The 1,153,433-nt window shown below is 40.3% G+C and overlaps 11 protein-coding genes, 1 non-coding gene and 1 pseudogene across 34 annotated transcripts; 4 read left to right on the top strand and 9 right to left on the bottom strand.

The window, feature by feature from the left end:
* Window positions 1-31,418: 31,418 nt before the first annotated feature.
* Window positions 31,419-43,860, bottom strand: LOC149319056 (snaclec bitiscetin subunit beta-like). The gene is made up of 5 exons (XM_089507950.1): window positions 43,800-43,860; window positions 38,158-38,396; window positions 35,909-36,046; window positions 33,442-33,583; window positions 31,419-31,593 (listed from the first exon to the last, which is right to left on the bottom strand). Exons 1-5 carry the CDS (start codon window positions 43,858-43,860, stop codon window positions 31,511-31,513), a joined length of 663 nt encoding a protein of 220 aa, XP_089364076.1. The 3' UTR covers window positions 31,419-31,510.
* Window positions 43,861-101,397: 57,537 nt separating this feature from the next.
* EPSTI1 (epithelial stromal interaction 1) lies at window positions 101,398-149,482 on the bottom strand. 3 transcript variants are annotated; one of them, XM_089511013.1, is made up of 12 exons: window positions 149,274-149,482; window positions 137,670-137,728; window positions 135,965-136,048; window positions 133,329-133,402; window positions 131,330-131,413; window positions 128,886-128,959; window positions 115,102-115,195; window positions 114,054-114,137; window positions 110,409-110,482; window positions 109,046-109,148; window positions 105,782-105,835; window positions 101,398-101,518 (listed from the first exon to the last, which is right to left on the bottom strand). In XM_089511013.1, exons 1-11 carry the CDS (start codon window positions 149,393-149,395, stop codon window positions 105,815-105,817), a joined length of 873 nt encoding a protein of 290 aa, XP_089367139.1. In that variant the 5' UTR covers window positions 149,396-149,482; the 3' UTR covers window positions 101,398-101,518; window positions 105,782-105,814. The 3 variants fall into 3 exon arrangements, with proteins under 3 accessions (XP_089367139.1, XP_089367140.1, XP_089367138.1); XM_089511014.1 differs by lacking the exon at window positions 149,274-149,482 and adding an exon at window positions 148,915-149,009; XM_089511012.1 differs by lacking the exon at window positions 149,274-149,482 and adding an exon at window positions 144,424-144,674.
* A 1,843-nt stretch (window positions 149,483-151,325) lies between these two features.
* On the top strand, window positions 151,326-175,547 carry DNAJC15 (DnaJ heat shock protein family (Hsp40) member C15). Its single transcript, XM_089511015.1, has 6 exons — window positions 151,326-151,504; window positions 161,206-161,257; window positions 166,546-166,619; window positions 169,485-169,561; window positions 171,129-171,199; window positions 175,314-175,547. The coding sequence occupies exons 1-6, from the start codon at window positions 151,430-151,432 to the stop codon at window positions 175,382-175,384; spliced, it is 420 nt and encodes a 139-aa protein (XP_089367141.1). The 5' UTR covers window positions 151,326-151,429; the 3' UTR covers window positions 175,385-175,547.
* A 48,680-nt stretch (window positions 175,548-224,227) lies between these two features.
* Window positions 224,228-721,665, bottom strand: ENOX1 (ecto-NOX disulfide-thiol exchanger 1). Of its 5 annotated transcripts, none has more exons than XM_089511006.1 (18): window positions 721,581-721,665; window positions 676,123-676,194; window positions 592,060-592,149; window positions 465,344-465,444; window positions 421,027-421,181; window positions 420,253-420,390; window positions 395,035-395,208; window positions 392,923-393,129; window positions 388,810-389,043; window positions 362,626-362,838; window positions 333,935-334,041; window positions 328,889-329,009; window positions 286,373-286,557; window positions 269,081-269,188; window positions 262,934-262,993; window positions 235,844-235,946; window positions 230,501-230,586; window positions 224,228-225,149 (listed from the first exon to the last, which is right to left on the bottom strand). In XM_089511006.1, the coding sequence occupies exons 5-18, from the start codon at window positions 421,034-421,036 to the stop codon at window positions 225,018-225,020; spliced, it is 1,878 nt and encodes a 625-aa protein (XP_089367132.1). In that variant the 5' UTR covers window positions 421,037-421,181; window positions 465,344-465,444; window positions 592,060-592,149; window positions 676,123-676,194; window positions 721,581-721,665; the 3' UTR covers window positions 224,228-225,017. The 5 variants fall into 5 exon arrangements, with proteins under 5 accessions (XP_089367132.1, XP_089367137.1, XP_089367134.1 ...); XM_089511011.1 differs by having other exon boundaries at window positions 420,253-420,387; XM_089511008.1 differs by having other exon boundaries at window positions 676,127-676,194.
* On the bottom strand, window positions 497,410-497,566 carry LOC149319053 (U1 spliceosomal RNA). Its single transcript, XR_016280341.1, has one exon. It is a non-coding gene; the product is annotated as a U1 spliceosomal RNA (small nuclear RNA).
* Window positions 721,666-765,621: 43,956 nt separating the features above from the next.
* CCDC122 (coiled-coil domain containing 122) lies at window positions 765,622-788,471 on the bottom strand. 9 transcript variants are annotated; one of them, XM_089510999.1, is made up of 6 exons: window positions 782,849-782,878; window positions 779,807-780,022; window positions 779,559-779,695; window positions 772,777-773,175; window positions 770,662-770,778; window positions 765,622-768,231 (listed from the first exon to the last, which is right to left on the bottom strand). In XM_089510999.1, exons 3-6 carry the CDS (start codon window positions 779,673-779,675, stop codon window positions 768,082-768,084), a joined length of 783 nt encoding a protein of 260 aa, XP_089367125.1. In that variant the 5' UTR covers window positions 779,676-779,695; window positions 779,807-780,022; window positions 782,849-782,878; the 3' UTR covers window positions 765,622-768,081. The 9 variants fall into 9 exon arrangements, with proteins under 9 accessions (XP_089367125.1, XP_089367123.1, XP_089367126.1 ...); XM_089510997.1 differs by lacking the exons at window positions 779,807-780,022; window positions 782,849-782,878 and adding an exon at window positions 788,391-788,471; XM_089511000.1 differs by lacking the exons at window positions 779,807-780,022; window positions 782,849-782,878 and adding an exon at window positions 783,566-783,687.
* LACC1 (laccase domain multifunctional purine nucleosidase 1) lies at window positions 785,810-802,825 on the top strand. Its single transcript, XM_089510996.1, has 7 exons — window positions 785,810-785,872; window positions 788,624-788,749; window positions 790,927-791,541; window positions 792,880-793,061; window positions 795,930-796,095; window positions 799,007-799,232; window positions 801,369-802,825. Exons 3-7 carry the CDS (start codon window positions 790,974-790,976, stop codon window positions 801,541-801,543), a joined length of 1,317 nt encoding a protein of 438 aa, XP_089367122.1. The 5' UTR covers window positions 785,810-785,872; window positions 788,624-788,749; window positions 790,927-790,973; the 3' UTR covers window positions 801,544-802,825.
* Window positions 802,826-857,567: 54,742 nt separating this feature from the next.
* Window positions 857,568-857,730, bottom strand: LOC149319049 (U2 spliceosomal RNA; annotated as a pseudogene).
* A 37,808-nt stretch (window positions 857,731-895,538) lies between these two features.
* On the bottom strand, window positions 895,539-980,129 carry TSC22D1 (TSC22 domain family member 1). 7 transcript variants are annotated; one of them, XM_089510993.1, is made up of 4 exons: window positions 976,149-980,103; window positions 972,061-972,156; window positions 899,999-900,050; window positions 895,539-896,959 (listed from the first exon to the last, which is right to left on the bottom strand). In XM_089510993.1, exons 1-4 carry the CDS (start codon window positions 979,037-979,039, stop codon window positions 896,690-896,692), a joined length of 3,309 nt encoding a protein of 1,102 aa, XP_089367119.1. In that variant the 5' UTR covers window positions 979,040-980,103; the 3' UTR covers window positions 895,539-896,689. The 7 variants fall into 7 exon arrangements, 3 of the variants coding, with proteins under 3 accessions (XP_089367119.1, XP_089367120.1, XP_089367121.1); XR_016280122.1 differs by lacking the exons at window positions 895,539-896,959; window positions 972,061-972,156 and adding exons at window positions 954,351-954,459; window positions 958,092-958,260 and having other exon boundaries at window positions 900,014-900,050; window positions 976,149-980,129; XR_016280120.1 differs by lacking the exons at window positions 895,539-896,959; window positions 899,999-900,050; window positions 972,061-972,156 and adding exons at window positions 951,477-953,271; window positions 954,351-954,459; window positions 958,092-958,260 and having other exon boundaries at window positions 976,149-980,129.
* A 22,637-nt stretch (window positions 980,130-1,002,766) lies between these two features.
* NUFIP1 (nuclear FMR1 interacting protein 1) lies at window positions 1,002,767-1,022,439 on the bottom strand. Its single transcript, XM_089508376.1, has 10 exons — window positions 1,022,295-1,022,439; window positions 1,019,135-1,019,238; window positions 1,014,406-1,014,510; window positions 1,013,311-1,013,373; window positions 1,012,643-1,012,719; window positions 1,009,987-1,010,079; window positions 1,009,315-1,009,568; window positions 1,007,120-1,007,254; window positions 1,005,018-1,005,253; window positions 1,002,767-1,003,344 (listed from the first exon to the last, which is right to left on the bottom strand). Exons 1-10 carry the CDS (start codon window positions 1,022,437-1,022,439, stop codon window positions 1,003,015-1,003,017), a joined length of 1,542 nt encoding a protein of 513 aa, XP_089364502.1. The 3' UTR covers window positions 1,002,767-1,003,014.
* Window positions 1,022,440-1,022,572: 133 nt separating this feature from the next.
* On the top strand, window positions 1,022,573-1,040,218 carry GPALPP1 (GPALPP motifs containing 1). 2 transcript variants are annotated; one of them, XM_089510992.1, is made up of 8 exons: window positions 1,022,573-1,022,718; window positions 1,023,282-1,023,414; window positions 1,026,148-1,026,240; window positions 1,030,596-1,030,677; window positions 1,034,449-1,034,580; window positions 1,034,716-1,034,880; window positions 1,035,903-1,036,001; window positions 1,038,390-1,040,218. In XM_089510992.1, exons 1-8 carry the CDS (start codon window positions 1,022,616-1,022,618, stop codon window positions 1,038,606-1,038,608), a joined length of 1,026 nt encoding a protein of 341 aa, XP_089367118.1. In that variant the 5' UTR covers window positions 1,022,573-1,022,615; the 3' UTR covers window positions 1,038,609-1,040,218. The 2 variants fall into 2 exon arrangements, with proteins under 2 accessions (XP_089367118.1, XP_089367117.1); XM_089510991.1 differs by having other exon boundaries at window positions 1,023,276-1,023,414.
* Window positions 1,040,219-1,058,979: 18,761 nt separating this feature from the next.
* Window positions 1,058,980-1,150,448, top strand: GTF2F2 (general transcription factor IIF subunit 2). Of its 2 annotated transcripts, XM_089510989.1 has the most exons (9): window positions 1,058,982-1,059,255; window positions 1,066,009-1,066,082; window positions 1,067,489-1,067,507; window positions 1,070,867-1,071,011; window positions 1,090,478-1,090,516; window positions 1,107,607-1,107,688; window positions 1,130,338-1,130,437; window positions 1,131,980-1,132,123; window positions 1,149,677-1,150,448. In XM_089510989.1, the coding sequence occupies exons 1-9, from the start codon at window positions 1,059,190-1,059,192 to the stop codon at window positions 1,149,794-1,149,796; spliced, it is 789 nt and encodes a 262-aa protein (XP_089367115.1). In that variant the 5' UTR covers window positions 1,058,982-1,059,189; the 3' UTR covers window positions 1,149,797-1,150,448. The 2 variants fall into 2 exon arrangements, with proteins under 2 accessions (XP_089367116.1, XP_089367115.1); XM_089510990.1 differs by lacking the exon at window positions 1,090,478-1,090,516 and having other exon boundaries at window positions 1,058,980-1,059,255.
* On the bottom strand, window positions 1,103,673-1,104,954 carry LOC149319045 (BTB/POZ domain-containing protein KCTD4-like). The gene has a single exon (XM_089510988.1). The coding sequence runs from the start codon at window positions 1,104,899-1,104,901 to the stop codon at window positions 1,104,011-1,104,013; it is 891 nt and encodes a 296-aa protein (XP_089367114.1). The 5' UTR covers window positions 1,104,902-1,104,954; the 3' UTR covers window positions 1,103,673-1,104,010.
* Window positions 1,150,449-1,153,433: the final 2,985 nt, after the last annotated feature.

Below are 1,153,433 nucleotides of genomic sequence, written 5' to 3'. Positions count from 1 at the left end.
CAAAGTTGAGAGAGCAGGGAGATGGGAGCAGCTCAGTTGAAAATCTTTTTGAGAGAATTAGGCTTATCGCACAGGTCCTGGGGAACGCAACCGGAGCAGAATGGAAGGGAGCTGGAAGTGAATAAAATGGGGAAATACTGTAATGCATATTATCGCAAGAGAGAACACCACTGATGCTGCCAGAAGTGCTCGATCCATTCTCCATCCCCATCCCCATGACAGATGGGGAACGGATCAGGGACCTCCAGCAGCATTGGTGGTATACTCCTGGGTGGTAATATGCATTATTTCCCCATTGCGTTTCCTTCCCATTCCCTTCCGTTCCACTTAGGTCGCGTTCCCCAGGGCCTGTTAGTCCCAAAGGGGGAGTGACTCCCCCAAAGGAGAAGTGACCTAAATCACATGAAGGAGGAGGGAAATGCAGGAAATCCCTATCTATCTAAGGAGAGGGAAAGAGAATGCAAAAATCTTCCAACATTATTCTAGATTTAAGATTTCTTTATCAGACCTGCTCAAAATTATGGCTTTCTCACAGATCTCCTGTATGAACTCAGTGTCAATACCTATCCCCTCTGCACATTATAGAAAAATAAAGCAAAATCAGAAATGCTTCTCTGCAAAGTTGATCCAATTTTAGAGAGATTAGAGCTGGAGGGGGAATCTATGTCTTTATGTTTTTTATATATATATATATATATATATATATATATATATATATATATATGGAGAGAGCACAGTTCTGGGGTTGCTACCATTCAAAAGTGATGTCCTCAAGGATAGCTTTTCTTAACTGGCAGTGGTCTCTCTTTTTCCTGCTTTTTACAATGTGTGTTCATTTCGTTTGCTTGCCTCAAGAAGCAATTCATCAGAGGATATTATATTCCAAAGCTAGGAGAGACTAGTTTCCTTTTGCTTGACCCCACTGGGAAAAACAAGACTCTGTCCATTCCTTTCCCCTCCTGCCTTCTGAGTTAGTTGAGCTCAAGCAACTTTTGCACTTGGAACTCAGGTTGCAGCCAAGTTGAAGAGGGAAAGCAAGAAGAGAGAGAGGAATTGAGATGCTGTAAGAGCAGCTCAGATAGTTAGACCGCAGAGAATTACCCCACACTGTGCCAAAAGGGGGAATTGGAGGTTATGGGTTTGCAGTCCTAGGTTTTGCTTAGAATAGAATCTAATTGAGATGAAAGAATGATGAGTTAATATTAGAAGGAACTGTAAAAACATTCTAGGATTCTCCCTGGGAAGAAATAGTTGCTTAGATATCTATTATCTATTTATTGCTTAGGTCAGTCATTCTTGCCACAAACTGCAGGAAACAAATACAGATTAATGTTGCCACTGCTAATATTAACAGCCAGAGACAAATCACAATGTAAAACAGTAGCAAAGAAACGATAATTGTTTCATCACCCCTTCCTATTTGGAAACAAAATTGATTTATCGAGAGGGGGAGTCATAAATTATCTGATAAATTATGTGTTTGTGTTGTGAAGCAAACGGGGAGCAAAACCAAATGGAAAAGACTGTAACAACTCTGTGTCAGTGCACATTCTTAGGCAGCATCTTGTGCAAATTAGGTTCACTCTTATTTCACCGACTTCACTTTAATTGAAGTGCAGTTAACAGTGTCCTGAAGTCACAAGCCATCTTCATATCAGTTTCATAATATTCATAATATTTAAAAAGCATTCAGTAGTCGACACCATTCCCTGTATTGATATGCATCTTCTGAGATGATTAGTCAAAGCAAAAAAACAAAAACATAACCCGACTCAAGCTCAGAATTGAGTTCATTATTGTATATCTCTTGTGTGCCATGTATTCATAACTACACAATTGTCAACTGTGATCATTACTCTCTCTCGCTTTGTGCTCACGACTCAAGCTACATTATTATTGTGTTTATTGTAGTTTGAAACCTGACCAAAGCAGAAATTCAAGTGTTTGCTATTATTATTAGACCAAATTACTACACATAGGTTAAGCGTTAGCACAGCTGCTCCCCCCATCACAGGAAGCGGAATTGAATCCACCTCCCTGGTTCCCACTTGCACTGGGGGGGTGGATTCGAATCTACCTGGTTCCCACATGGGCTGAATCGATTTATTTTTAAATAAATCAATTCAGCCCCCCAAACATCCCAGTTTACCAGTGTCTTTTTGACGCAGGTTAAATGGGCAAAAATCATAGCCCCACTTTCCAAATCGCTTCAGCGATTTGAATTAAGTGTGAACCATGGTGGTTTAAACCAAATTATTTGGAATCACGATCCGGTATAAACCATAGTGGGAACAAGGCCTATGTTAGTAGTTGCAAGCCAACAGATGGGGTCCCCCTTCCTTTGGCTTCTTCAAAAACACAGTGGGAACATTGCATCTTGAGAGGCTACATGTGCCATGAACAATAGTGGCAACAAGGGAGAAACTTCCCAAAGAAACTCATATGTTAGGATTTGTAATGGCTCCTCCTATGGGAATGATGCACACTGTGACAGTGGCCATAAAATTTGAAAGGGTTGTATAAAATGTGACAGATTGCTGAAACAGCTGGCCTGTTAGTCTTGCATAGACTGTGGGGTCTGTATGTTCACATCTCACGTTTCTTCATATGTAGAAGGGAAGGGAAATGTTATGTTACACATCTGATAAGATTTACAGGCAGCACAAAGTCTCTGCATTGGTCAGTCAGTGTTATATATACAAGGAGCCTGTCCATGAATGTGGTCAATTTCAGGCTTCAGCTCTAACCTTAGGAATCCACCACTAGATATACAGTTGGCCCTTTACAGTTGCAGCTTTGACTTCTGTGGATTTGATTAATTATGATTTTGATAAATATGTTCTCTCTAGAAATCTCTAGATCCTCCTGCGCAACTTTGCCAGAGTTTGACCATAAAGTTGTGCTGGAGAACCTAGAAGTTCCTAGAGAAAGCACTTCTCTAGGCATTTATAGGTCTTCCAGCATGATTCTATGATCAACCTCTGGCTGATGTTAATAATAATATAATAAAAAAGATTTATTTCTAGCCCGCCCAATCACGAAGAATCCGGGCGGGTTACAACAATAAAATACATCAGATTACAATAGAGTTAAAAATCAAACCCTAGACCTACCCCCCCCCCCCAATTCCCAGTACTAAAACAGAATTAAACAGTAATAGTATAAAAAACAATTAAAAACATTAAAAACATTAAACAACCAAAAATTAGGCAGAAACATAGGCGGGGAAGAATAGACAGGTGAGGGGACAAATATCTCTACATCTGGGGAGGGTAACTAATTTGGAAAGGCCTTCCGGAAGAGATCCGTCTTGAGTGCTTTCTTAAAAGCTGTCAGAGTGGGAATGTGATGGATCTCCTCCGGCAGGTCATTCCATAGTTTAGGAGCAGTAGTAGAAAAGGCCCTCTGGGAGACAGATGTTAGCCTAGATTTTTTTGGCTGTAGTAGATGTCTTCCAGAGGACCTTAGTGTGCAGGGCGGACAATAGGGAAGAAGGCGTTCCCTCAAGTACTCTGGGCCCAAGCCATGTAGGGCTTTAAAGGTAATCACCAACACCTTGTACTTTGCCCGGAAACTAATAGGCAGCCAGTGCAGGGACTTCAAGACCGGTGTTATATGGTCATTCCTAGAAGTTTCCGTGATCAATCTGGCTGCCATATTTTGTACCAACTGAAGTTTCCGAACTTGGCACAAGGGTAGCCCCAAGTAGAGCACATTACAGAAGTCCAATTGAGAGGTTACCAGTGCATGTACTACTGTTTCCAGGTCCCTCGGCTCCAGGAAGGGGCGCAGTTGGCATATCAGATGAAGCTGATAGCAGGTGCTCATGACGGTCGCATCCACCTGAGCTGTCAGTTGGAGCGACGAGTCAAGGAGCACCCCCAAGCTGCGAACAGAGTTCTCCCACCCGGCGAGCCGAGGTAATGGCCACCAAGAATTACTGCCCCAAGACCATAAAGTTGCAGTGGAGGACCTGGAGATTCCTAGAGAAGTGTTATCTCCTGGTGGCGCAGAGCCCTGGTGGCACAGTGGTTAAATGTCTGTACTGCAGCCACTCACTCAAAACCACAAGGTTGCGAGTTCAAGACCAGCAAAAGGGCTCAAGCTTGACTCAGGCTTGCATCCTTCCGAGGTCGCTAAAATGAGTACCCAGACTGTTGGGGGTAAATGAGCTTACAGTTGTAAACTGGTTAGACATTGCTTAGGTGGTATGAAGCGGTATATAAATGAAGCTTGTTTGTTTTGTTTTGTTTAAAAATAATAGTGTTTTTTTATTTGTGTTTTTTCCACATTCACTGGGGTCCTTCACCCCTAACCCCAACAAATGTGGAGGGATCACTGTAGTGCTCTCCAGGTCTGGATTAAATTATGGCTGCCTACAACCTTGTCATAACAGCGGACAATTAAAAATAAAATTTAAAAAATCTCTGAAATCTGTATGCTCTCTCATTAGAAAGAGGAGATATTATCATTCAATATGTTGGTGGTAGAAGAGCCCCCCTCCTCCAGCCAATCTGAAAGGGTGATCATTTATCACGCAGTTGTAGAGGGCTTCCTCTCGCTTGTGAATATTCAGGAAGAAATTAGTCATCAACTCCAGCTGAAGCCAGATGAAAGGAAGGAGGGAGTCAAAGCTATGAAAGAGCATTCATAGTTCAAAGTGAACGACAGAGTGCAGGCAGAGGACTACACTAAGGAATTGCTGACTCACGGAAACTTGACTTTTATGTTGTTTCATCAGAATTGAAATGTCAAGCCACATAACCATTTTAAAGCTGAAAACATTTTAATATAGGAAATACTGAAGGCGAGGAGAAATAAAAAGAAAGCTTCATTCTGGTTCTTGAGTCATACTCTGTTTATGCACTCTGCACTCTCTTCTAAAGGGTGGCTTTTCATTAATTCTTGGCTATCCAAATACTGTTGCCTCAGCAACAACTCCTTTTTTGGGGGGGTAATACTAGTAGTAGCTGCTCTGGTGATGTGTTAATTTGAATGGATCAGCTCAGATTTTGCTTATATATAATGTGAATTTCTCTGTGTTGTAGCAGCATTAAACGGCGCTGTCACTGAGCCTTAATGTTTTAGTGTTGTTGTTTTAATTCTTTAAAAAAGGACATCTGGCAGCTCAACAATATGTTTGGGAACTGTAAGATTGCCCTTTCATCTTTGTAGCTGACTAATACCGTTGTATTAAAAAGCCTATGTCACATTTTGCTTATAAGGATTCTCACAACGGTATATGCTATAATTTGCCTCATCACCCTCTGTGTGACCTTTATTTCCTTTGTAGGCTAAATAGACTGCCAGCAATTTGAAATTCACTTTCATAGGGATCCAACAATAGCAGTATATGTGCTGAAAAAGCCATCTTGAGTGCAGGTTATTACTTTGGATCCAGTGTACATATAAAAATGTACATCAACCCACATCAGAACACAGTCCTTGGGCAACTATTGCTTTCTTCTTACTGAAAAAGTAAACATCTGTGTCTGGGAAATAACAGTTCAGACAGTAGGTAGAGGATGGCAAGTCTGCATTATGTTCAGTAATATCTCTTAGTTCCCATTGAGGTGGTACGCATGTGATTTTTCTGTACCACTAAACACGTGTCTACATGATTTACAGCAATCTGATACTATTTTAAATGTTATTGTTCCATCTTATGAAAACTCAGGATTTGTAGTTGAAGTGAGGTGTAGTTGGGGTGAAGTGCTTAAAGTTCTGATTTCCTAGGGAGCTGTAGTGCTCTCACCTGAACTGTTGTTGTTGTTGTTGTTGTTGTTGTGTGCCTTCAAATCACTTCTGACTTATGGTAACCCTAAGGTGAACCTAGAACTAGCATGGCGTAGTGGTTCAATTCCCAGCTCCGCCATGAAAACCACTAGATGACCTTGGCCAAGTCACACGCTCCCAGCTTCCTCAAAGGAAGGCAATGGCAAATCTTCTCTGAGCAAATCTTGTCAAGAAAATCCTGTGATAGCTTTGCCTTAGGGTCACCATAAGTAAAAAATAATTTGAAGGCACACAACACACACTCAAGGTGAACCTATTGTGATGTTTTTGGGTGCTTAGAATGTGTGGCTTGCCTAAGGTTACCCATTAGGTTTCCATGGCTGATCAAGGAATTAAACTTTGATCTCTAGAGTTGTAGTCCAATGCTCAAACCACTACACCACACTGGGCTCTCACCTAACTGCAGCACTACATCTCTCTAGCAGCGAATTCTCCATGCCTCACCAAAATGCAAAACCCATGATTCTGTAGAATGGAGCCATGACAGTTAAAGTAGTATCAAACAGCTGTAATGGTATAGTGTAGATACACTCTTAGGCTGCAGGGTCATAGGACTATCAGTTGCTGCGCTTCCCCTGGAAGCCTTGGGTTGGGGACACGGCAACCGCACACCAAGCCCCCAACCTGGCACAAAAAGAAGCTGCAAAAAGCGGCTTCTTATTTGCACTGCAGAAACAGCACCCTTTCCAGTGACACTGTGGCTTTTCTGTAGCTTTTTGGTGCAGTGTGTCTACATGCTGCACCAAAGATGAGGTGTGATGCCGCCCGGCATGCTATTGGTTGGGTGGTGTGACACCAGCATGACACCAGCGTGGGAGCAGACAGCAGGCAGTCACCCCACTCTACTGTCATGCCGGCATCACATGCTCCTCCATATATTAAAAAATGAACAAGAAATAAAAACCCAGCATTGCAGTGAGAGATTTTAGCCTTATATGTTTTCTAAATGCATTTTGTTTTGGTTATGGATTTGGGTTGTTTTTGATGGGAAAGCATTTAATCCTGTGACCTTTTAATTGAGTAGTATTGGTCCAATTTGTCACCTTAGTACAGGGGCAAAAAACCTTATTCCCTCCAGATGTTTGTGATTACATCTCTCACAGTGGCATCACTAGGGGCTCTGTGTGTGTGTGGACTGCACGGTGTGACACTGCAGAAGAGGGGTGATACCCGGTTGGGTTCTCTTCCCATTGCACCCTTCCTAGGTTCACCAGGATGGTGGCCTCCATAGCCATGGTGAAGGAGAGGCCTGAGCACACCTCTCTTGGTTTTGCCACAGCGGCAGGGGCCTCTTCATGAGGAAACGTTCACTGTTGAGACAAAGGAGAGGGTCAAATGCAACGGCCTCCTCTGGCAGTCCCCCACCACACTGGGTGACACAGGGGTGGGGATGTCACTGTACTCTCACAAGCCAGCATGACCTCTAAATCGTGACAGAGGCTCCATCCACATGGCAAAAATAACCCAGTTTGACACGGCTTTAACTGCCCTGGCTCAATGCTACGGAATTCTGGGAATTGGAGTTTGTTGTGACCCCAGAGCAGAGCTGCCTTGTGGATGGGGCCAGAGTTGTCAGTTGTCTGTCTTCCCTAGTATGTTCCTCTGCTTCTCAGGCCGGAGAAGAATCTTCATCACAGCAATGTGTACGTAGCGCATTAAAGTCTCTTAGCCTGTAATCCTGTACATAAATTCCAAGTAAAATGGGTTTACTTCAGAGTAGTTATGCCTAAGATTGTGCTACAAACATTCAGAACCACTTTCTGAATGAAGTATGTTATCACCTACAGTAACTGGAGGTAGATCATGAGTTAAATGTTGTTTTGGTTCTACACAGCTGTAAGAAATACTTTAGGATACAACTATGTGTGAATACAGATGACCAAACCAAATTACCATGGGGGAAATATGAGCATATTTGTCTCCTTAAATGTATGTTAAAAGTGTGGTTGATGACAGCAACCCCATTGACTCTGGTTGGATTTGACATACTGCAGCATCTCCACCATAATTTATGTTGTTATGGTGCAAAGAAGACCTGTTCCTCCTTGCAGTGCTACAGTGTTTTGTCATCACTTGCTATTTTACTTATTTATTTCATTTCATTTCGGTGCTGCCTTTCTCCCAAAATGTTACCCAAGGCAGCTCCCAGAAAGAGACACTTAGAAAACAAACAACAACAAAACCAAAATAATATTTTTTTTAAAAAATTAATTGCATGCTATCTCTTTGTTCATTGCTGTAGACAGTTGAATAAATTTTCACAGATTCAGACTACAATCCTATGGACCTCTGGGATGTTGCACCAGGGTTCAGAGGGTAGACAAGACCTTTCCCTCTGAGCTCATATTTTCCTTCCCTCACATTGTCTCTTCTCTAAGCCCTCCAGCACTGGCAGAGATAAAAAGAAGAGGGATCAGGGTTGTGGTATGGTGTGTATGGACTTTGGGTCTGTATTATTCAAAGCCCACCTGGTCTCATGCAATTTAAGGCAAAAAGTTTTACAAACAAACAAGCAAGCTAGGATAGAAGGGAGAGGAATACGGATCCTCTCTCGCTTCTGCTTTGCTAGCAGAAACCTGGCAGGGCTTTGGATTGATTGGCTGCTTTGGTTAAGGAGCACTGCAATGACACCGTGCAGGTTTTCCTCTGATAAACATTTATACATGGCACTGTTGTTTCAAACAGGTCAATCAATCATTTCCTCCTCTCTTTGGGGATTTTCTCTTTGTGTTAGGAAAATGTTGAGTTTTTTTAAAAGATCACATTGCTTTTAACTTTTCTATTTTTTTCTCAATAAAGCCATCAGTTCCTTATTTTAGTTTAACCTTATATGATTTGTGCTTAATTCTTTTTTAAAATTTGATTTAAATCTGATGATGAGGTGTACATGAAAAGAACAGCAGCTTGATAAATCACCCGAGTCTACATTTTGTTACTTGGACTTTGTTTCCATCTCAAATTTGAGGCTAACAACTTCAAAAATGTTTTCCCCATATGAGGATTTAGCAGTTGGCAACCCATTTTCCTCACTTGTCTAAAGACGTATGTTAAATGCAGCAGCTACTCAAAACAATCCAAGATCTTTTTGAAAGAGCAATTACTTCCCACATACAAAAGGGAGTAAAATCATGTCAATAATTTTAAGTAATATCCAGAAATCATCAACAACATAACAGTGAATAACAAAAAAAATCTTATTGTAATCCATGACTAGAAAATACTGGTGGGGAACACGTGCTCATGTGCACACATCACTTTTATAAAAAGAGAAAAAACTGAAGTTGTTTCACCTTGGCATCAAGCTCAGTTATATAAACACACCCTCCCACCAGCTTCTGCAACAAGTAACACACACACACACCTCAGAGATATGAATATGGTTTCAAGCAAAGAAAAAAAAGGAAATGAATTCAGATTATGAGATCTAAAATAGGTGTGTGTGTGTGTGTTTTTGTGCATGCATGTGCCTTCAACTCACTTATGGTGATCCTGCGAAATTCATGGGGACTGCAGCCAAAAGATACCACCGGGAGCAAAAGAGATATTAGTATACTTGGTGGAAGCACAGGATTTGCAGAAATGCAATTAAGTAATGCAAGCAAGTAACCCTAACTTTAAATGTTCTGTTTTACTCTTCTCCCCAGAACTACCCAGTGAAGACTGAGCACACTCATTTTGTTGTTGTTTGTTGTTGTGTCCTTTGAAAATGATTTCCAGCTGATGGTGACTCTAAGGTAGCCCTATCATGGGTTTTCTTGGCAAGATTTGTTCAGGGGAGGGCTTACCTTTGCCGCCTTCTGAGGCTGAGAGTGTGAAGCGCCCAAGGTCACCCAGTGGGTTTCCATGGACAAGCAGGGATTTGAATCTTGGTTTCCACATAGTCATAGTCCCAATATATGTATCCATTAAGCATTTCATGTGGTACATACATTCTTTGTACAGTATCTGCAGATAGTCCAACTCTCAAACCACATACTGATTCTCCAGCATAGTCAGTAACCACAACATTTCGACGGTCATCTGAAAAGTAACAATAGAGAATGTGCGAATCCCCTCAGTGAGACAATGTCTGCAAGCTGCCCCAAAGTTTCCCCGTTTTCTGGGCACTCCAGAACAAAACTGGTCAGTTGTTTGCACATGCATCCCACTGTGCCACTGCCGCCACCACTGCTGCGAGTTGCACCATCTGAGGCAGAAAACTAGGTGTCTAGCATTAATCTCATGACTTGGGACTTTGTTCTGACTTCAGAAGGAGTGACTTGTACCACCCCCAGTGGCAGTGATAGCAGGCAGCACAGCAGCACATGTTGTAAACAGTCTCCTGGCATCACTCTGCAGGACTCCAGATCTTCTGGAAGATCCAGAGCAAAATGTGACCTTTAAAAATCCATGTTAAGGGTAGTATATCATGGATCTACTGCTGGCCATGCATAATCCAAACAGTTTGCACCAGAATTGGGGATTGGGCACCTTCACCATTGGGACGGATTGCCATTAGGATGGGGGGCAAGGGGACACACAACATATTATTTGGCCTGTGTAGACATGGCCCAAGTCTCCAACAATATAGAGGGACGAAGGGGACAAGGCACAGTGCTTTTGTTGTGTGAACAATTTATTGCACTTCCAACTTGCTCCTTTTAACAAAGTCATTTTACAGGGGTCCAGCCAACCCCCCCCCCCCTTTCTTGTTCTCTGTCTAGCTGAAAAGTTATTTGTTTGTTTTCTTTTTGCACCCTTGGCCTTGGAAGGATGGTGAAGGCCATCTGAAGAAAGACATAGTTTAAGTACTGGGTTGCAACATGTATCTACAGCAAACAGTCCAATTAAACCTGATCTGGGAAAGGATGAGATTCTACTGCAGGTAATCCTACCTAGCTGTGTATGCTTACATACAACAAGGAAGATAAACAGCTGCACCCAGAATCCCTTACTGAGCACATGTGAAGAGCAAACAGAAAGAAAGGGGGAAAGCAGATTAGCCTGCCTCACCAGTTACCCTAGCTTTTTGAAAAAGCAATCAGTAAGTTTTGCTACCCAAATGGAAAGCTTAAGAAAAGTGGAAGCTAGTGAAATAAAGCAACAACAACCCATCTGGGGATGCATTGTACATGGAGCTTTCAAGGGTCGCTAGTAGATAAAAACATTTTTGTTTACTTATGCAAAGCTTACTTGATGTGGTTGTTTCACTTCACATGTACATAATGTTAGTTTTGAAGAAAACATTTGTTGAAACACGTTGAACTGCTTTTCTTTTTTGTGGTGTAAGCACAAGAACCTATCCCTATTTTTTCCATGTTATTTCTATCTCTGGTACCAAAGCTTCCACTGAAGAATAAATGCCCAGAAGCACATCAACCTTGTTAACAGAAGTATACCTGTATACTGAAATCCTGTGCATGGAATTTATATCCCATTGTGTTGTGTGGGTCTTATGCACCACTAAGTAGTATATTGGTTTAAGTGTTGGACTAGAACTCTGGGAAACCAGGGTTTGAATCCATGTTGAGCCATGGAAACCTCCTTGGATCATCTTACTCTCTCACACTCTCTCAGCCTCAGAGAAAGCAGTGGCAGATCCCCCTGAATAATTTTTTCAAAGAAAATCCCGTAACAGGATCTCCATAAGTCAGAAATCACTTGAAGGTAACAACAAAGACAAGGACAAAATATGCACACGATTGCACTCACAGTTTATCTTAACTGGCATGTGATGTTACCAATGACCTCTCAGACCTCTGCTTTGAACCATAGCTTAGGATCAACAAGGCTACTTGAAGATGAAGCACCCATCTTGTTAAATGAAAGCAAACAGCTTTAGAAATGAACGTTATTTATTTATTTATTTATTCAAATATTTATATCTACATCCAATGATCTCAGGACACTGTACATAAAAATCAATTTAGTATAACAAATAACATATACACACATATATAAACCAGTATATATATATTAAATTATTTATCAGTTAAAAACAGATATTTTAAAACCAGTTAAAATAATTTAAAATAATGGTAACAATAGTACATGTGCTAACTGGGCGAGATCAATTTGTCACCAAAGTCTTGAATTAAAAATAAATACAAATAATTTGACTTGGTCCTGGAATGGCACTGTCACTGGTGCCAACTGGGTTTTCACAGGGAAGGTATTCTATAACTGGGGTGCCACTGTAAAGAAGGCCCACTCCCGTGCCCTGCCCTCCCATAATGTATTTTCCTTACTGGTGGGATACAAAGAAAGGCTTCTTCAACAAACCTCATTTCTCAAGTTTTTGAAATTTAAATAATTCTTTAGATATACAAAAATTGACCAAAAAAGCTGGATACCTATGTGTAGAACTGTAGATATGTTTCAGTACATGGCAAGAGATTTCTCTATAAGCAACTCACACTGTCCAATCATATCTAGATTGCTCACATCCTGTGAAACAGAAGACAGAGCAAAAATAGTAACAATCCAACCAAGAATAATGTCCCCAAATATTGGATTTTTATGTCAAGGTTTTGGGATCAAAATTCGTGTTTTAATATGCTCTTGCTGTTAAAAGAAAGTGTGGGAAGAGAATGAATTAAGAGGCCAACTAAACTTCAAATTAGCTATTTCCGATACTTTTCTTTAAATACCTAGAATTTAAAACCCTGCGGCTTTTAATCTATTTAATTTTTCAATATATGTGCTAAGCTTAACACAAGCCTTTATTACTGCTCTTAAAACGTACAAGTTATGGGAGACAAAAAAGGCCACTGAAGTGTGGTGACCTCAGCTTAACATGTTCTATAAAAAGTTCCTGCCTACCACTTTCACTTCCATTGAGAACAGCATTACTTCAGTACAGTTAAAGGTTCCTTCCTCCCTTCTTCTAAAACTCTCTGCTCCTCCTATGTTTCAGTTTTTAAGTTGCCTCCTGCAGATTCCCTAGGAGATAAGGACATAGTGATTAGGATTTCTTTACCACAGAGCCACAGACGTTCCTTGCTCACATTGGTAATTATATCTAAAAGGCCAGACTAATACATTTTAACAGACAAGAGAAGATGGTCCATTACAGGACCTTGTGGAAATAAAAGGCAAACACAGCCAAGAAATGCAAGCAGGCAATGATCTGTAGCTCACTTGGCAGAGTTTGTTATTATTTTTAAATTAAGAACAGTTCCTGGTATGTCCATTTAAACAAATTCCGGGTATCAGCATACAGCCCAATTTATGCAGTTCAGTCAACCCTCCATAGCCATGGATTTTTTTATCCATGGATTCAAGCATCCACAGTGTCAAAATATTTTAAAAATATATACCTTCCAGAAAACAAAACTTGATTTTGCCGTTTCATATATGGTACACCATTTGACTATGCCACTGGATTTAACAGAACTTGAGCAAACCTTTTGGTCTACAGGGATGAGTCCTATCTTAACTGGAGTCCATCTCTCTGGCCCTGCTTACTCTTTCAGAATTCCTGTGAGCCTTTGGACATTCATATACCAATCTAAAAAAGAAAAAAAGAAAAGAAAAAAGAAAGTCGACATCACATTTGCTGGGCCTGGATGTCAGGAGAGACCCCTTTGGGATACTTCCCACCATGAATGTTGCCCACCTCCCACTCATGCATACACTGAATGTTAATTCTGAAAGGGATTCATCCATTTCAGAAACCCTGTAAGCTACTGTGTATACTCATGTGTGAGTCTAGAAATTTAGGCTAAAAATTGACTCCAAAAATCTGAGTCGACCTATCCACAGGTTGATGTAAGTACTGTATCTTAATACATATATCTGTATATATATACACAGTGAACCCTTCTTATCCACATATTTTTTATCCACAGATTCAAGCATCTATGGCTTGAAAATATGTGCAAATAGCAAACCTTGACTTTCCATTATATATACACCATTTTGTTATGCCATTGGGTTGAATGGAACTTGAGCATACACGGATTTTGTTATCCATGGAGGTTCCTGGAACCAAACCCCAGCGGATAACAACTCTGTGTGTGTGTGTGTGTGTGTGTGTGTGTGTGTGTGTGTGTATATATATATGCTGAAAGTTAAGAGTTTAATCTGCCTTGGAAGCACTGACCCCCTTCTATTTTCTCATCCATCCAGCCTTTAGTATCTGCACAAATAGTTATGCCTGCTGGAATCTTGTACATTCTTTGGCATTGTTTCCATTTACTTCATCCTTTACATCCTTCACTACATGCCCCTAAGTTTTACCCTCAACTTATCCACAGGTCATATCAAAATTCATAATTTTGGCCCCAAAACTTGCCCTAAACTTATATATGAGGTCAACTTATAGTTGAGTATATATGGTAGTTTATTTGAATATGGAGATAACCGCATACATACACCGAATGTAAAAAAAATAAATACATGGTGACACCACGCTTGTCAGGCCAATGTGTCTCACCATCCAACCACTCCATTCCCAGATTCCACCTTGATCCAGAGCTGGAGCACAGTGCACAACTTCTTTTTTAAAATCATTTTTCCTGCAAACTGCAGAGTACAAAGAGTTTCTTAAAGAATCACATTTAAGCCCTCAAAAAGAAGTACTTCCACTTTTATTCACTTGTATATTCAAACAGGATCAGGTTCGAGGTAAGGGTGAATTATTTCACAGGTGTAGATTCAGTGTCCAAAACAAAAATTGAGATCCAGATCAGTGAGTCATGGACAATCTGGCAAACCCCCTGCTGAGCTGCTGGTGGGTTGAGAAAGAGGTCTGCAAGTAAATTGCCAAAATGGGTTGTCTCTGCAGGTGTCACAGGCAGACATATTAAAGTTTGAAGGACCTTATCTCAACTTCCAGGGGGGGAAAAAAAAAAGTGTAAATGTCCGGCAAAATGAAAGTAAAAAGTTTCCTAACATTAAAAAAAATGGCCTTTCCCCCAGTGTGAGTTGCTTATAGAGAAATCTCTTTTTGTGTATTGAAACGTGGCTAAATAGTGTGTCCCAGTTATTTTGCTGAAAATGTTAATCTTGAAATATTCAGCTTTGATTCATAATGCCACCCATACGAAGGAAAGTAAGACAAGTAGCTTATCTTTACTAATGGTGGCATTTTCATAAAAATTTCCCTTTAGGATCTTGTGAAATTGAATTTAGTTTGATAATTTTGCTTGTTTTTCATAGCCTTAATCCCCACAGAGCAAAAAGAAAGGAAGTTTAATAAAATATAATAATACCAATGCAATACAAAGGCATGAAGACAAAGATAAGAGGGAAAGAGATGTAAACTGTTGTGTATTTTATTTAACATGCCTTATACATGTGGTTGTACTAATGTTCTGGGAAGGTATAATTACAAAATTGGAATGGGGTGTTTCTGAGTTACACAATGCCTTTTCCTCTTGACATTTGTCAGTTTAGCAGGAAACCTCAGTCTCATACATAAATACAGAAATCTGATTTATTATCCTAGCAACACAAACCAAACAGAAAGTCAAATTATATTTCCATGTGGAAGAAAACAAAATCTTTTACAGACAGAAGCACTGTCCAGAACATCTGAGTTGGACGAAGGAAAACCTGGGTTTATATTCTAGCAGTAACAGAAGCTCAGTGGATGGTTTTAAGTAAGCCACATTCTTTGGTGTCATTTTTTGATGACAGTATGACAACAAAGCACTTTCCATAAATCTATAAAGCTGTGAAAAATACAATTCATGATGCATTGCAATTCACTGCACATTTAAAGGTTCAGTTTCTCCATTTTTTGTGGAACACATTGGCTGTAGCACTTTCTGCAGGCATTTCAAATGTTATCTTAATCACAGTCATGTAGAATCACAAAGGGCCTTGATCAATGCAGGATCTGTGGTTAATCCTGTGGAACATACCTTACAGAGATACCTTAAATATCTCCATATCTTCAGAGGTTTGCCACTGGCAAACCTGTTCAGCTGTTCCCAAAAGTAAAAAGTGGCTGATTTTGACCATTTTTGCACTGTTAATGCCAGGTTAATGCTCAATTAGTCCGACATCGCCTGAAAACAATCCTGCTTTTGTGGGATGTTCCTGGATTTAAATCCTGCTTATACATGGGATTTGAGTGCTTCTCTCCCATGTAATAAGGTCCATAGACGTAGAAGGACTAGGGATCATTTTGTGAGTTTGGCCAGTGCCAGTCCTCATAGAACATGCAGATGGTCTTCGAAGATCCAGCACATGGAATGGCTGCGGCCAATTTTCGGAAGAGACATATGGTAGTAGGGGACTTCCTACTGTGGGGAACAGAAGCAGTGGTTTGCGGGGCTGACAAGATGACTCATGAGGTGTGCTGTCTCTCTGTGGCAAAAATCCACAATGTAACAACACTGACAACACTCATGAAGCTCACTGTCTGTTACTCATTCCTTTTGGGCCATGTGGGAACCAATTACACTGCAAGACACAGAATATGTAGAATATCATAAGGAATTACAAGGTTCTAGTTAGAAAGCTGAAAGGCCTTGATGCACAAGTTGTCCTTTCATCATTCCCCCCACTTGAAAGACATGGCCCAGGAAGGGAGGGAAGAATAGTGGAGGTAAACAAGTGGCCCTGCAGATGGTGCCTCCAGGAAGAATTGGGCTTCTTAGACCATGGTCTATGCTTTCAGGAAGACAGATTTTTGGCAAGGGATGGGTTGCAACTTACAGCAGTTGGCAGGAGCATCTGAAAAATCTGATCAGGAGGGCTTTAAACTCAGTTATGTGGAGGAGGGAGATGGTATTCTTGAGGGCTGCAGTTCATCAAGCATTTGAGATAATATCCTGACTCTTAGACAGAGAACAGGGCAAACAGTCCAAGAATCCAACAGGAGGGGGGGAATTAAATAGGAAGCTAGGAGGAATAGCCCATGTTTTTAGATGTCTCTACACTATTGATCAGAACGTGGGAAATATACAAGATGAACCCTTAACACAGCAAAGCTAGTATGATATAAAAGGCATCACTGACACCTGGTAGGATGAGTCTCATGACTGGCATGTAGTAATAGTGGGGTGTAATCTATTTCAGAGAAATAGACCAAATAAAGAGATGTTGTCCCTATCTTCAAAAAAGGGAAAAAAGAGGATCCAAACAATTACTGTCCAGTCAAACTGACATCAGAATCAGGAAAGATTCTACAGCAGATCATGGAACAGATCATGTAAGCACTTAGAATTGAATGCTGTGATCCCTAAAAGTCATCATGGGTTTCTCAAAAATAAGACATGCTGGACTAATCTTACCTTTATAATATATAGTTCCTAATAACTAATGTGAAGTATTCAGTGGTTTCTGTTTTCTGACCTGCACTTGAACCTTTTGCACTATTTGTTTGGAGGCCTCTTGCCTTACATTTGCTCATGATTTCACTATGAGTAACTCCTGTATCCACCACCAAAACCCACTCTGAAATGAAAATCATCTAAACCCATGTTTTGCTTATTTCCAGATGGAAAGCCATACAAAAACCAGTGAATTGGCCTAGGCTTCCACCTCAAATCATCTATATACATCTTATAATCCAAACTCACTGTCTTGATAGCTCTAACCACATTTCTGGCTTGCCTAAACATTAGTGAATGGTTTTGGTAACTACTTTGGAGACTCTTGTCTGAGTTCGGTATGTTTAGTGAAACCAGAATCCAACCAAATTGGCTCATTTGGTTTGCTTACTTTCCAACCTTTGTCAGAAATAAAGAGACATCTTTTTGTAAACTAGGGAACAGAATCTCTTCTTTTTGTGAGACATGGCACAAGTGGCAAGAGTGTTGCTACGTTTGAGGGTCCCTGAGCAAGATGCCACTCAGTCCCCCATTCCCAAGCTTTCCTGCCTAGCTTACCAGATAATGCCAGGAAGGATGCCCTTATCTTCTTTCTTTCTTTCTTTCTTTCTTTCTTTCTTTCTTTCTTGGCTGTGTAGCAACAGATGTGCCTGTTTTACTCAGCAAATTGGATAGATGGACCTGAGTGGATGGGCACGTAACTGATATTTAATGTTTTGCTTTAGAAAACAGGTGGCAATCCCTTTTCAGTATCAAATGGTAAGGTAGAAAGAAGAGTAAAGTGCAACAATAGTGTTCCCCAGAACTTGTCCTGCCTCTCTTTGTTGAACATTATGAGGAAAGGGTTTTCTTTCTCAATTTTGAACTGTTGCAGAGTGGTAGGCATGCCATTCAGGAGTTTATCGCATTGTAAAAAAATGGGACCTCCTCCAAATTGAAGGGATGCAGCTGGGTTCTATCACACACATTTTGGTGCCAATGCCACCTCCCGGCTGCATCTCATCTAAAACCCAGCTAGAATCCACGCTCAGATGACCCTCAGCTGGCTGATTTGCAAAGCCGGGAGCTTTGCAACTTTGCATATCGGCCAGCTGAGCGTGGATTCTAGCCAGATTTTAGGTGGGATGGTGCTGGAAGGCGGCATTGGTGGCAAAGTGCATGAGATAGAATCTGGCTGCATCCCGGAAGAGGCTTCAATTCGGAGAAGGTAAGTCCTGTTTTTTTTACAATGCGGTAAACTCCTGAATGGCATGCCTCTGTTGAGAAAGAAAACCCTTTCCCCATAATATTCAACAAGACAAGCTTTGGGTAACACTGTTGTTGCACTTTTCTCTTCTCTCTAGTTTACCATCTGGTATTGAAAAGGGATCCCCACCCCCCTGTTTTCTAAAACAAAACATTAAATATCTCAGTAGACATGCTTCTGCCCACCCATGTGCTGGGGCTATTTCAGCTAATGCTTGGCTAGAAAGTCTATGTGCATAGATATCCCTCCACAGTGTCTCAACACACCAACAACCTTGACAAAATGCAGGCCTGTGACTAACATTGTCATTTAAAAAAATTTATCCTCTATGATTTTAACACCTTTGCCTAATGAAGCCAGTGGAGCTTTGAAAGTTTGCATCATGTATGTTTTGCATTTTGGTTGGCTGAATAAAGATGTTACTGTTTTGTGAATTTTGGATTTTGTTTTACTTTACTATATGGTCAACACAGTTACCCTTGAATATGTTATGTGAGAAAAAGAGACTGCTTCTCTGTCACCACAGTGACTGGGGATAAGGTTGGGGAAGGGAGGGAGTGAATGCAGGGGCCATCCTGGTTATTCTACTCTTCTGTCACCGGCCGCAGCTTTTCAGGCAGCATCTGATATGGAAAAGGGGTCTTTTCTCTTCTTAATAAAGACACATCAGATGAATAGCAGCAAGTCAACCACTCATCATAATGCCTACAAGTTGGCTCTTGCCATGTTAACTCACCACAATGTTTCTTTCCTGGAGTTGTTGTCTGGATACAAACTTGTAAAATGGCTCTCATAACCATCTGTCATTTTTGAAAAATGGACAAGGAAGGGCTTGTCTGTGCTGACAGAATGAAGGGCTGAATGGCACTCATTGCCTCTCTCTAGTGTCTTCTGCTTCTGATGTTTGTGGTTGCTTGATTTGAATTTATAACCAGACATGACAGCTTGGCATGTATGAATATTAATTATACACAAGTGACAAATTCCATTTTGATATGTTTTCTTATTCCTGGGTAGGTAGTGTGAGCAACTCCATGCTGCCTGGAGGCTAGATGCCTAGGTTATTTACTTATGTATGTTCTTCAGCCTATAAATTGTATTAGCAGCACTGGCTTCTAATGTTTCTGGGCTCTCTACATTCTTGATTAATGGGCACGTCTCCTACCCTTCTGCCAATTGTTTCTGTAACTTGTTGCCTTCTCTTATGTATACATATAGTTCTCTCTGGACTGTGTACTTCTTCTTAGGCCATGCTACATAGATATGTATATTTTTCTCTTTCTATCAAACTACAAACATTTCCTGTGTAATAGTTTGTTCATTAAAATGGCCCATAAGGAAAGATTCATCTCACCCAGAACATTGATCTCCAGACTGTGTGTTTCTTAGTGCAGACAATCAGTTAAAATGTTGGAAGATGCAGCAGCTTCTACACCTGTTCTTGCTATTATCTTGTCCACTAGGGATAAAATGGATTAGACAGAGATTGGAACTTGATCTTTCTTTTCCTGCCTTCTTGCTTTTTTTTGTCTGCCATCTATCCCAAAGCATTATGAGAAGATTTTATCAGACAGGGTTACTCAGATCACCGCCTTTTGTTGTACCAAGAGAACTAACCCAGGCTGACACTCCCTCTTGTTTTTGCCCTTTGCCATGTACTCTTTTTCTCTTCATGGAGGAGAAGAGGTAAGGCATGTCTGTCTATTACAATGCAGGTGGTGCAGGCAACACCGGGTGACACCCCAGAAGGGGAGTGATAGTCAGTCAGGTCCTCCCCCTGTGCTCCCCATGCCATCTCCATGTATAGTTCCTGTGCATGCTCCCTATCATACACTGTCCCCATGCTTCACCAATCCATCCCCATGTGTGCTCCTCCTGCATGCTATCTTTGTGTTCCCCCTGCACTGAGTGGCACAAGGAAATGGAGTGCACACACACACCCCAGAAGCCACCCCTCCCATGCTGGGTGACACCAGGTGCAAGGATGCCACTATTATCATTACCCTTTTAGAACAGTTCAGTGAGGATCAAGACATTCTATCTAAATACAGCAATAGATTTCTTTAATAAATATTTCTCCTTTTGTGATCCTAAAACCCATTTTCTGCCTTCACTTTTTTCTTGCAAACTCATCCTCCTAAAGTGGGCACTTCCACTGTTGCTGGAGAAAAGGCTCTAACTGGTCTTTCTTTCCAATGAGGTTTCTCCACATCTAACTCATCAAACATAAAACTCTCTCTCTCTCTCTCTCTCTCTCTCTCTCTGTGTGTGTGTGTGTGTGTGTATCTCTGTGAGTACTGATGCTAAAAAGTTAAAAAGTGCTTTCAAATGCTTTAGTTGAAATTAAACTAATTTCCTCTGTTCACGTACTGTTCATGACTGGTTTGGATTTTCCTAACCACAACTACCCCTAAGATACCCAAAGGTACAACAAAGAATAGACCACCTGAATAGATCCAACCATCATCCACCACAATGCTAAATCCAGTCTTTGTTTGCATAGAGAAGCTTTCTGCTCCATTGATTTGCATGCAAATGTTGCATTTTTGCTCATAGCAAAGTGTCATATGAAAATTTCCACTCAAACCCAAACAAGTGGTTTATGCCACAGTGCAAAATTCTAGCAATTTGATTCCACTTTAACTGCCATGAGTCTATTTTGCTATATAGTCCCCTGAACTCTCTGGCAGAATTGTAAGTTCCATATGAAACTAGAAATCTCAGGATTCCATAAAATGGGGCCATAGCCATTAAAGTGCCCTGAAACTGATATAGTTGTGCAATGCAGATACACCCCAGGGCAGGGTGTGTAACAATATTTTTACTATTCTTGCTGGTTCTGGCAAATCCCTACAAGATCTAAAATCTCTCGGGAGATCTCTTATAGATACACAAATGCCTTTGCAGGCTTATATTCACTAATTGCTAATTTGCATATTGTTCTTTAAGAGTTCAGACACACCACATATTTATGGTAGCTTCCTGTTTGTTAGGTTTCTCATCTCCTTTCTGACTTTATTCTAATCTGCAGCTGTTTTCTCTTCTCTCTCCTCCATTAATGCATGCATGTGATTATGTGCAAGTATTATAAGTAAAACTACTTTAAAGTATTTTATAAAGGACAAAGGGGCTAAATAGACGGGCATAAAACACTGGTATCGGGGTGGAGAGGGGGTGTGGCGATTGCACACCACATGTCCCAACTGCGCCCCGTGCCAGACTCATACCACCCGCCTGACCATACCACTTCTTTGGGACAGCATTTAGATGCACTGCGCCAAAGAAACACAGAAAAGCTGCTGCCGCTGTGGCAAAGGCACCCTCTTGCTGCTCTCAAAAGGAGTGTCATTTTAACGGTTCCTTTTTGGCACGGCAAAGCGCTGGATTGGGCCTGCAGCATGCTGTTGCTGCAGGCCCAATTCGACACTAAAAGGGGCAGCATCAAACCACTGCTTTGGAGCCATTTGTTTTGCCCCTAAGTGTGTTTCTTTTCTTTGCTAGACCTTACATGAGTGTGAGTGGGTGTGGGACTAATGGTTGTTCATCAATGACTTTGCCAATTTGATTACTCTGTGTGAGATCCCTACTAGCATTTTCACATTTCCCAAAGGTACTATTGGCCAAATGAGAGCCAGCGTAGAAAAGTGGTTTGAGCACTGAACCCTGGAGACCAAGGTTTGATTCTCTGCTCAGTCCAGGAAACCTTGGGCGAGTCATATAATGTCAGCCCCAGAAAACCCCATGATAGATTCACCTTAGGGTCACCAGAAGTCAGAAACAACATGAAGGTACAGAACAACAACATAAATGGTCAAGCCCTTTTATGCCTCAAGGTCTTTGTAAAGAATGCACTACAGTTTGTTCTGTTTCAGCTCTGCCTCCTTCTCTCATCTGAAGCATAAATTAATAACAACAGCAACAACAACTGCTACTAAAACAGTAAAGCCATTTTACAATACAGTGGTGCCTCGGGATACGAAATGACCGCGTTACGAAATTTCCGGGATACGAAAAAGTTGGATTGGAAAAAACTGTTCCGGGTTACGAAATATTTTTCGGGTTACGAAATTAATTTCGGCGCGAAATTCAAATGCTATAGGCTTCCAGCGCTAACGGAAAGCCTTTTCGGGTTGCGAAATGTATCGGGTTATGAACGGCGCCGCGGAACGAATTAATTTCGTAACCCGAGGCACCACTGTACTCCAGTGAGAATACAGGTCTCTGTTTTATTTCATACAATAAGTGTTAGCATTTCCAGATTTCCAGGATCAATTTGGGATGAATCTCTGTTATTCACATGCATCCCAAGTGCACTCAATTAAGTTTTCAGGGGGCTGTAAAAAAAACCCTACTTGCTCTGAGATAATCGATATCGGGCTTTTCCCTGGGGTTTTACAAAAGATTCACATCATTGGCAGTGTGAACAATGATGCAAATAGACTCAGAATGACTCGGGATAAAATTCTCCATGCCTTTAATAGGTTTTGAATGCATTCACATCATCAACACCCCACATGGTTGAGAAAGCACCCCTCCTTCCTCAGTAGAACAGCCACTGCTGGGAAAAACAAACAAACAAACTTACAGAGATGCAGAGCAATACAGTTCCTGGAAAGATGTGGTTCCATGGTGTGAATAACACACCTTGAATCCGTGAGTGAGATTATTTGTATCATTCTGGGGGGGGGGGGGGGGGATGACATTTGAATGAGGCCTTAGAGTCCTACAGTTTGCTTTATCTGGGTAAGACAAGCCTTTGCGACTGAATCAGAAAGCAGAAAACGTGCCAGAACAAGATTGATAAGAATGTACATCTGGAAAGACAAGTATGGCATTTGCAAATGAGGCAGGAACGAAAGATCATCACAAAAATAAATGGGAACCCCATGCCTAGATAACAGTCAACTGGCCTTGTTTGCCTGGGTGTTTGCTTAATGTGTGAAGGAGTCTAATTTGAGTTCTAATGTTTGAAGGGAGAGGGAAAAGACTTCCCTGTCTACTGCATCTTTGCCTAACTTGTCCACTGGGACCCCAACCTCCCTGTTTTGAGCAGGGAGGCCTGGAGGGACAACCTGACATGGGTGCAATGCTCCACATGATCAGGGACACTGGCAGAGACCCAATTCCACACCATACTTCAACTCGAGAACTCAGAGCATGTCTGCTTGTCATGCTTTCATGACATAGAAGTTTCAACTTTCATCCATCTAGCAGAAATATTACATCAATATTGAATGTCCCTACGTGAAGCCATATTTACAGACCAAGAACTGTGAGTTGCATGAGGACCACTTATTCTTGAATATGAAACACAAGCATCTGATCTTAGAAAATCAGCATGCCCTAGAGGCCTTGTGGAAGACTGAACAATGTTGAAGAAAAGTGTGCTTTTCTGCATTTTAGATTCGTACACACTTGCAGTTCTCTTGAAAAAAAAAATTAAAATTCAAAAGCCATCTACCCGTACTGCCGAAATCCAAGGCATCAAAATAAGTGAGCTACCAATTAATTTTGTTCTTTCTACCCTCAAGCTGAGGGCACCTCTTGTAAAATAATTTATCTTTGTCTGCTTTCATTCCCCATTTCGTTAATAAAGAATGAATAGTGCTATGGAATGACATCATATCACAAATGGCCTTTATCAAGGACATTTCATGTGGCAGAAGCACTCGACTTTTCAAAACATTTGCCAGAAATAAAAACGTTAATCATGTCTTTGTGGGAAGAGGCTGTCATAGCTCATTTGGCTAGTCAGCCTTTACATCTAAAGCTTCCAAGGTTCCAGCTCAAAGCCATCGTTGGAACTTGATAAAATACTAGTAGTGCTTGTATGGCTCTAAATTTTAAAAACGATCTCTCTCTGGACATGTGTTTTTTAAATTTAGAAACTACAATTTATATTGCAAAATCTGAAGAGTTTAAAGTTGATGCTGTGGTGTGGGTTTGAAAAGAGAACTGCTCATGTTTGTGAGGATGTGGAGGGCAAAAACAATAGAAACCCTCCCAGCAATGTTCTGTGTGTCCTGATACAGTTGGGCTGCAGTTCCCACCAAGGGTGTAGCTGTGTGTGTGTCTGTTGGCGGGGTGAGTGCATTGCTCCAAATAAGAAATATGCCCTGCAAATGACATTTTCCTTCAGTAACAAAGTTCTGCACAGCATTTAGAAATACTGTTCAGGCATCCAAAGAAAAGGAGCAGGCAAAGGTGTTTATCACATGGAGCTTTTTGCAGCTCAGACCCGATGTGACTGCGGGTCCAACGATGGGAATTCACGCAACAACATGATGTGTTATCACACGTGATTCCTTTCTATGGGAGCTCCTTCTGTGGCGCTTCCTCAGTGATTCCAAAGTGACTCCTCATTTTGGCGAAATCGGAAAAAAGTGAATTCACAGAATCCGCTTTCAAGCTCACTTCGATTTCACTCCGAATTGGTCTGGTGTGGAATGCAACTTTGCTTCTGCTCTGGTAAACCAACGCAAACCCCCCGGATTGCAAATTTCCCATGATGCAGCGCTGCAATTTTCCCCCATTTCCTTTCGGTGGTCCTTTCACTTTCAGGGCAACTCATTTTTATTTTTTTTTTGGAATATATACATGTGTGTATGTGCATATATGTGAATATACAGATATGCCTGTCTGTCTGTCTGTCTATCTATCTATGTGTGTGTTGAAATTGCTGAAATGGAAGTGAAAATAAAAAAAGGGGATGAAGAAGACACAGAAATATTCACAAGGCAAATATTCACACAATCACGCAATTATGTGAAACAGGGAATAAGAACTTGCACCCTTTTTCACCCTGGAATCGTTGCGCAAGGGTGCTGATTCGAATAGTTGAATCCCACCGGTGTGGTAATACAATTTGCACTCACTCCACTTTGCTTGAATCTGCATCACGTGACTTGCCTTGGATTCGATTCCCCCTTGATTCGGAAGGGCAACCAGGTGTGATAAAACATTCACGTTACGATATGAATTGGCATCATTGGACCTGCTGTCACGTCGGATCTGAACTGCAAAACGCTCTGTGTGATTACCAAGGGAGCACAAACACAGCAAATATAATGGCACTAGGTCACTGAGCCATAGAATCACACAGTTGAAAGAGGCCCTTGGACCACTAAGCCCAACCCATTGCTCAGTGCAGGATTTCCAGCTAAAATATCCCCAGCAGGTAGCTGCCCAGCCTTGTTTTGGAGATGTCCAGAGAAGGAGACCCAACCATCTCTCCAGGCAATTGGTTCCATTGCTGAACCAAAAACCATTAGACCTGGTCCTACTCTCTGGGACAGTGAAGAACAGGCCTGTCCCTTCCTCTCTGTGGCAGCACTTGAATTATTTAAAAAGTGCCATCATGTCACCACCATCTTCTCTTCCACAAGCTGAACATGCCCAGTTCTTTCAACCTCTCCCCATATGTTTTGTTTTCCATACCTCTTATAATCCTTGTTGCCCTTCTCTGAATTTGCTCCAGCTTCTCTATATCCATCTTAAAAGGAGGCTCCTAGAACTGAAGGCAGTACTCCAGATGAGATCTGACCAGTACAGAACGTAGTGGAATTCTTACTTCACTCGAATCGAAAACTATGCATCTATTAATGCAGGCTAAAATAGCATTTGCCTTCTTTGCGGCAGCATCACACTGACAGCTCATGTTTAATTTATGATCACTAATAATCCCAAGGTCCTTTATCCTATAGGTGTACATATATCCTTTATCCTATAGGTGTACATTTTTTTCTTGTGGCCTAAAAATGTAGAACTTTGCATTAGTCTTTATTTATTTCCATTCCATTAATTTTTACTCAATTTTCTAGTTTATCTAGGTCATTTTGAACTTTGTTCATAGCCTCTAACGTGTTAGCCACCCCTACCAGTTTTGTATCAACAATTTGTGACAAGGTGTAACTTTTTACTATCTCATCCTCTATTATGTTAGAAATTTGAAGACTGAAGGAAAAATCATGGTGGGAGGAGGCAGAATTATTATCTGAAAGGGCAATGTCTTCATTTTACTCCTCTCCTATAGACACATCCCTGATTCTCACCAATACTAGCAAGTATAATTAAACATTAGGGATGATAGGGGTGACAGTCCACTATTTAAAAAGCCACATACAGTATATCTCATCTGTAATCTAACTCCTAGATATGCAATAAATAATGACAGACAGTACAGTATAGCGAGGTTGATAACCCAGTCGGGTTGCAAGTCCTGAGGGACCCAGCCCAGAGAGCAGTTCACATTATTATGAGTGGAAAATAAGTATAGATGTATAGATGATGCTCAGAGATCAGAGATTGTGCTCAGGGAAGTTTACTGAAAATTATTTCATTGTATCCATAGATCTGTCTAGACTTTGTGAGATATGTTGGAGCCATATCTTTTGTATGAAATGCTAGGATTTGTAGTTTGGTGATGGACGTAGAATTCCATTTTACAGAGTTCTGGTAAATTCTCCTGAACTACAGCACTAGAGCTCTCTAAGTGTGTGTGGATATCCCTTCAAGTCACCACTAGACTAAATATCTCAAGATACCACAGGAGCCCTGACTGTTAAAAGTGTTACCAAGCTGCTGTAACTGTGCAGAACATATACACTTTAGGACGGTGTAAGACTTTATAGGAGCTTATCGCACAGGGCTTGGGGAACAGAAATGGCGCGGAACAGAACATGGAAATCACCCATATTACCGCACAGGGGAATGCCGCCGATGCCACCAGAAGTCTCCCATGTGTCGCACAGGAAGCGATTTTCAAGAACTGTTCAGAATCGTCCTTGAAAATCACCTCCTGTGGGACAGATGGGGAACGGACTGGGGACTTCCAGCGGCATCAGGAGCATTCCTCTGTGCTGTAATATAGGTGATTTCCCCGTTCCCTTCCCTGTTTAAATATTTGATATGATAGCCCTGTTTAAATATTTGAAAGGATGTCATATTGAGGAGGGAGCAAGCTTGTTTTCTGCTGCTCCAGAGAACAGGACCCGGAACAATGGATGCAAGCTACAGGAAAAGAGATTCCACCTCAACATTAGGAAGAACTTCCTGGCAATAAGGGCTGTCCGACAGTGGAACACACTCCCTCGAAGTGTAGTGGCATCTCCTTCCTTGGAGGTCTTCAAGCAGAGGCTAGATGGCCATCTGTCGGGAATGCTTTGATTTGGATTTCTTGCATGGCAGGGGGTTGGACTGGATGGCCCGTGCGGTCTCTTCCAACTCTATGATTCTATGATTCCCGCTCCCTTCCATTCTGAGCCATTTTCATTCCCCAAGCCCCGTTTGATAAGCTCCCTTGTCTCTTTCCATTTGTATTCTTCTTCTTCTATTTGCAATGAATGATGTAGCATATGAAGAACTACAAGTATTCCCAGCATTTCTAGTGCAGAAGCAGGAAAGAGGAATGCAAACCAAATCACCTTCGACAGAGAGAACAAATGTGAAGCTAATTCTTCTGTTAGGATTTGCAGTCTCCTGAGCAACTGTCTAATCCAGCCAAGAAAAACTCACATTTTTCTGAAATGCAGAATATATTAGAATGATTTCAGAATGAAAACTCCCCCCCACCCCCCCCCCACACACACAGCTGTTGAGATCCTAAGCATGGGGTGAGAGATTGTGGTGTAGCTGTGGAAAGGGCTCTTGTAATGCAACTTTGTTCCAGCTGGCCTCTGTGGTTGGCTGTGTTTCATGGTGGAAGAGGCCAATTAAATTGTTGTGCGTTCTATTTTTATTCTGTAGTCTGCCAATAAAAGAGTGGCCAGTAAGAATCAAATTCAATATTTTATAATAGTTTATAATAGTTAGGGGGATTTTTAAATTTGTGGTTCATTCACTTTCCCCCCTCTTCTCTCCTGCTTTCTTATTTAATGGCAACTTGTGAAAATGTATTTGTGATACCTCTCTGTAATTGTGGGAAACCAGAGCTTCCAACTTTTGAATACATATTATGCATTAGTTCTTCTTTTGATTCAAGGTAAAACATTTTAATTTATTTAACTGAGAAATGCTTACAGAAATGAGGATTTTCTGACATTATGAATCCACCAAAGCTGAGACCCTGTATATTTCATTGATTTTGGTGGGAGATCTCTGCAGGGCTTAATGAAGTTGGTTGAGCTATGCCTCTAACTCTGTAAAATAGTAATATATCACAGTATCCAATATTTATTATTCCTTTGGTCCAAATATGACCAACAATGTTAACTTGAGGATTACCAACTCTATCATATCCCTCTGAAATGGTACAATTAGGGATGAAATGTTGAGCCAGCAGCTGCTGGAGATCCCATTCCATGTCATGTTTTCAAGCTGGGAAAACCCAGGAAAGGGTTCAGGTCGCTGCCTGTTTTCTACTAAGCCAGAACTACAGCGAATGAATAGCAGGATAATACTTACTGTTGGTCATGGTAACACAAAGAACCTTTACCACATTTGCCACTCATGGAAAACAGCTGGATTTGTTTGTTTAGAAATGGAGACCAAGGCCTTTGGCCGCAGAATAATTGTCTGGGAAGCTTTATGGAGCTTAGCTGACAACAAATTTCAAAGTCAACCTGAATTAAATTATACGCACATTCTAAATCTGGTGCTTAAAGATTTTTGCAGGTTTCTGGGGTTGAGTTTTTGTTTTCCTCTTGCTGTTGCTCTCATTCCCACCACTCTCATAGGTAAGTTTGGTGCTGGCACAAGACAAGACTTTATTGTTGTTTGTTCTTCCTCAGTGGCTATTCCAAAGCTGTGGAATTCCCTTCTACAGGAGGCTAGGCTCTCAACTTTCCTTCTGTTGGTAAGCAAAATTGTTTTGATGCAGACAGTGATATGGCCACTAAATTACTGCTATGGAAGGATCTTGGGACGAAAAAATCAAATGAACAGATATAGGATGGGTGACACCTGGCTGAAAGAGACTACATGTTAAAGGGATCTGGGAGTCCAAGTAGACCACAAGTTGAACATGAGTCAACAGTGTGATGCAGCAGCTAACAAGGCCAATGCGATTTTAGGCTGCATCAAAAGAAGTATAGTGTCTAGATCAAGGGAAGTAATAGCTCCACTCTATTCTGCCCTGGTCAGGCCACACCTGGAATATTGTGTCCAGGTCCGGGCCCCACAATTTAAAAAGGATGTTGAGAAACTGGAGCGTGTCCAAAGGAGGGCGACAAAAATGGTGAAGGTCTGGAAACCATGTCCTATGAGGAATGACTTAAGGAGCTGGGGATGTTTAGCCTGGAGAAAAGAAGGTTAAAGAGGTGATATGATAGCCCTGTTTAAATACTTGAAGGGATGTCATACTGAGGAGGGAGCTAACTTGTTTTCTGCTGCTCCAGAGACTAGAACACTGAGCAATGGTTGCAAGAACCAGGAAAAGAGATTCCACCTCAACATTTGGAGGAACTTCCTGACAGTAAGGGCTGTTCAACAGTGGAACACACTCCCTCGGAGTGTAGTGGATTCGCCTTCCTTGGAGGTCTTTAAGCAGAGGCTGGATGGCCATCTGTTGGGGATGCTTTGTTTGAGAGTTCCTGCATGGCAGGGGGTTGGACTGGATGGCCCTTGCGGTCTCTTCCAACTCTATAATTCTATGCATGGGTCCACAGGTAAAAGGAAGGGTCGAGAGGGGAGATGTAGCACAGTTATGCATGTGGTTAACGCTATGTCTTCACAGCACAGGACCCTGGCCATATTTTCACTCACTGGCTGGGGTCTTCTCTGCTTGAGTCCCATGATCGGTGCATATTCATATAGGTGATGATAACCTCCTACTCTTTAGTGATTTCCTGAACTTCAGCATACAGTTTAGGGGACTGCAGTAATGGAAGTAAAAGGTAAAGATAAAGGTTCCCTCTTGAAATGAATGTCTAGTCGTGTTTGATTGGGGGTGTGTGTGTGCTCGTCTCCATTACTAAACCAAAGAGTCAGCGTTATCAGAAGGCTACTCCGGTGGTCATGTGCCCAACGTGACTTCATGGAATGCTGTTACCTTCTCACCCAAGTGGTAGCTATTTACCTACTTGCACTTTTACATGCTTTCTAACTGCTAGGTGGGCAGAAGCTGGGACTAGTGATGGGAGCTCACCCCATCATGCGGCACTTGGGACTTGAACTGCTAACCTTCTGATCCTCAGAAATGGTGTTTTAACCACTAAGCCACCATATCCCTTAAATGGATAGGTACATATTGTGAACAGATTGGTATCTGCCACTGGTAGCCACCAAAACTCTGATCATCTTTGAGCACCATTATTTCTTTCATGTTTCAGTCTTGTCTAGTTTCAACAACGGAGCAGTTGTTGATTGCAAGCTTACTCCGATCAGATTTTCTCTGTGTGATCTATTGGAACAAATGGAAACTGAACAAAGAGATGGGTCTGCTCTTGCATCACTCCTATTACTTTTACTTCAGATGTTGGTCAGGACAGTTTCCTCAAAGATTGTCTCCATTCTGCTAGACATATCTGTGTTGTGTTGAACATTTGAGCTTGTGAGATACAAATTATAATTAAGGGGTAGAAAGGAAACTTGTCTGTTTACAGAAAATACATTGATGTATAATGCATAGCAATTTAACATACATAACCATAATAACAAGTTTGCCTTCTGCAATGTTATTGACAAATTACGGTTACAATGATATACTCATGATTTCCCTTTTTGCATTGCATCTCCTTTTAATGTTGTGTGTCTTTTCTTTGAGCTGATGTTAATCTACAGCAATATGTTTTTCTTTTCTTTTCCTTCATATACCTGACCCCAAAATAAGAACATTCAATTAACTTCTCATGGATTTATCTGACACTAGTAAGGAGAGTCTCCAGTATTTAAAATATATGACTTGACCATTAAATGGTAAAATAAGTAATGCTTTAATGACTGATTTGTAATTATTTTTAAGTTAAAGGTTTCTCATCAATATTCTTTAAATCCGTGTAGGGCATAAGTAGCACATAATCTTGTTAAGCGCTCAAATCAAGCCCCATTTTGTTTAAATAATAGGCTTTCTGTGGTGTTCTAAATAACCACATAATATCTGATTCTGTCAATATCTGATTCACATTAGTAAATGATGCTTTGGCTTTTAAAAAATAAGAACTTAAGTGACTGGGTCTAGTAAAGAAAGTAATAATTTGTGGATTATCTACATTCGATGAGTAACACAGTTAGGCAAGAGGAACAAGTTGTATTGTCTTCCCACTGTAGATTAGGGGGGTGTAAGATTAGGTCTGTAGCTGCAGATGAAGGGTAATTTCTTTTTGCAGTCGGAGCCATCCCAATTACCCTGGCCTGTAAGGAAAACAAGTAACTTTAAGTACAAAATAAATTCCAAGAACTCTTAAAACAACCTCTTCACGTCAGAGAATCTTGCAGCACCTTAAAAAGTACTAGATTTATTATGGCATAAGTGCTTGTGCCACCAAAATTTATCTTGCAATGGATTTGTGATAGTGTTTTATAAACACACCTAGACAGGGATGTGTAATTTCTTTTTCTGTCAGTTGGGTGAGCTTGGCTTCTCTTACCCACTGGCTTCTGCTCCTTGGAGGTTACAGTTTGTCTCCAATTCTAAACACACACACACACACACACACACTTTATTTCTATTTTCCCGCCTCTCCCAGATGGATTGAGGCGGGATTACAGTCTGCTAAAACATGGTTCCTACCTCTTCTCCCCACCCCACACAAATGCTGGAAGACAGTTGTCTATATTTTAAAAATATAAGTCAAGCACTTCATACATCTATGCAAGTAAACCTTTCCTACAAATACAGTACAGTAAAAAAAAAAACAAACTTGACACACTACACTGGGAGAGTGATTATGGCCAGAACAGACAGGCCAAAATAAAGCTGCTTTGGGTCACTTTGGAGGTATGCTGTTTACATGATGCATGCGTCCCAGAAACTGTGCCAAAGCTGCCTAGGACTGAATCGTGCCTTTGGTGCAGCTTCTGGACACTTAGGACGTATGCATCATTTAAACAGCATACCTCCAAAGTGACCCGAAGCAGCTTTATTTTGGCCTGTCTGTTCAGGCCTATAAGTAACATAGAGGTAAAATGACAATCCCACAGTTGTTGTTTTTTTTTTTAAGGGCAGCCATTCATTGCTGGCCTACTATGTTCAGACTTCTAATCTGTGAAAAGGAAGAACAATCTTCCTCTGAGTATAGTTATGACAACAGAACCCAAACTAATGTTGATAAACTTTCCATGTATTTTTTTTCCAAGGCACTGATGCCACTAAAAATCTAAAGTGAAAATTCAAGGTGAATGTGGCAACTGACCTTAAAAATCTAGCTCCTAGGGAAGCTAAAACAATTTGGAATGGAATTAACACATTTCTTAGGAGTTTACTCACATACATTGTTCTACTATTCTGTCTATAATTCAGTAGCTGCTGCTTTTTGCAATGACTTCCATATACACCTAGATTTTAAGTGCTATGTAAGAGTCAATCATATTGATATTTTGCTCAGTAGGGCATGCTACTCTGGCATGTATCTATGGGCCCGAACAGACAGGCCAAAATAAAGCTGCTTCAGGTCACTTTGGAGATATGCTGTTTAAATGATACACATATCTTAAGAGGCCAGAAGCTGTGCCAGAGCTGCACTCTAGTCCTTAGGACTGGAGCGTGGCTTTGGCATGGCTTCTGGCCTCTTAGGATGCATGCAGCATTTAAAAAGCATACCTCCAAATTGACCAGAAGGAGCTTTATTTTGGCCTGTCTGTTCAGGCCCTATATGTTTTAAAGTCTAGTCCAATTTGAAATAAGGTGTCACATTGCATGAATCAGCTCTAATCCTCCTCTGGGTACCCACCACTTTACAATCCAACCTCAGGAGTGCAATTACATTGACAATAACCTAAAATTAATCTTTGCAGCCTGCTATACTCTAAATCTATTTCAGTGTCACAGAATAAAAAACACACAACAAAATGTATAGTGTTGATGTTTGCTTATTATCCAAAGTATCAATTATTTGGAAAGCTGCTGAGGCACAGAGTAATACTTAATAGCTAGGACTTTGAAAAAGCCATGGGGGGGGGGGGGGCTATCTTTTAAAGTTTGCGATAAATGATAGAAATACTAGTTAGGAACACATAATATATTTGTGGACTATACTGTACCTCCTATATTTATATTTAACTTCAAGCAGATGCGAATGTTCAGAATAGTGTTAATTGTTTCTCCAACAACATGAAGAAGTGAGCTCAGAGGACGCTGAATGAAATTTGCCACAGAACCATCAGTCCATCTTAGGGACGACCCCTGAAGAAAAATAAAACTGGAATTTAATGAGGGGCAGTATATCAGCTGGTCAGGTATTTTCATATTCCAAAGGATCAAACTTAAATAAGCAAAGGGAAATTTCACAGCAGTGTGCGCAGAAGTCTACTGCCTGCAGTAAGGTTTCTGTACTTTAGAGTGGCATGAATAATATGTGGTGCATAATTTATTAGAAAAATGAGATTGTCTGCAAACAGATTGAGGTTCTCTGGAATATGTTACTCAGCACTGTTCTGCAGGCATACTTTATTCCAAGAATCTAAACTGAGCCTTTTAATTAGATGTAGGCTAAAGCTCTATTCTGTTACTGAGTGTGCTAGACAGCTTCCCCTTCAAATATTAATGACAGCAACCGTGGTTTTTTTTTCCTTGAGCATGCTACTTTTTTAGCTGAAAAACTAATCACTGACATGAGAGAACAAAGCAGAAGGGTTGGTTTGCACATTCATCTAGCCAGAATCCATTATGCATGATGGAGGAGTAGGCACATACACTCCCTATAGGGTGTACGAGGAAATGTGTAATGTTGGCACCATCTGCCTAAAGCTGTAAGCATACTGGATCAATTTGTATAACCAAAATTTGTTTTTGAGTGGAAATAGCCATTGCCCATGAAATGGTGGTTCTGGAAAATCAGTGGATACCAGGGCTAACATAAAGGTGACCTGTGGCCCAGTACATACTGGCAGGAAATGGCATCCTGGCAAAGAATAGGGAGCACACACCTACCGCATGCATTATAAACCTAGCACGTCATGGCGGGGGGTAATGGTGGCCTCCGTATAGATGCCGCTGCACATCGCTTATGTCACAAGTGTGCCAATGGCGCACTCGTGACATGTGCAGGGTGTCCCAAGAAGAACCTGGTTTTTCTGGGTTCTTTTTGAGGCAGGGGGACACCATGCAGTTCAGCTGCTGCAGCGTCCCTCCGGAGGAAAAATGGCTGCCTCCAGCCCACCCTTTTGGGGCAGGAAGACTGGTGGGTTAAAATTTCAATGTGTAATATCTGGAAAGCATATAACAGTCTAATCCTACACATTTCTATTCAGATGCAACCCTCCTTGAGTTCAGGGGAGCTTACTCCTCTTAAGTGTGTATGGTATTGCGGCCTTAGGCCTGTTACAGACAGCCAAAATAAAGCTGCTTCGAGTAGGGTTGCCATTAGTCCGGACCTCCAAACCGGGACAAATGTAGGACAAAATTTTCAAATGTAGGACAAAATTTTCAAATGTAGGACCTTTTTTGGGGGGGGTCCTACATTTGAAAAAGAGCCTCACTGAGGGGAGGATTCCTTCTTCGCCTGGGCTCCATTGGACGCAGCCCAGGCGGAGAAGGAATCCGCCCCCAGGGAGGCTTTCTTTTCCCCCTGGGCTCCGTTTTTGCCAATGGAGCCCAGGGAGAAAAGAATCCTCGCTGAGGGAAGGATTCCTTCTCCGCTTGGGCTCTGTTCTCACCAAGGACGGAGCACAGGTGGAGAAGGAATCCTCCCCTCAGGGAGGCTTTTTTTCCCCCGCCTGGGCTCCGTTTTTGCCGGCAGAGCTCAGGCGGGGAAAGAAGTCTGGCCTCGGCAGGCGAGGCTTCTTTCCCTCCCTCAGCTCCAGGGGAGCCAAAGAGGGGAGGGAAGCCCCCCCCGCCAAAGGAGAGAGGCCTACAGAGGCCTCTCTCTCTTTCCCCGCCACCGCTGTTGCACACTTTGCAACAAAGCCCGGGGGCGGGGGAAATCCCGGGGGCAGGGCCAACCCGGGGCGGGACCGTGCGGACCCGCCCAAAACCGGGAAAGTCCCGCCCACAGGCGGGATATGGCAAGCCTAGCTTCGAGTCACAGTGGAGGTATGGTATTTCAATGATGCATGCGTCCTAAGAGTACAGAAGCTGCACCAAAGCCACGCTCCAGTCCTTAGGGCTGGAGCGTGGCTTTGGTGCGACTTCTGGACTCTTAGGACGCATGCATCATTGAAACACCATACCTCCACTGTGACTCGAAGCAGCTTTATTTTGGCTGTCTGTAACAGGCCTCTGTCATACATTTGGTGTTACAACATCATCATTTTTTAAATGGTAATTGGCTTGGCCATGAAAACCACTGGGTGACTTTAGGCAAGTCACATTTTCTCAGCCTCAGAGGGAAATAAAAGCAACACCCCCCACAACAAATCTTCCCAAGAAAACCTGGTGATAGGTTCACCTTAGGGTCATCATAAGTTGAAAATTACTTGGAGGCATACAACAACAAACTCTCTAGCATTTTCCTCATTCCATTGAAAATGAAGATCACAACTGTCAGTGAGTCTTTAATGTTGGACTCACCCTCCGATGGCTTCCTCCTGTCCAGAACTGAGCTGTTCTTTGTCCCTGATAACTGGCCAGGTTTACAAGGAATTCATTATGTTCTGCACTTGAGATGCTGGTCAGGTGTCCCCCTGTGGCCTGACTTTGGCAGGTCCACTGGAAAGTAAAGGGAGATGGAAATGACAAAATAAAGAATATGGGGAAAGATGGAGTGATTGTGTGGTTGGATGTAGATTTTGGACCCAATTGACAAGGCAAACGTGGAAAGAAAAGATTTAAAGAGGAGAGTGCTGTGTTGTTGTTTTTTAAAAGAAAGATCCAGTAGGAGAAAGAAGTCATACAAATGTAGGGTGAGTTAAATAAGGAAAGACATAAGGAATGTAGTCAAGCAACATACAGAAAGTATTAACTAATGCAATATAGAAATATTAAATAAAATAATGCACTATAAATAAAATGACATATTATAAAATGGCACATTATAAATGAGGAACAGGGCAGGCGATTAGATGGAACCATGCTGTATTGTATTCTGCATACTGTATAATGCATTAAATGTTCTGCCCACATACTGGAAGTGTAATGCAGCCCAGCTATATCAGTACACACTATTCTTGCTCCCTCCTTACTTGCTTACTCGCTATATATACCAATGGGATCTTAATAATCTTTGCTTGTGTATATGAGTGTAACATGAATATTCTAGTCACCCATACTTCCTTGGGAAGTAGTTAAGAAGAGACTTCTGAGTTTTCCCAGAAGGATTCTACATGTACCCAGCAAGAGTCCAAATATCATTTTAGTGCCATCTATAGACTTGTAAAATGGGCTGTCTTCCTGCACCAACAGCACAGTCTTTCATCCCATATATAGCAATCTCATATATCAGGAAAAAAAGTTAATTTTCTGAAATTACAGTTACATATTCTCAATTTCTGAATAATGCTTGCCCTTTGCTACCTTTGTTTAGTAATAACACCAGATTAAGAGTCCCGCAATTTTGCTAATTATTATGTAATCTTTTGTTCATTAATAAAGGGATCATTCTGTCAATGTCTTGGTCTTTTAAACATTCTAATGGGTGTAAACATTAGGTCAATTCATTTTAAAGCTTTATTTTCCCCCAGCCTTTTGTAATTACAAATCATGAATTAGTCCTGCACACATACTCTACCAATTTCTCTTGCAGTTTCACACTCATTAGGCAAAGATGGCTGGGCAGCTTAAACATTCTTGCTCCACTGCAGAATACCTGGGTTTTTTTTAATCAGTGCTAACTTTATTTTTATTTTTTCAGCTTCTGACAGTCATTGGCAGTGTGCAAAAAAACCACAGGATGATATACATCACAGAAAATTAGGTGTAGTAATTTCTTATTAATCTCATTTAATAATATAGTTCATATTTCTTTCCAAAAGAATACTGATTATTTTTCCCCAGATGCAATACTTTGTAGATAAAATTCGCAAAAGCCTTGTGGGATAGTTGTGGATGCCCAGTTGCTTAGGTTCAAGTCTCATGATTTAGGATTGAACAGAATATAAAATAAAGTTTATTGGTTGCTCTGATTTGGGCAGTGAGCAAATGACTCTGTCTAAAGTTGCACTTAACTGTGATTGAGAGAAAATATGTGTCCAGTGCAGCTGTTGAAATGCTGTTTCAGAAAATACTGTCATGGTAGCATAAGCCTAGACCTGCAGATCTCAGTTACTAAAGCCACCATTTTATTGAGTACAAAATTGCCAAATGGCAGAACCTGGGAGCAGTGAATGAGAGGGATACAAACTCTGTCTTCCAAGGATAATTTAACTGACTGAGAGTGCTACTCTTACACCTCCTTCAAGTCTCTTAAAAACGTGTCTATCTTTAGACCAAAAGAGGTGGCTGTGCTGCAAATCTGGGGGCCTTTCATGGTATATAGTTATAACACTCTGTTCCATTTTAACTGCCATGGCAACATCCCATGGAATCCTGGGATCTGTTTTTAGGGAGGGGTGTTTAGGACTCTAGTGCCTCACCAAGCTACAGACCTCCAGATTCCATAGCATGCAGCCATGGCAGTTAAAGCAGAATGTAGTGCTATAACTGTATAGTAGGAATAGGTCGCAGGATAACTGATTTGTTGCAATTCAGTTCTGTTCAGGATTATCATTTTTTCCAGCACTCAGGAGGATTCTTTGTCTAAGACAAAACAAGTACAAAGTTTAAGTAAGGAAGAAAGGAAGTGAGGAAAGATGTTCAAGAAAGAAAATATTCCTGATCAGTACCTCAGCTTGTTCCCATGTCATCGGATTCTGAACAAATATGTAGCACTGGCCCATGTAACTTATCCAGCCATCGCGGCAACCACCTTGGCAAAAGGATTCTGCGTCTACCAGAGAGGACCCAGGGAAAACTGGGGGCTCAATATTCACAGGTGGAGGAGGAGGAGGGGGGTTATTCCCACCAAAAATCTTTCCCAACAAGAACCGGCGGTCACGCTTTTTGGTTTCTGGAAGTTCATTGCCTAAAAACAAATTAGTAGAATAATGATACACAACCAGAGTCCTAGTGGAAAAAGCCCACTTCAAATATTCATAAATCCTTGGTAGAAAATACAAACACCCTGCAGAGAAGAGAAATGTAATTAAAGGATGGTCACCAGAATTGTTGCATTGAAAAGAATGGCAATAGGGTCTTCAAGTACTTAATGGAAACCCTGGTTACTGTCAAGAATTGCATAAGACTCCATCCTTGACTCCTGGGATTGCCAGTTCTGTATCATCCCAGGCCTGGAGGCTGCCAGACAAAAGCCTGGACCTAAGGACAGATCCTGATGTTGACATTAACTGTTGTGCATTAAAGAACCAACAATTTAGCATGTCATTCAAACACACGCAGATGAATAAAGAGGCAATACAGACCAGCACTTTGTAAGGGCACAGTGTCTGCATGCTGCGTGCCCTAACCCTGCCCTCAGGGCACCATTTTGATGCATGCTGGTTCACACATTGTGTGCCATGATGACACCCCTCCAGTGCTGCATCCAAATGTGGCTATGGCACTTCTTGGAGGGCACAAAAAGGAGCCGCTTTTGGGATTGCTGTGTCTCCAATCTGGCCAGGAAAGGGGCGGCTGCATGCCACCTATCTGTTACAGCCCCTAAAACAGAAACTATGTGTGAAATGAGCAGATTATGCTTTCTTCCAATTTAGGGAGATGGGTCAAGGAACATCTAATCTAGCCTATGTGCTTCTAACCAGGTGGGTGGAGAGCAGAGCAGAAGGTGAGCCCTGGCGCCACACAGACTCGGAGAGAAGACAGAGGCTACTAAATGAATAAACAGACCCCTTGAGAGACTTTTCACATTGCAGCAACAAATTAATTAAACCTTGGAAGTTGTAGCAAGCTGTTGCTGTAAAAGTTGAGCTGGAGATTTGCACTCCCGTCATTTGTTCTTGCCTGGAGCTGATCATCCCCAAACAAAATAATGTCTGCCCTCATCTCATGGCTGGAGATGGCTCAGAAAAAACAGAGACTTAGGGCCACGGCCAGAGATCTAGCAACCCTACAACTCCCGAAATCTTTCAATAACACTTGGGGCTTAGGAGGCCACATGTGGCCTATGGGCTGCACTTTTCTGGCTTCTGACTAGACTACAGGATCATCAGGTTGTTTCAAGGGATCTCATTTTGTAGTGAAGCAGCCAAGGCTGAAAAATAGTTCCCTCAGCAAAACCAATAGGTCAACTGCATTTCCATGAAGGGGAAATGAAATGAAAATATTTTGAACAAACAGCATAAATAAACATGGAAAGACAAAGAGCAAGGAAAGTAAGTGTATAGCTTTACAATTTGTGATATGACAGACAGTTCCGAAATTAGTTTCATATATTCATACTTCAACAGATCCTGTGAGAGAATGGAGGCCAGGCCTTTCTGCTTAGAAAGACAAAGGTGCAAATGGGCTCAAGGCCAATACAAATCAGAAGTAGCTTTAAGAGAAAGACCAGAGAATACACACACACACTTGCCATATGTAGGGATTTCTGATTTTCAATAGGATTGCAGTATGTGCAGAAGGGGTGTGTTATTTCTTCCCTCCTTTGTGATATTTTTTAAAAAAAAACTATAAATATAATTTTTAAAATTAATTTATTACTGGCAAAATGAATATACAGACTATACAGAGAAACTACAACAGCCACAGCAAAAAGTACAACAACTGGGGATGAGTAGTCCATGTCATACTTGCTTGAATAACATATTATTCCATAAGTTAGTATGATACTGACATGGGCAGACACTTCCTATATTTGCTATATTTCTGTTAGCATATTCAATAAACAACAATCATAAAAGTACAATGAACATTATGAGCTGCATCAATGTTTGTCTGTGACTATTTCAATACTAAGTTTTTCCATGAGTGCAAAATTCCAAAAATCGAATACCAAACATCGCATGTTACTGTATATTATGGAGATCTTTCTATTTTAACACAGGAGATTATCAAATGGGTGGGGAAGCTGGGAGTAAAAGCCATACTCCCGGCAAAGTCACGTGATTGCGCTGAAGATTTTGAGACACATCATGGTTATCCAGGGCTTAACCCATAAAGATCCAGGAATGTTCCAACAACAAACCATTCATGAGGAAGTGCTGGGAATGGTTTTGCTGGAGCATTCCTAGAACTTCTTGGGTTAAGTCCTGGATAACATCATCTGAAAATCTTCTGTGTGATCGTGCAACTTTGCTGGGAGTATGCCTTTTTCTTCCTTGTTTCCCCCCTGTCTGATAATTTCCACAATCTCTAGATGTGCAGCAATGCACATAAAAATTATAAAATTATTTTTTCTCAATTGTTTTAGGTTATTAATGAATACTGATTACCAATTTTCAGGGTAGCTGTGATACACTGTCCAGTAATCATACTAATTTCTTCAAAAAGCTTGACTAAAACTTATCAACTTTTGGCCAAACCCCTCAAATATGTGTAGAGATACCAGAACTCTTGCATCCTTGCCAACAGTACTAAAGATTGTTATTAAGGTATTTCAGTCAGGTGAGAGTAAGGTATCATCTATAGATTATTTTTAAATAGTTTTCATGAATGGCAGAGGTAGGGTGACCAGACACCCTCCTTTCCTAGAAACTGTACTATATTTCAGATCTCTGTCCAGGAGGAATTCCAAAATGTCCTCCATTTAGAGCATGACTAAGAAGCATAAATTTATATTAGGGTTTTTTGGCTTTCATTTTGTAATGTCGTACATTTCCTTGAATGTCCTACATTTTGCAGAAACTTGTCTTCCTTTGCAGTTATGACATCTGGTCACCTAGGGTAGAGACGACTGATCTGTATTGTGGCTTGGATCAAAGTGAATTCCACAGCCCCCATAATGACCCAAAAGAGTCATCCAAAAATAAATAAATAAATAAATAAATAAATAAATAAATAAACAGAACTGAGCAACTATGCCCTTTTTAAATTTAAAGAGCAGTTCTTTGATCCCTCTAAGGTCTTCATAGTTGTACCTTCGCTGGAGAAAGAGCAGAAAATGAAGCAGTTCATACATTTGTAGCCAGGAAGTTCACAATGAAACAAGATGCCCTTTAAGTGATATCCTGTCTTTGGGACAATATGAATCTCTTACTTAGTAAAGTTTTTTTTCCTCTTCCTGTCCTCTAAAATGTACAAATGTATCTATATTTTTAAAAAAGTGGATGATGCAAAAGAAGCAGAGCTCAGGTAGCAAGTGAGAGACATTTTTGCCACTTAGACTTTATTGTTTGGATGATGTGCAAGAGGATGTTCCTCCCTAGTTGCAGTCCCAGTGGCACCAACAGGATCTTCCTCCCCAAAATTAGTTCCTCCCCAGGTGGTTAGGGTTTAACCTCCCAGCCTGCTGTGGTTCTGGGGGAAATGGCAAGGATGATAGCCTGTGTAAAGTTGAAGGCTTTCATGGCTGGCATACGTAGGTTTTTGTGGGTTTTTTGGGCTATGTGGCCATGTTCTAGCAGAGTTTCTTTCTGACGTTTTGCCAGCATCTTCAGAGAATGCTTTGCCTGGAAAAATTGGGTGTATATATACTGTGTGAGCCTGTATTAACTCCTGCATTCCCAGGCTCACACATTATATATACACCCAATTTTTCCAGGCAAAGCATTCTCTGAAGATGCCAGCCACAGATGCTGGCAAAACGTCAGAAAGAAATTCTGCTAGAACATGGCCACATTGCCCGAAAAACCCACAAAAAACTATGATGACAGCCTGGCTCATATTTACTATTTTTAAACCCAACATCTTGTTAAAGTAATGGATGATTTTACTCCAGACAAAGTATGTGAGAATTTTAAAGGAGTCCCCCTCCCTCCCCGCAATTCACAATACACATGTGAAGAAGAAGATTCGAAATGTATTGTGGAGGATGAGGAATTTTCTTAGAAGTTGCTTATAATCAGTTAGCATTTGTCCTATCTCAGTAACTGCCTTGTGATAACAACCTACCAAGGCATAATCCCAACTGCAAGGACAAGTGGGGAAGACAATATAGGAGATTAGCGCACAGCTAAAAAAAACGCAATTTACCACTGCCGAATTCATTTCAAATTCGGGAAACATCCAGATACTATGGCATGCATTTTTGCTATCCATGCCACCGGGCGGGTGCATCCCAGGTAACATCCGTCTAAAATCTGAGTTCAGCTGGCCTCTTTTCAAAGCCGGGAGCTTTCTGGCTTTGCAAATCGGCCAGCCGAGTTTGGATTCTAGCTGGATGTTAACCGGGATTCACCTGCCCAGCGGTGGAGGTGGCAAAAACGTGTGTGATCGTATCCGGATGTATCCCGAATTCAAATTGAATTCAGCAGTGGTAAATTGCTTTTTTTAAGCTGTGCACTAAATATATTCTCACACCCAGCTACCTTCCCTGTTTGTGTCAATCTGCTCTTAGTAGACATTGCGTAATCCCATGGAAATCCAGGAACCTATGTATGAAAGATCTACAAGGGATCCCAAAGACCCTGGCATAGTTTCCAGCTGTATGTATACCTTGGAATATGCTGACTCACACTATAGAATAAGTGGGGTTCAGGCTCTGGCAACAAGTGGGAATTGACCCTTCCCCACTGGAAGGTATGCTTCAATTCAACCTCAATTGCACACCAGAAGGAGAAAACCAATTGCATCAAGAATCCTGTTGGAATACTATGTCAGGCTAAAAATAGTTGTGCAAGCAATTGTGCTTTCTTAGAGGTTGTGTAGCTAATAATTTCTAAAGCACACACAATCCTTTCTCTCTCTGATGCTAATCAGTTGTGCACCACAGTGGCCTTAGCAGCCATTGAACAATTGGTTAAGCAGGCATGGGACACAGAATAAGTGCACTGATGTATATTTACACAACACCAAAAATGTATAACATTTTGGCCATACGTTTGCTGTTTTATTCCCTCCTTCCAGATTGCAGTCCCAGAAACCTTTTATGAAATGACTTTACAGAACAGCACATCAGCCTGGAAAGGTGGCGACTATCTTCCTTTTCTTTCTCTAGATTTTTTGGGAGCACACTAATCTACCACTGTCCTGTAATGAGTAATGATGGCACTTAATAATAATAATAATAATAATAATTTGTTTTATTTATATACCGCTATTCCAAAGATCATAGCGGTGAACAGCAAGTAAGCTAATTAGCAAGTAAGCTAATTTGCCCCCAACAGTCTGGGTACTCATTTTAGCTCCCTCCTCGGAAGGATGCAAGCCTGAGTCGAGCTTGGGCCCTTTTGCTGGTCTTGAACTCGCAACCTTGTGGTTTCAAGTAAATGGCTGCAGTACAGGCATTTAACCACTGCGCCACCAGGGCTCCTTAAGTAACAAAGAAGGTGCTTTCAAGAGATGAGCTTTACATAAGATGGTTTACTCTCACCTTCAGAAACAGGAAGAGCCAACATTCCCAGGCACAGCAATAGAACTATGTGTGGCTTCATTGTTAGCTTAGAACTTTCACCTAAAATCAAGTAAAGATCATTGATGTCACAACTGTGTTGACATGTGAAAATGAAGTTAACATCTACTTTCATTTTAACAAGTGCTTTAAAATGAACTTGCACTATTTGATGTTTATAAATTAAATTAATCAATTAATTTCTCATTAACATCCACAGCTGTTCGATAATACAAACCTCCCAAACCAATGCAAACAATTAATCAAAATTAGCATGAATATGAAAATTAAAAAGGTGGTCGCCACTCCAGGCCAATATGGAACATTGATTCCGCCAACCATTTGCAGTGGTTTACTTGCCTGGAGAGCCATTTATTTGGATCTATAATGCTGCTGTCTTCTGAGACAGTTTGTTGGTCATCTAGCACAGTACTGTGTAGTACTGACCAGCTCTTTAAGGCCCAAGAGAGAAGTTGTTTCCTAATCTTGCTACCAAAGATACCTTTTGTATTCAAAGTATGTGTACTGTCACAGAACTATGGTCCTTTCTTAACAGGATATGTCACATTAGCATAAATCTGAATAAATAAATTCTGGCATACTTAGGACATCTCCCAAGTACTCCTGTGGATGAAAAATGCTCCTTTACATGATCAGACCAATTACATCTCTCAAGGTCTAAAGCAGCACTTTGAAATGGACCTGAACTACAGTGGTATTGCTATTGCATAAACTGGACGTAGCATAGTCATACCACCTTATGGCTGTCAGTTTAATTCTTTATGAGCAGACGTTTATGAACTTCAGGCCAAAGACATTCCCATATTTACTGCATTACAGTAATCGAAGAAGCAAGGCATAGAATCATAGAGCTGGAAGAGACCACAAGGGCCACCCAGTCCAACCCCTTTCCAGGCAGGAATATACCATCAAAGCACCCACAACAGATGGCCATCCAACCTCTGTTTAAAGGCCTCCACAGAAGGAGATTCTACCACTCTCCAAGGCAGCATGTTCCACTACTGAACATCTCTTACCATCAGAAAGTTCTTCCTAATATTTAGGTGGAATTTCTTTTCCTGTAGCTTGAATCCATTGCTCCATGTCTAGAGCAGCAGAAAAAAACCTTGCTCCTTCTTCCATATGATGTCTTTTTGAATATTTAAACAGGACCGACTCTTCTTCAGGTTCAACATACACAGCTCCATAAGCTGCTCTTCCTAGGGCATGATTTCCAAACCTTTTACAATTGTGGTCCTCTTCTTCTGGACACACTCCAGCTTGTCAATGCCCTTCTTGAATTGTGGTGCCCAGAACTGGACACAATATTCCAAGTGAGGGCTGACTATAGCAGAATAAATTGGTACTGTTACTTCCCTCGATCTAGACAGTATACTCTTACTTGATACAGCCTAGAATTGCATTGGCTTTCTTAGCTACCATATCATATTGCTGACTCATGTTCAGCCTGTGGTCCACCCAGACTCAAAGTGCCTGAGCAGATGGGCCATTTCCATGCTTTCCTGGCTCCAGTGCTCACCCAGGTTCATCTCTAGGTCAGCATGGGGATGGATGGGTGCTCACACTCCCATCCTCACATGGCGCTCCTTATCTTTTTTTAACACTTATCTTGTTTTATTGTTGTAATCCGCTTGGATTCCAAGTGATTAAGCGGAATATAAATTATTATTATTATCATCATCATCATCATCTTGCTGGCTGTTGATCCAACTGAGAAGCCCCCCCCCCCCAGTCACTGTGTCTGACACAGAAATGGTGCACCTGGACAATGGTGTACATGGTGTACATGGACCAAAGAAAGACAGAGAGGAGAAAACAAAGAACAGGCATTTTCTAGATTCCCTTCTCTCAATAATCACTTTACATAAGTCTTGATAGCTCTTTGATTGCAATAGAGTGTTTCCTGGAACTATTTGTCTGGTCACTGCTCATGGCCTGATCAAGCACCTTACTAGCCTCTTGTATTTCTTTTTCTCTCCCTTCTTCCTCCATGACCTTGACTTACAACTTTTTTTTTTTAAAAAAAATCTGAACTGCATCTTTATTTTCAATTACAGAATTGCATAATTTCGGAGTTTCAGAAACCCACTCTTAAGAATTCAGAACCCTAAGTATTATGTAGAAGATTCATGGTACTTATGGCAGAGAGAGGAATTGTTCTAAATCTCAGTGGAAGTTTCCAAAGTAAAAAGGAATGCTACCAGAAGCAAAACATTTAAATTAAACACCTATTTAAAAAAATACCTTTTCTGTAGATCTTTTCCTTCTTTATTTTCACACTGGACAAGGCAGCAGCAGCAGCTGGGATTGGTATTTATGGTCCCTCCTTAGGTGACTGAAGCTTTCCTCTTTCTCCAACAGTGCATGCCTTCATTTCTATATAAGCTCTACTTCTTAAACAAAGGAGGGTGGGTGCCTTTGACACCATTGTTTATTTTGCTGTTCATCCCTAAAACCTTTTACAAACACAAATCTGAACCTTACTAAGCCATAGAGAGCAGGAACATGGAGGATGGATCTATCCATGCAAAGGCCCAGACCTATTATTAGGCAGAATGATTTGGGCCGTTTTAAGGGTAACAAAAGGTTGGTTCAATCAAAAATCCACCAAACAGTGATACTTTTATTGGCCAACCAAAATGCACAATATATACATTGCAAGCTTTTGAAGCTTCACTGGTTTCTTCATCAGACAAGGTGTTACAAACCAAACAGGAGGAAAAAAAACTGAAGATGTTAGTCACAGGCCTGCATTTTGCTGTTTTTCTTCTTAGTTAAGATGGTATGGAGGGGTATATCTTGCAGGCTGGCGCCTCCTCCTTCTGGCCACGTGGCAACTGGGAGATTCTCAAAGTGCAGGAAATTTAACATCCATTTGTGTCGCAACAAAGACACTTCCTTATATCTCCATCCTTGCGAGGCCACAGGCCTCTTTGTTAGGCAGAGGACACTGGATTGCTCAACAAGCCTTCATCCTTTTGCATCAGGAAAACTTTAGGTGGTGTTGAAGTAAAACATGCCAATCCAGTCCAAACTTAAGAAGAAAAAATGTTTTACCTTTGTTGGAAGTTGAAACCTCAAATAGCAACATGTACATTTGTTTGTGCATTTTGGTTGGCCAATAAAGGTATCACTGTTTGGTGGGGTTGTTTTTTTTTATTGGTTTTGCTATATGGCCCACATGGCTACCCCTGGATGTTAAATGATTGGTTTTTAATATATTGGTCCTAATGCCCAGAAGAGAAAGAGATGTTCATGACACCCCTTAACTGACTCCAAATTATATGTTCTGAGAGATATCCACGATAAAAAATGTTTGTTTCATTTTAAAGCAGTGCTGGAGTTTCTAAACTGGAGTTCAACTATAATGGTGGGCAAGGTTAACACTTTTCATTATACTATTGTCCATATTAAAATCTCCCACAAAGCTCCTATTTTCTACTCAGACACAAAGCTTAAATTACTCGTAGTGCTTTCTGACCCTATTTATCAATGTCTAATTAGTATGAAAACATATTTCCAGGAGGAAAGATATACATTTATAATACAAAGAGGTCATTTTATAGAGAGATTGAATCAAACCATCATTTAAGGGTCATGTATGTTCTGGGAGAACATGGACAGAATTATTTTGTGAGGTACAAATATAATGTGTTGAAAATCTAGTTTTGGCTATCCTGGGCAAAATTTCTTTCTCAGTTTATGATGTCCTCCAGGAATAGGATAGCATGCAATCTTGCTGCTTGTGAATTTTCAGACTGCATCACCATGCTGTCTTTCCAGTTACAAAGCACTATAATTATTTCATGGGGAAGCGGAGTAGTGGATCCTTCCATTTTAGCTACCTTCTTCTCATTGAGGATCTTAACAAAGTCTTCTTTTGTTGATATTGAAGGTATCTATTTGCTAACATTCATAGTAACTAAAGTCATACAGAATGTGCAGAGATTTTCCATTGGTTTTGAAACTGTGGAAACACAGATTACCAGGGCATTATGATAAATGTGTTCTCACAGAGGTTGCAAACTCATGTCTGAGCTGTAGTGCTTCAGACTTCACATGATTTAATACTCCTCCGTACAGAGAAAGGAGAAGATCTTATACATGGAAAGCTATCATGTTAAAGAGAAGGCTAGGCTAGTTTGTTTGTTAGTTTGTTTCCTACATAGAGAGTGCTTTCTTGAATGAAATATATTAAATCACATGAGTTACTCACTTGCAGTGCAGACATATAATGTTTACCTGTGTAAGAAATAAGCCTAAAAGACAGAGGAAAAAGATCAGGTCAGTATTTACTCTTGCCTTCTGGAACACTTTTCCTTTCAGGATATTTAAGAGTGGTGAGAAGTGATAAGTTCAAGCTCCATTAAACACACAATTTCTTCTTTCTTACATCCCTTTGCTAAACCCACTTCTATTATGGTCATTAAATAGTCTTGGGTGGCATCTATTAAACACACAAATTCATTGCACCCTTTTCCCACCCATGGAGAAAAGGGGGATAAAACTAAAGTGATTGATCAATCAAATATATGTTTGAGCTGGCAAGTTTTGTTGTGAGTCAAATATTTATCAAGAAGGAGGAAGCAGATCCTTATTCTCTTCCTTTCTTTACACTCAAACATGATTTGTGTGCATGCGTACCTTCAAGTAACCTCCCACAAAATTTGAAAAATCCAAACCTTAAAACAACCACCATGCTTCTAAAGGATTTCAAGTGACCGATGGATTCAAATTATAGGGAAAGCGATTCCAGCACAACAAGAACTTCCTGACAGCAAGAGCTGTTCAACAACAGAACACACTCCTTCGCAGTGTGGTGGAATCTCCTTCTTTGGAGGTTATTAAACAGAGGCTGGATGGACATCTGTTGGGGTTGCTTTGATTGGGAGTTCCTGCATGGCAGAATGGGGTTGAACTGGATAGTCCTCAGGGTCTCTTCCAACTCTCTGATTCTTTGAGTGCAATTAAGACCTTGCACTTGAAATGGAAACAAACACAAGGGGGGAAAATTTGAAAAAAAAAGGAAAGTGCCAAGGTTGGATTAATGCTGAACATTAAAAAAATAATAATAATGACCAGAGATGAATTACAAGAATTCGCTTTAGACAATGAGATAATTTTGAAAAGTTAAATAGTTCCCATATCCTGAGTCAAATATTGATCAGAACAGAGACTGCAGTCAAGAAATCAGAAGGACTGGGAAGAGCAGCTATGAAAGAAATGAACAGGAACATAAAGTGTAAAAACATAACTCTGAACACTAAAGTGAGGGTATGTGTATGGATGAAAGAATGGAAGATCCCATGCCATATGGCTAGACTCTATCAGGGAAGACATGGGCCTGGGATGAATTCCACTGAGTTCCTGTACAGTAAAAAACAACAGCAACATGCTGCTCTGTTGCATGGCTCTGCCCCCTGCCCATGCTTTTCTAAACAGTTTCAGAAGATATGATCAAGAGAACCTTTCCTCTGTCAGATGTATGTAGGTTGACAGGAACACAGTGTCTGAGGCCAGTGAGCATGGCCCTGTTTTCTCTTCCCCTCCACAAGATTAATCAGAAAGGGCTATGCAGGAATTCTTTCGCAAGAAGGCTGCATCTGCTTCCATACAATCAGCCCTCCAGCTGAACGTATGGTGGGAAAGTCTTGGCTGAATGACGGATGCCTGTCTAGCTGGAGGATTATGCTGTTATGTTGTACAAGAATGGTAAACAACTGCTCTGGGTATTTGGCTCTCTCCCAATTCTCACTGCCACATGTTGACAATCATATCTGGTTGCACATATGGGCAGCATATCATCAGTTACACAAATACCTTTCTGTTGCAGCAATTAAATTACAAGGAGGAAAAGAAAACACCTTGCCAAATATTGTCACTTATGAACACAGATAGGAAATAGTATTTTCAAATGAAACTGCTATTTGGTCCCAGTAATCAGATGAATTGTGTTTGTTCCATGTTTTCTCCAAAAAGGACTCAGTGCATAATGGAGTGAAGCAGTAATGTTACTTGGTAGTGTGAGGGATGTGGACCACACCGGGTGGCACCCCAGAAAGGGGGTGACACCTGGTGGGGACCTCCAGGCTTGCCGCAGCAGAGGACGCCTCCTCATGAGGAGACTTCCATCATGGCAGCAAAGGAAAAGGCCAAGCGCTCCTCTCCTGGATTTACCATTACGGTGCAGGCCTCCTCATAAAGAGAATGTCACCACCACAGCAAAAGAGAGGGCCAAGTGTACCCTTTTGGCTGTCCCCCCAGCAGGGGTGACTTCAGGGGTGGGAACATCACTGGGATCAAGACCAAATATGCTACCAATTTTATTCATTTTATTTATTTTGGACCATTTCTTAGCTATGATATGCTCCCATAGTTATGCAGCAAGGGTTCCTCAGTCAACACCTCCTGGGACCAAGATGGCTTCTACCCACTGATGTTTCCAGTTCTTCAGAATTCCAAACTTTTACCTGAATTTGTTAGGTAGATATTCCAAATTTGGACAGATATGTTTTGAAAAAAAATAGAAAACCTTCCACCATGCCTATATTTGGCAGCACAAGGTAGAAGAAAGAACCCCTAACAGCCAAATTATTGTGATCTCCCTCACTTTTAAAAGGAAAAACACCCTTAGAAGTTTATCGCATGGGGGAAAAAAACGTTCCCCGATGCGTTCGAATGAGCATGAGTGCGGGCGCACACGGAGCGTGATGGGAACCCAATGGGTCCCAGAATGCTAGTTTACCGCACGGCGGAACGCCGCCGTCACCGCCGGGCGTTCCCATCGGGTTCCCGATGTGTTCCAGGAGGCGCCATTTCTGGGGACGCTTTTGAAACTGTCATGAAAATTGGGAAGAAAGGCCAGGGGAATGGGGAAAGGCAGGGCTGCTTAAAAATTTTTTTCCCTCTATTTTTTGTTCCAGCCTTGCACATATGTCAGCGAAGAAATACTGGGCCCGTCGTAGCTTTTCCCCAGTAAGTGGGAAAAGCTGCTTGAACGGTGATTTGAACAGGACAAATGGCCAGAAGCTACAAGTTAAGCATCTCTTTCTCTATCTACATTTCACTTTTAATTTTTTCAAAAAACATGATGTTGGGTTGTATAATGGTACCCCTGAGCATCATGTGTGATTTGGCCCTAAAAATGCTTTCTGTAAGCAGCTATTAGAGCTGAAGAGAACTAGGGTGTTGCAACTGCTAGTGTGCTGAGTTCAAACTTTGGATGTGGCAGGAAATCCATGATCACATCTCAACTTGGCTCTGGAGGTCACTGATGTCTGGGCAATTTTTCAGTAGAGCAGATCTGGGTCAGGGAGGATGTATACTAGGAATAACTTTAGATTTAATTGGGGGAAGATATCAGATTCAGCTATCAGGCATGCATTCTTTATCAGGTAAATTCTAGTTTTCTGTTCATACATTAGCTTAGGTCTACAATACGTCCTCAATAAAGGCCAGGCAATTGTTAAGTTTCACCATTTAGGAAAATCAAACTAATAATGATCAAATCAGTGCCAGGAAGAAACATTTTAACAATCTGAATAAAGCAACCAGCAAGCTGACAGCCAGTCAGCAATTCCTTCAGGCACTCCTCCAGCTCAGAGCTCTTTCTCTCTCTTTCTCTCTGTTGCTAGGTTATTTGTCAACAGAACAGAAGGTATTGTGGTTCTTGGGAAATTAAATTGTAATATTAATAATTATCTTGTGAAGAAACCGTGTTGCTATCTTCCACAGGTGAGTTAGAGATCGGTGAATTTTGTTTGATATAGGATCTTTCAAATTCCAGCTATGCAGAAGAAGTGACTAAAAATCTGCAAGTCAGTAACTGGGTTATTGAATGCTTTTCGCTCACAAATATATATTTTTGCATTAGAATCATAGAATCATAGAATCGTAGAGTTGGAAGAGACCACTAGGGCCATCCAGTCCAACCCCCTGCCATGCAGGAAATCCAAATCAAAATTAACTGTCATAGATGTTGAAAACAATCAGAGTTGGGCTGTTTGCACAGCACTGGGCTGAGCAAGCAATAACTGAAAAATGTCATGATGTTTCCAGTATTGTTTCAGCCAGAAATAAATGGGAATCTTGGGCAGTCATCTAGGTGGAAAATATTATATAGCTCCATTACTTAATGGTGTTATTTGTTGATTATTCTTTTCCTGCCTTTCCTTCAATATTTTCACATGCCCTGGTTATTTTTCATTTTGATAGCCAACCTGCAAAGCAGATTAGGATGTAAGGGATTCACTAAAGTAAGGCCACCCACTGGGCTTTGTAGCAGAGCAGAGATTTGAATCTAATTCACTCCAATCTCCAGGCACTCCAGTATCCAATGCTAAACAATTGCAGCTAATGTGAAGAATATGGAATCAGCTGCAGGAAGCTTCTTCCTACATAGTTCCTGTTCTTTAGAACACTAACTATACCTGTACTTGTAACCAATGTTCTCTAACAAGTTTATCACACTAGTGAGATCTCGTGGGAAAACGGGAGTTAAACATGATCTAACGCGAAGATAACCTGGAAATGCCCAAAGTTTATCACATGATGTTGCAGTTAACGTGAAATAATGCAAAGTTAATCCACAGTTAAAGCGAAGGAAACCAGTGTCTTTTTAAATTCGGAAGAAACAAACTTTTAAAAGCTACTGGTTTTCTCCGCTTTAACTGCAGATTAACTTCACGTTATTTCGTTTTAGCAGCAATTAGTGTGATAAACTTTCCGAATGTGCAAGTTCTGTTTAAATTCAAATTTAACATATCTCTCATTTAACTCCCATTTTCTTGCAGGATTTCACTAGTGTGATAAAGCTGTAAGTATGCATGGCATCACAAGTGCCACTGATAAAGATCTGTATCGCACTACACTGTTACAGTGTGATATTCTACTTTAACTGCCAGGACAACATTGTGTGTAATTCTGGTTGTTGCAGTTTTGGAATGTCCCAAGAGCTCTCTGGCTGAGAATTGTAAATGCCCATCCCTAAACTGCTAAACCCAGGATTCCATAGGATGTCTCCATTGCAGTTAAAGTGGAATATAGCGCTATAACACTGTAGTGCTGAAAGACTATGTAAAGTGTATTCCTCCAAGGAACCAACCCCCCCCCCCCCCAAAAAAAACCCTCTGCAAATCCAACGCCCTCCTGTTTGTCTTAGTTTTCTGAAGTCTAACATTTCAAACTAGAGCAAGATGGCACAGTTTTAAAATGTATTTGACTGTGTCACTCTTTGTAGGTAGAACAGATTTTAACCCAAAGGGTACAGAGTAATTTGTAATCCCTACTTGTGAAATAGCCCATTTTGTGCAGGTGGACTTTGTTTGGGCTGCGCTATAAGTCTATATAAAGCAAGGATGGGTGATCATGACAGGTCTAGGGGGCAATTCCTGTTCCTGTGTCCCTCTGGGGCCATGTGGACTACTTCCAAAAGATCAAAACCCAAATAAACTGAACCTCCTGAAGTGGCCAGAGGTCTAATTCAGGTTTAGAGAAACATGATTTTGTTTGTGTGTGTGTTAAATGAAACTGTGAAAGCTCCACCGTATTACTTCTTTCAAATGTGAACTATTTAAAAGGTTGTACATTCCCTGGTGGTGATAATTAAATGCTTTAAATCAGTCAGTCAGTTATGTGGGAGTTCCCATTACCAAAGTCTTTTGGAGCACCAATTCCTCCCCTTTCTTGGCCAGGAGAAGGGTAACCCTGCAATACTGGAGGGTTTGAGAGCCACATAAAAAAATGTCCTTATGGCTCCATCTGTATAGCACATAGCTAAGCAGTGGTACAAAGAAGCAGCAGCATTTCAGTAAGGAGGAGCAAAGAGATCCAGAGAGTGTCAAAATATTTGTCATGGGGCATTCCAAAGCCTGGGGACAGCCACTGAGAAGGTCCTCTCTTGTGTTCCCATCAGATGTACCTATCAGGGAGGTGGGACAGTGAGAATGGCCTCCCTAGTATTAAAGCACGGGCTGGTTTGTCAGGGAGAAATATGGTCCTTCGAATAACCTGGATCTGAGCCAGGTTATCCACCTCAGAATAAAAGTCCTGAGATATTCAAGTTGCATCCTGACTGCTGTTTGGGGGTGTACTTGGGCTCCTGTTTTTGCTTAACAACACATCCCCTGGCTGTCAGCCAACCTGCCATACAGAGCTGCCATAAAGGTCAAATTGAAAAGAATAAGCACCTTGTACACCACCTTGATGTTGTCAGCGCAAGGATGGAGAAAAGTGAAGAAATAACTTCTAAAAAATTAATCTCATTATTAGTTCTAAAGAAAAGTTGTCAGTAGAGGGCAAGCAGCCCCCCTTTTAAAAGGAAGGCAATTTGTGCCTTTAGCTGCCCACCTAACATATAAGCCTTTTTAACTGCTTATAACCATAATCCCTCTTTGTAGATCCAATTATCTGCCCAGAGATATAGTTGTTTCTGACGTATAGCCACACGGGGCCTGCAAATGGTTAGTTATTTAATTTGTCTTCGTCACATTTTTACTACCAGGGATGAGGAGATATGTTTATTGGATTTTCTGCCTCATGTGGCAAAATAAGTCAGCTAGTTTTGAGCAGTATCCATGTTGACTTGTGTGTGTTTGTGTCTATGGTGCCATTAGCTACTCCACTTCAGGCAGCAAAATGTCTTGGACAGATTCTGCTAAAAATAAATACTCACCCTCATTACGGTTACATACAGTTGCATTTGTTTTCAGGGAATGAAACCATTATTTTTTGCCCAACAGAGAGCTATGTTGACTTGCTTTTCTTTTATTATCACAGCTGGTTTGCTTCCTGCATTTTAGAAACAGCATAAGGATGGGAGAATACTGGAAAAGAAATCACAGCACTTGCTCTGATCCCAAACTTCTGTGCATACAAGTGCCTTCATCTGCTCAGGACTCCCCTTTAATGAAGGTATTGAGGTTCATTTTTTATGGGTAGTGCCAATCTCTGTATTCAGTTATCTGTTCAACTGATACCCTGCCTTTCCTTTAATGAACTCAGTGTGGCATATATGGCTCTCATCCTCCTTGCTCTCTTTTAGCACTGCATCTCAGGGATAGAGCACATCCTGTGGGAGAGGCGGGATACAAATAAATTATTATTATTATTATTTGTGCCAAAGGTCTCACATTCAATCTCTGCTGTCTTCAGATAGGGTGCTTGAAACCCTGGAAAGCAGCTGCCAATCTGGTGGACCAGTGCTATTTAAACTGGTAGTCTATGGGCCAGTGCAAGTTACCAAGCCACCAGCTGCCAGTCCCTGGTGACTTTCCAGAAAGGAAAGAAATAATTTTTACCAATTTTGACAAACATAGGAAACTGGTTTACGGCACACTGGAAAAAGTAGCTGCCAATTTCCCCATCAGATAGTTTGGGAAGTAGGTTTATTTTCAGAAAACAATGAAAAACAGAATATATTGCATTAAAAGAACAACAATAAGAACACCTAAGGATGATGAGGATGATAAAAAAAACTACCAATCTGACTAGCATGAAAGCAGTGGCAAAATAAAAAATGAAATGTTACAGAGATGAGTAAATACAAATAAACCAATAAACACAATTGATATATCAAGCAAAGGGAAAACTATATAAAGCCCTATTAAGTGAATGCAAAGATGCCTATAATGTCTCCTGGTTTTACACTGATAGAACATCAGCTGGCAGCCACAGACCAAGAAAATTTTCTCTATAAATCAGACTTTAAAGCCCAGCCAGCATGGTATAGTGCTTAAGTAGGATTCTGTGAGACTATGGTTTGAATCCCTACCTGGCCATAGAAATCTACTGGGTGACTTTGAGCAAGTCACAGTCTCTCAGCTAGAGAGTAGTGGCAATTGCAATTGCAAACCCCCACTGAAGAAAAGTCTTGCCAAATAAACCCCATGATTTGGTCACCTTAGAGTTTCCCTAAATTGCAAATGACTTGAAAACACACAGCAACAAATATCCTATGGAGCAGTGATTCCCAAATTTTGGACCTCCAAAAAGTTTTGCACTTCCAGGAGTTTTGCACTTTGGCCAACAGGAATTCTGGGAGCTGAAGTCCAAAACAACTGGAGGACCAAAGTTTGACAAGGCTCAAGATGGCTGGTTGTTATAAAAGGCACACTGAGAGATGGACTTTCAGGTTGTGGGAAAATTTATGAACCACCTGCTTGGCAAGAAGAGCAAATAAAGTGTTATCACTCACCATCAGTCATAATCATCACCTCAATGGAAGAATCAACAGAACTGGAAACGATACCTGGATTACTTTATTTGTTTTTATTTGAAGATTCATCCTGGTTGCCAGCTGGAGCTCTTGGGGCACTGTGCAGTTAAAAATAAGTTGTCAGCAGAGTGCTAACTTGTCTATCAAAACACAATAAAACAAGCCATCAAACAAGTTTGCCCCATTGCTCCCTGTGAATCTCACCCATGCTGCTGCTCAACTGGAAAGTACTCAGATTTCCCAAATAAGTAAATGGAAACTTTCCTGGTGAATAATAATAATAATAATAATAATAATAATAATAATAATAGCAGCCTCTCCTGCAGATCGAGGCTGGTTACAACAAACAAAATAACAATAAAATACAATCTACAATTAAAATTCACATTTCTAATTAATCCCCTACCCCACCCCCTTCCCAATCATAAAAAGTAATAAACTTAAAACACTAACAATATAAAATAAACAACAATATAAAACACTAATTACAAGTCACAATTGCTCTTGCTGCATCATAGTCCATCTGCAAGAGTTTTTCAGGCCAGTGCTCATGCCAGTCCCTCTACTCAATGAACCTTTCCCAGTTGAAGAACAATTTGAGGAGAGGACTACAAACAAACAAACCACAAACAAACAAACGAAAACTTTGTTCAACCTGCTTCTTCCAAGCCAACATATTTGCTTATTCTTGCATATGTATTGATTAAAGTGGGAACAAAGGCAGTCCAATGTGACCCTAAATTTAAACATTTTCGTTTTGGTTAGTTTTGTTGTGTGGGTGGCTGACGTGGGATGTTTGCCTCTTTGCCATCTATAACTAGTTCAGGCCTTGTTCTGACAGGACTTGAAGAGAGGACAGAAAGGCTACTTTTACAGCATTATGAGAATATATGACAGCAAAGCGCCGAGGGAAATGTTGTACCGTCGCTATGCGATCAATCTCCAGTGCCAGAACGTGCTGGGTGAGTGTCAGCCAATGCAGCTTCTTGCATCAGCAGCCCAGAGAAATTGGAGAGCAATGGAGAAAAGCCAGGGACTTGAGGGGATTATGAGGCGAGGTTTATGGGCCATGAAGGTACATCAGACACACAGCCGGAGCACAGGGTGGTTTATAGACAGAGTTCACACAGCCTTCAGCCAAGAAGCTTTGCCATTCTCAGCAGGGGCAATGGGAACAACAGGCAGTGAAATGATGTGGGTCTGCAGTTATTTATGCTACATCCATCTACTGTGCAGTTTGTCTTTAGATCCTACCCACAGAAATGATACAAACACGCACACAGACAGCCGAAAGATAAATGCTTTAGAATAAATGTTTCATTCTCACAGCTGCCTCTGAAAGAAAAAGAAAAACACTCATCATATTTCTCCTAAATACATGGAACACAGGGGCTTTCCTCCACATATAGCCAATCTCTAGATGTTACAGTTTGAAACATGAACTTTCTTCAGTATAGGAGAGCTGTTATGGAAGAAATATCCAGGGTTAGCCTTGTGATGAAGATCACTATGGTGAGCAGTGCCTTTGGCACTCCAAACAGTTTTGCAGTATTCCCAAATGTTATTTATTGAACACCCACCATTTTGTCCCCCCCTCAAAGGTTCTGCAAAGCAGCTCGTAGTACAAACAGCATCATTTATATAATGCTTCGTACTGAACCAACAGTGTCTAAACGGTTTACAACTGTAAGCTCATTGTTCCCAACAAGCTGGGTAGTCATTTTAGTGATCTTGGAAGGATGCAAGCCTGAGTCACGCTTGAGCCCCCTTAGCTGGGATTGAACTTGCAACCTTATAGTTTTGAGTGAGTGGCTGCAGTACAGGCATTTAACCACTGCACCACCAGTATTAAAATATGGAATCATAAAACTAAATCTTAATTTAAAATAATATAAAAAATCATTATTTAAGAACACATAATGGGAGATAGAGCCAGTATGAAAGCAGTTAAATACCCTTCAGCTATAGACCAGTTTACACACCAAAGACCTGCCTGAAGGAAGAAAACAGTATTTTTCTATCAGAATAACAGAACCAAGTTAGCCTCCCCCAGGAGTAGCTACCTAGAAGGCCCTTGCCTGCTAATTTTGTTTATAATTTTTATAGTGGGAAATTGTAGAGCTTATAATGCCTGGTTATGTTGGCTTAAAGTGTTGTGCTGTTTTACATCAACAACAAGACATCAAACTAGAAGCTGAAAAAGAAAATTCTTTAGCATTCCCAGTTCTCAGGGCCTGGACTTCCTTCTCTAGTCCACAGGGCAGTGGCAGGGATCTCAGGACAAGAGAAGTGCCTTAAACAGTGTGCATACATTTTGTCCTGTGTGTTAGACCTGGTACTTCTTCCATTTTATTTGCATGGCATACCCTTTTGTTGATGCTTAATGTATCTTGTTTAATGGCATGACACAGTTGATCCTTAGAAATTCAACAAGGCCCCCCTCCTGTGACACAACAAGGGAGCATCCCTAGGTCTTGCATTGTGGCCCTGAAATGTCGGGGCCTGGGATAATTCTAATTTAAAGCAAGTTAATGGAAGTTTATTTTGTAGCAAACAGGATAGTGCTGGTGCTGGTGGGGAATAAAGACTTATCCGAGATGTACTTTGGTCTACTTCTAGCCACTGAATGGCTGTGAGAGTGTCTTCATATGCTGACTGGCTGCTTTTGTACACTCCATAAAGGAGAAACAAGGGTGACTGCTGCTGCTTCTTCACTGACAGCCAAGCAGTAGATGGGAAGGGACAAAGCTGCTTCTGGGAACCTCTGACTTCCCTTGCATACCCAGGAGAAAGGTGTTGTATAAGAAGGAACTGGATGCCTCCTTGTGCGACACCTAAAAAGGACTGATGCTGGTGTAACTGAGGGTTAAGCCAGTGTAAGTAACCAACAGTCATTTTTTTTTTAAAGCTAACCTACCAAACTCATTTGGGCTCCCCTTATATCCTTATGCGCAGGGCAGCTGCCCAGCTTGCTCATATTTTTTAGCCTAGTATTGGAAATACTTTGAAATGGATGAGAATTAAAGAGATACAGTGATGGGTGTTGTAATCTAGAATAAATGTGTTTCTCCCAGACTTTTTATAAGCAAATTGGTGTGTTAGCACCTTGATACAGCTATCCAGAATGTGTCTGGTTGCATGCAAAAGGCCCCAGGTTCAGCCTCTGGGCAGGGAAAAGGAAGGGGAAGATTCTTGTTTGAAACCCTGGATAGTCACTGCCAGACAATGTTGGCAAGCTGTCCCCACGTCTTCCTCTTCATGGGGCAAATGACTATGCTGGCAGAAGAGGATGGAGGCTTCAGTCCAACACATCTGGACAGTGCTGGATTGGTAGGGATGGTATAACTGATACCGAACTAAGTGTACTGCCTGTATATGTCCTACAGCGATTATATATGTAAAAAAGGGATAGGAACCCACTGGCAGTTCTTTTTGTGGGATGACAGCTATGGGGAGAAATGGTTGGGCTTCAAAGCCTGATTTATAGAATAGCCTTAGGCAAGTCACTGATCTCCAGGATAGCCTTGGGCAAGCCACTAATATCCCTCCCTCATTTCCTCCCTCTGTTATATAAATGAATTATTCAGTCTACTTTTTCCATTTTTCCTTTTTTCTTAAGTCAAAGGCTAAGAAAAATAGGAAGCTGCTTTTACTCAGCCAAACAATTGCTGTCATACACTTAGTATCATCTGCCTTAACTGACAGTAGTTATTTCTGGGGTTTCATGCAGAATTCTTTCTTAGTTCTAATTCAGAAGGCCAGAGATTCAGTCTGGGACCTTCTTCTTGCAAACCATGTGCTCTCCTTGGTGAAATATAGCTACTTATAGAAACTGGTCTCAACGTAAACCTTGTATATGACCCAGAATATCTTTTTCCCCCTCTCTGACTGAGAAGGAATGAAAATGCATGGAAAACAGTAGCATGGGTTTTTTTTTTTTGTGAGCTTTTCGGGCTCTTTGGGCATGTTCGGGAAGCGTTTATCCTCCTTGCATCTCCACCCACCATGAGACCTTGCCATTCAACAACAGACCAACACATAGATTTACATGTACTGGTAAATCACCCCCTCTTAACCAAGGGTCACATAGTATATATACCCCACTCACTCCCATGCCAGCATTCTCTGAAGATGCCAGCCAGAGATATTGGTGAAATGTCAGGAATAAACTCTTCCAGAAACAGCCACAGAACCTGAAAAGTCCACAAAAAACAATGGATGCCAGCTGTGAAAGCATTCGACTTCACATAAAACAGAAGGAGTTAGCTGGGGGGAGGGACCAGATGGAAAGTTATTCTGGGAAATGATAATCTTTTTCTCTGCTGGACTCTGATTAATTAAATTAGAGGCACCTTTCAAATTAAGACTGGTTTATTACAGGATAAATGCCATTCGATCGCTTTACTTTCTCCTACATTCAAGAACTGGTTCTGTGTTGTTGCATGAACCTTTTAAAAAGGACACAGGGGGCTCTCCCTTTAGATGGAGGCAGGGTTTTTTTTGAGTGTCAAGAGGAACAGCATATTGTTAGTTATATTGTTGTTGAGGTTTTACTGCCAAGGATGGGCAGAAATGCTTGCGGAAGTTTTCTGCCTCATTTGTATTACCTCTGATTTCTATATGATATATCGGCTGTTTGGAGGGGATTACACACACTTTGACCTCAGTGGGGCACCATGTTTATTCTTTGGCCCCAAGTAGCAAAATGTTTTGGGCTGACCTTGACGAGATGGTTTACTTTCCCAACAGTTTGGAAAACAGACCTCTCTCTTCCTCTGTCTTTCTTTTTCTTGGGTACTTGATTACTTCTAATATAGTGTCAAGATGGTTGTTTGTGTAAATTACAGAGCAAGGAAACAAAGGCGCAGAGAGCAGCGCTCATCTCACAATTAAGGCAGTACAAAGTAGGTCTCCCTCATCTTTCACTCCAGCAATCATTGAAAAGCATGTCACATCACCACAGGACAACAGCCGCCAGCAGAAGGCTCACAAACTCCTCTTGCAATTACCGTGGTTATTTTCTGACTCCACAGTCCATGCATGGCAGGGAGCCCTTTTCATTCCATCAGCTTTTATGGCCTCCTCCTGCACATGCTGACTAATGTGATGACACGATATCAGCCATTCAGCTGCCCTAGGCACTTTTTTCTTTCCAGCCCAGAACAGGAGCTGGCTATCAGGATAACACATCAGTTTCACCTCTCCCTGCTGCTCCAGTGTATTTATGTATGTATGTTCTCTTTTGCCAGTTCTTGACCTCTTTTAAAAACATTCTTTAAGGGCTCATCACAAAGCAGCAAGTTGAATGTTACGCCTCCTACCTGAAAGATTCACAATCCTACAGAAGGTCAAGGCTGGGGACAGCGCCTCCTGGGAAGGCAAACTTCAGGAAGGCACAGCTGGGGCTTTTTAATCAAATATGACTCAAAGAAACCAAAAGGACTCACACTCAGTGGAAAGAAGAGCGAAGGTAGGGGGGAAGAGGATGAATAACCTTTCTTCATTTGTGAGAACTGGACACTAAACCTTATTTCTCATCTGTCACACTCTGCAAGAACTAACATCCAGATGCCTACAAAGGAGGTTGAATGGCTCTTCGTTCTTTTTTTTTTAAATGCATATCTATTTCTTTCTTTTTAAAAAGTGATCAGAATTTGCATCATTTTATATACCTTATGTGCACCTGGATATTTCAAATCTTTTAGAATTTGCCATGCACAGGAAAGAAAAAAACAAAACCCTGATCAGGGAAGGGAAAGTGTAATACCAGAAACTCAGGATGGATAAGTGTGGGACACTAAGGACATATAGATATGGGAGCCTGACCAGAAGCAGTGAAGGGGGTTCTGGCAGTCACTAAGAACACAGAAGTTCTCACCAATGGAGTTTTTCCACGTTTTTTGAAACCTTTATACATAAGCATGAAGGCTAGAAGTGTGCTTAAATAAAATGGAAGCTGTGCAATTTTTATGAAAATGAATTCTGTCCCAGACTTACTCTGAGATTTTGCATGAGCAAGAAGCTGTGTAAATACATCTGTTACCACAGCCTGAAAACTTGATAAACATGTACTTAATAGGAAGACTATCTTAGAGAGAGAAAACAGTACAAAGCAAGAACTTTGGCTGGTGATGTAGCACAGATTGATTAATACAGTTCCAGTCTAAATGGACATTGTATATATTATGGACATTATATAGGATTTCATATTAGTTCATTGTAACACATGCATTACAGTTATTACTGGAATTGTCAAAATATTATCTCTCTCTCTCTCTGATTTCTTGATACCATATTTAAATATGAGATGACTAATATTACAAACAAAATACTTGTGTTATATTGATAGTTTTAAAAATCCATTTTTCATTCTTGGCAAGTGATATTTTCCTGGGAAAAGTTTGCCCCATGCCTTTCTTGAGACCTTTGTGAAGGGTACAAGTGAACAAAGTACTCTCACTAGCTTGTTGTTCCTTTACCGTAAATTAGGACAACCCAGCCTTTTTGGCTTGTTACATCCAAATGCTTCCATTGTCTCCAACCACCCACAGAAGTCCTATGATTTGTTAAAGGAAAGGTTTAATTTCCAAGTCCACTTCACTTTTATTGCTTTCCCAACTGCATTCTTATAGCCAAATCCATACTAGTTATGTGTCACTTCTCCCCCAGTGCAATGCTTTGCTGATTTCACAAGGTGATGCTATAAAATTTTGCAAGAGATTGGTTGTCAACAGAAAAAAAATATATGACTGCTTCGGCAGCAGTAGTCCCAATTTCCTGAAACTTCTGAAAAAGGAAGACGTGTGAAGGTTCTGGCCATAATGTGCCTCATTCCAGAGTTCCTTGTTCTCTCATACCCTTTTGTTTGCCCTTTTGTGAACTTCATTAGTTTGCCCCTTGTTCCTTTGTTCTCCTTCTGATCCAAGAGAGATCTATTAAATGTGGCGTCAAAAGCTTTCATGGCCAGCATCCATAGTTTTGGGTGGGTTTTTTGGGCTATATGGCCATGTTCTTGAAGAATTTCTTCCTGACATTTCACCAGCATCTGTGGCTGGCATCTTCAGAGAATGCCAGCCACAGATGCTGGCGAAACATCAGGAAGAAACTCTTCTAGAACTTGGCCACATAGCCCGAAAACCCCACAAAAAACTAAAGATCTATTAACGTTCCTGCCCAAGTATCTGGTTGGGTCTAGGAAAGATTAGAAGCAATATTGCCTAGACATTACTGTGCCATAGATATCAGTATTCTACTTTCCCATTCTTGCCTGTTGATCAAATTAGGGTTGTTTTAGAATGCTTTAATAAGCAAACAACAAGGACCACCACCAATAAACAAGCAAACAAGAAAGAAAAAAAAAAAAAAGAGAGAAGGCCTAAGCAAAATTGCGAATCAATTTTGGATACCTCAGCAGTGATCTTACTGGTCTTGTTTTGCACACTGAATGCATGGTCTTTCTGGATGGAATCATGCCCATTGGCTCTGTTCCCTCATCTTGGTTGATGTCTATGTGTCCAGTCTTCCATTTGCACCTGGGCATATGCTCATGGCACATGCTTAATAAATAGATGGACCAGGTGTGATCTGTACTATTCATTTTCATGGGGGAACTTGTGGATGTAGAGCCCCAATACTTACTGCTCCCATATGTATTAGGAAGAAATAGTACCTCACAGCAGGCAGTTTTGGCTAACATTCATGCTAATGTACTATGGTAATCTGCACAACATTATTGCCTTTTGCTTCAACAAAAATAGATGAAAATAAATGCAAACTGTATCTCACTGTTGCATCTTGCAGAAACATTTTCAAGTACTGCACTTTGTTTTTACAATGTGTTTTATCTCTTTTGTTATAGCATGCTATTGAATATGGATCCACTAACCATTACAAAAGCAACTGGTATATTGCAAATTGACGTAACAATTTAGTGGCATGTCTCTGTGCTTGTGGTAAGCAGGTCTTGAAGAAAACTGCTTGGTGTATACAGCAACAAAGAAGGATCCTTAGGCCTAAACAGACAGGCAAAAATAAAGCTGCTTCAAGTCACTTTGGAGGTATGCTATTTAAATGATGTGCCAAAGCTGTGCTTTAGTCCTTAGGACTAGAGCACAGCTTTGGCGTGGCTTCTGGCCTCTTAGGACACATGCAGCATTTAAAAAGCATATTTCCAAAGTGACCCAAAGCAGCTTTATTTTGGCCTGTCTGTTCGGGCCACTTGTTGCAAAGAACTCAATCATACTGGCTTTCTCTGCCTGTACAGCATGTGTTTTAGTCATTGTATTGCATCACCCTACCAAGTGAGGTTCTGCAAAGAATTGAAGAGAAGACTGGGTAGGTAGAATCCAGAAAACAGAAAAGAGGAGAACCAAGGAAGGAAGTGAGTCAGAGTTCAATTGACTGGAGGACACAAGACTGAGGAGGGTCTCTACAGAAGAATGGAGAGGAAGACCCCATTGGCAATAGCCTTAAATATAGCTGAAAGCCATTTTGTTAGCCATTCATAAGCCTATGCCTATGAATACTTATTGTACTTAAGGTAAAATAAGATTAAGGAATATCATTATGGTGACCATGATATAGTGGTTGTCAAGGACCCAGGAATGGGGAAGAGACCAGTATAATTGGTGGTCCCAGTGTCAGAACCCTGGTCCTATTCAGGTAGCTTTAAATTAACAGACTTCTGCTGTTATTGAGCAACTCTGAGCCTTGGTGGGAAATGGGTCACTTCTGAAACTGCCCCCTCCAAGACAGATCAAGTGACTAAAATATCACCCAGGCACTCCTTGTGACACCTTTTGTTGCATTTATCTGATACACGGGTCTTGTAATGCCCAAACAGTTCTAATTCAGTCAAGGACTAAGGAGGCTCCTTGAGGTATCTGTTTTCATTCCTCAGGTCAGAATATTGATTCTTTCATTCTATCCCTTCCTGAGTCCAGCTACAAAGCCATTCATCTCTTTGCATTCTTTGCTTAGATGGTAAACAAAGCTTAATAGCATATTTACAGTCACTTATATTCCATCCTGGAAATGGAACACACTTAGGATATCGTCTTCATAAATCTTTTGGCATATTATATTTAATATTATATTACAAATTGTATGTGGTATAATAACTCTGAATCTTTGACTGTTCATGTTCAGCGGAACAAAATTGACTTTACCAAGAATTAAAAACTGAGTTTAACAAGGTTATTGGTATCAAATGTATAAACTGCTGTTAAAATAATCTGGGTGAAACAGTGGGGGGGGGGGGGAGAGTTGAAAATATTACAAGAAAATGACTGTTTAGATTTGTCTGAAATTGATATTTAACTGAAATGTTCGCAAGCAGGATGGATCTTGAGTAATTAATCTAGTGCATAAACTGATATTTTTTGTTATACCCCAGAATTATTTGTATAAATCAAATTAGAGGGGACTTTTATTTGTGTTATATTGTCCATTTCTAGTTTTTACTTTGTTTCTTCTACTGATTGATTTGTATACTTTCTTGTATATGATTTGCATAAAATAAAACTTTATTCCAAGCATGAAATAAGTTAGATCAGCCTGGTTATGAAAAATTAAAAAAAAATGTGTAGGTTGCAAATCTATAATACCTGGAAGGTTATCAAAGGGCAAAGAAAGAGGTCAAGCCTCCAGCATAGATATGTCTTCCTGGTCCCATCAGATATGATAGCATCACTTACCTATGCAATTTGAAAGCTCCAGTGTCAGAAGAGGTAAGGGAGGGTGAGGGATGTGGCCTCAACACAGAGAGAAATTTAGGCCTGTACTAAATTTGGCATATGTAATCTCTGCCCCATTTCTTGCCATGGGAGGGAAACAGGCTGGAGAAGAGAGTGGGGGAGAATGCCCACTCTTCTCTCACTTTTGTGCTGCAAGCACGAGGCCAGCAGAGCTTAGGGAAATTCAGAGTATTCTAGCATGGGAGTCCTCTGAAACAAGAGGCAGGATTTCTCTGTTGGGATAGAATCTTTTGCTAGGGGTAAGTTCACAGAACCAGTGAAAAATACTTCTGAACAGACATGTATAAGACTGCTCTTTTAGGCTATAGTCTTAAATACACTTAGGGCTGGTGAGTAAGGGGCTGTGCAGACTGCCCTTGAGGGGCGACCTGCAGCCGCCTTTAGGTGTGCTGGATTAGGGCTGCAGCAACCACATGCTGCAGCCCTGATCCAGCCTTTCCAGGGCACAACAGCTATACTGCCAGAATTTGAAAGTGCTCCTTTGGGGCTGCACCATGCAGACCCAGTGCCAGAGTAGTGCCATGCCACCATGCGCCATACAATGTGGCGTGCAGCATCATGGTGCCTTGGGGGTGGAGCTGGGACATGCATTGTGTAGCTGCTATATCTCGACTCCGTCCCCAGGCCAGCCCAAACGGCCGGTCTGCACTGGTGAGGGAAACTAGTTCAGGTTACCAGGGCCAGCAATCTAAGCCCTGATTATGTTGTAGAATCATAGAGTTGGAAGAGATCACAAGAGCCATCCAGTCCAACTCCATTCTGCCATGCAGGAATTCTCAATCACAGCATCCCTGACAGATGGCTGTCCAGCTTTTGTTTAAGGACTTCCAAGGAAGGAGACTCCACTACACTCTAAGGGAGTGTGTTCCACTGTCGAACACTCTGAGGGAGTGTGTTCCTTACTGTCAGGATGTTCCTCCTAATGTTTAGGTGGAATCTCTTTTCCTAGAATTTGCATCCATTGTTCTGTTCCAGGTCCTGTTCTCTGGAGCAGCAGAAAACAAGCTTGTTCCCTCCCCAGTATGACATCCCTTCAAATATTTAAACAGGGCTGTCATGTCACCTCTTGACCTTCTCTTGTCCTCTTCTCCTTTTAAATTTTGCCTCTTTTAGTAGTATAATTATATGCCATTTGTTTCTGACATCTATTGTAAAATTGACCATTTTCAAAGATAATAATAATGCTATAAAAATGTGGAAATGGCTAAAGAGTTTTAGCTGGTCCACCAGAGGATTAAATGTGCCACCCGGTGAGCCAGAAAAGAAAGATGGATTCCTTAGGAGTTGCTCACACAGCTGCTGCCAGCAAACCTGCCTGATTGAGGGAGCAAAGCATGAAAACCCTCTTATCTGATCTAGGCTCCAGGCTGCTCCAGGCACCAGAAACTGTCTCCTGTGTCCCTGCACCCACCACACCAAATGCACACCTGCATCTGCTTTCCGGTTTTCCAAGCTGCAGGAACACTGCAAGCCTAGCCACTAGATGCACCTCCAAAAACAGGACTTTTAAGTCTCTTTTAAGTGAACTGCAGGGAGGTAGGGTGGCAGGGAAGGAAGCAGGACAAGAACCGCATCCTCAGATCCCTCTCCTTCATGCACAAACAGTAGTCCTTCACCATTTGGGCCAAAGCAGGAAGCACTTACCCGGCTGGCCATCAAGCCTACAATCACCCACCAGTGGCCTCTACCCATCATAGTGCTGCTGAAGAGTTGGGGGCAGGAGAGTGTCTTGGTTTGTTGTTGTTGTTTGTTTTGTTTTTTCCCATTATGGTGCAAACTTACTCTCCGTGGCATTGACATACATGCTTGAAAGTAAGCCACACTGAACATTTTTCTTCTGAATAAACATTCATAGCATTGTGCTGTTACATATTTTAAATGCTGTCTGCTCTTCAAGCACAATCAACCCTCTGTATCCACAGATTCTTCATCCATGGCTTCAAGCATCCATGGCATAATATTCACCACATATATAAATTCCAAAACACAAATCTTTATTTTGCTCTTTATACAAGGGACACCATTTTACTGTGCCATTGGATTTAATAGGACTTGAACATCCATGGATTTTGGTATCCATAGGGGTCTTGGGACCAAACCCCAATGGAAACCAAGGGCCTACTGTATCTTAATTCTCAAAAGTGGATAACACAAAGTAACAAATAAAATAAACCAGTTCATAAATGTTAAACATTAAGCAATGACAGCCTACAGAAATACAAGAGGGGTAAAACCAAATCAAATAAAGGTTAGAATAATTGAATTACATTATAGTTGGTTTATATGTAAGACCCTGCTGCAACAATTTTTGATGTGACGTTTAAAAATCAGTGGAAATAGGTAAACAGAAAGGAATATGGCATTTAATTATTTCACTTGATTATGACAAATATATTTTTAGCTGCTTTACTGAATGACATTTCCCCCCCAGGCTTATGAAGTACAAAAACAGAGAAGAATGGAGCAGTAGAAATCCTAGAGCTTCGATCTAATTATGCAAAAATAATATGACAAGTTCTAAATGTTGTTGTTGATGTGTGCCTTCACTTATGGTGAACCTACGATGGGTTTTTTAAGAAAGATTTGTTCAGGGGAAGTTTGCCACTGTCTTCCTCTGAGGTTTGAGAAAATGAGATTTAACAGGATCACAGGATCATCCATGGCTGAGCGACGATTCAAGCTCTTATCTAATGGAATCCCAGTCCAGCACCCAAACAACTACACCATGCTGGCTCTCGGTTCTACATGCCTAAGGAAATCTGGAATTGAATTTTCTAAACAGAGGCTTTTCTTTCCAGATGGCAAGCCCTTTCCGAAATGGAATGAGACTTCCTGAGCAGTTTGTGATACGGTTTGAGACTGCCTGTCATTCAAAGGGAGAAGCAATTTTAAAAATCCACAGTGTATACACACCCCTTTGGTTCTCCTAATGTAGCTCTTTAGTTCTTAGCCAGGTCAAGAATGAGTCTGTTCAAATAATGTGATAATAGAAACACAAACAACAAGACCAAAACCAACAAGTGTTACACATCCTACAATGGTGCTTGGGACTAAACTGGTCAGAAAGAAATACAAAATAGACTGTGCTAAATTGGCCATTTTACAACCTGATTCATATATGAGTCAGTTAAAACAAAGTACCTAGATCAAGGCCTAATTGTTCATATTTGCACGAACTGCAAACCAAGTGTGCTGTCCAGCTTGGCTTGGGAATGAGTCTGTTTATTAATATGAGAAAAATCACTGAGAGAAATAAAGGAAGCTGGCTGAACGGGATGAGACTGTAGACATAGATTGTGCATGGTTCAAATGAGAACAGTAATGAGAGAAGCATCTAATTTAACAAGATGATATTCCAGAACAAAGGCAAGAATAAAACATTGTTCCTAATTACATTAGCATCTAAATGCCTCTATGAATGAACTTCCTTTGTTTTCAAGTGTGTTTGAAGTGCTAACTATCCAAGCCAGCTTTACACAGTTCATCCTTTCTTTACTTTAAAAAAAGGGGGGGTGAGGGGGCTAGGAGCTTCACATTTTGCTCTTTCCTCTTCGACCTGAATATTATTTCTGTAAAACTCAAAAGCTAACTTAATTCCAGTCTTAAATTTGTTACATGGAAACATTTCATACTAATATCTGAAAATTGCCAAAAAAATCATTCTTAAAAGGCAGTACCCACGAGCCTTTTTTCCTCTAACTGAGTGAATGTAGAAATGTAGCCCAATATGTTTAACCTACAAATTTAAACTAATAAAATGATAGTGACGGACGCAAAATCTTTAAGCCTTATTAGACAGGCCAAAATAAAGCTGCTTTGGGTCACTTTGGAGGTATGCTGTTTAAATGATGCATGCGTCCTAAAAGACCGGAAGCCATGCCAAAGCCACACTCCAGTCCAAAGGACTGGAGCACAGCTTTGGCACAGCTTCTGGCCTCTTAAGATGTGTGTGCCATTTAAAAAGCATACCTCCAAAGTGACCCGAAGCAGCTTTATTTTGGCCTGTCTGTTTAGGCCCATAGATGGCTTTTAGCCATCCAAATGTGAACATATAAAGGAGATCTGGAACTGGTGGTACCTCTCCTTCTGACCTGAATGCAGTTCCACAAAGACCTACATGTGTATAATACACAATCCATGTATTCTCCATTTGTGTAGGGCACAAGTTGAATAAACAGAATCAATGTGCTCCAAGATATATGCATGTTTAGGAACCTGAAGTGTGGATTGGAGAAGCGCTTCCCTCTGCATGGTCATTTGTTTGGGAAAAGAAGTCTTCTTCTTGATATTGTGTGTCTTTGAATCAATTCCAATTTATGAGGACCCTAGCATAGGGTCCCCAAATCCTCAACAAGGTTTTTGAGATTTCCCATTGTCTTCCTCTTAGGCTGACTTACCCAAGATTGGGCTTCAGTGGTTGAGTGATGATTTGAACTCTGGTCTTCCAGAGCCCTAGTCCAACATTCAAAGCATTATGCCATGGTCGTTCTCAGTCTGCAAGTTTTACAACAAGCAGATCAAGCACAGTCTCAGGGAAAGTTAAATCAACTGTTACTAGCCATTCTAGCTAAAGATACCTCTGAAAACCAATACCAGGGGCAAAGAAGAGAGGCTGACTACTTCCATCTTTCTCTGCCTGTCAGCTTCTCATTGCTTGTGACTGGATGCCCAGAGCTGAAGAGGAAAAAATGCTGGGCTTTGTTAAGTGTGTTCTGACTGAAAAGAAGCAGTTCTTATGTCTTCATATCTTCTGTCTCCCATCAGATTCTTATCACATCTCAGAACATACATTTGAGCTGAGCTAATTTAACAAAGTAAAAGCTTTCAGTGTACTGCCAACTGTTCTATCCAGAGAACAGAAGGAAATCATTTTATTTTGAACTCCTTATATTTGCTTAGTAGAAAACAGGGACATTACAAACACATAACATTCTGCCTGATTGCGCAGGGGAAGTCTCTAGTCAGCACTCAGCAAATGAGAAAATGAATGATTTAAGATGCTGCATGGATAAACTTCATCTTCTTAGAAGTTATCAAAAGCAGCAAAAGATCTGAAGAAAAATGGAGACAATTAAAAGAAATGTTGGAAAAGGCAAAGACATGTGAACTCACACAGAGTTCAAAACATGATAGCTTTGTTCACTTGCACACGTTTACACAGAATAATCCTCTTAGGTCAATTTAAATATAACAGTGGTTGGAACATGTATTGGCAAAGGCGTTGTCAGGCCCCAGGAGGCTTCTTTGAAGTAGACCTTCATTTACACAATTCGTTTTAGTAATGGTCCATAGTCTTCTGAATTAGCATATGACTCTTCAGTGGAAACTCATAACACATTGAATGTGGGGTTAAACTGAAGGAAATAGAGTATATTTAAACAAATGTCATAGTCTGTTTTTGTTTAGTAAAGGAGAGAGTTAATAATACTGCACTGGTTGCAATTGCTTGGATTATTTTGGGAAATCTGTGACAGCTAAAGGGGTATAAACACATATAATTGTATAACGTCATTGTCTCCTTGATATACAGTAGTACAAGTTGAGTAAATAATAATAATAAATAAAACTTTTTATTTTTATCCCGCTTTTCTGTAACAAAAACAATCAAAGCGGCTAACAACAAGTTAAACCGCCCACATACAATATTACATCACAAAATCAGTACAGCAAAACTACTTTGGTGACTGTGGATAAGATGTGGGATATGAGATCACGGCTGCCAAGCAAAGTGGTACCTGGAAAAATAATGAAAAAGAGATCAGAAAACCAGTATTTTCAATTGGAGGCTTTTCTCAGTGGTTGCTCTATGGTGCTGGAATTCCATCCCAAAGGAAACTAAGGTGGTTATCGCATTGTATTTATAACAACTTATCCCCAACAGGATGCAGTCATGTTTAATTTTAAAATGGTTGTTATCGCACACAGCCGTGGCCAGGCGAGTATAACCCATATGCAGCCCAGATCCCAGCTGTGCTTATCCAGCGGCTTTTCAAAAGCGAGATTTTGCCGTGTTTGAAAAACTGCAGGATAAGTGTGGCTGGGATCCTGGCTGCATGTGGGTCGAACCTGCCCAGCCACGGCTGCATGTGATAACACCCGTTTTAAAATTAAATACAACTGTATCCCATTAGGGATAAGTTGCTTTAAATACAATGTAATAGGCGGGATACAGACCACCCAAAAAGGGAGGTCTGCCACCGCCCTGGTTGGCTGTGCGAGGGAGCCGCAGGGGACAAACCGCGCGGCTTCCTCACGCAGCAAAAAGAACTCACAAAAAGTGGGTTCTTTCTGTGGCGCCGTTATAATGCCGCAAGGGACCAATGGTGCACTTGCGGCATCACAAAGGCGCCAGGACATATGGGTGCTACGCATCCATCACGTCAAAATGGCGGCACCCATATGTACATGGCGCCGCCATTTTGACGCCCTCGTCAGGTGCAAGGGGCGAGTCCTGTTTGGAAGTGCTCCCCCTTGCATGTCATGACGGTGCCGCGTACGGCCCGTCTATCCAGCGCCATTATCTCCTAAAATTCCCCCTTCCTGTTGTCCTTCTACTAGCAGATAAAACCTTTATTTAGGTGGATTGTTGGCCATTAACAGCCTGATGAGGGCTTGGTTTATTATCATTTGGATCCTGTACTTTCCTTACTGATTCACTTAGAAATTATGTTTTGATGTTTTGATGTTTTGATATGGCTCCATCATGTCTTGTTATTCTCTGGTACATGCTCTGCTACTTTGTGCAACAAAATTTGTATTACTCTGGGCTTTTCTTTAAAAAAAAAATTGGCCTGAGGAGGTTTGGAGGAGGAAGGAGAGAAGTAAATGATATTCTTAGCCTTGTCTGTGACAGACAGAACATCTGAGGGAAGAGAAAAAAGAGAAAAGTCAGTTTTGATACAAACCTTCCTAAAAAGTAGCCCTGATCTATAATCAGAAAGCTGATTGTTTAGGATCAAAGTACAAACTATTTTGGATCAGAGTAAAGGTCGTTTCATGTTGGTTCAAGCATCATTAAATCAGGAAAGTGAAAGGAAAGGACCCTTTAGCAGAACTGTACTGTGAACAGAAATTGTGTTGTGAAATGTCACAAACTGTGTTTGCCTGCATCTTATCCTTCACATACCCCTGCTTTGCTTTGGTCTTTTAGGCCCAAATCCAGATGTTATCATCTGGGATCAGTGTTATCCTAGTCTTCTATTATCTTACGACAATCTGAGGATCACTTTATTGAGAGGGATCTCCCTAAGAGTTGGCATATTTCCTGAGTGTCAGCAAGTTTTGTCAGAAAATCACCGTCTTTTCTTATTTTCATAACTTCTCCGCTATAACCAACACAAGCCCTCTTTCGTCAGTCAGTGCTTCTAAGCCCTTTTCCTTGAGTGTTTGATAAGAATGTGTATCTGCCCTTCATACTTTGCTGTTCACACTTTCCCACACTGTGGGGAACACAAATATAACACAGGAGCAACTGCAGCAAACACAACAGCTGCCTGTTTCATAAATTTTACAGCACAGCAACAAGCACCATGTAATGGAGACTTTTGGAAAGTGACAGCCTATGTCACACCCATAGCCTCAGTATACTCAAAGGCTACAATGATGGAACCAGGTACACATCTGTTTGGAGAGTAACAGAATATGTTTATATGCTGTTGTAGTCAAGAGTAAAGAAAGATATTAAACAAGACAAGTAAAGAGGGTCATGTTTTAGAAATCACCTATGACAACAAATACTTCAGAATGTAAGATGCAAGTTAAAGATTTATCCTCCTGGAAACAGTAGCAAAAAGAATTAGGAATGCATTGAATCCATAAATGCATTATAGATTAGCCTGAGGATTTGTCTCTCAGGCAGTGTTAAAGCTGGAGCCTTAAAGTTCTTCCATTAATGCAATAACCATAATGGGTCTCTTGTGTTTAAAATATGCCAGCTTTCCCTCACTTGGTAAGCTCATGATGTATAGACTCTATTCACAGCTGTGCACACCTGCCAGCATGTCAATGGAAGTGTAGAAGGTACCAGTTTATCCCTCAAACATTCTGGTTAGAGAATTATGAGAGCAATACTCCAAAATACCAACATTTCCAAGTTCTGGATAAAATGAGTAGTGGCTCACAAGGAAAGATTTTGGAAGGAAAGCTGATCTGAGACATTTTGCCTGAGATAATGGGCAAAAGATGAACTCTCTCATTTCCCTGTTCCATGTATAGAAACAGGCTGTCTTGGTATTTGAATCTTACTTTAACACTACCAAAGGGACAGCATCTTCCACATGCAAAATGAGCCTTGTTGCATTACAAAACAAACCTGACGTGCAGTGACAGAGAAATGTCTTTCTGCTTGCTTCTCTGCATGACATCAAAGCACTTTCATCCTCTTCCAGTTGTAAAACTGTGCCTTTTGTCACGCTGGAAAAATCAGTTTGGCAAAAGGAACAGTTTTACAGCCCTCTTCCATGCTTTTATGACCTGAAGAGTATGAAGTACTTTAAAGTAGAGAACATGCAGAAAGATACTCCTCTGTCACTGCACACCAGGTTTGTTTGGTAATGTGATAAGGCTCTAAGAGAATGAAACTAGCTTAGCGGGTGTGCTGGAGGGTAAGCTGCAAATCTCATTCTGCTCTGTCCTCCAGCATTTTGACTCTGCACTCCTCGATATCTTTTGCCTCATTCTGCCTAATGGTTAGACTGGCCCTGCATGGAAACTGAGCAAACTCTCGACCAATCTTAGAGATCTGTGACAACAAACCTGTCAAAATAAATACAAAGTAAAGCAAGGTAAAGTAAATAAATACAAGCTAAATACTAACAATCTAAAATATGCAGATGACATCATAATACTAGCAGAAAACCTCCCAGATCTGGAACAACTACTAAGGAAGATCAAGGAAGAAAGTGTAGAAGCAGGCTTACTGTTGACCATGGAGAATCTACACAAATTCAACCTAGACAATGAAGAAATAGAAATGGTAAAAGAGTTCTCATACCTGGCATCAAACATTGATAGAAATGAGGACTGCAGCCAGGAAATCAAAAGAAGATTAAGAATGGGGATGGTGGCTATGAAAGAACTGGGGAAAAAATCCTAAAATGCAAAGATGTACAACTGAGCACAAATGTTAGAATCATACAAGCCATTGTATTCCCTGTTACCATCTATGGATGTGAGAGCTGGACAGTTAAGAAACAAGATAGGAAGAAAATCAATTCATTTGAGATGTGATGCTGTAGAAGAGTGTTGAGGCTGGCGTGGATGGCCAAAAAGACAAACAAATGGGTCCTAGAGCAGATCAAGCCAGAAATTTCCATGGAAGCACAGAGGACAAAACTTAGACACATCATGAGAAGGCATGACTCACTGGAAAAAGCAATAATGATAGGAAAGGTGGAACTCAGGGTCAGAATACTCTGGCAAATGTAGATGAGCCCTAAGAGAGCAGGACAGAGGGAAAGGTGTGTGAGAGGTAGTGGAATCAAACTCAAGAGCAGTAGCAGCTAGAAAATTCCATGTTCGTGGGGCAGTGAATCTGCTCTGGGTTTTGGGATGCACTTTACACAAGCTAGCCAAGCACCTTTAAAGTTCAGACTAAAACCAGGAGAGATTTCACAGTCCCACTGACACCCAAGTCATTCCCTGAGAGCATCAGCTTCCAGTGAGGAAAGCAATGGAAGAGAATCAGGGGAACACAGAAAGAAAACTCCACTACCCTTCTCTACTTTTATTGCCTGCTGTAGGCACATAGTTACTTGGTGGTCTGTTGGTATATTTGACCACTTCTAAACCCCTTGTGTGCTAGTTGACATTGTGGTGAGCTGGCAGGTATCCACATAAATCCACATATTTGTACATATCTGCCTAAAAGTAACAATTTAATCCATGGAGTAAATGTGTAGACAATTAGAATCGGCAGCCATCTGGAGCTCTTACCTCATTCCTGGCAGCCTTGAAGCCACTGACTCTACTAGTTTTTCAGGAACGGAAAAGATTCTTCAGTCAAGGTGAGATTGAGGTGGCCAATAAGTGAATACAAGCTACTATTGCTGAACGTTTTTGTAACAATACATACTCAATAATCTGTGAAAAGCATACCAAGGTTTGAGTGAGAAATGTACATGGGGGGGGGGATGTAAATATTAAATACATGTGTATCCCTTGTGATATTACTGCTCAAAGTCAGGGTTGCAGCAATTGTTATTTTCCTGTGTATTTTTACTGCTTTGAGCTATATGTAAAAGAGGGGAAGGTTTATAGAACAATTATTTCAGCAGGGGAACCCACACCTTCTCCTATCACAGATGAAGAAAAAGAAATCAAGGATAAAGAAAGATATTGTCAGAGGATAAAAAGAAAGCAATTACCAGGGGGAAAAACAGTCATTATTAAAACATAATATGAGGCCTATTCGGCCCCTTTATTAGACAGTCTAGACAAATTGACTGTGCTGAGTATAAAAGATGGTTGCCTTTTACTATAATTGACTATTGTCATAAACAAAATGTGCCATAGAATAAGATTTCCCTGTGTTGGTAGGAAGAGAAAGAAAACAAACATGTTTACCCCCGAGTACAAATGTGTTGTTTACATATCCATCTTCATTTTCTTTCTACCCACAAAAGTCTAGATCCATGGAATTTCAGCTTAGTTTTTCGCACTGGAGGGTGTGAGAGCGGTGAGGAGAAGGCACTCATAGGGCCAAATAGCTCAGCAAAGTCCAGCCCAACCTGATTTTAACTCTCCAAGTCTATCACTCCAGTTATTTTTCTTTCAGACTAGCTTTGATGGGGAGTGCAAGCAAGGCAATAAGGACCTGAGAAGTGGGAAGGGTCAGCATCCATTACCTGTATGCCCCCTTCTGTAATTTTGGCTGAGAATGGTCATGCAGAGAAACGTTGTTATTCTTGTCCTGCCTGGCTTAACTTGCAGATGAGCTACACACACTTTCAAATGTTTTACAGACAAGGGTTTGGAAGAATACAGGTGGGCAACCCTTGGCACAGCCAATGAAACCACATGGAGTCATATCCACTTTGCCCTGCCATCCCTCTGGCCAGCTGTCAAGTGATGTTTCTCAGTCCCTCCCCCCATCTCCAGAAGCCATTACTAGAAGACAGCAGACAGGGAGGGGAAATTAAACCTCTCCAACCCTGCATGCTGTGATGTGATGGTGGTGGTGCATGTTCACAAGCCTTCCATTGTTACATGTACTGAATATCTTCCCTGACTTTGGGCATGCATGCTTTTCCTCCATGGCCCTAGACAGAATTGTAGTTTGAGTTACCATGGACCTAAAAGCAGGCAGACTACATACACAGTGCTTGAAATAGAGATCTATCTATCTAGAGAGTTTAGGAGTCGCAATCAGGAAAAGATTGACAGCTTCACAATGGCAAGAAGGCTAGGTAATTTATGGCCCAGGATGTTTTCAATCCTAGCTGGAGAAGACCCTTTGCCACCTCCAGATTCTACCTGTATCAAGTGATCTTTACCATGCAAATTTGGCATCTTTGAAGTGTAGTAAACAACCTTTGCCAGAGGCTGTTTTTGGCCTATATAAGTACCCAAATTCCTTTGTTCTGTCTGCTAGTCAATAATCCATGGTGACTCCATTTCACTCTGAATTTTGACTTAGCTCCAACTCATCATCACTGATCCCTGTCCCACCACACAGCCAAGTCCAACTCTTCACTGAGTCATCCAGAACAACCACATCTTTGGTAATTATCACTGTTAGAAAGCCTCTTGTCTATTCCAACACTAACTCCTTTATTCCTGAGTTCTTGTGAGTGTGTGTGAGTGTATGCCTGTCTTAGTGTGTGTGTGTTTTCAATAAAGATTCTATGAAGTTACATTCATTTGAAGAGAATTGGCCTCTGTCAAATTAATGCCCTTAGTCACCTTCGAATAAATTGGGATGCATCCCGGGCTGCTGTAATCCAGCCAAATTAATTGAACTAATTAAGATTCCCCTGGGTACCAGGTTACGTAATACCATATATCTGGCACCACATGTAGCCCTCATCACCCAAATGATTGCCACCCCAACTCTAAAGCATGTTATAAAGTATTAGGTGTGTGTGCGTGTGTGCGTGTGTGTGCATGTGTGTGCGTGTCTGTGTGAGCGTGCAGGAATTAGTAGTTATGGGGGACTTCATTTACTCTGATAACTGCTAGGAAACTAACTCTGCTAAGCATCTGCTTGCCAACAGTTTCCTGATGTAGAATTTTTTATTCCTTGCAGATAATTTCTTATTCCAAAAGGCAGAAGAAGGAACCAGGGGATCTTGGATTTTAGCCAATAGGAAGGATCTGGTTACTGGAATCAAAATAGTCAGTAATTTGGGGCAACTGACCATGTAATGCTAGAGTTTGTAACTGTGGGACTGGGCGAATTATATTCAAACACGGAACTTGGATTTCAGGAAAGCTTATTTTAACAAGTTCAGGGAAATACTGGTTGGAAATCCATGGCTAGATATACTAAAGGGAAAAGACATCCAACAAAGGTGTGAGCTCTTGAAGAAGGAGTTGCAAAAAGCACTATCACAAACAATCTCCATGGAAGAAAGAAGAAAAGGGAAATATATGAAAAATCCAATGTGGCTGCACAGCAAACGCAAGGAAGAAATAAAAAGAAATGTATAAAGAATGAAAGGAAGGGAGAACCACTGAAGACGCATACAGATTTGTGCCCAAGCCTGAAGAAATAGTATAAAGCAAACTTAGTCCCAATCTAGACAGGCCTGTGCGCTCCCCCCGTCATGTGCTGGGGGTTGGCCGAGGACCTAGCGTCCATACCAGCCTCACCCCTAGCACGTGATGGGGGTGTAAAAATGGCAGTGCCCTATACACACCAGCGCTGCCATTTTTACGTGCCTGATGCTTAGCGTCCACACGTCCCCCTTGCCTTGCGACACGCGTGCGTTGCAAGCGTGGCGCAAAAAGAAGCCTCCTCGTTTGGAGGCTGAGGCTTCCTGGTGGCGGAAATGGAGGTGTGGCAGACCGCCATTTTCAGGTGGTCTGTAAAGCGCCAATAGATCCAAAATGAGGTGAGACTGGCTTGGCAATAAAGGAGCAACAAAAAGGGCATTTCAGATGCATTCGAGGCATGAGAATGGCCAGGGAGGCAGTGGGGCCTCTCTCTCTCTCTCTCTCTCTCTCTCTCTCACACACACACACACACACACACGACAGGAAGGACTACTCAATACCTATTTTGCTTCTGTTTTCTTCCCAAGAGAGAACTGTTCCATACTTCTATGCAGCAGAAGAGACTTTAGCAAGCAATCTGTGCTGCAAATCGAGATTGATAAGGAGTGAGTCAGGAATCACATAGTTAACCGCACTGAGTTCAGATCTGCAGAGCTGGATTAATGCCATCTTAGAGTATTGTAGGAACTTCCTCATGTACTTTTTGAACCACTTGTCATCATTTTTGAGGAATCTTGGAGAACAGATGAGGTGCCAGAGAACTGGAGAAGGGTAAACGTTGTCCCTCTCTCTTTTTAAAAAATTATTTGAATTGAAAAAAGAGAGAATAATTAACAATTTACAAATCAATTATATAAACCTAGTGCAAGCAGATATATATTGTCAAATTCTAAAATAAAATAGAAGAAAGAAAAAGGAAAGAAGAGGAAGAAAAAAGAAAGAAAAGAGAAAGGGGAAAAAGGAAGAAAGCAAAGAGAAGAAAAACATAAAAATCTTCCTTAATCCAATAGAATCCTAGAATCCTAGAATATCTTCATGTTTACTATAATCACAGATAATCAAATAGATAAATCAAAATAATAATACATCCTCACTTAAATTGTCCCTCTCTCTTTGGAAAAGGAGGTTCTGATCTCAATACCAGGAAACAGATTAGAATGGATCATACAGGAATCTGTCTGTCATTTTGATGATGATGCAGTGATCAGTTGGAGCCAGCATGGACTTGTCAAGAATAAATCCTGCCAAATTAACCCTATATCTTTTTTCATTCAGTTCACTAGTTTAGTAGATGGTGTGAATAGTGTAGATGTCATTTATTGGGATTTCAGCAAAACATTTGATTAGAAAACTGATTAAATGTAGAATAGATTGGGGACACTGTTAGATGGATCCATAACTGGCTGGAAAACTGCGCTCAAAGAACCATCTTCAATGGCTGCACTTCGAACTGGAAGGAGGTTTCAGCATTCTGTGCTGGCCTGGGGGCTATTACTTTTCAACATTTTTATCAGTGATTTGAAAGATGGGATAGAAGGAATTTTTATCAGGTTTTCAGATGAAACAAAACTGTGGTGGTTGCAAACTGAAAGAAATGAACAGAATTCAACAGGACCTAGATAAATCAGAAATTTGGACAGAAATGGATAAAATTGAATTGAGTAGAGACAAATGCCAATTTCTACATTTAGCTTACAAAAAACAAATGCCAGGTATAGGGTGAAAGCTACATGGCCGATCAGTACTGTGGGATTATTGTTGATCATGAACTGAATGTAATCCAGCAGTGTGATGCTGCAGCAAAGAAGGCAAATGCTACTTCAGTCTGTATTAATAGAAGCATAGTTTTCGAGTTGAGGAAAGTAATAGTCCAACTATACTCTGCGCTGGCCAGGCCTTATCTGGAGAACTGCCTTGATTTTTTTGGCACCTCATTTTAAGAAAAATATAGAGAAATTGGAGCAAATTAAGAGAAGGGCAACAAGGATGATAAGAGATATGAAGAAAAAAACTTATGAGGAAATGTTGAAGGAGGTGGGTTTGTTCACCTTGGCAAAGAGGAGACTGAGGGGTGTCATGATTACACTCTTTACCTCAAGGGCTAACACAGAGAGTAGGATCAGGTCTAATGGTTTGCAGTTACAAGAGGATAGATTTCCATTGAACATTAGAAGGAACATCTAGATATTAAAATCTGTTTGACAATGGAACCAATTAATTAGAGAGACGGTAGGGTTTCCTGTGAACATCTTGAAAAAAAGAGGCTGGACAGCTATCTGCTGGGGTTGCTTTACTGGAGACCCAGCATTTTGCATAGGGTTGCGTCTCCAGTAAAGCCCATGAGGTCCTGTCCAACTCTGTGATTCTATACAGAGATTTTAAAATGTGAATCTAAGGACCTACTTTCCAAACCTGTGGTTGAAAGCTGAAAAATACATAACAAATGTGCAAATCGTTTTTATTTATTTATGCATCCATCCCTTATAGTAAACTACCACAACAATTTGAGTGTGTTTCATTAAATTGTCAAAGATACACTGCCACCTGTTGGACATCACTGCCTTCTGTTAGATGAGGGATACAGCTATATAAATGAAAGGGAGAAAAAACAACCCTAAATAACACTGAGAGAGGAAGAGTTGGTTTGAACTCTGCTACCAAATACCATACAGGCCTCTATTCGTGACTGGCTCTTGGTTTCTGTTCAATAACTAATGCACAATACAGAGATGTATGTGTGCATGCCCATGTCCATGCCCCATCAGACAATCTTAAAATGGTAGTTTTATAAGTTCAGTGTGTAAATGTCTGATCACTTATTCACCTCTAGTACACTTCATTTACCTGCTTAGAGAAATTTGTTTTTGAGTGTGTTCAGAAATAAATGATTGGTGCTCAGCCGGAATGGAGTAGGATGGCTATGAGTGTGTATGTATATATGAATAGGAGGACCAAATGACATGTTCTTTGAATGTCCATGCAACTTTCCCCATTTGAGTGAATGTGTGGGGAAATTCCATGTGCAGGCATTTCTGAAGTCTTCCAGAGGTACTGCAGCTCTTAGTTTGACCAGATTCTTTGCTAGCTTTTGTTTCCATATCCAGAGATCTTTAGGACCAGTTCCTCCACAGAGAGGTCACATTATTTTTTAATGACACCTGCCAGGATAGAGATAGCTGAACACTGGGAAAACCCAGTGTGTGTGTGTGTGTGTGCGTGTGTGTGTGTGTGCATGCGCGCGTGTGTGCGTGTGTGTTCGTGTGTGTGCGTGTGTGTGTGTGTGTGTATAGGTCATGGATGGTTTTAAAGATGTGGCAAATATGTGACATCGAAGGCTTTCATGGCCGACAGCCATAGTTTTTTGTGGGTTTTTCGGGCTATGTGACCATATTCTAGAAGAGTTTATTCCTGATGTTTCGCCAGCATCTGTGGCTGGCATCTTCAGAGAACGATGCCAGCCACAGATGCTGGCGAAATGTCAGGAATAAACTCTTTTAGAACATGGCCACATAGCCCAAAAAACCCACAAAAAATTATGCGGTAAATAGCTTTGGCACAAAAAGAAGCATGTCAAAGTATAGGCTGCTTAAGTTCTCCTCTTCATGAGCAACAATAGTCTCCCAAAGCAGCTCCTATTCAAATTATACTTCCTTTAGCACATCATGAACTAGTTGTTACTTTTGATGCAGCCTTGAGGAAATACAAATTCAACCACAATATTAGTTTAATGTTTATTGTTTGTTCTCTATCCCCCATTTATCGGTGCAGTAACATTTCATTTTAATGTTTGTTAAAGGGGAGGCAGCTGCTCGAATTTCCAGCCTGAAGAGCAGGAAAATGAAGAGTTTATGCTTCCCCCAAGAAGCTGTTTTCTTCAATCCACCCTTCTCCAGGCATATTTTTATTCCTGCAAAGAAGAGGAGGTTCCTCTGTTTTATTCTCCCATAAGGAAAAAAAAAGCAAAGGACCTTTCACACTACACAACTACAGGGCTCTATTCCATTTTAATTACCATGGCAACACCCTACAGAATCCTGGGATTTCCAGTTTCGGGAGGGATATGTAGACTTCTGAGCCAGAGAACTCCTCTGGTGCCTCCCCAGATTACAAACCCCAGAATTCCCCAGCATATTTCCATTGCAGTTAAAGCAGAATCAGAGTGTACTAAAATTATGTGACGTAAAAGGAGACCTTTTAATTGTGCTTTAACCTTTGTATCTTGTGGATTTTCAGCAATTATAAAAAAAAATGTGTGTGTGTGTTTTTTTAAATGATTGAGTCCCAATCTGGGGAAAGGGCAGATAATGGGGAGAAGGACAACAACAACAACAACAACAATAACAATACATGTTTGACTATCAGGCCAATTTGCATGCTAAATAGGCTCTGAAATATCTGTAGAGTTTTCATTTGCTGTGATTTGTAACAAAAAGAACAAGACACATGAAATACTCTGTGTGTGTGTGTGTGTGTGTGTAGATATGCATAGAAATGAAGGCATAGAAATGTTCTTTGACAGCAGTGGCTCAATACTCCCTTAGTTTCAGGGTCTTCAGCAATTCTAACTATAATTTACATTGTTCTCTTCAGTCATAAGGACTAGAAATAGAACTGTATTAAACTGGTTAAGAAGTAATAATTATCCATAGATTGTTTATCCACAGATTAAAGCATCCATGGCTTGAAAATATTCAGTGTCTCTGTGTGTGTGTTCCAAAAAGTGAACCTAAACTTGCCATTTTATATAAGGGGCATCATTTTACTATGTCATTGTATACAATGGGACTTGAGCTTCCATGGATTTTGGTATCTACAGGGGGTCCTGGAACCAAACCTCAGTGGATACCAATAGCCCACTGTAGTAGTATTAGTAGTAGTAGTAGTAGTAGTGGTGGTGGTGGTGGTGGTGGTGGTTTTTGTTGTGGTGTACTTTCACATAGTTTCTGTTTCATGGCAGAAGATTTATTCAGATTTATCATTCCCTTCTTCATAGGTTGAGAGACTGCAACTTGCCTAAGGCCATTCAATGGGTTTCCAGGATGAGTGGTGATTCCAACCCTTATCTCACAGAATCTTAGTCCAACACTCAAACTGCTATGCTGGCTCGCTAAATTAACCAAGACACTCATACAATTTGAATAATCTGCTTCTTTTTGTTGCTATCTTTATACTTCCCTATTTTGGCCTCATGCTTCTATATGGTTATTTGGGTGTTGCACAAGAGAGCAGACAGGAAGCATGGTGTAGTGGTTTGAGTGTTGGATTATGACTCTAGAGACCAGGGTTCAAATCCCTACTCAGCCATGGAAGCCTACTGGGTGACTTTTGGCAAATCACATCTTCTCAGCCTTAGAGGAAAGGAAAGATAAATCTCTTCTGACTAAATATCTTCAAGAAAACCCTATGGTAGATTGTCGTAACTCACAGTTGAAGGCAAATAAGAACAACAAAGAGAGAAAGACAGTTTCTCTAAAGTGCATGACCAGGAATATCTGAATGTGGGAATCTCTTCTTAAGAAGACTGGTACTCACATCCCCTAGACACTTCAAGACAGGAGGCTAACCTTGTGGATTACAAAAACCATATGAATCATTAGGTAGTGCCCATCAATTAAATAGATTAGTAGAGGCCTGAAGAAGATTGAGATTGACCCTGTCTGAGTGCAGCAACTGGATGTTCCATTTGCATTCAATATTCTCAGGAAAGGTAGCCTTATCTCCCCACAGGCACTGGAATTGAATTGTATTTTATTGTTCAAACAGACACCTTCAGCTGAGTACTCAGGCTTCATGAATTATAAAACTGACACCATTCAGCAAAAAGGGCGTCACAGTTATGGAGTAAGCAGAGCTAGATTTTTCTCAGCAATGATGAGAAAATGCTGATGCTGGATAGCCGGTTCTATGACTGAGACCATGCAGGTTCCTGGATTCACTGCCGATTGTTGTTGTTTCTGTCACAGAATATCTTCTGCCTAATTACCTCTACACTCAATGCCACACTAGGAGATGAAAATCTACTCCTGCCTTTTGGTAGCCACCTAACATATTGCTAGCGTTAGCATGCCCTACACCCCCACACTGTATATGGGGTTTCATATTTTCATACTTTGATGTCTAGAGTCAGGCATGTTAAGAGATCATTATAACCTTTGGAACACTAGGAAGCTTCCCATTGATCTGAAGACATGTGGAGGATTTAGATAATATCATAATAAATCAGAAGGGGTTGCTGATCATTTCATGCTCCCCCCAGGCTTTTTGCACTGAAGACAAAGGTGGTCCTATTGCACTAAGGCAAGTAAGACTATATATCTTACCTACCCCCTTCCATGTTCCCAGACAACTTCCCTATTGAACTATCTTGGGGTTGTCCCGTATCCAATCAATATTTTGTTAATCTAGACTTAAGATCATCTACTAAAACTACCCTTTTTGTGAATTCTATGGGAAAGCAATCTAAGGCTTGTTACAGACTGCCAAAATAAAGTTGCTTCGGGTCTCTTTGGAGGTATGCTATTTAAATGATGCATGGGCTCTAAGAGTCCGAAGGTTGCGCCAAAGCCACACTCCATTCCTAAGCACTGGAGTGCAGCTTTGGTGCAGCTTCCGGATTCTTAGGATGCGTGCATCATTTAAACAGCATATCTCCAAAGAGACCCGAAGCAGCTTTATTTTGGCAGTCTGTAACAGGCCCCTGTCTTTGTACTTTGTGTGGGCACATTAAGTACCCCTCAAAGGAGCCAAACAGGATATAAATATTTAGTCCACACATGGTCACTCTGTGCATACAGCTGCCACCTACTGGAGCTCTGTCTCACCATTTGGAGCTTCCTTTTCCTATATCAGCCTCAGATGCCATCTGAACTGCACTCCACCCTTCTGTGGTTCCTCTCCAGGACTGGTATCACCCTCTCTAAACTCTGCCTCTGATATCCAGTTTTCCAAGCCTCTTCTTTGGTTAGCCATGTATGGTGTTTCAGATTGAATTGGTGCTGTATATTTGTGTGCTCTTTTGCATATTTCTTTTTAAAAACACTTTTCCCCCACCAAACTTGGAGTCCTCCTGCAGTTAGTCCTAGTATACACAGGTGAAATGATCCCCCAGTTATCCACCTTTTGCAGGCCTCCTTTGAACTAAGAAATTCCCCCAACATTTAAGGAGCCACTAATACAATTTGGTGGCCTTGGTGGCCTCGCCTGCTGATAGAGTTGCACTGATAGATAAGCGGTGGTCTGTCAAGGTTCCATCTCCCTTACTAGATGCACTGTCCCACAGTCTACTGGGTATGTAGTGGCTACTTAAAGATGGGTGGTTGGGACAGATTAGGGATTCTGTTGGTGTACTGCCCACCCCACTGCAGTCTTCCTGCCTGAGATGGCTGAGTTGGTCTCTGCAGTAGAATTGGAGTCCCCTAGGCTTGATGTCCTGGGGGACTTCAAGATCCACATGGAGACCACTCTGTAAATAGCAGCTCAGGACTTCATATCTGCTATGACAACCATGGGGCTATCCCAAGTAATATCTGGTGCCACTCATGCTGCAGGACACACTCTGGATCTGGGTTTGTTTGTTTGTTTGTTTGTTTTGCTCTGGGAAGGATGACAGTGATCTGGGAGTGGAAGATCTCTCTGTAGTTCCATTGTCATGAACTGATCACTACCTGGTAGGGTTTAGACTCACTGAGACTCAGAGCCTCTGCAGGGGTGAGAGGCCGATTAAGATGATTCACCCCAGGAGGCTTATGGATCTGGATTGATTCCTGATGGCTCTTGGGGAGTTTTCTGTTGCCTTGGCAGGTGATCCTGTCAAAGCCCTGGCTAATTTCTGGAACAGGGAAATGGCCAGAGCAGTGGACATGATTGCCCCTGAGCATCCCCTCCCATGAAGTGGAGCCAAACATAGTCCGCGGTTCACTAGTAAGCTGGTGGTGATGAAATGAGTGGGACGAAGACTAGAGTGATGATGGCGGAAGATTCAGAAGGAGTCTGATCAAACACAGGCTAGAGTTTCTCTGCCACCACTGCATCTGCCCAATGTTCCAAGTGGTCAGGGCCTTTTACATTCTGGCCCCCAAGAAGAAAACAAAGACCACTCGACAGCTCACTGTGAATAATATGCAAGACACTTTGCAGTCAAAATCACTCAGAAATTACTCCAGTTTGGATGCTATGGTTGAAACAGGTCTAGTGGATGTAATCTTGGCACCTGCTTGTCCTGTATTATTGGATAGGTTTCAATTTGTGCAGCCTGAGGATGTAGACAGGATCCATGGAGAAAGGAGGGTACCACATGCATTTTGGATCCTTGCCCTTCCTGGCTTCTGAAAGCAGCGAGAGGAGGACTGGCTGAGTGGGTGAAGGGAACGGCAAATGCTTCAATGCAACAAGCAGATTTCAATCCCGCCGAAAGGAGGCTGTAGTAAGGCCATTGCTGAAAAAGACCTCCCTGGGTCCTACCATTTTGGATAACTATTAGCCAGTCTCTAATATTCCATTCTTGATCAAGGTTCTGGAGCGAGTGGTGGCCTCCCAAATCCAGGGGTTTCTGGTTGAAACAGATTATCTAGATCCATTTCAATCTGGCTTCATACTTGGCTATGGGACAGAGACAGCTTTAATCACATTGGTGGATGACCGACATAGGGAGCTGAACAGGGGGAGTGTGTCCCTATTGGTCCTTCTGGATCTCTCATCAGCTTTCAGTACCATTCAACATGGTATCCTTCTGGACCGTCTCTCTGAGATGGGACTTGGGGGCACTGTTATGCAATGGTTCCAGTCTTTCTTGGAGGATGAACTCAGAAGGTGGTGCTGGGGGACTTCTTTTCAAACCACTGGCTGTTGGACTGTGGGGTTCCTCGGGGTTCTTTTTTGTTCCCCATGTTATTTAACATCTATATGACACCTCTGGGAGAGGTCATCTAATGTCATCAGTATGCAGATAATACCCAACTCTATCTCTCCTTCCTTTGGAAACTGTTCAGAAACTTCAGTGGGTCCAGAATGCTGATGACACCAGATAACCTCTCCCAGAGGTTTCATATAGATGACATGGAGACAGATTATGATAGATAGATAGATAGATAGATAGATAGATAGATAGATAGATAGATAGATAGATAGATAGAAGCACAGTCTGCTTTTCAGGCTGTTGCCTGCTTTCTGAAGAAAGTGACAATAGAGAGTGTATGGGTGTGTGTGTGTGTGTGTGTGTGTGTGTGTATTTTAACCATTTTTAAAAATACCTGAATAGTGTTATTGTGACTGGCCCAAGGTCTTCTAGTGAATTAGTTGGCCAAATTGGAATTTAAATCTGGATCTCCCAAATCTCAGTCCAGCACTCCAACCATTACACCGCACTGGCTCTCAATTTTTCACCCATTTTTATACCTTTCTAAACAAGTCAGAGAGTGAATCCCAAACAACTTTGTGTGTGTTTAATTTATGTGCACCATAATACTTTGTGTATTTATTTCAGTTTCTCAAGGCTGAGTTTACTATTACATTTCACAGAGCCAAAAACACGCTTCTCTTTTCTTCACACAAGTGAGATGTTTCAAAGCAAAATTTTGATACTTCATGTTCCAAACATATAACAAACATTATTCTGTTTGGGATTTAACTAAGCTTTCGCAGCCACTGAGAACCTGGTAATATAGATTTCAATTTGGCATTGCTAGGAGGCCTGTTAATATACCTTTTTGAGGGACTTAAAACAAATCCTGCTTTTTCTTATTTGATACACATATCTAACATGTTTGCATTTTCTCACTTTACATAAGAGCGTTTGACATATAAATAATACTTTAAGTTGCACAACCACTCTAGCATATCTTTTCTTCTGTACTGGACAAATGTTCAGATTTGGGATTTCTGAATCCTAATTTTGATCAACAATTGAAATTGCCACTTTGATATATTAGTAGAAGCATAGAATCATAGAATCATAGAGTTGTAAGAGGCCGCAAGGGCCATCCAGTCTAATCCCATTCTGCCATGCAGGAAATCTAAATCAAAGCATCCCCAACAGATGACCATCAAGCCACTGATTAAAGACCTCCAAGGAGGGAGACTCCATCACTTTCTGAGGGAGTGAGTTCCACTGTCGAACAGCCCTTACTGTCAGGAAGTTCCTCCTAATGTTGAGGTGGAATCTCTTTTCCTGCAGTTTGCATCCATTGTTCTGGGTCCTAGTCTCTGGAGCAGCAGAAAACAAGCTTGTTCCCTCCTCAATATTACATCCCTTCAAGTATTTAAACATGACTATCATATCACCTCTTAACCTTCCCTTCTCCATGCTAAACATTCCCAGCTCCCTAAGTCTTTCCTCATAGGACATGGTTTCCAGACCCTTCACCATTTTAGTCGCCCTCCTTTGGACACGCTCCAGTTTCTCAATGTCCTTTTGAATACACAAAGTATTATGGTACACAGTATTCCAGGTGGGGCCTGACCAAAGCAGATTAGAGTGGCACAATTATTTCCGTGGATCTTGACACTATACTTCTATTGATGGAGCCTAAAATTGCTTTGGCCTTTTTAGCTGCAGCATCACACAGTTGACTCATGTTCAGCTTGTGGTCTACTTGGACTCCCAGATCCCTTTCACATGTAATCTCATTCAGCCAGGTGTTCCCCATCCTTTATCTGTGCATTTATTTTTCTGCCCTAAGTGCAGTACCTTACATTTCTCTGTACTGAATTTCATTTTGTTAGCTTTGGCCTAGCTTTCTAGTCTATTCAGGTCATTTTGAATTTTGGTCCTGTCCTCTGGGGGTATTAGCTACTCCTCCTAATTTGGTGTCATCTGCAAATTTGATGCCCCCAATTCTGTAGTAGTACTTTGTATCATATCGGGAGATACTAACACAGCTTCTGGTTGGCGGCTGTGGCTTGTGGCTTCCCTGCCAGTGGGGCAGTGATTCTTGTCTGAAGTTTTTGTCCAAGCTATCCTAGGTGCCTGCCCCTACCCCTAAAACAGGTTCAGTGTCTTGGACAGCTCTTCTGAAATTCAGAATGGATTGAAACCCTGCTGACACATAGGCCACCAGCTGTGACTGACAATGCACCGACATTAATCCCCGTGGTGTTAGTGCTCTCTCCAACAGCTATTGCTAGGGTTTTATAAACACAGTTTATAATCTGGAAGAGAAAGAGAGCACTGGCTGGGGAATTATTATGTAACAGCGACAATCATTTTGTAAACTGAATTCTGGATGTAAAATTATCTAACATAAAATGGCCCTGAGCTGCTCATTGCATCCCGATTTTCTACTAAAGCACAGGGATTTGCATTTTATACCTCTCCTAATCCCAGACTCGCAGGTCAGGACTTTGTGCTGCTATAAATAGCTCAGCATAGCACTTGCTTTTCTGGGTGGTGACCTCCCTCAGAGTTTTAATTCTCTGATACAGAAATCAGAGCAGCTTCTTCTGAGCATTTAAAAAGCATTTGCTTCAAATAGAGCATAGCCCAACATGTCTGCTGACTGGTTTGTGCTAATTTCCTTCTCCATAGGGAGTTGGAGTCTGTTCCCATCCAGATCCACCTGGTCACATTTGATTCTGCCTCATTTCAGAAGTTATCTGTTATTTAGGAAGGTAATTATGCTTCTCGGCAGTATCTGTGAATTTTAAAATTCCGTGTTACAACCTTCAGTCTAAATAGTTGGTGGATTATATACTTCCCAGTGACCCTGCTCAGAAATGGGGGTCTTACTGACAATGACCAGTCTAGACACCAGGGAACACTGTCTAGCAAATGCCCTTTGTGCACACTCTTGTAGCAAAAGGTCTTCATCGTTGCATGGGTATAAGATCAAGCCCTGCATAGGGATAAGCATCCGTTCCTATCATGCAAGAAATCTCTTTCTTTCTCTCTTTCCTTCCTATCTCTGCATTGTTTTTATTAGCAAGGGGGCCACAAACATGAGCTTGAAGAGGTGGCGTGAAGAATATAGTCCACAATGCTCATAAGGGAGCAGAAGTAGCTTAAGATGTTGGTTAACATCAAGTGAGAATTGTAAGCAGAGGACGTATTGCTGAACTTTTGTGAACTCATTGGTTAGGGGCCATCCACTACTTTACTTAACTTGCTGGGTTGGTTCATTGATCCCACTGGATTACTTTCCTGACATCTCAGCATTGTTTGGATTATGTCGCTGTAGCAGAATGCCACAGAGTGCCTTTTGTTTCTGTGTGCCGACTTTGTTGAAAAGAATATAAAAAGAACAACTAATCATTATCTGAGAACTCTGCTAATGCAATTAGTTCTGTTTGGGTTAATTTAGGATAAGATCATGTTTAGACTTTGGTAGAGGACTCCTGGTCAATAAACCTCAGGACAGTCTGCCTGCTCTTTCACTGATACATGCCTTCCACTGACCAAAATTATTTTAAAAAATTCAGGACTCACATTTTAGGTTTAAGGGAACCTAATTAGCCTAATTGTTTAGTAATTAGATTCCCTACTGTGGCTGAAGCCCCAAATTGAGGGTAAACCTTAGGGGCCAGTACATACTTAATAAAACTGAAGTCTATCCTCTCCTGTTTGAATAATCTGGGAACCACTGCCTGATTATATAGGCTATTAGGAGCCTACACTCTCCTTTGCATGTGTTAGAACATATAGATTTATTAAATTTTGGAGGGTGTGTGGACTTCACTCTGGCCTCAAACTGATCTCCTAGGGGCACTGCCATTTCTCTAAAGTGAGGAGGTCAGGTAGACAGCTTGCAAAGGAGCGGGCAGGAGCCCTAGAAGATAATAAACTGTAAAAACCCCACAGGAAGTTTGGGAGTTGCTAAAAAGCCATCACCTCCAAAACCAACACAATGCTGTTTGTTTTCAGCCTCACATTCAATGGGCCGGTGATCAAATCAATGACCCACCCATATATCTGTTTGTCTTCCCTGATTGTGTTGAGCCCCAAGTGCATTGACTAGATTATTCTTCATGGTTAACAAAGCCCAGGTCTTTGCACCCTTTGTTTCGGCTTCTGCTAAACCATTAAGCTAAGCTGGTGGCGCAGTGGTTAAATGCCTGTACTGCAGCCATTCACTCAAAACCACAAGGTTGCGAGTTCAAGACCAGCAAAAGGGCCCAAGCTCAACTCAGGCTTGCATCCTTCCGAGGAGGGAGCTAAAATGAGTACCCAGACTGTTGGGGGCAAATTAGCTTACTTGCTAATTAGCTTACTCGCTGTTCACCGCTATGATCTTTGGAATAGCAGTATATAAATTTTTAAAAAAAGAACCAGAGGCTAGATTTCGCCTATAAATACTTGTAGATGTATCCACCCAGTGTGCTATTACCAGAATACAGCCCGGTTCACGCCAGACTTGGCTCTGATTTTAGCTCCCTCAGCCATTTTCCCCATGTTCTGGCAGCCATGTCTTTTTCATCATCCATACCTGCATCGGACTCCCTGAGAAGCCTTCGGAAGTAAGTATCTCCTGGAGTTTTGCCTCTCTCAACTCTCTCCCAAATTTCCCTCCTTTGCTTTTGTTGAGCATTGATTGTGTGTATGTGTGTGTGTGTGTGTGTGTGTGTGTGTGTGTGTGATTTTTGCTGTGTGTTTGTTTCCCCCTTTAATAAATATCTGGACATTAATTGGGGTCATCTGTCTCCATGTCATCTCTTAAGGGATTGTTAGGTCCTCTAGTATACACTAAGGGACAAAATCTTGTGAGGGTGTTGTTAACCCTCCCTCTCAGCAATTTGAGTTAAGAAATTCCCCTAATTAGAGACTTCCTAACACACACACCCTAAAAGGTTGCAATTATTCTGAATTTATGCTGGGGAAACAGAAGCTGGGGACACTTTCCTATATTGGCAAGTACTACAAGATTTGAAATGACAGCCTCAGCACTCCATCAACTGCTCCATGATGACTTGCTTGACCATAACTAGCTTCTTTCATCACACAGAACACTTTTCAACAACAGCGGTTACTGGCCTTCAGGTAGAATGTGTGCACACCTAAGCCAGTCCTCAGATTTATCTGTGACAAAAAAGATTGGTGTAAGGATAAAGTAAGGACTGAACAGCACTTTGTACCTGAAAGATGCGGTGTAAATAATAATTGTTGCCATCTATAAGTAAAGGGCAGTGATGGGTATCTGATAGTAATTGCATGATTGTGAACTACACAGCTGTTGAACAAGCTGTTGATGGAAGCTAGGAGCTTCTTTTTTTGGTCGCTTTCTCTTTTTTTAAAGGTTGGATAGATGTCTGTCAAGGGTGCTTCAGGTGAACTATCCTCCTGCCCTGTGCTATAAGGCAAATGAATGAGAGCTGGGTCAGAGTTGTAATAATCACTTATGGTGCCAAATCCCACTGCAGTGATCTCTGAAACCATAAACCTTTTTCTACAAGTAAATGAGTCCCTTCATCTTGTAAATGTGAGCTGTGACACAATGCTAAGGTCAAGCAGCATTTGAGAATTTATTTCTTTGCTGAACAAATGAGCTGGTGCTGCTAGCAAACCTGGTTTGTTTTCTTTCCACTTTTGTAAATTCATTTTGACATGAGAAAAAGAAAGTGCTTTATACCTGCCTAATAAGTAATTGAACATTTGACAGTCAAGATTACTAGCTTCTGAGAAATACCTGTGCGACCAACAAGAGTTTTGTGAAGCACACAAGCTTCTGTTCTGTTCAGACACACACAGGTCTCTCCCTCTCTCCCTGCAAATTCTGTTTGCTTCCCCTCTCCCCCATTTGCTAACAGTTTTGATGGGTGAGTTTTAAAAAGCTCCTTTTAAAAGTCTGCTTTATTGTGCTGCCTCATTCATGAAACAAACACCATACAAGGATCATCAAGCTGAAGCTAGTAATCTCTGATTTTGAGGAGACTTAGGGCTCAGACAGGCCAAAATAAAGCTGCTCCAGGTCACTTTGGAGGTATACTATTTAAATACTGCATGCGTCCTAAGAGGCCAGAAGCCATGCCAAAGCCACACTCCAGTCCTAAGGACTAAAACACAGCTTTGGTGCGGCTTCTGGCTTCTTAAGATGTGTGTGTCATTTAAACAGCATACCTCCAAAGTGACCTGAAGCAGCTTTATTTTGGCCTGTCTGTCTGGGTGCTTATTTATAGAGACTATTGTAAGTAAATAAATATGAAACAACTCTCATACATCTCAAGAAGCAGAATAATAGATTTCCCCATTAATCAGCCACAAAGCCAACTTCAACAATGTAGGTAACTTAAATGTGACCTTTCTTTTCCCAAACGTCCCACCATTATCCATATGTTGAAGAATGACTAGTTCAGGGGCAGGAATGAGCAGCAGACCCTCCTCCTGGGAGAGAGAAAGAACATCACTTCAGTTATAATAAGTTAGAATGTAAAGAATATATTCAGCTTTCAGTTGTGCATAGAAAGCCCTCGACTGCAGGAGGAGTTTGTCACCCAGAAAGCAAAGGCGTTTATTACTTAATGCATTTTTGTTCCCCTTTTAATTGTAGAAACTGTGACCGTACACAAAGAGGACCTTGCTGATATGGCAAGGACTGCGTGAATGAGAATGCTCTTAATGAAAAGAGGGGAAATAGTTTTCAAAAAGTTAAGCAAGCGAATCCCTCTGTTTTTGTTCATAAGAAAAGTATATATTTCTTTTCTAAAGAAGTTGCCAAAGGGCTGAATGAGAATGAATTGAACCATTTGCAGTATCCATTTGAGCTTTCCTTCTTTTTAATGTATTGGCACTTCCTGCTGTGGTCAGTTCAACTCCAGCTGAAAATCTATTAAGAGAAAAACCCTTTATAGATAAACAGACATGCAGAGGCTTTCTGAATGAGAAATAAAATATGGCAAAGGCTCCTAGAAAGAAAGCCAAGACTCCAGCTGAGGGCAGAATGTGTATGCACTGCACTGTGTGGTCTTGAAGTCACAAACGCAGAGAGGAATCATCTTTTTATTTTCTTTACAACAGTGTTTTGCTGACAATTCCTGGCAAAGCAGACATGCAACACACAAGGGGAGACAATGAACACAGGTTGCTATCTCCTCTTAAGGGCAAGTAGGTCAAACATGCAGAATGGTTTGGAAATGAAGGCGACCCCTTTTTATTAGAGGTTGAAAGATGCTGACAATCTGCAACTTCTCTGTTCACCTGCGGCTATAAAGAAACCATACATGCCAGCTGCTGCCACAACATTTTGCAAGGTTTTCATAGACTTCCAAGGCTAAGTTACCTTTGTAGCCAAAACAGCACCATCTATGCACAAAAGAAAAGTATAAGCAGGAATGAACACTTAAAAAAAAATCTCCTTCAGTAGTTTCAAAATCACCCCCACCCCTAATTCAGCTGTCTTAATGGATATTATTGCATGGAGAAGAATGGGGATGAGCATACAATACTAGCTCTGATGGTTAATAGTGGGGTTTTATCTTAAACTCAAAGCGGCTATCCAAGGTGCTGAAACCTATTTCCCTAAACCCATAGCTTCAGCATCTTGGATAGTTCCTTTTAAATGAGAACTGAAGCCCAGAGCAGAGCCATTGCCTCATTGACATGGAAACCTTTAGAAACACCCAAAGGAGCAGTCTGCAGATGAGATCCTCTCTTAGATGCTTCCATTGAATACATAGAGCCCCTCCCTGTATATCTGAAAGGGATATGGAATTAGGAAGAAATAAGCAGTGTGGCCAGGAGGCAACCAATGAAGTACTTCTACACCTCTGTCCCTCAAACATTTAAATTTAGGACATTGTAAGCCTACATGTAGAACCTCCTTGGATGGAAGTAGTCTATCTGTAATTGGTTCGGGGAAACACTCAACCTGGCAATGAGAGAGAGGACAACAGATATTTTGGAGGATCTAGCACCAGATATATCAATATTCATTATGGAGACCCATTCAAAGTGCAGCATATATCAGTTTATTGAGAAACAAAGAAAGTAGCATACATGCAGAGAAAACTCATACAAATATACAGAGCTAACTACATATGGAGACTTGAAAGTGTGCAGCTTAGACTTAAGGTTGGATGAGGCGATAGATACCTGTTCCTGAACACAAAGATTCATGGAAAGCTGGGAAGCAAAATAATAATAATAAAATAAAAAGCAAGCCAAAAGGCTTGGGGTGGCAAAATAATAATATATATATTATTTTTAAACTGTAGATGCTTGAATATTTGGATAAAAAAAATCTGTGGAGATGGAAGACTGACTATAATATCTCTTCTTTGCTGAAAAGGGCATCTCAAAATACAGGAGCAAACAGCATTACATATAATGACTGGAATCCTATCAGTGACAAACATGTATGTACATCTTGTTCTGGACAGGCCACAAAGAGTTACTCACTAGCTGTTTGTGCCCTGCCCCAAACCACCAGTCCCTGGCAGTCACCAAGCTCTGGAAGGTGCTTCTAGGGCACAACTGTGAGATGTGCAGGGTGACTATGCAGCAGGGATTGACTTGCATTAAAACAATTGTTGGCAATTATTGATGAAGATATTTGAGAATATTATTAGATCTGTGTGTGTGTGTGTGTGCAAAAGACAGAGAGAGAGAGAGAGAGAGAAGCATGCTGATCAAGCATGTACTTAAAAGATCCACCAGTTTTTTCCCCCAGCAAAATGTTGTGTATAGAAAATGCATAAATGTTGACATCTTCACATTTCTCACTGTCTCTTTTTCCCACGCTGATTAAAGTCAAATTATAGAGATGGTGCAGTGCAAATGTTAAAAGGATAGTAGAGCTCAAGTGGGCTAGACAAATCAATATTCAGTTCATGCAATAGACCTAACCTAACTTGCTCTCCTCCTCTTCACACGCAAGGTCAAATAATGTAGAGTTGAAGTCTGATACTGCTATAAATATCTGAATCAAAAGCATTTTTTTCCTCTGGGACTTGCAGACAAGGTGAGGATTCTTAGGACAGACCTTTACTGAAAATTCAACACTCAATTTCATTACCTTTTCAAACTAAATGAATACACAAAAATAAAAATGCGGTAACTGTATGTTGGGGAGGGTCAACCATGCAATTTTAGACTGTGGATGTAATGATCATATGGAGGGGTATTTTTAGGGTACCTGTAGATGAATAATCTTGCTGCTGAGTGGTTCCCTAGCCCCTATGATGCCACTGGGAAAAAGATGTTGACTATTCTCTGTTAGATCCTTTGACTTCTTCCCAGAATGAATATTTTCAGTGTTCTAAAGAAAGAGGTCCCTAGCATTCTGTAGCCATCTTCATATGTTTAGTAACAAGCTACACAGTAAGCAAGAAACAACAAAGAGATCAGAAAAGAAAGGTGTAAACATGGGCAAAAAATGAGCACGGAAAAAAATGTGTTCTAGTTTTGTTTCATTAAAAAGGGGGCTCCCTGACATGGATGCAAATGCTTCAAAACTATGGAATCACTTTCAACATCTGATGAAATCAGTTATGGCCTTCAGACATGCAGAGACTTTCCTTCATTTTACCTTAACGGCAGCATAAGCTTCCAAAGTGTCATAAGCATCCCAGGGGTTTGTCTACATGGCTGATTTACCCCAAATTTTCTCTGGATTCACTGTGTCCTGTTTAAATGATACAGGCCCCAAGCCTCAAGTTGGATCCAGACTGTCTTCATGGCACATGCAGACAATTTGGGGCTTCTTCCCCCTGCCCCGCATTTGAATAAATCGCCTTTTACTGTGGGTTTATGGCTCTTTTCGCAGTGAGAACAGTGACTGCCTTTTCATTCACTGTCTCTGTGAACTGTTTGGAGTTATCGCTGTGGACAACAAGTTGCTCTGACATCAGCAGGAGCTCAGCATCTATAGAATGGCTGGGTGCCTTGTTTTGACCTCAGCAGTGGTGTCAAATAACCAACATGGGCCATGTAAGAAAGCGGGAGCCTGTTTTTCACTGCAAGAGTTGAAAACCTGCAGCAAGAATGCACAGGGCAATTTGGGGCCAGAATACTCCAGGGATGGCTCAAAGTATTTGGGCAAGTGTAGACCTACCCCAAGAAACACTGAGGTACATGTGTGCCTACTGAAAAAATTAGGGTCATTTAAAAGAATAGGTTGGATATGTTAAACAGGGAAGCATTTCTATTTCAGCTTTCCTTCTCATCTGCCTCCTATGCAAGGAACAAAGGAAAGAGCAATATAATTCAAATGTATTGCACCAGATGAGATACTTAAAAGAAAATGAATCAGTTTCACACTTTTCAAAAGGCAAAGTCAGAAGACAGACTTTGCTTTTTAAAAAGTCAGTTGTAATTGGCACTTGTGCAATTTTGTACCCATGCAATTAAAGAGCACAAAGAAATATCTAAGAATCACCATGACAGGGCATCATGCAACACCTGAACGAATGAAAGGAAGGGTGCATAAAGAATAAAAAGCATGTTTTAAACCCTACCACTTTATGAATTTTGGAAAGAATGTGACTATCACAATCTGGAAAACAGGAATTTGCAAAAGGTGTATTCAACTCTTGCTGTTTTATAAGTCATCCAAATGTCTTGATCCAAAGATCAGAAACAAGACTACAGTGGACCCTTCCCATCTGGGGGGAAGGGTTGATTCTGCCTTCATCATGAATGGCAAAAAACATGGATGGCTGTTCCCCATATGATTCAATACGAGGTGCACCTGCAGCCATTTAATAATATGGGGCACAGCAATGTGCAGATGGCCAACCTGCTGATATGAGGAGTCCGTTGCACATAGAGATTTTGCAAGGTTGGCAGGTCAGCAGTTTGAGACCCAAGTGCTGCATGATGGAGTGTGTGTCAATCACTAGTCCCAGCTTTTTGCCAACTTAGCAGTTCAAAAGCCTGCAAAAGTCAAGGAGATACATAGGTACCACTTTGATGGGAAGGTAACAGTGTTCTGTGCAGTCATGCTGGCCACACGATCGGAATCCTCTTTGACAACGCTGGCTCCCTCGGCTTAGTAACAGAAATGAGCACTGCCCCCTATAGTTGGACATGACTTGACAACGTTATCAAAGGGGAAACCTTTACCTTTTTAAGCCTTTTAAATACTAAGATCTATGTTTTCATATTCTTCTCAGCTGGAGTTAAAATGGAAAGACGGTTCTGGGTTTGTTCCCCATTTTATTTTCAGAAACAGCAAAATATATATATGTTTTAGGAATGTTTAATTCAGATGATCCAGTTAAGTGGGGAAAATGACACACCCAGACACAAACTACAAACATTTTGTAACTCTTTATGCTTCACATTAGAAAGTAAGAAAATTAACATCTTTCATATTCGCTATCCTGTGGAAATGGGCAGACATAGAGGAATGTGGACTAGAAACACTCTGATCAATTCATTTTCAATTTGATTGTGTGAAGTTGTCCTAGCTGATTATAAACTTTGCAACAAGTTCATTGTCTCCCAGTTCATTTCTGGGCCCAATCTAAAATAGCCTTCACAATATTAAATTGTGATGGGGAAAGCGTACAGCCTAACTGTAGGGAATACAAAGCTGTTTTTGCATTTACAGGTCATCCCCAGCACTCTCCTGACTGTATTTAGCCCAAACAAGTCTGGTTTTTTCAACCAGGAAGTTAACCAGCTGTTGACTTCAATTGACTGGTGCCTTTTCACTGGTTTTTTAAAATTTATTTGGGCTGCATCCCTCTACGGTCCCGTGGGAAGGGGCAATGTGGTCCCTCAACTCCTGGCACTCGGTTTATCCTGGACTAAATGGTCTACAGTCAAGATACCTTAAATCATGGCTGCACCATCTCTCCCTCATGGGTAACATATGGCCTTAGGCAATCTGTCATCTGACCTGGAGTTTTCACCTCCATTTGCTGTTATCTCTAATCAGTGACAACAGGTGATTTTAAGGCCAAGAAACAAGGGATGGAAATGAACTCTGCTTTGCAACCCAGTGCAATAATGCACTGGAGCTTACTCTTGAGCTTTGCTTTGGCCAATTTAGCAAAAATGATAGGGCTGGGGATGCAACTATTTGTTAATTTTACTCTCAAAGGAAGTAACAAGTAATTTTAGCAATGTTCTTCCTATGAGAAGTCTTCAGGATCTATTCTGCACAAATTTAGCATACTGTAGCTTCACTCAGAAAATAGTATTTTTTGGGCAGAAAATATTGCCATAGAGAAATATTTTATGCATATAAAATTGTTTCCTGCATGCCTACTCATGTGTGTATGCACACAGAGAATATTTTGCACAGAATAAATCCCTAATTGCTTAGCTTAATCTCATCAGGGTTTTCCAACACTTGAGTAACACATATTTTGGCCGTTTCTCAAATATTCTTTTCATCCCTATAGAGCACTCCCTATTGATTTTGGTGTGGCTTCAGTTAGTATTACCCATTCCTTGTGACCCTTTCCAAATTAAGATGTTACTACCAGTTCAAAAGTGTTTCCTCATCCCTCCATTTAAGATTTCATGCTTCTATATGAAGATATCCACAAAATTCCTCCTGCAAGATACTGCTCCATGGTGCCTCTGCATCTGCAACAAGACCTTTCATGCAATGGTACTTTAGTAATGGAACTCTTTCTTTAGTAACATTCAGTGCTGACCTTTAGTTGTCAGATAAATTAAGCTCTGAAGCAGAATATATGCAAATCTCAAAGAGAAGGCACAAGAAACTAGACTATGCTTTAGCCTTTCATTTGCTGGTACACTGCAAGCCTTTATTTTTCAAATGATGAAGCAAGGATTATGCTATTGACTGATCCATATTACTCAGCCCTCTCAAATTTGTTTAGCTATTCAGGATAATCCTCAGGTTCTGTTTAAACAAGATACCAGATTTATAACACTGATATCCATATGAGATTCCACATTCAGTAACATCATGTTTAAACTGGGTGTTGTTATGGTACCTCAGCATGATGCCACCAGAGATATAGTATCCATTTGTTTCTAGTGCCACACAAATACTAGAGGAGGGACGAACTAATTCCAGCCTCCCCAGTCTCTGGTCAAAGTGTTGCTTGTTTGCCTGACTGGGATGTTTGTGACACCTCAATTTAAAAAAAGATTGCATGCCTATGACTAGGTCCATCAGCAGTTTGTCAGTGATGTTGCTTTGTTTTCTCGGCACAACTTCACAAGAGAAGGTCTGACATCAATATATAGCTAGAGAAATATAGCCATTATCAGCATGGCAAATGTGATCTTGGTGCTCAATATTCTGACAGCCCCTTTATACATTGTACTAAGCTCCTCAGATTCACAGAGCTATGCTAGCCAGCTACCAATCACTCCTACCCTCATTAGAGCAGGAAAGACTACTTCCTATTACTTGTTAAGAATGAGAAACACTCCATGGTTTCCTGGACTCCTGCTTCTTTTCATAGATCTCTCTCACCTAGCCCTTATATCTCTTTCACTAGTTCTATGCTGCCTCTGCCAGCAGAATCAGATTCATTTGAAGGAAACACTGTGAACTACTACAGCAAATAAATGGTTCTTCAAGCAGCATACATACTGGTAGTAATGCAAATGGCCCTGCCAATGATTTTATTACATCCAGGATGATTTAAAACTTTTATTCATTTGATATTTTGCATGCTTTTCCACACAAGAAAATTGAATTAAAACCAGTTAAAGTCCACAGTATAAGAGTTCTTTTCTGTCTCAGCAACATTTTAAAAACGAGAATTCACAAACAGACAAACTGTCCAGTGTCTACAACTCAGATGGCTTTGTTAGGGGAGTAATGACGTATTACTGCTATTCCCATAGAATATTTTTTTTTAAAAAGCCATCTCTAGTGGTACAAGACTGGGACACAGAAACTGTGAGACAGAGAGAGAAAGAGAGAAAGAGATAGAGAGGGAGGGGGGGGAGGGGGGGGAGAGAGAGATTTTCTTTCAGATTTAATACCAGAACCATAATCAATAGCTTGAAACACTTCTGAATAACAGAAGAGACAACAGGTCAAACAAACATGGCTGAATAAAAGGATGTGAGATAGGAAGGAAAAATAATCCCTGAAGCTTTTTGTAAGGTAACTTTTCCAACTGCTGTGTCAGGAATCCTGTAAAATAAAATCAAAATTAGTGTTGTTGTATCAGAAAAAAAAGCCATTGAGTAGCATGAAAAAAGATCGAAGCATTACAGTTAAATACAACTAGCATATTTCTAGTTTTCTAAATATTTGAGATGTTTTATGATACAGCGGACAGATAATATACGGATACTGAGAATACAAAACAGATCCTGATACAAAACAAATCCTGTAGCAAAGCATATTTCATACTAAATACCGTACAGTAAAGTCACAAGAATGAACAGAGCAGAATACAAATGCATATTCACAATTATGATAAAACACAGAATGACTAACAGCTAACTGAAGCAAAATCTAGTTTGATGATTAATTTTGAAAATCAGAAGTATACCCTGATGTAGCTAAGCTCCAGCAATGCTTTTGAAATGGTTTCGTGGTATTTTCAGGTAGAATATTGATTATCAAATACTTTGTAAAGTGGGAGTACAATTGGCCTTGGATAGGATACACTATTCATAAAGATCAAATCAGTAGCATGTGGGTCCTCTTACACAATGCTCTCTGTGGATATGTAGGTGGTGCTGATGCCTGGATGGGGGTGGGTTAACTGCTTCAGCTGGAATTTTATCAAAACTAACTAAACCTTGATGCAGTTATCCATGCACAAATTATATCTAGGCTAAGCTAATATAACATGCTTTATATGGGGCTAGCTAACAATGTGGTCTAGAAACATCAACTGGTGCAGAATGCAGTTTATGAGACTGTTGGTCAGCACTGGATGCAGGTGAGTATAAAATTGAAGATGGAAGTTCTGATGTTCAGCTCTGGCCACACTGGTTCACATCTTATGTGTCTCCCAATTAGACTACTGGGGCTGTCCTTGAAAAGTGTTCAGAAACTACATGTGATGCAAAATGTGGTGGCCAGAAAGATCCAAGAATATGTTGTATATGATCCAATAAAACTGATTCTGTAAAGGCTCTCCCACAGTAAATACACTGACGGTTGTAGCCAAAGTCCAATCAGACATACGAATCACTAAATATGAAAGATGTAGGTGAAGATTGTAGATTTAAACTAGGATACTAGTGGTACAGCAGGAAGAATGAGTGGCAGCATCCAGTCATGGCTCCCACAGACTGACTCCCCAGCATTTGGTATACCAAACAGTGGAAGCCAATGTGATTCTAGACTGTATCAATAGAAATGTAGTTTCTATATCAAGGGAAGTAACAGTGTCACTCTATTCTGCTTCAGTCAGACCTCACCTTTAAGACACTGTCCAGTTCTGGGCACCAAAATTCAAAAAAGAATATGGACAAGTTGGAGCAAGTCCAGAGGAAGGCAATCAAAATGGTGAAAGGTCTGGAAACCCTGCCCTGTGAGGAGTGACTTAAGGAGCTGGAAATATTTAGCTTGTAGAAGAGAAAGCTAAGAGGTGATATGATAGTCCCATTTAAATATTTGAAGATGTCATACTGAAGATTGAGCAAGTTTTGTTTTCTGCAGCTCCAGAGAATAGGATCCAGAGCAATAGATACAAACTACAGGGGAAAAAAGATTCGACCTCAACATTAGGAATAACCTCCTCACAGTAAAAGCTGTTTGACAGTGGAATATGCTGTCTTGGAGTGTGGTGGAGTCTCCTTCTTTGGAAGTTTTAAACAGAAGCTGGATGGTCATCTGTCAGGGGTGTTTTGATTGTGTATTCCTGCATGGCAGCGGGTTGGACTTGATGACCTTTGAAGTCTCTTCCAATTCAATGATTCTAACTGTTTGTGTTGAATTCCACCCTTTGTTTTTGTTTTGAGCATATTAGGATATTATTTTAGTATTTTATAGTGTTGTGTTTTATTGTTCACTTTTTATTGTATATGTTTTGATGTACCACCCTTTGGTGGAAAGAGCATTATAAATATTTACTCCTCTTACTCACATTGTGACTTAAATATAGGATTTGGGGTATACCATATGACCCCAATATGGGACAGTATTTGGGCGTACAAATAAGGGATTTCTTATATGAAACAGACACTTGGCACCCAAAACATTTTGGCACCAGGTTATTAGAAGGTCTGCCTGCATGATAAGACTGTAATCATTGGTTCAACTCTAACATCTATTTAGTTGGTGAGTGTGAAATCATGTTGCATAATTTCATGTTTTCTCTGGGATAATTTTGGTTTAACATTTCGATCTCCCTCGTGTGATAAACTCCCAAGAGAGACATGACCATTTCAAGGTTTGTACTCTCTATCCATTTATGCATGGCTTCATCTGTGATTGTTTTTTAAGAATGTTATAAAAGTTTCATGTTTTCATCCTATTTTTCCATAAGTCTGAACTGCTTAACGTAACTGAACAAGTTAAAAATTGTATTTACCATATATACTTGTCTATAAGTCTAAAAATTTCTGCCCAAAAATTGACCCCAAAATCCCAGGTCAACTTATTTATGGGTCATTATGGTAATGTGACAGCAGCTCTTTCAGATTTCCCCATGCAGTTGGCAGAGCAGTTTATTTCTCCTGAACGATTGATATTGCTGTTTAAGAGTCCTCTCCCGCCCGCCCACCCGTCTGAAAGGAAAGTTGAAACGATGAAGCAAAAAGCCTCAATGATAGTCTCTCTTGCCATACGCACACATACACACACCGAAGGAGACTCCGGCAAATCCATAATTTTGGCCCCAAAACATAGCCTTGACTTATACATGAGGTCAACTTATAGCTGAGTATATACGGTAGCCTTAATTGCTTTTATAGACATTTTAAAAAACCTAGCCAGATTTTTTTCTACTTTTTTATTCAGTGAAAGATACTGCTACATGTCTGATTATATATTTCATTTACCAATAATTTTATTATGTGAGGGACCTTATGAGGATGTGATCCTAGGAGGTGGCATACAAATGATTACACAAATAAATAATAATTAATATACATTTGTGTTGGGACACACAAGGACTTTGCTAGAGGGGTTATGTCTGTTCTGTCTGAAGGTAGAAAGATCACTGATTGATATGAGATATGGGGATTCTGTATGATTATCAATCAATTTGTCTAGATTTTTTCTCTGAGCAAGAAAAGCTGGCAATGAGATTTGACAGACATTTCAAGGGAGAGTAGCTGTGTTAGTTTGCTGCAGAGAAAAGAACAGTCTTGTGGCACCTTAAAGACTAAAGAAGATTTATTTGGCAGCAAAGGCATCTGATGAAGAGGGATGGAGTCTACAAAAGGTTATACCAAACCTTGCTACCCACAAGACTCTTTACAGGATTTAACCATATTTAAATGATGTACTGAAAGCATTCCCACAATGTTTTAGGGATGGAAAATTCCCAGCATTCAACTATGCAGGCTAGGGCTGCTGGGAGTTGCAGTCCAACAACATCTTGAGGACCTCTTGCTTCCCGTCCTTGCAACTCTTTGAACTACCAAAATAAATCGCTCCCATTATTGTGGGAGAATGAATGGAATGTGAATGACATAGGTTCAGGGGAAATGACACACATGGTTAACGATGAAGTCAGTTAACCAAAGTTCAGAAAGTTACATTTTAAAAGCAATCCTAGTTATAATTACAGGCCCAATGAGTAGGTAGTTGCAGTTACTTGCACTTTTTAAAAGAAACATTCCTTTCTAGTTTCTCAAAAGTTATTTTTACATATTTTTTTAAAAATCTGAACGCTACAAGCAGCTGCCCTGTGGGGGAAAAGATCCTTCTTCTATTGACAGCATTGCTAGCTTAACACCCACAGCAAACCATTAGACAGCAGAATGAAATCCAATACAAACTACCATTAGGACTGTATCATATTTATAAGTTACAGCCACACAACAAATGAAACAAACCCCTCTATTTAAGTTAGAACTGTCATTAGTGGGTGGAGGAATTAACTGCAAATAACTTGTTACAGGTAGCTAGTTAGTTCCAAGCTCTGGTTGTATAGCCCCTAATACATGAAAGGATTAAGAATATGAATAATACATTTTAAAAATAAATGTGTGTGACAGACCATCTCTAAGTATTAAGAAAAAACCGAGTTTCTCACAGCAATACAGAGTGATGATTACCGAACAATTTTTATGTGTTGACTGAGCCCCCTGGGATTTTCAGATAGCTTCCTTGCATTAAGAGCAGAGACATTATTCATTCCCAAGAGCCCCTCTCATTCCCATTTCTGGGCTTATAGTTGTCAAAGCATTTTTTTTAAAAAAATGGTCAAGTCAGATTCCCAAATCCGTATTTCAACACAAGTATAATTCTATGTTTTGGAAAATTTACCTGTCTAATTGTTTTTGTATAATAGCTCACATTTTACTGGAAATATCGAGATTCCTGTAGGAATGAGAATTGGTATTAGCATATTTGTGGTTGATTTTCAGGGTTTACATTCAATATAAAATATGATTTAAAGTCGTACATCAGAAAAATAAAATTGATAAGAGACCCAATAACACTGATCAACCCAATAAGAACAGTAAAATCAAACAACTGCAAGCACAGCAGCACCAAGATGATCTTCATTCAAATTAATGGTGTTTAAAAAAAACAACAACTTAGATACAGTGAAATTGTTAAGATTTGTGAGAGAAAATTTCCTGCACTTCTGATCAGAGGGAAAAGGCCCCTGTCTGAGCATCCTCTCAGACACATAAAGTATCAAGCGGAAAACGCTTGTCCAATCATATTCTCATGTGCTGGTCAGGAAAAAACGAGTTGAGTGGAGCACACTAGCTCTCATGAATATATGAAGTAGGCTTACAAAAGATCAGACTACAGCTACACTGTGGTAGGTATGTTCCTTGGCATCATATCTTGAATAGAAAACATTGATACTAGAGACAGTAATAACATGGGAACGAATATAGGGACAGATTCATACACAGCCACCAAAGTATGGCAATTAAACATGTTTTAGAAAAAATTTATTCAAAACTAACAATATGAACATGTGAAGTAAAGAACATGGATCAGGGAAGACTTGCATAAATAAGGAGACCAAAACATTTTGAACCTTCTGGAGACAATGCAAAGGCTTGTTCCAAAATTCATATAGGGATGACTTTTTCACCAGCCTCTACCTTTCTTATGATTTCTATTTTGGTGGCCACAAACTCTGCTGATGCAGAGTTTTCTTCCTTTTGCTATTGCTATTTGTAAGTGCTTGGTAAAGGGTTTTGGAGGCAGCTGCTGTTTATCTTGTCTGTTGCAGGCAGTCCCAGATAGTTGCAGCAGGATAGGCTAAGACAGAATCCTGCTCTCTCTCAGCTCAAGCTTTGTTTATAGCATTGTTTACTGCAGACATACTGCTCCCAGTACTAATGCTGCTAAAAAACTTTCACCTAGGCAGAGTATGAGATGAAAATGGAGGCTCCATGGGCAAAAAAACTTTGCAAAAAAGAAATGTTGTTGCCAAGAGGCTTTGATCATTGATGTCTGTCTGTATTGGCCAGTCTACTACCATCTGCTACTAAAGCGGTAGAGGTTCTCAGACAAAGGTCTTTTCCAAGATTTTAGATACACTGGAATTGAACTGAATTGTGGCCTTCTTGCATATTAGCAACATGTATGCTATGTTATGGAGTCAGAACCCCTTTCACAGGTCCAACCTATGGTCTGAGTAGGTAAGACACAATGAGGGACTCTAAAGAGACCATAATGAAAGGACTGGCACAATGGTAATTTTTGTTTTGTTTATCCAGCTATGATGATAATGTGTGCTTCAATGCTAGACGTTTTGTTTGGAATAGTCACTCTTAATTTTGTATATACCCTCCCAAAAAAACATGGTGGAAGGAAAAATAAAACAAGCCATTCTTTCTCACACAATCCTTCAGAAATTTAGGACTAGCCTAGATGTTTTACAAGTTTGTTGCTTATGGCCAGCTCTAAGACTTCTGTTACTTTCATTGCAGTGGTCCTGAATGAACACAGGGACCTAAATCCAACTGTTGGTCTCACCTAGAATGGATCCAGTGAATCAATGGAGATTTGTTAAGTCAACACTTAGGTAGAACCGTAGTAGGGAGCAACAACTGAATTTAACTCAGGAAGATTAAATATATCCATTTTTGGTATACCCTCTGAATGGAAAGCCTGCTCTTGGACAAATTCCTTGTAGTGAAAGGTGTATAATCACTTTCATAGACACTGCTTTTCCTGTAGAGTTTCATCCAACTGTGATGAAAACAGCAAAAGCAATAGCCATTTCTCTATCTTCCATTATAGTCAATGGCAGGCACAAACCTCCAGATTTTGGAGTCAGATTGGTGTCTGAAGAAAAAAAGAGAGAGGTTGTAGTCATCTCTATGGGGCATCTATTAATTACCAACTCCTGCCCCATAACTTTATTTTTTTGGGGAAAACACATGTAATACTGTCCCTCAATTCTAGCTTTCACATATGTATGTGAACATATGCCTCACTGAATGCTGCAGGATGTTCTTCCAAAGAACTTATCACACTACATTATTGTGGCACTATACTGCACTTTAACTGCCATATCAACTTTCTGGAATGGAATTCTGGGGTTTGTAGTTTTAGTGATGTCCAAGAGCTCTCTGACTGAGAATTCCTAATGCCCCTCCCTAAACTAAGAACCCCAGAATTCCACAGGATGCTTTTATGACAGTTAAAGTGGGAGTATAGTACTATAACAGTGTAGTGTGATAAGGACCCAACTTCTATGTAAACGGAATAAAACTACAAATGGGGCTATCCTGAAAAGGAAACAATTTCAGGATGGGATTAAAGAGCAGGAGCCATTTTAAGTCACACCAAATTGGAAAAACTTTGCTGAATTATGCAACTGAGAAAAAGAGACTTCTATTTTGTCAATGATATCTCTGTTTGGATCCTCTGGTGCTCTGCAATGTTATAACTAAATAGCAGTGGCAACAACCCACTCTTACCTTGCCATGGCAATACAGCATTTTAGATTGCAAGTGAAGATAAAACAGTTTCTTAGGTCTGGTGTGCAAACCCAGCATTCATCTTAGGCATGGCTATGCAAATGCTGTGGCTCCATGTAGAACCCACCAGTACCAATACACTTCTACAAATATTGTGTAAAGTGCTCTAGACTAGAAATATACAATTACTTGATCCCTAGAAATGAAGGTCCTTTAAGCAACATTTAAAGTCTGCCCAACCACCAATCTTCTAAACATTTCATATTCACTTTGGGACATACTGTGTATTGTTTGCCATGCTTATAGAGCAGCTATTATTTCTGCCTCCGCAGATAAACACATTTTATCCAAGATTTCTTTCTGTTGTACTATACAGAAGGAGTGATAAAAGCAGCATATTCAAGGCAATCTAAATCCTGCAGAAGCAGGCAGCTGTCATTTTGTGTTTAGATAAAGTCTCGGTTTCTTCCTCCTCCAAAGTGATCGCTGAATTTTTATTCATCACCTTGGCTTCATGCCGACCCCAGACAATGAATATTACAAGCAGACTATTCAGGTGGTGTGCCATTTAAAAAACAACAACTCCTCGTTGTTTTATTCTTCAGGACTTTGAAAGATGAGGTTTGTTACTCACCCAGCTGTCAGCAGTAAAACCCATATTCCCAAGATATCCAGACTGGTAAATGCCACCTGGCTGGTTATTGTTTTGTAGCCTGTCCAGAAATGCATTATTCACCCTTAGAAATAGAAGTCAGGAAATGAATGTTAACAGAATTCCACCAAAAGGCACAGTTTATGGAAGTGAATGCAATGTACAAACTTGAATTGGTTTTTGTGACAAGAAAAACAGACTGTGTAAGTGTGAAGGCCAGTTTCAAGTCAAAACTATAAATCTTCTATTTAAATATTCTAGATTTCCTACTTTGTTGAGCCAGCTTTGACAATGATGACAATGTTTTCCAAAATACCCAATTCTACACTGCAAAACCCTGTTAATAAATATTCAATCTCACTATGTTACTAAAAATCAGCAACTGTACCATGCAGTTGCTAGAATTGGCTCTCATAGATAAACTGACAGGATTGATGCATACAAGAAAAGAGAAAATACCTTTAATAGATTTCCCTCCATAAAAGGCAATCATGTTTTAGAACAGCTTTCCTGGGTTAACACTGAACCCAGCACTGGGTTCTATATATTTATATTCAAGATAGTATATGAAATGGTACCGTACTGATGCAAATGCTAGACATGTCCAAGTCATTTTGTATTTTCACTTATAAATAATAAAGATGTTACAGTCTGCCCTCTATATCAACAAATTCTTTATCCACAGATTCAAGCATCCACTGCTTGAAAATATTTTAAAAATATATAAATTTCCAAAGCAAACCTTGACTTTGCCATTTTATATAAAGGTCACCATTTTACTATCCACTGTATTTAATGAGATTTGAATATCTACAGATTTTGGTATCCAGGATGGTCCTGGAATCAAACCACAGCAAATTCCAAGGGTCCACTGAAAATAATAAATGTTCAATCTGGAACTAGCAGTGCACAAGTAACTTCAGAAGACTGTCTGAGTCACTCACTTAATGGAAATCAGTACATCATTATCAATATTCCCTTTCAAATCAAAACATGTAGTTGGAATGTAGTACACTGTTTATAAGTTTGGAAGATAGCACTGAACATTTCCCCACCTAAAAGTCAACTAGATTTCACACAGAAAGTTAAGGAACCACTACCATTTGACTGGTAGTGACCAGGAGAATGAATTTGAGAAGAATAGGAAGGGGCACCAATCTCACTAGCATTTGTGTCGCATTATCCACAAATTACAGTCCAATGCACCAACTACCATGTTAAAAGAAAAGCACATAGAATCCTACAGCACAACTTACCAGTTTTCCTACATTTAAACTTAACACTACTGCCATGTCTGACATGAGGAATTTAAATGTGTCCCAACAATTCCTTCCATTAATGTTACCTCTGCTGTTCATTCTGATGTGTTCTTATTCTCATTTTCTCCTCTTGCTTTTGTTTGAGTTCCAATAATTCAGCCTGGAAATAATAAAAAAACCCTGAATATTAATGTTTAGCATAATTAAGTATGAGGCAACAATTAATTTTGTCTTGTAATAAACTGGTGTAATACTTCATCTTTAAGACCTGCTTACCCTTGTACCTGTGAGAAGTACTTTTTAAAATGCGCACTACAGTTAAAACACAGTGATTCCTCATTTCCTCTTTGAGACAAAGTACTTTCCCTTACAAGTTACATTTTGAACCATGTCAAAAAAAATATAAAACAGCACCCTGAAAGGCTGCGGTATCAGGAAACTATTACTGTGCTATGTTATGCTATTTTCCTGTTCGTCCTTACAGTGGATCAGCATGCCAGGCACATGGATACTGATTTAATATCCATGGAGAGAGAGATACAAAAAGAGAGACAGTGGGGCTAGTGTGATTCATTTGGTATGAAACTTCTATGTAAGGCCAGGCTAACTTCTATGGATAAGACTGGATCACATTTGGGATTCTGGTATGTAGGTGTTTTTTGTTTGTTTGTATGTTTTAGCAGAATGCAAACTAGAGTTTGGAAAAACATTATTTTTTAGACTACTGCTCTCACAGTCTCCTAGCCAGAATGACTACTATTTATGACTGGGAGATTATGGGATTTTTAAACAAAAAAGTAGTATTTCCAAACTAAGTGCAAATCAAAAGATAAAATTAATCTGCCTCAAAGACCAACATTATGATGTTGTGTATTCATTTTGCACTTCTCCCTCTAAAGGCTCAGACAGATCTTAGCTATTCAGGAGTGCCTTTAGTTATCATAGTTTGTCACTAAATAGCTCCCTAAATGCTACAGAAACAGTTTTATACTGAGATGTTCTAGGAAGCTTATAGCTCAGCTTTCCTGGTAATGCTGACTGTATTCAAGAAAAGAATACTTACAAATGCTTCTAAGTCCATTTATGTTTTGTTATGCTTAATCTCTTATTTCATCAATACTTGGTGGGCAGTGCTTCATATACTACTAGGGTAACATCTGTCAAAACCTTTGTATGTTTTCCTGTAATGTTACTCTGAGGGTGCTACCAAAATAACCACAGCCAAACCAACTTACATCAGCAAGATAGCATGCATACATTTGTGTATGTCAGTAAACACGAATTCAGGTTATGCCAGTGCCCAATGCATTTTTCACTCATAAGCATTCACAAAGTTATGTGTTTGGATCCTCTGGTACTTCTGCTACACCCTTGTACTGTGTGGCATTCAGATTTGTTAAAAACGTTAACTAAACAAATCTATTTTAGTTACTTTCAGGACACGAAGAAAAAAGTATTACCTTAAAAAATTCTAAGTGGTAAATAGTAAATAACTATCATAGAGTTGGAACAGACTACAAGTGCCATCCAGTCCAACCCCTGCCATGCAGGAACTCACAATCAAAGCACCCATGACAGATGGCCATCCAGCCTCTGTTTAAAGTCCTCCAAAGAAGGAGACTCCACCACAATCCAAGGGAGTGTGTTCCACTGTCAAATAGCCATCACTGCCAGGAAGTTCCTCCTAATGTTGAGGGGGAATCTCTTTTCCTGTAGCTTGCATCCATTGTTCCAGGTCCTATTCTCTGCAAAAAAAGCTTTCTCCATCCTCAATACAACATCACTTCAAATATTTAAAGAGGGCTACCATACCCCTTAACGTCTCTTCTCTGGGCTAAACATACCCAGCTCCCTAAGCCTTTCCTTCACCATTTTGGTCACCCTCCTCTGGACACGTTCCAGCTTGTCAACATCCTTTTTGAACTGTGGTGCCCAGAACTGGACACAGTATTCCAGGTGAGGCCTGACCAAAGCAGAATAGAGTGGCAATATTACTACCCTTGATCTAGACCTTATGCTTCTATTGATGTAGCCTAGAATCCCACTGACCTTTTTAGCTGCTGCATTGTACTGTTGACTCATGTTCAACTTGTGGTCTACTTGGACTCCTAAATCCCTTTCACATATAGTCTCATTAAGCAAGTGTCCCCCATTCTATATCTATCCATTACATTTTTTTAACCTAAGTGCAGTATCTTACAATTCTCTGTGTTGAAATTCATCTTGTTAGCTTTGGCCCAGATTTTTAACCTATTAAGGTCATTTTGAATTTTGATTCTGTCCTCTGGGACATTAGCTGTTTACTTCTAATTTGGTGTCATCTGCAAATTTGATAAGCATGCCCCCTATTCTTTCATCTAAGTCATTGATACAGATGTTGAATAGCACTGGCCCAGGACAGAATCCTGTGGTACACCACTGGTCACTTCTCTCCAGGATGAGAGGAGCCATTGCTCAGCACCTTTTGGGTTTGATCGGTCAACCAATTACAAATCCATTTAACAGTTGCCTTGGCTAACCCACATTTTACTATCTTGTTTGCAAGAATGTCATGGGGGACTTTGTCAAAAGCCTTACTGAAATCAAGATATGCAATATCCACAGCATTCCCTTCATCTATCAAGCTGGTAATTTTATCAAAAAAGGAGATCAGATTAGTCTAGCATGACTTGTTTTTTAGAAACCCATTTTGACTTTTTGTGATTATGGCATTACTCTCTAGATGTTCACAGACTCTCTGTTTAATGATCTGCTCTAGAATCTTTCCTGGTATAGATGTCAGACTAACTGGATGATAATTGTTAGGATCCTCTTTTTTCCCCTTTTGAAGATGGGAACAACGTTTGCCCTCCTCCGGTCTGCTGGGACTTCTCCTGTTCCCCAGGAGTTCTCAAAGATTATTGCCAATGGCTCTGAGATTACATTTGCCAGTTCTTTTAATATCCTTGGATGTAGTTCATCTGGTCCCAGAGATTTACATTTATTTAGATTAACAAGGTATTCCTGTACTACCTCTTTACTTATTCTGTGCTGCATTTCCCCTATTGTGTCATCTGTTCCATTCTTCTATGGGATTATAACTGTAATAAATTATTTTTAAAGTAGATATGCAAGCTCTGACTTTGCATAAGAAATTCAGAAAAATCTTTCAGGAAAATGTCTCCAATTAGCATTTATCCTCCAAACAAGAAACAAAAATTCAGTTTTAAAGTGGTGAACACATACAAATTAAGGTGTTCTTTAAGAAACAAATTTGAGAAACAAAGGTGTTCTTTAAGAAACAAATGTACATTACCTTCAGGCTATATGTTTAAGGTGTACATGAAACATTCATGAATTTCATATGTAGACTTGAGTCCTGTCACCAAGATATTTCATTATGCACATGCAAATATTCCAAAATCTGAAAAAATCCAAAATCCAAAACACTTGTGGACCCCAAGCATTTCAGATAAAGGCAACTCAACCTACACTGCTTCCAAGAATAGCTTAACAAGTATGGACATAAATTAACTCAGACTTTGAGAAATGAAAGACAAATACTTAAGAAAAAGTAAATAAAGGTGTTCAAGCAATATTAATACCGGGAAACAGCTGTAGTGTAGTCCAGCCTTGAAGTTGTGGCTTATTCAGTGTGATTATTAAAACTGTATAGCTAAGGTTGCACAACAAAAGAAGTTCCCAGTTCAAAGGAGAAGCCACAGATACCAGTATTGACTGAAATTTTTCACCTTTCTTCGCTGTTCTTCCTTCATCTCCTGCAGCTTTCTATTTTCCTCTTGCCTTTGGAGTTGCCTGTATGTGTGGCTTCTGGCCTATTGCAAAACAAAACAAAAATTGGTGTAAAAATAAGCTTGAGATAATATGTTTAAATTATCTTAGACATCTTGCAGCTAAGTGAAATGCCACATTTGCAAAGATATAGTCAGGTAAGCCAAGCAATAAGGTGCGAACAGCAGAAGAGACTTGACATTCAAGGATGGTTTTGTTTAATAGTCTAGTATCCCACAGCTGCTGACAACAACTTTTTTTTTCCAGGAGATGTTCAGAAATCCATCAGTATTCATAGTTCCTGAAGGAGAATGGAAGGGTAGCATATACAGCCCCCAAATGGAATGTGTCATTTTGAAGTATGGATATTTTGAATTCTGGAGCTTAGATTTGGAAGAGTTCCAAGAAGCACAAGACACAAGATTTATGTTTCAATACCAGAAATGATTTACTTTCTGCCCACTGATATGCTGTCTTTAAGTACTAATACTTGGTAGTGCTGATGATTTCATCTGGAAATATAGAGATTTCAACAGATTGTTGGAATATGTTTCATAAAAGTGCATGTATCTGGGAATAACAAGCTCTAAATTCAAACTAACACCTGAAAATGCCTGGTTCAAAGTTATTGTTATCTCCAGGGCTGCACTTTCATATCCACTATCTAAATAGAAGCATAGAGTACATATATAAAATCTATTGTCTAATGAATTACATTTTAAAAAGAGAGATTATGCATGCTTTGCATACTAATGATTTCCATACTCATGAAATAAAGGTAAATTCGTTCTTGGTCACATTTTATACTGCTCCTCATCTATACAAGTGGCTTTCACCCTTTGACTCTCCATATGGGACTTCAGTTCTCAGATGCCCCAGTTCAGAGACTGGGCACAAAAGTCCAAAATAATTTGAAAGCAAAGGCTGAGAACTAACTGTCTTGACTATAGCAAAACACACAAAAGTGAGAAACCAGTCAAAACATACACAAATTACAGACAAACATACCCAGGCAGTGGATTCCAGGCTAGAGCAGTCTGTTTGACAGGTTCTTTGGTTGGATGAGCCAAAATCTAATTTATTTAAAAATTCAGTGGTTTTTCTGTAGAAAGAATACAAACACAGAAAAAAAATTATGCTTTTATATGACTACATTCTATTCTAGAATTATGAAATGAATAAATACAAGCAAATGTAATGAAAGTTTAGCAGGACAGATGTCCAAGGAAGAGGCATGCCACAGAAAGACTGATACTGACAGCAGTTGTCTTTCCACAACCTGGCCACCTGAAGTTATGTTGCTGTACAGGTTCAATTATTCCCAATCTCCCAAACTATGAATGCAGTAGTAGTAGATCCTCTGGAAATTAGTAATGGCCAGTGCCTAGCAGTTCTGAACTCAGTCTGATCCCACCAAACTCTTCATCAATGAAACAGAAACTAGTCTCTCCCTCCCAAAGAATGGCATTATAGTTGCACTTTTGGATCCATGGGGTTTCAGTTCTGGGACACCCCATAGATGCAAAAAAGAAAAAATGAGTAATTGTGCCTCATATCATTCAATGGTGGTGATATGAATGTGCACACTTCAGTGTGTCTGCATTTGTGTCACCGCCATTTAATAATATGGGTCATGTTGATCTGTGATTTACTGCATTCGTGGATCTGAAGTGCGCAGATCCAAAGAGCCAATAATACTTAGAAATATAGCCTGTCCTACCCAAAACAGTGTATTTCCTTCATCTACACTCTAATATTAGCCAGACTTTATTCTTCTTGGTAAACACAGCAAGTATCAGGTAATCTAACCTTATTCTCTGTGATAGCAATGGCTAGAATGAGATCAATAGGAATTTTCACAGCATCATCTTATTTCAGTTCTCATTAACTTTTCCAATCACCCATTTTTATTCCTAGTACCTTGATGTTATTTCATGTCTCTTTCTTAGCTGGCTGGCATGGTTTCTCTGCTGGCCCACCTTCCTTTTATTCTAACCTATTAGTCTGTTGCTGGAGGCAATTTCAGGCATCAAGATTTCATTTATTATTGTGAAATAGTTGACATAAATCCCATAGTCTAAGAAAATTACAGCAGTCAGTACACTGTGGAGGTCTTGCCTTGTAAGCCATCCTAGGCTCCCCATCTGTATGGTCAAGCTGCTCCTATATTTTCAGCCAGCTTGAATGGGCAGATTAATGGGCACAATTAAAAGGTGCCCTCACAGGCATTCAAACTGGCTTCATTACTACACTCAAGGGGGGGGGGGGATCTATAGAAGCCTAGTTTTCTGCCAGTTAGCAAAGTACTGGACAATGGCCAAATAATCAGTTGCAAGAACAAAACTAAATACAGCAGTGTAAAGAGCAATTCCAATATAGATGCAAATTCTTGTTTGTCTTCATTTTCATTTGTGACAACAAGAAACCACAAAACATTTCCCATCACCTACAATATGATTTTCTGCTGACAAGAATTTTTGCATTTGTGAGAAGTATTTTTGTATAGCTGAGTTATGATAGTTACTGTTTTGCTAGATTGACTTTTATTTATCATTTATTTTAGTTATTTCAGTTTTATGCCGACTTTCTCCCAGAAAGGGATCCAAGGCAGTTCACAAGATAAAAACATGTTAAAAACTTTATGGTAAGAATTTTAAAACAGTTAGAATCATCTAATTAAAACAGTTTAAAATTAAAATAAAAACATACAAAAAATTAAAACATAACTAAAACCCACACCCCATATAAAAACCACCCTATCATGTTAAAAAGCATGCCTAAATAAAAATGTTTTTGCTTGCCAGTGAAAGGCAAATAGGTAGAGGGCCAGCCTAGCCTCCCATGGAAGGGCATTCCAGCGGGTGGGAGCAGCCACCGAGAAGGCTCACTCTTGTGACCTCACCAAGCGAATCTGTGATGTTGGCGGACCAAGAGAAAGCCTTCTTGAGAAGATCTTAGGACTCTGGAAGGTTCATATGGAGCGATGCAGTCTTTCAGTCTGGACATAAGTGATATAAAATCATTACACTGGCTGCCGATCAGCTTCCGGGCCCAATACAAAGTGATCGTTATCACCTTTAAAGCCCTACATGGCTTGGGCCTGAGTCACTTGAGGGAACGCCTCTCCCTACACAATCCGCCCCGCACTCTAAGAACATCTGGGAAGAATTTATTGTAATATGCAAAGACCAGACTAATTACAACTTTCCGTAAAGCGTTCACAGCCACGGCCCCCACACTCTGGAACAACTTACCGGAAGAGACCCGTCTCATCACCACTTTAGAAGCCTTTAAGAAGACACTTAAGATGGATCTCTTCCGGCGGGCCTATCCACCTGAACTTTTATAGTGGGTCTTATAGAATTTTTTTACACCTGATTCAACAATACAGAAACAGACGAAGATTTGGCTTCATTGATGATTGTATTGCATCTTGGCGTGGTTTAATTGATTATTTTATGTAGTATGGATTGTGCAATTGTATAGTTTGATTTTATCGGTTGTAATCCCGCCTCGATTTGCAGGGAGAGGTGGGAAATAATAATAATAATAATTATTATTATTATTATTATAATTATTATTATAATTATTATATAAGGCTTTATAAATCATAACCAGCCATTTGAATTGTGCCTGGAAATGAACCAGTAGCCAGTGAAGCTGTTTCAACAAGTGAGTTACATGCTCCCCATAACTGGCCCCGGTTAGCTTGGCGTTTTGAACCGGCTGAAGTTTCTGAACAGTTTCCAAAGGCAACCTGCATAGTGTGTGTTACAGTAGTCCAAACTGGATGTAATCAAGACATGTGCCACCATAGACAGATCTGATGTGTCAAGGAACAGGCGCGCAGGTGGCACACTAGTTTTAGCTGTGCAAATGCACAGCTGGCCACTGCTGAAACCTGGGCACCAAGGCTCAGAGTGGGGTCCAGATCCAAGAGTACACCCAAGATCCTGCCATATTTTATGCATTTCTAATATGTATAGGGGAAGGATATGGGGCATGCTGTATACATGTATCATTGGGTAGTGGTCTTTTGCAAGGGATGGCTATGTAGCAGGGGTAGGAGGTGATGTAATGGTTAAACTGTTTGCCACAGCACTTAATGCTCAGACCAATCTGAGGAATGTGTAGGAGAGTTCATCCTGGCAAGCCTAAGCTTATCACTAGGCTGGTATGAAAACAAACAGGCTGTAGATTCAGAGGAAAGCAGGGGTGATGTGGGACATCTAGTCACTGTCCTGAGAGCAAAGGATAAAAGGGCACCAAACTGGTAGGGTTGAATAAAGAACTTTAAATGTCTTGAAAGTGGGCCCTCAGTATCCGGGGGAATCCGTTCTGGATCCCCCTGTGGATACAAACATCAGTGGATGCTCAAGTCCGATAGTACAACATTTTGCCCCCATGCCCCCCTGAAACCAGCTTTGCCGTTCTCATGGCTGCAGCAGCAGGGGTACCTCTATTTCCTCCTCTTCCCTGCCTCCTCCTTTTCTCCTCCTCCCTCCTTTCATTACTGCTGCAGCAGCTCTTGCTCTTTTTCCTCCTCCCTGTTCTTCCTTCTCCTCCTCCTGCTCTTAACTACCTCAGTCGCTGCCACTCTACCTCCTCCTTGTCCTTTCTCTTCCTCCTCCGCCCCCCCCCCCCCGGCTTGCTATGCGCGGGTATTCAAATCCGCGCATGGCAAGTCCGCAGATATGGAGGGCAGACTGTATACTGCTTTGATATATCCTAGTGCCCTCAGTTCTAACTGGAAAGCCTATCAGGAATGTCTGTCTCCACTGGCTGTAGCAATGTGGCGCCCCGTCACTTGCTAGGGGTTGGCCGAGGACGCAGTGTACATACTGGCCTCACCCCTAGCACGTGACAGGGGCGTCAAAATGGAACCACCCTGTACACATGGGCACCGCAATTTTGACGTAACGGCCACGTCGCGTCCAAATGGCGCAGCACAGCTGTTACGTCCTGGCGCCACTGAAGGGCACTTGTGGTTCCCTTTACATAGCTGCGCCAGCGATACTGAAGAGAAAGGGGCCGAGTGGCCCCTTTCTCTGTCTCCCTGCCGCTGTCAGTGTGTCCTTGGGGCATGAAGCCCCAAGGACACCCCTTTCCAGGCTGCAGGGAAGCGACGGATCGGGGCCTCCGGGGCTGCCGCTGTGGCAGCTGAGGTCCCAATCCATCAGGGAAAGGGGCGGGTGCAGGCCGCCCCAAAGGGGCGGTTTGTATCCCGCCTGTGTTTTGGAGTAAGAATTTCCCCTGGTTCTGACAGAGCCAATGGTTAAGGAAGATGGGTCTGCAATCTGAAAACATTTGGAGTACAGAATGGTTGTCCATGCCTACACTGAAAGCAATATTTTCATTAAAGACTGCTACATTGCTAATCGCAAGAAATTATTGGAATATATAACAGTTTAAGAAATACAAAAGCTCTAGAAAAACTGAAGACAATGGTTTTTAGGCCAGCCCAAGGAATGTTCCTCCCTCAGGAAAAGCAGCAAGCCCTCATAATTCCAGATGCATAGTACCCAAGGCCATCACAAAACCTACACGTGTCCCTCCCTGACAAGAAAATACAACAACAATATTAAGCAATTGGCAGATTGCTTGCCTTTACATATCAGTCAAAAATCAGCTAACTGAGACACCCACCATAACAAATAAACAGTGCTTGAGGTGAACTGCTTATCCTCTACAAGACTGCAGAATTCACTACAATAATATAAGAAAAGTTTAACCGTTTAAGAAATTTGTTGGCAGCTCTGACCTAATTCCATCGTTACCTATCTAGTACATAAGACCTTGAACTCAGATTGGTGAACGACTGCTGAAAAGAAATGACTTTATTCTGAAGAACAAAGTAGTGACAATTTTCAGAGAACATCATTTCAAGGTATTAAAAGGGAATCTCATCACTCTTAAAAGAGAATAAAAACAACCTAACAATTGGAATTCATGCTGACGATGTGAAGAGATAAGTTACTTTCACACGTAATGAAATTGGAAAAAAAATACAGTCACCTTGAAAGAAGGTTTTGATGATTAAAGATATAACTTTAACTTATTAATGATCCACTCTAAGTGTCCGTTTGGAAAATTCAGAAAGGAGACTCAAGTACATCTAGAGAAGGCTTTTATTATAAAACCACCCTGCCCATTTAAATAATTTTCTGTACATCCAAATGTCATCTTCCATTTACAATTTTCCTGAGCTTTTCCACTATTCCTTCAATCTTCCTTCCTCCCACAGAAGATTTGTTAAATTTTGCCATCTTATGTGTGCAAAATGACACAGCAGATGTTCTAGCCTGAAGACTTCCAAGAAACATTTGCTTAACAGACTGTATGAGTGAATGTGTTTGGGCTCCTCCAGATGCAGCAAATGTGCTGGGAGGTTCTGGTATTTATTGCTATTGCTATTGTTCTTGTTTTGTTTTGTAATATCCAAACAATGATTTTGTTGATCTGGACTATTTTCTTGCAATTTACTAGAAGAAGAGTCCAGATCATCTGGCAGCCCATTGTGAAAAACATGCTCAGCACTGTGCAGATAACATCACTCAGATCCACTCTGACTTGGATGCCATAATCAGTACACATTATCTAGCTTTGGTGCCTACTTGATCACTGATAATGGGTACTTTTTAGTTTGTACAGCCACAGGATGTGGAAAAGATTCTTGGAGAGATGAGGGTAACCACAGATGTGTTACTCTTCCCTTCCTGACTTACTAAAAATTCAAAAAGGATTGGCTCAGTGTGTAGACGGTAGGTCTTGCTTGGGACATCCAGGAGTGACCATGTTACACCAGTTTTAAAAACACTCCACTAGCTGACTCCACGAGTCAAAAAGGCTGGAAAATCCTGGTCTATATTGTGAGAACTCACACCTCTAACACAATCTGGAAAAGTCCTACATTTTGAAAATCCTGCCACTTTCACAACTTTAACCTAAACCTTATTGGTAGTCCCATCTAGAGTTCACTAGGTCAATAATCTGTGAGTTGGTAAATCAACATTTACATGCCAGAGATTCCATGAATGTGCTCTTGCAGGGTCTAAAAAGATGATTCAGCCTTGACACTTTACAAACTACTTGAAACGAGACAAGATTATACAGGAGTTGGTTTGAAGCTAGTACAGGATGATTCAAAGCCAGCTATGGATTTTTTGACACTTTTCTTCTTCAACTTCATGAACAGGATTTCCTTCCTTTTCCCCCTTTCCTTTATACTACCTTCTCTTAGCAACTGTTCTAGCAGACACAATCTCTGGCAGCAACTATTTGTAGCCCACAGAAGAAAAGAGTACCCAACAGCAGAATCTACTCTCAACATTGCTCCCTTTCCAAAGTGCTTAAAGGAAGCACATTTCCTGTCTTCTTTGTTGTCAGCACAGGTAATAGCTCTCAAGCCGATTTTCGGATATGTACAATATTCCTATATAGGCAGAAAGTTACTCAAGTATAACATGTTAAGGAAAAAGCCACATGGGATATACAGTAAGTGAAATAAAACATGTATGTGAGAGTCAAAGTGACTCAGCAGAAGCCAATGGAGAACCACACAGGTGTACATGGTAATAGAATTAACAAGTCCTGAGTGCCAAGGACAAGAAATGCATAGTGAATAATTTGACACACCTGACAATTGTAAAGTGGTCAAGGATGAGATGATGAAATCATCTAATCTGGATAGAAACAAGAGAACCAATGGGAATGATGTATACGCCTACTGGGTGGAAACAGACAACAGTAGGTGGTACCTTGATTTGACTATAATAATGACTATGAATCCCAGTATGTTTTGTGGGTAGTAGCAGTGAGTAGTAGTTGTGGGTAGTAGCAGTGGGTAGTAGTAGTGGATTGGAGAGTGAGGAGTTGAGTATTGTTGGATAGTTTGGAGCTGTGTATATAGTAGAATAAAGTAGATCTTTTATATAAGACTACTGAGTTGTCTGGTGTCTTGGGTGAAGCTACAAGAACCAGCAGGACCCTGGAGAAGAAGGGTGAAGACTTCTGTGGAAGCAAGAGTGAGAAGGCTTGGAGAGTTTGTCAGGGTCTTCAGCCTATTCTCTGCAACTCTTGTAAAGCTTTAACAACTGGCCAAAACTGGTCAGCGTGGTGCACAACCAGGTGGTGAGTTCCAGGCCAGAGGTGAAGAGCCACAACTCCCATCATCCCTGACAAGGGTTATGGGCCCAGTCGCTGCAGCACCCAGCATCCACAGAAGCTGAAAGTTCCAGAGAGTGGAAGACAGATCAGAGCAAGCTGTTACGCTGCACTGAAAAGCTCCGTGAGTAACTCCTCCTGTATTTTGATTAAGCCCGAAAGGGGTCAGCTGTGCAAACTCAGAAGGACTGTGTCAATTGAGTCACTGCACAAATTAAAATGGAGATTTTGAAGTTTAGCAAATTGAATAGAAGCAACTACTCCACCTGGAAGATTTATGCCCAGTCTCTGCTTGTAAAAGAAAGTTTGTGGGCCACTGTTGAAGCCGGGCTGCCAGCAGACCCTACTGCAGCCATAAAAGAGAGAGATAACAAAGCCAAGGCTTGTCTTTTCCTAATGCTGGAAGAAGACTTGATTAACGACGTTAGAGATAAGGAAACCGCCAAAGATGTGTGGGACACTCTGCAAAGATTACACACTCCTTCCACTGCCTTTGCAAAAATGCTATGGTCAAAAAGAATTTATAGGCAGAAGATGGAGAAGGGCCAGTGTGTCGTGGAGCATTTGAAAAAGATGCAAGATTTATTTGTGCAGGCTGAGCTAAGAGGTGTGGAAATTAATAGACAACAACAGTGTTATATCTTGATTGAGTCCCTAGACCCTTCTTGGGGCAACATCACAAATGCTCTGCAAAACTTACCAACTGAAGAATTAACGAGAGACTTAGTTGTGGCCAGGATTCTGGAAGAGAATCAAAGGAGACAGTCTGAGAGGAATGACGCAGCAACTTCCAAGACTGTGCCAAGTGAGCAAGCCAAGCCAGATGTGCGTGGGCTGGACCAAGCAGTTTCTTCAAGGGAGCAACGGAAATGTTTCTCCTGTAAGAAGAAAGGACACCTGCAGAGGCACTGTAATCTTTTGGCTGCTGATAGAAGCAAGCAACAGAGCAGGTGGCAACCTCGACATGACCAGAGGCAGAAGCAGTCCAAGCCGCCATTTTTGAAGGACAATAGAAATAATAATAAGGTGTTTGCCACCATGATAAAGGAAAAACAAAAGGCAAACTCTAAATGGCTTGTAGATTCAGGAGCTTCGTCCTCTATGTGTAACAACATTAACTTAATTAGTGATAGAAAGCCAGCCAATGTAAATGCAGTAGTTTTGGCAGATGGAAATGAGCTTAATATTGTGAATCAAATGGGAACAGTTTACATTCCAGGGCTGAAAGAAAACTTTAATGATGTTTTGCATGTTAAGGAATTAGAAAACAATTTGTTATCAGTAAGCAAATTAACAGACAGAGACTATATAGTAACATTTGAAAAGAACTTGTGTAAAATAACTTTGAATGGGGAACTGCGTGGCATAGGCTTAAAGAAAGATAAGCTTTATTTTCTGGAAGAGAATGTTGATAAGTACAAAGTAGAGAATGCTAATACCATTGACAATGTTCCGTTACACAAAGATTGCATACATGAGCTGCACAGAAAATTTGGCCATGCAAGTTTTAAGTGCTTGAAGAATTTAATAAGAATGTGTCCAGATTTGAAAGTGGCAGAATGTAAAAATCATTTAGACTGTACAGTTTGTAACCAAGTGAAGGTCAGAGCGTATCCAGTTGCTAAGAAGTCTAAAAGGATTGCTCAGAGGCCATTTCAATATGTACATGCGGATGTGGCCCAAGCCAATTGTTTGTCACTAGGGGGAAGCAAATATTTTCTGGTAATTGTTGATAGATTTTCAAGATTTGCATATGTAAGAATACTGAAAAATAAGTCAGAAGCTGGACAAAGTTTAAAAGCATGGGTCAGGATGATAGAAAGAAGGTTTGATAGTCAAGTTGGGACTATTGTCACAGATAGAGGTGGCGAATTTTTAAATAACCAACTGTACAATTGGTTCCAGAAAGTGGGGATAAGACATGAAACCACCAATCCTGCTTGTCCAAGTGAGGATGGCCTAGCAGAAAGAAAAATCCAGGACATCAAAAGGATTTCTGCTTGCATGATGGCAGATGCAGGAGTAAATGAAAGCTTCTGGGGTGAAGCTACGCTAACTGCAATACATATAAGTAATAGGATGTACCACTCTGAGATTGAAGACATTCCCTACAGGGTTTTGTATGGGAGAGTGCCAAATTTCAAATATCTAAGAGTGTTTGGTCAATTTGCACATGTGTACATACCTGCCTGTTCCAGAAGGAAAGGAGAACCTAAAAGCAAAAGGCTAATGTTCCTAGGTTATTCAGGGAACAGCTACAAGTTTCTAATGAGAGGAAAAGAGATACAGTACTCCAGGTCTGCAAATTTTGAGAGACATGCTGGCTGGGACAAGCTGCATGCCAATAAGGAAGTGTTCTTGAGATTAGGTAACTCAAGTGAGCAGCAAGCACAGACTGAACCAACTTCAGGAAACGGAGGGGTATCAGTCAAGCCAGAAGCCTCAACTAGCAGTAGTGGTAGTACCTCAGATGGAGAGTCACAAACAAGACCAGTAACCACTAGGATGACAGAGGACAAAAGATTTAGCAAAAAGACAACATCCACTAGTGCAGACAGTGATGAGGAAAGAGGCAGAACTACAGAATTCGTACCCAGGCGAAGTCACAGAGTTAGAAAGTCACCAGATAGGTTTGTTGTGACACAGGCAAGAGCTTGTACAGTTATAGAAGAGCCTGAGAGTTTTGAAGAGATAGAAACCTATTCTAGGGAAGAACAGGAAAAATGGTGTGAAGCAATGGATAGTGAATTTAGTTGTTTGGTGAACAAAAATGTTTTTGAAGTTGTGGATAGACCCAAAGATAAGAAAGTGATTGGCTGCAAATGGGTATATAAGAGAAAGGAAATGCCTGATGGTAGCATTAAATACAAAGCAAGATTAGTAGCTAAGGGTTTTGCACAACAACAGCATGAGAATTATGACAAGACTTATTCTCCAACAGCAAAGCCAGAAAGTTTGAGAATGGTGTTAGCTGTAGCAGCAAGAAGGAATTTAGTTGTGGAACATTTTGATTTTGAGACAGCGTATTTAAATGCAAATTTGGATGAAGAAATTTTTATGGAACAGCCACAAGGTTTTGAGGAGAATGGAAGTCAGAAAGTTTATAGATTGAAGAAGGCATTGTATGGTTTGAAACAAAGTGCCAGAGCATGGAATTTGTGCATCAATGATGAGTTAGTGAAGTTAGGATACAAGAGAAGCGTGGCAGATGCATGTGTTTATACAAAAGGAGACATAGTGCTTGTGATTTATGTTGATGACTTGTGCGTGGCAGCAAAGTCAAAACAGGACATAGAGTCAGTCAAGAGAGAATTGTCAGAAAAGTTTGTTTTGAAGGATTTAGGTTTGTTGAAGTCATATTTAGGCATTAATGTTGAGTGGACACAAGAAGGACATTGTTTGTTAAGCCAGAGAAAGAAGATAGAAAACTTGATAGAAAAGTGTGGATTACAGAATGCTAAGACAGTTAGAGCTCCAATGACAACTGGTTTCGTTTCTGAGCCAACAACCAGAGATTTTGAGGACAAGACATTTTTCAGGAGCATCATAGGATCACTTCAGTTTATTTCTTGCCACACTAGACCAGACATTGCGTTTTCTGTGAACATTTTATCTAGAAGAGTTTCTAATCCTAAAATTGAGGATTGGACAGCTGTGAAACACTTGTTGAGATATTTGAAGGGGACCCTAGACAGAAAGTTGATCATTAGAAGCAGCAATGCTGATCTAGATTGTTTTGTAGATAGTTCGTTTGCTTCAGAGTTAGGAGACAAGAAGTCAGTTACAGGAATGATCATCAAATATAGTGAAAGTCCCATAGTTTGGAGAAGTAGAAAACAAACAAACGTAGCGTTAAGTACAACTGAGGCAGAATTTGCAGCACTGAACGAAATAGTGAACGAGGTACAGTGGATTGAACAATTGTTAATTGACCTGAATGAAAATTTCAGAGTACCAGTGGAAATTCAAGAAGATTCACAATCATGCATAGCAATGGCTGAAACAGAAAGTTTGAAAAACAGAACCAAATATGTGGGTGTAAGATACCAAAATGTAAGAGACATGGTACAAAAAGGAGAAATAGAGTTAAGGTACATAGAGACACAATATAACATTGCAGATTTGTTCACGAAAGCACTAACAGTGAAGAAACATGAAAGGTTAACACAAATGGTTGGAATGACATTTTAAGTCACATACAATATTTTATTTCGGAGGGGATTGTTAAGGAAAAAGCCACATGGGATATACAGTAAGTGAAATAAAACATGTATGTGAGAGTCAAAGTGACTCAGCAGAAGCCAATGGAGAACCACACAGGTGTACATGGTAATAGAATTAACAAGTCCTGAGTGCCAAGGACAAGAAATGCATAGTGAATAATTGGACACACCTGACAATTGTAAAGTGGTCAAGGATGAGATGATGAAATCATCTAATCTGGATAGAAACAAGAGAACCAATGGGAATGATGTATACGCCTACTGGGTGGAAACAGACAACAGTAGGTGGTACCTTGATTTGACTATAATAATGACTATGAATCCCAGTATGTTTTGTGGGTAGTAGCAGTGAGTAGTAGTTGTGGGTAGTAGCAGTGGGTAGTAGTAGTGGATTGGAGAGTGAGGAGTTGAGTATTGTTGGATAGTTTGGAGCTGTGTATATAGTAGAATAAAGTAGATCTTTTATATAAGACTACTGAGTTGTCTGGTGTCTTGGGTGAAGCTACAAGAACCAGCAGGACCCTGGAGAAGAAGGGTGAAGACTTCTGTGGAAGCAAGAGTGAGAAGGCTTGGAGAGTTTGTCAGGGTCTTCAGCCTATTCTCTGCAACTCTTGTAAAGCTTTAACAACTGGCCAAAACTGGTCAGCGTGGTGCACAACCAGGTGGTGAGTTCCAGGCCAGAGGTGAAGAGCCACAACTCCCATCATCCCTGACATAACAAAGGCTCTGACTGATTTATTTGCCATTAGTTTATTAGTTTTTTCAGACTAGATGGTGCTATTGCTTCACCACTTGTAGGATGTACTAATTGCTGCCTTGCCAGTCTCTCCTTGTGAAAACCTTTTTGCAACTATTGTAATGTTCCACCCTGCGCCCTGTAAAAGCTTGAAAGTAGACCTCAGACACATGATTTCTTTGAAAGGTGCTTATTAATTTTGGAAAAATACACACACTGACACACATCTCAAACAGCCTGGTAGCTTATTTTTAAAAAATACGTATCTAATGATGATTTTAAGTTTCATGAAAGGGTTCATATTGTTAGACATTCAGTTTATTATCCTTGTATTCTGATTGTTGGAGACAAGGAAGATGGGATTATGAGGTTTTCTGCCTCAGGTGGCAGTATCACTTAACTATATGGGAGTGGGGCATCTTTTGTTATTCTATTCTGCCTCAGGCAGCAAATGTCTTGTGTTGGGTCTAACAGAGAGGCTTCTTGCAAGTCAAGCATTTCTTCTTTTATTTATTTTTATTTTTTAAAAAAATTAAAATATTTCTTCCATACCAAACAATTTCTAATTTGCTGTCCTAATGAGGCAGACAAGAGATTAAAATAATTTTATGACTGGATGGGGTTTCTTATGTTGGTTTTCATAGAATTTTAAAGAGAAATCATTGTTCCCCCATCAAGTTTTATATAGTGGAAAAAAGGTTTGATTACTGTGAGGTATGGATTTTCCATTTTGAGACTGCCCTAGATTGTTTATTTTGTCGGGCAATCTTATGTTCAGGCCATCTCTCTCTAAACTTTCCTGATTTTTCAATGAAAACAATCTATTTTTATTGTTTTTGCATGTAAGGAGGTTGAATTTCATAAGCAGAACACAGTTTTTCTGGAGGCTATTTCAGTATGGGCTCTTGGGTACTGGAAGAATTTGATTTGAAGGGCAAGAAGATATGAAGTCCAAGGCTTTCATGGCTGACATCCATAGTTTTTTGTGGGTTTTCTGGGCTATATTGCCATGTTCTAGAAGAGTTTCTTCTTCACAATTCTCTGAAGATGCCAGCCACAGATGCTGGTGAAACGTCGGGAACAAAGTCTTCTAGAACATGGCCACATAGCCCAAAAAACCCACAAAAACTAGGCAAGAAGATAGATTAGTTATTGACTTTAAAATCCTGAAAAATAATGAATAGGATCCACGCCCATTCCTGTTCGTATAACTGAAGAACCCAAATAGTAATTGTCTAATCATGTCTACCTCATTAGAAAAATGTAGTACTTTGTCCATCCTAAAAATGTTGAGTTACTTGCATTCACTTCTAGGCTTTAAGCAAGATCACATGCATTTTCAATGTGACAATTTAGTTTGCAACTACTTCTTAGGAGTAGCAGACCCAAGACTTCACAAATTCTCATTCGTACTATCTTACACATGATCAGGCAATAGGAACAGGGGACAGCTGTCGAATGATAGGAGGCCATAAGGCCATACCCAAGAACTGAATAATATTTATGAGGAACAGATGGTAAGAACTTGCACTAAGGAAACAGAACACCATCTTTCCCTGTATGTGTGGTATGTATGTGCCTTCAAGTAGCCTGTGGATTTAGGACAATCCCATGAATTTCATAGGGTTTTCTTAGGCAAGGAATACTACTGAACCTCAAACACAACTTACAAAAGGTAGTCTTCATCAAGCATCTGATGCCTTCGCCATTCTTGTTGTCTTTGTTTTTCTTCAAGTTTCTTGGCCTAGAATATTACAACATCAGAGCTGTACAATGAATTATTGATGCAGTACTATAAACAGAGACAGTCAGCTAGAAGTGAAGCACATGTATCCTAGGACAGACAAAGATAAAGTCATCACTTAAGGCTGATTCTATATAACCATAAGTTTTAGACAATGAGTACAGCTTGCTTGAGTTCTTTATTACTGATAGATTTCATTTCATATATTTATCTTCCCCTTCCCTTCAAGGGATTCAGTGTGGCACACATGGTTTATTCTCCCTTCATTTTCTCCCACAAACCACCTTATGATAAAAATCCATTTCCCAAGACCTAGTGTAATAATAATTATGCTACACTGGTCCTCATTTAAGAATTATTTCCGATCAGTATTGACTCATGATAACAATCAGATACATTTTTGGTCCAACACTAAGATATACACATAGTCCTCTAGAAATCAGATGGAGGTAGCCATTAGAAACAGTACTTAAGAAAGACTAGTGCAACTCAAACAAAAACATTAAACCATAGTTTAATGCAATATACATGCCTTAGGGTAGTGCACACCTTTGTTCCCTTTCCTTTACATATAGGTGCAAGCTTTTGGAAACCTGATGAAACTTTTCCTTCCATCTTCAACTGCACTATTATTTATCATCATATCCAAATCCAAAATTAGAGCTGCAGTTAACTTTAATTATAGTTCAGGAAATAAACTAGACCATTCACCATGGTTTAGGATAACTACAGTTTGAGGTAATTACAGCAATCTGGTGTAGTGGTGTGAGTGTTGGGACTATGAGCCTGGAAATCAGAGTTCGAATCCCAATTCAGCCACAGAAACCCATTGGGTGACCTTGGGCAAGTCACACTCTTTCAGCTTTAGAAGCAGGCAAAGGCAAGCCCCATCTGACCAAATCTTGTCAAGAAAACCCTGTGATAGGTTTGCCTTAGGGTCGCCATATGTAAAAAATGATTGAAAGACACACAACAGCAACATAGTGGTCTGGGTAAACAAGCTAAGATCACATATTTGCTGAAGTTCAGACACCTGTAATAACCATGATTGGTTTAACACAGAATCCAGAGTTTATTTATTTTGTTCTTGTAACACACTAATAGGCATGGAAGAAAAGGCATATTTATGTTTATGTGCATAATTCTGAATTATAATTTTAAATCAGAAAAGAGCTACTCTCATAAATTAGAGAAATGTCCTGAAGAGGGCAAGGTATTTTTTCATTAAAATAATCATGTTAATTTAAAAAACCATCAGATAGTACTAGTTTGATCTTGGAAGCACTTTGTGTGTATTTACCTGTCAACTTATAGTGACCTCATTTATTTCATATGGTTTTCTTATGGAATCCTCAGAGATGGTTTTGCCAGCTCTGAAATATAGTCCATAGCACCTGGTATTTGTTGGTGGTATCCCATCCAAGTACTAAGCATTACTGAAAATATATTAGTCGGCCCTCCATTTTTGCAGGGAATCCATTCCAGACCGACCCACGTAAATAGAGACTCACCAATATTCAAGCCCCATAGGCTTGTATGGGGCGGAGTGCTTGTATGGGGCGCCCCACTGAAATTAATGGAGGTCACTCCTCCATGAATATTCAAGACCACGGCTCTCAAAAGAGAGAGAGAAGAAAAGCCCATGATAGAGTCTTTATGTCAGAGCTGACTTGAAAGCACATAACAATCAGTCAAGCAGAGTTACTTATTAGCAACATGTTATTTAGTGCCACTTTTATTTTATTATTAAAAGTAAGAAATGCATTTAAAAATAGAAAAAAATCCCCTAAGTACCCAAAATAACCTCAACACAAGTAAGAAATAGTAATGGGTTGTTGTGGTGGTTGTATTTATTTATATTCCTCCTTCTTCCCACTTTGGGGATCAAGGCAACAGGTAAATGCTATTTGTTACAGAAATGAACCCTAACACTTACCTTATATACTAGACTACAAGTTGACCGAATGTATATGTTGTGGTCAATTTTTGGGGCCAAAATTGTTGATTTTCATATGACCCATGGATAAGTCGAGGGTCAGAATTAAGGAGCAACCCAGCTGGAAAGAGGCTCCAGCAGCGATCTATCACCTGGCCTCTTCCTAGCTGGATTGCCCACTCTGGAGGCAGCCCAGCTGGGATCAGACTCAGGGGACATTCATATGTCAATGCTATGTGTAAGTCAACCCAAGCTTTTGGGATCGATTTTTAACCTAATTTTTTTGACCTATACACGAGTATATATGGTACCTCATTCTTATTAAAATATTTAAAAGTAATGATGTTGTTCCTTATTCCCAAAAAAACTTCAAGCTCCTCCATATGCACCTGTGGGGACGTAAAACAACCCTGGCCAGATTATGTCTGTTTTACCTTTTCTCTCTGAATAGCTTTCTTTTTCAGAATGTCTGCTTCTTCTGCCTCCCTCTTGATTATTTCATATTTTTCTTTCTTCAGCTATCGTGAGAAAAAGCAGTGCTTATTGAAGAGACTGCATTTACTCCAACTAACATTTAGATTAGCATGTCAAGGAAGAAAAGGACAAACTGGGTTTCCAGTACACTGGGGTCTTCACTCAAATACTATGATTAACAGGGATCATGGGAAACCAGAAGTCCCAACAGTATTTGAGAGGCACGGTATGTTTACACTTAAATATTCTTACTGGGAACAAGGGTGTCATGGGAGAATCAAAAAAGATAAGGACCTGCTCCCTCCTCCTTTGAACCTGATGCAGACAGAGTCCTATCCATCACTGCATCCTTTCATGAACAGGGAGGCAGTCACACATGTTCTTCAGCTGTCATAGACCGCATCCACACTGCAGAAATAATTCAGTTTGACATCACTTTAACTGCCATGGCTCAGTGCAATGAAATTTTGCGAATTGTAGTTTGTTGTGGCACTACAGCACTCTGACAAAGAAGGCTAACTATCCTACAAAAACTACAATTCCCCAAATTCCATTGCACTGAACCATGGAAGTTAAACTTGACTCAAACTGGATTATTTCTGCAGTGCAGATGCAACCACAGCCCTCAGGTTTGTTGTTGTTAATTGCCATCAGGTTGATCCTGGCAATCCTATGAATGACCAAACTCCAAGGCCTCTGTCCTCAACTGCCTTCCTTGTTCAGGTCTTCCAGACTCATAGCTGTGGCTTCCTTGATTGAGTCTATCCATCTAGAATATGGTCTTCCTCTTTTTCTGCCACCTTCCGCTTATTAAGTGTTATTCCTTTGTTTTTGTTTTAGTGAATTATGTCTTCTGATTATATGGCCAAAGTACTATAGCCTTATTTTAGACATCACGACTTCTACAGAAAGTTCAGGTTTGATTTGCTCCAGGAACCATTTATTTGTCTTTTTAGCAGTCCGCAATATCTGCAGAACTCTTCTTAGCATCACATGTTAAATGAGTTGATTTGATTCCTATCAGCTTCCTTCACTGTCCAGTTTTTGCAATCATATATAGAAGTGGGAAATATGATGCAACAGCTAAAAAGCCAATGTGATTCTAGGTTGCATTAACAGAAGTATAGTGTCTAGATTGAGGGAAGTAATAGTAACACTCTACCCTGCTTTGGTCAGGCCTCACCTCAAATATTGGATCAAATTCTGGGCACATTTCAAAAAAGGTGTGTCCAGAGGAGGGTGACCAAAATGGTGAAAGGTCTGGAAACCATGCTGCACGAGAAGCAACTTAGGGAGCTGAGTATGTTTAGCTTGGAGAAGAGAAATTTAAGAAGTGATATGATAGCCCTGTATAAATATTTGAAGCGATGACATACTGAAGATTGAGCTAGTTTTGTTTTCTGCAGCTCCAGAGAATAGGACCCAGAGCAATGAATACAAACTAGAGGAAAAGAGCTTCCACTTCAACATTAGGAAGAACTTCCTGACAGTACGAGCTGTTTGACAATTAAACACACTCCTTCGGAGTGTGATGGATTCTCCTGGAAGTTTTTAAAGAGATATAGGGTGTCCATCTGTCAGAGGTGCTTTTATATGGTGTTCCTGCATGGCAGAGGGTTGGACTGGATAGCTATTGTGGTCTCTTCCAACTCTATGATTATATACACACACACATTCACACACTGAATAATTTCTAATATAGAAATATTATCTGTGGTAAACCCTATTTCCTTATATAAAACCGATGAGATCAAAAGGATCCTTCAGTTTACATTATTGATAACTTGGGAGCGCTATCCAAAAGGAAAAATGGTGTCTGGCTGCTCACTGAAATTATTTGTATTCTTCATATTTATTTTGTTTTACAAAGAAGAAAAGAAACCAAGTCAGACAACACAAAACACTTTTGTTCTTATTCCATGCAGTGGTTAAGGAACAGAAAGATACATTCTAGCTGACCTTTTGCTGGTATTTAGACTGCTTGTGTTCAAATAGCTGCTTCTGCCTCACTTCAGCCTCTGATGCCTTCCCACCTAGAAATGTAACACATATCAAATAAGGAGCATACTAAATTCATTCTACACAACATAATATTCAAGCAGCAGCGTTACAATATATTGTATATTAACTGATGTAGGGAGATGTCTCATCTTAAATGACCTACAAATCAGACTGAGAAATCGGATGATGCCTTTCTAGAACAGATGATCACACACTCAGAAAGGAGAGATGTAGTAGTGATAGGTGACTTCAACTATACTGATATTTGCTGGAAGCCAAACTCAGCCAAAACTTTAAAATTTAGCAAACTCCTCACTTGCCTGGAAGACAATTTCATTGTTGAAAAGGTGGAAAAGACAAGCTATTTTAGATCTGATCCAAGCCAGCAGGGAGGACCCAATAAATGGGGTGCAAGTGATGGGACCCTTAGAAAGGAGTAATCATGTTCTCCTTGTTATACAGTGGAAAGGAGAACCCAAGCATAGTCAGACACTCATTCCAGACTTTAGGAAAGGTGATTTCAGCAAACTTAGGGAAATATTCGGAGTGATCCTATGGTCAAGAATATAAAAAAAAAGGAGTTCAGAACAGATGGGAGTTTCTCAAAAGGGAGATGCTGCTTTGATTCTGTGTTCCTGCATGACAGGGAGTTGGATTGGATTGCCTTTGTGGTCTCTTCCAACTCTATGATGCTATGAAATACAAGAGTTTTCCTTCCTATCTCATTAAAATGGGTGGAGTGGCTTTTGAAACCTGAACTACAGAATGGTGTCTTTGCCAAAAAAATGTCAAGTTCTATATCTAGTTTTGTATTTGAGAATGTTAAACAAGTACATGAGATTAAATAGAGGCTTCATTTTAGTCTTTTAAACAAAACTAGAAATCTGCATTGGTTCACCTTATGCGCTCTCTGTCCTCCCCAATGGTGTTCTTACCATTTTCTGAAGACAGGGGTTTTATTGAGGCCCATGCTCTCTTATCAGAATCACCAAAACCTGCCAGATCTCACAGAGGTCCAAAGTACACGATAGGAAAATGGGCAAGTTGCACCATTGCAACTGGTAGCTTTTATTTTTCAAAAATTGAACTGCAGTGAATTCATAAAAATAAGTCTGGCTCCCTTAAAAAAACTAATTTAAGTATTTGTTTGTATCAGTGCCTCCCCGATGAGTTTTTTTTAAATTTTCCAGGAGATCATTGGCTCTTTTGTCATATTAATTTAGCTCCCTGCCTTAAGTTAATGCTGCTCCATCAAGACTGATTTATGGCCTGAAGTACATGCTTTTATATTTTATAAGACCTTTTATTAATATTGTAAGCTGATTTGAGTTCATTTGGGGCACAAGCTTTAAATAAGCACAGCAAGGAAACCAATAATTAATTCTCACAACAAATTTTGGAAAATAAAGCTGATACAGGAACAATTTATAGAAGCTGATCAAATACCAAATGGAAGGCTATTCACTACTAAGCTCCTAATAAAACAAATAAAAATTGTGCACAGGAAACCTTTCATTAGCAAAGAGCATTGCTGAAAGATGTGCTTGGGATACTGTTGTTGTTGTTATGCTGTGTGGGCCCAACGTTCCAGCTAATTCCAGCTAATTATTGGCCTGTTACAGACTGCCAAAATAAAGCTGCTTCGGGTCTCTTTGGAGGTATGCTGTTTAAATGATGCATGCATCCTAAGAATCCGGAAGCTGCACCAAAGCTGCCCTCCAGTGCTTAGGAATGGAGTGTGGCTTTGGCGCGACCTCCAGACTCTTAGGACCCATGCATCATTTAAATAGCATAGCTCCAAAGAGACCCGAAGCAGCTTTATTTTGGCAGTTTGGAACAGGCCATTGAAAAGGAATGCTCCAACAGCACCCCAATATGGAAAACCCAGGTTTCTGTTATGTTAAAAGATGTACTATAAATCACCCCCCCCCAAATACTGCTGAATCAGCTCTTGAGGCCAATATTCATCCCTGGTTCCATATTTCATTATTGGTTGCCATCAGAAGGAATGGCAACCAAAAATGAAGTATGGAGCTGAGGAAATACTTCACTCTACCTGTACTACAATTCTGAACTTTCAGGTAAGAGTTTATGAAACACAATATATGATTGACTCAGTACAAAAATGACCTATTGCCTCCACAATCACTTGATGCAATTTGATCAAGAAATCTCATCAGGTGTTTCTCAAATTATTTACAGTATGAGCCTCCAGTACTTATTGCCTAGGCTACATCACTGAAGTAACAACGGATTCTGTATTCTTATTTGCTTTTATGCTTGGTTCCATAGATTAGCTAGAGAATAAACCTGGCTCACTACCTGCTATAGACGGACAGTACTTCAATACTTAAGGGAACTCCCATAGTATTTATTCAAGGTTATCTAGCATGCCATATAAGGCTTCAGCAAAGAAGAGTTCTGATTATTTATCCAGCAACATTTCCATTTCCTCAAGTACAGCAAGTTTTAATTCTCACAAAATTTAAGCACTGAAACATGATTTACATTTTTAGCTCAGTATGCTAAGAGAAAGCAGCATCTTACTGGCATTTTGGATGTCTTTAAGAAATGCCTCAGGGATGGCTACTTACCCAGTTTCTGGGGCGGCAATCTAATCACTCCTGGCCTGTGCTGTTCCTTCCACTTTGCTAGGTCCTCCAGCTCTTTATTAGCAACTGAAATATAGTAAGTAAAGCAAGGAGGAAAAAGTACCAATGAGAACATTATTTTATGACAGGCATGAAAACAGAGGAAGAAAAAAAATGGCTCCTGAAGGATCAGGAAGAATCCAAAGCGCCATCAACAGTAGGCTCTTCCACCCACAGGTTCCCACCAATTCATCTACATAATCCAGGCTAGTGTGACAACTCATAGATAAAGGATATAGCACAGGATACATACAAAGAAAAGTAGTTCTGGGTGTCTCATGCAAACAAGTGGTCTATTCTGAGGTCAACTGGCTTAACACATTTGGACTGTACTTCTTAAAAAAAAGTATGATGGCAGGAACCCTGTTGGTGTGCTACATTGCACTTTTGAAGACATTATTAATGGTTCTCCTATTTAAAAGGTTTATGACTGGAAGCATCGGCACTACATACAATCTTGACACTCAGACCATGCTGCAATTTTTTAAAGGGGGGAATCAATAGCGAGCTGCAAAAATATTTACAGACATAAATATCCTAACATTTTTTATTATCTTGTCCACTACCAGAAAGAATTTCAATTAAAAATAAGGAACAACCCTAAAAATGTTATCAAAGCTTAGAAAAATTGGTTTAAAAGTGTAACTCGTCAAAGGATTATTTTTTTTATTTTTGGTTGACATTTTGCAGTACTTGCAGAGGGCACTGAAACAGGAGTGAGAAGCACTCAGTTTATTTATTGAATTGTATATGTCTATTTGTTTCCACTAAGTGTCCAAAAGCCAAGCTTTGGCATCTATTTGCACAGAAAGCTACTACTTAAAAATGCCTTGGTGTGCTATGCTGGCATTAACTACACCAGCCTAGGCAATGGTACTAAGAAGAAAAAGGCTGCAGCAGGCACAGAGGATGTGAAGGAAGGAAGACATCAGAGAAACTGACAAGATCTGCTGACCCACAACAGCCTATCATTCCATCTGGAAAAATATGCACCCATTAATGTAATGCTCCCACAAGATTCCAACCTATCATCTAAATGAAAAAGTGAACTTTTCAATCAATTTTTGTAACAGGAGCTTATATTAGGGAATAATTTATGAAATCAATGGAACTCATTTTAAAGTGGACATGTTCCCTGTTAATCACCATGAGAATTTTACAGATCCATCATGAGAATCTGTAAGATTTTAAGAAAAGCAACAGACATATCTGATTTACTACATCAGTGTTTTGATATAAATATCAGATGCAGAAGTGAGGTTCAACTTCACATGATGCTTTTAAGGATGGAATGGAATCACCTTTAAAGCTACACCTACATGCAAGTGAATCAAAGGGCTACCTACATATACCTACCAGTGGTGCAGTTTGTTAAAAGCTAACCTAGGCCTGCTCACAGATCTAAAAATGATATAATTTTGGTGTATTAAACCATTAATTCACTGATCCATCTAGGTCTGGATTAATGAAACATAATCCAGATGGTATGTAAATAGACTGCCTTTTTGGGGAGGAAGAACCTGCCAGTATGACAGAGTATTAAATATCAGGGAAGCTTCTCCTCATGGCCAGACACTATATGTAGCACCTAAGTGCTATACACTATACAGAATTCAATTAGCAGACCAATATCAAACTATGTACTTACTTTTCTGTAACTGATCCCTCCTTGTTGGATTTGGGGCTATCACAACATATGCACCCGCACTACAGAGACAAAGAGGGGGAGGAAGAACATTATTACATACCTAAATAACCTTATGTAAGTTACCTTAAAACTCACTATATATGTTACTTGTATGGTTTAAAACAGGGACATTATGGCTTAGCAGTAAAGATGCTAACTCTGGCGATCGCAAGGTCAGCAGTTCGAGACCCAGGCACTGCATGACAGAGTGAGCTCCCATCACTAGTCTCAGCTTCTGCCAACCTAGCAGTTCGAAAGGATGTAAAAGTACAAGTAGATAAATAGGTACCACTCCAGTGGGAAGGTAACAGCATTCTGTGCAGTCATGCTGGCCACATTATCACAGAGTTATTTTTCATGACGCTGACTCATTGGCTTAGTAATGCAGATGAGCACCACCTACAGTCAGACACAACTAGATAAACTTGTCAGTGGGGAAACCCTTTATCTTTAACCTTTATAGTTTAAAACAGAATTTCATTATAAAGACCTACGACTTTATATAGAGATTTGGATAACAACTCTAGATTAAGGCATGGTCACCAAGATTTTGGGGATGTGGTGTAGAATGATGCAATGCTCTACATGTTTTATGAATGTAACTGTCATCCTCCTTAGCCAACATAGCCAGTAGTAAGGAATGCTGAGAGTTGCAGTCCTATCACCTCTGACTCCCACTTCTGCTTTAGGCACTGAATTAATTCTTTTGAAAGAATTAGTGAACTGTCATCTCTTGCTTGCCAATTTAATTGGTTCTTGTTCCTCAAGCTCAAATGAACAGCTTACATGTTTAAGTTAAAATTTATGTGCTGATATGGAAAAAAACTGACTTGCCAAAAACCTATAGAATCCTAGGCTTCTAAAATTAATCTGGAGCAGTATTCTTGTTACTCTGCATCTCACGTATGTTAGCCAAATGTATATAAAGGTTAAAAATATGACAGGTTGGTTTTGACAAAACCTATGGTTATGTACAGTTTTATAAAGATTTTTTTTGTAATGAAATATTTGTATTTTTAACCCAGTGTATAAATAAATGAACCTGTCATGTAACTTTTCTGTAAAAAGAAAGAAAAAAAAAGAAAGACAACCAGTTTGATAAGACTTTGAGACCTGAAGAGAAGAAACTGGCCTAACCTTTTCTGTTTCAGACTGGTTACCAGAAAAATTCCTTCTATGAGTTGGCAAACTTGAGCAGGGCAGGTGGTAACAGGGAGACTAGAGATCTGTCATTTGTAGAATCATCATAAATTGTTGACTTGAAGGCTATTAATAGCAACCACAACTTTTACAACAAGCATATCTCATTTTAGGTCAGGTGTTATTGCTAGACTATAACTCTTAACATCACAAAGCTATGGAATCCATGCTAGCTGGAGTTGCCAGGAGCCTGCTTTTTTATTATGATATGGGCTCCATCCTCTCACCAGCCAAAATCTGGGCTTTCTCCTTGGCTTTACTCAGATACCTGACTGTTTTATTTAAAGATTTGACAGCTGTATATCAATACATAATTATGCCATATAGTTATGACATTCAGTATTAGGAGCCAAGGACACATATGAGGTGATAATTTTAGCTTAGTCTTCCTTCACTTAAACTCACCTCTAGTAGTTTGGACTGACAGAACTGAACATGGATGTTCCATCTCCAACAACCTTACCTAGGTTGTTGTCTGTCTTCAAGTTATTTCCAACTTATGGCAATCCTAAAACAAACTTAACATGGGGTTTTCTGAAGCAGAGAGTGTGCAACTTGCCCATGGTCACCTCGTGGGTTTCCATGGGTGAACAGGGATTTGAACCTTGCTCACCAGAGTCACAGGAAGGTCCCATGAATAAAAAGCCATGGGATAATTCCTCTTTATTCATGGAATAATGACATGATTATTGCATGGAATAATGACGTGATTATCAGATGATATGACATCATCTGATAATCTTTGAATAATTGCGCAATAGTGATAGGTGCATACCACGATGCTCCCATCACTTTTGCCCATGTGAACATCTCCATAGTCCACCACTAAAATCCCTATGCCACGCTGGCTTTATATCTGTAGTTGTAACTCCTGACAAGTCTCCAAAATGGCAACAGAAATGCCATACCACAAGGAGAGGAAAAGAAGTGGTTAAAGTACCAGTACAAACACTTCTGCTGTAGGAAATAATGCACTTTTATTTCCCAGAACAAAACTTACAGCTAGATGATAATAATCTGTCTCCTGCTACCTACTTCCAGCAGCAGAGCTCCCTCTCAGAATGGGTAAATTCTCATTATATTTTCATGGCAGCAAAGTTAAAGATAAAGACTTGTGTAGTTTTGGGTAATAGAAAAAGATAGATTCTAGTTTTCTTAGATACTAGAAAGCTATGGCATTCACAAGAATTGTCAGCACACTGGGTAAATGCCATAAATCTTATTTTATTATGCATACAGAGGATTCTAGACATAGTTCAGTCCACAGAACTTTATTTAACACAACGGCCTTTTTGCAAAATTTACCAAAACAAGGAGCAAATACATTTAACCCTTTGCAGAACATCCTTTTAGTCACAACGACAGAGCTGGGCTGTAGCAGTATCTTCTATTGTAAATACTGTCACAATTTTTTTCACTGTAAAAGACGGCACATCTGCAATTTTAAGAGGCAGGCTTAAAGTTCTTTATAGTGTTTATATTATCTTAACCGGATTTCCAGAAAATACTTACAGTATCAATATTTAAGGGGAAATGCAAAGCAATGGTACGTACAGGCATGGAAACCACTGGGTGACAAGTCACACTCTCTCAGCCTCAGAGGGGAGCAAAGGCAACCTACCCCCGAACAAATCTTGTGAAGAAAACCCTGTGATAGGTTCACTTTAGGATCACCATAAATCAGAAATGACTTGAAGGCATGCAACAGCAGCAATCAAAATGATCCATGAATAGGCACACAGAAAGAAGACATTTATAAGACCAGTAAAGGTAAAGGAGATAGAAAAGGATGTTCTGTTTTGGTGGTACTTCTTGTTTATATAATGTGAATACCAGTACATTAAGTTCGGCTCTGAATGCAACTATGTGCTAAAGTTATTAAAGCACATGTTATATATAAAAGCATGAAAGACAGTTTAACCAAGTTTACCTATGCTTAGTTATCTGCTGCACTGTACATTTCTTTTCTCTTCCTATCTCTTTTCAGTATGATTTAGTTGCATCACTGAAACATTTCTAGATTCATTATGTACTATTTCATTAAAACAGAGATCTCTCTGATCTCATAGTTCATCAACAAGGTGTGACTGTGCGACAGTCTCTAAAGTCTTTATTATGGGCATAGTCAACCTTGGGATTTCCGACGTTGTACAAGTCCTCAACCTACTTTCAAGTGAGATCTCTGAAGGCAAGCCCTTAACTCCAACAGGAGTAATGAGTCCCTCCGTCAGCGTCTGCTCAGCAGGAAGAAAGAAAATGGGTGGCCTCACCTACTTTTGACTCTGGCCCTGCCATGCAGCCCTGGACATTTCAACAGAGGCAGTATGGGTCTCAACAGGGGGGAAAAAGTTTCATTTCTCTGACAGAGAGTTGTTTTCAATGATTAACAATCTCATTCCAGATCACAGTACATGGTGTGGTGACCCCTCCCTAACTTTCAATATGGAAAGGTATAGACTATATTACTCAGTCCCTGTAACCAGTCCTTAGCTCCTGCCCACATTAATTCTCATGGACTAATTCTCATTGTCACAATAAGACATTTAGGCCCAGTCCTTCTCTTCCCCTTCCAGAAGTCACAAATTGTGCTAGAATGGGATTGTCTCATTACTTTTGTTTCTTTTCATTGTTAGAGAAGTAAAAAAAAAATAACAAGACCATTTTCAGTCGAAGGATTCATTTAAGTATACTTCATGTTTATGGATTGTTGAGATACAGGGAACAGTATTCATTTTGAGCACAGTTATATAGCAAGAGTGCTATTGTGTTAAATACGTGTTGTTCCCTAATTCACTTAAAGGGATAGTTTTGTGGCTGCTACAGGAACAAATGTTAAAATACTTATGGTCAGGACTAACCCAGGCCCTGAGATTTCAGGCCAAAATCTGAGACTTCAGCTGCTTCCGCACTGCAGAAATAATCCAGTTAGACACAGCTTTAAGTGCTATGAAATTCTGCGAACTGTAGTTTTCTGAGATATTTGGCTTCTCTGCCAGAGTCCTCTGGTGCAACAACAAACTACAATTCCCAGAATTCCCTCGCATTGAGCCAAGGCAGTTAAAGGGTTACAATGACTCTTTTAATATGGGGGAATACATCATTAGCAGAGCTTGGAAAAATTGCATGGCCTGCAATAGAAATCCCTACAAACTACAAGCTCCAGAATTCCATAGCATTAAACCATGGCAGTTAAAGTGGCGTCAAACCAGATTATTTCTGCAGTGCAGATGCAGCCTGCAGTTACTGAAGGTGAAACCATCAGAAAAACAGCGATTTATTATCCAGAGGCCTATTGAGCTCTTTCTTCTGAAATACAGCCTACAGCACCTGGTATTCATTTCTGTAATGCCTAAAGGCTCCAGATGCTGCCTGATCTTGGAAGCTAAGCAGGGTCAGCCCTGGTTAGCACTTGGATGGCAGACCGCCAAGGAATCCCAGGTTTTGTAGGCGGTATTTCAGAGGAAAGAACTGGCAAAAACACCTCTTGAGTATTCCTCGCCTAGGAAAACCCTTTGCAATCCCCACTTAACCTTTCCTGAGTTTTCCACCTGTTCCTCTTCTCAACTAACCTCCCATTTCTGCCCCACAGTGAGAACTTCAGGATCAGAATTCAAAACGACTATAAGAAAGAATTGGGCTAGAACTAACAAAACGTGATGTTTTAAATAATACTTTTTAAAGTGCTTTTATCTTTTTTAATTGTATTTTTTTTTTTTTTGCAAAAAAGCAAGTAATCAGTTTTAATATTGCAATAGTTGAGTTCTACTTGACAGGTATGTTTTTAATTGTACCGTGTTTTTAAAACTATAAGCCCCTTTGACTCCCAATGTTGGGGGGAAAGTGGGATATAAGAGAAGACTATTTGAGAGACCGTATCTCCCCATATGAACCTGCCAGAGTCCTAAGATCTTCAGGAGAAGGCTTTCTTTCACTCCTACCACCATCACAGTCTGGCTTGGTGAGGATATGAGAGGGCCTTTTTGGTGGCTGCTCCCAACTCCTACAATGCACTTCCATGGGAGGCTAAACTGGCCTCCTCTTTGCTTTCCTTTCAAAGACGTTCTTATTCAGGCAGGCTTTTAATACACAATTATGAAGTGCCTTTTATATGATGTGTGTGTGTGTGTTATATGGGGTATGCATTGTAACTTTTAATGTATGTAATTCTATACTGCTCTTAAGCTTCAATGTTTTGGAAACGCTGACTCTAAATTCTTTTTAAAAGCTTCTATATTGTGAGCAGCCTTGGGTCCCTTTCTGAGAGAAAGGCGGCATAACAGTGACGTAAATTAAATGCATAACAACAACATCATGGGAGTTTCACGTGAAGGATTTCTAGAGTTCATCCCATGAGTATCCTGGAAAAAACGCATCATTACGCGAAACGAGTTCACACGACGTTGCACAAAACCGGCCATTAAAGTGGTCACACAGAAGCATTAACAAGCATCTTTTTACTTTCAGGATTTCAGCAACATTGCATTTCCGATATCACTATCTGCACCATCGCATGCGATAATCATTCGTGCAATTCCTCGCCATTTTCGCTTTATTTGCGGGATTGCTTGAAATGCGCTTTAATCTCTCTTTAATGCTGAAATTGGCCCTAGTGTGATAAAGTCCATAGAGTCTATAGTGCCCCGGGGTTGATGCCATATTGCAAAGGAATTACCCTGTCCGCACTGGAGAAATAATCCGTTTTGACACCACTTTAACTGCCCTGGCTCCAGGCTACGGCATTTGGGGGATGTCAGTTTGTTGGGAAGCGTTCCCAGGCATTGCGTGACTATTATTTGTTACTTGATGTTTTTAATTTGTTGCGTGCTTTACTTTATTGTACCCTTTCCTATATTGTTATGTATTACTTATATGTATTATGCTATTATTTCTTAGATTGTATGCCATGGGCAGGTTTACTTTATTTTATTGTTTGTATGCATAGCGCTGTGTAAATCTACAGCGCTATATAAATAAAGCATAATAATAATAATAATAATAATAATAATAATAATAATAATAATGGGGCACCAGAAGACTCTAACAGAGAAGGCTAAAGATCTCACAAAACTACACATAACTCACAAAACTACACCTAGCTTGCAAAACTACAAATCCCAACATTGCATAGCACTGAGCTATGGTTAAAAGTGATGTCAAGCCGGATTATTTCTGCCTCCTGGACCACACAACCAACTCCAACTCCCAGAATCCCATAGCCTTGAGTCAGGAAGAGTTTAAAAGTGGTGCCAAACCGGATGATGTCTCCAGTGTGGATGCAGCCTATTATTATTTATTGTTATTATTATTGTTGTTGTTGTTGTTATTATTATTATTATTATCCAGAGACCTATTGCTTGTTATCCAGAGACCAGGATCCAGTCTGGTGCCCCAGCAAATGACCATGCCCAAAACTCCAGTTTGCTGGAGCCAGGGCAGTTAAAGCGGTGCCAAACCGGTTCATTTCTGCAGTGTGGATGCCTCTGACTGGCAAAAGCTCCCTGGAAATGTGACTTACGGCTGCTCCCCGGGCGGGGCTTGGTCCCTGGTGTCCTCCTGGTCATAAACCCGGGGCTCCTGGGACTCTTCGCCTGGACAGGGGCAATCCCTGGCCCCAGAGCCCCGGGGTCCCCAGGGGGAAGCAGCCCCTTCCCTGCTGATGCTGCTGCTGGTTCTGCTTCTAGCCCAGCTCATGGCTCCTGCCTTGGTCTCCACTCAGCAAGAATGAACCAGGCTCAGGCTGCTGGCAACTTTGTTCCCTCTCTTTCCTTTTGGAAACGAAACTGCAACTGGACAGCTTTGGCTTGGAGTTAGTTTCAGTTCTTTGGCGGGAAGCTGGGCCTTTTCACACTGTTTATTATTACTGGCCCCACCTGCCTCAGTTCTGCTCCTGGAAGCCATTTGTTTGCTCTCCATTAAAGGAGCAGGAGACATGTGAAACCACTCTAGTAATAATAATACTATTATTATTATTTTTTATTATTACTTTATTATAGAACCACCAAAAACAAGACATAAAATATATAGCTTAGCATAACAACCACAAAACGATGCAGAAAACAAGGACCACAACATAACAATATGCTCAAGTTCACTCACTTCCAAGACAAAATCCCATATGACCCAGTTCCCTAGTTTACCTGCGTTCCTCCAAAATGTCATTGATAAACCTCTTGGCACACAAAACGATGCTTTTTTAGATTTAATACACAATATCAGGATTTAATGTTACAAAAAAAAAATGATCAAAGCAAAACCAACCTTCTTTTAATTAATAACCACATTTATTTTTATCCCGCTTCTCCAGACAGATCGAAGCAGATAACAATAAAAACGTTATAAAACCGTAGTAACTTTGGCTGCATCCACACGGTGGACACAATCCACTTTGACACCTCTTTAATTGCCATGGCTCAATAGTATTGAATTCTGGAAAAGTGTAGTTTGTTGGGGCACCAGAGCTCTCTAACAGAGAAGGTTGAACATCTCATGAAACTACGGGAAGTTACAGACTGCCAAAATAAAGCTGCTTCGGGTCTCTTTGGAGGTATGCTGTTTAAATGATGCATGGGTCCTAAGAGTCCGGAGGTTGCGCCAAAGCCACACTCCATTCCTAAGCACTGGAGTGCAGCTTTGGTGCAGCTTCCAGATTCTTAGGATGCATACATCATTTAAACAGCATACCTCCAAAGAGACCCAAAGCAGCTTTATTTTGGCAGTCTGTAACAGGCCTACGAATCCCAAACTTCCATACTACTGAGCCAGGGTGGTTAAAAGCGATGTCAAACCAGGTTGTTTCTGTCAGTGTGGATGCAGCCCCAAGTTACTGAGGCTGACATTGAAACCATCAGCCAAACTGATTTGTTATCCAGAGACCTATTGTTTATTATGAAGAGACGAGGTCCCAACAAACTACACTTTCCAGTAACCCATACCATTGAGCCATGGCAACTGAAGCAATGCTATAGAATCATATTAGAGCTGGAAGAGACCCCCCCTGCCACACAGGAACTCAGAATCAAAGTGTCAAACTGGATTGTGTCCACAGTGTGGATATGGTTTCTTGTTAAGTCTTAAATATAACACAAAGCTGTGGAGTTTGGGGGTGCATAGACTGTCTCTCCTGAAAGAGAACACCTTACTTTGATTTACCTGCATATGGGATCACTCTGGCCTAGAGCTGATAGGTTCAACCATAAGGCCAGAACTTGGGGAGCATAGGGTTCAAATCCTCCCTCACCAGTGTGACCCTGGAAAAGTTTCTCAGCCTCAGGGGGAAACAATGGCAAACCCTTCCAAAATAAAGCTTGCTAAGAAACCCTTCTGATAGGATAGCTGCAACTTGGAGTCAATTTGAAGACACAGAAGAACAGTAGGGTTGGCAACTTCTTTTGTTTCCTTTTCCTTTTTTAATCTCTTTTCTTTCTTACTTTTTGCTCAGATGCCTGATGTTTTTAGTAATCATTAACAGGTGGAAGAAGTTCAAGTGGGGATTTTCCTGACAAGCAGGCAGTGAAATGGGCTCAGTTTTATTTCTGCAGCCTGTGCAGCTCTTAAGAAGACTGCTCTTCTTCCATTTCCTAGCACATCTACATTCCTATTCAAGAACCTTCAAGTACATACTCTTCAGCTGTCCTGATCTGGCAGGGACAGTACCAATTACGCCTTTATCATCCCACTTTTTCAGCTGCTTTTAAAAGGTCCCAGTTTCTCTCTCCTCTTCTTACTTGTCCCTTTTGTTCTCAGCTTACTTCAGTTGCTGAAAACTGAATTGTGCATTGTTTGAGGAACCTAATGGTCAGAAAACCATTTTTAAAATGTACAAAATGTTTCTTTCACATGGAGCTGCTCAAAGAATGTAGCTAGGGCTGGAATGGTCCGTAGCTGGTATTGGCTGTGACAGCATCCTTTTATTTAGAAAGCAATTAGGCATTAGCCACTACTGAGTCCCTATGTTGGGACAAAGGTGGGATATATAAGAAAATAATAATAATAATAATAATAATAATAATAATAAGACATGTATATAGTTGTACATGTTCATTTTTAAATATTTGACTTCATAAAAATTTGTGACAAAACAGAAGTATGGTAGAAAAAAAAGAATTGTGTGCTTAACATATGACCATTAAAAGGATGGAGGACATGTAGGGTCTAAAATTACCTAGCTGCTAGTTTGGCAACATGAGCTTTCATAAACTTCAGTCTATTTCCTCAGATGCAAAACTGTTGATGCTAACAAGAGGAAAAACACTAATCTGTACTCCTTGGAGGAAGGCTGGAGATGGTAATAAATAAATAAAATGTTGAAATAGCAATGCTGAAAGTCATGCAAAACAACAACACATTTTCTTCTTCCAGGGGAATACATCTTAGTTCTTTCCATTTCAAGTTAACCTTGCCAAAATTTGGTCCAGAATATTAATATTTTATCTTGTTGTGCTTGGCATATTACAAACTGGGTATCGTTTCCACTGAAACTTCTTCTGGAGCTTGTACTATTAAATATGATTCTTCACATGCAGTCAGTTTTCAGGCTGAGGAGGTTGCCTTGTAGGTGCGTGAACAAAATCAATTAAATTTAATTTAATTAAATTTAAAAAGTGAAAGAAAATGACCACTGAACTACCTGTATATGCTTTTTTGGGTTTTCTTTTGCAATTTCTACATGAAAGAGGTGACATTTGCACGTTTTGAAAATTAGTTTTATTTTTCTGTTAGAAATATAGTACAGTTGGCCCGTCTTATACACTGATTTTTTATATACATGGATTCAAACATCCACAATTTGAAAATGTTAAAAAAAAAGTATAAATGTCAAATATCAAACCTTGATTTTTCATTTTTTATAAGGGACACCATTTTGCTATGTCATTATATTTAATCGGACTTGAGCATCCACGGATTTTGTTATCCACGGGGGATCTTGGAATCAAACCCCAGCAGATAACAAGGGTCCACTGTAGAAGTATATATCTTGTTTTGGGGGGGAAATTAATGTAATTAATAATAATAACTTTATTACGGCCATTTGGCCAGCACATTTAAGCCATTGGTAAGAAGCAGGGCAGTTAACTTATAGCATTTCTGTATGTGTTTTAATGTAGTTTAGTGTTTAGCTTAATAGCTTTCTAGATGCGTAATATGTGTCTTATGTCCTATGTTTTGTTTGTTTATGTGTATTTTATTATATACTAATTCAGTAGAAATTTTAAAGGAAAAAGAAGAAATATGTTCATTTTGGTGGGACATATGAATTTAGCTCCTTATTCTATGAACTGTTTTCTTTTATGATTGTCTCCTCTATTTGGTGTGTTGTGTGCCTTGAAGTTGTTTCCAACTTACGGCAACCCAAATGAGGTTTCCTTGGCAAGATTTGTTCAGAGGAGGTTTGCCATTGCCATTGCTTTCTCCTAAGGCTGGGAGCATGTGACTTGCCCATGATCAGCCAGTGAGTTTCATGGCCAAACTGGGGATCGAACCCTGGTCTCCAGAGCTGTAGTCCAACACTAAAACTACTATACCACACTGGCTCTAGTGAATCATTCCTCCCTCCAAAAATATTTTACTTGTCCAACCTTGTTGTTGGCCTCTTGTTCCTGAGATGTGTTTCAATCTCCCAGATCCACTATATAATATGACCGGGTGCTATGGATGTGTGCAAGACAAATGAAACTAATTCAGTATTTATCATGGGAAATATGATAGTGCACACATATTATGAAATTGGTAAGCTTTCAGGGTTCCTAAACCCAGGTTGGAAAAGAATTCCCCCAGAGCTCATCTTCTTCTTCTCTATATAAAATGTAAATGTTCGTTTGTTCAATATCTTAAATCTCCTAAAGTTCTTTACCGATTGCTTTGAAATGTTGACACAATGTTCCATTCAAATACATTGATGTTTTTTAATATACATATACCTACTATTATAAAGATGTCACACCTGTGATTGGTACAAATGTTTTTTAAAAAAACAGTGCTATCTGTCAGACATAACAGCAACACACACCATACTAAATATTCTGTTGGCATTTGCAGTCACCATCAACAAAGCTCAGAATTGTGCGGTTTAGATCTAAACACGGATTGCTTCTCACATGGACAATTGTATGTTGAGTGTTCTAGAGTCGGCAAACCAGACAATCTCTACAGACAATGGAACAACAAAAAATATTCTATGCCCACAAGCATTGTAAAATTAAGTATTTCAGAAACATACACTTTCTCTTTTCTTTCTTTTTCATTTAACCAGACTGAGCCACAGCAATGCGTGGATGGGTACAGCTAGTAAATAATACTAAGGAGAGCTGATGAAGAGGGGAATACACAGAGGGATTCCTAAGTCTTTAAGAGGGACCAAAGACTCACGTTTTCTTTGATGCATTGCCATTTGCATGGTAAGCTAACACCCCCTTAACTTTGTGGCCTTTCTTCACTTTATGATCTTTTCTTGCCTCTAGGTTTAATGGTGCCAGAAAAACCTGGGGCATTTTAGCAGAAATTGGTTATACTCAAACAACAATCTAAATTTCTGACAGGTTTGGTGGACATCATGGAGTTTGCTTCCTTGCCTTCCAACTGCCTGGATTTTAAAATAATATTTGCCTGAATTCCTAGAAGTGAACATTCTGTTTGGAAGCTTCAAGAAGATGGGCAGCTCCTAGTACTATTGGGCCCAAACAGACAGGCCAAAATAAAGCTGCTTCGGGTCACTTTGGAGGTATGCTGTTTAAATGATGCATGCATCCTAAGAGTCCAGAAGCCACACCAAAGACATGCTCCAGTCCTAAGGACTAGAGTGCACCTTTGGCACAGCTTCTGGCCTCTTAAGATGTGTGTGTCATTTAAACAGCATACCTCCAAAATGACCCAAAGCAACTTTATTTTGGCCTGACTATTCAGGCCCATTAACTATTATAATACTACCTAGTAATTGCTCTTCTCTTCTCCCCTAAACTACTAACAGAATAGTGTCATCCCTGCTATTATTTAGAGGTATTGTTCATGTTTCATGGATGCATCTCTCACCACAATCCAAGTAATGGACACAAGAAAGCTTTTATGAGTGAGACAAAAGTCCAATTGTCACCGCACCTAAGCTATCTTTTTCTTAAGCATTGTAAAAATATATTATTTAATTAAAAAAACCCACTTATTAAAAGACAATGACTCAGGCCTGTTACAGACTGCCAAAATAAAGCTGTATCGGGTCTCTTTGGAGCTATGCTATTTAAATGATGCATGGGTCCTAAGAGTCCGGAGGTCGCGCCAAAGCCCCACTCCATTCCTTAGCACTGGAGTGCAGCTTTGGTGCAGCTTCCGGATTCTTAGGATGCATGCATCATTTAAACTGCATACCTCCAAAGAGACCTGAAGCAGCTTTATTTTGGCAGTCTGTAACAGGCCTCAGTTTCTGTCCTTGGACGAAGGGAGCATCTGTCCAGGAAAACATGCTGAAAATTGACGGATGCATTCACATTGGAGAAATAACATGGTTTGGCACCACTTTAACTGCCCTGGCTCAAGACTATGGAATTCTGGGAGTTGGAGTTGGTTGTGGGTCCAGGGCAGAGCCTTGAGACAGGGCATTTAATGCAATGCCAAACCGGGTTATTTCTCATGTGGATGCAGCCAAAGATGGATATTGTTGGATATCTGTGTTAAGACTGGTCTGAGAACTGCATGGGTTATTTTTAATGCCTTTTCAAATGTTTATGTCCATGTTTATTTGTTAGATTTGTTAACACAAATATTTCAAAAGAAAAAGAAGCTGGAGAAGCGTCTTTTCTAAACAGTTCCCCCGAAACACACTGCAGAAATAATCCAGTCTGAGACTGCTTTGACTGCCCTGGCTTAGTGCTAGGGAATCCTGGGAACTGTAGTTTGTTGTGGCACCACAGCTCTCTTTGACAGAGAAGGCTAAATGTCTCACCAAACTACAGCTCCCAGGATTCCCTAGCACTGAGCCAGGGAGATTAAAGTGGTGTCAAACTGGGTTATTTCTGTAGTGTGTTAAGGCGAATCTCTCATAGGGCCGTCTTGACAATTATTTCCTCTGAGGCTGAGAGAGTGTGACTTAGTGGGATTTCATGACAGAGTGGGAATCGAGAGTGATACTCCAGCGCTCAAACCACTAGGCCACAGTGTTGTTGTTGTTGTTGAAGACTACAAAAATCTTGCCCTATTGCCTTTCTCTACAGTCACAGTGGTTTTCTGTTGTGGCCTCAGATGTTGTTGGACTTCAATACCCAGAAGCCCCAGCCACTACGTATTGTACTGAGGCATCATGGGAATTGTAGTGTAATAACAGCTTCAACTACAGCCTTCAAAGAGAGAAAACTACCACTGAAGGGCAGCGGCTTCACTTTCTCCTCCTGCGCATGCTCCGACTAGTTCGGCGCATGCGCGTTAGAACTCAGCCGGCCTCTTGCCATTTCCGGAGCGCGATGACTTTGGGAGCAGCCGCGGTTCCTTGTGGGCGAGTGTAATTTTGTCCCTCGCGGGCTTCCTTTGGAAAGGAAAGGATGGGGAGCGCCTCGGAGTCCCTTCGCTACGCCGAATACGCCGCGAGCAAAAGGGCGGACGTAGACAAAGGGCCGGTGCGTAGTGAAGAAGCAAAATTGGGGGGGGGGCGTGGCGTGGCTGTCGGTTAGAACTCTCCGAGGCAGGCGTGCGCATGCGCGTTTGTGGCGGTCGGCGCTGTTGCCATGACGATGCTCTCGCGCAGTTTGGCCCCGCTTTAGCTCTTTCTGCGGCTCAAGGCTGTGGAATTCTGGGAGTTGTAGTCTGTTGTTCTGACTTATGGTGACCCTAACCCTGAACCTATGATGAAGTTTTCTTAAGGAGGTTTGTTCAGAGGGGGTTTGTCCTTGCTTGCCTCTGAGGCTGAGAGAGTGTGAATTGCCCAGAGCCATCTAGTGATGGGACATTTTGATTGGCACTGTCACTATCATGATCTTGTTTTCTTTACCCACAGCCAAAGTCAAGGGCTTAGCTGTATCCCTCCTTTACATACTTATGGCTGCTTCCCCTTGAGCTTCTTTGGATCGCCCCATGAAACAATGTTTAACTGACATTGCGCATGGTTGATTGAACTGAGGTGAGAGTAGGTTTAATCATGCCAAACAGATGATTGACAGTTCTGGGGTGTATCTGATCAGATTCTGATGGTCTTCTGATTTATGTTCAGTAGGGTTGTGAAATGATCATTGCAGACGATTGCTATGTCATGTCTGTGGTGACATGCAGCCCTGGCTGTGCTTAATGACTCACCTTTCTTATGTGAGCCATGAGCATCTCTTCATTCTTCAGAATCTGCACTGAACCAGGCTTCATCTTCCAGCCCATGTTCAGGACCAGTTATCTCTAAAGTCCCAGTAAGGCCTTTGACAGCGTTCCCCATGACATTCTCACAAACAAGCTTGTAAAATGTGGGCTAGACAAGGCAGCTGTTAAGTGGATTTGTAACTGGTTGACCGGACAAACCCAAAGGGTGCTCAACAATGGCTCCTTTTCATCCTGGAGAGAAGTGACCAGTGGGGTCCCACAGGGCTCTGTTCTGGGCCCAGTGCTATTCAACATCTTTATCAATGACCTGGATGACAGAATTGGGAGCATACTTATCAAATTTGCAGATGACATCAAATTAGGGGGAATAGCTAATACCCCAGAGGAAAGGATCAAGATTCAAAATGACCTGAATAGACTAGAAAGCTGGGCCAAAGCTAACAAAATGAAATTCAACACAGAGAAATGTAAGGTATTGCACTTAGGACGGAAAAATGAAATGCACAGATATAGGATGGGTGACACCTGGCTGAACAAGATTACATGTGAAAGGGATCTGGGAGTCCAAGTAGACCACAAGCTGAACATGAGTCAACAGTGCGACGCGGCAGCTAACAAGGCCAATGCGATTTTAGGCTGCATCAATAGAAGTATAGTGTCTAGATCAAGGGAAGTAATAGTGCCACTGTATTCTGCTCTGGTCAGGCCCCACCTGGAATATTGTGTCTAGTTCTGGGCACCACAATTTAAAAAGGACAATGAGAAACTGGAGCCATGTGTCCAAAGGAGGGAGACTAAAATGGTGAAAGGTCTGGAAACCTTGCCCTATGAGGAATGCCTTAGGGAGCTGGGTAGAAAAGAAGGTTAAGAGGTGATATGATAGCCCTATTTAAATATTTGAAGGGATGTCATATTGAGGAGGGAGCAAGCTTGTTTTCTGCTGCTCCAGAGACTAGGACCCGGAGCAATGGATGCAAGCTCCAGGAAAAGAGATTCCACCTCAACATTAGGAGGAATTTCCTGACAGTAAGGGCTGTTTGACAGTGGAACACATTTCTTCCTCGGAGTGTAGTGGAGTCTCCCTCCTTGGAGGTCTTCAAACAGAGGCTGGATGGCCATCTGTCGGGGATGCTTTGATCTGGATTTCCTGCATGGCGGGGGGTTGGACTGGATGGCCCTAGTGGTCTCTTCCAACTCTACGATTCTATGATTCTAAGTGTGTGGTTTTCCTTTGATTTTGCATAGCATGCTTCATGCATTTATTGTTATGCTCTTGTTCCTCAAGAGTGGTGGTGTGTTGCCAGAACAGCAGTTTTCCTTACTTGTCATTGCCATAAGACAATAAGATGGTAACTATGGTATCATAATTCTAAGAGATAACTTGAATGCTTGCTATTTGCAGGTTCTCACACCGCCTCACCAGAGCATCTGCTCTTTGTACAAATCACAGGCAATGAATTCCTTGCTGTAAAGCTGTCTAATGTTGCCACAGGATCCAAAGGAAAATACCAAACTCCGTATTTCTCTATTGTTCAAGTTAAGCCCTTCAGCTCTTGTGTTGTTATTGCTTGGCATATCACAAAGGATGATCCCAATCCCAAATCCTCCCTTTTGGTTCAGAGCATCAGATTGGCAGTTGGTTCCCCAACAGGGTATAGTATACATACAACATGCATACTGTACTAAGAGAATATTGACATACCTCCCAACTCATCGGCCCTGTTGCCCCATACAAACTCAAGGTTAGCCAATCCACAATTGTGGATTTATCCACAATCCACAAATAGTGGGATTAATTCACCCACAATTAAATGGTAGATGACAGCTGATCTATTATGGACTGATTTGGGATTTACAAGAAACATCTCCAGACTAGAGAAAAAGTTAATGTGGAAAACAAAGGCCTGTTACTGACTGCCAAAATAAAGCTGCTTCGGGTCTCTTTGGAGGTATGCTGTTTAAATGATGCATGCATCCTAAGAATCCGGAAGCTGCACCAAAGCTGCACTCCAGTGCTTAGGAATGGAGTGTGGCTTTGGCGCGACCTCCGGACTCTTAGGACCCATGCATCATTTAAACAGCATACCTCCAAAGAGACCTGAAGCAGCTTTATTTTGGCAGTCTGTAACAGGCCAAAATTGTGTTGCCTGGAGTAGGTTGGGTGGAGGTGAGGACCATATCAAGGGATAGTTCTGTGTCAGTTCTCTCCTGTCTTCTCTCAACTGGCTAATACAATCCCCAAATCTTCTCTTCCTCTGGCTACTATAATAAGTATATCCACCCTTTATCCTTTTACTATCTGCAGGTGCATAATAAAACCAACTCCACCTGTTAGGGCAGAAAACAGTTGAATATAGAATAGGTGAAAGGCAGAAATGAAAATAATGCAATCAGATTGAAGTGATCATGGTGAAGAATAGTCACTCAATCATACTAATAAGATGCAGTCAGTTTAATACTAAACAGCTATCCTGTGAGACATGAGACTTTATTATCCACCTCAAATAACAGTAAAGGAAGCTCTCTGTTATCTGCTGTTCTGTTTCTCCGTTGGCTGAGCATCCTTTCTTCAGCGACTCACCTGATTTAGGAATACATCCAAAATATAGCTGAACTTAAAAGCTGGGAAATTCAAGATAAAGGAAGTATTTCATCACCATCATCACATTTTATTTAAATTAGTCAGTAGACCACACTAAAAGTCATTTGAAATGTGTCTTAAAAGAATCTGCAATAAAATATGCATTAAAACTACATTTAAAACTTTTGAACCTTACTCATGTGGCTAAATAAAAATAAAGAGCAATGTAGATATAGGAGATGCTTACTAGGCTAAATCTACATCCTCACCAGTCCATCTCCCTCACAGGGCCTAAATACTCTAAACACACCAGATCTCATCTGATCTTGGAAGCTAAGCAGGGTCAGCTCTGGTTAGTACTTGGATGAGAGACCACCAATGAACAATAGGACCTATCGGTTATATTTCAGAAGAAGGAACTAGCAAACCGCCTCTGGATATTGCTTATTTAAGAAAACCCTATGAAATTCATGGGCTTACCAAACTGTCTCCCTCACAATTGACAGCAATTGCATCCAGAAACCTTTTCTTGCTTTCAAAAGCCTTAGCTGCAAAAGTGACACTCCTTTGAGCAACATGTTATTTGTTCCATCTAACAATAACAAAAAAACTTAGATTCTTATTTGTTTGCCAGTGCTTTGCTTTCTTTAGTGAGGACACAATATTGATTTCTGTTGTGCTTATCTGATCATCTGGGGGAAATTCCTTGTGGTGCAGTCTCCATTGCACAGTGTAGATGGCTCAGTATATCCCCAGATCTGTCCTGTTAAACCATTGGCTCTAGGTGTTCCAAATGGAGACAGATAAGAAGATTCCACTACAGTGGGCCCTTCCCTTATGTGTAAGAGGAATTCTGCATGTGCTCAAGCCCCATTCAAAAGGATGGGGCTCATGCCCACGGCATGCACTCCATTACCATTTCCAGGGTGCACCAAGCCTTCTTCCGGCATGGCTTTCAGTATTTCACTGTATTTCATTTCATAGGAAATCTTAATATTTTTCATACTGATGGTGACATGCTGCACTTTCCAGATATCCCACTGGAATTAATAAGGAAAGAGCTGTTGTCTCTGCATTCCTGTATGTGTTTAGTTATGTCTTTAGATGGATTTTTTAAATGAATTTAATTACCTGTACTGAAAAACCCTGCAATGATAGATTTCAGTATTTCTGAAACTAGAAATTATGTGATGCTGGTGCCACTTGTTCCCCAAGGTGGATCTTAAGTAGTTTATCTTTTATGTCTGGGTTATTTTTCATCAGTAGTTAAAATATTCTTAACAGGAACTTGACCAAAGGTTAACTCTGGTTGAATGGCATCAGTGAGTTAAGATCTTAACTTCCTTAAAATTACATGCAAAAAAATAGCTTTGTACCCTTAAAATTATTGTAAAGTTTGCAAACTACCAAATTTCTTTCCCAGAGGTTAGTACAGGAACCACCATGGCCCTAAAAACATGTACGATTGCATATCTTTTTTATGGATGTCTAAGATTTAGTAATCTTGTTTAAACCTGTACAAAAGATGGTGATGTGAACACAATTTTCTGCTTATAACTAGATTATTTTCTATGCAGAGGGAACAGAGATATCTCAGTAATCTTTGGATGCTGAAAATAAAACCATATCATCTGTGTAGAGTAATATGTTTACAAATCTATCATCAATCTTTAAATAAACTTTGTTTATGAAATAATGCAGTTTGACATCACTTTGGTATCTGCAGTGCAGAAATAATTCAGTTTGCAACCACTTTATCTGCCATGACTTGATGCTGTGGAATTCTGGAAACTATAGTTTGTTGTGGCACAAGAGCTCTTAGACAGAGAAGGCTAAATGTCTCACAAAACTACAATTCCCAGTATGCCATAGCATTGAGCCATGGCAGTTAAGTTGGTGTCAAACTGTATTATTTCTACAGTGCAGATTAGATCAGTGTCTTTTATATAAAAGTTTAAAGTGGTTATAATGCAGCCTCATCCACTTTCTTTACACTGTGTAGGATTCTAAGCAATAAGAACATGATTTGAATCCTTCCAGACCTTCTGTTGCTTCTACACAGAGTGCCCTAAAATAATAATCTCAGTTCAGTATTTGGTTTTAGCTGGTGGTCCCAAAGGCAGCTTTTGTTTATAGGATCAAAAGTTGCACTTAAACCACTTGCGTGCGAATGCAGCGCAAGGATACCCACCTGACAAAAGGAAACACTTTTTTAGACTGCAGATAGTTAAACTCTGGAATTCATTTCCACTAGATGTGTTGATGACCACAACGTTGAAGTCTTTAAAGGGGTTTTAATAAATGTATGGGGCATAAAGCTATACATGTCTATTAGTCATTATGGCAATACACAGCCTGCAGCATTATAGGGCAGTACATCTCTCAGTACTAGTGAGAGTACTAAGTGAGAGAGTGGCATCGGCATTCATGGCCTGGAGATTTCTTAATAATTCAGCCTGAAAACACAGTCACATCCTGATGATGAATAAAAACAGAAATGCCAGAGCTATAATCATCACAATAATCTCCAATGTCCTTAAGTGTGAGATTTCTGAGCCATGTTATAAATATATGGAGCTGGTGACTAGGTTCTCTAGGGTTTTCTAATTGTTCAGTACTTGCTGGCCAAATTCTTCAGTCAGGCATTTGTGTAGACCATTGTCATTGATACCCCAGAAGTAGATTGTTGTTGTTTCAGCATGATTTCAATATGCTGATTCTTTTTCTGGAAGCAGTTATGTGACCTTTAGCATGGCTAATCTTTACCCTAAATGTTCACAGCCAAAGTCTGCAAAAAAGGAGGAAGATATTCTTAGTTTGTTTAGCTCAGCCACTGTGATATCAGTGTTCACGGTTTTTGCAATCAATGTTTTCAGAAGGTACATCCCCCTAGAAACTTTGGTCATGGTGATGTATCAGTGAAATATATTTCTTCCAGCAAAAGGAAAAATACTAAATTTAATCAGCAAAAATATAAGTTGGAATACTGATTATGGCAAAGATTTTGTCATGCATTGCATTATTTCTACTGTGTGTATTTTAAATGTCATGTACTTGTCACTTGAAACAGACACCACTTGTAACACTCTGAGTTTATTCTGTTCTAATTTCATGCATTATGCCCAAAAGATCTTTATTATGCGTATGCCAGAGCTTGTTTTTCATTATTTAGGATTCGGCTGGGATTGTCCAGAGGATTTTCCAGGGTATGTTTAGCTGGAGAAGAGAAGGATAAGAGGTGATATGATAACCCTCTTTAAATATTTGAAAGGATGTCATATTGAGGAGGGAGCAAGGTTGTTTTCTGCTGCTCCAAAGGACAGAACATGGAGCAGTGGATGTAAGTTCCTGCATGTCAGGGGGGTTGGACTTGATAGCACTTGAGGTCTCTTCCAACTCTATGATTCTAGCACCAAGATGTGCTTATATTATGCCTATGCTTGAAAAATTTGGCTGGCTGCTTGCTGCCCACTTTCCAGGTTCAAGCTTGTGTAATCTGCAGGCTGACTCCACTCCAGGAACACATGCCTTTAGTAGATTCAGAAAAACTTTATTCAGTAAGCAGAGTTGATCACAGCACATAGTTGTTAGGACTAAAAGGGTTTTTTCCAGTTACACAGTATGCTTAGAATCCAAACAATTCACCCGTTACAAAAGCCTTCATCTTATTTCTCAGCAACGTAAAATGTATTGTCTACCTAGATCATACCTCCCCACCTCCACCAAGCTACGGCTTCCCACAAGAATGACTTTGGTAATTTTCAGTTCATACTTCCTCCCTACACATCACCAATAGGATAGCATATTCATCATCCCATATTACCAGCCATATGCCTAAACACAAGTATGGCAGGACTATGTCTGTACCATGATCCTGACACTTCATTGTGGAGGCCAAGATAGCTTGCAGACCCCTTTTTCCCTATACATGCACAGTCAGCTCCTAAAATCTTCACTGAAGGCCTTATTTGTTGCTCATAACAACAGAATACTGCAAATACTTTTCAGTGATCTCTCTCACTTTTTGGAACATTCCACCCTGAATAATTAAAGAGGCAGAAAGGGACACTTCAAAAAAAAAAATTGTTTATGCTTGCCTTTCCTTGTTTACTTGTATACTAACTGTATGTCTTTACATTTTTAATCAATTATTTTTAAACTGCTTTTGTTTTCTACTTTATTATGTATGTTTTTTAACTGTATTCATTTAGACATCTTATTTGGAGGAGACTCCTAAGTCTGGTATATTCTCAGTTGAATTGTCACACTCTTGTCTCCACAAAATGTTCTTGGAATCATGGAATCACAAAGATGGAAGGAACCCCAAGAGCCATCTAGACTGACTTCCTTGCATGCATGAATTCATTGTTCTAGCACCCCTGAAGAATCTTGCCTTTACTATTTTTCTATTTAAATTATGATATACTATATTTAAGGTCCATGCAGCTTTTTTGAGCAGGGGTGTGTGTGTCACACAGTTACAGTCCGCCCCTCCCCATATGCAGGGGATCTGTTCCGGACCCCTCTGCATGTGGGGAAAAGAGTGTATGCTCAAACCCCATAGAAAATAACGGGACGCGTGCTCACAGTGGCACATGGGGCGCACGGCATGAGTACGCGCCTCATTTCTGCTGGCGCTTGCCTTCTGCGTAAGCGCAAAGCCGTGGAAGGCAAGCCCACCTATAATCATATAAACATACTGTAAAATCCAAAAATACGATGAAAACCACAAAACAATAAAAGTATCTGTACCAGTATAACAATAACCAATAAAAGCAGATGTAGACCGCAAGGTCTTTGTATGTCTTTGCTAGGGCTATTTTTCTCTTTTATTGTTATGTTCTATGACACACTGTTTATGTTGATGGTGCCATTTAAATAGATGAAAATAATAAACATATAAGGAGCCAGGCCAATTTGCCTTGGTAGGGAGTTCACCACTGAAAAGGCTAAGTGTCTTGTGCCTGCCATATTGATGGATACATGCTGGGCTTTAACAGCTGATCTTAATGTTTGGACATGTTCCTATGTATGTCCATATTTCCCCAAATATTTTACTTCAGATTGTGGTGTTTATATGGCAGTGTGCTATGTTGTCATTTCTTGTGCATGTCACTCATTTTAGAAAATAGTACAACTTGACAGAAGGAACAGTAGGCCATCTGCCTGAGTGGCTTGCCACTAGAGCGAGCTATTCTGTCATCAATCTCTTCCCGATCAACATTTGTGATGATCTGTCTACTAATATACAATGAACGTTCTTGATCACGTAGCTTAAAGTACCTATTTTCCTTTGTCATACCTTCAAGGGCAGGGGCAACAAACATTGCCTTTTTCCATTAGTGAAATGAGCACCCTAATTACCTTGTGTCTCATATTGTAAGAATTAATGTTTGTAAACTCTTTCAAGAGGCTTAGATTAAAGATGCTATACAAGTGGAAAGAATTATTCTTGAAAATGATGGGTTGGGTTTTTGTAACAAGGCAAAACATGACAAGAATTCCAACAGTGAACTGTAATCACTTGAAGTGGTGCATCTGCTGGGGTGTTAAAGAATATTAATGTGATTTCTTAGGGAATGAAGGCAAGCTCTGAATCAGTATAGTGCATTAGCTTTCCCTTCGCACTGTTCAAAACAATAAAATCTAGTTGCCTTTAAAAGTGTGATGAATTTTAAGTTAGAATTCTTACATTTGTGCATGTTCTTTTCATGATGAGCTCGGAGAGAGAATTTCATTTCATTAAAATATGGTGTAGAATCTATACAGAGATCTTTATTTAGAAGAAAATAAAATAGAAGCTAGATATATAGTTGGAAAATACATATTGACAAAAAGAATTTGACAAAGTTTGTGCCCACCCATGCTGTACTTCCAGTCTCTTCTCTCCACTTTACAATCAATCTATTGAAAGCAGACACAATTTATTTAGTTGAATCTTAAATTAGTACTCTCTTGCTTGGTTTTTATAATTATAATATTCTAAATTTGTTCTAAATGTGACTTTGCACTGCAAGCACAATACATGTCTAGAGCAAGGTTTGAGGGGATGGGGATAAAACTTCATTGGGGAGCTATAAATTACTTTTAAAACTCTCTTATTGATAATAGGCCTTATGGTTCATTTTATATACATTGTGATTTCCATGTGCTAAAAATAGCTATTGTACCGAGCTCGAGCCTGGTAATACTGGACCTTTTTTGTTTGTTTAAGGAGTCCTCACCCCCTTAAAAAGCCCAAGGTCCTGCAAATTGTGTGACTGGGTTGCATTTTATTCGACTGGAATTAGGAGTATTTTAATTGTATAGACAAGGCTCAATAATAATTAAAATTAGGAAGTTGGTGAAAGTAGTGATTATGTATTTGTTGCTGAGCCATTTACACCAGATAAAACAATGTAATACCTACTTTCTTTCACCCTTTTTAAATAGGCCAATTCTTTGATAGCTGTTGGTCTTGGTGTTGCTGCTGTTGCTTTTGCAGGTAAGTATTAGGAATATATGTATTGTATGTTTCAAAACAGATAAGCTGTATGCAGTGCAATTTAATGGGAAAAGATCTCTAACTGTGAGGGGTTGGCATGCAAAATATCTGTTCTGACATTGAGCTATAGCATAAGACAAAGCTCTATGCAGAGTGCATTATGATACAATAAAGTGTAATTTTTCAGACTAGCTTCTTTTGAATAATCTGATCCTGACTTTTCGGGGCAACTACTTGTCATGCCTCCCCACCTCCCAATCTCGTTCTGGTCTATAATCTAGCCCTGTTGAGCATTGATTGTTGTACAGGCTAGACCTCTTATGGCAAAAAGGGTATTTGATGGAGAAGCACTGGCATGGTTCTGGGGTAGATCTTTCTGCTAGAGCTAGACTATACTGGGCTGGTGCTTCTCCCTATATCTCAATGCTGTTGGTACCATTCAATTTGGAAAACATCCAAGCTTGCCAGTGCTATCTCAGCTGCTGTTTTGAGGATGATGTTCTTGCATTGGGTTGTGCCCACTACATGCTTTGCCTTAATGGACAATTCTTCTTTCTATGCAATTTGCAGTATCAGATTTTCACCGATCCCCCTGTCCATCTATTACAGCCCTTTGCTCTGTATCCAAATCTGTTCTGGAGGAGCTGCACAGATAGCTTTTCAATGAGGGCAGGAGACTTATATGAGGCAGGAGAAACTGTTAAACATGTAGGGTTTCCACTTTGGCATGTGGACCTGCTTTCTACAAAGGCAAGCTCACCATTGGAAACAACTTTTACTACACTTACTGGTCCACTTCTTAGAGATTCATCTGGGCACAGAGCTGCAGGTATGGCTGGTTTAAACCAAATCACATTTTAAAAAAACTCCTGTTTTTTAAAATTGGTTATTCGTATTTTTTAAAAAAGTCTGGCTGTTATCACTATTTTTCACCCCTCTAATTGGAACAGCAATGACTGTTTGAAATTAAACATTTTAACTTATTGGCAGTGGTTCGTTGTTAGACCATATCAGTTGCTTCTTTTTTAATCACTTTATTTTATAGTGTAAGAAATGCCATTCAGAAACAAATCCTTCAATTAACCTACGTTCAACCAAAATAACTCTGAGAGTATTTTGTATATATTTTATGTATCGTCTTACATAAATTCAGATTTAAAAGGAATAATAAGCAGTAGAAAATGTTTTATTTAAAGATGTTAATCATATCAAAGCCTAATAACTCTGGATTGTTAGAAGGTATTAAAACATGGTTGATCAAGCTTTCTAATACATAAAACAACATTTTACAGTATTAATATAATAAGCAGGATTAATTGTTTTTCATTAAAACATCAAACCCAAAAACTGGTTTAAAGAAACAACAGCAACAAAAAAAAACACATTTTGGGTTTGGCTTTTTTGAAAAAATTGTTTCCCCCCCAACCCTTTAGAGCTTTGGCCTTTTGCAAGTACAGCAATGATTCCGAAAGTGGACCGTAATTGCCCTCTTGTGGACAATGGAAAGATCCAGGGGGTCATGAGGGAAAAGGAGGCGCAAGGAGTCTTCAGTCAAAGTATTGGGGAAACCGTGACCTTTTAAGACCATGGTGGGGATGAGGAGTTAGGGCACATGTAAGCTGGGGAGAAATGGTGGCAAAAAGGAGCTTTCACATTTGGAACCCTGCTTAAGCTTTGTGAGCTTTGTGTCTGGCAGGTTGGAGCTGCTCTGCTGCTCCTGTCTTCTTTTGTCAGACAGGCCACGAGAAGAAGAAGTAGCAGAGGAAACCATTTTTGTATGGGGAGGGATGACTTGAAGCTGTGTGGGCAAGACACATCTCTAGGGAAGGAGGAGGAAGAGTGTCCATGGCCGATTCATTGAGAGTCCTTTGCCTCTCTCAGATTGAGAGTCTTGCTTCAGCAGAGAGAAGAGTGGGAAACTGGCTACGGCTCTCTCTGCCCTGGGAAAGAAGGGTTGAGAATCCTTCTTCACCAGGGAGAAGGTTCTCCTTTTGTACCCGGCCACCATGGGAGCACCAGCTGAGCAGCTAGTCAAACAGTGACCTCAAAGCTTCTCGCCTGTGCCAGCCTTTACTGCAAGGCTGGCATGGGCGACAGTCTTCCCAGTCGCTGCTCAACTGGCTGCTCGGTTGCTGCTACCAGGGTGACTGAGTGCAAAGGGAGCAGTGACCGAACAGCCAGTTCAGTAGTGCCCAAGAATCCTCTTGCCTATGCCAGCCTTGCAGCAAAAGCTGGCACAAGTGAGAGAGAAGAGCAGGCCTGGCCCGCAGTCACTGCTGTGTTCGCACATGAGAGGTGGAGGAGGAGGCAGTGGTGAACTGGACGCAGTCGAGGTAGACACCCCTCACCAGCTGGCTGTTCACAAATAATAGAGCTAAAATCAAGAAATAGGTGTTGAGTTGTCACCATAGAGGAAAGGGGCTGGTTACCTGAAAAAGTGTGGGGATCAGTGGAGTAGAGTGTGGTCTTCTGCTTCTTCTAGAACTCTGTCTACAAATGTTGCTCAGAGGTGATTTGGCTAATAGTTTAAAGAACAGCTGCCATTTCTGTTGATTATGACTGCTTGAGGGGGAAGGTGAGTGAGAAGGATGATTTAAATATAGATTTTAATTGCTCTTTGCTTATATGTTTTGAATAAGCCCTTTGCTTATGTGAATTTGAGCACCTCACTTCTTTCTCATTTTACACCTTTCTGTTTCCTCTGGGTCCACTTGTTAAAAATAAAATGAAAGCTGGCAACAGAAGTAAAATGTCCATGACAGACAGGATAAATGTAGATTTGGTTGATTCTAGGCAAACTAGTGCATTTACATTTCATGAGATGAAAATGAAATGCATATGTTTGGTAGGAAGAGTGCTAATATGCATATTTGGAAAAGGATGACATTGGGCTGTCATTTACATAGGAATGCCATGTATAACTGACAGAAGATATTGATCCATTTCAGAGGTTAGCTGTAGGGCTGATATTCTTGTATTCAGACAGTTTAATATTACCCAAGTTAGTCTGGGTCTCATGCATAGCCAGTCTCATTAAAGTGTTTAAATGTGAACGCCCAGGAAAAAAAAGCACAAGCTCAGGAAAAAATTGGAAGCAATTTTTTCCTGTTTTCCCCACAAACATTGTTTTTCTGGAAACACTGAAAAAATGAATTAATGAATATTTTCTTTTAGAATGATGAATAAAATACGTAAGGCAAAATATTTCTAAATTTATTCACAGACCTTATTTTTAAAAACTAAGTAGCAGGTAGATTTTAAATTAAGATTGTAAACATTATCTCATACTATCTCACACCATACAAATGCATCTGAGGAAGTAGACTGAAGTCTACAAAAGCTCATACTGCCAATTTCTTTCTTTCAGTTAGTCTCAAAGGTGCTACAAGACCTCTTTATGTACTGATTCTACAGACTATTACGGCTATATCTTTTAATTGCTAAAAAAGTGTATGCGATATTATAACTATTGTGTGGAGATATTTAATAACAATATTTAAAAAATAAAGTTATCTCTGTTTTGTGGATTTTTGGATGTTATTTACCAATCTTTTTACAAGATACCCAGACAGCAATGGACTCTTAAGAACGTCCACCAGAAACTGGCCATCATTCCACTGTCTTCTGCCAACCACAACCTTTAATATCTCAGGAACCGTCATTTATGGTGTTGTCTTGCTCCCTTGTATCTACCGTCTATGAGGATACTTTCTGGTAGCATTAATTGGCTATATTAGGATGTAACAATTACTTGTGAGTTAGTGTTGATGCAAGAGCTGGAAGGAGCCCAAGAAAGGCTTGGGTCATACTCTGCCCCTTCCCAAAAATCTGGAGAAGGTAGTGATTACTTTTCGCTTCCAGGAATCTCAGTTTATTACAGGAGTGTTGGCAGTTGGAGTCTATAATAAACTCTGGTCAGTTTCGCTCAGCTTCAAACTGTCATGTCACTGTTTTCAAAGACAGAAAGGTAATAGCGTGGGAAGTTAATAGCATTCTCAATGATAAGGTTCTCCTTCACTTCTGAAGCTTTTTTGAAACTTCAGTCATGGCTATATTCATTGCAGGCAATTCAAAACTGCTTGCGGTGCTTTGTTTAAACCTAGATTTTAGTGTTCTCTAATGGAAAGGCTAACTGAAAACTTTTTATTGTGTCCCTTTGTCATTTGTGTTTATATTCATTTTGGGTATTTTAATTTTTGTGTACTGCTTTGAGCCATTCCATTGGAAATCAATTAAAAAGAATAAAAAAATATAGGCCCCATACAGACTGCCAAAATAATGCTGCTTCGGGTCACTTTGGAGGTATGCTGTTTAAATGATGCAAACGTCCTAAGAGTCTGGAAGCCATGCCAAAGCCACATTCCGTTCCTTAGGACTGGATTGTGGCTTTGGTGCGGCTTCGAGACTCTTAGGACGCATGCAACATTTAAACAGCATACCTCCAAAGTGACCTGAAGCAGCATTATTTTGGCCTGTCTGTATGGGGCCATAAATTGGTCTTTCCCCTGCCTCAGTCCCAGATTTTTTAAAAAATACTTCATAGGCCTCAATGGCAGCTGTAATCCAGCAACCAATCCTAAACATGCTTACTTGGAAATAAATTAATTGGAACTTGCTTCATTTTTATACTACCCCACTTCCATGCATGTTTTTTTCAGATGTTAAGGCTTACTAGTTCCAGTGGCACTTATTCCAAGTAAATGCTCATTTGATAAATTCTATCAGTTCTTGTCATACCCTTATAACTGTTCCATTGGGTGTCTTGGGAGAGTGTTCCATTTAACATTTCTAGACAAAAGCAGCTACCATTCTGTTGACTATTTAGTGTTTAGTCACAGTGAACATTCAGTTAAATGTCACGATAAACATTCAGTTATGAGCTCCTTATAAATAAAACAATCAGTCAAAAATCTAAATGCTTAGCGTATTTTTTCCTGAACTTCAAAATATGGGATTACAATAGAACACACAAGTAAATAGGCTAGAGTTATTGCCACATGATTTCTGCAATTTGCAAATATATATATTCCCCTTATAATGCTGTAACCAGTGAAGACTGTGCGCTTGCCAACTCATCTTGGTGCTGTACTGGGTTTGCATCCAAAATCAGCCACTCAGAGAACAGTTTGAACCAGGAGAAGGGCAACAGTTTGCACCTTTGGAGAAACGAGATGAAATCACATGCTTCCCTGTTTTTTTGTTTTGGTTTCTTACAGAAATTACTGTTACTGCATGCTTTCTTAGCCAATGAACAGATGTTAAGTTGCCTTTTGTTTCAATATTTATAGGTCGTTATGCTTTCCAGCTCTTGAAACCACTAGAACAAGTTTTCACAGGAACAGCAAGAAAAATCTTGACTGGTGTAAGTTTAGCACAGAGATCTCTTTTATGGGGTTTTTAAAAGTCGTTAGACAACACTTGGGTGTAACTATCTGTCTATCTATATGGTATATGTGATATTTTAAAACTGATTTTTGCAATACAGGAACATTTTCTGAGTTTCTTAGTATTTTATGTGCTGTAAACTAGGGAGAGAATCTGGCACTGTAAGTCCAAGCTAGGGTCTTTACCATTCAGGTGTCCAATAGCTTCTTTCATTATGGTTTAATACCATGGGACGTGTCACCAAGGGCATCATTTTTAGAATGATGCATTTTTAGATAATGGATTGAAATAATAAAATATTGTAACATCACAAGGCTCTTTTTTAAAAATAAAATTTTATTGATTAAAACCAAAATTGTGTTTTACGTATTTTCTCTCATACATTCCATACATCCATCAATCATTCATAATTCTGAATACAAATCATCATAGTTCTTTACATATCTTAATATTATCTTTAAAAAGCATAACAGTATCCAAATACATAATCAGCATCAATATATATTTTTATCTGGTAACATCACAAGGATTTCTTACAAATTCCTGTATCGGAAGAATGAGCTAAATGCAATGGGTTGTCCCAAGTAGAGTAAGACAATTGAATCCGCAGAATGTACAAAAGTGTTGCTTTAACATATCCCATTCATTCAGTGGGTCTGTTTCAGTTGGAATTAATAATTGGATTTAGTTCACATGCATGACTTCATTTTTAGTTTAGTTAGATTAGCTGTGGTAAATTCAAGATCAACTATTTTGCTAAGAGGAAACCTCTGTTCATTCCCTGCAGAGGTATATGAAATTCTGTTATGCACAGATTCTCTAAGAGTATTTACTGGTAACTTACTGTAGAATTTTATTGGTGTTGCATACCTGCACAAAACAAATACTGTTTTCAGATGCAATTCCTTGTGTCTGGCTGAGCTTGAAATATGAGAGCTTCTTATCCAAAGGGCTTCTCGGTGCTTCAATTCTATTAATCAAAAATTATTGATCCATATATGTACTTGGTTGTTATTTGTATGCCAATAACAGCCAACTGTTATTTGAATCATACCTTTTAAGACTTCAGAGTTAAAATGATTTTTGGAAACTGCAAAAAGATCATAAAGCTCTTTTTGCTCTCAGCTATTGTGTCAAATATGACTCAGTTTTAAAAGATAAAAGTTGGCTTTATCTCCTCTAGCAATGAAATCTCTTCAACAAAAGACAAAAAAAAGTTGTTCCATTGATCATGTTTCAAGATCAAATCTGAACCTTTTGTGTTCTATATTACACCTTCAACCATACTACCGACCAAAGGCAGTATTTCTGATTTGAAGTCTTTTCAGTTTTGGAATAGCAGTAAAATCCTTAATGTCAATTACCCTCTCTGTTTTCCCCCCCTGAATTTTCCCATGAAGATATTTTTGAAAGATTGCTATAACATACCTGGATTTTCAACATTTTCTAGTTCAGCCTTTCTCAATGTGATTTCTTCCAGATGTGTTAGTTTACAATTTGTGTTATCTTCAGCCAGTATGATTTTTGGCTGATAAGCTTTTGTAGTTCAGCACATCTAAAGGAAGCTGGCCCAATGAGACTGAAATTTCCCCTGTTAACTTTTATAATTGGCTAAACCATAAAATCAGCTCCAAAACCATCCCATCACACCATAGTAAACACATTGTGGTCCCAGTACTTATATACCACTAATTTCAGTGGGATAGCTGGGTACTTGTTTAAAATATCCCCTTTATTTAGATCTTAATGGCTACATCATAGAGACATTTAGATTTCTAGGCTTTATATATTCCTAGACTAACTATAATATTCTTTCACATCCTTTTGTGCCATGCTCTACTATGTAAACTGATACATTTTGAATTTAAAAAGCAGGTTTTAAATAATGTATGTTTTGAATATATCAAATACTGAAACCTTTTTCATATCACAAAATTTTGGCACTTTAAGAAACTTTGGGGTGAAAGAGATGGCCCTGAAGGGGCAGCATGACGCTGTCCCTAAAAAGTCAGATTGGGTCCAAGGCAACCGCACACCACAGCCCCAATCCAGCCAGCCTCTACCCCAAATAGGAGCACAAAAAATCTGCTCCCATTTGGGGCGGAAAAAAGGCACTCCTTCACCTCTAGAGCCAGCTTTTTGCTGGCTCTGGGGCAAGTGGCGTCAGGGTGCCATGTCGCAAGTCACCTGGGAGCTGGCCGGCGTGTAACCACCAGCACGGCTTCCGGGAAACTCGGGGGCATGGTGTGTCTAAATGCCATGCCCCCAAGCTGGCTATAAGCTGGCTTTACCAGGCCATCTGTTTTGGCCCTTTGTTTACAAAAATCTATATGGACATTCCTGATTTTATAACAGTAACTATGAAACAAATCAAAAGTTAATCTTGTGCCTCTTTCCATGAATTCCACTCACCTTGATTTATCAAAGACATGCACTAACAATTGATTTCTGGAATCTAAACTTCAGTGTCTAAAAGAATGGCAGTTTTTCCTAGATAATATTTATTAATGACATCCTCGGTGCCATGGTTGTGTATGGCACTTGACATTTTTTGATTTTTAACAAAAGGAAACAAAGATAAGAGGTGTGTAGCGGGAAGGTCAAACTGAGATGCTAAAACTAAATTATCAGGCTAATGTGACTTTTCAGTGAATTGCAGAAATGGTGGTCTAGGAAGGAGCACCTCCCAAGCTCATTCCAGTTTGAAGCCCTTTTCCCTTGCAGATAAAGAAAAAAAAGGCGTAGACCTGTCTTTTAGAGCAGAGGCTATTTAGCCATAGTTTTATGACTTCAGACAGAATGTTCATAGATCTAATTACTTTATCTTGCCTGTCTCATACAGAGTCTTTCTTCCTATTATAAAGGCGGATTTGAGCAGAAAATGAATAAGCGTGAAGCTAGTCTTATTTTAGGCATAAGGTAAGTATTATGTATAGAAACAGAATCTATTCATTGCTTTCATTTGAAATAAAAATTGTATAAAATGTGGGACAGATATATTCCACTCAATAATTTTAGTTGTGTTTAAGCATCTTAAAATACAGGTTGTCAAAAATATTCATAATTCAGCATATAAATCTAACTGTAAGATAGAAAATTGTAAGATAGTTAAATAGCATAAGAAAATTTCTTAGAAATGTCACAATCAAATAAATGATTACTATGTTGTTTGTAGACTACATAATGAACATGCCTCCTTAATGAGACAGTATAGGTATGAAATGATGTATAGACTGTAGATCACTAAGATGTGAAATAAGAAAAATAGGATGGTAATGACACCAATTTAATAAGACAAGTAACCTAATAAATTATATGAGTGATCTTTACAACAACTGAATTGAGATTACAATAATTTAAGCAGGTATGATTTGCAATAGGTATTAGTGATAGAAAGTCAACAAAAGAGGGAAAGACAAATTGGCAGATGATGGAAAGGAAGTAATGTATGAATGTAGAGAATATAAGAAAGTGATTGAAGGTCAGGATAAGTGAATTGGGAAGAGTAAGAGAGTTGAAGAGTTAATGAATTGAGGGTGAATGAGAGGATTTGGAAATTAAATAAAGGCAAAGAGAATAGAGAGGAAGAAGAGAGAAGAGAAAGAGAGAAGGAAGGAAGGAAGGAAGGAAGGAAGGAAGGAAGGAAGGAAGGAAGGAAGGAAAAGGGAAGAGTGGGTATTTAAGGAGGAAGGGAATAGAGAAAGGGAATAAGGTATCGAGTTGATGGAATAGAAAGAGGGAAATAGTGGATGGCCGTCATCGCCAAATAGATCAATAGATTCAATAATGATAGAATGTTAATGTAAAGTAGGAGATGATGTATGTTGTGGTGGAAATTCCTTTGGTAATGTATGTTATGATATTTTGTGATTGTGTAGTATTTTTAAAATTTAATTAAAAATGAAAAAAAGAAAAAGAAAGGTTGTGTGATTTTTATCCCTGTTAGGAAATGGTTCACTTTTGAATTAAACAGTTGTACTCATTGACCTTTTTATACTGCCAGTGTGTGACGTAACATTATTTTGGCATACAAAATAAAACAATGCAGAAAGAATGGAAATGAAAGAGGAAAATGAGCAGATTTGAGTGCCAAAGTATAGACTTAAAAGACACATTCAGCTGTTAGCCTCCTGCAGTTCTACACACACATAATTCTAACAGAATTTGCAAGAGATACCTGTTTGAGGAATCTCAGATCACAGATCTTTAAGGAAAACAAGCTCTTGCCCAAGGAGGGCTTCTACACAGCTTTTGGCACTGTCTGCTGGTGTTTAGACCAGTGCCCCAGCCATGTACATGGATGGAGCGCAGAACATCTAAACTATGGAAGACCTTGGAATTATTTCTTCAGAGATGTAGTATCATCTTTTAACCACCAGATGGCAAGGACCCCTAGATTTTATGTCTTTCAGATGTAAACAAATGGCTGTTTTACAGTTTGCAAGAATAATTATTTATGGAAAGCATTCTAAATTTATCTTTATAGTCCATCTGCTGGCAAAGACAAGATTAGAACTGCTCACCGGCGAATCATGATTTTGAATCATCCTGATAAAGGTATGTTTTTGTATTTCTTAAATATCCATTGGTAGGTAGCGTGCTGCCAGACCCTCTCTCATTACTCAATTACTAGGCTGACACTTAGTTGCTAACTTCACCGTTTCTCTGTGCAACATATTTCAAAGTAAAACATAGAGTGTTACCTGAAGTATGTTCAGCTTGTACCAAGCAGTTTAACATCCAGCCTCCATGAACCCTAGCAGAAAATGCAATGGCTGCCTTTGGGGTCATTCACTAGATCACAAACCTAACTAGCTGTCAAGAGAGTGTTTCTGGAACTGATAAATCAAGCTGTTAGCTTTGGAAGAAGAGAAAATATTAGCTATGAAGCTGTGAAAAGAAATCCAGGTCTACTAGTATAGAATCTTTGCAACTATAAATAGACAAAACACATACATTCGTAACGAAATGTGACAGAAATGACAAATATATGTACTAGATTTTAGTGCTCTTAAAAACGATAAAGCCAAACACAGATGTTTTAACTAGCCAGGTTTTTAATGTAAACGTATCTCCCAAAAAAGCTCTTATTATAACTTTAACTACACTACAGCTGGTTGAGAAGGAAAGCCCATATGTTCATTGCTGTTTGTACTTTGATACAACAGATGGCTGAGAGTTGCACAGTATTTAAAAAGCCAGAAAGGGGAAAGTCAAGATTTTTATATTTGGTTGACAGATTTGTAGTTTATTCCTTCTTATTTCAAGAGTATAAAATTAATTCTGACCTCATTAAGGTGAAAGGTATGGATCACACAGAAGTTTTGTTTTTCAGTTGCTATTTTTAACTTAATTGTCTGTTGGGACTTAATGTATATATCCAGATTGAGATAGTCATAGAATAAAACATTTATGGACATGAAGAATTGTCATTGTGATGAAACAGTGATCAGAATACTAGCAGTCTACATTTAATTCTGTATTATTATGTTGCTACTTAGCTCCTGGGAGAGTTGTGGGTAGTAAAAGTAGCTTACACCATTATTATTATTATTATTATTATTATTATTATTATTATTATTATTATTACACCTGATTCCATTTTCAAAAGGTCTTTCTCTTAATTTAAACATATAGCTGTTGTGACTCCTCAGCAACAAACTTAAGTGATCATTTGGCACAAGTTTTCTTTGCTCTTTTTCCACCTCCACTGGTACTTTCTAAGCATTCTCAGGCAGCAAATATATTTTATATTTTTAGGCCCAGGGTCAGAGTTTTAGCTGTCCAAGGGTACGTCTGCACATGCCATTTGCAGCAGTTCCCTCTTTGCTCTCACGTCACCCTGTCCAAACGATGCATGACCAAAGACTTAATTCAACTGTGGACTTCAGCCCATGGGAAGGGCAGTCCTGGAGCAGATCCAGGCCACCCCTGCTTTAAAGGAAATTTAAAAGACTCACCATCTGCTCTGGATCTTCCCAGAAAACCTAGAGCACTCCAAAGTGATGCAGGGTGGCTGGTATACAGGGTGGTATACAGTGGTCAGTCCCACTGTGCTGACTACTGCTGGTGCTCCTAGCATGAGTCACTCCTCTGAGGTTACAATGAGGGCCTAGCCATGTAATCGATGCTGGGCACCTTATTTCTACCCACAAAGGGAGCAACTTGCACCAGCGGCAGTGGTAAGCAGCACAGCAGCATGCTGTGTACACAGCTGCCAAGTGTCGCTTCAGAATGTGCAGGTAATGTGGAGACATCGGGGCAGCTTTGGGGCCAGAATATTCTGTGAACAGATCCGCCCCAAGTGACAGGACTTTTCCCAACCCTGGCCTTCACAGATGGATAGGCATATTCAGGCAATTTTTAGAAGTTAGACCTTCACTAAGACACTAGTACTGGCATATGTCAGTGCTAAGAACATTCAGTGTAATCACCAGAAGATTTGGTATTTATCCAAGGGCACCTATGTCAGCAACAATGGAACTACTAGAGTTGCATTGTCAGATACAGTGTCCACACCTTTTTTTGGATATTTGAACTGAAGATTAAAAAGGAGTATGCAAAGTAACATTAAATTCAAATATTGTAGTAGAGAATTCAAAAATATTCAGCAGTTACATATAGTTAGTGGTACCACTTCTGTGTCACACCCGCCATGTTTGTTCTTATAATACAATTTGCATTATTATCAAACCATGTAATATATATTACTTGGAAAATTTCTTCATATATTTTTTCATGGGACATTGTGCAGGTCTGTAGTTTATTGTTTTAAATGTATCTAATCTGGATCAATGTGTTTGCAGTACCAGTACTGAGAATACAATATTCTTTGTTGTGGCTGTATGTCTAGTGAAGGGTACACTCACTACCCTTTGAGGGGCAGGATCTGCTTAGGATTCTCTCACTTAACACTCTCATTTAGCACTGTTTTTGTCTTTTCAGTGCTTACCCTAATTATTTTGCAGAAGGGTTTTAGTGGAGTCTGACTGTTGGACTAACAGACATACTGTATTATACAGCTAAATAAATTATAAACTAGTTTATGTTTCCTGTTGTTTACCTATGTTGGTCTGGTCCTAAGACTTCTGAGGAATGGTAAAACATGTGAAGGTGTTATAAATCTAGATGTGGCCTGGCATTTGATATGCAGCAGTGTCTTGCATCTTGCCCCATCAATCCTCCTGTTTCTCTGATGTTAAGATATTTTATGGACCACATCATGCTATACAGCCTACCACATTTACAGGGTTACACATACACACACCATCTTTTCATACTGTATTTTAATGCCTTATACCGACTGTGGAATATGCAAAATGTATTTACCCATGCTTCATGTGGTCCATCCAGCATGGTGTTTCAAAGAGTTCTTTATCTGTGCATTGGTCTATTTTTGCAAAGTTTGCACTCCTATGTTTCTTTTCTCCCAATCTCAAACAATTGATGCGCTGGTGGCTGGATACAGAGGGTTCAGCACACAAATTAATGACAGCATTTTTTAAAAAAGTAATCATGTATTTTACATAGACTCACAAATACTTTTCATATACCATGTATTTTATATAAATCACCTCTAACACTGATTGCGCACTGGTGCCTTCACATTCTGTTATTCTTCTGAACAGATGTTTGGAAAAGGTTGTGCACAATGCTGTGTTGCAGAAAGTACATCTTCACAGGCCAGCGTCTAGGTGTGTGCTGTTGCATGGTGACCTCGTGACAGCAGCCCGTTCGATGTTTTCAGCAGCAGGAGGCAGATGGTTGGCACTCAAGGGGAGAGTAAAAAAACAAACAAACACCAAGACTGCTGAACTGTAATCAGATTGTTAGATGGGCTGGAAAGCAATGACAGTGTTGAGAACTGGAAAGAGGAAAGCATTCTGTGTTTTAAATAGCTTTAACGTGACACTCTTGGCTGGTGCCTATGCCTTCAATGAAGAATGAGATACTTAATGATTCTGTATTAAAAATATTCTTACTGGCATTTTATTCAAGGAATGTTATCAAAAATGAAATAAAACCTACTAGAGGAATTTAAAATACCTCTGCTTTTTAAAGCTATTAACTGCATACCCCTACGACTATTTTTGTAAAATGGGTTGTGGGAAAGAGAGTCTAAGTTTTCACACTGTAGATGGCAGCTTTCCTTGCCTTATGATATCTGTTGAGTCCTCTGCATTAGACCAAAAAGATCTGAAAGAATTCATTAGTGCTTCACTCTGATTTGACACTAGAGAGTACATGATTTCCAAGTCCTGTGGGTTGGTTTTTTTTTTTTAAATAACTGGATGATTCCCACAAGCAGCTCCTGGGTGTGCATATGCCAATAAATGTCTTGTAATATTATGCAGGGAGCTTACAGAGAAATGTAGCACTTCAAAGTTTTGCCTGTGGATCTTCCAGAGATCCCATTCTTCAGTCAGACAAGACATGAGTCTTTTAATGGAAGCACAGGCAGAGCTATGGAAGCCATCCTGTGCCTTTGGAAAAGTAATAATTGGCTCCAAAATTGTGGTGCCTTAGGGTTTTTATATATATCAAATTCTTGCATGAAACTTAATTTGTGAAATGATGTGTAAAATCTATTTCCCAGAACAAGAGCTCGTGCTGTTTTTAAGGTAAATCCAGGATGATTTTGATGATAATTTATTTATTTCTTTTCCTTTAGGTGGCTCTCCCTACTTAGCAACAAAAATCAATGAAGCAAAAGACTTATTGGAATCCAGCAGTAAACATTAAGACACCAGGATTTACCTTAATAAATGCAGACCTGATTATTTGTGGAAAACGTGAAATGTACCACACAGTGGCTTACAGTATATCTCATTCCTGTTGATTGTGGGACAAAATTGTTAGAGGTCTGCAGCTGTAATTTTAATAAAGTTCCACAAACTCTTGACAATGTCATTTCAAGATTTAATAATAGAAGCCAACTCTGCATTTTGAATTTCACTTGTGCCATTCTGGTAGGAAAAGTGCATTACATACTACATTTGAAGCATGGTACTCTCATGCAGAGAAGATTTTAGAGTTCCACCATCACTTTTCATAATTCCACCAGGCAAAACTACACAACATCTCATCTCTCACCCTTCCAAATCAATTTCTTACTACTGCATTCCTCCCACTACATGGCCATGTACTGGCTGATGAAGATGATGATGGCAGAGAAGAAGCATCCATTTCTTTTGCAGTGGCAGGATGGGTAACACTGACATTACCCCTTCTCTCTCCAGTCTACACCAGTCAGGCTGTTTGTGCAGGTGGAGGGGGGAACAACAGTTAAAAGGCAGGTTGGGGAAAAGGAGACATTGCCTAGTTCTTCCTGACAGATTTCTAGGCTGCATCTTTCTGATCCATGATCCGTTAACTACTATAGATACAGGAGCCCTGTACCCTATTCAACCTGTCAGCCTTAAGGCTACCCCGAATTTACAATAATGATATGGAGAGAAGGGTATGTTGGGAGTATATATTTCTTTACTAGTTGTTTCAAAAAAAGGTGATTCACCATGGCAAAAAACCATTTGCTTCTCAGCCTGAGGATTTTTGAGTACACCCAGCTCTACCCAGTATCTGTCACTCTAATTATGGAGAATAGCTGACCTGGAGTATTATGAAACACTGAACATTTGTTGATCTCTTCTAATTACCATTCTGTTTTTAAGCTGATGGTTTTATACCGTTTTAGTGCTATTGTAACTGTTAAATTCCTCTTTCTCATTTCCCAGTGTCTTGACACAGACTTTACACAGAGCTTTTTCAAGTACTCTTCCCTACACACTGAGAACCTTTACAGGCAGTAACATGTCTACCTTTTAAAGTGACTCTGTAATCTATCTTTAATATAATTATTTTTGAAATATGCAGGCAATGTCTTGATAATGCATATTCCACTGAATGTATTTTTCATAGGGTTTACAGTCTTTTATTATTTAAAAAAAACGATGTATCTTATCCTAATAAAAAGTCAATTTATTATTTTACTTTTTTCTACTATTTGATATATTTTTGTGACTGTGTCTACAGCAGACTGATTTAAAATGTACCTTTAAATGAGTGTCTTGAGTATCTTGCCTGCACACTGAAAACTTAATTTACCTTTCACTAATAAGGCAGGTGTGAGAAGGAATGCAAAAGTTTCTCCTATTGCAATCTGCATGTGGTCTGGCATGTTGCCTAGAAGCACAATTGCTCTGCTAGGAAAAGAAAATGTTCTTTCAGCCATTTTATGATCTGACAAGTGCTGCTGTTCCCATCTGAATGTCCTCTTTTGTTGCCGCAGAAAATAATTTATTGAAAATTCACATAAAAATTTAATGGAAACATAAATACGCGTAAAACTGTTAATATTGCTTTGTGCTTTAAATTAACCATCCCTTTGCTTGTGTTATTATCTCTTGTCTTTTCTTCAGCCTTTTTCATCTTACATCCATATTAAATATGTCCTCCCTGCTGCATGAGTGCAGTATTTTTGTCTTCCTCGTGAAGACTGGGAAAGGGCTTTGTCTCTTCCTACCATATCTACTTTCTAAATTAGATTTCTATCATATTAGTTTACATTTTAAATCGAAAAGTCTTCACATATCCTAAGAATTAATTTAACACCTAATACCATCAGCAGTAGGACAGAGGGAATGGGAACTAAGCACCAGTCAAAATTCCCAAGTACATTTCAATATCACTGCTTGGAGCTGAGGAAAAAGCATAAAATGGAAATGAATAAAATAGTAACATGTTATGGGAGTTTTGTACGAAACAGAACATTTAGTTATTACATTCATCACCACAAATGAAAGTAGCTTACAATGGCATAAACCAGAAGTGACACCTAAGGGCAATTTTTAATTTAAAAAAAAAATATTTTTGCAATATTCAGTACAATACAATACATAACATTTTCCTTCGTAAATATATACTTTGCATTCTAATATCTTATATCTAAATATCTTTAACATACCACCTCAGTGTTCCCCTTCTTCGGAGCCATTTCTATCCTTATACTCCACCCAAAATTTTAATTCATCTTGTGAAGGTAATTTTCTATCTTCTTTTCTTAATACTTTTTCAATAATTTTTTCCATATCTCATCAAAATAATTTCTTTTACACAATCCTTTTTTTTGTTTGTTGTTACTTTCAATTTACATCCAAGACCAATCTAAAGCACTAAAACAATGCTCTCCTGGTAAAACGTATTTCAAAAACTGGACAAGTCAGCATAAAAGCCAAAAGCCTGGCTAAACTAGCAAGTCTTTGCCTGTAGATAGCAGGCCACCGCAGATGGAACTAGATTGGCCTCTCTTGGCAGCCCCAAGAAACCCTTTCCCTTGCATTCTGCCGCCTACGGTTGTGGGACAGAATTAAAAGACCTCTCGCCAAGATGTCAAAACATGGGCCTGTTCCCAAATTATGAAGTTTCTGTAGCCTCTTCCTAAGCCATGAAGGGCTCTATAGGTTATATCCAATGTTTTAATTACCCCCAGAAATAGACTATTGCCAGAGCCAATGAAACTCTGGTTCAGAAGAAGTCTTGTGCCCTTTTGCTGCCCCTGGTCTGGCTGTAACAATTTGAATCAGCTGATGCTTTTGAATGCTTTCTCCATGTAGAGTGCCTTGTTTAGAGTAGTCTAAATAAGAGGTATGCTATGGCATGTGTCACTTTGACCCGTTCAAGCTGACAGCCCCTGGAATGGACGTGGTTGCCATCCTGCTTGTGAAGGATGCTTTTGGCCACAACTGAAATCTAGCCATCCAGGGTGGAATCTGAGGACACTGAGTCAGTGATCCTCAGCAAGAAGACCCAAAACGCACTGAACTCCTGCTCTGCTCCTCTACTAACAAGGACTAACTTGTCTGGATTAAACTTCAGTTTCTTCAATATATTACAGGCGCTGAACAGTGATTTAGAACTAGAAAAGTATTCTTGGTTATATATGGAAAGGGAAAACAGAGTTGTCTGTCATCAACATAGCAGTGCCACTGTGTTCCAAAACTCAATTATATCAATGTGTCAAGCAGCATGAAGGACGTAATGGTCTAGGGCATGATAGGCCAATGCCTAATGGCAGTTCACAGCTTGCCAGTGTATTTCCATACCACTCCCTCTGGAGGAGGTTATCTTTTAGATAAGATCAGAACCACCAATAACAGTGCCTCTGTTCCATTGTGGTCCAGGATACCATTGCCGATGATATTGAAAGTTGGCTTAGAAGAACCAAGTGGGTCACAGTCACACTGTCCAATTTCAAGAATACATAATCCACCAAGATGACTGCCTCAAGTGATCCTTTCTATAACTAGGCCAAAAGCCAGATGGAAGAGGATCTAGATAATCTGCCTCATCCAGAAATACCTGAAACTGATATGCCAGCACACATTCACAACTTGCCAACTGTGCTCCATGTAACTAAATAAATCTTTTAACACCTAAAGTGTAACCCATAAACCCCACAAAGTTAGGCACATAGACTTCAACTATGTGAGTGGAGGTGGGGTGTGATTTAACACTTAGTACATTTAGCAAATGTTATTGCTTCCCCCTGCAAAGATAAAATTCTCACTTCATGGATATTGAAGGTACTGCACCTTCTCCACCTGTGTGTTGAAAATCAGTTCTGGAACCAACTGGAATCAGTACCTGGAATTTTTATTTCATTGTTCTAACACTTGCATTGGTTATTATTTTCCAAGCTATTAAAAAAGATGCAGCTTTGATCCATACAATTGTAAGAATTAATCTTACATCTTAATCTGTTCTCCTACAATTTCTGCTAGTTTCACAATTTCTAAAAATACCTGGTTCCTCCAAGAATCAGCTTAGAAACTATGCTTCTATTAATGCAGGAGGAAATAGCATTTGCCTTTTTCGCTGCACCATCACACTGCTGGCTCATGTTCAATTTATGAGCAACAATAATCCCAAGGTCCTTATCTCATGTAGCACTGCTGAAACGATGTGTGCTCATACTATACCTGTGGATTTTGGGTTTGTGGCCTAAAGGTAGAATTTTGCTTGTGTCATTAATGAGTTTCATTTTATTAACGATGATAATTGAAATAGTTCAACTCCCTGGGTTATTGCTAATTAACTTGTTGACTGAAATATTTACGTGGGGCCAGACCAAGGGGTTTACTGAGAACAGCGTGGAGCTTGTTATACTGTTGACCTTAGAGGAACACATTTTGTTATTGGTTCCTTGAAAGGCCTCTTTTTGTGAAATCCCCCCTCCATGGGTTACAAAACCAATAATAAGTCTGTTGCTTGTGAATGGTAGGAGTTCAGCATGTCTGAGAACTGCCAGGTTGGAGAAGTACCTACCAACCTTTACCAGGGATGGACAAAATGTGGTCTGCAGGCTGCACAAGGCTCCTGGACCCCATGTTTCCAGTTGCTGAAGCTCCCTGCCAGTCCCTCAAAGCCCCACAACCCCCACCATTTTTTTAAAATGATGCCATTTGTGCGTGTTTTGTCTGAAAATTGTGTAGGCATTCCCACAAAAGGGCAACCCCCCAAACTCCCAGCCCTACACAGAAAGCCCCCCCAAAATTTCCAAATACCTCTGCTTTACCTTCTTAAAATGGTGACTTGAAGCATCACAGCTACTCTTAGCCTTTGCTGCCATGCATAGTGGGGATAGTAAAACTGCTGGTATGCATGTTTTGTTGATATGAAAATGTTGGTGAAATACTTTGAAGTCTCCGGGGTGCTATATAAATAATGGTGGTGGCAATGATTCACGTTATGCTGCTTTTAATTATAGCTGGTTTCTGACTCTATGGATAACACCAGAAACTAGAAATATGGTTCAGTACCATCCACCAAGTACACAACCAAATATATAACATCATCAGCAAATTTACCAAGCCATAAGGATAAAATAGAACATAAAAACATCCTTCCAAAGGAAATATATTTTGATGCAGGGTCTCTAGTTTCCTGTGTGGGGAATCATCACATGTAGTTGGTTGCATTATAATTGGATGGAGGACCTTTATTTAGTTGATCTTATTGATATTTGAGATGAATTCCAGTTTGAAGTCTTGTTGTTTTCTACTCTTTAAAAGTTCTGGGTGAAAAATCTAGCATTTGAGGTTTTATTCTCAGATGATGTGGATGAGAAGCATAGAACAGTGTTCCTCTCCTGGCCACCATGAACCCATACAAAAGAAAGGAATGAAATAAATGTATTGGGAAGATCAGTTAAGGAAGCAGCTCTTGAGATTCTAACACACTCCGGACAATTGTCCCTAAGAATGATGAAAGTGAGACAGGGAATCCTGCGGCTGAAAATCCAGCAGGCTTATGATAGTATAGATAAAGGGAATCAGTTTCTCTTGAAAGTACCTTCAAGTAGTCACAATGTATGCATGGAATGGAATGGAAGAATAAGAGGAATGGGAAGTGAATGATGGTTTGAGTAGGTGAGTAAAGGTATAGAGGATGTTGGATAGGTGGAGATGAGGAAAGAAGTGAAGAGAAGAGGTAAAATGAAAAATGGGTAGGAGGTAATGAGAGTATGGATAAGAGAAGAATGCAGGAATAAATGAACATAGGGCAAAAGGGAGGAGAAGGAATTTAGGAGAGAAGAAGACTAAATTATCTAATTATTGTTTATTTCAGGATTGGGACGGGGGTGTGAAGGAATTAATTTGCATTTTAATTACTTTGTTATGTTACTTGCTATGTATTTTGTATTGTATTTGATATACATTTGTATTGCTATTTTTATTGAAACTGGTATTTGTTATGAATTTTATTGTAACCTACCCAGATTCTATGTGATTGGGTGGGCTATAAATAAATCCTTATTATTATTATTATTAGAAGAAGAAGAAGAAGAAGAAGAAGAAGAAGAAGAAGAAGAAGAAGAAGAAGAAGAAAGAAAGAAAGAAAGAAAGAAAGAAAGAAAGAAGAGGAGGGTATAGGGAAAGAAGTGGTAGGTGAGAATGTGGCCAAATGAAATTGGTCAGTAATACTGGGCCTGAACAGACAGGCCAAAATAAAGCTGCTTTGGGTCACTTTGGAGGTATGCTGTTTAAATGACCATAAGACTGGAGCGTGGCTTTGGTGCAGCTTCTGGCCTCTTAGAACGTGTGCATAATTTAAACAGCATACCTCCCAAAGTGACCCGAAGCAGCTTTATTTTGGCCTGTCCGGGCTCACTGTGTGATAGAGCTTTGAAGCTATTTTTATAAGTGAGTAAGATGAGTTTTGAATGATAGGAGGAGTATGTTTAAAGGGATATGTTAGATGAAAAAAATCATTTGGTTTGATGTAAGTTTACTTAGAATGCTTAACTGATTGTATCAATGTGTTAAGTTGAAGTATGTTGAATTGGAATAAAGATACATTTTTTAAAAAAGGAAGCAAAAAAGAAAGTACTTTCAAGCCACAGTTGCACACTGACCCTGTGTATTTTAGAAGGACGTGTGATCCATAAAGAAGCCATTGGGCTGAAATGAGAGAAAAATACCTGTTGGGTTCCCGAACGTGAGCAACCTAGTTAGCAGAGCCCAGCAGCAGGCTAGTCAGTAAACACTCCATCCTTCCTTCATTGGCATCAGTGGGAGGCACTGTAGTGTAAATTGCTTTAGGGGACAAATTGATCCAGTAAGTGAAGTGTGAAGGTTTGAGTCCTAAGGTTACTGACTGTGGTCCAAGTCCCTGCATTTAAATGATGGAATACAACTTTTCCCCTTCAGGCACAATTGGAGGCAACATTAGATTTATTTGTTCTAGACATGAGTTCATACAGGGCAAGAAATACTGTGAGCTAATAAGCCGACACGTTTCTATTGATTTCCCTGTTTTCTTAGTTATAAATTAATCTTTTGGAGAAGATGGTGCATCTCATCTCTCCTCTAGATGATTCCTGTCAACTAGGGGTCTCCCGGGGCAAACCTTAAAAATTTTAAAGTCCAAAACTAAGCAGATTAGAGTGAATTAAGATCTTGAGATTGCTTATAGGAAGTTTATTTGCCTTCTAGCACATGTGCCTTTTGACTTAAATACCTAACTGCATCAGATCCTGCCTGATCTTGGAAGCTAAGCAGGGTCAGCCCTGGTTAGTACTTGGATGGGAGACTACCAACAAATGCCAGGTGCTGTAGGGTATACTTCAGAGGAAGGAATTGGCTGGCTTTAAACTACCTTTCAGTATTCCTTGCTTTAAAAACTCTTTGAAATTCATGGGGTCACCATATGTTTACAGATCACTTGACGGCATGAACATACACACACCTTTCAGAATGTCGTACTGGTAGTTTCCCCAGTTGTTAATGTTTCCTTTAGGACTCCTTATTGCAAACTTTTTTTTTTCCATATTCAAATTTCGTACATGTTTTGTATACTTGAGATGTCTCTGCTACTGCCAGGAGAGAGGACAACGTTCTTTTGGCACAACGGTTTTTGAAGAATTGTTGACAACTGTCTTGTTTCTTTTACATCAAGGGATGAGGCAGCATTCATTTATATGGTTCTGTAGAAAGGAAAATGTAGGGGAGATTTCTGGAGCTGCTTAAAGAGCTTATAGCCGCGAGGCAGATCAATAGTTTTCAGATTTCTTGCACTCAAGGCAACACTTCGACATCAGCTTGTCTGCAAAGTGTTCTTGGGTATCCTAAGATGCACATTAATTTTATGCAGAACATTGGCTAGGCCTCCTGGTCTTTGCTGGTACTCTTTCTGAAGAAAGTATAGTACAGTGTGTCCTTATCCAGAGTCACACAGTGTGTGTGTGTGTGTGTGTGTGTGTGTATACACACACACATATATATATACCCACTCTCTTACTTGCCAGTATTCTCTGAAGATGCCAGCCACAGATGCTGGTGAAACATTAGGAATAAACTCTTCTGGAACATGGCCACATAGCCTGAAAAACCCACAAAAAACTATATATGACAGCCATGAAAGCCTTTGACTTCACATTTAAGAGGTTCTTCCTAATCTTTTTTTTTCCTATTCCAAATGATACTTATGTCTCCTTCAACCTTGAGAATTAAAAAGTGGCAAAGATTGATTAATATATATATATTTGATAATAAAAAACCTTGTTTCTCTCAATCTATCAGATTCCTCCCCTCAAAAATGGGGGGGGGGGTAGCCATACCAGATCTTCAATTATATTTTATAGCTTTTCAATTGTCTTAGGCGATCCCTTTAATGAAAAAAAAAGTAGTCATATCTCATGGGTAAAAATGGAACTCAATACAGATGTACACACTTTCCACAGTAAAAATTTTTTAAAGTATCAGGAAAGGAGATTAAAGGGCTAAATAATCCTTGGTTTATAACTAGCATTGAGATCTGGCAAAAATGGAGATATTCTCTCTCCAGATTTGTCACCTAATTGTCTGTTTTTACATCATCCAAATTTTTTTTCATGTGGATAAATTTTGGCAATATAAAGGTTGGGAAGAAAAAGGAATTTATCAAATTAAAGACCTCTTTAAGAATAATAAACTTAAATCATCAATTGAAGATTTAGCATCAACTCTAGACCCATTACCAATCTCATGGTTTCAATTTAAGCAAATAAAAACTTTTTCCTCTAGTTTACTTAAGAAAGGGGAAAGATTGAGATCTATGACTCCCTTTGAAATTTTATGCAATGATCCTGTTGGAAATAGTAAAGGTTCAGTCTCCCAAATATATCATCTCATTTTGTTGAATTCATATCAAGATACCATATGTATCAAAACATTGTGGGAAAGTGAACTAAATATACCAATTCCAGAATCAGACTGGTGTGCTATTTGGTCATCTTCTGTGTTGAAGTCAAGATCAGTTTTAACCAGAGAGAACTTTCTAAAGCTAGTACATAAATGGTATCTGACCCCTGTTAGGAAATCACGGATGATAAAATCTATATCACCTTTGTGTTGCAGAGATTGTCCAGTCTTAGGGACTTATATCCATATGTGGTTATACTGTTCCAAAATTACCCACTTCTGGCACGATGTGATCAACCAAACGGCTTCAATTACAAAACAAAACAAAAAACTTTTTGCCCAGCTCTTTTGTTACTTTCAATATCCACAAAAGGTAATAAATCTTTAAAAAAAAGAAAGTTGATATCTTTTTTGCTGACAGCATCTCGTCTAGAAGTGGCTAATAACTGGAAAACAGGTCGTGTATCCCTGGATAGCTTGTGGAAAGGAGTTTGGGACCAATGGCTTATGGAGAAATTAGTATATAATATGAAATATAACTCAAAACAACAAAATCAAAATCCTGTTCAGGAAAAATTGTCTCCTCTTATAGATTACATTAATACAAATTTTACATCCCTTTCTCCTCCATCTAGCCACTGTTCTTTATGGTCAGATTTATTTTAAATGAATTGAATTGTGTAAAATTTTAATAAGGAAAGTTTTTAATGACATGAAACTTTTTTATACCATTGTTTTATGACTGCAAGATTTTGTATTTTGTATTATGAATAAAGTATATTATTTTTTTTAAAAGGAAGAATCTCTTTTCTTGTAATTCCACTGGCAGTGGCATCACACTAGGGTTGGTGTCACCAATGCAGTAACTCATGGTGTCATCCCACACACACATATTGTCCCACTATCACCATACTACACCATACAGAATCCTTAGTAATGTTTTTTGTACTAATGTACTTATAAATTGTAATTCCCATATATCACTGAATGTAATTGCAATAGTTGTGACATAAACAACTAGCAAATTCAAAATTATGTCTTTAAATTATAATATGTGCACAGTCTAAATATATTTACATCTACATCATTTCATGTGGTTAAAATGAAAATTTGGTAAGATGTGATGCTTTTAAAGAATTTTTTTTGAACTTTTAATTTTTTAAAACAAAATAAAATCTATAGTTTTAAAATTTATTTTAAAAGAAACCCCTAAGGCCTCTCCTTTCACTTCTCATTGAGTCTCACCTCACTCACACCATCGCCAGCATTTTAAAGAGATGCAGGCAAATGCCACAGCTAATTTCTTGGGAAGAAATGGTGTCCCCCCCCCCTCCTTTTAGGGTATCACCTGGTGTGGTCCACAACCCCCAGTGATTGCTTTGTCCACTGGTTCATGTTCTAGTCTCTGGAGCACCAGAAAGCAAGCTTACTCCATCTTCTACATGACATTCCATCTGATAGGTAAAGATGACTGTCATATCAGGACATTTTTAAAAAATGAGACCAGCTAGTACGTCTGCTCAGTGTCCAACATATATTTTCAGTAATCCTTACAAACAATTCTGCAAGGAAGACTAGTAATCTCCTAGGATAACAGACGGCTAATATTTTTTTCCACATTACAGCTGGAGGGACAAAGCTGAAAGCTAGTTGCTTGCCTAAAGTTATTTAGCAAGGTCACAGTTGTCACACTAGCTTTCAAATTCACCCTTCTATGCATAGAACAATTCAATGTCCTGGACCACCATGCCATAGCAGTTCAGATTCTGTATGCACCAGATTTAACATACTCAACTACCATTATTACATTCTACCCAAGTGAATTTTAGGGCTGTAGATGGGTCAGATCAGGTTTTGGAAAACTGTGGCCCTCCAGAATTTGTTGGACAGTAACTTCTTGCATTCTTGACCGCTGGCCCTGCTGATTATGATTAATAGGAATTGGAGTCCAACTGGAAAATTATATCTGTTTCCCGAAATGGGTGCAGCAAGGACCGATATACACAACGCATCAAGTTCTAGAACTGAAATTGTCATGCCCATTTTCCTGAGGGCAGAGAAATATCTAGCTCCAAATCTGGTGTAGTGCTTTTCTGTTGATGCTGTCCAAGCCACCCTTCATATTTATTTATATTGTGACAAGTAAGAATTTTGAAAAAGTTCCAGAAAATTTGTTGTTGTTGTTGTTGTTGTTGTGTGCCTTCAAGTCACCTCTGACTTATGGCAACCTGAAGGCAAACCTATTACAGGACTTCTTCAGAGGGGTCTACCATTGCCATCATGTTAGGCTCAAGGAGTATGACTTGCCCAAGGTCACCCAGTGGGTTTACATGGCCAAATTAGGATTCAAACCCTGGTCTCCAAGTTACAGTCCAAGACTCAAACCACTACATCATGCTGGCTCTATAAGAGGTTTCCTAATTATATGATTTTTAATACATTAATATATTGGCAATAATATTTTTACTGAGGGAGGAATAAATAAAATGTTATTTCTTTAGCCACCGTGAAATGTATGCTAGGATGAATCCATCACTTGCCCAAGTACACCACCCAAAAGTCGCTTAATAACAGGTGTGTATATAAATCCAGGGGTCTTCTCTGCTTCCCCTCAACCCATCCAAACCTTGTGGAAGAACATGAAGTAGTAAGATGGTGGTGGATCTGTAGATACAGATAGGAAGTTGTGGAACTTTCTCCACAAGCACTAAACTGGCTTGAGGTTAGTAGGTAAGCCAGGTTTTAAAAGAAAGAAATGGTTCAATACAGCAACTGGTTTTCTGATGCCATACCCGGCTAATGGGATAATTCTTGCAGTGATTCATTACAGCAGAGATAACAGAAGCCATAATTTTCAAGAATAGAAATTACATATACATTGCATTCAATATATGGCTAGTACGTACATTTATCCACACATTTATCCACACTTCATATCCCAAAGGTCTGGAACATGAGAAATCAAAGTTAACGGTCCTGTCTTACCTGAACTACTTGCACTGGATGAAGGAGATTGAGTCAAATGTAAGAAAGAGCTTGGACAGATGGTTCTTCCGGTGAAGGAACAACATCATGATCAATACCATCATTATTCATGCTCTGCTGTAAGCAGTGGATGAGAAGTTCAATGCATTAGGGAAATAAGAGCTTTTTCCCTAGTGTACTCTTATGCGCTGGCTCAAGTGGTTAAGACACTATTGATAGCAAGATCAGCAGGTTGGCAGTTTGAGGCCCAAGTGCCATATAATGGGGTGATCTCCCATCACTAGTCCCAGCGTCTGGCAACCTAGCAGGTCGAAAGCATGCAAATGCAAATAGATATTTATAGACAACTTTAGTGGGAATGTAAACAGTGTTCTGGCCACAAGACTCACAGAGTCGTCTTTGACTCTTCGGCTTAGTAATGGAGATGAGCACCTCCTCCTGCAGTTGGACACGAATTGACAACCTTGTCAAAGGGGAATATCTTTACCTTTACTCTCACAAACATAATTTGAAAACCCCTGAAGTGGCAAACAAACAGACAAAACTGGCAACCATGGGAAAGTATTTCACCAATCTTTATCAAAATACCCTTTCCACACCTTTTGGGGTTTATTGTGAGGAAAAAATAGGCCTTCCCTCCAAAACGACTACATTGAGAAGGTTTATGGGGAATCTGGAGAAATAAAGTGCACACAAAACAATGTACATATTTTAAAATGTGAACAGTTAAAACCATCCTAAAAAACCTAAAAAAATACTACAAGCACATGCTGGTCATGGAGGGTTATAAATTAAGAAACATAGATGTACTAGAAAAATGCTAATTGGGGAAAATACATTCATATCCACAAAAATTTGTGCATGAAAAAACCCACAGAGCCTTACAACCTGAAGAGGAAGAAAATGGAGGTGAGATTCAAAGAAATGCAAAAAAATTGAGACCAAAGGATTTCCATATTGGTAATGAAAGCAGGAGTCCAGTGGGACAATGGCAAATGAGTATGCTTAGCTCCTTATCTTCTGTATTCTCAGAGACAAATTGCTTAGTTTGTTCTGATATCCTATAGGCCTGGAGTAGGCATACTGCATCTTATAGGTAGCATGCAGACCCCAAAGCCATTTTACCATCCTCCAAGGCCAGGTGTGCATGGGCCAGAATACTCCAGGGGCAGCCTGGAGCACCTACTCCCACACACCCCTGTTACCTGGAGCCCTCTGTTGTAATGCTGGGCAGTTGTGTCACTAGTGCTAGCGATACCCGGTGTAGTAACTTATGATGTCACACCACTCCCATTGATATCCTCCCGTACCACACCATACAGAATCCTTAGTAATGTTCTGTGTTCTAATATTACCCATAAATCATAATCCCCATATATCACTGAATGTAAAGGTAATAGTTGTGACATAAACAACCAGCAAAATTAAAATTATATATTTAAATTACAATATCATATGTACAGCCTTTTTGCATGCACATAGTGTCATGTGGTTAGAAAAGAAACCTGGGGCCCCGTTTTTCTGCTCCCATTGAACCTTGCCCCACTCACACCATCTCCAGTGTTTTAATGGGATGCAGGTGAATGGCACAGCTGGTTTCTGCCAAAAGGAAGATGTTTGGGGACCAATGGTGTCACCCTCCCTTGCAGTGTCATCTGATGTGGTCCCCATCCCCTGTACCCCCTCCCAAGTGATGCCTCTGATGCCGTTCGCACGTGCATCCCGCTGTACTGTCCGCCACTGCAAGTCACTCTGAAGTCAGAACAAGATGTCCAGCATTGATCACAATGGCTGGATGCCTTGTTCTGACCTCAAAGTGAGTGACTTGCATCAGCAGCGGTGGCGGCAGGTGGCACAGTCGGACATGTTGTAAACAGCCAACTCCCCCCCCCTCCAATTGTAACAGAGGACTCCAGTTCTTCTGGAAAGATTTAGAGCAAAAGGTCACTTAAAAAAAACATTTGCAGGGGGATATATGATGGGTTTGATGCTGAACTAGCTAGATGTTGTCTGGCTACTTTACAACAGAACTGCTTCTTAAATGTCCCAGTTACTTTTTTGGCTTGCCACTTTGCTCCTTCATCCTCGGTTTATTTCACATACTGCAAAATTGCTGAAAATTGAGTTCAAAGTGCACTCAGTTATTTCAAGGGAGAAAACTGGAGAAGTGGAATCTTGCTCTTCCCAGGAAGCTCAGCTAAAAACAATTTGCTTCACTCCTTCCTAGATTGTATGCCTTTCCTCATGAATAACTTTTGCCTTCTTGACCACAGTTTGATGTTGCTTAGCCATTAAATACCTCTCTACTTAGCCATATGTGTCCCAGTTTTGATCTGTGAAATGCTGGAGGGTGTGTGCTTGCACACACAGAAGGGTCCACACTTTGCTCTCCACTTTCTTTGCCCTTAATTTGTTTTGTACAGTGGAAGAATTTGAGAGGTTTAAATGCAGAATTCCAAACCTTTATTTTGCCTCTGTTTGAAATGATCGTCTATGTGAAGGACCCAGTCAGTCTAACAAGTCCCCTTTAAAAATACAGAATTATAAGAAGAGAGAGCAAAAAAGGGTCTGGAATTTCTCCATCAAATAGTTGGAATCTGGATTGCCAAAGGAGCAGGTACATGGCTATTCTACACTATGTTGAAATATACCGAATATAATATTACACTACTTTTCACTGTATATTTATACATATAAATTAGCCTATGTAAAGTTTAAGTACTCTTTTATCCTCTTCTCTGGCCATAAAAACATGTCCACGTTGCACATTTGACATGTGCTGATGTGTTCAAAGAACAGCTCCCACAAGCCCAATTAAACCATTTCACTGATAATATAACTTTCCCGAATGCACAAGTGTGAATCAGCCCAAGGATGCCTTAGATCAGGGGACAGAGCCATGCAGACTATTGCTTTGCATTGTTTGTATTCTCAGAGGAATGCTGAAGCACTATTTCTAGCATGAAAAAAGCACTCAACAAAGGCCTAGGGAATGTGTAGGCTGCAAACCAGGTGTGAAGGCAAGATGTAACATCTGCAAGTTGCTTTCATGCTCAACTGGAACCTACATATGTTGATGATACACAATTAAGCCTTTTCACACTACAAGAAGCTAGTTTAGGTCACATACCCCACCAACATGATAATATGTATGATTCTGCAGATGTTACTAGAGCACCAGTCTCTCCTTCAGGCTAGATTTCATTTGAAAGCAAAGCAGCAAAGAGAGGAGGTTATGCCATTTCCATGAGATAATAACACCACATTATGGACAGAGGATTATGTGCATAGCTTAAGGGCCTTCACATATTGACTATATATATATGTGTGTGTGTAAGTGTGTGTATATATATATGTGTGTGGGTATATATATATATTAGTTCCTCTACAGTTATTTGCATGAGTGTTAATTTCAACTAATTTGTAGATGTATACTATACATGTAATGATATATAAAGGGCAATACTGTTACTATTTCCACTACTCTTGGGATCAATTCCCCTAAATATATACCTGTTCTTGTGGGATTTGTGCTTATCTGAGCAAGTCTGAGTAAGTTGAGACCATAAGAATTATTATGTGCCTCCGGCCTTCTACTAGATTTTGTTCAAACATAAGCATTGCTGCCTCTGGAAGTCTCCTGTAGAATGAACACAGGGCTATGGTTCCCTGTAGGGATGGGCAAAAGTGTGACCCTTGGTCCTTAAAAATTCCCCAGGGCCATTTTATGGCTTCAAATGCATTTCAGGGATTATTATTACTATTATTATTTGCTTCCAAATGGTCTCTAAGAGGCATAGTGTTGCCACTTTCCCCCTCCTCTGGGCCATTTTAGGACCAGGAAAGCCCCCCCCCCCCCCCACACACACACTGTATATATGGGAAGTGAATATGAATTGTAGCTTTTAAAATGAGCCTTTAAGGCCCATACATACACACACACACTGTATATATGGGAAGTGAATATGAATTATTGCTTTTAAGATGAGCCTTTCCTAGTCCACAAACAGGATAGGAGGCCACAGCACCACGGTCCTCTGTAGTGGCCACTACTGGGGGCTAGGGTTGCCATCCCTGAGGACCTCCAAACCGGGAAAAATGTAGGACAAGGTTTTAAAATGTAGGGCCTTTTTAAAAAATTCCCTGGCCAGGAAATTAAAAAAAAATAAAGTCCTACATTTTAAAACCTTGTCCAAGGCCTCCCTGGGGCCTGGGAGACAGCGTCTCCCAAGCCCCAGGGAGGCCTTGGAGGACTCTGCGATCGTGGAGCCGCCTCCAGGGCCTCGCTGGGGGGGGAATCCCGGGGGCGGGGCCAAACCGGGGTGGGACCGTGCGGACCTACCCCAAACCGGGAAAGTCCCGCCCCCAGGCGGGATATGGCAAGCCTACTGGGGGCAAGCCTTTAAGAATTGATATTTCAGGAGAAACAGGCCTTATATAATGTGCTGTATTTTTATTTGTTGTTTTAATTTGGTTTAACTGGTTTTAATTTTATAATGGTTTAATCGCTGTTTAATTTTTGAATGCTGTTAATTTTCAACTATGTTTGGTTTAACTGTTGTAAACTGCCTTCAGTCTGAATCTAGGGGAAAGGCAGAATATAAATAAATATGGCAATAGCAATAACAGGAACAACAAGAACATATTTGCTTTGTTGCATTCAGGAATTCATAAAGGGAATGGAGTTAACAGAGGTTCTACCAGAACATTTCCATATGTGCCTTTGAAAAGTATTTGAAAGCTCCACTTGATTCAAAATACAGTTGCTGGATTGTTGATAGATGTTCACTGGAATTAGTGGATCATGCTGACATGAAAAGATTATCATTCTCTGGCAGTTTGTTTACTCTGAGTAGCTATTTTTATATTAAGTCCTGGGAAGGTTTGGGGCCAGAATACCTTCTTCTCATGCAAGCTTGTTTTACAACTGGTTGACACATGTACATGCATCACTTGATTTCTCATAACTTCATTTGTGTATGTATGTGCCTTCAAAACCTGTCAACATATGGTGACTGCAAGAATTTTATAGGGTTTTCTTAGACAAGGAATTTTATAGGGTTTTCTTAGACAAGTTGGTTTTGCTAGTTCCTTCCTCTGAAATATAGCCTACATCACCTGGTATTTATTGGTGGTCTCTCATCGAAGTGCTAATGAGGGCTGACCCTGCTTAGCTTCCAAGATCAGGTGAGATCTGGTGTGTTTAGAGTATTTAGGCCCTGTGAGGGAGACGGACTGGTGAGGATGTAGTTTAGCCTAGTAAGCATCTCCTATATCTACATTGCTCTTTATTTTTATTTAGCCACATGAGTTGAAAAGGCATTTAGGCCCTTTGCTTTCTGCTTAATCATTGGCAGCAAAATAGGTGAAGAGGCTCCATTGAAAATAGTGGTGGCAATAGGCTTTGTGTCACATGGTGCAGTACCTTTGGGAGGGGACAACAGCTACGATGCCCCTGCCAAACGCCTCCCAAAGCTTGGACACTGGTTTTCAAAAGTGGACAAGCATTCTGTAAAGGTAAACAAGACTGTTAAGCCCTGAGTGCTTTGATCAATGCAACCATTTCTTTACCAGCAGGACGGCGGATACTTTGGAGTTCAACTTCTAGTTAGCAGTTTAGAATAAGGCTTGGTTTTTTCCAAGATGGACAAAAACTTCTGGGCCGCCATCAGCAGCCCTACCTTTCCAATATGCTTTCTTAACAATTTGTGCAGATTTTGGCAATGTTTCTGTCTTATGCATCAAAGTCTAATATTTATATGTATTGAGCTTAATGTGTAACACCAGCATGCCTTTTTAAAAATTCATAATGCAGTTCTAGAGTTATGGGAATGCAAATTAGTGGGGAAAAACAAAAACGGGGCGGGGGGGAGACAGGCTGCTTCAGAATAGCAAAGGAGAAGGGGGAAAGGGGGAAAGGAGGAGTCTCATACCACATGACTGTCCAATATTGGGACTGCCATTGGATAAATTTATTGCACCAGTGAAATAATGGGGTGGCAACATGATTGGCTGCTTATTAGGGTTGAGGTTATTCATTCCTGTTAATGAAAAGATGATATCTACCAATGCTTCCTCTACTAAGGCTTACTGTTGAACATAAAGAAAACAAAAATAATGACCATGGAAAATCTACACAAATTCAACCTAGACCATGAGGAAATAGAAACAGTAAAAGAGTTCTCATACCTGGGATCAAACATTGATAGGAATGGAGATTGCAGTCAAGAAATCAGAAGAAGACTAAGAATGGGGAGGGCAGCTACGGGATACAGACCGCCCAAAAAGGGCACGGCTCCCTGGCGCAGCAAAAAGAACCCGCAAAAAGTGGGTTCTTGTGGTGTGATTGTGATGGCGCACCCGTGGCATCACAATGACGCTGGGATGTGCGGACGCTAGGCGCCTATCATGTCAAAATGGTGGCGCCCATCTGTACAGGGCACCACCATTTTGATGCCCTCATCACATGCTAGGGGTGAGGGCTGTCTGGAAGCACCGCCCCTCGCACATCATGACGGCACCGCATAGCGCCCATCTGTAGAGTGCCTAAAGATCCTATATAATTGACCATGAAAGTCAGAATCATGCAAGCCATTTTATTCCCTTTTACCATGTATGGATGTGAGTGCTTGACCTTTAAAAAAGTAGATGGGAAGAAAATCAATTCATTTGAGATGTGGTGCTGGAGAAGAGTGCTAAGGATTCTGTGGGCGAACAAAAAAGACAAACAAATAGGTTGTAGAACAGATCAAGCCAGTAATCTCCCTGGAAGCCAAGATGACTAAACTGAGGCTATCATACTTTGGTTATATCAAGGCATGACTCAATGAAAAAACAACAACAATAACTTTAGGAAAGGTGGAAGAAAGTAAAAGGAGAGGAAGGCCGCATGCTAGATGGATGGACTTTATTATGGCGCTCTCGGGTATGAATTTACAGGACCTAAGCTGAGCAGTGGAGGTTAGGGAGTCTTGGAGATGTCTCCTCCATAGGGTTGCCATGGGTCGAGATCGACTCAAGGGTGGTTAACAACAGCAAATCAATGCTTCAGAAGCACAGCAACAACAGATCAGAGGTGATGTTGTGCACTAGATATTACCAAAGACATTATTCTCTTGCTAAAATTGCGGTTTACAACCCGCGTGTGATAAAGTCTTTGGACAGAGGCAGTACTGCCTTGGCAATTTCTGTAGCCATTAAACCACACTCAACACTCTGACATACAGACCCCTATACACAACTCACTTAATGATAAGGAAATCACAGGAAACTCCCCCAATTAACTGGCCTCCTGTATGCAAAAGATCAAGAACACATGTGCGCATGTGCAGGTAAGAAACAACCAGCATTCAGCCACCCACTCATCCCTATTTCTGTACACAATGGAAAAGCATGAGAAGCATTTTGATAACACATGATAAAGGATAGCCTCCTAGGTATACACACCTACTGTTTTTGTACATCATAGTGAGAGTTTTTCTTTTTTTAGCATCCCAGAGGCACAGGATAAGGGACTAATGAAGACTTTGCAGATTCAGCAAATCCCTCCCAGCATGACTAAGAGAAGATTTTTCTCAGCTCCTGGCTACTTTTATCCAGGTTTTACTTTAGATGTTGAGACTATCTCAAAATTCCTTCCAACTGATTTCCCAGGGGACTTCTAGAACTTGTAATCCTCTTTATCTAGCTCTAGTCTAATTACTTGAGTTACATATTAAAAATTGGGTTGTGATTTAAAATGGATATATTTTGGCAATTGGAGTGAATTAAATCGGAAGAAAATATGGCTGCACTTTTACTCTCCTGGAGATCACTGGGAGGCACAAAAACCTAAGATTATATGCACACTTTCTTGCTGAGAGTTGATAAGATGTAAACCCCCCTAAATGAGAGATATGACAGCATGGTTTAAGCTTGTGTAAATACCACAGAAATCAAAGTCTGCTAACTTTATAGAAGTCAACTTCTCCTCTTCCTGTGTTCCTGTCAATTTGGAAAATAACTCTAGTTTGCAAAATAACCAACCATTATAAAGGCTACAAAATTGTACTTCTTTATCCAGGTTGAATAGAATTAGCCAAATACTTGTGCATGTAGAAAGGCTGGAGCAATCATGATGCTCTAAGAATGCAAGAAGAGCCTTGATGGATTGGCCTAAAGTCCTAGTCTACCTAGTCCTGCATACTGTTCCCATCGTGGTCAACTAGATGTTGCAATAGGAAGCTCATAAACAAGGTATAAGTGCAACTGCACTTTCCACCCCATTCCAAAAACAAAAAACAAAACACACACACACACACACAAAAACCTGATTTACAGAGATGCATTGACTCTGATACTGAATACATAGCCACTATAAATAGTAGCCATCAGTAGCACCAGAGTTCATGGATATGACTAATTCCATGATGCCATCCAAGCTGATATTTTGTAACAGTGACTTCCACAATTTAACTATGTGGAAGTGTGAAGGAACACACTTTAACTATGTGCTTTTTGAAGGAACACTTATTTTCATCAATCCTGATTCTTCAAAAAGTACTGGTCTCGGTACAGATATTTGGGGGACTCCATTGGTTTCGTCCTCCTATTGTGAAAACTGAACATTTATTCCTACTGCCTGTTTCCTTCTCTTAGTCCCATGACAACCAGGATTTCTGAGGAGCCTTTGGTGATGAACTTGTCAGAAGGCTTTTGGAAGTCTGGGTATACATCTCCTAAAAGATCATCTCTTCCATATACTTATACACATTAACATTATTGAGGCAGAACTTACCTTTGCAGAAGGTGTGTCGACTCTTTCCCAGTATAATTTGCCTGGGTCTTGATCATTTTGTCACTAATAATACCTTCCACCTATTTGCCATTTTAAAGCTTTAATAATGCTTTCTACCAATTACCTGGAACAAAGTTGAAGCTAACCAACCTGTAATTTCTTGAATCACCCCTGGATCAATTTTTTAAAAATGGACTTACATTATCCACTTTTTAGTTTCATAGTGCAGAAGCTGATGAGTTAATTACAAGTGATGTTACATATTTTTTGTTAGAAAAGCAGTGATTTCTCATTTGAGTTCTGAATGAATACTTGGATTAATATCCTCTGAATGTGGTAATCTGTTTCTGGCCCTTTATGTTATTTAAATAATTGTTCATTTTTGGTCTTGACACTACAAGAAATATGATCCTCAAAATCCTTTTTTGCATATCTGTCTACTTGTCTTTCTTTTGTAAAACCTTTTGCTCCTTTGTATGAACAAGACTTCCAATTTCTCAAGGACCTTTTTTCTCCAGTAGCTTGACATTTAACTATATTTGGACTTTTTACTACATTTTCTTCCCAGTGGTAAACATTCTAGCTCAGCCTGTGCCATTGTGTATTCCAGTAGTTGGACAAACTACCTCCCATCAAACTCCTAAACCTCTGTTTAAATATTTGAAGGGACGTCATATTGAGGAGGGAGCAAGCTTGTTTTCTGCTGCTCCAGAGAACAGGACCCGGAGCAATGGATGCAAGCTATAGGAAAAGAGATTCCACCTCAACATTAGGAGGCACTTCCTGACAGTAAGGGCTGTTCGACAGTGGAACACACTTCCTCAGAGTGTAGCGGAGTCTCCTTCCTTGGAGATCTTTAATCAGAAGCTGGATGACCATCTGTCGGGGATGCTTTGATTGAGAGTTCCTGCATGGCAGGGGGTTGGACTGGATGGCCCTTGTGGTCTCTTCCAACTCTACGATTCTATGATTCTATGATTCATGGATGGGTACCATGCCCCAGAAGGTCCTGCCCAAAGCCACAAGTTCTCCCCTCAAGTTGGGACATCCAGTGATGTATGTGACTGCTTTACAAGCATGGGAGACCCTTGTGAGCTAGTTAATGGAGGTTTTAGAGCCCTGTGACCCATGTGGGAGGAAATGGCCAGTGGCGGCATTCTTCCCCATCCCCAGATTGGCCCAACAGGTCTATCAACATATGATACTATCACGGATCAATAAGTAAGGATTTTACATCCATGCCACTCATGTGTGTAGAAATGGCTCCATGGGGCTCAATTTCTGGGTTTTCCTCTGTAGGGACGTGGGACCTTGTCTAGAGGTTCACTTAGGACAAAGCATCAGCAAGAGTTTGACTGAGTCTGCTGGTGTTGGTAGAAACGTACATTTTGCTTGCCTGAACACATTCAGAGAAAAGAATACAGAGGCACCAGATCCCATCGGATCTTAAATAATAATAATAATAAAATTTTTATTTGTATACCGCCCTTCCGTCAGATCAGGGCGGTTCACAGCAATTAAAAATACAAACAATAAACATTAAAAACATGCAACAATTACATAAAACATAAAAATAAAAGGCCCCAGCCGTGGTTAATACTGTACTTGGACTTGAGACCACCAATGAATACCAGGTGCTGTAAGCTATATTTTAGAAGAGGAAACTGGCAAGAGCACCTTTGAGTATTTCTTGCCTATGAAATTCATGGGTTTGCCATACGTTGGCAGGAGAACTGAAGGCACACACATACAACCACTCCTTCTGACTTGCAGGATTACTCTTACCACTTTCACCCTAGGAAGAGAGGGTGGGAGAGAGAGAGAGAGAGAGAGAGAGAAGACTATACTTTTTTCCATTCCCCTCAAAAAATATAAATATTGTAAGTATTCCCATGCCCCTTTATCTTTGAATATGTATAAAAAGGAAGAAAGGGCCTGGATAAAACCTCAAATCTTTATCTTACCCCAGCAGTTTTACTGGTTGTGAATCTGTGTCTCTGTGTTTTTATGTCTTTGATTTGGCCTGTTCTGGCTTCAATATTTCATAGGAAACCGCCTTGTCTCAACAGGTGAGTTATTTAGAAAGATGGTAAATACAAAAGTAAAATTGCAATAACTCTGCAGTAAGCTGCCTTTCTTGGACAGACGCTGTGCTAAAACCCTGTGCAACCCACTGATGTGTTAATTGCTCCCATGCCTCTCTTTTTTACATACTTCTTCTTGAAAAGGAACGGGTATGATAAAAGATTAGCGAGCAGTTTCTTTAAGTAAAATTGACCTTTAAGATGAAAAATCTTTAGTCATAATCTTCAGAGTAAATATTTCTAGCTGTTAAATATTTCTGCCATGCAACTGGTCATTTGTATCCCCCCCTTTTAAAAAGAGTAGTACTGATACAAATGCTTGATTATCATTTACAACAGCAACAAACCTTTCGAAATTGGTTGTTCACAAAACAAATTGCTGTTCTGTCCAGTGTTAAATAAGATGTCATAAACTGCTGAAAATCACCAATTTCTTGTGGATTATTGCTTGAATAAATTTCAGCAGGAAGTGCAGAAGATCACAGTGGAAAAGAACAAGATCAGGCCTAATGAAATTTAACAGAAATGAACCTAACTAAACCAAATGATTTCTACTGTGGTGCACATTCTGAACACGGGGCTGTTTATTACAAATGCTACATTTACAATATCTCATGTGAAAAAACATATTTTTAAAAATAATAATAAAAAAATAGGATGGTTTAGATTGCTTTTGAAGGGATTGTTATTAAATGCCTGTTTTTAAAACCAACAGTGGACTCCCAGCCACTTTGGTTAGTGTGTCTGTATGTGCATTTTTGGTGGTCTATGTGGCCATGGAGGGATCCATGAGAGAAAATTGCCCTCCCCTCCTTAACCCACAGAACAAAACTCTCCCTTGGATAATCTACATGGTAGAAATAATGCATTTTGACACCACTTTAAGTGCTGTAGAGCCGTCCTATGGTATCCTTTGATTTGTAGTTTTACAAGGTCTTTAGTCTTCTCTGCCAAAGAGTGCTGGTGCCTCACAAAATGACAAATCACAGAATTCTGAATTATAGAGCCATGGAAGTTAAAGTGGTGTCAAACTGCATTATTTCTACTGTGTAGACACACTCCTTGACTGCCTTGACATACAGTGCTCCTATCTATTTCTACTGAGGTTGGAGCTCCGATCTTTCCATGGTAAGAGTCACATAAATATCCATGGCAGCTGGGAAGAGGATTATGAGGTCGGATCTCCCTCTTTGAGGTTGGCCCCCTTTCTCTCTGAGCTTAGAATAAATTCAGAACAACAGGATTACAGTCTTAAAGATCATAGTTATTTATAAAAAAATATACTGCAATGCCTTCCTGTCTTTTTCTTCTGTCTCAACCTTTACCATAACCATTACTCATTTTATTAAAAACTGTCATCCAGATGCTATGACACTATATATATATATATGCATACATTTTTGCAATATGAAGTAGTCTAATGACTACAACAACTAGTTTCAATAGCAAAAATATCTTCAGATGGATCATGGCATAAAGGCCATCTTTCCCTTAGTGAGTGACAGCAAACTTCCTCGCCATAGCAACCATGGTTATCTCTGAAGAACAACATTAGCCTCCTATAGTTGCAATTTTACGTCCTTAAGTATGAAAAGCAGCTGTGTGACATTTGGCTTGATTATATATTTTCATTATTTATTTCTAGGTCCTCCGCCCTTTTCAGCACTTATTAACAAAAAGTAGAATAATATGGTGAAATAATTGAAGATTTCGGTGCATACAAATTACACATTTCAGTCATTAATGAGGAGGAAAGGAGGGATTCTTTGGCTCTTGTGATCCTTCTGAACATTCAAACTCCCTGTTGAGAACCTCTGGTAAGTGACAGGCTTTTTAAAAAGGCTGTGAGTGGGAAGAAAAGAAAAAGCAGGAGCGGAAAAGGTGAAGGACACTGCAGAATTTCCTCTGGTTGGCATCACACCTCATTTCGCATAACTTCCACGCTTGCACACAGATAACATTGCACCCATTATTGAATAGCTGAGATTAAACTCTTCTGGGTTTTTGGCATAAATGGAAATTGGACAACTTGATTTGACTTTGGTTTATCCTGCTCCTTTTGTAGATCTTTATTTTACATTTCATTGTATTCTTGTATTGCCTTAAGCTTTGTTTTATGCACCTCCCCGAGACCTTCATCTGGTGAGCAATTGAGAAATTTAATAACTAACTCTTATCTTAAACGTTTACACCAAGCGGAGAGATTTGCACCTGACAATATGGCTGGTTAGTAATTTCAGATCACTGTAAACTCCAGTCTTGATTAAAAATAAAATAAAATGTATCCTACCTAGTCCTGCACACATTCCATTCATTCCTTAGCTTTCCTTTTGTCCTTATACTCCTCTTCAGAAATAGTCTCTCTCTGTTGTAGCATTCATCCCATAGCCCCTTGCTTGCTTTTTTTATTTAAACTTTTTATTTCTTTTTTAAAATACAAGAAAACTAGCCTCTATCCCCAACCCATTCATACCTCCTTATCATGAGCTTCCTCTGATATATAAAATGACAACTAGGATGGATCTCACAACATATCATTGAGCTACATGTACAGATGTTCAAGAATGGAGGAAGATACCAAAGACTAGGCTCTTGTTCTTTATAATCTTCCTCATGGCATCTGGGGCCATTTAAAATACTCCCTCTCACGGCTACTCCACCTGTGAGTAACTTGTGGACAGTGCTGTTGTGTGACAGCAGAGAACAATTTAACTGAATTAAGTTAACAAGTTAACTGAATGCCACAGAAGATGTTCTCACTCATTCCTACTCAGTTCTGGAACGCTGTGTCCCATGGAGCTCTTGGATTACACTCAAGTATCATCCTACTGAATATCATCTGTTATTTTCTTTAATTATGAAGATTAAACTGTTTCTTCAATAACTAAATAAAAGATCTCAATTCTAGGAGCGTCTAGTGTTTCATCTTGCAAAGCCTTTTGGTCTAATAGCTCCTTGATAAAAGTCATGCTCAGTGTAATACACTCTTTACCCAAATTTGCATCTCCTGTACTCATGGGCAATACCCAGATGGCCTAAAGCTAATGGCCAAGATCCAGTGCTGTCAGTTGTAAATGCAATGATGTAAATACAACCTCTACTGTTTCAGCCTGGCACCTGCCAGTACCTCGACCAAAGGCTTTCGGAGGCATTGCAGATCAGAACACTGCACTTTAAGTGCTGTAGAGCCATCCTATGATTTCTACAGAACTCAGCCTTGAAGCAAGAAGTGCCAGCAGTTCCAGCTGCCTGTTCTCAAAGCGCCCCACAATTGGGAAAGCATTGTAGGCATTGCTGCCCAGTGTCCTAATATGCAGTGCCCGCAGTTGAGATTCTGCCATCAGTAGTCATTAATGACTGTAAACATGAATCTTCAGCACTTACAACATCTTAAGTACAACTTACAATCTAGCAACAGGGCGTCAGCCATTATCTTTCATTTTCTTTATAAATAGGTATAACTTTGGAGACAAATAAATGGGCCCTACAGCAAATTAAGCCTGGATCCAAGATGACTAAGCTGAGACTGTTATACTTTGGACATACTATGAGAAGACAAGACTCACTAGAAAAGACAATAATGCTTGGCAAGGCAGTAGGAAAAGAGGAAGATGGCATTGCAGTCAAGGAAGCCACAACCCAGAGTTTGCAAGACCTGGCCATGGCTGTTGGTGAGCAGGACCGGCTCATCCGTATAGGCGAACTAGGCAGCCGTCTAGGGTGGCAATATTTAGGGGTGGCTTGGTGGCTTTTTTGTATATTTTTTTTGCGTAACTGGCTTTTTGACTGATTCTCAATACTATGGTAAGAGATTGGAACCTAAGTTTTATGTCATGTTTAGCTTTAACAAATGAAACAGCAGAAATCAAAGGGTGAAAATAATTATGACGGGTGACAGGGGGTGCCAAAATATTTCTCGCCTAGGGTGACCAAATACCTAGAGCCGGCCGTGGGTGACAGGGTGACTTGGAGGTCTCTCATTCATAAGGTTACCATAAGTCAAATCAACTTGATGGCAGTTAACAACAATAACTTTGGAACAGACCTGATCATGTTCACAGCTTATTCTCTTTCTCTCTCTTTGTATTTTTCCCCACCATTTCTCTTTGATAGAGAATATAGAAGCTAAATACACTGCCACTTTGGAGTGTCCTGTGCCGCCCCTTTCAGTGCCAGATTGAGGCTGTGGCAACTACATGCCACTGTCCCAATCCAGCCTTTCTGCAATGCTAAAAGGAATGGCAAAATGCTTCTCCTTTTCATGCTGGGGAAAAGGTGCCTTTGCCACTGCAGTGGCACTTTCTGGCACTCCTTTCGGAACTGTGTCATCTGGATGCAGTGCCAAAGGAGTGCCATAACATTGCCCACCATGCAGTCGGGCACACGGCGTGACAGCGGTGTCAGGGCAGCATTGGGGCATGTGTCATGTAGACATCATGCTCTCACTCTGCCCCAAGGCCGACATATGACACCAGTCTGTACAGCCTCTTCCTCCAGTTCTTGCTGAACAGATGAAAACTCCATATAGGAAACCACACCCATTCTATGTTAAATATAGTAGCAGGGTAGCATATGCAATCTGAATTCAGGTGGGCCACATCACATACCATACGTCGCTCTCTTGTCTGACAATCTGATGGAATGTAAATTATTTTCTCACTCCCTAATATTTCAATCAGTAATACCTGCTGAAGCAAAACCTATCTGATGAGCTTTTGCACACAGTTTTTTCCTTGGGTTGTCAGTAGTGATCCACCCCCACCTCTGGTCTGATATTTAGAAGAGGAAGAAGAAAATACATTCTCAAAATAGAAAACAGGATCAGTGTGTTGAAAAACATGATAGAAATATATGTAGATAAGAGGGCAGCTAAGGACCATTTGAAAGGGGCTATCAGTGATACAATCACAGAATTGTAAAGTTGGAAGAGACCACAAGGACCATCCAGTCCAACCCCCTGCCATGCAGGAAATCTCAATCAAAGCATACCTGACAGGTGGCCATCCAGCCTCTGCTTAAAGACCTCCAAAGAAGGAGACTCCACCACACTCAGTAGTAGTGTGTTCCACTGTCAGCCCTTACTGTCAGGAAGTTCCTCCTTTTATTGATGCAGCCTAAAATTGCATTGGTCTTTTTAGCTGCTGCATCACACTGTTGACTCATGTTCAACTTGTGGTCTGCTTGGACTTCTAGATCCCTTTCACATGTAGTCTCATTCAGCCAGGTGTCCTTCATCCTATATCTGTGCATATTATTTTTCTGCCCCAAGCTTCTTCGTGTTGAATTTCATTTTGTTAGCTTTGGACCAGCTTTCTAGTCTATTCAGGTCATTTTGAATTTTGATTCTGTCCTCTGGAGTATCAGCTATTCCTCCTAATTTGGTGTCATCCTCAAATTTGATGTGATGAAAGGGATCTAGGAGTCCAAGTAGATATCAATGGAATGTAGAAACAACAGGACCAATGTGCTTGTTCAGGTCATTGTGAGTACAATAATTTCCCGACTGTTATGGATGGGGGGGAAAATGGCCATGTTGTGCCACAGACCACTTTTATTTGAAAATGTGGCAAAATTGTATTCTTTACAGTGTGGAACAGGGTTATGCTTTGAGAGTTCCTGCATGACAGGGGGTTGGATTGGATGGCCTTTGTGGACTCTTTCAACTCTATGATTCTACAATTCTATGATTAATGTTTGTGGTGTTCCCAACCATAGATTTAATGGAGGAGATGGGTGGACATTTCCTGCTCTACTGTTTTCAGACTCCACCTGTGGAAGTTCCTGAAGATATTTAGAGGAAATTTAAACTGCAACATGCATATTTATTAAGGGTACTTGAAACAGCTCAAATAGTAAAGAACATATACACCGTACTGAAGTTACTAAATAGTAATTTAGAAAAAATAGAAACACTGGAAAGTTATGAGTTCAATCGTCACACAAACCAAGGAGCCTGTGTCTTCTCATCATCTAGATCCACATCTGGTTCCCGGAGAAGCCTTCGGAAGTAAGTATGTCCCGTATATTTGCCTCTCTCAACTCTCTCCTGAATTTCCCTCCTTTACTTTCATTGAGAATTGCGTGTATGTGTGAGACCTTTGCTGTGTGTTTGTTTCCCCCTTTTAATAAATATTTGGACTTAATTGGAGCAGTCTGTCTCAGCATCGTCTCTCAAGGGATTCTTGTGAACTTCTTGTATACATCATGGGACACGGTCTCGTGAGGGTGTTGTTACGACCCTCCCTCTCAGCAATTGAGCTAAATTCAGAAATTCTCCTAATTAGATCCTTCCTAACACTAGTGTGGAGGCAGTGGTATATATACCCAAAATCATGTTCTGGGGCAAAAGTCAAGGACCAAATGGATTAGATTCCTGATAAATTGTTTTCCAGGAGGATAAGTAAGGTCCAGAGCTGTAGTAAATGTTTGGATGATTGGTGTGGATACCTAAGACAAAGGAAATCTTGCACTCCTTGCCAGAGTGTCCTTTGTGTATATACAGTCAGTCACCTTCTTTGACCATGACCCCATCATCACTCTCCGTAGACAAAATGGATTATGCTGATGCCATGGGTGATCTAATTGTAGTGCTTGCTCCCTTGCTAGAGCCAGCTGGAATTCCAAATATGGTATACCTTGGAGTTGCCTTTTCAGGTCACTTACTGGTCACTCACTCTGGTGTCCCTTTTAATATTAAATTGATGTCGAAGAAGAGGGCTGATCAGGGACCTGGTCTTGGGTAACAGGATGCTATTTTAGCCTGCATTGATAGAAGCATAGCTTCCAAATCAAGGAAAGTAATTGTCCCACTATATTCTGGGGTGGTCAGGCCTCATCTGAAGTACAGTTCTGGGTGCCTCATTTTAAGAAGGATATAGAGCAGTTGGAGTAAGCTAAGAGAAAGACAACAAGGATGATAAAGGATATGGAGAAGAAACCATATGAGGAAAGGATGAAGGAGCTGTTTATGTCCAGCTTGGTGAAGAGTGTCATGAATGCACTCTTTAAATACCTTGAGGACTGTCACTCTGCTGGCCCAGAGGCTTGGACCATGTCTAATGGTTTGAAGTTACAGGAGAGTAGATTTTGATTGAACATTAGAAAGAACATCTTGACAGCAAGAGTGGTTCGTCAATAGAACCAACTGCCTAGAGAGGTGGTAGGATCTCCTTCTCTGGATGTCTTCAGGAAGAAGTCTGACAGCTACCTAGTGGGGATGCTTTACCTGGAGATCCTGAGTAGAGCAGAATATTGGACCTGATGGTCCCTGAGCTCCCTTTCAACTCTACAATCCTATTTTTTAAAATGGCTATGCAATTAATGCCAACAAGCATTTATTGGGTTAAAATAATTCATAAAAGCTAATTATTTAATAAATGCAGAAAAACAGAAATAATGTGTGTGACTACTGTGGGGGAGTAGTTGTTGACAAAAAGAAATAAAAACAGAATCAGAGGCAGAGAGACACATGGTCTTATAAAAGTAATGGAGGGAAGTATTCCTCATAAAGAGAAATATGAGGGAAAAAGGAGAATCTAGGTGGCATTTTAAGAGAGCTGTAGGGTGTTTTGTGAGCTAATACTGCTGTAAGAAAGAGAGTGAGGATTCTCTGTACAGAATGGAGGGAACACAGAGATAATCATTGAGCTCTTAGGCTGTAGGTTTTGCAATTTAAAGCAGTTAACACTTATTTTAAGAGTTTTCAACTTTTTTAGCATTAAAGTAAGGGGAGTGTTATTTAGTAAGTGTTGGTAGCTTCCCTCTTGCTTCATCCTTAGAAATGAACAATTTCTTCAGAAGGTGATGAAGGGAAAGGAAAGACGGTCAGGCAGTGAGTTCTCAGATCCAGGAACAATTTGGTGAACAGAAATACTAATGGAAATTCTTATTACATCAGCTCAGTGAAAAAGGTAATGAGTTGTTTTAGACTGATACAACAGTTGGCAGCAAAATGTCTGTCCTTTAAATCTATGGACCTGCTAGACAACATAGTGGAAGCTATCGCCTTATAACAGCATCAGTTTATAGTTACCTTGGCATCTAGTGTGAGTTCAAGCTTGATTTGCAATAAGACCCATTCACTCATTCTTTTTTGATGTGGGGAGTGCAATCCATGGTATCCATAGAACTCTTCTCCAGCACCACGTTTCGAATAGTTGATTTTCTTCACCGTCCAGTTTTCATACCCTTCACAGAAATGGGAGATATTAAGGTCTGGATTTGTCTTGTGACAAACTTGCCCCCATTTCTTCTGGAGTTGCTGCTAGGTCAAGCATCTCAGCAAACCACATGTTCGGTGTCATAAACAGTTTTCTCCCTTGCCTCCCTCTCTCTAGTGCCATTGTTCAATAGTGTGCATTTCAAAGATATAGCCATTTTAGTCCATAGAGTCAGTATGTAGAGAGATCTTGTAACACCTTTGAGACTAACTGTAAGAAAGAAGTTGGTGCTGCCAACTTCTTTCTTTCAGTTAGTCTCAAAGGTGCCACAAGATCTCTCTACAGTGTGAATTTAATTCATTTTGCCATCATGTGCCCTTCTTTCCATTTGCCCCCAATATTTCTGTCCTTCATTCTCTATCCGAATGGGGTAGGCCTTAATGCAGCCAACTTGTTTACCTGTAGATGGTTTTAGTGAATATACTGAATGTGAACCTCAGCTACAAGAGGTGGGGTCGAGGACACACAAAGTGGCTCCTCAAACGAATTGTCAAGGCCATTACATCTCTCATGCATCAGAGAATGCGCTAAAATGAAGCAAGGTCAGACGAGCTCAGTCAGAAGCGATTGTCAGCGACAGCTCGTTCATACAAATTAATGTGCACTTTGGGAGGGAGAACAGCTTTGCCATTTAGATTAGGAAGAGCATTTGCTATGGGTCTAATCAAGAAAGGCAGGGAGAGTGGTAGGAGGTAAATTAGACTATGGTGGATGTGCCAGGGCTGGGCATTAGACTGTGGGTTTTTTTGTCCTTCCTGAGAAAGTGGAAGAAAACAAGTTATTCACGTCAGCTCCTACAAACACAGAAGTTGATAGAAAGCTGGTGTAACACATGGCTACCATTGGAACTAGATCTTATAGGAGAAACGAAGCCAATGCTACTCTATGGTTTTTTCTTCCATTTCCTTAAACTGTACTGTTTCACACAATGCATAATGTGTTTATGCTGTACATGGCTCATCTGAGGAAGTAGACTAAAGTATACGAAATCTCATGCTGCCAACTTCTTTCTTTCAGTTAGTCTCAAAGGTGCTACAAGATCTCTCTACATAATGGCTCTGTCCCATCCATGCAGCATTGGCTGTTGGCATTGCACAGTTATCACACTTTCTGTTCAGCTAGAATCAAGATGTTGCGAGGAAGAGCCAGGGAACAAGGTGAGCTCTGTTCCTCTTATATTGCCTATTTCTATCCTTGGACACTGAAGTGGGAACTTGGATGTCTGTGTCTCACACAATCTCACCTCATCCACACATGCAGTAAGTGGCTGCTCCTTTAGGCTATCCCTAATGATGCTTACCGTGTGGTCATTTTTCTCTCTTCCCAATAGTAAGTTAAAGCATTTTTCTTTGGTCAAGCATGTTGGAAGACAGAGGTATGAAGTACTGTATATACTTGACTATAAGTACACTCCATGTATAAATCGAGGGCAGGTTTTGGGGCCAAAATTATGGGTTTTGATATGACTCATAGATAAGTTGAGGAGTAAAACTTTGGGACATGTAACGAAGCAAGGTTTCCAGGAGAAAAGCAAAGGAAAACAATGCCAGTGAACTTAACAAAATTTCAGCAGGGCCAACTGTTAGTACTTATGCTAAAGGCAGGATAGATGAGAGACTAGAGAAGGAGTTAGTGCTTCCAGGACAGATTACGCTCTTGGCTTTCACCAAGGGATGGTTCCTTTTTTATATATATAAGAGTTAAAATACAGAATTTACACTGACACATGGATAAGTCAACTCAAGTTTTTGAGGTCAATTTTTTACTAAAGTTTCTAGACCTATACATGAGTATATACAGTAGTTCAGGTTGCTGCTTTGTTGCAGTCTTATATCATATTTGTGAGAGCTCTGAGCATACAGAGTGAAGGTGGAGTAAGGATATTTGTTACGTCACAGTCCACTCTTGGTGCTGCTTTCTAGAGGGATAAAACCACAAAGTGCACTTTGGTTTTCTCAAGGAGCAACTGAAAGTAAACAACCAATAGCCAAATTGATCAGGAATTGATGTGTGATGTGTGATATCTAAGGCCTAATTCTTACTGATGACTTTTATTTATTTTTAACCTGGGCTACACAACTCCGTATTGCAAATGAGAGAATTGTATGATTGCAGCACCTTCTATACAACATAATCTTCAGCATCTCATAAAAAGAAATAAGGGCACATGTGGCCGAGCAGCATGTGAGTGTGCTAAAAAAGGAGCGGCCAGGCAACTCAACTAGCGCATGGTCAGGCGTAAAAGTTATTAATGAGAAAGAACACACAAAACTGCTGTTTTAAGCAGAGAAGCCTTGAAATTAACACAGTGAGCTTATGAAAACTTGAAAAACAAAACAAAAGCTAGATCAATAAATACAGTACTCTGTGTGCATGCAGCCTTGTGTAACATGATTCATAATGAATACATAGTGCATTGTTGTAAAATAAAAATGCATTCATCAGACTGCCGGGTCCTATCACAGCTTCCTATCACCAAGCGCCACACTGCTGGGAGAGAGTTAGAGGCATTATCAGATATTCCTCTGCCTTGGAAATGCCTCTGTGGGCATGGGGAGGGGGCTGCACCACTGAAAAGATAGGTTTTGAGGATGTACATTGGGAGATGTAGCTATGACAACACAGTTCCATTGTCACAGCTATGTCTCCCAAAGCAAGATCTCGGCCTATACATTTAGCTCCAGGAGATACAGTATATGGAATGAAATTAGTTGAGGAAGTTATAGCTGGAAAAAAACATGATTATCCTAAACAAATCCATGCATTCTAAATGGCGTTTTAGAATGTCTCCGTTATACTACAGTCTTGTATACATTTACCTAGAAGCAAGATCAGAGCAATTTCTTGGTGCTGACTTCTGAGTAAATATGTGTTTGATTGCTTTGTAATGTAAATACAATATGGCTTTGCAGAAGAAGACTCTGAAAGTAAGAAGCTAGTATATCTCTCCAAATTTCAAATTGCACCACTACAAATTTCTTTCCTATGGCACTACATACATACATCCAAACAAATGTTTGCACACACACAAACACAGGATTGAAAGTAATGGGGTAGAGAGAAGAAAGCTTCCATTCACCTCTCATTCATTGAAGCTCAGACATAAAACTATAAAGTTTATGCCTATCTCAAAAATATATAAATCCATAGAGAAATGAAGGGGTAGGGAGAAAAAAATATTTTCAAAGCAGGAATGATTCTCTGTAATATAGATCCTACTTTAGGGAAATTAGAGATGTAGGAAAAATGTAAACTCCATTAAAGGGATCAAATATCTGTTTCTATGGAAGAGAGAGATTATGTAAAAGTCTGGGGTACAATTCTGGGGTGCTGTAATTCAAATAAGGATCCCTTCAAGGAAAACGTGTCTTAGTTCACAGGTTCTTCACATCTTCTATGTGTGATGTATTTATTATTTTTCTTAGTGAAAGAAGAGTCACATTGTCTCTTGAAGGGAAACATTGCAAACTGGATTCCAAAGCAGGAGTGGATGCAAAGTTCTTCATTTGGAAGGAGCAAGACTCTACCCTCTCCTCTCTTTTCCTTGTTGCATGTACTCCCCTGTTGAGTTATTGCAAATTACATAGTTGTAGAAACCTTGAAGCTTGCAAACTGCTGCTATTAGGGAGACTCTAAAATAAACTGAGATTCTGGGCATGTGGAGGATTAGCCATGGCTGTGCTGGTCATTCCATGGGAATCTGAGGAAATTTCTGCTCAAACACACACAAGAAGAATGGTTCTAGCTGTGAGCAGTCCTTGCAGCCTTGGTCAGCTTTATGGTACAGCAGCAACTGCTTTCAGTGAGAGTAAGGTTACAGACCGTCATTTTCACATATTAGTTATTTAAGAGTGTACTTCACTTTACTTGGACACATAAGATTTTAAATCCACTGTTTGATTATGGGGGGAGCTTTTGATGCACACTTCTTCAGGTTGTAATCCACTGAATTATATCAGGGATGGGAGTACCCCACCCATCAGCAAGCTTCTTCTGCTTTTATATCCAATCATTCATTTGTGACAAGAAGGCATTTAATGTATTAGAACTGCCTATTCAGAATCACTGACTTTAATAAATTTTACACTGTTCATCAAATTGTAGTTATTAACAGAACCAAACTAACAATATTTGCATGTTGTCTATTGGCTTCTTCCCTATGAATATCCTCTCCAGATCAGGCTGGGATGGCCTTTACTCATAGCCAGCCATTATAGATACTGTAAAGTAATTATTTCCTAGGAATTGGCAGCATGGAAGAGCGCCCATCTCACTGCAAATGAGTCTTTGATGACCTTTCATTAAGCCAGAACAGCCTTCTCCTTTAAGCCTGATCAATATTAGATCCATTTATTGTACTTTTTGATACACAGAGACATCCACTTTTAAATGGAAGAATTTATGACTGCCAAGCCTTTTGCATCTACAGGCACCCTAATTGATCACTTACAGGATTCTTGTAATCTTAATTAAGTCTTGCGGCCTTTGTGCCTCAGGATGTTCATGTCCTTGCCAACTAGTTACAATAACTCAGAAATGCTGTTTGCGGGTGGTGGTGGTGGTGGGGTGTTGCCACTGAAATGAAGTAAGAAGCTGTAAAGGAAGGAAACAAGCAAGCAGAATTTTCCTTAGTCTCATGTCATTTTCCTAGGGTATTCTGCCCATCTGTATATGGCTTTGATAGGCTGGATGGGGAGAGAAGCTGTGGTCTGGGGATCACCCACCTCTCTCCAGTACGCAATGTTTGCTTGGGAGTCTGGGATGCCCAGTGGATAAGCTTTGTAAGAGTTGAGGCTGGAGTTTCTGTATATTTCTGTATATTTTGCATACAAGTCTGGAGAAATACTGAAGGACGTTTGAGGGAAACCACAAATTTAGTTCCACTAGGAGCATCCAAATACAATGGGTAGCCCCAACTAGAGTAGGCTCAGTGAATCAATGGGATTTATGTACCATATATATTCGATTATAAGTCAACCTCATGTATAAGATTAAAGCAGGTTTTGAGGCCAACATTATGGATTTTGATACAATCCATGGATAAGTTGAGGGTAAAACTTAGGGACATGTAACAAAGGATGCCAGAGAACATACAAATCCCAGCAGGCATAACTGTTTCTGTCCACCTTAAAGGCTGGATGGATGAGAGGGGGTTCAGTGATTCCAGGACAGATTACACACTTGCCTTTCACCAGGAGATAGTTCCTTTTTGGATAAGAGTTAAAGTTTAGTACTTACATTGACCCGTGGATAAGTCAACTCAGGTTTTTTGTGTCAATTTTTGACTAAAATTTCTAGACTTATGCATGAGTATATCCAGTAGGTTTTGATTTGTAGTTCAGCAGCTCATCAACTACTCAACTGTAGTTGTGTCTAGTGATTTAGACCAGGGTCTTTGCAGCACTTTAAGATTGACAGGTGGAATCCTGTTGAGCAGTTATGAAGTAATAACCTAGAGTTATGCACTTTTGACTGTTTTGTATTCACAACTCCCATATAGCCATTTATTTGTTGTATTCATGATCCCTATGTAACCCAAATCCCCACCTACCAGTAAGCAGCCACTGTGATCTTTGAGGGTCTGTTCCCCGTTGGGAAGCAGCTGGCTGACGGTCCTACTTGCCTTGTGTGAGTAATCTGCAGTACAAAAAGGAATTGCTTCTGCCTGACGCAACAGAGATTGTTTATGGGGGGGGGGGGGGGGACATCAGCCAGCAGCTTCCTGAGTGACAGAGGAACAGATCTCTGTTGACTGCAATGGCTGCTTCCTGATAAGTGGGGATTGGAGGGGGTTGGGACAGGATTCACTGCATGGCAGTACAACTATAGTATTTATACATACAGTCGGCCCTTCTTATACATGGATTTTTTATACATGGATTCAATCATCCACAGTTTGAAAATGTTCAAAAAAAGTATAATTTTTAAATATCAGACCTTGATTATCCATTTTTTTTATAAGGGACACCATTTTGCTATGTCATTATATTTAATGGGACTTGAGCATCCATGGATTTTGTTATCCACGGGGGATCTTGGAACCAAACCCCAGCGGATAACAAGGGTCCACTGTACATAAATCCCCAACAGGATTCTGGCCAACACTTTTATTGTGGCCTATGCTTTCAAGGATTAGAGCCCAACCTGATTTTCCATTTGTTGGAAAAGACTAACATGGCTACTTCTTGGATTTCTAAACGTAAGTCTTGTGATGTTTCTCCAAAGGCTTCTGCACTTTCTTAGCCCATTGACCTCTACAGCCCTGAATGAAGGAGTCATTCAGCCTGCTTTTGATGTAGGTTCCCTGCCTGCTTTTGGAAATTCAGGTTTTCAGCATGGTCATGCGCCTGGATCCAGCATAGCCACTTGAAGTACAGGTGTCCTCAAGGACATGGAATGCTTTCTTTTCTTTTCTTTTTTTAAAGCTTAGGCTGATATACCTTGCTTCCCCAGAGACAATAAAGCACAGTGTTCTGTGCTATAGTAACATTCTTTTTAGATTATGGTAATGCACTGTACATGAACCTGTCCCTGAAGATGCTTCAGAATTGCCTGTGAATTGAAAATACAATGTTTGGTACACAACTCGGGCATTCTTCAAAAATACATGTTTTTGTTGTACAACATAGAATGCTAGAATTATAGAGTAGCCCCCGTGGGCCATTGAGTCCATCCCCCAGGTCATTGCAGTATCTCCAGCTAAAGCATCCCCAGCAGGTAACTGTCCAGCTTCTTTTTTTAAGATGTCCAAAGGAGACCCCACTACCTCTCTAGGCAATTGATTCCTTTGATGAACCACTGTTACCGTCAAGAAGTTTCTTCTAATGTTCTGTTCAAATCTACTCTCCAGTAACTTTGAACCATTAGACCTGGACCTACCCTCTGCAGCAGCAGATAACAGACCTGTTTCCTCTCTTTGTGATATCTGTTAAAGTATTTAAAGAGTGCAGTCATCTCACCCCCAAAGTCTTCTCTTCACTAAGTTGAACATACCCAGCCAGCTCCTTCAACCATTTCTCATACGATTTAATTCAAACATATATAGCCCTGTTACATCTACTTTTTAATGTGTAACTTTTTAACATCTACTCTTTAATGACCAAAAAACAAAAAACAAACAAACAAAATCCCACCCTTGTAAATATTGTAAAGTTGAAGGCTTTCATGGCTGGCATCCATAGTTTTCTGTGGGTTTTTTGGGCCATGTGGCCATGTTCTAGAAGAGTTTATTCCTGATGTTTCGCCAGCATCTGTGGCTGGCACCTTCAGGGAAGATGTGAATATTCTTCACTCTCCTTCTGGCAACTTGGCTATACAAATCCCTTTCTAGTCAAGCCTTTATTCATACATGCATTTCTACAGAATGAATTATGTTCTGTGGAGTCTCCTTCCTTGGAGGTCTTCAAGCAGAGGCTGGATGGCCATCTGTCGAGGATGCTTTGATTGTGATTTCCTGCATGGCAGGGGGTCGGACTGGATGGCCCTTGTGGTCTCTTCCAACTCTACGATTCTATGATTCTATGATTCTACTGTTGATAGAGCTACTTTGTTGTTGATTTGGTTTATCAATTACTTTAGTTGTGATGGCTTACTGAATTACTCTGGAATAAAAACTGGAGAATCCCTCACGCCACTGCAGTTATTATGCCTTTATATATAAAATTATCTTTGTCTTCTCTGCCCCAAAGTCTGCCCATGGATATCTTGGTCATCTAGTTTTAGGGACCAATTTTTCAGCTTTTGCCTCATATTCTTTTCCACACTTCCTTCTCCTGTCCTTTTCACGTTAACCATTAAGACTGATAATGCCCTCACACTGCTATTTTACAGAGCCTATTTTTCATAGTTTGAGAAGCGTGCTTGCGAAACGGCATTTCCACTCAATGCTGACAGCAATATAGTAGTCAATATAAGAGTATACCTCTTAGAGGTACATCTTTCTGTCTGTGGACAAAATGAAGTAAAAGTCATAGTTCATTAAATTTTGTATTGTCCCTCATACGAGGTTCTCAGAAAAAGATCTCTGGAGCCTGATTTGTTGCAGTTTTTTGGTTATCCATCTCTGCTAAGATTTGTTGTTGGCTGATTCAGCCACATGTCTAGATGATCACAATTTCTGCAGTAGCTACTGAAAAGGATCTGATAGTTATATGCATTAATGTACACTGCTGTATCATCTTAGGGCAACCTTAAGTGTGTATTGATTTGTTTCCCTTACTATTTTTATTTGCACCAGCTGGATTTTCATGGTTCTGTGATGACCTTTGGTTTTAAACCAATAAATGATTGATTGACTATCATCCATGCCTTCTGAAAGGTCATGCGGATAGTCGTAAAGGTCCTGTCAGAATTCAGAGCAGATCTAAAATAAGGTGGGGTGACTCATTTTAAGAGGCAAAGGTGTATGTGAAGTTTTGAGTTACACAGAATGCTAGCCTGTATAAAAACAAATATTTGTTTCACACTCCAGACAGCCTAGTTTGAACATTTCAAAACAGACTGGCTAAGACATAGACCTCTGTGAACTCAGAAGACATCTGCTCAACATGGTGATGTGGCCATATTCCAGGAATGGACCAATCTTTATTGCATTGGCGGGAATGCTCATTCACAGTTATTCTTGTTCATTAGCACTTTTTTATAATGTTCATTCAATTCAAAAGTTGCTGAGTTACCTAGACACACTCATAGTCTACAAACTACATTGCTTGGGAAACAGGCCTTTCCCATCTCAAGGAAGAAAAGCAGAACACCGAATTTGCTGGATGTAAGCCACTTCACGGGATTTGGCATTTTGGTAGCCCTTTGCAAAGAGTGAGGCTGGCAGGATGGAAAGTACAGGTGTATATTTAACAGAAAAGGCTGTGCTAAGGCAATAACTGAGAAATTCCAGCATCTATCTTGGGAGACTAAGGATGTTTACTGCCACAGTTTATCTGGCATCAGAATGAAACTCCCATCTATTGGGCTCAGCTCCCATCCTTCACATATGAGAAATCTGGACGTAAATCTACATGCCAGTCATCTGGTAGCCTTTCATCTCTCAGGAGTTAAATAACCGTCAGTGAGTTGACTTTCATCTTTCTGTGCTAATTCATGTTGTGCATTTATAACAATGTTTATGGGTTTCTCATAGTAATTGCTAGCTTCTCACTTTCTTTGTAAATTGTATGGGTGGCTATTTACATGCAAATTTGTCCTATGTGGAACATTGTCATTATACATATTTTATTACGTGGATTGATAAGATGATTCCTCCTTTTGCATTTTTTTTAATCACAAGGCTTACAGTAAAACAAATACAATTCACATAATGAACTAATTAAAGGCACTGTGCACAGATGAGAACAAGGAGCCAAAAGATAGTAGAGCAGTTCTTGCCAGACTGGGCATAAGAACAGATTTCGAGATTTGGGTCAGGAGCTTCCAGAATAGATGGCAGATGTTTTGCTTCTGATGAAACAATCTGAAAATTATGCTCACATTTTCCTTCTTTGAGTATCTTTTTTTTTGGGTGTATGAAACTGGGAAAAATTAAAACTGAGCAGAATAAGCACTCTTATGAGTGAATACTAGCAAAGTCAAATTATTAACACCTCCATATGTTCAGTACCTCTGTATACCAGTTGCTGAGGGATAAACAGCCAAGGATAAGGGGTTGCTTTCATATTCTGGTTATGGGGTTCCTAGGAGTATCTAGCTGGCCACTGTTGGAAAAATTATGAATTAGATAAAGTCATGGTCTGATCCAATGGAGCTTCCACATCTTCTCTTCCCGACAGGTCCTAGTGAGCAAAAATTTAATTTGTTTTTTAGAAATGCAATTATGAGAAAGGATACTTTGACCAGACACACCTGGGCTAGAAGGAAAAATAGACTGAGTTAGTAGAAAACAGAAGATAAAGGAGTTGGGTGCATGCTCAAAATGCTATCTTGGATGCAGGGTTCAATATCAGAGCAAAGACTTCGACTTCACAAAGAATTTGAAAATCTTTACTGTGCATTGGGAGTATTGGGATATAAATTTTACAAGCCATGACACATGAGACAATCTCTCACTCACATATATGGTAGATACAGAACAAGACAAGACAAAGCAGAGCCCAAGCAATCATGGAAAGTGCACAATGGAAAAGCCCAATAGGAGCTTCTCTCATCAAAGAATCCAACTAAGTAACAACTTGAGTTGACTTACCAGAAGAAGAAAGGTAGTCTGTCAGACACAATCACACTGTGACTGAATGAGCTACACAGCTGTCTCCTATAGCCTGCCTTGGTTGCAGTGGTGCATATTACATAGGTAACCTTAGTCATTTTAGAAAGTAATCGTTTTGGACTCCTGTTTTAGACAGGTATGTTCTGTGAAGCACACGAGTAATATCCCTTTTCCCTCTTTACTCCTTTCTGTGCTTTACAGCTGCTTCTAGAACCTTAATGTTGTTGAGCAAAAATGAAAACATTAAAAAAAACAACAACACTATTTGCCAACTATGGGAGGAAAAAACCCAAACACAGGCAGTTTCACACTGCAAGCTCACTTAAATCAGCCCTGTAATAACTACAGAAATAAAAGGGAGTTTGCTTCTGCTGTCTTGATACTAAACACATTTACTTGGGAATAAGCACCATTTATTGCAAAAAGGGAAAGAAGACAATAATAATGAAATGAGCATTTATAGCCATGTAGGTGCCTGGATGTCTGCCGCTGACTCTCTCTCTCTCTCTCTCTCTCTCTCTCTCTCAAATTAAGAAGGTGACTATTGAGCCTTAGAATGCCTCGCCTGTAATAGTGGACAATTATGGCAACCCTAGACCTGTTTGGCATTGGCACCAGCTCTGAGTTGTCATTTTTTCCATGACTAGCATTCTGTTGGTGACATAACACTGGCATATATCTTTGTCATTGTTGTAGAGAAGAGAGGAATTCAATGCTTCCTTCATGCAACAACCTCTAATTACCTCAAAACTTAGCCCTCTCTTATATTGTTATTTAGCTATCAGTGTTGAGCTGGAGTGGCAGAGGGCCCAGCTATGTCCCTATAACTGGATGCACAATGATGATGGTATCATCCATTACATCCACCCCAGGGATGTCTTTGTCATTGTGTGTTTGGCAACTGAGACATAACCATCCATTCTACCATTGCCCTTTGCTCTCCCTGGCCACTTTTTTTTGGTGGGGGCATCCTGTAGGTAGTAAGAGGGGAAGAGCTGGCCATAGCAAGGAGGTTAAAGGGCTAACTGCAGATGGAAGGCTGAGCAGAGGCAAAGCCTTTTCCCTAGAAACAATGTACAATTTCCAATAGTTTAAAGGAGGAGGAGTCTAAATAATGTTTGTTCTTTGTCAGGGTGCTATGTAAAAATTTGAAAAGGTGGGCTGGCTGTCTACCCTGGTTGCTACTAGTGTTCACTGTACAAATTGTGGGTAAGTTCCTGCATCCTAAGGAATGCTGTTGTTCATTCGTTACGTCTAGTGCACAGCTTTTTACATGTTGCTAATGCTGAAATATAATGGTGTGCCTAAAATGATTTAGGAACTCCATGTCAGGTATGTCAGGGATGATGGGAGTTGTAGCTCTTCACCTCTGGCTCGAACTCACCACCTTGTTACGCACCGGCGCTGACCAGTTTTGGTCAGTGGTTAAAGCTTTGCTTCAAAAGCAGCAGAGTTACAGAGAATAGGCTGAAGACCCTGACAAACTCTCCAAGCCTTCTCACTCTTGCTTCCACAGAAGTCTTCACACTTCTTCAGGATCCAGCTGGCTCTTGTATCTTCACTCAAGACACCAGACAACTCAGTAGTCTTATATAAAAGATCTACTTTATTCTACTATATACAGCTCCAAAACTATCCAATACAACTCCTCACTACTACCCACTGCTACTACCCAGAATTAATGATTTCATCATCTCAGCCTTGACCACTTAACAATTCTCAGGTGTGTTCAATTATCCACTTTGCATTTCTGTCCTTGGCATTTAGTACTTTTTAATTCCATTACCTTCTACACCTGTGTGGCTCTTAATTGCTTCTGCTGAGTCACCCTGACTCTCACATACATGTTTTATTTCATTCACTGTATATCCCATGTTGCTTTTTCCTTAACAAGGTATTGGTGTATATTAACAGTTCTTACACCTCTTTAAATACTGAGTAGAAGTACAAAGGATGCAGTGGCTCAAGTGGTTAAGACGCTGACTCTGTTGAGCAGGTTGGCAGTTCGAGGCCCAAGTGCTGCATGAAGGGGTGAGCTCCTGTCACTAGTACCAGCTTCTGCCAACCTAGCAGTTCAAATGCAAGTAGATAGATAGGTACCACTTCTCAGTGGGAAGGTAACAGCGTTCGGTGGAGTCATGCTGTCCAGATGGCCACCAGAGCAGTTCTCGGACAATGCTGGCTCTTCGGCTTAGAAATGGAGATGAGCACCACCCCCTACATTGTTTATGGCTAGACATTCATGTCAAGGGACTATCTTTACCTTTTTACCTTTACAAGACTTTAGGTACTGAATGCAGGAGGATGAAGCTAGATGATACATGAAACACCTTTTGGAGGCGCTCCTCCAAATGTTGAAAGTTGTCTGTGATTTGCCACACCTGTGCAATGCTAGTAAACATTTAATGTGGTTTGTTTTGTGGTTGATCTTGGAAGGTAAATGTGTGTTTAATTTGCAAGCCTGATTGCCAAGGCATGTGTCTGTGGAGAGATCCTATTTGGAATGGAAAATGGCTCAATCGCAGAGATATACATACCACTTGATAGTTTCACCAAAGTTGCGGGCCAAAGTTACCTGAGTAAATACTGTATAGCAGTCAAGGAGTTAAAAGGAAGGGCTTTCCTATCTGTAAGCAGAGAGAAGGAAACAAAGAACAACATACATGGTGCCATGTTCTTCCAGTGGAGAGATGTAAGAAGTAGCTTCCCCCTAAAATCTGTACTGGGATCTATGTTTTTTAATTTGTTCATAAATGATTGAGGGATGGTGTAGTAAGGTGATAAAATTTGTTAATGACACCAAATGGCCGAGGGTGGTTTAAACTGAGGAAGTGATAAGCTTCAAAAAGTTCTCTGTAAAGTGTATGGGTAACAAATATGGAAGCTGGAGGGAAGAATTCATGGCTCAAACCAAGTGCAAAGTCATGTACATTGGAGCAAAATTCAAAATCAAAATATTTCCCCCCTAAAAAGCTGCATATAGCCACTGGTGGAAGTCTGAACTAACAGTGATTGACCACAACAAAAATCTTGGCATCATGCTGGGATGGCTCAATGAAAATGTCAACCCAGTGTGCAGCAGCTGTGCAAAAGGCGAATTCCATGTTAGGGATCATTAGGAAAAGGATCAAAAGTAGAACTGCCAATATTGTTATGCCTTTATACAAATCTACGATGGGAGCGCAGTTGGAATACTGTTTACAGTTTTGGCTGTTGCATCTCAAATAGGATATTGTGCATCTAACAAAGGTGCAGAGAAGGACTGGTGGGTTGTCACCATGATAGGGATTTTAAAACCATTTTAGGTATTTTATCTGAGGGGGAAAAAGGCAAGAACAAGGCTTAATAAAGGTTTATACAATTAAGCATGGTGTGTGTGTGTGTGTGTGTGTGTGTGTGTGAGAGAGAGAGAGAGAGAGAGAGAGAGAGAGAATGAAATTATTCACTCTCATTCATGATTCTAGAACCTGGGGTCATCCACTAAAGGTGAATGGTGGGAGATTCAGGACTGACAAAGGGAAGAACTTTGAATAGTTGAACTCTCTAACTAGTGCTTTATCTGGGGTTGTGTCTTTGCATCCCTTTCCCTCTCCTTATGTGGCTGACTCAACCAGTCCTTCCAAAAGTTGGAAGCACTCAATTTTAGGACTCGGCCTTTTTCAGGAACCTCCAGTGGACATCTGAAGCCTGTTTTGCCCGCTAGTTACCAATGCATGTGGGTGGGTGAGTGGCACAGGAATGCCTAGTGTTTTCTCTAATGGTTTCTTTCCAGCTTTCTGGGCCAGGGGAGGGACTTGACTGGGAGTCTCTGTGCGTTGGAGGTTCTGCGTATTGACCTTTGGTCTGATCCATCATGGTGCCTCATGTGGTGGAATTCTTGTCCCCCTCCCCTTGGTTACCATATGGGAATATTTGGCATATCCCCAGCTCTCTGGGGAAAACAACGGTGTTTTAAAAAGGAACAAGGTGCATTTATATGTCGTGTGATAGAAATTAAGTCCTAATTAGCATGCCTATGAGTATTTACATCCTTATGCTATGATGACAACATAACTATTTGTTTACTTTATGAATAAGAAGAAAAGGCTTGGGAGCCTATGCAGAACCTTGTGTTGGTGTCATATGGTGCTTAGCAACAAAGGAGATGGTTAGCGCCGTTAACAGGATCCATCAAAGCAGCTCAGTCTTCGTGCCAATACAAATTCAATTTCCGCACCCAAAGCAGATTGTTTTTCTGCTCAGTAAGTTATGAAGAGCCTAAAAATTAATGCAAGTTGTCTGATTTTGCATAACTTGCTCGCTTTGTTATTCTGAACCCAGTACAGTTGGGTGCACTGCAAATGTGATGACAGAAGGAGAGGTGTAGATGAGTGTATAGCAGAATTGATGTGACTCAAAAGATAGATCTGGAGCTTGGAAAGATGACATATTGCAGAATCCCCCATCAGCAGGTCTACTGGATATGTTGGCTGACGATCCTAGCATTTGTAGTCCCAAAATAACTAGGTAAATCTTTGGGGTGACATTAAAGATGTAAAAGTACTACTTATATGTAGATGCTGCTGCTTGTATTGATTTGCTACTCATTGAAGTTGGGAGATCTGTTGGGCTTCTTTCTTGGTGGCAAGCACTCTGGCAATGTCCCACTCACCTCATGGCCCCTTGTAACAAATGATTCTCCAATGAGCCAATAAGAAGCTTCATTCATTGTTTTCATGTCCGCTAATCCATGATGACCATGAGCTTTGTTCTTCTTTCTCTATCCAACAAACAAAACAGAGGTATGTGGCTGATAGCAGACATCTCCCACGGACAGATGACCATTGCACAAAGTTAGACTGTCACTAAATACATGTGCATAATCCCCACTGAACAGAGTTTAGTTTATTTCCTAGTAAATTCACAGGTCAATACAACAGTTAATGTACAATTCATTGGTATTTTATTGGTAAATACTTAGCCCAGCCCCTATACATATTAACCTAAAAATCCCAGTGAAATAAACTGAATGTACTCTCTATCAAGTGGCAGTTGGGAACAGCCACCTTAATACATTACCGTGGGCCCTTGATATCCTCTGGGGTTTGCTTCCTGGTTCCCCCATAGATACCAAAATCTGTGGATGCTCAAGTCCCATTAAATACAGTGGTATCGTAAAATGGTGTAACCTATATAAGATGGCAAAATTGAGGTTTATTTTTTGGAATTTACATATATATTTGAATATTTTCAAGCCATGGATGGTTGGATCCATGGATAAAAAAAAAATCTGTGGATATGGAGGGCTGTAATTTAGTGTTTGAGCCAGCATGATGTAGTGGTTTGAGCACTGGACTATGACTCTGGAGATCAGGATTTGATTCCTCACTTGAGCATAACCAACTTACTGGGTGACCTTGGACAAATCACGCTCTCTCAACTTCAGAGGACGCCCCTTCCCAAGCTGGATTGGGGCCGTGGCAACTGTACACCACGGACCCAATCTGCCTTGAAGCTGCCCGTAAAAGGAGTACAAGTAGCCACACCTTTCTTGGGTAGCAAAAAGCTGTGGCTTCATGCTACTCTGGCAGCATGCGGCGTGTAAATGCTGCACTGCTGGAGCATCATGAAGCTCCCCCATGTAAATAGCCAGGGGGCTTCTGGATGGCTTAGGAGTATGCTGTGTGTAAATGCCACACTTCCGAGCTGCCCAGAATGCAGGGCAAAGGGGCAGTATATTTTGCCCCAGTAACCTATTTCCTTTTTTCCATTCCCTAAATTCTGGATTATTTGGTTTTGTTTTGAATGAGTTTCATGTTTAATTTGCATTTATTGTGATTTTGGGGGGTGTTTGGGGTTTTGTTTCTGAACAGCCTTGAGATCCTGAGTATTGAGTGGTCTGTTACAAATCAAACAAATAATAATAATTTCTTCAGTCTAAGAGAAGGGTGAGCAAATGCTCCTCAGATGTACATTTATGCAAAATATATCTGATAAGTAGTTTAGAACTAATTTGACCATTTTGTGGGCCACTAAATGTTTTATGTGAGAGCAGTAGAGCAATGAAAAGTTTCAGATGGATTTTTACAGGGTGGAATGCTGACAACAGATTAAAATCTCTCTCAAGCCCTCTCAGGTAGAAATATTTTTTTGAAAATGGGTGGCTCCCATGGTGCCAAGGCAACAGGAATTCATTAAAGTAGACCCATGTGATTATAGCAGATGGTAGAGGAAGGCTGAGGATACAAAATGCTTCTGGACCCCTTAAACTGCATGGCACACATTCTGCAGATAAATGGATTTCAGCTTCCAAATTGCACATTGCAAAATAAAAATGAAAACTCTGCCTCCAACTACTGGTTCTCAGCTACCATCTGGCTTCATTTAATCAAATATGTCTTACTGTGTAAAAGATTTTGTTGTTTCTCATCACAGAAACTGAGTCCCACCTCTTTGGTTGTTAATGTGAGGAATAATGAGCAGAGTCCAGCAGCGAGGCGGGTATCACGTTCCTTTATTTGTGAGGGCTACACAATTTCCCAATTTTTACCAAAATAATCCCTTTCCTTATAAAATATCAGAAAGGAATGAGGAACAATCAGTGCAGATTCAGCTGTTGGGATCTAGTTAATTTCATTTGAAAGTGAGATTTATAGAAACCTCCAAAGCATGGGGAAGGAATATATGCTGGCAGAAAGTTCTGTGTTTATTCATTTTTCAGCAGAAGGAACTGACCAGTGCTTTCTACAACTGTGTAGGGTAGCTCCATATTCTCAGTTTTGTGAGCTGAAAGCAGTAAGCAGGTACAAAGGAAGACTAAATACTGTTTTAGATGCTGCAGATGCAATTCCAACACAAATTCTGGAATTCAATTTAGCTCTTTTTATGTATCCTGTCAAACATGTGAGGACTAAAATTGGGGGTGCTGATGTGCATTCTGCCCCCACCCCAAGTCCTGGTGTGACCTAGCCCCACCATTCAAATCTTCCATTTTGCCATGTTGAACAACAAGGTCTGTAGAAGATCCTTCCATCTCCTTAAATGAAACTATAACCCTCCAGATATCCGTGGAACCTGCTTTATCAGTTTCCCCAGTTGCACACTGTTTTATTCTGTTCTGTTCTATTTTTCTCCAAGATTACTTCCAGAACACATAGATTTGCTTTATTTCACCTAAAGCTTATTTTAAAGCTCTTTAAAGTGGTTTGAATGCATTTTGCTTTCAAAATAACCCCCCAAATGAATAATCCATATTTTATTAGTACATTTTAAGAGACAGCAACTCTAACTCAACAGCCGAATCAGTAGATTTAAAATATATATATACAGTAGTTAGTTTTTTATATAAACTATAACATGGCAAAATATGTAATGTTTATTATGAGCTTTAAGCAAAAAAGAGAAGTCTGACTGATGATTAAACTAGTTCACTTGTGTAAAGTAAGTACTCTTGCAGTTTTCATTCTTTGGGTTCAAGTTGATGCTGCTTTTCCACGTACCTTTCAGAATACAGTAGTTAATATATAGCAACAGAGTCTCTAACATCCACAGCAGAAAGATGACTACAGTGATATGTGGATTTTGGATTTTTAAGATGATCAGAGGCAGACACAAGAACCAATAGGGTAGAAGTCCTATTTATTGAAAAAAAATTAATATATTTGCTATAAAATCTGTAACAGTAATGCAACTGGATACTTATTATTGGATGCATAATCCTGAATGTTACATACCAAATACAATACAGTAACACTGCCTTCCTCTTTATTTACACATTTATGAAAATCAATATGCAATCCATGTTAAATGAACTCAGAATGGAGAATAGTTACATTAGAAAAATAATATTTTGGATAAAGCATTCTCAAGGAATCCAATCACATTTTTTTCAGGCCTCTAGCAATAAGGCAAAAGTCCCTGGTACGGCAGATAACTTAATTTACAAAATACAATAACTGCTGAGACACATTTTCAAGTTTGCTTTTGGTATGTTTTCTCTCACTGTGAAATCACTTTTGTCTTCTTACTAAACGGAGAGACTCTCGGGAATGGAACTTGAGGAAGATCTACTACGTATCACATATACATTGCTGGAGCTTAGTAGCTCAGAATTCTTTCTATTTGCTCAGGGAGCTAATTTTAAAAGGATCACATTTTAAATAATGATATCATTATGATTGTAGTACCTTTCTTGAGTTTTCATAGGAAACACCGGTCACATTTCAGAAGTCTTTCCCCCCCTTTTTTTCTTTTTGGAATTGGCACACAACTACATTTTCACAAGAGGACATTACAAATGCAACTAAAACCAGGTCTGGAGCACTCTGGAAATGGAGATACCAAACCCAATTGTTTCCCATTAATAACTTCGACTGACTCCTGTTGTCATACACCATGAAGCTTTTCCCCTCGCCACCCAGCTCCAGTCCAGTCCACAGTCAAGTTGTTTTGATTCCTTCAAAGGCACAGAACTTCCATCTCTTCTCCAGTGTTGCTCCTACACCAGAAAACTCTTGCTTAAACATGCGTGGAAGCTTCATCAACAGCATTTCTATTTCATTTGCAGAGATCTAGGCAAGGAGGAGAAAAAACAGCAAAATATGTTTCTGTGATCTCAGGATGGATTGACACAATCAGTTGTTCTGATACTGGAGGTTTAGCACATATAAAGCCATTGGTGCCATATAGAGAATTATATTATATTTTACCTAGAGAAGCCAGCAAAATTCTCCTGAGCCAAACTCAAGGAAGAAGACTGACAGTTCAAAACAAGGCACCTCAAATGGCAAACAAGCTGAACAAGCCATTACATTTCTCTTGGGGTCAGATTAAAACAATTACAGGAATTTTGGGGCATACTACACATCCCAAAGGCCACTGCATCTTTTCTTCTTCTTCAGTGTGGAAAAGACAAGTTTCAGATGAGCTGGAAAAAATGATCAAAGTTTGATGATCAATGATCATCAAAAACACAATCAAACTTTCCAGTTTGGGAAAAGAGAGAAGTTGTATTATTTCTAACTAAATCCAAGGTGTGAATACATCTCTTGTTTCATCTTTCTTCCTGCTTGTAAGTGAGAAGCAGATGTAGTAAGAAAACCCGTCGATAAAATGGTCTATGCAAATGAACATTAGACTTGGGTCTAAACTATTCAGTGGGCTCTGGGGTCATGTATCATTTATACAGCACAATCAGTCTACATTGCAGGTCATTGCCTGTTGGCCACAAATCATCACACATCAACCAAAACATATTGTGGCCTTCCAATCTATTGTGGGTAATACTACCCCATCTTAAAAAAATGAAGGTATATGGAGCCCCATAGCTGCTGCAGGCGAATTATGTTAAATGTTGTCAGCAGCAGAGACAGAGTGTGCATCAGCACTGCAGAAATAATCCAGTTTGACACCACTTTAACTGCCATGACCCAATGTTGTGGAATGGTAGTTTTGTGAGACATTTAAGTTTATTGCACGGCACTTGCAGGAATGGGGACGGAACAGAACGGCATGTAATGGGGAGGATGGGTGTTAGTGCATGGAAAAATGCCACTGGAAGTCCCCAAGCCATTCCCCCTCTGTTCCATGGCAGCCAATTTTGAAGGATGATTTTGAACCGTTCTTCAAAATTGGCTGCCAGGAATGGCTGGGGAATGGCTTGGGGACTTCCAGCAGCATCAGTGGCATTCTCTTGTGCAGTAACACCTGTTCTCCCTTCGTTCGGTTCTGTGCCGTTCTGTTCCTGCAAGTGCCGTGTGATAAACTTAATTGATCCTTCTCTTGTCACAGAGCTCTGTGCCACCAACAAACTACAGTTCCCTGAATTCGATAGCACTGAGTTGCAATGATGTTGAACCAGATTATTTCTGTGGTGTGGATAAAACCAGAGAGGCGAGTGCATAAAGAATGTACTGGAGGAAATTTAGTCAGCTGCGCATGTAAGTTCTGTGTTGCTTGGGACTGTTCAGTTCAGTTCATCTTTATTACAGTCATAGACCAGCACAAGCTTGGTACTGAGATCTAATGAGTTCAGCCAAAGTCCACATGGAAGGAGTGCATTTTGAAAAGTGATTGGAAGGAAGACAAATTATTCCTTATAGATGTTCTGTGGTTGAGTCTCACCTATAAGGATTAGCAAGACAGAATGTATTAGATAATTTTAGAGGAAATCCTTAGGCAGCTGGGTTTTGTTGAACTGGATCTACAACAGCTTTCATTTATATTTCAAATCCATTATAAACCAACAGCAGTTTGATGTTAACCATGGCCAGGAAATATAAATACAGTCAGCCCTCTGTACCCATGGGTTTTTTATCCATGGATTCAAAAATCTGCGGCTTGAAAATATTTTAAAAATACATAAATTCTATAAAGCAAACCTTGATTTTGCCATTTGATATAAGAGACACCATTTTATTACACCATTGTATTTAATGGGACTTGAGCATCCATGGATTTTGTCATCCACAGGGGGTCCTGGAACCAAAACCCCAGCGGATACCAAGGGCCCACTGTAAAAATATGGGCTGGCATCCTGTTTGGTAGTTACAAGATTATAAACTGGATTTAGAAATTTAGAAAGAAAAAAGTGCCCCCCAACCTACCTTTTTAGCCTGGCGGTGTTTCAGACAAAGGTTTCTGAGGCACTGTAGATTGGGGCACTGGAAAATAACATCTGCAGCTCTCTCCTAGTTGTGGAGCATTTTGTGAGAAGCAGCTCTGACAGTACTCTGATGGGGTCTCTCCAGCTACCTGTTCTCAACATACTGAGAGAAATAGTTGCCTCAGAACCCTGAGGGTTCTCTCGAGCTGCTTGTCCCATGAATGGGAGACCTGTACATTTCCCAGTGCCCCAAACTGCAGTGCTTCAGAAACCCTTAGGCTGGGGCACTGCCTGGCAGGTATCTTCAGTCACAACTTTGATGAAAGCACTCCATCCCTGTAGCTACATCTGATGATGCAGGATCTTGGCCCTCAATGGTAATATGTTTACTAGGAGGGAAGTAATATGAACAGTATTCCCTGTGCATATAACACAACAGCTGGACTGTAAAGTTCTGTTTGTATACTTCTGCCTGCAGTGCAGTGCAGCTCTATGATGCTGGGATGCATCAGGAACAAAGTGCAGTCCAAAGCTGTGCAGAATCCCTCAGTGATTGGTCACAGCTTGGTGCTGGCAAACTAGAGTTGTGCATTAGAAGTGGGTGAATCATAGCACATGGAGGGACTGGCTACCTCTTTCTACAGTAATGAAGAAATTACATACACTAGTCTATGGGAGAGCCTAAACTATCTTCTTACTGGTAGATAGATAATAAAAAAGAACTAGTAAGCAATACAACAAATGGGAGGGGGGTATTAATGACTTACTTGAGCTGTTCCATGTTCCTGTCTAACCATTTACATAACAAATTAATTTTCCCAGCTCTGACTATGGTGAATGTCAGTGAGTCATATTGCCTAATTATGGTAAAAAGGAGGTAGAAGGAACATGCAATCCTAAATCCTGATTCTACTTCTTTAATGACTGAGCTACCATTTTGTTTGCATTTTATATCCTGACAAAAGCCTCACTAACCCACCTTTCTCTATGACCCTTAAAAGTTTTTATGCATGAGACAGGAATGGCATAGGTCTGCGCATCATCATGAACAAACCTTTATCAATTCCTTTTTTCCCTACTAAGAGACAATGTGAAGTTCTGATGATGCATATTGCTTTTGACATGGGAAAACCTTTGCTTTAACATCCCCAGCCTTGAATGCTTCTCTCGAAGATTCCTACCAGGAGAACACGGTTAAGCACTCTGCAGCGCTTAATGGCTGTGCTTCCCTTTTTATTTCATTATATTTTGTTATACATTTCCCCAAGATAGAAATACACATTTTCTTGAAAAATCACTTGCATCAGGCGCCTCTATCTGAACAGCAACAAAACAGGGTGAGGAAAATATCTTGCATTTATCTGTGAATGAATGAATGAATGAATGACTACAGGTGAAAAAGATCTCTTCTGTGATAACCATGGGGAAATCGTTTCTGCTTAGAGTCAGAAAACTAAATTAGCTTGGTGTCTGAGGAGAGTGGAGTAAAAGATTCCCTGGTAAAAGTATATCATATCTATTTGGTCTATCATGCTTCATTTTGTTTTAGCTAGGGCAGCAGTTAGGTGGTACACATTGGCTGGCATCTTGTTAGTGGCATATACAGGCATAGGTCCACTTTGTGCCTGCATATGTCTTTGTTGTTGTTGTTGTTGCAGAGGTTGGTATTCCATTCCATCCTCTACAACTACCTTGAGTTTGGACTCACGGTTTAGTTGATGTAGACCTGTCACTGCCATTCTATAACCAGTGGAGAAAATGTGTGCGGCTCTGTTCCTGCAACCAGACGCAGAATGATTACTGCAGGGGACCTTGACAGATCTCAGTAGATGATGCAATCATTCTCTGTTTGGCTACAGGAACATAGCTAAATGATTCTCTGATTTTCCCCCACCAATTTTCTACAAGCCACGGAATAGCCATGAGACTTATTGAGTTCAGGGGTTGTTGAAAGCACAGATGTGACATAGTTCCTGCACCATCCGGGATCTCAAACATTTTGTACTTATTTTAATGTACATTCATCTTGTTCTTGGTTTTTTTGGTCCAGCTTCTGCCACTTGCTTCTTAAGAGTCAACCTCTGCCTTTTGTTTCTTAGGCAACTGGAAATTTCAGCTCTTTAGGAGGGCCCTGAACTGGTGGAAAATACCACAACAGTGAGAAAGTAGGTAGTAGAGATTGGTGCATCTTCCCGCATTCTCCTAAATTAACAGTAGCCGCAGATCTTATCTATCTGGCTATAAAATAGTAGAAGTGGGATAGGGGAGTCTTCTTTCTCTTTAGCTTGTGGTAAGGTTGATGCATGTAAAGATTCCTTGGGAGGTTCAGCAGTGAAAACTGTTTTAAAATCAGATTAGACAACGTTTGACTGGATTTATTTAGCTGGATGGAATATAATAATAATAAGGATTTATAGCCCGCCCAATCACGAAGAGGGTGGGTTACAAAAGTAAAGAAAATACATAGCAAATAACAATAACAATAAAATACTCCTTATTATGCTCCTAGCCCTATATCTAAGGGTATCCACTGACAAAATTTAAAACAACAATAACAACACCCAGTAGAGAATGGATCTGACTGTAATGTTGGCTGACATTCTGTTTGTGAGTTACAATGGTGTTACCTATGCCACTATAACCCTCCCTTGTTGTTGTTGTTGTTTCAGTCGTCAGAATTCTTTGTTCACTACTTGGGGAAGAAAATTCCCTTTAAACCCATCTTTACACTCAGTGTGGTAGAATCTCAAGATGGCTGTTTTCTTTTAGCTGGAGGCACAGCAATAATATCATCCTCAAATACTCCCCCCCACCCCGAGATCCCTGAGGGTGCCCATTACAGTATATCCTGCTAAAAGAAAATAGCTGGACATATCTTTGTTGCTCCCTCTGATATGCACCAACATGGAAAAAGGTATCTTGGGGGAATAGGGCTGCCACACTGAAATGCTGGATTTGGGGGGGATTGTACCAAAAGATTTATTGCAGCTACATGCTGGAGTTATGTCTCCCAACAGAGTATCTTGGCTATTGTTTGCGTTCTATTAATATTAATGAGAATGAATAGCCCTTTGCTAAGGATAGTTTAAGGGGAGATTTCTGCTCCAGCCTTTTAATGGTTTACATCAAGACTAATAAGCTGTGCCCCCCCATCTTTGCATCTAGCTAGAAAAGGCAATGGTGAAGGCTTGTGGGATATGCATTCCAAAAATATCCATAGGACCACAATTTCCTACCATTGGTTGACATAGCCCAAGTGGTCCTGTACAAACTTATATTTCTGTAACTCCACAACCACCAGTAATGAATCTAATTTACCTTGGAATCCAGCTGCTGCATATACGACCAAAGGTATTCTATATTAGCTCCAAAAGGATGGACGTGAAGAAATGTTGATATGATGCCTGTAGTTAAAATACACACATACCGCAAAAATGAAAATAAAATAAACATTGTCTTGTTCACAACAGAACATGCGAGCATAAAGATACCTCTCTATATGACAGTGCCTGTTTTTGTATCCCAACCAAATTGTACCTCTTATTTCTTAAACAGTTCAGGAAAAAGAGCACATTTAAACAAAAGCACACTGCTTCAAGAATGACAACAGTTTGTAACCAAGTGACCAAGATGAACTGAGAGAGATTTTAAGACAATCTTGCTGGAAGCACTTGTTTTGGTTCCCAATTTTATGCTTGATTTGCCAATTAAAAAAATATATAGGCATTGGGATGAGAAAACTGTTGCTTTTTTCTCCTTCAGTGAATCTTGTCATGAAAATGTTGAATATCAACTGCATCCAAAATTGTACTGCTTTGAATTGTCCTAATAATTTCAGCATGAGTTGTGTTTAATCCAGATTACTGGGTGAACAGAAACATTTCCAAGCATCTTTGTTTATTTTTTCCTTCTAAAACCCAACTTCATCTGTCTTATCTGTACCCTCATGCAACAAAAAGCACATAAACCTAGGTTTTGCAGGAAGACACTTGTTTCTATGTTGCCCCTCTCCTTCCATTTCAAGTGATGCAGATAACACAGCTCATTCCACAAGAAGCTAGTTATTTATTTTTTTCACTGACACTGGATTATTGCCATCATGCAGCATAAGACTAATGTAGCTGCTCTGCCAGAATTTCTTTCTATGTTCCAAATCCTAGGACTCAGCTTTCCTTCTTGATCCTTTGAGGGGAACAATCTTGGCAACATAGGAAGCATTAGCTGCATAGGTGAGTTGGTTAGGAGTTCCTCATAGAGAACTGGTAACAGAAACAATAGAGAAGATGCGAAATACCAGGCAGATTGCTTTTTGTTCCCAAATGTTAAAAAAAAATCTAAAAGGCATCTAAGCAGAAGCAAGGTGTCTGAGAAAAATGTTGCTAAACTCTTTCTGTTGTTGTGCTGATGCCTCTTAATGAAAATTGTTGTGCTGAAAATTTGGCTCAGCTTGGAATCTACATATATCAAATACAATAGCCTCACAAGCTGAATATTCCTCCCAATTTCAAATGCATTTCTCTTCTGATTAGAAGGTTGGAATAAGTGAAAAATAAATTAGTTGAATTAATTTAATAAAATTTAAGAAATTAAGTTTAGTGCTATCTTGTGATGCAGATAAATGGACTTAATTGAAGGACTGGAAAAGGTTTAGTCTATACAGAAATCAAGATTTATATTCTCATCCTTCTCCAAAACCAGTAGAGTACACTGAGGCTCAATTAGGGTATAGACTAACCCAATGGCTGCAGATATTTCAAATTATTACTTCTTTCCTCATCTACAAGTGTTTTATATGTATTTCCTTTAAAATATAGACTCCTTTGGAACTAGTGAGTACCACCTCCTTGGGTCAAGATCAGGATGTAATATCCAAGGCATATATTATGCCTTCAGAGGGATGTATGGTAGTTTGGGAGAAGGACTGAGGATGTTAAATGGAATCAGTTCTGGGTTAATGGGCCTATTTATTCAATCTCTCTCTCTCTTAAGGTCCACATATTTAAGCTGATTCATAAGTGGCATTATACCCCTCTCAGACTGAGATACTTTCCTAGGAATTTAATTCAAACAGTTGAAATGGCAAAACCAACCAGAATCATAACTTCCACGCTCTATGTCTCCTGGCTTTTGATCTTGTTTAAGAAATATCTTCCATTACAATCAAGAAGTCATTATACATCCAGCTAGAATCATAGAATCATAAAGTTGGAAGCGACCACAAGGGTCATCCAGTCCAACTGTCTGCCATGCAGGATCATTCAGTCAAAGCATCCCTGACAAATGGCCATCCAGCCTCTGTTTAAAGACCTCCAAGGAGGGAGATGCCACCACTCTCCGAGGGAGTTTGTTCCATTGTCAAATAGCTCTTACTGTCAGGAAGTTCCTCCTAATGTTGAGGTGGAATCTCTTTTCCTGCAGTTTGCATCCATTGTTCCTAGTCTCTGGAGCAGCAGAAAACAAGCTTGCTCCCTCCTCAACATGACATCCCTTCAAGTATTTAAACAGGGCTATCATATCACCTCTTAACCTTCTCTTCTCCAGACTAAACATCCCCAGCTCCCTAAAGCGTCTCTTGTGGGGCATGGTTTCCAGGCCCTTCACCATTATAGTAACCCTCCTTTGGACCCACTCCAGTTTCTCAACATCCTTTTTGAATTGTGGTGTCCAGAACTGGACACAATATTCCAGGTGGGGCCTGACCAATGCAGAATATAGTGGCACTATTATACAGTAGCTATAGTAAAAATAGTAGTATGTGCCTTCTGACAATTTCATAAATTTAATAGACAAGAAATATTCAGAGGTGGTTTGCCATTGCCTTCCTCTGAACACAGCCTACAGCACTTGGAAGGGAGACCCTGGTGGTTTCCCTCCAAGTACTAATCAGGACTATAAGGGGTTACATATTTTTCTAGGGAACATGAAAATCTTCTTCATAAGGATCCAAATTCCTTTATCTTCTGGCCAGGATGATTATTGCTAGACACTGGAAAAATTCCAAGACAATTACCTTCTCTAACAGGCTAGCCCATTTATAGAAAATTGCTCTTACAGAGAAATTGACAGTCTAGGTTCGGAAAGGAAGAAACAATCAGACCCATAACTCATTTAATGAAATATGGAAGCCTTCATTGTTTTTTATTGTGAAGGAGGAACTAAGCAGACTTGGCTTCAAGACAGCCAATCACCATTCAGAGAGACTGTCAAGAATCTGAAAATATAAAAAGCAGGAGTGGGTGTTGAGGGAAGGGAGATGGGTTTGACAGTAGACAGGTGTCAGCTGGAAGAGTCAGTTGGAATAGTCAGTGGGGAGTGAATGTGTACTCAGTGTCTGACGTGATTGAAGAAAAAGGATGGACATAACTCAGGGTGAATATTATTATATTTTGGAACTAAGAACTGGAACTTGTTAAAGCATTTGCTATCCTACAGGATATACTAAACCACATGAATTCTCTTGCTATTTTGTTAACTCTGAATCAGAGTGGTTTCCTTAACTCTGGAATATGGGTGGGTCACAATTAACATAAAGAACACAAAGATAACATATCAATCCATAATGAGGTCCCTTGGGAGCCCATTCACCCCAAATCCAAGGAGGGATTTTAGAAGGGAGACCTTGGGTTAGGTGAGAGTGGCAGGCATCCAAGGACAGGAACTGTAGAGCCTGCCTGGATAGGCCAATGTCACCCTTAAAATAATGATATTTATTATACTCCATGAATGCATAGTATTTTAATTATGGAAGGACCTGATATTTTGATTACCCTTCTTAATAAATGAGTTTCAATTTATAGTATGTGTGTGTGTGTGTGTGTGTGTGTGTGTGTGTGTGTGTATATATAGTCACTCTCCTTTTATGACTTTGATTGTATTAGATTGTAAATTTTATTATGTGTAATTTATGATTTTAGATATTTGCCATTTTAGGCATGTGCAATATTGTGATGACTGAATTTGTGATTTAAAATTAGAAAACAAAATTTTCTTTCTTTCCCATCTAGTTTTATCATCCTTCAAACTGTGACAGTTTTTTTCTTTGTACTATGAGAGAGAGAGAGAGAGAGAGTGTTGTTGCATCCTTAAGAGAAGAACTTTTGGGGCTTGACTTAGGAGGGTGAGTGGAACCTGGGCAAAAGGAACACAGATAAGAGTGTGAGAATCATTGAATCATAAAATAAGAACTGTGTGGTCGAGAGGAAGGTCAGGTAGAAAAATAATTAAATAAACCAAGTGTTAACAATATGCACAGAACTCAAACAGCATTGAATCTATGACTGTAGAAGAACCTTTGGTTGGCAACTTGCCACATTTCCATTCATTTCCCAGCTCAGAATTGGTTTCCCCAAGCGCTCCCACCCACCCAGCATGCATGGGAAAAGACATTGGGAACATAATCACTGCCCCTACAGGGGAAAAGGCCTGTTTTATATTCCTCTGGCTATATTGGAAAAAAAAAACAGGGCTTTAAAATCTATGCTTCCTATGGTATATCTGACCACAGAGGGATGAGAGCACTCCAAAGCAGGTCCACCACTCGTATTATGTATATCTGGAGGCATTCTTAAATAGATTGCACTTCAAGTTTGATTAATCCTACCCAGAGGCCCTTGTGCTTCAATATATAAAAGAGCAAGCATGTCCATTTGTTATCATACTGCAGCAAGAGTACAGTGTGCACGGCCTGAAAAGTATGTGAGTGGGGACATTCCTGTTTCTGAAGGGCTGCCAGAAGACCATACTCTTTTCGCAGAGCAGTCCTGTCCACTCCTACTCCAGTTTAAAGACAATGAACTATGATTGAACAGGGGCCTGGAAATCGCTCATCATTAATTGTTAGTGCCTGGTCAACAGACTGCAACATACAGGTTATCTAGTCACAATCTTCATGGTGATTAAGGTATGGTATTCTATTTCTTTTTAAATTCTAGTAATGTGTGCACAAACACAAGTGGCCACTTGAGACAATACTGTACTTCATAAAACCCATAAACACCTCAAGCAAGTCCTCACTTCCTAGAATATAACCTGCAAATCCCTGTCATATATTAGTATGTGTGCGAAAAGATATGTAATGAAATTGGAGTTCGTAGAATTGCTAAACAGCATGACCTCTATCACATTCTTCCACCAAATCTTTTTGCAAGGCACAGAAATAACAATGGGAGTAGGGTTGTTATTATGCTATTTTAGGGGGCATTATTATTCTTCAGGAAACTATATCTAGGCATATCAGATTTCAATGTACAAAAAATAGTTGAAGTCAAATGCAATGCTTTCTACAATTTAATGTGAAATATATCCAAGTGTAGTTCTGAAAAGTATATTATCCCCCAGACTTCTTTGCCTCTGCCCACTAAAATTAGAAATGATGCTCATGTGAGTACATCCCAAACTCTGGAAAATGCTGTACATTGTGCAAAAGGGGTGACAGCATCCAAAGGAAACATTTGTAATCATTTCATAGAGCACACAAATTCACTGATCTGATTCTCTTTCGAATTATAGCCAGCAACCAACCATATCTAGTCAGTGGAAATTTCTTTGGTATCACACACTGAAATAGCAACAAATTTTCATAGCTATTTATTTTATATAACTACCTTGAGTTTGCCACAGGCGATGTTATGATTGGAATTGCAGCACAGGAAGTTTCCTTACCTATCAACAGTGCCTCTTTCTCTGATTTTAATGGCTGGCTTCGCTTCTCAGAATTTTTTTCTCTGTCTTGGCTGACCAACGGTACCGTCAACACATTGATTTCCTATAAATTTAAAAACAAAACTAAATAAAACAGGTGCTTAGGTGGAATTCATCCATTTCAGTAAGTATTGCTGACATTCTTCATCTCTCTATAAAAAAAAAGATCATTACTTTAATTTTACAGCTACAGACAAGACAATTATAAATTATTGATCTGTTTCCAGACACTCTGTATTCCCAATGGCAAAAGCAGCAGCAGCAAGCTTTGTCTTTCCCCCGTCTTTATTGGAAATGACTGAGAGAGGTTCAGATTGAGCAATAAAAGAGAATCTCTTTAGGATTCACTATTTCCCAAACAAGCTAAGCTAAGATTTGACACTACCGTAGATGATTTCAGAATCAAGACAAATACAGGTAATATAATGTAATGGCAAGCGCCTATCACATTTATCTCATTTTCTTCCCATGCAGTAGGAAAAATACAGATGGGACTGTGAATAATCCATTTTGTACCTGAAATTACCACTTTTCGTGCAATGATACATATAGAATTCCAGTAAAAAGCAAATAACTCAATTGCAAAATACCGCACTGACTACTTCTAGTGTTTCCAGAACTCACTGACTGCCCTGTTCGCAATATTTCATTCAGGGCACCCTCCAACAGGGCTTCAGCATAAAAGAAGTTGCTTTGCTAAGAGTGTAAAAAGAAAATAATGTCGTCTTATAAAATAGGGTTGTGATAAATTTTGTTGTGATTCGTTTTTTTCCAGTCTGAAAGATGAATTTTGGATAGGGATACAGGAGAATTTTGTTCAATTGCCACTTGAAATATAATTTGCACTTTGTAAACTATTATGTGGGTAGGAAACAGTTTCCTTCAGACTGTGTGCTTTTGTTAATTTTTGATGCCATCTTTTAGCCCAAAAACGAGCAACAAATCCCTATTTAGGAGACAAAGCACATAAAAACAGATATTTTGAGAGTCGATTCAGATGGGACAGAATAGATTCATGACTGAAGACAAGTGAAACCAAATGGAACAAATTGACTGAGCTGTCCAACCCTTTTAGGATGTGTGCATGCATGCATATTTTCCTCAGGGAGAGTAGGGTTCCCTTGGAAAATGGCAAAGGACCGGTGCTTGTGGCCTTTAAAGCAGGAGTCTGCAAGTCTGTTTGGAGCCCTCAGTCTCTGCAAATTCCTCATACCATCCTATCTTTGGCCATTAAAAAAAATATCCAAAAAGACAAACTGCCTGTTCCAGAACTGTCCAGGAGCAGCAATCCATTTTTTAAAAAGTTGTTGCTCCTCTTGCACTCTTTAACCTCTAAAATACCCATTTATGAAACCAGAAGTGGATTTATAGTGACTTCTAACCCCCTCACGCACTTTATGGCAGTGCACAGAGGGCCCCATGGAAAACCAGCACCCACATCTACCACAGTTGTTTTGAATCCCTGTTTTAAAGAAGTTCCAGCAACCACACCAAGGACAGGAATCCACAGTACTATGCTAAACACATCTCTTCCTCAGTTGTCAAGGGAACAGCAATTGGGAAGAAAAAAACTTTTTTGGTTCTGGCACTCACAGATACAGTACATGGTACAACTACCATAGTAAAAGATGCTTCCATATTCTGAGCTATAAAAATGGGACCCAAACAGGGTGATGATGTCTCCTGAATTGCTATGAACTTACTAGCAGTCCTTTCACACTACACAATAATAGCACTATGATTCCACTTTAACTTCCATGACTGCCTCCTATGGAGCACTGGGGGTTGTAGTTCAGAGAAGCACTGCAGTTCCCTGGCTGAGAATTTGAAATATCCCTCCCTAACCTGCAAATATAGAATGAAACCATGTCAATTAAAGTGGAATCTTACTACTATGATTATGTTGTTTGAAAGGGCCCCAGGTGCCTTGAGTAACCCAGATTTGTTGTTGTTGTTATTATTATTATGCTTTATTTCTATAGCGCTGTAGATTTGCACAGCGCTGTACATTCAAACAATAAAACAGATACGAATAAACCTGCCTATAGCGTACAATCTTAGAAATAGTGGCATAATACATATATATATAATACATAACAATACAGGAAAGGGTGCAATAAGACAGGCAATAAATAAAAAAGTCAAATAGCAAATAATAGTCACGCAGTGCCTGGGAACACTTTTCTGAACAGGAGTTTTGCAGTGTTTACAATCTAGATATCTTTCTATGTAGCTACTATTCAGAATGATTTTAGAGACTTACTGAGATACTGGAACAGTTTGTTGATTTATGGACAAAACTGAATCTAATGAGACCCTATATGGCATTCATCTCCAAGAAGACAGTCCCATACAGACAGGCCAAAATAAAGCTGCTTCAGGTCACTTTGGAGGCATGCTCTTTCAATGATGCATGTGTACTAAGAGCCCAGAAGCCATGCCAAAGCCACAATCCAGTCCTAAGGACTAGAGTGCAGCTTTGGCGCAGCTTCTAGACTCTTAGTACTCATGCATCGTTGAAACAGCATACCTCCAAAGTGACCCGAAGCAGCTTTATTTTGGCCAGTCTGTATGGGGCCAAGGGTAAGCCAAGCAGGTTCTCGTACTATAGCCATGTTGGCATAAAAATGTGTGTGAACCTAGAAATCTTCCAACCAACATGTGAGGGTTGTGAGTTGAATGATACCTCTGAATAGGAATTCTTGGCTTGCAAGGCACTAAGACACAAAATGTCCAACCAACTTGTACCATGTATCTGTCAGGTATTAGTGGGATTCCATGAAGATGGATTAAGTGTCCTATACAGTTTTCTGTATGGTATGTTTTATGGCCTTGTTGCCCCTTGGGAGGAGGAATTATGTCAAGAATGCCTGCATTAAAGAGCAGCACAAGTAATGAACCAGGTAGGCTCGAAGAAGATCACCTGGCCAAGTGACCTTTACAAGTTTTACTTTCTCTATGGAAAAGCTAGTATCACAAGATGTTTAGTTTCTAAGCACACTGGTCAAGTCACAAAAGACCTATTAAATCCAAGGAATCCAAAGATATAGCTGTGTTAGTCTGTTGAATCAGTATGTAAAGAGTTCCTGTAGCACCTTTGAAACTAAGTAAAGGAAGAAGTTGGTAGCATGAACTTTCGTAGACTGAAGTCTACTTCCTCGGATGCATAAATCCAAGGAAGTGTTATCTGGGATAGAGCAAACCATTTTGAGGCCTGCGGTACAGTGCAAAATGAAACCTCTCCCTGCTGCCCCCATTCCAAAAAAGAGAGAAGGCAAAGGGGATTGGCAGTTAGAGCTCATTTCAACACTAGGAATGGTGCGAGGTGGCAAGCTGTCTTAAAGGTTAAAGAGCAGACATGCAGTACACAGAGCTCTGCCCTCTAGCACCTTGGTACTACGCCACTTGCCACTCAAAGGAAGGCTGTAGTGCAGCTGGCAGCACCATTGTGTGCGACATGGGGCAGTGCTTGCACATGTGCAGTGATTGCTGGAGTGTGCAGGTCCAAACTTAGCCTACTCTTTCTGCCAGGAAAGGTGCTGTTTGTGGCACCTTGAAAGAATTTGGAGAGAAGGTTGTCTGTTCAAAACTGTTCCTCATAAGCACATTTTTGGCATGTTTTTACCACCCTGCCTATCCTATTTAGCCCTAGGAGAGACCTTTATTTAAACAGTAAGTAAACTGGAGTTGATTTACAGTTTGATTAAATAAAGGCTTCTTCTGGGCCTAAATCAATCAAGAGGGCAAAAACATGGCAAAAATGCCCCCATACCATGTAGTGTATCAGGGGAACACAGCCTCCAAGGTCTTTGGGTTGGGGGTCAGTGCAGCTCCCACACCCCCTGGCAGTTGCCCATTCCTGCTCCAGCACCTAGCTGGATTGGGGACATAGGGCTGCAGTACATGTATATTCCTGTTAATTGTATGTGTTAAGAGAGGATGAATATAGTTGGCTTCTTTACATATGATGAGACCCAGTGTGGCACAGTGATTTGAATGTTGGCTTATGACTCTGGGAACCAGGGTTCTAGTCCCAGCTCTACTACGGAAATCCATTGTGTGACCTTTGGCAAGTCACATGCTCTGCCTCAGGGGAAGGAATGGCAAACCCCCTTTGAACAAATCTTAAGAAAACCCTTAGGGTCACTGTAAGTCAGAAACAACCTGAAGGCAAACCAACAACATCAATTTACATATGACAACACCAGGTTATTAAAATGCAAACTGATCTTTTTCAATTGGATGGCTGCATGATGGAGTGGCACATGTATCGTAATGCATGAAGTCTTTCCTACACAGTCATTCTGTGGTTTTACTCCAGATGTCTTCCCTTCAAGGCAGCATTTTTGCAGCAGCGTTATCATCATTTTGAGCATTCAGAATATATTCTCTTCTGCCTGGATTTATAGGCTAACATTAAGAAAACAAATATAATGACCACAGATGATTTATATAAATTTAAAGAAGACTATGAAGACATTGCAATAGTTAAAGATTTTCCATTCCTTGGCTCAGTCATTATTTAGAATGGAGACTGAAGTCAAGAAATCTGAACATGACTAGGACTTGGAAGTGCAGCTATAAAGGAACTAGACACGACCCTGAAGAGTAAAGATATATCAATCTAAAGATTTCAATCTAAGGACTGATATATACTAAAAGGTGAGTATGCCATTGTATTTCCAGTTTCTGTGTATGGTTGTGAAAGCTGGACAGAGAAGAAAGCTGATAGGAAGAAAATAAACTTATTTGAAATGTGTTGGAGAAGAGTTCTGTGGATACCAGGGATTGCTAAAAAGACAAATAAATGAGTTATAGATCAAAACAACACTGAACTCTCCCTAGAAGCCAAGGTGACTAAACTGATATTGTCATACTTTGGACATATAATATGAAGACATGACTCACTAGAAAAGACAGTGATGCTTGGTAAGATAGAAGACAGTAGGAAAAGAGGAAGACAAGAACACAGAAGGATAGACTCAAACAAGGATGCCTGGTTCCAGAATCTGCAAGACCTGAGCAGGCAGTTGATGATAGGGTGACTTGATGGTCTCTTATTCATAGGTTTACCATATGTGAAAGTTGACTTGATAGCAGTTAACAACAACTGGAGAAACTGATGTTTTCTCACAGCTTGCTTTGCCATTGTTATAATGATTTTATCGATAACGTACTTGCAGAATTACTGGATAGTCTACTGGACATATCTGCCTGCAGTTAGTGAATTTAATAACCACAAACACAGAGGAAAAAATATGCACATGGTACTGAACAGCTCTAAAAACTTGATAATATCTCTGTGAAAACACACATATTTAAATGTTTCATATTTTATGCAAAACACATATATTTTCAAGCAGCTATGCTTCTGTTTCAGTGAAATAATCTAGTTACAATTAGCAGCTTCTCACAAGTGGACAAAAATGCATCTGGACAAAATGTCATGTGGAAAATGTTTGTGTGAACAAACTCTTTACAAACATAGTATGTGTTAATAAAATTCCACGGGCAAGTTGGTAGAAAGTGTGCAATTTGACATCTTGTTCTGCAGACAGCTTTTTTTTTAAACAGAACTACAGAGTTAGAAAGGATCATTTCATACACTGGGAGGCTTTATTCATCCCTTCTTGATAAAAATTACAAGAATAACAGAGTCTTAAAGGTAAATGCAAAAGTAAAGGTTTTCCCTTGACAAGGTTATCTACTTGTGACTATAGCGGGTGGTACTCATCTCTGTTCCTAAACCAAAGAGCCAGTGTTGTCAAAGACAACTCTGTGATCATGTGGCCAGCATGACTGCATAGGACACTGTTACCTTCCCACTGAAATATTTATATACTTGCACTTTTACGTGCTTTTGAGCTGCTAGGTTGGCAGAAGCTGGGACTAGTGACAGGAACTCATTCTGTCCCATGTGCCTCTACCTGCCAATCTACTGATCTTTCAAACATCAGAGTCTATTTTGGCACACTTTTTTATGGAGCATAGTTCACTTCATCAAATGCATGAAGGTACCTCAGACAACACTCCTTGCATCTAATCAAGTGGATTAGATTCCTTGAAAACTTGTGCCAAGAAGTATTTGCTAGTCTGTATAGTTCCACAACACTCTTTGTTGGTTTTTTTTTGGGGGGAGTGACTCTCATCCACATCTCGCTGTACTCAATCAGCAGTTCATAAGTGGTTAGCTACATCCTTGGTGTGTACCATTCTCAGAGATGCTTGGTGATGCAGTCCACATGTCCTAAAGACAACCAGTTTAGCAGTAACCCAAACCCTCACTCTTGCTTCCTTGTTGAACATCAAGTACCTTGCAAGTGTGCAAAATCTGTTCAGGCTCATTATTGCTCTGTGACAGTACACTGAGAATGGATGCCACAGCTCTTCCAAAGTGAGATTTGGCCCATGATACATGTAAATTGCTCTTGATAGGTCAATGTATGTCTTCAGTTCAGTGATGCCAAGTGGCATCCACATCTTGATTCTGCTGAGATTCCTTTTGTTTCATGCCCAGAACAGATGCAGTGCATCTTCAAAGAATGCTTTCTTTGAGGGACAGTTCAAAAACTTTCTAGCACTGTTTCTTTGCACATTTTGGGGGCACTGAGCTTTTCCAAATGATCTCTCTCTCTGCTCTCTTCTGAACTGTCTGTGGATACCTATAATGATCCTTTCCAACTCTGTCTTTCATGGCCTTTGTATATTCACTTGGTCTTTTGAGGAGAGGATCAAGTCTGCACACTCCTGCTGCCCTCCCACATTCAGGGTGGGCGTGGGGAAATTTCTCATCTTAACATGTTTCAGCCACACAAAGTCATGTGACAATTTTTGTGCCGATACATTACTCGGTGTGGGATAAAAAGTACCCCAGTGGAAAAATGCAATAATATTATCGGGATGCATCTGGATTTTTTTCTCCATGAAAAAACCCTCTGTACATGGGAGGCAGCTGAAACTCACGGATGTTGCTTAAAACTCTGCAAATGACAATGTCACAAAATGTCTATACCTTGCAGATCTAGTTCAGTGTGAATTTTGCAACAAAACACGACTCTGGAGCACTAAAACGTCCTGTCTCACAGGATGAGAATTAAGCTTGTGTGACTAACTTAATGCCCATCAATTTCACTGTGGCTTAAGACTGACTAAATTTCCTTTGAGTAGGGCCTTACCATTTATGTATAAAATACAATTGCCTGTTGGAGACTTGCACTTTATAAAGACTGTCACACTGCCTTCAGCACAGTATTAAAGGAACAATTTAAAGAAATGACAACAGCATAGCTCCCTGGACAGGTGTAAATTGATAGATCTGGTACTAAAACTATTAAGTGCTTTAAAAAGCAGGGGGATTCAAGTAAATTCAAAGGGCTTAGTACAAGCATTTGCCCATGATTACTGGCTGATCATGAAGAATATCCTAATGAAGTCTGTAGATGTACCCAGAAGGAGAAATATATATCTTAATTAACACTATTGATCATCCGCCTGTAGAGAAATCCAAAGAAAAGCCCTGGCCACCTTGGTGTTGTTGTTCTTCAAATAAGAAGGTAATGCACCAAGAAAATGATTTTCTGGTGCATTTTATATTCTACCAACCCAATTCCAGCATCACAATATGATTTGTCTTTGATAAAAAACTAGGATACCAATAAATAATGGCTGGGATGAAAGCTATGAATTATTACTTGTGGCCTCTCAAAAGTTAACATGCTTTATTTGGCATAAGCTTTCATGGATTGTTGCCCACTTCATAAAACATCGGCCTGTTACAGACAGCCAAAATAAAGCTGCTTCGAGTCACTTTGGAGGTATGGTATTTCAATGATACATGCGTCCTAAGAGTCCAAAGGCCGCACCAAAGCCACGCTCCAGTCCTAAGGGCTGGAGTGCAGCTTTGGTGACGCTTCCAGACTCTTAGGACTCATGCATCATTGAAATACCATACCATCAAAGTGACTCGAAGCAGCTTTATTTTGGCTGTCTGTAACAGGCCATCATCTGATAATCTGAGCAAGTGTCTACAGTATGCAAAGGCTCAGGCCAAATAAACTGTGCTAGCTGGTTTAAGGTGTTGCAGGGCTTTGTTTTATTATACCTCGAAAGGACAGCTCAGAAATTTAGAGTAATGGCAAAAGTCAAGGAAAAGAAAGAGGAGCAAAAGAATGGACATATTTGGTAAATTAACTTAACCGAATAAAGGAAGTTGAGCAAGATGGTCAAATCCACAGAAGATGTAAGAAAAATAATGGGTGCAGGAAAGAGATGATACATGAACTGGGAGTTGAACCCGCTGCTAAAATTTGTGAGCAGAGCAGAGGGGAGTAAGTGAAGAAGTACATACTGCAGAAGAAAGAGACTGTATCTCATTGTTCTGTGTTGAAAGAAAAGAGTGACAATGAGGACAATTATTTTTGTCTCCCAGGCTTTCAGGGAGGAAAAAGAAATGAGCTTTGGAGTTGGAAGTAGCTTTCCATTAGTGGCTGACTATCATTCCTGATACAGAACGTCTAGTGAAGCCCTGGTTTCAGAATCAAACTCCTTGACTCTCTTGTTGAGAAGAAAAGGACTAAAACTGCATTAACAAAGGAAAAAAAAATGAAGCCATGGACCAACAACATGGAAGCCTGGTGCTTTTCTAATCTTCAGATTTGCCGTTTCTGATTCATTTTATTCACATGATGAAGGTTGCTCCTTCTTCTTTCTTTAATAGTCCACATAGTAGTCAGTTTTGCCAAACTTTCACTACAACCCTGGTGTTTTTGTGTTGTTGTAGTGATATGTTTCTTTCATCCCCGCACTTTCCTCTCATGTTACTTCCATTCTGGAAACAATGAATTACATACACATTTCTTGATTCTAGAAACTAGACACTTTGAAATTCCATTAAAAATTCTACCTTTTTCAGGTGTATTTTTATGTGTGTGTGCGTGTGGGGGAGATGAATTCACAAGTCCATCTGGGTGACAACTGCTAAAATGAAAAATACATAAATAACTAAAGGAGTACATGGATGAGGATATACTTAACATGAGAGACTGCATCTACACAAGTGCTCTGATTCAACCAATGTGATCTCTTTCTGGATACAGATTACTTCATATGAGCCTGCTGCACCCGGTACTCAAAATGTTTGGAGGAGGAGGAGGAAGAGAAAAGCTCACTACTAGCAATACAGAAACATGCCTGTACTTCTGTGTATTATCCTGCCTACATCACTGTGGAAATTTGAAGACTCAGAGGTGTTGATCCACCTGTGCAAGACAATGGCTGAGATCAATGAATGTAACATAAAAGCAGGTGGAACTACACTACAGCTCCACAATATCTACCCCCCAGGACTCATCACTGAGGACTACCAGTGGTCTTGCTGTATGATATAATTGTTCTGCATCTTGCTATAAAAACACAACCCAGTGCTTCTCCAGTTCTCCTGCTCTTCACCAGCCACTAAAAACAGCAATGGAAAGGGAACTGGGGGGACACCTTGGTTACTGCAGAGGAAGGAAAATAATATCAACTTCTGTGATGACAAAAAAAAGGACATATACAGGTGGATGTTGGACATACACTTGCATATGTTGCTATCAGGATACTGGCCAAGTTATTGGTAAAGTTTAGTAGAGGGCTCATCAGTTTGTTTGTTTTTTAAATGATGTATAAGTGATTATCTGAGAATGAAGACACAGAAAACAAAGACTAGAAAACAAAGAACAGGTACTACTGAGGTGCTTATAACAGGGTTATCAAGCTAATGTCAGTCTTCTGGGTGTTAGAAACCATGAACCTTTAATCTGCAGATTGCTCCTCTGGTTGCTTTTGTGCAAAAAAAAAAAAATGTGCCAAATCAGATGTACTTTTGATAAGGACCAAACTACCTGCAACAGTCTCAGGGAGCAATTAATGGCAGGCAATCCAATATGGGCTTGCCTGGTTACTTCTAAGCATCTTTTGGCCATGCAGCAGAGTAAAGTGACAGAATGGGCTATACCACTTCAGATTATAGGAGCTTGCTGCCCCTTCTGATTTTTGAAGGCTCCCCCCCCCTTTTTAAAAAAATAATAATTAAACATGAACAAACAGACATAATAACAGCAGAAGTCTGTAAAGAAAGGCTTTAGTTCAGTCTGTTGCTTGCTTGTTTTATTGTTGGCTTACAGGGAGCTGTGCATGTGTTTTAAAATACAAGTGAACATTAACATCTGAACCCTCACTTGAATTCTGAAGTAATACTGTCCATTCTCTTATAATAATAATAATAATAATAATAATAATAATAATAATAATAATAATAATAAATTTTATTTCTACCCCGCCCTTCCATAGAAGTGATCAGGGCGGCTTACAAAGTTATAAAAACATACAATACAGGTTAAAAATTCAATAAGCAATTAAAACCATTATTACAAAAACAGGAACAGGAAACAATAAAATAAGAAATATATATATCAGGGGCAAAAGAAAAATACAAAACGTTCATCAATCCAGGGTCAGAAAGGAAAAAAGAGGGGGCAGGAAAAGATAGACAAACAAATTAAGGTGGGAAGGCCAGCCGAAATAGATATGTTTTCAGCTGTTTTTTAAAAACATCTAATGAGGCGGCGGAGCGAAGCTCTGCAGGGAGCTTATTCCAAAGTAAAGGGGCAGCAGTAGTAAAAGCCCTCTGTGAGGTCCGAGTAAGATTGGACCTAGGGACCTCTAACAATTTAGTCCCAGATGTTCTGAGTGTGCGGGGTGGATTATGTGGGGAGAGGCGGTCCTCCAAGTACCCTGGGCCCAAGCCATTTAGGGCTTTATAGGTCAAAACCAACACCTTGTATTGAGCTCGGAAGCGAATAGGCAGCCAGTGAAGATCTTTTAAGATAGGTGTTATATGGTCCAACCTGGAGCTACCAGCGACCAATCTGGCTGCCATATTCTGCACTAATTGCAGCTTCCGAGTTTGGTACAAGGGTTGCCCCATGTAGAGCGCATTGCAGAAATCCAATCGAGAGGTTACCAAAGCATGTACAACAGATTCTAGGTCCTTTCGGTCCAGGTAGGGACGCAGCTGGCGTATCAGCCGAAGCTGATAACAGGCACTCCTGACCGTCGCATCCACCTGAGAAGTCAGCTGGAGCGACGAATCAAGGAGTACTCCCAAGCTGCGCACCGAGTCCTTCAGGGGGAGCGTGACCCCGTTCAGGGCTGGGTGACAGATCTCACCACCAGGAACCGGGGAACCTATCACCAGTACTTCCGTTTTCCCTGGATTCACACTGAGTTTGTTCTCCCTCATCCAGCCCATTACTGACGCCAAGCAGGCATCTAGAGGAGAGATGCCATCCTTAGTTACTGCATCTTAGAATTAATTCTGATCACCCTACTAAGGACTTTTCTTAGCAGTCTTTATATCCTCTCCACATGCCACCATTCCAGGAACATAATTTCAAGAGTAATGTTTAATACTGACTAGTTTTCTCATTTTTTCCCTCTGGATGTATATCTAGAAAGCAAGCCAAGCTATTGCTTTGATTCATAAAGGTGCTAATAGTGTAAAGGCAATGGCAATACCACCTGGGATGTCACCCAGTGTGTGTGTGTGTGTGTGTGTGTGTGTGTGTGTGTGTGTGTGTGCTTCCAGGGGTGTGGCCAAAAGGGCACCGCCCACCTCCCTGCCATGTGACACTCTACACATGAGTGGAACGGCATGTGGCAGCGAGGGAGGATGGGCATGCTCCCTTGCTGCTGCACACTGCACCACACTGTACTGAGGCAGGGGGTGCTTGGCTCCCTTGGTGCCACCATGTAGTTCTTCTCATGATACTGTTCTCAAGAGGAAAACAAAGTGATGGCACTGAGGTGGGGGGACAGCTAGGTATCATCTCTCTTCTGTGGTGCCACCCAGTGCATCACCCCTGCATCCTCCTAGTGACACCATTGCTTAAAGAGTTATAAGAGTTGTGCTATCTTGAAATGACGTTAGTGGAGAGTGTTTTAGCTATCTGAAAATGAAAGAATGAATTCCCTGGACATTTCCTTACTCTCTTCCATGTGGCATGTGTTTTATGGAAACTTCCAACACCCAACTGAACAAAGTTAAAGACACCATCAATTTCTTTTTGGTAGGGGCAATAAAAGTATAATTATTCTGGAACATTTAAGTACTGAGTAGAAGTCATGTTACCATTTTTCAATTAGTCCTTACCGATCCTGTATCTGCTAAATTTGTGAGAATTAAGTTACAATAAATCCCAGTCCCTTTACCACACATTATTGTCACAATGTGGACAGCATCTCTAAGACTGTATGATATGAAGAAAGACAGAGGACCACATGCCAGCTTTCTGAACTTGCCACTGCTCAGAAAGTAAGCGATACAGTACTTGAAACTACTGGTAAATTATCACATTCATGCTTTTCTATATCAGAAACCTTCTACTACCACAAAGCTAACATGTGAGAAAGAAAGGTTCTAATCTAGACTCTACTCTGATGTGTTTTGTCACATCTAGAGAGAGCTTAATTTTTTATGTGGCAACATTCAACATGCACCCCATCTCCATCTGTTTTTCAGTGGTATGGTGCCAGCTACTGTTTCTGACAATAAAAAATAACTTCCAAGATAAATGATAATTCAGCTTTGCTCGGTCTATGGCTACTAAAGTTTTATTTACATTATTAAAAATCATCCTAGGAAAGAAACCATAATATGACTTCTACTGCAATGGTGAGTAGTTCTCTGTCACACATTCAGGGATTAATATTTTACCATTCTTACTGTGATAAGACAAAGAAAATGTTTTGAAAAATTTCTGCTAAGAGTACAAAGGGCTAATTCAAGCTTATCCTGCACCACTGTGGTGAGCTTCCAGAGCTCTGATATGGGAAAGAGCTACTAATTTTGCCCCTCCACCCTGTGTGATCGTAATCTTGTTTCCCATCCATATATAACTTCTTCTTCCCATTAATTGTTCCATATTTTCAATCACAAGATGATAGGGATCTCAAAGTTCCAGATCATGCTGTTCTTAATTCTTCCCAGAATCAAGGTGCATTGGAGTGATTAAAACACCCCAGAAAGTCCCAGATTTTGTTCCTGATCTTTCCAGTCTTCAGTTTCACAAATGAACTAAGTGCCCAGATTCAGCAAAGGTGTCCAAACATGCATAATTTGAGTGCTGAGCTTATCATGGAGATGTACAATTTACTTGGGTTGGACATACTAACCCTAAGCTTCAGAGAAATCAATTCTTTCTGTTAAAGCAAGAATACACAGGACCCCCCAAAACCTCACCACCAAAATTCAGATTTCAGTAGCAATTAAAGGGACATTCACCATTTGTCTTGAAAAATTGTGACTAACTGGAAATTCCCACTGAAGCAAGCATTTCCTGTGCAGTAGCTAGCCCAGTGGAGCACTATATTTCTTGCTTGTTTTAATGTTTTTTAGGTCCAATGCTCAAATTCAGTGGTGTAGCAGAGGTGTGTGTGTATGGCCCACAGACTTGCCAATATTCTTCCCCGCTGTGGCACTATGGGCAGAGGTAGCTGCTCAGCCTCTTTTTGAAGATGTCCAGAGAAGAAGACAGTACCACTTCTCTAGGCTATATTGGTTCAATTGCCAAACCTCTATTACTGGCAAAACAGGACTGCTGATGCCAGTACTGAGAAAACCAAGTCCACACTAAATTTAAAGCTAAAACTATGTGTAATTCAGACATTAAAGGCAGAAAGGAAGCCAAGCTTATTAAGAACAAAAAACATAAAACAAAATAAAAACAGCACACTGACCCGTTTAAAAGTACAGGTCTGAAGGACAATTTTGTTTCTAGCACTCTCTTTAGCTTCTGCTTGCTGCGGGCTTCTTCCATGATGATTTTGTCCTTTCTGCTTATATAATTTTAGAATTTAAAAGCTAAATGTACTTGCCCCTCTGCCTGCTTCCAAAAATGATGTGCAACTGCAAGGATTTTTGAAATGTCAACCGCTTCGAAGTCTCAATTTTGGGGGAAAAGCAGGATATAAAGTGTTGTTGTTGTTGTTATGATTATTTTTTTAGAGCAACTGTGGGTTAATTCATACTCAAAAAGGAGATTACTCAACCAACAGGACTTGTTAGCTCAGGTGTGCAAGCAGAGATTTCTCACATGTATCTTGGCAATGGTCTAAGGATGTTTTGTTTCTGGTATCAGAGAGGCATCTACTGTTTATTATTTCTACGGAATGCAGTACTGACAAGATGGACCCCAGCAATGAATGGGAAACTACTTCAAACCATGTGAAAAGCATCCAGCTGGAACAAATATTTTGATATGCACCTGGTCAGCCATTCATGAAATGGTTTCATGACTGTCAGGCAAAGTCTTGCACGTAAGTTATTCTGCCTCTGCTATAAATACCAAACAGAGGCAAGCAAAGAATGCAATTCCTGCTGCATAGCTCTTCATGAATTTTAATATTGAGAGATGTAGCTTTACCCCGTTTTGAGTCCAATCCACTGGGAGGTTTCTCTGTATGTGCTCCACTAGAATGGATCAGGGTTGTGCAAGAGCATGACTGCCATTTATCTTTTGCTCACAGACCTTCTGCCCCAACATTGGATAAATTCTTTGGGCTGTCTATTAAGAAGAAAATAGAGGCTGCACTGTCTAATTTTGGTGGGAGTAGGATGTAATTTTAATTTGTTTGCTCCCCTGGCATAGCAACACTGCCAAAAGAGGCAAAGAACACAGAAGGGGCAAAAGAAAAAAGGCAGTGGTTGAAGGAGGAAGATAGCAAAGTGAAGGAGGCATTGGCTGCCACTATCTCTGCCACTGCCACTTCCTCCTCCTTCTCCCTGAACAAGGAGAGAGAAAAAATGCAGCCACTAAAGTACACGAACAGTATTGTTATAGATTTTGCCTTGTTAGTCATGTTTGTAAAATGTTCACAGATGCAGGATGTACCTCGCTTCACCAATTCCTTCTCTATGAATCTGCCTGTTGCAAAATAAAGGGCTATATTGGTTCAATTGCCAAACCTCTATTACTGGCAAGACAGGATTGCTGATGCCAATACTGAGAAAACCAAGTCTACACTAGGTTTAAAGCTACAACTATGTGTAATTCAAACAGTAACGGCAGAAAGCAAGCCAAGCTCATTTTCCCCAAAGGACACTCGAGGGTAAAAACCCAGATGCCAAATCCTTCATTCTAATAGCCCTGATAAACCCAGACATCAAAATTCTGACATCAGCCATTTACTGCAAAATTAACAATTTCATTTTGGATTATTCAGCACCTGATCAGATTGGCTTTAGGTCAGGCCATTGGCTTTCAAATGCCATTTGTAGTGCTTAATTTTGTACTAATGTGTCTGGATGCATTGAAAGCTTCTGACAGGGTGGAGTGGAGATACTATTTTAATGTAGTCTATGACATAAATTTGTAATATTTCTAGTGTGAATATACGAGCATTCAGAAGCCATGATCTTTATTAACAGGATAGACTTAATACTTGTCAGCCTCCAGAGATCCACCAACTAGGGTTACCCACTGTTGCTGTTGCTCCTTGCCCTAATAGTTATATCATTAGCCAACCTGGACTAATCCTAATATTGTGGTACCAACATCGAGACACCAAGAAAAGATAGTTCTTTATGTGGACAAGATTTTAATATTTCTCAAAAGCTGTGAAACATTCTTCCTGGATTTATACAGTGCCCCTTGCTGCATAGGTGGGTTAGCGATGCATGGATCCGACCACCCATAGATCACCACGTCCCATATGATTCAATGGTGGCACATACACACCATTTTCAAAGTCCAGGAAAATTAACATCCATTTGCATCACAACAAAGATACTTCCTTTGCAGTCTAATATTGTCTCCATCCTTGTGAGACCATAGGCCCTTTTGTTAGGCAGAGGACACTGGATTTCTCAAGAGGTCTTCATGCTTTTGCATCAGGAAAACTTTAGGCAGTGTTGGGGTAAAACATGCCAATCCAGTCCAAATTTAAAAATAATAAATATGTTCTACCTTTGTTGGAGGTCAAAACCTCAAATAGTCCACCGGCTCACTCTTTAGGAGTTGCCTTTGCAGCTATAATGCGGTATCTTGATGCAAATAGATGTTAAATTTCCTGCTCTTTGAAAATCTCTCAGTTGCCCACATAGCCAGAAGGAGGAAGCGCTAGCCTGCAGGATATGCCCCTCTATACTACCTTAACTAAGAAGAGAAACAGCAAAATGCAGGCCTATGACTAACATCTTCAATTTTTTTTTCTCCTATTTGGTTTGTAACACCTTGTCTGATGAAGAAACCAGTGAAACTTCAAAAGCTTGCAACACGTACATTGTGCATTTTGGTTGGCCAATAAAGGTATCACTGTTTGGTGGGTTTTTGACTGGGTAAGCTGATGAGAATAGTGAAAAATGTGTCATCATGGTGTTGGAGAGCATGTGACACTTCAGGAACTTATATGCACATGTGGCTACAATGTTCCAATACAAAGTGGTTTTGGAACTCAGTTTTGGAATTCCAGGTCTTTTATAGCTGTCTATCAATGCTCACTTAATGGTCACTTAAAGAACAGAGACTTCATTACTTCCTTCATTGTGGCTGCTTATGCTGAAATAGCCAAATGTTGGAAAAATGTAGATTTCACAATGGACAAGAGGTGGAAAAGAGTGTGGGACACCTGGCTCCTGGAGAAGCTCTAATGCTTCTGATGTTAATACAAAAACAACACTCTTATTGAGAATGCATTTCCTTTCATTGAATCTATAAATAAAAAACCCACAAAATCTGAATCCTCCACCTTAGCAAATTGATCTCTGGAAAGATGTTTTGTGGTTCAATGTCTGCTCTCATAGATGGAGATGGATGCACTTTTGGACTCCTCCATGGTCAACAGATTAAACTTTGATAAAACACATTCCAACACATTTTTTGTCAGTTGATTATTATCCTACATGTTGTGTTTCTTTTTTTTTTACTATATTGTTTTTCTGTTAATGAGTAAACTTTTCATATTAATAAAACATTAAAATGTCAAATGTTTCAGCATAAAGTATGAGCTTATGTCAAAACAATTCATATTTTGTTCAATTTTTAAAATCTTCAAAGAATCTAAGACTGTTCTAATCTGGACACTTTATTCTTGGTTGTATGTGTTTGGATTATCAGAGAATATAATGCCCCATATATAAAGTTACAAAATCAGTGAGAAGAGTACCTGAAAGTATCTAGGATACCTCAATCTATAAATGTAAACGACTTCAATATTTATTTTAAGTTTGTCTTAATAGTATTTAATCACAATATTTTGGAACTCTAGTGTTATAAATATCAAATTAAGAACCCACACTACCCCAACCAAAGTATGATGCTTCTAGATTATTTGACAAAAATCAACTCAAATATTCACTGTAAAATTTGCAGTATAAAACTGCAGTGCAGAGAAAGCCTTCATATTGGCTGGGATCCTTGACCTACTTAGCTGAACAAAAGCTCACTAAGGCTGTTTCTGCACTGCAATTATAACCCAGGATGACACCATTTTAACTGTCTTGGCTCAATTCTGGGAATTCGGGGAATTGCAGTTTGTTGTGGCACCAGAGCTCTCTGACAGAGAAGTCCCACAAAATGCCTCACAAAGCTACAATTCCCAGAATGCCACAACAATGAGTGATGGCAGTTGAAGTGGTGTCAAACTGCATTATTTCTGCAGTGCTTATGCAACCTACAATTAACAGGGCCTACATGTCTAGAAATGTTCTATTTACCTCCTATCCAGACACCATGCTACTGTACACTTATGGCATCAAAATGCCTATTGGGAAGGAACCCAACAGTTTCTCTGGACACCTTATACTATAACTGAGCTGACCTTACAGAAATGCAACCTTTCCCATAGTTTTAACATACTAGCTTTAGACATGGTCATGTTTAGAGCAAACCCCACTGAAATTAAAGTGATTAAAAGTTGTTATGAGATAGTCATCACCAAACTTTTTTTTCCTCTGAAGATGTCCACTTAGTAACAGGCCATCTCTGAAACAACTTCTGAGACTTTAGGGAATGGCTGACAGCAATTATAGACTTCTGTTCAACAGATAATCAGAAATGGGGAAATCAGATCTCTGCAAACAGATCTTCTTTTGCAGTTCTGCTACCCAAATGTCTTATGATGTATTGGCTTTGCTGATGTCCTGTCTCAAATCATCTTATATAACTGGTAAACTTTGATCTCATCTTCTTTCATGTAAGGCAAGCCTTCACAATCTCATTAATCAAAGAGTACCAATTACCACCAGCCATACCTGGAAGCCTAATGGGAACTCCCCAGACTTTCTGTTTCTTCTACTTGCATCAGACTGAACAAAGCAGGGAAGATTATCAAGAATTGTATGGCTGACGGACTGTGTTTGGCTGGAGGGATCAAGACCTGAACAGACTTGATGAGATAATTCCCCACATGCAGACTGGCTTGATTTACTGCATGCTCCCTTTGAGAGGGTACAAAGTTTATACATTTTTGGGGCAGAACAGACAGGCAGGAGAAAGACTGTGTTTTCCAGAAGCAGGTCAAACCCCAGCTGTCCACACTGGCTGCTCTGAAGACAACCCAAATGTACATGGTGTGGTGTCAAGCCTTGCCACTGGGCCATCCATGTGCCCCCTCACACAAACATACTGCCAGCAACTGTCTGCTGCCTAGTTTCCATCCCACTGGATGGCTGCCGCTTTGAATGGCCACACAGTCACACGTGTACAGAGCATCGGAACATTGGTGTGCCCAGTAAAACATTGGTAAAGCACAATCATGGAGACCCCCCTTTCCTGCCCCCTTCACCCCACTTCACTCCATGCCCCCTCTTAGATTGTCTAGTTTGTGTATGTTGTACTTATATCTATTGGAAGTGTCACACTGCATTGCTGCCCTGACTGCTTGGATACGCTGGCTCCATCCTTTTTAAATGCACACCTGCACTGGGGCATTTATATGGAGCTTTAGGGTTAGGATAGACCACTCCTTTAGAACCACTCTGGCATCAGGGCATTTATATGCCTGGTCAAAGATGCACATTTTCTTGGCTAAGCTGGAATATCCCAGGTTCTTTTTGCTTTGCTTGTTAGCCCCAGAATATGGATTCAACTTGGTTTCTGCCTGCTTTGGAGGAATGCAACATCTAAATGTCCTGCCTTGAAACTGGGCGGAAACCATTTTATTTGTGTTTCACCCTGCTGTGTAATATGTTTTAGAGCCCTTTCACACTACATAATTATAGTATTATGCTTCCACTTTAACAGCCATGTCTGGATCCTACGGAATGCTTGGTTTTGTAGTTTAGGGAGGTACCAGAGTTCTCTGGCTGAGGATTTTAAGCACTCCTTCCTAAATTGCAAATTCCAGGATTCCATAGGATGTTGCAGTGACAATTAAAGTGAATTTATAATGCTATAAATTTGTGGTGTAAAACGACCCTTAGTAATTACTTTCTAGATTACATAATAAATAGTTATCTGTATTCTGATTTAACAGATTCTGTGATGCCACAATGGAGGTAGTAATACATAAGTTGAACTATTTTCCTCTCCTTCACTATACTATTCTTGCAAGTTTTATTCTACTTCTCATCTTGCAGGACCAAGAGCACAGCAATACTTTAATCCACAACTACAGATGTCAAAGTTGATCATGAAACAAAACAAATAGAGCATGAAATAGTTCCTCTAGAAGAAGAGTTTTCAAAACAAATGAAAAACTATTGGAGCTTCCAAAAGCCATTAAGAATTGGGTTTAAGGGCAGACAAATGCTTGAACAGGAGGACTCTAAATGTCAGGAGGAGGAAGAGAAAAATGCTGCTCTCACTAGATCAACAACTTTTCAAGTCTGACAAACAGCATCATCCAAATTAAAACACTTTTAAGGTGTTCATCCACAGGCTTTCAGCAGGATTCATCAGTCAATGAACAAACAGAAAGACCAGGGTAACCAGAAGTTCTCCTTTTCCCCAACATGTCCTACATTTCAACCTTATGTCCAGGGGTCCAGGAGAAGTTCCAAAATGTCCTGTATTTTGAGCCATAAAACAGTCCTTGTGTCATCTGGTGCCTCAGCAGGTAAGCAAGAGGTAGATCTAAAGATTTATTACTGCCGCTGCAAAAGGCTTGTTAGTTTTTGCCAAGCAATAAACATGACCAAAATGTGTAGCCTGCAACAGTACATACTAATGACTACAGAAAAACTGTTGAGCAACATGATCCCAGCTGGGAGGGGGGAAGGGGTGAGGAGACTGTTGCTGACCATGTGTTGGTTTTGTTTATGTGTGTGTGTTTTTTCTTACAGAGGTGTGGAAAGGAAAGGAGGATCTGGGTTGCTGAAGCAGATATCAGTGGCACCAAGGACAAAGGAGTGTGCGAAAGTGTGCAATTTGGGTTGAGGAAAAAGCAGACGGGATGAGAGAGTAAATGGGAAAACTACACATGAAAGTAATAATTTAAATATAGATTGAGTCAAGTCTTTACTGCTACTAAAATACAATTTTAAGCATTTGTTTTGCTCAGAGTTCTGTAAGTATATTACAAGCCAGCAAGGCATTTTAGCATTTTAACAAAGATAAGTTCATCAAAAAACATATGGCTGAGCACATAATAAATACAGTATATGTATTGTAAATAAACCATATGAAATGAATATATATATATATATATATATATATATATATATATATATGAATTTGAAATATGAATTTATATTAAGGTTTTTAAACTTTTATTGTGTAATTTATTTTATTTATTTTATTATATTTATTTGTATCCCACTCTTTTCCCAGAACTGGGAAATGTCCTACATTTTTCTTGAATGTGCTTCATTTTGCAGTGCTTTGTCCTCTTTTCCAGTTAAGACATCTGGTCACTGTTGGAAAGACATTTAGATGCTGCACTGACTGGGGGATGGTTCATATATCCACACAATCTAAGATGGAGTCTAAAGAGATCTGTTTGCACATCCCTAGAAAAAACCTGCCAAACATCCAAAACCTGTGTCTCTGGAACAATTCCTTTACAGCAATATATATGGAATGAAGGCTATGAGTATGCTAACATTCGTATTTCACAAGTGCAAACAGTCCAGCCATGTCAAACTGTCCAATGTCTCCACATAGTGAACACCGCAGCACACAATAAATCTCACTTGGTATTTTTGGAGTTGTACCATTTCACTATTTGCAAATGCTGCTAGCTAGATTAGTATTTCAAACAACCACATTCTATGCCATTATATACACCTTATTTCATGTCCACTGTGCCTGTATTTTATTTATTTTTTCTTTTAATGGAGAAAGAAACAATAATGTCATGTAGCAAATTACTGGACAATATCAGTCACAAGGTAGAAAGCATTTAACAGTTCCTTAGAAGGAGCATTTACAAAACAGAAATGGTAAGAGGTCACCATTTTTTGCACTGTATCCATGCGCAGTATCACAAAAATGCCAGACTTGTTTGGAATATGTTTCTATATAAGAGTTTAAGTAGCACCCTCTCATAGATATTTCAAAATACAGGACAGGCATCTCTGTACTTCCTTGCCAACGCCGCACTGATCTTGAACTGAATATGAGGGTATTTGTTAAATCCAACTTGTCAACTGTATCAAATAGGTACTAATCCCATTAAATGCATCACAGACCACTAATAACCAAGCCAGAGCCACCAAATCCTTCCCTCTCAGGGCATTTTGATCTGCTCAGACACAGAGATGAGCCTCAAGGGGAAAAAAACTGTAAACTTCCCTTAGTAATAAATGTAGTTTTGAAAGCTTTCCCCAGGAAAGTCAGCCTTGCATATTAATACCTACTATTTTTTTAAAGTGTTAATCATGATATGCTCTTTATAGAGTTCTCATCTATCAATAATCTTCATTACTGCAGCAAATGAAACCTTCATCATTATTTATTATTAATATTAGTATTTGAGTATATGCCTCATATTTCTCAGCTATAGTTTTTGGAAACCATTTTCAAATCTGTGACTAAGTGCTTGTTGACACACAGCAAATCAAGCTCTCTTCGGAATGCAAATACAAAGTATAATGTGAAGCCAAGCAGAAGAAAAGATGCTTGGATCCCCAGCCCTGTCCCCTTCCTTGCTCCCTTATTGCCTACATGGAAAGGCTGCATGGTCTGAGTTATGCTGTTTTATCCTCTCCTGACAGGGTAAAACAAACCTGGAGGGGAATAAGGGAAGGCTGTCACTTTCATATCCCACTTATGGTTATCGCAGGAACATGTGTGCCTAGCCAGTGCTAGAAATCTGATGCTAATCTACATGGACCATCCTGCTGACCTAGCTAGGCTCTTCTTATGTCTGGTGTGGAAAAATTAATGGCCATACTTTTCAAACCTTTTACAATACTCAAGTTGCTGTTATAAGTTTAATGGGGTTTGAAAGCATGGATCTGTACTTTTAATTTCTGTTTTACTGTTTCTAATAGATGGGGGCCAAATCTCTATTTTCCTTTTGTGTGCCTTTAGTGAGTTGGGCCACTGCCATTAGGCAGGTGCATTTTGGAGTTCTTGTTAGCACCATGGCCAAATATTAATAGCTGTCCACTGGCAGGAAAGGATTAATTTGTATTTATAGCCTTGTTGGATACTTTTTGCATTCACTTTGCAGTTTGAGGTTGACTGGGATCAGACTGGAAGAGTGAATTTTTCTCTATTGCTAACCCACTTGCACAGTTCTCATCACTATTGTGGATGGCGAGATGGGTCACGCCATCTGTTTGATATTCTTTGTTTACTACTGCACAATATAACTCTTGAAAGACCACCTTCCATTGGCTTTGCCTTGGTTGGGGGTGCATCCCACTCAGCTCAAAGGCTCTCTATATATCCAGCAATGGAGATTTGATTTGATTGTCAGCAAGTCTGAGTAGAATTTTTTTGGGCTTCCAATCCTAGCATTGGCTGTGAGATAAGTCTAGATGAAGGAAGAATATAGCTTTAAGGTAATGCATTTAACACAAAGGGGTTGCTATTGTCATCTGTGGCACCTGAATAACACCTCTGTTCCCCATCGATTCCAGTGCATGAGAGGTAGTGTTTTAGACAGCCTGATATTTCCAGATGGAGCAAAAATCCTTACCAGGCCAATGTAATGCTGTAGCCCTGAAGTATATTAATTTGAAAGTATAATCCATCCAAATAGAATTAATCTCTTATTCATTGTAAATTCATGATTTCTAGCACCATGGAAACTGCTCCCTAGATGCACTTTCCCTTTGTATCCATTGCTCATTTTGAATCAAACTACAGATAAATTATTATATTGGTAAAGGATAGCAAACAAATCCAGATGTTTTAAACTGTGTAGTAATTTTTAGGTCTCTGAAGATAAAGTGGTTCCATTGGAATATTGCACAGTCTATATTTTCTTCCTATGTGTATGATTGCCACACTTGGTGGAGGAGTTGTCCTCTGCTCTTGTCCTCAAAGTTTCCTCTTTTTGCCAGGGAATACAGAGCTTCATTTTCCATCTGAGGGGCAAAGCATGACATTTAAAGGTCCTAGAATCTGGCACGCCCTGTTTACACTCTGAAGAGCCACTGCCTTTAACTGTAGGCCATAACAACTTAGATGAGACAATGACCTAAGTAGCTTCCCATATGCCTAAGCACATGCTGTAACTAATAAGTCTACAATATGTACTGAGCTACAGCACTCAACAGCAGAAGATGATGCTGAACTATGAATATAAATCTTCACTTAGTTCATTTTTGCATGCAAGAATGAAACTTTTCAAATGGTTTTTCTTAGGTGAGATTTCAAGGGTTTTTTTGGATGTTTAAAAGTATCCTTGGAATTTCAGGGCTTCTGGAGCTTTTTTTGCACAAAAAAGCATTGTGTGTTTTTTTTTTTTTTTTGCATTCACACACATATGTGTGTGAATATACACACATATGTGTGTGAATATACACACACAGAGAGGTTGAGTTTCTCTTATCTGAAATGCTTAAGACCAGAAGTGTTTTTCATTTCAGAGGGGTTGGGGAGGTTTTTTTGTTTTTTGATTTTGGAATATTTGCATACACATGAGGAGATGCCTTGAAGATGAGACCCAAGTCTAAACATTAAACTCATTCATTTATGTTTCATATACACCTTATACACATAGCCTGAAGATAATTTTATACAGAATAGTTTTAATAGTTTTGTGCATGTAATAAATTTGTGTATACTGAACCATCAGACAGCAAAGGTGTCATTATCTCAGTCACCCACATGGACAATTGGAGATTTTGGAATATTTCAGATTTTGGAATTCCAGATAAGAGAGTCTCAAACTGTAAAATAGTTTTGATTTATATACATGGGGGGATTGTTTTATGCAAAAACAGTGTGCTACTGATTATTTTTAAAGAGCAATGGTCTTTTTGGTCTTCTAAAGGCTGAAGAAGTCCAAGGTGTCTTGATATATTGAGATGTATTGAACATAAGGAATTTTGTGAATAGTCCTCATGTTCATGTGCTGAACAGTAATGCTAGGTATGCTGTAAACACTAAACTCTGTTGCTTATCAATCCTGGCTTGGGAACATTACTTTGTTGGATTACAATTTTCAGAATCCCATTCAGGATTGTAGAAGCAACAGTAGTAAAATGTAATGCTCTGTCCATCCCTATCTGATGCTGTCCTCATCATCTCCTTTCTTCTTTCAGGTGCTCCCTAAGTAACATAACTGAAGTAAACCAAGGAGGAATTGTGCTTTCCTCCTCAATCATCTCCCTTGTCAGCCAGTCACAGATCAACATTTCACTCTATATAGTGGCACACAGGAATCCACCATCCCCATCCTAGGCAGTCGCTATTCAGAGTCAGAATGACTATAATTTTCCCCATTGTTGAAGTTGTTAGGTGCCTTCAAATCAGTTCTGGATTACCACAACACTATCATAATGGTTTTCTTGACAAGATTGCAAAGGAGATGGTTTGCCATTACCTTCCTCTGAGGCTAAGAGAGTGTGAATTGCCCATACTCACTCAGTGGATTTTAATGTCTGTGAATCATGGAGAGTTATATACAGATTTTAATCTTAGAACGCAGAATCTTAGAACCCCGTCTCTGTGTTCCTTTTTCTAAAACAAGTTGTCTACAAACTAAGGATTTTTTATAGTGTTAATGTGAACACATGTTATAACTTGAAGGACCATTTTACATGAAAAGCTGATAGCTTCCCAGCCCTACTTTATATAGCTGCTAAATGCCAGGTCAGTAAATGGAAAAACACCCTTGATCCAGCACCTGATCTTGGATAAGCATGCTGACCTGGCTTGTATTATAGAGACCTGGTTGGATGAAGCTGGGAAGGGGGATCATCTCTCCCAGTTTTGCCTAGCTGGGTTTTCCATAGAGTAATAGGCAAGGGCTGCAGCTCAGCGGAGGCAGCGAGAGTGCCCCTTGCCCCGTTAACATCCAGGGCCCAGGAAGCAACACAGCTGCAGCAAGAAGGACATGTCTAAGCAGAGGACATAAGCAGAGGACATAAAGACCTTTCCCACCACCCCAACACCATCAAGCCCAGCAGCTCAGAGGAGGCAGTGAGAGTGCCCCTTGCCCCGTTAACATCCAGGGCCCAGGCAGCAGCACATCTGGAGCAAGAAGGGTGTGTCCAAGTGGAGGACATAAAGACCATTCCCACCACCCCAACACCATCAAGCCCAGCAAGCGAGGAGGGTGTGTCCAAGTGGAGGACATAAGCGGAGGACATAAAGACCACTCCAACCACCTTAACATTGGCTCCTGGAGCATTGGCATGACAGAGGCCTTAAAACCTCTGCCTTTGCCTTCCCCCCCACCCACAACATAGGTCACCTGTGACCCAAGCGCCGGAGAGATACACCCTAATCTCTCTCTCTTTCTATCTCTGTGTCAACATTTTCTTCCATCAAGAGAATAAGGCAACTTCCAAGTGCAACTCAGAGTGGAGTAACGGCCCACATTTATAATTTAAAGCCAAAGTAACTGAAGACTGGCCAGAGTGATTTGACTGAAAGTAGGAGGCAGACCTGAGGTTGTTTGAAAAAAGAAATCTCACCAGTAATCAAGGGACTGAGAAGAGCGGCTGAAAGGGCAGCAGCTAAATGGAAGAAATGGCCACCCAACTGAGGAAGAGCTTTCCATGCAGCTTGGAATGTGCTCATGTTAGATTAAAAGCTTAAGGAAAAATTTCAGTAGCTTGACAGACTTTTGCAGGAACCATGTCATCACACTACTAATCATATTTGGTTTTAAGGGTAAAACAGCATGTTACACTGATATTAAAAAAAAGCCTTCATTTTTCCTAGGTAAAAAGAAAACTTGGGAAGAAGTAAGGGTGGATTAAATGCATGTTCCACCCAGTAGTATTTCATGCTTCAAATTACATCTCCGAGGTGCTTTTCTACTATTCGGTTTGTCTTTTCAGTTTTTAAATGTGTTTTTATGTTACTATGTTACACTTGTGGTAAGTTGCTCCGGTAAAGTTTTGAAGACTGGACAGTACTAATCTTTAAATGTACTATGATATTATTTTCCCCAAGTCCCACTGTTGAGAAAATAGATATGAATATACTGACTGAAAAATAAGATAGAGTGAGGTCCTGCATGTTTGTAATGTTTTTATTATCACAAGATCTTAGGAATTGCTATTTTCATAAATGCTGCTGCAATCTGCACCAGGTTTCTGAAAATTTACTTTACTATTAAAAATTGTATATGTTCTTGATCTCACCCCCCCCCCCCAAAAACCCAACAACATATAAATATTTCATCAATGAGAAACATTGGAACACCTTACTACAATTAAAGTAAAATACAAGCCAACCACTGCATACCACAGTTTTGCTAATTCCACAAGGTAAATTGGGAAAAATAAAAATACCATTCATCTTGAAAAAAGCATCCTGAGAAGTGGACCTGTGACTCTAAAGTTGAGTGGCTATTTCTCTGGACCATTAATCCACTGCAATCACTTACTTTTCAAAGTGCAAATAGTAAACATAGAAACTTAAAACAGAAATAAAATGTACCTACATTTACTTGAGATTCATCATGGCCATTAGTCTCTGCTAACTCCTTGGTACTCTTTTTTAACTGTGAAGAAAAAAAATCCTAGTTACTAGAGTATTGCACATAGTTATTGTTGATTTATTTTAAATACAATTCTTTATAAGGCTCCCAATGAGCAAAACAGATGGAGCATATAATTCTAATCAGTTTTTGCTGAAACCAGTTTGAAACAAATGTATTGAAGGTCTGATAGGTTGGCTTGGGAAGAAAAATTAAAGACTGGATCATTATTTTTTAAATAATAAGATTAGAAAGCAGTCTCAAGGCATAAGAAGTGTGTAAAATTGGCTTTCAGGAGTAATAAATGATTTCATTTCCCATTCTTGTTGCTATTTGAAAGTTTGCAGTGGTTGCAAATTGCTGCTAGCTAAATAGCAGTCAGCTAATGATTGCTTTTGAATGATACGTTTTGAGTGCTTTAGGAGGCTGAAGAACTATGATAGGCTTCCTTCTTAGGGAAGTGTCTGGAAACAAAAAGAGGAGCTCATTTATATCCCAAATGGTTAAAATAAACATGCCATCTTAAAGTCTATTTGATTTCAGGAGATCAGTAAGAGAGAGAAAAAATCTTTCTTAGAATAAAAGAAAATGGAACATGATATCACAGAAGCAGGTCACCATTCAGACAAGGTGGGCTTGAATAGCTAGAGCAGTGGTTCCCAACCTTCCTAATGCCGCGACTCTTTAATACAGTCTCTCATATTGTGGTGACCCAAACCCATGAAATTATTTTCATTGCTACTTCATAACTGTAATTAAATAGATGTTTTCCAATGGTCTTAGGCGACCCCCATGAAAGGGTCATTCGACCCCCAAAGGGGTCCCGACCCACAGGTTGGGAACCACTGAGCTAGAGTGATAGTCCTAACCATCAGAATTTTAGACAAATGCAACAATTTCGTTGAATCGTCCACGTTTCTCTTCAATTCCCTAGTTCAGCATTGCAAATCACCATTGTTCCTCTCCTGGCAATGGTGGAAAACATCCTTATTTTCAAATCCAGTTTGGTCAAAGACAACATGGACACTGGCAGAGGGATTATGGGTGTTTCAGTCCACAAAAGTAGTGTTCCCAAATACTAGGTTCATTTTCTTGGTAGGCTGTATAAAAAGTCATAATAGTTATTAATGGACTAATATTGTTTCTTTATTACTGGTGGCCCAATTTTGGCTGCTCATTTGGGGAGGGCCAGCATGGCATAATGCTTTGAGGGTTGGACTACAACTCTGGAGATAAGGGTTCGATTCCCGGCTCAGCCATGGGTGATCTTGGACAAATCACATTCTCTCAGTCTCAGGGGAAACCAATGGCAAACCTCCTCTGGAGAAATCTTGTCAAGAAAATCCTATGAAAAGCCTTAGGATTACCGTAGGTTGGAAATGACTGCAAGGCACATAACAATAAAAACAACAACAAATTGGTAGTGAACAGGAGAGGGGTGCTTGTGAGACTGTCTGAGCTGGTAAAACCACTTGGTTGGCCTTAGACGTTTTCGCAATGACTGGGGCTAGGGAAGAAAGATGTCCCATTGGCTGCTCTGAATAGGTTAGGTCAGCCTTGTTCTTATTCATATATCTTTTTACCATTTGCAAGACAGGGGTAGTATTAATTTGTTTCTAGTAGGCGCAGTGCTGTTTTTCATGGCAGATTCAGATGGCCAACATTTTATATTCAATGAATGTTCCCAAGCATTACTGAATCACAGAGTTGCATTCTGCCAGGGAGCAATCCATTAGTAAAACACAATGCTCTGTGAACTTGAACTTGTTCTAAGCCATTCCTGAGGGAGGGGGATTTTTCCTCTAATGCGAACCACCATCCCGATCCCTGGAATCTTCCACAACAATGTAATACCCAGGGCACTCTGGGAAAATAAAATGACAGGTCCAATGAATAAAATAAAATGAAAATAAATAAAATAAAATAAAATAAAATGACAGGCTGCTGCTGTGAAGTGGGGATGAAATAAAAATAAAAGGAATAAATATCAAAACCAAAGTTAATGAATGTAAAGCCAATGAATATTAGTAAGCAGTGATTAAGTGAAGCCAAGGCTAGCAGGTCCAATGAGTCTGATGCTGGACATTTGGATGAACCAGAACAGTAACTTCATTTACCACCTCTGTTATGCTTAGCCATTCTCACAGTTTCTGGTGGAGGGAGATGCATTTCCCTATGATCACCACCAACAACACTATCACCATCATCAACATTATCACCTCATCCTGTCTTTTCCTCAGCCCTGGGACTTAAGGCAGCTTACAAAAATGCAAAGTATTTCAGGGTGGCTTTGTCCTGAATGAGTAAGCTTTACAAACAGCTTTGAAAGAACACACTACAAGTAACAGTGATAACTGTGATGTATCCCTTTTGGGGGCGAAGGTGGTAATGAGAGCACCATTTATGTCTGAAAAATCATGTTATTGCTGATAAGACCACTAACTTGGTTTGGGTATAATGAGTAACATTAACTCATTACCTACCAATTGCTAGTTTAAGGGATCATTTAAGAAGGTTCTTTGGCTATTTTTCTAGTTTGAACTATTTTTTAAAAATAAAAATTAATATGTTATTTATAAAGAGTAATATGTCATTTTTAAAGAACTGAACTGAACTTTCCAAGCTCTGGCTTTGCAGAAACCAGATTCTAGTGCAATGAAAACAGCTAGAACAATTATTGGTGTGTGTGTGTGTGTGTGTGTTTTCCGATTTTGTTTTCAGTTGAAATAATCTAGCTTGCTGAAAATAAACATGAAAGAAGTGTAACTGTAATGAATGAATTAGAAAATAAACAAAATCTGACTAAGCAAAACAGTATGCCTTGCACACTGTTAGTTACAAATACACAAGAGTATGTGCAATATTGGGAAGTACACTGATTAAATAAACAGTGCACTGTGTATCTTCATGCTCTTGTAATAGAAACAGTTTCCTTTTCATGTGTCTGCTAAGCTTAACCAACTACACATTTGAAACTTATAGAATCACAGAATCACAGGGTTGGAAGAGACCTCAAGGGGCACCCTGTCTAACCCCCTGCCATGCAGGAATTTACAATCAAAACACCCCCGACAGTCCTCTACTATTTCATTGACTGCAGTCCTACAATGGATTATCAGCTGTAAACTCCACCAAACACAATAGCACTTACTTCTGAGTAGACATAACTAGGAATATACATTAACTATTGTGCCTTGTTTAATTCAGGCAACTGTTTAATCTCTTGGTATTCAAGAATAAATTAACTTCAATTACACTTCAAAATTACAAAGCTCTGTGTGCTTTAGTTTAAATGACTCTGGTTGCAGTGATATAATGCTTAATTCCCAGCCCTTGTCTTTGCAGTCAGCTTTTCAGCTAGCAAATTATCACTTCCCTGAGACCCCAAATATATCAGGAGGCAATTGGATTTTGGATAAAGGATGGAGAGCTGCTGCCCCTGGCTGAAGTCTTGAAGAAGCTGTCATCTCTTCCTTCATCTGGGGAGATACCTTGGAAAGTTCTTATTATGTTGTTCACGAAGAGGTGCTTGAACGGCATGGCAACTGACAAAGAGTGTTTGTAAGAGGCAAGATTTGTATTGATCCACTTAAGGCTTCAAAATTTAGCCTATGATGAGCAACATCCATTGTTCTCAGATTAACAAAAATAAAAATCATGTATAGGTGGTGTTCTTGCCAGAATTTCTACCTTCATTACAACAGCAATGTTTGAGAAATAGTCAGGCCTCACATATCAATCTGAATGGCACCCATCCAAACAAAAGTAGTATTATCTTGACACGAACATGAATCTATAGCAGGTGTTGATCAAACTGATGATGAGTGAGATACCAATCCACATTCACCTTCTACGTTAATTTTACTGCTTTTTGCTGCAACCCTTTATTGATTTTACTACAATAAGTCACTTTGATGACCAACATGTAGAAAAGAAACAAGGCTGCAATCTTATATTATCTTGCTAGGGAGCAGAGCTTGGAAAGCTTGGCTTGAACATTATTTTGCTGATGCTAAATTGGGAGACTAATTCATTGTCATTAACACCACTAACAGAGGCAAATTAATTCATTAAATTGCTGTTAATTAATTCAGAACAGGCCATAGGATTTACAGAAAATAAATGGAGGCTGTTGCAATGGCCCGCTGGGGGCTCTTTTGTTTTCCAGTTGTCTTCCCCATTTTTTTTCAAACTACAAAGTTCATAGTATGATTTTTACATGGGGATGGTGGTAATCCAACATGTCTGAATAATGTTGGGTTACAAAAGGTTGTTCTAAAGCATCTTACAACTTGTTCGATTAAGTTTCCTCCCTGTTTGCACTCAAGACAAACATTAGTAAGGAACAATTTGTTTATCTCAACCAAATGACAGTGATCCAGTGCAGCAGTCAGTAACTGACTACAAACAGCAGTCAATGAATAAAGGGTGGATAATTCTTTATCGGAAATGTTTTGAGTGCCTCTGAGCATATGTAGAACATTTCTGTCATAAGCGAATCACTGTGTTTTGTCTGCTTCCCTACTCTCAATCAAGAAGCATGATCTGGGTTCTGATCAAGGTTCTAAAAGTCAATCTGTATATTAAAAGATCAGGAATTCAACAAGACCACTATGTGGTTCAGTATCCGTCTTACCTTAACACTTTCTTGCTCTTTTCTCTCTTGCCTAATACAACAGATTAACAATTATACTTTAGCCTCATGTTCTTCATTCTAATGTGCTTGGTAGGTTCCCACATTTCCAACAAAAGGTTCCCTTCAATCCTGCCTCTCTGTACTCTTGTCCCCTCATACACCTTTGCCACATACCGTGTCCAACACTGGAGGAGGACCAGTTCTGGAGGAAAGTGACTGAAGTGACAGATAGTGTGCCTGTTTTGGTATTAAAAAGATAGACCTCAGGCAGATTGAGGCAGGAAAATAACCAAAGGTTAAGCTACTCTTTGCCTTGTGTCATTTGCCTCTGTGTTTGGAAAGAAAAAGCCAATATCAACAGTTAAGAATGTCAGGTTGGATATTGGATGGGATACCTGTAACTTTAATCCTGAACAGATAATGTGGCAGGAGAAGGTACCATAATAGTCCATCAAGTGGGATGAATGTACCAGTTCTTCCCTACTGTCCAAACTCCAACATTTATCCACAGACATCCCCTCTCAACATGGATATTTCCACACCAGGGGTGTGGGTACAGAGGTTTCAGCATCAGTGACAGAACTGTGCTCCTTGGTGCTCTCTCCCCTTGCTCTCCACCAGTGAGGAAATATATTGGGAGGTGAAGGCCTCTGCCGAAAGTTGAGGTTTGGCATCAAGCTTCATTGGGCCTGATGTAGCTGTACAGCAACTTGTCCTGCTCCACAATCTGTTAAGGTTATAGAAGCCCCATCCCGTATCCAACCTGGCAACCCTATAAACAGTAAGAATTGTAACCTGTAGCTCTACAGCAACTTGTCCTGCTCCACAAACTGTTAAGCTTACAGGAGCCCCATCCTGTATCCAACCTGGCAATCCTATAAACAATAAGAATTGTAATGTGTTTATCTGCCAATAGAAAGACCATGTCCTTCAGCATCACATGGTGTAAAGGACAACTGTATCCAGCAGATCTGTCAAGTTCAAGAAAGGCTTGTTTCATGCCTCTGTTGGATAAGTGCACAGAAATACTGGTGATCTTTTATTGCCATCATGATTCACTCCTGCACGCGTGCATCTGCCCGAATGAGACGGGAGATGCTAAACTCATTTTCTCTGCTACTAGTCTTCAAAGAAATGGCTGTTTTATTTGAAATATGTTTGCTTTTCCAGTATATTTAACTTTTCCCAGGTCCATTTGTCTTCAGACAGAAAAACACATTGTTGTATTTGTGCTGAAGAAAATGGGCTACAAGAGGTGCAATAAAAGATCACGAGCTGCCAAAGAGGCAAGGTTCTATTATGCCTTGACACAATCACCTTCAACAAACATGTATGCTTTATTCAAAGTAAGGTGATTTTGCAAATAACTAGAACATTCAACGGTCCACACATGGCAGATAACACACTTAATGAAATCAATTTTGCATTGATTCCAAAAGGCACTGCCCAGATTCTCCTCTATAGGTGCTACTCACTTGTTCCTGAAGGATTTTCAGCATGGCCTGCGTGTGTGTGTGTTCTTCTTTTGCTTGCTCAAGTTCTGACTTTTTGTTGTTTAATTCTTCTTGGATTTTCAACAGTTGCTGCATGGAAGAAAGGATGTTTCTGATTAGTGATGTCTGAGTCCTTGTGAATAAATATCCAGGATTACAAAGTTTCATGCAAGCAATATTTTCCATGTTTTTTTCCCCATGTTTTGTTTTTATTGCTTTGACTATTATGTCTAAGCTGAACAAGACATAAATTATATCTGTCTGCGTTTTCTGCTGCTCAGCAAGGAAATGTATTTCTCTTAATGTAACAAATAACTTAACCACACATTAAAACACACAAAATTCCTGGCTGGATTTACCATCTGCAGAGGCACTGTCACATCCATCTGAACCAAAGGCTTATTTGTAGAAGGAGACACTCTGGGTTTAATAATCCTGGAGTAAACATTTCATCCCATAAATAATTTACAAACACAGCCCTTTAATATAATTAGTCGCTGGCCCATAGCCATCTCATTTTGCACAAAGCCATAACCTGAAATGTATTTGTGCTGAGTTGCCAAGAAGGCAAAAGATTTTTTTTCCTCTGGTCTACTCTTGCAGGGTCTGATTAGATGAGTGAGAACAAAGCCCTACAGATCAATGCATCAGCAGAGAAATGTGCTGATCAGAATGATCAAAGACATGTGCTGGGTTACCAAACATGGTCTTCATTATGCAAAGAGTTCCAAGGTTTTTAAAGAAGGACTTCATGTTCTCCAGCCTAGTAAGAAACCAAATAATAGAGTGAAAGCAGACAGGCTTTCAACATACAGTAGAGATGGGTTCGACACATGTTCTCTTTGCTGGAAGCAAATGCCTCATAGGTACATGTATTCAAGGCAAAAGACTTTCTCTTCATTTCAGAATGTCTTTGCTTTCAGCCACACCTTTATGGCATTTTCTATGCATCTTCCAAGAACCAGAGGATTTAATCACAGGATTTAATTAATTCCGAGTGTATCTGTGTATTTTTCAGGTCACAGATAGAAATATATTCATTCAATTTGTCTAAAAGCATAAGGTAGTCATAAGACATTCTAGATAATTTTTGTTCTATTTATTACAGCAGTCACAATTTCAATAGATATTGGTACTGGCAAAGTATGAAATAAAAGAGGAAAACACTCTCTTGCTTAGAACTTACTTACTTTGTTGCCAGACCCCATCTGGTGATTCAGAAACAGAGATGAGAACTGATGTGTTAGTATTAATTATATGAATTACATGTCTTATTTTTGTTGATGTTATCACTGTTTTATTGTTATATTGAAGTAAATCTATATTTTAATAAAGTATTATTTATATGAATTACATTTTTATATATTTAAAAACCTAAGCCAGAATGTAAAGTGTTTTCTATTTTCAAGGTTTAAGGATACTGTGGGCAGTCAAAAAGACAAACAAATGGGTCCTTGAAGAGATCAAGCCTGAAATACCCTTGCAAGTCAAGATTATCAATTTGATGCTGTGGTACTTTGGCCACATTAGGAGAAGGCACGACTCATTAGAAAAGACAGTAATGCTAGGAAAGGTAGAAGGTAGTAAAAAGAGAGGAAGATTCCTAATTGAGTCCAGATGGATAGACTCAATTAGGAAGGTCACAGGCATGAGCGTACAAACCTCAGTGGAGGACAGGGGTCTTAGAGATGTCTCATCCACAGGGTTGCCATGAGTTGAGGTCAACCCAAGGGCAGTTAACAACAACAACCGTTTATTCAAAATATAGTTCAGTAAAGTCAAAATATGGATTAAAATACTATGGATTTAAATGAAAAATTGAACTGTATCTTCGTCCAGGAATTATTGTTGCTTCTGCTACTGTTGTTCCAGGCACTGAAGAAGTGGAGGAGTTATCCAAATTCATTCTTGGACTGCGTGATGCTATACCCTGATATGTATAGGAAAGGGCTGTAATCCTTAAAACCAGGAAGAGAAAAGCCCATGGAATGCAATTCATTTTATCATCCATGATCATTGGCATTGGGTTCTGCCTTCTATAATTTCCACAACCAATGAGGAACATCATTTTACAACCCCTAGGTTGCTTTTGGTTTTGCTGTAACAAAGAAAAATATGTTTTGCCTTGTAAACATGAAGTGACTTTCTTTCCAATTTTGTCTCAAGGTCCTTCCTTCCTTCCTGGGTGTGATGGAAAGAATTCATGGGTGTCATTGGAAGAAGAAAAGGGTCAAAGAAAAGAAGATGCACAGCTACAGAGCCATGCCTCTGCCATGAGCAGCAGGCACTGGGCAATGCCAATTTCACTGCAGTCTGTTGCTCCTAAATATTTCTGAATGAGAATAAGACAATTGTTTTTGTTGTTTTTTGTATCCTAAAAATAAAATGATGAAACATGTATGTAGATTCTTATCAGTTGGATCTGGCTTTTACTTCATATCTATACACTCCTTTAATTTCCTGCTTGTCTCCCCCCCCCTCACCACCATCTAAAATCCCCAAGAAATTTGCTTTTTTCATACAGCTGTTTCCTTTTCTCCCAAGATGAAAACAAGCATAGGGGGAGGAATCAAATCATTTATGGGATCTTTCATCTTCCTTCTGGTGAGCATTTTAGTGGAGCAATGTAATGTAAATTTCAATGCTAGGTTAAGATAAATTTCCCCTTTTAAATGTAACTATAATTAATGTTAGTTCTTTTTGAAAGGCTTTTTAGTGTAAACATAATATAATGGCACTCTCCCTTTCATTTTCTTATCTCTGGTCAGAAGGCAGCTTTGGGATGAGTTTTGATGGAATTAAGCTAATGGAGGGATCAACTCAAGACAAACAGTACATGCTTTGCTCCCTTGCTTCTGATCACTCGTCTCAATATCTATTTTCTTTCACTAGATCCTGAGAAGGAGGCTTTGGGTCAAACCATGAGATCTTCGTAGCTTACATGATCTCATTATATAGTAATTCAGTCTGTTAGTAAAGCCAGTTATCTCAGATTAATAAACTCTCATTTAATACTCTTAACATGCTAAACCCATCCTGGAGGTTTTGTACCATCTCCACAGTCTTGTCTCGCCGTTGCTTACTTGGTGCCCTCCAAAATATGCTAAGCTACAGCTTCTGACATCTCCAAATAGCCAGTCCACACTGAAGTCTTTTTAAAATCCAGAACGAAAAGTAACATTTTGAGCAAGACTGTGGAATAGACAGATGGCTCCCTGGTTTCCTGTTTGGCCTCAACCCTACTGCTTAGCAAAAATGAAAATTACATGCAGTATAATCTATGAATTCATAATTTTTGAAATTGTTTGGCTAAATTTTGTCTCTGTATCTGTTTAGATTCATGTACGTAGTTTCTGTGGTAGGAGTGGTATATACAGCATCAAAAGAGAACACACATATATTTAGAAAATGTGCTGAATATAATAATTATTTAGTATTTTCCCCTTCACCTGTAGAGGAAAGATTCAGCGGATAGCCTTTCTTCAATGTCCATGCTGATCATTTGAAAACATTCACAGACTGCAACTACACATGAGAGATCACGAGAATATGAATTATGAATTGGAGCATTTATTCCATGGTGATCTAAAACATTAAGATTCTCCCCTCAATGCTAGAGTATCAGGATTAGTTTTATGAAATCATGTCACAGCTTGACAAGGCATCTTTATGCTTGTGGGGGAAAATGCAGCATCTTCAATGTCTTTGGTATGCTAACTCAATCTATCCTTCCTTTCTTCTTGGTGTTCTGTATTTTGCTCTGAATGTTTTTGCCTGAAGAATTATTCAAACTCTAAAAGCTCTGTAACTTTGCATATTAACTAACAAATTGGCCTGAGAACAGATACCAGTTTTATATGCAAGAGCATTTTCCTTCCAGTGACACAACAAAGCAGGTTTTGACATTAAGGGCTAAAATTAAACAATAAAATTCATGCTTGACCTAGACAGAATTTGTGAGATCAGCCCTTACATTATAAGAACCAATTGGAAAGCTTTTCTCTGAATGTGTTTTATGTATCCATCTATAGGCACAAGAGCTTTTGAGTTCTGCTCCAGTATTTATTAGGCTCCAATTTGAACCAACAAACCCAGTCATTTTCCCATCCCATATTTACTAAGCTTCTCGCCTGACCTACAAGACACTGATTTGTGGCTTCCCAGTTTTGCCTGGAGGCATGCAACTATTGAACAGGATTTCTGAGAAATTAATCATCCTTTACATGTGTGGCAAATGGTCAATATCCCATTTGATTATGGGGACTCTGCACATAATGCCTCTAATCATGAAGCCTGTTCCATCCCGAATACTCCATCCTCAGGATGGATAAAAGGGTGGCAGTTAGTTCTTCTGGTGTAATTGTGGCATTCACTTGACCATTCCAGTTATTTCACATAAAACTAATTTTAATGATTTTGAATGTCCTTCTGAAATCTACTTTATTATAGAAATATCGTAGAAAAGAACAGACGACTCTTTAAAGCCATGGTCTGGGTGGCTTGGGAACATGGTGTTTACACACTGCACACTCCCACACCACCTTGAAGCCACCCAGAAGTTGGGTCGCTGCCCAGATGTGGGCAGTTTCAAGATGCTGTGGCAGCACAGTGTTTACACACCACAGTGTCTTGAAGCCACAGCGTCTTGAAGCTGGCTTTGGACTGCGGTGGGGCTGGGAAAGGTGTCTTTTCCCCTGCTGAAAAAGGAGTGGATTTTTTCTGTTCCTTTTTGGGCCAGTTTCAAGGCGGATTTAGGCCATGCTGTGTGTTCAACATGGCCCCAACCCATCTTCAGAAGCTGCCCCTTCAACCCATCAGTTCCACATAAAATAACTCAAGGATTAAGGCTAGAAAAGAGTTCTACATTCATCCCGAAATCTGGGATGTCATAATAGAGAAGATGCTAAAATTTTCATGTGCCTTAGGCTAAGCTGTTAGAGAGATCAACCAGAAGTCTATTAAGCCAACATTTTACACAGAAAATAAAAACAGGAAATAAAATCCATGCCTTTAAATTGTGAAAAGGTGTTGGTTATCACCTTTAAAGCCCTAAATGGCTTGGGTCCAATCTATCTTCGGGGCCTCCTGCTTCCGTATAATCCACTCTGCACACTCAGGTCCTCTGGGAGGAACCTGTTGCAACCAATAAAAACTAGACTATCTGCAACCACCCAGAGGACCTTTTCAGCTACCGCTCCCAGATTATGGAATGGCCTGCCAGATGAGATCCATCACACTACCACTCTAAATGGCTTTTAAAAAGCTGTTAAGATGGATCTCTTCCGGCAGGCCTTTCCTAAATAGATACCCGGCCACCACAAGTAAGCCTAACCTATCTATCCCTGATTCCTTGTTGTAGTTATTGCTTGCCAGTGTTATTATTTTAAGCTATGTTTTATATTGTAAATTGTTTAATTGTATTTTATGGGGGGAGTGGGTTTGTGGGATATGAATTGTATGTTTTAATGTTGTAAGCTGCCCCACAGAGGGGTGGCGTAAAATTAAAGTTTATTATTATTATTATTATTATTATGAAAATGTAAAACAAATTGATTTTAATGTAGTTTTAACAATTTGATCAGAATGCACGCAAATATTACAGTACATGTTTACCCAATTTATACATATTTACTCAAAATTAAGCTCCACTCAGTTCAGTGAGATTTAGTCCTTGGTAAACTTGCAAATGATTAGGTTGTTTTGTAATATTTAGTCACTGTTGCTTGCTGAAATGCAGTAACAATTGGCAGGTGGTGACAGTGGTTGGGGAGACATAAAAGAAATCTAGGTCAGGGTCTGTAACCTGTGTGCCTTTAATAACGCCATGGTAATTGGATGAGCACAGCAGGGGAGAATCCAACTTTTTCTAATGGGCTTTTAAAATAAATAGAACCTCTAAGGCTCTGCTGTTATTTATGCAACATAATTCATGAAGGCTAAAATATTATTTATAAAATCATTTTTGCAGACATCGGTCTAGTTGGTTTCTGAAACCCATTCTGCAGTCCCTGTGCTAAATCTCTTTCTGTAACCATCACCCAGACTGCTCAGATCTCAACCACTGCATATAGAAAATTACCATCTTAAAACCAATCTTCGGTGCTTCTGAAACAGTAAATATAGAAAGCATTATAGAAGCCCACTGAATTACTCAGGCCTCTGCAATGAATATTGTCAGCATGGCCAAGAATACTAATGCCCAGACAGCATGAAATAATCCCATGGATATGGAAATTCCAAAGGGTAATGACAACACCATGTGAATTCTTGTTAGTATCACACTGTTACAATGAATTTTCATCCCTAAAACAAAGTTCATTTGAAAATTGCTATGTGTGACATCCAGATCTGATCCATTAACAGTGCAGCTACCAGGAATAACTTGGGGTTTTAGACACTCCAGATCTGTTTTCTTACATGTTCCCCCATCTCTTGTGCATCCTGGCTATGAGCTATAAAGCCCTATATGGCTTGAGTCCAAATTATCTGAAAGGCTATGGCCTGTTACAGACTGCCAAAATAAAGCTGCTTCGACTCTCTTTGGAGGTATGCTATTTAAATGATGCATGGGAGGTTGCGCCAAAGCCACACTCCATTCCTAAGCACTGGAGTGCAGCTTTGGTGCAGCTTCCGGATTCTTAGGATGCATGCATCATTTAAACAGCATACCTCCAAAGAGACCTGAAGCAGCTTTATTTTGGCAGTCTTTAACAGGCCTATGTCTCCCAATATGAGTCTGCCTAGGTTTTAAGATCGAGGGACAGCTTTATCTTGGTTCTACCATCAACAAAGACATTTTTAGGTGAGGATATGAGGAGATCCTTCTCAGCGGTTACTCCCAGGCTGTGAAGTTTCTATCAATGGGACCCTAGGTTTGCTCCATCTGTACTCTCTTTTGCCATAAGGCAAAGACTTTTTTATTTGTCAAGGCAGCTTTGAGTGTTAACAAGCCTCGCAGAAGATCTTTTAATTAGGGTGTGCAATACTTCTATCACCATATGTTTTAACTTCAGCTTTAACTATTTAAATTAATATTTTAATATAACTGTTTGTATTTTTTAAAAAACCTTTGTTTTTTATCCATTCTTACCCATTGTTTTACCTGTTTCTGAGCTCCATATTTGGAGAAAGGGAGGATATAAATTCAACCTGTCAACCAATTCTTAAGTATATAGAAGCCTGCCTTACCCTGGTCAGGAATGCTTTGCCGATAGGAGAAGGGAAAGTAGCGTAGAGGTGATGGGGACGTATGGGCTGCAGTTACTCAACAGATTGTCCAGAAGTGTTTCAGAACCTCCTGTTGAACCACTACACTAGGCTTTAAAGAAGAATAAATATTTCTGTCCAATTCATCTCTATTTTAAACAAACGGTAACATTCCACCTTTAATATACTCGGGATATTAAACAGCAGTACTGAAGGGCTACTGTTTTGAATTTGATTGTTCTGCATTGCCCCCAAAGAACACCTAGAAACTATTAAGCACTTCAGAATCTTTCTTCACCATTTTGGTGAAGGACTGGAGCGTGGCTTTAGCGGGGCTTCTGGACTCTTAGGAAGCATGCGTCATTTAAATAGCATACCTCCTAACTGACCCAAAGCAGCTTTATTTTGCTTTTCTTTATGGGCCCTTTCTTCCCTTAAGCAGCCCTAGGAAGCACTAATTGTCTCTGGACTACTGTTTAAAGACAGCTGTATTGACATGTTGCCATGCATACATTTCTGTGTACCAGCAACTTGAACATGCATTGATAACCACAATAGTGAGTGGCTCTGGTCAAGAGAACAGCTGTTTAAGGTGTAAACCAAGTGCATTCCTGGTGAGGTACAAGATACTGCTTAATCTAAAACTCCATCTAATTTATTGCCTTTTCTGGAACCCCTGTGCTTGAATTGCATTTATTTAAGAAATAGTTTTTTCAGCCTCAAGCTGAATGATTTATTGTCATTCTGGCCACACCTATTTCAAATCTTACTGTCCAAGAAAAGCTTACTAATTGTCAGTTTATGTATGTCACTTAATTTGCAGTTACACTATTGCAAGGGGAAGGAGGAAGAAGCAGCTTTATTATTATAACTAGCTATTCCATATAGCAACAACATGCATTTGCTTGGAGTTACTTGGGAGAAACTGAAGATATCTGTTCCCTGCTTTTGGGACAGTTATGTGAAAGTCAGGAAACTGCGGCCATACAGTCTCCTCCCCCTCCAACCTGCCTCTTTAGAAAAATAAAACCACCACAAATCGACACCAAAGGAAAATCTTGCAGCCAGGCTCTGAAGCCAGCGCTCGCAACTCTTATTCATGTGAATAAATCATCCTGTGTGAATAGCTCTATTTACTCAGGCCACAGTATGAATCAAAAACCTGGAAGCAATAATCTTCATATCCTATTACAATCCCTACAATCCTTTTAGGTTAAAGTTTCACAGAGCCGATTGCCATTTGCTCTTTAATTCCATAGGAACTAAATAAATATTCCAGGTGTGTTGCACAAGGGGAGAAAAAAATAAACCTACACTAATGAAGGTATGCGTGTGTTCCAAGTGTTATCAGAGGTTGCTTGCAATCAAGGCTAGAAAAGCATTTTAAACAAAAACCTCACTTCTAGAAAGATTCTGCTGCAGACCTTGGAAACTTGTTAAAAATTGCATTATTTTCTGACAGCCCAGTAGAATGCAGTTCATGTAGCTACTCAAACTGGGAGCCCTTTCACACTATGCAATTATGTATTGCACTATGACTCTATTTTAACTGTCATAGTTCTATCCTAGGGAATAGTAGGATTTGCAGTTGGGGTGGGATTTAGAATTTTATTTATCTATTCCATTTATATACCACACTTTTCCTGGGGTGGGATGCATGACAGCTCACAGAAAAAAATCAGCTAAAACCTATCAGTAAAATGTAAAGGCAATTTAAAATCATTACATTAAAAACATAGTTTAAAAGCTGTATAAAATCATTAGAAAGGCACACAAAAGTTGAAAATAAAGCACCCCCATGAGAAGTCTTCTGTAAGTCACTGCTCTATAAAAGCCTGTTTGAACAAAAAGGTCTTTGCCTGCCAGCAAAAGGAGAGCAAAGAGAAGGCCAAGTGGTTGCGCTGCCATTAAGAACAATGGGACTTGAGCATCCACGGATTTTGGTATCTGTGGGGTGTGTGTGTGTGTCTGGAATGGATCCTCTGTGGATACCGATGGCCCACTATACAATACTGGCTTTACACAACTGGTCAGCAATATGATGTTGGCCAGGCTTAGAATCAATATTTGGCCAACTAGCTTTGCCTGGCCAACAGAGCGCCAATAGCACTAGGGACTCAGAATTGGAGAATTCACCATCCCACCTGAGGTGTGGATACAGCTACCTGCAGCCCCTCCTTTGTGCTTAAAAGAGTTTACACAATAGAACATCTCAGTAGATTTTGTCCTTTACAGTAAAAGGAACTCATTCCAAGTAATTGTTACTTATATGGAGCATGCATTTAAACCATCTTGGAGTACTTACTGTATATACTCATGTATAAGTCTAAAAATTTTAGTTAAAAATTGACTGCCCAAAAATGAGTCGACTTATCTACGGGTCAATTTATGTATTATACTTTAACTCTTATTTTAAAAGGAGTCATCCACTGGTGAAAGTCAATGTAATCTGTCCTGGAAGCACCAATCCTTCTCTATTTTCTTATCCATCCAGCCTTTAGTGTGAACACAAAGTGATGCCTGCTGGCATTGTTTCCTTTGCTTCATCCTTTAGATCCTTTGTTACATGGCCCTAAGTTTTATCCTCAACTTATCCATGGGTCATATAAAAATGCATAATTTTGGCTCCAAACCTGCCATTGACTTATACATGAGACTGACTTATAGTTGAGTATATATGTCAATTCAGTGGACAGAAGCTTACAGATTAATACCAATGATTCATCTTTCTCAGTGCGCTGTTTCCAGTGGCAAACCAGATGCTGCTAGAAACCCATCATCAGTGCATGAAGGCAGTAAGTGTCCCAGTATTAGAAGCACAGTGCTTCTGCTTTGGAAAGTCCCATTTACCTAGCATGGCCAATCGGCACTATCCTGCATGCATCTGCCTGATTGGTCCAGCAGCCATAGCTTTATATCATAACACTAAACACATGGAACTCTTGAATAATAGGTATACAACTTGCCAGCTATGGAAACATGCGTTAATAACCAAACATTCATGAGAACTGCAGAATCACCAAGGAAACAAGATGATGTGAAAGACAAGCCAAAGAAGTCAGCTCTGTCTCCTTTAGAGATTTCTCCTGATGAGGTAAGTAAACTGCAGCATGCATGCACAGCAAGTCCTAATAGAATACAGTGTGTGGTATTAGAAATGAGTAAGGATTTTATTCATTACAAAGCAATTTAGTATTTCAGCAACTTTGCTAAAACAAAAAAGAACATCCCTTTGTCAGTCCAAGGGTCTTTTAGTTCAGCATCCTGTTTCCCACAATAGTCAGATGGATGCCTTGAGGTAGTCCCAGAGTAGGAGGACCTCATCATGACAGCATGCTTGAGCTCATGTTCCCCAGCAAATGGAGACAGGTCATCCATGGAGTCATTTATAGGGACCATGCCTTGTAACTATTATTAGCTTGTTCCCTTTCAGAACCATTCATGCTGGCAGCTATCACTGCATGTTATAAAAGAAAATTCCAAAGTTCAGCTAACCCATGGTATGAAGAAATCCTTCCTTTTAGACATTCTGAATTTCCTACCATTCAGCTTTCTTGGTTCACCCCACATTCTAGCACTATGAGAGGGAGAAAAACTAACTGCATCTATTTTTCTCCACACCCTGCATGATTTTCTAATGGCATTGTTATACCCCTCAGCTTGCCAGCATAAATGGTCAGAATAAATGGTCATTGTGTTACTTGTTTAGCTCATGGGACGTTTAATGGAATTAAGGTTGTGACCTGACTAATGCAGTGACTGTCAGCATACACCAAACATATTGTCTGGCTGACACAAGGGTCTTCCTATGAACCCAGGTGCATTTTTCAAAGTGAACTTTGTCCCGAGGAGTGACAAAGTGCACACTGACCATCTGCTAATGGAACAGCATATAAACAATCTTGAGTAAAACACAATGCAAAGCCAACACACTAGATGTTTCACTTTTCTTGGCTCACCTCTTTGTATTTATTTAGAGAATCTACACTAGTCCAAACATAACTTTGTAGTTTAAAGGCCTTCAAGTATGGCAAGCCTATAAACACATTTCTGTTGTTTTGTGACTTCGAGTTAATTCCAACATATCACAATTCCATCCTAGAGTTTTATTGGCAAGATTTATTCAAAGGAAATGTCCCATAGTCTGAGAGACTATGACTTGCCGAAGGTCACCTAGTACGTTTCCATGACTGAGCAGGGATTCAAACCTGCTCTCCCAGTATTCTAGTCCAACACTCAAACCACTATGCAATACTGGCTCTCCAGTATTATGCTAGTATAATCTAGTATAACAATTCATTGCTGAACACCTCTAAAACTGTTTCAGACCTTTTCTGCACACTTTAAGAAACCAAGTGTAAACAATATTAATGAAGTATGATGGTGCTAGTCCAACTTACACTCTCATAACCCCCCTTTTTTGGTTGCTACTGAGTTTAACATTCTATTTCACTTGTATACCAACCTGAGATCTTGAGCTATAAGGGCAGAACAGAAATATTTAAATACTTAAATAAGATTCACTTATTTTACTTAGAGCAGAGGGCAGCTATGAGTAGCACTGGGGTTATTGACACAACTGGACTCATGTTGAAAGGATGTTCAGATATAGATATACAGTCATCCATATTTGTGGCTTTGATATTTGCGGCTTTGATTATTCACTGATTGCATTAATATGTTCTCTCTAGGACTGTCTAGGTCCTCCATTGCAACTCTGTGGTCAACTTTAACTAAAAGTTGCACTGAAAGACCATTTGTAGCTACTCCAGTGTCATTTCTATGGTCAGTGTATGTTGGACATTGACCACAGAGTTGCACTGGAGGACTAGAGATTCCTAGAGAGGTGTCCTCTCAGGTAAAAACAGTGTTTTTGTTATTTGCGGTTTTCCCATATTCACGGGGGTCTTGTTCCCCTAACCCTAATGAATATGGAGGGACAGCTGTACTCAGAGGTGAAAGGAAAGTTCAAACCTGCACAACATATATTGTAGGAACATGGAAAATGAGAAGCATGAATCAGAGGAAGCTAGAAATAGTAAAACAAGAAATGAAACATATAAACATTGCAAAACTTGGGGTGAGTGAGCTAAAATGGATAGGAATGGGACATTTTGAGTCAGAGTAAAACACAGCGTTTTATTCAGGAAATGAAAAGATAAGAAAAAATGCTAAGGCATTTGTAGTGAGGGGAGATGTAGCAAAAGTAGTCAAATGGTATTATGCAAAGTCTGATGGAAACATATCACTAAGACTTCAGGGAAAACCCATCAATATAGGCATAATAAAGGCTTATGCTTCAAGTACAGAGGCAGAAGAGGAAGAAATTGAAAGATGCTATGATGAAGTCCCAGAGGAAATTGATAATACACCAAAACAGGACTTTTTGTTAATCATAGGTGACTGGAATGCAAAAATAGGAAACAGCAGAATCAAATATTTTGGGAGAACTTGGCCTAGGATCAAGAAATGAAGCAGGAGGCCAACTGATGGAATTTTACAAGGCCAACATTTAACAAACACATCCTTTAAGCAACCAAAGGAGTGACTGTATATATATGGGCATCATCTGATGGCCAATATAGAAATCAAATAGAAATCAAAAAATTGGAAGCAGAACATGGAGAAGCAGCATTCTCTGTGCTAAAACAAGTCCAAAAGCAGATTGTAGCCCAGAGCATAAACTAATAATTATCAAAAATTGGTAGTTCTACTCTGGTGCCACAACAAACTACAATTCCCAGAATTCCATGGCATTGAGCCATGGCAATTAAAGGGCCCATTCCCACTACAGTTTGTTGCGAAGCGCGATGCAGGCTATATGACCCTTATTCTCATTTGACCGTGCTTCCGATCCTCCTTTAATCGATTAGAGGAGGAAACATTCGTGGCAAACTCAGATAGTCCATGGTTTCGTGACACTAGTTTGAAAGAGGTGTTTTCTGTAAAAATCGATTCTAAAGCATCCCCAATAGGTGGGAATGCCAGATCAGAATCGTGGGGGGTTTTTTGCCATAGAATTGATCGCAAAAACAATCACAAAAAAGTCTCTCGCCCTCCTCCACCTCCTCCTTCTCCCATTTCAGGGAAAGCCGCCGCCACTTGCCCCGTGCTGGCGGGGCTTCCTTCTCCCTCTCTCCCTTATTTTCCCTCCTTCCTTGCCTTCTGCCGGGCTGGTGGGACTTGCGGCACACCTGCTGGGCCTCCGCCGCTTCTGGTGCTGCAGCCAAGCCAGGCAAGAACGGGGCAAGCGGTGGAGGCTTGCTAGGAGCGCCGCAGGCCCCGCCATCCCGGGAGAAGTGGCTGAGGCCCAGTAGGCAAGAAAGAACGAAACCAAAGGTAGGAAGGAAGGAAAAGAAGAGGGAGAAGAAACGAATGAGGAAAGGAAAAAAGGAGAGGGGAGGGAAGTCAGAGAGAAATAGGGTCCAGTTGGGTGCTTTGGAAGGGGTTGCGGGGGACTGGCTGAAGGGCTCCAAAGGGTTCCAAAGGTATATCCAGAAGAGACCATATAGCACAGATCTTAAGATCACTTCACTGGCTGCCCATTAGTTTCTGGGCCCAGTACAAGGTGTTGGTTATCACTTTTAAAGCCCTCAATGGCTTGGGTCCAACCGATCTCCGGGACCGCCTTCTTCCACACAATCCACCCCACGCACTTAGTTCCTTTGGGAGGAATTTGCTTCAACCTTTAAAAACTAGACTGTCGGCAACCTCCCAGAGGACCTTTTCAGCCACCGCTCCCAGATTATGGAACGGCCTGCCAGATGAGATCTATCATATTACCACTTTAAACAGCTTTAAAAAAGCTGTTAAGACAGATCTCTTCCGGCAGGCCTTTTCTGGATAGTCACTCGGCCACTGAAAAGAAGACCCAACTAATTGACCTCTGATTGGCTACAGTTACCATTTAGAGACTATTTATTGCTATTGTTTTGAAGTATGTTTTAATTGTAATTGGTTTAATTGTATTTTCAGGGGTGGGTGGGACTAGGGGTTATGTTATGGAATGTATATTTGTATATTTTAATGTTGTAAGCTGCCCTGATTGTGTTGCGCACAGGAGTGGGATAAAAATAAATAAATCAATAAATAAATCAATAAATCAATAATCAATAATCTTTTTGAATGGTGATGCTCAGAAATGACCACAGGTCTGAATAGGGCTCTTAGCTCAGGTATCCCCCATCCTATATTTGTACGTTTTAATTTTCCTACCTAAATATAGTACCTTATATTTATACCTGTTAAATTAATTTTGGCAACACTGGCCCAGTTCTCCAGTCTGCTAAAATAATCTAGAATCTCATGTAGCCCATGAGACTCACAACCTTACGCCTTGAATGTTGTTGGTTTTTTCAGTGATTGCATGGGTTTTTGTTATGTGAACCACGCTTTTGTGTTTCCCACTGTAGAGGGAGTGGGAAGGGGGTTAGTAGGTACACCCTGTTGTTTATCAGCAGACTTGCATAGCAAACACCTCCCTCTGGCAGTGTGTCAGAAGTAGAAACTTTCTAGCACCACTATAATTACAGCCCTAACCACAAGAGTAGTTACCTTCATTCAATAGCCATACTTCCGTAAGGCTTGCAAAATGGTATTTGTGTACAGGACCGGAGCCAAGTTTTAAATATGGACTTCATAAGAGTTCTGTCAGGGTTGGTTTAGAAGTAAATGGGCCTAATTTAAATGCAAGGAGGATACAATACCTGCCTATTTTTAAGGCTGAGGGAATGTACGTCTTAAAGGTTCTTTTCAGTGTTCAAATGCCATAGTTTTATAATTCAATTCCATCTTATGATCAGGTAAAGCATATCTCATTTGTTACCATGGATACGGAACATTATTTCCATTTGTTTGTTAGAGGACTCATACTGGGTATGAAATTAAACTGTAACATAGCTTTATGGAGAGAATTATCTAAAAGAAAAAAAGTGTAAGCACAGTGTCTGAACTGCCATTAAATTGAATGGATTTTCATTTTGAGACAGTATCAATTGCAGAACTACTATTTCATTCCATAAGGTGCTGGTATGTAGAACTAAGAAAGATACAATCTGATTTTTTTTAGTTCCTCTTCCAGAGAAGGAATGAATCCTGAAAAGGAAAGAAGGAAGAGGCAAAAAGGAGATGAAAAAAGAAAGAAAGAAAGAAAGAAAGAAAGAAAAAAAGAGTGCCAGTAACTTATAACTAGATCAGTGTTGTAATATTTACTTTACTTTTTAAATAGAGAAAATGTATCCATTTTCTCTGACGGACGTCTTCCACAGATAGGGTTTTCCCCAGAAAATTGGTTCATTGCACAAAGAATGTGTAGTCCTTATTCAGTTATTGAATATTTCCCCCCTAGTACTCGCAGAGGAATTAAAATTGCAGAGGTACTGAAACATCTTTATCTAACCAGCAATTTAATTGCAGGGAAATCACATTTTCTTCTATTCTCACATTTTACTGCTAGGAAATTAATTCTTCCCTTCCTTAGCAACCCAGGCTCTGTAGTTGAAACTGACACAAAGAATCTGCTTATACAAACGCATGAGGATCCATTGGTTAGTACTGCTCATACTAACAATGACGAGCAATACACATTTTTAATTTTTAAAATTTTATTTATATCCCAGCTTTCTTCCAGTAAGGGGTACATAGTGTTGCGTTCTGAACACCAGTGCTACTCAGAGCGATGGTCCATGGACCAGTGGGTGCCCAGAAGTCATCAGTTGCTGTTCTCTGGAGAGTCTCCATGAAGGAAACAAAACTGTAGTTTATGGACTCAGAAATGACACTGGTCCCTGGCATATTGGCATGGGGAAAGTTGCCATCTTCATATTAGATAAAGAGACACTACTTTACACTATCAAAGCACTTCCAAAATTTTGAGCCATGGCATGGCAGGAGTTTAGTTCATGTATACTTGAAATACTTACACCTTAATGCTAGTATACAGAATTTAATAAAATACTCACGCCACCAACTATCTTAGTTTATTTCTGGCACAGTGCTTATTCAGTGTTTTCTTGTTCTGTGAAGCCTTGAAAACACACAGTCCCATCATAAACAGGTAAGGACTGTTGCATGTTCTCTTAAGATCCCTTAACAGGAAATATTAGGGCAGCGCAAGTGGCAAGCTATGTTCACTGGCAAGCTATATATCTTTGGATCACAATGCCTAACAGCCCTTCCCATCCTGACTACCAGTTGGGGCTTATGTGGGTCATAATCCAAGGCATCAGGAGGACAGCAGGCTGCTTCCTCTTATACTAGCAATTTGCCCAGCATCTGCTACATGAAGTATTGTATTTTAAGCCTTTACTGCACTGCAGTCACACTTGTCAGGAATTGTACCTGCTTGTACTCACCGCATCACCACACATCTTCACAATCACGCAACTGATGCCATCGTGCTGTCTTCTGACACCTGCTTAACCCATGCCTTTGCCCTACCCATCATGTCTTTCATTTTTAATTTATTTTATTTTTTTCACTTTTTTCACACAATTTTGGAGCTTCTCTGTTGTGATTTAATTTGTTTTGCTTTTTTAAAGAGAAGAAATAAGGGGGAAAGGTAATCAGGTTGGTTGGGAATAGTGAGGGGGAAGAGGAGTGGATACTCACAACCCATGACTGCAAGTAATATGACTGCCCTGGCAGTGATGTTTTGCACCCAAGGGCTTGCACCTAGGGACTTGCACATGGGAGCTCATTTACAGGTTCCCCCTGTGAATGAAAAGGGAAACCCTAATCATGGTTGGGGAAAACAGCAGCTACAAGTTGGAGGTGATGTGGTGAGAGGTATATATCGCTAAAGCTACTCTTTTTCCAGATCTAATTATGGTTTAAAAACCACAATTATTAATCTCCTAAACCATAGCACTAACCTATGATTCTTCTTCATCCATGGACCTGTGGTCGATAAAACACAATGTGCTTCTTTCCTTTGTGCCCCTTCACCAAAGACCATCATGATAAAACAGGGGTGGAAAAGGAGAGAGGGAGGAAGGGAACACACTTGCACAATAACAACTTTAAGTGGTCAAGATGTACAGCACAGTATGACAATTTGAATAGTACTACCTGCTGCATGCCTTGTAACGTTTGCTGCAAAAACTGCAGCTGTTGGTCCTTGGTCAGGCTTTCTTCAGTTCGAAACAGTTGCCCTTTCTCCTGCTTTAGGAGTTCCACCTCATTTCGGTACGCATCCAGTTGCCACCGGAGGCTGTCGTTTTCCTCCTTAAGTGCATACGCTTGAGCAACTAATGCTGAGAGAAGAAAAACAGTCTGGTAATTAATATGAAGGGAACCACATGCAGCAGATAACATGCTGGGTTAAACAGAACAAATAAGACATCTCTGTGTGGCAGCTGCTTCTAATAGAAAAAACTAAAGTGGTTGCTCCCTTGGGAACACTTTTAGCATGTTGCTTCTCTAACAGAACAGCAATCGTCTACCTAGACCAACCTTCTACAGAAATTCCTTTGCTTGGTACTCTAGCAGATAATCTTACAGAAGCCAATTTAGCACAACAAAGCACAGGTTCAATTCTGGAATTACAAAGTAAACATAATTTGTGCTAGCAAATAGTATAGAACCCAAATAATCCTGGTTTGAGCTCTCAAACATAAACCGTGGCTTTTGGAGCTATTGGATGGATTTCATTTTTTGTTTTGTTTTTACCACTCACCTTCATATACTGATTTCCACTCCCATAGTTCAACTTAATATACTTAGTTGGTGCAGCAAGGGCATTCAAATATCATCCCAATTTATAGTTAATACATTGCAGAGTTTACAAACCAGCTTCAAAGCTTCCTTAACTACGCTGACATGATGTCTGAATGGAGCGGGAGAGTTCTGGATGCAAAAAGGATAGAGTAAACAAAACAAATGGCCACCAAGGAAGTTCCCGAGCCAAGTAAAAGCACGCCTCTGGGGAAAAGATGATATAAATTGAAGAAAAATTCTCTACTAATTCTAAACAAGTCAATTCAGCTAGTGAAACGCAAGTCAGACCTTGGAGGCCTCTCCCACTGTTACATAAAAGCTTGTTCTATGTCTTCTGAAGTGCAGTGTAAGACCTGATCAGTGTTAATTTGAGAAGCAAGGGCACTTCTGTCACATATCAAATAATACTACAAAGTACATACTTTTTCCTCCAAAGAAACTGTATCTACCTAAGAAAACATAACATATGAAAACTCTCTGCCCTCTTCATTTTCTTCTCACTAAATTGACATGCCACTTCAGTAATAACTATACCTTGATTTTACAAAATAAAGATCTATTCCCAATGCTAGACCTGGAGGAGTAAGGAATTCTTCATAATCCTCATTTACTGGACTAATTATAAAATCAGTCATAGAATAACCCATAGAACAGGCCATCCCATATTCCTTTCTAAAATAAAAGCAAATAAAATAAAAATAATCAAATCAAATAAAAGCAATCAAAGTTCTTTGTTTTCAAACCTGATTTGGGATTTTGCTATTCTCATAATAAGTAGCAATAGCAATAGCAAGTACATTTCTATACCGCTTATCAGTGCACTCCCTAAGCACTCCCTAAGTGGCTTACAATGTGTAAGCCAATTGCCCCCAAGAAGCTGGGTACTCATTTTAGTGACCTCAGAAGGACGCAAGCCTAAGTCAAGCTTCAGCCCTTTGCATGTATTGAACTCACAACCTTGCAGTTTGTGAGTGAGTGGCTGCAGTACAGGCATTTAGCCACTGCACCACCAAATGTTTTGAACTCCACCTTAATTTAAAGGTGAGCTTACATTACTTTGTAAAACCATTCCAAGTTCTAGTTTTTTGTCTTAAAGGCCTTAAAGGGGGGCTTCTAATTTAAAAAAAGAAGAAAGGAAAACAAGAAGACACATAGCTAGATGTTAACTATGACATTTTTTTCCAAAATGTTTAATATACCAAGATGATTCATATGCTGTAGTGAATTAAGTTACTCACATCAGAGGTAATAAAAATTGGTAAAAATAATACAAATAAATATTAGCATGGCTCTAGACTTAGAGCCATACTTAAAGTAGGCCCTCTGAAATAAATGGGACTCAGGTTAGTCATAGAATATCAGAGTCGTCATCCAGTCAAACCCCTTGCCATGCGGGAAAACACTACCAAAACAGTAAGGTTACATTGCTCTCAATGGATCTATATATGCTTTAGTTTAAATCCAATTCATTTTTAGAAATGTAAAGCTCAGGCTCTTCTCTGGGGTGGCAGGCTTATTTTATGGAGCTGCTGGAAGAACAACAGACCTCCATAATCTTGTTCTGTCCCTTGCTTCAACCACTATGGGAATAGGTAGGAGTACATGAAGGCAAACTATGGGAAGTTGTTGAACCACGGGCATGGATATGAATGCCACATATGACTAATGCAGCTTGCAGTGTGACTCTGCACAGTGCACAGGCAGTAGCATTCTTAGAGCACAGCATTCACATCCTCCAGAAGGTCCTACATCATGAGGTAACATCAGAGGACATTCCTAGCGCACATGCAGGTGTTGTAATGGCCAAATCCCCGTGTTATGCCATTTCTTCCATGTTGCAGTTTTCAGTTCTACACACAACATAATTCTGGCCCATTTGATAATTCAGAACTATTGTACAGACATCCATGTACAATTACAAATGTATTTTGAAATTCTACTGCTTCTCAAAAACAGCTCATTTTGTGGATTAGGAAGAAGCTGATTTTAAGAAATACAAGTTCAAAACCAATCTGGGTATGCATTGGGACCTTGATATCCATTGGATTTTGGTTCAGGACTCTCCATAGTTACCAAAATCCATGGGTACTCAAGTTCCATTATATACAGTGGGGTAGTAAAATGAGATTCCTTATATAAAATAGCAAAATCAAGGTTTGATCAAGGTGTGTGAATACAGTTGTCCCTCCATATTTGCTAGGGTTAGGGGAACAAGACCCCCGTGAATATGGAAAAACTGCAAATAACAAAAACACCATGTTTTTACCGGAGAGGACACCTCTCTAGGAATCTCTAGGTCCTCCAGTGCAACTCTGTGGTCAATGTCCAACATACACTGATCATAGAATGGTACTTGAGTAGCTACAAATGGTTTTTCAGTGCAACTTTTAGTTAAAGTTGACCACAGAGTTGCACTGGAGGACCTAGACAGTCCTAGAGAGAACATATTAATGAAATCCGTGAATAATCAAATCCGCAAATATCAAAGCTGCAAATATGGAGGGAGGGATGACTGTACTATCAAACTGGATGGCTGAACCCATGGAGGCAGAATGCAGATAAAGAAGGCTGAGTACAGATATAATAATATGAGTCTATTTAGAGAATGTTAAATATCTCTATTCTAATGAAATATTTATAACAAGACCCATACATTTAGGACAACGCCATTTGCCCTCTTCTCATAACCCCTTGATCCCTTTAAGCTTTAGAATCTCATCTATATAAGGCCTAGAATGTGACCCCCCCCCCCCCGCAATGGGAGATTTCCCCTATGGATTCCCCCTGGTCCCAGCCTTCAGATTATCTTTAGATAGATAAAACAGAACAAAATGATATGAAATGCAAATGCTTGGAAACATGTTGGCACTACAGAAACATTACTGCATTAGTAGCACTGAAAGACACTTAAGTCATTTCCTTAGGAAGCTCCATTTGGCCCCTTTTCAATTTAGAATGGCAGTTTTATTATCATAACTGATAGCAGGTGTTTGTGGAGAAATCGATTAGTATGCAGGGATGGAAATTACATTTAGCAAATGAATTGCACCGTCTGCAGTGTAGACTGAAATTTGTGTAGCAAAATGCAGGAAGCTATAAAGCAACATTATTTAAATAAATTATTTGAGCATAAATATAGACAGGGATGGAAAGTGCATTATCTAGCATTTTGGGGACATCATTATAACCCAGTGGGCTAACTTTCTTCTTGCCTCATGTGGTAAGAACAAGGGCTGCTTGGCTTAGCAAATATTTGACAGAATTTATTCTAGGACTGTGATAAATCATATCATTGTGAAGTAGCTTTAATTAAATTCATAACCACAACCCACTCTATGTGCATTTGTAACAAAGGGCAAATTATTGATTTGCACTACTGATTATATAATTTTTATATTCAGTGTTATGGAATCTTTAATTGCTGTTTGACACAAGCAATATAGTTATATTTATAGATGGTATGAACTTCAAAAGTTGACTGAACATACTGGAAAAACATCTGTCTCTCCATGTAATGCAGGAAGGTTAAATATATACTATATTTGTTAATCAAGTCTTCTACTGACTGACAAATTGGGAAAGCTTAATAGTAAGGCTTGGAAGGGAAGGGTTAGAAGGGAAAGAAAAGGTCACTGGAAGCTGATACAGGAGGGATAGTCAATCCAGTTGTTGTGGGATGAAGCCTCCCCACAACTGCTCAGATCATAGGCTGCTGGTAGGAAGGTTAAACAATCCAAGGATAATACCTGAGATAAAAGATAGGGGAGGGAAAGAGGCACAGAAACAATCTTGAGACATTGCTTCTGATGTCTACTCAGGATAGCCCAGGAAACAATGGCCATAGAACAAAAAAGATTGTTGGAGTGGGCCAAGTGCAGCCATGGGCCACAAGCAGTCCCCATACCTGTTTTATGACTCCCTGGGCCCCCAAACTTTAAAAATGTGCCATCACATGTCCTATAGCAGGCACAGGGGCATTTCTGCAACATTTGTGGCCATCTCTAGGGGAATATTAGGCCACAGATAGAGCTTTTTAAAAATAGGAATTGAACAGAAAATTTCTTCTAGGTCACTTCCTGATATTAAAAATGCATTTCCTGGGCATAATGTGGCCCAAGGGAGCCCAAAATATAGCAAAATCATACCACACAAACCCAAAGGGTTGAGAGGAGTTGTGTTTTGTTTTGTTTTTTGTCTGCAGGTTGAGTGCAGTGGGTAGGTGCATCACTTTTTTATGGGAGTGAAACAATGGCGCCTTACAGACGGGCCTAAGCGGCGCCGTCGTTGCACCAGGAATACACATGAGGGGCGGCGCTTCCGGACGCACCTTGCCCCTCGCGCGTATTCCGTACGGCAAGATGGCGGCGCCCTATACAGATGGGCGCGGCCATCTTGACGTAACAGACGCACAGTGTCCGGACGTCTAAACCCGGAAGAGCCATCGCGAGTGCGCGCTTTGGCACTTGCGGAGGCTCTTCCGGGTTGCCGGAAGGAGTGCGATTTCTGCACTCCTTTTTTGCAGCGCGGAGGAGTCACACGGTTTGGCTGCTGCGGCTCCTCCGCGCTGCAACCGGCAGCGGCCCAAGACCGCCCCTTTTGGGCGGTCTGTAACGGGCCAGAATGGCCCATAGCCCACAGCAGTTGCTCACCCTGCTCTAGGCTTTTTCCTTATTCGAGCCACTTCCAGAGGCAGAAAAAACATGTTTACAGGGTAGTATTAATATTTATGCCTCATATCCTTAGTAAAACCACTTTCTGTCTGTCCCTAAAGGCTACTCCTTTCCTTTGCTTGACCTAGTTCAACTAAGAAATAAGCCAACAGTCTAAAGGACCTCCCACCCTTGATCAAGCCTCCCTGATCAATAGGTCAACATGTTTGCTCCATCTGTTCTGTGTTTCTTCCCTGGATGTGCTATTAAGCCTAATCAATACCCTATACAATTTGTTTTTCCGTGTTAAATAAACCTATTTTCCATATTAAATAAATTTATGGGGGAGTATTCATTACTTGTCTCTTTGCATCTTCTACACTTCCCCTACCATGAATAAGGGTTTAGTTTAGTAGTAGTGGATATGCTGTTAATCCCTGATCCAGTAATCCTTGGTACCTCCACCTAAAACTATCATGCAATTTAAAAAAATCCCTTTTCTACCAGCCAGTATACACAATAACACAAACAAACAGTTGTGACATAGATATGGATCAATCATTTGGTTCCATACACTGCAGCATTCATACTTTCATATATTAGCCAAAAAAAGGTCAAGTCCCAGTTCTCAACATAATTATTCAGAGGCAGTTATGCTCAGGAAAGCCACCTGCCAAATAAGTGTGTACTGGATTGGCCCTTGGTATCCTCTGTGGTTTGGTTCCAGGACTCCCCTTGGAAACCAAAATCAGTGGATGCTCAAGTCCCATTATATACAATGACATAATAAAATGGTGTCCCTTATATAAAATGGAAAAATTAAGGTTTGATTTTTGGAATTTATATGTTTTTGAAAAACTTCCAAACTGTGGATGGTTGGATTTGTGGATACAGAATCTGTGGATAAGGAGGTCCAACTGTATTCAGTGTTTCTTGTATAAAAGATGTGACTTCTTCTCTTTGATATCCAGTTTTCTATATTGTTTGTTTGTTGGTTTGTATGCCACAGCATTGAAGTCTTTGACAAGCCATCTCCTTTACCGATTTATTATTATTATTATTATTATTATTATTATTATTATTATTATTATTAACCCTTATTTATGAAGCGCTGTAAATTTACACAGCGCTGTACATACAATCTTTTTAGTTAGACGGTTCCCTGCCCTCAGGCTTACAATCTAAAAAGACATGACACAGAAGGAGAAGGGAGCGGTGGAGGGAAGGGGTAAGAGGTCCAGCAGTTCCTCTCTACCTCCGAGGCCTGGACCAAGGCAGATGGACTGGAGGGAGGGCTTGGGTTGTTAATGGATGGTTAATCATTTTCCAGGGAAAATACATACTCTCAAGTAGGATAATGCATATACAGTACATAGCAATACAGGAAATGGTTTGATAAGCAGACAACAAAAGAACACCAAATAGCAAGCGACAATCATGCAATGCCTGGGAAGGCTACTCTGAACAGGATGGTTTTTAACTCCGTTTTGAAGCTGGTTAAAGAAGTGATGGCTCTTGCTTGTGGGGGAAGAAGGTTCCAGGAGTGGAGGGCAGCAAGTGAAAAGGGGCGAATCTGGGATAGGACAGAGGAAATCCTGGGCTGAGACAGCAGACCTTGACTACCAGAATGGAGGGCCCTGGTGGGAAGGTGAGGAGAAAGAAGGTCTGATAAGTAAGGAGGGGCCAGTCCATGGAGGGCTTTAAATGTTGACAGCAGGAGCTTATACTGAATGCGGAAAGGGAGGGGGAGCCAGTGAAGGGATGCCAACACAGGAGAGATGTGGTCAGAGTGGTGGGTGGAAGTGATAATGCGTGCAGCTGAATGCTGAACAGAGATTAAAGGACGGAGGTGAGAAAGAGGAAGCCCAGCCAGGAGGACATTACAGTAATCAAGTCGTGAGATCACTAGGGCATGGACCAGGATCTTGGCAGTAGAGGCGGAGAGATATGGTCGGATTTTGGCAATATTGTACAAGAAGAATCTACAAGCCTTGGCTGTGGTCTGGATCTGAGGGATACACGACAGAGAAGAGTCAAAGATAAAACCAAGACTGCGGGCTTGCTGGACTGGTTGAATAGAAATGTTGTTTACAGAGACAGAAAAGGGGTGTTGAAGTGTGGGCTTAGGAGGAAAGACAAGAAGCTCCGTCTTGGACATGTTGAGCTTCAAACGCTGATGGCGCATCCACTGTGAGACAGCTGTGAGGCAAGACGAGACTTGCTGTTCAAGCCTTGGAGAAAGGTCGGGGGTGGAAAGATACAACTGAGTGTCATCGGCATACAGATGGTAGGAAAAGTCAAAAGAGCTAATGAGTTTTCCTAAGGACAGTGTGTAGAGAGAAAACAGAAGGGGATCCAGAACAGAGCCCTGGGGCACTCCAACAGATAAGGGAACAGGAGAAGAAGTCTGACCCCCTGCAACTACTGCAAAAGATCTGCCAGACAAGTAAGATCTAAACCAGTCGAGAACAGAGTCTGAGAACCCAAGGTCAGAGAGTATGTCAATTAGGAGAAAGTGATCAACAGTGTCAAAGGCTGCAGACAAATCAGAAGGATGAGAACAGAGTACAGGCCATTAGCCTTGGCCTGTAAAAGGTCGTTCGAAATCTTAGTGAGAGCTGTCTCTGTGGAATGCCTTGGGCGGAAACCAGACTGAAAGGGATCGAGGATGGAGTTGGCTTCAAGAAACTCAAGACAGCGCGAATAGACAACCCGTTCCAAAACCTTAGAAAGAAAGGGGAGAAGAGAAATCGGACGATAGCTAGACAAGGAGGAGGGGTCAAGAGAAGGTTTTTTCAGAATTGGGGAAATGAGAGCATGTTTGAAGTCCGATGGGAAGGAGTCTGTAGAGAGAGAGAGAGATTGAAAATATGGAGAAGCGAGGGCAGAAAGGAGGGAGCTATAGAGATTAGAAGAGGAGTAGGAATTGGATCAAGAGAACAGGTTGCAGGTTTGGAGGAATTCAGAAGTGTAGAGAGTTCATCCAAAGAGGCAGGAGGAAACACAGAAAATTTGTTAGGCGAGGGCGATAGAAGATTAAGAGCAGAAGAAGAATCAGGAGGGACTATCTCAGAGCGAATAGTGGTAATCTTAGAGATGAAATAGTTAGCAAAGTCATTAGGAGAGAATGATGAAGAGACAGGAGGAGAGGGAGGTTTAAGCAAAGTGTTGAAGGTGGAGAACAAACGCTGCGGGCGCCTCTCATTGGCGGAGATCAATGATTTGTAATAATTCTGTTTTGCCATAGAGAGGGCGCGTGAGAAGGAAGAAAGAACAAATTTGAAATGAATAAAATCAGCCCACTCTTTGGACTTTCTCCAAAGACGTTCGGCCGCTCTAGACACAGGTTTACTGCCTCAGAAAGAAAACTAGATTCTAGATCACCAGCTATCAGGAGGTGGAGGTCCTTGTTCAGCATCAACAAAACAGCACCAAAAAAGCCCATAACATGGATCTGATACGTGGATAACACCTTCACCTGGAATGACCTGCCAGAAGAGATCCGCCATATAACATCTTTGGAGGCCTTTAAGAAGGCAATAAAAATGGATCTCTTCAGGTAGGCATTCCCAAATTGACTTTGGAATTTTCACTCTCCAGTTGGGAATTATTGTTTTTAATGCTATTTTAAGGTGGGAGGTAGGGAATTGGATTTTAGGAAAACCAATACCCCTAGATATGTGGGGACGTACATGGGAAATTAACCCAAAGTTCACCAAATGCAACACATTAAAAGAAAACTACTTAAAGGCATTCCACAGATAGTATTTAACATCCTCCCGGCTCTCTAAGATGTCTCAGTATCATGACGGTAAATGCTGGAAATGTAAAGATAAAATAGGCACCATGTACCACAGTTGGTGGCAATGTACCCTAATTAAAAAATTCTGGCAAAGTATACACAAAGAAATGCAGAAAACATTACAAATAAACATCCCCCTCTTACTAGAGTTATTTCTATTAAATATAGTAGATATGATTCATTCTAAACTGAATCAGAATAAAACCAGTTTGATTTTGTACATGATCTCTGCAGCTCGAATAGTCCTGTCTAAATACTGGAAATCTAGTACAATTCCTTCTATATGGAAATTTGAACTTCTTGAATTCTGGAATATGGATAGGTTATCTATGTATGCAGCAAGGAAAACAATTCAAGAATATGAAAATAAATGGATGGTAGTGGAAAAATATATGGCAACTACGTGATAATACAGGTATCTAAAGATGAGAGCTGAAGTCCCGAATGTCCAAGATTTAAGGAATAAATTACTTACTATTCCATTTAGTTACTGTTATGGTTTGACAGGCCTACTGTATACTAAATTACGATTAGACAGTAGTATGTCTTACTTAGATTTGATTTTAAAAAATAGGTTCATAGCGGTACTGTTAAGTAAATATGTATTTTTCCCTTCCCCCCCCCCCTTATTCCCCTTTCCTCTCCCCTCCTGTTGTTTCTTCCTCCCCTCACCCCCCTTCTTTTTTCCCTCCTTCTATTACGTATGTATGGTTATTTTATTTTTTTCTGTATATACGTTTAAAACAATAAAAATAAAATAAAATTCTGATGATCGGAAGATCAGAAGGTTGGCAGTTCGAGGCCTGAGTGCTGCATGATGGGGTGAGTTCCTGTCACTAGTCTCAGCTTCTACCAACCTAGCAGTTCAAAAGCATGCAAATGCAAGTAAATAGGTGCCACTTCTCAGTGGGAAGAGAACCACTTCCGGTGCAGGCATGCTGGCCACATTACCACCAGAGCAGTCCTCGGACAACGCTGGCTCTTTGGCTTAGAAATGGAGATAAGAACCACTCCCTACAGTCAGTTACGACTAGACATTCATGTCAAGGGACTACCTTTACTTAAGTATAGTCAATAAGGTTTCTTATTAAAAAGGAAAAAAAGAAAAACACAGGAAGAGGGGTTTGGTCACCATCACGTCTTGATGGAAAAAATCATGGCATGGAATTCCTCAGAATCTAGAGATTGTACAAGTATCCTAGGAAGATACGTATGAGACTCTTTCATATCACTTTCAGAAAAAAAAATATAAATCAGAAGATGAGAAAAGACTGTGAATATTGTAACCAGCGATGGTAGGAAAGTCATACTAATAAGAACATATGGCTAACACAGGTTACCCTGTGGGAATCAAAATATTTTAAAGAGCATTATTCTCCACTATTCCAATTCATTTGGCATACACAATTTCACAAGGGCTTAATTTTAGGGCTGCAGGAATGAGGAGAAGATTGACTGACTCACTCACAGAGGAGATTAGTAGTAAAAGGGCATGCATGAGGGTGTTTTAATGTGACATTTACCAGTTTTACTCAAGGGACAGGCTGAGACATCATAGTGGTGCATATCAAAAAGCCGCATTGATCTGCAGTTATTTGATAAGCCCATGGGAAGTACATGAGCAGGTATGAATCTGAATCTTTGGTGTGAGCCACAGAACTAGGACTCTGCCACTGAATTATTCATGAGATAGTAGAGAGACCATCCAGATTTAATACTTGATTTAATGGTTTCCATCTATGAATAGCCATGTATGCACACTAGAACATCAGAACACACAAACAACAGTAAAATAATATTTGCAAGTGTTATACCAGAACTTAGTGACAAAGAAAGACTGAGCAGATGTTAACCACACAGAGTATGAGAAAACAGCCAAAAAGAAATGTTCAGAAGTCAGCCTGCATAAATATTTATAGTGACTGCAAAGATGACATTGTAATATAGAATAGCAGTCAACAAAGGACACAGTGTCATAATGTCATGCAATATGGTGTCAGACAAGGCAATCAATCTACAGTGCCAAGATGAGTACCGCATGATGTACAACAATGGTTCAGAGATGTCCTGTCTAGGTACAAATGCTATATAGAAGATGAGGGACTACAAAAAGAAAAGAGAGTAAAGATGCTTTTCTAAATCCCCAGTTAATTCATACAGATAGCTATTATTTTGAATTAATTATTATTTCTTGATCATTTTTATACTAACTTATCCATTCTGCTATTTCACACATGCTGATTATTACAAGAATTGCAATTATAGATCTGAAGCCAAACATACTGGTGATCAGTTCATCATGTGAAATTTACCATCATATTCTAAACATCAATAATTTCCTTGACAGTCTGTAATCTTATATTCAATACGCTATTATACTAGGTGTGATTCAATACAAGCCACGTGCTTTTCAATTATAATATCAGACCTTTACAAATGTTCATTTCAGGTTTAAATAAGCTTGTGTGGGTTGGGAATCAAAATGCTTTCCTCAGCCCTGGACTCCAGACATTATTAAACAAGATACAGATATATCCTGTTCAGATCATTCAAAGGTATTAACGTATTATAGCAAACAATTGATGCATCTAGACTTTTTTTGGTCTCCTCTAAGTTGTAGCATGTTTTCAGACAGGGTCTTCCCCACCATCTGGTTTTTGAAACACACACACAAACAGATCCATTGCTTCCAACTGTCCTGATCTGGGCAGGAAAGCCATGCCTACTTCTTTGCAGTCCCATTTTTTTCATCTGCTTTGAAAATGTTCTGATATTCTCCTTCTGCTTTCATGAGTGCACTTTGGCAGGTCTGTGAGGCCAAAGCGAAGGCAGTACAAGGACTTTGTACTTTGCACTCTGTTAATTCAGCTGGGTAACAACCTGAGCTAAAGACAGGAAGATTAGGAGTGTTTTCCTTTCTAGTTAGAAGTAGGAACAGTACTTGCAGCCATTTTGATATGAAAAAGTCTGTGTTCTGTGACTGCAAATTGCTTCCCGGCAAAAGGATAATACACAGAACTTTGTAAAAGGAGGGGGAAATAAAACAATACTTTCTTGAGAAGATTCTCTTTGAATTACAATACCCTCAGAACTCTGGGCTGTCTCTCAATCAAACACAGATATCCTCCTTGGATGGATTTTAAATTCATGCTCCATCTCTGAGTTCCCTAAAATGGGTTCAATACTGCAGAGAAGAATTGCTTGCTTAGAAAATATCTCCCCACCCCATCATCAGCAATAACATATTGTATACCAATGGCATCTCTAAGGTTGGCATCACCCCAATGTGGTAATTCATGGTGTCACCCCGCATCAAACTCCTCCCATAACATGTTTTTTGTAGTAATGTTATTAATAATTAATAATATTAATAATAAATGGTAATTCATTGAATGCAATAGTTGTGACATAAACAACTAGCAAAATTTAAACGATACCTTTAAATTACAAGATCATATGTACATCCTAAATGTATTTACATGTGCATAGTTTCATGTGGTTAAAATGAAAATTTGGTAAGATGTGATTTTTTTTAAATTTTAAAAAGAGTAAAGTTTTTTTAAATTAAAAATATTTTAAAAATTGAAAATTGAAAATGTTTTAAAATTAAAATTTGGGGCCTCTCCTTTCTTCTCCCATTGAGTCTCACCCGACACCTGTTCTAAAGTGTTCTCAGAAATGGCACCCTCTAGAATGGAACGGGGACGCAATTGGAACGCCCGGCGGCAAAGGTGGCATTCCAGCATGCAATAAAATGGGGTTCTTGGCCCCATCGCGTTCTGTGTGTGCCCGCGCACGTGCACATTTTAGAACGCACTGGGCCCGTTTTAGGGCCAGTGTGATAAACTTCCTGGTTTTCATCTGTACATTGTTGGAGGGTTTGCAATCCACCAACACTTGGAGATGCATGAGAATGAATATAAGACATCTACACCAAATACACTAGTTCCTGTCTCATCTTCAAAGCTAAACAGGGTCAGTCCTGGTTAGTACTTGGATGGGAGACCACCAACAAATACTAGGTGCTGTGGGCTGTACTGTAGAAGAAGGAACTGACAAAACTACCTCTGGGTATACCTTGGCCAAGAAAACCCTATGTAATTCATGGGGTTGCCATACATCAGCAGGCAACTTGAAGGCATGTGCGTGCACACACACAACACTGGGTTGTGACTATGTCTACATGTCTACCATCTGTTGGGGATGCTTAGATTTAGATTTCCTGCATGGCAGGGGGTTGGACTGGATGGCCCTTGCGGTCTGTTCCCACTCTATGATTCTAAGGCCGATTTATATAATCCACTTAAATTCTCTCAAAAATGCTACTTTCCCTGATGTCTTTGTTTCCTGCCCCAGTGGCGTGCTCCCATTATAGAAGTTACATTTGGAGAATGCTAGACATTTTTGGATAATAAAAATTACTCAACAAGATCTTTGTAAAGTATGGAAACATTCATCTCTCTATAATTAATATAATTTGCAACGGTTTGTTAAAAAAATGAGAGTGGGAAAGATTTCCCACATTTCTGGCATGATTTTTAAACAGTTTCTTTAAAAGGTTAATTCATCAGATGGTGATGTTTTATTCTTACCCATAAATTGCATGAACGTTTTTCTCAAGTCTTCAAGTGCCATTAATCAAATGTAAAGTGCTTTGCCTCTCTTCAGCTGAGAAATGGAGCTGTTTGGGGCCATCTCATGAGGAGATTAATAATGGAGGAAGCAAAAAATAAAAATAAAATAAATGCTCATAGTGTATGTTGTTTTAATTATGATGTTTCTGTTGTCTTAAACTCATAACTCTCTAACTGTGAGGGGAGCTGTCATAAGGAGCTGTAAACACTTGCCGTGGGCACATTTCTGGACCATTTAAATGGCATGTAGTCTCTAGCCCCATTTTTCTAGATTGAAGCCAAATCCAAATCCTTGAGGATTCCCATTCCCCCTTTGAATGACACAATTCCCCCCTTATCCCCCATATGACACTCCCCACAGACCCAGAATCAAAATGGTTTGCCATGCAGATTTTGTCAAGGTGCTGTTTTAAAACCACCAGTCCAGACCACCCTGAAGCATGTTAAACTGGTGATGTTGTGGGATTTTATTATATTTTACCCAACCCATAGTGTGCGTGTATGTGTAAGCCTTCCCACCAGATCTTAGAAGTAATGTGTTACACTGACTTTACTTGCAATGAATGACTTTGGGAGTAAGGTCACTACCAATTTTGTCACTTTTAAAAGTAGCATAACGATGGGGAATCATTAATCTTTTAGTCTGAGCATAAAAAGTAATGTTCTTGCTATGCTCAAAAAGTCACTTTGGAGGAGAGGTATTTTGGAGGATTTGGGGCCAATTTTTTTAAATCACCTAAAATGGAATGAGCCAGCAACAAGCAACTTTTTAAGCAACAAGCAAGGTTTGTTCCTCCAAGTCATTTTTTACTTATGGCGACCCTAAGGCAAACCTATCATAGGGTTTTCTTGGCAAATTTCTTCAGAGGGGGTTTGCTACTGCCATCCTCTGAGGCTGAGAGTGTGTAACTTGCCCAAGGTCACCCAGGGTTTTTTATGCGCAGGGTAGAGAGTTATAAAAAATAAAAGGAGGGGGTGAAGAAAAGAGTTAATTTTGGGTAGTAAGGTATAAAGACCCAAACAAAGGACTGAATGGAGATCGTATTGAAGAATAAAGGCAACATTATCCACCAATTTAAGTCATGATGGTAGAGAATCCTTACAGGTTTCAAGAGCTGATCTCAAACACAGCTTTATGTTGTGGACCAAAGCTTTGCTGCTATTTTTCTTCCTCATTTCTATTACCACCTTCAGGAGAAAAGGCAACAATGGCAAGACTCTTCTCAGTATGTATTTATTTAACATAAGGAGGGATGCTAGACCCTGACACTATGCTCAAGTCTGCCTGACATCAACTGCATTACTGTATTCTGGACTGATTAGGATCATTTTGACCAGAGTTTGGAAAAACGTTCCCTTTTTTACTACAACTACTCAAATTCACTCAACCATAATGTGGTCAGACGTCTTGGAAGATGGTGTAAGATGTAGTCCAAAAGTTTACTGCTTGAAGATCTGATTCTTACTACTCCCATAGTCCCTAGTTTTATACTCTAGAATTTCTCAACTAAGGTTTCCTGGAACCCTGGGTTTGGTGACAGTTTATGACTGAAAATAAAATCTTATTTTCATCTGTACATATAATAATTTTTATGCAGGGATTCCCTGACACCTGGAAATTACTTCAAGGGTTTGTTCAAGCTAAAAAGATTGAGAAAGGCCATTTAGTTTATTTACTAGTCCATTTAATTCTTCTTGACCGTGATCCAATTGTTACACTCTACAAACAGAGTGTTAGTTGAGACTGCAATGCGAAACACACTTATCAGAGAACAAGTAAAGAGGCATAAGATTGCACTGTTAATAAACTAATACAGTTTCGGAAAAGTCTGTTGTATGTGTTTATAAAATTGGCATCTCCCTCCTTTTGCCCTCTCATACAGGATAGAAAGACAAACCAAGTGCTGGGTACATGGTTGTCAAGAGCTAAAGGACATATTGTTAAAATGAGGAGCTTATACTAGCTGGAGAAAAATTATTCTGTTTCAGCTGCAATCTCTCTTTGCCTTCTACCACACAAGGGCCTTCACAGCAAAACAGGGATAGTGGGAGAACTGAGTTTTCTTCACAGACTGTAATGATTTTGTATATCCAGCCAATGACAGAAAAGCCCCTCACACTTTATAAACACTTTTGCTTAATCACACATTTGTCCTGTTGCGGTCCCTTTTGAACACTAGCAGCAGAATATCTCCACTGCAAACTGCAGATGTGAGCAATAGACTTACTGGTGTTCACCTCTTTTTCATACTGTCTAAATTTCCTTTCTGGGGCAGCCTCCAGAGAATCAAATATCTGAGATCTTTGAAGTGCCAAAAGTTTCCTCAGTGTAATTGTAAACCCAGTGGTAAGATGAAGATTATTTCTACTAATTATTGTGAATTCTAGTCTGAAAGTGGAATCTCACAGAATCTATTATATTGGAATTCAGCAAGTCTAGAGATCAGACACCTTTATATGGGACAATTTAATGGTGCCAAATCTGGAGCAATTTGGAGAATGTGGTCCCTCTGGACGCCATGTCCGCCCACATTTGGGGCATATCAGCATGGGAGAGAAGGGGCCGAGATATCTGGCAAGTCAGATTTCAGCTATGCTGCATTATGTATTAGTACATTAATGCAGGACATCCCCAAACAGCCTGCAGGCTAAGACAGAGATTTTTCTATTACCTGTAATTCCTTTGCTTTTCCTAGACTTGAAGGGTGCATTAGGTTTCAGTCCCTGCCATCAGGCTAAACCGTTCTTTGAATCACTGGATACATTTGGGCATGGCATTTCTCTTGAGTATCATGGGAAATGTATACAAAAAGCCGCAGCTGGACTTAAAGGGGGGGGGGAGTCCAAAAGCCATGTAGCAGATTTACCTTTATTAGACCAAAGCTAAAAGGTACAAAAATGTGTGAAAGCTTTCAAGAACGTCACATTGCTTTAGTAGGTGAGATGTTAAAAAAAGCAGGTTAGGGAGAAGGGGGACAGGTGTATGAAGAGAGAAAGTATATTTTTACTAATAGGGAGGACACAGCATCAAGAGGTGCATTAGATTGAAAGAACAGTACCAGATAGGGTTAAGCTCCCCCAACATGCCACTACACCAGTTCATTTTGTCATTGTCTATAGCTGTTTAAAAGGAGGAGGGGTAGAAATGATAAAGCTCTAACCATGGATTTCCCTTTTTCATGTATTTTGAATTTCAGCCAGGAGCTCACATGGTCACCTAAGGCAAGCCACTCTCATTTCACTTTTAGCTACTCTAATAGTTTTTAGCTACACTGCACTGCAGGCCTTTAATAAGGTGTGTGTGAGTGCAGTGGACATTTGAAATCTGGAGCTGAATCCCATTATTATTCCCAGTTAGTTAACCGAAGACATCAGTGGCAACAACACCTAAGTGTTGACTCACCAGGCCTGAACAGACGGGTCAAAATGAGGCTGCTTTGGGTCACTTTGGAGGTACAGTATGCTGTTTAAATGACACAGTTGGTACCTATTTCTTGAACCTCGATTTTTGAAGAGGGTAAGTGCATGGAATATATTGTTTTATTTTACCATAACTAGAAAACTGTAATTGTGATCTGATTCAGCCAAATTAAAGTACACAGTAGGAATAGCCAAGGGCAAAATATAAATATTCAGACATTCTTTGGAGGTTGCTCAGCCATTTTTGTGTACCTCATCAGTCAGAAAGGTATTACTGATCCAAGACTCGAAGTAATAGTAAGAGGTTTATAGTATGCTGTATGTACAGGATAGGTTTAAAAAGAATACTGCTTGTTATTTGTTTCCTAGCCAAAAAATGGGTGCTCCAGTACACAGTAGACCTAGTCAGGAATAACAACACCAACAATAAAAACAATCTCAAATAATAGTCCTGAACAACAATAATAATAATACAGTGGCAAGAACTGTGTACAGTTTCTATCCAGAATTTGTACATCTCAAAGTATTCTGGGGGGAATATTCTGTACCAAAATTCATGTATTTTTCTTTTTGCATAAGAATTATAACGTTTTCAGTAAAAATAATAACATACTATTTCCAAACAACCAAGTTCTACAATGTTTACTATGCAAAAAACAAAACAAAACAAACAAAAATCCCCTCCAAATCCCAGGTATCTAGTGCTAAGTGTAAAATTTTTGTCATGCAAGATTTGTTGTATCACTCTCCTTTGCAAAACTTCATGGTACATAATAAAAATGTTTGTGAAGAAAAAAGACAAACTTTTTAATTACTTTAAAGTGGTGGTGTGGCCCTCAAACAGTTTCAGGGTGGCAGTACAGTTGTTATTATTATTATTATTATTATTATTATTATTATTATTATTATATTACAATTGCAGGTATTATAAACTTTTAACTAGCAAAGTCTCTGCCACACTCCTTTACAAAATGTACAATTGCAAGGTAAAAAATGGTAATTCTTGTGAAGGCAAACATCTTTTTTCTATTACTTTAAAATGTTATTTTGTGAAAACTAAACTACTATACCATTTCTTCCCAAATATTTTTATGAACTGTTTTAATACTAGTACTGCACTGTTAATTCTGCTCAAGCACAAGCACAAAAACATATTTTAGCATCTTGTCAAAATGAGAGACTAAGAGTGTCGATAAAAATGACACTAAAATAAATGTAAATTTAGATTGCTGTCACAAGTGGCTGCTTGCTTTTGTGAAGATGTTAGGTTGCTATAGAGTTTTCCATAGCAACCTTGCATCTTATTATATAAATAATCCCCTTGGTGTCCTTAAAGCCTGCTAAGAAAACAGGATTAAATCTATTCTCATATGTAATGATCCCACATTAAACCTTATCAGGATGAAAAACCAGAAAACATAATAAAATGTAATCTAGATAATAGCTTTTCTGGCAGTTCAAAGGCATCAAAGCACCACAGGCATTTCAATACAGTTTGTAGTTAGCCAGTCATTTTTTCAAAGCCCTTATTAAATATATCTCCTTGAAAGTTCTATTTTCTTGTTTCTTTTTTAAAAAAACAAAAACAAAACAAAAGCAAGGTTAATAAACCTTTCATTGCTGTGATGAATTGAAGTATGATGGTGTCCTTTGATATGCTGAACTAATCGGATGAACTTTGCAAGATGATAACAGGAGCTTTATTGAGCAGACATTTCATACTTTACCTAAACATCAGGTGTGTTTTGCTGATGGGCTGCTTCGTGTTATGCTTCTTAATTTAACTTGTTTATTCTATTTTTAGGGTATGCATAACAGGAAGGTCTCTGGTTAGCTTACAGAATGTGACAATAAACATTTTAAAACCCGTGTTACAATAAAATACAGTAGCATGCCACACATAAAGATATAATTGGAGCCATTAAAATCAGTGAGTAGAATAATTATTTAAATGCACAGAGTAAAAACAATGTTAAGAGGCACAGTAATTCAAAAAAGCAGGGGGTGGGGGGTGGGGGTCTGATGCTGAAATAGTGTGAAAACCAGTGCCATGTGGGTTTCTTTAGGGAAGGCATTCCACAGATGAGGAGCCAGTACTGAAAAGGCTACTCCAATTGTACCTGGGCTTGATGGGAATGTTTAAAAAGAGCCTGAAACGATCATTCAAAAGTATGGATATATTCAGGTGGAGAGATGCAACAATTCATGCACTGAGATTCAACACCATAAAGGGATTTAAAGGTCAAAATCAGCATGTTGAGTTGTGCCTGAAAATAGTCTCAGAGACAGTGAAGAAGACAGAGTATGGTTGTTTCGAGCATTACATCTTTCAGTCACGTTCTGTACCAACTCCAGACATTTTTCAAGCCGCCTCAGCAACATATTACAATAATCAAAACAGGATTGCAGGGCATGGGTCCCTGTAGGGGTAGTATATTACCATCGTTGTTGTTAATGTAATTCATTTATGTCCTGCCTTTAGCCCAAACTGGGATTCAAGGCAGTTTACAAGAATTAAAACGAAAACAGATAAAACCACATACAAAGGCATAAGTAAAATCATACAAAAAGCTATTGTTACAATGCCATTAAACTATCTTCAGAATTAAAACCTTTTAAACAAATCCATTAAAAAGACAAAAGATAAAAGTCAATCAAGCGACACACTCTCAAATGCCCTTGCATTAGAAAGCACTCAAAAGTCATGCTGCTGGTGTCTCTTGTGACAGAGATGGATCAATAAGCATCCCAAACAAAGAAGTACAGCGTACCCCTTATCACTGCCAACAAATCACCCCACCAACAATACCTCTGTCTTATAGGGACTGTGTTTCAGTTCATTAGCTGTCATCCAATCCATTAGCATGGATCTGAGTTTAATGATAAATAAAAATGGGTCTCACTGGTATTACTACTAAACATCAAAAATACCTCATGTGGTGGTTATAAATCATAAATGTCACTGTCTTGCAGGGGGGAAACCCACAAAGATCTTCTGGAAATTTTGAATAAGGAAATCTCCAGCCCATGGACCCAGCTGCTCATTTACTCCCTACTATGTCTAATAAGCCCAAAAGGCAAGGGGCAATCATACAAATGGGTGGTCAGACTTGCCCAAACATCCTGTTCATCTCATTATAGCGTAGAAAGTCATCCAGCATAGTGGTGCCCTGGATATTTCCATTGACTGATATACATTAATGGCCATAGCCACTAAAAGCAATTTTGTCTTCAAAGTGTTTGAAGGTACTGTCATATATCATATCATCTCCTATCCCAGCATGTGCTATTGTATTTGCATCTTGGTCAGACTGCAAGAGAATCTGAAGTAGTCCTACTCCAATTGGTAGTCCTTGGACTAGTGCCCATCCACAGCCATTGACTATGTCCCTGGTGAGTCTGCAGGAAAGAAAGAAATAGTTGCACCCAATGGGAACAAATTGTTTCTCTTGCTCTTTTTCTTTCACACACACACACACACACACACACACTTGCATGGGTTTGTTTTTACATACTTGCATATGCACTTGTGTATACTAACATATACAAGACATATAGGAAATTATCACACATCTTTTTCACTGGATCTGGGCACGGGCTTAAACGGGTGAAAATGGATCTTATCGCATGCCTCCTTGACCAACTCAGCCACACCGCATACCCCTGGTATACTATTCAAACGAATGATACTTTCTCGTTCTTTGAAAAGGATGTCAGGAGTCTGGATCAGATACGCTGTGTTGGCAAGGAGGCGTGCAATAAGGTCCATTTTCACCTGTTTAAGCCAGTGCCCAGCCTGTGCCCGGACTGGGCAAAAACAGGCATGCAATAATCTCTATGTATATAAGAGAATGAATATTTCACTCTGACTATATGTAAGAGAGAGAAAATTAAGTAAGTGTGTGAATGAAAATGCATGACAGAGTGCATACATACCTGCAGATATTGATGTATGTGAGTGTGGCTTTGTGTGACAAACAATGTGTAAAATGGCCACAGGTGTTAAGAACTGAATTTATTTAAATAAATGTAATTTGAACTATGTTGTTTCCCTATAAAAAGTTAAAATATGAAAATACATGAATGTACAAACAAAATGCACATACTAAACAAACAAAATATTTTATTCATATACAGTTGGCTCTCCATTTGTGTGGGGGATCTGTTCCGGACCCCTCCCTGCAGAAACAGAAGCTTGCACATATTCAAGATTCATATGGTGCACCCCCATGTGTGCGGCTAGGGCGCATGCGCCAGGCTCATGCACCATTACAGATGATGGAGGCTGGCCCTCTGCACCTAGTCGAGGTTGCAGATCTCAGATGTGTGAGTTAGGAGGGGCGACTGTACTACATCAAAGACGGATCGATGTCCACACGCAAATGTAAGGGCGCCACAAGAGTTAGAGAACTACTCCTTTATTAAATAACTTGATTTTCCCCCCAAACAATCATATATTTGAAGATTCACAAATATCTATTCCTCAGCATGCTTTTAGTGTTTTTACAGTGCCAAATAGAAGCTACAAATCTTCCATCGGATGAAAGCTGATGATATTCTCTCCCCCTTTCATTTGATCAGCTGCAGCACAATAATGTGTTTAAGAAAATCTAGTTCTGATGAGGCCATTCCATTTTTGTTGCCTGGGACCTCTGTGGCAGTAGTCCATGTTCAGATAAAAACAGAACAAAAACCTGTAAAGCATGTATTCACAGTGGAAGGAAGAAAGAAGGTTATGTCCCACATGCTGTATGATGGTCAAAACTTATATTTTTTTTTAAAAAAAGCTCAACATGTTTCAGCCTTATTACCAACTAACCTTCTTCAAGGGGCATTATAAAATAAACAAAACCACACTTACTATGTATGCGATTTTGAGACAATACATTTACAGCATGTGGGACTTTGTCTCATTCATCAAATGTTCAGATAAGATAGGGGCTTCAGTCATAACAATGCATTTTACATTAGTTACAAAAGCCCTTTGCTTACATCTCCACAAAATATTCACACATAGGCTGAATTGGGCTTTCCAAAGAACATCCTACTTACTTGATTCTGGAGCTTCCAGCTACTGTTTTCCTACATTGGTGTTCTGGGGCCATCCTAAAGTTTCATTGTTTTCTTTTTGAAGTGACAGCTGCCAAGCACCTTGTCACCATTCTCATGTCAATGCCCTATAGTCAGATTGGACTATGTGACAGTTTTCACAGACTGCCAAGAAAACCTGTCACTCAGAATGCTGGAGGGAGGGGAACACTGGCCAAAGCAGATGCGCTAATGCTCCATGTTGGCTTGCTGCTGTAGCAGTTTCATTACCCACTCTCACTGTGGCTCTTCCACCACAACATAGCATCACAAAACAGGTAGTTTCGGCACAGAAATGGATAGGCATTTGTACCATCACATTTAAAGTGAAAGGCAAGCAGTCCCTTTTCACAGCCCTCCAAATCTCCAGAAGGGCCTGTGACTTTTGCAGAATGAAAGAGCACCATATCTTTTTGTTCATTACTATTAAGTGTAGACTAACGGGTGAAACAGATAGCCAAAAATGCTGGATTGGGAGTGCTGCAGAGCTGCGTGCTGTGACAGCCGCACACTGTGGATCATTACACTACATTGAGGGCCCACACAGACAGGACAAAATAAAGCTGCTTCAGGCCACTTTGGAAGTGTGCTGTTTAAATGACACCTGTGTCATAAGAGGCTGGAAACTGCGCCAAAGCCGTGCTCCAGCCCTAAGGGCTGGAGGGCAGCTTTGATGCAGTTTCTGGCCTCTTAAGATGCATGTGTCATTTAAACAGCATACCTCCAAAGTGACCCGAAGCAGCTTTATTTTGGCCTGTCTTTTCAGGCCCTCAGTGTAGTGTAATGATCCACATGTAGACTTTACACTATGCTGACCTACATGCTACCACCTGACTAACTTTGAAGTTGATGTTTTATAATCCCCCTGTTATTATTGCAAAATTTTCCTCCTTACCATCTTTATTATGGGAAACAAAATGATATGTACAATAAAAAAGGAAAACATTCCAAAACAATTTCTGTGCATCTTAATAAATACTCATATTTTTGTTAGTACAAGTACTATGGCCATGGAAGTCATGTAACAAGTGACTATAGAAAGGACCACATGTTGCCAGACGTCACCAAGAGGCAGGCTGTTTTTGTTTTTTGTTTTGTTTACTGGGGACAATACTGTGCAAGGCATGTGGCTTCTGGGTTAAATATTGTCCTTTTTATTGGCTTTCAAATTGAGAGTGAAGCAAAGCAGTTTCAACATATTTTTCCTTCTATCCCATTACAGTTCCATACTTGAAGCCAAAACAGAAAAGAGGGCAAGCCCAATCCTCAAATATTAGCCCTGCCTTAACTCAACTAGTAAATTGGTCTATCTAATAATCAACTCAAGCTGCACTTGTTTAACTAATTAAAGATGGGTACTTTCATTCAGAGATGGGGAATATATTCCTCCCCACAGATGTGCCTCGACTACAACTCCTATCAGCCACAGCCTGCATGGCTCGGAGCACAGGATGCTGGCACCTGCAGTCCAACATCTGGAGGACAAAACCTCATCCAACCTGGTTCTATGATAACAGCAGTAGCCTACAGGCTATTTAACTCTAAACCAAGACAAAGGCTGGGGATTGTTCAACCCGCATATTGCATTAAATAACTGCTATCCTTCCAGACCCCTGCTTTCTGAGACCATTTTTTAAAAAATAAATAAAGAAATTATTTAAGGCTGCCTGTCTGCAAAGAATCTTCTAGCACTGTTCGGAGGGCTCCTATCCCTAAACAGCTGGATCCCCCCCCCCCCCCCCCAAATTGTTCAGGAAAATGGCACAACTTGCAGAAAGTCAAGAGATGCCAAGAATGGTCCTTTGAGCATACCAAAGCCTACCATAATCGGGTTAAATATTGTGCTTAGTATAAAATGTGCTGTACATAATTTTTTTGTCAGCAGTTAGGAAGCTTTAAAAATAGTTTTATAACATCAACAGAGCAAACATGTCAGAAATCATACAGAGCAATTAGCTAGAAATGTAATACAACTATACTCAAGATCCACCCCAACTGATGAACGGCTAAAAACCTTGGAGCCCTTGAAAACCCTGGAGCTGAGCAGAAGAAAAGGTGTCAGTGGGGTGGGGCCTTGTGAGGGGCGAAAGGAGAGGTCTCAGGTGTTGTTTTTTTTAATGTTACTCTTTTAAAATGTCTTTAAAAGCATCAGATCTTAGCAAATACTCACTTTTTCCTCAAATTTTCACTTTAGTCACATGTAACTATGTAAATTTAAAATACATTTAGGGGCTGTACAGACAGGTGGCAGGATGCCGCCCCTTTTCACCCTGGATTGGGGCCACGGCAACCGCACACCATGGTCTCTGTAGGGAGCAAAAAGAAGCAGTGAAAAGGGGCTTCTTTTTAGCTCACTGGAAGGGGCATCATAGCCACAATGGGGTGGCATGATGATGTCCCTTCTGCACCGCGCCATTTGGGCACTGTGCTGGAGCCGCACCATGATGCCACTCGCCATCTAGAAGGGCATGGAGTCATGACACAATAGAGGTGGAGCCACAGCGTCCAGTGTGCGGACGCTGTGCTGTGGCTCTGCTCACATGCTGGCACAAAGTCCCGATCTGTATTGGACCTATGTTTGTGCTTATGACACTGTAATTTAAAACTATAATTTCAATTTTGCTAGTAGTTTATTGCATAATTATTGTCATTATATTTAATGATACAGAAATTAGCACAATTTTTGCCATTACATTTAATGATATAGAAATTATGATTTATGAGTAATATTAGTACAAAAAACATTACTAGGGTATGGGAGTACCCTAGTAACTAATTGGGTGTTTGTGTGTGACATTAATTATTGCACTGGGTGATGCCAACCCTAATGATCCCACTGGTTGATTCTAATAAATTTAAATGTTCAGTGAAAGAATTAAGAAGGCTCAAGAACCATCTTTAAACATATAGAGTGCTTTGCGTTAATAGAGGGTTGAGGACATTTGCAGCCAAATCCTAGAGACTACACATTTTCCTCAAATTGCCATGAATCTTTTCCTAAAGCACTTATGTTCTGGACCTCTAAGAATATGATTAATGTAGCAAACAGGATGTATATTTTACCCCAAACTTTTAAAAGATCATAATCCCACCAACATGTCTCTGAAAATGGAGCAAATCCAATTTAGAGAAAGACTTAATGAATATGTACTTCTCAAGACAGAAATATTACAGCATTAATAAGAATTGAGGAAATTCTTTGAGCTGAATTTAAATAAGGACAAAGAGCCCCGAATAGTCTGGAATTCAAGGAGATGACAATTTATACAATGTGGCTCTAGAGTGAAAAAAGAAAGACTAATAAGAAAGTAAGTTGATGGACAAAATATAGAATCTTGACGGAAAATTGAAGAAAGTTCTGATAAAGAAACTAAACAAAAGAACAAGTTACTTTAACAATAGTTTTCAATGTTTACAGTCCAAGAAATGAAGGCCAAACTATTATATCACAAGGAAAAGAATTTTGAATTCACAATTAAACCTGGGTAGTGGCTTTCTTATAAGTTGGGACAGGAGAGGATAAAGAAATCAGTCACAAAAATGAGGAAAGAAAATCCATGTGTAATGGAGAATCTGAAAATTTGAAAAGCTTTTGAGGAATACTATAGGGGACTATATCAAGGGACAACAAGAAAATCTCAGATATGCAAGACTATTTTGACAAACTGCAGTTGGATAAGCTATGGTTGTGGAACAAAAACAAAGTTTGAACGGACCTGTGACAATTATGGAGCTCACTGAAACATTTAAAAAGATTAAAGCTGGGGGGGAAAAAACACAACAACCCAAGTCCATATGGATTATCTCCAGTATATTATAAGACATTTGAAGATGGTTTGCTTCAACCACTCAAAATGAACTGTGATGGGCTATTAGGAAAAGGACAGATGCCAGACTCTTGGATAAATGCCTATATCACAGTGATACATAAAGAAGATACAGATGAGATAATAACAAAGCATTGTAGACCTATTTAATTACTGAAGCATGACTACAAGATACTGTGTTTACTACTATTTAGGCAAGTAGACTGAAATTTCCATGAGGATCAGGGCAGATTTTTACCAGAAACAACAAATAAGGAATAATGTAAGAATTGTTCTTAATAACATTGAATTCTTGGAATATCATAATGTCAACAAGGCTGTTTTGATTCATTTTTTTAGATGAAAATGAAGTGTTTGATAACATCTCTTGGAGTTAGTTTTTTGTGGGGTTTTCGGGCTATGTGGCCATGTTCTATAAGAGTTTATTCCTGATATTTCGCCAGCATCTGTGGCTGGCATCTTCAGAGAATGAAGATAAGTAATCTCTTGGAATTACTTATTTCACGTATTGTACAGAATGGACTTTGGTGAAAATATTATACATGCAATAGAGACAAACATGGATATAGTTTAGGGATGAAAGTCTCTTGGAACCTGAAGGTCATGACTTAAGAGTTGGATGATATGGTTATCTTTTGCGTCATTTAGCGTGCTGCCACACTGTAGAATTAATGACACTGCTTGAACTGCAATGGCTTCATCCTATGAAATCCTGGAATTGATAGCTTGTTGTAGCACCAGACCACTCTGACATTGAAGGCTAAATATCTCACAAAGCTACAAATCCCAGAATTCCATAGAATGGAGACACAGTAGTTAAAGCGGTGGCAAACTGCATTCATTCTGCAGTGTAGATGCAGCCAAAGTTAAAGCTCATGCAGGATTTTAAAAATCAGTTTATTAGAAAGGCTCTTCTATGAGTCTGGTATAAATATAAGCAGAAACTATTTCCTAAGATAACATTAGCTACTTCAGGAAGCCTTCAGTAAAAATCAGAGATGGCTGTTTTATTATGTCTGTCCGTCTGTATGTATCTCGCTTTCCTTTTTACTTTCTGGATTTACTTTCTTAATGTATTATCTGAACGTATATTATCTTGCTTTAGATTGTAAATTAGACTATTAGTATTAAATTAATTAATTAACACACACACACCCTCCGCCCCATAAAGATCTTAGGTCTTTGTCTGAAGCTGCCAGTATTGTCACCAAACCTCAGGTTATCTCTTTCTGTACACAAGTTTATCTCTCTTGCAATGCTCAGCTGTGTTACAGACAGAGCACCATTTGCAAGACATGTTTTCTTTCAGCTCAATATTCTAAAATGCCCGTGTCATTCAACAGGCCAGCCAGCCAGCCAGCCAAAGCCAACAAATTTGTAACTGCATGCACAGAGATTCTTTAATATTAATAACTTACTCAATGAAACACTCATGGATAACTGTGAAACTACATTAAATCCTTAAATGGATAAATAATTTAGAAACACCATGGCCCAGAATAAATAAATAAAATAAATAAAATAATATCCAAGCCATGATGTTGTAACATTCATGTTTATTGCAGCTTCAGTCATGCATATGATAGCTAACAAAGCCACCATCTTCACTATAATTAGGTGCATGCATGCAGCACCGTAAGTGGGGTGAGGGCTCTCAGAAAACAGTTTAACCTTTATCTAAGGTTTGTGGGGAAGGTCATAAATTCAGTACCTAGGAGAGAAGACCCATTGCTATATCCTGTTGTTAATGGACATAATTCTTAAAAAGCATCACAAATTCTTGAAAAGCAGCACAAATCATTCAGTACACGGTTTCTTTTTCAAACGTAAGTAGCCATTTATGTCTGAAAAGACACTGTGTAAAGACTGTGTGCTGCATTGCAGGTGTTGGCAACATATAGCCTGGGAGCCACATATCTTCCACACCTATCCATGTGGCTGCCAGTGCCCCAAGCGCACTGCAAATAAGCAGCCCCTTTGAAAGGAAAATGTATAACTCCCCAAAATTGTGCAAACAGTTGGTGACAAGACTTGGGTGTATCCCCAGGCAGATTTGAAGGGACCAATGTGGTCTCCCACCCACGAGATGTTGTCAACCGTTTTGTAATGTAATCCCATGGTAAGAGAGTTGACTAAACAATGATAACATTCTATCTGAGGGCCATTACATTTTTTGGGAAATTTTTCATTATAGTCTCAGGTTGCAGAATACAGTGGGACCTCATAATCCGTGGGCTTGCCACCTGCAGATTTGAGCATCTGCAGATGGCAAACCCCATCATCCCCAATGGACAGCATGCACATGGGCATGCTAGTGGCCACTTGCACGTCATGCTGCCATTGGGTACAATGGCACTGAGGGCCAATGTTTTTTTCTATTCACAGGGTCTGCGTGGTCCAGAACAGATCCTCCACAGATATAAAGGTCCAACTGTATAAATCGATAGAGAGTGGTTGAGGTAATCAATCTTCCAATATTAAAATGTCCCATATTAAAAGCTACTCTAACTGATTATAAAATGAGAAATAACTCTATCTTCTGTTAGGTGCTTACAAATTTGTTTTATGATTTTGCCCTAGTTATCTTCCTAATTGTAGAAGTTAGATTAGCAGGTCTCCAATTCACTGGACTGACAATCTTCATTTTTTAAGATGATAATCTTTATATTTGTTCTCCAGTCTTTCAGAACTGTTCTTCAATTTGCATATATTACAGCCAGCCTTTCTGAAATAGGCTCAGTTTACTCCTTCAGAACCCTGGATCTGTCTAAATGCATTGGACAGTTCAAATATTCTTTCATGTGCTCTTCTGTAACCCTAGCTATTGACATTTCCCTACTCATACTGCTTGACAGTAAGGCTACATTTTTTTTATTATTCCTTTTCCAAAGCTAAGGTAAAGAGGTAAGTGATAAAAAGTAGATTTTTAAATTTCTTATTCTGAGTTGCAATGCAATCCAAAGGCATTGTTATCTAACCTTGTTTCAAGGCCCCTTTTCAGGGTTAATCTTGTGCTTTTACCTTAAAAAAAAAAGCCTGAATATAGTCATACTTTAGTGATTGTGTTTGTTCTTCACAACTTGACCTTCCTTTTACTTTGGTTCAAAAGCACCCTGTGCAGCCAAATTGATTTTCTGCTTCTTCTTTTTTTGAATCAGAATAAGTTTACCACAAGACGTCTAGTAAAATTGCCATTCTCCTACATCTACTATTTAATTTATCCCTGCTGTTCTAACATCTAATATATGTGTTTTTCTGTTCTCTTTCTTTGGAATCTGGACATCTATAATTTTATGATCATTCCCATCCATTTGCTGCCCAGACGTGCTTTCCACCTCCAGTTTTTCAATCCATTTTCTTACAGTAGAATTTGACCTAAAATAGCCAAGCATCAGACAGTTTCTTCAGCCTTCTGAAACTGAAGATTGTCTCCTAACACCAAGGAGGTTTCTGGCACATCCCAAAAATGTACTCAGTCCAGTTACCAATGTGTGCTTTCTGGATCTGTTTGAGCTTCTTGGGCATCCTTTATTTTCCTATTTCATCTCGACCAAATGCATGCCATTTTTCACGAGCAGATGTAAGTTTCATTAGCTTTGTGTCTATCACTATGATTAGGGGTTGAGATTCACGAGAAGGTCAGTATAACAGCAGATGATGGAAAGATTTGGCAATGATGAGACAAACCTGTGGGTGTATTTGTTAGATAGTCTGTTGCTGGATGAACTCTGAGCAAACACAGAAGTCAAAGACAGTAGGGAGTAGTTCACAAGTTCAAGGAAACTTCACAGGAAGCCTAAGAATCAATCCAAAGAAATATAGAATGAAAGGAACCATTCAGGAGATAAGTAGGAGGTGGAAACTTGACTTGATGTAACAAAAGATTCTGGAAAGAGGCATCCATAGACTCAATAGATGCTTTCAGGCTCTAGTAGCTGCTGCCAAGGCCTATAGGAATATTTGTTTTCTGAGGTCAAAAGTGCATACCCTCCAACATTTCACACATGAAAACTGAGACATGTGTGGCCAAGCAACATCAAATGTGCTCAAGATAGCAAAAGTGACTAATGAGAAAGATCAGACAAGCTAGGAGAAGTTGCAGCCATTTGCATGTTCCTTTGCAGGGCAAGATTCCTCCCCCTCTTAACTCTTCTCTTCTCCCCATGCTGAGTTAACCAACTTTTGCACTTTGTACTCAGTTTGTAATAACAGATGTATGCTGAGAATGAAGGAGAAAAGTGAGAATAGGAGAGAGAAAAGTAGTTGGAAAACTAGAACAACAGAGAATTGATAAGGACTATTCCTGCCAATTGGCATAGCTGGAGTGTATGACATCTGAGTCAATGTCATCCACTTCCAAGAAAATTCATAGCAAGATTTAGTTGGGCTCCTTTATTCTAGCCTGGAGCACAGCTCTTAACTGATAACATGAATGCCTATTATCATGTTCTTCATGCACTTGGTTGGACACTTATGAGCTAATGTCTAGGGGACAGAAAGAATCAGAGACCTCTGCGACTGGGTTGAAACAATTTGGTCTGTGTGTATGAGCTTCATATGAATGCCTAGAAAATACGCCCCTAAACAATGAAAACTGGCATATCAGTAAGAAGACTAGGCTAGATCTTTCCCCACACAATGTTCTCATTTTCTTATGTGTAAGAAATTATTTTTCCCCATGTTTGTTTATTATGAATTTTCCCTTGCAGAGCAGGAAGAAACAATGATTGGGTTTTGTCAAGCAGACTCAATCGTCAACAGTACATGTCCTTCACCTTCAGTGTTTCACTGAGTTTCAGGGCACAATTTTCTTTGTCAGCATCCTCCTCCTCTCACCATCATCCCCAGTGCTTTCCAGGCAACCATGAAGGGAAGCAGTGGCAGATCCTGGTATGAAAATATCCATCTGACTTCCCCCTTCATCTATATTCACATTCAATTCTTTACAATACCCCTAAGCATGTCATTCCTATAGTAATTTATGAAAGTATATTTAAGGTCCCCACCTCATGTTCCCACCTCTTCATGTTCTCTTATTAGTTGCTGTCAAGCTACAAATGTGAAATTACAAGTGTGGTTCAGATGTAGCTTCCTGAATGGTATCCAGCGATGCACATTCCCTCAAGTAATTAAAATCTGCCTTTAGAACTTGACATCTAATAAACTGTGATGCTTGGTTGTTTTCCAATAAAATCTTGTACGTTTTTTTAAAAAGAGCCAATTAAGATTTTTCTCCACTCCCTGCTCCAATTTGGATTGTAAATCTGATGTATGCCATGCTAGGTATACAAGGTGAAACTGTAGAAAACTGAGTTTTAAAGAACACATTGTTGTTGTTGTTGTTGTTGTGTGCATGCAAACCATTTCTGACTCATGGCAACTGTAAGGTGAACCTATTATATGATTTCCTTGGCAAGATTTGTTCAAAGGGGGTGTGCCTTTATCTTCCTCTGAGGCTGAGAGTGTGTGAATTGCCCAAGGTCACCATGTAGGGATCCATGGCCAAAAAGGGATTCAAAATCTCTTCTCCAGAGTCACAGTCCAATGTTCAAACCATTACAGCCTACTAGTTCTTTGGAAACTAGCAGCTCAATGTGCGATGAAAAAATAAGAGAGATCCTTAAAAACCAAAACAGGTTACCTCAGTCTGCCTTCTCCCTTGTGACCCATTGGAAAGGGCCGCAGACACATCATATGCTCTTGATCTAAGAAAATCTTAGGTTTAGACCCTTTAGGCCCAGTACAAAGGGTCTCTGGTAGAAGCTCTGGAAAAGACATATTATGAAAAATCTGCAGCATTGTGCCCCATGATTTCATGCTCAGTCTCAACTGAAAGCAATTAACTGCACACATTAATTGAAATCTTTAGGCCAGGGATGGCCCACGGATTGGAAATGTTCAATATACATTCAAGTCCCCAGGAAATGGGACATCAAGGATTGTAGTACCTAACAGACCATTGCATTAATCTCCCATGCAGGTAAAGCAATGCTCAAGATTTTACAACAAATAGATCTATCATCTATGATGCAAGAAATGCCAGATGTCTAAGCAGGGTTCAGAAGGGGAAGTGACATTAGGGCTCATATTACAAACATACACTGGATAATGGGGCACGTCCAACAATTTCAGAAAAAAATCAACCTGTACTTTATAGATTATAGGTCAGTGCTATGGAATTCTGAGATTTCTAGTTTGGCATAAAAGCTCTCTGACGGGGATGGCTAACTATGTCACAAATCTACAAATCCCAGAATTCCATAGCATTTAGTCATGGCAGTTAAATTGGTCTCTAATGGCTTTATTTCTACAGTGTGGCAGCAGCTTTAGATATATATTTTTATTTTCAGGACTGACTGGAGGTTGCCTATTAGACTGTCCAAGTTTGCTGGTAGGCTTGTAGTCTGGCAACTATGCATTAATTGTATGAATCAGGACTTTAACATTAGGCTGTTACAAGTGAAGAAGTGCAGCAATGAGTGTACTTGACAACTGGTTCACAAAAACTGCTTCTTCCATGTGACTTCTAATGATAAACTAACTTCCTCCTGCAGGTGATTGTAAAGGAGGACTGAGCACATGAACTGGTTCTCAGTTGTGGAAACTTCTATTTTAGCTATAATTTTTCTTTACATCAGTACTAGTAATTTGTGTCACCCTCACCAATTTTTACAACTATCCACATTCCCCTTTCCCAAAGTTACCATCTTTAACTGTGCCATGTTGACAATTTCTCCTTCGTTATGATTATGTCACTATTGCCATGATCATAACTCTCTCCCCAACCAACTTTTATGAGAATCAGCTGCATGAGGAAAAAGAGGTCCAGAGCATGGGTGAATGAATTTCTGTCAGGCTTGGGGAGGGGGGGTCACTAGCCTAACATTTTTAAAAAGTTAACAGTGTTTTACCTGAGCCAAAGGCATAGGACAAAGAACATAGTTCATATTCATATTCATATTGCATTTTTCATGTCAAAGACAGGTTCCGAGATGGCTGCAAATTCTGAACGTAGATAGAATCTACCTTCTGAATCGCTGAGAGTCAGTGTTGTACTGTAGTTTCAGTGTTGGACTACAACTCTGAGAGTGTAGGCTTTGAATCCCTGCTCAGTCATGGAAACCCACTGAGTGATCTTGAGCAAGTCACAATCTCCCAGCCTCAGAGGATGGCAATGGCAAACTCCCTCTGCAGAATTTTATCAAGAAATCCTCATGATAGGTCTTAGAGTTGCCTTAAGTCAGAAGTAACTTGAAGGCACACAACAGCAAGAGCAACAACAAAAACAGACATAATCAGAGAACTGCTGCCTGGTTTTCTCTGTGCCCATGGCTTTCCTCTTTGCCTATTTTATCTCTCCTATATTGTTCATAGGCATTGGAATGGAGAGGAAGAGAGCGTTGAAGAAGGAGAAATTTAGGGCCCCAACAGACAGGCCAAAATAAAGCTGTTTTGGGTCACTTTGGAGGTATGCTGTTTAAATGACACATGCATCTTAAAAGGTCAGAAGCTGCCCCAAAGCTGCACTCCAGTCCTTAGCTGAAAAGCATGGCTTTGTCACGGTCCCGGCCTCTTGGGAGGCATGCATCATTTAAATAGCATACCTCCAAAGTGACCCGAAGCAGCTTTATTTTGGCCTGTTTGTTTGGGCCCTTAGTTAAGTGGACAGCAAATTGAGAAAATTGGCCAGCGACTGCTGTTTCCCTACACTATCCTTGTCTCCCATCCCCTCCAGCTTTCTCTGCCTATGAAGAAGCTTGCCAAGCTCAACAGTCAGAGCCTGGCCTACCCATGGTTAGTTTTCAGGTGATGACTCCAAGGCATAGCCCAACTTTAAATGTAACACAATGAGCGAATACTGCTGGGGCCACAATGCAGGCATGGTGCTGAAATACCGGAGAGAGATCAAGTGAGCCTGTGGCTAGTGATGACCTTGTAAGGCCTTCATTCTGTGGCTCATTGTTAGGAGGCCTCCCCTCCCCACCCCTTTTATATGCTTCCCCTGAAAGCCTTTCACTCATTGAAACTGTAATACAGAACCTCTGTGTGCAGCTGCTGCATTAGGAGCATAACAATACCACCCTTCCATTACATGGGAAATTACAAATATATCCTAAGGGTAAAAATCTTTCCAGTGAGCTGTGTGCACACAGCTGCACTTCAATAATTCTTAAAATTACTTCTGAGTCTCTCACTTCAAGGCCTTTGCTCTCGGTGCCAGTAGGTAGGAAAGCGGGAACCCTCAAGATGGCATTCCATCTAAAGATTTTATGGACAGGAGGACTAGGTTTTTCCCTAAACAAATGCTTCAGTGGCCCTGTCTTAATTTTTCCATTTTTATTAAGTCTAGCCAGTGGTCCATTCCTTAAGAAAGCCATTTACAGCTTTAGCTCAGCAAACAGCCATTTCTGTTTTCCGTTCCTTCTTTCCCTCAGCAGCAATGCAAATGTGGTAGGATTGAGCATAACATGGCTGAACCTTCACTGCTTTAGCAAACTGTCCAAATCCAATGCCGATGGTTTTTATTTATTTTGTTCAGTTTTTAAAGAAACAGTGGCATCTTTTTTCCATCTCTGAGAATTACCTCCCACAAGCAGTTCAAGATGTCAGTCTGGCTCCTGAGCGGTGCTATACATGAAGATTAGCCATCTAGAAATATTTCCTCTATAAACGAGTTTACCCTACATGTAATGAAAGCAAGTAGATCTGGGGGGCAAAAGTCTGCACCCAGCTGTTTTGTATTTTCTTTTAGCCCAGTTCATAAAAAGTAACTTATTGTTATTTTCCTCTTTTGAAGTAAACATGCATTATCTTTTATGTCATCTCCCTTCTGCATTTTATGTTCAAAATGAGTGCTCTCTCGTTTATTTCAGACATGATTATTTATGTCATTTTCCACAAAGCATCCGCTGCCCTCTTTTGTGTGACTTATAAGAGGGAGATGCCTGAATGGAAACACATGAGAAAGGCTTGCCCAGCAGCCATGACCCCATAATGGCCCTCAGAGATTTGGTTTCCAAAAAGTAATGTATTTATCTCCTTGCCAAATAATAAGGGGGAGAGAAGGGGGGGGGGAGAGACTTGTTGTGGAATGGAGAGATCTGTCTATTTCTTTGTATAGCGTATGAAATAGCCTTTGAACAGACATAAATAGCTATCCTAATGTTGTATTAATTATCCAGAAAACAGAAGTATAGGACAGATGTCTAAACCAATGAAGAAATCAGTTGTGGGATGAGGTTAAAGGTGTTACCAGAGTAACACAAGAATAACAAAAATTATCATTGAAAGAAAACCAAACAAGAACACCATCATAAAAGAAACTACAAATGCACTGTCGTATGAAAGAAACCTTTAACAGAAAAAGGTCCCAGACCTATGTGGGCACATGGCATTGCGGATGAGGAGTCACATTTCATGGCCTCCATAGAAGGAGACCAGAAGCCTTTCTTCCCTTCAGCAAGGAGCTGTTCTTGCTAAGTGCACTGGTTAGGCATCTGTTTCTTGGCCACCATCTTACCTATTCATTAATGTTTCTTTAATGTGTGCTTTGCCTTTCCATTTACCCAAATAGTTAGTGCTCAAGGTTTCTCATCACATTCAAGATATAGTAAAAGAATTCACAAACAAACAGATGCAGCACAGCAGACCTGAAATTATTTTCTAGGAATAATCAGTTTCCTTCATTTTGCAAAAACGTAATTCAATCTTTTAATCCATGTTATGTCTTTATGCAACTTTCTTATTGGTTGACTTTAAAAATATTTTGATTATCATTTTAACAAATTCTTTTCAACATACAACAATATACACTATTACTTTATCTATTTGCCCACTCAGTCACCCCATTCCACTTGCCTATTACATCTAATTAACTACCCTCATACAATAATCATTCACTACTTCCCTCTCTATAATCTTGGAGATATCTTCATTACAAATCCATGCTCTCTCCCTTGTTGTTGCAATATTCATCTTAACCATCTATGACAATATTTTTAATGGAATATCCCATTTTGCATATATCTATATCTATACATGCCTGCTCCCCCACCATATTAATATGCAGGGGAAATACATGTGGACCTTCATATTTCTATTATTGGTTGACATTTTCATTTTGTCTCCATTAAAGTAAATTTATCAGTTAGGTCATCGCTGTGGAATAAGTGTAATTTCTCAGGAAGTTAATAATTAAATATATGTCTATAGAAATTGTGCTAATTTGATTAGAGCCTTCTCTAGCAGTTTGCACAAAGCCTCCCATGACCGTACCAATGCAGAATCATCATTAATCTATATCACAGATTTCGTTAGCTTGGACTGTGAATATCACAGTCAGTCTTATTGCTTTAGTAAATGATCAGCCATCAAGAAAGCTTTGCACAACATATTATGTAGACATGTGGTAGAAAGTAATCCAGTGGCAGTCAGTGGATCTGTCACTCTGGGGCAGCAAATCCACTCTGGATTTAGGGTAACTCCTCCCACAGCCTCTGTAAATTGAAGAGGACACATATTTGGTGCAGTTCACTAGTTTTGCACCAGCAAAGCTCCCATTTAGCGCTAGACCAGTGGTGGGACTAGCAGAAGTATTACTCAGAGTGGATTATCCACCTGTCTGTCTCTGAGTCTGTGGACACACCAGCTGCACTGCAAATAATTTAAAACGAGAAACAGCATAATGAGTAATAAAATAAGTTATCACATCAAAATTATTTTATAAAGCTCATAAAATTACCAAAATTAATTCCTAGTGTATTTTGCATGCTGCAGTACAAAATCCAACTATTTTAGAAGTAGCTGCATTAAAATAAAATGCACCAGAATCATCCAGGCAGTCTTTTAAAAAATAATTCAATATTAAAAACAACAACAACAAAATCCCATCATGTGAAGTCAAAGGCTTTCATGGCCGGCTTCCATAGTATTTTGTGGGTTTTTTGGGCTATGTGGCCATGTTCTAGAAGAGTTTCTTCCTGTTGTTTTGCCAGCATCTGTGGCTGGCATCTTCAGAGAATGCTTGCCTGGAAAGGAGTTGGGTATATATATTGTGTGACCCGGAAAGGCAGGAAACCCTTAAAGTAAACAAGGTTTGGCTACCAGTCCTGAAAATAGCAAGATAAAGACTCAACAAATGTAAATGAGACATCTCCCAGCAGACAATGAGCACCATCAAGCAGACACTAATCCTCTTTTGCAGATCCTCCCACCCTGCGGCCTGCCATTAGCAACAAAACAATACACATGCAAATCATTCCTGCCTTTCCAGGTTACACAATATATATACCCAAGTCCTTTCCAGGCAAGCATTCTCTGAAGATACCAGCCACAAATGCTGGTGAAATGTCAGAAAGAAACTCTTCTAGAACATGGCCACATAGCCCAAAAAACCCACAAAAAAAAAAACTATAAAAATCCCATCATTTCATTTATATCCCACCTTTTTGCTGTACTGACTGTACTGTAGTCCAATCTGCAACTACAGGGCAATGGCCTCCTCTGCTGTGATAGAAATGTTAAATGACAGATTCCCTTCTCTGGGCATATTCTACATGTTACACGAGCTATCATTTGCTCAAAAAATGGTGTCTAGATATTTAAAGCTTTTTTGTCTATTCAGTCTCATGGCCTTAGTTTTATAGCGAAAAGACCCAACTATGACCTCTGTTTTCTCATACAGTAGTTCCTCAATTGGTCATTGTGGCAGGAAGGACTCCAAAGCTCTTTTAAAGCATTTCAGTGTCTGAGACCACATTATCAGCATATGATAACATTGGGAGGTGCCTATCACCTCACATAGGGAAAGGTGAAAGTCAAAATGGTCAAGGGCTGAAACTAGCAAATTTATAAAGATTAGTATATAGCTTTGCTTCACTCTTCAGGATATACATACTGTACTGGAGAGAGAGCCTTCTCAGTTGCCCTGATTTTTAGGTTTGTGCTTTTATATGACTTCTTCATAAGACATAGAAAGCACTACTTCACCTCAGCGGCCTATATTTAAGTCATAATTTATCTCTAGAATTGGAATCAAAAGTAAAATTGAGATCTATGAAAGCTGTGAACAGAGACCTTTTAGGCATGTTGATGTATTTCTCCACCAGATGGTGTAACTGGAATGGCCTGCTGCAACACCCACTGTTTCAGATATTTTCATATTCCATTTACGTTTGAAATTTCTTTTTTTAAACGATCTTTTTATTAAAGTAAAAGACAACACATATCATAAAAATAAATATACATATATTGAACAATCCATAACAATAGCAAATTGTTGTTTACTGGTCTCACATCAACCCTGACTCATGGTGACCCTGTGGATGAGACATCTCCAAGACCCCCTATCTTCCATTGCTCTGCTTAGGTCCTGAAAATTAAGGCCCATGACCTCCCTGATTGAGTCTAGCCATCTGATGTGCAGACTTTCTTTCTTTCTACTACTTTATACCTTTCCTAGCATTATAGTCTTTTCTAATGAGTCGTGCCTTCTCATGATGTGGCCAAAGTATGGCAGCTCAGTTTTGTCATCTTGGCTTCCAGGGAGAGTTCTGGCATGATCTATTTTAAGACCCATTTCTTTGTCTTTTTGGCTGTCTGTCGTATCCTCAGCACTCTTCTCTACCACCATATCTCAAAATGAATTGGGAATTGTAATTTTGAGAGACATTTAGCCTTTTCTGTCAGAGAGCTCTGGTGCCACAACAAACTACAATTCCCAGCATTTTATAGAATTAAGCCATGGCCATTAAAGTGGTATCAAACTGAATTATTTCTGCAGTTCAGATGCAGTCTTAGATTGACTTGTTTTCTCAAAAGTGTTGTGTCCCACATTTCCTTTAGTGCTTTGCGGCTTACATGTCCCCAGTCTCCTGGGGATGAGTCGAGTGCAAGTCAGTGCTGGAAGGTGTAGCACTTATTCTGAATATTTGAGGACAATTATTGTTATAAGAAAGAGGTTACAAAGTTTGGGATAACAATTTATTTGTAGTTATTTGGGGAAAGGTTGATTATCCTTATCCTGACTTATCTTGGACTATCAGTGTTCAGCATCCACTGTAATAATCATTTATGAAACTATGGGACAACCAGTCTCAAACAAGCAGCATTGATCAGAATGTGATTTTAATGTTCATGTTTGTTTATAGAGCTGTTTCCCTCTACATCTTACACCTGTAGTAGTTAGGTACAAGGACAAAGAAGACAGTGCAAATATGGAACAATCAAGAGTAATTATGAGACGCAGCTTAAAAGAAGCAAAGTTGTTGCCAGAATCGGTTGTAAATTCTCAAGGAATAAACTCTAAGTATAAATGCTCTTTTAGAACCAAATCAAAGTAGGTAAGATTAGCCAGCAATCTCTCTCTTTTATGAAGACTGGTGTTAGCAAGAAATTTCATTAAAGAAAGGAGAAATAAAAGGTTCATATGTTGGATGACAAGAGCACTGATAAAAAAAAAATCCCATTACCAGCATTAAAGTAAATTTATTCATGCAGTCAGGTACATCTACAAGTTCAAATTAGAACAATGACAATCTATAAGTTCCATGGATGAACTAAATAGTATTTTCCTTAAGGCCACTTTCAAGTTTTAGAAGCTTTGCAAGCAAGGTCACTGCAGTGGGTGCCCTCATCCATCAATGGATCCTGAGGGGAATGGCTGGTGATGGAGACAAAAGCAGTGTGCCAGGCAGCTGGGTTTAGCCAGTTTTAAATTATGGGCAGTGCTCCCATTATGCCATTGTTCTGGGCCCTGTAGAAATTTTAAGCAGTGTCTATACCTAGCAAGCTGGTTGGTGTAGTGGTCATGAGAAGAAATTTGAAAGAGGCCCAGGGTAGAAAACCAGTGGTAAAGAATTGTTGCATGGGGAGTATGTTATACTTCAAATATTTATTTATTTACATATTGGATTTATTTTTCTCCAAATGGCATTCAGGGGAGCATGAATCTACTTCAAAGGTAGTTCAGGACTACATATTATAATAAGATGAGTGGCTTTTGCTATTTGCTGTTGTCAACTGTCGTCAAGCCCACTTCATCTTATGGGAACCGTGTGAATAAGATACCTCACGTCACCCTACCATCAACAGCCCTGCTCAGATGAGTCATGTCTTCTCATGATATGGCCAAAGTACAACAATCTCAGTTTAGTCATCTTGGCTTCTAGAGTTGATGCTTGATTTGGTCTAGCACCCATTTATTTGTCTTTTTTGAGGTCCATGGTATCCATAGAATTCTTCTCCAGCACCATTTCAGATGAGCTGATTTTCTTCTTAGCATTCTTGATTATCCAGCTTACACAACCATACATACAAATGGGAAATACAAAGGTATGGTCCATTTTAACTTTAGTATTCAATTATACATCTTTACATTTGAGGATTTCGACTAGGCCCTTCATAGCTGCCCTTCTAACTTGTAGTCTTTTTCTGATTTCTTGACTGCAGTCTCAATTCTGATTAACAATTAAGCCAAGGGATGAAAACTCTCGAACTGTTTCAATGTCTGCATTGTCTACTTAAAAGTTATGTAAATCATCTGTGGTTGTTATTTTTGTTTTTTTAATATTCAGCTGTAAACCTGTACTTACTTCCTCGACTTTTTTTAGTAATCGTTCCAGGCCTTTGCCATTTTCTCCTAAAATAAAATGGTGTCACCTGCATATCTTAAATTGTTGATGTTCCTCTAATTTCCAAGCCTTCTCCCTCCACATGTAATCCTGCTTTACATATGGAAATTAAACACATAGGTGATAAAATGCAGCTTTGCCAGTTGACCCCCTTGCCAACTGGAAGCCTTTCCATTTCTCCGTATTCTGTCTTAACAGTAGCCTCTTGTACTGAGTACAGGTTACACTTCAGTACAGTCAAATATTGTGCCACACCCATTTCCTTAAGAGCAATCTATAGTTTTTCATGATCTATGTAACTGAAGGCATTTGCTATACTGTCCACTAAAATTGATAATGCAGTAATGATTACTGATGGATGGACTGATTGATTTGATCAACTGTGATCAACCTAAGATATATTTATGCACCTCAGACTTAATAGTCTCTCAAATATACTATTCAGCATCTCTAACCATAACTAGGAGAATCAAAAAGACAGGTTTGTCCTGCTCTCCCCCTGTATGTGATTCTAACCTTGTATGGGGAAATATCACTGCTGGGGTAATACCAAAAAACAGACATGTGCCTGGTTTTCATTTCCTTAGCTTGTTGAATTGAAAATATATCTTAGAAAGCTTGTAAGGATTCCATTTGAGACTCTTCCAGTGAGCAGATAACAATATTAATCACTCAGCCATCATAGTTGCTATAGCAGACAGTCTACGTGTTGTGATGGTTAGAGCAGTAGTTTACATCTTAGGTTCCCAGACCTCTGAGAAGACCCAGCTATCATGGCCAGTGGTAATAGATTTGGGGGGAAAAACATAGTCCAGTAACATGTTGAGATATACAAGTTGAGAGGATTAGATTAAAAAACTGGATTTCGGTATGAATAACCTAAGGCCATATTTTCTGTTTAGTTATGAAGTTCATTCAGTGGTCCTCATCAAATCTCTAACTCTCAGCCTAATATCCTTCTAGTGTTGTTATGCATAAGAAATATTAATCCCAGACAACAGAAATACTAAAGAAACTCAAAGCTAAACCAAAACACCAGCAAGTAGGTAAATAAAAGTTAGGCAGGATTACAAATAAATACAAACTTCAGGCACCTCAAGAACCATGGCACCTCAAGAAACAAACATATGGAAGATAATGAATCTTCAAAATCCAATAAATAAAAGGCTTTTACAGTATATTTCAGGTTTCGCTAGCTTTTTACACAATAGATTGATAAACAATATTTTTTTTAAATGTCCTGTAAACTGTGATCCTTTATCTGTGAACTCATCTCTGCTCTGACTGAAACAGCAGAAATAGGTTTCAGATTGAGAGACTGAAGTTTCAGTACTGATGCCTTATGAAGTAGTTAAGCTTGTGCAAATGGACAGGAAGGAAGGTATACCTCTTGAAAATAGTAGCCTTAAAAATCATTAGGCTGGTCCTGAATCTATTTTCAAATTTGCTCACATCTTAAATCAGCTATGATTTAAACAAACAGCCCAGAATTTATTTATTTATTAAAAAAGTGAAATCCTTACCTGTTTCTTCCAGCTTCTTTTTGTCAGTGGGAGTAAAGATGATGCTAGAAATGTTGTCACTTTCTGTCCTTTGGTCAGGTTTTGACAACAGGATAATAAACATTTTTACTGGGGTGTAATGGTTGGCAGTTAACATTGAAAAAAGATACAAAAAAAGACAGGGGAAGAATGTGCCACAACATGAACAAAGATGAACCAGCCACAATTTGAATAGATCCCTTTGATAATTCAAGGAACACAAATTTCAAGGTGATGATATTTCAAGGTGCAGAAACTGTGGCATTTTCATATTTACCTGATTCGTCAACTCTCAGTTTTTTATTACTGGGGTTGTCGATACTGTCATCATCGGACATTTCCATTTCTTCTTCCCGCCGGATTCCCATGAGCTGTTCGCTGTGAGCATTCCTGAGTTCCTATAAATGACAAAAACCCCAAACCATACTTTGTTATCCCAGGCTAATACAAATACTAATTCCTTAAAGACAGTTAACTTATTACAAACCAAAAGAGGAACATTGCATACAAAGCATTTATTACATGAAGGGTGATGTGAACCTGATATGTGGTTTAATTTAATCTTCAGTTTGGTGATCTTTTGTTTTTCACTGCTGTTGAAATCATCTGATTTCATTTCTAAAAGGCTATTACAAGGTTAACGATAATGTGTTGCAATGTAATACTGTACAATGCAATAAAGAAAAAAAGTAAAAACATAAATGTAGAATTATATCTTAAGCTCTTCAGGGAAATAATGTGAAAAAGTTGTTTGGAAAGGCATCTGCCACAAATGATAATGTGTACCCAAGGAAGGGGCAACCAAGGTGGGGCTAGTGAATTACTGTACGAGAATCTCCTCCTGCAGGTTCAGTTATTTTGTGTGTATGTGTGTGTGTTGTACCCCTTCACAATAATCATCCTTGCTACCTACACGACCAGATGATGACTAATTCTGTGCTGAAACTCTTAAATTCTTCAGCCTGATTTTAAAAAAAAACTGCTATGAGATGTAAAGAAAGTGGTGTTTTTACTTGGACAATTTCTATTATAGTAACACACTTCTAAAAATTATAAATTACAAATTTCATTTTCAAATTGCAATTCACATTCTCAAAATACTGTGCAACTTACCAGAGAGTGACCGAACTCTGTGTTCTGTCTTTTGATGGAAACTGTTCCAATAAAAGATACTGCCTTACCTATTTTGTATGCCTTCCAGACTGAAGAAGAAGGATCCAGTCCTCACCATACACATCACCAGAGATTAATTCATAATCAGACAGATATTTTTAGTGTTCATATCAGATAGATATTTTTAAGTAGATAGATGAAAGCCTTGAGCCTTTGTGAAAAGCAGTGCATTTATGAAATAAATGTGGAGGGTGAACAGCCAACCCACAGAGAAATCACTGGGAGGAAAAGCAGCCAGGGAATGTAATCTGCAAATGTATGGCCCTCACAAAATCTCAGATCGCTTTTGTTTCCACAGAAAAGCATGGTGTGTGTGTGTAATGGCTACCTTCCTTAACAGTGCCAAAAGCAAGATTGAGGGAATTCTATTTTATCCTAATAATACTGTCAGGTGAAACACAAGGATGCAGCCCAGTGATTAGTGTAGCACTTTTCAGTCTGTAGACAGCTAATTTTTCTATCGACAAAAAGCCCAATTCCCATGGAAGTGGTTTGAAATCTTTGAAACAAGGAAAAGAAGTCACATCCAAGGAATGAGTGCTACTGAAAGAACATGCTATTTATTTCTTGCACTTAATGAGAAAGTGAAAGAATTCCTTTGAGAGATGCACCCAGAGTTCATCAATAAATCTAATCCATTATAATAAAGGTGTGTGCAGCCCTTAATCACTGGAGAGGCAATGAAGTTGATTAATGTATATTTTACATGAGAATACTTGGAAACTCAGGAATTTTTTTTAAAAGTAATGGAGTGTCCTCATCAATCCTATGTCCTAAAATGTGCGGAAGTGTGCAGTGCAAACATCCAACTGTAGAAGCACTTCCAGTGCAATGCAGATAGATGTATCGTGATGCACATACTTAGAAATGAATAATAGAATCACAGAGCTGGAAGAAACCCCAAGAGCCATCTAGTCCAACCCCGAAATGGACATGATCTTTACAAGGAATGAGATTCTGCCTTCAGATAGCCACCCAGCTACTTCTGTGTGCCTAAGAAGAGTTGGTCTAGTGAAAAGGTGAATCTGTATTTGACTGGGTCAGACTCTGTGTAGCCCAGCTGTTCTCAACTTAAATTTGGCTTAACAGATGCCACTGGATTTCACCTCTCAAAAGCTCTGAGCACTGACCATCCTGGTTGCAGCTTCTGGGACCTGCAATCCAAAAATATTTGTGGACCCAGACTTTGGAACTGGTGATCTGGACCAATGTTATCTGCTCTTTTTGCCAGCAGTTTTCTAAGGTCTTGAGTTGAAGACCTTTCTCAGAATGGCTGACTCTTACCTTTTAAGTATGGTGGCAAAGGAATAAAGCTTGAATCTTCTCCATGCAATGGACGACCCTATCCTTGAATTGTGAACCTTTTCTTTATAGAGAAGCTATTCCTAAAATTAAAAAGTATGAAACTGCCATATACTGAGTGGTCCATTTAGCTGCAAATGGCAACTGTTCTCTGAGGCCTCCTCAATCCCTTCCTCAGCTGAGCACCCAATTCAGTATTTGAATCCAAGTTGTTCATTCATTTGAAGGCTTTTTTAAAAAAGAAAATCTCAGTTGCTTTTTAAAAACATGACAACAAAGAACAGGAGAATAATAACTGTTAACTAAGCAAAGATGCTTTGTAGATTTACATTAATGGAAAGTCTTTTTCCAGTGCATTTTGCCACATTAAAAATTCAAATGCTAACAAATTAGTTCCCTCTTGAATATCTTCAATGTAGCTAATATGCAAAGAACACAAACTCCAAAGTTTATACATCTGTAGTAAATTAGAAAAACAATCAACCAGATTACAAAACTTTCTCTATTTTTTTTTGTTACAAATGTGAACCATTTATGAGAAAACTATAAAATAATGCCCCTACTAATAAGAGGCTAACATTGCATACAAAGGGTCCCATTATTATGAAGTCATTTTGTACTGTAATAGCAGTAATAATAAAGGATTCATTTTGTATTCATGTACATGTTACATTTGGGTCCAGCGCTGTTCAATTTAGCATTTTTAATGAGCTCTTAAAATGTTACCCAAATGATTTAGATTTCAGCACAATTTTGTTCTCTTTTGAACTACAGCCATGCAACACTTCTACAAGTATAGTACAAAATAAATAAATAAATAAACATCTCTTACCTTCTAAAAGCTGTTTTGGTTGTTAGGCAAGGAAACATTAAGAGGGCTTTGATGTTAACAACTGACATGCTAAATTAACCAACTGCTAAGCAAATGGGTATATACTATTTAATTTTTTAAAAAATAAGGCAAAAAAGAAAAAGAAAATAGACTGAACCTTTTGCTCTAACTTCACAAAAAAAAGTCTAATTGCATTACATGCTAAATTTAAAGCAAAAGCAGAATGGGCAACTAAAATGTAGTGACTATGGGTGTTTCCACAAATGGGAAATTCTGGGAGCTGTGTGGTCACAACTGAAAGGTGCTGGGCAGTCATCTATTTTCCTTATTGGATTTTCTCAGGTGAGAAAAAAAAAGTTGGAAGAAACGATTCAGCAAGAACAAGGTTGCAACCTGAAGGTGACAACATCTGGATCTCCCACAAATGTTCACTGCACAGCGGGAAAGAAGCCTGAAAACACCCAAAGTCTGGAAACACCCAAAGTCATGTATTCACAACACTCCCAGGCTTCTTATCTAAAGATATATACCCTTAATGGGGAAGACCTGGTATTTTGTTCAACCATTGATAATGTAAGTCACATTTTAAATGAAAAGTGGCTTCTCTTCAAGACAGCTATGCACATTGTGTGCATGATTCTCAGTGTGCATGCATGTGGTTTCACTAGGTATTGCCCTTGCTATTCAGTTAATGCCAGACATTGGTCTTGCATTAGTGATTCTTGCTTTAAGGGGGAAAATGTGTTTAGGATCATAGTTGTAATACTGTATCATTTTGATTTGTCACTTCTGGCTCCTTCTCCTTGACAAGCTCCAGGCCAAGCATGTTTTTTAAAAAAGAATTAATTATTGGTCATGTGAGCAAGAGATCAGGGGCCACTTGAGCTTGGTTTGGTAATCTGGTTGGCAATTCTTCTAATTCCGGTATCTGAAAAGTCCCAGTGAAGTCAATATTTGCTCAAGATTGGATCCCACAGCTTGCCTGCAGCCAGAGATGGGTCTCACAGAAAATGCTCCTGTCATCTCAGATGTGCAAGTGATGCATGTGCTTACCAGTTCCCGGCTGCCAGACAACACCATTCACACAAAAGACATCAAGCTGCCACAGCTGACAACCCAACCCACAACTTTACTACAGCCAGGAAGCATGAAAAATCATCCATGAATAGCACATAACTCAAGAAGCTTAGTCAAGCTACATATGCATGGCATGGTCAAGGAGTTATGCATGTAAGAAATACTCACTTAAAGCAGGATGTAGGAACACAGACACTTTCTCTGACTTATTTTTCAATCACCCATATGCAAAGTTTAAGGTTTTTTTGAGGGGGGTTGGATTATAAATTCCAGAATGCGTTTGCTTGCATGGTCTGTCTTAAACAAAGAGGTCTTGAATTGTGTTATTGTATACTACACTGTAAATGCATCTACAATAGATCCTTGGATTGTGGCCAAGAAAAAGTAATTGTATTTATTTTGTCAAAAGGCCAGTGTTGGGAAAGGGTCCTATTCCATCTAGACTGAAAGGACTTTACTAATTATTAAGAAAAGAAAAATGGATTTCTTTTTAATAGTAAAACCGCTTTATCGTGGAGATTAATGATAAAGCAGCAAAGGAAACCATTATTTCACATTCATCGGTCATGAAACAAATTATTCCTGACATAAATTAAAAGCAATAACAAAACTTGCTTTTTATCATGACTTTGCTAGTTCCCTCAATTCAATATTTTAGTACAAAGGATATGCTCCTCTAAGGAGTTTGGCTTCTTGGAGGCAGAGGGACACATATGGCTCTCTACTATACTTTTTTCTACATTTTACATTTACAGGGGCAAATGGGAACTATACATACTCTCAATGAGGTTGTATAAACAGTTCTTAATTACTGCCAAGTTCTAAAATCGCAGCCATTAGATATTGCTAAAAGAGCAGAAACAACAGCAGGCACACTTGCTTCCCCCGCCCTTTGTCCAGGCTGTGAGATGATGGAGAAATGAGAAGAAATGTACCAACCTCAGAGTGCTTTCGCCAAATGTCTATGTTCTTGCGCTGAGCTTTCGAGAAATGGTCCCAGGCTTTTTGTCTGGTGGAGGCGTTGAAAACGGCCACAATCTGCTCAACTTTGGTGAACAAGGAAGTCAAACAAGACAAGCAATTTATGTTGTGATTGCTAAAGAAAAGAAAAAGCAAAGCAAAGACACTAGGAGTCTATGGATGATGTCACTGCTGAAACAACATCATCAATATCCATCCAGTCATGTGTCTTTTTGTACTTACATTTTAGAATTGTTGGAGATGTCTCCTTCAAGTCTGTCTCCATAACTTTAGTCTACACCAGTTATACCTAGATTACTGACAAATCTGCATGCAGTTTTTCCAGACAGATTAACCTTTTCTCTGTCCATGGTAGATTTGTGTTCAAGGGGGTCTAATTTGGGGGAAGAGCCATGACAGACAAAGATCACAAGAAATCTGCCTGAGACTGTAATCCTAAACCCTGATACCTGAGAATCAGTGCCAATGAATTTGATGGGATTTAGGGCCCAAACAGACAGGCCAAAATAAAGCTGCTTCAAGTCACTGTGGAGGTATGCTGTTTAAATGATGCATGCATCCTAAGAGGCCGGAAGCCACACTTTGGTGCAGCTGTTTACTTGGGCCCTTAGTTTGTAGCTACGTACATGATTGCATTGTTAAAGTCTTAAAGGTCTCTTCAAGTTGAAATTTAGGCCAGACCAATTAAGATTCCTCCTGACATCTAGTTAACTGTTCATATAAAGCAGAGGAGAGCACAAGAGAAGCTGGTGGCTTCAAGGTTAGAGGAGTGGTGGATTCAGAATATTTCTCTGAAATCTAAAGGTGCAATCCAAATTGCTGAAACCTATCCACAAAATAGTTTCAGAACCTTGGATAGCTACTGTAGATTTTGCACCAAATGCACTTTTGCATTGACATCTGAGATACCAGCTTCCACTGGGTAAGAAACTTGTGGGCCTTCATATTTTATTTTAACTTGTTGTACGCCGCTTTGATTGCTTGGCAAAAAGCGGGATAGAAATAATTTTATTATTATTATTTATTATTTTATTTGAGCATCTCCCATCAACTCTGAACTGCAAAGTCAATGGTGAGTCACAGTTGATGGTGACGTCTTACTTTATCTCCTATGGCAGCAAGCATCTTGTGTAATAAATCACTCATTCTGCAGAATAAATTTTAGGATCTTGTTATTATTTGGGATTATATAAATCCACTAAAAATAAGTTAGGTGTGTGTGCTGATAATTCATGCTAGAGATATGGGAATAGTTGGGAAGGACAGGCGTTGGAGACATAGGAACAGCAGGAATCGTGAGAAACAAGAAGCTATCCTATCTCTCTTTCTCTTAAAAAATTTCTGACATTCCTTTTTGCTTTCTGAAGAAATTCTGGCATTGCTCTCTTCGCTTTTTTCATAAGTTCAGTTTTCAGATCAATGCATAACATTTGTTCTGACAAGCAAGGATATAAATAATATCACTGTGGCCTTATATACAACTGGAGCCCATATATTGCAAATCAAATTCTGCAGCAGTGCAGCTCAGAGATTCAGCAGAGAAGTAAATTATTTACATCAACCAGTCCACAAAATGTGGATGCTTGTATTTAGAGTTAGGAAACATCTTGTATCTGGAAAATAAAAGGTTTTAACCTCTAATCTGGAAAACGATTCCTCTGTTCCCTGCACCAATATGTACTAATTTGCATTACTTCTACAGTGAAACTGTATTAAAGAAAATAGAAGAGCATCTGCTTTATCACATTTCTTATAGGCAATCAAGACATGCCATCAAAAAGATTTAGATTAAGGATATTAAACTCAGTAGGACTCTCTCTGGAATGAATAAAAGAGTTTTCGCTTTAACTGGGTTTGGTCAAATTACAATTCTCCAAAATGAATCTGTACTTTGGATTATACGTTTCATCAAAAAATATTTCATATTTCAAAATAGTGTTTTCTTCTTCTATTTAGAACTGCTAAATGGAACCTGGACATTCTTTGTGTAAAGTGATCTTCTGCCCTGTGTTAACTTTATAGTTTAAGGTCTAAAGTTTGTCAGCTACATTTCCAACTCCTGAAGTTTTCATGCTGCCTCTTTAGTCTTGTTTTATTGTATCTTTGATCAGACATATTTCCTATGGAATTAAATTTTACACGCTTTCTTAGTGCACTATATTAACATTTTATATATGTGTGTGTGTCATTGCTTGTATTACTATGTTTTGAGTATTTTGAAATGGCCCTTGGGCTATTCAATAAACATACTGACTGTAAGCAGCATTGAAAATATTACCAAGAAGAGTCTGATATACCAAGTCTAACATCTTTTAGTGATGGACAGGTTGACCTCTTTAACATCTCTAAAACAGGATTGTTTACACTTCAATCACCGGTACTAAAATTATTATCAATAAGGATACAAATAGGGTTACTAGAGTGAAAATTGGAGAGTGATCCTGTATCTTTAATGGTTGTATAGAAGAGGAAATTTCAGCAGATGTTGCTTGTTACCTGGTTCACTGGCATTCACCCTAAAGTAAATCCATCATGATGTTTTCTTGGAAAGATTTGGTCAGAGGAATTTTGCCACTGCCTTCCTCTCTGAGGCCAAGAGAGTGTGACTTTCCCAGGATCATCATCCAATGGGTCTCCATGGCCAAACAAGGATTCAAACCCTGGTTTCCCGGAATCCTAGTCCAACACTCAAATCACTACACTGGGTCTTCTCTCTTCTACCCAACTATTGAAGACACAGGAGCCCTCCCGTTTTTACTCTGGCAACCCTAGATACAAAAGTAGGACATGCAGCAATACGTTGTAAAGTGAAGTATTCCTACCCATTGCCTACTTTCATAATACTCCATTCTATTCCACCCCTATCTGATTTTCCATTTATTGTTCCCTCAAACAGGCAGCACTCTGTGGCCACTGAGTATACTGACAATATTAGCTTGTTCAGGGTTTTCCTTCTTAGGTATTTCTTCCTGTAAGTTTTTGTGCTCTTGCAAACTGTAGAGTTCTTCCCCCAACCTGTTGATTCTTTCATATTTTATGCTGGTGGTTCTCTTTTGGCTCCAAAAATAACAGTAAAGTCTGAATAGTGGGAAAGCAAAGAAAAAAGAAAAAAAACCTCACTCAAAATAAAAGTTGCTCTTGTGTTGCGGGAGCTTCCAAACCACCTTCTAGTCTGCAGAGGAGGCAGAGTAGAAAGGCCTTTCCCCTTGCGGAGGGGAGCTCTGAAGGCACAGGTTATGCCTGTTGTCAGCTGATATGATCCACATTTTAAGCTGAGCTAAAAGAGCACAACAAAAAGTGCGAACTTGAAAAGCATGGATCAAGTGGGCTGTCAAATACCAAAATCCTCACCCCCTCCTATGTGAACAAGAAGATTTTACAAGCAAGACTGACTGCCAGTCCAATGTCTCCCTTCGAAGACATCACTCCTCAAGGAGTGATTAGGCAGCCTTCTGCCTGAGAAAGGAAAGCTTTGAAGGCATGACCTGGCCTGGCTCTCCTTTGAAGACATTCACCTCTGCCCCCCACCATGCTTCCTCTACTTCAGTACTGTTTGTCATGTGTCATGCTCAGCCAGGAGTTTGTATAATCACTTCTGAAAGCTTGCTGCAGGAGCCCTAGAGCCCTGGAACACGTAATGGCAATACAGACTCGAGGAAGCACATATGCACAACTCTGTTTTATGAATTTTTCTCGCCCCATTTTCATCTCCCTCTCCAATTTACTGTACAGTGGGCCCTTAGTATCCACAGGGGTCTAGTTCCAGTACCCCAACCCCCACAGATACCAAAATCCATGGATGCTCAAGTGCCATTATATGTCATAGTAAAATGGTGTCCCCCAATTAAAATGGCAAAACTAAGATTTGCTTTTTTGGAATTAAAAAAAATATTTCCAAGCTGTGGATGGTGTTCTCTCTAAAATGTTTACAAAAGCTACTGGCAGATTTACTGTATATACTCGACTATAAGTCGACCTCACGTATAAGTTGAGAGCAGCTTTTGGGGCCAAAATTTTGGATTTTTGTATGACCCATGGACAAGTCAAAGATAAAACTTAGGGGCATGTAACAATGGATCTAAAGTATGATCATCTCTTTCTTTTGTATGTAAGTGGTGTCAGTTTCACTCCATAAATATCAGCATCTCAGTATGTATGTACTGTATATACTTGACTATAAGTCAACTTTATGTATAAGTTGAGGGCAGGTTTTGGGACCACCATCGAGGTTAAAACTTAGGGGCATGTAACAAAGGCTCTTAAGGATGAAGCAAACAATGGCAAAGAACTTACAGAATTCCAGCAGGCATAATTAAAGACTGGATGGATGAGAGAACAGAAGGGGAGTCAGTGGTTCCATAACAAACTACACTTTTGCCTTTTACCAGGAGATGGTCCCTTTTTGATAAAATCCAAAGTATAGTACTTGCATTAACCCGTCTTGGATTAAATTTTTGATTAAAATTTCTAGACTTATACATGAGTATATACAGTAGCTGTTTTTTGAGGTGCTGGCTCTTGCAAACAGTCTCTTGTGAAAGTATCGATGAACAACAAGCTTGGTGACAAATTTACAGATTCATGAAGTACTTATTATGTTTATCAGGTATGTCATTTCTGAAAGCAAAAATGTGCTTTTGTATTGAACAATATAACTATTATCCCGTCTGATTTTTCCCACTTGAGAGAACTGTTCCCTTTTGATTCTTTAGAAGAAAAACAAGAATAACTATATCTAGGTTGAAATTCTGTGTACTCTCACCTAGAAATAAGCCCCATTCAAAGTGATGAGCCTTACGTCTTCAGTGAAAGTGGATAGGACTGGGCTGCCCACTTCTCAACTGGGGAAAACATAATTATCTAACAGATAAAACCACCAGGAGTTCTTGAACAGCTGGAATGCTGAGAAAGACATAGGTTTATCACACTGGTCCCTAGAATGGGCCTGGCGTGGAACAAAAGGGAGAAGGATGGGAACGGAAGTGGTCCAGGGACGCATTTTACCGCACACTGGAATGCCACCGTCACTGCTGGATGTTCCCATTCTGTTCCCGATCCGTCCCAGAGGGGGCGATTTTCGGGAACTGTTCAGAAGTGTTCCTGAAAATCGCTCCCTGTGGGACAGATTGGGAATGGAATGGAACATCCGATGGCGGTGGCCACGTTCTGGTGTGCGGTAAAATGCATCCCTGGCCCACTTCTGTTCTCATCCCGCTCCCTTTCATTCCATGCCAGGCCTGTTCTAGGGGCCTGTGCGATAAACCTAATAGTCTGGCTACTATCATCAGGCTAAGGACACGGCTCACTGAGTAATCACATAGCTTCTTCCCTTGCCTGAAGATTGAAATGGCAATGGGCAGACAAGCCTGGTCTTAGCCACTGGTAAGAGAAGGAACAGATACAAGGCAACACCATTCTTCCCTCTCTGCTAGACAGTGCTCTTGGCTGTAAACTGGTAAATACAGTTCACTCACCTATGGACATGTTACACAAACAGCAGCATTTATTTCTGGGACTGCACTGTAAGGAATGGTAAAGTCACCACTGTCATTACCAGGAGAGAATAACTTCTTTTCTAATGCCTGCCTTCCCAGTAGGGGGGGTCGTTGGAACCAGGGGCTCTGAGAAGGGTGGCATGGACAATTACTTGTGCCATGGACTACAAGGCCACCGCAACCTCCTACCCATGAAGGCAGGTACCGAAGGAACTGGGCTGTCCATTTTGAAAGAAAGGCAGGATATAAATCCAATGAATGAATGAATGAATATACTATAAATCCCCTCCCCTGCACGCCGATAATGATTTCTGTGGCTTACTTCATCAGTTGCTCACTGCCCAAGTTTCCATGACCATTTCCTTCCTGCTGCAGCCTACCAGAATCTTGTAAATGCTAGTTGTAGAAATGAAAGAAGGACCATTCTGATCTCTACCATGAGCTAGAGATGCTGGGAAATTTTGATGGCCGGGGGTGGGGGGTGGGGGAGGATGTTAACAGCAGAGATAACCTGATGGATTAATGAAGTACACGTTTTTAAAATAAATAATGTTTGGTAACATTATATTTGAGAGCTAAAGGTATAACAGTTTGCAGTTTCTTTTTCATAACCTCATTCAATTACATGGAAGAAGCAAAGGAAAATAGGTAAGGATTATCATTAAGGAATCTGTTTCATTAACAGTAAGGTTTAGATTCTAATCTTTATTCTGTTGTACCCATCACAAGTGCAAAGAGCACTGAACTTAATTACCAATCTATGTATAATTAATTAGTGAGAGAAATTTCAAGTAGAAAATATTCGTGAAGATGCAAGGAAATTGTTATTTTACCATTTTTATACCGAAAAGGTATAAGTGGAAATATCAGGATTCTTTTGCTGAAACTCTTGAACTTTGAAGTGTCTAATTATGAAAATGGCTAAGAGTTTTTCCACAGGTGTTAGCATTAATTATAAATCCTTATCTGATCACTCAAAAAGATTTCAGTACATGAAAAATCATAAAATACTGTAGCACTTTAATTATGAAATACAATTGGGTATTACCATACTAGTCTTCAGAAGTCGCTGAGATGGTATAAGTAACCTAATATAATTTACACTGCAGTCTTATACGCTCTTACATGGAAGTGGGAGGACTAAGTGTCTTACATGGAAGTAGGCCCTATTCAACTCAGCAAAAGATTCTTTTTAGACATCTACAGGACTGTGCTCTTAGCAGGCATCTGTCTGGGTGAAAGAAACATGCAAGTTTTTCAAACTGGACTATTTGAAAGAAAGATGAGGAATCACTAAACATGGAGACAACAATTATTAATCCAAATATGCTACTCCACTAGTTACTTGAAGTGGCTACAAATAGTAACTGACCTTTAGCTCTTTGGAGCTGAAAATTAGATTCTTCATGCTGTCATATGGAAGAGTTATATGCAGCTCAAAACTATGTGCCACAGGCACTGGATCAAAAAGTTAACTGTTTTTCTACTTTGCATATCTTGCTAATGACAAAGCACACTATACGATAAAATCTTATTCCACTGGTTTTTTTAAAAGAAACAAATTTCCCCCATAGTTTGTATGCTTCCCATGTAGTTCATGCGGGCCACTTATCCACGCTAAGATCAGAAAATGAACACTTTTGTAGTTCCATCACAATAACACATCCCCAGCCCCAAATTACCAGACTGGGGCGCGTTACAGACCACTGGCTTTGCCTCCGCTTGCAGCATCTGGGAACCGCAGCCTTTAAACGGCACAGCTCCCGGATGCTGCAGAGAAGGAGCGCGGAAATCGCACTCCTTCTCAGGCCTCGGAAGAGGCGCTGCGAGTGACAAAGGGCGCACTCGCGGCATTACTTCCGGTGCACCACGTGCAGACGCAGAGTGTCCACTACGTCAAAATGGCGGTGCCCGTATGAACAGGGCACTGCCATTTTGTACGGACTGAGTCCGTGATAGGGTAAGGGGCATCTAGCAGAGATGCCCCTTTTTCAAACTGGGACATCCTCAGGATGTCCCTAATGGCGGTTTGTAACCCGCTACAGATTGCTAGTTTTGTTACCGACAAAGATTTTTGAAGACCAGCCCTCCTAACTGGCGCAGATTACAGACAGCTTTTGTTGTTTTGTACTTTCAAGTCAACTCTGACTAGAGTTATTTTCTTGCTTGTTGAGTTTTTCTGGCATTCTTTATTCAGAGGGTTTGCCATTGTCCCACCTCAGACAGAGAGACTTGGCCAGTCAGCCACTGGGTTTGTGTGGCTGAGCAGAGAATCAATTCCTGGCCTGGAGTCCTAGTCCAACATCAAAACCGCTATACCATGCCTGTAGACTACAAAAAACATCATCCACACTATGGCGACTCTATCATGGGGTTTTCTTGGAAAGATTTGTTCAGAGCAGTTGCCATTTCCTTCCCCTGAGGCTGAGAGAGTGTAACTTGCCTAACGCCACCCAGTGGGTTTCATGGCCAAGCAGGAATCGAACCCTGGTCTCCAGACTCATAGTATGCACTGTATGCAGATGAAATCACCATTTTATTATGTCCTGTTGGCCACCTATTTTTGTTTGTTACATTTGTTTTGCCATCAGAGGAAAAGATTAAGCCCCTCAGTTCTAGTTTCTGGATCTGAGTGGATCCTCTTACGAAAGGAAGATTCAGCACAGAAAAGGGAAGCATCATGCTGCTTCCACCTGTTAGAGATCCCAAGAGTTCTTCGGTGATGGCAAAAGCTACATGTATGTGAATGCCAGCATGTTCCATAACTGCGAGCAGCGTAATGATGCTTACAAAGCTGTGGATGAGCAGTACCGCAGAGCAGAAATGCTATGCAATAAGCATGATTAAATATTCATCAGCAAACATCTGTTGATTAATCTAATGTCATATAAAATTTTCATTAGCCAGATGCAACACTTTGTCTCCTCATCAATTACTGGAGCATTGAAAAGCAAATTTTCTCCTAAGCACAGAACATTCTGGGGAAGTTAGAGGTGGGGGCAAATTTGGTTTCAAGGGGGAATTTTTTTTCTCTATAAACTGCCCAGAAACAGATATGTAGTATTTCTCAAAATTATGTTGAAAAGCACTAGTGTGAGGGTCAACAAACTGTGACACTGCCAGTTTCATTGCCCACCTATTGTTCCTGATTAACAGATACAGTGTGTTGGAATAAATATGGGAGGGGAGCTGGACTGTTGGCCGAGATCATTTTTCATGACCTTGACTGGGTCTTGCTGGTTTATAATGATATATATCAACAGAAAGAAAAATGATAATAGAGAAGAAGGTTGTTCTGTAAACCCATGCTGTACTATCGATCCCTGTTAGCATCTGAGCTGATGTTAAGCAAAGTGAGTAATTTAGTGATTATGAAAACAGCAGGGTTTTAAAACTTTCTGTACACCTTTCTCACATAAAAACAAGTTCTCACATAAAAATAAAGTCTAGGTTTCTGTACCCCACCTATTATATTGGCAACATCACTTTGCTCATCAGCACCTTGGTGTTCGTACGTGCTGCCAAGTCACCTTTGACTTATGACATCCAACAAATGCGGGCCCTCCAAGAGATCCTGCTATCAATAACCCTCTTGGAAACACAGAGTCATGGCTTTCCTTATAGAGGCAATCCATCTGTAATGTGTTCTTCCTCTTTTCCTACTGTCTTTGGATTTTCTCAGCATTACTGTTGTTACAATGAGTTATGTTTATAATAAATAATATGGCCTAAGTACAATCGCTTTTGTGATGTTTAGCTTCTAGTGAGAATTCAGACTTGATTTGCTCTAGGACTTTTGTATTTGTCTTTTTGACAGTTCCATGGTGCCTGCAAAACTCTCTTTCAGTATATTTTGAATATACTTGAGATTTTTTTTTTTTTTATCCAATCAGCTTTTTTCTTTCGTTCCATTTTTAGCTTTCATGTCTGGCCATAGAAGCTGGAAATATCATGATGTGACTGTCCTAACTTTGATGATCAGCGATTACCTCTATCCCACCGAACCTTAGCTATGTTCTCCATAGCCACCCTTCTGAATATTAATCTACTTCTGATTTCTTGACTAGTTTGACTGATAACTGAACCAAAGTATAGAAAATGTTTTAACAATTTCAATATCTTCATCAGTTTTGAAGTTATGTAAATTAGTATGTTATGTGGACCATTTTGTGTTTGCTGCATTAATGCTCTATGGTAAGACGGACCCCCAAATATAACAAGAGTTAAAAAAGTATGCATGTATGTGTGCTTCCGTTAAGAGGACTTCCTGCTACCCTTTGAAACACCTTGTTGCAATTCACACCTCATTATAGTTGAGGACTATTTGGGACATTGATTTATGGAAAAGTAAGCCATGTTTTTCCCCACTGCTGTCGAAGTTCAATTCCCACTATCTACCATTAGAAAATTAATAATTTATAAAAGCTCCACAAATGCTTACATTTCTGTTGAATTTCCTTAAGTGTGTTGGTGAGAGTTATCAACATATTTGCAAATGTCTTGTGATAAAAAAAATTTGTTCAAATCTCACCTGAGAACGGGCTGCAAATCACACTTGTGCATAATGCTCAAGTAACTCAAGTTAGGTGCCCTCTGATAGTGGCACCCCTAGGGTTGGTGTCACCCAGTGCAGTAACTCACAGTGTCACACACACACACACCCATTGACCTCCTCCATACAGAATCCGTAGCAATGCTTTTTGCACTAATGTTACTCAGAAATCATAATTCCCATAAACCACTGTCATGCTAATAGTTGTGACATAAACAACTAGCCAAATTAAAATTATACCTTCAAATTACAGTATCATATACACAACCTAAATGTATTTATATAATGAAGATTTGGTTAAAAAGTGATATTTTTAAAGAAAATTTCAAAAGAATATTTTTAAAAAAAATCAAGAAAAGTTTAAAAATGTATTAAAAATTAAAAAATTAAATTTACAAAAAATTCTGGGCCTCTCCTTTGTCCTCCCACTGAGTTTCACACCACTCCCACCATCTTTTAAAGCATTTTAAAGGGAAACAGATGAATGCCACAGCCCATTTCTGCCCAAAGATATGTGTTTGAGAAGCAGTGGTGTCACCCTCCCTTAGGTGGCACCCCCCACATTCCTCTAGTGCTGCCACTGCTTTCTGGTTTGCATCTTTAGGAAAAAGTTATATTTTGTTCAGAGCTATACCTCATTCTTTATAAGCAGCAAGTATCCGGCGAGAGAGTGGCAGACAGCTTTTCATGTACTCAATTCATGTCTTCCCTGCAGCCCATCATCAAATCCCAGGAAACAGAGAATTCATAGTCAATAGGATCCTGGTCAGAGGCTTGGCAGCCTGAATAAATTAAAAGTCTGATAGCAAGAATTTGGCAGCAAGAATTACAGTAGTCAAGGTGAGATACTGTAATTAATGGGTTGGCCTCTGTATGTCAGCTTTGTAGCCAACAGGCAATTTTTTCAAAAGGCTGCTTTGCAACAGAGATTATTTGGTGGATGTGAGTATGTGAAGCCTTCAGTTCCAAGACTGCAATAACCTACAGAGATGTTTGATACAATTTTGCAGTTAGCCTTTCCTCAAACACTGTGAACTACAGCTGACCTTGAAACACACCTACTTTTTGGAGGCAAGGAACCTAGCCATAATGCTCTGTTCCACAGGTATATGCATAGAATTCCTTGCTGAGTATGAGAATCTGAAGCACTGAGTGCTCAGCACTGTCATTAGACAAACAGAGAAAAATTAGTTAACAAATTTTATTTATGCACACAGAACAAAGGAGAAGATTGCTTTCTTCCCACTGCTGGTATGGACTGGTGGAATCTCACTACCTATGCATATTCAAACTACGCAGGCCTTGGCTGATGGAGCAGGAAGGTGACACCTACTGAGGATCCTGTCCTTTCCTAGAACTTCCTAAAACTCAAGGGAGCAAGATTTCTCTCTCTTTCTCTGTGCCACTGTTAAGTAAGGGCCACAAAATTGATTTGTAATGACACACATTCTATGTATTCATATTTGTTGACATCCAACAACACTGCAGGGAAAGACAGACTCCATAACTACAAGACACCAACCAAGGCTCCTCATGTATTTCTGGGAAGGATACAGATAAGCAAAGCACTGGGATGAAGAACTGGATAAGTAAATTAATTAGACATGTATAACGATACTGAATTAAAACTTGAAAGCATTAGCACAACTGGGACTTACATCTTAAACAGCTATTAAATTGGCTAGAAGTGCTAACAAATACATTCCTCTTTTCAGGCATGTGCAAAAGCACCAAGTGTAGCAAGGTGCCATGTCTATATGAGTGTCTGAGAGTGTGTGTAAGTGGGAACTTTGCTAAAAAACTGTTTTTAACTCATTATATTGTTAAACATGTTTTTAGCCAAGCCCTCCCTCCCTCCAGTCCATCTGCCTTGGTCCAGGCCTCGGAGGTAGAGAGGAACTGCTGGACCTCTTACCCTCTCCCTCCACCACTCCCTTCTCCTTCTGTGTCATGTCTTTTTAGATTGTAAGCCCGAGGGCAGGGAACCGTCTAACTAAAAAGATTGCATGTACAGCGCTGTGTAAATTTATAGTGCTTCATAAATAAAGGTTAATAATAATAATAATAATAATAATGGCTTATTTTAAATTATTCTACTGTTTTTAACCTATTTAATCTATTGAATGCTATTTGTAAACCAGCTGGAAATCTCTTGGTATTAATAATTTTGATTTAATAAAATAATGATGATGATACACAGATAGGGCCAGAGATTCATGCTAGATTGCAGGCCATTGTCAACAGTACTGGAGTTTTGCAACAGAGCTAGCTTGCATGTTTCTTTGTTTCCTCAGAGGGTGCGTCTACACAGGCCAATTAAACCTGTTTCCCCCCACCCTCACCATGCAGGGCCAAATTGACAATTTGAGTGTGCAATGTCTTCATGACATGAGGTCTGTTCCACACATCTTTCCTATTCATGTTTAAGAACAGTTTTTAAAAACTCACATTTTGCTCTGGATTTTGCAGGAAATAGCATTTTGTAGCGGCACTAGGGGGCTGTCTAGTCTACACACATATCCCAATATGCTGCCCGGCACCACAGCTGCATTCAGAAACAAAGCAGCCAGCCATGTGATCGATGATAGGAGCCTTGTTTCTGACGTCAGGGGGAGCAACTTGCAACAGCAGCAGTGGCACTGGGTGGCACAGAGGATGCATGTCTAGACAGCTGCCTGGCATCACTATGGAGTGTGGAGATAACAAGGAGAATCTGGAATATATTTTAATATTTTTAATGTTAAAAGTTTTTAACTTTAAAATTGTTTAATTGTTTTTAAATGTTATATTTATATTTTAATGCTTTTGTATTGTTTTTAATTTGTATTGTGTTGTTTTGTTTTGTTTTAATTTACTGTTATCCACCTTGAGTTCCTATATCAGGAGAAAGGCAGGATATAAATAAATAAAATAATAATAAACATAATTTGCATTTTCCGAATACTCTTAGAACCAGCTTTGTTGCTAAAGGCCCAGGGAGCTCAGTGCGTTAAGTGCCTTTTATCAGCTTTGGTTGGTTTGGTAACTGCAGATGTTTCTGCACAGGGACAGTCTGCCCATGATCCACTCTCTGGAAGCTTCCCAACTGAATTATTGAACATATGTTCACAGAATCATAGAATCATAGAGTTGGAAGAAATCATAAGGGCCATCCAGTCCAAACATGCAGGAAATCACAATCAAAGCATCTGGCGCTACCTTTGAAGATGACCTGTGGGCTTCAATTGTTGGAAGAATATGCCACAAAGCATATTGACTGGTATAGTTAAGTTTGTGCACACTGTAATGTATTACAAGAACTGTGTTGTCTCCCTGTTTGCTTCCAGGCCCAACTCCAGATAGTTGTAAATAGTTTTATCACTTCAAATAGCTTGAGACCCAGATGTAGATACCCGAGGGAGGGTTTCTCATGTCAATTTGTCAATGCTTTTAAAGTCTGCTGCTGAGATCCTACCCAGTTACTCCTTTGTCACAGATACACTTTGTAACAACAAGAAGAGGACTTTCTGTAGAGGAGGTTCTGGTTCTGGAACATCTTCCCAAAACAGGCCAGAGCCTGATGACAAAACTACAAGCTTATTGGTGCCAGATGAGAACTGCTATCTTCCCCCAGTATTGCAAAAGCAGGTTTCTAAGGATTTTATATAAGTTTTATTGTCAGGAATTATCATGACAGTTGATAGTACATGGTCCTAAAATCAGAGTGGGATGAAATCTGGAATAGAAATGTTTTAAATAAAATAATAATAAATCTGGGAAAGATTTAGTGTGGTTTCTTTTTGTAGAAATCATCTGTTAGTTCAGGGCCCAATAGTCACTCTGAGGTCCCCATGCCCCCATTACTGAGTTCATGACTGCAGGTGCCCCCATCGCTGAGTTTCACAGCTTTTTAAGATTTACCTTATTCTCGCTACTTCAGTTTCTGATTTCTACAGCAAGAATTACATTTATTTGTCTCACAAAATTGCTTTGAAGGTTAACACAAGACCATTTAGAATTTGAAATGAAAGCAAAATAAAAACAAAAAGAATGTATAATTTGGTGTACCACATTTGGAGAATATTGTTTAAATCAAGTCACAGATTTTTCTCTATAATAATGAGAACTAGAAACGTCTTTATCGCAAAAGAAAATTCAGGGTATCAAAAATATAATCAATGTTCTCATGGCATGAAAAAAACTTTATACAGTAGTACTTAGGCATTTACAGGATTGTTCTATCTGTGGATACTCTATGTTCTCAATGTTAGCTTTTCTTGGAAGGAAAAATTACAGTGACAAAGATAGCTCACTGATATCTTGGGAATACTTTACCTTCCATCTGCCTCAGACTCCATAACAAAACATGCACAATCCCATGTTCTGAGGATTGGAATTAATAATTCAGAAGCATCATCTATGAGAAATGTAGTAACAGTTCTTGTTACACACTGAAAAAACAGAATATCCACAAAGATCAGTAAGGGATTGTTTGAAGAATCTGTTTCTCAAAATGTCTTTGTCAAATGCTTTAGATAGAAAATGGTTTGAGATCTACAGTCAAAGCAGCTAGCAGTGCTGCATTACATAAGGCTTTGGCACTCTACCATACAATAAATCTCTTGAAGTAAACAAAACCATTAAACCTATATGGTACATTTTTTAAAAAAGAACCAAGAAACTAACACTCATAACCAACTTATCAAACAAAGCAGGAGGAATACACAGTGTTCTCCCATTTATAAATCCAGCATCTTAGATACTAGTACAGTCTCTGTGACTGATCAAGAACTTCGTTTAGATTTATATGTTGTCTTTCAATAAATACAGTAAAAATCAGCAAAAAAATTAAAACCACTAAAACAATCTAAATCAAAACTAAAAAGAAGCATTTTAATGGTGTGGGTGAGTGTAACAGAGGGCCCTAATAGACAGACGGGCCAAAATAAAGCTGCTTCGTGTCACTTTGGAGGTATGTTGTTTAAATAACACACACATCTGAAGCTGCCATAAACTGGGCCAAAGTTGCATCCAAGTCCTTAGGACTGAAGCGTAGCTTTATAATGGCTTCTGGCCTCTTAGGACACACGCATCATTTAAATAGCATACCTCCATAGTGACCCAAAGCAGCTTTATTTGGCCTGTCTGTTTGGGCCCATAGTTTCACAGTCATCAAGGAGAAGGGTCTGTGCCATTAGGGTTCTCAGGTCCCGAGACCCCTACTTTCCATGTACCAAACAAATGGACCTGTGCAGATAATGGTATTGTCAAGAGGCTTCTCTGTTAGATCTTAATCAGTGCACAGGTTCATAACAGGACTGTTTTGCTGTACCAATCCTGTACTTAATGCATTCGTGTGAAGTTATCTATGGGTCTTTGTTGCCTTCTTCCCAAGCATCATGTCTCCCTTGTCCTGCAGATATCCTTTGCTTAGAACAGCACTTAGAGTATTTTTAATTAAGCAGTACAGGAGAGGGAAAGGATGTCTAATTTTACAATGATTCCACCCCTTCCTGTCCCCATGTCCCCAGATTTTACATGAAGTTTAAATTTCAACACATTTCTATCTGAAATGAACATTTCCCTGTTTATTCTCTATCTCACTGCTTCAAAAATTACATTGTAAACCAGGCCAGAGACCTTTCCTGTTGTTGAGAGATCTTGTAGCACCTTTGAGACTAACTGAAATAAAGAAATTGGCAGCATGAGCTTTCGTAGACTGCAGTCTACTTCTTTAGATGCACATATACTGATTCTACAGACTAACATGACTGTATCTTTGAATTCTTTCCTGCTGTTGTTATTAGTTTTTAATAATAATAATATCAATATCATCATCATTGAAAAAAATAAAAAGAAGAATAGGGGAAAAGCAGTTTGTGTGTCATGTTTTTAAAAAATCTCTTTTCTTGAAAAGTTTGACTTTCATACTCTGATTGCTAAGAACCAAGGATCTAGGAGGACAACCCCCCAAACATGCTCCAAATGTATCCAATCCTATATACCTTTATGAATCATGCAAGATTTTTTTAAAAATAATTATCTTATTTTTCTATATATTTACAATTTTTATATTTAATTTTATATTTAATTATTTAAAATTATATGTAACTTAATTTAATTTTGAAATGGCACCATTTTTGAAATAAGGCATTTCTGACCTTCTTCTATTTCTCCCTCTTTCTCATTCTTGTCCTTCTCTTCGTCTTCTTCCTCTTCCTCTTCCTATTCTTTTTTGCTAGTTTTGTTTAATGTAATATAATATCTAGCCCAGTGCTTCTCAGGTTGTATGGTGTGGAATATGTATAGCCAGGAATAATTTTAGTACCTTATCAGTGCCCATTTTTTCCTGGAAACTTTCTGTGGGCCAGCAGTCAATGACTCTTGGACTGGTCCCAGTCCGGATGTCAGAGTTGCCCCTCATGACTCCCACTGCCATACTGAAGTTACACTTGCTTAGCCAATCTGTAGCCATGTTGGGAACTTGGGTGTAAGAGGAGGGAGGTAAGCAGTTGTGGGAAATGTTGTATGTGAACTAAGGCCGTAGTGTGCCTGGTTGTTCATAGAACTGAATGTGAAGGGAGAGAGAGGGAGTCTGGGGAGAGTTTAGTATTGCAACTTGGCTTGTTAGCTAAGATCTGGCAATGCAGTATGCAGTACTGTACTACACTGAACTTTTCCATAAACTCCTTCTGGTTTCCTACATGAAGAGTGTTAACTAGAGGCAGGGCTAAAACCAGAAAGGGCCACCACTTTGGGTAGCACTGATCTAGTCTGCAGAGCATACTATTTTGTAACCTTTTGGTTGATCTTTGAAACATCATTGATGTTTTTATTCTGATCTTTCCCCCTTAATGTACATAACTTTTTCATGTTGGGAACCAAACTGAGAAATTAGGTAACCTATTGGGGGCTTTATGACAAAAGGGACCATGCCCAAATCCTTAAGCAGAAATGCTTAAGCTGGGGACCATGGAATCAGGTCCATGAACTGGGTGCAAAAAAAGTTCTTCAATTTCCTTTCTGTTACTTTGAGGTTTTCCTTCCACTGTGAATTTTAAGAAACAAATTTAGTCTTTTCAAAGGTTTGTTTCCCCATTCCTACTTTATAGATTTATTTTCTCTTTTTGTTCATTTCACAAGCATACATTATCTTTCATTTATATTCAAACTTGGCAGTTTGGTGTAAATGTGTCCAACAGGCATATATTAATGTATATTTTGAGACTGTCATTGCTGCCCAGCCCTCCTCCCCTACTGCACCTGGTACCAAGGTCCCTGATAGATTTGGTATATCTGTAATAGTTATATTTTGAAGACTTTCATGTTACGGTGATGGCTGGCTACATTTTGAGACCCATCAAGATGGCCCATAAACACAGAGAAGATCTGAAGGGGAGTGCTGTATTAGTCTCAAGATTCTTTCCAGAATCTAGCACCATTGCTTCCACATGTAATAACACCCTCAAAAAGACATGGAAGCGAGATAGTTCACAAAGTGTTTTAGCTGACATTGGCCCTGTCCAAACGAGCCATTTTGTACGTACTTCGTACATACTAGGATCGCCTGGGGGCATCTCTTTTAGATGCCCGCAACCCTAGTACGTACGGAGTACGTACAAAATGGCGGCGCCCTGTTCACACGGGCGCTGCCATTTTGACGTAATGGCCGCACTGTGTCCAAATGGTGCGGCGCGGCCGTTTCGTCATGGCGCCACTGTAGGGCACTTGTGGCGCCCTTTCAGCAGCGCCGAAAGGAGCTCCATTTTGGAGCTCCTTTGGCCATGCGTATCACTGGCGCGGCCTTTAAACACCCACTCCAACGATACAAAGAGAAAGGGGCCGAGCTGCCCCTTTCGCCCTTTCCCCGCCACTGTCGGGGTGTCCTTGGGGCTTGAAGCCCCAAGGACACCCCTTTCCAGGCCGTGGGGAAGCAGCCTTTTGCTGCTTCCCTGCGGCCTGGAAGAGCGGCAGATCAGGGCCTCGGGGCTGCCACTGTGGCAACTGAGGCCCCGATCTATTGGGGAAAGGGGCGGGTGCAGGCCACCCCAAAGGGGTGGTCTATATCCCACCATTGATTCCACAGGACATAATCTTGATGACTGAACCGACCCAGAACCAAAGGACTATTTTGACCCTGAGACCTTTGGGCTTTTGCACCTGATGAATCTGGGGAATGACCTTTTTGATAATAAGGAAAAGAACTTATTACACTCCTTCTGTGTCCTGCCTCAAGAGGCCCCGAATGAAAAACTGCCCAGACTTGACCTTTTATGTTCTTATCTGATAAGTATGAAGGAAGAATAGAAAGGTTCATGCAGGAAAAACTTCATTTATTGGGCTCCAGAGGCTTCTGATGCAGTTCACCAGGTATACCAGCATGAGTTGCGACTAGAGATTAAGAAGCTGCCCATCTACTATCATCATGTTACCATACAAATGAATACACTTTCTTACAAACATGAAATAAAAAGCATCTCTGAAGATTCTGTCCCTATGGTACCCTCTGTAAAGGCATGTCTGGCTGCAACATCGGTCTGGCTAGCCATGAGAGAGCTGAACCAGTGGGAACAGGGTTCTCCACACAATATGACTGATATGGGAGCATCTTAATGCGATACCTATTATTCCATTAATTACCAGTATGAGTAGACTGAATGCATCTCTGAATGCTACTGAATGTGCTGCAGTTTGTTAAAGCTACTGAGTTTGTAGCAGTTGTGCTGCAGTTTGTTAAAACTACTGAATGACCCAAGGGAAATGAGTACTGTATTAATGAATACAGTAGAGTACAGGTTCTTAACCTGTGGTCTATGGACCTCCGGGGGCGGGGGGCACTGTATTCACCAGGCATCCATAAAGGTCTGAGAAAGATGCCATATCCGGGCTAGTAGTGTTGCCAAAGATGCTGGAGATGGGGGAGCCGGAAGAATGTGCACATAGAGACAAGGCTTGCAGACAGACATGCACATGAGGCAAGACTTATTACCAATTAAAAATGAAGGCAGCCAGAGACATGGAGGCAAGCTCTGGCTGTCAGGCACACCACCAGGAATGTGTGACCATTGGGGTCCCACAGGGGTCTGTCCTGGGCCCAGTGCTATTCAACATCTTTATCAATGACTTGGATAACAGAATTGGGGGTGTACTTATCAAATTTGCAGATGATACCAAATTAGGAGGAGTAGCTAATACCCCTGAGGACAGGATCAAAATTCAAAATGACCTTAATAGATTAAAAAGCTGGGCCAAAGCTAACAAAATGAATTTCAACACGGAGAAATTCAAGGTACTGCACTTAGGGCGGAAAAATTAAATGAACAGATATAGGATGTTTGACACCTGGCTGCATGAGACTACGTGTGAAAGAGATCTGGGAGTCCAATTAGAACACAAATTGAACATCAATAGTCAATAGTGTGATGTGGCAGCTAACAAGGCCAATGCAATTTTAGGCTGCATCAATGGAAGTATACTGTCTAGATCAAGGGAAGTAATAGTGCCACTCTATTCTGCTCTGGTCAGGCTCCACCTGGAATATTGTGTCCAGTTCTGGGCACCACAATTCAAAAAGGATGTTGAGAAACTGGAGCGTGTATGAAAGAGGGCAACTAAAATGGTGAAGGGTCTGGAAACCATGCCTTATGAGGAACGACTTAGGGAGCTGGGTATGTTTAGCCTGGAGAAGATAAGGTTAAGAGGTGATATGATAGCCCTGTTTAAATATTTGAAGGAATGTCATATTGAGGAGGGAGCAAGCTTGTTTTCTGCTGCTCCAGAGACTAGGACCCAGAGCAATGGATGCAAGCTACAGGAAAAGAGATTCCACTTCAACATTAGGAGGAACTTCCTGACAGTAAGGGCTGTTCAACAATGGGTTGGATTGTAGTGGAGTCTCCTTCCTTAGAGGTCTTTAAACAGAGGTTGGATGGCCATCTGTCAGGGATGCTTTGATTGAGAATTCCAGCATGGCAGGGGGTTGGACTGGTTGGCCCTTGCGGTCTCTTCCAACTCTATGATTCTATGAATGTACTCTTCCAGCAATCCCATCTCTGTCTTCTAACGCCCCTGAGCCTTAAGAGCCATGTAGCTGAGGCACAGAAAAGGAGGAGGTGGAGGAGAGACATCTCACTCTGGCAGTGCTCTCAGTGCCCGCCTTGGCAGTGCAACAGCTCCTTTTCTCCTTCCCACCCCATCCACCACTGGCTGCTCTCCTACATCTCCCTTCTCTGCTGCAGTGACAGCTTTGCTGATCTTTTCAATAAAGACTGAGTCTCTCAGTCTTCACTAGCAGGTCAGACATGGAGAATAGTGAGTGTGTGAGCCAGACACATATATCTCCAACTCTCTCCTGGATTCTATTCCAGCACACACAGATTCCCCTCTCTCCATCGCTGGCTGGCTGCTCTCCACCTCTGCCGTTCCCTACAGAGCCAGTGGCTTTGATGGCAAGGTGGAGATGGACAGGTTGCTTACCTGTAACGGTATTTCTTCGAGTGGTCATCTGCGAATACATACAAATGGGTGGCACTGCGCAGGCGCAGTACAACCCATTTGTATGATTCGCAGAGGCCACGAAGAAGAAATGCGTTTTTGATTTATACTCCCTGCTACCCATAAGATCACCAGAATATGTTTTATGCTAGTATCAGAATCTAACTGTATATCTGCAAAATTGCTTGTATCAGAATATAACTGCACATCTGCAAAACTGCAATAACCCTCCCAGGGGTAGTCTATACTGACGAAATTCAGCTCCACCTCACATTTTCCTTGTCTGCAGTGATCCTGTAGTGACCCTGTTAGTGCCAGACCTAATCAAAATAAACCAGACTTAAATTGTAGTGACTGCCACACATTTTCCCATGTCCAAATTCCAATCGATACGAAAGGGTTGCACTTTTTCCTCCCCAGCATGCCAAAACCTATTGAACCAATATCGTTACCTGTTAATCTTGACAGCAAGTGCTCCCATTGGTCCCCTTCCCCATCCAATCCTCTTCCCTTTGTGTCCCAGTGAGTTATCATGAGATAGGAAGGGAAGTCTAAATGTCTCCTTTCACCCCCATTATCTGTAGATTTATTTTTTAAAATGCCTTTTTAAATCTGCTGACACACACACACACAGGATGGAAGCTGCCCCACCACCTTTGCTGTGGTTGCTGGCAAAAGAGTGCTTTACACCTGTTGCTGTCAGCCCTCCCCAGCCCTGCTAGTGAAGTTGCTTCAAAAGCAAGCAACAATGAGGGGATAACCTGATCTAATCCTTCACCACTGATCTCATGACTGGGCTCAGGTGAGGAGGGAGAGGTAGCAAACAGGTTAAAATGCCCCATTGCTGGCAATCACAGTGAAGGAGATGGGCAGCTTTATTATGGTGTATCAGAGGTAATGGTAGATCAGGCTACCCACTCCCTCTTCTCCCTCACTCAAGAAAACGAGTGAGCAGATGAGAGAATGAGAAAGGAGTGCACATGCAGCCGAGCACCCCAATCCCTGCAAATGTGGAGGGATGGTTGCATATAAAATAAAGTTTGTAAAATATTAAATACATCTCCATTACAGAAGCCCTGCTAGCCTTTTGTTATTATGTCCTAAACATTAAAAAATGACTTGCCAGACTAGTCCAATTGGCCCACCCACCTCTGACATATGCACAAAAAAATCTGTTTTTTCCTAAACCTTCAGAGTAAAATTAAAATTTGTATTAATGTGTAAAGGAAGCACTTTTACTGTGAAACTGTGTTTGAAAAGAACAGAAACAACGTGAGTATTTTTTTTACTGTGTATACAACCTCCCAAACATCCCTATGCTTACATATCTAAACATTGGTTGTACAGCATTTAGATATGAAGAAATTTCTTCATATAATTTACATAGGAAGTTGAATAGGGCATCTTTACGTGTAGAATGATTTTTGCTAAAGAAGAAATACAAACATTTAATTAAGTAAAAAGGAAAGGAAAGAAAAAAAAGAAACAGACACTAATTGGAGAAGTTAATTGCTACTTCATGGACTCATGATTCAGCTACATTCTGGAAAATGGTATCTAGGGGTTGGCAAAGGACCTGAAATGGGTTTGAGTTTCATAATCTTCTAAAGACCTCAAAATCATTTTTCTGCACTATGTAGGTAGGGAAGCAATTGGGAGACTCATTAACACCACAAGATTTTGAAGGTCTTCCTGATTAATTTCCTGTTTCATCTGAAACTGGAAGATCATTTCTGGATTTAAATTGGGAAAAGCCCCAGGAATTAATTACATACCCCCCCCCCCCAAGCCAACTGCTTAAGTCAAATTTGGGGTTGCAGGCATCAGTTTTAGCTGTTCTGCTTACACGTATTGATCAGACTGTATGTATTCCATCTGATAGGGGGCTTGCAATAATTATGGCAATCTACAAAACAGATAAAAGATCAGACCATGTCGATTATAGACCAATTAGGCTTTCAAATATAATGAATAAGTTGTACACTAGCCATCTTCTGGAGGAACTAGCCAAGTTGCATGGAGAAACAAAATGTTCTGAAGGAAGAACAAGCATGTTTTACATCTGAGTGCTCTTCAGTTGATCAGGGATTAGTATTTATTAGAAAAATATTCTTTCCCTGTCGGGAGGGCCCTTTACACAGCTTTTATAGACTTTAGGTCTGCATTTGACATGATCCCAAAAGATAGACTATGCCATAAACTTGAGGCCACAAACATTGACAGGTGCCTGCTGATTCTTATTCAGTATTTATAATAAGACATTTTTTGTGAGTGAGATGTAATCATGGTCATTTGACTAGATTAATACCAACACATATTTGTGTAAAACAAGACTGTGTTCTTTCCCCTATTCTGTTCAACATTTATTTAAAATTCTTGGTTAGGACACTTTCTAAAATAAATTCTCATTCATCTAAATTGGGAGGGAAATCTGTATGCATACTCCTCTACGCAGATGATGCAGTATTTCTGTCATTGGGATGTGTAGGTTTGAGACAACTATTAAGAGCTCTGGATGTCTACTGTATTCCTGCACAGTTGGAAAATAATTATGATAAATCTAAAGCTTTAGTTTTCACTCGGAACAGTGGAAACATCACTGGCAAATCAATGGACATTCAGGCCCAATAGAGACAGGCAAAAAGCGCCATCCTGAGGCCAAAATTAGGGCTTGGGAGAGTGGAGTGAAAGTGCTTCCTTTAGGTATTAATACAATGACATGCCTTGTGTGCTGCGTCCAAAGGGGGCGGTGCACAAGAGATGTCACTGTGCCAGTCCAGGGTGCTAATGGCACCTTGGCAGCAGTGCAGAAAGGAGTTGTGTTTTACCATGGCAATGATCCAGGGAAGAAAGGAGCAGCGTCTCACTGACCCTTCCTGCCCATCTGTACAGGGCCTCATTTGAACACATATTTGAAAAATATTTGGGAGTAATTTTTCAATCTACAGGTTTTTGGATAACCAAAGTGTCTAATGCCATAGAAAATACACAATGGAGTTATAATGCACTTATCTCATTTTCAATGTTAAGAAAGGCCAGCATCTACCCTAAGCAATTCAAATTTTCAGTGCTAAGATTTTAACATAAAATTTAATAGAGCACAAGTGTGTGTGTTTAACAATTCTGTTTCTAGAATCTGTCCAAATATATATTTTTTCACAAATATTCTCAGCTGTCTAAGCTGTGTGCCCAAACTACTTTTGCACTTAGAAACTGGTCAAATTTCTATTCAGTGTTGGATCTGGATAAATTTTTGGTGAAAAATGTTATTCATGCCTAAGACCTCTCCTCACAACCCTTAGTGATACATTTCACCCAAGGTGAGAAAAGATAGTAGATGAGAAAGTGCTAAGTCTAGAATTCTAACAAAATTCAAACATAGCCATTCTTGCTATGGGATATATAAAAGCTAAAGAAAATATATGTCAGCATATCACATAAGTGCAGCTTCTATTTTTTTCCAGAGGCAGAGGGCAGGATCTTCTGATCAATCTAACTACTTCAAAATACAGGAAAATATTTACTGTGACTAAATACAATGTGCTTCCATCTGCAGTACTGAAGGGAAGATATAATATTGTGAACATTTACGTCCTAGTGAGGCAGAGAAAGTAGAGACTGTGGGGCATGATTTATTGTAGCATCCTTTCTACTGCAACCTTCAATGTCAGTTTATTAATCCAATTTCACAAAGTATACCAGGGAGATTTGATTCCACATTGATTACCTTTTGGCTTACCAGTTTCCAGAGATTTCAGCCAAGGTAGCTGGTTTTTGTGTGGCAGAAATAACTTGTCAGTGCAAGATACTATCTTAGCATTAAAAGTATTATCACCTTATGTTGTTACTTTTTTTAATTACTGTAATACAAATATTTTATATTTAATGATATTTTAAGTCTATATTTAATATTATATTCGAATGCATCACATTGTGTTTTATTTATTCTATCTTGCCCCCCCTCTTTTACTGGTAATTGTGTGAAATAAATAATGCCACTAAGACCCTGATATTTAATTAATGATGCTCTGCTCTGTTTCATAAGATCTCAGGATAGCATATAATAAATTCAGTTTAAATAATTAAAATAAATAAATAAATAGGAGGCAAAACCAATCAAGAAGTTAAACGAGGTTAAAGCTTCAATTCCAAGGCAGGCATAAATGGAGAAAGATACTTCTTCAAATACTGAAGTTCCAAGCCAGCCGTATATTCATATCAGCCATCTAACTGCTTCTTAATGCACTAGCTGCAGTTTCTAACCCATTTTAAAGGCAGCCTACATAATTTCATCATAAAGTTAACAGCCCATGAACTACTGCACTCAGGTTATCAGTGTCCAGCAAAGGTGGCAGACCAGTCAAAGCTGGTCCAAGCCATTTAAGTCCACTTGTGCTTCCAATGACAAAGATGGATCCAGGAGTTAACCTGAACTACATGTCTATTCGCTCAATAGAAATACAACCTCCCCAGAGCAGGCTGCTTTTCTAGTTCTCAAGTCTGCCACTCCTCAAAACCTTCATCTTATCAGGATTCAGCTTCCTCATCCAACCCTTTACAGGCACAGTCCAACAGCTGTACAGCCCTAGCTGACTCCAGTGATAAGCAAAAGTAGTGTTACATTTCATCACCATACTGACAGCATCTAGCATCCAAACTCCGAAAGACCTTACCCAGTAGTTTCATACCAATATTAAACAGCATGCACTTAAGAACAAAATCCCTGTTCAAATAAACAAGCACGATATCTCTGTTCTAGAATGCTGTTTGGTCTGTTCAACTACTGCCTTCAGATTAGCCCCAGCATATATTATAACATCTCAACAATAGGCACTGAGACAAATGGAAATAAGTAACTGTCTATAAATATACTCAAGTATGATCTGAAATTTACTTAGAGTCTTGATAATGGCACTGCAACCCAAACTCAGGGATCTCTGGTCCACATGACAGTGCACCCAACACCCATGCATAGGGCTTGTCCATCATCTTCCCAATTGGGATTTATTTATGCGACATTCTTTTTTTCCCTTTATTTTTTCTCTTCCATTTTAAAAATAGCTTTGCTAACTATAAAGGTGTTAGCTTTATGTTTATCTCACCAGAAAAGAGGGCCTCAAAGGAAATCTCCAGAGAAAAAGAGGCGACATGCAAGTGTCTGTATTTTGACAGGCCCCAGTAAAAGAATGAGTTGTACTGATGTACTGGGACTTTACACTTCGGCAACTTTATGATGCTCCTTTCTTTGCATGAAAAGTAAGAAGAGCCATACCTGTTTTAGGCAGCCTTTTTCTATAGCAATGGCAATGGATGATTGTATCATAGTGGCCTTGGTTTTATAGCTGAACAATTTGTGGTAAGACACGTGCCTGAAATGCTTGCCTTGGGACAAGAGCCTTCCATGCTACTCAGTGCATTGTGTGCGTGTGTGCTTGCTTGCTGCTTCTGCCACTCAGTGCTCAGCATCTATCATCCACCCCTGCCCTGTTAAATTCCTGTGGCTTTGCTGCTAACTGTACAGAAAAACCCTTTTTCATTCATCATAATTTCCTAGTCTCAGCATCTATCCTTCTGAAATTTGCAGGGTTTTGGCCTAGGAATACCACTATGAGATTTGCCATTTTCATACAAACAACCAAAGAGGAGAATATGAGAAAGTGAGCCACTTTCCTCTCCAATTTAGACACTTCACTTATTTACACACACACACCACTGTATCTCGTCTTCTAAATTTTGCATTGGGTTAGACACATTCTTTATTGGGAACCCTGCAACTGTAAAGTCCAGTCTTGCACAGTGTACCCTGCAGCTATAAATCTGAAATCTGATAGGTTCAGTTACCATGTGTGTATGTGTGTGTTGTGTCACTTCAAGTTGTTTCTGATTTATGGCGATCCTGTCATGGGGTTTTCTTGGCAAGATTTGTTCAGAGTAGGTTTGCCATTGCCTTCACCTGAGGCTGAGAGAGCGTGACTTGCCCAAGGTCACCCAGTAGGTTCACAGCTGAGCTATAGTTCAACACACAAACCACTACACCACACTTGCCCCTTCCTCAACTTAAGGAACATGTATCCTTGTAAATTTTATCCAATTTCATCATTAATTTATTAATTTATTTTTTAAAAAACCTGATATGCCCAAACTCCAGAAGAAGAAACTTCTGTGGCCTACAAACTGAATTCTCTTCAAACAAAGAGAAAGAAATGTTATAGCTTTTTGTTGAATTATACTGACAGTCAATATCAATATAAGTCAATGGGAAGAAGAAAGATTTGGATTTCCAAACTGGGATTTGGACTTCAGTCTGAGTCAAATCAGGTGTCCTGTGACCTAATCCAAAACTTGTGGTTAGTGCACACCCTCAAACTATAAGCAACTGTGCCCACATGCATTTCTAGCCCTCACATAAGAAATCTAATTTGGCCTTCATAACACCTGCTGTTTTCAAAGAAATGATTGTATTTCATCTGGTTCTTTCGTTATGTAGCTATGTACATTCTGTTCTTCAATACTAGTAAATATTTCATATTTAATCATGCCATATGAAATTTTTGCACATTAGATTCTGAAAGGCATATTTCAGCATAAATAAAACACCACTCTAATGATTGTTGCTCATAACTAACTGGATCTAAACTATTTCCCACACAATCTGAGAATAGTAAAGCCGGCTTTCATTTTTTTCTTCAGTCGGACTATGAACTGTACATTTTCATAATTAAAATAGCAAAAATGTACATTTTTATTTTAAAAAAGAAAAATACTCCACCAGACAATTATTCTGATTATTGTTTTATGAGGAAAGCCCATTAAGGTAACAAAACTGATTATATTTTGTCCAGAGAAAAACTGCCAGCACTAAATATCAAAGCGAGCTTGTCTGCCAAGTGAACATTTGCAGAAAATCAGTGGAATGATGTTCCTGCCAAAAATTCTGTAGCAATTCCTCCTTTTTTTCCTGGAGGCTGCCTAAGAAAATGAGTACATCTGCATGCAATGTATAATTTATATATTAAAATGTTTTCTATTTATTTATCTGATTTTTCCCACCTCTCATTTTGGGAAGGATCCCCATGCTGCTTATATAAAATAGTTGTTTTGATGTTTATTGTTGCTGTTGTTGTTTTGTTACATGCTGACAAGTCAATTTCAACTTTCAATAACCCTATGACTGAGAGACCTCCAAGAGTCCCGTCAGGCATTATCTCTTGTTTCACTTTGAATTGCATCATCATAGAGTTTTCAATGTAAAAGGCATTCAGGAATGCTTTACCATTGCCACCTACTGTGCAGTACTAACTCCTTTCGTTAGCTATGGTGCCACTGCTGTTGCCTCTGAGAGATCCTCTCCCAGTGGCAGCTACCGCTACTTCTGCTGCCCCATAGCTGTTTGGCACATTTGGTCTAGCTCCTCAGCAAGAGCCTGTCTGATGTAGGAGATCCTACCAGCAGCAGTACTACACTCAGCATATAATCTTACTTCACTGGAGTATGCAACTACACCACTACAGAAAGGCAGTGCCAAGGTAGGATGCTGCATTAACACTGGGACAATTTTTGCCTCCTCTGGCATACAACTTTTGCCTCCCCCTTGGAATACAGGCCTTTTAACTCTTTAAGGGAAGAGAGGAAGAAGCCAGATGTAACATGTGGGTCTCAGAACAGCTGCTGGACTTTCTCACTCTTCCACAAGATAGTGGATTTTATTGCTTCCCTGTTTTTCTAGTTTAAAAAACCCCAAACAAACCACACACTGGAAACTGTGAAAATGTGTGCTCTTTTGAATGAAGTTCCACAAAATATTATGCATTTTATAGCAACAGGATAGAATTTATTGATAATCTAATTAATTAATCCCAGCCTAAAAACAAACGAGAAGGACTATTGCCTTGCCAATTTTTGCATATTTATATTACAGCAGTCCATTTACAAAAGAAAGGAAGAAAGAACTACAACTTTGCTCACCTTGAGATGCAATACCTTAAGGATGGTCCTTGTTCTTTCAAAGTGCCATGGGATGTGAACAGGACTATGTCACAACTACTTACCCTCATGGTTTAAAAGAAGAAAAACAACCACCATCAATTAACACAACACCAACAACAACACGGGACTAATGGTTTACTTACATTGTGTGAGGATCCCTGTTAAGGCATTTTTAAAATTTTCCTTGGCTTGCTCCATCTCTTGTTCATGAGTTGCTTTTTCATTCATGAGTCGTCGGACGTGGCTATTTGCTGACTGCACCATTGAATAGAACTGGTTGGCAGTACGGCGGTTCACCTCGCCTCGCTCTATCCAGGTAAGCAACACTGTAATGGCCTCTGAAAACTTGCTGTCATCTAGAACAATCAATTCAAGAAGTTTAATTTATGGTCACATTCTTTCTACTATGAATACACTTTGGCCTTATGAATTAATAGTCTCATAAATAATGTTTACGATATATCTTATACTAGAGTTCACTTTACATCCTAACATAAAACTTTATAAATTGCTCTCCAAAGCCCTGATTATCATGAATCTTGTAAAATGTTGTGGCTTGCATTTTCATTCACTCTTTACACTGTTCCAGCAATATGAAGCAGCTTCACTCTGGGAATAATTAAACGTTAAGTGTTATTAAGGCACCCACCACTACCAGCACCAAACTATGACTTAAAAAACATTAATATCATCTCTATATTGCCTTTCATGAGCATTGCAGAAACATCCATGCAACCAGGGTGTCTGCAGGTTGGTGGATTTGGCATTATCCAACTGTAGCTCTTCTACATGGAAAACTAGAATTTAGTTTTGGAGTTGGTTGGTTGGTTGGGAGGGAGAATAACACTTTTTCTTTCTTTGGGTTGCGAAAAGTGTTACATGTTAGGCCGAGGAAGAGCAGTGCTAAGATGATCTATGTGTGTGGTGGTTGTGCCATTTTTCTAAAAAAAAAGTTACATTTTCTTTAGTCTAAAAAGATGCACACGAATCACAAGAGAATAATAATTTCATAACACCATTATGTAAATGTCAAGAAATGCAACATGGGATATGCAGTTATAGAAATAAAATATGTATGTGAGAAGCAAAATGACTAAGCATGTATAGACAGAGAAATCACACAGGTGTAAAAGGTGATCTAATTTGGAAGTCTTGGGAGCCAAGGACAAATTTTGGAATGAATATTGGCAACACCTGAGACTTGTTTCATGGACAAGATAATCAGATCATATTCATGGGTTGGACTTGAGTCTGGGGTGAACAAAGTCAACCAATCATGTGAATGTACACACCCAGTGGGTGGCACCTAACAATAGCTATAATAATTGCCAGTTTTGTTAAGGTGATGCTGGTTGTTGTGGATGGTTGTGGTTGATTGGTAGAATTGTGGTAGGATAGTTGGGCATATTCTGAGAGCAAGAATTGTAACTGTATATAGTGTATAGTAGAATAAAATAGTACTTTTAAGACTACAAAGTCGTTTGGTGTCTTGAGTGAAAACAACAAGAGTCAGCAAATCCTGATGGTGTTGGAAACATCAGAGGAAGAAGAGTGAGAAAGCCTGAAGAGGTTTGTCTTCAGCTTATTCTCAGAAACTCTGCTGCTTTGGAAGAAAGCAATAACCACTGGCCAAAACTGGTCAACTCAGCTTCATTAACTTGGTGGTGAGTTACAGCCTGAGGTGAAGTGCAACAACTCCCATCCTCCCTGACAGTAAATGCAACAGTACAAGGGAGTGAGAACAATGGCAACATGGTGGAGGGTGCAGACCCCTGCAGATGAGGTGACACCACACCACCTTCCTCTTCCTTAATGTAGCCCTTCTTTTTTGGTGGCAAAGGCAAAGCGATCAGCTCCACTAGGAGGCAACCAAGAGGGGCCAGATCTCTGAGCAGACTTTGGCCTGTGTCATCATTTTCAAGGACCCCCTATTTGCTGTGACACCCCCCCCCCAAAACTGATCAGAGTGGGATGATGCAGGTGTCATCAGGATGTCTCAGTGCCCTACCTGGGGCTTGGCCTCTGTGGACGGCCATAGCCATAGTGCAGGAATCAGATACCATTGCAGTGAGAACAAAGAGTATGTGTACTGGGACTGTGCACGGCAGCTCAGCACGGTCAGTCTTCCCACAAAAGGTTGCCGGTGTGGCTTCTGCAGCAGAACTTGCACCAGCATCCTAGTGTGGGAAGAGCGGCAGCGCTGAGTCACTGTGGCCAATCCCAGTAGCTGAGCGGAGCCCGTCTGCATACTGCAAGGAAGCCTTCCATTCCTTCTTCATGGTCAGGTAGTCCCTCCTCTGGTGCACTGGGCTGTATTGGAACATAGTGAGCAAGCCACCCTGAAGTTGTAGCTGGTGGCGGCAGCCCAGTGCCTTTGCCCTCAGTTTTGTTTACTAACTTACTGATGAAAACATGAGAAAGCTTACAGCAGGGAGTCAAAATAGCAGGAGGATGGAACTTGGCCTAATAGGGCAGGGAAACTGTAGCTGGTAAATCCTGCTATGGCAATACAGAAGACAGCAGAGACCATAAGACTTTAATACCTTTCTATATTGCTGTAGTCCAGTGCTTCTCAACCTGTGGGCTGTGACCCCTTTGGGGGTTGAACGGCTCTTCCACAGGGGTCACCTAAGACCATCAGAAAACACATATTTCCGTTGGTCTTAGGAACTGAAACACTGTTCCTTGTATGGTTGAGGGTCACCACAACATGAGGAACTGTATTAAAGGGTCACAGCATTAGGAAAGTTGAGAACCACTGCTGTAGACAAAGCTCTGTTGTAGTAGCATACTATGTAACAGTTAAAGCAGAGTGTGTGCCTTCAAGTCATTTCTGGCATACCACAACTCTAAGGTGACACTATCAAGGGTTTTCTTGGCCAGATTTGTTCAGAAGGGGTTTGCTACTGCCTTACCCTATGCCTTACCCTATGCTTCACAGCACCCAGTGGGTTTCCATTCCCCCCACCAAGACTCAGTCCAATACTAACCAATATACCACAGTGGCTCCAAGGTATACCTATGCTTGCATTGAGTTCTTAACTAACAAAATGATAACCCATCTAAGCTTCTTCTCCTGTCGTACAGTGCTCTAGGTTACATCTACATGAAGTGGTAAAATAATGTATTTCCTTCCAAGCCAATGATGCCAGTCTCCTGGAAGGACAATGGCTGCCATTGTCAGTCAACTGGCTCATGTATGGGTTTGTGTGTGTGTGTAGCATAGATCATGACATACACATAGCAACAGGCAGGAATACATATTATAATTTGAAGGTATACTTTTAATTTTTCTAGTTGTTTTATGTCACAGCTATTAGCATTATTTTCAGTGGTGTATGGGAATTACAATTTATGAGTAACATTAGTCCAAGAAAACATTACTAAAGATTCTGCATGGTATGAAATGGGAGGAGGTAAATGAAAGAGAGGGTGACACCATGAGTTACCACACTGGGTGACACCAACCCTAGGGTGCCACTGGCCACAGGACCCATTCACTTTATTTCTTGAGTACAATATTAGAGGCAAGAAGAACAATTGACCGGATTTGATGTCTGTGGTGCTGAACAGAAGCCCAGATGCAAGCTTTACGGCTCAACAGGATCATGTGCCCCACAAACTAGTAAGGTCCTGCCTGGATCTAAAAACCCACAGATTCTTCCTAGTCAGACTGCATGGAGGCCCTATTTGATCTTACTGAACCATCAACTGATTCATACCTCATTCCACCCTCAAGGTTCTCAGTGCCCTTTTACTTTGAGACTAAGATGCTACAGGTTCCCTTTGCATATTGATATTCCAAACTAGTATGGCTATGTCATTGAATTTAGTGCCTTTTTACTTAAGGTCTCCTGGACACTTAGATCTTATACCTAGTTCAGTTTGTGCCCAGATTATGCATCAATACATGTCTGAAAGTCCCCCAAAAGGGGCACAGCAATACTTTTTTTGTATCCAACATTTCCTAAGTGTGCTATATGCCTGTTCGATTTAATTGGAAAAAACTAAATGCAGGTTTCAAGCATTCTCAAATGTTAAATTTCCTCCACAGGTGACTATAATGGCCATAGTTGATTTTGCTTGATTCTAGGTCAGCCATAAGATAATATAGACATATAACATTTTGCTGCTAATGAACAGCTTTACAGGAGGTCTTGTGAACCGAGCTGCAGCCTGCATTTCAGTCAGTCCAGATTGCTGGATGTGCCTAAAAGCAATCAGTGCTTTTGATTTCTGCCACTTGCTGAAGCAAATGTAGTAAATTAAAGCAGCAAACACAATTTTTAAAAAATCATAAGGATCAGGAAATACATTTTAACTTTATTATACAACAAAATAAGGAAATACCATCTTAGAAAGCATTATTCATTTGTTTGAAATTAGAATGAAAACTTTAACCAAACTTACTTTATTGCCTAGGAACATTCCCTGACTGCTTTCAGTGGCATCCCCACCACAAGTATCACCTGGTGCATGGGACATGTCGGCAGGGGGGGGGTCTAATAAATTAATAAACTTTGATGTGGTCTCTCTGTTCACCAAAGTCCCCATAAGGGACACTATGCCACTCACCTGACAAATTTTCAAAAGGACATCAAAGCCCTGTTTGAACATTGCATAACCACAAGCTATTCCCAGTGGGACAATGAGTTCTATGAGCAGAGAGATGGGGTACCCATGGGAAGCTCTCTGAGCCCTGTGATAGCAATTTTTTTCATGGAACACTTACATGTACACCTAGAAACAGCATCAGAAAAACCAACTATGTGGATGACACTTTCACCATTTGGAGCCATGGAGAACTGACTGTGTCTTTCAACCATCTGAAAAACATCCACCCCAACATCCTCCTTCTGGCGGGGGGGGGGGTGAGAAGGGGAAAAGGAAATGAACATTACCATTCTTAGATGTCCCGGTAATCTGCAAACCAAACCAACAGTTGGGCCACATAGTATACAGAAAACCTACACACATGGACACAAGAATTCCAACAATCACCCAGGACAAAAAGAAGCACAATAAAAACCCTGGAAGACCACACAAAAAGGATCTGTGAACCCCAGTTCCTGGAAGATGATTTGAAGCACCTAAACTGGGCTCTACAGATTAATGATTACCCCAGCTCAGACATCAAAAGAGCTGCCAGACCCAGAAAAAAAGCACAGAAATGGAGACAACAACCGCCCAAAGGGAAGGTATTTTTTTACCATACATCAAAGGAGTCACAGACAGAATAGGGAAACTGATGAAGAAACACAATCTCCAAGTGATCTACAGACCAACCAAGAAAATCTAGCAAATGCTGTGCTCAGCAAAGGACAGGAGAGACCCTCTTATGGCTGCAGGAGTTTATCACATACAGTGCTGCTGTGGGCAAGTCTACATAGGGACCACTAAACGCAGCATCCAAACATGAATCAAACAACAAGAGCCAGCCAGAAAAATCACGAAGGAAAAAAAAGCAGAACACATCATAAACCAACCTTCGCATAGAGAGCTATTTGAAAAAACTGAAATTCTGGACCATGCCAGCAACAATCAGGTCAGAATGCACAGTTAGTCTATTGAAATCCACAAACACCTGGATGACTTCAACAAGAAAGAAGAAGCACTGAAAGTAAACAAAGTTTGGCTTCCAGTCCTGAAGAACACCAAAATCAAAACTCAGTTGGTAGACTGGGCAAAAAGGATCTGTGAACACCACTTCTGTAAAATGGATTGCAGCACTTTGACTGGGCTCTACAGGCTAATGGTAATTCCAGATAAGACATCAGACGGGCTTTCAGACCCAAAAACCCCCCAGAGGAATGAACAATCACCCAAAGGGAACATATTTTTACCATACATCAGAGGAGCCACAGACAGATTAGGGAAACTGGTGAGGAAACACAACCTCCAAATGATCTATAAACCAACAAAGAAAATCCAGCAAATGCTGTGCTCAGCGAAGGACAGGAGAAACCCTCTTGTGGCCACAGTTTACCACATTCCATGCAGCTGCGGACAAGTCTACATAGGGACCACCAAAGCAGTGTCCAAACACAAATCAAGGAACACTGCAGACTGGGTCAGCCAGAAAAATCAGCAGTAGTAGAACATGTTATAAACCATCCTGGGCATAAGATGCTTTTTGACAACACTGAAATTCTAGACCATATCAACAACTATCAGGTTTCTAGAAGTCTATTGCGACCAAGGGGATTGCTTACAATGATGGGAGAAATCCTGTGAATTTCACAAAATTGTTTCTCAGGCTGTATATTAGGCAAAGCAGGCGGGGATGCATGGGAGAGAAAGGAATGATTTCCAAGTATCTCTTCAGTGCCATCACAAGGTCTTTTCCTGGGATCCTCTTTAAGGTGCAAAGGGAGGCAGATTAAAGCTTTTCAGGCAAGACAGAGGTGCAGGGTGATAGAGGTCAGTGATCAGCTTCCAAGAGAGGCAGGGATGTTAATGAGGGAGGACACCCAAGTAGACCACAAGCTGACCATGACTCAATAATGCGATGCGGCAGCTAAAAAAAGTCAATGCGTTTTTAGGCTGTATCAATAGAATTATAGTGTCTAGATCAAGGGAAGTAATAGTGCCACTCTATTCTGCTTTGGTAAGGTCCCAACTGGAATACTCTTTTCAGTTCTGGGCATGACAATTCAAAAAGGATGTTGAGAAACTCGAGTGTGTTCAAAGAACGGCAACTAAAATAGTGAAGGTTCTGGAAACCATGCCCTATGCGGAACGACTTAGGGAACTGGGGATGCTTAGCCTGGAGAAGAAAAGATTAAGAGATAATATGATAGCCCTGTTTAAATATTTGAAGGGATGTCATAATGAGAAGGGAGCAAGCTTGTTTTCTGCTGCCCCAGAGAACAGGACCTGGAACAATGGATGAAAGCTCCAGGAAAAGAGATTCCACCTCAGCATTAGGAGGAACGTCCTGACAGTAAGGGCTGTTTGACAGTGGAACACATCCCCTCATAGAGTGGTGGAGTCTCACTCCTTGGAAGTCTTTAAGCAGAGGCTGGATGGCCATCTGTCAGGTATGCTTTGATTTTTCCTGCTTGGCAGGGGTTGGACTGGATGGCCCTTGTGGCCTCTTCCAATTCTATGACTCTATCAGATCAGAATGCACAGGGAAGCCATTGAAATCCACAAAAACCTGGACAACCTCAACAAGAAAGAAGAAACTCTCAAAGTAAACAAAATTTGGCTACCAGTCCTGAAAAATTATCAAAATTAAGACCCACCAAGATGCAAATGAAAACCACCCAAGATCAGGGTTTTTCCCAGCAGACAATGGACCACTAATTAAATTGACATATCCTCCTTATATATCCTCCCACCTTGATGCCTTGCCATTCAACAACAGAATAATACACAGATTAACATGTAAATCATTCCTCCCAATCTAGAGTCACACAGTGTGTGTGTGTGTGTGTGTGTGTGTGTGTGTGTGTGTGTGTATGTATTACACACATACCCCACTCACTTCCATGCCTGCATTCTTTGAAGATGCTATCTACAGATGCCAGTGAAATGTCAGGAATAAACTCTTCTAGAACATGGCCAGATAGCCCACCTCCCCCCCAGCACAAAAAAACCTTGTAAACTATGAATCCTTTTTTAAGCAACACTCATGCTCTGAAGTCGGTTCCTTGGCCTATGAGATGTTCCCTTTCAGGAGTGTAATGAGGAAAATGGGGGGGGGGGGGTATCAAAGCTTCTATTTTTTAAAGATCTGTATTTTAAATATAATTATGATGATTATCATGACATTGGAACTAAAAGAGTAACATATTTCTAACTAAGGCCTGTTACAGACAGCCAAAATAAAGCTGCTTCGAATCACAGTAGAGATATGGTGTTTCAATGATGCATGCGTCCTAAGAGTTCAGAAGTCACACCAAAGCCACGCTCCAGCCCTAAGGACTGTAGCATGGCTTTGGTGTGGCTTCTGGACTCTTAGGACGCATGCATCATTGAAACACCATACTTCCACTGTGACTCGAAGCAGCTTTATTTTGGCTGTCTGTAACAGGCCTAAGTAAGAGTTACAATCACATCACTTTTAAAACAACCAGGAATGTGGTACTCAGGGCGGGTGTGTGTGTGTGTTAACACAAACACAACATTACTTTTTAAAAATAATGTTCACATTCTGGGCGGGATAAATATGTGCATCTGCAAACACAACAGATTGCAGCTGACAATCTCACTTTAGGAAGAACAAGCCATGCTCACATTTAGTTAAAACCCTATTTTTAACACATTGCTAACAAGCCACATTGGCCTGTGAGCCTATTAACAGTTACCTGGTGGCTTTGTAGAAGTACGAAGAACGTCACTGGTTGTGTAATTAGAAGAAACAAGTTGTTAACAATTTAACAAGCACAAGAGGAAAATTATTTATAGTACAACTAGATTATCTAACATGCCTTCTCTTTTAAAATCCTAATTTGATCTTTATTTCTTGCTTTCAACATAGATGAGCCAACTGCCAAGTGGCTTCTTCATGAAATAAATTTCTTTGTTGAGAGTAGAAGGCTGACCCTCCTAAGTATCTGGAAGTTCACCAGGAACCTCAACAGTAAATTAATGTTTTGTCTAAGAAGGTACATAACAGGACCCTATTTTGAAAGCCAAGCTTGGGGTTTTGTTTTGTTTTTAGTCTTTTGCAGACAAGCTGACATTGTTCAAAAATATTACCTCAGAGGAATGACAATAAAAGCATAATGGTTTGTTGCTTAGATAGATGTGCTTGCTAGATATCTTTGCATAATTGCTCTTTTAAAATCCACCATACGCGTGAGTACTTTCTTGCACTGAGAAGTCATTTTTCCCCAACTTTAAAGCATGTTTTAGAGAAATTACTGCTGTGATGACAGCTCGTCAATTACTCAAACACACACATATTATGGGAAGCTGCACTTATGTCTTGTAAAGAAGGACTTGTCTTAAAAGCTATGATGTATATCTTTGAACATCATCAGTTTATCAGTGTCAGCCAGCTGGATGTCCATTGTAAATTATCCTTACGAGTTTTTGATCCTCAGGGCTTCAAATTTGCAGGCAGAAGCTCTCAATCTACAAGGATCCGCAAGGAAATAAAAAAGGATATTGGCCTTGCTCAGAATTGTGATGTCCTCCATGCATGCATCTTGGGAATGTGTTATAGGGAGGAGAGAGCTACTCCTGAAGAGCCCTCACATTTTTTGAGATCTAATGTCTCTACATGGAAATTGGATCTCAAGCTTGGACACCACATGCGTAATCCTAGTGCCCCTTTCAGAATGTGTATGGGATCTACCATATACATTTATTTATTTAAAGTGTTTCTGTATGACTTCCCAACCTACCAAGGCTCCCGAGGCAATTAACAAGTAAAAACCAATTAAAACAGTACAAAGATTAAAGTATTTTAAAAATATATTCAAATAATACCTAAAAACTCCTAAAAGCAGTCTAAAAACAATCCTAAAATCCAGTTCTGAAACACTTAAAACTGAAATTTTAACAGTGAGTGGGCACACTACTGAGAGCAATCGGAATATTCCTAGGCAACTTGGTTAAATTTTTCATTACAATTTCAAACAAATGAGTAATGCTTTCCAAGTTGGCATTTCCTTCTTTTATTGAATAATCAAGTTAGAATATACTTCCTGATCATTATGGTTTTTTTTTTTTTAATTGTGTTTGCCTGAGCTGTTTTAGTTTACATTATTTGCTTCAGCAAGTAATGGAAATCAAAAGCACAGGTTGCTTTTAGGCACATCCAGCAATCTGGACTGCAGAAATGCAGGCTGCAGCTCAGTTCACACAGACCTCCTGTAAACCTTAAAAGAGATGGGGCCAACCTACTGAGAATCATGTCGCTGTACAGAAGGTCCTGGACTATAATTCCCAGTAGCCCTTGCCAGTGCAGCCAATGCTGAGGAATGCTGAGCGCTACAATTTGACTGTATGTAGCTTATTTTCCATCCATTATATATAAGAATAAATTATACACGAACCAACCCATTGATTCCTATTTACTTATTTTATCTAAGGCCCTTAGGGTTGCCACAAGTCAGAATGCATGGTCTAAGCCCTGATTCTGGCATGTACAGTCCGGATGACATCTGGTCAGTTCAGCACCAAACCCCCTTTATGAAAGATTAAAATAACTAATCTTTTGCTCCAGATTTTCCCACAAGAGCTCAGTCCCTCTATTATGGGACCAAATGGCTGTTTACCACACATCCCATTGTGCCACTTGGCACAGCTGTCTGCATGGCAAATCACTTGCTCTGAGGTCAGAACGAGAGGCCCAGCCATGTGATTGACACTGGGTGCCTCTTTCTGACCTCAGAATGAGGGACCCACTGCAGTGACAGCTGTGGCAGGTAGCACAGCAGGACACCTGTGCAATCAGCTGCCTCATGTCAGAATGGAAGTGCCCAGGTAATGGGGGACATCAGATCAGCTCTGGGTCAGAATATCTGGGCTGTTCCCAGAGTTTTCTGGCACATGTAGACATCACCTAACTACTATTTGTAAGCCGCTTTGAGAGCATTTTGAAAGAGCGTCATATAAATACAATAATTAAATAAATATTATATTTATTTCCTGCCTTTCCTTCAAGCAGCTCAAAACAGCATACACTATTCTTCCCCTCATCATTTTATTTCCACAACAAAACTGCAGGGGAGGCTAAATTGAGAGTGGATCAGGGGAAGCTAGATTGAGAATGGTCAGTGAGCTTAATGGCTGAGTGGGAATTTGAACTTTACTCTTCGCAGTCGTAGCATAACTCTCTCAAGTGCTACACTATACAGTCCAACTAATAAAATAATAATAATATTTTTAAAATTTCTATCCCGCTTTTTGCCAAGCAATCAAAGCGGCGTACAACAAGTTAAAATACAACCATATTTACATAGTACCCCTCCTTAAAACAAGATTAAACAGTATAAGATTAAAAACTACATATTAAAAACCAACTAATCCAAAAAATAATCATCATGGGCAGAGTTCACTAGATGGGAAGTCTTATTTGTGTCAGAGTATTTTATTCCGGAAAGGCCTGCAGGAAGAGATCCGTCTTAATGGCTTTTTTAAAGCTCTCTAGATTGGTAATTTGATGGATCTCGTCCGGCAGGCCATTCCATAAATTGGGAGCGGCTGCAGAAAATGTCCTCTGGGAGGTCGCTGTCAACCTGGTCTTTAAGGTTTGTAATAAATTTCTCCCAGAGGACCTGAGTGTACAGGGCGGATTGTATGGAAGCAGGCGATCCCTTAGATAGGTTGGGCCTGAGCCATGTAGGGCTTTAAAGGTGATAACCAACACCTTGTACTGTGCCTGGAAACTGATAGGCAGCCAGTGGAGTGACTTCAATATTGGTGTTATATGGTCACTCCTTGCTGTTCCTGTGACTAACCTGGCTGCCATATTCTGTACCAGCTGGAGTCTCCGGCCTAGGCACAAGGGTAGCCCCATGTAGAGCACATTGCAAAAATCAAGTCTTGAGGTTACCAGCGCATGTACTCCAGTTTCGAGGTCACCCTGTTCCAGGAAAGGGCGCAGCTGGCGTATCAACCGAAGCTGATAACAGGCGCTCTTGACCGTCGCATTCACCTGATTCCTCATCTGAAGCGACAGGTCAACTATACATTCTTCAGGGAGCTGAGATTAGCCACATCCCCACACTACATTTTTACTATGAAATGTATGAAGACTAAAACTATAGAAGAATCCTGCCTCAAACTGCAAGAATAACAAAGGATTGTTTGGTCAGAAAGTCTGGTCATATAAATAATAATAAATAATAAAATTTTTATTTGTACCCCGCCCTTCCGGGTGATCAGGGCGGCTAACAAAATGCACCGAAGCGCAAACAAAATACAAGATTAAAAGCATACAACAACAGTAACAATCCTTAAAAACAATAAAAACCCCTTAGCCCAACCTCACGGCCACGAGAGAGGAGGGAGGCCCACAGGATGTTTAATCGGGGAATGCCTGATTAAATAGGAAGGTTTTTAGGCCCTTCCTAAATTGGGCCAGGGTGGTAGATGAGCGGAGCTCCATGGGCAACGTATTCCAGAGGGCTGGGGCAGCTGTGGAAAAGGATCTTCTGGCAGTAGCAGCCAACCTAGCCCCAGGCACCTTCAGGAGTTGCTGCCCAGATGTTCTGAGGGTGCGAGGCGGAATGTACGGGGAGAGGCGGTCCTTCAGGAATCCTGGGCCCAAGCCATTTAGGGCTTTATAGGTGATAACCAACGCCTTATATTGCGCTCGGAAGCGAATGGGCAGCCAATGGAGATCTTTAAGCACGGGTGTTATATGGCTGGTCCTGGGAGCACCAGTGACCAGCCGCGCTGCCATATTCTGCACCAGTTGCAGCTTCCGAGTTTGGTATAAGGGTTGCCCCATGTAGAGTACATTACAGAAGTCCAGTCTCGAAGTTACCAGAGCATGTACAACAGTTTCAAGGTCCCTCTGAGCCAGGTATGGGCGCAGCTGGCGAATCAGCCGAAGCTGATAACAGGTACTCTTGACCGTCGCATTCACCTGAGCAGTCAGGTGAAGGGAAGAGTCAAGAAGCACCCCCAGACTGCGCACGGAGTCCTTCACGGGGAGCGTGACCCCATTCAGGACAGGTGGAACCACCGTCATTCCTGGTCCAGGGGAACCTATCACTAGTACCTCCGTTTTTTCTGGATTAAGCTTGAGTCGGTTTTCCCTCATCCAGCCCATTACTGACTCCAGACAGGCCACGAGAGGAGAGACGCCATCCCCGGTCACTGCATCAGTCGGAGACATAGAGAAAATGATTTGGGTGTCATCAGCGTACTGATAACCCCGCGCCCCATATCTCCGGATGATCTCTCCGAGCGGTTTCATGTAAATGTTAAATAGCATGGGGGACAAAATGGCTCCTTGAGGGACCCCAGTTTTAAGGGCCCGCTTACTGGAGCACACGTCCCCCAGCTGCACCATCTGGGACCTCCCAGAGAGGTAGGAGCGGAACCACTGGAGCGCAGTGCCCCCGATTCCCACCTCAGCCAGGCGCCCCAGAAGGATACCATGGTCTATGGCAGGGGTAGGCAACCTGCGGCCCGCGGGCCGGATGCGGCCCCACGAGGCCTTGGGACCGGCCCCAGCCCGGTCCTGCCGCCGATTGCCGCCGGGGCTGTTGGGGGGCAATTGTCCATGGAAGCCTCAGAAACATGCATTTATATTAACATATTTTTTTTAAATCAGCAAATTTTTTCACGTGTCCTCCATTTTTTTTTAAAAAAAAGTGTCTTCCATTTGAAAATTTTGTCCTACATTTGTCCTGATTTATTTATATATTTAATTTTTTTAAAAAATTATTTAATTATTTATTTTTTGGCTTCGGCCCCCCAGTTGTCTGAGGGACAGCAACCCGGCCCCCGGCTCAAAAGGGTTGCCTACCCCTGGTCTATGGTATCGAAAGCCGCTGAGATGTCCAAGAGCACCAACAGGGACACGCTTCCCCTGTCAATGCCCAGACGGAGATCATCGACCAAGGCGACCATGGCCGTCTCAACCCCATGACCCGCCCGGAAGCCAGTTTGAAATGGGTCCAGATAATCCGTTTCATCCAAGAGCGCCTGAAGCTGGATCGCAACCGCCCTCTCAATCACCTTCCCCAAGAATGGTAGCAGCGACACCGGCCGATAATTATTATGAACCAGGGGGTCAAGGGAGGGCTTTTTTAGGATCGGTCTTACTATGGCCAATTTAAGATCCGATGGAAATCGTCCATCCCTGAAAGATGTATTAATTATCCGGCGTAACAAAAGTGTCACCGCCGGTCCCCCCTGGGCCGCTAACCATGAGGGACAGGGATCAAGAGAGCAGGTTGTTTTCCGAACACTTCCGAGGATCTTGTCCACATCCTCGGTACTCACCGACTCAAACTGATCCAGTATAATATAGTCCACGGAGGCTCTGGACGCTTCTACCCTAGGTTCTGCCATAATGTCGGCGTTCAGACCTTCGCTTATACGAGAAGTTTTATCCACGAAAAAGTCGTTAAATAAGTCGCAGCAGGCCTTAGAGGGTTCAAGGATCTGGTTCAGGGCGGGAGGGAGCTGAGTTAGCTCCCTAACCACCCTGAACAACTCTGCTGGACGCGACTCCGCGGACGCAATACGAGCACCATAGAACGAATTCTTTGTTGCTCGTATTGCCTCTCCATAGTCCTCTAACAGTCGGTCTAGGAGAGTCTTGTCGCTTAAGCGAAGGTGTTTCCGCCAACGGTACTCTAGCCGTCGCAGAGCCCGCTTCCTCGCCCGGAGATCTTCCGTGTACCAGGGCTTGCGTTTGGAAGCGGGCCTGAGAGGGCGCTTGGGAGCGATTCTGTGTATAGCCCCAGAGAGACCGGTATTCCAGATACCGGTAAGGGCATCAACAGAGTCGCCGTCATTACCAACCGTGAGCCCCTCTAAGGCTTCTTGGAACCTCTCAGGTTCCATCAGCCTTCGAGGGTGGACCATCCTAATCGGTCCACCACCCCCGGGGGGGATCTGGGTAGAAGCCTTGATTATCGCCTCTACCAGGAAATGATCCGTCCATGACAAGGGGGAAATATCAGCTATTTCCACCCACGGATTTTCCGCCTCCGAACAGAAGACCAAATCGAGAGTATTACCTGCGCAATGCGTGGGACCCCGTATCAGCTGGGACAGGCCCATGGCCGCCATGGTCTCCATGAATTCCCGAGCCGCACCAGGTGGAACAGAGCTTGCCGTGAGGGAGATGTTGAAGTCACCCAGGACAAGAAGCCTGGGCGTCTCCAACATCAGCTCAGCAACCAGCTGTGTCAGCTCGTTAAGGGAGTCCGCTAATGCACGGGGTGGCCGATACACTAACAGAATCCCTAGACTGTCCCTAGCCTTTAGGGTCAGGTAAATACACTCGATATAGGTGGTCTGTCGGAGGTGGTTCCTGGTGAGGGACACGGTGTTCCTATGTACCAAGGCGACTCCCCCCCCCCGCCCACCTAACCTGCGCTGGTCCTTCACCGAGTACCCGGCAGGCCGGGCCTGAGCCCACACAGCATCCCCTTCAGGCCCCAGCCAGGTCTCGGTAATGCAAGCCAGGTCGCACTTAGAGTCCTCCAGGAGGTCCTGGAGGATGTGGGTCTTGTTATTAATAGACCTGGCATTGCACAGGAGCAGCGACAGGGTTTGTGGCACAGTTGGAATGACCCTCAGGTCCTTCAGGTTGGGAGGGGGACAGGAAGGCGAGATAGATATGACGCATCTATCCCGTCTTCCCCTGGAACTAAAGTCCCTTCTCCCACCGCCATACCTCCCCCTGCCCCACACAACCTCGATTGGGGCTCCGCCCACCAAGGTGTTGTCCCCGGCCCAGGCATCCCCCGCATCTCTATCCCTCCCCCACCCTCCTATGGCTGTTAATGGAGCAGGTGCTAGCCACAGTAGGCATTCCCCGCTCCTAAGGCTATTCTAGCCTCCTACTCCCGCCGCTATGCAGCTCGGAAAACCCCAGGAGGAGGCCGCCCGGCGAAAGACGCAGTCCCAGCGACAGCGGGGTCGGTGGCGTCGGTGGTCCCTTGTGCAAAGGAGGCAGAGAAAAAGAAATCCTCCTGGGCCGCTGCCCAGATGGGAGGGGGGCGAGCGGCAGCGTCTCTGGAGGGGAGCCGGCTTTATAGGGCCGCTCTCACCGGCCCCGCCCCTCCGAAAATGCCGCTCCGGCGGCAAAGAAAAGTCCTCCTAAGCCGCTGCCAGATGGGAGGGGGGCGAGCGGCAGCGTCTCCGTTGAGGAGGCCGGGAGCCGGCTTTATGGGGCCGCTCTCACCGGCCCCGCCCCTCCAGAAACGCCGCTCCGGCGGCGAAAGAAAGGTCCTCCACGCCGCTGCCAGATGGGAGGGAGGCAAGCGGCAGCGTCTCCGTTGAGGAGGCCGGGAGCCGGCTTTATGGGGCCGCTCTCACCGGCCCCGCCCCTCCAGAAACGCCGCTCCGGCGGCGAAAGAAAGGTCCTCCACGCCGCTGCCAGATGGGAGGGGGGCGAGCGGCAGCGTCTCCGTTGAGGAGGCTGGGAGCCGGCTTTATGGGGCCGCTCTCACCGGCCCCGCCCCTCCAGAAACGCCGCTCCGGCGGCGAAAGAAAGGTCCTCCACGCCGCTGCCAGATGGGAGGGAGGCAAGCGGCAGCGTCTCCGTTGAGGAGGCCGGGAGCCGGCTTTATGGGGCCGCTCTCACCGGCCCCGCCCCTCCAGAAACGCCGCTCCGGCGGCGAAAGAAAGGTCCTCCACGCCGCTGCCAGATGGGAGGGAGGCAAGCGGCAGGAATCAACTTGCATTGTGAGTAAGGAACTAACTGTAAAAGAACATCTGTACATATTTGAGTAAAACACAGGTGGGCTGGCCAAACCACTGACCTTGTACATGCAGAATCTTAATTTACATTCTGAACAAGAGAAGAATTTCTTGGTAGTGATAATCAATTTGTAACTCCTGTTCTGAATAATTATAAACTTTTGCAACATCTTGAGCTTTGAGAAACTGTAATCTATCTTTCAGGGAGGAACATAGACTTTAAAATTCTCGGCACATTACATATATTATATTACAATACATTGCAGAACGACAGAAGAGGTAGTACTCATTCTGTTCAATGGTGAAATACAGTGGGCCTTTGTTATCCACTGGGGTTTGTTTCCAGGACCCCCTCCTCCTTGTGGATACCAAAATCCATGGATGCTCAAGTCCCATTAAATACAATGACATAGTAAAATGATGTCCTTTATATAAAATGGCAAAACCAAGGTTTGCTATTTGAAATTCATGCTTTTTTCGAATATTTTCAAGCTGATTGAAGGACTTGGGAATAAGTATTCTTGCCACGTCTTTGTCGAAACTGAGGGTCCCAAATAGAGCCAGAACCTTAAAATTCCCCAAACCCCTCCCTTTGAGTTGATACCCTACTCTTCTGCCTTTGATGTAGAATCCCTCCCTTTGATCTGTAGGAGGGAAGGAAGGGGGGTTTGATCATTTGGTTCCTGGCTCTTCTACCAAGTAGAGATCTAAAGCTGTATACAGGTTTGGTTTCAGATTCCCAACAACCCCTCATAAATTGCCTAACTGCCATGCCCTACGTGATCATGCCCTACGTGACCATCCGGCTTAGTCCCCATGGCGGCATCCCCCCCTATTCTCAACATTACTGTCTGTCTGTCTGTCTGTCTATCTATCTATCTATCTATCTATCTATCTATCTATCTATCTATCTATCTATCATCATCTATCTATATCTATCTATCCATCCCTCTATCTATCTAGCTGTCTGTCTGTCTGGCTGTCTGTTTATCTATTTATCTCTATCTATCTATCTATCTATCTATCTATCTGGCAGAATACACCCTGAATGCTTGACTGAAGGTGGATTCTGACAGTTATTGCACATTTTGGGTGCCACTGTGTCCATACAGACAGGCCAAAGTAAAGCTGCTTCAGATCACTTTGGAGGTATGCTGCTTAAATGATACATAAGAGGCCAGAAGCTGCACCAAAGCTATGCTCCAGTCCTTAGGACTGGAGTGTGGCTTTGGCGTGGCTTCTGGACTCTTAGGATGCATGCATCATTTAAAGAGCATACCTCCAAAATGACCCCAAGCAGCTTTATTTTGGCCTATCTGTATGGGGCCACTATTTCTAGAAATGATGTTATCAGAGACATTTTTTATAATGCCTCTCACATTTTTCTATAATCTTTTCCTCAATGATAAAATGCAGATTGTAAGCGTTGTGTTTGGAGGCATGCGATTCTCGAAAAATAAGATTCTGGATTCACACTAAGACTGATAGATAAAGAATTCAATGTAACAGTTTCTCCCTTGCAAGCTCCATTCTTCCCTCTCACTTCTCTGCTTCCTTTGCCAGATTAGTCTATGTACTGCAGATGACTAATTTGTACTTTACCCAGGGCATTCTGAAATATTGGCCTAGATCATCAGATGGATCTGCCAAAAACACTACAGTAAGAGCCTTCTCCTTTTTTAGTTGATGCTATGTTGTACATTTGTGATGTTGTGTAAATTATTATTGTTGTAAATCGATCCATAGATTTTGCCTGGATCAAAAATAACTGGCTTTCAAGAGAAGGCCTACAATATAAGTGGAATAGATTTTCTCTTAACTTATCTTTACAGAGCCTATCCCATTTAGTCTTGAAATTCTCATTATCTTCTGCCTGACCTGGGATAAATTTAGGTTACTAGCAGCCATATAAAAAAATATATGAGTCAACTTGTTACAGAAAAGATACTGAACATTAACCAGCCACATAAGAGTATCCTCAGCTGTGAAATGTTTGAGTTTCAGATTGTCTCTCTCATCCCGCTCCATGTTACCCAAATATCCGTAGTTAATGTCTTCTATGCTAGCCCCCACCTATTCATTCAAATTTACAATCTGTCCTCTCTTCAGGGAGCAATACAAGATCTGGCAGAGAGGCAGATTCTGTGGTTTTAGTATTATATGCACACCCATATCCCTAAATATGTATAGGCTGTTCTATGTGATTTATTTTTAAAAGCTGTACATAAAGAGCTGTTTGATGCCTTGAGGAACCTTTCATACTTATGATTGTTCATTTGTAATATTTAGTAGTTACTGTTTCTCTCCCTTTTCTCTACTACCTTGGCCAATGAGGTCTCTAGTTAGACTCACCTGTGAAGTTCACCATCCCACCCCTTCAAGGACAGTCTGATCACATGTAAATGTGCATGACTAATTAGGATGAAATGTTTATGTACATTTGTACATTATTCCAAATGCACATCTATAGTTTGCCTCAACTGGTACGCTGCACATGATCTAGGATCACATGTTGTTGACATGTTGGTTCTGTTGGCTTTCCTTGGCATATAAAATGTGTGTGGCAGTAGTGTAGTTTAAGGGAATAAGTAAGGAATATGTGTGTTTTTTTCCTGGAACATCCACATATTGTCTTGGTACATCACTATATAAAATGGTAGTGCATCTTGTAAAAGAACCAATACTTCTGAAAAATAAACAGTTCAATGAAGTGTAAAATGTTGCCATTTTTGAGTGAAAAACTTAACTGCGGCAATTACTAGATTTAAAAATCAGCTGTACTGGATTTGATTACTATTCAAAATGTATTTTCTGACTGCCTAAATGGATGAGTGACATTTATATTAAATCCTAGGTCAGACGCAGATACAGTAGGTCATCAAAGTCTGCAAATCTATTGAAATATTAATGAGTAATTGATGTAATTAATTTGTGATGATATTTTCTGAGAGACAGGTAGTTTATCCTGAAAGGCTGCCATGAAGAAGATGGAACAGGCTCATGTTCTGTTGTTCCAGAGGCCAGAACTAAAAACAAAGTACAGAGAAGCAGCTATTGACCAAACTTTAGGGGAAACCTTTTAATAGTGTGAGTTGTTCTACAATTAAGTAGACAATCTCAGATGGTAGCAGGCTTTCATTTGCAAGATGTTTTGAATCATGGGCTGAATATTAATCAGCTGTAAAGCATACTATAGTCACCCTGCATGAAGTAGGTTAGCTTACACTTTGTAAACCGCTTAGGGAGTGCTTAAGTGCACTGATAAGCAGTATAGAAATGCTACTACTATTGTCATTAGATTAATTAGATTAGACTAATTCCAGTTCTTATGATCCTTTAGGCACCAGGCAAAACTCTTTATTCTTCCCAAAACTTGAAGGATTTTAAAATTCTAATTTTGCTGCTTTAAGTATTGTGGTGTGTTATTCTTGTCTTTATATATATTCTATTCCTCTAAAGTAAACTACCCTGTGATCATTTTGATGGGCATTATATTGATCATGTAAATACACAAAAAATAAAAAATAAGGTTTGTACATCTGAAACTGTCAAATGTTGACTACATGTGCATACCAGCTGACAAACATTGTCAGTTCTTCACTGTTAGTCCAAAATTGCTGGCTGTCAAATGTTGATGTTCAATATTAAATATTAATACACTGTGCTACTAAGGCTAAAGACTGACATCTCGACTCACAAATGTCTGAACAGACAGCATGTGCAAATAATGCAATACCTACCTCCCATGTAATCACCCATCCCACTCCCAAGATATTTGATACAGACTAACCTGAGCTGCATTTACTGTACTTTCCATATTTTTGTTTTGTTGGATTGTATCTTGTGAGCTTCTATGCAATGTGAAAGGATCACAAGACCACTGGTGATCTGCTATAGAATATATGTAGGTATCTTAGAAGAATTACTGGCTGTGATGACCAAGGGATTCTAGGAACTGTACTCCAAAGGGTAACTTTTTCAAGGGTATAAATATAACTTAGGAAGTGCTGAAAACAAATACAGGCTTATCTCAGTTAACAAAAACAAAGAAGCTTATTTTTACAAATCCTTTTTATGCACACCCAGCCCCTCTTTTCTCTTTCTCCTCTGTCTATGTGAAAGTTTTTAAAGCAGCATTGGCACTGGGAGATGACTGAGGGCTGGTGAAGAAGGGAAAGAGAAATACAGACTTTCATTTTTGGGTTGCAGAAGTGTATCTGCAGTGAACAACACAGTACACTTGAGCTGGGAATTCCTGGGATTCTGCTCTAGTTGATCCTACTGTAGCTATATAGGCAAGGTAAATAGCTATGGCCTCCAGAATCCCTTTTATGAACAGCAAAACAGAGAGAAAGGAGGATAGGAGATTACCCCAGCTCACTAGCTACCTTCAATGTGTTTGGAAGAATCTTTCAAATGTTCTCTGGCAGGTTCAATATTGTTTTTCTTTACTTATGCAAGGCTTACCAGACCTGGTTATTTCATTTCACATGAGCATATAGTTTTGAACAGAAAAAGTTTACCGAGGGGCTGTACAGGCTGGCACTTTGTGCCGGCCTGTAGGCATGGTAAGGGCTGAGTGTCCACACACTCCGAGCCCTTACCATGCCACCCATCCACCATTATGGTGCACACCCATTCATACGGTGTGCGCCAAGATGATACACATTGTGCGTAGTGCCCAAATGGTGCTGTGTGGAATGGGTGTCATGACGCCATGCTGTAGCACTTATGACGCGCCTTCCAGAAAGCTGCTTGGAGCAGCTTCTTTTTGCTCCCTAGAGGGAGCTGATTGGCATTGCTGCATATGGCTGCTGCGGCACTGGTCCAGCGCAAAGAGGGGTAGCATCCCACTATCCATTTGTACAGCCCCTGAAACATGTCGAACCCCTTTTCTTTTTTGTAGTGCAGGAACCTATCTCAATCCTTTCCATGTTAATTCTGCCTCTGGTACCAAATTTCATAATAAAGAAGTCTTGCCCAGAAACACTTCTACACTGTTAAAAGTGAGGTAAGCTTGTACAGCAGCCAGATCCACACGACTGGAAATTGAAAGAAATCTCTAGTGTCATGGACTTGAAGAGGTCATGATCTGCACCAGCCAGAATGCTCAGAGGTAACCTGGAGTATCCTGTCTCCATAGTTACCCCAACCTCCCAGTTACCCAGCACTGCGTTTCCATGCCAGGCTGACTGTCTGTAGGGTGTCCTATTGAGCTGTCCAGTATGTCTGCCACCACTGCCAGTCACTTGCTTTGGAGGTCACAACAAGGTGCCCAGGGATGATCACATGGGTGGGTGCCTTTTTCTGACCTCAAAGTGAGTAACTGGTGACAGCAGTGGACATGCTAGGTGGCACAGCGGTATGCTCATGCAGACAGCCACCCTGGTGTGGAAATGGATGGCTCCAGATTTTCACGGAAGATCCAGAATAAGAGGTAGATCAGTTTACTTTGTTTTAAGATTGTTATATCCCAGTTCTGGTGCTGAATATCTTGGACGTCTTCTGAATTGTTGACACCAAAGCTGAGGTTTGGGTCATGTGGCATCTGAACAAGATACTGTGCAAACAGAGGGGAAATGGGCCTTTTAGCCCATGCAGACAAAGCCTCAATCAGCATCTACCAACTCTATTAATGATCTCTCTCTCTCTCTCTCTCTCTCCCTCCTTGATCCTGCCAGGAAAAAAAAAAAAAACATTTTCCATCTCATTTAAAGAGAAAAGAGGCAAGAAAATTGGGGATTGAGGAGAACAAGAGAGAAATAAGCGAAAAGCCTTTGCATAAGCTGTAGTTTGAATTGACCCATTTCCCTAGTTTAGTTAGACAAAGGACTTTTGCAACACTAAGAGCAAACACTTCTTGTGCTTAGTTAGGCCCGTTACAAACGGGCCGTTTTGTGCGTGTGGAGCGCGCACTAGGGTTAGAAAGGGGCGGTGCTTCCGCACCCCCCTAACCCTAGGGCGCGCTCTGCGCACACAAAATGGCGTCGGCCATTCCACACGGCTGCCACCATGAGGACATCACGACCGCGCCGCCTCTATAAGGGGCAGTGCGGACATGACGTCCTTGCTCCGCGCCAGGGCACATAATGCGCCCTTTCCGCGGAGCAGGAAGGAGCTCCGTTTCGGAGCTCCTTCCTGGTTTGGTCCGCTGGGCACAGCATTCAGATGGCTGCGCTCAGCGGACCAAAGGAGAAAGGGGCCAAGCAGCCCCTTTCTCCTTCTCCCCGCCACGGGGTGTCCTTGGGGCTTGAAGCCCCAGGGACACCCGTTTTCAGGCTGCGGGGAAGCGGACTTTTGCCACTTCCCCGCAGCCCGGAAAGTGGCGGATCAGGGCCTCAGCGGCTGCCGTTCTGACCGCTGAGGCCCTGATACTCCGTCTGTAACCCGCCAGTGTAAACTAAAAGTAAAGCAGTGAATCAACTACAAGACTCTTGTATTAGTATTAATACTTTTATCTGGATATTTGCTTACAATGCTAGGAAAGACACCTGTATAATTAAGAATGAGAATCAGCATGGTCTAGTGATTTGAGTATTGGACTAGGGCAATGGGAGACCAAGGTTCAAATCACTGTTTAAAGATGGAAACACACTGGGTGACCTTGGGCAAGTCACACTCTCTCAGCCTCAGAGGAATGCAGTGGAAAACCCCCTATGAATAAATCTTGCCAAGAAAAGCCTGTGAAAAGCCTTGGATATTAGAAATGACTTGAAGGCACAAACAATAATTCTACTATAATTTAAAACTTGTGATACCATTGAAATAGGCAAGATTCCCAACCCCTGTCTCTTTAGACTGAGGGATTGAGAGTTCTTTGCCATTTCTCAGCCAATCTGTATCTGTTTGGAGGTCCCTTTTATCACCTTCAGATAACTTAAGTTTCCAACTCATGAACTATGATAAAGTTCAAGTAGGCTGAGTTAGCATCAATATTCTACATAAGCACTCTTAAGTGATGGAATGACAGGTTATTAATATGGGAGAATGAGCAAATTCTTTTTTGTTCTGTTAGGCTATTTATTATATAAAGTCATCAATACAGTCATGAATATAGTCCTTTCAGGGAGGAACATAGACTTTAAAATTCTCGGCACATTACATATATTATATTACAATACAACAGGTAAGACATCATGCATTCATAAAGAAATGCCTATATTTCCTTAACAGGCATTTCTATACCCAATACACAATGAAAAATTGATGTTCACATCTGTGGCTCATGACAGACATTGCTACACACACAGTAGCAAACATTGCTAGCATAATGGGAAATATAGCTAGATAAAACTAAATCTCCAGTCAAGGAAGAAGATAGGAGAAAAATCAACTCATTTGAAATGTGGTGCTGGAGAAGAGTGCTGAGGATTCGATGGACAGCCAAAAGGACAAACAAATGGGTCCTAGAGCAGATCAACCCAGAAATATCCCTAGAAACCAAGATGACAAGACTTAGACTGTCACATTTTGGACACATCATGAGAAGGCATGAATAGTTGGAAAACACAATAATGTTAGGAAAGGTGGTGGGAAGTAAAAAAGAGAGGAAGGCCACATGCTAGATGGATGGACTTTATTAAAGAGACCATGAATATGAATTTGCAGGAGCTGGGCAGAGCAGAAGAGGCAGGGAGGCCTGGAGATGTCACATTCATGGGGTCGCCATGGTTCGAGATTGATTTAAAGGCAGTTAAAAACAACAACAACAACAAAACTATATCCAGCCCATTTGAGAGCAAAGGCTCCCTGTTATCAGCCTGACTGCAAGTGTTTCATCAGCTAGGAACATTGATATTGGCATTAAAGCTGTCACGGGTAGTTGTCTTCATATGTAGAAGGCTGATGTTTGTGATCAGCCTGCTGTCTGTCTCTTCTGGTCAATTTTTATATCCTTCCTATCCACCAATCATCCATTCAGATTAGATCTCTACTAATGATAATGGTATTCCCTTGACATGAATGTCTAGCTGTAACTGACTGTAGGGGACAATGTTCATCTACGTAGCTAAGCCAAAGAGCCAGCACTGTTTGAAGAAGATTCAGGTGGTCATGTAGCCAGCATGGCTACACTGAACGCTGTTACCTTTCCACTGAAGTGGTACCTATCTATCTACTTGCATTTGCATGCTTTCTAACTGCTAGGTTGGCAGAAGCTGAGACTAGTGATAGGAGCTCATCCCATCATGCAGCACTGAGGCCTTGAACTGCCAACCTTCCGATCTTCCAGTCATCAGAATTGGTTTTTTAACCACTAAGCCACTGCATCCCCTCTACTAGCCAGTAATTATGTCAACACTGTTCATTCTCCTCCAACCAGGAAAAGATCTTAGTGGTCCTCTCTGTGACATGACATTCAGTGACCACTTACTTCCTGGCCACCTTCTGTCAGATTGCACCAGCCAGGAAACCTTTAATGCATTAATGAGACAGGTTGAGTCTCATTTATCCAGAATTCTGAAATTTGAAATATTACAAAATCCAAAACTGTCCACATGGATGGCTGAGATAGTGCCACCATTGCTTTCTGATGGTTCAGTGTACACAAATGTTGTTTCATGCCCCAAATTATTAAAAATATTGTCTATAAAATTACCTTTAGGTAAAGTGTACATGAAAGATAAATGTATTTCATGTTTAGGCTTGGGTCCCATCTCTAAAATATCTTATTATGTATATGCAAATATTTCCAACATCTGACAAATTCCAAAATCCACAATATTTCTGGTCTTAAACATTTTGGATAAGGGAGACTCAACCTGTACTAATAACCTTTTCATATGGTAGCTTTCTCATGTTTATTATAAGTCAATTTGGTGTTTATGTTTCTTTGTCAAGCTTATCCTTTTCTTTTTGTCAGGATGGCTTTATGCCCGTAACTATCCACTGCATACCCTCTTGGTATCATTCATTCATTCATTCATTCATTCATACATACATACATTTTCATAGTACCTGTATTTTCCGACATATAAAACGACTTTTTAGCCCAGGAAAATCCTCCCCAAAGTTGGGGGTCGTCTTATACTCTGGAAAAAAAAGGCCTTGCCAGCCAGTTGGGTCCCAAGGAGAGGCCGCGGCGGCAAAGCCTTCTCCCAAGGCAGACGAGCCGCACGGCATGTCCTCTGCCTCGGGAGAAGGCCTTGCTGCTGCAGCCTCTCTCTTTAGTGCCCAACCGGCTGGCAAGGCCTTCTCTGAGCCAGAGGATGAGCCGCACGGCTCCTCTGCCTCTGGAGAAGGCCTTGCCAGACAGTTGGGCCCTAAAGAGAGAGGCTGTGGTGGCAAGGCCACCTCCCAAGGGAGGGGCTTTCAAGTATTCTGGCTCCAAGTTACTTAGGGTTTTGTAGGTCAATATAGAGTATTACACAGAAACATTTTATGCTTAATATTACCTTTATGCTTTGCAAACACAATCCTTTACTATCCTGACCTCTGGGGCTTAAATTTGGCAAAACAGAACCCAAATCAACACCCAGCCTGTAACACCACAATCTACAGCTGTAATTAAAATCTTCATGCTAAGCATTCTTGTGACAGACTAATAACACAGCAAATACTGTACAAAATATAGATCCCATTAAAACTTTCCTTGGAATGAAAGGGCATCCCCGGATTTGCTTCACAGACAGATCTACAAGCACATGAAGTGCAGAGATGCAGTTGTCAGAAAGCTATTATTTGTTCCAGTTCCCTTCATGTCTTGTCCTATGAATGATGTTTTCACTTGCATAATGTATGGAGACTTCAGTAACATCACAAAAAAGTCTCCTTACAGAGACAACCAGCTGCGTATGAAAAAAGAAAAGAAAAAAGGAATGCCTAAAACTCAACATTTCGGGTACCTGAACAATAGACATAACGATAGGCTGGGAAGACAAGTAAGAAAGAAACTTGTCATTGCATATTATCATGGAATATCAATCACCCTTTTGTGGGAAAGTAGTAGCCTTATCAAGAGTCAGAAAATGTTCCATTACCTTTCAATTTTTCAGCCAGCAAAGTTGCTTCATGTTCCGAATAATGCATTATTGCTGGAGGAGATGGAGGCCGCATTCGATCTTCTTCCATTTTGCGCCTGTGACGTTCTTCTCTAGCCAACATCCTTTGCTTACATTCCCATTCATAAAAGTCATCTCTTGCCTGAGCAAAATCAACATGAAGGCGACCGGAATCCTTTTTGTCTGTGCTAGATCCTAATCTCATGCGATAACCTGAAAATAACAAGCAAAAACATGGCAGCTCTTCCACCTTTCTTTGTGGTAACACTTTTAGGGAATTGCTTTAATCAGGTTCTTCCTTCAGTCAATAAATCATCATGTCAGTGCACTGATATTCATACCTACTGCTTTGCCTATAAAAACATTGGTTTCTCCAACAAACAAGAAGCCAGTCACAAATCCATCCATCTACATTTTGAAAACTCACAGCACCTAAGTTGAACCAAAAGAACAGCTAGTGTCAGACACTTTGGACTCAGATTTCTCATATTTGAGACCAAATCTCAGATGATGCTGAGAGTGCCCAGGTCTTAAACAAAACTGAAGGACCTTGTGATTTGGGGTAAGTACAGAAGTTCTGAGAGATTCTTTTCATTCATTTGTGTGACCCACATCTAATAGACCTGGATCACATCTAGAATTCAAAAAATAATTTTCCCCCAGCAAGCCAGGTCCCAGATTCAAAAATTCATGATTTATTGTTCATTCAGGTTTTATGCTCTTCAAAAACAAAGTTTAATTGTGGTGTCCCTCAAGGTGCCATCCTATTCCCAATGCTATTTAACATCTATAGGAAGCCGCTGGGAGAAATCATCCATGAATATGTGGCCGGGTGTTATCAGTACGCTGATGACACTCAAATATATTTCTTCATGTCCTGGTTATCAGCGACAACAACAGATGGCATTTCTCCCCTCAACCAGTGTCTGATGGAGAAGGCTAAACATCTCAGAAAACTACAGTTCCCAAAATTCCATAGCTTTAAGCCAAGGCAGTTAAAGTGGTGTCTATCTGGATTATTTCTGCAGTGTGGATGCAGGTGTGGTGCACTACTTTTTAACAGTAACTTTCCAATTTCTGGTTAAATTAGAGGGAACTTGCATGGAAATATAATATTTGAGCTGAGTCAGATAAGAAACCATTCTTGTCTTTCATCTCAACATCACTGGAAATGTCTGTATTTTTTAAAAATGCCTGAAGAGCTGTGTGTTGAGTCTGTGTTGGAGAACAGAGCTTATCTGCCAGATAGCTGCATGGAGACAAGTAAGGTATTTAGTGCTAGACTCTTACTAGGTTGCATCGGCATAAACAGATTTTAATGCCTATATCAAGACCACATATGTTATATGTCTTGAGACCTGAGACTGTGGTGGGTTATTCATAAAATTAAAATTAAATTAAATTAAATTTTTTATCCCGCTTTTTGCCAGGCAATCACAGCGGCGTACAAGCTAAAATATATCCATATATACATAGTACCCCCCATTAAAACAACATTAGACAGTAGAAGACTAAAACTAATATTTTAAAATCCAACAATAACCATGGGCAGAGTTCAATAACCAGAGAAGGCTTTTTCGTGGTCGAGTATTTTATTCCGGGAAGAGAGCTTTGGTGCCACAACAAGCCACAATTTCCAGGATTCTACAGCATTAAGCCATGACAATTAAAGTGGTGTCAACCTGGATTATTTCTGCAGTGAGGATGAAGACCATGTAGCTCATCAATTTAGTGTGTTGTTTTTTTCACTACTTGGGAGGTGCCATCTAAATAAGTAAGAAATTTGCCTTAAAATGTTTGCAAAGCCCCTTAGAAGTAACAAGAAAAGTAATGATTAAAAGATACTTACTGTATAAAAATGTAATTATGTTAACCAGTCATTATGTTATTTTACAAAAGGGCTGCTGTCACTAGCCCCTAAAGTAATATATTAACAGACAACAAAGGCATTATGTCCAAGCTCTGAACTGAACAATTATACAACAAAGGGAAAGTTTAAGCCAGATGTTGCATCATTTCTCCCATGTTAATATGATTCCTATCAAGTTGCATTCTGGAGCATTGAAATGGGTTTGAATAGTCCTGAAGGGACTATTCATAAATATATAGGTGAGGATTGCTAAAATGAAATAGATGGGAATGACTTGTAGCATTGTTAGTCCACAACCCTGAATGAAGAATATGGAACCCGTCCTAAAAGATCAAGCCTATGGTGTGATCTACCTTTGTACTGTAACTGACAATAGGGCTAGCTTCTCATGCAGAATGAATATAAATTGTACATTTTATTTTTATGTCTCTTGTCTATTATGGGCTTACAAAATTATGCTCCATTATTTATTGCCAATTCAGAATGCTTTATGTTTGAAAATATAATAAAGATTATCTAGCAAATACAATAATTCAGTGCAATTAAAACAAGGCACTTCCTTTGCCATTCTAGAGTCTCTAGACAGTGCCCAATATTTGCGACAGAATTTTACAAAAGTCACGCTAAGGAAAATTCTACGAAGAGTTATTTCCTTTATAACACTGATTCCATCATTATGGAAAGGGTAGATTTGAGTAATGTGTTATAACTGGAAACGGAAAAAAATATTAATCATATCCTACCCCTCCCCAAAAAGGGTTTTTGGAAACTTGGAACAGCTGTTTAAGAATAATAATACAGTTGTAAACATTTTGTGCCGTTTTTGACTGGTATTCACACATTCTGAAGAATTTAATGAAATAGCCTGTGCTGAAATACTTTTGCATGAAAATTGTGGGGCTTGGACAAAAACAACACTGTTTCCAGACAGTCATGTAGGTTTTTGTGTGTGTACAGGATCCCTGTTTTCTACGCAAAAATTACATTCATATACAAATTTCTTACACAGTAAAAAAAAAAAACTCTTGTGCAAAAACCCAACAATCTTATACAAAAGATTGTTTTTGTTATGAAAAATTACTGTCTTCTGCATAAGATTTTTATTTGCAAGATTGCTGAGTATTTTTGTGTAAATGAAGGCTGTTTTGCACCAAAAACACATATGTGGCTTGGAAATAGTGGATAGGGGATTATGACACATCATGACAATCAGATGTTGTGGCACGGCCATTTCTTGAAGAGCAATCCATAGATTTTCATGATCTACACAATCCAAGACTTTGCTATAATCTATAAAGCACAAATTGATTTTCTTTTGAAATTATTTGGTGTGCTCCATTATCTAACATATGTTTGCTATATGATCCCTAGTGCCTCTTCCTTTCCAGAATCCAAAGTGTGTAAAACAGAAAATCCATCAGCACAGCCTCTTATGAACACACAATCCCATCACTGTTTTGTCCTTCTACCTATTTCAGTTATATCATGAGACACTTTTATGGCATGAGACAAAGACACATGGACAGATTTTCACCTATTTTAGAATACGTGTTTTGAATGATCTGCTAGAATATAGACTACATGGCATGCACAGAAATTCACAACGGGGATCCCTGGGGAACACCTCAACAATTTTTTCATTGGAATGTCTTCATATTTGGAAGCTATTTCAAGATGGCCTCATTTAAAATATAAGCTATTGAATGTACAGAAAATTCATCGTGGGATTCTTTCTCATCCATACAGAGTAATGTATTTGGCAGATATTAGTGTGGTGTAGTGGTTCAGTGTGTTAATAAACCCATATAAAATAAAGGCACCTCAATAGCATTAAATATGGGACCATATCTGCTAAATTATTACAAAGTGCCAGAAAGTGACATTAAAGCATGCAAGCCAGTCTTAGTGGAAAGAAAGGTGACTATCACCTTGCAGTTTCTACCCCATGCTGATACAAAGGGCTCTTGTAATACCTTTGAGACTAACTGAGAGAAGGAAATTGGTAGAATGATCATAGACTTAAGTCTACTACATTAGATGCAACATCCCTTCGCATACCAATCCAGACTAATACAGCTATGTCACTGAGTTATATCCCATGTTGAGACAAAAACCAAAGAAAGTAAGAGCACATTCACATCACAAAACACCAATGGGAAAACAAAAACAAACAACCAAAACAACAACAACAAAGGAAATCTGTTAAAGAATGTGATAAGTACCAGAAAGGTAAATTGCTTTATCAACCATGAACTCTTCTGAAAATCGAATATGACAAAAATTCTTCTTGCTTTTCCGGATTGCTGTGATGTCCCCACACTGGTCAAAAACTTCCTGAATAATTTCCTCAGTGGCATTTTCTGGTAATCCTCCAACAAACACAGTTTTACACCCAGGAGGTCTCTCTCTTGTTGAAGGTGGTGGAAGATCTAAGGGAAAAAATAAAGATCAGGCGGGATGTTGTGCTGGCATTGACCTTGCTTTTTAAAAAAAAAAAATCCTAAAAGAAAAGAAAGTATTAAATAAAATAAATCAATTAAATAAAAAATAATAATAAATCATAAAATTGAATAGACACGTATAATCACATCAAGATCTCATAAAACCTAGGGTCACTGGGACAGGTTAGTTCTAATTACTTTAAGTTCCACAGATTCCAGTAGATCTGCTTTAACTAAATTAAATTCAATCTGGTGAATTAAACTTGCATTTTAGTATTAAAAATATTAAACAGCTGACACTACAGATTTCTGCCACTGCAGCCATTAAAACAGTAACTTTCCTTGTACTGTTAATTATGGAACATCTCCAACCAGAGCATTTCTTTTTCAAGAAATACAAAGAATGTATTATCATCACATACAAACCCATATCACATAAAATGTTCTTTATCATTGGCTGCATCTGCACTGCAGAAAGAATCCAATTTAACACCATTTTAGTTGCCATGGCTCAGTGCTACGGAATTCTGGGAATTGCAGTTTGTTGTGGCACTAGAGCTCCCTGACAGGAAAGGTTAAATCTCTCACAAAACTACACTTCCCAGAATTCCATACCATGGGGTCATAGCAATTAAAGTGGTACCAAACTAGATAATTGCTGCAGTACAGATGTAGCCATTGCTATTTACAAATCTATCAATTTTTATTTGTGGCAATCCAATAAAGGAAAGACCTCCAAGACAACCTGTTATTAACAGCTAAGGTTTGGGCAATTTCAGGATTTCCTTGAGTCAATCCACCTATGTTGTCATTGACTTTTCCCCCCTACTGTCTTCAAATGTAGCTAGCATTATTGCCTTTTCCAATGTCATCTCATGATATGACCAATAACACACAGTAGCCTCAGTTTGGTCATTTTTCACCATAAACTAGCAAAACTGATACAAAAGAACACTGATCTCCTCTACCAGATGTATATAGAGAGGTGTAAACTCTACAGAGAGTTCAGGCTTGATTTACTCAAAGATCCTTTTAGTGGCCATTTTGGCAGACTATGGCATTTTTGCAGACTATGGTATCCGTGGTATTCTCATGCAGCAACACATTTCAAATGAGCTGATTTTCTTCATGGTCCACTTTTACAACCATACTGCAACTGGATGATCCTGACTTTAGTATTTAAAGATACACCTTTACATTTGAGAATCTTATCTAGACTGGATTCCCATTCATTAGAAGTTGGTTAACTGGACAGAGTCACACCATCCTCTTCAAACCTCTCCTCTTAAGGTGTGAAGTTTAAACTGACATCTGGGTGCTTGGGCCATATGGAGTGGAGTTTATGTGTTTTCTATGCTCCCCATCCCACTTTTAGGCCTATACAGTTGTCGTTTGAAAATGGCAAATTGCAAATGTCACACTGATTTAAACATATGTACTTATATGTGCACATACATCCTCCTTACAATGTGTGGCATGTCCACGCATTCCTGCATAACAGAAGAGCCAATTTTTCCTCAGTCACTTCCCTCTCATGCTATTGACCATCTCTGGGTAATCTAACGTCTCCCATTTGCCAAAGTTTTAGTCAATGAAAACCAAGGAATCTATACACCTACAGTATTTCTATGTACTTAATGTCACTTAAATGTGTGGGAGCAGCACACAGTGATAATGCCAACAGAAATGTTGGCACTGAATTCTAATTTCTAAAAGATTTCCAAACGACATGCATAGACCTCTGCCCATAGCAAAGTTGTGGGATAATTTTCCCAGTGGAAATTTTTCACTGAAGCGATAACTAGAGCACTACAACTACACTTGGTAAAACACAAGAAGGCTTGAACAAGTCCAGTGGCTTTGAATGTAATTACTTCATTCAGCCTCACTTACTTGGGTTTGGAGGGAAGAGCGTGCAGCTTTTACAGTGAATTATTTCTTTAATGACAGGTATCTCTGTTGCTGGTGGTTGGGGTACTAACCCCATGCCTGGCAACATTGGGTTAATTGGAGTTATTCCAGTCATCATACTGAGGTTTGGATCGAATCCTCGTACACATATTGAATCTGCAAATACAGAACACAAATGTTTGGCCTTTAACACTGAAAATAGTTTTTATTTATTGTTTAGCTTGCAGAGATAGCCTTATATTTAAGACATCACCATAGAGTATAGCCTATCCCTACAAACACACACATGGAAGCATTGCAGCCAAGCCCTATCTCTGAAAAATATCAATTCTGCATTAAGATGGAAACACTGTATAACTATGAATATGACTGACTACACAATAGTGCAAAAGTTTGCATAAGAATAACCCCTGCCTCTTTGGGCAACTATTCTCACAGCCACTCTACTTTTTCTATCCACTCAACATGAAAAGAACACCAACAAAATAATATGATAGTTATGGTTGGTACAAATTCAGTGAAAATCCCTCTTGCCTCATTGCAATGTAGACAAGCAGCACAAGATCTGGCTACTGCTCTCATGTAGATCTCATTGATTTCAGTGGCCATAGCTTGGGTGAGGCTCTCACTGGATTTGTCCTTCATTCACAAGCTAATTTACAAAAACACTACCAAAAATTGCCTTGTCACATTACCATGCTTTCCACAAGCTTAGATCAAGTATGGGCAACATAAGGGCTGCAAGTATTGAAAGATACATCATCCTGCCCTGTTTTCCCATTCCATCCCCAGGTCTGCTGCTGTGTCAATATAATTTCTGTGACACTCTCTCAGTAACAAATTGTCTGAAAACTAGGAGCACATGGAATGCACATCTTGTTTTAAAGCTAAATTATGCTTCCAGAAAACTTCCAAAACTGTAATTCTGGTATAAAGCAAGGTGCAGGTTCATGATACGACTTTTCAAAGGCAATGGCCACCACTAGCAAAAAACACACAGACCCCCCCCCAAAAAAAAAAAGTAAAAGAAAGAAAAATGTAAAAAGGGGGGAAAGGCACCCACATATTTAGTTACATAACAAAAATCAAGGCATGTTTGTGACTCATGGAAACCAAGAATCACAGGAGATCTGCTGGATCAAATGAAATGTCCACCTAGTCCAGCACTGGTCAGTGTGGCCAATTAAAGGTCTAGTATATCCTTACTTGTAATGAACGATTAGAACAGGAATTTGTAAAGTCCACAGGGTTCTTAGCTTAGATCAGCCTTTTTGTCCTATGAACACCCCACCCTCTGGGAAAGCAGGATGAATTCCTGAGGGGTCTGGGCACTGCAAGAGGGATGTACATGAAGGGAAAGACACATAATGCCCACAGGCTATACCTTACCCAAGCTGGTACACATAACAACAGATGGCTACAGCAAATGGCTGGATTGCTTCACTAATTCTGTCATCTTGACCCATCTGCAACATGAACCTTTACATCCCAAGTTCTATTTGTAGCACATTTGAATCTTGAGTTGTTTTGGCCCTAATGCTGTCTACCAAGTAATGATGCCAGCCCCACCAACTCAGGCACAGAGGTGTCCCTATTTTCATTCATGAAGTACAGAAAGATCTGGGATATCTTGCATATGACAGAAACCTCTATGCCTCCACTATCAAAGGGATGGATGCCCTGCCTGCTGCTCCTCAGCTCATAGTCTTTTCATAAAGTTCAGCTCTGAAGACTTACCAGCCGTGAAATAAATTAGACTGAAAGTACTTGCCTGAGCCATTCAGTCATCCTGAACCCAGGTCTCCCTGGTTCACAATTTTGTTTTGACTTCACTTTTTAGTTCGGCAATTGCTACCAGCATATTTTCTGCCAAGATTTCTCTCTCTCTCTCTCTCTCTCTCTCTCTCTCACACACACACACACACAAGTGCACACACACACACAAAGTTCAAAGATAAAACAGAAGTTTGCTCTATAGCACCAAAAATCACAAGACTATGAAATATAAGCAGCAGATGTTTTAGAAGAATTCAAAGCCAACTTCATAAGCTCTTTTTTTCGAGGTAGGAGCTGAGTAAAAGAAGACTTTTTTGGTTCTTGCAACACAATAAACTATTTTGAGAGAACAATCCCTTTGTTGGTACAACTCCACTGCTATTTGATAGCATCAATTATTCAGAAGCAAGTAGAGTTATTTGGGTGTTCCCATAAGTTTGTTGTACAGCTTTTGGATAACAGCTCAGCAATATTTAATGATAACAAGTACAATCAAGGGTTTTGCAATTTGGGAGTTGTAGCTGAACTATTAAGGAGAAGAAAAGGGGAGGGGGAGCCTATGCCTTTTTTTTAATGCAGCCATATGAGAGTGCTGAGTTCTAGAAAACCACATCCAGCTTTAACCCTAAATTCCTATGTTGTATCAAATCAGAAAAGTGTGTGAAAACATTCTGGAAGGGGGATTGCTTCTATGTATGTACACAATTAAAAACCAATATCTGTTTTGAACAAAATAGGGTATGTGAGACTCCTGGGATCCTGAAAAACACACATCTTTGCTTACTGCTTCAGATTGTACTAAAACGATTGCAAAGCTGCAGTGAATTCTCACCTCTGCCAGTTTTTCTTTGCAATTTGCAATAAATAAAGCAAAGGTTTCAGTGTAAATTACCACGAACGCATTCATTGTGGGACAAAAACTCTCAACTTCATAAATACACCAAGGGGGTCTGAACTGGTGGTGATTAACTGGGAATGAGATCTTGGAGTTCATGGCTCACTGCAAATAGCAACTCAGTGCAGCAGAAGAAAAAAATCCGTGTGAGGAATTATTAGCAATGAAAGGGAAAGTAAAAAAGAAAAGGAAAAATAAAAATGCTGGTATTTGTAATGGCTCTTATATAAATCTATGGTGCAGTATACCATGTGGACAGTGAAAATGGGAGTCTTATTCAAATGTTCCATAATTCATGTGATTAGAAATTGCAATGAGAGAAAATGGTATCCTGGTACCCTAATCCCACAGGTGTCCAGGCAATGAGGGGCCATTTACCAAGAAAGGAATGGGCCCATGTCCCCATGAGCCTGAGCTTTGATTGTTCAGGATTCACATTCATGATGTTCAGCAGGCTTTCCCTCTGCAAGCATGGTCCAAAAATAAGAACAATGTGGTGCTGGAGCCAGCAAGGAAATGTGGCTGGCCCCACATTCTCCATACAAGCAACATCACACCTGAACATGTCTGAATAAGACTGTGTGTCCCAAAAAGAACAGCAAACAATGGAAAAAGTATGAGGAATGTCAACCAAAATCAGCAAGCAATTGAAACACATTTCCTAGGAGAAAAAGATGTAGCGTGTAAGTTTTCAGTTTAGAATACAAAACAACAAACCCTCTCTACCCTGCTTCATCTATTATACACACGGAGGTTTGCCACACAATTAAGCAGATGTCAGGCTGCATCATGCATCTCCCCTACCCTGCCGAGGACATCTGTGCATCAAGAGAAGACATCTGAAGAAAGGAATGATATGCACAATAGAGTTTTATGCACATATGCTTACTTCTTTAGAAGTTTACCTTTAACAAATGGATATTAGAGCTGAAGGGGCACATGACATTAGAACAGGTCAGGAAATCAGCTCCATGTCCCATTATTGTTCCCATTAATCATCTGGATCCTCTATACACATACAGCAGATGACTGTAATATCACGTCTAGAAAGTGAATAGAGAGAATTGGCCTTGCTCTCATAACACTACAACTTGGAGTCATCCAACAAAAGAAGTTTACAGTAGATTCAGGACAGGTAAAAAGAAAGCACATAATTACAAACCACATAATCAAGATATAAAATACAATGGCATAAGACACAGTGACAGCTTGTGGCTCAGCTGGCTTAAAAAGATTTGGCAGTTTAGATGACTGCATCTTTCAGTGGTCAATAACTAAATGGGAGTTAAAAGGCAGGGAATTTCTGAATGCTGCTTTCAGGAGGACAAAGAGCAATGACCTTCATGCCCTGCTGTCCTATTTTGGGGAAAGCCTGGGTGTATTTCATTGAGATTGTTGCTATTATGTTCGTCTGCAAAACCGACAATCTTCTGAAGAAAGAGAAGCAAACAAAACTTTTTTTCTTTTTTGCCAGGATGAGGAGAAACCGGTTTTGGTTCTGCATTTCAACTCTGGCTGATTTTTGATAAAATCAACCACTGTGTTTTTCAGTCAGAATCACTATGAAGAATAGTCAGCTTCTCCAGCTGTTTCATCCATTCACTCAGCACAGTGACTTCCAACACTTCAAGTAAATGCTGACTAGGTGAGGGTGCAGAGAAGAGATGAGGAGGATAGGATGGCAGCGGGAAGGAGATAAGATGTATAACTACTTTCCAGGTCCTACGTGGCTAATCATCACCACCACCACCACTACCATAATCATCACCAACATAGCATGACCTGTCCAAATGCCGAAAGGCTCATACTCTCACTAACAAGGGGATCCCTGAGGTTGAGTATACAGTATATGGGATGTATACCAATCTTCAGCCCTATAGCCATTTACATTTTCTTGAACTTGTATCCCTCTGGTTGCTGATGTTCAATGACACTTGAAGAGCTACCCAGTTTCCATCCTGATCTAAGGCCTCAGTAGCTGAGAAAAAAAAAAACAATTCTGGGGGTGGTGGTGGGGGTTGCAGATGAAACTTTTATGGGATAATCACACTTTTATGGGATATCCCACCTTTTCCCTCAAAAAAGGGATTCAAAGCAGTTCACAATTTTAAAAGCCCAAACAATTAAAAACATACAAAAAGAAAGCATCAAAATAGAATTAACTGGTTTAAAGTATTAAAACAATTCAAAGTTCAGTAAAAGAATATATACAATTTAAAAGATTTAAAAAGCTCACAAAACAGTTCAGTTAAAACAACAGAGTATGCCCTAGCCTCTTCTGTAAAAAGTATTCTGTTTTAAAAGCCTGTCTGAATATTAAGGTTTTTGACTGCTAGCAGAAGGACAGCAAGAAGGGGGCCGTTCTGGCTTCTGGCCACCAACCGTGTACCCACCAACCTTCTTGTACCCACCAACTGTGCTTGTGATGGTGGTGGCACTAAGAGAAGGACCTCTCCTGAAGATCTCAGAGCCCAAGTCTGCTCATAGAGGGAGATGGGGTCTTCAAATAGGCCAACCTGAGCCATATATGGCTTTATAGTTCATCACCAGCGCTTTTAATTCTGCCCAAAAACAAACTAACAGCCAGTGAAGCTGTTTCAATGAAGGTATATTATGGTTCCTATAACTTGTTCTAATTAACAGTCTGATTGCTGCTCTTTGGACCAGTTGGAGTTCCTGAACCCTCTTCAAAAGCAGCCCCAAGTAGAGCATGCTACAGTGGTTCTAACAGGATGTAACTAAGGAATGCACCACTTTGGCGAGATCTGGCATCTTAAGGCACAGGCACAGCTGGCGCACAAGCTTCAAATGTACAAAAGCACTCCTGGCAGAAACCTTGACCTCCAGGTTCAAAGCTGAGTGTGGGAATACACCCAAACTACAAACCTTGTCTTCAGGGGGAGTGTAACATCATCTAACACAGACTGAATCCTTATTCCCTGATCTGCCCTCCAACTAACCAGGTGCACCTCTGTCTTGTCTGGATTAAGTTTCAATTTCATAGAATCATAGAGTTGGAAGGGACCACAAGGGCCATCCAGTCCAAACCTCTGCCGTGCAGGAACTCAAAGCACGCCCCCAACAGATGGTCATCCAGCCTCTGTTTAAAGACCTCCAAGGAAGGAGACTCCATCACTCTCTGAGGAAGTGTGTTCCACTGTTGAACAGCTTTCACTGTCTGGATATTCCTCCTAATGTTGAGGTGGAATCTCTTTTCCTGTAGCAATTTGTTTGCTTGTTGGTCCAAGACAGTCTGCTTGGATGGGATGGAAAGGAGTAGTAGAGACAGGTGTCATCCATATATTGATACCACCTCTGTCTTCTCTGGATTAAATTTCAATTTGTTTGCTCTCATCCAGGTCATTACTGATAATAGATACTGGTTTTGGTCCAAGACAGTCTCCTTGGATTGGATGGAAAAAGTAGTAGAGATGAGTGTCACCCATATAGTGAGGCCACTACAGCATGACCTCCCCCAGTGGTTTCATGTATATGTTAAATAGCATGGGGGACAAAAAAGAACCTTAAGGGACCCCAGGAGGTTGAACATGTGCCTCCAAGCACAATCTTCTGGTTTCACTCCTCCAGGAAGGAATGAAGCCACTGTAAATCAGTGCCTCCAAGTCCCTTATCAGTGAAGCAACCCAGAAGGATACCATGGTCAATGGTACTGTTAGCCAATGAGAGGTCCAGCAGAACTATCAGCGACACGCACACCCTGTCCAGTTCTGTGTGTAGGTCATCCACCATGATGACCCAAGCTGTCTCTGCTCCAGATCTAGGCCTGAAACTAGACTAAAATAGATCTAGACATCCATTTCATTCAGAAACCCAGAGTCGCAAGCCCAACACACACTCCAATACCTTGCCCAAAAATGGTAGGTTGGACACTGACCGATAATTATCCATCATAATATTCCACTGTCAAACAGCTCTTCCTGTCAGGAAATGCTTTCTAATGTTGAGGTGTGATTGCTTTTTCTACAGTTTGAAGAGTTTGGAGAGTGGGAGTCTGTGGCAATTAAGAGTCCAGCTCCAGTCCTGCAGCTAGACTCATGCAATATGAGACTGACATTTATCCAGTTACAGGAATGATGCTGGATGCATCTCTGCTGCTGCTCCCACCCTCCACCCACCAGAAAATACTGTGGATTTTATGAGGGTGGGAGAGCATTATGTGCTATAATTCCACATGATAGAACTTTATGATATGTCTTTCTGATCTAGGATCTGTTAACTTTTTAATGCTGTGAAAGGGTAGTTCCCTGTTCAACCTGGCAATCCTATGTAAATCCAAATTAGGCACTTAAAATTAATTACATGCATGAGTAAAATAAATGCATATGTAATTGGGGAAAAGAGAACCTGTTCTGTTGTTCACTCCAGATCCACAGGATCACAGTATGATTTTAGATGGCTGGGGACTCCATAGCAAGATACAGACCAAGCAACTATGTATATACTGTCTATGAATATGTGTATGAACAAATTAGAATTAATTCTGACTACAACCACATTCTGACAACTGAATTATCAGCATGGTTCTGTTTTTTGTTTTACTTGAAAATATACAAGAGTGCAAGATGCATTCTACATATAATTTAGCCCAGATTTAGCACCTTTGAGACTCACTGGTGTCAAAGGAAAATTAAACATATGTTCACATCTAACCTAAATCAGTAGCATAAAAACACTACTTAATTTTGGCTGGCTTGTATCCCATTCATAGTGTGTCAGTTATGAACAGTTCATTTGTGTGTAACTACCCCATAGTTATGTGGAAATCTCAGCAATGTACAGCAGATTTTCATAGGTATCTGGAACCATTGTTGCCCTTTTGCTTATAAGAGTGTCTAAAGATGACCTTGTTTTATTATTAAACCTGTTTGTTCGGGTTCATGGAAGCATAGATGTCTAAATTTGGAGATGCAGTAAACCACCAAGACTAATTCTATTCTAAGCCATTTTAGAAAAATAAAGTGGTTTTTGTGGACAATTGTGAAAGTTGCGCACTTAGCATGGGCATTGTTTTTTGGGTGGATCCAGGTTGCGCTGCTCTGTGTCTTGGGTCTGAATGATACTAATTTCAGATTGTATAAACTCAGAATCATATGGACGAACACCTAAGTTCCTTCTGTGCTGAAATGAAACATAAAACAACAGAGTCCTCTTCTTGTTTAATTTCTTTCCCCCAAAAGTCCTTGTTTAAAAAATAGGAGTGTTACGCACGACAGACCCTAGGGGTATTAAACATTTTCCACCAACAGTTATAATACTTTCCTTAAGTTTTCTCACCCACATCCACCCTATTAGATCAAGAGTTCTCCCATGACAATGTGAAGAGAAAAGAGGCACCGTTCCAGTATAGTACCAGCCCTTATCGCTGATCCCAGAGTGGATGCTACAGCTTGATGTATTTGAGACAGATAATGTTAATTTATAGAGAAACGTCACACAGGCACACCCACACCGAACCCCCCAAACAGCTTCATTAAATGTAATAGTATAAAGCTAAGCTGTAGTAGGGCTTAGAATACTTGACAGATGCAATGATAGTTGAGAAGATTCATTACCATGGCATAGTCTGTGAAGTGAAATCTGTGCTGTGTTACTCTGGATTTGGCTCCCTGCTACCACCTTTGCATCTGCAGGGAGCTGTTTACAGAGTTGTTCTAAGTGCTCAGAGGTCTATTACACACTGGTGTCCAGGAAGAAAATGCAGAGTCTTGACAGCCCACTGGGAAGAACTTACATGGGACTTTTTAGATAAAGTTGCTCAGATCCGCTCCAGTGCGCATGCTGTAGTTGATACAATGCCAGTGGATGTAACCTTGGCTCCTGTCTGTCCAGTGTTAATAGATACTTTTTAATTTGTGCAGCCCAAAGATGTGGACAGGATCCTCCAAGAGCCACCACCTGTGTGTGTTTTTGAAGAGTCTTCCCTTACCCTTCCTAGCTTATCAAACAGGTCAAAGAGGGACTGGCTGAGTGGGTGAAGGGGGTAGTTAGTACCTCACTACAAAAAGAGAGCATTCAAACTTGCTTAAAGGAGCCAGTTGTGAAGCTTTTGTTGAAAAAGCCACCCCTGGATTGTGGTGGAGTCTCCTTTGGAGGTTTTTAGGCAGAGGTTGGATGGCCATCTCTTGAGGGTACTTTGATACTGTGTTCCTGAATGGCAGGGGGTTGGACTGGGTGGCCCTTGTGGTCTCTTCCAACTTTATGATTCTATGATTCTAAGTTAGCCACTCTTTAAATAAAATATTGACATATGATGACATTTTCCACCTTGCTGATACTCACAATGCATTTTTGACTGTGGCTTTTTGATCAAAGCTACTCGGCTTCTAGACAGTCACTTTTCTTCTGCAGCTGTTACTACTTCTTACTTCTCTTGTAAGTGAGAAGTAAGTGAACTGAGTTTGGAGCTTCTAGGGAGTTTTGTGAATCTACACAAATTTTAAATTTTGAGGTTGAAATGCAATTCTAGGTGATATTTTTTGATGTTATTAGCTTTACCAATCAACAATTCCCGCTCTTAATATTTGCACATTGTTTTTAAGTAGCTGTTCAAGAATGATAAAGCACAGTGTTTTCTGGTGCTTTTTCCCCCTGTTGTTCAAGCGGTTGAAAGGCCATGGCAGTCTTTTTAGAACCAGCCTTTGAAAAGACTGCTTTGTAAAAAATAAATCCATCCACATAGAGGGAAAGGGAGGGGAGATCTAGTTCTTTCAAAATACCTTTCTCAACATTCAACACTATTAGTTCAAAACTACTCACTTCCCCAGCTCTTAACAAGTAGTTTGTCTTTCATTTCAATCCAGCAAGAGATCTATGCACAGAACCCAGCTTCTACATAGAAAGCCAATGTTTTAGGGATGAAAGAGAATTCTGTTCCATCTCAATTATCATCCCAATTGACCAAACTTGTACTTTTTGAACCAACAGGTGAGCCGGAATGGATATACCCTTTTGTTTTCACTTATCTCTAATTTTTCTGGTACAGTTTTCTAAGAAGTAAGTGCAAACAAAGTGGGTAAATTAAGAGAAAAGTGTCCCAAGAAAAATGTATATTGGGGGAACACGTATATTTAAGCAACTGTTTCCAAAAATCTGTACAGTATATTCACCATCATGGCATAAGATGTATATATTAGGAGAATTGTCTATAAAAATAAATGTCATTTTTGTGCAGTGTTTTCCAAAAGTAAATGTAGGCAGAAATAGGACAGACATTTCAAACTTGTGTTTGAAAAGAAGCAAAGCTGCCACACATTTAAAATCAGATCTATACACACATCTGTGTTGTGCCAGCATTTGCCAGAATTCACTCTCCCAAGTGGTATCAGGAACAGAGTCCTGATATCAGATGGGAGCAAGCCAGAGGTAAGTGTAGTCCAAAATAGATAGGCAAATGATCTGGTGCCAGAGGTGAAATCAAATGGGCAGATGGACCAGAGGCATACATTTTCTAAGACAGAAACAAATATCAGCAGCTGGTAAATCTGATGAGCTAGGCGTCATCCAGGACTGATAATACAATGCATTTCCTATCCCTTAATAGGAATACAGAACTCACATTGCTTGGACTGAGGAGTTTATCAAACGGGAGGAATTTCTCTTAAATTCGAATGAAAAGAAAGTGGGACCAGAACGCATTCACTTAAAGTCGCTAGTTTTGCGCAATTACGTGAATACGCATTGCATTTGAACTGGCTCCCCATTGCTCCAAAACAGCATGCCATTGCCCGAATTTGCGTGTGGCAGTCTATCACGCAATAATGTGAAAACACATGATTGCGTTTGAACTGACTTCCCATTGCCCTAATTTGCGTGTGGTGGTCTATCACGTAATAACGTTAAACCCTACGATTGCATTCAGACTGCCATCGGATTATACTTCCAATTCCCCTTGTTTGATAAACTCCTGAGACTGATCTGAGATGAAGGTTGAACACAACAACCACTTTCATCCTATTGGTGTCTTTTCAAACTTCTCCTACCAACATACCTCCCACATAAAAGCACTGTATGTAGGCCACAGTGGTAGCTGTATCCCCTGTCCTACTAAAGCACATCACATCATTCATCTTTAAAAAAAAATCCAGTACCTTAGAGGGAAATTCTAGGGGCACACCAGCCTCTAGTGCAGCTCCCTCACACTGCTTCTTGCTTTGTAGCTGTGTGCTTTCAAGCCACTTCTGACTTACAGCAACCACAAGACAACCCTATCATGGAGTTTTCCTGGTAAGATTTATTTAGAGGAGGCCACTTTGATAATAGAGTGGAATGTTTCCATTCAGAAGTTCTTCCTCAACAACCAGAAGAATCCAAGGTTTAACTTTCTGACAGTAAGGGCTGTTCAATAGCGAAACACACTCACGCAGAGTGTGGTGGGGTCTCCTTCCTTGGAGGTCTTTAAACAGAGGCTGGATGGCTATCTATCAAGCATGCTTTGATTGAGAGTTCCTGCATGGCATGGGGTTGGACTGGATGGCCCTTGTGGTCTCTTCCAACTCTATGATTCTATGATTAAATCCCCACTCAGTCATGGAAACCCAGTGGTTGATCTTGGGCAAGTCACACACTATCAGCCTCAGAGGATGGCAAAGGGAAACCCCATTTGAACAATTCTTGCCTTAGGGTCGCAATAACTTGGAAATGACTTCAAGGCTCACAACAACAACAGCAACTACAACCACTATGCAGCTCTGCTTCACTGAAAAATTCCTGTGGACATCCCTAGGACTCTGGAAGACCAGGGTTCAAATCCCCTCGGCCAGAGAAACCCACTCTTTCTAAGCCTCAGGGAAAACAACGACAAACATTCTCTGACTAAATCTTGATAAGAACATCCCATTATAGGTTTGCCACAAGTTGGAAATGACTTGAAGGCACACACCACCACCACCGCCACCAAAAACCACAACATTTTACATTACTCGCTACTCATGATTAGAAATATATTACTCTGGAAAACAATGTCTAACAAGTAATCCATTGCTTTTAAAATAAATGTTTCCCTCCTTTGCATACAAACCATTATTCTCGGGGGAGGAGGGGGGACCACTTCTTTTCTTTTTGCACATAGTAAAACTGATACATATCTATAAAAGAGAGAAATGACTCGCTCAAAGTACATTTTAGGATCTTCAATGGAATTTAAAAGTAAACCATACAGAGAGGGGAAAAAAACCTCTTTAAAATTCAGCACAAAGAATGATTTCATTATTCATTCTTCACAGACAGAAAATCTTTTGCTTCATAACTAAGCAGCATATTTTAGAGAACATTGGTGAGATGCTGGATTTAAAATAAGTTTAGCTCTTTTTCAATTAGTGTTAAATGCAAACTTTTTTTGGTGTGTATTTTAGCTATATTTTAATTTAATATATACAAAGAGGTACTTTAGTTTTCATACAATCTGTGATCTTTGAACAATTTCCAGCCAGAAGTATCCTCCTTTCTCTGGTTTTTGGCAATCTTCATATCTATTTGTTAGAACTGTGGCACTACAGTGTATAATTTAATGTCCAAAAAGCTATTCAAGGTATTATTAGGCTTTCTTATCATGCTAAACCTTTTATATGAGATTCATTTTGACATGATTTCAATAATATGCTGATTTTATGAGCAATTAAAATCCCTTTTGGACCTGAAGATAAGATTTGGGCAATTTCCTATGGAGGGTTGTATTGTCCTCCCATCAGTGCCTGCAACTTTCTCCACTGTCATTCCAGTGATTCAATTGGGAAACATGGTATGAGAGGAGCACATGCCTTGTTCCCTAGCAGAACTGCATTCTTGATGGCCACAATGAGTGTGATTCAAGTGGGAAACATGGTGAATGGTACCAGCCATCCAGCAGATTTGTTGTAAGAGTGGGAGTGGGGAAAGGGAAGTAAGCCTCAGATTGCCCATGCAAGTTTTAAACAGGTAGGGATTTTAAAGTAAACAATCAAAAAAATGGCAAAGAGGCTTTATTTGATGTTGTTGTTGTTAACTGACCTTGAGTTGACCTCAACTCAGGACAACCCTGTGGATGAGACATTTCCAAGATGCCCTATTTTCTGCTGCTCTACTCAGGTCCTTCAGATTCAGGCCCATGACCTCCCTGATTGAGTCCATCCATCTGGTGTTCAGTCTTCCTCTCTTTCTATTATCCTATACTTTTCCTAGCATTATTGTCTCATGATGTGGCCAAAACATGACAGCCTCAATTTGATCATCTTGGCTTCCAGGGTGAGTTCAGGCTTGCTCTGTTCAAGGACCCATTTGTTTGTCTTTTTGGCTGTCCTCAGCACTCTTCTCCAGGACCACATCTCAAATTAATAGATTTTCTTCCGATCCATTTTCTTCACTGCCCAGATCTCACATCTGTACATGGTGATGGGGAATACAACAGCTTGGATTATTCAAACTTTAATGCTCCATTGTATATTTTTAGTTTTTAAGGATCTTGTCCAGTTCTTCCATGGCTGCCCTTCCCATTCCTAGCTTTCTTATTTTACTGCAGTCTACTTTCTGATCAAAGTTTGATCCAAGGTATGGGAAACTATTTAACTACTGTATTTATGTTTCCTCATTGTCTCGACTGAATTTATGTAGATCCTCCGTTGTCATTATTTTTTATTTCTTTATGTTCAGCAACAAGACTGCCTTCATCCTTTCTTCTTTGACCTTCCTTAGTATGGATTTCTCACATATAGGAAGAGACCAATGTATGCAGTCCATCAATTCTGTTAAGAAATATTTCCCGTAAAACATTGTTTGTCAATTCTGTGTAGAGATCCATTATTAAATTTCACATATTTCAGCAAGTAAAAGCCTGAAACTACCTTCTAGTCAACAAGACGATGAAACAGAAAAGTGTTTCAAATTTTATCACAATCACAAAATCTAGTCAATAGGCAACTGCAGCTCAATCTCAGCTAAAGCAGGAAAGGAGATATTTTAGGGGAGCCCCTCCAGCAGTACATGAAAAACAAGTGGGAACATGACACCAGAGCTAAAGTCATCTGCAACGAGTTGATGATATGGCATGAGATTAAGTTCTAAATTCATACTGAGAAACTGGAAGCAAATCAGTCACCAACAGGGCCATCAAAGGTGATTCTACTGTCCGAAGCTAAGGAAAAATTTCCCATACCTTACTCGGTTCCACGTACAGAGGCAAACTGAACTGGAAAATGAATCTTACCACAAGCCTGGACTACTCCTTGCTACCACAGCATCTGCCACCTAACTTACTCAACTCTGCCTAATGCAGAGTGAGCCTTTATCACAAGGTCCAGGTGGTATCCACCTTAAGGGTTTTTAAGGACTTCCACAGCAAAACTGAGCAACAAAATATGTAATGTGCTTCTGAGACCGATCCCACCTCCAGCAATCACCTCTTTGTCCAGGATGATTCATATGACAAATCCCATCGAAATAAGATTTGAAATTGCAAGGGAATTGTAATTTTGGGCATTTAAAAAAAAAAGGATAGTTGAGTATCCAGAAAATTTACAGGCCAGTTAGCTGTTCCAGGCAAACTGACAGAAAGCATTATTAAAGACAAATTATTAAGCAGATATAAGGACAAATTCTGCTGAAGGGGAATCAAATAAGTCCTTGAGAGAGTCAACTCTGTGAACCACTTTGAGACTATTTAAAATGGAAAGAAGTACACAAACGTTCTGACTAAATAATTAAATCAACCCTTTGAGAGAGCCAACAAGCATTTCGTGATCTGGTAGGCTTCATTTGCTTCAAACTGTTTTTGAAAAGTCAGCCAGCAAAGACTGCTGAGCAACCCTCACAGACACAGGATAAGAGGAAATGTCCTCTTACAAATAAGTAACTTGTTAAAGCACAGGAACTTGAGATTGGGAATGAATAGTTCTTATACTAGACCACTGAAAACTGTGTTTTTCCATGGATCTGGACTGGGAACAGTGCTTCTTCACTTGTTCATAAATGATCTGGTGTTAGGCATGAGCAATGAAGTGTCTTGTTTTACTGAGGACACCAAATTATTTAGACTATTTAAAACAAAAAGGGACTCCAAAGAACTCCAGAACAATAGCTCCAGACTGGGGAAAATGGTCATCCAAACGGCTAATGATGTTCAATATAAGCAAGTGGAAAGTGGTGCATATCGGTGCAACGAAAACTTCACTGTTAAATCTCCTTCGGCAGCAAATTAGCATCAAAAGGATCTTTGGGCTGTGATGGACAGCTCAATAAAAACAATGACCCAGCAAATACCTGCTCTAAAAAGGGCAAACTCCCCATTGAATTCCCCAAATGAATCCCATTTGGGAAGAAAGAAGGAATGTAAATTCCTTATATAAATAAAAATAATAATAAAGTAATAAATTCTCATGTTAGGAAACGTTAGTTTAGCAATCAAATTTGAAACTGCAAATTCATGATGCCATTATACAAATCTAAGATATGACAATACTGGGAATATTGTGAACAACTCTGGCATTAAAATTTCAAAAAGATATTCAAAGGATGTGAAAATTAATAAGATTGATAACCAAAATAATATAAGGGCTGGAGCATCATCTCTCTGAAAGTTTACAAAGGCTACCTTGGGAGAAAGTTAGGCTATAAATTAATTTTTTTTAAAAAAAATTGTGGGACATAATAGAGATATTATATGTGTTTATATATTTTATAGCAATAGCAATAGCATGTGTATTTCTATACACTTATCAGTGCACTTAAGCACTTCCTAAGTGGTTTACAAAGTGTAAGCCAATTGCCCTCAACAAGCTGGGTACTCATTTCAGTGACCTACAGAAGGATGTCAGGCTAAGTTGACCCTGAGCCCCTGGCAGGTATTGAACTCACAACCTTGTAGTCTGTGAGTGGCTGCAGTCCAGGCTGCACCAGGGCTCTTACACTGTATTTTATACACTGTATATACTCAGGTATAAGTCTAGAAATTTTAGTCAAAAATTGTCCTCAAAATCTGGGTCAACTTATCTATGGGTCAGTTTAATTACTATACTTAAACTCTTATTATAAAAGGAAAAGGGGAACATCCCCTTCTCTGGGTAGAATTGCAGAAGGTGAGAGCTTGGTCTGTCCTGGGAGTTACTAAAAGTAGCATCAATTCTCTCCACTCTCTAATATGGCACCACTTCTGACCCTTTTGAATGCCCTGGTGGGAAAATGCCAGCAGTGGCAGCCCTCTGGTGCTTCCTCTCAAAGGAGCATCAAGAAGAACTGGACATGTGAATAAGACCTTTGTATATGCTTGTCAGCTTTACAGGGTTAAAATCAGAGGAGGTTAGCACATTAAAGTTAAAAGCTATAACCACTGCTAACATAGGGGCACGGACCGGCACAATACGCTGGCTTAGGGGCAGCATGGGGGTGTGGTATTTAAATGACATGTGCCCTGATAACACCCCAAGCCGGCATCATCCTCCCCACCCAAACAGACAGCGGGCAGTGTTGCAGCGCTCCCAAAGTGCGGTATTTATACACCACATGCCACAGAAACACTGAAACGCTAGTGCTGTGGCAGAAAAGCCACCCTTTGGGGACCGGAAAAATGCCAGATTGGGGCCACAGCGTGTGGTTGCCACGGCCCCTATCCAGTGATCAAAGGGGCAGCATCAAGCCGCCCCTTTAGGGCCATCGGTTCCAGCCCATAGTCACCAATTTCTTTGCTTTGCCATTTCATCCTTTTTGATATGTGTGTGTGTGTGTTTCTAGCTCCACCTGTGATTGGTCACCACAACCATCATTTGTGAGAATTCAATCCATCCAGCCTTTAGGTTGAACACAAACAGTAATGCCTGCCAGAATTTTCTAAGTTGCTTGGCATTGTTTTACTTTGCTTTATCCTTTACATCCTTTGTTACATGCCCTGAAGTTTACTTTGACTCACCCATGGGTCATATCAAATCCATATTTTTGGCAGCCAAACCTGCCCTCAACTTACGCATAAGGTCGATTTAGAGTTGAGTAGGTACAGTATATTTCATTATAACATGAAATAGATACATTTTTCCTCCTCATTGTAATATTAGAATGAAGGATCATAAAGTGAAGCTGAATGGTAGACAATTTTGGACAAAGAAAAAGAAGTACTTTTTTGTATAAAAAAGCAGACAATTATATTATGGAATTAATTATCACAAGAGTAGAGATGCCTGCCAGCTTAGATGGATTTTAAAAAGGGATTAGACAAATACATTGAAATATAAAAATACTGATGGCTATAAATTGTGCCCTGTATCAGAAAAAGTATGGCTCTCAGTAGCTGTTGCTAGGGAACATGAGTTGAAGGATTACATTGGGCTGATGTCTTGTTTACGGGTCTCTTCTAAGCCCACTGTGGGAACAGACTAGCACACCACATAGGACTTCTGTAGTTTACAGCTAAGGACAGATGTCTGATGTTCACAGACTCACTCAGTTTCCCCTTTGTTACAAAACTCACTGGTTCTGTTTTTCCACACCGTGAAGTTTCAACTACTTGTAAGAAGAATCTCAACACAAAATGGCACAAATTCCATGCTCTCAATGTCAGATTGGGAGGATTAAAAATAAAATAACTGGAAAATGTGTTCCGCTAGCCTAGCACAAGAGGCTTGGGACCTATGTGTGAGATTTACATGTTACGGGGGGGGGGGGGGGGATCTAGTTATCCTGGACAGAGGAAAGACAAGGGTAGCTAAAGGCAAGAGTAGGAAAAGTGCAGCTCACCCACCCAAGAAAAATTAAGTATCTCTCCCTGAAATTGAAGTAGAAATGCACTAATGGTGCAATTGAATAGTGTAGGTAATTATATTAATTCAACTACTTTTAGTTGCAACAGAACCTGGTTTTGCAACACAGTGTAACAAGAAATGTCTCATCACACATTTCCAAGCCCTTGAGCATATATAGAGTATCTTTTTAAATCCCAGGTGCTGTCAGTGCAGAGCGAGCAGTGCACTTCCTAGCTAATTTTATTCTCAAAGAAAGCACTGATCAATTTAGTCTTGAAAGGACTTACTCTGCACAAAATTCACATGTAGTATTTCTGCAAAGAAGGCAGCATTTTCTGCGCAGGGAACAGCAGAAATACTGTGTCTGCAAGAAAAAAAATCATTTGCAGAAATATTAATATATTTAATTTATTTATTTATTTATTTATTTGGGGGATTTATAGTGTGCCTTTCTCCCAAAATGGGCTTCAAGGATGCTTACAACAATTTAAAAAGATAGAACTAAAACACTGATTACAAAACTTAAAAATGATTCAATATTATTAATATTAAAACATAAGTTAAAAACAGCATAGTTAAAATCAATAAAAAAACCACCACATTATACAGTAAAATTCATCCAGGCTAAATAAAAATGTCTTTAGCTGCTGCAAAAAGACAGCAGAGAGGAGGCCGACCTGACCTCCCATGGAAGGCAGTTCCACAGTCTGGGAGCAACCACAGAGAAGGCTCTCTCCCAAGTCATTACCAACTGCGTCTGTGAAGGTGATGGGACAGAGAGAAAGCCTTCCCTTGCTAATCTTAGTGCTTGGGCTGGCTCGTATAGGGAGATATGGTCCTTCAGTCTGGAGCCAATCCATTTAGGGCTGTAAAAATCAAAACCAGACCCACGAATTCTGCCTGGAAACAGATTGGTTGCCAGTGCAGCTGTTTCACATGATCCTTGCAGCCAGACCCAGGCAACATTCTGGCCGCAGCATTTCGGACCCACTCAACTTTCCAAACAGTTTTTAAGGGTGGCCCCACATAGAGCACATTACAATAGTCCAAACAGGATGTATTCAAAGCATGTGTCACCCTAGCAAGGTCCGACTTATCAAGAAACAGGTGCAGCTGGTGCACTAGTTTTAGTTGTGCAAATGCACTTTTGGCCAAGGCTGAAACCTGGGTATCCAGGCTGAAACACCCAAGCTGGAAACCTGAGATTTCAGGGGAGGTGTAACCCCAGCCAATACAGGCATAGTTCCTATTCCCTTATCTGTCTTCGGTCCAACCAGCAGTACCTCCAACTTGTCTGAATTAAGATGTTCATGTTCATCTAGTCCATTACTGACAGCAGACAGTGGTTTAGTACAGAAACAGCTTCTTTAGGGTTTGATGGAAAGGAGAGCTAGCATTGGATGTCATCAACATACTGCTGACACTGAACTCCAAAACTCTGGATGACCTCTCCCAGTGGTTTCATAGGAGGGAGCAAGTTTTGCACAGAATAAAACCCAAACTCTGAAGAGTCTCATCAGTCCATGGTTTCCTGATAGTCAATAATTTTTTTAAATGATTAAAAAAATATTTTCAAATATTATTTCCATCCCTATTCAGAGCTTGTGTCTTGCTCATTCTGTGGTTAGAAATGTTGGCCCTCTGTTTTCACAGGGATCTGTTCTGGACCCTCCCCCTGCGAAAACAGAGGCGCACGCATATTCAAGCCTCATAGGCTTGAATGGAGCACACTCTGTGTGTGAGGCCCGGGCACACGCACCATGGGAAATAGCGGAGGTTGCCCTTCTGTGGGTATTTGAGGGCATGGATCTGAGATCTGTGAGTTAGGAGGGGCGACTGTATATATGATATCTTGGGATCAGAACAAACAATAGCATGTTTAAAAATCAACTTCTCTGGAGTGTGAGTAATATAAACTCTTTTCTGGTCTTGCTGAGGCTCCAAGAAATACTTAACCCATGAAACAATCTTCTCATCAGCTCTGTACAGTGGATCTGTACTCCTAGAAAAAGCAAACAAAGGGCAGCCATTTGCTAACTGTGAACGGATTACAAGTGAAGTAAACAATGCTTTTGAGTGTTTCCTTTGTTCCCAGTATAATGTATACAAATGAATGGAAGGCAAAACAAGAACTCAGATGACTACTCAAATAAGAACTGGAAGTACAGGAAAGAAAAGCAACATAATTAATGTCAAAAGGTTTGATGATTTATTTATTTTGCCCAACGGTACACATGTGCTCCAGCATGTAAGACATTTCTTTACAAAAATGGACTGTAGGCATTGTCAAATGGTGGACACAAAATTACGTGGTGAATAAGCTAGAACTATTACAACTGCTCACCAGTTTTCACTAGGATAGATGTTTGTCCCAGACCAGTTCAAATTAGGAGTGATTTGATTCTTTATGGCAGAGAGTTGGACTGGATGGCCCTTGTGGTCTCTTCCAATTCTATGATTCTATTACGTATTCTATGATAATTACATCCAAGATTTGGGCAGGGGTTGTTTTTGTACTGTGGTGGGGGGATCTAAGGTGAGTTTGAGATTATTTTGTAAGCCCTTCCTTGTGCAAGTGATGGGCATGTCTGCAGCTCTAATACAGTTTGAGGCATATTCCAGCCTATTCCTTTGATTACAGATTTTGTCTATGAAGATGCCTACATGAAAATCTTATTGTGCTAGTACACCCACATTGGCCTCAGGGTCAGAACAGATTTTTCTGTGTCCCTGTTACCAGAGTACCATGAACCTCTTTTCTTGCTAACTCCGCTTGGTATCAGCAGCAGCTGCTGCTGTCTCTGCTCTCTTTCTCAGTTGCACATTATATTACTTTGCACAGAATTATATATTGAGTGGGAAGCAACCTCAGAGATCATTTTATCCAGCTGTTTGCTTAATGCAAGGGTATGCAATGTACTTGTTTTATTTTAGTTTATTTATATCCCACCTTTCTCCCAACATGAGACCCAAGGTAGCTTACAGTTCTTTATTTTTATTTGACTTTATGATTTTTATTACTTTAAAGTTTTAACAAATTTCCTACAAACCTTCCTAAAAATATTCATATCTGTGATTAAACCACACTAACAATATTTCAATGACTGGATTTCATTATACACACACACACACACACACATAAATGATTGATAAGGAAGTTAATTTTCAGCCATAATCACATACTGGATCAGTTTTAACAGTTCAAAGAACTGCATAATTAAACAGCTATGCTTTGTATAAATCATATTTTAAGATTAAGATGACATATATTTAGCAGCCAAATCTATAGGGTGTGGAACATCAACACTTCAACAGAAGAGAAAAATAAAATCATGAAAAAGCAAAAGACATCCAATAAAACTGTTAACATCATTACAAATTTACACTTTGATATTTGCTCTGATCAAATATCTGGTTTTATAACATTTTTAAAGGACTTTATGCACTGTAGAAACAGTATCTCGACTGGTATTAAAGGGCTAGCAATGATGAAATTTAACTCTTCTAGTACAAAAAACTCCCTAGGAGTGAAATATGCTTACAGCATATTTGAAGGACTGTCTTCCATAAGAACATGCCCATACATTAAAATCCATAAAAACATACCCAGAAAATAACTTCCAAGTTTTGAGAACTACTTCTTTAAAAAGTTATTAATTACAGTTAAGCATGCCAAGGCTACAAACACAACTGTTACAGCTGCATTTTTTAAAATGAAATCTCTACTTTCCCTTTTCTCAATAGTAACAAAAGATTTACTTTTCGTTACTCTTTTTAAAGTTTAAAAATTAAAAGGTATTCAACAACCATGGCAAACTATGACCCAAAGTACATCCAAACAGAATTTAAAGAAAATGTGAGAAACAGATTTACACTATTAAGCCTAGTTGACTGGGAACCAGAGGAACTATAAGCAAAAGTCACAGACATAGTCAATTAGGAATGCAGAAAGACTGTAACTGTGGCCACAAAGAAAGAGAAGAAACAATGGATGACAGATGCAATGCTTCAAGTAGTTAAAGAAAGATGAGATGCAAAAGGAAAGGGAGAAAGGAACGTAATCAGAACCATGAATGGTACTGTCCAATGATTAATGCACAAGGATAAAGAGAATTACTGCAAAAATCAATGCAGAGAAATAGAAGCTGACAAACAGGAGGCCTCTTCCACAAATTCTGGGGATTCAAAGAGAAATTTAAACTAAGGCTTGGAATGCTCTATGATCACAAGAGTAATGTAATACAAGACCATAAGGAAGTAAGAAACTAATGGAAGCAATACACACACACCAAAAAATAAAATAAAATGAAAGGATAAATGCCACATGGGAAGAAGAAACCTATGAAGATGAACCCCAAATTTTGGAAAGTGAAGCAATACGGAAGAACAAATCACCAGGAACAGATGACATACCACTAGAACATGCCACAGAGGCAGAATCAGGCTCAGCTCTAATTAAAATCTGTCAACAAATATGAAAAACAAAGCAGTGGCCCACAGAGTGGAAGAGATAAAAAATACATTCCCATACATTAAAAAAGGAGAAGCAAAAGACTACTATAACTACAAAACCACCATGCTAATTATCCATGCAAGCAAAGTTATACTCAAAATTCTGCAGAAAAATACTCCTAGTATATAAGGAGTTAAAAATCCTTGAGGTGCAAGCTAGGTTCAGAAAAGGAAGAGGCACTACAGATTACATTGCAAACATCTGATGGATAATGGAACAAACCAGAGAATTCCAAAATAAAATCTACATGCGTTTCATTGACTACAGCAAAGCCTTTGACTGCATAGATCATGAAAAGGTATGAAATGATCTCAAAGACATGGAAACAGAACAGGAAGTTATTCAGCAGATTCAATTAAACATGAAAAGACAATGGGAGGTGGGGCTGTCACAGATGATAAAGGGCTCTACAGAAGAGATGAACGCTGTCTAGAATCTTATTCTCATTAATTACTGTTCCATAAAAGTAAATGATTCACAGTTAAAACAGCAAGACACTATTGAACATAAACATTAAAATGGGTTCTTGGAATAAGGCCACAATCAGCTCTGCGAACACTTCTTTCCCTGGTCTCAGTCTTTGGTAAAAGAAGTATTATTTATGACACCAGTGTGTTAATATCTTGCTACATGCCACAAGAACTTGTGGCCCTACAGCACTTTGCTTTTAATGCACTACATTTCTGAGGTGCTTCCACTTCTGACAAATACCAGAAAAAAGACATTGCTCAGCTACTTTGTACTGGCCTCCTTCATGCATTTTCTATAGTAAAGGGGGGGGGGAGAGATAGAGGAGGCCCTGGGAGAACATGAAAGCATCACAAAGGGAAGGCCATGGCATCTGGACCTCTCCCCCTCTGAAACTGAGTCTATGGAAATTATCACATGAAGGAGGCAAGCGTCCCCCTCCCGTGATTAAATCACAATTAAATCCTGTTAATAGTGTGATCAGTGGGGAGGATTATCACATCTTTGCATGCTTTTCCTGTTCTTGTCCCATTTGTAAAGAGTAGTGAAGGCATCATTTGGTATTAACAATCTAATACCAAATGATGCCTCCATTACTCATTACAAATGGAACAAGAACAGGCGAAGCACACAGGGGTGTGATACTCTCCCCCCCCTCCAATTACGCTATTAACAGGAATTAATGGTGATTTAATCATGGGAGGAGGATGCTTGCCTCCCATTTGATAAAGTCCTTTGAGTCACACATGTGGATGTACAATGGGATCGTATGGATTAATTCACAGCAAATTTTATGCAAGAAGAATTCTGTTTTTACCTAGCAACTCTTCAGACCTATAGCTTTCTGGGTCTTCTTTTCCTTTATGTTATCTCTTGCGGCTTCCAGTGATGGCATGAAGATATGAAGACCCAGTTGGACACTGATACCTCTAGCTAATGGCACCTGGTGGCTTCAATGTCAGTGGAGAGGTTAATCTGCTCTACACATTCTGATTTTTAAAGGTGCTATCCCAAGTGCCGAGTCCTACTCTCAGAATACGTTCAGCACCTTGGCTAGCTCATTTAAGTTCATTGTAATACTCAGAACATATCACTATGTCACGGACACCATTTGCCACAGTGTGTAGCCCATCACTGTCTACTTTGGCAGCTTGGAAGTACTTCCAAAGTACTTGGAAGAGGTCTTTTTCCAGACTTGTTATCCCACATATCTCTTACTTGAAGCTGGGATCTTATCCGTGTGACATGTGTACTCTATACACTTAATACAGTACCATATTATAATGATTTCAACGAAAACCAACTCTTTATCTGGCTGAAAGTAACAACTAAATTCTGTGGACAAATAAGGAGTGTGATGATGGGGATTTTCACATAGAGTCTAATATTATCAGCCATCAAATTGAAAATATACAACAAATATTAATTAATATCTTAAATAATGTATTACTGTAAGGAATAAATAAAGATGGCTTATAACTCCAAAACCATTTTCACTATGTCTTGTTCGTAACATTCCTTACTTAAAGGGGGGGGGGGGGGGGGTTAATAACCATGTCACTTTATGGAAAGAAAGAGAGCAAGAGAGATCAATAAATCTAAATGTGGTTTTGGTAACATTTTTTTGCATTAATAATGTGTTTTTCACACAATCCCCTATTATTTTAATGCAAAAAAGAAAAGTAGCATGTATGCTTCTGGATAATGTTTGAAGAAACACAAGCAGGGATTTTTGGTCCCAAACCATATCTGTTTGCACAAGAAAGACCGAATTTGTGCAAAATGTGTCTCTCTGGAAATAGCATATTTTGCGCACACACAAAAAATATTTTTGTACAATGCCACCATGATGCCCATGCCCCCCACAAAAAAAAAATCCACATGTGTTTCCTGCAGCAGGGAGAAAACTATGGGAATTATTTATTCTCTCATGTGAGGACAAAGTAGTTGATTATTTATGTCCTCAATCTAGACCATTCCATTTCAGGTAGAGATGGGAATAGAATTTAGTCCTGTGCTTCTTTTAAAGCCATTTCAACTTCCCTGAAAGAAAATATATACAAAAGAGGATTTTACACTTTCTCAGCTATCTATCATTAATGAACAAGAATGTGACTTCTTAAATGATGGTGGTTAGCTAGGGATAGAAGAGGATGTGACCATAGAGGAACTTTGATTCATATGTAACAGTATCACCCCCACTCCCCAAATAAGTAAAGTGAACAAAAGTTTTCAGTGGAAAGTAGATGACTACAGGTATTTTCAAGTCCAGTTATGTGATGATGTTGGCAAATGATCTATTTGATTCTGGGTTTTTTAAGTGTCTATTTATAGTCATACTTTCTTTTGTCAGCATAACAACACTTGTCCTCTCAGCAGAAGCTTTTAGTCAGTTTCCCATGCTCTGCCTTGGCAAAATATTAGCAAATACTTTGGGGGGAAAACTAGCTTTTTAAAAAAGCAACCCTAAATGTACCTGCATTACACCTCACTTTCAGATTCAAACTAGCATATATCTCAGAGATCATACAGCAGCTTTAAAAAACTCAGATTTCCCCAAGGAATTCCAGCTGCTTCTACTAACTTAAAGAAGTACTATGGATTAGATGCTTGCTAATACCAGGAGATTAATGGCTCCAACACAATATTAATACAAAGGGAATCTATGCTTTTAGAAAAAAAATATTGCTCCGTTAAGTATACTAAATAAACACACACAGAGAGAGATAGAGAGAGAGTGTGTACACCTTCCAAAAATAAACGTTAACCATTTATCTCAAGTCTCTACAAAATCCATAAACCAATGCAACAAATCTCACCAAAAACCTTACCCGTCACAAGCTGTTGTCCAGTTAATCCCACTGGAACCATACCCAGGTTATTCATAGCAGTTGCCCAAGCTGCTGGATCAGTGACTGACATGTTAAGTTGCGTGGTATCTATAGCTATGCTTCCCAAGCCATCAGCTGCTGTAGGAAAAGAAACACATTCTAAGCTTGCAAACAAAGAAGCAACAATAGCAAACTGAACACTAGAAAAATCTCTTAAATTGTTGTGGCACTGCTATCTTAGGACTTATTGTTAGTCATCCTCTCCTGACCATCTCTGGGAAAACTTGCAGTATAGCAGCCAGCAAACAAAAAAGCCAATACACAGCATCTGCAGAAACCTAATCCAATAAGGGGCAAAGGTTCCTATGGAAACAAATTCCCAAGGATGTTGATACGTTTGCAAGAATAACGAATTTAGAATGGCAGAGTCTTGTGGCACCCTTAGCGACTGATAAATTTACAATGGCAAAAACTTTTGGGGACTAAAGTCCTCTTCATTGGATTGCAGCCATGAAAACTAATGCCAAACACATTTGCAAATTTTTAAGGTGCCAAAAGACTTTTTTGTTCTTTTTGCTAACCCTGATTGACACAAATATTCCAGAAGTTGAGAATAAATTTTCTTTTATCATCAAAATAAAAAGTAAGATACCGGGGGAAAGGATCAGGGAATCTCAAGGAGGCACCACCTTCCAATTAAGAACAGAAATTCAGAAATGCCTTGCAGCTACCATGACCATAATGCGATACACCACTTATAATAACTTCTTTCACCTGCTGCCATTGTTCTAGTGGGTATTTCTTCTGGTTTTTTAATTTCTTCAGCTTGATGCCCTTTGACTTCTTCATTTGCTACTGCGTTAGCATCTTGAAAGGTGCAATGGTCTCTCCATCCCTTGGTGCTGGATCCACATTTAGTATGTTATATTCTGGAAGGGGGGAGAAAAAACCATAAACTAAATACTATTTTAATATATCTCTTCAAAACAGATACTGGTAGGAAATCCACACAGAACAGTTAGCCACTCCGAGTTGGGTGTTCAGACCGACTTCAGCCACACTCCTTCCCCAGGCGTTCAAAAGGGAATTAAGCAAACTCTGCTGATTGAGAACAGAACAAACAGTGCAATAGAGGAATCTGTCTAATGCCTAGCCGCTGGGCGAGCAACCTCTCCACAGTTTAGGTCTTATCAGCACCTGCACAGCCGCCTTAGCAAGCTGGCTTACACTGGAAGGACGTACTTGAGGCTGCAAATGAATTTTTTAAAAAGTTAAAAATTAATTGATACTGAAAGTTTGAAGAAAACTGTTGCCTGTTAAATAAATTCCCAGATGCACTGGAGGTAATGTGGGGGATCTGTCGTGAAAACAACCTTGGGTAACTTTAAGAATGAGCTGCGAGAGATAAGAAATTGTTTTAAAATGTACAAGAGTTAAGAATGGTGTACTAATTGATCCCCAGAATCTGTGGAGCAGGCAAGTGGCTAATCATACTCCTCATAATCATTTAAGGGGAATTTTTTTTAACTCTTTGCCACCTTTGATCACACCAATGGGTTAATAAAGTGAGGACAAAAAGCATGTCATCTACAGATCTGTGAAGAGTAACAACTAATACAAACTGCCCAGCTAGAAAAGTGTGGTAAGATAGAAATTAATTGTTCACCACCACCACCACCCATCCAGTTTACTAAGGTATGTGCGTAGGGTTGCCATATTCCAGCTCCTCAAATCTGGAGACCTAATTGGCATATTATGCAAATTATTGTAATTATGTGTGTTATTAATTTACACGTCAGTTATGCAAATTTAACACATTACTCATTGCCCTTTCCTGTCATACTTTATGCCAACACAATGCATCATTACTCCACAGCTTCACTTCTTTCTGTCCTTTGCCTCACCTTGCACCTTTGCTGTGTTCCTCTCCCTTGCTTCTTGCTCTGCCCTACTTGCATCTTCACTTCCTTCCTCATCTTATTTAGGGCTACCACTCCTCCTTGTCTTGCACCTTCCATCACCTTATCTCTACCTCTCTTGCTTCTTGCACCCTCCCCAAGAACCTCTCACTCTTTTCCGCTCCCTTTCTTCATCTCACACATTTGCCATGCCTCCTTCCCATGCTTCCTGCACTCTGCTACCTTCATGTCTCCCCTTCCTTTCTTCTCTTCCTTCTCCTTTCATCCCATGCTGCTACACCTGACTTCTCGTATATCTTGCACCCTCTACGCTCTTCTTCCCTTTAGGACAAACAAGACCTGCTGAAATACCCTCATCTATACAACCATTAAAGGACAGAAGCCCCCTGTTCCTTACTAGCCTGGCCACCACAGGGGAGAGGAAAAAGTGACATGAAGAGAATTTGGTAATACAAGTTGAGCATCTCTTGGATTTCGGGGGTGGATTTTGGAATACCTGTATTTGCATATATATATACAGATGAGATGCAAGTCTAAACACAAAATGCATTTATGTTTCATAACTTACACACATAGCCTGAAGGTAATTTTTTATAATATTTTAAATAATTTTCTGCACGAAACAAAGTTTGTGTACAGTGAACCATCAGAAAGCAAAGGTGTCACTATCTCAGCCACCCATGGAATATTTTGGATTTCAGAATTCTGAATAAGAGGAACTTGTACACTGTACAGCTTGTACAGTGTGCCTGTGCCATATGCAGGCTTGCCATATCCAAATTTGAGCGTATGCATACAGCAAGCCCAAGAGGACAAGATGGCATGTGCACCACTGGTACATGTGAGCTGCCGTAGAAACCAATGGGATTTGAGTGTATGCATTTTTCCCCATATGCGGCGGGGGGGGGGGGGGGAGATCTGGAACAGATCCTCTCTGTATAGGAAGGGCCTACTGTAAAGGGAACTCAACTTGCAATGGGAATGCTGCTAGGACAAAATTCTATGGACAGTTTGGCAAGTTCCAGAATATTTCCTTATTATGCAAATTATTATAATTATGTGCGTTATGAATGTACATGATGATTATACAGATTTAACACATTAACCATTGTCCTCTCTTGCCTTACTTGATGCGCACACACACACACAGACAGAATGGGTAGAAAATGGTTTCTTTTTGTTTTTGCTTGTTTTTTGTTTTTGTGACTTCTTTCATTACTCCCATCCAGTGTTGTGCAGCTGGGAAATTTGATGCTATGGTTATCTAAAAAATTGCGTTTCTAGGCCATTTCCCAGAATTTCCCTTTTGGCCAGAAAGTAGTCTCTGTGGAATTTTTGTAATTTAATGTGCCAACCATGTGCAATCAGTGAAAGGAGAGTGGTGGAATTTCCTTCTTTGGAAGTTTTTAAACAGAAGGTGATGGTCGTGTGCGGAAAATGCTTTGATTTGTGACTTCCTGCATGGCAGGGGGTTGGACTGGATGGCCCTTTTGGTCTTTTCCAACTCTATGATACCGTGATTCTAATGAGGATCAAATACAGACACAGCAGTTCTGAAGAAATAGTCTTATCCATCAAAAACACCATAATGTGTTGGTACTCAGTGCAAAGCATGCTTTAAACAATTGTATTAACTGTGCATTATCATCTCATTGTTTGCTGATATTTTGATGAATTTTGTGTTTCCATTTTACTCAAGTAACATTTTTTTAAGTACTGAAAGTTTGTCTCTGTGTGTCTTCAAGTCATTTCCTACCCTAAGATGAACCTATAATGGGATTTTCTTGGTGAGATCTATTCAGAGGGGACTTGTCTTTGCCTTCCTTTGAAGTGGAGAGAGGGTGACTTGCCAAGGGTCACCTAATGGGTTTTAGGACTGAGCAGGGATTCAAACCCTTGTCTTCAGAGTCATATCCCAACACTCAAACCACTACACCATACTGGCTCTTAATTGAAACCTTATCTATGGGTTTGTTGGTTATTTTTGCTGCTGTGTTTTGTAATGAATTAACCTTTTTATACTTTTTGGACTGCAGATAATGTTGGTCCACAGCTCAAGCTACAAGAGTATGGAATTAGCTGGATATCTGTTTAGTTTTTATAAATTGGGTAGATAGCTTGACAAGTGTGAACATTTTTGAAAGATACTTACGAAAGACATAAATCAACCTGATTGGTACCGTGAAATCTGTACTAGAAGACCATTTCTAGTGGCTTTGACTACAGAAACAAATATTAGAATCATCCCTTGAGATGATAAAACTTGGCAAATGATGTTCTCTAGAAAACCAGTGGCAGCCAGTGTAAGATTTTTCCACTATTTCCTCTCCATGAATGAGCAGAGAAGCTAAACAAAGGTCTTCTCCTCTCCAAACTTCTCGTAAGCATGTCTCTTGGCAATCTGTTGGCTTGGCCTGGGTGAAAGAGCAGGACAGTTGGCCTCTTTTGATTCTAGACTCCAGCTGTCATCTTCTATATTATTCCTATTTGGCCATAAGTATAAGAACATGACCCTTAAATGCTAAAGCTTTATGACAGTTGATTCATCAATTATGTAGCTGGAACGGTCATTTAATATTTCAGTTAAACAATGTTACATTACTCAGCTTTGAAGCAACCTTAAAATGTCAGACAAAATAAGACAGTGTGAAAGGGCCAAGAAAAATAGCTGTTTGGTTGTGAATGCAAACTTGTACAGAGAAAGTGCAACTTCCTGATGTAACACAGCTAACAGCACAAGAAAACAGCACACAAAATTCAACACATAAACCACAGCAATGTGTGTACTAAACAGTAATCATCACAAAAAATACACACTCCTTCAGTGTATTGCTTTTGTGGCTTTGACTACAGAAACAAATATTCATAAAATGTATAAGCCATCTTAACTATGAATGAAATTATTCTACTTGTCAATATTATAGACACACAAAGGAACAGAGTATTCATAGTTTTGAAGTCAAAAGAATAAGTCATAGCTCCAAGCAAAGGATAACTAAGTTTGAAAAATATGTTGATAGTTAATTCTGAGTGCCAGCAAAGACCAATATTTGCGGGGAGAGAGCATGCTCATCCAGGATGCTGAAAGGCTACCTCAGCAGTTTTTAGATATAACATTTGTAATGTACATGTAAGTCAAACTTCCTTCAGGAAGCAGAGCACAGGAAGGCATTAAAAATCACAAAAGAGAAACAACAACAATCTGCAAGTGAAACAGATGATCCCTTGAGAGACTTATTTAAATGATATCTCTAATAGTTAAAACTAAATCTAGATCACTGAAAACTGGTGTGTGCTCTGAACGGGTTACAAATGTGCCAGTTCTTTCTTGGATCATGACAGCAGCTGCAGCCTGCCTAAACCTACATCTATAAATAACAGAATCTGGAGGCCCATTAAATGAGGTATTATGGAAGTCCAGCTTAGTGATAACAAAAGCATATGCAGTACAAAAAATTCATATAGAGGGAAGCAACTTTGCAAGCCTGCTGTGTGTTATGCTGGTGATAAAAAAACAGGTTTGGCTTTTGCTTATACAAAATAGCACCATATCTCAATGCCTCTGTCTCCATTTTTCATTCCGCCTGGAAGCTGATTTTAAAATGTGAATCACTCTCCTATCTTGAAGGGGGAAAGAAGCTCATTGAATGAATTATACTGTTTGGTCACATACCTTGAGAAAAACATCCAAACAGAAAAGTATATACTCATCCCAAACTGTTTTAATTTAAAGATTTTACAACTCAACCCACCAAGGATTTATATATAGACATATGTGTTTTCATGAATATTTTCATCAGGGTTGAAGGAATGCTGTGACAATGGTTTGTCCACACTTATTGAACACAGAAAATGAGAAAACAAGCATGCCAAGCATCTAGAGTTGTGGGGAAAAACTAGCAAAGCACATTTCCATCAGTCCAACAGGGGCATGGACAAAGAAAACTACATCAAGCCACCATCTTGAGGGAGAGAGAGAGGCAGGCTAGCTCCACCAGGCCTGCCTGGAAGAAGAAGAGCCCTCCCTCCGGTCCATCTGCCTTGGTCCAGGCCTCCGAGGGAGAGAAGAACTGCTGGACCTGATCCTCTCCCCTCCTCACCATTCCCTTCTCCTTTTGTGTCGTGTCTTTTAGATTGTAAGCCTGTGGGCAGGGAACCGTCTATTATCCCCTCTGTTGTAAACCGCTCGGATTCCCAGTGATTGGGTGGTATATAAATAAATCCTATTATTATTATTATTATTATTATTATCATCAGTGTAGACAAATGGAAAATGACAACAACAAAGAAAGAACAAAAGATGTCTTCCACAACATCTCAGAAATTAGAAGAAAGCTTAAAGCAAGAGTGTGATGCTCTATGAGCATCAGAGGAACACATGACAAGACCAAGTAGTAATGAAAAGGCAGTGGCAACAGTACGCTGAAGAATTATATAAAAGAGAAGATGACAGATTCATCAAAGAAGAACCATTTGAAGATGAATTTACAATTTTAGAAAGTGAATTGGACACTGCACTCAGAGCACTTATGAGAAATAAATCACCAGAAATAGATGGCATACCAATAGACTTGCTTCAGGATACAGAGGCAGAATCTACAATATTTCTAATTAAAATCTGTCAACAAATATGAAAAACAAAACAATGGCCTACAGACTGGAAATGCTCAATATACATTCCAGTTCCCAAGAAAGGGGACACCAAGAATGACTTAGGGAGCTAGGGATGTTCAGTCTGGAGAAGAGAAGGTTAAGATATGATACCCTGATTAAATATTTGAAGGGATGTCATGTTGAGGAGGGAGCAAGTTTGTTTTCTGCTGCTCCAGAGAGTAGAACAAGGAACAGTGGATGCAATCTACAGGAAAAGAGATTCCACCTCAACATTAGGGGGAACTTTCTGACAGTAAGGGCTGTTCGACAATGGAACACGCTCCTTCCTCGGAGGGTGGTGGAGTCTCCTTCCTTGCAGGTCTTTAAGCAGAGGCTGGATGGACATCTGTCACGTATGCTTTGATTGGGAGTTCTTGCATGGGGTTGGACTGAATGGCCCTTGTGGTCTGTTCCAACTCTATGTTTCTATGACTGCAGTTACCATAGGACCATTGCACTAATCTTCCATGCAAGTACAGGGATGCTCAGCATTCTACAATAAAGACTTTTACCATATATTGAGCAAGAAATGCCAGTTGTCCACGTGGGTTTCAGAAGAGGAAGGGGTATTAGCGCTCATATTGCAAACATACATTGGATAATGGAGCACATCAAAGAATTTCAGAAGAAAATCAGCTTGTGCTTTATAGACTGCAGCAAAACCTTTGATTGTGTAGATCATTAAAAACTATGAATTGCTCTTTAAAAATTGGATCTGCCACACATTTAATTGTCTTGATGCATAGCCTATACTCAGGAAAAGAGGATAGAAATAGAATATGGAAAAACAGAATGCTTTCCAATTGGCAAGGAAGTCTGATAGGCTGTGTTTTATCACTCTGTATAACTAGTATGCTGGACATATCATACATAAACCAGGATTAGACTTGGAGGAAGGAGGCATAAATATTGGGAAAAGGAACATCAACAATTTTAAGATATGTGGATGACACTATAATACATGATATGGTGTTGAATAATAAAGTTAAGATTGTCCAAGCCATATTTTCCATTTCTATTTATTGTCATGAAAGCTGGACAGTGACGAAAGCTTATAGGAAGAAAATCAATTCATTTGAAATGTGGTGCTGGAGGAGAGTTGTATGGATACCATGGACTGCTAAAAAGACAAATAAATGGGTCCTGAAGCAAATGAAGCTTGAACTCTCCCTAGAAGCCAAGATGACTAAAGTGAAACTGTCTTATTTTAGACACATCATGAGAAGGAACTGTGCACTAGAAAAGACAATCTGTCGTAAGATAAAAGGCAGTAGGAAAAGACGAAGACTGCATGACAGATGGATAGATTCAATCAAGGAAGCCATAGTCCTGAGTCTGCAAGGCCTGAGTAGGGCAGTTGATGACAGGGTGACACAGATCGAAACACACTGCAAAAATAATCCAGTTTGAGATTGCTTTAATTGCCATGGCTCAGTGATAGGGAATCCTGGAAATTGAAGTTTATTGTTGTACCGGAGGTTTCTGACAGAGAAGGCTAAATGTCTCACAAAACGACGGCTCCCATAACTCCTTAGCATTGAGCCAGGGCAGTTAAAGCAGTATCAAACTTGATTATTTCTGCAGTGTGTTTTGGACCTCAGATGTCTCTTCTTCATAGAGTCACCATAAATCAAGGTTAACTTGAAGAGAGTTAACAACAAAAACAACAATATGTAACCAAGTGTATCAGCAGGTGGATTAGACTGCCACAGAATGCAATGCAGTGCAAGTTCAAGTGGATGGCATCTTAACTTGATTCATCTATTTTACAAAAGTTGCTGACTCAGACATAATGAGTTTTATTTTGAACAGTTTGACAGTGTTCTCTATTGCTAAGACATTAATTAAAAAACCAGGCTTGAATTATTTATTTGCATATTTTATTTCCAACCCTCCTCCCTTTTAAACACACAAGACAGACAAACAGACACAGATATGCAGACAACAAAGTTCTGCAGTTTGGTAATGAAATCTTGCTTCTTTGCCATTAAGAAGTTAACAACTTCCCTTCTAGGACTGTTAGAAGGGACTGGGTACTTGCCAAGAGCCACACTATGGTTGTTCTGCACTGCAGAAATAATGCAGTCTGGCACCATTTCAATTACCATGGCTCAGTGCGATTACATTTTGGAATTTGTAGTTTTGTGAGATAATAGGCTTCTCTGTCAGAGAACTTTGGTAACACAACAAAGTGTAACTCCCAGAATTCCATCGCATTGAGCCATGGTAGTTAAAAATGTGTCAAAATGCATTATTTCTGCAATGCAGATGCAGCCTATGGCAGAGGTCCTTTAATCCTGATCTTCTTCCTCTTCCTTGCTATTACTGTGTCCTTATTTGACCTATGTCAGTGAGAAGACAAGAGAAAGGAAAGAAAACAGCTATTTCCACTGGCTGTTCCCTTTTGGTGAAGGTGCACAATGAGGCTGGAGGAAGACAATGGAGGGGCAACAATGGCATAGATCAATGATGGTGAACCTTTTTCAGACCGAGTGCCCAAACTGCAACCCAGACCTCACTTATTTATTGCAAAGTGCCACGTCCCTTTGGCTTTCTAGTAAGAAACTCTGGCAAACTCTGTGCTAGGGTGACAGCATGTGTGCCCACAGAGAGGGCTCTGAGTGCCACCTCTGGCACGCATGCCATAGGTTTGTCATGACTGGCATAGAGGAAAAGGCCTCAGTAGAACCCGAAACAAACAAACAAAAAAATCCTTCCATTTTTTTTTTTTAAAGAATTGTGTCTGTATATGTTGCATTGTATTAGAAAGCTGATGCTAGAGCAACTGCAGGCCACACAAGGATATAGGTTGGTCTCACACATTTTTGGTCTAATCCCAGGTGCCCTCTCGCTCACACACTTTCTCTGTAGAAATCTGTTGTATGATTTGTACAAGTGTTTTGCAGTTGTAATGCCCCTGAAACAGACACAGGAAAATGGTTTTAAGCCAAATACTTCCTCGCTCTCTCATTTGTGGATGATATCCTGTTGGCCTTTTGAAAAATCCAATTCTGCATTTCATTTCTTTGAGGCTCTTACTGCATGCTCCCTCATGCCTTCCTGTATATATATGCCTCATACAAACATAGCATCTATTATTTTAGATATTCCTTCTACCTGGCTTAAAGATTATTATGACTGAGGGTGAAACCAAATCATAGAGATGGAGCACATTCTTGTCACGCAGATGGTCTTAGGGTCAATACCATTTGTTCTTTTTAGCTGCTTTCGAGTTGACTTTGACTCATGGTAACACTGTGTATGGGACATTTCCAAGTCCCCTGTCATCCACTGCTCTGCTCAGGTCGTGTAGATTCAGGCCTGTGAACTCCTTGACTGAGTCAATCCATCAGGGGTGCAGTCGTCTTCTCCTTCTTCTGCCTTCTACCTTTCTAGCATTATTGTCTTTTCTAATGGGACATGCATTCTCATGATGTGGCCAAACCACGACAGCCTCAATTTGATCATCTTGGCTTTCAGGGGGAGTTCAGGCTTGATCTCGTCAAGAACCCATCTGCTTGTCTATTTGGCTGTCCATGGTATCCTCAGCACTCTTCTCCAGAACATCTCAAAAGGGTTGATTTTCTCTCTGTCAGATTTCTTCACTGTCTAGCTCCCACATCTCCACATGGCAATGGGGAATACAATGGCTTGGACAGTTCTGACTTTAGTGCTCTGTTGTATATCTTTACTTTTTGGGATCTTGCCTAGTTCTTTCATCACTGCTGTTCCCATCTCTAGTCTCAACTGCAGATTCCTTTCTGAACAACCATGGTATGGGAAATCTTTATTCTGATTTCTGCACTGTCTGGGTTGGATTTATGTAAATCATTCATGGACATTATTTTTGTTTTCTTTATGATCCACAACAAGCCTGCCTTTACACTTTCCTCCTTGACCTTCCTTAATAATTGTTCCAGGTCCATGGTGTTTTCCACTTGGCGTATGATGTCAGCCGCCTGTCTTAGATGCACCTGCAATTAAGATTACTTTTACTGCAATAGAAGAGTTGGGATGGGGTTGCACAACCAGCAGCTAAACTCACAAAAGAATCTCCCCTCACTGGGTCAGCCTTAGATAACTGAAGAAAACATCATATGCTCAGTTACTGTACCTGCACTCATTTGGTGCTTTCTTGATATTCTGTCCTGAGAAAGTGCCACTCATCCCAAATAAATAGATCTGATTAATACATTACTTTTCTAGAAAAATTTTCTCCCAACTGTGCTTTATCTACAGAAATCTGTCTTTGTAATTCTGGAAACTAATTTTCCCTGCATCTTCAGCTTTTTAGTTCACAAATAGGAAAAAAAATACAACCGGATCAACAGTAAGGTGTTGAACGACGTGGTAAAAATGTTAATCTTGAAGGATGAGTGATCAGCCTTGAAATAAGGTATGAAAAACCTTGGTAAATTAGTTACCTGTATCCTGCCATTACAGCAGGGGGAAAAATCTAGGTCAACTTGCCTGCAAGGGGAATGTACTGCAGAATGTAAGCAGTGTAAACCAACAACTTGCTCTGCTTAAGACATATTTTGAGAGCCACAAACAGCATGTTGGTTACTCTTTAAACAAACATGCTGCAATATTATGAATAAAGCATTTGGCCTGTAGCTAGCAATACAACAGAGTTCACTGCTTTTTATATGCTTATTTTTTATAGTCAGCAAATAAATGTCTTGAACAAGGCTCTCGTAAGTTGGAGCTAAAAAGTGATTGTGGGCCTTGTCTCCTTCTGTGGTCCACTTCATCCCTCCTGAACACCCCTGTCAATTTCAGTCTTGAGAAAGAATTTTGTTCTAGCAGGAAGGGAGAAGTGTACTTGGCTAGATTTTTGAGCTCTCGGTTAAGAGCTCCCACTGTGAAACCAGGAAGGAACTCTCAGATTAATTTCATTTTTATTCTGGAGCACCAGTTTCTATAATTCTGCTGTGAACACAATCCACAGTCTTCATAAAGTGGAAAAAAGAAACTATCTGAATTATCAAGGAGTGGGCTAATCTTTTGGCTTTTCTCTACCTCAGATATGCTTTTCGTTGCTCAGCAGTTTGGCCAGGCACGTTTCTCATTTTTTTATTTAAAATATTTATATCCTGCTTTTGGGAGCTAACAAAATAATCCTAAACAATACAATCACAAGACCAAATAAAAGGACCCAATAAAAATGCACAAGAATAAAGTCCTCAGAAGTTGCCTAAAGTCATTTGCCACCTTTCTCCTTCAGGAGCAAGCTTAAGCAAAACAGTTCTCACATGTAACCTAAGAGAAAGTGCCGAGGCTGCCAAAAGAATTTTTCCCAAGAAGGCGAAAGTCTAAGCACCAATGACAACATGACAAAAATCACACTCTGTGGTTCCCACCTATGTATCAACCTCATTTCTGAATGCAAGGAATTTTGACTGGAATATCAGATAAGGATTTCAGCACTCATGCAGTTTCGGGTGTGTTTGTTTATTGAGCTATGTCCAGGTTATTTGCTTGTGTATTCCTTCATGATAAGGTTGGACCATATGGGCCTTGTGGCTCCTTCCAATTCTGTGATTTTATGATTTTCTTATGTAAGTCTCTTTGTAACTCTTTAGTGAGAAGTGATACGTGCGTTCAGAAGGACAAAATAAACACATACATTTGGGTTCAGGGAACCTTCAAGGCAGTGATGTCCAAACTCTGCTCTCCAGGTGTTTTGGACTTCAGCTTCCAGAAGCCTCAGCCATCTTGGCTAATGGTCTGGGATTCTTGGAGCTGAAGTCCAAAACACCTGGAGGGCCAGAGTTTTGACATCACTGCTTTAGGGCAAGGAGCGGAGCCCTTTTTTGGCCAAGAAGCTGAATTCCAACCTGGGAAGGATGTCAGGGACCATGTTCCAATCAATGGGGTATGTGTGTGAAGTGGAACAACAGAGCAAATTGAGTGCAGGCAGATGTGATTTTAATCAGTTTGGGCATTGTATGCACATCTACACAAGTGTAAACTCCAGTACACCTTACTAGGCTATAGGTTCTGTGGAAGATCTTGCAGTTATAAGCCAGTGCACAGTTCTGCAATGATCAGTTGCCAGACTTTAAGTAGCCCTGGACATACCTATAACAGTAAAATAAGCTGTTGATGGGCTGGGGAACTCCCAGGAGCCAAAGTTTTCCCATCCTTACCTTAGCAAACCATCACACCAGATAATTTAAAGGTGTCACTGAGAGAGAAATAATTACTTACTCATGCAGAATCTCACCCCATCTGGTTTTATATTGCATAAAATATTCTGAAGCACATCCCAGCTCTCTCCTATATGCCATTGTCATGCACCAGTACCGTTTCCCTGTAAGCAACTACTTACTGGTGTGGATAATCCAGTGCCAGAGAAGGGGCTGACAAATGGAGATGAAACATTTTCACTGAGGTGCAACATCAGACAGGACAAAAGCTTTGCTCATCAGCCTTCTACTCAAGCCGATCAGTTCTTATAACTGACCAACAAGAAGAACAGCTACTTTCTTAGAGATTTCTGGCTCAAGTGACAGTTAGCATCATCCAAGAAGGTCAACTGTAGTCATTTATTCAACTGCAGCTGCAGAGATGATCCTTCTTGTGGCTTGGGATAGAAAAGCAAGCACTTCCCAAAAAAAGGCATTAAGAAGTAATCAGCTAAAATGGTGGCTCAGCCCAGAACACTGTGTTCTGTGCCATATTTTTCTTATAAGCATTGTTTTCTCATTGGCAACACTACTTTCATGTTGATGAATTTCTGTTTTCAATTGTTTGCTTGGTTATTACGCTGTTTAAAAATGCTATAAATTGCTTTCAATTTTGGGAGTTGCCTTGAACAGAAAAATGGGCAGAAAAGAGGGATAGAAATTGATTAAATATCTGTCAAGACCTGATTAAACATAGCCAAGTATAGCCATAAAGAAATACAACAGGAGACCAGCAATGTGATTCTAACATGAATTTCCACCATCTGGAGGTGGTTTGGATGATGGGGAATCGAGTTATGCCTCTGTAACTATAGCTATGCTGCCAGGATTCCACCACTAGGCTGTTGGAAATTCAGATATTCCAACAACTCTTTGCCACTATACTGCCAGCAATTTGCCACAAATTTGCTGGCAGCATGGCTGAAACAGGGCCAAACTAGCAGCATACCACCACCACCACAGAAGTTCCATTATACTTGCAGAAAGCAAAATTGATACATAGTGTGAGGCTTTATCTCTTTCATTGCACCATGCATAACTACTGCATTATAGAGAACTCTGGAAAGCGGATTCTATGAGGAAAGGGAAAGGGGTAGTCCATGTACAAAGGGAAGGAATCTACATAGAAAAGAGGGGTATTTGCCAACAACTGGGGTTTCAGGTGAGAGCAAGATCACATAGGCCTGGAACAGACCAATGCTTTGCGGCGGCCTGGAGCCAGAATTAGGGTTCAGAAGAACGGAACAACCACACATTCCCAAACCCTAGCATGTGGCGATGATGCACATCGCCAGACTCCAGTCCTGGGGGGGGGGGGGGGGGGAGGAGAGAGAATGTCCACTCTGTGTTTTGTCTGAATTGTTTGGCTCTTACACCCTTTTGCCTCCAAACAGAATTCTCCCGGACACACTTGGGAAGCAACCAGTCATGTGTGTAAGGTCAGCACCATCACTATAACCAGGTTGTCCTTGACAGCTCAGTAGTGGATAAGGGACCCCAACAGAAATGAACAACTGCTGCAGCTCTCCTATCCTGGGCCCTCTTTGCAAGGTGATTACTTGGAAGGCTCTTCTTTGAAGGGTCATGAACTGGCATTTCCCCCTCTCAACAGTGTATACCCACATGCCACCAAAGTGTCAGGCACACCAGTTCAAGTGGGACTGTAGACCGAAATGCCTGTAAATTCTATTTCTTTGCAAGATCACAGTCCCAATGCTGGGAGCAGAAGCTGACTCATGGAGCTCTCCTACTTTCCCAAAGGTAAAGATGGGAACATATTCCCAGTCACTGCTATCTCCTTTTGTGGTACAACCATTTTTGCCCAGGCAAATCACATATTTAGTTTAACACATTGTTCGGGGATGAAGATATGGGTGAAGAGAATTTAAAAGAGAAGGGAGAAGCTCTGCGGAGCAGCAGCTCATCTGCATATTTTTCTCCATCAACCTTTACTGAAGTTCCTCTGAGCAAGAATAAGTAGCACCTTGGGAAGGACAGAAAGCTTTTGACCCAGCAGATGAGGAGGTGAAGTTGTATGAGAGTAGCAGCTTATCTGCATACTTTTACCCATCAGCCTTTGCAGATCTCACTGTGAGCAAAAAAAGAGCCAGGCGAGGAGAAGGAGATAGCTTTTGAGTCAGCAGCACATGCCTTGTGGTGCTCAGTTACATCCTATATAGATACTACAGGGAGGAAGTATGTAGAGAGATCTTGTAGCACTTTTGAGACTAACTGAAGAAAGAAGTTAGCAGCATGAGCTTTTGTAGACTTAGGTCACCAAATGCATCTGAGGAAGTATACTTAAGTCTACAAAAGCTCATGCTGCCAACTTCTTTCTTCACTTAGTCTCAGAGTGCTACCAGATCACTCTACATATTGATTCCACAGACCGACACAACTATATCTTTGAATTCTACCACTACAGGGAGGAAGGCCACAGAAATAACTGCAGAGATGAAGGCAGAAGGATCCACAGTTATCTGTTGCAATTACATCCAACGTTCGTCTTCCTACCAGAAAATCTCACCAACTACCCATGCAGCAAGTGCAAATTGATAGCTCTCCTGGATGAAAAGGTCACTGCACTACAGGTATGTGCTGAGTCTCTTCAGTGCATCACAGAACATGAGGACTTCCTGGATAGAACAAAGGGAGAACTGATCTTATAGAACCAACAGGGAGAAACTGCCAAGGAAGCTGAAGAGGCCTGTAACAGTAAGAAAACTCCGCGTAGGACAGTCACTGTCAAGAGCACACCATTTAGAATGGATTCAGAACTTCTTCAACTTCTCCCTACATCTTAATGAGGATGCTCAGAAACCAGCAACAAGGAACAGCGCATCCCAAGGAAGAAGTCAAGGTACCTGCCAACCACAACAAAAAGAAAAGAAAGGTGTTGGTGGTTGGAGACTCATTTCTTAAGGGTATAGAGTCACCTAGTCACCTGTGTGCCAGACTGACAAGATGAACTGGGACAGGTGCTGTCTTCCCAGTGCATATATCCAGGATGTCACTGACAATGTAAAAAATGCACCAAGAACACAGATTTTTTCTTTATTCATATGGGCACCAATGAAACTGTCAAGCACAACTTTGAGCAGATCACATCTGACTATGAAGCTGTGAGCAGGAAGCTGAAAGAGTATGAAGCACAGTCGGTATTCTTATCAGTTCAGACAGTGACAGCGACACAAGGGCAGAAAAATACTAGAAGTGAATGATTGGCTACCTAGATGGTGCAGACAGGAGAGGTTTGGTTTCTGGAGCTAGGGTCTTCACTTTTGAGACACAGGAGTACTCTATAAAGGCTGCACTTCACAAAGAATGGGAAGAATGTCTTCAGTAATAGCATGAAAAGTCTGTTCAAGAGGACTTTAAATTAAATATTTTTTTTGGGGGGGAGGATTGGAGATGATGGTTCAAACATCAGCCCAAAGACTCTAAACACAAGAATATGAATTCTATATGAGAAAGTAAGGGGGAGAATGGGAACCACAAACAAAACAAAACAAAAACAAACACACACACACACACACACACACACACACACACCCTGACAGTAAATTAATAGGTGAAAACAAGCAATGCTTCAAATATCTATATACTAACATACAGAGTTTGGAAAACAAACAAGATGAGCTTGAAGTCCTAGTCCTAGGTAAATATGACTTTATAGGAATAACCGTGATCTTGTGGGATGACTCCCATGACTGAAATATTACAACTGAAGAGCAACATCAGGGACTGCCTGAAGGACGAGACTTCTCCCGCCTTTAATTGTCACCTTATATTTGTATTGTATTCAATTTTTACTGTACATTGCGGATTTACTGATCATTGCGGAATAGCGGTCTATAAATAAAACATATTATTATTATTATTATTATTATTATTATTATTATTTTAAAAAAGAATAGATGTGGCAGAAAAGGAGTAGGAAAAGCATTATATGCCAAAGAAAGATTCGGTTGTGCAGAAACCCATGAGAGTGATTAGAGTGGACAAGTCGAAAGTGTTTGGGTAAGAATAAATGAAAAAAGAAATAAAAGCAACATTGTGGTAGACGTTTACTACCGGCCACCAAACCAAGAAGAAATGGTGGGTGATACTTTTCAGAAACAAATCTCAGAAATCTCAAAGATATAAAAATTAGTAGTTACAAGGGACTTAAATTACCCTGATATCTGCTGGGTGATTAAGGACCCGAGCAGACAGGCCAAAATAAAGCTGCTTTGGGTCACTTTGGAGGTATGTTGTTTAAATGACAGATGCATCTTAAGAGGCCAGAAGCTGCGTCAAAGCTGTGCTCCAGCCCTTAGGACTGGAGTGTGGCTTTGGCGCAGCTTCCAGCCTCTTAGGACACATGCAGCATTCAAACAGCATACCTCCAAAGTAATGTGAAGCAGCTTTATTTTGGTCTATCGGTTCAGGCCCTACCTCTGGCCCGGGACAGACAGTCCCAAAGCGCCGTGCTGCCACCGATTCTAAGGTTAGGGACTGCACACCAACCGCATGGTCCCTAACCCTAGCATGGCACGGCGGCAGCCTAATGGCAGCGTCCCATCCACATGGGCAGCATCATCTTGTCATAAGTGACGCGCTGCATATACACATTGCTGCACATCACTAACATCATGAGTGTGCCACTGGCATTGACGTCTACCTGGCGACCCAAAAAGAACGCAGTTTTTTTTTGGGGGGGGGGGGGAGAGGGACGCCAGGCAGTTTGGCTGCTGTGGCATCTCTCTGCACGTAAACCTGTCATGGGGCTTTCTTGACAAGATATGTTCTGAGGTTATATTCCATTGCTTTCTTCTCAGGCTAAGAGGGTGTGACTTGCCCAAGGACACTTAGTGGGTTTCGATGGCTGAAGCAGGGATTACAACCCCGGTGTCCTAGTCTAACACCCAGACCAATAGACCTATGTTTTATATGGCCATTATCCAAAATCATAGAATCATAGAATCGTAGAGTTGGAAGAGACCACCAGGGCCATCCAGTCCAACCCCCTGCCATGCAGGAAATCCAAATCAAAGCATCCCCGACAGATGGCCATCCAGCCTCTGTTTAAAGACCTCCAAGGAAGGAGACTCTATCACCTTCCGAGGAAGTGCATTCCACTGTCAAACAGCCCTTACTGTCAGGAAGTTCCTCCTAATGTTCAGGTGGAATCTCTTTTCCTGTAGCTTGCATCCATTGTTCCGGGTCCTGTTCTCTGGAGCAGCAGAAAACAAGCTTGCTCCCTCCTCAATATGACATCCTTTCAAATATTTAAACAGGGCTATCATATCACCTCTTAACCTTCTTTTCTCCAGGCTAAACATCCCCAGCTCCCTAAGGCGTTCCTCATAGGGCATGGTTTCCAGACCCTTCACCATTTTTGTCGCCCTCCTTTGGACACACTCCAGTTTCTCAATGTCCTTTCTGAATTGTGGCGCCCAGAACTGGACACAATATTCTAGGTGGGGCCTGACCAAAGCAGAATACAGTGGCACTATTACTTCTCTTGATCTAGACACTATACTTCTATTGATGCAGCCTAAAATAGCATTGGCCTTTTATCTGCCGCATCACACTGTTGACTCATGTTCAACTTGTGGTCTACTTGGACTCCTAGATCCCTTTCACACGTAGTTTCATTCAGCCAGGTGTCACCCATCCTATATCTGTGCATTTTATTTTTCCGCCCTAAGTGCAATACCTTACATTTCTCTGTGTTGAATTTCATTTTGTTAGCTTTGGCCCAGCTTTCTAGTCTATTCAGGTCATTTTGAATCTTGTGTTCTTCCAAACTGTGTCCAGGGATGAGATTCTTTCACCCAGTTAGAGATACTGGAGGTAGTTGCTCTTTACCTTGATTTCTGTAGGCAAGAACATACAGCTACATTAGGAAAGAAGAGACTTCCATTTTTTCCCAGCTAAAAAATTATTATGTTGTTTACTGCAGATATGCTCCTGCAACCAAAAGTCTGTTTCTCCAGTCTCCCTTCATCATCTTCCTAATACCAGTGCAACTAGAAAACTCCCACCTAGACAGAGGTCAAGGAAGGAAAGGGCTGGGCAGGGCAGGGCAAGTGTATAAAGCTTTTGTAAAAAGAGCTTCACTGTCAGAGCTGTTGTTAATGGAGGTACCCCTATAGTTTTATTATAATATCCTTTCCCTAGTACATCTTTGCATGAACATTAGAAGTATGGGTGACACTATCTCACCAGCTTCTGCATGTGTGGATGTGGATGTCCCTTCAAGTTGCTCATCAACTTATGGCTACCCCATTAATTTCATAAGGTTTTTCTTGGGGAAAGAATAATAAGAGGTGATTTTGCCAGTTCCTTTCTCTGAAATATAGGCTACATTAATACCTGGTATTCATTGGTGGTCTCTCGCCCAAGTACTAAAAAGGGCTTAGCTCAACACTGAATTTGTGGTACAAACTGTAAAGGCAGCAAGTGAGGTCGAAGGCTTTCATGGCCGGCATCCATGGTTTTTTGTGGGTTTTTTGGGCTATGTGGCCATGTTCTAGAAGAGTTTATTCCTGACGTTTCACCAGCATCTGTGGCTGGCATCTTCAGAGAGTCTCTGAAGATGCCAGCCACAGATGCTGGCGAAACGTCAGGAAGAAAATCTTCTAGAACATGGCCACATAGCCCAAAAAACCCACAAAAAACCACAGCAAGTGAGTTTCCATTCACTGCCTTAAAAAAAAATCCTTTGTTTATAAGGCATTCATTTTCACTTATTGTTAGCTGACTTGGAGTCCTAGAAAGGCCAGATAAAAATATTTTAAATAATTAAAATGTCTTGTTGCTTAGTAAGCACTTTTCTATGCTACTAGAGAAGGGTGAATTGTAGAGGACTGCTTAAAGTCTGAGCTTTAACATAGCTCATAAATGATTAGTAGTATACTATCTACACTATAAAATTTAGATAGTAGAATTAAAAGCTTAGGCTTTGACTGCAGCCTAAGCAGCTAAAATACGGTGTACAGAGGGAGGGAAAGGGTTCTTCTAAAGAATCTATACAGTTCTAGTACATCTCTCCAATTGTCTAGCTAAAATAAAAGGCCATTCCACAGTTACCAATGGCAAGTAACAGTGTTGCAAATATTTCAATAGTTTAAACCTCATCTTCCTAACATGCCTTTACACAAAGGTATTAAGGATCCAACTCTTCCATCTCTCTATTTTTTAAAAAACAACAACAACACCATTATTATATTTCATTCACCATTTGTTCCATCTGATCGTATTGTGAAGATAAAGCTAAAATCCCTTCAAAACAAAAAGAACAGGGAAAAGAAACGGTACATATTTGTACAGTAGCTTGACAGACAAATAAAGTACTTCTCCGTGCAAGGCAGAATTGACTTCTGAAATTCTCTGCTGCAAGATGTGGTGATATGCACTACTTAGATGGCCTTAAATGGGGTTCAGACAAATTTAGGGAAGAGATTAGTGTCTCAGTGACTGTTTGATATGATAGATAAACAGAACCTTTAGAAGCCAGTCACTAAATACAAATGGCAGGTCGGCGAGATGGGTGGGTGGGCACATGTGCAAGTATGTGAGTGAGTGAGTGAGCTACTTTCTTTGTTGTTGTTATGTACCTTCAAGTCATTTTTTGCTTATGGCAACCCTGCAGCATACCTATCATGGGGGTTTCTTGGCATTTTTCTTCAGAGGAGGTTTGCCTTTGCCATTTTCTGAGGCTGAGAGAGTGTGACTTGAGGGTTTTCATGGCTGAGCTGGGATTCGAACCCTGGTTTCCAGAGTCATAGTCCAATGTTCAAACCACTCCATTTTATGCACCTGTGGAATTCCCAGAAACATCAGGGCTACCCTCAATTGCAGACAGGCTGCTGTACTACATAAACCATTTGCCTGTCTCCATAGACCAGTGATGGCGAACCTATGGCACATATGCCAGAAGTGGCACTCAGAGCCCTCTAGAAAGCCAGAGGGACATGGCACTCTGCAATAAATAAGTGGGTTTTGGATTGCAGTTTGGGCTCTCGGCCCCTAAAAGGTTCACCATCACTGCCATAGACATTTTCTTTATAGATATAAATTTAGATATAGATATAATTTGCTTATTAAACTCAGCCAATTATACACACATATATAAAAACATTCAACAACAATTCAGCCCATTATATATACAATGAGATGTGGATCAGCCTGACCCTCAGCCTGCAGCATTTAGATTTAAGGCTGCAACTGCTTTAAGCAGGTAATGTTTAAGTTAAATGTACTGTAATTAAACTAAGATGCAGAGCAGAAATTCAATGTACCATAGAAGAACAGATGGCAATTCTGAACAAGAATTAGGGTTTCATTTCAGTATCACTATCACCTCATGAGGTTGCAGCTACAACTGACTTCTGGAGAGACTAATAGTTTGGGGATATTTATATCCTATTCTCTGAACAGCCAGGTTTCTTTAAAAGGGAGGGAAACAGTGTAAGCCTTCAGCTGGGGAGATTATTAGACCGGGGATGGGAGTGAAACCCGTCCTTATCCTGTCTGTGACAGAAATCAAGCAAAAGACATTCATACATTCACACTGATCCTGTCATTAAACTCTCAGTGAAGTGGACCTGCATTAACACGTTCTTCCGTTAATACAAAATGAAGGGCAAGGATGGGACAATTCCACTTCACTGACGGGACAATGACAGGATCAGTGCAACATCATGTGAAAGTCTTTCGCACGCTTGAGGTCAATCACAGTTTAATCATAGAATCATAGAATCATGATCGTAGAGTTGGAAGAGACCACACAAGGGCCATCTAGTCCAACCTCATTCTGCCATGCAGGAAATCTCAATCAAAGCATCCCCGACAGATGGCCATCCAGTCTCCATTTAAAGACCTCCAAGGAAGGAGATTCCACCACACTCCAAGGGACAAGACATTGACAGGATAAGTGCAATGTCATATGAAAATCTTCTCCTGATCACGCTATAAGAATGGGAAAAGAATGAAACAAGGATGTTATGTCCCCCATCTGATAATCTCCTGGGTCTTCTATGAGTGCTATCACTAGTGGCACCTAAGAAAAGGACATGCCAGGGAAGGAAAAGCAGCAGGGAGGAATAGGAAGGGAGAAGAAATAAGTATATAAGTATTTCCAAGGGCACATACACCATCTCAAAACCAGCACAAAGCTCAGGGAGAAACTAGTTTTTGTTTGCTTTAAAATGATATTTGATATCATCACCTTATAATTTTGTAAGTTAAGTACACTCTCATCAAATTTGTAACATATTGGAATGGTGAACTTCTGCAAAAAAACATAAAGCTTTCTTACTTGAAACCACCCTGGATAAATGGGCTCTTGAGCAGAAATCACAAATGCCACCCAGCTCTAGTGAATGAACTACTACTTTCTTTGTCTTTCTTGCTCTGTTCTAAATTTATTAACTGATTTTTTTTTTGTTCTTTTAAGCATTTATTATAAATGCATTAGTTGTTGTTTTCAGATTTTTTTTCACACTGTTTGGTCTGCTACTGCATTTGTTTTGGGTTATTTTTAGCTGCTTGGACCTTTCTTCTGGAAGGAAAAGAAAGGCTCCAATAGAAAAATGAAATGAATAAACTAAAGAACATCAATGCCATTTCACATCTCTTGAAAATCCCATTTTTGCCACTTCATTATGAAATCTCCTTGAATGATTGATTGATTTAGATTTCTCTCCTGTCTTTTTCTCAGAGGTGTGAGATGGCGGGCACAATATAATTAGAAAGTTTAAAAATACAAAAAAAGCACTATGCTATCATATTAAATTACTATTAAACCTGTTATAATATTAAGACACAATTGAATCAAAACTCTCTTTAAAACACAATTAAAATAACGGAATTTACTGAGAGTCAGTGCAGTATAGTGGTCTGAGTGTTGGACTATGACTCTGCAGTCCAGGGTTCAAAACCTGGTTCAGCCATGTGAACCCACTGGCTTAACTTGGTTGTCACAGTCTCTCAGCCTCAAAGGATGGCAATGGCAAACACCCTCTGAAGAAATTTGCCAAGAAAAACCTTTGATAAGTTAGCCATAGGGTCATTGTAAAACAGAAATTACTTGAAGATACACAACAACAACATTTACAAACTCAAAATGCAGCACCTAGCCATTAAAACCCATGTTCAAGCATCCAGACAACAACGGTAAGGACAACCTTGGCCAGGGAATCTACCTGGAAGTCCTGCATAAAAAGGGCATTCATTGCAAATAGAAGGACAGTAAGGAGGGTGCCAGTCTACGTTTGCTTAGAAGCATCTTCCAGAGCTTGGTGTCTGCCAGAAAAATGCCCTTTCTCACATCGTCATCAATAACAGTATTAGTGCAGATGAAGAAAAAAAAAGTGGAGATCACACTATTAAAGGGCAAATGTGACAAGGGTGCAATATACAGTGTCAACTGAAAAGGTTTTTAACAGAATAATGAAATGGTGTGACCAGGACCCAAATGTGCTATCAGAGCGAAGGACAGAGTGAAAGGCTCCTGGCATAGGTCTCAAAGCCCATGTATGGGAGAATATGATATTTGGATTCAAGTCAGAGAGGGCCATCTGAGTCATACCCAGCACTGTGAATAGTGCTCCCTTTCCCCCTCCATCACCTTAATTTACCTTTCCTTGATTTAATGATCTTTTTCATGAGACTTAACTAGCAATCTAAGAGAGGGCTTACATTTTCTCCCAGGATTGTTGGCTTTTAATAGAAATATTTACCAGAGGTTTCTGTACAGAGATTAATTTTACAAGGTTTTTCTTTAAAACCGTGCTTGAAAAAAAACTTCATACTTCATACTTGCTTGAACAAAGGCTCCAATTTAAATACAAAGCTGCCTCGGAAGTTTGGAAAATCCCAAAACAAGTATTCAATTAAACAGTATTTTCCATGAAAACAATTTAAACTTAATTTTCAAAAAAAAAATCTTTCTCAGATTAGAAACTATCATCATTCACAAAAACATCAACAAGTCTAATACTATCGTTGACAACGGAAAATACACAGGAGTTTAACAAGCAGCAGGGGCATGAATAAAGGTTCCTTTTTTCCTGTGGAAAACAGCTCATATAGATTCCAAAAGGTGCTGGGAAATGGATAGAAAGCTAGAATCCATGTATCTTGCTGGCAAAGCCAGAGTCTGCCTGGGGGAACTCCACTAATTACTGTTCATTACAAATAAGGAAGAGAAGAAACAGACTGCTCTGAAGTTCATGTGCCTAACACTCAACAGCCTTCCCTAAAATGGGAGGAAAATAAACAGCAGCGCACAGGAGAAACAGTTTTATCAGAAGCCCACCGGCTAAAAATCTAGAAGATTGATCTGCTTGTTCATTTCCAATTACTACTATTGACACTGAAGTTTGAAACGTTGTCAATTTTACAATAAAAATGCATGTCTCTAGAGCGATATAGAAAAAAAATATTTGAGTCAGACTACCCAATTTTCTTTACAACCTCTGAAATTCCTGTTAGTGCTGATGGTTAATAGTCACCTCTTATGGGATTTATAGATAATTAAGGCAGAGCTGTCACAATGAAAATAATTTTAGATGATTAATCAGCTGCCTTTTACCCCAATTAACTAATAAAATTAAATTGAAACCTCAGCAGAGCTGTCTTGTAATAGACTGAAGGAAGTAAGCAATAACTTACAACTGAATAAATGAAATCAGCCATTCACGGTAAAGAAAAAAGACCATATTTTAATACTTCATTTTTTTTATTTGCTTTTATAATAACATGTGACAACCACATAATCTCAAATATGCCCTCAGCCCAAACAATTAAAATATGCTCCAAACAATAAATCAAAGAAAGGTTTAATTGCTCAAGCTACCAATTAAAGCTTGGAGACCAATATTAAAAGCATTGGGTTACATCCAACCATCTATTGATCATTTGATTAGTTATTGATACAATGAGACTAAAACTATCTACACCCAATTTGTCCCACTGATTTCTTGGGATCCTCTCTAAGCATGTCTGCCTGGATTCAAATCTCTACTTTTCTGTATGAGCACTATAAATCATATCTGCAAACCAAATTAGGAGGAGTAGTTAACACCCCAGAGGACAGGATCAAAATTCAAAATGACCTGAACAGACTAGAAAGCTGGACCAAAGCTAACAAAATGAAATTCAACATGGAGAAATGTTCTGTCACTTAGGACGGAAAAATGAAATGCACAGGTATAGGATGGGTGACACCTGGCTGAACGAGACTACGTGTGAAAGGGATCTGGGAGTTCAAGTAGACCACAAGTTGAACATGAGTCAACAGTGCGATGCGGCAGCTAACAATGCCAATGTGATTTTAGGCTGCATCAATAGAAGTATAGTGTCTAGATCAAGGGAAGTAATAGTGCCATTCTATTCTGCTCTGGTCAGGCCCCACCTGGAATATTGTGACCAGTTCTTGGCATCACAATTCAAAAAGGATGTTGAGAAACTGGAGCGTGTCCAAAAGAGGGTGATTAAAATGATGAAGGGTCTGGAAACCATGCCCTATGAGGAACGCCTTAGGGAGCTGGGGATGTTTAGCCTGGAGAAGAAAAGGTTAAGAGGTGATATGATAGCCCTGTTTAAATATTTAAATGGATGTCATATTGAGGAGGGAGCAAGCTTGTTTTCTGCTGCTCCAGAGAATAGGATCCAGAACAATGGATGCAAGAAAAGAGATTCCACCTCAGCATTAGGAGGAATTTCCTGACAGTAAGGTCTGTTTGACAGTGGAACACACTTCCTCAGAGTGTAGTGGAATCTCCCTCCTTGGAGGTCTTTAAACAGAGACTGGATGGCCATCTGTCGAGGATGCTTTGAATGAGATTTCCTGCATGGCAGAATGGGGTTGGACTGGAGGGCCCTTGCGGTCTCTTCCAACTCTATGATTCTATGATTCAATCTGGTAACGGATGGAGAACAACTATGAAGATGGGCAGACTTTATTATTGAGATAACAAATATGCATTCTCCCAATTTCCTCAAAACTACTGTGAGTACATATATTTACATACCTCTAGCTCATGCCAAGAACAGACCAGAAAATTTATCATCTATAGCCAAACACTACAAATGAAACCACATCTGTTCTGACTCATTGAACACAGACTCACAATTTAAGAATTTCCATGAGGCATTTCTCAAATTACAACACTTGCCCAACAATGTAACAAAATAAATTGACAAGACCCAATATGATATGATTTACAACAGGTCAGATGGAGAAGAGAAAGTGACAGAAACCAACTTGTTCTAACAGATAGTTCCCAGCAGAAATAATTCAAATGGAACATCAGTGAGCTACAGTCCATCTTGGACAATGATAGTTCCTTGTCTCTATCCTCAAGCAGTAGGCCTGACCAAGTTCACAAACAACCCAACTTTAAACAACCACTCACTAGCAACAATAGGTTTCACTTACACACATATGGACATGTCTGACCCTGCAATGATCCCAGTAACCAGCTTGTTCCCATATATAAACTGGAAATACTATTACTGGTCCTACCAATTTCTTCCACAAAAACAGTTGCTCATTTCCAAATGTGGGATGATATTTAATAATGCCTTTCTGCGTGCTACATATTGTATACATACCATTCTCTTCATAATAAAAAAGGAGAAAATACTCTGATATCAATCAAAATGATATTTTAAAAAACAGTAGAAAAACATTTCATCCTAACAGGATACATTTGCACTAACCTTAAAATGGCTAAAGCAAAGAATCTTTAAAGAAAGATTACAGTCAGAGACTGCTGATTTACATGTTACCAGAACATTCTAGTCTATAACCAGAGATACAGGATAGAATCATAGAGTTGGAAGAGACCACAAGGGCCATCTAGTCCAATTCTCTGCCATGCAGGAATATACAGTGGGCCCTCCCTTTATAATTTGTTTTGTTTTATTTATATACTGCTATTCCAAAGATCATAGCGGTGAACAGCAAGTAAGCTAATTAGCAAGTAAGCTAATTTGCCCCCAACAGTCTGGGTACTCATTTTAGCTCCCTCCTCGGAAGGATGCAAGCCTGAGTCGAGCTTGGGCCCTTTTGCTGGTCTTGAACTCGCAACCTTGTGGTTTCGAGTGAATGGCTGCAGTACAGGCATTTAACCACTGCGCCACCAGGGCTCCTTCCAGATCCCCCGCATAAGGGAAAATCTGTGTATGCTCACATCCCATTGGAAACAATGGGGGTGCATGCACGTGGCATTTTGATTTTATTGCTGTGTGGCTTCCATGTAAGCTGGAAGCCACGTATAGTGTGCCCACATATGGCACGGATGCACAGTACAATCAAAACACTCCTGACCTGAGAGATGGCCACCTAGCCTCTGTTATAAAACCTCCAAAGAAGTAGAGTCCACCACACTCTGAGGGAGCATGTTTCACTGTCAAACAACTCTTACCGTCAGGAAATTCTTCCTAATGTTGAGATGAAATCTCGTTTCCTGTAGTTTCAATCCATTTTCTTCATAGTCACTGGAACAGCCGAAAACAAGCTTGCTCCATCCTCAATATGACATCCCTTCAAATACTTAAACAGGACTGTCATGTCCTTTTAACTTTCTCTTCTCCAAGCTAAACATACCCTTATAGGTTATAGGCATGGTTTCCAGAGCTTTCCAGAGCTTTCACCATTTTGGTCACCCTCCTCTGGACATGCTCCCCCTTGTCAGTATCTCTCTTGAATTGTGGTGCCCAGAACTGGACACAGTATTCCAGGTGAAATTTGAACAAAGCAGAATAGATTGGCACTATTACTTACCTTGATATAACCACTACACCCGTATTGATGCAACCTATTATCATATTGGCCTTTTAGTTGATGCTTATGCTATGACTTCTAGATCCCTTTCACATGTACTGTTGTCAAGCTAGGTGTCACTTATTCTGTACCTGTGTATTTCATTTTTTATGCCTTGCATTTCTTCCTGTTGAAATTTATTTCGTTAGTTTTGGCCCAGCTCTCTAATATGTTAAGATCATTTTGAATTCTGATCCTGTCCTCTGGATATTAGCTATACCTCCTAATTTAGTGCCATCTGCAAATTTGATAAGCATGGCCATCTAAATCATTGATAAATATGTTGAATAGCATTGAATAGCACTGGGCCCAGAACAGAACACTGTGGCACCTTGCTAGTCACTTCTCTCCAGGATGAAGAGGAGTCATTGGTGACCATCCTTTGGATTTAGTCAGTCAGCTAATTACAAATCCACCTAACTGTAGCATTTTCTAGCCCGTATTTTACTAGCTTTTTTTGTAATGATGTCATGGAGGTCCTTGTCAAAGGTATTACTGAAATCAAGATACACTACATTCACAGCATTTTCTTCATTAACCAAACTTGTGACTCTTATCAAAGAGATAAGATTAGTCTGGCATGACTTGATTTTGAGAAACCCAAAGAGAGACTTGACTTTTAGTGATGATGATACTCCTTACTATGCTTTTACAGTTCTCAAAATTTGTGTCTCCTGAAATCACAATCCCATTGTTCTTTTGCAAATCTATGTATACAGAATCAACCCCTTACCGCTTAAGTGATAAGTTTCAAAACATTGAATGAATACATTGCTGGGAGACTTTGGGTGGAAAAGATCTGCAGAACAAGCTAAGTATGAGAAGGGATGGCCAAGCAGTTTTTCTTTTCCAGATTATAAACAGACAAGAAGATGAACTACAGGGAACAGTATTTTAAGCTTTTCGTGTGTGGACCAGGCTGACAGTCTAAGTTTTTTTAAAAAAGATATTTTGTTTATCTACATCAGTTAACAGATATGGATGTTTTAAACAAATACAAGAATACATAAGCTATAATGTTATTGTTTTAGTTAAATTATTTAAATTGTTGTTATTAAGGTAATGATTATTTTTCTCCACCCAATAAAATACAGCAGAAAAGTTATCCAAATATGAATAATTAACCTATTAAAGTGGAGACATCTCACTCCACATAATTTCATAATTATCTATCTATTATGTGTTTCTAAGTGTATAACCAAATTGGTGTGCGTGTGTGTATGTAAAACTAATCTAAAAAGTTGTTATTCTAAAAATCAAACCTTCATCTGGTTGTAAATATTAAGATTATGCCAGCAAGAATGAGTCTTCAGTAACTCTCAGTTGTATAAAATATGTATTAAGCTTATAGCAAAGAAGAGTGACATTTTGAGGGGGGGAGTCACATAATTAAATTGAATCTTTCTAAGTAGTGATTTAAATCACGATTTAAATCGAATCCACCCTGCATTGGGGATTTGAATTAATTTAGAGTAGGCAGGTATTCCTGCACTATCTCTTCATTATTCTGTGCTGCATTTCCCCTACTACATCATCTCCTCCGCTTTCCCCAGGTCTTCCTTTTGGGAGAAGACCAAGGCAAAAAAAGTGAGGAGTAGCCTTTTTTCTGTCCCTTGTTAGCTTTTATCCCATCTTCTCATGCTACAACCCTACTATTTCTTCGTTCTTCATTTTGCTATGGACTTAACCAAAAAAGACCTCTTTATTGTTTTTAATTCTCTAGCAAGCCTGAGCTTGTCCAGCACTTTAGCTTTTCTGATTTTCTTCCTACACAAGCTGGCAATTTATCTGAATTCTTCTTTGATGATTTCCTCTTTTTTCCAATTCTTGCACACATTCTTTTTGAGTCTTAGCTCAGTTGAAAGTTCTTTAGACTTTCATCCTGGTTTCTTTAAAAAATCTCCCATTTTAAGTCCTCGCTGACTCTGTTTGAAATGCTTTTAGTATTTCACTCTTAAGGAATTCCCATCCATCATGAACTCTCTTCTTTTCGTATTCCTGACCATGGAATCACCCCAGTATATTCAGTATATTTACTGAAATCAGCTTTCTTAAAGTCTGGAATGCATGTCTGATTATGCTTGGGTTTCATTTTCAGCTGTATAGCAAATTCCAGGAGAACATGGTCACTCCCCAGCCCTAAGAATCCTGCCACTTCCACCCTATCCTCTCCTCACTAAGCTTCACCCCACTTGTATAATCTCTTCAGCATTTTAAAGTGACAGAGGAGAACACCACAGTCTGTTTTAGTCTAAAGACAGATGTTTGGGGAACAGTGTTGTCACCGCACCTTCAGGTGTCACCTAGTGACTCCACTGGTGAAGAAGCAAACAATCTTAGCACAAAATTTACCTACAGCATACTTGTCCTCATTGTTTGCCTTGGATGGTAGTACTATATCCATGGTTTCTGCATCCACGGATATCACCATACATGGCTGGAACATATCCCCCCACAAAATACAAAAAGGGAGCCCTGGTGGTGCAGTAGTTAAATGCTGGTTCTGCAGCCACAAGGTTGTGAGTTCGATCCCAGGGGCTCCAAGGTTCACTCAGCCTTCACTCTTTTCATAGGTTGGTAAAATGAGTACCCAGCTTGTTGGGGGCAATTAGCTTACAGATTGTAAACCACTTAGAGAGTGTTGAGTTTGCTGATAAGTAGTATAGAAATTTACATGTCATTGCTATATTGCTATTGCTATTGATTTTGCCATTTTCTATAAGGGACACCATTTTACTATGCCATGCTTTATAACGGGACTTGAGCATCCATGGATTTTGGTATGCACAGTGGATCCGAGAACTGAACCCCAGTGGATGCTGAGGGTGCACTGTACTTGCATGATAGCTATTGGAAAACTTGTATATTGCAAGATTATATTCTAGAGGGCCGATTTTCGAGAACGCTTGAGAAAGCGTTCCTGAAAATCAGTCCTGGGGAACGCTCCCAGAATGGAAGGGGAACGCTTGGCGGCGGCATTCTCACTGTGCAATATACAGCGTTCCCCACCACCTCCCGTCCCCAGAACGGTCCCTTTAAGAATGCTCAGGGGCCATTCTAACCTGAATGTGATAAATTCCATTGTTAAAGCTGTCCAGATGTTTTTTAAGCGCCTGCAAAAAATCAAAAATAGCTCCACTCAATTTGTCAGTCCAAATTGATGGGAAAAAATTAAAGTAACTTGTCATAGGCTTGAATACAAGGTAGAGTGTCTGAGCTCCAGTCTACAAACCACAAACCCATTATTCTGAGCCCAGTTTTCTGATCCAACAACCTTTTCTCAGAAGGCAGGTGGATGGGGCTTGGAGATAAGTTTGCCAGAGTGAATTTGAAGCAGGGCTATATGTGTGTTGTCTCTCCAAGTCATTTCCAACTCTTGGCAACCCTAAGGTGAACCCATCATAAGGATTTCTCAGCAAGATCTGTTACAATGAGTTTGTCATTGCCTTCATCTAAGGCTGAAAGTGTGTGATTTGCCCAGGGTCACCCAGTGGGTTTCTCTGACTGAGCAGGGATTCAAATCTTGGTCTACCAGAGTCCAAGACCAATACTCAAACCATTAAGAACACTGTTTCTCTGTTACAGGGCTGGTATACTATAATTAATGCTTAACAGATCTTCAAGCACGATTAGGTACATAAAGCTCCATCAGGCAGGACAAATTAGTTGTCTTCCCTCACTTTCCAAACTCCAGCTTTCAGCCATAGTTATCTCCTCCAAATATGGCTACTGTCTCACTGGCAGAGGCAGGGGAAAGGGGCTTGGAAACAAGAACACAGCTGGGTGCTCCTCTGGGGCCTCTTCCCTTACCCACACTGGGTAGGTAATTACTGTACTATGTTGGTAAGGGGAGGGCTGCAGCAGAAAACTATGATTTGAAAGGGAAGTCTCGACAGTTTTACAGTGCCTCATCCTGCTCCAAGAACCTTTTTCTGACCTAGCAGCCCTATTTGGAGACATACAATGCACAGTGCAGAGGTGTGGTGCAACTACCAGATCACTTTTTTATCCCCTTAAGACAAACACCTGAAGGCAAACTAGTGATGCTTATGACTGAAATAGAAACATTCATGCAAAACATTTCCTACACACCCCAAGCAAAACGCACATCCAAAACAAAAACTCCATCCCAGATATCAATAAAAATGCACCCTATATAAAAAACAAAGCATGATAACATCCATACACACAGAGCGCAGGGAAACATACACAGTCCTTGCTCTCTGCCAGCTCCCCAGAACAGCACTACTGTCTTATTTTCCCAGTATGTACCACCAATATCTAGATTGAATTATAGAATGTTCCCATCCCACCTCTTAACTTTCTTTTTTTTTTTTTAAATATTCTTTATTTCATTTTCATTAAAATAACACACAGAACAAACATACAACCACAGTTATCTACATGAATACAACAAACACATATAGACTAATACATCCAACTCATCTACATAACGACTACAATCTATTACATACATTGATACATAATACATATATAACATCTTCAACTGCACACTTTACTACACAAACAAGACTTCCTAGAGGGCAGCGGGACATGCCATTGCCATGCTATAGTCCTTAATATAGCTATTCCCTACAATGGGGAAAAATATCATTATACATCTCCATCCAGCCTATTTAAATGTCCGAAAAAAGAAAGGAAAAAGGAGGAATAAAGGGAGACATATTTAGCTCCCTTACCTCCTGTTTTCAACTTCTGATTTTGCTTTGAGTTTACATATTTCTTCAACTTAAAAGAACAATATTTTCATACTTAATACGTTTACCAACAAAAGTTTGAAGATATATTTTCATTTTCTACAAAATCAACCAAAGGGCGCCATATCATTTTTGTCTTCTCCCAGTCAAGACTCCTAACATAACAGGTAAGTTTGTCCATTTCCATAAAATCGAGCAATTTCATCAGCCAATCTTTCCAAGTTGGCTGGGTCGCGCTTTTCCAATGTACAGCATAGGTCGTTCTCCCAGCTGAAATCATATAAAATAATAATTTCCCATGTTTTTTTTCTAGTAAATTATCCATTACCATATTTAACAAAAACATTTTAGGGTCACATGGGAAATTACACTCTAATATTAATTGCATTTTCTGATGTATCTGGGCCCAATATTTCTTTGCATATTCACAGGACCACCACATGTGAATGAAAGACCCTTGAGTTTTATTACACTTCCAACATTGGGGGTTCTGGTCCTTATATATTTTTGCTAATTTTAATGGGGTCAAATGCCATCTGTTTTGCATCTTGTAGTAATTCTCTTTTATTGCTACACACACAGTATATTTCAGACGTACATTCCAATTTTTCTCCCATTGAACCAGTGGTATATTTTCACCCAAATCCTGTGCCCATTTTATCATAGATGGTTTGATTACCTCTTCACACATATCTATTTTTAATAGATACTTATAAAATCTGGTAATTTTCTTGGGCTTTCTATCAAACACTATTTTATCAAATTCAGACATCGTTAATTCTATACCCACTGTTTTAATATCCTGCTGATATCTTTCCTTTAACTGTCGATACAGAAACCAGTTTAGTTTGTACCCCTTTTTTTCCAGGTCCTCCATAGATCTGATAATAATTTTATTGCTTTTATGATCTTTATCTAAGATATCCTTATATGTAACCCAATGGTCAGGAGAAATTATATCATTTTTGTAAAATGCTTCATTAACCGATGTCCAGTATGGCAACTTAGGATAAATAATATTTTTATACTTGTTCCACACTTTCAGGAGAGCCCTTCTTATAAAATGTTGCAGAAAAGCATTATTAGCTTTAGTTTTATCATAAAATAAATATGCATGGGTTCCAAATAAATTTCCTGCCATTTCCAAGTTCAAAATATAATTATTGTCAATCCTAAACCATTCGGTCAACCATTCAAAACAACATGCTTCAAAATAAATTTTTAAGTTCGGCAGTCCTAATCCTCCACGACAAATCTCATCCTGCATATTCTTAAATCGGACTCTAGGCTTTTTCCCTTCCCATAAGAATTTACTTAGTTCTCGATTCCATTGAATAAAGGGTTTGTCATTATTAAGAATTGGAATGGTTTGAAATAAAAATAAAAGCTTAGGGAGAGCTATCATTTTAAAAGCTGCAATTTTCCCTAGCCAGGATAACCCAATCTTTTTCCAACAACCAAAATCCTTTTTCATTCCTTGCCATAACGTCTCATAATTATTTTTGAACAATTCCGTGTTCTTTCCCGAGAGCCAAATTCCCAAGTATTTAACCTTATTGACTAATTTAAAACCAGATCTATCCTGAAGAAATACTTTCTCTTTACTGCTTAGATTAGCTGTAAGTATCGCTGTTTTTTCCTTATTAATAAGGAGCCCAGATACACTCCCGAAATGATTCAGTACCTGTTTCGTTTCATAAATATCCTCAATCGGATTAGACAATGATAGGGCCAGATCGTCCGCAAAGGCTCGCAATTTCAGTTCCGCCCCCTTGACTCTAATTCCTCTTATCTTATTATTTCCCCGGATTTCATCGTTAAGAATTTCTAACACTAAAATAAACAATAAAGGTGAAAGGGGGCATCCCTGCCTGGTCCCTTTAAAAATTCCTATTGGCTTTGATCTTTCACCATTTATAATTAAAGCAGCCGTTTGTTTTTGATAAATTTCATTTATCCATCTCTCGAAATTAGCTCCCATTCCTACTCTCTTGCACACTTCTTTCAGGAACTTCCAATTGAGCCGGTCGAACGCCTTCTCAAAGTCCAAAAATAATAATGCCATTTGATTATCACATCTTTTTTCGTGTAATTCTATCAAATTAATCATATGTCTTATATTGTATTTTAGTTGACGTCCTGGCAGAAAACCAGATTGATCCAGATTAATAAATTCATTCAACACCCCTTTTACCCTTTTAGCTATGGCTGCTGCAAATATTTTATAATCAGTGTTGAGAAGGGAGATGGGGCGGTAGTTCTTAGGTTCCGGGATATCATCTACCAACTTAGGAATCAAAACTGTATTTGACTCTCTCCATGTATTAGGAAAATTACCATGACCAATATTATTTATAACCAACAGCAACGGGTTTAACAGTTCTTCAGAAAAGGATTTGTAGTATTCTGCCGGAAAGCCATCCGGACCTGCTGCCTTTCCGGATTTCGATTCCCTGATTACATTATAGATCTCTTGTGCTGTAAAGTTTCTATTTAAGGATTCAATTTGTTGAGGTGAGATCTTTCGGAGAGTCTTTTTATCTAGATACTGATTTATTGATTCCTCTGATATATAATCTGGTTTAAATAAGTTGGAGTAATACTTCATAAATATCTCTTCAATTTCTTTTTGCTTATAATACGTTTTCCCATTAGATTTTATCTTTAAAATTGCATTTTTCTTTTGCGTGTTTCTCAATCTACACGCCAGAAATTTCCCTGGTTTATTAGCTAAGTGAAATATTTTTTGTTTATTAAATTTCAACTTTTTATTCACCTGTTCTGTTAATAATAGAGAAATCTGTTTCTGTAAAATTTTAATTTCCTCCAATGTTTTAACGTCCCCACTATTACTCAATAGCTCTCTATCCTTGTCTCTCAATTTACTTTGTAATTCTTCTAGATTTTTACTTTGTAACTTTTTACGCTCAGCACCTTTTTTAATAAAGAAACCTCTTGCCACAGCTTTGGATGCTTCCCAAACTGTTTCAATTGAAACTTCCCCATTTAGATTTTCTTTAAAATAATTTTTCAACATCTCTTTGGCTTCAATCTTGACTTTTTCATCGTTTAACAGAGCCTCACTCAATTTCCAATTATACTTCCTGTTTCCTAGTTTTAGATCCAACACAATTGGTTTATGGTCCGAAGTATAATTGGGCACCATATCCACTTCACCCACTCTACTACATAAATTTGAAGATATTAGATACATATCTAACCTTGCCCATGAATTTTGAGCCGGGGAGAAAAAAGAATAGTCTTTTGCACTTGGGTTTTTTAACCTCCAAATATCTAATAGGGCACAAAAATCAACCATATCGAAAAAACTTTTTGGCAATCTGCCTTGTTTGGGTTTTATCGGTCGTGCTGAGAATCTATCTATTAAAGGGGACCATACTCCATTCCAGTCACCCATTGCGATTACTGCATCAAAGGAAAGCTCACTGATATTATTTAATAGTTTCCTATAAAATCTTTCTTTATTATCTGTGGGAGCATATACACCTAAAATTAAAGTTTTTTGGCCCAAAATATTTGCTATTACTCCCACATAATGTCCCTTATTGTCATTCAGGACTTCATTTACTTCTAAATTATTATTGATATAAAGTACAACTCCTTTCTTACGATTTGTTGCTGCAGATACAAAATGACATCCAAACTTATAATTCTTAAGCAAATGGATATCCTCTCTTTTAACATGCGTTTCCTGTAAACAGAGGATATCACATTTCAGAGTGTTCAAATAATGAAAAACCCTTCTCCTCTTGACATTCCTATTGATTCCTTTTACATTCCAGGATACACACCTAAGTTTCTGCACCATATGGTGTCCTGGAGTCCTCAGTGTCCCCAAGCAGTGGGGTGTTCAAGGTTGTAGTCTCTCTTAACTTTCTTGCCTTGCTGTGTGTGCTTCAGAATGAAGAGATGGGTTGCTGGGTAGGTCTCCCACATAATGCCACAGGCAATCATGGGGGAAAGAAATCTGAGTAGTAGCACTGCCTGACAGCATTCTGGCCTGTTTGGAGGTTGTTGCATTCTTTAAAAATTAAGAATAATAATTTCAAGACAGAGAGACTGGTGGGTAACAAAGGAAGTAACCTCGGGCACTCAGCTCTTGGAAATCCTAGCTCCTGGGTCTCTAGACCTAACTTTGTCAGCATCCATGTACTATATGTTCCCTCTCTGTGTTTTTGTTATTTTTATGGTTTGGTTTTGGCCCTATTACCATCACCACTCTTTCTTCACAAGCATGTTCAACAAAAGCAACCTGGTTATCTTATAATACCATTCTTTTTTTAAACAAAGAACTCCCCCTCCATATTTTTAATGATAGACACTCTGGAACAAAGACAAGCAGATGCAAAATCATTTTTGTCACTGTTGTAGTAGCACAAGAAATTGTAAAATTTACCACAATTGTTCCTATCAAATTAAATGACTGGACTAATCTATAATTTAAAAATTACTTCACTTACTGAAAAGGCTATAATTACACTACAGGGAACAACCTAAATGGTATTTTTAAGCATTTCTTTTCTTAACTGCCACAAGACTAAGGAAAATGTCAAGTCTCTCACCTAGCAATATATAGGTAGCTAACTGATTTGCAAGGGCTGATTTGATTAGCAAAGGTTGCAGCAATTGATGAGCTGGGGTCTTTTGTAATTATTATTGATATAATAGTGAAAGACAGCATTTTAAAAACACCCCCCTCAAAAAAAAAAAAAAAACCTGACAGTATCTTTTTGGATTCTCTACAGCACAGTCTACAGGTGCAGAGAGCCTTACATAAAGGCTTATGTTGCAGCATAACAAGATCTGGGGTTTAGGGACAGTGATTTAAACAGTGGTATTAGATTTCCCCAACACTCTCCTAAAACCATGCACCAAAAAATCACATAGGGAGAAAAAAAATAACAGCTTTCTGAACTCCCACGTCACACTGGCATGATGGTACAGTATGTAGGCATTGAACTCCACAGACCCAAAATGGGCAGTAGTTTACCAGTTGCCCATGTTGGATGATTGCAGTGTGCATGAAGAAGCAACACGTTTATTTTGCTCAATGTACTCCTCAGAAAAAATATAAGATATACATTTATATCAAAACCAGCTTACATATACTAATAAAAATGCATCCAGCTTCACTTTTCATTAAATCCTTTTTTAAAAAATAAATAAATATTAGTCTGTACATTGAAAATCCCTGACACATTTTAGGCCTTGTAATAATTTTTCAAATGTTCACCAAAATATGGATTTATGGAAATCTGATGTTGACAGTGTCTGATTATTTATTTGTTTGTTTCTGATTTATTTCCATACCACATAGTATGTGGTTTCTGCCGTGTGTTCAATTTAATATTTTTCCCTTCCTGTTTTCTCCCTTCTCTACAAATCTACCATAATCCTTTGATGCAACAGCCAGGACCCACAGCAGGAATCAAACCTGTCTCTTTCAATTCCACTCATATTTCTTATCTTCACCAACAGCTGCTGTTTAAAAGACATGGCATGCAGCTGCTGTCCAACATTACCATCATACACCTCATTAAGTTTACCTATTCTGGTATTTTTAAAATGCTGTTACTTTTTTTTAAGTAGTTATAAACTAATTGCTCACAATGCATAATTAAATACTTCTGTCTGGCTTTGAGAAAAGGACATTGTAACAGATCATTGTGAGCAAATCCAGCTCTGTAAACAGTACTGAGCTTCACAGTTTTAAGGAGCCACGTTGTAGAGCAGGGGTAGGCAACCTTTTTGAGCCGGGGGCCGGGTTGCTGTCCCTCAGACAACTGGGGGGGCCAAAGCCAAAAAATAAATAATTAAATAATTTTTTAAAAAAATTAAATATATAAAAAAACCAGGACAAATGTAGGACAAAATTTTCAAATGGAAGACACTTTTTTTAAAAAAAATGGAGGACACGCGAAAAAAATTGCTGATTTTTTAAAAAATGTTAATATAAATGCATGTTTCTGAGGCTTCTATAGACAATTGCCCCCCAAAGGCCCCGGTGGCAATCGGCAGCAGGACCGGGCTGGGGCCGGTCCCAAGGCCTCACCGGGCCGCATCCGGCCCGCGGGCCGCAGGTTGCCTACCCCTGTTGTAGAGGAAGACAGTACTCAACATGCATATACAATATTGGCATATACTTGCCAAAAAAGCAAGTGGCAGTGAAGGAGCTACACATTTCCTTCATCTGTATTCTCCCTGTCCTCACAATAATAGTGTCAGCAGCTATAGTGAAAGTGCCAAGAATGTACACAGAGGTTGTTGTTTTAATGATGACTCCAAAAGTTATGGAATTAAGGAACAACTGATGCATGATGCAACGGCAGCATTGCAATGTAACCAATCAGCCTGTGCTTCCCATTTATATAGGGCAGTGTACTTTCCTTATTATAGCATATTAAAGCTCAACAAGATCTACAGGACTGCCCCACAATAATCCCATTTCAGTATAATTTCTTATGAATGCTGATGGACAGTTGTTATTGTGGATAGGCATTTACTAACCTGCTGCCATTTCTTCAGCAAGTCAAATTCATAAACTTTACAAGAACAAACTTTATATCAAATTTGCTTGATCATGAAGAAAAAGCGTCATCCTACAGACAAGTAAGATACATTGGCTCTTCCAGACCAGTGGAAACTGCGAGTTCTTGCAATACAGCTCCTTCGGTTTTGTTGGGTTTTGCCCAACTTGTTCCATTCTTTTACATATTTCAGCAATTTTTTCCATCTTCACTAGTACACTGCTGAAGGTGTTTGGTTTTTTTAATGCCCATGCATGGTTTCATGATAGAGCCAGTGTGGTGTAGTGGTGTGAGTGTTGAATTAGAAATCGCTGGAGGCCAAGTTTCAAATACCTGCTTGGACATGGAAACCCATTGGATGACTTTGGGCATGTCACACACTCTCTGCTTCAAAGGAAGACAAAGATAAAATCCCATCTGAACAAATCCCGCAAAGAAAACCCCACAGGGCTGCCATGAGTCAGAAAGGTCATAAGTCAGAAATGACTTGAAAGCACCAAACAACATGGTTTCTTCATATGGTCCCATGGTTTGAAGAGCAAATTTTCTCCCTCTTGTTTTTTTAAAAATAATTAAAGAGTTATAATGTTGGCGTGCAAATATACAATTTAATTGACATGCTGATGACCCATAGCACTATAAATGTAATAGGGGGGGAAAAAAGAGAGAAACCAAAAGGAGATTTTTTTTGTTCTGTTATGTCCTCATGTGCGTGTGGGAACAAAACGTTGCAGTTGGCATTCGATTAGCCACAAAACAGATTTGAACAACAGAAATGTTGTTTGAATATTTTTAAAAGCAAAACTATAGCAACATAGACCACAGCCATGACACATTTGACCTGTCTGGATGAGCCCTTAAGCACTGTTCAAGACTGGCCATCTGACTTATCTTACAAAACAAAAATTCTCTTTGTTTTCCAGTTTCTGTGATCTTGATAAAAGATCTGGCATTGCTGGGATGGCTGCTACTACTTTAATTTGGCCACATAGTCCACAAAATTATATTCCTTCTAATCAATCAGTGGGAACTGCAAGGAGATGGTGATTTGCATTTTCTATCATAAAGTGACTGAAGATTCACTTCGTGAAAATAAGTAGTACAAATGAGTCCTCGGATGACAGTTCGTAGTTGCACACAATTCTCTTATCCTCTCTTTATTTAAAATGTTCAGCCTTAAAATGCCAGGCTGTATGTGATCTACAAAGCAATTTTACTTTTGTCAACTAGGAAATATTTAAAAATATCTCAACAAATGTAAGCTTTCAACCCATGCAAAAAGTTTGAATATTTCCACCAGATCATTCAACTACCAATAGAAACAGATGAGAAACTTCAAACTTTGCCCCCCAGATTTACAGAAAGCTGCATTGGTGAAATAGTGTGTTCTTTCTCCTAGAGGCTGGGACAGGGATCAAGAAAAGAATGGTACAGTGCTTGTATTAGGACTGAGAATACCTATATGTACTTCACCAGTTAGCCACAGAAAACCGCGGTCTCTCAGCAATATATATATATATATATATATATATATATATATATATATGAAGCACTCAGTAAACTCAGTAAAGGAATTTAAGTGTCTAAATTTCATACTACTGACAGAAGTTGTACTAGTGACTCAAGGCAGATTACCAATTAAAATAATTATAATAGATTTAAAGCACACAAAAGGTCAACACTAAAATAGCATGAAACTATTCATAATATTAAAACAATTAAAAAAACATGCAAAGGATATTAAAAAACAGTGTAGAAATAGTGCATTAAAAATGCTATCCTTTTAAAGCCCTTTCCTTAAAAACCTTCAGCTTTAAAGCCTGTTGGAATTTTTTTTAAGTATTTGACCACTGAAGAAAGGACAGCAAGGAGGGTGGACGTTCTAGCCTTCCTAGAAAGAGAGGGGCTATTCAGACAGATTCCACCTAAACATCAGGAGGAACTTCCTGAAGTAAGAGGTGTTTGACAGTGGAACATACTCCCTTGGAAAGTGGTGGAGTCTTCTTCTTTGGATGTCTTAAAACAGAGGCTGGATGGCCATCTGTCCATGGTGCTTTGATAGTGAGTTCCTGCATGGCAGGGGGTTGGACTGGATGGCCCTTGTGGTCCCTTCCAACTCTGATTCTATGATATACAACAATTCTTCATTCCCCCCTCCCAAGATTATACAAACCAGTTTCCACATCCAATACCAGCTAGTAGGAACAATGCATCATAGCATCATGAATCCATGGCTGTGTATAACTCTATGTATCAAAAGCATACACATGTCAACAAACATAACAACCGTCCTATATAAAGCATCAGGTTTGTAACACATTCATATCAGTTAACACATTTGATATAAACCTTCCATTATATTCTTGTGATCCCACAGCATATTCATATAAAGCAACACATCCAAGTGAGTCATCATGGCATACTATCAAACCTTCCATTTGGAACCATGCCTCGTATATAATACCATACATCACAGTTGGATCATACCCATGATACATAACGGGGTCCTCCAGCACAATAACCATGGCAGGATTATCAATGGCCACCAGCCACTTCACTTGACATCACAGTAAGAGCCATCCCTAATATTTGATGCACATTTAATGGAGGACCCTGGGGCAAATAGGACTTTAAGCAAGTCCCCTCAGAACTATTTTTCCCTTTTATAAATTCAAGAGCAGAGCCCAAGCACCAGCCTGAAATTATTTAACTTCCTTACTTTTTTCATGCCTTGTGCCTTCTTCTCATATACATGATTCCCTGCTTACCTGGTGTGATTTAAATAAATATTTCAAATATACTGAACCTGTGACTAGCCTCCAGTCGTATCACCCTGTTGCCCACTGGGCAAATACAGAATCTCATTGTCACAAGCCACTGGGAAATCAACAACACTGCACTGAAGTATGGCATAAAACAAGGATTTTGTTATGCACTACAGTAAGGCTGCAATCCTATGTATGCTTACCTGAATGTAAGCCCTACTGAAATCAGTAGTGATGATGTCTGGATGAATATACAAAGGATTGGGCTGTAACTCTCAGAACTGTACTTGTTCATTTAGTGTTTCACTAATAGACCAGGATTTGAAGAGGTTATTGGTGCATCAACGTAATTAATCATATTATCATTCTATTTGTCTAGAAACCACATTGCACTACATGTTCATCCCTGCATGACATCTTATCCTTCATCATTTACAATTTAAATGACAGGCAAAACAACAGCCACTGAAGCACAGCAGGTGGTTTAACATAACATAATATTTATTGCAATGCCTTTTAAAATGATTATTCCTGCTTCTGAAACACTATACAGGGAGGGCATTAAACGCTTTCAGAAATAAAAGTGACTATATAAATATAGATAGGTAAGATACTAGACTCGTTTAGCAGGTTGATGATAGAAAACAGGTCTGGGAGTCTGGGGGATTCAAAAGCTTTTCTCTATGGAAGAAACTGCATGAAGAAAAAGCCAAACAAGCAAAGGTGAAATGGAAGTGAGGGAGAAGGTAATGAAAATGTTTGGTATACACAGGAAGCTAATACACTCTGTGAAAATATTAGAAATACACACACACACACACAAACCCTGCAGAATTGAGTGAACAAGAAATAGCAGAAGCATTCTCATTTTCTCAGTGGGTGATCCTCTGAGACACAAAAGAGTAATGTCAGTTTTCATCAAACTGGAAGAGATATTGCAGGGGGGATGCAGATCCTCAGGCCCTGTTACCAGAGATGTCATACTGAGAAGGGAGCAAGCTTGTTTTCTGCTGCTCTAGAGAACAGGACCCGGAACAATGGATGCAAGCTACAGGAAAAGAGATTCCACCTCAACATTAGGAGGAACTTCCTGACAGTAAGGGCTGTTCGACAGTGGAACACACTACCTTGGAGAGTGGTGGAGTCTCCTTCCTTAGAGGTCTTTAAACAGAGACTGGATGGTCATCTGTCGGGGATGGTTTGATCGAGAGTTCCTGCATGGCAGAATGGGGTTGGACTGGATGGCCCTTGGGGTACTCTTCCAACTCTATGATTATATGATTCTATGAGATCTGCTGCCACAACCTGTGATGCAGTGGTCAAATTTGAAGTGTATGCCCTCATCACGAAAACCTGTATAGCAATACCTGCAAGGAGAATCCCAAAGTAAAGGCAGCTGTCATTTTCTGCACCACCATGCCTTCCTCTGAGGCTGAGAGAATGTGATTTGCCCAAAGTCACCCAGTGGGCACCCTGTAGTAAGGTTGTGTTAAGGTCGCTGTAAGTAGGAAAGGACTTCGAGGTACACAACAATAACATATTGTGTGTGTGTGTGTGTGTGTGTGTGTGTGTGTGTGTGTGTGTGTGTGTAGTTTTCCTTGCCAGCAGGAGCCAGTGTTTTGGAAAGATAATTCAGTTGTGAGTATGGTCAGACAGCTGGAGGGTGAATGATGATAATGATGATGATATTTATAACCCATCATTTCCTCCAATATTGGGACCCAAGGTATATACAATAAAAACAGTTACAAAAAAGGAAAGCAACACACAAAAAGTTATAACTGAAATACATTTTTAAAATCCCTAGTGTTAAACCCCTTTAAAACAGTTTCATGAAAGACAAAAGAAAAAAATTGGCATGGGATTTTAAAAAAGCTGCTGCTTTTTATTGTTGTCTTTAATGGTATTTCAAAAATCCAAAATTCCACATTCATGACCCTCTATTTTCAATGTGTAATACATGAAATGGCAAAGACAATGACAAGACAACCATACTCAAAACCACAGCAGTTGCACTGTCCTATTAAATATCTTTTTACAATCAATCATTAATTGTTTCTGTGGTACTGCACAGACAAAGAGCTTACCTTGTAATGAAGAATAATGTTAATATATACATAAATATTATACACCTTTGTCATTGTTAAGTGGCAATATCTTGCAAATTTCATCTTCCAGTCACATACCAATAATCTTTTTAAAAATACAGGGTAAATCCACTACCACATATATTCAGGATTATTAAAATGCTGTGATTCCATCCCTATATATCTACACATGAAACTGGAAGAGGTTGGATCACATCTTAAATGGGAGCAGAAATCGTAAGCACGTTTACTCCAAATTACGTATGATAAAATTTAACAAGTCTTACAAATCAACTCTATCAATATCTAAACAAAATATAAGTTTCATTCAGTATAGGAATGCCAATTCCCAAGTAGATGGGTATAAAATGCATCTTCATTATCTCATAGCCAGTTGGTATCCATGTTTATTCAACAGTAGTACTTGGATGGGAAACTGTCAATGAATACCAGGTGCTATAAGCTATATTTCAGAGGAAGAAAATGGCAAAACCTCCTCTGAGTATTCCTTGCCTAAGAAAACCATATAAAATTCATGTGGTCACCACAAGTTGACAAGCAACTTGAAGACACGCATACAGGCACACACACATATACAAACACAGACACACACACACACATCTTCCTTAAAAGAGTAGAGCATTGTTTCTTTGCTCATTTGTTTGTTTACTATCCCAGGGCCCAAGGCATTTTACAGCATAGATTAAAACAGAATACTGCCCACACACACACAAACACACACACACTGAAAAATGAAAAATCAATTAAATTGATCTATTAAAAATAACTACAAAAGAATTTGAAAGCATCTAAAACATTTTCAAGAAAATGTTCAAAGGACTGTAGCATCATCGTGAAGTTGAAGACTTTCATGGCCGGCATCCATAATTTTTTGTAGATTTATCCTCTGGAAATGCCAGCCATAGATGCTGGCAAATGTCAGGAATAAACTCTTCTAGAACATGGCCACATAGCCTGAAAAACCCACAAAAAACTATAGACTGTAGCATCACTTACTTTGTAGGGAAAAAAATCCCCATAGTTGTGTTTATAACTTCCAAATTATGAGAACTGTGTATGTAAGAAAACATTTAATATTCTTGGAGCAGAGCACAGATGCTCAGCTAAATGTCATACATTGTACTTTGAATAAATTTTGCAAACTGAGCAAAATGTGTATAAAATTTAGAACTTTACACACATTGCATAGATTTGTACATCTGACTCAACTTTTCTTACTGCAGGATAAATGTTTGCTGGAAAGAGGCTCTTCAACCTTACATTAAAAATGCTACCCCTTTTAAAAACTGAATTAAATGTGAAAAACATATAAAGAACATTTAAATGCATTTCAGTTGAAGAAAATTGTAACTGACTTAAAATGTTTACCTTTTTCTATTTGGTGCCTGTTTCTCATACAGTTTCAATTCAGTAGGTATGTTTCACATGAACTTCTGTATTACAGATTTTCTATTTCGGTGTTGCAGATCCTACAGAGAAGAGAAGATGAGCTAAGAAATTGTCCCAATGACAAGATAACAGTATCAACCCATGTCCTCTCTCCCTGCAATATATAAAGTGTGCATTGTGTCATAGTGATGTGGTTCTCTTCAACCCACACTGGACATTCCCATCAATGAAATGGTAAAAAGTTTGAAATTACTGAGATAACGCTAGTGAATTTTGTCAGTAATTTTAGGAGGCTGTTCACATGCACTAGTCTCTCCTTCTTGTTTCAGACATTCACCAAATCAGGGAAGAAACTCAATCTCATTTTCTTATGCTTAACAGATTCATTCCATTTTGGATATTCTCTATAACATACATTTGGCTCTACTTGAAAGTAATCACCTCTCTTTTCTCCCTTTTCTTTCAAGCAAATTGAAATACGTGAAAAGGAATACTTTAGTTTTTCTACCCAATCCATACAGATTTCTGCTGACATATTCCAGTGCTGATTTTAAAGAGATACAAGGTTTAGCAGAGCTATTTAATCTTTCTATTGAAATACCTCTTCTTAGGCCCTATAATGACCTCACAGGTAGTCCAAAACAATAAAATAACCATCCTGATAAAATAGAAATTGAAAATAAAACCACTATCAAACAATTAGAAAAGAGCATTGTGTGTCCAAATGTGAGTGCTGCATCCCCCCCAAAATTACAAAACACCAATGCAAGTAAAAAGGCCACAACTATTTACAGATTAGAGCTGTTGATGGATTGGCACATGAACAGGACTGGATCTAGGCATCAACCAGTTTACCACATGTGGGAACCACATGGATGCCAGAAGGGGAGGGGATCTACTGAGGCTAATGTCCCATGCGATCCCCTTGACCCACAAGGGTCCAAGAATGCATTTGCCCCTGCCTGAGCATAATCATTTCTGCCTACCTCTCTGAGCCCCCCAGAAGGGGCCTCCATGTTGAAACTTTGCCAGGAAGACATTGGCTATCATGTCAACTGCCCCATAGTGGAGGCAAACAAGGCAGATAACTGTATGCATGAAACCGATAACATAACCACATAACCAGTGCAAACAAGTGGCTATCGACATACATGAACCAGTAGACATGATTACACAATTATGAAGTACAGTGAAATGGAGACACATGAAGGGAGGGTATATGATACCCAAGGAAGGACTGGCTGGCAGACTGGGGAGCACGCAGCTAAATAGCCAACTAGAGTGAAGACTTAGCCAGAGCTCAAACCAAGCCAGGCAGTTGCATCAGCCGATCAGCAGAAGAAGCAAGGTATGAACTGATTGGCAGATGACCCCAGAATTTGAATTTCTCAAGTTTACAGATTAAGACAATCAAATATTGGTATAATCTGTAAAATAGGCAGGCAGACAGATGATCTCCATCTGGGCACTGACAGGGGAAGTGTGACCCTGCTGATGCTCTTGGACCTCTCAGCAGCTTTCAATACCATTGACCATGGTGGATTTCTTTCTATAGGTGCCTCTCTTCTATGGGATCTCTCAAGGAGAGAGATCCAAATGAGTGTTTGGGGGATATTCTAAGTTTATATTTCTTCCGTATCCTCAGGAGGGACCGTTTTATACAGTGATACTTTGTTCATTTTTTCTCTATCATATTCCAAATAGGCATGCCATCCTCATTTAAGTCCTTCTCCTTCTGTCTCTAACAGTGTTTCATTTTCAAGGTCATCCCATATGCCTCTCCTTTATCATTGGGACCAGGTCCCTGATGATGTCCCTAAGAATAGGCGACTTGTGCAGGAGCAGAAATGCCATAATCACTACAAGTAAAACTGGGTTTCTCAATAACAAGTCATGCCAGATTAATCTGACCTTTCTCTCTCTCTCTTGATAAAATCACCAGCTTGATAGATGAAGGAATGTGATAGACAGAGCATATCTAGATTTCAGTGAGGCCTTTGAAAAGGTCCCCCATGATATTCTTGCAAACAAGCTTGGAAAATATGGGTTAGACAATACAACTGTTAGGTGGATTAGTAATTGGTTGACTGGCCAAACCCAAAGGGTGCTCAGCAATGGCTTCTCTACATCTTAGAGATAAGTGACCAGTGAGATGCCACAGGGTTCTGTCCTGGGCCCAGTGCTATTCAACATCTTTAGCAATAACTTGGATGAAAGAATATAGGACATACTTCTCAAATTTGCAGATGATACCAAATTACGAGGAATAGCTCAAATCCCAGAGGACAGGAAGAAAATTCAAAATGACCTTAAAAGATTAGAAAGCTGGACCAAAGCTAACAAAATGAACTTCAACACAGAGAAATGTAAGGTACTGCACTTAGGGCAAAACAATGAAATCTATAGATAGACCTGGCTTAATGAGACTACATGTGAAAGGGATCTAGGAGTCCAAGCAGACCCAAGTTGAACATGAGTCAATAGTGTGCAGCTAAAAAGGCCATTATGATTCTGCGCTGCATCAGCAGAAGTATAGTATCTAGATCAAGGGAAGAAATAGTGCCACTCAAATCTGCTGTGATCAGGCCTCACCTGAAATACTGTTTCCAGTTTGGGCACCACAGTTCAAAAAGGATGTTGACAAGCTGGAATGTGTCCTGAGGAGGGCAACTAAAATGAAGGGTTTGGAAACCAAACCCAATGAGGAGAGACTTAAGGAGCTGTGTGTGTTTAGCCTGGGGAAAAGAAGGTTAAGAGGTGGTATAATAGCCCCCTTTAAGTATTTGAAGGGGTGTCACATTGAGGATGGAGCGAGCTTGTTTCCTGCTACTCCAGAGAATAGGACTCAGAAAAATGGATGCAAGCTACAGGGAGAGAGATTTCATGTAAACATTAGGAGGAACCTCTTGACAGTAAGAGCTGTTCAACAGTGGAATACACTCCCTTGAAGTGTGATGGTGTCTCCTTCTTTGAAGATTTTTAAACAGTGGCTGGATGGCCATCTGTTGGTGATGCTTTGATTGAGAGTTCCTGCATGGCAGAGGGGTTGAACTGGATGGCCCTTGTGGTCTCATCCAACTCTACGATTCTACGATTCCACACATCCTTGTCCCAAGTAGTTAGCAACACTTTGGACTGGGCCCAGAAATAATGGAATAAATAATTGGGCCCAGAAAATAAATCAAATAAAACAATTATGGAACTTCTAAATGATTGTAAAGATGCCTGTAATTAATCAGGTTTAGAAAAAGTTCATTATTTTGAATGGGAATACTTATCACATAACATGTGGAAGTCACTTTGTTAAGAGTTATTTCTTCTTTTCTCATACAAAGAAGAGAATAACTGTTAAAATACATCTCTCTCTTACGCACAACACTATAAGGTTTTGAGGAAAGGAAGAACCTGGGGGCAAAAGTAAGCATAGTCCTATATCTAAGCTTTAGTTCCAACTTCAGTAGATCTACTGAACTGGTGACATTTTCATTGGTGTAGATTTACTATTCAGTCCTTGATTCAGTGGTTCGACTCTAGTTGATCAGCAATCTAATTTAGGCCACAATGTTAAATGTGACTTTCTATTTGAACATGTAGCCAATTTAAAATGTACAGTCAGCTTTGACTTTTTGCAGCTTTGATTATTTGCAGCTTCACCTAATATATTTACTCTAGGAATCTCTAGATCCTCCAGTGCAACTCTGCCAGATATTGACCATAGAGTTGTGCTAAAGAACCTAGACACTAGTTGGTCCTACAGCATGATTCTATGGTCAAATTCTGGCAGATGTTGACCATAGAGTTGCACTAGAGGACTTGGAGATTCCTAGAGAGGTGTTCTTTTAGGTAAAAAGAATAGGTGTTTTTTTTTAATTTGCTGTTTTTCCATACTCACAGGGTCCTTCACCTCTAACCCCAGCAAATGTGGAGGGACCATTGTATTTGGCTGGCTGGGGGTTGTGTGATAGTTAACAGGTTTGAGATCCTCTTTTGCTCCTGCAGCCCTGAGGAAAATCTCTCCTTTGATACTAGTATTTGCACTGAAAGAAAATCCTACACTGGCGGCAATGGGAGATTTCTCACTAAAAGTAAATACCAGCTTCAGTGAAGGGATTTTTCTCAGGACCACAAGGGAGGAAAAGGTTAAAGTTCTCTTCTGCAGCAGCTGCCATCTCCTCCAGCTGCTGCTGTTTTTATTTTAAAGTCCCTTCAAATCTTGTTACATTTTCTCTCCTATTGCTGTATTTGGAGAAGGTGGGTTCCTTTGCCATTGCTTCTTCCTTTTTTGGAATATAAAAAGATAAAGTTAGAGAGAAGAAAGCAGCCTGTTTCAATATATAGTTCTTTGTTTTAGAAAACTGTTTGGAATATGGCTCAGCTTTTTAGAGATTTCTGCCAAATTAAATCCACTCCAATTTAACTCAGCCATAATTTGGTTTGACACCATTATCATTGCCATGGCTCAATGCAGGGAAATGGGATTTATAGTTCTGTGAGACATTTGGCCTTCTCTGTCAGAGATATCATTTTAACTGCCATAGCTCAATGCTATAGAATTCCATTTCCAAATGAGCCATGGCAGTTAAAATGGTGTCAAACCGGTTAATTTCTGCAGTGCATATGCAGCCCTGGAATTACAAAACATAGAGTGAAAAGAGTTTTAGAGACCTAGTGAGCAACTGTGAAGGTTTGGAAAGCCACAATGGCCTCAGAAGGCTGAACTCTTCCCATGACATGATTTTGTAGTTTTAAAAAAATTAAAAAACTTTTTAAATTTTAATTTAATTCTAAAAGCTTTTCAAAAATTAACTACACAGTGGGTGGGAGAAGGAGGAGAAGGAGCCATAGCATTGCATGTAGAATCATAGAATCATAGAATCGTAGAGTTGGAAGAGACCACTAGGGCCATCCAGTCCAACCCCCTGCCATGCAGGAAATCCAATTCAAAGCATCCCTGACAGATGGCCATCCAGCCTTTCTTTAAAGACCTCCAAGGAAGGAGACTCTATCACCCTCCGAGGGAGTGCATTCCACTGTCGAACAGCCCTTACTGTCAGGAAGTTCCTCCTAATGTTGAGGTGGAATCTCTTTTCCTGTAGCTTGCATCCATTGTTCCGGGTCCTGTTCTCTGGAGCAGCAGAAAACAAGCTTGCTCCCTCTTCAATATGACATCCTTTCAAATATTTAAACAGGGCTATCATATCACCTCTTAACCTTCTTTTCTCCAGGCTAAACATCCCCAGCTCCCTAAGTCGTTCCTCATAGGGCATGGTTTCCAGACCCTTCACCATTTTTGTCGCCCTCCTTTGGACACGCTCCAGTTTCTCAGTGTCCTTTCTGAATTGTGGTGCCCAGAACTGGACACAATATTCTAGGTGGGGCCTGACCAGAGCAGAATACAGTGGCACTATTACTTCTCTTGATCTAGACACTATACTTCTATTGATGCAGCCTAAAATAGCATTGGCCTTTTTAGCTGCCGCATCACACTGTTCACTCATGTTCAACTTGTGGTCTACTTGGACTCCTAGATCCCTTTCACATGTAGTTTCATTCAGCCAGGTGTCACCCATCCTATATCTGTGCATTTTATTTTTCCGCCCTAAGTGCAATACCTTACATTTTTCTGTGTTGAATTTCATTTTGTTAGCTTTGGCCCAGCTTTCTAGTCTATTCAGGTCATTTTGAATCTTGATCCTGTCCTCTGGGGTATTAGCTATTCCCCCTAATTTGGTGTCATCTGCAAATTTGATAAGTATGCTCCCAATTCTGTCATCCAGGTCATTGATAAAGATGTTGAATAACACTGGGCCCAGGACAGAGCCCTGTGGGACCCCACTGGTCACTTCTCTCCAGGATGAAAAGGAGCCATTGTTGAGCACCCTTTGGGTTCGGCCGGTCAACCAATTACAGATCCATGTAACAGTTCCTTTGTCTAGCCCACATTTTACAAGCTTGTTTGCAAGTATGTCATGGGAAACCTTGTCAAAGGCCTTAGTGAAATCAAGATATACTATATCCACAGCATTCCCTTCATCTACCAAGCTGGTAATTTTGTCAAAGAAAGAGATTAGATTTGTGTGGCATGACTTGTTTCTCTGAAACCCATGTTGACTTTTTGTGATTATGGCATTGCCTTCTAGATGTTCACAGACTCTCTGTTTAATGATCTGCTCCAGAATCTTTCCTAGAACTGATGTCAGACTAACTGGACGATAATTGTTGGGATCCTCTTTTTTCCCCTTTTTGAAGATGGGGACAACGTTTGCCCTTCGCCAGTCTGCTGGGATTTCTCCTGTTCTCCAGGAGTTTTCAAAGATTATTGCCAATGGCTCCGATATTACATTTGCCAGTTCTTTTAATACCCTTGGATGGAGTTCATCTGGTCCCGGAGACTTAAATTCAATGTATGGTGGTGCTGGAGAGCCTACTCACAATAAACAGTCTGCCCTGCATGATGAAAACTTGTAAAGGAGTTCCCACTCTGTAAAAATGCAATGCAAACAAAAATGATCGGCAAAGGCACTTCTTTCCTCCTGTTGATACGGGTCTTTGAGAGAAAGGACAAAGCCCTATTGAGAAAAGGGAGGGAGGGTGAAAAGTTCTAGCAATGATACTTTCCTTGTCTTTGCCTAGGAGGAATTCCCCTGAGATTATCATACTAGGGTCAATTCCACAACAAACCCGCAACTGGAAGATAACAGAAGCATGGTGCTATAGCAATGTATGGTTCCGCAAAGTTGTACAATGGCACTATAACAATAAAATAAAAGCGAAACAAAAACACAGTCACGTTATGCATACAAAATACAATCATGTTGCTCTATCGTCAGTATATTGTGATTGGATGTTTTGCACATGCATCATTATTGCACTACTGTGCAAGTCCAAAAAATAGGGTTCCAGCCCAAACAAAATAAAATAAAATTTCTATATTTAACATTATATATATCCAGTTCAAATAAATATTGCCCTGTAATTCAAAATAAGACAGAAATCTACTCCGAAAACAATCCCAGCTTTGAGAGCACATTGCATATGCCTAATTGCAATTTGGGAAAAGCTCCCCAGCACAAAGGCATCATTATTAGCTTCTGCACATTTGCAGTAGTGCAAATGAAGCACTATTGGCAAACCATTCTTGGGGTTTCCCTATTAATAAGAAGTTTTGCTACCCTCACTTTAGAGGAGCACATTTTGCCCAACTCTGAGATTTATTTTAAAAGGCAGCATGAAAATTTGTTACATATATTTTGCACACATATCCTACCATGTGTATTTTGTATGCAATTTTACCTAGTATTCACATTTCTGCAAACAATTTTCCTAATATCAAGTATTTGGATTGTTATTTTCACAGACACATGCATTTGTCTGCCTGTCTATTTTACAGATTATACCAACATTTGATTGTCTTACTCTATAAACCTTTGAGAAATTCAAATTTGGAATGATAACTGGGTTCCTGTTTGTATATTGGATGGAAAGCATGAAATTAGGTATAGTTGTACTAAGTACAAATTGAACTAATTTTCTCCCTTGCCCCTACCTCAGAGATACTGGCAGAGGGCAGAAGTAATTCATGTTTTTTCTTTCAACCTAGAAGTGATTGTAACTTCTGGCTTTGAAACAATCTAGGTCTAACGCTTCCCTGACACTTCAATGAAGACTATCCCTGGAGGCTTTCAGGGGCACAGATTTCCAATTTGGGCCCTTTTTCCCAAGGATAAGCAGACTGGACAGGATCTAGGGACTCACTTAGGTCCTTGGAGGACTGGATTCGCTCCTCAGGCCATACAATTGCTGCTCCTGCCTTAGGAGTAGAGCTTCTACACATTGTGATAATAAATGTTATCTAAATTTCTTCTTGATACAACATGCAAGCTAATTGTACCCACCATCTTGCAGCGACACTAAATTAATTTGTAAGTCCTCCTGTGGTAATTGTATTGGGTATTTGCATGATCTGAAAGCAAACTTGGTGTCAGGAAATTCAATTTCAAGTGAGAAATAATCAAAGACGTGAAGAAAATACACTGCTAAATTGGCCCTAATTCTGTCAAATTTCATTTTAAAATTCAGCAATCTGTCTGAAAGAAAAGCCTTTCAGCTTTTCTTTCAAAATGATTTATCTCATGATCATACAATTTAAAATCATATATCTCATGATCATACAATTTAAATCATAGAAACTAAGGACTTTAAATGGATTCAGCCTGTTCCATCTGAGAAATGACATTCTTTACAGAGTATTCCCTGAGATTTCAGAACCAAAAACTGGGACTGGGGCAGAACCCTGTGAAATCACAAGGAGGTGGGGCCTTGTGTAACAGTTACAAACTATGTGCATGTAGATATGCAGATTAGGGAGTGTGTTAGATGTACCTCCACTTGATGTACCTCCTAAACAAATATTAAATAGATGGCCAGAGGACCTAGTCCAATATAGGTGATGAAAGCAGCAGCTGCTATTACTAGTAATGCACCCATACTAATTTCATTGTGTCCCAAACTATGCATGAGATATATAATCATTTCTTAATTGTTGGGGCCTGAAACTCATCAAGCACAACTTACAAATGCCTTAATTTATTTAGTATTGAATCTATTCATTTATATTAGTAAGAGGAGATGGATAGTCAGGCTTTAAAGCCAACTCATTCAATACAATCTAACTTTCTCTAGCATTGCTCATTGTAAATTGTCTCCTGTCCTAGAGACCCAGAGAGGCATACCAGCTTCCTGAGATGTAAGCCAGCCTCCTGAGACTTGGCAACCCAAGCTTTTACTCACACCGAGCTTTTGCTCACACAGGTCAGGTTTGAAACAGACACGTGCTTCCTTTCAGTATCATATAGTCACTGTGCTTCACATGAGCACATCTCTGGTTTAAAGTTAATGTAGAGAATTTCCCTAATGTACTGCAGGTGACAAAAATGGTGATGGATCGATTATATGGCTCTCCACAATCCATTCCCCTGCTACTGTCCAACATGCAGTGCTGTTACACAGTAAGAGGTACTCTCCTAATAATATTCCCAATGAACCTGCTAACCTCCTTTAGAAAGGGCACAGAGTTTTTTCAAAGAAAATATCAATGTATAGCCTTGGTAAATCCATGGTATCTGTTGATTCAGTGCTACTTTGTGGCCTTTTACAGATCACTAGAGCATGCCAGAAGGATGAATCAATATTCTTTATATCTATTTAATCCTTTCTAGAGATTAAAATGTTGCACATCTATTTACTCCTTTCAAAAGAGTGCCCCACTCATCTTGCAGTTATGTTTTTAAGGGTGGATGAAATTTTAATAATCAATCACCTGACAAAAGGCTGGATTAATACAGTTGTTAACACTAAAATGTCTATAGTTTGAACTACAATAAATAAAAGGCTTTCATATTTTTGCATGAAATGCCTCAAGATAATAAGGTGGGGCGTTATTTTTTGTTTTTCATTTTAAGATCCTGCTGTCAAACATTGCTGACCTTTTTGCAGATCAATGCTTTTCAAGTGTGCCTCAAATGAAACAGGAGCAGTTATAAAAATAGCTGATAATATAAGGTTATTTTTCACTGTAGCCTGTTTTTCAGGAAACATAGAGTTGAACCAATAGAGAAAAGGAACACCTTATCCAGTGCCTGTGTGCTTTACTTACCAACAAATTCAAACCTACGCAGCTTCCCTGAAGATTCAAATAGCCCACTAGGTATAAATCCTCTAAATTGCAATGCTAGAAATAGGTTTTAAGCTTTTGTGGCCTAAATCCAGTTGTTAGTCTCAGCTAGAGTAGATCCACGGAAGCAATGGGAATTTTGTAATTCAAGACTAATATGTAAGTTTCATTGATTGAGCAGACCTACCCCGGCTGAGAATAATAGTTGACTTTAACTCTAGCTGTATAGTTTTTAAGGGTGAAATACAGGAAGGACATACACTTTTGTTATACCTTGTAAATCTTTCCCTACCACCACCCCTTCCTCAGTATAGATACTAGGCTGAAATACTGCAGAATTCATTACAATCTTGGAAACCTTGAAGTTCTATAGCCCCTGTAAATAACACCTATTGATTGACCTTACCTGCAAAAGAATTTTTGGATGAAATGAAACAAATAAGCATCTATATAGTGCTCATGAATGTCTAAATTGTTTCAGTCAGTCTGTAACAGCATTATTAGCTGTACATTACAGACAGTGAGCTCAAGACAAAACAACCCAATGATTATGGTTTGTTACAAATAATGTTTTTAAATTAGATATTGAAATAAAGATATTTGTAACATCAAATATGTGTGCTGTCAAAGTTAATGACTCTCGTGGAGGACACCACGCATATAGTTAAAAGGTGCAGAGGTGCCCTCTTTGAAAATAATTGTGATGTACACATAGATGCCTAGAGCGAGTACAGTGTGAGCCACAGGGTAGCCACAGGTCTGGCTTTTGTCCACAGTGTCCTGCAATTCAGAGAGTGCCCTATGACATGTCTAGAAGCCTGGTTTGTCTGTGAAAGGATGAAATTGCCAATCAAACCCAGAGAAAGTCACAGAAGTGATGGCAGAGGGAAAACACTATCTGCTGCCCTACATTCTACAAAACCTGGACTAGCTAAAGCAAAAGGCAATTCAGAAAAGATATGGCTATGTTTGTCTCATCACAGGTTTTTTGCATGGTAAAAGATCTTCAAAGGGAGGTTTTATGCCTCCCTTTGCTCAATACTAAGTGTTAGCTATAGTGCCACTGCCATTGTCTCTGAGAGATCCTCTGCCTGTGTCACTTTCTGCTACTGCTGCTGCCCAGTAGCTGTTGGCACATTTAGTCTGGCTACTCAGCAAAAGCTTATCTGACATAGGAGATTCTACTAGCAGCTCTGCTACTATCAGCACAGCTTCTTGCCTCATAGGAGCACACAATCCCACCACCACGGAATCACTGGTGAGACAATCCAAAATGAAACAAGAGATAGTGACAGAACATGAGACTCTCAGGTCAGATGACACTCAATGAGCTATTGGGGTGCAGCAGACAACAACTACAGATAGCACTGTGGCTAATGATGCAATTGGACTCAAGCAGTTGAGAGGTGAAAGGAAAGTCCAAAGCTTCACAACACATATTATAGGAACATGGAATGTGGGAAGCATTAATCAGGGGAAGCTAGACATAGTAAAACAAAAAATGGATGTACAAACACTGCAATACTTAGGCTGAACAAGCTAAAGTGGACAGGAATGGGACACTTTGAGTCAGATAATTACATAGCATTTTATTTAGGAAATGAAAATCTAAGAAGAAATGAAGCCACTAATAGTGAGGGGAGATGTAACAAAAGTACTCAAAAGTTATAATGGAAATTATGACTGAATCATTATAACAAAACTTCACAGAAAACCCATCAATATAACCTTAATCAAGGTTTATGTTCCAACTACAGAGGCAGAAGAAGAAGAAACAAAGGCCTGTTACAGACAGCCAAAATAAAGCTGCTTCGAGTCACAGTGGAGGTATGGTGTTTCAATGATGCATGCGTCCTAAGAGTAAAGAAGCCACACCAAAGCCACACTCCAGTCCTTAGGGCTGGAGCATGACTTTGGTGCAACTTCGGGACTTTTAGGATGCATGCATCATTGAAACACCATACCTCCACTGTGACTCGAAGCAGCTTTATTTTGGCTGTCTGTAACAGCCCTGAGAGACTCTTATACTGCAGAGTTCAGGAGTAAATTGATCATTCATCAAAACAGGGCTTCTTGTTAATCATAGAAAACTGGAATACAAAAAATAGGAAACAGAGCAGAATCAAACATCATAGGAAAATTTGGCCTGGGATCAAGAAATGAAATGGGAGACTCACTGATGGAATTTTGCAAGGCTAACTGTTTGTACATCACAAACACATTCTTCAAGCAACCCTAGAAGTGACTGTAGACATGGACATCCCCTGATGGCCCATCTATAAAATCATAATTGGAAGCAGAACATGGAGAAGGTCCATTCATGCTGCAATAATAAGACCAGGAGCAGACTGTGGCACAGACCATGAACTATGAAAAATTATAATAAGGCTAAGGAAGAACACTAAACTGACAACCATGCTGAAATACAACCTAATAAACATCACAATAGAATGTAAAGATCATGTGAAAAATAGATGTGCACTATTAAGCCTATTTCATCATAAGCCAGAAAAATTTTGGATTGAAACCAGGTATGTTGTCAAGGAGAAATGTAAAAAGACACTATCTGCAGACAAAAAGAAAGAGAAGACTGAACAGATGACAGAGAAAACTCTCCAAGCAGTTAAGGGCAGACAAGAAACAAAAGTAAAAGGTGACAGAAATAGAGTCAGAATCCTGAAAGAAACTGTTGAATGACTTGTGCACAGGGGCAAGGAGAACTACAATAATAATCAATGCAGAGAAATAGAAGGTGACAACAAAAAAGGAAAAAACAAAGGACCTTTTTCACAAGATTCTAGAAATCAAAGGGAAATTTAAATCAAGAGTGGGGATGCTCTATGAGGGGAACATATTACACGACCAAAAAGAAATAAAAACACATTAGAAACAATACACTGAAGAACTATATAAAAGAGATAAATGGATGACATATTTATTCAAGGTTTATTTATTGAAGATGAATCTTCAGTTTTAAAAAGTGAAGTGAAAGCTACACTCAGAGAACTTGGGAGAAAAAAATCACCAGGATGGCATACCAACCCAAGGTGGGTTTAGGAAATGAAAAGCCCCTAGGAATCATTTTGCACATATGTACCAAAGAATTTCAAAAGAAAATCATCCTGTGCTTTATAGATTATAGAAAATGCTGGGATTATGTCGTTCATGAAAAACAATGGCTTGCTCTTAAAAAGGTGGGGGTGCAAACATTTGATTATCTTGCACTCAGAGAAGAAGCTACTGTTAGTACAGAATACATAAAAACAGAATGGTTTCCAATTGGCAAGGGGATCAAGCATGTGTGTATTTTATCACCCTATCTCTTTAACTCATATGATGAACATATCATACTTAAAGCAAAACTAGACTTGAAGAAAGGAAGTGTGAACATTGGAGGAAGGAATATAAATAATCTAAGATATGCAGATGACACCATACTCCTAGCCAACATAGCAAATACTTTGAACAAATGTTGATGAAAATCAAGGAAGAAAATGCAAAGGTTTTTTTTTTACAGTTTTACACATTAAAGGGTGAAGCAGAAGGGCATCCAAGAGCTGCCAGAAGCCACTCCCAGCCCAATTGCCCTGGGACCGTGGCAAACACACGCTGCAGCCTCAAGGGCACCTCCTGCCACAGTCCCAAATGGACCACAACAAGGAGTGGGAAATATCTGCTCCTTTTGGAGCAAGTTTTGGGCCGTCTTAGGCGGCCCTGACGCAACCCTGGGATGGCTTCCAGGCCCATGCATCATCTAAATGCCACACTGTCAGAATGGCTGGAAGCTGCTCCTGTCTCCCCATCTGGTTCAGACCTAAGAAAACAAAAATGACCACAGTTCAAAAAGGATGTTGACAAGCTGGAGCATGTCCAGAGGAGGGTGACCAAAATGGTGAAGGGTCTAGAAACTATGCCCTATGAGGAGAGACTTAGGGAGCTGGGTATGTTTAGCCTCAAGAAGAGACAGTTAAGAGGTGATATGATAGCCCTGTTTAAATATTTGAAGGGGTGTCATATTGAGGATGGAGCAAGCTTGTTTTCTGCTGCTCCAGAGACTAGGACGCGGAACAATGGATGCAAGCTGCAGGAAAAGAGATTCCACCTCAACATTAGGAAGAACTTCCTGACAGTAAGGGCTGTTCGACAGTGGAACACACACTCCCTGAGAGTGTGGTGCAGTCTCCTTCCTTAGAGGTCTTTAAACAGAGGCTGGATGGACATTTTTCAGGGGTGCTTTGATTGTGAGTTCCTGCATGGCAGGGGGTTGGACTGGATGGCCTTGTGGTCTCTTCCAACCCTACAATTCTATGATTCTATGATTTACATAACTTTACAACAGACAATGAAGACATTAAAATAGGTCAAGGTTTTCCATCCCTTAGCTCAGTCATTAATAAGAAAGGAGACTTCAGTCAAGATATCAGAAGATGACTTGGAGAGGCAGCTCTGAACAAACTAGATAGGTTCCTGAAGTGCAGCTATATCGCTGAATATTAAAGTTATGATTGTCCATGCCATCGTATTTCCTATTTTTTTGTATGGCTATGAAAGCTGGACAGCAAAGAAAGCGAACAGGAAAATAATCATTTGAAACATGGTGCTGGAAAAGAGTTCTATGGATACCATGGATTGCTGTAGAAAAGAAATAAATAGGTCCTAGAGCAAATCAGCTCTCAACAAAACTGAGCTCTTGTACTTTGTTCATATGATGAGAAGACGTGGCTCACTAAAAAGACAACAATGTGTGATAAGGTAGAAGGCAGTAGGAAATGAGGAAGACTGGATTCCTCAGACTCTTCCTCAGAATGTATGTAAAGTAAAACAAAATAAAACAAAACCAGCACAGGTTTAAAAGGATGGAAACATCTACACCCTTCTATGCTAGGGAGAATTGCTTTAGTGAAAATGTTCCTTGTCTCACACTTTTTTCATTCCAAGTGATACCAATGACCCCCTCGACTTTGAGATTTAAAAAATGGCAAAGACTGATCAATTCCTATATTTTTGAAAATAAAAACCCCCGATTCTTCCAATCTATCAAGTATCTTCCCACCAAAATGGAGGGATTAGCTATACCGGATCTTCAGGTTTATTTTGCAGCTTTCCAATTATTCCAAGCAATTCCTTTAATGAAAAAAGTACTAACATCTCTTGGATTAATATGAAACTCAGTGCAGATCTTCCCACACTTCATAGTATGTTTTTTAAAAAATTATTAGGAAAAGGAAATTGAAGACCTAAATAATATATATTTTTTAAAAAACCAAACAAAAACCCTTCAATATATTGACGGAAGGTTGAAATCACTGTACCACAAGCATCTTTATATGGAATGGCAAGAAGTTAAACATAAGTGGATCAGCTTCTGTTAAGCACTAAATGGTGAGCAGGTGAACCAAGGGCCATAAATATAGATAAAATTCCTATTACAATATCTGGATAATAGGTGCAGCACATATGCAAGTAAGGTAATGCACCAGTGGCCATGCTAATGACACAGACAAAGTTCTTACCTGCCAACTTAGATAGGGTCTTTCCTTAATGTTTAAGCAGAATGCTCCCAATTAACTCCCCCTTCTTTACACCCTTCTATACTATATATGGAGTATTTTTTATCACATTATCATCACATAAAGCTTTGCTTAAAGAAATTGGCTCTTTGACAATTAGTGTAAGGAGTTTTATTTCTTATGTCTCTTGCTGCTGAACTCCTGTCCCTCTGGCCAACATGCCTGTGGATAGATAGCAGAAATTATAAAGGGTGGCCTTCAGAATTACAAACTGAGCTGTGGATTACCTATTTCCATATGTTTCAAAGATCAAAAATCTCAATAATGGAAAAAACAGAAAGTGTGCAAAAAAATCTGTAGCAAGATGGACTGCATCAGCTGTTATAATTAACACTCATTCTTTCCCATCTGTGACAGATAGTTACTGCCAAAGGCTATCAATTTTAAAATAACAGTTTGACAGAACAAATAAGCAGGAGGGGGGAAGTAATATTTACATAAGACACACACACACATATATATATGACATTGGCTGAGAAGCCAACTCTTTCCTCAGGTTTATTATTTGCATTTCAATGTCAAAATAAAGGATGGCTCAAGGTTACAAAAAATAACCTAGAAAAGGAAGAGGTGTGTGTGAAATGTCGGAGCTGCCTTAAACCACCACAAAAGAGGGAAGATTGGGGTTTCTGATCTCACCAGCTGCCTATGGGCATTCACACTGGCATGAAACAATGCCATCTGACAAGTAGACAAGTAAAAGAATCAGGATGTGGCTTCTAAAATTCTCCCATTTTATTTCAGATACTCAGAATATGGGGCCGGTACAGACAGGCCAAAATGATGCATGCATCATTTAAACAGCATACCTCCAAAGCGACCCAAAGCAGCTTTATTTTGGCCTGTCTGTACAGGGCCATGGGCTTATAATAATAAATAATAATAAATAAAAGTTTTATTTTTATACCGCCCTTCTTGCAATCAGGGCGGTGTACAACAATAAAAATACATACACAATCAAAAAGAAAGAATTACAGTTAAAAACACATTAAAAACAGTTCTGGCCAGCTTGCCAGTGCTATCAGAGAGGGGGAAGGCTAACTGGAGTCTGTATCCGGGAATGCTTTTCTGAACAAGAAGGTTTTTACTCCCTTCTTGAACTGGGCCAGGGAGGTGGCCGAGCGGAGCTCTCCGGGCAGCGAATTCCAGAGGGTTGGGGCCGAGGTGGTAAAGGTCCTCCTAGAGGTGGAGGCCAATCTTGCCCCTGGGACCCTCAATAGTTGCTGCCCAGATGTTCTGAGTGTGCGGGGCAGATTATATGGGGAGAGGCGGTCCTCTAGGTATCCTGGTCCCAAGCCATTTAGGGCTTTATAGGTTATAACCAACACCTTGTATTGCGCCCGGAAACGAATAGGCAGCCAGTGCAGATCTTTCAGCACTGGTGTTATATGACTGGCCCTGGATATGCCGGTGACCAGTCTGGCTGCCATATTCTGTACCAATTGTAGCTTCCGGGTTTGGTACAAGGGTTGCCCCATGTAGAGCGCATTGCAGAAATCCAAGCGAGAGGTTACCAGAGCATGTACTACTGTTTCAAGGTCCCTCTGGCCCAGGTAGTGACGGAGCTGGCGGATCAGCCGAAGCTGATAGCAGGTGCTCCTGACCGTCGCGTCCACCTGAGATTTAAGGTGGAGCGACGAGTCGAGGAGCACCCCCAGACTGCGTACAGAGTCCTTCACGGGAAGCGTGATCCCGTTCAGGACAGGTGGAACCACTGCCATCCCCGGGCCAGGAGAACCTATAACGAGTACCTCCATTTTCTCTGGATTCAGGCTGAGTCGGTTTTCCCTCATCCAGCCCATTACCGACTCCAGACAAGCCACGAGAGGAGAGACACCATCCTCAGTCACTGCATCAGTCGGAGACATAGAGAAGATTATTTGGGTGTCATCAGCGTACTGATAACCCCGCGCCCCATGTCTCTGGATGATCTCTCCCAGTGGTGTCATGTAAATGTTAAATAGCATGGGAGACAGATGTGAGGGCCCTCTTATCGGAGCACACGTCTCCCAGCTGCACCATCTGGAACCTCCCTGAGAGGTAGGACCGGAACCACTGGAGCGCAGTGCCCCCGATTCCCACCTCTACCAGGTGCTCCAGAAGGATACCATGGTCTATGGAATCGAAAGCCGCTGAGATGTCCAAGAGCACCAACAGGGACACGCTTCCCCTGTCGATGCCCAGACGGAGATCATCGACCAAGGCGACCATGGCCGTCTCAACCCCGTAACCCGCCCAAAAGCCGGTTTGAAATGGGTCCAGATAATCCGTTTCATCCAAGATCGATTGAAGCTGGATTGCAACCGCCCTCTCGATCACCTTCCCCAGAAATGGCAATAGCGAAACTGGCCGGTAATAGTTATGCATCAGGGGGTCGAGGGAGGGCTTTTTTAACAGCGGTTTTACAATGGCCAATTTTAAGCTGGATGGAAATTGCCCATCCCTCAAAGATGTATTTATATAATCCGGTGTAACAACGAGGTTACCACCAGTCCCCCCTGAGCCGCTAGCCATGAGGGACAGGGATCGAGAGAGCAGGTTGTCTTCTGAACACTTCTAAGGATCTTGTCCACATCATCGGTACTAACCAACTCAAACTGATACAGTTTAATGGAGTCCACGGAGGCTCTGGACGCCTCTACCCTAGGTTCTGCCCTAATGCCGGCGTTAAGACCTTCGCTTATCCGAGAGGTTTTAACCGCGAAGAAGTTGTTAAATTGGTCACAGCAGGCCTTAGAAGGTTCAAGGATCTGGTTCGGGGCAGGAGGGAGCTGAGTTAGCTCCCTGACTACCCTGAACAACTCTGCTGGACGCGACTCTGCGGACGCGACACGAGCACCATAGAACGAATTCTTAGCTGCTCGTAACGCCTCTCCATAGTCCTCCAAAAGGCGGTCTAGGAGAGCCTTGTCGGCTAAGTGTAGGTGTTTCCGCCAGCGATGCTCTAGCCGTCGCAGGACCCGCTTCCTCGCCCGGAGATCTTCTGTATACCAGGGCTTACATTTGGAAGCAGGCCTGAGAGGGCGCTTGGGAGCGATCCTGTGTATAGCCCTAGAGAGACCGGTATCCCAGATACCAGTCAGGGCATCAACAGAGTCGCCGTCATCTCCAACCATGTACCCCTCTAAGGCTTCTTGGAACCTTCTGGGTTCCATCAGCCATCGAGGGTGGACCATCCTAATAGGTCCACCACCCCCGGGGGGGATCTGTGTAGGAGCCTTGATTTTTGCCTCCATGAGGAAATTATCCATCCATGACAGGGGGGAAATATTAGTTATTTCCGCCCACGGATTTTCCGCATCCGTACAAAAGACCAAATCCAGTGTATTACCCGCAAAATGCGTTGGACCCGAGATCAGCTGGGACAGGCCCATGGCCTCCATGGTATCCATGAATTCCCGAGCCGCACCGGATGGAACATAGTTGGCCGCGAAGGGGATGTTGAAATCACCCAGGACAAGTAGCCTGGGTGTTTCCAGCATCAGCTCCGAGACCAACTGTGTCAGCTCGTTAAGGGAGTCTGTTAGCGCACGGGGTGGCCGATACACCAACAGGATCCCTAGACTGTCCCTAGCCCTCAGGGTCAGGTAAATACACTCGATAAAAGAAGTTTGACGGATGTGGTTCCTGGTGAGAGACAAGGTGTTCTTATGTACCAAGGCAACACCCCCCCGCCCACCTAACCTGGACTGGTCCTTCACCGAAAACCCAGTAGGGAGGGCCTGCGCCCACACAGCATCTCCCTCAGGCCCAAGCCAGGTTTCGGTAATGCAAGCCAGGTCACAATTACTGTCCTCCAACAAATCGTGGATAATGTGGGTCTTGTTGTTAATTGACCTGGCATTGCACAGGAGCAGAGACAGGGTTTGTGGCACGGTTGGAGTGACCCTCAGGTCCTTTTGGTTAGGAGGGGGACAGGAAGGAGAGATAGATATGACACATCGATCTCGCCTTCCTCTGTAACGCAAGTCCGCTCTCCTACCGCCATACCTCCCCCTGCCCCACACCACCTCAATGGGAGCTCCGCTTGCACAGATATTACCCTCTCCCTCCCCAGCCGAAGCATTCCCCGCATCCATATCCTCTCCCTCCCCCTACCAAGCAACAGAGAGAACAGAGGTAAGGCACCACAGACATCCTCTATTCAAACGCTGGCATGGACACAACCCTCTTGCCCCTAGCGCCGCTGCAGAAATGCGCAGCTGCGCAGTTGCGGAGCTGCGGAGTACCAAAGAAACAGTCCGTGGGCGGCCTCCCCGGGCCGGTGCGCAGCTGCGCACCTCCGACAACCTGAGGAGAACCATCCGGCAGCAAACGCAGCTCTCGGTGGAGTCCAGTGGCAAGGGGAGGCGTGACGGAGGAGGAGACCAGGCAAGCTGGCTTTAAGCATGCCGCTGCCCCGACACGCCCCTCTCTCCACCTTCCCCCCAGATGTCCCAAATTTGGCTCACCAGAGCCGCCGCCGAGATGCAAGCGAGGAGTGGAATCCAAAACAAACAGTCCGTGGGCAGCCTCCCTGGGCCGGTGCGCAGCTGCACACCTCCGACAACCCGGGAAGGGCCGTCCGGCAGCAAACGCAGCTCTCGGTGGAGTCCGGTGGCAAGGGGAGGCGTGATGGAGGAGGAGACCAGGCAAGCTGGCTTTAAGTGTGCCGCTGCCCCGACACGCCCCTCTCTCTGCCTTCCCCCCAGATGTCCCAAATTTGGCTCACCAGAGCCGCCGCCGAGATGCAAGCGAGGAGTGGAGTCCAAAACAAACAGTCCGTGGGCGGCCTCCCCGGGCCGGTGCACAGCTGCGCACCTCCGACAACCCAGGAAGGGCCGCCCGGCAGCAAACGCAGCTCTCGGTGGAGTCTGGTGGCAAGGGGAGGCGTTTATAATTTAAACCCTTCATTAATCTGAGCATCAGCAAAAACATTATCTGTCCAACACCACCGCCACAATCACAAGTTCAGAAATGGAATAGATGCATACAGGATCTTTATGGCCACAAATATCTTTGAACAAGAGTTACCGAGTGGTCTAAATAACGTAAAGACTGCAGATGCCATCTGATCTTGGATGCTAAGCAGGGACGGCCCTGGTCAGGACTCGGATGGGAGACTGCCAACAAATACCAAGTGCTGTAGGCTATATTTCAGAGGAAGAAACTGATGAACCACCTGGGTTAGTCAAGTATTCTTTGTCTAAGAAATACTATGAAACTCATGGTGGCATCCCAGGGGACCTGAAGGAACATAAGCACATTTCCCATCTGCTGAATACATATTGTTACTGGCCACACTCGTGAACTATGACAGACTCTTTTCTTCCAGTGTTTTTTATAAAAACATTTCAGTGCCACAACCCCCATATGACTCTGGAACTGGGGAAGGTGCCAGACAACAAAGGCAAATGTTTGTATAGTATCTGTCAAAATCCTTGAGATGGGGTACCGATTCCTAGTAGCAGCACAAACCTCAATACTCTCTCTCTCTCTCTCTCTCTCTCTGTGTGTGTATTCACCCTTTCACTGATACACCCACAAGCAACACACTGTTGGATATAATTTACCCTCTTTTTTTCAAGCAAAGTTTATTTGCCGCTACATCCATACACAAATGCATATTCATATGCAGGGGGTTAAGTATGAGAAGCTTTGCTTGAAAAAAGAAGGGAAATCGTGTGGGGATGTGTCAGTCAATGGCTAAAAACATATAGAGATAATATTTTGTGAACACTCACTGAAAATGTGGGTGGATGAATGATCTGAATTATTGAAATTATGTGAAATGGTAAGAGATTGTAGACTCTTAACATCATAGAATTGGAAGAGACCCCAAGGGCCATCCAGTCCAGCCCCCTGCCATGTAGGAGCTCACAATCAAAGCACCCCCAACAGATGGCCATCCAATCTCTATTTAAAAACATCTAAAGAAGGAGAATCTATTACTCTCTGAGGGAGTGTATTCCACTGTCGAACAGCTCTCACTGTCAGGAATTTCCTTCTCATGTTTAGGTGGAATCTGTTTTCCTGTAGCATCATAGTCTCTGGCGCAGCAGAAAACAAGCTTGCTCCATCCTCAATGTGACACCCCTTCAAATACTTAAACAGGACTATCATATAATAATAATAATAATAATAATAATAATAATAATAATAATTTGTATTTTTACCCCGCCTTTCCAAATGCATGATCAAGGCGGCTTACATCACCTCTTAACTTACATCTCTTCTCCAGGCTAAACATACTCAGTTCCCCAAGCCTGTCCTCGTAGGGCATGGTTCCCAGACCCTTCACCATTTTGGTCGCCCAAAAGATCGAAGCCCGTATATTACTAGGCTAATGGCCAGTTTTTTGTTGGAGGCAACAAGAATATGGCTTAAATTTTATAATAATGATCCTGAAGTTTTATTGTAAATGTATGTTGTATGCCTAATAAAGGTTAAGTGAATGAAATGAAATACTGAAATCAGCATTCTTAAAGTATAGAATGCATATCTGACTATGCCTAGCTTCTCCTTTCCACTGTATAGCAAATTCCAGGAGAACATGATCACTCCCACCAAAGGATGGCACCACTTGCCCACCATTTACCAGGTCAGCCCTGTTGGTTTGGATCAGATCAAAAACAGCTGATACCTTCTGGCCTCTTCCACCTTTTAGACAATGAAATAGTCTTCAAAGCAAGTGAGGAATTTGCTAGACCTTGAGGTTTTGGCTGAGTTTGACTTCCAGCAAATATCAGGATAGTTGAAGTCACCCATCACTAATATCTCTTCTTTCTGAGTGTGTGGTCATCTGTTCTAGAAAGGCATCATCCCTCAGTCTGACTTGAGAGTCTGTAGTAGATTCCCACAATAACATCCCTGTTGTTTTCTTCCCTTTTAATTTTTATCCAGATAATTTTACTTGTTCTGGAAAGGCAATCATACAATTTATTGGGTTTAAGAATGATACTGGGATACATGAAAAGCTTTAGAAAAGGCTACAGGAAAAGGGACAGGTTAAAATGAGGAGAATATCACAGAGCAACCAAGAGCTTTTAAAACCATAAGATTTTTTTTTTAAAGAAACCTATTCATAGTTTGGGCTGCCAGTACCGGAAAAATTATAGGAGTAACTTTTCAAAATCATAGCTTATTTCCATCTGTACAGCAGACCACTTGTTCACACACAACTATTTTCCAAACAGTATATTTAAACCACTGCTACCAACAGACAGTTGAGTTAATCAAAAATTCCATAGCAGCACCTAAACATCTCAAATTCTATATAATGCAGGGCCATTTTAATTTATTTCATGAGTTTTAGTTCAGGAAAGCGTATGCCACAATAAATCTTAGTCTTTCAGGTGACACTTTTTTGTGTATTATTGCTGTGACACACTAACAGAGCCACTCTATACATTTTCACTGAAAGTAAATCCCCCTGAATTATTTTATACCTATGGAGCTTTAGTATTCCAACAGAATTCTAGCATTTCACATTTGACCAATCTTTTTTATATTATTTTATTAACAAGATCATGTTATTTGCATACACATAAATTCATTTAATATCCATAAGTATATCCAATTAAATTATATTTCTTAATGATAATAATAAAACATCTCTCTCAGCGATTTCACCTACATACATCTGTTACATACAACAGAATAACTCCCTCTTTTATCTTCCCTCACTCATTCCTTTCCTTTCTCTTCTCTTCTATACTCCACTCCTTTCTTCTGCATCTTCCTTCCCCTTTCTCTTTACATCCTTTTATACACCTTTTCTCACCCTCTCTAGCATACCTCATCTTCCATACAGGCATCTTTAGAACATTTATATTATTGTTATTATTGCTCTAATGTGTTTAATTTCTAACATAAGCATAAATATACATTTATACTTATGTGAATTAACATTGTCATTTCCTTTCCCCACTTTTGCAGTCTTGTCAAATCTTTTCAAATTCATATCAGTTTTTCATATGCTATTTGCTTGTGAGAATTTTGCTTGTAAGCATAGTGGGATAACCTATGGAACACCAGCATATGCAATTTTGCAGACACTGCAGAACACTGGATCTAGTTCCTTTTAATGCGTGCCCCTTCCTCCCATATGGAAGGTAGCTCCCAGAGTAAGGGGATGGTGAGGGTTGCCTCAGCATTGTCAGGTTGCAGTGCCACAGATGAGAGAAGAGGAAAAAATTGCACCACCACCACCCTGTATTCCCAGTGTTCATGCGTGTCTTCACTGGACATCTGGGACAGCAGTGTCTGTTGCAGAGCTACTGCCAGGTGCAAGAATGGTGATGAAAGGAAAACTGCACAGACAAAACATTATGTTCCAACCATGCCAGGTAGGGTCTTGGGTGTACTTTGAAATGAGGTAGATAGATGTTATTAATCAGTTTCTGTTACTCTGCAAAGCTCTTTGGTCTTTTATACCCCCCCCCCCCCCGAACTGTTTATATCATGCTCTATCTATGCAGAAATACCAAACAAAATAACTGGTACACTACTCTGGGAGAACACACGAAATGCAGGAAACAACTTCTGCCCATCGGTGCCACATCTCCCAGGAGAACAGAAATAATGGTCATGTTTTCCTCTGCTATTTCCCAGTTCCTACATTGCTAGAGTAGCATTGGATGAGAAGGGTTGGATTATCAATATTCCAGTTGGCATACATGCTCCAGGCTCTAGTGTCTTTGTGAGGGGACTGGAGCATTTGTTGCCTCTCCTGCCTCTCCTACAGCATGTCCTCCAAAAAAATCCAGAGGCAAATGGGAGGAAGAAGAAACAGAAGGTTGAAATCTCTCCTACCTCCATCCCAACCCTAATTCTGGGCTGTATGTACATATTTTAGCATAGGCATTTAATTTAACATCTCATCTGGCTTTGAAGAACGAGACTAATTTTCTAGTTAGTTTGTTTAGGACTGCAGCCTTACAAACATGTTGTCTTGGTTACATGTGGTGTGGTTAGGTTTAATATTTGTTTCATATATTTGTATCAATATTTACTCATTCCATCTTCTACATGAGACCTCTTCAAATATTTAAGGATGGCTATCATGTCACTTCTCCATCTTCTCTTCCCTTGTTAAACATACCTAGCTCCCTTAGCAGTTCCCCATACAGCTGGGTTTCTATACCTCTAACCAACCTGGTCACCTTTTTCTGGATATATTCCAGTCACTAACATATATTTTCCTAGAATCCATTGTATGGCAAATAGGCAACACGAAGCAAGAACTGCCTGGCATCTTTTCTGATTTATAGCAGAATTAATGGCTTTGTCTAGCAATAACCACAGAAATTATATTTTGTATGTTGTCTGATTTCTATAATATCACTTTACTCCTATAATAGTTCGGCCATGCACAAAAGGGGAGACATTTTTATAAATGCCTCAGGGCCCCAAGCACTTTAATCCTCCTTGCTGCCCAGCAAATTGATCTCTTAACACAGAGACCAACATAGGTGGCTCTCTTAACATAGTCATAAGCCTGGCATTTCACACAAACTACTGATAAGCTTATTAAAAGTCATTGCTAACTATGTTCCTCGATAGTTTCCAAGGATGCAATAAACCTGTGGCTCCCGTATACTTGCATCTAATCAAGAATTCAAGGAAGTAATACAGCCTACAAACTGTAATCCAGAAAAAAACAGCTCGGGTTTTCAAACTGACCTATGTTTTTCAAACATAATGGTCCCTCAGTATTCTGATTGAATTCATCCTCCTCCAATTTACTCAAGGGTAACTTTTCATTCAACAGCTGTAGAGTCACCAAGGACAAAAAATATGCACCGTTCAAGTGTGCTGGCCAGAGAAACCACTCCCTTCCCTTTGGTAATACTGATTCCTTTAATTTATATGTTGAATAGCTTTCCACACAGAATAAGCCATTTATGTTGGAAACTCATTAGGAAATTTGGAAGCCAGCTTGTTAATAAATCTTTCTTGCAGCTATTGATTTGTTGTCTCATTATTCTGCTGTATGGCAAATTCTTCCTTCTAGTTGCACTGGAAATTACAGGTGTTCAGTGCTCCATGTGGTTGGAGCTGTGCTGTACCTTTTCCACGTCTGCCACATATTAGTCACTTTCTGAATGCAGAATTCCTGTTCTCGACATGCCATACTGTTTACTCGGTCATTAAGTATATTACATTTTTTTAAAAGAAAGAATTGCATATAGTGTTGGCAATAGAATCATAGAATCATAGAGTTGGAAGAGACCACTAGGGCCATCCAGTCCAACCCCCTGCCATGCAGGAAATCCAATTCAAAGCATCCCTGACAGATGGCCATCCAGCCTCTGTTTAAAGACCTCCAAGGAAGGAGACTCTATCACCCTCCGAGGGAGTGCATTCCACTGTCGAACAGCCCTTACTGTCAGGAAGTTCCTCCTAATGTTCAGGTGGAATCTCTTTTCCTGTAGCTTGCATCCATTGTTCCGGGTCCTGTTCTCTGGAGCAGCAGAGAACAAGCTTGCTCCCTCTTCAATATGACATCCTTTCAAATATTTAAAAAGGGCTATCATATCACCTCTTAACCTTCTTTTCTCCAGGCTAAACATCCCCAGTTCCCTAAGTCGTTCCTCATAGGGCATGGTTTCCAGACCCTTCACCATTTTTGTCGCCCTCCTTTGGACACGCTCCAGTTTCTCAATGTCCTTTCTGAATTGTGGTGCCCAGAACTGGACACAATATTCTAGGTGGGGCCTGACCAGAGCAGAATACAGTGGCACTATTACTGTACTTCTCTTGATCTAGACACTATACTTCTATTGATGCAGCCTAAAATAGCATTGGCCTTTTTAGCTGCCGCATCACACTGTTCACTCATGTTCAACTTGTGGTCTACTTGGACTCCTAGGTCCCTTTCACACGTAGTTTCATTCAGCCAGGTGTCACCCATCCTATATCTGTGCATTTTATTTTTCCGCCCTAAGTGCAATATCTTACATTTCTCTGTGTTGAATTTCATTTTGTTAGCTTTGGCCCAGCTTTCTAGTCTATTCAGGTCATTTTGAATCTTGATCCTGTCCTCTGGGGTATTAGCTATTCCTCCTAATTTGGTGTCATCTGCAAATTTGATAAGTATGCTCCCAATTCTGTCATCCAGGTCATTGATAAAGATGTTGAATAGCACTGGGCCCAGGACAGAGCCCTGTGGGACCCCACTGGTCACTTCTCTCCAGGATGAAAAGGAGCCATTGTTGAGCACCCTTTGGGTTCGGCCGGTCAACCAATTACAGATCCATTTAACAGTTCCTTTGTCTAGCCCACATTTTACAAGCTTGTTTGCAAGAATGTCATGGGAAACCTTGTCAAAGGCCTTACTGAAATCAAGATATACTATATCCACAGCATTCCCTTCATCTACCAAGCTGGTAATTTTATCAAAGAAAGAGATTAGATTTGTCTGGCATGACTTGTTTCTCTGAAACCCATGTTGACTTTTTGTGATTATGGCATTGCCTTCTAGGTGTTCACAGACTCTCTGTTTAATGATCTGCTCCAGAATCTTTCCTGGTATTGATGTCAGACTAACTGGACGATAATTGTTGGGATCCTCTTTTTTCCCCTTTTTGAAGATGGGGACAACGTTTGCCCTCCTCCAGTCTGCTGGGATCTCTCCTGTTCTCCAGGAGTTTTCAAAGATTATTGCCAATGGCTCCGATATTACATTTGCCAGTTCTTTTAATACCCTTGGATGGAGTTCATCTAGTCCCGGAGACTTAAATTCATTTAGATTAATAAGGTGTTCCTCTACTATCTCTTTACTTATTCTGTGCTGAAATTCCCCTATTCTGTCCTCTGCTCCATTATCCTCAGGTTGAGCACCCTTTGCCTTTTCTGAGAAGACTGAGGCAAAGAAGGTGTTGAGTAATTCTGCCTTTTCTCTGTCTTCTGTTAGCATTTTGCCATCTTCTCCACGCAGTGACCCTACCATTTCCTTCTTCTTCCTTTTGCTGCGGGCATATCCAAAAAAAGCCCTTTTTATTGTTCTTAACCTCTCTAGCAAGCCTGAGTTCATTCTGCGCTTTAGCTTTTCTGACTTTACCCCTACACATGCCTGCTATTTCTTTGAATTCCTTTTTTGTGATTTCCCCCTTTTTCCATTTCTTATACATGTTCCGTTTCAAACTTATCTCAGTTGAAAGTTCCTTAGTCATCCATCCTGGTTTCTTGAGACACCTCCCGTTTTTCTTTCTCACTGGAACTGTTTGAAATTGTGCCTTCAGTATCTCTCTTTTGAGAAACTCCCATCCATCCCGAACTCCTTTATCTTTTAGTATTTCTGACCATGGAATCACCCTCAATACTTCTCTAAGTTTACTGAAATTCGCTCTCCTAAAGTCTAGGATGCGTGTCTGACTCTGCCTGGCTTCTCCTTTCCACTGTATTACAAACTCCAGGAGAACATGGTCACTTCCACCTAATGATCCCACCACTTGCACCCCATTAACCAAGTCATCCTTGTTGGTTAGGATCAGATCTAAAATAGCTGACCCCCTTGTTGCCTCTTCCACCTTTTGGACCATGAAATTGTCTTCCAGGCAAGTGAGGAATTTGCTAGACCTTGAGGATTTTGCTGAGTTTGACTTCTAGCAAATATCAGGGTAGTTGAAGTCGCCCATCACTACTACATCTCTCCTTTCTGAGTGTGTGGTCATCTGTTCTAGAAAGGCATCATCCAATTCCTCAGTCTGACTTGGGGGTCTGTAGTAGACTCCGACTGTAACATCCTTGTTGTTTCCCTCCCCTTTGATTCTTATCCAGATGCTCTCCACCTGGCTTCCATGATTGATGTCCAGGATCTCTTCACTGGTGTAAATATCTCTGACATATAGTGCTATTCCTCCTCCTTTCCTGTTTGGCCTATTTCTCTTAAAAAGGTTATACCCCTCTATTTCCACATTCCAATCATGAGACTCATCCCACCAGGTTTCAGTGATGCCTATTATATCATATTTGCTTTGTTGTACTAGGAGTTCGAGTTCATCCTGCTTATTTCCCATGCTCTGTGCATTAGTGTAGAGACATCGCAGACCATGGTTCCCTTTTACTTGCTGCCTGTGCAAGTTTTTTTGCCTCCCACTGTTGGGTCCTTGCACTGTTTGCCTTGTTTCCTCTGTGTCATTTTGACTATTTTCTCCAGCCCTTTTGCCTTCCTTAATATTGTCTCCCTTCCCCTCGGAACTCAGTTTAAAGCTCTCCTGATCAAGTTCTTGAGACTGTTGGCAAAAATAATCACACAACTGCACATTCTGTACAGTAAATTAACATGACCTCCATCATCCAACAATATCTTCTGTTCTGTTGTACTTCAATAGGATGTCTAGTTTAAATTGGAGGGAGATGCACTTCCCTTTCTATTTAGCTCACTTATTTGTCAGCCTAGATCCTTCTAAATGACAGAATCCTTCTATAGTATTCACCTTCTAAAACTCTTGTCCTCTATATGAAATGCTAATAATAATAATAATAATAATAATAATAATACAATTTATTTATATTCCGCTTTTTTGCAAGGAATCAAAGCGGATTCCAACAGTGCCTATATAGAGGCTTGAGTAGTGTATATGAAATGGAAGACCATTACTTGGGATAGTTCATACATTGAATCAATGCATCATTTTGTGTATATCAGAATTTTGTATTGTACACTGAATAAATGGAGGAAAACACACACACACACACAGGACTTTCAGTTGGGAAAGTTACAGCAGAATGAATTAAAATTCAAAAAGAAATATACAAAGTAAAAATAAACAAACCTTTCAAAAGTCTATGGAGAAGAGTAAATGCTCAGTTACCTGTGTCCCAAATTGTGCAAGGTTTTAAAAATAAGCACCAGGATTTGAACTGCACTCAGCAATGGAACAGGAGGCAGCAAAGATCTTTTAAATATCGGAGGGACACCTGTTCTTAGCCATGCTTATGCGTACGTAAACACAAAATTCAAGCTTTTTGAAAACAAATCTGGAAATGGCAAACATTGTAAACCTTCCCTCCTCCCAACACATACAAGGGATAGTGAGAATATTCTTTAAGCATCTCATCTGCCCTTTGAAAATGGCTCCACTAAGAACAGCAAGTATGGAGTTTTATTCTGTGCCACCCTTCAATATACCTTATTTAGTTTCCATGGATCAAGATTATGTTTGGTCAGATCTAATACTTGCCAGAAAGCATTAGTCTGTCATCGGCAGAATCAGATTGTGATTGTTTCAGAGATGCACAAAAATACTATGCATATTACACAGCTTTTATGGAATGTTTTGAGCCCTGGGCCCAAAACAACTTGGAACATCACAAACCTGACAAAGGGGGCCTGGGACTGTGCATTTCTATGTGCAATGCCTCTAAACCCACCTTGTCATCCCTTTTTTGGTATTGTTTGATTTCTACAGGGAAGAAGACTGAATCTCAGCAAAGAAGTATCAGAGTTGACGCATGCTTCCTAGAGTGAGACTCTTCTGCTTTGTTCTTCTGTTTTATTATCAACTTTAAAAAGGCTTTCAAAAGCTTGTGTCTCTATATATAAAACAGCAGGGCCTTTTTATTGGACCAAATTATAATTTGGTATACTTTTTAAGAAGACCTGTTATTTTAAGAATCCCAGATATCTTGGATAACTTGTGATGTACGTAATGGGTTTGTACACTGAACTTTTAGGGTTGGCTAATGCCAGCACTATTGCAACAATTGTGTACTAAATCGGGATCTAAATTGTGTTGGGGCCCCTACATAGAGAAGGCTCCCTGCTGCAGAAGCTCATCCTCAATATGTGAAGGATGATGAGGATGGCAGCAACAGGGAGCAGAACAAGTTTATCCCACCTCACTCTCTCCTTCACTTACATTAAACATTAAACAATGAAGAAAATGACTGAATAGGGTTACCCTTATTTAGCATTCCCAGTATTTCCTTGTTGGTGCCTTTACACATTAGGATCACGTTATCTGGTTGCAATATTTCTGGAATGAGAAATGGATAGATTTTTACTGGAAAGGAAGTAGCAAGCAGAATGCTCCTCTTCCCCTGCGGTTGTCTGAAACATGTGTCAATAGAAATAGTTGCATGGCTTTGTCTTCATTAATCATTTCAAAATGTTGCATTTCAATACAGCCAGCCTAGCAGTTCACAGGCACTTTAATTTTCCAATTATTGTACCTGTGGCTCAGAACAGATAAAGATTAGTTACACAATTTGCTCTGTGGGCAGCTTAATGTTCTTGTCACCTTACATTGAGTTTTAAATGTGCACAGCATAAGAGAATGTCAGATGTGTTCCAAAGACTTTAGGGTCATGTTCAGGAACTTATACCATCTCTGGGTTCAGCACTGATAAGTTTCTAAGAGATGGATGAATGAACAAGGCAGGCTGCCTGAATCCTGTCACAGATGTATTTTTCCTGTCAAAAAGGACTGAGTGATGTTATATCTCATTCTTTTTCAGAACAGATCTTTTGAACGAGCAGGAAAATGCTGGCACTGCCTCCATGGGTTGGCAGGAATAGCAACGGCTCTTTGGATCCGAGAAGTAAACCTCAAAGAATGAGGGAGCCACTGGAGGGATGGGAGTAACCAGATCAGCATCACCATCAGTTCTGCTCACCCTTTCACTCTTACTTGTTCTCACCTTTTAAAATACACAATAAACGTCAGGAGTTAGCTCTTTAGTCTGTAGAAGCGAGTCCTCAAATTTCAGTAGTTCTATTATTAAATCATTCACTGATTTGCTTACTTAGCTCCAAAGAAGAAAAACCCTGAGACATCAACAGAAAGCTTGATAAGTGCTCCCAAAAATTTTGCTGCCTTCACCTTAATTTCCTCCCCCACTGCATCTGTAATTTTTAAAGAAAATGCCACTTGTTACAGTAGTAGAAGTAGTAATGTGATATAATAATTAGTTGTTACTGTATGAAAGGGATGACAGGGCTCCTGTATATAGACATGTGTCAGAAGGAATTTCAGCAAATGATGCTTGCATGTCAAGTTTCACCTAGGATGTCCATATGAAAGAGAGTCGTGTTCTCTTATAGAATCACAAGACAGTAAGTTAGAAGGGACCATCTAATCCCAGCCCTCACCATGCAGGCATACACAACTGAGAGATGTCCATCCAACCTCTGCTTAATGGCCTACAAACAAGGAGAGACTACCGTATCCAGCAGTCCATTCCACTATTAAACAGCTCTTACAGTTAAGGTGGAATCTCCTCTCTTGTCATTGTAGGAAAAAGGTTAGCCAAGCACAATTCTGCAACACAGACCCCAATCATACATGGAGAGAGAAACCCCAGAGGTTCAAGTAGGGTTCAGGAAAGGAAGAGGAAGTAGGGATCACATTGCAAGCATACGAGGGCTAATGGAGCACACCAAGGAATTCCAAAAGGAAATCAGCATGTGTTATATATATTATAGCAAAGCCTTTGGCTCCATAGATAATTAAAGCCGATGGGATGCCCTTAAAGACATGGGATTGTCAATACATCTTGATTGTCCTGTTAAGAAATTTGTATTTAGGACAAGAGGCTACTGTCAGAACAGAACATGATTCACTGGGGGGAAAATAATGCTAGGAAAGGTGGAAAGAAGCAGAAAGAGAGGAAGGTCACATGCTAGATTGGTAGACTCTATTAGGGAGGTTTCTAGTATGAGTTTACAGGAACTAAGCAGAGTGGAGGAGGACAGGGAGTTTTGGAGATGTCTCAACCACAGGGTTGCCATGGGTAAAGATAGACTCAAGGGTGGTTAACGATAACAACAGCAACAACTAGCACCTAAAAAATCCCATTTCAACTTAACACTCAGTTATGAAAGAACTTGTAGCACCTTTGACACTACCACAAATTATGCACTTGAGTTTCCCGCATTTGGGGAAATCAGTGGGGTCAGCACACACAGAGTGCAATGGATGAGCCTCACCCTGGGAAAACCACCTTCATGATCATGGTATCCCCCCCTTGTATACCATGAAGAAAAAGTGGTCCTAATGCACTCAGTAAACAAAGAAGTTACTTTTTCTGTTCCTAATTAAGTTGAAATTTTACCGCCTAGATTTTATATCTCTTTGGCAGGGTACAGACTGGGACAAAGTGCCGGCCTGTGGGCGGAGTCATGGCAGAGCGTCCACACACTCGACGCCATTACTCTGCCCCCTTCGCACCATGATGCCGCACATGCTTCTAGATGGCGTGTGGCATCATGGCATGGCCCTGGCACTGCATCTACATGATGCCGTGCCAAAAGGGCGTCACAAAGCCGCAGCTCCTTTTTGTGCTTCCTAGAGGCCAGATTGGTGCTGCACCATGTGGTTGCTGAGGCACTGATCCGGCCATTAAAGGGGCAGCTGGAGGCCACTCATCTGTTGATCCCCTTAGTCTCCCAGCGCCCACATGGTCAACATGGTGCACTGATATCCCTCCAGACCATCTTAACAAACATAATCAAAAACAATATATCAACAGAATGTAGGCCTGTGTCTCTTAACACTGTGATCTTTTTTTCTTCTTTTAAATAATTTTTAACATGTTTGCCTGATGAAAAAGTCAGTGGACCTTTGAAAGTTTGCATGATGTATTTTTTTGCATTTTTGGTTGGCCCAATAAAGGAGTCACTATTTTGTGGATTTTGTATTGTACTTTGCTATATGGCCAACATAGCTATCCCAGATATGTTTTCTAAATAAATAAAAAGTAGCTTTAATAGTGTTACGCAATGGTTTATCATTGCATAGCAGAAAACACAAACAAATCTTCGATTCTACACCTCACATAAACTTTGCAATTTAAGGAAGTGCATATAATTTCTCTCTGTGTTGTCTTTTTCCATGCAATTTCCTCAGGTTTGTGTGACTTATGCTCTGGTTTTGCTGATCAAAGAGAGTGAGGCACTGTGCCCTGACTTTAATGATTGGAAACCTTAGTCCGTAAACCTCTGGGTTTTTTTGTTATTTTTTCTTCTACCAGGCATGGCCCTCACAAACACTTTGAAGCAGATCTTAATATATATATATATATTTAAAAGCTAGAAATATTTTATTAAATGACAGCTTGCATTCCCAGGGAGTTAAAATCTGGGCCATTTTAAAGCTCCCACCAAACATGTTACACTTAGCAGTGCGTATACCTGAGTATAAGCAAACATCTTAAGATTTTACTGCAGCAAGGCATATTAACATATTTAAAGGCAAAAATGGAGTGTCAGAAAGAAATATAATCAGTGTAGTTTTAAAACATATGGAAATACTACCCATGACACATATTACAACTTCATTCTCTATCAGTTCTGCTCTACATGATCTTTCCAAAGCCACTGGTGAATCTCAGTTTTACCTGTGTCATCCTCATTACACGGTCAATCTGAGGAAGCTGACTCTGTTACTTGGATAAAGGGGCTAATAGGTAGACTAAACTGCACAACTCATATATTTATGGTATATAAACAACATCTGTTACCTTTGTGAAGTTGAAGGCTTTCACAGCCAGCATACATAGTTTTTTGTGAGTTTTTGGGGCTATGAGGAGTTTATTCCTGACATTTCTAGAAGAGTTTATTCCTGACATTTCACCAGCAGCTATAGCTGGCATATTCACAGAATCCAGCATTATCTGGATATGCCAGCCATAGCTGCTGGTGAAACGCTGGTGAGAAAACCCAACCTCCAAATGATCTATAAACCAACCAAGAAAATCCAGCAAATGCTGCACTCAGCAAAGGACAGTAAAGACCATCTCATGGCAGGAGTTTATCGCATACCATGCAGCTGCTGACAAGTCTACATAAGGACCACCAAATGCAGTGTTCAAACATGAATAAAGAAACATGAGAGACACTGCACACCAGGTCACCCAGAAAAATCAGCAGTAGCAGAAACACATTACAAACCATCCCAGGCATAAAATACTGCGTGAAAACACTGAAATTATGGACCATGACCATGCCCACAACTATCAGGTCAGAATGCCACTGAAATCCACAAACACCTAGACAACTTCAACAGGAAAGAAGAAACCCTTAAAGTAAACAAAGTTTGGCTAACAGTCTTGGAAAAACACCAAAATCAAGACCCTGCAAATGCAAATGAAAACCACCCAGGGTCAGGGGGTTTCCCAGCAAACAATGGATAATTTATTAAATAGACACCCTGAGGCCTTGCCATTCAACAACAGAACAACACACAGATTAAAATGTGAATCACTTCTTCTCAATCAACAGTATATTCCATGACAACATTCTCTGAAGATGCCAGCTACAGCTGCTGGTGAAATGTCAGGAATAAACACGGCCTCGCAGCCCGAAAAACCCACAGTAAGATAGCAACATTGAATCTTTAAAATATAAAGAAAGAAATCAAAAAACTATATCTATTATCTATGTTTTAAAAAATAAGTTTAAGGTATAGAGAGGTTAGAACACTGAAGCAAGAGGAGGATTCTTAACTTTTTGCCTGTCTGGCACTCTCCTACCCCCAGACACAAATGTCTTCCCCCAGTCTTCTCTGGACAAGGTTCTAAATGTATGGCTCTGGGAAAAGTTCTAAATACACCAGAGCAGAAGGGGAAATGACTTGGGTTATACTAGAACAGAGACCCAGAGATCAGATAAGCATGCAAGTTAGCATTTGATGTTGCCGTTGTAAAGCATTGCACACATATATGTAAACACAGTTTTGGCATCAGTGTTAATACATAAGATGTTTTTAATATGAACAATGAATCATGAGAAGAGGCAAAATAATGATGTCATGTTTTAGCAATTTTGAGCACAGAACAAGGCATGATAAAGGAAACAAAATGAAAGATTTACACAATCAGAAGAGAAATTAGAATATGAGAAAGTGGCATAAATCTACAGCTAGATATTTAGAGATGTTGTGGTCTGCAGGAGAAATAATAAATTTATAATGCTTCCAATACCTGGTATATAGATTTTCCCAGTTTCAATCTTGAGTATTTCCAGTCGAAAAGAAAAGGGAAAGGGAAAACTGGTGCAGAAGCTTTAGATTGCTGATGAACAGACTACATTAGAAAAGATGAACCAATTGTCTAATTCAGAAAATAGCAACTTTGTATGCCCCATGCCCCTTATTGACTGTCTTAACTTGAATTTGAGGACTGGGCTATAAAGGGTATCTCACAGCTCTCGGGATGACATTTGTAATGCAAAGTTTTCAGCATTAAGTCTCATTTTATAACAATTACGAATGGACATCATCATCTTCCACTTCAATAGCTATGACTCGTTCACGCATTTTTAAAAATTGTGATGGAAAAAGTTCCCAACGCTGAACATCTGTTGTCTAGGTATTCATTAGTTCTGTCTGCTGTGCTTTTGGCTAATTGCCTGGGAGTGAAGTTAGAGCCTATATGGAGATTTGAGTTAGTGGCAGCATCAGTAGACCCTGCAACATAATCAGAAAGAAAAAAGGAGGAACTGTCAAGCAGAGGGCTTCTTTCACAAACTTTGTTTACCAGTGGCTGTTATCTTCTGTTTGCTTACAATCCCCGCTCGTGCAACTGATAGCAGAAAGTGTATTTAATAACTACTCAGTGCTAATATGCTATAGTATGCATGACTGCCTAATTTAATTTATCTCTGATTAAGCCTATTATGTTTGAGATCACTTTACAAAAGAGACTTTTTTTGCCAGCTGTAAGCTTATTTGAATTGTAATATAAGTTAATAATGTGTGAAATAACTAGTGGTGCTTGCTTCAAAATGTTAATTTTAGCAAACTATTTCCTCAGTTGCTGCACATGTACCGCTGATCCATTTTGCTGTGTGCTTAGGTTGACCCCTAGACACAAAACAGTGCACACTTCATCAGAGCAGTGAGTGAAGGAAGGTTAAAGGGGGGTTACTACACTGAACTTCAGCCAAACAGAAGGTATAGACAACCATACATTAAATGGTGCGGATTATAGCCAACTGGTCACTATTGCTGTTGCTGAAGAGGAAATGGGGGGAAACCCCCTCTCTGCTGCATACATGAAGCAGCTTCTTCTGAGAGTCTTTAGGGCTACCAGGTTGGGACAACCCAGAACCTGAGATTGCAGGGACAAATGCTTGACACTTTGGGACAGAGCCTTGTGAGATCACGTTGGGCACGGTCCTGGTGATGTTTTTTAAAAAATGTTCTTGTCTTGAGATTCCCCCCCCCCCCTCTTAACCAGATGATCAGAAACGAGGACCAGCCCCTGAGACCTAGTAACCCTATCAGAGATCCTAGAGCTGAAACATTTGAATCAGGCTGTCCATAGGTACAGTGGGCCCTCAGTTTCCACTGGGATTTGGTTCCAGGAACTCCCATCGGTACCAAAATCCATGGATGCTCAGGTCCCATTACATACAGTGGGAGAGGGAAATGGCAAAATCAAGGTTTGCTTTCTAGAATACACACACACACAAAGCATGAATGGTTAGCCAAACAGACATGCTGAAGGGTCTCTGAGGGTGTTATGCATGGACTGTGTATTCTATTTAGCTGCTGCCATTACTTACCAAGGAATTATCCAGTTGCACTGAGGCCCTGACTTACCCTGCAGAGGTAGTAGCCCTCTACATGGATGAATCAACACATGCATAGCCTAGAGAACTAGTGCAGATTTTCCCCATGCCCCCACACTACATGCTGAGTTAACAAAGCAAAGGCTAAGGAACCCACACTGGTTCACCCAGAGAATGTCTCCTGGTCCACTGGAAAGCAATTGTGATCAGGAAGTGACTGTACATGTCTTCTCTTCTACATGATAGTGCCAATCTGAAGAGCTTGAGAAAAACTATGAATGAGATTCCTGGTCTTTTGCCCTATAAAACATCTTGGGGGAAACAGTCCATGAAGTCTTCATTCCCTTTGGCATATAAAGCTATCTCCTCTTCCATAGCATCATACCACATTTATTTTAAAAAAGTAAAAAAAAGGAATAATGCTTTGTCTTCCTTTGTTCCCATCCCAGGAAATTCTTCAAAAATGTCATTTTTTATCATTTTATTTTGTCAGGTTAGATTGGAAAAATCATATGATATTTATTTTGCACTGATAATTTTGGTAACTTGCAATAATTATGAAACCACCTTGAATCCCATTTTGGGAGAAAGGCAGAAGATAAATCCTATAAATAAGTAACATAACAAATAAATTTGAAACATTACCCTTTATAATTTGCCTCTGGAATTATATCCTTGTAAAATCTAGAGTTGCATTTTTATGTTTTAAGTTTGTTGTAGCAAACAGGGGGAAGGGAGATGAATCCTACTGTATTTTAGCAATTAACAGACATACTACAATGTAACAGAGCCTATGGACGGGGGTAGCGTGTCCCTGTTAGTGCTTCTGGACATCTCAGCGGCCTTCGATACCATTGACCATGGTATCCTTCTGGAACGCCTGAGGGAGTTGGGTAGCGGGGGCACTGTGCTCCAGTGGTTCCGTTCCTACCTCTCGGGTAGATTCCAGATGGTGCAGCTGGGGGACTGTCGCTCCGATAAGAGGGCCCTTACATCTGGTGTCCCTCAGGGAGCGATTTTGTCCCCCATGCTATTTAACATTTACATGAAGCCGCAGGGAGAGATCATCCTGAGACACGGGGCGTGGTGTTATCAGTACGCTGATGACACCCAAATATGTTTCTCTGTGTCTCCGACTGATGCAGTGACTAGAAATGGCATCTCTCCTCTAAATGCCTGCTTGGAGTTGGTAATGGGCTGGATGAGGGAAAACAGACTCAGCCTGAATCCAGAGAAAACGGAAGTGCTCGTGATAGGTTCCCCTGGCCTGGGGAAGGAGGTTTGTCCACCTGTCCTGAATGGGGTCACGCTCCCCTTGAAGGACTCAGTTCGCAGTCTGGGGGTGCTTCTGGATTAGTCGCCCCACCTTACATCTCAGGTGGATGCGACGGTCAGGAGCACCTGTTACCAGCTTCGGCTGATACGCCAGCTGCGGCCCTACCTGGGCCGGGGGAACCTTGAAACAGTGGTACATGCTCTGGTAACCTCTCAATTAGATTTCTGCAATGCGCTCTACATGGGGCAACCCTTGTGCCAAACCCAGAAGCTTCAATTGGTACAGAATATGGCAGCAAGGCTGGTCACTGGATGCTCCAGAACCTGCCATATAACACCCATTTTGCAAGATCTACAGTGGCTGCCTATTCGCTTCCGGGCGCAATACAAGGTGTTGGTTTTAACCTATAAAGCCCTAAATGGCTTGGGCCCAGGGTACTTGGAGGACCGCCTCTCCCCATATAGTCCGCCCCGCACTCTCAGATCAACCGGGCAGCATTTTTTGAGGGTTCCTAAGATGAGATATGTCTCGTCCGCGCAAAGGGCATTTTCTACCTCAGCCCCTCAGATTTGGAACTCGCTTCCCAAAGAGCTCCACTCTGTCTCCCCTGTAGATCTATTCTGGAAAAATCTCAAGACCTTCCTTTTCCGACAAGCTTTCCCTCATGTGTCCTAATTCCATCTTGTTCTCCCCCAATACACAACTGTTTCTATCCAGCTAATTTTGTTGTCTTGTAATGTTTTTAACGATGTGCTGTATAGTATGTTTTTTGGGATGGGGATATTTGTTGTTGGGGATATGTATTATGTTTTTATTGTATTAATGTTGTTAACTGCTATGATCTAATGCTGGAATAGCGGTATACAAATAAATATCATTATTATTATTTCTGCAAGACAAAAAAGAATACCCCAACAAGTCTATTATTTTTTGTCACTAGGATAACACTGCACTCATGTCCTTCTTGTGGCCTTTCTGTAGGCATAGGAGCCCTTGCAGCACAGTAGTTAAATGCTGGTACTGCAGACACTGACTCACCAACTATAAGGTTGTGAGTTCAATCCAAGACAGGAGCTCAAGTTCGACTCAGCCTAGCATCTTTTAGTAGGCCGCTAAAAAGAGTACTCAGCTTGTTGAGGGCAATTAGCTTCTAGTTGTAAACTGCTTAGAGAGTGTTTAGTGTGGTATGAAGTGGTAGATAAATCAAGGTGCTATTGCATATGGTTAGTTGCTGAGAAAGCAAAATATTGGACTAGACAAAATTTTGGTCAGATCCAACTTGGATATTCTTAGATTCTTAATTGTTAACCATGATTCTTAAGATATTCCCTATCTTGGAAAAATGGTAATATGTCCTGCATGATCGCGTTGATTTTTTTTCTCCCAGCCAGATATGTTTGTCATATGTTAGAATCATATGCTTTGTCAAACCTCAATGTGCAGATTTTGTACACTTCAGTTGTTCTGCTTCTAGGTCACCAGTTCTTCACTTAGCCTGGAGACAGCATTCTTAAGATCAAGATTATCTCTTTTTTTACACTTATGGGCTGGCATGTTGAGCAGTCTGCCACTGGACAGGAGACAATCAATTGCAGCATAAACTATATGTTCCTAATGGTAAATAGTGAAACCTTGCAATTTTAAACAGATGTTAGGAGCCTTGTTAATACTTCCACCAAAAGAAAAGTAACCAGAGAACCAGACTATGGCTCCGGGAGTGCTATCTTCCTGGTTAAACAATCTGATTCTTGAAAATAACAGAAGCTAAACTATATAGTCAGGGAGATGCAGCAGTCAAAGGTTTGTAACAAATCTACCTCCATTTGCTTTCACTGTATAGAATCATACAATTGGAAGAGGCCCCATGGGCCACTGAATCCAATTCCCTGTTCAGTGCAGGATCACTAGCCAGAGCTTCTCCAACAGGTGGCTGTCTGGCCTCTTTCTGAATCCATCCACATAAAGAAACCCCATCACCTCAGAGGCAGCACTGGGGGGGTGTGGGGTGTGGACCACACCAGTGGAAGCCCTAAGGGGAGAGACACCACTGCTCCCAAGCATCTGCCTTTTGGCAAAAATGGGCTGTGACATTCACCTGCGTCCCTTTAAAATGCTGAAGTGAGGGTTAAGTGGGGCAGGTTTCAGTAGGATGAGAAAGAAGAGGCCCCATTTAATTTTTTTTTAAAAAAATAAAAATATTTTTTAAATTATTTTCAATTTTTCATTAAAAATATCACATTTTACTAAATGTCCACTTTAACCATATAGAACTATGCACATTTAGGTTGTGCATATGGTATTGTTTTAATTTTGCTAGTTGTTTATGTCACAACTAATGCCGCTACATTCAGTGATATATATGAATTATGATTTATGAGTAACATTGGTACAAAAAAATAGTACAAAAATATTACTAAGAGTTCTGTATGGTGTATGGGAGGAAGGCAATGGGGAGTTGACACAATGAGCACTGCACCACCTCTAAAAGTAATTCATTCCATTGTCAAACTTCTCTTACTGTCAATAATTACTTTCTAATGTTCAACAAAAATCTACCCTCCTGAATCTTAAAACTATTAGACATCTGGCGCACCAGATAATAAACCTGAATCCTCTTCTATGACAATCCTTGGGATATTTAAATAGTGTTTCCATGTCACTTTTCAGTCTTCTCTTCACCACACTGAACATGTTCATCACCTTCAACCATGCTCCATATGTTTACCTATTATCATCCTTGTTTCTCTTCTCTGAACCTGCTCCAACTTCTCTATATCTTTCTTGAAATGAGGCACCCAGAACTACTAAATGCAGTACCCCAGAGGAAGACTGTGTAGAACACAGTGGAATTAATACTTTCTTTATTTTGGAAACTATGGTTCATGCGTGAGTGTGTGTGCATACATGAGTTTGAGACTGCTTTAACTGCCCTGGCTCAGTGCTAGGGAATCCTGGGACCTGTATTGTGGCACTAGAGCTCTCTGACAGAGAACGCTAAATGTCTCACCAAACTACATGTCCCAGAATTTTTTGTGGGGGAGAAACTGACTCAAAATATGGATTGAATAATACTCTCTTTTAATTGGGATCTGTTAGCATTTTACCATCCTTACTGAACAGCAACCCCACTGTTTCCTTGTTCATTCTCTTGCTTTGAATATATCTGAAAAAAACCCTTTTGCTGTTCCCTGCTTGCCTAGCCAGTCCCAGCTTGTTCTGCATTTTAGCTTTCCTTATACTATTCCTACAAGCTTGGGCTACATATTTGTACTCTTCCTTGGCGATCTGTCCCTCCTTGCCATTTTTCTTCCACTGTCCATCATACCTATAAAGTCATATTTACCTTCTTGAACTAGGAGTTCAAGCTCATCTTGTTCGCTTCCCAAAGTGTGCATTGTTTTTTAGGGATCTGAAGCCTTGTTTGTTCTCAGCTATTAATTGATTTTGCGTTTTACTGTAGAATGCATTGTCTCTCTCATTTTCTTCTCTAGAATTCACATCAGATTTGCCATGCTACTACCAAAGACATTCTTCCCAGTCTTTGTGAGGTACAGGCCATTCTGTTTCTCTTTTTTTCCTCTTTTATTTCCAAATATTTTCTGAATTTTCTACCAGGTACGTTTATGTGTATTTAGCCTAATTTGTTTTGTAACTGTTTCCATTCATTCAATGATTAATCCTGCAAAGTTCCCTTTTTCTTCCTTCATATAAAATATGAAAGGTTCCCAGGTTTTATGGAAATCTTCCATTACCTTTCCTTTAATAAGAAAAGTTAGTTTATCTATTTCTATATATTCGTACGTCTTCTGTACCCATCCAATCAGGGCAGTTCTGAATAGCTGTGGCACTGCTGCTTTGTGATCAAGCATGTTGTGCCTTTGGAACAAGCTTGGCAATGTGATGGCTACAAATTTAATAAATAAGCATCATCCTAAGGCTAAAGTTCTTCTGGGGAAACTGAAATTAGCAGCCACTGTTCATGTTTTTGTAACTTTAAGGGTCAACTGCTGCCATGCCTTCTACTTGAATTGTGAAAAGTACTGCAGCATGCTTCTTGTCTAGGGTAGGAAAATTAGACTCTTTTCAGCACATCTCAACAGAAGGTGTATGAGTTGCAAGCTTCTGAGCTGAACTAAATGCCCCTTAGTGACCTGGTAAGATCAACAGATAAATATTTTTCCTATCTGTCTCAAGATTCCCCTCTATGGTAGACTCTGTCCCAAACTCCAGGCAGATGTCATGCTGGTAAGGCAAAAAAGATTACATCCACACATTTTATCACTTTCCCCAGAAAGGGAATATTTTAGTAAACAAATTATGCAATGACATAGACTGCTAACTATGACCTTCTTCCACAGATATGGAAATTCTTCATTCTCTTTAAAAAAGTTTTTTAAAATACATTCTAAAACAGAGACAGATTTTATTTCACGGCTTTGAATTAAGCAGAATGGACATAGAAGGGTCAAGCTTATATATGGCTGTTTGTTGATATCTAGGGAAGCATTTGACAGAGCTCCAGGCAAAAAAAATCATGCAAGGACACCTCAGGCTTGGCCTCTGTTTCAATGACAGCCTTCAAGTCAGACTGGATGCCAGTGATTTAATCAACAAAGTATCTAGCAAACAAATCAGATGGCTGCAGATGTTTCTATATCCTGGCTATGAGAATCCTCTCATAGCCAGGATATAGAAACATCAGCAGCCATCTGATAAAAATCTACTGATGTCCCAGAACATGCAAAAGATGTACTCCTGCACTAAGAAAAGTAAAATTGTTGTGCTAACAATTCATCAATACTCAGGCTATCAGTGGTTGAATTGAAAAACTTTTGCTTGAAAAAGCAATTAATTTCCTAAGGATCTCTTGATTTACTTTTTTGACTGCTATTTCTCTGTGCAGAATGGAAAATGCTGAAACCATTCAAGATTGTCTTGTGGATAGTCTCTCTTTCTCACTGTGTGTGTATGTGTTCTACAGCTGAGAATATACTATTTCAATATACTAAAAAAAAAAAAATCTAGCAGGCCAACATTTTGATCATAATATAATGGGCATTGCTGTTTTTTCCCCTTGATATTTTGTTGTGATTTTGGTTTAACCTATGCAAGGGCTGTATGTCAGGTATTTCACAAATAATTTGCTCAATGCCTACAGCAGAGTTTAGAAATAACTGTCTAGACAACCTAATTGTTAACTCATTAGATTTTCCTCCTAGTGTGGTTTAACTCATTAGATTTCCCAGTTAAGGCTGAAGTTAATCCTCTATTGTGCTAAAATACTTTTAAAATGTTGAATTCATTGATGGTTCTTTCTCTTGAAGATTCTGGCAAACAGGAAGGGGCTCAGGAGAAGCATTAGAATTGGAACAAATGTGCCGCATCTTTCTGTTGGAAGGCAGACTAAGTTGCCTGTTAAACAAAAACCAGAACTACAGTAACTGAAGATCCTAAACCTGTCTTACCATACACTGGCCTATATATCCTTCTACTAGATGCGGGTTAAGACTTTCTTCAGTTCTTCTCCTCTCCTGATTTTATTCTGATAACCAGTGGTGTCACTTGGGTTGGCATCACCCAGTGCAGTAACTCATGGTGTCACCCATTCCCCACTGACCTCCTCCCATACCATACCATATACAGCACTTTATAAATAAAGGTTAATAATAATAATAATAATAATAATAATAATAGAATCCTTAATAAAAATTTTTGTACTAATGTTAGTTACAAATCATAATTCCCATATATCACTGAATGTAATGGTAACAGTTGTGACATAAACAACTTTTGTTGTTGTGTGCTTTCAAGTTATTTCTGACTTATGGAGACCCTGTCATGGGTTTTCATGATAATATTTGTTCAGGGGAGGTTTCCCATTGCCATCCCCTAAGGCTGAGGGCATGTGAGTTGCCCAAGGCACCCAGTGGGTTTCATGGCTGAGCGAGGAATTGAACCCTGTTCTCCAGAGTGGTAATCCAACACTCAAACCACTATGCCATGCTGAGTCTCCATAAAAAAATAAAATTATATCTTTAGGTTACAATATCACACTTACACCCTAAATGGATTTACATGCACATAGTTTCGTGTGGTTAAAGTGATGATTTGGTAAGATGTGATGCTGTTAAAGAAAAATTTAAAAGAATTTTTAAAAATGAATTTCTAGTGTTTTTTTTAAATTAAAAACTTAAAGTTTAAAATTTCTTTAAAAAACAAACCAACCAACAAACCCTGGGGCCTCTCCTTTCTCCTCCAACTGAGGCTCACCTCACTCCCACCATCCCTTTGGCATTTTTAAGGGATGCAGGTGAATGCCACAGCCCATTTCTGCCAAAAGGCAGATGTTTGAGGATCAGTGGTGTCATCCCCTTTGGGTGCCGTCCACACTCCCCACACTCCCCTAGTGAAGCCTGTGATGACAATGACAAAGATGAATTACCATCTTTATTTCTAGCTCATTTATTTCTAGCTCCCAACACTGTGATTGATATACCACATTACATATTATTATTGGGTGAGCTGCAGTGAACTCCTTTGCAGTCTTGAGATTTATAACATTGTTCACACACAGTGCTAGGCACTTAGACAGTTAAGTGAAAAGTTTTCTCAACCCCACCCTTATTTTTTCTATTCTTGGTTTTTTCCTCTCTTCCTATTCTGATTCCCACTCACCCTTTGCTTTTGTGGGTTATAAGTTTTGAAGGGCTTAGTAAGGTTTGAGCTATCTGTTAGTAGCCAACCCATTTAGCTAAACCCACATGCTCCCTATGTCCACTCAGAAGTAAATCACATTAATCTCCTTTTTAAATCTTCTCGTGTGTTTGTTATTGCTAGGCATTTGGATGAGAGCAGAAAGTTTTCCAACCCATCCACCCCCCATACATTTTATCTTGGCCTTTTAAAAATTTCTCCCCTCTCATCCCCTCTCACTTGGAACGACTATTGATGAAATTCAAGGAAGAAAGTGCAAAAGCAGAGTTGCAGCTGACCATTTTTTAAAAAACAAAAAATAACCACAGATAAATTAGCTAATTTTAATGAAGTGAGGCCAAAAGTGGGCAGTATACCCGTCAGTGCCTCAGTGGAAAGATCCAGGGAGGTGGTGAGGAAGAAAGGGGGCACCAGGGAGTTTTCTATCAAAGTAGTGGTGCAGAAGAAAGACAAGGGGAAACAGCAGCCTTCAGGACCATGACGGAGATTAGGGTTGTATGAAACTTCTTTTCAGGGTCCCTTAAAACCACAACGCAGGCTAGCTGATCATTAGTTTGGTGGTGTCTCTTGCCTGCATGAGCTCCCTCCCTTAGCTGCATCTTTCTCTGGTGGTGGCAGTGGCAGGTGGGGAACTTTTTCAAAGCTTGGGTGAAGGATATTACTTCTTATGGCTTGGAGTGTAATTTTGGGACAGACAGACTGACTGACTGGAGCAAGGAATTAGAGTATGTGGCAGGGGGAGGGGGAAAGAAGCAGCAGTAAAAAGCAGCTTTCAGATTTCGGACCCTGCTTAAGCTTTGGGAGCTTTGCTGGGACACTGCTGCTCCTGTTTGGTTTCGCTGGTCAGGCCAAAACTAGAAGCAACAAAAGAAGCAATGTTTGTATATGTCTATGTGTGTTGGGGGGAACAACTGAAGCTGTGTGTGGAAGACATGTCTCTGGGGTCAATTCACTGAAAGGATCCTTTGCATCAGAGGGCTCTTGTAGTTAAATTCTCTCCCTTTCCCTGTCCATGCAATTTTCCAGTTAAATCCTCTACACACATATATACCGGCTGTACCCTTCTCTGCCCCAACAAAGCAGGACTGAGAGTCTTTCCTCACTGGGGAGAAGCTTCTCACTTTGTACCTGGTCACCTTGGGAGTGACAACCAAGCAGGTGGCTGAACAGTGACAGAGAGGCCTCTTGTCCACACTGGCCTTTGCTACAGGAGTGGCATGCATATAAGGCTTCTCAGTTGCTGTTCATTCAGCTGATCAGTTGCTGCTCCAAGGGCGATCAGGTTAGAAGTGACCAAGATAGGTTATTTTGAATTTGCAGTAGAACAGTAGACCTAATATCAAGCAATATGCATAGGGTTGTCACCTAAGAGAAAAGGGGATGGTAGCCAGAAAAAAAAATGGGTATCACTGCTTTAATGTAATCAAAATGGTTTTTGTTGCAACAACAACTTTATTATTATTATTATTATTAACCTTTATTTATAAAGCACTGTAAATTTACACAGCGCTGCACATACAATATTTTAGTTAGACGGTTCCCTGCCGTCAGGCTTACAATTGTTATCCTGCTTTTTTCTCAGTTCAAAACTCAAGGAGGGTTACAGGGGATAAAAAAGCATTCACAAAATACAAAAGTTAAAATGTGAAAAAACAACTACAATATTTTGATTTTTTTAAAATGACAGTCTTCATTTTGATTGATAACTAAGGTAAAGTAAAGAAAATCTTTAACTATGGCTTAGGCCCAGGTTATTTGAAGAACTCCATCCTGAAGTGTGAAGATATATCATTAGAAATCAAAGCCAGAATCATCCATGCCATAGTACTTCTGATTTTTATATTTTACATATAGACAGAGAGGGAGGGAGGGAGGGAAAATTAAATTCAAAATGTAAACTAATCAAATCATTTCAAGTGTGGTGCTGAAGGAGAGTGCTATGGATACCATGGACTGCTTAGAAAGACAAATAAATGGGTACTAGACCAAATCAAGTTTGAATTCTCTGCAGAAGCCAATTAAATTGAATCCGTTTTACTTTGGACACATCATGAGACCATGTGACTTACTGGAAAAGACAATAATTCTTGGTAAAGTGGAAAGCAGTAGGAAAAGAGGGGAACTGTATTAGAATTGGATTGATTTGATCAAAGAAGCCATGGGTCTGAGTTTGCAAAACCTGAGAAGGGGAGTTGATGGATCTCTCTCACTAATAGGCCAACTTAAGTTGATATCAGCAAAATAAGAACAACAATCCATCCCAACACTCCCATTATGGTTTTCTCTAATCTGCTTCTTCACAGAATCACACACTTTCAGGGGTCTGGTCAGGTTGGAACTTGGAGTGAAAAATACAGCTAGCTATATTAATGTCTTCCCATTCCTATCTATGACTTTTTAAAGAAAATCTGTTCAGAAGTATGTTCCATTAAATTAAAACAACAAATCATGTGCTCTACCACTTTCCTTTGCAGTCCATGCTTCCTGGCTGGGAGTAAGAGCATGCAGTACTACAACAGTTCAGAAAAGTGTTCTGCATTTGTTCGCAGGCAAATAAAACATTTCAGATTAAGAACACTCCACCCACAAGCCACATATCTGTGAGATTTTGCAACTGATAGTATATGACATTTTTATGACCCACCGTGATTTTATTTATAAAAGAAATAGGGTTATAATTTTTACTTTTCTGGCTGTTGTGTATCTGTAAAAAAACATATACAGGGGATCTAGTCCAACATTTTATTACCATGATAGCCATGGTAATAGATGAGGTTTTTTAAATTGATAATTCTAAAGACTGGATCTGAGTTTTTCTCTGTATCATAATTCAATATGCATAGGATGCTTTTCAGCTGTTTGTTTGTTTTTTAAAAAAAACTTTCATTATATGTTGGCTATCATGGTAATAAAATCAAATCCAAGTGAAATGACATTTATAAAATCCATTCCCCCCAATGTTAATAAAGAGGTAGAACAAACAGAGTGGTTTCCAAGGTATCCATCAATTGTAGTTCAGAGTAGACCTTAGAAAGAGAAAAGCACACTATAACAAAAGCCCGGAGCTCAAAAATTCAGATAGAAACCTAACATTAAAGAAACATTCTGCACCTGTTTTCTTCGTACAGTTCCCCCGCATCAAAAACAGACTTGCTTTATTTTTATTTTCCCATATTCTCCATTCACCACCTCCTTCTGTCTCTGATTCACCCTTCAAACCCCTCCCTGAACATTTCTTAGCTATAATTGTTAGCAAATGAAGCATTTTATTTTATTTTCACTGTTGTTTTCCCTGGGAAGCCTCATTGTGCCTTCAAAAGACATTCATGTAAGAATTAACATGTGGATTGCTTATACTGTTCAGTTTCATTCTGTACAAGAGCTTGACCGATACAAGAAAATTGAGCAATTTTGATGTCATATTCATTAGTCCAATAATTCAATGAGAAAAGAAAATATTGTCACTCGTTATTTCTGTACAATTGGCACCATCACCTATTTTCCTGTACCAGTGGGAAGGAAAGCCACGAATAAAACTTTGAAGGGTTTTTTCCCCCAGGCTTTTATATTATAGCAGTGAGCAGTGAAGAATACATATTACAAACACAAACAGCCTTATGAGCCAAGGGAACATCTTCTAGCTAAGGTGCTACAGCGTCTACATTAGATGTATGGCTATAGGAAAGAAAATGCTTGCTTATAATTTTAAATCTCATATTCATATATTTATTGTATAGTATTTTTGAACTACCATTAAAGAACTTCACATAAAGTTAATATTTATTCCTCTATTTTAGAGTTTTCCTAGGGGAAGTTGGATGTATAGAAACTCAAGCACATCTTCCCGCAAGAGTGCTTGGAAAATGGATGTGCACTGTTCAATTGCAAATGCAGTCCAATGACAGGGGTGAATTCACATTACAGCTTTATTACACAATAAAATAGCAGGTGATATCAAAGCAGTCACACTAACCATATTGAAGAAAAATAAAAACAGCTCTAGGAGTAATGGAAAGAGGAAAACTCTCCTGGAAACCATACCCTTCAAACATGTTCTTGCTGCTAGGGCAACAAGACTACTTTGAAATAAGCATCCAGAATGTCACTGTCACATAAGACAATGCTGCACAATGCCTCCTACTGGGTCAGAGCAGAGACTCTGAACAGGACTACCTCCTCCCACATGAAACTGTCTGAACTTTGTGTAATCTTCAGGGGCCCTTCAAGTCTTTCTTCCTTCTACAGTTAGTCAAGGGATTTTTCAGTTGGAGCCCCCTTAATGTGGAATGCTGTCCTGGAGTTGTTTGGTGGTGCTGAACATGATCCTCTTTTGGCCTTCCAGTATGTCACTTAAGCTAATTATAGACCACATTTTTAATAGACTTTACTGACTCCAAGCTGTTTGTACTTTTTTAAATTGAGTTTTATTGAGCTATGTATTTGGCCTTTTATATTTAAAAAATCCTTTGTTTTATTCGTAATTCTGTAGCTGCCCTAGAAGTATTGCAAATTGAAGGGCAGCATGTAAATTCATCTTTATTGACCTTTCGTTGCTTGGTAAAGACTATACTTTTTTTGGCATGCCTTCAATATTGATTACGTTTTCCTCTGTGAGTTGTTTAGTTTAAAATATGCTGCTTAGTTTCTTGCAGATTCTGCTCATATTTTTAGCTGCTGCTTAGATATTTTAGTTGGGAATGACATTCCTCTATTTGAATCTGCCTGCCAAGTTCACTTATCTTCTTAATGCTTTCTGACTTGCCACCATCAAACATAGTAGATGGGTACCTCAAACAGGCAGCATCTTTTCAGCTGTGATACCCAAGTTCTGGAACATAACTTTTCTTAAAAAGAAAAGAAAAAGCAGCCCATTTCCTGCTCATTTTATTTATTGACTGTAAACTACCATCAACATTTATAAAGAGAATGGGTATAATGCCAGACATAGTTGATTAAATGTGTTTAATTGTGTTGCTTGGATGTTTTTATTCTATTTTCTCTTCAGCCTGAAAGATCAGCACACTGTCCCTTGGGGTATACCACCTAAGAGTTAGAAAGAAAGCTTCCGAGCTAGAGTGAAGCCAAAGGCTTTCATGGCCAGCATCCATAGTTTTTTGTGGGTTTTCAAACTATGTGGCCATGTTCTAGAAGAGTTCGTTCCTGACGTTTCGCTAGCATCTGTGGCTGGCATCTTCAGAGAATGCTGAGCTAGAGTCACACCTCAACTCCAACATATTTTTTTAGCTGCTGGCTAGCATTGAACTCATAACCTTATGGTATTGAGTGCACGGCTGCAGTACAGGCATTTAACCACTGTGCCACCAGGATTCCATATATCACATCCAAGGTGGGCTTGGCTAAAGAGCAAATTGATCTATATGAAATTCAACCACGAACATCTGCAGACTTTTCTTGCACCACCTTGTTTCATATGTAAATAGTTAATATCCTATGCATAGATTATTTGAAGGAATTCTTACCACTGTATTCATTTAACAATATAAATTCCTTTATTACAACTCTCTGGTCCAGTTAATCTCTTTAGCATGCCATAATCTTCCTTTCAACAATCAATTCATTTTGTTTCAACTCTAGTTCCGACTGGACCATCCTTGGCTAAGATGTCCTTTCCTATAAACTCTGGTGCCTTTGCAATCAAACGTATAGTACACAGAATCAACCCATTCACCCCAACGGACATATCCTTTCTAGTTGTGCCATTCTCCCCACAGTCAAAGACAGGGGTTTTTTTAAATATAAAGAATACCCATTTGTATAATCTATCCAATCCTACACCATCCGTTCCCCAAATCTATCCTATGATGTTCCTGTAGATGTAAGCAGCTAGCAGCATTTGTTTTTCTTATTACTGAGCTTATTACTGGTATCCTTCTGGGGCGCCTGGCAGAGGTGGGAATCGGGGGCACTGCGCTCCAGTGGTTCCGGTCCTACCTCTCCGGGAGGTCCCAGATGGTGCAGCTGGGAGACGTGTGCTCCGACGAGAGGGCCCTTAAAACTGGGGTCCCTCAAGGAGCCATTCTGTCTCCCATGCTATTTAACATTTACATGAAACCGCTGGGAGAGATCATCCGGAGACATGGGGCGCGGGGTTATCAGTACGCTGATGACACCCAAATAATATTCTCTATGTCTCCGACTGATGCAGTGACTGAGGATGGCGTCTCTCCTCTCGTGGCCTGTCTGGAGTCAGTAATGGGCTGGATGAGGGAAAACCGACTCAAGCTGAATCCAGAAAAGACGGAGGTACTCGTGATAGGTTCCCCTGGTCCAGGAATGACGGTGGTTCCACCTGTCCTGAACGGGGTCACGCTCTCTGTGAAGGACTCCGTGCGCAGTCTGGGGGTGCTTCTTGACTCGTCCCTTCACCTGACTGCTCAGGTGAATGCGACGGTCAAGAGCACCTGTCATCAGCTTCGGCTTATTCGCCAGCTGCGCCCATACCTGGCCCAGAGGGACCTTGAAACTGTGGTACACGCCCTGGTAACCTCGAGACTGGATTTCTGCAATGGACTCTACATGGGGCAACCCTTATACCAAACCCGGAAGCTTCAAATGGTGCAGAACATGGCAGCCAGGCTGGTCACTGGTACGTCCAGGGCCAGCCATATAACACCGGTTTTAAAAGACCTCCATTGGCTGCCCATTCGCTTCCGGGCGCAATATAAGGTGTTGGTGATGACCTATAAAGCCCTAAATGGCTTGGGCCCAGGATACCTGAAGGACCGCCTCTCCCCGTACATTCCGCCCCGCACCCTCAGAACATCTGGGCAGCAACTACTTAGGGTTCCCGGGGCGAGATTGGCCTCCACCTCTAGGAGGACTTTTTCCATCGCCGCCCCGGCCCTTTGGAACACGCTGCCCATAGAGCTCCGCTCAGCTACCTCCCTGGCCCAATTCAGGCGGGATCTGAAGACCTACCTGTTTCAGATAGCATTCCCCGAATAAGGCCCATAGGCCCTCCCCGCCGCACAGGCAATGGATTGGTTAACCCAGGGGCTTTTTGTTTTTGCTTCTATTTTGTTTATTGTATGATTTATGTAGTTTTTCTGTGGTTTTAATGAATATTGTGTATTTTAAATGTTGTAAACCGCCCTGATCTTATGGAAGGGCGGTATATAAATAAAATTATTATTATTATTATTATTATTATTATTATTATTATTAGTGGACAAGCCTATGTTGAGATTTTGGGATGACACTATAGCAGTCTTGATAGATTCAACTCGTAGTCCCTTGGGTCTCAGTATGGGTGAGCCTATAAACTCAGACAGCCCTTTCATACATCTGGGGACCATGCAGAAGTACAGCATGGTGGGGGCTTGGCTCACTCTCTAGCAGAAGTGCTGGCTGCTATCAGGAGGTGGACTGCGTCTCACACATGTCAGGAAATTGTGGTAAAATGTTCCATTTTCAGATTTTATTTTATTTTTTTAGTATTCATGCTATTTGGAGCTAGAGACATGCTAACTGTCAGACTATCTATTCTAGAAAAACTATAATACTTCTTAAGTCTCTAATTGAAGTGAAGCTAAAGGAAATGTATTGGATAGTGTAAGCGCTACTAAGCTTGATACAGTCTTGCACAAGCAAGAGCCGAAGAGCTTGGGCGTGGATGAGGCTTCCCTCCTTCAAGACAGCTGAATTTGTTTGTAATTACCGTTTGCTCCACGGTTGCTTTAGAATAGACCCACTTATGTGGTTGATGTTAAGGGCAGCAGCTGCCAGTATGTCTTACCTTTTTCTCTTGCTGTAGCTGCTTCAGCAGAGTGATCAGCATCACTCTCATGCTTTCTCACCCTTCCCTCTGCCTCACTGAAGGCTTAGACACTGGGAAATACATTTTTGCTGGGGCAGAAAAACAGAAAAAGATTGGGGGGGGGGAATGAGACCTTCTTCCTCACATTCCTACAGCCATCACTCCTGGATTAATAGCTGCAGATGCCACAAAGACCGGCCAAACTTAGCACTAGACTGGAAGAAGCTTTTTTTTTCTCCAACTGTGATTAAAATCTAGATCATCAAAGAACTCTGAGGACGTTCTCAATTATTATAGTTCTATGCCCAAGTAGTCAGCAAAATATTAGAACTGTAACCTCAATCTCCTACTCAACATGTCCGATAGATAGATAGATAGATAGATAGATAGATAGATAGATAGATTAGATAGATAAGATAGATAGATAGAGATATAGACACGCGCACGCGCACACACACACACACACACTTTTAACATTTTTCCACCCTGTATTTGCAATGTTGACTGGGAAAGAGCAGCAGCATTTTATCTTTTTATTGTTGTTTCGCTCTTTCTGAAATGTGAGTTCTGTCATTGCTTAGCTGTAACTTCTAAGCAACAGAAATTCCATTCTCTTACAAACAAGATTTTAAGCTCTCTGGGACAGCCAAAAAATAAATTTGGCTTAGGCCTGGACCAAAGTCCAGAGTCCAACAGCCCTGGTGCTCCCCCCCCATATGATCGCCCAGAAAAGGGCATGGTGTAATGGGGGTAGAGACATATACTGTCAGCAACCCAACAGACATGATCATCTCAGAGCCCTTTCTTTCATATCATTTTTTTAAAGTCAGAGAGCAGCCAGAAATGCATATGCATGGTTATAGGTGATAATTATATTCAATTTAGAATATGCTATTTTCTACTACAACATTGTAAACGTGTTTAGCATTAAGATTCCAGAAGCAAACTCTGTGTCATTTTGGTAGGCATGATGTTATAGTTTAAATTAGTTCAAAATCTGAAACTTCTGGGTATTTTTTTAAAAAAAAACATAATTGGGAAACATTTCTGTTTCGTTTTCCTCTGTTTTGCTCTAACATAGCAGAAATGTTTTAGAATCAGTCAAAAAAGCATAAAATGGGCTGGCTGGAAGTGGTGGTTGAAATTGTTAATAGTGTGCTTCACACAGTGGGCTGTTTAAAGGCATTCCACATACGAACATTGTACCCAGGATATTAAATTACCTAGCTGCAATACTGAAGCCCAGTTTGGAAATTCATCAGCTGCAAAACATCTGCAGTAGTATTTGTAGCTAAGCTCCTCACATCATGAAACTTCTAGAAAGAAAAGAAAAGAAGTAAAGCTACAGTCTAATACCTAACTGTAGTATTTTGATGCGAACACTGGCAATAGTGGAGGGGAAAGAAAGCTGCTGTAAGCTGCTGTTTACTTTCTCATGGAGGTGGCTCTGGGTCTGCATGTGGACCCCAAAGCTATTTTGCATCCCTTTAGAGTTGCCATAAATCAGAAATGACTTGAAGGCACACAACACAAATTCTTCCACACTCCTCAGACCACTTTTTTTCTGGCCAAAAATAAAGTAAATTGTTGCTCATGGAAGCCACCAGGAGCAAGCAGCAGTTAATCTTTTAGGTGGGTTACAGACCCCATTGTTTTAACATTTTTTAAAAAATGCTTTTCAAAACCAGAAATGGATTTCCAGCCACTTCCTTTCTTCTGTCACCTCCTCCCAGTTTGGCAATGCATGTGGTCCCCAGAGAATCACTGGGGAGGGGCAGGCTCATCCTGTTCTAGTGGTACTCACTGGGCCCAAAGTCAGAGATGATTTAAAAAGGAACATGGTGTAGTCCTTCTATTTGAAGAGGTACAATCAAGGACTCTCTGTACCAATTTCCTTTCAGCCAGACATATTCACTTACTCATCTACATTTTGGAAATACAAGGAGAGGGTGAGGGAGGGTGATACAAACAAACTGCAAATGAACAGTGTCTTGAGCAGTGTCTGACTGTCTTGAGCAGGATATTCTCCTTTTGGTCTCCTTTTACCAGGGACGTAGCCAGGGGGGGGGGGGTGTTGGGATCCGGACCCCCCCCCCCTTCCATTAGGAAAATGAATGGTGTGTGCTGCTGCGCCGCCACGCCCAAGCCCCATTATAATGGTGGCACTTAGTCTGGACCCCCTCTTCCTAAAATCCTGGCTACATTCCTGCTTTTACTCTAAAGCAGAAGTGGTCAACTGTAATTCCAATTTGTTGGACTACAACTACCCTAAGCATCAACAAGCATGACCAATGCTGAAGACTTGTACATATTGTGGTTTTTTAAAAAAGCAAATAATTCTCTTACCATTCTTGCCTCTTAAATAGTGAATGGCTTTGCAACTTGATACGTGAGTGTAAAGTGGAACATAAACACCTACTTTAATATCCAAAGTAGAAAATGCAAATAGAGAAGCACCTCCCTCCCCACATATGTTAGAGCCATCCGTTGTCATGTCATATGTGGGCCCTGCTGAAATGAACAGGTCTCACACAGCTCCCACTGATTTATTTAGGGCTTGGTCCATTGGATTGTACCCCATCCCACTTTTTAAATATGAATGTATGCCTGAAAAATGTATCTCAACACACATGCAAGGAAAGCAGGATTTAGCATTTAGAGTAGGTTTTAGGGAATAATTATAACAATAATGGTGATTTAAAAAAACCTTCATTCTAAAATCTATGCTAGTTTTGCACAATGAGCAGAAATAAACAGCAGTTAAGAACAGGTTTGTGTCACTAAGATGCATGATTCCAAATCCACCTGGGGCCAAGATCTGTTGAGTACAATGGTGCCATATTTGCAATTGCTTCTCAGAGGAGAGCTGCACTTTAAACGATGCTTAGCAACAGACATTGCACACTCTGCTGCTCCCATCAATCTGGGCACTTTGCACGTTGACTTTTCCTTTTAAGCACAAAGCAGAGAGCAAGCAAATGCATTGTCTCTATGCCAACAGAAGGCCCCACAGAAGGAAGGAGAAGAAAGAGAATGTGATCCTGCTTGGAATCCTGCTCTCAAATGGGAAATTCAGTATGTTTAACATGTAGAAGTCTTTGCACTATTACTCTCAAGTCTGAAATTAGAAGGAGAGACTGATGACCTGCTCACCCAGACCCTCCTATTCAGCCAAATACTGTGTGGGCATACAACAGTTGTTAGCATTAAAACCTCTGTTGGTTTTTAACATCTCAGTTGCACAAAGTAAATGGCATGGGTCACAGTTCTCCACCCACCTCATACTTTCTGGGATTTATAAAGAAACATATGTCAAAAATTACTCTGCTGAGTACATTTCTTTGTACAACTCTTGCTATTGCTGGGACTTCACAGGCCCAAGAGTTCATGTCACACTGCAGATTCAGATTCTGATGGTCATAGGTTTTGACATCCCCTTGTATACTTTCCTGAGCTGAAAAGGTAGCTGTCCTGGAACCAACATCTGGCTCTCAAGATGATTTCCCCTTTAGCTTCTCCTATCCCTCATCCATGTGCAAACAACAAGACTACAGAAATAACTATAACAACTTAAATTACTCCAGTGTGTACCCAGGAAATGTGCAGCCTCCAGAAGATGAGCCTCAGCCAGACTTTGAAAGGCCTCAGTCAATTGGTGGCCTCTGCTAAGAGAACAATGTTTGTTTGGGGAGGGTGGGAATTTTGGGATATGGGGTTTTGTATGGATTTTTAACTGCAAGCTTCCTCGATTGTCACTGACAGAGAGGTGGGGTATAAACAAAATTTATTAATATTATTTTATTATTATTGGAATCATTGCCTCCTATAATGTGTTAGCTGAATGCAAGCCTTGTTTGATTTGCCTTGATTCTGCTTTACCTGATATGACTCTGCTTCACTGTATGTGACCACCTGGCATGACCCAGAACAACCTGAGTGCCTGTACATTTCCCAAGGCCAAGCCATGGACAACCAGGCCTTCAACATTTAACTGGTTGGAGCAGTGCATTGGGTAGGTTTCAATGTCTTTTAATTGTTTAAAGTAATATTTTCAAATTGATTGTGCTTAATGCTTTTTTTAAAAAAATTGTATTTCAGATGGTTTTAGTGACTTTTTTTTAATGCGTGGTGTGAGCCACTTTGGCTCCCACATGGAAGACAAGTGGAACAAAACTAAGCAAAACAAAACCCTCTAAATAGAAGGAAGGGTTGTAATGGCTAAATATAAGTGGACCAAAATTGTTCCTCCATTAATACAAATAAGTTTGGGGAAATGTTGCTTCCTCCTGTTATCTTATGTAGAAACCTGAAGGAAGGCAAGGGGAGAGTATTTAATATTGCTGACCCTAGTCTCTATCAAGGGCATATGCTACTATAGCAGAAAAATCTAATCATTTCTGTTAGAGGATGTGTAGATGGACCCCGTACAACAATAAAATGGGGTGGTCAAAACTGATCAATCTATGTATTAAGCTAAAGTCCTCCCTGAAGTGCAAACCCTACTGGAAAGTTACCAGTTATGACCCAGAGGTTTGTTTCTCTTCTAGTCTGGAGGCAGAGCTGGCAGGCTTAAAGTGCTAGGGCCTTTTTTTAATGATCTGGAAATAAGACAGTTAAAACCACCAAAATCCTAGCTCCCTTCCCTGAAAGCTTACCTGTAATCCTCAGAGAAGCAGAGAGGGGCCATCAGTTTTCAAGTGACCAACATTATATTGCATTGAGCTATTCTTCTTATAGTGCAAAATATTTAATGGAGTTGGCTTGGCTTTGCATGGTTAATTAAGACTCTTTGGCTTTACAAAGATGAAAACTGCTATCACTGGTCTGTTGACAGTGATGTAAATGAATTTCTAGCTTGTTAAATTCAATCCTCACCAGTCTCTTTCTCAAGAAATACTATTGTCAACATGGAACTAATTAAGACCCTATAAATGCACTGAAGATCTGTTTCAGCAACTTGAACTGGGTACTGCTACCCAAAAAAACAGTGGGGTTGACTAGGGGCCCCCTCCAGCGGTCAGCAATACTTCAAATGGGGAATGAGCTTTGTGAGGGGCTTCAGTAACCATTAGACCAGAGAGCACCAAAATATATCAGTACTAACTGGGAGGACTCCAGATTCTTGGTAAATTAAGGAATCTTTATTAGAAGATAGTGCAAATACACACAAGGATACCAACACACACACACACACACACACAAAGAGAGAGAGAGAGAGAGAGAGCATACATCCTAGGCATAAAATACTGTTTGATAACACTAAAATCATGGATCATGCCAGCAACTATCAGGTCAGAATGCACAGGGAAGCCATTGAAATCCATAAACATCTGGATAATTTCAACCAGAAAGAAGAAACTCTTAAAGTGAACAAAGGCCCGGTATAGACGGTCCTCGTGGCACGTCTTGATGATGTGCCAGGGTTGCCTCGAGGCGTTGCTTACAGATGCCCCGCAACCCTTGCACATCGTCTGTACATCAAAATGGTGGCGCCCTGTACAGATGGGCACCGCCATTTTGATGCGACAGACATCTAGTGCCCACATGTCACAGAGCCATCATGACATTACAAGTGCACCATTGGCACACTTGCAGCATCATTATGGCGCCGCAAAAAGAACCCGCTTTCTGCAGATTCTTTTTACTCTGCAAGGAAGCCGTGCGGTTTGTCCGCTGCAGCTTCCTCACGGAGCCAACCAGAGCGCCGGCAGACCACCCTTTTTGGGCAGTCTATATCAGGCCAAAGTTTGGCTACCAGTCCTGAAGAATAGCAAAATGAGGACTCAGCAAATGCAAATGGGAAATCACCCAGGGTCAGGGGCTTTCCCAGCAGATAATGATCACCAATTAGCAGACACTAATCCTCCTTTGCATATCCTCCCACCCTGAGGCCCTATCATCAACAACAGAACAATACACAGATTAACATGGAAATCATTCCTGCCAACCCTGTGACAACCCAGAAAGCTGAGGTTGTCACAGAACATACACAGAGTGTAGGCATGTACATGGGTTGCACTGTGTGCACAGTAACTAAGTTTTGGAGACATATTTGTACCTTAAAATTAGCCAAAGGCTAAGGTGATTTCATGAGAAACAAAGATTTAATAGCTCTTCAGAAGGACCATCCCCAAAAAGAGTTTCCAAAGTGCTCGATTGCTTTGATATACAGTACTAATTAATTGATGGTGGCAACATTGATGCACAAAGCACTGACAGGATCTGGGCCATCCCAAAATGTGTGGACAGGAAAGGCCTTGGGAACACAGTAGGGAATAAAGGGGATTGCAGTCTTGTTTGATCTGTTAGTGAGAACCAATCCTTCGTTTTTTGTTTTAGCAGGAAATGCAGACCTGGGGGGATGAAGCACTTAGATTTGATAGCTTTGTTTACTTGGATGTCCACATGTCTAGGAGAGTGATTCCTTTTTTTCCCTGGGAATCTGACATTTTTATTGTTCCTGAAAGGTCATCAATCTCTCAAAAACAAGCTATCTCCAAATATGAGATATCAAAATATGAGGACCACAAAATGCAGCACAAACTATGCTGGGGTGCACAACAGCAAAGAAACAAACTAGTAATGCTATTGTTTAAAAATAGATGTTCTAGGAACACTCCTAGTAAAATGACAAGCACTACAGTTTGGGGACCATGGAAATTTTCAGGGTTGGTTTCAAAACAATCTCTCACAGAGAACACTACAGTTATGTAATGTGGATGACAGCAGAGTGAAAATGAGAGTCCTGTAGTCAGTTCCCCATCAGTGTCCAGCACTTCATCTATGGGCTTACTCTACTCAAATCAGAGCATGGCCACAGATTAGTGTCCAAAAGAAAATAAATTGAGGAGGTGTGAGGAGGAAGGTGTAATTTAAAAATAATACCAGCTAATGAAGCAGAAATCTAAAGGAATTTACTTCATCCTCAGAAAGTGGAGGCAGAACCTATCCAGCACATTAACCAGGCAGTATTCTTGACAGGGAAACACAAGGGAAGACTACAATTAGGAAAACAAGAAGCTGAATTGAGTGCCCATCTTCTGAATGGGTAACTATAGTGTTCCTGGTTCAGACTTTTATTCTGAACCTTCCATCTAATTTTAATCCATGTACTTTCCATCTAGAATATAGTATAAAGCAAGGTGAAGGGAGAAACAGTCACTGGATGGGTAAACTTTTGCAAAAGCAAGTTGGCTGTTCAAAAATAATTGAGGAATTCAGATCTGGGTAACTACCGAAGCAAAAATCCCAGTTTGAAGCAAAGAGGTTACAAGACAACATCTGTCTTTGGGTATGCTTCTGATAGGATTATGACTTTACACTTGTGGCTCCCAAAAGCATGAATATATAATTCAGCATTCTCATACCTGAACCATATCTCAAAAATCAGGATGGTGAAGATATATCTTCCTCACAACTCTATCAGTAATAAACTTGTGCCAACTTTCCCCTTACCATTGTACCAAGGAATGCTTGTGAGTAATAGAGAAAATGAAAAAGAACAGGGCAAGTATGACACACCTGTGCTTGTCACATCAAACACAGTTGTACAAATCCATGCTGTAGATGCACCCAGCAATTCATTTCATCAGGTATATTTCTGTGAGTACCAGTAAAAGAACTACTGTCTCCCATTTCGCAAGCTCCAAAAATGTAATATTTTCTTTCATCATAAATCACAGTGTATGACACTCTGAGTCGTGCATGCATCATTTCAGTCTCATCAATCAAAGCCAAAATAATATATGAATAAAAATATATAATCAATAGAACTGAGATTTCCACATGTAGCATTTTTGCACATTTTTGTTCCACTTTCTCACTTTTTAAGTGAGCAGAGGAAGCCTTTTCTTTTTCTTTGCAGAAGTGCACATCACAGAATAAGAAATGACTCCAAATACAGTACATATTCTACGCTTCTCATCTGGCAATGGCATTCATACACATTTTCTTGAAAATATCAAAGGGGATCATTTGTTCCTCCTTCTGTCTATTACAGCAATAGCAACAGCATATAATAATAATAATAATAATAATAATAATAATAATAATAATAATATACTTTATTCAAAGCAGTTCACAGAATTTTTAAAAAACACTCATCATAAAAACACGTATCATAACATCTCTATACAGTTAAATACCAATAAAAATCAAAGCAGCATATAAAACAAACACATGGAATATGTCTATCGTAGTTAGCCATTTCTATCAGAGGAAACATTCTCTATAAAGAGTCCGATTTTGATACTACTAATCAGTGAATTAGGACTCCCTAAGTGGTTTACAGCGTGTAACCCAACTGTCCCCAACAAGCTGGGTACTCATTTTACCAACCTATGAAAGAATGGAAGGCTGAGTGGACCTTGGAGCCCTGCCTGGGATTGAACTCACAAACCTGTGGCTGCAGTACTGGCATTTAACCACTGCACCGCCAGGGCTCAATAACCACCCAAAGCAGTTACAACACTGTAAGCCACTTGAGAAACTACAGGGATCATGTAACTCCCTTAAAACCGTTCCACTGACTACCAGTTAATTTCTGGGCACAATTCAAAGTCCTGGTCATTACCTATAAAGCCCTGTATGGCTCAGATCCAGACCATCCGAAGGACCAGGTCTCCCTGAACCCATCAGAGTTTTGAGATCCACAGGGGAAACTTCTCTCAGCAACATATACATGAAATAAATAAATGAATAACTAAAACAACTATCTAGAAACAACAGCTACCCAGTGTAGATAGAAAGCAAATTCTGATTTTGAAGTGCTGTTCTATTTTGACATGAAATCTCTTTTCTTGTTCAAATATGCATTTTTGGCAGGGGATAATTTTTCAAATGTGCATGCAAATTATTATTTTTTTAAAAGTGAAAGTATTTTCCTGTTTTTGTCAAAGTGCCGCACATCAAGGACTTCTCAGAGGAAAATAAGGGGAAAGCAAAAAGTGTCTTTATTTAAAAGTCTTTAAGTCTAAGACTTGGGTGCATATATATATATATATATATATATGCGCGCGCAGTAGCCTTGAACTAAAAATAAAGGATATTTTAAAGAAGCAAATGCATACTGTTAAAAAGGAGGGATTTTTTTTAATAACACTCAACTGGAGATAGCTACACTGACCCAGAACTACTCCTGGCAAAATGCTGCAATCGATGGCAACTATTCCCTGGCCTACTAGGAATAAACGTTTAAAGGCATCTCATCTGACCCAGGTCTTCCTTGGTGGTGGTGGTGGGGGGGGGACAGTTTCTTCTTCACTACCTTCTTCAAATATAAAATTGCTTGGTGAAGGAGGAAATGCAGGTTGATGGCCACCAGAGGAGACAGTTCAGGTTCCTATTATTCTTCCAAACTGCTTCCTCACAAGCAGTAAAGCCAGTTTGGGTCAGAGAATATGGTACTTTATTAGACTTTTTAAAAACTGTATTTCAGCAATAATCAAAAGACAGACAATGAATTGAAGGCCCTTTGAGGCAGCATTCTACATCTCAGTTCTCGTTATCACTCAGTTTTATAGAATCTACAGTTAATACATAAGCATTCTTAAACACGCTCCCTACTTAAATTTAATATAAAAAGGATTTGCAGTTTTGTTCACTTCAAAGGAGTTATTCTGACAAAAGCCTAAAAACTGAATTTGTGAATCAGAAAAGCTCCCTATATTCTCCCCCCCACCCCATTTCTAATGCAAAGTAGCATGATAGAGCAGATGATGCCACAATCCTCAAACCTTTCCCTTCAAAAAGAAAGTCAAAGGAAACTGTTCCAGAGTAAGAATTTGAGGATTGCTGCCTAAAGCTATTAAACTTATTCTATAATGCAAAAGAATTTAGATTAGCATGCAAACAAGAAAACGTACAAGCAACCAAAGAAAACTTGGCACAACTATATTTGTACCAACTCATTCTAATGCCCTTCTGGGAAAAATGTAAGTAATAGAAATGCATCAAGTATAATCTTTCTTATCTTAAAGTTTTGCAGTTCTTAAAGCAAGTTTAACTATGCTGACCTCTGGTTGTGACGATGACATTAACTGTGACCTAGTAAGAAGTGAACATTTTATTTCCTTTGTGCCATATTTTCGTCCAGAATTCATCCAAAATTAGTCTTACAAGGCAGGAGTTTAACAATATGATCACCTGAAGAGATGTAAACAGCGTTCCTGAGTTTAAGTCATCTGACATACACAGCTGCTATTTTTTTACAGATAAAAATATGTTGGACAAAAACTGTTCTGACATATCTATTGCATTTTGCCTTGGGGGTCCTTTTTGTTCCAGCCAATGTCATGTATTGAAACAAAAAATACTGCATGATATTTTATGGTCAAAACATGATGTTGTGATTCAGAGAATCTAGTGACAGTTTGGATGAAGAACAAACCCTCCTAGTGCCCAGAGAGAAAGTGGCTGACAACTGTAACCTGAAATCTCTCCTCCTGCATAAATAACCGGTTGTAGACCAGGGCAGCTAAGTCAATAGTGGCATTCAGGATTCTTTCATCATCTGAAGTACCAGTGCTCTCCCTACCAGCAAATAGCAGCAGCTACTCCCAGGTTGTCACAGCTGCTGGTGGGGCGGATGGAGCGCAAAAGGCTAAAGAATAATCTCCTGCACACTGTCCAAAAAGAAATCGTGCATGCCACACAGGATGCACTGGATGGGTCACACCCACCCTGAAGATTTAGATTTGCAGCTTGAGCATGCTCCTGAGTTTAGCCTTGAATTCCCAGTGGTGGTTAAGAGCACGTTGCTAGCTGTGCTCATTCCTAGAGGTTTCTGATCTAGCTGTAGTGCAAATGCCTTGATTATATCCTATTTGGTTTCTATAATATGATTTATGTGGGGCTGTCATGAAGAATCTTTGGAAACTGCAGCTAGACCAAAATGTTGAATCTGGAACCTTGACCAGGACTAGTTTCAGGGAATCTATAACTCTCTTGTTTCAACAGCACCCAACCCCACCTGTTTTCAGGAACAATTCAATGTGCTTGGTATGGCCCATGAAGTCCTATACAACTTGAGTTCAAGCTGTGTGAAAGACCATACCACCACGTATAAATCTGATTGGCATGGCAGGAGACGCCCTTCTCTTTACTTCCACCACCTTCAGAGATATGTTTGGTGCAGGCACTAGAGAGCCTTTCCAGTCATCACTCTCAGATTATGGAACTCCCTTCCAAAGGGGGTTAGACAAACCCTGTCTCTCTCTTGTCCTTCTGTCAGCAAACACATGAAGCACTGGAGGGAGCATCCAGTCTCAGGGCACTATCACTTCAAAGCAACAACGAATCTGAACAGATGTTTTAACTTCACAGGGCACTTTAGGTCTGACAAAAAGAAAACAAGAGCTATGCACAGAGTCACTGCTATAAACTGGTTGCCTTTCAGGACACGTGGAGTATGTTGACTACTTCAAAAGTGGCACACAACAGGGATCAATTCAACAAATGATGAACAGCTGGTTGAATTTAGAAGTAAATATCTATTCTGCCAATATACACGGTAATCCTGGAAAATATCACCAAAAAGGGTTAGTGGTGTTAATACTTCCCTCTGAAGGGAGAAATTCACTTGGTACATCCAGGGAAGGCAAGATTGGTTGCAGTGTTGTGACAATATCAGCTGAACCATTATTTCCACACTTGACAAAAATGTGGTGGAACTGTGTCACCTTAAAACTGGCAGATAGTCTGCTAAATATAGACATAATGTATACTAGCACCATTCAGTGGAGTAAACCACACACATCCCTGGTTACTTCTGCAAATGAGAAAACCACGAAAGGGCACATGTGCTGTTTGGTTCCAAGCACCATTGCAGTATCAAATCAAAGATTTCACTCTTCAAATACCTCAAGGGATGCCTAAAGAGGAGGATACTGGCTTGTCCTCTGGCATCCCAGAGGGTAGGACTAAGTCTAAAGGTTTTAAGTTACAGGATGGTAGATTTCAATTGAACATAAGAAGGAACATCTTCACAGTAAAAGTGTTTCAGAAATGGAATATATTGCTTAGAGAGGTCAAGGGGACTCTTTCTCTGGACATCTTCAAAAAGAGGCTGAATAGCTACTTGCTGGGGATGCTCTAGCTGAACTTCCTGCATTAAGCAGGGGTTTGGACTTGATGGCCTTTGGATCCCCTTCCCACCTTATGATTCTATTATTATTGTCCATCTGGATGACGGTTAAAAGGTTGCACTACAACCTCTTAATGTGTGAAACAATGAATGAAGCTGTCATAGTGCCATCTTCCTTACTGCCATGAGTGAAGATTACGTTTCTTCATTTGTACATTTTTAAGCTCACATAATGATATAGAAGTATATGGTTGTAGCAAATGTGGGTTGCCACATAGGAAGCCAGAATTGCTTTCCATCAAATGGGTGAGGTGAACCACCATACCATGAAAAATCTTCTGTGCAGCCTCAGTGTTTTCCAGTGGGTTTCCATTTCAAACACTGCCATGAACATGTGGATGCTTATGGACATAGCTGATAGGGCATCAGACAGAGGTGGGAACAGCAGTTACTCTGTTCCTTCTGCATGTGATATGTAGGCATGCAGGGAGCTGACTTGTAACCAATTCAACCCTCAGAGCACAGGACATATTTCTTGTTGTGTGCCTTCAGGTCATTTCCAACTTATGGTGATCCTAAGGTTGCAATTGCCTTCTCCTGAGGCCAAAATAGTTGACTTGCCCAAGATTACTCAGTGGGTTTCATGTCCATGATGTGAACCAAACCCTTATCTCCAGAGTTTTAGTCCAGCACACAAACCACTATGCCACAGCACAGGCGTAAGTGTACTCTTTATTTCACTATCACCACCACCACAAAAGCAGAACACCAGCAACCACAACTTGCCTCAGCAACAGCTAAGAGTCTACAAGCCTAACTCAACATCAAGCCTATAACAATAGTTGATGCTTGAGGTTGGGGTGATATTGGACACTCAAATATCAATCCAGTTCACAGGCCCCAAAAATTAAGTATGCAAAATCAGTTGTTAGTATGAAATATTTTTTTTAAGCTGCTGCCATGCTAAAATCCAAAGTGGCAAGTACTCCAGGGGCTACATATAATGGTTGGGAGACAGATGGCGGATTATGTGCTGCCACGTGTCTGTCATAATGACCAGCAATGCCACAGTACACACAGTCTTAAATTAGATAAAAATAATGAGGGACAAAAGATATCAAGATATTAGAGATCTAAATAGAAATAAAATTAAAATGTAGTAACATCTGTGACTATTCTCTAGGTAACTACTACCCATACATTTCCCCATACATCATACAGATTGATATTCCTTAATGAATAAGGTAAGTACTTGCACATCTCAGTAATTTCAGCAAGATAACTTTATATTACTTATATTTTTGCAGTCAGTAGGTGATTTACTTATATGCAAATAAGGTAAACACATACAAATCAAAGTACAAATTTTATTGAACGCCTTGTAGTGACAGCGGAATAGTCATTTGATTTGCATACAAAAAATAGACATTAGTGTAAAATATATGTCTGAAGGGGAACATAAATAAAAATAATCTTTTAAATAAAAAGCAGAGATAATCTTAAATAGTGTTTCATCATTTAGACTGAAATCTGTCATTTGCAGTCAGACCTCCATATTCATAAATTCTGCATCCATGTATTCAGCCATTCACAGCTTGAAAATACAGTTGGCCCTCCACATTTGTGAGTCTGACTTTTGCAGATTTGACTATCTGAGGTCTGAATTAACATGTTCTCTCTAGGAATATTTAGATTCTCCAGTGCAACTCTGCCACAGGTTGACTATAGAGCTGTGCTGGAGAACCTAGAGTTTCTTAGTGAAAATACCCTGTTCGGGGAAGCATTCCCAGGCATGGTGTGAATATTTATCTGATATTTGATTAGATAGTGGATGTTGATATTTTAATTGTTGGCTGTTTTTTAACTAAATCTATTTTATATTACAGTGGACCCTTGTTATACGCTGGGGTTTGGTTCCAAGATCCCCCGTGGATAACAAAATCTGTGGATGCTCAAGTCCCATTAAATATAATGACATAGAAAAATGGTGTCCCTTATAAAAAATGGAAAATCAAGGTTTGATATTTGAAATTTACTTTTTTGAACATTTTCAAACCGTGTATGTTTGAATCCATGTATAAAAAAATCTACGTATAAGAAGGGCTGACTGTATTACCTACTGTTTATATGTATTTTGTAGATTGCATGCCATTGGCAGGTTTTAAATTTTTATTAATTGATTTGTGAAGTCGAAGGCTTTCACGGCCGGCATCCATAGTTTTTTGTGGGGTTTTTGGGTTATGTGGCCATGTTCTATTGATTGATTATCTGTATGTACAGTGCTGTGTACATGTACAACACTATAGAAATAAACTATAATAACAACAACAGCAGCAGCAGCAGCAACAGCAACAACTTCTCTAGGCATTTTGAGGTCTTCGAGCATGATTCAATGATCAACCTTTGGCAGACGTTGATCACAGAGTTGCACTGGAGGACCTGGAAATTCCTAGAGAGGTGCTCTCTCAGGTAAAAAAATATCATTATTTTTATTTCTGGCTTTTCCACATTCACAGTGGTCCTTCACTTCTAACCTCAGAGAATATGGATGGATCACTGTATTACAAATTGTAATCCCCCTCCTAATAAATAAATAAATAAATGTTGATCTTACCATTTTATATAAAGAACACCATTTTACTACATCATCGTATTTAACGGGATTTGAGCATCCACAGGTTTAGGTATCCCAGCAGTATCTGCTGGACTTGATTTCCTTTCCCATTGCCATTCCCTTCTCCTTTTGTATCATGCCTTTTTAGCTAAGAAACAATCAGATGCTGCAGCTGAACAGGATCCCATTCAAGTTTAAAAAACTGTGGAATGGAAAAGCAAAAGGGATATAGGAAGTTTTGGTGTCTGAGCGCTTCCCAGGTTATCCATGAGGGAAGAACGATGGAAATACATCTGCGGAAAAAATCAGCGAATAAAAGTCACAGAACCACCAAACTTCCTTGGGTCTATCCAGTTTTGTTTGTCTTAGTCCATGGTTGTGAGTGGTACTGTTAAATCTACACCTAAAAATGGAAGTAAAAAAATAACGGATACAGTTTTCTTAAGTAATCCTGTTAAAAAAACCCACAGTAAATAACTTTCTCTTTGCATGGTGAATTTTTAATTTGTGATGTGCCCCATTTAGCACTGTCATTAAACATGCTTCGTGGCTTTTAATTGGTTTCCTTATCAAGGCCAGAAAGCAGGGGGACAGTGTAGGAACTGTTGAACTAATCTGTGTGGGCTAATTTGTTTGCCTAATATCAATTCTAGAGAAATACCATAGGCTCCAGGCATAAGAGTCGAGAAAGCGATGAGTGTGGCAGAAAATTTGTTCAAGGGACACAACAGAAAGCTCAGCACAGGGACAAGAGTAATGGTGGGGGGAGAGGAACAGCCAGAATTAATTGAACTGAAAAATACTGCAAATATATTCACTACATACAAACTAATTTGTAGAAACTCTTGTCAGTTCTTTGCTTTGGATTTTTATATTCTAAGGTAATTTCTTTTTAAGTGAATTCATTCCATTATACTCAGAAAAGAAGTGGTCAGATGAACTTCTTTTTTGAGAACAAGGAAATATGTTTTCATGTGAATATGTTGTGGGGCTGTCACAACCTTTCCTAAATATTCCTGACATTTCCAAATGTTACCTGTCAAAGAAAAATGGGTAGAAAGAACATGTGAGGCAGAACCAGTTCCTGCTAATCCATCTGAAATCCAAACAGGCTTTTGACTGGAGCTCTTGCAGACACAAGAGTTCTCATTCCTTCAGCACAACTGACAAAAATGAAAGGCCAGGCCCAGCATCAGCTCTTGAAAACATTGCTCCCTCCACAACAGTACCCTCTCACGGTATGATTATGACACAACCATAAAACAAAATCAGTTAGATGAACAGAATCATGTATCATTTCTCTCAGATCTGAATTTGGGCTGGTGGGTGGCCTAAGTAGAATGATTCTGCACTGTCACACATACACATATGTGCATGCACACACACACATTATCAGTATTGCCCAACTGAGTTGGAAATGCCTTGACGAACAAAGAAAAAATTCCCACACACCTGAGTGCTAAAGATCAACAGTATACATAAGTTCCATCAGTCCACAATTTCCAGTGCATCCCAAAGAACATCACAGAACCCAGGTTTCATCCTGCCACCCTCTCCTTGAAGCATACCTGCATTAGCCTGTTACTGTGAAATCTGTATGCTCTCTCACATCCTCAGCCAGCCCCTCTACCTGTACCATGTTCAAACTGTATGCTTTCCAGCTTACATTTTTAATATCTTAGCCTGATGAAGAAGCCACTAAAGCTGCAGTCAATCAGAAGGTGGCTAGGACTGGGAAGATCAGCTATGACAGAACTGGACAAGATACCAAAATGTGAAGATATAACTTAAACACTAATGTGAAGATCATCCAAGCCATTGTATTCCCCATCACCATGTATGAATGCAAGTGCTGGACAGTGAAGAAAGCCAACAGAAAGAAAATCAACTCTTTTGAGATGAGGGGCTTGAGAAGAGTGCTGAGAATACCATGAATGGCCTAGAAGTCAAACAAATGGATTCTAAAATAGATCAAGCTCAAACTCTCTCTGGAAGCCAGGATGACTAAATTGAGGCTGTCGTACTTGCTCACATCATGAGAAGGCATAAATCATTAGAAAAAAAATAATACTGGGAAAGGTAGAGGGCAGCAGAGAGGGAAAGCATATGCCAGATGGTTGAACTCAGAGGCCATGAGCCTGAACCTGCAGGACATGGGCAATGCAATGGAGGAAAGGGGGTCTTGGAGAAGTTTCGTCCATGGAGTCCCCAAAAGTCGAGGCTGACTCAAAGGCAGTTAACAACAACAACTCTGTTTTGAAGCCTGTATTCTGAACCAGTAACTTCATTTTACTTGCTCCTTTTTGTTCTTGTTTGGTTCAGGTTATTTACATCACTTAAATAATGACTCAGGTTCAGTTCCATTCCAGAAAAATGGTAATTAAAATCAACATTCCATTCAGCTTAGGTTTGGTTTGATTTCCTTGTAATAATAAGGAAGTTAAAAACATCCAAAACAGGCTCATATTCTGTTGTACATTTATTCATGTTGATCTATCCTTTACCATTCCACATAAAAATAAATCTCAGAAGGCCTCAGCTACACAGTGAACGTGCACCACAAAGCAACCATAAAAAGTAGTATGACCTATTGTATAACAGGCAAGGGCAATTCCAAGCTTGGAACTAATTCACACTTGACACAGTAAATCCATTTGTCACTTATAATAACCACCATACAACTTCCAGTGAATGTCAATAAACTATGATGCAGAAGCCTGTGTCCTGTTGTGCTGACAGACACACACCAGCCCTTTCTCCTTCAAATGTTGCGGGTTCACAGGGACATACACAAAGGATACAGAACAAACTTGCTAGCATGTAAAGTATAACTTGCCCACTGTGCTGCCCACAAGGTGTACAATCACACACAATCATTTCTTGGCTAAATGAACTGGTACAAGGTACTACTTACAGAAGAAAATGTAATTTCTCTCTGCCTTTTTAAAAATGCTAGCATGTTAAAGACAAATAATCCCATCTGGCAACAAATGCAATTCATGTTAGAAAATATACATGGCAATTAATTTATCAGTTTTTCCAGGCAGGGCACAATGAATGCCAGCACCCTTTTGTTTTAAAAATAAAAAAGTCATTTTTTTGCACTGCTTTTCAATATAATCAGAGATTTAAACAATGCATAAAAGAAACAAAAAAACCCCATTGTCTTGAAGTATGCTTTACAACTAAAATTGACACGCTCCATCAGAAAAGCTACAAATTCTATAAAACACACAAACCCCAACCATTAGCTACACATACTGAACATATCTATGCTATTTTTCATGGTGCAGAAAACACGCTGTTTTACAAAGGCCTGGAGTCTTGGGGTAAAGGAATAATAGTTTATCCTCTTTATTAATAATAATAAATAATAAATAATTTATTTATATTTCTCCGACTCCCCCTGCAGATCGAGGTGGGGTTACAACCTGATAAAATACATACAAGTACAGTTGGTAAAAATACAATAAGTATAATACAATATAATACATTAACAATATAACTTCAATGAAAACTAGCTTTATCATAATACGACGGTTTTTAACATTTACATACCATATGTATGAAAAACCCAAACCAACCTGAATTGTCTTTACTGTACATTGTACAAAGCTGTCCAAAACAGAATGCGGATGTTCTAGTACCTCTCAAAATGCACATCTCCCATAGTTGCTCAAGACTTCAGTAACTGTCACCAAAGAAAAATAACAGCTACCATATAAAATGAGCATTAGGAGTGAGTGAAATGTGGGAAAGACTGGAAGCATCCTGAAAATAAAGCAGGCTATAGTACAGAATTGCAGTAGCCAAAAAATTATACTTAAGCCCTAAAAACCAGTCAACTCAGCAGAACCAATCTGATCCAGCCTTCTTCTGAATCACACTGAAGGCCTTGAGACTCAGCTTTCTCAAAGAATATTCTCATGCATGCTCTTGTCCTAAGACAGCCTTCTCCAATTTGATGCCCTCCCAAAGGGTTGGACTACAACTTCCTCCTCATCTCAAGCCAGAGTTCTGCAGTAGCAGTTAGGGCTACTTGTAAGGAAATGCTTCCTATTGGTATGAACAGGGCACAGAATCAATTCCTAACTCCATAACTGGAGATGGCCTTTAGTATTCCATAGGAGCTTGAGTTGTTTTCTGCAGGAGCGCTTAAAGGGAGATTGGGGTCAGTATTATTTATAGACGCAGCAGCAAGCCTGGAGCTCATGACCTCAAAACTCAGTCTACTTCTGGGACTCAAATATGTTGTTGGCACATGTATCAAGACCACCATTTGGTTTTTCTACAGTCAGGTACTGGCATCAAAATGGGCAAACCAATTGTGCTGAAAAGCTCTTCATTTTTGATGATGGGGGAAGAATATGAACGTTCTGTATTAAACCATTCTTTCATAAATTAAGCTCACTACTCACAAGGAACATGCAGACACAAAGCTGCCCTAATCCTCCACTATCTTACCTGAACTTACCTTTGGCTCCATTGCAGTGTGGGCTGAATTTCTTCATTATACACAAGAACCAAGGTTAAAAAGGGCTGTAAAGCAATCTGCTATTCTTCAGTGTTACAAGTTTTTCCCTCTGTGTATCTAACAAATGGGGCATTTTGCCATCTGCAGTGTTGTATGCTAATATCAGCTTTCAAATCTGTGCAGGTAACTCTAGGGGGAAAATAAAAGGGCTTCAGAACAAGCGCTCTTCAGAGACTATTCCACGCTTGTTCTCTTTTAAATGACTGTCCTGAGTCCCCAACTATCTGCCAGCAATTTATTCCAAAGAATAAAATCCTCAGACATAATTGACATTGCTTATTTATCATGACTTTTCTGCCCATATATTTGATTTTGTTGTACGAACAGGCTGACTTTCATTGAAGTTCTATTAAGAAAAAGTTTCCATCCCTGCTGACCAGACTGAAAGCCAGGTGACATAAAATTACAACAACAGAAACCTAGAATTACATCAAACTGGGGAACTGAAACATTTGCTATCGTTGGTTTTCTGTTCAGAGGGTTTCTGAAAACATGCCCTTCCTGCTCATGGCACTTCTTGCTGGTTTGAAAGGGATAAGAACTGAAAGAAACTAGGGTATTTTTAGAATTAATGCCTAGGCTGTGTGAGAGTGAAGAGATATGAGGAATGAGAAAGAAGCAATTCACTCTCTTATGTCAAAAAGATTTTGAAGGAACAATGCTTCTTTTTCCAGAACAATATATTTCTTAACTGGTGACAGCCACTGACCTTCCAGCTTTTCCAGACAGCAAAGCTTGCCAATTATTTTGACCTGCAAGGGCCTTTCATGAAAATACAGTAATTTGAAATCAGCTGTAACTCACTGTTGAGTGGTAGATCACAAAGTGAAAAGCTTATTTCAGTTTGCCTTTGCATGTAAATTAGTAGATCAGGGGTAAAGATGTATTTCTTTGTGACCCCTTAAGACAAATTCTGGGAGGCAGATACTTGGTTAATCTGCTTCTCAAATACTGCTTTATTTTACATGTTCTGCTTCCTAAATACTGGTTTACTTTAATCACGTTGTCACACCATAAACTAACAATGAAAATCATCCTCTAACATTAGGCCAGTTTTAAAGGGATGGTCGCAAACGTTTAATCCAAAACTAATTTATTATGGAAGAGGGTAAAATAGACTGAAAGACGGAGGGGAGAAAAGATTACTGGATTTTTTTTTCTGTGCAGACATTTTAAAAAAATTAAAAGCAGCCCCATGGTGTACATTCTTACGCTGGACTAAGAGATGCTAAAGCTAAGGGCCAAGTGAAATGTTCCAAAGAAAACACCTTCTGCTATTAATTGATTCTTCGTTTCCTTACTTCAAGTAATGTTTAGGTTTTCCCCTGGTAATGTTTTGAAACTGAATGTTGGGCTGGCTGAAGAAAGCCAGATTCAATCAGTCAATTGCAAAAGAGATCTGGTGTGAAAGCCTCACTCTTCGCCAATAATTGTTCCTTGCAACCATTCCTTGTTCTCTGATCTAATCTGCACTGCAGAAATAATGTAGTTTGACACTGCTTTCACTGCCATGGTTCAGTGCTACCAATCCTGAGATTTGTAGCTAGTTGTGGCATCAGAGCTCTCACAAAATTACAGATCCCATGATTACATAGCAATTCCATAATTCCACAGAAAGCGGCATTAAACTGCATTATTTCTGCAGTGCAGGTTAGACCTTAGAAAAGGTAAGGCTACTACCTAAATTAAAGGTAGTCAAATCCCACCACTGGACAAATTTCCTCTAAGATGAACATCCCAAATTGCACCAGCCCTGCTACTTGGAGAAGGAATCACATTATGGCATGCTCTGAGGACTGGAAAATGCAACACCACTGAAGCGCAAGTATTTCCTTGAGGGAAGACATCTGGATTCATAGCAACAAATGAACAACTATACATCAGTTGCTCTATAAACTGATCATCTGGAAAGTCTGATACAGCTGCTTTTGTAACTTACCACCAGATTGAGGGGAGTGGAGCTTTGATCTGGGTTTCTCTTTGGGGATCAAAGCATAGATGATTTACTAAAGCTTAAGTTTTTTTAAGGAGATACAGAAGAGGGCAAAGAATGTTCATTAGTGGAAAATACTGACAGCTATATTTTAAGGTACACATTTCATCGGGAACAGCTGAAGAACACGATGCTGACTGCATTACTTACTGCTGCATCTTTTCTTAAAACTGCCAAAACAGACTGCGGTGAGGGGGATAACTTTTATCAACTCTGGAGGACAGCAAGTGGGGAAGTGAATTAATCACAGCACCAGTGAAAATTAACTGTTTCCTAAACCCTGCTGGTGGTCTAGTCTTTAGAGTGAAACCCTCACAGGTAGCAATGTGAGCCTCCTTCCCAAGGTTCTTGCAACTATGGAGGGTGAAGCTTTCAACAGGGCCACAGCAAGGAGGAAAGAGTTAACCTCCCTTTTGTGGTTCAAATAAAACATCCACAGCCACACATTCCCATCCCATTTGATAGTTTTTTAAAAAAGACACAGCAGCAAGGGATACATATAGTGGAAAGGATAGATTGGTGCTAATTCACATAGGCAAACTACTGCTACAATTCTAATCCTTTCAAATATCACCAATATCTCCCCTTTGTCACCTGCTCTGTGAGCAAATACCCAGGTGCCAGTCTACCTAGTTAACTGATAGAGGGTCAATTAATTTCACTGTTTTTATACTGCCTTGGGGCCTTTCTAAGAGCAACTGGTTGATACAAATGTTAACTATGGCTGCTTTCAAACCATGATTACAGCTAGCGAAAAGCGGTTTTGGCAATACTTATCACATGATGACACCTCTGACCTGTAGGTGCTAAGTACCCAAAGTGTGGTTAGGGCATCCCTTTTCATTGATGGGGGAAACCCATCAATGATCATGCTAATCCCCAAGCGCAAAAGGTGGCTGCCAGAGCAATTGCAATATTGGCAGTCACAGGATGTCAGTGTCTCTTCCTCTTCCCCCTCCCCCTCATTATCCCCAAGCAGGCTGATTTCTTATAATGCGCCCGCGTCATACACGGGCACCTTTTACATGGCTTTCAGCTTAAACTTATGCGGAAGGGTCTGGAACAGATCCTTGTGTAAGGCAAGGGTGCACTGTATTTGTTTTTCGATTTCTTTATATTTTTAAAAAATTAAATCGCACTAGCAGAGCTCCAAAATTTCATGAAATGTTAAATATAAATTAAATTTAAATTTAAAAAATGGAATGATATGCTGGGTAGGGCGTAGGGCAGGGAGGGAGTCAAGAACACAGCGTGATGGCAATCACATGATTGCAAAAACGTGCGATAATGACTGCTTTGAAATGGGTATGTTTCTATTTTTTTAACTGATGCAATTGCTGTGAGCTTATAAGGTTACGAAGTGATATGATAGCCCTGTTTAAATACTTGAAGGGATGTCCTATTGAGGAGGGAGCAAGCTTGTTTTCTGCTGCTCCAGAGAACAGGATCCAGAACAATTGATGCAAGCTCCAAGAAAAGAGATTCCACCTCAACATTAGGAGGAATTTTGTGACAGTAAGGGCTCTTCGACAGTGGAACAAACTCCCCTGGAGTGTAATGGAGTTTCCTTCCCTAGATGTCTTTAAACAGAGGCTGGATGGACATCTGTCGGGGATGCTTTGATTTAGATTTCCTGCATGACAGGGGGTTGGATTGGATGGCCCTTGTGGTCTCTTCCAACTCTATGATGCTATGATTCTGATTCTATAATGCCCTATATAAAGAATAACAATTAATTTTTCACTCACAGAATACTCCTAGTGGACTGCTGATTATGGATATAATGAACCTATGCCACCGAAAAGTTCAAGCAGAGGTTTTCACTATCTTTTAGAAGCACTGAACAAATAGTATGAATGCTTTAATCAAGAATGGAAGATGGTGCTTAAACATCCAACAGTTTTGGCTGCTGTATACAAGATAATTAATCCACATATTGATCAATACACGGAAGTGGAAACGAGAGCCATTTTAAGCAGCCCCATCCTCCATACATTCAGGGGACCTGTCCATGGGGCTTACTTATGCAGCCTATCAACAGGCTGTGGGGAGTGGGGGGGGGGGGGAGAGAATATTACCTGTGCTTACAGAGCCTTTGAAAACGTAGCCTCAGTATGTGAGCAGAATGGGGAAGTCGGTAGTGCACAGTCCTAACGCTACCACTGAGCAGTCGTCCTGTATATGGATGGAAATAGGGCTCTTCAAGTGAAGAAACTAACCTGGTCATGGCTAAGCTGATGACAAGGGTGGGATAAGCAAGGAAAGACAAGTTCCCCTGGAGCCCCTGTAAATGCCATGACCAGGTTAGTTTCTTATATTGCCATGAGGCAATATAAACAGAATCCTCTCAAAGGGCATTTTGTCAAATTCAGCTATAGCACAGAAAAGGTAAAAGGGTAAAGGTATTCCCTTGACATGAATATCTAGTTGTAACCAACTGTAGGGGGTGGTGCTCATCTCCATTTCTAAGCCGAAGAGCCAGCTTTATCCAAGGACTGCTCTGGTGGCCATGTGGCCAGCATGACTGCACCGAACGCTGTTACCTTCCCACTGAGAAGTGGTACCCATCTATCTATTTGCATTTGCATGCTTTCAAACTGCTAGGTTGGCAGAAGCTGAGACTAGTGATAGGAGCTCACCCCATCATGTAGCACTGGGGCCTCGAACTGCCAACCTTCTGATCTTCTGGTCATCAGAACTGGTATCTTAACCATTAAGCCACTGTATCCCAAGAACTGGCACAGAACTGGCACCAAAATCTCCATCCCACCACCGCTGCCCAGCCAAACACTGGGTGAAACAACCAAACTGAGCATGTCTCTGTAGAGTATACAAAACTGTACTACATTACCATCACCACTACCAAAAAGAGGTTTACTTATCTTCCTTGGACTTTCTCCCAATGTCCCACCCCCGATAACAAATACTGTGTCCTGTCATTTGAGTGAATAATTACACTCATACTTTTCTCATGTCATTATCATATCCTGTTCAAACTAATTTAAGCACAAAGTCATTGCCAGACTGTCATACCTAACCGCAGAGCTTAGGAGTAACTAATTGCAAAGAACATGTTACTTGTGATTAATTATTTTCCCAATAACAAAAGCATAACTAATATTACATAGCAATAGATACCTTCACTCCCTGTGCAGATATCTATTGTATGTTAATTTTTTTATGGAGGTGTAGTCCTACTGAAGAATGGAGGAGAAGTATCATATGGTTCAATCCTTGGTTCATGTTGCTGCAGTTACCGAGGCAATATGAGGCGAGTGTATTTTATACCATAATATCCCATGGATTTAGTGCCATGGTTTTTAAAACGTAACTAAAGAGTATTCTTTTAGTTGCTTTTGAAAGTTCTGTTTTAAAGATCTACTTCTACAATTGTTATTTTGCATTATTTGGGAGTCTTGATGCCATAACAAACTCCTGTTTTCAATGCATTTTATCTTGATAGGACACAAAAACGGCAGAAATAATGCAGTTTGACACTAATAACTGCCAAGGCTCAATGCTATGCAGTTCTGGGAACTGTATTTAGCCTTCTCTGTCAGATGACTCTGGTACCACAACAAACTACAGTTCACAGAACTCCACAGCATTGGGCCATGGCAGTTCAAGTGGTGCCAAATTTCTGCAGTGCCAATGTAGCCCTAGATATTTGTTGTTGTCACGTTTCTGTCTTGCTCAGATACAAAGTTGAGAGTATGATGCAGTTACTAAGAAAGAGGGTACAAAGGGATAGAAGGAGCCAAATCCTTCACTCCCTCTCCCTCTTCCCAGCTGCCATAGCATTGGAAGAGGGTAAGCCCAGAAAAAGGTGTCTGAAGCAACAGAAGAGTACAACAGAAGATAAGATCAGGCTTAGTTCTCCTCACAATACCCCTTGGGAACATCTATCAATCAGAAGGGAGGCACACAACTTTTTCAACCCTGAAAGCTGCATCCATTCTTGCCCCAACATACACACACATACATGTCTATTTTTATATACACAGGGAGACATCTGAATGTATAGCCACTTTTCAGCATGTGAGATTTAACCCTCTCCTTTCTGCTTACTAATACCCCGGGACTGCTGTGGTGGGGTAAAGGCAGAGGTGCAAGTCTTGCTTGTCTAAGTAGCCAGGTGTGAAGGTGACAACATGGCACTCCCAAAATCAATCTCACTCCTTTTTACTGTGTGCCTCTACTGCTACCACTTATGTGAAGGTGAGGCTCACTTACCCAACTACTTTTCTCTCATGGGAGCACAATGGGTCTTTTTATCCCACTGCTGCCACCAATATGTGACAGTTAGCTGCCACCAAATTGCACTACGGGACCCTCAAACTTGGATCTCCTGCTTGAGGGACTCCCACACTTTTCTTTTACCTCTGTAGGAAGACAGGGCACTCACTCTTTTGAGTATTCTGAGTATTCTGAGCAATAAAAGTATTATTAATCCCTGGTAGTGTTTGGCTTATAGTTTCTTAAAATAACTCAAGCGACCACACGTTGAACCAAAACAAAAGAAAACTTTATTTGCAGTACTGTATTTATTTATTTGCAGTTGATTACAGTATCTCTCTTCTGGTGGATTCAGGGTTCATACGGTGTTTATGTGCTTAAACAGTTACAGTTTCACATATGACTTTTGACTAGACTCAGAACCTTAAAACTGTGTTGTTACTTTATGTCTTTTCCAGTCACACCAATTCCATTTCCACAGTTGACCCCTTTTTAGGCCAACCTGGGTACTCAAAACCCTTTCCCACTGCTCCTTTCAGTACTGTATCTCAGCCACTATTAAAATCACTCAGGGTCTAATAAACCTTTAACTCAGAGCTTTATCTCTATCTGGTCCCTTAATTTGTATTTATAGTGCTGGTATTTTCATTTTAAAGTAAGGGATGAAGGAATATGTAATTTTAGTTATGTATGTGTTATGTATCCATTTATGTATTCTATTGTAACCCGCCTTGATCCTTTTGGAAAGGCGGGATATAAATAGAATCATAGGCGGGCTACAGACCACCGAAAAGCAGTGGCCTGTACCCGCCCCTTTCCCTGCCGGATCGGGGCCCCAGCTATGAGAGCTGCAGCCGCTGAGGCCCCGATCCGCTGCTTTCCAGGCCGCAGGGAAACGGCAAAAGGCCGCTTCCCCACGGCCTGGAAAGCGGTGTCCTTGGGGCTTCAAGCCCCAAGGACACCCCGCAACGGCGGGGAGGAGGAGAAAGGGGCCGCTTGGCCCCTTTCTCCTTCATGTCGCTGGTGCAGCCATCTGAAGGCTGCGTCCAGCGACGCAAAGCCAGGAAGGAGCTCCGAAACGGAGCTCCTTCCGGGGTGCGGAAAGGGCGCCCTAGGCGCCCTGGTGCGGCCCCACTACGTCACAACCGTGCCGCCTCGTTTGGAACGGCCGCCGCCATTTTCTATATGCGGAGTGCGTACTAGGGTTAGGGGCATCTGGAAAGGACGCCCCTTTCTAACCCTAGTATGCGCTCATCATGTACTTTAAGGCCCGTTTGTAACGGGCCATAGAATCATAGTTGGAAGAGACCACAAGGGCCATCCAGTCCAACCCCCTGCCATGCAGGAAATCTAAATCAAAGCATCCCCGACAGATGTCCATCCAGCCTCTGTTTGAAGACCTCTAAAGAAGAAGACTCCACCACACTCCAAGGGAGTTTGTTCCACTGTCGAACAGCCCTTACTGTCAGGAAGTTCTTCCTAATGTTGAGGTGGAATCTCTTTTCCTGCAGCTTGCATCCATTGTTCTGTGTTCTAGTCTCTGGAGCAACAGAAAATAACAAACAACTCCCTCCTCAACATGACCTCCCTTCAACTATTTAAACAGGGCTATCATGTCACCTCTTAACCTTCTCTTCTCCAGGCTAAACATCCCCAGCTCCCTAAGTCTTTCCTCATAGGGCATGGTTTCCAGACCCTTCACCATTTTAGTCACCCTCCTTTGGATATGCTCCAGTTTCTCAATGTCCTTTTTGAATTGTGGTGCCCCGAAAATGAAATCTATCATCATCATCATCATCATCATCATCATCATCATCATCAAATTTCCTCATAAACGCTTCTCTCTTCCTATTTATACTGGGAGTAGCCCTCACCTTTTCTTGCCAAAGCTCTCATTGGCGGCTGCCAGGCTCACTCTGACTGGATGTGGCCAATGCTCCCATCTTCCTTTTCTCCACACCAGGGAACATCACTTTCCCCCTGCTTTGAAAATGTCGGTGTGATCTATCCAACATCAAGGATCACGCAGGAAACAGTCAATGGTAGTTTGAAGCCTCAGGGCTGCCTGCTGGGCACTAGGAGCCCTGATGGTGCAGTAGTTAAATGCCATTACTGCAGCCACAACATCGTGAGTTCGGTTCCAGGGCTCCAAGGTTGACTCAGCTTTCCATCCTTTCATAGGTCAGTAAAATGAGTACCCAGCTTATTGGGGGCAATTGGCTTACAGATTGTAAACTGCTTAGAGGGTGCTGAGTTCACTATGAAGCAGTACAGAAATGTAAACGCTATTGCTATTCTAAACTAGACACTAAAAAGCTTACCTGAGCAGAGTTCTACACTGGAAGCCTGCTCCTTTTTTAAAAAATAAAACCCGAAACAAAGCACTTTCTCTCCTCATAGCCATGACCTCTGGGACCAGGCGATACTCTTTCCTCCTGCTTCACAAGTCTACCTGTCAACCGTATGTTGAGAGATGACAACATATTGGTATGTATTACTGAAGCTACTTGTAGCAGAAATAAAATTGCATATGGCTCCAAAACATAAGCAGAAAGTGTGTGGGGAGGGAGTCCCTCTTGGGATGTGGCAATGCTTCAGCTCTCCCAAACTCAGACAAAACATAACCTTGAAATGAAAAAGAAAGGGGGCAGAGAACCATATGTCACGAAGAAAGAAAAACGATGCCTGCTTAGACAGCTTCAGCGTCTGCGTTTACTTTGTGCCTCATATTTATTGCACTAACAGTGCTGACATGGCACCATTTTCCGGACTCGTCTCTGTATTTCAATTTAGGGATCTCGACATTCACAGGATTTGTAATTACACTATAAAGACATTGATGAATGCAGCTGGAGGCCAAGATGCATTTTACAACTTTTCAAAGGGAAAAAAGTAATAATTTCTAGTGTGTGTACATCTATTTTAAATAAGATCTTGTTGCAACCATTTTTAAAAGTCTACAGCTAGAATCAGTGGTTTCCTACTTCCTTTTTTCAAAGGCCAACTTAATTTAACTTGCCATCACAGGCTCCTGATGTTACTCCTATGTGTTAATGATTGCAGATAAGATCCCTAGTAAATTGATCTGAATTTACTCCTGCTATTGGACTATGCAGAGAAAAGATCGCAATACAGCGCTTTATAAATAAAGGTTAATAATATATATATATTGTGTATTGCCTTGTGAGCCCTAATAGGCAATAAACAAATACTTTTATTAAATAAAATATCAGAGAACTGAGGTAAATTGAAGTCAACCAGAGGTAGGGAAATGGTGGCCTGTAGGCTGTGTGTAGCATCCAAAGACCCCCTGCTAGTTTCCTACACAAAGCCCACAAATGTTCCCTATACAAACCCCATTGAATACAATGAGAACTGCACAGATGTATCTTTGTAGAGTTTGAATGTTTGGAATATTGGATATTTTTGTTTAACCTGATTGCAGTTACCAGGGAGACAAGCCTCACCTCTGAATGCTCACTATACTTAAAAGAAATCGAAATGTCATGCGGAAGGTTATGTGCTGCATGCATTAGAAGCTAATCTCTGAGGCCTTTGGGCCAAAGCATACCTGCCTAAAAGCCTTCTTGGCTGCCTGGGTCCATTAAAAAAATGCTAGGAACAACAAAAATCTAAGCCACTTTATCTTAATAGGAAAATTAAGTGATCTTTTGCTAGGTCAACTATGAACAGCAAAGAAAAGCCTAATTTTACCTAAAAGCAATTAGGAACACCAGACCTTACTAAGGAAGATTTAGGGCTTCCATTCTCTCCATCACTGCTCACAGCATGTTTAAAGGATTATTTAAGAATCCAGAAGCTGGTGCCTGGTGATATTTCTCACATCTCTAAATGTTCCTTCTAACTACAACTAGCTGATTAAATTAGTCATTAACCTTCCATCAGTTAAACCTGGTAAGGGTCAAATGTACCCCAAGAAAATCATACTAGTGCAGTATGTCATGGAAGTCATTTACACATGTTTTTTCCCAATCATGTCTTTCTTGAGAACTTCCTTTCTGCTGATGTTATGCATAAGTCACAAGAGTCAACAAACCCCACAGTACACAAATCCAACATGTGGCATATGGGGGTCTGAATGACACTTTTGAACCTAGAAAGACATAAGTGCCATATAATTATTATAATTACAGAATTGTAGCAGCACAATACATCTGCTGCTTGAGAGGTCTTTGTACAATTCCCACATCTGACATCAACTGTGTGAATAGAGGAAACAAAATGGTTAGATGAAATACATTGTGGAATGGGACTTCTGCTGTTGTGTCACCTGAACAGATAACACTTTTTCTGTTTCTTGGCATCATCAGCAACAACAGAACCTACCTGTTGCTGCTTCCCTTGCCTCTAGATCTAAAAATCCATCTCCCTCAATTTTCTTTTATGAAACCTTTTGATATTCCATCCCAATCCCATTCCCATTTCCATAGCAGGTTGCAAGATTTTTTGTTTTTGTACAGACATGTGCATATATTTTGACTTCATTTTCCCCACATTATTTCCTTTGGCTATAGAATGCCTGAGCACATTTTTTAAATGTACACATTATTTTGTGCAGACATTTTCCCCTTTATGAAACACATTGTAAGCCTATCCTTTCCAGTTTCCAAGGACAGAAAAGGTTCTGTTCTATTGGAAGTCTCAGAAGGTATAAAATTGTTTCTAAGTACAAGTGTGAATCTAATAAATTTCTTTTGCATCCCTGTTCATGACACCCCAGACAACTTGGGTATATGTTTTAACAACCTGATCAACTGATCAGTGTTTGATCAACTCTAGATACAGAGCTACTAGGAAAAGATTATTTCAGAATCATAGAGTTGGAAGAGACCACAAGGATTATTCATTCCTACTCTCTGCCATGCACGAATACTCAATAAAAGCACTCCCGATATATGGCCATCCAACCTCTGTTTAAAAACCTCCAAAGAAGCAGACTCTGCCACATTTTGAGGCAGTGTATTCCACCATCAAACAGCTCTTACTGTCATAAAGTTCTTCCTAATGTTGAGGTGGAATTTATTTTCCTGTACCTTGAATTTACTCCTCTTGGTCTTGTTCTCTGGATCTGCATCGAACAAGCTTAAGTAGACAATATTTGAAAAACACAACTGCTGACTGATTGTGCATTTTAAAAAGTATGGGGAGACAACCTTTATTTTACTATCAATATAGAATAGCCACAGATTTGGAATTTCAGTCTGTATTGTTACCTAGCTACGCAGTGAGGAAAGAAGAATTGCCGTTCTTCATTTCTTCAGTGTTTAAGTGTCAAATCTTCTTGAAAACCCAAAATGGTTCTGTTGACACTTTTGAAATTATGGACAAATAATTCTGGAGGTCTTTCCCCCAGTATGACAACCAGCACCAGGGTTTCCATAGCTGGCACCCTGGTCAATGGCAAAGTACTATATTCTGCTAAGAATCTGTTACCGGTAGATATGTTGCCCACTTCTCAGTCAGTGTCTGGCCTAGCACTGAACTGCAGGGGAACCCTCTTCCCTTCCCACATATGTTTGAATCAATAGGCATGTGAAGTTTCTGGACTCATAATACAGCCAGAATGTTGCACAGACTTTACATGTTTGGATGGGATACACAGCCTCATTATTATCCTTTAAATATGACCCTATTTTTCATCAGCACTAACATGCTTCTCTTTATTCGGCACAAAGCGTTGTGGGAGAATGTTAGTAAACGTACGGCACCAGTCATGCACAAAGGCAGGTTTGAGTGTCATAGTGTTTGTTCAGTGTTGAAATCAACTGGCAAATCTAAGGACTTGATTCTTTAAAGTAAGCTAGTGGCATATTGCCCTAGAAGTGTTGAGGGCAACCTCCAACAATACATTTTGTGGATATCTGTCTGGAATAGAGAAAAGAGGTAATCTAAGGATGCTTGACTGAGAGCTGCCATTAAATCTGACCACTTGCTTAGGTGAAACTGCAGGTTGTTTGTAAATACAAATTAAATTGAGGTAGCTGTGACCCCTAAACTCAATAACTCTTGCACAAAATTATAGGTATCTTGAGAAACACAGTTTTGTTAGGTTCTACAGAAGTTATGAACTGAGGAGAAATGTTAACAATTTAGGTTTAAAAGGGGTTACAGAAACTAATGTAGTATCAGTCTCTAATACCATTTGTGGTGATGTTGTATGAAATTTGGTTTGGTTCAGTTTGGGAGGTGGGTTATTCCATTTTCTCTTTCCTCTTGCAGAATGAACCATAATACATTCTTTACAAAGCAGGTCCAGTCCTGGACACTTGGAAACCTAAGGTGATGACAGAAATGGCACACCTTCTCAAATCAATAGTAATAGCAAGTACATTTCTATACCACTTATCAATCTACTAAGCAGCTTTAAAAGTGTAAGCTAATTGCTTCCAACAAACTGGGTACACATTTTAGCGAACTACAGAAGGACGTCAAACTGACTCGACTCAGAGTCCCTGGCTGGTACTGAACTCACAACCTTGTAGTTTGTGAGTGAATGGCTGTAGTACAGGCATTTAACCACTGCACCACTAGGGCTCCTTATCAAATTGTTTGGACTCTCTTGGAGTAAAAATTGAATAATAAGTTTAATAACTTACAATTTGCTGACACCCATAATCACCCATAACAAACATGATACTCTCATTCAGCTGCCTGAGACAGTCACCTGTAGCTATCTGTTGAGATGACAAGCAATTAATAATATTAAGTTGTATTTGGTGTGGCTGGTTCTTCACTGAACACCACATGGAGATTTACACTTTCGTCACAGTTGAGGAATTCCTGTAAAATTGAATTTTAAAATGGACGGCTAGGGATATATCTACAGTACCCAATTATAGTGCTTTGATTTAACTGTCATGGAATCCTGAGTTTCCTGAGCCCTAATGCTATGGTTCAGAGAAGTGCAGACTGATTACACTGGCAGATAATTCTAAGTACCTCATGAAGCTACAACTCCCAGGATTCTGTAAGGTTGAGCCATGGCAAAGTGCTATCAATTACTATTATATTTTTTCATAAGATTAGACTCTAGGACAGAGGCTTTTAAATTTTCATTTCAGTCCAATTGTGTCCTACCCCGACCACCAACACCACCAGCACCAAACATTAGGATATATTTCACAATCCATTGAGATTCAGAAGCATGAAGTGGGGAACTTTAGGTATTATTTCTGTAACAAGCTTACAGGCAAAATTTTGACATTCGGCTAAGTGAACTTTTAAAAACAAGTAGCCAAGTTAATCCTTGTTGTTTTCTGCCCTTGAGTCGATCTCAACTCATAGAGAGCCTACAGAGGAGACATCTCCAAGACAATCTGTCCTCCACTGCTCTGCTTCATTCCTGCAACCCCATACCCGTGACCAACTTAACAGAGTCCATCCATCTGGCATGTGGCCTTCCTCTCTTCCTACTTCCCTCCACCTTTTCCTGCATTATTGTATTTTCTAATGAATTCTTCCTTCTCATGATGTGTCTGAAGTACAACAGCCTCAGTTTGGCCATCTTGGATTCCAGGGAGGTTTCTGGCTTGATCTGGTCTAGGACCCATTTGTCTGACCTTTTGGCTGTCCATGGGATCCTCAGCACTCTTCTCCGGCACCACATCTCGAATGAATTGATTTTCTTTGCATCTTCTTTCTTAACTGTCCAGCTCTCACATCCATGGCTTGTACGATTCTAACTTTTGTGTTCAGTTGTACAACTTTGCATTTTACAATATTTTCTAGTTCTTTCATAGCCACTCTCCCCATTCTTAATCTTCTTTTGATGTCCTTACTGCAGTCTGCATTTCTATCAATGTTTGATCCTAGGTATGGGGATTCTTTTACTATTTCTATTTCTTCATTGTATAGGTTAAACTTGTGAAGGCCTGCAGTGATCATTATTTTTGTTTTCTTTATGTTCAACATTAAGCCTGCCTTTGCACTTTCTTCTTTGTCATCTTCCTTAGTATGTGTTCCAAGTCTGTGAGGTTTTCTGCTAGTACTATAATGTCATCTGCATATCTTACATTGTTGATGTTCCTTCTTTCTATTTTCACTCCTCCTTCTTCTGTGTCCAAGCCTGCTTTTCTTATAATATGTTCTGCATACAAGTTGAACAGATAGGGTGAAAGGATTGTCTGACCCCTTTGCCAATTGGGAACCATTCCATTTCTCTGTGTTCTGTTCTGACAGTAGCCTCTTGTCCTGAGTACAGATTCCTCATCAGGACTATCAGATATGTTGGCATTCCCATGTCTTTAAGGGCATCCCATAGCCTTTCGTGATCTATGCAGACAAAGGTTTTGCTATAGTTTATAAAGCACATGCTGATTTTCCTTTGAAATTCCCTGATGTGCTTCATTAGACATCTTATGTTTGAAGTATGGTCCCTAGTGCCTCTTCCTTTCCTGAATCCTGCTTGAACCTCTGGGATTTCTCTCTCCATGTATGGTTAGAGTTGCAGAATTTTGAGCGTGATTTTGCTTGCATGGGAGATCAGTGCTATGGTCCTATAGTTGCTGCAGTCTCTTGTGTCTCTCTTTTTGTGAATGGGGATGTATATTGATCACTTCCAACATGCTGGCCACCATTTTGTTTTCCATATCTGTTGGCATATGTTGGTTAGCACTAGAGTTGACTCTGTCAATATGGATTACAGCAGTTCAATTGGAATATCATCTGTTCCGGGTGAGTTGTTTTTTGGTATTTCTCTTATTGCAGTTTCCACCTCGCTTTTTAGAATTTGGAGTTCATCTTCATATGGCTGTTCCTTCCATATGTCTTTTCTTTTGTCATCTCTTTTGCATAATTCTTCTGTGTACTGCATGCAACGTCTTTTTATTCCCTCCTGATCTTGAATTATGTTATTTTTATTGTCACAGAATGTCCCATTCCTTGATTTGAGTTTTCCTTTGTTTTCCTGGATCTTGTGAAATAGATGTCTTGTTCTTCCCTTTTTGTTGTTGTCTTCTATTTCTCTGTATTGGTCATTGTAGTAATTTTCTTTATCTTTCTGCACAAGCCATTGTACTGTTGTATTCATAATTCTTAGTTTGTTCCTATCTCCCTTTTGTTTTTCTTCTTTTCTTCATTGCTTGGAGTGTTTTTTCTGTCAATCATGGTTTTTTCTCTTTCTTTTTGTATATTGAAAGTATCTGTCTGCATCCCTCTTTTATTCTGTCCCTGGCTTCAGACCATAGTTCCTCTCGTTCCTGGTCTATTATGTTTAATAGTGTGAATCTGTTTCTTATGTTACCAATAAATTCTGTTGATATATAATTTAGACCCTATTTTGGTATAATCACTGGTTTTGTTTTCTTCTTGCGTCTTACTCTTATTTTCGGATATGAGTAATTCGTGATCTGTGGGTGCCTGGTCTAGTCTTGGCCACCAGTATAGAGTTCTGCCATCTTTTACTTCCAATTATATAATCTATTTGATTTTTGTGTTGACCATCTGGTAATGTCCATGTGTATAGCCTTCTTTCAGGTTGTATAAAAAATGTGTTTGCAGTGAATAAGTTGTTGGCGTCACAAAAATGTATTAGATGTTCACCTGCTTCGTTTCTTTTACCTAACCCAAATCTGCCTACTGTTTTTTTATTCTTCTTTGCGTCCAACTTTTGTGTTCCAGTCACCAATGATTAGCTTGACATCCGGTGTTGGTATGCTGTCAATTTCTTCTGGTATTCCTTCATAAAATCTATCAATTTCTTCCTGTTCTGCCTCTGTGGTTGGTGCATATACCTGAATTATGTTGATATTCATAAGTTTATCATGGAGCCTTACTGAAATTATTTGGTCTGATTTTACATTGTATTCTCTGAGCTTTTGCCACATCTTTTCTTAGTATGAAAGCCACCCCATTTCTTCTTTTCATTCAAGGTTCATTCATTCATTTATTCATTTTCAAGATGTAAGTGGCACTCTTTGTGTAACCCCATCATCTGGTAAACCCTATGGTGAGACACCCCAAGTGAGGCACAAGCAGGAACAGAGTATTAACAGAAAGGGAAGGAGGGAGAGCTAAAAGGATATCATATTTGCAAAATTAGCCAAGGGCACAAGAAAGATGCCAAGACAAACAGCAGACACAATTAGGAAAAATGGCATCCAAAGCAGCATTACACATAAAATAGGGACGTGGAGTGTGAGGAGCGAAGGGAAGCTGGACAGTGGATATAGTAAAAATGTAAATGGAACGCATGAACACAGCAATACTAGGAGTGAGTTAAAATGGACAGGAATGGGCCACTTTGAATCAGACAACCACACAGTGTTCCACTCAGGGAATGAAAAGACAAGAAGAAACGAGGTGGCTTTTACAATAAGAAAAAAAGTTGATCCTAGGAGAGTGCATTCAACATGTATTGGACTAAAAAGATGAGGGTTCTTGGAGATTATTATCCAATGCAACTGGAGGACACCAGGTTGGGGAATGCTGTGTTATGCAACATCCAAAAAAGATAATAATTTTTTTTAGGATGAATGAGCAGGAAGCTTTTCAATAGCACAGAGAATTCTGTCAGACTGAATACCAAACAAGCCAAAAACAAAAACTAGGGAACGAGAGGGAAAACATGTTTCTAAGTGTATGGCCAGAATGTCTTGTAGGTGGTACCAGGGAATGCCAACTCTAAATGAATTAGGTAAGTGAGACTTGGGCAGCCAGAAAGGCATTTTGCAGTGTTTACTTATTTAAAAGCATAAGCACATACAAACAAGTAGAAGCCCCTTTCTGTCTTCTTCCTGTAAAGATGTACAAACCAATCATTCTTCCTGTCCCCTTGCAGACGAGATAAGCATACAGAAGGCAGCTGACATTTGCCCATATTGAGATGTCAGGATGCAGCAGTAAAACTGAAGCATGTCAGTTGCTTGTGTTTCTGAAATTATGCCGGTGTAGCTTCCCTACCCTCTTCCTCTCCAAGAAGCTATTGACCTTTCTGTTTTATTTTAATTATTATTGTAACTCCACCAAGTGATTGTATACAGGGATGCTGTCTAGGATTTTATTCTAATAAGAACCCAGCAAATGCACTTTAAGTGTACAGGAAATACTAGATCTGTTGCCAGGAGAAGCTATTTGCTTATATCACAGTAAATGCTACTTCCTTGTCCTCTGCTGTTTACAACATCACTAAGCAGCATTGGTTGGGAAACAGGATCTAGGTGAATAATTATCTTGAGATCAGTACATGAAGAGCACAGAGATATGTTGATGAACAAGGGCCTGTGGTTTTGTTCTAATGAGCCTTCAAAATTCATAGGGAAAATATTTTAAGCCCATTCAAATGTCATTGTGGATAAACACAAAAATGCCAAGGAGGTTTGTTGGGTGGTGGGCATTTCCTTCTTGACGCAAAGAGAAGGTAGATTCAAATAAAAGATAAGTGTACAAAAGGATGTGAACTTGCTTAGATCCCAAAGATGAGTGTGCCTAAGGAATAATAGTAAGGTTTTCAACTGGTCTTCTGTAAAGTGAATATGTGACTTCAAGTTGCTTGTTCACCTGTGGTGGCCTCATGAATTTCATAGGATTTTCTTGGTCATAATAATAATAATAATAATAATAATAATAATAATAATAATATATTTATTTATTTCTATCCCGGCTCTCTAATAAGATCAAGGCAGCTTACAACTACAATAAAATTCATACAATATAAATAATCCCTCAGTTCCCTCCTTCCTTACATAGCAATAGCATGTACATTTCTATACCGCTTATCAGTGCACTTAAGCACTCCCTAAGGGGTTTACAAAGTGTAAGCTAATTGCCCCCAACAATCTGGGTACTCATTTTAGCAACCAAGAGAAGGATACAAGCCTGAGTCGAGTTTGAGCCCTTCGCTGGTACTGAACTCGCAACCTTATGGTTTGTGAGTGAGTGGCTGCAGTACAGGCATTTAAGCACTGCGCCACCTGGGCTCCATATACCTAACAATACCAACATAACAATAGTAAAATGTAAATTAAATCATTAAAACAATTACATCATTAGAACACTTAATTTAAAACAGTTTGAAACGGGAAAATCCTGTATTCCTGGCAGTCTTCCTTCCAGATAGTAACCAGGTCTGACAAGATCTGGTACTTCCTGGATACAGTACAGTGGGTCCTTGGTATCCACTGGGTTTGGCTCCAGGACCCTGATGGATACCAAAATACATGGATGGTCAAGTCCTATTCAAAACAATGGCATAGTAAAATGGTGTGCCTTATATAAAATGGCAAAATCAAGGTTTGCTTTTTGGTGTGTATATTTTTAAAAAAACATTTTCAAGCCACGGATAACTGAATCCATGGACAAAAAGTTAGTGGATATAGAGGGCCAACTGTATTTAAGTCTTATAGACAACGGCCAAAACAAATGAAGAATGAGATCACTTATATGGATAGTGGTGTCAGACTGGGGATCATTGTACCACTTCTAATATGGATGGAAAACCTGAAAGCAATGCTTTAAAAGTTGGCAAAAATGCATAGGCAAACAATAATGGAGACGTTCAACACACACACAAAATGTGTATAGTCTGGAATCAGGATATCTAAACAGCTGACTCCCCCCAGTACAAGGCTGCCCAGAATTTGAGAGTTCTTGCAGAGGCCTTACTTTGTGTTCCACCAACGTGGGTGATGAGGCTGATGAATGGACAAGAGCTATCTCTGTCAAGTACTGAAGATGTAAATGTTTCTCCCAAAGGAAGTGAAGCTGACTCCATCCTTGCTGAGCATCTGGGTAGGATAATCAAATTATCAAATTTCATTTGGACTTTGGTTTTTAAATTGTCTTTTAATATGTTATTGAAGAATGTTTTTATGTATTTTATGAGAGGGCTTATAGGTAGAAAAGCAGTTAAGAAATACTCAAATAATTACAAGTGGAACTAGCAATGAAACGAGAAGGAAGCCCTCCCTTCTGAATACAGTTTAGGGCTTCATTATAACATTTCCTATTGCAGTGGAAGCCTACATAAGCAATTGCTCATTAGGATTAAAATATATTTTGAAAATCCCAAAAACCCTCCGCACAAAAAACTAGGTGCAAGGGAAAAAGTTTCTAAATTAACCTTTCTCTTGACACCTTGTTTACTATGTGTCATGGCTGAGCACTGAATCATGTGAATTGCCATCTGAAGAAGTTCAGGCAAGAAATAAATTTAGCCAATATAGTAAGAACTAAATCCAAAGACAAGCCTTCATTTCCACTTCATAATTCATGTTTTACCAAATCAGAACAATTGCATTACTCTTTTGGTAAAAATTATGTCACCAGTACCATCAAAGTGAGAGCCGCCATAGTTTGAGTGTTGGACTAGGACTCTGGAGACCAAGGTTCAAAATCCCGCTCAGCCATGGAGACACACTGGATGACCTTGGACAAACCATACACTCTCAGCCTCAAAGAAAGGCAAAGGCAAACCCCATCTAATCTTCCCAAGAAAACTCTATGATAGGTTCACATTAGGTTCATTGTAAGTCAGAAATAACTTGAAGGCATATAACAAGTATCAAAATAGGGTTTCTCCTCTTTCTCACGAGAGCACTGCCCAGCATGGTGCTAATGGAACTAAAATGAGACTAGACATCCCCTCTCAATACCAAGAAGTAATAACACTGCTACAGAATCAGATATATATATATATCCCCAAGCTAGCTGATGTCTGCAGTGTATGGGCCAGAAAAACACCAGTCTCTGAACCAGCCCTTGCTCTCACTATAAACAAACTCTTTCTTGAGACATTAAAATTAGACAATTAAGGGTTTGTGTTAGAAAATGCAACCAAGCAGGCACTGCATAGTTTATTCCGTTCACTGTTATTCTACTCCATTCCTAGATGCAGATAGCTTCAGCACCCTGGTGAGCTCCTATGTTCAGCCTATAAGCTTTAAAAGCCACTTCTTCCTTTTAACCTGTTTTCTTCTTATACAGGCAAATACATGTAAAGAGAAACCAAAAGGGGCAGCAGCTTTCAGAGAATTTTCCTAAGCAGGCAAACTGGGGGGATTTTAGGGTTCATACTGACTTTTGTACAGTAATAGTTTCCGGGCACAGAGGCTGCTTAACTCTGTTGATCCAAAAACAGCTTGTGTTAGTTTTCAAGATGCCGCCAGTTCTTCTGCTGTTTTTCTTTGGCGACTTCTTTCCCCATTCCAAAGTATGCCTCCCCTCCCCCCCTGCAAGTCTGGCACTATATAGATCTTTTGGATTGGAGTCAGGTCAAGCAGAGGAAATGTTAGGCAACCACCATGTCTAGATCAAGGGAAGTAATAGTGCCACTCTATTCTGCTTTGGTCAGGCCCCACCTGGAATACTGTGTCCAGTTCTGGGCACCACAATTCAATAAGGATGTTGAGAAACTGGAGCGTGTCCAAAGGAGGGTGACTAAAATGGTGAAGGGTCTGGAAACCATGCCCTATGAGGAACAACTTAGGGAGCTGGGGATGTTTAGCTTGGAGAAGAGAAGGTTAAGAGGTGATATGATAGCTCTGTTTAAATATTTGAAGGGATGTCGGCCCTGTTGACCTGCTATATCTCTAATCAAGTGTTCACTTCCTAAGCTCCACCAATTCATTTCTTGTTTATTTAAGAGCTAGGCAATCTGGTGGGCCTCTTCACAACTTCTAGTAAGCTATGAACAAGCAACTTCCTGATAATGGGGAAGGGGGCGTTTTAGGACCTGTCGAGAGCCAGCATAGTGTAGTAGTTTGAGCACTGCACTTTGACTCTGGAAACCAGGGTTCAAAGCCCACCTCGGCCATGTAAACCCATTGGGTGACCTTGGACAAGTCACGCTATCTCGGCCTCAGAGGATGGCAATGGCAAACCCCCTCTGAAGAAACTTGCCAAGAAAACCTCAAGCCTTAGGTTTGCCATAAGTTAGAAATGGCCTGAAGCACACAACAACAACAGATACATTAGACCAAAAATGGATTATTGTAAAACTTCTTAATCACCAATGTCCTCCTCTTCCAGATTCATATACTCCCATGATCTGGAGAAATGCATGTCAATTCAAATTGGAGATGAATTATTTTGCAATCCTGGACAGAAATGAACTGGCTTGGTCAACTAGTTGCTTCAAAGAAGGAGCAACTGGAACTTTCAGGGTCTCTTTTCTAGACATTTGAGATCACTCTTGTGCATGGCTGTCCTTACTGACCTTCTACTGATAACTATTAAAGAAATGTTCCATCCCTGATGCATAAGACACTATTTGGACATGTTGGCTCTTTTAATTTACTTGATAAATATTTGACTTTTCTCTACAACTTTGTTTAAGTGTGATAATTGCTGGGGGAAAGGCCAAAACATTTATGGTCAATCAGAGGATGAGCAAAGGAATATGGGGCCCTTTCAGCTAAGTAAAATGTAAGGTATTATGCACCAAGGCAGAAGCTATTAGCCAGATCAATAATTCTCCTAGTACCTTAATAAATCATTATATCAAACAGCACTCGCAAAATGAAGAAAACCTTATTCCACCAAGGACCTGATACTTCCCCATTGACAAATAAAACAAGATTTAAATTGCAAAGACCTAATTGGTGAACAAAAGGAAACTTCAAGCACAAAATGCATGCTAGACATGTTAACATTTTTGAATCACTGGCAAAGAATGGTGGGGGATTAGAACACAGAGATCAGCAGCCCAGCTCACATCAGTAGAACAGCAAATTCCCAATTAACACACTAGTAAATATGCAAGAACTTGTGTCAATGGAGCTACCAGCTGACATTCTGTTGGGTGCAGATATCATAGATGGTAGTGTCATACCAAACAGACGGCTAGTCACACCATCTGCTTTTTGTTCCTACTCAGTCAACAAATGTTTTCAAAACACAAGGAAATCACAACTTGTATTAACATAAATGTAATGAAGTTCAGGGTAATGAACAATCTAATGGGCAACAAAAAAATAAATCTCTCTCTCTTACCAGACTTTATGTGTGAAAAAGTTAGTATCTTCTCCAGGATTTGATACCATCTGCCATGGTGTCCTTCTGGGCTGTTTGACTGATGTAGGATATGATAGGATTGCTCTGAAGTGTTTCTTGTCTTTCTGACTGGGGGTTTATTGTTCAGCCCTTTGTCCATTAGCCTGTGGAGTTTCACAGGGCTCAATACTCTCCCCTATGCTTTTTAAAATCTACATGAAGTGACCGGGGGAGGTCATCTGGAGCTTTAGGGTTGGCTGTATCTCTCTTTTACAACCGATGCCAAATGGGTTGTGGAAGTCTTGAAGCATTGTCTGGATGCTTTGAAGGAGTGGATGTGGGTGAATAATCTGAAGGTCAGTGCACACAAGACTAGAACACAAACCAATGTGTTGAAATTGCAAGAAAAGATGTTCCACTTAAACATTAGGAACAACTTGTTTACCGTAAGAAGTATTTGACTGCCTCAAGGAGGGCTGGACTCTCCCTCTTTTAACAGAGACTGGATGGACATCTTTCAGGGTGTTCTTGCAGGTGGTTAGATCAGATGGCATTTATGGCCCCTTCCAACTGCCTATTGTGGAGGGGGCTGTATTCAAATCTGAAAGATCAGGTTTATAGCTTGTGGGTGTTCTTGTATCCAGCAACACTCCTAGCGCATTTGATGGCTCTGGTGGCCAGATGTGCCTTTGCTTAGCCCCAGCTTTCTTACTGCCTGGGGAGGGCAGATCTGGCCACAGAGGTTCATGTCTTAGCAACCTCCTGATTAGACTACTACAACACACTTTACATGGGCCTGACTTTAAAAAGTGTTTGGACGATGCAGCTAGTATACAAAAACACCAGAGAGGTGTTGGGTATCCATAGTAGAGATCATATATAGAGACCAGTCTTACAGTAACTGCACTGCTTTCCATTTTGCGTCCAAAGTCAAGTCAAGGTGCTGGTTTTGATTTACAAAGCCCTAAATGGCTTGGGACCAGAATATCTCCTCCCATCTAAACCTGCCTGAAATATCTGTGCCATTATGGTCTGTTGGGGGGGGGGGACATAAATGGATCACCATCTACTTCACTGGTCATTATTTGCCGACTTTTGTTTTGAAGGTTTCAGATCAGAAAAGAAAGGGCATATTTATAAATGGTGGCAGTTATTGAAGTGATGACTAATTGAGGTCTGAGATATGAATGAGCAATCGGTCCTCATAGGCTCACAAACCATTGATAAGATACAAAGCATATTTCGGGGCTGTATTAAACTAAGCAGACCCTCACATGAATGAAATGCTTATCTGGGGGATTTTTTACCCTACATTCATTGGGTGCTTGGGAGGGGATATGGTTAATTTCATTACAACTGAGCTTCTGTTTTCCAAAGAAGGCAAAACAACTACAATGCCCACAATGAATAACTGTATCTGTTCTCTACAAAAAGAACTGGATTGACAGAACTTTTCACAGCAAGTAGCAAACCTGACAGCCAGGTTCAGGTTTGTCAGTTAGTTTTGGGCTTGCTACACCATAATAGGCAAAGCCAAGGGCAAAGTAATAAATGGATCCTGGAACTGTTTTGTCAGTCCTTTTATGCAAATCCACTTCTAAAATTAATACTTCTTACTGTAATTATTTCTGTTGCTATGGTATATTTATTAAATTGACATCTGAGAAAAGAAGAGAATTCTTCTCTTATTCCAAATCGATCAGTAAGTGAATGATTTTTATACTAATTTCTTCTATGTTACTGCAGGTAAAGCATAACAAATCATTGTTAACAAGCTTTCAGAGAAGAAGAATAAATATAAATGTGAATATACAAGTGATTTCAAAGGCAAGCAGAGATTAAAGGAGTTTTGTAAAATTTATTTTCTCTAAAAAAAAGTATTATGGGTTTGAGGTAGTTATTCAGGGCTAGCCTGAAGAAGAAGAACCCTCCCTCCAGTCCATCTGCCTTGGTCCAGGCCTCAGAGGGAGAGAAGAATGCTGGACCTGATCCCCTTCCTCACCACCATTCCCTTCTCCTTTTGTGTCGTGTCTTTTTAGATTGTAAGGCTGAGGGCAGGGAACCGTCTATTATCCCTCTGTTGGAAGCCGCCTGGATTCCCAGTGATTGGGCGGCATATAAATAATTCCTATTATTATTATTATTTCCCCTTAACTGCTTCAGGAGTTCTAGTCAATAGACTTTAATGCAAGCATAGGGCAGCAACAAACAGCTACATCCTAGTTAATGCAAAAGAATTTTCAGTTGTTTTATTGACAAAATGACTTTGATTCTAAAGGAACTGTTTGCTTAAACTTAAAGTACAAAAGCCAGGGCTAAAAATTTCAGGTTTCAGCAAGTGTCGCTCGCTGAGGCTTTCTAAGCACTTATGGAGAATCAGACTGTAACCTGCAAATTGGATCGATGCCACTCATGGCTGATAAGACCAAGAATGTGTGGTCTGTTCCTGGAAAGATTTCCAGAGAACAAAGTGACAGCTCATCCTAAGCCAGTAATTGCCAGGATCTTGCTCAAGAAACTCTTAGAAGAGAAATCGTTTTTGCTGGACCTAAGGCCTCTTGACAAGAAGATTGTGATTGGCCTCAATTAATAATAATTTCCACAGCATTTCTTTCCAATGCACAGAAGATTTAAAGCTCTTAACTTTTTATATCCTTGCAGTAATGATGTGAAGAAGGTTAGGACATGAGATTACAATTTGTCCAGGGCCACCTGCAAGTTCTTGCTTCACAAAGATTTTTGAATCTGATATATAACATGTTAGAGTGACATTACATTGGCCCCTAAAAGGCCTGCCACCTCTCTATATGGGTGTCCTGTGAACTGTAACACACTATGAAACCTAACTCAGTAACAAAAAAGACTAACCAGGAAAGTCTGGTACTTGTGAATACTTATTTAACAATAATGCAAAAACTTATTAAACCATAAATTCCATGTGTTTACTACAATCATACAATTTTAAACATCCAGTGGAATAATGAAACTACATAAAGCATCTAGAAAATGATCATACAATAAAAACATTGAAAAGTAACCATAATGTAAAGTATTCCATCTCTAACACTTAACAAGGGAACAACCAGAAGTGAATAACATCCACAACTTAAATATAAGTCTGTTCAAAGAAGATATAAAGTTCATGTAGTTTATGAGGTAACTTTTGCAGAATCTGAAGTCTGAAGATCCTATGGCTTGAAAGAATCTTGGAAATAAATTTTTAGAACATTAGACTTAGAAAGAACTTGAAGAGACAGTCATTTTCGGAATCTTGTAAAACCATTTCGACAGGTCTTCATCACTCTGTGCCTTTATACATCTTTTAGATTACTCCCATTTAATCCTGAAATGTTTTAAGACATATATAAAATAATTCATCCATTACAAAGTTTTAGTAATTAACCAAGAATAAAAAAAAATGCAATAAATAATATACAAATTCAAACTGGAAATGTCTGTGTGCATTTTCTTCCTTCTGAACAAGAATACATTTTCCACTACTTCCAAAATGAATTGTAGAAAATAGGAGTTCAAAGGCATGGTTTTTCAGTCCTAGGTTTAAATCTCCCAAAAGAGGATTTTGGCTATCAGAGCTGAGAAAGGTCCCTTCCTGAGATAATCATTGCCAAAGAGGACAATACAGTACTAGGATGGCAGATCTAACCCACTATGCTGTGGTTGTGTAATGTGCCTTTGACTGAGAAAATGCTGAGAAAATGTGACTTGCCCAAGCCACACACTGGGCTTCTATGACCAAATGCAGACTGAACCTTTGTCTCCCAGAGTCCTAGTCCAACACTGGCTCTCAACCCACTAATAGGGAGTTTTAATTACATCCCAAAGTGTCAAAAGCAGAGTGGCACCCATGTCACAGAGAAGGAGTCCTTACCACTTCTCATTAAAGAGAGAAAGAAGTGGAGGAACTGTAGCCTATATCACTCCACATTCTAGAATGCTCCCACAGATATGTTCACTTGCATACAGCAATCCATCAACCAAAAAGGGGACCTGTGCTGGTTTATTTCAAACAGCAATCTCTTTATACAGGGGAGCATGAAAAAAGAAATGATGTCCAGCCCCAAATTCTACATGAGGTGCTTTAAAGAATAAGCTGTAAAAGAGCCATCTACTGATCTTCTGTGGAATGGCCAGCTAGCAACACACTTGAACAATTGGATCCCAGCCAGGATCCAACTGGGTCTCAAGCTCAAGGTTTGAGCTGCCACACGTACCCTAAAGACTCTCAGGATATATCCATACTGTACAATTATAGCAGTTTGACAGCACTGTAATTGCCATGACTCCATCTCATGTAATCCTGGGTTTCACAGTTTGGTGATATGTTTAGAATTCTCCACTAGATAGATGTAGTGCTGCAGTGCAAGGAAAAGGACTAGAGCTCATGGGCAGAAAATTTTCAGTACACCCCACTAGAAATCCCACGATTCCACAGGAAGAAGCCATGTCAATTCCACTGGCATAAGACTGCTGTAATTGTGCAATACAGACACAACCCCAATCACATCTCATTACAGAAATTAAGCAGTGTTTGTACTTGGTTAGTACTTGGATAGGAGACACCAGCTAACAGAAGGGATCTTCAAGAAGAGATAGGAAAGAATGTTATGAGCCTAAAAACCTGAAGCATGCTAGTCAGACCTGTCCACACTTGGATGGCTTTGAAAGGAGAATGCATACATTCATAGAGAATAGAGCCATCAATGGCTAATAGTGAGGAGGGCTACATATCACCTCTAGTACCAGAAGCAGTATGCCTCTGTATACCAGATGCTGGAGGTTGCAAGATGGAGGGTGCAGTTTTTGCACCCATTTTCTGCTGACAGGCCTCTCACAGGCTATTCTGCTTTGGTCAGACCCTACACAGAATACTGTGTCCAGTTCTGGGCACCACAATTCAAAAAGGACGTTGACAAGTTGGGGTGCCCAGAGAAGTGCAACAAAAATGGTGAAGAGTCTGGATACCATACCTTATGAGGAAAAACTTAGGGAGCTGGATATGTTTAGCCTGGAGAAGAGATGGTTAAGAGGTGATATGATAGCCCTGTTTAAATATTTGAAGGGGTGTCACATTGAGGATGAAGCAAGCTTGTTTCCTGCTGCTTCAAAGAACAGGACTCAGAACAATGGATGCAACCTACAGGAAAAGAGAATCCCACTCAACATTAGGAGGAACTTCCTGACAGTAAGGGCTGTTCCATAGTGTAACTTACTCCCTCAGAGTATGGTGGAGCCTCCTTCTTTGGAAATCTTTAAACAGAGGCTGGATAGGCATCTGTCGGGGGTGCTTTTACTGTGATTTCCTGCAGGGGGTTGGATTGGATGGATCTTGTGGTCTCTTCCAACTCTATGATTCTACATGTGTGTTTCTATGTATGATTGACCACCATGTGAATGGAATATTGCCACTCAAAAGAGAGGCTTTTGGCTTGATTCAACATAAGTTCTTCTCATGTTCTCATGTTTATATTGGACTAAATAGATCAATGGTCAGATTCAGTATAAGGCAACTTCTTATATTCCTGGTCTTTAATTCTTGGGAGAGAAGCTGGGGATGTGATATTCACTACGAATTTAACAAAGGCTAACTTGTATATATGTAACTAACACTTCATATGGATAAAGGCCAGGGGGAAAAATGTAGTATGGGTGCATTTTCAAAAGAAATTGGCTTCATATTTCTGAAATACATGCAACTACAAACAACAGGATGAGATGCCAGCCAGTAATTCCCACTGCCACCCTGATATAAACAATTACTTCATACAAAATGAAGTAATACAAAGAATGAAAGAAACAGAACCCTGGAAAAGATGGCTCTTCAAAGGGGAAGAGGATGGAAACACTTGAAAGGAACATGGAAGTAAATCCCACGCCTCCAGAAAGTGTTCTTGTTTTATGTTTTTACTTTATAAAAATACCCAAAGAATTATCCTCTTTCTCATCCATTCCCTACTTAAAGATACTCCTTCTTCCAAAAGATGCAAGCTAGGCTCTGAGGCCTCTACAAGCCCTTCTCTGTGTGTATTACTGGAAACCAATCAGTCTGCAGCAAAATGCATTGAGAATCAAACTGAAGGAGCAGAGGGAGAACAAACAAGGGCTAATGAAAAGGAAGAAATACAAGATCTTGCTGAAAGAGAAGGTTATTTTTAAAGAGGAAAACACTCAAAATAAGGAACAGAGGCTTACAATGCAAAACGCACAAAATAAGGAAGAGAAGCTTACAATGCAAAAACTGATCACACAATACAAAAATTGAACGCAAAAAATTGAGTCCAGCCTTTCACTGTGTCTCTGCTAATGAGTAGAAACCTGCCAAATATTCCTCCCACTCAAGACATGTTGAAATTAGCAGGAGCTGTGCTTCATGGATTGTGGCCAGAACAGAAAGTTCCTGGCAGGAAAATATGAAACCCCACTCAGATGGGAAAGCAACTGACCTACAGAGTCCTAAGTTGTGCAAACCATGTATGACTATTGCTAAAAACTTAATGAATGGCAACTCAGGATAGAAATGCTGTTGTCTTAAGATGCAGTTTATGGAGCCCAGTGGCATCACTAGGAGGGGTGTGGTGGTGCAGAGGGGGGTGTCACCTGGGGGGGGTAGTACACCTGGGAGGGGCTGCCTTTCAAGTCCCATACAGCCATGGCCATGTGGGACTTGAAAGGCCGGGGGGAGCTTCTGAGAAGGCCGAGTGTGCCCCCACCTTGCTGCCATGGCACCATTCTAAGCCCCACTGCAGCAAAGTAGAGGGACTGCCCTTTGGGCCCTGTCTCCAGAAGCCCCACTCCCTACACCTGTCACAGGCAGGGACACCACTGATGGAGCCAACTGGATATTTACTTAAGTAAGTGGGAGAATCATAGAATTATAGACTTGGAAGAGACCACAAGGGCCATCCAGTCCAACTCCCTGCCATGAAGGAAATCACAAGCAAAGCATACCCGGCAAATAGCCATCCAGCCTCTGTTTAAAGGAAGAAGAGTAATCCTAAACACTTTGCTGCCTGAGCCATAGGACAAGATACTGCTGTTCTATTCCATACAAAGAAACAGACTATATATTGTCAGGTTACTCTTACTTCCATGCTGGAAACATGGACAGAAACCACTCCCACACCTGAAGGCAGTTTACGGTACACAATGAAGGGCACCTGGCACACATAGCTCTATCTGCCAACAGAGGACAACCAAAGCAAGGAGTTGCTGCCTCCCTCCTTTGCTTCCCAGCATCCATCACCTGCAGTAGCCAGCTCATTCCATCCCAGGAGCATACAGTACATTGCCAGGCCAGTCAGGAATCTAGGGCGGGTTACAAACCGCCACTTGGGACATCCGCAGGATGTCCCATTTTAAAAAAGGGGCGTCTCTTCTAGACGCCCCTGGCTCTAGTACGGACTCTGTCCGTACAATATGGCGCCGGCTGTTCCACATGGCCGGCGCCATCTTTACGTATCGGACGCTGTGCGTCCGAACGTGTCGCGGCGTCTGTGACGTCACGAATGCGCCCCTGGCACCTCGCGACGTCACAGAGGCGCCGCAAGAAGAAGCTCCATTTTGGAGCTTCTTTTTCGGTCCGTGCGGGAGCCGCACGGAGCAAACGGTGGCGGCTGCAGACCGCCTCAAAGCGGCAGTTTATAACCCACCCAAGTTTCACAGCACATGGTAGCTTAGGTAATTTCTTTGTTTTTCCTTTTTAAAATGTATGTATTTGTTTTTCCTTTTTAAAATGTATGTATTTGTTTATTTTAAAATAACTTTTATTAAAGTTGCAAATTACAAACACAATACAAAGATGAATTATAAAAACAAACAAATAAACAACAAAACAACATTTAAATTGCAAGAAAGCAATTTGATTCAATTACAGGAGGATTCCAAATCCCATGCACACTTGATTTTGCATCTGGTCTATCAGCAGCCTTGCTCAGGAGGTACTGTAGTACTGAACTCCTAGGATGTGGTGACATGTAACTATGCATTACACATCCTTCATCCCTTCCACAGAAAGGAGCTTATCTAGGAGGTTTGAAAAGTCACACTTTACATATATGATTATGAGGTGATCTTTTATAGGCAGGGGCATGTGATGTTGAATTAGTAAGATGCAGTGTAATATTATTTTGAATAATATTATGGTTTGTTTAAAAAATTAAATTGTGCCTTGAAGCCCTTCACAGGAGCCAGCACCTGGTTTTTGAAGTCTACACTAGAATCCACATAATTTTGTTTTGCAGTTAAAAGAAAAATCATGGTTCAGAATATTATATCCATGAAGAGGCACAGGACACGTAAAATATTTTATTTACATGTATGTGATCCGGGAATCAGCACCATGGCTGCCATTGTCTGTCAAAAGTTGGTACCATTTGTGGGCGACTTCTAGAATAAGTACTTTGAATTGTTCTGGGACCGAGTGTGAAAGACCACAAAATACACAAAATCCTACTTGAATAGGCTTCTGGAAACTATTTTGATGCCCAAAAACGGATACATACACAACTGAAAAGGATAAAAAGAAGGCCTCCTCAATTTATATTCTCTTTGAAATGCCTATAGCACACATCTCAGAGTGCATTTTCAAACATATAACATATCAAAAGAAATAAACATTTCTTCCTAGACTTGGCATTTGCACGCTTTTAGTTCAGTTAGACCCCCAAAATAGGCTTCTGGTTATACTTGCTGGCCTTCCCATCATAGGTCCACTTTCAAGAATAAACAAATGCTTCTAAACAGGTTCTTAGACACCCCACCACACCCCAAATCCTCTCAAGGATGCCTTCGGTTGTATTGTGGGCAATCCAGTGTAACTCTGACCTGACACATTTTTGGGTGGCTTTTTCATGTCAAGCAGTTGGAGGGGTTGCAATCTTGAGCAGAGGAACCAACTTAGGGGAAGATAATTGACCCTTGTACTTCCCTTCCCACAGACACATTATTATAGGGCCCTTGTAAGTATTTTCCCAAGGTGACGGGAACCTTGCTGCTCTTTGGCTCCTGTGTGCACCTTCCAAGAATGGTTTTCAGTAACAGCCCTACCAGAGGTCAGCAATGTGGAGCCCACCAGGTGATTCTGGCCTATAGTTCCCTAGCCAAGATAGTCAATGGTGACGGATTATGGGGACTGCAATCCAAAGATGCCTAGAGGATGACAGTTCACCACCCCTGGGCTGCAGTTAAAAAAAAACATAAAAGAATTTGGGCTTATCCAAATGACATGGGTTAGCAGTACCAAAACATTCTTTATGCAACACTGACTTAAGTTATGGAATTATGTGCTCATGGAAGCCACTGTGTCAGATGGCTTTCAAAGGAAATTTGCAGAGAACTAAAAGTATGTTGATGGTTATAAAGCATGCATGATATGATTGATGAATGGAACCCCCTTGTTGCTGTTCCCAAATGCCAGTTGCTAGGCAACAAACAGCACAGGAGGACTCCCCGGACGATGCACGGTCTGGCCACTTTTGCAAGTGCATTGCTGGAGTAGCGGGACCTTTGGCCTCTTTCAGCAGTGTTTCTGTTTCCTTTAAAGAGAAAAAAGAAGTATCGGGGAAAAGAAATAAATGCATGTTCCATTGGGCCCTTAGCTGGAAAAAACAATTCTTCATTCCTTCTAGCACAGCCCTTGCTTGAGTCTCCGCTGTAGCAACAATGACACATCAAGATAGGCTCAGTCCAGTGTGGGATAATGTTTGAGAACCCTGGGGAATGGCAGGCCTCTGGTTGCAGAAGATAATCATCAGGGTCTCCCTGGGGCAATTTTTTCCAGTTAACATGCGCAATCAGTTCATGCCTCGGGGACTTAGAAAATGTTACACCATCCTCATCATAAATTCTATTGAGTCATTCCATTACTCCTGCATCTAAACATTGCATCTGTTTATGTTCTTTTTTAAAAGGCACAGAAGGGAACTGAACAATTTCTCCATAGTGGTTTAAAAAAACAAGTCACTGAAGAACAAAACAACTTGGACAGTATTATTTGCTACATCAGTTCCTCAGGGAATGTTCACTTGCTACTCAGAAATAAAACCACACTGGCTTGCATGCTAATAGCTGCCAGTGACAAGGACTCATCGAATGTCACAGCTCGGCCTATTGCATGCTGTTCATTCTTCTTATCTGTGTGACCTCTCCTTAGAAATGACGGATGAAGCGCCTGTAAATTAACATCTCTGCTGCTGGGCATTTGCCATCAAGGTGGCACTCACAGTAATGCCTGTCCTGAAATATAAGAGCATCTCCACACACTGGCATGGACCCAGGAGGGATGCAGAGCTGCACTGAGAAGGTTATTTGCTAGGCCGTGTGCTTGCCAAGTCAAGTCAAGTCAATTTTTATTTCTAACAACCACAAACCATGAGGGGCTCAGAATGGGGTACTAGAAACAGAATTCAGCTTCCTGAGAAACACAACTTTCTTTAAAAAAAAAAAAACCATTACCAAGTTTCTAGCCCTTTTGATAGTAAACATGTATAAACATGAGAAATAAAATGCTTGGGAAATGTCAGCTGAATTTTAGAGAAATAAAATCAAAGAACTTGCAAAATTATGTAAAATAAGAAAACAATCACAAAAAATATGTGTGATATTTATATAATGCACAAAGCCCAATATTTATCTTACAACAGTGAATACTGTACTTTTTTATTTAAAAAAATTACAGACATAATAACCCTGGCCTGTTTGGCTATAATGCATGATGAAGAAAGTTTAATTGCAGGTTTAAGCTTTTGAATCAGTGCCCTTGAGAAGCATCTATCCATCCTAATGCAGCTATTAAAACTTGGTTAATATTTTGATAACTGGTGCCGATAAAAAAAAATAGCAGCTGCTGTCTGGAAAAAGGAAGATACAAGAAGAAATGTCTTCTAGTGCCTCGGCGCCATGAATGACCTATTTCACACTAGCATCTGCTCTGTTCTGATTAACAACTCCAGATGTGCAGTGGCTATTATTCAACCCTGAAAGGATAGCAGCTAATACTTTTTCCTGCTTCTTCTGCTTTTTATATGGCAATTAAATATCTTTATTATTTCTACCATTCAGAAAAGTATGCTATGTTAAGAACCTTGGGATCCATGTATACATGGAAACTTTAAAGTCACTTCAACTGGTTAATTCATAAATTACTGTACTAAAATACGCTAACAAGACATCAATGAAGTTATCAAAGGTTTGCCAGAAAATCCTAAAAATGAATATACTAAATCTTCAAGCACTCATCATGCAATCCATCTTTCACTTCATTGGAAAGCAACAGCATTGGAAAGCACTGGATTCCAGAGTCATGTCTGGGTCTCCAAACATATTAATATATAATAAAGGCCAATACACATATCACCTTGTTGGGGGAGGGAATCAATACTCTCTTAATAACATTTTGACATATATTCAACCTTAAAAGTGATTCTGTCCTGCTTTCTGAAATTTTTATTCTTTAAAAAATAATGTATGGGCTCCCATGGAAAATAAGCATTTATACATGTGTTTTTTTATTCAAGAGTTGTTATCCGACAGTTATCCAGAGGATAACAGTGTTCCAATTACTGCAGAATCGTGAGTTAAACTCGTTCACTTAAAAACACAGTCTGAGGAAAATTCTCCAGCCTTCCTATCTAGCCTTACTATTTACAGGTCCTCTCCAGATTAAATAGGGTTAATAACTACAATTTTTATGTTGCATCTGTAAGTTTCTCTATCAACCTGGTTTCCCCATATAAAAAGAGAAATCTGGCTATCCTTGCTTAGGTCATTTTTTATTTAGGGCTGACCGGTCCATGTATGCATTACTGTCAAAAGCAACAACATTTGCTAAAGAGTTTGCAGGATTCCTTCTGAATGATCCTTGCAAAAGCAATAGAAGGCAGCCAAGTTGCTTGCTTTCTCTGAGGCCATGCATGTACAGTTGTCCTCTAGCAATAGCAATAGAAGGTACAATGTGAAGTCGAAGGCTTTCATGGCCAGCATCCATAGTTTTTTTTTGTGTGTTTTTCAGGCTATGTGGCCATGTTCTAGAAGAGTTTATTCCTTTGAAGATGCCAGCCACAGATGCTGGTGAAACATCAGAAATAAACTCTTCTAGAACATAGCCTGAAAAACCCACAAAAAACAATAGCAAGCACATTTCTATACTGCTTATCAGTGCACTTAAGCACTTCCTAAGTGGTTTACAAAGTGTAAGCTAATTGCCCCCAACAATCTGGGTACACATTTTAGCAACCGTCGAGCTTGAGCCCTTTCACTGGTATTGAACTCGCAGCCTTACAGTTTGTGAGTGAGTGGCTGCAGTACAGGTATTTAACCACTGAACCACCAAGCCTTGCATCTGTTGTTGTGTTGATACCCTGCCTTCCATGCAAGGCAACTTATAAATGAAAATAAATACAATTAAGTTCAGACTTTCAAATTATAACATTAAAATGAAATTAAATTAGTGCTGCACCAACAACAATTTTTTTAATGTTTTTTTTAAAAGAAAATTAAAACAGTGCAGCTCTGTCTGGAAATCCCCCTTTTTTTTTTCCTTCTTTAACAAAACCTTACATTTTCAAAAGCCTAAAGTCTTTGCTTGCAGATAGAAGGACAAAAAGGCATTCCAGATCCTGGGGTAACAATCGAGAAGGCCCTGTGTCACGTCCCTTCCACTCATATTTGGGAAAGGCCTGTCTTGAGGAAAAACACTATAATCCCTTGTATGGATTCCTTCTGAATGCTCATTGTATTGTACTATAAATGAACATATCGTTTGTAAAGTATACCACAAATGTGGCTGTACAATAATCAAAACTGTTATTGCAGTACACAATATGGTATGTAATTGTAAACATAGTACAATTGATTCCACAGTCATTAAATGTACTTATACATAGAGTCCAGATGCGATACACAGAAAGATCAACAGACAATAATACATGAGTAATATAAGCAACTCAGACAAGATGATAACCAGACATCCATTCCCGGGAACTTGAATTGGATGTTTTGACATGTTTGGTCTTCTTCAGCATCAGTTTACAATTACATATTGTATTGTGTACTGCATGTCTGTTTTGTGACAGCAACAACAATTACATATTTGAAGTCTCTATAAATAGTTTTGATTACAGTAAGTCACGTTTTGTGGTATACGTTACAAATAATATACAGTGGACCTTCCACATTCACTGGGGTTAGGGGTGGAGGATGCTTGTGAAGGTGAACAACAACAAGAACAACCCACAAATAAAAAGCCTCTTTTATAACCTGAGATGACAACTCTCTAAGAATCCCTAGGTCCTCCAGCACAACTCTATGGGCAACATCCAGCAGAATTGCACTGGAATACCTAAACATACTCAGAGAAGAGTTTTCTCTAGAAATCTCTAGCTCCTCCAGTGTGCCTTTATAATCAACTGGCCGAGTCATAACTGTATTCATTTATTGTATAGCTCATTTATAGGCCAACTGTATTCATTTATAGTAAATTCCTCGATCCATACAAGAAGTTATAGTGGAGTGGGGTTTTGTTAGAGAGGTGAGTGCTGGGGTTGCCTCTGTATGCTGTACCCTGTCTTGATTAACCCAGGGTCTGGACACATTAATATAGCAAAATATGCCCTATATGGATCTATCTCATATAGAGCTTAGTATCTCATAGCCATCAGTTTGTATTGTGCCCAGGAGCCAGTAGAGCTGTTGGAGAAAGGACACTGTATGGTCCTCATAAGTTTATTGTTATTGTGTGCGCCTTTGAGTCATTTACAACTTATGTCAGCGCTAAAGGGAAGCTATCACAGGTTTTTTGTGGCAACATTTGTTCAGAGGAGGATTGCCTTTGCCTTGTTCTGAGACTATGAGTGTGTAACTTGCACAAGGCCACCCAATGTGTTTACATGTCCAAATGGGGGATTTGATCTCTGGTCTCAGCATCATTCTCCAGAGCTCAAGCCACTACACCACATTGCTTTTTTCCTTGTTAATAGTCCTAAATTAATAATCTGTTTGCAGCTCTTTGTACCAACTGACGTTTCCAAACACTCTTCAAAGTCAACTCCACACAGAATGCATCACAATAATCCAAGTGAGAAGTAATTGAAACTGTGGCCAGATCAGATGTCTACAAGAATGGCTGCAATCAGTGCACAAGCTTTAAGTATGCAAATACTGTATGCACTTTTGCATCATGCATGGTGTGGTCATCCCTCATTTTTTAATTTCCACCTCAAAATCCACCTCTTCCACTAAGGTTCTGGCTTGATCTTTTACTTCCTCTGATCTGGTTTAGCAGTTTAATAACTATGTACGCCAACAGCAGCTGTTTCATCTGAGCAGATGGGACACCCTGTCTTGCTTGGACCATGAACTAATGTATGCTACTCTGAGCTCCTTGGAAGAAGGCCAGGATATATATATAGCAAATAAATAATTAAAATTAAAGCACAAGGAACAATTATCTGCACATAACTATCTTGCTACCCTTATTTCTTCTCACAGCAATTACATTTTGATTGAACATTCCTTTTTGTTCGTGTGTTTGTTTATGCTTCTACATACAGCAGCACATGCTTTAATGATACCATGAATACAATCCATGGTCTTTCCAGCAGGTTTTAAAGTTCTCGCCACACAACAATGGTCTTCTTGCCCATCAAGATGCCATTTCAAATTTCAGCACACAGAATATCAGGAGGTAATGGCAGAAGAAGAGGGCCAAAAACTTCAGGAGCTCTTACAAAATGGAGAGCTGGCATCTGGCCAACAAAAGAGCTGTTCTTTTCATCGTTGTCTTTGTCTTTGTTATGCATTTCTAACATAAAATGTGTAAAACTAATTTTAAAATTACCAAAAGAAGAAGAGGAGGAGGAGGAGGAGCTATTCAAACTGATCAGCAATAAGAACTCATGAATCTCTGTGCATGTATTATTTCCAAGCTTCTGGCACCTATGACTAGCATAAATATTATCTTCCTTCTAATTCTCTTTTCCGTCCTCTTGGCTCACATCAGTGCTGTTGACATCCAAGGGGTTGACTTTATCCAAGGGGTTGACTTTAAAATGTTTGCAGATGGGACATTAGTAATTTTGTCACTGATGTCAAGAAGTAAGGAAGTCTTACTAAATTATAGGGACACACTATACCCTGGGACAGCAACAAAGCACAAATATTTACTTCTAAAGTTGTGGGGAAAGGATGAACATGAGATTATGAGTGCGACTTATGATTTATACACAGAAAATTATAGAGGTGACTTCCTCAGGGCAAGCCTTTAAGTTCAGGTTCAGCTTAAACTAATAAAACATTCCAGAAGGGACAGTGAAATCCATCATCCTACAAAGATGGACAAGTGCCAGCACTGTTCTCATGACAGTTAAACCAGATGTAGATATTATACAGACAAAGTACTTAATTTAAAAAAGAGAAAAATTGCTCACATTTCTTGTTTTCTTTATATTTTATATACTGTTCGTACATTTTCTTTTATTGTACAGCCCCCAGTTCTTCTCAAATTCTGTACATTGTAACTTAAAACCACCACTGTGCATAATGAAAGAGACAAGAATGGGGTCTGTAGAGTGGAAATTCATAAGCATTTTTTTCACTTGCCACTAAACAGATGTCAAAGGAAGGACTGGGCGTACCCTTTCCAGATGGTTTCTGAAAAGCCATCTTGTTGATGGTTTAATATGTCCCAATTAAAATCAGATACAGAATGAACCATTAAAAAAAAAAGAGAGAGAGAGAGAGAGATTTTTGCATTGCTCCAAAGATTTTAAAACAAAGGCTCTTAACTCACATGCTGAAGAGAACAGTTCTCAAAAGTGGCCTAATTCAGAACCTAATTCTACCACTATTATTAGTTTGCAAAAGCTTTTGCAATCAAAATGTGTTTGTCCTCTTTTCACAACAACCCAATGCTTGTTATGGTACTATTATTGCCATTCTACAATGGAGAAAGTGAATCAGCAGCTTAGTGAAAGGTCATACTATGAAATTAATGAGTTCAGGCTTCCCTTATGCGAGTAATAAATTCATGTCCTAACTAGTCCTTCATTCACTAAGTGATCTTCAACTGGTCTCCTCTGCTTCTTTTTTCTGTCTCAGTCTCTCTTCTAAATCTACCATAGGTCAGTATTGTAGGGATGAAGGGGAATAATGTTCATATGTGTCACCAGACAACCCTCAGAGAAAGAGCAGAATACAGGCAGTTTCTTTTTGTGTGTCTTGAAAGCAACAAAAACAAGCTATATTTGAATCCCATATCTGAAATGAAACACTAAGGCCTGTTACAGACTGCCAAAATAAAGCTGCTTCGGGTCTCTTTGGAGGTATGCTATTTAAATGATGCATGGGTCCTAAGAGTCCGGAGGTCGCGCCAAAGCCACACTCCATTCCTAAGCACTGGAGTGCAGCTTTGGTGCAGCTTCCAGATTCTTAGGATGCGTGCATCATTTAAACAGCATACCTCCAAAGAGACCCGAAGCAGATTTATTTTGGCAGTCTGTAACAGGCCTAAGATTGAATAATTTTGAGTTAGGAGCACATTTTTTTTAAAAAAAATACAATACCTGTAGTAGATTAATGAGAAATCAGTTCTCTTCCCATTTTTCCAAGGACAAATTCATATAACAACTGATAAAGCAACTGTTCGCATAAAGGTATACAGTTGTCCAAGTAGATCAATTATCCTCAGTACAAGATACAAATAACCGGAAAACTGAGATGGTGTTTTACTTCATGTAATACATCTGGCTTTATAATCTTCTGGCTAGTCTTTTCCATTGTTTGTGAGGAAAGAAATCCATACAGCTAACTATCTTAATTAAATCCTCACAAGACAGCTCAACTAATATTTTACAAAATAGCAACAGTGTAAAAACCCTGGTAATTCCCAGTCCTGGTCATGTAATTGGATTAAATGTCTGGTTACTTATTATTATTACTTTTGAAAGCAGCTATGTGAAGTTTTGTGCCGTACAGTAACTGCTGTTGCTTCCCTTTTCTCCAGCCCATGTTAATACAAACAGCCAAGAAGTACATTTGCATGACTTTCTCTGAGCTATCACACCCACAGTACAAGTTTACATAGCTATGTCATCAAAACAGCTGTGCTGCTTTAATTCTCCACACTAATACAGCATAAAAGGGGGGGAGAATCTACAAGGAACGTCTTCTTCGCATGGATGCCGTACAAATATATTTACCCCATGTTGTTCTCCTTCTCCTACAATCACTTTTCCAACAGATTTTCCTGCTGAACTGTGTGCATATGCACCCATCAACATCTCTTAAGTGGACTTCTAAAAAGTCCCTGTGATTCTTCTCCTTAGAACATTCATTCTCCCCAATCCTCCAAGGGCCTTTAATAGCAAGGAGCTGTAACATCAGCATATTTTGAGAAGCTGTATCCCTAGAAACTGCCTCTTCAGCTGCTACTCTTCATTTTGTGGTTTTCTTTCCCAGGGCTACATATTGGCTGTGGTATATCTTCCCACACTCACCAAAAACAATCCATGTGACTTGTGTGGAAAATACATTTCAAGGTAGATTTATGTGTAACTTCTGTGCCTTAGCCCGGTTATCTGGACCCTATGTTCAGAAACATTAATGGAAAACTTTTTGGCTCTGTCTGGGTACATATATACTAATTTCTGGATTGTTTATGATGTGCCAACTCCTAGCATAATAATTGGATGACTACTGTTGGTTGCCATTTTGTTCATCTTGGGAGACTTTTTGTTTGACCTCAGTGGTTCACTGCAAACATTTTAAAATATGTGTAATTTTCCTAAACATGTAAGAAGAAGTTGGCTGAAGAAGTATGTAAGAAGTTGGTCAGAAGTATCTGACCAAGGCGTTGTCCACGAAGGGTTGACAACCTTACTCCCCCAGATGTCAACAGGTATCTAACACGTATCAGTCTCACTCAATATGATCAATGGTAAGAGAATATGGGAGCAATAGTGCAGCATCTTCTAGAAACTCATGGTCTAGACCAACTTCCTCTTTTCCATAGTGGTCACATGGATGCTCCTGGAAATCTCACAGCCAGGAGCACAAGCTCACAGCCAACCTTGTCCCTGTAGCTTGTGCTCCAGAAACTGAAGATTCCATTGAGAGGTAACAGCTATGACCCACAGGAAGGCAAATCCATTCAGGAGGATCTTGTGACCTTTGTAAGCAATCTAACATAGTGCCCATTCTCAGATTTTATGGCAGTGAAAAAATCCAGTTCTAAATTCTATACAGACCTATAAAGCCAGGCACATTTGATGGGAACAGAGGATATGGCCTTCTCTGTGATTGCTTCCAGGCTCTGGAACACCCTTCCTAAATAGACTAGTCTGACACTATCCTCACTATCTTTCCACAAGCTTTTAATTTCAGTAGGTCTTGGAGAAATGATTTATCGGGGGAAATAGGCCTCATATAATGTCCTGGACTTTTATTAGTAGTTATTATTTTAAATGGGGTTTTAATGGTTTTATTGCTTTTTATTTTTGTATGGTGTTAATTTTTAAACTATGTTTGTTTTTAACTGTTGTAAGCTGCCTTGAATTCCACACTGTGGAAAAGGCAGCATAATAATAATAATGGGATGGATGGGTAACGTGTGGCCCAACAGATGCTGTTAGACTACAGATGGATATTGGAGTCAAATATCACCTGCCCTACTCTGCTATGAACCATGGAAGTACCACAGCTTGGAAATGGCTTGGAACAATGCGTTGTTCGTAATTAATTCCTTATTGAAATATCTGAGGCATAAATAAGTTGCATTACTGTTGCAATGTTATGAGTAGATACGACTTCAGCCCCCTGTAGCTACTTTTATAGTTACTAAAAAGCCTCACTAATTTGGTGAAGTTTACACAAGAGGTCATAGACTTATAAATTAACTACAGGCTTCTCCCAGGTAACAAAGCCATTGAAGTTTATCGTATCGGGGTTAAAACGTTCTCTGGTGCATTCTAACAGGGGCGCACGGGGGCACGCATGGAGCATGATGGGAACCCGATGGGGCCCAGAACTCTATTTTACCGCACAGCGGAATGCTGCCATCACCGCCGGATGTTCCCATCGTGTTCCCATTGAGTTCCAGGGGACGCCATTTCTGGGAACACTTTGAAACAGTTCCCAGAAATGGCGTCCCTTGGAACTCAATGGGAACGCAATGGGAATGCCCGGCGGCGATGGCAGCATTCCGCTGTGCGGTAAAATAGCGTTCTGGGCCCCATCGGGCTCCCATCATGGTCCGTGCGCGCCCCTGTTAGAAGGCACCGGGGAACCTTTTAACCCCGGTGCGATAAACTTCATAGAAAGAACTCATTCCAAGAAGATGCTTTCACATGGTCCCCAAAAGGATCAAAATGTTTTTGTTGACATATGCAAGAGTTATATGACCAAGGCTTTAACTGCATGGACCAAAAAGCCAGTTCTTCCCCAGTTCTAGCTTCATCCTGTTTAAACAATGCATGGCTCAAAACCCAGTTCAGGCATGAGCAGTCCAGACAATCTCCATCCTATAAACTGGGGGATAAAAATAAATAAAATAAACTACCTCTTACTCTGGATATTCTGCAGTGGCTATCTGCATAGACATCCTGCTCAGCTGCCCAGCACATTTGCCACTGTTGCCAGGTGCTCACTCTGAAGTCAGAACAAGACAACCAGCTACATGACGAACACTGGGCACCTTGTTCGGATCTCAGAAGTGAGCAACCTGCAGTGGCAATGGATATGTCAGGTGGCTCAGCAGGATACCCATGCAGACAACTGCTGCAATGCAGGAATCGAGGGCCAGGTAACGGAGGGAGGTCAAGACAGCTCCGAGGCCAGGAGACTTTGGGCTGTCCCCAAGTATCCTGACAAATAGGAACAAGACCCAAGTTGTTTTATTCCACCCCTATTCTTTCCATTTTATACTTCTGCCTCTCATGCCAATTCTTCTCTTAAAGATGTAATACCCAGGAACGTAGCAATATTGTTAACTGAGGTATACCTGTGTCTTAGTTTCATTTGAAAAATAAGCACAACATTACTTTTAAACTGTAACTTTAATGTGCAAATGATGTAAAGGTTACTATATCTTTTTACCTTTAAAATGTAGTCTTCCAAACACTAGGAAGTACCCCTGCCATAGAGTACTCTTCATGTTTATTAAAGCATGGCTTTTCTTGCCTTTCTGGAAATCCAGGCAGGTTCCTTGAACAATATTGAATACTACACACCTGGTGGTGTCACAGAAATCAAGAAAAATAGCTAGCTAATAAATGCTAACAATACTCAATAATATATAAACGTAGAGCAGCAGCCATTCTGCACATCATGAGAGAATTAGGTTGCAGACCTACAAACCTTTATCAAATGGACTGAAAGTGAACATTGCCATGGATCCATAGTTCTATTGCTCTCTATGTACTGCTCCATGCAAGTCTCCCAGAGAGATGTGGCAAAGAAAAAGAAGAGCTTCGGGAAGTTTTAAAAAACAAAACAAAACAAAACTGTATCTCTTGAATCCCCTAACCAGTAAGGCCAGTGGTTCATTACTGCAGCTTGTCCCCAAGATCCTTCCAAATCAACAATTACAAAGGTTGGCCACTGATATTTCTGAGCATGAGTAATTGCTGTTGCAGCCTCAGCAACAAGGCTAACTTGGTTCTTTGCCTTCGCTCATGCTCATAGGTCCAGTTGCTTCTCACCCTCCATGTATTCCCAGTTGGTTCTTTGGTCCTGAATTCTGGTTTGCTCAGACAGAATTCAGACCGTTGCCTGAGGCTTAAACTTGACACCCTGAAAATATCTCAGGTTCCCTCCAACATCCCTCAAGATCAAAACCCCTTCAGAGTTCAGTCCAGTTGCTCAAAGGAGAGGGGAACTGAACCTCTTTTTGTTTATATTATATAGAACATCTCACCTTCCATCTATACAGCAACTACTTACTCCTTTTCTCTTAGGGCAAACAAAAAACAACTTTTTAGCCCTAATAGGAAGAACCTGTCTGCCCCAGTTTTGTTTCTACACATATGCTTTCAGTGGGATGGCAAGATGGATCTCTTCCTTCTAAGAAGCACTCACCTGCTTACCAGACCCACAAAATAAATATTTGCCCTGGAGTGTACAGAAACAGAACTGGGGCATGGCAGGCCAACTCAAGGCAGATTGGGCTTTCTTCTTCAGTTCCTCTCATTTCCTTCCAGCATGCCCAAGCACAACTACAGGAAAAATCCCCACTACTTGCAAGTTAAAATGACAAACAACTAGTACATTGAGGGACATCTCTCTCACTGCCAGACCAGTCTTCTGTACTTCTGCATGCTACCAGTTAGGAATGCAACTCAACTGCTTTATGTTGCATGTAGATCTGCTCTATATATGTTATATTTTATATGAATGTGTCTTGTGTTTATCCAAACCATCAATGATGTCCAGTTCTGCCTTTTCTAGATTTTCAAAATGTTGACTGGTATATTTAAGAAAATCCTACTTCAAAGAGGTCTCCAATTGCTCCCAAATATTAGGCCTAAGTATGCTTAGTCCTTTCAAAACAGATTAAGCCTTGTTCTGGAAAATTCTTTCCATAAAGAATTTCAGAAGAAGAAAGCAGCCAGCAACACAACACACACCAGGACTCCACCAGAAGGATATCACATCAAGGACAAGCTGCTGAATACAAAACACTCATTTCCTCGAGACCATTTTTAAAGGCCATTTAAAAACCAAGACAAAAAAACAACAAAAAATACAAAGCATTGTAGCCACAACACTGCTCCACTGGAATATTATTTTCTCTGCATTTTTCTCTTTTATCTTCTAGGGCACAGAAGATTCCACATGCTATGGAAGTGGGTGACTTCTTTCTGTTTATTACAGCAAACCATTTTGACCCTTCAGGAATTCAAACCCCAAACAGTGTCCTGATGGATTGCAAAGGAATCCGTTTCAAAAGCTGAGGACATGAAAGACAGATTGGGAAGGAAGAGTGTATGGGGAACTACAGAACAGAATGAGGCTGACTGATAACATCTGGCCCCTGCTCTGTTACTACTTACTAGCAACTATTTTTCTTCTTTCAGCTTTCTGACAGCCTGCTGACTGTTTTCAATGCTGAAGGGGAGCCAAGTGCCTGGGGTGGACTAGATCCTTGCCCAGTACTGGAGGGGATGCAGGAGAACATGTCTAGGAACTGGTAAATGGGAAGGGTTCTCCAAGTAATCCGAGAGGACAAAACCAAAGATGAGGTTTGAGTTGGCCAGGTGTCCTGTGATTCCTTTCTAGAAAAGATGTGTAATTCCTTATGTACTTTATTCTCCCAAGCAAGAGCTAATAATTTCTGCCACTTTTTCTCTCCCCTAGAGAATATAGGTGATTTTGTGCAATGTTTGAACATTACATTTTAGGACTTCATTTAGAAAATTTATTGGTGCAAGTTAAAAGAGGTCTGCAGAGCAGAAAATATAGTGAGGCCTCAGTATCTGCGGGGGAACCATTCCACACACACACACACACACACACACGGATACCAAAAATCCATGGATGATGAAGCCCCGTTGTCCCCAGTGGTGGTGCATGCAATTACCTGAATTACCAGGCCTTACCTGAAGTCCCCTGCCTCCTGGGAATCTTCTGGGTAGACAGAGGCCCTGAGAGGACCCCTCTCCCCCAGGGATCCTGCTGGGCTGGCCCTACCCCTCCCTCTGAGCTCAGAAAGAAGAGGAGGGGAGAAGAAAGATGGTGCCAGCATCAGTGCCCTCCCAGGAGAGGCTGAGCCCAGAGCCCGGCACTGGCCATGCCAATCCTGGTGCACCCACCCCTCTCTGCCTCCAACCTGCTTCCTGGACTGGCAGCAGGCAGAGGGCACCTCAGGAATGGGGCGTCTCCTGCCAGCCTCCACGGCCCCAAAGACAGTAGGGCTGCTGGGGCTGTGTCTTATGACAGTGCATGCATGTGGCCACAATGCCATTGAGGACAACCGGGGCTTGGTGTCTGGAGATGATTGAATCCGTGGGTGGCAAGTCTGGGGACAAGGAGGGCCCACTGTACACTAATTCCTGTCCTTTCTCAACAGAAAAACAAATTTTCAGCACATAAAAAATGTACACCATTTTCTGCACATATTTTTTTCTACTTGAACCAGTATAATTTTTCAAATTCTATTAATTTACACTATTTGTGTAAAATACACTAATTCCTACATAAAAATACAATTTTCTCTGAAGAAAAATAATATGGGTTTTTTGTGCAGAATGCATAATTTTTGCACAGGAACTGGAAGGGGGGATTGCTTTTGCTTTTTCAAAACATACTGTCTCGTGTACATAATTATTTTATAGGATGCACATTTTCTGCCCCAGACAATGTGCTCTGGTCAGAAAAGCCTCCTCTGTTTTTCTACAGTGAGATCTAAAAGTGCAAAGGATCTTGTAGCTGTTCGCCTTGGTGGGGTGTCTCAAGTGTTCAGTGCCTATATGTAGAACAAATTTAGACATGTTACTTTATCTGTCTAAATTCACAGGCCCAATTTCACTTTTTTAATTCACTTTTAGAAATTAAACCAAAAAATAAAGAATCAGACCTTTAGAGTCCAGAAAGCCATATCATTATAAAAATATGGGGGAGGGAAGCTTTAAAATAAAGAACATACTTTTCTGGGAGAGTCTTCAAAAATAACTACTGATGGAAGCCAATGCTGTCACTCTTTTCAGCTTCTTCCATCCTTCAACTTTACAGACAGGTGGCCAATATAACACCTTGATACTAAACTGAACTGTAACCTGGTATTATTATCTTACATTTATATTTGAGCTAGCCTCTTGCTATTCTTTGCAAATCTGGGTTCTTTTTATGAGTCTAGGAAGTCTGGACATGTAATATTCGTGTTTATTTTAGCTGCAACTAAGCCTTCACAAAACTATTACTCAGCTTGTTTTTGTGCCTGCTCCACAGTTGTGTCACTAAACTGAAAATTCTCTCACAGTAGGCATTAAACACAGGAATGGAAAATATAAAAGACATCACTTGCTTCATTTGGCTACCACTTTCCTCTGGAATTTCTCTTAAAACCTCAGCCACTCTCTGGTCTGTGTTCTGATTCTTGAAGACAATCTCTTCCCTTAGCAATTCAATGTTGGTGTGTGGGTATGTGGGTGTGCTGTAGAAGTAGTAATCTTACCGTTTGTGTGGAACGTTGTAGCAAGCGTCTGTAAATCGGCCTAGTTCACATCACTGTAAAGTAAGACGATTGTCTTTTTTAAAGTGTTGTTTCAACACAGTTCCACTTCTCCGGGTGTTTGGTGCACTATGTCACTATCTTACAGGCTGAATTTTCTATTGTCAGCTAGAGAATGACAACAAAATGACCTGATTTGCTCTTCTATAGAATTTCTTCTGTTCCGTTCTCTTCAGCTTTGACTGGAGACTTTGCATGACACCATAGCTGGCATTCTTACATTCCAGTTTCCTCATGGCACCTCAAAAGATCATAATCATGTTGTGCAAAAAGTAAAAAAAGAGAAATGTATTGTTTTCCTCACTGAAAGCTGTCTACACAATCTTCACACACCCTTCTTCCCTCCTGAAAAAAAGTATGCCCTCAATACAGGCCAGCATTCTAGCATTTGACAGTGCACAGAAGTTACAGAGCAATAGCAATAGCAAGTACATTTCTATACTATTTATCAGTGCACTTAAACACTCCCCAAGCGGTTTACAAAGTGTAAGCTAACTGCCCCCAACAAGCTGGGTACTCATTTTAGCGATCTCGGAAGGATGCAAGCCTCGGAAGGTTGCTTGTATTGAACTTGCAATCTTATAGTTTGCAAGTGAGTGGCTGAAGTACAGGAATTTAACCATTGCACCACCAGGGCTCTTGTTGGTACACCTCAAAGTATGATCAAGGTCCTACATGAAGCAGGCAAATCATAATACTCTGCTCACACCATTCTAGCCACTGCTTCTAACAGCTGTCAAGCCTGAGAAGTGTTGCTGCTGGTGGTTACCAGTAGGGAAGGGAGGGAAGCAACTCTGAGGAGAAAGATGCAGAATGTCCCCTGAAAAACAGGAATGTATGTATAGGCCACATTTGCTCACATGTCTGTCACTAATAAGATGCCAACCACCCATCCAAGTGTACATCTTTGCAATCTGTTTCCACAAATTCCAAAAAGGACAAAATCGAGTCTGCTTGCTTGCTTGCTTTGAGATTAATTTGCATTAGTTTTTTAATACAGTCTAATTTACATCAAAGTAATATACAATCAAAGGCAAACAGAAGGAATAAAAACAGAAGAAAATAAAAAAGAAGAAAAGACAGATTATTACATTATTAGATTTCCTATTGTTAAAAAAAGTAAAACATCTATTAACAGCTTCCAATCTTTCAAAAAAATCTTCAATTGGATTATCCTTTAGGACCCACATTAGTCTGGCCATTTGGGTTAACTCAACAACATTAACAATCCATCTTCCATCATTCGGTTCATTTCCTACTTTGAGCAAGCAATATTCTTGCTGTTGTTGTCACTGAACAAATTATCTATATTTGCCATCCAGTTCTTTATCCATAATGCCCAATGGAAACATTTCTGCTAACATAAGCAAATCTACCTTTAAATTTTTGGACTGACATATAAATCTTAGACCAGTAAATTTCTGTCTCCACCACACATTAAAAAGGGGGGCTGCTTTCTTGGTCAAGAACTAAACTCATTGTAAAAAATATTCTTTCTAAAACAGTAATGATGTGCCATGTGATGACTTCATGGCCTCCCTTGCCTGCACTGTGTTTGCTAATTCCTATAATAGATACAAAGATGGATTAATGCTCAGCTGAAATGGGTATGCGAACATTACATAATCAAATTCTTTCACATGAATCACATCCTGTCTTTTTAATGATCCCTCATATCCCTTTTGAAACTGAGCATAAAACCCATGAAAATGAGAGGGCTTTTGTTGGAGCAAAGAGGTAGGTGTTTGAGTACCTAAAGGCCTGAACAGACAAGCCAAAATAAAGCTGCTTTGGATCACTTTGGAGGTATGCTGTTTAAATGACACATGCATCTTAAGAGCTCAGAAGCTGCCCCAAAGCTGCACTCCAGTCCTTAGGTCTGGAGCATAGCTTTGGTGCAGCTTCTGGCCTCTTAGGATGCATGTGTCATTTAAACAGCATACCTCCAAAGTGACCTAAAGCAGTCTTATTTTGGCCTATCTGTTCAGGCCCTATGTTCCACCAAAGCAACTAAGCCAGTGATTCCCAAAGTGGGCATAACCTAGGGTGGTGGAAAAATCCAGGGGCATGGCAAGGGGGGTAGGGGGCAGTAGTAGGGCAGTGAGGGGAAAGGAAGCTGCAGAGGAGCCTACAGTCAAAGTACTGCTTCGCTAGGACAAGGAGTACCAGCAGCCTTTACAACTATGGTGGGGATAAGGGCTGCAGGGTCCCTTAAAAGCACTGTGCAGCCTCACTGACCCCATATGCGGTAGTGTCTCATGCTCTTCACCTGCTAGCACAAGCTCACTCCCTTAGCTGCATCTTTTGCTAGTAGTGGTGGTGTTGGTTGGGAAATTCTCATGAGGCTTGAGCACAGGGCCTCACTTCTATGGCTCGGAGTGATGCCATTTGGGGACTGACTGACTAGAGCAAGGAGTCAGAGCATGTGTTTGTGGGTGAGAAGCAGAGGCAAAAAAGAAGCCTTCAAATCTTAGACTCTGCTTAAGCTTTGTGAGTTTTGCTGGACCTTGGCCAGTAGAGTGGAGCTGCACTATGGCTCCTGCTTTCGTTCGTCAGACTGGCTAATAGAAGAGGTAACAGGAGAAACAATGTTTGTGTGCAGTGAGTGGAGGGGACATGTGAACTGTGTGGGGAAGAGATGTCAAAGGGGAACGGGGGAGTATCAGGGATGGATTCTTGGAAAGAGCCCTTTGCCTTGGAGTGGCTCTTATAGTTAAAATCTCTCCCTTTCCTCGTCCACACTAGTCCTCAATCCACAGCATGTTGCCTCTGTAAACCTTCTATGCACACACCAGCTTCTTCCTTGCCAGGGTGAGACTTTTGCACCTTGTCATGCTGCGAGCAGTCACAAAGCCGGCACAGGCAAAATGCTCCTTGGTCACTGTTCAGCCAGTTGCTCAGTTGCTGCCCCCAAGGTGACTGGGTGCAAAGGTCTCTGCCTGCAAGGAAGCAGTCTTTCTTCACTGGGGTGGAGAGGGGTGCAACTAGTGTGTGCATAGGTGGTTTACAGAGGCAATATGCTTTGGATTGGAGACTAGTGTAGACAGGGAAAGGGAGAGATTTTAACTGAGATTAGTTGTTTTGAATTTCCAGTAGACCTAATATCAATAAAGCATATGGGGGAGGGCGCTAGGATTGTTACCCAAGAGAACAGTGGTGGTAGCCCAAAAGGGCTTGGAGACCACTAAACTAGGCCAATGATGCCTATACAGTGGGCCCTCTCCTTACGCGAGGGATCCATTCCGGACCACCACCACCCCGCGTAAGAGAAAACCCACGTATGTATCCACATGCGCATATGCCATTCTTTAGATTGTCACATGGCTTCTGCGTAAGCAGGAAGTACTAATTTTGTCATATGCAGTTCCCCTGTTGTAGCATGTTGTGGCTTAAGATTTGATTACTCCTATATCCATAGAAAAGGAGCAAAACTTTTTGGACTATAATTCCCAGTATTATCAAGCCAGAAATGCTACTAGCTGGCTGGGGAGTTCTAGGAGCCATAGTCCACACAAACAAAAAACTTAGAAGACAAAAAGTTCTCAAATGCAAATATCTAGCTCTTCTGCAATGTGACTTCATTTTCAGAGATCAAATAGTAGGATGTTTTAAAAAAGAAGACAAGAGTTCACATATCAATTACCAGTAAACATTTACGTAACGTGAATTATTTTATCCTACATTGTTAAACTAAAAAGGAACCATGTTTTCCCTGTGTTAAGGGACCATGTTCCCTTTCTGAAAGTACTCATTTTTCATGAAAGGGGAGATGATTTTCATAATAAATAATAAAAATTAAGACAAAAAAGCTGTGCATGCCTCATATTAAATTGTGGCCCGGTGAGAAATAAACTAAGCCCTTGAACGTCAAGTCAATGACAAAGACAATGGGAAGATTGGGAAAGAAAATAATTGCTCAGCAGCTTGCTATTTTTTTCCAGAAGAATTCAGCATTTTTCAGCATTATAATTCTGAATTACTTTGAAGTGATAAGGAACAACAGTCATTTCTCACAGATACCTTGTTAGTATTCTCTAACACAGAATGTTTCAGTACAAGTTATTGGATGAGTCACACACTCTCAGCCCTTGAAAACAACACACACATATACAGCACACCATGTTACCCACACACTACAGCTACATAAATAAAAATCCAAAGAAAGGCCTGCCTAAATAAAACTGTGTTCTGCCTGCAGGAAGGGGGCCAACTGGACCTTCTGTGACACCAAAAAACAAACTTTTATGTTTTTAGAACTGTCTTTCCTTTGGAACTGTCTTTTCTTAAGGGAAGACTGTCATGCTACTTGTTTACTTTGATGCAGGAACTGATTAACTGTTTCTATTGATTTTACGGTCATTTTGGTGTGCTATATAGTATGCTATTGCTATTTATATCTCTGGTAAACTCCAAATTTCACACACACTTCCTGAGCACTCTCAACTGGTTGCAGTAGTGCCATTTTGGCTCCAACCCTCTTGGCACTCACTATTTTAGTATGAAATTAAAGAGTAGTGCCAGAAAAGATGTGGAGGAAGGGATGGAAAGGCCACAGAAACAGTTTAAGTTATACTAAAGAAATAATTCTACCCCACACCCCAGAAAATGAGTAAGCCTCTTTCACTGTCTCCATTGATTCAACATCAAATACTAGGGTGAAAAAGAAACAGTACATCATTATGAAAATTCAAACAACACATCACTACTATTTTTGTGACAGATGAGTACTCTACTGTTTGAGCACATAAAAACAATATGCCATTAAAACTAGAGAAAGAGAGAGAGCATATTTGTGTTAATTATAATGCCCAGTGTTTGCATGCATGATTTCTCTCACATGAGTTTATTGCTTCTTTGGACCCCAGCCGAGGTCTGTGAAAGAAGGCTCACCATGGGCTTTTTGCTCATTATACATAATTTCCTTTAATAATGAGCTGACACACTGACCTTGTAATCACACTGACAATGACATCCCATGTAATCAGCTCCTTCCGCAGCAACAATATCTGGACCCCCAGATACATAACATGATGATACTGCTATGAACAAAGGCTCAGAGTAGAAACTGACTCCCCCTCCTAGCACTATGCTGAAGAAGACAGAAAAATGTCACTGCCTTCAGCTAGAAGCACAGGATTTTACGTAAGATAAATACTAAGCCAAAGAGCTATTGGACAGGATGGGAGTTTTGATGCAACTGGTGGCCTGCTTGGGCCATCTTTCATGAAAGCCATATCACTCCTGAGCCCCTTTGATGCCTATTTCATGGACCTTCATGAACTAAACGTGAGGCAAGAAACAAGGTTTATTCATTCACATCTTCCTGATTTATGTGGGTATGAAACTCAGCAAACTTGATCATAACTGTTAGAATGCTGGGAAGGGGGAGCAATGGGGGACATACTTTATATACTCATGTATAAGTCTTGAAATTTTAGTCAAAAAATTGATCCATAAAACCTGAGTCGACTTATCCATGGGTCAATGTAAGTACCGGACTGTCCTTTTATTAAAAAAGGAACCATCCCCTGATGAAAGACAAGAGTGTAATCTGTCCTGAAAGCACTGACCTTCCTCTACTCTCTTACCCATCCAGCCTTTAGTGTGAGCAGAAACAGTTATACCTGCTGGAATTTTGCAAATTCTTTGGCATTGTTTTCTTTGCTTCATCCTTTAGATTTTTTGTTACATGCACCTTGGTTTTAACCTCGACTTGTCCGCAAGTCATGTCAAAATCCATAATTTTGACACCAGAACCTACCCTTGACTTATACATGAGGTTGACTTAGAATCATAGAATCATAGAGTTGGAAGAGACCACAAGGGCCATCCAGTCCAACCCCCTGCCATGCAGGAAATCACAATCAAAGCATCCCTGACAGATGGCCATCCAGCCCTGCTTGAAGACCTCCAAGGAAGGAGACTCCACTACACTCTGAGGAAGTGTGTTCCACTGTCGAACAGCCCTTACTGTCAGGAAGTTCCTCCTAATGTTGAGGTGGAATCTTTTTTCCTGTAGTTTGCACCCATTGCTCCGGGTCCTAGACTTAAAGTCGGGTATATATGATAACCTAGATGCCTGCCTGTTAAAGAGGAGATAGATGAAGTATAGTTAGTACAGTCACTAAGAAATTGCATCTGCACTGCAGAAATCATCAAGTTGACACCACTTTAACTGCTATGACTAAATGCTATGGAATCCTGGGAATTGTAGTCTGATAAGACACTTAGCCTTCTCTGTCAGAGAGCTCTGGTGCCACAATAAACTACAAATTCCAAAATTCCATGGCACTGAGCCAAAGCAGTTAAAGTGGTGTCAACCTAGGTTATTTCTCCAGTGGAGATGCAGAGGCAGAAAGAAGTCCAGTTAAGGAAAAGAGAAATTGATAACATTTGAAGAGAGTTTAGAGAGCTGAGAATGCAGAATGAGTTCAAGGAGTTCATGTTTAACCTAACTGTTATACTGTATAATAAATCTTTACTTGTTTTGTTTTCTACAACTGTGTCTGTTTTCATTTAAGAATGGAAAGGCTCACACTTTAACCAAGTGACCACTTGACCCACTGATCAACATAGCCACTTGTCCAGAAGAGCAGTCACCTTGAGGCCTGAGTACCAGATCGAGGAAGAGATTTTATGGCTTAAAGAACATGATAGCAATAGCAAGTACATTTCTATGCTGCTTATCAGTGCACTTAAGCACTCCCTGAGCGGTTTACAAAGTGTAAGCTAATTGCCCCCAACAATCTGGGTACTCGTTTTACTAAACAAGAGAAGGATGCAAGCCTGAGTCTAGCTTGAGCCCCTTCACTGGTATTGAACTCGCAACCTTATGGTTTGTGAGTAAGTGGCTGCAGTAACATTTAACTACTGTGCCACCAGGGCTCATGATGAGTGACTGGGCTGCATGGGTTGGAACTGTATAAAAATGAACCTGACTTTCCACCCTCTCTGGCAGTAAAAATGCAAGAACAAGAAATTAAATAAGTAACAAATAAGCAACATGACACTAAAAATTGACCCTCTTATCTCAATGGGCAAGAAGGACACTTATCAATGTGGTGACCAGCTAGTTCTGTTCTACTGTTTATATAGATGCAGTATAGGTATCTGCAGCCAACTTGAAATGTGGCAGACAGGCACCCACCAGCCACTTAGCTTTCTCCTCAGGTGGAGAGTCATAGGTGGATAGTAGAAATTGTGAAGGAGGGACAGGACTGGAATGAGTAGTTAAAAAGTAAATTTGAAAACTTACGCAACACAATCATCAATCTCAAGTGTTTCCCCCACTGCTGACTGATACCATTCATACCACAGAAAAGGAATCAAATATACTGAAAATGCATAATGAATAAAACCCTTGTCTTCATTCATTCAGAAAGCAAAATGAAACAGAAAAAAGCATCTAAACCTTATAAACCCTTGCTGTGATTGGTCCTTCCCTTTTGCAGCCTTGGATAATATGTTCTCTTTTCTGTTTTTACATACAGCATTTTCTTACCACCACTTTGAATCTACTTCATGACCTTTTTGGTACATTTGGCCTTCCTTTTCCTTATAGCAGCCCAAAGGCATCTGAAAGCTGTCAACAACTAAAAATATCCTGCTCCTGCAGCCTTTCCAAGGAAGCCACTGATCCCATGCTTTTTGTTTTCTCTTTGCTTCCTTGCGCTCTGAATACTCCACAGTTTGTTTCTGTATTTGCAAACATGAGGGTAATGCAACCACAGACAGCAGATCAAATGGAACCAGAACCAATTACAGCAAAGTCACACAAAAAGATGTTTATATCACCGCAAATCAAAATGGTTTTCACTCATTTTCAGCAGAATTCAACCTCTGTGAAAGAGAATTATGCACAGCCTGTCTTGAAGATTGTAGTTTTAAAATCCTGAAGAGAAAAACATATTTGATCGGAATAAACTAAGATGACATCTTAGGTCAGTTCCAACTCTATGTATAGATTTTCTGAAAAACATGTTTTTGCTAACTGCAGAGTTGGGGATAGGAAAAAAAAGTTTCACTTTGTTGTTATTGTTAGCATGCAAAGGTATTTGGGACCCAGCTATATATGTAGAGATAAGTGCATACTGGCACAGAAAGTCATGACATACCACTATTGCATACTTTCTGGGAACTCCATCATAAAGCAAGTTACACAGAGTTCACCACTGAATAACCTCATGTTCTCCAACTTCTGGTTATCTGATACAACCCTGAGGGCTAAAAATATTATACAGGACATATCATTTTAAATACATAATGCATAATCAGAATTACCCAGCTGTTTTAGCAAATCAGTTCAGTAGCCATATGAATTTAGGTGCCATTGTATGTTGTTGTTAAATGAACACCTCAATTTTCTGTCAAATGATAGAAAGTGGCACACTTCACATGTGCATTGATTCGGCTTCAGAAAGCCTATACATTTCATTGTGGTGATTAAGTCACAGTAGTAACACATTTTGATAAAAATTAATCATTTAAAAATTGCAAAAAAAATATTAGAAAAGATATTCAGTAAGGATAATTCTGATCACTTACGTTTCAATGGTGTCCTTAACACAAATGTATTGGTTTCAGCAAGTGTTGGAAATGTAGTTTGTAATCAGGAAGCAAATCCATGCAAGATTCCTGCAAGGAAAAGAACAGTTCTTAAGAAAAGTCTCCTGAGCTTTCTAGGCAAAAATAAAATCACAGAAGCAAATAACAGCACCTGGAAGCACACATTTATATAAGAATCGATATTTTCTGTTTTCTCCTCATAGCCCCTATTCATGTATTATTTTAAAAGGTAACAAACAATGTGGTTATTTGAAATAGCAAGCAACTATTAGAATCAGGACGTGGTGTTAAGTGATGCAAGAAGCCTTACCAATGAAGTCACAAAGCAGTTGAAACAGACAAACAGCCCAGCATATTCTTGTGTGATTTGTCCAGGGATATTATAAAGCCATGTTTCTACTGCATGATTAATTTAAATAAATACACTTCTTGTCGCAAAGATACCGTGCTGCAAACCCTGTTGTCAATTTTGGATGGAGGTATTTACCACTACTGTAAACAGCCACAGAAACAACAGTGTGCACATTTAATGGAGCCATGGATTAATTTCAAACTCATCACGTAATCTTGTGCTATTTCCCACGAGATCACCAAACAGGTTGCAGCACTGCGAGACATTATTTCCATATTTATTGGAAATAACACTGGAGCCAAGGCAAGGCACTATTCCCTTTGAGCATTCTCATGATGAGAATAAAATTAACTCATTCTGCCACAGCAGGATTCTACATTTTCTGTTCTGTGGCACCTAGAGAAGTCACTCAAAATGACAAACTACACTGTCAATATTGTCGTGATATTACCAACTACCATTATCCTAGGAAATTATGCCCAATTTAGTGATCCAAACCTGTATCCAATTTGTGATGCAAATTGCACCAGGGCATTCTGATACGCAAATCACTGACCAAGCTGACTTATCCAGCTGATCTGCAAAGCCTGAACAACTTTAAAGCTACAAGGCTATTTTTTGCCACAGAGTAAAGCAAACAAATGAGCCCCTGAGTGGGACAAAACCAAGTTAATATTCCCATGCTGCTATCTTTTCAAGATTCCTACACTTGAAAGAAACCCTTTTAACATTAAAAAAACAAAAACCACCTTTTCTACTAACACACAAGGATGTATTTGATATTTGTTTTTAAGGCTTAAGAGAACAAATTTAGTACATTATTCACAGAGTTGGTTGCACAACCAACCCATTTTACATACTGAGTTTTCATTTTATCCATATAGTTTAACCAAAGTTATACAGTATATATATAAGTGAAACTCGAATAACTGCCTTTTTGAAGTATGGAAGTAGGTACCTAAAATGTCCTTTGTTTATTAAACTGTGAGTTATTGCTACTTGGAAAAAAAGTGCTGTTAAAACATTTTCTATCATTTCATATTATAAGAACATACAATAACTAAAATGCCTTCCAGAAAGAAACATGTGTGCCCTTATTTTTACAGTCCTACAGGTTAAAATTCACTTTCACCAATTAAAACTGGGCCTGAATTAATCAACGAAGCTCCCATTAATTAATGTGCTGACTAAACTGACTAAACAATCTATTTTTCTTATTGAGATAGATGGTCATTTGATGCAGAGTGCACTGGCAGCTAAATGTAAAAACCAAAGGTATGCATAAGTCCATGCAACATGTCCATCCTCCATGAGTAACCACCAGCTTTTTGTGGAAAAGTGTTCTGCATTTGGGAAACGGCATAGAAAATGTTTGCTTTATGTTATGTTAAATCATGGGACAAAGTGATTGTAATAATGAATAGTATAGTGCCAAACGTTACCATCCATACAAAGCTTGTGTGGCACCACATCCATTATTGGAGTCTCTTTTGTCCCTCAACCCTATTCAGCTGTTAATCAGCAGCCTGTCCCATTCTCTTAGGAATAAAATTCCAAGAAACAGGCTGGGGAATTAAGACAGTGGCTCTTTTATTGTCAAACTAATTAAATGTAATTAAATTAATGGCAGCATGGAATTGAAAGTATTTTTAAAATCAAAAAGCATTTGCTTTACATTTATAAAGAGTACAGTGACTACATTCTTTTACGGTAATTGCCAATATAACAACATAGTTGGTGGTTGAGTTCCTGACAGAGGAGCGATTTAGAGTGTCAGGATTCATTAGCAAGTGGATGACTGATAAATAATTGAGTTAATTTTAAGCTGATGGACAATGTTCTGAAAGCAAAAAGTACTTTGTTCTGTGCATTTAAATCAGACTTTGTCTACCACATCCTCAGGTAGCATGCAAAAAGCTTATAGTTGCTTATCTGGTGATGTTAAAAATTTGGAACTACATTTTGATTTTTTAAAATATCATTAAAGATACTTCTGCTATAGTAAGGATGCCTTTGCCATATTTTTTAAAAATAGAAAAAAAAAAAAAAACAGTACTGATGATCTCCTACTGCAAAGGTGCTCATCCTTTGCCATCCAGATGTTTTGAACTTCAGAATCTCTTAGCATTGGCCAAGCTGCTGAAGCTGCTGGGAGATGACATCCAAAATGTGTGGAGGACCAAAGTTTGAGAACTAGACTATCACTGTTCTCTGTTCTCACTCTACACACATATAAACACACACAGAGACACACACACATCCCATCTTACAACAGCAGAATGTAGCCTAGAAAATGTTACAATACCTCTTTCCAGACTCCACAACACACATCCTTACTTACTCATTTGGAACATCAAAGCAGGGCTTAGTGATAGACAAACAAACAACCAGCTTGTTATGCTAAATCTGACACTTGCAGGAACCTTCCACAAACTGGTAGCCTCCAGATGTTTGACTATAGCCTCCATCATGCCCAACAAGTATTTGAGCCAATGCTCTTCTAGATTATCTCTCTCTTCTGATAATGAAAGATAAGCATTCAATTTTTTATGCAGGACTTTCTGGAATCATGTTATGTTCTGTACAAGCAACTTTCTGGGTTCATTTACTTATCATATATACTCGTGTATAAGTTGACACCACTTTGCTCCTTCCTTCTCCCTCTCTGGACTGCTCTCAAGGGTCACAGTCTGGGCATGAAAAATGTGGGCACAAACCTCAGATTTCTCTCCCTTCCCTATAACTTTCCCCAAAGCTGATGGCTTGCAAAAAGGGGGACACAGACCTCTGATTTCTCTCCTCGCCTCCCTCCCTTCTCCACAGCTTTCCCAAGGCTCGCAGAGAAATATTACTGAATGGACCAGTATATACGTCTACCTAGGATTTTGGAGTTCATTTTGGGGCTTAAATTTTTTAACATATAGATGAGTATATACGGTATCTGTTTATGGAACACTATGGTCTGGATCAGCCGTATTCTCTGGACAAATTTGATTACTATTAAAAGGCAGGTTGTTTTTCAATAATAAAGTAGAATTAGATAGAGAAGGTTCATATACATATCCTGCCCCTTCCTTCCTTCTGTTCCCTTCCCTTCCCTTCCCTCCATCTTTTCTTTCTTCTCTCTCTCTCATACACATGGACAATTTACAGACAAAAATCAAGATACTCCTTTAAGACCAAGAATACTCGATAGAAAGATATAGGCCCGGTACAGACTCAGAAAGCGGCAGTCGCGAGCCAATTTTAGGGCTCAGGAATGCGGAGCGTCCGCACACTCCCAAGCTCTACCGTGCACTGCTGGAGCCATCATGGCTTGGCCTTGTCCACATGGGGGCTACCATGATGATGCAGGCACTGCACAGCGTCCAAACATTGCCATGCCGTGCCATGCCGTGCATCTGTGTGCACGAGTGCGCCAATGGCACAACAATGGCACCCGGCGCGTGGACTAAAAAAAACCCGCTTTCAGTGGCTTCTTTTTAGTCCTGACAGAGACCACGCTGTCTTAGTTGGTGCGGCCTCCTTCCAACAGAAAAACAGGCGGCTACAGGCCGCCCTTTTGGAGCGGTCTGTTGAGCCCCATAATTGCTTCATAATATGTTATCAGCAATTTAGAAGAAGTATGATCAGCAGTAATATGTAAAATGTTGTGCTTTTCGGTCCAAATATTTCATGTTCATCTACATACATTTCCATGTATGGGTTTGTATTACAAATAAGAAATAGTCCCCATGTCCCCATCCCTCAGAGGTTTACCTCAAGGACCTGTAGGATGGGAGAGGTTTAAGCCCAGATAACAGACGTTCTAGCCATTCACACCAATGAAATGTACAAAACATACTCCACCTCCACTGGGAATTATCCTTCAGTACAGATGGAACACATGCAAAAACAGTGCTATACCATCAGTTCCAACTGTAAACCTGGCCAAAGACACATAAAATTTATTAGCTAATACAATAATTCACATGCTTCAAGTGCAGAAGAGCAGATACAGCAGCACAAATTGCTGAAAGACACTGAAAGCAAGTACAAGATGCAGATATTCACACTGTTGTAATATATCTTCTAGAATAGCCACTTGTGACCAATTTATGTTAGTCTGTGTTCTGTATCCCATCTTTACACAGAATATAGTATGCTTCTCCAACACTGCTAAGAAGAAAGAATCTAATAGTAACATAATTAATTAGCTTCCGTCACGTATATCATTGGAACATATTGGGGCCAGTCAGTTTACAGAGAAGAGAAACAGAATTGTAGATAACTTTTCCATTTCTCAAAGACAGAAGAACTTAGATTTTAAAATGTTTTATTCACATATCAGGAATATTGGTCTGCTTCTCAGTCCCACCACCACCACCACTCTTCTGAATTCTCACAACGCCTGTAACTAGTGATGATGCAGGAAGGGCCAAGATAAGTCAGCGCAACACAACAACTCCCTCTATACAAGATGCCTGGTGGGGATCACTGGCATCACTAGGATTGGTGTCACCCAGTGTGGTAGCTCATGGTGTCACCCCAACTGACCTCCCATTTCACACCACACAGAATCCTTAGTAATGCTTTTTTGCACCAATGTGACTCAGAAATCATAATTCCCACATACTACTGAATATAATGCTAATAGTTGTGACAAACAACTAGCAAAATTAAAATTATGCCTTCAAACTGCATTATCATACAGACAACCTAAATGTATTTACATATGCATAGTGATGTTTTGGTTAAAATGTGATGTTTTTAAGGAAAATTTTAAAAGAATTTTAAAAAATTTAAAGTTCATTTTTTGAAAAAAAATTAATTTGAAATTTTGATTTTTAAAAATGCTGGGGCCTCTCCTTTCTCCTCCTACTGAGTTTCACCCCACTCCCACCATCTCTTAAAGCATTTTGAAAGGAAGTAGGTGAATGCTACCGTCCATTTCTACCAAAAGGTAGGTATTTTCAGAGCAGTGGCGTTATCCCCCTTTGGTTGTCACCTGGGGCAGTCCACATACCCCACGCACTCTAATGATGCTACTGGTGGGAATTATTAGGGAGGTTGTTCTGTCACTGTAATGTTTATCAGAAAATCCTCTTCTGGATGTTGATAGATTCTGTCCCCCATGGGAAAAAAGGCTCCTCAAGAAGGACACAAAGCACTTCACGTGTCCTGCTTACCTCTGCTAAGGGCAGCACAGCAGGGGAATATGCAAAGGAGTAGTCCAGAGTCCAACCCAAGGGTCACACAATACCAGTCAGTCACAGCAAAGGGCAGAGGCAAGAGCGTAGTCACAAGGCAGGTCCAGAGGTCAGATAACTTGAATCCAAGAGCAAGGAATACAAGAACAAGAAGGCTGCAAGACTGGTTGTTGGCTGCAAAGAACCTCTGCAGCTGTAGGTCTTTTAAAATACCTCTGCTTCTCTCATCTGAAACCTATTACCTCTCCTCTTGGCTTCTAGCCTAGAAGACCTCCTCAAGGACTCCTTGACCTGCCTTCTCTCCACAGGTCCTAGCACCTGCAGCCTAGAGTTCACAGATTCTGTTCCTCCCTCTGCAGCTTCCTGAGCCTGCTCTAGGACTGCTGATCCAGGCAGCCCCAGATCTGCCTCATCCATGTATTCAGAGTCTGAATCTTCTGACTGTGGCTCAAAGTCAGGCCCAGGGCAGTCCATGACATAATGTGGGAGAACTCTAATTTCAATTTTTGCCTTGAGGCACTGAAATGGCCTCTGATGAGATACTATTTCATTTGCCAAAAATTTCTAGTTTCACTATTTGCCAGGAAATTAGCAAGTTTGATGCAAACAGACATACAGCTCATCACTAGGACACTCTTGACAAAAAAAAAAAAAAGATTTTCAAGCCTGGCATAAACATCGCACCAATGTGGCTTGATCATCCTGAAAAGGTGGAAGAAGTGAGTGTGTCTAAATGCCTGACACGCTTCCTCAATTGTCATGCAATCATCATTCCCTCCTTTGGGTCCCTGAATCGTTCCTGGGGAGCAGATTTCCTATGAACGCTAGAGGGAGTGACAATTCCCTGGCAATTGAGGAAGTGAATCAGGCATTTAGACACACACGCTTCCTGTGCCTCTGTCCTGGACTGCGGCCAGCACACACAAACAATGCCGATAAGAATGGCTTAGCAAGGCAATTAGCAAAGCAACTGGAAGCAGTCCACAAACCTTGCAAGGAGTGAGCGTTAGAGAGCAAGCCCAAAGTCAGGAAAACAGAGGTCAGAGTAGTCAGTCCAGTCCAGGGTCAGGGCAGTCAGAAGGTAGGAAGAGTCCAGTCCGCTCCAAGGTCAAGAGTCAAAGCAACAAGGAGTCAAGATACACAGAGCCAGTGCAGGCAGCAATCACACCAAAGGATCATGTAATAAACTCTGGCATTGAATTGGTGTCTCCCTGCTTCTTAAGTAGGAGATTCTTTCCTCAGTGCCAGCTGAGGTTTGTTTGCCAAACCTCCTGGACGTGTGTCTGCCAGCACTCTCAGCCCTGCGTTGTTTAAAGGAGGGAACCTCCAGGCCTGGTTCCTCCCCAGAGTCACCACTAGGCTGCTGTGCCACCAGAAGAATCCCATCAGCACTAGGACCTGGCTGAGCCTCCTCCTCTGGGGCTGGGAGATCAGGGCTGGATTCTGGCAGAGCAGGATTAGCACCTGGTGTAGCTTCAATTACCTCTTGCTCTGGAGGAGCCTCATCCTCCGAGACCTGCTCTTGGCTGGCCATGACAGCCTTTTCAGGATGATTGAGCCATGTTGGAGTGACGTTTATGCCAAGTATGAAAATCTTCAAAAGTCACATGGGTCAACACAGCCAATCAGATTCAGTATCAGCAAGAATAAGCAAAAACAGCAACAGCGTGGGCAGAGTACAAGAAGAATGGTCAAAAACACCATTAATATCAGGATATTAATAGTTCTAAACTTGGGAAAGTGAACTAAATATATTAATATCTGATACTGATTGGTCCACTATCTGGTCATTTCCCTTGTTGAAATCGAGATCAGCCTTAACTAGAGAGAATTTTTTAAAGATAGTTCACAAATGGTATATGGCCCCTATTAGACTATCGCAAATGATAAAATCTATGTCACCTCTATGCTGGAGAGGATGCCCAGCTTTTTTATATATATAAAAAAAAAACACCATATGAATAATATTTGCCATGAGAGCTGAAAATAGCTAATAACTTGAATTTCTATTTTGATAAAGATGTACACACAGTCAATCATACCCAGGGCAAATTATATACAGGACAGCAAGAACAAAGGTGTGTTAAATAGTTTCAGCTTAGCATTAGCCATCACAGTTTTGCATGGATCTTAAGTCTTAAGTCATATATAATATTTCACACTTATTATCTTTAATCACAGATGTGAGTGACAGTCCTCTTGAGATCCCAACCAAGTCCTAAAACCAATATACTGTGGAGTTGTGAACAATGAAATAGCAGCTGACATCTAGAGGGCAAATGACAGGAAACTCAGGATTAATTAAATTAAATTAAATGTTCAGTATTGGCCTGTGAATCTTTTTCAGATGGTTAGAGGTCAACTTAATGAAGGTCCAGTAGATATAACGCTGAACCACTAAACACTTGTTGCTTCCAGTTTGCCTTATATTTTACAGATAAGTATCATTCATATCTGCTACAAGGTAGATGCCATGATTTTAACAGAATAGATGTTAACAATTCTGCCTGGAAGGCAGAGGTTTTATCAGTGACCAGCTTTTGCTGTTCTAGCAAGTAGCCTGTTCTGCAGGCAGATTTTGTTTCAGTTACACATCCATTGGTTGCATGCTAGCTTCCTGGCATGTGCTCTCTGCAGTTGTCTAATCATTTCTAAGATGAATTTAAGGAATGGGAACTAAACCTTTAAACCCCTGAACAGCTTGGGGACATGTACCAGAGAGACCACCTGGACTCATGCATCCAGTACTTGTGTGCAACTGCCTTGACTGGCACCCAAGGCCCTCCTCTTTGAACCATTAGGAAGGGTTGCTGTGCTGGCTGATAGAATGGCCTTTTCTATGGTGGCCCTATATTTCTGCCCCCCAGATCCGCACTTGAATGGCTTGTGGTGCTTATAACTGTTTTATCTGCTAATGCTCTTTTAATGTTTCTCTTTGCCACCATTATTTCCATCTGTTTTATATATTAATCCATTAATTCATTCTTTAAATATTTTAATATTATTGCTTTTCTATGATCTTAATATGCTTGGGTTTTTTTAAACTGACTATAGTAAACAGCTTCAGAAGCTAATTTATTCTGAAAGACCATTTAGAAATCCATTCTATAAAATAAACCAAATAAAACTATGCTACAACCAAATCATTGCCATATAGAGAAACTGCTCATGATTAATTGATTACAAGGGAAAGGTAGCAGCTGAATGTAAGAATGTCTGAAGCTGCCTAAAATGCATTTTCCCTTTTCTTCCTCTTTCACCATTTATAAAATAGATACATTACCACTCCAGCATTGCTAAAACGATCCCGGAGAACAAGATGAAAGAGGAAATATAAATGATATTATTAAAGACTAACCAGCTTAATCTCAGATTTTGTCTGTCTGACACTGGTCTTCTTTCTTCCAAATAATCAATTCCACCCTAACTCCTGGCCCCTTTCAAGCTTCTAGAGATCAAATAAATGTGGTCAAATCCACCTGTTTTTCTTCAGATCTAAGTGAGGAAAAAGCTACTTAGATCCTCAAATCCTTTTGGAATTAAAAAGACTTGATAATCTTCCTTTGCTCCTTGTCCCTTTTTGTAGCTGAATGTGCTGTACATCATCAAGTACACATAATGGGAGAGGCATTCACACAGTCCATTACCCTTGGGCAGGCAGCGCCGCAGGCCTATTGTTGTCAATAGGTTTAAACAAATCTATGTCAATCTGTAATCTCTCTTCTTCCTTACTTGTTACATGTATGTTGCATTTCATTTCACTTCCAATACCAGAACTGTCCACCATAGATTGAACTACACATTAAAAACAGAACCTGTTTTGTGGGCCACAGACATGGCATTCAGACCACCACTTTCTGACCCATCCATTTCAGGTACCTGCTGGACAGCACAGCGATTGAAGCAACATGGGAACCTCCAAGTGAGCTACTTGCTCTGGCAAGAACTAGGTGTACTCTGAGGCTTCACAGGTCACTCCATCCTATCTACCACTCCTAATTTCAATGTCCATCTGAATATTCTGAATCCTTAAAGGGCAACTCCACCCACAGATTTAAGACAAATGCTTATCTTCCTGGCATACTCCCTGTACTACTAGACATGGCCAGTGTATCAAGAGGTACTTGCCTCCTTGGCCATGAGTGAAAGAGACAAGGCTCTTAAAGCAAGACAAAGGAGTGGCACTAAAAGGGAATAAGGAATTGAAAGGTCTAGTTTGCAAAGGTCAAAGGTTTCTTCAAGAGATGGACAGAAGAAGGTCTGCCTTCTCCAGTCAGCAAATATTATATTGTGGAGGATTATTTTATACACACACACACACACACACACACACACACACACACCACATGCTATTAAAACAACATGGACTTGAAACAATTACTAGGGAAGATGTAGGAAGAAAGTGTAAAGGCACGCTTGTTGCTGAACACAAAGAAAACAAAAATAATGACCACAGAGGATCTGCATAAATTCAATCTAGACAATGAGGGAATCGAAATAGTTAAATATTTTCAGTTCCTTGAATCAAACATCAGAATGAAGACTGCAGTCAAGAAATAAAACAAACACTAGAAATGGGAAGGGCAGCAATGAACCGATAAGATAAGATCCTAAAGAGTAAATATACTGAGCACTAAAGTTAGAATCATCCAGTCCATTGCATTCCACATCACTATGTATGAATATGAAAGCTGGACAGTGAAGAATGTGGATAAAAAGAAAATCAACTCATTTGATATGTGGTGCTGGAGAAAAGTGCTGAGAATACCGTGGACAGCCCAAAAGAGTTCCTTGTACAGATCTTGGAAGCCAAGATAATTAAATTGAGACTGTCACACTTTGGCCACATCATGAGAAGGCATGAATCATTGGAAAAGACAAAAATGCTAGGAAAGGTAGAAGTCAGCAGAAAGAGAGGAAGACTGAATACTAGATGGAAAGACTCTATCAGGGAGGTCAGGGGCCTGAATCTAAAAAACTTAAGCAGAGCAGTGGAGGACAGGGGCTTGGAAATGTCTCATCCATAAGGTCATCATGAGTCGAGGGCAACCCAAGGGCAGCTAATAACATCAATTAAAAGATCCTAGGGCCCTTTTCAAGCTTCTCTGCAAACACACTGTGACTAGGAGCAATATCTGATTAATTGCCATACCTTAACACCTGACTAAGGTCCGAAACACATTGCAGAAACAATCCAGTTTGAGACCATTTTAATTGCCCTGGCTCAATGCTAGCGAGTTCTGGGAACTATAGTTCTTTGAGACATTGAGCCTTCTCTGTCAGAGAGCTCTGGTGCCACACTAAACTACAGTTCCCAGGAATCCCTAGCACTGAGCCAAGGCAGTTAAAGCAGTCTCAAACTGGATTATTTCTGCAGTGTGTTTGGGACCTAAGGCAAACAACATTTGTATCTTTCTAAATTTTGAAGGAGACTTTGAAGTTCAGAATCCTATGCTCTCACCATGAAACATTTAGCAATGACTAGGACACATCATGGGTACACGCATGAAAGACCTAACTCTGATTCAACCTTCGCCATTGGGCAAAGGTTACAGTTTTTCATTTGCAGTGGTTGAGAAAAGGTACAAAGTTGTCAACAGGAATAAATGAGGAAGACACGTTATAACTGCAAGATCCCACAAATTCTTAATCTAATTCTGAGGCAGAAGGGTAGAAATCTCAAAGCTTCCCTTCTCCCACAAGGTTACAGGGCTTCTCATAGAGTGTATTAAAGATCTTTCTTTTTACAAAAGATGATAGTACTATGATTTATACTTACTCAACTACCCTCCCCAGCTTACTTTTACTAGAGGTCATTAACACACTCACCCGAGACTGTTGTGTTGTTTGCTATTTCTACAGTTTAATTTCTAAGTCTGATAAAGTAGCCTTGAATATTTCAGAAACTGTCACAGAGGGAAATAAAAGCAACAGCACACACTGTGGCACCTTTTACAGAATCCCTGATGTGACATAACTTCATAGATGAGAAATATAGGGACAACAAAGGGAATCTATTAAAGCTAATGTGAAAAGCAGAGAAGCATTTGCCTACAAGAAGACAGCAGTTATTTAGCTGAGAACAACAATGAGTGCCTCACAGAGAGGCCACAAACCTGCTTGCCACTTTTTACCCTGCTTTCTTCTTTTATGCTTTTCAAGTGATCATTTAGCTTTGTGATTGTATTTTCGATATAATTGCAAATATACAAGGTTTTCTTATTGTGACAGTCAGCACAACCATTCATAAGTCAATCTGATCATATAGTCCCATTTCAGTTCTTCTCCACTGTTTAATTCATTCAGATCTACCCTTTCCTTTCAGACTGACTGTTTACCCACCAGTGGAAACCAACATGTCAGCTATAGGCTTCTGCCAACTAATTATAATGTACTGATATGATGATTCACAGCACTTTGAATATTGAGTGACTAACCAAGATGATTAATTCATATCAACCTGACAAAGGGTTACAGTGAAAACAATATGGAGCCTTTTCCATTTGATCATCTCTTTGTCCCAGTCTCTCCAAACACACTGTGACTTGGGGTAATATTGATTTAACATCATGTCTTAACACCAAACCAAACTAAGACAAACTTGGTGCCTTTCTGATCTGCAAAGCAGTTCCATTTCAGATTCCTAACCAAGAAAAGACTTTACATGGCGCATTTAGCAAGGTCTAGGGCCAATCACGAGACAACCTAAATAAAATCTAATTAGCCATTTGTGTGTTTTTTTAGTGGTAACCTAAAACCACTATACCTATGAGATGTCTTTATAAATTCATCTTCTAGAATTACTGCCAATTATTTTAGAGTAACACTATGGAGGGCGATTGTAAGGACGGGTGGGGTAGTGCTAGGGCCCAGGCTAGACAGCTGCATAGGTTCTGAGGGCAACACCTGAATTATTTTCATATCTCTGGAACTCTGCAGATCATGGTACACTATTTTTGACAAACCAGCATAGTTATTCTGGCCACATCTAGTTTGTCCTTTTTGGCTTTTTTAGGTATTTTGAGGGCGAGGTGCAGCCCTTCCCTAAGCCTTTTAATGGAGAATCCCAACTTCTGGAGGTCTCAAGAGAAGAGGTGATTCTCCATTTTCGACCAATTTTTATGGGGTTGTCAGGGTCTGAAATAACCAAGAGGCCATATAACCCATCCACCCACCCTCACTTCTATAGGTTGCACAATTCTCACACTTGTCTTAGAATGTAGAGCTAAAACTGGGAGATTTATACTGAAATCCCACCTACACACCCTGGAAATGGAAGTGGAAGTAAACTCCAAATTCCATGAATATTATCTCTGTGTGAACATGTATAGGATTGCACTACCACTTCTCCACAAAACTGATCAAATAAAATATAAATTCTAAGCAGCACCCTGGACAGCTCTGAGTTTCAGCAGCTGACAGCCCTAGTTTGAGGCTTAAAATAAGGCTGCCCCTCAATCTGAGTGGTGCACTCTGCTGTCATTGAGAGACGTTTCTTGTAGTTAAAGGGGTCTTCTCTGTTTTTACAGATCCAATGATGTTAGGATACCTCTGGTTCCAGGGTCGAATCCAAGAGCAATAGTGTGGACAGAGTTGGCTAGAAAGAGAAATCTCTCTCATGCTGGAATGTCTGAAGAAGTGATTCCATACACGATTGATTCAAAGCAGAATTGTCTCCCACTTCCATCATCACTCTGAGAATTCACCACTGAACACAAGAATTCTGGCTACGCAGCAAAGCCAGGTACCAGTGATCACTTCCAAATTATTTTATGTACTGGGTATATCAGCAGGTATTTGCCACAATAGTGAGCCAGCATGATGTAGGGGTTTGAACACTGGACTATGAATCTACAGACCAGGGTTCAAATCCTGGGGCAGCCATGGACACACACTAGGTGACTTTGGACAAGCCACACACTATCTCAGCCTCAGAGGATAGCAATGGCAAAACCCCTCTGAAGCAAACCCTATCATAGGGTTGCCTTAGGGTTACCATAAGTCAGAAATTACTTGAAGACACACAACAACAACAACAACAATTTGCCACCATCCTGTGAGCCCAGTGAAGGTGACCCTGCTTCAGATCCCAGAAATAAAATGTATCATATTTATGATGGTGCACATGAAATACTTCTGCAGAATGGCACTGACATTTTGGAATTTGCCAAGAAATCCCTTGGGAACCCAAGCTTGCTTGTTTACCACAATTCTTTTTTTTTTCAGAGAAGTTTATTAATTTTATTGCATTAAAATTAAGTTTTATTATGTATCCATTTTTGGTTTCTTCTGGTCCTAATGCTTCACAACTTTGCCATGTTTGTTTTATACAATTTGTAATTTAACTGTTATTTGCATTGAGCACAGTTCAGGAGTACCCAGAATAGCTTACAATAAGCCATAAAAATCCATAATATGATTACTCTCAATAAATCTTTCAGCCTTCCCAATCTTTCTCGGGTATTTCTAGAATAACGCTGACAATATCTACATAATCCACACACTGGTGTTTTTGCAACATATGTATTTTTAAATATATTTATATTTTGGATAGGAGGAGAAACATGTTTATTCATGCTAATCTGAGCCCTAAAGCAAGCGTGAGATTCATATATAAATAAAAACAAGCCATTTTATTAATCATTCATAAAACAATTTTACTGTACAAAGAACTTTACAATCCCTGTGTCACTATGAATAGCACTGCACAAAAATCATTCCACTGGTGAAACTATGTAAGACCACAAAGCAGTTGTGAAGTGAAAAAAATGTCTTATACTGTATTTGTTTTAAAGCACATGCAATCTGTTTAGGTTTGCTGGAAAGAGTGCAAAACACCAAATGTGGAAATCTATCATAACCCAAATTACTTGGAAATACTTTGGTGATTTAGCTTCTTGTGGTCTAAGCAAAAAGTTGCAACTCCAATACCTTGCTGCAGAGAGGTGAGGAAGCTGGATCTTATGGTAATGCACACTTCCCAGTGCAAGCAAACAACTCAGTGGCTGCACTAATGCATGCTTTAAACACTTTCATTGTTATCTCCCACTCTGTTTTAGCTAGTCTTATTTATTTAGACTATTTTATTTTGTATGGCATTTCATTAAATTTGCTTTTAGTTAGTCTGTGTCCGTTTTAACCCCCTACTAACTGTATTTAGTATTCTATTGATATGGTTAGCTGACTAATCAATAAACTTGTTGTTGTTGTTGCATGCTTGTGGTGAAGAGGATGGTGTCAAAGAGCTCCTTTAAAGTTGGCAGAGATCTCTTCAAAGATGAAATCTTGTGCCTTGCACATTTGTCAATAGTTTTAAATTGATCTCTTGTATATATGTATATATTTATCCAAAGTGGTCAAAATGACATACATACCCCTGTATGAAAGATATTACTATCTGGCTCCTGAATATACCCGTGTAATAATCAAGGTGGCCTAAGTATACGAGACTTGAACAAAACAGCTCACAGAGGTCTCTCATTCTTAGGGTTGCAATAAGTTGAAGTCAATTTATATGCTGTCAAATAACAGCAACAATAAATTGATGACAAATCTGATCAAGAGGGTTTTAAACTAAATATCTGAGGTTTGGAAATGATAGTTCAAACATCTGTCCAAAAACAAGCCCTAAATACATGGATGTGAATTCTAGTGGAAAAGCTGATGGAGAGGAAGGGAGCCTTGCAGTAAATTAAAGATGAGAAAAGACAAGGCTTTACCTGTCTATAAACCAATATAAAGATTTTGGGAAATAAACATGATGAGCTTGAAAGTGTATCACAGGAAGGTAAATATGACTTCATAGATATAATGAGACTTGGCAGAATGTCTCCACTTGTTTGAATATAATAACTGAAGGATGTAACCTGTTAAAAAAGGATAGATAGGGCAAAATAAAAGGGGGAGTAGCATTATATGTAAAAGACAAATTCACTTGTACAGAAATCTATAAGAGTGATCACAGTGGACCAGTTGAACCATTTGGATAAGTATAAATGAAAAAAATAAATAAAAACATTATGGTAGGACTGAGTTTACTACAGTGGTAGAATTCAAAGATATAGCCATGTTAGTCTGTAGAATCAGTGTGAAGAGAGATCATGTAGCACCTTTAAGACTAACTGAAAGAAAGAAATTGGCAGCATGAGCTTTCGTAGACATTTGGATGCATCTGAGGAAGTAGACTGAAGTTTACGAAAGCTCATGTTGTCAATTTCTTTCAGTTAGTCTCAAAGGTGCTACAAGATCTCTCTATGCACTGAGTTTACTACACACCACCAAACCAAGAAGAAGTCGTAGATGATGCTTTTCTAAAATAAATCTCTGAAATCTCAAAGATGCAAGAATTAGCAGTAAGGTGTGACTTTGATTATCCTAGTACCTGCTCAGAGATTAACTATGCTAACAAATTCATGATGTGTCATGTATATAATTTTCTCTTTCAAAAGGTAAAGAATGAACAAGAGGATCAGCAATCTTAGACATGATCCTAACCAGTAGAGAGGAGTTGGTCACCAGAATCAAAATACTTGATACTTTAGGGGAAGTGGCCATGTACTGCGTGAACTCATGATTGCAGGACAGACCAAAGAAGACTCTCAATTTCAAGAAAGCTGATTTGATCTATCTTAGTGAAACAGTAGGTAGAATTCCATTGCTAGAGATGCTAAAGGAAAAAGACACCCAGCATGGGTGGGAGTTCATGAAGAAGGACCTACTAAAAGCACAATCACTAACAATCCCATTGAAGAAGAAAAATTGAAAGCTTCTGAAAAAGCCAATGTGGTCATACAGTAACCTCAAAGAAGTGAAGCATGTTCAATGAATGGAAGGAAGGCTGGATCACCAAAGAAGAGTAGAGATGTGTAACCCAAGGTTTCAGGAATAGTGTAACAAAAACTAATGCTCAACATGAGCTGAGACTGGCTAGGAAAGCAGGAAGCAACAAAAGGGGGCATTTCAAATTTGACTGAAGCAAGCGAATGACCAACAAAACAGTGGGACAGTTGCTCAGCAAATGTGCAGGACCAGATGAACTGTATCCCAGAGTATTGGGGGGAAACCCGCTAATATACTCTTTACAGTTTGCCCTAATTTTTCAGAAATCTTGGGGAACAGATGAGGTGCCAGAGGAATGGAGATGAGCAAACATTGTCCCTCTATTCAAAAAGGGCAAAAAAAGAGGATCCGGGGAACTATAGGCCAGTTAACCTGACCTCAATATCAGGAAAATTATTAGAATAGATTAAGCAGGAGTCTATCTGTAAGCATCTTGATGGCAAGGCAGTGATCAGTAGGAGCCAGCATGGGTTTGTCAAGAACAATTCCTAATAAACAAATCTTTATTATTATTATTATTATTATTGGCTTACTAGTTTATTGTTACTACTGTATTATTATTGGATTACTAGGCGGGAATATTGTTGATGTCATTTATCTGGATTTCAGCAAAGTATTTGATAAAGAACCCCATAATATTTTGACTAGCAAACTGATTAAATATGGATTGAGGGAAGCAATTACAGATGGATCCATAATTGGTTGGAAAACTGTGCTCAAAGAATTGTCATCAGTGGCTGCACTTCAAATTATAAAGAGGTCTCAAGTTGATTGCCACAGGATTTTTCTTCAATATTTGTATTAATGGCTCAGATGAAATGGGAGGAGGGAATTCTTATCAAGTTTACAGATGGTAAAGAACTGGGAGAGGTAGCTAACACATTGAAAATAGGAACAGAATTCAAAAGGACCTTGACAAACAAGAAAATTGGTCAGAAATTATTATAAATTCAATAGCGCAAGTGAAAAATTCTATAGTTAGGCCATAAAAACCAAACAAGGAATATTTGGCTAGGCAGTACAACAAGTGAAAAAGGCCCAAAATACATAGCCCAAATAATGCAGCTTCTGGTCGCTTTAGAGGTGTGGTGTTCAAACAATGTGTGCTCCCAAAGTGGCCAGAAGCTGCTCCCACATCACCTGAAAGAGTCTGGCACCACCGCAAAAGGGAGCAGAAATAATCGGCTCCTGGCAGTGCCAGCTTGGAACTACAACGACAAACACCTTTGGAAGCAGCCGGAGTACCAGAAGCTGGCTACCAGTCCTGAAAAACACCAAAATCAAGACTCAACACATGCAAATGAACATCACCCGGGGTCAGGGGGTTTCCCAGCAGACAATGGATCATTAATTAAATGGACACCCTGAGGCCTTGCCATTCACCAACAGGCCAACACAGATTAACATGTAAATCACTTCCACCCAACCAAAGGTCACAGCCTATATACCCCACACACCTCCATGCCACCATTCTCTGAAGATGTCAGCCCCATATGCAGGCAAAACATCAGGAATAAATTCTTCCAGAACACGGACACATAGCTGTAAAATCCCCCAAAAAACTACTTCAATGACTGTCACAAAGAGGTGGGTGCAGGCTTGTTCTCTGCTGTCAAGAGGGTAGAACCAGGTCTAATGGTTTTAAGTTACAGGAGGGTAGATTTTGAATGGACATTAGAAGGAATGTCTTGACAGTAAGAGTCATTCAGCAATGGAATCCAAGTACCTGGAAAGTACATGGAAGTTTCTTCCTCTGGAAGTCTTCAAAAAGAGGCTGGACAGCTACCTGCTTTAGCTGGAAATCCTGTATTGAGCAGGGAGTTGGGTTTAATGGCCTGTGATGCCTGTTCCAGCTCTATAATTCTAAGATGTGAGTGTGTACAGATGCCCTCAACTTATGGTGACCCTATGAATTTCATAGGACTTTCTTATGCAAGTAATACTCAGAGAGGATTTTGCCCGTTCCTACCTTTGGAATATAGCCTACAGCATGTGGTATGCTGGACATTAAAATTAAAGAAAGAAAGAAATCTCCCTGAAGCCATTTAGTTAGTTCTTTTCAGAGGTGAGTGATTGTTGTTGTTGTTTCCTATTTCCTTGTCCTGATGGCATGTTTTAGAGTTTTTAGAATTTAATTATATTATACTGGTTTAACAGCATCTGTACACTACACTGACATTCAAAAAGATGACTGATAGTTTTAAAATGTTTAACTGATTAATTAATTAATTGGAATAAATCAAGGACTTCACGACAACTTGTCATGGCATTGCCTTTCTTAGGTCACTAAAGACCACAGTCATGGCTTTAAAACTGCTCAGCATAAAACTGCAAGGAGGCACAAAGCAACAAAAACCTCTCATCAAATGCCCCTGTCACTTAGCTTAATGAAAGTATGCAAATTGCTAGATTATAGGAAAGGCCTGGGACCACATCAGCAAGTAACCAACTTAGGAAGAAATCTATAGAGATGCAGCAATCCAATTTGTCTTTGCAATAAAGCTAGTTGGTTTCTTTAAGATAATTCCATTCGCTTTTGTATTTGGTGGCTTGGCAGCCTGTGTGCTACACACAGAGAACCAATAGCTTCGTCTCCTGGGAAGGAAGATTATATTTTGCTACAGACATAGACAGGAAGTGAACATGTAGACATCATTTCCCTTAGTGTCTGCCTCTGCCACCCCACCACCCCACCCCCATTTTAAAGAAAGGGTTTACTTTGAAGATAATTCAATTTATATACCTTTTATGCCATGTTATTATTTGATCTAATATAACTAACACTGAAAATGTAAAGCCATGAAGCCAAGAACAGGAGCTCTGTAAGACCATGTTTTTTTTATTAAAGCTTGCACTAGAAAACAAGCTAGTGAATTATGTCCATCATTGTTTTTATCTGAATGCTTTTGAGTAAAATAGGACCCATTGATCTAAGAAATAGAGCAAATGTGTAGGTGTTACATTTATACTGTTTTATCAGCAGATCACAGGCCCAAATCTATGAACATGGGAAGACCATAAGGTTGAAATAAACAGTGCTTCTTCCACAGTAATTGCAGAATAAACTGCCAAGGACTTTTCCTCATTTTCCTTTTCCTTCCTGCCTCTAAAACTTTCTGTGCGCAGAGATAAGGCAATAGGAGGAAATGCAAAATGACACATACTAATTTAGTGTGACTAATTTGCATGATTAGTATATCTAATATACATATGATGCCTATTAGGCCACCCAGTTTTAAACTATAGGGCTATGGCAACCCTGAAAAGCAGCAAGGCTAATGGTTTAGCTGCTGGAATACTGCAAAGGGAGCATATGTTAGGCAGACCCATGGAAAGGCTGAAAAGAATATAATTTCAATAGGCAAATGTTATAATCATAGAATAACTGGATCTTGGAGCCGGAAGGGACCACAAGGACTGTCCAGTCCAACCTTCTCCCTGCAGGAATACACAACTAAACAAACCCTGGAACCCTTCCGATCTCTGTTTTAAAATACTCCAAATATGGAGAGTCCACTACCCTCTCAGGCAGTCTGTTCCACTGTCAAACGGCTCTCACAGTAAAGACATTTGTCCTAAAGATAAAGCTCAACATTTCAGTCAAACTCTGAGACACCTGGATTTTAAATTTGTATTTCTTGATGCCATTGAACTAGTTGTTTTTGAGCCCCATTTCATTCATCAGGGCCAAAGGTGTTGGTGCAGACTTAGTCTACATTGATATAAATGGGATCTCAAGAGAATGGAAAAAAGACAGGAGATGTTACAGATCAAAATGTCCTGTTCTTCTCTGAGTCAAGAAAAACCTGTTAGAAATCATATCATGTAGAGATTGCTTCCAGGTGTCTAGGCATGTGAATTTCCATTAGGTGGGAAAGAGTGGGCGTTTTTTTCTCATATCAAGCTGTTCACATCTCACAAGTGCTTCACAGTGTTGTGTGTGAACAGGTGGGCTACTTAACTTGGGTGACTTACAGTATCTACAAGGGTTCTCCCATCACAGGCTCAAAAGAAAGAAAATGAATGTCTAAGGGTAGGATCGAGCCAGAAGGATTTTGAAATGAATGGTTTTGAAGCACAATCAAATAAAAGCTTGTTTGTTAAAAATTTATTGATTAGTCATTCGCCCATATCAAAACACTTAACATCAAGCATTGTAAAATACGAAATAATAAAATGCATGAAATACAATGGAATAAGATAAATTAGACCAAAGTAAGATAAAATATAAATTATTAATAATAAATTGTTGTCTCATAATAAACTGAAAGATGATAAAATACAAAAACAATAAGTTTAAGTAAATTCATCACCTTTACATACAACCCCAATATGTTCCATAACACGTGTTTTCAGCGGAACAGCCCTACCTATGAATTTAGCAGTTTAGCAGTTCTAACAACTACATTTGTATTTGTGCATTGAAGGAAATAAGATATCCATTTGTTGAAGTCCCAATATGTAATTCTATCAACTATTATCAGTAGATACTTGGTCATTACTATGGCATACAGTTGACAATTAAATTGGATATGCTCAATATCATCTAGTTCAAATGCTCCACAAACACATGTTTTCTTGAAGTATGGCATTTGGTGGATAGTCCATATTTGAACATGGAATCTAACTGCTCAAATCTTGCTCTAGTTAAAGCTGTATTTGGTCTTGAACCTTTTATTTTATTTGGTTGCCCTCTGTGTATGTGCCTTCACGTCACCTGTAGACCTATGGTGACCCCATGAATTTCATAGGGTTTTCTTAGGCAAGGAAAACTCAAGAAAGGGTTTTGCTAGTTCCTTCTTCTGAAATATAGTCTACAGCACCTGGTACTCATTGAGGTCTCCCTTCCAAGTACTAACCAGGGCTAAGCCTGCTTAGCTTCTAAGATCGTATAGGATCTGGTGTCTTCTGTGGACTCATGTGGGTTGTTTCTATGCTTTTATTTTCCTTCTGAGTCTGTGATGAGAGCATCCTTTCAAATACAATGTGCTCTTCTTATTCACAGGCTTGCCATCTGCAGATTTGAGTTTCCGTGGATGGCAAGTCCCATTGTTTTTAATGGAGGCGTTTGCATGTCACTGTGCCAGTGCCACCATAGGAAACAATGGTCTGTTACAGACAGCCAAAATAAAGCTGCTTCGAGTCACAGTGGAGGTAAGGTGTTTCAATGATGCATGCGTCCTAAGAGTCCAGAAGTCGCACCAAAGCCGCACTTCAGCCCTAAGGACTGGAACGTGGCTTTGGTGTGGCTTCTGGACTCTTAGGACGCATGCATCATTGAAACACCATACTTCCACTGTGACTCGAAGCAGCTTTATTTTGGCTGTCTGTAACAGGTCAATAAGACTTTTTTTTATCTTCAGGAGGGTCTGGAACGTATCCTCACAGATACAGAATGTAAATCGTAAGCCTACTAGTCCACCTGTCCACACATGCAAGTGTGAATAAACTGAGTATATCAACAGCCTGAATGAAGCTATCTGGGCAATTGCCACAAAATCCCTGATTGAGAGCATCCCACCAGTTTCCTTCCAACAGACTGAAGCAGCATTTTCCTGATGATGAAAGAAAATTCCATACATTATTTTTAAGTGTGTATACACTTTCCTTTAACTGCCATGCTCTTCGAATGAAGCCATAAGTCCCTAAAGACATTGGCATAATCAGGTTTTAAACCAACAATATGAGCGTGTGAATGAGAGAATAACTGGAAAAGAAGAATTCTGTTCTGGAAAACAAAATGAATGCATCTGAAGAGAAAATAATCCAAAACTCAAACATTTAGGAGGGAAGGAAATCAACTAGAAACTCATTCTACCAAAAAAAGGCACTTAAGAGCACTAATGGATAGCAAAAGTTAGCAATTAACAGTGTTGTGGAATCTATGCTTTCAAACTATGCACTCCCCCAAATACACTTTATATGTAATTATTTGTGCATCCTTTCCCATAATTTTTTGAACAAATGTAGCAGACATAATTACACCAACAGTGTTAACTTTTTTATGCTCAGGAAACTTAACTTTTGTATATCTTAGCTCTTTGCTTTTTTGAAATCATAGAAATAACAGTGTAAATAAATTACATGCATTAATTTAGGACAGGTTTACCTACTGCAATGACACATCCATGTAAATTTCATGTATAAGTGTAATTAATCCTAAATACCAGAGTCTAAAGCTCTATCTATAGGCAAGAGACAACAGCTTGGCTTGTAAGGATTCCAGGAAGAACCTCATAGATATTGTTGGAATACAAGACTGTAGCAGGTGCACTCTGCTCTAATCCAGATGGCAATTCTTATGTTTATAGTTTAAAGAATAGATCATATCAGAATACAAATAGTGTATGATAAGTGCAGGCAACCAGCATGTTGTAATGGTTTGAGCATTGGATTACAACTCTGGAGAAAAGGGTTCAAATCCCTTCTTGGCCATGAAAATCCACTGGGTGACCTTGTCCAAATCATAGGAGGATATCACACGGGACGGGAGGCTCTCAATTTCGAAAGAGAAGATAGCGAGGTCAATTTGAAAATTCACGCAATTACGTGATTACTTATCACAGCTTAAATTCGCTGTAATGGCCTCCCCAAACACGACCCAGATTCTGTGCAAAGTAAGCCATCATATTGGTGGGTTCTTAACTGCGAATTGGCACCTTGCACATGCTCAGTGAGACTCCAGATGACTGGAGCATAGCATATTTAGGTGAGTGAGAGAGAGGAACCAAGGAACCCCACAATTTGCAAAAGTGGTTGGAGGGGAGGCAGGAAGAATGAAAGAACAAGCTCTATTCACGTTAAAACGAGCATATATTCACTCTTGTCATGTTAAAACGTGAATATAATGGTTATCCAATAGCTCCCGGTCCATGCCTCTTAATTAGCTGACAGCAGCCCCTCTCAACAATGCTAAAGGACAAATGGAAGCAAAATGGAAGCAGAATTGCAGCATGGCTTCATGGGAAACCCCCCTTCCGGATTGGGGAACCAGGACCAAAGGAGACATGCACATCACACCAAACAACAGTGCACTGAGTGCAAAGTTGCCTAGGAATAGGGTTTGTGATTGCTAGTTCACCGAATTTACTTATCTGTGGATTGCCGCGTGATTGCGTTTGGAGTGCATTCAGACTGCCAGTGATTGCGTGTGATAACCTTTCGCTCAATAACATGAAAATGCATGATTGCATTCAGGATGACACTGGATTATGCTTCCAATTTCAGTCGTGTGATAAACTCCATAGTCTCTGCCTCAGAGGATGGCAAAGGCAAACCCCCTCTGAACAAATCTTGCCAAGGAAAACCCCATGAACAAAACCGCCTTAGAGTCATCATAAGTCAAAAATGACTGGAAGGCATACAGCAACAACAATGATAAATGCATTATGCTCACCAATTAGAATTTTGGCATTTGCTATGTTCAGAAAGAACAACTAGGTTATTATCAAGAAACATATGCAAATTACTCTCTCCTTATGATACATGCAGCCCTTAGTTCTTCACTGAACTGCCTATACTTCCTTTGGAAGGGAGATGAGAGACAGATAGAACAGGTCTACTAGCAAACATCCATTGGTTACAGGTCCAAAGGACAGCAAAGTATGATATGAAAAATATACCACATCCACTTGGTATTTTAAAACATTAAGAATAGCTGATGAAATAACAACAATCCAGGAAAATGTAGTACTGTTGCTCCTTCCCCTCATGAAATACTATTACAAGAAAAATTGACCTTGTGTTGTATATGTATTGATCATGATTTTTGCAGCACCAGCTACTCATAATTGATTTAAGCATCGTACTTTTCAAATGCCAATGACTATCAAGAAAATCACCAATGGGATGTTGCTGCAATGTCTTTATACATTGCGGTGAAGAAAGGGCCAAACCAGATATAACAGCATGGTCATATTTGCTTATTTACACGTTTCTCTGTACACAAAAACACTGTGCAGTTTGTGGGGTTGGGGGTGGATCCCTAACTTTTTTAGAACAGGAAGAAGTCATGCAAGTAGGGATCACTCATCTCCATCTTTTTTCACCGAAATCTTTTGCTCCAGGAACTTTTCTATCCAGCACTGCTTTAATACTGGAAGTAGTGCAGACAGCAGGCAAAGTGACTGAACTAGTAGTTTACTAAGAGTTTATCTAAGAAACTGAAATAATTTTATTCTCCATTCAGGTGAAGAGATAGATATCTTGGGTCCCATGCTGAGATATAAATAAATAAAAGAAGTTCACACTTTTTTGGTCACACTTGGATGGCCTGAGCTTAGTGCATAGTAATGCATTTCCAAGGCAGGAGGACAATTGTCATCTGGGGGAACTGGCCCAGAGAGGCAGGGCAGACAGAACAGAGCATAAGAAATGATCCTACATAACCTCCAACAGGCTTTTCCCCAGATGTCTGAAAGCCAAGAAGCATCAAGACCACCTAAAATTCAAGGAGGAGTACAGATGAAACCATTGGAAAAAAATCCACTCTTTTTGGAGGGGAACAGTATATTAAAACAAATATTCAAATAAATACTCAAAAGGAAAAAAACTACTGCATATACAGTACTAAAGTGTAAGTCCAGAAATTTAGGTTAAAAATTAACCAAAAAACCTGAGTCGACTTATTCTGGGGTCAATGTAAGTACTGTACTTTAAATCATATCTAGCTAGCTATCTAGGTAGCTAGCTATTTAGCTAGCTATCTACCATCCTCTGGTGAAAGGCAAGAGTTTAATCTGCCCTAGAAGCACCAACCCCCTTCTACTCTCTCATCCATCCTGCCTTTAGTATGAGCACAAATAGTTAGGCCTGTTGGAATTTTGTAAGTTCTTTGGTATTGTTTTCCTTTGCTTCATCCTTTACAACCTTCATTACCCTCATCCTATCCATGGGTAGTATCAAAATCCAAAAACCTGCCCTCAACTTATACATGAGGTCAACTTATAGTTGAGTATATACAGTTACCATTCAGCAATTGATTCAATGGGTCTATTATACTTTGGACTAGAAATGAGACTGAGACCCTCTAGCATAGCTTTCAGAATTCTTTCTCCATGATACCATATTCTGGGGGCTTCTAGCTATTGTGCACAAAAAAGTACACCAGCCAGTCTCGAATATCCCCTTTGGGGATAAGTTATTAGAATGTGTGGTGGCCTCCTTGTTCTAAGGGTTCCTGGATGAAATGAATTATCTAGATCCACTTCAGTCTGACTTCAGGCCTGTCTATGGGTCAGAGAGAGCTTTGGGCACCTTGGGAAATGACCTACACAGGGAACTGGACAGAGGGAGTGTGTCCCTGTTGGCTCTGCTAGACCTCTCAGCAGCTTTCAATACCATCAGTCATGGTATCTTTCTGGGTTGCTGCTCTGGGATGGAGCTTGGAGGCACTGTTTTACAGTGGCTCCAGTCCATCTTGGAGAGGTGGACCCAGAAGGTGGTCCTAGGGGACACCTATTCAACACCCTGGCTAGTAGTCTGTAGCATCCCTCTGGCTTGGTTAAATCTCACATGCTGTTTAATATCTACATGAAAGTACTGGGACAGGTCATCTGATGTTTTCGAGTTCAGTGTCACCAGTATGCAGATGGCACACAACTCTATCTCCCTTTTCCATCTGATTCCAAGGAAGCTGTTTTTGCATTAAATCAATTATCTACTGTCAGGAATGTCCATAAGGGTGAACAAATTGAAATTTATCCAGACAAGACAGAGATATTTCTGGTCTATTGTAGAGCAGATCAGGAAATAGGGATTCAGCCTGTGCTGGTTAATATTAATTAATTAATTAATTAATTAATTAATTAATTATAGTCCGTCCAATCACAAGGAATTTGGGCAGGTTACAACCATAAAAATAAAGAGAATAAAATAAAATACAAAAATAAATAAAATACAGTAAAGTAAAACAGAGCGATGTGAGTTACAGTAAATTCACAGTTAGGCCTGGTGGAAATTGGACCCGTCTTTTTCACTCCCTCCTAGGTCTGATGATGACAGTTGGGGCAGAGGGAGGGCTCTTCTTTTTGAGGCCAGAATATAATTTCAATTAAATTTAATTTAATTCTTCTCATTAATTTAAGAGAAGAATTGGTGGACAAAGCGACGTACGTCACAGTAAATGGGGAGAGGAACTAGGTAGGGAAGGCCTGCCGGAAGAGATCCATCTTAAGAGCCTTCTTAAAGGCTGTAAGAGCAGAAATGTCGCGGATCTCCTTCGGCAAGTCATTCCATAGCTTCAGAGCTGCGATGGAAAAGGCCCTCTGGGTGACTGGTTAGCCTAGATTTTATTGGCTGAAGTAGATTCTTCCCCAAGGACCTTAGAATGTGGGATGGACAGTACGGAAGAAGGTGATCCCTTAAGTATTCTGGACCCAAGCCATGTAGGGCTTTAAAGGTAATCACCAACACCTTGGACCTTGCCCGGAAACTAACTGGCAGCCAGTGAAGGGATTTCAAAACCGGTGTTATGTGATCGTTACGACGAGAACCCGTAATTAACCTGGCTGCCATATTTTGTACAAGTTGAAGTTTCTGAACTTGGCACAAGGGTAGCCCCATGTAGAGCGCATTACAGCAGTCCAATCGAGAGGTGACCAGCGCATGTACAACTGTTTCAAGGATAGGGTTACACTCTCCTTGAAATCTCAGGCCTTGTTCCCACTATGGTTTAAACCAGATCAAGATTTGAAATGATCCAGTTTAAACCACCATGGTTCCCACCTGATTGAAATCACTGAAGCGGTTCAAAAAAGGGGGGCATGGTTTTCCCCCATTTTTACCCATTTAACCTGTGTCAAAAAGATACTGGTAAAATGGGGTGTTTTTTTATAGTTTGGGCTAGCAATTGGAAATAAATCAATTCAGCCCAAGTGGGAACCAAGCGGAATCAAATCCGCCCCTCGGAGCAAGTCAGAACCAGAGAGGCGGATTCGAATCCACCTCGCTGTGACAGGAGGGGGCAGATGCAAGGGCCCCGCCCATGTCCCAGGGGAAGCCAGGAAAAAGGTTGCAGGGAGATTGCAGGGAAGCCGGGGAAGCCCTGAGACCTCCCTGCGACCTCTTTCCTGGCTTCCCTGGCCGCAGAGAACAGAGGAAGAAGGTAGCCGAGCGGGGAAGCCTGGGAAGGAGGTCGCCGAGCAGAAGAAGCCCACAGGGAAGCTGAAGGAGGATGCAGAAGACCGAGGAGAAGCAGGTGGCCCAGGTAAGGAGAAGCAAGGGAGACAGGAAGGCTGGTGACAGGGGACATGGCCAGGCCATCCTACTATGTTTACACCGCTCCTCTTGTTCCGGCACAAACACAGTGGGAACCACACTTATTGCTGAACCAATTTCTGGATTCAGTCACAGAAACTGATTCAGCAATAAGTGGGAACAAGGCCTCAGGTTCAATGCCTTCATTATATCCCATTTGGACTACTCTAACACACCCTACATGAGGCTGCCTTTGAAAATGGTTCAAACTGGAGCAGGTCCAAAATGCTGCAAACAGGCTGTTGACTGGGGGTGGCTACAGGGATCATCTGACTCCCCTGCTAAATCTCTCCTGTTTTAGCTGTATTCTTTTTGAATTATTGTAAGGCACCTTGAATCCCATTTTGGGAGAAAGGAATTTATTGCACTGATATCCTGCCTGACAGAATTCAAAGTGATTTTGACCTATAAAGCCCTAAAGTGCTTGGGTACAGACTATTTGAAGGGCCATATATCTTTGTACAAGCCAGCCCGAGGAGGGCTTTCTGTCAGTCCCAATACCTTCACAGACTCAGTTACAGACTTGGGAGAGATGCTTCTTCATGACTGCTCCCAGATTGTGGAACTCCTTTCCACAGAAGGTCAGATCAGTGCCCTCTCTGCTCTCTTTTCACCAGCAGCTGAAGACATTCTTATTTAACCAGGCATTTGAGGTGTGAATTTTACTTATGTAGTGCACGTGTGTGTGTGATTGGTGTGCTGTTTTTAATGCTTTAATATTTTTAATCTTTTATTGAAATGGATTTAACTAGATGGCATTTTAATTGTTGTAAAACTAGTATTATTTAATTCTCTTTTAACATTTGTAATTAATGTTTTAGTTGCATCCTTTTTAAATTATTGTAAGCCCCTTTGAATCCCATTTTGGGAGAAAAGGTGGGATATAAGTGCAATAAATAAATACAGAGAAGAAAAACAGATAATATTGAATACAGGAACATAAAGCCAAATGATGGTTCATCTTTACTTTGGGCCTGTAATCTACAGAAATGGCCAAGATATTTTGTTGACAAGAGGGTGTCCGGGAAAGCAGCCAAAGGGCTGATAAGGCAGCTAGTTCCCAAACAAACCAACCCCCTCCCAGCACAGCAAAGTCAGTGTAAGCTACACAGTCCTGGAGATTCACAGTAGCTCTACCAAAAGGGATTACCAAGAGAATTGTCAGACGGTCCGAGGTTCAGGGCAACAGATAGGCAGGTCGATAAAGCAGTCCAAGGTCAAGGTTTCCGGGTAGTCAAGACAAGAAGCCAAAGGAGCCAGAGACAGAGTCTTTCCTCTAAAAGAGTCAGATATCCACTGGCAAAGAACCACACATGCTCTAGGTGCTTAAGAAGGCAAGGAGCCGGCCTTCAGCTGTGTCTGATTACGAAGACGCTTCTGATAAAGCCTCCGAGATCTTCGAAGGCCCTCTCTTTCTGCTCGACGCTCATTGAAGGTAGGCACACTGCCCAGATCCTCCTCCGTGTCCACAGCCTCGGCACCAGGCAAACTTGACTGCTGAATCTCTGGAGGGGCCATAGACTCTGCTCCAGCAGAACTAGGGCCAGCCTCTGGCTCCTCCGTTACAGGTTCAAGCCCCAGGGGCTCTGGCTCCTCCATTACAGGTTCAGGTCCCAGGGGCTCTAGCTCATCCTCTGAGTCCTCCAAGCCATCCTCCAGGCTGGGCATGACAGAGGGCTGAATTGTGCTTCTCCCAAAATAAGCTCTTGTGACCAATGTATTACTGTGAAAAACACACTGGTGGGTTACAAACCGCCATAAAATATGTATTGACTACGTATTAGGGTTAGGAAGGGGTGGTGCTTCCGCACCCCCTAACCCTAGTACGTAGTCAATACGTATAATATGGTGGCGGCCGTTCCACATGGCCGCCGCCATATTGACGTAGCGGACGCTGTGCGTCCGCACGTCGCTTATGACATCACGAGTGAGCCATTGGCGCCTCGTGGCGTCATAACCACGCCGCAGGAAGAAGCTCCATTTTGGAGCTTCTTTTTTGCTCCGCGAGGGAGTCGCGTGGTTTGGCTGCTGCGGCTTCCTCGTGGAGCAAACAGCAGCGCCGGCAGACTGCCGCAAAGCGGCGGTCTGTAACACTCCACTGTTAGTTTGTTTTACTGCTTGGATTTGAAGCAATGCAAGTGGAGAAAAGGCTCATGCCAAAATACTTCCTTATCTCATTCTTCACAATCCAGCTAACTACGCATTCTCCAAAATCCTCACTTGAGATTCAGAGGATGGGAATGGGGTCTGTGGGTTGAAAGTGTGTTTGCACAGAAGGTGTCTGTCTGAGTTGGAGCAATCCCTCCTCCTGCACCAGCAGTTCCTTGTATATCTCTTCCTATGTTGTTTAAGAGGTCCCCTGACCCTACACCCACCTTGGAAACTTTTTTGGGGAGGACTATACTGGATGGGAGTTTCTGAGAGCTTTACTCCCAAAAGGTGAAAAGCTCATGAGATATTTTGGGGGAAGGAAGCACAGGTAGCTGATATGTACCCTAGTGTGTACTTAGGTCTTCTCATGTGATCCAATCAAAGGTGGGTTACAAACTGCCATATAGTACATGACGAGCGCGTACTAGAGTTAGGAAGGGGCGGTGCTTCCGCACCCCCCCTAACCCTAGTACGCGCTCCGCGTGCACAAATTTGCGGCGGCCATTCCACACGGCACGCTGCCGTCTTAACGTAGCAGACGCACTGCATCCGCACGTCACGCCCCGGAAATGACACCGCGAGTGCGCGACTAGCGCTTCGCGGCGTCTCTTCCGGGGCCTGCGAAGGAGCGCGATTTCCGCGCTCCTTCTCTGCAGCGTCCGGGAGCCGCGCGGTTTAAAGGCTGCGGCTCTCGGATGCTACAAGCAGAGGCGGAGCCAGACCGCCACTTCTCGGCAGTCTGTAACCCGCCATTGGTTCATCATTGTACACATACTATAGATTTTCTTCTTCTTCTCTCTCTCTCTCTCTCTCTGTCTCTCATACATGCACATGTAAGTGCGCGCACATACATGAGGAGATAACATAAGGGGGGGAAGGGGAAAGAAGGGGAGAGAGAGAGAATTATTAAAATATATTTGTACTCAATAAGAGAAACATAGCAGAAAACTTCCACAAATTAAGAATAAAGAAAGAGGAAGGATGGCAGAACAAACCTACACTCCTATTTTGAACATAATAATCTATGTTTTTTTCCTGCCCACTAGTGTACGCAATTATTACTTAAAACTCTTTTTCAATAAATGCATATGCTTTTAAGTTTCTCCAAGTTATCTTCTACATGTAATGAATGAAAACCTAACTCTGGTAACCTCATAGTTTTTTTGTGGGTTTTTCGGGCTATGTGGCCATGTTCTAGAAGAATTTCTTCCTGACATTTCGCCAGCATCTGTGGCTGGCATCTTCAGAGATGCCAGCCACAGATCTGGTAGCCTCCTTGGGTTTTCCTTTCCCACAAACATGTTTTTGCCAATAGGAGAATTTTGCTATCATCTGAGGTTTCCAAACAATTGTTATCCCTTAAGAGTTTATTTATTTAAATAATTCACCTATCTCTTAACCATTATCAATGATGGTTTCAAGGTCCAGAAATTAGAAACAGCAAAACAAACCAGTTATAAATTATAAAAAGGAAAACAGGCCAATTATTAAATAGAAAATATAGAAATAGCAGTACTTAAACCAATCAATTGGAGGCCATTTTGAAAATCACCAAGTATCATAGCTACAATAACTAATAATATAATCTACTGATGTAGAACTGAGGTTACCAGATTATTTAATATATCCATTAATTGCCTTTTTGCTAAAGTACCAGAGACATCACACACAAAACAAAACACTAATAATTATAATCATAATCATAAGCCTACAACAAAAAAGGAGCAGCAGCAGAATAATAAACAGTATAAACCCTAGAAATACCATAAAATAGCAGCCGTAAATAACAGGTTGTGCAGCCAGAAGCAATAAGTTGTTTGACAGCCAAGAGCAGGAGAGCCAACAGCTTTTCATAGCCAATAGCTTTTGACAAAACAGACTATTAAAGTCATTTGATGCATTATACATCTGACAGAAGTCATACTGAAGTCTAAGTATTCTTATATAGATTTGAAAGAGCCAACATCTGATAGGAATCATAGTGAAAGAAAGTGACACCCCCTGCGCGCACACACACACAATCAATCATAAAACATGGAGGTGACAACCAGGTCTTAAAACCAGAGCAGGTGTGACTCTACACACACACAAAAAAAAAACTTCATAGGCTTGTCAATGAAACATGCCAGATATAAGCAATGATCCTAGTAAAACTTTTAGCATATGCACTCTGCCTTTCACAACCAGGATTTTCTTTTCCTACAACTAAAAATTAGTTTTATTCTACACATTGAATAGAAAGACGTTTAAGACAGAAAGATATACACAGTTTATAACTATTCATTCACCTGCTGTCATTCACCAGCATTACACAAATCTCCTTAAACATTCTACAATTCAGCATTTTCCCCACCTCCCAACAGTTCTTTGCAAAGGAGCAGTAAAGTAAAAGGGGGCAGCAGAGGGGTCTTCAGTCAAAGTACTGATGCCCAAGAAAGAAACAAGAAACCAGGGGAACCAGCAACGGTTAAGGCTATGATGGGGATCAGGGTTGCATGAACCTTCTTTTTAGGGTCACTTAAAACCATTGTGCATCCTCCCTGTTCACTTCATGTGATGTCTCTCCCATTCCTCAACTGCCTGCGTGAGCTCATCCCTCAGCAGCATCTTTCACTGTTTGTGGTGGCAGCGGATGGGAAATTCTCATGTGGCTAGGGCCCAGGACATTGCTTCTTTGGCTCAGACTGCCTATTTGGGGACAGGTTGACTGTGATTGGAGCAAGGAGAGAATGAGGTGGTGAGTGAGAAGTGGCGGCAAAAAAGGAACTTTCAGATTTGGGAGGCTGCTTAAGCTTTGTGAGCTTTGCCAGGACTCAGCTGACAAGTTGGAAATGCACTGTGGCTCCTGCTTTTCTTCATCACACAGGCTGAGAGAAGAGGTAACAGAAGAAATAATGTTTGTGTCTGTGTGGGGGAATACTCGAAGCTCTGTGGGCAAGAGATGTCTCTGGAGAAGGAGCAGGAGGAGTATCTGGGATTGATCTTGGAATGAGTCCTTCACCTTGAAGCAGCTCCTGTAGTTAAAACCTCTCCCTTTCCCCATCCACACCATTCTCTAGTCCAAAGAATGTACCCCCTGTAAACATCCTATACACTGCACACACTAACTACACCCCTCTCTGCCCCAAAGAAGATTTGAGCATCCTTCCTCACCAGGGAGAAGCTTCTTCCTTTGCACCTGGTCACCTTGGGAGCAGTAACCAAGCTGCCAGTTGAGCTGTGACCAGGAAGCCTCTTGCCCTTGCCAGCCTTTGCCACAAGGCCAGCAGAGGTTAGTGGCTTCTCAGTTCATCCAGAGCACGTAATTTTGAAAGAGAAGCCCAGCCACCATATACATGCCTTATACTGTTTAAGACTTAAGCCATAGGAGACACATAAAATTGGACACAATGTGCACAAGGTGTTCTGACCAGTAGGCTGGAGGCCATACAGTCTGGGATTGACAAGCAAGTGTAACTGAGCTGCTCTTAAAAATTACTTTGGGGAGCTATGAAACACAATACATCCCCATTCAAGATAGGAGACTTATATCAGTTTGCTCTTGAGGCAGTTTCTGGACTATTTACAGCAAACTGCACCTTTGAAGGCAAACAGCAGCCAGACAGAGGCAACTTACAGCAGAAAGCCAGTGCAGTAGCTCTAACCCAGTTCACATTTTGGAACAAAGACCCATGGCTGTTTTTTGTGTCAACTCAAAGTAGCCAGGATAAGCCTGCTTGCTTCAACATGTGAATAACATCACATGCAGCCTGGCCCTGTGTCTGTGTTTGCTGGCATACACTTGAGAAAAGTAGCCACAGGCAAGTTAAAACAGAAAAAAAAACATTATTTTCACCTTTCAAGTGTTATATTGGTTCCTTCTTTCCCTCCCTCCTTCCCGTGATTGTCCTCTAGTCACCAACTTAATGGCTGAAAAAACAGAAGGAGGAGCAATACCAATGACGTGTGTGGAAAGGAATATCATAATTTCACATATGGAAGTATTTCTACCTCTCTTTCTCAAGATGATTCAGTCTTGAGTGCCTTTTTAAAGAGGAATAAATTGCTAAGAAAAATATCATACTCAAGATCCCTTTCCCTCTACCATTTCAACTATTCCCCATCCTTTCAGCCTACAGCATAGACACCTGGAGTGGCCCATGCTGGCAAACACAGCCAGGCCAGGCCACAGAATCACTAGAATGTTATACTAATGTAGAATTTAATTGCTGACCAACCCAGTAAATAATGAGACCAGACACAGAGAACTGGGTTATAAAATGGGCCACTTTATTTAACACAACTTATTTTTTCGAAAACTGCAAAACCAGGGGGGAGAACTTCATGCAGGAACAGCTAGCAGATGGTCTGATCCTCAACCAATTCCCCAGCTTTCCCTGGGCAAAACACCTGAGCCCTATATATATAGGTCTATATCCATTGTTCTGCTGTAGACACCTTCAGCACTTTCTTCTGCTCTCTCAGTCTCTTCCCTCTGTATGGCACCGTATGCCACTGTCAAGTTTCCCAAGTCTCCAGCTAGGTTTAGGGGCACACGAGGAGCTAAAATCCAGGGGAACATCACCTCCCAGTTTTACTGCACTTTGCCATTTTACAGCAGAGGATCACCTGTTCATGGTGGACTACTGATTCTCAAGTGCTATACATTACATATCTCTAACAGAGCCTCCTCTATGGCTGTACCTTGGAATGCCCTCTGTGAGGAAGTCAAGACTACCCACATCTTTGCTCAGTTTTTTGCACACAATGATGGTATGTTTAATCATAGCTCTGTTGTTAATCTGGCTCATTTCCCTCCACCAATTTGTTTTAATTTTATTTTTATGAAGTGCTCTAGGTGTCCTGTGTAGAAAGAAAGATGAGCTATAAATATATGTGATAAAAATAAATATCTAACCTTGCACTAATCTTTTCTATTTCTACATTTCTATGTAATACAAATAAATTTAACTCCAGTCTTGTCGATAAGCATCATGAAATAGCACATTTGATACACATTTCTTAATAGAAGTAATGGAACCATCTGTGTATTAAATATACTGGAAGACATTTCTTTTGGCTTTCTACATTAATTCTCCTACCTTCACCAAGACAAAAAAAAATCTCTTACTAAATATATCTCCCTAAGAAATTCAAGAAAGGAATGAAAGGATTGATGCATGAGGTTTTCCCGCCCTAATTCTCTTATTAATTTTTAAAATTTAATTACAAAGGGGAGAGAAAAAAAACCAAAGGATATGTGGGAAATTAGCTTGATATGTCCTTCTATTTTATAGCCTTGGAAATGGAAACTAATGTATTCCACAAATGGTTTCTAAAGTTATCTTGACGATAAATGAAAATAAACTATGTTTAGACATACTAAGTGATGGCTAAATGCTGAAATCTGTGTAATTGTAATTGGGCATCCAATTAAGATACACAGTACCAGAGCTTCAGAGGCAGTTCAGGCCTATTCTTTCTCACTGCCCCAGCATCTTTAGTACAGAGTATAATAGACATACACTGAAGACGAAAAGACTCAACATTCTCAAAACCAGATTAATGAACATCTATAGCTATTCCATGTCTTCTATCAATCTAGTTAGAAAAAAAATTATGCCCCCCGTGCCTGCCACTCTCTCACAAAGGTACCCGAGGCCTTTGTCAAGGGTCATGCAGACATACATACAAATAGATATTTCTGGGTTTCCTGCTGCTGCTGAGTTACTTCACCTTAGCGTCAAAAGAAAGCTCCAGAAGATAGAGCCAACTTGTCTCCTGCACTGGGATAACTTTAGTTTGTCTTCCCTGACTTTAATATATGCAGTTTACTGCTTATCTTAATTATCTACTCCTGCAAGCAAAACAATGAAGGAGCAATCGCTCCCTGTAGACACAGAATTCCATCTCTGAACTTTTCAGACACTACATGGCTTACTCATGTGTTAGCAGGTATATAAACAAAATAGACCTAACACACAATCTTATACATGTTTATTCAAACTGAATTCAATGCAACTACATCCCTCCCAGGTAAGTGTGCATAGAGTTGCAGACTTAGGTCCAAAACACTCGGCTGAAATAATCCACTTTGAGACTATGGAGTTTATCGCTTGGGCAAATAAGCCGTTTTACCTCTGTCAGCTTCAGTTCTGAATCTGGGATGCCCCCGGATGTTATCATAGCTAAATCACCACCGATCTAGGCGGGATGCTGCCACCTAGAAGCATCCCAGGTTGAAGCCTCACTCTGCCGGCCAATTTTTTAAAGTCAGAAGCTCCCCAACTTTGAAAAGGTGTTCGCTGAGCGAGGCTTCAACCCGGGATGCATCTGGACAGTGGCATCCCACCTAGATCAGAATTGAATCCGAAAGAGGTACGACAGCTTATTTGCCCAAGTGATAAGTTCCTGTTTTAACTGCCATGGCTCAGTGCTAGAGAATCCTGGGGATTGCAGTTTATTGTGGCACCAGAGCTCTCTGACAGAGAAGGCTATGTACATGACTCACAAAATTACAATTCCCCAAATTCCCTAGCACTGATCCCTGACAGTTAAAGCGGTCTCAAACTGAATTATTTCAGCAGTGTGTTTTGGACCTTAGTCACAGGGCCAAAGGGGACTCTGAAATTCCTCCAAAGAGTTTCCTCTCTTTCTTTGGAAATTGTTTTCTCTTGCAGCTCAGTTCCTTGCTGCTTAACTCAGAACCAATACACATACATTTTGACACTTGGGTGACATACAGGTTGAGACATAGTTTCCATGAATGTCTTTACACATCTCCCTTGAGTGCTAAACAACAACCTGGGCAAGTGTCAAAGTAACTGAATGACCATTTCATCACATGGCCAACTGAACAACCAGCCACCAGACCCATTTATCAGCATTCAATTGGCACCATAGCATCAGCCACTAAAAGGCTTTTAAAAACTTTTCCTGACTCACTCACACATCAAGCTTCTGCAACAAGTCTGCTTTTCCTAGAGGAACTGATTGAGAAGTACTATCTAGCCTTTCCATCTAAGTTCTGTCAGTTGAGACTGGAATCTTATTTTTATTGTCCTTTTATTACAATGATATTGCACACAGGTTCTGACTTATAATTCTCAGTCTAAATGCCATGATCATAACTATCCAAAAGATCTTACAACAAAAACATATCAGTAGAGGGGAAAGGACAAACAGAGAAAGGGAAAGAGAGAGATCTCAAAAATGCTTCTTCAGAAGCCTGCAGGTTACTCTTTTCCACAGTGATTTGGATTAGAGAAACTGATCTCTGAAGCACTAGGGGGAAAAAGGAGTCAAATGGGGTGAGATTTCAACCAGGAAGGGAAACCAGTGAGATATATGGGAAATAATGAAAAGATTTCTTTCTACTCACAAACTCTTCTTCTGATGAATGTAAAGCTGATTTCCCAGCCAGTCACTGTTCATTCCATTTCGATCCTATGCTTCTTGCCTTAAATTGTTCAGGGGCAACATACATCACTAAATCTAGCACAACAGAACTTTCTCCACCTTCCCTCCTGCTCCAGCCCTCACAGTTGGTGAAAAAAACTGTACTATAGGGTTCCTCTGTCTTCTGGAGCAGTTTTTAGAGGGGGGTTGTGAAAAGGACAGAAAGCCCCCCCCCCCTTTTTTTCTAGATTCTGCTGTTTTCCCAGCAAGGATCCTACCTTTTATCCCTACAACACCCATAAAATCCAACACGTCACAGATGCAAATCAGGATCACAAGTGACCAATCAATATCGGTGTGATCAAGATGCTAAAAGTTATTAATTAGGGGGAAAAACACATCAGCAGTCAACCATGCAAGGATAGGCTGCAACTGTTTGCTTTTACCTGAGCCTACTGGAAATGACAGGATTTTGCACACACATCCTTTTTCTCTCTCCTCCGCTGAATTAACTGCCTTTTAACACAGTTTGCACCTGCTGGAGTAAGCTGAGTATAAAGGGAGAAACTGGAAGAAGGGCAGAGAAACTGGAACATTTTTAATGCAGCTGAAAATGAGGGTGAGGTAGAATAAATTGGGACTGTCCTTGCCAAACTGGGGCAGTTGAAGGGTGTGCATATCTGTGAAGCAGACTGCACTTCAACTAGACACCCGAAACATCAAAAACACGGACTTCCCTTTAACAATTCACAATTAAGTAAAAACAGAGACAAACACAGGCAAAGTCACAGGCAAAAAAAGAATGGATTATTACATGAGTTGGCTTGCAGTTTTCCAAACTGTTTCAAATAATGCATGGTCTAGTTTAGCAACAACTTGTATAGAAGTCACATCAGTTAACAGACCACACAACCTATGAAGAGCAAAGGACCTCTGCTAGGCATATAGCACATCCGTCACTGCGGTAGGATTTCTATCCTGATCCCTCATGGCAGGAGGATAAAAAAGCAAATTTGGCAAATGCTGACAGGAGCTGAAAAGTACAAAACACAGCTAGGGAAAATGTGTGTCATCCCTCATTTTTTTGATGACTGTTGCCAGGTTTTTTGCAGGGGGGATTCAGAAGATGCTTATTTTAAATAGCCATAGCACCCTGAATAAATAAAGGGTGTTTATTTAAAGAAGTGGGGATTGCTTTATGCACATATCCCAGTATAACATAGGAGATTACTGCATGTCTTTTTCTTCCAAGCTTGGCATGGGCTTAAACCATTTAAAAACAGATGTTATTGCACGCCTCCATGCCCACCTCAGAGGCATCATGTACCCGATCTGGACTTCTCCTGGACTTCACAAAGAATGGTACTTTCACAACTCCACCCAGATACAACTCAGTCCATTCCTACCTATTGGTTCAAACTGGTAATAACCACACATGAGAACGAAAGAACACATGAAGGATAACAAGGACTTTGGCCAAAGAATGTCTCAGGGAGCAACTTGATCTGCATATCAGTGTACAATTTATGGGATCTTCATCCACTCACATTTTTAAATGCAGCTGGATGAAGTACATCTTCGAGTTCCTAACGGCAGTCAACCATGCAAGGTATGCAAAATAGCCAACAGGTTTCAAAAGCCTTCAAACACTGAACCAGCCAGGTTTCTGGATCATAATAACCCACCTCTGACAAACATCCCAACCAATCTCTGCTTTGAGACCATGCCTGAATGCCATTAATTCAAGTAGTGCTTCCAATGGTTTGCAAACATAAATAAATATATAAACCTGTTTCTTTAGAAGTATGTTTGGTTAAATATTTTTAAAACCCTTGGTTGTTTTGGTTGTTTAGCACTTGTACTTAACACCTGTTTTTGTACACTGTTCTTACCATTCTTCTTTATTAATTTAGGTTTTTTTAAAATGGTATTAAATATCGTTAATGTTGTCTATTCATCGTCTTGAGTTCCCAGTCAAGAAAACAGGCAAGATAGTAAGCTTTTAAAATATGAATCAGTAAATAACAAGAAAAAATGGGAGTGAAGGTATTTGTCTGAGCATTTGTTTTGAGATATTTTTAAATCAGTCAAAATGGAAAGGATAGCGATAAGGAGGGTACAGCTAAGCCAAGAAGAAGAAGAAGGTAATGTTACAATACTTCATGCTGCCCTGAGCCTTGGAGAAAGGGTGGGGTGAGAAATTATCTCACTCATGAGCATTATGATTAATACTTCAGAGAGAATATTTTAACAGGCACTCTACACCCACACAGTGTGCGACTCATAAGAGCTCACATGTTCTGAAATCTTTCCTGAAAGATTAATCATCTGATTTTCACTATCTCCTTCCCAGGCCGGTAAATTATCATGCGAGGGAGGGTGGGAGAGACTCTCCATTCTCTAGCCATTGCATGTGGTCATTTCAGATCTTCCAGGACTTCTCTAAGCAGCCTTTTAAAATCCTCCAAAAGATTTTACTTTTTCATCATCTCCTTATGAAAATGCTCACCTGATGTTCCTCTCTCTCTCTCTGGCTTTTCATTGCAAATGAAGATTCAGGAAGGACTCATCCTGTGCTTTCTGCAAGCGCGTTGATAACTAAAAAGGCCGATCCGAGATAAACAAGTCAGGTTGCAGAAAGCACAGCAGAATGTCTCCTTGGGTGATGTTTCCAAGTTGTGGTTCTTTCTGCGTTGTCGTTTATCTTTGAGACTCATTCGGCGTGAGTTTTTGAAAAAGGCTGCAACATCGTAGATAGTGCATCTCCATGCCTCCCGATGCGAGGCCAGGGCGGACCAATGTTGGTAATCAATTTGGCCAAGCCTGAGCTATTGTTTCAGGGAGTCCTTGTATCTCTTCTTTGGGGCGAACCTCTTACACTAACCTGTGGCAAGTTCACCGTAGAGTATTATTTTTGGGAGGCGATGGTCCTCCATCCTAGAAACGTGTCCTGCCGAACGCAGCTGCATTCTCAATAGCATGGTCTCAAAGCTGTTGATCCCTGCTTGTTCAAGGACAGCAACATTCATCACATAGTTGGTCCAGTGCATATTTAGAATGGTGCGTAAACAGCGCTGATGAAAGCATTCGAGGAGTCATAGGTGTTGGCGATAGGTGACTCATGTTTCAGACCTATTAAGGATAACAGACAGTACAATGGCTCTATACACACTGATTTTTGTGCTTCGCCTCAAGTGTTTGTTACTCCAGACTCTTTTGTAAAGCCTTCCGAATGCAATATATGCCTTTGCTAGTCCGTGATCGATCTCTTTATCAATCTTGGTGTCTGAGGAGATGATGCTTCCCAGGTAGGTGAACTGCTGGATGGACTTAAGCATAGATGTGCCTACAGTGATGTGGGGATGGTAGTGTTCTTCCTGTGGTGCAGACTGGTAGAGAACTTCCGTTTTCTTCAGACTCACTTCCAGCCCAAAGAGCTCTGCAGTTGTAGCAAAACAAGATGTTAGGCGCTGCAGAGCTGCTTCCGTATGGGCAACAAGGGCAGCATCGTCAGCATAAAGCAGCTCACAGACTAGATAGTTTAGAGTCTTAGTGCGAACCCTCAGGCAGCTTAAGTTAAACAGGCTACCATCAGTACGGTAGTGTGTATAAATGCTGTCGTCTTCTTCGAGATCTGCCGTAGCCCTTTGGAGCATCATGCTGAAGAAGACTGTAAATAGAGTTGGAGCGAGAACACAACCTTGTTTCACACCATTAGTTATTAGAAAGGGCTCTGATAGAGTGTCGCCATATCTGACTTGACCTTGCTGGCCTTCATGTAGCAGGATAATCATTTTGAGGAATTTGGGGGAGCACCCTAGTCGTTCCAGGATCTGCCACAGACCTTTTCTACTCACAGTGTCAAAGGCTTTGGTGAGGTCGACAAATGTTACATAGAGTCCTTTATTCTGCTCTCTACATTTCTCTTGCAGTTGTCTAAGGGCAAATACCATAGCTGTAGTGCTCCTATAAGCTCTAAAGCCACATTGGCTTTCAGGTAGAAGTTCTTCTGCAATGGCAGGAACTAATCTGTTCAGGAGTATCCTTGCAAGGATTTTTCCAGCAATGGAGAGCAGTGTTATACCTCGATAGTTTGAGCAATCGGATTTTGCTCCTTTTTTTTATATACAGGGTGATGATGACTGCATCTCAGAGATCTGATGGCAGTTTGCCCTTTTCCCAGCAACTCACAAGAAGCTCGTGGAGTTTAGCATGGAGTACATGACCTCCATATTTCCAAGCTTCAGGTGGAATTCCATCAATCCCGGCAGCCTTACCGTTGTTCATCTGCTGTATGGCCTTAAGAGTCTCTTCCAAAGTGGGAGCTATGTGCAATTTTTTTTCATCGGTTGTTGTGTCATATGTTGAATAGCTGAGCACTGGACTACTTGGTTGGCACTGAAGAGACTTTGAAAGTGTTCGGCCCATTGGTTCAAAATGTTCCTAATACTGGATCAAGAAGGATGCTTGCACGGAAGAATTGGTAGAAGGGTGGAATCACTTTCATCATACCTCAGTGATCCGCTTCATGCTACTTCCCTTGCCAATTCAGTTCATTTGAGGTACTGAAGCAGGGCTGGGGGGGACACAGGAGGAAATAAGTGTTGCTGAAGACCAATAGCATTTACATTTCTCTACTGCTTCATAGGGAACTAAGTACTCTCAAAAAGATGGAAGGCTGAGTAAAGCTGAAGCCCCTATGGGATTGAACTCACAACGTTGTGGCTGCAGCACTGGCATTTAATTGCTGCGCCACCAGGGCTTTTGGAGAAGCAGATGGCAGAAGAAACCCACTATTTTTTCTACAAATACCTCCTGCCCTCACACTGGTGTTAACTGTTGTAGTGACACCTTGTAATGGAGGTCATATGTTTATGGGAGGGAAAGGAAGGGAAAGACCAAATTGCAGTCCATTGGAGCAAAGAACTGCATGCAGTGCTAAGCAATCATAGGAAAAAATCCAACATGCATTCATCTGGAGTGTACATTATTTAACTGGACACAAAAAAAATAAGTCAAAAGATTTCCACCATTTTTCTATCATGGAAACTGAACTGAATCTTACTCTCTTCAGTGATATGTTACCATGTGAAGATAGTTTTCAAACAGTCAGAATGCACAACCTTGATTCATGAGACCAACAGGGAAGATACTCCTTGTTATAAACACTGGTGTTACCATCATTAAAAAAGGAAGACCACCAAAGCAATGTGGGTAAACTTGTCTGCTTCAGAGGATTACCCACAGGCAAACTGAGGCCCTTGCAGTGGACAGTGATTTTCATGGACTTGATTGTTATCTTTGTTAAATTTACTGCTGTTTGCTGCCCCAGGTCATTAGTAATACAGTATTCTCCATTTTGGTAGCTTCTTTTCCTATTGTTGTCATTATCTGTATTTTTTTGGAGGGGGGGGTCAATTAAATTTATTTTTGAAGGATGTTCATACAATAATTTCCAGTTTCTATCATACCACTTCATCATTTGGTTTCTCTGTGCATTCTAATAACTTCTCACTCCATCCTCTTTTGCAGATCACTGGCAATCTCTTCCTCAGGCACTGGTCCTTCTCAAGGTCAATTTAATCGGAAGCATGATGGATGAATCAAGGAATGCAATAATCAGCAGTGTTCAAACAAGGATACCTTTCAAACTCTGTTCAAGTGCCTTCCAATATACCAGGTATTTAGCAGCATATTTTAATATTTTAATTTTCTAATGTTAACACCTCTCCCTCTGATTTGGAGGGCGAATGTAGATGCCCAGGCACACACTAGTGCCTTAAAAGGCAGGATTTAAAAGTCTAATCAAAAGGTACAGGCTTGGGCACCAGACACCACTGGCTCAAAACTCTGAGAACTACTGAAAAAATAAGAATCTGTACAACCAGGACTGGCAGAAATCCATTTGTTTCAATTGAGTTCAGCTGCTTCTTCTGTTCCATTATTTACACACACATCCAAAGAATGGGTCAATGTGAACTCTTGTTCCTGATCTATACCCCACAGTTTTAAACACAGCCTCTTGAGAAGATTTAATGTCTCCATTCCACTGTATCCCAGACTTTCCCTCCAGCATCATCCCTTCTGTTTTGCCTTTCCTCTCTCCTTCCACTGCCCCATCTGCTGTTTTCTCAGACAAAAGAGCCGAAACCCCATAAGGAAAGTGCTTGCTGCAGCCTGTTATGTATTGCGTTGCAGCTGACCAGGCAGAACAGCTGACAGGAGTAAAACACAGGTTCATTTTCTGGCTTCTCATCCCCACTCACTTCTGTCTATGACGAAGTACTGCTGTCTGCAAGCAGCAAATTCAGCATGTCTCAACTGACTACAAGTGAAACAGCCTTGTAAGAAAGTGAAAAGTTCTCGCCTTGGGAATCTGTTATTCCATTCAGGCTCAGCCAAGGTCTCTGGAAAACACTTTCCTTAGCAAAAACACACAGGACCAGAATCATAGGTTTTCAGAAGACTGCTCCAATGAAGAGAGGAAAGTTGTGTCTCACTGGACAGGCTAGTGGGGGAGCTTCTTTCAGAAATAGCACTGCCACCTTCAGACTAGCATAAACCCTTATTTTGCTCTGCTCTCCAGTTTGACAGGTCCATTGGCACAAGCATGCAAAGGCCTCACTCAGACATTCTCATTGTGAACTAGAAAAGGTATGAGTAACATGTACCTCTTCCCAGCTATTTTTGGACTGCAACTTGCATCATTCCATACCTTTGACTATGCTGTACAGGGCTGGTGGGACCTTCAGTACAACAACATCTGGAGGGTCATCATCATTTATTAGAAGAAGAATGTGTTGTCTGCTCATATAACTTTCCTTCCCCACATGGCAACTTGAGCCGGATTCATTCTAATCCACAGTTTCCTTCAAAACCTCAAAATTTCAGTAACTTCAGAATACAGTCCAAGAACTGGGACCAGATTGGCATTCCAAGATCAAATCACAGATTTCCAACTCAGATGTCATAGAAAGAATGGTAAATAACTACTCGCTTTTTAGAAATCAGTTAAAATTTATAATTTGCCCAGGCATTTTCAATGTTGTGCTGTTGTTTTTCTGTGTTTCTAGCACCTTTAAAATGTGTTTTATCCCACTGTTTTCCTTCCATTGCGTTTACCTCTGGTATTATTCATTTTAATCACGCCTTTTGCGTAGAGCCCTGTTATTCATGAAGATGAAGGACAGTTTGAAAATATTTTTAGTAAGAAAGTAATTTTTTTAAGTACTGGGTTTGAGGCCCATCCTCTTGCCATATTCTCTCTTTCACAAACATCCACAGAGAAGTAGTGGCCAGTGCTTCCCATATTAGTGGTCAATGAATCAGGCCTTACTCCAAGCTTTAAAATGCCTATCCAAAATGTTGAACCTGTTAGGGGGATAGGCTTCATTCTAATCTGGAATAAATTTGCCACCACACTGACACTGAAATCTCAAGCTACCTCTCTCTCTCTCTCTCTCTCTCTCTCTCTCACACACACACACACACACACACACACACACACCTGGGCACAGAGAGAGACAGGGAGAGAAATCGCTTATACCTGATTTCCCTTTAGCAAACATCTATAATGCAGTTTTGCATGCCTCCCCACATACTGTAACTGATTCTGTTTTACTCACACATATATACACCATCCTTCCTTTGGTGAAGAAATCTGGGTGGATATGAAGTCCAACAGACCAACATGGTATCATGGCTAGAGTAATGGACTATGACTCTGGAGATCAGGGTTTGAATCCCTTCTCAGTCTTGGAAACCCACTAGGTAGTCTTGGGCAAGTCACATGCTCTCAGCCTTAAAGGGAGGCAAAGGCAAACCTCTCTGAACAAATCTTGTCAAGAAAACCCCATAAGAGGTTTGCCTTGAGTTCACCATATGTCAGAAATGACTTGAAGACACTCAATAACCATGAAATCGAAAAGGCGTCTTGAAGGGATACTATTGTTTTGGAGACAGGGAATATTGCCTTCCTCAAACATTAGTTTCAACTCATAGTCACATCTTCAACATTTTCAGGCTTTGTTGATGTAGACTATACATGTTATTAATACAGCCATATTATCGGGCACATAGCTTGTGTAGCAGAGCAAAATGAAAAAAAATACCTTTGTTCAAATCTCAAAGCCTTTGTTCAAATGTTATGGATGTTTATGGTATGGTAACCCTGAGCAAGCCCCCATGAACAGCATAATAGGAACAATAATACTGACCTAGATTACAAAATGGTTGTACAGATGGTAACAAATGATTTGTAAATGAAAGTACTGTCAAAATCCTAAATATATTATTAATTTTGAGATTCTTCAGTTACAATTAGTATCATTTTGAAAATATTTACTTGAGTGTTTTGAATATTTTTGCTGGACCATGTTTGTGAAGGTTCAGTGACATCATGCTTGGCTGTACAGTTGTATAACAAATCCTGTTTTATGAATAGCTCTCAATAGCCTTATTTAAATGATGCTATGTTATTGCTATATAGCTTATTAATTGCCTGGGAGGCTTTTCTTAGGTTAGAATACTAAGTAAGATAAAATAATAAAGCAATGTTTAAAATATCAAATATCATTATTTTAGAGGGTGAGACAGATTTCAGTAACCACACAACTTTGGGACCAAAGTTTACTGATTCTGTGAGTGTGTGTGTGTGTGTGTGCATGCACACATATTTGTGCATACAGGAGTCGACTACCCAACGTTAACATTGAAAAGATCTCCAACATGGTGCCCAGTCCACTAGAACGTTCTACGCCACTCATATGAATGCAAACTGAACTAAAACACACTTCAGTTTCCATTCAAGTCTATGAAGCTTGCATCAGATCACCTCCCCAATGGACTGTGCCCTTTAATCCTTGCACATCCCATTTATTGGCAACAACGTGTTTTGGAGATGAGGCAACTCCCAAAGCAAACCACCCACCCCATAACAGTTTGGAGGCATTCTCACCCTGATGGGGAGAAAAAGCTATCTTCTTTGCATACTTAAGAACCTTTCTGCAGACACTATGAATAAGCAGAAAACTAACTTGGAAAGATAAGATATTAAACAATTTCTGTGGGGAATAAGAACACTGGAGATTATTTACTTTGCTTTAATTACTTTGGCACATTGCTAGATTAGTTTTTGTAAGCTACCAGGATTTTAGAAATGCAAGGAAGCACACTCATGGTTAGAATAATTTAAGGTTTGAAATATCTTTGTTATCACATCTTGGGGCTGTGTGTTTGCCAGCTATTTCTTGAATACTTCCAATGAGGTTAATTTTCTTCTCCTTTCTGGGCCAAACAGCACATTGTGCACCAAATCTGTGATGGAAGCTCTCAACACTTCAAATTTATTTTAAAAGCAGCCAGGTGGGCTTCAAAGTAGTAGTGAAAGGGAGGAGGGGGGTTGACATGTATTTATTGAAAAGAGCTAGAAAAAGCTATGAAATAAACAAACATTTCCAGGGCCATTTGCAATAACCAAGAAAAGGCAGCAGCAATAACAGGTTCATAAAAATGATGCTGAATCAATAAAAAACAGATAAAAATAGCAGCATTAGAAACTCAATAGATGCTTAAAAGCTTGGGGAAATAAAGGTCTTCATCTGGTACAGAATGAGCCAAGGACAGCTTCCCTGGAGTGGCAAGAGCTTTCCAAAGGCAGGGAAAGTTGGGTGGGTGATTCAGGGAGCTGCAGTCCAAAAAAGTAACTTACCACACTGTCTTTGCCCTAGAGGGTGAGACACTCAGATGAGGGCATCCAAACACAATTGTTGCACATGCACTGTGATGTGGGAGAAGGCGTTCCCTCAGGTCCCAGGTCCTAACTCATGTAGAACTTTAAAGAAAATCATTAAATAGTTTTCATTCTGCTCAGAAAACTGTCAGGAGACAGCAGAGCTCTTCAAGCAGCAAGAAGATGTGTCTCTAGTTAACCATCCCAGCTACTAACCTCAGTTTAAGTAACTTATTGGTATTTACTGTATAAATTGCTACACATTGTTCTAATTGCAATTTTTGCAAGTAGCTATAATGTATGTATTGATGAAATGTAACTACTGTATATACTCATGTATAAGTCTAGAAATTTAGGTTAAAAAAGTGACCCAAAAAATCTGAGTCGACTTATCCATGGGTCAATGTAAGTACTGTACTTCAAATCATATATATGAAAAGACAAGAGTTTAATCTGCCCTGGAAGTACTGACACCCTTCTACTCTCTCATCCATCCAGCCTTTAGTATGAGCACAAATAGTTATGCCTGCTGATATTCTGTAAGTTCGTTGGCATTATTTTCTTTTGGTTTGTCATTTACATCCATCATTACACCCTCCTAAGTTTTACTCCTGACTTATCGATGGATCACATCAAAATCCATAATTTTGGCCCAAAATCTGCTCTTGACATACATGGGGTCGTCTTATAGTCGAGTATATATGGTATAATGCTAATGAACTACTTCTGAGATCCTTGGACAGGTACCTAATTACCTTTCAAAATTAAGTTACCAAGCTCTGGCAGTTCCTTGTTACACCTTTCCTCACTCAATTTTCTTCTTCAGCTACACCTACAACAGGAGCAAACTGTCTGACATAAACTCCCCCTGGTCATACCTCTTGTAATCTCTCCAACTGAAAGATGAGTTTGTATGTGCAATTTTTTTCCTGAAGTGTTCCCACACATAAACCTCCAATATGGAGTGGTGGTAACCAGCGACAAATATATCATGTAGTTTCTATGGCTTGTCTCTAAATCTCTGGCTAAGAGGTGCATCCAAATTTCACGAGGTCTTTCTGTGTCAGGATTCAGGGTGGATTTATGGAATCAGGATGAAGAAAGCAGCAAAACATTTATTTGGACTGTATATTTCAGAGGACATGTTCTTGGCTGAACTTTTTTTTTAAAAAAGATGCATCCTCTCTCACTCAAAGCTTTTACCACCACAATAATGGAGATAAGTAGGTGTTAAAATTAAAGATCAAGAGGAAAAAATTAAGCTGGCCTGCAAGAACAGCACTAAAGATATCAGGAAAGTGAAAAGAGACAGAGAAAGCATTCTGGCTGCTGTTTTTGCTGCCACAAGGACTCTCTAAAGTGGAAACTGACACCATCCACAAGGTGTCAAGGGAGTAGGAAGCATTAGCATTGCCATCTTCCCAGTCTTGGGTTTCATCACATTTGTGATCTTTACAGTTTGTTGAACTTCTCCATTTATGTTGCCATAGTTACTGCAATCCAGGAACATGCAGCCTGGCTGACTCCCTCTGGTGACTTAGGGCATCCTTATAGATGACATATAACTGTGTCTCTGAGATATGTTTGTGATCCTTGTTTCAAATCAAACATACACTCCAACCAATGCAAATATTCCTTTCAATTCAGTGACATGGAAAATGCAAAAGTCACTTTTAGGGTCACTTGTGAATACACTCCTTATCTCCTCAATACTTGCCTATTTACACGTGGAAGGTCCATGCAATACAAAGTGTCCTATCCTTGCATTAGATAATGGATGAAAAAAAATAATGTTTTAATTGAATGTATAATTTATACTCTATATTGTTGTAGATGTTCTGTTGTAATCTATATTGTAAGCTGCTTTGAGTCCTATTTGGGAGAAAAGCAGGAGGTAAATATACGAGGTGGTATCGTAAAGTAATAATTATCACCCGGAAGTTATTATGGTATATTGATGAAATTTTGTCAGTGTCATATTGATCCCTAAGTGCATGATGTTGAGAAATTCAGCTCATTGTATCCTTTATTTTTGTTACAGATTGTGCCAGAAGTGACTAAAATGTAAGTATGATGGAGAAGATTGAGGAACACAGCATGAAAAATTCATGCATTTGAAGGGTAATAATGCCCAACAGATTCATGATGAGATTATGGTAGTTTATGGAAACAATTGCCCATCTTATGACACTATTGTGAGGTGGAAAAGGAATTTCCAAACTGGTCACATGTCCCTCACAGTCGATCCAAGACATGGAAGACCATCATTGATAGACGATGCGGCCACAGTGAAGAAAGGGGAGCGTTTAATCCTGGAAGACAGACAAGCAACCATCCAAATGATCATGAATGAAACTGGTCTCAGTTATGGTTGTATGTGAAAAATTATTCATGATGAACTGTCTAAACATGTCTAAAGTGTCTGCACACTGGGTTCCACGTTTGCTAACCCCTTTCCAGAAACAAACACAGCATGACCTTTCAAGACAGATGTTGAAGCTGTTGGAACAGGATGAAGACAATGTTTTTGGTCATCTGGTAACCATGGCTGAATCTTGGATCTATCAGTATGATCGAGAGACCAAAACCATGAGCATAGAGTGGAAGCATGCTGATTCCCTTTCCTCCCAAAAAAAAAGGCAAAGGTGCAAAAGTCAGCAGAGAAGGTCATGCTCTCAGTTTTTTGGGACTGTCATGAAGTCATTTTCACAGATTACCTTGCAAAGAGTCAAACCATCACTGGCACATACTCAGCAATCTCCTGGACAAGTTGTGGGATGCTCTGAAAAAGAAAGCGGTATGCTCTCCAGAGGCATTCACCTCCTAGCTGACAATGCACCAACTCACTCATCTCAAGTTGCAGTTAACAAAGCAAGGGCATATGGCTTTGAGATTTTGCAGCATCCACCTTATTCTCCCGACCTCACACCAAGTGACTTTTTCTTGTTTCCAGAAATGAAAAATCCATTGTGGGGTCGCCAATTAGACAACACAAATGCATCATTCATGAAGTGGAAGAATGGTTTAAAGTTCAGTCTGCAGACATCTACAATAACGGTATTTGGAGGGTCAAGAAACGTTGGGGAAAATGTGTAAATCTAGATGGTAACTACATAGAGAAAAATTAACAACTACAAATCAAAACAAACTTTCTGTCATTTTTTTAAAGGTGATAATTAAAACTTCACAATACTCCGTCGTAATCTAATCCATCCTTGCTGCTATCACCCTGGCCTTGGAGAGAGAGGGGGAGAGGCAGGCACAGCTCCACCATGCCTAGCCCCAGAGGAAGATAGGCCCCTCTTCATCTTAACTGCTATCCATTTTGGCCTTAGAGGGAAAGAAGAATCAACAGTATCTGCTGGACATGAGCCCTTTTCCACTGCCACTCCCTTCTTCTTTTGTGTCGTGCCTTTTTATATTGTATGCCTGAGGGCAGGGAACTAACAATCTGTAAACTATGAGAGCTTTGTGGCTGAAGAGTAGGGTATAAATACTCTAAATAAATAAATAATACATTAATAAGGTGAGACTGACCCACAGCCTCAAGAGATGCTGACTTGAAATTTTACTGGATCTGCATGCATGCTTGAAGCAGGCTTCATCATGCCCTGGAGTTTGGGCTGATCCGAAAGTGGGACAAGTTTACTAGTCCATTTGTCTGTCTGTCTGTCTGTCAATATCTTACCATTTGGGAAAAGATGTTCCTGGTAGACTAGGAGAACTAATGAGTACCCACCTCCTCACTTTTTCTTTTAATCATTCTATCTTTCACCCTCAAATACCCACAATTTTGCACAAGTATTTTTCTAAAATCAGGTCTATTAACTGTTTTCCACTGTGTATGATCGGCATCTGCTCAGAAAGTAGACATCTAAATAATTTAGATTTAATTAATGTTGTCTGATAAGTATGAAAATATGATAATTCCTATTCATATTTTCATTTCAATAAAGTTCTGAGAACCCAGAGTTTAGAAATAACTAGTTAATTGGTTTGCTGAATTATTAATACAAGATGCCCTCCCCATACATGGGGATTCCATTCCGGACCTCCCCCCCCCCCCAACATATGGGGAAAAGAGCATATGCTGAAGCCATGCACATGCTCAGGGTGGCGCACGGGGCACACGGCGTGAGTACGCACCCCATTATTTCTGCCTGGGCTTGCCTTCGATGTGCGTTTAAAGCCACAGAAGGCAAGCCTGCCTATAAGGAGGGCCTACTGTATGCTAGATTATCCCACAAGGTGTCTTAATTCACAAGATTTCCTGGTCAGTATTGAAGTTAATCCTATGCTTTAACAAGTTACTTTGTTTTAAGTTGTTAGCATGCTGCTATAAAGCCCTTATTAGCTCAATCAGACCCCTCCTCTTTTGATATCAGAATTGCAATAAAATGTCAGTTAAATGGCCCTTCAATGACCCCGAGGTGGACACCATTACAATGATTCTTCCAGCATGCATAGGCTAGCACTAGAAGTTGCCTGGGCTCTGTTTTTTCGGACACTCTAGAGGAGGTGAGAAATGTCAACAGCGAGCTGACGCCAAGCAGTCAACAACTCTGGTAGTCCTGCACACTAATCCTTCTTGCTTCGGAAACGTGCATCCATCACTTACATTCACACCCCAGTATTACCTCCTCGAAAAACTGACTTCAAAGTGATTTCAAAGAAGGCACAACCATTTGTCCATTTTCTATACCTTGAATTTTGCCCCAGGGTTGAAGTGCCCTATAAATACTGGTGCTTTTCCTTTGTTTCTTTGGCTTAGTTCAGCAGCAGGCAGAATGCTGTCAGTTTGCTTGGCTTAGCTCCTCTGCAACTTGCCCAATCCCCCCCACCGTGCCATGAAAGCTGCAAAGTCCTCCATCCCATCCAGGATCTCAGTAACTGGATCCATTCAGGTGCAGTATCTCCTTAGTAAGCCTTATTGTATTCCCCCCTTTGAATGTCTTAGTCTTTGTAAGCATGTGTGATTGTGTGTGTTGTGTATGGTTACTGATTTCCCTTTTAAAAATAAAACTCATTACAGTACTTGTTTGAAAACCTAGCTCTGGAATTCTTAGTGTCTCTAGACTTGGTATACATAGGGATTTGGTCGCAAGGCTAAGTAACACGGCCACTATACGAGTACACTGCTACCTTTGGGCTAACTTTAATTTCCCAAGCCATACATGGGTGTTTGAGTGTCCTTTTTGGACAGGTGTACAACCCAGGGTTAAATCCTATGTAGCTTAGGTCCATGCTATCTGACAGTCTGAATCTTCCAATATAAGCCTATCTGAACCCAGAGATCTATAGAAGAGGCCCTTCTCACAGTCCCACCTCCTACACAGGTACGGCTGATGGGGACACAAGAGAGGGCCTTCTCAGTGACTGCTCCCAAACTCTGAAATTCCCTTTCCAGAGAAGTTAGAGTGGCACCTTTCCTACTTTCTTTTTGCAGATGAGTAAAGAGTTTTGTTTTGTTTTGTTTTGATAGGCATGCTATGAGTGATGCTACAAGGGCCCCCTCCATGCTGTCCTGTCTAGAGATCAAAACTTTTTTCTTCAAACAGGGTTTTAGAACTGAAAAGGGGCTGTAGGTGCTTATATTGTTTTAAATTGTATTAAGTTTTTAGAGTGTATGCTTTAAATATGGTTTTTAGTTCATTCAGTTTCAATTTGGCTTTTTGTATGTTTTTAAAATCCTTTTTTTTAAATGTGTAAGCCACCTTGAGTCCGAAACCTGAGGGGGAAAGTGGAATATAAATGATGATGATGATGATGACCGACTGGGGTGGCTCTGCCTTTGCCAGATTCAGTAAGACAGGGAGACATAAGAGAAAAGGGAATTAGGGAGAAAAAGAATGTAGAGAGAAAAGTGGGAAGTGGTTTGTTTGCTCAACGCCCTCAACCAACCAAGACCATTTCTGAATTTTGGGCCCTTTTGGTGTGAAAACCTCCCCCACAGGGGGTCCACTCGCCTATACACACATAAATATAATAATAAATAAATATAATATTTCTGAGAGGGAACACAACTTGGAATTTCTCAGTACAAATACAATACAATACAAAACATGTTACCTACCACTTCTTGATTAGGAATAGAGAGGAAAGAAGAAAGAGCGATTCAGTTGTTTGGGACAATATTCTGCATTTGTTCAGAATTGCTTTAACATTTCTGATTGTAGGTTTTTTATTTTTGTGGACAGCCACTTATTACATCATATCATTCCTTACTAAGCTTTAACATTACTTCTTATTAACCTTTAACAAACAAAACATTTGAAAGGTAAATGGACAGTGTATATGTTAGTGAAGGTGGGAGAAAGTACAAAGAAAGAAATAGAGGTGAAAGTCAGTAACAAAACTTAACTGAACAGGTTGTAAGATGATATCACATGCTTCACATGTCCTTCCCAGTATGACAGATTCTGAATGTCTTGGACATCCACCATTCCCAGCTATTAATTACATTATGGGCATGATGGGGGGGGGGGGGAATCCAGGTTTGGGGAAGACACTTAAAACAACAAAAAAGAGCACATTTGAGGGTGCCAATAACAAAATGTGCCCCAGAGAATCAGTGGTGCTATTCTTCATAAGTACAATGATCTGCTTTGAAAACTATCATTTTAAGTCAAATCGCATTCCTGCATTACCTCTTTACTTATTCTGTGCTGAATTTCCCCTATTCTGTCCTCTGCTCCATTTTCCTCAGGTTGAGCACCCTTTTCCTTTTGTGAGAGAAGACTGAAACAAAAAGGCATTCAGTAGTTCTGCCTTTTCTCTGTCCCCTGTTATCATTTCACCATCTATTCAATGCAATGGCCCTAGCATTTCTTTCTTCTCCCTTTTGCTACGAACATAACCAAAAAAGCCCTTTTTATTGTTCTTAACCTCTCTAGCAAACCAGAATTTATTCTTCACTTCAGCTTTTCTGACTTTCTTTTACATGCACTAGCTATTTGTCTGAGTTCCTTTTTGGTGATTTTTTCCCCCTTTTTTCCATTTCTTAGACAAATCCCTTTTAAAACGTAGCTCGGCTGAAAGTTCTTTTGTCATTCATCTTGGTTTCTTGAGACACCTCACATTTTTCCTCCTGATTGGAACTGTTTGAAATTGGGTCTTCGCTATCGCCCTTTTGAGAAACTCAGATCCATCCTGAACTCCCTTCTCTTTTACTATTTCTGACCACAGTATCACACCCAGTATTTCACTAAGTTTATGGAAATCAGCTTTCCCAAAGTGTAATATGGTTGTCTGGCTATGCTTAGCTTCCCCTTTCCACTGTATCCTATGGCAGCTATGTTGTGACTAGATAGTTCTTCCACAGCAGCCATGTTGTGTTGGTGCCTACAATTGTCTAAATGTGCCCACAGTTGAAAAAGGCTTAAAGACCACTAGTGTGGTCATGTTGCAGCTACTGGACTCTGACAACCTATTGGTGAATAGAAGGTGCTTCCGGTGTTCTTAAACTACTGGATGTTACTTTTGTTTCCTTGAAAAAAACTGTTATAAGATAAGTTTCCACTGCAGTTAGATTATTGTGGCTTGGCTTTTTCAAGTGCCAGCATATACACCAGATGAATCTGTATTCTTCTGGCTTTCATAGCTTCATAAATAACAGCCCTGACACTTGAGTATTAGAATGAGATCAATCAAATATTAGAGAGCAAATCTAAACTGTATCCAGTCTCTCCCACAATGCTAGCTCAAAACATTTTGCTACCTGAAATGGACGCACAATGATTCCATACACACTCAAAGATAATGCTGAAATTTTAATATTTTACTGCATCATATAGATATGACTTCCTATTTTCACTGTCCTCCTTCATACTAGAATTGGCTCACTTCTCTGCTATATGATAGGTCATTTGTGCTTCCATAAATATCCTGGCTCATACAAACGGACTTTCAGACTGAGTATCATCACACCATCATGACCTCCACCTATCTCTTAAGCAAGATCTCCATGGAACAAATTCACTACCATGTTCAAAGCCCCGCTTATTATTGTTACCTATTACACTTGCCCAACCAGGTATATGAACTTTACCTTCCAGAACTAGACCCTGATAAGACCTCAGTTTTATTCCAAACATACATGTCCATGTTAAACAATAACAAAATGGGGCCTATATATTTCTCTTGAATAATGCCACGTCTGCGTTTACATCCAAAGAATCCCCCCCCAGAGCTATCTTTTTAGTTCTACATCGTAACTTCTTGTATCATCACACTGTTTTCTCATTTAGTGCTGTAATACATTATTTCTAATTCCTGTCTGCTTTGAAATGCAATAGGAACATACCAACACTGCATAAATCATACAGGACGGCACATTACCACTTCTTAACAAGGTGGCGAGCACCAAAAATTTAAGCACAAAGGCAATTTTTCAATAATATCAGATTTTTATCTTTAATAATTTTGTATTTATTTGTTTTTGGCAACGCTTAGTTTGCTAGCTTCCCTCTGCATGCCAGTGAATAAGCAGGACACACATCCCTTATAACCATCATGATTTATATACTGCTTTCAAATATTCAGAGCATTTCAAATTATATTACCTTGGACAGCGTGACCAAATGCCCTCCTTTCACCAGACATGTCCTACATTTGAGCCTTCTGTCCAGGAGGAATTCCAAAATATCCTCCATTTTGAGTAGGACTAAGAAGTGTGAATTTATATTTCTATGAATGTTTTCTGGCTTTTATTTTGCCATGCCCTACATTTTTCTTGAATGCCCTACATTCTGTGATGCCTTGTCCTCCTTTGTGGTTAAGACATTTGGTCACCCTGACCTTGGTATGGTCATCACAACAACTTACAAACGTAATTTAGAGCCAGCCTGCCATTGGGCCTAGAGCAGCTATTTGGGGGTGTCAAAGAGTAACAAATTGTCAATTACATAATTCTGTCTTGTTAGTCTCAAAGATGCGTTTGTAGGATTTTCTGCCTCTAGCACCAAATAATTTGGCCAGGCCTGGTATCAGCCTTTTTGCTTTGGCTGGGGGGTGTATATCTGTTGTTCCATTTCAGGGGGGAAATTTCTTAGGCTGAACCTAGGAAAATAATATAATTATTCACATAATTGTATAGGCTATATAAAGGCTGTGAGTCAGTAGGTTGTCTAATTCACCTAGTAAATTCATTGCAGCATGGATTTTTAACCTTTGGCCATCCCACAAACACTGAAAACCCTCTGCAAATAGGCTAGGATCTTGTACCCTTTTATGATAAATATACATCAACTAGTTATGCAGGATCTCTCTGTGCAACAATTAAATCCCTGTCTACCAAGTCAAAACTGTGTTGTGTGTGCACATACACTTTCAGAAAGGTTGGCTGTACTAGGCCTTGTACAACGTTTGTGAGATTGCAATAGCTTATGCAACAATCCAACTGCCATTACTGTCACCAAAATATCCAGTGATCAGAAATGATGGGAGTTATAATGCATCACCATATGAAAAGCCAGAGGTATTCCCCTCCAAAATAAGATGCAGAATAAATACTGATCACACTGATCATCAAACAGGACCATTATGGCTGGAATACTGTGGGGGTCCTAAACAGTATTCCAGTCATAATGGTCCTATTTGATTATCAGTCTGATCAGTATTTATATTGCATCCTATTTGGGAGAGGAATGGCTCCTGTCATTCCTGATCAGTGGCTATTTTGCTGAGAGTAATGGCAATTGGAGTCCAATAACACCTGTAAAGCAATGGTTTCCATACTAGATAGCAACACCCAGCCAGATTGGTATAAGGCAACCCAGAAGGAAACTGCTCTTTTTAGGATGTGAGTGTCATTTATGTGGGTGTCATACTATGTAGCAAGGTTTCCTAACTGTAAGTAGCTTGTAGGGGAAAGGGAATCTGTTTGAAGTCCCTGTCTTAACAAGTTTACTTAAGCTTTCTCCACATAGCATGACCACTTTTCCTACACAGAAACAAAGATTTTCTTCAAAATTGTAGCAGAATGCAAAGTAACCAAAGATAATCTAGATTCTGAGAAACTACACCCCATTAAGCACCCAGTTCAAACAGAATATTCTTTAGACTGATTTCCACCTTAGTCCTGATTTACTTCTGCGGAAACAAGGCATGTTGCAACAAGTCAGTTGTAAGACTTAACATAGCATGAAGGCTAATTTCTACATGCCATTGTTGGTTTTTAAGTATTTCTAATGAACCTATTACATTTTATCAAAATTTAGAAGAAGCTTATCTCTGTTTGAACGGCCTGGAAATATTTTTACAAGGAAAGAAAAACCCAAACCTCCATTGCTTTGTATATTCTAAATTCCAAACCAGAAATCAAAGTGTGGAACAAATACCCACATTTATAATAAATGAGGGAGCAAGAGATAACTATCTTGAGAGTTTATAAAATGCTTAAAGGCCCAGGGCCAAACACAGCAGCTCGACAAACCCATTCTTGTACTACTTGAAATAGATGTCATTTGCTATCAGATTATCTCTCAATAAATCTTTCTGACCAAATCATGCTGGTTCTTAATAAATCACTTTGGGTGATTCCTAAGCTTTTGGAAAGAGCCCCTGGGGAAGGAAGAATCAATAAAAGCTTTACATGCTGAAGGAAAACTACTCAGCTTGATGACTATCATCAAAATATCTTGTCCAATAGCTGGACTGAACAGTCTGTTCTGGGTTCAAACACCAACTGAATCATTGTCAGTGGGATGAGAGCCTGGAAAACCCATGTATTTATCCTGGAAAACCCATGTACCTCAGTCCTATGTCTGTAAAACAGAAAAAATAACAAGTCATACAGCAATGTAAAGACCAAATCAATGTGAAACTGAAGGGACCAGCTTCACATTCTAGAAGGCAGTCGCACAGTGTTCTTTGATGTGTTGGTGCAACAGCCTAAAGCCCTATCTGCTCATTTACAATATGTGTTTGAATCAATATACAAAGAGAGGACCACACTAGCACTGACCCCACTGTCTACAGTTCTATTGCTTTCCTCGGTGAAGAATGACTACTGTGAACAGGAGAAACTCACCAGTGTTCCTATTAACATGGAGAATGCTCTTTTGTAGTAGAAACTCTCCTATTCCAAAGTCTCATTCTCAATGTGATTCAACACACTTTATAAGCAAGTGACTAACAACTATTCCTGGTGAATAAAACAGGACTAATTATCTGAAAGTAACAACAGAGACCATACTAACAGGACACTGATTTTTACAAAATAAATTCTCTTTGTTGTTTGTAACTTTTACATAACAACATGATTATGTTAATGAATAAATGTACATTTATATCTATCATAAATAATTATAAAATACAACAGAAATTTAACGATTTACATTTTTTTTAATTTCAAGTTGAAAATCATCTATTAAAAATGTTACTTTTCTTACATCTAATGATTCAATATTCCATGAGAGCACCAAGCATATCAGAAGCTGAGAGAAGATGAAAGATCATCTTCATTATAATGTTTATTAAAGTCATACATTATAGAAACACAATGAATATTAATATTAGATCTTTTCCAATGATATTCAATGAAAAGAATCCTCTTTGCCTCAAATTTCAGTTTTAATTCTTGCATTTGTTAATATGGCACATTCACTTAATTTTTCTATGAGGCTATTTTTCGTTTTATGATGGGTACTATATTGAGTAAAAGAAACAATTACGTATAATGAGATGAAACATGCAAAATATGAAAAGTCAGAATCATTATACAATGGGCCCTTTGTATACACAGGGGATCCATTCCAGACAGCCCCTCGCATATGGAAAAAAAACATGGGACCTCAAGTCCCGCTTGTTTCAATGGCTGCGCACTTCTATGTGCGCCACTGTAACATCTGGGGCTTGCCATCCACATAAGTTTAAAGTTGCAAATGGGGCAGGCATGCTGTAACAATAAAATAATTGTCTAATAATATTTCATACAATTATACAAAAATCTTATCTGAGCGATTTACTTTTATCAATCGTTTTATTATGTTTCAGTGTATTCTAAATATTGTAAACGTTACTGCAAAGTTGTTTGGGATATGTTTCTCTGTGTCAGCGTGGCTTAATTCTTACTCAGGTTGTAAACAGCGCTGCATAGAATATTCCTTCCTATTAAAAACAGTCCCTCAATGATGATAGCTACCATGCTAGGATGAAAAGCAAAAACTAGGGCCAAAAAAAAATAGTTGTATTCATTTCATGTTCCTTAACAGTTTTGTTTTTCATAACAGACTAATCAGCAAGCAGCAAGCAATCATGGCCTCTGTTAGAAGTCTGTTGCTGGTATATGTCCAATGTTGGCAAATCCAGTACCATGCAAGTGAACTTCCACTCATACAATATAAGACTTTCCTCCTCCTGAAACTCAAGGGTTCCCCCCATAGATCTGTACCTCTGGAATATTTTTGCAAGTAAATACATGGCCTGAAGAATGGAATAACCCCTTCCATATTTTGCTAATTTTGTTGACAAGAGGAATTAGTGTAACTTTAATGTCATCTTTTAAAGAACCCATTAAAAACTACAAACAGATATATAGCAATGAGAGCCAGCATGATGTGGTGATGTGAGTGTTGGACTATGACTCTGGAGATGAGGACTCGAACCCTGGCTCAGCCATGTAAAACCACTGGGTGACTTGAGCAAGTCATACTTTCTCAGCCTCAGATGATGGCAACAGCAAACCCCCATGACAGGGTGCTTTAGGGTTGCCATAGTTCAGAAATGACTTGATGGCACACAACAAGTATATAATGAAAGTACTGCTCTGACAACAAAACTGTGTCTAGATCAGTGATTCCCAAACTCTGGTTCTCCAGGTATTTTGGACTTTAGTTCCCAGAAGCCTTAGCCATCTTGGCCAACAGTCTGAGATTCTGGGAGCTGAAGTCCAAAACACTTGGAAGGCCAGAGTTTGGGAATTACTAGTCTATATACTGACACTTTAGATACTGATTTTCTGGCTGAACTGACTCCCAGCAGGAGTATTTCTTCCTGCAAAAGATAACTGTTGCAGATTGGAGAGACCCAATAGACCAATGTTCTCACACTTATTTATTTATTCCTTCAATAAATTTACGTTTTTGCCTTTAAGGACAATAAAAACCAAAGACAACCAGTTCAAATGTAATCAAATCCACCAAAATGACCAGCAGCTACTGTAAATCAGTATTCATAACCAATCAAACATGGAGTTAAAAAGGAAAACTTTCAAGGTGTGCTCAAGGGCACACACTGAAAAAGCTATACATAGATCTCTAGGAAAAGAATATTAATGATGTGGGGGCACTTCTGAAAAGGCTCTGTCACTAGTAGCCACCTATCTAACAGACTTTAGTTATAAGCCAGAGAACAAGGCCTCTCAGGATCCAAGAAGAGCCAGTCTTCCAGATTAAAAAAAAAAGTATTGGTTTGAATACTTTTGCATTTATATCATTGGCTTTGCAGTACAAGCATGATATTTGACTCTTCCATCATCTCTCTCCACTGCACAATATCTGCACCTTCCCTTCACCCACAATGTTGACCAAAGTGATCAAGGAAATTCACTTACCATAGAATCCTAAGAACAAAAGAATGTGCAAAGAAATTAAAATACATCAGGCTTTTCCCCTCTCCATAGCTGACTTAAGGATATTTTTGTCACCAGTAATAATAGTAGTTCGTAGTTTAATCAAGTTGAAGAAAGGATCCAATAAATTAATGCAAAATAGGATTATAAACAGCTGTTTAACTGGATGCTCTACGAACATAATGCATACATAAAACATTGCTAATACCTAAAACTTTCATAGACTTGAAATAGATAAGAAGAAATTGAATACTCTTTTCATACTTAGTGCTGTTACAATGAACACTAAGCTAGAAAAGTCATCCACTGCTTGGAATATTTCGAAACAAAACTTGGAAATAGGTTGATTATAACTACCCATGCCATAACAGCCTCCTATTTAGACTACTGTAATATGGTGTCCATTGGGGATACCCTTAAAAATATTTAAACACTGCACTTAGTCACAGAATAGGATCACTGGACATTATGGCCAAGGTTTGATCATTTGGGGCCACATTCAAAGGAAGAAAAATATCATCACATGCTTACTGTCGGTCTATCTTTTATTCTTTTTTTAAAAAAACTTGGTGAATATCCTATTTTGCAAAAAGCCCAATGGTAATGTTCAGTTCAGAACATCAGAGATTCATTTCATGGATTTGACAGTAAAAAAGGGCAGGGGGCCATTTCAATACTTCCCTATACAGAAAATCCACAGATGCTAACACCTAAGGTTCAATAGTTCTCATCCTAGTACCTTGAGATATAATCTCTCCTTGAGATGTAATCTCCCCAGACCACAAAGATGTAATCTCTCCCTACAATTTCATAAATTAAAACATAATTGTCTTCAGGAGGAAACATTCAAAAAGGAGTCCTATAAATTATCAAACCACCTTACAGAAAGGGTTTATCCATGATATGTACCAACCAAAGGACGTAGTAAGGTGACGGAGGCTGCATCCACACAGCAAAAATAATCCAGTTTGACACAACTTTAACTGCCCTGGCTCAATGCTATGGAATTGTGGGAACCGTAGTTTTTGTGAGATATTTAGCCTTCCGCATCAAGGAGCTCTGGTGCCACAACAAATTACAGTTCCCAGAATCCCATAGCATTAAACCATGGCAGTTAAAGTAGTGTCAAACTGGATTATGTCTGGAGTGTGGATGCAGCCTGAAAGGGCTTGTTGAGAAATTAGGTTGTTTTGGTTACAAAAACAATGTAAAACACAGAAGCACCTCAATTGTTCTTTCACTTATAACTATATCACCAAAAGCTTGCAGGGGTTCATTAAAAAAACATGGCACACAGTTCAGAGTATTCCAGGTTGTAAGGAAAAAGACACCCTATGTATTCTTTCATTTGGATGTAAATTCTGGGGCTCTCACATCTGCATAAACATACACAGAACATACACTGTACAACTCACAGACCATATCCAGCTGACTAAGGCGTCCTTCAGAGCCCATGAAGCTTCACAGTGCTGCCATACATTAACTCTCCCTTTGAAGTAAATTGGAAAGAAGTGGACCTTTAATTGGTTGGATATGGATCATACATACCTCTGTTCTGTTGAGTAAAGATTCTTTCCAGGACTTTACTACATACCTATGAATAGCTTAATGTATCCATTTTGTTCTTCAACCTTGGACTTCAACCTTGTGAAATTGTTATTATCTTCTAGCTTACTATCTACCATGAAGAATAAGATGGCTTTCCAGTTCCCTGAAAGCATTAAAAACCACTAAATGTGTTTTCAAAAAATGGACATGGAGAAAATTAGTGATGTAGAAAATGGGGGGCAACTTTTATTGGACTACAGCAGTTTAGATTTCACAAGTTTCCGAACTGTAGTGGACTAGTCTTGCAAAATGTGAAATAGAATAAAATGTACAGGGGTCTGGATGATAAAAGGAACTTCAGAGAGTAATTATATTCCTTGCAAGGGAACAAAATATTCATGAAAGAAATGTTACTCATTTGACCAAGGTCTCCGTTTGCATTTGTTCTGCATTTGCTAGGCTGCATATTCAAAATAAATTCAATTCTATAAACTTATATTTTGCACCACAGATTTGAGATAAAAGGAATTAGTGATTGTCTCTACCCTATTAGTTATTTCTAGGGATGCTGTCTAAGTTTTGTTCAAGCTGACCTTTGGTGGCAGAACTGAGGTTCCCGCCCCCTTGGTGAATCATTAAGAGAACTGACATAGAGACTCAGATCCCAAACACACTTACAAAAATAATCCAGTTTGAGACTCCCTTAAATGCCATGGCTCAGTGCCTGGGAATTCTGGCAACTGTAGTTTTGTGAGACATTTACCCTCCTCTGTCAGAGAGTTCTGGTGCCACAATAAACTATAATCAGGATTCCCTATCACTGAGCCAGGGCAGTTAAAGTGCTCTCAAGCTGGATTATTTCTGCAGTGTGTTTTGACCCTCACTGAATCACAGAATCATAGTGATGGAAGAGGTCTCAAGGGCCATCTAGTCCACCCCCTGTCTGACAGGAATATACAACTAAAGCACTCCTGAAAGATATCCAGCTTCTGTATAAAGACCTCCAAAGATAGAGAGTCCACCACACTTTCCAACACAGTATATTCCATTGTTGAACAGCACTCATAGTAAAATTGCTTTCTCATGTTTAGGTGGAATCTCTTTTAATTTGAATCCACTGGTTTGTACTCTAGTTTCTGAAGCAGCAGAAGATGAGCTGGGTCCATCTTCTACATGACATCCTATCAGATATTTAAATATGGCTATCATGTTACCTCTCAGTCTTTTGCAGGCTAAACATGTGTAGCTCCCTGAAGTCATTTCTCATAACTCTTGGTTTCTACTCTAGACCTTGGATCATCTTGGTCGGTCTTCTCTGGATGCCCTGAAGCTTGTTGATATCCTTCTTGAATTGTGATACCCAGAACTGGATGTGATATTCTAGATGAAACTTGGTCAGAGAAAAATTAGAGTAGGACTCAAAGTAGGGGGCAGGCTGTTCCGCTATTGGCCAGCCTGCCAGCCAATAGTAGGTGCTCCTCCAGCGCACCCGGGAAAATTAAATACTGGGAGTGTGGGCGCGCTGGAGCACCTACCAAACCGCGGTGGCGGCGGCAGCCAGAGGAGCAGCCACAGGCAGGCCACCACACAGCGACAGCTGCATTGGTGGTGGCAGCGGTGGCAGCCACAAGAGCGGCCAAAGGCGCCGCCATAGCGACTCAATTAAAAAGCCCGGGGGCGGGGGCAAACCCGGGGGCGGGGGCAAACCGTACCGTGACTGTGCAGACGGTCCAAAAGCAGGAAATTCCCGCCCCCCACCGGGTTATGGCAACCCTAAATAGGATCTCAGGCTCTATTTTAAAAAGGTAAAGCCTGCTACCCCAACTTTACTGGGCCTGAGGATGTAACTTCAGGACCCAGAATATCCAGAGGAATCCAGTTGCAAAAATCTGTTTCTTCTTGTTCACCCCCAACATGAAAAAACAATACTTCTAGAGTAGGACTCACTAATTTCATCTCTCTATTGTAATAATGGCAAAAATATTTCAATATAGATTAAGTGTAACCAGCACTACTTGGGCCTGTACTGAATACTCCAAAAGGGATGCACAGAGCTTCCAATTCTCCTTCTCTCTTTTGCTCCTCTTCTGACAGCATCCCTAAGGTTTTTTTTTATTATTAGGAACATGAATGGCCAAATATTAGCATCCTGCTTTAAGAGCAAATAGCATGATCCAACAGCCAATTAGTAGTGACAGAGTCTCACTATTAATTTATTACTATCCAAGATATGAAATATATTGCATATTTCTATAGCTAAGATAAATTATCCACTTTAGGGAGAGGGGAGGAGAAATGGTGAAACTGCTGAGAAGACTGTTGTTTTTCTATAATCATTTTTTCAGACTCAATCAAGCTCCACTTTTTGGATAATGATAAATAATGATAAATAATGATACTAATATAAAGAAGGATTTCCTGTATATTGCTTGATCAAAGAAAGAAAAATAATCTATTAGAGATTCTCAGATTATACGAACTATTAATTTTAAAATGAAATCAGGTTTAAAAACTGACTTGGAGTTCTAAATGTTTAGTCCAACTGACTACTAATAAGTCTATTACCAATTTAAATTCATGCACAGCAATTTGGTTGGCTTCTGGTTCAAGCTGAAAATAAATCAAAACCCAGTTAATCCATAAATTTCCAAATTTTAGGCACTTAACGAATTAATGAGACAAGACAAATTCAGCATCTTTAGCCTTACATACTATTAAGAAACTCTTACCCAGATTAGTTTTCATTAATTGTCAACTCAGCAAAGACCTTCTTAAATCAAGCTGCTTCAAGTCTGCTGAAGAATAAGCCTCAACGAGAATGATAGCAGCAGCAATAGTGATCTCTACATTAAACTGCTCACTGGGTTTAAGATTCTAGCCTTCCAGATCCATATTCCTACAGCTTGTTTGTTCCTCTGTCATCAGGCTGCACCATAAAGTGTCACATCCTGAATCCAGACCATAAAAAACTAAGGCATCACACTCTGCCAAATAAATTATGTTTGACTGAACCGAGTGTGGGCTTGCATTTTTTTTTATTGATTACTTGAAAGTCTTTCATATGAATTTTAAAAGTATCTCCCTGGGTATACATACTAAAAAGTACAAAGATCTTTGAAAGAGGGGTATAAAGTCAAAAGCAGTTTCAGTGCCATTGGACTCAATCACTTCTACTGAAACAAATCTATAGACACAAGAAGAAACGGGTGCAGAACGGTTGCTTTTCATCTTTGGAAAAAGCAACATCTTTCACAGATAAAACCTGACCTTAGAAGAAGAGCAGCTATGCTCAGCAATTTAGAAAAACTATCATTTCAAGGTATAGCTATCTCCTGGACCTGTGTTGTGGGATTATAAATGTTCTTTGTATTAGGAAAATTGTGTTGTTTTTTTGTGAATGTAACATGCAGGAGAGAAGAAATTGTTAAAGATAATTTTCAGAACAATAGTCAAGTTGGGTGCAAAACACACTGCAGAAATAATCCAGTCTGAAATTGCTTTAACTGCCCTGGCTCAATGCTAGGGAATCCTGGGAACTGTAGTTTTGTGAGACATTTAGCCTTCTCTGTCAGAGAGCTCTGATGTCACAATAAACTACAGTTCCCATGATTCCCTCGAACTCAGCCAGGGCAGTTAAAGCAGTCTGAAACTGGATTATTTCTGCAATGTGTTTTGGACCTTAGTTTCTGTACTTTTAAAAACAAGAGGAAGGGAGAGAGAGAAATTTGGCATGAATTTTTGGGAATTACAATCTCATTCCTCCAATGAATTGATCAACTGATATTCAAGCCTTGGATATATATAATAAATGAAGGGAAAAGCACTGCTTATATTGTACTGCAGCCATTCACTCGAAACCACAAGGTTGCGAGTTCAAGACCAGCAAAAGGGCCCAAGCTCGACTCAGGCTTGCATCCTTCCAAGGTCGCTAAAATGAGTACCCAGACTGTTGGGGGCAAATTAGCTTACTTGCTAATTAGCTTACTTGCTGTTCACCGCTATGATCTTTGGAATAGCGGTATATAAATAAAACAAATTATTATTATTATTATTATATCTTCTTTTTATTTTTTCAGTCACCAACATATTGTTAGAGTAGTATGACACTCATAGTAGAACAAATATTTGGATAAGTCTAGTGTTATTTTCTTTTTTTCTTTTCCTTTTTTGGATTAATGTTTATTAATTTTAACACAATCCAATTTACAATCAAAAATATACAATCAATTATAAACAAACCAGAGGGAGAAAAAATATGAGGAAAAAAGAAGAAAAGAATGAGAGAAAATAGAAAAAAGACAGAAAAGAAATCCTGACTCCAATGAAAAACAACTAAATAATCCTACTGAAATTACTAATAACCATAGCCACAGATTATTACATTATTATACTTCCTGTTGTCAAAAACTCCATAAGTAGTTTCCAATTAATTGGCGTATATTTCAGAAACCACATTAATTTGGCTATTTGGTCTAACTCAGCAACCTTATTCCATCTTCAGTGCTTCGGTCTCACAAAACTACAAATTCCAGAATTCCATAGCATTGAGCTGTGGCAGTTAAAGTTATGTCAAACGGGATTATTTCTGCAAATTAGATGCTGCCTATGTCATTTCCTTTTAATACTACCCAAAAGCAATAAATTTAATTTGTCTTATTTTTCTAAAGTTGCATCCACATCCAGTTTGACACCACTTTAATTGATATGGCTCAATGCTATAGAGTTCTGGGAACTGTAGTTTGTTGTGGCACCAGAACTCTCTGACAGTGAAAGCTAAATGTCTCATACAGTTTTTGTTTTACTTTCAATCGTTTCACTCCATTACTAGAAAAGTATTGAAACCCAAATACCACATGTAGATCCTGATAGGTCATCATTTCTGCCTTCTTGTTCTCACATTACCTATATCACCCCCTAAAAGACATTGTAAAAAAAAAAAAAATCACAAACATCGCAATCCCCCCCTTCCTGTGTAAATTAAGTATATTTATGAACACTCTGAACTCTTTGAGTTTTCTAGACCCAGAAATTAGATTCCACTGTGAATTCACAAAGGTCAGGGTATGTACAGTAACAAGTACTTCTGCTGCAAAGCAACATATCCACTTGGAATTGCTGAAGTTCTAAGCTTATTATTATTGCTTTCTGCCAATTCTGTTTGTGCTGGAAACAATTCACCTCATCATTTATTCTGTTTAAATAAACTAAAATCTTCAAATCCACACCTGAAGTCATATTCTTTCCCCCTTTTTGTCAGCATTTCTTGACATTTACATGCTTGATGCAATTGGATCATGGTTTACATGCTTAATACGACTGACACAACTGATTGTATGCAAGCATGCTTAACCATAAAATGATTGTCCATCCTTTTAACAGACAGATGCAGGGCATGGCAGAAAAGAATCTTAGGCCTGTTACAGACTGCCAAAATAAAGCTGCTTTGGGTCTCTTTGGAGGTATGCTATTTAAATGATGCATGGGTCCTAAGAGTCCGGAGGTCGCGCCAAAGCCACACTCCATTCCTAAGCACTGGAGTGCAGCTTTGGTGCAGCTTCCGGATTCTTAGGATGCATGCATCATTTAAACAGCATACCTCCAAAGAGACCCGAAGCAGCTTTATTTTGGCAGTCTGTAACAGGCCTTAATCTTTTTCTAGCAAGATGATCCCAATAGAAATCTAGCCCCAGCCCCCAAATTCCCCCACACTTGCTATACACCTGGGGAGGTACCAGTGGAAGCTTTAGCTCTTTTGCAAATAGTAGCGACCCATTCACACTACAAAAATGAGGCATTGTTATTCTGCTTTAACTGACATAGTTTCATCCTATCGAATCCTGGGACTAGCAGTTTAAGGAGAGGCATTTAGAAGTCTTATCCTGAGACCTGTTCTAATGCCTTACCAAACTACAAACCTCAGAGTCCCATAGCATGTAAACATGGTAGTTAAAGTGCAATAATAGTGCAAATGGGCCGTAGGTATGCAGAGATGGGAGGATTCCAATCAAGATTACAGCAAATAGCAAAAAGAGGATTAAAGTCCTACCTCCTTGTTTCCCCTTGAAATACAACCTTGCCATTACCCGGCAGAACAGGACCTGAAAACTGAGCTTTGAAAATTTACTGCTTTGAACTATATCTCCCAGAATACCCAGCTAGTCTGGCTTGAAGCCAAGATGGATGGACGATTCTTGAAATTGTAGTCCAAGAAGTTACGTTTCCAAGCTCTGCTTAGAAGCCATCCTACATACAAAGTAATGTTTAAATCTCTTTAGCATGAGTTTGAGAAATTATTTGAGCAAATTATTTGAGTCCTGGGTATAAAATGTAATACACTTCACAATGGAATTTACAGATAGAAACTTCATGAATTATTTATTTCTAGGAAAGTTAATGTTTATCACAGTCTATGGCGGGTATTTTCCAAAGACGCAACGGCAATATTCAAAATTTATTCTAGCGTCAAAATGCCTACATATAGGAAGTACTTAAAACTTATTTGCAAGTGTGACATTTTAGATTATTACCTAGTAAAAACAACTACCTTTATGAAGGAGAGCTGCACAGCTGCAAGGTAAGCTTACTGAATATCTTCACTATTCTAGCGACAAGGTACGTTGTAACATTTGTCAAAAATGAAAGAACATGTAAATTGTTTACGTTGATTATTGCAGCATGCCAGATGCTTTCTTTAATTCAAAAAATACAGATGAGGAGGGAAGTCGTAAGACAAAAACAATGGAGATTATCACACAGAGGATAAAGACGGAAACAAAACAGATTGCTCCCCTTCTATTCGTGCGATCAGGAGAAAGATTATCAAACATTGCACGCTCATCCCATTCTTCTCCTGTCAGTGACGTGTAATGGACCCGTCATTTGGTATTAATAGAAACTCCCGCTAATACCAATTGATGAGTCCATTACACTTCACGGGTGGGAGAAGAACAGGATAAGTGCACAGTGTGTGATCATCTTTCCCCCGATCGTGTAAACAGGACGGGAGCAATCTGCTTTGGTCCCATCCTTATTCTCTATGTGATAATCTCCTAAAATTAAATGGCAAATTGTACCTAATTTTAAAAAATGGTTGGACAGCAAAAAAAAGCAAAACATTTGCATTAACATTATGACCAATGCGGAACAGTATGCAGATTCAGACTTAAGGATGAGAACTGCATCTGGCATGCTGTCCTTAACTTACCCTATTCTGCCCAAGGACTGCAGCTTATATGTAAAATTCATGCATTAGTCTTTCAGGCACCCACATAATATTCAAAAGCAAGATAACTGGAGGGCTAATTATCAGATCTAATTGCCAACTTTAACTCCCACTGACCTTGATTTTCTGGATTTATGTAAGACTATGAAAATTCACTTTTCTGCAGTCCGGATTTTTCACAGAAGGATGAGCACTGAACCAACAGCCTACAATGCTGGGAGATCTTGGCACAAAATGGTTTTGCATGTCAGTCCACAAACACTGTTTCATATTAAGAAGAAGAAAAAGAATGAATATGTATCCAGGGAGAGGACAAGTTTTTCCTAAAATCAAAGTGATAGATTCCAATGCAAGTGAACAGGGAATCTAGAAAGAGGGGAGCAAGTGAATTGGCTGAATGATATGTGATAACACTTGTACCAAGTTCGGAAACTTTAATTAGCTCAAAATATGGCAGCCAGACTGGTTACCGGTTCATCAAGGTTCGACCACATAACTCCAATTTTAAAAAATCTTCACTGGCTGCCGATTAGCTTCCAGGCGCAATACAAGGTGTTGGTTATTACCTTTAAAGCCCTACATCATCATCATCATCATCATCATCATCATCATCATCATCATCATCATAATAATAGGATTTATTTATATGCTGCCCAATCACTGGGAATCTGGGCGGCTTACAACAGAGGGGATAATAGACGGTTCCCTGCCCTCAGGCTTACAATCTAAAAAGACACACACAAAAGGAGAAGGGAATGGTGAGGGAGGGAGGGGATCAGGTCCAGCAGCTCTTCTCTCCCTCTGAGGCCTGGACCAAGGCAGATGGACTGGAGGGAGGGCTTGGGCCCGAGTTACTTGTGGAAACGCCTCTCCCTACATAATCCGCCCTGCACACTTACAACATCGAGGAAGAATTTGTTGGAATCACACACAACCAGACTAACTTCCACTTCCCAGAAAGCCTTTACTGCAGCTGCTCCAAAACTCTGGAACAGTCTCCGGAAGAGATCCGTCTCACTACCTCCTTGGAGGCCTTTAAGAGGGCAGTTAAGACGGATCTCTTCTGATAAGTTTATCCACCTGATCTCTTATAAGACATATTCTTCTACTTCTTTGACCTAGATTGAAACATCTCTCTCCTCTATCACTTTGATAGTATCGTTTTAATTGTTATTTATTTTTATATTCTACTGTACTATATTGCTGTTTTTATTGTTGTGATTTGTATTTGTATATTGTATTGGGTTGTAATCCCACCTCAATCCACCTGGGAGAGGCGGGAAAATACAAATAAAAATTTATTATTATTTTAAAAAATCAAATATTGATTCTCCATTTTTTATAAGGGACACTATGTCATTGTATTTAATGGGACTTGAGCATCCATGGATTTTGTTATCCACAGGGGATCTTGAAACCAAGCTCCAGCGTACTGTATAACAAAGGTCTACTGTAGGTGTTTCCTGGCATGTGTTTTTCCATTGTGCTGATCCTTCAGTTAAATGATGTTTTTTAATTAAGAAATTAATTAATTTTAATTTTAGAAGACTGTAAAAGAAACTTGTAGATTGTTTAAGTCCTGCTCACTAGTATTTGCAGTTTTACATTTACCTTATTCATATCCTCTGTAAGCACCATCATTCGTTGCAAATCCCCTCCTTCATTTTCTTGTAAAACAAACAACACCCCCCTTCTCCAAGGATTCCACAAAAAGGACAGCTGAGTCCTTTAATAATTTAACTTTCCAATGACAACGGTAAACCTTTATTGGAATTAAATCGTACAGTACTTCCCTGGAGGATAGGAGGGAGGGGGAAAGTCACCCTCCAGAATTTTTTTTTACTATAATTAAAGAAGTTTAATGACCTATGCTATAATTTAATAGTTATACAACACAGCTGTTAAAATACAGCACCATATATTATTAAAGCCTGTTATTCCCTACTGCAAATTTACCTTTAAAGAAAAAAACCTAAAGGAATGGCAATGGCTTTAAACTATAAAAGGTCTCTGTTTAAGTAATATACTGAACTGCGTTTTGAATGGTACAGCATGTCATTGGTAGGATCTTGATATTTCCCTACCTCTGGATTCAAAGAATTAAATCTTAAAATATACAGATGTCTCACAATCAACAATCTTCTCTCTAGAAGCTCCAGACACCTGTGTGGGGTCACAGATAAAGCAACCCTCCCCAACATGGCATCCAGCAGGTATATTTAACATTTACTGCCACCTCTGTTCACCATCCTGACTAAAGATGATGGGTGTTGTAGTCTGGAAGATACAGAGTTGGTAAAGCTGGGATTGAACAATCAGATGTAGATCATGGATAGGTCATATCTGCTCTGAATCATAAAGTTCAGCAGCTAGGTACCCAGTCTGACCTTTAAGGCATTACAGTGGTACCCCGGGTTACGAATTTAATCCGTTCCGCGGCGCCGTTCGTAACCCGAAAAGCCTTCGCAAGCCGAAATGCCATAGGCGCTAGCGCTAAAAGCCGCGATTTCGTGCGAAATAGCGCCGAAAAGCACCAAAAAATTTTTTCGTAAGCCGAAAAAAAAACCGTAACCCGGAACAGTTTTTTTCTTTGGGATTTTTTCGTATCCCGGGAATTTCGTAAGGCGGTGCTTTCGTATCCCGGGGTACCACTGTACTACGAGAATGGTGGATACTGCAGGGGGCCATGTGTTTCTTGTTATATAGAAGTAAAATAAATACAGAAATATGTTGTTTCCTAGCCCCAATGTTCTCTAAATTCCTAATGTTTTAAATACTTTACATCAGAAATCTCATTTGTCATGATGTTCATGAGAGATTTCGAACGTAAGCCTAGTTACCACACGGGGTTGATATAAGGATAAAATTGGGATGATTTCCAATTACATCATCCTGAGCTTTTTGAGAAAAGGGGGTAGCATATAACAGGCTAAAAAATAATTGGATATCTGTATCCTTTCAAAATTTTGCATGCTCAGCATATACTTTTTGTTCGCTTAATTAGGATGTGGTTTAATTACAATAGCCAAAAGTGCTTGTCATGTTTAAATTTTTAAGCATACACTGACCATTTTGTTCTACTAAGCCTTTGAAGAGTTCTACAGATCTGCATGTAGAATCATGGCACTGGGAAGAAGTTTGGAAATCATCAACATCCCCCTGCTTGATACAGGAACTGTGAGGCAGAATGCAGCTATAATATTCATGACAGATGGCCATCCAATACAAGTGTGTTGTTCTTTTAAATTGTGAGCTGCTTGGAGTCCTAATTATTGGCGGGGAAGAGCAGGATATAAATATATATATATCTGCTCAAATAATCCTTCTCAGGCATTCTGTTACACTGTCAAACAACTCAGAACATGAGGGCTTTTCTCCTAAGCCTTGGCCAAAATGTGCTTCTTTGCAATTTTCATGTCTTGGTTCTAGAATACCTTTCAAATATTCAAGGATGCTGTCCCATCTCCTATTTCATCAATACCTGTTAGTTCAATGCAGGTTTTTACTCTTCACAGAAAATGAAAACAGTAGAATGGGCAAATGCAGCAGTAACATTATGTACTAAGTTCCCAAAGCTAGTATCCCAAAGGCTTTTCTTTAAAAAAAAAATGGTGCTTGTGTGCACACATGAGCACACATGCAGAGAAGTTGCAGTTGTTGCTAAATGCTTGAGCAGGATCCAGAAAACATTCTCTACAGCAAATGTCTCCCTTGACAAAGGCATCTCTGTTTCTTCAAATTCAGCTACCCAATAAAATACAGGAGCAGGGATCACTGTCATTAGTGGGGCTGCTTTGTCCATCTCAGAGAAATCTATTTTTAAAATCATTTTCCTTTTTCTGTCAGGTTGAACACATTCTTACTGGTGACCTTTGAGGCCAGGCTGTTGATCCAGAGCTTTGAAGCAGCAAAGAATCAGACACACAATTGCTGGTATGTCAGCTTTGAGGGAGACAAAGCCATCTCTAATCCATGAAAAATAGCTTTCCCCTCACCCGTTTTACTGTAAAATTTACATTTAAACATTTAGAATATTTCTGTATTCACTTCATTGCAGCACTAATGTGTGTTGACTTCTAAAATACAGATCCACTAATGATCCATGTAAGTGTTAAAATATTCACAACAGCAAGATGTATGTGGACAGCTATTAGGTAATGTCTTGAAAGGGAAAACTGGATGCCCTGCAAGTCAGCATGTACAGCTGGTCCATTTCATCGAACAAAGTAGCTGTCACTCATCAAAAATCAATACCTCCATGCATGCTGTCTACTAGTTTGACCTAAATGGTCTGAAACAAACAGTTCTGAGCATTCTGCCAGCACCTTTTAGAAATAATTTCATTAAGACGGAAGCAGGTGAAAGTAGGAGTTTCCTGGGCAACTAGCCTGCACAGCTGTTGCTATGTCTGTTGTCACCTCATTCTAAGCAGGGAGACAGAGCAAGAAGGGATCCATAGCAATGCATGAATCCTACTTAAGAGAAGCTTTAAAAATGCCTTACATTTGCACCTAGCTACTACACTGGGTCCTGTATTGGGACATATCTGAAGTGTCTTTGACTTGATGCTTAGCTAACAGGTCTACACTCCAGCTACAGCAGTTCTATTTAATCAATATAAATATGATTAGTCAACATTTCTATTAATTCCTTTGATTCTGCTCTATTTGAGATGAACAGATTCAGGCTGGAGTCCTCATCAGGAACCCTCCACATCTGAAGCAGTGAAGAACATTTCTGCAAGCTTGCACCGTAGAATAGACCTTCAATTAATGAATTAGTATCTTTTCAAGTAAAACTGACATGGGATTTATAAACAAAGGAGCTGGTAAACTGATTGTTTGACTACTGGATAATCTAGTTAATGAGCTGAACACTTAATAAATGATGGCTTCAATCCTATGCACACTTGCCCAGGAGTAAGCCTCATTAAACACAGTGGGGCTTGTCTGATTAAACATGCCTCAGATTGGAGCCTGAGGAACTGAGTGATGCTCCCAGAACTACTGAGTAAATGTTTTAGACTGAAACAGATCTTGAGTTGTTTTGAAGGAGACTGATCTTGGGCTAAGGGATTAAAGGAATTAATAACCTATGAGCACAAAAGTCAGCTGAAGCCAGCAAATTGATTATTTGATTAATTAATTTTGGAGCTAATTGATTATTACACCTTGAAACTGATTTGGCATTAGGGACTATATAAACAGATAAGGATGCTGAAGGAATGGACATAATAGATAAGTGAAAAAAATCAAACACATTAATAACACTTAAAATGCTTTAGTGGGGGGGGGGAATCAGTGCTGTAGAAAATAAAGCAGGAAATAAAACAAATAATAAGTAATTAGGAAATAATGATTATACATTAAACAATGGAGCACAGAAATAAGATAACATAATGAAATAAAAAACTAAACAAAAATGTTCAAGAAATGGTTCATAGAATCACAGATTCTTAGAATTGGAAGGGACCACAACAACCATCTACTCCAACCCTTGCCAGACAGGAATGCACAACTAAAGCAATCCTGAAAGATGCCCATTCAACCACTGTTAAAAGACCCCAAAAGTTATAAGTGGAATCTCTTTTCTTGTTACTTGAATCCATTGCTTGCTGCTGTAGTCTCTGCAGCACTAGAAGACAGGCTTGCTTCATCCACAATATGGCATTCCTTCAACTGGTTATCATGTCACCCATCAGGTCTTCTCTTCTCCAGGCTAAACATATCCAGCTCTCTAACTTTGAAAAACAAAGTTATTACACAGGAACCAGGTTTTCAAATCAAACTATACATCTTTTGATTCAGCTCCAGCTTTAGATCTAGTGGCAATTAAGTTGTTCTGGTTAGGATAAGGTTTAAGAGAAGAAAGGCTTGTTGACAGGTACAGCACACATAACCATTACAATGGTTGATGATTACATTTTGCATTCTCCCTTTCCCCCTCTTTTCCTGTCTCCCCAACCCTTTCTCTGTTGTTAATCTCCCCCCCCAAAAATATTGAATGCCCCTCCTTTTTGCACCAGAAAAAGGTTGCCCTGTCCACCACTACCACAACTTTTCGGCGCTTCTGCAGCATGTAGCATCCAAACTTCCCCTAAATAAGAACCAACAGTGGCTAACAGTGACATATTTCCCACTGAATATTACAGCCTCCTGCGCTTTTACTTACTCTAGAGCATGTCCATGTCCAGGGAACTCAGTGGGGCATATTTTTCAATAGGCGTATGCAGAACTGCACTATGAGCTTTCAGTTTCAGTCTCCACACTTCTCTCTAGAGCTCTGCTGCCAAAATAATTAATTTCACTCATTATTATACCACAATGAGCATTTTAATCACAGTATTCCACATGAATTACTTCAATGTTAAAATTTTATTGTTTTCTTTATATTATTATCATCACCCTCATCATAATCAAAATATGTTGCTGCTCTAAACTGTTATATATTGGCCTGAATGCAATTGTTGGTTCCAAATAAAGCAGGCCCACCAACTCAATTGCTGAAGGCAATTCAACTGCTATCTAAATTCCATTAATTCAATGAGTCTGGTCCAGGTGGGACTAGTAACTGGATTTAGGCCCCTGCATTAGCCCCCTATACAAATATAGTTAAGCACAATTTCATAAAAAGAGCACCATTTTCAGCACAAAAAAAAGATGGTTTTATATCAGACCTTTATAAAGGCTTATGTTCATTGCTCAGGACTGGACCTTTAGAGCGAAGCAGCCAACACAGAGAGTATCATAAAAAGACAACAAATTATTCATTCTCTGTAATCATATATATATGTTGACTGAGAAACTGAGAGCTGTTTGAGAGGTGTCAAAATAATTTGGTTATCCCTGGTTACTAGTGACTTTATTTGGGGGAGAAAGGTGCAATCTGCCACTTCATCTCAGGCAGCAAAATATCTCGTATCCGCTCTGTCTTTCTTCTAATATGGCACACAAGGCAGCTCATATTATGCTAAAATACAGTTAAAACAATGGGTAATATCAATGTTAACAACACTTAAACAAATAATATATAAAACATTTAAAACAGTTATCACAATTAAGTTATAATAAACAGTTATAATAATAAAAGACCTTTTGCTATCGACAGTTAACAGTCAAAAGCCTGTTTGAATAAAACAGGCTTTTTCTGCCACCAAAAGGAGAGTAGAAAGCAGGCCAGCCTAGCATCCCATGGGAGGGAATTTTAGCCTGGCAGCTTCTCTTCTGTGTCCTCACCAAATGTATCTGTAATGGTGATGGGACAGAGACAAAACCCTCCTCTGAGGATCTTAAAATTCAAGTAAGCTCATATCAAGAGATAAGGCATTTGAGATAGTCTGGACTCGAGTTGTATAGGGCATTATAGATCATAACTTTGAACGCGGAACAAGACCCCAAAATGAACTGGTAGCCAGTAAAACTGTTTCAGCAAGACGGTGAGGGGCATTCCCTGTACCCAGCCCTGGTCGGCCCCATATACTAATCCAATTACAGCAATCCAAGTGGAATGTAAATCGTGTAACACTGTGGCCAGATGTGGCATCTCAAGGAAGTAGTGAAGGAGGCACAGGTTTAACTGAGCAAATACACTCCTGGCCACTGATTAGGCCTCCAGGCTGCGGGCTGAATCCATGAGTACACCAAAACCTATGTCCAAACTAGCCATTACCTGCTTTCTCCAACCACAGTTCATTCTCTGATATTCCATCCATCAATCCTCTCCCATTTCATGTTCTCAACGATCAACAGCTTCTGCTGCTTCTGAGTTCACCTGCTGGTATGCTGGCTGAGTCCACCTGCTGATTCAGCTACAGTTGTGTGCAAGGACTCCTACTCACAGCTGTCAATATCATATTCTAACTACCCAAATATTGATAAAAGTCAACATATGACTAAGAGCAAAAATGCACAGGAAGTCTTTTTGTTGTTAATTGCCTTCAAGTTGACTCCAGCCTATCGTAATCCTATGAATGAGAGACCTCCAAGTCACCCTATTCTCAACCACCCTGTTCTGGTCTTGCAGACTGATGACTGGCTTCTCTGACTGAGTCTATCCATCTGGAATGTGGTGTTCCTCTTTCCCTATTGCCCTCCACTTTACCAAGCATTACCATATTTTCTAGTGAGTCTTTCTTCTCATGATATGGCTAAAGTATGACAACTTCAGTTTAGTTTGACGGTATGACAACCTCAGTTTGCTTCTAAGGAGAGTTCAGGCTTGATTTGCTCTAGGACCCAGCCATTTGTCTTTTTAGCAGTCCATGTTAGTATATATGTAAAACTATTGAGAAATCAAAACCTTTTCTGCAAGAATCAAAAAAGGTAAGACAACAAATATTAAAAGCAGCCCCTAGAAAGGACACCAGCTTAACTGTCAACTTCACAGGCTACAAGTCCTATGACATTATTTGTCTTTAAAGAATTTTGCATTGCGTGAATGAAAGAATCCTGTGAATTACAGTCAAGCAAGTAGTGAAAGTGATTCCTTATGCTGGAAGTGACAGCTGAAGCAAGTGTATGTGGGTAGTGTGTTGTAGTAGCCTGAGTGCTAGACTAGAACTGTGGGGGATCAGAGTTCGAATCTCCACTCAGCCATAGAATCCCACTGGGCAACACATACTCTCTCAGTTGAAGAGGAAGGCAGTGGCAAATCTCCACTAAATCAGTTTTGCCAAACAAACTAAATTATAAGAACACCATGGAGTTTATCGTACTGGCCCTCAAACAGGCCCAGTGCGTTCTAAACGTGCGGACACGCACAGAACGGGATGGGGCCAAGAACCCCATTTTATCGAACACTGGAATGGCGCCTTTGCCGCCAGGCGTTCCAGTTGCATCCCCGTTCCGTCCCAGAGGGCGCCATTTCTGAGAACGCTTTGTTCTCAGAAATGGTGCCCACTGGGACGGAACGGGGACGCAACTGGAATGCCCGGCGGCAAAGCTGGCATTCCAGCATGTGATAAAATGGAGTTCTTGGCCCCATCCTGTTCTGTGCACACCCATGCGCGCGCACGTTTAGAACGCACTGGGCCCGTTTCAGGGCCAGTACGATAAACTCCCAGCAGTCAGAGTCAACTAACAGGCACATGACACCAACAAAGCTCCATTTTCTCAGGCCAGGTATATGCTGCATTGTGTGCAATTTCTGTTTGTTTACAGTCACTAGCAAGTAGAAGTAAATTATGAAACAGAAGTCAAATCAGACATATTAGTTCTTCTCAAGAGCTTTGCACATCAGCATACACTTTCCAAGAGCCAAGCTGTTCAGTCAAGCCAAGGCCACTTCTACAAATTTATCAGCTATTTCACTTGTTTTAATTATTAATAGGCTTCTCAAAATTTAAATATGAAATAGCAATCTGTCTACTGCTGTAATTCTGGGTACAACTTTCAAAGTAGAATTTGGGCCACTAGCCTGAGCCAAGCCACTAGTCTAGTTCCCCTAATGCCAGGAATACTAGTGATTCTCTAATCCAGCTGGCAGAGCTTCACCTTTTCTCCATTATCTCCAGATGTTTACATAAGGCAAATTCATTAGCCAGTAAAGAGGAAATGGGAATAATCAAACAGATCTAGGCTGGTGTCAGTTCAAGTGTTGGAAATGACTATGACAGAAGGATGGATTTTTCAGTATACATGCAAAAGAGGAGTAGAAATTTTTGGCATAAGCATTAGCACTTTTTAGGTTTCAACTGAAAAAGTGATGTTTCTACAGAAGGCACACATGGTAAGAATATAGGAAACTGCCTTCTGCAGAAACAGACCACTGGTCCCTCTGGCCTGGTACTGTTTATGCTGACTGACTCCAGGTCTCTGAGATTTCACAAATGAGTTTTCCCAGATTGAATCTTGGACCTTTTGCATGCCATGTATGGCGGAGGCAAACTACAGCCCTGTTTTAAACATGGCAACCTGGATCATATTTATATTGTTGCTCTAAAAAACATTAAATATTTTAACAGACTGATGTGCCTGTTGAAATATCATAGCCGTATAAAGTAAATCCTTGTTATACGCTGGGGTTTGGTTCCAAGATCCCCCATGGATAACAAAATCCGTGTATGTAGCAAAATGGTGTCCCTTATAAAAAATGGAAAATCAAGGTTTGATATACTTTTTTGGAACATTTTCAAACCATGGATGCTTGAATCCGTGTATTAAAAATCTGTGTATTAGAAGGGCCAACTGTAATTGGATTTATTTCCAAAAAGGGACAAAAATGATGACTATGATAGGCAGAGTTTAAATTTACCTCTTTTAGATTTTCAGTTATGACTTCAGTCATCCCCTGAAATGATGGAAGCTGACATAGCATTTCCAGCTACTTCAGAGCTGCATAGAGGGCAAGACAGCCACATTTAATTATGCCTGGAACAAAGTTTACATCAATAATGCTAAAGCCTTCAACTCTTTTCTATTATTAAATTAGAAGACATCCATGCTTTTCATAAATTAAGAAATCAACTCCTGCCAAAATAGGTTTCAGGAAGAATAATAAAATGAGTCCAATACTAACCTTGAACCCATACTCCATCATGAAATCACCATCCATTGTGCTGAATTACTCAATGCTATCAGGGAGGCTTTGAGGGAAACATATACAACTTAAATGCCATTTATGAATTACTAACATACTGGGCATGTCACTCCATTCCTGGCAAATTATTTTGCATTCCCTAAATGGAAAAATTGCTTACCTGACTTGAATTCAGTAATTGCTTAAATCCTTTTTAAATTAAGATGCCAGGTTCTGAACCTGGGACCTTCTGAATTCAAATATATCCTTAGCCACTGAGCAATGGCCCTTTTATCTGTAAGCAAGCATACTACATGATGTAGCCAAGTAATTATTGCCAGGGTGTCAGGTGGTAAAAAATGCTTAAGATCTCAAAATTAATCAAGGAGAACAGGGTTCAAAGCAGCAAAGGTGTGTGTGTGTGTGTGTGAGTAGGACAAAAAAGTCATTCTCCCTACCCATCCATTTTTCTTTTGTGTGTTGTGTTGTGAGGGCACCAGACAGTCTTGTTTTCTAATTAAACTGTCAGCTGCTCTGAGACCTCTTCCCAGCTAGTAAAAGTGCTCTGTACAAACAAGCAAAGCCAAGAGTAACAGGAAGAACTGAGCAGGGAAGAACACATCTAAGAAGAAAGGGTACCAGTAATATCTTGCTGCATAGGGGCTCTCCATACAACATAGTTGTGGTGCATGCATCATGATGTTTCACATAAAACACAAAGAGTAAAGCACAATTGTACCTAAACCATGTGACAAACAAGTATCTGAAGACACATATGAGTATACTTAGGGACAAACTCATTTAATACTATATAACACTGTGAAGGCACCAGGTCCCATCTGCTCTTGGAAGCTAAGCATGGCTAGCTCTTGTTAGTACTTGTGAGACTGCCAATGAATGCCAGGTGCTGTAGGATATATTTCAAAGGAAGAAACCAGCAAACTCACCTCCAAGTTTTCCTTGCCTAACGAAACCCTATGAAATTCATGGGGTAGCTATAAGTTAGCAGTTGTCTTGAAGGCATACACACATGCATACACAGAGGCCCAAAAATTATGATTAGGAAATTGATGTGTAAACCTAAAGAAGATGTGATCCAGCCACAAGTAACCTTAAACTCACTACAGTGAGAAAGTATGGCTTCCAGAGGCAGAATGTACAATGAAGTATGCACAAGATTCTCTCTCTCACACACACACACTATAAAGGAGAGAGGAGGCTGGATTAATGGGACAAAACAAAGTACCAGCAAATCTACTGATTTCGTTAGTTGGAGTACTTTTTGTCTCCCAATCAAGGGAACATACTAAATGTTCTATATCCATTTATGATTAAGAATGTTGCAGGGAAGCAGACGTGATGCACTTGGTTGTCAGTAGTTTGGTCCTATTTAGGAAAAAAATGGAATTGAAAATTTCTTCCATTGTAGGAACACTGGAATTATGTGGGGTTAATTAGTATTTACTTTGGTTTATCTGGATTTATTTTACTTCTATGCTTGGCGTTTCTAGCTCTCAGCATCTGGGTGGAACATTCTTGATAAGCACTACTTTGAACACTGAGTATTTGGTACACCCACAAAACAGTGGAAATTGTTATTGGGATGAGAAAATACCCCACAATTCGCACAAGGAAAGTCTGTTTACCCTAGTGCATGAAGATGCAGCAGCTCTGAGCAACACCTGAACTGTACCTTCCTGGCCAGACATTATTGGGCTTGGAGTAATGAAACTGGAGGTTCTGATCTAGTTTGCAGGGGAAAGATTTTGCTTCAGGAAACTGAAAGAGAAAGCTCCCAGTTTTCTCCACACATTTCCTATAGTGCTGAAGTGGAAGTTCCCAGCTTGGAGGCTTTGAGTTCAAAATTGGGAGAACAGATACTATTTTGATAATATTCTTGAGGAGACAGTTTTAGGTTTTCAATTGGATTTATCTGTGTAGCAGCAGAAGGGCTTTCTTCTCTTCTAAAATCATCACCACCATGAACATCACCAGCAATAGCAAAGGCCCTCTCTCCCTGACTGTCTCCTGTTGGCCACCTTCTTGACTATCATCTCTCCGTTCTCCTGAAGGCCTTAAACATTCCAGCCATGTGTGGCAATTCGCCTGAGGCTTGATAAGCCCTCCAGTTTCCGATGCTTGGTCGGAACTAGAAGAACAAGGAGGCTACTGACCTTCTGGAAAGCCAAAACACATGGCTGCTGGGCTACATTTTGAGCTTTGTCTCATAAGTTGTGCAAGCCTGCTCTTAAAAGAGGAAACTGACATTTTCATAAATACACTGAACCCAGATACTATTATTTCTTTTGCAGAGAAAGATCAAAAGTAACATCTGGGATAATTCTCCCATCTGTCTTGCTTAAGGAAATGCAACTTGCAGTGGAGATGAAAAGGGCATGCTTAATATTTGCTCATCATTTTAACCACCTCCCAAATTAACACACTGATCTTTCAAAAAAAAATAACACTGAACTGCAGCCAGGCTACTTCATTTCTTTCCTGTGTATTCTTTTTAGCAAATCACTTTTGACATTGCTACAGGCAGGGACAACTCTAATAAACAGGTATAGAACTGCAACCCTCGCTATATATACTTTGACATACGAACTCAGAAAATCAAGTAATGGCACACCTCATGAAATGAAAGGGACTGTGTAATTAGGCGAGGATTTTCATCTTTAATCAGCCCCTAAACAGTAACTCCTACAGTGGAGGTTAACTGCAGAGAGTGTGCCACACAGGTTTTGCCCCAAGTTCTCCACTAATCTTTATGGAAAGGTTGTATCCACCTTAAGATCAGCCTCTGTACAGGCAACACCAAAACAAAAAGTGATTGGTTTTAGCTAGTTTTCACACTGGAATTGTTCTGCCTCAGCACCAGTCCCAGAGTTGTACTGTACAGTTGGTCCTTCAGTTAGTCTCAAAGGTGCTGCAAGATCCCTTTGCAAACTGATTTTCTAGACAAACATGGCTATGTCTTTGAATTTATTGTATTATGTGTTTTACATTTCAGCAAGTGTCACTGTTGTTTTTAAAGTGTTCTGGATCACCATGTTAATCATGAACATACTGTGAAATACATTTTATAAGAAAATCCTTCTCTTCTGGCAATATTTATAAGAAACTATTAGATTTATAGAACAATCTCTAATTACCTAGGAGCGCCCCATAAGTAGTACAGCAATCATTACCGCCCATTCTATTGAGCTGATGTGTTTTTAGTAACATCTCCACTTCACTATGTCTTTATTATGAAGCTGTTGTTTCCAATACATAATCCCCAAATACAATTGGAATAGTAGGGAAATGACTGCTGTAGACAGTGTAAGACAATGATAAAATAGCCACACCATGAGTAAGATCAAGTGATGAGAGGATTTTCCCTCTCCAACTTCACAATTTATGGGATGAAAACTGAAACTGCAGAACTTTCTATTTAGCTCTATTTTAATATCTATTTTCTATGTAAATACATTCACATGTTATGATCAAAGTCACATGTATCAAGAGGGTTTTTAAATATTCTAGAACTCAAAATTGCCTTCCTAACTAAAGTCTTGCTAAACAAATTGAAATGAGATCAAATTAAGGAGTTCAATAAGTTTCTGTTTGGCAAGAAACCAGGAATTCAGACGACTCACATAAATTCAATGCATAAGAGCAACAACAGCCAAAGAAAACTTTTTATCTCACACCAGCATTGCTAAAAGCCACTACAACTAGAGCAAGGATTTCTCCCGTTTCACTTGCTGAGCCTAGCTTGTTATACAAGACCATGCCATCCGAGTGCAGGCAGTAACATTTACGGTGAAATTCAGTGGAAGATAACAGCTGATTTAAAACACGATTGTGTAACTCCAGTTAAAAAGTGCCTTTAGAAGATTATTTTCAATTACAGAGATAAGATCATAGCTTTTTCAAGAGGAAAAAATGAAAGTGGTGTTGTTTACCCAACTTACTTGAAAGAAAACTTGATTCTTACCAAATGCCACTACAGTCCCCCCCTCCACCATCTCCATGTCAGCACTGAGCCCACTGTTCCTGTGAATGCAGTACTACCCAAATGCCATGGTGTGCATCTTTCAAGGACAAGAGATATGCCAATCTTTTCTTTCAAATATTATCACATGGTATGATTTCACATATTGAACAGTTATACCACCAGGAAAGCTGTTCATAGGTGTACACAGCAGACCAATAAGACACTTTTACATACAAGACATTGTACATGGCAGATGACAAGCAAGCATTAATATATACGTAGCCTGACAACACACTGTTACCTTTTCTTACCTACAGCAAGTAGTAATTCCTTCCGGACAAGGACCCAGCTGGTAGACACACTTTTGGTTTCTGGACAGAAAGCTGCAAAAGAAGATTTTCCTGCATCAGACAAAGAAACATCATTTGGGACAACACCCATTTACAATAGTGGGCCTCTGGAAAGCCCACAAGTCAGGGATGAATGAAAGAACTAGGACTGGTCATCACTATGTCAGACAGTGCTGCTTTGTTTGCCAATTTTCTCCTGGCTAAGAGATTTCAGAAGGAAATCAGAAAACTAGAGTGGTGTAGTGGTTTGAGTGTTAGACTGACTCTGGAGACCAGGTTTCAATTCCCTGCTTGGCCATGAAACCAGCTGGGTGATGTTGGGCAACCACATGCTCTCAGCCACAGGGGAAGGAAATGGCAAACCTACTCTGAATAAAGCTTGCTTAGGGTAATCCTAAATCAAAAATTACTTAAAGGCACACAACAATAACAACAATCAGTGCAGCATAAGAGCCACATAACCAAACTATACAAATTGGCAGCCACTATTGCCTCACTGTGTGCATTCAGAAATGAAACACCAATCCTTGATTCTATTTGCTTTGTTTCACAAATGGTGAGAAAATGAGGGCAACCAGAACAAGTGCCTGGGTGACCATCCAGTATTTAAATACCTAGGTAGAATGGCCTATTGGCTACCTGCAAATACAAAAAAACAAACAAACCAAAAACCTTCAGGAGGTTCTCAAAAAGATACAAAAGACCAACTAAACGTGGGGGAAGGGGGAGAATAGTTAATAAGAATAAGAATAAGAAGAAGAAGAAGAAGAAGAAGAAGAAGAAGAAGAAGAAGATGATGATGATGATTTATTTGTGTCCCACTTCTCTGTTACAAAGACAACCAGAGCAGCTTACAATTTAAAATTCCAACAATACACTATGTAATAGCCAAATCTCCCCCTTCCCTTAAAATGACAATTAAACCTATGACAATTAAAATAATACCTTAAACAATCCATAAAATAAAATTATCCTTAAAATCAACAACTTGTCAGACTGGGCAAAGGGGCTGCAGAAGACGCAAACATGGGTGAGCTCAATTTATGGCCAGGTTTTCCTATTCCTATTATCACTTCCTATAAGGAAGTGATAAACACAGTACACAAAATAAGAGAATTCTTAACAACCAAAGCCAATGAGTAAACAATGTAACTAATGTATTTGTAATATGCAATTAATTAGTATGGGTTTGATATGTTTATGCTGTGCTAATTTTCCAGGAGGAATATTCCTTATCTTACTCCTGTTTTGTTATTTGATTTGTGTCTTCTATTAGTTTTCTACCAACTAGGCAGCTCTGTTATCGTACCACCAGTTAATGGTAACCATTGAAAGAGTTCAAATCCCTGCAGGAGAACATAAGCCCACTGCTTGACCTTGAGCATGTCACACACTCTCAGCCTCAGAGGAAAGCAAAGGCAAACCCCCTCTGAACAAATCTTGCCAAGAAAACCCGTGATAGGGTAGCCCTAAGTCAGAAATAACTTGAAGGCACACAGCAACAAACTTGTACAAATATGGGTAACCTTCAAAGTTGAGTATGCGACTTGTTAGCTTAGCTGGTAGTTTCATTTGTAAGGGGTAAGTGCATTATACCTTTGTTAATTTTTTAGTTGCTTCTTATACCTTGTTGGTACCACAATTTGTTCATTCTTGTAATTTTTGCATGAACTAGCTTCTTAGAGTCTAGAAAATATTATGAGTAGCAATTGGAAAACATTATTTGTTCCTTGTTACTGATGAAGATTTTTTCAAAACGACTTCATCATTTCTGAAGTAGTCATATATTACTATTAATTGATACTAGAGCTCATCAACAAAGTTTGTTATGATCATAGCTCACCAGTGAAACATGTTCAGTTTTTCATATCTGTCTACAGATAGTTGTTCAACTTCTCATTCCTATTGTTAAAGAACAGAAGACTTGTTAAATATTGATTTTGCAATTTATAAGCTTATTACAAGTACAACCTTGCAGTAAAGCTTATCCAACTTTTTCAGCACAATTGCTAACCGATATGTGGCTTCAAAACTAATAGGCAATAGGTTCTGATGATATTTGTGGGTGTTAATCCCTTAATTTACTTTATATTTACTTCATGTTAATTATCTGCTGCCTTTGCATTATTGTATATATTATATTCCGTTTCACTATGTAATTGTTAATTGTTTATTACAAGTACATTACAGGTTGAGTCTCCCATACCCAAAATGTTTGAAACCAGAAGTATTTTGGATTTCAGATTTATTTAAATTTTTTTGGATTTTGGATTATTTTCATATTCATAATGAGATATCTTAAAGATGGGATCCAAGTCTAAACATGAAATTTGTTTATGTTTTATATAAACCTTATAAACAGCCTAAAGATAATTTTATACACATTTTTAGTAATTTGATGCATGAAACAAACTTTGTCTACACTGAACCATCCAAAAGGTATCACTATCTCAGCCACCCATGTAGACAATTTTGGGTTCTGGAATTCAAGATAAGGGAAGCTCAACCTATTGCTATATTGTTTACTCACTGTTTTTTGTTGTTAAGAATTATTACGTGTATTTATCACTTCCTTATTGGGTCTGACTACTTTTTCCCCTGAGTTTAGTTGCTGTAGGATATCTGACCAGGTACTAATCCTCCTTGACTTACTAATTTCATGGTGTCATTGGTGTTCCTTCTAGTGAAATCCAACACTGCTCTTGCTGTTGGGTCTCTAGTCTACAAGATTTTTCCCCCACCTGAATTAAAGTGCACTTCATAAAGCACAGCAGAAGCATCTTGAACTAACACGCAGGCTATTTTTAAACACATGAAGAGTCAGACATGAAATCAGTTTCATGGGGAAAGAAAACCTTAGAGATGATTTACTGTACATTAATTACACTGACTACTAATTTAGTTTTGCCCAGGCATAAAATATTTTACATTGGGGTTTCTATACAAGAGAAATATATATATATATATTGTAAATAATTTGCTTCTCTCCAGCTCCCTCAAAGGTCAATGTATGAGATCGCCATCTTCAAGAAATAAAATGGTTATCTCTAAATACGGTTTTCAAATTCAAAGGAGTTTCATACTACAGTAGCAGAAGAAAGCGCATTTCTAGTTTACAAGTCCTCTGAGAATATTCTGGAAATGTTCCCAAACGCCACTGTAATGACATTATGGGAACACCAGAAGAAGTTCTTTTAGCCACAGATACATCTGTATCAAACTAGCCCCAGATCTGATAGATAACATAATGAGCAGACCTCTCTATCTCATTTACCCACACACTCTAACTTTTTGAATAAAAGCTTTGCTTAACTCCAGTTTGTTCTGACAAGTTCCACTCAAACTAGAAACAAATATAAATATTACATCAAGGATACTTGGCTGTCATTGTTGGGGGTTTCTGGAGCTGAGAATGCATGACGGATGTGAAACACCTATTCTGAAAGATCTACACGGGCTTCCAATTAGCTTCCGGGCACAATACAAGGTGTTGGTTATTACCTTTAAAGCCCTACATGGCTTGGGCCCGAGTTACCTATGGGAACGCATCTCCCTATACAATCCACCCTGCACTCTTAGAACAAATGGGAAGAAATTGTTAGAGATACCAGCATCTAAATATGTTTCTACTTCCCAAAAAGCATTTAGTATAGCTGCTCCCACACTATGGAATGGACTCCCAGAGGAGATCCGCCTTGCTACATCCCTGGAAACTTTCAGGAAGGCAGTTAAGACCGAGCTTTTTCGACATGCATACCCACCTTACCCTCTATGAATTACAGACTGTTTCTGTGTGGAACGAGAGCATCTGACCCCATGATTGTTGATTTTATGTTTTTAACTGTAGTTTTAACTTGTGTGATAATAATATTGTAATGTTTTAATTGTATTTTTTAAACTCTGTTGTAATCCCGCCTCGATCCAATTGGGAGAGGCAGGAAGATATAAATAAACTCTATTATTATTATTATTATTATTATTACTACTACTAAATCCAACATGTAAAACCTCAGACCAGGATTTCTCTACTCTTATTCCAATTTTAGTCACAACCAGAGTAGTCCCATTGGAATCAATGGTATTTATGAAAGCAATGACTAACAAGGTCATTCATCTCATCTCAATGGCTCACCTCTAATTGGCACTAAAATAGGATTCAGCCCATTGCATTTACAAAAAAAAAAAAGCAAAGATAAATCTTTTTTTTTTACCAAAATAAACTTTCAATATGAGCTCTGGATAAAATGGGCAGAATATTAAGTGGCTTCTTTCAATTTTATTCCTGGTTGTAGAATTCTGTGTTACAGGAGGAACAGGTATTACAGCCAGACACATTTACCATTACCGTTGGTCATGGCTAGAAGACAATAAATGTCCAAAGAAGATGTTGTAGTAGTGTAAATGAGTATAGTAGTAAATGACTTGCCAGTGCAACTTTCTTCTGCTGATAGATTTCAGGGTGAACAATGTCAAAACTCACGCAATCAAGCAAACAAAAAAAACGTTTAAAAAAAACCTTTCAAATCATTCTAGTTACTGTTGGAAAGGAAACAATAAAAAGTAATTACCATTTTTTTAAAAAAATGCCATCCAAAATAATTACATACCTATCTCTATATCATTAGTCTCTTCAACACACACATATTTGTCAGGACATGCAAGATGTGAAATGCAACACAGTCATTTAAAATTCCACATATGGTGCCAAATGTGTTTCAGTCCCAAGTTTCTCAGCAGCAGTTAGCAGCAGCATCCCCTAGATCTTCACAAATGCCTGAAGTCCCTTTTGAACACTGGGCAGCTAATGATCATAATTAAGTCTTGCAGACATCTCCCTTTGTTTTCATATTCCTGTTTAATTCCATCCACTGTCATTTATTATAATGAATGCCTCCATGCCTGATTAGGGTAAGCTCTGGCCTCTGCACAATGGGGCCATTAGCAATAGAGTACATGGAGAAGTTCCTGTAACCAGAGAAAGGCAACGACTGTGGAGAATAGAGAGCAACAAGCAGGATCATGGGTGAATCTGAGAAAGCAGAGAGAGAGACGGCAGCTGCTGGCTTCCATGTCAGTGAGGCTCTGTCCAGCCCAGATTTAATTCCAAACTTTAAAAGTGTTTTTTCAAGGAATCAAATTGTATCACTAAACAGGTTCAGCCCCTTGGATAGCTCTTTTCAAGTTTGGATTAAGGCCCCAAGTGGATTTTATTAGCCCACTAGCATGGGAGTCTCCAGCCACCAAAGAGAGGAAGCCTGGCAAGGCAAGAAAACAGACAAGTCTGGAAATATGCAAGAAGAACCAGTGAGGACTATACATTCTGAGTGTTAATTTCATTGGTAGTTTAATGTTGGATTGGGCAGCATTTTGGATTTTTTAATAGTACATTACTTTTTACTACTCTACATTTTAAATTGTTTAAATTGATTTTATTTTATGTCACCCTGAGTAATTTGGATATAGGCTGGGATATAAATATTTTAATTAATAAGTGAAAAGCCAAACATGATGAAATCAGACCCAATTCCAATGTAGTAAGGATTTCAAATGCCATACAGAAACATGTATTGCATTGCAGAAGAACCCCACCTCAAGGACAGGGACAGCTCTGAACTTAAACAATTGGGATGTAGGTAGGTTCCCCAACACACTAGAGTAATACATGGTCAAGCCTTATTCCCTCTCACTACTAATAAACAGAACAACTGTGACCTCTTCCACTGTCACTACCCTGCCCCAGCAGAAACACTCTGTCATCATCTCATACAGTATTTGGCCAGCATGGGGAAAGGGCTTGATGTGTCTACTAAACATGAAATGAGAATCCACATGTAAGGGGGGATATCAGCCACTGAGTTTCCTCACATCTAAGAGCAGTATGCACACACATCAGTACATGCATAGGACCATACTGCACCCCAGCTAAATGCTCTAATAGTGTGGCAACAATAGAGCCGGAATGTGGAATGCAACAGTGGTACCCACTTACATGTTCTTTCTAAAACTGAGAAGGTTTTCTGAACCCATCCATGCTGTTGGTGTTGTGTGCCTTCAAGACATTTCTGACTTATTGCAATCTTAAGGCAAACATAGCACAGGGTTTTCTTGGCGTGAGAATGAGACATGCCCAAGGTCAAACAGTGGGAACCTTGGTCTCCAGAGTCATAGTGCAATGCTCAAACCACTCCATCGCACCTATCACAGAATTACAGGTTTTCTTAGGAAAATGTCCCAGAAGCATGATAGAGATGAGGAGCATGTGGATTTGTATTTATACAGAGGGCACAAGCCAAAATATATAAAACAAACCACTGGAGAAAATGTTTGTATCCTAACTGGGGGAGCACCAAATGTGAAATCATTCCTCTGCCCAACTAAGGCAGACAATATACTGAGCAGCGATAACATTTTGGGCTTGTATATTCGCCCACCAAAATACTGTACCAATTTAAATTTAAAATTGGACTCATGCTTATTTTTTGCTTACATTGATATAAAATAAGCTAAACCATTTAAACCATTTAAAAATATTTATAACCATAACAATTCCGCAAATACTGGCAAAACATCCTAACTATAAGATAAAGGGGAAATGTATTACCATGCTACAATGACTGCACTGAACAATTATGACCATATAAAAAGAAGGGAGGGAGGGTGTGGAAAGGTTGGCAGGCAGGTTGATATCTGTTATTCTTTGGAATAACAAATATAGTAGTGCAACAAATGTGCGTAATGTATTCAAGATGTTATATCAAGTTCCAATGTGTTGTATGCATTTTTAAATAATAAAGATAAAACACACTAATATTCTACTTAAATAAAATTAAAAAAGAAAAACAAAAGAAATCCAAAGTAGCACATGATCAGACGAAATAGGTTCAACCACTGTGTAGGGAAGTTTTAAAACTGTTGTCAGAAAGGTGTGTCTTTTCTTTCCCAAGCTGCTTTTCCATCTGCAGCAAATGGGAAGGAGGAAAATATATACACCCTTTATACATTTACATGTAAGAGGGTGAATTCAGTACTGCTTACTCCCTACTGGTTTCAGGATTGGAGCTTCATCCCTACTTTTTGAGGCATGCTCTGATGAGAACTGGATTTCTGGACATTAGGTAAAATCTTCTTAGCCCTAAAAGAAACATCCCATGAAATCAGTAACCAAAAGAGGCAATAGCAAACGCTGGATAGATATCTGCTGGGGATGCTCTAGCTCTAGATTTCCTCCACTGAGCAGGAGGGATGACTAGATGGGATAGATGATAGCTTCCAACTCTATGACTCCAATTAAACTTAGATTTTTATTTCTTTGACCCAATGCTTAACATATTTGCAGCCGTAAAGACTTCTACATTAAATGCTGTCAGTATGCAGCGCCAGTCTGTAGCTCCGAAGAGACATCCCATCAAAACACCATATACAGACAGAGGAGGAGCAGGAGGACAAGTAGACAGTACCAATGCATCCTGTCATTAAATATGGTTATAAAACCATTTTATGATGTACGGCAATAATAATCCTATCACCTGTCAATGGTCCATTTATCAGTATCAGATGTGGTCTGTTAAGCCAATTAGTTAAACAATCTCTATGAAATAACTTTTAAATAGGTTTCTGATGGTTTCCAAGGGGAGGTAGAAGAATCTCATTAAGATTTCAACTGAAGGCTAATCTACACATGACAGACAGTTACATGATTCTTTCCTCCTTTTTTGTTTTACTTGAAAGCAGCCTTACAGTTACAAACCAAGCAGGAAGAACTGTAGGGGCTACTTAATCCTTTCCCTTTCCACCATGCATGCTCTCAAAATTACCATCTCACCAAAGCTGCTCTCCATTGCGTGGCGAGGGGGGGGGAGGATAATATCTTGTCTCTTGCACATGGGAGAGAAGAAAAAGGGGGAAGGAAAGGGTTAGGCATCTCCTCCCTCCTCCTTTTGAATTCAACCTCCAAGGTTGTTTTGCAGTGCAGGGGGAAAGGTGGCCAGAGAAGGAACACGCTGAATATATTGCACAGTTTGAGTCTCAAATTTCATACACTCTCATTTGTGACTCTCCATGGATGAGTCTGAATTCTTACTTCATTCCTATGCTCAGAAACAAATAAATTATTTTGGCTTATGTTGTTCCTCGCTCTTTTCCCATCCTCTTCTTGTACCTCATAAGCCAGCCAGCAGCCAGGTGCACACAACCAGGCCCAAATTCTATTATGCTAGCACCAAACTGCACCTCCTTCTGGATACCATCCACAATACCGTTTATTCACCAGCACTCTAAGAAACTGAATTTCTCAAGAATTTTGTTTCCTTGTGTATTTGTTTTTTAACTGCTATACTCTTTACCCTGCTTTTAATTGTATCTGCTAAAATTTCTCTGGACTAGAGTTCTGGTGGGCCCCCTCAGCAGAGCCACCAACAGCCACCCCTGCCTTGTTGGCCTTAAAGCAAGCAAGTGCACCGGGGAATCTGTGGTCATGACTTTGCATCTCTCCTGGATAGAGGGTGCTGAACCTCCAATCTCTACCATCTCGTCAAACTGACTCTCTAGGAAAAATTAATTGCTGACTACAACTCTACAATGGAGAAAGACTACTTGATGCGGGAAAAGTATAGAAACCTAATCTGCCATAAATCCCACTGACTGCACAGACATGGGGCCCTCATTTTTCTAGATCCTTTAAAGGAAAGAAAGTCTGTGGAGGCTGTTATCTCAGGCTGATCTTGATGACTTTTTCCTAGGCTCTGGTAATACCACTTATCACACTGTTGAGAAAGAACAGAAGGCTTGTCAAAACGACTTCATATAAGGCTTTTATAGGAAATATTTAGGTGCATAAACCTCGCCATATTGTGTTTCATGTTTTCTAAACCAGGAAAACACCAAGAAACACAAGTGAGAGGATGGAGTGCACTGATCAGGGCTACAAACCAAATTCTTTGCACTACAGACCCTACAATCCCCTAGTCACCTTTACCATTGGCCATGCTGGATTTGGAATGGAGGGGGGCTAATCTAAAAAAGTAATTTTTCAAAGCTCTGACTGAGATGAAGAATTCTCCACAGTAACCAGGAGATGGAATATAAAGGGGCAGCGTACCACAGAGCACACTTTTTACAGAGTCCATAGCTGCCATCACCATCACCCCCAAAAACTTCCTCACTTGTGCTGGCTGATTTTGTAGACAGGAGCAACATAGCAGACAGTAATTATTGTGAGGTGCAGGGTCCGATATGGGAAGAAGGGTACACATCCTCAGCTCCCAGGATGCAATCCCCTCATTATTTTGAGGGAGAAAAAAAAGGATAAATGTAAATTATACTTGACTATATTTATTGAAGTGTATTTTCCTGTATTGTCCAGATTTTGTGAGATTTAAATCAGAAGCAATGTTAGAGTGAGGATGAGGGCTTATTTTATTTTCCCTAAATTCCAGCATAAGGCCTTTCTCTAGATTTGAGAGAATGTGTCTGTGCAATTAAACTTGGACTGTGTGAGTCTGGGAAACAGATTCACTTTCCTCTATTTGGCATTTTTCCTCACATCAAGAACTAGAAGTTTCAGAGTTCCTTGTGCCCAGACAGAACAAATGATCCCCCCCCCCCCCCGCCCCATGAAGAGCAAAGCACAGAGCAGTGCAGAACAAGAAAGCGCAAGTGCTGCTCCTCCTTTGGGTAGGATTTGCAAGCCCCTGTGTTAGTATCTCATCACTTTATAGTCACAATCCAATACAATTTTTGTCAATGTCATGTGTCCACTGGAGCACAGATTCAAGGTTACAAATAAAATTTGTTTTATGTGAAGTCGAAGGCTTTCATGGCCGGCATCCATAGTTTTATGTGGGGTTTTCAGGCTGTGTGGCTGCGATCTGGAAGAATTTATTCCTGACATTTTCACCTGCATCTGTGGCTGGCATCTTCAGAGGGTGGTGTGGTATGGAGGTGTGTGGAGTAAAAAGAGTCATGGACAGGATAGGGAAACTGATGAGGAAACACAACCTCCAAATGATCTTCAGATGGATCAGGAAGATCCAGCAAGTGCTGCATGCACCAAAGGACAAGAGAGACCCCCTCATTGCTGCACAGTACCACATACTGTGCAGCTGTGGACAAGTCTACCTAAGGACCACTAAATGCAGTGTTCAAACATAAATCAAGGAACATGAGAGACACTGCAGACTGAGCCAGACAGAAAAATCAGCAGTAGCAGAACACATTATATGCCAACTGGGGCACATAATGCTATTTGAAAACAGTGAAATTCTGGACCATGCCAACAGCTACCAGGTCAGAATGCATAGGGAGGACATTGAAATCCACAAACACCTGGACAACTTCTACAGGAAAGAAGAAACACTGAAAGTAAAGCAGGTTTGGCTACCAGCCCTGAAAAACACCAAAATAAAGACCCACCATAAGCAAATGAACACCACCCATGCTCAGGGGTTTTCCCCACAAAAAATGGATTACAACTTAAATAGATACAAAAAACCCTCGCATACCCCCCCCCCACAATACACCTCCAGGCTACACCATTCAACACATCACAACACACAAACTAATTCCACAACATGTAAACCACTTCCTCCTAAGCAAGGGTCCCATGGTTATATATACTCCACACACCTTCATGCCATCCTCTAAAGATGCCAACCACAGATTCAGACAAAACGTCAGAAATAAATTCTTCCAGAATGCTGCCAAACAGGCTGAAAAACCCACAGAAAGCTAAAAAATTGTTTTACATTTTCACTCCCAAAATATATAATTCTAGACCTTCAGAAGTTGAAAGAAGCTTCTCAATATTTACCTTACAAAAAGCCCACAAACTTTTCTGAGAATTTCCCTTGCATCTGGAAAAAAAACCTTCAGATGCATTTTTGGTAAAGAATATGAACCACCCCAACTAGATTATTAAATGACAATTACAAGAAACAACTATAATTACTCTTCATAGAAATGTGCATATCCCTACACATTTTTTTCTATTCTGCCACTGACTGGAAGAAGTTGAGCATTGTTCAGCTCAAAAGTACACCTCAGAAACTGAAGGTTTTCTACAATGGGGCACGATCAGTTAAGTCACCCTCACATCTTTTTTAACGAATGTGAATTTGCAAGGAAAATTGGCTATGTAAGGCTAATTCATAATTTTGCAGTGAAAATATCCAGAAAGAATAAAGCATTAAAGTTAATTGGTTGAATGGGCGCAATCACACATAAAGACATAAGGACAATCTCTTTCATAATTAACAAATGGTTACGGAACAGTTAACAATCTATAGGACTCTCAGTCCATTTCTGAAGAAACCTTGAGAAACAAAGGCAGGCGTTCCTCAGAAATGTAGCACACGAAACAGAAATTTTAGAATGAAAATAAATTTATTTCATGAGACTATATGCATGGGGAACAGGGTTTGTGTTGCAAATTTGTGTCAGGCTCCAAAAAACATTTGGGCCCTAGTATATCTGAGAACTTTATCGCACCCGTTTTTGTCCCTGTTACAGGTACAGGAAGAGGATGGTCATGTTCCGTCAGAAAAAAATGGCGCCCCTCAGCACTGAACGGGGACAGCCTAGCACTTGGCGCCGGAATGGGGCCTTTTGGAGGATGCTTTGGTGTGCGATAAAATCCATTTTCGGCAGGTCGTGCACGCACTCGAGCATCCTCTTCCCATACCCGTAACAAGGGGGAAAACAGGTGCGATAAAGTTCTGAGACACACACACAGAGACACAGAGAGAGAGAGCTCTTTCCCTCTTTTATGCCACTTTTCCCACCTCCTCCTTTCTTGTTCACTCTATAATGCACAGAACCCAATGAAAATGGTGTGGCAATCACACATTGTAAGCCTACTAATGCTAAGTAGGTATGAATCTGATCAGTATTCCAGAGGTGAAGTTAGTGAAAGACCCATTTTTGTTCAAGATATACCAGCAACAATTTTTATAAAGGGAGTTTCAATTTTTTAAAAAAGAATTGTTAATTAACTTTTGGCCATCACAATATTTTCTTCGAAGGAATGTGCTCCCAGTGGCAACGCTGGCTTAATGCAATAAGGGCTGCAGAACCTATAACCTCATAAAGCAGAAATGTGCTAAAGCACTTTTTTAAAAAAAGGCATCTAGTTCAACCTAAAACATGCCAAAATGATTTTTTAAAACATTTGAGTAATATCATCTTGCGGCCTTATTTATACATTAAATAATGTTCTACAGACCAAGGTCTATTCTGCAACTGCCAGTGGCATTCCAATCTCTTATTCTCATGGAATTGACTTCTTGGAACCTCTGCAGGGTATAACCACGAGGGAGGTTAGCAAAGTTAATTGCAGCTAATGCAAAATAATGTGCTTTATTTCATTACAACAAAGAGGGCTCTTTCCACTTGAAAATAGCAGTAGTTACACTGTAACACAAGTTAATGAGAGCACAGTATAACTGAATAGCCATAGAACAGAGTGGTATAACTGTACATTAATGGTATGAAGTTCCCAGCTTCTGAATATGTAGATTTGTTGGAAGCTGGCCTTCCTTTAGTGAAGAAGCTCCCAGTTCAAGTGTCTTAGGATTCAAACTTCATGGAATCAGCCAAGCTGAGATGTCAGGCAAGAAGCCTGCAATCATAGGTGCATTGTTCATAAGAACGAGGGTTTGCTGAGTGACATTCTCATGAAGGAATGAGAAATGCAAATTATAGCTCTAAACTGATTATATTCATTTCCTGGCAGACAGCCACCACTCAACTGGAGTCACAACTTTATGCAGTGGTTATGGCCTCATAGGTGCTTCTTTCTCCTCAGATAAATATAAAAAAGTCTTCCTTCCAGAAAGCGACTCATCCAAGAGTCTGCAGTCATACGTGCCACATAATATTAAGAGAAGCTTATGTGACACAGCATTAATTGGGAAGTGCCATTTCTGAAAAACACTCAGAACTGTCCTTCTGTATTACAAAAGTTAGTCAAAGTATTTTACCACACACCTAATTCTATTATTTTACTTTCTTGATTTAATGTGGGTAAAATAATATTAAACCTAATCTACTCCTGCTTTGTCATTCTGCTTCTCTAATGTGCAGAGCTACTATGTTATCTATTTTTATGCTTCTACTAATCAGTTTTTCAGCATATGAACTCTTTGTTGTGATCAATGCACATGTCTCCACTCACATGAGTGGCAGCCATGGGCAGACCCTTACCAAAAAACACTATGAAGGGCCAGTTTGGAAAATTCCAGTTTGGCCCACTGCATGAACTGCATGGCACATGTTATGCATTCCCATTACACATGCACATCCACACAGAGATGGCAAGTCTGGATTATGGCATGTATACATGATCCAAAAATTTGTTGTCAATTACTTGTTTTTATCCAAGACTGCAATTTTAAGTGCATTGGCCAAAATTTGGACCTGTTGTCCCAATACAGAGGTACAACAATGTCAGAAGTGAGGATGGCATAGCACATCAGTAGGACAGACAAGATCACCCATATGCACTAGATATGCAATCAACACTATTCCAACCTGCCCTGAAAACTTTCTAGTCAGGCTGGGCTTGTTTGGATAATAATGGTTTCAACTGTGTGGACAGGACCCTAGCTCTTATCTCAGCACTGACAAGTCTGTGTCTGCATGTGCAGACAGACATCCAATACATAACTCCTATACATGCTCATATTCTTTTTCCTTACAAGTGTAAGAGAAATCTGTATTCAGTGTGCCCGCATCATACACCGCTGAACACCGGAAAAAGCAATGGCGTGAGTGTCCGTGACACACCACCACACGCCACCATATGCTGCCACAGGCACGAGCCCCATTAAAGATAATGCATCCGTAAAATCCCCTGCATAAGGGAAGGGACCACTGTATATTATTTGAGAGCTTGGTAGATTCAGCATGTGGAATGACCCAGGACAAGCCTCAGAAGAGGCATGTAGTGATAGCAGGGGACTCCCTGCTGAGAGGTACAGAACAAGTAGTTTGTGGGCCTGACAAGATGTCTCAAGAGTATGCTGTTTCCCTGAGGCAAAAATCTGCAATGTAATGAAGAGTGTGACAAGGCTCATCAAGCCCATTTGCTGTTACCCCTTCCTTTGGTCCACATGGGTACCAATGACAATGCAAGGCATAGCTTTCAGACTATCATAAGGAATTATGAGGGTCTGGGTAAGAAGTTGAAAGACCAGGATGCACAAGTTGTCATTTCATCTCTTCTCCCAGTTGAAGGCCATGGTCCAGGAAGGGAGAAAATAATAGCATAGGTGAAAACTGGCTTCACAAATGATGTTGCCAAGAACTATTTGGTTTCTTGGACCATGACCTGCCTTTCAGGTGGATGGACCTCTGGCATGGAATGGGCTGCACCTCTTAGCAGCTGGCAGGAACTGAGAACAGGAGTTTATCAAGTGCTGGAAATAATAGGTACATGTTATAATAAGAACTAAGGAAATAGTACAAGAACCCAACAGTGGGAGGAGAAAAATACACAGCTATGGGGGATAACCTATGATCTTAGATGTCTCTATGCTAATGCACACAGCATAGGAAATAAACAAGATAAATATGAACTTCTAACACACCACAGCAAAGATGATAAAACAGGTATCACTGAAATCTCTATCACTACATTCTATTATTAGAATGTAATAATAGAGGGGTACAATAGGGAACTTCCGTTATTACCAAATGACAGCTCCATTATGCTTTACTGATGGGACAAGCGTGCAGGGATGGCTACATTACACTTTAAACACAGGAGGAGGAGGACAGAAGAAGTGCATTGGGGTGTAAAACCCAATCACGTGATTTGGACTATTTAAAGCCGATTTAATGATGGGAGGAGGATGCTAATCTTCTATAGCAAATGGAAAAAGGAAATGGTAGAGCCATTGCTTGGAGAAGATGGTGAAATGATAATAGGGGACAAGAAAAGGCAACTATTTGACACATTCTTTGCCTCAGTCTTCTCATGCCCTATGAGGTGCAACTTAGGGAACTAGGCATGTTTAGCCTGGAGAAGTGAAGGTTAAAGGGTGATACAATGGCCCTGTTCAATTATTTGAAAGGATGTTATACTGAAGATGGAGCAAGTTTGTTTTCAGCAGCTCCAGAGAACAGAACCTGGAGCAATGGATCCAAACTACAGGAAAAGAGATTACACCTAAACTTTAGGAAAAACTTCCTGACAGTAACAGCTGTGTGACAGTGGAAGACACTCCCTCGGAGAGTAGTGCAGTCTCCTTCTTTGGAGGTTATTAAACAGAGACTGGATGGCCATCTGTTGGGGGTGCTTTGCTTGTGTATTTCTGAATGGCAGGAGGCTGGATTTAATGGCCTCTGAGGGCTCTTTCAACTATGATTCTTTAACTTGGAGAGGAGCACATTTTTTTAATGGCTAAACCCTAGTTTCACCACTTATTTTAAAACTTTTTTCAAATGGCTGAACTAAGGCAGGTTGCCCCAAGCATAAATTTGAAGGCAGGTGTCCCCATGCTCTCCATAAATAGCTAACTAGCTGATCTCTGGACTAGGAGTAAATAAACCTGTATTTTATGCTTCACGATGCACATGCTTTCTTGTACAGTCTCCAACAGGAAGCTAATACAAGTAACTGCCAATCTTTATTTTTTCTTTATCAGATCCAGTTCTGTTGCTAAAAAGAAAATCCAATAGTTTCAATCAATTGATGAGGCCATTATAGCAGCATGCGATCTCTGATTTCATCATTACTCAGCATTACCCCACTGCAAGAAGAACACTGTAGGAGCTGTGAAAAAGCAAAACTGCTAAAATACACAGAATGGATCCAAGAGCAAACTTGTCTATAGTCTGATTCAGGAACTGTATTCATTCGTAAGCCCAATAATGGTAAGCCCCCCCCCCCCCATGTCACGCCTGTCAGCTCTCCCATCCCTTGGCATCTCCATGATACAGCACCGCTGGGAGTTATAGATAGACAGGATAATGGGGTGGAGAGACTCAGTCTAAGCCTTCACATGTCCAGCTTAGTAATAAATGTAACATGTGAGTGTGGCATATGTTGTTGTTGTTGTTGTTGTTGTTGTGTGCTTTCAAGTAGTTATGACAACTCTAAGGTCAACCTATCATGGGGTCTTCTTGGCAACCCCATGGGGGTTTGCCATTGCCATCCTCTGAGGCTGAGAGAATGTGACATGCCCAAGATCATCCAGTGAGTTTACATGGCTGAACCAGTATTCAAACTCTAGGCTCCAGAACCATCAACCAATGTTCAAACCACTACACCATACTGGCTTTCTCCTAAGCGAGGCATATGTTGCCCCCTATTAACCTTGGTATCTGTTCATATTATCATGTATTCTTTTAACCAAATTGGCACTCTGGCAGTGGTATTCTTCAGAGATCTCATGCTCATTGGGACTTATATCAACAGCTCAGGGCCCAAAGGGGCCTCCACTCATCTGAGGCTCATGCTTTTGGAGTACCAATGGTAAAGCAGATGCCTCTGCTGCTTCAGCCTCCCCATCCCAAATGGATGACTTACTATATTTTGCTACCTGAAGCAAAGGACAAGATTCCTTCTCCTGACATTCCACCTGCAGAAGCTTGACTGAACTGGTAGTACAGTGTTACTCACCCTGGTGAGACACCTTCCACTGCCCCTGAGGCAATCAGCTAGTGTACAAGGAGCAAGGACAGACTATGTATCACAGACAGTATTCTCCGCAGTGCCTTGCTTGTCCTCTGTACCCCCAGCCTCTGCACCTAATAATCTCCCTTTCCCTGTCCCTGTAAGGACTGAAGACTCCTCTAGCTGCCTATTATTCTCAGCATGGTACCCATGGTGATACTGCAGCCGCTTCCCCCCCACACACACACACACACACTCACAGAGAGAGAGAGAGAGAACAGGGGAGAGAACTGGCAAGTGGAAGTACTGCTCCTTGCTATCACTGTTCAGGCCAACTCAAACCCCTCACTGTCTGCCCTGTTCCCTTGTGCAGCAGGTGGGGAGCAGCAGCACTTCGCATGTGTGGGAGAATCTGTGAGAGGGCACCACAACAGCAATAGCAATAGCAAGTACATTTCTATACCACTTATCAGTGAACTAGCATGCCCTAAGTGGTTTACAATGTGCAAGCTAATTGCCCCCAACAAGCTGGGTACTCATTTTACCAACCTGTGAAAGATTGGAAGGCTGAGTCAACCTTGGAGCCCTGCCTGGAATTGAACTCACAACCTTGTGGCTGCAGAACCCAAATTTAACCACTGTGCCGCCAGGTCTCCCTCCATATATACAAGTTTGTTTCTACTGGGCGTTCTTGGGAAAGTAAGTTGGGGGGCTGAGGGGGCAACACAGACTCAACCTGCCTCCCTATACATGATCTTTAGCTAGGTCCCCCAGTCCCACTTCTACAACTCCCTCATCCAGCACTCAGTCCTCCACTGCACAGCATCTAGCTTCAGTCTCTTTCAATGCCATCCTATTCTCAGATGCTTGCCACGTCTACAAATGTGTTTTACTTTTAAGTGAACATTGAGATTCTCAGGAATCCAAATTCTGTGTCAAATACCAGGCTGCACAGTGAATACTGAGAATGTAGAGTTATTATGGATTAACTGTCCTGCTGCTGCTGAGATGGGAAAATGCTTACACCACAGCCTTGCAAGTCTGCCAGCTGTGGGGAAACTTTCTGACAAAGCTGATCCATACACAGTAAAAATACTGAACAGTCAGTGTCAACAATGTTGTGTAGCCTGCAAAATAACCTGGACATTTTTATGATGCCCTCCACACCTTCCAAAATGAGGTCGGATTTATCCAGCTCCATTTTCAACTGAAGTTGTTCTAGTTCTCTGGTGATTAACAGGGACTAGGTTATTATCGTGCTAGATCTTCTGTGTCTCTCAGCATCCTTTGATACTATCTGTCAGGATACATTTCTGGGCTGGCTTTCTAGGAACATAGATGGAAATGTTCTCCTTCAATGTTTCCATTAATCTCTAGAAGATTTGGTTTCTGGAGATGGTGGTGTGGGTTTACAGATCTTCCACATGGCGTTTATCCTGTATGTTGCAGTAGGTAAAGTGGCTAACATGCCACATAGAACTCCTCAAGGCTTTTCTTTGTAACATGTGGCCCATGTATGATCCCTCCTTTTTGCTCCCACACCCCCCTCCAAAAAAAACCTGACATCAACAGGACCCTTCAAAGCCCAAGTATCCATGGATCTTGGGTGAAGATTATGCTGACAAAAACTTTCCTTTATAAGTGAAATGGGAGACTTGCAAAACAGGTGGCTGTAACAGACCGAATGAGAATAAATGGTCTGAAGCTCAAACCTGGAAAGAGAGTTACAAACCACCATTTTGTACGTATTCACTATGTATTAGGGTTAGGAAGGGGCGGTGCTTCCGCACCCCCCTAACCCTAGTATGTAGTGAATACGTACAATATGGCGGTGGCCGTTCCACACAGCCGCCACCATATTGACGTAGCGGACGCTGTGCGTCCGTGTGGCACTAATGACATCGTGAGTGCGCCATTGGTGCCTCGCGGCATCATAACTGCGCCGCAGGAAGAAGCTCCATTTTGGAGCTTTTTTGCTCCGCGCAGGAGTCACGCGGTTTGGCTGCTGCGGCTCCCTTGCGAAGCAAACAGCAGTGCCGGCACCACTGTAACGCACCACTTTTAGCAGATGATTTATCTGATCAAAAATGGGCTATTCTACCTGTCATGGTCATGGTTACACATCCTTTAAAAGAGCAAATTCACAGGCTACAAGTGCAGTGTTACATCCAGTGCATGCTCTTGAAGGTCCAGTGGCATCTGTGGCACCAAGCAACATTCACCAAGGCTGAGTCTGATATACAAGCTAGAGAAACAGGGCCCAGACACTGATCATCATAGCCACCTTGGAGTATGCACTATACGACATGGGGTCAACCAGGTTCACCATTAGTTAAGTTCCAGGTCTTCTATAAAAAAATTACAAAAGCTGGAATATACATTTTATAGTAAATAAAATATACAGTTTTAAAATGGATGTCAGAAAATACATGCCTATAATATGAACAGCAGATAAGTTTCTGGGACCTTTTCCCCAGGTAAGCCTCAGACTCCATTCTTCACCTATTAAAGATGCATGTCTGCAGCTGTTTTCCAGATGTCAGTCTGCAATTTGAGAATACAAGTACGGAAGGGAGGGAAACAGCCAGAGACTGAAACTCACACCATCAGTTAACATATTATTTTTATGTTGGTTTTATCTATTCTTCCTTATATGATAGGATTGTATCTACAGTTAGTTATTCTTAGAGTAGACCTACTGAAATGAATAGAATTTAAGTCTCACTCCAACTCATATTTTATTTTAACATCACTGTTGTTAGCCTTCTTGGGGATATATAAAGAAAGACAGATTACAGATGGAAATAAATAAGGAGGAGGAAGTACCAGGAACAGCATTCAGAAAGGATGTAGAACCAAAACCTTGATCACTTATTAAAGTTCTGAAATGCTTTTCACAAATGCAGGCATGTTGACCATGTTTCCTCTGAACATGTCGTCTGATTCATCCATGCAATTACATTCGCATCCTCAAGCTTACTCTGCAATTTTAATTAAGAACTTCATTGTTTCATTTCTTCTTTGCTTGTTATACCATAATTTACTGGTACAACTGAGCAGGGCATGCTAAAATCACTGGGGGGGGGGGGGGAGATACTGCTGAAAGTACAAAGAGCCATTTCCTTCACATATAGATTAGTAGTTGAAGGGCCATTTCTTTCACCTATGGATTAGAGCCCATTCAAATGTATTAATACAGTCCTCTCGTGACCAGACTACGCTTGTAAATTTGCCTGATCACTTTGCAGTGCAAAGTGTTTCCAGGCAATCTCCCAGAGGAGGTTTTAGAAACTGAAAAATAGGTTTGGGGGGGGGGGCTCTTTCTCCTTTCATACTATGATGTGAATGCCTTAACAGACATTCATAGAGTTAGCAGGCTACTATAAGGTTAAAATCCTACATGAGACTACGCCATGTGAGGAATTGCTTATTTTGAAAATTCCCCTCCACCATGAAACATTCTGTTCATGGGAAGAAGATATTGGTGGGGAGAGGGGACCTAAGCTAAAAAGATAAGTTCTCTGCCTTCTTTCATTGCAGGAGCAAAGGGCCAACCCGGTGGGTATTCTGAAAGTTACACTGGATTGTGAAGGCTGTGCCACATGCTTTTTCTCATCCTGCTCACATTGTTTTGGATGCAGATTGTCCACCCACATCCTCCTATTGATTGACTGTAGAGGTACACTTCAAACAGTATGTGCGAACTCAGAAACAATAGCATACCATACTGAATGACAAATATAGTCAAGTCAGAAGAAAAATCTGTGTCTAGGATTACAAGAAAATTATGCTTGTAGAATCTATGAGCATCCAAGAACCAATCTTCCTTAAATAGTGGCCAAGGGTCCTTGAAGAAAGGATCTTACCCAGTTAAATGTTTCATTAGGACTGTTTCTGTTTCAACTGTCCTTTTAAATGCAGCATCATGAGGTTTGAGGACTTAAACCTACTTGGCATCTAAACCATATGTTCCTCTACAGAGCAGGTAGCAGCAAAGGAAATGTTTTCCACTACTGTTAAGTCCTGAGACGCTTCTGTACAACCGTTAAGGCTCACACCTATATCCAGTGACGGCTCTAGGGGGTACAGAGGGTGTGGATCGCATCAGGCAAGACCTTAAGGTGGGGTGACACCATAGCTCCTCAAGCATCTTAGAGGTCTTTAAACAGAGGCTGGATAGCCATCTATCAGGTATGCTTTGATTGAGAGTTCCTGCATGGCAGGGGGTTGGACTGGATGGCCTTTGTGGTCTCTTCCAACTCTATGATTCTATTATTCTATTACCTGCTTTTGGGCAGAAACAGGCTGTGGTATTCACATGTGTCACTTTAGAATGCTGAAGATATGATGTGAGAGGAGTCAGGCTTAGTGGGAGGAGAAATGAGAGGCCCCAGATTTTAAATATTATTTTTTTAAAAAATTTTAAAAATAATTTTTCCAAATTTTCATGTCAGCCACATGAAACTATGTATATGTAAATGCATTTAGCCTGTGCATATGATATTGCAGTTTAAAGGTATAATTTTAATTTTGCTAGTTGTTTATGTCACAACTATTAACATTAAATTCAGTAATATACAGGAATTGTGATTAATGAGTAGCATTAGTACAGAAAACATTGCTAAGGATTCTGTATGGTGTGATCTGGGAAGAGGTCAATGGGAGGGGGGTGACACCATGAGTTACTGCACCAAGTGACACCAAACTTAGCAACACCACTGCCTATACCATAGAATCATCAGTCTATTCACAAGGGCCTGTTACAGACAGCCAAAATAAAGCTGCTTCGAGTCACAGTGGAGGTATGGTGTTTCAATGATGCATGTGTCCTAAGAGTCCAGAAGCCACACCAAAGCCACGCTCCAATCCTTAGGGCTGGAGCGTGGCTTTGGTGTGACTTCTGGACTCTTAGGACGAATGCATCATTGAAACACCATACCTCCACTGTCACTTGAAGCAGCTTTATTTTGGCTGTCTGTAACAGGCCAAGGATTATTTCTTGGGAATTGCTACCAACCTTTTTCTTAGATAGGCAACTAAACCCTTAATAAAGACTACTCTGAAACAATGAAGACCCATGACAAAGTTATCTAAAGGGAATCCAGTTCCTCACCAGATGACGTATCATCTTATCATCATATGGGAAAACTGAGGGCTTCAAGTGAATCAAATGATTCTCAGGTCTGCTGTAGTGAGGTTAGACACAAGCTGCCTCCTGAAGAAATGACTTTCCTTCAAGAAATGACTTAGCCCTAGCAAAATGTTTTGCTTCCCCTTAAGCCTAGATATTGAGTGGTAGATGTCAACACACCAGCACCCAAAAAACTGATGGGAAGGTGGCCAGCTGAGAAGCAGCATGGAGCTGTCAACCATGTGCTGTGCTGCATTCTTGAGAAGCAGCAGGGCCAAAACTCAACTACACATCTGAAACCAACTCTTGAGAAGCAGCAGAGTCAAAACTCAACTACACATCTGAAACCAACATGTCATTTCTGAACTGGTCACTAGCCTTCAATGCAGAAGAAAGGAACATCTCAATAGTTCTGTCTTCTGTAACAGGAGCAGACCAAGACATTTTGCCAGCTGAGGCAAATGCTACTGTCTTCCCTATTCTGAGTACAGAAAACAAGTGTCTGGCAGCTGAATCCTACTTCAACACTGAGTATGGGATAGCTGTCTTCATAATAGCTGCAGAATGGTGTGTGGGAAAGTTCATTTGGGTGGTCTGGAGCATCGTTCCTTTCCATGATGACTGGATAACCATCTTAGAATCATCACCTCACACAATTATTGCTCCCAACCACTTTGCCCAGGCCAACAAAAGGATGTAAAATTCTGTCCTGAAAATGGGAGGAGGTGGAAGCCATAACAGATGCACAAAGTTCCCCAAATGTTCTTTTTTAAAAATGGCAGCCACAAAGGAGAAGCTTGCCCCCCAAAAAATAACCAAGGGGAAGGGAGGGAGAGAGGGAGGATTTCATCTTCTACTTTTGATCAAATTCATCATACTTAATCTTTCCTCCTCCACCACCCAAAGGGATGAAAGAGGATATTCTTCCCCCCATCAAATCTAGTCTAGACTCTTACATTTGCTCCTGTTCAAAAGAAAAAGAAACTGTTGACAGATTAACATGCAACTATGGTTTATGATCTGGCCTGGCCTCAGTATATGACCCCAGTGACGAGCAGATTTCCAGGAATCAAATATTGTTGTTAATTATAGATAGCGGTTTTCTGGTAGATATGAGCTCCACGGCCAGACATGTGAACAGGAAAATACCTGCTATAATGGCCAGTGTCTGCTGGCTAGGAATGTAATGGCCTGGCACTTATCAGTAAAAGGTAAATGATTACTCTCCAGGAAAAGCTTAGCTAGTGTAGAAGTCCACTAGAAATCTGCATTTTCACAGCTCTAACACCAGTGCTTACTGAAAGCTCTTCAGATAATAATCATGCCATCCATCAGTCCTAGGTAGCCTCTATTTTACCTTCCAGTACCTATCGCTAAAAGGCAAAGTTATAAAGGTCTATGTGGGGACAAATCCAGAATGACCTAGAATGATCCCAAAACACACATTTAGGCTTAAATTTTTAATTTGCCTTGAAATATTGCATGCAGTCTGGAATCTTATATTATTACAGCAGTTTAGGGGATCAGAAATTTGCCTTGAAATACTGCATGCAGTCTGGAATCTTATATTAAAACTCTAGAAGTAGAGCCAAAAAGGCAAACCTGCTGTTCATTGGACAGGAAAGTACTGTCTGGAGAATCTCTGAGCTTTAACTGGTCTCACAAAAGCAGTCAAGAATAGACCTCCAAGGTGGGAAACTCAGCCGTTTTGTTAGTCATCCTCCAGATGATGCTAAGTAAGTTTAGCATTATGGAGAACATCCCTAGAGGCATCCCTTCTACCTGCTGGGAGATTAGAAGGAACTTCCTTCTAAGGCAAAAATAGCCACATGTCCAGGGAGAAAAAATGACCTTAAAAGTTATAAGAGAACCTGGTGGGTCATCTAAAGGAGCCTTACAGAGTTTTACCACCATTATCTATTTGCAGATAAGGGCCAGAGGCCAATTCTTAATTCCAACTAGAGCAGATCCACTAAATCAATGAAATTTGCTTAAGTATTGAATTACCAGATTGCTATCAATACAACGGGTCTACTCTGTTGGGACTAAAAGTTGGATTTAGGCCACAAAAAAGAACCAAAAACCATACAGAGAACAATGACATTTTCCCTGCCAAGGGCTGTCTGGAAAAGCCTAGCAGGTTTTGTATTGTAAATTACTTAGAGCAGGGTGAGTGGAAAATTAATCTGGGAAGGGAGAAAATATAACACCCGTTGCTTTCCAGAAAAAGAAAATCAAAGGATGCACTGGCATTGTGGGCTAATACAAATAACAGAACCTGAGAAAACAAATGAATAAGGATTGTAAATTCAAGACCTGGAATTTCTCACCTTGTTATTAGAAATGCAACATAAAATCAAGGCTAGAAGAACAACATAATATTTATACTGCAAACCAAAGCATCTTTGTAACATCTTCACAAATACAGCCCGAATATTTCACACATACGGCATACCCTGCAAGATTTCTCATAGGAAAATGGATATATGTGTGTCCGAGCACCATATGGTCAAGATGGCAAAAAGTACTAATGAGGAAGTACACACAAATTAAGAGAAGGCGCAGCAGTGTGCTTTTGCCTCAGCCTACTGGGAAGGTCACTCCCTCCTCTACCTCCTCCTCTCCCAGGCTAGTTAATTGTATAGAAATGTCTTTTCTCCTTTGAACGCAACTTGCAATGACTAAAGTAAATTGAGTACAAAGGAGGAAAGGGGAAGGTGAAGAGAGAACCGGTGACATCTTAAAAGCAGCTGAAAAAGAGGAACAACAGAGAACTAATTGGGACTGTCCCTGTCAAATCAGGATAGCTTGAGGGTATGATACAGATGCACTGGAAATCAAAAGACAGCTTGTAAAATACAACAGTTCAGGGACAAGTGATCCCCTTGCAGTCCAATTACCCTGTCAGCCACACGAATAGTGTAATGAAGGAAGCAGTGCCTCGGGAAATGATCTGACCCTAGACCAAATAACTCAGCTCCACTCTTGCCTAACCTTCCAAAAAGCCAAATCTGTGTGGAAGACCCGCTATCTCAGAAGACTCTTGTCCTACCTTACCCTAGTGAATCATCTAGAATAGATTCACTGTTATTACAGAGTGCTTGCCTGCCTGAGATTCAAAACGAAACAGGGACAGGCACATAGAAATCCCCCAAGTGCCATACTACCATTGCCAAGTTTAAGAAACACTCATATAGTACTCCTCCTTGATGGAAGAGTTGGTGTCTGTGCTCAACAATAATAGAAGTAATAGTAAGAGGTGATGGTGGACCAATTTTCAAGATTAAAAACCATCACTAGGGATACAGCTGCAACAAAGTGAAAATGAAATACATTATCAAATACTATAAAAAAGATACAGAAGACAAAAAAAGCTGTTGCAGCAGATGAAGGCTTAGTTATGCTTAGAAAAGTGACAACTCTAGACATTTTGAAATCATGAGGGGGGAATGCTTTTCTGGAGCAGCTCTGAAGAAAATCAGAGGACTTTATCACAAAGGGGGAAAAGACAGGAGCATAGTGGGATGTTCCCATCAATATTGTACAATAGCATGAAGATTATCACACTATGTTGCATGATATCATGATTATCCCGTGATTATCACATGAATAAAGATAAATTCTAGTACCATTTTTTATTCACCAGTGGTAGTTAGAGCCCTGTTCTTATTCATTCAGGTTCTTCCTCTAAATCATATAATTTCTTTCCTGTCTTCTAACCTTTTTAATCCTGCAGCAAGGTAGGGCAATAATCAGTTAGTTTGTTCCTTTGGAGGTCAGCATTTGTACCTTAGGTCCAAAACACACTGCAGAGATAATCCAGTTTGAGACTACTTTAACTGCCCTGGCTCAGTGCTAGGGAATCCTGGTAATTGTAGTTCATTGTGGCAAAGGCTAAATGTCTCACCAAACTACAGTTCCAAGAATTCCCTAGCATTGAGCCAGGGCAGTTAAAGCAGTCTCAAACTGGATTATTTCTGCAGTATGTTTTGGACCTTAGTCATTTGAAAGACGGAGTGGAAATGCTTTAGCCAGAGTGCTGGCTGGGGCCAGTTATTTATAATTTCCCTGTTGAAACTGCTTCACTGGCTAATTCATTTCCTGGAACAATCCAAAGTACTGATTATGACCAATGAAACTCTATACAGCATTGGTCCAGACAATCTGAAAGATCATAATTTCCTAATATGAGCCTGTCTAAGTCTTAAGGTCCTCAGAGGAGGGCTCTTTCTCAGTCCCACCACAATCACATGCCCATCAGTTGAGGACACATGAATCACTTGAGTTTCTTCCATGTTCCTCAGGGCTCTTGTATTTTCCACTGAAAAAACTTTTAAAATCTCCTTTTTTACAAAAGATAAGATTATATTAATAATTGTTTTTTCTAATTCTTCACAACTCATGGAAGTTAATTTAAGCCAAAATGAAAAACAAATCAATCTCCTGAAAGCCATGCACTTTCCAGGGGAGGACTTTCCATACAAATGGGGGCATCACATAACAATGGCCCTACCCTGGCATTTGCAAGTCTTACAGCTCTTCCTGGCAAATCAGAGAAAGGGCCATGAAATGATGATCTTGAAGCTGAGGCCGAACAGAACTGGTGCAAGCCATCCTTAAAATAACCTGATCCCAAACTACATAGGTCTTTAAAGTCCAGTTCAAGCATCCTAACTGGCTCTGGAAGTAAGTTAACAGGCAGGTAAAATAGCTTGCCCAGAAGAATAAACGAACACTGAGCTTCTCCAACGATTCTAACAACAGCAGTAGCAGTCTACCCTAATGGTATCTTCCAGGCAGTCTTTAAGTGTAGTCGCATCTAAAACACATGCCAGATCACATTCTCTTCAGTTCTCTTTAACGGTTCTATTGCATACATCTATGAAAAAGTTAAAGACACCAATCAAAGAATTAAACAAGAATCTTTTTTAGAAAAAAACAGCTTGAGGTTCAGTGTCAAAGAACAGTCTCTTGCATCTGCACTTTCTAGGTTTGTCAAACCAATTCATTTCCATCAGGAGCTAATTTGCTGCCTCTAACGTTCCACCGTTTCTTGTAAAATCATGCCTGCAGCTTCTTTTGGTCTCTTTCCCATTATCTTTCAAGGAAAATCTGGTCCAACACTTGTCACCTTCCATTTTATTCATGTCTGTTGCTGACCTTTACAATATTCATACACATTCATACTTTCTTCTTTGAGAATTCACACTGGGATTCATCCTCCTGCCCCCACCACTCACCACCAGCATTCCCTTCTTCTTAAAATTCTGAGATGGTGCAGGTGCATTTGATGCTATTTGTCAAAAGCTGGGGCCAGATGTGAAAACCTTGAGATGAGTTTGTGAAATAGCTACACTGAAATAAAACTAAGTGACAGAAGTAATCAGCAAGGTAATTATCATGAATGGTTGCCAAGGGTACAATGGCACAAATACATTAGGCTCTTTTATTAAGAAAGGGGCTCCAATAATGAAAAGAAATGAGTAAGACAAATAAGACAGAAGAACTCCTTTGCAGGCAATTCACAGAGAGTCTCTCCAAACATTACATTAAACATGTCCAGGGTGAAAGATCTACAGGTGTCCTTCAGTCCTGCCAAATCCCAAATGCAAATAGTGATTTCTACAGATGCAATAGATGTCTGAATTGAAGCAATGCTCCTCTCTGTCTTGGGGTCTTGGCAACAAACCCCACTTTAACTTGCACTTTTATCTCAAAGAAGCACTAACTCAACTATAGGTGCACAGTCTATGCATGTACAGTCAGAAACCCTGAAAAAATCAAGACACCCAATAGGCACAAGTATGAACTAGAGGTATGTTTCAGACAGAACCCAAAGCAAAGGCTGGTGTAAAGAAATATTTGCAGTGTCTCAGTCAAAGGAAGACTCCTTTGCAGTGAGCGAGATCCAAATCTGTTTGTTAATTATTCAGATTCAAATTCAGTTGGGCACACAGCCTCAGACAAGCAAAGACTGAGATATTTCTCCCACCGCTATTGAAGTATGGGAAACACCAAAATGGTGACGGGATCAGGAAGAGGAAGAGTGTAGTTTTTAACAGGTAGCTCTAAATTCAAACCACAGTAGATGGTTTTATCATGAACGATGACCTGCAGGTTTTGTGACCAAAATATTAAAGTAATATACTGTATTGCAAACATTCCTCAGTGTCCACTACTCTTTACTGTAAAACTGGAGCTTGCAGGTTAAAATTTGTTGTAGTGTTTTGGAAAACTGACTATTTGCTTGAAAAATGCTGAATGTTCAAGTCCTGCCTCTCCCACTGATAGTTATCCAACCATCATCTACTCCTGTAGGCAGAAAAGAAACCTGAGAAAAATATGTAAACAGATCTTGTAGAACCTTTGAGACTAACAGAAAGAAAGACTGAATTCTATGAAAGCTCATGCTGCCAACATCTTTCTTTCAGTTAGTCTCAAAGGTGCTACAAGATCCCTGTACATATTGGCCTGTTACAGACTGCCAAAATAAAGCTGCTTTGGGTCTCTTTGGAGGTATGCTATTTAAATGCTGCATGCATCCTAAGAGTCCGGAGGTCGCACCAAAGCCACACTCCATTCCTGAGCACTGGAGTGCAGCTTTTGGTGCAGCTTCCGGATTCTTAAGATGCATGCATCATTTAAATAGCATACCTCCAAAGAGACCCGAAGCAGCTTTATTTTGGCAGTCTGTAACAGGCCATTGATTCTACAGACTAACATGGCTGTATCTTTGAATTCTACCTAGAAAAAAAAAAAAAAATATATATATATATATATATATATATATATATATATATATATATATAAATTCACCATGACTCCCTAGTCCCTGCATATAGGTTTGCAGACTGTTTATCAATGTGCTTCAGTGTTCTGAAATTACGCAGGTGTCTTGCCTTGCAACACTTCTCTGACTTGCCATTTTCTTAAAAATTTCCCCTTCTCCCCCCAAAAAACTGATAAAAGGTAGTAAGAGAAATCAGATCTCTTCCCCTGCCTGGACAGTTTGAATACTCCGTTTCAGTTTAAAAACAAATCACGTTACCTGCTCTTCTAAACTTTTTCCAATTTGTCAGCTATGTTATATGTCAACTCCATAATGATAACCCCACCCTATCCCACACAAAAAATAAAAACGTCTCTCCATAATAGGTACTGTAATAGAAGACATGAAAGTTTGACTCGCTGGCTCAGGAATCAAATTATGACCCAAGTCATATCAAGCAGCCTCCAAAGTTATCCAAGGAAAACCAGGAGGTTTTCTGAATAAATGGATTGTAACTCAAATTATATCTTGATACCGGTGCCTGTGAGAGTAGGAAAGCCTGTGGATCCTCCCTCCCCAAGTCTCCTCACTCCCCATAAATGCTATGCACATATTGCTGCATAAGCATATGATCAGAAATGCTGTAAAAGTTTGGTGTAACGTGTAAAAAAATGTCTATCTCGATTTAAAGAGGTGCACAATTTTGCATGAAAAAATGAGAACATGGATTCTATCTCCTCTCTAAGCAGCTAATTTTTAAAACTCTACCAAACCAGTTATCTCAAGTGCATGTTGTAACTCTGTCTCTTTTCCGAGTCAAGGAGATACACCAAAGAATAATAAATGATTAGCTTCTATGATTGAATCTTTGGGCAAAACTGCAGGTGATGTTAGGCTGTGCGTATGTGTGAGCATTATAATTTAATTGTACTGTTTCTGCAGAAACAATAAAGAAGCTCCAAAGCCTGGTGACAATGACAGCTGCTCACACAAGACAATGGAGAAACCCAGGAGTTTATTGTTGCAGTTATTTAGAAACAGCATGCTCACCTTTCTCCACCCACCCTGAAAGGCAATTTGATGTAGTGACAAAAGTACAGGCTGTTTAAAACTCAGAGCTTCCCGTCTGGCAAAAAATAAATAAATGTAAGGTTCATTTTGTTTTTAATGGAATTGTTTGCAAAGGTAATCCAGTGTTGTTATCCCCACATTACATCCTGGCAGAAGAGGTGATGCGTTGAGAAAGAATGGTTTTTGACAGTCCCACAATTCATGTTCACACTTCAGACAATAGCTGGGATTACAGACCGTCATTTGTAACACCTCTCTGAAAAAGGCCATAAATTGTCAGCCACTTAATCTTTATTGACAAAATATACTTTAGCCACCCTTTTGTACAAAGAGGATAATTAAACAGTACAGTGGAAAACTGACCCCTGCATTGTCTTCGCTTGATCACTTTCCAGTAATGGTTGTTTTGGCTTTCTAGCAAATGGTAGAAAACATAGTTAAGGTTGCAGCAAAGATAAATCTAATTAAATAGCTATCTTCATCTTTCCTTCAAATCCCTCCTCCAAAACACAGCACTCCCTTGTATGCAGATACTGTGCTTCTGTTAACAAAGGTTGGCAGAAATCCTAAATCAAACTGGATGTTTGTAAGAGGAAGGGATGTGTTACTCTGGTCTTTGTTTCTGCACTCCATAAATAGTCAAGGAGTTGCCCAGAAATCCCAGTAGGAAAGTTCCTGTCCTAGTGCTTGGCAGATTCTGCAATACAGGGCTAAAGCATCTGATTCACCATCAAAGGAATGTCAAAGACCAAATGGGAGGAGTGCTGTATGAATCACAGCTGGGGCTCATCCAGGCACACATCCAAGGTACCCTGACTCCTGGGACCAGAGATGGAACCTTGATCTGGAGTGAGGAACTAAACAGCAAAAGGTCACTTCACAGGAAGACAAATACTGTAGAAAGAAATGGGAATGATAAAAGCATTTAAGCTCAGAAAACTAAATGGGGAATGGTAAAACTAAAGATAATGGGTCCTAGAACAAATCAAGCCTAAAATCTCCCTGGAAGCCAAGATGATAAAGTTAAAGCTGTCTTACTTTGTTCACTTCATGAGATGAAATGACTTACTGGGGGGGGGGGGGGGGGGACAATCATGCTACATAAGGTGAAGGGACATAGATAGACCACATGCCAGATGGATAGATTCTATTAAGGAGCTCATAGGCATGAAGTTACAGGACCTAAGCAGAGCAGTGGAAGATAGGGAGTCTTGGAAATGCCTCATCCACAGGTTTGCCATGAGTCGGGATCAACTTGAGAGCAGTTAACAATAACAAAATGAAAGAAATTGTAATTGTTTTGTTAAGATTTTATTAATGAAACCTTGTAAATCCCAACTATTCATCATCTGGTCTATTTTTATTTTATTGCAATGCAGGCTGGATGTGATCACAAATAAAAAAAGTTGACACCTTAGGGCTTCTTTTCACAGCTTTTCAATAAAAGCGCCATGTTAGTATCTGAAGGTCTGGTGTGATTTTCATACAGCTCACATAAGATATCCTTCATCCACTACTGAGATATTATATTAACAAACAGCATTAAAGGTATAGGTCTAGACAAAGATCTGGAGCATATGTTTCCTCTTTAAATTAAAGAAAGAGAGAGTGGAAGTAAATTTGCTGTACATCTAATTCTTTCCCACAAGTATAGTCAGCTCTCCCTTTGAGACTTCATTCAACACATGGAGATAGAGGCTCAGAGCTTTTGTTGTTGTTGTTGTTAACTGCCCTTGAGTTGATCCCAACTCATGGCAGCCCTGTGAATGAAACAGCTCCAAGCCCCCTGACCTCCATTGCTCTGCTTAGGTCTTGTAAATTCATACTTGTGACCTTTTTAATTGAGTCTATCCAATTCTTTCTACTTCCCTCCACCTTCCCTAGCATTATTGTCTTTTCTAAGGAGTTGTGTCTTCTCATGATGTGGCTGAAGTACAATAACCTCAGTTTGACCATTTTGGCTTCCACAGAGATTTCAGACTTGATCTGTTCAGGGACCCATTAGTTTGTCTTTTTAGCTGTCTGTGTTATCCTTAGAACTCTTCTCCAGTATCACATCTCAAATGAATTGATTTTTTTATCTGCATTCTTCAGTGTCCAATTCTCGCATCCATACATAGTGATGGGGACTATGATGGCTTGGATGATTCTAACTTCAATGTTCAGTTGTATATCTTGACTCTTTAGGATCTTATCTAGCTCTTCCATGGCTGCCCTTCCCATTCCTAATCTTCTTCTGATTTCTTGACTGCAGTATCCATTCAGATCAATGTTTGATCCAAGGAATGGGAACTCCTTTACTATTTTGGTTTCCTCACTGTCTAGGTTGAATATGTGCAGGTCCTCTGTGGTTATTATTTTTGTTTTCTTTATGTTCAACATTAAGCCTGGCTTTGCACTTTCTTCTAGGTGGGTATAATGTCAGAGAAGAGACCACCACCATTACCTCACTTCCCTGAGGATCATCTTCAAATGATTAATATGTAAAAGAAGGTGATACACAAGGGATCTGTTTCTCCCACTGTGTCCCCTCTCTATAGTTCCTCTTTCAGGGGAAAGCTAGTCATTCTCCTTGACGTAGGAGGGCATTGCAGCCTTGTACATACCAAGACACATTAGGATCTACTCATCCTGCCTTTTCCCATCTCTGCCCCTCTTCCATCCATGCATGATATAATAAAGCCCCCATCTGTCTTAGCAACCTTCTCACAGGAGATACAAGGGCAAAAGGCAGCATCTGATCTGATTTACAAAAGCAATGTGCAGAGATGACCCCAGAAACATCCTGACAGATAATTATCTTCTTCCTCAAGCAATCATATATAACAAAGTTAATAGCAAAATCATTATCCAAGTGTGGACCTTTATGCAGCAGGAAAATGTAACTCGTGTACAAGAGGGAGGTGTCTGTAAACTTGGAAAAACCTCAAAGTTTGCAAAAGCTTCTTTTTTAATTAGGGGAATGACCCCAATGAGTAATTTATCATGCTCATGTGGCCACAGAATGCTATCTGAATAGTAGAGATGAAGGGGAAATGAAAAACCAGGGAGTTGAACAGAATATTGTGAAAGGGGCCATATCCAGCCAGCTAGTTGCAACCCTGAACAGAAGTATTCCATACAGCAACATTTTTGTTACATCTCCTTGCTTCTTCTGTTATCCAACAGTTATGTGAAAACCAGAAAACACTGAAACTTGAACCTGCTTTCTCCCCTACCTCTGCAGCGTCATTTTTGATCTACAAACACTACTGCTATAAGACTTCCAAATCAATTCAGTTTGGGTAAAGTGGCATAGTCATGAATTAAAGAGCAGAGTATGAAATTTTATACCTTGATTAAGATTGCACATAGACCAGTAAATGTGGAGCAGTGTTGTTGTTTAAAGGTAAACGTATTCCCCGTTGACAAGGTTGTCAAGTCGTGTCTGACCATAGGGTGCTCATCTCTGTTACTAAGCCGAAGAGGCAGGATTGTCAGAATCTACTCTGTGATTATGTGGCCAGCATGATTGCACAGAACGCTGTTTACCTTCCCACCAGAGTGGTACCTATTTATTTGCTTGCATTTGCATGTTTTCTAACTGCTAGGTTGGCAGAAGCTGGGACTAGTGATGGGAGCTCACCCCATCATGCAGCACCCAGGCCTCGAACTGCCAACCTGCCATTCTTGCAATCAACAGTGTCAGTGTCTTAACCACTTGAGCCACCGCATGTTATTGTTTACTATTGCTCAGTTTTTGGAGAGCAGGAAAAGAGGTTCTGAAAGCCTACAGTACCTCACATGCTCTTCCAGTACTACTATCCCTCACTAACTTAATTCTGCCCCCCCCCTTTCTTTCTCATATAGATACATGTAGATGAAAGGCATCAAGGATAAAGATAAACATAGGCCTGTTACAGACAGGCCAAAATAAAGCTGCTTCGAGTCACTTTGGAGGTATGGTATTTCAATTATGCATGCATCCTAAGAGGCCAAAAGCCGCACCAAAGCCATGCGCCAGTTCTAAGGACTGGAGTGCAGCTTTGGTGCGGCTTTTGGACTCTTAGGACGCATGCATCATTGAAATACCATATCTCCAAAGTGACTCGAAGCAGCTTTATTTTGGCCTGTCTGTAACAGGCCATAATTAGCTGAATTTAAAGCTGTAGCCATGTTAGTTTGGAAAATCAGTATGCAAAGGAATCTTGCAGTAGCTTTGAGACAGAGCTTGGTAGCATTAGCTTTCGTAGACTTGAGCCTACTTCCTTAGATGCCCACCCACTCAAGAATCACTTCTCCCCACTCATCCTACTTCTCTTTCTTTCCCCACTCAGCTTCCACTTTTTTTTCTTTCTGGTCTTTCTTTCCCTGCACCCTGACTTGCTCAGTCTTTCCATCTGTTTACTAAATCCCATGCCAGTCAGCAGGAATTCTTCCCTTGACCCTCTCACTCCATAAGTCCAGAACGGATCCCCAATGAAAACAGAGGGAGGACTGTTTTAGACTGCGGAAATTCTAATTCTCCATCTTAGGCTGCAGCTGATGACACACAAACACATATACACATAAGTGTACACATACATATATTACAGAGAGAGAAAAATGTGGAGTCAGGAATAGCAATAGCCATAGCAAGTACATTTCTATACCACTTATTAGTGCATTTAAGCACTCCCTAAATGGTTTACAATGTGTAAGCCAATTGCCTCCAACTAGCTGACTATTCATTTTAGCAACCTACAGAAGGATGCAAGGTTGAGTGGACACTGGAGCCCTGCCTGGGATTGAACTCACAACCTTGTGGCTGTGAATGGCTGCAGTACCGGCATTTAACCACTGTAGCTTCCAGCTTCCACTGAATAAGCAAGGCTCAACCAGTAAGTTGATTATATAACAGCACAACCTGTTCTTCCAACAGGATCAAGACAGAAACCCAGAGAAGAAATTGTAAAAGCCAGGAAAAGGAAATTTAGAGTATCACTGCCCACTATAGATATAATACACACACACACACACACACACAAATGTTCTCATCTCATCATGGAAAAAGGATGACAGGACTATTCTCCTGAAAAACTGGAATAACTGCAAGAATATTTGCACCTTAGGACTTCTTTACAAAGTCCATTTCCACTAAAGCATGTGTCTTTTGTACAGAACATGTGGTATTTTGTGCAGAAAACAGGATAAAGAGTGCATTTCTGAATAAAAACCCCGAAGTGCAAACAGTCATCAAAAACTATGCAGAAACCTTCATATTTTTGCACAGCAGGGGAAAACTCCTGAAATTATTCATTCTTGAAAATGATCTGTTCTTGCATCATATTCTCATTCAGAAGATAAGCAGAACACATAACTACAGGAACCTTCAGGAACTAAATGGACCCATTAAGCATATGTAATTTTAGGTACTAATCTCCACACTACAATAATATCCAAAATCCACAAAAGTGATACCTTTATTGAAACAAGTAAAATGCACAAAATATATGTTGCAAGCTTTCAAAGCTTCATTGGCTTCATCAGGCAAAAATGTTTAAAACCATGCAAGAGGAAAAATATGACATTAGTCTCAAGTCTGCATTTTGTCAAGATGTGGTTGTTCTCAATTCAGGTGGTACTGGGGTGAAATTCATGCAGGTAGGCCCCTCTTCCTTCTGGCCATGTGGATACTCCAGGAGCTGAACATTTTTTTAACTTCTCTTAAACGCGTTACAGACCGCCCAAAATGGGCGGTCTCGTGCCACTGCCGGTTGCTGCGTCCGGGAACCGCAGCGACCAAACCGCACGGTTCCCGGGCGCAGCAAGAAAGAAGCGCCAAAATGGCACTTCTTTCTGCGGCCCGGAAGTGGTGCCACGAGGCGCTAATCACGCACTCGTGGCGTCACTTCCGCTGCATGACGTCCGGATACTACGTGTCCGCGACATCAAAATGGCAGCCCCCGTGTGGACGGGCGCCACCATTTTGTATGGACTCGGTCCGTACTAGGGTTGAGGGGCGTCCGTAAGGGACGCCCTTTCTCAACCCTACCACACCCCTTCCTAACCCTAATAAGCCCCTTCGGCACGTCTGTAACGTGCCTTAGCAAGACAAAAGGAGATGCTACCAAGTAGTTAAGGAAATGCCCCGTTATAGCCTTAAACAGACAGCTCCCTTTGTCAGCACAGTTCAACAGTGTCACCAGCATGTCAAAGACTAAGGACAATTAAAAAGCTGCAAATTGGCAATCAGGAAATGCAACTGTGCAACTTGATTGACCGGACATACCATGGGTTGTCTGTCTTTGTTTTTCCTGGTGAGTTGCAATGCACATTCAATGTCTCTGAAGTTAAACTACTGCCCAGTGCCAAGATGCATTTTGCTGGCTACAGTCTCAGACCACAGGCATAAGAAAATGAAAACAGATGATGTATATAAAATGACTGCATAGTTCAGGATCAAAGTCTCCTGCTGTTGGAATTTTAGCAACAATTTCAGCAGGAGCCAAATCAGACTTCAAAGCAGCACTGCACAGCTCCCAGCCAATATGGACAGCTGTCAAAGACGATGGGAGTTATAGTCCAAAATATTTGGTGGGCCACTAGCTTCTTCACCCTGAATTAAAGCTTAAGAGGTATAAAAACCAGCTGAGTTTTTAATTACCATGGTGGCCCCAGAGCTCAATGATACAGTACAGTACTTTCTTTGCATGTCAAGGGCCCAGATCCAAGTCCCTTGACTCACAGTGAGACTACCTCAGCCAGGTAGCAGAGTTGGGGAAGGTTCCTGCCTGTGCCATGCTGGACTTGGACTAATGACGGCAGCTCCATGTATTCAAAATGCTAGGATGAAGAGGGAATTTCAATTGATTTATTTTTCAATTTTGGGGATTGGTATTTACATTCTCTTATGGTTGAAGCCATTCAGGGGAAAGCAGAGTGAAAGATAGTTTTTTTTTTAAATGCACGCAAGGAGAAAAGCATGCAGGCAGTACATGAAATGCAGAGAGAGAGGGGGGGAGAGGGGAAGAGAGAGAGAGATGCATCTCCAAACATATGTCATACATGTGCCAGGTTTTATGAAATTACTGCAGCAAATGCTGGTTTCTGGGACTACTCCATAAAGCAGCTCAAAGCAAGAAGGGAAAAAAGGGGAAGGAAAGCAGAGAAATGCAATGCCTGGAGCAGGGGATAAAAGACAGGGTGCCACAGTGGGATACTGAAAAAAGAGTGTTACACAACACCGTACAAGCAGTGATGAACATAAACGGGCCCCCAATAACAGAAACAGAACAACATGTATGAAATTCCAAAATACTTCCAATTTTGCTTCTGCAGATAGTTAATAACTTCTACTAGTTAACTTCTGCTTCCATGTTGACTTTCTGAAATGTTTTTAATATACTCAATATGTTCTAATAATATACTCTTTTCCCATAGCCAGTTCCTTACAGTTATGCAATGTTATTTTTGTTTCCTTCTGCAGGGCTCAGGGGAAAAGCACTCTTCTTCAGCTAAAAAGATTTCAACTCAATATTGGGATTATGGACTGCATAGTGTTATCACCATTTATCTATGGGACAAAATTTTCCATTGCTTTGCAACCTTGTACATGCACAAATATGAACGTGCACACACACATATGCATGTGTGTGTGCACACCTGCAAGAATTGCAAACCCAGACAAGCCAAAACAACCTCACCTTTAGTCCAGGGAATCTAAGCATCTCCCTTTGGGCATCTCAGCAGTGGCATGTGAAGCATCAGCTTCCACTGCTCTGTGTTCTGGTCATAGTAGTCTAGTAAGTGCTTGCAAAATACCATTACCAGATCAACCAGAGCTCTATTTCCTAACATACATAGCAATAATTCTTTCTAAACATTTAACATAGGACCACAGAAAGAGCAAAACACTAAACAGCATTGGCAGAATACTGCTAAAAGAGAAATATTAAATAACTTGATATTCCCCAGAGCTGAAAATGTAAAAAGGCAGCCCACAAATACTCCCAAGGTATACCACTGAAACCAACAGTAATATTTTGCAAGACAAATGGATCTTGCTGTTTTTCTTAATGTGTTCAAGGAAGCCTACATTCTTTCTTCCTTTGTGAGGCTGCACTCCATTTATTATTCTCTACTCTTACAGTGCAAGACTCAAAATTATGTTGTTTATAAAAATGACACACTTATTGTCCTTATAACATGAAGCTTGATATCCTAGTCATGTTCTACTTGGAGAGGTCTATGGTTATGCCAAATATCAAATTCGCCCAATATAAATTTCCACAGCTACAGCAAGTTAAAACTGTTGAAAACAGATACATTTATCCCTTTAAAGCCATTCTTGCTCAGGAATATTACACATTGCTTCCACATTTTGGCAAGAACTATCAATATGCTGGATTCAGCCATGTCAAGGAAGCAACCTCCCATTGGTTTAGTAACATTCTGAGCAGCAGGTCAAATGGTGTTTTCCTGCCCCAATGAAAGCCTATTGACAACAACTGGTAACAAAGTTGTACATATCATATATTCTCAGTTTCATTCTATAGTCTATAACATAGAATCATAGAATCGTAGAGTTGGAAGAGACCACTAGGGCCATCCAGTCCAACCCCCTGCCATGCAGGAAATCCAAATCAAAGCATCCCTGACAGATGGCCATCCAGCCTCTGTTTAAAGACCTCCAAGGAAGGAGACTCTATCACCTTCCAAGGAAGTGCATAACCTACCAATAGTTTCTGAGACACAGCATATATGTAGTAAGAATCTTGTGGATTCTCTGTATATATGTGTGAAGCATGACCTCCTCTCTATGCCTTGAGGTTACCTTTTACATCTTACTTATTAGAAGGCCCCTCTTCAATGACACCGGCACAGCATCCACCCATTATACACTTTCCCTAAACGTATAAAGCCTAGGGTCCCAAGTGCCTTACTCTTATAAGTTTAATATCTTCACTAGCCTGTTTATGTGTATCTCTATGGTTGAGAATTCACACAGGCAGAGGCTTCTATCGTAACAAATAAACACTGACTTTAACTGAATAACATTTATCAAGAATGTAACGTAGGTAGAATAGTTCCAAGGTGGTATGGTTATATAAATATTACAGTTGCATTTCACAGTTTCCTCTTTACAAACTCCAATACACTTTCTCTCACATTCAGTATCTTTCTCTCAACTCAATTCTCTTCTACTCCTTTCAACACTTTTCTTAAACTCCTCCTCAACTGCTCTGTACTGAATTCCCCTGAGCAGAACTCTCCTGAACGGAACTCAACTCGACTGAGCTTAATGTAACTCCCTTAACTCAACTCAACTGACTTCCTAGTCACTCACTCCTCTCACTTTACATCTACTCCTTCCCCAGCCCCTCTCTCACAGTCAGCCCAAAATGGGATTTGCTCTCAGGAAACCAAATCTTCCCAGTGTATGTATGTGCTTTCAGGTTGCCTGTTGATTTATGGTGACCCCACACACTTCATAATATTTTCTTAGGTAAGGAATACTCAGAGGTGGTTTTGCCAGTTCCTTCCTCTGAAACGGTGGAATCTATTTTCCTGTGGCTATGGAAGATGACTTCCCAATGCCAATGCCATTGTAGACATTACTACTCAAACTGAGGCCTTAGAATGGGGACAACAGGGATTAATGTAAACCATTCTCTAGAGAATATCCAAAGTACATCTCTCTTTGATTCTGAGGAACTGTCACAAGAGATTCTGAGGCATCTTTTTCCCCCTACTAATTCTGAGGAAATGGAAGATCTGAGAGGAAGTACAAGTGCATAAAACCACAAGCTGCAGAAAATTCTGATATAGGGCAGTGCCTTCACCCCAGCATTCATCCAGGAACAGCTCTGAGACCAGATAGTAATGGGTTGACCTACAACAGCATTCTGGGTCAAGGTTTTGTAGCAGCAGAAAAGCTTGAGATGGAAAGTTCTAATGTCTCACTGCTGCTGATAACTGGTAGATATTTGCCTTATATCGTATAGTTATCTGGATTGCTTCCATTGTTTCCTTCTCTCCCCCCCCCCCCAATTAAATACATTTTTATCAACAGAAATTCTTAACTTGCATTGGCGTTTTTACATAATATTAAATAATTTTGTGGTGGTGTTTCTGGAGGGTTGATATCATTTAAATATATAGACAACTGAACTACATATATTTGCAAATATTTCTAGGCTCCCTTTAAATGATCCCCCTTGCACTCAGGACAGCTTACATTATGAAATTCATGTATTAATCCAGGGGTGCACATTCAGGAGCCAAGTGTGAAACCGACTGCTCCTAGTGTAGCCTCCAAATCCCTCTTTCCCTGGCCTCTGAGATTTCTAGAGCACTGCTGAAGCAACAGGTAAACAGACACATACTCAGGCTGTCTTGAACGTTTCCAGATATTGGGCCTGATGGATCCTAGATGTCAAGCTATCCAAGAGTTATGGAACCACTGGAGAAAAGGTCTTCACTCATGTACCTCCCTGCTTAATTTAATTAGTAGATCTAATAACTTTTCAAAGAACGTAATTCTATACAATGCCCAGTAAGCATAATAGAATTTACTTCTGTCTAGTTTACAGGTAGCACTTTAGGAACAACTGTATGTTGTTGCTGTTTTAAAGTAAGTCCTTTTAAAAAAAAGACTTTAAAAAAAATAAGTCCTCAAGATGCAGAAAATCTTTATAGCTGCTATTTTTCAATCAAGAAGTAATGTAAGAGTTACAGTTTGATGAGGACCAATAAGAAACCGGCCTATATGAACACGTTCAAATATATCACTTGTACATTTGTACAAACCTGCAATCCATATGCAATATACAAAGACTGTGCCCACATTGAATGTTGCATGGAAATTGCTATACATCTGTTCAGCCTTTTCTACACCAGAGAGTTGTTGTGAAGATAAACAGGGAGAAGATAAGAGTCACATAAGCTGTCTTCAAATCAGGCAGCAAAGTGTAGCCATTTATTTGCTACCTTCTGTTTTGAGTAATTCAAACAAAGAATCATGATAATGTTACTGATATATGAAACATCCCACTGCAAATATTAAGCCTACTTTTGTCTAGTGGTTAGGAGAGAGAGCTGATGAAATTTTGCTTATTTACAGGTTATTCAAAATATTCCTTTTATCCAATTAGTGTCCATCCAATTCATTTCTATATTGCACAGATCATCCAATGCAAGCACCAACTATTTCAGTCAGGAAAACCCCCAAAGCCCACACTTCATTTTCTTTTGGAAACAAAACAGCCTCAGAGGCAATAGGCAGGTTTGCCCCTAAGCAAAACAATGTTTTTGCAAATTTTTTGAAGAACACCTTTTTTGCCTCAAATGCACACCAGGGGCCTAGGAAGGCCATCAGGCATGTCCCCTAAAGAGCATGTGGGGAAGGAGCACATGATTTTCTTTTATTTCTTTTTTTGTGGGAACAAGAGTGGTAGCTGGTATGGTCCTCCAGTGTGTCTGGGGGAGGGAGGACTTCCAGGTCCTCCAGGCCTGCAAAAAGAAGTGGCCATTGTGAGATGTAGTGAGTTGGGCCTCTGCCATCTGAGGTTTTGTAGTCCTTGTTGGCATCCTAGTCAAATGTCCAGTGGAGTCTTCTTCTTTGGAGGTTTTTGAGCAGAGGCTGGATGGCTGTCTGTTGGGGGTGCTTTGAGTGTGAGTTCCTGCATGGCAGGGGGTTGGGCTGGATGGCCCTGGGATCTTTGGGACCCCTGGGCCATCCAACTCTATGATTCTATGACAGGATTAAAATACGTTAGTGTTTGTTTGATACTTCTGGCATAAACTTTCAGTATGAGGCTGGGAAAGATAGAAAGGAGTAGACTGGGGGAGTAAATTTTCCTCTGTTGTGAACTTGCATGCACATGTCTCATAGCTACTGGGGGAGAGATGCACACTTTGATTTACTTTGTTTGCTTCTGCACAATATACTGCTTGTCACCCGCTTTGATCTATTGGAAAAGCGGGTTAGAAACAAACAAACAAACAAACAAACAAACAAACAAACAATAATAATAATAATACAATCCTTGGGAATCCATCTTCCATTGGCCCTGTGTCATCCAAGGGAGGGGGGGTGCCCATGGGCCCCATAGCCAGCCACTGGGGATTAGATTATTAATCAGGGCCAGTCTGGATAGAATAAGTTGTTTAGTGGCTCAATTCTACCCTTGGCAGTGAGGGGATGCTGGGACTCCTTTAGCAAAAGGGATGGGATGGTATTTTATTTCATTTTATTTATATCCCCGCAGAGGCATCAAAGCAGCTTTTCTGCTATATATTTTCTGATCTATCATCTACTGTGAGCCAGTGTAGTGGTTTGAGTGTTGGATTATGACTCTGGAGACTAGGGTTCAATTCCCTGCTTGGCCATGAAACCCATTGGGCAAGTCACACTCTCTCAGCCTCAGGAGAAGGAAATGGCAAACTTCCTCTGAACAAATCTTTCCAAGAAACCCCCATGATTGGGTCTCCTTAAGATCTCCATTAGCCGGAAATGACTTGAAAGCACAGAACAACAACAGCATCATTTGCCACCAATACATTTTATCTTACAGCAGTAACTCTTAGCAATGCCTGGAACTACAGTGAGTTCTGGCACAAGGCAGGAAATGTCCTGATCATGACATGGTCCTCATTTTCATATTAGCATTCTCCTCCAAAAGAGAAAGCCAAATCCATTCTGCATGTGTGTTGGACCACCATCATGTTGGGAGAACTGCAGAATTGTCACAGCAGCCATGAAGTGGAAGCCACGCCAAAGCCATGCTCCAGTCCTAAGGACTGGAGCTCAGCTTTAGCACAGCTTCTGGCTTCTTAAGATGCATGTGTCATTTAAACAGCATACCTCCAAAGTGACCCAAAGCAGCTTTATTTTGGGCTGTGTGTTCAGGCCCTATGACATTCTGACAACATGTCAACCTGTTGTCACTATGACTCTCAATATTTGTGCAATACTTTCCAGAAGTGCCAGAAAAGGTGCAAAAAAAAGCAATCCCAAAAATTCATGGGGTGGAGCAATTCCCCTATAAGGCTTAGGCCTTTTTTTCCAGGTTTAGGAAGGAAGGAAAGGGGAAAGATCTGACAGAGATTTATAAAATGGTGTGAAGAAAGTGGACAAAGGTTTCTTTTTTTCTCATACCTTTGGAATACCCCAATATAGGAAGCTGAATGGTGAGAGATTCAGAATGGATGAAAGCAAGTAGATCTTTACACCCTGCGTGGAATTCAACTAGGAAACTCACTGCCACAAGATGTAGTCATGCCCACCAACATGGCTTTAATAGGATATCAGGCAAATTCACAGAGACAGCTATATGTCCTTCCAGAAGAGGGGAGGGAAGGGCTTTTCTTCCAATGCCCTGCTTTGGGACTTCCCAGAGGGCTCTGGTTGGCACTTCTTATAAGGCATCCCTTATCTGTCTTCAATGGCCATTGCAGCCTTAAGCGTTTATTTCAAGCAACTTTTTAAAGACCAGGATGTTAGATTCTCCAGCCTCCTCTATGGGAATTGCATTCTTATTCCAAGCATGTTTACTCTGATGTACTGTGTTCAATGGTCCTTGCTACACAAAAAGCACACACCAGATTGCAGCCTGAATCATCTTCAATACTTCACAGTAACCGGCTAGAGCTCCAGACTGCCAGTCCCGCCAGCCCTAAATCTGGGCTCCAAATCTGTCAATTATTTTTAAGAGCTTTGAAACCGTAACTATACATCCTTGGGTGGGTTATTGCAAAACAGGTCATATTTGGGTGTGACGATACAAGAAGCTGCCATACCTAAATCAGACCACATCTAATTGAGGTCCGTCTAGTCTAGAACTGTTCCCTCTGAAAGGCAGCAAAGAGTGGTTTCTTTCCATCCCAGCTACCTGTAGTCTTTCAGTCTCAGATGTTAGAGATCGGTGAGGTCCCCGCATGCATTGCATGTGCTGCTAGAGAGTTTAAGGGTGCATTTCAGGGAGCATTTCCTAGCCATCCCCGCACTATCTCTGTAAAAAAGCTCTACTCAATAAAACCTTAGAATTTGGGGGAGCTGCCTGTCAAGACACATTTCACGCCATCTGAAAGGCTCTTTCCTTTTATGACTACTTGGTGCTTGAGCTTTTTTACTATCTACGAGGAAGAAACCGATAAAACGCTTTGCAGAAACACAAAAACAAAGCCTGGGCTTTGAAGGACAGCCACTCGTGTCTATCTCAGCAAGCACAACTTGGTGGTTGTGCCACTCCTGTCCCAGCCTCCAGACTGTGGTCTCTTGGAAGCCACCCTCCCGCCTCCAAGAACCCAGGAGAACCCCTGGAAGAGCAGCCAACAGCTTAGCCAGCTTTCAGGTGTCTCCTTTCTTTTCTCCCGCCACAGAGCCAGCCCTAAGGCTGGGCAGAGTGAGGCAGCCGCCTCAAGTGACAGAGGCAGAGTGGGACCAGGTCCTGCCAGCCTGCCCTGCTCTGTTCCTGAGGCGAGAGTGCTCCCCTGAGGAGAGAAGGGAGGATGCTCTCCAGTCACCTCCCTTGGAAGAAGAAGGTGAAAAAGGGGTTGAATACCCTCCTGGTTGGCTTCTCAGCTGGAGGGCACAAGAGGGCCCTTTGCCCCAGGAGGGAGCAAGAGTCTTGGGCTACTCCTGACACTCAGTGGCCACACTTTCAGACCTTGGGAATGGTCTGCCACCAGCAAACAACACACAACAACCCCACAACACACAGATAGGACACCTGCCTTCCCCCTCCCCAGCCTCTCCTGGGCTCTTCTCCCTCCCCATGCCAGCCCTCCACCTTCTAGGAGGGAGCCGGGGAGGGCGGGAAAGGAGCACCCTGGCCCGGGACAAGGGCTCCTTGGGACCCTGTCCCTCAGGAGGAGGAGGAAGAGGAGGAGGTGGAAGAAGAGGAAGAGGAGGGGGAAGGGGAAGGGGAAGAGGAGGAAGTGGAGGAAGAGGAGGAGGAAGTGGAAGGGGAAGAGGAGGAAGTGGAAGAAGAGGAAGAGGAGAAGGAAGTGGAAGGGGAAGAAGAGGAAGAAGAGGAGGAAGGGGAAGGGGAAGAAGAGGAAGAAGAGGAGGAGGAGGAAGAAGAAGAAGAAGAGGAGGAGGAAGGGGAAGAAGAGGAAGAGGAGGAGGAGGAAGAAGAGGAGGAAGTGGAAGGGGAAGAAGAGGAAGAAGAGGAGGAAGGGGAAGGGTAAGAAGAGGAAGAAGAGGAGGAGGAGGAAGAAGAAGAAGAGGAGGAGGAAGGGGAAGAAGAGGAAGAGGAGGAGGAAGAAGTGGGAGGGGAAGAAGAGGAGGAGGAGGAGGAAGAAGAGGAGGAAGTGGAAGGGGAAGAAGAGGAGGAGGAGGAGGAGGAGGAGGAGGAGGAGGTGGAAGAAGAGGATGAAGAGGAGGAAGGGGAAGGGGAAGGGGAAGAAGAGGAAGAGGTGGAAGTGGAAGAGGAATAGAAGGTGGAAGGGGAAGAGGAAGAAAAGAGGAGGTTGAAGAGGAAGAAGGGGAGGAGGTGGAAGGGGAAGAGGAGGAGGAGGAGGGCACTTTGGGGCAGCCTCCCTCTCAGGAGGAGGAAAGGGGCTGCCAAGGAAGGGGCAGCTTCCCCAGAGAGGGTGGCCTCTGTCTTCTTTCCCGCCACGTTGGGAGAGGAGGAGGAGGAGGAGGAGGAAACTTTGGGGCTCCCCAGGGATTGAGCAAGAGGAGGAATGCTATCAGAGGCCAAGGAGGGACACTTGCGAGGAGAAGGAGAAGCCAGGCAGCATCCCTGCCTCCTCCTCCTCCTCCAGCCCAGGCTCTCCCTCCCTCCCTCCATCCATCCCTCCTTCCTTCCTTCCTTCCTTCTTGCAGCCGGGAAGCAGGACCTTGGGAAGCAGCTGGGGCTGCCCCTTACCTGAGCAGAGAGAGGAGCAGGAGCCCAGGGAGGGGTGTGTGGTCGGCAGCCCCGGTGGGCGAGCGAGGAGGCAGGCAGGCAGGCAGGCAGGCAGGGCTGGAGCCCAGCAAGAAGCAGAGGAGGAGCTGGAGCTGCTGCTGCTGCTTGGCTGCTGCTGGCTGGCTGCGAGGGAGCGAGGAGAAATTCTGCCACTCCAGCCAAGCGCAAAGCAAGAGCAGCCCAGGTGAGTCCCTGAGAGGAGGAAAGCCAGTCCCTTCAGCTGGAGCACTGGCATCCCTAGGGTTGGTGTCACACACACACACACCCATTGGCCTCCTCCTTCTCCCATTTCACACCAGGCAGGATCCTTCATAATACCTTTATTTTGCACTAATAACATCCAAACCGTGGTCCCTCCATTGGCCCAACCAAAAGGATCTCTTTCTTGGCCCAGTCTGCAAAGAAGGTCTCATTGTTGGCCATAGAGCAAACCCAAGGACATCCAAACAAGGATCCCTTTCTGGGCCCAATTTCACCCATATTGCCCCAAAGAAAGATATCGTCGTCGGGGTGTCATTGGGTTTGCTATATGGCCAACCCGGCTACCCCTGGATCTTGTCTTTATTTATTTTTACGTCGATGTTACTCATAAATCCTAATTCCCCGTACACCACTGTTAGAATAATACAGGAATCGTCGTGGCGTAAAACAATGAGCAACATTTAAAAATGCGCCTTCGAATTAGGCAGGAGCAGATGCGCACAGCCTAAATGTGTTTACATAGAGTTAGTGAGGATCTGGTTAAAATGTGGGGCGTTGTATTTTTTATTTTAAGAAGGAAATCTAAAAAGAAATGTAAAAATTCAAAATTTCCCCCCAAAATTAAAAATTTAATTTTGTTAAAATTTAATTTAAAAAAAAATTGGAGGGGGCTCTCCTTTTTCCTCCCACTGAGCTTCATCCCCACTCCCACCGTCTCTTAAAGCATTTTAAAGGGAAACATGAATGCCACAGCCTGTTTCTGCCATAACACTGATGGTTGAGGAGCAGTGGTGTCTCACATACACACACACACACCCCATTGACGGTGTCACCTAGTGTGATCCACGCACCCCGCAACCCCCCTAGTGATGCCACTGGGCCTCCTCCACCTTAGTGGCATCTCCCTTCCTTGGGGCTGGGAGGGAACTTAGGGACCAAGGCCAGCCCTCTGAGGCTCCAGGTTGACTCCCAGCTCAGTCCCCTTGGGCTCTTCTAGGGCAGTGTTGGTGAGTTTAAGGGTGCATCTCAGACAGTATTTCCTAGCCATCGTCACAGCACCCCCATAAAAAGCTCTGCTCAATGCAACCTTAGAATTTGGGGAGTTGACTGTCAAGAGACATTTCATGCCATTTGAAAGGCTCTTTTTTATGAATAGTTGGGGACTAAGGCACTCAACAGATTGCCCCTAAAGGGTGGCCCCACGCCACCCCTTTCCTTGCCAGATCGGGGCCACAGCAACCACATGCTCTGGCCCTGAACTGGCTTTTCCACAGGGCAAAAAGAAGCTACAAAAAGCGGAAAGGTCACCCTAGCCACTGCCACCGCGGCTTTTCAGCACTCCTTTGGCACAGTATGTTTAAACACTGCACCAACAGAGTACTGTGACACTCCCACTGTGTGGTTGGGTGCACAGCATGACAGAAGCACAGGAGCGGCCAGCATGCGTACACTATGCCCCCACACTGGCATATAATGCTGGTCTGTACAGGCTCTAAGCTATTTCTTACCCAGTACTTTATTGTTGTTATTGTTTAATAAAATAAAATTGGCATTTTAAAATCTCTTGGGACTTTTTTGTTGTTATTGCTGTGTGCCTTCAAGTTGTTTCTGACTCATGGCAGCCCTAAGGCAAAGCTATCACGGGGTTTTCTTGGCAAGGTTTCGTCAGAGGGGGTTTGCCATTGCTTTCCCCTGAGGAGGCTGAGAGAATGTGACTTGCCCAAGGTCACCCGTTGGGTTTCCATGGCTGAGTTGAGAATCAAACCCTGCTTTCCCTAGTCCAACACTCAAACCACTCAGTCACCCTGGATCCTGGGGAAAGTTAAATCTTGTCTTGTGTCTCATCAGCCAGGAAAGGGTTTGTTATTAACTGCCCTGACCCTGTGGATGAGACATCTCCAAGCCCCCCTGTCCTCTACTGTTCTGCTTAGCTCCTGCAAAGTCTTTTTATCTTGTGACCCCAATAGAGCCAGTTCATCTAGCATGTGGTCTTCCTCTCTTTCTGCTTCCTTCCACCTTTCCTAGCATTATTGTCTTGTCTAATGAATCATCCCTTCTCATGATGTGGCCAAAGTATGACAGCCATTATTAGTCATCTTGGCTGCCAGGGATATTTCTCGCTTGATCTAAGTTGGCCACTAAAGTGGAAACGTAGCTCTATAACTATAGTGTGAAGGGACCCAGATTTCATCCCTGCTGAGTGTTTCTTGGGCAGCCAAGACTGTACTGTTTTGCACCTCAAATCAGGATGGGTTTTTGTATCAGCTTGGCAGCCCTTGCAGGCTGAGAGGCAATAAACAAATAATAAATGATATAAATAATTAAATAATAAATAAATAAAATGCTTCATGCTAATAGTAAATCCCCAATAGTAAGTCATATATTGTTAGTTTTTTGTGGGTTTTTCGGGCTACCATACATCAAAGGAGTCATAGACAGAATAGGGAAACTGGTGAGAAAACATAACCTCTAAATGATCTGCAAAGAAGGACAGGAGAGATCCTCTCATGGACGCAGGAGTTTACTGCATACCGTGCAGCTGTGGACAAGTCTACATAGGGACCACCAAATGTAGCATTCTCTGAAGATGCCAGCCACAGATGCTGGTGAAACGTCAAGAAAAAAGTCTTCTAAAACATGGCCACATATCCCGAAAAACCCACAAAAACTCTGAATGCTGGCCATGAAAGCCTTCAACTTCACACAAGTCATGTATTGTCCTGAGTACAAAACTGACATATTTTCTTACCTCTTGCCAGAAAGACGTTGCAGTTGTTTAATAGGACCATAGCTTATGGGCTACCTCTATGTTTAGAGTATCTCCAGCATCTGTAGTGCTCCAATATGTTTGCTCATTCGGACAAGAGAGGCACACCAGTTTCCAGTGTGTGATGGAATTAGTTGCAGTCACCCCTCTAGGAAGGAATTTCTGTTCTTCACAAGAATATTGTTCCAATGAGAAGTCTCCATTGCCCTCTCTAATTCAGTGGCCCATCGGCTCTGCAGATCATCCAATGTGGGATTGAGGCAATACTTAACATAGTAGTCTGGATTTTCCCATGGGAAATTTCCATTATTCACAAGAATCTGAAATTCCAAGGAAGTCTTGATGCCACTAGGGCACCTTGGATCAGCAAACGCAGTCTTTATGTACAGCAGTGATAGTTTCCAAAGGTAATGCCTCCTCCCTGCAAGGCACCTAAAGATTATTTGTGGTGGACAGCCATATAGATTTAATCAATCAGTTAATCAAATCATTCAATCCATTTCTTCAGCACCTGCAACCACTGTTAGAAAAAATATGTTGCTCCCAAGGGTTTCCAGAAGGGAAAAGGAGGCAGTTCATCAGACCTTCTACCCTTAATGCAAAGAAACACCATCAGGAGTCCACTTTTATCCCAACATGAAGAGATCAGGAAACAAGAGTGAGTAGCTTGCTCCGGCAATGACTCCTGTAACTTTCTAAATGAGAGAGCGAGCAAGAGAGGCAGAGAAACCTCCCTATTTTGTATTCATGTTTTTTATATCTTTTAATACAATGCCTTGGCATTTCTACTTGCATTTTGTATGGAGGAGAGGCAGTATCCAGCCAAACAACAACAGAAAGTGAGGTTTCATTAGCTACTAAGACAGTGGGAAATGCACTGGATTCTGTTGGCTTAGTTACAGTGTAAATCGTACCTTAAATTATAGATGAGCAACTGAAGGCGGGAGTTATCCTGGAAGGCTGAGTGTATCCCATGGGGACAATGGGAAAGAATGGGTTGAGAGGCAATGAGGGGATAAAAAGACAGATGCACCTCTCCTGGCTCCTTCCTGTCTGACACTGCAAGCCTTATACATATTCAAAGGGACTTAAACACAGAGCACCTTTCAAGAAGTCCTGAGAAGAGGGGCATCAGGAGAAAGCAAATTCTCCAGTGCTGAAGCGGCCGAGAAGCTCACCCTGCAAACAGCTAACCTACACTGCCAGTTTAGGAAAGGAGAAAAGGAACTGAGAATTGGCATAAACATGAAGGATTCGGTTTTCCTTGACATATTTCTTGCATTGTATTTCCTCTGCCATAATCACTCACAGAAATCACATTGTAGTGACACCAGCTATGAGACACAAAATCCATTAGGTTAGCATTTGAAGCTCATTGGCTTCTTCATCAGGCAGAGATAGTTTTAAAAGAAGAGTGATGTCAGAGTCACTAGCCTGCATCTTCCTTGCTTGGGACACTAGAGGATCTGTGCAGGCAGAAAGTTCAGGTCCAATCTTCCTCATCCCCGAACAAAGGCAGTAAATTATATTGCCTTTTACTGCCTTTCACCACAACATGCATTTGGGATTTTGTTTCAAGGTCAACATGGCTACCCCTACGGTTTTTTAGGACACACAAGTGAGTGGAAAGAAGGGGAGATAAATGTCAAGGGGGTTGTACAATGGTACTGCACATTTGTCACGTATCTGAATGTGTGCTCTTGCTCTGTGTGTGTGTGTGTGTGTGTGTTTGGTAAAAGATGTTTTCTCATAGCTTGCTATTTGCCACAGTACCAGCTTCATCATAAGTGTTTTCCTTCACAAAGCATTCTTGTTCATTCATCTCTTCATAGTGTAGTTGGTTAACTACTTGGGTCTTTATTTGAACATGCTGCAATTTGCATGCAGGTGGTTCAGACTTAGCCCCTGTTCAGACATTGGCTTCTGGGAGCGTATGATACCAGTGCTGAAGGAATGTCAAACCTGATGCACCTGGGACATTCCCTGCTTTTCCTGCTCTCATCATGATCATGATCCCCATGAAAAGAAAGGAACACCCATTCTGTACTAAGCAGAAATAGCAAAACCCATTCTGAATTTTAACAATAGGCCATTAAAGCAACACGTTAAAACATAATGCATGCGTACTCTATTTGTTGCTGGTTCGGAACGTATTCCTATATGCAATCTGTCCTGCTATTTTTAATGAGGGTGCGGGAGGGAGTTCCCAGTAGGTCTTTCTCATTTTTGCATGTTATGTTGACTGCATGGACCTGGCAGTCTTTTTAAAAAAGATAAGGGAGAGGCTGCAAACTATCTCTACAATAAGATTTTATCTGTTTGTCCCCTGTCAGTTTAAATGTTTGCACAACACATGGTAATTCTGCTGAATCCATAATGGGCCTCTTTTGTGGTTATGTGATGGCTTATTGGTAAGGCACTGTTGCGTTTATGTATTGAATTCCCTTTAGTTTATGTCTGCTTGAGAATTTAGAATCTTTGCATTATTAAAGACTCCTCTAAAGTGTTGCACACATTTGGGTTTTCTTGATAACCCAATCTTATGTAACAGAAGCCACTTCCATCCTAATCCATTGCTGATTTAAGTGATACAGGCTTGTCTTGCCTCTCTGTGTGGCTTTTTCCTCTGGCTGGCATAGTTATGTGTCACAGCTTCAGTTTGTGCAGTGACAACAGAACAGAACTGACACAAATTACACTGAGCAACTCAAGGACATCCATGTAAAGGGCAAAGCCTACAAACTAATTCACTGCTTAAGGTGTGTGAGTTAACTGCTTATACTCTGGAGGAAAAGAAGGAACTACCAGGGGCGGGTAGAGAAGTACACATGCTCTACTTGTCCTCATCACCTTGAGTTGCTTTTGTCAGAATAATGTCTATGACCACATGAAGAAAAAAAAGTTAATTGAGGGTTTTTCCCCCAAAAAACAAATAGCTTTACATTCATCTTTAACACTTTTGTAAAATGTGAGGTTTGGGGTGAGTGTTAAGGAGGGGGCAGGTTGAATACAGCAGGCATTGTTGAAAGTTATGGCAAAATTATGGTTAAACATGCAGTGTGGGTTTTGTTTCAATCTGAAGACATTTCAAAACAAGCACACTTTCATCCCTGCCCTGCTAATATACACACATGAGCAGAACATTTTTACCAAGTACTGTATTCCCAAAGCAATGAGACACACTCAGTTGAATGTAAATTTATCTGTAACCAAGGGATTTTTTTTAAAAAAAATCAACTATCAGAACTGAATTATTGTTAATGAAAGTGTCAAATTTTCTTTGATCATCTCTTTTTCCCCTCTTCCTGTGGTGTTCTGTTTTGTTACGTTTTTAAACCTAGACTCAAAAGAACCATACCAGCAACTGCATAATCTATCATCTGCAGCTCTTAACACAAAGAGATAGAGGCACTTAAATATTAGAGACAATGCAGAAATAGCTCTTTGGATTGCTAAACTTTGGTCCATAAAAAGCAAAAAGAAGAAGAAGAAGGAGGAGGAGGAGGAGGAGGAGGAGGAGGATCAGTTGCACCCATGAAATCTTGTGAGTTATAATATGTAATATAAAAATTTATTCGGTCATTGACCAGCAAAGTGAGTTATAATAATGCACCAGTGAAGAAATGCAGTCCTTGCACACAATTCATATATGGGTGGTAAGGGAGTGAGATGCACTGGCATTTACGGCACTCTTGTCCCTGTCAAGAGATTCAGTGTCTCTCCCCCTCAATTGACACAGACAGACATACAGACTGACAATTGCAATCTTGCAACTATAAATGGAAGTATCAAAGACAAGGACCAACTGCTGAGGCCCATTCCCCAGTGATCACTGACATGGTCAGACATAGAAAGATCTCTGCTTTAACATTGTCCACATGATCATGATCTACAAAGGAAAGGTGGCAGGAAAGACAATGGAAAAGACCCTTTGCAGGGAAGCTTTTATAGATATCTTCAAGAGAGTGGCCAGAACAGCCAGTGGGCTGAAAATTGAGTGGGCATTAGTCTTAATGCCTTGTTTATTGAGTCTTGATTAAGAAGCAGTGATATGCTAATCCTGGAAGAGGCAAGATACTACTGAATAAGAAAGTGAAGACAGCCTCCTTAATGAACTTAACATATCAGAAGACATACACGAATGGTGATTAAGAGACCTTCCATGGAAGTCAAAAATGCACCCATGACACTGGGATAAAAAGTCAAAGCTAGTGCCATAAAATGGCTGAAAACAGTGGTTTGGTCAGCAGATTAAGGGCCCAAACAGACAAGCCAAAATAAAGCTGTTTTTGGGTCACTTTGGAGGTATGCTGTTTAAATGATGCATGAGTCCTAAGAAGCCGGAAACCTGGCCAAAGCCACGCTCAAGCCCTAAGGACTGGAGTACAGCTTTGGCACAGCCTCTGGCCTCTTAAGATGTGTGAGTCATTTAAACAGCATACCTCCAAATTGACCCAAAGCAGCTTTATTTTGGCCGGTCTGTTTGGGCTCTAAGTATCAGGAAGGATTATTACTGCACAATATTTGTTTGCCTTTTCCTTTTGTCTCATTCAGAACTGGGTGTAGTTCAAAGCCTCTCTAAGGATTCTTTCAGTGCTGAAAACTGATGCACATTACTGCCAGAGCATAAGATATATTGATGCTAAATGATGCAGCAAATGGTACACAATACAGAAGCATTTCTGCCCTTTCAATACAATACAATAAGTACAATATTGTACAGAAGCATTTCTGTCCTTTTACTGATAAGGTCCAGCATGATAGAAATTGGGGCCTCTAACAAAATTTATCCAGACTTATCCCTTGCCAATATAAAAGATGGCCTCCCAAGAATATATATATTGCAGAAGCAAACAAAGAAAATCAAAATGCACAAGCATAAACCATCTCCTCTCAATAGCTATAAGAACTGTATAAGAAACTTAGCAACGGAGAAAAACAAGACACTCCCCCAGCCCATTCTCAGCCGTCGTATCTTTTCCCACCTTCAAATTGAATGCAAAAAGTATGAAACAAGCCATTAATAGAAACACTCCCTTTCACAAAACTAGACAGCTATTAACTTTTTAAGAACTCCAAAACTTATCTGCCTTGTGGAAGATGACCACCTCACTGCATCCCTCTAGCCTGAAACTGAATGAAGTGGCGTAAGTCTTTGACCTTCATGGAAGCCTTTGTAAATGCTGAAGAGGATGAATACCCCATGCATAAGAGGACTCTGGATATAAAGAAGCATCAAAATGTGAAGGGAAGTAGCAACAAACCCTTCTTCTGGGAATGAAGGACCCCTTCCTGAAGGTGCAGACAACAGAAAAACATCAGCCAAGTTTACTTAATCAACCCAAAGGCTGAAAACAGTCAGAAAACAGCACCCTCTTGCTCCATATGCATCACCTACTTGATGTCCTTGATGTCTGCAGTCCAGGAGGTTTGATAGGCATATTTGAGTTTTTCACCATTTCAGCTGTTGTATGGGCAGCATCCCTGAGGAGGCTTGGTTAAGGAAGGCTGAGAGGATTAAGCCCAAGGTCTATAACCCTTCTTTAATTAATGTGGAACATGTGCCAGCAGCTTAAAGAGGTTGCAGAGGTTGCTAAGATAACCTTCCAGGCAGAGCAAAAGGCTCTCTGCAACAAGCAGGACAAGATGTGGGAACTGCAGCCAGAGCAGCAAGTCCTACTCTTACTGCATCCTTCTCTGCAAAAGTACTGTATGTGCACAGTGGCAGGGATCATATGAAGTGATATGGTGAATGGGCCCTGTTGATTATGAGACAACCTTGGTAAGTAAGAGGGAAAATGTTCCAAATATTCCATGCTAAGCTCTTCAAATAGTGGAAGGAGGGAATACCAACAGCTAGGTCCTGAACTGTCTGTCTGCTGGGAAGGTGTGAATCTACAGCTGGATGACCAGTTAGAAGGTTGTCAAATAGTTCAGGTAAAGTAACTGAATGGGAATTCCATGTTCTCATGGAAAGCAATTATACAGACTGGATAACATATCAAAACACTGTGCTGTCATGGCCATGAAAAGTTATAGCTAGTCTCAATAAGAAGATAGAGAGCATGTTGGATTTAGAAATCAAGAAGTCCTGGTAAACTCACGCTGTGCTAATTCCTATGCTAGATGGGTCAGTTAGGCTTTGTATAGATTTCTGGGGTATAAACACAGTATCTAACTTACCCTATACCTTTGCCTACCATGGACCACTTATTGGAACACTCAAGGCATCCCATTTCGACTTGTCCCTGAATTTAACAAAAGGATGCAGACAGAACCTATTAACCCTAATGACCTTTGCTGACCTTTGTTTCCATTTTGTACATATCTTTTACATGATGCTGCATAATGTATATTTCAATACATTGTGGATAAATATTGGTGCAGCTGTCTGATTATGTAGCCAACTGTATTGATGACATTTTTATAGCTTTATCTGTGGCTCCTTTTGCCTCAGTTATGGACTATGCCTTATTGAGGTGGTTGTCCATAAAAGAGTCCATGATGTTATGCCTTATCAGGTCTTTACAGATACCAAAGAGGATACTAGCACAGTGTGCACATGAACACAGATAGTTTTTACTGGCAAGGACCTTGGGCAGCATCATGACCAGAGTGCTGCTTGCCTGGAGAAATGGGTAAGAAAGAAAATGGGTGCTTTACCTTGGCAAAGGAGAAGATGATACATTGGCCAGCCATGGACTGTGGGAGCTTTGAAAAGCCCAGTCAAGGGACAAAGACCTGGGCCCAAAACCAGCACTGTGGGGTAGGCATGGGAGAAGCCATGGTCTGTGGTTATTCAGGAGGCATGGAGGGGGACAGTAGTGGGTGCTGTGGGTGAAGCACAGATAGAGTCTGAGAACAGGCTCCAGAGATGGCAGATTTCTGTATGGAGGAATGTATGAAGACAATAAATGACTCTTACCAGGGATACTTACCTGTATAAAGTCCAGAAACCTAAGTTGTCAACAGTATTACTAAAAAAAACTTACCTATGTGGAAGGGCTGATCCTCTTTTGGGGTTATAAATGCAACTACCCTTAATTAATAGTCCTCAAAGCAAGCATTTTGATGTTGTTGCATGCTTTCAAGTCTACTGAAGTATTAATTGAGATGGAACAGATGTCAGGAGCACTGACATTCTGAGGGGAGAAGGGAAGCAGCTATGCACCAGAGGTAGAAACTTTCATATAGCAAAGTAATAGCAAAGACCAGGTGAGGCCCACAGAATTATAAAAAACAGAAGGATGGCAATTAGCTCAGAATCATCCAAATCCTGTTATAACAATAGACTAAAATCTAGTTTCTGCTTATGCAGTTACACAGCCAGGAATAGTTCCCCCTCATGCACACACGCAGGCGCATGCACATGCACACACAGAGTGGAATCAGGGACTTGGTCCTCAAAGTCTCTTTCTCTGTAACAAAGCATTCCACCTTGAAATCTAAATGTAAGGCAGAAGATTAGAATATTATTTAAAATACAGAGAAAGGGAGATACTTTCAAACAAACAACACTTCTGACAAGTTATGTATAATTGTGGTTACTTCCACTGTTCTCAGAAATTCTAAGATAGGACCAAATTCATGTGGTAAAAGTCACTTCTGCTATCTGCCACTAAATGCAGCTCCTCCAGATTTCCAGTCTACATTTACCAGCTTCTTGCATAAAGCCACATTTATGTAGCCCAGCAAAAGGAAACACAAGCAGGCATGGATCAGCTGCAATTCACAAAGTCTACCCTGAAAATCAAACTATGTGGGAATGGGATGCATTTGTAGATAGCTCTCTTTAGCAAACGTCTTCCTATACTAGGATTTGGGTTTTTTTTAACAACAGTGTTTTAAACTCTATGTAGAGAACCTTAAAGCTTGCATTTGTCCATAAGGAATCTGGATTAATTAAAATCAAAGCAGGGTTTGGTTTGTTTTTTCAATGGGATGATAACTGCTTCCATTCTCTTTCTTCAGGTTGATTAGTTGTTTTGAATGTATATTTTCCTGCAAAGTACTTAGCTGCTTTTAGACACCATGTGCTGGCAATAATTAGCTTCTTATCTTGACAGCTTGTCAGAGAGTATTTTAATGCCATGATTTAAGTTTTGCTCATTATACACACACACACACGCACTCACAAACCAACAGTTACACTTTATGCACCTTTTCTTGACTATTCAGCAACCAGCCTATTATAGGAGATGTGCTGTCTCTCTCCCTCACTCTCTCTCTTTACACATACATGCTCCATATGGTAGTAAACAGAGCTTTCATTGCAGTAATAAGTTCCTGGCTGCACTTGCAAAACTAATTCTTCCAATCCAAAGAATGCAAATCTTGTGAAGGTCAACATGTTCTGCTTGTCTTATTTTAATAATTATGTTCCAGTTTGCCACTGAAAAAGAAAAAAAGAAGGCCAACCATTAGACCTGTACCTATTTGATTGCACCAAAGAAGAATATTATGCTACGAATAATATTCAGCTGAAAAGCAACTACTTCTTTGAAGGTAAGTTAGCCACAGAGTCCACTCTAAGACCTTTTAGTCTACTGGTGCATTACTTTTTTGTAGACTGCTGCACATGGAATTAAAATCACGGTTACGTACACAACTTAATCCTCCATCAACAGGAGGGTGAAAATCTTTCACAGAATTTGTATGTAAGTCTTTCACAACTCCCTCTTCAAGATAGTCGTCCGCTATTACAAGGTATGAATCAGCATATGGTGTGTTGAAGGAAGAAGGCACAGTAATTTAAGATAATTTTTTTTTCTCATACAGGATCAATTCTCTTCCTGGGGTAAGTGAAAGCACTAGATAAGGAACTAGAATAGTTCTTCTATAAGTATTTCACCAAATGATGTTTAAATGTATTAAAGGCTGTGCAGACCGGCAGTTTGTCCTGGCTTGGGGGCAGAGTCAGTGCGCAGTGTGTACACGACACATGGCATCATGGTGCTCCTCCAGCGCTGCACGCATATGACACAGTGCCAAAGAAACACTGCCAAACCACGGCAACATGGCTATCATGCACTTTGCAGGGTGCAAAAAGGAGCCTCTTCTTGCGGCTTCTTTTTGCAGTCCTTCCAAGGCCAGATTGGGGCCGTGGCGTGCAGTTGCAGAGGTGCACAGCCCTAAAGTCACCATGTCTATAGAGGTTTAGATCAGAAGATATTCTGTCCATTTTGTGGACAAAAGGAGAACACTATAGTTTACTGAACAGGCTCCAGGCACAGGATGAGAACGGCCGAAAAGGGGCTGGGAAGGGAACGGAACGAGTGGGGAGCGCATTTTACTGCACAAATTAAATCCCTCACTTATTCCTTTCTGTTTCCAATCCATCCCAGAGGAGGTGATATTTGAGAACTGTTCTGAACAGTTCTCAAAAATTGCAGTCCTCTGGGATGTATTGGGAACAGAATGGAACGGAATGGGGACTTCTGTGTGCAGTAAAATGCATCCCCCACTCGTTCCTGGCCCCTTTTGTTCTGTTCTCCTTCTGTTTCGTGGAGCCCCTGTACAATAAACTTATTTATTTTCCCTATTTCTATTATCGGTAATTTCTATAACATCATCACTAATTATCACTAGAGTTACCAGTAACTCATAGGTCTATAGAACACTTTTATCCTGAAATTTTAAAGATCTTTTCCCTCATTTTAAAACCTTCCAGGTGACTAATCAAAATAGAGTGTATTCACCATAGCTACCTTTCCCCATAAAATGTACTAATGTGACTTTTGGGGAGATTTTGGCCACAGCTGTAAGAAATCATGCTTAGTTATCATATAATATGATAGAACTAATGGAAGATACTCAGTAAGGCAGGATATACCATTCAGTCCTGGCCTCTGTTGTCATTTAAAAAAACAACAACCTATGTTTCTGATGCTAACATATATAGGTTTGGCCTTGCAGCTCACAGACTAGTCCAGTCAGTGTTTCAGAAATGAACATCATATTTGCAAGGTTCCAGATAAACTATAACAATTGATAACTTTTCATCAATGTGCCACTAGCCAAGAAATCCGTTTAGAAAAACCTGTCTGACATGTTAAAAACAAGCAAACTCAAATTTTCCCTCAGTGTTCTCTGCCCACAAATCCACATGCGTGAAAAGTAGCATTTGGTGCTTTCATAAAGATTTGACACTTGTTAGTTATATGCCAAAGAAACAACAGTGCTTCTCCTTTCCTCTTGTGTATAGAGAGGTAACACTTTCAGATAATGCATGTAGGCCTGAGATCACTGATAATTACAGTAAGACTAAAGATGGGGTAGACAGCTGTGACCAGATAGTCTCCCACATACAATTGCAAGTACAATTATTTATTATTCATCAGCAATACTGATATGCCACTTCATAACAGAAATTTGTCTGTGCTGCTTAGAGTAACATCATCAGGAGAGGGGGCTGCCAAGGGTTCTCTCTCACCTCTTCCTCCCCCACTTTAGGAAGCAGGAGAACCACATCTGGCCAGGTGAAGTCACTCCAGCCACCTTGACATCTTTCCCTTCTCCTTCACTTGGGAAATATCACTGCACCCCATGATGCTAGCAAGGGTAAAAAAGTGAACGGAAGCTTTCTTTCTTAATAAGATGTTGTATCCTATTAAGAGGGTTGTATCACTTGTCACGTTTGAGTTCAGATATAATGAAGCTACAAAATCATAGAAATGCCTTAAGATAAAAATCAGCCTAGTCCAATATAAGAAAAATCCCTATGAATCCCAACTGGGCACGTCTCTCACTACTCACAATGGCCCAGTACATACCACCAATAAGCAGTGTACCAGGGACGATACTAGGGTGGGGACCGTGCAGCAACTGCATGGTCCCTAACCCTAGTACGTACATATGGCATAACAATGGCAGTGCCCTGTGTACATGGGCGCCACCATTGTTAAGTAAGCACCACACGGCATCCACACGTTGCCGCACGGCGCTTCCATAACAAGTGTACCAGTGGCACACTTGTTACGCTGCCCCTGCGGGTTCTCAGGTTCTTTTTCCTTCGCAGGGAAGCCGCACAGTTTGGTGGCTGTAGCTTCCCTCTGGAAGAAAAATAGGTGCCGGCAGGCTGTGCCGTAGAATATATTTTCAGTCCCTAATTCCAGAGATGTGGAGAGGAGGCCCAGTCTCCACTAGGCCTCAGCCAATGTGACACTGTCCTTTTAAACTTTGGATTTCGAAAGTACAGTGTGCCCGCGTGATACACAGGTGCGCTATACATGGATTTGAGCATACGCTCAAACCCACGTAGAGCCGCATAGAGTGAATGGGGCTCAAGCGTACGCGTGTTTTGGCTTACGCCGGGGGGGTCCGGAACGTAAGCCAAGGGCGCCATGTATAGAAGCTTCCAAACCCTTTTAGCTTAGAGGCAGACCAAGAATGCCTCTCAAGTTCCTCAGGCAATCCCTTACAAAGCTGTCACCTAATTTAACCCTTTCTTAACTGGGTTCCAAATCAAAGATTAGCCAATCATTATTATGGCTTGTTGTACCTAATAAAGACAGGATAATGGTGAGATGCCATTATTACAGAGGCTGAGCAGCCCACAGTCATGTGACCATCACAAAAAGCATCTCTTCCTATTAGACCCAGAAGTAATAAAAATCTGGATTTAATCTGAGGATATAGTCAGCTTGCCTGGGATGTCAAGAGATGCAGATTCATCACTGTTCGGTCTTGCCACGGCTGACATCAAGAAGAGGAGAAGATGTCATATCTGACTGACACAATGACAGAAAATCATAGCAATGATGTGCTTCATGTGTCTGTTTTTTTTTTGTCTGACCTGCTCATGTCATTGTAAAATGTGCTGTTTGCACATTGGCTGCTCAAATAGTATATCCAATGATTGAAAGGTTTATGAGATTTATGCTGCAGTTGTAATTTTAGTTATATAATTATAAATGGCATGTTGCTGGTTTTTTAAAAAACAACAACGAGGGAGACAGATCCATCATCATCATTTCTATACCATCTTCTTTCCCCTAGAACTGGGACTCATTGAAGACACAACACTTTCCAAGTGTTGTCATGCTTAAGGACTTGGAAGGGTTATTTCCAATAGTAATTCTAACCTTTCTGCTTGCAATTCTATCTTTTTTAGTTCTTCTTGTTGGTGTGAATGATGTATTACCATTTATTTAATTGGCTTATGTAGTTGGCTGCATCTTATATTCTTGATTATGTTAATGGGTATTATATATTTGTTAAATGTTTTTTATTTCTTTTTAAGTGAAAGTGTGATGTCACATTAACATTTTACAAAAACAGAGTGAGCATTATTATTATTATTATTATTATTATTATTATTTCTGGAACTCAGAGCAACTTTACAGCATTAAAAATAGTACAATGAAAACATAGAAAAAGTACATTAAAAAGGAATTAAATTATTACAATATTAAAACAGATAGTTAAAAGAATAAAACACATTATATATATATATATATATATATATATATATATCAAACTGTATCAACTTTTTTTTAAAAGCCTGTGTGAACAGGTAGGTCTTCACCTGCCAGCAAAAGGCCATTAAGAAGGGAGCTGTTCTGATCTCCCTGGGCAGGGAGTTCCAGAGACTAGGGGCAGCCACCGAGAAGGCCCTCTCTCGCATCCCCACCAACCGTACTTGTGATGATGTTGGGATGGAGAGAAAAACCTCTCCAGAGCATCTCAGAGTCCGGACAGGTTCATACAAGGAGATATGATCTGGCAAATAGTGTGGACTTGAGCCATATATAGTTTTATAGGTAATAACCAGCACCTTGAATTGTGCCTGGAAACAAACTGGCAGCCAATAAAGCTGTTTCAGCAGGGCATTGTGTGGTCTCTGTAATCTGCCCCTATTAGCAGTCTTTAAACCAGCTGAATTTTCCAAACACTCTTCAAAGGCAACCCCATGTAGAGCCCATTACAGTAGTCCAAAGGGGGTGTAACTAAGGCATGTACCACCATGGCCAGATCAAGCGTCTCAAGGAATGGGTGCAGCTGTCTCACAAGTTTTAAATGTGTGAAAGCACTCCTGGTCACAGCAGAGACCTGGGTCTCCAGGTTCAAAGCTGAGTTCAAGAGTACCCTCAAACTGCAAACCTGTGTCTTCAGGGGGAGATGCAATTTACAAGCCACAATGAAATGGAAGAAAATAAACAAACAGGAAGTTTTTAATTAAAGATCTGGCACATTCTTTAAAAGATCATTGTATGCACAGTGGGATTTTGGTATCTGCAGGGGATCTATTCTGGACTCCCCCCCCCCCCAGGTATACCAAAATCTATGGGACCTCAAGTACCGTTGTCCCCAATGGCAGTGTGTGCACATGGCCGCAGCACCATTAGGGACAATGGGTGGCTTGTAATCCGCAGATGCTTAAATCCATGGGCGCCAAGTCCATGGATACTGAGGTCCCTCTGTAGAATTGTAACCTGTTCTTATTGGAGAAGCTAGTGCTGCAGTTAGGTTTTAATGTAGCAGCAGCAGTGGTGGTGGTAGCAACAAATCACCACAAATCAGATGAAAGAATGGGAGGATAGCTCAAATATACTAAACTGCAATGATGTGATGACAGTGTCTGGATTCTCCATAAAACATACGCAGTCATATGATCCTAGAGAATGGAGCTTAGCTAGTATAGAATCAACCACAACAAAACAGGAATTGGGCATGAACACCCAAAAAACCATCTACATTGTAAAATAGCTTTATATTAGTATAAATACAGTCAAAAGAATGTTCCTATCAGCTCAGCAAGTGTTTTAAAAAGTGGATCACTTTCTGTGGCAAGAGTGGGCAACCATACTACCATACATGTGAAGACTTCCTACCGAGGCAAAGGATGCTCCTCAGCACTGAATGGGAATGGCTTGGGGCCGGGAGATGGAATGGGGCCATTTTGAGGACACTTTGAGGTGCGGTAAAATCCATTTTCCCGAGACTCATGTGGCCCCGATCAGCCCTTTCCCATGCCCATAACGGACAAAAAGTAAGCTTCCTAGTCAAAGGTGAGGAACACTAGAAGCTGCAATGAAGCAGCATCTGGAGGGCCATTTTATTCATCCCCTTTCTACTCCAATACTAACAGGTTACCAGGAAGCAAATACATTTAGGATGAGAATGCTTGGAATGTATTTTCTTGTGCTGCATTCAGTATACCCCAGTGGGCTAGAACTATGAGCATGTTGATGGAAATAACTGATATCATACTCGAGGGCAATATTCTAATATACCTGAGGTTTAGAAAGCATGTAGGTTAATTAGATTCCTGTAGAATTGTCAGTCTTCCATGCAGTTTACATTCAAGGACTGCCATGCTGCTCCATTAGTGCACACAAAAATAAACTGCTGTCACTTCTATGAACTGTTATATGCTTTACCCAGTCATGCAACTCTTATTTTGCAACATCAGAGAGTCTGCAGCCTTGATTCTGGCTTCTCATCTTGAAATTTTGTCCTTCTGGAGATCCTGAGATGGCGTTTAATTAATTAATTAAAACAATTAAATATCAGGTCATAGCCTGGTAGCTTTGCTATCCACACAATATCAGTGGTATTAAGAATTCTGTCACAATCTTTTTCTGGTAATTTCTAATCTTACATATGAAAATGACACATGGAAAAATTGTTTGTCACAAAAATCAGCTACCACATTTATGTGGTTGAATATTTGATATAAACAAACAGACAATCTGTAGAAAGTTAATGATATTGTGGATATCTCAGAAGATTCCAATTTTTAAGTACAAATATATGGTATTATGTTTAGTTTTTGGATTAAATGTGCTTATTTTCCTGAGCAGGTGTTTGTTCTATTTTTCAGTTTTCCTACTAATAGCAAATGATAAAGCATAAAGCTAATGAACACAAACCATAACAACAAGCCTTCCTTATTTGAGGGAGGACTTGATGGGTTTTACTTTCTTCCTCTTTTCTTCCAAATCCACTTGGCAAGTAGGCTTTGTGCCTGCTGCATAAATACACCATGTGCTTATTTACACATAAAGCCCAAGAACATTACAGGCAGAGATTATTCTGTACCCTTGGAGAAGCCTAGGAAAAAGGAATAACGCCTTCTTGGACAAGCTTACCTTTTACTGACAGCAATATAACAGATAAACAAAAACAAATTCATTGTTGTCTGTTCTGTAGGGAATGTTGTCTAGATAACTGTTAGATGCTCTGTTATCTTTCTCATCTTCCACACTTTTGGCCACCTATATGTGGGATATTGGTTAGAGTGCTGGAATAAGATTGACAAGATAAGACATGAGAGAGAGCCTTCTCGGTAGCTGCTCCTATCCTCTGAAATGCCCTTCCATGAGAAGCTAGGTTGGCCCCCTGGCAAGCAGAAATGGTTTTATTCAGGCAGGCTTTTAATATATAATCATGGGATAGTTTTATATGGGCTGTTCATTATATGGGGTAGGTATTGTAGTTTTTAATGTATGTAATTTTACCATATACTGCTTTTATTTGATGTTTTCATTGCTTTTGATTGTGATGTATTTTTAAAGTGGTTTTATTTGTGAGCCACCTTGGGTCCCTTTCTGGGAGACAGGAAAATAAACAAAGAAACATTTCCGCGCAAAAGCATGGAGGCTTCCTCAGAAATCCAGTGTTCTCTTTTTAACAAAGGGGCTTGTAGCCTCACAAAGGATCCAAGACAAACTAGATCCCAAAGGATTTGTCTTGCTAATAGAATTTAAAGTTTATTTCTTTGAGTTTAAGAATCTCCCAGTCCCCACATGGCTAGAAGGAAGAGGGGTCTGCCTACAGTATATGAACTATACCTTCTGAACTATGGATACTAACCACAACATCTTGATAAAATGGAGGCCTATAACTGACATTGACATTTTTTTTCTTTGTAACACCTTGGCCTGGTTTTCTCAGGTTGCATTAACACACACTTATCAATACAGGCTACACACAACACTACTCGAACGAAATTGACCTCTGAGTAGACATGCATAGGAGTGCATTGAAAAACACTTAAAAGTTTAATATTCATGGGTAGCTGTGTTAGCCATACAGGAAAATACAACAAAATCCACAAAACAGCGACACTTTTATAGGCCAACCAGAAAATACATCATGCATGCTTTCATAGCTTCACTGGCCTCTTCATCAAGCAAAGATGTTAAACATCATATAGGAGAAGTGATGATTTTAGAGTCACAGACCCTCATTTTGTCTGAGATGTTACTACTGCTGTCAGTTAAGATAGTCTAGACTCTACAAGGATATCAATGCAGGCAAAGGTCGCTCTCCTTCTTGTCTGTGTAGGGACCAGGGACGTGGGGCAATAAAACACAAGTAATCCAGGGGTGCTCCCACTGTTATCTTTCTCATCTTCCACACTTTTGGCCACCTATATGTGGGATATTGGTTAGAGTGCTGGAATAAGCTTGGACATGAAACCCACTGGATGACCTTGGGCAAGTCATGTGCTTTCAGCCTCAGGCAAAGGCAATGGCAAACCCTCTGAACAAATCTTGCCAAAGAAATACATATATAGTTTTTGGTTGGTTTTTCAGGCTACGTGGCCATGTTCTAGAAAAGTTTATTTCTGCTGTTTCACCAGCATCTGTGGCTGGCATCTTCAGAGAATGCTGGCATGAAGGTGCAAATTAAAACCACCCAGGATCAGGAGGCTTTCCCAGCAGGCAATAGATCACTAATTAAATGGACACCCTGAGACCTTGCCATTCAACAACAGACCAACACACAGATTAATATGTAAATCACTTCCTCTCAAGCAAGAGTGACACAGTACATATACTCCATTCACTCCCATGCCAGCATTCTCTGAAGATGCCAGTCACAGAGGCTGGCAAAATGTCAGGAATAAACTCTTCCCACAAAAAACTATGGATGCTGGCCGTGAAAGCCTTCTCAAAGCATATATAGGTTCACTTCCGGGTCGGCATAAGTCAGAAATGACGTGAAGGCACACAATAACAATTTCAACTCCATTAGCAACAGAAAAGTAACCTCCCTTGAGATCCAGGCTGACCGTGTCCTGTGTGAAATTGTCCCTTTCTCAGGCAGAGAATATTGAATTTGTCAAGAGGTCCCTGTGCTGTTACATCTGAAAAATAAAATTAGGTGCTGTTTAGGTAAAGGTTGCTCTTTGTAGATGAAATGAAAGAGTTTTTGTGGAGGTAAAAACCTCAAAGAGTTAAATCACAGTCCATTAGCTCTCTCTTGTTAAAAGTTTCTCCTGTTGCAGAAAAATTCAATATCTTCAAATCCAGGAAATATATTCAGGTGTAGCTGTGTTGGCCAGGCAACTAAATACAGTCACCCCTCCATTTTCGCGAGGGATTCATTCCAGACACCCTACCCATGAAAACCAAAATTCGCCTATATTCAAGCCTTATTGGCTTGAATGGCAGTGTGTGCCCCATGTTGTCCCCCTCCGTTTGCCACTTGTGAATGGGCAAGTGATGCAGACTTCAAGTCTGCAAAAAGAGAGGGGCAATTGTACAACAAAATTCAAAATCCACAAAAGATACCTCTATTGAGACCTTTATTGGCCAATCAAAATGCAGAAAATACATCATATAAGCTTTTGAAATTGCAGTAGCTTCTTCATCAGGCAAAGATGTTAAAAATCATATCAGTTTGTTTCTCAACATATGCCACTTTTTTCATCTACTGATTCTACTGTAAACAAAAAAACAGAGACAGTAAAACAGGAGACAGAAAGGTCACATTGATGCTCAAGAATTTTTCTCTGACATCATAACTTTCATCTTGGGGGAATTCAGATGACCAGGGGCCATTCACACTACAGAATTATAGTACTATGAAGACACACCCAACTAAAGGTGGTGGCAGGTTTGACTGCTGTGGCTCCATCACCAAACTACAGACCCCAGGATTCCATAGCATGCTGCTGTGGCAGTTAAAGTGGGATCATAGCACTATCATTGTGTAGTGTGAATGATGGCCGGTGAGGTAGTACATAAAGATAAAGGTTTTGTCATCATCTAATGGGGGGATGAGCGGGAGATGATGATGATGATGATGATGATGATGATGATGATGATGATGATGATGAACCACCACCATTATTTGCATGTTCACCAGCCACTGGTCCAACCCAGATTATACAGCCCTCTGTAAATATGGAAAGCTGCATTCCCAATGTGTATCTGGAGGCATTCAGCTGAATATTACAGTAATAACCCACCGTCTAGTATCTTTAGTTTGTTACTTACTGCCTTATCTGGTCATATCAGTCTCCCTATATCACCACTCGCAACAAATGAAATTACAGTTTAAAAGTTATGGGTGGGTGGTTTTTCACAAATCTAGATGAAAGAAAAATGACCATATGTGGGGCAATAACTTGGACAAGTTCAAAACAAGACAAACCAGCCCTCTAAGGTGCTACACACTCCAGTAACCTGTGTCCAACAGTGGTCAGCCAGATGTTGCTGGGAAGTCACAAGCACAGGCTGAAACCTTTGTAATTTGACCCCTGGAAACTGCTATTCACAGACATACCGAGTCTGAACCTGGACCACCAAGCATTCATTCTATATCTCATATCATGTTAATTTTGTCAATACAGCACAATATATAAAACAGGTAAGAACAGAAATAAACCAAATAAATCCAAACACATGAAGGAGCATCCCATTTAGCTTGCCAATGTTTTAAGATTATCTACACAATCTCACTTCTGAATGCTTTCCTTCAGGGAGACACTTCGGCAAAGGACAAGGTATTTTCTGCTTTGGCACCACAACTCTGGAACATTCTTCCAAAATAATAATGATTGCCATTGACATTGCAATGTTTTCTGTACTAGGCCAACACTTTTTGGGTTACTTGCCAAGGTTTGTGAAACAGCAGTACCGTCCCTGCCCCATCTGTGTTTTAATGGTTTTATCTCGCTCTTGTTTGTCTAGATTGTTATTGATATGCTACTGTATTGGATTTCTATCACCATTATTTATTTGATTCATCTACAAAGACATGTAATTTTACACCACTCTGGGATCCAACTGGATGAATGGTGGTTTAGAAATATTTAAAATATTTTCTGTACTGTATTTGAAGAAACACAGTCAAGATGTAAATAAATGTATTATAACTGGTCTCTTTGGTGTAATACCGTGATTTTCATTCCAAACTAAAATTCGCTGTAAATATGTTTTTAGAAGCATAAATATGTGTAATTTATTTACACAGATTTACACATGCATTATATCTCAACACACCTTACAAAAATAAAGTTCAAACCACCCTGTGGACACTCCTTAAAGAGCTGAAGATTGTAAATGTTAACGCAAATATGCTACAGAAACGGAAGCTATTTCTTTTGAAATAATCAAAATAATCTCCACCACAAAATAATGTGGAAATACAGTAAATCTCCAGAAAGGGCTTTAACAAATACTTTGAATCCAGCTTTTACATCTTGAATTAAGCTTTTACAATGTGAATCAAGTCAATCCAGTTGCAAGTTAACAACTGCCAACTGAATGAAACAGTGCAGTACACAAACATCTCTCTGACGCTCTCACACACACATACACACCTCCTTTTGTATTGTTTTTCTATACAGCATTTATTACTCCTCTGCATCTCTGTCTATTTTGGTAATACCTCAAAGTGTCATAAACTAGAAACATTACCTTTTGTCAGCAGTTTTCGTTCCTGGAAATAAAGGTAGAAAAATGCTAAATGTCTTAATCTTTCCCCGATAGACAAGGAATGGCCCAGCCACAGTTAAGTTATTTTCAGTCTCATTGATATCAGTAGTTAATCATATGAGCACACCTTCTTGCGAGAGGTTCCTACCTTTGAGTAAGCATATGGAAGCACACTTCATTGCACAAGCACTTATAGGCTGGATCATACATCTGGTTTGAGAATCCTATAGGTCTGTTAACTATTTGATAACTTTGGCGTAATTAGTAAAAGGATCATCTTGCCAATATCTGTTATTATTAGACCAGCTAACCTCAGTGCTTTGTTTTTCTCATCTTTTTTCATTGCAAAGATATTAATTAGCCCCCCACCCCACCCCAAACCAATCTTCAACTGGGATTGTCAGTGTGGTTGGTTCCTTTTGGAGTCTTAGAGTCTTAGAAACCACTGGATCTCCAGGCTCCAATAAAATGTACCTTCCCTGACCCTATTTGGGAGCCCTACCATTCACCATCACTACCCCATCTCTCTCTCTCTCTCTCTCACACACACACACAAACCCTGCACACTGAAAAGCATGTGAAGACAACAAAGTGCCCTAGCCCAGACTAGTGTCTCCCACATTCGATTCTTCGGACAAGTCAATCCCACGAGCTTCCACCTACAATCTGAAGTGGTACAGTCGAAGCAGATCTTTATTGCACACACATGTGTGTTCTCTCTCATTTAATGGCCTGTGCTTGTTCATACTGACATTTATAGCTAGGGGGAGTGGAAAATTTTCAGTATGAGAACAGGTAGGACTCAGACTTACAGCTTTCTGCAAGACTGGCCTAAAATATTTTGCTGGGTGGGTTTAACAACAAGATGACACCCTTTTCTAAGGCAGCATTTGCATTGCAGAAATAATCTGATTTGGGGCCACTTTAACTGCCATGATGCATGCTATGGAATTCTTGGAATTGTAGTTGCCACAACAAACTACAATACCCAGAATTCCATAGCAATGAGTCATGGAGATTAAAGTGGTGTCAAATTGGATGCAGTTTCAGTTTATATGTGGTAATTGACCTTGTAAATGAATGTTTCTTCAACAATGCAGCTCTCAATCCATGTGGTGCTAGGTGCTGCTGAGGAGGGCCACCTTTGCTGACCTCCAATGGAAGAGAGGTCAGAGTTCTAAATCTGACACCATGGCGCCATGATGCTGTGCATGGAAAGACAGTCAGGTGCTTTTTATTGTACCCTCCACCCTGGTTGCAGCTTCCATGATGACAATCCTTATCTTGCTTTTTGGCAAAAGGAACAGATAGGCAACATAATTTTTGGTGCCTTTTGGTTTAAGGGGGGGGGGGTCATGTGGGATTGGGCAGCAAGCAAACATCTGCAGTGACAACAGTGCACTATCTGGGTTGGTCATGATGGGGTTGTTGAAGGGCATGTCTTACCAAGTGTGCTGCGATGAGGGTGATCCCCGTAGTGTTGATATAACCCGCAGAAGGGTAAATTGGGAATTTCAGAAAGCTTTGAACAGAGGCTTGGGCCACTTTCTCCCACATCCACAGATGGACTTTCACTGCCACACCTCTGCAGAGGAGATAGTGTACATTTGTCTGAAGAAAACAATATATTGCTACTGGGAGATCTGCAGCAGGAGGTGAACACCATATTGGCCAGCCTGGTGGGGAACAGGGACTAAACAAATAGTTGTCCCTTGTCCATGGCAGGTAGTGAAGGGAAAGAAGTAAGAACTATGATGAACACCTTGGTACTTTTTTGGTGAAGGAGAGGGTTCTGGAACTGCCTCTTTAGGTCCTGAGACCCAAAGGGTGGAGAAGGAGACTACCCTTGAGGTTAGCCTGGGGGCTTTGCATTCACTTTAAGTCCTGCAACAAATGTCGGATCCCTCAGGTCTGCCATCCAGCAAATAATAAATAATAAATAAAAGTTTTATTTATATACCGCAACCTTCCATAGATCAGGGCGGTGTACAACAGTGAAAAATACATAAATCAACAAATCGCGCGCAAACAGTGCATCAAAGAAACAATAAAGCAATAAAAAGATAAAACCCCAGTTAGCCCTTCCTCATGGCCACGGAAGAGGAGGGAGGCCCTAAAAGATGTTCATGGGGGGAATGCTTGATGAAATAAGAAGGTCTTTAAATCCTTCTTAAATTGGGCCAGGGAGGTAGTCGAGCGGAGCTCAGCGGGCAGCGTATTCCAGAGGGCCGGGGCGGCGATGGAAAACGTCCGCTTAGTGACGGAAGAAAGCCTAGCCCCTGGCACCTTCAGGAGTTGCTGCCCAGATGTTCTGAGGGTGCGGGACGGAATATATGGGGAGAGGCGGTCCTTCAGGTATCCTGGACCCAAGCCATTTAGGGCTTTATAGGTAATTACCAACGCCTTATATTGAGCTCGGAAGCGAATAGGCAGCCAGTGAAGATCTTTTAAAATCGGTGTTATATGGCTGGTCCTGGGAGCACCAGTGACCAGCCGGGCTGCCATATTCTGCACCAATTGTAGCTTCCGAGTTTGGTATAAGGGTTGCCCCATGTAGAGTACATTGCAAAAATCCAGTCTTGAGGTTACCAGAGCATGTACGATCGTTTCAAGGTTAGACTAGACAGGTTGCAACCTTGCTACTGGATTGTCCTCAGAGCTCAAGTGGTTTGTCCAGGGAAGGCTGAGGAGGATGTCAAGGAGTGACGCCTACCTCATCTGGTCATGCACTAAGTTGTTCCTCCATCTTGCTCCTTTTCAGGTTCCATACAGTTTAAATAGGTTCTAGGTTAAATAAAGTGGCCCTTATTCAACCCAATTCATTGTGTCTGGTCTTGTTATTCCATGATTGGTCAGCAAGGGGATAATATTCTTCACTATGCCTGAAGCATCAGGTTCGTTTAGGAGGCCCAGTCTAGTGTCTGTGGCATATATAGCTCTGCCCTCCATCAAAAAGAAAATGCACAGAGTTCAGGAGGGATAACTGGAAGGCTGCCAGTGCTGTTTCCCAGCATCTGCTCTTCACTCTGTGAGTGAATGGGCCAGCCGTAGGTTTTTGGAATGTAATGAATCATCTACTGTTTGGCTATCAAGCTTAAAAGCCCATCAAACTATAGGAATAATAGGCAGCCTGGTGTGATAAATTTGCCACAGGGTTAAGCCTTAGGCTGCTAAGATAGCTTGGTATTATATAAAGTACAACAAACACGGAGATTTCTCCTACCACTGGCAGGTGTCCTTCTGCTTCCCCTTCTCCAGACTAGCAGTGTAGTTTGTTGGTGCCTGCCAGGATTTCGTGAAAGAACAAAACCAGTCTTGTCCTTGTAGCCAGAATTCAACCGCAACACTTGTGACAAAGCAGCAATAGTCTCTGATCATACACAGAGAATCACAGCTTCCCACCACAACTGATTAACCAAAGGCCACAGCCCCTTTCAAGAAAGTTGATGCAATAGTTGTAATACAGTGGACCCTAGTTATCCACTAGAGTTTGGTTCCAAGATCCCCCATGTATAACAAAATCCATGGATGCTCAAGTCCCATGAAATATAATGACATAGCAAAATAGTGTCTCTTATAAAAATGGAAAATCAAGGTTTGATATTTGAAATTTATACTTTTTTGGAACATTTTCAAATCGTGGATGCTTGAATCCGTGTATTAAAAAAATCTGTGTATAAGAAGGGCCGACTGTACTTTTAAGTGCAGCGGGCATGGCGAGTAGCAATCTTGTACCAACATCCACAAAGAGTTTTGTGGTACCTTTTAGACTAGAAAGTTTTGTTTGGCATAAGCTTTCAAGGCCTCCAGACTATCATGTATGTGATGGATGGTGTAGAGCAGTGGCTCTTAAAAGGTGGATAGTACCCAAGGAGAGGGGAGGGCAAGAGCTGCTTAAAAGGGGCAGAAAACAAGGAGAGGTCCTGATCCCTCTTCCTCCTCCTCCTCTGCTTCCCAAGTCTTCTCTGTCCTGAAGGGGAAGAGAATGGCAAGAAGAGCACTTGGAGCCTCTGCCTGAGGGTGGAAGAGGAGGGAGGTGATTTCCTTATAAGATGTTAATAGATGAATACACATGAATGTGTGAATAGAAATACCCACTACTTCTGAAATACTACTTCATTTGGTGGGGGGGGGACATTAGATGTTGATGTAAATGGTGTCATGAGGGTTAAACATTTGAGAACCACTGGGCTAGAGTCCGTGAAAGGTTATGCCAGATGAAAATGCATAGTCTTTAAGGTGCCATAGAACATTTTGATGTTTTTAATATAAGTGTTATTGTCTTTCTCATTGTATGTTTTCTATTAACTGTAATTTGAACTGAATGTGAACTGTAGAGGCATTTCTTCTTATTGAGAAGAGTCTCAACAAGTAACATTTTATTTGAACTCCACTTCTCTTTCTTTCTCTTTGTGCTGCCACTACACATCTGCATTGCTCATTTTGGTACCAATATTGTTTATGTGTCTGCATGTGTTTTAAAAAAAAGTAAGATAAAATTACAAAAATGTATTGCAAGTTATCATAAAAATGAATAAGAAATTAGATTTCTAACAACCTTCCAGGCTACATTGTACTATCTTTTCCACTTAAACAAAACAGGTTTAAGAAACACAAAATCCCAAGGTTTTAGGAAATGCTTTCTTTATACGGTAATAAATACTGCCCTCTGCTGCTTTTTTCTGCCTCTGATTTTAAATACACATGGAGTTTGTTTTTCACATTCAGACCTGGTAGATTTGTTGTTGTTAACTTCCATGAAGTTGATTTTGACTTATGACGGCCCTATGAATCATGGACCTCCAACTCACCCTATCATCAGATATTGGAGACTCAGAGCCATGGCTTTCTTGACTAAGTCTATCCACCTAGAATTCAGTCTTCCTTTTTTCTACTACATTCTACTTTACCAAGCTATATTGCTTTTTCTAGGGAGTCATTTCTTCTCATTATATGCCCAAAGTACAACAATCTCATTTCAGTCATCTTGGCTTCTAGGGAAAGTTCAGGCTTGATTTGTCTTTTTAGCAATCCATGGTATCCATAGAACTTTTCTCCAATACCACATTTCAAATTAGTAGATTTTCTTCCTATCAGCTTTCTTCATTGTCCAGCTTTCACAACTATACATAGAAATTGGAAATACAATGGCTTGGACAATCCTAACTTTAGTATTAAATTATATATCTTTACAGTTCAGGATCTTGTCTAGCAGCTTCAGAGCTGCCCTTCTAAGGCCTAGTCCAGGGGTAGGCAATCTTTTTGAGCCGGGGGCCGGGTTGCTGTCCCTCAGACAACTGGGGGGCCGAAGCCAAAAAATAAATAATTAAATAATGTTTTTAAAAATTAAATATATAAATAAACCAGGACAAATGTAGGACAAAATTTTCAAATGGAAGACACTTTTTTAAAAAAAATGGAGGACATGCGAAAAAAATTTGCTGATTTAAAAAAAAATGTTCATATAAATGCGTGTTTCTGAGGCTTCTATAGACAATTGCCCCCCAAAGGCCCCGGCGGCAATCGGCGGCAGGACTGGGCTGGGGCCGGTCCCAAGGCCTTGCCGGGCCGCATCCGGCCCGCGGGCCGCAGGTTGCCTACCCCTGGCCTAGTCGTTTTCTGATTTCTTGGATGCAGTCCCATTTTGTCTAATGACTGAGCCAAAGTATGGAAAATCTTGAACTATTTCAGTGCCTTCATCATCTGCTTTAAAGTTAAGTAAATCCTCTGTAGATGTTATTTCTTTACATAATTTTCAGCTGTAAACCTGCCTTTGCAGTCTCTGCTTTGACTTTCTTCAGCAATCTTTCCAATCTTATCCTAAATTGTTGATGTCTCCCATTTTCATGCCTCCTTCCTATGGATTTATTCCTACTTTATATATGATACATTCAATGTACAATTTAAACAGTTAGGGGGATAAAATCCAGCCTTGATTGATCTCCTTATCAATAGGAAACCATTTTGCTTCTCCATATTCTGTTCTGACTGTAGCCTCTTGTGCTGAATACAGGGGGATTATCCCACTTCCAAAAACCTGTTCGCAGGTTGCTAACAGGTTCTCTCAGACTTAATTCGTCGCTGATGCTGCCAAGCATGTGCAACCTGGCTGCATGACAGGTCCCAGGCATCATGTCCCTCTGCCTTGAAAATTTAATAGTTCTCCTTGTCATTGCACACTAGGTGTTGAACAGTTTCATTCAAGTTCTGACTCTATTTCTGTTCTCTTTTACTTTTGCTTCTTGTCTGTTCTTTACTGCTTGAACTGCTTCATCTGTCATCTATTGAGGCTTCTCTTTCTTTTTGGCTCCAGATTGTGGACAAAGTCCCTGCCTTCAGTCGAGAGTTCTTCTGGCTTCTGATCAATTAGGATTAATAGTGCAAATCTATATCTTCTCATTATCTTTAAATTCTATGGGATGTTCTTCAAGTTGTAGTTTGACACAATGGTTGTGTGGTAGAGTGGTTAAAATTCAGAATTTTACTTATGCTCAGAAGTTAAAAAATATAGTGTTAAAACGAGAGCAAAGTTATTCAGGTCATGTCAGATTCTCTGCTTTGGAATGTAAACAATTTGGAAATGGCTCCATATTTTAAGTTGCTAACCCAAATAAAAGGAAATACTGCATAGACTGTTTGGGGACTTTGAAAGAAAATATATAGATAAGTGTTTGACTGCTGGATACCCCATGAGGGGTAGTGACATACGTTTGGTGTAATATATGAATATCCAATGAATATATACAGTGGTGTAAACATTTAATTCAGTGTAACCAATGAAATGTGATTTCTAGTTTTCTTTGTTCAAAATGCTATAAAAACTGGGTTCACATTGAATTCAGGGTCCTAGAATTTGGAATATGTATTTCCTTTGGGAACAATGCTGCAGCTAAATGAACTGTTTCCTTTCCGATTGACTCCTTGGTCTCCTGCTGATTTCTGGTTAAAAATCTAGTTTTAAAATAATCAATCATCTATAACAGCTAGTTTAATCTTCTTTATCTTTACTCTAATTTTTGATATTAGCAGTTCATGGTCTGTGCCAGAGTCTGCTCTTGGTCTTGTTTTCACAGAGAATGGGGTTTCTCCATCTTCTGCTTCTGTTTGGTTTCTGTATTGGTTATCAGGTGGTATCCATGTATACAGTCCTCTCTTTAGTTTTTTAAGAATATGTTTGTGATTGAGAAGCTGTTGGTTTTGCAAAATTCAACTGATCAATGTCCTGGTTCATTTCTTGATCCTAGGCCAAATTTTCCTACATCTTGGATTGTGCTTTTTTATATACATTTACCTTCCAATCACCTATTAAAAAGTCCTGTTTTGGTGTGTGGTCAATTTCCTCCTGGATTCCAGCATAGAATCTATCAGTTTCTTCTTCTTCTGCCTCTGTAGTTGGAGCGTAAACTTGGATTGTGGTTGTATTGATGGGTTTTCCCTGAAGTCTTATTGCTCTTATTAAGTCATACTTTCATTTATATGCTTTGAATATTTTTTCTACATCTCTCCTCACTATCAATGCCACCCCATTTCTTCTTATCTTTTTGTTTCCTGAGTAAAACACTGTAATTATCTGGCTCAGAATGTCCCATTCCTGTCCACTTTAGCTTGCTCACCCCACATATTGGAAAGTTTATATGTTCCATTTCTTATTTTACTATATCTAGGTTCCCCTGATGCATGCTTTTTACATTCCATGTTCCTATACAGTCGGCCCTTCTTATACACGGATTTTTTTATACACGGATTCAAGCATACACGGTTTGAAAATGTTCCAAAAAAGTATAAATTTACCTTGATGTTCCATTTTTTATTAGGGACACCATTTTGCTATGTCATTATACTTAATGGGACTTGAGCATACACGGATTTTGTTATACACGGGGGATCTTGGAACCAAACCCCAGCGTATAACAAGGATCCACTGTAATATGTATTATGTGGCTTTTCTCACAGCCGCAGGAGTTTACCGCATACCATGCAACTGCGGACAAGTCTACATAGGGACCACCAAACGCTGTGTGCAAACAAGAATCAAGGAACACGAGAGGCACTGCAGACTGGGCCAGCCAGAAAAATCAGCAGTAGCAGAACATGCCACTCACCATCCTGGGCATAAAATACTGTTTGAAAACACTGAAATTCTGGACCATGCCAACCACTACCATGTCAGGATGCACAGGGAAGCCACTGAAATCCACAAACATCTGGATAATTTCAACCGGAAAGAAGAAAACCTTAAAGTGAACAAAATTTGGCTACCAGTCCTGAAGACTAGCAAAATGAGGACTCAGCAAATGCAAATGGGAAACCATTCAGAGTCAGGGGTTTTCCCAGCAAATAATGATCACCAATTAGCAGACATTAATCCTCCTTTGCATTAGCCTCCCAGCCTGAGGCCGGCCATCAACATAGAACAATACAAATGCAAATCACTCCTGCATTCCCAGGCTCACACAGTATATATATACCCAATTTTTCCAGGCAAGCATTCTCTGAAGATGCCAGCCACAGATGCTGGAGAAACGTCAGGAAGAAACTCTTCTAGAACATGGCCACATAGCCGGAAAAACCCACAAAAAACTTTTTTCCTGAGCCTATTGATTTGTTGAGAAACAGGGAAGAACAATATTCTACCCTCTCCTCCCCCTCTGTTGAGTTAACTGAGTGCAACTACTTTTACACTTTGAATTCTGTTTGTACCAATGGAAGTAAGCCAAGGACAAAGGAGGAAGTATGGAGGAGAATGAGAAACTGGGGTATTTTAAGAGTCATTGAAGAAGAGGGACAAAAGACCATTAATCACGACTGGCCCTTGGGACAGTTGGAGAATATGTGCATGCATGCGTCAAACCCAATATTGTAATGAATCACGGGATATTGTATACTTCATTATCTTCTCACAACAATTGACTATGTTATGATATAGTTGTGTTGGAGACATTGGGCCACATCTTAATAATGCCAGCATCCCTGACTGAGGACAAAATGGCCTCAATGGCAATGCAGATATTTCCTCGCTCTGTTTCAGTTTATGCAAAATCCACATGCTTTCCTTTGAAATAACAATGCAATTTGAATTTATGTCACACTGTTTTGTCAAAGTGGCTGAGGATATCTTTCACTTCATTTGCTCGTTCTTTCTTTCCGTTCTCTTTCTCTGAAAAAAGGTATGGTGGATCAAAATCATTTAGGAGAACTTGGCTCAATTTCCGATTTAGGGTTTTGTTTTGTTTAGGGGTTTTCTTTTGTTTTTACTAAGTTGGCAAGTAGTTCTCAGCTTTCCTATCCACAAAATAGGATAGTATAAAGGCAAATTTTTAAATTATCTTTCAATGGATTTAAATAACATTTTTAGACAAATGAGAATTTTATAATTTGTGCATATTTAAGTTAATTCCAGTGTCCCACACACACTTTGAACGAGGTGGCAACTGAAAAAATAGAGAAAATATTTCCAATCGAAAGAAGCAATAAAACATAAAAGAAGCTTTGTCTTTCTTAAAAGTGGAACTTAAGGAAGTCACAAAAGTTGAAGAAAGAAAAAGGGAAATTTATCTAAAAAATTAAGATATTCATTGTATAGAACTGGTTGAAAGCAATCATGTATGTAAAATCAAATATTTCTGTTTAATCTTGTGTGTTATGGAAAATGAAAATATTATATATATATATATATATATATATATAGAAAGAGGCTTAGTTCAGCCTGAGTCAGCTGTGATCTGCACCTATATGAAACAAACCATTTTGTGTTCTGCCTGCATCCTATTGATGATCCCTGTGTAGAGAAGAGTGTTTTCTGCACAGAGTATGCTGTTTCTGCACAAATACTTACCAAAGTATCCCACTGCAGCCTCACAGCTCCCTATATTGTTTCCAATGGTATTTCTCAATCTTTGAGAAATCACTTTCAGTCAAAAAAACAAATAATGATAAATATTATATTGATTCCTGTTATGAGCTAAATGCCTCCCATTCTTCTTACTCCTTGACTATACAGCCTTCTCTCCCACCCTCTGAATTTTTGCTGACACCTCTCTTTTTTCCTCTATCCATCAGAGCAGCCTCAGAATAAAGATTTGTATACCTGTCCATGAAGAAAATTAGCACCTCCATGGTAAGCACCTGAAAATGATTTATAGTGCTTGCAGTATTTGTAGTGCTCATGGTGTTTGGCAATGTTGCCTGAACATAAAACCATGTTCCCCTGATCGTTATCTAGTGATGGCATCATAATAGAAACTGAAAAAGAAGCACATTTGAAACCCTAACCATTATAAGCCCATTTTGTAGTTAGTATCCAAAGAACCTGAAGAACTTTGGGGAGAAAGGAAAGGAAAGGAAGGAGACCTTTCAGTTTTTCTTCAGCCCACCTCATTGCAGGCAAAACACTCAATTTACATCAAGTCACTGAGTTCAGTTTTGGCACCCCTTTTTGTTTGGTACCCAGCCAGGGCAATTGCAAGCTTGGCCATCCTAAGGCCTAAACGACTGGGTAAATCACATCACCGTTGGGATTTATCTGCAGGATGAGGGATAAATAGTCCATGGAACTTTCTGTGGTCAAAGTGTGGTACTCTGCTGCCACCATTGCAACCACATTACAGGCCGCCTTACTGTTGGGCAGTGGTGTTTCTGCTGGCTACTAGAAGCCATGCACCATAGAAGAGAACCAGTGAATAGAACTACATGGGGAAAGGTGACTGACTCCACCACATAATTTAACATGAGACCTCTGCCCTCTAGATATCTTTGGTATGCTGACACAATCAGAAGCTCATAGCTGGTGTCACAAGGACTTAAGATGGAACCTTTTCTGGCAATGAATGCATAATGTTTAAAATCCTCCATTTATCCAAGACAAGAAAAAGAAAGCTAAGACATCGTGATAACATTTGACATTTTAAATAAATAATTATTATCCAAACTATTTGCAGTATTTCAATAAAAAAATCCTGAAGTGTCCAGAACAGAGTACAGTATTCCAGATGAGACCTGACTAGTGCAGAATATAGTGGGACTATTACTTCTCTTGTCTTCGAAACTGTGGTGTTCTTAATGCAGGGTAAGATAGCATTTGCCTTATTTGCTGCAGCATCACACTGCTGGGTCATGTTCAACTTATGATCAACAATAATCTCGAGTTCCTTTTCACAAATATTGTTGCTAAACATAAGTATCCCCCATCTTATACTTGTGCATTTGGTTTTTGTGGCCTAAATTTGGAATTTTGTATTTGTCTCTGTTGAATGTATTCTATTACAGTGGTCCCCCGGGTTACGAAATTAATTCGTTCCGCTGCCCTTTTCGTAACCCGGAAGACTTTCGCTAGCCGAATTGCCATAGGCGCTAATGGGGAAAAGCCGCGATTTGGTGTGAAATCGCGCCGAAAAGCACCAAAAGTTTTTTCGTAACCTGAAAAAACTTTCGTAACGCGGAACAGTTTTTTTAAATTATTTTTTTTCGTAGCCCGGGAATTTCGTAAGGCGGTGCTTTCGTATCCCGGGGTACCACTGTAGTTTCAGGTGGGATTCCAGCTTGATCCGCCACCACCAAATCCCTCATGAACCAGTCAGCTACAGTTCCAACAACTCCCTCCTCACATCCAGAAAGTCATGGATCAGCAGTGTTAGCAGGAGCAACAGATGACACAGCAACGAGGGCTAAGAGACCTAGCCAAAGCCCCTACACTGCCAGAACAGCTCTGTATGTTAACAATTTCTTCATCCCTGGTTTTCATTTTAAGAGCCAGGCTATGTGGACAGTGCAAAGATTTTAGGAAAGATGGTGATTTCCTAGACATCTTTGCCTCTTTCACAGAACCTGGGTCTCCAGACCCAGATACAGGCATCCAGGAAGCTGCTGCTATCACAGAGCCAGCAGTTGCAATGCCTCCACCCTCAGCACCATAATCTGTGGCTGCTGCAGCCACAGATGACTCCCAAGGTCAGACTTCAGGGAAGATGTTTCATACTCCCCCTTGAGAGTTTGTCTCCTGGGGATGAAGCAGATCTACACGTCAGAGCCCCCCCCCCCCCCCCCCCAGAGTTCAGCTTCTGAAGATGAAGCAGACGCACCACAACTGTGCCCTCCACCAATTCTGACAACCACCTGAAGGCTCCACAGGAGGAAGAGATTTAAGAGGTAATACCTAAGGAAAGGTGAAGGATGCAATGACTGGAACAAACTCATTCTTAGGTTCTGAGAATTTTAAGGACAGGGTGGGAATGAGAAGATGGAAAGGAATCCCTTCTATCTTCAGCCACAGACTGGAGACAACAGGAACACGAGAGACACTGCAGTCTGAGTCATCCAGAAAAATCAGCAGTAGTAGAACACATTGTAAACCATCCTGGGCATAAAATACTGTTTGATAAGACTGAAATTCTGAACCATGCCAACAACTATCAGGTCAGAATGCACAGGGAAGCCACTGAAATCCACAAACATCTGGATAATTTCAACTGGAAAGAAGAAACCCTTAAAGTGAACAAAGTTTGGCTGTCAGTCCTGAAAAAATAGCAAAATGAGGACTCAGCAAATGCAAATGAGAAACCACCCAGTGTCAGGGGCTTTCCCAGCAAATAATGATCATCAATTAGCAGACACTAATCCTCCTTTGCATATCCGCCACCTTGAGGCCCTGCCATCAACAACAGAACAATACACAGATTAACCTGGGAATTCGTCCCTACCCACGGTCACACAGTGTGTGTGTATCTTCTATGCCAGCATTCTCTGAAGATGCCAGCCACAGATGCTGGTGAAACGCCAGGAATAAACTCTTCTAGAACATGGCCACATAGCCTGAAAAATCCACAAAAAACAGGAACATGTTTCTCACCTAGCAGGGCGAGGAATGACTTCATGGAAGGGCTCAATGGACAGTCTCAGTAGCCTGGATGAGGTATCTCACAGGCTGGAGGTTCCTCTTCCTAGTTTTAAGAGGTTCCCCTAATTGCTGACCTGTGATATGCCTTGTAAATATCCATAGTAAACATGTTCTGGAGGCTTCCCAGACATTCCTTTAACCACATATGACACAAAGTGAAAAAAGCTGCTACAAAGGCGCTGTTTTACTAGGAAATCTCTTCATATCAAGGCAATGCCATTCTTTCTTCCTAGAATGGTTAGGCTTTGGGAAGAAAGACAGAAGAATTAGCTCCTGTTTTGTAGGGAACCATCTAACAACCGTGCATAAAAGATGAGCTGAATGCACAATGCTGGCAGTACAAGCTGTACTAAAAGCCACTCATAAGACATTGTGCTGGATGGGGATGATGGGCGGGCTGCTATTGATGATGACCATTTTATTTATATCCCTCTTTTCCCCCCAGAACTGGGACTCAAGTGACATAATCCCACCAGGATGATGGCCATCATGCACTCTTTAGGGGTGGTGGTTTTAGAATATATTAACTGTTGTAATTTCCCCCTGATTAGCTTTCTTATTTAGCTTGATACACCACACTCACTTGATGCACTCACTTTTTCTTTTCTGCACATATTCATTATTTTCTAAAAATTATTTGAATGGTACCAGAACATGAGAACATCTGGGAAATATCCTAATGAAAGCTAAAACACTTTGTGTATATAAAAAGAATATTTAGTGCTCTCTAAGGCTTAATAATCATGTTAAGAACATCTTAGATGTCAGCAACCTGAAAATACTCAGGATCCCCTGAGGCCATCAGCTATTAAATAAAATTTTGAGAGGGAAAAGTTCAGCAAATGTAGTGTAATTACTGATATATTAATATGGAAAGGATGCCATTCTCAAGTAGACAGCTTGAAGCTGTACAGTGCAATGTTATGCATGCTTACGGAAAGTATAGCCCTTTGTATTCAGTGGAGACTAATCCCAGGGAAATGTGCATAGGATTACAGTCCAAAAATATTAGATAGTGTAGTAAATCCACTTTGTTTAATGGAATGAAATACACAAGTTTGTTGTAGGCACAGAATGATATATCCTAAACTACCTTCAGCTTCAGACATGGGTCTCATTGATAAAAGTGAAACTTACAACAAGTAGATGAATTAATGTGAAGTCAAAGGCTTTCATGGCCGGCATCCATAGTTTTTTGTGGGTTTTTCGGGCTATGTGGCCATGTTCTAGCAGAGTTTCTTCCTGATGATTCTCTGAAGATGCCAGATGCCACAGATGCTGGTGAAACGTCAGGAAGAAACTCAGCTAGAACATGGCCACATAGCCCAAAAAAACCCACAAAAAACTATAGATGAATTAAGCTTTCCAGTCTTATTTAGGATGACTTTGTTTAATGGGAGATGGAGGATGCTTTTAATAGGCTGCCACCTACAACGGCTTGCCAAACCTTACTTTGGTATCTTTATCACCTCCTTCTCAATCAAATGTGACTGGATTTATAATGTCATCAAGAGGGGAATTTGTAGTCTAGCAGCCATTATTTTATTTTACATCCCTTCTTGCTCCTGGTGCGGGACCAAATGCAGCTTACAAAATTAAGTCAAAGAGAATACAGCCAATAAAAAAAGAAAACATTGAAGAAATGAAAAGCAATTAAATAATTTGTATATTAAAACCAAATACTGGATTGAAACAGTTTAAATGCATTTCAAAACACAAGGTCGATGAGACCCAAAGGATGTTTTCCCCCAAAGATCTCAAAACGTGGCTACGATCTTATGGGGAAATGCATTATTTCAAGACAGTCTAGACACAAGCTGCATAGAGCCTTATAGATGGTAAGGAGTACTTGAATTATGAGACTGGTAGGTAGGGAAGTTGTAACAAGAAGTTTCTGTTCTCCCTGTACCATGATCCAGTCAGCAGTCTGGTTGCAGTGTTACAGATTCTGAAGATTACAAATATTTTAAAGCAGCCTGATGTACAGTGTATTGCAGCAAACAGAGTGTAGCCAAGCCATGCATCACTATGTACAAACAAGCCATCTCCAAGAACCATTAAGGGCACACAATGAAACCTGGGCATCCAATTCAGGCCTGACTGAGTCCAAGAATATACCACAGCTGTAAATCTGAATTTTCAGTGGTAGTGTAAACCCACACAGCTCCAGCCAAACCTTTCCATGAACTGGCTTTTGAATGACTAGGAACATCTCTGGATTAAATTTCTAATTGGTGTTGTCATTAATTTTTGCCATCTTCTAGTCCAATAGTGATAACCAGAGTCTGGTTTTCCACCAAAAATGCCTGCCTTGGAGTTAAATTTAGTTGGTGCCAAACTCTCAATCTATAGATAATTTCTTTAAAGATAATCTCTCTTACATATACATTCTGTCTTTTCTCCACTGAGCTCAAGACAACATATATATCTCTACTCATTTCCAATTCATTCTCCCAATAATCCTAGGAGATAAATCAAGATGAGAGTGTGTTCATGTCAGCGTCTGACTTGTTGAAAATTTGAAAAATGGAATGTGAGCGTCTATCTTTGCATGCTATATTATGTGAATGTTGCAGCAAGAGAATGCTATCAGTAGACACCGTTAAGATTTCACCGTGGCCTCTTTAAATGTTAGTTATAACAGTCAAATGGGTGAATGCTACTGAGCAAATAAGGTCAGTAGTGCAAGAACATGAACTTCATTGAGGTATGTAATGAGCTAGCTTTGATTTCTTACATTGATCCTTCTTTCTCTCCTTTGAATTGTGATGTGTGTGCCTGTTGCCTTGCGGACATTAATTGCTTATCTGCTGTATCTAACCATTGTTCTGGAGGCTTTTTTGTAAAACTATATTGATTCTATCATAGAATATATAAAAAGATTAGCCTCTTAAATTCATCTTCATATATGTGTTCCAATCTTGATAACTTTTTGCCTATTCCCAACAGTGAACAGAAACAAGTATTTCAACCTGAACTCTTTTTTTCCACACAATACCATCTTCAATGGACTAGGGGCTTTACAGCATGAGCCCCATTCTCACCACAATCACACTTGTCAATGAAAATGGAATTCTAACTGTTTGTTTTCACCCCTTCCCCGCACATCTTTGTACTTTCCCAACTCCTGCCATCACACTAGCATGATTCTGCGGGAAAACGGGAGTTGAACGAGATTTAAAGCAAAGAAAACCTGGAAATGCCCAAAGTTTATCAGACGACATCGCAGTTAACATGAAATAATGCAAAGTTAATCTGAATGCAAAGCTGAGAAAACCAGCAGCTTTTTACTTTCAGAACAACCTGAAAGTAAAAAAGCTGCTGATTTTCTCTGCTTTGCGTTCAGATTAACTTCGCATTATTTCATTCAGGCAGTCTCCCAGTAGGATCAACTCCCCAAATTTGCAAGTTTTGTCGTGTTTAACTCCCACTAGTGTGTCTTCCTGACTCCCTCTTAACCCTATCTCCCTCCTCTATGTCCTACCCAGCATGCCTTCTGAGTTAGGGGTGTTAAAGTTTGTTTTTATTTTCACTTTTTTGTGCAATTCTGTGATTTAAGAGTTTAAAAAAAAAGAATGAAAAGAAATATAAAAACATAAAGAGATCACGCTGGTTTGGAATAGTGAGGTGGATGGGGGACAGAGAGAGGAGGGGATACTAACAACATGTGACTGCCAATAATGCAACTACACTGGTAGAGATATATTCTACTGTGGACTAGTGGGTTTTCCCCATCAATGAAAATTTCTAACCACACTTGAGGGACGCAGCAGCTATAGGTTGGAGGTGTATCACCAAAGCCACTTTTTTCTAGGTTTAATCACGTTTTTAAAACCCTGTGTTGCAATCTCATAGGTCAGCATTCAAACAGAAGTGTCAAATAGGGGGCCATATTCACAGATATAGGAAATAACTAGTTAAGATCGATTAAGTTATCAGTTAAGTTGGAGATGTTCTAATGAAAAGGGCTAACACAACTAAGGCCCGGTACACACGGGTGCTTTGTGGGGTGGCTGCAGCGATTTTAGGATTCGGGAGCACGCAACAACCCATACAGTGGCCGCCATTATGCCACCGCCGACGTACAGCAACCAGATGTCACTGGCAGGAAGTGGCGTCATGGCGGCACCCCTTCCTGCTTCCAGCATCGCAAAAAAGAAGCTATTCTAGGCAGCTCTTTTTTTGCGATGCATCTGTGTTGCAGCATGAGGCAAAAACAGGCAGCATGGAGCCGTCCGTCTGTACTGTCCCTATTTATTTTTTAACTAATGTGACTTCAGCTGGAATTTCAGCAGTTGCAGAATCAAGTGATTAATTAAATTACTAATTAATTAATAAACACACTGAACTGAAGAGTCAATAAATTTGATGACAGTGTTGTTAATTCCAAGGTTAAGCAGTTTTATTCTAATTGGTAGTAAGGGCAGATGGGATGGGATCTGGGGTTCTTTTTATCCAGGAGCTCTTCCAGTGTTTTACTACATTGCAGCTCCAGTACTGAAGCTCTTAATGCTACAACATTTGCTGGGTTCCAAGAGGGAATCCGTAATAAATCAACAATAATCATGGATGGCATTTCCCAGCTTCATTATGGCAAGACATTTAGTGCAGACATTTAATTAAAACTTAAATAGCAATTTAACAAAAACAAAAGTTAAATAATCCCCTTCTAACATAAATGCAATTGAATGAGATTGTTTAGCTTAACAATTTACTAAGTGCATTAACCCTCTTTTACCAGCTTTTCCTACCTTTGCTGAATCCTACTGTCATTGTATATTGTATGTGACTTACCAGTAGCTGATACCAAGAGTACCCATTGTTTTAGATCTGTACATCTTCATTAATGGATTATGATTTTTCTTTCTCTGCATATCATGGCATATTACCCAAAGCTGCTGTATGTAACATTTTTGCTTGTGGATATCTGAGATGGATGCTTAGTGGTTGGATGTAATATCATTATGGGCATTTGCTTTCCATATTTTAGATCTTGCCTTTTAAACAGATTTAAGGGGATAGGACATAGCTCAAGATCTATCGGGGTTCAGTAGATCAGTGAAGTGTTCTGACTCCCCATTCTTTCATAGTAGCAGGCATGGCTCCAAATTATAATAATAATAATAATTTGTTTTATTTATTTACCGCTATTCCAAAGATCATAGCGATGAACAGCAAGTAAGCTAATTAGCAAGTAAGCTAATTTGCCCCCAACAGTCTGGGTACTCATTTTAGCGACCTCAGAAGGATGCAAGCCTGAGTCGAGCTTGGGCCCTTTTGCTGGTCTTGAACTCACAACCTTGTGGTTTTGAGTGAATGGCTGCAGTACAGGCATTTAACCACTGCGCCACCAGGGCTCCTCATTGCACTAAATCAGTGATTCCCAAAGTAGGTTGTACACTCCCCCCAGGTTGTGATGGAAAAGGGGATGTCAGAGGATGGCCTTCTTTTCCTGTAGTTTGAATCCATTGCCCTGTGCCCAAAGGGATGTCTGCATGGACCAAAAGGCCCATGTTAACCCCAGACTCAAGTCGTCCTCTTTGGATGAAGTAGGCCATTAGCCTTAGGCCAGGATTAAGCTGGTATCTGGCAGACCGAACACATTTCCAGTAGATCCATTCTGATTCTGGGTTCAGTTAGCGTGGGCCAAAATGACATGCCATTTCTTGCAGAGTTTCATGGAGACTCCACAGCAAACCATGGCAGATGAAACAGTCCCATGCATCCCTTACCTCCTTCCAACATTGCCACTGTCAGCATGTCTGACATGGAAATGGGGTGCTTGGCCATGTGGGTGCCGCCAGGCACCCTGTTACCACATCAGACATGGTGACAGGGATCTTCTTACTAGTGGTAATGGTGGAGGGAGGTAAGGGGTGCGTGGTGATAATGGGTTGGTGGCGCATGGACAGACCAGTGTGTAAGTAACTGCCCGACCCTGCACCAGCCCAGGGACCAATCCAGTTTGGGACCTGAGCCAGGATAGCACAGGCTTGGCCTGTGCTCTCCTGGCCCATCTGCTCCTGGTCCTATTCTCTGGTACAGCAGAAAACAAGCTTGCTCCATCCTCAATATGACATCCCTTCAAATATTTAAACAGGGCTATCATGTCACCTCTTAACTTTCTCTTTCCTAGGTTAAACATTCCCAGAAAGCTTGGTGTAACAAAGATTGGTATGTGTTCATGTGTGTTCACTCACCCCTAGTATATTGCTACATTTATACGCTCCGTCCTTCTCTTTTTTTACTTAATTTCCCTTTATTCATGTTTCTCACATGCCATGTTCCTATAACATGTGTAGCACAGCTTCAGACCTTCCTTTCATTTCTGAAAGTGTCTGTTGTTTCTTTCCATCTTATTTAGTTCTGTTTTTAACACTGTGTATGTGGGTTGTGCACCTTCAAGTTGTTTCTGACTTATGGCAAACCTAAGGTGACCCTATAATAGGGGTTTTCTTGGCAAGATTTGTCCAAAGGAGGTTTGTCATTTCCTTACTCTGATGCTGAGAGCATGTGACTTGCCCAAGGTCATCCAGTGGGTTTTGTGGCAGAGCTGATAATAACTCTGGTCTCCAGCATCATAGTCCAGTACTCAAACTACTATGCCACGCTGGCTCTCATTACTCATACATTTTTATGTCATGCTTTATAAAGTGTATAAATGTTTTACTTCCTTTGTTATTTCCTGTAAGTATTCAAATTTGGCTTGGGCCCAGGATACCTGAAGGACCGCCTCTCCCCATACATTCCGCCCCGCACCCTCAGAACATCTGGGCAGCAATTACTTAGGGTTCCCGGGGCGAGGTTTGTCTCCACTACTAGGAGGACATTTTCCATCGCCGCCCCGGCCCTTTGGAACACGCTGCCCATAGAGCTCCGCTCAGCCACCTCCCTGGCCCAATTTAGACGGGATCTAAAGACCTTCCTGTTTGGGATTGCATTCCCTGATTAAAGTCCTTTAGGCCTCCTTCCTCCGCACTGGCAAAGGGATCGGCTAACCCGGGGCTTTTTTGTCTTTGTTTTATGAATTATTGTATGGTTTTACTGTTTTTGTATTTTTTTTAACCTGTTGTAAACCGCCCTGATCTGTTGGAAGGGCGGTATATAAATAAAAATTTTATTATTTATTATTATTATTTAATTTTTAAAAGTATTTTTTTTAAAAAAAAGTGTTTAAATATATATTTTAAAGTGCGTGCCTTGGAACTAGAGCGTTTTGCTGTTTGTTTTGGAGAATATCAATATGCACACTACTAATCTTGCAATGTGGATATGAGGATATTTCATTCTGTTATTTCTTACGTTTTGTACAGTTCATATATGACAAACTTTTTGATGTATACAGCCTTCCAGTAAAATATTACGTAGTTTTATAATTAGATACATCTGCTGGTTAGTTCCGTTATGTTTTCTTTTTGTTTTACTCTATTGTTTTGTTTTACTTGATTTTCCTGGTTATAACTTGTTTTCTGCTGCTCCAGAGACTAGGACCTGGAACAATGGATGCAAGCTGCAGGAAAAGAGATTCCACCTCAACATTAGGAGGAACTTCTTGACAGTAAGGGCTGTTCGACAGTGGAACAAACTCCTTCCTCGGAGTGTAGTGCAGTCTCCCTCCTTGGAGGTCTTCAAACGGAGGCTGGATGGCCATCTGTTGAGGATGCTTTGACTTGGATTTCCTGCATGGCAGGGGGTTGGACTGGATGGCCCTTGCGGTCTCTTCCAACTCTATGATTCTATGATTAATTTTCTCCATTTTTACCTGTGCTAAAGTCAGAAATAGTTACAGCTGAAAAACACTGAAACATTGCTGACAGCTTCTTTAAAAAAACTCACTAGGCTCAAAGCAGATTTGAATACATTTATGAAGGAAATGTTTTTGTTCAGTCGCTTCAGCTCTCCCCATTTATGGCCATGCAGACACAAGGCTCAGAGACTATGGACAGAATGTCAAGTGGCATTTCCTCAGTTGCTGGGATTTCGCTGATGCCCCTGGTGATATGATTGCCATATTAAGAGATGAGGAAAGATTTGCTACTAGTGTGCTTTGCAATGATCTTGAGTTGGCGTGGAAAAGGCACTTGCCTGTGTTTTCAGCAAACAGCAAACAGCTTGGCTTATTTCAAACCATTGCTCTAACCAACTTTCATTGTGGGTGTGGTTCTAAGCATGTGACATGGTATGGCCTGATTTGTGCAGATTAATCCATTCAAAGGCTGGGAGACAGATAATAATACCTTTGGGACATAAGAGTGGGTTATTTCCAGCCACAGAACTGAAAGACATTATATAAACAGAGTGGGCTGGTTTGATGCAGTTAGTTTCAGTGGGAATGTATGCAAAGGCAATATATTACCACTAGAGGGAACCATCAGACTGTATTATATTTGTTAACAGTGTTAGGAACTTGAATAACATATCATGTATTCAGTGAAAATAAATAATAAGATTTATTGGACAAATAAAATAATAATACACAAAAATACAAAATGTTACAAAACCATGTTTAACTAGCAGTTTACATCCTCTATTACTCTCCCAAGACAGGTGTTGGCTTTCAACACAAAGACTGTGACACATTTAGAGGTATAGCCAGAACATCCTCATACAGATTTGTACTCTCTGAATTGAAGCTTTTGTGCACCTTTTCTAACATATGACCACAGATTATTTACACAACTTTAAATTAGACACCAAAGACATGGAGATATTTCCTATACCTTGCCTTAGTCATTAATCAAAATGGAGACTGCAGTCAAGAAATCAGAAGAAGACTACGATTTGGAAGGACAGCTATGAAAGAATTATACAAGATCCTCAAGTGCAAAGATATATAATTGAATAACAAATTTAGGATTGTTCCAATTTATATATATTGTTGTGGAAGTTGGACAATGAAGAAAGATGAAAGGAAAAGACTCACTCCTCTTGTTCTCCCCTTTAAAAAGTCATCAGACGGGGTGTCACCCAAAAAACTAGGGTGCCAGGAGGTCACCCACTTACTGAATTCAATAGGGAAATAAGTTTAGCTCAATAAGATGCAGTAAGAGGGCTTCGGTAGGTTAGTCAAGACTTGTAACCTATGTATAAAGTTGAGAAACTTGAACAAATAGGCATCACATATTGAAAACACTCTAACAACAATAACAAGCTATTAATATGAAGAAATGTCCTTTTAGTCCAGCAGTTATTTTAATGTGATGTTTTAGTGCAGGTCCCTTTCTAGCTTATTAATTTTACCACAACAAAGGTATCATTTAATATGTTGTTGTGGTTAAGATGTTGTTTTTACTCACTTTTACAAAAGCATGCCTAGTTTTAGAAATGAAAGAAAACACGCAGGTAAAAATTCAACTGGCACTACAGAACATTTGCAATGTATTATTTTTATTCTCATGTTCCTTTTTCTATTTGTCAAGATGTGAACAAAGACTCCCCCCTCCCAAAAAAAAGAATAAGGCTGATATAATAAGGCCATATTAAAATATTATTAACTTGTCTTTTCCTGTAATAAAGGGACTGGGAATTTGAGGTGGGATATTTGGTGAAGAATTCAATTACTGTAATACATTTGAGATCACTTGAATTTTCTTTTAAGGATAAAAGGTGACATTCTATAGAGAGCTTAATGCTTTTCTAGCTAAATTTGCAGCTAAAATGTGTGTTACATTGCTGCTCAACAGCCAAATTGAGCCCTAACCAAAAAAATTATTGAAGAACTGGTTATTTCATTACCAAGGACTGGCTGAATCTATTTCCTTTCATCAATTTCTCTTCATACCCCGCCAAAGATGAACCTTGTACCAAACAACAAAATCCTAGCTGGGTACAAAGAGATTTAAAATGTTTAATCTATCCCCACAGGTTTGAAATGTTTTGCTTTGATTGCTTAAGGACAAGTGCAAGGTTGCAAACACCTTAGAACCACTTCTGTCATTGTTATGCATTTAGAGAGAGAAAGTGGCATTTAATCATATCTTTTTGATGGACTAAGCTACACAAAGCAAATGCTACCTGTAAACAGAAGAACCAATCTGTGTACCCACAGTATAAAACCAGAGAAGCCTCCTCTGTTCCACTCTATTCAATCATTTTTGTTCATGCTGAAATCACAAAGAAACAGGTATCAGCCAAGTCCTTCAATATAGAAAAATATGAGCTCCAATAGTTCCAAGCTACAGTGGTAGAACCTCAATTGCAAGCACATTTAAATTGCAAATTCTCAGGCTTAATCTCTATACCTGAATCCATGCATACTTTTTCTTCAGGAAGCCATTTAGGATGGAGAGGACTAGTTTGAGTGGAGCATTGGTAGAAGGGAAGAGATTATTAACTCTCTCTCAGCCTCTGGTTTCTGTATTCCAAATTTCACACTCCAGACATATCCTGAATAACTTGCCCCACAGGCTGAAAAAACATATATAAGCCTGCTCAAAACAAGTTGCTCAAAACAGAAGAAGGTGTAGGATTGCAATCATGACATGTTATAGCTATTAAGTATTGTTTCACTACATAAAAACCATGTACTTGAGTATCTGAATTATTTGTCTATCTGGATAAATTAAACATGTTGCTTTACAAATTTGCCAGACTCAGACTAGGTACAGTTTTGCATGTCATTATATTGTTCTAGAAAGAGCTTTAGCTGGAGGCTTTTGGGGCCCAATATGTAAGGCCTAAAAGCAATTAATAAGATTTTACAAGTACAGCCAATCAGATAATGGATAGTTTTCATAGTGACTGAATTTATGATGCATAAACCTGGAGAAAGTAGATACTTTCCCCACCCAAGGTTTTGCATCATAAATTCAGTCACATGTGGGTATAAAATGAATTTGTTATTAGATCGTAACTGGAAAGATTACACATTGAAAATAAAAACTTTATGCATTAGTCACACAACGGTTTGATGCAGGCCACAACGACCCATTAATTATTTGTTCCTAGGAGCTTTCGTAATTCTGCTGCTTTTTCTTCCATTTGCTGAATATTCCACTTCTGCTGCCTTCTGTTGTACTGAAGTTTATTCACTTGACAATGCAGACGTTTTAGTATAGCTTCGTATCTTTTATTCTGCACCTATTAGAGTATGAACAAAGATGCACTGGGACATGAGGAGACAACTATCTGGGTTACAAATAGGCTCTTAGGATGCAATCCTACACAAAATTACTAGGGTATATGCCTCAGAGAAGACAGATAACACTCTTTAAAATATAGAATCAAAGGCCTGTTACAGACTGCCAAAATAAAGCTGCTTCGGGTCTCTTTGGAGGTATGCTATTTTAATGATGCATGCATCCTAAGAATCCGGAAGCTGCACCAAAGCTGCACTCCAGTGCTTAGGAATGGCGTGTGGCTTTGGCACGACCTCTGGACCCAAGCATCATTTAAATAGCATACCTCCAAAGAGACCCGAAGCAGCTTTATTTTGGCAGTCTGTAACAGGCCAAAGTAACACATCTTAGATCCACAACACAATCCTATGCAATCTAATTTAGAAGTAATTCCTGTTGGGTTCTATGCATCTTTCTTCCAGGTAAGTGTGTATCTTGCAGCATTAAACAGTGATAAAACACTGAACCAAAACACTGAAACATATGCTTTGTAAACAAGGCATAGTATTGTTCAGGCAATACATGAACAGTGTTGTTCAGAATAAATTTATCATATTAATATACCAAAAGGTCTGGTGTCCAACAAATAGATGACAGAAGCTCTATACAGAACTCTGAGTGATACCATATTGGCATGGGGAAAATGGTCTAAATGTTTCTATTCCAGAGCAAAACTGGAGCAAATTGTTGTCTTATTTGCAACATCATTCTATATCAGCTATGGTTGAGAAGATTTCCTAGAACCAGTTCTCTATTAGCACTTTATCCCTTGTAAATTAAACTGTGTTGACAACCAATTATCTCCAGTGTATTAGCTATTAATACATGACAACCATATCTGTGACACAATGTGCTACTAGTATAAGATTAAATAAGACTAACTTATAAAACGGGGGGAAAACAGTGAAGAACTGTAAGAAGAAAATGAAAGATCTTTTTTAGAATAACCTCAACAAAGATACTGATATCAGAATGATGTGAGATACAAGTAAATCACTTATGAAGGGAAATTTTGTTCATTGTAGCAGTGACCTTAACAAAAGAGGCAAGAGAAGATCCAATTGTTTCTGGAGAAGATTTTAAAAAAAGGAGGATGAGTTTTTAAAAGCCTTTTAAAGGCCCGTTATAGACGGACCCTTCCGGCATCCCTGTCACATGCCAGGGGTTGGCCGAGGACCTAACATCCACATCGGCCTCACCCCTAGCACGTGATGAGGGCGTAAAGATGGTGGCGCCCTATGCACACGGGTGCCGCCATCTTTACGTGGTGGATGCATAGTATGCACACGTCGCACTCCGGATGTGATGCCGCGAGTGCGCAAGTAGCGCCTCGTGGCGTCTCATCCAGGGCGGAAGAAGAAGCGCCATTTTGGGGCTTCTTTTTGCTCTGCAAGGTAGCCGTGTGGTTTGGTTGCTGCGGCTCCCTCGTGAAGCAACCGGCAGCGGCGTGAGACTGCCCCTTCTGGACAATCTGTAACGCGCCAAAGACTTATTTGACAACCAAATCAAGATTTTGCAAATACAGTTATCAATGTGTGCACCCGCACTGCAGAAATAATGCAGTTTCGCAGCACTTTAACTGTCCTGGCTCAATACTATGGAATTCTGGGAACTGTAGGTTTTTGTGGCATCAGAACTCTCTGACAGAGAAGGCTAAATGTCTCACAAAACTACAGTGCCAAGAATTCCATAACACTGAGCCTGTGACAGTTAAAGTTCAGGTCAAAGTGGATTATTTCTGCAGTGCAGATGCAGCCAATGTAAATAGTGGACAAGATGGAGAAAAAGCTGAAGTACACAAAACAAAGTACTGTGAATTCGTAAATAAACTAGGGAGAGTACTGGTGTATAAGTTATGAAAAGAGAGAGAAAAGAAACTGAATGTTTTTCTTCTAGACTGATGGATGATCAACTAGCAACGAACTATGGAAGACTACTGCAATCTATGACCACAGCAGCAAAATTACTATATGTCTAGAAATGGAAGAACAATGTAGTACCTATTAAAGATAAATGGTTGTTAAAAATGAATGATTGGGTAAATTGTCTTTCTTGCTTAGATAAAGGTAACTGGCAACCTTTTTGAAATATTGGGAACCTCTGATTGACTTTTTGAGAAAGAATGAAGGTGATGACTATTAGTTTTGAAAATGAGTAGGAGTCAAATTTATAGAAGTAGAAGTTTAGGAAATACAGTACCATGCAGAAAAGGTAGTTGGAAGTCATTTCAGTTACATATGGTAGCGGTATAGTTTCTAGGATTTTTTGTTTCCTCTGTGTGTTTCTTGGTATCTTGTTTTAGTGTATCCTATCTTGTGTGGGGTTTTTTGTTTGTTTGTGTTATTCAATTTTTTGGGTATAAAAAGATCCTATTCAAATTATTGAAACTCACCTCAATTTCTTTTCGGAGACTAGCATGCACTTTTTTTTCATCTTGAAGTGTGTTTTCTTTTTCACTGATAGCATCTTTCAATATATTAATTTCATTTTCCAAATGAATAATTTCATCCTATATAGAGATACATATATGCCATATATGCCAATATATCCACACAACATGTAGGAAAAACAAAGAACAGCAGATATTTCAACATTAAATTCACATTCCTAGACATTCATCATTCCATCCCTGCCTGTTTGTCTTTCTCACTTGATGCTGAACTGTGAGCATTGGGTGCTTGTTATTAATATTATCTACCTTTCCTTTTAACTACCTCAGGGTGGCATACATGGTCCTCACCTCTGAATTTTATCTTCACAAAGGCTTCATAAGGGTGTAAAGGCTGAATGATGGTGGCTCAGTGAGCTTAATGACTGAAAGGAGATTTAAACTTGTCATGGAGAATTATGGAATATCAGAGCAAAGTTACCTGGGTCTATGCCCTGATATGGGAATAAGAACAGCAGAATATGCCAAGGCTGCTGCATAGACCCATGACACTGAACTACAGCCACAGAGCTTCAGACATGCAGTTTTAATTTCTGCCCATAACTGAAGTCCATTTCTGATTTCTTCATGGGCCAAATTATCCTGGATATTCGTGGCACCCTCAGAACTCACCTATGGATATTTGTTCAACAGAAAGACTTTGATTTCTGTCTTCTTGCTCAGATTGCTTTTGGCAAGAGCTGCTCAAGTTAAAACATTATACTCTTTTCTATCTACATTGCTAAATCAAAAGTTTACCAGCAAGAAAATAGTTATGTATGATGTGGCTTTTTAGCTTGTTTTGCAGCATTCCCTGAAAAATGCTCTAACATACAATAAAACAAAAACAGCAGTCCATCAAACAAAAACAATTTGCTAAACACAACATTTAACAGAAGAACTGCTTACACACTGAACTGAATGACAGCGCAGAAACTGAAGGTATAGAGAAATGCTTTGGCCAAATAACGGGAAAACCAGTCAAATTCTGCTCTAGGTACAAGGACTCAATTAACACTAGAAGCTATATTTTTTTCACCATCCAGAAAGCATTTTGTTCCTTTTGAAATAAGAGCAGTCAGTGAAAAAATGTAGCTTGTGCTGAAAGTAATCTGAGCCAAAGTAATTCGAACTGTAGCTTGAAACCAATTTTATGAGAGAGGCTGCATTCACATTGATACATCATTCTTAAACTCACAGGACGTTATCAGACAAGGGAAATTGGAAGTATAATCCAATGGCAATCCAAACGCAATCATGAGGTTTAACGTTATTGCATGATAGACTACCACACACAATTTCAGGCAATGGGAAGTCAGTCTGAACACAATCATGGGGTTTCACGTTATTGCGTGAGAGGTGATCACATGCAATTTTGGGCAATGGCAAGCTATTTTCAGGCAATGGGAAGTCAGTTCAAACGCAATTCAAATTCATGTAAATTCGCTGAACTATCTGGCCCCACTTTCTTTTCATTCGAAAGTAAGAGAAATTCCCATGTGATAAACTCCACAGCTAATTCCAGATTCAGAGTGGGTACAATACTGGCTCGGTTTTGTCTTCAAGTTGCCCAAAAAGCAACTTGGGTCAACCACAACTGCTGAGCTGGGCAGCATATCATAAGTATTAATCACGTTGTGATAAAAAGACGAGGCTGCAGCTTAAGCCTGTCCTAGGACTACATCAAACAAGCATCAGTCTTACCTTGGTCTTGCCACAATTGCCTTATTAAAACTGAATGAAAACATACTGGGTTTGGAGCTTACTACACCTCTCTTGAATAGCCTGATGGGGACTTTTTGCACAATTGACAGTCACAGTTTTTAAAAAACCATTTGTTCTGCAATAGCAAGAGGGGAGAGAAGGTAGCTGAGACACTGACACCACGTGACAAGATAAGTATTGCCAAAAGTGCTATTCTCTAAATTTAATAGATTTAAAGCCTCATGTGATAACCTTCCTAGATAGACAAAACAAAATAGATACAAATAAAATTAGAGGCATATCTTCAATGTGATGCTTCTGCAGAACAAATAAAATGTAGCATAAAAGATATTTGAAAAGGCAAATTATTAGGACCTGGATTGGATTAGTGGCATGCGCATCTGGATTCTGAAGAGCAGACATTAGTGCCTCCTTATGGGTCATCATCCTCTTGACTGCAGCTCTTTTTTTAGTGACCTCAACCATGAGTGGCAACTTGCTTTCCACCTTGCCAAACTGGTCTTTGTGAGCATTTATTTTCTCATAGTAGGCATTATTTCTTAGGAGCATAATTTGAAACTCTTCTTGCAGGGTTTCTGTGTCAAATTTCAATTTTACATTCTCAGAGCACAAAGCTGTAATCTCAGTGTCCAGATTTTCACAATTACGTTTTGTAATTGCTATGGCTTCATCTTGATAATACATTTGCCTTTCGATTGCCTTTCTTTCTGATACAACATAACTCATCTGTGTCTCAAGTTCCTGAAGCTGAGTCTATAGAAAAATACAGTAAGGCAAAAAAAACATCAGTATAGAAAACAGTTAAAAGTTTTTGTGTTAACTAACATGATCAAAAAGCATGTGACCCTCCAGATGTTGTTGAATGGCAACTCCCAGCAGACCTAACCAGCATAGCCAATGCAGAGGAATGCTGGGAACTGCAGTCCAACAATATTTGGAGGGATGAATTATTTCCACTGTTAATTCATAGTGATAATACTACCGTATATACTTGACTGTAAGTCGACCTCATGTATAAACTGAGGGCATGTTTTGGAGCCAAAATATGGATAAATTGAGGGTAAAACTTGGAGGCTCCTTCATTGTGTGTCATACAAATCATAAAAATGTCTTCCTGAAATCTGGCATTACAACACATTAAGATTACAGATTTTTTTTTAAATTGTTGGCCTTTCCTAATCTTAGTGATAGAGGCACCCTGAGAAAAGCGTGTGAAGCCTTTGTATTTGCCACTATGTGGGGCAAGGAAAGTCAATGTCTGAAATGGTGAGTTAAGGTGGGATTCTCACTGGACTTGTAATTTTTTTTCAAAGGAGATTATCACACTGGCAAAATTTTCAGTGAATAAAAAGAAGTGCTAGAATACCTCTTTATTCATGGGATAATTGCAACATCGCATGACATCATGTGATAATCATTGCATTATCACGTGATATTGACGGGAGCATACTGCTATGCTCCCAACTTTTTTGCCAGTGTAACAATCTCCATAGCTATTTAATCAAGTACTATTTTAAATAATACAATAGTATAATCCTATCTTTTCATGAAGTGTTTTGATGACAGAGCCTCAAACTGAGGAATCTAAAGCTGTGTTGCTGCCATCCGACAGAGAGCAGAAGAGGAAGAGAACGGGCATTTCCATTTCCCTGGCCCATGCTGCCAAACCCTCTCTCCCATTCAAAACAATGGGAGGCAAATTATCTACATGTCTTCAGGGTTGGCAGAGATTAGGAGGTGATTTGGGGCCCAGCCTGTGAACTATAAGCAATGTGGAAACTGCATATCCATGTCTGCCTCTCCTGATACATCTATTGGCCTAACTGGGGCTCACATGCTTGTGACCCTCCTTGGCATTAGGGGCATTAGCTTCTGAGAGGACTGTGAGGAGACATCTGAATCTCCTCTCTATCCCTGGAAAGGGTGATCCAAAAGACCCCTATGTCCCCTGAGACAGCTTTTCAAAGACAGTGGCCTGTTACAGACTGCCAAAATAAAGCTGCTTCGGGTCTCTTTGGAGGTATGCTATTTAAATGATGCATGGGTCCTAAGAGTCCGGAGGTCGCACCAAAGCCAGACTCCATTCCTAAGCACTGGAGTGCAGCTTTTGGTGCAGCTTCCGGATTCTTAGGATGCATGCATCATTTAAATAGCATACCTCCAAAGAGACCCGAAGCAGCTTTATTTTGGCAGTCTGTAACAGGCCAGTAGGATTACAGCATTAAACTGCTACGGATTTTCACTGATTAGAGTCTTGTACCATAATATAATTGTGTATTTTGAAGTGTTTTATTTGTTTTACATTTTAATATTTTAAAACTAGTTGTTGTATTTGAATGTACTATTTAATGCTTTTTAAACTTTTGTACCTCATACTGTTTTAACTGCTCTGTTTTAATTTATACTATAAGCCACTTTGAATCCCAATCAGGAGAAAAGTAGGATATAAATAAATAAATAACAGTGTTTGAGATGTTTTGCAATATTTGATTTGTTTGGCTTTGGAATATTTGTTTTGTTTTGCTGTCCTGTAAGCTGCCCTAAGTGAAGGACAGACTATACATTTCAGATTTTTTTAAAACAAACAAACCTATCCTTATGATTAAATGGTTTTCTAATGTTGTCATAATTGAGCTTCTCTTTCTGTAACTGCTTTCTTTTCAAAGCAAGTTTGTTCTTAAATTGGAGTTACACTGTTAAACTTATTATATTATATACCAGCGATTGATAACTTCCATGGCTTCAGGGACCAGTCCCTGCTCTGGAAGACTGCCTTACACTGCTGGATTTGCTGCTAAAATTCAATGGTATGGAACAAATAAGTTATATTTTCATCTTAAAAGTGCATTTTCCCCCTTTAAACAAGGCAGTTACCCATACTTGTTTACTTGTTTAGGTTCATATTTTTAGACAGCTTGTGGAAGCACAAATCTACATAGAAACAAGGAACACTGGGAGTATTTTATAGGCAAAAAAAAGCTTCTAAGGGGAAACACTTTTTTTGCACTGCAGTGCAAATTTCAGTGGCAAATTCAGTAACAGCCACAGTGACTGGGGGTCCTGGGAAAGCTTGAAGGGGGGGCTGCAAAAGTGGATAGGGCACCCACGAGCAGCACATCTATTGCTCACCCTGGTATAAAACCTTAAATCAAAATCAGCATACCTTTATATTGTGTGTGTGTGTGTGTGTGTGTGTGTGTGTGTGTGTGTGGTAAGACCATTTAAAAAAAAAACCTGAGGTTTCGAAGTATTACAGAAGATGGGGTTTTGCTTGGGAAAAAACCCTGTTGATGAAGTTGGAGGTTTGAGAGTCAAAAGCATGTTAGCAGAAAAAGTGCTGCTTCTGATGTTTACTTACACAATGCTCCATGGCCTTGTCTCTTCATTGCATCATTTTCACATTTCAACATTTCTCTGCTCTGACATTTGCTCATCCAGTTCCACCACGGTTAGTTATCTAAAGAGCTCCTATTTATTCAAATGACTCTGTCCTTATTTACTAAATGAATACATGCATGCATGCATACCAAGGAATACAGTTGCCTCACTTTTTTCTAATCGTTGGGACAACCTCTAGTCCCAATATCAAAGTGTAACTAAGCTGGTGTTCATGTGACTTAAAACAACAATTCATTATCCTCCTTCATTTTCTATTACTTTCCTCTTTTGATTTCCTTGTGCCTGTTCTGGACTGCGAGCCCATTAGTAGAAGAGTTCTGGCCGCTATTTTTTGCACTGCATCATACAAATCGGTAGTATACAGGACACAGTGGGAAATGTAGAAATTTAGCATGAATCATGACAGTCAGTACACTTATGCCCCAGTCAAACAGATAAAATACAAGAGGAGAAAACAGATAAATTATATAGTAAGCATGTGTTAGTAATCTCTTTTAAAAGTGTAAGACATAATTCTTGTCATCCTCAGGGGAGGGATTTCTAAAGCTTCCAACAGAAGTCCATTATGACTTTCCTCTACAGCTGCTTACTAATCCAAGGAAGTAGGAATAGTGATCTATGCTAAATAGTTTTGTTGGAGCCATTTCTATAGACAAGTGGCTCTCTTTAAAACAACATTTCAAAATACTTGCTAGTAATTTTTAGTGTATGAAGCACTTGAGTTATTAAGCTCACAAAATCTGATAAGATACAACATTTCTGATATACGTTTGTCATATAATATGGGGATTTATCTGAGCTATTATAAGATTTTATTTTATTACAGTATGCCTTTAAATTTATTCCCGGTTACCAGCTGTCTTAACCACATGGACTTGGATTCCTTATCAGCCTGTACTATAGAAATGCCATAATACTCTCCTTTGCCATGTGCCCTCAAATATATGCAAACAGTAGAAACAAAAGTAGCAATTTCTCTGAAGATGCTAGCCACAGATGCTGGCGAAATGTCAGGAAGAAACTCTTCTAGAACATGGCCACATAGCCCGAAAAAACCACAAAAAACCAAAAGTAGCAATATTATTCTCTAATAGGTTTAAAAACAACTAGTCATTGTGTACACATATGACATGTATACAGAGCTGTGCTAACATGAGTAGTTTATCTTTGGGTCTGTAGTGCCCTGGGACATGGATATCAGTCCTCACAGTAGTGCTGTGTAATCTTGCTGTTTATTTATTTCTAACAAGATGCCTAACCATTCCTTTAACCAGCATGTCTTATCTACATATGGAACCCCTGCAGCAGAGAGATAACTACATATGGAAGCACAGTCAGGAGAGCATTCAAACTCAGGAGGTAGATGAATGGTGACACATATTCTTTCTCCCTTAAGGCTTTTCTAGATGCTGTACTCACAGTGGGAAGACTATGAAGTTCTCAGCCAGATGGCTTTCTGCTGGAATGTTTTCTTAATAGCAAGCAACATTCCAGTAGAATTCACATTTCCAGTTAGAAGCACTTCTTCCACCATAAAAAAGTGAGAACTGATAAACCATTATTAGTACTATACTTGTTAGTACTATACTATACTATACTCTCATCCTACATGGTCCATCCCATTCTGCAGGAACTTTCTAACAGATACACCTGTTCTTCTTCTGGGCTCTGTAAATAACACAAGTGGGTTACCCTGCACTTCCACAGTGCATCATTGGAACCTTCTAGAACTACATAAGTATTTTGGCAGTAGCCCTGCCTACTCTCCGATCACCTACTAACTCACTTTCCACCTAAGCCCTCAGTTTCTTTTTGTCCATGGTAGCAGCAGTGTCTCAGGAATACTTCAGAGTTTAATCTTCCTCTCAAACCTGGATTTCTGTCTTTGTCTGTCTTGCATTTTGGTGATTATTTCTTCATTTGCCTCAGTTATTTTAACAGAAGTACTGTGATTTCTGGTGAAATATGGGAGTTAAATGGCTGCTTGACTTGCCTTTTGTGTTTGGCATAGGCCGGTTAGAATACAGATGTGAGGTTAACAGCTCTACTGTATGAGCAAAGCGTATTGGAGGCTTCTCAGGTGGTTGGGAAAGTCTAATCTTATGGATCATTGGCTTCTTGTTCCACACCCCACCTCAATCCTCTCCAGTTCTGAGTCCACAGACTTGTTGGACCAATTGGCCCCCAGGCTATCTTACACGGTACCTACTCCTACACCCAGAAGCATTGGCTAGAAACCAAGCGACGTCGCCAATGGCATCAGACCATCCTAACACTCCTGTTAGAAGAAACATATTAAGGGCCCTTTTTTGGCACCATCTCTTCACTCCATACAGATAAATTAGATTAAACCAGGCCCTACATTTCAAGGGCTGAGCACTGGCACCATCTCCTTATTCCATACAGACAAAACAGAGGATACAGTTGATCCCTCTATACTAATTGCCAATACAATCTTTGCACTCCACATGGAAGAAACAAAGAATTTGGTTGGTCCCTCCAAACAGAGGGTCTGCTGTTGGTTGAGGGGAGATTATTTTATCTTCCTTCTTCCCAAGTCACTTATTGTGGATGTTACCCATTCTAAAACATCTCAAACAGCTTACTGTGCTCCCATTGACACAAGGATAAACCATCTAGTTGTCATGCAATGAAAGTTTATTCTGCTTCCTCCTTGTTCTCATGGATCACTGACCATGGTATACATATGAGCATTTATCAGAACTCTCTATAGGAGAGAGTTTCTCCAATCAAGAAAATGTTTTCCTATACTGTATTTTGTAAGGTTTTTTGTATTTCTCTCCCAAAATGGGAACCTTGTGCTCTTGCAAGCCACCAAGGCCCAGCACCAAATTATTCAAGTATAGCCATTGCTAATGTTACTGCAGCCCCATGCATTCCTGGCTTCCTTTCTTTCTTACCATCATTTTACAGGTATTTCCCAGCCAGGAGCAGCATTATCAACATAGGAAATGTCAAAGACAGCTATGTCTATATTGGAGGCTGTGTTTAGAGCTGGATTTTATCAGAGTGTCCAGCCTCTGTCTGTCTAATAAGAGTCAGATTTAACTGGTCTCCATTCATGTCAACAATAATCTCTCCCCCCCCCCCCCCCAATAGGAAGTGAGATTTATATGAGGCAATCTGAGGACCAATTACTTGGGAGTGTTATTAACCAATGTTATGCTGTCTGGCTGTCATCAGATGATTGCATCAGCCTCTTTGCAGGGAATTGCATCACCCATCAATTACAATTCTTGTATCAATGCAGTATGTATTTCTGGTTGCATACACAGGTCAATATTTCTCTATCGACCTTTCCTTTCTCATCTCTTTGTTCTCACTTAGATGGCTTCATGCCCAGAACAATATAGTAAGACTGCATACGCTTAATATTACACTGTTTGACATACAGATATCCTATTTTTTACATTACACCAATATATGGCTGTGTAATGTTCAGCTTCAGGGACCTGTATTTTGCAAAATATACTGTATATAATCATGCATAAGTCTAGAAATTTAAGTCATAAAATTGACCCCAAAAAACTGATTCGACTTATCAGTGGGTCACTGTAAGATAACAAATAACATCATGTTTAAAACTTTGAACGAGGCTATTCCACTTGGCTAGAAGGTTCTCTCAGCACAAACACAAAAACCCGAGGACCGTTTTCAAGCTGGCACTTTCTTTTATGACACTGTAAAACAAGCTTAATCAAAATGTATCATATTACCTGAACCCACAGAAGAACAGTTTTGCTCTTTTCTATTTCAGAGGCTTGAGTATTCTGTTGCTCTGCTACTTGTTTTACCACATCAACTAATGATGAATTCGTTGGATTGGTAGCCATGCTAAGAAAATAAGAGAGCACTGCAGAAACAAAGAAAGGCTTAACATGAATCAGCCTGTAAAACTCGGCTTACAAAGTACACTGTTAACACAAGCTGTCTGTGACGGTAATAAAGTATATACCATACTTACATTACTTCTCTAGGCATTTGTAGGTCCTTCAGTGAAATTATATGGACAACCTCTTCCAAATGATGCCCATAGAGATGCACTGGAGGATCTAGCGGTTCTTAGAAAGGTGTTCTCTCAGATAAAAAAGTAGTAGTTTTTTATTTGCTATTTTTTCATTCTCACAGGACTCTTGAACCTCTAACCCCAGCAAATCTGGAAGGCCCACTATAATTATTTCTGTTGTCAAGATAATATTGGATTATGTTAATATGTTAATTTAAATATACTTACAAAAGGAAATATCCCACCTCTCTCCTCTCCTCTGGACCTGTCAAAATCACTCTGGAATAGTAGGGCTTCAGGCACAATGTAGGGTGAGTGGTGGGGATGTTGAGAAACTTCGCTTCCAAGAATTCTCTTAAATTTATTTTAGGATTTATACCTAATTTGGGGTGATTGTGCCCCCTTCCAGTCTTTTTGCCTCATCCCAAATTGTTCATGGAGTCCTCCCTCCAGAGAGTCTTTTTCGATGGGAGCAGGAAGAAGACACAAGAATCCCGATAATTGCCATTATGAGACCTCGGCTAGGCTCAAAAGTAATGTTATACCAGGGTTCTAAAGAATCTCTCTCTTACTATGCACAGTAACATCCACAAAACAGTGATATCCTTATTTGACCAACCAAAATGCACAAAAGATATAATGCAAGCTTTCGAAGCTCCAATGGCTTCTTCATCAAGCAAAGGCATTTAAAACATCAAACAGGAGAAATATATATATGATATGATGATGTTAGCCACAAGCCTGTATTTTCTCAAGGTGTTGTTTTGTGGAGGAATACTTGTATAACCAGTCCACTCCTCCTTCTGGCCTTGTGGTACTGAGAACAAAGCATTCCAAAGTCCACGAGATAATATCTGAATCCTATTAGCAATACAAAAGGGCATCTCTTCTGAAATCCAAGATGTCTCCATCATCTGTGAGGTCACAGCCCACTCTGTTAGGCAGAGACCATTGACTCTCTCAAGAGAAGCATCCATGCTTTTGCATTAGGAGAATTTGTTGTGCTGTTTTGCTAAAACATGCCAAATGTAGGCCCCATTTAAAATATAATCCCAATTTTTCCTGATGTGTCTCAGAATTAAAAGCCCATTCTAGAGCTGCAGTATAATAAACTTGAGTCTCCCTAATCTGAAATGTTTAGGACCAGAAGTGTTTTGATGCTTGACTCAATATTTTATATTTGCTGTTTTAACTTGTTTTCTTATGACGTTTCTAACTTGTTGTTTTAACCTCTAGATTGTACGCCATAGGCAGGCTTTTTATATATTCTTGGTTTTATTTGGTTTTTGTACATCACCGTGTACATTTACAGCACTTTATAAATAAAGCTAATAATAATAATAATAATAATAATAATAATAAGTGTTTTGGATTTTGGAATTTTTCAGCTTTTGGGATATTTGCATATACATAATGAGATGTCTTGGAGATGAGACACAAGTCTAAATATGAAATTCATTTACGTTTCACATACACATTATACCCATAGCCGGAAGGTAATTTTATACACTACACTTGTAATAATTGTGTGCATGAAACAACATTTGTGTATACTGAACCATCAGAAAGCAAAGGTGCCACTATCTCAACCACCCATGTGGACAATTTTGGATTTTTTAATATTTTGGATTTGGAAATTCCATGTAAGATATACTCTCCCTGTACAGTGTTGTGTTGGCAATTGCTAGGAAATAATCTGGGACAATAGAAATATCATTTCAATTTAAAAAAAAGGAAATACAGCAACAAATACCACAATTTCCCCCCAAACTTTGTCTCATGTGGAGGAATCCATAATATAAATGGATAAAAAAATAGTTAAAATTTCCCATTTTTTATAAACGTTACTTTAAATGCTTCTAAATAAAACAGCATTTTCCAATGTTTTAATTTAAAAAGCAGCTATTTAACCCCTTTCTCTCTCTTTTTTTTAAATCTCAATCACAAACACTTTCTATAAAAAATTTACTGAAATGTTTTCTTTTGGAAAATATGCATTTGCATTCTTTCCATCTTTTTATTTGAAAACCACATAGATTTTTTCCCCATTTAATTATTACTCCATTGCATTAGACAGCATTTTAAAACACTAAATTAAAACTGCTTTAAGTTTTATATTGTTATTTTTTTATTTTGTGTCAATAACCATCAATAGTTCTGTAAATAAATATCTTTTTCTGTCAGCATTTGATTCTTCAGAAATCTATATTTTGCTCAATTTTGCTTTTTCTTAAAACATGATAATGAACATTTTCTTTCTTTTCTTGCTCAAAATCCTGTTCTGGATTTATTTCTGAGATTACAAAACCCATTTCTTAAAATCTGAAGGGAAAACTCTGGAAAGAATACTCCCATTCCTCCCCTCATACCTTTTTTCAATGAAACAAGTGCAATCTGTGTAAAATGAATATTAGGGGTATTTTTGGCCCCATACAGACAGGCCAAAATAAAGCTGCTTCAGGTCACTTTGGAGGTATGCTGTTTAAATAATGCATGCGTACTAAGACCCCGGAAGCCACACCAAAGCCACGATTCAGTCCTAAGGTGTGGTGCACAGCTTTGGTGCCGCTTCCAGAGTCTTAGGAGGCATGCATCATGTAAACAGCATACCTCCAAAGTGACCCGAAGCAGCTTTATTTTGGCCTGTCTGTATAGGGCCTTTGTTATTTCATCTTTTACACATTTTAATCAAGCCAGCCAAAATTTCAAAATTGGGGAACACTCAAGGGCATCCCATGAAGAGATAAGGTTTCAAATCTAAGGGCCAAAGATAGCCATAAATAATTAAGACATATATGTGGAATAGGAGGTACTACAAAATAATGAATTTGCTGAAGATATTTTCTTTTGTATCTGTCTTTCAGAAACCATTTTACCTTATTCTTGCTTGAACTTAATCACAGTCTTTATAAAAAAAAAAGCAGTTGTGTTGGCGACTTATTTTTTAACAATATATTTTCTGTGAAGGAGTATAATGCCCTGACAACAAGGGAATAATACCTGAAAAGATACAGAGGAAAACAGGTTGCCATCAAAAACTGAATGCTAATTTTCTTTCATTGATATTTTACAGACAGGTTTTTGACATAAGACGACTAAAACAAAACCAATCCCACATTAATTGTTGACCCACTTATGCATTTACTGACTCACTGACAAGAATTCAAGAATAAAACTGCATACCAAATATTTTAGAGACAATAAAAAGTCATTGTTGATAAAAGTTCAACAATCACAATATTGCCAGAAGAGTTTTTACTCTAAGAGCTGTCTTTTGATGGGCGAGGCCTAGCCAACAAATAGATTTGGTCATTTCAGGGATATGCTTTTACTATTTAAGTATTTTATTTGAATTCTTGCTTTAAATTATAGATACCAATTCTGAACTTCAATAATAATAATAATAATAATAATAATAATATATTATGTAATATTATTATTGTATTTGTGGGATTTCTATTATTATAATACTATGTAATAATAATTATATAATAATATTATTGTGTTGTTGTTGTTGTTGTTGTTGTTGTTGTTATTAATTTGTATCCTGCTCTTTTCCCAGGACTGGGACTCAGGGCAGCTTCACATTATTAAAAGAACAATACAATTAAAAACATAGAAAAGAGGTGCAGTGAGAGTTGTGAAAATATATATAGACAACTGAGGCCTATACTTCAGAAGACAATAACTTTTGTCCCTTACATGACTATATTTTACCTGAAGATCCTTTTTGGTTGGATCTCCAGGCTTAATCCCTTTCTATTGTTGCATTTAAGCATTAAATGTGGTTGGGTGGACCCCAAAACATCTGTTACATCAAACTGTTTGCATACAGATAAACCATACAATTGATGCTGCATCCACACTAAAGAAATAATCCAGTTTGACATTGCTTTAACTACCATGGCTCAAGGCTATGGAATTCTGGGGAATTTATAAACCCCAAAATGTCATAGCATTGAGCCATGGCAGTTAAAGTGGAGTCAGACCAGATGATTTCTGCAGTGCAGATGCAGCCTAGGTCTGTCAGTTTTGATTAACGCTTGCTTTCCATGCAACAAATTAATCCTTTTTTTCAAAATTTTCCCCAGATGTTTGTCACCAATTCTTCCATAAAAAATATCAGTAACACTGAACAACCGATCCTGAAAATCAGCTTCATTAGTGAGCCTCCATCAGTGACTTTCCTGTGCAGTGGGCATTGGGCAAGGCAGAGAGAGAGCTGAGTTCGAGTTTACACAGAGGCACAGGAAACTCGCTGATGGAGGCTTCACGAACTGAGCATGCAGTACAGATACAGCCTTTGTTTCATGCACAAAATTATTAGAAATATTATGTATAAAAATTACCTTCAGGCCATGAATATAAGGTATAAATGAAACATAAATGAATTTCAAGTTGTGACTTAGGTCCCATCTCCAAGACATCTCATTACGCATATGCAAATATTCCAAAACCTGAAATCCAAATTCAGGCGCCAAGCATTTTGGATACAGGAGATCAACTTGAATATTTTTATTTGATTGGACTGATCATTTTCTTAACTTTCAGAACCACCAATTAAGATTGGCTTCTGTGGATTATAGTGTTAAATATAGGCATGCCTCCAACAAAGAAGCTCCAAAGGCTTTGGGGGCCTTGTCTGCCTCTATTTTTCCTCCTCATCTTCTGTCTAGATGGAAATTTTTTAGCAGCATCAGCACTAGGCAGATGGTGAAAGAAAGCTGGAAATCCAATTAAGCTTGCTTTATCGGTTACCCCCAGCAGCATATTTAATAATAATAATAATAAATAATAAATTTTATTTCTACCCCGCCCTTCCATGGATATGATCAGGGCGGCTTACAAAATTTATAAAAACATTTCAATACAAAGTTAAAATTCAATATAGCAGTTAAAGAAGCATAAATGTATAACTTTGGCCACAAAATGATAATAATTAGAAAGATGAAAAAAATAATCCCTGGAGACATTTTAGGAAAAGCCTTCACATGGTCTCTAGAAGGTTCAATGTGTTTTTGTTTACTTCTGTAGGACTTATATGATCTGGTTGTTTTATTCTTCATGCACATATTGTTAGCTTTGGATTAAAAGTTTGTGGAAAGATGTTAACCTGCTCCTCTCTCTCTCTCTCTCTCTCTTTGTATGTGTGTGTGTGTATATATGTGTGTGTGTGTGTGTGTGTGTGTGTACACACACACACACACACACACACACGAACCTCTTCCTATTCTTTTTGTGTTATTTCTACCTCTGGCACCAAATAGTCTATTAACGCCATGCCCAGGAATGCATATATTTCTTTAACTAGGTATACCTGTTTATGTTAAGTCTCCCTTATGTGGAATTCCAACATGCAAAATATTCCAAAAACCAAAACTATTTTTATGGGTGCCTGAGATAGTGACACGTTTGCTTTCTGATGGTTCAGTGTGTGGCATTCCCTGGGAGACCCGGGGGATGCGCCCCCTCCCAGGATAGCAATGTTTACCAAGATTGTGATAATCCTACTGGCAGACCATAGGATTATGACTCGCCTTCTGGTTGACAATGCTTTATCCATAATTGGATAAGCCCATGTTGATTCGGCTGAGACAGTGTACACATCCTGCTCCCTTTGCTAATTAGGATTTTCCTGAGTACACATTGGTCCCTGATTCCGCAAATTGCCTTCTGATGTACTATGAGATAATGTAAACCTAATGTAACCCTGATGTGAATAAAAGGGGCTGGCCAAGACCTGGCCAGCTAAGTTTTGCACCCCCATTCCTGTCTCTGCGTCTCTTTGCCGCGACATCAGTGTACCCAAACTTTATTTCATGTACACAATTATTTAAAATATTGTATAAAATTACTTTCAGACTATATTTAAAAGGTGCATATGAAGCCTAAACCATTTTGTTTGTTTGTTTGTTTGTTTAGACTCGTGTCCCATCTCCAAGATGTCTCATTATGCAAATACAGATATTCCAAAATCCAGAAGAAATCTGAACTCCAAAACACTTCTGGTCCCAAGCATTTCAGGTAAGGGAGACTCAACCTGTATTTTAAACATATACCATATACAGTGGTACCCCGGGATACGAATTGATCGCGTTACGAAATTTCCGGGGTACGAAAAAGTTAGATTGGAAAAAACTGTTCCGGGTAACGAAAGATTTTTCGGGTTACGAAATTCATTTCGGCGCGTTTCGGCGCGAAATTCAAATGCGAAGCGCGGCTAGCGGCTTTCCAGCGCTAACGGAAAGCCTTTTCGGGTTGCGAAATGTATCGGGTTACGAACGGCGCCGCGGAACGAATTAATTTCGTAACCCGAGGTAGCACTGTATATTCAACTGTAAGTCAACCTCCTGTATAAGTTGAGTGTAGGTTCTGGGTCAAAATTATGGATTTTGATAGGACCCATGGATAAGTCGAGGGTAAAACTTAGGGGCATGTAACAAAGGATCTTAAGGATGAAGCAAGGAAAACAATGCCAACAAATTTCCTGACAGTAAGGGCTGTTCAACAGTGCAACACACTCCCTTGGTGTGTGGTGGGGTCTCCTTCCTTGGAAGTTTTTAAACAGAGGCTGGATGGCCATCTGTCAGGGATGCTTTGATTTGGATTTCCTGCATGGCAGGGGGTTGGACTGGATGGCCCTTGTGGTCTCTTCCAACTCTATGATTCTATGAAATTTATAAAATCCCAGCAGGCATAACTGTTTCTGCTCATACTAAAGTCTGGATGGATAAAAGAATAGAGGAGGGTCAGGGCTTCCAGGATACTCTTGCCTTTCACCAGGGGATGGTTCTTTTTTTAAATAAAAGTTAAACTGCAGAACTACATTGACTAGTGGATAAGTCAACTCAGGTTTTTGGGATCAATTTTTTGACTAAAATTTCTAGACCTATACATGAGTATATATAGTAGTCCTACATCCAGTACATAATCATCAATATATGATGCAATCATACAATAGAAGGAGCCAGAGGACAGGGTTACACATATGAGGCATCCTTATTTGGATAGGTGGGGCAACTGAGGTAATTCTTCTCAGGTAACCTCTGGATCTTTCTGATCATGTAAACAAATCCTCCATGACCTTTTGTTTTATTCCTTTGTTTGCTGTTTATCACACCCTACACACACCTGCCAAGAAAGTAACCCTAAATGAACTCAGAGGCGGGATACAAACGGGCAGGGGAAGACGTCTTGGAGGTGTATTCTGCTGAATACGGAGCCTCCAGACCGCCCGCCCCGGGGGCGTGGCTCAGGTGATGGGGCTTCCACATGGGGGGCAGTGAAGACGCCTCACCTGGGGCCATTTCTGACCCGCAGTTTCCAAACCGCCACCTCGGAGGACGCTGCAAAGAGAGAGGCAGCTTCCTCACGGGCGGCCAAAAACAGGGCTTTTTTTTTCCTTTGCCGGCTGGCGGATGCGCAGCTGCGCAGCTGCAGTGCTAAGCAGCGGCGGCAGAAAGCCTATGGGCACATTTAAAGCGCCCAAGCCCCTTTAAAACTTTTTTCCCCGCTCTGCCCAAGAACAATGGTGGTCTCCTGCCAGCTGGTGATCAGCTGGTGTTGGCATCCTTGTCCGCTTGCACGTTGCCAATGTCACCAGCATCATGGATGCCTCCTCTCCATTGGTCCCCACGCTCTTGCTGAATCTGCAATGCACAGCCACAGCTGTCGCCGCTGCCACCGCTGTCCCCCTGCCATCCCCCATCACCTCCCTTGTACATATGTAAATATTTACAGTTTTAGCGGTTTTTATTGTTAGGTGAAAATGGCACAGGAATGTGTGTAGGGGCTCACTTTAAAGTCCAAACTTTCCAAGCAGCGCATGCGTACATGTTGCTCTAGGGTTAGGGTTAGGGTTAGGGTTAGGGTTAGGGTTAGGGTTACGAGTCTTAAAATGCACTGCAGCTGTGCTGCAGCTTCCACACCTGCATGGCAGCTGACGATGCAATTAAAGCCTGACTGCAAACTGTGCATGTTCCAGGACCCCGACTCATTATGCAACGCAGCAGACACGGAGCTTTTAAATGGGCAACTTAAATTAGTGGCGTAGCAATTCTGGCGTACCGGTGCAGCAGCTTACAGACGGAGCTGCGCAGCTGCGCATCAAACGGAAAAGAAGCGGAGAAAAGCAGCACCTTTTTAATTCCGCTTCTTCCCGCTTGGGGCGTGCGGGGGACGTGTTCATGGCGGCATTCAGGTAAGGCCCGTCTGAAGGCTCTACCTTCATGACGTCATGAATACACCCCTTTTTGCCCGTCTGTATCCCGCCAGCATTTCCAAACGGGAGTTTCCAAGTTGTGATCACATCACACAGGCAGGCAGGATTTCATGTATGCTTCTTTGCACAAGCAGAAGACACTGTTTTGTTTTTAAAACAATGCCTAAAGTTTTCTAAACTGGTAAGAACCATTATAAAATTGAAAATGCTATTTTGGAGGGGGGGGGGGGAGAGAATAAAACCATTTTTAAAAATATACTTTTTATTTTATCATATACATAATTGTAAAAGAATATATATATATCCTGTTGCTACACACACCCTGGGCTCTGAAATTCATGGTTATCCTCCTTGTTTCCTTTGCAAATTGCAGAGCTCTCACTTCCTCCTGGGGGAAGGCAAAAGAGAAGCAGGAAGTGCTGCAGCAGCTCCTCTGCTCTCTTTCTGGCTGGGAGCCTTAGCTGCTTGCTTTCCTTGTTAGGCAACTTGGGAGGAGACTAGGCCTGCAAGAATCCTCTGGGAATTCCCCTCCTGTCCTTGGGTCACTTTTGCAGGAGGAAGGAAGCAAAGAAGGGAGGCTCCTCTGGTCCTGTTGGGATCATGTCACTCTGCCACAGGCCAAGGGCAGCAGGAGAAGGAGCTGCCTCTCTGGAGGGGGTGCAAAATACTTCTGCAGTTTAGTAAGTACACCTATTTGATACTAGGATTACATAGAGGCATAGATTTATTATTATTATTATTATTATTATTATTATTATTATTATTATTATACCCTACCCTTTCCCCAAAACTGAGACTCAGAGCGTCTTAGAGTATTAAAATATAAATATACAAAATATGTGTTGTTGTTCTTCTTCTTATTATTATTATTTATAGCCCATTCCTTTCCCAAAACTGGGATTTGGAGGACTGAGAACTCACTGCTATAAGATATATTTCATGTTGGATTTTAATTTTGTTTTATCTCCTTAGCGTACCTTTCACTTGTATTTCCTTGTTTCCTTCCCTTGTAAAGTCAAGAATGACATGTGCCTATTTTCAGTTAAGGGAAATACTTGTAAAGTCAAGCATACATTATAATCCTTATGTCTCATACCTCCACTTTCACATGGTTCACCATATATATATACCTTTTTTTGTCCTCTGTTACCTCTGGTCAAACTGGTTTTGCAGATTTTGAAATTATACAAAAACTTGAAAAATCTATTTGATCAGAAGCAAATGTGAGATTTGCACACACCCCATAAATTGTACCCTGCATAGTTTTTTGTGGGGGTTTGGGAATTTTTTTTCTGAAGATGCCAGCCACAGATGCTGGTAAAACATCAGGAATAAACTCGTCTGGAGCATGGCCACAAACCCTGAAAAACCCACAAAAAACTATGGATTCTGGCCATGAAAGCCTTCGACTTCACATTGTACCCTGCATGTCAAGCTCCTTTTGTCTTATAACAATGGCCTGTTACAGACTGCCAAAATAAAGCTGCTTCGGGTCTCTTTGGAGGTATGCTATTTAAATGATGCATGTGTCCTAAGAGTCCGGAGGTCGCGCCAAAGCCAGACTCCATTCCTAAGCACTGGAGTGCAGCTTTGGTGCAGCTTCCGGATTCTTAGGATGCATGCACCATTTAAATAGCATACCTCCAAAGAGACCCGAAGCAGCTTTATTTTGGCAGTCTGTAACAGGCCTGTAACAGGCCAATAAATCCCTCCAGCTACTTCATGCTTAGAATAACAGGGGGGGTTGCTTTCTAGTATCTCTGCCAGCGTGGTGTAATAGCTTGAACATTGGACTGCAGCTCTGGAGACCAGCGTTCAAATCCTTAGAAACCCACTGGTTTATGTTGGGCTACTCACAACCTCAAAGGAATGCAATGGCAAATCCCCTCTGAGCAAATCTTGCCAAGAAAAGCCTGTGATAGGTTTGCCTTTGAGTAACCATAAATTGGAATGCCTTGAAAGCATACAGCAACAATCTCACAGGAAAATGGGGTTTTAACGAGAGTTAAATTAGAGAAACTCTGGAAATGCCCAAAGTTTATTGCTGTTAATATGAAATAACGTGAAGTTAAACTGAAGTTAAACCAGAGGAAAACAGCAGCTTTTTACTTTCATGAAATTCCAAAAGTAAAAAGGTGGCGTTTTTCTCTGCTTTAACTTCAGTTTAACTTCGTGTCATTTCACTTTGGCAGCAATTTGGTGTGATAAACTTCCCAAATTTGTGGGTTCTGTTTAAATGTGAATTTAATTTAACTCTCGTTTAAATCCTATTTTCCCGTGGGATCTCAGCTAGTGTGATAAAGGCCTAAGTCTATCCAGCTGGTATGCAGTCTTCCTATTTCTTTCTACCATTCCTAGCATTATTGTCTTTTCTAGTGTGTCATGCACTTTTTTATGTACCACATTCTATGTTAAACCTGCTTTACTTACTTATTTTGTTATTTGTTTGTTTGATTGATATCCCATTTTTCTCCTGAATGGGACTCATTCAACAACGACTGCTGTTTTCTTATTTGTATAACTCAGTATGGTGTATTGGTTTGAACACTGGATTACAGCTCTGGAGGCCAGGGTTTGAATCCCCATTCAGCAATGGGAACACACTAGATGCCCTTGGACACGTCACACACTCTCAGCCTCAGAGGAAGATGAAGGCAAAACCCCTCTGAACAAATCTTTCCAAGAAAACACCATTATAGGTCTTGCTTTTGAGTTGGACACAAAGTAAAATGTGATTATCAATTTCTCTTTTGTAATATGCATTTAATTTAGTTAATTTAATATGAGTAATATGAGTAATCTAATAACAAATAACATTTGAATAATATATATTCTTTTTCTATCTTTTTCCTTATAGGTTCATCGTTAAATTAAATCTTCGGGCATTGTCCTGTTGTGTACACTATGGCAAAGGCTGTATTGATTGATCTGTGCCACCTAGGAGCTAGCTCTTGGAATAACCAAATTCAGGAATCACTCATTAGGACGTTAGAAGCTATTGAGGAGGAGGATCCTTCCCAGTCTCCCTTTGTTTGCCTTATGTGTTGCCAAGCCTTAAGTAAAAAGAATGGCGAAGATGCACTTCATAAAGTAATGCAAATTCTTCCTTGCCCAGAGAGAAGATTTGAGGTTGTGTGTTCTGAAAATACAGTTGCTACCTTGTACACCATTAAACAAAAGCTTGATGATAAAAACATAAATATTGTTAAAATAATCTTGACATCACAAAGAAAGCCATTAATCAGAGAATACATCAGTCAGCTTTTTACTAGTGTTTACCAGTTTGAGTATAAAAATTTAGAGATATCGTGTGAAGAAAATAATCTCCCAAAATCAACAGTACTAAAGAGTAAATTAATGTCACTCTCAGAACAAGATACAGAAAGGATCCAAAGTGAGATAAAGATGTTTTTGGAAAGTCTGCCTGCTCTGAATGGAAAGCTCACCATTCTCAAATCTTCATTGATTCCAGGTAACTTAGATATGTGTTTGTGTGTGTTAGTATGTCAGAGAGCCAATGTGGTTTGAGTGCTGGATGTAAGATTTTGGGAGACCAGGTTTCAAATCCCTGCTTAGCCATGGAAACCCACTGGGTAACCTTAGGTAAATTACACACTCTCAGCCTCAGAGGAAGGTAAAGCAAACCCCCTCAGAACAAATTCTTCAAGAATACCTCATGATAGTGTCACCTTAGGCTCGCCAGAAGTCAGAAATGACTTGAAGACACACAGTATGTTATTTGTCTAATTTTGGCTTTTGTTTCTGTTCTATCTTTATGTTGTGATTTTATTGTCTGTCACTTTGGGGACCCTGGTGGGTAGAAAAACCCATCTAGTTTTAGCTAGGCACTGGAATAAAGCCAACACCAGTGCCAGGCAGATCTTAAAGGGGTGGGCATTCCACAAGCAAAGTGCCATAGCTAAGAAAGCTCTTTCCCATCTCCACACGCAGTGTACACTGGTGAGACATAGGGAGGCCCTATAGATCTCAGTCCATGGACAGGCATAAAAAGGGAGGACTTCTCCTTCAAATATCTATGTTCCAAAGAGTTTAGGGCTTTATATGTCATTACTACCATCTTGAATTCAAGCCAGAATTGACTGGTATATTATTGCTGTACATTGTTCCAGGCAGCAATCTAGCTGCTGCATTTTGCACTAGAAGTGGCTTCTTTCTCTTCAAGTAGTCTAACCCATGGTTACTATCGGAAGCAAGTATGTCCAGGTTATAAGTCACCAAGGAAGGCCATAACTGCCAGACTAGCCAAGACTGACCCCAAAGCATTCTATGCCTTGGTGTTACTTTGGCTCCCAGTAACAGAAATGGATTTAGGAGTGCTCTCAAGGTATGCACGTTCAGACGGAGCACAACCCCATCCAGGATAAGCTGTTTACCCAATTTCCTAATCCAAGAAACACCAGTCCACAAAGCCTTTCTCTCATCAGGGTTCAGTTTCTTGGCCCTCATCCATCTTATAGCATCTATGCACTGATCTTGCACCATCCCAGCTGATTCCAAAGACAAGGAGAAACAGAGCTAAGTGTCATGTCCAGCCCCAAAATTCCTAACTTCACCCCTTGGCTTCATATAGATATTAGAGTGTGGAGATTGGGTGGAACCCTATGATACCCCACAACTTAATAACCATGGAAATGAACAGGAATTCACTAACATTTACCAACAGATTAGGATTATCCATGAGGATCATAACTAAACTAAATCTGTTAAAGCGATGGGAATATATTGCTGTGGATGGAAATATTAGGTCCACATACCAGTTCTTATTTGTATTTCAAAACTGTTTCCTTAGATGATATCTTCCTCCATGGATTCACTACAAGAACAGGTGGCATTTCATATATATCAACCCTGAGCTCCTTAAATCTCTTCAGTAGCTCCAAGCGGCGTGATCCACCTGCTGTAGTCAAAGAAAACCTTCGTAGGTTAGCCATTGCTGCTGGATTCAGCCAAGATACATATCATAGTATAAAGGTAAGGCAAGTAGTATTGAGTCTGGGAGAAAAAGATTTAAGGCCAACTTGCACCAGATGTGGCTAGTCCACATCTGTGTAATTATTAATGATGCAGGAGCCTTTGCAGGATCTGCACCGAGCAACCTTTGCTGTGTCTTCTTAATTGTTTCTCTTGAAAGCCCTGCTCCAAGAAAGTGTCATTTGGGCTTTCTAAATCATTGTGCTCAAAGCTTAGAAAAGTTGTCTTTTTTAGTTTTTAATGAACTACAACTCCAAGATCTTACAGACATCATAGCCACTGGGTTTTAATGTTTCAATTGTTTGTTTTACAGTATGAAATTATTTTAAATTGGAGCTGTCACCTGTCTTGAACATGTGTAGAATGGTGGGCTCTCAATGTTTTACATGATTGGTAGAGGGTAAGCCATTCCAACGGGATCAAAGTAACATTCCTAACAGACAAAAAGAAATGTGTGCTGAATTACCATGGCCTGTTACAGACTGCCAAAATAAAGCTGCTTCGGGTCTCATTGGAAGTATGCTGTTTAAATGATGCATGGGTCCTAAGAGTCCGGAGGTCGCACCAAAGCCACACTCCATTCGTAAGCACTACTCTTACCCCCAGAGACACTCACTGTCTAGAATAAATGAGCTGGGCTTCTAGATTACAAGATGAGACTTCTCTGTTTAGAAGTTAGCTTTTCTCACTCACTCTCACAAAACATTCTCTCATTGTTTTGAATTGCAGCCTCAAGCCTTGCAACTACCTCAGGGTGCTATAGTTACTGCCCAGTTCTGTTGCAAGTCATTTGGTTGTATGCATTTGCCTACATTCCCCCACCCGCACCCTACCCCAGGAGATTACTTTACGATCTCCGCAAGAAAGATCTGCCTACTCATTTTCTTTCAGTGCTGTAATTATTGCAATCTCAGCCCAGGACAAAAGGGTGAAAACAAACTTCCTGCCTAATGGTCCCTTCTATAAATGGGGTCAAGTGTATTCATGTATTTGGGGGGGGGGGGGAGGTAATGAAAGCTTTGAGTGATAGCATTTAGAAGGCTGACATCTACATGGCGGGTTACAGACGGCCCTCAAGGGGCCGTTTTTTTGCCGCCACCATTTGTTGTGGAGGGAAGCCCCAGCGGCCAGAACGCAAGAGTGGCGCCGCGAGAAGCGAAGCGCGCCCTCATGGCGTCACTTCCACCGCGACATGTCTGGATGCACAGCGTCCAAGACGTCAAAATGGCGGTGCCCATGTGGATGGGCGCCGCCATTTACGACATGCTCCGCGCGTGTTGGGGCGGGTTAGGAAGGGGTGACTCTTCCTAACCCTAGCACGCCCCTTCCTAACCCTAGCATGCACGGAGTGCGTCGTAAGTGGCAGTCTGTAACCCGCCCATGAATTCTTTCTCAACTTTACTAACTAGTGTTACTGTTTTCTGGACCTTGTGCAGAGCAATTGCTTCCAACAAGATCCTAGAAGAAGCTTTCCCTATGTTCTCTCCATTGCTCTCTCCAGATAAACCCTGAGATTTGACATTTGTGATCACAGGGGCTCTGCAGAGCAAAGAATTTCATTCCTTCAATATGCAGCTCAAGTAAACCATCATTCATGTGCGGATCACAGCACTGGATGTAATTAACACAAAATAACAAATGTAATCTTGCTTTAAAAACATAGATATCACTAAACAGCCTTTAGCCTTCTTATGAAAAGGAAATATGATTAGGCCCCATGCTGCTGCTGCTCTTTTAATGAGCATTTTTCCCTTTATAGGGTATCCTTGAAACCAGCTTGAACATATATGGCTGGGAGTTAAATAGAATTCCAAAGTCTTGCTAAATACAGATGCTTTGTCACCTTCCTAAACTACTGGCAGTGGTTCTCCTAAACAGGTCAAACAGAAGAACCTATATTTCTCCTAAACAGGACAAACAGTGAACTTCACATTTAAGAAACTGAACTGTCTTCTTAAAGGTATAATCCACTGCTAAAACTGTGTTAATTGTGCAGCCCTCCTGATGCTGCTAAACTGCAACTTCCACCAGCCCTAATGAGCAAAGCCAATGGAATAGAATGCTGGGACCTGCAGTTCTGCAACATCTGGAGGGCTGGATAAATCCCACAACTGATGTAAAAATAAGAAGCCAGTGCAATATCATGAAGAAAGGTAGAGATTTCATTGTTGTTATTGTTACTTTCTTGGGGATAAACAGAAGTTATCCTCCAAGGAGGATGACCCCAGCAGCCCAGCAAATAAATTCATGTGTGTGTATAGGAAGTCATTGAAACATCCTGGCTTCATTTAAAAGAAGAATTGACAAAAGTTAGATCAAGCTGGTACATGACTGGTAAGGATTTCTGACTTCAAGTGGTACAACAAAACCACACCCTGCCAGTTACAGTGGTACCCCGGGTTACGAAATTAATTCGTTCCGCCGCCGCTTTCGTAACCCGGAAACTTTCGCTAGCCGAAAAGCCCATAGGCTTTAATAGCGAAAGCCGCGATTTCGTGTGAAATCGCGCCGAAAAGCACCAAAAATTTTCTTCGTAACCCGGAATAACCTTCGTAACCCGGAAACATTTAATTAGATGGATTTTTTTCGTAACCCGGAAATTTCGTAAGGCGGCGCATTCGTATCCCGGGGTACCACTGTATATTGCTAGAATGGGGAAATCTCTGTTTCTGTTTTTTGGGGGTTGACTTTTTGTACAAAAAGACTAAGTTCAGTTCTAGTATTCAGATCAAATTCCTGGGCAAATTCCTGTCTAGCTTTTATTGGTTGCTGGAGCTCAGGGTTTCACAAAGTAGATTTCACAAGTCTGAAATGGGTGCATCCAGGCTTTAGTTTTCAAATTGCCTTACCTTCTCTTGGTGTTCACAGGTCAACCATGCCAGTGATGTTTGGGTCATGGGAAAGGCTAAACCAGAGAGCTATGATGGAATAGTAACTAACCAGAAAGGTGTTACAATAGCAGCTCCTGGAGCAGATTGCATCCCTGTGCTTTTTGCTGATCCAGTCCAAAAAGCATGTGGTGCTGCTCATTCAGGTAACAAGAATCACTTGCTGTTCTGCATGTGTTAAGGAATCCATTGTGCAATCTTATCAGTAGCCTTTTCATTTTGTAAACTTTCCTAGTTGGTCATGCTGTTTTCCTTATTTCTGCCTTAGGCTGAATTCTCTCTTTTTATATGTGGTGTGTGTGTGTGTGTTTTCTTACTCTCTTGCCATCATTCTCCCTTACCCCATTTTTCCTTATAAATAGTGCAGTTGGGTATATATACTTTAGGCTTTAATATGCTTTTTATGTAATGAATTGAAGCCACTGTTTTTTTAAGAAAGCAATACAGAGGCCTCATTCCCACTTTGAAATAAATATGTTTGCAATCTGAAGTGATGGATCGATTCAATAGAGGAGTGTGGTTCATACTACATTTGCCCTGATTGCATTTCTTTCCTGTAAAGTAACCCACTTGTCATTCACACTGATGAATGAATCAATTTGAAATGGACCCACTTTGGCCGGCAGAAGGGCAAATTTAAAACGATTCCAATCCGCATCTTGTTCACTCGATTAATCGAAAAAGTCGCGGGAAAAAATCAGCGTCAAAAAGATGCATGTTAAATGGTTGTAACGCATGGCCTCCTCTCTGAACCACTTCAGCAATTTGATTCAATTGCAAACCAGGGTAATTTAAACCGCTTCAAACTGGTTTGCAAACCAGTTTAAAACATAGTGGGAATGAAGCCTACTTTACTGATGGCTTGATGCAACCCGTGTTGAGCACTTTGTCCTTTAAGCAGAACTTTAAAATGCTTAATTTCATTTGGATCATATTCTGTCTTTTGTCATATCTTATCTCCTGATCAGAAGATAGGAATAGTAAGGTCCAAAACACATTACAGAAATAATCCAGTTTGAGACCCCTTGCCCTGGCTCAGTGCTAGGGGATTCTGGGAACTGTAGTTTTGTCAAACATTTAGCCTTCTCTTTCAGAGAGTTCTAGTGCCACAATAATCTATAATTCCCAGGATTCCCCTGCACTGAGCCAGGGTAGTTAAAGCAGTCTCAGACTGGATCATTTCTGCAGTGTGTTTTGGACCTAAGAGAGTTGACACGGTGTGAATAGAGAAGATGTACAACTTGAAAATATTCTTACTCTGTTATCGCTGTTGTTCCATTGCTGTTAGTTACTGATTTTTTTGTTTTTGTGGAGTAAAGTATCCTTTCCTATGTTGCTACAGTCTTTTGATACTACTTCCTGATTCTTTGTTTAGGGACCTCTGTGGAGAATATGTTTTCACAATCTTTAAGTAATTATTCATAGTGATAATGGTGCTAATACTTTCTGTTGTGTCCAACTTAAATCATGATCAATCATACATATTCCCATGCTACCTTTCTTTTTTTCTCTAGAACATAGTGGAAGAAGAGCCAAAATTACTCACTGCGAGCTATGCTTTAAACAAGCAAGTGTTCCTCCAGATATTTTAATAAATCTCTCTTACTTGATATTTAAAAAACTAAACTAGAACAACCCCAGATATTGTAAACTTTCATCGATGGGGAATGGTTCTCCCATATGCTTTCTGTCTTCTTTGCTTCAGTCATGTTTCTCTTGCCATTAACGTCGCAAGCTGAGGTAGTATCTAATTTTATTTTATTTGAACAGGTGATTATAGCTGAAATGAAATGGCCACCTTGTCTCTGTTCTGTTCATCTCTATAGGCACTTTTCTCTTTAGCCTGGCCCAGTTTTGTTTTTGAAGTGCATGTAGGGACAGAGCATGGGGAGGTCACTGGAGGGAATGGAACGAGGTTCTTCTCCACTCATATGTTTTTGTCCAAATCATTTAGACATGCATGCTTCATTATCCTGAGTGATTTGAATAACAGGACCATAGAATCATGTTGGAAGAGACCCCAAGGGTCATCCATACCAACCTGCTGCCATACAGGAACACACAATCAGAGCTTTCCCAAGAGATAGCCATCCAGCCTATTTAGAAACCTTCACAAAGAAGAAGGCTGTGTCACTCTCTAAGTCGTGTTCCACTTATTTGTGCTGTTCAGTGAGGCAGGAGGGGGATACAGGATGTAGGCAAGAGGTGCTAAATCATCAGGGAACCTGTCCAGCAAACACATCAAGCAGGAGCATGAGGAGCTGGTCAGAGGATGTTACAACACCTGAGCAGCAGTTGGGCAGTACCTGCCCTGCAGCACTCTCCTCTTCTGCACATCATGAGAGCCCTTAATATTGGGCACATATTGCTTATAGAGTAGAGACTGAAAAATGCGCACCCCTGTTCGTCCAGTTGTGCACTGTGCCTTCCTGTGCTCTTTCACAGTACGCACTTATCATGCTAATTTCACTTTAACTGCAGTGGAATCCTATGGAATTCGGGGATATGCAGTTTAGGGAAGAGCGTTTAGCATTCTCAGCCAGAAAACTCCAGTCCCGCCCCAAACTACAAATCCCAGGATTCCACAAGATACAGCAATTCATGTTAAAGTGGAATGACAACGCACATATTTCTGCAGTGAGAAAGGGCCCCAAAACTAGACTTCAGCTCATATGCCTTCTTGTCTTGGCTTCCGGGAGGAGCTAATGAAAAACCTGTTTGGGGTGGGGACATTCATTTTCTGATTCTCCAGCTTTCCTGGGTGAGGTGGTTTCCTTGCTAGTGGTGTCTCCTAGGATATGTCAGTTCTTCTCTGCAAAGAGCTCATCAAGTTCTTGGTCTAGGTGTGAGCTTATCGTGGCAGGCATATGGGAATGTGGCAGAGTCATGAAGAAATATGACTGCTTCCATTGTGTTCTCTTTGATCTATACTTCTTCAGTTCTTCATGTTTCTATATGTAGAATATATCCATTCATAGACTTTGAAGGTAGGATTTGTGGTCTTGGTTTTTCTTTTTCTTAACCCTGAGGCTATCAGATTTTCCCCCTTCTTTTCAGGTTGGCAAGGCACATTGCAAGGAGTTTCTATGGCTGTTGTTAATGCTATGATAACTGAATATGGATGTAATGTGAAGGACATACTTGTGGTCTTGGGGCCATCTGTGGGACCTTGTTGCTTTAAACTACCCCAGAAGTCAGCCAAAGAATTTCACAGGATTGATCCAAAATGTGTAAGACTTTATGAATCATCACACCCTTACATTGATATCCGAAGAGCAACACGGTAAGCTTCAATTTATTTATTATCCATGATCATGTAGAGTGTAGTTTCCAGAGTGCCTAATCACTGGCAGGGAATATAGAGAGCTTGCTGGGAGAGAATATATGGAGAGAGAGTACGTGTATTGTGGATCCCAATATATGATTTTCCCATAATTATTAAAATCTTTGTCAAAACAACCGGTAGAGGAGAATGACAATTTTTTTAAAGAAAATATCTTGTTTGGTTTGAGAGATTCTTGCTACAGAACCACATCTCTTTATTTTATTTCAAGCATAGTGACAATCTAGGTCAGATGTATCAATCATCCATAAAAACTTATTCCTCCCAGTGGCACTTAGATTTCTACTGTTTATATCAATTTCATTTCATTTCCTCAAAGAGGGTTGCCCTGTTTGTCTGTGTATAGTTCCAAAATAATAATAATAATGGCATATGAGGACATATGATACAAGAGGGAATGCATAGACTGCCATAAAATTTAAGGACAATCACTTGGGAGCAAGCTATCACAAGGGGTCCTACACATATACAAGGATGCCTGGGAATTAAGATCAGCTTTCCATTAAGGATAGGAATGGGCATTAGAAACAAGGCCATCACACTGTTGACCCCTTCCTTGTGGAACTTTCTCCTTAACCAGGTTTATATGGCACCCACACTAGTGAATTTTTAATAGACTTTGCAGACATTTTTTGTGCCAGGCCCTTAAAAATAATGGAATACTTTGGTTTTAACAGTTGCTGTTTCTACCTTTCTGTTTTTGCTGCTAATGTTTGTACAGGTATATTTAAACTGTTCTCCGCTCTCACCATTACATCTTAGTTTTGTATCTCTTAGTATTTTAAGTTATAGCTTTATTATTTCATTGCTTGTAATGTGTTTTAACTACCACCACGCTAGGATTTTTTTCTAAAAAAAACAAGACACTTTGCATTCAGTGAATTGTGTGGCATTTTCTGACCCATTGGAATTAATGTACAGTGCACCCGCATCATACGTGGTTATCAGCTTATGCTGAAAGCCCTGCAACAGAACCGGCAATGGCGTGTGCACCCATGCTGTGCCGCACCACACCGCTTACACAAACCCCATTATTTTCAATAGGTCTCAAGCATACACAGTATTTGCCTTATGCGGGAGGGAGGGGGGTCTGGAACGGATCACCCACATAAGGCAAGAGAGCACTGCATAATGACGAGGTTAGGTTTAGTAGTGGGGCTTAATGTATACTACCTACATTTCCTGAGAATTGAAGCATCAGCATTTAAAACCAGACAGTTAAAACAGCCAGAGCAGCCAGCCCTTGACACAGTTTTAGCTGACTGTCAGAAACCTATCCTGACTTCTCTTGGGATGGAGTTCCATATTCAGAGTTCTCCTGCAGAGAAAGCTCTTTCTTGTGTACACAACAACTTACTCCTGTGGGATGGTGGGACACAGAACTGGGCTTTTGCTGGGGCCTTTGGTAACCTGATATGGCAGAGATGGTCTTTCTGGTGTCTTGGCCCCAAGCTGTTGTGGATTTGTAGGTCAAAAGCAGGAGCTTGCATTGAGTTCAGAAGTACATTGGATGCCAGCACAGTCCTTTCAAGAGTGGTGGTTTTTAAATCCTCAATAGTCTGGCTGCTGCATTTTGCATTAGATGTAGCTTCCAAGATCATACATATGTACAATGCATTAAAGGAGTCTAGTTGGAAAGTTATTCAGGCATGAACACCTGTGGTCCTCCTTAGGAAATTATGCAGATACCACGCCAACCAAAACTGAGCAAGGCACTATTGGCTACAGCAGCTGCTTGGCTTTCCAAGAGAAGTGCTGTATCAAGCTCTAAAGCTGATCCTTCAGAGATATTGCAACCTGATCCAGAATTGACTGCAGTCCCAACCCCAGTTTGGTGACCAACAAAATGTCAACCCTGACTGGATTGAACTTCAATTTCTGCACCTACACCCAAATATCACTGCATCCGAACAGTTATTCAGGATTTGCACAGTCTTCTGTTCATTCAAACATTCTTACATGTTTTATCTTTCCAAGGTATTAAGTCAGACTTGAAAAGAGTTGTAGGAAATAATTTCTTGCTTATAATAATCTCCATCTCTTTTCCCTTTTCTTTTCCCTTTCCTCCTGGAAAAGTGTTCTTCTTGAGGCTGGAGGGGTTCTGCCTCAGAACATTCAAGATTATTCTGTAATGGATCTAAACCAAAATGTCACCCTCTGCACATCGTGTTGCCCTGATCGGTTCTACTCTCATGTTCGTGATGGTGAGAATTTTGGGACGCAGATTGGCTTCATATCAATTAAAGGATGACAGTTTATCGCAGGAGTGTGTAGTGGCAGAATGGAAGTTTACTTCATGCTCAGAATCCTGGAGCAGGTGCGGAACTGTTACACAGATGGATCTACTAGAAATTTTTTTCTCTGTTTCCACCAACCCCACTCCACTCTACCAATGTGCTGCCTGGTCAGGCATACTGTGTCGCTTTGGGTGAAGCTGAAACTTCCAAACCTTACCTTAAAATATCCAGTCTTTCTTTATGCAACATATTTGATGTGGTAGCATTTGAATGGCAGCAAAGTTGACTACGGGCTGAACAGTGGAATGTAAGGCCACTGCATTAGCTATATGCTTGTTGCAAATAAATTATCTGGATCACCTCTTCAGTTCATCTTTGGAAACAGATGTGAGAGAGGGAAAGTTCCAGCATCTGTGCAAGAGATTCGTTTACACCAGCAGCAATTTTCTCTATTTGCAAGTAGTAGGCACGTTTGCATTTGTTTATCATTCAGGCCCTTTTTTTAAAGAACAAAGTGCCAAGTGAGCTGAGAAGCAAGTTTTACTAGGATTTGTCCATAATATTTTTCAGTGTGACATGACAAACACTTTCAACTGTAAATTCTCCACACCTGTAAATAAAATATTGATTTGTCAGACATATTTCCCTCACCACACTGTATAACATGTTAGCTACAAACTGATCATCACAACACCTAGGAGAGCATAAATTGAATGTCCGCTACTTCATTCTACCAGGTATCTGAAAAATGACTAAATATAGATTGGATTTAACATAAGACAGCTTTTGTTCTTTGCCTCTTAGCCCAAGTTGATTTTACCATCTATCCTGACAAAGACTTGTTGCTGTTTTATTCACTGATATCCCACCTTTCCCCACTAATTGGATTCAATGCAAATACCTACATATATTAAACAATACACATTTTAAAAATATAGAAGAGCGTTAATAAAAGTACAAATATAAAATTTTAAAACCAATTAAACCAGTTATAAAGTTAAAACATTAAGCATTAAAATAGTAAAATTAAAACACTATATACACACCTTCAAAACAGAACTATACAGCATTAAATGCACAACCCTAGCCCCTTTATAAAATCCTGCTGGTCAAAAAAAAATGTTTTGACCTACTGACAGGAGAACAAGGGTCATTTTGGCCTCTTTAGGAAGGGAGTTCCAAAGTTTGCGAGCAGCCACCAAGGAGGGCCTCTCCCTTGTTCCCACCAAGCAAGCTTGAAAAGATGGTGGGGCAGAGAGAAAGGCTGTTATACACAGATGATCTTAGAGCTCTAGTGGGCTCATGAGGGGAGATCGAGTCCTTCAGACAACCTGGACCCAAGTTGTATAGGGCTTTATAGGTCAAACTGCACTTTGAATTGTGCTGAGAAATGGATCAGCAGCCACTGGAGCTGTTGCAGCTGGGAAATTCTGTGTTCCCTATAGCTAGACCCAGTTAACCTGGTTACAGCTCTTTGGGCTAATTGAAGTTTCTGAGTACTTTTCAAAGTCAGCCCCATGCAGAGTGCAAACAATGGCATGTCTTAGCATTACCAGATCCAGTTTCTCCAGGAATGGGCACAGTTGATGGGCAAAGCTTTGACTGTATTAAAAGCATTCCTGGTCACTGTTGAAACCTGGGCTTCCAGGATCAGAGCTGAAGCCATGAGTATCTCCAAACTGTGAACCTGTTTTCAGGGAGAGTGTAACCCCATCTAACACAGGGATCTCTGTTAGAATCATAAGAGTTGGAAGAGACCACAAGGGCCATCCAGTCCAACCTCTGGCTATGCAGGAATTCTAAATCAAAGCCCAGATCTATCTTTGAACTGATCATGTGTCTCTCTTTTTTGTTTGAATTAAACCTTAATTTGTTTGCCCTCATCCAGTCCATTACAGCTGCCAGGCACCAGTTTAGCACAGGAACAGAATTAGGTGGAAAGGAGTAATAGAGCTGGCATAGTGGTGGTATCAAGCATACTGATGACACTTTACCCCAAAATTCCAGACAGCCTCTCCAAATGGTTTGAAGTAGATGTTCAATAGTATAACGGACAAGACAGTTCCCTGTGGGACTCAACTGGCCAACAGTCTAGGAATCTCCCACTGCCATCTTCTAAAAATGCCCCTCTGGGAAAGAATGAAGACCAGTGTACCTTCTAGTTCCATCCCAGAGAGACAACTCAGAATGATACTATGACTGATGGTAATGAAAGCCAGCAAGAGGTCCAGCAGAATCAAGACACACATTTCTCCTGTCCAGTTCCCTGCGTAGGTCATCTACCAAAGTGACTAAAGCTGTCTCCATTCCATAACCAGGCCTAAAAATTGATTATTTAATCCAGAAACTCCTGGAGTTGTGCAAAGTTCAGAAAATGTTCCATGTTCTGTGATATTTTTATTGGTGTGGCTAATACAAGTATTGAGAGCTAGCATTGTGTAGTAGTTTGAGTGTTCGACTATGACTTTGGAGACTAGAGTACGATTCCCTACTCAGCCATGGGAACCCACTTGGTGTTTTTGGCAAGTCCCACTCTCTCAGCTTCAGAGGCAGGCAAAGGCGCCACTCCTGGACAAATCTTGCCAAGAAAAGCCTCAGGGTTACTATAGGTCGGAAATGACTTAAAAGCACACAATAACAACAAAACATAGGTATTGATCTGATATAGATTTTAATTTATCTTACCATATATACTCAACTACAAGTTGAGAAATTTATGCCCCAAAATTGACCCTAAAATCTGGGGTCGAATTATATACGGATTAATACAGTCACCATGGGTTGAGATCGACTAGAGGACAGTTAACAACAAGAACAAACAGTAATACTGCTGATAAAGCCCCTTTAGAAAGCAGTCCCGATGCCCCACTCTCCATGCCTCAGCAGTAATTGCTGAAAGAGTGATTCCTTTCTCAATCCTATCTCCAAACCTTTCCTCCTCTTCTTTGCATTTCTTTATTTCCCTCCACTTTCAAGCCAATCTCCAGACCATTCCTCCTCGTTGCATTTCCCCATTTCCCCTCTGCTTTCAAGCCGATCTCCAAACCTTTGTTTCTCATCCTCCTTCTCTTTGCATTTCCTCTGAAAACCAAGCTTCTCTTTTTTTCCCTTCCACTTCCACTTCGAAGCCAATCTTAAAACCTGTCTCCTAAATTCTACTCTCGACTTATCCACAGGCCATATTATAATCCATGATTTTGCCCCTAAAATCTTCCCTCGACTTATACATGAGGTTTACTTGTACACAAGTATATATGGTAAATATTTGCCAACTGAAGCTTACAGTTGCCCAACTGATCCATTGGGTGCCGCTGTGTAGTTGGAAATGCCAGGCGGATACAAGTTTTAAATGGATTTGGTCAGCCTTTCACAACCTTGTGTCTTTGAGATGTGTTTGGCTACAACTCTCATCATTCCCAGCCAGTGGCAATGATGGGAATATCTCTTTAGTGTACTAGGTTGAGGGAGCTGGAGAATAGTCTGTTGGATTTAGCAAATATTTTTACTGTGTTTAAAAACAGTGTTTTGTCTACCAAGATTTTCAAAGAAGGATGAGAAAATACAACTCTTGCCTACAAAATTGTTCTAATTTGGCACCTCAGTGGCTGAATAGCTGTCACGAACAGGGTTTATTCTAAGCTTTGGGCCAAAACACAGTGCAGAAATAATCCAGTTTGAGACCACTTTAACTGCCTTGGACCAATGCTAGGGAATTCTGGGAACTGTCATTTTGTGAGACATTTAGCCGCCTCTTTCAGAGAGCTCCGGTGCCACAATAAACTACCATTCCCTAGCACTGAGCTAGGGCAGCTAAAGGTGTCTCAAATTGGATTATTTCTGCTGTGTGTTTTGTACCTTTGTATTATATTGCAGGGTCTACGGCCATTTAGAAATGAAGGAAATTTTTATATGATCAGTATGATGCACAAGACAATCACATAGTATTGAGAAGGGGGTGTGCACATGTGTCTGTCTATCTATCTATCTGCATGCATATTCAAGTCATTTATGGAGACCCCATGAATTTCATTTTTAGTCTGTGACTATAAATAGATGATGACAATGAATTTCATAGGGTTTCCTTAGGCAAGGAATACTCAGAGGTGGTTTTGCCAGTTCCTTCCTCTGAAATCTAGCACCTACAGCACCTATTATCCCATCCAAGCATTGACCTTGCTTAGCTTCCAAGATCAGACAGGTTCTGGTGCCTTTAGGGCATTCAGGTACTACCATGTAATTGTAATTGTAATATACCAATATAAACCTTTTATTTGCAGAGTGAGTTAATATGAATGTGTTTGGCCACTGCTACCCAAAGAACCGGGGGGGGGGGGGGATCCTCACCAACTGTCAGCAATATGTCAGATGTTGGTAAAATTAGCTTAGCAAGAGGCTTGGGTAACCTTTGCACCATTGTGCACCAGTATATACCAGTACTAATTGGGAGGATTCCAGGTTCTGAGAGAATTCAGAAGGTTTTTATTTAGAAAAAATATGCAGAGTGCAATCACCCAAACAAACACAGAATACAGAGCTAACAAATGGAAATATGGAAAGGGGATAGTGGAGTTTTTTGGGGTTGCAGTGGGTTTATAATGACCTGTGTGAAGTGAAGACCATGGGAGTCTGAGGTTGATCAGAGTGGGAGGTTTGAAGGTGACACAGAACATACACAGAGTGTAGGTGTATATGCTGGCTGTGTGTACAGAGATTATTTTTTGAAACCATTTTTATACCTTGAAACTATCTCTGGACGATGGACTATCTGATCAGGTAACAGAAGCTGAATGACTTGTCCCAGGAATCGACATTAGGATTCTGAACTGGTTGGTGGTCTTAACCAAAGCAATGATTGGATTGGATTGCATCTCTGAAATGTGAGGATGGAGAGGTTTGGCTGAGATCACATCGAGAGAGAGAGTTTGGCTTACTGCTTTAGGTACAAAGAGATCCTTTGGCATTTCAAAAGGAAATACAGACTATTTGGGGGAAGAAAGAAGCACTTTAGATTTGATGGTTTTGTTTTCATGAGTGTGTACACATGCCTGAGGAGAAACAATTCCTGTTTCCCTGGGAACCTGACCTTTTACCATTCCTGAAAGGTTATCAATCTCTCAAAAACATCTCCAAATATGACATATCAAAAGATGAGGAGCCCAAAATAAAGTACAGGGTGTGCAGGAGTACATAACAGCAGGTAGTTGGCCTCAGTAGTATACTACAGTCGGCCCTTCTTTATACACGGAATTTTTATACACGATTCAAACATCCACGGTTTGAAAATGTTAAAAAAAAGTATAAATGTCAAATATCAAACCTTGATTTTACAGTTTTTATAAGGGACACCATTTTGCTATGTCATTATATTTAATGGGACTTGAGCATCCACGGATTTTGTTATCCACGGGGGATCTTGGAACCAAACCCCAGCTTTTAACAAGGGTCCACTGTATTAGTATAAACTTACAAAGATGGAAAGTAACAGTATTATTTCAATTTTCTATTTCTTTTAATTCCCCCCCCCCTTACCTATTTGTTGTTGTTGGGGTTTTTTAAATAACCTTTCTCCTTATTTAAATGCTATATTGCCAGTTGCAGAAAATGCTGTTTCCTGTCACACAAACTATAGCTGGCTGGTCATTGGGTTAATGCCTGGTTACCAGTAGGATGCTTGGCGCATAATAGAGAAAATGAATTTTACTCTTTGTGTGCTCCCTTATTATTAAATGAATAATTACTGGTCTTTTCAGTAATTCACAGCAAGGGCTATTGTCAACTGTTCTTTATATGTCCAAGAGTAAACAGCAATATGTTTTAACACCAGTTGTTGGAGGAAAAGCCTTTTTAATTTCACCAGTTAGTAATTAGAGTGATGTTCTTAAACCAGGACAAGTAACAGATCATTACGAAAAGCAAGGGGAGCAGGGCCTTGGGCACACTTGGCTGGTTCAGGTTCTCATTTGAGGAGTCCTGCACCCACATAGCTCTTTCCCATGTGCAGAATGCAAACTACATTACATGGATGCTGCACCAGCTTCCTAGCTGCAGTAGTGCAGATTGTTGGGGAAACTCACAGGCTGAGGCCCAGCACAGTATTAAAAACATTTGTTCTGTTGTCCTTTCAGCACCTGATGCTAGAAGAATTTTAATTTGCAGCAGAACAGGCTAGATCTAGATGTAGACTAACTTTTCAGGGACTCCAGACATTAGGAGTAATGATTAATTCCATGCAAGTTTCTGTCTTTCAGCAGTACATGAGAAAGTGGTTAAAAGCTAAAAGAAATGTTTGTCAACTTAAGGTCAAGGATTTTAGCTGAATGCTGTACTTGCTGCTGTAGCCGTATCATCAATTGTCCTCAGCCCCAAGCAGACAGATGCCCTGCGGTGCTCAGTAGCCTTGGTCAAGTACACAGCCAAGTCTAATCTGTCTCACCACGATTGCTGAGGAAAAGATTAAGAACTGAAAAGTGTGCCATAGGAACACTTCCTAATACTAAGATGCAGAAAGTATATGACTATTGAGGATAAAATTTTACAGCTCTGCTTTTTTAAAGAAAAAAAAATGCTCCTTGTTTCTTACATTACCAACAAGAGAGATAGAAAAAAATAATCTTTGTTCCGGTGACAGCAGCATGGGGTTGTTGGGGCAATACCATCATTTGATGCTACACAACATTTTTTTCATGGAAGATATGATTGCCGACCATTTCTCATGCAGGTTGAGTATTCCTAGTATTGCATAGTGGTTTGAGTGTTGAACTACGACTCTGAAGACCAGAGTTCAATTCCCAGCTTGGCCATAAAACCCATTGGATAACCTTGGGCAAATCACACGCTCTCAGCCTCAGGAGAAGGCAATGACAAACTTCCTCTAAACAAATCTTGTGAAGAAAGCCCTGTGATAGGTCTGCCATAAATCAGAGACGACTTGAAAGTGTATGCACATTATATCAAAATGCTCCAAAATTCAAAACTTTTTTCATGAGTGGCTGTGATAGTGACACCTTTGCTTTCTGATGGTTTGAAGTATTTCGATGGTTCGATATACTTTATAAACTTACCTTCAGGCTATGTCTATAAGGCGTATAAGAAACATAAATTAATTTTATGTTTAATGTTTAATGTTATGTTCCATGTCCAAAATAGCTTATTATGTATATGCAAATTGTGTATTCCAAAATCTGAAACATTTCTGGTGCCAAGTATTTCGGATAAGGGAGGCTCAACTCGTATATAAGTGGTGGACAAAACACTGATGAAACCAGCATTTTATTGTTAATGTTCCCTAGAGCAAGAGGACAGGTCTAAAACTCATGCCAGTGAGATGGGGTCCTGGGAATTGAAAGAAGATTCTTGTACATGGGTTGGCATTAATATTTTCTCAATCAGCAATTTAGATTCTGGTTCAGTGTAGGGAGGCGAGCATGAATTGACTCCTCAATAAGCAACAGTTCTCATCCTTGTTTCTCCTCCTAGACTCAAGTACTATTGGTTTCAGAAACATTTTAAAGGTGATCTTTAGAAAAACAACTCAATAAGCAGAATTTATATAGACAAATAAATGTTTTTTATGTAATATGTGCCTATTGAGATCCTCTAATGGACTACATGCTTTTTGCATGTGTAACTCAAGAGGTTGTGATGTTACAGGAATGGATTCTCCCTCCTTCACTTTATATGCAATTTATCATCCTGATCAACCTCGATAAACTCATAAATGGCAACAAAGCAATTATTTACTTTCAGCATCCCACCTTAATATCCAGAGTGGTCTATAACAAAGGTAAAGCTGAATTAATAGAAAAATGAGAATGACAGGTATCTTGGGATAAAATAGTATTCAGAGATGCTATAAACTCAGTACATTTAGCAGGGAGGGCAAATAATATGTTTCCATGAATGTGGAAATGGTAATTTGATAGATGAAGATGAGTGCTGTGTAATTATGGGTACTGTTGTTTTTGCTTCCACTGTTCATATCTTCTAGGTGGAAGCAAAGAGAATGTTGGGCAGGATGGAAGCCAATATTGAAAGGATTAAGCAGCTCCTTCCTCCTTCCTCACCTCACTTTTCACTGTTTTTAGTTATTTGTGATAAAAAAAAATGTTTTTCATATTGCACATGCACACACATCTGGTCACATTTCCCAAGTGAAGGGAGCTACAGGAATGAGTGTCTTGTTTCCCACCCTGAGATCTGATTGTCAAATTGGGGTGAAGGAAAATGTCTTAACTATTCAGCCAGGCCTTATGCAGTTAAAACACTCTTGTTTACCTTCAAAAGCAGCCCAATTATTTTCAACCAAGGATCTTTGTTAACCAAGAATGCCCTGCTCTTTGTGGATTTTTATCCCCTCCTTTTGAGGGGAGGGACACAATTGTAAATTTATGTTCGGACTACACCTCCCAGCTCCCCCAGCCAATGTGACATTTCTAGTTTTTTAGAAAAATACCTTTTTGGCCAAGCCCTGGATCTTATCACCATCACCACCACTCAAGACCGTGTATAAAGAGATCCCATTAGGTTTAAACCCCAACTGCATAAATAATTATATATCTACACATTTAAATAACTGGCAGTCTTGTCTTATCCATGCTTACTTGCTGAAGTAAAGAAGTTTAGTCTCAAATAAGTGCATAGAACATTTCAGCAAAAGAGGTGCAGAAAGCACTATCAAGCTACTATATAATCTGTAATCCAGAAAACCCAATTGACAGCTGTTTATATATGGGATGTATATGAATAACATCTGCTGTAATTTAATGTTTGGTGCTTTGCAGGCAGAAAAAACATAAAATTGAAGTATGGGGGGGGGGCAAATTCTTTCAAAGAACGATGAGACAGTTTTTACTTTGCAGTTGAGCCCTACTGAAAATAACTGCAGGTGTTGAAATTGCTTTCAAAGGCAAAATGATGACATTGACAATCGAGTGCCTTGTCATACATTTAAATAAAATTTGATGAGCCACAAATTTACTAAAAATAACCAAGTCGGAGAACTTCATGTTCATGGTTTAATTTTAATTTTGATCAAACATATACTCTTCTGTGCAAGAAAGGATAATTTTGACTGTACAGTCTTTTCCGGGAATCAAGCATAACTCAGAAAAATATCTTGACCCACTCCTCTTCATCTATTGGGTCAGAACAACCCACAGCCACTAACCTATGGTGAACTGTTCTAATGGCACTCCCATTATCCCTTCCTTTTGGAGGGGGGACTTGTTTTTTTTTGTTGAGAGGAACATTGAGAAGTTAAAGGAGGAGGAAGTAGGAAAGAAGAGAAGGAGAAAGATGATAAGGAGAAAAAGAGAGAGAGAGAGATTGAAGACACACAACAATAATATGCGATACTAGAAAGTTTACCTGATGGTACCTCTGTGGATACTGATGAGCTTTCCTTGGATTTTAATAAAACCAGTGTTTGACCGTAACACTTAATGCTATTAAATTTTTCTCACAAAGTTCCATGCGTAATGGACCAAAACCAGCAATTTTCTGAAGAAAGCAGAAGTTGCCAGTTTTTGGTTCTGAACTTGCAAGAAAATGTGTTTGTCATCCTAAGTCTAAATATCATAATTGGTCAAAATTAGTTCATAAATGGACATTCTAGAATATTTTAAAAATGCAGATAACGGGAGTATTTGTTTGACAGATACGTGAAGTTGTTGATGGATTGGCCCAAAACCTTAACAGACTTCTTTTTGATCCAGTTGGATAACACATTATGTTCAGTGACTGTGTTGTGGATTTGCAAAACATAACACATAAACATTTAAAACTATAGGATAGATATGACATATGTGTTAAAATAACCGTATTTCAAGTCACAATTAAAGGTGGGCCCTGTAACTGAAATAACTTCTTAAAGTGAAGCACAAGGTTTATATCTGAAATGCTCTATTATAATTTTTCAAAGAAAACACAGCTCTGAGTGTGCAAGAGCTGGACAGTGGTTAATGATTGGGGACTTGGAGGTCTCTCATTCATAGAGTTGGCATAAATCTAGGTTGACTTGACAGCAGCTAACAATAAAAATAAACAACCTTATATTTTAACTATATGCGTAATATATACATGTATGTTTATATTAGTAGCAGAACATAAAAAGCAGATCACAGGTGCAGAGGGAGTAAAAGAATATTGTACCTTGTAAGTGAATCCAATATAATTTGTATTTCCATCTGTGCCATAAAATGTTAATATACATCAAATACAGATTATTTTGAAAGGATTATATGCATAATCCTTCTGTCCCTGGGCCCTTCTCTTAGTGTTTTAAAAATGCCTTATATGCCATTTCCTTTTTTTTTTTCTTTCCTCAAAAATCCTTTTAAGGAGTAACAGACAGAAGATATCAATAGTGTCTCTTGACTAGTAGTTTTAGGAACCGTCTGTCTGAAAGCAATCATATATATATATATATATATATATATATATATATATATATATATAATCTTTAAAGATATTCTAGTCACCCCAGAATACAATAAACATACATGGATGGATTTGCCTGGGGCAGCAAGGAATCTTCTGTCAAACCACCAAAACCACAAACAATATAAACATATTCTGAAAGGATAGATGTTAATCTGGTGCAGGGTCGGGGGAGGAAGAAGGTGGAGGATTGGGAGACGAAAGAAAAAAGCTTGCGGCAGTTGAAAGACAAACACATTTTACTGTAATGCACACTTTCCCTCAGATAGAAGAAAACGTAGGCCTCATTCTCCCTACATTTTAAATTGGTTTGCAAATCGGTTTGAAGTGGTTTAAATGACCCTGGTTCGCACTTGAACCGAATCACTGAAACGATTCGGAGAGGCGAGCCATGCGCTAGACCTATTTAACCCGTGTGTTTTTGACACTGATTTTTTTTCTGTGTCTTTTTGGATAAATTGATTCCACACAAGTGGGAACCAGATGCAGATTGGAATCGATTTCAAGAATAGATTTGAAGAATCGAATTCACAAATCGATTCATTGTCAGTGTGAACGACATGCGGATTGAAATCGATTTACTATGATATAATAAGTGGTTGCCGGGTGGGGAAACGGAAATTAACAACCTGTGTCTTTTCCACCTTTCAACCCTCCCCCTCTCTCTTGGCCCAGAGCCAGAAGTACGTAAATGTGATTGCAGTGATGGACAAAGGGGAAAAAATCCCGCTGAAAATGCTTCAGATTGAACCGATTCATTTGCCAATCTGAACTACAAGTGGGTTATTTTGAGAGACTCCCTCAGGAAATGGTTTAAATTGAATCGATTCGTTTGTTAGTGTGAACACAAGGGGGGTATTTGATTTTGTTGTACAGCAAGAAAATGTGATTGGGGCAAATGTAGTGTGAACCACGTTCCTATGCCGAACCGATCCAGCGATTCAGATTGCAAAGCCATTTATTTGTAAGTGGGAATGAGACCTTTATAATCCATGAATCTAGGCTAACAGGCATGGCCAACAGATATTTTGTGTGGTTAAACCTCACCAGCCCTGGGAAAATATGTTGGGTTAAGGCTGTTGTGTCTGTTGGGGTAAGGCTGCTTCTCTTAGTGTTCTTCTGTGTTTTGGTGCACATGTGTCTTTTGAACTAAGGCTGTTTGTGTGAGCTGAGTGTATGTTTGTTTGTGTGCTCATTAGTGTTCTGTTGTCCCAGAACATGGTCTGGGGGCATATCTGCTTAGAGGAAATGAGTAGGAGACTTGGGTGTGGTACACGCAGCCAGGAAGTGGTGTTTGGACAGCGATAGTAGGGCTCGGGACCAAGCACCAACCATACACTCCCGAGCCCTATGACATGTGGACAGCGCCATTACATGGGGGCGTGTAGATGACATGTGGGTGTCTGAGCGCCCACACGTCTCTTAGAGGAAAGCGGCGTCATAGGGCTGTGTTGCAGCCGTTATGACACCACAAAAAAGAAGCCACTCTTGGCAGCTTTTTTTGCTGCGCAGTGTTTTTTTCTGCGCAATGCTGCGCAGCAAAGAGGGGCGGAGTTTCGCCCCCAGTGTGTACCAGGCCTTGGTTGGAGGAGAAGCTAGCAGCTACTAGCTCTCTATATACCTGCAGCCCTAGTCCCTGGAGCTTGGTGAACAGGAAAGGCCATAAGGAATTTTGCATTGATCTTTAGTGGGGAAGTTTTGAGGGGGAGGCCTGGAGTTCTGTTCCAGTGACTACTGAATATGAATGTTAGGGAGCTGCTACAGTCCCCTGCAATAGCTGTGGTGAGTTCTTGTCAGAGGATGTGGGTAGCTGTAGCTGCAGCAATGGATGTTGGTTGCCCTGGTGAAACAAAAGGTCCAGCAACCTGAGGTCCATGTATCTACTCTTCAGCATATTGGGGTCATGAGGTTTTCTTAGTCTGTGGTTTGTGGGCCTAACAAGATGTCTCAAGGAGTGTGCTGTCTCCTTGGCAAAAATCCCTGATGTAACAATGAGGCTGACAAGCCCACTGAGTATTGCCTCTTCTCCTTGGTCCACATGAGAACCAGTGATGCTGCAAGGCATAGCCTTCAGGATAGCACACGGGGTTATGAGTTTCTGGGCAGACATTCATCCTTGATCACTATCTGTGATCACTAAAAGTCATTATGAGTTTCTCAAAAACATATCATGCCAGACTAATCATAGCAATTTTTAAAAAATCCCATCAATGAGAAATGTAAGATACTACACTTAATCAGAAAAAAATGAAATATACAGACATAAGATGAGTGACACCTGGCTTGACTACAGTACACGTGAAAGGGAGCTAGGAGTCCTAGTAGACCACAAGCTGAACATGAGTCTACATGAGTCTTTTTAACTTTTTTTACCTCAATATTCCCACCTACTCCTTTTGCTTTTTGCAACATAAAAAAAAAAGAAATGGGTGCCCCAGGATACTGATCTTGGTCCCAAATGCCTGGCTTTAAGCAATTTGTTCTTAGCTTTGGATTTACTGGGTAGCCTTACACAAAACACAATATCTTAACTCCAGTTCTCCATCTGAAAACTGTCAGAAGATCAAATAAGATGCTGGCTGCATGACACTTTGCAGATTAGTAAACATATTTCTGTGCTCCAGAAAATAATGTGCTTAACAAAAAGTGTAAAATATTGGGTAGGTAAAGCTAGGCAGTATCATTGGGGTAAAGGAGAACAGAACCTAGAAAGCGAAATGCTCAACATGATACACTTTAGAAATGTTACTTTTTGGACTAAATGTTCCAGAATCCCCCAGTCAAAACAGCCATTGGCCAGGCTAGCTGGGTGATTTGGGAGATTGCAGTTCAAAAAGTAATTTTTCTGAGCTCTGGCATATCAAATGTACATACTTTTTTGGTCATAGTTGATGGTTTGGTGATTCACAACTAGCAGCAGGGATTAAGCGAACAGAGGAAGTTGGGAGGGAGCAGCAATTTTGCCTCCAGCTGAAGTCAATTTTTCCAAAAATACAATTTCTAGCACAACAGCTGGAAGGGGCAGGTCCCTTTAAAATAGACTTTAAAATAGACTGACTTTTATAAATTTCCTTTTGACATCACTGCACTTGATGAAGTGATAATTAGAACTCCTGAATGTGCTCACAGACTTATGCTCTCTTCTGCTTTCCTAAACCCCCCTACTACCACCACCACCACCAGCCAGCCAGGAAGTATCACCTAAAAAAGCTCAGAAGGAAAACTGGAGGTGTGCATAGTTTTGACAACAGTATAAATTTAGCTGTGAGAAGGTGAACATTTCAATGACATGTGGCTGAACTGATGCAAAACCAAGCGCATGGTCCACTGGTTTTTAATTGGCAGATACACACTTGAATCATTTTCAGTAGAGAGTAGTGCTGTGCAAGGACACGTGGCTTGCCTTTTGCTGATCTAAAAATGATCTTGCCTTGACTGCTGTTCTCACACATGACAAAAACAGAATTGCTGTTTTCCTTATGTTACAGCGACTGTAAGCGGCACAGGGTAGGCTGTTCTTACCTGCTGCGGGGGTTGCGACCATTGCCCCCCACTCCACTCTTGCACAATATTCAAAGAAATGGCCATGTTTGTCTGTTTTGGCATTAAAAAGCATACTCTTGCTTGAGGTTATCTAGTTCATTCTAGCATGAGTCTTCATGGATATCAATCCACTTCTTCAAATGTAACATCAATCAGTTTCAGTATGTTACTTGGTTAATTTACTATAGTGTTGCAGTGTTCAGCCCACACCAGCCTGCCTCACTGTGGGTAGAAGAGCTCTCAAAGCCCCAGAAGGAATGCTAGCCTACATAGGATGGATGCTGCCTTTGGGGGCTCTTCTTTGTTAAACAGCCGGCTGCAGCTTGTCAATTAAATACATGATGCTGACTTGCCTGGATTACTGCAGAGGGTATACATGGATAGTGATCTCCATTTGTATAGTCATTTTTTATTTATACTATCTGGTGAGAAAATTTTTCTCTCCTTCATCTGCTACCCACCAAGGCTCTTCATCCAAAGTGGCTGCCCATGTTGGTCTGGCAATGTGCTAACAACTCTATTGTACATTAGGTGCTATGAAGCCAGGCCAAGGCATGGTAGATCTTTTTTTTCCCTCTAGAAGAAAGAAAGTGTTAGAGCATGAACCACAAATCTTCTTTCTTTCTTTCTTTCTTTCTTTCTTTCTTTCTTTCATTGTAACAAATCAAAACATATTGTTAAAAATCCATAATTTAAAATGGAATTAAACAATCAAAAAATTAAAACCAGATTAAAAGGTATATCATTAAACACACACACACACCAGGAAGACCCAGCTATTTTAGTGGAACGGGCTTTATATAGTCAATCATCAAACACCTGTCTATACAGAAAAATCTTTGCATGTCTATGGAGTTTATCACATGGAATGGATTTTGTACAGAAACTTGATTTAAAGTGGGAAAAAACCTCACAGAAGCAGATTGTTTTTCATATGACGTTCAGGTTAACCCAAACAGAAATTAGAAATAACCTGCAAAAGCGGGTAGCTTTTCAGACGACGTTTGCGTCAATGAGAAATAATGCGACATTAATCCGAACGCAAAGTGGACAAAACCCATTCCTTTTTACTTTCAGGAAGTCCCCAAAAGTAAAAAGGAATGTGTTTTGTTGACTTTGTGTTCAGATTAATGTCACATTATTTCTCATTGACACCAACGCGTCTGAAAATCAATCCGCAAAAAAGGGTGTTGTGCAGATTTTAAAATCCCATTTCTGCACGGGATTTAACCAATTTGCCTTCAGTTTGCCTCCATGTGATAAAGTCCTATGAAAAGAAAGTAGGAAGGGTGCCAATCTAACCTTTGGGAGTTCCAGAGCCTGGGGGCAGCCAGTGAGAAGGCCTCTCCCATGGTCTCACCAGAGGGTGGTGGGACAGAGAAGGGCCTTCCCAGCAGATCTCAAAGCAAGTTTTTAGGGAGAATCTGTTCTTTCAAATAACCAGAACCTGAGCCATATAGAGTTTTATAAGTCAAAAGCAGCACTTTGAATTGTGCCAGAAATGGACTTGCAGCCAGTGTAATGAATGCAACAAGTAACTGTGTGTTCCCTGTCGCCAGCCACAGTTAGCATTCTGGCTGCAACTCTCTGGACCAGCTGAAGTTTTGGAGCCAATTCAAAGGCAGCCACGTGTAAATTACAGCAATCTGTCCCAAACGTAATGAAGGCATGTATCACTTTGCCAGATCTGACATCTCAAGGACAGGTACAGCTGTCACACAAGCTTTCAGTATGCAAATGCACTCCTAGCCATTGCTGAAACCTGAACTTCCAAGCTCAGTTGAATCCAGGAGCACACTCAAGCTGGAGAACTGCATCTTCAAGGGGAGTGTAATCCAGCACTGGCTGAATCCTTATTCCCTGATCTGCCTTTCAGATGAACAGGAGTACCTCTGTCTTGTCTTGATTAAGTCTCAATTTATTTGCCCTCATCCAGTTGATGATGGCAGGCACTGGTTTAAGACCAAAACAGCTTGCTTGGCATGGAAAGGAGTAACAAAGTTGGGTGTGATCTTCATAGTGATGACACCGAATCCCCAAACTCTGGAAAACATCTTCCAGTGAATTCATGTATATGTTAAATAGTATAGGGAACATATCCACATCCTGAAGGACCCAAAGGCCAAAGGGTCACAAAGGAGTCCCCCAGCACAACTTTCTGGCTTCACTTCTCCTGGAACAGAATAACTGAAAAACAATGCTTCCAAGAATTTTGATGGTATCAAAAGCTGCTGAGAGCTCCAGCAGAACCAACAGGGACACACTCCCCATCTAGCTTTGCAGTTAGGCCATCTACCAAGGTGACCAAAGCTGTCCCTGTCCCATTTAAACCAGATTTAAATTAATCTAAATAATCCGTTTCATCCAGGAACCCCTGGCAGTAGCTCCAAAACTTTGTCTAAAAATGGAATGTTAGAGAAAATATGTTAGAGATTGGGCGATAATTATCTGAATGGTAGGATCCAAGAAGGGCTTTTTTAGTAATAGATTTATAGCTGCCTCCTTCAACCAAGCAGGAACTCTGCCTTGTTTTAGTGAGGCATTAACCGCTCCCTCTACCCACTCAGCCAGTCCCTATTTACCTTTTTTAATAAGCCAGAAAGTGCAAGGATCTAACACACATGTGGTGGCTCTCATATTTCCAAGAATCCTGTCCACATCCTCAAGTTACACAAGTTGAAAATTATCTATTGTAACTAACAATCAGGGAGCACATTTACATCCACTGGATGTGTATCAATTATAGCATCCAAGTCAGAGCAGATTCAAATGATTTTATCTACAAAGTGCTGGACATATTTTTCGTAGTGGGATGTTGAGCGGTCTGGATATTCCTCTCTTGGGCCTGAATGCAAAAGACTCCTGACTACTCAAAACAGCTTCCCTGGCTGGCTCCTTGCAGATGCAATAGAAGCAAAGAAAATTCTCTTTGCTAACTGTGTTGCCACAGAATAGACCCTCAGATAAGCTTTAGCTTGTGTTCAAGTAGATTCATTCCGGGTTTTCTGCCAATGTCATGCCAGCAAGTTTTAAACCTCACCAGGTGATGATCTGTCCATGTTCTGCCACTCCCAGACCACTTCCACCCATAAAATTCCAAATGTCATAAGTGTTTATGAGCTCCTGCAGTTAATAATAAATAAATAAATAAAACTTTTATTTATACATATCCCACTCTTCTAAACTCACACTAAAACGTCCACATACAATACATGTTTCCTCTTCCCTGTCCAGCACTAACTTATTTGTAGAGCCAGGCTATGCTTATGCAGACCAGTGATGAGGAAACTTTGGCCCTATAGTTGTTTTTTTAATTTTGGTCCCCATAAACACTAACTAATAGGAAAGGATTATGGGAGTCCTTGGCCACACATGTGAAGGGCCAATTGTTCTCCATCACTGACCTGACCTTAAACTAGCAAGAGGTGTCCAGGGAGGATGTCATGGGATTGCACATTCATCTGCCTGAATCTAGAAACAAGGAGACCTAGGGGTCTGTTTACTTTCCTAATTTACAAATGTATTAAGTTATAATCTGGGGATCTCTTTGTCTTTCTTCTTTCTGTCCAAGACTTCAGAATAAGAGGCATCATGGCAAGGACTAGTTCTCTTCCCCTTTGCCTTGGGGTTGTTCAGGTTCATCCAGCTTTTTGGACCAGGGAAGCAGTGGGTAGCCAGGCTACTGCAAAATCCAAAGGAGGATGATATGATCTCATATGCTAGTCTCTAGAATTATGGTGAGCATATAATACAATGTGCCAGAAGGAGAGGAATCAAAGACCACTGCTGTATTTTGGAGTGGGAAGAAGAGAGATGCTGAGAATCTATTTATCAAAGGGAGCACAGGGGCCTACTCACAGAATAATGTGTGGTTATTTGTGGGTCTCAGATTTTTCTCATTAGGTCACTGTAATAAAACTATGCAAAATATTATTTTATACCAAACCTGTTTGACATAAGGCCTGTGGCCCTTTGGCCACATACTGGATAAAATCCAAATGGTTTGCAGCCCTTCTTTGTGGGAACACCTAATGCCCATAAAACAGGGTGGTGTAGGAATGGGAGAATGTCTGCATCAGTACCACTGCATTTCTACTCTCCTTTGATTTTAAAATGTATGGTAGAGATGACACTGATTTTTCCAGCTGGTTTCAGCCAGCTAGCTATTCAACAGCTGCATGGTTCACTTATATTAGAGACTCCATTACTGCATTAATTGCTAGGAGGATAAAATCCTTGAGTGATTTTTCTGACAAACCTATTAAAGAAGGAGAGGAGGGGAATGGTAGTCTACAAAAAAAGACGGAGGGGAATGGGCATGAAAACATGAATGAAGAAAGCATTAAGATTGTTGGGAGAAAGAAAGAAAAAGCTTCATAGCAAGGGCAGGGAACATGGAATTTCTCATGTGTTGTTAGAGTGCAACTCCCATCTGCCTTATCCAGCATAACAAGGCCACATATTCCCCACCACTGCCGCAGTAGCAGAGTTAGGGCTGGGGAATCTAGAGTCCTGTAGATGTTCTTGGATTCCATCACCTGTCATCTCAGACACTGGCCATGATGGCTAGGGATGACATGAGTTTGGGAACTACAGTTTTGGAAGGGGCATTAGAACTCCTCTGAAACCTCTGACCAAACTACAAGCGCCAGATGCAGCTATAGCAGTTAAAGTGGAATCATGGTGCTGTGTTTGCGTATTGTTAAAGGGCCCATCTCCAACCAATATCTGAAGGGTGACAAGCTCCTCACCCCAATATGTGATGATTTATAAGAGCACAAGGAGACTTTGGTTAGGGCATGCTAAGAAGTGTACATACAATCTTATAAATGAGGGAAGAACACATTCCTCTCATATTAGCAGGAATATAAAAATTATTCTAAGAGTGTTGTTCTGCACCTCAGTTCACACAGACCATTTTCGGATGAGATACTGTACCAAAAGGCACCTCTGAGCTTCTTCCTTACTATTTGTTCCCTGTGCTGATATTGCTAATGCAGGAAAGAAACTGAAGGTACATTTTCCCAAAGGTAGGCTGTAGCCTGGCATTATGGATGGATTTACAGAAAAGCCAATTTAAGCCTTATGGAAGGAAACACCGTTCACATGCCAAGTGCTGACAAGCATGGGGAGAGAAAGAAGAAATGTAAGCTGCAGTCAACTGATTCCTGTCATCATGGATTTGTTTTGCAGGCCTCTGGCAGACAGCAACCATTGAACAAGACCTGCTGGGACCATACACTTTGATCTGCTTTACAAGAACTTTGTTTTCAGCAGGGGTTTAAACTCACTATATTTCATCTATTATCCTCAGCATGGGAACATTAAGGCAAACCTCCAGTCAGAATTATTTTCCTAATGAGCAATTTCTTAATGAGAGATTTCAATGTCATTAACTCCTGCCTCTCTCTATTAGTTTTCTGGAATTGTGTATTTTTTTTAACATTGGATATGTTTCAGAAATGTGTAAATCATAGGTGTGTGTGTGTGGATGCCTTCAGGTTGCCTGCTGATTGCTGTGTATTGAGGTGGGGGCTGCATGTGTGCATGTTGTGTATATATATATATGTGTGTGTGTGTGTGTGTGTGTGTGTGTGTGTGTGTGTGTATGTTCAAGTCACCTGTTGACTTATGGTGACCCCATGAATTTCATAGGGTTTTCTCAAGCAAGGAATACTCAGAGGTGATTTTGCCTGTTCCTTCCTCTGAAATAGAGGCTACAGTACCTGGTATTCATTGGTGTTCTCCCATCCAAGTACTAATCGGAGCTGACTCTGCTTAGCTTTCAAGATCAGAAAGGATCTGATGCCTTTAAAGTATTTAGGCTGTTCATATCATATATATTTTTCACTATGGGAAAAACTAACTCTGGTGGTGTACTGACCGCCCCTTTGGGGCGGCCTGCACCCACCCCTTTCCCTGACAGATCGGGGCCTCAGCTGCCACAGTGGCAGCCTCAGAGGCCCCGATCCGCTGCTTTTCCTGGCCTCGGGAAAGCGGCGAAAGGCCACTTCCCTGTGGCCTGGAAAGAGGTGTCCTTGGGGCTTCATGCCCCAAGGACACCCCAACAGCGGCGGGGAAAGGGAGAAAGGGGCCACTCGGGCCCTTTTTCTCTGTATCGCTGGCGCGGCTGTTTAAAAGCCACGCCAGCGATCCGCGCGGCTGAAGGAGCTCCAAAACAGAGTTCCTTCTGCCGCCGCTGAAAGGGCGCCACAAGCGTGCCGTTTGGACGTGACGCAGCCGTTATGTCAAAATGGCGGTGGTCGTGTGAACAGGGCACCGCCATTTTGTATGTACTCCATACATACTAGGGTTGCGGGCGTTTAAAAGAGATGCCCCCAGGCAACCCCAGTACATACGGATTACATACAAAATGGCCCATCTGGACAGGGCCTCTGTTTTGTATAAATCTGTGCATGATCTTAAGTGAGTTTTGTACCTGCTAAGAGATGGAAGTTGGTTTTTGATCAGATCACATTTGCAGTCCTTTTAATACCTAAAGTTTACAATATAATAATAGTAAACATTTATATCACGATCTTATTTTGCAGTCATTAGGAATCAAGGGACTTTAATCTGCTACAGATTTTCAGGATTTTATTTTGTTTTTGTTTTTTGTTGTAATACAAAGAGCTTGTAAAAGACTAGGACTAAATCAAGTCTTAGAGCAGACATATCAATGGGACTCAAATTAGCTGTGACACATTTCAGTGATTCTAATCTACACACACTAGATTTAGCCCATGGAACCACTCTTAATAAGAAAAAGTTAAGTCTGCCTTCAGTTAGTATTGTCCTCATGCCCATGCAACAAGAACCGTTAAGCCCTTTTAACAGAGCAGCATAACAGAGTGGGCACAGAATGGCAGCCTCTGCTAAGTTCAGTAGCACTTCCTGGTGGGCGGAAGCTTGTGCCATAAAATATGGCTAGAGGTCAAGTGCCTTTCAGGACTTACTGAAGTCTGAGAGCTTTTAAAGAATTTAAAAGCCTTTTAAGTAATTTAAAAGAGATATTACAATAAACTCAAAGCTGATGTTCCATCAAAATAATATATATATATATTAGCGGCTGTGAAGGCAATGTGTAGGGCAGCAGTTTTGCTTTCACGGTTGGTTTGGGATTTTCTTCAGAGCATCTGGCAGGCACCTGCTGGAACCTGAGCCCTGGCGATCCACTCTCACAGCTCTTTTGAACTCAAATGGAAACAAGATGAAGACTAGATGGATCCTAGCCTAATGGTCCTATATGTGTCATCAGCATGATATATAAAGAGCCAGATATCTCACCCTCCCCAATTTGGCCCTAATTTTTTTTTTTTTTAAGTAATGCATAAGTCGACAGGAGACATGAATGCACACATGCACACACATCCATGATGGGAAAGAAGCATCTGGATGAGGTCCACATATGTACAATAAAACTTCACAGCCCATCACCCATGGGAACAGATGCCCAGAGCTATGACCAACCACCAGCAGTGTCAAAACCCTCTGCCATTCTTCCATCTATTTAGCAATGAACATTTGTCTGCAGCAGAATATTCTCATATGTAGCCAGATGATGATCTGCTTATTTAGAGTAGGGGTAAGCAACTGCTGAGGGTCCAGAGTCAGCACACATTGCGGATTTTTACAGGTCAGACCTGCCACTCTTCCCTCAAATCACAAATGACTAGAAGGCCATGAGAGAGAGAGAGAGAGACTATTTTGTGCCAGTCTTTCCACCTCTCTTTTTTGCAAATAAAATGGAGAGTGAAATCAGTTGGATTTGCTTCTCCCCACTCCCTTGTTTCTTTTGAAGACAATAAGTCTTTTAATGTCTTTCAAGACTTCCCGGTGATCCTCCCTTTTTTCATTTCCGTGGTGCAAAAGAAAAAATCCAACAATGCAGTATTCACTTTATCAACTCAACACTAAGTTACATTGACTTCATTGGTGATTGCTGCTAGACAAGGCAATAGGGATGTCTCCAAGTGAGGCATGGGTCTTGTGTGTTTGAAACCAGACATCCGCTTGAGACAAAACAAGAGAGATAGCTTAGGAGAGGCTGTTCTGTTGGAGAGTGTTGGGAGGAAAAGAGAATAGCATAAGATTGTCTTTCTGCAGTCATTAAAAAAAACAACACCTTTCTTTATCTGACAGAAGGAACAGTGGACATTCCTTTCCATACAGGCATTAAGCAATGGAGAACACAAAGTTTGAGGCTGCAGGATTCATGACTTATGACCATCCTAAGGTGACCCTAATACAGAGTTTTCTTGGGGAGATTTGTTCCAAGGTTTGCTGTTGCCTTCCTGTGAGGCTGAGTTTCCCAAGGTGGGGTTTTATTGCTGAGCAGAGCTTCAGACCCTGATCTCTTCGAGTCCTAGCCCAACACTCAACCACTACACCATGCTGGATACAGTGATACAGTCCTGAATTCATGAAGGTATGCCTATTTAGCAGCAATTATATTGGCAAAAAATACCAGCAAACGCCAGCTCAACATAGTATACCAAATAAAAGAGGTCTAGTTTAGATCCCACTCATGTTGATCTGCTGATGTTGCATAAAGAGATATCCAGTACCTTTTTCACAACAATTTTTGCTAGGCAGCACATTTTCTGGATAGGACTCCAGTGGTATCACTCGAGGGGTGTGAGAGGTATGATCCGCAACAGGTGACACCACAGAGGGGGTTTCACCCGGTGAAGTGGTACAGCCAGAGGGACTGGCATGGCTACTGGGCAAGTGAGAAAGGGTGCTTTCCCACTTGCCCAGCAGTTGCACCAGACCCTAAACAGGCCCTCCAGAGGCCACACCACTGCCCCTTCCAGTAGTAGCCTTGAGGTGGTGGTCTGGCCAGGCAAGGCTCAAGTACAGCTTGACCACCTACAGCTATTTATTGGAATGAGGGTATGCCCTGTAAGCAGGATGGCTGAGCTCCACCAACATTGATCTCAAACGCTAACTGATTTTGTGCTTGATGGGAGAAGTGTACTAATTACAGGCATACTTCAGTTAACAAAGCCTCTGACAGTGAATTGAGGCTGCATTCTCATTGCAGAAGTAATCCATTTTGACGCCACTTTAACTGACGTGGTTCAACACTATGAAATTCTGGGATCTGTAGTTTGTTGTGGCACCAGAGCTCTCTGGGAGGGAAAGCTCAAGAAACTACAATTCACAGAATTCCATAGGATTGAGCCACAGCAGTTAACATAGTGTGAAAGAAGTTGTAACGTACATTTTCATAGACTGCATCTGAGGAAGTAGACCAAGTCTACAAAAGCTTATGCTTCTTTCACACAGTCACAATGGTGTTACAAGATCCTTTTGCATCCTGACAGTTAAGTTCCTCTTTACAATGACTTTTTTTATGCCCAACCAGCTGTTTATTTTTCTCCCCATCCTCTGTCTAGCTGGAAGTTTTTAACAGTATCAGTACCAGGAGAAGGGTGAAAGAAGACTGGAAAAACATAGACTTTCAGTGCTGGGTTGCAGCAGTATGTTTGCCATTAATAGTGTAAGAAAGCTTGAGCTGGGAAAGAATGGGATTGTACTCTAACCAATTCTACTATAGTTGTAGATGTGCCTGCTTGTAACAGCAAGATAAACAGCAGCAGCCTCCAGAATCCCTTACTAAGCATGTGTGAAAAACCAAACAAACAGAGAAGGCAAGAGCAGATAAGCTTGCCTCAGTAGCTGCACCTAACATATTTACAAAAAAGCATATGTCTAGAAGTTTATCTATATGTCTATATGTCATTGATAATAAAAAGTCAAGACTAGGGAAGGGGGGGAAATTCCTGAAAGCATTTTGGAAAAAGTTTTGAAGTGTGTCAAAAAGGTTAAAAAACACCTGGTTGTTTCATTTTACATGTGCATATTATTTGTTTTGAATAAAAAGTTTTCTGAAAAATGTTGAACTGCTCTTGTTTTTTGTGGTTTAAGGATCTTTCCCTGTTATTTCATTGTATTTCTGCCTCTGGAACACAATTTTCTGTTAAAGAAGGAATTCCCAGGAGCATAGCTACTTCCTTGAATGAGGATTTGATATTGTTGTTGTTATTATTGCCTTCAAGTCATTTCCGACTTATGACAGGTGAAACTAAGGTGGTGGTGGTGGTGGTGATTGTGGTTGTTGTTGTTGTGTGCCTTCAAGTCATTTCCGACTTAGGGTGACCCTAAGACAAGCTTATCATGCCATTTTCTTGGCAAGTTTCTTCAGATGGGGGTTTGCCATTGCCATTCGCTGAAGCTCAGAGAGTGTCACTTGTGAAGTGTCACCCAACAGGTTTCATGGCCAAGCAGTTTTTCAAACCATTTCCCAGAGTTATAGTCCAACATTCAAACCACAAAGCTATGCTGGCTCTCAAGGTGAACCTATTACAGGGTTTTCAAGGCAAGATTTATTCAGAAGGGGTTGCCTTTGCCTTCATCTCAGGCTAAGTGTGACATGTCCTAGTTCACCCAATGAGTTTCTGTGGCCTAGCAGGAATTCAAATGCTGATGTCCAGAGGTTTAGTCCAATGCTCAAACTGAGGCATACTTGTAGGCTGAGAGATACCTATAGTGAAATACAGCAGGCCCTTGGTATCTACTGAGGTTTGGTTCCAGGACCCATCAAAATCTGTGGCTGCTCAAAATCTATTAAATATAATGACATAGTGAAATGGTATCCCTTATATAAAATAGCAAAATCAAGATTTGCTTTTGGGAATTTATATCTTTTTGGAATATTTTCAAACCATGGATGGTTGAATCCGTGGATAAAGAATTGATGGATACAGAGAGCCAACTGTAAGAGTAATAATTGAGAATACATGCAAAGAACACATCTGATGTCCCATCTTTCCATCTGTCTAATTTTAATGGCTACTGAAAATGTTAAATATTTGTGGCCAAACTGGTGCAGAAAAGACATGATCAGGACTTCCAGTTTAAAATATAAAGGCAGTTGTGAGTGGGTGGGTGAAACCATATATTTGATTGAAGCAGTGTAACTGTTGGGAGGGAGTAAGTCTATCTCATGGGGAAATTTTTCCAACTGAAATGATGCTCATGAAGCTGCTCTTAGTTCCATAAAGAGATTTATCTTCATTGTCTATCATTCCCATCAATGATCCATGGGTGGGATAATTAAACTCCGCACCACCAGCACACCGCCTCCTCCAGTTTATAGAGTTCCCTGCAGTTGCTTCTGAAATATTGTTTCCCCACTGGCTTTGACCCACTCATGGATTTCCCACATTGCACATCCTTATAAATGCCATAACACTTAATAAAGGAAAATCACTATTTTTTACTTTAACATATTGAACACCTCTCTGGTATGTTAATATGGAAGAAGTGTTTCCTTCAAGTCAGAATATGGTTTCAATTTTACTTCCATTTCTCACGAAAATCTGACTTTCATGCTTTCCTGTGTTAACTATGTTAGTTGTAATACAAACACCTCCAAAAGAAGAAAAAGCTGAGCAAGCATTCCCCTCTACTCTTGGAACAAGAATGTGTTACTGTACACTCCAGGGCTGCAATAATACTTGTCTGACCACATGGTAAGTCTAGTTTAGTAAATCAAAAGTCCCAGAAAGTGTCATCTCTGTTTTCTTTCTTTTTTCTTATTGGCATCTATGCCTGTGCAACTAAAAAGCCAAGATAACTTTGCTTCCAGTTTCCTTTTCCTAACTATACCACATGCATGTAAAAAAGTAATGTAAAATGAAGCAATACACATGGGACTTAAAAGTACATTGTAATGTCTGTCTGTCAGTCTATCCATATTCTAGAATAGATTTTTTCACCCTTACTATTTCTAAAATTGGCAATGAGGTGGTGTCAAGAAAACTGGATTTTCCATACTTCATCCCTTCAGGTCAAAAGTGATGTTTCCCTGATATTTAACAATGATCCACTTACACTTTAGCTAGCATGGTTGTATGATTAGTGGTGGTTTTGGAAGTAGTTGTATTCACATTATTCATTAAGTCTACTTCCTCAGATGCGTTAAAGGCCCTAACAGACAGGCCAAAATAAAGCTGCTTTGGGTCACTTTGGAGGTATGATGTTTAAATGACACGTGCACCTTAAGAGGCCAGAAGCTGCACCAAAGCTTCCCTCCAGTCCCTGCCAACTTCTTTCTTTCAGTTAGTCTCAAAGGTACTACAAGACCTCTGCACGTACTGATTCTACAGACTAACACAGCTATGTTTTTTAATTCCATCACATGGTGGTCTTGGTCACAACCCTCCTTTGTTCCACTTCTACAGTAGCAATGGTTCCAGCAACTAAGGTGATGACAATACCATCCCTTTCTCCCCCTCCTTATTAAGGCTTTCCTCATGAGTACGGACCGTGCAAATGTGCCATGCTGGCGCCAATTTTGGGGTTAGGGACCACGTAGCAACCGCATGGTCCCTAACCCTAGCACAGCACGGCACTGTAATAATGGCAGCATCCCATGTGCACATCACTATGTGTCGCTTATGTAACAAGTGCGGCAGTGGCGCACTTATTACGTCGGCCCTGTGGCACAAAAAGAACCTGGTTTTTCCGGGTTCTTTTTCCTGCAGAGGGAAGCTGCACAGTTTGGCGACTGCGGCTTCCCTCCAGAGGAAATTAGGCCGCCAGCAGGCCGCCCTTTTCAGGCGGTTTGTCCTGCGCCAAACTCTCCTAATTTGTGTGTTATTCCTTATAACGTTTGCCTTCATGACCACACTCTGATGTTGTTTGGCCATACATGTTCCAGGTGCGTTATTTTGGGCATTTAAATGATAGCTTTCTAGCCCAAACAGACAATACAGTTTACCAGTATTTTCCTAAAAATCTACATTTGTGACCCACTCTGAGGTCCCACTTGTGCAGTAAAAAGGCAAAGAAGACATTTCCTATTAAAAAGATAATGTTTGGTCATAACCTCTTGTGAGTTTAGCATATACATGGAGGCTATTGCTTGAACAAGACCAAGAATTTTATCTTACCTGAACCTTTATGAGATTAAGATTACTTTTATTAAAACAATGTTTAAAATCAGTGGCTGAGGAACAAGTGATGCTTATTTTAACACAAGTGAGTGCATGTGGTGGTATAAAACTATTGCGTTTAACTAATCCTTAAGCCCAGAACAGCCCTATTAAATGCCAAAGTAAGCAACATGAAGGTTGTGGCATTTTTAAGTCTTACAAAGTTTAAGATTTCTGAATTTGGCAGCATAGCTTGGGAGAGTGTTTTTGTTTCTTCTTTTTTAAAAAACTATTTTAGTTAACTTGGCAAACTTTTTAATAGCTGCAGCCAATAAAGGCTGAAATAAAGATATATAATAGCTGCAGCTGTCCAAACAATACATGGCTCCTCTATACTCTTCTGCTTAAGATTTCCAAGGTCTACCAAATTGTTACACCAGTATATTATTCAACCAGAAGTACAGTTTCACCCAACTTTCTTTTAGTGTTTCAGTTTGTGGATGGTGGGTTTTTAAAAAGCAAATGGGTGATAAATTCCAAACAGACCTTTTGGGTATATCTAGAAAAGAAGGAAAAGGGATAAGTGCCATAAGCTAAACATGTGTTAAATTCCTAGTTTGGGGTGGAAGCAGACTTTTGTGGGTTTTTGTTTATTCAGTCTAATAAAACCAAGATAGGGCCTAAATAAACTAAAGGCACCAGAACCTGTTGGCTCTTGATAGCTAAGCAGAGTCGGCCCTGGTTAGTACTTGGAAGGATCACCATCCAAGGAATACTAGGTGCTGTAGGCTAGATTTCAGAGGAAGGAACTGGCAAAACCATCTTTGAGTATTCTCTGCTTAAGAAAGCTCTGTGGAATTCATGGGGTTGCCATAAGTCAAAAGGTTACTTGAAGATATATACATGCACATAAAGCCACTCTGAGGAGAGGCTTACCCATTCCCACCCTGGGCACTTATAGATCAGCATCTTTTGTCCTATGGTGGATTCTGGCTATTCTGAGCCATGTGCAGGTTGGCTTGGTGGTGGTGTGTTTAGTGCATAGCAATGGATCATACATTAAACTAATCTTGTATATAACAAAGGCTGCATTGGCACTACAGAAATAATTCAGTTTGACACCACTTTAACTGCCATGGCTCACTGCTAGGGAATTCTGGGAATTGTAGTTCAAGTTGAAGTTCATCTTTATTACTCTGTTATAGACCAGCAGAGGTAAAAGGGGGAGGAATTGTAGTTTGCTGAGGCACTAGAGTTCTCTGACAGAGAAGGTTAAATGTCTCACAAAACTACAATTCCCAGAACACGAAGGTTTAAAAAATAAATAAATCTGGAATTGACTAAGTCTTATTTTCCTCTAAACATTAAGTCTAATTTCCTTTCATACTCTTATCTAACTTTTACTTTTTAAGACTTAGCTATTGTAGTTTAAGTAAGTTTACTATTTTTAGATCTAGATACAAGACAGGATGTCTTGTGATTCTGCAGCAAATGGGAAGAAAATTATACCCTTCCTGCCAAATTGTAATTCTTTGAGGAGTTACTTTTCTCTAAAGAGGCTATAATTTTCTCCTGCTACTTCCTTGGGTAATTTTTAATGGCTCTTAAGATGAGGGTTGTGAAGGATATTGTGTTTAGCATGTTAGTTACTATTCAGTGGCACATCTTACAGATGCCCAGGACACAACCAATGACGACTTAGGCTACTGATACACTGTACAAATAGTGCAATTTGATGCCACTTTAACTGTCATAGCTGCATCCTATGGAACCCTGGGATCTATAGTTTGTGGCATCATTGGAGCTCTCTGACAGAGAAGGCTAAATATCTCACAAAATTATAAATCCTAGAATTCCATAGCCTAGAATTCATGGCAGTTAAAGCAGTATCAAACTGCACTAATTCTGCAGTGTAGATGCAGCCATAGGCTATTTTCTCCTAGGTTTTGAAACTCTTCTTCAAGCCAGACCATTAACTGATTAAATTGCTAAGTTACTCCACACAGAGTATACTTTTTAATGTCACAGCCTGAAGGTCAAGTCATCTATATGGTTTTGTGAAGTTTTGATGGATTTTCCTGAGCCTTTCAGTGGTGGTCCTACCTCTGTTAGGAATGAGGGGGTGTGTGATTTAAACCAGTGGTTCTCAACCTTCCTAATGCTGCAACTCTTTAATACAGTTCCTCATTTTGTGGTGACCTTCAACCATAAAATTATTTCCTAAGACCATTGGAAATATGTGTGTTTCCGATGATTTTAGGTGACCCCTGTGAAAGGGTCGTTTGACCACCAAAGGGGTCATGATTCACAAGTTGAAAATCGCTGACTTAAACTATCAGTATTATCTCTCCCAAACATATTTTACCGACATGCAGTGTGCACAATTTGCAACATACTTGTGCATTTTCCTCATGTGCACCCACTTTGATCCCTAGTATTACACTCAATGACATTTTGTGGCCTATAAACAATGGGAGCACAAGACACAAACTCAAACAAAAGTTTCTGTGGAGTGAATAACTGAGGAAGAGGAAGGAAATGCAAATGAACAAACACTTGTAGTTGAAGATTTGTTGGATATTTTTCCGTCATCACCTTCCTTATAATGCTAGCAATTTCACAAGACTTGCCAGGAACATGATCCCCCGGTATAGAAAAATTCCCTGAAGCTTGGGAACCAGTGTAAACATTCTGTACTACTAAGTAAAAGGGAGGTCTGCAAGGGTAATGTTAGACACATGGAATTATAGAGATGGAAGGGACTCTAAGGACCATCGAATCAAATATGCTGCTGTGAAGGAATCCATAGTTCAGATACAGCCATTCAAACTCTGTTTAAAATCCTCCAAAAAGGTAGTCTATTCTACTGTTACTATCAAGATGTTCTTCCTAATGCTTAGGTAGGATTTCTTGTCTTGTAATTTGAATCCATTAGTTCATGTCCTAATCTCAGTTTTCTCTAGATTAAATATATCCCCGATTCCCTAAACCAGTGATGGTGAACCTTTTATAGACCGAGTGCCCAAACTGAGCACTCATGGCCAGCTCAGCTCATTGTCGCAGCCCGGTTCTCCCATGGAAAACCAAGCCGTGACAAGTAGGGGCCATGCGGAAATGACTTGGTATGCCCCCTCGGAGCTCAAAGGGATTCAAGATGGGAAAGGCAGCCTAAGGTGGGAAGCGGGGCAAGGGAAGGAAAGGGGAGAAGAGGCCCAACTGATTCCTTCCCACCTCCACCTTCCCCGGGAGGGAGAGGAGAGAAAGGTGTGCTGGAACAACAGCAAATAATATTTCCCACCAAAATGAAAAGCGAGGGAGGGAAGGGGGACACTCATGCACTCTGGATCCCCGATAGGGAATTTGGGCAGAAGGGGGAAGCAAAGGGAGGGAGGGAGTGGCCCATGTGAGAGACCAAGGCGAGCGGGTGGGTCCTGGCACTGGCCACCTTTCTCCCCTTCCCTTCCCTCCCCTTCCCTTTCATCTATCCATCCATTCTTTCTTCTATTCTTCCCTTCCTGAGGGGTCTGCCTTGGAGAAGCAACACTATGGGAGGAAGGAGGGGGAGGAGGGACCAGGAGAGACAAAGGACGAGAGGGGAAGGAAGGAAGGAAGGAAGGAAGGAAGGAAGGAAGGAAGGAAGGTGAGATCCAAGGGGAAGTGTCCCTCCCTCTCTCCCTCCCTCCCTTCCTTCCTTCTTTCCTGGCAGGATGGCGCCATGTGCCAGAGAGGGCACACATGCTACAGGTTCGCCAACACATCCCTAAGCCATTCCTCAAAGATGTTCATTTCCAGACCTTTTAACATCATCATCACCTTCCCCTGGACATGTTCTAGAATTTCAGTATCTTTCTTGAACTGTGGTGCCCAGAACTGGGCATAGTATCTCAGGTGAGGTGTTTGATGGAGAGAGGGGAAATGGCTATGTTTTATCAGAGCTATGGATTCTAGAGGGATCTGTCTTATTTGCCTTTCTCCTAGTTATCATCTACACATATGCAGATTGCACATCTTTTCATGTGGAACTCCTCCATGGGGATCTCTGGGAAGCACAGCTATTGCAGCCAGATCCATGGCTTAAATAAACATTTTAAGGAAAGATACTTCACACCAGAGTTATAACTCCAGAGGGCACTAATCCTGGGTTTGGCAATTTATAGTCCTCTTCTTTTTTCCATTATTTTTTTCCATCAATATGCAAGAACATATTGGAAGTAATAAACTACTAAAGCAGGGTAGAGGAAACTGATGAACAAATCATGCATTCGATCTCCAAAGAGCACTGTTACTGTGCTTTTCTATTTTCTCGTCATTGTATTTCCTATACCAAATACAGAACCCAAAATTCTGAAATACAGAATTCCAGTGTATGAGACTGAAATTAAAGGAAACAAAGAATATTGCCATATTGATAATTCTATACAGTAACAACAACAACAAAACCTCCGCTTTGATACATCTGTTCAATGCCATAATATTTTCTCTTATTTGTATATAATATATTAACGCCATAAGGATAACATAACATAAAATAGAAATAAAATTTTTATTTATTTATTATTATTTATAACATCCCAGATTTTTTTTAAAAAAAAATCCATTCTGGCGAAGATGAAGAGATTATTAAGAGACTTTAGCAGCAGTTAACAAATTAATAACTAAATATGGATCAGTCTTATCCACACAATCCTTAATATTACAAAGAAGTGTCCTCAGTAGGTACACTGGGAACATATCCTAATCAGCTCAGTTCAGTTCCAATATGATTTCCAATATGAATAATATGAGGTGACCTTTTATAGTTCCAAAATTATTTCTGAAATGAGTGAATATTATCTGCCCCCTGAAGAAACACAATGCCAACACTTGTCCTGTGGAATTCTTCTGACAAGTGCTGTTGTTTGGACTTCTCTAACCTCCTCTCTCATGCCGCAGCTTGTAGTCCAGTTAACTAGCTTATTTCCCCCTCACTAGAAATGATCAGTGTCACATTTTGAGGAAAGAAAAAATAGACTTCTAGGTCATTAAAGAAAACATGCACAGCCGTTAAGAACCATTGTCACTGTTTTGTGACATCAGTCAGAGAAGGGAAAAAATCTGGTCCAGTAGAAGGAATGCTAGACAGAAAACTGGAGAGGGTCCCTTTCCTTTTAATGGTTGTGTAGAAGAGAGGATTTCAGCAGGTACTGCAATATGATTGTGCTTGTTACCTAGTTGTCATGCAACCAAAATTCTCGCTTCTAGATACGTATTAAAGATACAGGATCAATATCCAGTTTTCATCTTGGTGGTTTCATGGTTTGAGCTCTAGACTGCGACTTTGGAAACCAGGATTGAAATGCCTATTCTGACAAGGAACCCCACCCAGTGACTTTGGGCAGGTCATATTCTCTTAGCCTCAAAGGAAGGCAAAGGCAAACTCCTCTGAACAAAACCTGCCAAGAAAAACCTGTGAGAGATTAGCCTTAGGAATACCATAAGTCGGAAATGACTGGAAAGCACACAATGATAACAAACCTAAGTATAGTTCTTTTCTGGGTTCTTGTGAATCTGGGGTTTTTTTGGTCTTTGTGAGTCTGAAGATTCATGGGAAGATTCATGGGTTTTTGTGAATCTGAAGATTCGAGCCACAGATGCTGGTGAAACGTCAGGAAGAAACTCGTCTAGAACATGGCCACATAGCCCAAAAACCTCACAAAAAATTATGGATGCCAGCCATGAAAGCCTTGGAAACCTAAGTATACTTCTGCCATTCATGAGCGCAAAACTCTTAATAATGCAAAGATCAAAATGACCTCATGCTTGCTTAACAGAGGCATTGAAGCTCAGATCAATTATCTTGGCTAAGCATCTCAAAAAGCTGGGCGTTTTAATTGAATTCTTGTTATGATTGTTGTTTCTGGGGCAAAATCAAGAGGAAATAGAAGGGGAAATATTACTGTTTACAACTCTGGGCTTCTGCACTCAGTCTGTCATGCAGATCCAGAGCATTTTATGTATTTTATGGCAATCGTTTTAAGCACAGCCTCCACTTGCAATTTCCCCCCCAAAATGTCTCCCTCCCCCCACTCCAGTTTCTAAATTGTTAAATCAGACCTTCTGAATGTGATGTGCTTGTATCCACAATATAAAAAAAAAAGCTGGTTTCGGCTTGAGGCCGAACAAAAAGCCTGGAACAGGGATGCAAAGGGTCCATCTATCTACATTTCATTGTGCAGAGCTGTCAAGAGGCAGGCAATGTGAGCCAGAAAGCAAGGAGGGAGGGAAGGAGGAGCAGGAAATGTTCCACATCTCCGCTGGGGCCTATGGCTGTTGCCATGCCAACCCCAGGCCCTGTCTCTCTTCCTACAGCTCAACAGAGGCTGGGATGGAAATGATGAAGCCGCCTCCGAGGACATGCAGGAAACACTGAAAACATTGCCCACCATCCGCCTGAGCCATGCCAGTTATTCACACACTTTGTTTTGCAACACGACTATGCAAATAATCTCACTCGTGCATTCCCTATTTGTTGTTCACGCTCCTTTTTAGCAGAACCACATCTCTGCACAACTCTGCAAGTTCTGTTATTCATACATGTGTCAGCACTGCGAATAAAGATGGAGTCAGTGATGCAGTTGTATTCAAAACAAACTTAAGACATGCAGAGTTATTCACATCAGTTATTCACATGGGTGACAATGCAAATCTTTCAGAAAACCCCAGGGAGGGGGGAGAGATTGATTATCCTGGGCTTGTGGATTTTTTGGCAGCCCCCCCCCCCAAAAAAAAATTTAATCAGATGCATGTGATAATCCTGGTGGCGCAGTAGTAAATACTGGTACTGCAGCCGCAAAGTTGTGAGTTCGATCCCAGGGCTCCAAGGTCCACTCAAGCCTTCCATCCTTTCGTAGGTCAGAAAAAATGTGTACCCAGCTTTTGGGGGGCGATTGGCTAATAGACTATAAACCACTTATAGAGTGCTGAGTTCACTATGAAGCGGTATAGAAGCGTAAAGGCTATTGCTACGTGAACAACCCAGATTCAACCCAGATTCTACCAGAATTATTTTCACCATCTGAATAAGCCCTGGTGAAGGTACATAGGATTACATAGTGAGAAGGTGTGTTGGTCTGTTTCAGCCTAAGAAGAGAAAGCAAAGGGATGGCTAGATCCCTCATTCATTTTGCCTGAGTCTACTGGGAAGGGCAAGATTTGGCCCACTCTTGCACTCTGTCCCCCTCACTGAGTCAAATGAGTGCAAGATACGTTTTTACTTTGAAGTAATTTGCAGCAATTCACTTACACCAGCATAAAGTGGAAAAGTGGGAAAAGGAAAGAGAAACTGGGGCATTTTTAAAACAGCTGAAAAAGTGAAATAACAAAGGAAGCTATCTTGGCCTCATTCCCACTTACAAAAAAGCAGTTTGCGATCCGAATCGATGGATAGATTCGACAATGGAGGGTGGTTCCCACTACATTTGGTTCACATTCAAAATTAATCTGTTCAAAATGGACCTGCTCCAGCCGGCCAAAGGGCAAATTTAAATCGATTCCAATCCACATTTGGTTCACACTTGCATAGAATTGATTCAGCCCAAAAGACGTGGAAAACATCAGCATCAAAAAGACACAGGTTAACTGAGTCTAGTGAGTGTCCCACCTCTCCAAATCGCTTCAGCGAACCGATTCAAGTGGGAAGCAGGGTCATTTGAACCTTGAAGCGATTCACTGAAGTGATTTAGAGAGGGGGGGCCACTCACTAGACCCATTTAACCCGTGTCTTTTTGCAATCCATTTTAAAAGGAAATGGGAATCAGGCCCTTGTGTCCTCCATAAGGAGAAAGCCAGGATATATATCAAACAAATGAACAAACAATAGGAACTGGCCCTGCCAAATAGGAACAGTTGGATTATATGTGTCCTTAATATTTGTTTCTCACCAAGTTCCATGCAAAATGGATCAAAATTAGCAAAAATAAATAAATTAAAAATTAAACCAAAAGTTTGCAAAATTCTTTCCAAACTTACACCCAAATATTCAGGATGTTACCTAAGTCTAAATACTACATTTGGTCAAAAATGTTCAAAATATGTATTCCAGAACAAAAAAATACAGACTGCGAAAGTATGTGTTCATGAGGTGCAGGAAGTAGTTGACAGGTCAGGTCTAAAACATTACTTGGTCCATTACATAATATGCCAAATTCACTTAATGTGATTGAGCATGTAGCTGTGTATAGCAGAACAGACAGGCACTATAGTTTAGATCCAGAAAGACCTTGTAAGGATTCAGCAGAATCTAAGATTCTGCTATTGATGCTCATCTGTCCCTCTGCTTTGAATAGCAACCAGAATCTAAGGAGTTTATCACACGGGAGGAATTTCTCTTAATTTGAATGAAAAGAAAGTGGGGCCAGAATGCATTCACGTGAATTCGCTAGTTAAACGAATTTACATGAATTCGAATTGCATTTGAACTGACTTCCCATTGCCCGAAAATAGCTTGCCATTGCCCAAAACTGCATGTGGTAGTCTATCACGCAATAATGTGAAACCCCATGATTGTGTTCAGACTGACTTCCTATTGCCTGAAATTGCATGTGGTAGTCTATTATGCAATAACGTTAAACCCCATGATTGTGTTCGGATTGCCATTGGATTATACTTCCAATTCCCCTTGTTTGATAAACTCCTAAAAAGCTGTTACTATTTTGCATACAGCAAAGCAAAGCTCATCATTTACACCAGCGAATCCCAAATTCTGGTCCTCCAGATGTTTTGGATGTCAGCTCCCACAATCCTAGACTATTGGCTAAGATGGCTATGGCTTCTAGGAGCTGAAGTCCAAAACACTTGGGGCTCATTCCCATTGGAGGAATGACTCGATTTTTGATCCAGCTTGGCTGAGTGTCAGAAATCGATTCCAAAAGGTCCCTCGTCCCCACCACCACTACTACTACTACTACTACTACTTATTATTATTATTATTATTATTATTATACATACCTCTCCCAAAACTGTAAGCCCCAGATTTCCATAGTATGTAGCCATGGCAGCTCAAGTGGAGTCATAGCACTATAACTGTGTAGTGGGAAAAAGACCCTTGCTCCTGAGTTTGTTGCATACAGAGAGCAGAATAATAATGAGTGTCTTCACTTGTCTTGTTTTTTAATCCTTTTTTGTTGCCTCTGTTTTGAACTATGTTTCAAAATAAAATTCCACAGGGCTTATACAAAGCAGGACAAGATCATACCATTCAGCATTTTTTCAGTGTCTTTATCAGATGGTTTGTCATATCTGCTTCACTTCAAATTGCAGTCTTTTTTTATTTCCCTGATTTTAAATCTGCCACATTTCCTCCCATGTTATTTTACAACCTGTTTTCAACGGGGTAGTAAACCATAGAAAGGCAAATTACCCAGGAACATTCCGAAATACGGGACACAAATCTTAGCAAGCTGCAAATGACCTGAGAACAGCTGTTTGTTTCTTGTGTGATCTTTCCAGTCTATTATTTTTCCCATTAACCAACAAATATGCACCTGCACATGTGCACTCACAGAGTCCAAAAATCACCCAGCCATTAACTGCTTAGCAATTCCCTTCTTGCAGAAGCTTCAACTTTTATGACATTTCCACTAATGCCAGCCATTCCTCTCAGAACATCCATGCTAAAGGGATTCAGAACACTGAAAAGCTAAAGACCTTTCTAGACAATCAAGTCATTATCTGTACACAAAACACTGGTTTAATTCCCATTCATTCTGCTCAGAGAATCCTACGAAATGTCATTATGCATTGGAGCTAAAAGAGCACTTGAAGTGCCCTCACTGGCCTGCAAATCCCAAGGATTATTTGATGAAACTGTGAAACTGATACTGGTATAAAATAAAATTCTAACATAGATAGAAACGGCATAGAATTTACTTTAGAAATTATAACAGAATCACATTCAGTTTATTGTGTAATGGGCACTTTATTGTAGGGCTTTTCTTCAACGCAGCACTTCTGGCTGAGCACAGAACATTTTTCTAGAACTCCTTATAACAAAATAACACATCAATTGCAATTGCATGTGCAATTTAATCTATCTGCTGGACAGTTTAATTAACAATGTAGCTCTAATCTTATCTATATCATTTTGTGAATACTGTTTAAACATTAACCAATACATAACTATCTATATTTATTTCTTTGGAAATTAAATATTCCCTTATCATAGCACTAATTTTAACCCTTAGAAACAGAAAAACCCATCATGACTAAATCCCTCTCCCTGTTATAATGCCCATGCAGTTTTTAAACAAGTTTTACTTTTGTAAAAGCTAATTAGTATTTGAATGATAGCATGCACTCCCTCCCTCAAGTACTGCAGAAAAACTGGGCTGGGACGCTCCCAGGGCTGAAAAACCATGAATATCCCACCTAAAAGCGGGACATGGAAACCCTAACTGCAGTGTATATTTTTCCTAACTTAAAAAGGAAAAGGTGTGAACGTGAGAAAGTACTTTTTAGTATTTCAATTCACAACAACAGCCTACAAGTTGAGGTTCAGTGTGAGTGTGTAACACTGAGGGGGGGGGGGATCTGGCCTTTCAACCATCTGGAAAAGCTCCAAAGTTCATTCAGGTTAATTACGAATTCTGAAGTCTAGTTCACACACAGGTCCTCCATGTGCTCTTTCCTCATGGTGTTGTTATGGTTCTGAATTATGGTGACCCTAAGGTGAACCTATCAGTGTGTTTTCGGGGGCTAAAGTATGTGAATCAGCCATGGTCTCCCAGTGGGTTTCTATAGTGGATCAGGGAATTGAACCCTCATCTACAGAGTCATGGTCCAAAGCTAAAACCATTAGACCATGCTGGTTCTCTTATTTCCTTCTGCAGACATACAACACAAAGAGCAACTTCCACATGGCCCAGTCTTTTTTCTTCCTTTCCTTTCCTTTCCTTTCCTCTCCATTCCTTTCCTTTCCCTTCCCACCCCTCCCCTCCCCTCCCCTCCCCTCCCCTCCTTCCTTCCTTCCTTCCTTCCTTCCTTCCTTCCTTCCTTCGTTTTTTCTTTCGTGTGTGTGTGTGTGTGATGACCAAATTATGCAAATGGAACCAACCTGCACAGTCATTTTTGTGCATAGGTTACACAGGTTCACACTAAAACATCTATATTCCTCTAATGACGCAATGGTCTGTAAGGAGGAGAAACAATGGGTGGATCTGCCCCCAAACCAAAAGATTTTCATATATGTGATGCCACCCAGTACCAATACCTGTACGAACTGGTGATTTCTGGTAACGCACATCCTGATAAAACCAAGCCACTGAAAAACAGCTCAGCAGTTGCTTTATCTAGTTTAATATGTTATTTAAATAATATATTTTGGTTCCATTTTTGACCAATCATTATCTAAAAGTATCTATGCCTCAAAAACTGTCCTACAGCAATGTATTTTGTTAAATATAGGCATCCCAGTTTTCTTCTTCTTACACTCCCCACTTGGGCTACAACTCACATCACTTCAACTAGTGTGTTGACTAATGATGGGAGATGCAGTCCAACACAACTGAAGGCACACGGGTTTCTTGTTCTGATTTGAACGAATACAGTCAGCCATCCTTATCCACAGATTTTTTATCCATGGATTCAAGCATCCACGGCTTGAAAATATTTTTAAAAAGTATAAATTCCAAATAGCAAACTTTGATTTTCCCTTTTATATAAGAGATACCATTTTAGTGTGCCATTGTATTTAATGGGATTTGAACATCCACGGGGGATCACACCAGTGAATACCCAGGGCCCACTATCCATCATGAAGGTGGGAAGTGTGTGTATATGCTATTTAAATAAATGTTCAAGACCTTGAAGCCACTTTAAATGAAGCTAAAATCTTTTTGCAAGACTGAAGGATGTAATTTCATCAGTGACCAGCTATGATGCCTATGACTATCTGAAGAACTCCTGACTAATGAAAGTGTTCATTTACAGCCTAGTTTAGCTGAAATCCAACTGAAAAACATACGTGAGCAATCAGCTTTGGATTTAATCACTAACAGACATACGGGTAGTCAGACAGGCTAATTTACAAATTAGTCTGCATTGAAATTCTTAAATAGCTGACAGCTCTCTGGCAAGACACTGGTGAGTGATGAAACTGTCCAGGCTTAGCAAAAGTTGTGGTGGAAATTAGCACAGCAATTTATACTTAAACCCCTTCTCAGCCCATCCATCTCAAGAAAGACAGTGAAAATTGTTGCCTGGGCTGTGCCAAATGTAGTCATCAGCTCCATTAGCAGCAGTTCCCAACTTTCAGAGGACCACCGTGAACAATGGAGAGATCCAAAAGCAATAACACAAATGTATTTATTTTGATAAGCCTTCAGAAACTGATTGTTTATGGGCAAAGTGCTTTTGATGATTGTCCTGTGCTGCTTCTATTCTAGTCTCTCTTGCTCACGCGCGCTCTTTGTTTTTTAATGTATATATTTTAGTTGTTTTTAATTCTATTGCTAATTTAATTATAGTTCAACTTGTTTGTGTTTTTCTCTATTGTAACTTTTAACTCTGTTTTAGCTGTTGTGAGCCATGTGAAATAAATAAATAAATAAATGTGGTGATTTGTTTTTCATTATTACATTATAAACTCAGCTTTCATAGCAAAACCTTGGCGTTGCATGCATCATCTCCTTCTTCCTGCCTTGAGTCCTGGGTTGGGGAAAAAGATGGAATGTAAATAATGATAATTATTATCATCATTATCATCACCATTGTTGTTTTATCCACAGAACAGCAGAGGCAAGGCTAGCTGAGAGTATGTTAACTGGCCAAGGTCATACTGTGGGCCTTTGTGGTCTAAGGGCCACATTAGACATAAAACAGCTGATCCATGATTAAAATCTCCTGTAGCTTTTGCTTCACTAATTAGTGACTGCAAGGAGGCTGCTTTGAAGATCAGGGAAGTGGAATTCTAGGTAGGGGGATTTAACTTTTCCCCCCTTATCTTTCCCCCAGTATTATTTCCTCCCGCCCAAACTGCAATAAACTCGGGGGGGGGGGGAGAAATATTGGTCCCAAGAATATAGGATTCTTTCCCAAGGTGCACGGTCAAAGTAGACTCGTGGTCCAGATGTTGATCTGATACAGCAAGGGAGTTTGTTATATCAATCACTAGTTATTATGAAGAAGGATTCGTTTCTGATAGACACTAAAAGCGAATGACTGGCTACGTAGATGGTGTGTATGGAAGAGGTTTGGCTTCTGGGACCAGTTTTCACTTCATAGACAAAGGACTAATGGCTACACATGGACTGTGCCTCACGAAGACTGGGAAGAATGCCTTTGGTAGAAGCATGGCAAGTCTGATCAAGAGGGCTTTAAAGTAATTCTTTGGGAAGTTAGAGATGCTAGCTCAAACATCAGCCCAAAACCAAAGTCTAAGCATGAGGACATGAATTCTACAGGAGATGCTAAGGGAAAGAATGGGATCCACAGAAAAACTGACGATAAATTAATAAGTATGAACAAAGAAAGCTTCAAATGTCTGTACACCAACACACAGTGTTTGGGAAGCAAACAAGATAAGCTTGAAGTCCTAGTGCAATAAGGTAATTATGACTTTATAGGCATAATGGAGAGGTGGTGGGATGATTACAATCATTGGAACATTAATAAAGAACTGATGTGGCCTAAAAGCAGTGAGAGTAGCATTATATGCCAAAGACATATTCACTTGTACAGAAATCCATGCGTGATCACAGTGGACCATGTCAGAACATTTGGGTGAAAAATCATAGGAAAAATAATACATGAAACATTGTAGTAGGAATTTGCTACAGGCCATCACTCCAAGAAGAGAAGAATATCAGAAATCTCAAATATACAAGTATTAGTAGTTATGGGAGGATTCATTTACCCAGGTATCTGCTGGGAGACCAAGGGCCTCGACAGACTGCCCCTAAGGGGCGGCCTCCAGCCGTCTCTTTCCTAGCCAGATCGGGGCCACAGCAACCTTATGCCACAGCCCGATTCAGCCTTTCAATGGCGCAAAAAGGAGACGCAAAAAGTATTTCCCTAAGTTTACTGAAATCAGCTTTCTTAATGTCTAGAATATGTGTCTGACTATGCGTGGCTTCTCCCTTTCACTTTATAAGAAACTCCAGGAGAACATGGTCACTCCAACTTAAGGATCCTGCCACGTCCACCCCATTAACCAGGTCATCACTTTTGGTTAGGATCAGGTGTCTGACTGCAAATATATTTATGACAATGCAGTGATCCATGGGAGCCACCATGTTTTTTTAAAGAACAAATCCTGCCAAACCAATCTTATATTTGTCCCACAATCAGACCACTAGTTTAGAAGATTGTGAGAATGTTGTGGGTGCCATTCTTCTGGATGATAAGGTCCTCATAATATTTTGATTCGCAAACTGATTAAATGTGGTATAGATGGAAATACTGTCAGAAGGGTCCATAATTGGTTGGAAAACCATGTTCAAAGAGTTGTAATCAATGACTGTGCTTCAAACTGGAAGTAGGTCTCAAGTGGAGTGCCAGTTATGTTCTGGGGCTATTACTCTTCACCATTTTTATCAATGCCTTAGGATAGATGATGGGGTGGAAGGAATCCTTATGAAGTTTGCAGATGATTCAATTCCCTTCAACTCTCTTAAACTGAGAGGGGTGCCTGACACATTGGAAAATAGGAGCAGAATTGAAAAAACCTAAATAAACTAGAAAATTAGGGAGAGGTTAAATTAAATGGAGACAAATGCAAACTTCTACATTTAGGCCACAAAAAACAAAGGCACGGGTATAGGATAGAGGATACATGGCACACTAGTACTACACGTGAAAAGGACCATGAGATTACTGTTGATCAGAAGTTGAACATAATCCAGCAGTGTGATGCTTCAGCAAAGAAGCTGAACGCTATTTTAGCCTGCATTATTAGAAGCATAGTTTTGAAGTCAGGAGAAGTAATAGTCCCACTATATTCTGTGCTGGTCAGGCCAGATCTGGAGTTCTGCAGTCAGTTCTGGGCAGGTTTAGAGAAGTGCAAGAAAAATCACAAGTGATATGGAGAATAAAACCTATGAGAAAGGTTGAAAGAGCTGGACATGTTCAACTTGGTGAAAAGGAGACTGTGGATAACATGACTGCACTTTTTAAACACCTCAAGGCTTCCACAGAGGGGAAGGCGCAGGCCTGTTCTCTGTAGCTCCAGAGGTAGGACCAGGTCTAATGGTTTGAAGTTACAGCAGAGTAGATTTTGATTGAACATTAGAAGGAACTTCTTGACAGTAAATGTGGTTCAGCAATGGAATCAATTATCTACAGAAGTGGTGGGGGTCTCCTTCTCTGGGAATCTTCAGGAAGAGGCTGGGCAGCTACCTGCTGGGGATGCTTTAGCTGGAGGTAGACTTGATGGCCCATGAGCCCCCTTCCAACTCTATGATTCTATGATTCTACTCTTTCATTTTTTAAACTCTAATTACTCTGTGGTCTATGTCACGAGGTGGTCTTACATTAAACAGAGTGTGGTGGCTGCCTCAGACAGATCATTGGGTGTCATAAAGGTGCAGCAAATTGCTTGTTGCCATTGTCAATGTTGTGACTGACTGTTAATGCCAGGGATAGGTGCTGGTAGGAAAGAGAGAAAATGAGAGAGAGAAAGTGGGATGCCTTGGCTGGCTTTGGGCCCAACCTGCCTTCACTGGCTAAGATGGAGGGCTTTTCTTGCTCTTCCTTAAGGCACACCGTTCTTTGCAGGGGTTCTGCTTGCTGCTTATTCATGTAGAGTGTTAGCTTTCAGGCAGAAAAGGCTAAAATAGGTTGTGGGGTGTGTGTGTGTGTGTGTGTGTGTGACAAATATCATCTATTATATGCAGCCAGTATAATTGTGCCAGCATGTGAGAAAACAGAAATGCAATTAAGTTGTTACTAGGAAAATCATCTGTACTGAAGCCCGTTAAAGAAACATTCGCAGACGTCTTTCCACTTGCAGTTGTGGAAATACAAAGGTGTCCCTGTGAGAGTGGCATGCCCTGCCATTCAGGTCTTAATTGCACAACAAAACCATTTTGTAGCACGCTCAGGGTCTCAATAGAGCCCAATGAAAGTGAACCTCCTCTGAGAAGCATGGGAAGAAATGTTCATTGTAACCCTATTCTCCGTTTCAGGCAACATTTAATACCTGCATCTAACTCTGTTTTTTATCAGCTGCTCTAGCTTTTATTTGTAATTCCACACTGCTGCCTGCCTTATTTCAAGCTATCTCCCAGACCTCCTTTCTTCTTTGTTCTTCTATTTCTGCAGCATCCCATGGCATAAATGTCTCCGTTCACTGCTTGTCTCCATTCACATACAAGTAGATTCATATTTGTATATACAACACAATGAAATTAAGAAAACCTTTAGCAGAGATCTGACATGCACAAGGCATATATGTACACTGCCTCTCCCCCCCCCCCCCAAAAAAAAAGGTGGAAGATAAGTACTTGTAAATCAGGAAAATATGCTCAAATAATAATCCAAAATCAAAACATGTAGATTGTTTATTTACTCGGTTTTGTTCTTAACATACATTCATGCATAAGTGGTTAAGTAACCAGTCCTCTGGCATGTGGTCTGAAAGTAGTGGTTATAATTGGTCTGAAATAAAGATAAAGGGAAGACTGGAGGAATTAGCTCTTGCCTAAAAAGAAGTGGAAAGTGTTGCTTTGAAAATAACAAGGACAGAAACTAAAAGGTTCTGTGGCCATAGTAAGCTTGGATGCTGGTGACAGTGGTGGGCTGCAGGGATGGAAAGGGCTAAGATCCAGGAGACAAAGAGAAGGAATGGAGCAAACTCAGGTAGAGGCCCATGCCTTCTGAATAAGGGAACCTGAAGGATTCATCTTCCTGGCTGTTAATAAACATTTATCAAAACATTGTGGCACATGTTGTGGTTCCACAACTTGTAGTTAAAGGGGAAATCTGCCTGGAGAATTGTGACTTTTCAAGGAGTAGATCATACATGGTTGTTTGCCCTTTCTCAGTATGAATTCTCACATCTATTGTTTCAGCACTTTCCAGAATAACTCTGGAAATGTAAACTTGCTGCTATTAAATTTTCTTGGTGCCATTTCAAGTCACACAAATTGCCATTCATCATGGGTATGCCATTTCTGGTGTCATTTTACTGATAATTGAAATGAGGTATGTCCTCCTTCCTCACTTCATTCCCAATTCCTTCCTCTGTCTTTTTCAAACTTCCCTGCCATTCATCAGTTTGATTTCTGATTTTCTAACAGGAACCTTCAGAACATCATCCTTGAAGCAATTGGTTGTGTACAGCTTGTTTGAAAATGTGTGGTTATGGTTGTTTCTTCCTTTTTCTACTGTGGCAGTAAAGCATTGTAGTACCATGTTTCCATATCCCAAATATTGTATTTCTACATATGTGTATTCTAACTTCCTTGGGGAAATTTTCCAATAAAAAATAACAAGATGCCGCTTTCTAAATGTAACAGAAGGCTCACTAACAAGACTGTGGGACATCAGAAATTGTTTTCCATCTCCTGTTTCTTTTGTCTGATTTCAGCCAGCAAGGCCTGGCCAAGTGAAACTTGCTTTGGACCAAGCAACCACTTCTCTTTTACAAGACGCAGAAACTATTCTTATTTCAAGTCTTCCCGAATCTTTTTAGTGGGGTTGCACTGTTCAATACAGTATAGTGCACACACTCATGCTACTCAGCTTATAAAGGAGAGGATTTCAGGCTTATTTGAAGTGTACTGCTCTAGAAGCAGGCTTACAGGCACAATGATGTTTTCTCATTCAGAGGTATCTGATTTTCCTCCACAACAATGAATGTAAAGCAATTATTGTCCCAATGGCCATGGAAAGATGAAGGTATTGATTTGTGACTGACAGTAAATGAGTTGTGGGGGATCTGTCCCCAACTATAACAAAAGATGAAAAGTAAACCGTTGATAGAGTGAATCACTGATAGACTACATATCAAAAGCAAGGCAAACAAAGGTAGTCTGATGTAAAAAGGTAGCAAGATGAAACACAAAATGGTAGATTTTTTTAAAAAGGTATGAAAATAGATATTTTAAACTGACCTTTCTGAATTCCCCCACAAATTCAGATAACATTCATAATGATTAAAGTCCAAAACACACTGCAGAAATAATCCAGTTTGAGACCAATTTAACTGCCCTGACTCAATGCTAGGGAAACCTGAGAATTGTAGTATATTGTGGCACCAGAGCTCTCTGTCAGAGGAGGCTACATATCTCACAAAGCTAGTGTCCAGGATGCCCTAGCATTGAACCAGGGCAATTAAAACAGTCTCAAACTGGATTATTTCAGCAGTGTGTTTTGGGCATAATTAACTCTAGCTTTGTTGACACTGGGATGCACCATCCTGTGCACAAACTTCCAAAAGAAGCACTGATAATGGGGAGACTGGAGGCCTAACTGTTATTAGGAACCCTAAAGCAGCCATCCTGGAAAGAAGTGACCAGTCGGTCCCACAGGGCTCTGTCCTGGGCCCAGTGCTATTCAACATCTTTATCAGTGACTTGGATGACAGAATTGGGGACATACTTATCAAATTTGCAGATGACACCAACCTAGGAGGAATAGCTAATACCCCAGAAAACAGGATCAAAATTCAAAATGACCTGAATAGACTAGAAAGCTGGGCCAAAGCTAACAAAAGGAATTTCAGCATGGAGAAATGTAAGGCACCACACTTTGGGCAGAAAAATGAAATGCACAGATATAGGATGGGCAACACCTGGCTGAATGAGACTACATGTGAAAGGGATCTGGGAGTCCAAGTAGACCACAAGCTGAACGTGAATTAACAGTATGATGCGGCAACTAACAAGGCCAATGCAATTTTAGGCTGTATCAATAGAAATATAGTGTCTAGCTCAAGGGAAGTAATAGTGCCATTGTATTCTGCTTTGGTCAGGCCCCACCTGGAATACTGTGTTCAGTTTTGGGCACCACAATTCAAAAAAGATGTGAAGAAACTGGAGTGTGTCCAAAGGAGGGTGACCAAAATGGTAAAGGGTCTTGAAACCATGCCCTATGAGGAACGACTTAGGGAGCTGGGGATGTTTAGCCTGGAAAAGAGAAGGCTAAGAGGTGATATGATAGTCCTGTTTAAATACTTGAAGAGATGTCATATTGAGGAGGGAGCAAGCTTGTTTTCAGCTGCTCCAGAGACTAGGACCCTGAGCAATGGATGCAAGCTACAGGAAAAGAGATTCCACCTCAACATTAGGAGGAACTTCCTGACAGTAAGGGCTGTTCAACAGTGGAACACACTCCTTCGGACTGTGGTGGAGTCTCCCTCCTTAGAGATCTTTAAACAGGACTGGAGCATGGCTTTGGTGCAGCTTCTGGACTCTTAGGATGCATGTATCATTGAAACACCATATCTCCAAAGTGACTTGAAGCAGCTTTATTTTGGCCTGTCTGTATCAGGCGTATGATTCTATGATCCCAATCCTGTTGGAACATATGATGTTCCTCTGCACTCAAACTTAAAGCAACTATTTTCAATGCCAGAGGACGAGGTGTAGTGGTTTGAGCATTGAACTATGACTCTGGAGACCAGAGTACAAATCGCTGCTTGGCCAGGGAAAGCCACTGGCTGTCTCAGCCTCAGAGGATGGCAATGACAAATCTCCTCTGAAGAAACTTGCCAAGAAAACTCTGTGATAGGTTCAGCTTAGGGTCACCATAAGTTGGAAATGACTTGAAGGCATATAACAACAACAAAGAGGGCTTTAAAGCAAATTTTTAAAAACTTGGAAAAACCTTGGAAAACAAGATTTGTTGCCATTTTTTGCTGTTGATGTGCTGTTGAGGTTATGAAGTGGGAACCTTTTTTCCTGAGAGGACATAATGATAACAGTAACACCAGTACAAGAGCTCCTGGAAATCCAGGCAGGAGAATGTCTGGCAAGATCTGGTGGAGAGGCAGAAAGGGTTTCTCCCCATTTTCTCCCCAAAGCAGCTGTCTCAAGCCCCTCACCCACTTTGTTTTACAAAGGAAAACCCAGCAAACAAGCTTGTAAAATGTGGGCTAGACAAAGCAGCTGTTAAGTGGATTTGTAACTGGTTGACCGGACGAACCCAAAGGGTGCTCAGCAATGGCTCCTTTTCATCCTGGAGAGAAGTGACCAGTGGAGTCCCACAGGGCTCTGTCCTGGGCCCAGTACTGTTCAACATCTTTATCAATGACTTGGAGGAAAAATTGGGGGAATACTTATCAAATTTGCAGATGACACCAAATTAGGAGGAATAGCTAATACTCCAGAGGACAGGATCAAAATTCAAAATGACCTGAATAGACTAGAAAACTGGGCCACAGCTAACAGAATGAACTTCAACAGGGAGAAATGTAAGGTACTGCACTTAGGGTGAAAAAATGAAATGCACAGATATAGGATGGGGGACACCTGGCTTAAGGAGACAACACGTGAAAGGGATCTAGGAGTCCAAGTAGACCACAAGTTGAACATGAGTCAACAGTGCAACGCGGCAGCTAACAAGGCCAATGCAATTTTAGGCTGCATCAATAGAAGTATAGTGTCTAGATCAAGGGAAGTAATAGTGCCACTATATTCTGCTCTGGTCAGGCCCCACCTAGAATATTGTGTCCAGTTCTGGGTGCCACAATTCAAAAAGGACATTGAGAAACTGGAGTGTGTCCAAAGGAGGGCGACTAAAATGGTGAAAGGTCTGGAAACCTTGCCCTATGAGGAACGCCTTAGGGAGCTGGGTATGTTTAGCCTGGAGAAAAGAAGGTTAAGAGGTGATATGACAGCCCTATTTAAATATTTGAAGGGATGTCATATTGAGGAGGGAGCAAGCTTGTTTTCTGCTGCTCCAGAGACTAGGACCCAGAACAATAGATGCAAGCTACAGGAAAAGAGATTCCACCTCAACATTAGGAAGAATTTCCTGACAGTAAGGGCTGTTCGACAGTGGAACACACTTCCTAGGAGGGTAGTGGAGTCTCCCTCCTTGGAGGTCTTCAAACGGAGGCTGGATGGCCATCTGTCGGGGATGCTTTGATCTGGATTTCCTGTCAGGGATGATGGGAGTTGTAGCTCTTCACCTCTGGCTCGAACTCACCACCTTGTTACGCACCGGCGCTGACCAGTTTTGGCCAGTGGTTAAAGCTTTGCTCTAAAGCAGCAGAGTTACAGAGAATAGGCTGAAGACCCTGACAAACTCTCCAAGCCTTCTCACTATTGCTTCCACAGAAGTCTTCCCACTTCTTCAGGATCCAGCTGGCTCTTGTATCTTCACTCAAGACACCAGACAACTCAGTAGTCTTATATAAAAGATCTACTTTATTCTACTATATACAGCTCCAAAACTATCCAACACAACTCCAATACTCCACTACTACCCACAAAATACATTGGGATTCATAGCACTTATTATAGCCATTGGAAAACACCACCCACTCTTGTCAGTTTCCACCCAGTGGGCGTGTACATCCATTTTCATTGGTTCTCTTGGTTCATCCCACAATTAATGATTTCATCATCTCACCTTGTCCACTTAACAATTCTCAGGTGTGTTCAATTATCCACTTTGCATTTCTGTCCTTGGCATTTAGGACTTGCTAATTACATTACCTTTTACACCTGTGTGGCTCCTAATTGCTTTTGCTGAGTCATACTGACTCTCACATACATGTTTTATTTCTTTCACTGTATCTCCCATGTTGCATTTTCCTTAACATTTCCTGCATGGCAGGGGGTTGGACTGGATGGCCCTTGCGGTCTCTTCCAACTCTATGATTCTAGGGTCTGGATTGCCTTTGCGTTCAAGCGATTTTCATCCCACGACCTCCCAGCTTTCTCCCACTCATCTCCCCTGTCAACAGTTTCCTTTAGATGGAGGATGGCATTGAGGGGGGCGGGGGGATGAGGAAAGAAAGCCCCAAGGCAGGGAAGCATGGGGCAGCCTTTGTGTACATACATGTACACACATGTGTACACAAGTGTACACTTGGCCCCATATTCAAGTTCTTTATAATCTCTTGATTTGATTTTACATTGCACCTTGATCCAATGCAAATGCTATGATTCAGTCCCATATTTTAAACATGCTATTTTATGACTAATCAATAATGTCAATACCAAATAAGAAAATTTTAGACAACTATATGCATTCATCCCTCCACATTTGTGGATTTGACTTGTGCAGATTTGATTATTCACAGATTTTATTAATATGTTCCCCTCTAGAATTATCTAAGTCCTCCAGCGCAACTCTATGGCCAACTTTAACCAAAAGTCACACTGAAGGACCTAGAGATTCCTAGAGAGAACACTGCTAGGCATTTGTAGCTCCTCCAGCGCAATTCTATGGTCAGTGTCTGGCAGAGGTTGATCACAGCATTGCACCTAGAAATTCCTAGAGAGGTGTTCTCACAGGTAAAAACATAGTGTTTTTGTTATTTGTGGTTTTTCCACGTTCATAGGGGTGCTGTGCTACTAACACCAGTGAATGTGGAGGGACAAGTATATTGCTTTCAGTGAAGTTTATGATGGTACTCAAATGCTGCCAGGCAGAGGCTGTATTAACAGAATTGGGAGCAGATTTGTCAAAAGGCTTTTAGACACACTCTAATGTTTAATATTCATATTAAAAATGTGTACATGTGATCAGTGGACTGATTTGGAAGAGTGCACAGTTTCTATAAAAAGAAGAAGTGCTGAGTACTCAGGATTGGTGAAAATTTCAAGCCCTTAACACAGATGTTTGTGCTTCAATTGCCTTTTCTTTTAAAGGATGAAGAAAGCCAGCTTTCCTGCTGTCCTTACTGCCAATTAAATTTGAAGAGGACACAGAACCAAATCTTGCTCTTACTTACCCAGGTGCAGCCCCATTGAAGTCAAAGAGAAAAGAATTTGGCCTTGGGCCTGAAACAGCTTCTCCTTTTGTCCACATTTGAGAATGCTGTAATTCAAACTTCCCTTACACTATTCACTACATGGCCTGACCTGGGCTGACCTGAACCAAATATCCTCCAAATGTGTGTGGGACCAGAGTGCTGGTGGAAATACTGTATTTCAACTTGTTTACCGGGGCTATTATTTAAGGGCTATCTGTGTCTTCTTTATGACAGTACATTGCAGCTTTGTGTGAGATGGTTCAGACACAGCGGGGATAGAAGGCTGTAGATTCTTTGCCATCCTTTTGGGGAAAGCTCAGGGGATTCTAGTTGCGCAACATTTTCTAGGCCCTCTGCACATGGTCAATATGCAAGGCAACCTTCCTGCTGTTGCTCTACTATCTAAGCCACTGGTGGTGATCAGTCAAGTGAATGCCACAAATCCAATCCAAAATAAGAGATGCTGCCTAAAGGGGGACATTTTCAGAGGTATAACCAGGATAGTACCATATATATTCAACTATAAGGAGGGAGGGGATAGTGGGATTTATTTTACTGTGTTGTATGGGTTTTATTGTTGTAAGCCGCTTCAATCTTATTGGAGAGGCGGGGTAGAAATAATAATAATAATAATAATAATAATAATAATAATAATAAGTTAACCTCATGTATAAGTCGAGGGCAGGTTTTAGGGCCAAAATTAAGGATTTTGATATGACCCATGGATAAGTCGAGGGTAAAACATAGGGGCATGTAACAAAGGATCTAAAAATGAAGCAAAGGAAAACGATGCTAAATAACTTACAAAATTCCAGCAGGCATAACGGTTTGTGCTCACCCAAAAAGCATGGATGGATGAGAGAGTAAAGGAGGGTCAGTGCTTCTTTTAGGTGCTCCCTTGATGGACTAAGCACTCACCTTTTGTCATTCTACTCACAGTAAGGAGATGGCTCCTTTAATTTTTTAAAATAATAGTTAAACTACACTTCTTACATAGACCCTATGAATAAGTCGACCCAAGTTTTGGGGAGTCACTTTTTACTAAAATTTCTAGACTTATACATGAGTATATACAGTATTTTTCTGTAAAAAAAAAAAAAGAAGGAAGGAATCTTGTGTTCCTCCCAACATTTTACAGATGAAAACCAGGACACAGGTGGCCAAGCAACATAAAACTGTGATCAAGATGCCAAAAGTTATTCATGAGGAAAATCTCACCAGCTAGAAAAGGCTTCAGCTGTTTGCTTTCACCAAAACCCACTGGGAAGGGCAGGATTCTGCCTTCTGCTCTACTTTCCTCCTTGCTGAGCAAAGGGAGTGCAAACTACTTTCTCACTTTTAACTCAGTTTGCAGCAACTGAACTAAACTGAGGATAAAGGGGGAAAGGAGGAAGAGGAGACAGAAACTGGGTTGTTTTTTTTTTTTAAAGTGGGATGACAGGAGATTCATTGGGCCTGTCCTAGCTAAATTGAGACAATTGGTGGGTATGATCTTGTGGAAAAAGTGAAAAGAGATTGATGAATGCTTATACTACAATAAAATACTTTATGCTGAATTCTACTAAATTAGCTTGTACTGAAATCAAGGTGTCACAAAACTCCCTTCTTTTTATACCAAGAAGAGAGGGATCATAGGAGGACTCATGAGGAACAGCACACAGTTCTGGGCATTTTCTTCCAAAAGGAAGGCGGGTTACAGACTGCCTCTTTGGGGCGGGCTGCACCCGCCCCTTTCCCCGGTGTATCGGGGCCTCAGCTGCCAGAGCGGCAGCCTCTGAGGCCCCGATCCGCCACTTTTCAGGCTGCGGGGAAGCGGCAAAAGGCTGCTTCCCCGCAGCCTGAAAAGGGGTGTCCTTGGGGCTTCAAGCCCCAAGGACACCCCGCGGCGGCGGGGAGGAGGAAAAAGGGGCCGCTTGGCCCCTTTCTCCCTTGCTTCGCTGGGTGCAGCCATCTGAAGGCTGCGCCCAGCGACGCAAAGTGGTGCTGCAAACCAGGAAGGAGCTCCGAAACGGAGCTCCTTCCTAGTCTGCGCAAAGGGCACACTAAGTGCCCTGGCGCAGACCGACAACGTCACGTCCGCGCCGCCCCGTATAGAGGCGTCCCCCATGTGGTCATGGTGGCCCCCATGTGGAAGGGGAGCCGCCATTTTGTACGGACTCAGTCCGTACTAGGGTTAGGGGGGTGCGGAAGCACCACACCTTCCTAACCCTAGTATGGACTGACTTCGTACTTTCATGGCGGTTTATAACCCGCCGAAGACAGTAAAATAGCATGCAGCTGCCCTATTCCATGGCTCAGTTTCCAGGGTAAACTCTACTCCGCCCTTTTGCATTTGGTCCTCCAATACTAGCTTCCAGCTGATACCCACTTCCTACTTCCTCCCCAGACAGTAATATCTCCTTCCTTAAATCCTTCACAAAAGCAAAAGCTGCATTTTGTGGGACTAAAAATATGTCTTCATCACCTAGCAACTAATATCACCCTAATATCATCCCCTGTAAGAGAAGAAAATGTGGCTTCATTGTTATGGTGCTGGGGCAGCCAGACCCTTCCCAACATGCATTTTCTCTCCGCTTATGTGCCCGATCCAACCACCTCTGAACACTACTACTCAGGTATAAGCAATGCAATAAATATTTAGCTCCCTCCCTCTTTTGCATGAATGCAAAAGTCTGCCAAGCTGAAGGGAAACAATCAGCACAGGACAGGAAAGAAAAGTTGACAGTACTAACTCTATGCAAAGGCCCAGTCGGAAAGATGTATTCAAAAACAAACAACAAGCCTCTTTGCTATACCTATTTGTGGCCTTTGTGTAGAAGATATTTAACACAGAGAAGAGATTACTCAGATCAAGCAGAATATGGACATACTATGATTATAAAATGGAACGCACTGCTACTGAGTAATACAAGAGAGGTTCAGGCAACTTTATTTTTGTGAAATGCATATGCAGCACTTTGCTTAGCCCTCCATTGTATAGTTATCTCATTAAGGATTATTCCTTACTTTAAAAAAATTTCATATTCTTTGAATCCATGAAAGAACTGAGAACATTAGTCACTGGGGGAATCCTCTGTTTCATGCCTTTAATTCCAAGTCCTTTAATCAGCTAACAAGAGGGTTCTTGTTCTTCCAGTCCATTTATTTTGTGCCAAAATTGTATGTGGTCCAAATAAATATTTCCAGAGGGAACAGGTTTCTCTCTAGAGACCTAAGCTAAAAAGGAAAAAACATATTGTTTTCCCACAAGATGACAGCATGCACACACATGCATACCCCACAAATCTTTCACTTAACTCAGTTCTGAAGAGTGTTTGTTTAACCTGTGGTAAAGTGGAAATACATTTTAGTGTACAGTTTGTTTTGAGACACATACTGAGACTGAAGACAGATCATACAGAGTCATCATGACTAGTAGATGTTGATAGCCATATTCTCTTTTCTCCTTTCAATCCTTCCATTCAAGGTGGCAGCCATCACTACAACTTGTGGAAGCACTTCCATGTGCCTGTATTCAATCTTCTGCTATTCAGCTTCAGTGAATAACCTTGGCATTCCAGTATGAAAGGATAATTTTCTCTCACCACTGCATAATTTTATGCCAGTCAAAGAGACCTCAAGGTGCAAGGAGAAAGGAGGAAAATGGACATTAAAGAGAGGGATGATTACAGAATTGCCAACAGTACTGGAGAAGAAAATTTTGAAAGAGATTAATGGATGTGTATGTGTGTGCGTGCATGAGAAAAAGTGTGTGTGTGTAAGAGAGAGAGAGAGTAAGTGCAGGGAAGGAGAAGTTTATTTAGAAGTTAGGATGGCCTAACAAAAAGTAATAGGATTGATTGAATCAGGAATCATTTTGTATAAAATAAAATAAATTTTCACCATTTTAGCATATACCATTTTTGGTCAGAAACAGAGAGCAGTATATCTATCTATCTATATAAAGTTAAGCTTGTAGATGGATGGACTCAACTCAAAAGTTTTAAAATAAACATAGGCACGTTACAGACCGCCTAAAAGCGGCGGTCTGCCGGCGGCACCTGTTGCTGCGTCTGGGAACCGCAGTGGTCAAACCGGGCAGTTCCCGGATGCAGCGGAAAAGAAGCGCCAAAATGGCGCTTCTTTCTGTGCCCTGGAAGTGGCAGTATGAGGCGCTAGTCGCGCACTCGCGGCGTCACCTCTGCCGCGTGACGTCCGGACGCTACATGTCCGCGACATCAAAATGGCGACCCCCATGTGGACGGGCGCCGTCATTTCGTACGCACTCTGTGCATACTAGGGTTGGGGGCCATTAGGAAGGGACGACCCTTCCTAACCCTAGCACGCCCCTTCCTAACCCTAGTATACACGGAGCATGTACTTTGTGCGCTTATGTAACACACCATACTTAGCTTTAAGGAGAAGAACTTTTGCTCAGAACTCCTTTAAATCATTTTCTGCTGCATGGTAACTACTAACTTACTGTTTAATACATTTTAATGCTAATATATTACATTAATTTGGCTTTATTCTGGAGATTGTTTCAGTGCCGTATTACAAATATTGCCCACTCTGTCCAAATAAAGATTAAAAATAGTATAGATCCGCTCAACAAACCATATGTGAATGTGTGTGGGCATGTAATAATTTGTTTCAACACCAGTAAGTGTAAATGCACACTGTTTTAATTTAATGCATGACTAGATCATGATTGTTTATTATTTGGGGGGGGGGGACTAGATTTAATTTGAAAATAATAATAATAATAATAATAATAATTATTATTATTATTATTATTTGTATCCCACTCTTTTCCCAGAACTGGTAATCAGAGCTGCTTCACAACATTAAAACAGTACAATTAAAAACATAGAAAAAAGTACATGAAAAAGGAATTAAATTATTACTGTAAATTATTACAGTATTAAAACATATATTTATCAAATTTTTAAAATGGTACAACATCCCAGCCTGTCCTTATAGCAATTCCTTAAACGCCTGTGTGAACAGGTAGGTCTTCACCTGCCGGCAGAAGGCCTTCAAATAGGGAGCCATTCTTATCTCCCTGGGCAGGGAATTCCAGAGTCTAGGGGCAGCCACCAAGAAGGCCCTCTCTCGCGTCCCCACCAACCGTGCTTGTGATGGTGTTGGGACAGAGAGAAGGGCTTCTCCAGAGGATCTCAGAGTCCGGGCCGGTTCATACAAGAAGATACGGCCTGCCAAATAGTGTGGACCTGAGCCATATAGCGCTTTATAGGTAATAACCAGTACCTTGAATTGTGCCCAGAAACAAACTGGCAGCCAATGAAGCTGTTTCAACAGGGACATAGTGTGATCTCTGTAATCTGTCCCTGTTAGCAGCCTGGCAGAAGCTCTTTCAATCAGCTGAATTGTCCGAACACTCTTTAAAGGCAGCCCCATGTAGAGTCTGTTACAATAGTCCAAACAGGATGTAACCAAGGCGTGTACCACCATGGCCAGATCCAGCATCTCAAGGAACAGGCGCAGCTGGTGCACAAGTTTTAAATGTTCAAAAGCACTCCTGGTCACAGCAGAGACCTGGACCTCCAGGTTCAAAGCTGAGTCCAAGAGTATCCCCAAACTACAAAACTGTCTTCAGGGGGAGTGTGACCCCATCTAGCACAGGCTGGATCCCTATTCCCTGATCTGCCTTCCAACTGACCAGGAGCACCTCTGTCTTGTCTGGATTAAGTTCCAACTTGTTTGCCCTAATCCAGTCCATTACTGAAGACAGACACTGGTTTGGATTGAGGTGTGAAGTGGTAATAGAATTGAGTATCGGCAGCATATTGATGACGTCACACCACAAAACCCCGGACAACCTCTCCCAACAGTTTCATGTATATATTAAATAGCATAGGGGATAGCACAGAACCCTGAGGAACCCCACAGGCCAATGGCCAGAGAGTCAAAGAGGAGTCCCCCAGCACCACCTTCTGGGTTCGCCCCTCCAGGAAGGAATGGAGCCACTGTAACTGGCTTATCTGACTTCTTTAAGATGCTGGGTCCTACAACAGTGGGTGCTGTTTCAGTAATCAAGTAAGAGGTGGAGAAACAACCAACATTTGTGCCTTAAATAACAAAGCATCTTGGTATGGATACGAACAGCTGTAATTATTCCAGTCAAGAAAAGTGAAGTGAAATTGTTGCTGCCACTCAAAAAGAATTACCATAAGCACTAAGATAAACTCTGCATCCATTGCTGAGCAACATTTTAAGGTAAACCTTGCTCAGAGGGACAGCAATCATAGGCTGCTAGACAGGTCTAGCATACAAAAAGAATGCATTAGGTATTGAATGTATTGGGAATCTGAATTAACTGACTTCCCAATTTTGTTTTACTACACTTGATCTTAGCCAAAAGGCCGAGAAGCAATTTTGTTTTAGAAGTTTTCTTTTTTGTGTTTCAGATTGCTCATTGAAAATGGAAAGAAATCATAGTGGCCATTTAGCAAAAGGGAAGACATACAAGAACCTAGATAGCAGGAAAGCAACCCTCTCAACTATAGAGAAGCAGATGAATTGTTGAACTCCACAATATTTCTCAGAAAGTAAAGAGAATTGCTCTTGTTGGTTAAGCTCTGTATTAAATATCTTAGAAAGGAATGTTTGTTGTTTCATAAAAATACTATAAATCATGTATTTAAGTTTAATATTTTTATTCTGGAATACAGTCGGCCCTCCTTATCCACAGATTTCTTATCCACGGATTCAAGCATCCATGGCTGAAAACATTTTTTAAAAAGTATAAATTCCAAATAGCCAACCTTGATTTTCTATTTTATATAAGGGAGACCATTTTACTATGCCACTGTATTTAATGGGACTTGAGCATCCATTGATTTTGTTATCCACCGGGGGCCCTGGAACCAAACCCCAGCGGATAACAAGGACCCACTGTATTGTTACTGATAGGGGCTGGAGTGATTCTGGCTTATAGTTTACATTACAGATAAATGTTTCTGTTTGCTGCATCCTTTTTCTTGTGTATATTTCTTTTTAAGTTCTCTCCTTCCCGTTCAATGAGTGAGTATGTGAGAATTGGAATTTTCTGAAATTAATGAAGATGTTTCTTTCTCTCCTGAGCTGATGAAGGAAACAATGGAGAAGAAATAAGGAAAAAATGGATGAATGAAGTATAGTAATATAATGTAAATTTAAACACCAACTTAGAATTCATTTGCCTGTAATAAAGACCACTTTTCCAATGTAATAATGTGGTTTGTTAACTTTTAAAATGTAAATATAATGTTATGGCCTTAGCTTTCCAATGCCTAGACTGTGAATAAATACTTAAGATACCACAACCTACCACCCCCTCCATTAGATTTTGGCTGTTTAAGGGACGTTGTGTCATAATGATAATGATACCGCAAACTTTACTACTTTCCATGTTTGGGACTAGGAAAAAATCCAAAGGTCTGCATATCTTGGGACTAAATCAAGATCACATGATTAAAAATAGTGCACAATATATTTGCTTTCTTCAAGCATTTGGTTATTTTATGCTATAGACTAGGGAAGGGAAATAGGTTCAGAAAATACTATTTCATAATCTTCGCATAAGGGACTGATACCTCTTTGCCAAAAAAAAAAAAAAAGCCAAACCTTTGGCCCAAAGGTAATTTTTGCCTATTTTATTTACATAATTTCCTCACACTCTAAAATTGTCATGTGGCATGAGAAAATACCTACAGGAAGTCTTTACACAAAGATTAGTGGGTGTGTTGGTCAACAGAGCCACAGAGATAAAGTAGTTTTCAGCTGTTGGAAATGACACAACAAAATTCTGGGTTTCAACAGAGTTTGAAACAGCTCTTATTTGTTTGGACTGCAACTCCCAGAAATCAGCAGCAGGCAGAATGCTTATTAATACACCACTAATGTTCATTAGTGAGCTAGCATGGTGTAGTGGTTGAGTGTTGTCTAGGACACTAGGAGCTCATTCTCACTTACATTTAAGCCAGTATGTGATTTGCCTTTGCTCTGTGTTGGTAAATCGATTTTAAAAGGCCTGCCATTCCCACTGTGAAAGCAAATCTTTTCATTATCTCCTTGTAATCGCTTCTTTTTTGGCATGATTGTCATCCCCACTAGTTTGCACCACTTCAAAATGCATGTCAATCATCTGTGTGTCATGAGTGATGCAGCCCAAACAACCCAGCTTGTGAACTATATACTGTATATATATATGTGTGTGTGTGTGTGTATTAATTTATAGAAGATAATGTTCACCAATTAGCAGACATTAATCCTCGTTTGCATTAGTCTCCCAGCCTGAGGCCGGCCATCAACACAGAACAATACACATGTAAATCACTCCTGCATTCCCAGGCTCACACAGTATATATATACACCCACTTTTTCCAGGCAAAGCATTCTCTGAAGATGCCAGATGCCACAGATGCTGGCGAAACATCAGGAAGAAACTCTGCTAGAATATGGCCACATAGCCCGAAAAACCCACAAAAAACTATGGATGCCGGCCATGAAAGCCTTCGACTTCACATTGTCACCTGTTTGTTTGTTGATATATACGTTCATGTTTCATTATCAATTGTTGAAACTCTAAAAATTAAAGATTTTATGAAATACATTACTTTCCGTTGCTTTTTTCCATCTTCCATACGATTCTCTGAATGTATATCATTGAAATTGTATCTTCCTTTTTGTACTTCTGCAACTCTATTTATTTTCCATATGGCTCCAACCTATTATTCTCTGTCTCTACCTTTTCTGTTGATTTTCCATTTAATAATTGTGTAAATGTATCCATTTCAATGATATCTAACATTTTTAGAAGCCATGTGTTGATATCTGGTGTGCAACTTTCTTTCCAGTTCTGTGCATATGCTATTCTTCCAGTATAAATCATATATACCAGCTGTCTCCAGTTGTTTCTTGCATTACTATCTGAAATTTCATTTGTCATATTGAGGAGATAAATTTCCGGTAACATCTGAATTTCCCCCCCTATTATCTTATATATTGTGTTATGTATCTCTCTCCAATAGGTTCTTGCATATGGACAGTTCCACCAGAGGTGGAACCAAGAACCAATGGTATTTCCACATTTCCAGCAGTTTATTTGTCCAGTCTTGTATATACAGTAGTATTAATTTGTACAGGGGTCAGATGCCATCGTGTTTCCATTTTCAAAAAGTTTTCTTTAATGTTCTGGTTCTTAGTGAACTTCTGAGTTTTTTCCCTGGCTTTATGCCAGCTATCTAGGTCTATTTGTCTTCCAATGTCTATCGTCCATTTAATCATGGTTTCTTTTATATTGTTTGTTTGTTTTTATTAAGTACCAAAAGTGCTTCCTGGATATATTTTGGGGAAAGCCTTCAGGTGGTCTCTAGAAGCTATTGTTTGTTTGTGGTTTTGTTCTTACTTTTGCAAGGTGTATTTGACCTGAGCATTTCATTACATATGTGAATACTCTTAGTTTTAAATTAAATTTTTGCTGAAACATGTTGAACTGTTTTGTTTTGCTTTTTTGTGTGTGCATATCCTATCCATATTCTTTCCACATCATTTCTGCCTGATACCAGATTTTCTGTTAAAGTAGGAAAGCCTAAAAACACCTGGACTTCACTAACTGAGATATATCTATACAGGGAGGGTCACAAAGACATGATTTCCACACACTTGACATTTCCGTATGGTTAACTGATTCACAAGGGTGTGGTTTGTGAGCAGTTCCATGATGTAAAAAGGTACCCCCTGGCAAAGGAGAAATTAAGAAAGACAATGACTAGACAGTGAATCCCATGTGGCTAAAGTCCAAATTATATGTATGCAAGCCAGCCCTTTTCACTTCCATGAGGGTCTCACCCTCCCCTAGAAACCCACTGGGTTGATAGAAACGCCAAAAGAACTCCAGATTGTTTTTCCAAACCCTGCTTAGTGTGGATTTCCATGTTATGAAGAAACACAAATGAGCCAAGTAAGATTCCTGAAAAACTGGAAACCAGCAGCCTCCGGTTCTATCTTTGCAGGTGGCTCTTGTGATTTGTTTTTGTTTCTTTAACTGGCTTTATCAACCCACTAAAAATTCCAACTGCTAGTCTGCATCAAGTCTGCACCAAGGCTCTAGTTGCTAGCTGGGCTGCCAAGAAATTACACTGTGCAAATAACTGTATATTTTTGGCAGCATCAAGAAAAGGACTTGAGAAATGCCAGCAGTTGGGAATGGAGGTTTCAAAGGAGCCTGACTTAAGCAAGTGATGGAAGGCATTAGCACTGCTGATCCCTTGCCAGCTGTGATTTTGAAACTGCAGCTGTGTAACAATTCACAGTTGATTACTTCCTGATGTATCCAAGTCTGAAAGTCAGAAGCAGGAAAACCAAAGCTCCTAGTTTTTCAGGGATATGAGATTGCATGAGAAAGGATTATCAGACATAGTTGCTGTCAAGGTGCACATGGGTGGAATAGTACCTAGGAAATGGCATTGCATGGCGTGAGAGAACACATTGATTGCAGGAGCCCAATCAATGTGTTGGAAACTGGCTGGCAGGAGCCAGATCATCCATAACCTTAAAATCTTGTAACCTGCAATTGTGAAGGACTGAATTGGAGATCTTCTTAGGCAACTCCAAGAGGAAAAGCAAGCAGAAATTCTTGGAGAACATGCAGGTTTTTAGCTGTGGGGAGATGTAGTATCATTTTTAATTTTGCATCCTTTATTCAATGTCCCAATCGGATTGGAGACTGCAGTCCATAAATTAGAAGAATGGGAAGGGCAGCTATGAAAGAACTAGGTAAGATCTTAAAATGCAAAATATAAAACTAAATGCCAACGTTAGGATCAGTGATGTTACCCCCCTTTAGGGTATCACCTGGTGTGACCCACACACCCACTAGTGATCAATAATGGATCAGAAGGGTGATTGCAGTCATTAAATCAGAAGAAAACAAGGATTGGGGATGGCAGCTATGAAAGAATTAGACAAGATCTTAAAGAGCAAAGATATAAAACTCATAGAATCATAGAGTTGGAAGAGACCACAAAGGCCATCCAGTCTAACCCCCTGCCATGCAGGAACTCTCAATCAAAGTATCCCCGACAGATGGCCATCCTGCCCGCCTCTGTTTAAAAATCTCCAAGGAAGGAGACTCCACTACACTCCGAAGAAGGAGTGTGTTTCACTGTCGAACAGCCCTTACTGTCAGGACATTCCTCCAAATGTTGAAGTGGAATCTCTTTTCCTGTAGCTTGCATCCATTTTTCCGGGTCCTGTTCTCTGGAGCAGCAGAAAGTAAGCTTGCTCCCTCCTCAATATGACATCCCTTCAAATATTTAAACAGGGCTATCATGTCACCTCTTAACCTGCTCTTCCCCAGCTCCCTAAGTCATTCCTCCTAGGGCATGGTTTCCAGACCCTTCACCATTTTAGTTGCCTTCCTTTGGACACGCTCCAATGCCAACCTTGAAATCATCCAAGCTATCACCATGTATGGATGTGAGAGCTAGAGAGTGAAGAAAATTGACAGAAAGAAAATCAACTCATCTGAACAGTGGTGATGGAGAAGAGTGCTGAGGTTACCAGGGATGGTTAAAAAGACAACCAAAGGGGCCCTAGAACTGATCAAGCTTAAGCAATCCTTGGAAGCGAAGATGACTAAATTGAGGCTGTCATACTTCAGACACATCATGAGAAGAGGTGACTCACTAGAAAAGATAATCATGCTAGGAAAGGTGGAGGGCAGTAGAAAGAGATGAAGACCGCATACCAGATGGATAGACTCAGTCAAGGAGGCCACAGCCCAGAGTCTGCAAGACTTGAAAGTCTCTCTCATTGGTAGGGTTGCCAAATGTCAAAGTTGACTTGAGAGTAGTAACAAAGCACAAAATGCAACAAAGCACATTTACTTCATCCAGCCAGAATTAGACAGACAACAGTTACCCACAAGACATTTTCATTGCCAACCCCTAGACTGTGGAATGATCTGCCAGGCGAGATTTGACAGCTAAACATGCTGCTTGAATTTAAAACAATATTAAAGATCTGTGTCTTATGGAAGGCCTCTCAGTTGATTTTTAAACTATGAATTTTATTTATTTATTTATATATATTTATTTGGAGTATTTATACTTTGCTCTTCAGTCACAAAGACTCTCAGAGCAGTTTACATTTTTTTAAAAAAATTAGACAATATATTTTAATTTGGATTATTTAAGTGTGTAATGGTCTTTTTGATCCTATTGTTATATGTCTTAACTTATGTGTTTAATGATCAATATATTGTATTTTATTTTGTGTTTTATTCTGTTTCCAACCTATCATGATTGTTGTTGTTGTTGCTGTTGCTGTTGATAGCATCATAGAATTTGTTCCAGCAACAACCAATTCCGTATTCTTCCCCACTTGCCATATAATAATTTCTTCTACACAAGCTAGCAAGAATTCATTTGCATAGAACCATGCAGGAAACACAAGTGGAACAGAGCAACTGGGAATATCATTCCAGGCCTTTGTGTTTTACTGCCACACGCTCCTTTCCAATGACAATGTTTTTCTGCAAGCAGCTCTCATTACTTTCAATGGGCTTGTCCTGAGATGGAACGTGTTCCTCATATAGACCACCCCCGAGCGTTGCTCATGTAAACTTACGCTCCCACCCACCCCAAAAGGGGGACAGTTTTTTAAAAGCTTCCTATAGTCTCTTAAAGAGCAACACACTTACTATAGCATGAGCTTTCATGGACTACAGCTGATGTCATCAACTGCATGATATATTAGCCAGAACTTCACAGATGCAGCACATGTGGTTGTTGGACAGGTAGGGAGATAGTAGAGAATCAGATCAGAAAGAAATTAAATGCAGTAAAGTACTGATAGTGAATAGTACTACATTATTAACTGTGAACATTCATACAACCATTACTAATGCATATATCCTGGCTCTAGGTAAGTGCTACTAGATAATCTTTCTGGCAATAGACTAAAATCTCTTTAATGAACTATAGCTCAGCAGTCTCTCTCTAATCCCCCTTTGAAGTTTCCTTGCTCCACCAGAACTGCTTTAAGGTCTATGGCAGAGTGTCCTTCTTGTCACAGAGTGGAAGGTTTAAGTGTTCTGCCACTGCTTTTTAACTATTGCTCTTGTAACTTGTACTCAAGACAGGAGGCTAGTGTCAGAACAGGATATGGAAAAACAGAATGATACCCAAATGGCAAGGGAGGTCAAACAAGGCTGCATTCTGTCACCCTATAAATTCAACTTGTATGCAAAAAATATCATATGCGGAGTAAATTTAAACACAGATGAAGGAGGAGTGAAGATCGGAGGATGGAATATCAACAATCCCAGATATTCAGATGACACCGTACTATTAGCAGAAGACTTCAAAGGGGTTGTTCTCACTAGGTGAAACCCCGCGTTCTGAATCGAATCCAAGGAGTGGCGTTCCTATTAGGATCCGATTTAAACCTAGAACGGTTCTAGAGCAACCCGCAATCGTCCCCACTACAAATCGAATTGTAGAGCGGAATAAAATTTTGAATCGAGTCTTCCTCATTTAACGCGTGTTAAAAAAACACTGGGGTCCGACCTACGTTTTTCCATTGATTCGATTTAGGAACTGGAGCATTTAAATAGGAACGACAGCCTTTGAAATCGCGTTAGATGAATGGGAGGAGCGGAGTGCGATGGGGCTGTCCTTGGGGGAGTTGCCCTTTCTGTCCCCATCCGTCTGGCTGTCGCCATTTTTGCTTCCCTCACCCCTTTGTCCGCTGTGGTCTTTCAATAAGAGATAAGGATTATTTTTATTTTTTATTTTAATGGTTTACAGGCGCTTAATCTCTTCAGCGCTTTAAACACCTGAAGTCCCAGCTGCTCAAGGCTTCCCCCGGTGGATTGCAACCTCCCCTCTGTGTGGGGAGAGCCCATTTCTAACGGAGGAGAGGCAGGGAAGGGATGGCTCCTCGCGAGGAGACATCTGATCTCGCCCAGGCAGGGAAGGGCTCTAATCAATGGGGGGGGGGGGGGATAGAGCCTTTCTCTCTCCCTTTCTCAAATGGAATCTGCCTTCTCCTCCAACCCTGGAAAGAGAATCTTTGGGAAGAGTGCTCCCTCCCTGCTTTTCCAGCAGCCTCCTTCATTGATCTCTGGGCTCTCTGAAGGGATTCTCCCATAGTTCCTCTGGAAAGAGCTTCGCTTTGCCAGAAGCCTCTCCCATTGATCTCTGTGCTCTCTGAAGGGATTCTCCCTGGCTGTCTTTTGGGAGACATGAAGAGGGGATGCTGTCATGGAAAACCTATCCCATAGTTCCTCTGGAAAGAGCTTGGGTTTCTTAAATTCGCTTTCCTAAATTCACTAAATTCACAAACAGTCAATGAAATGGAAACGATGCCAAAAGATAAATCGCTTCCAAATATTCCGGATTAACGTTACGTCATTCTGACGTACTATTGATTGACAGCTCCAAATAAGGTATGGAGGAGAAGAACCGCTTTATTTAAACACCGATTTCATGCCAAGTAGGAACGCTTGCAGGTAAAAACTTCGATTTAAATAACCAGATGGGAACGATGAACAAAGCGATTCGGATAGCGGGATAAGAACAGTGTTATTTTGAATCGATTTTATTAAAACCGTTTTATCTTAAATCGTTTCAAATCTTAAGTGAGAACAACCCCAAAGACTTGAAACAATTACTAAAGGAAGTCATATGGAAAGTGCTTGCTGTTGAATATTAAGAAAACAAAAATAATGACCACATAGAAGTTACAGAAATTCAGTCTAGACAATGAAAAAATTGAAATAAAGATACCTTGGATCAATCTAGTGACGTCACTAGGATAGGCGTCACCCAGTGCTCATGTATAGGCACTCATGGTATCCGCCCCCCATTGACCTCCTCCCATACCATACCATACAGAATCCTCAGTAATGTTTTTTGTATTAATGTTACTCATAAATCATAATTCCTATATCTCACTGAGTGTAATGGTAATAGATGTTATGTAAACAGCCAGCAAAATGTAAATGATACCTTTAAATGACAATATCATATGCACAGCCTAAATGTATTTAGATGTCAATAGTGTGAACATTGATTTGGTATCACATCATTGCACAGATCTGCATCTCCTTGGTGCAAAAAAGTGAATGTGAAGGACCCCCCTACTGTCTCCGAATGAGCCTGCTCCAAGGCCCACAATCTATTTTATTTTGAAAGAAACGTGCAGCAATTCTTTTACACTCCAACCAAAAAGAGACCTACTCTACTACCAGTTTTTAAAATCTTCTGTCATGATCCCACATTAAAATTATCCATAAAGCAGCTGCTCCCACTAGGAATAATAGAAACAAACACTAAAAACAAACTACAGTACTCTCATTTTGTCATGGCCAATCAGTATGGCAGCTAAGATGTCAAAAGGGAAGGGGAGTATTTATAGGTTTATACTGCCAATTTGAAACCACAAGTTCATATCTGAAACCACTTCACATTGAGCAACTGTGCTGTGGAAATGTTCTTTTGTGAATATTTTCCAGCAGAAAGGACAATACTTCCTCTTCAGCCTCTAACTCCCACCAGACACATTGAGTTCTTCCCTTTTCTTGTAAGACAACAACAACTGAAATCAGAAACCTCAAGACTCAAGCAGAGCAGCAACATAGAAGGGATGAGAACAAATGGCGTCACTTAAATTTGGCGGGGGGGGGCATGTTGTTATATGGTTTGTATCGCCTTTTAGTGCATTTTAATGTTTTTATGTTTTTATTTTATAAACTGTTCAGTTACTTTTTAAATAACTTCTATGTTTATGCTTTTATAAAAGTTTTTAGTTTGTATGGTTTTTACAATGATAATAATAATACCCACTAATATGGGAGGAAACACACGACAAGGGTTTGGACCCTTGTCCAAAGTTCAAGCCAGGGCTGTCTACAAATTCAACTTACAAATCTCCCATGTTGAAAGCCATCCCCATCAACCCAAGGAAGTGTCTGAACTGAAATCATGTATGTGCCCTTCAGTAGGATAATATAAGGGCAGGGGGAAGAGATCTGTAGATCTCACACACATACACATACTTCCCAGCATTTGCCAACTTATGACGCCTAGATGTGTTAAAGAGTCAGAATCCCCATGTTTGATAGAGACAGGCCTTCTGAATGAATAAAACAAAGAATCCAAACAATCCACATTAGTGGAGACAATCCTCATCTAGGGCACGTGTATAAAGAAACTGAACTTGGAGCAGAAAAAGGCAGCCTTTCTCAATGTAGCTTTACTTGGCCTAATAAAAGCTAGTAAAAATCCTTTTTCTTGTGGGCTTTTTCTTTAGATCAGCATGGCTATTCTTGTTTTTGTTTTCTGTTACTTAGAATATTTCTTCAAGTTCGCATTCTGTACAGACTACAGCCAAAGTCTGTAGATTTTTTTATCTATAATATCGCCAAAATCCGTCCATATCTCTCAGCTTCTACCACAAAAACACTGGTCCATGCCCTAGTGGTCTCACAACTAGACTACTGTAACCTCCTCTTGGCAGGGCTTCCTTGCTCTCACCTCCACCCATTAATTTCTGTTCAGCATTCAGCTGCACGCATCATTTCACTTGCTCGCCGTTATGATCATGTCTCCCCTCTGTTGTCCTCCCTTCACTGGCTCCCTTTTCCTTTCCGCATCAGGTACAAACTTTTGCTACTCGCCTTTAAAGCCCTGCATGGGCTGGCCCCTCTTTATTTAACTGATCTTCTCTCTCCCTACATCCCTACTCGCACTCTCCGCTCTGGTAGCCAAAGTCTCCTCTCTCAACCCAGGATTTTCTCTGTCCCGTCCCGGATCCGTCCCTTCTCTCTTGCTGCCCCTCATTCCTGGAACCTTCTTCCTCTGCATGCGCTCATTACTTCCCTAACCAGCTTTAAGGCTGAGCTGAAAACCATATTGTTTAGGGAAGCGTTCTCAGGGAATTTGTGATTGTCATCTGGCTGTCTGATAATGTTTGATGTGATGTGATCTGCTTTTATATGTGATGTTTTTAATTTGTCTTTTCTTTTCTACATGGTAATTTTATCTATTTCTCTATTTAATTGTTATTATCTTAGAGTGTACGCCTTGGGCAGACTTTTATATACTCCTTAATTTTACCGACTTTGTACAGCGCTGTGTATAATTACAGCGCTCTAGAAATAAAGTTTAATAATAATAATAATAATAATAATTCTGTACAAAAGGGTGGGGGGTTTTTTGTCATGTCTTATTGCCTTTCTAGGGCCCAGGTCTTAACATAATTTAAAAATAATCTCAGGGTTACAGGAAAAGAACTGAAGATACCTGGTTTAAGTATTTTTTTATAATTTAACATTTATCCCCAACCTTTCTGTTCAAAAATCTCATGTGGTGGCAGCTGAGTAAAATGGGAGTAAAACTGATTATCCATTCCTCTTTCCTGGCTCAATTTCTCACGCATACTTCAGATGTGCAAGAAGCAACTTTGGTTCTATAATACAGTATAATTTTGGTTTATCATCTCTAACAAAAAAAAATCTTTCTGATATACAAACATGAAAAGATGTCTCCTTGTTTTACTATGTTGCTTCATGGTGTCCAAAGCACTTAATAAATATTACTTTATTCATATCTTTCCCAGAAACCTGTATTATTGCATTATCAGCATATCATACCATAGTGGATCTTTTTCAATTGACCCTAACTTTGAAACTAAAACCTAAATATGATCAGTGTTAAACTGGCCTCCCAGTCTATTCGTCTTCTCACCCGCCAAGATCAATGCACGCCTTCTCTCCCTAATTTCTGAGATAGTGTGTAATTCCTGTGACACACACACTCCCTGCTTCTGAGATAAACTTTTCTTTTGGTTCCAGAATGATAGAAACAAGCATTATAATTCAAGTTTCTCTCACTAAACTCTGACTCTGACCACTATAATTCTTCACATGGCTCCGTCCTGAGAACTAAAGCCAGCGCTGCTGTAGCAACGTTAGGGTTCCTGAAGATCAGAGCAAGTCTATGGTGCAATCATGCTGTAATTTTCTCTCTGAACATGCTCTAGCCTTTGGGAAAACACATTTCTGACACATTGGTTGCTCAGTGTGACTAAATTACTCATCATCAACACTGTCTTAAAGCAAAAGTTATCAGTCATCAAGGCGTGTTGCTTTGGAAACAATCCACATTTAAAGAAACAAAAAACTTTTCCTTGTTTCTCACTAAGGGCTATTATTTGCATCAGGGCAGTTAATTAGATTGCCATTTCCCTGGCAACCAAGACACAAATAATCATTCTTACCTGACTTTTTGTTTTTACTTCTTTAGATCTCATATCTGTGATTCATTTTAGTCTCAAAAACAGACCATAAATAGCAGCATAATTTGCTGTACAGAGTTCATGTTATTTGTCATGCTCTGAGACGTGTGTGTATATGTACACACAAAATCTCTGGAGACTGGAAGTGGAGCTGATGCCTTTGAGAACTTGTTAGATTCATATTGATAAAACATGCAACAAGACTTATGTGTATCTACAAAAACATTATACATGGTGTTTTATTGGTATCATTTATTATCGTCCTAATTCTTCCCAGTTACATGTAAATCCTGCCTTTCCTCCAAAGAGCTAAAAGTGGTGCACATGGATGTCCTTCTCCTGTCTTCTTTATTCCAACAAAGATAGGGCAGAGAGAGAGAGAGAGAGAGAAGGTGAATCCACTCAGGGAATTTTATGGCTCAGGGCAACTGAGCCTTGATCTCTCAAGTCCCAGTCCAAACCTCTAAGCGCTGCCTCAGCAATATGGTATAAACCAGGTATCTCTATCTTTTTTATTTAGGTATCTGTTAATAGTGGTTCCCAAACTTTTTCGGACTACTGCCCCTTTTTTGGGCAATCACACTACCACCCCCAATGCCTTTTTCTTGGTATTAGGTGCACTGTTCTACTGCAAATTCAAAACAACCAATCTCAGTGCTTGCTCCCTTTGCGCCCAGTCACCTAGGGTGCAGCAACCAAGCAGGTAAAGGCCAACTTGAGTGAGGCTTCTCCATCGCTGCTCAGCCAGCTGCTCGCTTGCTGCTTCCAGGCAAGGAAGCTCTCTATCCTTCCTTGCCATGGCAGAAAGGGGCACACAGCCAGCTTCCCACTTTTCTCCTCAGCGAGTAAGAACTCTGAGAGAGGCAAAGGTCTCTTTTGAGGAATCAACCTCTGATACTCCTCACCCTTACTCCCCAGAGATGTGCCTTCCAAAAACACATTGTTTCATCTGCCAACCCTTCTCTCACCCTTCCAACTAAAGAATGCATGAGGAGCATAGCTCCAACCTGTTGACCAAATCCCGGCAAAGCTCACAAAGCTTAAGCAGGATCTTGGATGTGAGGGCTCCTTTTTTCCACTGCTTCTTCCCCACTGCTGTGTACTCTAACATCTAGCTTCAGTCTGTCCCAAAATGGTACAGTAGGAATGAGCTCACACAGGCGAGCAAAAAGCAGGAGACACCTCCACACAAAGCTCTCTTGTGTGTCAATGCTTTGGTTGAAGGCCCCACTGCCAGTCCATTTTCCCTCACCACCCCCTGGATTTTTCTATCACAGCCAGGTGGGCAATACCACCCACTTTGGGAATCATTGTGTGAAGAGATACCTGACACATACATTTAGCCTGGCTTAAAAGGAACCAAAGAAGCTTGTAAAATGTGGGCTAGACAAGGTAACTGTTGCATGAATTTGTAATTCTCAACAAGGGCTCCTTTTCCTCCTGGAGAGAAGTGACCAGTGGAGTCCCACAGGGTTCTGTCCTGGGCCCAGTGCTGTTCAACATCTTTATCAATGACTTGGATGACAGTATTGGGAGCATACTTATCAAATTTGCAGATGACACCGAATTAGGAGGAATAACTAATACCCCAGAAGACAGGATCGAAATTCAAAATGACCTGAATAGACTAGAAAGCTGGGCCAAAGCTAACAAAATGAAATTCAACACAGAGAAATGTAAAGTATTGCACTTAGAGTGAAAAAATGAAATGCGCAGATATAGGATAGGGGACACCTGGTTTAAGGAGACTACATGTGAAAGAGATCTGGGAGTCCAAGTAGACCACAAATTGAACATGAGTCAACACTGCGATGCGGCAGCTAAAAAGGCCAATGCAATTTTAGGTTGCATCAATAAAAGTATAGTGTCTAGATCAAGGGAAGTAATAGTTCCACTCTATTTTGCTTTGGTCAGACCCCACTTGGAATACTATGTCCAGTTCTGGGCCCCACAATTCAAAAAGGATGTTGACAAACTGGAGTGTGTGCAAAGGAGGGTGACTAAAATGGTGAAGGGCCTGGAACCATGTCCTGTGAGGAACAACTTAGGGAGCTGGGGATGTTTAGCCTGGAGAAGAGAAGGTTAAGAGGTGATATGATAGCCCTATTTAAATATTTGAAGGTATGTCATATTGAGGAGGGAGCAAGCTTGTTTTCTGCTGCTCCAGAGACTAGGACCTGGAACAATGGATGGAAGCTGAAGGAAAAGAGATTCCACCTCAACATTAGGAAGAACTTCCTGACAGTAAGGTCTGTTTGAGAGTGGAACACATTCCCTCGGAGAATGGTGGAGTCTTCTTCCTTGGAGGTATTTAAACAGAGGCTGGATGGCCATCTGTCGGGGATGTTTTGATTGAGAGTTCCTGCATGGCAGGCGGTTGGACTGGATGGCCCTTGGAGTCTCTTCCAACTCTATGATTCTAAGCCAGCATGGTGTACTAGTTTGAGCACTGGGCTACAACTCTGGAGACCAGGACTCAAATCCCTTCTTGGCCATGGAAACCCACCATGGGCAAGTCATACACTCTCTGCCTCAGAAAACCCCATCATAAGGGCCTTTAGTCACCATAAGTTGCAAATGACTTGAAGACATACAACAAAACCAACAAAATAAATCAAGAACCTTCACATATGCCATAACTTTATACCTGGAAAAACATATGTGTGTGTTGGGGTGGCTGTTAATAGGAAAGAGCCAGTGTAGTGTAGTGGTTTGAGCGTTGGACTAGGACGCTGGGAGACTTGAGTAACTTTTTGCAAGTCACACTCTCTCAGTTTCTGAGGAAGGCAATGGCAAGCACCCTCTGAGCAAATCTTGCCAAAAGGGTTGCTATAAGTGGGAAACAACTTTAAGGCACACAGCAGCAACAACAGTGCCAGATTCCCCACCCCCAAGAATACAGTTCTATGGGAGAACACCAGTTTTAGAGTTTTGCATTTAACAAAGCAGAATGCATAGTTGATAATGCAAGTGACTGCAATGTTTGCAAATATCCAATTGTGACTGATTTTTAGAGGCCTCTGTTTCTATTGAACCTTTTCCAGATATAGGCTACCACCCCTCTCTACATGAAAATCCTGTTCAGTTAATGTCTGTAAATCAGGGTTGGAACATACCTTTTAAAGAAAACACTTAGATGTACTTTCTAATACATAGAATGCATGAAATACATCAAGAAGGTCCCAGCAGATCTGAGGTGCCCAATTTTTTTTTAAAAAGCAAGTGATGAGAAGGACATGAACATCTATTGACTGATCAACTTGTCAAATTTGCAGATAATACCAAATTAGGAGGGGTAGCTAATACTCCAGAGGAAAATATCAAAATTTTAAAAGACAAATTGGAAAGCTAGACCAAAACTGACAAAATTAATTTTAACAGGAAAAATGTAAACAGGAAAAAAATAAAAATACAAATATAGGATTGGTCACACTGGGCTTGACATGTGAAGATGATCTAAGGGTCTCAGTAGACTGCATGTCAAATATGAGTCAACAGTGTGATCTGGTAGCTTTAAAAAAAACAATGCAATTCTAGGCTGCATCAGCAGAAGGGAAGAAATAGTATTGAGGCCTGTTCTGTGCACCACAGTTCAAAATGTCTACTGAATTTCAAATATGTCCAGAAGAGGGTGGCCAAGATGGTCAGAGGTCTGGAAACCAAGCCCTATGAAGAATGACAGGGAGCTGGCTACACTTAGGTTGGGAAAGAGAAGACTAATAGGTAGGGTTGCCATAAGTCAGGATCTCCAAACCGGGACAAATGTAGGACAACATTTTCAAATGTAGGACACTATTTAAAATGGAGGACAGGACACACCCCAAAAAATGATGCTTTTTAAAAAATGTTAATATAAATGCATGTTTCTTAGACATGATCAAAATGGAGGACATTTTGGCATTATTTCTAGACAGATGGCAGAAATTGACTTCCCTTTCTGGCCAAACAGCCCCAACCTCCATTCCAAAACACACACAACAGCACATTTGGGCATTGAACATGGCTCTACTTAACATGGCCTCTTGCATATTTCAGAGGTTTATTCCATAACCAAACCCCTTGGGTTTAACACTTAGCATGGTTTAACATGGCTATGCATGTTGAACATGTCCAGGTGGTTTCACTGTTCTTGCCCCAAGTGTCCTTCTCAGAAGTGTGTACTTGGTCAAGGGACTTTGGTTTTTCTTCACTGTGCATGAGTTTGTAAAAATCACAGCAATTTACATTGACCATGCCTCAGAACACACAGAAAAGGCACTTTGGAAGGTGACACTCTCTTGGCTTCAGAAACAGTGCCTGCATGCCTCTCAAGCTGACTCATATCATCATCATCATCACACTATCATTGTCAAAGCAAGGTAGACTTGTTAGCTATTAAAGCACGCAAAATAAAATTAAAAAAACCTTGAGGCCTCTGGCCACTCAACACCTCCTCTTTCTGCTCCCCCTCCTCCTCTTCCTCCTCTTCCTCCTTCTGCTCCTTCTGCTCCCTCCTCCTCCTCTTCCTCCTCCTCCTTCTCCTCCCTCTGCTCCCCCTCCTCCTCCTTCTGCTCCCCCTCCTCCTCTTCCTCCTCCTCTTCCTTCTGCTCCCCCTCCTCCTCTTCTTCCTCCTCCTCCTCCTTCTGCTCCTTCTACTCCCCCTCCTCCTCTTCTTCCTCCTCCTCCTCCATGCGACATGCGGCCTGGGGGCGGAGCGGAGGAGGCAGAGGAGAAGGAGGTGGGTGGCGCAGGGCCACACAGGGAGGGCAGTGCGGGGCCGCGCTGGGAGGCGGGGAGGGCAGCACGGGACTTCCCCCTTCGCCTCCTCTGCCCAAGGCCACGCGGCCCTCCTCTTCCTCCTCCACGCGGTGGAGGAAGAGGGCAGCGCAGTCAAGCGCTGCAACCCGGCTGCAACCGGGGTTGTCCCGGTTTTTGGCGGCACCCGGGACGGTTGCAGCCGGGTTATGGCAACCCTACTAATAGTTGACATGATCACTATCTTTGGGCCTTATCACATGCAAAACAGGAGCTCCAATTTGAAGCGAGAGGGGAGCAGAGTCACTTCGGATCCAAGGCAATTCACGTGATGTATTATCACACCCGAGGAATGAAATTGTGGTCTCTACTTGGACAAAGCGGAGCAAGTGCTCATTGTATTACCACACCAGAGGGATTCAACGATTCGAATTGGCATCCTTGCACATGCTCAGTGGGGCTCTGGACGCTGTTATCCTTCCCTGCCCCCTCCTTAGCTGTCATCCTTCATCGAGGTGAAGGAGGAGGCAGGGGATGATGGGACAGGTGGCAGGGTGCCGGTGCAAGATCGGAGTGAAGGAGGAGGCAGGGGATGATGGGACAGGTTGCAGGGTGCCAGACGGTGCGAGATTGGGGTGAAGGAACAGGCAGGGGATGATGGGACAGATCTCAGGGGGTCACTGGGGGCAAGATCGGGGTGAAGGAGCAGGCAGGGGATGATGGGACAGGTGGCAGGGTGGCAGAGGGAGCGAGATGGGGTGAAGGAGCAGGCAGGGGATGATGGGACAGGTGGCAGAGGGGGAGAGATCTGGGTGAAGGAGTAGGCAGGGGATGATGGGACAGGTCGCAGGGGGTCACTGGCGGCGGGATCGGGGTGATCTTCCACCCCAGACCAATTCAAAGTGAAATCAAAGTGAGCTTGGAAACAATTTTTGTGAATTCCCTTGTTACCAAATTCACAAAAATGAGGAGTCACTCCGAATTGACTGTGGATCCGCCTCAGAACGACCCCCCATAGAAAGCAATCATGTCTGATAATACATAAATACACATGGCTGGACCCTTAGTGACTCCGGATCTGAGCTGCAAAACCCCTCGTGTGATAAGGCCCTTTAAGTATGTGAAGGGATGTCATTTAAAAGATGGAACAAGCTTGTTTTCTGAAATGAAAACCCACAGTGTGACCCTGGGCAGGTCACATTCTCCCAGCTTTAGAGGAAAGAAGAGGCAACCCCCTCTGAACAAAGCGTGCCAAGAAAACACTGTGATAGATTTGCCTTAGGGTCACCATAAGCTGGAAACCACCTGAAGGCACACAACAACAAGGGACCAGAACACAAATAAAAGGATTCCATCTGAACATTAGAAATAACTTGTTTACTGTAAGAGTTGTTCAATAGTAGAATAGACTGCCCCAGAGGATGGTGGATTCTCCTTCTTTGGAGCTTTTAAAACAAATGTTGCATGACCATCTTTTGAGAGTACCGTACTTTAGTTGTGGATTCCTGCATAGCAAGTGGTTGGATTAGATGGTCCTTGTGGTCCCTTCCAGCTCTATGATTCTAGAGAGGAAATGGTTTGGACATGCATTTTCTACATTCCTGGTAGATGTCTAGTGCAAGAAAGAGAACATCCCCCTCTTGTTATTGTTAATACACGTAAGATCGTGCATGGAGATAAATGCACCAGCTCCAACTTTTTTCCATCTCTCCCACTCAGAATGTATGCCTTGCTTCACTCTAAATGTGGTAAAAGTGACTTTCACCAGCTCTGGAAACAGTGAGTGAGTGATCATTTTTTTTAAGTTTGTTGGCTCTTGCTTAAGATAAATGGAAAGGGTTTGTAGTGCAAAGAGATTCTGAAGCCAACTGCAGCTTTAGCACCAGTTGGACAGGTGGATCAGATGACATTCCTTCTAGGCTTAGACCATGTCTACAGTACACAATTGCAGCCACTTGATACCACTTTAGCTGCCATGGCTCTGTCCTACCTGGGATTTACCATTTGGTGAGCACTAAGTAACTCATCACAGTACAGACCCCAGGATACAGCTGTAACAGTTAGCGTACTAAACTGGCATAACTGCAGTGGCATCACAAAGAGGGTGCAGTGAGTGTGCACCACACCAGGTGACATCTGAGAGAAGGGCGACACTTGATTAGGTTCTCCTCCCATTGTACAGCGCTGCTGTCAGCACCCACCTGTTCTCTGCTGCCCTGGCTCTCTCAGCCAAGGGAGACAAGGCAGCAGAGAAGGAGGGGTGAGTGTGTGTGCATGTTTGCTCCCTACCTTCCTAAGCACCTTGGCTGGCTCACCTGAGCAAGCCAAGGCATCGGGGAAGGAAGGGCGAGTGTATGTGTACCTGCCTTTCCCACCTTCCCTGGTGCCTTGGCTAGCTCATGACTGGTCTTGGCAGATGGCGGGCAGTTAGGGAAGGCCGTCACCACCATGTCTCCCCAGCATCCACACCAGATGACGCCAACACTAGGAATGCCACTGCATAACTGTTTAAATGTACTTCACTGGTATTCAGGAGTGGGGGTCCATGTCCCAAAGTTGGTTTCCAAGCCATTGGCTCCTAGTCACTGGTAAGTTCCCAGGAGGAAAGTAACAGTTGTAGCTGAAGGACACAAACATGGCAATGGTCCCTGGAACACTAGGAAAAAAGTGCCAATCCCCCACATCAGATAGCTCAAGATGTACTGTTATAGGCACACTCATATGCTGGACTCTTATTGGTAGGCTTACCTAGAGTAGATCCATTGACTCAACTGTTCAATGGACTTAATGCACTGATGGGGTGGATCCTTGGTCTACAATAATATACAAAGAATAATGAGTGATTAATGGTATAGGCCTGGTACTGAGCAGTGGCGTTCCAAGTGAAAGCTCTTTAAGATTGAAGGGGAAACACAAAATTGAAGGTTAGGCTTAATTTGAGAAGGGAGAAAGGCTCTGGCTGTGGAAGGATATTAAAATGGAGTATGAGCATAGAGGAAATAAGAGGAAAGGAAGGGTCCCCATTGGTATAGAATTGAGGAAGCGCAGTTCTATATGGAATTTTTGTCTTGATTCAGCCTTTCAAATGTTTTTCTACTTTTCTTTCAATTCTCTTACAAAACATAGGCCCGTTCCGCATGAGTGGAAAGTATGCGCTCCTCGCGTACAAAATAACAGCACCCTATACAGATGGGCGCCGCCATTTTGACGTCGCGGACGCTTAGGGTCCGCACGTCGCACAGTGCTAATGACACCGCAAGTGCGCCATTGGTGCCTCGTGATGTCATTAGCGTGCCGCAACATTTCTTTTTTGTGGCACCGGAAAGCCTCGCGGTTTGGCCACTGGCGCTCCTCGGTGGCGCTAATGACAGCGCCGGCAGACCGCCACTTTCAGGCGGTCTGTAACGTGCCATAGTTTGCTTTCCTCTCTTGTATCACCCTACTTAGTTATTGGCTTATTGCAGGATAAAAATACATACCCTCTGATATTTCGTAGATGCAAACCACGACATGCATCTTCTAAGCAGCATCAGACTGTGGTTAAGATGCAAAAGATATTAGTGAGGAAGGACAGACAAATTAGGAAAGGCTGCAGCAGTTTGCTTGTGCCTGATCCTCCTGAGAAGGAAAATATTCTCACTCCTTGCTGAGTTAATTGAATGCAAACTACGTTTGCATTTTGAAATCTGAATGCAACAATTGAAGTAAGCTGAGGACAAAAGGGAGAAGTGGAAAGAGAAAGACACTGGGGCATTTTAAATGCAGCTGAAGAAGTAGGAAGACAAAGGATTATTCGGGAGTGTCTCTGCCAAATCAACACAGCTGGAGGCTATGAAAATGTAAGCAAACAAAGCAACAAATCCACCAGCTCAGAGGGGATGAAACCCCTTTGCAGCACTGTTACGCCCACCTTCATGCCTTGTTTTGAATGTGTATGTGTAGTTTGTGAGAGCCAGTGTGGTGTAATGGTTTGAGCTTTGGACTATGACTCTGGAGACCTTGGTTCAAATCCCTGCTTGGCCATGGAAATCCACTTGGTAACCTTGAGTAAGTCACAGTCTCTCAGCCTCGGGGGGGGGGGGGGAGTCAAGCAGTTGTGCATTTTGAACAGTTGTGCATTTTGGTTGGCCCAGTAAAGGTATCACTGGTGGATGTTACTGGACTTCCTATATGGCCAACACAGCTACCCCTGAATGTTAACAACAACAAAACAAAATATGTTCAGCTTAGGTTCACCATAAATCACAACATTGTGGTGTAGTGTTTTCAGCACTGGATTTTGATTCTGGAGAGCAAAGTTCAAATTCTCACTCAGCCATGAAAACCCATTGGGTGACCTTGGGCAAGTCATTCTCTCTCGGCCTCAGAGAACGGCAATGGCAAACCCCCTCTGAAAAATTTGCCAAGAAAACCCCATGATAGGATCACCATAAGTCAGAAATGACTTGAAGGCAAACAACACAATGCAAAACAATGGGCCTGCATAGATAAGAATATCCCTTGGAAAATATATACCCCTTGGGTGACTGGGTTTTTCATGTGGAAAAAACGAATGAGCTTATGCTACTAAAGTGAACATTAGCCAACATTTTGCCTGATCCATTAAAAAATAAGTTGCACAGGTTTTACACTCCCCATATCCTTGGAATATGTTTGCAGTCCCTTGCAGAGGAATATGTGGCTGGACTGTCATTCCCATAAATCTAGCCAACTGTGCCAATCATGAAACATGAATGGAGTTTGAGTCCAATAACATCTGGAGGACCAGAAGATGGCCCTTTCACAATATGTATACCCTATTTAATAAAGGCACGTCTAAATTTTACCTGGTCAAACAGAACTTTACCCTGCTGGTCTTTAATTTCACTAAATTAAAGGGTAATGTTTATAAGATCTTCTTTTCTTGATATTTTATAAATAAACCCAAGTTTATCATAAGATCATTCAATAATTCATTCAGAAGATGGAGAGTCCACCACTTTCCAAGGCAGCCAATTCCACTGTCAAACGGCTCTTAGAGTCAAGAAGTTCTTCCTAATGTTTAGGCAATTTTCCCCTTTGTAACAAATTGCACTGCACTGCAATAAAACCCATTTTAGATAGCATATCATTTAAACCAGCAATTTCCACCATTTCTATCTAAGGGAACCCTTTCCTCTGCAGTTTGCCTGGCACAGAAAAGTTGTCACTCTGCCTCATTCAGCTATGACCCATCTTGTAGCCATGTTATGATTTCCCACCGTCCAGTAGGCTTAATGGTAATTATGGCGGGATACAGACTGCCCCTTTGGGGTGGCCTGCACCTGCCCCTTTCCCCAACAGATCAGGGCCTGAGCTGCCACAGTGGCAGCCCCGGAGGCCCCGATCCACTGCTTTTCCAGGCCTCAGGGAAGCAGCAAAACACCGCTTCCCCACAGCCTGGAAAGGGGTGTCCTTGGAGCTTCATGCCCCAAAGACACCCCAACAGTGGCGGGGAGACAGAGAAAGGGGCAGCTCGGCCCCTTTCTCTTCAGTATCACTGGCACGGCCTTTACATGGCCATGCCAGCGATACATGGCACGAAAGGAGCTCCATTTTGGAGCTCCTTTCGGCGCCGCTGTAAAGGGCACCACAAGTGCCCTTCAGCAGCGCCAGTACATAACGGTCGCACCGCGCCGTTTGGATGTGACACAGCCTTTACATCAAAATGGTGGCGCCAATGTAGACAGGGCACCGCCATTTTGACATACTCAGTACGTACTAGGGTTGGGGAGAGTCTGAAAAGGACGCTCCCAGGCAACCCTAGCACATGCTGAGTACGTGCTTTTTGGCCCATCTGTACAGGACCAATAATAAGCCCTTAATTGCACTTTCAGCAAATTATTAGACACTATACCACTGTATATAAAACTTATATAACTTATAAAACTTGTCAGCATTGGGCCAAACAAACTTGTGAGGACAGAAATATTGAGAACCCCTGTTTGTATAGTCCTGACAATTTTTGAAAACATGCTTTAAATATTTGTGTGTCTCTGTGTGTGTGTGGATACAAAAGCAGTCAGAAGCAATTCTTCATTCAATACAGTGAAATGTGGGGCTTTAAAAAATAGTCATCGCCTCAGCTTCAAGTGTGCATGTTTCCTATACTTCTTCTTTTTTTTTTTAATGTAGGCACTGCAAACTGTTTAAGTCTCCAAGGATCTGTAGAAGGAAAGGAACTGGCTTTCCATTCCTCGTACACTCTTGTTAATTGAAATTGTCGTAAGTCCTGATTATAACAGCTGACACATCTTGGGCCAGTAACAAATAGAAGCTTTGAGCTATGAAACTGTTTGTCTTCAGATCTCTGGGGATTTGGGCTGCTGTCGTAATTCTTTCCTGCAACAAAGAAATGAAAGGACCAGGACCAAATTTAGAAACACAAGGCAGGACTTGAGCCAATATCCCTCCAAGACGTGCAATGAAGCCCTCAGTTTTATTTGAGAATCAGCCTTCACCAGTATAGTTGTCTTTCTCCCTGAGAGTCTTCCCTGATCATTGTTATACCGTTTCTCAGGTGGGGTGGGGGTTTCCAAATAATAAACCAAATGAAGGGATGCAGAAGAAAAGCAGAAAAGGCAGGATTTAATTTGTTATTTACAATGAAATATTAAGATCCTTGCTTTGAGTACATTCAGGGATGCATCTTTGGCATATAATTCTCCATCTAAAGGGAGGAGGTGGGAGATGCAATCAAAGGAAAGAAAAAGAAATATTCATTTTGCAAATACAGATAGAATATTCTTTGCAGCTTCTGTGAATATGATGGAAAATGTGCAACACATCTCTCTTACATAAAAGGTATGTCCTAAAATGAATTCAGACTGTACTCATAATAGAGTATTAGAGTTCCTGAACATAGTAAGTGCTGCTTTTAAGCTGTATAGAAGCTGATAAAGACCACAGGATTGTACCTGATTATGTCAACTGGATACACACAGAAAATATGTAAATGGCTGAAATTCATAATCACGCTTACAAATGCATAACCTAGAGTTACACATTTGTAGCTGATTTGTGTTTACAATGCCTACATACTCAATAGGGTAGTGAATGGGGATTGTAAAAGTTCTCCAGTTCTAACTTACCAGGGAGCAGCCATAGCAAGCAATGGTAGTCAGGACATAGCCACCCCTCCTGTGAATAACCTTCAGCGCAAAGAGGAGTTGCAACAGAGATCCTGCTTCTGACTCTTGCTTTAATCAACAGAACTGTCCCCCATTGCTTGCAATGGCTACTGTCCTGTAAACCAGGATTGAAGGGGTTGAGCCATTATTTAGGAGACATTACTTAGCTATTCAATTTAGATAGTTACCTGACTATTTAGAATTCCAGCCTATATCTTTACATACCTTGGAAAGCCACTGAATATCATGAACCACATACCTTATTTTTGACTGGCCTTGTTTTGCTCCTTAATAGTAAGTAGCTGCTAGCTACCCAAGTTTGTTTTAGGGGTAATGCCTAAATCACCAGGAACAGATGACATACGAAAAGAACTGCTACAATCCACAGAGCGCGACCAGAGGGCAACCAAAATGGTGAAAGGTCTGGAAAACATGCGCTATGAGGAGCAACTTAGGGAGCTGGGTATGTGTAGCCTGGAGGAGAGAATGTTAACAGGTGACATGATAGCCCTGTTTAAATATTTGAAGGAGTGTCATACTGAGGACGGAGAAAGATTGCTTTCTGTTGCTCCAGAGACTAGGACACAGCAGTGGAAACAACAGGAAAAGAGATTCCACCTAAACTTTCAGAAGAACTTCCTGACAGTAAGAGCTGTTTGACAGTGGAACACATTCCCTCAGAGTATGGTAGAGTATCCATCTTTGGAAGTTTCTAAATAGGGGCTGGATGGCCATCTGTCAGGGGTACTTTGATTGTACTCCTGCATGGCAAGAGGTTGGACTTTGTGACCCTTGAGGTCTCTTCCAACTCTATGATTCTATGAGTCTATGAGACAGAGCCATGTTTAGTTTTAACTAAAATCTACTAACAAATATGGAAACAAAAGCAATGGCCCGTATACTGGAAGTGATTAACATATATTCCCATGCATTAAAAAGGAGAAACAGAAGATTGCTGTAATTACAGAACCATAGCACTAATTTCCCATGCAACCAAAGCCATGCTCAAAATTCTGCAGCAAAGAGTGCTACCATATATGGAGCATGAAATTCCTGAGGTACAAGCTGGATTCAGGAAAGGAAGAGGCATTAGGGATCCCACTGCAAACATATGTTGGACAATGGTGCACGCCAGGGAATTCCAAAAGAAAATCTGCATGTACCTTTATTGACTACAGCTAAGTCTTTGACTGCATAGATCACAAAAAGCTATGGCTTGCGCTTAGAGAAATGGGAGTAACACAACATCTGATTGTCTTGTACTCAGGACAAGAGGCTGCCGTCAGAACAGAATGCAGAAACAGAATGGTTCACAATCATCAAAGGGGTCTGGCAAGGCTGCATATTGTTCAACCTTTATGCAGAAAATATTGTATGCAGAGCCAATAGGAGGAAGGAATATTACCAACTTAAGATATGCAGACGACACAATACTGTTAGCAGAAACAAACAAAGACCTGGAGTAATTACTGGAAAAGACCAATGTTGGATTAATGCTGAACATTAAAAAAGCAAAAATACTGACCATGGAAGTTCTACAAGAATTCATTCTAGATAACAAATTTTTTAAAAAATAGTCAAAGAGTTCCCATACCTTGGTTCAAACACTGATCATAACAGAGACCGTAGTCAAGAAATCAGAAGACTAGGATTGGGAAGGGCATCTATGAAAGAACTGGACAAGATCGTAAACGGTAAAGACACAAATCTGAACACTGGTGTGAGGATCATCCATTACCAAATATGGATGTGAGATCTGGACAGTAAAAAAAGGTGATAGGAAGAAAATCATTTGAGATGTGGTGCTGGAGAAATGAACTGAGAATACCATGGACAGCAAAGAAGACAAACAAATGGGTTCTAGAACAGATCAAGCCCGAACTTTCTCCAGAAGCCGAGATGATTAAATTGACTTTGGTTGTTAATGTTCCTTCCTCCAATCTTAACTGCCTCTGAGTCAAGGCCTGCTCTGTGTATATTTTCTGCATATAGGTTGAATAAAAAGGGTGATAGAATGCAGCCTTGCCTGACTCCTTTATCAAATGGAAACCATTCTGCTTTTCCTTGCTCAGTTCTGATGGTAGGCCCTTGGCCTGAGTACAGTTTTGCGCATCAGGACAATCAAATGTAGTGGCACTCCCATTTCGCTAAGGGTATTCCATAGCTTTTTGTCATCTATGCAGTCAAAGGCTTTGCTGCAGTCAAATACATGTAGATTTTCTTTTGGTGTGCTTCATTATCTATTATACATTTGCAGTGTGATATGTAGTGCCTTTTCCTTTCCTGAATCCATTTCTGGGATTTTTTGCTCCATATATGCTAGGAGTCTTTGCTGCAGAATTTTGAGCATAATAATAATAATATAATAATAATAATAAATGTTTATTTATAAACCGCTTTTCCAATGATGACTTTGCTTGCATGGTGAATCCTCTACCATCCAAGTGTACACCTCTAAAAGCATCACATGTAAAGCTTTAGGGGTTTGGAAATAGGGTCCCCAAGTTATAGCAGAACAGCATTTGAAATGAAACTGAACTCCTATTACTATAAGGTGTAAACCCTACAGAATTCTAAGAGAGTTACTTGTGAGTAAACCTGCTTAGGACGGGGCTGCATCATGTGTGCTTAGCAATGTGATAAAGGAATGTGACTGAATCGACCTTTATGACAGCTCTTGAGTTATGGTAACCATAAATGGGCAACTCTAACCAGGGTGTTGGAACTCTGTATACAGGGGCAGAACAAGAGCCAAGAAATAAGCTTATTGTCTGGAGGTCCTTGAGCTAGACTGCTGCTACTATTTTTGAAACCGGTCTCACTTAATCCACTTAGCCAAGCAAAACCTTCACCCTCTTTTGTTCAGACAGATTAAAAGCTCTCTTGTTTATATCTGTATATCCCTCCCTTGCCTTCAGGAATAAAAAGGAAAATTGGGGGGGGGGGGGGATTGTAAAGGTGATACATTAAACGGAAATCATTCCTTCGTTCAAAGCTAAAAACACCCAGGCTCTTAAAGCAAGCTCTGCCTCTGTATCTTCTTGCAGCAAGATCTGCTTGAATGAGGCAAGTTCCCCTTCTTGCTTTCTGCCAGTAATGCACTTGAACAACTGAGCAGATTCATAATTACTATAACAAACAACAAAATGGTAATTGACATCACTGCCTTAATCTGAGGGGAAAAACCCAACAAAAATAACAGGGTTCATTAATAATCCAGTTAAGAGGTTGCATTTTAACTGACTGCTTTCCAAAGTTATTTACATTTACTACCTGCTTTCTAAGCATAGCCATTCTGAAATAAGCAAAGGTGCCCGTGTTCATAAAACCAAGTGATCCTACTGATTCAGAACAGGAACAACAATTTTAAGAACCAACACTAAGGTTCAAAACAAACCTCAGTATTTTGGGAAACTGAGTATGAGATAGGTTCTTGGCTCCTCGAATGAAAAGGAATTAGGAAAGAATTTTGAGTTTGAATAAATTAACCAAAGTAGTGGGGAATCCATGAATCAACAAGTGCCTCTCCAACTCCTTTTTGGAAAGCAGGCATCTGCTCACTTGCTTATTTATGCATTGCATTATTAAAGTGCCCACTAACCAAATACAGATTTACATGCAAAATCCAGACAATCACGTGAACCAGAGTGACTGGTTCCACCCTCCGGGGCTTTGGCTGAGGCCGGTCCTTGGTGACTTTCCAGAAAAGAAATAAATAATTGTAGCTAATTGACATAAGTATCATCACAGACCCTGAGACACTGGAAAAGAGATGCTGGCCCCCATATCAGATTGTATGAGAAGCAATGCACCACACCAAAGATGCCTGCAGCACTGAAAGCCCCAAGTGACTCAGGAGTGTGAGCCTAACTGTATGTCTGGTAGGCACACAGTCTGCTATTTGGGTTGTGCGAGCCACATATGCTGAACAACTTATATTTGCAGATATATAGATGGAGATATTATCAGAGGTAATCAGAGAGTATAACAAAGGAACAGGTTTGGTGCACAATACAGCACTTCTGTCTAATTTTAAATCAAATGTGTAAGAATATTTTCCAAACAAGGTAGTTATGCTTAGCTGTAGCAACAGATAGAGCCAGGAATAAGTTTTATTCTCCTAGAAGTACCTGTTGGGATCCGAAAGCATGTCCTCCAAAACAAAAGCTATGGAGTGGGACGGAGTGTCAGTATAATTGCTACCTATCTGCAACCAGTGGACTGAATCCAAGGTGAGTCCTACCTAGCATGGTCCCACTGGAAGGAATAGAACTTGTTCCAGTTGGCCTACTCTTGATAGGATTTTAGCCTAGATGAACCAGGTGTAGAATAGTAATCTCCAGACGAATGATGTTTCAGTAATCTGTTTTTTTCTGCGTTTTGAAATGTATCTGCTATAGAAAATATGGCTAGACCTTTGTTATTCTTGTGTGCTTTCAAGCATGCCGGCTTATGGTGACCCTAAGACAGCCCTATCATAGGGGTTTCTTGACAAGTTTCTTCAGAGAGGATTTGCCATTGCCATCCTTTGAGGCTGAGAGAGTGTAACCTATCCAAGGTCACCCAGTGGATTTCCATGGTTAGGCCTAGGGATGTGAAAATCTGTCAGTCTTATTCTTATCAAGGTATCTCAAAATTTCCACTGGAATTCTTTTCTCATTCCCATGTCTGTACTGGGTTGCCAAACCCTTCCCTGTCCCCTTTCAGTGTATGTGTGTGTGTTTCTTATTTTGGACTACAACTCCCAGAATGCCCCAGCCAGCACTGCCCATCCAAGAAAAAATTAAATTTGCCAGCTTCTCTGTTTTTGTATGCATTTTAAAACTCAAACATACCTCTAGGAATTTTTGCATCACGAGTTGTGCTAATTTTTTAAACGCACATATGGTCTTGTGCATGTTTCTTCCCTGCAAAATGTGTCACGCCTGGCAAATGGGCAAATTTCCAGCAGAAAATGTGTTCCATTCCAATTGGCAGGATTGGAAAGTACAAAATTATTATTTTTGTATGGAAATGCCACTCTGGTCAATTTCTTTCTCACCAGACTTCTCTTTACTTATAATATGAAAAATTCCATTCTGGATTAACACATGACTTATTTAACCAATTTAGTTTTGTCTAAGAAATGTACTCCTGGAGGTACTTGAAACTTTCTTGTACAAGCAAAACTAGGTAACAAGATGACTTTTGAAGAACAGTTGCAATAGTTTAAAAAACGACAGCAAGAAACAACCCACAAAGTCCTTAGCAGCATAAACTCAACAACAACTAAAAGAAAATTAAATCCAAATTCAAGCTTAAATAGTCGCCTATCCCTCAGCGAAACATCAAAAGAGTGAAAGTAGCTTATCCCTCCATCACGCTGCAAAACCCCTTCACACAAAAGGTAACTATAAACTACAGTCAGCCATTCCGAACAATGCAACAACAGTACAAATGTATTTAAAGGCTACAATACCAGTAGACAAAGAGATCTTGTTGCACCTTTGAAACTAACTGAAAGATAGGAGTTGATAATATGAGTTTTCATAGACTTGAACCTACTTCTTGCAATGCATCTGAATACCAGTAGAGATGAATTTCCTCAAATAAAAGAAATCACTCTTCATTTAACAGGAGAAATGCATTAGGTAGTTTCTGTAGAGATGCCCTTGAGGTACATTTTCCCTAGACTTGCAGGACACAAATGCAGCATGGACAGTTCGAAAAGCAAAGACAGCATGTGCTGAAATTTCTGTAGTTTTGGCCTCATACAGACAGGCCAAAATAAAGCTGCTTTGGGTCACTTTGGAGATATGCTGTTTAAATGATGCGTGCACTCTAAGAGTCTGGAAGCCACGCCAAAGCCATGTGGCTTTGACGTGGCTTTGGCATGGCTTCCATATGCTTAGAGCGCGTACATCATTTAAACAGCATATCTCCAAAGTGACCCAAAGCAGCTTTATTTTGGCCTGTCTGTACGGGCCCTTTGCTTCTCTGTGCCCCACAACTTCAACTGTAAGTAGAAGTGAAGATAAATCCTATGGATGGTAAGTGCCATAATTTCTATGTGTTTCTCAGTTACCATTTGTAGTAACCATTCTCAGTCAGAATCTCAGTCAGATTCGTTGTGCATCAGATGAAACTCCTAGTATTCCTGCATAAAAATCTGTGTGTGAATTTTAAATGCATATGGCAATGGATACACAAATCTAATACCACCCACAGTATGAAACACCATGGAATCTTCTGTTACCTTAAGAAGTAGCCGTTTTGTGATGACAGACCCTTCCGTAACCTAGTTACCTCACCAGATACTTGTCAGTTGGGGATAATGGTGCATCTTATGTAATGCTAATGTGGGAACAAGGAGCACTCTAGAGCACTAGAGCCACCTAGCACTATAACTTGATAAGAGTGCTCTGTTACCATTGCTTTATCAAGTGCTTTATCAACACCTCCATGGAGTTATTTCCTACTGGGGACATTCCCTGGTGTTTGAGAAATGCAGACAAGTGCCAAATGCTGGCTGCCATGGTTTTGCATAATCTTGCATATACTTTTCTGCCAAGGCAGATGGTGCGTCAACATGGTGTAGGGAACCAGTGCTGATGCTATAGTGTCGGTCAGATGTGGCCAGAGTGACCCATCCTACTTATCAGTGGTCAGCTTATAGAAAAAATCACATTTGGAACTACAGTTGCCAGACCTCCCAGTGGCAGGTACTGATATCCACAGAGTAATGTTTCCAAGTACTGAGGTTAGTTGCTGAATCCCAAATTTGCTAAATTTTTGAAACCATCACCAAGGGCAGCCCCATCCAAGGAGCTTCACAGGAGTCTTATTTTGCAATCATGGTGGCATAACTGGTTTTTATTAGACAGGAATCTCAAGGAAGAGCAGATGTTACTTAGCTGTCGTCGTTCCTCTTCTGAAGGAAGAGAGGTATAGCTTCTTTTAGATTTTTGACTATGTTTGTTTCAGTTGTTGTAAGCCACCTTGAATCTCATACTGGGGAAAAAGCAAGATATAAATACCATCATCATCATTATCATGGCACAGCAATGGCTCACAGAGCATCCCAAGGCTGCTTTCACAACATGGCCAAGGAAAGTTAAATGCCATCACATACAGGATTTCTGATTCCACTCTGGCCTGGGAATCTACAGTTCATCATTATCGCTGTTGTGCTTGAATTCAACTTCAGCAGAATCCAGTCCTACACTAAATATTAAATATATTTGTAGAATCTGGGACAAATGTAATGGGTTGTGATCATGCAGTGTCATCTTGGCTGGTTGTCTCATAGGCATGCAAACAGGGAAGGAGAATGAGGATGGGACGTGTCACAAATTCCCAAAAAGACTAGGGAGTTTATCACACAGGAGGAATTTCTCTTAATTTCGAATGAAAAGAAAGTGGGGCCAGTACGCATTCACGTAAAGTCGCTAGTTTAGCAAAATTACGTGAATGCTCATTGCATTCAAACTGGCTTCCCATTGCCCAAAAATAGCATGCCATTGCCCAAATGTGCATGTGGTAGTCTATCACGCAATAATGTGATACCTCATGATTGCGCTCAGACTGACTTACCATTGCCCGAATTTGTGTGTGGGGTCTATCACGCAATAATGCTAAACCCTGTGATTGCGTTCCGATTGCCATTGGATTATACTTCCAATTTCCCTTGTCTGATAAACTCCTAGGAAACAAACCACTCCTATTTTCAATGACTTAATTCACAGATCCTTTCTGTTCTTTCTGGGTAGTTTGAAAGATGTCTGTGTCTCAGTTTGTCATTGCACACATTTCATCTGCAGATGCTCTGCTGAGAGTAGTCATCGGCCTACTACCTGGCCTCAGTTCTCTCAGGTTGGGCTCTGGGTGGTACTCAAGGCTTTTCTAATTCCCTCCTCACAAGAATGCAATTTGGAATCAAGTCCTTCTGAAATCCACTCAAGCTTTTCATAATCATTTCATGTTACTGTAGACTGCCTTTTTCTGTAGTTAATGGTTCATGAAGGTCTAGGAGATTTTGCAAGCCATTTCCACCGTTAATTGGTGCCTTAAACTATTTGGGTTGCAAGAACTCTAGTTAATACTCGGGGGAAGCTTTACCTCATATTTGTCCCCCCTCCCTTCTCACTTTTTTGACTTTGTGGGGCAAATGTGCAATATTTGGGGCAATATTTCAGTGCTTTATTTGGACATCTTGTTCATATATTCATGACAACAAACAGCACAAAGATGTCATACATATTTTTGTAGTTACAGTATACAACAATAAATTGCAGGTTAGGGTGGAAAACGCTGTAATTCAAGAGCTTTTGTTTGATAATGGGAATGAGAGGTAGAGAGGAAAACTGCTTTTATATTGCATGCAGTTATTCCCTGCAGTCTTCCATTGTGAAGACAACATATCGCTACTGGAGTTCAGTCCAAGCAAATTGGGGCTTGAAGAAGAGGAAGGGAGAAAGAAAGGGAGGAAGAGGATTTCAGGATTGTAGAGGGGAAAAAAGAATTTTGCAGTGGCTTGAAAAGGTTGGAATTGGCCAACCTGACAAAAGAGGTATATGATCAATGAAGTGCAACACACATATACTGTACAGAGGTTTCAGCATCTTAGAGACTTATTCCTGCTTCTCCCACTTCCTTCCCCAGAACTCCGTTATGAGCCATCTGTATTCTACTGAAACCTTCTACAGCAGATGTATAGAATCATAGTAGCATAGAGTTGGAAGAGACCACAAGGGCAATCCAGTCCAACCCCTGCCATGCAGGAACTCTCAATCAAAGCATTCCTGACAGATGGCCATCCAGCCTCTGTTTAAAGACATCCAAGGAAGGAGACCCCACTACACACCGAGGGAGTTTGTTCCACTGTTGAACAGCCCTTACTGTCAGGAAGTTCCTCCTAATGTTGAGGTGGAATCTCTTTTCCTGTAGCTTGCATCCATTGCTCTCTGTCATATTCTCTGGAGCAGCAGAAAACAAGCTTGTTCCCTCCCCAATATGACATCCCTTCAAATATTTAAACAGGGCTATCATACCACCACTTAACCTTCTGTTCTCCAGGCTAAATATCCCCAGCTCCCTAAGTTGTTCCTCATAGGGCATGGTTTCCAGGCCCTTCACCATTTTAGTCGCCCTCCTTTGGACACGCTCCAGCTTCTCAACATCTTTTTTGAATTGTGGTGTCCAGAACTGGACACAGTATTGCAGGGGGGGCTGACCAAAACAGAATATAGTGGCACTATTACTTCCCTTGATCTAGACACTATACATCGGGTGTAGTGTACCCCCCCCCCCCCCCAATACTGTTGAGTGGAACTCCCAGTGTTCCTTACCTTTGGCTGTTCTGGCTTGGGCTGATGGGAACTGCAATCCAATAAAGATCTGGAGGGTGTCATCTTGCCCAGCCCTGCTCTAAAAGACTGTAGCAGATAGGATTTTGCGGTATGGAAGGCAATATGGGAAACTAATGGACAGGAGGATCATGGTCCAGTTGTGATCTTTTTCAGTGGTGCATCAGGGAAGGGATGGCCTCACACATACACTTTCAGCTGCTATTTTAAAAATGTGGATAAAGAACACTAGAGGCATAACATGAAGAAACAAGAGCTAACAGAATACTTGTATACTGTGGTGAATTTTGTTTACCTTAAGTTACATGTCATATTTGATACACTTTTTTAATATAAAAAAAGAGAGTTGGGAAGATCCCAAGGACTCCTATAGATTGTCCTATGGTTCTGGGATGCAGAGTACCTCATATGTGTGTAGTAGGAAAGAGCATGGAGAAGGCTGCACCTTTGCTTTGGCACAAGTTCATCTTGGGCTACCAGAATTGAAGCTTCCATGAAAATTGGGTTAGACCATATAGTCCAGCAATCTGTTTATATCAGTGGTAGCCTGCAAGCAGAATGATAGCTTACAAGCAGAAAGCAGGAGCCTGTTCCTGATGTTTGTCACATGCATCAGGGATTAGAAGGCGCAAGGCAATAATCCCCCATTAGATATGACCAATAGCCACCAACTGATCTTTCCCAATTTGTCTCTTTTTAAAAGCAGTCTACCAGGTGCTGTATTTCAGAAGAAGGAACTGGCAAAACCACCTAATTTCCTTGCCCAAGAAAATCCTGTGAAATTAGCTGAGTCACCATAAACTACAGAAAAAGATATTCTACCTCATTAGGAAGAGCTGCCTATAGTAAGAGCTGACAGTGGAACACACTCCCTTGGTGTAGTGGAGTCCTCTTCTTTGGAGCTCTTTAAACCTAGATGGCCATGTGTTGGGGGTGTTTTGATTGTGAGTTCTTGCATGGCAGAATGGGGTTGGACTGGATGACCCTTGGAGGTCTCTTCCACCTCTATGGTTCTGTTCCAAGAAAGTTGGCAACCATTTGGCACGGACACACACACTAAGGTAGTGGCCATCACATTGTGTTAATTCACTAAGATAAATAGGGCAGTTTGTGACATATTTCCTTTTTTCTTTATTATTGCTGGCATCTCATTTTCTTGTTTTACAGAAGTGCTACACTTTTTGTTAATGAGGACTTTTGAGTAACAGTGGCCCTCCCCAGACGAGCCTTTGCGGTGTCCCCGTCACGTGCTAGGGGTTGGCCGAGGGCGCACCACCCGTATTGGCCTCACCCCTAGCATGTGACGAGGGCGTCAAAATGGTGGCACACTGTACACACGGGTGCCGCCATTTTGACGTGATGGACACTTAGCGTCCGCATGTCCCGGCGTCATAAGGACGTCACAAGTGCGCCATTGCCATTGGCGCACTGCAACATCCTTATGGTGCCATAAGAAGGACCCGCTTTTTGCAGTTTCTTAGATTAGCACTCGGGTTCCTCCAAAGCATGACCCCATGGTTTGAAGGGCACATTTTCTTCCCCTTTAGTTTATTTCTTTTTTTAAAGTATTGTAGTACTATAATGCAAAAGTATCATTTTACTGACCCACTGACGCCTTACAACTCCATGAAAATATATATATATATTTAAAACAGGATAAGTGATGGAGACATGTTTTGTTCCATTGTGTTTCAAAATTAAAGAGAAACTCACTTGAGGGTGGGAATAAAATGTTGCAGTGGATACTGGGAAGTGACATCAAATAGTCTGAGATTACAAAAGCATGGTTTGAATTTAAAAAAAAATATCCCAAACTACATCAACAAATGCCAGGACTTCTGGAGGAAACCTAAATTTAATTCAGATTACCGAGAATCCCAACAGTCAAAATTCCTGCCAAAGACAGTCCGTTTTCCTTCCAGCTTGGCAGGTTGCTGTCAACTGTTTACTGCCACCTTGGGAGAAAATGTCCTATAAATGAAATAAATATATAAACAAAGTGGATCCATTGCTCACCTTGAGACAGCATCCGTGCTTGTCCCCTGCATCCTCCAAATGTACTTTCCCATCTCTATACCCAAGGTTTTCTTTTAGAAGTGGCATATTTCCATCTTCAATCAAAACCAAAAGGATATGCTTTCATAATTGGTTGCTGTAAATATTCTCTGTACTTTGAAGAAGACCCTTTGGGTTGAAACTGATATTATTCAGAAATCAGTCGCATTGTATATAGATTCTGATTATATTATTCTGTGTGTTGCATTTATTTTGAATACATTGTTCTGTTCATACAATCCTGCTTGTTTGTGGTTTCGATATGGATTTGTTATAGAAGTCCTCTCATAGTGATGCCTCAGACATTGCTGGTAAGGAAATAACACCCCAGCAATGTGGATGTGCCTCTGGCATTGTACTCCATCCTTTGGATATAGGAAATATAGGTCCAAAACACACTGCAAAAATAATCCAGTTTGGACCGCTTTAACTGTCCTGCTCAGTGCTAGGGAATCCAGGGAAGTGTAGTTTATTGTGGCACCAGAGCTCTCTGACAGTGAAGGCTAAATGTCTCACAAAGCCAGCTTCCAGGATTCCCTAGCACTGAGCCAGGGAGGTTAAAGAGGTCTCAAACTGGATTATTGCAGCATTGAGTTTTGGACCATAGATTAAGTCCCTGAAAAAGTTATGTACAGCATAATAATGTGTCATTCACAATACATATGAATATATGATTATTTACCTCACATGTAGGAGTGGAAAGAGCTTGCAAACCAATTTAAAAATATATGCTTTATACTCGAGGTGTAAGAAAACTGCGCATTATGGACTACTACTATTTATAGGATCCCAGCCAATCAGCCAAACCTTCTTGCATGATACCCATCCCTTCCTCTTTCCAACCCAATTTTCCTTTTCCTAGTCAGTACGCTGCCATTTTGTGGCACACTCCATCTTCACTAAGATGTTTCCTTCCCCTCACCCCATCTCCTTTCAGACTGTTTCCCCTCCCCCAGATAAATGAGAGCAGTATTATTTGCCATATAATACAAATAATGTTTGCTAGAACAGATTCCAAAAGTAAATTTAAATTTAGTTTGATTAGTTGGTTCAAGATCTAACTGTGCTGAAGAGACAGAAATGATAACTGCTTGCTTTAAAGTCAGTTCCAAGGCTTCTAGGGGACAGCTCTTGTTACATTTGGATGCTTTCTTCAAGTAGCATCACTGGCTAATCGAAGAAATGGAGAAATTTAGCTATTACTCTCACAATGAAAGCAGAAAGCCTGTCTTGGAAGAGGCAGATGCTGCTGTAGCCAGTTTGTTTCTCTGCTCCTCACAATGGATGCCAGCCCTACACCTGCTGGACTGGACAATCCCTTTCGGGAGATATGACTCCCTCTCCAGATCCTGCTACAGTTTGCAAGAATTCTTTCCCATTTGTATATAGTATACCTATTATTGGTTATGCTACTGATGTTTCTGTGCCAACATAAATACTCTTTGAACAGGGCATGCCATCTGTCATAAGAGTTATTTCAGTACCGGAGAACATTCACAATAAAATTTTGGTTGCCCTCTTTTCTCTTTTTTTGAACGTGAATACTCTTAACACTTTCACACATAGTTTCAAAAAAACTGTGATGCCTGACTGTTTTGAATTGGCAATGCAAACTGAAACAATAAATACTTTACTTCCAGCTGGCTCCATGGTCCACCATTGCTTCTTAACACCCTTTTCTCTATTTTGTCTGTTAAAAAAAGTAGCATTTACTACATCTGCTAGATATTTTTCTGCCTTGGCCTGAGAAGTCCCCTTTACTATTTTTGTAAACCTTATTTACTCAGTGACAAAATAAATAAAACATTTCAATGTAGCTCATCCGCGTTTTTGAGAACTCTGTACAGGACAATGGCTAAGAGTTCTTAGCTGTAGATCAGTGAAAGCCTTCTACTTACATTGCAACAAACTCTTTAGCTGGTCTTTAGCAAACTGCTCACTTTGCCTCATCTCCCATTCTGCAATATGCAGTTAATAACAACCCATCTCACATGCCTAACGTAAGGCTTCTGAGAAATCATGTACACATTGAATACTTAAAAGTGTAGAGCATTAGTGAGTCAGTTAGTTAAAAGGTATCTAATCCAACCCAAATGAATGGCCCATTCAGAAAAGCACGCAAAGCAGCACTTTCCACACTCATGGGCTGCAGTGCATGCACATGCCTTCAGTCACATGAGTAGCTCTAGCTAGTTCACTGCTAAGGAACAGATGTTGCCACTTCAGACCCACAGAATGGCCTATTGCTCATTCAGTACCCAGCTCAGGCTCCCATACTATGAGAACCAGAGCGGAGGGCAGTTGATTTCCTTAGAATAATTCACTGTCTTTTCTGTGATTGTGTCCAAATAGTGAACACGACTCACAACATCCTGACTCCCACCAAAACACTCCTGCTTTTGATTAAGATCTGCTGTCTTTGTATCAAACCAACATTGGTTTATAAAAAGACATCTTTTTAAACTTTTTGTTGCTGAAACACATTCCCACCTATTCCACCCACCTCTTGCAAAAAAGATATTTCCAAAACAGCTTTTGCAAAACCCAAAGTCTTTATCGGGTTAGATTTTGCTGGAAGGCAAATGTGGAAAGTAACGATTCTCTTCAAACTGCAGCTTCTAAATCAAGGCTTTATGTTTTATTGGAAGTTGAGAAGTGCAATAGTTAAATATGCTGATGTCTTACAATTTTCCTCCCCGCCTCCCAAGAACATGCACAGGAACATATGCATACTACTATACAGATCATATGCAAAAAAAGAGAAAGAGAGAGAAGACATAGTGAGAAAATTGTTTTTCAACTTTGCTCTCACAGATGGATCACAGATGCATGAAACTGAATTACAGTGAACAGAATTTAACTTCAAGGTATTCAGCTCCAAGGCAATATTTCGAACTTACATAAACAGCCTCAATCAGCTGATTTCTGAAGAGCTGTGTAGGTGCAAATCTTACTTAAGTGGCATCAAAAATAAAATTAAAAAAAGAAACCTATCCAAACTTGTTCAGCTCATCCTTTAAATTCACTCTGTACAACTTAATGAGTAGTTACAGTTCCTATTTTACAAAGTAATTACACTAAATACACAAATATACATTAAGCAAATAAACCTTCATTTTTATGATCCTATGTCACAGCAACATGTCACCTACCTGCTCTCTTCCTAGAAACACATTTTTGCACCTGTCCCTGGCAACAGAAAGCAATGAGTGCCTGCCGGCACTGTAAGGTTGCAGGCATTGAAAGCCAACATTTACGTCCCGCCATCTCTCCCCAAGGTCCCTTTTTCATCAGTCCTTTGGCTTTGGCTTCTTGGTGGGATGCTGGAGGAACGGGGTCTTCATCCCCGCCGTCCCAGCCGATTTCTTCATACTTCCATGCTTAATAGCACTTGCATTCGCCATGGCACTATGTGGAAGAAAGATCTTGAATGGGTTGGGAGCTTCAGGCACACCGATCCATGTATCTTAGCAGCCAGCCACCTGCCCAAGCCGCTCAAGTCCCCACTGTATTCATGCTGAACGCTTGTGAGACACCCCCGCCCCGCAACTTAAAAAATATCAAACAGAAATCGCAACTCCCTCATTTCTGACGAGTAGCTTAATACTGGGAAAAGAAATCACTTGGTGACCTATGTATGCAGGGCACATAAGAGTCTTCATGACTGGGTGGCAGCATGCAGTGTGTAGTGGGCTGCGGTGGATTCCTGGGCAAGTCCTGCCTCTCTGCAGAGTCCAGAGCTCTTCTTGCCACGGTGTTGGAGGGCACTACGCAGAAGGTCCTGAGCCCTGTGGTGCCGGCTGGGGAGGCTGCTGAGCTGCTGCTGTCGTCCCTTGCGGCTGTGAGGAGGCGGCAGGCGAAGGACTCGTCTGCAACTGCGCCTGGAACTGCGCCAGCTGCTCGGGACTGGCCAGTGTTTTCAGGAGGTTGTTTTCCTGCTCTAGTTGGTTGTTCTTCTCAATTAACTCTTTGATCTGCTCTTTGAGAACTTCCACTTCCTCTCTTACAGCATACATCAAATGGCTCTTTACCAGATCCTGGGGGGAGTTGGGGAGGAAGAAAGGGGGGGAAAAATCTGTCAGGAGCAGAATCCAGAATCAAAATGGCAGCGGCAAACAAATCCAGACATGATTTCAACTGTGATATCTGGCTCTTGCAGGGAAAGGTTGGCCTGTTACAGACGGCCAAAATAAAGCTGCTTCGGGTCTCTTTGGAGGTATGCTGTTTAAATGATGCATGCATCCTAAGCATCCGGAAGCTGCACCAAAGCTGCACTCCAGTGCTTAGGAATGGAGTGTGGCTTTGGCGCGACCTCCGGACTCTTAGGACGCGTGCATCATTTAAATAGCATGCCTCCAAAGAGACCCCAAGCAGCTTTATTTTGGCAGTCTGTAACAGGCCGTTGTTTCCTATCAAAGACCAATGGCTTCTACTGCATTTTGCTTTCGACTTTCTATGTTTCATTTCAGGAGTGCAAAATCAGCAGCCATGTAGATGCTGCTGCACTGCAGTCTCCAGCACTTGTCACCTATGCTGGGTAAGGCTGCCGAGATGTGCAGTACCACAATGTAAGGAGGGACTCATGGTTCTCCTTTAACTTTGTCTAAGTACTGCCTGAATAGCACTGTCTATTAACCAAAATATTAGCACTGCATGCCAGAATACACAAATATCCCCCCCCACACACACACTTTGATTTGTTTACCCTCATCTGCTCTGCTGAGTTTCCCACTAGATGACCAGGACGGACAGACACACTGTGTGTCCAGGGATGTAGCCAGGATTTTGGGAAGGGCAAACTAAGTGCCACCATTATAATGGGGCTTGGGTGCACCATTCATTTTTCTAATGGAAGGGGGGGGGTCCGGACCCCAAGAACCCTCCCCCCGGCTATGTCCCTGGTGTGTTCCCCATTCTGCAACCATTGTAAAGAATATTCTTGCGCTCTTAGTGTGCCCAGTTCTAGAGGACAGGTGACTTAGGCCAGGACCCAACTATGGCCAAACCTTGGGGGAGACAACCCAGCTGTGGGAATTGGGTCACCTCAGTCATAGAATCATAGGGTCGATTCTATCAAGAGGCCACCCAATTCAACCCCATTCTGCCGTGCAGGAACTCACACTCAAATCTAGCCTCTCTTTTAAACACCTGCCAAGAAAGAGACTCCGCTGTCAAATCCCTTGTGAAATTATCTGTGGCTCAGTGCTGGGGAACCCTGGAGGCTGTAGTGTTCGTGAGGCATTTATAGCCTTCTTCTCTGCGGGAGCGCCCTGGTGCCACAATAAACTACAGCTCCCAGTATTCCCAAGACCTGACCATACAAAAGGGAGCTGGCACTGAGTTTCCTTCAGCACACAAAGGGAGCCAAAGGGGGAGAAGAACAACCTCCAAAGCCCATAAGACACTGATGCTTTTTTTGCAGGGGCCGACCACATGCAAAAAGCAAAGAGAGCACTGCTTGGGAGAAGAAGGGGAAGTAGAAGGCGCTGCAGCATTGCTTGCTCCTCGCCTCTTCCAAGCCTTCTTAAAGGGCAAGGCCTCTGCCGCAGTTGTCGCCCCCCCCCCCGCTCCAGAGCGCGCTGACGTCAGAGCGACCAGCCCAGCTCCGGCCAATCAGCGTCGGCGCTATTTATAGCCGGGAGATATAGTGTGGAGTTTGCCTAGCAACAGAGGAGAAGGAAGGAGGGAGGGAAGGAGGAGGAGAGGATCCCGTGCGAAGGGCTCCCGCAGCAACAAAAGCGCCAGCGGAAGCGGAGGAGGAGGAGGAGGAGGAGGAGAAGGGGACTGTTTTCCTCTCTCTCTCTCAGGCCCCAGAAGCAGGAGCAGAGAGAGAGGGCCCTGGAATCACGTCTGAGGGGGAGAAGGAGAGGAGGAGGACTCCCCTCATACAAAACAAAATGGAGGAGGAGGAGGAGGAGGAGGAGGAGGAAGGGAGCCCCCTGCTTCCTCCCAAAAGGCACCCAAAGGATAACACATAACAACAACAACAATAACATCAAAAATAATAACATTATTATTCTCCTTCTCTCCGAGTTAAATAACAATACAACCATAATAATAACAATACAACGATTATTATTTTGTCTCTGACATATAATAATACAAATAATAATAATAATAATACAACGATGATAAATATTATTTTATTCTCCTGGTCTCTGAGGAGATAAATAAATAATATGACCATCATCATCATAATAATAAATAATTACTACTACTACTATTATTTTATTCTTGTCTGAGGAGATTAATAATAATAAGCAACAATAATACTAATAAAATATAATAAGAAAAACAAAGATTATTGTTTTATTTGCCTTGTCTGAGACAAACAAATAAATAATACAAGGATAATTAAAATGAAGTAAAAATAAAACGATGGTAATAATAATAATAATAATAATAATAATTTTATTCTCCTTGTCTCTAAGGAGATAAATAAATAAATATAATAATGATGATGATGATGATAATAAAATAATAAAACAACAATGAATATTTTATTCTCCTCGTCTCTGAGGAGATAATAAAATATAATAATAAAAATAATAAAACGATTATTACTTTTATCCTCCTTGTCTTTGAGGAGATAAATAAATAAATAATAATAATACAAAGATAAACATAAAATAATAAAGCAACGATAATAATTATTTTATTCTCCTTGTCTCTGATAAATAAAAATAAAATATAATAATATAAATAATAAAACTATTATTATTATTATTTTATTCTCCTTGTCTCTGAGATAAATAATAATAAAATACAATAATATAAGTAATAAAACGATAATAATTATTTCATTCTCCTTGTCTCTGAATAAATAAATAAATAATAAGAAGATAATAAAATAATAATAAATCAAAGATAATAATAATAATAATTAAAATAATATAAAAAATAAAAACAAAATAATATTACAAAGACGACGACGATAATAATAATAGTAATAATAATAGTAATAATAATAATAATGGTGATGTCATCCTCCTTGTCTCAGAGGAGAGACCTCTCCTGCCCTAAATCCCAATGGATGAAGGACCCCGACCCCCCCAATAAATCAATGAGTAACGTACCATGGCTTGCTCGATCTTGTTGTCTATGGCGACGACGCTGGCGCCGGAGGAGCTGCAAGAGAGAGAAGCGGGGAAGGCGTTATATTGGAGCAGGAAGAAGAAGCAAGGCTGGCTCTCTTTGCCCATAAGAGACTTGGAGGAGACCCCTCGGGAGAGGGAGGGGGTCAGAAGAGGGCTCCCTCCTCCTCCTCCTCCATTTACCTACTGTCGAGCCTGAGGGCAGCGCTGTCGGTGCCCAGCAGCGAGGAGAGGAAGGAGATGGAGAAGTGCCTGAGCTGGTAGACGCCGAGATCCATTGCCCTCGGCCTCCCACACCTACATCGGGCGAGCATAAGAGGGAAGGCGGCTGGAAGGAGCAGGAGCACCCACAGGGACCAGGACCAGGACGAAGATACTGATGCTGCGGCCGCCTCTGCGCAAAACCAGACTGCCCTGCCGAGCCCAAGCGCCTCAGCAGCAGGGTTGCATAATGTATGCAAAAGAGGAACGGCGGGGATTGGTTGGCTGGGCGCTCGGGCACCGCCCCCGGACGCTTGCATCACCAGCTGGTGCTGGTGACGCAAGCGTCCGGGGGCGGGGCCCGAGCGCCCAGCCAACCAATCCCCGCCCACCTTTTCCCACATCTGTATCCCACAGCGCCGCCTAACGGCCGACAATGCCACGCTCCTCCTCCTGAACTACATTTCCCATGAGTCCCTCCGGCACCTGGCGAAAGGCGGGAGGCTCTGGGAGTTGGAGTCCCACCCATTTGGAGACTTCTCGGACTCAGGGCGACCTCCTGTTTCAAGACATTGTCCTGCTGCGTTTCATTCATTCTGTCCAAGCAGGGATTTCCGAGCTGTCCTCCATTTGCAGAAGCAGCAGCAGCAGCAGCTGCAGGACTAAGATCAATCTAGATTGACAGTCTCCAGATCCACGGATTCAACCATCCATATAATTCATTATATAATTAATAATAATAATAATAATAAATTAATATTACAGTGTATCATTAGGTGCATATATATATATACATACACACACACACACACACACATTTCCAAAAGCAAACCTTGATTTTTCCCATGTTATATAAGGAGCACTATTTTACTATGCCACTGCCATGGAGAGATTATCTATCTATCTTATAATTTCTGTATATCTATCTATCTATCTATCTATCTATCTATCTATCTATCTATCATATCTATCTATCTATCTATCTATCTATCTATCTTATAATTTCTGTAACTCTATCTATCTATCTATCTATCTATCTATATTATAATTTCTGTATATCTATCTATCTATTATAATATCTATCTATCTATCTATCTATCTATCTATCTATCTATCATTTATATTATTTCTGTATATCTATCTATCATAATATCTATCTATCTATCTATCTATCTATCTATCTATCTATCATAATATCTATCTATCTATCTATCTATCTATCTTATAATTTCTGTAACTCTATCTATCTATCTATCTATCTATATTATAATTTCTGTATATCTATCTATCTATTATAATATCTATCTATCTATCTATCTATCTATCTATCTATCATTTATATTATTTCTGTATATCTATCTATCATAATATCTATCTATCTATCTATCTATCTATCTATCTATCTATCTATCTTAATATCTATCTATCTATCTATCTATCTATCTATCTATCTATCATTTATATTATTTCTGTATATCTATCTATCATAATATCTATCTATCTATCTATCTATCTATCTATCTATCTATCTATCATAATATCTATCTATCTATCTATCTATCTATCTATCTATCTATCTATCTATGTATCTATCTAATCATAATTTCTGCATCTCTATCTATCTATCTATCTATTATAATATCTCTATCATCTATATTATTTCTGTATATCTATCTATTATAATATCTATCTATCTATATCATAATTTCTGCATATCTATCTATCTATCTATCTATCTATCTATCTATCTATCTATCTATCATTTATATTATTTCTGTATATCTATCTATCATAATATCTATCTATCTATCTATCTATCTATCTATCTATCTATCTATCTAATCATAATTTCTGCATCTCTATCTATCTATCTATCTATTATAATATCTCTATGATCTATATTATTTCTGTATATCTATCTATTATAATATCTATCTATCTATATCATAATTTCTGTATCTCTATCTATCTATCTATCTATCTATCTATCTATCTATCTATCTATCGTATACATTTCCAAAAGCAAACCTTGATTTTTGCTATGTTATATAAGGGACACTGTTTTACTATGCCACTGTATTTAGTAGGACTTCAGCATCCATGGATTTTGGTTTGAGCACTGGACTAGGACGCTGGGAGATGAGGGTTCGAATCCTGCCTTGGCCATGGAAACTTAGTGGGTGATCCTGGGCAAGACACACTCTCTCAGCCTCAGAGGATGGCCGTGGCAGACTCTCTCTGAATAAATCTTACCACGAAAACCCCATGATAGAGTCTCCTTGGGCTGGAAACACAACTTGAAGGCACACAACATACACACCTAAATCCCACCAGATACCAAGGGCCCACTATATATTGGTGTTTGTTTGGGGTTTTTTTTAAAGCTTTTATTTGGTCAGGTTGACCGGATGTCATAACTGCAAAGGAGGACAAGGCACCCCCCAAATGAAGAGCATTCAAGAAAAAATGTAGGACACTGCCAAAAAAATAAGAAGCTAGAAACACAAACAAATATAATCTCATGATCCTCAGTCCTGCTCAAAATGGAGGGCATTTTGGAATTCCACCTTGACAGAAGGGTGAAATGGAGGCCATGTCTGAGAAAAGGAGGACGCCTGTTCCCCCTGTGTTTGGTCATGTCATGTCTTGAATGTCCTACGTTTTGCCGTGTCTTGTCCTCCTTTGCAGTGAGGAGGACATCTAGTCCCCCTGGCCAAATCTTTCTTCAGGAGCTTCTCAGCACATGAAACTACTGCTGCAATGTTTACAACCCACCGGACCATCTCGAATTTCCTTCCCTGACCTGCCCAGCACCCTACAACTAACACGCCATGTGCTTGGAAGACCAGGTGCAGTTAAAGGCAACGATGACATTAAAGGTGCATTTGGGCAACATGGTGCCCAACGCCACCGCCGCCACTTCTACTGTGAAGGAGAACCCACAGAACTGTTTAATTTACTGATTACACAGCAACCTCTCACCTTCTCCCTGGCACCACAAGCTGGAAAGGAGGACCACCACATTACACACACAGCTAGTTGGTTCCTCAGACCATGCACAGAGACCGACAGAGTTTGGGACCAGACACTGCAGAGTGAATTCCAGGTCCTTCTCCAAACTACAGATCCCAGCATTCTTTTGGATGCAGCCATGACAGTTCGAAGTGGGATTAAAATACTGCAGATGTGCAGTGTTGATGCACATAGTGCTGACACTAGGGAACAGGCACTATGGGAGCAAGTCAAGGTAGAACTTGTGCTACCTTCCTCTCTCTTGCCTATCCCTTTGTGAAGTAGACAGGGCCAGCCACTGAGAGAGGGATCCCCTCATCTTGTCCTCCATCAAGTGGCTTGGTGGTGGGGACTGGCCTGTTAATAAACATAATCCTCCACACTACTCAGAGATATAGTAGCTCCTACTCCAAGGATGGGTAGCACCACATAAGGAAGAGAGCTTGTTTGGTTGTGGTGCCTCAATTAATTCCACAACTTTCTCCTCTTCTGGCTGTGGAGTTTGGGGCAAAATGGAGCAGCCTGGGACCTGATGCTACCAGCACCGCTAATGCTCTCATCACCATGGGCCCATCCCAGCAGCAGGGGATGCTATATAAAATGCTATATATGGTGCTATATATAATGCTGAGCTTAGGGGACCATGGTGGTGGCATCAGTGGCCCAGGGTACCTACCACCTCAACTCAAGCCCCAAGAGGAGGAGGAAGAGGCAGCCTCCATCATCCTGGCTGCTGCTGTACATCACAAACACGCTGCTAAGGAGTGAGCCACTGCCTTCTCCTCTTTGTCCTCCAAGCAGCCTAACCTAGCTTTCTCCAATTATGCCAAGCACTTTTGCCATAGAAAGGGCCACCTGAGCTGCTACTGCTAAACATTTTTCCCCACAACTACAACCCTTCCTTCTTCTTAGAATTATAGAGTTGGAAGAGACGACAAGGACCATCCAGTCCAACCCCATTCTGCCATGCAGGAACTCACAATCAAAGCATCCTCAACAGATGGCCATCCAGCCTCTGTTTGAAGACCTCTAAGGAAGGAGACTCCACTACACTTCGAGGGAGTGTGTTCCACTGTCGAACAGCCCTCACTGTCAGGAAGTTCCTCTTAATGCTGAGCTGGAATCTCTTTTCCTGTAGCTTGCATCCATTGTTCTGTGTTCTAGACTCTGGAGCAGCAGCAAACAAGCCTACTCCATGTTGCTCCATCTTTTAAATTAAAGCTTGGAACAAGGAGGGGAAAATCAGAACGTTTAAAAACCAGGTGAAAAATTTCTTAAGATAGTCCTGCTAAAACCACTGTGCCCACAAGAATCTGGCCACTACCACAATGGCAAGAGTGACCCTTAAAATATATTCCCTGGGATTATGCCAACACACAACGCTTGATCTTTGGTCCCAACCAGTCTTCCTCAACCAGGCGCCTTCCAGATGTGTTAGGTTTTTAAATATATAAACATGACAAAGGAGGGGGGGTTTATATGGGATTTATTTAGTTTGTTTTAAAATCTTGTATGTTTTGTGTTAATTTTAATACTGTTTTATCTAGATGATTTAAGTTGTTTTTAAATTTTTATTGTAAAGCCTTTTAAAATGTTTTTTTCTTGTGAGCCGGCTTGGGTCCATTTCTGGAAGAAAGGCGTCACAGAAATGAAATAAAATAGGTTACAATGCTCATGATCTCCAGGCAGAATGTTTTGCTATCTGGAAATGAAAGGTGTTGTATGTTGAGGTTGCACGTGTATGGAAGGCACCAGGTTTGGGAAAAGCTGCTACAGGCAAAGAATGTTAAGCAAGAGCACAAAGGAGAGAAATGCCTATTTATATGGAATATAGCAACAAGCAATCTACCTGTTTATATGCTGTACATCTATTGCACAATTAAAGAGCAAATCAGTGGGCTAGCCAAGCTACACAAGTCTCATTTAATACTTTCATACATCTCTTTCTATCTCTAAATTCAGCATTTTGGGCTAGCCTTTCCTCAGCTCAAGATGAAGATTTGGAGGGTGGAGACAGAGACTCCTGACTTCTGACTTTCCCCATAATCTACAAGATAAGACTAGAGAGCCTTTCTTAGAATTAGCACCAAGATAATTTTTCTTCTTGCTGTAAATTCCTTCTTAGTCACCCACATCAGCATACAAGCCTAGGATCTTTTTAGCTGCCACAGTTTCCCATTACAAACTTACACTATCCACAAATTCAGCACCATGGTGTACAAAGATAGAATGTATGGAGTTGGAAGAGACCACAAAGACCATCCAGTCCAGATGCATGGGATCACAGTCATACCTCTTCATTTCAGCCTAGGAAATGAAGTCAATCCTATACTTGATGAATTTTTAGAGTGATTCAACCAAAAAGCAGTTCAAAAGGGAAAACAAGAATAAATGGCAGAACGAATGTGACCTTTCAAGAGCTCCCTTTCTATGGCCTGTTACAGACTGCCAAAATAAAGCTGCTTCGGGTCTCTTTGGAGATATGCTATTTAAATGATGTATGCCTCCTAAGAATCCGGAAGCTGCACCAAAGCTGCCCTCCAGTGCTTAGGAATGGAGTGTGGCTTTGGTGCAACCTGCAGACTCTTAGGACCCATGCATCATTTAAACAGCATACCTCCAAAGAGACCCCAAGCAGCTTTATTTTGGCAGTCTGTAACAGGCCCAAATTTCCTATAACAACAATTTTAGCCTTTATTTCAGGCCTGTTAAGATAAAGGATGGGGGAGGGATCTTAATAACATATATACAATAAATTGTATCAATTAGGGGATGCTCCTGCCTTTTAAAATATTTGCTTAGAATTACTATCACAATTGCGAAAAGAAAAGTGTAAGACAGTATTTAGGGCGGAAGAAGTTCCTGCTCCTTAAAAAACATTAATACCACCCAATACTACTTATATTTGATAGGTTCAGTATTTGCTTTAGTATGTGAAATCAAGTCACAGTGGCCTAAATCCAACTGTAAGTCTCAAACAGAGCAAAACCACTGAATCAATAGGTTTTTTGTGGGTTTTTCAAGGTATGTGGCCATGTTCTAGAAGAGAAGAAACTCTTCTAGAACATGGCCACATAACCTGAAAAACCTACAAAAAACTATGGATGCTGGCCATGAAAGCCTTCAACTTCACTCAATAGGTTTTGATCAACAAATGTAGATCAACAGTTATGAAAATTCATTGGGTTTCTCCTAGTTAGCATTAACAATTGGGTTCAGCAGAAAAAGGCAACAATTTTCACACTTGGCTCCCGCAAGGCAAACTGTCAATCTCTGGCTTGCCTGATTATTGTTAGAGATGCACACTGTTAGAAATCTTAATCTTGAGCTGAGCAAGTATCTCTAATAAAAGTATTATGGATATACTTACAAGCAAAGTCATAAGCAAACTCTACAGGGTTCAACTGGACTTACCCTCATGCAGGAATGTGTGACAGAACTCATTTATTATTCTGACTGAACATAACTTGATTTCAGCTTAGAAAAGCATAATTATTTGGGAATAAGTCCCATTAAATTTAGTAGGGCTATGAGCAGATTGATAGGCAATCAAAGCATTAATGTTGAGACTTATAAAATTCATTAGCGGTTATTGCACAGTGGGCTGGGAATCTCTATCCAAGTCACAGAACCTACAGCTGGGGTCCTTGTCTGTTCAACAGTGATGGCAAGAGAAAAAGGGGGGGGGGGAATCCAAGGAGTCCCCAGAAGTGGAGACGGAGGTGGAAAGGAGGAAGAGGAGGAAAAAGAAGAGGATGTACAAGAACAAAAAGAACAAGAAGATGATGATGACAATGACCACCTAGGAGATACCTTTTTCTGGTCGTTTCCTGTTGCTAAAAAAAGAGGCCACCAAAACATGGTGAAAATGTCCCCATGGTAGTCCCTACATAGCTTCGGGGACTGTTTTCTTTTAATTTTTACAAGGGGTGTGGAGGGGGCACATGGACCTCCAAGGGCTCCTGGGTCCCTAATGTGGCCCTCTAACTTCCCATAATTGTCCACTTCTGCTGTAGCCCATTTTGAATAATCAGTTAGTAAAACTGTTCTTGAAATCTTTACCATTTAACCTGTGTAATCCTAAATACATACACTCTAAAGTAAGGAGCCATTGTTTTCAAGGTATTTACAGTAAGGCAAGCACACAGTGGTTTACAGCCTAAAAAGCCTATATTGCTAAGATTCAAGTTTAAAAAATTAAAACAACTGAAAGGAGGCATATGGCGGTAAGAGAAAGCAAACAGATAACATCTTCAACATTGGGAGATGGTGAGGGATTGGCCATACTTTGTTACAATTCACTTGTCAAAGAAACTTGCCTTTTGGGTAGAAACTGGATATTTCAGAATAGCGTGGAAAAGGAGGGGAAATAGCCTGAAACATCACCTGGCTGGCAAAATGTTATATGGATTGTTTTTTTAAAATAAGTATATACAGCAAGAAATACCAATATTTCCCTTATTCTGAAGACTTCTAACTTACAAAACAGTTTTAACAATCTTTCTAAAGACTGGGAGAGAAGGAGATAAATGACTCTCCCAAGGGATGAATGTGAAATTGAAGCCACAATTGGAAGAATCTGTTCCATGGAGTCACAAAGTGGACCTTAGACAGGGACGGTTGGCCTGTTACAGACTGCCAAAATAAAGCTGCTTCGGGTCTCTTTGGAGGTATGCTATTTAAATGATGCCTGGGTCCTAAGAGTCCGGAGGTCGCGCCAAAGCCACAGTCCATTCCTAAGCACTGGAGTGCAGCTTTGGTGCAGCTTCTGGATTCTTAGGATGCATGCGTCATTTAAACAGCATACCTCCAAAGAGACCCGAAGCAGCTTTATTTTGGCAGTCTGTAACAGGCCTTAGACATCACCAAGGTAGAGGGGGAGGAGAACTGCATGAGATCTGGGAGTACTGTTGGGTACCCCTGGTGCAAACCACATAGGGTTTTCAATATAACAAACCAGTGCTTTATTCATCCACATTTTAGGTCACAGTTGTTACAAAGCAGTTTCTATTATTGTTACTATTACTATTATTAAAAAGATAAAATACTATTAAAACTAAACTATTAAAATTAAACCAACACAGATGTGCTAGTTAAAAATAAAACAAGCTCAAAAACACACCAAGAACCAACACAGATTAATTAGCAAGTACAGTACTGTAAACCAACAGCTTGGGAGCAGCCTTCTCAACCATACAGTTTCCAAGCAACCTGCAAAGGCAGTCCAAAGCAGTATGTTGTCATAGCCTAACCTTTATGTATCCATGATCGCTGGATGGTGGCAAGATGAGCCTTGCCCTGATCTGTTCACAATATATTCTAACTTATAAAATAGAACACCCCCCCCCCACACACACACACACCTTCATATGCCATTTTCTGAGGTATGGCTTTTTAATCACCCATCACTTCATTTATAATGCATATACAGTACATAGTTAGAGGTTTTTTGGCTCTCATGGTCAAACAACTCTAATTTACCTTCCTGCTTTCTCTGAAAACTGCAATAGTTTTCTTTAAACAAAATACTCCAACTTCCATAATGTATAACATATGATTATATAATACTTGCCTATTGCTGAAGACAGAATCAGGAAACCAAACTATTTATGATACGCACCTGGAAATCATCAAGTACAACTTTAAAAGTATATGAATTTAGAAAAGTCTGGATTTTTAGACCTTCAGAGTCTATTTGCATTTTACAAGGCAGATGTGTTTCCAGGGTTATATATAGTAAGAGTGATAGGAAAATGAATAATACAAAATGTATCTGCAGTAGTACAGTCCAAAGCTAGGTGGACAAACCTCTGTGGGAATTATTCACACGTGATAATGCCTTAAGACTTATCACATGCAATTCACAAAATAAAATAATTACATACTGTTTTCCCATGCTGAAAGCAAGTGTGGAGAATACTTAACATTCTTAAAATGCAGTATGTTCACAGGCCTCTACTTTCCTTTGCTACAGGTACATAAGAGCAATGGTATCTCATTAGCATTTCCTAATGGTAAAGGATAGCTTGCATACCAACTGCTGGTATGAGAACAAGAATAAAGTATTTAACTAGGTGGTGGAGTTAATTAGTAAACCATTAGAAAATTTAGGTAGTCTGATTATGAGCATGCTTCTCATGGAACAAGACATAGGTAATAGCATTAAACCACCTGATTTTCTTTGCTGACAATAATAAAATGAATAAATAAAAAATAAGAAGCACTCCCAGAACCCTTTTTGCTGCCAATCATACGAATGTCATCCAGTATTGGCATTTGGTTTCTTATAACCTTGCCAAAAGTGGTTTGATCTTGTTCTAAAAAGAAGTACATAAGGTGAAATTGGTTTGTACAGCAGCATTTTTAAACCCCAAAGGAGCAGAGGAAAATGAAAACCACAATGAGGCAGAAGGCTGGAGAAAACAACAGCCAAATAAAATAAACCACAAATGTAGAATTTGCTAGGCGTGGTACATATTACACACACATATATCAGTGGGGAGGGCATACCTGATCCCCCTCTAAGGAAGGCATTTCAAAGGTAGGCCACCCCCACAGAAAGGATCCTTTCCTCAGCAGCACTCTTGCCTTACTTATGATGGTAGATGCAGCTAAACGTCTAAGATTCTGTCAGTATATTCAGGTGACAGATGCCACGCCTTAAAATATCTTGCGTCCCCAAAAATGTACGGCTTCATATGAAAGTGCAAGGCACTCTAAACTGTCCTTGGAATTGTACCAGTGGGCAATGGAGCAGGTCTAAAAAGTCAAGAACTGTTCCCAAAAGCTGGTCCTTGTTAATGGTCTGGTATCTGAGACAAACTATAGTTCTTAAGTATCCCGTAAAAGATAGTACCACAATACAAAATATTGCAGCTGTTATTAGGTAATGGATAGGTCCCCTCTGTTCAGCCTTGGCTGGGACACCAACCTGCTGATGAAAGATGCTTCTTCTGCTTAATCTGAAATCATCTCCAAATTGTGAACCTATTATTTTGGAAGATGCAATTCTCATGTAGAATTTCTTGACCACCAGACTTCTTGGGCAGTTAAACTATGTGTATGATTTTTCTGTCCTATCCAGATTCAGGGCTCAATCCAACTACACCTAACATGGACATATTAGGGCTAAATTTTTAGCTCTCCCAACGAAACCATTTATTAATGAGTGGCACCCCTACTTTGACAGTCCTGAGCAAATTATTCAGGGTCCATTTGAAAACAGATCACATTTTTGTCCACTGGTGTTGTTTTATGCAGCTTTGCAAAAATGCCTGTAAGCAGAATTCTATGAATTATTAAACTTTTTCATGTTCCTGAGGATTGTAAGAACCCATTACATAACTGGCAAGGGCGAACAAATAATGCTCTGCAGTCCTCGTGTGCAGTGAAGTATTTAAAAACAACACTTCCCTAGATTATACTTAGCTACATAAATTACCATTCAAAATAAGAACAAAAATTAAAGAAAATGAATAGTGGCAGAGAGAGAGAGAGAATATGTTTCCAGAGGCAGAAAGGAATCTAAACTCCCTTCTCAGTCTCTCTCTGCTTTCCTCCAACCAAATTCCAGGCAACAATGCTTGAGGGATCTTATCCCAATCTGATGCCTTTCAGATATGATGGGAGTTGTAGCTGAATAAACTCAAATGCACCCTGTTTGTCTGGCTTTGTAGATGCTGCTGCTGCACCTGATCTAAATGTGCTGCAGGAGGGGGAAAAACCCTACTTCTTAGAAGACCTATAAGAAACAAGAGAGGAGTGAGCAAAACATATACCACTTGGCTCAAAAGTGTTAACAACCTACAGTAGGGACTGTGGATGAGAAGCTCTTAACTCTCAGGAAGGAAGGATTTCCTAATGAAGTAACTTTTGACAAAATAGATTTGAAAGTGTGTCTACTGTATATGGAAGGGTATGCCAAAGAGAAATATAAGAACATTTATTTTTCTTTGAATGCAAAAAAATATTGTTATACAGGTTGTCTCCCTTCTCCAAAATGCTTGGGACCATAAGGGTTTGGGATTTTGAATTTTTTCAGATTTTGGACTATTTGAATCCACATATTATGAGATAACTTGGAGATGGGACCCAAGTCTAAACATGAACTTTATTTATGTTTCATAAATATGTTATACACATATCATAATGTAATTTTATACACAATATTTTTAATAATGTGCATGAAACCAAATTTGTGTACAATGAACTGTCAGAAAGCAAAGGTGTCACTATTTCAGCCAACCCTGTGGACAATTTGGAATTCTGGATAAGAAATATTCAATCTGTCCTGAATCCTTAATATGTCACAATATATCAGAACTAAAATAAACTTATGACAGCCAAGTCATCCCTCTGCTCTTTGTTCTAACTCCGCTTCAAGGTCTCATCTTTCGTCAGTAACACAGGTCTGCAAAACCGAGGGTCATAAAAACTTTTTTAAAAATGTAGATTTTATAGGATTTTATAGGAATTTGACATTTCAAATCCAAAAATGACCTCCGATTTGCTCCATCATGTACATTTTTTTCACAATTTGTTTTGATGTTTCATGTTGCAATATGTGACTAAATGAAATGGTCTTGGAAAGAACTATCCTGCTAGGAGCCAGAAAGGGGTTGAAGTCTTCTAGCAAGGTGTTTAAAACATTTTAATTAGCGGATATGAAATACAAAAATCCATTCAAAAGTACGAAAAGAAACTTCAGTGGAACATCAGCGTCCCCACTTAAACAAAGCTGAGTAACAACTGTATTGATAAAAATTTCAGATTTATGAAAGAACTACATGTTGCAAGCTTTCAAAGTCACACTGGCTTCTTCATCAGGCAAACAGGAGGGGAACAAATGAAGAAGTTAGCCATAGGCCTGCATTTTCTGTTTCTGGTCTTATTTCAGATGGTAGGGAGGACTAACATCTTCAATTTTTTTCCCTGTTTGCCTGATGAAGAAGCCAGTGTGACTTTAAAAGCTTGCAACATGTAGTTGTGCATTTTGGTTGTCCCAATAAAGGTATCATTGTTGGAATGTTATTGGATTTGCTACATGGCCAACACTGCTACCCCTAGATTCAGCACTCAGGAGTACATTAAAAACAGCTATTATATGTGGGTGGGGGGTTGGATTTCATCACAGGCCTGTATAATCTGCCTCACTCCCCACTTGCTTATATGCTTTCAGCTAAGATCATTCCCATCTCTATTTATTTAATTATTTTTATTGCACTTCTATCCTGCCTCTCTCCCAAAATGGGAGCTCTAAGTACAACCTTCCTCTAATAGTAATCATGTTCTTATTGTAGCTCTTCTTCAAGACTTTTCAAAATCACTACAGCACACTTATTCAGTATCATCATCTATCAGCCCTCTTCCCAATCCTTGCTGGTCCTTTAAGCTCTATCATTCCCTCTCTATCTACAACACCTAAGCGCACAGCTGGCACTAGGTGCATCAATAAGAAGCAGCCATGAGTGTTTTCAGATTTCAAAGCCAGGAAGCAGTTTAAACTATTCTGCAAAAACCCAGCTGTTAAGCTTTGATTTCTACTGCTATATTTATTTATGTCCCACTATTCCTCCAAGGAAGGGATTATATTCAACTGACTAAAACAATACAATAAAAACATGAAAGAGATAAAAAAAAATCTTAAAATTAAAGCACAATTTAAAACCATGGCAATGAAAGAAAATGCAGCAAGAGGCTCCTTCTGCAGCAACAGAAATCACTTGCCAAATTCACATCTGAAGAAAAAGTTTTTTACCTGCTGGCAGAAAGACAAGGGGAGGGGGGTTAGCCAGTTTGCCGTAGGGAGTCCCAAAGCCCAGGAAAATCCTGTATCAAAGTAGATCTGACATGTTCTACTTGCCTGATCAGCTAGGGCAACTAGCAATCATTATCTCAATGCAAGATCCAAGCCAAGGGCTGTTAAACACACACAAACTCAATGACTCTACCTGTCAAGCTGTATTTACTGACCTTCCTTTACCTTAAAGGAGGATGAAATCAGAACTGTGTATAAAATTACAACAAAGGGAGGCTAAGACCTCTTCCACAGCTTTCCTTGAATTTCAAAGTTTTCCCAGACTGGTTCCTGAATTGTTTTTCCCATAGCAGTGCAGGGAAACCAGCATGTCAGCTCCTTTCCAATGACCATCTTTCCACTGGCTGCAGGAAAACTGACCTCTGTTGCAGCCTCACCTGGGCATCCAAGTTAATATGAACTGTAGCGGGTCAGCCACTGAGCAATGTAGGCATAGAGAGAGCAATACTAATCCTGACTGACTGTCCACTTATTCTCTTCGAACTGGAGAGCAAGTGAACACAATCGGTTGAGGGAGCAGGGCTCATATAACACACTTATGAGGTGATGATTCACCTTGATTTTTACTGTTTGGAAGTTCTAGCAGTCTAACCAATGGACTATGTTTACAGTCTACCAAAACCTCAGACTCCTATGTTATGCCTGGTAGGTCAAATGTGCAGGGGCACGTTTAGCAGACTCCACTTTGTGCAAGTTGAATGTTTTATTAATTAATTAATTAATTAATTGCAGGGAGGTTGGGCAACTATGCCTAAGACTTAGGGAGGATGACGCCTCCTTAGGTTTTAATTCTCATAGTGACAAGGCAAAATTAGTGATGCTTATGTCTACTATCAGAAAGAGGTGATCCATACAAGCCCATCTCAAAAGGTATTGGGCAGAGTTGGGATTTGGACCACAACTCTTTCACATTCAGCCTTACTGGCTGATCAACTTATCTATTTGTAAAGAATCTGGTTTAAAATTGAACCCTATGGCTATAAATGATGCACGATAGTTTAGTTAAGGCAAGATAGCCATCTTTCAATTTCAGTTTTAAAAATAAAAACATAGAAAATAAAAAGATAAACTTGTTTTTTATGCAACTTTTTTAAAAATCTAAGACTCTGAAATTCAGCACATCATTTTACAATTACCTCTTCAGATGCTCCTCCAAATCCAAAACCACTTTCATGACTATTCCGTGGAACGGTTGTCCCTGAAGAACTGTTGGTTATAGCAAATCTCAATGTTGTGTCTATTAATTAGTTACTGCACAACCACACATCAAAAGAAATAGCCCGTTCCTGCCAAGAATATACTTAGCCTTAGCAGGAGCAATTCAGATTTGCCCTTCGTGAATGAGGCAGTGCTTTACAGAGACAGGAAGAGATCAAGCAGATGCTGCTATTCCAAGTCTGCTGTGCATTATACTGGGCTGCTTATGGTCAACAGAAAGAAGGGCAAGTAATGACATCACAGAGTTTGAGATCACGTGCTGTTCTGTTACATAAAGCTTCAAGAGAGATTAAAATCTTCCTGACCAGAATTACACCTCAGCAGTTGCATGCACTTTCTTTCTGAATTACACACTTGCTCTTCTTTGTGTGATAAGTCATTTTTCGATCCTAAAATATTATACACACTGCTACTTGCAGGTTTTCTTCAGTAGACTGATCTTGCAATAGCAGGCCTGATGCTTCTATTATTATTATTTTTTAACAAACGTAGGTTCAAGACACCTTTGTTATAGCAATCCAAGTTTTATTTTCCCCAGTGTTATGAAACAAAAACTGGAAGAAACAAAAACTATGGATGCAAGGGAAATAGGTGACTGGATTACTCATTTTACATTATTAGCACAGATAAAGCTGAATCTCCATGAACTGGTACAAAGTTCTAATTAACTCAGGAGCAAACCGCAAAGACAAGATTAAATACAATACCTGATAGACCCCCCCACACACACACACACACTTTATACTTTCTGATAATTAACCATTACCTTCTGAAAGCTGTTTTAAAAGCTTTGGGCAGTGAACAGCAATGGAAATGTAAGAAGCATAAAAGTAGTACAAATAATGATTTCAGACATACTTCCTCATGTTCTGGAAGTCTAGTATCAGCTTGATTAAAAAGATACAAGAACAGAAGTTTATTGCAGAATAGCTGTTGGCATGAAGTTTAGGTTTCGTAAGGCTTTCTAATTACTTTTTCCTAAGCAGTCAATTGTTCATTAAATATTGCAATTATCTATATAGACGCAATGCCAACTAACACTCTTTCTTCATGAAATATTCCGGATTACTGAAGTACAGGATTAACAAGTACCCCACATCTCCTCCTGCTATTTCATCCTCGCTCATCCACACCCAGTAATATTTCATAAATGCAAAGACGTGTGACTCCAGGTCACTGCACAGCAATGGTTCTGCAAGCAGCAATTAAGCTATGCAGAGACATTGCAACATAATGACTACACACAATATATTTTAGATTGCTAAATATTACTGAGGAACAATAGAAAAGCCACAGGTCTGTTACTTTTGCCACCAATCACATCACCCATAGTAAATCCAGTTTCAGCACCAAAGAGTTTTTTTCTCCCTACCCCAACCCCTGAGTCAATTCAACACCTAAAGATTTCTACGTGACATTTCTTAGGAGGTATGAATCTCATTTTCTAATGATCAACTTTTACTTGTAATTAAGGATGGCGGGCTTGGAGATGTATCACCCACAGGGTAGGCATGGGCAGCTAACAACAACAAAACTATACATATAGAAATCACCAGATGGTCAATACTCAAACTAGATAGACTATATAATTGGAAGCAGAAGGCGGAGAAACTCAGTTCTTGCAGCCAAAACTAGACCAGGAGCATTAAGAAAAAGAGCCCTCCCTCCAGTCCATCTGCCTTGGTCCAGGCCTCAGAGGAAGAGAAGAATGCTGGACCCGATCCCCTTCCTCATCACCATTCCCTTCTCCTTTTGTGTCGTGTCTTTTTAGATTGTAAGCCTGAGGGCAGGGAACCATCTATTATCCCCTCTGTGATTGGGCGGCATATAAATAAATCCTATTATTATTATTATTATTATTAAATCAGAATAAAGCAGAAGAATAAAGCAGAAGAAGAAAACAAAACGGCCATCATAACAAAATATTATCTGAACAATATATCAACAGAATTTACAAATATAATCCAGAATCTAAGGACACAGCTAAGGAAGAATGCAGAAACGCCAAAACGAAAGAGAAGAAATAATGGATAATGAAGAAATGCTTCAAGCAGTAAAGCAAAGAAGAGATTTTTATTTATTTATTTTATTGCAAGGGTTTATACCCCGCCTTTCTCGCACAATGGGATTCACTTCAAAAGAAAAGGGAGATAGGAAAATCAGAACCATGAATGCAACTGTCCAATGACTAGTGCACAAGAATAAATAAAACTACTTTAAAAATCAATGCAAAGAAATAGAAGACAACAACAAAAAAGAGACCTCTTCCTCAAGATCCTGGCCCAAAACCAGGGCTCGGGAGAGCGCAGCAACCACATGCTCCCAAGCCCTAGTATGTGCAGGTGGCACCATTACTGAGCGGCGCTCTCCACACAAGGGGCATATCCATGACATATGGGTATCTAAACGCCCAAAGGTCAGTGCCAAGAAGGGTTGTGATATCACATCCTAAGGAAGAAGCCGCTCTAGGCAGCTTCTTCCTGCTGGCATATCGCTGCTGCGCAGTTTGGTTGCTGTGGCAATGATCTGCAGCAAAGAGGGGTGACGTTTTCCCGCCCATGTATATCAGGCCTATAGGACTATTTAATTTCCCATGCAAGAAAATTCTGCTCAAAATTCTGCAGCATACTCCAACATGGAGAAAGAAATCCCAGAAGTGCAAGAAGGGTTCAGAAAAGCAAGAGGTACTGGGGACCACACTGCAAACACAGAATGGTTAATTGTGCGAGCCAAGGAATTCCAGAAGAAAATCAGCATGTACTTCTACAGAAAATCCTTTGATTGCATAAATCATGGAAAGCTATAGAATGCTCTTAAAGACATGGGAGTGCCACTACATTTGATACGTATGGGGAATATGGAGAAACAGAATGGTTCCCAATTGGCAAGGGAGTCAGGCAGTGCTACATCATATCTCCATATCTGTTCAATTTGTACGCAGACAATATCATAGGAAGAGCAGGTGTGAACTCAGAAAGAGGAGGGGTGAAGATAGGAAGGAACATCAACAGTTCAGCTTATACAATCAGTGAAAGGCTCCACAGATCTGCGATTCCAATGAATATCTTTTCCACTCAAAGGAAAAACATTTAAATTCAGCAAATATATATGTACCAGCTGTTAATATTAACCCCCCCCCCCCGGTAGCTTAATGATAATGTTAGCCAATATTGGTCAGTTTTCTCTTTACGCACAGTTACTGTATTTTCTTCCCATCTCTAAAGCAGGGGCGGGCAGCTTCAAGAGATCTGGTGCTCACATACCTCAGGGGGCTTTATCCATTCTACAGGTTTCCACCACCACTGCCATGAAAAAAAAAACTTGTTCTCAAATGGCTACTCGCATCCTCTGAGAAACAACTGGCCCCACTGCATCGTTTCAGCACAACCTGTCCTCACCCACTTCTGTTTTAGGCCTACAAGAGCCTTTTCTCAAAACTACAAGTGATTAGATGGGTCTGAAGCTTTCCCAACTCTTTAAGAAATAAAAATTCAGTGCAACAGCAGCAGCAGATTTACAGAAACCTTAGAAATGCTGGCCCCAGCAGAATGCATTGTGGCTTTTGTGCTGTCCAAAGAGCTTAATTGCATTTTACATTTAATATTTCACGTTGCTCAAAATCATGACTACTGAAGTGGAGAAAACTCTGTTCACTCAAGACTGATTTGAATTACTGTGGCTTAATCCTTACTAGTCCAAGAACAGGTCTCCTTCAAATCACTACTACAGTTGACACTGGGGGAATGTTAAGTAGACAATGGGGAAATGTCACTACCAAGGGGGCAGCTTTCCTTTCAGTGTGTGCCCAAGGCCAAGGTTACCTGCTGTTACTTATCCATTTTCACATTATTTGTTTGGAGGGTGTATGTGTGGAACACCAGCCATTGCTGTGTAGGCAGCAAATATCCCCACTGTTCAAAAGGCAAAGCTGCAACTGCCTGCATGGCTTCCTAACCCCTTCCCAAGTTTCTACCGTTTTTCCTCTTTTGTTCACGCACTCTTTGGTCGCCACAGCAAAAGTAACTTACCATAGTATTATAAATTAACAGAGATGTAGATTTACATTGTCGTTTGAAGACGCCAGCCCTATCCAGGCTTTCTAAACTCACAGAGGTAAATACATGGGGGGGGGGGAGCTCTCTAAGTGTATCTCATTCCCCTCCATCAACACTTTCCTCATGTGGAAGGAAGGCACCAATCTGATGCAAAAGGTCTCTTGGGCCTGTTACAGACTGCCAAAATAAAGCTGCTTCGGGTCTCTTTGGAGGTATGCTATTTAAATGATGCTTGGGTCCTAAGAGTCCGGAGGTCGCGCCAAAGCCACACTCCATTCCTAAGCACTGGAGTGCAGCTTTGGTGCAGCTTCCGGATTCTTAGGACCCAAGCATCATTTAAACAGCATACCTCCAAAGAAACCTGAAGCAGCTTTATTTTGGCAGTCTGTAACAGGCCTTATATGTATGGAAACCCTCCACATGATTCTGAACATGCAGCATCCTAAAGTGAGAACACAAGAGGTTTTGAACTTCAGACTATGATTTTCCACACAAGGAGAGTAACATCGGAAGGGGTGGGCTGAGATCCTTCCTCCCCTCCCCAACATATTTACCTCTATTACTTTAAAAATCCAAGTAGGGATTCTTTTGGGGTGTCCTTGGGGGAGATCACGAACATTGTTGTGTCTGCCCAAACTACTCCAAGGGCACCTCTAACCCAATCATATTATGAAAGAACAGAGAACAGCAGTGCAGATAAAAGAAATGTTGAGAATTCGAAATGTTGAAAATGTCAAGAACAAAGTGATATGAATTAGTACTCAGAATGGATCTTGAACTGATACACTGTTGCAGAGAAGATGGTCAAAGCTGATGAATAAACTGGACACAACACAGGAGATCCATCATTAGATCTCCAAACATCTCTTCCTTTAGTTGACAGCAGTCATGGGTAGTAGGTGAAAGATTTCAACTGAGACAGGAACCAGAACTGTTTGCCAGATGCCATTTCCCTCCTTAAATCTCCTGTCAGAGTTGCCATTTCACCAGGACTGCTGAGGAGAGGCTGTAACATCCTATATATAAAGTAAGCCTGTCATTTTTGCCCTCCACAACTCTCATGGGGCAAAGTAAAGTAGGGGAGAGGGAGAGAAGCTATTTAGATCAAGGATAAAGAACAGGTGGAAAGGGTCTCTCCCCTTCTTCCAGAATCACAATTAAGATTCAAATTATCCTTCTTCTCGTGAAGCATCTGCAGGAAGTTGCTCTCTTGTTCTACCTTGGCACTATGGTTTGGGTCACAAAATCCTAACTCATTTCAGCTTTCATGGGCCTACAACCCACATGAACAAATGCAAAATTAAACACAAGTACAATATGACCCCTGTATCTCCAGGACTGGTACCTGCAGTTTCCCTTAGCCATGTACGAAAAAATATGTTCTCTCTAGGCATTTTCTAGGCCCTTTAGCATGATTCTATGGTATGCTTCCAGTGGAAGTTGACCATAGAGTTGTGCTGGAGGACCTAGAAATGTCTACAGGTGATTCTCCAGTGCAACTCTGTGATCAACATCTGCTGGAAATCATTCATTTCAATAGGCTTCGCTGTTATCTGTGGTTTCATATTTCCATGATTAGTCTGGGAATGTATCCTCTGGGGATATGGGAGTCATGCTGTATTATTAATCAGTACTATTAAACACATTTGACCATCTATGAAATCTCTATTATGGAGTAGTCTGTATTACTTTGATTATAGAATATTTCTTAGAAAGAACATTCTAAGAACAGATTTTTCATGATGAAAAAATTCTAAATCTTTCCAAACAAAATCTGCAGTTTTACCATGTGGAGAAATAAGCATATTGATGCATATATAGAAATTTTCCAAGTGTAAATGGAGAAATTAATGTTTTAAAAATAAAGAACTATAAACTTGTATCTCTGTAAATGTGATGTGGTGTCCTTTAATACATGTGGTACTAGTGCTATCATATTATGAAAAACCTCACGAGAGCAGGTTTTTGTAGAGCTGGGTCATTAGGTGTGGAACAACACATATCAGTTGGCTATATTTTGTATAAAACAACCTCAAACTCAATCATATACTTACACGGAAACTATGAAGAGGCTGAAACTGGTCTACCTGTACTAAGGACTAAGGACAAACACTATTGGTTCAGATTTCAAAGAATTGAATTTACATTGCTTTGGGAGTATAACTGAATGGAGAGAAAAAAATGTGTTGGGATATATAAGATATATATTTAGATATATAAGATAGAAACATGCACTCTGTGTTGGGAAGGGTTGCCTTGTTTATTTTAAAACTTTTTTTAAACAGCTAAAGGTACAAGCAAAAAAAAAAAAAAGGAATGCTGAACCTTCCCCTGTTATCTCTCTCTTTTCTATGGCCTCACATTGCATCCCAGCTCACATTCTAGAAGGAACCAAGGCAGAGGATGAGAGGATCATAGAATCATAAAACCATAGCGTTGGAAAAGCCCTTAAGGGACATGCAATCCAACCCCTGCCATGCAGGAATTCACAATCAAAGCACCCTCAACAGATGGTCATCCAGCCTCTGTTTAAAGATTTCCAAAGGAGGAGACTCCACCACTCTCCGAGGGAGTGTGTTCCACTGTCCAACAACTCTTGCTGTCATGAAATTCTTCCTAATGTTTAGGTGGAATCTTTTTTCCTGTAGCTTGCATCCATTTTTCCGGGTCCTATTCTCTGGAGCAGCAGAAAACAAGCTTGCTCCAACCTCAATATAACACTCCCTCAAATACTTGAACAGGGCTATCATGTCACCTCTTAACCTTCTCTTCCCTATGTCTCTCCTCATAGGGCATGGTTTCCAGACCATTCATCATTTTAGTCGCTCTCCTTTGGACACGCTCCAGCTTGTCAAAATCCTTTTTGAACTGTGGTGGCCAAAACTGGACACTGTATTCCAGGTGAGGCCTGACCAAAGCAGAATAGAGTGGCACTATTACTTCCCTTGATCTAGAGATGCTATACTTCTATTGATACAGCCTAGAATTGCATTAGCCTTTATAGCTGCTGCATCCCACTGTTGACTCTCATGTTCAATTTGTGGTCTAAGAGAATGCTTTCAAGCAATAGAACCCATTAAATACAGAAACAGACCCCATCAATATCCCCCATACTTTACACATTAATGGTGCAGGTGTACTGAAGAACAAATGTGTCCACTGTAAACACCCTCAAGTTAATCTAAAGATCATATATTTTTTAAAAACAATCTTCATAGTACTGGCATATGATTTGGAAAGGTGGGTCCTGCTGTGATTTATGTAAGAGTGCTAGATTATTATTTGTGATAAACATGCCCATACATTTGCTGGTTCCAATGGATCCATGCAATCTGGTGTGTTGATCCTTTTGGCATAAATCAACAAATTGGTACAAACACACACACACACATACACACACACACACACACACACACACACACACTAACTGTGATGACATGTTTTTACTGCTTTGAAAAATATAGCCTCCAGCTACAACTCAAAATGTTTGAAATATCCCTGTTCCTTTTCTTTTCCTGTCAACTTCCTAACCTCAGCAGTAAGATATGCTCTTCCTCTTTTGTTCTGAAATATTCTGATGGTTATAAATAGTGACAAGTTTTCATGCAGATGAATTACAACTGTGGGTACATAATGATGCCCAATACAGACGAGTTTTAGCTCCGATGGTACAAAAGCAACAAGATTTCAGACAGGGTGGAATTAGGAAACATTCTGTTTTTAATGCTTCTGCCTCACTGACAACTGCTCCCAACAACACAAGTTTTATTTCAGCCTATTTCTTTTCCTACGGCATCTTCTAAACATACATACAGGGCCGGCTCTAGGTATTTGGCCACCCTAGGCGAGAAATATTTTGCGCCCCCCGTAGCCCCTCAAAGTGTAGGGAAAATGTAGGACACAATGTAGGACAAAATGTAGGGTAAATTGTAGGATGTTTAAGAAAAATGGAGGGCACGACCAACTAAAAACTTTTAGATTGTAAGCCTGAGGGCAGGGAACTGTCTAATTAAAAATGATAATTGTAAGCCACTCTGATAGCCATTAGGGCTGAAGAGCAGGGTATAAATACCGTTAATAATAATAATAATAATAATAATAATAGCCAAAAACATCAATAAAAACAATATATTTCATGTTTCTCAGTCATGCTCAAAATGGATGACATTTTGACATGCCTATCAGCACAACTCCCAAGACCCAAATTCACAACTACTAATTCATTGGGGACAGAAAAAGAGAGAGAAAATCAACAGCACATGCAAGGAAGCCTTGGAGCATTCTGAGCATTGGAACAGTCTCTGAGACCAGGGTTCGAATCCTGGCTGAGCCATGCAAACCCACTGGGTGACCTTGGTCAAGTCACACTCTCTCAGCCTCAGAGGATGGCAAGGGCAAACCCCCTCTGAAGTAATCTTGCCAAGAAAACCCCAGGATGAGGTCACCATAAATTGGAAATGACTTGGAGGCACACAAGAGTGACACCCACAACCAGAGAAGGCTAAATAAATATTGCACACAACGATCTGCATCACTTTGGCCCCAGGTAAGCACCCTTCGCTCTCCCCTGGTGCTCCTCCTGGCTTTGCTGCTCTTTGCAAGAAGCAAAGAGCAGCAAAGCCAGGAGGAGTGCAAGGGGCGCCCTGGCAAGGCCTGCTTCCTCACCCAAATTCAACCTCAGTTTCTCAACAAGAAAAGAAACTCACACTGAGACTTACAAAATCTATTTCTCTGTCACTCATTAACTATATGGAAAAACTGGAGACATGCTTTGGCTCCTGATTCCTGCCTTTTGAGGCCTTTCTTACTTCATCTAAGTTTTCATATGCCAGATAAATGTAACTGGTTCAAAGAATTGAGAGATCAAGGACTATATACCACACTCAAGACCTTTTTATTAGTGGAAAACCTAAAACTAAGGAATCTTTTCCCATTCAACTGTAACATATTAAAATTATATGGTTTCAAATTCACCAATTCTACTCTTTTGCCACCTGGTTGGCAGTGAAAAAATAAATTTCACATCGACTAACTCCCTACAAGTCACTATGCACTGACAATTATCCAGAAATTAAAGGAGAGGCTGCAATCATATATAGAGTATTAGTGGAGACCACATATGTGAACAACCTCTTTCCCAGACTAACTTGGCAATTGGACTTTGGGGTGAACATCACTGACTCAAACTGGTTCCATGTTTGGTCCTCTCACCCTTATAACCCCAGATCAGCTAATACAAGAGAAGCAATACTTAAAGCAATTCACAGATGGTATTTAATTCTCATCCAATTATCAAGAATAACTAAAAATGCCCCAACATCATGCTGGAGTGTGGCAAACAAACTGGCTCCTATCTCCATATGTGGACAGAATGTCCTAAAGTTAAGACTTTTGGACAGTAGTCATGAACCAGATCTCACTTATCACCAAACAAACCATCCATTTTTGTACTGCAGCTTTGTTACCCCACCTGTATACCAAAGAAAATAATGCTCTGAAACATAGAAACCTTGTCACATTCCTTCTGGTTGCTGCAAGAATTGAAATAGCTGCCAGCTGGAAGACAGGAGAGTTAACCATGAAAAAATGGTGGCCTAGAGTGGAATGCATGGTTACTTGAAAAACTTTCCTACACGATCAATCCTTGTAATGAACCCAAAAAATCATGCTCATTTTATGAGGGCTGGTCAACTCTTACGTTGCCGCAACCTCACATTTGCCCAAGCTGCTGACTTATGGAGAGACACTTTCAGCTTGAACCTGATCCCATTATGAAAGGCTCCCACAGTAAACTTTTGTGTTCATCCTAATCGCACAATGCCACCTGGATAAGTAGGCTACTGGATTTGTCTGTTAAGTGTCCCTTATATGTGTTTTTAACTAATACCCTAAGCCTGTTTGAACATTTGTTGTTGTTTATTTAGTATTCTTTGTGGAACTGAAATAATGGAAAGTCTTTTTAAAAATCAAGTGGAGAATGGAGTAAGGGCACAGGCCAAGTTTCAGTATGGTTTATCTTAGTTAGTATGTCTTTGGAATATTATTACAAGTCTCTTAGTGACCTGCCCCAAGCCTCTGGGCAGTAACAAATAAGTTTAATAAATAGTACCTAGATACAATATTATGCCTTTTAAAAGAGTAATCGCCCAATCAGGTGCTACTCTTGGCATCCTTGTGAATCCCCAGCCATCCTCATACGATTAGGCGTAGTGAGGCAATAATCTTGACCAGCAGCTAGGAGACAACAGCAAGCTGACGAAAGAGGTCTGGGTGCACACAACCTGCTCTGTGTGCCCCGTGCCAGAGCCTGAACAACATACTTTTCTGGATGACAGTTTCCAATTCCTCCAGCCAGCATGGCTAGCCTAAACTAAACTGCTACCTTCAGCTACAGGAGGGGATACTGTCCAATAAGTCAGTATGGATGCAAGATTTAATTGCTGGTTAATTTGGGTTTTGTAAATGGCCTGGGAAGGAGTACTATCTTGTTTGTCTCCTCACACAGTGAAATGTCTTGAGCTATCCTTATCTACAGGCAAAAGACCAATAGACAGTTACATTTTACTTTGTCATTTATTGCTGTATGCTTTCAAGTCATTTCCTACTTATGGTGACCCTAAGGCGAACCTATCATGGGGTTTTCTTGGCAAAATTTGTTCAGAGGAGGGGTGCCATTTCCTTCCTCTGAGGCTGAGAGTGGGTGACTTGCCCAAGGTCATGCAGTGGGTTTTATGGCCAAGCAGGGATTCAAATGCTGCTATCCAGAGTCACAGTCCAACACTCAAACCACTCCACCATGCTGGAACCTATCTCCAAAGTCCATATTGTGACAACACTTCTAATTAGGCCAACCCAAAGACACAAAAACTCCTATGCAAGTCACAAAATTAAAATCAAAGTCTTGACATTTCCGTTTCAAAAGCTTGTTTCAAAAAGATGATTTTTGTGCCTATTTGATTGGTTTAACAAAGGTACTGCAAGAGTACCGACTTTGGCATTTGTCTTATGTCCATTATGTCCTGCATTTGCATTACCTATGTATTACCTATTAGTTTTAAAAACTATTTCATATGAGGTAAGGGGGGGGGGGCTGCTGTAACAGAACCCATTATTAGAGGAGGTGAATGGCATGCAGGTTTCAAAAAAGATCTACATCACAATGTAAAAAAAAAAACAACCCATAAGCAAGCCGAATATCAGATATAGGTTATGCTATCTTCTGCACAATCGGAAAACAATAATTCTAATTCTAATCATTCTCTCCACAAAAAGAAAGAGATTACAGAAGGGAAAGCAGCTGATGGTGACCATAATTGTGTAGGACAGTTTATTATTTCACTTCAGTATTATTCCAAAAACCTATAATCAAGAGAGCCAGTATGGTGTAGTGGTTTGAGTGTTGGACTAGGACTCTGGAGACCGGGGTCTGAATCCCAGTTCAGCCATGAAAATTCACTGGGTGACCTTGGGTAAGTTACACTCTCTCAGCAAACTCTCTCTGAAGAAACTTACCAAGAAAACGCCATAATAGGTTTGCTGCCTTAGGGTCGCCATAAGTCAGAAACAACTTGAAGGCACACAACAACAACAATCAAATAGCTCTCAAACCTAAAAAGGCAAGACTATGTGTAATATGCAGGGTTACATTATATATCACATCAGTGGCTACGACAAGTTAAATTCTAAGGTTGCACAGACCATCTTCCTATCTGCTCCCCACTACAGCTCTTTAAGTCACCCAATATCCAGCTCCAAAGGGTTTCCCAGCCCTCTAGAATCAGTTTGGGGCATGGCAGTGGGGAAATGGTGAGGTGGAGACTACACCATTCTGGATTCTGCTAGGTCCTACCATTCTACCAATAGAAGTACATGTTGCTACCTCACTACAAGGGGTCTTCCATCTTTCAGTATCAGGATCATATTCCTGCCATGTTTGCTAGCCAAATAGTCTGTATATGCTTCATAATACTGGATGACATGATATGCTACACAGCTGCCGACGATGGGTGGCAAGATTGTTTATCTTCTTTGGAGATGGCTAATGAGCAGATATGAGGGGAGGAAATATATGCTGTGAGTTATCAAGGCCAGTTCCGTGAGAACGTCTGAGACAAAGAGGTAGCCCTTCAAAGAATGTTTTGCCTTAATATAGTTCAGAAGAGCTGTAAAGATTTTTTGGGGAATGGACTTGGCATTCTTCAGTTCTTGTATGAGTATTTAGTACAATCAGAGACCACAAATAACAATAATAATAATCCCAGAAATGCCTGTTATTGCCAATGTAAACTGTGATAATACAATGCTGCCTCCTTGTGGAATAAGTGAAAATTAACCAAGCCTCTAGTATTTTCCCCCTCCTAGTTATGGAAAAATCTAGAGTCCACAATGCACTGTCTGCATGGTTTACAACATGAAATTTATAGGCAGCGGCCTCAATACGTCCCACAAACCATTTTATTTCCGACAGTATATTTATCAAATCTGCTGCAGGAAAGGAAGCCAACTTGGAGGTCGCTTTTTATTACAGACATTGAAAATGCATTTGAGCCTTTAGGATAAGATAAAAATTGAAATACTACTATGATTTTCAAAAACACATCTTACTTCAGTATAACCATTACCGTAAGCTCAGCAATAGTCCAAAACACAAGACAGTCTTAAGGACAAAAAGCACAGCCAAAGAGTAGTTCAGGTCCAGAGAAATATGTTTTAAAAAATCCCAACAAAATCACCTTCAAAATGCATGGATAGTTATATAAGAGCAAATACTTCCAAGTTCAAAAAGGGAACCTAAGAAGAGCCTTCTGATTCCCAGTCCTAGCCTGCAAGCAGCCAGGTTTCTAATACATGAAGAGAGGGCTTTAAACACAATAGTGCAATAAACCTCCAGGTGGCACCAGCTGATAAATTTAAACAGAGATTTCTCAATAGAAAATAAAAAAAGGATCTCAATTTAAATCCTTTCAGTTAAAACAAATAGAAACAGAAATTTCTACTTCATATCCTAACAAAATACTTCTTTCTGTGATACTTTAAATATCTGCACAGAGGAAAAGTAGCAGTGAAGGGGAAAGACGCCCAATGGATGTCCAACCCAGCTCCTATTTTACTCTGAGACAATTGTATAACAAAAGGTATCATTGAACTACAGAATCAAATAAAGACAACATGAATGTAACAGATGACAGGTCTTTTCTAAGCTCGCTCTAAGCCTGATTCTGCACAGTCACAAAAATACATAGGAAGGAATGGATACCTTTCTTTGACAAAAATCCAGACATTTGACTTCCCAAACTTTGGTTCTCCAGATGTTTGGACTTCAGCTCCCAGAATTCCTGACTGTTGGCCAAGCTGATTGGGGCCTCTGGGAGTTGAAGTCCAAAACACATGGAAGACCAAAGTTTGGGAACCATTGGTCTAACTGATCATGTAGGTTAAATATACATATGCCATTACACAGAAAGTTGAAGCTATTAACCTTTAAGCAAAGTAGTATCTCCAAAGCAAACTTACACTTCCAATACATGTCACCTCCCTTGCAGAGTTGCTGTCTGATTTTTAAGGACTTTCAAGTGCTCAAAATGCCATTTCCAAATCTTCCCCCTGCAACTCCTAAGCATCACAGCAGAGAAAACAATTCAAGTTGCACAAGAAGCATTTCAGTGTAACAAACCTGTAAAACGAAACTTCAGCATCTGCTTTTCATCCACTTTAACAACCGACTGGTAGTATTAAGCTGTGAGAAAGTAGACAAACTTCACAAAACTAAAACAGCACTTGTCCACAGAAGTTGGGGAATTTTGTTGTTTTTAAAACATCCTACTGTTCTTTTCTCATGAATAAGCAGAACTTGAATCTGCTCCAAGCAAATTCAACAGACGCCAACAGACATCTGATTTAATTTGCAGAACTCTGGGTGAAGCAGGGATGTCAGGAAGCAATGAATGCATGTGGAATTCAGCTTTGCTTATGAACAAAACCTGCTACAGTGACTGGAGAACTGAAACCCATACTTTTCTGCAACCAAAGTCTCAAAACCTCATCAGAGAACAGGACAATCCTCTGTATTTAGCAATTAAGAATTGCAATAGTACTAGTCTCCATCCCAGAGAATCTTTCCCCCTTGTAGCCAACACAGTTCTGAATCACTATTTCCACTATTCTTCCATCTCCACACCCCACATGGATGTCTCTGTGCTACCAAAAGTTCTTTTGCAACCATCATCTCTCAGTACTTTCCTTCTTTCAAGTCATGGTACTGCTCAGTTTATATACACTTGGCATGCTCCAAAGTAGTGTCCTTCAATACTGCACTCTCACAAACCTCTTCCATGCTTCTATCATTCTCTTTGAAAATGTGCTTGGCTCACTGAGTTCATCTGTATTATGTTCAAACTTTTGACAATTCATGGCAGGTAAGAAACATCTCTAATTAGACTAAGTGAATCCAAGGAGAACTTAACCATACCAATCTACAAAAATTCGTAGATTGTACTGATCAGGTTATCTGAAGAGTAAGATGCAACCATAATATTATGGTGCTGGTCACTACATTTCATAAATGAGAACACAAAGTCTGAGAAACTCTTATTAAGAGAGAAAACTTAGGAGGAAGATTACATTGTTTGGGGATTTTTAGTTAAGAGAAGACGGGAGATTTAATGGGAATTGCTTAAAATTATACTTGGTACCAAGAATACGTGCCTCCTCAATAATAGTAGAACTCTTGGCCATCCAATGAAGCTGAATGTTGGGAGATTTGGGATATACCAAAGAAAGTATTTCTACATGTAGAGCTAAGGAACTCACTACAAGATGTGGTAATTGCCTCCAGCTTAGCTGTAAATGTACAGTAGACAATTCACAGAATATAAGCATCAATGGATACAAGTCGCTATGAATATATATTAATTCCAGAGTTGGAGGCAGTGTACTGCTTAGTACTAGTTTCTCAGAAACATGAGCATTCATGTCCTGCTTATGGACCTTCCATGTCATCTGCTTGGCCAATAAGGCAGGGGAGGCCAGAACAGACAGGAAATAAATGCTGGTCCAGCAGGACTCTTCTAATGTTCATATATTCTATTAAAAGTCAAGCAGTTACCTGACACACACTGAGAGTATCTACATACATAATAAAAAGTACCCAGAAAGTATAGAAAGAGATTAGACCTGGAGGCAAAGATCTGTTAACACAAGAGACTATGCTAACGGTAGCAGTATTGCTAGTCTGAGAGTCTTTTGCTGAGGAGCCAGACTAAATATGCTGAACAGCAGGGTATGTGTGTGTGACATTGCCAGAGGATCTCTCAGACAAAGGTAGTAGCACCATAGTTAACACTTGTTACCAACACAGTAGAAGTATTGTCACAATAGAAGAACTGGTAAACCACTTCTGAATGGCTTTTAGGATGAAAACTATGATAAAATAATCCAAAATGAAACAAAAGATGGTTATCACAAGACAAAATTCCCAGGTCAGAGGGTATTCAACCAGTTAGTGGGGAACAGACATAGGAAAAGGATGTATAGAGCCATGTCTAATGACACAACTGGGCTCAAATGCAAAAGATGTTCAGCTCTTGATAGGCACAGAAGCAAAAGGAAGTTCTTGATATTTAGTAAGTCTGAAGCTGCACAACATATTTGATCAGATAATTACATAGTGTTTTATTCAGGACATGACAACCAAAGAAGAAATGGGGTAGCATTAATAGTGAGGAGAGATGCAGAAAAAACAATCTGGGGATACAATGCAAAGTCTGACTGAATACTATCAACAAGACTCCTGGGAAAAATCAGTCAATATAACCATGATCCAAGTTTATGTTCTCACTGCAGAGGCTGATGAGGAAGAAAATCTAAAGATTCTACATAAGCATCGAGGAGGAAACAGATCAGATATTGAAAAAAGACTAAAGGTTATTGTAATGCAAATGTAGGAAACAGAACAGAACCAAACATTGCAGAAGAGTTTGGCCTAGGATCTGGAAATGAAGCAAGAGAGCTACTTCCTGAATTTTGTGAGGCCAACAGTTTGTTTACTGCAAACGAATTCTTCAGGCAAGGGAAAGAGCTGACTGTATACGTGGATGTCACCAGATGGCCAATATAGAAATCAACTACACTATATAATTGGAAGCATAAAATGGAGAACCTCCAGTCTCTCTGCAAAAACAAGGCTAGAAGCAGATTGTGGCCCAGACCATGAACTCCTAATATCAAAAATTAGAGTTAAGCTAAAGAAGAACATTAAACCAACCACCATGCCAAAGATCAACCTGAAGAACATCCCTTTAGAATTTAAGGACCATGCAAAGAACAGATTTGCACTACTAAGCCTAACTGACAGGGAAGCAGAAGAACTCTGGACTGAATCCTGGGATATTGTCAGAGTAAAAGGCAAAAAGACATCTGTGGCAAAAGAGAAAGGCAAATGAACCTTTTCAAGCAGCTAAGAAAAGAAGCAAAAGTAAAAGGTGACAGAAACAGTCAGAATCCTGAATACAACTCTTCAATGACTTCTGCAAAAGGGACAAAGGCATCAATGCAAACACACAGACGATATCAAAAAAGGAAGAACGAGAAATCTCTTTCTAGAGTATCTGAGAAATTAAAGGAAAATTCAGAACAAGAATAGAGATGGTATATGATAACCAGGGCAGTTATTATGTGACCAGGACAATTAAAAATTAAATCAATGGAAGCAGTACTCTGAGAGACTATATAAAAGTGAGGAAATGATGACAGATTCCTTCAAGGAAGAACTGTTTGAAAATGTACCCATAATTTTAAAAAGCAAAGTGGAAAAGGCCCTCAAAGCACTTGGGAGAAATAAATCACCAGGTATGGATGACATACCAATACAACTGTTTCTTGCTGTAGAAATGGAATCCATTTAAATTCTAACAAAAGTCTGTCAACAAACATGGAAAATAAAACTGGCCCACAGACTGGAAACATTCAATCTACATTATAATCCCCAAGAAAGGGGGCACCAGGAATTGTAGTAACCATCAGACTTTTACACTGATTTCTCATGCAAGCAAAGTGATGCTTTAAGATTTTACAAGAAAGGCTTCTACCATACATGGAGCCAGAAATGCCAGATGTCCAAGCTGGGTTCAGAAAAGGAAGAGGGACCAGGGATCATATCACAAACATGCACTGGATAATGGAATTCATCAAAGAATTTCAGAAGAAAATCCAACTGTGTTTTATATATTACAACAAAGTGTTTGACATGCAGAGCATGAGAAATTATGATTCACTCTAAAAGAAAGTGGAGTACCACAACATCAGATTATCCTAATGTATAATTATACTCTGGGCAAGATGCCACTATCAGGACACAATAGAGAGAAACAGGATGTTGCCAACTGGCATGTGAGTCAGAAAAGGCTGCATTCTATCACCTGATCTGTTTAATTTATATGCAAACATATCATATGGCAAGCCGGATTAAACTCAGAGGATTTTAAAAGGAATTGCAATTTTAACATGGCACCAAAACTGAAATGTTAACTCACAGCAAGATGGTATTGATAAAATAGTCAGAAAATAAGGAACATCAGTTCTTCAAACTGGACTAAATGTGTTTTTCCTAGGACAACAGGACACTTCTTATCTCTCTCATTTAACACAAGCTGCCCTTCACTATTAGCGATGCACCCATAAATGACCATAAAAGGTAGATGCTTTGGTTGGATCACAATCTGTAAGATTGTTTTGAGTTACACTGCAGTTATAAAGCAGACTGAGAAGCAAAGTAGTCGTCACGTAAGAGCACTTTAAACATATCTGATACAACAACCACACAACAAAACATAAGCTTTGCCAGTATGTATGATTTCTCTAAACATTAAAAAGGAAGCATCACCCACATTTTAATATAATTACTGTGTCAAATCCATTTAAAGGATACATGTAGGTCTTTTGGAAAGTTTTCCCCCCTTTCTATTGAAGAGTCTTTAATCCTCATCTAATGTGAATTCCCTTCCTCTTCAGTTGCTAGGGCTGTAACCAACATGGCCCCAAACTACTGCATGAGTGCCAACAGCATCATTAACACAAAAAAAGTGATGTAAGCAAATTTGTGTTCCATCTGCAGAAATGGAACAAATATCTTGCTAGGTCAACCATTAATGAGGCTACACTTGGGTTTCTCTGTGCTAGAAAAAAGCAAGCCTTCTCACAGCCCCCAAAGCAGGTCACTATCCATAAACTGCCTGACTGAAGCTCCTCTCAGCAAAGCAACAGAGATGTTTTTGTTGAGCATTCTTAGGAAATTTGGGGAAGAGTGACCGTAACAGAGATAAACAAAAACTGGGTATCATAGAATCATTTGTGTTAAGGTAGGAAGTTCAGTATTTTTTCACATTTACAAAAATGAAAACAGATGTGAATAACAGCATAAAAAAGGCAACCAAGGGGAGTGAAAGCAGCCTATGGTTGACTAGGCAAGATATACAAAGAAGGTTGATGCACAATTTTAGTTTATCAACTAATTTGCCATTAAAGTTAAATCCTGAGTAGGCCCCAATGACTATTGGTTCATCACAAATCTCTACAGAATAGTTACCATACAATTTGCACCATCCTTGCACCATATTAGTAGCACCACCTTCGTAAGAGACTGGATTATCTGTACACATTATCAGATTGTTTTCAGGCATGGTTTCAACACAGAAACTGCCATGGCAACATGTGGCAGGGAAAGAATAAAAGTGAAAGTAGGTTTGTTTGTTCTCTTGGATTTCCTGTTGGTTTTCAATATCACTAATAATCCAAACAGGCATCCTGGATTGGGGGTGGGACTGTATTTCCCTCCTTGGATGGCCAATTCTAGAAAAAAAAGACATTGCTTGTAAAATCATCCATCGCTGCATTGGAAGGGCCTTCAGTGGTCATGTAAGTCATTAAGCCTTAGCCAATGCAAGAAATTTGCTGCTTAAATCATTCCTGATAAGTTAACATTAAAGACTTCTAAGAAAGGAACACCCACCACTTTTGAGATTAGAGGTGTTGCCCATGGGGCTAACTTCTCCAAAATATTAGTTAGAATAAAATATAAGAACTGATAGGTTATTATCTGCAACTAGTAACAGGAAACAGTGGTGATGGTCTCTTTTCTTTAGCAATACAAAATGTTGGTCATTATCTATGAAGCCCTAATTGGTTTGTGTCCTGCCTATTTGAAAGTCTGACTTGTTTTATTTGAGTCTGCCACAATGCCTCCATTCATTATCAACACCCTATTTATCAGTTACTATGCTGTCTGGGTTTAGGCAGGTAATGACCAAAAAGACTCTGTGGGTTCTGCCACCTTAGATGTTGAATGACCATCCCAGAGAAAACACTTGGATGTCGATGTTTATGTCATTTGACTTTTATGTCATAATTGTTTTTCTATTTTATGTATTACTCTGCTGAATTTTACTGATTTTTTGTTGTTGTTTCTCCTGTACTTGAGAGCCAGTGTGGCATAGAGGTTTGAGTGATGGATTATGGCTCTGGAGACCAGTGTTTGATTTCAAGCTTGGTCATGAAAGCTTGGCCTCTGATATAATTGGAAAGGAAAGGCTGGTTCTCTGTGGCCATTGTGGTTGGGTGAGTTCTTAAACTTTTTAAACCGTGAGCCACTTCTGTGGGTCACTAGGGGATGGAGCTAGAAGCCCAGTTCTATATAAGTGCTGGCAGAGGTGCACGCCTAATGGCATGTGAATATTTTTTTGACAGTCAAAGAGGTTTTGGAGTACAGAGGAGAAGGTGACCTGGCAACAGTGCTGGAAGGGTTCTCCTTTAATTTTTCACTTTTTCTTATTCACTTTTTTCCTTAAGGGGCTTGTGGGGCTTTTTGCTCAGAGGACGTGAGTGAGCTAGTAACCAGGAGCTCTCTACATAATTATAGGCCCAGTTGATTGAGCTCGCTAACACAGTTTTGGGACAAAGGCCAAGCCAACAAGGGTTCTTTACACTGGTGTTTAGCATGGGAAGCCTACAGTTTCAGTGCCTCCTTAACACTTCTCAATAGGGGGGGACTTGGCAAGAGATGGTTTGCATCTCACGTCAGTTGGCAGAAATGTTTTCGCCAACAGTCTCAAAAGTTTTGTCAGGAGGGCTTTAAACTGAGTTATGTAGAGGAGGGAAACAGTATTTTGGAAGGTGAATGGGGAGGAGAAAATAATCAAACCGTCATAGAAGGAACAAGGCAAACAGTGCAAGGACTCAACAGTGGGAGGCAAAAAAAACTTGCACAGGCAGCAAGGGGATGGCATAGGGTCTTAGATGTCTCTACACTAATGCACAGAGCACTGGAAATAAACAAAATGAACTTGAACTCCTAGCACAACAAGGCAACTATGATACAATAGGCATCACTGAAACCTGATGGGATGAGTCTCATTATTAGAATTTAATAACAGAGAGGTATGACCTTTTTAAGAGAAATAGGCCAAACAGGAAAGGAGGAAGAATAGAATTACAGTCTGCCTGTGCCATCCACAGGTTTGTCATTCGCGGACTTGAGCTCACACAGACAGCAAGCCCTGACAGACAAAATGGTGTGGGTGCCACAGGTGCACACACACACTGCCGCACTCAGGAGCCTGTTGCCATAGGAACCCATACGATTACAGCATAAGCGGTTTTTCCCATCCATGAGGGGAGGAGTCCGGAATGGATCCCCCACATATAGGAAGGGCCCACTGTATATGTCAGAGATATTTACACTAGTGAAGAGATCCAGGACATCAATCCTGGAAGCCAGGTGTAGAGCATCTGAATAAAAATTAAAGGTGAAGGAAACAACAGGGATGTTATTGTGGGAGTGTACTACAGACCCCTGAGTCAAACTGAGGAATTGGATGATGCCTTTCTAGAACAGATGACCACACACTCAAAAAGGAGAGATGTAGTAGTTATGGGTGACTTCAACAATTCTGATATTTGCTGGTAAGTCAAACTCAGCCAAATCCTCATGGCCTAGCAAATTCCTCACTTGCCTCAAAGAAAATTTCATTGTCCAAAAAGTGGAAGAGGCAACAAGGGGGTCAGCTATTTTAAAACTGATCCTATTTTAGATCTGACTGGGTTAATGGGGTGCAAGTGGTGGGATCCTTAGGTGGGAGTGATCACATTCTCTTGGAGTTTGTTATACGGTGAAAAGGAGAAACCAGGCATAATCAGACATGCATTCTAGACTTCAGGAAAGCTGATTTAAGTACACTTTGGGAAACAATGGGGGTAATTCTGTAGTCAGGAATACTAAAAGAGAAGGGAGTTCAGGATGTTCAGGATGGAGTTCAGGATGGATGGGAGTTTGTCAAAAGGGAAATACTGAAAGCACAATTTCAAACTGTTCCAATGAGGAAGAAGAATGGGAGGTATCTCAAGAAACCAGGATGGATGACTAATGAACTTTCAACTGAGCTAGGTTTTAAATGGACCATGTATAAGAAATGGAAAAGGAGGGAAATCACCCAAGGGGAATTCAAATAGCAAGCACATGTAGGGGTGAAGTCAGAAAAGCTAAAGCACAGAATGACCTCAGGCTTGCTAGAGAAGTTAAGAACAACAAAAAGGGCTTTTCTGGGGTATGTCCACAACAAAAGGAAGAAGAAAGAAATGGTAGGGTCACTGCACAGAGAAGACGGCAAAATGCTAACAGGAACAGAAAAAAGGCAGAATTACTCAATATCTCCTTTGCTTCAGTCTTCTCAGAAAAGGAAAAGGGTGGTCAACCTGAGGAAAATGGAGCAGATGACAGAATAGGGGACATTGAGCACAGAATAAGTAAAGAGAAAGTACAGGAATACCTGGTTATCTAAATGAATATAAGTCTCCAGAACCAGATGAACTACATCCAAGGGTATTAAAAGAACTGGCAAATATAATATTGGAGTCATTGGCAATAATATTTGAGAACTCATGGAAAACAGCAGACTGGAGGAGGGCAAACATTGTCCCCATCTTCAGAAAGGGAAAAAGGGGGATCTCAACAATTATCGTCCAGTTAGCCTGATTCTAGAGCAGACCATTTAACAGAGAGTCTGTGAACATCCAGGCAATGTCACAGTCACAAAAAGTCAACATTGGTTTTTGAGAAACAAGTAATGCCAGACTAATCTGATCTCTTTTTTTGATAAAATTACCAACTTGGTAGATGAAGGGAATGCTGTGGATACAGCATATTTTTATTTCAGTAAGGCCTTTGATATGGTTCCCCATGAGATTCTTGCAAACAAGCTTGTAAAATGTGGGCTAGACTAGGTAACTCTTACATGGATTCGTAAATGGTTGACCAGCTGAACCCAAAGGGTGCTCAACAAAAATGGCTCCTTTTCATCCTGGAGGGTTGTGACCAGTGGGGTCCCACATGGTTGTGTCTTGGGCCCAGTGCCATTCAACATCTTTATCAATGACTTGGATGACAGAATTGGGGGCATAGTCATCAAATTTGCAGATAACATCAAATTAGTAGGAGTAGCTAATACCCCAGAGGACAGGATCAACATTCAAAATGACCTGAATAAATTAGAAAGCTGGGCCAATGCTAACAAAATGCAACTCATCACAGAGAAATGTAAGGTACACTTAGGGCAGAAAAATGAAATGCGTAGATATAGGATAGGGGACACCTGGTTTAAGGAGACTATGTGTGAAAGGGATCTAGAAGTCCAAGCAGTCCACAAGTTGAACATTGAGTCAAGAGTGTGATGTGGCAGCTAAAAAAGCCAATGCGATTTTAGGCTGCATCAATAGAAGTATAGTGTTTAGGTCAAGGGACATAATAGTGTTTTATAATAGTGTATTTTGCTTTGGTCAGGCCCCACCTGGAATACTGTGTCCAGTTCTGGGCACCGCAATTCAAAAAGGATGTTGAGAAACTGGAGCGTGTCCAAAGGAGGGCGACTAAAATGGTGAAGGGTCTGGAAACCATGTCCTATGAGGAACTGGGGATGTTTAGCCTGGAGAAAAGAAGGTTAAGAGGTGATATGATAGCCTTGTTTACACATTTGAAGGGATATCATATTGAGGAGGGAGCAAGCTTGTTTTCTGCTGCTCCAGAGACTAGGACCCAGAACAATGGATGCAAGCTACAGGAAAAGAGATTCCACCTCAACATTAGGAGGAACTTCCTGACAGTAAGGGCTGTTTGACAGTGGAACACACTCCCTTGGAGAGTGGTGGAGTCTCCTTCCTTGGATGTCTTTAAAAATAGTCTGGATGACCATTTGTTGGGTATGCTTTGATTGAGAGTTCCTGCATGACGGGATGGACTAGATGGCCCTTGTCGACTCTTCCAACTGCATGATTCTGTGATTGTATGATTCTAAGTCATATGCTCTCGGCCCCAAGGGAAGGTAATGGCAAATCTACTCTGAACAAATCTTGCAAAGAAAACCATAAGTTGGGAACAACTTGAAAGCATAAGACAACAATAATAGCTCTGATGCTTAATATTTTGATTTTTAATGTACTTGTACTTAATGTAGAAAAGAAAGAGAGCCCTCCCTCCATGATAACTCTCATCCTTCAGCCTGCGAGGGAGTGAACAGGCAGGCCCAGCTCCACCAGGGCTAGCCTGCAGATAGAGAGTCCTCCCTCCAGTCCATCTGCCTTGGTCCAGGACTCAGAGGGAGAATAACCACTGGACCTCATCCCCTTTCCCACCACCATTCCCTTCTCCTTTTGTCTTGTGTCTTTTAGATTGTAAGCCTGAGGGCAGGGAATTGTCTAATTAAAAATAATAATTGTAAGCCGCTCTGATAGCCTTTAGGGCTGAAGGGCGGGGTATAAATACCATAAAAAGAAATAAATAATAAAATGTATGTCCACCCCAAGGACACCTGTACTGAAGACCAGCCTATAAATACACTAAACAATCTATCAATTAAATAAACTCATCTAACTTTCACCTCATGTTTCCTACAGGGCATTTCGAACAGGAATTTTCAAAGTAGACCCTAATCTAATGGAATGGCTGGAAACTCCTCTTGATATGCAGTATCCTGTTCATTTACAAGCAAAGTACAGAAAATACAGCAAGGGTTCAAAGCAAATCACACTGTGTGCCAGCCTTCACATAGCAAACATTCAAACCAACAGCAAAGCTAAAATGTATTTTTTTAAAAAAATGGAGTAACATAGGGTCTGATGAAATCTGCAGACTGTGAGTACGGAAGATTGGTTCAATGAGATTTGGGAGAGTTGTTAGCATCCATCAAAAGTAAACAGAACGATCTAAACCTGTCAATTAGGGACGAGCCAACTTGTTCTACTGATGGTCAGCTTTGCTTTCAGCTTTTTTCCTATTCATTTTGCCAAGTCACCCAGAAATTAATGAGGTGACCCAATCAAAGCTCAAAGTGGGGACTGCAGAACAAAACTGGCTGATTTATCTACTGAATGGGAGATACTTTTACACTCCTGTGCTTCTAAACACTACTGGGAGGAATAAAATACTTAACTAAAAATTAAAAGGATTAGAATGGGAGAGCAAAGTACCCCTATGTTTAGGCTGATTAGTATCATAGTAAGGGTAATATCTCTGGAAACAAAGCAGATCAAGAAACATGTGTGATCCTGACCTTCATCCCTACTTTTATTTCCAAAGGCAAGCCTTCTGAAGCAAAGAAAGTAATCAGTACCAACCCTGTTTTTATTTGCTATTTTTGTATTTTATGAACTGGTTTGTATTATCTGTATTTTAATTCTGTTATATTTTATACTATGCTGTAATCCCGCCTTGATCCACCCGAGAGAGGCGGGAAAATAATACTAATACAAATACTAATTCTTATTATTATTATTATTATTGTATGCCCTAGTCAAGGGTCTGTAGGAGTTGCAGGAGATGTACATCACAAAATCATGAGCTTGTTATACAGGCATTTGCAAAAATAAAACTACCCCAGAACTTTCATTTTTAATATTTTACAAAATTATTTATTTATTTATTTTTGCTTTCTGTAAGCTGTTTGTGGCAAAATATCTTTGTAGTACTTCTTGATATGATAGGCTTCTGTCTACATTTAAAAAGAAACATGGAAGTCCTTCAAAGGCGTACCTACCAGTACTCCTGATCACCTACAGGATACCACAGACTTCCTCAGGAAACTAGAGCCCGTTATCCAACTCCCAGAGAATACCACTGTAACTACCATGAGTGTTTAGATCTTTGCATCACAACATCTCCAAACAAGATGACTAGAACTTGTCAGGAATTTCATTCTAGATGGGGCTATATTACATCAAGCCTTGTTGTTTTTCACGGATTCAGCACTTATTGTCTCTTTCTCTGCCCCTTCTAAAATGGAGACCCTGAAGTGCATAAGCAGGATGTTCTGCATCAAAACATGTCCTCTGTCACTGATGTGTGGCCCATGTTAGATTGGTCATAGCCAATCAGAGCTGTGCAATAAACACCAACTCTGTGCTTATAAACATAAACTACCCTTCGTCCTCCCATTCTTACCACCAGAGCCACTATTGAGAACAATGACATAATTGTTCAGTATAATTGCCAGAATGCATTATGCGAGGGTCTATTTTGCTCTTGGACACATTCCTGTATAGGAACAGGTTTTTATTTAATTACGCTAAATTCACAATGACTTTTTAAAAACAACTTTAAATTGTGCCAGCTTCTATTATTTATGCTTGGGTCTCTCATCCCATCAACAATTATAACCAAGAGCCTCCCAGTGAACAGTAGAGAAACGATCATCAGCACAAAGAGGGGTGGCACAATTGTGCTTGCCTGAAAAGCCTTCAAAAGTATCAGTCAAATTTGATGTGATTTTCTCAGCAGAACCCATTTAACTGGTACTTTCTACTAGCAAATTGCATTCACACAAAACAAGCAAGGATGTACACGAGAGGCTTGGATGAGTAACTGAAGTTGTCCTACAAAATACTCTAGCTGAACATTAATTTTCAGAAACAGATTAGAACATAACCTTCTAAACCAGAGGGAGAATGCAGATTAGGGGGTGAAGAGCAAAGAGGAGGTCAAAGGATGCAAAATAAACACCTCGAATATATGTGTTCCAAACCCAATTTGTACTGTTTGTTTCAAGCCTTACATTTAGTTATTACACTAATACATTATCTATTCTATTATCCATCCATTTTCACTCTATCAATTTTGCTTTCACATTACAGTATATGATTTTCAATTATATTGCCCAAAGCCTGGAACTGTCCCAAAAGACCTACTTTGGGCAGAGGAATCAGGGAGCCCTTGTTAGGGTCCTGTTAACTTAGAAAATCTTAGCACCCCTAGTCAGGATATTCAAGGTGAGGAATGCTGGGAGTGGCAATGCAACACCTGGATGGCTCAAGATTCCCTCCTATATTGTACATCATGCTGCACACTTTGCTCATGTTCCAAATTCTACCTTTAGTTGGGAGAATTCCTTAGCAAAACATCTTAAAACTCATCCCTCATTGAAACTATGCCAGATTTTGAACTGTCAACTTTTTAGGAAACCCCTTTTTGCTGGTAACACTGAAGTACCATGCACAGTGCTTGTGTAAACTGCTTGTATAAACACTAACGGCCAAGGCAGAAGTAAAACATCCAAGTACAATATGCTCATTTTCTACGTCAGTCTGAATTGCACATGTGTGATCCCACCCCTGCCCCCTGCTTGTCTGTATAAGAAAAACACCAGGAGTGTTAGAGAAAGGCATGGTCCTTTTCCTGTTGTGTGCATCCTAAAATGCATAAGCCAGGAAATGCAAATATACCATGTCTGGTATAAAGTGGTGTTCACATGCATTTTCAGTTGAACGGAATACTTGAATAGAAAAACATCACAGCTGAAGTGGAAGGTTTACCATTTTGTGATTACGTAGGATTGGCACGCTAGTCAACCAATATTGCTAATTTCCCAACAAACCTGGGACATGAACTGGTCTTGAAAAATTGGCTTGCTGCCTTCTTAAGCACAGATGCCTTCAAAAACTGTGGTTTGCAAGAAAAACAGGTTTTGAAATTGTTGAGAAGGTGAGATATCTGGGGGTCACTATAATGACAAAAAAATCAACAACTGTTTGAAAACAGTTACAGTTGGCCCTCCACATTTGCAGGTTTGACATTCGCAGTTTTGCCTAGTCACAGTTTTTTAGCTGCTGCTAAACTAGCTTGACTTCTCCCTTTCCTCCTCCTCTCAATCTCTCATCCTTCCAAAAGAGCCTCAGACAGTTTAAACCACTTTCCAACCCACTGATCTCCTTGCCACATGCCTGTTCATCCCAATCCACCTCCTCTCCATCTCCTCTATTTCCAAAAGAACCAGCCAGGTTTTAAACCGCTTTCCATCCTATCGATCTCTCACACCTGTTTGTCCCAAACCACCACCTCTCAATCGTCCTTCCAAAAGAGCCGGCCAGGTTTTAAATCATTTTTGACCCTATCAATCGCTTCACCCCACTCTTTCGCGATCCACCTTCTGTCAATCTCCCATCCTTCCAAAAGACTGAGCCAGAAGGTTGATGAGCTGGAAAGCGGTTTAAAACATGGATGGCTCTTTTGGAAGGATGGGAGACTGAGAGGAGGTGTGGGGCAAGGAGATTGATGGGCTGGTGCTTCTTTCCAGACCTAGAGATATTTGTGGTTTTTCCACTTTTGCAGGGCTCCTGCACCTCTAACCCCCACAAATGTGGAGGGTGACTGTATGTAAAGGTTTGAAATAGTATTAGTAAAGATTTGGTTAGATGTCAATATATTCATTTGTCTATAATGGAAAAATAACACTAATCAAAATTAATTATTTTACCTAGATTAATATACCTATTCCAGAATATTCCAATTATCTCCTCAAATGTTATATTTATAAAATGACAAAAACAGATATTGAAATTCCCATGGAAAGGTTAAAACTGGAAACCATATGTAAGGAAAAGAGGTATATTGGAGATTACAGATCTAAAATTACATTTTGAGGCCTCCTGTTTAGCCTGGTTTTTAAAAATGAGTTACTTTACATAATAAAAGAGAATTAGAATTAGAAGCACATGAATTAAAATGGGATTGCAGAGCTATTTGTGATATGGAAAAGTTAAAACAAAGCCAAGTCTACATTCTTAAATGCAGAATTTAAGAATCATATTGTAAGAGAATAACTTTTAAGAATATGGGGTGAATACAAGGAGAGATTCAACCTTAAAATTCCAGTGTTTGTCTCCACAAAAAAACTTTTGGGAGGAGAGAATTACAAGGAAAAATATGGATAATGCATACAGATATGCTACAGAAAGTCACAGGGAAGTGGAAAATCAGAAGATGCAACTACGGGAGGAGGAGGTTTTTAAAATACAACGGTTAAACTATTACCAGCTGAGAGAGAGTTAAAAAAGATCTTTAAAAATGCCAATATGAAGAGGAGATATCTGAATTTGAAAAATTACTATGAACAGGTGATAATTTAATTAGTAAAACCTTTAATTTGTTTAAGATTTAAAATAGAAGGACAGGTAAAAGATTGTATGGTTAGGTGGTCAATAAATTGGGGTCAATTTGTTGGATCTGTACTGCAGAAATAATTCAGACCAATACCACTTTCATGGCTGTAGTTTTGTGACATTTAGCCTTCTCTGTCAAAGATCTCTGGTGCCAGGGCAATTAAAGTGGTATCAAACTGGACTATTTCTGCAGTCCTGATGCAACCAATGGGAAAACATCTGAACAAAAGGGTTAAAATTTGCTTGTTCATATAGCCTTAGGAAGAATTTCTACACAATGCTTTTTAAGTGGTAGATGACCAAAGTTGGGTGAGATTACAGAATCATAGAGTTGAAAGAGAGCACAAGGGTCACCCAGTCCATCCCCCTGCCAGGCAGGAATACACAGTCAACCATCCTGGACAGATGGCCATCCGTTCCATTGAGAACAGCTTTTACTATCAGGATTTTCTTCATGATGTTGAAGTGGAATCTCTTTTCCTGTAGTTTGAATTCATTGCTCTGGGTCCTCTTCTCTAGAGGTTTAGAAAACAAACTTGCTCCATCCTCAAAATGACATCTCTTCAAATATTTAAACAGAGCTCATATCACCTCTTAAACTTCTCTTCTCCAGGCTACACATACCAAGCTCTCTAGGTCGCTTCTCATAGGACATGGTTTCCAGACCCTTCTCCATTTTGGTTGCCCTCCTTTGGACACGTTCCAGCTTCTCAATATCTTTTTTGAATTGTGCTGCCAAGAACTGAACACAGTATTCCAAGTGCAGTCTGGCCAAAGCAGAATACGATGTCACTATTATTTCCTTCGGTCTAGACCCTATACGTCTGCTGATGCAGCCTAGAATTGCATTGGCTTTTTTAGCCGCCTCAAGATATATAAAGGTGCAAGCAATACTTACTGGAAGTGCAAAACAATTCGCATCATTCTTTTACAAGTAGTGGAAATGCAAAAGAGTAAGAAAGTTTTAGTACAAGATTAAAAAATGGATGCAAAAGATATTAGGATTTCAATTAATTTTGAGACCCAAATTATATTAAATATGACTTATCTAGAAGACAAAAGGAAAATAAAATGTAGAAGTTTGATAAATTATATGGTTACAGCAATGAGACCCATTTTTGTGAGATACTGTAAAATTAACAGAATACCGGCATGTAGAGAATGGATAAAGGAGGTGCTATGGAATTGATGCAGCTAGATAAATTAACTAATTTGGCAGAAGAAAACTCAACAGAGCCTTTCCCAAAATTATGGAAAAACCTTTATACAATTTGTAAAACACATAAACACAAGGACAAATACCTGCATTGAAGGGTTTGATGCTTATAATTTAGATTTATGTGAGATTTTTTTTCTCTTTCATTTTTCTATAAGAAAGAAATGTTGACTTTCAGTAGTAAGATTAGATAGGCTGAATCAGGGATAAGAAGAAGAAAATGAGAAGCTTATAAAAATATCTAGATCACAGAGAGAAGCAGGAAGTCTTTTTTAAGGGGTGAGGAGAATTGGGGAATTTGTGAATATTGATATGTATGTTTGTGTATTAATGTGGATATGTTATGTTCAAATATTGAATAGAGTTATTTAATAATAAAAACTGTGGTTTGCTTTGCAACAGTTACTTTATTTGCTTTAGCTTTCTTTCCTTTCTAAACTAAATCATTGATATTTATAGAAATCTATCTCAACACTGTTAAGAGGTTACACTAATTGACAGCAGTTGTCAAAAAAATAAAGTTGCATCATTTAACAAGTTAACCAATTTGTTTTTCTAGTGTATGTAAACATCAAACCTACTGATGATGAAGGTATTCTTTTTCATTCTTGAATAAAGCTAATGCTTTAAAAATTGAATTAGCCTTTTTTTAAAAAAGCAGCCAAATCCCTGACTCTAGATAAGCCCTAGATCACAGCATGTTTTCACAGTGTGCATCCAATGAAAGAACTATGTAGCTAGCTTAAAACTGACAGGGTGCATACAGCAATTTTGCCACATCATTCATTCTGCTAGAATAGGACCGAGACAGTCCTCAGACCAATCTGCTTCACATGACTGTTATTAGAACCAACCATTTGTATATGCTTAAATGTTACAGGAGTTGTTTAAATAGACTGAATATGCTTGTTTTAACTGAGGAACAAATAAGAACAAATTCCTTTTCCAGCAAAGCCAAACTTTGCCAACAACTGATTTCTCTGTACAATTTAGATTACCCTCAAAATAACATCAACAACACATTTTAAAGTATAGTAGCCTAAAACCTAATCAAAAAAAAGTAAAACAACCAATGAGTAATGCATAGTACAGTTTCAATTTTTTCCCTTTGTCTCTTGCATCAGATTTTTGGCAAAGACAACACACTGCAGAATGAGCACTGTTGGAAACAACAGCACTAGGAATCAGTTATTGTATCTTGGAGTTTTTCCTTAGCATAAACACGGGCGTGTGTGTTTATATATATATTGTAATTTCCTCAATTAGCATGCTGATGAGATCCAAGCAACAACTTCCTAGGGAAAAAGGAAACATGCTTTAAGTCTTTGTTATAATGTATACTATGTAGTCTCGGTGATAACTTTTATAGGATAAACCACTCAGAACAGAATCATATTCAATCTTCCTTTTAGGCCTAATTTAAGGTAATCATTTCAAGATCTATTTTAGGGCATGCTAATTTCAAAGACTGCCACTCCCAAGAGATGTGGCTAATTTTTTACTGACATGTTCCGAGAGAACCTCTGCCCAGTATCTTCTCTATCAGGATAGTTAGAATATGAGCGGGCAAGAAAAAGTGGTTTCTCTCTGGGGCCAAAAGACTTTTGAGTGCACACCTTCTCCTATGCAAGACGTTACTTACTATTCTTGTATTTTGTTCTCCCTCTAAGGAGACTGTTCACAGTCATTTTCTCATATAAGTAGCTTCAGCAGAAATGCACCATTCATTTTTGGACTCCTTCATTTTAGCTAAATTAGTGGCAACAACCAAATACCTGAACTGTTTTGGACTCTTTTGCTTGAGGGGGATTTATATCAGCTGCCATGAATTCAAGAAGATAGTTTCCACCTTGTAGAAGTTCCTTACTGTCACCACTGGTCAAGGCTTTGTAGTATCTCAGATAGAGATCAGTCTCACCACCTATTACTTTATCTTCAAAGTAGAAATGCTTGAACCTCAACCCCTGTGCATGTAAAATATGTGCTCAAGTTATCAAGTTATGACTCTTCTCATTTTTGCAGAGAAAACACTGGGATGAAAATATTTTAAATAAATAATTCATTAATATAGTATGGTGAATGAAATGGTAATTCCACTGGGAGTTGCTGCAACGCTACAAGGAACTGGGAGAAAATAAAGGGGCACATACAACTAGGAAATGCTAACAAAAAGAGCTGGAGATACTGTAATATTTTTATATTAAAGTTGCAAATGTAGGACCTCCCCAGGATTTTTTTTAAAAATACATTTTGCTTAGAAAACATGGAATTTGGTTTCTATTTTCTCCAGGCTGCCTCCTAGTTCCTGAGTCTTGAACATACACTGCTGTTACATTTCAAACTTACCTGTGGATCCATCAGAGCCACTATTCTCTGGACCATGAGAGGAAAAGCTGTACATTACATTCAAGTGAAGAAACAGAAAAACCCACAGACCTCTACAATATACAGTACTATGTGATGACATTTTAGCGACACGCAGTGACACACCTAGTCCTGGTCCCTAAAATGAGCAATGTTGTGCAGCTCACATGAAATGTCCATTGGATAGTCAATATCTGCCTGAAGGAGGAGGTCGATTTAAAGGCCAGTTTATAAGAATCTGCAGTGACATTTGGCAAGTCTCCCCAACAATAAGCATTGGAAGAATCCAAAATTTTTTGCAAGGTACCACTGCAACATTAAGTGACACTACAGAATCAAAACTGGAAGGAAAGGCAAGGGCTATTTAGTCCAAACCCCTGCCACGCAAGAAACAATCAAGAATTCCTGAGAAACAGCTACCCAAACTCTGTTGAAAGACCTCAAAGAAGGAAACTCCACCAACCTCTAAGGCAGTCTATTCTATTGTTGAACAGCTCTAGCAGTAAAGAAATTCTTCCTAAAGTTTAGATGCATTCTCTTTTCTTATAATTTGAATCCATTGGTAGAGTTTGACTTCTGATTCAAGTTTCTAATTACTAGTCTTCTTTTTGACTGTTGGTCATTTGGTCTAGGGAAGGATCATCCAAATCTTCAGTCTGCTTGGGGATTTAAGTTAGACTCCCATAGTGAATGTCACTGCAGTTTTCCTACCCTTTAATGTTTACCCCAATGCTCTCAGCATGTTTTCAATGCATTAAGTCAAGGATCTCTTCACTGATATACACATCCTTGCCATATAATACTACTTCCTTTCCTATTTGGTCTATTCCTATGGAATAGTATGTACCCCTTCATTGCTACATTCCAATCATAAGCCTCATCTCATCAAATTTCATTGGCACTTATTAAATCATATTTGCTTTCCCGTGTTAAGACTTCAAGTTCATCTTGTTTGTTGTTTCCTATGCTCTGTGTAGTAGGCTAGAGATTTTCTCCAGGTGTTGTTTTCTTGCCCAGAGGTGGTTTCTTGTACTATTAGCCTGATTTCCATTGTATCTTGAGGTTATTATCCCCAGTAGTTGGTGTTCCCTTACCCTCTGGAATATTGCCTTCCTCTCTCACATAACTCAGTTAAAGATCTCCTGTTCAGATTGTGATATTCCTAACAAACACATTCTTACCAACTGCTGTGATGTGCAATTTGTCTCTTGCTAGAGGCCTTTTTCCAGAAAGTACATACCCTAGTCCAAGAAAACCAATCTTTCTTGATGGTACCATCCCTGGAACCAGCTGTTCACTTCTAGTATTCTTCTCCCTCTTGCTGAACTATGTTCTTCAATAGGAAGGAGCTTTGAAAATAACCACTAAGGTCTTTTAGCTTCTTTTCTTTCCCAGTGCCCCAGACCCCCCTTGTAATATGCTGAAGGCTATTATTTTGCAATATCATTTGTTCCAACTTTGAACAGAAGGAGGGAATAATATTTACTAGACATGATGAGTCTGTCAGATGTTATACCATGGATCTTTGCCTCTAAAAGACAGCACACCTCTCTGCTGTTCCTGTGTCTTGGTTGTGTAGTTCCAAACTTAGGCAAAGTTCTTGATAGTTCTGCTTCTGTGTTCCATCTTCTTCCAAGAGTCTGCCTCCTGTATTTGGGAACTGTCCCCCTCCCTTAAGTCATCCTCTATGACTGTCTTGTTCTACCAGGACAATCTGCTCTGCTCTGTCTGAAAAGCTTCATTCTCCCTGATAAGATGAAGTGTAGATACATAGGTCTCCCTGATGTAGATGAAGTGTAGATGCAAACTGCTCCATCTTCTCTTCTAGCAGAGCACTCAACTTGCAGTTCCTACAGGTATAACCTCCCAAATCCTCTGGCAAGTGAACAAACATGGTCACTGAGTGCATCTCTAAGTTCAGTGCAAACAAGAAGCATTACAGGGTTTTGTCATGGCTGCTTTTTTCAATGGGGATGGATGCCCCCATGAAGAAGAAGCAGTAGGATCCCTACAAGAATGCAGACATGTCCTAGTACTAACGCATGCTAGCATCTACGTATCACTATCCAGGCAATACACTCTCCTTAAAAACCAACCTGCAGTACATATTGTTAGTTATACTTTATGATCCAAACATGTAAAATCTTAAATGCAAAAAGATAATTTCTCTCAAAAGCCAGCATGGTGTCATGCTTTGAGAGTTGGACTATGACTCCAGAGAAAAGAGTTTGAATCCTTCCTCAGTCATTGAAACCCACGTAAGGAAACTCATGCTCTCAGCCTCAGTGGAAAGTAAAGGCAAATCCAATCTGAACAATTCTTGCCAAGAAAACCCCTTAGGGATGTCGTAAGTCTGGAACGGCTTCAAGGCACACAGCAACTCTGAGTAACTCAGAAACAGGTTAAAAAGGAATTCAACATTGAACGAAATTAGCATGCAGGAATTTAGGATGAGTAAAGGCTAAAAGAATTACAACACAGATCATGCTGAAATTCTGAATCCAAGTAGCAAGTTAATAAGGCAATTTAAATACATACTGATAATTAAAGTTCTCACATTTTAGGAAATAAAGTATCTATTTTCAGATTTTTTGTTAAATGCCCTCAAGTCGATCTCAACCCATGGTGACCCTGTAGATAAGACATCGCCAAAATTCCTTGTCCTCCACTGCTCTACTTAGTTTCTGAAAATTCATACCCATGACCTCTTTTATAGAGTCCATCCATCTAGTATGTGGCCTTCCTGTCTTTCTGCTTCCCTCCACTTTTCCTAGCATTATTTTTTCCCAATGAGTCCTCCCTTCTCATGATGTGTCCCAGCTACAATAGCCTCAGTTTTGTCAGTTTTATTTTCAGATTTCCCAAGGTAAGAGCTAGAAATACTTTGTGGGAAAATGTAGCAAGAGGCCCACATACTCAATTGGAAGCATGACAAGTGTCTAAACATTAGCTTTTCTTTCAGGCACAGTTCCTGTGCATTTCTTATGGAAATTGTCACAGATATGGCAGCATCTCTTCTCAAATTGGTAACTACCAAAAGAAAGAATTGATGGGCTGAAGGAAGGCCAGATAAGGCTGGCACATGAGGTGGCTCCATATGCATGGACTTTCTTCTAAGGGGAATCTGACAGATGCTCTTGCATTTAGGACCTGTATGTCAATACAGTTTTACAAGTAAATCAGCATTTGAATAATGACATTGCTATTTTAGAACTGCTCTTGCATTTGATTTTTGTCATATTTATTAAACTGCCTTTAAACGCAAAGTGCTTATGGATGTGATTTAATGTGCTGTTTTCAGTATTATCTACTTTGGGGCCAAATTTATTAAGAGGTGAAATATAAACCTAAAAATAAGCAAAACTGCCTAACATTAATGTCTTCTCTGCTTTTCCTACCCCCTTAAAAAAAAAAACCTGCAAGTGTCCTTGAATTATACCATCAGATTCTCTGACTAAGACATTCAGTCTTCATGTCCTAAGATTTTGTAACTCTGGTGAATTCCCAAAATAATCAGACTGAAGATCTGACTCGCTAAAATGAGAAACTGCTTCATCTTTCTTTTACACTGTCTGACTGACAATGAGCTTACACCTAGCACTATTTTCCAACCTACCTGACAGACAAGCTGGATTGACATTTTATCACATGCAAACATTTAACTCAATGCCTAACCATTCAGAAGCTTTCATTTAGAAAAACTGGGATGTAGAGGTTTCCCTTTCAGATTCTTCTTCCTGAATTTATGCTTCTCATAAAGCAGGACATTGTGCTTTGAGTTATGCAAAATACATTTATTTAAAAAAAAAAAGCAGAAGCACTAGAAAAAAATCACTATCAACCACACACAAATATATATATATATATATATATATATATCCCCCTTATAAACAACAACCCATTAGTTCAACCCATTAGTTCATATATTACCTGCTCTGACAGCAGCTTTCCAAACTGTCAGACAGAAATGTCTTTCCTAAATTTTGTTCCAAAATCCTTTATTTAGGGCAGATGAGATTTAAACTTGGGGATCAATCTTTAAAGAGAATCAAAGTCAAGGGTCTTTTTTTGGTCAAGAGTCAGCAATCACAGTAAAAAACCATACATTAAAAATATTCAGATTAATTTATGGAAAACATCAGCCCTGTCCACTATTCCTCTGCATTTTTTTAATATTAGAGGAATTAAATATGTAGCGGAGATGCGAAAATGTCATTGTATGCCAAGGATGCTGCGCTTTATTTATTCAACCCATAACAATATATGGAAAAATCATTAAATATACTTCATGTGTGCTGAAGCTATAGGTTACAAGATCAAAATATTTTGGAACAAACATCTCATAAAAAACTGAAGAATGTTTTATGAAAAAACAGAACTGAGATAGAATCTAATACTAATAAAATAATTCACAATAAGGGTAAATAAGAGTAAATCCAGATTTATGAAGAATCAAATACAGCTGCTACCTGTCATCGTTACAAATAGAGAAGAATCTCAGTAACTTGGAAAAATATCCATGATCTTGGCAGGGGGAAATAACAGCTGAAAATATGGTGGTTTCACCAAGAACTTTGTTCTCATGACATTGCCTCTTGTAATTGAGAACACATAGCTGAAAATCTGGCAACAGAAAAATATGAAATTTGTATAGTGTAATAAACTGCCTTGGGTGCCATATCAGAAGAAAGGCAGGATGTAAATTAAATTAATTAATTAGCTCCATACAACAGCTGATGTAAACCTTTATCAGAATACAATAAAAGGTGGACTTTGAGTTCCAGATATACATTATCAAGCAATCAAAACAGCTCAAATTAAGGAATGGTACAATCCAAATACATGGAACAATGTTTCAATGGCAAACATTTGTGTGAACTATTAGTATAAACCCAAAACAGATTTCCAAACCAAAGATACTAACTTCCATAAAAACCAATTCTTGTTTGGAATAAGTTGCTGCCATCTAACCCTATGGTTTTCTCCATTTACATCTACTACTACTACTACTGAGTTTATAAATGGAGAACCTGCATTGTGGCGGAAAATGCTACAAGAAGGTATTTAGATTAAAAGAAACATTATTATTACCATAATGTATATTTGTCTCTTTTCCACTTATTCTACATTAGACAGGTAGTGAAACAATTACCCCGCCCCCCAAAAAGGGAACATACCAGGTAAATTTTGAAAACTTTTTAATGAAGTCAAATTCAGATACATTCATCATTAAAGTTTATTTCATACCTTGTGAGACCAAATATGCTAACTTACATCCCACATATGGCAGCAAATGCAGGAAAAGATCATTTACAATTTGGTCTCGTTCATCAATTAAGCCAGGTTTGGCTGTTTAATATCCCATTTATTCTTACCAGTTTACGTCTTAAAGAAAATTCTTTAAAATGATGTACCAGTAGTTCCTTACCCCATATAAACAATCCAAGACAGTGCCCCATTAGAGATGCAGTCATTTCAGGGCAGATTGTTTTCACGGTTTGTTTAAAAAGCAAGGAGAGGTAAAAAGTTAGACAGGGTTGAAGAAATTGTTGGAGATTTTAGTTATACTAAAATAAAACCTTCTTTCTTTTCCCAAATCCTTTTATTCCTTGGTGTTTTTTCTCTCCTCTTTTCATTATTTCTTTCTTGCTCTTTTCTTCTGCTTCTTTGTTCTTTGAGTTACTTAATTATTTTAATGAATAATTAATTAATCATTCAACCATTAAACAAATAATATAGGTAGTAAAAATTTAATCTTTAATGTTCATTTTATTTCTTCAAATGTTAAACTTTAATAAATAAATAATGGGAAATTAACATAAAAGTAAAAGCAAAGCAATAATGAGATCAACTCTCTCATTATAATAATAATAATAAATGGAAATCTCTGAGCTATTAAAAAAAGGATCTGGGTCTACACCACTAAACTATTCCTGCCTCTTGCACAGAATTAACACCTTAAAATAACCTGTTTCTCCTTCTTTTTAAAAAATATTACATACAACAGAAGAAACAGTTATGCTGCATGCACATACAATTAGGTTGCACTGCTCAATATCTCTATTCTAAAATATTCAGACCTCAGTTTTATTATATGCTGAATAATTACCAAGCTTCCTTTAACAGTCAAATAAAATTTAAAGACACTAAACCTACTTAAAAGAAGGCAATTTTTTGCATTCCATATCATTTGTTAAATGGATAAGATGCTTTATAGGTGCATGGGCCTTTCTTCAAAAATAATCTGACTTTAAGTTGTTATAAAGTTCACTAGCAATAAAACAATTACTTTGGTGCAAATAACCTAGTCACTTTACAAGAACGAGACTTTACTGAAGCCTTTTCAAGAAGCGATTGATTCTGTGCCCCCAAGCACTTATATGTTTAACATAATAACACAATGTTTTCCAAGCTGTTATCCCCTACATCTGTGGTATTACGATTCCCATCACTGCACGTCAAGTGGCAATGTGTGGGGGTGATGGAAGCTGTAGTCCAACAGATCTGAAGGATGCCAGGAAAAAGAGGCTTTTGCTGATACTAAAATTATCCTGGTGAATATAAAAAAAACATGGTGTCATTCACTTTGCATCCTTTTAAAAAGGCTTTCAAAACAAGCAGAATTCTTTGATCCATCAGTTATGCTTGTCATCCTTTTCTTCCATCCAGTGATCCAAGTTCTCCAGAACCCAGCTGTTTGCCTTTTTTATTTTTGGTGATGTTGTTTCCCCCCTAGTTCCAAGAAGGGCAGCACTCTAAGGGAAATCATGTCAGCAGTGCTGGATGGTACCTTCCAGAAATTCTATGTGCATTCTTCACATTGGATTTAGCTGATTCACTATTGACTCCTTTTATCCCTGGTTCTTCATGACTTCGTCTGATGTTTATATTCTACAGAGAACTCAAATACAGTAAATATTTCTTTACAAACAATTACAAAATGTATTTTAAAAGTTAATGAAGACCCCCATTACTTTTAGCCAATAGAAGGATAACTGGGTTTTTTTTTCCTGAAGAGAGGCTATATGAGAAGTGGCACAGTCATACTTCATTAAATAATTTGTTTCAAATATGTCCAGCTCTGCAACAACATCTTAATTTCTAAACAGGCTTAATTTAGGTCATCAGAATCTTATTACAATGTCTTTAGCAGTACCATAAATTGAACACGCTATAGCACAGCTAGACACACTATTTGAAACAATTAAACTATGCATCTTTCCCATTGATGCATGCAATAGTAGCATTGAACATAGTAGAGTAAGATTAGTAGATGAATTGTTCTTTAAAACAGTGATTATCCCTGCAGCCCAGAAACCTTCCAGCTATCACACACTCTTCTTTCAGAATATAACTACAGTTATATATTACTGGTTTTACCCAACTTGGTGGCTCATGTATTACCCTAGAATGGACACTATTGTTTTTGCCTTATGCATGGAAGGTCTGGTCTGTTGTTTAGTCTCAAGGTGAATTAGCGATCCAGATACATCACATTTTCTGAATGTTTCCTATTGTTTGATGAAATGTTTTCAGAACTGATGGCTGGGTTTCATCTGCCTCACTTTTAGAACATGCATGCATATGTGTAGAAGTGCATTCTGTAACTGCTGATTTTACATGCCTGTAAGAAAATTAACCATTGCTACCAGAACTGCTGTGAAATACATACTCCTGAATATACAGTTTACACACAATTTACAGAAATCATAATGGTGTTCTAGATTACAGATTCTTTTTCCTAAAGGCTTGTTAAACCAGCAAAGCCATACAACACTCCTAGGGCACTGGGGGGGGGGGGGAGCGCATGGGGGACAACCAGAAAGACAACATGAACTAACTGAACACTACCTACCTAAGTATAGAATTACAGTCTTTCCTTAAGAAATTACCTCTAGAATGATTGTTTTGCAGTACTGCAAATCAGTTATGTGTTGACTTGTATTATTTTCCTTCCACATATTAAGCATCGTTACCTACCTGTGTGGCTCAGTCAGACCTCCCAGCTTTTGCACTAGACATAATTAACTTTGGTAGTGCCTCTTCAGGGGCATACTACTGTGCAATGTTAGACTCAGTCATTCTGTATCTGTTGAAATATTAGCATTAATTTTAGATCACTTAAAAATAAAGTCAAGGGGAGAAAACAGAAGGATGGGAAAAAATCAGAGAGGTAGGGAGGACTAAATGACAAGTCCAAATCAAGCAAACACACAAACATCCCCACCAACATCGAAACCACTATAATGTAGCAGATAGGATGGTGGATGTGTTTCAGCCATGAAACCCATTGGGGGACCTTGAAAAAGCATTTATTTCTCAGCCTAACTTTTCTTGAGAAATGTGCTATTTATAAAACCTTGAGATGCCTGCAGTAAGGCCAAGTCAAGCACTAACCAATCAAGTACTAGTGTAATGTTTCTGCTTGATTTAGGCTTCCCAGTCTAATGACTGATGTAAATTAACTGTACTCCCTGGATCTCTCGTTTCAAAAGCAAGCATTTTGTAACTGGAAGTGTATCTGGCAGCAAAACATTAGAATCGGGCAGCATCTTAAAAACTAATAGATTTCCTCCCTGGTCCAGAGCCCACCACAGCTGATGTGTATGTGGTCAGCAGAAACATTTGCTACAATAATTCTCCAAAGACTTTATGGTGCTGAAATACTCTTTACCATTCTGTTTCACTTTGTTTGTCTCCATAGCCACATCAGACCACAGAAAGCTAAGAACAGGTGCATACTTCTCAAAAGGGCACCTACACCCTAGTGATTCAGCTGTTCCTGTCACCATACCAAATGGCTTGCAGAGGCCAGTCTGAGATCACATACAATAAGGGTCCAGGCTGAAATGGTCCCCTGCCATTTCAGGGTCATAGCAAGCACTCAGACAGGTCATTTCACTTAAGATGGCTGTGACATCAAAGGAACAGTGTGAGTACAGGAAGGAATACTCTCTATCACAGATTCTTGAGGTCACTGAGGGGAAAGGGGAACTGTTTGAGAGTTAGACCACCAAACTAATTGCTCCCAAAGAAGTCAATTAAGGTCAGTTTTCCTTTGGACAATTTTCTCTTTTGCAAGGCCAGTCTTTAAAAGAATTCTACAGATGCCAATAGTCACTGTGATATCTTTAGAAATGCAGCTTTAAAATAAAAATAAGGAAATTGTAGCTCTGTTGAAGACTATGAAATGTAGTGGGAAGTAAATCTGTACATAAGGTGGTAAAAGTAGTAGTAGCCAGTACGTTTAGACCTGTAGCTCAAAACCATAAGATTGGTAATGGGAAATTACAAAACTCAGAAGATAATGATGGGTGCTCATTGTCTGAAAGGCTCAATAATAAGAGGGCAAAGACCCTGTGTCCATGATTATCTTCACAATATAGAAAATGAAGTCTACAAGGCCATCTGAGAAATTCAGAACTTCTGCTTCCTTCAGAAAAAGTAACTCGAAGGGGCTATACACATGATGCACTTAGAGAGAATGTGTGCAGAAAACTCAAACTAATTTCAAGTTTTCTAAAGCTAGTTATGAAAATTTCTTAGAAATAAATACCGGCCACACAGACATAACTTTGTCTAGTATCAGTAGAGACTTAAATGAAACAGAAATAACTTTCCTGTCACGATGGATATGGGTTCTCCTATCTCTTCCCGCCATTCCCTGACCAAAACATTTCACAGATTTAGTTGACTTGGAGCACAAAACTAAACTTTGTTATTAAATACCTTTCATAACTATTCTAGGCAATCCACAATTCTTGGGAGATAAATTCTTAGACCTCCTGAATTTCTACTTTTACCTCTTCAGCTTCCCAATCACTCTTTAAAGCATAGAGAACGGTGAGATTAAGTTAGAAAGCTACCTTTCCTTTCATAAAATGCACTGATGTGTATTAAAATATTGTGAAAATTCCCAATGATTTATATGGCTGCCAAGGCCTGGTCCAAACCAGTGAAAACCAAATTGAGGGGAGGTGTTTTATGGTAAACTAGGAAGCCTCCAACATGATCTCTTTCTATGCATTTACAATGTTTGGCTTGCTGATAGAACTCCAAATTAAAAAAAATATATTCAAAGTTTCAGTGCATGGAAGCTATATTTCAGAGGAAGGAACTGGCAAAACCACCTCTGAATACTCCTTGCCTAAGAAAACCATATGAAATTCATGGGTCACCATACACTGACAGGCAACTTGAAGGCACATACACACACAAAACAAATTGTTAAGCGGTGATATTGCCAGACCAGTCCAAAAGGATTTCTAACTCAACTGAAATGCTAACGTGATCTGAACGTTTATGGAAAACAAATATATATACTTTGTGTTTTTCTTTCTTATTTTATAGGTGGTTTTTGAAAGATTGATAATAAAAATTATTGTTAACATCCAAAGAATTTCCAACTGATAGATTTTTCTTCAGATATTTCCATACACTGGAAAAGTTGGTCATTGCACATAAGAGGCCACAGTTACAAATTACATACTATGGCCATTCAAGGGCTAGCTGCCACCTCAAATTGTTCCCACATGAGCAAATAATGACAACTTTTGTATTTCCCCATTGAATACATGGGGATACTGCCAAGGAAAGAAGGGAGAGAACTGAGAGCACTCCCTGTGCCCAAAAGTCAAGAGTTCCCATTATCCATCCACTGCCTGTCATGCTGGAGTTGCCAGGTGACCAAACACATACGTCTTCAGATTACTGCAGCCAACTGCAGATTACTGCCTGTGAGAAAGGCACCTTTAAAAGCCGGCTCACAGACCTTTGAGCCCAAGAACTTGACTCCAGCCCAGCTGTTTGAGGGGAAGCTTGCCTGTGAGAGAAGCACTTTTAAAAGCTGGCTCACAGACCTTTGAGCCCAGAAACATGACTCCAGCCCAGCTGTTTGAGGGGAGGTGTGCCTGTGAGAAAGGCACCAGTGGCATGGCAGTAGCAAAGGGAGGCTGTGGCGTATCATTGTTACGATATGGACTCCTTTATTTAGTGGAGCCGCCTCTCACTTGTCCTCATAACATCGCCTGCCAGCAGCGTTGGATATTAGGCTAGGGACATGATTCTCCCTACATCATGTATATTGTGATTTTGAAATGTGATTTTATTATTTGTATTTATTATAATTTTTGCTGTAATCTGCCTTGATGCCTCTGAAAAAAGGCAGAATATAAATAAATTATATTACTATTATTATTATTTTTGTTTGTTTGTTTCCATTTCTTCATCAACAGCCTATTACAATTAAAAAATAGGATCATGGTGGTTAACTAACAAGGTCTAGTATGTTCTCATAGAGAAGGGCAACTTTTTCCCCATATGACCTAAATATAGCATAAAATTTTTGGCCTAAATCACAGTGAAACGCTTGACCATGGGAAACCTCTCTCTTTATCATCAACGGAACACACAACTATAGAAAGGAAAGACTGTACCACTATACTTACCCTGCACTTCTAAGCCAAGATATCATACTGCTGCTGCAAGGAGGCATAGATATAATACTTGCTATAATGTGTTGTTATGTGAATACAACTATCTCTAAATCTTTTTACTATACTGTTGGAACTCATATCCCAGTAATAAGGTACTCCTACTGGGGTCTTCTATACCTTGGCTGCCATTGAGTTTCAGGTTAAAGAATCAACACTGTTAGTTAGTCTTACCAACATCAAGCCAGTGTTTGTTCTCAAACTTAAACACAGTTTGATACACACACACCTGTAAGGATGGAGGGTTGTGCTCCGCTTTGCATTCAAGTTACGGAATGCATCCTTCATGGCAGTCTCTAAAGGCAGGGTAAAGTGTTGTCTGTTGCCTCTGCAGAAGTCATTTCTCCAATCATTCTCCAGTCAGAAGTTAAGAGAGTTTAGCAAATTAGAAGAAACAACTACAAAAGAAAAATGCAGTAGAAAACATAAAGCCATTTTTAAAGTGTATGTTGTGTTTTCTACTCATAGTATGCCAGAAACAAGAGATAAATACAAGTAGTATAAAACTCATAAGTGGTGAATCCACAGTTTGCATTAAGATGTAAACAAACTTCACACATCCTATGCTTGAATCCAAGATTAAACTGAAGTATGAGAACTGAGAAAAAACACACACTAATAAGAAGGCAGGTAAACCAGATTAAAGCCTATTTTACATATAGATGTTTTAACCTAACCTGTTTTTAAAAAGGCAAATTAATGACTTCAGTAGCACATCCATTTCATCATTTCTGAATCTGCTCTGCTGCATATAGGAATATTGAGCACATCTGAGCATACAAAAGCTTTCTGCACTGACCATCGTATGCAGTAAAATGATGAGAATGAAACAACTGTCTCACACAGCTTATTTTACAAATGAAAGGCAGTACCATATTTAGACTGGATTTTTTTTCTTTCAGAAAACAGGGACATTGATAAAATTGTTTCTGGATTACCAGTGTTGCAATTAACACAGCTGCATAAAGTTAGTGAGATGAATCTTCCAAGGAATCTCCCAAGTCATTAGCACAGGCGATGAGCTCAAGAAAAAAGCCATCTGGAGGCCCAATACTCCAGCCTGATCTTGCAGACCAGGTTGTTTGACTTCAGCAGGAAGCTCAAATATAGTTAAGAGTCAGACATAGCAGCCATTTATCAACCTTGTTCTCAAGGCACTGAAAAGAGAAAACGCCACCCCAGAAGCCTCCAAAGATTCAGGTAATTCACTCCTCAGAGATCAGACTGGCATTGAAAAACAGGCTTTCAACTAAAGACATAACAGGACCCAAAATAGACTTAGTAGGAACAACGTGTTTTTCTGTTTTCTTGTAAGATCACAACTTAGCAAAATTTACATGTGACACATCCCACAGAATGCAGATATTAATTCATATTAGTAGTGGCCATAGCTAAACGGTTGGGCATATATCTGGATGCATGAATTCCCAAGTTGTCTTCTGCTTAAGAATGTGGAAAGCAGTTACAAATCAGAAGATCTGGACTAGATGGATCAAGAGTATTAAGAGGCAGCTTAATATGTTCATACCCACAAGGTACATGTGCATGTGTGTAGGTACAGGAGGGTATATACAAGGGAGAGATTTTGGGTCTCCAAGACATATTTCTTAAGCAATGCAAATTAGAAGTACATAATATATATCCTCCCACTTCTCAACACAGCAAGTAATCTCACGACCACCCGACAACAGGTATTTTGGATTAATTTGTAACAGGGTTCAAGGTCCCAAGGAGCACTGTAGGACGAAGATTATGGTACAGATAAAATGGCGGCAATGGTTCATAGAGGTTAGAGCTAAAATAGCTAGCATCAAATCCTTGCTTCGTAAAGAAATTCATCAGGTGACCTTGCAAACTTCATTCTCAGCCAGCCTTTCCCAGAGAATCACTGTGGCAACTGAGAACTGAGCACAGTGCAGAATACCTACAGAAGGGGAAAATCAACAGTAGGAGGGGAGAAAAAAGAAACACAGCACCCGGAATGTTTTTATCTGTATTATGCATATTGACAATGCTATCCATTAGGTTTTGATGGTGTCAGTTTTGCTCTCCATCTTCACTCTCATCTCTGAACCCACAGCTGCCCATCAAAGAGGAACTAGGATGAATGCAGCCCCTGTATGCAGTCCATATAGTCTCTGGTCCTCACATGCTAAACAAAATTTATGTATGTCTGCATTCAGTCCATTCTCACAACACTCTCACCTCACCAGATGAACACTGCCTTCTGCACTCTATGCTACAATACTCGTGTCACACCACCAGCATCCTCCTCATGCCACCAGCTGAGACTCCAATCAATGAGATCAGCATTCACTTTTAACACCACATTAGGTAATGTAAATTCCACATGATGAAGACGAAATAAATTGGTTCATCTATATATCAATACAACTGATAAGGAGAAACAACTTTTTAAACTTGTCCTTTAAAACAAGGAAACCTTAAAATGCACACTGTAGTTCAGTATCACTCTTATTTTTTTATTTTTGAAGGAAGCTTTTCATAACCAAACTAACAGAATTGTTACTTCAGAGCGGACAAGACTTTGGCAATACAGATAGGGAAATGAAATTATGGAATGACACATGCATTTTGGTTTACCATCCACCATACATAAGAAGTCACAATTCAGTTGTTCAGAATAACCAAATTTAATACCAGACTGGATTTCCGGCTGCTTCCTTTTTATTCCTTCCATCATTTCCCTGAAAATAATCTATGTTCTGATTTATTTTATTTTTTTGCATAAAGACATAATTTGCTGTGCACAGACTAATACTAATGACTGCCAAATTAAAAAAGTGTCTGCCATCAGGCAATGAAGCTCTTCTTCATTTTTAATTTCATAACGGGTTTGCTGACACAATATTAATGATGTATTTCACCACTAAAGCTAGAAGAGTTCTGAAATGCTGAGCTTTCATGGTTAAAACTCAACTCTAAACAAAGGTTTTTATCAGCGGCTGTAAGTTTTTGAAGAGAAGTAACCCCTCTCAGAAGAAAATGTCCCCAAACATAATTATGTTTTCACTCACTCACTCTTCTAAATAAAGGAACTAAGGCATCAACAATGAGATATTTCCAAGCTACAATATACACACAGAGGTAACCTTGCACAGGGCAGTTTGCCTGGATTTTATGGAAGTTGTTTTCCTACTGCTAATGGATTTGAAATGTTATCATCTGTCTTTTATTGTCCTTTGTACCTGGTCCTCACATGACCAACAAGGGGGACTGGCCTCTATCTGCATTAGTATCCATCTAGACAACCTTAGCTGGCAACAGAAGTAACATCTGAGATAAAATGTAGGCCTGTAACTCTAACATCATTATTTTTCTTCTCCTGTACAATTTCTAACATCTTTGTCTGATAAAGAAGCAAGTGAAGCTTTGAAAGCTTGCATGATGTATTTTGTGAATTTTATTTGGCCCATAAAGGTATCACTGTTTTGTGGATCTTGAATTTTATATTAAGTATACAAAGAGGAAGGTATTAAACTAAGCAAAAGAGATTTCTTGCTCAACAGAAACACTGTGCTTTCTTGTATACATTAAGTACAACTCTCAGTTTTTCAGTTACTTATAGCATAGATATATTAAAGCAGCTCAAAAGTGTAACACAAAACATGTCTATAGCAATATTTTGCATTCCACCAACATACTTCATACTTGGTCACCAGTGACCAATAATTTAAATTTTAACAAATTCACAATATGGTTAATTCACCTTCAGACCACAAGAATCAAACACTCAACTCAGCTGTGTCTCTGGATGACAACAGAGCCCATAATTTCAAAGCCAATGCATGGAAAATAGCTCTGTCGATCTAACATGCCAGAAATACTGAGGTATCACACCATTTTAAAATACCACCACAAAGTGAACAAGATTTCCAATAATAAAAAAATGTATCTACACTCAGCTTATGATGCTAAGCTTGAGAGAGATGTGCATTTTCAATAGACCCTTTTACTCAATCATAATCTCCAGTATCAGCATTTAAATAATAAAATGTGCACCTTTAGACTACAAGAGAACACAGAGCAGCTTTTTCAGCAGCTCAATCACAATTCTGAATGTACCATCCACTTGCTCAAAAGACAGAACACATTTCTCAACTGTTTAAAAAGCCATTTATTACTGCCTTGCTTTTGGTTACAGATTCCTGGCTTGCATTCCTCCTTCCCCCTTATAAACATGAAAAGGATTCAAACTTCAGAAGGAGGAATCCAACTACCACTATGCAAAATATTGTCCAACCTGAAGGCTGGCTTGTATTATGCTGGCTATTACGAGGAAATAATGAGAGCTTAATTTGTGTCCTTATCAGGAATGCTGAACTATTCCAGACTTTTTAAATTTCAGTTGTGTGTTCTGGAAATATCTTTGTTGTTGTTAACTGTCCTCGGGTCTATCTGCTGATGAGACATCTCCAAGGCCCTCTGTCCTCTCGTGCTCTGCTCAACTCCTGCAAACACATAATCATGATCTCTTTACTAGAGTCCATCTATTTGCATGCGACCTTCCTCTCTTTCTACTTCCTTCTACCTTTCCTAGCATTACTGTTTTTTCCCCAATGATTCATGCCTTCTCATGATGTATGCAAAGTACAAGAACCTGAGTTCTGTCATCTTGGATTCTGCGGCGATTTCTGGCTTGCTATAGGACCCACTTGTTCGTCTTTTTGGCTGTCCATGGAATCCTTAGCAGTCTTCTCCAGCCCCACATTTCGAATGAGTTGATTTTCCTCCAATCCTCCTTTTTAACTGTACAGCTCTCAGATCGATACATCGTAATAGGGAATAAATACAATGGGGCTTGTACGGTTCTAACTTTTGTGCTCAGCTGTATATCCTTGCATTTTAGAATCTTCTCTAGCTCTTTCATAGCTGTCCTTCCCATTCTTAATCTTGTTCTGATTTCCTGGCTGTAGTTTCCATTTCTATCAGTGTTTGATATCAGGTATGAGAGTTCTTTTACTATTTCTATTTCTTCGTTGTGTAATTCAAATTTGGGTAGGTTCTCTGTGGTCATTTCCCCCCCTTTATGTTCAAAAACAGGCCTGCCTTTGCACTTTCTTCCTTGATCTTTCTTAGTAGTTGTTCCAGATCTTTGAGGTTTTCTGCTAGTATTATGTTGTCATCTGTGTATCTCAGATTGTTGATATTCCTTCTTCCTATTTTCACTCCTCCTTCCTCTCTGTCCAAGCCTGTTTGTCTTACAATATGTTCTGCATAGAAGTTGAACAAGTAGGGTGATAAGACGCAGCCTTGTCTGACTGCTTTGTCAATTGGGAACCATTCTGTTTCCCCATGTTCTGTTCTGACAGTAGCCTCTTATCCTGAGTACAGATTCTTCATCAAGACTATCAGAAGTATTGGCATTCCCGTGTCTTTAAGGGCGTTCTATTGCTTTTCATGATCTATGCAGTAAAAGGCTTTGCTATAGTCTATAAAGCACATGCTGATTTTCTTTTGGAACTTTCTAGTGCGCTCCATTATCCACCATATATTTGCATATGGCCCCTAGTGCCTCTTCCTTTCCTGAACTCCGCATGGACCTCTGGGATTTCTCTCTCCATGCATGATTGGAGTTTATGTTGTAGAATTTTGTGCATAATTTTGCTTGCGTGGGATATTAGTGCTATAGTTGCTGCAATCTTTGTGTCTCCTTCTTTGTGGAAATATCTTTTTTTATGGGAAGTATCTTAATAATTATGATGTCTAAGCATATTTTAAGATAGACCAATGATTACTGTTCTTTCTTAAAAGTGTTTAAGATGTGAGAGTATTTATTGTTGCTGTATGTCTTCAAGTCATTTCTGACTTATGGTGACCCTTAGGAGAATTTATCGTGGGGTTTTCCTGACTAGTTTCTTCAGAGAAGGTTTGCCATTGCTATCCTGAGACAGAGAGTGTGACTTCCCCAAGATCACTCAGGCGGTTTACATGGCAAAGCCAGGATTCGAGCCCTGGTCTCCAGAGTCATAGTCCAACACTCAAAACCACCACAATGTGCTAGCTCTCCAGTGTATATATTCAAAGTATATTGCCTGAATATTAATTATATTAACTAAAACACCTTCCTACCAAGAATGCTACACTTGCTCAGTGAAGAGTCATTCCTGTGCCTTGCTTGTGCTCTGCACTTTCCAAAAAGGCTTCATTCTCTCTGACATGTTGAAGTGTAGCTACAGAAGCTTCAAGTTATCACACCTTCTCTTCCAACAGGGCAAATAGCTTGCACTTGCTGCAGGTACAGCCCTCCAGATCCTCTAGTAAGAAAACAAATGTGGCAGGTCATGGCAATAGCTCTTTCAGCATCCATATTCACTTGTCCTATATTCCCAGAATAAATGACCAACATTCCAAAAGGAGACATAATAAGAAACTTCAATCACCCTGATATTTATTGGAAGGCAAACTCTGCCAAGAATATAAGATCCAGAAAACTCATCACTACTCTTGTAGACTTTTTCACTGTACAGAAGGTGGAGGAGGCAACAAACCATTTTTGGATTTGATCCTAACCAAAAGGGATGAACTGGTTAAGGATGTGGACATAGTAGGATCCTTCCATGCATGGAGGAGATGGTGAAATGCTAACAAGGGATATAAAGAAGGTGGAACTGTTCAATAGTTTATTTGCTTGAGTCTCCTTTCAAAAGGAAAACAGTCTTCAAGCTGGTGAAAATAAAACGAAAGATGCAATAAAGGGACTGCAGCCAGAATAGGTAAAGAGGTAGCACATGAATCCTTAGTTACTCTAAATGCAAATCTTCAATACTGGATGAATCCAAAGGTACTAAATATACTTGGCTGTTGACAGTACTTTGAGACTTCATTTTGTTTTGTATTTGATTTCCTCTCTTCTGCTTCTTCCCATCTGTCTCTATGTTCTTGCTCATGATATAGTCTGTATATGTATGTTGGTTTTTTGCTTTTCAAAATTATTAATAAATATTATTACCTGAAGGAATATCGCATAGACGATGGAGCAAGCTTGTTATCTGCTGCTGAAGACTAGAAAATAAACCATTGGATTCAAATTTCAAGAAAAGCGATTCCAACTAAAAATTCAGAATATTTTCTTGATCGCAATAGCTCTCTGAGAGTAGAATAGACTGCCTCAGAGAGTGATGGACTCTCCATCTTTGAGGTCTATAAACAGAGGTTGGATGGTCAACTTTCAGGAATGCTTCATTTATGTTTCCCTGCATGGCAGGTAATTACATGAGATGATCCTTGCGATCCCTTCCAACTGCATGATTCTAATACTTAGAACTTACTTTTTTTGGAGCACTTTTAATATTACTCTAATATAAACAGGAGTAAACCTCATTCTTTTATCCTGTTTTGTATCCAGGCAATTCTTTATTGGGCACATTATATGAGTTGGCAAATACAGTATATAAATATGCAACAACAATCTGAGTATTTCTGCACTTATTCCAAATCTCATAACTGTTCATTGAACTTCTCACTGCCAACTAGTATGCTGCAGATTACAACTGAAAAGCTAATTGGTACCAGGATTTATTAAACTGATTAGGCTCCCTAAAATTACTGTATATATTCATGTATAAGTCTAGAAATTTAGGTCAAAAAATTGACCAAAAAAACCCCTGGAGCCAACGTATTCATGGGTCAGTGTAAGTACCGGATCTTAACTTTTATTTAAAAGAAGGAACCTAAGAAAATCACTGAAATCACCATCTCTGCATTGTGCAAGTGAAAAAGGCAAATCAGTATTAAGAATTACGAGGAAAGGGAATGGTGGAGAAGACTTGACAAACAGTATAACCGTATTAGACAAAATACAGGATGAGACTATAGAAAGAGTTGTGACTGGGATCTATAAAACTATGAACAGTCTGAAGAACATAGCAGGAAAGCTGAGAAAGAGGTTATTACAAAAATACAAGGCTAACAGCCATGACAGTTAAATATAAGTTGCATTTTCTAAAGTATTGCCAAGTACTTCTGCTAAATTCAAGCAAACATGAATATGGACCTCCATCTTGCTTTGTTCCTTAGGTTCCTGTTAAGGATACAAGGCCAATCTTGGACTGTTCTGCTTAATCCATAATGCATACTTGTTGCTGTTGTGTGCCTTTGTCTTCCTCAGAGATTGAGAGGGTGTGACTTGCCAATTATAATATCTCACTTTCTGCACTCTCCACCTACAGCATATGTCCAAATAACCACAACATGAGTATAACAATAGTGACAGGCTCATCACTAGCTCTCCAAATGGTATAGATAGCTGCAACAGCATTAGCACCCATCAAGATAAATATTCACTCTTAAATTAGTTAATAATAATAATAATAATAATTTGTTTTATTTATATACCGCTATTCCAAAGATCATAGCAGTGAACAGCAAGTAAGCTAATTAGCAAGTAAGCTAATTTGCCCCCAACAGTCTGGGTACTCATTTTAGCGACCTCGGAAGGATGCAAGCCTGAGTCGAGCTTGGGCCCTTTTGCTGGTCTTGAACTCACAACCTTGTGGTTTTGAGTGAATGGCTGCAGTGCAGGCATTTAACCACTGCACCACCAGGGCTCCTTAAGTAGCCTTTCTGAATTCTTTCAGCCAGATAGGTTCTGCATTCCAATACTTGATATACTGAAATACTTGTTTTCAAGTTACAAGCACACAAAGCAACATAATTTAAACTTTTGTGGAATAAGCCTTATGATTTTTAGGAATCAATATGAGTTTGCAAAAATTTCAAGTCTTAACGAAGCACAAACTTCTAGGACCTCAACTGAGAAGAGATGCTTCCTTCCTCCAATCTTACCTGAAGAAGTCTGCTAATGACAAGGTCTTCTAGGTTCATGGCATGCTCTGCAAGACAGTATCTTTCAGTTTCCTCACAACTGCCATGTTAGCTCTGCAGTGTCAGAGACATCACTGAATAATTAAACTGGTGCAGAACAGAGGTTTCACTTCTACTGTAATCTCTCTTTATATCATGACTAAACCTGAAGATAAACAAAGCCCCACACCTCTAAGACAGCAAGGATCCCCCCTCACATTCAAAAATGGTGACACCACAAAATTAGAAGCGGCCCAAATATGAAGTTATTTCAGAATGTTCATAAGCAGTAAATTTAAAGGTTTTTATTTTATTTATTTTTGTATTAAAGGAAAGTCAGATCTGTTGTGAGCAGAAAGTTGAGCCACAAATTACTGATCTCCTTCTGTGGACAGAAAGACAGAATACACACATTTTTGCTTTGTGCGCCCATTTTTAGGCTGCTAATGTATGTAAAATAATTAGTATAATTTGCTAGTCTGCATCAATTCCTCCTCACATTCTTATTTTACTGTACAATTGAGTATTCCTGAGTTTTACTAGTGTTTACTGTGGGCCCGTTTGGAAGGATAAAACAACAGACCGATAAATGAATACCAATTTCTTGCCTGAATTGAGAGAACAAAGAGAAACAATAAACAGTAAGATTTTTGTGAGGATTACCAGACAATCAACAGCAATACTGGGAATAACGCAGGAAGAAAATTGAAAAGGATGAAAGGTACCTCATGAGTTGCTGCGATTGTACTATAAGCTTATATAGAAATGGAAAATTCAAAAGAAGAAGTCTGTGACTTTGCTAATTTGTTACTTTATTTATAAAGCAGACGACATCCTTGGAAAAAATGCAAGACGGAACTTTGCTTAAAAAAGTTACTGCAGAAGGGGCTCAAACAAGTTAAAAATTAAAATATGTCCTGGTGCTTGCGCTCTAGCAAACTGAAACTTAATATGAGCTTACTATTTATTCTGAGAGGTTGCCCCTCCTCCCAGTTATTTTGAATGACAGTAACTTCTCCAACACTATCTGGCAAGCTGATGGCAAAGACGAGATTTGAACCGGGACTCCCCGCTTTGAAGTTCAGTTTCTTACCGTAGTTACTTACACTATTAGCAATTTTCATATATTCTTCCATCTCCATGTTAACAGAAACAGTAAAGGCAGAAGTAGTGAAAGGGGTAATCTTTAATTTCAGAAGGGTAATCTTTTCAACAGCCTTATCTGATCTTTAGCCAAGATATAACTTTTCACACAATAATAAAGTAGAATGAATTTATTTTCCTGAATTTACATTATCATATACTTTTGACATATGATATTACTATAGCTGCTTTGCTTTTTTCATAGTTTACTGAGCATTGTATATTAGACAGTTGTAAGCAAATATATATAACTGGGACTGCCCAAACTATGTCGTTGATCCATCTGCACTGCTATTTTATCATACATTAATGAAAAATCTTCTTGTACAGTGTCAATACATTGAAATAATATCAGTTCCTACCAAAATTTGAATAATCCTGAAGTTCATGGAGAATTTTAAAATTCTCCTAACAAATTAATGGTGTTTCTGCTAATTTCCTCTTTACAGCTGCATCACCAAGTGCAAAATCCAACATGGTGCTGAGAGTCATAATGGAACTTTAATAATAATAATTAATAATCTGTTTTATTTATATACCGCTATTCCAAAGATCATAGCGGTGAACAGCAAGTAAGCTAATTAGCAAGTAAGCTAATTTGCCCCAACAGTCTGGGTACTCATTTTAGCTCCCTCCTCGGAAGGATGCAAGCCTGAGTCGAGCTTGGGCCCTTTTGCTGGTCTTGAACTCGCAACCTTGTGGTTTTGAGTGAATGACTGCAGTACAGGCATTTAACCGCTGCGCCACCAGGGCTCCATTTCTTTCCCACTATTTCCCAACATCCCTCCAGAGCAGTCAAAAAACACTTTTTGGAAGGTTTCCAATTCTGGAGATACTCAGCAGGGCTGCAATGAAGAGAGTTCTCCTGGAGTGCACCATAATGCCAAGAGAATCCCAATGTTGGATCCTTCCCATTTCATATATTCCATCATTACATAATTTTTGTAAGGTGCCTAGATTGTATCACAGTATTTTACAAGGTTTTCTCCTAAATTCTATATATTTTTGAAATAGAGCCTACTACACTATCCAGTTAATATAGTCAGCAAAGTGATAAAGCTTAATATTTGATACTGAGATCCTATCACTTATTTTCTTCAGTTTCCATTTTTTCTGTATAAAATGTACTATCACATTTTATTTCAAATTAGTTACTTTTTATTGATCTTACCAGAATTGCTTCAAATAAAGAAGCTTGAAATGGTGGTTCAGGATATTTTTTTTAAACTGTGTTATATTGTAACAGACACAAGTTTCATTTAAGCCAATGGAATTTCTAGTTTTCCTGTAGATCCAATTCCTCTTCATAGACCTGAACCTATCAAATAAAGTCATTTTATTTTCCAGTAATAGCCAAGCCATTATACCTCAGTTAACAAAAGAAGCTCCTTTTTACAAAATCTTGTTATGCCTGCCCAGCACTTTTGCTCGTCCACTGTTTAGCTGGAAGGTTTTTAGCAGCATTTGCATTGAGAATATGGTGAAGCAGGGCTGAAGAAACACAGTTTTTCAGTGTCAGACTGCAGCAGCATGTCTGCAGTAAATAATGCAATGAAGCTTAACATGGGAAAGGGGGGAATTTTACTCTAACCGATCCTACTGTAGCTGTGTGTGTCTGCCTAAAACTAGCAAAGTAAACAGTAGCTCCCTCCAGAATCCCTTATTTAGCATGCATGAAATGCAAAGGGGAAAGAATAAACCTGCCTTACCAACTCCCCCCGGTATGTTAAAAACAAAAAGAGCACAGATCTGTAAGTCTGAAAATCAAAAGAGAAATCATAAGAAAGGTGGAGAAAGAAAAAACTGTCCCTGGATACATTTTGGAAGCTTTCAAGTGGGCGCTAGAGGGCTGGAAACGTTTTTATTTACTTATGGAAGGCTTACTTGACCCTGGATGTTTCATTTCATACGTACATATTATTTGGTTTTGGATAAAAAGGCTTGCTGAAACTAAGGTCAAAACACACTGCAGAAATAATCTAGTTTGAGACTGCTTTAACTGCCTTGGCTCAATGGTAGGGAATTCTGGGAAATGTAGTTTTGTGAGATATTTAGCATTCTCTGCCAGAGAGCTGTGGCGCTACAAGAAACTACAATTCCCAAGATTCCTTAGCAATCAGCCAGGGCAGTTAAAACGGTCTCAAATTGGGTTATTTCTGCAGCGTGTTTTGGAACTTACTGAACTATTCTTCTTTTTGTGGAAGAATATTCCACAGCCCCTATTTGTTTTATGTTATTTCTGCCTCTAGTCCCAAAATTCCTGTTAGCAAAATAAGGCTGAGGAACAGATCTATTTCATTAACTAAGGTATACCTATATTCAGTGGAATGCGTTTGGGGAAACACAGGGACCTGATCTTGGAAGAGGGAGACGAAGTATGGTACCTTTGATTCAATATATGAAATGTCGTGAGTGATTTGGGCGTCAGACTACAACTGTTGAGGTCAGGGTTCAATTCCTTGCTTGGCAATGGAAACTTACTGGGCCAGTCACATACTCTCACCCTCAGAAAACCCTATGATAGGTTCGCTTTGGGATCAGAAAGTCAGAAATGCCTTGAAGGCAAACTACAACAACAGCATGAATTAATAAATCATAAAACTCTTCTTCACCCTTATTGAAGACAGCATACTTAAATTACTCTTCCCTCCCAGAAATGTAGGCACTCAGGAAGGAGACTTCCAATATTTATTTTGCTAACAACTACAGGTAAAAACCAGTCCATAGAGTTTTAAGGGAAAAATAGCTTCATCCAATTTCAGACTAGTTTTTTAATCTTTCAGTGATTTGAAGGACCATGTATTCTGGAGCAATTCAACATAAAATATGAGTCAACACAAAGACAGAAAGATCAATTGACTTTGGAAATGTAAAACTTTCTCCCTACCTGAAATGCTTCAGTCAGTACATCAGTTTCTTCCTGGTTGTAGTTAATTGTCAAATAATTTATAGTCACCTATAAACAGCTAACAACCCAAGGTCATTTATTTCTTACTCTGTTGGTTCCAACTAAAGAGTTCCCAGAGAGCTAATTTGTTTTTCAACCTAGTTGTAATGTAAAGTGCACATTCAGCTTTTTCTCCAAATGCAGCTCTTGCCATATAGATACCATTCTCAGTGAGGAAAAACAGCAAATTAGCACCACCTGGAAGTGAATACTGGACCAATGTAATTTTTCAGACATGTACCTGAATATTACAGTTCGCATAAGCACACGGGGCAACGGGGAAACAGGAACCTTCACATTCGGCTCATTATAATATGTTATGTTACAATGTTCGTACCTTTTTTATAAATCTGAATTTGTAGCTATTCCATCATCAGACCAAACTGATTTGTAGCAGGTTTTTCTCTCTTTATTGTCAATACTTTCCCATTCTTCTTTAAGATCACAAGCAAAAAGAAAATCTTCCTGTTTTACCACCAGCACAAATTTTCCTAAACTGCAATGGATAGCCATGGAGGCATTCTAAGTTAAACTAATTCTGAAAACTAAAATACCAAAACAGCAGGACCACTAGAAAATAATTCCTTCAAAAATATTCACAGAAATTAAATTGCCCACAAAAAATGTTCTGTTTCAAAAGTATAGTCATAGGAAAGTTATAATCATATCAAGTCCCAGACAGCCAATCTATTCCCAGTGCTCTGCTGTATGCAACTGAAAGAGCAACACAGCCAAGGAATATCCAGCGAAGTACCCCAAATAAAAGAAAAGTGTTATCATAGATCAAATAGAGCGCTGGGCCTGAACCCATACCTCCCCACTCCTGGGTGTCATTAATAATAATGTCCTAACTGAAAACTTGGATGTGAGGGAGATCTGGCTAACTGAAAACTTGACAGTGTACCCAGCCACATCACACGGCTGCAGCAAGGTAAGGACATTTTAAAGCACATCTTGAATAGGCGTTCTGGGTTGGCAAACAAGAGGGTGGCTTTTTGCCATGCCCTTGGGTTACTCCTTGAGTTAGATCTCAATCCCCATCACAAAGCAATATGTGTTGTTGTCACAACTCATATCACACAAGAGCAGCAGTCCTGAGGACTGATGAAAGACTGAACCCCATTGGTGTCTTCAATAAAAAAAAAGACCACTTGAAGAAACCTATGAAAAAAGAAACCTGTAGAAAACCTCACATTGGTCAACTATTACTTGATGTAGAATTCCTTAAGGTACTCCTGCAGGTCTTCCAAATGTACATTGCAATTATGAAAAGGCCACTCACGATTTGTAAATCTTTCGAAGAGACCTGGTTCCCTTTCCTGGACTATATAAACAACAACACCAAATGTCCAAAGCCACCAGCTCATCACTTGGATTTCTGGAAGGAATACAAGAGGATTCACAAAGGAATCATACTCAAAAACAGTAATGGAAGACAAGTAATCTCCTTCTAACTTTTATTTTGGCCTTTAAAACACAGCTTCTACAGTTTCTTTTGTTGTATTGTTTGTTGGTGGAACTGCCAAGTTTGTTCTTATATAATGCATATATGTTGATCTTCTGCAATAAAATTACTTTATAAAAAAAGGGGGGAGCACCCATGAAATGTTTCCTTGGCTTAGAAAGACGGAGGATTACCAGAACAAGTTTGTATTATCAGGTAAAACTGAAAGACAATAATAGGAACTACCTGAAAACACTGTAGACAGCTCTCTCAACAGAAGGCCAATAAAGAACAAGAGGCTAGACTCTACAATTTACCAATCCTTGTTTATTTCATCCCTCAAAGAGGTCATTGCTATGCCTACATGAACAACAGCTGTTGTTGCCATTCGGTCTTTGGGGACAACTATTACTTGATGTAGAAGTAATAATTCTACCCAAAGATTTTGGAGAGAACATCCTGCTTCATCAAGAAGTGAAAAGTAAAAGGCGGTGGGCATTCTAGTTTGTTCCAATTCATTACTAGCTCTGCCAGGGAATTTGTCTAAATGGAAGGCCCTTTGTCAGTAAATACAGGACACTAAGGATGCAAACAAAATTCTGGAGCAATTATTGAAGAAAGTCAAGGAGGAAAGTGTCAAGGTTGGATTAATGATGAACATTTAAAAAAAATGACCACAAAAGATCTACAAGAATTAATCCTAGTCAATGAGAAAATTGAAGCAATCAAAGGGCTCCCATACCTACATTCAAACATTAATCAGAATGGAGACTGCAGTCAAGAAATCAGAAGAAGACTAGGGCTAGGAAGGGATGCTATGAAACAACTGAGAAAGATCATAAAATGTAACAACATAACACTAAAGTGAGGATCATCCAAGCCATTGTATTCCCCATCACCATGTATGAATGCTAGCACTGGACAGTAAAAAAAACAAACCCAAAAACAGACAGGAAGAAAATAAACTCACTGGAGATGTGGTGCTGGAGAAAAGCCATGAGATACCATGGACGGCCAAGAAGACAAACAAATGGGTTCTACAACAGATCAAGCCTGAACTCAATCTGGAAGTCAAGGGCCTGTTACAGACAGCCAAAATAAAGCTGCTTCGAGTCACAGTGGAGGTATGGTGTTTCAATGATGCATGCGTCCTAAGAGTCCAGAAGCCACACCAAAGCCACGCTCCAGTCCTTAGGGCTGGAGCGTGGCTTTGGTGCGACTTCTGGACTCTTAGGAAGCATGCATCATTGAACCACCATACCTCCAATGTGACTCGAAGCAGCTTTATTTTGGCTGTCTGTAACAGGCCAAGATGACTAAATTGAGGCTCTCGTACTTTGGCCACATTGTGAGGAAAAACAGATCATTAGAAAAGATGATGATGCTAGAAAGGTGGAAGGCAGCAGAAAGAGAGGAAGACTCCAAGCTAGGTGGATAGACTTAGTCAGGGAGGACACAAGCCTGATCTTCCAGAGAGATTGAAGACAGGAGTCTTAGAGATGTCTCATCCACAGGTTTGCCATGAGTCAAGGCCAACTCAAGGGCAGCTAACAACAAAGATGTAGGGCCAGAATGCAGTATTAGACAGCACTGGATTAGGAAAATCGAGTATCACAGTCACACTGAGTAGTCCTTGAGCTAGCCATTCTCCCTCTCCCTCCCGCTTCCAGCCTAGCCCTTGCCACAGTTCTTACAAACCAAAAAGTGGACAGTTCACTCCTCTCCACCTTGAACTCCTTCAAATAATGGACAGAATACAGATATGATCAATAAACAAACATCTGAAAACAGGTACAGTAAAGAACTCTTATTTATCTCTATTAAGGCTGTTATGGACTGTTATGGTGACGGCTGCATTAGCTTTGACAGATTCCTATGGATCCCCAATTGAAATCTAAATATGATTTAAAAGAAAGGTCAGTGTAATGTGTTGCTATAGTCAGATCACTATCTATAACCATTTTGAGAAAAGGGTAGGTATAAAGAAAGTTAATAATAACAACAAACAGCAGAACCAAATTAGATATCAAGCAACGCAGTTGGGGTGTCAAAAGACACTGGGATTTTTTGAAGGATGACAAAGAAGAGGATGCCAAGCTAATTCCTGCCTGATGCTCATTCCCAATTGGTTCCTTTCATTCTCAGAGCTCTGAAAGAAAATGAGTGGAAAGGTAGCAATTTCCAAGAGTAGAAACATGCTGTGCTTCAAACTGCCCCTATGCTTCTGCATTACTGGCTGAAACCCAGTTCTGGAGGTCTGTAACCTCTGATCATAAGCATGTCATGGCAGGTGAATGGCTTCTGCATGGCCCCTAGACTCCTGTTATGTTTCATAAGACAACAGAGTTCAGTGGCTAGACTTTTCTAAGGCCCCATACAGACAGGCCAAAATAAAGCTGCTTCGGGTCACTTTGGAGGTATGCTGTTTAAATGATGCATGCGTTCTAAGAGTCCAGAAACTGTGCCAAAGCCACGTTCCAGTCCTAAGGAGCGTGGCTTTGGACTAGAGTGTGGATTTGGTACGGCTTCTGAAATCTTAGGACGCATGTATCATTTAAACAGCATACCTCCAAAGTGACCTGAAACAGCTTTATTTTGGCCTGTCTGTATGGGACCTAAGTTAGGAAGTCAGAAATCAACACTTAGATACTTGCTCCCCAAGGAAAAACACTGGGTAGCCTTGGAATCTGGCCTACAATACCCACAGGACAAAGTAATATGATCTTATTCAGAACTGCTGAGGAAGAGGACTAGATAAATTTGTAAAAAGTGGTTGATCAGCTTGGCAATGAGTTCATACCTCTGACACAGCAAGACCAGAGCAGGGTGCCATGTCTGGTGATGGATTCCATCAAAAAATCCCATAGCTATTTGGTTCTGATGGAATGAAAAACTTTGAGATGATAACTGAAAGGAGGACTGGAAAGTGATTTTGTATTCCTCACCCCCAGAAAAATGTTTCATGAACCTGATTATTTTGCCTACTTTTCACCATGAGAAAGCCAAAGAGAAGCATATGCTTAAATAATATCACAGCTATGACCTTTATATATAAACAAATAGGGTTGGATCCAACCTAATTCATGCTTATTGGAGGGCCACTAAAACTAATGGGTCAAATTATTCATGGCCTATTGATTTCAATATCTCTAATCTAAACTTGACTAAGTTTGGATCCAAGCCATTATCTGTTAAAGCCAAACAGTGAGTAAAATATAAGGTGTTAAGACTGGTTTTGATACAGGAAAAATAGATGGATATGCCAAGTTAGTTGTCCCTTCCCCTTAAATTTTTTTTTAATAGGTTTGAGATTTGTTCTCTGTATATCAGGTACAGCATAATTTTCAAAAGATTTCACAGCCCCAGAACTACCAGGCCTACCTTCTATAAAAGGCACATAATGAGCCCAATGCTATACCACAATAATACTGGGAAAGGAGGAAGCAAAATAAGGTAACATGATGACAAACAGTATCACAATGGTCTGCACAGGTTGGGGACAATTCAGGAAGTCCTTCCACAAATCATTCCCCCTATTCCTCTTAGAGGAAAGTGAAAGGTTAGATTAATCTGACTATGCCAGTCAAAAAACTGTTAAGAGACCTCAAAGGAGACCACCCAGCCCCCAACTTACTCATTTAGGATGCATATTTTGATGTCTTGATCAGTAAACTCTCCACATAACACAGCATGTTACAAACACTGAGAAGACATGATTAACCCCTTCAGAGTGACCATTCAGATTTCCCACCATAATCCTGTTAGCATTACTGCACAAATGCAACTGAATTTATCACAAGATTTCTTGTCTACTACTGAATAAAGCTGTTCTTGTTAACATGAGTTACTAATGCTGTAATTATAAAGAAATTAATCAATAAGGGCAATTCACACTATATCACAAAAATTATTTGGCCTGATCTTACCTCTCATCCTCACCATCAACCAGCTGGGCTGTCAATGGAAGTACCTTCAGGGGGAAAAGAGAAGATGCCATGCTGCTGCCCACATCTGAAATGGATGACGATGATGATGATGCACCACCTCCGCTTTCACCACTGGTCGGTTGGGATAAACCACCCAAGGTGGGATCTGTGGAGCGTCTGGCATCTTCAGCTCGGGATATAACTGCCTGGGCAAGAGACTGGGCAGAAAACTGGGCAGAGTTCAGTGGTATTTGTGGAGACACATTTTGGGCTACAGGCAAATTGATGCTAGTGGGTACCAATGAAGGCTGAGATACATTTTGAACCAAGTTCCCATTCTGCCCACCTGAAGATTGTGCTATGTTCTTTGAAGGAGCCAAACTCATAGCAGCAGGGGGAACATTTGCAGCAGAATGACATGGAGCAGGAACAGCACTAACAGAAGGTACAGGGCTAACAGGAGGCAACTGCTGGCCAGCAAGTCCTTGAACAAGAGACTCTCCTGCTTGCACTGGTAATAATGTACTCTGTGGAGCAATAACCAATGGCTGAGCAAGGCCTGATGTGCTGCCCTGCTGTCCCGAATGAATAATCCCCGCTGGAACAGGGGGTACTGCTTGAGAAGGCGGAGGAGCAGCATTTTGTGCCATCACTGGGGGGTTAATTTGGTTTGTAACAGGCGGCTGCTGCACCACAGTAGGTATATTTGCTTGTTGCCCAACATTCATCATCTGAGCACTACTTCCTATGGTTGGCATTGTGGTCTGGGCATGGGCAACAGGCTGAGAGGATGTCACTCCCAAGTGTGCTTGTACTGAAGGCTGAACACTTGGTGCCTGAGCTATAGGTGCACCTGTTCCCACCACTGTCGGCCCAGTCTGCATAGAAGCTGGAGTTTGACCCATTGATTGCTGCTGCTGCTGCATGTAATCTGGCACAGGCCCTGTAACGGAGTTTTGATTCACTGGTTGAACGTGCCCTGAGGCCATCTGCACAGGCATCTGTTGAGGTGGTGTTGGGTGCTGCTGTGCCTGTCCTTGCCCATACGATATTTGCTGCTGTTGTGACACAACTGGAACAGCCTGCACAGGTTGCGATGACTGGGTGTATGGTAACTGTTGTTGCGGAGCTATACTCGGTTGCTGATGGCCACCTAATATATTCACAGGAGGAGGAACAGCTGACACAGGGGGCTGGACCCCTGGCTGTTGCTGAGGGTAATTCACATCCTGAGGATGAAGCTGTACCTGTGCAAGCTGGGATTGAGAAATGCTCTGGGGTATACTAGGTGCTGACACAGCTTGAGGGCCAGAGTTGCTAAAATCCAATTGCTGAGAGACAGCCCCTTGAAAGGCTTGCTGTTGCACCACCACAGTAGGTGCTCCCATCTCCCCACTTCCCACGCTTTCCGTATAGTGACTCAGTGTGCTTACGTTGCTGCTAACTGAACTCCCACTGGTACTCTCCCTTTCAGAAGTCACTTCGAGAGGGTTTTGCTTCAGAGTGTCTACTGCTTTGTTTACTGATGCTACTCCTTCTGCGAGTGACGCAGGGTTCTCTTTGTCATAGAACTCTGTGCATGTCCATCTGCCTTTCTTAAAAGGCTCTGAACTAGAATCCAGTTTCACAACTCTAAACCTGGAAGTGCTGGCTGCAGGCTGCAGGTGACTAGATGTTGCTCCCATTGCTGCTCCGGCAACTGGATTGCTAGAGTTACCGAGAGCACCAGACGATGTGCTTGTGCCGTTGCTAACCCCGCTTAAGACAGCAACATTAACACTGCCACTTGCTCCTGACAAAGCAGCTCCACCACCTGTACTCGGGATATTACTAAGACCCCTATTCACATGACTAGGCATGCTACTTGCCATGGTAGGGCCAACACTGCTGCTGAACGTGCCGGTAGTAGCTCCACTGGCAGAAGTGGCCCCGGCTGGACCAGGGCCACGGAAATGAGACACAATGGCAGCTCCAGGTGTACCAGTGGACGATGCAGCACAAACAGGCACGGCTGCCACTGCAGCACCATCCATGCTTCCAGTGGTCGAGAGCTTTCTAAATGAGGGACTGGACGGAGGCCCTCCGGGAGCTGCTGGACCGCCCACCGCAGAATGGGCTGTGTGGTGATGCCCGTGGTGGTGGTGATGGTGGTGGTGATGGTGGTAATGATGTCCATGAGGTGGGTGGACGCTCCCGTTGATCACCATGCCCTGCTGTGGCAAAGGAGGAGGAGGGTGCTGCTGTTGCTGCTGCTGCTGCGGGAGGCGAGGCTGGTTGGGGGAGACGGCCCCGGGGCTCTCGGCCTCTTGGAAGTTGTTGAGCGTCTCTTCAGAGGAGCTGCGCTCCGGCTCCCCCAAATCGGTGGCCCTGGACAAGGAGACGTCTAGGATCTCTGAGGAGGACAGGTCCTCCGTGTGGGACTCGTCCAGGTCGTCATAGCTCTCTGTGTCCTCGGCGATGCTGTTGTTGGAGCTGAGGCTGGCTGAGATCTGGGCCGGGGTCACGCTGGTGATTTGGAAACCGCTCTTCTTCTTCATCTGGGACCCTGCCTGTGCCAGGCCTGGAGGAGGCTGAGGCTGGAGCTGTGGAGGAGGCTGGGAGAGGAGGGCCAAGCTCTGCGGAGGAGGAGGAAGAAGAGGGGGCGCCTGGGGCCCTGGCAAAGCAGGAGAAGATGCTGCTGCTGCTGCTGCTGCTGCTGCTGCTGCGGCTGCAAGAGGAGGCGGCTGGGCGAGCGGGGAGGGCGGGTAATCCTCCAGGCTGGCTGCGACGGTGTTGGTAGTGTTGGCGGCGCTGCTGCTGCTGCTGCTGCCCCTGCGAGGAAGCATCGCCGGGTGCGCCATCTTCCTGCCGCCAGTGTCTGCAGCTGAGTCAGGCTGGTGGTGGTGGTGCATTGGAGGAGGGCTGTTTTAAGGATGGAGGGAGAGGGAGGAAGGCTAGGCAGGGGCACCCAGAGGGAAGGGGCTCAGCCAGTCCCCCAGGATGGAGGGAGTCAGAGAGAGGGAGGAAAGAAAGAAAGAAGGAAGGAAGACTAGGCAGGGGCACTGGAGGAAAGGGACACAGCCAGTCCTGCAGAATGGAGGGAGAAAGAGAGAGGAAGGGAGGAAGGAAGGGAGGGAGGAAGGAATGAAGGGAGGGAGGGAGGGAGGAAGGAAGGACAGGCACCCAAAGGAAAGGGGCACAGAACGGAGAGAGAAAAAGAGAGAGAGGAGGAGAGGGAGGAAAGAAAGAAAGAAGGAACGAAGGAAGACTAAGCAGGAGGCACCCAGAGGAAAGGAGTGCAGTCAGTCCCCCAGAATGGAGGGAAAGAGACAGAGAGAGAGGAAGGAAGGAAGGAAGGAAGGAAGGAAGGAAGGAAGGAAGGAAGCCCAGGCAGGGGCCCTGGGGGAAAGGGACACACAGCACTACACTCACGCGCGTGTTCCCAGGGCCCTCCAGACAGCAGCAGCAGCAGCAGCCTCCCTCCCTGAATACGCCACTCAAGGCTGGGCCATCATTCACTTTCTTCTCCTCCTCCCCCTCCGCCGCCCAGACCGGCCCCCTCCTCTCTCCCGGCGGCGGCGGCGGCTACTGCTGCTGGATAACGAAGGAGGCAGGAGCGGAGGAGGGGGAAGAAGGGGACCCCGGAGTGAGAGGGAGGAGGAGGGATACGCACTGTATCCTTCGGGGGCCAGGCGCCTCCCCATCAAGAGCCGTGAGGGATGCGGAGGGCCATGATGGGCAAGGGCCCTGGCGGCGCCTCACAGCAGCAAGGCCGAGGAGGAGGAGAGGGACGTCGGGATGTTAGGCCTCCTCCTCCTCCGCTGCCTCAGTCTCCTGCTTCCTCTCCTGCCCCCGCCGCCGCCGCCGCCGCCGGGCTTCCCTCCTCTCCTTCGTCCAGAGTCCCGGCTGACTGAGGGAATTAAGGGGAGGCGGCGGCGGCGAAAAAGATGGCGGCCATAGCGGCGCATGCGCGGTAAAGACGCAGACATAAAGGACTCGTCTGGAGTTGAAAAGGAGGAGGGGGAGGAGGGGGGGAGGAGGACGAAGAGGTTCGGCTCCAAGGGGCGGAAAAGAACGAAGAAGGGGCGCGAGCGCGCGCGCCGCTCGGTCGAAATGGCTGCCGTCGCCGTCGCGCGCGCGCCTCAGGCCTAGTTTTCCTGAGGCGCCTGTTTCATTCACAATGTCTGAGGGGACGGGGGGGAGAAAGAGAGCCAGGACGCCCTCCTGAGGCTTTGGCTGCATCCACATTGGAGAAATAACCCGGTTTGGCACCTCTTTAACTGCCCTGGCTCTTTGCTATGGAATTCTGGGAGTTGGAGTTTGTTGTGGGGCCCAGAGCGGAGCTCTGCTCCGCTCTGGGCCCACAACAAACTCCAACTCCCAGAATTCCATAGCAAAGAGCCACAGAAAGAGTTAAAGCGGGACCAAACCGGGTTATTTCTCCAATGTGGATGCAGCCAAAGCCTCAGACCTTTGTCAGTGGTTTTGTCCGACGTTGTTGTCACCCCGAAATGGCGGCCAGACTCATGGAAGACATACGCCTCAGAGTCGCCCTCCCACCCATCCTCAGCCAGGCTCATGTCTTGCAAAGTCACTTCCGGCGACGGTGGCAGATAATAATAATAATAATAATATAATGATAATAATATGATTTATTTATATTCCGCCTTTTCCCAGGGGAATCAGCATTACATTCACTACAACTCTGAGGAAAAACTGAAGGGGACAACGCCCCTTTTGTCTCCCCTCCAGACACTGAAAAGGCTTCTCTGGGCCCCTCAGGAGGAAGGAGGAAGACGACATCATAGAGTTGGAAGAGACCACAAGGGCCATCCAGCGCAACCCCATCCTGCCATGCAGGAACTCTCAATCAAAGCATCCCCTGTGACAGATGGCCATCCAGCCACTGCTTAAAGACCTCCAAGGAAGGAGACTCCACTACACTGTGAGGGAGTGTGTTCCACTGTCAGACAGCCCAGCCCCTGTCTGAGGTGGGAAAGGACCCCAGGGGACAAAATGGCCCCCTCAAGTGTTCATTGTTGTGTGCCTCCAACTCCTTTCCGACCCTCTTTTCTTGGCAGGTTTCTCCAGAAGAGGTTTGGCACTGTCGTCTTTTGAGGCTGAGAGAGTGTGACTTGCCCAAGCTCTCTCTCTCTCTCTCACACACACACACATCCAGAGCATTTACATGACTGAACAGGGATTCAAACCCAGAGTCATCAGTCCAAAACACACTGCAGGAATAGAATTCAAAGCTATAGCCAGGTTAGTCTGTAGAATCAGTATGTAGAGAGACCTTGTAGCACCTTTGAGACTCACTGGAAGAAAGAAGTTGGCAGCATGAGCTTTCATAGACTTCAGTCCATTTCCTCAGATGCAGTTGGAGATTATGATGATGATGATAAATAATGTAGAGAGATCTTGTAGCACCTTTGAGACTGAAAGAGAGAGGTTGGCAGCATGAGCTTTCCTAGGCTTCAGTCTTCTTCCTTAGATACATCTTAAGATGCCAGCCACAGATGCTGACAAAACTTTTCTGGAAGATGACCACAAAAAGCCCGAAAAGCCCACAAAAAACAATGCCAAAGAACTTACAAAAATCCAACAGGTATAACTGCGTATGCTATAAGCTGGATAGATCAGAAAATAGAGGATCGGCTCTTCCAGGACAGACTACACACTTGACTTTCACCATGGGATGACTCCTTTTTAAATAAGAGTTAAAGTATAGTACATATATTGACCTGTAGATAAGTCAACTCAGCATTTTGGGGTCAATTTTTTGACGAAAATTTCTAAACGTATACATGAGTATATACATTATTTCTTTAACAGAAGCATTGGTACCAGAGGCAGAAATAAAATAAAAAGAATAGGGGCTGTGGAATATTCTTCCCCAAAAAGAATAGTTCAGTGAGGTCCAAAACACACTGTAGAAACAATCCACTTTGAGACCATTTTAACTGCCCTGGCTGATTACTAAGGAATTGTGCGAATTGTATTTTATTGTGGCGCCAGAGCTCTCTGACAGAGAATACTAAATATCTCACAAAACTACAGGTCCCACAATTCCCTAGCATTGAATCAAGGCAGTTAAAGCAGTCTCAAATTGGGTTATTTCTGCAGTGATAATGCAATGGGTGGGGACCAATCTCTTTAGGAAGAGGGAGAACTAACTATATTTACTATTTTATTTATTTAGCGTATTTATACCCCGCTCTTCAGCTTCAAAGGCTCTCAGAGCGGCTTACGAGTGGTTAATTAGGACGTTATCAGACAAGGGGAATTGGAAGTATAATCTAATGGCAATCCGAATGCAATCATGGGGTTTAACATTAATGCGTGATAGACTACCACACACAATTTCGGGCAGTGGGCAGTCAGTCCGAACGCAATCATGGGGTTTCACGTTATTGCATGAGAGATGATCACATGCAATTTCGGCCAATGGCAAGCTATTTTTGGGCAATGGGAAGCCAGTTCAAACGCAATTCAAATTCACGTAAATTCGCTGAACTAGAGAATTCATGTGAATGTGTTCTGGTGATAGAGTCTCCTTCCTTGGAGGTCTTTAAACAGAGGCTGGATGGCCATCTGTCAGGGATGCTTTGATTTGGATTTCCTGCATGGCAGGGGGTTGGACTGGATGGCCCTGGTGGTCTCTTCCAACTCTACGATTCTATGATTCTATGGTCCCACTTTCTTTTCATTCGAAATTAAGATAAATTCCTCCCATGTGATAAACTGATTAGACGGTTCCCTATCCTCAGGCTTACATTCTAAAAAGACATGACACAAAAGGAGAAGGGAATGGTGGTGGGGAAGGGGATCAGGTCCAGCAGTTCTCTCCTGAAGCCTGAACCATGGCAGATGGACTGGAGGGAGGGCTCTGCTTTTTAGGCCCACAAACTGTAGGCCCCCAAATCCACCACAAGCCACACAGAGAGGGAACATAGCCAGACATCATCCTTCTCTCCAAAGAGAAGAGGAGTGGACTGCCAGTAGCCTGTGCTTTTAGCACACCGCCTTACACATACATTCAGTCAATGTGAAGTCAAGGGCTTTCACAGTCAGAATCCATATTTTGTTGGGGGGTTTTCAGGCTATGTGATGGTGTTCTGGAACAGTTTATTCCTGATGTTTTGCCAGCAGCTGTGAAAGCCTTCAACTTCACATTGGACATCTCTATAGGGAGAAACTGTTCCAAGACACCTGGAGCTCTGAAGATACCAGCCACAGATGCAGGTGACGTCAGGAATAAACTTCTGGAACACGGCCACATAGATAGCCTGAAAAACCAACAAAAACTATGGATTCTGGCTGTGAAAGCCTTTGACTTCATATCAGACTACTTTACTCTGTCTTGTGTTATCCAAATGTTTGGGCTCAGCTCCTGTGCCCTTAGCACCTTGCCTTACACATAGATTTAGTCAGCCAAACTTTTCCCATCCTGACATCTAGATACTTCAAAATGTTTCAGCAAAAAGCTACAGCAAAAATGGAAAACCTTTAGGGCCAGAAACAAAGGTTAAGCTGCTCAAGTCCTCTCAGTTTTTGCCCACCTGCCTGAATTTTCTCTCTTAATATACAGTTGGCTCTCCACATTTGCAGCTTTGATTTTTGCAGATTTGATTATTTGCAGTTTTGGTTAATAGGTTCTCTCCGTGAATGTCCAGCACAACTCTGCCAAAAGTTGACCGTACAGTTGTCCTGGAAGATCTGGAGATTTCTAGAGAGGTGTTCTCTTAGGTAAAAAGAATAATGGTTTTAGTTTTTGTGGGTTTTTCGGGTTATGTGGCCGTGTTCTGGAAGTTTATTCCTGACGTTTAGCCAGCATCTGTGGCTGGCATCTTCAGAGAATGCTGGCATAGAAGAGAGCTGGATATATACACACACACAGTGTGACCCTGGATAGGGAGGAAATTCCATGTTAATCTGTGTATTGTTCTGTTGTTGATAGCAACAATACATAGATTAACATGGAATTTTCTCCAGACCCAGGGTCACACACTATATATATATATATATACACACACACACACACACGGCTCTCTTCTATGCCAGCATTCTCTGAAGATGCCAGCCACAGATGCTGGTGAAACGTCAGGAATAAACTCTTCTAGAACATGGCCACATAGCCCAAAAAACCCACAAAAAACTATTCATGCCAGCCATGAAAGCCTTCAACTTCACAACAATGGTTTTCTTATTTGTGTTTTTTCCACATTCGCAGGGGTCCTTCCCCCCTAACTTCAGTGAATATGGAAGGACCACTGTACTGTGTTAATGAATATAGCTGTCGATGACATGCAGCCTCTGTGTATCTGGAGGCTTATTCCAGGACCTCAGCCAGGCAAATTGAGAGGTGACACTGAGTCGGCTTGTGAAAACAAGGGGAGGCTTATTTGGCAACCAAGGAGCAAAGATACAAAGCCCATTTCCAACTCTAACGTTTGCTATAGTCTTTATTTTCAGAACAGTAGGGCACATAGGCCATCTTGCCTTTCCACTCCTCCAATCCTCTCTTCTTTCAGGAACTGTGCCTTAGATCTCCTACTAGTGGCTGCTTCTGGGAACGCAGAAGGCAAAATACCAAAGACTTTCAGAATTTTCCAACCACCGTTGCTTATTTTACTTTATTTATTCATTTATATGGCTCCCCCCCCCCAAAAAAAAAAAAATCGGGAAACAAAGTGGCATACAAATTAAAACAGTGCAATTAAAAACATATAAAAGTGGACATTAAATTAGAATTAAACTAGTATAATATTAAAACATCACTCATTAAAAGGAAAAATGCAATCAAAAGGTAACAAGCATTGAAAAACAGTACATTACAACAAAAAGCCTCATGGCACCTTAAAGACAATGATTTATTACAGCATTTCCATTGCAAGCAGCTAAATTCTCTGCCACAAGGCACTATCTGGATGACGGCTTCCACTGTTTATTGTTGCAATAAAAGTACAGAGATTCAAACGATACTCTAGAAAGTAACAATTTTGCACTGAGATAACCCAAGTTAAAAAGAGAGAAGTTGTTCCAATTAAGCCAGCTTTTGGTATAGGAGGGAATGTATGGAGAGGCATCTAAAAAAGCCTGGTTTGCCTTGCAGGATTTTTCTTTGGATGTCACAAAAAACAGGCCTTTTTATTTCCTTAGCCAACCCATTTGCCAAATGACTATTTCCTTTGCAAAACAACAGTTTAGCCTACTAACACAATAGCCAAAGTCTAATTGCCAGAAAAGAAATTATCCTGTATTCAGATAGCACCATTGACGATGTTATGTTCGGCAGAGGGAGCACTGGAAGCTGATATTACACAAGTGGCCCAAACCCAAAGTCAGGATCAGAGCAAATGTCGGTAGCCAATATGTCTATGTAGCCCTAGCATAATTCATTGGGAAGCATGAACGTTTCTACACATGCTAGGTTGTTAAAAGACTCTGCATGCTGACTGTTCTTCACATGTTAAATCTTACCAGTTGGCATTACTCTACAACATGGCTCTCAGAAAGAAGGATGCCATATTTAGAACCAGTCGATTCACCATCATAGCCTTACTAATACTAGCTACTCCTCTGACATGATACGCATTGGAGGACTGAAAATTGGACATTTGAACCAGTGTCAGTCAGATACTGTGGGTCTTTCCCTTTCTCATGTCAACAACCTACCATAACCAAGCATGGCCAGAACTTGAAACTAGTTTGGAGTAATACAACTGCAGGAAAAGAGATTCCACCTCAACATTAGGAGGAACTTCCTGACAGTAAGAGCTCTTTGACAGTGAAACACACTCCCTCAGAATGCAATGAAGTATCCTTCCCTGGAGGTCTTTAAACAGAGGCTGGATGGCTATCTGTCGGGATGCTTTGATTGAGAGTTCCTGCATGGCAGGAAGGTTGGACTGGATGACCCTTGTGGGTCTCTTCCAACTCTATTCGCTTCCGGGCGCAATACAAGGTGTTGGTCGCGACCTATAAAGCCCTAAATGGCTTGGGCCCAGAGTACTTGGAGGACCGCCTCTCCCCATATAATCCGCCCCGCACTCTCAGGTCAGGAGGGAGACAACTTCTGCGAGTTCCTGTGACGAGATTTGTAATAACTGCGCAGAGGGCTTTTTCGGTCGCTGCCCCGCAGTCCTGGAACTCTCTCCCTATCGAGCTCCGCTCAGCCCTCTCCCTTGAGTCCTTTAAGAAGAATTTGAAGACCCATTAGTTTCGGCAAGCTTTCCCTACCATGTCTTGAATTGTTATCTGCTCCTGTAATGATGTCTGATCGTGTTTTAGCTAGGGGGTTTTATTGATGTTTTTATTGGTTTTAAGTTAGGAATGAATGATGGCTTTTATGATGTTGTATGGTTTTATCTTGGGGAGTTTCCTATGTTATATAATGTATTGTTATTGTTTTTGTTATTATTGTTAACCGCCGTGATCATTGGAACGGCGGTATATAAATAAACCTTCATTCATTCATTCATTCTATGATTCTAATTGGAAAAGTATGAATAATACAATCAGCAGTAACTAATTATGTTTTTGTAACAAGTGTGTAAACAAGCAATATTTCAACAGTTAAGTAACAAGAGTAAAGGCACTTTCTTGGTCAATGAGTAATGCTTTCTAGTCACTTTCACCAGTTCCTTTTAAAGGGCATTTTAAGAACATTTTGCTTAGAATTATATGCCATTCTCTTCTCAATCCCTAAAAACCGGCACACAGAATGCAGTGGAAACAGGTTACATCAGAGAAAGAAATTACTTTTTGAAAAGGTACCTTTCCAACTGGTGACCATGACATGCTTGTCCTTATGAAAGTTGATAAGTCATGGCTTTATCGCAGAGCATGCGCTTCTTCCTCCTCCTCCTGGTCTCTACTGTTGCTTCAGATAAATCACCCTGTCTCTTACCACCCAATCCCTTGAGCTTCCGTGATAGTCAGAGTCTAAGTAACCACAACATTAAAACAAGGAAAGGCCTGTTCATTTAAGCATGCTGCCCATATAATTCAGTTGGCTATGTTTCAGAGGAAGGAACGGGCAAAACCACCTCTGAGTATTATTTGCCTAAATAAATCCTATGAAATTCATGGGGTCACTATAAGTTGAAAGGCAACAGGAGGCACAGGATTTAAATGACTGTGTACAACTGAGTGTTATTACACTATTCCATGGGCCTGTATATATGGTTTCTTTAGGTTCTTTTTAATGATTCTAATGTCTTAGGGCCTATTTTTTTGTAGAAGAGAGCATGTAGAGAGAGAGATGTATTTTAATCTCCTGTAAGTGTGTCAGGTCTGGAGTGCCTTGTTTCAGTCTGCTACTAAGTGCAAATATACTGTGATCAGAAACATAAGGCTCGAACAGACAGGCCAATATAAAGCTGCTTCAGGTCACTTTGGAGGTTTGCTGTTTAAATGCTGCATGTGTCCTAAGAGTCCAGAAGCCATGCCAAAGCCATGTTCCAATCCTAAGGACTGGAGTGCAGTTTTGGCACAGCTTCTGGCCTCTTAAGATGCATGTGTCATTTAAACAGCATACCTCCAAAGTGACCCAAAGCAGCTTTATTTTGGCCTGTCTGTTCGGGCCCATAGGCTGACTATACGTTTTTGTAGGGCATCAAAATGAAGTGATTGCTTACTGTCAGGCTTTCATCTTGCTCCTTTTAGCATGTAGAACCATCATATAAACTAGGCAGCCTGAGGGTGCATGCTATAGAAGGCTCTCTAGTTACCAGTTTATGATGTCCTCCCATTCATCCCACTTCACCCATTTTATCATGACTTGAATTCCATAGCTGCTTTGAATCCCATTTTGGGAGAAAAGCAAGATCCCTAAATAAGTAAATAAATAAGTGGCTGAATTTCCTATCTCTGTTACAGCTTTTCCCTGTTCTAGTCCTCTTTCCCCATGTGCCTTCTGCCAGATACAAGCATTAGTTTTGTATCTTTTTTCCCCAATAGCCTTACCCCCTTGATAGCATTCCCTGAGCTGTGCTTGGCTGGCACTAGCCAGACATGCCCACCTTCTCCTGTCATATGATCCTCATTCAGAAGTCAGTGCTTTTTTGCGGCCTGCATAGCAAGCTCAAGGAGATCTAGCACCTTACCATGAACAAAATATTATATTTATTACCATATATATATATATATATATATATGTATGTATATATATTCCTGACAAGTGACAAAAGCAATGATGTAATGAGGGACATATGACAGGAGAAGTTGGGCACATCTGGCATGCTGGATAAAAGAAGGACGACAACAAAGGTAGAATGAAGATGCTTCACAGTTATCTATGATTTTGCAATTAATATATCATATATCAATACCTATAATTTTGCAATTAATATAGTATATCATATATCAATACTTATCTATAATTTTGCAATGTATCTGTTGAAGCATCTTCATTCTACCTTTGCTGTTGTCCTTCTTTTATCCAGCATTAACACCATTACATCATTGCTTTTGTCACTTGTCAAGATTATTGTAAGCTACCTTCGAGCTTGTGCCAGGAGGAAGGCAGGGTATATACTGAATAAATAAATATCACATAAAGCCAGTGGTATCAGAGAGGGAAGGATGGGTTTCTGAATGCTAGGATCATGCCCACGCTCTCTGAAATTAGTTGTGGCAAAGCATATATGTTAATTTCACAAGGTTACAGGTTCAAGTACTGTACTAGTATCTCTCATTGAAATAAAATGACAACTAAAGATAAGACCCATTCCTGGGACCTTAAAAAGATGCTGGTTATTACAGTAAAAAAGAATAGATTAATTATTTGAATCAGGTTAAGGCAACTTTGAATGTTCACATAAGGTCAATGAAATCTTATGAAGTAAACTTCTCCCAGTCTGATTCATGGTAATTTGTACTCCTTTTTGAAGGAATTTCCTATGCAGACTTTTTGGTAAGGAACATACCAGTTCTTTGAAGCAATCTTAAGGGTTTCTTTTTCTGGTTCCAGTTATGTCCAGCATAGACAGTGCAAGTCATGAGTACATCAATGCAGGGGAGGGAGAACACTTCTCTTTGACATGAGAGGGATGGCCTACCCTGGCCCTCTGAAAGATATGTAACAAGATACAAAGATAAAAGAGACCAAGTGATTCTTTCTTTCTTTTCCACTGCCAGACCTTGTCTGCTTCATCTGGACTGAGTTACAAGGTGTAGAATAGCTGAAAAGCATGTTTAAATGATTATGTTTCTTTTCCTCCTTGACTCATGCATGCTCAAGTTACAGCTTTCTGTTTGTTTAAAGCTGGTCAGGTAGGGAACTATCAATGATCCTGATATAGCATGATGTATGCATACTATTTTTTACTATGTTAAGCAATTAAAACCACAGTAATTAGACCTCACAGCCATAACTCTGTGCACACTGTTCTGAGATCACATCTTCCTGAACGTAGCAAAATTTGTTTTCAACCAAGCATGTATTAGACTAGGTTGGCTGCCCAAGACTGGGAAGCTACATACATATCTATAATGTATCCAGGTTTTGCCAGGATATGGAGTTGAGACTGCTATGGTCACTTTAGTGGATTATCCCCATCTTATCATGTACAGAGGGTGTGTATCCCTGTTGGTACTCTTGGGCCTCTTGGCAGCGTTTGATACCATTGACCATAGTGTCTTTCTGGAATAACTGGAGGGGTTGGAAATTGGAGACACTGTGTTCTGGTCCTTTCTCTCAGGCAGGTTCCAGATGGTGAGCTTGGGGACAGCTGCTCCTCAAAAAAGGAGCATACCACAAGATGCCATTCTATCCCCCAATACTATTCAACATCTACATGAAACTGCTGGGAGAGATAATCCAGCGACATGGGGTGGGATACGATCAGTATGTTGATGACACCCAAATATACTTTTCCATGCCTTTAAAAACAGCTTCAGCTAAAGATAGTGTGTCTCCTCTGAAAGCTTGGAAGAGATAATGGTTTGAGATGAAGGAAAACAAATTGAAACTACATCTAGAGAAGACAGAGGTGCTTATTATCAAGGGTCCTAATCTGGTTCTGGAGTCGTATCAAACAGTTCTAGATGAGGTTACCTCCCCCTCTCGTGACATCTGCAAATTTGATAAGTATGCTCCCAATTCTGTCATCCAAATCACTGATAAAGATGTTGAATAGCACTGGGCCCAGGACAGAGCCCTGTGGGACCCCACTGGTCACTTCTCTCCAGGATGAAAAGGAGCCATTGTTGAGCACCCTTTGGGTTCGGCCAGTCAACAGTTCTATGCACTTCAAAATTTTGCTGTAATCTATAAAGATTTTTCTGAAGATTCTTCTGAAATTCCCAGGTGATCATGGACAGGCTTAAATGTATACATTATCTGCAGAAGCACCACTTTCACATGGATTAAATATCCCATATCCTTCCCATCCCACTCCACCCCTATGCTCTCTCTTTTTTGCCGTGGCTCTTTCTGTTTTCTCTACCCCAGTGCACATGAAGGTGCCTAGAGGCTCTGTAGAAAAATGTGTATTCCAGCTCTTCATCCAGTTTTTTGTTTCTCAAGTTAGAGAAGGTCAGGCATCTAGTGGACCCAGCTAGTACTGCAGGATATATGGAGATTTTAATTAACTAAAATTAAACAATACATAAATAAAAAACAGACATACCCTTGGATGGGGTTCCCCAGAGTCCCTTTAGAATCCATGGCAAGTTTCAAGTGTCTGAGGCGGGTTACAAACCGCCAAAAAATACGTATGGAATACGTATTAGGGTTAGGAAGGGGTGGTGCTTCCGCACCCCCCTAACCCTAGTACGTATTCCATACATACAACATGGCGGCGCCCCTTCCACATGGGGGCCGCCATGTTTACATATCGGATGCTGTGCGTCCGCATGTGTCGCGGCGTCTATGACGTCGCGAGTCCGCCCCTGGCGCCTCGCGACGTCATAGAGGCGCTGCTTAAAGAAGCTCCATTTTGGAGCTTCTTTTTCGGTCCGTGTGGGAGCCGCGCGGTGTGGCTGCTGCAGCTCCCGCACGGAGCAAACGGCGGCGGCGGCAGACCGCCTCAAAGTGGCGGTTTATAACCCGCCTGAGTTTTGCAGTCTGGACAGTTAAACACTAATATATACTCATGTATAAGTCTAGAAATTTATGTTAAAAAATTGACCCAAAAACCCTGAGTTGACCTATCCACGGGTCAATGTAAGTATTTTAACTCTAACTGTAACTCTAACTCACTCTCTCTATACACACACACACACACACACACACACACAGAGTATATGGTAAAATACAAGAGTTTAATCTGCCCTGGAAGCACTGATCAACCTCTACTCTTTCATCCATCCATCCACCTATCCATCCTTTAGCACAAATAGTTACACCTGCTGGAATTTTGTTAAGTTGTTTGGCATTGTTTTCCTTTGTTTCATCCTTTAGATCCTTTATTACATGCCCCTAAGTTTTATCCTCGACGTATCCACGGGTCCTATCAAAATGCATAATTTTGGCCCCGAAACCTGCCCTCAACTTATATATGAGGTCAACTTATAGTCGAGTATATATGGTACCTTTTTCCTTACATGGAATTTAAAAATTAAATTTAAAGTAATTAAATTAATCCATTATATTGCAATACATACCTAAAATACAGACCCTTTCCATGAGGAAAGGCTTATACAGAAGAAAGAAGTATTTGGAAAAGTTAACAAAGTTTGGATGTTTTAAAAAGAAATACTTTACAGATCAGGGGAGGAAGATGAGCATTCATTCCTTTTGTATGGATGAATACATTTCAGAGAAATTGAAGTGAGTATAATAGTCTTAATTCTGCAATCTTAAACATTCACACCAGAAAATGAGACACTGAACTGGGACATAAGTGCTTAGGTTTCATCTCCCACACTGCAGTCCTATATATGCATATTCAAAAGTAAGCCCAGTTTCCTCCTTGGAGTAAACTGTGGCTGCTTCCAAATAAATCTGCTTAGCATCAGTCTGTTTTTTAGTACTGCAACATATTGCAGAAAATCACTGTCACTACCAACAGTTTTGCTTTGCCTTGTTTTCTTTTGCCCAGATAAAATGACATAGAAACCCGTTCAAGTTATGACTCAGGCTATTTCCAAAGTCCTCAGGATGACATTCATTTATACACAACACAAACATAATTGACAATGCACTAACTTTAAAAAAAGATCTTTGACATAAAATTTAAAAATCAGCTACAGTTTAAAAAATGTTTGGGCCTGAAAACTCACCCTGTGATCCTATTTAATTTGTATATTTTAACAGTGGCCAGACACTATAGTCTGCTGCTATTGTCTCTCAGCTGCCCATCCCCTTGTTTTACAAAAACAAATAGGTAAACTCTGCTTAGTAAGCAGTAGAGTGCTCCTCTAAGCATGATAGGCTTTTGCTTCCTGTAGAGAATCAGAGATGCCCCACAATATGCACCCAGCCTACTTTCCAAAGCCTGAGTATGAAATCTAGGATTTAGTGGCTGTAGCTCATACACAGTTTTGTTTCTACAGAGTCTGATTTGATGAAAATTACTCCTGAAATGTTTTGAAGTGATCATGAACCCAACGGCTTAGCAATCACAATTAGTCCAAGAGACCACCCTGTAGCAGCCTGGCACCAAAACCAGCTGAAAGGCTGTCAAAGGTGAGAGGAGAACTGGCAGGTTCAGTAGCTGTTCTCAGCAACTGTACAGAACAGCATATAAGCACTCAAGAACTCTCATCCATTTATCTGCACTAGCACACACTCACTTTGTAGATCTTCCCAACTAAGTTGTGAGTGGCACGCTGCTGAGTCTCTCTCCATAACAGAAGTAAGAAAGGTATCCAGTTTCCCCTGTGCATATGAAAATGATAATCAGAATGTCACCAAGCCAAGTCCACTGGAGGTGAAGGCAGATGAGGATTTCTCTCTCAAACTCAACATGCCCTTTCTTCCACTGAAACCATCTTCAGAATGCCATGTTAATCTACACTGCTGAACAAAGTATTCAAATAATATTAATGGGAAGGGATATTCAGAACTCTAAAAACGGTTAACTCTTCTCCCATAGGTCAGATGCAAACTAAAAACATATTTCTTGGTTTGCCAAACTCTGGGACTTTAACCAGATTTAAGCATAAATCTATCCAAGCATGATATCCAGGATGAGCTGGTTCTTGTAATGCTACCATGGTTTATTGTTACACAAATGTTTTTTGATGTCCTCAGGTTGACCTTGATCATGGATGTGGATGAGACACCTCCAAGCCCCCTTATCCTCCACTGCTCTGCTTAGGTCTTGTAGATTCAGGCCCATGACCTTCCTGTTTGAGTCTATCCATATGGCATACAGTCTTCCTCTCTTTCTGCTGCCTTCTACCTTTCCTAGCATGATTGTCTTTTCCAATAATTTATGCCTTCCCATGGTGTGGCCAAAGTACAACAATCTCTGTTAATAGTCCAGCAATAAACCTTAAACTTGCCTACTTCTCTTACCATCTCCGAGTGCTAAGGCTGGTTCTAGATTTTGAGGGGTTCTGGATGTTCTTGGTGAAATACCCAGTACATGTTCCCACGTGTTGCAGATGCAAACTTACCTTTCTGTCTTGCATTCATACACAAACCTATTCAGTGACAATCTTCTAATATTCATTGCCTGGGTTATTACAGAGCCTCAGCTTGCCACCAGACAAGCTAAGTCGTGACTTGAATGAGTCCGTCATCAGTCTCTTCTCAAGGGTATGGGAAGGCTGACAGCTACAGGAATGCTGCCGCTGTTGTCGGGTACCAACAGCCTCTACATTTAGCTTGCGGGCTCAATACAAAGTGTTGGTTATCACCTATAAAGCCCTACATGGCTTGGGCCCGTGTTACTTGAGGGAACGCCTCTCCCCATACAATCCACCCCGCACTCTCAGAACTACAGGGAAATGCTTACTTGAATATCTTAAGACGAGATTGGCATCAACTCGCCAAAAAGCATTTTAATCTGCAGCTCCCACATACTGGTCCAAGCTCCCGGAGGAGATAAGGCTTAGTTCCTCCTTAGATGCCTTTAAGAAAGCCTTAAAGACCCATCTTTTCCAGTCAGCATATATCCTTCTGACTCTGTGTAGAAATTATTCCTTGTCGAAAGATGCTCTTTATGACTGACAGATGTTATTAATGTTCTTATACGTGATTTTAAGGAAGCTTGTTTAATTACATATGTACTCGCGGTTTTACTTACTTTGTATTTGATATAATGTGCAATTGTATTTGATGTTATGTGTATTTGATGGTCTTGTGAACCACTTTGATCACTACGGAAAAGCGGTATACAAATAAAGTTTTTATTTATTATTATTATTACATACCTTGCTAGGATATATATTTCCCTAACATATACACATAAGCCACCTTGAGTCCCATGCTGAGAAAAAGGTGGCATATAAAACAAATGGCAAAGTATGTTAGATGTTTATGCCAGGCCTGTCTGGTACAGTCACAGGGAGAAGACTGGAACTAGTATGCGTGCTAGATCAAAGTAACCAGTTTTGTTGTTGTATGCCTTCAAATTCTTTCTGCTTTATGGCAACCCTGTGTATAACAAAATCCGTGTATGCTCAAGTCCCATTAAATATAATGACATAGCAAAATGGTGTCCCTTCTAAAAAATGGAAAATCAAGGTTTGATATTTGAAATTTATACTTTTTTTGAACATTTTCAAACTGTGGATGCTTGAATCCATGTATAAAATACCTGTGTATTAGAAGGGCCAACTGTATAATTTTAATTTTGATAGTTCTTTATGTCACAACTGTTACCATTACATTCAGTGATGTATGGAAATTACGATTTATGAGGAACTATGGCCCGTTACAGATGGGCCTAAAAGTGCGCGCTCCGCGCGTGCTAGGGTTAAAAAGAGGTATCCTTTCTGGTTAGAAAGGGGCGTTCCACACGGCCGCCGCCATTATGACGTCACGACCGCGCCGTCTCCAAACGAGGCGGCGCAGATGTGATGTCCTTGCGCCGCATGAGGGCACTTAGAGCGCCCTTTACACAGTGCAAGAAGGATCTCCGAGCTCCTTCCTGGCTTTGCATCACTGGGTGCAGCCTTCAGTCGGCTGCGCCCAGCAACGCAGAGTAGAAAGGGGCCAAGCGGCCCCTTTCTCCTCCTCCCTGTCGCCGCGGGGTGTCCTTGGGGCTTGAAGCCCCAAGGACACCCCTTTCCAGGTTGCAAGGAAGGGGCCTTTTGCCACTTCCCTGCGGCCTGGAAAGCGGCGGATCGGGGCCTCAGTGGCTGTCGTTCTAGCCACCAAGGCCCCGATCCGGCTGGGAAAAGGGCAGGTGCAGGCCGCCGCTTTTCCGCGGTTTGTAACCCGCCATTAGTACGAAAAACATCACTAAGGATTCTCTGTAGTGCGATATGGGAGGAGATCAGTGTGTGTGTGTGTGTGAGAAGTGACACCATGAGTTATTGCACTGGGTGACATCAACCCTAGTGACACCACTGGCTCCAGTGTCAGGCAACTAATCTTCCAGCTTATGTAAAGGGAAGATACAATGGGATTCCCTATATACACTGCAGTAATGCATCTGTATTCCGGGTTGGTGGAAGACTTAGTTTATTACTGTATATATTTGATTCTGTGTCGACCTCATGTATAAGTCAAGGGCAGGTTTTGGGACCAAAATTATGGATTTTGATATGACCCATGGGCATCTAACAAATGATGTAAAGGACAAATCAAAGGATAACAATGCCAAAATTCCACCAGGCATAACTGTTTGTGCTCATACCAAAAGCTGAATGGATGAGAAAATAGAGGGAGGGTTCAGTGATTCCAGGGCAGATGGCTCTCTTGCCTTTCACCAGGGGATGGCTCTTTTTTAAGTTAAAGTTAAAGTACAGTACTGACATTGAACCATGGATAAGTCGACCTAAATTTTTGATCTAAATTTCTAGACTTATACATGAGTATATACAGTATTTACTATGCTGTTCATTATACACTACCCCCAGAAATGGTTTCCTGGGAGATCTTTCAGGTTAAAGAGCTGGTTGGGTATTGCTTGATGTCATTTGTGACCTGCTAGCAGATCACACTAAATCTTTTACAATCAAGGTCACCACCTTCACAGCTCAAGAGCGACAGCAAATTGCTAAAGACGTCAGCACTGGACTGCAATGTTGTCTGAGTTGCCATTGGCAATGATGGCCCTTAGTGATGTAATATTTTATTATTCTTTGGTTTTGTTCCTTTACTTGCTGTCTTTCAAATTAGCCCTTTGTCACACACAAGTGTTCTGTTGCCATCCATTTGTTTCAGCAAGCTTATTGTATTAACATTGTGTTTTATAATGGAGATTGTGCCACTGACAAATAAAACTGATTATCATCAGCTCCACTGGGATGAATTGCATTAAGTGCTTTTGAGGTTAGCTCTCTCAATAGCTGATCATGCCCTACAGCCACCTGATTTCTGAAAACAATAAAGGATCCATATTACTGAAGTACTTTTCTATCTATAAAATCTGGAGGACTTCAGAAAGATGTGAAAACTCTTAAAAGCCATGTGAAATATAAATCCAAAAGAGAAAACAAATACACCTTTAAAATAATTTCAGATAACTCCCTCTTTGAGTTTATAAGCGTTCTGGCTAAAATTGAATTGCTACTTCACTTGGGATAGCCCTATTTAATAAATTCTTGTATGGTAAATCAAAGTTCACTTTGGAGGTCTTTAAAGGGAGTTTGTATGGTCATGTTCTTGGAGTGCTTTAGTTGTATATCCCAGCATAGCAGAGATTTGGACTAGATGATCCTTTCAGTCTCTCCCAACTCTTATGATTCTACCTTCCATTGACACAACAGGACTATTTGAGCTGGGACTAACTGGATTTTAAAAATAAGTTCAAAAGCATGTCTATCCAAACATTTTAAGTACTTAAACTTCAGTTCCACAAATATAAGGAGATCCAAGTTCAGGTTCCCAAAGAGGGATTAAATTTGTGGGTGGCCTTAGATCATTCATTCTCTTTTAGCTGGCATAGCCTTACAGGGTTGTTGTAAAGATAAAGTGTCAGAAAGAAAGTGCACTACCTTCAACTCACTGGAGGAAAGCTGGAAATATTTTTTAGAATACATAAACTTTCTTCTAAGTATTTTCCCCCACAAAGCAATTTAAAGGATACAGTATATCAGTGCAGTAATGATTGTCTGTCTAAATGGGGATTTAAAACGTACTGCAGACTCAGTTAAAAATTATACACCCATGTACCTAATTACTTCTAACATCAGCCTATAAATGCAAATGGCTACTGGAATCTATTTTATTTAATGATTAGAGCACAATAGTTTAGTTAAGGCAACACGTTATGAGGACAGCTTGGAAATAGGTGGTAATCTTTGCAAATTGATGGTCCTCCAGTGTCTTAAACTAGACAATGCATACAGATTCCCCATCTATTCCTCTAAACTACTGTACTATAATCATGAAGGGAAAAGGATCTTACCTGTGAGACGTTCATTTCTAGTAGGTAAGGACCAAACATCCTGGAACTTGGGTTGCACTTCCCATTTCACTCCTAGCAGTCAAGAGAAGATGAAGAGGGTCCTTTCCCCATATCCACATAACCCACTCACCATTTAGTCACTTTTACAGCTCAGCAAGATAGAGCTCTGGGGGAAAAAATGATAAGGTATGCTGGAATTAGGTACTGTGAGAGCCATATTAAGGGGCCAAAAATGAAGGAGGGGGTCTGGGGATGGGGGTCACCCTGCGGGGAGCCCTAGGCTATATCTTTGGATCAGAACAGTTATGGCCCTATCTAGGTCTGTCCTGCCAACACTTCATGGGTAGATACAATGTTCCATCCTTATCTACAGGAAACGAACATCTCACAGATAAGACCCAGCATTCCATTTTCCAGTAGATATGGACGGAATATCCTGGAACTTGAAACTTGCCAAAGCTATCCTAGGAAGGGTGGGTATGCTAGCATGGCAAGCAGTCTTCTAGGGCTGGAAAACCTATTACAGCACCTTTCTTCTGAATGCAACCTCCGCCAGTTTCAAGGCGTACACCCTGTAGTGTCTAACAAAGGTAAATGGAGATTTCCAGGTGGCTTTCTTGCAGATCTCAGTCAGTGGGGCACTTCTTAACCAGGGTCCTATAGTTGCTGCGCTTCTGGTGAAATGGGCTACAAACAATGCTGATAATAACTGGAGCATTCAAGGTCTTGTAACATGCTACTACACAGTCAGCCTTCCTTATCCACAGATTTTTTATCAACGGATTCAAGCATCCATGGCTTGAACATATTTTTTAAAAAAGTATACATTCCAAATAGCAAACCTTGATTTTTCCATTTTATATAAGGGACACCATTTTGCTCTGCCATTATATTTAATGGGACTTGAGCATCCACTGATTTTGTTATCCATGGGCGATCTTGGAACCAGATCCCAGTGGATAACAGGGGCCCACTGTATGTAGGTCTTAATCCACCTGCTCAGGGTGGATGTGGAGACCTTTCTTCCCATGGATTGAAGTTGAAATGAGACAAACATAGCCTCAGATGATTGGAAGGGGCTGGTTCTCTCTAGATAGATCTAAAAGCCCTCTGCATATCCAGAGTGTACCATATCCTTTCCAGTTCCTTGGTCAGATGGGGACAAAGTGAGAAGAAGATCACCTCCTGTGATCTGTGGAAGATAAATTTGACCTTGGGGATGAAGACTGAGTCTATCCGTAGTACCAGAGTCTCACCTGATTGTGCATCATGTTACCCAGGATCCAGTCCCCAGATACCCCACATCAATTTATACCAAATTAATATAAAAAAAAGAAGGTAGTCAAAAGGAGGTACCCCAATACAGGAAAGCAGCCATACTATATTAGGAAATCCTGATGGATCAGCATGGGGAAAGCCAAGGCACTTAGCTATGATGGATCACTCAGGATCAGAATTTGTACAATGCCTTCACCATAGAGCGTGATGGTGGGTGTTGGATCTGGTGATTGCTTGCATACTATAGACAAAGGGAGCTTTGTTCAGGGAATGAAACTTTTTTGAGGACATTCACAATGATTGTCCAATCATTCTCATATCTCATTCCATTCTTCTCTCCTGGGAAAGTCATTTAACTCCTGAAACACTGCCCCGGATCCATTTCTTGCTATAAATATGCATGCCTAAACAATAGCAATTCGGTCTAGTTTGAAACTAGACAGAACCTATGTTCTATTTTGACTGAACACCTCAGTAGCTGGCCACCCCAGACATCGCAGGTGACTACTGAGATATCTTCATTCCAGTAACCCCACAATTAGAGCTATGCTTCAGCTTACAACCTGCAACTTGCTATCTTTTACTGCCTTTGCATCATTAACTCTTGTGTGTGAGAGAGACAGTATGCTTAGCGTGTATCTTGATCCTCTTTTTATAAATAAACTAATTTGGAACCTGCTTCTGGAGTTCTTTGAGTTCAGAATTGGTATACAAAAGCTTAAGAGCTAGGCTTTATGTTACCAAAGCCCTCTTGCTATTTCCTATTAAGCTTAACCAATTTCCCCATTTAATGCAATTTGAGGGTGCCCTCTCAGGACCCCCTGCAATTTAGAGACTTTGCGAGCCAAGGTTATGGCTGAGTAGCAGCGCTTTCCAGATGAGATGTTTTAGGGATGCCTCCCCTAGGGACTCAAAGGGAGCCACTACTGTCAGAGCTTTGAGTACTGTGTATAGGTCCTAAGAAGGAAAGTGGTGGGCTGTAGGCAGGGCTAAAGTTGGTTAGGCCCTTTAGGAAAACTTGGATCAGCTGTCACCTTTACTATTCACCTGTGGGGTAGTACAGAGGCAATGGCTGTTTTGATGGAGATCGAGAATCTGGCTGCAATGGTGTCTTGGTGTGGAAAGAGCCACTGCCATGGAGTCATGCCCAAGGGAGGCATTCTGTCATTGCAATCATCAGTCTCTGTAAATGTGCCCCATAGACTCAAAGTTGGATTCCACCTGATACTGTCTATGGCTTTGGCAATTGCACTGATGCATTCCTGGGGTAGAGAGACTGTCCCTGACCATGTATCGGTCAGTGTACCCAAATGCTGGGACTGCTGGGATGGTACTAGTGAGCTCTTTGCATGATTCATCAAGATGCCGTGCTGTTCCAATGAGTTGAGGACTTGGCCTACATCCTGTAGTCCCTGTTGTTTGGACGTTGAGTATATCAGCAGATCATCTAGGTAGGATTAAATATGACGATGCATCCTCCTCCAATGCACTATCAGAGCCACCATGACCTTGGTGAACACCTGAGAAGCTGATATTAGGCTGAATAGCAGCACCCTCTATTGGAAATGTTCCTTATAGGCAAATTGTAGGAACTCATGGTCCACTGGATAGACTCGGATGTGAAGATAAACATCCTGTGGATTGAGAGGAGATGAAATTACCAGATTGAAGGGCCTTTAGGATGTGTTTCAGTGTTTCCATGCAGCTCCTCCTTTTCCTCATGAAGCAGTTTATTTAATTGAAGTTCAAGATAACTCATCAAGAGCTGTTCTTCTTGGGAAGAGAATGGAGTAGCATCTCTTCCTCCTCTGAGATGGAGAGACCTTTCTATTGCTTCTGTCTGATGCTATAGCCACCAGTAGGTGGTGGTGTTGGTGGCATTTTGGACCCAGGAGAAGCGATGAAGTATTGGCATGATCTTAATGTGAACTCTATCCTCTATCTGTGCTGATCTATGACTGTAATAAAAATGAAATAAAATGAATTATCCTGTATCTTTGGCAGCAACAGAGGAAATTCCTCTCCCCCGGCTGCTGCCATAAATTTCTCTCCACTGAGCTGTTGCCCTCCGTAGAGGCCTGTCTCATTCCCACTGCTGCTGGGGTGAAGGAGTTCAGCCGGGAGATGATCCATTGGCCGATGCAGCAGCTTCTTCCTTTTGCCTTGACATTAAACCTGAAACTCCACTTAAACTTTAAACTTGCTCTTGCAGGGTGTGAAAGAAAGAGGTAGGAAGAGGTCGGGTGAGGAAGGGTTGAAAAGGGGATGGTGAAGTGAAAGGTCAAAAGAAAGATGGAAGAGATAGGCCTTTTCATGGGGGTCCTGTGCTCCTAATCCCAGCAAATGTGGAGGGACCATTGTAAATGTATTGACTCTTTACAACTACCTCAGCAAAAATGATACCATGCATCCTAGAGGATATTTGAGAGTATTTTGAGTTGCATTTTTATGTGCTAACCATCGTTTTAAAATATGAAAGTTTTAAAGATGTGCAAATACATGGAAATGTGCAATATTTGAAATTGTATTCCTGCTCTTTGGGTCTGACTATGCAGTGGATTGAAGAACCGGTTCCGTTTGTTTTCAAGAGGATCACTTCTCTTCTGTATTAACATGTAAAAAAATATCACATGCATTCAGTTCACAAATGTGACCAATAGTACAACAGCTATGCCAAATAAATAAATAAATAAATAAATAAATGTGATCATGTCAGCCTATGTGGCAAATAGTACTATTCATGTGAACAACTGTCCATTCCATTCCATTTACATTTCTTTGTTCTCTATTGCTTGCCAGTGTATTTTGAAAGCTTGGCTGAATAGCAGGGGGCCTGCCTTCTCATGGCTGCATCTTCAAGGGACTGACTGTGCCATATCATGGGCTGCCTTAATTGGAATGAAAATCACATGTCAAGGTCAAGCCAAGTGAGTCATGGCAATTACAGGCAGCTTCCATGTATTATTAAAAATCCAATTTGAAGTTTGTCTTTTAAAGGCTGAAGGGACAATTTATGTAGAAAATATTTTACCAAGTGTTAAGCTATTCCAATTGTAGGATATAAACCAGAGCGTGAGACAGGCAGAGGCTATTTTTGGTACTAAAAACTTAATAGTCTAAGCAGTTAAATAATATGCACTACTGGTCTCTGATGGAAAACTCTCTCTTAAATTCCTTGACATGTCCAGTTATGGAGACAGAGTCCCAGATATTGCTAAACTGGGTATATGAGCAAGTGACATTCTCTACTCAGCCATGGAAACGCACTGGGTGACCTTGGATAAGTCACATTCTCTCAGCTTTAGAAGAAGCCAATGGCAAATCTCCATTGAATACCAGCAAATCTTACCAAAAATGCACCATAAGTCAGTCAATTTGAAAGCATAAAACAACCACCATATCCCTCACCATTGCCAATACTGTCTTGGACTGATGGGAGCTGCAGGTAAACAATATCTGAAGGACTAGTATTAATTACATTTTAGTATTAGTGCTGATTGTAAATGATTCAGAAAATTACACTAGACACAACTGAATGTAGCATTTGCCTATAAAGTGGGCAGGTGGGCTAGGGTTTAATTTTAATGCTACATGAGCTACAGTGGAAAGGAGGATACAATCCTTCGTTGCCTCACATTTTGCTACAATTTGCCTCTCTATCCTCCTTTCTGGCTTGGCTATGATACTAGCAGTGAACAAGACTGAAAATGCCTAAGGCAATGGACTTAGGATGGACCAGCAGGGAAATGTTCAGCTTCCCCTTACTGTAAGCCTCCCTGTAAGTTCTTTGGTTATAGGGCAAAATATAAACATTTTAATAAAATATTAAACAAATCAATTCTGTCTCTTTTTTTGACACAATGAATGTTATTATTACAATTTCTTTCATATGTTAGAAAATTTGAATAAACTTTATTCAATAATATAATTTTAATCCAATTTCTATTCAAATTATGAGATGCAAAAATAAAATCATAAAAAAATATTGTAAAATCAAAACAGTAGCAAAATGGATGTCGAGTTTCCATCAGGGAAGCTGTAGTCTAGACAAACTCTTATGATACCACGTGCAATCTGGTTATTTTCAACATAATCCTAAAGTGGACCACCAGTCTTCCAATTATTCCAAAGGGTTAGTTCTCTTCATTATAGATTTCAGCAGTTTCCCAAATTTCCTCATCAGGAGCATGAAAAACTGGTAATGTCTGGGACACAGATGCTTCCTTGCTTTGATCTCCAGGTAATCCATTCTGTCCTGTTAACTGGTTGGGCAAACTATGAGAGCTGTTAGTTTCACTAGGCCTGTCTGTCAATACCTCTTGCACAGCTTGAGAAGTCTGTCCAGTCTCTAAATGTGCTGTTAATTCAGTCTGCAAATGGAGTCCAAAGATATCATTTCGGAGGATATAGCGAATACATTGAAGAATTACATTTCTTTCATGCCGTATGTCCTTTGCTAACAGCTAGGAGGAAAGGAAGAGAAAGTATGAGAAACATTTGTGCTAACATTCGGAGAACTATAGCAAAAGAACTGCATATCTGGTTGAATGACTGTAGGACATGAGTTAGCAACTGCAGCATACTTCAACTTTTGCCTCCAGAAACCTGTGGCAGCTCACCTCACCCCATTTTTGGCCTCTAACTGCTACTGGAAAACACTCACTATGCACCTTCAGAGTACCTTTTGGAGTTTGGAGCTATCTGGGTGTTCTTTCCACAAAAATTCAAAGAGCATCTATCAAATGAGAAAGGATTTCATTTTTAAGCAACTTGATTTGAAGAAAAACCTGAACCCTCATCAGCTGAGTGGTGCTCTATACAATACTATGAGCTCCTAATTTGGGGTCTAAGGCCAAAAGAAGAGGCTTCTGGACATTCTTGGGGGGGGTGACATTCAGATGATGCATGCCCTCAAGGTGGGCAGAAGCTGCTCCAACACTATGATCCTTTAGACCTGATCAAAAAGATGCTAGAACAGGGTTCCTGTTAGCAGCTGGCTTGGGACTGTGTTAGCAGCCCAATTTGGAAGCAGGCCGTGTGGTTGCTGCTGTCCTGGCACAAGTATGGTCAAAGCTGCTTCTGGCCACTCCTGGTGGGCCATCTGCTTCGCCCCTAAGTCTCCTTTGCTAGAATGAAAGTTCTGTGTTGCATTCTGTTTTGATTTCCTCTGGTTTAGTATTTTACTCTTATCTGTATTTTATTTTTAAACAAAGAGAATTGATGGCAAAGCCCATCTGAAGAAACTTGCCAAGAAAGCTCAGCCTTAGAGAAAGGCAAAGGCAACCTCCCCCCCTGAATGAATCTTGCCAAGAAAACCTCATGACAGGGACGTCTTAGGGTCATCATAAGCTGGAAGTGACTTGAAGGCACACAACAACACAAATAATATTACACGTGACATTTAATTTCACGGTAATAGCTGCCCCAGCAGAAAACTTTATTAACAAAATTAAACTGAAATGTAAGACACAAGGAGACATGTTTATGTCCTAAAGCAGTTACTTCAAACCTGACCCCCTTCAGATGTTTAGGATAACAGCTTCTATCATCCCAAATCAGAACAGTCACTTACATGGCTGGCTGGGATGAGAGATGCCATTATCCAGTAGGTCTGGAGGGTGTTTGTTTGGTAAAGTTGATATTCCAGACTAAAATGGCTATGTCTTTGAAGTTTAACTTCTACACAGTTTTTAGAAATAATGTGGGGAGAATTAATATAAGAACAATTTACCTTAAACATTTTACTCATTAATCTAAAACAAACTATTCCAAAACCCAATTTCCCCTAATTTTCTGGGAAAATAAGGCCTCGGGGGGATGTAAACAATTTCTCCCAAATTTTCTGGGTTCCCCTCCCTCTCCTTGGGCTTCACGTCTCTCAAGTCAAAAAAAAAAAAATTAAAAACCATGTACATGAGCAGATTTAGATTAAATCAGGTCCACATAGTCATTAGTAAAAAGGCTATTCACTGAGAAGATCAAAACATCTGATTTTCCACAACAAACTCCTTCTCTGCCAGAGACTTCTTGGAACATTAACTCAAAATGATGAACTAAAGCTACAGAAGCTTCAGCGTAAAATGGTAACAATCATATGAAGTTTTTTTTAAAAAAACGGAAATCGAAGGCATTTTACCATTTCCAGGAGAGTTGGACGGCGCTTTGGTATTACGGAAAATGCTTTCTTCTGTCTGTTTCGACCTCGGATTTGTACTGTGCGTGGATCAGGTCTTCTCGATGTGGCATCTATATGATTAACAGCTTCTTTGCTGCTTGTGTCTTCTAAGCCTTGAGGGATGTTTGAAGACTGAGGCATACATCTGAGGATTGCTTGGTTTTCATCAAGTCCTTTTACTGCAGTGTTGATGGGCTCTTTATAAGATAAAAATACAGTGATAAATCTAGGGACTTATCAAATTAAGCAACTGATTAATGCACAAGACAGATATGAAATGAAGTAAGTCAGAGCTATGAAAGGATATTCAGTGTAAAGACCATTATCGAAAATAAATTATTTGCGATACATGAGCCAAGGTACAATTCAGATTTTTAAAAAGAGTAAAATGCAGACTCTGCATTTAAAAGTAATTTTATTAATTATTTAAAAGGCTATGAATAACATAAGTCAAGGATATAAGTGATGATCCATGTCTCCTATAATTCCAATTTTGTCAGCTTTACTCTTAACCCCTTCTAAACAATTCTGTTTAAATCACACAGCTAGAAACCATAAACGAACATGCATGTATATAAAGCCTTTCTTTAGTCAAGATGTTACATATGGTTGTGTATTTTTGTTTTCTGCATTTTTGTCAAAGATCAAAATCCTTTATCATATATAGACAATTAATAAACATTCCATATATTTGATGTAAAATCTAGTTCCTGGTATAGAATGAATTCTTGACATCCCCAGTAAAAAACAAAAAAATGGATCACCATGCATGCCTAATTGACATTACTTCAGTTAAAGGTTGAATTTTATACTGCTTATATTGCCAGTTTGGCATGTTTATTTGAACAATTTCCACCTGCTCCACTGAAGACCTCTTCTATTGTGTGAATAAAAATTAGATTTTTCCACTGGGGAGAAATAAATTAACCCCAGTTTTAAGGCATTGACTATGTCTACACATAATGCTAATTAGGAAAATTTCAAAATTCTATTATTGTTCCCAAGAAAGCAAGTACAAAGTCTGACTGATCACATCTGGTTCCCCCAGCAAATGAAGCAAAACTAACTAGAAACAAGCAGCAGAGAAGAATCTATCAATGGCCTGTTACAGACTGCCAAAATAAAGCTGCTTCGGGTCTCTTTGGAGGTATGCTATTTAAATGATGCATGGGTCCTAAGAGTCCGGAGGTCGCGCCAAAGCCACACTCCATTCCTAAGCACTGGAGTGCAGCTTTGGTGCAGCTTTCGGATTCTTAGGATGCATTCATCATTTAAACAGCATACCTCCAAAGAGACCCAAAGCAGCTTTATTTTGGCAGTCTGTAACAGGCCAATATGGCTGAACTTGTTAATCTTCTCATAATCCACTGCTATAGCTAGGTTTCGTGTTGGCTTCCAGATCCAGAATTATTAGAAGAGTGGCAAGCCTATTTCAATTCTTGTAAGCTCCTGGTTAGTTAAGCAACTTCCTCTTGTATCATTAGCTAAGTGGCTGTGATCAGGCAGTGTGAACTAGCATGCTTGTTTATGAACTAACCCAAGTTTCTTAAGAATTCTGTCTCAACATTTTGTGAATATGCAAATATTAACACTTTCTATTCTAATACTGTTCTATAAATGCATAAAGAAGAATCAGCTTCTACTGGGACTTTCATCTCTCTAGTCATTGCATAAAATACTTTTAAAATTTTAGATTTTTTCCCTTATATGGCAGTTTTCTTATTTTTAAAGTTTTTTTAGACAAGGTAAATCAGAATTTACTTGTCATCCAATTTGCCCATTATGCCAGCCCATGGATAAGGAAAATTAACTATGGTTTGGCATGATACCTGAAATAACTGCAACAGGTACACATGGCTTATGCACTTGTTAATCAGCCAATAAGCACAAAAAAATCACCTAAGAAAAAAACATTATCACTTGAGCCAGAGGTAGGCAACAAGAATTTGAACATGTGATTCCACCATCAACCATAGTTCATCTGTGGCAACACCCAAATTTGATCAGGTCCAATGTCTCCTCAAAATTCAAAGGTAGGTAAGAAATGTAGAGTCTTAACTTACCATCTTGATCATTTTCACTTTCTGACAAACTGCCATAGCTGGCTACCAGGGAGCTCAAAGCTGAAGTGACTTGCTTTGGAATTACACTAATTCCCAGGGTTGCATCTTTTTCATTTCCTGCTTCTTTGTCTGAATCTAGGAAGAGACAAGATCACACTTTCTACGCAAAGAGAATCAACAAGCAGTTCTAGCCTGCGCTGGGCTGATACAGCCCTAATCTTCTTAGCCTTTTAAGGTTACTAGCCCCAACACAGGTATCTCCAGCCATGTTACACTACTCAAATCTACATAGTGATTTGCACTGTAACATTCTAAAACACTAGTTTATTGGGGGGGGGGGGGAATCTCTTTATATAGATTGTGTGCTGATGCTGAGTTTTCACAGCATAGAAAATAAACAGTGCTTGAGATAAGCAAGCTTTTGCTCTATTGGGATTTTATATATGCTTACTTATTTCAAACTTAAAACCCTCAGGCTGTGATAAACTACTCAAATGATAAAATCCTTCTCTTTTTCAATTACAAAGCAAAAATGTTTTGATCTCCTGCATGAGGAAAACACTCCTTCCCCCACAGATATCCATGCCATAGACAAGATGATCTCAGGATTTATCTGGAATTAAGGTCCAAAACACACTGCAGAAGTAATCCAGTCTGAGACTGCTTTAACTGCCCTGGCTCAATGGTAGGAAATTCTAGGAACTGTAGTTTTGTGAGACATTTAGCCCTCTGTGTCAGAGAGTTCTGTTGCCACAAGTACAGTTCTCAGGATGCCCTAGCACTGGGCCAGGACAGTTAAAGCAGTCTCAAACTGGATTGCTTCTGCAATGTGTTTTGGACCTAAGATTCTCTAGAGAACTTTTAGAACAATGAAGGCTAAAATAATTTTAAGGACCATAAACATAGAGAGAAGAGCCTGGAAATTTTTTGATTTTCAATGAGCAACATGATCACCAATGAGGAAAGAACATAAGAATATAACTTCAACATGTAAAATACAATATAATAACTGAGTTGCAGAAGAAATTGTTAAAAGATGGGCAATCTATAATTTTATGCATGTAAATGCAGGTGTGAAATGCTACCAAAATCTAGACTACCATTCTGTATTAATCCAGACACGATAATTTCTACAAGATGTTTAACACGCAGCAAAGTCCATTCACTATAGCTAAAAACATGGCACACATGACATTCACCAACATGTGCTTCACATGGACACAAGCAACAAAAATGCTTGGCTATAGCTCTAGCCACTTCACACTTTTCATGTCAGGGGCATGAAAAATCCACTCCAGCTCTTAGTTCACCCTTTAAAGGTAGTATCTAAGGTGCTGAAGCTTATCCCCGAAATAGATTCAGAACTCTGGAGAGAATCTTTAAATTTTGGACAAACTTATGGAGAAGACAATGTCCCCATTGGCATGTAAACCACTAATTGCTAGTGCTCTACATATGTTTTTACTGGTACACTTATGCCCCTATATGCATGCTCTTGTGCATAGCTATCTGCCTGCTCTGCCCATGCTACCTGCTGCCCTCTTGTATCGGGTGGCTGGGGGCAGCGGCAGCAGCAGATCACATTGCAGCAATTTCTTTACAGAATCCTCTTGCCTAGTGACTCAAATACTTTAGGCCCCATACAGACAGACCAAAATAAAGCTGCTTTGGGTCACTTTGGAGGTATACTGTTTAAATTATGCATGCATCCTAAGAGTCTGGAAGCTGCACCAAAGCATCATTTAAACAGCATACTTCCAAAGTGACCTGAAGCAGCTTTATTTTGGACTGTCTGTATGGGGCCTTAGTTAGGAAGATTCTGTGGAAGGAAGCACTCCAGGAGGTCTGCAGGATTCCCCTCTTCATCATTCTATGGAACCTCACTGAGTGTAGTAATTACAAAATAAACCTGACCTGACTGTCCTCTACCACCCAGAGCACTAGAATTGAATGAGGGTTGATGCCAACCTTAAAGACAGCAGCAGGGGCTTGTGTTAGTGAGGTGGATTTGACTTCCCCTCTTTCATAAGCAGACTCATGACCCTCTCAAGCAAAACATTTCTTTTTATATGGCAGGTACGGAGCCTCACTTCCATCTCTACAGCCACCACTCCATTTTCCCTCATAAGTACTTCACTATCATGTTATTTCTTACTCCACTATAAACTGAAACTAAAATCAAGGAACTGTCTTACCAGGATCATTACTGGCCAAAATACTAAGGGGATCAACATCTCTCAGAGAAGGGTCTGCGTCTCCAGCAGGCTCTCGTTTAACTTCCTTCTCAGTTCCATGGCTCTCTACACCATTTGCAGAAGCGTGCAAGAGGAGATCCTTATCATGAGACATATTCCTGGATTTGTTCCAGAAGCGATTTGTTCTCTTTCTTGCTTTTCCTTGTTGCCTAGAAGTTTCACAGTGAGGTGGTTTCCACATTCCCTTCATTTTGCTGAAAGAGAAAGTTGGATAAATATTTGCAACATTTCCTGTCTAAATTGTGGTATGGCTTCAGAGCCATTTGCAGTAATTGCTGGATGAGGTAGTCCCGTTTTACAGAGTTGTTACAGTATTATACAGCCAGCAGTGTGTGCTCATGCTGATGGTCAAGGCTAATTCCATGCAGGGTAAATGGGTCAGCTTGCAACCATTTTGCCACTGCAAACATTATACCCCAGAATTGGGTCAAGATTCCCAAATGCTTGGGCCAGGAACTCAGTGGAGACAACTGGAAATTCCCTCAAAATTGACCTGAAGCCCTTAATGAATAAATTTTTAAAAGGGGGGGGGGTATTTCTTCTTATAAAAATGAAAGAGAAGCAGCCATCCTTGCTAATACAATTATATTCCAAGAAGTATGCCCAACTTACCCAAACTCCAGTGTTCTAAGTACCTCTCCACGTTGCTCCTTTTGCATTTGTACTGTTTTCTTCTTTTTGATATTTTCCAAAGTAGGAAAATTTCTAGAGCAATGTAACAGAAAGGCTTATTACTAATATAACTGAAGCAACATTATGTCCTACAGACCTCATCGCATTTGCCCTCACAGTCAATCACAATATTCCTCTGAAGGATGTCAAAAAGCAGAGCAAAACTTCCCAGTATGAAGCTTGGAAGATCCTGCTATTGTTTTCAACATTGGGGACTGCTGGCAATACTGAGCCAATGTTCATCTACCAAGAGAGTGTAATGAACAGACTAGGACAGGTGTTCTCAACCTGTGGGTTGCGACCCCTTTGGGGATTGAACGACCCTTTCCCAGGGGTCGCCTAAGACCATTGTAAAAAACATATTTCCGATGGTCTTAGGAACCAACCAAGGAATTTTATGGTTGGGGGTCACCACAACATGAGGAACTGTATTAAAGGGTCGCGGAATTAGGAAGGTTGAGAAGCACTGGACTAGGAGGACTGTGGGAATCACTTTCTCTGCAGTCACTTTAGGAATAAATCTCATTAATGACCTCTTAACTGTGGGTTAAGAGATCACCCCCAGCATGTGGGTACTGGATCATCCTTCTTCACAACAAGAGTTTTCTGTTGGCAAAAAATGTTATGATCTAGTAGAGTCAATCCTCAACTGTGGTATAATGAGTGAGCTTGCTTTACCATTTAGTGACAAGACATAAATCAAACCAGATAACATCTACAAATGGAAATATGATTTTCAGACTGAACAAACATTGGCCTCAACAAAAAGTCTTCTGGTCCCATAACAATACAATGTAAAATTATATTTATTTATTCACATTTATATGACCCCTTTCTCCTAGTGTGGGACCCAAAGCAACATCCATAGAGAATCAGTTAAAAGGCTGATAATTTTTAAAAACAGTTTAAAAAACCCTTTATCAACATAAAATCATTTTAAAAACCATACAATAAATAAATAAATAAATAAATAAAACACACAACACACCTTCCCTCTCAAGCACGGTTCATGTCCTCTTTACCCAGCTTTAAAACTGAGTTTAAGATCATTCTGTTCAGGGGAGCATTCCCAGACATTAGTGTTTGTTATTTGATGTTTATTTTAATTGGTTGTTTATATATTTTTGTTGAATGATATTGTGTATTAATTTTGTATTATATTCCATTCTATATTCCACAGAATGTATGCCACTGGCCAGTCCATTTCATTTTATTTTATTCTGTTCTAATTTATGTACAGCGCTGTGTAAACCTACAGTGCTTTATAAATAAAGTTTAATGCAAGCCTGCCTTGGTGGCCGGACTAAGAGAAAGCATTCACTTCTACAGTGGGTCCTTGTTATCCACTGGGGTTTGGTTCCAGGATCTCCTGTGGATAACAAAATCTGTGCATGCTCAAGTTCCATTAAGTTTAGTAAAATGGTGTCCCTTATATAAAATGGCAAAATCAAGGTTTGCATTTTGAAATTTGTATATTTTTAAAAATATTTTCAAGCTTGAAGGATGCTTGAATTCATGGATAAAATCCGTGGATAAGGAGGGCCGACTATACATCTTAGAGTTCTGGCAGGTTCATATAGGGAGATACAGGTCTTTCAAATAATCGGGACCTAAACTGTATAGGGCTTCATAGGTCATAACTAGGATGTACAAAGTAAACTTAAAAAGCAAAGATCGAAAAATAAAGACTGAACTGTTATGGTAATAACAATCAGCAAGAAAAATAGTAGTGAAAGAGGCACAGAACCATGACATACAACTTGAAAAAACAAAGCAGTAAGAACGATAGTGTCTGACCCAGTCCAATTCTAAGTGAAGTAATTATACGCAGTGTGGAAAACAATGGGATATAGAGACCTGTTTCTCTTGCTTCCCACAAAAATGTATATGAACAAATGTTCACAATACTGACAGGTAAAGAAAGGCCTGCATATATCTCTTATCTTTCTATCCTGCCACTCTGCCAAGAGGCATGGGGCTTTACTGAAAAGAGATGGGGGAAATGAATAAGAATATGAGAAGTGTCTGCAGGCTCCCATTCTCCATAGTGCCTGAACAGCCTGGTATGGTGTCTCAAAAAATGTACTAAGAAGAACGGGAGTATGGCTGTGCTTTATGGGGATCCTTCCATGTGTGGATACCAAACCCACAACTCAATGGGATGGAGTTCAAAGTGTTTTCTGAAATAAAATGGAAATAAAAAGAAGTATGGAACATCAGAAAGCATTCCTGTCTACAGAATGACCACAGACATGTAGAGGTGGGTAGGTGGGAAGGATCATAGAAGGAACTTCCAGAAAAGCTCCTATTCCCTCTCATAACCCTCACATGCATTTACTCACTTAGGAGATAACAAACTAGATTTTGTCTCTCCACTATGCCAGAAACCTACTGTGTGACTTTGGGAAAGTCACACTCTCTCAGCCTAAGAGGAAGGAAATGGTCAACCATCTCTAAATAAATTTTGTCAAGAAAACCTAGGATAGGATTGCCATTAGTCAAAGCCTGTGCTGGCCAAATGGTTGTAATAAAGTTATTATTATTATTATTATTAGTCAAAGCCAAATTGAAGGCACAATAATAACCATCAGCTCACTTTCTTCTTTCCTCCCTCCATTTTGCAATTTCTTCTGGAGTGTCCAATTTGATTCTTTTGGCACCAGGCGAATGCATCTAAGGAGAAGGAGGAAGAAGTAGAATATGAAGCAACCCATCTTAAAACACAATGAAATAAGGGTGCAAATCATCTTTAAAACAACTTTAAAAGACAGACTATCTTAGCCAAGCATGGACAACTTGTGGCACTCTAGATGCTTCTGGTCTTCAACTCCTCTCAGTCTAAGTTAGCATAATCAATGGTGAGGACTTGTGAGAGCTGCAGGCCTACATACGTTGGGCCACAGTTGCACAGCCTAAAAGAAACTCCATTCCAATTGTGTTTTTAAAATTAAAATATTCATATCTTGTGCTTTATCACAAAATATCACAGGGCAGCATTTTGTCCTCCTGGGCTTGCCGTACGCGTAAGCTTAAAGCCGTGTATGGCAAGCCTGTGTATGGTGTGGACATGCTGTATGAGGGCTCTGTTCCCCAATAAATTAGTTTAACTAGCCAGGTGGTGAAGCTTTTTGTAAAATGGAAATTGGATTCTTCGCCCTCCCCTTATAACCCATAGAAATGCCACAAAGATGATGTGCAACAAGAGAAATTGAATTGAGGAAACACAAGTCACAGTGATTTGAAGCTGAACTGGGGAATACATACATTTTTCCAATGGATCTGAACCAGTTTTTCATGTGCACTGAAACTACAGCCATCTTCTGTACACTAAAAAGAAAAAGAGACCACTTTTAAAACTGAATTATCTTTACGGGCATAATTAGCTAAAAACTGGTCAGGAAAACAAGTTACCATTAGTTTTGTGCTTCCTTCCTCTTGTGAAATCATATTCTCTCTGTCTCTTCTGCTCCTCCTCTACCCACTTACATCCTCAAATATTGATGCCACTGGACAATCCCCTCTGGTTTTTCAGTGGGCCTGCATTAACCATACAAGTGAGTGACTAGGAGTTTTGTGACAGCAAGTGATGGGCTCTCCTTCACTGGAAGTTTATTAAGCAGAGGTGGCCATCTGTCAGTGGTAGGTTAGCTTTGGATTTACTGTATAGCCAGGGCATACACAAGAGAACGATTTAAATTCTCTAATTCTGTGAATCCAAATTTGAATCCTGGCAACATTATATTATACTGAAAACTGCTTAAGTATATTTCAGCATTTCAAATAATACTGTGCAGGTACAAATCCATTATCACATCCAATCTAATCTCACAGTCCTTTTTTTTTTTAGAATTAAACAGAGATATTGTTCATAAGAGAGAAGGAATTTAATATAACAAAATGTGTTCTTTCCTTTCCTTTGAGCTATATAAAATAGGCTCGAGCATGCACGGAATTTGCTTTATGTGGGGAGTCTGGAAAAGATTCCCCATGTAAAGCAAGGGCGCACTGTACAGGTGTTCCAAAATTTATACCCAATTCTTCAGCCCTAAAGGCTATCAGAGCAGCTTATTATTTTTAATTAGACGGTTCCCTGCCCTCAGGCTTACAATCTAAAAAGGACAAGGGAATGGTGGTGGAGAAGGGGATCAGGTGCAGTACTTCTCTTCCACTGATATATGTCCAAAATCCCAAACACTTCCAGCCTTGAGCATTTCATAAAGGTGACTCAACCTGTATATGCTTTAAGTTCCCATAACAGCATGACTGAAACAGCCATTAAGCAACCAATAACAGCATGACTGAAACACTGTGATTATTACACTGCACAACTGGCAAATTTCCCCTACCACTAGAACATACCTGTCTGTGCTGAGAGATATGTTCCTCATATTTCTCCTTGTTTTTAAAACCACGATCACATGTATCACAATAATGAGTGAAAATAGGTTCTTTTTTCTTCTTGTTCTACAAAACAGAGAAGGCAGACATGAATTATGACCATTGACATTGGCATTTCTTTGAGCATCAAAGTAGTTCTTCCAGGAATCATCCTCTTATTGTGCCAGATCTGCCACTAGGTACTGAGCAAAATACTTGTCAACCATTTTGCAAACACACACACAAAATTGTATTTAAACTTTCATTCCAACATCAAAGCATTTTATCACAGAACTAGGCAGCATAGCCTTAGGGTTGAATGTGGTCCTTAGCCCAATTTTAAAAGCTCTTTGTAAGCTGTCAGTTTAGACCTCTAACAAAATGATTTGACAATCCCATAGCAAACTAATGGGTAGGAACAGAATAAAATGAGTTATGAAGAGACACATAATAATAGAAAAGGTAGCCCTGTTCAGAAATGATATGTTGAACAACAGCTATTCCTGAGAAAATGAGACTCTCTCTGTGATTAGTTTATCATCACAAAAATGAGCCTTGAAGTGAAGTGCTTCATATGTGTTCTCCAGTAGATCTGCAATGAGACTGGAATGTTTGGATGACATTCATGATTAACCATAGCCTATTATTTTATTCAAATCAGATAAACTATCATTAATCTGAAATTTTGAACAGTGCGATGCGGCAGCTAAAAAAAGCCAATGCAATTTTAGGTTGCATCAATAAAAGTATAGTGTCTAGATCAAGGGAAGTAATAGTGCCACTCTATTCTGCTTGGGTCAGGACCCACCTGGAATATTGTGTCCAGTTCTGGGCATCACAATTCAAAAAGGACATTGAAAAACTGGAGCGTGTCCAAAGGAGGGTGACTAAAATGGTGAAGGGCCTGGAAATCATGCCGTAAGAGGAACGACTTAGGGAGCTGGGGATGTTTAGCCTGAATAAGAGACAGTTAAGAGGTGATATGATAGCCCTGTTTAAATATTTGAAGGGATGGCAGAATAGGGTTGGACTGGATGGCCCTTGTGGTCTCTTCCAACTCTACAATTCTATTATTCTATGAATGCTTCCGACCTTTTTGTATCCATGTGAGACAGGAAAGGAGGGGGAGGTGCACCAAACATGACTGGGCCACTTTAATTCTGCATTACAGACAAAGAACTCAATTTGAAGACCATTTGCCCAAGAACCAGCAAAGGCTATTTCTGTTGTGAAGTCATAGGCATTCATGGCTGGCATCCATAGCTTTTTGTGGGTTTTTTGGGCTATGTGGCCATGTTCTAGAAGAGTTTATTCCTGATTTTTCATCAGAATATGAGACAGTATGTATACACACACACACACACACTCTTCCATTGGTAGTATACTCTGAAGATGCCAGCCACAGATGCTGGCGAAACGTCAGGAATAAACTCTTCTAGAACATGGCGACATAGCCCAAAAACCCCACAAAAAACATATTTATATTGCTTAAACTATAAGTGCTTGGCATTGTCACAGGGAATACAGTGGACCCTTGTTATACGCTGGGGTTTGGTTCCAGGATCCCCCGTGTATAACAAAATCCGTGTATGCTCAAGTCCCATTAAATATAATGACATAGCAAAATGGTGTCCCTAATAAAAAATGAAAAATCAAGGTTTGATATTTGAAATTTAAACTTTTTTTGAACATTTTCAAACCGTGTATGCTTGAATCTGTGTATAAGAAATCCGTGTATAAGAAGGACCGACTGTATATTGCAAATGGGAAATATTTTAAACAAACAGGGATGAAATACTAGGGAGCTTCATACTGTATATTTATAAACATGTGTGCTTCATATTTTAAAAATGTTTATTGCTATAGTCACCAGTGGTATACATCAGAGGTGGATAGACTTAAGGCTTGCAGGACCCACTCCATTTTTTTATGAACTCTCTGACCTAGAACATCCGACAAATAGTACAGAAGATATAAACCTAAATCCAACTGTTAGTCCAAAGTTGATAAGCCAAAATGTATCTATGTATATTAATTGAAAGGACCTACTCTAGGTGGAAGGAATTGGATTTAGACTATACATATAGATTAAGGAATTCTACATTTAGGAATTTGTAGGGTCAGAGTTGAAGGAATTTGACGTCCTTGTACACAGAAGTCCATATCTAATTGGTCCAAATTTTCATTTCAGCAGTATACTTTAAGGTGGGTGGAATAAATCTGATATTGCTTTTGTTAGACAACATCAAGTCAGAAATGCTTGCTGATCTACTGCAAATCATCTGCACACTCATCAGTAGAACCAGAAAAAACAAACCATTCTCTACCTGCACTTCAATCTTGAATCAAAGTATAATATTTTGTTCTTGAAATCACATTTCTCTCATTTTTTAACAATAAAAGTTACAAATGACAGAAAAACCAATATTCCATCTGAGTCATAAGGTTCTAAACTGTGTCTGTTGTTAGTAACAGACTCAATGGGCATGAAAAGAAGATCATTTTTTGTTTTGCCATATAGGAATATGGCCTTGTTTATGCTTCTCTGGGTTTAAACTTTCTAAAGGTAATCAGTAACAGAATGGATGAAGGCAAACAAATTGAAACGTAATGCAGACTAGATAGAGGTGCTGCTAGTCAGTTAGAAGGCAGATCAGAAAATAGGGATTCAGCCTGTGCTGGATGGGATTACACTCCTGAAGACACAGTCTGTCTGAGTGTACTCCTTGATTCAGCCCTGAGCCTGGCGACTAGGGTACCAATGTGATGAGGAGTGTATTTAACAGTTAAAACTAGCACACCAACTACACCTGTTCCTCCATCATGGTGCTTTAGTTATACTGTAATGTGCTATACAAAAGTCCTCAGAAACTTCAGTTAGCCTAAACAACTGCAGCCAGAGTAATAACTGGCGCTGCTGGCCACAGGGAGCATTTTACCCTCTTGCTGCAACAGCACCACTGGCTGTTTCTGGAGTCAAAGTATTGGTTATGAATTATAAACATCTCCACAGCTCAGGTCCAGGTTATCTAGAAGACCACATAGGCATACCTCAGTTAACAAAGCAACTCCTTTTTATGGCTGCTGACTCTCCCCATTTTTTAAAATCCTTGGTCTCTCTCTAGCTGAAAGGGTTTTTAAAGCACAATTGACATTAGGGGGAGATGGTGAAGAAGGGCTCAAGAAACAGACTTTTGATGTCAGACTGCAGCAGCACATCTGCAGTAAACAATGCAACAGTTTGAGCTGATAAAGAATGAGATTTTGCTCTATCTGATCCTCCTGTAGCTGTGTGTGCCTGGCTACAATAGGCAAGGTAAACAACAACTGTCTCCAGATTCCTTTACAGAGCATGCGGGAACACAAAACAGAGAGAAAAGGGGAGAACAAAACAGTGAGTCTGCCTCACTACCTCCCCTACACACCCAAGTATGTTAAACAAGCATAGATCTGTAAGTTTGGCCAATAAAATGAAAATAATAAAAAGAATGGAATCTGGTGAAAGAAAGAAAAACCATCCCTGGATGCATTATAGAAGAAGAAATGTCAAAATATTGTTTGCTTATGTGGGGCTTACTTTACTTGATTGTTTCATTTCACGTGTGCGTACAGTTAGTTTTGAATAAAAAGTATGCTGAAACATGTTAAACTGCTCTTCTGTTTTGGGGTGCAGGAACCTATTTCCTTTCTTTTGATGTTACTTCTGCCACTGGTACCAAATTTTCTGTTAAAGATATCATGCCCAGGAGCACATACACAGTACTTTATTAATTGAGGTATACATATATATTCATATATTAGCCTGTTGTTGTTGTTTGACTTCAAGTTGTTTCTGATTAAGGCGAACCTATCATGGGGTTTTCTTGGCAAGATTAGTTCAGAGGTTTGTCACTGCCTCCTCTGAGGCTGAAAGAATGCAACTTGCCCAAGGTCACCCAGTGGATTTCATTGCCGAGGGAGGAAATCGAACCCTGATCTCCAGAACCACTGTCCAACACGCTACAGCGTGCTCTAAGATTTTCAGAGAAATCTGTAATGTATCTAGGGATGGCCTTTTCTTTAGCACAACATGAAGACAGAAGAAGGTCTTCTGCCATGTTCCCAGGCTTTGGAACTTCCTCCCTGCCCCTTCTGCTGACAAGTGAAAACCTTTCTATTTCAACAGATTTTAGAAACTGAGTTCAAGGACTAATAGTGTGCAGTTTTACTGACTTTTATCTCTTTCAATGTACAATTGGCTTTCCGTTTTTGCGGGGGATCTGTTCCAGACCCGCCCCCCCCCCTGCAAAAATGAAGGCTTGCACATATTCAAGTCCCATAGGCTTGAATGGGGTGCATGCCCATGTGTGTGCCAGTGCATGCACACAGGGCACACGCCCCATTAAAAATACTGGAGGTCACCCCTCTGCAGATTTTCAAGGTTGCAGATCCAGATCTGCAAGTTAGGAGGGGCGATTGTGGTTTTAGTTTTATACCTACATCAATTGCACTTTAACAATGACTTCCTATATGTTTTAAAATAATGTCTTGCAAGTGCTTCTAACTATATATATATATATATATATATATATATTAAATCTAAGCTGCCTCAAATCCTAGTTTTGGGGAAGTATAAGATTTAAATGAATAATTTACAATCACCAGCAACAACACCACCACCACAAATAATGACTGCCACATACATACAAACCTCCAATTTACAACTAAATACCTTCCGTTTATAATTCCTGCCTTGACCAGTTTCAGCATGTTGCGCTCCAGTTTGTAATCCATTCTGTCGTTCCTGCCATTCTTCATCAAAATGGCAATTTCTCCCTTCAATTAAAAAAAAAATACAGGTTTTGAGATGAAAGAATTTGTTTATTTCAAAAGGAAAAATACTCAAAATACCAGTTTTGACCATGAATGCCAATCTTTCTGCAGAAACTATCTCTATATAGATCCTCTCTCTGACCTTTTAGTACAGATAATCATCTAAGAACAACAATTTAATTCAGTTTTAAGAACTAGTATCTAAAGGGTAAGTCCAGTTGTTATGCCTAACTAGAGCAGATCCATTGAATCAATGAAAAATCCTAACAATTATGTGAAATTTTATTAATTCTATAGATCTACTCTAACTGAGACTAACAACTAAAATTGCACATCTTTTTTTTTTGTTTTTTATTTATATACCGCTATTCCAAAGATCATAGCGGTGAACAGCAAGTAAGCTAATTAGCAAGTAAGCTAATTTGCCCCCAACAGTCTGGGTACTCATTTTAGCTCCCTCCTCGGAAGGATGCAAGCCTGAGTCGAGCTTGGGCCCTTTTGCTGGTCTTGAACTCGCAACCTTGTGGTTTTGAGTGAATGGCTGCAGTACAGGCATTTAACCACTGCGCCACTGTTTTTATCTTCCCTCTTCACGTTTCTTCACTTTTGTTGTGTGTTAGATTGTAAATCTGTGTGCAGGGATGGTCTTTGTGCTTACACTGGGACTGAGAAACAACAGATCAAGAGAATGCAAATAATAATAATAATAATAATAATAATAATAATACTTTACTGGTTTCTTTGACTTCCACCTAGGTAGCTATAATTTTCATTCTGAATGAACATTGCCATCAATATACCTAGCAACTTTTATGGCCATATCATATTGCATATTGTTGTTGTTGTGTGCATGCATGCAAGTTGTTTCCAGCTTATGGGGACCCTAAGGCATAGCTGTCATGGGACTTTCTTGGCAAAGTTTATTTAGAGGAGGCTTGCCACTGTCTTTCAGTGAGGCTGAGAGTGTGCGGCTTGCCCAGTGGGTTTCATGCCAAGCGGGGAACCGAACCCTGGCCTCCACAGTTGTAGGACAACATTCAAACCACTATGCCATGCTGGCTCTCATCATATTGCATACTGTGACCAAACTCTAATGGTTACACGCAATTTGAGTTTAACTGAATCAATGGGCACTTAGAAGTTCAATAACTACAGACAGTCTATTAATTCAATGTGCCTATTCCATTTTTATTTAGGCCCCTGCAACAGACTGAAAAGCAGAGGTTATCGGTTCTTTTCTGTGAACAGTAGCATGAATAAAGTGTACTAACATTTATCTTTAAGTATAGTATAAAAAACAGAGATTTGCACTACAGAAATAACAAATTTCAAGATACAAGAAAATGCCCTCATCTCTAAAAAGCCAAAGGAAGGCATAGTCTACAAAGGTGGAGGTAGGTTCAAGCAACTAGTTTCTGCTTTCTAGAAAAGCTAACTAAAAACTGTGACTTTCAAGGCTTTCACAGTGGCATTTATAGTTTTCTGTTTGTTTTTGGGGCTATGTGGCTCTGTTCTGGAATTATTTGTTCCTGCATCTGTGGCTGGCATCTTCAGAGAGTGGTAACATGGAAGTGTGTGGAGTATATATTTATACTTCTGTGACCCTTGATTGGGAGAAAGTGATTTATGTGTTAATCTGTGTGTTGGTCTGTTGTTGAAACACTGAAAGTAAACAAAGTTTGGCCGCCACTCCTGAAAAACACCAACATATGTGGATGAACACCACCCACAGACAATGGATTGCTAATTAAATAGACAAACATACCCTCCCACATACGTTCCCACCGTGAGACCTTGCCATTCAACAACAGACCAACACACAGATTGACATGTAAATCACTTCCTCCCTACCAAGGGTCACACAGTGTGTGTATATATATATGTGTGTGTGTGTGTGTATACTGTATATATATATATATATATATATATATACACACACACACACACACACACCACTCACTTCCATGTCAGCATTCTCTGAAGATGTTGGGGAAACATAAGGAACAAATTCTTCCAAACATGGTCACATAGCCTGAAAGAAACTCACAGGAAACTAGCTAAAAACCTATTGAGCGGTTCACAAAACTAATAAGTTCTCGAACAGTGGTATGACAGACGCAGCCCAACACATGTTCTTGAACTGCAAGTCCCAGTAACTCTAGTCAGCGCAGCCAATGAGGACTGCTAGAAGTTGCAATAGAGTGGCACTGTTACTTCCCTTGATCTAGACACTATACTTCGATTGATGCAGCCTTGAATTGCATTGGACTTTTTAGCTGCCGCATCGCACTGTTGACTCATGTTCAACTTGTAATCTACTTGGGCTCCTAGATCTCTTTCACATGTAGTCTCCTTAAGTCAAGTGTCCCCCATCTTTTATCTATGCATCCACCCTTACATTTCTCTGTGTTGAAATTCATTTTATCATCTTTGGCCCAGCTTTCTAGTCTATTCAGGTCATTTTGAATCTTGATCCTGTCCTCTGGGGTATTAGCTATTCCTCCTAATTTGGTGTCATCTGCAAATTTGATAAGTATGCTCCCAGTTCTGTCATCCAGGTCATTGATAAAGATGTTGAATAGCACTGGGCCCAGGACAGAGCCCTGTGGGACCCCACTGGTCACTTCTCTCCAGGATGAAAAGGAGCCATTGTTGAGCACCCTTTGGGTTCGGCCGGTCAACCAATTACAGATCCATTTAACAGTTCCTTTGTCTAGCCCACATTTTACAAGCTTGTTTGCAAGAATGTCATGGGAAACCTTGTCAAAGGCCTTACTGAAATCAAGATATACTATATCCACAGCATTCCCTTCATCTAACAAGCTGGTAATTTTATCAAAGAAAGAGATCAGATTTGTCTGGCATGACTTGTTTCTCTGAAACCCATCTTGACTCTTTGTGATGATGGCATTGCCTTCTAGATGTTCACAGACTCTCTCCTGTGGGACCCAATGCTGAAGAGCGCAAGCTGAAGGAGTGTGGCTTCTTGCCCAAGGAAGGCTGAGCTGGGATGCCACCCTCTGTTACCCTGGGCTCCTGGGAGGAAGGCTGGGCTGTACCTGGAGGCTGAGGGGGGGCCCAGGACCAAGGCCCTGGAGGAGGAGGAGGAGGAGGCGGCCATTGCCCTGGAGAGCCCCAGCCTGGGAAGGGCGAAGGCAGCACAGACGGAGGAGGAGGAGGATACCATGCAGCCGAGAAGTCCATGCCTTGGGACAAAATGGAGGCGAGCGCGCATGCGCACTGAAGAAAGCGAAGCCAAGCCCGCGTCCACCTTCGATGACGCGCTTCGTCGGCGCCGGAAGCAGGAAGCGAGGCAGGGAAATGTCAAAGGCAGGCAGCTCGCTTCTGCGCATGCGCGGTTTTGCTGAGCTTCGCCTGCCATGGCCTCCTCCTCCTCCTCCAGAGACCTGATCGGTCCCGCTCTGCCTCCGCACTTGGCCGGCTCCGCAGCAGAAGCGGACCCGGACGGAGACCTCGGGCAGGGTGAGGAGGAGGGGTGGCTTAGGCTGCCTCCACACTGGGGAGATAAACCGGTTTGGCACCTCTTTAACTGCTCTGGCTCTTGGCTATGGAATTCTGGGAGTTCTGGCTCTTGGCTATGGAATTCTGGGAGTTCTGGCTCTTGGCTATGGAATTCTTTAACTGCCCTGGCTCTTGGCTATGGAATTCTGGGAGTTCTGGCTCTTGGATATGGAATTCTTTAACTGCCCTGGCTCTTGGCTATGGAATTCTGGGAGTTCTGGCTCTTGGCTATGGAATTCTTTAACTGCCCTGGCTCTTGGCTATGGAATTCTGGGAGTTGGAGTATGTTGTGGGGCCCAGAGCGGAGCTCTGCTCCGCTCTGGGCCCACAACAAACTCCAACTCCCAGAATTCCATAGCAGAGAGTGAGACAAAGAGTTAAAGCGGTGCCAAACCAGGTTTTGCTTCAACTCTGCTATAAACTATCTTGACATATAACTTGCATTGTCACAAATAGTTGCTCACAGCTATTTTGAATTCACTCCCATGAGATTTCCAGTAACGTGACGCTTTGTTTAGCTGCAGGGCCGGCATTACCTCCGGGTTACACAAGTGACCCAGAAAAGCATGGCTCCAACCAGGAGAGCAACCGTCGTCGTGCGCGTGAGGAAGCGCCTTCCGATTCCGGAGATGAGGAAGATTCGAGCCCGACGCCCAGGTTAGTTCAGCGGCATAAATATACGAAGCTGCCTTATTAGGCCAGCCATATGTTCTCTGGTCATGCTGACAGTCGCTCTCCAAGGTCTCAGGCAAAGGGCTCTTCCAGGCCTTATACCAGACATTGACATTCTGCATGCAAAGGCTAAGGAAACTCTGTCCATTTCGGACTTCAGTTCTTAGAAGCCTGTGGCAAGGAACTTATTAAGTTACTCTTCCATACATCTAAACAACCAAAGGTTCTTCATCCTAGTTTAGGCTCAGTTCTTGAGCTAGGACCACTTTGGTTTCACACTGATGGTTAGAAGACAGTTTAAAAACCATGTACTGATTTAAAATCTTGACAGTATAGGTCCCTGAAAGCTCTCATGTTCAGAAAAGAGGGAAACGGTTGCATGAAACTGAGCTCTGCTTTGAGAGGCAGGATTTAGCAAGGAATATCAGGATATTTCGAATACTATTTTCTTGTTGTTGTTGTTTTTTCAAACCCATGACCTACCATTAACCCTAGCTTTTTATGTAGATCTTGCTACTCTTTCTTAAATACCCGTGTATCCATCTTTCTTTTCTCTGTAGTGTGGGCAGATGCAACAGACGGTGGGGCTCATGTACCTCTAATAGTTGTGCAGAAGACACAGGTCTCACCTCTGTATAATAATAAGCAAAGTGCTACAGTTCCCATTTCTACATACTATTAAAGGTAAAGGAGCTTTGTTGTCCTTTGTATCTGGCCTATTTCTGTCTTTCAAAAATGAAATGCTAAGCACAAAAGGCTGTGTATCTAATGCGCCAAGGTGAGATACTGGTGTATCCCACTTTAGGATCTTAACACACTAAATGAAGACAAATTCCTGTGGCAGGAATGGAGTACTTTCAGCAGTGAACAGTCTCTTCTGCTGTTATTTATCAGCAGTGATCAGAGATAAGAGATTAAAGGCTGTCAGATAAAATCCTCCCTCCCCATATGTGGGGGATCCATTCCTCAGTGAGGAAAAGAGCGCATGCTCAAGCCCCATAGAAAATAATGGGACATGTGCTTGTGGTGCAGGGAGTGCAGTGCGGCTATCCACTCCATTACTTCTGCTGGGGCTTGCCTTTCACGTAAGCTCAAAGCCACGGAAGGCAAGCCCGCCTATGGGAAGGGCTGACTGTAAGAGGTTTTTTAACCTCTGGGAAACTGTTGCATGGAACTGAGCTCTGCTTTGCAGATGTTGAGGCGCTTTGTACTGGGGCTTGCTCTTGAGTAGTTGTACATAAGATTGAGCTGGGTCCACAGTGGCAGCCTCTCACCTGAGAGGGTCCCACCATGGAAGGATGGCACTGCAGACATCCACAGTCTTTCCACTTTTGTGGGGATCTGTCCCCATAACTCCCATGAATGTTGGGGTCCAACTGTAGTTCTCTTCAACTTCAGATGATATTTTGACATACAGTCATAGTTTGCTGGTATCACTACGGCACTGGTTTGTCCTTTCACTCTGGAATTTGGTGAAAATGTTAGTTGTCTTCCAATAATTTCATTATATATGAATAAATCAACATGAGAAGTCATTATTTTGACAAAGGTCCTGATTTTTTAAAAATCATTTCAAAGAATCACAATCTGGCGTGGTAGGTACATAGGGAATCCATGGGCCATGGGGTCATGATCAAAGACAAGTGGCCCTGAACCAGGACATTGGGGGCTGCCTGCCAACAGATGTTGGTTAGGTCCCACTGGTTTGTGTCCCCCCCCCCATACTTGCACTTACACCTACTCTCTGTGGCCCATTCATTCTCTCTTTATTTCTCTTTCTATCTCTCTCTCGCACACACACACAAGGTCATCCTAATTACATTTCCATATACACATGTTTGTGTGTACAGGAAAAGATACACATATACATATTTATGATCTCACCTGGAATATTGTATCCAGTTCTGAGCATCACAATTCAAGGATATTGACAGTCTGGAGTGTGTCCAGAAGAGGAAGACCAGAGGCCTGAAAGGTCTGGAAACTATACCCTATGAGGAACAGCTTAGGTTATGTTTAGCCTGGGGAAGAGAAGGTTAAGAGGTGACATGATTGTTGTTGTGTGACTTCAAGTCATTTTTGACCTATGTCAACCTAAGGTGAACATGTTATATGGTTTTTTGGCAAGAATTTTTCAGATGTTTCAGATGTTCGCCACTGCCCCCCCATGAGGCTGAGAGCATGTGGGATCACCTGGTGGGTTTCATGGCCAAGCTGGGAATTGAACCCTGGTCTCCAGAGTTATAGTCCAACACCCACCACTATCCCATGCTGGCTCATTCATGATAGCCCTGTTTAAATATTTGAAGGGGTGTCATATTGAGACTGGAGTGAGCTTGTTGTCTGCTATTCCTGAGAATAGGATCTGGAACAATGGAACAGGTACAGGAAAAGAGATTCTACCTCAATATTACGAGGAACTTGCTGACAGTAAGGGCTGTTTAACAGTGGAACACACTCCCTTGAGTGCAGTGGTGTCTCCTTCTTTTAAGGTCTTTAAATAGAGGCTGGATGGCCATGTGTCTGGAGTGCTTTGATTGTGAGTTCTTGCATGGCAGGGGGGTTGGACTAGATGGCTCATGTGCTCTCTTCCAATTCTGTGATTCCACACATACATATGTATTCTTTCCCACGTGTGAGTTATGCTTATGAACCAAAGAAGAGCCATTTTCCATGCTAAGTTCTGGAAATGCTCAGCAATTTTGACATATATTTCAGGAAACAGAGAAGATATCAGGAAGATGATGATGATGGATTCTTTGGGCCTGCTCTCCCTCCTGGCTTTAAAAAACAAGATGAATCTCCAGAAAGGTAATTCCAACTGAAAATGGTATTGAATATATTTTGTTTTAAGTCATTTTTGTTTAAAGCCTTGGAGTTATCCAGAGAAAATTTCATTGATCTAGAATACCTTTATTGGGGTGTGTTTTTTTACTAACTGGTGTACCATTCATCTGCAAACAGAAAAAAAACTTAGGACAGTAGTGGCATCAGGGCCTGGAATTCTGTTCCACTCTAAAGTGTATGTGCATATTTTAAAAAAGGGTTATGTCACATTTTTCACTTTAAAGGTAACATTTCTGTAAAGGCGGGGTATGTCATGGCGCTCTGTTAGCGCAGCGTTTAAATGTGCTACACCAAAGGTGCGCTGAAAAGCTACTGCCGCAGCGGCTAGAGCACCCTTTCCAGCTTTTTGTGGCTTCTTTTTGCGCCATGGAAAGGTCAGATCGGGGCCATGGCTATGGCGTGCAGTTGCCGTGGCCCTGATCCAGTGAGGAATGGGACAGCACAAAGCTGCCCCTTAGTTTCAAAGGTGCTACATGACCCCTTTGTATAGTGAGATTCCTATAAGGTTTTAAAGGCTCTGGTCATCCCTTTACTGACTTCTTGTGGCACTTCAGATGTATGAATGTTAGGGTCACTAACCAAAATCAACCCATCAGGCATTCATAGTGCAGCAAGTGGAGATGTAATGCTTGCTCGTGACTCCTCACCAGCAAGTTTTCCCAGAGTTCTCTGTGATATACGTATAGGTAGAGCAAGAATCTACCATAAATTATGTAAAGAATAGGTAATTCAGCAGTTAAGCCTACAAAACTACTTCTTGCACAAGTTGCTACAACAATAGAGCCCACAGTAGGAGTACTCAAAGGGTAGAGGGGCAGGTTATATACTAGAACAGTGGTCCCCAAATTGTGCTCTTTAAGGGATTTTGGACTTCAGCTTCCAGAATCCCAAACTATTGGCCAACATGGCTGAGGCTTCTGGGAGCTGAAGTCCAAAATCTCTTAAAGGGCACACTTTGGGGAGCACTGTACTAGAAGAAAAGTCAAGAGGAAGTTGGATGATGACGTTCCTCAGGTCTAGTAGAATGATTCATCTACCCCATCAAGAATGGAGGGGCTGCAGAAGACCCTAGTCATTTTAGGTGAACCAGAACATATATATGTCTGTAGTTTCATAAGTAGAGTTGACTAAGTAAGACATAATCCTTTGAAGAATTCCCAACAGTGGCTAGCTGCCATTGAAGATAGTCAAATAAGCTAAAAGCTCTGCTTATTGCTGAAATTAATCAAATTTATCAGCAATAATCTAGAGATAAATATTCTTTTTGCATTTCAATGGGGAATGAAAAGGATAGAAGAGTACTGTCAAGAAAATGGTATGTCAACGTTTTTAATTTTAAAGGATTGTGAACGGCCTGATAGCTACCTTGAAGATAATGACTGAAGTGAATACGAGATAGTGCCCAGCAGTAATAAATGAACAAATGCAGCTAAAAATAAATAATCTCCAGTAAAGATGGACACAGACCTAGTGTCAAGCAATCCATCTCCAGAGATACTAGCAGCCATGAAAAATGAAATTAAACTTCCAGTTGCAGAGGTGATCACTCCTGTATACAGAGATATCTCAGCTTTGAGAGCTAAGATGAATAGTATTGCAGACTCCACTAATATGGCTCTTCCACAAAGCATAGAAAACAGTAAAAATAACCCCAGGAATTGAAAGAATGAGTGCAGTTCTACAAGATAAGCTGACTGAACTTGAAAACCACAGCCACAAATGTAATTTATGTTTGAGGAGGGTCCTGAAAGACAGAGCAAAATGCTTGCTTTCTTTTTTAATGAAATGGCTGTCAGAAGTTTGTCCAGAGATGGCAGTCCTGGCTGATAACACTGTCCATATCATTCAGTCTCAGCCAGAGCACCATTAAGAAAAGAGAACTGAGTAGAGATATTATCAAATTCCTATGGTTCCTTAAGAAAATACAAATCTTTCAGGTCACAGAATCATAGAGTTGGAAGAGACCGCTAGGGCCAGGAAGAGACCGCTAGGGCCAACCAGGTCTTAACCAGACAGCCTGATCTGCAATGCAATAATGCTAGAATCATAACATACATGACATAGCCCCAGAGACTCTACAACATGGGGAAGCATTTGAGGAAATTACAGACATATTAAGAACAGAAAACATATGTTATAGATGTGGATTCCTACTGAAATTAAGGTTTAGTGGCCAGAAGTCCTGCATAGTCAAAACATCACAGGAAGCAGTGGAATTGCTAGAAGCTTTAAGCCAGGGGTAGGCAACCTTTTTGCCCCGGGGGCCAGGTTGCTGTCCCTCAGACAACTGGGGGGCCGAAGCCAAAAATTAAATAATTAAATATATTTTTTAAAAAATTATATAAATAAATAAACTGGGACAAATGTAGGACAAAATTTTCAAATAGAGGACACATTTTTTTTTAAAACAATGGAGGACATGTGAAAAAATTCGCTGATTTTTTAAAAAAATGTTAATATAAATGCATGTTTCTGAGGCTTCTATAGACAATTGCCCCCCCTTACCCACCGCTTGTCCCTCTTGCCTGCCGCTTGCCTCCACTTGCTCCCCTTGCTCGCCACTTGCTCCCCCTTGCCCCCTTGCCTGCCGCTTGCCCGCCTCCTCCTGATAGGCCAAAGGCTCCGGCGGCAATCGGCGGCAGGACCGGGCTGGGGCCGGTCCCAAGGCCTCACCGGGCCGCATCCGGCCCGCGGGCCATAGGTTGCCTACCCCTGCTTTAAGCATACCATCCATAGGATCATCAAATTTCCCTAATATTACCAGGAAGTTTTAAGCTGATTATTGGAAGGGGAAGAAACATATAAACGAGTGTCTCATCAGATTATTGCATAAAGAAAAGTTCTGTTGTTATCAGAATAGAGCACGATTACTCTTTTATCACTTGGTGGTCTTTTTGCTCTCTGTCTCTCTCCTTTTTTCCTCTCTTCTCATCTAATCACACTAACTTTTCACATGCTATTCATACACTGCAATGCCACAAGATTCATAATACAATGCTTAGTGTTAAAGTTTCTTAAAAGGGCATTGTGATGATTTTCTCTCTGCTTATCTTTTGTCTCAGTGTTGTTAATTAATAATTAAATAACGGAGCTTAATCAGCATGGAACTTAACTCTGTTGGAACACAAAGCAGTTGTAAAAACATATTCTATTCATGTGAAGCCGAAGGCTTTCACAGCCAGCATCCATAGTTTTTGTGGGGTTTGGGGTGTATGTGATTGTGTTCTGGAAGAGTTTATTCCTGACGTTTCACGTGCGTCTGTGGCTGGCAACTTCAGAGAATGCTGACCTGGAAGGGATTGGGTATATATATACTGTGTGACCCTTGTGGGGGGGGGGAGTGATTTACCTATTAATCTGTGTTGGCCTGCTGGTGAATGGCCAGGCCTCAGGGTGGGAGGCATATGCAAGAATGCTTTAATTTAATTTAATTTAATTTAATTGTCTACTGGGAAACCCTCTGACCATGGGTGGTGTTGATTTGCATGTGCTGAGTCTTGATTCAGCACAGCAAGACTCAGCACATGCAAATGAACATCATCCAGGATCAGGAGATTCCCCAGCAGACAATAGATCACTAATTAAATAGACACAAAACCTTCTCACATATTCCTCCTACCCTGAGGCCTGGGACAATACAGATTAATATGTAAATCACTTTGCTTTGTTCTTTAGTATTTGAAAAAAAATGTTTGTAGCTTTCTCAGATGTTTTTTGTGGTTTTTTTGGGCTATGTGGCCATGTTCTAGAAGAGTTTCTTCCTGACGTTTCGCCAGCATCTGTGGCTGGCATCTTCAGAGAATGCTTGCCTGGAACAAGTAGGGTATATATATACTGTGTGAGCCTGGGAATGCAGGAGTGATGTGCATGTGTATTGTTCTCTTGCTGATGGCAGGCCTCAGGCTGGGAGGCTAATGCAAAAGAGGATTAAAGTCTGTTAATTGGTGATCATTATCTGCTGGGAAAGCCCCTGACTCTGAGTGGTTTCCCATTTGCATTTGCTGAGTCCTCATTTTGCAAGTCTTCAGGACTGGTGGCCAAATTTTGTTCACTTTAAGGGTTTCTTCTTTCCGGTTGAAATTATCCAGATGTTTGTGGATTTCAGTGGCTTCCCTGTGCATCCTGACATGGTAGTGATTGGCATGGTCAGAGTCAGAGGCTTTCCCAGCAGATAATAATCACCAATTAGCAGACACTAGGGGGGGAAAATTCTAATTTAATTGTAGGTCAACTAGAACTTCTTGTAAGTAATATTTATTTGCTTTGGAGTATGACTTTATACTTATGATTAAAATTTAACCTTTTTTAAAATGCATCAGGCCTATTATTGGTCCTGCTTTACCACCTGGCTTTAAGAAACTATCAGGAGCTGCTGAAGAAAACAGAAGCAACCTAACTCAGGTATGGGTAAAACAACAACACCACTTGCACCACAAAAGTGATTTTATGTGTGGAAATTGGAACAAGGTTTATGTGACAAGTTTGGGTATATGGCACCTATGAATCACCACTGGGGTTTGAAAAGGTCTTGGCTGGTTAGTGAAACTAAAGAAGTTCTGTGTGCAAAGTCTGAAACACAAGGGAAGTAATCAGCTTTTCTTGAAGCAACCAAATGGGCAGAGATTCTGCAATGTTTGAGATGCCAGATGTAGCATGTAGTATAAGGTCTCTATCAAATTATGTGGAAAATCAAAATGTATATTAATAAATATATAAAGCAAACCACTAAGCTAACTAACTATCAGGGGAAAGGATTACTGACATTTGTGTTCTCAGTGTGGACTGAGTTTTTTAATGTAGGGACATTCAGTCATACAAGCTTACAGCCTTGATTGATAGAATTCAAACATAGGTTTATCGTCTAATCTTACATTTATAATAGTTGGCTTGAAGTCGGAGCTGATGCAGAATGAACAGAAGTTGAATATTTGAGGTTCAAGAATTCCAGGAATATAACTATATTTGTCATGAACAAATTTGATATAGGGGCAAAACAGACTGGGAGTCAGCGGCGAGTTTGGGGCAGCATCTGACTGCAGCATTTGGATGTCATATGCTCTGATGCTGCCCCCACACTGCCAGGAAGCTGCAGAGCTGACTACACGTGCGGTGGCTTCACGGTGTTTTGGCGGCATGGCATTTACACTCGCCAAAAAGCCATGGCAGCAGCAAGGGCACCCTTTTTCCACCCCAAATAAGAGCAGCATTTTGCCACTTCTTTTTGGGCCAGAAAAACACCAGACCAGGGCTATGCCGTGCAGTTGCCCTGATCTGGTGCTTTGGCTCTACTTCAGTTTTCAGCACTCTTGCTTGTCAGAACAGAATTAAGGCTGTCTCTTTTTGTTTAATTGATTGCTACTGTACAAGTTGAGTATCCCTTATGTGGAAATCCAAAATCCAAAAGTGTCCACATGGGTGGCTGAGATAATGACACTTTTGCTTTCTGATGGTTCAGTGTACATAAATTGGCTTCATATACAAAATTATTTAAAATAGTATGTAAAAATTATTTTCAAGCTATGTGTATAAGGTGTATAAGAAACATAAATGACTTTCCTGTTTAGACTTGGGTCCCATCTCCAAGATATCTCATATGCAAATATTCAAAAATCTGAAAACATTAAAATTACTTCTGATCCCAAGCATTTCAGATAAGGGAGACTCAACTTGTATTTGTCTGTGAACAAACATATCTCTGAAAAGATTTGTGGAGTTTGTAAGTTTGGAGAAATTTTAAATAATCATTTATATTACAAAGAGATTACACAAATACGAGACACAATTAAATAATGCAGTTAACAGGATTAAATAATTATTTAAAGTCTTCCCAACTTACAAACTCCACAAATATAAATAGCTTTTCCAGCACATGTTCAGAATAATATAAATCAAAAGAATGAAATTTAAAATTGCTGGAATCTACATGCTGTATATACTTGTGTATAAGTCAAGAAATTTAGGTCAGAAAATTGAACCAAAGAACCTGGGTTGACTTATACACAAGTCAGTGCAGTACTTGACCCGAGCCTCTCTCTCTTGCCAGGCTCCCTCCGCAAGGGGCAGCCCAGCTGGTGAGAGGTTGGGAAGGGCAACCGAGATTGTAGGGTCACCAGTCACCCTTTCCAGCCTCTCCCAAGCTAGGCTTTTTCCCAGGGAGGGAGCCCAGCTGGGGACAGGCTGCAGGGCAATTGGTCCCAAGACCAGTCACCCTTGGAGAAAGCCTAGCTGGGGAGAAGCTGGGAAGGGTGACCAATCTTCCTGCAGTCTCTCCCCAGCCAGGCTGCCTCCTGAAGTCTGACCCTCAACGTATCCATAGGTCATACAAATATCCATATTTTAGCCCCCAAAGCTGACCTCACCGTATACACAAAGTCGACTTACAGTCGAGTATATATGGTAGGTGTAATTTGTTGCAATGAATTAGTATCTTTTGTTGAATCCTGGAAAGTAGCAGCTACTAGGTGAATGTTTTAGTCAGGTAAATGAAGTATGGCCTTGGGGTCATTGGCACCCACTGCCTGAATTTGTGACTCCCAACCCCTTTCTGTCTGTGTGTGCTTGTGCTTGTGTGTATGCACACTTTGAAGTCTCCAGTCAACTTATGGTGACCCCATGAATCTTTCTTAGGCAAGGAATACTTAGGCAAGATTGTTTTTCTGGTTCCTTCCTCTGAAAGGTAGCCTTAACTACCCTTTTTCTGACAAAGCAGAGAGGGGACTGCCTCTTCTGGAAGCCTCCAGAAATGGTTAGTCGTCATTTAATTCCGTTTCAGGGTCCTTATTGTTTAACATCAAAACATGCTCTTTTCTTAAAACACTTCAAGGTGTTTTTTCCCTTTCCATGTTGCTTGTGAAGGTTCCTACCAGATGAAACTTGGACTCTGAACCCATTAAAGTTGTCTCATTTATAATTTTAGCAGTATCTGTAGAACAGTTAGGGTCAATAGACTCTAGTAATAGTCTGAAGTAGTTCAAAAAGCTGGGGTTTGAAACACTGCAGAGCTTAAAGATGCCTTATAATGCCCTGATTTCAAATCAACTGGACTAGCATCACTTCAAGCCAGTCTCTGCTCTTGAATCCAGTCACTTTCACTATCTCTCTCCTCTAGTTCTGTACATCTAATGATAGCCAGTGCAACCTTGGGAGATTCAGTTTTCAAATGCTATCAGAAAGTTTTTATTACTTGGTCTTGTGTGTGGGATTGAGAAATGCTCATGTGTGCATGCAAGCACAAACGTGTGTGTTATATTTACAGTAAAAGGTCAAATAAGTTACTGCTTGAGGAGGCAATCACTCTTTTATGAACCACTGAGCAGAAACATTAATGTAGGAAGCTTGGAATGAGTGTTAGTGTGGGATGGTATAACAGCTAAGGAATTAGGCTGTGAGTCAGTAAATCTCCAATAAAAAATTCATCTCTACTAAATAAACTTAGAGAGCCAGGGTGAGGTAGTGGTTTGAGCATTGGACTACAACTCTGGAGATAAGACTTCAGTTCCCTCCTCAGCCATGGAAACTCACTGGGTGACCTTGGATGAGTCACACACTCTCAGCCCCAGAAAACCCCATGATAGGTTCACCTTATGGTCTCCATAAGTCAGAAACAACGAGTAAACTTAAGCAAGTAATTGACTCAAGCCTAGCCCCACCCACCCATTTGTAGTATGTAATCATGTGAATAGTAATAGCATGTAATTGTAATGGTCAATGACCGAATAAAATTTTACTTACTGCAATAGCATGTAAATTTCTATACCTCTTATCAGTGAACTCAGCACTCTCTAAGTGGTTTGCAATCTGTAAGCCAATTACCCTCAAGCTGGGTACATATTTTCCCGACCTATGAAAGGCTGGAAGGCTGAGTCAACCTTGGAGGCCCCTGGGATTCAACTCACAACCTTGTGGCTGCAGTACAAGCATTTTACCACTGTTTCACCAGGGCTCTTGTATATCTAGTAATACCCAGCGGAGTCCTGGGAGACTCAGTTTTCAAATGTTATCAGTAAGTTTTTGTTCTTTGGTCCTGTGTGTGAGTCTTGAATTACAAGGTTGTTGTAAAGATTATGACTCATGTGAAGACTTGAAGAATCTGAGGCACTTTATACTTAGTAAATACAGTCATTTTGCTGATTATGTTGATGGGAATTATTTTTATTTCATGTTGCAATCAAGATTATACATAATGAAGAGGAAGAAGCTGTGATTGGCCCAATGCCTGCCAAAGAACCAGTAAAATCAAGTACAGTGGCAGAAATTGAGTATAGAGCTCAGAGAATGAAAGAAAAACTTCTTGGTCAAGATGATGTAAGTTTTTTTTAATGATTTATGTTAATTTTTAAAGTCTTGATGACTTTATGATTTCATTTTTGCTAAGCTCATGTGTACTTCCAGATTTTCGAAGAAAATAAAAATACATGTAGTTCTGCTTTCTGCTTACAGGATGGGCCCAAACAGGTTGAAAGAGAATCTTGGATGACAGATCTCCCACCAGAACTCAAAAGCTTTGGACTTGGTCCACGTACATTCAAAAGAAGAACTGATGAAAAATTGGGAGATAGATCAGTTTGGACTGATACGCCAGCTGACAGAGAGAAGAAAGCTAACGTAAGGTTTCAATCATTCATATGTGTTTGTGTATAACCGAACAGTATACCTGCTGTTAAGATTTGAGAGAATATGAGTCAAATTTTAGCTTTGGGATGGTATTGGCTGGATTGAGGCCGCGGCAACTTCATGCTGTGACCCAGATCCAGCCTCTGGAAAACATAAAAAGGAAACGCAAAAAGCAGCTTCTTTTTGTGCTCCCCCAAGGAGTGCCATAGCAGTGGCAGTGCGGCTTTTTGATGCCACTTCGGCACTGCATCATATAGATGCAGCACCAGAGGTCCGTCATGAGGGCGTGCACCATGTGGACTGACGCGCACCAAAATGGCACCCTGGGGATGTGGTAAGGGCATCCAGTGTGAAGACACTTTCTGTCAGTCTATATAGGGCCTAAGATTTCCACACACCTAGAGAATCTTATTTAACTTGTAGCTAAAGACAGTGAAGGGGAGAAAAGGACAGGGGCTGGACAGGCTTCATCTGTCTCAATTAAGCAAGCTCACTGACAACCCAGAAATACAGCCTTTGACTGGCATAGGTAGTGGTTTAAGGACAGAAGAAAGAGAAAAAGGTATATGGGCTAGGGAAAAATTGCATTGTGAACATTTGGACTCTAGGGGGCTCTCCAATATAGCAATGGGGGGAAAAGACTATAGTAGATGTGCACCAACAAAAAGTAAGTGAACTATTTATTTATTTATTTTTAAAAGGTTTCTGGCATTTAATGACCAGCACTTCTTGTTTCCTTAAGTACAAAGGCAGAAATGGAACTTTGACACACACTCCTTCCCTGAATACAGAGGAGGTGGCTATTGTGCTCTGATATATTAAATGGAAGTCCTTTTGCAATGTAATCCAGTTATTCTACATGTATACAGTAAATGTCCCTGTGTAATGAGGCCAGTAAGATTATTTCTATAAAATAGATTTATTCTAATGACAGTCATGACTGAAACTCTTTTTAGTTAAATATATATTGCCTCCAATGCATACTAACCAATTGGTTTTGTCATATTTATCAGGAACTGAAAGGTGTCAAAAAGTCTGTCAGTAAGGATGATGCAGAAATTTTCGTGTCAGAAAGAGACAAAAAACTGGTTGAGCAATTATCCTCATACAATGTATGTATTATGTCATGTTTACTTTAATACCCTTTTTCTTTCTTTAGTAATGCTGGTATCTGTGAGAATATTTTTAGTTCTCAAATATCTTGTTTTTGGTAATCTGTGGTTTTCAACGGGATCATCACTGTGTCACAAGAGCTGGTAAAAGTGCCATAACAGAGTGTTTTTTCAATGTTTCTATAGATTTGTTTGCCTCCTTTAAACAGGTTGAGTCTTCCTTATCTGAAATGCTCCAAAATCCAAAACTTTTGGAATTACAACACAAATAGTGTAATATGTAAATTTGCAAGGCTAGAGAGGGACCCTAGGCTGGAGAGAAATGTGAACAAATTACCAGGAGTACCTGATTACTGTACAGAAGATCTCCAGGGAGCCCTTCAGCCATCCACCTCCACTTTCAAGGTGGTGGCAGTGCTCCTAAGTCATTTGCTTGCCCAGCAGAAACGGGCAGGTGGCAAATATTCCAAAAACAAGTCTCTTAGATAAAATAAAATGGTACAGTATTTGCAGATTGTAGTGAGATGCGGTTGGAGAGAGCATCTTGGATTTTGGGCTGTGCATCAGTATGCAGGCCACCGCTGCTGCTGAGATCATGTTTCCTGGGTCCTATCACCTGCCAGATTTTGGTGCTGCTTGCCTCCTCCCAGCCTGTTTCTCACCACTTCATTTGCTACCACTGCCACCCTAAGTCATTGGGCAGTTCTATTTTTGGACTCTGTTGGACTCTATTTTTCATACATTTTTAAAAAAGGTGTTTTGAAATCTCATGCCTTTCTTCTGCTGGGTCTCTCTGCAGCAATGCATCTCATGTCTTTTTGCAACCTACAAATTACACCATTTAATTTTATATAAGAGACTTGATTACTGTACTGGAGATCTCTGGGGAGCCCTCCAGCTACCCACCTTCAAGGCCTTCCTGGTCATTCATTTGCAATGTAGAAACAGTTGGCTGGCAGATATTCCAAAATCCAAAAATATACAAAATGTGAAAAACATCTGGTCCCAAGCATTTTGGATAAGGAAAACTGAACCTATATTTATAATTTCTACTGTCGAAACAATCTCATTACTGTGATCCAAAATGGAGTCATACAGTCAGCATTTTCACACTGTGGCTGCAACACAATATCCATCCAGTTTAGCATCAATATTTGCATGTAGATATAAGTTGCGCCAACACTAAACAATGCCTATGTAGGGACCAACATTGCTCAATGCATTCCAATGACTGAATCCCATTTCACAATGGACAGTGTGCAGCCACGGTGCATAATGCACAACCAGAATGTGCTGTGTTGCTGTATAAACACCTCCACTTCTTCCCGCTGTCAGCAGAATATGTCTCTGGCAGATAATTTGCCTTGCATGGAGAGTACAACTTAGGCATGTACATGTTGCCAACAGGAAGCCAGACTATGATGCCAACTGTGTAATATAGGAAACTATGTGGTGTAGTGGTTTGAGTATTGGACCAAGGTTTGATTCCCCATTTGGCCATAGAAACCCACTGGGTGACCATGGGCAAGTCACACACTTTTCGGCCTCAGAAAACCCTGTGACAGGTTCTTTTTAGAGTTGGCATAAAATAGAAACAACTTGAAGGTGCACGGCAACAACATACAGTAAATAATAGTGTCCTCTGTGTTCGATAGGTTCATTTTTTTACTTGCAAGAAACATCTGCCAATGGGGAGAAAATTTTGCACATGATTATCTTGTTAGACAGCTTCAGTTTTCAGAAACACTAAAGGATTAAAATAGTTTGAGATTAATGAAAAATATTAACGCAGACTGGACCAAAAATATTTTGTTGTATTCAGACAGTGAATTCTGTGATCTTGCACAAGTTCATTATCCCTTGGCTGTATGCAGCCACAGAAAAACTGAAGAAAAGAAAACAAGAGAATGAGATCACCTGAAATAAAAAGGGGGGAAGCAGTACCAAGCGTCTGTGAAAAAAGGTGATGCTTCATTAGGCTGCAGCTCCTATCAATCAATGTAAGAAATTGTGAAGGTTGAACTTAATTCAGACTACATTCTCTTGTCAGTAGAGAAGGAACATCATTAATCTTTTCTGTCCATGTGGCTCATTTAATGCTTATAGCAAGCCTTTTAAATCACAGAGAGGAGTGAAGGAAGAAAGTTAATCTAGCTTTCAATTAGTTTCCTGGCACTTTATGTGTTAAGCAACCTTGTTTCTGTTACAGTTTAAGCCTTAATTTCATTCCCTCTTTTAGTGACATGTGCTTGCTTGAAAGTAGGCTCTATTGAGTAGCCCTATTGCAGGCTTCTGTTAATATTTTTCCATTTTAAGATTTCCTTTCCTTCAGCTTACACTATTCTTGTATCATTTTTTATTTGATTTGCCATCATATTTCTTATCCAGGAGTCTGAGAGATCTGAATCTCTTATGGAGATGCATCAGAAAAAACTAAAAAGCAAAGCCACTGAAGAAAAGAATAAACCCAAAGAGAGAAGGCCATTCGACCGTGATCAGGATCTCCAAGTTCATCGGTTTGATGAAGCACAAAAGAAAGCTCTCATAAAACGATCTAGAGACTTGAACACTAGATTTTCCCATGGCAAATGCAATATGTTTCTGTAATATAAATGTGAGATGATAATAAAGTATAGCAGGGTATACTGTTGATCGTCAAGTACTATTATGTAATTAAAATATTCTCTGTATATACAACACATTTATGTCAAGTACATGTCATTTATGACAGAAATTCACAACCTTTTTAGAATCCCTTGGATTAGGTAGTCTATTCAGTTTTAGTAAAGTAATAGAAATCTGCAGTCAGATAAAAGATATATGGTGAATTCTCTCAGAGCTTTACTAAAGTTAGTAGCCATATTAAAATGAGCAATCAAGCTTAAAAATATTCATAGGAATTCACCTAAATGTATTTTGAGGAAATAAATTTCTCTAGCTCAGATTCCCATTTTGGTTACAGAGTAATTCACATTCAAAAGTGAAAAACTGATGTGTACATACTCCAGAATTCAAAGACTGGGCTTGAGAAATTAGAGGGATGGACTAAATGGAAATTGCAGATAACTGGACATCCAGTCTTAAGTGTGAGAGAACAGAAGGTTTTAATTGTTACCTGTTTATGTGTTTAAAAGGATAGTGAGTGTATTGTTTAAACTTTAAAGCATACCATGTTCTTAAACCATGGCTAGGCAGAATGCAGCCCTGAGGTCATGTGCTGTTTTGGCAGCTCTGCTCCACTCAATGTCCCCATTTTTAGCTAAAGGGCAGTGGCTGAACTGCCTTTCCTGAAAGCCTCCAGAAACTGATTCATCATTTTATTAAGCTGCAGGTCTCCCTTGCACCATTTGACATTTAAAAAATGTTTTCAAAACCAGATGTGGACTTTGAGATGTATCTGGTTTTGGTTTTTTCCATTGGAGGGGCATATTTGGCAATCTTTGCAACTCTTCCAAGGTTCCAGGGGCAGAATAGTGCCCCCAAGACTTACCTAAATTACCCTAATTTTATATCACTTGTCTTAGCATGAATAAGATTATGAACAAGAGACATAGAGCCATTAATCTGATTGATTTGAATAAATGAGATAAATATTTATCTCATGATTTGAATGTTAATAAGAAAGGTTTGCAGTCAAGGGTGTGCTGCAGGTTTTCCTCCAGCTTCCAGTTATAGTGCTTGTACTTCTTAAATGGTGTGTGGAGAAGAATGGATTTCCAAATATAGCTTTCTCTTCCCAAACTTCTCCCTCTAAGAATCACTGTTCCAATGCCTGGATTTTATATTACAGCCTAATAGGGAGGAGGGTACCATGAAGCTGAATTTCTGTCTATACAGTTGTCTTAAAGATGCAAAAGACAAACTTATTCATACTAAGGCAGTGTGTTTGCTTAAGACAATGAAAATAGTCTCATCAATCTCAGAGCAAGGTCACTTGACAACTGCATCTGTCATTGTTTGTTAACAAGGAATGGAAGGCAAAGGGATTACATAATCACTATTAACAGTTTGAATGATGTGCCCCCGTTGCCTTACAACTTTGTATAAGGCACTCCCACATTACTCGCAATATAGCAGGCTACCAGGCTGGAGGATGTTGGAAAGGTCTTCCTCTCTAAAACCACATAAATATTTCTGAATATCCATTAAACTATTAGTAAAACAGTACTTGTCTGTGGTGTATGTAATGTGTAAATAAAAGAGTGGTAGATTTCAAATTGATTTCAAAATTCATTCATTTATCTTATGAAATGAGGTGAAGAGATTTGGTTAGCATATATAAAGCACAAATACATCCAGAACTGTCATTAAGGTAATGATAATGAGATAAAAAGGAAACATAAACAAAAAAAATATTTTGAGTGACAGGTGACATGGAGTGAATGTATTCTATGTGTTAGACACATACAGCTGAGTCATGGGCATATGGCATAAGGCAAACTTGCAGCAAGCTTGCATCATGCTATGTGACGCAGAGCAATGACTCGGAGTCATCCACCTATATAAGTGGGCCAAGAGACTGGGTTAGTGTGGAGTTCTTGTTGGAGCTGTGGTTGGAGTAACTTTGTATAGTAGTTGGTTGGAAGCTGATGGAGAGAAGTCGGAGTGTGTATACGTGGTGCTGTAGTGTACACATCATAATTGAAGATAAAGCCTCCAGAACCTAGCATGAACCACTAGGTCTGTGGGTCTTATTTTGTGTGTAAGAAGCGTGTCAGAGCATTGCCAGTACCGACAGCTGGTATTTTGCTTTTGAAGTAGAAGTAGAAAGAGAGGAAGGCTGAATGCAAGATAGATAGGCTCATTGAAAGAGGCCACAGGCCTGTATTTACAGGAACTAAGCAGAGCAGTGGAAGACAGGTCTTTTTCAGGATGTCTCATCCACAGAGTTGCCATAGGTCAAGATCAACTCAAGGACAGTTAACAACAAACTTCATATTCATTAGCAATCTTCCATCCCAGTACTACCAAGATACGACCCTACAAAACTTCTAAGATCAGACAAAATTGGGTGCCTTTAGGGCAGGAGCCTCCAACCTGGGGTGTCTGTACCCCAGAGGGAGTGAGATAAAATTTCAGGGTGTGTAACAAAGAGTGGTTTATGTCCTTGAGTGGCGAGTCAGAAGTCATCGCTCAGCTGCCAGTGTACCTTGAGAAGTGGTACACAGACCTGACATATGCTCAGTACAAACTTGTCTCCTAATTATCATAAACATTGGGGAATAGGAGAGTAGCCTAATAAGTCACGCTGTGTCCCCATAGCATTCCCATCTGACAGTTTATCTTGACATAACAAGGTAACCATACATGGAATCATACCTGTCTGTATGGGCCCTTAAATATCAAAGCAATTGGTTCCGTGTGCACTGATGGGGCACCTGCAATGTTTAGAAATAAATCTGGCTTTTCTGCATTGATGAAAAAGGACATTTGAGACTTGCAAGTTACCCATTTTTATCTTTGTCAGCATGCTTTGACATCAAAAACATTGCCTTTAGATAAGAAGAGAAGAAGATATGAAGAAGTGGGAGGGTGGGTAGAGGGGATTCAATGTTTATGGGTGAGATGAAGTGATGGATTGATCGATTGTAGGATGTATGATGTAGAATGGATGATGTATGTTATATGATGATATTTTGATATGAATGTAATATTGTATTTTTTAAACTGTTTAATAAAGTTTAATTTAAAAATTGCCTTTAAATCTGAAGAAAGTCCTTGATACTTGTGTGAAGATCATTAACTGGATCAGGGGGCACGCTTTGAACCATCATATCACCAAATTATTTTGTGAGGATCTGAGAAGTGAGCATTCAGTTTTGCTTTTCCACACAAAGGTCTATTGGTTGTCATGAGGACAAGCTTTAATCCTCTTGTTTGAACTGCGGAAAGAAATCAAAGTTTTTCTGGAGCAGCATGGATGTTATCTGGTTGAGGCACAGGAATTCACGCAAAAGCTGGTTTACTTAGCTGTCATTTTACTCATAAGAATGACCTGAATGTTTCTCTTCAAGGAATAGGAATAAATGTATTGAAGACTTGTGAATAGTTGAATGCCTTCAAAGAAAAGTTACTTCTTTGGCATCAAAGGATGGAGAGAGGCAGTCTCTCACATTTTCCTTCACTAGAAAAGTTGGTTGATGATGCTGGATCCATAATTCCTACCGTGCATCAAAAAATTGTGGCTCATATGTCAGAAACATTTGATGGATATTTTGCTGCTTGTGAACGGAAGATTTCAGAAGAATGGATCATGAATCCTTATTCCTACAATTTGGAGGAAATGTCAGATGATGAAGAGTTAAAAGAAGATTTATTGTTTTGTGGACAAATTGAACTCTTGAAATGCAATTTGAAAACATGACTTTGGAGGAATTTTAGTATGCAGCACTGGATACGTTCTCAAGATTTGGTGGGAAAGCACTCCATGTCCTCATTTGATTTGTAACAACACACTTGTGTGAATCTGGATTTAGTTCTCTTTTGTCAATCAAGAAAAAAAAATCTAGGCATCACTTGAATCCACAGGCAGACCCCATGAATCTCAATCAGCAAGAAAGTTCCACTTTTTGACAAAATAACGAATTAGAAGTCATTGAATTTTATATTCACAATTGAGATTGATTTTATTGTGCACAATTGTTTCTGAATAATCTGATTGCTCAGTTTAAATTTGCATGTCATGCATTGTGTTTAAAGCTTTTTTTAAAGCTCAGTTCGTTCACCTGCAGCATTGTATGTGATACAATTTGTGGTTCAAATATTAGAAATTAGACTTATTCATCTTCAAATGTAATACAACTTTTGTAGAGGGGGTGAACAGTAATCAAATATTTCCTAAAGGTGTGGGGCATAGAGAAGGTTGGGAGCCAGTAATTTATGGTATTTAGGCCAATTGACAAATCATCAGTTATTCCCTCCACCCAGGAATGGGACCATTTGAATTTTCTTTCTTTAAGTATCAGAATTCCTTAGGCATGTCCTTCATGCATGGGCAATTTGTTATTATCACCTAACAGTTTTAATTCCGTTTCCAAGGTAACAATTATTTTCTGAGCCAATTTGAACTAAATATGGATTTAATTATTTTTAAAAAGCAAATTAAACCATCCATTGCAGATTTAAGGGGAAATGTTAAGACTATTTAACATTTAAATATCAAAAACAAGATAAGGCGGACTAATTACTTGCCTCAGTAGTCAGTACAGTAATCTTAATTTTTCACTAGAACACAGTAATGTAACTGGTACAAAGGGAGTCCATTCTTTAATTAGAAACACAATAATTAAGGGCACAAAACTAAAGATGCATCCATTGAGGGACTATAGGGTTTGATGGATGTCACATTGAAGAGATAATGAACCACCAGATACGCCATTGCCATGCCACAAAATGCTACTAGCCAAGCACTGGTTTTCCGCATTTTACAGAAAAGCCAAACTAAGGCAGAGTTGTGGGCTGTATGTTGATGGCACACATTGTCTTGGATTTATTATATAGTGGGCATCTTGGTATCCACTGGGGCTTGGTTCCAATATCCCTCATGGATACCAAAATCTGTGGATGCTCAAGTCCTGTTATACACAATGGAGTAGTAAAATGGTGCCCCTTATATAGGTTTTCTTTCTGGATTTTTAAAAAAATATATTTTCACGCTGTGAATGGTTGAATCCATAGATGTGGACTTGGTGGATATGGACAGCCACTTGTATAGGATGCCAGATGTGAATGGGGATAAGCAAAAAGGGCTGCTTGGACCATGTAGGAACCTGGCTGTTGGTCCATGCAGATGTCTCTTGTATCTGAGTGTGGGAGACTTCTCTTCCTTATGTGTACACTGGATGTGGACCAGAAAACTGATATCAGCATGTAAAGTATAAGCTGTTCCATACAGCTAGAGATGCTCCTATAACCTCCGCCCTCTTGGTATTTATGACTTAGTCTTAGGCCCAAGGGTAAGAAGAAGACAACTGCCAAAAATATACTTGCATTTTGAAAATTAGTTTTGTGTATAAGAAATATGTTGTATAGAGTGGCTGTTTTAACAGTTTTTGGCCTGTTAGAGACGGCCAAAATAAAGCTGCTTGGGGTCTCTTTGGAGGTATGCTATTTAAATGATGCATGGGTCCTAAGAGTCCGGAGGTCGCGTCAAAGCCACACTCCATTCGTAAGCACTGGAGTGCAGCTTTGGTGCAGCTTCCGGATTCTTAGGATGCATGCATCATTTAAACAGCATACCTCCAAAGAGACCCGAAGCAGCTTTATTTTCACAGTCTGTAACAGGCCATTGACTGCCAAACAGTGGGGTTTCGGCTTGTTCTAGTTTGAACATGTACATGGTGAGAGAAGATTCAAAGTGTGTCTCACTGATTGTGGGAATGGCTAACATTTCATGGAATCTGTCTGATGGAGAAGGTGCAGCTGGAAAGAGGGAGCTTTGAATGTTGAGACCCACTATCTGTAGAATGGCAGATACCTGGAGCTTGAGCTGTGAAGATCTGTGGATCAGCAGAAGAGCCCAGACAGAAGAAGCAGGACTGAGGGTGGAGTGGGGCAACAAGTGGTCTGCTGTATAACCAGAACTTAAATCAGTGATGAAGGCAAGGCTGGAGTGGACTTTGCAGAAGAATGGAAAAGACAATTCTATTGGCAGCAGCTTTCCAGACTCCTAAGATCCTGAAAGTGGGAAAGAAGCTGGCTCTATAATGCCCACTGCTGGATGTGAGTAAAGACTTTCTGGAAAGAAGTAAGCTTCTGGTTTCTAGTCACCATCAAATTTAGGCACATACCAACTGCCTCAAAATTGACAGTTGACTGGCATGGAGTCTTCCGGAGTAATCAGCTATCAATAAATGGGGAGTGGAAGTTCAGTCTTTTAGCTATTTTAGGTGGCAGTAAAACAACAGTAATTGATATTATTGGTAGCTTTAGAATGTTAATAAGTCATGCATTAATAATTGGGCTTATGTTATCATATTTGTATTTGTTTTTAAACTAAATAAATATGCTTTGTTCTAAAATCTTAATTTTGTCCTATGCCAGCTCAACACCTAACTTAGGCAGGATGAGGTTTTATGATGCTAGCAGTACCATAGTAGAGGATGGCCCAACAGTGGGGGAGAGGCCAGTATATAAATGCTGTTATATTTTGGTGGCAATGGCAGAATACTATCAGGGGAGTCCATCATTGACACATTATCCTGGTGGTGCTTAAATTTGCTTTCCCACAGCCCCCCACCTGGCTATGATGTGAGCCTTTGTAGGCTGCTTCTGTCAGCGTGTGTGCAGTGATCTTTCTTTATATGTTCTGCCCTGTCCCATTGCCTTTCTGGGCAGCTATTAGCCTTTCTATACCCTTCTGCATGCTTTGTGCACATGTGAGGGCAGTTCTGTGAGGGTCTACAATCTCTCCACCAGAGTGTAATGCTCATAAAACTGACTGTAGGGGTCATAATGGGATTTGAATCCCTGCAGAAAAGCTTGCTTGTGAACTTTCAGTACTTGGGGTTGTTACTGACTGTGCCACTGTAGTAAGGGTGTTGTAACATCCTCTTCCATTTTGTGTATATTGTGATGCAGGGTGTCTTCTAGGTGTCTTCATCACTGTGTTCTGGTTGGTAGCTTCGGTAAAAGGGTGCTGTCACCAGGATAGTCCTTATTACTAGTAGTAAGTAAAGCAACTTCGTAGATGTGTCCCCACAATATATTTTTTCCTGTTACATTTTGTATGTTTTCCCCTCCTGTGGGCTAGTTAATACAGTATACACTTTGCTGACATAGTGGTGGCAAATCTGAAGTCATGAACATAATTCGCATATAGGATTGTTATTGAGATCCACATAGCAGCAGTTCAACAAGATTTCAGTTCTGAAAACCTTTAACTAGAGATTTCTGGAATCTGCCACATGCCTGCCATTACTCTGTCCTTGAGATATTCTTGTTGTTATTGTTGTTAACTGCCAACACGTTGACTTCGAGTTATGGTAACCCTATGAATAAGAGCCCTCCAAGTCTCCCTATCCAAAACAACCTTCCTCGGGTCTTTCATACTCAGCACCATGGCTTCCTTGATTGAATCTATCCACCACAGAATGCAGTCCTCCTCTTTTCCTACTGCCTTCTACCTTGCCAAGCATTATTGTCTTTTCTAGTGGGTCCTGTCTTCTCATGATGTGCCCAAAGTATCACAGTCTTACACTATTTTTAGTTATCTTTTTGTCTAGGGATAGTTCTGGTATTATGTGCTCTAGGACCCATTTGTTTGTCATTTTCGGAGTCCACAATATCCACAGGACTCTTCTCCATTGCTACATTTGAGTTGATTGAACAATGAGTTGATTTACTTCTTTCAGTGAAGCTTTCTTCACTGTCCAGCTTTCACAACCACACAGAGAAATGAGGAATATTATAGCATGGAGCATCCTGACTTTAGTATTAGGTAATATAGTTTTACACTTCAGGATCTTGTCTAGTTCCTTCATAGCTGCTCTACCAAGTCCTTGATTTCTCCTGATTTCTTTGACATAGTCTCTGCCCTGATTAGCCTTAGATTATTGATGTTCTTTCCTCAATTTTCACACCTCCTTCTTCTGTAACTATTCCTGTTTTATGTATGATATGTTCAGCATACAAGTTAAATAGACAGGGTGATAAAATGCAGCCTTGCATGACCCTCTTACTATTTGGAAACCATTCTGTTTCTGCATAGCTCCTTGTCCTGAAAATCTTCAGCGCAATCGCACTATTTTGTGGGGATTATGTCTTTTACTCCCACCTTTCCCCCACATCTGATGATCTTCTTTAACATGGCTAACATCCAGAAGCTTTCTTTGAGACTTCAACAGCTGTATTCCACACAGCACCCACTAGAACATTAAAAGAACAATGCATTTTTTCCCTAGCAGCAAAATAATGTGGCCAATGCAAGAATGTGGAATAAAAATGTATTAGGTTACAACACAGTAACTTTTGAAACAATTGGTATACATAGACCTTGCTGTCAACATGTCTTTGCCTGTGCATCATTTGTCCAATTTTTACTTTCTTAAACACAGGCAAAGTTCACCTTCCTCAAAATTGTTGAAGCATTGGATGGGATGCTCTCAAAGGGAACAAAACAGTCAAGGCTGCCAAAACTTGGTGTCAGGCAGCATGAGACACGCACTTTGTTTCCCTAGCAACCATAAAGGGGGGGATTTCTTGCTAGCAGAAGGCATCTGGAGAGCTATTAATGCATTGGACCGCATGGGTCAGATGCTGTTTGTTTCTCTAGCAAGCAATTAAAAATCACAGAGACTTCTGCTAACGCAGCTTTTAAAAACCAGCATGAAAGAGGAGGACAATAGGAACAAGTCAAGTCGGGCCAGTGTGCAAGCAGAGTCTCAGCAATATTTTAAGCTCCAGGCTTTTAAGTTTTTATTTGCTGTGCGTGCCCACAAAAATATCTGCTTCAAGGTTGACTGATCTCGCAGCTAATTCAAAATTCTTTCCAAGCCACTGGCAGTATACATTTATTTGTCAGGCTCCAGAGACGACTGTGTTCACACACAAAGGGCTTTGGAGTCTGCACATGGAGGGGATGCTGGCATGTTCTTTCCAGGGATGCACTCCTTTGCCTCCAAGCTGGAAGCCTTTGTCAGAGGGTACTTGATCTCTGGGGCTGCAGCTGGAAGGGGAGGGCTGAAATGACTTCTGGGTCCCAGAATGGTATTATGCTGAATATCAGGAGAGGTTATAAAGCTCTCTTTGAGGCTATACTCTCTTAGGACTGTACATTGTCACCATGACTTTACTATCTTTTTCTCCCCCTCTGTTTTAAGTAGTCTTAGCTGTTTTATAGTTACTCTGCACTTTGGTTCTTGGCATAAATAGTAGCAAAGGATGATAGTTTTTAAGGTATTAGAATGTGTTATAACAGCAGTGGAGATGCATCTGAGGAAGCAGGCTTACGTCTAGGAAAGCTCATGCTGCCAACATCTTTCTTTAGTCTCAAAGGTGCTACAAGATCTCTCTAGATACCCTTCTACAGACTAACACAGGTATATCTTTGTATTCTACAGCAGTGGAGAATACAAAGGGCCTTTAATTCTACTTGGTCTACAAAGAAATTACATTCCTTCTTTAAAATGACACAATCCCGCACCCATTTTAGTTTTCTGCTATATGATCATTGATGTTGATAAAACAGCTTACACGATTTCTTTTCTTTTTAAGGAAAAAAGAGATGAAACTGTGTGTTGTGGAGTGATATGCAAACTGTGGTTGAAAAGACTTTTCAAGCACAATGAATGCCAGCCTTGACAGACTGTCAAGGCTTTCAAAGCTTAGTGCATTCCAACCTGTGTGTAAACATTAGGTCATTTTTCCCTGACATATAGCATAACTTTGGGAGCTAAACCAGGGCATGTCCGCAATAGTTTATTGATGTTTACTGTCAGCTGAGAGAGTTTAGTTTTCTCTCTAGTCATAGAGTTAGTTATGCGCCAAAATTGGATAAGAATTAATTTCTACACATCTTTTTTGAAAGAAAAGTTCCACTGAGTGCCAAAAATGAAAATTTAGGGGCTACACATATAGGCAGAGAAATGCTGCCCCTTTTTGCCCCGGATGGAGGCCATGGCAAGTACATGCCATGAACTCCAGAGGAAGCAAAAAGAAGCCCTGAAAAGGGGCTTTTTACATTTCGTAAGGGTCACCATAGGCGCGTTTGGGTACTGCACCAAGCGTGCATCATCATGGCACACACCGTGTGGATGGGCGCACACCAAAATGGCACCCAGGCTTCGAGCATGTGGATGCTAAGCCCTCACTGCGCGTATAGGCTAGCACAAAGTGCCAGTCTGTACAGCCCCTTAGTTATTAACCACAAACTAACTAAATATTCAGTTTGGACACTTAAGTAATCTTGTGAAGAAATGAATTCTTATCTGATAGTATTTATTTGGTGTATGAAATGTGATTGTTCTGCTGCTCAGGAGACAATTCTGAATGCTCTTCAATATGAGTTCCCTTGGAATACAATGGCATAATGCTTCCAGCAGTGTATAGCTTATATTAGTTTGATATCAGACTGCAGTTGGATATGTTAGAAACCTATACTAGAATCACAGAATCATGGAAGAGACCCCAAGGGGCATCCAGCCTCTGTTTAAAGACCTCCAAAGAAGGAGACTCTGCTGCTAGGATTATAACTATGCTGCAGCTGGTCAATATGAAATTGTATCAATATGAAATGAACATATATTCATCATATTCTGTACTGACCTTGTGTCTGCAAAGAAAGATGGACTTTGGTAGAGAAAGCATTATTAATCTTAATAGGTCATATTTTATATAGCACTTAGTGGAGATGTTCAGAGCACTTCGTACACACATTGCCATTTGATCTTTACAACAGTCCTGTAAGGCAGGTTATTGTTTTTTGTTTTATTTATATGTTACAGGAAGAAGGGAGGAATATGAAGCTGAGAGAACTGTACCATACCTAAAATCATCCAGTTACTGGATAGCAAAGAAAAGATTACAACCAAGGACTGTCTCACTCCTATCTCAACCACTTTGTAGAGGAGAGTTTAGGCTCTTTTGATGGTACCCATCAAGCCCTTATGAGCACTTGATGTGACTGAGAATATTTAGAGTAAGCTACATTGGTGAATCGGTGATCAGCCTTTACAAATGTAAATTGTAAAATGTAAATGTAATTGAGAATGTGGCCTAGAACAGTACCACTCAAAGTGGGGGTCCATGGACTAGAGTCAGTCCATGAGTCATCAGCTGCTGCAGATTTTGGATACCAACTCCCATCAGTCCTAATCAACCTAACATCATCAGAGGATGGGTATTGTGCTCCAGAAACACCTGGAGGGGCCACACATTCTCCATGCCTGATGTAGGGCTTCTACATTGGGGCCCATGGATTAGTGTCAGTCTGTAACCTTGGATTGTTCATCTGTCCAAAAAGGACTATCAAATACCAATGTATGTTCTGGACTCTGGAGAATTATGAATTAGCTCAAAGGTAGTAATGCATAGTGGCTGGGTTACTTAGCCTTGGGACCATATCTTTATGCATACCAAGTCCAGAGACACTAACTGCTTTATCACACTAGGGGGCAAACAGGATTTAAACGAGAGTTAAATTAGAGAAAATCAGGAAATGTCATGTGATAAACATCAGGCATTTCCTGGTTTTCACTGATTTAACTCTAATTTAAATCCTGTTTGCCACCAAGTTTGATGAAGCAGTAGGAAGTCCAGAGGCAGGCTTTTTAAAAAAGTAATGAGTTCTATCTTTAAAAGGGGAAATCAACAATCATACACAACATGCAACCACGCACTCTCACAAGGACTAAGGAGTATCAAAGATGTTAGATGGGAATAGGATAAGGCTTACTAAGGAGATATTGCACCTGAATGGGTCCAATTGCTGAGGGTCCTGGAAGGGATAGAGGTCTCTGCAGCTTCTATGGCATGGGGAGTTAGGCAAGCTGCAAAGGAGGAGAGTCAAGCAAACTGGCTGCATGTTGCCAGCTGCTGGACTAAGCCAAGGAAACAAAGGGAGGGCACCAACATTTATAGGAAATTTCAACCCTGGGGCAAATTTCAAGGTAGAGAAAAAGCCAAATGGAGATGTTCCCTTTGAAATGGGTTTGGATTTCTTTGAAGTCAGTTTTCCAAGGTGGTAGCACTGGAGTGTCAATGTCAGTGATGGATGTGCATTTCTGAGGCAAGAGGGATTTGTGCACAGGACTACTGGAGTCATTGACTCCTTGGCGTCAGCTCATTGTTGGCATTTCTTACCCCCTCTAGAATCTCCAGGAAAAACAGAACGCCTGTGACTCCCAATGCTAGCTTACGTGTGATGGAGGAATTCTAGGAATGTGTCCACAGTAGGGTCATAGAAGGGCAAAAGAGGAGGGGTCCAGTTGGGCTAACAAGTCCATGAACCATCAGGTGCTGGTAACTGGAGAATTTCCAAGGGAAAAAGAAAGAAGCAACTATAGCCAATGGGCACAATTATGATGCCAGTCCCTGGCACATTGGGGGTGGAACTACCAATTCCCCACATTAGATATCTTAAGAAGCACTGGTCTAGAACACAGTTGGCCTAAGATATTTTGCTGCCTGAGGCAAAGGATATGATTGCCCCCCCCCATTCCGTCTGTTGGTTTGGTAGCTGAATATTACTTCTACATTGATGATCACACAGCATTCACCATTGTACCTGGAACACAGCACTCAGTTCGGCAATTGAAGGAATAATTGAGGTGTTGTTGTCACTATTCCCTTCCCAGCCCTGCTGTGAACATATCCTAGATTTTGTGCAAGGGTTCTAGAGCAGGCATTTAACAAAATTATTACATTTATATCCTCCTTTTTTTCCATATGAAACCCCAGGTGAAGAAGGTGAAGCCCTGCAGATGTTGGATACTAACTCCTATCAGCCCTAACCAGCTTATCCTCATCAGATGGTGGGCACTGTGGTTGAAAAACACATGTAGGATCACACATTCTCCATGTCTGACGCAGGGCTTCTTAGTGACAAATAAATGTGAATAAGGATCCCTGTGGGTAGAAAGAGTTGTAAGGCAAAAATATGTTTATTTTTCTAAAATGACGATTATGAAAATCAGAAGCTCACTGCAAGAAACATTATATGCAATGATACTAGACTCTTCCAGGTTTACTTGGTCAGATGTTGCAGGCCTTGTTGTAGCTCAATGAAAACAGGAGATTACTCTTAAATCTAAATCCATGTCGACTTCTATGTCCCAAGAAGGAACATCCAGCAACTTATTTGCAGTCATGGTTTATGCCATCAGAGGAAATATTTCTGCTTCCTCCACATTCCACTTTTTATTTAAACAGAGGTTGGATAGGTATCTGTTGGTGATGCTTTGATTTAGATTTCCTGCATGGCAGGGGGTTGGACTGGATGGCCCTTGCGGTCTCTTCCAACTCTATGATTCTATGATTGTATGATCCTCCCAGCTTCCAAACAGTATAACAGTCCAGGGATATAGTTACAAGATTTGGTTTCTTTTGGATGAGACAGCATTGGAATCTTAAGTTGCAAAAGCAACACGTAAAGTAAATTACATCTTTACCTGTGGATTGGATGTTTACATTATTGGTTCAGCTAGCACTATCGTAAGGAAAATACAGGAGCTGTTGACTATCTCCATCTGTAGAGGGGAAGTTTGCCCACCCACCTCTTGCTATCTGGACCAGGTTGCTAGGCAGCACATACAGTACTTCCACGGGGAGGGCAGTACCCATCCTCACCACCATCATGGAAGCTTTAAAGAGCAGCAGCCACTGCACCAGGAATCCCTAGGGGCTTAGGTGTTATCACCCCCTAGTGCCTAATTAGTCACTAGTCTCTAAAAGTATCTCGCAACAGTACAGGTCTTATTTTCTTATTGTCAGTCAGGGATCCTGGAGACAGAAAGGCAGAGAATTTTGATGCAGATAGATATGTATTAAAATATTAATAGAAGCAAAGGGGGAATCCTCCGGTGGCTCCTTGTGGCCCAAGCTTCTTAATCTCCAACCAAGACTTCAGAATCTGATGCTCCTGCATATTCTTGTCATAGCTGCTGTTATGTTTATAGAAGGGTTGAACAAACAGCAAGAGGAGGAAGGAAGAAGAGTTGGCTGTCTAGAATATGTCAATTACGGCACTCTATTTTGCTCTTTCACAACAATTATATCATTGCTTAAAAGACTGAGCTGTGGAAGCCAGCGGTATGCTCTCTGAATCATAGAATCATAGAGTTAGAAGAGACCACAAAGGCCATCCAGTCCAACCCCATTCTGCCATGCAGGAAATCGCAATCAAAGCATCTCCGACAGTTGGCTTATCAGCCCCTATTTAAAGACCTCCAAAGGGGGAAAACGCCACCACTCTCCAAGGGAAAGTATTCCACGGTCAAACAGCCCTTACTGTCAGGACGTTCCTCCTAATGGTGAGGTAGAATCTATTTTCCTGGAACTTGCATCCATTGTTCCGTGTTCTAGTCTCTGGAGCAGCAAAAAAAAAAAACACTTTCCTCCCTCCTCAATATGACATCCCTTCAAATATTTAAACAGGGCAATCATGTCACCTCTTAACCTTCTGTTCTCCAGGCTAAACATCCCCAGCTCCCTTAGTCATTCCTCATAGGGCATGATTTCAATTTTAGTCGCCCTCCTTTGGGCACGCTCCAGTTTCTCCACTTCATTTTTGAATTGTGGGGCCCAGAACTGCACACAGTATCCCAGGTGAGGCCTGACCAAAGCAGAATAGAGTGGCACTATAACTTTCCTTGACCTAGAGACTATACTTCTATTGATGCAGCCTAAAATAGCATTGGGTTTTTTTAGCTGTCGCATCGCACTGTTGACTCATGTTCAACTTGTGGTCTATTAGGACTCCTAGATCCCTTTCACATGTAGTTTCATTCAGCCAGGTGTCCCTCCATCCTATATCTGTGCATTCCATTTTTCCTTCCTAAATGCAGTACCTTACATTTCTCTGTGTTGAATTTCATTTTGTTAGCTTTGGCCCAGCTTTCTAATCTATTAAGTATATTTTGAATTTTGATCTTGTCCTCAGGGGTATTAGCTACTCCTCCTAATTTGGTGTCATCTGCAAATTTGATAAGTATGCCCCTAATTCTGTCATCCAAGTCATTAATAAAGATATTTTCGGAATAGCCCCCAGCTACATATAGATTCCCCATACTTGGAATATTACTGTATGTATTTGTACAATCCCAGCCATGATGAGTTTGCCCACTGCTTTTGTGCTGTGATATGATTTTAATATAAATGTGTTGAATTTTCATTTTAGAATGGTTTAATTCCTTTTTAAGGGGGGGTTGTATATACAGTCGGCCCTTCTTATACACGGATTCAATCATCCACGGTTTGAAAGTGTTCAAAAAAAGTATAAATTTCAAATATCAAACCTTGATTTTCCATTTTTTATAAGGGACACCATTTTGCTATGTCATTATATTTAATGGAACTTGAGCATCCACGGATTTTGTTATCCACGGGGATCTTGGAACCAAACCCCAGCGTATAACATTGGTCCACTGTATTTGTATTATTATCTCTGCACATCTGTATTATTTTAATTGTTGGAAGCCACTTTGATTGTTTCTCACAAATAAGCAGGATAAATAAAAGATTTATTTATTTATTATATTAAATAGCACTGGGCCCAGGACAGAACCCTGTGGGACCCCACTGGTCATATCTCTCCAGGATGAAGAGGAGCCATTGTTGAGCACCCTTTGTTTCAGTCGATCAAGCAATTACAAATCCATGTAACAATTATCTTGTCTAGCTTTTGAAAGCGTTCCCAGAAATGGCGCCTCCTGGAAAACACTGGGAACCCAATGGGAACGCCCGGCGGTGACGGTGGCGTTCCGCCGTGCAGTAAAATAGTGTTCTGGGACCCATCGGGTTCCCATCATGTTTCGGGCTCGCGCCCGTGAGAACACATTGGGGAACGTTTTTACCCCAGTGCGGTAATCTTCTGTGACTGAGATAACTTGCAGGGTTTTTTTCTGATAGTAAACTGTTCTGTAGAACTCTTAATTTTTATTGAACTATATGGCTGTGATGTTACTGTTAGCAAATACACTAACAAATCTGTACTTTGTTCGTGTATCGACAGCATTCCCTTTGTCTACTTTCAAGGCTGAAATTTTCCAATGTGAACCTGCCTGAGCTTTATGAAACACAACAGTGGTTATTTTCCATGCACACCCAAACCACTTGAGCGGGGGGAGAAGCAGCTTTGAAAAGCATCTTGTCAGTGATGGCACTATATTTAAGGAGTACTTCCAGACAAGCAAAGGAGTTACCTACATGAGCTTAATTTAGGCGCTACAAATAATCTTATTCACTACCTGTTTTCGTGGTAGATTTGTGATATGTTTTTGCCCTTGTCCTTGCTCTTTCACTGGCCAATTTTACTGATTTGTATGATACTACCTGTTTTATGTTTTTTTCCCTCTGTGTGCTGTTGTTGCTGCTGTTTTCCTTCCATTTGTTTTCTGAATGGTTCAAAAGGATTTTAAGGGTAGATTTAATTTCTTTAATTCATTATAATTGCTTTATCTGTTGAGAACCTCTTTTGACCATGCAGTGGAACATGGCATAAAATACAAACATAAATATACACACAAAGTCTGAAGAAAATATTATTGTTATTAATTATTTCCCCCCCCCCATGCATACAAACACATGAAGGTCGCTTAACATTATTATTAAGGGGAACTATCTTTATTATTATTATTAACCTTTATTTATAAAGCGCTGTAAATTTAAATTTTGTGCTTTTCCTTTCCTGTGATTCCCCCCTCCCCCATTACCTAAAGAAAGATGGGGGACTGGAAGGGTCGTTTATTTTAATTTGGGGGGATATTAGGTTTTGCAAGAGTCTGGGCAAACTTTAGGACTGTTTGCACCTGTATATACCAATACTAACTGAGGAGAACTCCAGGTCTGGATGAATTAAGAGAGGCTAACAGTGATGGCAAACCTATGGCACGCGTGCCACAGGTGGCACTCAGAGCCCTGTCTGTGGGCACATGTGCCATCACCCCAGCACAGAGTTTGACAGAGTTTGTTACTAGAAAGCCAGAGGGACACGGCACTTTGCAATAAATAAGTGGGTTATGGGTTGCAGTTTGGGCACTCAGCCTCTAAAAGGTTCACCACCATTGGGCTAGGAGGCTATGTTCAAGGAAAATTTATTACTGACGTTTCACCAGCAGCTGTGGCTGGCATCTTCAGAGAATGCTGGCATGGAAGAGAGTGGGGTATATACAACCATCCCTCCATATTTGTGGCTTTGATATTTGCGGTTTTGATTATTCATGGATTTGATTAATATATTCTCTCTAGGAATATCTAGGTCCTCCAGTGCAACTCTATGGTCAACTTTAACTAAAAGTTGCAATGAAAGACCTAGAGATTCTACTCTACTAGGCATTTTTAGCTCCTCTAGTTCTATGGTCAATGTCTATCAGACATTGACCACACAGTTGCGCTGGAGGACCTAGAGATTCCTAGAGAGATGTCCTCTCAGCTGAAAACATATTGTTTTTGTTATTTGTGTTTTTTCCATATTAAGCTTTTTTATATAGCACTGTAAATTTACACAGCGCTGTATGTACAATCTTTTTAATTAGACGGTTCCCTGCCTTCATGGGGGTTTTGTACACCTAACCCTAGTGAATATGGAGGGACAAGTGTATACTGTTGGTTGAGAAGAAGTGATTTACATGTTAATCTCTGTGTTGAACAGCAAGGCCTGAGGGTGGGAGGCCCCATAGTCCGAAAAACCCACAAAAAACTATGGGTGCCGGCCATGAAAGCGTTTGACTTCCGAGCGGTGGCTCTTTTGGACTATCTCTTTGAGGTCCTAGTCCAATGGTCCCCAAACTGTGCCCTGTAAGAGATTTTGGGCTTCAGCTCCCAGAAGCCTCAGCCATGCTGGCCAAGAGTCTGGGTTTCTGGGAGCAGAAATCCAAAATCACTTAAAGAGCACAGTTTGGGGACCATTGCGCCTAGTTTCTCCCTGGCATCTAAGATGATGAAGCTGAGACGATCATACTTTGGACATATCATGAGAAGACATGACTCACTAGCAAAGACTAGAATGCTTGGGAAGGTAGAAAGCAGTGGGGAAAAAAGGAAGACCACATTTCTTTTCTTTTTTAATTATTATTTTATTGAAATTTCACAGATAAACATTTATCTACAGTTGAAGACAAAAACATTTGAACAATTAACTTCAATCAAATAACCAATCACATCCCCAGTATTCATTGGGAGATAATAAAAAACGAAGGAAAGAAGTAGAGGGGGAAAGAAGGGGGAGAAAGAAGAGACAGAGAAGAAGAGCATAGAGAAAAAATATTGGTACATAAGCAAACATTACAATTGCTACTTCCTCAGGCTTGTCTCACTTGTTTCTATGTTTTCTCACAAGCTGTCCCCACATATCAGCATTTCTGTTACTCTTCCACTCTTATTTCTTGTTTATCCTTCCATCTTTTACACCATTTTTTGTCTTATTTGCAGATACTATGACACAAATATCTAAGTTTGCATTGTAAATTTACTTGTATAAGCTCATATCTCATATCCTTTCTGGTCTAGTCCTAATTTAGTCTAATCCTCCATCTGTTTTATATAAAGTATATTTCCACTACCCCCCTTTTCAAATATTAATAAATTTTCTTTCATTCTACTTTTCTTTCTTCTTTTCCCCCCTTCTATTTTGCATGAGAGTATAGCCATCTCCATTAGATCCATACGTTTCATTTGCCATTCTTCTATTTCAATTTCTTTTTTAACTTTCCAATACCTGGCAATTGCAAATAGTAATCTAGCGGCCGTGAGCATGTAAAATAAGACTCTGCCACAGGTTTTTTTCCATTCTTATCATCAAACATGCATAGTAATGTTAAGGTCGTAAAACAGAGTTCCAGCCCAAATTTGGTTCAACAGATGGCTTTTATTTGCATGCAAGCGGCACAGAGGGGATTTGTCCTCCAAAGCCTGTGCGCCGAGCAGTGGACACAGAGTTCTTTTTATTGGGTTACAAACAGCAAGATATCATACATCTGCGCATGAGCAATACATCCGCGCTTGCAGAGGTTTCAATGTCTTATCTAACCAACACATTCCAGTTCTCTTCTTGTCGCTTAGACAGCTAATTTCACTGACCCATCATATTCCTCACACTCCATTTCACAGGCTTTTCCCTACTTACTGAAGCTATCTACCATTGCTGTGAATGCTGTGCCTTGCTATTGTTATTGTTATTGTGTAAACAGTGCCTTACTGTTTAGAAAGTACATTTCTTTGACCCTTACAGTAATGGAACCTCTGGCTTTTTTACTAGGGATAAAAGGAGATGGATAGACACAGTCAAGGAAACCATGGCCTGCACGACCTGGTGACTTCTTGGAACACGACTCTAGAAACTTGGGTTCGAATCTAGGCTTTTGTAGACTTATTTGTTTATTATTTGTAGGCTTTTGGAGACTGAAGCCTACTCCCTCAGATTTTGGTTTGAATCCTGAAGGGTTATAAACTGGGTAAATACTGAAGGGTTAATTGGAGAATATAGAATTCAGTGTTGTTGTCTTTTATTATTATTATTTTATTATTGTTATTATTTTATTATTATTATTATTATGTTGTCTTTTTAAAGGTGAGGGCTGTGTTTCTGGGCCTTGCCCTCAGCATCCTTAACGGTTTTTCTACGTTGCCATGGCAACGCTTTTGGCCCGTGGCGTTCCTTCCAGGGGGCGGAGCTTCCGAACGAGCCACGCTCCGGGGCGTGGCTAATTCGGGAAGCTCCGCCCCCTGGAAGGAAAGCTCTGCTTGTCGCCCTCTCCTTATCCCGCCTCCGGGGGCGTGGCTCGTTCGTAAGCTCCGCCCCCTAGAAGAAAGGCTCCGCTTGTCGCCCTCTCCTTATCACGCCTCCGGTGGCGGTGCTCGTTCGGAAGCTCCGCCCCCTGGAAGGAAGGCTCCGCTTTTCGCCCTTTCCTTATCCCGCCCCCGGAGGCGTGGCTCGTTCGGAAGCTCCGCCCCCTGGAAGGAAGGCTCCGCTTTTCGCCCTTTCCTTATCCCGCCCCCGGAGGCGTGGCTCGTTCGGAAGCCCCGCCCCCTGGAAGGAAGGCTCCGCTTTTCGCCCTTTCCTTATCCCGCCCCCGGTGGCGGTGCTCGTTCGGAAGCTCCGCCCCCTGGAAGGAAGGCTCCGCTTTTCGCCCTTTCCTTATCCCGCCCCCGGAGGCGTGGCTCGTTCGGAAGCTCCGCCCCCTGGAAGGAAGGCTCCGCTTTTCGCCCTTTACTTATCCCGCCCCCGTGGGCGTGGCTCGTCCAGAAGCTCCGCCCCCTAGAAGGAAGGCTCCGCTTTTCGCCCTTTCCTTATCCCGCCCCCGGAGGCGTGGCTCGTTCGGAAGCTCCGCCCCCTAGAAGGAAGGCTCCGCTTGTCGCCCTTTCCTTATCCCGCCCCCGGGGCGTGGCTCGTCCGGAAGCGCCGCCCCCTAGAAGGAACACCACGAGCCCAAGCATTGCCGGAGAGAGAAGCTTACCCACTTCCGGTTCCGCTCCCAACTCCGGCTCGGGTGGCTGCCATTTCCCCAGTGTCTTTGTGGAGCCCAGCAGTGCTGCCATGAGCGAGAAGGGCGAGCTGGACCTGACCGGCGCCAAGCAGAACACGGGCATGTGGCTGGTCAAGGTGAGGCAGCGCGGAGGGACCGCCCCCGAAGCCCTGGAGGCGGTCGAGGCAGAGTAACAGGGGAGCCATGTGGCTGAGAGAGTGGGCTCAAAGGGCCGCCGCCTGGTCTCTGCCCCTTCTATTGCAACCCAAGGCTCTCTCTCTGGAGTGAGGGCCACTGGGCTGTGGCTCTGGAGACCAGGGCTCGAATCCCCGCTGAGCCATGGGCACAGCCACACCCTCTCAGCCTCAGAGGGCAGTACTTCTCAAGTAATCCCCACTGATTCCCTATGGGCAAGTGATCCCCACTGATTCCCTATGGGCAAGTGATCCCCACTGATTCCCTATGGTCAAGTGATCCCCACTGATTCCCTATGGGCAAGTGATCCCCACTGATTCCCTATGGGCAAGTGATCCCCACTGATTCCCTATGGGCAAGTGATCCCCAATGATTCCCTATGGGCAAGTGATCCCCAATGATTCCCTATGGGCAAGTGATCCCCACTGATTCCCTATGGGCCAGTGATCCCCACTGATTCCCTATGGGCAAGTGATCCCCAATGATTCCCTATGGGCAAGTGATCCCCAATGATTCCCTATGGGCAAGTGATCCCCACTGATTCCCTATGGGCAAGTGATCCCCAATGATTCCCTATGGGCAAGTGATCCCCAATGATTCCCTATGGGCAAGTGATCCCCACTGATTCCCTATGGGCCAGTGATCCCCAATGATTCCCTATGGGCAAGTGATCCCCACTGATTCCCTATGGGCCAGTGATCCCCACTGATTCCCTATGGGCAAGTGATCCCCAATGATTCCCTATGGGCAAGTGATCCCCAATGATTCCCTATGGGCAAGTGATCCCCAATGATTCCCTATGGGCAAGTGATCCCCAATGATTCCCTATGGGCAAGTGATCCCCACTGATTCCCTATGGGCCAGTGATCCCCACTGATTCCCTATGGGCAAGTGATCCCCACTGATTCCCTATGGGCAAGTGATCCCCAATAATTCCCTATGGGCCAGTGATCCCCAATGATTCCCTATGGGCAAGTGATCCCCACTGATTCCCTATGGGCCAGTGATCCCCACTGATTCCCTATGGGCCAGTGATCCCCAATGATTCCCTATGGGCAAGTGATCCCCAATGATTCCCTATGGGCCAGTGATCCCCAATGATTCCCTATGGGCAAGTGATCCCCAATGATTCCCTATGGGCAAGTGATCCCCAATGATTCCCTATGGGCAAGTGATCCCCAATGATTCCCTATGGGCCAGTGATCCCCACTGATTCCCTATGGGCAAGTGATCCCCACTGATTCCCTATGGGCAAGTGATCCCCAATGATTCCCTATGGGCCAGTGATCCCCACTGATTCCCTATGGGCCAGTGATCCCCACTGATTCCCTATGGGCAAGTGATCCCCAATGATTCCCTATGGGCCAGTGATTCCCAATGATTCCCTATGGGCCAGTGATCCCCAATGATTCCCTATGGGCAAGTGATCCCCAATGATTCCCTATGGGCCAGTGATCCCCAATGATTCCCTATGGGCCAGTGATCCCCACTGATTCCCTATGGGCCAGTGATCCCCACTGATTCCCTATGGGCCAGTGATCCCCAATGATTCCCTATGGGCCAGTGATCCCCAATGATTCCCTATGGGCCAGTGATCCCCAATGATTCCCTATGGGCCAGTGATCCCCAATGATTCCCTATGGGTCAGTGATCCCCAATGATTCCCTATGGGCCAGTGATCCCCAATGATTCCCTATGGGCCAGTGACCCCCAATGATTCCCTATGGGCCAGTGACCCCCAATGATTCCCTATGGGCCAGTGACCCCCACTGATTCCCTATGGGCCAGTGATCCCCACTGATTCCCTATGGGCCAGTGACCCCGAATGATACCCTATGGGCAAGTGATCCCCAATGATTCCCTATGGGCAAGTGATCACCAATGATTCCCTATGGACAAGTAATCCCCAATGATTCCCTATGGGCAAGTAACCCCCAATGATTCCCTATGGGCAAGTAACCCCCAATGATTCCCTATGGGCATGTAACCCCCAATGATTCCCTATGGGCATGTAACCCCCAATGATTCCCTATGGACAAGTAACCCCCAATGATTCCCTATGGGCATGTAACCCCCAATGATTCCCTATGGACAAGTAACCCCCAATGATTCCCTAAGGACAAATAATCCCCAATTATTCTTTGTGGGCAAGTAAAGTTTTTCTATGGTCAGGTATTGCCATTTGTTTTAGTATGTCCCATGGCAAATCCCCTCGGAAGTAACTTGCCAAGAAAACCCTTCAATAGGTTTGACTGCCTTGTGGTCACCATAAGCGAAGAATGACTTGGAGCCACACAAGAACAACAACACAAGGTCAATTCTGGATGTGAGTTACAAAAGAAAAATGGAAATCAGAGGCACCATGATTCTGGATGCCAAGTGCTGAGAGCAACAAATACATGATGTCCTTCATGTAGTTTCTTTGTTTTTGTCACACGAGAAACAGGATGCTGTGGGAACCTCAGGCTTTCAAGGAAAAGGAGGGTGGGTGGGATGTGGCAAAGAAAGAGCAACCAACCTCTCTTAGTCCACCTGGCAGTTACACACCCTCCTCAACTTCACGCTCAATATTGAGAAAGGGTTCTTTTAAAAAAAACTTTATTGAACATATATACAAAATGCGCAAACATTAAAAACATCATATTAACATCCGTAAAATATCATTCATGCCACTAACATCAAGCACATTCTAGTTTGCATTCACAAGTAATCTTTTTTCTCCTACAGTATTATTTAGCCATCCTCATTCATCACTTTATACATTTATGATTATCATCATCATCATTTATTTATTTATAGAGTACCATCACTGTACATGGCACTTTACAAGAAACAGAACAAGAAAAAAACAAAACCATTCCCTGCCCTGAGGCTTACAATCTAAAGACACAACAAGCAATAGCAAGTACATTTCTATACCTCTTAACAGAACTTAGCACTCTCCAAGCAGTTTACAGTCTGTAAGCCAATTGCCCCCAACAAGCTGGTACTCATTTTACCAACCTACAAAGGGACGGAAGGCTGAGTTGACCTTGGAGCCCTGGGATGAAACTCACAACATACAAGGAAAGGGGATGGCAGTTCTCATGCCATATTACATACCTTTTCATTCCCTCTGATATGGAGAAAGGGTCCTTGTAATGTATAAGCAAGGAGGTTTCCTCCTTTGGGGGATCCTGGCACACTCAGGACCCTTTCTCTTGTGGAGAGACTCTGTGCCCATAGTCTATTTTACATGATGTGCCAAGCATTCAGCTGTGGAGGAGTCTTTTTCACACATTAGGCTGACCCATCTACTCATCACTGATATTCATATGAAAGCCCCTCTCCTTACAGAGGGAAGGATTTCTCATATATGTATATGTGTGTGTGTGTGTATATGGGAAAGAGTGAGTTTAGTTAAAGTGATATATAGTTTTGACAAGGAATGGAAATATGTCTAAATACCTCAAGTAGGTTTAAATACCCTAGAGGCAACAGATCCCCTTTGATCTTGGAACCTAAGCAACACCAGCCCTGGTTAGTACAGCCACCCTTCCATTTTCATGGACTTGGGATCTGCATCCCTCACTTATGTGCAAGCAGCAAATGGAGGAGGATAAAATGGGGCATGCGCCCATGGCATGCACCGCCATTCAAGCCAGTGGGGCTTGAGTATTGGCGATACCAAGGGGCCACTGTATATTGTTGTTGTTGTTAATCTTATTTCTTTATGTCCTCCTTTTCCCCAGCCCTGGTACTCGAGGAAGTTACAAAGTTAAAATAGGTACAAATAAAAGTTTGTGTCATTAAAACTATTCAAACTACAGGAAAAGAGATTCCACTTTAACATTGGGAAGAACGTCCTGACACCAAGAGCTGTTTGAAAGTGGAACGCACTCCCTTGGAGAATGGTGGAGCCTCCTTCTTTGGTGGTCTTTAAACAGAGGCTGGATGGCTATCTGTCAGGATGCTTTGATTGAGAGTTCCTGCATGGCAGGAGGTTGGACTGGATGGCCCTTGCAGTCTCTTCCAACTCTATGATTCTGTGAAAACATGTGCAGTTTAAAATATAATTAAACTAAAAAACAGAAGTGAAAACAATTAAAAACCCAACCATCAAAACACAGACTAGACAGTACAATATCCATGGATGCTCAAGTCCTATTAAATACAGTGGCATAGTAAAATAGTGTCCCTTGCATAAAATGGCAAAAATCAAGGTTTGCTCCTTGGAATTTATACTTCTTTTTGGTTGAATATTTTCAGTCTGTGGGTGCTTGAATCCATGAATCAAGAATCTGTGGATACGGAAGACTGATTTTATATATATATATATATATATATATATAAACATGTATGATTGAGATCTTATGCCAAATACATTTGCTTTGGTTTTAGTAGATACACAGCTACTAGTTTCTACAGCAGATCCCTAATGCCAACAACCAGCAAATTAATTCCATCTGAGCCTGTATGAAGAGAATTTGTGTAAAATTCATGTATTTTATAGTATTGTGTTCTGGTTTTTTGTGTTTTTAATTGTGATTGTATTTAACATGCTGTATTCCGCCTTGAGGAAAGGTGGGAAATAAATAAATAAACAATGTTCGCCCTTGGGACTGATGGGGCAGGAAGACCTAATGAGCTACTTAAAACCTGGAAGATTAATTTTTTAACACACACACCATTGGTATTGGTCTCCAATTTGTTGAGCATTACTGGAAAGGAGAGATTAGAATGAAGTAAAATCTAATGTGGAACGAACAGTTGATTCAGTGATCCTGGTTGTAAGGGTTTTGGAAGTTTGGGAAACAAACAACTAAGAGCCAATGAAGCTTTTCCAAGCTTGCTGAAATAGATGGTGTGTGCTTGGTCTCAAGTAACACCTTAGCTGACCTGTTCTGGGCAAGGAGGAACACTTACAGAAAATTACTCATACCTGTTTGCTGATATTAATATTGGGTGCAATCCAGATAATCAGTATGTCACAACAGTAATTGTAAGTAAAATTAATAAACAGGTTCAAACTTTTGGAAGTGCCAGAAGGAAAAGGTTTTTTTTTTCTTATTATCCTTGTGGAAATTACTGTCTAACAAAAAAATAGTGGAAGGAAATATATTTGAAAATATTTTAGAATATATGTTAGAAAGGAATAGATTTCTCATGTATAATGAAAACCATTTTTATGTGATAGAATCATAGTGTTGGATTCACAAGGGCCACCCAGTTCAACCCCCTCCTATGAAACAATACGCCCATCAAAACACTCCTGACAGATTGCCATCCAGCTTCTGTTTAAAAACCTCCAAAGAAGGAGAGTCCACCACTTTCCAAAGCAACATGTTGAGCAGCTCTTACTGTCAGGAGGTTCTTCCTAATGTTGAGGTGGAATCTCTGTTCTTGTATCTTGAATTCATTGCCCTGTATCCTACTTTCTCGAGCAGCGAAAAAAACCTTGGTCCATCCTTAATATGGCATCCCTTCAAATATTTAAGCATGGATATCATGTCACCCCTTAATCTAGTCTTCTCAGGCTAAACATACTCAGCTCCCTAAGCCTTTTTTCATAGGACATGGTTTCTAAACCTGTCACCATTTTAGTCACCCTCCTTTGGACACGCTCCAGCTTGTTCACATCCTTTTTGAACTGTGGTGCCTAGAACTGGACACAGTATTCCAGGTGAGGTCTGACCAAAGCAGAATAGAGTAGTGTGATTGCTTCCTTTAGTCTAAACACTATACTCCTATTGCTGCAGACTAGAATTGCACTGACTTTCTTAGTTGTTGCATCACATTGATAACTCATCTTCAGCTTGTGTACTGCCATCAAGCCAGATGTCAGCCCTCCTGTATCTGTGTATTTAATTTTTACTGCCCTAATGTAGTATTCTACATTTGTCCTTGTTGAAATGTATTTGTTGTTTTAAAATATATTTATGATAGCATATGTTTGGAAGCAGAAGTCACACATTTTTTTTTGTACCCAGAATTTTATCAATGTAGTACTGGAGGCAAGTAAGTGCTTCAACCCATCAAAACTTGTACTTCTAACAAATTATATTTGGGCCAAGGGAGACTGATAAAGAACAAATTGATGTGCTATAACTTCTAGTAACAAGTGGACAGCCTTTATTAATTTCTGCAATGTTAATAGTTTACTGGCAAAAATACACTGGTATTTTAACATATAGGAGCTATAATAAAATATTAAAGAAGGAGCACATCTTTTTCTTGTAATTCACAGGAAAACAATACTATTTCAACTGGTAATTAGTGCTTTTTTAATTTATAAAGGTGATGTCTGTTCTAGAACAGAACAAACACTATTGGCAGAATGGATACATCTTCCCTTCCTCACCATGTGTCCCTCAATTCTGCTTTGAAGATTGGGGTGTCCTCTGGTGAAGACATGGAATGTGTGTAAGGAGCTGTGCAAGGCAGAAGGGGAAGGGGTCCTTGGTGCACAAAGGGGTCCTTGGTGCACAAGCAGAAACTTGGATTGGATTGGATATACACCATTGCTTAAAATGAATAAATGTCATTATCTTGTAATACTTTATTGTTTGTTTTGCACTGCTTAACAATTCAAGCTATACTGTAATATTCTGTGTAGCTTTAAAGACTCTCATAAAAGAGCACTGGGGGAGATTTGGGTTACAAATTATATTTCTGCACTTATTTCATATTTTTACTGTTTTTGTTATTTCTTTCAGGTCCCAAAATACTTGTCTCAGCAATGGAATAAAGCATCAGGAAGAGGTGAAGTAGGAAAGCTAAGAATTGCCAAGTAAGAATGTTTATATTTTACTTTATGGTTCAGAGATTAATTGTTTTGGTTGTGTGAGGCATGACTATACATAAAACTATTACCACAGGAGTGGGAAAAGTGCATCATGTGGGTTACATGTAGTTCTCTGAGCTACAAAATCTGGCCCTTGAAGCCCCCAAAGCACGCAGAATTGGGGGAAATATGGGAGTAATTTTTCATCCCCAAACCATCTTGAAATGGGTCAAAGAACAGCAAAACACAGCCACTTTCACACACACACCTGGCTTCTCACAGCCTTAGACAAATGGCCCCATACAGACAGGCCAAAATAAAGCTGCTTCAGCTCACTTTAGAGGTATGCTGTTTAAATGATGCATGCATCCTAAGAGTCCAGAAGTCGCACCAAAGCCACGATCCAGTCCTAAGGACTAGAGCACAGCTTTGGTGCAGCTTCCAGACTCTTAGGATGCATGCATCATTTAAACAGCATACCTCCAAAGTGACCCGAAACAGCCTTATTTTGGTAGTCTGTATGGGGCCAATTGATTCCCAGACAACTCTGGTCCTCCAGGTGTTTTGGACTTCAGCTCCCAGAAGCCTCAGCCACTTTGGCCAGTGGTCTGGGATACTAGGAGCTGAAGCCCAAAACACCTGGAATGCCAGAGTTTGGGAAACACTGCCCTAGACTTTTAAAAATGCAAATAAATTGTGTGTGTGTGCGCGCGGCAGGGGGAGATGAGCCAAAAATGAAACCATAAGGGATCACTTTGCTTAAGTATTCTGATTTGTATTACATATGCTGCTAGGACATAGAGAAATATAGGTGTTTCTTTCACACATCATTTGTTATGATGTGCACATCATATTGTCACCCAAGATCCTCTCTATAAGAGTTCTCACTTTATTCCAGTGAAAGGGACACATCTATCAGTTCTGAAGACAGGAATACCTTAAAAGGGCAGGCGTTTGGCTTGGAGTTTAGTCCTCATCCTTGTCCTCCTGTTGCTCTTTGAAAGTTCTCCCAGTCAGGTTGTTTTTGCTGACGTAGAGGTGCAAGTCCCTGGCATGTGAGGTTTAGGATGGGAGATGGCAGTAAGGCACTGAGATATATAGTCCAGAGATCTCAGCTCAGGTTTCTCTCATTCATTGATCTCTGACCTGTGGTGGACTCACCCCCAGCCGTTTTGCTTGGAGATGTTTGGTCTCCAGCAGCACTGCCTCTGGTTCTGCTGGTCCAGTGGATATGACCAGTCCCTTCTCATTGGCTGCTGCTTAAGGCTGGCATCTTTTCAGCATTTTGACAAGCTGTATAACAAATGGTCAGTTGTACTTGTGTTCATTTTTTGGAATTTATTGCTTGCTTTCTAATAGCAGTGGGAAACATTTGGAATGTTGAAATATTATTTCCTTTGCTTATTTCACAGAAACCAAGGAAGAACAGAAGTAAGTAAATTAAAATGCAAGTATTACAAAAACTTTTTTTTGTATTGGAGCACGCTGCTTCGTAACATTGCATAAGGCTCCGAGTGGTATTCTGTCAAATGGATCAGCACATCCACTCTTATCAACCATGTTGCAGCATTGGCCAATAATTGAGGCACAAGAGAAAATGTTTTGCGATGTGTAAGATAATTGGAAAAAGGAGGATTTAAAAAAATAAATAAATACTACTGGCAGTAGCAGATGTAATAGTGATACTGTCTTTTTAAAGAAAGCAAATGTTAAATAACAATATTGTTTTTATGTTGGAAAAAGTCATTTGTTTAGTTGCTGTACTCTTGAGGAAAGCAATCGCATGGAATATAAAGAATCTGCAAAAATACTATTTTTATAATTTAATATTGTTATGAAATATTCTATTCTTTTGCAAAAAATATCTAAAGAGAATAAAGTGCTTCTCTCATGTCTCCATCTTTTCTTCAAATGAAGGAACTGAAATGAAAAATGGGGGCAGATGGCTCTATGTACAGCTAAGTCAGACAGACTGTATGAAAGGTATAAGATCTGGGAAATCAAAGAGCAGTACGATCTGTTTTTGGGGGAGACACTGAATGTTCATGCTGGAAACATTATTGTTCCAGGTTTTGGGTAAAGTAAACTAGAATTAGAATGAATTCTACATAGAAGCCCACAAGGCTTAGGCATCAAAGTTTTAATGTGCTTTGAAGGCCCCCTTTTGCTGGAAACAGAGTGCTTCCCTATTTGTGAAACTTTCAGTGCTTCTTACTCATAATAAACTCTAGAATGAAGAGTCTGAGTTCTTGTAGTTTGATCGTGGCTGTATCCACACAGCAGAAACAATCCAATTTGACAGCACTTTAATTGTCATCACGCAATGCGATGGGAACTGTACTTTTGTGAGACATATAGCCTTTTCTGTCAGAGAGCTCTGGTGCCACAGCAAATACAATTCCCAGAATTCCATAGCATTGATCCATGGCGGTTAAAGTGGTGTCGAACTGGATTGTTTCTGTAGTGCAGTGCAGGTGCAGCCATTGTGATCTAACCCTACTTTGAGGCAGCCCTTTTTGCTCATTTATGGTCCCGTCCCTTTCTGACTTGTTTTTCCTCTGGCCTGCTTCATTGGCTTTTTGTCCTGCCCTATAGATTCTGGTCATGAAGACAAAAAAGTCAATCTTTCAATTCTAGGTCTCAGGAGATGGATTTAGCAATAGGAAATGATAAGCTTTGTAATAGGAAAGTCCTGAAGCTAGTTTTAGTTAATCAGGTTTATTTTAATTTCTACTCAGGATAATCACTGTTTAATTAAACTGATTAATCAACTAGTTATTTCACCTTTCATTATTAGTATATTTCTAGGAAAGACAGTTGGGTAAATACCTTCGAGAGGTGTTAGAAATTTATTCTGAAGAGTGAACAGGTTGGGTTTTGTGTGTGTGTGTGTGTGTGTGTTGCGTTTGAAACCAAAGTAATTACACCTAGTCAGATTTTCTTGTCTGAAGAAAAAATCTAAAATTAACAATCAGTACACTCTTTATTCTTGTTGGAATACAGTTATTCTAGATGGAGACTAAAGAAAACCAGAGTTGATTCACAAACATTAATATCACTACAAAAGGGACAGCATTGACGAGATAAGTTTCTTTGCCCCAATTATTGTGTTTCCTTAATTTAAGAATGGAGAAAGGACAGCCCCTGAAACCCTTTGTAAGAGATCTCTAAATCCCCATCTTTAAAACACTTTCGGGAATTTTTTAGGCAACTCCTCTTTTCCAAGCCACCAAAATATGGTGGTGTATGTCCCCAGCCCCACAAACTTGGCAACAAACCTTTAAAATTAGCAGTCAGATCTTGCTGTTGAAATGTGACATTACTTCCTGTTTCCCTGGGAGTGATGGTGTAGCCTACAGAACAGGGAATCTTGTCTATATACTGTAAATGAAATAAGTAATTTAAGAAAAGTATGATTTCTGTATTTCCACTGTATTAAGTGTTGCTTCAATATGGTCTGATATGAGGAAGGCATAGTACGTTTCTACTATCTTATTGGTATCTGTTTTTGCCAAGAAAGCAAATGGTCAGTCATCAATTCTATAATATCTGCAGTAGTGATGTAACATTACACACTTGATACTAGTCTGTTGTAGCTGATTACAAATTTTTATCAAAGCATTTATTTTTTGGTGTTTAGAGAGGAAGCTGTTATTCATATAATGTAATGTAAAATTTATTACGGTTGAAGGCAGTGTATGCTGTTAGTCACCCCCCCCCCATCACTTTGAATATTCAGCTATGATGTTTATGATAGAAATAAAATACCTGATTCAAGATGATGATAATAATTTATTAAGTGTTTATAGTAAGTAAATTATTATTGTTGTTTCCTGTTATTTTCTGTTATAAAATCAGTAAAGTAATTAAAATATGTGTGTGTGTGTAGGGTCAAGAGCCAGCATGATGTAATGGTTTGGGCATTGGATTACAACTGGTGACCAGGGTCTGAATGCCCACTTGGCTATGGTAACCCACTAAGAGACTTTGGGCAAGTTACACTCTCAGCCTCAGAGGAAGGCAAAGAAAAGCCCCATCTGAACAAATCTTGTCTTGAAAATTCTGTGATATGTTTGCCTTAGTGTGACCATAAGTCAGAAATGACTTGAAGGCACACAGCAACAAAAGGATGATGGCAGGTTATAAAAAGCCACCTTATGGTAAATGAAAACAACTGGTTTGTTGTTGTCTACATTATTAGTTCTCAGCCTCTTCCGATCTAAGACCCACCTTTGGTCTCCAGTGTTTATGCTCAATCTAAACCTATTATTATTATTATTATTATTATTATTATTACAACTACTACTACTATTGCTGCTACTACTGCTGTTGCTGTATATCTTTCCCTATTTTCTCCTTTTAAAACAAGGGTGGGCAAAGAGTGTGACCCTCCAGATGTTGGTGAACTGCAGCACCTACCTTTCTTATCATGGGCTATGCTGGCTAAGACTAATAGGAGTTGCACTCCTGTAGTATCAAAGTCACATTTTGACCACCCATAGTTTAAAAGAGAAAAAGATGGTCCTACCTAAGTAGGGTCCAACCCACCAGTTAGTGACTGATATTTGACAGATATTTGTAGTGACATGCAATAGAGGGTTGCAAAAGGCCTCAGCATAACACCATAGGAAGCTAAGTAAGTAAGAAAGTGTATCAGCTTCCTTTGGTCTTATGCTGAGGCCTTTTGCAGCCCTCTACTGCATGTTGGAAATATGTTTTTCTTTTGCTTCCTAATTTCACAGAAACAGTTGGTAATTCAATAAATATTTACTGGCATTTGTGGTTGTCAGGTATCTTTCACTTTGAATGAAGATCTTGCAAACATCAATGATATTGGCGGGAAGCCAACTTCCATCAGTGCACCCAGAGAACATCCTTTTCTTTTACAAAGCGTGGGAGGACAGACATTAACTGTATTTACAGAGAGCTCCTTAGGTAAGTAGGATGCAGTATAGATGCTTATTAAACTGAACTTAAATCTCAACATTTTATTGCATTTTCTTTTTGATTAATGATTGTTTCCTATTGTTATATAGCCTGGGCATTTAATATTTTTAGTCCCAGTCTTAAGAAACAGGCAGGATAATAATGCTGAACTAAAATGACGACCTGCCTATAATTCAGAAATGGAAACTCTGCCACTTTTGTTTTTGGATATAGACCACACTATAATTTGGAATTAACGTTTTGGTGCCAGAGATTGGTATTACTCTTGTGGTTCTTCATCAAAAGCAGAATAAACTACTGTATATACTTGTGTAAGTTGATTTTTAAAACAAACAAAAATTGACCCAAAAAGCCTGGGTCGACTTATACAGATACTGAAAAGATACTAAAAAGTGCAGGACCTCAAGTTCCATTATTGCCAATGGATGCACAACATGTGTGTGACCATGTTGGTGCGGTTGTGTGCACATGCCATCATTGACAATAATGGGGCAGGGTTATCTGTGGATGCTCCAGGTCATGGATGGCTAGCCTGCCAATACGGAGGGCATACTGTACATAGGTCAGGGCTGGAATAGGGACCTAAAACGAAGGCAGTGACAAGAGGCCTCTCTTGGCATGATGGGTTATTGAAGCAGTGCTCCCACCCCATTCTTTGCCCAAACTGGAAAAAGAAAAGCAGCCTCCCTTTCACACTTTCTTTTTCAGCCCGACCAGTGTTCAGCATTAATGTGGGAGTGCCTGAAGGATGCAACATGACCACCAGTTTGGGCTCTTGAAGTGGGTTGGGGTGGAGCGGTGGCAGCCATTTTCATTAGGGGCTTACTGTTTAAGCCTCTCTGCAGAGAGACTGTTGCAGCCATTTTAAAAAGGTGCTTACTGAATAATAGGCACTTTCTTTTGAGGCTTGACCGTCCCTCAGCAGAGAGGCATGTGCAGTAAGTCCCTTTTTAAAATGGCCATCTCATGGGTAATGCAGTGGTAGCACTGCTTCCACTCCAAGCAGGGTTTCTCGCCTCTGCCTCTTGTCACTGCTTTTGTGCTGCATCCATAATAGAGGTTGCTTTCCTTGCTCTTCTCCCTGGCTCCCCACCCCCCATTCTTTTCCCTTTCACTATCTGTATTTGTATAGATGTATGCATTTTAAGCTTACCATTGCCAGTTATATCCGCACCACCACCACCAGTGTAACCCTTTAATTAAACAGATTGTCTTCTTCTCTTTAGGTCTTCCTATGTATGTTCCCTCTATGCATATTTATAAGGAGAGGAAACATTTGTTTTGTTACATGCTCTTAAGTTTTACCCTTGACTTCTACATGAGTAGATAATATACACAAATCACTCACACTAAATTTTATGTTCAGATTTTGTTTAGCTCAAATTGCATAATTTTACATACTGCATTTGAGCAGTATTTTTAAAATGGTTGACAGCATAAAACTATTAAAACTCTACCAAAACAGCAGAACAATTTAAAATCAACAGACCTAAATCAACTGCAGCAATAAGATAAATTTGGCTTTCAAATGTTTGGCTGAATAAAATGAATGAATGAATAAATAGAAACCACTGGTTTCTGGAACCAGGCAAGAGTACCCCCCCCCCCCCCGCGAGAAAGCATTCAGCAGCTCTGGGCCACAATACAATTAGCCATAGAATCATAGAATTGTAAAGTTGGAAGAGACTACAAGGGCCATCCAGTCCAACCCCCCCTGCCATGCAGGAACTCTCAATCAAAGCATACCCGACAGGTGGTCATCAAGCCTTTGTTTAAAGACCTCCAGGGAAGGATACTTCATTGCATTCTGAGGGAATGTTTTCCACTGTTGAACAGCCCTTACTGTCAGGAAGTTCCTCCTAATGTTGAGGTGGAATCTCTTTTCCTGTAGCTTGCATCCATTATTCCGGGTCCTGTTCTGTGGAGCAGCAGAAAACAAGGTTGCTCCCTCCTCAATATGGCATTCCTTCAAATATTTAAACAAGGCTATCATATCACCTCTAACCATGTCCTGGTTAAAAGGTAATTAGACATTCAGAAAAGATTTCAGTTTGTAGCCAATTAACTGATTGGTCTCAAAATTTATGGTGGATGGCATGGAGATAATGTGGATGCTTGAAAGGTTAAAACCAGAAATGTACTTGAATTCAGAAATATATTTGTAACACATGAAGCTGTTTTAAATTAGGTGAAATCGATTCAGGGTCAATCACTCTAATCCATTACTGAGCCACTTGCATTATGTTCTGCTTGATGTTTTCTCAGCTATCTTCAAGAAACATGCAATAATGTACAGCAATATAGGTTTCAATCCTATACCCACTTTCCAGGGTGTAAACATTATTGAACATATATATCACATTGTACTGTTAGTCTGGAAGTTATAGGACATAGATAAGATGGCCACTTTAAAAAGCCAGATTGTACTCCCTCTCATCTTGGACAAGATATTCAGACAAGCTTGCAAATTTATTCTTGCCTTTTTTCAGCACAGATCATAGAAGAATGTGTATTTCTAGCACCCATGCTGACCAATATGTATACCACTCCATCTAAGATTCTGAAAACAAACAAAAAAGCTTATTGACATGTGGTATGACAGCTTGCATTTTAAAAATATGAACATTTCTGGTTAAAAATGCAAGTGGTAGTTATTGTCCCACATCACCATGTGGTAGTGCCTATATCCCTCCCCCTCGATAGCCAAATAAATCTGGAAATAATATTACTTTAGTAACTGTGACTACAAGCCAAGTTACATAACTGATAAATAAACAGAAGGAGAGTTGCTTCATCAGCTATGCAGCCAGGTTTCCCTTAGTAAGAGTGCCATTGTCACTTTACTTCCTTGTTCATTTTCCTCTCCCTCTCCTTTGTACATACTGATCAGCAGTTCTCTCTGCCAACTTGCTCTGCTGCAGAATCAACCTTAAAATGCTGTCTGCTGGATGAAAGACACCACATAGAATTACTGCCTTTTTCCTGGTTAACAGCACCACTATTAGGCTTCACTTGCAGCATCCTCTCCTACTGTCAGTATCACGAGAGGATGTCACAGGAACATCTAAGTCTTCCAGTTGTATTGTGTGAGGTGCTTGCTAGATGAGAAACGATGCCCTGTTTTTCAATTTCTCTCTTGCTGAATGATTTTCTCCCTCAATGTCTTTTAATTTTTTGTCCTATCATTGTTTATGCTTTACTGTTTCTGACTCTCTGGCTGGGAAGTACAAAGGACCTAGACAGCAGGGAAATAACATCTGAATTACCCACCTGCCAACAGAAGAGCTTAGATGGCATGCTTAATCATTTTCACAGCTGAATGGAGAGAGCTGACATGGCAGACCTGGGATGCAGGAACATTGGAAGAAAGATATATTTAAGTAGTAAGGGATGGATACTCTGCATTTGCACTAATGAACTGTCCTCATTCCCTTGTTTGACTGTGCTCTTCCCTCCCCTCCCCCAAGATATTTTCAAAATTATCTTATATCCATCCTATGTGCAGTTTAAAATATTTATTTTAAAATTGAGGGAAATGACTGGAACAAAAAGAAATTATGAGCTCTTGTGCCTGTATGAGATTAAAATGGTAAATTTGGTGTTATTAGCATCACACTCAAAGCAATTCAGCTACTACAGTCAGGCCTGTCATGACATCTCACTTTACCATTTACTTTAAACAGCTTCTTTAACTGAAGTTGTTGGCAGACAGGTTTCCATTGATCATGTGCCACAACTGTCTGTATCATTAGCTATAGGATAACATAGTACAAAAGACTACATTTTAATTAAAAAAGTATTACACTATTGGTAGGACAAAACACATAGTAAACATTCCTTTTGATGTAAGACAAAGCCTGTTTCCCAAAAGACACAAAATAAATTAAGACCAGCAAACCTATCAAATTGCTGGAACCACTTGTCAGACTTTGACTGCTCTTAAAACAAGCCATTTCTTATCTGTTCTTCCTCAAATCTCCCTGAACCATCCAAAATGTATGTATCTTGAGGAATATCTTCCTTGAGGGATGTGCATACTCTATCCTCTTCTGGGTGGCCCAGGGCTGAGGGTAGAAGAACCTTGGATAGCCTCTTTCTTAAACAGTATTTGATATATATGATGAACAATTAGAGGGGAGTGTGGCCAGCATCCCAACATGGTGGACGTCTAACCAAATTTTCAGTATTTGAAACATAATCAGGCAACCAAATTTACTAGCAAATGTGTGTAAAAGATCTGAATTCTTACCCTCAGAAATGACTGTAGTCCCAAAACATGGTGCACATCAGACTCTTCTGCAGAAGATGGTAGAGATAGATGCCATAGCTGATGCTATCAAATGTTACTGAGTGACCCAGGGGAACCAATAAGGTCCTACCTCCCTATTCTCACTTGTTATAGGCCAGTCAAGGTGGCCTTGGTAATGAACCTGGAATGAAAGTTTGACTAATAAGGAGGTAGATAAATGATTTCTTCCAGGAATTCTTGGAGCAGAAATGCCACCATATGTTCCATTACCATGCCTCAGCATATCAAATTGAAGAGCTGATTATAGTTATTTAAGTGAGCAGAATCCAAGATCTTAGAAGAAATTTCACCATAGCCTCCTTTATTGCTGCAGGGATCAGATTCCGTATGAAATTAACACTACAACCTTCACAACCTGGACTTCAAGTCCTCCTCTGGCAGTTTTTATTAGCCAGGAAGGGCCTATATCAAGAGAACAGGTGGTTGGTCTTGGTTTTTCAAAAATCATGCCCCTGACTTTAGTTGCTAAAGCTAAAGTGCAGGGGTAGGCAACCTTTTTGAGCCGGGGGCCGGGTTGCTGTCCCTCAGACAACTGGGGGGCCGAAGCCAAAAAATAAATAATTAAATAATTTTTTTTTAAAAAAATTAATTAAATAAATAAATAAACCAGGACAAATGTAGGACACATTTTCAAATGGTGGACACTTTTTTTTTAAAAGTGGAGGACACGCAAAAAAGTTTGCTGATTTTTTAAAAAATGTTAATATAAATGCATGTTTCTGAGGCATCTATAGACAATTGCCCCCCTTGCCCCTGCCCGCGAGAGGCCAAAGGCCCCGGCGGCAATCGGTGGCAGGACCGGGCTGGGGCCGGTCCCAAGGCCTCTCCGCAGGTTGCCTACCCCTGCTAAAGTGTATTCATAACAGCAGGACAAGGAAGTGTGCTCAAAACCACACCTAAAGACTCTTCCTTTTTTTGTTTTCTTTTGTATACTACTATTAAGGTAGGGAGGAAAAATGTGTGAATGGCATACTTAAGGATTTAGGACTAAATAAGGACATAGGTGGCTACAATGTTTGTCAAAATAAAGGAAGCATAGGCTGTAAGCAACTTCATTTATTTGCTGAGAAAGGGAAAAGATCTGAAATATTATATAATATGCAGAAAGACTTTTAATGAAATTTAGTGTAATATATTTTAAAGGTTATTCTATATGTCTGTGTGTGTGAACATACATGTTGGAAGATGTAAAACTTTATATAATAAAATGTCTAATTTTTAAAAAAGTATCTAGTTGTGTTGTCCAATAAGGAATGGATTCAAGTGATTTTATTTGCAAAATTATTGTCATTGTCACAATATGTTACCAAAGGCCACATGGGTGCAGGGTGTGTGCCCATACTGGGTGACACCAAAAGGAGGTGTGACACCTAGTTGGTCCCTCTTCCTGCTGTGGGAGAGAGATGTGGTGCTGCTGTCTGCCCCTTGCCTGCTGCTCTGGTTTTCTCTGTCAAGGGAAACAGACCACAGAGAAAGAGGGGCAAGTGTGGGAGCATCTGCCCCCCCTTTCCCCAGTGCCTTGGCTAGCTTGCTCAAGCTAGCCACAGCATTGAGGAACGAGGGGCAAGCACATGTACTTGCCCCATCACCTTCCACTGGTGCCTTTATTGCTCATGGATCATTTCCATGGACAGCCAGAAAAAGGGGGGGGAGGGGCAGGACAAGGCAGGCTAGGCTATCACCACCCCCCTAGCATCCACACTTGGTGACACCAACACTAGGAATGCTAGGAACACCTCGTGGTTCAGTGGTTAAATGCCTGTACTGCAGCCACTCACTCGAAACCATAAGGTTGCGAGTTCAATACTAGCCAGGGTTCAAGCTTGATTCAGGCTTGCATCCTTCCAAGGTCGGTAAAATGAATACTCAGCTTGTTGGAGGCAATTAGCTTACACTTTGTAAACCACTTAGAGACTGCTTAATTCAGTATGAAGCGGTATATAAATGAAGCTGCTATTGCTATTGCTGTTCCCAAAGACTAATTTCTCCGGACTGTACCATAATTTAACAGTTTGTTTGTCAACCCAAACAGCTAGTGGATAATTTTCTCATACTCTCTCCCTCTCCATCCTTTCTATGCTACAGTCGTAATGAAGCGAGCTCTCTATGCCTTGAACATTACCTCAGGGCATATTCATTTTTTGAGGATTCATGGCATATTCTTTTCCATCACTGTACAAGCTCAGGATGGGCAACTGGGAACTTCCAGCTGTTTTTGGAGTGCAGCTACCTTAATTCCTCACCAGTGGCAGTACTGTCAAGAATTGGTTGGTGTTGTATGCTAGAAAACATCTGGAAGGTCACTGTTGTTCACCCTTGATTATCTAAAGGTCTTTGAATGCGAAAATGTTTTAAAAATCTAGTTTAGGTGGCTGGCAAATTAGAGTCCTGGATGTTTGTGTCTTTGTTTGTCTATTGTGTTGTTTGTGCATAAAATATCAACTACATTTTGTTCTGTAAACATCACCATATGTGCATTGCCAGTTGCCATGCAACTGTGCAATTTGTGCTTCCCTTTATTTTGTTGTTTTTACTGTCCCAATTCTCTTGCATGTATTTCAATATTAATAAGCCATCCCAAGCAAATTATGTGTTTCTTTTTTCAAAGACATACTTAAATTATAACCTGATAAACAATGACATTGTATTTTAAATTACATATGATACTTTTAGCTACTTAACTGTAGTTATATACTGTTGGAAAGTAAAAGGTTTAAAAACACTGCAAGTTATCATGTCTGTGGTTTCTAGATATGAATATAAGGCATGGATTCCATGTTTAGCATTTACAGCTCCTGGGTTCAGTTCTCAGCAACTGTAGGTAAAGAAGTGTTTATTTATTATTTATTTAATTAGAGTATAGTTTGCTCTCCTTATCCATAGATCCTTTATCCACAGCTTCAAGCACCCTTGGCTTGAAAAATATTTTTTTAAAAGTTTGAATTTCAGATAACAAACCTTGATTTTGTATAAGGGACACTATTTTACTATGCCATTGTATTTAATGGGACTTGAGCATCCATGGATTTTGTTGTCCACGGCAGGTCCTGGAACCAAACCACAGCAGATAACAAGGGCCTACTGTATTTATACTCCACTCTTCCAAAGCTGTCAGAGTGGCTGACAGTCCCCTGCCCACATGCATACAATCTAAATAAGACAAGACCCACAAGGAAAAGGGAATGCCAGTGGAGAGAGGATTAAGTCCAGCAGATACTGCCAGTTATTCTCTCCCTCTGTGGCCAGGGAAGTGGCAGTTGGGATGAAGGGAGGGCGTTTCATCTGCTTCTGAGCATAGGCCTGATGGAGCTGTATTGACTATTGAAACTGTAGAAGGAGAGGGAATTTTCCAAACTCACCTACCTTTTGTGGATCAGCATCCCCCAAACAATGATCTGTTCTGCAAGGGAAAGTGCAAAGATCCTTACATATGTATACATGTACAACTTGTTCTTGTGTACAAATATCTATGGATCAAAATCCCACACCAGTGTTACAGAGGAATAAAGCAGGATGTCACTGACCTTGTTCTAAAGCTCTCTAGATATGCAACTAATGAAGTGGACTTTAATTCACAATGCTTTTGCAATTTAATAGTCTTTATGGTGCCACAAAACCCTTTGCTGCAACAGAAGTAACACAACACTTCTGTGGATTTATTGTAGCTGTTACACTGACAGTGGCATCACTACTACCACATTCTCTGGAAAGGTAATGCCGTTGGTGGGTTACTCCTAGATATGTGGAATGAATCGTACACCTAATGTGTCTAGGAGGTTTATATAGTTATATTTATTAGGAATACCATTTTCTTCTGCAATTTAAATTATAGCAGGAAAGTAAACAAAAGCTATTGTGTGAGGATGTAGAATGGATTTGTATCAAGAAGTGGAAATAAAGTGTGAGAGGGTGGTGTTGAAGAGCAAACACTGACAAACATCTGGTTAAAGCTATAGTAGAAAAAAGAGACATGAGTCAGATGCTTAAAAATGGTCCTTTCTTTGTTAAAAAGCCCAATGTGTTTTGTCATGGAAATGATCCTAAGGTCTTTTTCATGGGGCTAAATAAAAATAACATAAGGACAACACAGAAAGATATGTTGTTCTTATATTTTATAAGAAACAACCAAACAGGTGTTCCTTTGGTGAGCTGTTTCTTGGGGAAAATTTATTCTGCAACACGCTTTAGCTTTTGGCCAGCAGAGAAGGTGGACTCTACATATGTTGAAAAAGGAGATTGAGTAGATGTTAACTTTTAGGACAAAACAAGAAAGAGAATTATCTCTTTCTCTGATAGATTTTTTGTTTTTGTTTTCAGACAGTCCTATCCCTTTGTGGAGACAACTTGCAGATTAGAGAGCCTTGGCAACAGCCAATAGAAGTGAAACCAAGAAAAGGCAGGGGCTGCTCCCAGGAGCGAGTATAAAAAGATGGACAGAGTAGAGTTTGGGTTGGTTAGGGTTGATGTTTATTGGGCCCTGAGGGGTGAAGAGCCTTTGAGGCTAGGATAGTCTGCTGTGAAGGGCAGTTAGGAAGGGTTTTAGATACCCAGGAGAGGGACAAAGAGTGTCCTTAATTAAGTTGATATAGGGTCCTGCGGGAGATATGGTGACTAGTGGAATCACAGATAACCAGAAGGGTTAAATGAAACAAAAGATTAATAAAGGTTCGAAAGACTTAGTTTGTAAGGGAACATATATAAAGTTATAATGAAATAATTACAGAAAGAAGTTAAGCAAACTGAGAAACTGCATCTAATAAAGCATCTAAACTCCATTGTGAACACCATCCACTAAAAGGGATACTGTATTCAGCCTGACTTGTCAATAAACCTATTACTTTGCTTCAACGAGCAGCTATCTGTAGTGATTTCAGAAGTACTTTAAAACTGCTACCAACATTAAGAAAAGTCTTTTAGGTTTAGGATAGGACACATTAGATGGTGGGATAGTGGCCATAACTGTCACAAATTGGTCGCAGTAGGAGCACACATTAAAAAGGAGTGGAAGATTTTGAGAAATTTTGGCAGTGCCATGTTGTCACTTTGACACCTTTTTATATACAAACCTTGCCCCACCTACCTTCTTTTGATATGATTAGACTCTTTTTTCCTGTTCTTGGATTACCTGAAGTCCTCCTCCTAATTCACAGGTTAATGCAAACTACAGTCAAACCTTGATATTAATGAGCTTATTTTTTGCAAATTTGATTATTCATGAGTTTGCCATCAATAATTAAATGAGAGTTTGGGGGAAGTCTTGCAGCCTACTGTGGAAAATCAACGACTACATGTGTAGACTAGAAAGCGTAAAGAAGAAAGAAAGAATATAATGTAATGTGTCATAAATGCGTAATATAAAACCAAGTATCCCTGCTTCTCCCTCCACTCCTGGAGTCTTGCCTATCTCTGGTCACCATGCTGTGCCTGCTTTCCTCCTCTCTAGCCACATGCCCTGCAGTGGCAGGACAGAACCAGCACTTTACTTGGGTTCCTTAGCCCATAGATAGGAATATAGCCTGGGTTTGTAATGCCTAGAGATATTTGTATTTTTTCCAAATTTGTAAGGGTCCTGCACCCCTAACCCCTATGAACGTTGAGGTCTGACTGTATATGTAAGAAGTGAAAATGTTACAGATGTAGTTGAAATAGGTAAGATACTTTTTTCTTCTTCTGAAATACTTTGCCACTGTGTATGCAAAGCTTGATGACTTTTGCAGCTCTATGGAGAAATTTTTAGTGATGATGACAATACAGTTTGCAGGAGTGAGATGGATGGGGCCCATTGCGTATAGAGCAGCACAGTTGTGGGATACAGTAGAACGCACAACTAAATTATAAGCATAAAATATGTATTTATGTTCATCCTTAAATATCTGTGTACCTACATGTAGGAAGTCTGAATGAATCATTTTGCACAGCAAAATATATATTGGTATTTAAAGATGTGTGTAAATACCTATCTTCCATACAGACTTAAGGGTTTTATTAATATAACACTCACTGGTATTTACCATAGTAACCATAGCATGTCATGCTAACCCAATTAATCATAGGATGAGAAATAATGCACCACTGTGCTTAGTGGTATAGATGTCTTGATATTTCTGGTGTTTATCCTTAATTTGGCATTTGTTAGCATTCAAGTCTTGGGTTCAGAGTTAAATCGGTCACGTTTGCTAAGGGACAGGAATTTGGCCTATCAAATATTTATGACAAAGAACAGTATTTCATAGTTCTCACTAATATGATGTCTATTTCTGTGAGAAAGGGGGACCATATGATTGCATGCTCCTCCAAGCAAAACATTTGCTTCACATAGTAAATTAAATATCTGGGAGAGATATTTTAGCTTACTTTCTTACATCTTAATATTCTGTGTGCATGGATTCAGTTATGTGAGCCATTTCCTTCCCTCTGAAATGTTTCAGTCTGGCTTGATGAGAGAACCAACAAACTGCGTCTTGCATCCAAAACACCGAAGAACATTCTATAATATGCTCTTCATTATGCAGTGAAATCTCCTTTGTCAAAATAGAATCACAGAATCATAGAATCATAGAGTTGGAAGAGACTGCACGGGCCATCCAGTCCAACCCCCTGCCATGCAGGAAATCCAAATTAAAACATCCCCAACAGATGGCCATCCAGCCTCTGCTTAAAGACCTCCAAGGAAGGCGAATCCACTACACTCCGAGGAAGTGTGTTCCACTGTCGAACAGCCCTTACTGTCAGGAAGTTCTTCCTAATGTTGAGGTGGAATCTCTTTTCCACCTCAACATTAAAACAGAGGTTTCAAGATGTAGTGTGCTCCAATTTTTATTACATTTCTCCTTCACCTCTGTAGCAACCAAGGTGTCTTATGAATGATTACATATAAACTAGTAGTGGATTTTATAAGGTATATCATGATAAATGTCATAGTTTTTAATTTTGGCTAGCTTGCTGCATAGGTAGAGCTTAATCTAAATATCCTTTCATTTGACAAAATTCCATTATCTCATACAGTTTGGTTAAGAATATTTGTGCACTTTAAACTCATAGATATCCTATTCGTTAACTGCAGCCATGTAAAAAAAAATGTCCAGAGCAACTTCAGAGCATGCAGCATTTTAATCTATACTCAAAGCTAATGGGAACAGTTTAAAACATTTTTAAAATATCATAGGCGCTGTAGTAAACATATTTGCATTAAATATGGCAGCTCCTTGTTACAATCATCTAGCTATATAAGAAGTAGAAGTAAGGTCTTGGGGCTACCCACGTTAGCTGGGGTAAAGGCTTGAACCAGAAACCTTTCTCATAGGTTCCATATATCAGCTGCTGCTTGCTGTTGTTCAGATCACCTGTTAAAGGCTAATTTTTATATAAAACATTGTGCGGTAAGCAATCCCCTTATTAAATCTTGCTGCATATGGAAAATAGAAGCAGATATATTGCTCTGTTTTTCCTCTGATGGAAAGTTGCTGGGAGTGAGGATGGTAGGGAGTAAAAGGAAATCCATACCAGAGAGGATAGCAGCATTCATATGTAGATCTGCGTTCCACACATGCTATTAGAATGTGTGTGTTGCGTGTCATCAAGTCGTTTCCAGCTTCTTGGCAAGATTTATTGTATGCTTATAACAAAGGTTTCCTTTTCTCACCTACTTCTTCTACAGTTCCATTAAATAACTGTTCCTTTAATTCTCCTTTTATGATGGAATATTACACTTGCTGATGGAAGCTCAGCTTGCCAAACACTGGGCCTGTACTTCACTTGGTATTTGCTGGCTTATGAAGATCTTAAATGCCTCACTTCCAGCAGATAGGTTGGTTCTAAACATATTTGGGAGCTTGCTCTCCTTCCCTTTGTATGCGCTTCTATCTTACTGATTCTTTGCATACTGTTTTGAACTGGTGCTAAGTGACCTGGGTTCAAATTGTAGGTCAGCTTTACACTTGCTGTCTGTTTCTGCTCCCCCACTCTAAAACATAAAGTTTTTGGCTACCTTATGTTAAGCTGTGTCAAAAAATGATAAATTCCTTTTGGTTGAACTGAAATAAGACTGCTGTTGCCAAATATGAAACAAAACTGTTAAGAAATTTTCCAGGAGCTGTTCTTAATGCCTAACTGCAGAACATATGTAATCTATCAAAGTAGTTTTTTGTGTTTTTTAAGATGGAGGCTGAGACATTGAACAAACAAGTGAAAAAATTGTTATATCTAGTAAAACTCTACTGAATTCTTGGTCTTAGCTAGGACTTCTCCCATAGTTAACTTTGGGAAGTATGAAACATGCCTTCTTTGATTGATCTTCATCCACAGAATACAGTATAGTAAAAAGGGTACATCATATTCCTTTTCCCCCATTTGGCATTTCTTCAAGAGAAGAGAGCATAAAAGCACTGAGGGTTGAATTTCTGCATTTTCAATCAATGCCATTGTGTCCTTTCCAGAGGAAGATAAAAGTCAGAATAAATATGGCCTTACAACTATTCATTTTCTCAGAATTACAGAAGTCATTCTATGATGGACTCTAAAAATATGGGCCTTTTTACTGCATGGTGTATAGTTCCTGAGGGCTGCTATTGTCACATAATTCATTTTTTAATACTGGAAGTCAGTCAGCACTTCTAGTATAGAACACAGGACAAGAGACGTATTTTTAAAAAGATGTGTTTGAGAAAAGAAACTTCAGAACATTTTGTAGAATTTCCTATGCCTTTATTTTCCAGGCCAATAATAGATATTTGTAGGTTGCTAACCTTTTATCACGATAATGAACTTTGCAAAGCTACATATTATTATTATTATTATTATTATTATTATTATTATTATTATTAAAATGCTACATACCTGTAATCTATATGCTTGGAGAAACTTTGGAAGAAACAGTTAATTGGTGTGAATTAATATTAGGTAACAGCATTATTATTATTACTATTTTAAAAACCCACTTTGAACAAATAGGAATAAACAGCTGAGTACTTTCTATCAAAGTTTTCATGGTAACTTTAGAAGAAGTGCTGAGGAAACAATGAGATGTTTAAGAAAAGGACTGGATTAGATACACATTTGGCTGAATAATCATATGTAAGGATATTAGTATATGAATTGATATCAGGTTGGAAGAGGAATGCAGCAGCACCATTTAGCAGGTATTGTTCTGAGCCTGTTACTCCTTAAATCCAGTCCTTTTATATTAATGTATTTATCCTTGGATGTTCCCTGCTGCTTTTGAGTCTAATCATTAGAAAGTTGTGCATTTCAGGAAGTGATTCTATGTATTTTTGTTAATTGCCCTCCTTCACCTGACGTATGGTGACCCTTTGAATCACACATCTTCAATATCCTCTATCCTCCACTGCTCTGTTCAGGTCCTGCAAACTCAGTCCTGTGCCCTCCCAGATTGAGTTCATCCATTTTACATGTGGCCTTCCTCTCTTTCTACTACCTTCTGCCATTAATGTCTTTTCTGATGAGTTGTGCCTTCTCATGATATGGCCAAAGTAGGATAGCCTCAGTTTAATCATCTTGGCTCCCAGGGAGATGTCAGGCTTGATGGACCCATTTGTTTGTCTTTTTGGCTGTCCAAACAGCTGTCTTCTTATCCACTTTTTAAACTGTCGAGCTCTCAAATTCATACATGGTGATGGAGAGTACAATGGTTTGGATGATTCTAATGTTGGTGCTCAGTTTTATATCTTTACTCTTTTAAGATCTTGTCTAATTCTTTCATGGCTGCCCTTCCCATTCCTTGTCTTCTTATTTTTGACTGCAGTCACCATTCTGATCAGTGTTTGATTCTAGGTACAGGAACTCTTTAACTATTTCTATTTTCTCATTATTTAGGTTGAATTTATGTATTTCTTCCATAGTCATTATTTTTGTTTTCTTTATGCTCAGCTTTAAGCCTGCTTTTGCACTTTCTTCCTTGACTTTCCTCGGTAATTGTTCCACATTTATGATGTTTACTGCTAGTAATATGGTGTTATCTGCATATCTTCTATTGTAGATGTTAATTAGATCATTAGTCCCATTCTGGTACATATATTCCAAATCTGTAGAAAAGAAATAAACAGAACACCAACTGTATGTCACTTTAAGAACTGCAATGTTCCATACTCCCTCTATATGTTGCATTTGGTCTAGAACAGATCCATCCATCTCTAGATGATGGCGTAGAAGTATGGCTATGATGTAATAACATAGGGGATGTCTGAAACATAAGTCTCTTACTTTACTTCTGATTAACTTGCAAGGTTTCTTGAAAATGAGTTATTTTATTGATCTGTTTACTTTATTTATTTGTAGTTTGTTCTATCCCAAAAGCTTTTGGAGCATCTGTAGGTAAAATATGTTACAATGAAATGGATTCCACACCCACTTGATTGCTGGCAGCCAATAGCAAATTGTCATAGACTTTGGAATGTTAGGTTTGAAAACTAATTCAGTAACATAAAACATTAACAATTGGAAAATTAATTTACTACAATAAACTCTAAAAAGGTGAATTTGAGTAATTTCATCACCATTAATTAACTTGCTGTTTAAAACAATGTGGGATCAGCACAAAGGATTTACAGAGAGGGGCATGGAAGTAACCAGTTTTGATTGTAAGATAATTTTTTTACTCGCTCCTTCAACGTGACTGTTCTTGTCCTTTTAAATGTTCCTTCATGGGGATGGCAAAGTGCATAATGTGATTGTTGCCTGCAAATTGCAACACGTATCCCAACACATTTGAGAACTATCAGGTTGGAAAAGGCTTTCCCTGAAAAAGAACCCTGTTTTACAAGTCAACCTTGGTCCAAAACACACTGCAGAAATAATCTAGTTTGAGGTCATTTTAACTGCCCTGGCTCAGTGCTAGGGAATTCTGAGAATTGTAGTTTTGTGAGACATTGGCTTTTTCTGCCTGAGAACTCTTGTAACACAATAAACTACAATTCCCAGGATTCCCTATCACTGAGCCAGGGCAGTTACAGTGGTCTCGAACGGGATTATTTTTGCAGTGTGTTTTGTATCCTTGTCTCCTTTGGAGGTTTTTAAACAGAGACTAGATGGCCATCTGTGGGATGTGTGTGAGTTGGACTTGGGCAAGGGGTTGAACTTGATGGCCCTTGCAACTCTGTGATTCAGTGAAACAACTTGTCACACACCTGTATTTCTCTTTTCTTTCCACTCCCACAAGCATGTATACTTCTATCACTCTTCAGATACATTATTGATTAAAAGTTAATAAGAAATTTGTTTTAGTAGAGGTCACTAATACTCCACAAGTACAGGAATAAGTGAATACTGTATATACTCATGTATAAGTCTAGAAATTTTAGTCTAAAAATTCAACCCAAAAAACAGAGTTGACTTATCCACAGGTCAATCAATACAAGTGCTGTACTTTAATTTTTATTTTTAAAAAGGAACCATCTCTTGGTGAAAAATGAGAGTGCAATCTGTCTTGGAAGCACTGACCCCCTTCTGTTCTTTCATCCATCAAGCCTTTAGTGTGAGCATGAACACTTTTGCCAACTGGAATTTTATAAGTCCTTTGGCACTGTTTTCCTTTGCTTTATCCTTTAGATCAGTGATGGTGAACCTTTTCGAGGCCAAGTGCCCAAACTACAACCCCAAACCCACTTATTTATTGCAAAGTGCCATGTCCCTCTGGCTTTCTAGTAACAAACTCTGGCAAACTCTGTGCTGGGACGATGGCACATGTGCCCACAGAGAGGGCTCTGAGTGCCACCTCTGGCACGTGTGCCATAGGTTTGCCATCACTGCTTTAGATCCTTTGTTACATGCTCCTTAATATTACCCTCAACTTATCCATGGGTCATATCAAAATCCATAATTTTGGCCCTAAAACCTGCCCACGACTTATACATGAGGTCGACTTATAGTTGAGTATATACGGTAGCTACAAAGTGAATCAAAATTGTGATTCTTAATCAGAAATATTTTGAGAGTTTAATCAAGAAGCATGGTGTGCAAAGATCAGTGGTAGGGCACATGTTTTGCATTTAGGAAACAGGGATCCCAAATTCATTCTGTTGTATCTTTAGTTTTAATGGCCAGGTATCCAAGAAGCCCATTCTTCCCTGATACATCTTATCATAATTGCACAATTAAAAGGAGCGAGTAAAATGAAGGCAGATGAGGAGGGTAATGGGTAAACAGATAAAGAAGGGCAGGGAAGTGGAAGCAGCCATGAGACAAAGAAATGGGAGATGAAGTTGTTAAAAACCTTTTGTCTAATTATCCAAGTACATTGCAGTGCATGAACAAGATTACAAAGGGATAAATTTCAACTCAGTCAAAATAGTAGACAAGATTGCATCTATACTATAATATAGAATAGAAACCTGGCCAGTGTATAATAATTACGGGAGGAAAATTTACTGAAGTGAGTAATAATACACCCATATCCCTAGAAAGATTCCAGACGTTTTCTTTCTATACAGGCCGGATGGAAGGGAACACCTGCCTCTCACACTTAAAATGTCTGACTTCCTGCTTGGTCTCCTGCTCAGCAAGCAAATGACTCACCTTCTCTATCCCCATTCCACTCTTAAGACTCACTTTCCTCCTTTTTCTACTTTCTCAAACTGCTCTTTTGCTACACAAACCCAACTCTTCTGCTCTTACTTAGGCTTCAGAAACTTCTTTCTCTCCCCATCTCCCTCACTTCCCAAAGAAATCGCACAGATTAATCTGCCTAATAGCAGAACCATGTGCTACATTTATTCCACTTCTAATATTTTTTTTGAGGCAGCCAATCTTCCTGTTGTGTTGAATATGACAGAAGGAGAGTCATGCTCCTGTGGCCTAATCAACTAAAGCATATCTTTTAATTCAGTGTTAAATTGGGAAATCTAGTGAGTTAGACCTGGAAAATCTGATCAATCAGTAACATCAGTTAATTAGCAAATTAATTCTAAGCTCTGGTCTGTATATATATTAGATGGATTGGAATTGAGAATTTAATCCCTGCTGAATTTAATCCATATTTTTAGTTTGCTCTTCAGTGACATGCTGTATCATGCACTCCTTTTTCTTCCACTGTGTCTGCTGTTCCCTGACTTTTGTGCTATGTGTCTTTTAGAGGCAGTTTCTCCAATAAGGTGGAGGGCTAGTTCAAGAGCAGAACTTGGAGTTAGACATTCTGCTGTCCATGAGATCATGTGGGCTGGGATTCTTAATTCATTTTGTCAGTACCAAGAATGGGAAATTATCTACCATTGCCCTGTATGATGGAAAGTATGCCAATGGTTGTTTTTTTCATTTTGAGTTTAGTAAGATACTTAAACCCAGGGCTCTTTGGAAGACCCATCCACACTTCATAGCTTCTTTTTTAACTTTAAAGAAAAGTTTTATTCTAATTAAGGAGTTCTAGAGCAAATGATATCAGTACATGTAGGACCCCCTGTCCTACAAGCACAGAGAATGTAAGTTACAGGATACAGTCATTTCAGCCAAGCCAGTAAAATACCAAAAATCCTAATGCCACTAACTAGTACATGTTCTTAATCTTACTTACAGCTCAGATGGGATTTGTAGTCCTTGATGTTTCTGGACAGCTGGGAGCCTGGACTCCATTGTCCAGCTCTACCAGCGCCTTAAGATCTGCCTTAGGGCAGACAGCTCTAAAAGGTAGACAAAGGCAGACTCTGGCAGACTCATGCCTTGCGTTGGATGGAGGCTTTTTAAAACTTTTCCTCAGAAGCATCTCGAAGATTCTCTTTATCTTAATTGACTAGTAACAGAAGACACTCTGTGCATCTTCCTTATATTATTGACTCTTCTGTATAAAATACCTCTTTTTAAATACTTGAAACTTGCCTTTACTTTAATGCAGAGAGGTTTATAATTCAGTCACTCAGAGGGCCACTTCTATATATTTATAAACGCAAAAGGCCCCACTGCTAGAGTACTTTTGGGAAAGCATCTTTTGTTAACGAAAGCCCCAATAATCACAAAAAGCAGACAAAATGGTAGGCCTTTTTCTAGACTTGGACCTGTTACAGACAGCCAAAATAAAGCTGCTTCGAGTCACAGTGGAGCTATGCTGTTTTAATGATGCATGCGTCCTAAGAGTCCAGAAGCCACACCAAAGCCACGCTCCAGTCCTTAGGGCTGGAGCGTGGTTTTGGTGCAACTTCTGGACTCTTAGGACGCATGCATCATTGAATCAGCATAGCTCCACTGTGACTCGAAGCAGCTTTATTTTGGCTGTCTGTAACAGGCCTTGATTGCTTTAAGCAGGAGGTATGGCTCGCCTGATTGAACTCGCCTGTCCATATTTTTAAAATATTCAGTGTGCATAAAAATGAACAGTCTTACCATTTAATGGGGGGGGGGTGTTTATGAAAACCTCTTCTCTCTTTACTAGGGCGAGTAGCTGTGGTCCTCTGGATATTTTTGAACTGCAGCTTACATAGTCCCTTACTATTAGGTATATTGATTAGTGCTGATCATCCTGGCTCTTAGCCCTGTTTTCCTCTTTCATCTGGTAGCATACTATCCAGTCTCTGCAGAATTAAATCTTCCTTAGTCATTCTTGCTTGCTTGCTGTCTGTATAGTGAATAGTTACCCTCTTTTTTTCTAATTGGTCACAAAGTCTCTCTGCAGCCCCAGTTCTCAGTTTCTCTCTGTACCTGATTGCACATGCTTGGCCTTTCCATCTTCCTCCCTACATGATTTGCCTTCTGCATCTTATGTATCCTTTTCTAAGCTGGTAGAAATAGAGCACAAAGCTTTTAGTCATCGAGCACAGCAAGAGAGTCTCTGATACAAAAGGATATTCAGAATGGCTGGCTGGCCAATGACCAGTTGTCCCCAATAGTCTAAAGAGAACGATACTAATTTTGCAGCACAACTCATAGTCCAAGGAAAGAGTTGCAGTGGTACTCATTAATCACTGCTTCACCCATGCTTGATAGTTTTGTTGTGAGACTTGAATCTTCCCACTGTGTTGGGGAAAGGCTTCAAGCATGAGGTGTATTGAATGTCCCAGATGGGTCAGGCTTGACTGACAGTGCTTATATAATGCAGACCCTAGACTAATGACAGTTTATAACATTTCATAAAATAGACTTAACAGTAATAATTCTCTTAGTATTGAAAGTCATGAAGTCCTTACCCTTACTTTATTGTTGTTTCCAGAGTGCCAGACCGATGAAAAATCTGAGAGCAGCAATAGCGGTAAGTGTTTTGTGTAATCTTAATTGTGAAACTAATAAAGAAACTTTCATTTCCAGTCTTTAACATGTTTTTCCTCCACTCTACCCCTCAGGGCCACATGGAGGCCCTCTGGAAAAATAAATATGCCAGGCCTCACTAACTTCTCCCCAGCTCAACAAATGCTACCTACAAACAGAAGATAGTACTGCAAGCTAAATATAGATTTAAATGAATTGAAATTTATTAACCCATTAGGAAAACCAAATAACCCCAAGATGCACACTTCTAGGTTCTCTTGGTATGCTTATCAGAGTTCAAGTGTTAATCTTTCATGGTCTTGGAGCTATTTGGAGGGAGTCAGGTACACACACATATATACACCTTTATTAGTAAAGTTTCCCACGCATTAAGATGATTAGCATTATAGGGCATTAAAAAAGAAATTAAGAACATATATTCAAAATGACATGCCAGCAATTATTCTCCCTTTTAAATTCCAAGTTCTTATTTTCATATTGTTCAGTGAAGCCATGTTGTGTTCCGTATAAAACTAAGACAAGCAGCATGCTTTTACTAGGATCTGTTTTCATGATTACTTCATGATAACTATGATTTCTTTTCATCTATTATGAAGTCTCATTCTGGAAATATTCAGTGACACTGTTTCTTTTGAAATGCTATTATATGTGTTGTACAGTTTGTGATACATGTTTTTTATCTTATTATATTTGCTTTAAAGTAGACATACTGAATCCATGGAATATACTGAAGTATTGAGTTACCAAATTTGCTCTGATTCAGCGTGTCCACTTTTGTTTGGACAAGCATTTGAATTTGGGCCTTCATATTTTATGACTGCAGTAACAAGAGATTTTAATTTTGCCAGAATTTCAAAAATTATATTTAGTTGTATGATAAGAAACAGTGAGATATGAAACTGCCTATACTAGAATGCAAAGTGTGGGCATGAACAAACTAACCCTGACATTATGATATTTGAGACACTAACAGGCAGAGCTTGGAAGTAATGGGCTATATATAAATAATTCTTTTCTCCAATGACTATGTCAGAATTAACTGAAATTACAACCATAATATAACTAGGGATATTTTCATTCCTTTTATGGAGTTACTACTGTAACTCTTTTAGTTACTTTTGTCATTAAGAGACACGTGTGGACTCACTACATAGATATGTTTGGTTCAGCTTGTAATACTTTGGGGAAAAAAGCAATTAAAGGGTATTTTAATTTTGAACAAGGAGAAAGCAAAGAGTTACTCTTAAAAACAATAAGCTTAACAGTAATTAACTATGGATGTGTGCATGTGCATATATGTGTTGTAGGCATGGGAAAATCATGGCAAAATGACTGTCATGTCCAGAGCTCTTAATATCAAATTGCACTTAGAGTGGAAAGTATGTGAGAGGATAGTAACAAGTTTGTGAGGAAATAAATTTTCTTTTCCCTTCTGTTCTGTTTTGTATTATTCTCTTTTCCTTTCCATTGACTACAGTGGAAGATAATTAACTTTGTTAGGGCAAGACAGGCAGATATAATGGCCGTTTGGGTCGGGTGTATTTGAGACTATTCAGAGCCAATCCCAACATGGTTGGATTTCCTTCCCATTCTCAGCAGGACACCTGCAAGTTTTCTATGGGACCTCTGGAAGTTTGTTTACCATCTTGTCAATGCATCACCCCCTCCACAACTGCAGCTGCACTTCTATTATTACCAAAAGCCCTTTGACCAAACTTTCATTTTAGGATTGTTCCTTGAACTGGTCTCCTATAGGCTTTAATCTTATGATAAGACTGTTGCCAAATCTCAGAAATGTGCAGAAGCCTGTGTGCATGGTATTGTTCATGTTCTTGCTTGGCTACAACATGAGATGGGTGATACTCTGCACAGTGAGAGTGACTGCATGGAATATGTCTTTAAGTGACGATAATTGCTTGTTTCATACTCAGTATGATGCCACAGTGTTTTTCTTGTAAAAGCCTGCCCTGGCTTCCATTACGTTTTGGAGATCTCAGGTTTTTATGCACAAAGGAATGTGTTTCTGTCAACAACACATTACTTACCTGAGAGTGGAAAAAAACCCCAGATGAATCATAGAATTCAAAGACATAGCTGTTCTAGTCTGGAAAATCAGTATGCAAAGGGATCTTGTAGCACCTTTGAGAATATCAGAGTTGGATGGAGAGTGCACCACTCTCTGAAGCAATCTAGTCCACTGTCAATCAGCTCTTCCAATCAAGAAGTTCTTCCTAATGTTTAGATGGAATCTTTTCTTGTAATTTGGATCCATTGATTTGTGTTCTCGTCTCTGGAGTACCAAAAACAAGCTTGCTCCATCTACTTGACATTATTTGAAAGATAGCTATAATGACATCTCTCAGTCTTTTCTTCTTCAAGCTAAACATGCCCAGCTCCTTCAGCTGTTCCTTAGTTTCCCAGCTTTTGATCACTTTGGTCACCCTTCTCTGGATACATTCCAGCTTGTTGATAGCCTTCTTGGACTAAAGTGCCCAGTTCTGGATACAGTATGCCAGATGAGGTCTGGCCAAAGCAGAATAGAGTGGCACTACTCTTTTCTTGGTTTGGACTCTATACTCCTGTTAATGTAGCCCAGAATTCTATTGGCTTTTTTGCCTGCTACGTCACACTGTTGACTCATGCTTAACCTGTGGTCTACTACAACTCCTAGATCTTTTTCACATTTAGTGCTTTCAAGAGAGATGTCACCTATCCTGTATTTGTGAATTTCATTTTTCCTGCCTAGATGTAGTATCTTACATTTATCTCTGTTGAATTTGATTTTGTTAGTTGTGATTCAGCAATCTAATCTGTCAAGGTCATTTTGAATTATGTTCCTATCCCAAGGCATATTAGCTTCCCTAATTTGGTGTCATCTGCGAATTTGATAAGCATGACTTCTTTCCATCATCTAAGTCATTTATAAAGATGTTAAACAACACTTGGCCCAGGACCAAACCTTGAAGGGCCCAGCATGAACATGAGGAGACTCTGAATTTGGTGTATGGGAGCAGAAGGGAAGCATCACTTACTTGGTGGGTTGTTGAACTCTCACAATGTTGTGCAGGGAGCTGATACCTCATTACAGGTTTATGCAACACAGTAAGTGCTTCAGTGTAAGCAGATCTTGCAAAGTAAGAGGAAGCTAGCCAAAACCCATAGTGTTTAGTCTGAAGGAAGATAATGGCTCTGCAGTCCAGGAGGGAAGCCTTATATCTATTTATTCTTCCCTTATGATCTGTAGGAAGATTAAAAATACCCTGTATTAGTGAATACCTGTACTTAGCTTTCAGTCTAACAGAGTTTATAGTTAGATTGTTGGACTGTGGGCAGTTCTCAAGTGATGCCATTTGCATGGTAGCCTAACATTCCAGTTATGTTTTATCTACAGATATTTTGAACAGTCAGTAGCTAAGTAACCTCTCCTGGCTCCACCTCTCTAAACCCAACAGAAGCCTCAGTGCTCTGGTCACTGGCAGAGAATGAATCTTCTTCTCCCTGTGCAGCTGATTGCCAATAAAGTGTATCTGTGTTTTCTAATAATTGTGGCAATAGTGTCACACTTGTGATTAAGTAGTGATTATGAATATGGAACAGTTACAGACGAGTAAATAAATCTACTGCCACAATCGTAACTTCCTTCCACTGATAGTACTTTGCCAGACATAAACTGCATGGGAAGAAGGGTGTCCATTCTTCCTGCACAATTGGAGCATGAATCAATGGTGTTTCCATCAATTGCATTCTGTCCTTTCTGAAGTGTATCAGTAAAGTATGTTCTAGTAATTTTTGAGGTTCGCCTCCTTATTTTGGTTTTGGAAATTTTATCTTCTGGAGAAATGGAGAGTAAACGCCGGAGCAACAGAAATATGTGAAATTTAATCCTGTCTTCCTAAGGCCCCTACCCCAATGGCTTCTCCTTTCCCTCTTACCAGACATCCAGGGAGCATACCTGCCAAAAAAATGGTGGAATGTTGTGCCCCTGGAAAGTATCAAGTGTATGTGTTTATTATTGACCAAAATTGTTTCCTTGTTACCTTAGTTTCGTTAATTAATTATAATTTAATCATCTCTTACACACACTACCATATTCTCCCTTCATTCACCTTGCGAGTTGTGTTATATGTCCTTTCACTCTTCTATCTGTTCAGCCATTTTTCTTTTTAGCTGCCCAGCCTTCAGTTTCTAAGCCTGCTTCAGTTCTTTCAAAACCACAGAGGATTTCTCGCTCTTATATGCTTGCCGAAGATTTTCCCAGCCAAACTGTCCTTTCGGTTCCTTACAAAAGCAGCATTATTTGACAATGTTCTGTTGTTTACCATTTCCTCCTGAGCTGTGAGAATGCCCATATAGCTTCATGATGCCACAACAGTTAATTGGGGAGAGGGAGGCTCACAGGTAGTTGGTAAGCAGTTTTAATGTACTATATGTTACATTTGTAAAATATGTCCATCTATCAACTTATATTCAGCTTACAAAATTGAAAAGAAGTACAATATTACAAGCTTGAATAAGCTTTGATGGAAGGCTAAAATACAGCTTGAAGGAACCAGTTCTTGAACGTCAACATTATGTTACTGGTTTCTGAATAAATAATCTGAATAGGCTTTCCTATCCACTTGTAAAGATGACTTCCCATATTTTCCTTATTTGCTGTAAGATTTTTGTTTAAAGGTAACTGAAAGCACATGTGTCTGTTTACATTTGTATTCTAGGAAAAGCTACCAAAAGTCTGAATTTCAACCAGCAGATTTTCCTGGATGGACTGTCCATGCAGTTGTAGTGTAATGGGATTTCAAAGAGGCTGAGCTGTTACTTATGCATATCCCATTAGGTCACCCTCAGGACAGGAGAACAGACAGTTGTTTGGCTTGCAACATGAGTAAATACTATATGTTGATCCCAGGCTTTCACATCAAATTTCCTAAAGGTTGTGACAGAATGTGACAGGGTATAACAGGCAAAATTAATCATTTCCCCCTCCTATCTGTGTAGTACTTCCCCCCCCCCTCCTATTGGCTTTGTTGCTTCACTACCTGTAAATTAAAAATCACATCATAGATGATTTAGTCCTTTGTTCATCAAGAGAAATAAGCTTAATATAATATTAATATAATCTGTGAATTTTCACCCGAGTACTTTGAAATGAACAGCTTTGGAGTGGCATATATGTACTGGATAAGATTTTAAGCAATTTTGTTCTAAGCCATATTTGCTCCATGGGTTGTGCCTACTTTGTTTTTTTGTTGCTTTTTTGTGTCATTAATTTGACTATATCATGACTACTATATCAGGAAGATTTGCCATTTCCTTCCTCTAAGGCTGCGAGTGTGTGAACTGTCTAAGGTCACTCAGTGCATTTCCAGAGCTGAGTGGAGATTCAGATCATGCTCTCCTAGTATTTTAATCCAACACTCAAAACACCATGTCATTCTGGTGCCTACCTTGTATTGCAAGAGAATTGTTATGTACTGTACAGTATTGTACAGTGCACCTGTGTCATACGTGGGCACACTTTACGTGGCTTTCAGCAAATGCTGAAAGCCACGCTGAGAGAATGGGGCGGCGTGTCCCATAAGGGATAATGGGGCATGCACCTGTGGCATTCGTGTGCCATTGCGCCGCTGTGCCACCATGTGCACGAGCCCCATTCATTTAAATGGGGCTCGATCATAGGTGGAATTCCCTTTATGTGGGGAAGTCTGGAACAGATCCCCCACATAAAGGAAGGGCAGACTGTACAATATTGTTTATGGTGATTTTTCTCCTGCTAGACTGCGGTTGTACTGTGCTTTATTTAGTCAAGATACTAGATAATCTGGGGTCAGCTTTATTTTGCCAGTCACAGATCAGACCCTCCTGTTTAATCACTCCTTCTTTCTCAATATGTTTCCAGAACTGACCCTACCATGTACAAAGTAAAGCTTAATGGACACATGAAAGCATATTTTAAAATTATTGTCTTTAGTCCCCTCGCTTAAGAATGACACCCCACCCCCACCCCCTGCCAAGCAGACTGCTTAAATAACATGAATCCTTCAGATCAAGTTGGGAGTTGAATCTGAGAGTGGATTAATTTTGCTTCAGGCTATAGTCTGTCAAATGAATAATAATTCTTTTTCCCCCCAGTGCTAAGCATGGCAGCTGGGTTCTGAGGTCTGAAGTCAGTGTAGACAGTAACATATTTGAAAGGGAACATTTGTCTCCTTGGTTTAGGGGAGAATGTGTGCTCCCCCTGCCATTTGTTACGCACATGCTTTTCCCTCCTCTAATTACCATATTGTACATTTTAATCAAAGGCTCCATTTGGTAATCCTCCAGATCTTCATCAAATGAACTAAAGGCTACTTCCTTCTGTCTCCTTTTTCACATACATTACTTTTTAGTGGCTTTCCTGATTTAATTATAATCCATCCAGAATCAGAAACCACCCTTTAAACCATGGTTTCTGCTATGTTTTCACAATAGGAAAGAAAAAAGGAGTGCTGAAGGAGTGCTTCTTCATTGTTTTTGAAACCACTGTTTAGAAAACTGAGATGCACCAGTATTACAGTGTGCCCGCAGGGGTGTGTGTGTGTTCCGGAATGGATCCCCTGCGTAAAACAAAAAACGTGCATGCTCAAGCCCCATTACCAGTAATGGGGCTCATGCTCGTGGCAGTGCGCGGCGCCTGTGGTGCACGCACGCCACGGGCATGCATGCACCATTGTTTCTTCTGGTGCATGGCACCGGAAGAAGCAGCGCTGCTTTCAGCATATGCTGAAAGCATACGCGGGCACACTGTACTTGCCTTTTCTCTATTATTCTAATAATAATATTCTAATAATAATCACTTGCTTGATTGTCGAGGGGGTACAATTTATGTGTTTTGCCATCCTGTAAAAATCAAATTCAAATAATACCAAGATTCAATCCACTGGCTGTATGTTCATGACCCTGCCAGTATTTAATAATCCACTGTTCCTGTAGGCTCAAGTAAGTGGGAAGTCCAAGAAGCAGACAGAGTCTCTGAGTTGATTTTAATTTCTCTGGTGGATCACAAATTGGTCAGGTTCAGTCAAAATGAAGGGACAAAGTGGTTGAATGTCTTCTGAGGTCCTTCTTGCCCACCTCTCTGTGAGTGCCCTAGTGTTGCATCAATGGGGCAGGAATTTCGGTGGTGTCTTGTCAATTTTCTTTTGCATGAGTGTGAGGCGTGTGAGAAAGTCAGGTGCAGTTGAAAACGCTACTATTTTCTGTTTGGGGAGCATGGGTGCAATATCTGTGCGTTTCTGCCATGATTTTGTCAGGATAGCTATCAATGCTAGTTCAGAACTTGTAGAGGATGCTTACTTTCTCTTAATAATTGAATAGCAAACTTAAGGCATTGTTTGTCATCTTAATGCCATGCAGTCACTTTAAAATCTAATCATGGCATCATTATAACTGATAGTTAAGTACAAACTTGTTCAGAGAAAATGGATGATGTGACACATTATGAGCAACACCCTCCTCCATATTTTCTGCATACATAGTCACTTTTTGACAGCATAGGAAGTAGAGCTCCTTGTGATTCGTTAGAATAGTTATTGTGTTTAATGAAGGTGCAGTCTGCCACATAACCTATTCGTGAATGTTTGATTAAAAAGATACTGCCTCATCTGTAGATCTTGTTATGTATGTTTACTGCATTTTTGGGGGTATAGTTTCATGTGGCCTTCATGTAATTCAAGAGTCACATTCACAATGATAAAAACAAGGTTGATAATTGATATTCTTGGCTCCACATTACTTCTAGCCCAACACAGGCACAGAAAAACCAGAAAAGAAGGCCAATTATGCACAGAATATAGAGGGTGGTACTGTTACTCTTCTGAATGCACAAAATAAGGTATAAGCAGGTACTACCCAAAAGTGGGCCATGGACTAATGCTGGTCTGTGAGCTGTTGGCCACTGGTTCCTGGGAGTTGCAAGCAAAAATAAATTCTTGCCAGTGAGCCCAAATGTAGTGCTGGTCCTTGGCACACTTGGGAGGAAAAGGCTAGTGCCCTGTATTGGAAAGCCTGGGAAGCACTGGTCTAGGAGACAACTAAAAATTCTGAAACAACAAGGTTTTAATTTTAATAGAATAATTCTGACCCACATAATTATACAAATATTTTCACAATGTAGTTAGCAAAAAATACAAATGGATTGGAAATATTTAAAAAAAATGTCAAAATAATAATAATAATAATAATAATAATAATAATAATTTATATCCTGCCTCTCCCTGTATTGGATCGAGGCGGGTAACAACAAACATAACATGTTTTGGTTTTTATTGCTGTTGATGTTATTGTTGCTTATGAGATGATGTAGATGTTTTTAATGTTTGATGTTGCTTTATTGTTGTGAATTGCACTTGTTGTTAACCGCTTTGATTTTTTTAGAAAAGCGGTATATAAATAAAAAAATTATTTATTTATTTATTTATTTATTTATTTATTTATTTATAAGAACAATAAAAATAGAATACAACAAGCCACAAGTTAAAAACATAGCAAGACATATCAAATCCTAATTCCCTATCTCCCTCCCACCCTAAAATAGAGTTAAAACAACAATTCCTAATAAAATGCTCCCAATAAAATAGTCAATAAAATCAATCACGATCACAGTCCGGTGGGAACAGCTATGCAACTGGAGAGTGAACATTTTGAGGAGGTCAATTTGGGAAGGCCTGCCAGAAGAGATCCGTTTTTATTGCCTTCTTAAAGGCCTCCAAAGATATTATATGGTGGATCTCCTCCTTATACCAAGATTTTCGGAGTTTTGAGTTACTTCTGTTTGTCATGTTTGTTGCATTTGTAACATTCTGCTAAGGTGTAGAGAGCAGCATGCATGTGTGCACCCCATTTTACTCTCAAAACAGCCCTTTGAAGTAGTTTAACGCTGAGAGACAATGAGTATGCAAGACTTCAGTACTTCAGAATCAGGTCAAAATGCCACCCTTCCAAACATGCTTAGACATCAGTGAGGCTAAAAAATTGTTAGTATTCAGAGGCTCTCTTCAGAGTAGTTGCTGCTCGTTGGATGTCAAATGTAGAATAGGCTGACTTTTCCTGTTTGTAGCATCTGCATATACAGCTACTTCAGAACAGTAGCTGTTGAAGTCTTGTTTCACTTTGATATGTTGTCTCTTACTTGAGACTTTTCTTAGTACTGGGCTGTATTTTCAGTGGAAAAGTACATTTCGTTGCCTTCCTGGGCACTTCAAATTACAGTTGGGGTGGAGTCATAATGTTGGAGTTCTCTACATGTTTTGTTTTATTCCTACAACCCTCCTACACATAGAAAACAAGCACACTGCGGAACAGACAGATTAGAACCTCGTATGGCATACATGTCTGTGGAAATGGTGTGTTTTTGTTTTCTGGTGTGTGTATGGATGGAAGAAATAGTGAAGTGTTCCATTTTCAATGGAGCTTTTTCAGAGCATTCTTCACCTTCATTCTGTTTAAAGTGTAGCCATAAGCCAAGGTCTAGTAAGTTCAGAGGTAAGTAAAGTAAAGTATAGTAAATGAATCAGTGCTTTTCAGACATGAGTGGCAGGAGTGGTTCATGCACTACACATTTTTTATGCTTCCTGTCATAGACCTTAATCTTTCTTTGGAGAGTCATGGGTCCCTTTGGAATCCAGGCGGGCTGTGTAGCAATATTGGCAGAAACTGTTCTTATAACCAGGGAGCAGAGCAAAGAACACATATATCCCTGGGGGCATTATTGTGTGAATCCTGACAAGCAAAGACTTCACTTTTCAAAGAAATAAGATTCCTTAACACTAAGTTAGTCTTGCATTAATTACACCACATATGCTATAATGATAGAAAGAAATGAAAAATGTAGAGTGCAAGAAGGGCACAAAACTATTGTCAAGCAAAGCTCTTCTGTTCTCACTGATGCTTTACATACTCACTAATCTCCAGATTATCTGTCTCCCAGCTCCAGTGTGCAGCCCCTGACATCCCCCTCCATCCTGCATGCTGCTGTATACATTTCTGTGTCCAGAATTGGAAATATGTGCTTTCTTTGTCAAGCACCAGTGCTGCCATCTCTTCCCATGTTGGTTTTAACCTTAGCAAGAAATATAATGCCAGACTACTGTTTAGGGAGAAGAGAATTTGTAATAGCTCTGGAAAGAGTATGAAGCAGGAACTTTTGCTAGTCTTGAGACTGGCTCCTGAAGTTGCAAAGCATAATTTGTAGGCACCCAACATTATATATCAACAGGCTTCGTTCCTCAATCTTTGACAACTTTTCCCAATCCTTTCTGTTCTCTCTAGTGAAAATTACAAATGTAGCATATATCAACCTTAATCCAGATATACCTAATTCAAATGTACACATTGACACACACATAGCAGAGACTCTTCCAGGTTTCTGTATCTGTATCCCTTCTTCCCTCTATTATGTAGGAATGTAAATCTTTGCTTCTATCATTCCTTCTTCAAAGTACAATTGATTTCAGTGATTTTCATCCAAGTCTATGTGAATATTGCATTGCTTTCTATCACTGTGTAGAGGAGTTCCTTAGGAAAAACTAATTTGTACAAAAATACACAATTTTTGGTACAGAAAACATGAGTGGGGGAATTATTTTGTGCAAAGTATACCAAATCCTGTTTGCTCAGGACATACATGCAAGAAAACTACATTATGTGTTTCTCTGCTGAATTGTATGTTTATGTAAAGTTTATGCAATTTGTATGAATACCTGATTCCTGCATGGAAAAAACAGCTTGTAGTTTTCCTGTACAGTATCCTATAGCAAACCCAATCTTTTCCTGTAGGAATTTTTTGCACAGGAAAACATACATACTTTTGTCCAAATGTAGTTTACTCAATAAAGTCTGGAAGTAGAGTGTAGAGTCGCATAGCTGGTCTCCTTTTCTTTTACAGGTGTCTTGAGTGGCCATATCCTCTTACTTCATTTAGGATGTGAATATTAATTAATATACTTCAAATCCCTAGGTCTTTCATGGTAAACATATGAAGTGCATTAGTATTGATATTGGGGAGATTGGCGGTGGCAGCTGCAATGAGATGCTTATGTCATGTAAGATGAACATTTGATAGCATAGTGGCAAAGAGACTTAGCTACCCATTGAGAAACCAGCTTGTGAGTTTCTCTTTTGTGTTACAAATTCAGTGAGTAGCCTTCAGGCGAAATGTTTCTTCTCCCACTCAGCACACCATCTCATATGTGTAGTAATAATATGGGCAATACCTTACAGAGTTGTAAGAATTGCAGCATTACATATGAGTAGTGCTTTGAGTTGTCCAAAGCACCTATAAATGATAATGAGGATTTTAATAACTTGTTAGGAGTTAATGTTCTGTGTAGTACTGTTGTTGTGTGCCTTCAAGTTATTTCAGACTTATGGAGACCCCAAGGCGACCCTGTAATGGGGTTTTCTTGGCACGTTTCTTCAGAGGGGGGTTGCCATTGCCATCCTTTGAAGCTGAGAGAGTGTGACTTGCCCATGGTCACCCAGTGGATTTCTATGGCCAAACCGGGATTTGAACCCTGATCTCCAGAGTCCTAGTTCAACACTCAGACCACTACACCACTCTGGCATGCTGATACTAAGGTACTGGATGTAATTTTCCCACTTGCAGAAACCATTTAGGCATAATTGTTGGCTGGTACTGTGTTTACATATGCTACCTGTTCAAAGAATTTTATAGCTCGGTTTCAGAAACATGCAAACTTTATTTTAAAAATCTGCCTGCCTTTAATCAGAACCTGTTTTAAACCAAAATATTACAATTATGATCTACTGGATCAGTTTCCAGAGGAGAAGTTGTGTTAGTCTGTTGCAGAAAACTAACAAAGTGTCTTGTGGCCCCTTAATGACTTACACATTTATTGTGTCATAAGTTTCCCAGGACTAGATTCCACTTCACTGAATGCTTAAAATGTTATACCTGCCACTTGAGGATAAGAGGAGATTCTGAGAGAGAGGGAGGAGGCATAGAAGGAAGGTTGTAGAAACTGCTCCAGGTGGACTTCCCCCACCCATGGCAGCTATTTACTACTAGTTGCTCTATAAGAAGAATCCTGATGATTTGGTGCATTAAATATTATTGGGATTAATCAACTTTCATTTTTGTGTTTGCATCCTTGAAAGGATTTCTGTTTTGAACAGCGAGATTTACAAATAACTTTAAGGGTAAATCCACACTGCAGATTAAAGCAGTTTGACACCACTTTAATTGCATGATTCTGTCCTACAGAATCCTGGGATTGCTAGTTTGGTGAGATATTCAGCCTGGTCTGTCAGAGAGCTCCATCAAAACTACAAATCACAGAATCTTGTAAGATAGAGTCATGGACGTTGTTGTAGTGGTGTCAAGCCGCTTTAATTCTGCAGTGTGGGTATACCCTAAGAAATGCATAATAAATTCACATGTTGGCTTTGGTGTATTAGTTTCAACCTTTATGCTGATAAAATGGAAGATTGCAATATTACATCCTGCAAAGTAAACCCTTTGTGTAAAGAGTGAAAATGCCATGTTGGGGCGTTTGTTTTTGTTCCAACAGTTATGTGAAACTGTTAATAGAGTTAGACATCATTAATTATATAGTAAATCACATTATCTTCAGAACAGAAACTTAGTCCCTGGGGGGAAAAATCAACAGGTAGGCTACTTGAAGCTGGACATTTGGAGTCTGATTCATCAGTCATTGGGCTCTGCTAATGCCCTCTCTGGATAAAGTTCTGGGTATTCAGTCCTAAATGTAGCTGTTACAGTTTTACCATGATCAAGTATTTCCTGAAAGACAAGGAACTACTACATGTAAAAATGGTGGATATCTTTTCTCACTGGAACCCCACCTAGTCATGACTGAATTTTACTGTGTAGAATATACTGTGTATGTTGATCTGTATGGGACTGAATCCTTTTGGCAGGATAATGGATTAGATGGCATTTTGGTCTGTTTCAGTCCTCTAGTTCTGTAGCTCAAAATATGATAGTCTCAGATTTAAAGGATGTAAAATTTCCTGTAATGCTTGTTAAAACCAAGTAGACATTGCAATTTACCTTCTTTAATTCCACTGAGTTGTAGAATTTCAGTATGCTTTACATTTAAATTAAGTAATAAAACCCCAGAGTTAATTTCCATCTGAAAATCAGGATGTATTTAGCCACAAAAGCACATTAACATTTTAGCTAGATTTTCTGTAAGAGAGACAGGAGAGGAAAAATAGATGCAAATAGCTTTTGCATTCACTCTTATTTTTTATCATATTCACTAGTATTTTTTATTAAATTTAGGCACAAAGAACTTAGCGATGGATGTTACAGTTTACATACCATTAACTCACATTTATTCATTAGCAGCAGTGCTCTGTGTTGTACAGAGCTGGTGAGATCATTTTGCGATGTCTTGAAGTTTAATGAGATTTACAGGCTGCATGCTTGTGGCCTTTTGTCTATTGAGAGAAGTAATTACTTGATAAAATGAAGTGCATCACTGTGAACAATTGACCCCTTGGTACAATCCAGACTGGTCAGCAACCTAAATCCACACTTTAGTGCCATCATAATAGCTTCAAATTTAAGAGTTTCCAGGGTGCAAACAAAAGTATTATCTTCCTTCAAAACAAGCCGAGTTCCATTTTCTGACTTTATGAAGTATTTAAACTGAATGATGTTGGAAGAAATTGAAAACTCCTCTGGAAAGCCATCCAGCCTGCTTTTGGACACCAAAACAATGCGAGATTTTATTTTTGTTATGAAATCAGGAGCATTGCAAAAAATCCGAAGGCCCTGTGAACGGTCATGGCTGTCTGTTATTTCTAGAAAGGTAGTCTCTCTGGATGCAAGCTGCTCCTTCTCCCACCTGGATTTCACTGCATCAGCTAACACTTTAAGCTGAAAGAATTCTGCCTCTTGTGCCAGAAGTTGGTTTTCTTTAAATCCCTCTGGTAGAAGCAGCTCTCCATTCCGTAAGAAGTTCAGAACATGCCTAAAGAGCAGACCATCCCTGTCTATGAAATAATGGCCTTCAGCATCGGACGGACATAGAATTTTCCCATTTACAACTCTTTCCAAAAAGGAGTCTGGATACTTGGTTAGTGTTTGCATTTGCGTAACATACAAATATCCACCAACATTGAGAGTAACTGGAGACATTTTACAGTTCTTGCCTTGATCGGTGCCTTCCGGGTCGTTGCTTTTTTTGCCGTTCTCCGTTTCACGCCTGTTTGTTTTGGGCTCCATTCTTAAGAATGCCTTTCTTGCCTTTGTCTTGTTTTGCTTCGTATTGCGATTTCTGCTTAAAGCACCTTTATTCAGCTCCAGAATAATGATAGAATGGGAGTGCTCTGAGCGTTGCATGAGCTCGTCAGCACAGTTTTGCAGTAGGTGGCGTAGAAGCTATGTATGCAGTGTGGTATTGGGAGCATGACTGGAAGGCACACATTTGCATTTAACTGTATAAGGGCAAGAGGATGGCTGGGAAGAAAGTGATTCTCGTTATTTTTCCATTGGAGTCCCAAGAGCTGAAATTATGAAGGGATCTTTTTGTTTTATGGGGAAAGAAATTTAACGGTTACCTGGGTAATTTAAGCTCAAATATATGATTTTAAAATTACGAGAGGTTTGAAAAATCCATCTCTATAACTTTGTTGTGAAATAATTTTTTTTACAGATTACAAACAATGATCCCCTGAAACTTAATTCATTTAGTAATTTTCAAAGGGTTTCATCATTATGCTGAGATTTTGCACCTTGTGTGTAGAGATAATAGTTTCTGTATTATCTAATTAAAATCACATTTAAAGGCATTTCTTAAAGGCATTGGTTTATATATAATCCATTTATGTGGTAAAATGTTCAACATGAGAACAAAGAGTTTAGGTGTGCTTTCTTAGAATATATTTTTTTCTAAGAAATCTTGAGAAGGGATGACTAATTGTTATTATACTGGTTTTAATTAATATAGAGATATTTGACAGATTAATTTATTCTCAGTTTAAAAAAGCACTGTCTCTGTGCGAAAGAGAACAGGCAGGTGTGTAACAAATCTTTGGATATCACATAATATTACAGCTTAGCAACACTTCAGTTATGGAGAAAAAATATTGCAAGATGCCACTGAAAACGCTGCTTCCTTTCTGTGCATAGGAGCTATGGCTGAGGTCTTTTTTTTAATAAACGTGTCTTTAAAAATGTGTTCTGCCTTTTTGCAAATATTTACAGCAATATAGAAAACAAAAGGAACTGTGCAAATGTGGATGTCTAGTTGCTTCGAGAGGATGCTGAATTGAGAAGGGCAGGGTCTGCAGCTTTGCATTCCACAGCAAGAATAAGAATTAACACTTTCAGTCTCCTATATACACATCCTTTTAAAAGAGTACTTGGAACGTTCCTGGCATATGTCCCAGCATTAGAGAATAATTTGGTAGCAAAGATATGCTGTAGTGTTATTATAGTCCTTGTCTTAATGTTTAAGTTAGCCCATCCATGACAGAAGATACAAACATTGAAGGAACAGTTATTATTCACACAATTAATTTTCAACTGGTGTCAGCTTCACCAGTTATATACTAGCATTACTGCTCTTTTTCCAGGATTACAGGTGCATGTACTGTATATCTGCTATCTGACATCTTCCTCCTGTGTATAAGAGAAACGAATACCTCTACACCAAGAGACAAAGTGTTGTGGGGAAGGATGCAGAGCTGGCCAGAATATATAAGAATGATGCAATCTGTACAATTAACAGTAAATCCAATAGTTCTTGGATTCAAAATCCTCAGTCATATAATGGACATTTGCAAACTCTTCAGCCATGTTAATTTTTTTTTTTAGTTTGTTGTCTTGAGAAACGAATGGAGATGACTGTATACAGATATAATACCGAAATGAAATTTATTACGGCCAGCATAAAACAATATAAAAAGTACAATATTATACAGTGCCTAATAGAAAAAATAATATTAGAACTTCAACTAGCTGATCTGAAACCATAGTTTTAAAAGCTGTAAATCATATATTCATTCCAGTGTGTATTTTCAACATGATTCATTGTAGGGACTAAGAGCACAATCCTGTTAGTGAGTTATGTTGGTTGCATGAGTTTAATTGCTACTAAATCCTCTTGGACTAGCAGAACAATATCATATGCTGAAGTTAATCTGCATGAGGCTAGGAATAACAATGCTTGTAGTGGAGCAATACTGGAAGAGCAGATGCACTGGGAGAATCTATTCAAAGAGGAAAAGGATGCAGTCTTTTGAGGACATTTGGAAATAGTTTTTTCTTTGTGTTGGCAAATCAAATGAACATATTCAACATGTTCTGAAATATCTGTATTGGCTGCCACATTCAAGGTGTATAATATTAGGGTACAAATTTTCTAATGCTTCAGAACTTACATATGTAAAGGAATGCATTCAGCAGTACTATCTGGAATTTAAGATAAGTCAGGGAACCTATGCTTGTGGTATTCCAGAGTTGTGTGGCTCTCTATGGCTATCACACATGGCAGAGTTTCTTGGTAGTGGCAACCTCTTAATGAAACTCCTCCTTTGGAGATCTGGTTGTCTTATCTTTCAGGCAAGTATTAAAAAGCAAATACATTTCCAAAAGCTTTTAGGGAACATGCCAGTGTTTGCTTTGTCTTTTTTTTTTTTGCTGCTTGTTTGAATTGAACATACTTTAGACATTTGTAATTTATTATTTTTCAAAATCTGTTAGTTGCCATTTTAACCATGTGTGCTCGCTATAGATTATAAGCCATCGTGGCCTTTTATATTGAAAGGTGGGGTATAAATGGAATAAATCGACAATATTATACTAGACTAATGATAACATAAAATACAAGGTCATGTGTTATTAATAAGCTGATACTGCGTTTCTCGTAATTGATTGAACTGATTTGTATTATAAAAATAAAACAATTTTGAAAAAACAATTGAGTAGCGTGTATAGAGAGACCAGTTAATTTTGAAGCATAAATAGAATTATAAATAAATAAAATGATCAACTTCCATCTTTTTGTGATTCTTGTTGCTCATTTGGATCTCCTTTTGTTCAAGAGAAACTGTCACTGGAAGGAATAGTGGTCCAGCGTGCAGAATGCAGGCCTGCAGCCAGTGAAAACTATATGAAATTGAAAAGGTGAGCCTCTTCTTATGTTCATTAAATCTGTTGTGTGGTAGCTTGAAATAATGTACGTATCTAGGATTTAGAAAAAAGCATCCTGCAGTGTGTTCCATAGAATTTTGTCAAGCACAACCTTCTGGCTGTTCTCTAATTCACACTCTTGTACTCCGTTTGCTGTATTCTTGGGAAGGGGCTTGGGAAACTCCACTCTTTTGCCCTAGTTCACCCACCCCAAATGGGTTTCAGATTGTGAGTGAAAGGAAGTTAAGTAACATTCTACATAACTTCTCTTCCTCCTTGTGTTCAGTCTTGTGCCTGTTTGCACTGAACTAAATGGAAAATCCTTCTTTACTTACTCCTTCCTTAGATTTAAGGAGTTTGCTTCAGTCTGCATATTTTTGAGAGGTTTGCTAGGTTATTGTGAAGCATCTGAGTCCCTATCACCATGGTGACCAGGCCATTATGCTTTGCCTTGCCTGGTAGAGCTGCCCAGGTAACTGGTGCCATGCAATGGATAAGATCTTCCAGCTGGCACTCTCCTGCCCCCATTTTTGGCACACTACTTCACACTCCCTCTGATCTGGACATACATTCTAATAAGGAATAAGTCCATTGCCATGCTGTGCCTAACATTTTGAATGTGTGTGATATGGATACCTAAAGATATGGCACTCCTGCCATGGAGCAAGAAAAATGGTGGATCTGGTTGTGTAGTAGCTGGGTCTGGTGTCCTTATGGCCCCTCCAGTGCTGCAGTGTTGCACTGTTCGTTCTTCCCTACAGATTAGAGCTGTTTTGTATGTGCTGTCAGTTGGCTCCGTAACTGGTTTGGAAACTGTGTTCAAAGAGTCATTATCCATGACTGCACTTCAAACTGAAGGGAAGTCTCAAGCAGAGTGCTGCAAGTTTCTGTCCTGGGGCCAAAGCTCTTTTATCAGTGACTTAGATGATGGGTTACAGAGAATCCTTATCCAGTTTACACGTGATACAAAACAGGGAGAAAGACAGGAAAAGAATTGAAAAGGAACTAGAACCAGAACTAAGCTAGAAAATTGAGCAGAAATTAATAGAATGAAAGTCAACAGAGACAAATACAAAAATGTATATTTAGGCTGCAAAAATCAAACACACACTTATAGGGTAGGGGATACTTGTCTTAGCAGTACTGTATGTGAACAGGCCCTTGGGATTATTATTGATCCTAAATTGAACATGAGCCAGCAATATGATGCTGCAGCAAAGAAGGCAAATAATATTTTAACATGCATTAATAGAACCATAGTTAGAAGTTGGAAGAGGCCATTCAGTCCAATCCCCTGCCATGTAGGATTACACAATCAAAGCACCCCCAACAGACAGCCATCCAGCCTATGTTTAAAACCCTCCAAAGCAGGAGTTTCTACCACACTCGGAGGTAGTGTATTCCACTGTTGAACAGCTCTTACTGACAGGAAGTTCTTCCTAATATTCAGCTGGAATCTGTTATCTTGTTTGAATCGATTGCTCTGTGGCCTATTCTCTGGAGCTGCAGAAAACAAACTTGCTCCATCCTCAATATGACATCCTTTCAGATATTTAAACAGGACTGTCATATCACCTCTTAACCTTCTATTCTCCAGATTAAACATACCCAGCTCCCTAAGTCGCTCTCTATAGAGCATGGTTTCCAGACCTTTGACTATTTTGGTTGTTCTCCTTTGGGCATGCTCCAGCATGTCAACATCCTTTTTGAATTGTAGTGCACAGCACTGGATAAAGTATTCCAGGTGAAGCCTGACCAAAGCAGAATAGAGTGGTACTATTACCTCCCTCAGTTGAGACACTATACTTCCAATGATGCCGCAGAGAATCACATTCACTTTTTTAGCTGCTTCACACTGTTCCACTTGTGGTCTGCTAAGACTCCTAGGTCCCTTTCTCACATACTGTTGTCAAGCCAGGTATTGTCCATTCTGTATATGTGCATTTCATTTTTACTGCCCAAGTGAAGTATCCTACATTTCTCCCTGTCATCTGCAGGTTTAATAAGCATGCCTTCTATTCTTTTATCCAAGTCATTGATAAAGATGTTGAATAGCACTGGGCCCAGGACAGAACCCTGTGGCACACCACTGGTCACTTCTCCCCAAAATGAAGAGGAGCTATTGCTGATCACCCTTTGGGTTTGGCCAGTCAACCAATTACTAATCCACCTAACAGTTGTACAGTATTGTCTTGCTCACATTTTACTAGCTTGTTTGCAAGAATATTATGGGGAACTTTGTCAAAGGCCTTACTGAAATCAAAATATGTTACATCCACAGCATTCCCTTCATCTCCCAAGCTGATAATTTTATCGGGGGGAAAAGAAACAAGATATTTATTTATTTATTTACTGTATTTATACCCCTCTTTAGCCAGAAAGGCCCTCAGAGACATTTCCCTGCCCTCAGGTTTACAAGCTAAAAAATAAATGACACAAAAGGAGAAGGGAATGGCAGTGGGAAGAGGAAGAAGTTCTTCTCTCTCTCCGAGGCCTGGACCATCACAGATATACTGGAAGGACTGCTCTTCTTATTATTTTAGGCCAGGCCTGATTAAGCTGGCCGGCCTTTCTGTCCCTTTGAGGCTATATAATGTCAGATGGCAAAGAGGGAGGGCTTGTCTTCTTACCTTAGGCCAGGCCTGGTGGAGCTGGCCAGCCTTTCTCTCTGAGATTAATCTGGCATGACTTGTTTTTGAGAAACCCAAGTTGACTTTTTCTGGTTACAGCATTCTAAGAACAAAACATTATGGAGACCAAAACATGAGGAAAGGTTGAAGGAGCAGGTCGTGTTCAGTTTGGAGAGAAGACTGAGGGGCAAAATGATTGTACTCTAAATAGCTAAAGGGCTGTCACAGAGAGGAGAGTGCAGATTAGTTCTCTGCTGCCCCGGAGGATAGGACAAAGTTTAATTGTTTAAGTTACAGCAGAATTTTTTTTTTACAGTAAGAGCTGTTTGGCAGTGGAACCAATTACCTAGGGAGATGGTGGGCTCTCTTTCTCTGGATGTCTTCAAAAAACATCTAGACAGTTATTGGCTGGGGATGCTCTAGCTGGAGCTCTTGCACTGAGCCGATGGTTAGACTTGATGACTTGCGGGGACCCTTCCAACTCTGTGATTCTACGACAGTTTAAATTACTGTATATACTCATGTATAAGTATTTTTAGTCAAATTTTAGTTTAAAAATTGACCCCAAAAAACTTGAGCCAACTTATCCATGGGTCAATGTAACTACTGTATTTTAACTCATAAAAAAAGGAACTGTCCCTTGGTGAGAGACAAGAGTGTAATCTGTCCTGGAAGCACTGACCTCCCTCTGTTCTCTCATCCATTCAGTCTTTAGTATAAATTATGCCTGCTAGAATTTTGTAAGTTCTTTGACACTATCCATAATCTTGGCCCCAAAACGTGTTCTCAACTTATACATGAAGTCGACTTATAGTCGAGTATATACAGTACATTAGCAATATCTAGTGCCTTGGAGTTGCTCCATTAGCAGAATGGTTGGCCACAATTTGATTAGGAAGATTAGCTGTCAGCTATTTTGATTCTGTCCCCTATTTTTCTTGCTGATAGTCTAGTACAAATGAGCCAAAACACCCTAAAGGCACCAGATCCCATCTGATCTTGAAAGCTAAGCAGCCTTGATAAGTATTTGGGTGGTCAGTCCTGATTAGTTCTTGGATAGGAGACTGCCAAAGAATGCCAGGTGCTATAAGCTATATTTTAGTGGAAGGAACTGGCAAAGCTACCTCTGAGTATTCGTTGCCAAAGGAAATGGCATGGAATTCATGGTATCAGCATAAGTTGACAGTCAACTTGAAGGCACATATGCACATATTCTAGTAGGAGAAGTGTACGCCTGCACGGACCTCCAGTACCTTCCATTATTGTGAGAATTGAATTTATTATAGTCTCTAGATTCCTTCTATGAGGTATGTGAGAGAATTTCACTGTGTTTCCAAGCCCAACTCCCAGGCCACGTTTTGTGCAAGCAACGCCTTTAAAAGGCGGGGTAGTGGTGGTGGCTCTAGATTTGTTGGCCATCTGCAGAGTAACTAAGCAATTACTACTTCCCCTGTTCTCTATGCTTTGCCCTAACTCCTCCAGTTACTATGAGAAGGCTTCACACTTTGGGGACATATTGCATGTAAAATATCAGCAAGCATGAATTCAGCATTCATATTCTGTATGGCAAAAGTGCTATAATTTGGACACAGCACATGCCAGGGAAAGGGGTGTCTGATATATCAGCAATTAATATATTAAGCTGTTTTTGGTTTGTTTAATTGTTACTGAGGCAAATCAGTTGCTCGGTCTTACATGTTATCTTCTGGCTTTCGTGTTGTTCTGATCTTATGTCTCAATTTTTTGCGAGTGAGTTTTTCTATGTTGCCAAACTGTCAGATGGTAATAGCATGGGTCAGTGATCACAGTCAAGTTCTTCCAGGTGATGTGTGTTCTAACTAGGACACATTCTTACTTGAATATTCTCCTCTTTCCCCTTCTCTCTTCATTATGCACTCCTTCCAATTGTTGAGAAGTTTGAAAGCATGAGCAGAAATTCTAATCTTATTGTTAGGTTTATGGCTGTCAGGTTTATGCAGCCTATAAAGCCCAAGCGACCTCACCCACTTTTCCCTGCTGCTCAGTGATAAACCATCAGTTAACTAGCAGGGAAAATGCAAAGTAAGTAATTTCATATAGAAGTGCTATGGGGTATGTGTGTAGAGTGAGGAAGGAGGTGGAAACATTTAGTTCTTGAGATGTTTTTGGACTGTAAATCTCAGCAGCTTCAGGCAACCTACCCTATATTGATGAACGCTGGGAATTAAATTCCAGCAACATCCAGACAGCCACATGATTTCCAGTCCTTGACATCCCTTCTCATGATCTTGATGTGCCAAAGCAGTAACCAAGGCAATGTAGGTGGTACAAGGAAAACAATTGCCTTGGCAGCAGCATGATTGCTAAACATGGAAATAGGAGATTGAAGTCTCTTCTACCCCCACTGATCCTCAATCCCCACCAAGATCAGTTTCACTGTACCACTTAGTGTAGAGGCATGTGGCATTTTGTCGTCCCTCTATATTCTCAGATTTAAAGATTCAACTACTGAAACACATCTTAGGAAGACATTAGTTATGGCAGTACTAAGTTCTCCATTGTGTTGTGAAGTGATTGTTACCTTTCTTTTTTTGTTGTTGTTTGGCTTGCATATTCAGGACACTCTTCCTTATTCTCACCTATTATGGGTTGCATCCAGGAATATTCTTCTTTGGACAGCAGTGTTATGCTTATAGAAAATAAAAACCTGATTGAAGTGGGTGTGTCTTTTTCTACCTGGCAGTACAACCCATGCTTTTCAGCAGTATCTTCTGACCTTCTTTGTAGCATTGTGAGGGGGCTTGAGGTTTCACATACATAAATCTGAACTCAGGCCTATGTATTTTCATATATACAGTACTACCAACCATCACCATCATCATCAGTATTAGTACATGAGTGCCATGTAAGTATGTTTTCTCTCTCTTGTTTGCAACATAACTGTGTGGTAAAACCTTTGGTAAAAATATCCTTAATTAAATCCCTGGGGAATTTTCACAGTACAAATTGTTAAGAATTCTATAAATGTATTCCATTTTGCTTTTTTTTATCTCTGGGTAAAAAATAAGAATGTTGCTCCGTCATTTTAAAATTCCCCTCAATCTCAGGGGGAAAATGCACATCAAAGAATTGTAAGATATGTCCTCCCTTTGTATGTGTCTAAGGTTTTGTGAAAGAAATCTCAGCAGGAATATGTAAGAGAAAAAGAATGGAACTTCCAACTTGTTCTATGTTTGTAGGAGTCATAACTGTGCTTTGAATACCTGTTTTTATGCAGTATTCTCAAGCAACACAACAGCCTGTAATAAGAGCCAGTTCTTTTACTTGTAACCATACATTATTCTATACTAGTGGTGGGACTTGTGTAGCTCTCCAAATTTTGTTAGACTGAAACTCCAATCAGCCCTTGTTAGTGATTAGGAATGCTAAGTGTTGCAGTTCAGCAACTTTTAGAGGGCCACATCATTTTGATCAGTGTTCTGTACAAAATAAATAGGTATAGCAATTTTCTACATTCTTGTCACTTACCTGGTAAATGGACAGTTGCTGCTAATTTTGTTGCATATGATCCACAGGACTTCCCTTCAGACACTTTTCTGTTGTGGCAGTATTACATTTTTCATTGACAAAGGCTGCATCTACACTGCAGAATTAATGCTTTTTGACACTGCTTTAACTGCCATGGCTGTGGAATTCTATGCTTTACAGTTTTGTGAGACATTTAGCCTTCTTTGTCAAAGAGAGCTCTGGTGCCACAACAAACTACAAATCCCAAAATTCTATTGGATGGAGCCATGACACTTAAAGCAGGGTCAAACCACATTATTTTTGCAGTATGGCAGCAGCTTCAGATACATTAATTGGTAGTAGGGAAGTAGGACATTGGCAGAGTCCTCTAGTGCTAGCCATCGTATGACGATGCTTTGATCTGGATTTCCTGCATGGCAGGGGGTTGGACTGGATGGCCCTTGCAGTCTCTTCCAACTCTATGATTCTATGATTCTATGGAAAACAAAACAATGGCCAACAGATTGGAAATGATCAATATACATCCTCTTGCACAAAAAAGGAGACACAAAAGACTGCAGTGACTACAGCAAGCAAAACCATGCTCAAAATTCTGCAACACAGGCTCTAACCATACATGGAGAATGAAATCTCAAAAGTCCAAGTGGGGTTCAGGAAAGGAAGAGGCACTTGGGTCCACATTACATACATACAATGGTTATGGAGTGCACCAAGTATTCGAAAAGAAAATCAGCATGTGCTTTATAGACTGCATAGATCATGAAAGGCTATAGAATGCCCTTAAAGACATGGGAGTCCCTACACATCTGATAGTCCTGATATGGAATCTGTACTTAGGACTACTATCAGAACAGAACACAGAGAAACAGAATGGTTCCCAATTGGCAAAGGGCCAGACAAGACTGTATCCTGTAACAGTATCTTTTCAGCTTATTGAATAGCCTTGATTATTTCCCCATTTCTACCCTTAGAAAACCCACAATTTAGACAGGAAGAAGAGTTTAAGCAGTATATGGAATGGAAAAGTAGACATGATGAAGAACCTCCTTGTTACAGGGAAACCTAAATTGACTGATGTCCAACACGGGAGATGAAATCATAGTGGTTTCAAGAGCTACCTAATTTGCATTTGTTGCATATAAAATATCAAGCCCTTCCGCAACTCATATTGGACATGCCTCAACAGTTTCTTTTTCTAAATGCTGGTCTTGATTTGTGTTCGTTTGCTTTTGAATGACTAATTTCTTTGTAGAGGAAAGTGGGTTAATTCTTTTTCATAACATAGAATGAATTTTGAGATACCTTTTTAAAGCAAGCATTTGGTGACTGATTAGGTAAAATGTCTAGGCAAATATTAATGTTTCCCCTCATATTTCATTACAGCTGCCAACTTGGATGAAGGAGATTTTATAAAATAAGGGAAGATAAGGTGTGGCTATTAATGAAGACAGATATAAAGACAAAGGCATTATGTATTGGAAAAATATTAGCCTGAGACTGGGGACAGAAGGGTGCTATTACAAACAGGAGATTATTGCACCGATAAAAAGCCCAACTGCTCCCCAGTGGGACACATTCTGCTTGTGGGTTGCTGATGGGTTCCATCATACAGTATTTAATTCGCCACCGAGGCCACCGGGTGATTGCAACTGGGCTGCATCGTGAGTCCCAGGCATGCTTCATAGGCCACTTTTCCAAGCTGGGAGCTTTCTGTCTTGGAAATATGGCCTCCGAAGTCCTCCTGAGACCTGAGATGCAGCTGGGTTGCAATCGCCCTGTAACATTAGCAATGAATTAAGTATGATAGAACCTGCCAGCAACCTGCAACTTGACTGTATCCCTTTGGGGAGCAGTCGGTTTTTTTGTCAGTGCGATAATCTCCTTACATTCTGCATCTGGCTCTGTTGTTGGCTGCTCTGGGAATGGAATGCTGAACCAGGTGGACCTTTGTCTAACCCAGTAGGACCTAGCTTAAGTTCCTAGAATTTAGTTAATTCTTTCTTGATCAGGTTTGCGAGGTTCTTGCCAAACATGATATTCTCAGGCTTTCAGGACTGTACACATATCTTGCCTTAGTAAACTTGATTTTGGAGAGATAAGGAGTGCTGTTATGTTAAATTATGTTATGTTATTTATTTCCCACCTCTTCCCATGGATTGACACATTAATTAAAATATGAAACAGTTTAAAAGGACAAATAAGGCATACACATTCAAAAACAATCCACATTTAAAATCCATCATTTAAAATCATTGATTTTTTTAAAGAGTCATCTGGATAAGCCTGTCAGAAGAGACACATCAAATTGGGACAGCATAATCAACCGTCGAAACTCTTACAGCAGGTCATTCCACAGTCGAGGGACAGCTGGGGGAAAAGGTCCTCTGGATGACTGCAGTAAATATCTACCAAAAGGGATGAGTGTACAAGGCAGATTATGCGGGAAGAGGCAATCATGTAGGTAATCTGGATCCAAACTATGTAGGGTTTTAAAGGTGATAACCAACACTTTGTACCTTGCCCAGAAAATAATTGGCAGCTAGTGGATTTATTTTAATATTGGTGTCCTGGATGCCCCAGTAATCAATCTAAGTTTCTGAATTTGATACATAGGTAGCCCAATTACAAAAGGTAGCCCTTGAGCTTAATAGCAATCACTACCATCTTTAGGTCCTCCAGTTCTAGGTAGGGGTATAGCTGGTGTAACAGCTGAAGCTGATAGCAAGCACTCATAGCTGTTGCATCTGTTTGAGCTGTCCTTTGGAGCAAGAGATCAAGAAATACTCACAAGCTGTGAGGGAGTGGAACCTCATCCAGAACTGGCTGACATCTAAATCAGTTTAGGACCTTTTACAGTAAGCACTTCTGTCTTTTCTGGATTCAGCTTCAATTTGTTTTTTCTCATCCAAGTCATTACCTCCTCCAGGCATTCATTTAAAGGAGACTGACTGTTCTTAGCTGAGGCTATATTTGAAGACATGGAGAAATATATTTGGGTGTCATCAGCATACTGATAACACCCTCCGCCATGCATCCAGTTTATCTCTCCCAGCATTTTCATGTAGATGTTGAATAGCATTGGGGATAGGATGTCAACTTGTGGTATGTCACATAACAATTCCTTGTTTGAGGAGCAGCTGTCCACAAGCACCACCATCTGGAACCTGCTCGAGAGATAAGACTGGAACAACTGAAGCACAGATTCCCAAATCTCCCAGGTTTTCCAGAAGGATACCATGGTCAATAGTATTGAATGCTAATGGTCCAAAAGCACCAGCAAGAAACTACTCCCTCGGTTAGTGCTCAGGCAAATATCATCCACAAAGCCAACCATAGCAGTCTCAACTCCACATCCTGGCTTGAAATGGATCTAGATATTTTGTATTGTCCAAGACTTCTTGGAGTTGCGAAATCGTGAAAGTCTTTTTAGCAGTTCATGGCATATGTAGAACACTGCTAGCACCACATTTCAGATGAGTTGATTTTCTTCATGTCAGCTTTCTTTACTGCTTTCAGAACCATAGAAAGAAATTGGAAATACTATGGTCTGGATAATTCTGACTTTGGTCAGAATAATATATTTTTACACTAGAGGACTGTACCCACTTCCTTCATCCTTTACCATTCTTAGTCATCTGAGCCAAGACATCCAAGACATGGTGATATTTTTAACTTCATTATGCCCTTTTTTGTTGTCTGTCTTTTATTTCTGTAATAAAGGAAAGACAACAAAAAGAGCATAATAAAGATACTGAATCCAAACCCATTTGTGTGAATTTGCAGATGACCACTCGAAGAAACACAGTTACAGGTGAGCAACCTGTCCATACTATCCTTCTGGGACACTTCTTCTTACCTCTGTAATTTCTATATTTGTCTGTTTTTTAAAAGTTCCTTCTTAGTATGAAAACAGTCCTCATTACTGAGATATTTTGGGGTTTAATCATATTTATTAATAATTTTCAAAGCTTAAAAAGCCAACATACATATGCAGGCTATATCATATCATGTTTTTTATTTCTTTCTTAGTATGAAAACATTCCTCATTATTGAGAATTTTATAATGTTAACAATAGCTATAGGATGACCAAACTAATTTCCCCCCTGTTGATAACAGGAACATGGGGAGCACAATTTTAAACTGGAAAATAGCAAAGTAAAGGGGTTACTCAGCCTCCACCTGGGTCCTATATAGACATTCACCTGCTTGCATGTAGGAGCAGGGATATGAGCATGCACATAAGCCCCAGCTCCAATGTTACCATATACCCAACAACTTTGCAGACATGAAGTCGAAGGCTTTCATGGCTGGCATCCATAGTTTTTTGTGGGCTTTTTGGGCTATGTGGCTGTGTTCTGCAAGAGTTTGTTCCTGATGTTTCGCCTGCATCTGTGGCTGGCATCTTTTCTGAAAATGCCAGCCACAGATGCAGGCAAAATGCCAGGAATAAACTCTTGCAAAACACAGCCACATAGTCCGAAAAGCCCACAAAAAACTAACTTTGCAGACCTTTATACATTGCTCATAGGTCTGTTTAGCGTTCTGTAACTGTTTCAGTTGAATATGGTTACCAAACTGTCACAAGCAGGAACCCAGTCTTATCAGCCCAACCGAACACAATTACAGAGCCTTATACAAATCCTCATACTCAGTTTGTGATGGTCTTGGAAATCTCCATGTCCATTGTGACATTTGGAGGATGCCACTTATGTGAACACCCACATTCATCTCCCCAATTGGCCTACATTCAAGCAGGTGAACAACGGTACAGGACTAGACTTTATTGATCCATGGGAGGGGCCTGCAGCTGTTGTTTATCCTAGTTGTAGTCAGTCAGATTTCCTATATCTTTAAACCTTTGCAAATAGGAACATCACTCACTCCCTACTAGAGAGAAATTAACCCTATCTTCTCTCACATTTGCCTAATGCAACATTTGGAGGCATTTATTGGCAGAGACAATTTAAAGACAGGTCTTTAGCATCTTAGCTTCCATGTCTCTTAGTTATAATTTTTTTCCCTTTTCTTTAGCAAGGTATTTTATTCTGCACTTCTCTTCCCATGCATTTCTTAAAGCTATTGATAGCAGCTGTGGTTTTGCTGTGTAAACTTTATCCTCTTCTGGATACCAGAAAACATGGTCTTATTATCTACGATAGTGCCCTAAATAAAGAATGGGCAACTGTGTGGGGCGAGGGGCCAGGGAACACTTCCCACCATCACCACATGCAAGTCCAAATACCTTTTTCCCCCTGCAGTTCCTCCCAAAATGGTAGTGGAATTGAAAAATGGAGCTACCTGTGGGATAGTACAGAGTTGTGGAATGCTTGTGAAGGTGGGGTTGGTGGTGTTTTCTCATGTTTGAGGGGCAACTCGTGCTGGCTGTTTGTTTGTTTGTTCTTTTACATTTGGGGGTTGGGGGGAACTAGTGAGGTAGCTTCAGAGGACACAAAAGTGGGGACCCAGGAGCTGCATGCAGCCCACAGCCTGCATTGCACCCACCCCTGTCTTAAATCCAATTGTTGGTTTCAACGGGAGTAGATCAACTGAATCAAATGTTAAACTAACACGTGTACAAGTCTCTTTGATACAAAAGGTCTACCGATGGGGCTGGCTGCTGGATTTAACCAAGATTCTTAGCATCATCCACTTCTACCTTTCCCTTCACTCTAGGGACTTAAAATACATTTTGTAATATTTTTGTTTTCTAGGTGAGATGTTTTCTAGATGATGTGGGTGAAAATCTAGGGAAACAAAAGCCAAGTAAAAGAGCCTTAGGTTGGCTTAATGGCTTGCTGGAAGAAATAAACTTTTCCACTTCCAGATTGTTGAGATCTGTAGTTGGTTCATCTGGGTGTAAGTCGTGATGGTTCAATTTCAACAACTGCTTAGATCAAAAGAGCATATCCCTGGTATTTTTCATGTAGGCATTTCAAAAATTAAAACTGGCTTTCACTTATATTTTTGAATGGGCGGCAATCTTTCTGCAAACTATTCCTCAAGGCCAAAAGCTCTCCACAGCTTTAAGCCTTGACAAAGGCCAAGCAATTATCTCAGTCCACATTATTCTTTCCTGAGAAGAGTTAAACATCATCAGAGCTGAGAGATTTCATCCTTGTAAAGAAGACAAAGGGCAAAAGAAAACTTCACTCTGGCTTTAAATTCTAGGATAATGCTTCTGTTAGCATCATACAAAATATAATAGTTTTTAAATAAGCTTTCCAAGGTTTGAGAAGAGAGTTTTCCATGGAATGACATTTTATATATAGAGAAAAAAATATAAAAACAAAAAAGCTGCAATACAAATGTATGAGTTTCAGCCTAAATCCAACCAGGTTAGACTAACTGAATCAATTGCAGAATAAATCAACATGAACGTAAATCCCATTGATTCAGTGGATCTGCTGTAGCCATGATTCACAGTGGGATTTAGACCTTAGTGAGAGTATAATGACAGAAAACATTAAGTCGTTACAGACTTCTCTGATTGTCATACACTTGAAATCACTTGTTTCAAAATTATCTCAGGATAAATATCGTATTCCTGGCTAAGACAAGAGTAGCAGAGAAGAAAGGTTTAATTGCTGTTGTCTCTTTTTGCCTTGTACTGGCAGGGCTTTTAAAATGTAAATTTTAGGATTAGCGAGAACTTGAACAGAACTTCAGAAGTGCATACATTCATTAAACTGCTCTTAAGATGCTGTATTTTTACCATTTCCCAACAGAAGTGACAGACATTTGACATAATTCTGTTATGCATCACATAGCTGCACATTGTCGAAGTCGATTCAGTTTACAAAATAGTCTGCATTTTATTAACAGCCATAGGGGGTGCCGTTGTGAGGGCAGAGTAGAATCTTGATGTTGATCCCTTTGGTAAAATGAAGTTTAGATTTATCACTTTTAATACCCAAGCATTAAAACAATTCTACTTGAAATGCCTTTGTTGTTAACTGCCGCTGAGTCAACTTCAACTCACCTGTCCTCAGCCTCTCTGCTACGGTCCTGCAGGCCCAGGCCCAGGCCTGTGTCCTTCCTGATCAAATCTAAAAATCTGGCATATGGTCGTCTTCTCTTTCTACTGCCTTCCACCTTTCCTAACATCAGTGTCTTTTCATAGAATCATAGAGTTAGGAGAGAGCTCAAGGGCCTTCAAATCCACACACACGCCATGCAGGAACACACAGTCAAAGTGTCCCTGACAGATGACCATCTATCCTCTGATTAAAAACCTCCAAAGAAAAAGACTGCACCACACTCCAAGGCATTGTATTTTCTCATTTTTCCTCATGATGTGGCCAAAGTATGATAGCCTCAAATTGAAGCCGCAGCCTCTAGACTGTGGGACTTCCCCACGGATCAAAAAGAACCTGCAAAAAGCGGGTCCTTTTTGCGACGCCATTACAACATCGCAGTGCGCCAATGGCACACTTGTGACTTCGTAATGGCACCGCAACGTGCGGACACTATGTGTCCAGCACGTCATAATGGCAGTGCCTGTCTGTACAGGGCACCACCATTTTGACTCCCTTGTCATGTGCGAGGGGCAAGAGGCATCTAGAAGCGCCGCCCCTCGCACGTGACGAGGGTGTCCTTTCCCATCCATCTGGACCGGGCCTTGACTTCCAGAGAGAGTTCAAGCTTGATCTTTTCTAGAACTCATTTTGTCGTCTTTACTGTCCACAGTATTCTCAGTACTTTTCTCCAGGACCACATCTCAAATGAGTTGATTTTCTTCTTATCATTTTTTTCACTATCCAACTCTCTTTTCCATACATGGTGGTGGGGAATACAGTGGCTTGGACTGTCTTCACTTTAGTGTTCAGAGTTATGTCTTTACACTTTATGATCTTGTTCAGTTCTTTCATAGTTGCCCTTCCCAAGCCTAGCCTTATTATTTTTTGATTGGAGTCCCCATTCTGATAAATATTTGAAGCAAGGTATGGGAACTCTTTGACTGTTTCGGTTTTCTCATTGTCTAGGGTGAAGTCTTGAAATGCATACAGGGAAGAAAAATCCCTTAATCTAAAAAGATTAGAGGTAATCTGGATAAAGATGTTCAGTAGATTCTGGATGTGATGGCACTGTCCGTGAAGGACCAAATTTATAGTTGTAGGGCAGAGGCAGAATCCTCCTGGACCTGGACTCAGTGCTGTCATTAAAAGTAGAAGTCATTGTAGTGAGTAGGAGTGTCTTCGGTTTGGTTAGGCTAGTAGTGCAGTTGTGTGATCCTTTCTGTCATTCCTCTGTTGTTCTTCATTCAGAGAAGACTTTTGGAACACGCCCTAGGTAAGAGCTGTCTTCTGGGATGAATGTAAAATACTGGCATTGACTTGTGAAGTTCTAAATATTTTGATATTAGTTTTTTTAAAGGACAGTTGACAACCGCATGAATATGACAAGCAGAGACTCTGCTGGTATGCTTGCTAGTGGGGCTGGTTTGGTGGAGGCTATGTAATACAAAGCTTTTTGGAATATTGCCCAATTGTTATGGAACTCCCTCCTCTCCTTGGAGAAATATAAATAGGCCCCTCTCTATTTTCTTTAGGTTGTTGCATATTTATTTTTAATGCCAGTGTGTAAAGCTTTGCTTTTAGAAAGTATGATGGAATGACTGGCCTCAAATTTTGCAATCTTTAAATGTTTAATGTTTGCCACATTTTCTATATTCCATGTTACAATTTCTCTTAGAGATGGTAAGGACTTGTAAAGAATAAATTCAAAAATATTTTAAAATTTTCCTGAAGGGGCAGTTGAAATATTAAGTTGAGGCCATCCTCCATCCAAAGAAATGGAGACTACTTTTTTTTCTGGCAAAAAGGATGAACTGTCTCTTTTGAAGAAGTAATTCGCCTTTTTAGATAGGTCTCTTGCTCAATATCCAGTTTTCAAATCCAGAAGTGGAAGGCTTAGCCATTTTCAAATGGTTTCTTGCTTTTGTAATTCATGTGGCTTCTGGACCCCCTTAAGATACCAATGCCTACTGTAAATATACCAGGATCAGCATGCCTTCTGAATGCCAGGTGTGGGGAGACAGTGGCCTCATGTCTTGCTTATAAGTATCTGTTTGCCACTGTGGGACACAGGAGCTTGGACTAGAAGAAATTTGGCCTGATACAGTTGGATTCTTCTTATGTCTGTTATGTTCTGCTGTTCCCTATTTGGCCAAAATTAGAAAAAACCTTTTTTCCAGGTGTAGAGTAAAACAGGCCTGTATGATTTCAACAGGAAAAAAGACACTCAACGCAGCTGGTGACTTCAGACTTCTTTTGTGAAAGCAAGGCATGGCGTAATTTGAATGGTTTCAGTTTTTCTATTGCCTCTGAATGCCATATTATGGTATGTCTGCTGCGTAGGAAGATTGCTGTTGTTACTGCAGTTATTTATCATTTATACAGCCAGACTGTGCTCTCTCCTGCGGTGGAGATTGTGCTCTTTTTGCTCCACATTCTGAGGTCCTTTAAAAAAAAAAACCCACTCCTTGGGAACCTGGCAGTTGTTCTTTACCCTGATGTGGAGGAGTGAGGGCTGCAATCTCAGTTTTGAGAAAATGTAATGTATGTGTGAGGAGCTATGACTGCATTCTGTCTGTAGTCTAGGACAGATGAAGCAGAAGGAGAATGCAGGCACAGAAGGGGCTCTGGCAGATAGCTCTGAGGGTGGGTGGGTTTAATGTATGTCTAAATGCTGTACATTCAGGCATGGAGTAGGGAAGATGATTTGCACTTCTGCTTGGTGCACTGGGAAAATATCCAGGCAATAAAATTTAAACCCCATTAGCAACAGAAAAAGTAACTTCCCTTGAGATTGACATTGTTTTTGGCATGATTGAGGTGATCTGCCTCCCTTCTTAGGCAGAGAAAATTGATTTATTCAAGAAGCCTCTCTTTTCTGCATCTGGAAAAATCTTTAGGTACTGTATAGGTAAAACAAGCCAAATGCAGTACAAATAAAAACATCTTATTTCCCTCCCTATCACTGTGTTTGTTTCCCTTGCTGAACTGTTTTTAAAAAAAAGTTGGATAGCAGCAATATCTGTAAGACCTCTGCTTGCCTGGGGCGTGTTTATTGTTGTCATTGTTATTAAATAGCAATTTGATAATAACTCACAGTATACCATAGAGCTGTGCAATGATCTACACAAAACTGTGTTAGAAGGGATAGAATCTGTCCACAAACAGTATAAAAGAACACGATCAGTTGAAATGAGGAAGGTGAAAGGAAGGCAGAGATTAGAAGTCTAGAGTTAAGGTGAGAGATCTTCAATTAAACAGTTGCAAGCACGGTGTTCCAGAAAAAGGAGGAATAAAAGAGAAAGGATGGAGACGTGGAACGGAAGGCTTAGCCAAGACAAGAGTATTGGAAGATGACAAGAGAGCAAAAAGAAAAACAGGGATGACAGAGTGAAAAGATTTAAAAATGAAAAAGTCATGAGATGTGTATATTTGTTTGCAAGGCTTGGATCACCACTGGTACAGTTGGGGCAAATATTCAGAATTCTCACTGTCTTTGGGCCATGTGCCACTTCTGGCACTGTGTGCACATGCATGCACACACGCTTCTGTACCATAATGTTGTCAAGATAAAAGTGCTTCTGGGAAGAGGGCTATAAATCCCCCTTCCCCATCTCTCTCCGTGGATTAATAGCCCACGTTTTCTAGCTGCAAAGTAAAAAGCTCTCATCTACTGATAGATTGTGATTCTCTGCACTGAAAGACCCGATCAACTGAAGCATGAAGCTGGCCTTCCTATGGTGGAACTCATACATATTCACAAAGGAGGTCCTGATTTTGGAACTGCTTCAGGACCCCAAGAACCTTAATGAGATCCATCATATTATCACCCTAAACAGCTTTAAGAAAGAAGGCCTTTTCTGAATAAATTCCTGGCCACCAAAAGAAAGGAAATCCAGCTTTTGATTTGACATCACTATAGCCACTTTTTATCGTTATTTGTGAATTTTAAGTATATTTTAATTTTAATCCATTTAACTGTATTTTAAGAGGAGTAGGTGGGAATGATGCTTTGTGTATGTATATTTTAATGTTGTAAGCCACCCGATTGCGTTTCGTAGAGGGGTGGAAACTTATCTATTAATTGAGACTTCTATTCTTATTGGAATGTTTGTGCTCTTCATTCTCTAACACTTTGATTAATTTTTACCCTATCATTCCTAAATATTATGTATTGTTTTATTTTGCAACACGTGCTAGACTTAGCCATTTTTTTTATTACAGTAGGTGTTTAATGGTCTCCATCCTTTCTTTACCAAAGTTAATTATTTGTCTTGTATTAAAGCCATTAAAGTATCCATTTCAATCATCTCTTTAAGTTTTACTAGCCATTCTTCATTTGATGGGTTTTTTCCATTCTTCCAGTATTGTGCATATAACATTCTGGCTGCTGTAACCATATACAGAGGTATCTTTCTGTATTTTTTCTCTTTCTCCTTTTCCATGCTTTATTGTTGTTACTTCTGGAGAGTCATTTTTCTTACCTTCCCCCTTATCCTGTTAGTCATCTTCTGTGGCCTGCTTGTCAGGAATTTGTATGGTGGTTGTATATGGTTTGTACCACTTCCCTGTGATTAGTGGTAACAGCCATAAGAGTAGTGTTATTAGTCTGGTTTAAACCTCTTCTGTGACAATAATTTCTGCAGCTTGCTTCTCCAAGCCAAATGTGCTCAATTCAAATTTTATTTCAGGAATATGGCTTAAATTCTCTACCTGACTGCACAGAATAGTCTTGACTAGAGTCCCATTTGACTCTGTGGAATTCATTGTGTACCTGCTGTGCCTAAGAGCAAAGTTCAGAGGTTTAGAAATGTATCATGATTTTTTTCTACTTTTGAAAGACCACTTCTGCAGAATTTATATAATAATTATGTGTAGTATTTATATGGAGTTTTGTAAGCATTCAAAACATTTCATTTATATCACATAGATAATTATTAATAATGGTCATATTACCAGTTGGACTTACTGGTAGGGAACAGTTGTCTTACCGAAAAGCTGATGTGAGTTTTGTAGCTGAAATGAGATTTGAGTCCCAGACACTTTTAGCTGTAACACTATATCTGTTCTTTGTATAAGCTGTGACTGATGTTTAATCCTCTTTCTTGAGAAATTGTTGTTTTGTGCTTTTAAGTCGCTTCTAACTTACGGAGACCCTAAGACAGCCCTATCAGAGGGTTTTCTTGGCAAGATTTGTGCAGAAGGGGTTTGTCTTTGCCTCCCTCTTAGGCTGAGAGAATATGATTTGCCCAAAGTCACCCAGTGGTTCTCCATAGCTGAGTGGGATTTCAGACTTTGGTTTCCAACTTGGAAACCACTACAGCAGTGATTCCCAAACTCTGTCTTTCTAGGTGTTTTGGATTTCAACTACCAGAATCCCATACCATTGGTCAAGATGGCTGAGGCTTCTGGGAGCTGAAGTCAAAAACACCTGGAGGATCAGAGTTTGAGAATCACTGGACTACACCATGCTCAGAACGAGAACTTCTTGAGAACTACAACCTATTAATTATTGCAGGTAAAGTGTTCTTTAAAAGTTTCCAAAATTGGAATTAAATTAAGGTATCATGAAATATTCTGCACTTTTATACATCTATCTCCATTTTATTCCATTCTAGCTTTACATATTACACATAGCAATCAGTCATGCTTGTAGATGCCTGTTGTCATTATAATAAAAGTCAGGAAAATAACAAAATTTAATGACTCACCATTCAATCTGGAATGTGCATGAGATGCTAGCCCTTGAAAAGAAAGCTACATGGGAGGTGTAAGGGACATAATGTGGTAACAGCGTGTTTCCCGAGACATTGTACTTTCAGAAATAATAAAGTATTTTTTTTATTCTGTTGGCAGAATTATGTCTGCCAACATAATTTTTATGTACTGAAGAGATCATGAAGTGTTCTCTTTTTGAGCATGGTTGATTAGGACCAACACATAATACAAGAAAGACAAAATTGGCCTTTATGTTTTTTCACTTTGATTCAGAGCTGACACAGATTCTCCATTAATGCAGTAATGCCCATAAACATGCTAGGATATGAGTTCACAAATACTACTAGGGTGTTTGCAGAGTTAACCCATGATAGCCGTCACCAGAATATATTTACCATGGACAACATTAACACATTTGGTGGAAGTATTCTAGATTTTAGATGGCGAGATACCACTGAAATGTATAGCATTGGTCACTGTGATAATGGGAGCTATCATACATTGAAACTGTGCCATACCACTGACTGATAGCAGGAGCAGGAATGTTCACTGTCAGATGAACCAATACTTCTGGCAAGTGGTAGCCCTGGCTTTCCTCTTCAGATTAGAGATTGGCTGGCACCTGGTAAATCTAAGATTGTCACCAATATTCCCAGGAGAGCTCCAGTTAGCATTGATAGCAGTCCTATGAGGGATTAAATGTACACTTCATAATGGAATTTTGTCCACTGGGTTTTGCGTTTGTCATTTGATCCCATGTGGGATCAAATCTGGGCTAAATAAAAGCAATGGGCTTCCTTCACTTTCGCTGCATTGCATCCTTAACAGCTGTGTGTGTAAATCTGTGTGTCTGTGTGTGTCTGTGAGAGAGAAAGAGTGACTGAGAGAAATAGAGAGATAGAGATGGCTTGTTGGATTGGTGTGAGGGCATGGTGCTCTGTATAAAACAGGTGGCCAAACTGTGGCTTGTGAGCCTCATATAGCTCTTTCACATTTAATGTGCAGCTTGTGAAAATACACTGACTGAGCTGCTTTTTGCATTTCAATTCATATAGAATCATAAAATCATAACCCCCTGCCATGCAGAAACTCAAAAACCAAAGTCTCCCCAACATATTATCAAGGATTACTATTAGTCGACATATTTTTTCCCCATCTTTTGACTGGATATTTATTAAGACAAATAAATATCCTGTAAAATGTCTGTTACCCTTTTATTTTTGCCGATCTCATTTAATGTAATATATGTTTTTTTGCATATTTTCTGTATTCATTGTTTTCATTGTTCATTGTTGTTGTTAGCTGCCCTCAAGTCAACCTTGACTCATAGTAACTCTGTGGATGAGACATCTCCAAGCCCCCCTATCCTCCATAGGTCTTGTAGATTCAGGCCCATGATCTTCCTGACTGAATCTATTGATCTGGTGTGGTCTTCCTCTCTTTCTACTGCCGTCTGCCTTTCCTAGCATTCTTGCCTTTTCTAATAAGTCATATGGCCAAAGTACAACAGCCTCATGTGAAGTCGAAGGCTTTCATGGCCGACATCCATAATTTTCTGTGGGTTTTTCATGCAATGTGGCCATGTTCTAGAAGAGTTTCTTCCTGACGTTTTGCCAGCATCTGTGGCTGGCATCTTCAGAGAATGCTTGCCTGGAAAGAAGTTGGGTATATATATTGTGTGACCTGGAAAGGCAGAAGTGATTTGCATGTGTATTCCAGATCACACAATATATATACCCAACTCCTTTCCAGGCAAGCATTCTCTGAAGATGCCAGCCACAGATGCTGGCGAAACATCAGGAAGAAACTCTTCTAGAACATGGCCACATAGCCCGAAAAACCCACAAAAAAATATGCAATAGCCTCAGTTTAATCATCTTGGCTTCCGATTAAAGTTCAGGATTGACCTGTTTGTCTTTTTGGGTGTCCATAGTATTCTCAGTGCTCTTCTCCAGGACCACATCTCAAATGAGTTGATTTTCTTTCTGTCTGCTTTCTTCACTGTCCAGTTCTCACATCCACACATGGTGATGGGGAATGCAATGGATTGGACAAGTCTAACTTTAATGCTCTATAGTATATCTTTACCATCTTGTCTAGTTCTTTCATGGCTGCCTTTCCCAATCCTCCTCCTCCTCTTCTTCTTCTTCTTCTTCTTCTTCTTCTTCTTCTTCTTCTTCTTCTTCTTCTTCTTCTTCTTCTTCTTCTTCTTATGTCTTGACTGCAATCTCTCTTCTGATCAATGTTTGCTCCAAGTTACAGGACATCTGTTCCAGACCCCGCCGCGTAAGGGAAATACCACGTAAACTCAATCACCATTAGAAACAAGGGAGCTCATTCCTGCGGTGCGCACCTGGGACACCCCATTGTTTCTTCTGGGGCATGGGAGAAGTCTTTCCGGCACGGCTTCCAGCATATACTGGAAGCCACGTATTGCACACCCATGTATGACGCAGGCGCACTGTATTTCAATTTCTTCATTGACTTTATAGATTCTCTGTGGTCATTCTTTTTGTTTTCTTTATGTTCAGCAACAGGCTTTGCACTTTCCTTATGGACCTTCCTTAGTATTTCTTCCAAGTCCATGATGGTTTACACTAGTAATATGGTGTCATCTGCATATCTTAGAGTATTGATGTTTTTTTCCTCCTATCTACACCCCTCCTTTTTCTGAGTCTTAACCTGTTCTTCTTATGATATTCTCCGCATATAAGTAGAAGAAATAGGGTGATAGAATGCAGCTTTGCTTGATCCCTTTTCTCACTGAGAACCATTCTGTTTCTCCATATTCCGTTCTAACAGTTACATCTTGTCCTAAGTTGTAGTTCATTACCATATTAAATACACTCAGTATAGTTAAAACACTAATCAAACAGGATTTTGAATACATTTGGTATCTATATGTGGACTCTGTGATTATTGAAACAAATACAAATAGTTTTAAAATATTAAATAATATTTAAAATATTATTATGGTAATATGTTTCTTAATATGTATTATATAATGTTTGTAACAATATGTGCATGTAACAATAGCAACATGTGTCTAATATTTGTTCATGTCTTGTGGCTCTCAAACATCTGAAGTTTATTGTATGTGACTCTTACATTAAGGAGGTTTGACCACCATGCTATAGGATGAGAGCTGTCTTATTTCTTGGCAGTCTGTAATATAATGTTGGTAATTCTGTAAATAGCTACCCAAAATTTTGCTAGTCTTTTAAATATGTTAATCTCCTTTAATTTGGTGCTGGGTCCATTTAGTCATGTATTGATGGGGTATTGAATCCAGTACTTCATACTTGACCATATGCTACTGCTCTAACATTGTATCCAAAGCTATGAGTTCAGTGGATAACGTTTGGCTTGAACGTCAGAGTCTTGGTATTGTCTTGAACCAGTCTGGGTTCTTTCCATTAGGAGGAATTTCTTGACAGTAAGGGCTGTTCGACAGTGGAACACACTCCCTCAGAGTGTAGTGGAGTCTCCTTCCCTGAAGGTCTTTGATTGAGATTTCCTGCATGGCAGGGGGGTTGGACTGAATGGCCCTTGTGGTCTCTTCCAACTCTATGAGTCTATGATTCAATCCCAGTCTGGGGATGTACAATGGTGGCAGCAGACAACCAACTAGGCAGTGTTTTAGCCCTGTAAAGCAATAAGCTGGCAGAGGTTTGTGTTGCGTTGGGTGGATTTGGTAATGCTGACATTGGACTGGCTCCTGTAACTATGATAATGAGTGCTGTTCTTAGTGGCTTTTGCTCCTTGCTCTTTCAGGCTGCAAATAGAAGAATCGTCCAAACCTGTGAGCTGGACAATGCAGTTGGATAAAGCTGTAACCACAAACTACAAACCTGTGGCTAATCATCAGTATAACGTGAGTTGGTTTGTAATACTTTCTTTTACTATGTTGCTTCAACTGATATCAGAAGCCTGCAGTGAAATATTTAGCTGAATAACTAAAGTCAAGATAGAATTCAGCTCCAACTGTCATTCCAATATATATGTAAACTGAGTTAGTACGGCTGGGATCCTATAATATGTACCTGGTAGTACGTCCCATTGAATTTAGTGTGGCTTAGATGTATATACGATTGTACTTTAAGTCTTTTATATTATAATAAGATGGGGTAGTGGTGCTGAAATGGCACCATTTCTGAAAATAGTTGCAGCTTTTGCAGTCTCTAGCCGAAGGATGTTAGTGCTGAAAGACATCTGATATGACTTTTTAGTGCTTTCTTGCAGTCCCTATTTAAGAAATTCCACACTGGAACATGCAGATGAATGTTTTGGAGCTGATGCAGATTAGGGGATGAGATTAATCTGTGAATATGTAAATTCAAATATTACCTCTTTCCAAATTTTGCTTATGCCAGGAATTTAGTACGGTATATGACTGTGTGCAAACCACAAACTCTTGGCAAGCTTTAATTTCTTCCTTTCAAATATGGAGATAATATGGGGTCAGATAGTGTTGAATTTCATGTGTAGTGTCAGTAAACCATTGTCTTTGTTCAATCCATTGCTGAAGGACTGTAGTTTGTGAATGAATTCCAGTTCTGCTGTTTCTCTTTCTAATCTACCTTTGTAGTTCTTTTGTTCAATGACCACTGTTCTGAGGTCTGAGATGGAACTAGGGAGACTGAAATGTTCTGCCACTGGTTTTGTGTATTCCCATTTATAAATCAGACATTAGATATGGGAATACACAAAAACTGGTGGCAGAACATTTCAATCTCTGGGCGTTTCATCTCAGACCTCAGAACAGCACACACTTCAACACTATCTGATCCCATCCTCATGGGGGTGCCCTACATTAATCTATTCCCCTCACCACAGTCTAGTCCCATTGTAAAACTGGATCTGCCAGTTCACCTCCATGCACAAAGACCAGTTTCCTGTCTTTGTGCACTAACGACCATTATTAAAACTGGACCTGCAGCTTCGTTTCCATACACAAAGGGTTTGTAATTTGAACTGACATCCTCACATACCAATGGCATATATATGTCTGGACCTGGCTTCCACTTCACCAAATGCATCTGAGGAAGTAGACTGAAATAGACTATGAAAGCTCATGCTGCCAATTTCTTTCTTTCAGTTACTCTCAAAGGTGCTACAAGATCGCTCTACATATTGATTCTACACACTAAAATGGCTGTATCTTTGAAATGTACAGTATTTTAGAGAGGTCTAGTCTCATTGTTAGCCCCATGTACAACATACTGGGGGACTCAACTGTCATTTTTACAAAGGTATGAAGGAATGTTGGTATTTAACAGGACAGTTAGTGGAAAAACTGACAATTCTTGCTAATCCAAGAACACAAAAGAGTCTGCATCTACTGGGATTGTATTTGGAGTACAGAACCTGGGGCAGATAACACAGTATTTAAATTGTTTTTTTTTTTAATTTACAGATTGAATATGAAAAGAAGAAAAAAGAAGATGGAAAGCGAGCTCGAGCTGAAAAGCAACAAGTGTTGGACATGCTTTTTTCAGCTTTTGAAAAACATCAGTATTACAACATTAAAGACTTAGTTGATATAACTAAACAGCCAGTGGTAAGTACTTATTCTGAAAACTGTTTTACAGTGATGCACTTTGCTACTAATAAGTGTTGTTGTTAGCTGCCTTCAAGACAAGTTCGACTTATGGTAACCCTATGAATGAGAGACCTCCAAATTATCTTGTCCTCAGCAGCCTTGCTCAGGTCTTGCACATTCAGGGCTGTGGCTTACTTGATTGAGTCTATACATCGGGAATGCAGTCTTTCTGTTTCCCCTGCAATGGTCCTGTGATTATTGCAATTCCTGGTGTCCCCTTTCTTGAGGACTAGAATGTATATTGAGTGTTTCCAATCTGTGTGCCATTGTTTTGTTTTCCATATTTGTTGGCAGATCTTAGTTAGAACTAGAGTAGATTATGTCTCTGTAGATTGAAGCAGTTATATTGGTGTGTCATCTGTTCCTGGTGTTTTGTTTCTCCCAAATGCTTTAAGTTTCTAAAATTTTCTAAACTTGGCAGTTTATCTTAAAATATGTCTTCTGGAATTGAATCTGGTGTCCTTTTATCTCTTATATCGTTAACTTCCAAGTACTATTTCCATTGACTTTTTATTTCTACTTGGTCATGTAATGTGTTCTCCTGCTTGTCATAGAGCATCCCTACTGTCGGTTTAAATTTCCCTTTTAATTTGTTGGATCTTGTACTTTTCCTTATCTCTGCACATACATGATCGAACATTTGCATTCAGGATTCTGGCTCTTTTCCTGTCACCTTTAACTTTTGCTTCTCTTCTGTCCTTGACAGCTTGAAGAGTTTTATCTGTCATCCATTGAGGGTTATCTTTCTTTTTGGATACTAGTGGTGTCTTTCTGCATTCCTTCCTCACACTGTCCCTGACTTCAGTCCAGAGTTCATCTGATTATCAGTCAATTAGGCTTAAAAGTACAAAGCTGTTTTCATATTGTCTTTAAATTCTATGAGGGTGTTCTTTAGGTTGTATTTTGGAATGATGGGTGGTTTAGAGTTCTTCTTTAGCTTTAATCTAACTTTTACTATTCATGGCCTGTGTCACAATCTGCTCCTCATTTTATTTTTGTTTAGAGAATGGAGCTTCTCCAACTTCTGCTTCCAATTTTGTAGTCTAGTTGATTTCTATATTGGTTATCAGGTGACATCCATGTATACGTTCACTTCTTGGGTTAGTTGAAGAATGTATTTGCAATGAACCAACTGGGCTCACAAAAGTCAGTCAGTCGATCTGCCTTTTGTTTTTTGATCCTAGGCCAAATTTTCCTACAATCTGATTCTGCTGTATTTCCTATTTTTGCATTCCAGCTGCCTATGGTTAGCAGCAAGTCCTGCTTTTGTGTGTGATCAGTTTCTCTTGAACTCCCACATAGAATTGTGGGTTGGACAACTGGCAGCAATTTAGAAGTTGTGGTACTGCTAATCATATTAGCCCTTGACAACATAGCCAATGGAAGTCCATCAACAGCTGAGAGGCCACAGTATGCCCACTCATGCACTTTATAAAAGCTTTTTTGTGGGAAGTGTGAGGAAATCTACTGCTTTATCCCACATAATAGGTGAATTGTTTTTAAATATGGGGCCAAATATGGGGACTGCAGTCAAAAGATAAGAAGATTAAGAAGAGCACCGATGAAAGAACTAGACAAGATTTACACAGCAAAGATGTACAATTGAGCACTAAAGTTAGAATCATCCAAGCCATTATATTTCCCATCACCATGTATGGATGTGAAGGCTGAACAGTGAAGAGAGTGGATAGGAAGAAAATTAACTCATTTGAGATGCAGTGCTGGAGAAGAGTGCTGAGAATACTGTAGAAAGTCAAAAAGACAAACAAACGAGTCCTTGAACAGATCAAACCTGAAATACCTCTAGAAGCCAAGATGGTCAAATTGAGTCTGTTGTACTTTGGCCACATCATGAGAAGGCACTAGTCATTGGAAATGACAATAATGTTAGAAAAGGTAGAGGGTAGTAGAAAGAAAGGAAGACCGCATGCCAGATAACAGACTCAATCAGGGAGGTTGGAAGCATGAATTTTCAGGACCTAAGCAGAGCAGTGGAAGACAGGGGGGTTTGGAGATGTCTCATCCATGGAGTTGCCATGAGTTGAGGACAACTTGGGGGCGGTTAACAACACCAAAAACATGTAGGAAGACAGAAGTGTGCACCAGAATGCAGGCAAAATTCTGGACTGGAAGGAGTGTCCTGAACAGTGTTCTAGGAGCTGAAGGATTTCATGAATATACAGGCTGTCTTCCATGGGGTAGTGATTGTCCCATATACTACAAACCTCAGATTATGTCCTTGACCTGCAAGGGCTGATCAGGTTGTGTTTCTTAATTAGATAGATAGATAGATAGATGAGAGACAGAATGATCAAAATGATCCTGTCCCTCCAGTTAGTCTTTTTATTGGCATATAGTTTTTGAATCTTTGCCATGCATTTAATCTATCTTCATGGCTTTTTGCAGAGATGTTACTTGTAGCTTGAGTGGTTAAAACTTTGAAAAATTCATAAAATGGCTGATTTATGAACAATTATAACAATATTTCTTATCATGGCAAGCACCCATGGTAAAATAAATGTTTTTAATATTACCTGACTTGAGGCTTCAGAGAATGAGCTGAGAAAATGTTTAAGTACATTTGCCATAATCTCTGGCTATATATGCCAGGAGTCAAGCCATCTGCTGCTAGATAGAAAAACCAAATATCCATGTGCTCTAATGAATGCAGGCACTCTGCTGCTGAAAATCCAGCCTAGCTTTCTTTCTTTCTTTTGCAAGACTTGAAAAAGATGAAGTGAGAAAAGATAATTCAGAGCCATGAGTGTGAAGATACAGGTGTGCAATAGAAGGTTAATCCTCTGAATAGAATTCTTTCAGTTTCTGAAAATGAACTTCTGTATCCTTGCATTTGATAAATTTTTGCCCCCATGTGTGAATGAATACAGAGGAGCATGAATAACAGTATATTCTGTATGATTAAAAAGGATATGAATGTGAAAGTTCAGGCCATAATTATTTCTTTTGAAGTCTGTTATAGTAGCAGTTTTAGTATGATGTGGGTGATTTTTCCATGAGAAATAATGATTCTGCATGACTACTGACTAAGACCGATAGACCAAAGGCAGTCTTCCCCAGCATTTAGTAGTTCAGATCAAAGGTTTTGAGTGCAGAAATAGAGACTTTGCATGAGCATGCTGATTTTGGCTCAGGGTTACTCATTATGGTGCCCCCTTTAAGCTTAGCAAGTTGTGATTGTGGATAGCTTTTGTAAAATTGACTTCTTCAATACTTGATTGGGCAAGCTTCCTCCTTCACTAAAAGAGGCTTAATCATGCAATATTTTGCAAACAGATTACTTATTTTCCTCTTTGAGCGGCTATGTAAGGGCTATTTAGAACTGTGTTGCTTTATTAGAGACATTTGTCCTGCAACTGTTACTTGATCTGAAAAATAAAAACATCATAGATGTTTATTGTATTCCTACAGTGTTGACTGTTACCCTTAAAATGTTCATGAAAACCTGTGTTTCGTTTTGTTTGAGTTCTAATCCCTATATCACCTGCAAAGAAACCAGTTGATTAATCTTCTAGTTTCACCACGTCGTGCATTTATCTTATTATTTCATCTCTATGGAAAGGGAAGAAAGTCAAAGCAAAAGCTAGGAGATGGTGTGGGAAGAAAAAAGAGGGAAAAAGAAGGAAAAGATGGTTGAGTTTCAGAGAGAGAGTAGGAAGAGAAATGGGGAATGGAAGGGGAATGTTATATTAGCATAAAAGAGGAAACAAATATGAGATTAATAAAGGCTGAAGTATTCTTGTTTTTCTAAAACATTTTTTTGTGTGTGTGTGTCACTTAAAGAGCATATGCAACACTTTCTGTTTGGTAATTGTAGTCATATACAATTTTATCCTATTTTTGAATTCGGTACTAGAATGCATACAACCAACATGTTCCTAAACCAAGGTTTGCCAATAATGGATCATAGATTGCAGTATGCTGAAAGTTTTAAAGGGACCATGTGAGCAAGAAAGATCATAGAGAGCGAATGTTTCCTATATGTAAGTTGTCCACATCTGGTCTTTTCACCTTCTGTCATTTAAAAAAAAAAACTTTCTGTCTGCCTAGATATAGTTATCTCCTAATCTTTTCATCTTGGATATCTCACCACTTTCTGAAAATAAAGGTTCCCCCCCATTCTCCCTCCTGCAGGAACTCCTTCCAGTAGTTCCCCAGTATGCAAACTGTCTTGTCATCTTTAATTATTTTTACCTCCATATTTCACCTGTTTGCATGCTTTTTCTCTTTCAGCCAAATAAAGACGTTTTAAGAAACCCTCATAAATAACTGTAGTACAGCACATTAAACATAAAAGTATATGTATGTTTCCAGAGACAGCCAGGCTTTTCATAAGTTTTGCTTCTTTCATTTTGGGTTTCCAAACTTGACCCTTTCTGCATCTACTACAAAAAATAAATTGTTCTCTGAATAGTTCACAGAACGCGTTGTCTTCTCTTGGCTAGTCTTCTTTCCTGGCACATTTTCAGTAAATTCAAAATCTCTTATCAGCCAATGCCCACCTACCCTCCTGTAATCTTTTGTCTCCTTTCAACTCAAGTGTCCACTGAGGTCTTTCTTCTACATTAACTTTGACCTTCTGGTCCGTGCATTTAAAGTTCTTCACTGCTCCATCTTCTCAGTGTTTTATGTCAGCATGTACTCCCACTTCCACTATGGTACTTCACACACCATCTGCAGAGAAATACTAATATTAAGAGGCGTAGGAGTCTGGGTTGGTCTCTGTTCTTTTTGTGTGAATGAGACCTGGCAGCCCCTATTTTTTCTACTCATTTATCTTTCCATTTATTAAGAGCTTTCTCTTTTTGCACAAAAGGGTTTAAAAAGCAAATTAAACTGCATGCAGTTGTATGGATCAAGGGTGGAATCTGTTAGGTCCTCCAGATGTTGTTCATCTACAACTCCCAGTATTTCGTACTACTGGAATACTGATAAAGGCTGCTGGGCAGTTGCAATCCAGCACTATCAGAAGAGAGACACAATGTACATCTTTGTGTGCAGAATTCTGGACATGATATATGTTGTGTTTCTGCTATGATGCATTCTTTCTATTGCTTTGCTCTCTGGTCCACACAGCCTCATTCATTAACCTGCTTTCTCATTTTACTCTAATCTTCATATCTGTACTGTTCCTTGGTGATTCATCCTTACTTTCATTCTTTGTACACTTTCCCTTTTTCACTACCTCCTTGCTTTGCAGCCACATTGTCTTTTTCAGGTGTTTCCCATTTTTCTTCTTCCATGGGATTGTTTGTGCTTGTGCTTGCTGCAATTCTTTCTTCAAGAACTCCCACCTGTACTTTACTTTTTCCTTTAGTATGTCTAGCCATGGGATTCCATCCAGTATTTCCTTGACTTGTTAAAATTAGGTTTTCTGATATCCAAGGTCCATGTTTGAATTTACTCTTCTTTGCCCTGCCCCACAGTTGTAAATTCTAGCATGACATGGTCACTTGTCCTTAAAGTACCAACTACTTTGACTCTAGTGACCATCTCCTCCCTGTTGGTTAGGATTAAGTCCAGAATGGCTGATCCCCTTGTTCCTTCTTCAGCCTTTTGACATAGGAAATTATCTGCAAGGCACATATCAGAAATTGGTTGGAGAGCCTTTGCTTAGCAGAATTAGTCTCCCAGCAGATATCAGGGCAATTGAAGGCCCTAATAACTAATAATTTTAGCATCTTCAAGATTTCTGAGATTTATTTTTCAAAAGCATTGTCCACCACCTCTTCTTGGTTTGGTGGCCTGTAGTAAACTTGTACCACAATGTTGCATTCACGAATGAAGCCACTGAAATCCATAAACACCTGGACAATTTCAACAGGAAAGAAGAAGCCCTTAAAGTAAACATAGAATCATAGAATAATAGAGTTGGAAGAAACCACAAGGGCCATCCAGTCCAACCTCCTTCCATGCAGGAAATCACAATCAAAGCATACCCGACAGATGGCCATCCAGCCTCTGTTTGAAGACCTCCAAGGAGGGAGACTCCACTACACTCTGAGGGAGTTTGTTCCATTGTCGAATAGCCCTTACTGTCAGAAAGTTCCTCCTAATGTTGAGGAGAAATCTCTTTTCCTGTAGCTCACATCCATTGTTCCGGGTCCTAGTCTGGAGTAGCAGAAAACAAACTTGCTCCCTCCTCAATATGACATCCCATCAGATATTTAAACAGGGCTATCATATCACCTCTTAACCTTCTCTTCTCCAGGATAAACATCCCTAGCTCCCTAAGTCGTTCCTCATAGGGCATGGTTTCCAGACCCTTCCATTTTAGTCGCCCCAAAGTTTGACTACCAGTCCTGAAAACCATCCAGGGTGAGGGGGATTCCCAACAGACAATGGATCATTAAGTAAATGGACACCCTGTAGGCCTTGCCATTTAGCAACAGAATATACAGATAATGCTACTCTCTTCTTTTCTGCCACATGTATTCTTTTTGAGTACCCTTCCATTATACTATTCCAGTCATGGGAGTCATCCCACCATCTCTCTGTTATCCCTGTAAAGTCATATTTACCTTCCTGCACTAGGACTTCAAGCGCATCTTGTTTATTTCCCAAATTTATAGATACTTGCTGTTTGGTTTGGTTTCACCTATTAATTTACTACCAGTTTTTCTGTGGATTCCATTATCTCTAGCTTCTCTTCCAGAATTTGCATCCTTGTGAAAAAGCAGCTTGCCTTTTGCCTGATATTTAAGCTATCATCTCCAACACCCTCCCCAACCCAAGGGTTTAGTTTAAAGCTCTCTTGATCAGACTTGTCATGCTGCTACCGAAGACATTCTTCCTAGTCTTCGATCGGTGTTCTTCATGAATTTTGGCAAGTTGTCAATGACATCCTGTATACATTCACCAGGGAGGAAAGCACACTTCCTTCTTATCCCTCTCTACCTTTGAGCAATGAGCCCCCAACCACCAGCACTTTTCTCCTTGTTGCAACTGGCAGCTACCTTGGCACCTTCTCTTGGCATGGCATCCCGTGTTACTTGTTTCCTGTTTGAATGTCTTCACTGCTGCTATTCTCATGAAGATGTAGGAAGTGAGTGCTTAGCTGAAGAGGTTTTGAATCCTTTCTGAATGGATTGCCCCTGACAGTGTCTGCTCTACAGGATGTTTCCTCACTGTCACAGGCTCTTCAGTTTCTTCCTGTTGTTTCTGTAAGATCAGTTCTCCCTCTGTTGTATCCAGGAAGCCCTCATGTTCTGTGATGCACTGAAGAGACCCAACACATAGCTGTAGTGCACTGACCTTTTCTTCCAAGAGAGCTACCAATTTGCACTTGTTACATGTGTGATTGTTGAGATTTTCTGGCAAGGAGACAAACATTGCACATATACTACACTGAACAGCTATTGATCCTTCTACCTCCACCTCTACTGTTTTTTCTCTTCTTTGTCCCTACATATCTTTTGTTGTTGTTGTTGTCTGCTTTCAAGTCAACTACAACCCATGGCAACCCTATGAATGAGAGACCTCCAAGTAACCTTATCCTCAACTGCATTGCTCAACGCCTGCAGATTCATGGCTGTGGTTTCTTTGATTGATCTGGAATGCAGTCTTCCTCTTTTCCTATTGCTATGCACGTTACCAAGTATTATAGTCTTTTTTCCTCATGACATGGTCAAAATAGGACAACCTAAGTTTAGTCATCTTTGCTTCCAGGGAAAGTTCAGGTCTGATATATCCTACATGCCATCCATTGGTCTTTTTAGCAGTCCACAATATTCCCAGAACTGTTCTTCAGCACCACATCTCAAATTAGTTGATTTTCTTCCTGTCAGGTTTTTTTTCACTGCCCAGCTCTCACATCCATACATAGAAATGGGAAGTACAATGGCATAGACAATCCTAATTTTACCCCAAATGCTGGGGTCCTGGGAGGGCACACACAATTATATTCAATTGGGGAAATAATTTAGTTCAGTATGAATCAATGGGAGGGCTTCAGGTAACACTTTAAAAGCTGACTGGTCCAAGGTCACCCAATGAGTTTCATGGCTCAGTAGAATATCACACCTGGATCTCCCATTTGACGGTTGAGCATGCCAACCATATTCTATACTGATTCACATGTCATATATTGTTTATTACTGATTCAATCTCACACTTGCGCTATTTAAACAAGTGACACTTAAAATAGTTGTTTGTGTATCAGATGCTTATAACTCTACCTGAGACTGAGCTACAATCAATGTTCAGTTAAAAACTTCAGTTATCTTATCTCTTGTTGCTGTCTTTTATAAATTAACAAGGTCTTAACACTATGAGAAAGAAAATGATTCTTGTACTGTAATTTAATCTTGGTGAGGGCTGGTGTATTGTAAGACTGAGAGAGGAGGGGTAGGGAATTGTTCAGCTCTTACTTCGGCCATGAGTTCAATATGTAGCCTTAGGCAAGTGGTTATTCCTCTATTTCTTTTCTCTGTATGCAACATGACGTTTCCTTAGAGAGTTGCCCATGTGATGCCCCTAAACACTATCAGGCCGAACCTGAAAGTTGCTGTTATCTCATGCCGTATACAGTTCTCAATCATACTAATCTCCTTTGTAAGTTCTGAAAAGCAATTCAGAGCTTGCATGTTTATGAACTCTGCCACTCCCCAAAGTGTCACATTAAGAGTTTGCAACCCATTTAAAAATCTGTGCTGAGAATCTCTTATATCTTTCTCATAACCAAATGGCTTATAAAACCCATTTATAAAATGCATTTGTGGCAGAGGCTTTTGTGCTATAAAGGTAATCACGTTGTCATTATGACAGATTTGGGGACTTGTTGCTGTCTCCAAGGAAGAGACAGGGAAGAATTTAAGCAGAACAATTTACCAACTTTCCTTTTAAAAGCAGAATTGTGAAAGTACATTTCAGGAGACTGAAGTAAATAAGGCCTGACTTCCTTAATTCAAGGCAGCATTTACAAAGATGTGGAGAATTGCTGCTTTACTGACAAATCCCAAGAATGTTAGCTACGGAATTTCAGCTTCTTTACTGGCCAGGTTTTCAGTGTACATTATTCCTCAGTGAGGTTCTCAAGATAATGTTGCTCATAGTTTAAGTTGAGTGAGAATTACTACCACTATGCAGAGAAGCCGAAAGCCTTCTTGTGTCAATGTGTTTCTCTGGAAGGTTATGGGAGATTGCATTTGCATGCCCCACAATACTGACATTGATGCCAAAGTTTAGATCCCCAAAATGTATCTGTAAAGTGGCTGGCACTGGCTGTATGCAGTCAATATAATGGGCTGAGGCCAAGAAAGCTGCAATGCAGGCTGCCAGGTCTGTCTTTTGTTGTTCTTGCATATGTTCATTCATGTTCAGTCAGAGTTTGTACGTGTTTGTATGTGTGCCGGGGTGTGTGTGTGTGTGTTTGTTTAAACTTTTTTGCCTCCCTAGACCTTGCCTTCCCATATAGAATCTCGTCAAACATTTTAATACACAGTGTATCTGAACCAGACTAAGAAAAAATACCAGAGTGAGGAGTTAAGAAAAAGTTTGTATCTTCTCAGTAGTTTGTCCCATTTTAATAAAAATTACCAGCACTTCAGCCAAGATCAGGCTTTTGAGTGATTTGATTCCTGAGGATGTTTTCCCTGCTGTAGATGGTTCCGCTGTTGTTGTCTGCCTTCAAATCGTTTCTGGATTATGGCTACCCTAAGGCAAGCCTATCATGGTATTTTCTTGGCAAGATTTGTTCAGAGAAGGTTTGCCCTTGTCTTCCCCTGAAGCTGAGAGCATGTGACATGTAGATGGTTTCACTGTTAGCATAAGCACAGTATAAACTAGCCATGAAAATTGGAGCACAGTAGTTGGCTGGATTAAGAAGGAGTCAGCTTCCTTTGTGATAATCAAGCTTTGTTGTAGCCAAATTCATCCTGGGCTAGTTACATTGCTTTTCTCCTAACAACATGTTTTTGAACTTGTAATATGTTTAAAACAGTGAAATATGGTAAAATTAACATGCTATGAAATGTTTTTCGCCCTGCCAGTTTCCTGAGTATTTCCAGTGTTCTGTTTATCAAAATAAATTTCTAAGCACTTGCTTTTCCTAACTCAGCTACATAAAGTGTGCTCTTTACCTGTATCAGCTTGTTATTTTTAACTTGTATTCTTTTTCCTCTCTGAGAAGTACTTAACTGATTTGTGTGCTTTAGTACTTGACTGTCTGTTCATTACTAGATGTCAAAAGTAATTAGCTTGAAAAGTTGGCAGCTTGACAGAGAGTATCTTAATTTCATTTAGGCTTTGTTAATGGTCCTCGTGGGCAATTCTGTATTAGTAGTGTTTGTTCCTGACAGCTCAGCTGTGAAACTTCCATTGGAGAAAATTGAGCAACATAATGAATATCAAATAAAGTATATTTATAGGTTTTTTTTGTGGGTTTCTCAGGCTGTGTGGCCATGTTCTAGTAGAGTTTCTTCCTGACATTTCGCCAGCATCTGTGGCTGGCATTTCTCTGAAGATGCCAGCCACAGATGCTGGCGAAACGTCAGGAAGAAACTCTTCTAGAACATGGCCACATAGCCCGAAAAAACCACAAAAAACTATGGATGCCCACCATGAAAGCCTTCGACTTCACAAAGTATATTTATATTGTAGTATTTGGGACTGAAGTGCTAGGCTCAAAGAGGTTTCAGCCCTGCTATCTTTGGTGGACTTTACCAACAAATAAGTACACATGTGATTATTTTGGTCTCAGTATATTTATATTTCTACTGCTTCCTCAGTATTTCCAAATGAACTAACAGTTGTTTTTGTCAAATTGTGCTAGAATTAGTTTTACCCAGTTTGAGTGTTTTTATTGCCTGAAATAGTTTCTCACATATTTTCAACCGTTTTGATTATTTTGGGTCAGCTCAAGTGTAATGGGAAGGGTTGGTTTTTAGGGCTACTAACTTCTATTTTTATAGTCAGTATAACAGTTAATTGTGGATGTGGTGGCTTAGTGGTTAAGATGCCAGTTCTGACAAATGGGAGATTGGAAGGTTGGCAGTTCGAGGCCTGAGTGCTGCATGATGGGGTGAGCTCCTGTCACTAGTCCCAGCTCCTGCCAACCTAGCAGTTCGAAAGCATGCAAATGCAAGTAGATAAATAGGTACCACTATGGTGGGAAGGTAACAGCATTCAGTGCAGTCATGCTGGCCACATGACCACCAGAGCAGTCCTCGGACAACGCTGGCTTTTTGGCTTAGTAATGAAGATGAGCACCAACCCCTACAATCAGTTATGACTAGACATCCATGTCATGGGACTACCTTTACCTTTTACTTAATAACAGCTAATTAAAGCTTACAACACCAAGAGTGCTACAAACAATATCTATGTCTATGTAATGTATTCAGAGGTTGAAGCCAACCTCTTCACTTGGCCTTCTTTCCCACAACGCCAGTGATGTTTTTCTGCTTTTACTCACAATCCCTAGGGCTGTAAGGACCTGGATAGCAGGAAAGTCCCATAGTCCCTATCAGCAAGAGATTGTGCTGTGCTATCATGGTGCATATTGTGAATACACAAATCTTCCATTAGTATCCCTTGACCCCCAAGGATGACCTGTAGGAATCTGCAGGGAACGATTTAGCCAGATTGAAAAACTGACCACAACATCACACACAAACCCCAAGTTACTTCTAAAAGGTGGCAGAGGAGGAAAAACACTGGTTTCTAAAGTGTATCTAAGGAGTGTTCAGAAAACGTACAGATCAGTCAGTTTCATTTCTGGTCTAGATAAGTGCTGGTAAAGCAGTTAATGCTAATCGTAAAAAAAAAACCAGTGTGGCTAAGGGAGAAAGAATTAGCCTGGCTTGAGCAGTGGGAGGTTTTGGCTGTCTTGTTAACTTACTAGAGCTCATTAAGGAAGTTGCCAAGTGATAAATGTGGGTTGACAGATTTTGGCTGCTTCGGTGCCTGTTATTTTCATTGGCTCTCTTTCCACAAAGAATCCCACTGCACTGCATTTCTGTGGCCTTCGGTGCTGGCCTCCCAACTCTTTTCAGATCTGATTGGTTCTGATGTTTTCTGCTTGGAACGTCAGCCTGTCCCACTGAGTTCTTTTCAGATTTTTAAGGGTGCTGTACCTTTCAAAAAAATTTGGAAGATGTGTCTTCCTTCTGAGTTTAACACCTTCCTGTTCAGAAAGGAAAGGCAGTTTAATTGCCCAGTAATTAATCAGACCCTGTTTCCCAACTGGGAGAGTAGCTTTAATTATTTGGTTTCTTCTATTCTTTTTTCCTTGTTGTAATTAAATAACGCTGTTTGTGTATAAAGGGGGGAAACTGAACAAAACCCAGTAATTTAAAGCATGCAGACCCCAGACGGAAAGTGGGTCCTGATTAATTAGGAGGCAGATCATTGGTAAAGCCCAGCTGTGCTAAACAGGTCTAAATTAGAAGCCAGAGAATCTATCCCTTCCAGAAGCGGAGGGCCTTAATTAAACCTGCCAGAGGCATTTTGTAAACAGGATTTTTGTGCACATGAAGGATCGAGGCCATGCAGAGGAACTGCTGAATAAAATAACGCTACATTAAGTGTGGCGTGGAACCAACCATTTAATTTCACTTCCAGCCAATTGTGGAAAAGCAGTGCCTCAGCAAGAGAAACAGGCCCTTTATATAGTTGGACTTTGGAACATTTGGGGGTTGGGGGGGACACCTTTCTAAAGGCATGTAAAGAAATACTAGCAGTTGTGTGATAAAAAGCCACTCGTGAATTGATAAGTAGACCAGGAGGACAAACAGTTACACAGTTAAAGCTCCAGATTTCCTTTGGAAGTATACAAACAGGAAAGTCTCTCAATTTTATTAGCCTGACAAATTCATTCGTTTAAGCGTGTGTGTGTGTGTGTGTGTGTGTACTGCTGTCCCTAATTTCTCCCGAGTCTGCTTCACAGGAATTGAAGTCAGACATAGAAGGTGGATGGATTTCAGATGGGCTAAGGATTCTCATTGACATTCTCTTATGCTGGTCCTAAAAGGTTCAGATATCTGAACCTCAGTTTGTTCTAACATTTCCACAGGGTTCAGCTTGTTCCTGCCAAAAAAGACCACAATTAAATAGTCAGACTTGGACAGGGCCAAGTCTTAGTGTACCAGCCAATTTCCCCTTTCAAGCTACAGCATCCTGGAAGTGGTTCACTAAAAGTCCTTTACAGCTTTGTGGACTCATACAGTGAACTGCTGCCATCTGGCGGGTCGATGCAGTATGAAGGTTCTTTGGAGCAGTGGTGATGGTGACGATGATGACGACACATTGTATAAAATGAATTGTGCATATTTTAGTTGGTTTGAACATGAGTCTATTGCCCTGAAAACATACTACAGAAGCTGAAAACCTTCCAGAACATGCATTGGAATGGCTTTCCCTGTGAGATTTGTTAAAATCTTATACCTATTTTCACCTAAAGAAGGGGCCAGAAAAGGAGTCAGACATGAAATGTTAATGTTAAGTTGTGTTAAAAAAATAAAGATAAGGGACCTATTGTTGCAGATCTCCACATGCTCCTTTTTCACTTCTTTCTCCTTTCCCATCCCACCCACCGACTGTTATAGGAGCAAAAAAAGACACTGTCTAATGAGAATCTAGGTGGCTTCTTAGTAAGGTCATCCAGTTCTGTTAAAATCAGCCCTCTGTATCCACAGATTCAAGCATCCACAGCTTGGAAATATAATTTCCAAACAACAAACCTTGATTTGGGATTTTATATAAAGGTCACCATTTTACTATCCCTTTGTAATTAATGGGACCTGAGCATCCACAGATTTTAGTATTCGCAGGAATTCTGGAACTAAACCCTACCTAGTGAGTACCAAGGGTCCACTGCACTTTGAAGAACACTCATGGTACCCTCTTCGTTCTCTGTCAACTGACAGGGCTTACCCAGGGTTCTGCCACTTTAGCCCAAGGCAACCAAAACCATCTCCATCCCTTAATCAGGCCTGAAGCCAGACTAAAATCAATTTAGATTTGAGGCACTTGGTTCAGCGACATAGGGCACTACTAAAGCCAGAAAGTTGGCAGTTGTTGTTGTTTTTTTAAATCAAGAGGCCTTTTTCCTGCATTAAGACCACTGAAAGGACAAAAGAGCCTGTCTAGAAATTTCAGCATTACAATAATGAAACAGATGCCTTGGGACAATAGTGGTGCCACATAGAACATTTTTGTTGTTGTTGTTGTGTGCCTTCAAGTCATTTCCGACTTATGGTGACCCTAAGCATGGTCACCATAAGTGGTCACATTTCTTGGCAAGACTTGTTCAGAAGAGGTTTGCCATTGCCTTCCCCTGAGGCTGAGAGATTGTGACTTGCCAAGGTGCCCAGTGGGTTTTATGGCCAAGCTGAGAATCGAACCCTGGTCTCCAATCCAACACTCAAACCACTGTGCTACACTGGCGCTCACAAAGAACTGCCGGGGCTAGGGCCTTTTAGATGTAAAGTGGCAGAGGGTTTCCTTGTGCTCCTGAACCTTGATTGGCCTAATAAACAGAGACTTGACCTGCAGATTGATTTTGTCCAAGAACAACAGGGATAAGCATAACATTAATACATTTTCCCTTATTTAAGCAGGACAATTAAAAGGCAAGGATGGATGGCCATCAGAATTTAACTTTGGGTTGTAGAGCCATACAAGTAGAAAGAGTGGTGTAACACACTTGAGCTAAATATATCTGTTAGTTCCCTCTTGAGTAGACCCACAGAATGAGTGGAACATTCATGTTGATTTACCAAGTCCTCATTGATTTATTTTACTTAAGTTGGAGCTAACAATTGGTTTCTGTTTTTAGACAGTGCATGCACTGTTTGATAAGATCTTTTAGAAAATTATTGGAGCACAATATATCAGCATTCAACTGAGCAATGGTTTTGTGTTTATGGAGTATTTGAGGGAGTGATGGAGTGGCACTTTAGTTGGTTCTGTCAGAGGCAACCTCCTGCGTATTTTTGCATTGTGTTTTCTTTTGCTTGGACATCCAAATGGCAACAAAAGTAAAAATAGCAGCTAAGCATTTGAAAGCTCCGTTGAACAATTCTCTATATAAAATGACGATAGTATTTTTAATATTCCTAACTACATAATATTGCTAGGTAGAGCACAAGACTACACACTACAAGGTTGCTTTACACCACTCTGACTTAATCTTCTCCACTCCTGACCTGCAGTATTAATAATAGAGTTAGCATAGGTTTCTATCATGGTATCATGAAACCAGCCTGCACTATGAGGTTGTAGCTCCTTTCTCTGCTCATTCTATACTACAGCTTCATACAGACTCCAGGTAAGTGTACATGGTTTGAGGAGGCTCATGAGCCACCAAACCTCACTAAAGCAAAGATCTATCATTTGTTCAGCTGCTCCTGATGTAAGTGGCCTTGATTGGGCAGCACAGCTTTATCAGTTGACCCTTACAGCACACTACAATGTGAACTACAGGCCTGTTACAAACTGCCAAAATAAAGCTGCTTCGGGTCTCTTTGGAGGTGTGCTATTTAAATGATGCATGCGTCCTAAGAATCCGGAAGCTGCACCAGAAGCTGCACTCCAGTGTTTAGGAATGGAGTGTGGCTTTGGCGCGACCTCTGGACTCTTAGGACCCAGGCATCATTTAAATAGCATACCTCCAAAGAGACCTGAAGCAGCTTTATTTTGGCAGTCTGTAACAGGCCCCAGTATGCTTGTGGTCCATAGCAGCTAAGACTCTTTGCTTTTATATCCGGATGTATGAACTAGATCTGTGTATCAGCAATATGTGCTATGAATCATGTGTGTGATTTAAAAAAACAACAACTCCAAAACTTAATTAACGCCTCACAAATATATGCTATCTTATTACTGTTAGGAAATTTAAATGGTAAAATCAGTGTCTGAATCACAGAATGTTAGAGCTGGAAGAGACCCTGAAGTAATCAAATAAAATTTAAATGGAAAAAGGAAGAGTCACTGAAGGTAAACTATTGCTGTTGTGTTTTGTTAACTGGTCTTGGGGGGGGGGGGAATCTACTGATTTTCATAAACTAAGGAAGAACATCTACCCCCACCCAAAACTCAAAGTTCCCAGTCTAAGTAAGATCTCTGCTCTCTCGTCTGCTTCCCAGGTCCAGTCCTGGATTAGGCTGAGCTGCTGCACTTGAGACTTGCTTCATGGGGCCTAGAAGGTCGAGTCCAAGGATTCCCAAGTAATCTGATTTGGCAGACCAGCAGGCCTTTCCCCTCTCTGTGTGTCACTACCATGTTTGTGGTATATTAGCAGAGTTTCCCGGAAACTGCCCAGTTGTCCATGGACTACCACTGCGAGTAGCACCTGCCCTAATAAGCTCTGATGCACTGATTGATACCAACACTAGTTTCATTTAAGCACCAACTGTTCACCCAAGCCTTTGGACCTCATTGATTCATCTGAAGGTTTAATCTGTTTTTTAGTTTATTTAAATTATTTTTATCATTTTAAACTGTTTTGACTTTTCAGTATTAACTTGTATACTGCTATATTTCGATATAGGGTGGGATAGAAATATTTTAATAACTGAAATAAAGAATACTACCCACCTCAGAGGCTGAACGATTGCAGTGGAACATATTCTGCTGTGTCTTACTGTAGTGTCCTCACCCCACCCTGCCTTCCTTCCTCCAGCTGCAAAACTTTATATTTGCTTAAGTCCTTTCCCATCATTTGTATTCACAGGTATTTAAGTGAGCCTAGTTCTTATCCTTCTTTAAGCATGCATGAATCCCGTTTCTTTCAATATAAATACTACTTCATTTGGATTACATGTAGTTCACATTGTATTATGCTGTAAGGGCCAATTGATAAAGCCACCAAATATATCTTCTGTTTTCTCTCCTTATACTGTTGTTATAAGAGCACCAAAGGGGATGCTAATGGTGTTTAAAGCATAGATATATACATGTGTGCCAGAGGCGTCAACAACAATGGCTGCTATGAAGGCTGATTTATTTTGACTCTGCAGTTTATACCTTTTGCTGTTCCTCCTTTGTTCATGGCAACAGGCATGTATTGGAAATCTTCTGACAAGTAAAATAAGATACTTAAGATGGTTGACACTACTTTGGATATCTAACATATATTTCTAAATGTGGCAGTTTTGAGCTATCATAATATTAGAAATGTCAATGTCAATTCTGAGATGGTAGAATAATAATTCCCCTATGTCTGAGCCTCATCAGTTTGCCTTCTGTGTTGGAACAGAAAGGTGTGGTTTCAAGAGTACGTTTTGTATTTTAGAACTAAGACCTTTTTGTTGCTGCTTGTACTTTGACTCAGGCAGATTCCTTTTTATTTGGCTTTTCTAGTTGGATATGTGTGTTTGTCACTGTTCATGCTCACCATAGCAGCCATTTTGTGAGAGTAACCACGTTGTCTTAAAATTGATTGTGTCCACTAGCTTTAAAAGTCTGATAACTCTTAGATGAGATTATTTTGGTGCCATTTTTATTACAAATTTAATGCATATTGTGGATTAATATTTATTTTTTCCTTTTTAGAGCTACTTGAAAGAAATTTTAAGAGAAATAGGCATCTACAATGTCAAGGGGACACACAAAAACACTTGGGAACTTAAACCAGAATATCGGCATTATCAAGGTGAAGATAAGAGTGATTAATATAACTGATAACTACGTCAGCAAGGAAGTTGTGGGCACAGAAAGAGCAGCCACACATTTTATCCTTTAAAACAGTAAATCAGTTGTAATAACCCCCCTTTGTTTTCTCAAAGATTTTGCAGGGAACATTCTGTAAGTTTGTGTGATGGTTTGACAAATTATTTTGTAGATTAACTTGCATTATGTTTCTTTAATGTTTAGACTTGGTTAGGGGTTATTTTTGTTTTGGGGGGGCATTTGGTTAAAAATTAGGTTAGCAAAGAGACTAGACACATTATTTATTGTTACATTGGTGCTATTGGTAACATCCCAAGTGGTCCTGAGTCTTATCATGGGATGATGTACAATTTTTAGGACCATGGACCAAGAACCACCAGATCTAGGCAACACTTTGAGTATGTTCCATAATTATACATAGAGCATTGAAAAGAATTGGGGGTTTGCTTTTGACACACACTGATAAGAAAGGACATTATCAGAATTTGAAGAAAACCTTTAAGCGACAACATAAGTATGATTTTTGTATTAAAGATGTTTTGTTTCTGTATGAGTAAAATACCTTTTTAAATTGTAAAAACAAATGTTTCTGTATTACTTGAGTAAAAGGAACAATTTCTGAAAACTTTACAAAATACAAATACCTTTTTAAAAATCCCAATGTGACATTAATTGTGTGTGCGACCATTTGCTGACGGCTGAGATTCACTTGCAACTCATTAACTGCAGGAGTGAAATTCTACACTTCAACAAAACCCCAAGGATGGGCTAGGATACAAGCACCCTGCAACCAAAACCTACCATGGTCTTCTGAGGATAATAAAATTTTATAATAAAATGTTGGCCCATGGCATATGGGAGATAAACTGAACCTATAGCAGATTCTGGGGTTTATGATGTGGTACATTGGCCTGTTACAGACAGCCAAAATAAAGCTGCTTCGAGTCACTTTGGAGGTATGGTGTTTCAATGATGCATGCGTCCTAAGAGTCCGGAAGCTGCACCAAAGCTGCACTCCAGTCCTTAGGGCTGGAGCGTGGCTTTGGTACGACTTCTGGACTCTTAGGACGCATGCATCATTGAAACACCATACCTCCACTGTGACTCGAAGCAGCTTTATTTTGGCTGTCTGTAACAGGCCATTGTCTCATTGTGTTAGATAACTTGCTTGATGGGCTGAAAAAGGCAAGTGTGGGGAGTCTGTACTGCTTTATGACTTTTCAGTATACTGTTCTTGGTTTGACAGCTGCCTGAGATTTAACTTGGTGTTGACTGGCTCAGTGATCAGCTGGCATTGCCTCTTGCACAAGGAGGCTCACGCCTTTTCATTTTGTTCACTAGGTCAATTTGACATTACAAACTGGGAACAAAGACTAAGAGCCAGTTATATTCCATTTAAGACATTTCATGGTAATGAATGTCCTGGGGTTGTGTAATTCCTCAGTTGACAGACTGTTAAGTGCTGCCGACTCTTTCATAGTCAACTTCTCTCCCAGAAGTTGTAGTTCAGATGAGTTGGTTTAGAAGATTTAACCCTCTTGAGGCTGAGCAACCACTCCCTTTATACAACATCCCTTTCCAACAGGAAGTTACACACACTCCCATGCAAGCATTTCCCTATTTGTGTTGTCATTTCTCTTTTCATGGGCTATGCGAGGGCTGCTCTGCTTCACCAACTCAACCTAGTCTAGTGCATTCAGCCACTGCATGTTAGCACCTCAGCTGTTCTCACTCAGCAGCTTTACCTGCCTGCCGGCCTCTGCATGTCAACCCTGGGCTTGCTCCCTGTGCTTTCCATTGTAACCATTCCCATGACGTTTGCCTTCAGGCATTATTTGCTAGTGTCTGCATATCCAGCTCCTCTTAAAAGCATGGGGCTACAATGGCTGTCTGGAAATTGTATTTGGGGGACAATAAAAGTTTGGTCTGCTGTTGATTCCATTGTATTTGCAGTGAGCTTTTGATGTCATTGTATTTTTTAATTTTAGCTATTATAGAGGCCCTAGTAGAAAGGCAGCGTATTTTAAATGAAATTTTAAATGGTAGTACATATATTTATGAGAATTCTATTGGACACAGTTCATTCATTTAAATTTGTCTTTCCTTCTGCCAAAAAAAATATTCGAGGCAGCTTGAGGGGTTTTTTTTACAAAAAAATCCTGTTTAAATGTAGTGGAACAGTAAAACAAAACAAACAAGCTTCATTTATATACCGCTTCATACCACCTAAGCAGTGTCTAAGTGGTTTACAACTGTAAGCTAATTTACTGTTCAAGTACTGTTCAACATGAATCATACTGGCCTAACATCTCCTGCAAGAGCCAGTATGGTGTAGTGATTTTGAGCATTGGGGACTATGGCTCTGAAAACCAAGGTTTCATTACCTGCTCAGTAGTGGAAACCCACTGGGTGACTTTGCCCAAGTCACACAAACTCAGCCCCAGAACACCATGACAGGTTCACCTTAGGGTCCACTGAAGTCAAATGATTTAAAGTCACAGAACAAAAAAAGCATTTCCTGCACACTCAAATTCACCAGAATCTAGTTGATGAAGGCTGTTACTGTGTGCCTTCAAGTCATTTCTGACCTATCGTGGAGTTTTCTTGGCAAGATTTCTTAACTAGGTGGCTTGCCACTGCCATCCCCTGAGGCTGAGCATGTGTGATTTGCCCAAAGAAATCCAGTGGGTTTCATGGCTGAGCTGGGAACTGATCCCTGGCCTGCAGTTATAGTCCAACACACAAACCACTACTCAAAGGTCACACTTGAACCCCTGCACATCAAATACTATGCTATAAGTTCCTTTGCCTGTTCCCACTCACATTACAGCAACCTGTCCTGAACATCCTTTTCAGTTAGTATAGTAAATCCACTGTGGGGCCTAATACAGGTCAACAGAAATGCATGAAAACTTAAGTAATATTGTGCCTGGAGTAATAACACAGGTTTTTTTGTTTGTTTGGGGTGGTGGTGGTAAATCAGACTATGGCTATCATCTTCCTCCTGCAAGGTGTGGATTACTTTCACCCAAAACTAGGTGGTCTAGTTTAGTATTAATACAGCAGTTATCAGACTCTTGTCAGGTCCTACCCAGTGCCCAACAGCTTTAGGTAAATCAGTCCCCTCTTATGCCATTCTTACCTTTCACACCCGAGTTCAAAGAACCTTGAATTACAGATGTACAATTCAAGACCTTGGGTCTTCTGTAAACAGAACTGTGGCCTGTTACAGACTGCCAAAATAAAGCTGCTTTGGGTCTCTTTGGAGGTATGCTGTTTAAACGATGAATGCATCCTAAGAATCCGAAAGCTGCACCAAAGCTGCACTCCAGTGCTTAGGAATGGAGTGTGGCTTTGGCGCAACCTCCGGACTTGTAGACCCATGCATCATTTAAATAGCATGCCTCCAAAGAGACCCGAAGCAGCTTTATTTTGGCAGTCTGTAACAGGCCTGTGTGTTCAGAGCATCTATGAACAGAACATGGTATTTATACATGTGAATACAGCTCTCTAAAAACCCTCTGCTAGCATTTCAGGCCAGTGGAAAAAGAACACCTCTCAATGGCCTACAGCTATTTTTCTTTGTCACTGTCTAGGGCTTGTGGAATATGCAACCCCAGTAACATCAACAAATACTTTT

This window comes from Sceloporus occidentalis, unplaced genomic scaffold, assembly GCF_023333645.1.
Source record: "Sceloporus occidentalis isolate IW3139 unplaced genomic scaffold, rSceOcc1.0.p SCAF_2, whole genome shotgun sequence".
NCBI classification, from domain to species: domain Eukaryota; kingdom Metazoa; phylum Chordata; class Lepidosauria; order Squamata; family Phrynosomatidae; genus Sceloporus; species Sceloporus occidentalis.
Note: the sequence above shows the minus strand (reverse complement) of the source record. Positions and strands in the feature narration are given on the sequence as shown.

Excerpts from the sequence above, each read along its gene's own strand:
- LOC149319056 (XM_089507950.1), bottom strand. The coding sequence starts at position 43,860 with ATGAAGCCACACATAGTTCTATTGCTGTGCCTGGGAATGTTGGCTCTT. Across the intron at positions 36,047-38,157 it reads TGACATGGGAACAAGCTGAG|TGGACCTGCCAAAGTCAGGC; the intron begins GTACTGATCAGG and ends TTTACTTTCCAG. Across the intron at positions 31,594-33,441 it reads GTTAAATATAAATATAGGAG|GCCAGGGTAATTGGGATGGC; the intron begins GTACAGTATAGT and ends TTTTCCTTACAG.
- EPSTI1 (XM_089511012.1), bottom strand. The coding sequence starts at position 144,599 with ATGAGCTGGGCTAGAAGCAGAACCAGCAGCAGCATCAGCAGGGAAGGG. Across the intron at positions 131,414-133,328 it reads AGTCTAAATACCAGCAAAAG|CTGAAGAAAGAAAAATATGA; the intron begins GTCAGCTAGAAT and ends TTCTCACGATAG. Across the intron at positions 114,138-115,101 it reads GCCTGGAATCCACTGCCTGG|GCCAGAAGCCACACATACAG; the intron begins GTATGTTTGTCT and ends GTTTTGCAATAG.
- DNAJC15 (XM_089511015.1), top strand. The coding sequence starts at position 151,430 with ATGGGGAGCGCCTCGGAGTCCCTTCGCTACGCCGAATACGCCGCGAGC. Across the intron at positions 166,620-169,484 it reads CAAGAAAAATCTTGACTGGT|AGTCTTTCTTCCTATTATAA; the intron begins GTAAGTTTAGCA and ends TGTCTCATACAG. Across the intron at positions 169,562-171,128 it reads AGTCTTATTTTAGGCATAAG|TCCATCTGCTGGCAAAGACA; the intron begins GTAAGTATTATG and ends TTATCTTTATAG.
- ENOX1 (XM_089511006.1), bottom strand. Across the intron at positions 329,010-333,934 it reads TTTGGCGAAAGCACTCTGAG|GAACTCAGGAATGCTCACAG; the intron begins GTTGGTACATTT and ends TGTCATTTATAG. Across the intron at positions 262,994-269,080 it reads TGAAAATCCTTCAGGAACAA|TTAAAAAAGAGTACCAAGGA; the intron begins GTGAGTAGCACC and ends TTTTCTTCACAG.
- CCDC122 (XM_089510997.1), bottom strand. Across the intron at positions 773,176-779,558 it reads CTGTTCTTCTGTGGGTTCAG|ACTCAGCTTCAGGAACTTGA; the intron begins GTAATATGATAC and ends ATTTTTCTATAG. Across the intron at positions 770,779-772,776 it reads ATGCCACTAATCCAATCCAG|GATGAAATTATTCATTTGGA; the intron begins GTCCTAATAATT and ends ATCTCTATATAG.
- LACC1 (XM_089510996.1), top strand. The coding sequence starts at position 790,974 with ATGGCAAAGGCTGTATTGATTGATCTGTGCCACCTAGGAGCTAGCTCT. Across the intron at positions 793,062-795,929 it reads ATACATATCATAGTATAAAG|GTCAACCATGCCAGTGATGT; the intron begins GTAAGGCAAGTA and ends TGGTGTTCACAG. Across the intron at positions 799,233-801,368 it reads GATATCCGAAGAGCAACACG|TGTTCTTCTTGAGGCTGGAG; the intron begins GTAAGCTTCAAT and ends CTCCTGGAAAAG.
- TSC22D1 (XM_089510993.1), bottom strand. The coding sequence starts at position 979,039 with ATGCACCACCACCACCAGCCTGACTCAGCTGCAGACACTGGCGGCAGG. Across the intron at positions 900,051-972,060 it reads CTTCGAAAGATTTACAAATC|CTCCTCCGGCGCCAGCGTCG; the intron begins GTGAGTGGCCTT and ends TCTCTCTTGCAG. Across the intron at positions 896,960-899,998 it reads ACAAGATCGAGCAAGCCATG|GATCTGGTAAAGAGCCATTT; the intron begins GTACGTTACTCA and ends AACTCCCCCCAG.
- NUFIP1 (XM_089508376.1), bottom strand. The coding sequence starts at position 1,022,439 with ATGGACTTCTCGGCTGCATGGTATCCTCCTCCTCCTCCGTCTGTGCTG. Across the intron at positions 1,012,720-1,013,310 it reads TTCAGATCCATTGGAAAAAT|ATGCATTCGCCTGGTGCCAA; the intron begins GTATGTATTCCC and ends CCTTCTCCTTAG. Across the intron at positions 1,005,254-1,007,119 it reads AAGTGAAAATGATCAAGATG|AGCCCATCAACACTGCAGTA; the intron begins GTAAGTTAAGAC and ends TATCTTATAAAG.
- GPALPP1 (XM_089510991.1), top strand. The coding sequence starts at position 1,022,616 with ATGGCCTCCTCCTCCTCCTCCAGAGACCTGATCGGTCCCGCTCTGCCT. Across the intron at positions 1,022,719-1,023,275 it reads GGACGGAGACCTCGGGCAGG|CTGCAGGGCCGGCATTACCT; the intron begins GTGAGGAGGAGG and ends CGCTTTGTTTAG. Across the intron at positions 1,030,678-1,034,448 it reads ACAGAAGCAACCTAACTCAG|ATTATACATAATGAAGAGGA; the intron begins GTATGGGTAAAA and ends GTTGCAATCAAG.
- GTF2F2 (XM_089510989.1), top strand. The coding sequence starts at position 1,059,190 with ATGAGCGAGAAGGGCGAGCTGGACCTGACCGGCGCCAAGCAGAACACG. Across the intron at positions 1,130,438-1,131,979 it reads TGGCTAATCATCAGTATAAC|ATTGAATATGAAAAGAAGAA; the intron begins GTGAGTTGGTTT and ends TTTAATTTACAG. Across the intron at positions 1,132,124-1,149,676 it reads ATATAACTAAACAGCCAGTG|AGCTACTTGAAAGAAATTTT; the intron begins GTAAGTACTTAT and ends TTTCCTTTTTAG.
- LOC149319045 (XM_089510988.1), bottom strand. The coding sequence starts at position 1,104,901 with ATGCAACGCTCAGAGCACTCCCATTCTATCATTATTCTGGAGCTGAAT.